This window comes from Heterodontus francisci, chromosome 2 (assembly GCF_036365525.1).
Source record: "Heterodontus francisci isolate sHetFra1 chromosome 2, sHetFra1.hap1, whole genome shotgun sequence".
Classification (NCBI taxonomy): domain Eukaryota; kingdom Metazoa; phylum Chordata; class Chondrichthyes; order Heterodontiformes; family Heterodontidae; genus Heterodontus; species Heterodontus francisci.
The window spans coordinates 178,290,683-179,444,115 of record NC_090372.1 but is presented as its reverse complement, the minus strand read 5'-3'; the positions used below and the strand labels follow the sequence as shown (position 1 = coordinate 179,444,115).

At 45.0% G+C, this 1,153,433-nt stretch overlaps 3 protein-coding genes across 5 annotated transcripts in view; 2 read left to right on the top strand and 1 right to left on the bottom strand.

Moving 5' to 3' along the window:
* The first annotated feature begins 15,777 nt into the window (after positions 1–15,777).
* Positions 15,778–38,578, top strand: map3k8 (mitogen-activated protein kinase kinase kinase 8). The gene is made up of 7 exons (XM_068014272.1): positions 15,778–16,292; positions 17,015–17,185; positions 24,149–24,410; positions 24,525–24,631; positions 28,587–28,739; positions 31,005–31,251; positions 34,934–38,578. Exons 1-7 carry the CDS (start codon positions 15,972–15,974, stop codon positions 35,059–35,061), a joined length of 1,389 nt encoding a protein of 462 aa, XP_067870373.1. The 5' UTR covers positions 15,778–15,971; the 3' UTR covers positions 35,062–38,578.
* A 243,064-nt stretch (positions 38,579–281,642) lies between these two features.
* On the top strand, positions 281,643–286,049 carry bambia (BMP and activin membrane-bound inhibitor (Xenopus laevis) homolog a). The gene is made up of 3 exons (XM_068051826.1): positions 281,643–282,031; positions 284,337–284,621; positions 285,222–286,049. Exons 1-3 carry the CDS (start codon positions 281,956–281,958, stop codon positions 285,638–285,640), a joined length of 780 nt encoding a protein of 259 aa, XP_067907927.1. The 5' UTR covers positions 281,643–281,955; the 3' UTR covers positions 285,641–286,049.
* An 858,614-nt stretch (positions 286,050–1,144,663) lies between these two features.
* waca (WW domain containing adaptor with coiled-coil a) overlaps positions 1,144,664–1,153,433 on the bottom strand; it is a 220,944-nt gene continuing 212,174 nt past the window's right edge. For all 3 annotated transcript variants that reach the window (XM_068014158.1, XM_068014169.1, XM_068014171.1), the window contains 2 exons: positions 1,146,117–1,146,244; positions 1,144,664–1,144,823 (listed from right to left, as the gene is read on the bottom strand). In XM_068014158.1, the coding sequence (XP_067870259.1) occupies positions 1,144,754–1,144,823; positions 1,146,117–1,146,244 (198 nt within the window). In that variant the 3' untranslated portion in view covers positions 1,144,664–1,144,753. The remainder of the gene's footprint in view (positions 1,144,824–1,146,116; positions 1,146,245–1,153,433) is intronic.

Here is a 1,153,433-nt window from a genome sequence, read left to right as displayed (position 1 = left end):
CAAAAGGCTGTGTATGTTGAGACAGTTGGAGCTTTCAAGCCTGTGCTCGATACATCTTCCAACCAATCTCAGCCATTGCCCTGTTTTCACTGTCCCCTGTGACCTGACCCTGAATGATCTGTCCTCACTAAAGACCTCAGCTTCGTCTCCTTATCCCTCCACCTCAATGAATTTCGAGCTTGGCACAATGCTGAGTTCTTCTGTCACCTTCACTTCCAAGCCCACTTCTTAAGCCAGGAGTCTTCCTCCCACAAGCTGACTCCTTTTCCAACCTTCAGAACTCTTGTTCCACCTGGAGCTCTCCTTCTGACCTCTTACCCTATCTAGATCTCTTAAATAGAAATTACCGCATGACATCGGTACCACATGATTGTTTCCTTCACTCTCTCTGACCTACCTCCCTCTGAACTTGCAGCACCTCATTCTTTCAAGTCCAACACTGACATTGTCATTAAACCCGCTGACAAGGGTGGCATTGTTGTTGTAGGGCAAACAGAACTCTACCTTGTGGAGGCTAAGCGGTAACTCTCTGACACCTCATCCTACTTCCCCCAGACCATAACCCCACCAGCGAACATCAAGTCATTGTTTCCCAGACCAACACTGACCTCTTCTCCTCTGGAGATCTTCCCCCATGGCCTCCAACTTTATAGTGCCCTAACCTCACACACTCCGCTTCTATCTCATTCCCAAGATCCACAAACAGGATTGCCCTAATAGATCCATTGTTTCAACTTGTTCTTGCCCCACAGAAATTATTTCTTCCTGTCGTGACTATTTTTTCTCCCCTTGTCCAGTCTCTTCCAAGCTACATCCGCAACTCTTCTGACATCCTCCACCACTTTAACAGTTTGCATTTTCTTAGCCCTAATTGTCTTCCTTTCACCATGGTCCTCCAGTTCCTCTACACCTCTGCCGCCCCCCTCCCCTCCACTAGGATGGGCTGCAGCTTCTTCGTTTCTTCCTTGTTTAGAGGCCCAACCAGTCCCCATTCACTACCAGCCTCCTCCGCCAGGCTGAATTAACCCTTACTTTGAACAGATTCTCCTTTGATTCCTCTCACTTCCTCCAAAATTAAGCTGTCACTTTGGGAACCTGTATGGGTCCTGGCTATGCCTACCTTTTCGTGGGATAAGTGGGACATTCTTTGTTCCAGTCCTATTCACGTCCTGTCCCTCACCTCTTTTTCTGGCACGATTGTATCAGTGCCACTTCCTACTCACGCCCTGAACTGGAAAAATTCATCAACTTTGCTTCCAATTTCAACACTTCCCTTGCCTTCACATGGTCCATCTTGAACTTCCCTTTCTAAGCTTGTCTATCTCTATTTCTGGGGATAGACTGTCAACCAATATCTACTATAAGTCCACAGGCTCCCACAGCTACCTTGATTGCGCTTCCTCCCACCATGTTTCCTGTAAGAATGCTGTTCCATTCTCCTAGTTTCTCCATTTCTGTCACATCTGTTCTGATGATGCCACCTTCCATATCAGCCCTTCTGATACGTCTTCGTTTTCCCGCAACCGAAAATTCCTCTCCCTTGTGCTTGGCAGGGCCCTTGACCGTGTCAGCACTTTTGCCTTCACTCCTTCCCCTCCCTCCTAAAACCACAATAGGATTCTCCTTGTCCTCATCTCCCACCCACCATCCTCGATATTCAATGGATCATTTTCTTCCATGTCCAGTGTGATGCTACCACCAAACATATCTTCCCCTCCGCTTTCAGCATTTCAAAGGCACTGTCCCCTCTGTGATAAACTGGTCCACTCTTCCATCACCCCCAACTTCCGCTCCCCTTTCCAGGGAACCTTCCCATGCAAGCACGGGAGATGCAACACCTGCTGTTTCGTCTCCTGCACCACCATTCAGGCCATCAAACACTCCTTCCAGGTGAAATAGTGATTTACTTGTATTTCTTTCAATTTAATATACTCTATTTGCTGCTCATGGTGCAGTGTCCTCCACACTGGGGAGACCAAACGCAGACTGGGTAATTGCTTTTCTGAACACATCCCTTCAGTCCAGAAGAATTGTCCCGAGCTTCCGGGAGCCTGTTATTTTAATTATCTGCTCCACTCCCACTCTGACCTCTCTGTCCTCAGCCTCCTATACTGTTTTGATGAAGCTGAATGCCTCCATCCAGTCCACAAGCTGACCCTGAGCTTCTGGTCACTTGCCATTTTAATTCTCTGTCCCTTTCTCATTCTGACCTCCCTATCCTCAGCCTCCCACAGGAGTGCTCCAATGAAGCTCAACGGAAGCTTGAGATACTGTACCTCAACTTCTGATTAGGCTTTTACAACTTGTCCAACTTGTACTGTGCTGCTGCTGATGTTGCCTTTTTAGATGAGATGTTAGGTGAATATAAAATATCTCATGGTACTATTGTATTTGAAGAAGAGAGGGGGAGTTCTCTCTCCTGACCTCCAAGCCAACATTATGCCCTCAACAACACCACTAAAACCTATTAACTGGTCATTATCTCAATGCTATTTGTTGTCTCTTGCTCCAGAATGGCTGCCACCTTTGTCCACATAACAGTCAAAGTAATTAGTTGCATGGAGCGCTTGAGACAATCATTGATAAGTCAATCAACTGATAAGGTGAGTAGTACTACTTAAATTAGAGTAATTTATGAAGGACTTGAGATTGTACTGGGTAGAATTTGGAGTAGAACAGGACCCCTAGTGTAATTAGTTTTTTTAAAGGGAGTAACTAAATTAATTTAAAGGTAAGTCATGGCAGGAGAGCTCAGTCCCATGGTATGCTCCTCCTGCACTATGTGGGAAATCTGGAATGCTTCCAGTGTCCCTGACAACCATGTGTGCAGGAAGTGTATCCATCTGCAGCTACTGACTACCCGCATTACGGAGCTGGAGCTGCGGGTGGATTCACTGTGGAGTATCCGTGATGCTGAGGACATCGTGGATTACACATTTAGAGAGATGGTCACACCGCAGGTAATGGCAGTACAGGCAGAAAAGGGATGGATGACCACCAGGCGGAGTAGTAGGTGCAGGCAGGTAGTACAGGAGTCCCCTGTGACCATCCTTCTCTCAAACAGACATACCACTTTGAATACTGTTGGGGGGGGGGATGCCCTCCCAGGGGAAAGCAGCAATAGCCAAGTCCGTGGCACCAAGGATGGCTCTGCTGCACAGCAGGGGAGATAAAGGAGTGGAAGAGCTATAGTCATAGGGGATTCTATCGTAAGGGGTACAGATAGGCGTTTCTGTGGCCGCAAATGTGACTCCAGGATGGTATGTTGCCTCCCTGGTGCTAGGGTCAAGGATGTCATGGAGCGGCTGCAGGACATTCTGAAGGGGGAGCGTGAGCAGCCAGAGGTCGTGGTACACATTGGTACCAACGACGTAGCTAGAAAAAGGGATGAGGTCCTGCAACAAGAATTTAGGGAGCTAGGTAGCAGATTAAAAAGCAGGACCTATAAGGTTGTAATCTCTGGATTACTCCCATGGCCACGTGCCAGTGAGTTTAGAAATAGGAGGATAGAGCAGATGAATGCATGGCTGAGGAAATGGTGCAGGAGGGAGGGCTTTAGTTTCCTGGATCACTGGGTCTGTTTCTGGCAAAGGTGGGACCTGTACAAGATGGACAGGTTGCACCTGAACCGGAATGGAACAAGCATCCTTGCTGGGAGATTTGCTAGTTCTGTTGGGGGGGGGGGTTAAACTAATTTGGCAGGGGGATGGGATACAGAGTGGAGGTACAGTAGGGGATAGTATAGAACAGAAAGTGAGTCTGCCTGGATGGCAGAGCAAATATAGACCTGTTAAGGCACAAGGGAAAAATGCAAGGTTAGATTCCATCTATTTCAATGCAAGGAGTCTTACTAGTAAGGCAGATGAATTGAGGGCGTTGATTAGCACATGGGATTATGATATTATTGCTATCACAGAGACATGGTTGAGGGAGGGACAGGACTGGCAGCTCAATCTTCCAGAGTATAGAATCTTCAGGCGAGACAGGGGAGGGGATAAAAGAGGAGGTGGCAAGGCACTGTTGATCAAGGAGTCAATTACTGCAGTAAGAAGGGATGACATTTTAGAAGGTTCCTCAAATGAGGCCATTTGGGTAGAACTTAAAAACAAAAAGGGGGCAATCACTTGGCTGGGTGTCTACTACAGGCCTCCAAACAGTCAGGAAGTGATAGAGGAGCAGATATGTAGGCAAATCTCAGGGAGGTGTAAAAATAATAGGGTAATAATAGTAGGGGATTTCAACTTCCCCAATATTAACTGGGATAGTCTTAGTGCAAAAGGCTTAAAGGGGGCGGAATTCTTAAAGTGCATACAGGAGAGCTTTTTGAGCCAGTATGTAGAAAGTCCTACAAGAGAAGGGGCAGTACTGGATCTAATCCTAGGGAATGAAGCCGGTCAAGCGGTAGAAGTGTCAGTGGGGGTGCCTTTTGGGGATAGTAATCATAACTCTGTAAGATTTAAGGTAGTTATGGAAAAGGACAAAGATGGACCAGAAATAAAGGTACTGAACTGGGGAAGAGGCCGATTTCAATATGATAAAACAGGATCTGGCAAAAGTGGACTGGGAGCAGCTACTTGTAGGAAAGTTTACATCAGACCAGTGGGAGTCATTCAAAGTGGAAATAGTGAGGGTTCAGAGCCAACATGTACCCATTAAGGTGAAGGGTAGGACTAACAGGCCCAGGGAACCCTGGATGTCAAGGGATATAGAAGATTGGATCAGGAAAAAAAAGGAGGCTTACGGCAGATCCCAAGCGCTGAAAACAGCGGAGGCACTAGAAGAGTAAAAAGAGTTTAGGGTGGCACTTAAAAAAGTAATTAGAAGAGGAAGGCATGAAAAAACACTGGCGGACAAGATAAAGGAAAATCCCAAGGCATTTTATAAGTATATTAAGGGTAAGAGGATAACCAGGGAAAGAGTAGTGTCCATTAGGGACCAACGTGCCAATCTTTGTGTGGAGCCGGAGGACATAGGTGAAGTTTTAAATGATTACTTTTCATCGGTGTTCACTATGGAGAAGGACGATGTAGGTGTAGAGATCAGGGAGGGGGTTTGTGATATATTTGAACATATTAGCATTGCAAGGGAGGAAATATTAGTTGTTTTAGCGGGCTTAAAAGTGGATAAATCCTCAGGCCCAGAGGAGATGTATCCCAGGCTGTTATGTGAGGCAAGGGAGGAGATAGCAGGGGCTTTGACACAAATTTTCAAATCCTCTTGGCCACAGGAGAGGTACCAGAGGACTGGAAGACAGCAAATGTGGTACCATTATTCAAGAAGGGAAGTAGGGATAAACCAGGTAATTACAGGCCAGTGAGTCTAACATCAGTGGTTGGGAAAATATTAGAAAAAATTCTGAGGGACAGGATTAATCTCCACTTGGAGAGGCAGGGATTAATCAAGGATAGTCGGCATGGCTTTGTCAGGGGGAGATCGTGTCTAACTAACATGATTGAATTTTTCGAGGAGGTGACTAGATGTGTCGATGAGGGTAAAGCAGTAGATGTAGTTTACATGGATTTCAGTAAGGCTTTTGATAAGATCCCGCATGGGAGATTGGTTACGAAGGTAAGAGCCCATGGGATCCAGGGCAATTTGGCAAATTAGATCCAAAATTGGCTTAGTGGCAGGAGGCAGAGGGTAATGGTCGAGGGCTGTTTTTGCAATTGGAAGCCTGTGACCTGTGGTGTGCCGCAGGGATCGGTGCTGGGACCCTTGCTGTTTGTAGTGTACATTAATGATTTAGACGTGAATATAGGAGGTATGATCAGTAAGTTTGCAGATGACACGAAAATTGGTGATGTTGTAAATAGTGAGGAGGAAATCCTTAGATTACAGGGAGATATAGATGGGCTGGTAAGATGGGCAGAGCAGTGGCAAATGGAATTTAATCCTGAGAAGTGTGAGGTAATGCATTTTGGGAGGACTAACAAGGCAAGAGAATATACAATGGATGGTGGGACCCTAGGAAGTACAGAAAGTCAGAAGGACCTTGGTGTACTTGTCCATAGATCACTGAAGGCAGCAGCACAGGCAGATAAGGTGGTTAGGAAGGCATGTGGAATACTTGCCTTTATTAGCCGAGGCATAGAATATAAGAGCAGGGAGGTTATGATGGAGCTGTATAAAATGCTAGTTAGGCCACAGCTGGAGTACTGTGTACAGTTCTGGTCACCACACTATAGGAAAAATGTGATTGCACTGGAGAGGGCGCAAAGGAGATTCACCAGGATGTTGCCTGGGCTGGAGCATTTCAACTATGAAGAGAGACTGGATAGGCTAGGGTTTTTTTCCTTGGAGCAGAGAAGGCTGAGGGGGGACATGATTGAGGTGTATAGATTATGAGGGGCATTGATAGGTTAGATAGGAGGAAACTTTTTCCCTTAGAGGAAGTGTCAAGAACCAGGGGGCATAGATTTAGGGTAAGGGGCAGGAGGTTTAGGGGAGATTTGAGGAAACATTTTTTCACCCAGAGGTTGGTTGGAATCTGGAACACACTGTCTGAAGAGGTGGTGGAGGCAGGAATCCTCACAACATTTAGGAAGTATTTAGATGAGCACTTGAAACGCCATCGCATACAGGGTTACGAGCCAAATGCTGGAATATGGGATTGGAATAGTTGGGTGGTGTATGGCCAGCACAAACTCGATGGGCCGAAGGGCCTGTTTCTGTGCTGTATAACTCCATGACTCTAACTCATGATTAAGAGTTTGTACAAAGGTATTTCTTTCAGTCCTAGTATTCTACCGCTCTTTTTAGATGTCTACATGTTTGATATAACTTTATTGACAGGACTTAAATGCCGATAATAATACAAAATCAGTGGGGTCGCTCAATGAAAGCCAAATTAAAACACTTCCTCTGTGACCACTTCTATTGGTCAAAATAAAGCCCGTTCATGTGTCCATCCTTTTCACTAGCTAGGCACATTTTCTATGTGGTAATCTGGAATCAGAACTATGCGGTTTATAATGCAAACGAGAAGTTGTACAGATCCAGATTACTGAGGTTTTAAACGGAAAAATTCTTCTGGCAATGGGAAAAAAGCTCTGCGTAATATTGACGTATTTAGGGCAGCGTCTTATTCCACATAAAGGGACCAGTGAACGTCTATGACAGAAAACCGGAAGCGATTTACTGGCAATGTGAAAAACGTTTAAAGGTACACCGTCCTGTCAAGAGGTTGTGTTCGGTAACTCACTTCATTGTTTCTACATTATAACAAACCCAATCCTGATACTATCTGCAACACCAATTGTTACACAGCCCTGAACATTTTGCACCACGACATCAGTATTGGAGGCCAATGAAGTAAAAATCGTTCGCATTATTATTAGGATCAGCCAGCTGCAATATGATACTGGCTTCAAACTTTGGAAAATACGAATATAAAGAGTGAAATCCTCAAACCAAAAAGTGTATTAATAATCTACTCAAGGATTGGATTAACATTGTGCTATTTTAAACGATGGCGATATTATTAACATATTACAACACTTGCCCTAGAAAAATGAAGGCAAGCCAGTTCTAAGCTGAGTCAGTTTCATAGCTGACGGCTTGGTTCAGCGTGGCTTCATTCACACTAGCTCAAAGAATGTCGTCAGTATTAACAGCAACTCGAAGGTTAATACCAAAGACGTTGCCAGTAATAGAAATGATAAACCCTGTGGTAGCACAGTAAAGGATGGCCTTCCATGAACTACGGGAGAACGTGTAAATCGGCAGAGTAGGAACTTCCCAGTCACTGCCTCACGGGTCAGGAAGCTCGCAGACAGCTTGTATTTTCATTTTTATTTTGTATAGGCAATGTACCCTCATTCGGAGTATTTGTTTTCACCCGCCATAGTTCGGTTTGTTTTAGCCAACAGTTGTAAACTTTTTTATTGTTACTCCGGAGCTGTCGGCACATTTCCTGTTTTTGTGACGCTGTTCAGCACAGAATGACTTCGGCCCATCTTGTTCCATCCAATGACTTGCTTCAGTGTATGTGCAGAGGAGTGAGGCGCTGGGTTTATTAATTAATGGTTAGTTTGCAATTCTTATTTTCATAATTTCCTCTTCTCGATCTCAACTCTTTCCAGGTTTAACAGCTATAATGTTTTCCGAAATATTTCCCTATACTGACTAGATGCAGGATTCATTGACTCCCGGGAACGATAGAATCGTGGTTATATTATTGGACCCTAAAGGAATGATTAAGGGACTTGAGTTCAGATCCCACCATGCCAGCTGAAGAATTTAAATTCAGTTAATTAAATACATCTGGAATACAAAGCTAATATCATGAATGGTGACCATGTAACGTTCAGATTGTTGTAAAGAAAACATCTGGATCATTAATGTCCTTTTAGGGAAGGAAATCTGTTGTCCTCACCTGGTCTGGCCTATATGATTTAAAAATAGTTAATTGGGTGAGGGCCAATTTCAATGGGGTGAGAATGGATCTGGCCCAGGCAAAATGGAATCAAAGATTGGCAGGCAGAACTGTAGTGGGATAATGGGCTGCCTTTGAAGAGGAAATGATTCTGGTAAAGCCAAGGTACTCCCCATGAGGAGGCATAGGTAGGACAAATAAAGCCCGAGCTCCCTAGATGATGAAAGGAATAGAGAATAAGATGAAGCAGCAAAAGGGTGTGTAGGACAGATGCCAGGCTGATAATAGAGTCATAAGTCATTTACGGCACAGAAGGAGGCCATTCGGCCCATCGAGTCCATCGACTGCTGGTTCTCTGCGGAGCTATGCAGTCAGTTCCACTCCCAGGCTCAATCCCCATGGCCCCGCAAGTCTATTTCTCTCAGGTGGCTATCCATCCTCCACTTGAAGTCAGTAATTGTCTCCGCTTCCACCACCCTTTAGGCAGCGAGTTCCAGGTTATTACCACTTGCTGCATAAAAAAGTGCTTCTTCATACTCCCCTGCATCTTTTGTCCAAAACTTTCAATGTGGCCTCTAGTCCTTGTACCATTTGTTAATGGGAACAGTTTTTCCTTGTCTGACTTATCTAAGCCTATCATATTCTTGTACACTTCTATTAAATCTCCCCTCAATCTCCTTTGTTCTAAGCAGAACAAACACAGCTTTTCCAACCTGACCTTGTCATTAAAACCCCCCATCCCTGGGACCATTCTGTAAATCTCCTCTGTACCTTGTCAAGGCCCTCACATCCTTTCTGAAGTGTGGTGACCAGAACTGGACTCAATACACCAGTTGGGTCCTAACCAGAGTTTTATAAAGGTTCATCATAACTTCCCTGCTTTTGTGCTCAATGCCTCTGTTTATGAAGCCCAAGATCCCAGATGCTTTATTAACCACTCTCTCAATATGTCCTGCCACCTTCAAAGATATATGCACATGCACCTCAGGTCCCTCTGTTCCTGCACACTCTTCAGAACTGTGCCATTAAGTGTACATTACCTCTCCCTATTCCTTCTGCCAAAATGCATCACCTCACACTTGTCAGTATTTATTTTCATCTGCCACCTGTCTGCCCATTCGACGAGCCTATCTATGCCCTGTTGCAGACAGTTCGATCATCATCTAGTTTGCTGCACCTTAAAGCCTGTCTACCCGACCCGAACCCAACCAAACCCGACTACGTGTGTCGGGTTCGGATCGGGTCTATGTTCTCCGTCCAGCATTCGGGCTTGGGGTCGGGTCAGGCTGGACTGTACTGTTTTGTATTGTAATGTTTTCTTTTTAATCTACGATGTTTTTATGTTTCAGTAATATGTTTGATATTTCCAGGTCGGGTTGGGCATGAGAAAAAACTAAAGGACTCTGGCCCGGATCGGGTTCGCTGTTGTCGGGTCGGGCCCGGGTTGTGTTTTAATTTTATATCCTAGCCAGATTTTACTGCACCTCCAAGTTTGGTGTCACCAGCAAATACATACATTGCCTTACAACTACAGTAGACATATTGTACAAACAGACAAAACACCAGACGGAATTCCAATAATATTTTCATCACTAAGGAAGCAAAATGAGAAGGGATCTGGGCAGGGTTAATTGGAGTCAAAGACTGGCAGGGAGAAATGTAATGCAGCCGAATTTAAAGAAAAGATGGTTTAGTACAGTGCAGGTACATTCCCAAAAGGGGGAAAGGAAGGGCAACCAATAAGTGAGCATCAGGCTGAATATAGAAAGTTCAGAGGGGAAGTGAAAAAAATTAATGAGAAGCAACGAGGGAGTTTGAGAAGGGACAGACAGCTATCTTAAATGGGAATCCAAAAGTCTTCGATAGGCACATAAATAATAAAAGGGTAGCAAAAGGAGGAGTGGGGCCGATTGGTGACCAAAAAAGGGATTTATGCAGGGAGGCAGAAGGCATGGCTGAGGTACTAAATGAGTACTTTGCATCTGTCTTTACCAAGGAAGAAGATGCTGCCAAAGTCATCATGAAAGAGAAGGTAGTTGAGACAATGGGTGGGCTAAAAATTAATAAACGGAGGTATTAGAAAGTCTGTCTGTACTTGAAGTTGATAGGTCACCAGAACTCGATGCAATGTATTGGAGGATACTGAGGGACATAATCTTCCAATCCTCCTTAGATACAGGGGTGGTGCCAGAGGACTGGAGAATTGCAAATGCAACGCCCTTGTTCAAAAAAGAGTGTAAGGATAAACTCAACAACTACAAGCCAGTCAGTTTAACCTTGGTGATGGAAAAGCTTTTAGAAACAACAATTTGGGACAGAATTAACAGTCACTTGGATAAATGTGGATTAATTAAGGAATACCAGCATAGATTTGTAAAAGGCAAATTGTGTTTATCTAGCTTAATTCAATTTTTTGATGAGGTAACAGAGAGGTTTGATGAAGGTAATGCAGTTGATATGGTCTACATGGTCTTCCAAAAGGCATTTAATAAAGTGCCACATAACAGGCTTGCCAGCAAAGTCAAAGCCCATGGAATAAAAAGGACGATGGCAGCATGAATACAAAGTTGACTGAGTGACAGGAAACTGAGTAGCGGTGAATGGTTGTTTTTCAGACTGGAGGAAGGTAAACAGTTAGGTTCCCTAGTGATTGGTATGAGGACCACTGCTTTTCTTGATCTACATTAATGACCTTGACTTGGGTGTGCAGGGCACAATTTCAAAATTTGCTGATGACACAAAACTTGCAAGTATTGTGAACTGTGAGGAGGACAGTGATAGACTTCAAGAAGACTTAGACAGACTGATTGTATTGGCGGACACATTTCAGATGAAATTTAATGCAGAGAAATGTGAAGTGATACATTTGGTAGGAAGAATGAAGAGAGACAATATAAAATAGAGGATACAATTCTAAAGGGGGTGTAGGAGCAGAGGGACCTAGGGGTGCATGTGCGCAAATCATTGAAAGTGGCAGTTTGGTTGAGAAAATGGTTAATAAGGCAAACAGGATCCTGGGCTTTATAAATAGAGGCATAGAGTACAAAAGCAAGGAAATTATGATGAACCTGTATAAAGCACTGGTTCGGCCTCAACTGGAGTACAATGTCCAATTCTGGGCACTACACTTTAGTAAGGATGTGAAGGCATTGGAGAGGGTGCAGAAAAGATTTATGAGATTGGTTCCAAGGTTGAGGGCATTCAGTTTCATGGTTAGATTGGAAAAGCTGGGGTGGTTGTTCTTAGAGGAGAGAAGGGTGAGAGGAGATTTGATAGTGTTCAAAATCATGAGGTGCCTGGACAGAGTATATAGAGAGAAACTGTTCGCATTGGCAGAAGAGTCAAGGACCAGAGGACACAGATTTAGGGTGAACGAAAAAAGAACCAAAGGCGACATGAAAAAAGTTTTTTTATGCAGTGAGTGCTTAGGAACATAGGAGCAGGAGGAGGCCATTCAGCCCATTGAGCCTGCTCTGCCATTCAATACGATCATGGCTGATCATCCACTTCAGTGCCTTTTCCCCACACTCTCCCCGTATCCCTTTATGTCATTGGTATTTAGAAATCTGTCAATCTCTGCTTTTAACATACTCAATGACTGAGCTTCCACGACCCTCTGGGGTAGAGAATTCCAAAGATTCACAACCCTTTGAGTAAAGAAATTTCTCCTCATCTCTGTCCTAAATGGCTTCCCCCTTATTTTGAAATTATGTCCCCTGGTTCTAGACTCCCCAACCAGGGGAAACATCTTAGCTGCAGCTACCCTGTCTATCCCTTTAAGTTAGGATCTGGAATACACTGCTTGAGAGTGTGTTGGAGGCAGTTATAATGATGGCTTTCAAAGGGGAATTGGATAATTATCTAAAGAGAAAAAATTTTCAGGGCTACAGGGAAAGTGCAGGGGACTGGGACTAGCTGAGTTGCCCTTGCAGTGGGCTAGCACAGACATGAATGGCCGAATTGCTTCCTTCTGTGCAGTAACCATTCTGTGATTCTATGATTCCATTCTATGTGACTCTAAACACACACCAGTGTGGTTGATTCTTAACTGCCCTCAAATGGCCCAACAAGTTACTCAGTTGTATCAAACTGCTACCTCAAACTATAATAAAACTAAAACTGGCTAGACCACCTGGCATTGGATTTGAACACAACCAAAGCATTATCCAGCCTGTTGACCCTGCAAAGTCCTCCTGACTTACAGCTGTGCTAAAGTTGGGAGAGCTGTCCACCAGACTAGTCAAGCCTGATATAGTCATACTTACAGAAGCTTACCTTTCAGCCAATGTCTCAGACTCCTCCATCACCATTTGTGGATACGTCTTGTCGCACCAGAGATGGTGGCCCACTGGTATACGGTCATTAGGGAGTGACCCTGGAAGTCCTCAACATTGACTCCAAAACCCATATAATTTTATAACATCAGGTCAAACATGGGCAAAGAAACCTGCTGATTACCACCTACTGCCCTCCCTCAGCTGATGAATCAGTACTCCTTGGAAGAAGCCCTGAGGATAGTAAGGGCACAGAATGTGCTCTGGGTAGTGGACTTCAAGAGTGGCTCAGTAGCACGATGACTGACTGAGCTGTCTGAGCCCTGAAGGCTGTCCATGTGGTAGGTGGTGAGAGAACTAATATGAGGGAATAACCTACTTGAACACATCCTCACCAATCTTCTTGTCACAGATACATCTGTCCATGGTAGTATTAGTAGGAGTGACCACCACACAGTCCTTGGGGAGACATAGTCTTGTCCTCACTCTGAAGGCACCCTCCATCATGTTGTATGGCACTACCAATGTGCTAAATGGGATAGATGTTGAACAGCTATAGCAACTCAAAACTGGGCAACCATGAGGTGCTGTGGACCATCATTGTCAGCACAATTGTATTCAACCACAATCTGTAACTTCATAGCCCGGCATATCCCTCACTCCACCATTACCATCAAGCCAAGGAACTGACCCTGGTTCAATTAATATAAAAGAACCAGAAAGGGCAGCACCAGGTATACCTAAAAATTAGATGCCAACTTGGTGAAGCTACAACACAGGACTAGCTACATGCAGAAGCAGCCTGCGATAAGCGATGCTCAACGATCCCACAACCAATGAATCAGATCAAAGCTCTGCAGTCCTGCCACATCCAGTCGTGAATGCTGGTGGACAATGAAACAACCAACTGGAGCATGCAGTTCCATGAACATCCCCATCCTCAATGATAGCAGAGCCAGCACGAGTGCAAAAGACAAAGCTGAAGCATTTGCAACCATCTTCAGCCAGAAGTGCTGAGTGAATGATTGATCTTGGCCTCCTCCTGAGGTGTCCACCATCAATTTGATTCACTCCATGTGATATCAAGAAATGGCTGAATGCACTGGATACAGCAAAGGCTACGGGCCCCAACAACATCCCTGCTGAAGACTAGTGCTTCAGAACTAGCCGTACCTCTCGTCAAGCTGTTCCAGTACAGCAATAACATTGGCATCTACCCAAAAAAGTGGAAAATTGTCCGGGTATGTCCTGTCCACAAAAAGCAGAGTAAATCCAATCCGACCAATCACTGCCCCATTAACCTACTCTCGATCATCAGCTAAGTGACAGAAGGTGTCATCGACAGTGTTATCAAGCACTATGTATTCAGTGAAAACCTGCTCATCGAAGCTCAGTTTGGGTTCTGCTAGGACCACTCAACTCCAGATGTTATTGCAGCCTCGGTTCAAACATGGACAAAAGAGCTGAATTCCAGAGGTGAGGTGAGAGTGACTGCCCTTGGCATCATGGAACCATTTGACCGAGTGTAACATCAGCAGCTCTAGTAAAATTGAAGTCACGGGGAGTCAGGGAGAAAACACCACTGGCTGGTGTCTTACCGAGCACAAAGGAAGATAATTTGTAGTTGTTGGAGGTGAATCATTTGAGCCTCAGGACATCGCTGCAGGAGTTTCTCAGGGTAGTATCCGAGGCCCAACTATATTCAGATGCTTAATCAATGACCTTTCCTCCATCATAAGATAAGTGAGAATGTTCATTGTGCAAACAACTATGTTCAGTTCCATTCACAACTCCTCAGATTCTGAAGCAGTCCATGCCCACATGCAACAAGTCCTGAACAACATTCAGCCTTGGGCTGATAAGTGGCAAGTAACATTCATGCCACACAAGTGCCAGGTAATGACCATCTCCATCAAGAGAGAGTCTAACCACCTCCCATTAACATTCAATGGCATTATTATTATCAAATCCTGCATCATCAACATAGAACAGAATCATAGATTAGTACAGCACAGAAGGAAGCCAACATATTGGGGCTCACCATTGATCAGAAACTTAAGTGGACCAGCCACATAAATACTATGGTTACAAGAGCAGATCAGAGGCTGGGAATTCTGCAGCAAGTGACAACACCTGATTCCCCAAAGTCTGTCCACCATCTACAAGGCACAGTTTGATGGAATATTCTCCACTTGCCTAGATGAGTGCAGCTCCAACAACACTCAAGAAGCTCAACACCATTCCAGGAAAAAGCACTTGATTGTCATTCCATCCTCCATCACCTTAAACATTCACTCCCTCCATTGGTGGTGTACTGTTGCTGCAAGTGTGTACCATCTACAAAATGCACTGCAGCAACCCGCCAAGGTTTCTTCAACAGTACCTTCCAAACCCGCAACCTCTAACACCGAGAAGGACAGAGGTAATAAGCTCTTGGGAACACCCACTGACTCCAAGTTCCCCTCCAAGTTCCTCACCATCCTGATTTGGAACCAGTTCACTGTTCCCTAATTGCCATGGAACTCCCTCACTGTGGGTGCACCTACACCATAGGGATTTTGCAGTGGGACAAGAAGGTGGCTCACCATCACCTTCTCAAGAATAGGCAATAAATGCTGGCCTTGCCTGTGACATCCAAATCCTGTGAATGAATAAAACAATGGATAAGTGAACCTGTTTGCACCATCCTCGCTTTATATGTGTCCCCAGCAGTCCCTCCATGCTTTACAACTACTTGTGTACGTTATATGGAACTACTTAAGAGTTTACATAGTAATAGGTCATTCGGCCCAATAAATCCGTGCAGATGTTTATGCGTCACACGAGCCAGCTCCCACCCTATTTCCCCTCACCCTCTCAGCATAAGCTTCTATGTTGAAGATTTAATATGGTTGGAATTCATTCCGATTATTTTAAAATTAAATAGTGAGAAACAACTGCATTTAATTGAGACATGCTGTTGTTTTGTACACTGGCTTTGCTGGCATTGATAATGTGAAGTGTGTGATATTCTCATGCCGTGTCAGATCCTCAGATCTGGGGCAACCCCGTTGGGTCATGGCCCGCCTCCGTACACTTCCCGTTCACTCACTCAGGTCTCTGGCTCCACGTACTGAAAGCCGAGCTGAGCTCCTCCTCCGACCCTGGGACTCTGGCTGCTGCCGCATTCTCAGTTTTACTTGGCAGCAGAGTCAGAGCAGGGATGGCAGCAGCAAGCGGCAGCTGCCGTGTGCCCGTTGCGGCGAGGAGCTGGCGGGCGTGTTGATGGTTTCTACTGCCCTCTCTTTTGTCAGGACAGACGCTGTGATCGAAAGAGGAAGGCAATGGAGTACATGCTCACTCAAAGTATCGATAACGCCGGGTTGGAATTGCTGCTGGAACAAATGAGCGACGTGATGGAAGTCCTACAGGCGCTCTACCCCCTGGACGACACCGCACTGTACCAGGACAATCTGCTGTCGCAGCACTCGGATGAAGGAGTCCCAGAGAATGGGGCCAGGCACGGGCAGCAGCCGCCCTTCCTCGCCTCTGTCAGATATGGCACAGTGGAGGATTTACTCAACTTTGCAAATCAGGTGTCCAACACGTCCCGCGGGCTCCTCAAACGCTTCCGAAACCGAGAGGCTGGAGTGATATTAAATAAGGTGAGTAATTTCAACACCGTGTTGTGTGCATTCAAGAGACTATTGTTAATACAGTAGTTGGTCCTGCGTGGCTTACATATGTTAAAAAATAGGCTTAAGCTGCATGACATTGCTGGACTGCTGAAGATGGAAATTGCACTAAAGTAGATCCAAAATTTTTGAGTATACTGAGTATTCTAGAAAGATAAAGACTTGTTTTTATGTATCGCCTTTCACTACCTCAGGGCGTCTCGAGATGTTTAACAGCCAATCAAGTACTGCTGAAGTGTAATCACTGTTGTAAACACGGCAGTAAGATCACACAAACAGCAATGAATTAAATGAGGGGGGGGGGGGGGGGGTTTAAATATAAAAATGATGCTGGTTAGGGTGAGGACACTGGGGAAGACTCCGCTGCTCTTATATCAATAGTGCTGAGGAATTTTAACATCCTCCAGAGGACAGATCGGTTTCATATCTCATCTGAAAGACAGCACTTCCTTGGTACTGCACCGAAGTGTCCGCCTAGATTTCAGTACCAATGGAAAATGTTTTGCATCTCAAACTAGTTTTAACCTATTTTTAAACCCACCGCAAATGCTATCAATGTGTAAATGTGCAACTTCCATTCATACAATTGGCCTGTGTTCCTCAAATTGACATGGGGGGGGGGGGGCAGAAAACACTGAATTAATTTTTTTATTGTGATCTTTGATTGTTGTCACTTTCTTTTTATTCTACAGAAGGATATAGCTATTAGAAATGGACATTATCAGGTCGATTCAGAAGTCTTCTTGTTTCCATGGAAATTTGCCCATAGGAACATTGGTCCTGGTTACATTCCTCGAGGTACTTTCGGAAAGTGCCACCTTGCACAGGACAGAGAGACAAAAAAGCGAATGGCATGCAAATTGGTAAGTCATGTAAAAGTTTTATAAATAAATAAATTCCTTTGACTACTGAAAGATGCTTTCAACTTTCAAAGCACACAACTGTTTCTTATTGAACATATACAAAACTACAAAATACAAGAATTTTTAGGAATAGGAAAAGTCCATTGACCCAACAAACCCATCCCATTTTGATAGATTTCAATGTCTTCAACTCTATCATATCCCCGAATCTCCCGTCTGTCTAGAAATACATCTGGCTACCTCTTAAACCCATTTATATTGTTCACTTTAATGGCTTCTTCTCAGGACATGCATGACAGCTCTTTGTCTAGAAATGGCTCCACATAACTTCCCTTTTTTCTCCTAACTTCCTCATTTTAACTTGAGACTCCTGGTATTTGACTCCAACAACACAGCTAACTATTTACTCAGATCAGTTTTGTTATTTCCTTTTATAATCTTTAAAATTTCAATGACTACCTAGTGTTTGAGTTAAAGTAGGTTATTTAAATGGAAGGAAAGTTGGACAGAATTTTTTTTTTTAAGATGCGCATTCTGTTCGACTCAATTTTCTGACATTTGCTGCAGCCAGGCAACCAATACACCTGGGCACAAACCCAGGAAATCCGCCCTTGTAATCCTGTTACCTATTTGATTTGAGTGAAAAAACACTGCGTATCCCTGAAACCTATGATACAAACTGAATATCTTCTATGTTGCTGAGCAAACTGATTGGTCTGTGGACTATGAGACAAAGCACAATCAAGCTGCAACTGGTTTCACTTATTTTACTGCAATAATTCTTTTTTCCAGCCAGGAGTTTTTTTGTAAATTTAAAGATAAGTATAAAACTAATTAAAACACCAGAATGTCATTACCTTTATCGGATCAGTTAGTGATTAAAAAGGAAATGTACTTGCAATTGTCTTGAATTAATTCTCCAAACATCTGCACATTACAATTAACAAAGGTGGTAAAAAAGCACTGAAGTCTTTTTACAAAGCTGTGTTTGGAGCACAGAGCAGCAGGAGGAAACTTCATGCTACAAATGCTCGTGGTGGATTCCCATTTCAGATGTGCTGTTGGAGGAAGCGAAGGCAAAGGCCAAGGGCTTTCTTATGTGAAGGGCGGTAAAATTTGGTGGGGTGGGGTAGGAGGAGGGAAACCACTTCAGGCCTCTTTCGCTTGTCTCCAGGGATTTGAACAAGGGGTACTTGTGTGACTGTACGTTAGCTCAGTGTGTGGCTGAGGGAAAGCTGAAATGTGAAATAAATTATCAAAAAAGAAAAGGCAAAATGGGGCAATGAGAGGAAAAAGAAAAATGTATTTTTCAGCCTATGTTTTAAAGAAAAGGGAAGTTATGCTGAAACTTAATAAAGCCCTGTTTAGGCCCCAACTGGAGTATTGCATCCAATTCCAGTCACCACACTTTAGGAAGATTGTGAGGGTCCTTGAGAGGGTGCAGAGGAGATTTACCAGAATGGTTCCAGGGTCCTGGGGGATTTTAGTTACAAGGTTAGGTTGGAAAAACTGAGGTGGTTCTGCTTAAAACAAAGGAGATTGAGAGAGATTAAATAGAAATGTACAAGATTATGACAGGCTTAGATAAGTTAAACGAGGAGAAACTGTTGCCATTAGCAAATGGGACAAGGACTAGGGACACAGGTTGAAGGTTTTGTGAAAGAGATGCAGGGGGAATATAAGGAAGAATTATTTCACGCAGTGGGTGGTAATGAACTGGAGCTCGCTGCCCACAAGGGTGGTGAAGCAGAGACAATCAATGACTTCAAAAGGAAATTGGATGGCCCCTTGAAGGAAATAGACTTGCAGGGCTACAGAGATCAAGCGGAGATGTGGGACTGACTGAATAGCTCTGTAGAGAGCTGCCATGGACTCGATGGGCCAAATAGCCTCCTTTTGTGCCATAAATGACTCTATGACAGTGACTTTAGCACACCCTTAATTTCCCAGAATTATTTGTTGGGGGTTCCCCAGACCGCTCAGTAGGTAAGTGCATTGTATGCTGCATTACTGAGCTGTGCGGACAACAATAGAACTGGAATTTGCCACAGATTTGTATTGAGTTAACTAATGCAGCAGCAGAATTATATAGAATAGAATTATAGAATGGTTACAGAATGGTTAATAAATGACCTACATTTGACTCCAGACCCACAGCAATGTGGTAGACTCTGAACTGCCCTCTGAAATGGCCGTACAAGCCATTCAGTTGTACAAAACCACTACACAAAAGTTGAAAAGAAATAAAACTGGACGGAACACCTTGCATCGACCTAGGCACCAGAAACGACAATGGCAAACACAGCCCTGTCGACCCTGCAAAGTCCTCCTTACTAACATCTGGGGGCTTGTGCCAAAATTGAGAGAGCTGTCCCGCAGACTAGTCAGCAACAGCCTGACAGTCATACACATGGAAACATACCTTACAGACAATGTCCCAGACACCACCATCACTATCCCTGGGTACATCCTGTCTCACAGATAGGACAGAATCACCAAAGGCAGCAGCACCTGGGAGTGCTCAATGCTGACTCTGGACCCCATGAAGTCTCATGGCATAAGGTCAAACATGAGCAAGGAAACCTCCTGCAGATTACCACCTACTGCGCTCCCTCAGCTGACGAATCAGTGCTCCTCCAAGTTGAACACCACTTGGAAAAAGCACTGAGGGTGGCAAGGGCACAGAATGTACTCTGGGTGGGAGACTTCAGTGTCCATCATCAAGAGTGGCTCAGGAGCAGCACTACTGACCGAGCTGGCCGAGTCCAAAAGGACATATCTACCAGAATGGGCCTGCAGCAGATGGCGAGAGAACCAAACCTACTAGACCTTGTCCTCACCAATCTACCTGTTGCAGGTGCATCTATCCTTGATAGTATTGGTAGGAGTGACCACCACAGAATCCTTGTAAAAACAACCCTCCATCGTGTTGTGTGGCACTACGACCGTGCTAAACAGGATATATTCAGAACAGATCTGGCAGCTCAAAACTGGGCATCCATGAGGCACTGTGGACCATCAGCAAGAACAGAATTGTATTCAACCACAATCTGTAATCTCATGATCCAGCATATCCCTCACTCTACCATTACCATCAAGTCAAGGGATCAATCTTGGTTCAGTGAAGAGTGCAGGACAGCATGCCAGGAGCAGCATCGGGCATACTTGAAAATGAGGGGCAGATAGGCGGTGAGCTCAAAAAATGGCAGCCCGCCAAAGAGCCGCCACGATCTTAAGCACGGAGGCTCATTTAAATAGCTGGGGCGGCCTGCCCCCCCGCCCAATCACGTGGAGGGGGTGGGCAGTCCACCCTCGGCAATAGCATCAGCTGACTGTGGCATGTGCTGGCGCCATCTTTAAAGGGCAGTCAGCTCTGCCATCTTTAAATATTTAACGAAATAGACACCAAAATTAAATAAAATTATTTCTTTTGATCCTTTCCCAACACCCCCCAATAACAATTATGAAATTATGATAACTATTTGCCCTTTTCACTGCCAAAACACTTACTTTTTACATCTGACCTTCCCCCACCCCCAAACTGCACAAAGTTTAAGGTTCAACCCTTCCCACCATCCCCTACACCCAATACGCTTATTTGACTCCGTTCCCCCCCACCCCACCCCCAGCACTAACAAACTTACTTCCGACCTCTTCCCCACCTGTGTCACGCCTCGTTTCCCTGGACGGGGATCTGAAGGCACAGAAGTGCCAGCCGCCACGCCGAAGATTGTGGCAGGCCCTCAAGATCTCAGGTAAGTACATGTTAATTTAATAAATGTATTAATTTGAATATGTAAATTGTGGTCCTGTCGCCCAGGGGTGGGGGGGCCGCCATGGAACCTCACCACCACCAGGAGGATTGGACCGGGGCCCCGCTGGCATGAGATCCGTGGAAGGCCTCATCTGGAGCCATCTTCAGGCCGCCCCCCCCCCCCCCCCCCCGCCACGGATCTCAACGTCGAGGGCTTCTTAAAGTCTAGCTGAGGTGTCAGCTTGGTGAAGCTACAACACAGGGCTACGTGCATGCCAAACAGCGGAGGCAGCATGCAATAGACAGAGTTACGCGATCCCACTACGAACGGATCAGATCGAAGCTCTGCAGTCCTGCCACACCCAGTCGTGAATGGTGCTGGACAATTAAACAACTAATCAGACGAGGAGGCTCCACAAATATCCCCATCCTCAATGATGGGGGAGCCCAGCACATCAGTGCAAAAGAAAAGGCTGAAGCATTTGTAACCATCTTCAGCCAGAAGTGCCGAGTGGATGATCCATTTTGGCCTCCTGCTGAGGTCCCCAACATCACAGATGCCAGTCTTCAGACAATTCAATTCACTCCATGTGATATCAAGAAATGGCTGAAGACACTGGATATTGCGAAGGCTATGGGCCCTGACAACATCCCGGCTGTAGTACTGAAGACTTGTGCTGCTGAACTTGCCACACCCCTAGCCAAGCTGTTCCAGTACAGCTACAACACTGGCATCTACCCAACAATATGTAAAATTGACCTGGTATGTCTTGTCCACAAAAAGTAGGAGAAATCCATTCCAGCCAATTACTGCCCCCTCAGCCTCCTCTCGATCATCAGCAAAATGATAGAAGGTGTCATCAGCAGTGCTATCTTGTGCTACTCAAACGGCAACAATATCCTCACTGATGCTCAGTCTGGGTTCCACGAGGGCCACACGGCTCCAGACCTCATTGCAGCCTTGGACCAAACATGGACAACTGAGTTGAACTCGAGGTGAGTTGAGAGTAATTGCCCTTGATATCAAGTCAGCCTTTGACCGTATGTGGAATCAAGTAGCCCTAGCCAAATTGAAGTCAATGGGAATCAGGGGGATTCCACTGATTGGAGACGTACCTGCCACAAAGGAAGATGTTTGTAGTTATTGGAGGCTAATAATTTCTGCCCCAGGACACTGCTGCAGGAGTTCCTCAGTCAGTGACCTAGGCCCAACTAACTTCAGCTGCTTCATCAATGACCTTCCCTTGATCATAAGGTCAGAAGTGGGGATGTTCGCTGATGATTGTGTGATGTTCAGTACCATTCGCAACTCCTCAGATACTGAAGCGATCTGTGTCCATATGCAGCAAGACCTCGACAACATCCAGGCTTGGGCTGATAAGTGGCAAGTAACATTTGCACCACATAAGTATCAGGCAATGTCCATCTCAAACAAGAGAGAATCTAGCCATCACTGCTTGACATTCAACGGCATTAACATTGCCGAATCCCCCACTATCAACATCCTAGGATTTACTATTGACCAGAGACTGAACTGGACCAGCCACATAAATATTGTGACTTCAAGAGCAGGTCAGAGGCAGGGAATTCTGTGGCGAGTAATCTTCCCAAAGCCTGACCACCATCTACAAGGCACAAGTCAGGAGTGTGATGGAATACTCTCCACTTGCCTGGATGGGTGCAACTCCAGTAACACTCAGGAAGCTCAATACCATCCAGGACAAAGCAGCCCACTTGATTAGCACCCCATCCAGCACTTTTCAACATTCACTCCCTTCACCACCAGCACACAGTGGCAGCAGTGTTTCCCATCTACAAGATGCATTGCAGCAACTCACCAAGGTTCCTTCGACAGCACCTTCCAAACCTGCAACCTCTTCCGCCTTGAAGAACAAGTGCAGCAGAATTGAGGAACACCACCACTTGCAATATCCTCTCCAAGCCACACACAATCCTGACTTGTAAGTATATTCCTTCACTGTGACTGGATAAAAATCCTGGAACTTCCTTCCTAACAGATCTGTGGGTGTACCTGCACCAGATGGATTGCAGCGATTCAAGAAGGCTGCTTACCACCATCTTCTCATGGGCAATTAGTGATGGGCAACAGAAGCTGGCCCTGCCAGCGACATCCACATCCCATGAAACAAGCAAAAACAAAGAGACCATTCAGCTTGCTGTTTCTGGTGCTCGCTTTCTACAAGGGAGCAGCTCACCAAGCCCCACTATCCGCCTTTTCCCCATAGCCCTGCAAATAATTTCTGTTCCGATAATTATCCAATTCTCTTTTGAGGGCCTCGATTGAATAAGTCTGCTCCACACTCTCAGGCAGTGCATTCCAGATCCTAACCACTTGCTGCGTAAAAAGTCACTGTTGCTCCTTTTGCCAGTTGGTACTGTTAGCCTCAGTATTGCTGGGCTGAAGATGGGAAAGGCTAGCCAGGATGCCCACTTCTGTTTGGTATCTAATAGTATTTCTGGAAAGTGTGCAGGTTTGTATATGTCAGCTGAGGTCTGTATCAGGCTTTCTCTCAATGTAAAATAGCCTGCTGATGCTCATAGTCCATATTCTCATATCAATAATGGCCATTTTGGTGACACACAATATTCTAGTTTGCATCATTGTCATCAGGAAAGGAAGCAAGAAAATCAGGGAAATAAATGTACTCCTTCCTTTAATATATTATATAATTAAAATATTAAAAAGACTTGCATTTATATAGCATCTTTCATACCTACCAGGCAGCTCAAAGCACATTACAGCCAATGAAGTACTTTTTGAAGTGTAGTTGCTGTTGTAATGTAGGAAACATAGCAGCTAGTATGCACACAGCAAACTCCCACAAACAGCAAATGTGGTAATGTTCAGGTAATTTTTTTTTGTTGTGATGCTGATATTGGCTAGGACACCAGGGATAACTCCCCTGCTCTTCGAAATAGTGCCATTGAATCTTTTACATCCACCTGAGTAAGCAGATGGGCCTCGGTTTAACATCTCATCTGAAAGATAGCACCTCTGACAGTGCAGGACTCCCTCAGTACTGCACTAAAGTGTCAGCCTTGATTTTTGTGCTGAAGCTCTGCAGTGGGACTTGAATCCAGAATCTTGTGACTCAGGCAAGACTACTACCAACTGAGCCACAACTGATAATATATATGTGCAAACCCTATTTTTTAAGTCACACAATGCATTTTGTTTTAAATCTAAGATTCCAGTGCAATATTTCAAGCCTGCTGACATACAAATACAAGCACAGTTCCGCCATGAGAACATTGCAGAGTTATATGGCGCCTTGCTGTGGAATGAGACTATACACCTCTTCATGGAGGCAGGAGAGGGTGGCTCCATCTTGGAAAAATTGGAAAGCTGTGGACCCATGAAGGAATTTGAAATAATATGGTTGACCAAACACGTTCTCAAAGCACTTGACTTTCTGCATTCCAAAAATGTCATACATCATGACATTAAGCGTAAGTTTTTTTTCCCTTTCTATGATTCATGTATAACAGCAAATCTGTTAAATAAGTTTGTCCAGCAAAACGAATGTTGGAATGTTGTTGTCTCATTTGTTCATGTCCTCACAGCCAGCAACATAGTTCTCATGTCAACCAAGGCAGTGCTGGTAGACTTTGGTCTCTCTGTTCAGATGACTGAAGAAATCTACATTCCCAGAGATATTCGAGGAACAGAGGTGAGAATGGTTATTCTGTTGCTAACACTTGAGTTGTAGAGGACCACATTTTTAAAAGATAATGTTAATCTCTTAGCCCTTTCAAACTGGATGCTTTTAGTTTTGCAGTGCTCTCTATATGTATTTCTGGGACGTCGCAAATCATTCACAATTACCTTGGCAAACTATCCAAATGACTTTCCCCAGTTAGCACGTTTCCCTGGTTCTGTGCGGACTTTGATTATGAAGTTGCATTGGCGTTTCTAGTGCATCATCTTAACTGTGGAGAAACTGTAGGAGTATTGAAATCTGCCGTTTTGCATGTATTCAGAACTGAGGTTTCACTTCCTCAACTAGTCTTTGATTTAAAAATAAATTTGGTGTCGCTTGTTTAATGGTTTGGAATACATGTGCCTTTGGTTTCTGTATTATTGTACATGTCCATTCAATATTTTGTGACAGATTCTCTCAATCTTTGTTGAAGGATCTATTCCACTTTTGGGGAGATATCCATTTCAGGTTTTGAATGGGCGTCGCTTGCTGATTGACAGAAGTTTTTCAAGGAGTCTATAACATAGGTGCGCAACACTGAAGAAGATGGTGTAATGAATAGTAGCAGAATGCATCTGAGCTATTTTGAACAAAAATGCCCCCTTATTCTTCAAACTCATGCGCACCAAAAGATCTTTTCACACAATTTTTAGCAAACTCGACTTTGTTCATACAGATATTTCAAGCTGTGTATTCCAGAGTAAAACCAGAGCAATTGTACAGATTTATAGAAAGCCAGAGAAATGGAACCCCTTTGAGGGGACATGGTGACACATTATGCAGTGCATAGGTTTGTGACTTTGAGCTGCTGCATATGGCGGGCAGCCATAAAGACAGGGCTAAAATGTGGCGAGTCGAAGAGACTTAGTAGTTGGCAGGAAAAAAGACAGAGGCGCAAGGGGAGAGCCAACTGTGCAACAGCCCCGACAAACAAATTTCTCTGCAGCACCTGTGGAAGAGCCTGTCACTCTAGAATTGGCCTTTATAGCCACTCCAGGCGCTGCTTCACAAACCACTGACCACCTCCAGGCGCGTATCCATTGTCTCTCGAGATAAGGAGGTCCAAAAGAAAAGAAAAAGAATTATGAGTTCCTAATTTAAGGTGTGCTATTGGAGACAAGGCAGAGGAAGCTTAGGGAACCAGTGTTTCGTTACAGGGAGTGAGGAGAAATTGAAGCCTTGAGATGCTTTTTGAGGTTTCCTAGCGGCCGATTAAACTGTGACGTTGGGAGATGCACTAAAGCATGCAAACCCTGTCGGTAGGGAACAGCCAACAAGTGTGCCTGCTGTGGGTAGACTCAAAAAGGAGAGGAGTCAAACCATCCTAAATAATTCATAAATACAAACTAAAAATTCCTGATGACTGAGTCATTAAAGGCTCCACCCATTCTGGAACTGAGCCACAGAGACCAGGAATGTTCCGGGCTCATTCCTGGTCTGTCGAATTAGCTGATCTTGGCAGGAGGCATTTGCGATTAATACCTTCAATATCCCTGGGGTAGGGAGGCCAAAATATCTGCCACAGTTTCTGCTTCTGATCACTGTCCAGTGACTGCTGAGGGTAGCAGTGGACATTACTCTAGGATTACTCAAGACTGTCAGCGTCCTAAGAAACTGTGCTGTAGTATTACTTTAGGAAAGGAGGGGTGGAACTTGGGGAAAAATATTCAGAGTAAAATGTTGATACAAAGTGAGCTTCACGGGTAGGAATGAGTTTAATTAATAGCAGTTTATAGTTGCACCAGAGTCTTGAGAAGCTTTACAATAAATATTGAAAATAAGGTTGACTCAATTCATCAAGCTTATTTCGAAACATAAAAAGACAATGAAATAATTTCATAGGCTGTCCATGGATTTCTGCCAATAGTTTTTTCCCTTGATAAATAAGCTAACAACATTTCTTCCAAGTAAAGAATGCATTATCATGTAAAAGATGTGCGAAGGAATTTATTTATTTCTGTAAGTTCCTGTACAAGTTTAAAGGGGCATGCTCCATGATTTTGATAGACTTTTTGTTGTTGCGATTTTGTCATCATGTCGTTGTACACAAGCGACAAAATAATGACTTCTACTCTTAAGTGCCATTTCATTGTGTGCTCCAGAGAGAGCTAACAAGTTTGAAAAGCAGTGTTTCATGAAGGTGATTTCCCTTTAAATGGAATAAATATGGGTCCAGCAAAACAGCTTTTACCATTAATCTGGATTTTAAAAAGCCGCAATAAGTAACTTTTGTTCTGTATACAAGTACATTTCTTCCAGGAGAATTCGTAGTATAGGTGATAAGCATGATAATGTTCATGTGCCTTTGTAGATGGTCGGTCACACTAGGTTCATATCAAGTTCTACTCACAGTCTTGCTGGACAGTCTCATTTCTTGTAAATTTATGTTTGCTTTATTCTAGCTTATCTTGTATAAATGGTACAGAGCTATTTAATTCTCTTTCATTTGTGCGCGTATCACTTTAGATGGTGGATGTGAAACTAGTTGTGACGCGGGAGATTTGCACAAAGCTACATCAGGTGCCTGATGCAAACCTCTGTCTACTGTCAGCAGCAAAGTAGTTATTTCAGGCTGGAAGCCCAGTGGATGTGAATTGCTGAAGATTTATGTAGAGAGAGCATAGGCATTCTGATAGGAATAAAAAGCATGATAAGATGTGATGTGAATGCAAAGATTATACTTGTCACAAAACTGAGTATTGGTGTTTATGTTTTTTTTATTATTAATTCTTGGGCATTGCTGGCATTTATTGTCCATCCCTAGTTGCCCTCAGTTTGAGACAACCGAGTGGTTTGCTGGGTCAATTCAGAGGGTAGTTAAGTGTCAACCAAGTTGGTGTGGGACTGGAGCCACCTAAAGTCAGACTGGGTAAGGGCGGCAGGTTTCCTTCCCTAAAGGATATTTGTGAACCAGTTGGGTTTTTACAACAATCCAACTGCTTCTTTTACCAGCTCTTTTTTAAAAAACTGAATTCAAACTCTCAAACTGCCATTTTGGGATTGCTCTCTGAATTATTAGTCCAGGTCTCTGGATTACTGGTCCAGTAACATAACCATTGCCCTATTGTACCCAGTTTCCATGTATTAGTTCACAGAACATTGGTAACAAAATGTGCGCAGTACCTTAGAAATAGTTAGACTGCAGTTTCTGCAGTGAATTCACTCAATAATCATTTTTGATGTACTTGAGTTATTGTGGTGGAAGACAACAGTGTTTGGTGTAGGTTGTCATCTTTTAGGATTGTACATTCAGTAGTCAGATAACGAATGTCATAAACCTTATGTTATCTGTTGTTGCTGAAAACAGACATTTTGTCAAAGCTTTTCATCTTGCACTCATCAGGACAATTCGCAAGAATACCAATGTAAGGTAAAGCAACAAATTTATACTATATGAGAAGAAAGTGCTGAATGGTTGTAAAATGGACTTTGATTGGTAGAGGCATTGCCATGGAGAATGCACCAGTTAACTGTAAGTCACCATAAACTGGTGCATTCTCCGTGGTAACGCCTCTACCAATCAGAGTCCACCTGCCAGCCAATCAGCACTCTCTTCTCATATAGTATACATTTTTTGCTTTCCCTTACATTGGTATTCTTGCGAATTGTCCTGATGAATGCAAGACAAAAAGCTTCGACAAATTGTCTCTGTTTTCAGCAGTACTCAAGTTCTGTGCTACCAAACAACTATTTATCTGTTGTTTTTAAAAAAGATTAACATGTCTTTAAATCTCAGTTTTTCAGTAAATAAAGGATGATAGCCAAGAAATAAGATGGACTGGTAATGGTTTTACACTTAAAGCACTTATGTGTGCAGCTGGCTTTCCCATTACTATACTTGGAAGTTTTGTTATTGCTAGATGTAAAAGCTTTGTGAGAATGATTGTAAGCCATGAATTAACTATAGATTTATATTTTGTTTTAGTTCTATATGAGTCCAGAAGTCATTACCTGCAGAGGCCATTCAACAAAGTCAGATATCTACAGTCTTGGTTCTACCATAATCCACATGCAGACTGGGAATCCACCCTGGGTGAAGAGGTATCCTAGGTCAGCTTACCCATCATATCTGTACATTGTAAGTTACCATACAACAAATCTAAATAAAAAATAGGGATCACATCAAAGTTAAACAACTGTTTGATCAAAGAAATGCAATGTTGAGTAAGAGACCCTACATGAGACAAAGGTGTACGTCAAGGAAATTGTTTGGCATGCATTGTTGTAAAACAATGGTTCCCTATTTTAAATTGAGAAACCTGGATGAGGGGCCAAGGCATATAATGTAGAACACTGCCAAGGTTGAAAAAGCACACAAATTAAATAAATTAAGTAGTAGTGATTAGACATTGTCATCTAAGGGGTAGATAATGCAATGAAGAGAAGACTAAGAAATGTAAGAGTTCCCCAGTTTTAAGGCCCCAAGAAAGTATCGGCTTAAGTGATTTTCTTTTCAATTAAGTAAAGCAATTTTATTGGCAAGAAGATTTGTCCTCTCGTCTTCTGTATCATCTAGGAAGTCAGTTTGCTCATCATTTGTAGAAGCATGGATTATTCAAGACTGGAATTAATAGTTGTAATACTACTAACGGACCAGATTTTGCTGTAACAGGGTATCTAACAGTATGTGATGTTAATTAGACTTGTCCCTGCACCCTTTAGCGCAAACATTTTTGTCCATCAAGTTGTAAAAAGTGCAAGCTGATAACGGTGCAGTGAGGGAAACAAGGCATCCCTATGACCAGGGCAAGCAACTGTGTATCTCCTTAACCAATCAGATTGAAGGACTGAGAAATGAATAGTGGAAGGAGTGAGGAGCAGGATGAATTAAAATAGGTAAATTTAGTATCAAATAAGATACAGAAAGAGAAGTAAAGAAAGGAAAGGAAAAATTAGAAAAAGAATACAGAAAGCAAAACTAAACATTTGGAAAATATAAATTTGCCATTTACAAAATCTCCAACAACAATTAACACCTAAAGGAATGAATCTCCACATTGTTAATTATTCATTTTCCATGCCAGAGAAGTTGATTGGTAGTAATTAACAATGATCATATTGTTAAAAGGGTACTTGCACTTGTGATGACAAGACTGAACTGCAGCAAGCTTAGTTCATATCTACAACTCTGGAATTTTATTTTTTGCAACAAACCATATTTTAGTTCTTCCCCAGTTAGCATATGAAACACCCAGCCTTGTAGGCTAGTATGCTCTCAGATTTGACCAGGTTAACTAATCTCCTGGTCGGGGTTTTGCATTTGGTTTTAGTGACCCTTGCTTAGTGAGAAAAGTCATTCAGATTTCCCAAAGCTGATCTCTATTTATTGACCACTGTTCAAAAGAGTGCATGAGTGATAATGGGATCATGCTCAGCTTTGATGCCATCCAAATTCAAATTTTATGCTAGAATTCACTGTTTTGGCTTACGAATAAAGAATGGCCACCTTATTAAAATGCCAGAGGGCAGCTGGTGCTCCTGCATTCAAAGTCCAGCACCAGTCAGGAAAAGAGAGGAGAAATTTGAGGAAAAATTAGGCTGTCTCATGCTGTCTGCGTGTGCAACACTCATGAAGTTTTGGAATTTAATTCCTGGCAGCTGTCAGCCAGGCCACTTTGCTAAGCAGTTCCCCAAAGAGCAGAACAGAAACTTGGGCAAGGATAGGATATCAGACAAAATGCATCTCCTGTCAGTCGGTTGAAGAGAAATATTGGAAGAGGCCTACTAGCTGCTTGACTGCTGTCTCAGTTAGACATTGGTAACTAGCTCTAGAGAACCCAGAGAAAGGGGACAAAATGAAAGTGGAAGAAATAATTAAAAGGAATAAATGCTTATATGTGCTGCAAAATCTCTGTTAATGGCCATTGAGTACCTGAATCATGCAGAGCAGGAAAATGCCTGGTGTGTACCCCATTTTTTTGGTTTGATTGTCTCAGTCACGGTAGGGGTATGGAAATTAACAATAGGCCTTTTTGCTCTGAGTTAGGGAGGGGAACGTTGGCCAGATTTCCGGCCTCCGATCCCCAACCTCGTGGCTCCTCCTGAGAGTGCACATGTGGACATCAGTCAAGAACAGGATCAAACTCAACCCCTGCCTTCCAATAAAGTGCAGACATGGGTAAGGGACTAGAAGCTGTGTTGGCTCCACAGATACAAGTCCCTGAAGGGGAGGGGAGGGGAGGGGAGAAAATTGGTGAGAAAAATAAAAGAACATGTGCTCCTGCAAATATAAAAAATATCAGCAACATTACTTCTTGCTTTACTTTATGACAGTCTTATTTTCTTTTCTGGTTTGGAAATTGAATGAGCTTTTTTCCTGTAAATTCTGTTACTTTTCCTGCAGATCCACAAGCAGGCTCCACCATTAGAAGACATTGCGGAGGACTGTAGCCCTGCCATGAGGCAGTTTATAGAAGCCACGTTGGAGAGAAATCCAAAACAAAGGTGGTGCGCAGGAGAACTGTTGAAGCACGCAGCGTTGAGTCCCCCGCCTGAAGATCAGCCACGCTGCCAGAGCCTTGACTCGGCTCTCTTTGAAATAAATCGTATCTTCAGGAGAAAAGAGCTGGAGTTACCTGAACAAATTTGTGGTGCGTCCTTCCGTTTTCTTCCAGTTGTAGGGGAAAAATGTTATTTTGAAACAAATAACGTGGGTAATTTTAATTCAACTCGCCAGGTGGGAGACCCATGGGATCAGGTGGAGCAACGTTTTGCACCCTGCCCAATAGTACTCTCTGTTGACTAAAGTGGAGAGTCAAATCGGCTATGAAACCAGCATTACACCCAATCCCGTCGGTTTCTCGACAGGCAGGTTAAGTTAAAATTGCCCTCAATGATTTCTAATGATATTCCGCCAGCAAAAGGCTGAATCCTTCCTTTTGGTGGGTCTGGCTGCTGTAGCTAATCTCAGCACCCTTAAATTGGGGAGGTTGGAAAATGATCCTAATGTTTCCACTTCTGATCCTGCAAGAAGTTGCAGCTGTGGTCATTGACTGAGGACAGAGTGCGGTTTACCTGTGATTTTCCCCCTCTCTCCCCACACCACCACAGTTGATTAGCCTGCCAGTGTTCACATGAGCAAACAAACATTCAAGCATTTAGAAAACAGCTTTTATGACCTCAAGTGGTGTCAAAGTCCTTTTCAGACAGTGAAGTACTTTGTTGAAGTGTAGTTGCTGTTGTAATGTAGGAAATGCGGCAGACAAGTTCTGCAGATTTCCCGCAAGCAGCAATGACAATGACCAGGTAATCTGGTGCTGATTGAGAGATAAATATTGGTCAGGACACTGGGGTGAACTCCCCTACTGTACTTTGAATAATGTCAGGGGGTCCACCTGAGAAAACAGACAAGGCCTCAATTTAACCTCCCAGTTTAAGGACAGCACCTCCAACAGTGCAGAGCTCACTCGGTGCTGAGCTGGAGTGCTATCCTGGATTATGTGCTCACAAAAGGAATGGCCACTGGAGTGCAGTACAGAGGGTGAATAGGATGTGAGTAACTGTGCCCACCAGGAGTTAGTGCCTTCAGGAGTGGAGAGGAATCAATTTGAGGTGGGGAGAAAAGATGAGAGTTACGAAAGAAAAAAAATCTTGAAGCCAAGCACACCATATAGACTGTCTCAATTCAAATCCAGGATACAATTATAATTTATATTACTGAGCTGGCTTATTAGACACACTAATAGAGGTAGAGAATCTATAGAGAAGGAAGAATATCATGATGACAATGGCTAGATTCAACCCCAAGGGAAAGAATTTCCCCTGTTTATGTAATAAATAACATATTTGAGTAAAAATTAAAAGGTTAATTACCTTGCTTAAATAGCAAACAATCTGAAGGCTTTAACCAGATTGTTCCAAATAGCATAAAAGGAATTTGTACTCGTACTGATGATCACTGTGACCTGGATGGCTAAAGCCTCTCATTCCAGTATAGGATCTGGCCGACAGCAGTTTGCAGCCCAGACCTATCCTCAACTTCTAGTTGTAGGTCGGGAATATTTTATTCTTAATGGCTCCAAATTCTCCCTTCCTTTCCTAAAATTGCTGATTGAATGTAAGATCTTTCTAAACTGTATGGCCCCTGGTGCATTTGCTACCAGTTACAACCCCACGTTCAGATTTTCTGCTTCAATGTGGTTATTGTTTAGAGTGTACAATGGTCTGAGAGTGTTGGATGACATATGGCTGTTTACAATATGACTCCATGTTGTTTTGTTGGAGGCATGGATTTGGAGAGGAATTTACTTTCCATCCTTGCATCCTATCCTGTTGGAGATAATGGCAACCACGTTCAACTGTTAATTTGGAGGGGAAAAAGACAACTCTGAGGTACTTACAAAATCAAATGGAATACTGGGTTTTATTAAAAGATGTATAGAATATAAAAGTCAAGATAGAATGGCGAATGAATCTATTAAAAATCTCAGTAAGACCACAGTTGGAGTACTGTGTGCAGTTCTGAGCTTCACACTGTGGGTGAAGTGGGTACAGCACAAATTCATTAGGATTCTGTCTGGCAGGAGGAAATCAAATACAAAGAAAGACTTTAAAAATTGGAGCTGTTTATGTTAGAACAGAGGAGATTACAGCATGATTTGATAAAGGTGTTTAAAATTATGCTGGGATGGGACAGAGACAGACGGTTTCCGGTGATTGAAGGGACATTGATATACGATTAAATGTAAGAAATTTAGGATAGAGAGTAAGAGGAACTATTTTACACAGAGTTGTTGAAAAGCTCTGGACTATACCATCAGAGTTAGTAATTGAAGCAGAAACCACGTCTTCATTTACAAATAGATTAAATAGGTGGTTGTTGAAAAGGAGAATGCAAGCATATGGGAACATGGCCGTCACATAGGATTCGGATTACAGCTCGTGTGGAGGATCAATGTCAACACAGACTGGTTTCCATGTTATTTCTATGTAATGCAATGGAAGAAAGTATATAAACTGGATCCAATATTGGAAATGTCTGATAACAAAAAACAGTCAGTGATCCAAACCTGAAGCTTGTCCATCTCATTCTATAGCAAACACACAAGTCAGTATAAATCACTGGTGCTGCACTTGTGCATCTCTCCTCATCCCGGACACTTTGCATGTGCTATATTATCAATCTAGCTATTTTTTAAAAAAACTAAAAATTACAAATGTGCCCAAAACAGATGGGAGTCAGCATTTATTTTATGTGCTGTGTGTAGTTGTAAAGAAAATGTTTACAATCTGACTACATACAGCGCACTCACAGAAGGAATCTTCCTCCATAGAGGAAGTATATAGTTGAGCACTTGAAATGCCATAGCATACAAGGCTACGGACCAAGTGCTGGAAAATGGGATTAGAATAGTTAGGTACTTGATGGCCAGCACAGACACGATGGGCCGAAGGGCCTGTTTCTGTGTTGTATAACTCTATGACTCTATGATACTCGTGAAACTAAAGCATCTGCCAGAAATTCAGAAGTAAACTGTATTTAACCAGAAAGAGGAAATGAAGGCATTGTTTTGGAGGAGCACAGGTTACTTTACATTACATGCAGGTGATAGTGTGGTGCTTTTATATGTGATTATTTCATTGTATGTTTACAAAAACAAAGATATGGTGCTGATATTCCTTTAATGATACTGTAAAATAAATCAGTCCTTTGAGAAAGAAATGAGACTTTATAATGTAGGAAAAGCAAAAATAAAATTAAATGTAGCAGATGGAAGCATCCAGCACATATCATCTACATAGATAGGAGATTAGGAAAACAATCCCATCCACTGTTACATTGGTAAATATAATCTCATCATGATCCTTGAGGGCAGAGCTGAAAAGTAATGTTACCAAACCTGTCCTGCACCAGCTGCCTGCACAGCACTGAGCTCTCCAAGTCACAGTGAATGTCAACAATCAGACAAGGTTGTGGGTGTTGGACTAAATTTTGACCCATAATGCTGGTGCTTCTCCCTACAGAGCACAGGCCCTGGAACTTCAGGCCACTTGGTTCAGCTCACATCTGCAATTGGTGGCTGGAAGGAGAACCTGACACTAATGGGTGCTTGCACCTCCCTCCATTCATTAACCATAAATGTAATAAACTGCAACAGAGTATTACTGGACAGAAAGATTGCAAAAACTCTCGAGCTGAAATGTTGAAAGTTGAGACACAAATGATGAAGCAACATATTTATTGTTTCCTTTCCTGTAACACAGTTGGTGTTTTTAGGAAGTTTAGAGTGGAGGAAGCTTAACTTCCCTAACTTACTCTTATTTTAATTCCAGACACTTCTGTGTGCAGCACTGAAGAATCAACTGTAGGAAAAAGGAACCGCTCTCTCTATATTGACCTGGGTGCTTTAGCAGGATACTTCAACATAATCAGGGGGCCTCCTGGATCAGAATATGGCTGATTGTTTTTTTAAAAGCACCAAGGTACCCCTGTGCCTGCTGGTCTTACAAAGAGTTGTAAAGAACAAGTGGAGTCAGCTACCTGCTGCAGTGTGATAGCATTGGAGGAGTCTGTCCAAGAGGGGGGAGGTGTCAGGGGTCATTGAAGATTTCATCATTGTGATTGTAGCATTAAGAAAAAAAGTATTTAAAAAAAAAATACTTCATTACTAATTTATTTTATTCAGTTAACATCCCCAGTGCTGTATGTTTTGTTAGTATGAAAGATGCAGTGATGGAAGAGTGCGGTATGAGGAATATGAATGATGCGCGATTTTCTACAACAACTAAAGCACTGTCACCTCTTTTCCTAATGGTTTGGATGATGGATTAATGTTCCTGCTCCCTCTCTTTGCTTTCAGTGATTATCGCTGATTAATGTATTTCTCTAATGGAAAATTACTTAAAATGACGAGAGTTAGACTTGTCAAAATACATGTGTTCCTATGGAAACAAGAGCATGTATGTAATAAATGCCATGCAGACAACTAAATTGCACACAAAGTGTGCTTCGGGTTTACAGCAACCCTGTAGCTCTGTAAACATTGTGAGCTGATAGTTCTGTACACCCTATGGGATGGGTCAGCCTCTGCTTTGTTCTGCAAAGGGCTAGTTAAGCAATAACAGAAGCATAGCATGCATTAGCACCATGTTATGTGTCATTGTCATGTTAAATCAGCTGCTAAAAAGAATAAAATGAAAAGGCTTGATAGTTCTCTATTACTGAGGTAACATATTTATGTATTATAACTTCTAATATGATATTGTTACTCTACTTCAATAATGCGATACTGATTAGTACATTTTATTTACTGTTAGACAAGCTCTGAGAAAATCCGCAGCTGAACCAATCCAATGTTAACTATTGTGCGGGTACCAGCAGTATTTAAATCAGGGTGTCTTCACAGGCAGCTACAGTAGGGTGTAGTGGTTATATTACTGGAATAAAAACAAGAAATGCTGGAACCACTCAGCAGGTCTGGCAGCATCTGTGAAAAGAGAAGCAGAGTTAACGTTTCAGGTCAGTGACCCTTCTTCGGAACTTATATTACTGGACTGGTTATCTAGTAGCCTGGATTAATAATCATAAAGAACATTGGGTAGGATTTTTACCCCGATGGGGGCAGTTACTGAGGTGGGCGGGCAAGAAACTTTATGCCGCTGGCTGACATGCCATTTTGCTGGAACCATCCCGTCCCTGGGCCATTTTCTCAGTGATGGGATGGGGTCAGCAGGGCTAGCCGCCTGGAAGTGCCGCTAACCAATTAAGGCCTATTGTCAGAGGCCAACTGGAATTTTCCAGTCAGCATCTGGGCCCCCTGAGGCATCTGGGACTAGACCAGCTGCCTGGAGGCAACCTCTTGGTGGCAGACCAAGGGGCCAGTGCTCCAGGCTGGCTTTGAGGCCCTCCACCTGCCTGGCCACAACCCCTCCACAATGGTGGCCCAGCTGCTGAGGACATTTTTTTATTTAACAGTTTAAAAATTTGGATAGAGGGCGCCTCTCCCTGTTACCTTAATTGCAGGCTGCTAGTCCTCCCGAGCTGGTGGGCCTCCTATTCAACCTCCAGCTTCAAGAGTCTGTCCGCTGTCCTTAATTGGACAGCGTATGCACCCTCTGGCCACTAATTGGCCGATTCAGAGAAAACCACTGCCTGTTCCCCACACAGTGTGGGGTTGTGACCCCCATTTGACTCCAGCATCGGGGTCCCCACACAAAACCCAAAATCCTGCCCCACGTGTCAGTTTGTGAATTTGAATTTGCCTAATAAGTCTGGCAGTAAAAGTGACCATGAAGCCGTAAGGTTATCATAAAAACCCACCTGGTTCACCAGTGTCCTTAAGGGAAGGAAAACTACCATCCTTACTCAGTCTGGTACATATGTGACTCCCCACCAAAGCAGTTGCCTGTTAATTGCCCTCTGAAATGACAAAGCAAGCCACTCAGTTGTATCAAACTGCCTAAAAAGACCCACCACCATCTTGGGGAAACTGAATGGGCAATAAATGTTGGCCTCCAAGGTAGTGCCAACATCCTCAGAATGAATTAAAGAAATGTCTAGCTGAAAAGATGTGCCTTTTCTAAACATTTAAACATGTACATTCTTTATACATCAAACTAGTTTGCCTAGGCCTGGCTAGGTTTACTGTATCTTAGATTTGAATCTTGCAGGCACCCATAGTATATATTTTGCTACAGGTTGGGTATGGGTTTTTTCACTCGCTATCCTTGTATTGCTATTGTACTGTCTAATAAAAAAGTGTCTAAGATTACTGACTAGAACTTCAATTGATATTGAAAGATTTTTTTTAAGTTGCCATTGAGAAAATAATATTTTTATAATTTCAAGTCATTGTGTGTTTGATTTATATTTATGCCAATTACTGATGATGCAACAGCCAGTCATAATCTAGTTCATAAACGAGCTCTGAAGGTGTTCTGGTGGAATGTCAATAGGGTGTACAGTGTGCTTGAGTGCTCCAATGTGGTGTGCTATGGAATTATAGGCTATGGATTCACCCAGTTGCTAAAATTGTCCAATATCAGTAACATATGAAAAGAGACAAATATACCTCGTCTAAAGACGGAGGTTAAGTCAGAGGGAGTGTCAATCCAGACTGCTTTTCAGTTAAAGATAGCAACAACAGAGGCTTGAGATCAAGTTATCTGTATCACTGGGCTCAATTTTTGCAAGCCAATGGGGGTCCTAACACCAGGCCAGAAAGGCGAGGGCAACCTTGGCACGTGAATTCAGCAGTGGGACAAATGCTTGTGCAGAATACAATAACTAGGGGTTTAATGAACACCTGCTGACAGGCCCATGGATAAGCGGGGCAGGAGGCGACCTGTCCTGCTCTGGATTCTTCAGTGGCCCCCTTGGATAGGTAATTTTAAAAATTATTACTATTTTTAAAAGATGCTGTTCCTGTGAAGCCGGGAGTGCTTTCCCCGATTCCACAGAGTCGCACTCGCCTCTCCTGTTGGGACTTAACCTGAGGCTGCTGCCGATGAGGCTCTTGGCTCGGGCAAGCTGTCTGCAGTGCCGTGGCTAGCAGTGACAACTCATGCTGAGCACATCCCTGAAGCCCAAGGACCAATTTCCATTGATCCTCTTGGTTTGGGCACACAGTTGGAGTGGAAATGGACCCAAACCAAATTCTACCCTTATATGCCTAAGCAGCCATAACTACTATCAAATCAGAACCAATACTGTATCAAATACTTCTTAGAATTTATCATCTGCTCATAAGCCCCTCTGTCATTGTATTATCTACTCTGGTGAACAACATTGGCACAAATTTGTAATACATGTAATCATTATGAAAACATTGTGGAAACAATTTAAGATTGTTCCCAGACCTTACTTGTACTTGATGTACTTTTTAGTTCCTGATTGTTCTCTTTTTCCTGACTCTTCTGAAGGTTTTGACTGTACGGTTCCATGGGTGTCAGATTTTTCTTTGCAACTTTGTACACAAAATAATTGAATAAATAATTATTTAAATTAACTCTTGTTTATTTTGACACACCGGGCTGAGGTCTGAATATTTTTTCTAGTGATAGTGAAATGATAAGTGAACCAACAGTCCTGCAGAAAATGATAAGTGAAAATTCACCATAATTAGCCTGACTCTGAGGATTCCATATTTGTTAAGGGTATTAAATATGAATTTGTGTAGCTCTGGGCAGCTGCACAGTCAAACAGAAAAGTCGAGTGATTTATTCCCGGTTGGACCTGGTGTGAACCTGTCGCCACTTCAGTGACTCGTTCTCGGAAGCATCACATCCTCCCCTTTGTGTTTCAGCCCCCTTGAGATAAAGGCCAAGATTCTATTGGCCTTTGATTACTTTTTGTACCTAACTACTAAATGATCTACTTGCATTCCTGAACTGCTTTACTTCTCTACATTCCCTCGTCTCTCACCATGAAGAAAATATTTGATTTGGCTTTGCGATCCAAAATGCGTGACCTCTCACATTCCCACATTGAACTTTAGGGTGAGACAGTGGGATAGTGGTAATGTCACTGGACTAGTAATTCAGAGACCCAGGCTAATGCCCTGGGGACACAGGTTCAAATCCCACCACTGCAGCTGTGGAATTAAAAAAAAAATCAATTAATAAAAATCTGGTATTGAAAGCCATTCTCAGTAATGGTGACCATGAAACTGCCATTGTTTGCCATTAAAAACCCATCTGGTTCACTAATGTTCTTTAGGGAAGGAAATCTGCTGTCCTTACCTGGTCTGGCCTACATGTGACTCCAGACCCACAGCAATGTGGATAACTCTTAACTGCCCTCTGAAATGCACTAGCAAGCCACTCAGTTGTATAAAACCGCTACACAAAAGATGAAAAGGAATAAAAATGAACTGAACACCTGACATCAACCTAGGCACCGGAGACAACAATGGCAAACCCATGCCCTATCCACCCAGCAAAGTCCTCCTTACTAACATCTTGGGGCTTGTGCCAAAATTGGGAGAGCTGTCCCACAACAGGCAACAGCCTGATGGAAACACACCCTACATCTAATGCCCAGATACCACCATCACCATATCCGGGTATGTCTTGTCCCACCGGCAGGACAGACCCATCAGAGGTGGCAGCACAGTGGTTTACATCTGTGGGAGAGTTGCCCTGGGAGTCCTCAACATGGACTCCAGACCCAATGAAGTCTCGTGGCATCAAGTCAAATATGAGCACGGAAACCTGCTGATTACCACCCACCGCCCTCCCTCACCTGATGAATCAGTACTCCTCCATGTTGAATACCAGAATATACTCTGGATGGGGGACTTCAATGTTCATCACCAAGAGTGGCTCGGTACCACTACTGACCAATCTGACTGAGTCCTAAAGGACATATCAGCCAGACTGAGCCTGTGGCGGATGGTGAGGGGGACCAACAAGAGGGAAAAACCTACTACACAAGAACACAAGAAATAGGAGCAGGAGTAGACCATCTGACCCATTGAGCCTGCTCCACCATTCAATAGCTGATCTTAGGCTTCAACTCTACTTTCCCATCCGTTCACCATATCCCTTGATTCCTTCAGAGACCAAAAATCACTCTCACAGCCTCAAATGTATTCAACGATGGAGCATCCATAACCCTCTGGGGTACAGAATTCCAAAGATTCACAAACCTTTGAGTGAACTAATTTCTCCTCATCTCAGTCCTAAATGATTGGTCCCTTATTCTGAGACTGTGCCCCCGTACTTTAGATTCCCCGACCAGTGGAAACAATCTCTCAGTATCTACCCTATCCAGCCCCTTCTAAATGTTGCATGTTTCAATGAGATTGCCTCTCATTCTTTTAAATTCCAGACAATATAGGCCCTATTTACTCAGCCTCTCATCACAGGACAACCTCCTCATTCCAGGGATCAATTTAGTGAACCCTTGCTGTACCACCTCCAATACAAGTATATCCTTTCGTAAATGTGGAGACCAAAACTACACACAGTACTCCAGATGTGGTCTCACCAATGCCTGTACAATTGTACCAGTACTTCCTTATTTCTGTGCTCCAATCCCCTTGCAATAAAGGCCAAATGCCATTTGCCTTCCTAATTGCTTGCTGTACCTGCATGCTAACTTTCTGCATTCCTTGTACAAGCACACCCTATGCCCCTTTGAACATCAACACTTACAAGTATCACATGTTTCAAAAAATATTCTGCTTTTCTATTCTTATGACCAAAGTGAATAACTTCACTACATTATACTCCATCTGCCATCCTGTTGCCCACTCACTTAATCTGCCTATATCTCTTTGCAGCCTCTTTGTGTCCTCCTCACAGCTTGTATTCCCACCAAGCTTAGCACCATCAGTGAACATAGATACATTACTCTCTGTCTCTTCATCTAAGTCATTAATATAAATTGTAAGTAGCTGAGGTCCCAGAACTGATCCTTACAGCACTCTGCTATTCACTGCCTGCCAATTTGAAAATGCTCTGTTTATACTCACTCTTTGCTTCCTGTCTGTTAACCAATCCTCTATCCATGCTAATATATTACCCCCAACTCGATGAGCCCTTATCTTGCCGATTAACCTTGTTACAATCAGGTGAGGAGAGGGGTCACAAGGCTCCCGTCTTGTAATCCTCTTATTTGACCACAACAGGGTTTATCCCTTTTTAAACAGTGGATGTACTTAGCACTTCAGTGAGCGTTTTACCTTTTACCTTGGTTGCGATCATAAAAGAACCAATCGGACAGGTCTTCTTGAGTTTAAACAAGAAAGAGGTGAGTTTATTATACTTAAAAATCTAAACCCAATCTAAATAAAATAATAAAATTATGCTACACTTCCACACACACACACAGACACACACACACACACAGACACACACACACACGAATTATACACACATAAATAGATTACAGAGTGATGAGGAATAGATTTGGGTTGGATTAGAGTCCAGAACAAATAAAAATAATGCACAGTCTGTGGTCTTTGGTAGCTCTAGTGGTCCTCCGTTTGAATTTGTGGTCCTGAAGTTCTGCGTTGATACCTGTTCTTGGAGACAGCTGAGCAGAAGACTTCCTTCCTGGGGTCTTTGCCTTGGAGCTAGCAGCCAGCAACTAGGCTTCGCACACCCCACCAGCCCTTCTGGAGAGAGCGAGAGAGAGGGAGACACACCCCTTCTGGCTTTTGCACTGATTGAGTCTCTGGCTTATCTCACTTGACCCAGCTTTCACAGAGATGGACAGACCGTCACGTGTCTCAATGTATTCTCTGGTACCTTGTAATGAGATTTAAGTTTAGGAATTTCAATCTCTCAGGCTTCATGGTGTCAATGTTTACCCCTGGAGGGGTTCGCCCTTTCAATGTTAATGTCCCAGGATAGGTTTGAATGTCTTGCTAATAAAAGCAATCTCAGATAGTTCAATCAATAGAGCAAGCCATTGTTTTGGGTGAAGGTTAATCAGACATGTGTCTCCAATTTGATGCCTTGGAATGTGAAAGGTGTTCAAATGCAAGTGGTGGCAGCATTTTTAGCTGTGGCAAAGTCTTTGTAAAAGTTGCCTGTAATATTCCAGCTTTCCTTTTTTGAAGTTTAATGTAGGTTTCCAACTGATGAATTAAAAATCCTCATTTGACATAGCATGTTTTCTTGACAACTTTTTGTGTGGCACCTCATTGAATGCCTTTTGGAAATCCAGGTATACTACATCTACTGGTTCCCCTTTATCTACCCTACTAATTACATCCTCAAAAAACTATAATAAATTTGTCAAACTGCATTTCCCTTAGTAAAACCATGTTAAACCTTGGCCTCACCAATCTACCTGTTGCAGATGCATCTGTCCATGACAGTATTGGTAGGAGTGACCACCGCACAATCCTTATGCAAATGAAGTGCTGTCTTCACACTGAGGATATGCTCCATTGTGTTGTGTGGCACCACCACTGAGCTAAACGGGATAGATTCATAACAGATCTGACAGCTCAAAACTGGGCATCCATCAGGCGCAGTGGACCATCAGAAGCAGCAGAACTGTATTCAACCACAATCTGTGACCTCATGGCCCAGCATATCCCCAACTCTACCATTAACATCAAACCTGAGGATCAACTCTCGTTCAATGAGAAGAGCAGGAGGGCATGCCAGGAGCAGCACCAGGCATACCTGAAAATGAGGTATCAACCTGATGAAGCTACAACACAGGACTACTTACATGCCAAATAGCGGAAACAACATATGATAGACAGAGCTAAGCGATCCCACAACCAATGGATCAGATCGAAGCTCTGCAGTCCTGCCACATCCAGTCATGAATGGTGCTGGACAATTAAACAACTAACAGGAGGAGGAGCCTCCATAAATATGTCCATCCTCAATGGTGGATGAGCCTAGTACATCAGTGCAAAAGAAAAGGCTGAAGCATTGGCAACCCTCTTCAGTGAGAAATGCCAAGTAGATGATCCATCTTGGCTTCCTCCTGAGGTCCCCAGCATCACAGATGCCAGTCTTCAGCCAATTTGATTCACTCTACGTGATATCAAGAAACAGCTGAAGGCAATGGATACTGCAAAGACTATGGATCCTGACAATATCCTAGTTATAGTACTGAATACTTGTGCTCCAGAACTGGCTCCACCACTAGCCAAGCTGTTGCAGTACAGCTACAACACTGGCATCTGCCTGGCAATGTGAAGAATTGTCCAGGTATGTGCTGTACACAAAAAGCAGGACAAATCTAATCTGACTCCATCAGTCTAATCTCAATCATCAAAGTGGTGGAAAGCATCGTTGACAGTGCTATCAAGCGCCACTTAAACAGCAATAACCTGCTCAGTGACGCTCAGTTTGGGTTCTGCCAGGGCTATTCAGCTCCTGATCTCATTACAGCCTTGGTCCAAACATGGACGAAAGAGCTGAACTCAAGAGGTGAGGTGAGAGTGATTGCCCTCGACATAAAGGCAGCTTTTGACCAAATGTGGCATCATGGAATCCTAGCCAAATTGAATTCAATGGGAATCGGGGGGAAACCCTCAACTGGGCGTCATACCTAGCACAAAAGTAGATAGTTGTGGTTGTTGGAGGCCAATCGCAGCCCCAGGACATGCTGCAGGAGATCCTCAGTTCCTTCTATGCCCAACCCTCTTCAGCTGCTTCATCAATGACCTTCTATCCATCATAAGGTCAGAAGTGGGGATGTTCGCTGATGATGGCACAGTCTTTAGTACTATTTGCAACTCCTTAGATATTGAAGCAGTCCGTGTCCATATGCAGGAAAACCTGACAACACTCGGGCTTGGGCTGAAAAGGGTGAATTACATTTGCGCCACACAAATGCTAGGTAATGATCATCTCCAGCAAGACAGAATCTAACCATCTCCCCTTGACATTCAATGGCATTAGCATTGCTGAATCACCCACTATTATCATCTTGGGGATTGCCATTGACTAGAAACTGAACTAGAGCAGCCACATAAATACTGTGACTCCAAGAGCAGGTCAGTGGCTGGGAATTGTGTGGCGAGTAACTCACCTCCTGACTCACCAGAGCCTGCCCATCATCTACAAGGCACAAGTCAGAAGTGTGATGGAATACTGTCCACTTGCCTGGATGAGCCCAACAACACTCAGGACACTCGGCACCATCCAGGACAAAGCAGCCCACTTGATCGGCACCCCATCCACCACCTTAAACATTCACTCCCTCCACCACCGATGCACAGTTGCAGCAGTGTGTACCATATGCAGATGCACCGCAGCAACTCACCACGCCTCCTTTGACAGCACCTTCCAAACATGCGACACCTATTAACTGGAAGGACAGCAGACGTGTGGGAACACCACCATCTGAAAGTTCCCCTCCAAATCGCACACCATCCTGACTTGGAACTATATTGCCATTCCTTCACTGTCGCTGAATCAAAATCCTGGAACTCCCTCCTCAACAGCACTGCGGGCGTACAGGCACCAGATGCACTGTAGCGGTTCAAGAAGGCAGCTCACCACCACCTTCTCAAGGGCAATAAGGGGTGAGCAACAAATGCTGGCCTAGCCAGCGATGCCCACATCCCATGAAATGAATTTAAAAAAAATTCTGCCTTTGTTCTGCCTGGTCACTTAGTCTATGTCCTTTGGAAACTTCCTGCTCCCATCTGCATAACTTACTGTGCCTCCTAATTTAGCGTCATTTGCAAATGTGGATATACAATTCTTTGTTCCTTCATCTAAGTCATTGATATAGATTATATATACAGTTAGAAGCTAAAAACCTAGTCCAGAACCTTGGGGAGCACAACTTGTGTCCTCACTTCAGTCAGAGGGTAGAGCGAGTGGGTCGAGCGTACAGTGCGGACAGCTTCATTCACCCCATAGTGCACTATGCCATATGTCCTGGAATGACACATCGATCTCCCAGGTGCTACAGCAGTAACATGGTGAGTGGTAGCAGCATCAAGAGAGGAGCAGCCAGTAAAGGGACAAATGAAACTTGAACACCTTATCATGGGCAAACAGTGAAAGGTTGTTTCCACTGACAAGTGAATGGGGAACAAAGGTCCGGAGACTGACGATTCTCATTTTGTGCCCTGATTTTACATCGAATGCTCCAATACTTGGCAAGGAGTGAGATGCAGGAGTGCCAAGTCTGGGCTGACAGCAGCCCACTGTGGTGCTGGGGGTGGGGAAGCTTTCCTTTTCCTCCATGCTCCGCAAAAGGGGGAATTAAAAAAAAGTTTTCCTTACCAATCTTCAGTGAACTGCAGTGAACAGAGCTTGTATGCTGTGTGCTCTACCTAGCTTTTCATGCATTTTGCAGAAGGGTCGTGAAACAGACAGTTCCTTGCATATTTAAATTGATCCAATGCTGAATCCAGATACGCTTAAACACTGTGAGGACCAACATGGCAGTGGCAACAGATTAAATGCAGGGCCTCAGCCTGATTTATACCCAAAAACGAGCAAAGCGCATACTAATTTCTACACGTGTGTGTCCAAATAACTTTTGTTGAATGGAGCCCGTACCAAGTGCCAGAATGTAGAGGTTAGAGAGTAATCCTCCAAAGACAGCTGGCCAACTGTGTACTTGCTATCTCCTCCCAGTGCATCACTCACGTGAACAAATGAAAGAGATTTTTGTTGGACTCAGTGCTGTGTTCAACAAAAGAAAGGGGATGGTATATTATACCTCAACCAGCCTCTCAATCCATGTTATGTTGCTACATCTGCCTGGCAGCCTGCAAACCACTGACCCAACCTCTCATTCCTTACCCTCCTAAATATCTGAAGATGCACCTTCAATTTGCTGATGCTTTCTTTCACTCACATAACTTTGCCATATTTTCATTACTACGTGGCCCTTCAGACTATTTGAATGCTCACAAACTTTCCTTACACACCGAGGCCAAGGTCAAAAGAAGAGATGTTGTGGGATCCATAGACCTGTTCCTTAAAAGGGCTGTGTATTGAGCTGCAAAATATTCTGCTCACTGGAGTGTTCTTTCTCCATTAGCAGTGATCCCAAAACTCTGCTACCTGTATTCTAACTCACACCACGTCTTGATCATCCGCCACGCCTGTTCTTGTTGACCAACATTGGTTTCCAGTCTAGCAATGCCTCAATTTTAAAATTCTCATCCTTGCATACAAATCCTTCCATGGCTACACCCTTTAATTTCTCTATAATTTCCTCTAACCCTACAACCATCTGGTCTCTTGTCTATCTCTGATTTCTATTGCAGCTATATCTTCAGCTGCCTAAGCCCTAAACTCGGGACCTCTCTCCCTAAACTTCTCTGCCTTTCTACCTCCTTTCAGTGGCTCCTTAAAACCTACCTCCATGATCAAGCTTTTATTCACCTGTTCTAATATCTCTGCATGTGGCTCTGAGTCCAATTTTGTCTGATAACACTCCTCGGAAGTGCTTTGGGACATTTTACTATTTTAGAGGCACTATATAAATGCAAGTTGTTGCTGTGACAGAGCAGCCAACTTGCACCCACTTTGAGGAGCAGGTCCTTTAAATAAGGACCACAAAATGAGTGAGCAAGAACACTCTGCCCAGCAATTCAGCAGGTCTAAATTGTATCTTTATAGATCATCACAGCAACAACAATAGCAGTTTAGAGCATGGGCCCAAAGACCCTGGAGAAATGTCTAGATATCACTTGCTGATTTGTTTAGCATTTTTGAAGTGCTAGAGATAATGTACCCTCATCCACCCTTCCCAGCCAAGACAACTTAATTGAGCGGTGTGTGTGTGTGGAAGTAACTGTGACTGGACCTGAAAACTCCATATTTATACCCCAAAATTCAGTGATCTACGAGTCCACAATACACCAACCAGCGTTGGTCCTCATGACAATTTTTTCTTTTCTATCATTAATATTTTGCACTACTGAATCCCATTTTCTCTAGTGCCACCTTTGGCAGAACTAGGTTCACATACCTTAAGGGGAGATGCTTTGAAGCAGTTATTGGTTTGTATTTCATCAGGTAAATAATGGTCAATATTTCACACAACTGAACAAGACGCAGAGGTGACAGGGGTCAGATACAAGCATACGTCAAACAAGCATATGACAATGACAAACACAAGAAGACTCTTTGATTCAACTGGGCTGTCCCATAGAACTGTAATGTTTTGTGCACCACAATACATACACTCCCTACTAAATTCCAAAGCCATGTAATCTCCTAGGAGATCTGAAAAAGCAAATTAAAAACTCAAGCAACGATTGACATTTTAGAAATCACCTCCCCTCGTTAGGCACATGACACATCAACTCAGGCTGCTCTCATTTTGTTTGCATGCAGAAACATCATGAATATTCCTGGTGTTAGAAATAAAGGTCTGAGATATTTCTGTTTTAGCTCTGGAGATAGGCCTGGTTCAGGCTTTGGGAAATTACTCTTTCCTAACTTTTTTAAAAATGTGTTGTGGGTTTCCTGTTTCAAGAAACAAATAAATCTTTTATCAGCAGAGGTGTCAAAACGAGGGCTGCCAGGCATATGAGATAAATTGTTCTTTTCTACTTTTCTTCTAACTCATCTTCTCAGTTCCTTCTACGTTTTTGTGGTAAACAGACTTCTGAGAACATGCAGTGTGATATTCAGGTAGAGGTATCTGTGGCTGCAGGAATATAGAGAATTAACCTGCAGCTCACTGAGGGGAAATTCTACATGAAGCAGAGATCAGATCAATCCTCTAACTTGACCAAAAAATTCTATACCAGTACATGACCTGTCAGTTGTTCTTGTGGACAGTGTGGGGTTGAGGTTAGAATACTGAGCACCTTGCATAACCTTTTGGACCAGAAATCACTATGAAGTCATTTCATTTGATTGACTTATTAATGCACTCGCATTAAAGATTTGTAAAAAATCTGCAGTGTAAAAGAGATACACAATGAGTTATAATTTTCTGCAAATTGTTGGATGGTTTGCTTTGTTCTGCCAAAGCCTCACTAAAGCCAATAAAAGTCTCTTCTCGAACTTAATGACGATCATGAAATTGCTGGGTTAACAATGCCAATATGAATTATTCTGACTTTTTTTCTTTCATTCTTAACTCACTCTCTCTCAATCCTTATTCAACTTTCTGTCTCTATATATTTTGTTTGGTTCTAATTCACCCTATTTCTTTCTCTGTCATTCACTCTGTTTCTTTCTCTATCCTTATCTTTCATTGCTTCAGGAGATAAGCCATTAGGTACGATGTGAACAAGGCCTGAGATGCGACATTAACATCACTGTGCTGTTATCGGATGGACTTTCCAGTAATTTGCAGCACAAATATAGCATGTGAATAGTGAGGTAAAAAGTCCAATTAACATAGTTTGCCATGAGATCTGTCATTGCAGTAATTTCTGGCAGTTTGACTCTACATAACGCAATAATCTTTCTGATGGTTAATTGTTAACGCCCGATCTCTGTAGTTAAAAATGCTAAATAAGATATTAGATTGCATCAGCAGCAGAATAGAGTACAACTCAAAGGAAGTGATACCAAAATATATTAATCAGATTTCTTCTGGATTACTGTGGCAGTAATCATTGGAAGAATATTATTAGCCTTGGGAGGGAACAGAGGGCAGCATGGAAGGCATTCCTGAACATCAGGAATTGATATTATGAGCTTGTTTTCTTCAATTACTTTGATAAGAGGAGGCCTTGAAGGGATCTAATTAAATTCAAGCAAATTGTTCACTTTAGTGTAAGTTCAAATATCAGGTGACCAGTTAAAAATTTAGGACAGTAGTGAGTAGAAATTGGTCATCATTGTGCCTGTTTTCCAGACAGAAAAAGGACAAAATTTTGCTGGGCTACATCCTGAGCCCCAAGGAAGTCTGGAAAACATCCAACGCCATATGCTAATGAGGGGCCTAAAATTGTTTTAGGATCACTGTGCCTCAGATTTTCCTGGTTTTAATGGAGCCTCGGAACTAGCTGCTACCAAAAAGCTAAGTCTAATTTTAAAAAAAATTCATGTGGAGCCAGGAGAAGCATAAATGCTCCTATCGGTTCCATAGCAATTCTGACAGCTGCTGCCAGCTTCGACTAGCCCCCACGCAGGACTTACCTTGCTTCCAGTGGTCTTCAGGTAAGTGACCTGAAGTCAATGTGCTGAAGTGGGTGAACTATCCTGTGGAGGCATGACAAGCCCAGAAGCTCACTTATATTGAAATGAGGCGTGAGGCCTCAAGCCTCCTGGTTTGGGCAAACGCTGCTTGTCTGATTGCAGGCCCAGACAAATTTCTACCACTAGGAGTAAGGACGGAAGTGGAATTTCTTTTACACAAAGAATAGACTTATGAAAATGGCTTTGATAACTGACAACATAAGTAAGTACAAGGGGTCGGTTAGCTCAGTTGGCTAGAGTGTGGTGAAAAATAACATCAACACAGGTTCAATTCCTGTACTGACTGAGGTAGTTCTTGGGGCCTGCCTCCTCACCATGCCCCATAGTGATATCATGGCATAAGCCATAATTAGCAATCCTTAGACAATGAGGACACAACGTAGAGAGAGAAATTGAGGCAAGTAGCTGGGTTTATGGAGGGAGCAGTGATTGAACAATTTGGTGGGTATGTAAAGTTGAGATGAATCAAAGATGCACACGATTGTTGAGTCTGATGGCTAAATTCTGTTGTTAAAATTTCTTGCATCATTTTTCTGATAGTATCCATTTAGGTAATAAAATACTGTTAGGCAGTAATAATTCCTGGATCTATATGGCATAGTCCTGAACAGGATGATTTAATCCCTATAGTTTAACAATGAACCAATCTAAACTGCGTGACTGCGCAGCAACTTGAAAGTTCCCACGCAGGCCACACAAAAGTTGGGCCCTTTAAGTTAGTGCACGTGCATGCAGCACAAAAAGATTTCAAGAGCCTGCACACTTACATAATCGGTTGTGTACTCCAAAAATAAATTAGAGGGTACGTTGCATGTGAGGCTGAATCTAATTGACTTTAGGCAGATAGCAATATTTAAATAATTATGTAATGGTTTTCTTAATGATCACACTCATATAATATAATATCGTCTAATCATGTATAATATAGTATTAGAAATAAATAATCTTGCTATATTGATGCATGGCATGCATTGTGGATCAATAATGGATTGATCACTGATGGGGAGTTGCATTAGACTTTGAAGGAGTTCTCCACATTTTTTAAACCATCTCCAATCTGCATGAATAATGATCGCATCAAAAGACTGACAGACGAATGGTCTGTTATAAGGAGTTAATATGTTAATATTAACGGCAGCTCCTCCTGGTCCCACTGAAAAACAATTCTCATTATAATTTTTGGGCAGAATCCAGTGGTCCCTTTATAGGCTACTGGTTACATTGTTCACTAGCTGGTACAAATAAGCAGAGTGTGAACAGTGTACGTTCCACCCATTTATACCTGAAAATGACAATTGAGGTCTAATTGAGGAACCCGATTTGCATATTTAAGCAGCCTTTTGTCGGCTTAAGTGAGTGGACTGCTCATCTATTTACAGGCCTGCCTCAATATTGCATCAAGCAGGCTTTGGCCAGCAATGGGTGGGCTTCAGATACCAACCCCTTCCCCCACAGTCTTCAGCTGCTGGTCGACCATTTCTCAGGTAAGGAATGACAGCCAGCAGTTAAAATTCGGCCCCCAATGTCTTCTCTCTAGCAGCAGATGCCTTATTGCTGGTGCATTGTCCTGTAAAAGATGATCTCCACAATAGATGGAGGGAAACTGGAAGATGATAATTCTTCTGCAGAAACTGTTATATAAACTGTGGAACTGGGCGTAAGCAGTTGTAGATGTCATTTTTGGAAGAAACGCGGCTGAATTTTATCAGCCCTCTAGGTACAGGCAGGGTGGCCTGAGGGCCCGTAAAATGGCAAACGAAAGCAAGGGGTGGAGTGCCCATCGCTTTCTAGACTCCATTCAATTTAATCAGGGGCGGGGAAGGCCGAGGACTGGGACTTCTGAGCTGCTGGTCCCGATTGGCTGGCAGCTCTTGGAGGCTGGATCTCTGTCCTTAAAGGGACGTGGACCCAGGTGTGAGCAGCTAATTGTCCGAGTGCTGTAAAATGCAGCCAGGGGTTCCCAAAACGGCCAAGGCGGAGTTCCCCTCCCTTTTCTGGCTGGTGTCTGGACCCCACTGGCTGCCCGTTAAGTGCAGGAGATGTGTAACAATGGGCTGTTACATAAGGGCCTTTAGTATTTCTATTAGACTTTATTGTCCCACTATTCATCTATAATTAGTTATGTGCCTAGGCTGTGCTTCACCTTTCTACATAACTTGAAACATCTGACGTGATTCACTTTGTGTATCATTTCATATTTATCTGATTCTTTTGTTTCTCATTTTCAGACTGTTCAGCAGATTGTATTTTTAAAAAAATCTTGTGAACACGTTCATTTCTTACAGATCAATTGGTGGAAATGGAAGTGGCATCTGGTTCCACACCTCAGTAAAAGGAAGCTGTGGTAGCCTGAACTGTAACTGGCTCTGCATGACACTTGGAAAGTACTTCTTCAGAGGAACTGCCAGCAGCTTAGTGATAAACAGCTCCAATGATTGTTTAATAAGCCTACCAATTCAAGAAAATGTTCCATTCTGAAAATCAAGGAATATCATTTATAAATCTTTTCATGATCAAAACCAAAGTCAAATTTCCGTAAAAGCTTTTTCTATTAGAGTTAACCCTGAATCAGTTGGTAGCACCCTCGACTCTGCCTCAGAAGGTTGTGGTTCAGTCCCACTCCAGAGACTTGTGTGCCCAGGCCGCAAAATTGGGCTCCGTGGCACCGATTGTTTCAGTTTTGCGGGTGCTGTTTTGGTACCAAAATGGCATCCCCACCGTGGGTGCACACTTCGGTCACAGCCTGGGCTGAACACCAGTTTGTTGAGCATGTTAGCGTGGGCATTAGGAGGGTGTGTCGGAAGTATGCAGAACAGGTATAGCATGATGTCAGTCCGCATGTAATGCTGATTTGATGCCAGCGCTGCCATTTTCAACCTCTCTACTCCAGCGAACACTCTTTCTTAGACACGCACAGCAGCAAATGTATTCAACAACAGTAAGGGCTCCCGTCAGCGTCATTTAAAGCAATCATCAATCACTCTCAGCTTGGTTGCTGATGAATTTCTACTGGTTCTGTTTGAGTTTGCAGAAGTGGTTTGAAGAGTCAGTAAAACCCGGTGAAGTCTGCAGGATGTGGTGCTGCACGTGAAGAAGGTCTTGGTTCTGACTTCAAGGGTTCAGGTCAGACCACTTGCTCCCAGCCTTGGGAGCTACAGTTACCATCCCCCTTGGGCTACAGCATGAGAGGGAGATAGAGCAGAGGCAGCATAGAAGAGGACAATCTGATCACAGAGGCAGGAGGAGGAGGGGGAAAAGGGCTCTCAGCTGAAGGCTGCTGAGTAAAAAGGAGAAGGACAAGATTATCCGTTTAACAGCTGATGGATGAATCTGCTCTGCAACCCAACCACACATGGACAGCATGTGTACAATGAGATCCATGCTGCTACACGAGGCGCCCCATCATGGAACAGAGCATCGGGGTGCTGAAACAGCAGTTCCTCTGGAGGAGGCCTGAAGTACTCAGTGGAACATATGCCCCGATTCATGGCAGTCTTCTGTATCCTCCACAACCTGGCCTTCATGAGGGCCCAGCCCTTGTCACTAGGGATATAGCGCGCATCTCAGGAGTAGGAAGAGGAGGAAGCGGAGAAGGAGCAGGAGGAGGAAGGGGAGGAGCAGGAGGAAGGGAGGAGGCAACCAGCTCATTCCCTTTCCAGTTGGGCTCTTCATGATCACCTCATGAAACAAGGTTCCACTGAACACAACCCCAAATCTCCACTGTATAACAGTCACACAACTTACCATTCCTCTGTTACAGACTATTACAGCGTTGTCTTGGCCACAAGGCTGATACAAAAACCATCGCAAAACAACCATTTCAAATCAACTTTATATGAACAAGAGTAGGCCATTTAGCCCCTTGAGCCTGTTCCGCCATTCAATGAGATTATGGCTGATCAGTGACCTAACTCCATATACGAGCCTTTGCTCCCTATCCCTTAATAAAACTGGTCAACAAAAATCTATCAATCTCAGATATACAATTAACAATTGATCTAGCATCAATTGCCATTTGCTGAAGAGAGTTCCAAACTGCTACCACCCTTTTGTGTAGAGGCGTTTCCTAATTTCACTCCTGAAAGGCCTGACTCTAATTGTTAGATAATGCCCCCTAGCTCCAGACTCGCAAACCAGCAGGAATAACTTCTCTCCATCTACCCTATCTGTTCCCCTTAATATCTTGAAAACGTCAGTCAAATCACTCTTTAACCATCTAAATTCAAGGAAATATAAGCCTAATTTTTGTAATCTTTAGAGTCTAGGTATCATTCTGGTAAATCTAAGCTGGAGTTCCTGCAAAGCCAAAAGGAGTTCCTCCAAAGCCAGTAGGTGTGATGCCCAGAACTGCTCACAGTGCTCTAGATGTGGCCTAACCAAGGCTTTGCATAGCTGAAGCATGACTTCTACCCCCTTGTATTCTGGTCCTTTAAATATAAAGACCAGCATTCCATTAGCCTTTTTGATTATTTTCTGCATCTGTCCATGACATTTTAATGTTCTTATGTGCCTTGACCCCCCCCCCCCCCCCCCACCACCCCCAAGTCTCTTTGGACCTCCAGTGTTTCTAGCTTTTCACCATTTAGAAAGTACTCTGTTCTATCACTTTTAGATCCAAAGTGGATAACCTCACATCTGCCAACTTTGAAATCCATTTGGCACAGTTTAACCCATCCTTAATATTATCTGCTTACAATGCAGCCTATCTTTTTGTCATAGGCAAATTTGTATATGTGGCTTTCTATCCCTTCATCTAAGTTGTTAATACATACGGTGAATAGTTGAGGCCTCAACACAAATCCTTGTGGTACACCATTAGTCACATTGTGCCAATCAGAGAACCTGCCATTATCCCTTCTCTGTCTCCTATCACTCTGCCAATTTCTTAACCAGGTCAGTATTTTGCCTTCAATGCCATGATCTTCAACTTTAGCTCGCAGTCTCTTATGAGGGACTTTATCAAATGTCTCTGAAAGTTCATATAAATGACACCTATAGACAATCAGCACAAAAACAAAATACTGCAGATGTTGGAGAGTGCGAGAGCCATTTATGGCACAGCAGGAAGCCATTCGGCCCATCGAGTCCATGCTGGCTCTTCAGAGTTATGCAGTCAGTCCCCCTGCATCTTTTGCCCAAAACTATCAATGTGTCCCCTAATCCTTGTACTATCAGTTAATGGGAACAGTTTTTCCTTGTCTAACTTATCTAAGCCTGTCATAATCTTGTACACTTCTATTAGATCTTCCCTCAGTCTCCTTTGTTCTCAGCAGAACAAAGCCCAACTTTCCCAACCTAACCTTATAACTAAAGTCCTCCATCACTGAAACCAATCTGGTAAATCTCCTCTGCACCCTGTCAAGGACCCTCACATTCTCCTTGAACTTTTATAAATTTTACTTTAACACTGAAACCAAAACCAACATAAATAAAACTAACAATTAAATCACAATCGATGTACGTACATACTAAAAGTTACATGTTAATTAGCAGATGCAACAAAGATAGTCCTTACGAATCCTCTGAACAGTCTTATCTGCAAGATGGTGCCGAACAGTCCCAGAGTATAAGAAAATCAGGAACTTCCTCAGGTAGATTTCCAAGTCCTGTTCTCCAGGCTGCACATGCGGAAGTAATGATGTCTTGTTGATACTGAGCAATTCAGTCTTCCCTTTAATGGTTTGGTCTGGTCACTTCTCGAACAACCTTGGCCTCACCCATGACCATCCCTGATGGCATGATTCCACCGATAATTCTTTAAGTCATTGAAGACAACTGCTGTAAGTCATTCACCAATGGTCAGCCCTCAGTGCAGGCTCCTCTGCCTGCAGCCAAAACAACTGCTCCAGCCTGCTACTTTGTAGTCTGTTTCAATTCCAAGCAGCTTCTCTGGAAGAACAAAAAAACTGCAGCTCCCAGCTTGTTTCTTTAAAACAAAAGCTGCTGTTTTTGCTTCCATTCTCTGCAGAGTTCTTCTAAACCCTGCAACCTGAGCTCCAGTCACAGGTCTCTGATCATAAGACTGTTTTTCAAAAACAGGTTAGGACCAGCCTGGTTTTCCTGAACTCTCTATAGCTTTCAGTTTCATTTCTGGTGAATAACTGTCTCAGAAAAAAAAAACAAATTGTATAGAATCCAGTCTGCACATGAAGGAAATTGCTAGAGTCTATAATTAAGGATAGAGTGACTGACCACCTTGAAAATTGTCAGCTGATCAGGAAGAGCCAGCATGGATTTGTAAAGGGTAAGTCATGCCTGATCGATCTGATTGCATTTTTTGAAGAGGTGCCTAAAGTACTGGATAGGGGATTAAGGATTAAGATAGAAAAGGGACGGGGTGGGGGAAGGTGGGGAGGGCAAACGGCAAACAAAACACGAGAAAAGAAAAAATGGCGGCAGAGGCTATGCTGTAAAATTATTGGCCCATAGACCTTAATTTGGATCGACGTAGGCTTGGAGGGCCGAAGGGCCTGTTCCTGTGCTGTAATTTTCTTTGTTCTTTGTTCTTGTTCTTCCCCTGTAGTTCATCTGTAAGGCTATGGCATTTGAAGATGCTTTCACTGACCTCGTGTGAAGTCATTAAGCTTCTTCCTGCACTGCAGCCAGCTCTTTGGGGCTAGATTGCCGACATTGTCCACAATGGTTACCTGCTCCCACTGCCTTCTTCACGTCTGTCTGGAGGGCCCCTGCTCTCTGAGCAAGTGGATCTCTCTCACTTCCTGGTCGCCTCCCATACCAAGGCCACTAGTTCTGCATCAGAAAATGTTGGCACACGCTATCTGGCCTGTTGCACCATTTCCACTCTTCTTTCTGCTCAGAGCCTCTTTTGTAACCAGTTCCAGCATCTGCTGCAGCCAGAATGCACCTCGCCTTTAAGAGATGCAGATTAGCTTTAAGTGATGCTAGCCACTGCATGTACTGAGATCCCCTGATGAGGTGGTCAGTTACTCAGCAGTATGCTTAGCCCTGGACTGCATTTAAAATAGCAGGCAGCATGAAAATTGCATGCTGCCTGCATCACTGCTAATGGGCACGATTTAATTGTGCATTGCGATCCTTGCACCTGTTTTTCACCTCAATCCAGTTTTCCCCCCATAATATCTAGGCTGATACTTCAGTGCAGTACTGAGGGAGTGATGTTGGAAGTGCCAACTTTCAGATGAGATGTTGAAGCAAAACCCAGTCTGTCCTATCAGGTGGAGGTTAAATATCTTGCAGCACTGTTCAAAGAAGAGCAGACGAGTTACTCAATATCCTGGCAACATTTATTACTCATCACATTTGGCCATTTGTCTTGTTGCTCTTTTGTAGGACTTTGCAGACGGAAATGATGCCAAAGAGTCTGTAGCTAATAAAGTAATTGTCCCTGAATGTATAAAATAGGGACAGAGCAAAGAACTGCCTTGTACTGACAAGCTTTTTAGTGTACTGAAGGGAAATCTATTTAAATGTTGCCTTTTAACTAGATGTAAGAACAATGTTATCAGTATCATTCCAGAAAGATGCAGCATCCACTCAGTAAACTTTTGCGCAGCTGGAAAATCCTGAGCCTTTATGTCACTCATCATGACAGGGTATCACAGGAAGTGGTTTCTGTTAGTGGGAAGACTCACTCATTTGTTTCCTAAAATGGTAACATTCACACAGTGCTGTGATGGACAAACACCTCAGTTACATCTTGCTGTAAACAAGCAATCAAAAGTCAAGCATACGAGAAATTCCGCTGCTAATATCAGATAAGCAGATTTAAGCAAAAGAGGGGCTTCATGAATAGAGATCATATTTCATTGTTCACATGCATGTTCTGCAAACACATTTCAAAAAGCATCCCTGAACTTCAACAGCTTTAACTGCATTTAAAAACATTGCCCTCCATGTGCTGCATGGAGCAAGATGGATCCTAACTGGTTCTCTAATGCATTACTCATGTTAAATGTGGCACTGAATGTCAGGTGTTAGACATCCCCAGACTATGCAGATCATTTTCCATTTTTATGTAATGATCTAAATGACTGGTCACCATAGTGCTGGTGATCTATCCCACCCCCGCCACCAACCCCCTCGAGTAGGCCCACTAAGGTCTGTATCATTGTGCCACTCATGAGAAACATGAATAGGCTCCCGTACAAACAGCACCAATGCTCATTACCTTAACTCGCTCCATGTCCACAGTCTCATTAACATGTTACTAGGTAAGACTACGATATGCAAAAGGTCAATGAAAGCATTCTCTAACTAAAAGCTTTCGGGGAAAAATTGGGTATGGTAGCACTTTTTTTGGACTAAGTCCCTTAAGGTTTCAAAATGATGTCTGCTGTGTATGCGCACACTTCTTATGTGAAGTGCGCTGGGTGCATATTGGTACAGGGGTTAGCGGCATATACCTAACATCCACTAGCAGCATGCATGTTGTCAAACAGCATTCAATGCTGATTTGATGCCACTGCTATTACATTTTAACCAATCTGCCTCATATCATGTTGAAGTACATGCACTATCTAGTACTGCACAGTTATAGGAGTCCACGATTAACACGTTCATCACAAGACTAAACTCCTTGTGACCAGTATAATTCATTCAGCTTCATCATTATCTTCATCCTCTTCCTCAGAACTCTGTTCTTCATGTGTCATTTTGAGGACTCTACTTCTTCGCTTTGGGCAATTCACTACTTAATGACTCTTCAATTCACACCTGACGCATTTATTAACTGTTTCTTGGGCATTCCTGGGATTCATTCACCTACTATTGCTGTTCCAATTCTGTCTTCAGCTGTAATAGCAAGATCTGCTAAAGGTGCTTTCATCCCATCTGCCTGTCTTTAATCCTTCCATTGCATTGATGCCTGTGTCCAGTATCTGGATCATTTTGAAATCTGGCAATCATTGAATCTTCTATTTTTTTGTGTCACCGCGAATGCCTCATTTATTCCTGGATGCTGAAGGAAATCACTGTTTCTCCAATGATTCTTTTCTAAGACAGCAGATGCCTGATCTGATGGGGCCTCCCTCTCTGAGAACCGAACACCAGTTAGAACCAGTTACCTGTCCATATGAGACACCTTAGCACAATCCAGTAATTTAAATGATAGTACTGATCCACGGATTCCTAAATTAATCTCTATACAATCTGTTAAAGTTCATGAGATATGCTTCCATGGATTGGCCATCTGCTTTCTGAAATCTATCAAATTCTGACCATGCCTCGTAGGCATTTAACAGATCATCTTTTTTGTAGATTTCATCCAAGAATTCTGATAGTAGGTCCACACCTTCATCACTATCCAACTGATGGTCATCTATCTCAAAATATTTTGCTTCTGATTTTACCTCTTACATGAAATGACAACACCAAGGCCATACCTTGTTTTTTTCTTTGGTAAGGACGTAGCCCATAGCCACTTCATTCTTCCACTGGCCATATGGTTCAGACTCCAAGAACATCGGAGAGTAATAATATTCAAACAATTTACACTTGCTTTCTGTCAATTTGAACAATGGCCACTAGGATCTTAGTCTTCTGTCTGAAAATGTTTTCTTGTTTCCAACCTTCACCTTTAGGCAACTATCCTCTGCTACCATATTATATTCCACAAAGCCAGGTGATGAAGGATAGAACTGGAGCCAATCTTTTTACACTTACATTTGTTTATTTATTCACATAAGTACACATTATAAACATGGATCTCCTCACCCAACAATCACAGTTTCAATCATAAAATAAAAACAGGAAGTGCTGGAAATACTTAGCAGGTCTGGCAGCATTTGTGGAGAGAGAGAAGCAGAGTTAACATTTCAGGTCAGTGACCTTTCATCAGAACAGTTTCAGTTTCAGTCAGTTCCTTTTTATAGGGGCACAAGTGATTTCCCAGTTAATGCCAACCACCTGCATATAATTAAATACAATTAATATGCAATTAACAAGTGCTGCCATTTTGGACCTCCGTGATCCAGCCTATGTCCCCTCTCAATCTTACACAGCTGAACACAACATTAAGCAGAAAGAAGGATCCTCCACCAGCACTATTTAAAAGGGATCATCAACTGCTTACAGGTTAGTTGCAGGTTTATTTCTTCTGGCTGTTACTGTTTTGAGTGCATTCCATACTTTGTTCAGTTGCAAAATTCTACCAGCAGTGGTCTGGAAGGTGCTGAAGAACTTTTCTGCTGACTTTCAAGGCTTCTGTGCAAACTAGTTGCTCCCAGACATAGGGGCACTAGGAGGATTTCCTCTTGACATTGAGCATGACTAGGAGAACGAAGAGACCACATAGAGTGGAACAAGCTTTTTTTAAAAAAAATTCTTTCATGAGATGCAGACGTCGCTAGCTAGGCCAGCATTTATTGCCCATCCCTAATTGCCCTTCTTGAACCGCTGCAGTCCACGTGGTGTAGGTACACCAACAGTGCTGTTGGGGTGGGGGTGAGTTCCAGGATTTTTGACCCAGTGACAGTGAAGGAATGGCGATATAGTTCTAAGTCAGGATGGTGTGTGGCTTGGGGAGGAACTTGCAGGTGGTGGAGTTCGCATGCATCTGCTGCCCTTGTCCTTCTAGGTGGAAGAGGTTGTGGGTTCGGAAGGTGCTGTCGAAGGAGGAGTGGTGAGTTGCTGCAATGCATCTTGTAGACGGTACACACTGCTGCCACTGCGCATAGGTGGTGGAGGAAGTGAATATTGAAGGTGGTGGATGGCGTGCCAATCAAGCTGGCAGCTTTATCCTGGATGGTGTCAAACTTCTTGAGTGTTGTTGGAACTGCATTCATCCAGGCAAGTGGAGAGTATTCCAACTGACTCCTGACTTGTGCCTTGAAATGGTGGACAGACTGGCGAGTCAGGAGGTGAGTTACTCGCCACAGAATTCCCAACCTGCTTTTGTAGCTCTCTATTCAAAAAGAGATAACTTCATTTCATTCCCTCTTGCCAGAGACAAACAGGTGGAGTAAGCATAAGAGTTTGCAAGGATTGAAGGCTTCCCCATGGTGCAGGATGCCATTGACTGCATGCCTATTGTTTGCATTTACCTCATGTCAACTCTTCCATCTACCTGAACCAAAAGGGTTTCCACTCCCTCAATATCCAGCTACTATGTGACTATAGGCAGAGAATCATGCAGGTCACTGCCCGGCAGCAGTTATGATGGATCCATTCTGCAGCAGTTTGTTTTGTGAACTGCATTTCAAGCACCATGTAAACCAAAGGATGGCGACTGAGCAACAAGCTATCCGCTGTTGACATGGCTCATGAGTCCGATCTGCATCCCGTGCACATCTGTGTAGCAGGCATACAATGAAAGCTATGCTCCCACAAGAAATCTGATAAAGCAGACAATTGGCAGCCTGAAGCAATGATTCTGCTGCCTGGACTGATCAGACCTGCTGTACTTGGCTGAGTGAGTTTCAAGATTTGTCGTGGTATGCTGCATACTACGGTGCCTTGATAGGAGAATGAATGTTGTCTTCCTGAGGACAGGAGGCTCGTGCTACATGGAGCCACTGCCATTCCCCTGGGAGCTGCCTCAGCAATCCTAGTAATTGTCCTGCTCGGAACTGGAAAACTTTATCAACTTTGCTTCTAATTTCCACCCTTCTCTCACCTTTACATGGTCCATCTCCAACACTTCCCTTCCTCGACTTTTCTGTCTCCATCTCTGGGGATAGGCTGTCCACTAATATTCATTATAAGCCCACGGATTCCCACAGCTACCTTGACTACACTTCTTCACACCCTGCCTCCTGTAAGGACTCCATTCCATTCCCCTAGTTTCTCTGTCTCCGACGCATCTGCTCTGATGATGCTACCTTCCATGACCTTTTTCCTCAACCGAGGATTCCCCCCCACTGTTGTTGATAGGACCCTTAACTGTTGCCGGCCCATTTCCCGCACCTCTACCCTCACCCCTTCCCCTCCCTCCCAGAACCGTGACAGGGTTCCCCTTGTCCTCACTTTCCACCCCATCAGCCTCCATATCCAAAGGATCATCCTTCGCCATTTCCGCCACCTCCAGCGTGATGCCACGACCAAACGCATCTTCCCCTCCCTTCCCCTGTCAGCATTCCGAGGGGATTGTTCCCTCCGCAACACCCTGGTCCACTCCTCCATTACCCCCACCACCTCGTCCCCGTCCCATGGCACCTTCCCCTGCAATCGCAGGAGGTATAATACCTGCCCATCTACCTCCTCTCTCCTCACTATCCAAGGCCCCAAACACTCCTTTCAGGTGAAGCAGCGATTTACTTGTACTTCTTTCAATGTAGTATACTGTATTTGCTGTTCACAATGTGGTCTCCTCTACATTGGGGAGACCAAACGCAGACTGGGTGACCACTTTGCGGAACACCTCCGTTCAGTCTGAAAGCATGACCCTGAGCTTCAGTTGCTGGTCATTTCAACACTCCCCCTGCTCTCATGCTCACATCTCTGTCCTGGGATTGCTGCAATGTTCCAGTGAACATCAACGCAAGCTCAAGGAACAGCATCTCATCTACCGATTAGGCACACTACAGCCTGCTGGACTGACGACTGAGTTAAATAATTTCAGTGCATGACGGGCCCCCATTTTAATTTTAATTTTTAGTTATTTTTTCTTTTTGCGTTTATTTTATTTTAGTTTGTTTCTACTGTGCCTTTCCACTGTTTTTTTCATGTTTCTGCTTGGGGCCAGGCTGTTCAGTTTTCTGTCAATTAACACCCTCTCTGTACTAATGCTTTGTGTTTCAGCACACCATTAACATACCGTTTGCCTTTGCTCCATGACCTTCTGGTCAGTTATTTCCTGTCACCTTGTCCTATCAACACCTCTTTTGTTATCTCGTGCCCCACCCCTACTTTACTTGCTTAACACCTATTACATTTCTAGCCTCTGTCAGTTCAGATGAAGGGTCACTGACCTGAAATGTTAACTCTGCTTCTCTCTCCACAGATGCTGCCAGACCTGCTGAGTATTTCCAGCATCTTCAGTATTTTGCTTTTAATCCTAGTAATCTGTTGGAGAATAGATTGCCAGACTGCTGTGACACCCTGCAAGCCCCTTTGAACACTGGCATCTGGAGCCATGATGGCAGCAGCCTGAGCTTCCACTGCAGCTTGTGTTGCAATGGAAGCTGAGATATCAGCCATCAGATGCTGCATCATGGTTGGGTCCATCAGTGTGCTGAAGGAGTTAGCCACCAGTTTCATGCGCTCTAAGCTCTGCACAAAGCCCTGTGCCAAGTTGGTGCTGGACTCCTCCATACCAGCTGACATTGAAAGCATGCTTTCTGGCCGGCTTTTCAATGTACCAAGCATCTTGGTGTTTACATGGATCAGTCTTCTTCTGTAGCCTGACCCATCAAAATCCTCAGATGACTTCTCTGCAGCAGAACTAGTGTGCGACCACCTTGTGCCCACTCTCTCATCATGTGCAAATCCTTCCTCCATGCCATCCTCTAAATCACACAATGTCAGTATCTGAGCTGGTGGCTACGACTGTGAAATCCACTGACCGTGCTCTTTATCTTCTGGATCTTCCTGCTCTTCCTCCACTGCCTGGGAAGGTTCCAGTTCTTGGGTGTCTGAAAGGAAAAAGGGACAAGGGTTGGGTTGTGGCGAGGGAAAAGGAGGAACTAAGAAGTACATGCTTACACTATCAGCAGCTTCTCAGTCAGAAGAGACTGGGATGAGGGAGAAGTGGGATGTGGGAAGGAGGATTAGATATGAGAATGTTACCTTCAACTACTTCAGCACTGCTGGTGGCCATGGCCTTACTCATAATGGCCAGCACCGTCTTCTCCATGGGGTTTATTTTTTTTTAAATTTGTTTCTTGAGATGTGGGTGTCCCCGGCTCGGCCAGCATTTGTTGCCCATCCTAGTTGCACTTGAGAAGGTGGTGGTGAGCTGCTGTCTTGAAAGCCTGCCAGGAAGGCTGCAGTCAATGCCAAGGAGCATGGAGGAGTCCAGCACTGACTTGGCATAGAGCTTTGCACAGAGCTTGGAGCCCAGAGCCCATTCTTTCCAGCACTGGGGTAGCATAGGCAGTATTAGGCTAGGCAAAGACACATGGAAGACAGGCAATAAGGAGTGCACAAGGATGATTAGTTGACTTTTATATGTAATACGGCATGAATTAATTTATAAATTTGGTTTGAGATGTTTATTTTGTGGTGGTTTTTGTTTTTGTGTTGTGGCCAAGCAGACATTGTGATGATCATTAACAGAAGGACCTTAAGGACAAATGGAAAATTGGGGGTGTGGTTACTGGTATGGCACTCAAATTAGATTTTCATGGCATGAAATGCAGTTAGCTCTCTTTGAATGGACAGCCTCAGTGCACTTACATAACAGTGGATGATAAACTGTGAAGGAGCCAGACACACAAAAGCTCATTGCAAGGTCACCTTCACAGCCACTGGCAATGCAGTATTTGCCCTTCTCTGAGGATGAAGCTGAGCTGCAGCAGGTAGCAGATTTCCTTGTAAGTGGATAAATCGCCCGGGCTGGATGCATTGTAACCCAGGTTGTTAAAGGAAGCCAGGGAGGAAATAATAGATGCTCTGAGGATCATCTTCAAATCCTCACTAGATACAGGCAAGGTACCAGAGGATTGGAGGTCTGCGAACGTTGTACCATTGTTTAAAAAGGGTGCGAGGGATAGGCTAAATAATAACAGGCATGTCAGTCTGACCTCAGTGGTGGGTAAATTATTAGAATTAATTCTGAGAGACAGGATAAACTGCCACTTAGAGAGGCATGGATTAATCAGGGATAGTCGCATGGATTTGTTAAGGGAAGGTCATGTCTTACTAACTTGATTGAATTTTTTGAGGAAGTAACAAGGAGGATTGATGAGTGTAGGGCAGTGGATGTGGTGTACATGGATTTTAGTAAGGCATTTGACAAAGTCCCACATGGCAGACTGGTCAGAAAAATGAAAGCCCATGGGATACAGGGGAAAGTGACAAGTTGGATCCAAAATTGGCTCCATGACAGGACAGATAGGGTAGTGGTCGATGGATGTTTTTGCGAATGAAAAAAGTGATTTCCAGTGGCATTCCACAGGACTCTGTGGGGTCCCTTGCTGTTGGTGGTATATTTTAAGGATTTGGACTTAAATGTGGGAGGCATGATTGGGAAATTTGCAGATGACATAAAAATTGACCGTGTAGTTGATAGTGAAGAGGATTGCTGTAGACTCCAGAATGATATCAATGGTTTGGTTGAGTGGGTGGAAAAGTGGCAAATGGAATCTAATCTGGAGAAGTGAGAGATAATGTATTTGGGGAGGGCAAACAAAGCAAGGGAATACACAATAAACAGGAGGATATTGAGAGGGATAGAAGTGAGGGACCTTGGAGTGCATGTCCACAGGTCCCTGAAGCCCTGAAGGAGGCAGGACAGGTAGACAAAGTGGTGAAGAAGGCATATGGAATGCTTTCCTTTTTTGGCCGAGGTATAGAATACAAAAGCAGGGATGTAATGCTGGAACTGTATAAAATGCTGGTTAGGTCACAGCTGGAGTATTGCACACAGTTCTGGTCACCACATTACAGGAAGGATATAAATAGCTCTGGAGAGAATACAGAGGAGATTTACAAGAATGTTGCCAGGATTTGAAAGTTGCAGCTATGAGGAAAGATTGGATAGGCTAGGATTGTTTTCTTTAGAACAGAGGAGGCTGAGGGGGGACTTAAATGAGGTGTACAAAATTATGAGGGGCCTAGATAGAGTAGACTGGAAGGACCTGTTTCCCCTAGCAGAGAGGTCAATTACCAGGGGACACAGATTTACAGTGATTGGATTAGAGCGGAGAGGAGGAAAAGCTTTTTTACCCAGATGGTGTAGGGTGTCTGGACTTCACTGCCTGGATGGGTGGTGGAGGCAGAAACCCTCAATTCTTTTAAAAGGTACCTGGACATGCACCTGAAGTGCTGTAACTTGCAAGGTTATGGACCAGGTGCTGAAAGGTGGGATTAGATTGGGCGGCTAGTTTTTACAGCCAGCACAGACACGATGGGCTGAATGGCCTCCTTCTGTGCTGTAACTTTTCTATGATTCTATAATTTCAGTGAGGACATCCTTATTGAAGCGCAGATATCTCACATTTTTTATTACTGAAGTCCGGATAGGAGAATTCCCCCTGTGCTCCGTGGGCAGATATGTCCTCTTCTTGAGAGCCCTTCTCCCCTCCCTCCTCCTCCTCCCTCTTCCAACAGCTTGTCCTGCTCACCATGGCCTATCCTCATTCTCCCAAAAATGCAGCCATCTGAGAGGATTGTCTACTAGTACACCCATGTCCAGGAGCAACTGGCTTGTGCAGAAGCCTTGAAGTCAAGAAAAACTCCTTCAGTACCTGCCACACTGTAGACTTTTGCAAATTGAGGACTATGGAAAACACCAAAAATAATAGTCAATAAAGCAGCCAGAAATAAGTCAACCAGCAACTAACCTGTAAATAATTTATGATCCCTTTAAATAGCACTGATAAGGGATTGGGGGATCCTTCCTGCTGCTGAATGCATGTTTAGTTTTGTGAGGTTAACAGGGTGTCAGTTGGAGTATTGAGCATCAAAGCAGCACTGCAAGCTGGTTGAAGACATGATCTGCCTGTTCTGCATAGATTTGACAGATGCTAGCTGTATGCACTAACACCCTCACCAATATGCTATCTGGCGTGATTCGTGGAAGATGCGTGCATGCACATCGGGTACCTATTTGATCCCCTGAATGGCACCCATAGCGCCCAAGCAACAGGCACTGCCGAGCCCAATTTCGTGTCCAGTGTATATCAGGGGCTCAGTGCTGGGTTCACTATGACTGGACTTGTGTATCAAGAGCACAATTACAAAATTTGCTGAGAACAGAAAAGTTATTGGCTTGGGAACCAAAGAAGAGGACTATAAAAGACTTACGGAAGACTTATCAGTTAGCAGAATAAACATATGGTGGAAGATACAATTTAAGGTGGATAGTTTTGACATAAAGAGGAAACATTAGGGTCAGGAATATTGTCAGAACCAAGTTACAGAAGCGGTGCAGGACAATTCTCCGCTTAGGAAAGGGATTCTACACTCAATGGAAAGACACTGAAGGGTGTGAATGGAAATAGAAACCTAGAGGCTCAAATACATAATTACCTGAAAGTGCAGGTGCAGGTAGTAAAAGCCAGTAAAACTTGTGGTTTTATAAATAGGGGCATAAAGTACAAGAAAAAAAGTAGTAACGATAAATTTATACAAATATTGGTTTTGGTCATGGTTACTGTCTTGGCATGCAGTTTTGGGTTTCCCATTATAGAAAGGACATTAACACCATGCAGAGTGTATAATGTAGATTCACCAAGATGATACCAGAGATGGAAACTATAGTTATGAGGCAAGGTTTGAGATAATGAAACTAAACTTATTGAGGCAGAGAAGCCTAACTTGAAATTTAATAAGTGATTTTCTCTGGTTGGGAAATCTGTGACAATTACTGAGAAATTCTTCTGAGTAATTTCTTTACGCCATGGGTTGCTGGAGCATGGAATATGTTACCACAAGGTAAGATTGATGCAGATACAATTGAATCTTGTAAGCAAAAAATTAGACAAATATTTGAAGCAGAGGAGGGTATAGGACTGTGGGGAAAGCATGGGGCAATGGAATTAGTTTTGGCTTGCTCCAGAAAAGAGCCAGCATAGCCTCAATGGTGTGAATGGCCTCCCTCAGTGTTGTAACCTGTTACTCTGCTTGGTCTGAAAATTTTACCATATGAGACAATTCATATTTAGACCTTTTATCAGTAATTTTCATTTTACAGTAAATCCTATCTAAATAAGACTTTTCTAACCCTTAATAAGCAGCCACTCCAGGCGCTGCTTCACAAACCACTGACCACCTCCAGGCGCGTATCCATTGTCTCTCGAGATAAGGAGGCCCAAAAGAAAAGAAATAAGCAATCAGTGCTACACTAATGATATAATTAAATTCTACAAAGAGTAAGTCTGTTTACAATGACAGTCCTGCCTAGTCTGACCACAATAGTTTCAGTCCCTTCAGTACTTTTATGACAAAATGCATTTAAGCTAGGACCACATCCTTCCTGGTTCAGCTTTATGAGGCACGATAAGCACACTCACAGTTTTAACAAAAAAATGAATATGTAACATTGATAGTTATGATTCAGGCTTTCTCCCAATGCTTTTTTGTGTTCATAGCAAGCAGCTGGTTTCCATCAACAGACTAAGTCTACTTTAAACAAAAGCCATTCACTCTTGTACCTATCATGCCAGAGATAGAGCGCTCAGGGTTAACAAATATCCTTTAATTCTGACATGAGCCACCAGAGGTCACGAGTTGTTCACCATGCTTTTCCTGTTTTCTCCAAAAGGCAGAACACAACAAAGCAAAACATAAAGGCAAAAATAACAGTTTATTTACAAATATATGAACAGCAAGACATAACCACAGTGTGAAAGATGCAAAATAAATGCAAATTGTTGTTGTCCAGGGTCTGAACTGTTGACAGTTCTTTTAAAGAGCCCTGCCTGAAAATTTCATGGAGAAAATTACACCCCGTTTGTGAACTTCTGTTTCGTGACCTATTTGTTGTTGTCACTTTGGTGTTCATGTACTATTGTGGTAACTGTGGGCCCAGAGCAACTTTTATCTCAGCCTCATTAATAAACCGATAGATTTCCCATGGGAATTCCCTGTATTTATTGGGGGTGGGGGTCAGTGCTTTGGCAGAATAAAAGCTAGTATGTAGCTGAGGAGAGAGGGAAGCTATTACTGAGGCAAGTCTGATAGCACATGAAAATCAGCCCAGAGATCAAATTTCAGTTTTTTTCATAAGGGATTTCTATAGGTATTTTGGGGATTACATTCTTTGATTTCATCCATTTTGCTGCTAAACACATGGTAAAGCTATAACCTTCTTGCATAAACAATTTTGGGTGTTGACTAATTAATCTAGACTATATTTAATTTTGAAATGATATTTGGGGTATTGCAATTATATGCACCATTATTATACCAGATATTAAAACCAAGATATAAAAAGGAGAAGTTTCAGTCAGCTGAAGAAGAGCATTCTTTTCTACGCAACCTAACTGGTGGAGGGACTTCTCCAGGAATAAACATGTGAGTCACAGTATCTGACTTGTTTTCATGAACTTTGAAGAAGTGCAACAACCGTTCAATAAAGCAAACATTTCTCAGCTGTGCTATCAGTTGGAACTTCCCTATTTGCCTTCAGTGGAAAGATTCACTTCTTCCTGACGGTTTTTCCCTTTTGTTTTTGGCCTCCTCAATTTGACAGATGTTCAAGAAACTTTACTTATACTACCAGAAGGGTGATGACAAACCAATCAACCAACACAAGGAAACAGCTTGTGAGTTTCTGTTGGATGAAAAGCAATGGGTGGTTATATCTCCCTCTATCAGCAGGGCATTCTGCAAGTCAAGAGTGGAGACTCATGCAGAAAGCAAACTTTCAATCAGGTCTTAAAGCTGTTGCAACTTTGGATTGCACAGCTGTTAATGGCATATATAAAAAAACTTCCCCTTTTGGCTCTTTGATTGAAATGAAGACATTTCACACACATCAATGTAAAAGGTTTCCATACCATGTTTGTAACCCAGTATTAATATCAAGCTACCCCCCCCCCCCCCCATGACTGTTCTCCAACTATTAGATACAGAGCAAGGATCCAACCTCCCCAACATAGTTACTGCAGAGTACTATAGACTGAAGCCAAAGGCCCTAGTCAGACCATTTGTTAAGGAAGTTATGGCAGAGTTTAAGACCTCAACTAACAGATTGGAGGTGGAGGGGGTGGTGTTGGTGGAGAGATAGGCTGGGGTCTGCTGGAAAAGGCCCTGAAGAGGCTAAGCTCCCCATGGTGGTCTTCAGCTTGCTCAGGCAACCATGCAGCACTATCCAGAAGAGAAGATGTTGTGTATAATGCTGTTCCAGGCCATTGTACAGATGGGCAAGATCTTAACTCACTTAAAACCCATTCACTTACCCAGAATTAAAATAGGGCCCCCTGTCTTTTAAAGAATAAATAAACAACTTGGGAGAGAAAGAATAATAAAGAACAAAAGGAAGCAAAATGGGAGGAGGCTTCTGACCTCCCCATGTATCCAGACCCACAGACTGCAGAGGCTCATTTTCCATAGGTGATTAAGGACCTTATGTTTACAGTGCTTCTCCCATCTGCATTTGCTGGTGCCCATGATGTGCAGTATCCTCCCACAATTAGATAGAAAAGATAAAGTTGAGAGAACATATATCACTGAAGTGCAGAGTCCAGCTCTTATATGAGTGTGAATCTCTACACAATCGACATGCAGGTAGTTTGTATTGACATCATGCTTACTCTCTGTATCTTTCCACATTTAATTGTGCGCAGGGAAAACACACTGGCATGGAAGTAATACAGGGTAGGCAGCAAAAATATGGATATGCCTGTGCATTTGGGAAATGGCTGCCCTGGATATTCTCCCTCTGTGATAGAACATAGAACATACAGCACAGAACAGGCCCTTCGGCCCACAATGTTGTGCCGATCCTTTGTCCTCTGTCAAGGACAATTTAATCTATACCCCATCATTCTCCTTTATCCATATACCTATCCAAAAGCCTTTTGAAAGTCCCTAAAGTTTCTGACTCAACAACTTCCCCGGGCAAGGCATTCCATGCCTCGACCACTCTCTGGGTAAAGAACCTTCCCCTGACATCCCCCTTATATCTCCCACCCTTCACCTTAAATTTATGACCCCTTGTAACGCTTTGCTCCACCCGGGGAAAAAGTTTCTGACTGTCTACCCTATCTATTCCCCTGATCATCTTATAAACCTCTATCATGTCACCCCTCATCCTTCTCCTTTCTAATGAGAAGAGGCCTAGAATGTTCAGCCTTTCCTCGTAAGACTTATTCTCCATTCCAGGCAACATCCTGGTAAATCTCCTCTGCACCCTCTCCAAGGCTTCCACATCCTTCCTAAAATGAGGCGACCAGAACTGCACACAGTACTCCAAATGAGGCCTTACCAAGGTCCTGTACAGCTGCATCATCACCTCACGGCTCTTAAATTCAATCCCTCTGCTAATGAACGCTAACACCCCATATGCCTTCTTCACAGCCCTATCCACTTGAGTTGCAACTTTCAATGATCTATGCACATAGACCCCAAGGTCTCTCTGCTCCTCCACATGCCCAAGAACCCTACCGTTAACCCAGTATTTTGCATTCATGTTTGTCCTTCCAAAATGGACGACCTCACACTTTTCAGGGTTAAACTCCATCTGCCACTTTTCAGCCCAGCACTGCAACCTATCCAAGTCCCCCTGCAGACGACAATAGCCCTCCTCGGTATCCACAACTCCACCAACCTTTGTATCATCTGCAAATTTACTGACCCACCCTTCGACTTCCTCATCCAAGTCGTTAATAAAAATCACAAACAGGAGAGGACCCAGAACTGATCCCTGCGGCACGCCACTGGTAACTGGGCTCCAGGCTGAGTATTTACCATCTAAGACCACTCTCTGCCTTCTATCAGTTAGCCAATTCTTAATCCAACTGGCCACATTCCCCACTATCCCATGCCTCCTGACTTTCTCCATAAGTCTACCATGGGGGACCTTATCAAATGCCTTACTAAAATCCATGTACACCACATCCACTGGTTTACCCTCATCCACTTGCTTGGTCACCTGCTCAAAGAATTCAATCAGGCTTGTGAGGCAAGACCTACCCCTCACAAAACCGTGCTGACTGTCCCGAATCAAGCAGTGTCTTTCCAGATGCTCAGAAATCCTATCCCTCAGCACCTTTTCCATCAACTTGCCTACCACCGAAGTAAGACTAGCTGGCCTGTAATTCCCAGGGTTGTTCCTATTCCCTTTCTTGAACAGGGGCACAACATTTGCCACCCTCCAATCACCTGGTACCACCCCCGTCAGCAGAGAAGATGAAAAGATCATTGCCAGCGGCTCTGCAATTTCATCCCTTGCTTCCCATAACATCCTTGGATATACCCCGTCAGGCCCGGGAGACTTGTCTATCTTCAAGTTATTCAAAAACCCCAACACATCTTCCCTCCTAACGAGCACTTCCTCGAGCTTACCAGTCTGTTTCACACCGTCCTCTTCAGTAATACACCCCTTCTCATTCGTAAATACCGAAGAGAAGTACTCATTCAAAACCTCACTTATCTCTTCCGGCTCAACACACAGTCTCCCGCTATTGTCCTTGACCGGACCTATGGTCCCCCTGGTCATCCTCATATTTCTGACATACGCGTAAAAGGCCTTGGGGTTTTCTTTTATCCTACCCGCCAAGCATTTTTCATGCCCTCTCTTAGCTCTCCTAATCCCTTTCTTCAGATCCTTCCTGGCCATCTTGTATCCCTCCAGAGCTATGCCTGTGCCCTTTTTCCTCAACTTTATATACGCATCCTTCTTCTTCCTAACAAGACTCTCAACCTCTCTTGTCAACCACGGTTCCCTCACATGACCATCCCTTCCCTGTCTGACAGGGACATGCTTATCAATGGCCCCTACTATCTGCTCCTTGAAAAAGTTCCACATTTCGACCGTGCCCTTCCCTGCCAGCATATGCTCCCAACTTATGCTCCTCAGTTCCTGCCTGACAGCATCATATCTACCCTTCCCCCAATTGTAAACCTTGCCCTGTTGCACATACCTATCCCTCTCCATTACCACAGTGAATGCTACAGAATTGTGATCACTATCTCCAAAGTGCTCGCCCACCAACAGCTCTATCACTTGCCCTGGTTCATTACCTAGTACCAAATCCAATATTGCCTCCCCTCTGGTCGGGCAGTCTACATACTGAGTCAGAAAAGCTTCCTGGACATACTGCACAAACACTACCCCATCCAAACTATTCGATCTAAAGAGTTGCCAATCAATATTTGGGAAGTTGAAATCCCCCATAATTACTACCCTGTGACTTCTGCTCCTTTCCAAAATCTGTTTCCCAATCTGCTCTTCCACCTCCCTGCTGCTATTGGGGGGCCTATAGAAAACTCCCATCAAGGTGACTGCTCCTTTCCTGTTCCTGACCTCAACCCACAGTGCCTCAGTCGGCAGATCCTCCTCGAAAATTCTTTCAGCAGTTGTTACACTATTTCTAACTAACAATGCCACCCCCCCACCTCTTTTACCACCATTCCTAATCTTATGAAAACATCTATAACCAGGTACCTCCAAAAACCATTCCTCCCCCTCACCTATCCACGTTTCAGTGATGGCCACAACATCGTAGTCCCAAGTGCCCATCCACGCCTTCAATTCACTCACCTTATTCCTGATGCTTCTTGCGTTGAAGTATACGCACTTTAACCCTTCTCCGTGCCCATCTGTCCTCTGTGACAGTGCTACCTTCCCCAATACCTCACTACACTCTTTGTCTTTCTGAGTGGACCCACTGGTCCCTGGATTACAAGTCCGGTTCCCATCCCCCTCCCAAACTAGTTTAAACCCTCCCGAACAGTACTAGCAAACCTCCCTCCCAGGATATTGGTGCCCCTCTGGTTCAGATGCAGCCCGTCCTGTTTGAACAGGTCCCATCTTCCCCAGAATGCAGTCCAATTATCCAAGAACTGGAAGCCCTCCCTCCTACACCATTCCTGCAGCCACGTGTTCAGCTGTGCTCTCTCCCTATTCCTAGCCTCACTATCACGTGGCGCCGGCAACAAACCAGAGATAACAACTCTGTCCGTCCGAGCTTTCAGCTTCCAGCCTAACTCCCTAAACTCACTTCTAACATCTGTGCCACCCTTCCTTCCTACGTCGTTGGTGCCAATGTGCACCACGACCTCTGGCTGCTCCCCCTCCCCTTTAAGGATCCTGAAGACGCGATCACAAACATCACGGACCCTGGCACCAGGGAGGCAACAAACCATCCGTGCGTCTCGCCTGCGCCCACAGAACCGCCTGTCCGTACTCCTCACCATCGAGTCCCCGATGACTAGTGCTCTCCCATTCTCCCTCCTTCCCTTCTGAGCCACAGTGCAGGACCCCGTGCCAGAGGCCCGGTCACTGCAGCCTGCCCCCGATAGGCCGTCCCCCCCAACAGTATCTAAAACTGTATACTTGTTGTTGAGGGGAACGACCACAGGAGATCCCTGCACTGACCTCTTCCCACCTCTAACTGTTACCCAGCTGCCTTTGATTTGTGGAGTAACGACCTCCGTGTAGCTTCTATCTATCAACCCCTCAGCTTCCCGAATGATCCTCAGTTCATCCAGCTCCAGCTCCAATTCCCTAACACGGTCTGATAGGAGCTGGAGACGGATGCACTTCCAGCAGGTGAAGTCGGCAGGGTCACCGGAGGTTCCCCTCACCTCGAACATTCTGCAGGAGGAGCAATACACTACACTGGCTGCCATTTCTTTTATTCAATTACCCCTTAGTTAAGTACAACTATAGATATTAACAAAAACAGTAAATAGCTTACCTGCTCAGTCCTTTTTGGTTAGAGGAGGAGGGTAAAAAGGGTCTTATTATTAGGTTAGAGGAGGAGGATGGGTGGGAGACACTACATGTGTAGTGGCTCGGGTTAACTCAGCTCCGCACCTTTAAGGAAAATACCTACCCAGGAGTCCTCGCTGCCGACCAGCTTCCGGTTCCTCCGGCGCCAAAAGAAACTCAAAGACAAGGAAAACAGTAAGTAAAACAGTAAGTACTTACTTTTAAAACACAGCTCCTGATGCCTTCACTCACCCAACGAAGAGTCGCTACCTTCTCCTGCTGCTCCGCCGGGAAATGAGGCCGAGTCCACGGAGCTCCGCACCTTTAAGGAAAATACCTACCCAGGAGTCCTCGCTGCCGACCAGCTTCCGGTTCCTCCGGCGCCAAAAGAAACTCAAAGACAAGGAAAACAGTAAGTAAAACAGTAAGTACTTACTTTTAAAACACAGCTCCTGATGCCTTCACTCACCCAACGAAGAGTCGCTACCTTCTCCTGCTGCTCCGCCGGGAAATGAGGCCGAGTCCACGGAGCTCCGCACCTTTAAGGAAAATACCTACCCAGGAGTCCTCGCTGCCGACCAGCTTCCGGTTCCTCCGGCGCCAAAAGAAACTCAAAGACAAGGAAAACAGTAAGTAAAACAGTAAGTACTTACTTTTAAAACACAGCTCCTGATGCCTTCACTCACCCAACGAAGAGTCGCTACCTTCTCCTGCTGCTCCGCCGGGAAATGAGGCCGAGTCCACGGAGCTCCGCACCTTTAAGGAAAATACCTACCCAGGAGTCCTCGCTGCCGACCAGCTTCCGGTTCCTCCGGCGCCAAAAGAAACTCAAAGACAAGGAAAACAGTAAGTAAAACAGTAAGTACTTACTTTTAAAACACAGCTCCTGATGCCTTCACTCACCCAACGAAGAGTCGCTACCTTCTCCTGCTGCTCCGCCGGGAAATGAGGCCGAGTCCACGGAGCTCCGCACCTTTAAGGAAAATACCTACCCAGGAGTCCTCGCTGCCGACCAGCTTCCGGTTCCTCCGGCGCCAAAAGAAACTCAAAGACAAGGAAAACAGTAAGTAAAACAGTAAGTACTTACTTTTAAAACACAGCTCCTGATGCCTTCACTCACCCAACGAAGAGTCGCTACCTTCTCCTGCTGCTCCGCCGGGAAATGATGTACTATCAAACTTACTGTGTAGTGCTTTGAACATCTGTTGTAGAGCAACCTTGTGTTAAATTTCTCGAAGTGTAATGACATTCACCTTGGTAACCTTTTGGAGTCCTATAAATTACTTGTGCACCTACTCTCATGTCAAATGGCAGTGACCCTTTCTGTTAACTCTGTTTCATACTTTCCTCACAGCAGGAAGCCCCTTGCCACCAAAAAGCACCATCCTTCTGAAACTGGACCTCCTGAGCTGTAACTTGAAAAAGTTTCAATCTATTGCTTGCCCTTCTTTCAGCCATGAAACACCTTTAGTAAGAGTACCTGGTAATGTGCAATGAGACAGGATTAATTAATGACTTCATAGTAAAGGAGCCTCTGGGCAACAGTGATCTTAACATGGTTGAATTTCACATTCAGTTTGAGGGTGAGAAGTCTGGGTCTAAGACAAGTGTTCTAAACTTCAATAAAGGCAATTACAAGGGTATGAAAACAGAGTTGGCCAAAGTGAACTGAGAAATTAAGTTAAGAGATAGGACAGTAGAGAAGCAGTGGCAGACATTTAAGGACATATTTCACATCTCTCGGCAAAGATATATTCCAGTGAGAAACAAAGACTCTAGGAGAAGGATGCACCATCCATGGCTAACTGAGGAAGTTAAAGATAGCATAAAATTGAAAGAATAAGCATAAAATCCTGTTAAGATTAAGGGTAGATCAAAAGATTGGACAGATTTTTAAAAACAGCAAAGAATGACTAAAAAATGGGAGAAATTAAAGTATGAGCCAAAGCTAGAAAAATAAAAACCAGTAGTAAGAGTTTCTACATGATTTAAAAAGGAAAAGAGTAACTCAAGTGAGCATTAGTCCTTCAGACAGTGAATGTGGGGAATTAATAATGGATAACAAGGAAATGGCAGAAGTATTGAACCCGTATTTTGTGTCAGTCTTCATTGTTGAAGAAATAAACATCCCAAATATACTTGAAAAGCAAGAGGTAAAAAGGAAGAAAGAACTTAAAACAATCACAATCACCAGCGAAAACTATTAGAGCTAAAGACTGACAAGTCCCCAGGACCTGATGGCCTGCATCCCAGAGTCTTAAAAGAAGTGGCTGCAGAAAGATGCATTATGCATTAGACGCATTAGTTGTGATCTTCCAAAATTCCCTGGATTCTGGAAAGGTATCAGCAGATTGGAAAATAGCAAATGTAACACCTCTATTCAAGAAAGGAGAGAAACAGAAAGCAGCAAACTATAGATCAGTTAGCCTAACATCAGTCGTAGTGAAAATGCTAGAATCCATTTGTGCGTGGGAAATCATGTCTCACGAATTTGATTGAGTTTTTCGAGGAGGTGACCAAGAGGATTGATGAGAGCAGGGTGATGGACGTTGTCTACATGGACTTTAGCAAGGCTTTTGACAAGGTCCCGCATGGTAGGCTGGTCCAGAGGGTTCGAACACATGGGATCCAGGGTGAGCTAGCAAATTGGATACAAGATTGGCTTGGTGATAGGAGGCAGAGGGTGGTAGTGGAGGGTTGTTTTTCAGATTGGAGCCCGGTGACCAGTGGTGTGCCGCAGGGATCGGTGCTGGGCCCTTTGTTGTTTGTCATATATATTAATGACTTGGATGTGAACGTGAGGGGCATGATTAGTAAGTTTGCAGATGACACCAAAATTCGTGGTATAGCGGACAGTGAAGAAGGTTGTCTAAGGTTACAACAGGATATAGATCAACTGGGAAAGTGGGCAAGGGAGTGACAAATGGAATTTAACGCAGACAAGTGTGAAGTGGTGCATTTTGGGAAGTTAAACCAGAGCAGGACATATACAGTGAATGGCAGGGCCCTGGGGAGTGTTCTTGAGCAGAGAGACCTTGGGGTGCAAGTACATAGTTCCCTGAAAGTGGCAACACAGGCAGACAGGGTGGTGAAGAAGGCATATGGCATGCTTGCCTTCATTGACCGAGGCACTGAGTGCAAGAGTTGGGACGGTCATGCTACAGTTGTTCATAACGTTGGTTAGGCCGCATTTGAAGTACTGTGTGCAGTTCTGGTCACCGCACTACAGGAAAGATGTGATTAAGCTAGGGAGGGTGCAGAAAAGATTCACAAGGATGTTGCCTGGTTTGGAGAGCTTGAGTTATAAAGAGAGATTGGATAGGCTGGGTCTGTTTTCCCTGGAGCGAAGGAGGCTGAGAGGGGACATGATAGAGGTATATAAAATTATGAGAGGCATAGATAGGGTGGATAGCCAGAGTCTGTTTCCCATGGTAGGGGTGACTAAAACTAGAGGGCATAGATTTAAGGTGAGAGGGAGGAGGTTTAAAGGGGATCAAAGGGGTAAATATTTCACACAAAGCATAGTGGGTATCTGGAATGAGCTGCCTGAGGAGGTGGTGGAGGCAGGAACAGTAGTGACATTTAAGAGGCATCTGGACAGGTACTTGAATGAGCAAGGCATAGAGGGATATGGAGTTAATGCAGGCAGGTGGGATTAGTATAGATAGGCATTATGGTCGGCATGGATGTGGTGGGCTGAAGGACCTGTTTCTATGCTGTACGACTCTATGACTCTATAACCATTATTAAGGAGGTTATAGCAGTACATTTAGAAAATCATAATACGATCAGGCAGAGTCAACATGGTTTTGTGAAAGGGAAATCATGTTTGACTAATTTATTAGCGTTCTTTGAGGAAGTAACAAGCAAGGTGGATAAAGGGAACCTGTAAATGTGATGTACTTGGATTTCTAATAGGCATTTGAGAAGATGCCACATCGACGGTTACTACACAAAGTAAGAGTTCATGGTGTATGGGGTAACATACCAGCATGGATAGAGGGTTGGTTAGCCAACAGGAAGCAGAGAGTATGGATAAATGGGTCATTTTCGGGTTGGTATGATGTGACCAGTGGAATGCCACAGGGATCAGTGCTGAGGCCTCAACTATTTACAATCGATATCAATGACTTGGATGAAGGGACTGAATGTATGGTAGCTAAATTTGCAGATGACACAAAGATAGGTAAGAAGGTAAGTTGACAAGAGGACACAAACATTCTACAAAGGGACATAGATAGGTTAAGTGAGTGGGAAAAAAATTGGCAAATGGAGTAAAATGTGGGAAAATGTGAGTTTGTCCACTTTGGCAGGAAGTATAACAAAGCAGAATAGTATTTAAATGGGGAGAAACTGCAGAACTCTGCAACACAGAGGGATCTGAGTGTCCTGGTACATGAATCAGGAAAGGTTAGTGTGCAGGTACAGCAAATGAATCGGAAAGCAAATGAAATGTTGTCATTTATTGCAAGGGGAATAGAATATAAAAGTAGTGAAGTTTTGCTACAGCTTCACAGGGCCTTGGTGAGACCATATCTGGAGTACTGTGTACAGTTTTGGCCTCCTTACTTAAGAAAAGACAATTTTTTTTATTTGTTCAGGGGATGTGGGTGTCACTGGCTATACCAGTATTTATTGCCCATCCCTAATGGCCCTTAACAAGGTGGTGCTGAGCTGCCTTCTTGAACTGCTGCAGTCCATGTGGGGTGTTGGTACACCAACAGTGCTGTTAGGAAGGGAGTTGCAGGATTTTGACCCAGCAACAGTGAAGGAACGGCGATTATAGTTCCAAGTCAGGATTGTGTGTGACTTGGAGGAGAACCTGCAGGTGGTGGTGTTCCCATGCATCTTCTGCCCTTGTCCTTCTAGGTGGTAGAGGTTGCGGGTTTGGAAAGTGCTGTCGAAGGAACCTTGGTGAGTTGCTGCAGTGCATCTTATAGATGGTACACACTGCTGCCACTGTGCGTCGTTGGTGGAGGGAGTGAATGTTGAAGGTGGTGAATGAAGTGCTAATCAAGTGGGCTGCTTTGTCCTGGATGGTGTCGAGCTTCTTGAGTGTTGTTGGAGCTGCACCCATCCAGGCAAGTGGAGAGTATTCCATCACACTGCTGACTTGTGCCTTGTAGACAGGCTCTGGGGAGTCAGGAGGTGAGTTACTGGCCACAGAATCCCCAGCCTTTGACCTGCTCTTGTAGCCACAGCATTGATGTGACTGGTCCAGTTCAGTTTCTGGTCAATGGTGACCCCCAGGATGTTGATAGTGGGGCATTCAGCGATGGTAATGCCATTGAACATCAAGGGGAGATGGTTAGATTCTCTCCTGTTTGAAATGGTCATTGCCTGGCACTTATGTGGCACGAATGTTACTTGCCGCTTATTGGCCCAAGCCTGGATGTTGTCCAGGTCGTGCTGCATATGGACATGGGCTGCTTCAGTATCTGAAGAGTCGCGAATGGTGCTGAACATTGTGCAATCATCAACGAACATACCCACTTCTGACCTTATGATGGAGGGAAGGTCATTGATGAAGCAGCTGAAGATGGTTGGGCCTAGGAAACTACCCTGAGGAAATCTTGCAGTAATGTCCTGGGACTCAAATGATTGACCTCCAACAACTACAACTATCTTCCTTTGTGCTAGGTATGGCACCAGCCAGCAAGAATTTTCCCCCTGATTTCCGTCGACTTCAACTTTGCTAGGGCTCCTTGATGCCATACTCGGTCAAATGCTGCCTTGATGTCAAGGGCAGTCACTTCACCTCATCTCCGGAGTTCAGTTCTTCTGTCCATGGTTGGACAAAGGCTGTAATGAGGTCAGGAGCTGAGTGGCCCTGGCGGAACCCAAACTGAGTGTAGGTGAACAGGTTATTGCTGAGCAAGTGCTGCTTGAAAGCACTGTTGAAGACCCCTTCCAGCACTTTGTTGATGATCGAGAGTAGACTGATAGGGCGATAATTGGCCGGGTTAGATTTGTCCTGCTTTTTGTAGACAGGGCAATTTTCCACATTGCTGGGTAGATGCTAGTGTTGTAGCTGTACTGGAACAGCTTGGCTAGGGATGCAGCTAGTTCTGGAGCACAAGTCTTCAATACTATTGCCAGAATGTTGTCAGGGCCCAAAGCCTTTGCAGTATCCAATGCCTTCAGCCATTTCTTGATATCACGTGGAGTGAGTCGGATTGGCTGAAGACTGGCATCTGTGATGCTGGGGACCTCAGGACGAGGCCGAGATGGATCATCCACTTGGCACTTCTGGCAGAAGATGGATGACAATACTTCAGCCTTGTCTTTTGCACTGATGTGCTGGGCTCACCCATCGCTGAGGATGGGGATGTTTGTAGAGCCTCCTCCTCCTGTCAGTTGTTTAATTGTCCACCAGACTCATGCCTGTGGCAGCACTGTAGAGCTTAAATCTGATCTGTTGGTTGTGGGATCGCTTAGTCTATTGCATGCTGCTTCTGCTATTTGGCATACAAGTAGCCCTGTGCTGCAGCTTCACCAGGCTGACACCTCTTTTTTAGATATGCCTGGTGCTGCTGCTGGCATGACCTCCTTGCATTAGAAGCAGCTCAGGGAAGGTTGACTCAACTGATTCCTGGGATGAAGGAATCTTATGAGGAAAGATTAAACAGGTTGGGCCTATACCCATTGAAGTTTAGAAGAATGAGAAGATCTTATTGAAACATACAAGATCCTGAGGGGACTTGACAGGGTGGGTGCTGGAAGGACGTTTCCACTTAACAGCGAGACTAGAACTCGAGGACACAGTTTAAAAATAAGGGGTCTCCCATTTAAGATGGAGATGAGGAGAAATTTTTTCTCTCAAAGGGTTGTTGGTCTGTGGAATTCATTTTCTCAGTGAGTAGTAGAAGCTGGGTCATTGAATATATTCAAGACTGAGTTAGGTAGATTCTTGATAGACAGGGAGTCAAGTTTTATGGGGGGCAGACAGGAACGTGGAGTTGAGGCCACATTCAGATCAGCCATGATCTTATCAAATGGTGGAGCAGGCTCGACGGGCCGAATGGCCTACTCCTGCTCCTAATTCGTATTTTTGTGTGTTCATACATATAGTGTCCATAGCACTGTCTTTTGAATAAGACATTAAATTGAGACCTGTCTGTCCATTTTGATATTTCATCTGGACATTAAGGTTAAACAAAGCTTGCATTTATATAGCACTTTTCATGGCCTCTGGATGCCACAAAGCACTTTATAGCGAAGGATATACTTTTAAAGTGCAGTCACAGCGGTAATTAGGGAAACTCGGCAGCCAATTTCTGCACAGCAAACTCCCACAAACAGCCATTTGATAATGATCAAATTATTTTTTTTTAGCTGTTGGTTCAAGGATAGATATTGGCCAGGACATTGGGGATAACTCCCTGCTCTTCTCTGAATGGTTCCATAGGATCTTTTACGACCATCTGAGAGCACAGACGAAGCCTCGGTTTAACATGTCATGTGAAAGATGGCACCCCTCCAATGATGCAGTACTCATCAGTACAGAATTTTTTTCTTTTATTTATTCATGGGATGAGAGCGTCACTGGCAAGGCCAACATTTACTGCCAATCCCTAATTGCCCTTGAGAACCTAGTGGTGAGCCGCTTACTTGAACTGCTGTAGTACTTGTGGTGCAGGTACACCCACAGTGCTGTTAAAGAGGGGGTTCCAACATTTTGACCCAGTGACAGTGAAGGAACGGTGATATATTTCCAATCCAGGATGGTGTGTGACTTGGAGGGCAACTTGCAGGTGGTGGTGTTCCCATGCGTCTGCTGCTCTTGGCTTCTAGGTGATGGAGGTTGTGAGCTTAGAAGGTGCTGTCGAAGGAGCTTTGGCGAGTTGCTGCAGTGTATCTTGTAGATGGTACACACTGCTGCCACTGTGTTCCGGTGGTAAAGGAAGTGAATGTTTAAGGTGGTGGATGGGTTGCCGATCAAGCAGACTGCTTTGTCTTGGATGGTATAAGCTTCTTGAGTGTTGTTGGGGCTGCACTCATCAAGGCAAGTGGTGAGTATTCCATCACACTCCTGACTTGTACCTTGTAGATGGTGAACAGGCTTTGGGGAGTCGGGAGATGAGTTAGTCACTGCAGAATTCCCAGCCTCTGACCTGCTCTTGTAGCCACGGTATTTATATGGCTACTCCAGTTCAGTTTCTGGCCAATGGTAATCCCCAGAATGTTGATAGTGGGGCATTCAGCGATGGTATTGCCATTGAATGTCAAAGGGAGATGATTATATTCTCTCTTGTTGGAGATGGTCATTGCCTGGCACTTGTGTGGGGCGAATGCTACTTGCTACTTTTCAGCCCAAGCCTGAATGTTGTCCAGGTCTTGATGCATGTGGACACGGACTGCTTCAGTATCTGAGCAGTTGCAAATGGTAGTGAACACTGTGCAATCATCAGCGAACATCCCCATTTCTGACCTTATGATGGAGGGAAGGTCATTGATGAAGAAGCCAAAGATGGTTGGGCCTAGGACATTACCCTGAGGAACTCCTGCAGTGATGTCCTGTGGTCGAGGTGATTGGCTTCCAACAACCACAACCATCTTCCTTTGTGCTAGGTATGTCTCCAACCAGTGGAGAGTTTCCCCTGATCTCCATTGACTTCAATTTTGCTAGGGCTCCTTGATGCCATACTCGGTCAAATGCTTCCGTGATGTTAGGGGCAGTCACTCTCACCTCAACTCTGGAACTCAGCGCTTTCGTCCATGTTTGGACCAAAGCTGTACTGAGGTTAGGAGCTGAGTGGCCCTGTCAGAACTCAAGCTGAGCATCAGTGAGCAGGTTATTGTTGAGTAAGTGCTGCTTGTTAGCACTGTCGATTACACCTTCCATCACTTTGCTGATGATTGAGAGTAGACTGATGGAGCAGTAATTGGTCAGATTGGATATGTCCTGCTTTTTGTGGACAGCACATACTTAAGCAATTTTCCACATTGTCAGGTAGATGCTAGTGTTGTAGATATACTGGAACAGTTTGGCGAAGAACTCTGCAAGTTCTGGAGCACAAATCTTCAATACTACTGCTGGGATGTTGTCAGGGCCCATAGTCTTTGCCATATTGAGTGCCTTCAACCATTTCTTGATATCACGTGGAGTGAATCGAATTGGCTGAAGACTGGCATCTGTGATCATAGAATAGAATCATAGAATGATTACAGCACAGAAGGAGGCCATTCGGCTTGTTGTGTCCATGCTGGCTCTCTGCAAGAGCAACTCACCTAGTCCCACTCCCCACTATTTCCCCATAGCCCTGCAAATTTTTTCTCTTCTGATAATTATCCAGTTCTCTTTTGAAAGCCATGATTGAATCTGCCTCCAACACACTCTCAGACAGTGCATCCAGATCCTAACCTCTCATTGTGTAAAAAAGGTTTTCCTCATGTTGCTTTTGGTTCTTTTGCCTTAAATCAGTGCCTTTGATTCTCGACACTTCCACCAATGTGAACAGTTTCTCTCTATCTACTCTGTCCAGACCTCTCATGATTTTGAATACCTCTATCAAATCTCCTCTCAACCTTCTCTTCTTGAAGGAAAACAGCCCCAGCTTCTCCAATCTCTCCACAGAACTGAGGTCCCTCATTCCTGGAACCATTTCCATAAATCTTTTCTGCACCCACTCTAATGCCTTCACATCCTTCCTAAAGTGTGGTGCCCAGAATTAGACACAATGTTTGAGTTGAGGCCGAACCAATGTTTTATAAAGGGTCACCATAACTTCCTTGCATTTGTACTCCATGCTGTATTTATAAAGCCCAGTATCCTGTATGCTTTGTTAACTGCTTTCTTAACCCACCTTGCCACCTTCAACAATTTGTGCACATACACCCCCAGATCCCTCTGTTCCTGCACACCTTTTAGAATTTGATGCTGGGGAGCCCAGGAGGAGGCCAAGATGGATCATCCACTCGCTTTTGGCTGAAGATGTTTGAAAATGCTTCAGACGTGTCTTTTGCACTGACGTACTGGGCTCTGCTATCAGAGGACGGGAATGTTTGAGGAGCCTCCTCCTCCTTTAGTTGTTTAATCATCCTATTCCTGACTGGATGTGGCAGGACTGCAGAGCTTTGATTTGACCCATTGGTTGTGAGATGACTTATCCTTGTCGATAGCTGTTTATTGGTCAGCCTAGACTCTATGCTCAAGTCTCTGGAGTAGGACTTCAGACTGAAGTGAATGGAACTGAATATTGAGCAGGATATTGAACATGCAGGCGATGCAATGCCTGTTTGATCTGTCACCTAATTCAAATTTCTATCTGGATAGCTTTGCACTCAGCAGTTGTGAGGCTTCGTGTTCATAGCCGAGCCCCATGAAATTACTCCTGCAGTGTTTAATACAACAGATATCCAGCAGGGGGCATTTAGTTATGGAGGTCGTTAATTTGATAAGCTTGTGACTGAGATGCAGATACTGCTATAAGTGGGCTACTGTAGCAGAAGGAACACAAATGCATTTCATGCAAATAAAGGGGTTTTCTTCAATTCATTTCAAACACAGATCCACTTTGTGGAGATTTAGAAAATGCCTACAGTTCACTTTAAAAAATCACATTACTCCTCCCATTGCACACTTGGTGCTTGCTCCTCTTGACTATTTGAAAATGGGCAGGTTACCAAACTGCTGGCCTGAAAGAGGCCCCTGTATCTCCAACCATTGTTCCTATCATTGCTGCTATCAGTGAAGCAATGCTTAATCTATCATTGCAATTTACTGGACAGCTCCAGACTTCTGTTAGTGCTGCCACTGCCCCTCTCCTTCCTTGCTTTGCTCTCTATCTGTAATTTCTAATGGTAGGTGTCTGTGTCTCGACAGTGCTGCAGCTGAATAAAAATTCCTGAAATATTAGCTGGAGAAATTCCTTGGTGCAGGAGGCTCAGTCCCCTGCTAATAAAGTTTAGAGCAGCAAGCTGGCTCAACAATGAGAACAATTACTCTCAGTAACAGCTTCTGTTCTGAATAATCAGCAAATTCCACAAAGTAATTAATTACCAACACCAGGCCATACTGCTGTGAACTTTGAAACATTTTTCTCAGATATTGTCAGAGATTGTTCTCTTGTACGCCCTACCACCCTTCTAATTTTCCCTCATCATTATTCACTGTAGCCTTAATGTTTGGCAGTTACTGATATTCTAATTCTTTATTTCACTCGAATTCTGTTTGAACTGCTTGATTAGTCTTTATTTTCTTCATCTCCTGTTCTTTGAAAATTCTAGGTAATAATAATAAGAAGCATTAAATTAGATTGCAGTGCACATTAATCACATATTGGGATTACTTTGTATAATATCTTCTCTCTTTTCCTAATGTCTCCGCTGAATTACTTAGGCCTCTCACTCACTTTATGAGTGGAGATCTCCATGGATACTGTCAATATCACTCCTCAGTTTACCTAGGACGTCTGTTTGAAGGGACCACCCAGATTCTTTTAACTCTTTTGCTCCAGCCAACAAACAACTTGCGTTTATATATGCCTCTAAAGAAGGAGCTTGGCAGTTGATAGTCAGACCTCAGCAGGAGTGAGACTGATGTTAGTGAGACGGCCATCAGATGGTCATCATGCAGGTCAGTGTCCATGGTCAGACAGGGGCAAGGAGCAGGGGCATATGTAGACTGGGCACAGATGACAATAGTATCTCTCAGTATGACAACACATCTACATACCTAACATGCCCCTATGATAACTATACATGTACTAGAAACTGGGCAGAACTGTACCTAAGGAATTGATGGAGCAAGTAGCTGGCCTCAGCACTCTGATCACACATTTTGAGGTCCAACGCAATTCCAAGAATCTCTCACAGCTACAAATCAGTCCACCACTTCACACACCCTTGTCCCAGGGGATAATAATATAGGGTTAGATGAAGTACAGAGGGAGGAGGCTGGTGTCGAGCATAAACACTGGCATAGACTATTTCAGCCTGTTTCTATGCTATAAGTTCTGTACAATAACCCAGAAGAAGCACTAGGTTAGCTTGCACTGTGCATTAGTCACAAACTGGGGTAGACTTTCAAATATGGTGCAAATCAGGTGGATGGTGGGCAGAGTGATTGGGACTAGAGAGAAGCCTGAACTATTTTCACAGTCGGGCCCCAATTTAAAATTGATGGTGAGCTGCCTGTGCATTATGGGGTGTTGTCAGGCATCTTGCTGAAGGAGGAGAGAGTAAATGAAAATGTCATTACTGCCCTACTAACATCATAAGATCCCAATTGATCTAAATGGGAGTGGGCGCTAAGTTCTACACTCTAATTTTAAGCACGGGTGGCACAGTGGTGAGTGATGGGTGGCACAGTGGTGCAGTGGTTAGCACCAGAGCCTCACAGCTCCAGCAACCCGGGTTCAATTCTGGGTACTGCCTGTGCGGAGTTTGCAAGTTCTCCCTGTGACCGTGTGGGTTTTCACCGGGTGCTCCGGTTTCCTCCCACAGCCAAAACTTGCAGGTTGATAGGTAAATTGGCCATTATAAATTGCCCCTAGTATAGGTAGGTGGTAGGAGAATTGAGGGAAGGTGGGGATGGGGTAAGAATATGGGATGAATGTAGGATTAGTATAAATGGGTGGTTGATGGTCAGCACAGACTCAGTGGGCCGAAGAGCCTGTTTCAGTGCAATTTTCAATAAAAATAAATACCCAGTTCCTATCTGAAAATAGGGATGAAAGCCATGATACCTGTCACCAAGGGGAAGCATTGGAGTCCTCCAATTGACTGGCAGCTCTTGGAGGGATGCACTTGTTCCTTAGAAGGACAGGAACCCCAACGGCAACTCATTAGCTATTAGATTGGCAGAAAATCTGGCCAAGGTGGGACTGCCCCCGGCTTTCCTGCCCATTGACGGGGCCATCACCACCCGATAAAATCAAGCCCTTTGTGTCCTCTTCACAACTTACTTTCCCAACAATCTTTGTAATATCAGCAAATTTGGCTACAAAGCGCTCAATCCCTTCACCCAGTCATTAATATATGTTGTAAATAGTTGAAGCCCCAGCACTGAACCCTGCAGCACCACATTAGTTATTTTTGCCAACTTGAAAATGAACCATTTATCCTGACTTTCTGTTTCCTGTTAGTTAGCCAATCCTCTATCCATGTTAATTTATTACCCCTTACACCATGAGCTCTTATCTTGTGTATTAGAATTAGAATTAGAATTAGAACATTACAGCGCAGTACAGGCCCTTCGGCCCTCGATTTGCGCCGATCATCTGACCTACACTATTCCATTTTCATCCATATGTCTATCCAATGACCACTTAAATGCCCTTAAAGTTGGCGAGTCTACTACTGTTGCAGGCAGGGCGTTCCACGCCCCTATTACTCTCTGCGTCAAGAAACTACCTCTGACATCTGTCCTATATCTTTCACCCCTCAACTTAAAGCTATGTCCCCTCGTGTTTGCCATCATCATCCGAGGAAAAAGACTCTCACTATCCACCCTATCTAACCCTCTGATTATCTTGTATGTCTCTATTAAGTCACCTCTCCTCCTCCTTCTCTCTAACGAAAACAACCCCAAGTCCCTCAGCCTTTCCTCGTAAGACCTTCCTTCCATACCAGGCAACATCCTAGTAAATCTCCTCTGCACCCTTTCCAAAGCTTCCACATCCTTCCTATAATGCGGTGATCAGAACTGCACGCAATACTCAAGGTGCGGCCTCACCAGAGTTTTGTACAGCTGCATCATGACCTCGTGGCTCCGAAACTCGATACCCCTACTAATAAAAGCTAACACACCATATGCCTTCTTAACAGCCCTATTAACCTGGGTAGCAACTTTCAGGGATTTATGTACCTGGACACCAAGATCTCTCTGCTCATCTACACTACCAAGAATCTTCCCATTAGCCCAGTACTCTGCATTGCTGTTACTCCTTCCAAAGTGAATCACCTCACACTTCTCCGCATTAAACTCCATTTGCCATCTCACAGCCCAGCTCTGCAGCCTATCTATGTCCCTCTGTACCCTACAGCACCCTTCGACACTATCCACAACTCCACCGACCTTCGTGTCATCCGCAAATTTACTAACCCACCCTTCTACACCCTCATCCAGGTCATTTATAAAAATGACAAACAGCAGTGGCCCCAAAACAGAACGTTGCGGTACACCACTAGTAACTAAACTCCAGGATGAACATTTGCCATCAACCACCACCCTCTGTCTTCTTTCAGCTAGCCAATTTCTGATCCAAAGCTCTAAATCACCTTCAACCCCATACTTCCGTATTTTCTGCAATAGCCTACCGTGGGGAACCTTATCAAACGCCTTACTGAAATCCATATACACCACATCCACGGCTTTACCCTCATCCACCTGTTTGTAGTAACCTTATATGCGGCACCTTATCAAATGCCTTTTGGAAATCCAAATACACTACATCTACTGGTTCCCCTTTATCCACCCTGCTTGTTACATCCTCAAAAACCCGAATAATGGCTCGGTAGCACCACAACTGACCGAGCTGGCCGAGTCCTAAACGACATAGCTTCTAGACTGGGTATGCGGCAAGTGGTGAGGGAACCAACAAGAGGGAAAAATATACTTGACCTCGTCCACACCAATCTGCCTGCTGCAGATGCATTTGTCCATGACAGTATTGGTAGGAGTGATCACCGCACAGTCCTTGTGGAGACTAAGTACTGCCTTCACATTGAGGATACCCTCCTTCGTGGTGTGTGGCACTACCACCATGCTAAATGGGATAGATTTCGAACAGATCTAGCAATGCAAAACTGGGCATCCATGAGTCACTGTGGGCCATCAGCAGCAGCAGAACTGCACTCAACCACAATCTGTAACCTCATGGCCCGGCATATCCCCCACTCTCCCATTACCATCAAGCCAGGAGATCAACCCTGGTTCAATGAAGAGTGCAGGAGGGCATGCCAGGAGCAACACCAGGCATACCTCAAAATGAGGTGTCAACCTGGTGAAGCTACAACACAGGACTATCTGTGTGCCAAACTGCGTAGGCAGCATGCAATAGACAGAGCTAAGCGATCCCATAACCAACGGATCAGATCTAAGCTCTGCAGTCCTGCCACATCCAGTCATGAATGGTGGTGGACAATTAGACAACTAACTGAGGAGGTGGCTCCACAAATATCCCCATCCTCAATGATGGGGGAGCCCAGCACATCGGTGCAAAAGATAAGGCAGAAGCATTTGCAACAATCTTCAGCCAGAAGTGCCGAGTTGATGATCCATCTCGGCCTCCTCCTGAAGTCCCCAGCATCACAGATGCGAGACATCAGCCAATTCAATTCACTCCACGTGATATCAAGAAACAACTGAAGGTATGGATACTGCAAAGGCTATCGGTCCTGACAATATTCTGGCAATAGTACTGAAGACCTATGCTCCAGAACTTGCCGCGCCCCTGGCCAAGCTGTTCCAGTACAGCTACAACACTGGCATCTACCCAGCAATGTGGAAAATTGCCCAGGTATGTCCTGTACACAAAAAGCAGGACAAGTCCAACCCGGCCAATTACCGCCCCATCAGCTGACTCTCAATCATCAGTAAAGTGATGGAAGGTGTCATCAACAGTGCCATCAAGCAGCACTTGCTTAGCAATAACCTGCTCAGTGACACTCAGTTTGGGTTCCGCCAGGGCCACTCAGCTCCTGACCTCATTACAGCCTTGTTTCAAACATAGACAAAAGAGCTGAGCTCAAGAGGTAAGGTGAGAGTGACTGCCCTTGACATCAAGGCAGGATTTGACTGAGTAAGGCATCAAGGAGCCCTAGCAAACCTGAAGTCGATGAGAATCAGGGGTAAAACTCTTCGCTGGTTGGAGTCATAACTAGCGCAAAGGATGATGGTTGTGGTTGATGGAGGTCAATCATCTGAGCTCCAGGACATCACTGCAGGAGTTCCTCAGGGTAGTGTCCTAGGCCCAACCATCTTCAGCTGCTTCATAAATGACCTTCCTTCAAGCATAAGGTCAGAAGTGGGGATGTTCGCTGATGATTGCACAGTGTTCAGCACCATTCATGACTCCTCAGATACTGAAGCAGTCCGTGTAGAAATGCAGCAGGACTTGGACAATATCCAGGCGTGGGCTGATAAGTGGCAAGTAACATTCGCGCCACACAAGTGCCAGGCAATGACCATCTCCAACAAGAGAGAATCTAACCATCTCCCCTGGACATTCAATGACATTATCATCGCTGAATCCCCCACTATCAACATCCTAGGGGCTACCATTAACCAGAAATTGAACTGGGGTAGCCATATAAATACCGTGGCTACAAGAGCAGGTCAGAGGCTAGGAATCCTGCAGCGAGTAGCTCACCTCTTGACTCCCCAAAGCCCGTCCACCATCTACAAGGCACAAGTCAGGGGTGTGATGGGAATACTCTCCACTTGCCTGGATGAATGCAGCTCCAACAACACTCAAGAAGCTCGATAACATCCAGGACAAAGCAGTCCGCTTGATTGGCACCCATCCACAAACATTCTCTCCCTCCACTATCGACGCACAGTGGCAGCAGTGTGTACCATCTACAAGATGCACTGCAGCAATGCACCAAGGATCCTTAGACAGCACCTTCCAAACCTGCGACCTCTACCAACTAGAAGGATAAGGGCAGCAAATGCATGTGAAGACCACCACCTGCAAGTTCCCCTCCAAGTCACACACCATCCTGACTTGGAACGATATCGCTGTTCCTTCACTGTCACTGGGTCAAAATCCTGGAACTCCCTTCCTAACAGCACTGTGGGTGTACCTACCTCACATGGACTGCAGAGATTCAAGAAGGCAGCTCACCACCACCTTCTCAAGGGCAATTAGGGATGGGCAATAAATGCTGGCCTGGCCAGCGATGCCCACATCCCATGAATGAATTTAAAAAAAATTGTCAAACACAATTTCCCTTTCATGAAACCATTTTGACTCTGCTTATTTGTATTATGATTTCCTAAATGCTCTGCTACTACTTCCTTAATAATGGATTCCAGCTTTTTCCCAATGACAGATGTTAGGCTAACTGGTCTCTAGTTTCCTGTCTTCTGTCTCCCTTCTTTCTTGATTAAGTGTATTACATTTTGGTTTTCCAATACGCTGGGACCTTTCCAGAATCTAGGGAATTTTGGAAAATTACAACTATTACACTCCCTATCTCTGCAGCCAGTACTTTTAAGACCCTAGGATGCAGGCCACCAGGCCCAGGGGACTTGTCAGCCTTTCGTCCCATTAGTTTGTCTGGTACTTTTTCTTTAGTGATAGCGATTGTTTTCAGTTCCTCCTCTCTTTTGCCCGCTGATTTTCTGCTCCACTTGGGATGCTTTTAGTGTTTTCTATCACATAGACAGATACAAAATATTTGTTCAAATTCTCTGCCATTGTTTCCACTTGTTTCCCATTATTAATTCCCCAGTCTCAACCTTGAGTCCACGGTGACAGACAATCTGTCCCTTGATGCAGAGCTCGATACACACATAGGGAAAGCAGCTACCACCTTTGGCCAACTTGCAAAACGTGCATGGAATAACACCAAGCTGACCTTAGGACCAAGCTGATGGTTTATAAGGCCTGTGTTCTCAGCACCTGACTGTATGGCTGTGAAACATGGGTCACTTACTACTACCAGGAAAAGAAGTGCAATAATTTCCATCTTTGCTGTTTGCAGTGCATTATGGGTATATCTTGGCAGGGCAAAATCACAAATGTGGCAGTCATCTCAAAGGCAGAGCTCCCAAGTGTGTTGGCACTAATCAAAAAGAGGTGGCTTTGGTGGATCAGACATGTCCGCAGGATGGAAGACGGTTGCATACCCAAGGACCTTCTGTTTGGTGAAGTAGCCAGGGCCAGACGACCAGTGGGGCACCCAAAGCTCCACTTCAAGGATGCTTCCAAGCATGACATGAAGGCCCTGAATGTCGACTATCGCACTTGGGAGTCACTAACTGGCAAAAGAGAGAAATCGTGCCACATCTTGTGGACTGGAGTGCACTACCATGATGACCAGTTGCTACAGCAGCTTGGCAACAGGCACCAATGTCAAAAACAATAACTCACAGCGTTACTTGGCAGCTTCACCTGCAGCACTTGTGGCAAGACCTGCCTCTCAAGGATTGGCCTTCACAGCCATCAGCAAAGGTGCAACAAGAGAAGACACCCCACTTAAATGGATTGTTCGCTGCGTGTCCATCATCTTTCATAGATGGAAAGATGCCAATCAACCAGCCAATTATTAATTCCTAAGTCTCAACCTCTAAGGGACCACCTTTTACTTTGCCTATTCTGTTCCTTTTTATGTAGTTGTAGAAGCTTTTGCTGTCTGTTATTATATTTGCTAGTTTATGCTCATAATCTATTTTCTCCCTCTATATTTTTGGAGCAAACCCAAGCAGAAAATCAAAGCTCTGAACTCAGATTTCTACCATACTTCTGATTGGGTTTACAGGTCTGTAATAAACTCCGTCAGCACATTCAAACTGAATGTTCTTATACAGGTGAATTCTTGCAAAGTTTTTTCAAGTAGCTATTTACTTTGGTGAACTTTGCTAACTTTCCAACAACTTCCCCAGTAGTGTTTTGTATTCATATCTATAAATAGTTTTACTGATGAGCTGAAATAAGGTTCAAAAAGCTCCTAGGTCATTGGCACTTTGTGTAATGTAAAGGGGGCTTTTGTTTAGAGAAGGGCACTAATGATTCAACCTTTGTGTGGCTTGCTGCTGCGCTGGTATGCTGATACATTGGATGACCTGTTGTTGGTGACTGTCTACATTTGTGCCCAGTAATCCTGACAGCACAGGCATGCCAAGCTCTCAGCAGGTGTGAGTCACAAAATAGCTCAAATAGGTGTTGAAACACTTCACATTGAATGAATCAGATTTTAAACATGTGCATTCCACAATTTGCAAACAATTTGAAATGATCTCAGAGAGGCGAGCTCTGCTGCTAAGCTGCCAGAGACAGCATTTAAAACATGGATTCAGCTGACTGTGACTGTATGTTCCCACCCCACTGCTGCTTGGCCCTGTTTCACAGGCAGCCCACGTTGCACTGACTGCCATGATAGTCTCACTAGATGTTAGTTGCTGCAGCTGATCTTCACTCACTGTTTTAGCACAATCCAAAATAAAAAGGCTGAATTGACACTGAGACCACACTTGGGATACTGTGAACAGTTCTGGTCTCCATACCACAAAAACAATATTAAGGCACTGGAAAAGGTGCAAAAAAGATTGGATTTATTGGAATGATATCAGAACTGAGAGGTTATATCTATCAGGAAAGATTGAACAAATTGGCTGTCTTTTCTCTAGCATGTGCCTGCCCACTGTTTTTTTTCATGTTTGTGCTTTTGGCTAGGGATTTCATTATTCTGTCATTTAACACCTTCTCGGCAATAACGTTTTGTCTTTCACTACACCATTAACACACTTTTTGCCTTTGCCCATGACCTCCTTGTCAGTTATTCTCTGTGACTCCCTGTCCTATCAGCACCTTCCCTTTTGTTTTCGTTTGTCCCACCTCCGCTTTATTTGCTTAAAACCTATTACATTTCTAACCTTTGCCGGTTCTGATGAAAGGTCACTGACCTGAAACGTTAACTCTGCTTCTCTCTCCACAGATGCTGCCAGACCTGCTATGTATTTCCAGCACTTTTTGTTTTTATTTCAGATTTCCAGCATCTGCAGTATTTTGCATTTATATTATGCATCATGAAGGTGCCTGAAAGTTTCCCTTTATGATGCCAATGAAATATTGCGGGATCTGCTTTTAGTTGAACACAGCCTATTTTCAGCAAAAGAGATCTCACCAAGAAATACCTAACCCCGCAAGCATCGTTCAGGCCATAGACACACTTGTTTAGTTTCCATAGTTTTCCTTCTGCATCTGTTGCCTCTTTGGGCAGTTTCAGAAAAGTATCACCCTGCAGAAATGCAACTTTTATGTTGATTGGTCTACAATCCCATGAATAAGAGTCCAAAAGAGCTAAAAAAAATTTAAAGATTACTTTTCCAGCTGTGGGAGAGTCCACTCTAACATCTGTATCACCCAGTCACTTTTCAAAACCCCTAGCACCTAGCTCGCTTTAGCCTTATAAGTCTCATCTGCAGGACGTTTTCAGTATAAATCCATCTACGTGACAAGGCTGGCTGTACCTTATCTGGTACCTCAGAATAAACATCAAACTCCCACCAAATCTCTAATTCTTTTTGTTTTACCTCTTTTATTCATTTATCCTTATGTTTATTGGCAGCCACCAAAACCTCACGGTCATGAGGACTTCTGCTTCTATTGCGAAACTGTTCTGTAGCCCTCATTTCATTCAAGCTACGGCCTTTACTTGCACTATGATGTCTTTTGGGACTACTACTATAAGATCTCCCTCTCACTCTATCAGAGGCTCTTTCTCCAGTACATGATCATTTTCTGACGCAAGAATCACTTCCAGACCCACTACTAGAACTTGCATTGTACTTTCTTACTCTCCACACTTTCATCCCATTCTGCTAGTCCATGGATCTTGCTTCTTGGCTATCATCCTGAACATTCAACCTTTAAACATTGAACCATGAACATTTAAACTTGCCAATAGATTTTCCTGTGTATCCCACAATTATTGCATCCTGCCATTTATTAGACCGCTCTGGAATATATGTCACCGAATTCCCACTCTGGGGAATTAACCATTGGATGCTATAGCTCTGTCCTGTGTATCATGATCACTCACATTGCCACTATCCAACCCTCGATCTACCATATTCGGTTCCTCAGGACATTTATCAAAAAACACATGAGCACTTGAGGTACATGGTGCCTCAGTTCCTTCTAGCACCTGCTCAGATTCTGAAATTTTGTAGTCAATCCTTATTAACAGTGAGGAATGAAACTTAACAGTTTGAATTCCATGTTTGATAACCACTGTCTTACCATCACAACCTATTACCTTACCAGAGCCTTTCCATTCCCTATGACCCTCCCTTTTATAATACACCAAATCTCCTAAATTAAATTCTGTCTCAGATGGTCTTATACGATACCTCAGAGCTCTCCGAATATTCTCTGAGACCTCAGCCTTGATGAAAACCTGTCTCACTGCAAGTAAGGCATTCAAATGTGCAGAAAAAATTGAAGTAATTGTTGTACCTTCTACAGCAGGAGGACTATTACACATTACTGAAGGCAATTTGGAATTTTGCTCATAGTCCAATTGATAGGACTATACCCTCCAACCATCTGAAGTGGATTCTTTGCATGAACTGTCCATGCCAGGGCAGTTGCAGTTTGTTTGATCAGCTAAGATTTTATGTAGCATTTTGTCAATCACCACATGATTCCTTTCACAGACTCTGTTGCTGAAAGGACTTTCAGCTGCTGTATTCATGTCCATAATGTTCATGTTTTCACACATATCTCTAAACTCATCATTGGCAAATTCCCCCCCCCCCAAGTTATCAGTCAGATACCTAGCTGATGCCCCAAGTCCAGTCCCTATCCATTTCTCCTTGAATTTGTCTCATCACCTTTTCATCCATGCAATGTATTATTGTAAAAATATTAAATAGTCTGTGTAACTTTATAACAGTTTGCTTTTTTTCTCTCTGATTCTTATCACCTGATGCCATTAATACTTCTCTAACACTTGGATTAGAAACATCAGGTTTTAGTTTAGTTTAGAGATACAGGACTGAAACAGGCCCTTCGGCCCACCGAGTCTGTGCCACCCATTTATACTAATCCTACACTAATCCCATATTCCTACCACATCCCCACCTGTCCCTATATTTCCCTACCACCTATCTATACTAGGGGCAATTTATAATGGCCAATTTACCTACCAACCTGCAAGTCTTTTGGCTTGTGGGAGGAAACCGGAGCACCCGGAGGAAACCCACGCAGACACAGGGAGAACTTGCAAACTCCACACAGGCAGTACCCGGAATTGAACCCGGGTCGCTGGAGCTGTGAGGCGGCAGTGCTAACCACTGCACCACTGTGCCGCCCCGTTTTGTTAAGGGAAGACAATAATGCCCTGATTAGGTAAACTGCAGATCCACTGACTTTCCAAAAACAATTACCTTACCATGCTCTATGTCAAGTTTCATCTGTGGCTTTTTTACAGAAGGTTTACTCATCAATACTGAACAAGTGGCTTACTCCAGCTATTTTACATGGAAATACAACTCTCTTTAGTGACCTCAATGTGTTGTCATTACCAAACCTAAACAAGTAGTACTTTTATACTCCTTAATCTTTCACTGCTCCTCACTAATGAGTGAATCTAGATAACATTTTAACCAATCTGTTCCACATACTTTTGAGGTGCAAGCACTAGCTAGCACAGCACAGTTGAACAAGTCTGTTACTAACACATTCACCACGGGACTAAAAGTCCCTGTGATGAGCACAATTCTTGCAAATTTATCATAATTTTCATCTGCCTCAAAATTCTCTGTTCCATGTGCCATTTTGAGGATGCTGCCTCTCTCCACTTTGGGTAGTTCATCGCATAATGATACTTTGAGCCACACCTGAAGCACCTATTAACTGTTCCTTGGGTATTTCTGGGATTCATTCGCCTATTATTGCTGTTCCAATTCTGTCTTCTGCTGTAATAGCCAGATCTGCTAAATGTACTTCCATCCCCATTCCACCTGTCCGTAACTCTTCCATTGTATCAACACCTGCATCCAGTATCTGAACCATTTCAAAATTTGGCAATCATAGAGTCCTCTATGCTTTGTGTCACCACAGAATGGCTCACTTGTTCGATCAAGGCTGCATGAAATGATTGTTTCTGCATGATTTGTTCAAGGCAGCAGACATCTGATCCAAAGGGAGTCTCTCTCCAAGAACTGAACACAAGTTAGAAACAGGAGCCTGCCCATATGCGACACCTTAGCGCAATCCAGCAATTTAAATGGTAGCACTGAACCTGGGATCTCTAAATTGAAGTTCCTCAATCTTTTATACAGTCTGTTAAAGTCCATGATATATCCCTCCTTTGAATAACCACTTGTCTTCCAAAATCTATCAAAGTCTCACCATGCCTCATAGGCATTTAACAGATCATCTTTCATGTAAATTTCATCCAAGAACTCAGATAGAAGATCCAAATCTTCATCAGCATCCAACTGACAGGCATCCAGCTCACAAAATACTTTATTTCTGATTTTACATCTGGTAGGAGACAGCAACACCAAGGCCATACCTTGTTTCCTCTTTGGTAGGGATGTAACGTGTGTCCACATATCCACTTCATTCTTCCACTGGTCATATGGTTCAGAATCTGAGAATATCAGAGGGTAATCATACCCCAACAATTTACCCTTGCTTTCTGTCATTTCTCACAATAGCTATTAGGATTGTAGCCTTTTGTCTGATTTTTTTTAAGTTTCCAAACTTCACCTTTAGGCAACCATCCTCTGCTACCATGTTATATTCCAGAAAGCCTGTTGTTGAAGGATGATCCTGGAGCTAATCTTTACTCAGGTTTATATTTATTTACAGAGTGAAACATTACAAGCAGTATACCTCCTAACTCAACCTCCACATACTTTCAGTAAGTTTCTTTTTGTATATGCTCAAGTAAGACCCCAATTAATGCCATCAATCACCTGCATACAAACTCAGTTGTTATATAATTAACAGATACACTCTGGAGTTCAGAAGAATGAGAGATATTCTCATTGAAACATATCAGATTCTGAAGGGGCTTGACAGGGCGGACAGTGAGAGATTTGCTATATTTTGTTCTGGCGACAGGGGTATCGGCGGCGGGCCAGAAGATGGGGAAGACCCCATCTCGGCCCTTCATCAGGTCCCCGTTGCAATTCCACAGCAGGCAGGAAATTAATTGCCTGCCATCAGGGACAAGCTCCCACTTCCAGAGCTGCCAGCCAATCGGAAGGCAGACAGCTCAGCAGTACCAGCAGTGCCACTGGGAGCAGTGGCCTCTGCCAGTACTGCATGAGGCCCTGCAATAAAGAAAAGTGAAGACCCCAGGAAGGTAAGTGGAGTTGGGATCGCTGGGGGTATTCACGCAGGCCCTGGCAACAGGGTTGGGGATGGGTTGGGGTGGCATTGGTGAGGGTGGAGGTGGTGATTGCTGCTGGGGGGGGGAGGGGTCATCCAGGGGCCCTGGGTTGCCCCCAAAGGAGGGACTCCCGACTTAGCTAGGAGGCTGCCTGGTTTTACCTGCTAGCATCCTCCCGCAGTGCTGGACCCCTCCGCCTTCCATTAAATTGAGGTGGAGGCGGGAAGCGGTCCTTAAGTGGCCATTAATTGGTCTCTTAAGGGCCTCAATTGGCCTGACGCAGGAAGGCTTCCCTTGGCCTTCCCTGCCCTGGACTAAACTGGAAGCCATTGGGAAGTCAACTTGCACTCTGCCACCCACCCCCGCAGCCCCTCCCCACCCCCCTCCACCAGCATTCCGACTAATTTTATGGGCCCCTGCTTCCGTTCCCATCCCTAGGGGGCCCATAAAATTCAGCCTGTTGTTTCCCATGGCTGGGGAATCTAGAACACAGGGGCACAGTCCCAGGATAAAGGGGTTGATTATTTAGGACTGAGATGGGGAGAAATTTCTTCATTCAGAGAGTTGTGGATGCTCCATTGTTGAACAGATTCAAGGTTAGGATAGATGGATTTTTGATCTCTCAGGGAATTAAGGGATATGGGGAGTGGGCTGGAAAGTGGAGTTGAGGCAGAAAATCAGTCATGGTTATATTGAATGGCTTGAAGGGACATATGGTCTGCTCCTGCTGCTTATTTTTAATAATGTTCTTAAGTCCTGCTGACGTTTGATCTCCAGTTTCCGCTAATTTTTGCATTGCCTTGTAAGTGCCCTTATGAGGCTGGAGACAGGTCCAAGGATGGGGAATCCCTAAGCTGGGAGTTCCTGCTACTGAACTTAAGTCAGGGAATCAGCCAGTGTCGTGCCAGCTGTTGATAATACTCAGAGAGATGAAAGGTACATGTAGGCCCGTTGGTGGGGACCCCCAAAGAAAACGCTTCTTTAAAAAGGCGCCCATTTGTTTGGATACCACAAGTGCCCTTAGGGTTCCAAAATGGCATCTGTGGTGCATGCACACACGTCTGATGCCAAGCATGCTGGACAACCGGCTGAATTTTGTTCTCTTGTCTGAGCTAGGTTCAATGGCTTTGGGGGGTGGGTAGGGGGCGGAAAATCTCTGCGGAGCCATCCGCCATGAAACCCAGCACCGTAACGCAGTGTGCCAATTCTCTCAGAGGCGGGCAAGTACCATGGCGGTATGGACACCCCAATTTAAATGCCTGAAATGCTGTTTTAATAAATTTGAATCTAATTCACTGTGATCCAACGAATGTCCTGGAATTTGTGGATGATGGGCAGCAATCAATGCAGCCTTCAGTTTTGCGACCCTGAAAGGCAGCAAGGCAGAAGGCCTCAGTGCTGCTAAAGGGAAGATAACCTGACCAGAGTTGCATAGGGGAAGTGGGGGTTACAGCGGCCATTGCTGCTATTCTGAGTGTCCAAGGAGGTTCTGCATGCCGCAGGATCTCTGCAAGGGGGTTTTGTGCAAATGGGGGGAGCTCTGCAAGGGGCTTATATGTGAATTGGGGAAACTCTACAAGGGGCTTATGTGCGAATAGGGGAACTCTGCAAGGGGGTTGTGTGTGAAGGGGGGGGGGTTCTTTCCAAGGGTGCTGTGTGTGACTGGGGGGAGCTCTGCATGGGGCTTATGTGCGAATAGGGGAACTCTGCAAGGGGGTTGTGTGTGAAGGGGGGGGGGGGGTTCTTTCCAAGGGCGCTGTGTGTGACTGGGGGGAGCTCTGCATGGGGCTTATGTGTGAATGGGGGGAGCTCTGCAAGCATTTAGGTTGTGTGTGCCAGAGGGCCATTAGAGGGTATCCTAAATGATGTTGTTATGTGCGTGAAGCCTCACATTTCTGGAAAAGATGTTAGATCGACAATAACCTTTACTCTAGAGCCACATCAGGCAACCAGACAAGTGAAGATTGACAAACATATTTGGCAAGACAGGCTCATCTCTGCATCGGAAGGGAGCCAAAGTGCCCAGGGAAATTGGCATGGGTCTCATTCACCCTGTGTTTCTGGATCCCCTTGGCATGTTGATGCGCCTCCGGTGGAGGTGGACCCAAGATGCAGCTGCAGTTCAGCCTGAAGCTCCAAGGTGCGAACAGCAGCAGCTGGCAAGGCCAAGAAGAACCCAAGTACGCCAGAGAGTCTACAGGACCTGAATAACCTACCTGAAGATGTCACTGAAGGCTACGTCTTTCCAGGGAGGCTGTTACAGACCTATGCGGCCTTCTGCAAGATGATTTGTGACCAATGGGATTTGTGGTCATCCTATGCCTATGGCACTCAAGATAACCATGGCGCTCAACCTTTATGCATCGGAAACTTTCCAGGGATCCACTGGTGACATGTGTGGAGTCTCCTAAGCTCCACCCCACCTTGTTCAAGAGGGCTGGCAACTATGTGCACTACCAGACTGACCCTGACAATCAGACAGACAGGGCCATCGGATTTGGTGAGATAGCTGGATTCCCACAGGTGCAAGGTGCAATTGATTGTATGCATGACCACAAAGATAATAATCTATGGATTACTACCTGAGCCACAAGCAAATTGGCATCGGGTAAATAAGGTCAGAGAGTTGAATGCATGGATCAAAGATTGGTGTGGGAGAAATGGGTTTCAATTCATGGGAAGCTAGCATCAGTACTGGGGAAAGAGGGATTGCTTTGTTGGGATGGGATTCACTTGAACCGAGCTGGGACCAGTATCCAGGTGAATTGAATAACTAGGGATGTAGAGAGGGCTTTATACTAAATAGTGCAGGGGGATGTTTCAGGTGAGGGGAAATTTAGAAAGTTTAAGAGAAAGGGTAATAGTGCAGGGTTCATTCGTTCGTTCATTGGCGTTATCGTCTTCCTAGAAGGTTGACTGCCATAGATCTTCACCTCTGTCTGTCCTGTGCTGTCCATATACATTCTGCATAGGTCAACTGCATCCAGTACATTATATCCATCATCCATTTTCTCCTCTGCTTCCCTCTCTTACATTCTCATTGATCTTTCCTTCCAATATTTGTCTCTGTCTACCTTCTGCTCTAATGATGTGACCGAAGTATTGTATCGTTCTCTCTTTGATGCTATGCACTAACTTCCTCTTCTCTCCAGCCATTTCCAGCACTTCCTCATTAGTCTTTCTGTCTGTGTACGCTGTGAGGAACATCCTCTGATATGTCCAGATCTCGAATGCGTCCAGTTCTCAATAGTCTCTGTTTGGTATCCATGTCTCCGAGGCACATAACATAGATGACAAAATGTAACATCTCAGCATTCTTTTTCTAGGATTCAGGTTCAGTTTCTTTGATGTTAACATGCCCTTCATTCTGACAAAGCTAGTCTTGACTATCTCAGTTCTCCTTGAGATCTCACAATCACATCTCCCATTGTCTGTGATAATCTGTCCAAGGGTAGCAATATGAGTAATGATAACCAGAGTGTGACTGGAAGGGACAGAGTGTACAAACATAAGTGTGCACCAGCAAACAGGGTCAGATTATGGAAAAATGGTAAAAAGACAGAATTAAAGGCTCTTTCTCTGAATGCATGCAGCATTCATAACAAGATAGGTGAATTGATGGCACAAATAGAAATAAATGGGTATGATATAATAGGCATCACAGAGAAGTGGTTGTAAGGTGACCAGGGCTGGGAACTGAATATTCAAGGATATTTGACATTTTGGAAGGATAGGAAGAAAGGAAAAGGAGGTGGGGTAGCTCTGTTAAATAAGGATGAAATCTGTAGAGCAGAGAGAAATGATCTTGGCTCGGAAGATCAAGATGTAGACTCAGTTTGGGTGGAGCTAAGAAAGAGCAAGGGAAAGAAATCACTGATAGGAGTAGTTTATAGGCTCCCTAACAGTAGCTTACAGGTCTCGACAGGGTTGATGCAAGAAAGATGTTTCCCTTGGCTGAGGGATCTAGAAACAGGGGACACAGTCTCAGAATAAGAGGTAGGCCATTTAGGACTGAGATGAGGAGGAATTTCTTCACTCAAGGGGTGGCAAATCTTTGGAATTCTCTACTCCAGAAGGCTGTGGAGGCTCAGTCATTGAATATGTTCAAGAGATCAATAAATTCCCAGATATTAAAGATATCAAGGGATATGGGATAATGCAGGAAAATGGTGTTGAAGTAGAGGATCAGCCATGATCTAGTTGAATGAGTGAGCAGGCTCAAGGAGCTGAATCGCCTACTCTTGCTCCTATTTCCTGTGTTCCAATGATCCTCTAGGGAAGAGTGATCATAACATGATAGAATGTCGAATTCAGTTGGAAGGGCAGAAACTTGGGTCTGAAACCAGTGTCTTAAACTTAAATAAAGGCAATTATAAAGGTATGAAGACAGAGTTGGCTAAAGTGGACTGGGAAAATAGGTTAAAAGGTAAGACAGTAGATAAGCAGTGGCAGACATTTAAGAAGATATTTCATAACTCTCAACAAAGATATATTCTATTGAGAAAGACTCTATGAAAACAATGAACCATCTATGGCTAACTAAGTATGTTAAGGATGGTATCAAACTGAAAGAAAAATAAAAGCAGATAGTAAGAGCTTCTGCAAGTATATAAAAAGGAAGGGAATAGCTAAAGTAAATCTTGGTCTCTCGGAAGAAGAGACTGGGGAATTAATAATGGGAAACAAGGAAATGGCAGCGATTTTGAACAAGTATTTTGTATCTGGCTTCACAGTACAAGATACAAAAAGCATCTCAAGAATAGTAGAAAATCAAGAGGCAAAAGGGAGGGAGGAACTTTAACAATCACTACTAATAGAGAAAAAGTACTAGGAAAACTAATGGGACTAAAGGCTGACAAGTCCCCAGGACCTGATGGGCTGCATCGTACAGTCTTAGAAGAAGTGGCTGCAGAGAAAGTGGATGCATTGGTTGTAATCTTCCAAAATTCCCTAGATTCTGGAAAGATCCCGTCAGATTGGAAAACTGCAAATGTAACAACTGCATTTCAGAAAGGAGGGAAACAGAAATCAGGAAACTATAGTCCAGTTAGCCGAACATCATTGGGAAAATGCTGGAATCCATTATTAGGGAAGTAATAGCAGGGCATTTAGAAATTCAGAATACAATCAAGCAGAGTCAACATGGTTTTATGAAAGGGAAATTGTGTTGACAAATTTATTAGAATTCTTTGAGGATGTAACAAGCAGGGTGGATAAAGCAGAACCAGTAGATGTATTGTATTTGGATTTCCAGAAGGCATTCGATAAGGTGGCATATAAAATGCTACTACACAAGATAAGAGCTCATGGTGTTGTGGGTAATGTATTAACATGGTTAGAGGATTGACTAGCTAACTGGAGGCAGAGAGTTTCATGTTGGCAAACTGTTTAGTTTAGTTTAGAGATACAGCACTGAAACAGGCCCTTCGGCCCACCGTGTCTGTGCCGACCATCAACCACCCATTTATACTAATCCTACACTAATCCCATATTCCTACCACATCTCCACCTGTCCCTATATTTCCCTACCACCTACCTATACTAGGGGCAATTTATAATGGCCAATTAACCTATCAACCAGCAAGTCTTTGGTATGTGGGAGGAAACCGGAGCACCCGGAGGAAACCCACGCAGACACAGGGAGAACTTGCAAACTCCACACAGGCAGTACCCAGAATTGAACCCGGGTTGCTGGAGCTGTGAGGCTGCGGTGCTAACCACTGCGCCACTGTGCCGCCCCTGTGTAACTAGTGGAGAGCCACAGGGATCAGTGCTGGGGCCTCACCTACTTACAATCTATATTAATGATTTGAATGAAGGGATTGTGTGTATTGTAGACAAATTTGATGATACAACGATAGGTAGGAGAGCAAATTGTGAGGAGGACACAAAGGGGGGAATTATATGCTCTCCGCTGCATCGCATTTGGAGATGGGGGAGAGCATATAATAGGATGGGGTGGTGCCAGGGGGCACTGCCACCTTCCTGCCTCCACCAGGACAGGAAGATCTGTGAACGGCCTTTCGGCCCTGTCACCAATTGAGGTCCTTAAGTGGGCAATTGATGCCCAGTTAAGGGCCTCATCCCGCCCCTGCCAGAATTAGCTCAGTGGTGAGTGGGCCTGTCGCCGCAAGGGGTACATGCCAAGCAAACCCGTGTGGGTTGTTTGTTGGCTCCGGGGGACAGGGGCCCCTTGTTAGAAGAAACATAGCACCTGATCGAGGGACCCAGCATCGGGAAGGGTGGGACCGCTGAGAGCCACCTCCATGCCCTTACTGCTGACCACCCTACACCCTCCAGCCCCGCGAAACCCCCACCCAGTGAAATCTTTCCCTCCCTGACTTACCTGCGGCCTGGGTCCCTCGGCAATCCACGGTTACCGGTGCGTCCATTACTGGCAGCAACCACCACCTCCACGGTGTCACTGCTCAGTTAAAAAGCTGCCGGCCTCTGATTAGCCAGCAGCTGTTAGCAGGCAGGACTTCCATTGCCGGGGAAGGCCCGCTGCTGTCCACTTAAGTGCCTAATTGGCACTTGATCTGGTGGGCTTTCCCCAGAGGTAGGAGCGTGAGGCTCTTGCCGACGCTTTTGCCAAAGGTCGAGACCCCCGTTGCCCGGGTAAAATCCTGACCAAAGAGTCTGCAAAGTGATATAGATAGGTTAAGTGAGTGGGCAAAATTTTGGCAGATGGAATATAATGTGGGAAAATGTGAGTTTGCCCGCTCTAGGAAAGCAAAATATTATTTGAATGGAAAGAGACTACAGAATGCTTTAGTACAGACATATTTGGGCATCCTTGTACATGAATCATAATAAGTTAGCATGCAGGTATAGCAAGTAATGTTGAAAGCAAATGGAATGTTGGCCTTGATTACAAGCGGAATGGAGTATAAAAGTAGGGACATCTTGCTGCAACTGTACAGGGCATTGGTGAGACTGCACCTAGAGTACTGCATACAGTTGTGGTCTCCTTATTTAAGGAGGGATATACTTGCATTGGAGGCAGTTCAGGGAAGGTTCACTAGGTTTATTCCTGGGATGAAGGGATTGTCTTATGAGGAAAGGTTGAGCAAGTTTGATCTATACTCATTGAAGTTTAGAAGAATTAGAGGTGATCTTATTGAAACATGTAAGATTCTGAGGGGGCTTGACAGGGTAGATGCTGAGAGGATAATTCCCCTTGTTGTTGGGGGGGTGGGGAACTAGAACTCGGGGCACAGTTTCAGAATAAGGGGTCTCCCATTTAAGACAGAGCTGAGGAGGAATTTCTTCTCTTAGACGGTTGTTAATCTTTGGAATTCTCTACCCCAGAGAGCAGTGGAGGCTGGGTCACTGAATATATTCAAGGATGAGTTAGGCAGATTTTTGATCTACAAGGGAGTAAAGGGTCTTAGGGGGCAGGCAAGAAAGTGGAATTGAGACCATGATCAGATCAGCCATGATTTTATTGAATGGTAGAGCAGGCCTTAGGGGCTGAATGGCCTCCTCCTGCTCCTATTTCTTATGTTCTTCTGTTCTTATAAAAGTGAAGCCAGCTGTTATGACATTTTCAAGCCAATCTGCAACCTCTCATATCCAGGAGCTGCAGACACTTGTGAATTGGAGCCCAAGGTCGCTTTAGCTCTAGTACATACTGTACATACATCTGGGGATCGCAGGAAAATTGGCCAGAGAATTTGCACTTTAACACTCCATTTTCCAGCATTTTGAACTGGAATTTACTATATTTGCCATACACGATAATTGAATTGACTAAGCTGAGCAGAATGCAGCTATAATGGTGTTGCTTTTACATTGCAGTAATTGTTAGCAGAGCATCTATTTAATTCCTCAGGGGAGACCTCGACTTTGTTCGATAGAATAATGAGTTGGAAACCTATTTAACATCTCTCCTGATTATTATTTCTATTGACTTCAACAGAAATAACAATCAGAATATATATAAAATGATGGAAATAAAATTCAGGAGAGATGTAAAGCAGGCTGCTGACTATCACCTGTTTTATACTATCACACAAAGTCAAGAATGACAGCTTGACTCTCGTTTCAAGTTGCCTCCTGTCACAACACTGGGTTTTCTCTGGTTTCAGAATGAATCACAGGCAACTGCCCCCTCATCTATTTGTGAAACAAATTAGATATATCTCATCATTTTCTTTAAATAACTATTCACGAGTCTATGTATCATGCAAATCTGTTCAGGCGGGAAATAATATGTATGGTGAGCTAGGCAATCTTTGTTCACTTGTTACCAGATAAAACCAAGAGCAAGGTTTTCAAAAATATAGACTGGGAAATACCTTGTCATTCCTCCTGCTCCACCAGCGTTACATTGCCGGAAAAGCAGAGCCATAATCCTGGCAAAGTATCATTGAGTGGGAGCAGCTTTGAGGAATTTCTTGCCCATAATATATTAAAACAAATTTTTAAAGCATGAAAATACCTCTATTTAGAAATGCTCTTTTTCAAGTCTTTCCTCAGAACTATGTGTGAAAAAATCAGTCAGGGAAGGTGGCGCTATGAATGCCTACTTTCATTTTCTGGGGGCCTGCGTGACATTCTCCAGGAATATGGGCACAAGCAGGGCTGTCTCCTGTGTACACTGGTAGACATTGATTTGGTGTCATCCTGACATCATATGACCCAACCCGCTGTTGTGACGTCAGGATCCTAAATTTTGGCAACGAATATGCTGGTGATGAAAAAAGAAGCGTGAAGCTGCAAGATGAACCCTGCAGTAATGTTTTTTAAAGGGCCACATACCCAATTTGCAGTTATGTTGAATTTTTGGTAGCTTTTCTATTGCAAAATGTCTGAAAGTATTCAGGAGTTTTTTTTTTGGATGTGTTGTGATTTTCTGGACTTGCTAGAGAGTGTTACCACATCTTCACAGGAATTACACAGAAGTAGGTGACATGTCCATACAAAGACTGCAAGAGGGATGGGAGCAGCAGTAGTACTACCTCTGGGTCTGTAGCATGATAGGGAGATGGAGCAGAGGCTGTGGAGACGGCAAGGTCTGTGCCAACCCCCTCTGCCAAGTTGGAGCTTGACTCTTCCATGCTCCTTGACAGTGATGGGAGCTTGTCTAGCAGGCCAGCCAATTCCCCCAGCATCTTAGTGTGCATGCCCATTCAACACTGTCTTGTTTGCTGTCCCATTGAACTCCTCATCTGGGTCCTCTGCAGTAATACTCACTTGCGACCTTGCCTTCCAGTGAGCTGGCACACACACCATCCTTTCTCCCTGGCCTGCTTGCCTGGTGACTCACCACATGCTGATCCCAACTCTATACTAGCCTCCAAGGTAAGTGCAGTACAAATATCTGAGCTGGTGGCTGCGAATGTCAGATCAAGTGACAGGGCCCCTTCAGCAGTGATGTGCTGTTGCTCCCTTTCCTCTTCCATATGGACTCATATGGCTGGGCAGGTGACAATTCTCAGGGTCTGAAAGTAGGAATTCAGAAGGGAAGGTTGGTGTGAGGGAAGGGGAGTGGGGTGAAAAGCAAGAGCACCATGGTCACACCATCAGCAGCTTGTTCATTATTCCAGATAGCAGGATAAGGGCATGCTGGGAGTTGAGAGATCTCAGCAACATTGGATGCTATGGGCTCTGTCGCAGCCAGCGCCTTGATGCAGGGAACCATCTCCTCTGTAGGGCTCAGGAGATGCAGGAGTCCTGGTCCCCTGCCAACTCTGCTCTGCTCCCTTCTATTGTGTGCCACCTTGTCCTGCAAGAGAGAGGGCAGAATGTCAGTGATTGTGTCATGCTATTTTTGGGTGATGAGTCTGCCGTAGCTGAACAGCTGGAGGTATATGAACGCAGCAAGAGGTGGATGTGGGGCTGGCAGCATTGGTATGTTCGTGAGGGTGAGGTGGAGCACCTGAATGTTAGGTTTTTAATGGGATGTTGGCATTGCTGGCTAGGCCAGCATTTATTGCCCATCCCTAATTGCCCTTGAAAAGGTGGTGGTGAGCTGCCTTCTTGACCCGCTGTAGTCAGTTTGAGCCCTGAGTGCCAGGGTGTGCTGCTAGGTGAGTGATGGCAGTGTGGTGCATTGAGCAGTGTAGGAAATTGCTGATGTGGTGGGTAGGAGATGCCATGTGATGATGAGGACATTAGACTTCTTGTGGCACTGCTGCCAGACCTCAGGTCCAGGCTGCAGGAGTTGATTTTCCTGGCCATCTGCTCCCACTACCTTCTGAGGGTGGTCCTTGAGGGTCTCTTGACTCCCCCCCCCCCCAATGGAAATATGGCATCTCTCCTCCTGCCCATCTCCACCACTATTGCTTCCAGCACCACATCCATCACTATAGATCCTTCTATCTTCCCTGGTGTTCAATTTACAAAAAATTACATTGTAGCAATCTTTTTATGTAGCTTCCCTTTAAGAGACAGCCTGCCTTTAAGCCTGCTTGTACCATGTGATACGCAAACAATGCTGCTGGGGCCTGTTGGTGTGTGCAGAGATCTTCGCAGCGTTCAGAAGCAGAAAGCAGTGCTGGAGGCACATCAGCTAGTACCAAACTCATTCAGATGAGTTGGGTACACGAATTCTGCACATCGTGATTCATGACCCCTGCGCCCATAAATCAGGCATTCAACTTCTAACCCTATCATCGTTCATTCTGGTAATTGTATGCCAATATCGCAAACTGTGTCTTTTATACTGAACGTCTCTGCGACACCTATTCATCCAAAGTGGACAATTAAACCATAATTTGGATTGTCTCATGTCCTTTTCCACTCAAATAGCATGAATCTTGGTATTTCTTCCCTTGTAAAATGGATCACCACATACTAGATACGGGCACATGTAATGCACAGGATTCAATCTTAATATGTAAGAATTGTTTTGCTATATTCACCCATTCATACTTCAAGTTCCAACATTACTAATATCCTGCTCTATGGTTTACATTAGAATCTTCATCTCCACTCCACCCACACTACCACAATGTGATGGAAACAGGGCCCAAGAACTGGATATGGCATTGAACCTGGAGGCGAGAAGCCTGAATGAGAACTAAGAACCCTGAAATAGCATAAGGGAGAGCTTAGGATGTGGTGGAGGCTGGAGGCAGCACAGGGGAAAGAGTTCAAAGAACCTGGGGAGGGTAAAGGAGGAAAGTTCAGGATTTAGAGAAATCTAAAGAGAAATTCACATCTAGAATGGGAGACTAAATTGGAACCTGGAGCTGGAGGCCACAGGGAAGATTGAGGATCCCTCACCTGTGGAAGAAATTGAGAAGATATTTAAAAATTAGCAGCATTAATTATACTGCTTTCCCAGCAAGAGACAACAGAAATTGCAGAAATGGATTTTCAATGGTAAGAACAGTTCATAGGATTCACACATGGTCACAGTCATCAAAGATTGAATATGGTCCCCAAGTCCAGAAATAGCTGAAAATGAGGCAAAGGGTGCCAGGAGGGAACAAACAAACCCTTGTTTGCATCCATCTCAAATTTCAAAATCCACAAAAGGATCATGTTGCTTTTCAACCATGAAGGCTTATGGAGCATCCTGCTCAAATTTGGCTGCCCAAAGAAGTTTGTCACCATCCTCCATCTACTCCACTGTTAATTAATGATGGCATTAGCATATTAGAGTGGGATGACCTAAGTTCAGGAAACCAGGATGTAGAAGCAGTTTGGGTAGAGATGAGAAATGATAAAGGCAAGAAGTCACTCGTGGGAGTGGTGTACAGGCCCCTTAACAGTAACCACATGGTAGGACGGAGTATAAAGGAAGAAATAATAGGAGCTTGTCAGAAAGGTACGGTTATAATCATGGGGGATTTTAAACTACATACAGACAGGAAAAATCAGATGGGCAAAGGTAGCCTAGATGAGGAGTTCATAGAATGTTTTCAGTATAGTTTCTTAGAACAGCACGTACTGGAGCCAACCAGAGAGCAGGCTATACTAGACCTGGTATTGTGCAACAAGATAGGATTAATTGATGACCTCATAGTGAAGGCACCACTAGGTAGCAGCAATCATAATATGATTGCATTTTGCATTCAGTTTGAGGGAGAGAAGAATGGGTCCAAGACTAATATTTTAAACTTAAACAAGGGCAATTATGAGGGCATGAAAGTGAACAAGCAAATTTGGTTAAATGATAGGTCAATAGAGATGCAGTGGTAGACATTTATGGGAATATTTCAAACAGAATAGATACATTCCAATGAGAAAGAAAAATTCCAAGGGGAGGATCCACCATCTGTGGTTAACTAAAAAAGTTAAAGATAGTATCAAACTTAAAGAAAAAACATATAATTGCGCAAAGATGGGTAGCAGGTCAGAAGATTGGACAGAAGATAAAAAACAGCAAAGAATGACTAAAAAATTGATAAGGATGGAAAAATTATAGAAAGAGAGATAGCTAGCTAGAAAGATAAAAACATAGTAAGAGTTTCCATAGATATTTAAAAAAGAAAAGTTAACCAAGTGAGTGTTAGTCCTATAAAAAGCGAGTCTGGGGAATTACTAAGGGAAAATAAAGAGATGGCAGATGAATTGAACAGGTATTTTGCATCAGTATTCACAATGGAGGATACAAATAACATCCCAGAAATAGCTGTAAATCAGGAAATGGAAGGGAGGGAGGAACTCAAGAAAATTATAATCACCAGGGAAGCAGTACTGGGCAAATTGTTGGAGCTGTGGGCTGACAAGTCCCCGGGTCCTGATGGACTTCATCCTAGGGTCTTAAAGGAAGTGGCTAGTGAGATAGTTGATGCATTGGTTTTGATTTTCCAAAATTCCCTAGATTCGGGGAAGATTCCATTAAATTGGAAAATTGCCCATGTAACTCCTTTATTGAAAAAGGGAGGGAGACAGAATGCCGGAAACTACAGGTCAGTTAGCTTAACATCTGTCTTAGGGAAAATGTTGAAAACTATTATTAAAGACATTATAGCAGGGCATTTAGAAAAATTCAAGGTAATCAGACAGAGTCAACATGGTTTTGTGAAAAGGAGGTCGTGTTTAACCAATTTATTGGAGTTCTTTGAAGAAGTAACATGCTGTGGATAAAGGGGAACTGGTGGATGTACTGCACTTAGATTTCCAGAAGACATTTGATAAGGTGCAACATCAAAGGTTATTGCGGAAACTAAAAGCTCATGGTGTAGGGGGTAGCGTATTAACATGGATAGATGATTGGCTAGCTAAGAGGAAACAGAAAGTAGGGTAATTTTCTGGTTGGCTGGACATGTGGTGTGCCACAGGGATCAGTGCTGGGGCCTCAACTTTTTACAATTTATATAAATGACTTGGATGAAGGTATGGTTGCTAAATTTGCTGATGACACAAAGATAAGTAGGAAAGTAAGTTGTGGAGGACATAAGGAGGCTACAAAGGGATATAGATAGGTTAAGTGAGTTGGCAAAGATCTGGCAAATAGAGTATAATGTGGGAAAATGTGAAATTGTCCATTTTGGCAGGAAGAATAAAAAAGAAGCATATTATCTGAATGGTGAGCGATTGCAAAGCTCTGAGATGCAGAGGGTTCTGGGTGTCCTAGTGCATGAATTGCAAAAGGTTAACATGTAGGTTCAGCAAATAATTAGGAAAGTTAATAGAATGCTATCGTTTATTGTGAGGGGAATTAAATACAAAATTAGGGAGGTTATGCTTCAGTTACACAGGGCATTGGTGAGACCACATCTGGAGTACTGTGCACAGTATTGGTCTCCTTATTTAAGAAAGGATGTAAATGTGTTGGAAGCAGTTCAGAGAAGGTTTACTCGACTAATACCTGGAATGGGCAGGTTGTCTTATGAGGAAAGGTTGGACAGGCTAGACTTGTATCTGCTGGAGTTTAGAAGAATAAGAGGCGACTTGATTGAAACATATAAGAACCTGAGGCATCTTGACAGGATGGATGTGAAAAGGATGTTTCCCCTTGTGGGAAAATCCAGAACTCGAGGTCACTGTTTAAAAATAAGGGGTCGCCCATTTAGGACAGAGATGAAAAGAAATCTTTTCTCTCAGAGGGTCGTGAGTCTTTGGATCTCTCTTCCTCAAAAGGCAGTGGAAGCAGAGTCCTTAAATATTTTTAAGGCAGAGGTAGATAGACTCTTGATAAGCAAGGGGGTGAAATGTTGTTGGGGGTAGGTGGGAATGTGGAGTCGAAGTTACAATCAGATCAGCCATGATCTTATTTAATTGGTAGAGCAGGCTCGAGGGGCTGAGTGGCCTGTTGCTGCTGCTTTTTTGAATGTTCGTATGTTCCATGATGACATGCAAGCTGTGATCCTCACCAATGGAATCACCATAGACCCTGTCTCGGTCAAGCAAGGCCGTATCATCACACCATACTCTTCTCCATTTTCCTCGCAGCAAAGCAACACCTCACCTCCAACAAACTACCCGCAGGCGTGGAGATAATCTGCAGAACAGACAGGAAACTGTTCAACCTACACCACTTTCAATCCAAAACTAAAATGACTCCAATCTCAGGCATCGAGCTTCAGCATGCAGATGATGCTTGCGTGTGCACTCACTCTGAAACTGAGCTCCAGATCATTGCTGACTCCTTCTCCGAAACATATGAGAAAATGGGTCTTTCACCAAACATTTGGAAAATGAAGGTCCTCTTCCACCCAGCTCCCACAGCACAGCACCTTCCCCCATCAATCAAGTTCAGTGGGGAGATCCTGAAAATATGGACCATTTTCCATATCTTGGGAGCCTCCTCTCGGCAAAAGCAGATATAGACAATGAGGTTCATCGTCGCCTCCAATGTGCCAGCTCAGCTTTCAGGCTGAGGAAGAGAATATTTGAGGATCAGGACCTCAAACCCGAGGCTAAGATCATGGTTTACCGGGCAGCAGTGATCCCTTTGCTCCTATATGCTTCAGAGATTGGACAACCTATAGCAGGCACTTCAGGGCACTGGGGAAGTACCACCAGAGGTACCTCCAGAAGATCCTCCAAATCCAATGGCAAGAAAGGGGTGCAACAGCAGCATTCTCTCCCAAGCCAACCTGCTCAGCATCAGGGTGCTAATCACCCAAAACCAGCTCCACTGGGTGGGACATGTCGTTCGCATACGTGAACCAGACTCCTGAAGCAGCTGTTCTACTCAGAACTTGGTCATGACAGGAGACTCCCAGGAGGACAGCGGAAACGCTTTATAGATGACCTCAAAGCACCATTGAAGAGTTCAAACGTCCCTGTTGATCCGTGGGAGTCCCTGGCTCATGACCATCCTAGATGGAGAAAGCTTATTCAGGAAAGCATCGTACACCTCGAGGGACTTTGTCGGGAACATGTGGAGGCAAAGTTGAGGTGTTGGATGGAGCGTACAAACCTCCAAACTACTCATCTACCTGACCCTTCAAGCACCACTTGCCCCTCATGTGGCAGATCATGCATTGAATTTATCAGCCATCTTAAAACCCGTCAAACCAGATTGGAAGTAAAAGCAAAATACTGCGGATGCTGGAAATCTGAAATAAAAACAAGAAATGCTGGAACCACTCAGCAGGTCTGGCAGCATCTGTGGAAAGAGAAGCAGAGTTAACGTTTTGGATCAGTGACCCTTATTTTATTTAGAATACAGCACTGAAACAGGCCCTTCGGCCCACCGAGTCCATGCCGACCAACAACCACCCATTTATACTAACCCTACAGTAATCCCATATTCCCTACCACCTACCTACACTAGGGGAAATTTACAACGGCCAGTTTACCTATCACCTGCAAGTCTTTGGCTGTGGGAGGAAACTGGAGCACCTGGCGAAAACCCACGCGGTCACAGGGAGAACATGCAAACTCCGCACAGGCAGTACCCAGAATTGAACCCGGGTCCCTGGAGCTGTGAGGCCGCAGTGCTAACCACTGCGCCGCCCAACTGCGCCACTGTGCCTTCTTCAGAACTAGTACATATTAGAAATGTCAATGATCTCCGTCTCCGATGCATCTGCTCTGATGATGCTACCTTCCATGACGGTGCTTCTGATATGACCTTTTTCCTCAACCGAGGATTCCCCCCCACTGTGGTTGACAGGGCCCTCAACCGTTGCCGGCCCATTTCCCGCACCTCTACCCTCACCCCTTCCCCTCTCTCCCAGAACCGTGATAGGGTTCCCCTTGTCCTCACTTTCCACCCCATCAGCCTCCATATCCAAAGGATCATCCTCCGCCATTTCCGTCACCTCCAGCGTGATGCCACGACCAAACGCATCTTCCCCTCCCTTCCCCTGTCAGCATTCCGAAGGGATCATTCCCTCCGCGACACCCTGGTCCACTCCTCCATTACCCCCGTCCCATGGCACCTTCCCCTGCAATCGCAGGAGGTATAATACCTGCCCATTTACCTCCTCTATCCTCACTATCCCAGGCCCCAAACACTCCTTTCAGGTGAAGCAGCGATTTACTTGTACTTCTTTCAATGTAGTATACTGTATTCGCTGCTCACAATGTGGTCTCCTCTACATTGGGGAGACCAAACGCAGACTGGATGACAGCTTTGCGGAACACCTCCGCTCAGTCCGCAAGCAGGACCCTGAGCTTCCGGTTGCTTGCCATTTCAACACTCCCCCCTGCTCTCATGCTCACATCTCTATCCTGGGATTGCTGCAGTGTTCCAGTGAACATCAACGCAAGCTCGAGGAACAGCATCTCATTTACCGATTAGGCACACTACAGCCTGCCGGACTGAACATTGAGTTCAATAATTTCAGAGCCTGACGGGCCCCCCATTTTACTTTTATTTTTAGTTATTTTTTCTTTTTTCCATTTTTTTTTGTTTATTTCGTTTCATCTTAGTTTGTTCAGTTTGCTTACCCACAGTTTTTTTTCATGTTTGTACTTGCTGCTGTTCAATCTTCAGTCCGTTAATACCTTATCTGTACTAATGCTTTGTCTTTCAACACACCATTAACATATTGTTTGCCTTTGCTCCATGATCTTTGGTCAGCTATGTGGCCTTGTCCAATCTACACCTTCTCCTTTGTTATCTCTTGTCCCACCCCCACCTCACTTGCTTATAACCTTTGACATTTCTAATATTTGCTAGTTCCGAAGAAGGGTCACTGACCCGAAACGTTGACTCTGCTTCTCTTTCCACAGATGCTGCCAGACCTGCTGAGTGGTTCCAGCATTTCTTGTTTTTATTTCGGATTGGAAGTAAGTTGTCCTCGATCCCAAGGGACTTCCGAAGGGACGAGAGAGAGAGATGCTGCTTTCAATGACTGAGAAGTGAGTATATTTTGTTAGCAAAAATCAGAAATGGTTATATGTTTTTTATCTTTTTATAGCACCCCCTACATGCCTTGTGTCATGCTAATTGAATAACGTATGCTTTCGTGTTACTGAGTGAGAGAGTGAGTGAAGGTAACAATGGGATTAATAATTGTTGGATTCCCCTGCTGGTAGGAATTTTCTCAGGTCATGAGCAGCCTGCTCCTAGAAGGAAACACAAAATATCTAGAAGTTGCCAGAGCATTTAGACAGCCATTCCGGTGATCAATCCACAATCCTACTTACTTTGGGGGCTCTTCTTGATATGGAAAAACTTCTCATTTGTCCCAAATTTCTATTGCAAACAAGGCTTTTAGTAAGATCCCACATAGCAGACTGATCATGAAAGTAAAAGCCCATGGGATCAAAGGCAAAGTGACAAGCTGAATCCAAAATTGGCTCGGAGGCAGAAGCAAAGGGCAATGGTCGATGGGTGTTTTTATGGCTGGAAGGCTGTTTCCAGTGGGGTTCCGCAGGGCTCAGTACTGGGTCCCTTGCTTTTTGCGGTATATATCAATGATTTGGACTTGAATGTAGGGGATATGATTAAGAAGTTTGCAGATGATACAAAAATTGGTCGTGTGTTTGATAATGAAGAAGAAAGCTGTAGACAGCAGGAAGATATCAATGGACTGGTTTGGGGCCCAGAAAAGTGACAAATGGAGTTCAATCCGGACAAGTATGAGGTAATGTATTTGAAGAAGGATAACAAGGCAAGAGAATAAACAATAAATGTTAGGATACTGAGAAGTACGGAGGAACAGAGGGACCTTGGATTGCATGTCCACAGATCCCTGAAGGTGGCTGGACAGGAGATTTATTTGTCATATTTCTTCGCTCTTGATGAGGGCATTTTTGAAGGGGGTGGCTGGATGGGTTCCTCGGTTTATGGACCTCACGGGCTCATGAGAGGGGTTTCAGGAACTCTGCATATTTCAGTAGAAAGGAAGGAAGGACATTACAGGAAATTGGATTAAAACTACTCCGAGATTGGATCGACTAGAGATGAGGAGCAGCATCTGCAGGAGGCAGACCCCTGGGCAACAGGAGCACAGGGGTGAGGAGCAAGGGGCAGGAAGGCAACAAATGCGATACCCTCAGCAGTGGGTCTACCCAAGAAGAAGCTACCTGGACATGTTGGAGCATCAGGGCTGCAGAAGGTTGCACTGTCCAGGCAGATGTTTGCTGACTTGTGTGTTCTCATTGAGGGTCATCTGAGGGTTCACAGCAGCTGTCACCATGGCCTTCCTATGGCTTTAAAAGTCACAGCAGCCTTGCCCTTTTTTACAAATGGGTCCTTCCAAGCAGCAGCAGCAGCCATTGGTGGCATTTCACAGGCAGTAGCACATCATTGCATCACAGAGTTAATTGAAGTTCTGTTGATACACAGAGGGTGGTGAGTGCCTGGAACTTGCTGCCGGGGGAGGTGGTGGAAGCAGGTACGATAGCGACGTTTAAGAGGCATCTTGACAAATACATGAATAGGATGGGAATAGAGGGATACGGTCCCCGGAAGTGCAGGTTTTAGTTTAGACAGGCATCATGATTGGCGCAGGCTTGGAGGGCCGAATGGCCTGTTCCTGTGCTGTACTGTTCTTTGTTCTTTGAGAGGACAGGGGATTATATTGAATTCCGGCAGGATAACGGCATGCAAGCTCTAAAGGCAGTGGGATTTGCCTCCTTCACTCGATTCCCTCAGGTGGAGGGGATCATCGGCTTTATCCACGTGGCCCTCAAGGCACCGACTGACCAGCCAGGGAGATTCCTCAACAGGAAGGGATTCTATTCCTTAAACATTCAGCTGGTCTGCAACCACTTTACACAGGTGTTTTCACGCTATCCTGGAAGCTGCCATGATACCTTCATCCTTTGGCAATTCCTGGTGCTGCAGCTCGTCCTGAAGCCATCAGAAATCTGTGGATGGCTGTTAGCGGATAAGGCTTATCCTTTGAGGAGATGGCTGATGACATTGGTGCATTACCCCATCACAGAGGCTCAGAGGCACTACGACCGATGTCCCCTGAGCACAAGAGTGATTATTGAGCAGGCCATGAGCCTCATGAGATGAGGTTCAGGGGCCCTGACTGGTCGAGTGGCTCCCTCCAGTACACACCCTCAAGGGTCTCGTGTGTTGTGGTGTGCTGCGCTCTCCATAAACATGGCCCTCCAGAGAGGTGTGAACCTCGAAGAGGGAGAAGCGCAGGAACAGCAGAGCTCCTCAGAGGAGGAGGAAAAGGAGGAGGAGGAGGAGGAAGATGAGGATGGGGTGGAGGCAGAAGGAGAACAGGAATGCAGGGATATCGTGTTTGCAGGCTCAGGATGGCAGGGACGCTGGGGCCACTCTGATCCAGGCACGCTTCATCTGAGTAAGACTCAGTCTGTAGGACATTTGGAGAGGAGTTTCTCCTTCATCCGAGCGAAAGCAAACATCCGTTAAGAACAAAAGTCAAAATCTTCCAATAGCACAACACTGCAAGGCTCCAGAGTCTCCGCCTAACACTCTCTTCCCCAACACACTCCTTTACTTTGCCAAATCTTATTTTCCATCCTCCTGCCTTTTGCCATAATGAAATGAAAACACACAATTCTGCCCAGTGCTTTATCCACTAACAGTTTGATAATGTGCACAGCATAAACACCCAAGTGACCCACAAAGTAATATGGTAGCCTGAGCTCACGTCCACTCCTATGAGGTGCTCCCCACGTGGCTGAGGATGAGGTGGAGACAGTCTGCTCACTGGTGCCTGTCTGGGACTGAGATTCCAGTGGCGCTCGGCCCGTGGTGGAGATGCTGGGGCACCTCCAAAGGCTGTTGCACTGACATCACTGCAGGAGCAGTCTCTGTCACAGGGCGTAACTCTATAGATGCTTCCTCTGTCAGAGGGGCCATGGGGTGGATGATGATGAGGAGTCGCCCCCTCATCAGCATCTGTCACCTCCTGACTCCTTTCATGTTGCCCTTGATCGCGAGAGGGAACCACCAGCTAAGAGGCAGTCGGCATCTACTCCATGCTTCTTTGCGCCATTTGTACCACTGAACGGTCAATATTACAAACTGCAGCATGCATTCTGGGTATGTCAGTGCTTTGTTGCTGCATCCGCTCTGAGAGATGCTGCATATAACGCTCCATGAGGTTGGCCACTCTCTCAATGGAGGAGCTCATGCGTCCAAAGCACTGAGACATTGTGGAGCACTTGAGACGAATGGATTCCTCCCATTCTCATCCCATGACATTGCAGTGCCTCAGGTAACTCCGACAGGGAGGCACACATCCCACACTGGCACTCCAGGTACACCAGCTTGTTTCGTGACTCCTTAGGCACTTGCTGAGCAGGGCTGCACCTGTCCTCCATCCTCTGAGGGGGACTGGCCATAGCTGTCTCTGCCTCCCCTGTATCCTCCTGCTGTGAGGTGATGTGCATTTCACCCTGTGCCACCATCTCTAATAATGCACGAGGATCTGCCGAGGTGCAAATATCTGCGCTGGTGGAGGGTGCACAAGAAAGATTTAATGGTGCAGGCTCTGAGGTGTCTTCCTCCTCTGACTCCTCCTGAACATGTTGGTGGCATGTTAGCTCCTCCCCCTCTGCAGCTGGCCCTGTGGGAAACATAACAGAAGATGGTCATGAGACATCGGTACAATCAACAGATTTCAGGGGGTCAAAACTCCTTGGGAGTTCTGCTGGTAACTCCAAAGATCCATCTGCCTACATTCCAACAGTGACTACATTTCAAATGTACTTTATTGGCTCTCAAGTGCTTTGGGGTGTCCTGAGATCTTGAAAGGTGCTATATAAAGAAACTATTTATTATTTGACAGTCCCCACATTCTCTGCCTACAGGGGATCCAGAGTAACTTTGGAGGCTGAAAAGCTGTAATGTCCTCCCTCCCAGTGCAGGTGGGTTCTATCTGCAGGTGGAATTTATTTTTTTGCTATGAGCGGTTTCTTACTAGTGTGGCCCACATACACCCTTATGGAGGCCGCCATCCACTTAGTGTACAGGTAAGCTGTGTGCTGGGTCCCCCCATAAGCCTGAGGAGGGGGAATTGCTGCTTTTAGGGAGCTTGGCCTCACTCTGCCCCTGGTTGGCATTTGCTTGTATAGGCCCTGTCCCTTACAAGGCAGCCAGGAATCTCCCAATAATGGCATTGTCCATTACCCTACCACAGAACTACAGCCAAAAGCCTGAACAATTTCAGGCTCATGATCTCCGGTTTCTTTCAAATTTTTTGGAAAAAGCAAAGAAACTCTCATATCCTCACAGGATGAGGGGATATAACTTTCTGCCCTTTACCTTTTGTTGATGAAGAGGTTGCATGCTGGGAAATTCTATTACCTGCACTTGCTCTGAATGCACAAATGTGATTAATAGTTGTCTATTAATTGATGTGAAGGAGAAGTATTCAGTTCAAGCTCAGGTTTTTGAGACAGGCTGAAGTCTTTAAGTAAAATTTTTAATGAAGGCATTAAAACAAGACAAAAATAATCATGTTAGTGCGAAATGTGTAACTTTTGGACTTCTAACATATTGCTTAAATTCCTATTTCAGCCAGTAGAAATTTCAGTCACAAGGAAGCAATACTAAATCAAGGGCTAAAGATTTGATTGCCCCTGAAAATGGGCGAGGGGATCTCAATGTGCAATTAACCCATGAAAAGACAGACAGAAGGGAAAAGGAGGAGGAGTAGCCATGATAGAAAAGGATGACATGAGGACAGTAGTGAGAAAGGAACTTGGCTCAGAAGATGAGGAAGTAGAATCTCTATGGGTGGAGAGTAGGTATAGCAAAGGTTAGAAAACGCTGGTGTGTGTGGTTTATTCTTTATTATTTACTGGACAGAGCATTAAGGAATAAATAATTGGAGCTTGTAACAAAGGCAATGTAATAATTGTGGGGGATTTTAATCTTCATATAGACTGGATAAATCAAATTGACAAAGGTAGTCTGGAAGATGAACATACCAAACATACGAACTAGGAGCAGGAGTAGGCTATTCGGCCCCTCGAGCCTGGTCTGCCATTCCATAAGATCATGCCTGATCTGTTTGTGGACTCAACTACACTTTCCCACCTATCCCTGATACCCTTTTACTCCCTTGTTTGTCAAGCATCTGTATTGAATAGTGGAGCAGGCTCGATGAGCTGAATGGCCTACTCCTGCTGCCATGTTGCTATGCTATAACCTCCTTAATAGATTCCATAATTTTCCCTATGACAAATGTTAAGCTAACTGCCTATAGTTTCCTGCTTTCTGTCTTCCTCCTTTCTTGAATAGTGGAGTTACAGTTGCTATTTTGTAATCTGATTGGACCTTTCCAGAACGTAGGGAATTTTGGAAAATTAAAATGAATGCATCCATGAATTTGTAGAATGCTTTTTGACAGTTTCCTGGACAATATGAGGTGGAACCAACCAAGGATAAAGCTATTTTAAATCTAGTATTGTACAATAAGGCAAGTTTAATTAGTAATCTCATAGTAAAAGATTCAACAAGTGATCATAATGGAATTGAATTCCATAGATAGTTTGAAAGTGACATACACTGTTAAACTCCAGAAAGCTTGTTATGGAAGGATAATACTGGAGCCTATCTTTACTCAGTTTCACATTTATTATACAGAATAAAAAGGATTACAAACGTGTAACTCCTCACTCAAAACCCTCCACCAGTCTCAGTAAATATCTGCTGCCAAGTGTTCAAGTAAGACCCCAATTAACACCCTCCACCTGCATCTAATCAAACAATTGATACACAATTAACAGATTCAAACAAGAATCTTAAACTTAAACAAAGTCAATTGTGTAGGTATTAGGAGAGAGCTGACTAAGGTTAATTGGGTAAATAGACTAAAAGGTCTGGCGGTCAATTAACAGGGGGATACATTAAAAGAGATAAAGACAAGAATGGGCAACAAGGTGGCAGATGGAGTATAATGTGGGAAGTGTGAGGTTATTCACTTTGGTCATAAGAGTAGAAAAACAGAATATTTTTTAAAAGCTGTGAAACTTTAAAATTTTGATGTTCAGAGAGACTTAGGTGCAGTTGTACAAGGAACACAGAAAGTTAACATATAGGTACAGCAAGCAATTAGGAAGGCAAATGGCGTGTTGACCTTTATAGCAAGGGAAGTGGAGTACAACAATAAAAGAAGTCTTGTTACAATTGTACAGGGCTTTGGTAAACTACACCTGGAATACTGTATGTAGTTTTGGTCTCCATATCTAAGGAAGGATATATTTGCACTGAAGATGGTTCGGAGAAGGTTCACTATAGTAGCAGAGAGGTCAGTGACGAGGGATATAGATTTAAAGTGATTGGTAGAAAGATTAGAGGGGAGATGAGGAAAAATGTTTCCCCCCCAGACGGTGGTGGGGGTCTGGAACTCACTGCCCGAAAGGGTAGTAGAGACAGAAACCCTCAACTCATTTAAAAGGTGTCTGGTTATGCACCTCAAGTGCCATAACCTGAAGGACTATGAACCAAATGCTGGAAGGTGGGATTAGGCTGGATAGCTTGTTTCTTGGCCGGTGCAGACATGATGGGCCAAGTGGCCTCTTTCTGTGCCGTAAACTTTTTATGATTCTATGATGCTATATTGTTTCCTGGGATGAGAGGTTGTCCTATGATTAGATGCAGAGTAAATTGAGCCTACTCTCTCTGGAGTTTAGAAGAATGAGAGGTGATCTTATTTGAAACATACAAGATTCTGAAGGAGCTTGACAGGGCAGATACTGAGAGGTTGTTTCCCCTGGCTGGGGAATCTAGAACACAGAGGCACAGTCTCAGGTTAAGGGGCCGATGATTTAGGACTGAGACTGGGGTGTTTTTGGAAAGTCAGTGGATCTGCAGTTTACCTAATTAGGGCATTATTGTCTTCCCTTAACAAAATGGGGCGGCACAGTGGCGCAGTGGTTAGCACCGCAGCCTCACAGCTCCAGGGACCTGGGTTCAATTCTGGGTACTGCCTGTGCGGAGTTTGCAAGTTCTCCCTGTGTCTGCGTGGGTTTTCTCCGGGTGCTCCAGTTTCCTCCCACATGCCAAAGACTTGCAGGTTGATGGGTAAATTGGCCATTATAAATTGCCCCTAGTATAGATAGGTGGTAGGGAAATATAGGGACAGGTGGAGATGTGATAGGAATATGGGATTAATGTAGGATTAGTATAAATGGGTGGTTGATGGTCGGCACAGACTCGGTGGGCCAAAGGGCCTGTTTCAGTGCTGTATCTCTAAATAAAAATAAATAAATAAATTTCTTCACCTAGGTTGTGGACGCTCCATTGTTGAGAATATTCAAGATTGAGATTTTCGATCTCTCTGGGAATCAAGGGACATAGGGAGCAGGCGGAACAGTGGAGATGATCTTGAATGGTGGAGCAGGCTCAAGGGGCTGAATAGTCTACTCCTGCTCCTATTTCTTATGTTCTTATGCTTATGTTCTTATGCCTGTTCAAAGTAATGCGGCAGCACGCAAACTTTGGCTGCCTGCTAATTATAATGTTAGTGGCATGCAACCTGCTGCTGAATGCGCTATTGAGTGGCTGGACACCTCAGCAGGGGGCCCAACTTTGTGCGAGATTAGCACCACTTAAATCTAGTTCTGCGGGGGTCCAGGAGGCACTCCAAACAGATAGTAAAAAAGCAGTGGGAACAGGTAGCTGTCACAGTCAAAGCCAGAAGTAGTTAGACCCAAGTAGTTGGATACAGTTACACAAAAAGTGGAATGACCTCACACGACTGGTCAAGGTCAGTGAATGCATCTCCACATCCTTTTTGCTTACAAATAAAGCAATGGCCTCGCACACTGCTTTATACACCGCACCCCTTCACTACCCTACCAAATATCTCTACCAACCAGGACCCAAAACCTCCCATTCACGGCCTCACCTCAACCTCACAAACTTAACACTACTGCAAGCCTCACATTCACATTTCACAGTTTGCTCAGTTTTTTTATTTGTTTCATGGATGTAGGCATCACTGGCCAGCCCAACATTTATTGCCCATCCCTAATTGCCCTTGAGAAGGTGGTGGTGAGCTGCCTTCTTGAACCGCTGCAGTCCATGTGAGGTAGGTACACCCACAGTGCTGTTAGTAAGGGGGTTCCAGGATTTTGACCCAGTGACAGTGAAGAAACGGTGATATAGTTCCAAGTCAGGATGGTGCGTGGCTTGGAGGGAAACTTGCAGGTGGTGGTACCGCGCATCTGCTGCCCTGTCTTTCTAGCTGTTAGAGGTCACAGGTTTGGAAGGTGCTGCCTGAGTGGCCTTGGAAAGTTGCTGCAGTGCATCATATAGATGGTACACACTGCTGCCACTGTGCGTTGGTGGTGACGGGAGTGAATGTTTGTAGACAGGGTGCCAATCATGCGGATTGCTTTGTCCTGGATGGTGTCGAGCTTCTTGAGTGGTGTTGGAGCTGCACCCATCCAGGCAAGTGGAGAGTATTTCATCACACTCCTGACTTGTGCCTTGTAGATGGTGGACAGGCTTTGGGGAGTCAGGAGGTGAGTTACTCATTGCAGGATTCCTAGCCTCTGGCCTGCTCTTGTAGCTACAGTATTTATATGGCTACTCCATATTTCCAGCTATTCAACCACACTCACTGACCCACTTCCCTCTCTCTTGCAGGACAAGGTGGTGCATAACCAGAGGCAACAGGATCTAACTGGCAAGGGACAGGCACAACTGCAAGTTCTCACCCCCATGGAGGAGGCAGTGTTGGCATCATTGGTGTGAGCATCACTGAGGCTGTGGCCAGCTGCAGGGCTAAAATCATTGAACATGATGGTATATTCATCCTAATCCATCTTCTCACATCCCACTTCACCCTGTTGCGCAATCTGTTAAGATTTACAAGCTGCAGGTGGTTTCCCCCCGTCTCACTCACCCAAGCCCTAATGCTGTGCCTTTATGTTTTCAAATACCCAAGAATTGCTGCCTGTGGGAGGCTGAAGCTCTAGAGGAACAAGAGACTGATGTACAAGAATCACATCACTCAACCTCACATCCCCACCTAACAGCTCAGATCCTGCACTGCGTAAAATTTAGAGGACAGCGCAGAGGCGGAATCTGGACATAGTGGGTTACCGGGCATGAGTGACCTGCAAGCAGGGCAGGGGGAAAGGTTAGTGGGGAAAGGTTAGTGCAGTTGTGAGGGCAGGGCAAGGCTGCACATGAGTTCTGCGGCAGAGGATTCAGATGAGGACATTATTGGGATGGTGTACAGATAAAAGCTGAAGGACATGCTCATTGAAATGCTTGGTGCCTACCAGAGAGCCTGCTGTCACTGACAAGTAGGATGGAGAAGTTCAGCAGTAGCTTGGCACAGGAATTTATGCAGAGCTTGGAGCCCATCCTTTCCAATGTGGAAGTGGCGGCCAACTCCATGACCATGATACAGTTTCTGATGGCCGATGTCTCAGCTTCCGTTGCACCACAAGCAGAAGCCACACAGCATCTAAGTGCTGGAGTGGAAGCTCAGACTGAGGTCATGAAATCTCAGCTTGTTGCTATGCAGGCTCAGACTGCTGCCATCATAGCTGCGGATGCCAGTGCTCAAAGGGGCTCGCAGGCTCTCGCAGCAGTCCAGCAATCTGTGTTCTAACAGATTACTAGGATTGCTGAGGCACTGCCCTGGGGGAGTGGCAGTGGCTCCATGGAGCACAAACCTGCTCTCCTCTCTCCGATGGCAGCTGTCATCCGCCCACCACTGCCACTGCACCAGTGCCCTTCCTTTTGCCTGTCAGCCATCCAGCCCAGATCACTGCAGACCGAAACCGGGCCGCCTAGGCCCGGAACTACTCGAGGGTGTCCTGCAAGGCCATCTGCAAACTGTCCCACCGGAAGTCAGGAGTCTTCCACCAGCCATGCTGCAGCTACTGGGGTAGCACTGCGTAGAAGTACTAGGCCAGGCAAAGACACCCACAAGACTGGTGCTAAGGGATTGCACAAGGGTGATTAGTTGAGTTTTGTATGGAATATTGGATGTTTTCATTGATAAAATTGGTATGGAATGGTGGAGGCTTTTATTTCAGGATTGTGGCCAAGAGGACACTATGATGATCCATAACGGAGGGAAGGTGAAGTTGTACAATGGGGATTGCATGACGTGCTCACAATCCCCGCCCAGCGGGAATGTGTATGTGCTGGCTGCCTCCTCCCTTTCTCCTCCTTCTCTTCCTCCTCAGATTGTCACCAAATCCCTGGTGATAAGAGCTGTGCCCTCGTGATGGCCAGGCTGTGGAAGATGTAGCAGAAATTGAGGAATTGAGACACCTGCTCCAGTGAGTACTGGAGGATTCCTCCAGAGTGGTTGAGGTAGTGGGACTGTTGCAGCTGAACACATCTTCATCTGTGTGTGTTTAAGAGAGGCGTTAACTAGGGCGGCGAGGTCCAAAATGACAGCACAGGCGTCAAATCAGCATTATGCAGTAACTGACGTCATGAACTGCCTACCTTGCATACTTCCACTGTACGCACCTAATACCCACGCTAATGCCCTCACCAAGATGGAATTAGATGTGGACCGGTGCAGAAGTGAACGTGAGTGGGGCAAACACCATTTTGGTACCAAAATGGAAACCACAGCACTGAAACTATCGGTACTACGGAGTTGAATTTTGCAGCCCACGAATTTTCAGATGAAGTTTGACAAATCTGCTATACAGTGCCACCTGCTGGCCTGATTATGAATAGTGGCAAGCTCAACCCGAGTTTATTAATAGTGAATCGTTTTGAATCACAAGCCTTGTGACTGAAAAACATGACTAAGGTCTAAATGCTGTAAATGGGAAAACTCTATTACAGCGCCACCTATGATATCATAGGCAAATACAAGCATATCAGGGATGTAGACATTAAAAGAGGTAAAAGAGGTGGGGGAGTGGCATTGTTAATCAGGGATAGTATCACAGCTGCAGAAAGGGAGGTCGTCGAGGAGGGTTTGTCTACTGAGTCATTATGGGTGGAAGTCAGAAACAGGAAAGGAGCAGTCGCTTTGTTGGAAGTTTTCTATAGACCCCCCAATAGCAACAGAGACATGGAGGAACAGATTGGGAGGCAGATTTTGGAAAGGTGCAGAAGTAACAGGGTTGTTGTCATGGGTGACTTCAACTTCCCTAATATTGATTGGAACCTCCTTTGTGCAAATAGTTTGGATGGAGCGGTTCTTGTCATGTGTGTCCAGGAAGGTTTCCTGACTCAATATGTAGATAGGCCGACTAGAGGGGAGACTATGTTGGACTTGGTGCTTGGCAACGAACCAGGCCAGGTGGTAGATCTCTCGGTGGGAGAGCATTTCAGTGATAGTGATCACAATTCCCTGACCTTTACTATAGTCATGGAGAGGGACAGGAGCAGACGGGATGGGAAAATATTTAATTGGGGGAGGGGGAATTACAATGCTATTCGGCAGGAACTGGGGAGCATAAATTGGGAACAGATGTTCTCAGGGAAATGCACAACAGAAATGTGGAGGTTGTTTAGGGAGCACTTGCTGCGACTGCTGGATAGGTTTGTCCCGATGAGGCAAGGAAGGGATGGTAGGGTGAAGGAACCTTGGATGACAAGAGATGTGGAACAGCTAGTCAAGAGGAAGAAGGAAGCTTACTTAAGGTGAGGAAGCAAGGATCAGACAGGGCTCTAGAGGGTTACAAGGTAGCCAGGAAGGAACTGAAGAATGGACTTAGGAGAGCTAGAAGGGGACATGAAAAAGTCTTGGCGGGTAGGATTAAGGAAAATCCCAAGGCGTTCTACACTTATGTGAGGAACAAGAGGATGGCCAGAGTGAGGGTAGGGCCGATCAGGGATAGTGGAGGGAACTTGTGCCTGGAGTCGGAGGAGGTAGGGGAGGTCCTAAATGAATACTTTGCTTCAGTATTCACTAGTGAGAGGGACCTGGTCATTTGTGAGGACAGCGTGAAACAGGCTGATATGCTCGAACAGGTTGAGGTTAAGAGGGAGGATGTGCTGGAAATTTTGAATGATATGAGGACAGATAAGTCCCCGGGGCCAGACGGGATATACCCAAGGATTATACGGGAAGCGAGGGAAGAGATTGCTGCGCTTTTGGCGATGATCTTTGCGTCTTCACTGTCCACTGGAGTAGTACTGGATGGTCGGAGGGTGGCAAATGTTGTTCCCTTGTTCAAGAAAGGGAATAGGGATAACCCTGGGAATTATAGACCAGTCAGTCTTAGATCGGTAGTGGGCAAATTATTGGAGAGGATTCAGAGAGACAGGATTTATGATTATTTGGAAAAGCATGGTTTGATTAGAGACAGTCAGCATGGCTTTGTGAGGGGCAGGTCATGCCTCACAAGCCTTATTGAATTCTTTGAAGATGTGACAAAACATGTTGATGAAGGAAGAGCAGTGGATGTGGTGTATATGGATTTTAGCAAGGCGTTTGATAAGGTTCCCCATGGTAGGCTCATTCAGAAAGTAAGGAGGCATGGGATTCAGGGGAAGTTGGCTGTCTGGATACAAAATTGGCTGGCCCATAGAAGTCAGAGGGTGGTAGTAGATGGAAAGTATTCAGCATGGAGCTCGGTGACCAGTGGTGTTCCACAAGGATCTGTTCTGGGACCTCTGCTCTTTGTGATTTTTATAAATGACTTGGATGAGGAAGTGGAAGGCTGGGTTAGCAGGTTTACCGATGACACGAAGGTTGCTGGAGTTGTGGATAGTGTGGAAGGCTGTTGTAGGTTGCAACGAGACATTGACAGGATGCAGAGCTGGGCTGAGAAGTGGCAGATGGAGTTCAACCTGGAAAAGTGTGAAGTGATTCATTTTGGAAGGTCGAATTTGAATGTGGAATACAGGCTTAAAGACAGGATTCCTGGTAGTGTGGAGGAACAGAGGGATCTTGGGGTCCATGTCCATAGATCGCTCAAAGTTGCCACCCAAGTTGATAGGGTTGTTAAGAAGGCCTATGGTGTGTTGGTTCTCATTAACAGGGGGATTGAGCTTAAGAGCCGCGAGGTTATGCTGCAGCTCTATAAGGCCCTGGTTCGACCACACTTGGAATATTGTGTTCAGTTCTGGACGCCTCATTATAGGAAGGATGTAGAAGCTTTAGAGAGGGTGCAGAGGAGATTTACCAGGATGCTGCCTGGACTGGAGGGCATGTCCTACGAAGAAAGATTGAGGGAGCTAGGGCTTTTCTCACTGGAGCGAAGAAGGATGAGAGGTGACTTGATAGAGGGGTACAAGATGATGAGAGGCATAGATAGAGTGGATAGTCAGAGACTTTTTCCCAGGGTGGAAAGGGCTATCACCAGGGGGCATAATTTTAAGGTGATTGGAGGAAGGTTTCAGGGAGATGTCAGAGGTAGGTTCTTTACACAGAGAGTGGTGGGTGCGTGGAATGCGCTGCCAGCGGTGGTAGTAGAAACAGATACATTAGGGGCATTTAAGCGACTCTTGGATAGGTACATGGATGATAATAGAATGAAGGGTAGGTCGTTAGTTTGATGTTAGAGTAGGTTAATAGGTTTGGCACAACATCGTGGGCCGAAGGGCCTGTACTGTGCTGTACTGTTCTATGTTCTATGTTCTAAATCCAGGGTATCACCGATGGCATGCTGTTACAAAAGTCTGCTCTGCCTTAGATATTTATTAGGATACTTTTTGCCCTTGTAAACAATCAGAGCATTTTACATTCAGGAATATGCACGTACTGTTGAATACCCAGAGTGCAACAATCGGACCCCCTTGTGATCTGAACTAGATATCACAGGTGTGTATTTCCTCAGAATTTCTCCCACTCAGCTGTTGTAACCTCAGTGGAGGTTTGGTGGAAATTGATATATGTGGGTAAAAATCCCACTAATGCTACTGTGGCAGAGCAGGAGAAATGCTGAGGAAATTCACTTCCTTTGTTTATACCTTCATCAACACTTTGCTAGCTATTTCCAAAAGTAAAGAAAATACTTACTCGAAAGCAGAAAATAAGATATTGATGTTGCTGGGAGTAATGAGCTGTAAAATTTGATGAACATCTCCTGGCCAAAGGATACAATAGTGACATTGTAAAATGGAACTGCAAATATTGACAAATTATTGACTCAAAAGCGTTGTTACAATTGGAAGTAAGGTTTTATTGTGCATTTACAACTCAATATTCTGAATAAGCTATAGATGGGCAAACTACTGGAGTTAGCAAAAGCATAATGAACTATTTGAAAACTGAACTGTCAGATCCCCAAACTAGGTGCTAAGTACTGGGAACTGGAAGCAGCAGCAGGGGGAAGCGGAGTGACAGAGATTAGGGTGGCTGAAAGTAGGCAGGTTTGTCTAAGATCAGCAAGTGGTGTGGTTAGATAGACCTAGGAATGGGCTGGGAATGGCAAGCAGTGGGGAAAGGGATGGCCTGAGTGTGACAGGAAGTGGAAATGGAGGCAGCAGCCAATATGGAGCAGGCTGTGGGGTGAGTGGAAGGATGAAATTATAAAATTTAAATAAATTTGAAATAAAACTTACAATGACTTAATATAGGGACAAAAATAAGTGAAGAATTTAAATAAAATGCATTGAAGCGCCACCTACAGGTGGGAAATGGACCTTACAAAGAGTTACTTTGGGGATTAAATTGGGCTGTTTAACTCCCCTTTTTTAGGTGCTCCACGGTCATTTAAAGTTTCAAAATGGGGTCCACAATGCAGGCGCACACTTTCGGCAGGAAGTGTGCAGGACACAATTTTGGTAGAGGGGCTTGAATGCACCTAACAACTGCCAGCGGTATGTAGAGCAGGCAGATCACGACGTGAATCAGTTGCCATTATTTCCTTTTTCACCTCGAGGACAGTCGGGTATTACCGTTAATGTCAAGGCTTGTGGGAAGCAGATAATATTGAGAAAAATGTTCAAAAATACCGGATGTAAACTTGCCATCCACAGGAACTTTAGGTTAAACTGAAGAAGAAATCGGTGAGGTGAAGGTGTTCTGCCCACAGATGTCTTCAGCAAGCTTTGTATATAGATTTTAAAATCCAAAGTCAATCTTGGGTAAGACCCAATACTTGCTACTGCTAAAACTTACTACTTCCATGTCAGAAACTCCTCCATTAAATTATGCAAAAAAAAAGAAAATTGGGTACATTCTTTTTAAACCACATGTGTCATGCATTTAAATATGTGCCCCATGAGGGTCACTTCATGCTGCAGGTGGTAGTCCATCTGACGAATATCACACACGCACACAATAGAAAAATCTACAGATCCACTGATTAAAATAGTGAGGAATAACTGTTGGAATCAAAGATCTTTTCTGCCTGTTTCCACCCTACTAAATTGTTGGCATGAAGTTTTTTTTTGCTTTTATTTCTCACTGAGTTGTTATGTGCAGAAAAATTCAGGCAGATAAATATTTTTGTGCTTTTGCAGAACAAAAGGGGAAGTCAGTCGATATTATAAATAACAGACAGGAAGCTGTGTTACTGCAAAAGCATAGTTCATGCAGATAAGGTGCTCATTAAAGCCGGACAGCAACGACAATGGTGGCCTGGTTAAGGAAACTTCTAATTATAATTTAACTTAATCTTAGATTGCTTAACTTGCAGAGATACATTCAACAGTTTTTAAAATAAGTATACATTTACAAAAGATAGCTTAACTCTTTTCCTGCATGCAAAATCCCCATCAGAATTGAATGGAAAAGCAGAGACAGAGTGGAAAATACCCGACAGCAATAACTGATTTAATGGAATGAGGTGTCACGGATTTGGTAGGGATTCCCCATTCCTCATTCCACACACAATTCTTTAGATTCTTATCCGTGCTCTTCTCTGAATAGCTTTTCAATGAAGGAATTGAAGGAAACGTTACTGTCATTTCGATTACTTCTGCATTTGAGCATTTCCATGAGGCAAGAAAAACTCACCAGGCATCAGTCACAGGAATAATTTAGATCTATTCTTCCAGAGAGACCAGCACAGGGATGAGTTTCCTCCTGAATGTACAGGATACTCCCATATAATGTTAAACATTGAGCAGTGAAACTGTGCAGTAGAAATGTGTAGTCAAAAGTTAAAAGGAACAATGGTCTTTTTTACCATTATTTGTACCCTAATGCTGCTCAGCAGCTTCACAGGAAAAGGGAAGGAAAATCATTTACCGGAGGTCAACCGATTCTTTTCTGTTACTAAATTTCTCCCCAGATAATTAGGGGAGTTGATTACTTGTTGCGATACAGTTTCATAAGCAGTAGGCAGCCAGCAAATCAATCTTGACAGTGATTTTAACTGAGGTAACTAATATATGACTGAGCCAATACCTGTCTACACCTAATGTCCACACGGGGCGGGATTCTGTAGTATAGCAGCGGGAGCAGAAAATGGCGGCGGTCCCCATGGGATCCACGCCGCTATGATTCTGTGGTGGGCGGCCATTTTACATATTCACGGCAGCAGCCTGCCCCCTGCCTTCCAATCATGAGGCGGGGCAGCATTGGCGACACAGTTCACGGCGTTACCGATGTGGAAGCAGGTGCTGACGCCATTTGTAAAATTTGCCAGCCTTGCAGACAGTTCAACAAAGTGCAGAGTTCACCCCGGCTGCTGCAGCTCTTGTTAGACCGCATGACGGCTCTGGAGCTGCGGATGGACTCACTTTGGAGCATCCGCGATGCTGAGGAGGTTGTGGATAGCACGTTTAGTGAATTGGTCACACCGCAGATTAGGATTGCTGAGGGAGAAAGGGAATGGGTGACCAAAGGCAGAGAAAGAGCAGGAAGGCAGCGCAGGAGTCCCCTGCGGTCATCTCCCTCCAAAACAAGTATACCGTTTTGGATACTGTTGAGGGAGATGGCTCACCAGGGGAAGGCAGCAGTAGCCAGGTTCATGGCACCGTGGCTGGCTCTGCTGTTCGGAAGGGCGGGAAAAAGAGTGGAAGGGCTATAGGCATAGGGGATTCGATTGTTAAGGGGAGTAGATAGGCTGTTATGTGGTCGAAAACGAGACTCCCGAATGGTATGTTGCCTCCCAGGTGCACGGGTCAGGGATGTCTCAGATCGGCTGCAGAACATTCTGAAGGGGGAGGGTGAACAGCCAGTTGTCGTTGTGCACATAGGCACCAATGATATAGGTAAAAAACGGGATGAGGTCCTACAAGCAAAATTTAGGGAGTTAGGAGCCAAGTTAAAAAGTAGGACCTCAGAGGTAGTAATCTCAGGATTGCTACCAGTGCCACGTGATAGTCAGAGTAGAAATGAAAGAATAGTCAGGATGAATGCGTGGCTTGAGAGATGGTGCAGGAGGGAGGGGTTCAGATTTTTGGGACATTGGGACCGGTTCTGGGGGAGGTGGGACTATCACAAATTGGACGGTCTACACCTGGGCCGGACTGGAACCAATGTCCTTGGGGGTGCTTTTGCTAACGATGTTGGGGAGGGTTTAAACTAATGTGGCAGGGGGATGGGAACCAAATGAGGAGATCAGTGGACAGTAAGGAGGTAGTAACTAAAGCCTGCAAGGAACTAGATAATGAAGTCAGCGTGACTAAGGGAAAGAGTAGGCAGGGAGCAGATGATGAACACAAAGGGACTGGTGGTCTGAGATGCATTTGTTTTAATGCAAGAAGTGTAGTAGGTAAGGCAAATGAACTTAGGGCTTGGATTAGTACCTGGGAGTATGATGTTATTGCTATTACTGAGACTTGGTTGAGGGAAGGGCATGATTGGCAACTAAATATCCCAGGATATCGATGCTTCAGGCGGGATAGAGAGGGAGGTAAAAGGGGTGGAGGAGTTGCATTACTGGTCAAAGAGGATATCACAGCTGTGCTGAAGGAGGGCACTATGGAGGACTCGAGCAGTGAGGCAATATGGGCAGAACTCAGAAATAGGAAGGGTGCAGTAACAATGTTGGGGCTGTACTACAGGCCTCCCAACAGCGAGCGTGAGATAGAGGTACAAATATGTAAACAGATTATGGAAAGATGTAGGAGCAACAGGGTGGTGGTGATAGGAGATTTTAATTTTCCCAACATTGACTGGGATTCACTTAGTGTTAGAGGTCTAGATGGAGCAGAATTTGTAAGGAGCATCCAGGAGGGTTTTCTAGAGCAGTATGTAAATAGTCCAACTCGGGAAGGGGCCATACTGGACCTGGTGTTGGGGAATGAGCCCAGCCAGGTGGTTGAAGTTTCAGTAGGGGACTACTTTGGTAATATTGATCACAATTCCGTAAGTTTTACAATACTCATGGACAAAGACGAGAGTGGTCCTAAAGGAAGAGTGCTAAATTGGGAAAAGGCCAACAATACCAAAATTCGGCAGGAGCTGGGGAATGTAGATTGGGAGCAGCTGTTTGAAGATAAATCCACATTTGATATGTGGGAGGCTTTTAAAGAGAGGTTGATTAGCGTGCAGGAGAGACATGTTCCTGTGAAAATGAGGGATAGAAATGGCAAGATTAGGGAACCATGGATGACAGGTGAAATTGTGAGACTAGCGAAGAGGAAAAAGGAACCATACATAAAGTCTAGGAGGCTGAAGAAAGACGAAGCTTTGGAAGAATATCGGGAATGTAGGACCCATCTGAAACGAGGAATTAAGAGGGCTAAAAGGGGTCATGAAATATCTTTAGCAAACAGGGTTAAGGAAAATCCCAAAGCCTTTTATTCATATATAAGGAGCAAGAGGGTAACTGGAGAAAGGATTGGCCCACTAAAGGACCAAGGAGGAAAGTTATGCGTGGAGTCAGAGAAAATAGGTGAGATTCTAAACGAGTACTTTGCATCGGTATTCACCGAGGAGAGGGACATGACGGATGTTGAGGTTAGGGACAGATGTTTGATTACTCTAGGTCAAGTCGGCATAAGGAGGGAGGAAGTGTTGGGTATTCTAAAAGGCATTAAGGTGGACAAGTCCCCAGGTCCGGATAGGATCTATCCCAGGTTACTGAGGGAAGCGAGAGAGGAAATAGCTGGGGCCTTAACAGATATCTTTGCAGCATCCTTAAACACGGGTGAGGTCTTGGAGGACTGGAGAATTGCTAATGTTGTCCCCTTGTTTAAGAAGGGTAGCAGGGATAATCCAGGTAATTATAGACCGGTGAGCCTGACGTCAGTGGTAGGGAAGCTGCTGGAGAAGATACTGAGGGATAGGATCTATTCCCATTTGGAAGAAAATGGGCTTATCAGTGATAGGCAACATGGTTTTGTGCAGGGAAGGTCATGTCTTACCAACTTAATAAAATTCTTTGAGGAAGTGACAAAGTTGATTGATGAGGGAAGGGCTGTCGGTATCATATACATGGACTTCAGTAAGGCGTTTGATAAGGTTCCCCATGGTAGGCTGATGGAGAAAGTGAAGTCGCATGGGGTCCAGGGTGTATTAGCTAGATGGATAAAGAACTGGCTGGGCAACAGGAGACAGAGAGTAGCAGTGGAAGGGAGTTTCTCAAAATGGAGACGTGTGACCAGTGGTGTTCCACAGGGATCCATGCTGGGACCACTGTTGTTTGTGATATACATAAATGATTTGATGTACAGAGAGATTTGGGTGTTCAGGTCCATTATTCCCTGAAGGTGGCAACACAGGTCAATAGAGTGGTCAAGAAGGCATACGGCATGCTTTCCTTCATCGGACGGGGTATTGAGTACAAGGGTTGGCAGGTCATGTTACAGTTGTATAAGACTTTGGTTCGGCCACATTTGGAATACTGCGTGCAGTTCTGGTCGCCACATTACCAAAAGGATGTAGATGCTTTGGAGAGGGTGCAGAGGAGGTTCACCAGGATGTTGCCTGGTATGGAGGGCGCTAGCTATGAAGAGAGGTTGAGTAGATTAGGATTAGAAAGACGGAGGTTGAGGGGGAACCTGATTGAGGTGTACAAAATCATGAGAGGTATAGACAGGGTGGATAGCAAGAAGCTTTTTCAAAGATTGGGGGATTCAATTACTAGGGGTCACGAGTTCAAAGTGAGAGAGGAAATGTTTAGCGGGGATATGCGTGGAAAGTTCTTTACGCAGAGGGTGGTGGGTGTCTGGAACGCGTTGCCAGCGGAGGTGGTAGACGCGGGCACGATAGAGTCTTTTAAGATGTATCTCGACAGATACATGAATGGGCAGGAAGCAAAGAGATACAGACCCTTAGAAAATGGGCGACATGTTTAGATAGAGGATCTGGATCGGCGCAGGCTTGGAAGGCCGAAGGGCCTGTTCCTGTGCTGTAATTTTCTTTGTTCTTTGTTCTTTGTTCCTCCCCCTTTCGTGTACAAAGTACAGAGTTCACCCCTCCCCCACCCCCTTCATGTACAAAGTGGAGTTCGCCCCTTCCTCCCCCTTTCGTGTACAAAGTGGAGTTCACACCTTCCCCCTTTTCCCGATACACAAAGTACAGAGTTAACCCCTTCCCCACTCACTTCATGAACAAAGTGTAGAGTTCACCCCTTCCCCACCCCACCTCGTGTACAAAGTGCAGATTTCACCGTCCGCCCTCTTCCCTATACACAAAGTACAGAGTTCACCGCTTCCCCCAATTTGGTGTACAAAGTGCCAAGTTCACCCCTTCCTCCCCCCGCTTTGTGTGCAAAGTGCAGAGTTCACCCGTTCCCCCCCTTCTGTACAAAGGGCAGAGTTCACCCGTCCGCCCTCTTCCCCATACACAAAGTGCAGAGTTCACCCCTTCCCCCTCTTTCACATACACAAAGTGAAGAGCTCACCCCTTCACCCTTCCCTATAAACAAATTGAAGATTACACCCCTTCCCTTAACAAAGTGCAGAGTTCACCCCTTCACCCCTTCCCTATACACAAAGTGCAGAGTTCACGCCTTCCCCCACTTCCCGATAAACAAATTGAAGAGTTCACCCCTTCCCTTAACAAAGTGCAGAGTTCACCCCTTCACCCCTTCCCTATACACAAAGTGAAGAGTTCACCCCTTCCCTTAACAAAGTGCAGAGTTCACCCCTTCACCCCTTCCCTATACACAAAGTGAAGAGTTCACCGCTACCAATTCCCTATACACAAAGTGAAGAGTTCACCCCTTTACCCCTTCCCTCTAAACAAATTGAAGAGTTCACCCCTTCCCTTAACAAACTGCAGAGTTCACCTCTTCCCCCTCTTCCCCATACACAAACTGCAGAGTTCACCTGTTCCCCCTCTTCCCTATACACAAAGTGAAGAGTTCACCCCTTCCCCCTTTTCCCCTTACACAAAGTGCAGGGTTCACGCCTTCACCCCATTTCGTGTACAAAGATCAGAGTTCACCGCTTCCCCCCCACCTTCGTGTACAAAGTGCAGAGTTCGCCCATCCCCTTTCTCATTAATACACAAAGTGAAGAGTTCAGCCCTTCCCCCTCTTCCCTATACGCAAAGTGAAGAGTTCACCCCTTCCTCCTCTTCCTTACACACAAAGTGAAGAGTTCAGCCCTTCCCCCTCTTCCCTATACACAAAGTGAAGAGTTCAGCCCTTCCCCCTCTTCCGTATGCACAAAGTGAAGAGTTCAGCCCTTCCCCCTCTTCCCGATACACAAAGTGAAGAGTTCACCCCTTCCCCCTCTTCCCTATACACAAAGTGAAGAGTTCACCCCTTCCTCCTCTTCCTTACACACAAGGTGAAGAGTTCACACCTTCCCCCTCTTCGCGATACACAAAGTGAAGAGTTCAGCCTTTCCCCCTCTTCCCTATACACAAAGTGAAGATTTCACCCCTTCCCCCTCTTCCGTATGCACAAAGTGAAGAGTTCACCCCGTCCTCCTCTTCCCTATACACAAAGTGCAGAGTTCACCCCTTCCCTGTACACAAACTGAAGAGTTCACACCTTCCCCCTCTTCCCTATACACAAAGTGCAGAGTTCACCCCTTCCCTGTACACAAACTGAAGAGTTCACACCTTCCCCCTCTTCCCTATACACAAAGTGAAGAGATCACATCTTCCCTGTCTTCCCTGTACACAAAGTGAAGAGTTCACCCCTTCCCCCTCTTCACTATGCACAAAGTGAAGAGTTCACACCTTCCCCCTCTTCCCTATACACAAAGTGCAGAGTTCACCCCTTCCCTGTACACAAACTGAAGAGTTCACACCTTCCCCCTCTTCCCTATACACAAATTGAAGAGATCACATCTTCCCTGTCTTCCCTGTACACAAAGTGAAGAGTTCACCCCTTCCCCCTCTTCACTATGCACAAAGTGAAGAGTTCACCCCGTCCTGCTCTTCCCTATACACAAAGTGAAGAGTTCACCCCTTCACCCTTCCATTTCCACAAAGTGGACTTCACACCTTCACCCCTTCCATATAAACAAATTGAAGATTTCACTCCTTCCCTTAACAAAGTGTAGAGTTCACCCCTTCCCCCTCTTTCACATACACAAAGTGAAGAGTTCACCCCTTCACCCTTCCATTTCCACAAAGTGGACTTCACACCTTCACCCCTTCCCTATAAACAAATTGAAGATTTCACCCCTTCCCTTAACAAAGTGCAGAGTTCAACCCTTCACCCCTTCCCTGTACACAAAGTGAAGAGTTCAACCCTTCCCCCTCTTCTCTATACACAAAGTGAAGAGTTCACCCCTTCCCCCTCTTCCCGATAAACAAATTGAAGAGTTCACCCCTTCCCTTAACAAAGTGCAGAGTTCACCCCTTCACCCCTTCCCTATACACAAAGTGAAGAGTTCACCGCTACCAATTCCCTATACACAAAGTGAAGAGTTCATCACTTCCCCCTCTTCCCAATACACAAAGTGAAGAGTTCACCCCTTCACCCCTTCCCTCTAAACAAATTGAAGAGTTCACCCCTTCCCTTAACAAACTGCAGAGTTCACCTCTTCCCCCTCTTCCCCATACACAAACTGCAGAGTTCACCAATTCACCTCTTCCCTATAAACAAAGTGAAGAGTTCACCCCTTCCCCCTCTTCCCTTAACAAAGTGCAGAGTTCACCTCTTACCCCTCTCCCCTATACACAAAGTGAAGAGTTCACCTGTTCCCCCTCTTCCCCATACACAAAGTGAAGAGTTCACCCCTTCACCCCATTTCGTGTACAAAGTGCAGAGTTCGCCCGTCCCTTTTCTCATCTATACACAAAGTCCAGAGTTTATTCCTTCCCCCCATTTCATGTACAAAGTGCAGAGTTCACTCCTTCCCTCTCTTCCCTATACAGAAAGTGAAGACTTCACCCCTTCCTCCTCTTTCCGATACACAAAGTGAAGAGTTCACACCTTCCCCCTCTTCCCTATACACAAAGTGATGAGTTCACCCCTTCCCCCTCTTCCTTACACACAAGGTGAAGAGTTCACACCTTCCCCCTCTTCCCGATACACAAAGTGAAGAGTTCAGCCCTTCCCCCTCTTCCCGATACACAAAGTGAAGATTTCACCCCTTCCATCTCTTCCCGATACACAAAGTGAAGAGTTCACACCTTCCCCCTCTTCCCTATACACAAAGTGAAGAGTTCACCCCTTCCCCCTCTTTCTTACACACAAAGTGAAGAGTTCACACCTTCCCCCTCATCCCGATACACAAAGTGAAGAGTTCAGCCCTTCCCCCTCTTCCTTACACACAAAGTGAAGAGTTCACACCTTCCCCCTCTTCCCTATACACAAAGTGAAGTGTTCACCCCTTCCATCTCTTCCCAATACACAAAGTGAAGAGTTCACACCTTCCCCCTCTTCCCGATACACAAAGTGAAGTGTTCACACCTTCCCCTTCTTCCGTATGCACAAAGTGAAGAGTTCACCCCGTCCTCCTCTTCCCTATACACAAAGTGCAGAGTTCACCCCTTCCCCTTCTTCCGTATGCACAAAGTGAAGAGTTCACCCCGTCCTCCTCTTCCCGATACATAAAGTGCAGAGTTCACCCCTTCCCCCTCTTCCCTATACACCAAGTGAAGATTTCACCCCGTCCCCCTCTTCCCGATACACAAAGTGAAGAGTTCTGCTCTTCCCCCTCTTCACCAGACACAAAGTGAAGAGTTCACCCCTTCCCCCTCTTCCCGATGCACAAAGTGAAGAGTTTACCCCGTCCTGCTCTTCCCTATACACAAAGTGCAGAGTTCTCCCCTTCCCCCTCTTTCCTATACACAAAGTGAAGAGTTCACCCCTTCAACCTTCCATTTACACAAAGTGGAGTTCACCACTTCACCCCTTCCATAAAAACAAATTGAAGATTTCACCCCTTCCCTGAACAAAGTGCAGAGTTCACCCCTTCCCTCTACACAAAGTGCAGAGTTCACCCCTTCCCCCTCTTTCACATACACAAAGTGAAGAGCTCACCCCTTCACCCCTTCCCTTAACAAAGTGCAGAGTTCACCCCTTCACCCATTCCCGATACACAAAGTGCAGAGTTCAACCCTTCCCCCTCTTCCCTTAACAAAGTGCAGAGTTCACCCCTTCCCCCTCTTCCCTATGCACAAAGTGACGAGTTCAACCATTCCCCCTCTTATCTATACACAAAGTGAAGAGGTCACCCCTTCCCCCTCTTCCCGATACACAAAGTGCAGAGTTCACCTCTTCCCCCTCTTCCCCACACACAAAGTGAAGAGTTCACTTCTTCCCCCTCTTCCCCATACACAAAGTGAAGAGTTCACCACTTCCCCCTTTTCCCCATACACAAAGTGAAGAGTTCACCCCTTCCCCCTCTTCCCTATGCACAAAGTGACGAGTTCAACCATTCCCCCTCTTATCTATACACAAAGTGAAGAGGTCACCCCTTCCCCCTCTTCCCGATACACAAAGTGCAGAGTTCACCTCTTCCCCCACTTCCCTATACACAAAGTGAAGAGTTCACCTCTTCCCCCTCTTCCCCACACACAAAGTGAAGAGTTCACTTCTTCCCCCTCTTCCCCACACACAAAGTGCAGAGTTCACCTCTTCCCCCACTTCCCTATACACAAAGTGAAGAGTTCACCTCTTCCCCCTCTTCCCCACACACAAAGTGAAGAGTTCACCTCTTCCCCCTCTTCCCCACACACAAAGTGAAGAGTTCACTTCTTCCCCCTCTTCCCCATACACAAAGTGAAGAGTTCGCCCCTTCCCCCTTTTCCCCATACACAAAGTGAAGAGGTCACCCCTTCCCCCTCTTCCCTATCCACAAAGTGAAGACTTCACCCCTTCCCCCTCTTTCACATACACAAAGTGAAGAGTTCACCCCTTCCCCCTCTTCCCTATAAACAAATTGAAGATTTCACCCCTTCCCTTAACAAACTGCAGAGTTCACCCCTTCCCCCTCTTCCCTTAACAAAGTGCAGAGTTCACCTCTTACCCCTCTCCCCTATACACAAAGTGAAGAGTTCACCTGTTCCGCCTCTTCCCCATACACAAAGTGAAGAGTTCACTTCTTCCCCCTCTTCCCCATACACAAAGTAAAGAGTTCACCCCTTCCCCCTTTTCCCCATACACCAAGTGCAGAGTTCACCCCTTCACCCCATTTCGTGTACAAAGATCAGAGTTCGCCGCTTCCCCCCCACCTTCGTGTACAAAGTGCAGAGTTCGCCCATCCCCTTTCTCATCGACACACAAAGTCCAGAGTTCATTCCTTCCCCCCATTTCATGTACAAAGTGCAGAGTTCACCCCTTCCCTCTCTTCCCTGTACAGAAAGTGAAGAGTTCAGCCCTTCCCCCTCTTCCTTACACACAAAGTGAAGAGTTCACCCCTTCCCCCTCTCCCCTATACACAAAGTGAAGAGTTCACCCCTTCCCCCTCTTCCTTACACACAAGGTGAAGAGTTCATACCTTCCCCCTCTTCCCGATACACAAAGTGAAGAGCTCACCCCTTCCCCCTCTTCCCGATACACAAAGTGAAGTGTTCACCCCTTTCATCACTTCCAAATCACAAAGTGGAGAGTTCACCACCTTCACCCATTCCTGATACACAAAGTGCAGAGTTCACGCCTTCCCCCTCTTTCCCATACACAAAGTGAAGAGTTCACCCCTTCCCCCTCTTCACTATGCACAAAGTGAAGAGTTCACCCCGTCCTGCTCTTCCCTATACACAAAGTGAAGAGTTCACCCCTTCACCCTTCCATTTCCACAAAGTGGACTTCACACCTTCACCCCTTCCATATAAACAAATTGAAGATTTCACTCCTTCCCTTAACAAAGTGCAGAGTTCACCCCTTCCCTATACCCAAAGTGTAGAGTTCACCCCTTCCCCCTCTTTCACATACACAAAGTGAAGAGTTCACCACTTCACCCTTCCATTTCCACAAAGTGGACTTCACACCTTCACCCCTTCCCTATAAACAAATTGAAGATTTCACCCCTTCCCTTAACAAAGTGCAGAGTTCAACCCTTCACCCCTTCCCTGTACACAAATTGAAGAGTTCACCCCTTCCCTTAACAAAGTGCAGAGTTCACCCCTTCACCCCTTCCCTATACACAAAGTGAAGAGTTCACCGCTACCAATTCCCTATACACAAAGTGAAGAGTTCATCACTTCCCCCTCTTCCCAATACACAAAGTGAAGAGTTCACCCCTTCACCCCTTCCCTCTAAACAAATTGAAGAGTTCACCCCTTCCCCCTCTTCCCCATACACAAACTGCAGAGTTCACCAATTCACCTCTTCCCTATAAACAAAGTGAAGAGTTCACCCCTTCCCCCTCTTCCCTTAACAAAGTGCAGAGTTCACCTCTTACCCCTCTCCCCTATACACAAAGTGAAGAGTTCACCTGATCCCCCTCTTCCCCATACACAAAGTGAAGAGTTCACCCCTTCCCCATTTTCCCCATCCACAAAGTGCAGAGTTCACCCCTTCACCCCATTTCGTGTACAAAGTGCAGAGTTCGCCCGTCCCCTTTCTCATCTATACACAAAGTCCAGAGTTCATTCCTTCCCCCCATTTCATGTACAAAGTGCAGAGTTCACCCCTTCCCTCTCTTCCCTATACAGAAAGTGAAGACTTCACCCCTTCCTCCTCTTCCCGATACACAAAGTGAAGAGTTCACACCTTCCCCCTCTTCCCTATACACAAAGTGATGAGTTCACCCCTTCCCCCTCTTCCTTACACACAAGGTGAAGAGTTCACACCTTCCCCCTCTTCCCGATACACAAAGTGAAGAGTTCACCCCTTCCCCCTCTTCCCTATACACAAAGTGAAGAGTTCACCCCTTCCCCCTCTTCATTACACACAAAGTGAAGAGTTCACACCTTCCCCCTCTTCCCGATACACAAAGTGAAGATTTCACCCCTTCCATCTCTTCCCGATACACAAAGTGAAGAGTTCACACCTTCCCCCTCTTCCCTATACACAAAGTGAAGAGTTCACCCCTTCCCCCTCTTCCTGACACACAAAGTGAAGAGTTCACACCTTCCCCCTCTTCCCGATACACAAAGTGAAGAGTTCAGCCCTTCCCCCTCTTCCTTACACACAAAGTGAAGAGTTCACACCTTCCCCCTCTTCCCTATACACAAAGTGAAGTGTTCACCCCTTCCATCTCTTCCCAATACACAAAGTGAAGAGTTCACACCTTCCCCCTCTTCCCGATACACAAAGTGAAGTGTTCACACCTTCCCCTTCTTCCGTATGCACAAAGTGAAGAGTTCACCCCGTCCTCCTCTTCCCTATACACAAAGTGCAGAGTTCACCCCTTCCCCTTCTTCCGTATGCACAAAGTGAAGAGTTCACCCCGTCCTCCTCTTCCCTATACATAAAGTGAAGATTTCACCCCGTCCCCCTCTTCCCGATACACAAAGTGAAGAGTTCTGCTCTTCCCCCTCTTCACCAGACACAAAGTGAAGAGTTCACCCCTTCCCCCTCTTCCCGATGCACAAAGTGAAGAGTTTACCCCGTCCTGCTCTTCCCTATACACAAAGTGCAGAGTTCTCCCCTTCCCCCTCTTTCCTATACACAAAGTGAAGAGTTCACCCCTTCAACCTTCCATTTACACAAAGTGGAGTTCACCACTTCACCCCTTCCATAAAAACAAATTGAAGATTTCACCCCTTCCCTGAACAAAGTGCAGAATTCACCCCTTCCCTCTACACAAAGTGCAGAGTTCACCCCTTCCCCCTCTTTCACATACACAAAGTGAAGAGCTCACCCCTTCACCCCTTCCCTTAACAAAGTGCAGAGTTCACCCCTTCACCCATTCCCGATACACAAAGTGCAGAGTTCAACCCTTCCCCCTCTTCCCTTAACAAAGTGCAGAGTTCACCCCTTCCCCCTCTTCCCTATGCACAAAGTGACGAGTTCAACCATTCCCCCTCTTATCTATACACAAAGTGAAGAGGTCACCCCTTCCCCCTCTTCCCGATACACAAAGTGCAGAGTTCACCTCTTCCCCCTCTTCCCCACACACAAAGTGAAGAGTTCACTTCTTCCCCCTCTTCCCCATACACAAAGTGAAGAGTTCACCACTTCCCCCTTTTCCCCATACACAAAGTGAAGAGTTCACCCCTTCCCCCTCTTCCCTATGCACAAAGTGACGAGTTCAACCATTCCCCCTCTTATCTATACACAAAGTGAAGAGGTCACCCCTTCCCCCTCTTCCCGATACACAAAGTGCAGAGTTCACCTCTTCCCCCACTTCCCTATACACAAAGTGAAGAGTTCACCTCTTCCCCCTCTTCCCCACACACAAAGTGAAGAGTTCACTTCTTCCCCCTCTTCCCCACACACAAAGTGCAGAGTTCACCTCTTCCCCCACTTCCCTATACACAAAGTGAAGAGTTCACCTCTTCCCCCTCTTCCCCACACACAAAGTGAAGAGTTCACCTCTTCCCCCTCTTCCCCACACACAAAGTGAAGAGTTCACTTCTTCCCCCTCTTCCCCATACACAAAGTGAAGAGTTCGCCCCTTCCCCCTTTTCCCCATACACAAAGTGAAGAGGTCACCCCTTCCCCCTCTTCCCTATCCACAAAGTGAAGACTTCACCCCTTCCCCCTCTTTCACATACACAAAGTGAAGAGTTCACCCCTTCCCCCTCTTCCCTATAAACAAATTGAAGATTTCACCCCTTCCCTTAACAAACTGCAGAGTTCACCCCTTCCCCCTCTTCCCTTAACAAAGTGCAGAGTTCACCTCTTACCCCTCTCCCCTATACACAAAGTGAAGAGTTCACCTGTTCCGCCTCTTCCCCATACACAAAGTGAAGAGTTCACTTCTTCCCCCTCTTCCCCATACACAAAGTAAAGAGTTCACCCCTTCCCCCTTTTCCCCATACACCAAGTGCAGAGTTCACCCCTTCACCCCATTTCGTGTACAAAGATCAGAGTTCGCCGCTTCCCCCCCACCTTCGTGTACAAAGTGCAGAGTTCGCCCATCCCCTTTCTCATCGACACACAAAGTCCAGAGTTCATTCCTTCCCCCCATTTCATGTACAAAGTGCAGAGTTCACCCCTTCCCTCTCTTCCCTGTACAGAAAGTGAAGAGTTCAGCCCTTCCCCCTCTTCCTTACACACAAAGTGAAGAGTTCACCCCTTCCCCCTCTCCCCTATACACAAAGTGAAGAGTTCACCCCTTCCCCCTCTTCCTTACACACAAGGTGAAGAGTTCATACCTTCCCCCTCTTCCCGATACACAAAGTGAAGAGCTCACCCCTTCCCCCTCTTCCCGATACACAAAGTGAAGTGTTCACCCCTTTCATCACTTCCAAATCACAAAGTGGAGAGTTCACCACCTTCACCCATTCCTGATACACAAAGTGCAGAGTTCACGCCTTCCCCCTCTTTCCCATACACAAAGTGAAGAGTTCACCCCTTCCCCCTCTTCACTATGCACAAAGTGAAGAGTTCACCCCGTCCTGCTCTTCCCTATACACAAAGTGAAGAGTTCACCCCTTCACCCTTCCATTTCCACAAAGTGGACTTCACACCTTCACCCCTTCCATATAAACAAATTGAAGATTTCACTCCTTCCCTTAACAAAGTGCAGAGTTCACCCCTTCCCTATACCCAAAGTGTAGAGTTCACCCCTTCCCCCTCTTTCACATACACAAAGTGAAGAGTTCACCACTTCACCCTTCCATTTCCACAAAGTGGACTTCACACCTTCACCCCTTCCCTATAAACAAATTGAAGATTTCACCCCTTCCCTTAACAAAGTGCAGAGTTCAACCCTTCACCCCTTCCCTGTACACAAATTGAAGAGTTCACCCCTTCCCTTAACAAAGTGCAGAGTTCACCCCTTCACCCCTTCCCTATACACAAAGTGAAGAGTTCACCGCTACCAATTCCCTATACACAAAGTGAAGAGTTCATCACTTCCCCCTCTTCCCAATACACAAAGTGAAGAGTTCACCCCTTCACCCCTTCCCTCTAAACAAATTGAAGAGTTCACCCCTTCCCCCTCTTCCCCATACACAAACTGCAGAGTTCACCAATTCACCTCTTCCCTATAAACAAAGTGAAGAGTTCACCCCTTCCCCCTCTTCCCTTAACAAAGTGCAGAGTTCACCTCTTACCCCTCTCCCCTATACACAAAGTGAAGAGTTCACCTGATCCCCCTCTTCCCCATACACAAAGTGAAGAGTTCACCCCTTCCCCATTTTCCCCATCCACAAAGTGCAGAGTTCACCCCTTCACCCCATTTCGTGTACAAAGTGCAGAGTTCGCCCGTCCCCTTTCTCATCTATACACAAAGTCCAGAGTTCATTCCTTCCCCCCATTTCATGTACAAAGTGCAGAGTTCACCCCTTCCCTCTCTTCCCTATACAGAAAGTGAAGACTTCACCCCTTCCTCCTCTTCCCGATACACAAAGTGAAGAGTTCACACCTTCCCCCTCTTCCCTATACACAAAGTGATGAGTTCACCCCTTCCCCCTCTTCCTTACACACAAGGTGAAGAGTTCACACCTTCCCCCTCTTCCCGATACACAAAGTGAAGAGTTCACCCCTTCCCCCTCTTCCCTATACACAAAGTGAAGAGTTCACCCCTTCCCCCTCTTCATTACACACAAAGTGAAGAGTTCACACCTTCCCCCTCTTCCCGATACACAAAGTGAAGATTTCACCCCTTCCATCTCTTCCCGATACACAAAGTGAAGAGTTCACACCTTCCCCCTCTTCCCTATACACAAAGTGAAGAGTTCACCCCTTCCCCCTCTTCCTGACACACAAAGTGAAGAGTTCACACCTTCCCCCTCTTCCCGATACACAAAGTGAAGAGTTCAGCCCTTCCCCCTCTTCCTTACACACAAAGTGAAGAGTTCACACCTTCCCCCTCTTCCCTATACACAAAGTGAAGTGTTCACCCCTTCCATCTCTTCCCAATACACAAAGTGAAGAGTTCACACCTTCCCCCTCTTCCCGATACACAAAGTGAAGTGTTCACACCTTCCCCTTCTTCCGTATGCACAAAGTGAAGAGTTCACCCCGTCCTCCTCTTCCCTATACACAAAGTGCAGAGTTCACCCCTTCCCCTTCTTCCGTATGCACAAAGTGAAGAGTTCACCCCGTCCTCCTCTTCCCTATACATAAAGTGAAGATTTCACCCCGTCCCCCTCTTCCCGATACACAAAGTGAAGAGTTCTGCTCTTCCCCCTCTTCACCAGACACAAAGTGAAGAGTTCACCCCTTCCCCCTCTTCCCGATGCACAAAGTGAAGAGTTTACCCCGTCCTGCTCTTCCCTATACACAAAGTGCAGAGTTCTCCCCTTCCCCCTCTTTCCTATACACAAAGTGAAGAGTTCACCCCTTCAACCTTCCATTTACACAAAGTGGAGTTCACCACTTCACCCCTTCCATAAAAACAAATTGAAGATTTCACCCCTTCCCTGAACAAAGTGCAGAATTCACCCCTTCCCTCTACACAAAGTGCAGAGTTCACCCCTTCCCCCTCTTTCACATACACAAAGTGAAGAGCTCACCCCTTCACCCCTTCCCTTAACAAAGTGCAGAGTTCACCCCTTCACCCATTCCCGATACACAAAGTGCAGAGTTCAACCCTTCCCCCTCTTCCCTTAACAAAGTGCAGAGTTCACCTCTTCCCCCACCTCCCTAGACACAAAGTGAAGAGTTCACTTCTTCCCCCTCTTCCCCATACACAAAGTGAAGAGTTCACCCCTTCCCCCTTTTCCCCATACACAAAGTGAAGAGTTCACCCCTTCCCCCTCTTCCCTATGCACAAAGTGACGAGTTCAACCATTCCCCCTCTTATCTATACACAAAGTGAAGAGGTCACCCCTTCCCCCTCTTCCCGATACACAAAGTGAAGAGTTCACCTCTTCCCCCTCTTCCCCACACACAAAGTGAAGAGTTCACTTCTTCCCCCTCTTCCCCATACACAAAGTGAAGAGTTCACCCCTTCCCCCTTTTCCCCATACACAAAGTGACGAGTTCAACCATTCCCCCTCTTATCTATACACAAAGTGAAGAGGTCACCCCTTCCCCCTCTTCCCGATACACAAAGTGCAGAGTTCACCTCTTCCCCCACTTCCCTATACACAAAGTGAAGAGTTCACCTCTTCCCCCTCTTCCCCACACACAAAGTGAAGAGTTCACTTCTTCCCCCTCTTCCCCACACACAAAGTGCAGAGTTCACCTCTTCCCCCACTTCCCTATACACAAAGTGAAGAGTTCACCTCTTCCCCCTCTTCCCCACACACAAAGTGAAGAGTTCACCTCTTCCCCCTCTTCCCCACACACAAAGTGAAGAGTTCACTTCTTCCCCCTCTTCCCCAGACACAAAGTGAAGAGTTCGCCCCTTCCCCCTTTTCCCCATACACAAAGTGAAGAGGTCACCCCTTCCCCCTCTTCCCTATACACAAAGTGACGACTTCACCCCTTCCCCCTCTTTCACATACACAAAGTGAAGAGCTCACCCCTTCCCCCTCTTCCCTATAAACAAATTGAAGATTTCACCCCTTCCCTTAACAAAGTGCAGAGTTCAACCCTTCACCCCTTCCCTGTACACAAAGTGTAGAGTTCACCCCTTCCCCCTCTTTCACATACACAAAGTGAAGAGTTCACCCCTTCCCCCTCTTCCCTATAAACAAATTGAAGATTTCACCCCTTCCCTTAACAAACTGCAGAGTTCACCCCTTCCCCCTCTTCCCTTAACAAAGTGCAGAGTTCACCTCTTACCCCTCTCCCCTATACACAAAGTGAAGAGTTCACCTGTTCCGCCTCTTCCCCATACACGAAGTGAAGAGTTCACTTCTTCCCCCTCTTCCCCATACACAAAGTAAAGAGTTCACCCCTTCCCCCTTTTCCCCATACACCAAGTGCAGAGTTCACCCCTTCACCCCATTTCGTGTACAAAGATCAGAGTTCGCCGCTTCCCCCCCACCTTCGTGTACAAAGTGCAGAGTTCGCCCATCCCCTTTCTCATCTACACACAAAGTCCAGAGTTCATTCCTTCCCCCCATTTCATGTACAAAGTGCAGAGTTCACCCCTTCCCTCTCTTCCCTGTACAGAAAGTGAAGAGTTCAGCCCTTCCCCCTCTTCCTTACACACAAAGTGAAGAGTTCACTCCTTCCCCCTCTCCCCTATACACAAAGTGAAGAGTTCACCCCTTCCCCCTCTTCCTTACACACAAGGTGAAGAGTTCATACCTTCACCCTCTTCCCGATACACAAAGTGAAGAGTTCACCCCTTCCCCCTCTTCCCGATACACAAAGTGAAGTGTTCACCCCTTTCATCTCTTCCCAATACACAAAGTGGAGAGTTCACCACCTTCACCCATTCCCGATACACAAAGTGCAGAGTTCACGCCTTCCCCCTCTTTCCCATACACAAAGTGAAGAGTTCACCCCTTCCCCCTCTTCACTATGCACAAAGTGAAGAGTTCACCCCGTCCTGCTCTTCCCTATACACAAAGTGAAGAGTTCACCCCTTCACCCTTCCATTTCCACAAAGTGGACTTCACACCTTCACCCCTTCCATATAAACAAATTGAAGATTTCACTCCTTCCCTTAACAAAGTGCAGAGTTCACCCCTTCCCTATACCCAAAGTGTAGAGTTCACCCCTTCCCCCTCTTTCACATACACAAAGTGAAGAGTTCACCCCTTCACCCTTCCATTTCCACAAAGTGGACTTCACACCTTCACCCCTTCCCGATAAACAAATTGAAGATTTCACCCCTTCCCTTAACAAAGTGCAGAGTTCAACCCTTCACCCCTTCCCTGTACACAAATTGAAGAGTTCAACCCTTCCCCCTCTTCTCTATACACAAAGTGAAGAGTTCACCCCTTCCCCCTCTTCCCGATAAACAAATTGAAGAGTTCACCCCTTCCCTTAACAAAGTGCAGAGTTCACCCGTTCACCCCTTCCCTATACACAAAGTGAAGAGTTCACCGCTACCAATTCCCTATACACAAAGTGAAGAGTTCATCACTTCCCCCTCTTCCCAATACACAAAGTGAAGAGTTCACCCCTTCACCCCTTCCCTCTAAACAAATTGAAGAGTTCACCCCTTCCCTTAACAAACTGCAGAGTTCACCTCTTCCCCCTCTTCCCCATCCACAAACTGCAGAGTTCACCAATTCACCTCTTCCCTGTAAACAAAGTGAAGAGTTCACCCCTTCCCCCTCTTCCCTTAACAAAGTGCAGAGTTCGCCTCTTACCCCTCTCCCCTATACACAAAGTGAAGAGTTCACCTGATCCCCCTGTTCCCCATACACAAAGTGAAGAGTTCACCCCTTCCCCATTTTCCCCATCCACAAAGTGCAGAGTTCACCCCTTCACCCCATTTCGTGTACAAAGTGCAGAGTTCGCCCGTCCCCTTTCTCATCTATACACAAAGTCCAGAGTTCATTCCTTCCCCCCATTTCATGTACAAAGTGCAGAGTTCACCCCTTCCCTCTCTTCCCTATACAGAAAGTGAAGACTTCACCCCTTCCTCCTCTTCCCGATACACAAAGTGAAGAGTTCACACCTTCCCCCTCTTCCCTATACACAAAGTGATGAGTTCACCCCTTCCCCCTCTTCCTTACACACAAGGTGAAGAGTTCACACCTTCCCCCTCTTCCCGATACACAAAGTGAAGAGTTCAGCCCTTCCCCCTCTTCCCTATACACAAAGTGAAGAGTTCACCCCTTCCCCCTCTTCATTACACACAAAGTGAAGAGTTCACACCTTCCCCCTCTTCCCGATACACAAAGTGAAGATTTCACCCCTTCCATCTCTTCCCGATACACAAAGTGAAGAGTTCACACCTTCCCCCTCTTCCCTATACACAAAGTGAAGAGTTCACCCCTTCCCCCTCTTCCTTACACACAAAGTGAAGAGTTCACACCTTCCCCCTCTTCCCTATACACAAAGTGAAGAGTCCACCCCGTCCTCCTCTTCCCTATACACAAAGTGCAGAGTTCACCCCTTCCCCTTCTTCCGTATGCACAAAGTGAAGAGTTCACCCCGTCCACCTCTTCCTTACACACAAGGTGAAGAGTTCACACCTTCCCCCTCTTCCCGATACACAAAGTGAAGAGTTCACCCCTTCCCCCTCTTCCCTATACACAAAGTGAAGAGTTCACCCCTTCCCCCTCTTCATTACACACAAAGTGAAGAGTTCACACCTTCCCCCTCTTCCCGATACACAAAGTGAAGATTTCACCCCTTCCATCTCTTCCCGATACACAAAGTGAAGAGTTCACACCTTCCCCCTCTTCCCTATACACAAAGTGAAGAGTTCACCCCTTCCCCCTCTTCCTGACACACAAAGTGAAGAGTTCACACCTTCCCCCTCTTCCCGATACACAAAGTGAAGAGTTCAGCCCTTCCCCCTCTTCCTTACACACAAAGTGAAGAGTTCACACCTTCCCCCTCTTCCCTATACACAAAGTGAAGTGTTCACCCCTTCCATCTCTTCCCAATACACAAAGTGAAGAGTTCACACCTTCCCCCTCTTCCCGATACACAAAGTGAAGTGTTCACACCTTCCCCTTCTTCCGTATGCACAAAGTGAAGAGTTCACCCCGTCCTCCTCTTCCCTATACACAAAGTGCAGAGTTCACCCCTTCCCCTTCTTCCGTATGCACAAAGTGAAGAGTTCACCCCGTCCTCCTCTTCCCTATACATAAAGTGAAGATTTCACCCCGTCCCCCTCTTCCCGATACACAAAGTGAAGAGTTCTGCTCTTCCCCCTCTTCACCAGACACAAAGTGAAGAGTTCACCCCTTCCCCCTCTTCCCGATGCACAAAGTGAAGAGTTTACCCCGTCCTGCTCTTCCCTATACACAAAGTGCAGAGTTCTCCCCTTCCCCCTCTTTCCTATACACAAAGTGAAGAGTTCACCCCTTCAACCTTCCATTTACACAAAGTGGAGTTCACCACTTCACCCCTTCCATAAAAACAAATTGAAGATTTCACCCCTTCCCTGAACAAAGTGCAGAATTCACCCCTTCCCTCTACACAAAGTGCAGAGTTCACCCCTTCCCCCTCTTTCACATACACAAAGTGAAGAGCTCACCCCTTCACCCCTTCCCTTAACAAAGTGCAGAGTTCACCCCTTCACCCATTCCCGATACACAAAGTGCAGAGTTCAACCCTTCCCCCTCTTCCCTTAACAAAGTGCAGAGTTCACCTCTTCCCCCACCTCCCTAGACACAAAGTGAAGAGTTCACTTCTTCCCCCTCTTCCCCATACACAAAGTGAAGAGTTCACCCCTTCCCCCTTTTCCCCATACACAAAGTGAAGAGTTCACCCCTTCCCCCTCTTCCCTATGCACAAAGTGACGAGTTCAACCATTCCCCCTCTTATCTATACACAAAGTGAAGAGGTCACCCCTTCCCCCTCTTCCCGATACACAAAGTGAAGAGTTCACCTCTTCCCCCTCTTCCCCACACACAAAGTGAAGAGTTCACTTCTTCCCCCTCTTCCCCATACACAAAGTGAAGAGTTCACCCCTTCCCCCTTTTCCCCATACACAAAGTGACGAGTTCAACCATTCCCCCTCTTATCTATACACAAAGTGAAGAGGTCACCCCTTCCCCCTCTTCCCGATACACAAAGTGCAGAGTTCACCTCTTCCCCCACTTCCCTATACACAAAGTGAAGAGTTCACCTCTTCCCCCTCTTCCCCACACACAAAGTGAAGAGTTCACTTCTTCCCCCTCTTCCCCACACACAAAGTGCAGAGTTCACCTCTTCCCCCACTTCCCTATACACAAAGTGAAGAGTTCACCTCTTCCCCCTCTTCCCCACACACAAAGTGAAGAGTTCACCTCTTCCCCCTCTTCCCCACACACAAAGTGAAGAGTTCACTTCTTCCCCCTCTTCCCCAGACACAAAGTGAAGAGTTCGCCCCTTCCCCCTTTTCCCCATACACAAAGTGAAGAGGTCACCCCTTCCCCCTCTTCCCTATACACAAAGTGACGACTTCACCCCTTCCCCCTCTTTCACATACACAAAGTGAAGAGCTCACCCCTTCCCCCTCTTCCCTATAAACAAATTGAAGATTTCACCCCTTCCCTTAACAAAGTGCAGAGTTCAACCCTTCACCCCTTCCCTGTACACAAAGTGTAGAGTTCACCCCTTCCCCCTCTTTCACATACACAAAGTGAAGAGTTCACCCCTTCCCCCTCTTCCCTATAAACAAATTGAAGATTTCACCCCTTCCCTTAACAAACTGCAGAGTTCACCCCTTCCCCCTCTTCCCTTAACAAAGTGCAGAGTTCACCTCTTACCCCTCTCCCCTATACACAAAGTGAAGAGTTCACCTGTTCCGCCTCTTCCCCATACACGAAGTGAAGAGTTCACTTCTTCCCCCTCTTCCCCATACACAAAGTAAAGAGTTCACCCCTTCCCCCTTTTCCCCATACACCAAGTGCAGAGTTCACCCCTTCACCCCATTTCGTGTACAAAGATCAGAGTTCGCCGCTTCCCCCCCACCTTCGTGTACAAAGTGCAGAGTTCGCCCATCCCCTTTCTCATCTACACACAAAGTCCAGAGTTCATTCCTTCCCCCCATTTCATGTACAAAGTGCAGAGTTCACCCCTTCCCTCTCTTCCCTGTACAGAAAGTGAAGAGTTCAGCCCTTCCCCCTCTTCCTTACACACAAAGTGAAGAGTTCACTCCTTCCCCCTCTCCCCTATACACAAAGTGAAGAGTTCACCCCTTCCCCCTCTTCCTTACACACAAGGTGAAGAGTTCATACCTTCACCCTCTTCCCGATACACAAAGTGAAGAGTTCACCCCTTCCCCCTCTTCCCGATACACAAAGTGAAGTGTTCACCCCTTTCATCTCTTCCCAATACACAAAGTGGAGAGTTCACCACCTTCACCCATTCCCGATACACAAAGTGCAGAGTTCACGCCTTCCCCCTCTTTCCCATACACAAAGTGAAGAGTTCACCCCTTCCCCCTCTTCACTATGCACAAAGTGAAGAGTTCACCCCGTCCTGCTCTTCCCTATACACAAAGTGAAGAGTTCACCCCTTCACCCTTCCATTTCCACAAAGTGGACTTCACACCTTCACCCCTTCCATATAAACAAATTGAAGATTTCACTCCTTCCCTTAACAAAGTGCAGAGTTCACCCCTTCCCTATACCCAAAGTGTAGAGTTCACCCCTTCCCCCTCTTTCACATACACAAAGTGAAGAGTTCACCCCTTCACCCTTCCATTTCCACAAAGTGGACTTCACACCTTCACCCCTTCCCGATAAACAAATTGAAGATTTCACCCCTTCCCTTAACAAAGTGCAGAGTTCAACCCTTCACCCCTTCCCTGTACACAAATTGAAGAGTTCAACCCTTCCCCCTCTTCTCTATACACAAAGTGAAGAGTTCACCCCTTCCCCCTCTTCCCGATAAACAAATTGAAGAGTTCACCCCTTCCCTTAACAAAGTGCAGAGTTCACCCGTTCACCCCTTCCCTATACACAAAGTGAAGAGTTCACCGCTACCAATTCCCTATACACAAAGTGAAGAGTTCATCACTTCCCCCTCTTCCCAATACACAAAGTGAAGAGTTCACCCCTTCACCCCTTCCCTCTAAACAAATTGAAGAGTTCACCCCTTCCCTTAACAAACTGCAGAGTTCACCTCTTCCCCCTCTTCCCCATCCACAAACTGCAGAGTTCACCAATTCACCTCTTCCCTGTAAACAAAGTGAAGAGTTCACCCCTTCCCCCTCTTCCCTTAACAAAGTGCAGAGTTCGCCTCTTACCCCTCTCCCCTATACACAAAGTGAAGAGTTCACCTGATCCCCCTGTTCCCCATACACAAAGTGAAGAGTTCACCCCTTCCCCATTTTCCCCATCCACAAAGTGCAGAGTTCACCCCTTCACCCCATTTCGTGTACAAAGTGCAGAGTTCGCCCGTCCCCTTTCTCATCTATACACAAAGTCCAGAGTTCATTCCTTCCCCCCATTTCATGTACAAAGTGCAGAGTTCACCCCTTCCCTCTCTTCCCTATACAGAAAGTGAAGACTTCACCCCTTCCTCCTCTTCCCGATACACAAAGTGAAGAGTTCACACCTTCCCCCTCTTCCCTATACACAAAGTGATGAGTTCACCCCTTCCCCCTCTTCCTTACACACAAGGTGAAGAGTTCACACCTTCCCCCTCTTCCCGATACACAAAGTGAAGAGTTCAGCCCTTCCCCCTCTTCCCTATACACAAAGTGAAGAGTTCACCCCTTCCCCCTCTTCATTACACACAAAGTGAAGAGTTCACACCTTCCCCCTCTTCCCGATACACAAAGTGAAGATTTCACCCCTTCCATCTCTTCCCGATACACAAAGTGAAGAGTTCACACCTTCCCCCTCTTCCCTATACACAAAGTGAAGAGTTCACCCCTTCCCCCTCTTCCTTACACACAAAGTGAAGAGTTCACACCTTCCCCCTCTTCCCTATACACAAAGTGAAGAGTCCACCCCGTCCTCCTCTTCCCTATACACAAAGTGCAGAGTTCACCCCTTCCCCTTCTTCCGTATGCACAAAGTGAAGAGTTCACCCCGTCCACCTCTTCCCTATACATAAAGTGCAGAGTTCACCCCTTCCCCCTCTTCCCTATACACCAAGTGAAGATTTCACCCCGTCCCCCTCTTCCCGATACACAAAGTGAAGAGTTCTGCACTTCCCCCTCTTCACCAGACACAAAGTGAAGAGTTCACCCCTTCCCCCTCTTCCCGATGCACAAAGTGAAGAGTTTACCCCGTCCTGCTCTTCCCTATACACAAAGTGCAGAGTTCTCCCCTTCCCCCTCTTTCCTATACACAAAGTGAAGAGTTCACCCCTTCAACCTTCCATTTACACAAAGTGGAGTTCACCACTTCACCCCTTCCATAAAAACAAATTGAAGATTTCACCCCTTCCCTGAACAAAGTGCAGAGTTCACCCCTTCCCTCTACACAAAGTGAAGAGCTCACCCCTTCACCCCTTCCCTTAACAAATTGCAGAGTTCACCCCTTCACCCATTCCCGATACACAAAGTGCAGAGTTCAACCCTTCCCCCTCTTCCCTTAACAAAGTGCAGAGTTCACCTCTTCCCCCACCTCCCTAGACACAAAGTGAAGAGTTCACTTCTTCCCCCTCTTCCCCATACACAAAGTGAAGAGTTCACCCCTTCCCCCTTTTCCCCATACACAAAGTGAAGAGTTCACCCCTTCCCCCTCTTCCCTATGCACAAAGTGACGAGTTCAACCATTCCCCCTCTTATCGAGACACAAAGTGAAGAGGTCACCCCTTCCCCCTCTTCCCGATACACAAAGTGAAGAGTTCACCTCTTCCCCCTCTTCCCCACACACAAAGTGAAGAGTTCACTTCTTCCCCCTCTTCCCCATACACAAAGTGAAGATTTCACCCCTTCCCCCTTTTCCCCATACACAAAGTGAAGAGTTCACCCCTTCCCCCTCTTCCCTATGCACAAAGTGACGAGTTCAACCATTCCCCCTCTTATCTATACACAAAGTGAAGAGGTCACCCCTTCCCCCTCTTCCCGATACACAAAGTGCAGAGTTCACCTCTTCCCCCACTTCCCTATACACAAAGTGAAGAGTTCACCTCTTCCCCCTCTTCCCCACACACAAAGTGAAGAGTTCACTTCTTCCCCCTCTTCCCCACACACAAAGTGCAGAGTTCACCTCTTCCCCCACTTCCCTATACACAAAGTGAAGAGTTCACCTCTTCCCCCTCTTCCCCACACACAAAGTGAAGAGTTCACCTCTTCCCCCTCTTCGCCACCCACAAAGTGAAGAGTTCACTTCTTCCCCCTCTTCCCCATACACAAAGTGAAGAGTTCGCCCCTTCCCCCTTTTCCCCATACACAAAGTGAAGAGGTCACCCCTTCCCCCTCTTCCCTATACACAAAGTGAAGACTTCACCCCTTCCCCCTCTTCATTACACACAAAGTGAAGAGTTCACACCTTCCCCCTCTTCCCGATACACAAAGTGAAGATTTCACCCCTTCCATCTCTTCCCGATACACAAAGTGAAGAGTTCACACCTTCCCCCTCTTCCCTATACACAAAGTGAAGAGTTCACCCCTTCCCCCTCTTCCTTACACACAAAGTGAAGAGTTCACACCTTCCCCCTCTTCCCAATACACAAAGTGAAGAGTTCAGCCCTTCCCCCTCTTCCTTACACACAAAGTGAAGAGTTCACACCTTCCCCCTCTTCCCTATACACAAAGTGAAGTGTTCACCCCTTCCATCTCTTCCCAATACACAAAGTGAAGAGTTCTCACCTTCCCCCTCTTCCCGATACACAAAGTGAAGTGTTCACACCTTCCCCTTCTTCCGTATGCACAAAGTGAAGAGTCCACCCCGTCCTCCTCTTCCCTATACACAAAGTGCAGAGTTCACCCCTTCCCCTTCTTCCGTATGCACAAAGTGAAGAGTTCACCCCGTCCACCTCTTCCCTATACATAAAGTGCAGAGTTCACCCCTTCCCCCTCTTCCCTATACACCAAGTGAAGATTTCACCCCGTCCCCCTCTTCCCGATACACAAAGTGAAGAGTTCTGCTCTTCCCCCTCTTCACCAGACACAAAGTGAAGAGTTCACCCCTTCCCCCTCTTCCCGATGCACAAAGTGAAGAGTTCACCCCTTCCCCCTCTTTCCTATACACAAAGTGAAGAGTTCACCCCTTCAACCTTCCATTTACACAAAGTGGAGTTCACCACTTCACCCCTTCCATAAAAACAAATTGAAGATTTCACCCCTTCCCTGAACAAAGTGCAGAGTTCACCCCTTCCCTCTACACAAAGTGCAGAGTTCACCCCTTCCCCCTCTTTCACATACACAAAGTGAAGAGCTCACCCCTTCACCCCTTCCCTTAACAAAGTGCAGAGTTCACCCCTTCACCCATTCCCGATACACAAAGTGCAGAGTTCAACCCTTCCCCCTCTTCCCTTAACAAAGTGCAGAGTTCACCTCTTCCCCCACCTCCCTAGACACAAAGTGAAGAGTTCACTTCTTCCCCCTCTTCCCCATACACAAAGTGAAGAGTTCACCCCTTCCCCCTTTTCCCCATACACAAAGTGAAGAGTTCACCCCTTCCCCCTCTTCCCTATGCACAAAGTGACGAGTTCAACCATTCCCCCTCTTATCGAGACACAAAGTGAAGAGGTCACCCCTTCCCCCTCTTCCCGATACACAAAGTGAAGAGTTCACCTCTTCCCCCTCTTCCCCACACACAAAGTGAAGAGTTCACTTCTTCCCCCTCTTCCCCATACACAAAGTGAAGAGTTCACCCCTTCCCCCTTTTCCCCATACACAAAGTGAAGAGTTCACCCCTTCCCCCTCTTCCCTATGCACAAAGTGACGAGTTCAACCATTCCCCCTCTTATCTATACACAAAGTGAAGAGGTCACCCCTTCCCCCTCTTCCCGATACACAAAGTGCAGAGTTCACCTCTTCCCCCATTTCCCTATACACAAAGTGAAGAGTTCACCTCTTCCCCCTCTTCCCCACACACAAAGTGAAGAGTTCACTTCTTCCCCCTCTTCCCCACACACAAAGTGCAGAGTTCACCTCTTCCCCCACTTCCCTATACACAAAGTGAAGAGTTCACCTCTTCCCCCTCTTCGCCACACACAAAGTGAAGAGTTCACTTCTTCCCCCTCTTCCCCATACACAAAGTGAAGAGTTCACCCCTTCCCCCTTTTCCCCATACACAAAGTGAAGAGGTCACCCCTTCCCCCTCTTCCCTATACACAAAGTGAAGACTTCACCCCTTCCCCTTCTTTCACATACACAAAGTGAAGAGCTCACCCCTTCCCCCTCTTCCCTATAAACAAATTGAAGATTTCACCCCTTCCCTTAACAAAGTGCAGAGTTCAACCCTTCACCCCTTCCCTGTACACAAAGTGTAGAGTTCACCCCTTCCCCCTCTTTCACATACACAAAGTGAAGAGTTCACCCCTTCCCCCTCTTCCCTATAAACAAATTGAAGATTTCACCCCTTCCCTTAACAAACTGCAGAGTTCACCCCTTCCCCCTCTTCCCTTAAAAAGTGCAGAGTTCACCTCTTACCCCTCTCCCCTATACACAAAGTGAAGAGTTCACCTGTTCCGCCTCTTCCCCATACACAAAGTGAAGAGTTCACTTCTTCCCCCTCTTCCCCATACACAAAGTAAAGAGTTCACCCCTTCCCCCTTTTCCCCATACACCAAGTGCAGAGTTCACCCCTTCACCCCATTTCGTGTACAAAGATCAGAGTTCGCCGCTTCCCCCCCACCTTCGTGTACAAAGTGCAGAGTTCGCCCATCCCCTTTCTCATCTACACACAAAGTCCAGAGTTCATTCCTTCCCCCCATTTCATGTACAAAGTGCAGAGTTCACCCCTTCCCTCTCTTCCCTGTACAGAAAGTGAAGAGTTCAGCCCTTCCCCCTCTTCCTTACACACAAAGTGAAGAGTTCACCCCTTCCCCCTCTCCCCTATACACAAAGTGAAGAGTTCACCCCTTCCCCCTCTTCCTTACACACAAGGTGAAGAGTTCATGCCTTCCCCCTCTTCCCGATACACAAAGTGAAGAGTTCACCCCTTCCCCCTCTTCCCGATACACAAAGTGAAGTGTTCACCCCTTTCATCTCTTCCCAATACACAAAGTGGAGAATTCACCACCTTCACCCATTCCCGATACACAAAGTGCAGAGTTCACGCCTTCCCCCTCTTTCCCATACACAAAGTGAAGAGTTCACCCCTTCCCCCTCTTCACTATGCACAAAGTGAAGAGTTCACCCCTTCCCCCTCTTCCCTATAAACAAATTGAAGATTTCACCCCTTCCCTTAACAAACTGCAGAGTTCACCCCTTCCCCCTCTTCCCTTAACAAAGTGCAGAGTTCACCTCTTACCCCTCTCCCCTATACACAAAGTGAAGAGTTCACTTCTTCCCCCTCTTCCCCATACACAAAGTAAAGAGTTCACCCCTTCCCCCTTTTCCCCATACACCAAGTGCAGAGTTCACCCCTTCACCCCATTTCGTGTACAAAGATCAGAGTTCGCCGCTTCCCCCCCACCTTCGTGTACAAAGTGCAGAGTTCGCCCATCCCCTTTCTCATCTACACACAAAGTCCAGAGTTCATTCCTTCCCCCCATTTCATGTACAAAGTGCAGAGTTCACCCCTTCCCTCTCTTCCCTGTACAGAAAGTGAAGAGTTCAGCCCTTCCCCCTCTTCCTTACACACAAAGTGAAGAGTTCACCCCTTCCCCCTCTCCCCTATACACAAAGTGAAGAGTTCACCCCTTCCCCCTCTTCCTTACACACAAGGTGAAGAGTTCATGCCTTCCCCCTCTTCCCGATACACAAAGTGAAGAGTTCACCCCTTCCCCCTCTTCCCGATACACAAAGTGAAGTGTTCACCCCTTTCATCTCTTCCCAATACACAAAGTGGAGAATTCACCACCTTCACCCATTCCCGATACACAAAGTGCAGAGTTCACACCTTCCCCCTCTTCCCTATACACAAAGTGAAGTGTTCACCCCTTCCATCTCTTCCCAATACACAAAGTGAAGAGTTCACACCTTCCCCCTCTTCCCCACACACAAAGTGAAGAGTTCACTTCTTCCCCCTCTTCCCCACACACAAAGTGCAGAGTTCACCTCTTCCCCCACTTCCCTATACACAAAGTGAAGAGTTCACCTCTTCCCCCTCTTCCCCACACACAAAGTGAAGAGTTCACCTCTTCCCCCTCTTCCCCACACACAAAGTGAAGAGTTCACTTCTTCCCCCTCTTCCCCAGACACAAAGTGAAGAGTTCGCCCCTTCCCCCTTTTCCCCATACACAAAGTGAAGAGGTCACCCCTTCCCCCTCTTCCCTATACACAAAGTGACGACTTCACCCCTTCCCCCTCTTTCACATACACAAAGTGAAGAGCTCACCCCTTCCCCCTCTTCCCTATAAACAAATTGAAGATTTCACCCCTTCCCTTAACAAAGTGCAGAGTTCAACCCTTCACCCCTTCCCTGTACACAAAGTGTAGAGTTCACCCCTTCCCCCTCTTTCACATACACAAAGTGAAGAGTTCACCCCTTCCCCCTCTTCCCTATAAACAAATTGAAGATTTCACCCCTTCCCTTAACAAACTGCAGATTTCACCCCTTCCCCCTCTTCCCTTAACAAAGTGCAGAGTTCACCTCTTACCCCTCTCCCCTATACACAAAGTGAAGAGTTCACCTGTTCCGCCTCTTCCCCATACACGAAGTGAAGAGTTCACTTCTTCCCCCTCTTCCCCATACACAAAGTAAAGAGTTCACCCCTTCCCCCTTTTCCCCATACACCAAGTGCAGAGTTCACCCCTTCACCCCATTTCGTGTACAAAGATCAGAGTTCGCCGCTTCCCCCCCACCTTCGTGTACAAAGTGCAGAGTTCGCCCATCCCCTTTCTCATCTACACACAAAGTCCAGAGTTCATTCCTTCCCCCCATTTCATGTACAAAGTGCAGAGTTCACCCCTTCCCTCTCTTCCCTGTACAGAAAGTGAAGAGTTCAGCCCTTCCCCCTCTTCCTTACACACAAAGTGAAGAGTTCACTCCTTCCCCCTCTCCCCTATACACAAAGTGAAGAGTTCACCCCTTCCCCCTCTTCCTTACACACAAGGTGAAGAGTTCATACCTTCACCCTCTTCCCGATACACAAAGTGAAGAGTTCACCCCTTCCCCCTCTTCCCGATACACAAAGTGAAGTGTTCACCCCTTTCATCTCTTCCCAATACACAAAGTGGAGAGTTCACCACCTTCACCCATTCCCGATACACAAAGTGCAGAGTTCACGCCTTCCCCCTCTTTCCCATACACAAAGTGAAGAGTTCACCCCTTCCCCCTCTTCACTATGCACAAAGTGAAGAGTTCACCCCGTCCTGCTCTTCCCTATACACAAAGTGAAGAGTTCACCCCTTCACCCTTCCATTTCCACAAAGTGGACTTCACACCTTCACCCCTTCCATATAAACAAATTGAAGATTTCACTCCTTCCCTTAACAAAGTGCAGAGTTCACCCCTTCCCTATACCCAAAGTGTAGAGTTCACCCCTTCCCCCTCTTTCACATACACAAAGTGAAGAGTTCACCCCTTCACCCTTCCATTTCCACAAAGTGGACTTCACACCTTCACCCCTTCCCGATAAACAAATTGAAGATTTCACCCCTTCCCTTAACAAAGTGCAGAGTTCAACCCTTCACCCCTTCCCTGTACACAAATTGAAGAGTTCAACCCTTCCCCCTCTTCTCTATACACAAAGTGAAGAGTTCACCCCTTCCCCCTCTTCCCGATAAACAAATTGAAGAGTTCACCCCTTCCCTTAACAAAGTGCAGAGTTCACCCGTTCACCCCTTCCCTATACACAAAGTGAAGAGTTCACCGCTACCAATTCCCTATACACAAAGTGAAGAGTTCATCACTTCCCCCTCTTCCCAATACACAAAGTGAAGAGTTCACCCCTTCACCCCTTCCCTCTAAACAAATTGAAGAGTTCACCCCTTCCCTTAACAAACTGCAGAGTTCACCTCTTCCCCCTCTTCCCCATCCACAAACTGCAGAGTTCACCAATTCACCTCTTCCCTGTAAACAAAGTGAAGAGTTCACCCCTTCCCCCTCTTCCCTTAACAAAGTGCAGAGTTCGCCTCTTACCCCTCTCCCCTATACACAAAGTGAAGAGTTCACCTGATCCCCCTGTTCCCCATACACAAAGTGAAGAGTTCACCCCTTCCCCATTTTCCCCATCCACAAAGTGCAGAGTTCACCCCTTCACCCCATTTCGTGTACAAAGTGCAGAGTTCGCCCGTCCCCTTTCTCATCTATACACAAAGTCCAGAGTTCATTCCTTCCCCCCATTTCATGTACAAAGTGCAGAGTTCACCCCTTCCCTCTCTTCCCTATACAGAAAGTGAAGACTTCACCCCTTCCTCCTCTTCCCGATACACAAAGTGAAGAGTTCACACCTTCCCCCTCTTCCCTATACACAAAGTGATGAGTTCACCCCTTCCCCCTCTTCCTTACACACAAGGTGAAGAGTTCACACCTTCCCCCTCTTCCCGATACACAAAGTGAAGAGTTCAGCCCTTCCCCCTCTTCCCTATACACAAAGTGAAGAGTTCACCCCTTCCCCCTCTTCATTACACACAAAGTGAAGAGTTCACACCTTCCCCCTCTTCCCGATACACAAAGTGAAGATTTCACCCCTTCCATCTCTTCCCGATACACAAAGTGAAGAGTTCACACCTTCCCCCTCTTCCCTATACACAAAGTGAAGAGTTCACCCCTTCCCCCTCTTCCTTACACACAAAGTGAAGAGTTCACACCTTCCCCCTCTTCCCGATACACAAAGTGAAGAGTTCAGCCCTTCCCCCTCTTCCTTACACACAAAGTGAAGAGTTCACACCTTCCCCCTCTTCCCTATACACAAAGTGAAGTGTTCACCCCTTCCATCTCTTCCCAATACACAAAGTGAAGAGTTCACACCTTCCCCCTCTTCCCGATACACAAAGTGAAGTGTTCACACCTTCCCCTTCTTCCGTATGCACAAAGTGAAGAGTCCACCCCGTCCTCCTCTTCCCTATACACAAAGTGCAGAGTTCACCCCTTCCCCTTCTTCCGTATGCACAAAGTGAAGAGTTCACCCCGTCCACCTCTTCCCTATACATAAAGTGCAGAGTTCACCCCTTCCCCCTCTTCCCTATACACCAAGTGAAGATTTCACCCCGTCCCCCTCTTCCCGATACACAAAGTGAAGAGTTCTGCACTTCCCCCTCTTCACCAGACACAAAGTGAAGAGTTCACCCCTTCCCCCTCTTCCCGATGCACAAAGTGAAGAGTTTACCCCGTCCTGCTCTTCCCTATACACAAAGTGCAGAGTTCTCCCCTTCCCCCTCTTTCCTATACACAAAGTGAAGAGTTCACCCCTTCAACCTTCCATTTACACAAAGTGGAGTTCACCACTTCACCCCTTCCATAAAAACAAATTGAAGATTTCACCCCTTCCCTGAACAAAGTGCAGAGTTCACCCCTTCCCTCTACACAAAGTGAAGAGCTCACCCCTTCACCCCTTCCCTTAACAAAGTGCAGAGTTCACCCCTTCACCCATTCCCGATACACAAAGTGCAGAGTTCAACCCTTCCCCCTCTTCCCTTAACAAAGTGCAGAGTTCACCTCTTCCCCCACCTCCCTAGACACAAAGTGAAGAGTTCACTTCTTCCCCCTCTTCCCCATACACAAAGTGAAGAGTTCACCCCTTCCCCCTTTTCCCCATACACAAAGTGAAGAGTTCACCCCTTCCCCCTCTTCCCTATGCACAAAGTGACGAGTTCAACCATTCCCCCTCTTATCTATACACAAAGTGAAGAGGTCACCCCTTCCCCCTCTTCCCGATACACAAAGTGAAGAGTTCACCTCTTCCCCCTCTTCCCCACACACAAAGTGAAGAGTTCACTTCTTCCCCCTCTTCCCCATACACAAAGTGAAGATTTCACCCCTTCCCCCTTTTCCCCATACACAAAGTGAAGAGTTCACCCCTTCCCCCTCTTCCCTATGCACAAAGTGACGAGTTCAACCATTCCCCCTCTTATCTATACACAAAGTGAAGAGGTCACCCCTTCCCCCTCTTCCCGATACACAAAGTGCAGAGTTCACCTCTTCCCCCACTTCCCTATACACAAAGTGAAGAGTTCACCTCTTCCCCCTCTTCCCCACACACAAAGTGAAGAGTTCACTTCTTCCCCCTCTTCCCCACACACAAAGTGCAGAGTTCACCTCTTCCCCCACTTCCCGATACACAAAGTGAAGAGTTCACCTCTTCCCCCTCTTCCCCACACACAAAGTGAAGAGTTCACCTCTTCCCCCTCTTCGCCACACACAAAGTGAAGAGTTCACTTCTTCCCCCTCTTCCCCATACACAAAGTGAAGAGTTCGCCCCTTCCCCCTTTTCCCCATACACAAAGTGAAGAGGTCACCCCTTCCCCCTCTTCCCTATACACAAAGTGAAGACTTCACCCCTTCCCCCTCTTTCACATACACAAAGTGAAGAGCTCACCCCTTCCCCCTCTTCCCTATAAACAAATTGAATATTTCACCCCTTCCCTTAACAAAGTGCAGAGTTCAACCCTTCACCCCTTCCCTGTACACAAAGTGTAGAGTTCACCCCTTCCCCCTCTTTCACATACACAAAGTGAAGAGTTCACCCCTTCCCCCTCTTCCCTATACACAAAGTGAAGAGTTCACCGCTACCAATTCCCTATACACAAAGTGAAGAGTTCATCACTTCCCCCTCTTCCCAATACACAAAGTGAAGAGTTCACCCCTTCACCCCTTCCCTCTAAACAAATTGAAGAGTTCACCCCTTCCCTTAACAAACTGCAGAGTTCACCTCTTCCCCCTCTTCCCCATACACAAACTGCAGAGTTCACCAATTCACCTCTTCCCTATAAACAAAGTGAAGAGTTCACCCCTTCCCCCTCTTCCCTTAACAAAGTGCAGAGTTCACCTCTTACCCCTCTCCCCTATACACAAAGTGAAGAGTTCACCTGATCCCCCTCTTCCCCATACACAAAGTGAAGAGTTCACCCCTTCCCCATTTTCCCCATCCACAAAGTGCAGAGTTCACCCCTTCACCCCATTTCGTGTACAAAGTGCAGAGTTCGCCCGTCCCCTTTCTCATCTATACACAAAGTCCAGAGTTCATTCCTTCCCCCCATTTCATGTACAAAGTGCAGAGTTCACCCCTTCCCTCTCTTCCCTATACAGAAAGTGAAGACTTCACCCCTTCCTCCTCTTCCCGATACACAAAGTGAAGAGTTCACACCTTCCCCCTCTTCCCTATACACAAAGTGATGAGTTCACCCCTTCCCCCTCTTCCTTACACACAAGGTGAAGAGTTCACACCTTCCCCCTCTTCCCGATACACAAAGTGAAGAGTTCAGCCCTTCCCCCTCTTCCCTATACACAAAGTGAAGAGTTCACCCCTTCCCCCTCTTCATTACACACAAAGTGAAGAGTTCACACCTTCCCCCTCTTCCCGATACACAAAGTGAAGATTTCACCCCTTCCATCTCTTCCCGATACACAAAGTGAAGAGTTCACACCTTCCCCCTCTTCCCTATACACAAAGTGAAGAGTTCACCCCTTCCCCCTCTTCCTTACACACAAAGTGAAGAGTTCACACCTTCCCCCTCTTCCCAATACACAAAGTGAAGAGTTCAGCCCTTCCCCCTCTTCCTTACACACAAAGTGAAGAGTTCACACCTTCCCCCTCTTCCCTATACACAAAGTGAAGTGTTCACCCCTTCCATCTCTTCCCAATACACAAAGTGAAGAGTTCACACCTTCCCCCTCTTCCCGATACACAAAGTGAAGTGTTCACACCTTCCCCTTCTTCCGTATGCACAAAGTGAAGAGTCCACCCCGTCCTCCTCTTCCCTATACACAAAGTGCAGAGTTCACCCCTTCCCCTTCTTCCGTATGCACAAAGTGAAGAGTTCACCCCGTCCACCTCTTCCCTATACATAAAGTGCAGAGTTCACCCCTTCCCCCTCTTCCCTATACACCAAGTGAAGATTTCACCCCGTCCCCCTCTTCCCGATACACAAAGTGAAGAGTTCTGCTCTTCCCCCTCTTCACCAGACACAAAGTGAAGAGTTCACCCCTTCCCCCTCTTCCCGATGCACAAAGTGAAGAGTTCACCCCTTCCCCCTCTTTCCTATACACAAAGTGAAGAGTTCACCCCTTCAACCTTCCATTTACACAAAGTGGAGTTCACCACTTCACCCCTTCCATAAAAACAAATTGAAGATTTCACCCCTTCCCTGAACAAAGTGCAGAGTTCACCCCTTCCCTCTACACAAAGTGCAGAGTTCACCCCTTCCCCCTCTTTCACATACACAAAGTGAAGAGCTCACCCCTTCACCCCTTCCCTTAACAAAGTGCAGAGTTCACCCCTTCACCCATTCCCGATACACAAAGTGCAGAGTTCAACCCTTCCCCCTCTTCCCTTAACAAAGTGCAGAGTTCACCTCTTCCCCCACCTCCCTAGACACAAAGTGAAGAGTTCACTTCTTCCCCCTCTTCCCCATACACAAAGTGAAGAGTTCACCCCTTCCCCCTTTTCCCCATACACAAAGTGAAGAGTTCACCCCTTCCCCCTCTTCCCTATGCACAAAGTGACGAGTTCAACCATTCCCCCTCTTATCGAGACACAAAGTGAAGAGGTCACCCCTTCCCCCTCTTCCCGATACACAAAGTGAAGAGTTCACCTCTTCCCCCTCTTCCCCACACACAAAGTGAAGAGTTCACTTCTTCCCCCTCTTCCCCATACACAAAGTGAAGATTTCACCCCTTCCCCCTTTTCCCCATACACAAAGTGAAGAGTTCACCCCTTCCCCCTCTTCCCTATGCACAAAGTGACGAGTTCAACCATTCCCCCTCTTATCTATACACAAAGTGAAGAGGTCACCCCTTCCCCCTCTTCCCGATACACAAAGTGCAGAGTTCACCTCTTCCCCCATTTCCCTATACACAAAGTGAAGAGTTCACCTCTTCCCCCTCTTCCCCACACACAAAGTGAAGAGTTCACTTCTTCCCCCTCTTCCCCACACACAAAGTGCAGAGTTCACCTCTTCCCCCACTTCCCTATACACAAAGTGAAGAGTTCACCTCTTCCCCCTCTTCGCCACACACAAAGTGAAGAGTTCACTTCTTCCCCCTCTTCCCCATACACAAAGTGAAGAGTTCACCCCTTCCCCCTTTTCCCCATACACAAAGTGAAGAGGTCACCCCTTCCCCCTCTTCCCTATACACAAAGTGAAGACTTCACCCCTTCCCCTTCTTTCACATACACAAAGTGAAGAGCTCACCCCTTCCCCCTCTTCCCTATAAACAAATTGAAGATTTCACCCCTTCCCTTAACAAAGTGCAGAGTTCAACCCTTCACCCCTTCCCTGTACACAAAGTGTAGAGTTCACCCCTTCCCCCTCTTTCACATACACAAAGTGAAGAGTTCACCCCTTCCCCCTCTTCCCTATAAACAAATTGAAGATTTCACCCCTTCCCTTAACAAACTGCAGAGTTCACCCCTTCCCCCTCTTCCCTTAAAAAGTGCAGAGTTCACCTCTTACCCCTCTCCCCTATACACAAAGTGAAGAGTTCACCTGTTCCGCCTCTTCCCCATACACAAAGTGAAGAGTTCACTTCTTCCCCCTCTTCCCCATACACAAAGTAAAGAGTTCACCCCTTCCCCCTTTTCCCCATACACCAAGTGCAGAGTTCACCCCTTCACCCCATTTCGTGTACAAAGATCAGAGTTCGCCGCTTCCCCCCCACCTTCGTGTACAAAGTGCAGAGTTCGCCCATCCCCTTTCTCATCTACACACAAAGTCCAGAGTTCATTCCTTCCCCCCATTTCATGTACAAAGTGCAGAGTTCACCCCTTCCCTCTCTTCCGTGTACAGAAAGTGAAGAGTTCAGCCCTTCCCCCTCTTCCTTACACACAAAGTGAAGAGTTCACCCCTTCCCCCTCTCCCCTATACACAAAGTGAAGAGTTCACCCCTTCCCCCTCTTCCTTACACACAAGGTGAAGAGTTCATGCCTTCCCCCTCTTCCCGATACACAAAGTGAAGAGTTCACCCCTTCCCCCTCTTCCCGATACACAAAGTGAAGTGTTCACCCCTTTCATCTCTTCCCAATACACAAAGTGGAGAATTCACCACCTTCACCCATTCCCGATACACAAAGTGCAGAGTTCACGCCTTCCCCCTCTTTCCCATACACAAAGTGAAGAGTTCACCCCTTCCCCCTCTTCACTATGCACAAAGTGAAGAGTTCACCCCTTCCCCCTCTTCCCTATAAACAAATTGAAGATTTCACCCCTTCCCTTAACAAACTGCAGAGTTCACCCCTTCCCCCTCTTCCCTTAACAAAGTGCAGAGTTCACCTCTTACCCCTCTCCCCTATACACAAAGTGAAGAGTTCACTTCTTCCCCCTCTTCCCCATACACAAAGTAAAGAGTTCACCCCTTCCCCCTTTTCCCCATACACCAAGTGCAGAGTTCACCCCTTCACCCCATTTCGTGTACAAAGATCAGAGTTCGCCGCTTCCCCCCCACCTTCGTGTACAAAGTGCAGAGTTCGCCCATCCCCTTTCTCATCTACACACAAAGTCCAGAGTTCATTCCTTCCCCCCATTTCATGTACAAAGTGCAGAGTTCACCCCTTCCCTCTCTTCCCTGTACAGAAAGTGAAGAGTTCAGCCCTTCCCCCTCTTCCTTACACACAAAGTGAAGAGTTCACCCCTTCCCCCTCTCCCCTATACACAAAGTGAAGAGTTCACCCCTTCCCCCTCTTCCTTACACACAAGGTGAAGAGTTCATGCCTTCCCCCTCTTCCCGATACACAAAGTGAAGAGTTCACCCCTTCCCCCTCTTCCCGATACACAAAGTGAAGTGTTCACCCCTTTCATCTCTTCCCAATACACAAAGTGGAGAATTCACCACCTTCACCCATTCCCGATACACAAAGTGCAGAGTTCACACCTTCCCCCTCTTCCCTATACACAAAGTGAAGTGTTCACCCCTTCCATCTCTTCCCAATACACAAAGTGAAGAGTTCACACCTTCCCCCTCTTCCCGATACACAAAGTGAAGTGTTCACACCTTCCCCTTCTTCCGTATGCACAAAGTGAAGAGTCCACCCCGTCCTCCTCTTCCCTATACACAAAGTGCAGAGTTCACCCCTTCCCCTTCTTCCGTATGCACAAAGTGAAGAGTTCACCCCGTCCACCTCTTCCCTATACATAAAGTGCAGAGTTCACCCCTTCCCCCTCTTCCCTATACACCAAGTGAAGATTTCACCCCGTCCCCCTCTTCCCGATACACAAAGTGAAGAGTTCTGCTCTTCCCCCTCTTCACCAGACACAAAGTGAAGAGTTCACCCCTTCCCCCTCTTCCCGATGCACAAAGTGAAGAGTTCACCCCTTCCCCCTCTTTCCTATACACAAAGTGAAGAGTTCACCCCTTCAACCTTCCATTTACACAAAGTGGAGTTCACCACTTCACCCCTTCCATAAAAACAAATTGAAGATTTCACCCCTTCCCTGAACAAAGTGCAGAGTTCACCCCTTCCCTCTACACAAAGTGCAGAGTTCACCCCTTCCCCCTCTTTCACATACACAAAGTGAAGAGCTCACCCCTTCACCCCTTCCCTTAACAAAGTGCAGAGTTCACCCCTTCACCCATTCCCGATACACAAAGTGCAGAGTTCAACCCTTCCCCCTCTTCCCTTAACAAAGTGCAGAGTTCACCTCTTCCCCCACCTCCCTAGACACAAAGTGAAGAGTTCACTTCTTCCCCCTCTTCCCCATACACAAAGTGAAGAGTTCACCCCTTCCCCCTTTTCCCCATACACAACGTGAAGAGTTCACCCCTTCCCCCTCTTCCCTATGCACAAAGTGACGAGTTCAACCATTCCCCCTCTTATCTATACACAAAGTGAAGAGGTCACCCCTTCCCCCTCTTCCCGATACACAAAGTGAAGAGTTCACCTCTTCCCCCTCTTCCCCACACACAAAGTGAAGAGTTCACTTCTTCCCCCTCTTCCCCATACACAAAGTGAAGATTTCACCCCTTCCCCCTTTTCCCCATACACAAAGTGAAGAGTTCACCCCTTCCCCCTCTTCCCTATGCACAAAGTGACGAGTTCAACCATTCCCCCTCTTATCTATACACAAAGTGAAGAGGTCACCCCTTCCCCCTCTTCCCGATACACAAAGTGCAGAGTTCACCTCTTCCCCCACTTCCCTATACACAAAGTGAAGAGTTCACCTCTTCCCCCTCTTCCCCACACACAAAGTGAAGAGTTCACTTCTTCCCCCTCTTCCCCACACACAAAGTGCAGAGTTCACCTCTTCCCCCACTTCCCTATACAAAAAGTGAAGAGTTCACCTCTTCCCCCTCTTCGCCACACACAAAGTGAAGAGTTCACTTCTTCCCCCTCTTCCCCATACACAAAGTGAAGAGTTCACCCCTTCCCCCTTTTCCCCATACACAAAGTGAAGAGGTCACCCCTTCCCCCTCTTCCCTATACACAAAGTGAAGACTTCACCCCTTCCCCCTCTTTCACATACACAAAGTGAAGAGCTCACCCCTTCCCCCTCTTCCCTATAAACAAATTGAAGATTTCACCCCTTCCCTTAACAAAGTGCAGAGTTCAACCCTTCACCCCTTCCCTGTACACAAAGTGTAGAGTTCACCCCTTCCCCCTCTTTCACATACACAAAGTGAAGAGTTCACCCCTTCCCCCTCTTCCCTATAAACAAATTGAAGATTTCACCCCTTCCCTTAACAAACTGCAGAGTTCACCCCTTCCCCCTCTTCCCTTAAAAAGTGCAGAGTTCACCTCTTACCCCTCTCCCCTATACACAAAGTGAAGAGTTCACCTGTTCCGCCTCTTCCCCATACACAAAGTGAAGAGTTCACTTCTTCCCCCTCTTCCCCATACACAAAGTAAAGAGTTCACCCCTTCCCCCTTTTCCCCATACACCAAGTGCAGAGTTCACCCCTTCACCCCATTTCGTGTACAAAGATCAGAGTTCGCCGCTTCCCCCCCACCTTCGTGTACAAAGTGCAGAGTTCGCCCATCCCCTTTCTCATCTACACACAAAGTCCAGAGTTCATTCCTTCCCCCCATTTCATGTACAAAGTGCAGAGTTCACCCCTTCCCTCTCTTCCGTGTACAGAAAGTGAAGAGTTCAGCCCTTCCCCCTCTTCCTTACACACAAAGTGAAGAGTTCACCCCTTCCCCCTCTCCCCTATACACAAAGTGAAGAGTTCACCCCTTCCCCCTCTTCCTTACACACAAGGTGAAGAGTTCATGCCTTCCCCCTCTTCCCGATACACAAAGTGAAGAGTTCACCCCTTCCCCCTCTTCCCGATACACAAAGTGAAGTGTTCACCCCTTTCATCTCTTCCCAATACACAAAGTGGAGAATTCACCACCTTCACCCATTCCCGATACACAAAGTGCAGAGTTCACGCCTTCCCCCTCTTTCCCATACACAAAGTGAAGAGTTCACCCCTTCCCCCTCTTCACTATGCACAAAGTGAAGAGTTCACCCCTTCACCCTTCCATTTCCACAAAGTGGACTTCACACCTTCACCCCTTCCATATAAACAAATTGAAGATTTCACTCCTTCCCTTAACAAAGTGCAGAGTTCACCCCTTCCCTATACCCAAAGTGTAGAGTTCACCCCTTCCCCCTCTTTCACATACACAAAGTGAAGAGTTCACCCCTTCACCCTTCCATTTCCACAAAGTGGACTTCACACCTTCACCCCTTCCCTATAAACAAATTGAAGATTTCACCCCTTCCCTTAACAAAGTGCAGAGTTCAACCCTTCACCCCTTCCCTGTACACAAAGTGAAGAGTTCAACCCTTCCCCCTCTTCTCTATACACAAAGTGAAGAGTTCACCCCTTCCCCCTCTTCCCGATAAACAAATTGAAGAGTTCACCCCTTCCCTTAACAAAGTGCAGAGTTCACCCCTTCACCCCTTCCCAAAACACAAAGTGAAGAGTTCACCGCTACCAATTCCCTATACACAAAGTGAAGAGTTCATCACTTCCCCCTCTTCCCAATACACAAAGTGAAGAGTTCACCCCTTCACCCCTTCCCTCTAAACAAATTGAAGAGTTCACCCCTTCCCTTAACAAACTGCAGAGTTCACCTCTTCCCCCTCTTCCCCATACACAAACTGCAGAGTTCACCAATTCACCTCTTCCCTATAAACAAAGTGAAGAGTTCACCCCTTCCCCCTCTTCCCTTAACAAAGTGCAGAGTTCACCTCTTACCCCTCTCCCCTATACACAAAGTGAAGAGTTCACCTGATCCCCCTCTTCCCCATACACAAAGTGAAGAGTTCACCCCTTCCCCATTTTCCCCATCCACAAAGTGCAGAGTTCACCCCTTCACCCCATTTCATGTACAAAGTGCAGAGTTCGCCCGTCCCCTTTCTCATCTATACACAAAGTCCAGAGTTCATTCCTTCCCCCCATTTCATGTACAAAGTGCAGAGTTCACCCCTTCCCTCTCTTCCCTATACAGAAAGTGAAGACTTCACCCCTTCCTCCTCTTCCCGATACACAAAGTGAAGAGTTCACACCTTCCCCCTCTTCCCTATACACAAAGTGATGAGTTCACCCCTTCCCCCTCTTCCTTACACACAAGGTGAAGAGTTCACACCTTCCCCCTCTTCCCGATACACAAAGTGAAGAGTTCACCCCTTCCCCCTCTTCCCTATACACAAAGTGAAGAGTTCACCCCTTCCCCCTCTTCATTACACACAAAGTGAAGAGTTCACACCTTCCCCCTCTTCCCGATACACAAAGTGAAGATTTCACCCCTTCCATCTCTTCCCGATACACAAAGTGAAGAGTTCACACCTTCCCCCTCTTCCCGATACACAAAGTGAAGAGTTCACCCCTTCCCCCTCTTCCTTACACACAAAGTGAAGAGTTCACACCTTCCCCCTCTTCCCGATACACAAAGTGAAGAGTTCAGCCCTTCCCCCTCTTCCTTACACACAAAGTGAAGAGTTCACACCTTCCCCCTCTTCCCTATACACAAAGTGAAGTGTTCACCCCTTCCATCTCTTCCCAATACACAAAGTGAAGAGTTCACACCTTCCCCCTCTTCCCGATACACAAAGTGAAGTGTTCACACCTTCCCCTTCTTCCGTATGCTCAAAGTGAAGAGTTCACCCCGTCCTCCACTTCCCTATACACAAAGTGCAGAGTTCACCCCTTCCCCTTCTTCCGTATGCACAAAGTGAAGAGTTCACCCCGTCCTCCTCTTCCCGATACATAAAGTGCAGAGTTCACCCCTTCCCCCTCTTCCCTATACAACAAGTGAAGATTTCACCCTGTCCCCCTCTTCCCGATACACAAAGTGAAGAGTTCTGCTCTTCCCCCTCTTCACCAGACACAAAGTGAAGAGTTCACCCCTTCCCCCTCTTCCCGATGCACAAAGTGAAGAGTTTACCCCGTCCTGCTCTTCCCTATACACAAAGTGCAGAGTTCTCCCCTTCCCCCTCTTTCCTATACACAAAGTGAAGAGTTCACCCCTTCAACCTTCCATTTACACAAAGTGGAGTTCACCACTTCACCCCTTCCATAAAAACAAATTGAAGATTTCACCCCTTCCCTGAACAAAGTGCAGAGTTCACCCCTTCCCTCTACACAAAGTGCAGAGTTCACCCCTTCCCCCTCTTTCACATACACAAAGTGAAGAGCTCACCCCTTCACCCCTTCCCTTAACAAAGTGCAGAGTTCACCCCTTCACCCATTCCCGATACACAAAGTGCAGAGTTCAACCCTTCCCCCTCTTCCCTTAACAAAGTGCAGAGTTCACCTCTTCCCCCACCTCCCTAGACACAAAGTGAAGAGTTCACTTCTTCCCCCTCTTCCCCATACACAAAGTGAAGAGTTCACCCCTTCCCCCTTTTCCCCATACACAAAGTGAAGAGTTCACCCCTTCCCCCTCTTCCCTATGCACAAAGTGACGAGTTCAACCATTCCCCCGCTTATCTATACACAAAGTGAAGAGGTCACCCCTTCCCCCTCTTCCCGATACACAAAGTGAAGAGTTCACCTCTTCCCCCTCTTCCCCACACACAAAGTGAAGAGTTCACTTCTTCCCCCTCTTCCCCATACACAAAGTGAAGAGTTCACCCCTTCCCCCTTTTCCCCATACACAAAGTGAAGAGTTCACCCCTTCCCCCTCTTCCCTATGCACAAAGTGACGAGTTCAAACATTCCCCCTCTTATCTATACACAAAGTGAAGAGGTCACCCCTTCCCCCTCTTCCCGATACACAAAGTGCAGAGTTCACCTCTTCCCCCACTTCCCTATACACAAAGTGAAGAGTTCACCTCTTCCCCCTCTTCCCCACACACAAAGTGAAGAGTTCACTTCTTCCCCCTCTTCCCCACACACAAAGTGAAGAGTTCACCTCTTCCCCCTCTTCCCCACACACAAAGTGAAGAGTTCACTTCTTCCCCCTCTTCCCCATACACAAAGTGAAGAGTTCGCCCCTTCCCCCTTTTCCCCATACACAAAGTGAAGAGGTCACCCCTTCCCCCTCTTCCCTATACACAAAGTGAAGACTTCACCCCTTCCCCCTCTTTCACATACACAAAGTGAAGAGCTCACCCCTTCCCCCTCTTCCCTATAAACAAATTGAAGATTTCACCCCTTCCCTTAACAAAGTGCAGAGTTCAACCCTTCACCCCTTCCCTGTACACAAAGTGTAGAGTTCACCCCTTCCCCCTCTTTCACATACACAAAGTGAAGAGTTCACCCCTTCCCCCTCTTCCCTATTAACAAATTGAAGATTTCACCCCTTCCCTTAACAAACTGCAGAGTTCACCCCTTCCCCCTCTTCCCTTAACAAAGTGCAGAGTTCACCTCTTACCCCTCTCCCCTATACACAAAGTGAAGAGTTCACCTGTTCCGCCTCTTCCCCATACACAAAGTGAAGAGTTCACTTCTTCCCCCTCTTCCCCATACACAAAGTGCAGAGTTCACCCCTTCACCCCATTTCGTGTACAAAGATCAGAGTTCGCCGCTTCCCCCCCACCTTCGTGTACAAAGTGCAGAGTTCGCCCATCCCCTTTCTCATCTACACACAAAGTCCAGAGTTCATTCCTTCCCCCCATTTCATGTACAAAGTGCAGAGTTCACCCCTTCCCTCTCTTCCCTGTACAGAAAGTGAAGAGTTCAGCCCTTCCCCCTCTTCCTTACACACAAAGTGAAGAGTTCACCCCTTCCCCCTCTCCCCTATACACAAAGTGAAGAGTTCACCCCTTCCCCCTCTTCCTTACACGCAAGGTGAAGAGTTCATACCTTCCCCCTCTTCCCGATACACAAAGTGAAGAGTTCACCCCTTCCCCCTCTTCCCGATACACAAAGTGAAGTGTTCACCCCTTTCATCTCTTCCCAATACACAAAGTGGAGAGTTCACCACCTTCACCCATTCCCGATACACAAAGTGCAGAGTTCACGCCTTCCCCCTCTTTCCCATACACAAAGTGAAGGGTTCACCCCTTCACCCCTTCCCTGTACACAACGTGAAGAGTTCAACCCTTCCCCCTCTTCCCCATACACAAACTGCAGAGAACAACAATTCCCCTCTTCCCTATAAACAAAGTAAAGAGTTCACCCCTTCCCCCTCTTCCCTTAACAAAGTGCAGAGTTCACCTCTTCCCCCACTTCCCTATACACAAAGTGAAGAGTTCACCCCTTCACCCTTCCATTTCCACAAAGTGGAGTTCACCCCTTCACCCCTTCCATATAAACAAATTGAAGATTTCACCCCTTCCCTATACACAAAGTGTAGAGTTCACCCCTTCCCCCTCTTCACATACACAAAGTGAAGAGCTCACCCCTTCACCCTTCCCTATAAACAAATTGAAGATTTCACCCCTTCCCTATACACAAAGTGTAGAGTTCACCCCTTCCCCCTCTTTCACATACACAAAGTGAAGAGCTCACCCCTTCACCCTTCCCTATAAACAAATTGAAGATTTCACCCCTTCCCTTAACAAAGTGCAGAGTTCACCCCTTCACCCCTTCCCTATACACAAAGTGCAGAGTTCACGCCTTCCCCCACTTCCCGATAAACAAATTGAAGATTTCACCCCTTCCCTTAACAAAGTGCAGAGGTCACCCCTTCACCCCTTCCCTATACAGAAAGTGAAGAGTTCACCCCTTCCCTTAACAAAGTGCAGAGTTCACCCCTTCACCCCTTCCCGAGACACAAAGTGAAGAGTTCACCCCTTCACCACTTCCCTCTAAACAAATTGAAGAGTTCACCCCTTCCCTTAACAAACTGCAGAGTTCACCTCTTCCCCCTCTTCCCCATACACAAACTGCAGTGCTCACCAATTCCCCTCTTGCCTATAAACAAAGTGAAGAGTTCACCCCTTCCCCCTCTTCCCTTAACAAAGTGCAGAGTTCACCTCTTCCCCCTCTTCCCTATACACAAAGTGAAGAGTTCGCCTGTTCCCCCTCTTCCCCATACACAATGTGAAGAGTTCACTTCTTCCCCCTCTTCCCCATACACAAAGTGAAGAGTTCACCCCTTCCCCCTTTTCACCTTACACAAAGTGCAGGGTTCACCCCTTCACCCCATTTCGTGTACAAAGATCAGAGTTCGCCGCTTCCCCCCCACCTTAGTGTACAAAGTGCAGAGTTCGCCCATCCCCTTTCTCATTAATACACAAAGTCCAGAGTTCATTCCTTCCCCCCATTTCATGCACAAAGTGCAGAGTTCACTACTTCCCTCTCTTCCCTGTACAGAAAGTGAAGAGTTCACCCCTTCCCCCTTTTCCCCTGACACAAAGTGCAGGGTTCACCCCTTCACCCCATTTCGTGTACAAAGATCAGAGTTCGCCGCTTCCCCCCAACCTTCGTGTACAAAGTGCAGAGTTCGCCCATCCCCTTTCTCATTAATACACAAAGTCCAGAGTTCATTCCTTCCCCCCATTTCATGCACAAAGTGCAGAGTTCACCCCTTCCCTCTCTTCCCTATACACAAAGTGAAGAGTTCAGCCCTTCCCCCCTATACGCAAAGTGAAGAGTTCACCCCTTCCCCCTCTTCCTTACACACAAAGTGAAGAGTTCACCCCTTCCCCCTCTTCCCTATACACAAAGTGAAGAGTTCACCCCTTCCTCCTCTTCCTTACACACAAGGTGAAGAGTTCACACCTTCCCCCCCTTCCCTATACACAAAGTGAAGATTTCACCCCTTCCCCCTCTTCCGTATGCACAAAGTGAAGAGTTCACCCCTTCCCCCTCTTCCCTATACACAAAGTGAAGAGTTCAGCCCTTCCCCCTCTTCCGTATGCACAAAGTGAAGAGTTCAGCCCTTCCCCCTCTTCCCGATACACAAAGTGAAGAGTTCACCCCTTCCCCCTCTTCCCTATACACAAAGTGAAGAGTTCACCCCTTCCTCCTCTTCCTTACACACAAGGTGAAGAGTTCACACCTTCCCCCTCTTCGCGATACACAAAGTGAAGAGTTCAGCCCTTCCCCCTCTTCCCTATACACAAAGTGAAGATTTCACCCCTTCCCCCTCTTCCGTATGCACAAAGTGAAGAGTTCACCCCGTCCTCCTCTTCCCTATACACAAAGTGCAGAGTTCACCCCTTCCCTGTACACAAACTGAAGAGTTCACACCTTCCCCCTCTTCCCTATACACAAAGTGAAGAGATCACATCTTCCCTGTCTTCCCTGTACACGAAGTGCAGAGTTCACCCCTTCCCTGTACACAAACTGAAGAGTTCACACCTTCCCGCTCTTCCCGATACACAAATTGAAGAGATCACATCTTCCCTGTCTTCCCTGTACACAAAGTGAAGAGTTCACCCCTTCCCCCTCTTCCCTATACACAAAGTGAAGAGTTCACCCCTTCCCCCTCTTCCCTATGCACAAAGTGAAGAGTTCGCACCGTCCTGCTCTTCCCCATACACAAAGTGCAGAGTTCACCCCATCCCCCTCTTTCCTATACACAAAGTGAAGAGTTCACCCCTTCACCCTTCCATTTCCACAAAGTGGACTTCACACCTTCACCCCTTCCATATAAACAAATTGAAGATTTCACTCCTTCCCTTAACAAAGTGCAGAGTTCACCCCTTCCCTATACACAAAGTGTAGAGTTCACCCCTTCCCCCTCTTTCACATACACAAAGTGAAGAGCTCACCCCTTCCCCCTCTTCCCTATAAACAAATTGAAGGTTTCACCCCTTCCCTTAACAAAGTGCAGAGTTCAACCCTTCACCCCTTCCCTATACACAAAGTGCAGAGTTCACGCCTTCCCCCACTTTCCCATACACAAAGTGAAGAGTTCAACCCTTCCCCCTCTTCTCTATACACAAAGTGAAGAGTTCACCCCTTCCCCCTCTTCCCGATAAACAAATTGAAGAGTTCACCCCTTCCCTTAACAAAGTGCAGAGTTCACCCCTTCACCCCTTCCCTATACACAAAGTGAAGAGTTCACCGCTACCAATTCCCTATACACAAAGTGAAGAGTTCATCACTTCCCCCTCTTCCCAATACACAAAGTGAAGAGATCACCCCTTCACCCCTTCCCTCGAAACAAATTGAAGAGTTCACCCCTTCCCTTAACAAACTGCAGAGTTCACCTCTTCCCCCTCTTCCCCATACACAAACTGCAGAGTTCACCAATTCCCCTCTTCCCTATAAACAAAGTGAAGAGTTCACCCCTTCCCCCTCTTCCCTTAACAAAGTGCAGAGTTCACCTCTTCCCCCTCTCCCCTATACACAAAGTGAAGAGTTCACCTGTTCCCCCTCTTCCCCATACACAAAGTGAAGAGTTCACCCCTTCCCCCTTTTCCCCATACACAAAGTGCAGAGTTCACCCCTTCACCCCATTTCGTGTACAAAGTGCAGAGTTCGCACGTCCCCTTTCTCCTCTATACACAAATTCCAGAGTTCATTCCTTCCCCCCATTTCATGTACAAAGTGCAGAGTTCACCCCTTCCCTCTCTTCCCTATACAGAAAGTGAAGAGTTCACCCCTTCCTCCTCTTCCCGATACACAAAGTGAAGAGTTCAGCCCTTCCCCCTCTTCCCTATACACAAAGTGAAGTGTTCACCCCTTCCCCCTCTTCCTTACACACAAAGTGAAGAGTTCACACCTTCCCCCTCTTCCCGATACACAAAGTGAAGAGTTCACCCCATCCCCCTCTTTCCTATACACAAAGTGAAGAGTTCACCCCTTCACCCTTCCATTTCCACAAAGTGGACTTCACACCTTCACCCCTTCCATATAAACAAATTGAAGATTTCACTCCTTCCCTTAACAAAGTGCAGAGTTCACCCCTTCCCTATACACAAAGTGAAGAGTTCACCCCTTCCCTTAACAAAGTGCAGAGTTCACCCCTTCACCCCTTCCCGAGACACAAAGTGAAGAGTTCACCCCTTCACCCCTTCCCTCTAAACAAATTGAAGAGTTCACCCCTTCCCTTAACAAACTGCAGAGTTCACCTCTTCCCCCTCTTCCCCATACACAAACTGCAGTGCTCACCAATTCCCCTCTTGCCTATAAACAAAGTGAAGAGTTCACCCCTTCCCCCTCTTCCCTTAACAAAGTGCAGAGTTCACCTCTTCCCCCTCTTCCCTATACACAAAGTGAAGAGTTCGCCTGTTCCCCCTCTTCCCCATACACAAAGTGAAGAGTTCACTTCTTCCCCCTCTTCCCCATACACAAAGTGAAGAGTTCACCCCTTCCCCCTTTTCCCCTTACACAAAGTGCAGGGTTCACCCCTTCACCCCATTTCGTGTACAAAGATCAGAGTTCGCCGCTTCCCCCCCACCTTAGTGTACAAAGTGCAGAGTTCGCCCATCCCCTTTCTCATTAATACACAAAGTCCAGAGTTCATTCCTTCCCCCCATTTCATGCACAAAGTGCAGAGTTCACTACTTCCCTCTCTTCCCTGTACAGAAAGTGAAGAGTTCACCCCTTCCCCCTTTTCCCCTGACACAAAGTGCAGGGTTCACCCCTTCACCCCATTTCGTGTACAAAGATCAGAGTTCGCCGCTTCCCCCCCACCTTCGTGTACAAAGTGCAGAGTTCGCCCATCCCCTTTCTCATTAATACACAATGTCCAGAGTTCATTCCTTACCCCCATTTCATGCACAAAGTGCAGAGTTCACCCCTTCCCTCTCTTCCCTATACACAAAGTGAAGAGTTCAGCCCTTCCCCCCTATACGCAAAGTGAAGAGTTCACCCCTTCCCCCTCTTCCTTACACACAAAGTGAAGAGTTCACCCCTTCCCCCTCTTCCCTATACACAAAGTGAAGAGTTCACCCCTTCCTCCTCTTCCTTACACACAAGGTGAAGAGTTCACACCTTCCCCCCCTTCCCTATACACAAAGTGAAGATTTCACCCCTTCCCCCTCTTCCGTATGCACAAAGTGAAGAGTTCACCCCTTCCCCCTCTTCCCTATACACAAAGTGAAGAGTTCAGCCCTTCCCCCTCTTCCGTATGCACAAAGTGAAGAGTTCAGCCCTTCCCCCTCTTCCCGATACACAAAGTGAAGAGTTCACCCCTTCCCCCTCTTCCCTATACACAAAGTGAAGAGTTCAGCCCTTCCCCCTCTTCCGTATGCACAAAGTGCAGAGTTCAACCCTTCACCCCTTCCCTGTACACAAAGTGTAGAGTTCACCCCTTCCCCCTCTTTCACATACACAAAGTGAAGAGTTCACCCCTTCCCCCTCTTCCCTATTAACAAATTGAAGATTTCACTCCTTCCCTTAACAAACTGCAGAGTTCACCCCTTCCCCCTCTTCCCTTAACAAAGTACAGAGTTCACCTCTTACCCCTCTCCCCTATACACAAAGTGAAGAGTTCACCTGTTCCGCCTCTTCCCCATACACAAAGTGAAGAGTTCACTTCTTCCCCCTCTTCCCCATACACAAAGTGCAGAGTTCACCCCTTCACCCCATTTCGTGTACAAAGATCAGAGTTCGCCGCTTCCCCCCCACCTTCGTGTACAAAGTGCAGAGTTCGCCCATCCCCTTTCTCATCTACACACAAAGTCCAGAGTTCATTCCTTCCCCCCATTTCATGTACAAAGTGCAGAGTTCACCCCTTCCCTCTCTTCCCTGTACAGAAAGTGAAGAGTTCAGCCCTTCCCCCTCTTCCTTACACACAAAGTGAAGAGTTCACCCCTTCCCCCTCTCCCCTATACACAAAGTGAAGAGTTCACCCCTTCCCCCTCTTCCTTACACACAAGGTGAAGAGTTCATACCTTCCCCCTCTTCCCGATACACAAAGTGAAGAGTTCACCCCTTCCCCCTCTTCCCGATACACAAAGTGAAGTGTTCACCCCTTTCATCTCTTCCCAATACACAAAGTGGAGAGTTCACCACCTTCACCCATTCCCGATACACAAAGTGCAGAGTTCACGCCTTCCCCCTCTTTCCCATACACAAAGTGAAGGGTTCACCCCTTCACCCCTTCCCTGTACACAACGTGAAGAGTTCAACCCTTCCCCCTCTTCCCCATACACAAACTGCAGAGAACAACAATTCCCCTCTTCCCTATAAACAAAGTAAAGAGTTCACCCCTTCCCCCTCTTCCCTTAACAAAGTGCAGAGTTCACCTCTTCCCCCACTTCCCTATACACAAAGTGAAGAGTTCACCCCTTCACCCTTCCATTTCCACAAAGTGGAGTTCACCCCTTCACCCCTTCCATATAAACAAATTGAAGATTTCACCCCTTCCCTATACACAAAGTGTAGAGTTCACCCCTTCCCCCTCTTCACATACACAAAGTGAAGAGCTCACCCCTTCACCCTTCCCTATAAACAAATTGAAGATTTCACCCCTTCCCTATACACAAAGTGTAGAGTTCACCCCTTCCCCCTCTTTCACATACACAAAGTGAAGAGCTCACCCCTTCACCCTTCCCTATAAACAAATTGAAGATTTCACCCCTTCCCTTAACAAAGTGCAGAGTTCACCCCTTCACCCCTTCCCTATACACAAAGTGCAGAGTTCACGCCTTCCCCCACTTCCCGATAAACAAATTGAAGATTTCACCCCTTCCCTTAACAAAGTGCAGAGGTCACCCCTTCACCCCTTCCCTATACAGAAAGTGAAGAGTTCACCCCTTCCCTTAACAAAGTGCAGAGTTCACCCCTTCACCCCTTCCCGAGACACAAAGTGAAGAGTTCACCCCTTCACCCCTTCCCTCTAAACAAATTGAAGAGTTCACCCCTTCCCCCTCTTCCCTTAACAAAGTGCAGAGTTCACCTCTTCCCCCACTTCCCTATACACAAAGTGAAGAGTTCACCCCTTCACCCTTCCATTTCCACAAAGTGGAGTTCACCCCTTCACCCCTTCCATATAAACAAATTGAAGATTTCACCCCTTCCCTATACACAAAGTGTAGAGTTCACCCCTTCCCCCTCTTCACATACACAAAGTGAAGAGCTCACCCCTTCACCCTTCCCTATAAACAAATTGAAGATTTCACCCCTTCCCTATACACAAAGTGTAGAGTTCACCCCTTCCCCCTCTTTCACATACACAAAGTGAAGAGCTCACCCCTTCACCCTTCCCTATAAACAAATTGAAGATTTCACCCCTTCCCTTAACAAAGTGCAGAGTTCACCCCTTCACCCCTTCCCTATACACAAAGTGCAGAGTTCACGCCTTCCCCCACTTCCCGATAAACAAATTGAAGATTTCACCCCTTCCCTTAACAAAGTGCAGAGGTCACCCCTTCACCCCTTCCCTATACAGAAAGTGAAGAGTTCACCCCTTCCCTTAACAAAGTGCAGAGCTCACCCCTTCACCCCTTCCCGAGACACAAAGTGAAGAGTTCACCCCTTCACCCCTTCCCTCTAAACAAATTGAAGAGTTCACCCCTTCCCTTAACAAACTGCAGAGTTCACCTCTTCCCCCTCTTCCCCATACACAAACTGCAGTGCTCACCAATTCCCCTCTTGCCTATAAACAAAGTGAAGAGTTCACCCCTTCCCCCTCTTCCCTTAACAAAGTGCAGAGTTCACCTCTTCCCCCTCTTCCCTATACACAAAGTGAAGAGTTCGCCTGTTCCCCCTCTTCCCCATACACAATGTGAAGAGTTCACTTCTTCCCCCTCTTCCCCATACACAAAGTGAAGAGTTCACCCCTTCCCCCTTTTCCCCTTACACAAAGTGCAGGGTTCACCCCTTCACCCCATTTCGTGTACAAAGATCAGAGTTCGCCGCTTCCCCCCCACCTTAGTGTACAAAGTGCAGAGTTCGCCCTTCCCCTTTCTCATTAATACACAAAGTCCAGAGTTCATTCCTTCCCCCCATTTCATGCACAAAGTGCAGAGTTCACTACTTCCCTCTCTTCCCTGTACAGAAAGTGAAGAGTTCACCCCTTCCCCCTTTTCCCCTTACACAAAGTGCAGGGTTCACCCCTTCACCCCATTTCGTGTACAAAGATCAGAGTTCGCCGCTTCCCCCCCACCTTAGTGTACAAAGTGCAGAGTTCGCCCTTCCCCTTTCTCATTAATACACAAAGTCCAGAGTTCATTCCTTCCCCCCATTTCATGCACAAAGTGCAGAGTTCACCCCTTCCCTCTCTTCCCTATACACAAAGTGAAGAGTTCAGCCCTTCCCCCCTATACGCAAAGTGAAGAGTTCACCCCTTCCCCCTCTTCCTTACACACAAAGTGAAGAGTTCACCCCTTCCCCCTCTTCCCTATACACAAAGTGAAGAGTTCACCCCTTCCTCCTCTTCCTTACACACAAGGTGAAGAGTTCACACCTTCCCCCCCCTTCCCTATACACAAAGTGAAGATTTCACCCCTTCCCCCTCTTCCGTATGCACAAAGTGAAGAGTTCACCCCTTCCCCCTCTTCCCTATACACAAAGTGAAGAGTTCAGCCCTTCCCCCTCTTCCGTATGCACAAAGTGAAGAGTTCAGCCCTTCCCCCTCTTCCCGATACACAAAGTGAAGAGTTCACCCCTTCCCCCTCTTCCCTATACACAAAGTGAAGAGTTCACCCCTTCCTCCTCTTCCTTACACACAAGGTGAAGAGTTCACACCTTCCCCCTCTTCGCGATACACAAAGTGAAGAGTTCAGCCCTTCCCCCTCTTCCCTATACACAAAGTGAAGATTTCACCCCTTCCCCCTCTTCCGTATGCACAAAGTGAAGAGTTCACCCCGTCCTCCTCTTCCCTATACACAAAGTGCAGAGTTCACCCCTTCCCTGTACACAAACTGAAGAGTTCACACCTTCCCCCTCCTCCCTATACACAAAGTGAAGAGATCACATCTTCCCTGTCTTCACTGTACACGAAGTGCAGAGTTCACCCCTTCCCTGTACACAAACTGAAGAGTTCACACCTTCCCGCTCTTCCCGATACACAAATTGAAGAGATCACATCTTCCCTGTCTTCCCTGTACACAAAGTGAAGAGTTCACCCCTTCCCCCTCTTCCCTATACACAAAGTGAAGAGTTCACCCCTTCCCCCTCTTCCCTATGCACAAAGTGAAGAGTTCGCACCGTCCTGCTCTTCCCCATACACAAAGTGCAGAGTTCACCCCATCCCCCTCTTTCCTATACACAAAGTGAAGAGTTCACCCCTTCACCCTTCCATTTCCACAAAGTGGACTTCACACCTTCACCCCTTCCATATAAACAAATTGAAGATTTCACTCCTTCCCTTAACAAAGTGCAGAGTTCACCCCTTCCCTATACACAAAGTGTAGAGTTCACCCCTTCCCCCTCTTTCACATACACAAAGTGAAGAGCTCACCCCTTCCCCCTCTTCCCTATAAACAAATTGAAGGTTTCACCCCTTCCCTTAACAAAGTGCAGAGTTCAACCCTTCACCCCTTCCCTGTACACAAAGTGCAGAGTTCACGCCTTCCCCCACTTTCCCATACACAAAGTGAAGAGTTCAACCCTTCCCCCTCTTCTCTATACACAAAGTGAAGAGTTCACCCCTTCCCCCTCTTCCCGATAAACAAATTGAAGAGTTCACCCCTTCCCTTAACAAAGTGCAGAGTTCAACCCTTCACCCCTTCCCTATACACAAAGTGCAGAGTTCACGCCTTCCCCCACTTTCCCATACACAAAGTGAAGAGTTCAACCCTTCCCCCTCTTCTCTATACACAAAGTGAAGAGTTCACCCCTTCCCCCTCTTCCCGATAAACAAATTGAAGAGTTCACCCCTTCCCTTAACAAAGTGCAGAGTTCACCCCTTCACCCCTTCCCTATACACAAAGTGAAGAGTTCACCGCTACCAATTCCCTATACACAAAGTGAAGAGTTCATCACTTCCCCCTCTTCCCAATACACAAAGTGAAGAGATCACCCCTTCACCCCTTCCCTCGAAACAAATTGAAGAGTTCACCCCTTCCCTTAACAAACTGCAGAGTTCACCTCTTCCCCCTCTTCCCCATACACAAACTGCAGAGTTCACCAATTCCCCTCTTCCCTATAAACAAAGTGAAGAGTTCACCCCTTCCCCCTCTTCCCTTAACAAAGTGCAGAGTTCACCTCTTCCCCCTCTCCCCTATACACAAAGTGAAGAGTTCACCTGTTCCCCCTCTTCCCCATACACAAAGTGAAGAGTTCACCCCTTCCCCCTTTTCCCCATACACAAAGTGCAGAGTTCACCCCTTCACCCCATTTCGTGTACAAAGTGCAGAGTTCGCCCGTCCCCTTTCTCCTCTATACACAAAGTCCAGAGTTCATTCCTTCCCCCCATTTCATGTACAAAGTGCAGAGTTCACCCCTTCCCTCTCTTCCCTATACAGAAAGTGAAGAGTTCACCCCTTCCTCCTCTTCCCGATACACAAAGTGAAGAGTTCAGCCCTTCCCCCTCTTCCCTATACACAAAGTGAAGTGTTCACCCCTTCCCCCTCTTCCTTACACACAAAGTGAAGAGTTCACACCTTCCCCCTCTTCCCTATACACAAAGTGAAGAGTTCACCCCATCCCCCTCTTTCCTATACACAAAGTGAAGAGTTCACCCCTTCACCCTTCCATTTCCACAAAGTGGACTTCACACCTTCACCCCTTCCATATAAACAAATTGAAGATTTCACTCCTTCCCTTAACAAAGTGCAGAGTTCACCCCTTCCCTATACACAAAGTGAAGAGTTCACCCCTTCCCTTAACAAAGTGCAGAGTTCACCCCTTCACCCCTTCCCGAGACACAAAGTGAAGAGTTCACCCCTTCACCCCTTCCCTCTAAACAAATTGAAGAGTTCACCCCTTCCCTTAACAAACTGCAGAGTTCACCTCTTCCCCCTCTTCCCCATACACAAACTGCAGTGCTCACCAATTCCCCTCTTGCCTATAAACAAAGTGAAGAGTTCACCCCTTCCCCCTCTTCCCTTAACAAAGTGCAGAGTTCACCTCTTCCCCCTCTTCCCTATACACAAAGTGAAGAGTTCGCCTGTTCCCCCTCTTCCCCATACACAATGTGAAGAGTTCACTTCTTCCCTCTCTTCCCTGTACAGAAAGTGAAGAGTTCACCCCTTCCCCCTTTTCCCCTGACACAAAGTGCAGGGTTCACCCCTTCACCCCATTTCGTGTACAAAGATCAGAGTTCGCCGCTTCCCCCCCACCTTCGTGTACAAAGTGCAGAGTTCGCCCATCCCCTTTCTCATTAATACACAATGTCCAGAGTTCATTCCTTCCCCCCATTTCATGCACAAAGTGCAGAGTTCACCCCTTCCCTCTCTTCCCTATACACAAAGTGAAGAGTTCAGCCCTTCCCCCCTATACGCAAAGTGAAGAGTTCACCCCTTCCCCCTCTTCCTTACACACAAAGTGAAGAGTTCACCCCTTCCCCCTCTTCCCTATACACAAAGTGAAGAGTTCACCCCTTCCTCCTCTTCCTTACACACAAGGTGAAGAGTTCACACCTTCCCCCCCTTCCCTATACACAAAGTGAAGATTTCACCCCTTCCCCCTCTTCCGTATGCACAAAGTGAAGAGTTCACCCCTTCCCCCTCTTCCCTATACACAAAGTGAAGAGTTCAGCCCTTCCCCCTCTTCCGTATGCACAAAGTGAAGAGTTCAGCCCTTCCCCCTCTTCCCGATACACAAAGTGAAGAGTTCACCCCTTCCCCCTCTTCCCTATACACAAAGTGAAGAGTTCAGCCCTTCCCCCTCTTCCGTATGCACAAAGTGTTCACCCCTTCCTCCTCTTCCCGATACACAAAGTGAAGAGTTCACACCTTCCCCCTCTTCCCTATACACAAAGTGATGAGTTCACCCCTTCCTCCTCTTCCTTACACACAAGGTGAAGAGTTCACACCTTCCCCCTCTTCGCGATACACAAAGTGAAGAGTTCAGCCCTTCCCCCTCTTCCCTATACACAAAGTGAAGATTTCACCCCTTCCCCCTCTTCCGTATGCACAAAGTGAAGAGTTCACCCCGTCCTCCTCTTCCCTATACACAAAGTGCAGAGTTCACCCCTTCCCTGTACACAAACTGAAGAGTTCACACCTTCCCCCTCTTCCCTATACACAAAGTGAAGAGATCACATCTTCCCTGTCTTCCCTGTACACGAAGTGCAGAGTTCACCCCTTCCCTGTACACAAACTGAAGAGTTCACACCTTCCCGCTCTTCCCGATACACAAATTGAAGAGATCACATCTTCCCTGTCTTCCCTGTACACAAAGTGAAGAGTTCACCCCTTCCCCCTCTTCCCTATACACAAAGTGAAGAGTTCACCCCTTCCCCCTCTTCCCTATGCACAAAGTGAAGAGTTCGTACCGTCCTGCTCTTCCCCATACACAAAGTGCAGAGTTCACCCCATCCCCCTCTTTCCTATACACAAAGTGAAGAGTTCACCCCTTCACCCTTCCATTTCCACAAAGTGGACTTCACACCTTCACCCCTTCCATATAAACAAATTGAAGATTTCACTCCTTCCCTTAACAAAGTGCAGAGTTCACCCCTTCCCTATACACAAAGTGTAGAGTTCACCCCTTCCCCCTCTTTCACATACACAAAGTGAAGAGCTCACCCCTTCCCCCTCTTCCCTATAAACAAATTGAAGGTTTCACCCCTTCCCTTAACAAAGTGCAGAGTTCAACCCTTCACCCCTTCCCTGTACACAAAGTGCAGAGTTCACCCCTTCCCCCACTTTCCCATACACAAAGTGAAGAGTTCAACACTTCCCCCTCTTCTCTATACACAAAGTGAAGAGTTCACCCCTTCCCCCTCTTCCCGATAAACAAATTGAAGAGTTCACCCCTTCCCTTAACAAAGTGCAGAGTTCAACCCTTCCCCCTCTTCTCTATACACAAAGTGAAGAGTTCACCCCTTCCCCCTCTTCCCGATAAACAAATTGAAGAGTTCACCCCTTCCCTTAACAAAGTGCAGAGTTCACCCCTTCACCCCTTCCCTATACACAAAGTGAAGAGTTCACCGCTACCAATTCCCTATACACAAAGTGAAGAGTTCATCACTTCCCCCTCTTCCCAATACACAAAGTGAAGAGATCACCCCTTCACCCCTTCCCTCGAAACAAATTGAAGAGTTCACCCCTTCCCTTAACAAACTGCAGAGTTCACCTCTTCCCCCTCTTCCCCATACACAAACTGCAGAGTTCACCAATTCCCCTCTTCCCTATAAACAAAGTGAAGAGTTCACCCCTTCCCCCTCTTCCCTTAACAAAGTGCAGAGTTCACCTCTTCCCCCTCTCCCCTATACACAAAGTGAAGAGTTCACCTGTTCCCCCTCTTCCCCATACACAAAGTGAAGAGTTCACCCCTTCCCCCTTTTCCCCATACACAAAGTGCAGAGTTCACCCCTTCACCCCATTTCGTGTACAAAGTGCAGAGTTCGCCCGTCCCCTTTCTCATCTATACACAAAGTCCAGAGTTCATTCCTTCCCCCCATTTCATGTACAAAGTGCAGAGTTCACCCCTTCCCTCTCTTCCCTACACAGAAAGTGAAGAGTTCACCCCTTCCTCCTCTTCCCGATACACAAAGTGAAGAGTTCAGCCCTTCCCCCTCTTCCCTATACACAAAGTGAAGTGCTCACCCCTTCCCCCTCTTCCTTACACACAAAGTGAAGAGTTCACACCTTCCCCCTCTTCCCTATACACAAAGTGAAGAGTTCACCCCTTCCCCCTCTTCCTTACACACAAGGTGAAGAGTTCACACCTTCCCCCTCTTCCCGATACACAAAGTGAAGAGTTCAGCCCTTCCCCCTCTTCCCTATACACAAAGTGAAGAGTTCACCCCTTCCCCCTCTTCATTACACACAAAGTGAAGAGATCACACCTTCCCCCTCTTCCCGATACACAAAGTGAAGATTTCACCCCTTCCATCTCTTCCCGATACACAAAGTGAAGAGTTCACACCTTCCCCCTCTTCCCTATACACAAAGTGAAGTGTTCACCCCTTCCGCCTCTTCCCTATACACAAAGTGAAGAGTTCACCCCTTCCCCCTCTTCCTTACACACAAAGTGAAGAGTTCACACCTTCCCCCTCTTCCCGATACACAAAGTGAAGAGTTCAGCCCTTCCCCCTCTTCCTTACACACAAAGTGAAGAGTTCACACCTTCCCCCTCTTCCCTATGCACAAAGTGAAGTGTTCACCCCTTCCATCTCTTCCCAATACACAAAGTGAAGAGTTCACACCTTCCCCCTCTTCCCGATACACAAAGTGAAGTGTTCACACCTTCCCCTTCTTCCGTATGCACAAAGTGAAGAGTTCACCCCGTCCTCCTCTTCCCTATACTCAAAGTGCAGAGTTCACCCCTTCCCCTTCTTCCGTATGCACAAAGTGAAGAGTTCACCCCGTCCTCCTCTTCCTTATACACAAAGTGCAGATTTCACCCCGTCCCCCTCTTCCCGATACACAAAGTGAAGAGTTCTGCTCTTCCCCCTCTTCACCAGACACAAAGTGAAGAGTTCACCCCTTCCCCCTCTTCCCGATGCACAAAGTGAAGAGTTCACCCCGCCCTGCTCTTCCCTATACACAAAGTGCAGAGTTCTCCCCTTCCCCCTCTTTCCTATACACAAAGTGAAGAGTTCACCCCTTCAACCTTCCATTTACACAAAGTGGAGTTCACCCCTTCACCCCTTCCATAAAAACAAATTGAAGATTTCACCCCTTCCCTTAACAAAGTGCAGAGTTCACCCCTTCCCTCTGCACAAAGTGCAGAGTTCACCCCTTCTCCCTCTTTCACATACACAAATTGAAGAGCTCACCCCTTCACCCCTTCCCTTAACAAAGTGCAGAGTTCACCCCTTCACCCATTCCCGATACACAAAGTGCAGAGTTCAACCCTTCACCCTTCCCTGTACACAAAGTGAAGAGTTCAACCCTTCCTCCTCTTCCTTATACACAAAGTGCAGAGTTCACCCCTTCCCCCTCTTATCTATACACAAAGTGAAGAGGTCACCCCTTCCCCCTCTTCCCGATACACAAAGTGAAGAGTTCACCCCTTCCCCCACTTCCCTATACACAAAGTGAAGAGTTCACCTCTTCCCCCTCTTCCCCACACACAAAGTGAAGAGTTCACTTCTTCCCCCTGTTCCCCATACACAAAGTGAAGAGTTCACCCCTTCCCCCTTTTCCCCATACACAAAGTGAAGAGTTCACCCCTTCCCCCTCTTCCCTATGCACAAAGTGACGAGTTCAACCATTCCCCCTCTTATCTATACACAAAGTGAAGAGGTCACCCCTTCCCCCTCTTCCCGATACACAAAGTGCAGAGTTCACCTCTTCCCCCACTTCCCTATACACAAAGTGAAGAGTTCACCTCTTCCCCCTCTTCCCCACACACAAAGTGAAGAGTTCACTTCTTCCCCCTCTTCCCCATACACAAAGTGAAGAGTTCACCCCTTCCCCCTTTTCCCCATACACAAAGTGAAGAGGTCACCCCTTCCCCCTCTTCCCTATACACAAAGTGATGACTTCACCCCTTCCCCCTCTTTCACATACACAAAGTGAAGAGCTCACCCCTTCCCCCTCTTCCCTATAAACAAATTGAAGATTTCACCCCTTCCCTTAACAAAGTGCAGAGTTCAACCCTTCACCCCTTCCCTGTACACAAAGTGTAGAGTTCACCCCTTCCCCCTCTTTCACATACACAAAGTGAAGAGTTCACCCCTTCCCCCTCTTCCCTATAAACAAATTGAAGATTTCACCCCTTCCCTTAACAAAGTGCAGAGTTCAACCCTTCACCCCTTCCCTGTACACAAAGTGGAGAGTTCACGCCTTCCCCCCACTTTCCCATACACAAAGTGAAGAGTTCACCCCTTCACCCCTTCCCTGTACACAACGTGAAGAGTTCAACCCTTCACCCTTCCCTGTACACAAAGTGAAGAGTTCAACCCTTCCCCCTCTTCCCCATACACAAACTGCAGAGAACAACAATTCCCCTCTTCCCTATAAACAAAGTGAAGAGTTCACCCCTTCCCCCTCTTCCCTTAACAAAGTGCAGAGTTCACCTCTTCCCCCTCTCCCCTTTCCACAAAGTGAAGAGTTCACCTGTTCCCCCTCTTCCCCATACACAAAGTAAAGAGTTCACCCCTTCCCCCTTTTCCCCATACACAAAGTGCAGAGTTCACCCCTTCACCCCATTTCGTGTACAAAGATCAGAGTTCGCCGCTTCCCCCCCACCTTCGTGTACAAAGTGCAGAGTTCGCCCTTCCCCTTTCTCATCTACACACAAAGTCCAGAGTTCATTCCTTCCCCCCATTTCATGTACAAAGTGCAGAGTTCACCCCTTCCCTCTCTTCCCTGTACAGAAAGTGAAGAGTTCAGCCCTTCCCCCTCTTCCTTACACACAAAGTGAAGAGTTCACCCCTTCCCCCTCTCCCCTATACACAAAGTGAAGAGTTCACCCCTTCCCCCTCTTCCTTACACACAAGGTGAAGAGTTCATACCTTCCCCCTCTTCCCGATACACAAAGTGAAGAGTTCACCCCTTCCCCCTCTTCCCGATACACAAAGTGAAGTGTTCACCCCTTCCATCTCTTCCCAATACACAAAGTGGAGAGTTCAAAACCTTCACCCATTCCCGATACACAAAGTGCAGAGTTCACGCCTTCCCCCACTTTCCCATACACAAAGTGAAGGGTTCACCCCTTCACCCCTTCCCTATACACAAAGTGAAGAGTTCACCCCTTCCCTTAACAAACTGCAGAGTTCACCTTTTCCTCCTCTTCCCCATACACAAAGTGCAGAGTTCACCCCTTCCCCCTCTTCCCTATACACAAAGTGAAGAGTTCACCCCTTCAACCTTCCATTTACACAAAGTGGAGTTCACCCCTTCACCCCTTCCATAAAAACAAATTGAAGATTTCACCCCTTCCCTTAACAAAGTGCAGAGTTCACCCCTTCCCCCTCTTTCACATACACAAAGTGAAGAGCTCACCCCTTCACCCCTTCCCTTAACAAAGTGCAGAGTTCACCCCTTCACCCATTCCCGATACACAAAGTGCAGAGTTCACGCCTTCCCCCTCTTGCCCATACACAAAGTGAAGAGTTCACCCCTTCCCTATACACAAAGTGCAGAGTTCACCCGTTCCCCCTCTTTCACATACACAAAGTGAAGAGTTCACCCCTTCCCCCTCTTCCCTATACTCAAAGTGAAGAGTTCACCCCTTCCCCCTATTCCCTATACACAAAGTGAAGAGTTCACCTCTTCCCCCTCTTCCCCAGACACAATGTGAGGAGTTCACCCATTCCCTCCCTTCGCTATACAGAAAGTGAAGAGTTCACCCCTGCCCCTCTTCCCAATACACAAAGTGAATAGTTCACACCTTCGCCCTCTTCTCCACACAATGTGAAGAGTTCACCCGTTCTCCCTCTTCCTTAAACACAAAGTGAAGAGTTCAGCCCTTCCCCCTCTTCCCTGTACACAAAGTGAAGAGTTCACCCCTGCCCCTCTTCCCTATACATAAAGTACAGAGTTCACCCCGTCCCCCTCTTCCCTATACACAAAGTGAAGCGTTCAACCCTTCCCCCTCTACCCAATACACAAAGTGAAGAGTTCACACCTTTGCCCTCTTCCCCAAACACTAAGTGAAGAGTTCAACTCTTCCCCCTCTTCCCAATGCACAAAGTGAAGAGTTCACCCCTTCCCTCTCTTCCCAATAAACAAATTGAAGAGCTCCCCCCTTCCCTTAACAAAGTGCAGAGTTCACCCATTCACTCCTTCCCTATACACAAAGTGCAGAGTTCACCCCTTCACCCTTCCCTCCACACAAAGTGGAGTTCACCCCTTCACCCCTTCCCTATACGCAAAGTGAAGATTTCACCTCTTCCCCCTCTTCCCCATACACAAAGTGAAGCGTTCACCCCTTCCCCCGCTTCCCAATAAACAAATTGAAGAGCTCCCCACTTCCCTTAACAAAGTGCAGAGTTCACCCATTCACCCCTTCCCTATACGCAAAGTGAAGACTTCAGCTCTTCCCCCTCTTCCTTGTACACAAAGTGAATATTTCACCCCTTCCCCCACTTCTCTATACACAAAGTAAAGAGTTCACCTCTTCCCCCTCTTCCCCATACACAAAGTGAAGAGTTCACCCCTTCCCCCTCTTTCCTATTCACAAATTGAAGAGTTCACCCCTTCCCCCCCTTCCCTTAACAAGGTGCAGAGTTCACCCCTTCCCCCTCTTCCCTATACACAAAGTGAAGAGTTCACCTCTTCCCCCTCTTCCCTATACACAAGGTGCCGAATTCACCTCTTCCCCCTCTTCCCTATACACAAAGTGAAGAGTTCACCCCTTCCCCCTCTTCTCTATACACAAAGTGAAGAGTTCACCTCTTCCCCCTCTTCCCTATACACAAAGTGAAGAGTTCACCCCTTCCCCCTCTTCTCCATGCACAAAGTGAAGAGTTCACCCCTCCCCCCCTTCCCTATACACAAAGTGAAGAATTCACCTCTTCCCCCTCTTCCCCATCCACAAATTGAAGAGTTCACCCCTTCCCCCTCTTCCCTGTACACAAACTGAAGAGTTCACCCTTTCCCCCTCTTCCCTATACACAAAGTGCAGAGTTCACCCCTTCCCCCCTTCCCTGTACACAAAGTGAAGAGTTCACCCCTCCTCCCCTTCCCTATACACAAAGTGAAGAGTTCACCCCTTCCCCCCTTCCCTATACACAAAGTGAAGAGTTCACCCCTCCCCCCCTTCCCTATACACAAATTGAAGAGTTCACCCCTTTCCCCTCTTCCCTTAACAAGGTGCAGGGTTCACCTCTTCCCCCTCTAACCGATACACAAAGTGAAGATTTCACCCTTTCCCCCTCTTCCCCATACACAAAGTGAAGAAGTCACCCCTTCCCCCTCCTCTCTATACACAAAGTGAAGATTTCACCCCTCCCCTTCTTCCCTATACACAAAGTAAAGTATTCACCCCTTCCCCCTCTTCCCAAAACACAAAATGAAGAGTTCACCCCTTTCCCCTCTTCCCTTAACAAGGTGCAGAGTTCACCTCTTCCCCCTCTAACCGATACACAAAGTGATGATTTCACCCCTCCCCCTCTTCCCTATACACAAAGTAAAGTGTTCACCCCTTCCCCCTCTTCCCAAAACACAAAATGAAGAGTTCACCCCTTTCCCCTCTTCCCTTAACAAGGTGCAGAGTTCACCTCTTCCCCCTCTAACCGATACACAAAGTGAAGATTTCACCCTTTCCCCCTCTTCCCCATACACAAAGTGAAGAAGTCACCCCTTCCCCCTCCTCTCTATACACAAAGCGAAGATTTCACCCCTTCCCCCTCTTCCCCATACACAAAGTGAAGAGTTCACCACCTTCACCCATTCCCGATACACAAAGTGCAGAGTTCACGCCTTCCCCCTCTTTCCCATACACAAAGTGAAGAGTTCACCCCTTCACCCCTTCCCTGTACACAACGTGAAGAGTTCAACCCTTCACCCTTCCCTGTACACAAAGTGAAGAGTTCAACCCTTCCCCCTCTTCCCCATACACAAACTGCAGAGAACAACAATTCCCCTCTTCCCTATAAACAAAGTAAAGAGTTCACCCCTTCCCCCTCTTCCCTTAACAAAGTGCAGAGTTCACCTCTTCCCCCACTTCCCTATACACAAAGTGAAGAGTTCACCTGTTCCCCCTCTTCCCCATACACAAAGTGAAGAGTTCACTTCTTCCCCCTCTTCCCCATACACAAAGTGAAGAGTTCACCCCTTCCCCCTTTTCCCCATACACAAAGTGAAGAGTTCACCCCTTCCCCCTCTTCCCGATACACAAAGTGAAGAGGTCACCCCTTCCCCCTCTTCCCAATAATCAAATTGAAGAGTTCCCCCCTTCCCTTAACAAAGTGCAGAGTTCACCCCTTCACCCCTTCCCTATACACAAAGTGAAGAGTTCACCCCTTCCCTTAACAAACTGCAGAGTTCACCTTTTCCTCCTCTTCCCCACACAAACTGCAGAGTTCACCAATTCCCCTCTTCCCTATACACAAAGTGAAGAGTTCACCCCTTCAACCTTCCATTTACACAAAGTGGAGTTCACCCCTTCACCCCTTCCATAAAAACAAATTGAAGATTTCACCCCTTCCCTTAACAAAGTGCAGAGTTCACCCCTTCCCCCTCTTTCACATACACAAAGTGAAGAGTTCACCCTTTCACCCCTTCCCTATACACAAAGTGCAGAGTTCACCCCTTCCCCCTCTTTCACATACACAAAGTGAAGAGTTCACCCCTTCACCCCTTCCCTATACACAAAGTGCAGAGTTCACCCCTTCCCCTTCTTTCACATAAACAAAGTGAAGAGTTCACCCCTTCCCCCTCTTCCCTATACTCAAAGTGAAGAGTTCACCTCTTCCCCCTATTCCCTATACACAAAGTGAAGAGTTCACCTCTTCCCCCTCTTCCCCATACACAATGTGAGGAGTTCACCCATTCCCTCCCTTCGCTATACACAAAGTGAAGACCTCACCCCTTCCCCCTCTTCCCAATACACAAAGTGAATAGTTCACACCTTCGCCCTCTTCTCCACACAAAGTGAAGAGTTCACCCGTTCTCCCTCTTCCTTAAACACAAAGTGAAGAGTTCAGCCCTTCCCCCTCTTCCCTGTACACAAAGTGAAGAGTTCACCCCTGCCCCTCTTGCCTATACATAAAGTACAGAGTTCACCCCGTCCCCCTCTTCCCAATACACAAAGTGAAGAGTTCACACCTTTGCCCTCTTCCCCAAACACTAAGTGAAGAGTTCAACTCTTCCCCCTCTTCCCCATACACAAAGTGAAGAAGTCACCCCTTCCCCCTCCTCTCTATACACAAAGTGGAGATTTCAACCCTTCCCCCTCTTCCCCATACACAAAGTGAAGAGGTCACCCCTTCCCCCTCTTCTCTATACACAAAGTGGAGAGTTCACCACCTTCACCCATTCCCGATACACAAAGTGCAGAGTTCACGCCTTCCCCCTCTTCCCCATACACAAAGTGAAGAGGTCACCCCTTCCCCCTCTTCTCTATACACAAAGTCGAGAGTTCACCACCTTCACCCATTCCCGATACACAAAGTGAAGAGTTCACCCCTTCCCCCCTTCCCTATACACAAAGTGAAGAGTTCACCCCTCCCCCCCTTCTCTATACACAAAGTGAAGAGTTCACCTCTTCCCCCTCTTCCCCATCCACAAATTGAAGAGTTCACCCCTTCCCCCTCTTCCCAATACACAAAATGAAGAGTTCACCCCTTCCCCCCTTCCCTATACACAAAGTGAAGAGTTCACCCCTCCCCCTCTTCCCTATACACAAAGTAAAGTATTCACCCCTTCCCCCTCTTCCCAAAACACAAAATGAAGAGTTCACCCCTTTCCCCTCTTCCCTTAACAAGGTGCAGAGTTCACCTCTTCCCCCTCTAACCGATACACAAAGTGAAGATTTCACCCTTTCCCCCTCTTCCCCATACACAAACTGAAGAAGTCACCCCTTCCCCCTCCTCTCTATACACAAAGTGAAGATTTCACCCCTTCCCCCTCTTCCCCATACACAAAGTGAAGAGGTCACCCCTTCCCCCTCCTCTCTATACACAAAGTGAAGATTTCACCCCTTCCCCCTCTTCCCCATACACAAAGTGAAGAGGTCACCCCTTCCCCCTCTTCTCTATACACAAAGTGGAGAGTTCACCACCTTCACCCATTTCTGATACACAAAGTGCAGAGTTCACGCCTTCCCCCTCTTTCCCATACACAAAGTGAAGAGTTCACCCCTTCACCCCTTCCCTATACACAACGTGAAGAGTTCAACCCTTCACCCTTCCCTGTACACAAAGTGAAGAGTTCAACCCTTCCCCCTCTTCCCCATACACAAACAGCAGAGAACAACAATTCCCCTCTTCCCGATAAACAAAGTAAAGAGTTCACCCCTTCCCCCTCTTCCCTTAACAAAGTGCAGAGTTCACCTCTTCCCCCACTTCCCTATACACAAAGTGAAGAGTTCACCTGTTCCCCCTCTTCCCCATACACAAAGTGAAGAGTTCACCCCTTCCCTCTCTTCCCAATAAACAAATTGAAGAGCTCCCCCCTTCCCTTAACAAAGTGCAGAGTTCACCCATTCACTCCTTCCCTATACACAAAGTGCAGAGTTCACCCCTTCACCCTTCCCTCCACACAAAGTGGAGTTCACCCCTTCACCCCTTCCCTATACGCAAAGTGAAGATTTCACCTCTTCCCCCTCTTCCCCATACACAAAGTGAAGCGTTCACCCCTTCCCCCGCTTCCCAATAAACAAATTGAAGAGCTCCCCACTTCCCTTAACAAAGTGCAGAGTTCACCCATTCACCCCTTCCCTATACGCAAAGTGAAGACTTCAGCTCTTCCCCCTCTTCCTTGTACACAAAGTGAATATTTCACCCCTTCCCCCACTTCTCTATACACAAAGTAAAGAGTTCACCTCTTCCCCCTCTTCCCCATACACAAATTGAAGAGTTCACCCCTTCCCCCTCTTCCCTTAACAAGGTGCAGAGTTCACCCCTTCCCCCTCTTCCCTATACACAAAGTGAAGAGTTCACCTCTTCCCCCTCTTCCCTATACACAAAGTGAAGAGTTCACCCCTCCCCCCTTCTCTATACACAAAGTGAAGAGTTCACCTCTTCCCCCTCTTCCGCATCCACAAATTGAAGAGTTCACCCCTTCCCCCTCTTCCCAAAACACAAAATGAAGAGTTCACCCCTTCCCCCCTTCCCTATACACAAAGTGAAGAGTTCACCCCTCCCCCTCTTCCCTATGCACAAAGTAAAGTGTTCACCCCTTCCCCCTCTTCCCAAAACACAAAATGAAGAGTTCACCCCTTTCCCCTCTTCCCTTAACAAGGTGCAGAGTTCACCTCTTCCCCCTCTAACCGATACACAAAGTGAAGATTTCCCCCTTTCCCCCTCTTCCCCATACACAAAGTGAAGAAGTCACCCCTTCCCCCTCTTCCCCATACGCAACGTGCACAGTTCACCTCTTCCCCTCTTCCCTTTGCACAAAATGAAGAGTTCAACCCTTCCCCCTCTTCCCTATACACAAAGTGAAGAGTTCACCCCTTCCCTTAATAAAGTGCAGAGTTCACCCCTTCACCCCTTCCCCATACACAAAGTGAAGAGTTCACCTCTTCCCTATCCACAAAGTGAAGATTTCACCCCTTCCCCCTCTTCCCTATCCACAAAGTGAAGAGTTCACCTCTTCCCCTCTTCCCTATACATAAAGTGCAGAGTTCACCCCTTCACCCCTTCCCTATCCACAAAGTGAAGAGTTCCCCTCTTCCCCTCTTCCCTATACATAAAGTGAAGAGTTCACCCCTTCTCCCTCTTCCCCACACACAAAGTGAAGAGTTCACCTCTTCTCCCTCTTCCCCTACACAAAGTGAAGAGTTCACCCCTTCCCCGTAGACAAATTGAATAGTTCAACCCTTCCCTTAACAAAGTGAAGAGTTTTCCCCTTCCCCCTCTTCCCCATTCACAAAGTGAAGAGTTCACCCCTTCCCCCTCTTCCCCATACGCAACGTGCACAGTTCACCTCTTCCCCTCTTCCCTTTGCACAAAATGAAGAGTTCAACCCTTCCCCCTCTTCCCTATACACAAAGTGAAGAGTTCACCCCTTCCCTTAATAAAGTGCAGAGTTCACCCCTTCACCCCTTCCCCATACACAAAGTGAAGAGTTCACCTCTTCCCTATCCACAAAGTGAAGATTTCACCCCTTCCCCCTCTTCCCTATCCACAAAGTGAAGAGTTCACCTCTTCCCCTCTTCCCTATACATAAAGTGCAGAGTTCACCCCTTCACCCCTTCCCTATCCACAAAGTGAAGAGTTCCCCTCTTCCCCTCTTCCCTATACATAAAGTGAAGAGTTCACCCCTTCTCCCTCTTCCCCACACACAAAGTGAAGAGTTCACCTCTTCTCCCTCTTCCCCTACACAAAGTGAAGAGTTCACCCCTTCCCCGTAGACAAATTGAATAGTTCAACCCTTCCCTTAACAAAGTGAAGAGTTTTCCCCTTCCCCCTCTTCCCCATTCACAAAGTGAAGAGTTCACCCCTTCCCCCTCTTCCCTGCAAACAAAGTGAAGAGTTCACCTCTTCTCCCTCTTCCCCACACACAAAGTGAAGAGTTCACCCCTTCCCCCTCTTCCCCATACTAAAAGTGAAGAGTTCACCCCTTCCCCCACTTCCCTGCAAACAAAGTGAAGAGTTCACCTCTTCTCCCTCTTCCCCACACACAAAGTGAAGAGTTCACCCCTTCCCCGTAAACAAATTGAATAGTTCAAAACTTCCCTTAACAAAGTGAAGAGTTCTCCCCTTCCGCCTCTTCCCCATTCACAAAGTGGAGTTCTCCCCTTCCCCATTCACAAAGTGAAGAGTTCACCCCTTCTCCCTCTTCCCTATGCACAAAGTGAAGAGTTCACCCCTTCCCCCTCTTACCTATACACAAAGTGAAGAGTTCACCCCTTCCCTTAATAAAGTGCAGAGTTCACCCCTTCACCCCTTCCCCATACACAAAGTGAAGAGTTCACCTCTTCCCTATCCACAAAGTGAAGAGTTCACCCCTTCCCTATCTTCCCTATACACAAAGTGAAGAGTTCACCCCTTCCCTTAATAAAGTGCAGAGTTCACCCCTTCACCCCTTCCCCATACACAAAGTGAAGAGTTCACCCCTTCCCCCTCTTCCCAATACACAAAATGAAGAGTTCACCCCTGCCCCCTCTTCCCTATACACAAAGTGAAGAGTTGAAACGTTCCTCTAATAAAGTGCAGAGTTGACCCCTTCACAAAGTGAAGAGTTCACCCCTTCACCCCTTCCCTATACACAAAGTGACGAGTTCACCCCTACCCCCGTAGTGGTATTGTCACTGGACTGGTAATCCAGAGTCCTGGCTAATGCTCTGGGGGCATGCATTCGAATCCCACCACAATAGATACTGATATTTGAATTCAGTTAATAAATCTGGAATTAGTAGCTGGTCTACTGGTGACCATGAAACCATTGTCAGTTGTAAAAACCCATCTGGTTCACTAGTGTCCTTTAGGGAAGGAAATCTGCTGTCCTTACCTGATCTGGCCTACATACGACTCCAGGCCCATACCAATGTGGTTGACTCTGAAATGGCTGAGCATGCCACTCAGTTCAAGGGCAATTAGGGATATGCAATAAATGCTGGCCTAGCCAGCGATGCCCACATCCCACAAGGAATAAAATAAAATCACCCCTTCCCCTTTTCCCGATACATAGAGTGCAGACATTGCCCTTTCCCCCCCAATACCCATCAGTACGCAGAGTTTACACCTTCCCCATCTCGGTGGCACAGCTTTCGCTGGATGGGAAAGTGAAGGTGCATGAGTGCTGCTCGTTGGGCTGAGGATCAGGAACTGAAGGTAAGATCGCTGTGGTTTATATTTTAATTCAGGCAAATTTGTTATTTAAATATGCTAAGTTGGGTCCCGTTGCAGAGCAACAGAGGGGCCGCCATGGCGCACCCCCGCCGCTGGGAAGTTCGGGCCCGACAATGCTGGTGTCGGATTCTGCGGCGCTCCGATTTTCTGCACCCCCCCAGGCCGCGGAGCCTGACATCGGGCTGGGAACAAAATCCAGCCCATGCACCCAGCTAGCAAGTGAGCAGTAGCTTCTGCTTATCCAATTCCCCCATCCTGTTCACCAAACACACTAGATGTTTCACCTGTTCAGTGGATAACTCCAGTGAGCCATTGGAGAATTATGTTTGCACAGCACAATAAGTATGTGGGTTAGACTTTCAGCAAAAATAATCAATCACCTCTCAACTCAATCCTCCCGAACAATTTGGAAATTATGTGGTCAAAGTTAACAACTAGCCCAAGTTTCACCTGCTCCTGCACTAATATCTAGATTCTTGACTCATTAGATATTCCGGGTGGGAATCCACCCATTACCGGGAGCTTATTAATTTGGGACCAGATATCCAGTGCTGCAACATTTATTTAAAGGGTTACAGTGCCGTTTAAAGGATAGAGTTTTTTTATTATTTGCTAGAAAACATTGTATGGAAGTCAACAATTATAAGATAGCACCATTAAAGCAGAGCTCAAAATTACGAATGCTGCAATTGAGGTACTGCTTCAAGAATTGGGGAATGGAGGGTTCCCTGTCTGGAAATCCAGGGACCCTCCCCTCAGGAGCACAATCAGGCACTGATACAATGGGCTGGCTCAGTCTGCACCATTCAAATACACTCCACCAAATTTGGGAAAAACCTTTGGACCTGAAGAAATAGTCACTGTAAGGTGGCTCACTGGTATCTTTGATCAAGTAGATGGGAAAAGTGTACATGCCACTGTCATGCCAGTGTGCTTTGTTGAATGAAGAGACCATGATTATTGCCTTTTGATCCTGGGTATGCTTTGAGTAAAATGGTTATAACCAATCTTCGAGCTTCAGACCTGGGAGTGCGGAACACCATTCGGGCGGTCGTGAAGGACAAGGAAGGAGATGCACCGGTCGATCACACCTTCTTCATCGAGAAAATCCCCTTCGATTGCTGTGGATTTCAAGCTACGGACGTCTTCTGCCTGCAGGATTTCCCCAGCAGTGGATACTTCGACGTGACGTTCTGGAACGTGGCGGGATGCATCAAGTTCCTGAAGGCGTTCAAGGAGAAAGGGGACCGGGCGCCACTGTCGATCCTCACAGCGGAGCCGCTCTTCACGTTTCCGTCACAACGGGACCGGGTGGTGACGATTCACCTCTACAACCCCCATGTTCCAGTGGTGGATGTACTCACCTTTCTCGCCAGGTACGTCGAGGTGGCCGGCAGCAGCACTGATGTCAAGGACCCCTTTGGGATTTGGACCAGCAAGTGGCAGGTCAAGGTCACCTTGAAGGTCGATGCCAGTGGAGCCATCCCTCCAGCTTCGCTATCGGGGGAAGTCGAGGCTTCTTGGTCTACGCTGGGCAGCCCAGAGTTTGTCGCACCTGTGGCAAATCTGGTCACGTGGCAGCAAACTGCAGCATGGTTGTTTGCAAGAACTGCAAGGAGGAAGGCCATCAGACCAAGGACTGTAAGCAGATGAAGCTTGGGCGGTGCGGCAGGCCACCTCTACAAAACCTGCCCCAAACGCTGCCTCAGTTATGCTCAGGCAGCAAGGTCCAAGGAAAGGCCAGGAGAAGGTTCGACGAAGGCGTCCGGTGTTCGAAAGGAGACAAGCAACCTTCCCCGCAGTGAGGAACTTCAACCTGAGAAGGAGAAGGAAGGGGAGGCAGCTGAAACCAGCGACCCAGCACCTACCCTGTGCCCGGATACCTCTCCTCCACAGACAGAATCAATGGAGGAAGAGGCAGCAGATGGACAAACAGGTCAGTGGCAAGTGGTCCAGAGGAAAACCACAAAGAAAAAACATCCAAAAGCGGAACAGGCACCACCCAAACCAGTGGCAAGAGGCGGCTACCTTCTGAAACAGACTACAACAGCTCCTCTTCACTGGACAGGGGAATGCTGGAACGACAGCCCCTTCAAAAGAGGCGGTAGAACTCCAAGGAGCTGGAAGATAAAGCCCCCCAGCCCCCGGGCACGGGAAGCTGTGATGGGCCCGGCGTGCCGCAACCCCAAAGCGCCACACGTAACGACGTGGCCAACGTATCTCAGCTCCGGGACACCGAGAGCAAAGACACGTCTGGCGCACCTCAGCTCCGGGAAGCCGGGAGCAATGATGTTTTCGAGGAGGGACAGATGGAAGCAGCAGAGGACAAGCCAATCTTTGCTGCCTACAAGACCCCCCCGATGTAACCCCAGCGGAACAAACCCTGCATGAAAAACCAAGAGGGGTTTCTGAGCCCAACCAACGTGAAACTGCTTGCGCACACGATGGGTATGCAGGAACATCCCGAAGGACTGGGACTAGCAAGGACAAATGGTATGGGAAGCAACAACTAACTTTAAAAAATGGGTGTAAGGATTGCTTCCATTAATGTGCATAGCATTAAATCTACTACGCGATGTGTTTCAATCTTAGATTACCTCGCCAAGGTCAAAGCTGACCTACTGTTTCTGCAGGAGTGTGGAATACCACACCTCAGCACCTACAGGCAGTGGTCGCGATGGTGGTCCCACAGGCCATCGATCTGGTCGGGGGGGTAATGATTGCCGTTCCTCCAGCCTGGGTATTCTGCTGCAGGGAGGTAACTTCACCATCTCCGAAGTTAAGGAGGGGGTGGGCGGTCACCTGCTCGTAGCAGACATAATGTACAACAACGCTCCGCTCCGGTTGATCAATGTGTACCCCCCGGTACAACGCAGCGAGCGGCTGACCGTCTTCCAGCATCTCCCACTGCTGCGGGCGACGTCCAGGCCGGTCATCCCAGGCACTGATTTCAACTGCATCATCGATGCAGCTGGACGATCCGGCAGTGACGACAGCAAACTGGACGTTACGTCCAGATTCCTCATAGAAACAGTTAAAGATGCCAAACTGCACAACATCTTCAGCAAACCTGCAGACGGAGCGCAGCGCAGATACACATAGTCAAGATCGGACGGGTCTGCCCGTTCCAGGATTGACTTCCTGTTTGTGTCCCGTGCCGTCACGGTCGGAGCCACCGACATCAAGCCGGTGTTCTTCTCCGACCACTGCCTCTTACTGGCCGACTGTCACTTACAGGACGACCAGCGGGTTGGCAGAGGGACGTGGAAGCTGAATGCTACACCGCTGACCCCAGAGAACGTTGAGGAACTCAAAAGGGATTACAAAGGTTGGAGGACCGTGGAACCCCTCTTTGAGTCTCCAGTTCACTGGTGGGAAGCGATTAAGGAGAACATCAAGAGGTTCTTCATCCACAAAGGTGTGAAGAGGGCGAGAGAGAGACAGAGGGAAATGTCCCGACTCCAGAAAAGTATGCAAAATCTGCTCCAGCTGCAGTCAATGGGGGTCGAGGTCAAGGAGGACCTCCAAGAGGTGAAGAGCCAGCAGGCCTCGCTCTTTGCCACGGAGGCCTCCAAGATCATCTTCCGGTCCAGAGTCCGCTCCATCGAGCAGGATGAGATGTGCTCGCGTTACTTCTTCCAAAAGGTACACAGAGAGAGCTCTGTTATCAGCAGCCTGAAGGAAGAAGATGGCTCAGTAACGTCTTCGCAGTCCGACATACGAAGGATCAGCAAATCCTTTTATGCTGAGCTGTATGACGCGAAGCCCACAGACAGCACAGCCTCCCAGTCCTTCCTGTCATCTATCACAGAGGTCTTAGCTGACAGCAGGAGGGAGAGACTGGACAAGCCGCTAACTCTGGATGAGCTGACAAAGGCTGTCGAGTCCTTCGAGACGAGTAAAACTCCCGCAAGCGACGGCTTACCGGTCGAGTTGTACTCGGCCCTGTGGGACTGGGTCGGCCCGGACCTGCTGGAAGTATACGATAGTATGCTCCTGGTCGGCAGCATGTCAGAATCCATGAGGAAAGGCATCATCACCCTCATTTACAAGCGGAAGGGGGAGAGGGCAGAAATCAGAAATTGGCGGCCCATCTCACAGCTTAATGTTGACTACAAAATTCTGTCCAAAGTCATCGCCAGTCGAGTCAAGTCTGCTCTGGAGTTGGTGATTCACCCTGATCAGACCTGCACTGTACCCGGCAGGAAGTTCTCTGATAGTCTCGCGCTACTCAAGGATACGATCGCCTATGTCCGGGACAGGAGGGTGGACACCTGCCTCATCAGCCTGGACCAGGAGAAGGCTTTTGACAGGATATCGCACACCAACATGATGGACGTGCTTTCCAAAATGGGGTTTGGGGAGGGAATCTGCAATTGGATCAAACTGCTCTTCACAAACATCAGTAGCGCAGTCTCAATCAATGGGTGGGAATCGGAAAGTTTCCCGATCCAATCTGGAGTCAGACAGGGCTGTCCTCTCTCCTCGGTCTTGTTTGTTTGCTGTATTGAACCCTTTGCTGAGTCTATTAGGAAGGATACGAGCATAAGAGGGGTGACAATCCCAGGCAGCGGAGGCACTCAGGTGAAAACCTCCATGTACATGGATGACGTCGCCGGTTCTGCTCAGATCCGCTGTCCGTGCGCAGACTGATGAGCATCTGCGACCAGTTCGAACTGGCCTCGGGAGCCAAAGTTAACCACGGCAAGAGCGAGGCCATGTTCTTTGGGAACTGGGCTGACCGATCCTTTGTCCCCTTCACCGTCAGGTCAGACTACCTGAAGGTGCTGGGGATATGGTTCGGAAGGGCCGGGGCGTGCACCAAAACCTGGGAGGAGCGAGTAGCCAAGGTACGACAAAAGTTGGGCATGTGGGGGCAGCGATCTCTCTCCATTGTGAGTAAGAACCTGGTCATCAGGTGCAAGGCGCTCACGTTGTTGCTGTACGTGGCGCAGGTCTGGCCCATACCCCACTCCTGCGCTGTGGCGGTCACCCGAGCCATTTTCCGCTTCATCTGGGGATCGAAAATGGACCGGGTCCGGAGGGACACGATGTTCAAATCTCTGGACAAGGGTGGGAAAAATGTACCCAACATGGCCCTCATCCTGATGACCACCTTCGTGTGCGGCTGCATCATGCTGTGTGTAGACCTCCAGTACGCAAACTCCAAGTGTCACTACGTGCTGAGGTTCTATCTGTCCCCGGTGTTGCGAAGGACGGGCCTGGTCACATTGCCGCGGAACGCTCCATGCAGTTGGACCGTGCCGTACCACCTATCCTTCGTGGAGCAGTTTCTACGGGAAAACACCTTTGACCACCGATCCATCAGGCGGTGGTCTGCACGGAATGTCCTCAAGGCCCTACGGGAAAAGGAGACGGTGGATCCTGTCGGATGGTTCCCCGAGCAGACCGTCAGTCATTTGGCGGAATGCCTCATCACCAGAACTTTCAAACAAGCACCAAGATGTAGCTTGGCTGGTGGTGAGAAGAGCCCTCCCCGTCAGATCCTTCCTGCACGCCTGAAGTCTCGCCCCCTCCGCGCAATACCCCTGCGGTCGCTGTGGTGGGGAAGAGACGGTTGCCCACCTCCTCCTGGAATGTGTCTTTGCAAAGCCGGTGTGGAAAGAGATGCAGTGGTTTTTGTCGAGGTTCATCCCAAGCAGCTCTGTAACACAGGAGTCTGTGATCTACGGGCTGTTCCCAGGGACTCACACCAAGATAAACATCAACTGCTGCTGGAGGACTATCAATTCAGTGAAAGACGCCCTTCGGTCTGCCCGAAACTTGCTGGTCTTCCAGCGCAAAGAGTTGTCCACCACCGAATGTTGCAGACTGGCACATTCCAAGGTCCAGGACTACATGCTGAGGGACGCACTAAAGCTTGGGGCAGCCACAGCAAAGGCTCAATGGGGAAAGACCACAGTGTAAGGTCCCCCCACCAAGCTGAACTGAGGGACTGGATCCATGGGAAACCCCTCGAACTGTATCGGGAAAATTTCTGTCTCCTATATAATGTAAAAATGTATCTGGCAGGACAAATGTGAAATGGAAGGGTTGTGAGGCAACTCATAATTGCATCGAAAGAAACTGATCACCTTTGCACTGTTTGTATTTTTTGACTTGATGCTGTTTTAAACTGTTTGGGAATGTAATTTTCACAGATTTTTATGAATAAAGTATATTTTGGAAATAAAAAAAAAATAATTTTCTTTAATCCACTGACTGGAGATCTGAATTTATATTTTTTAAAGAAATTTAAAAATGAACAGATAAAAGATGACTTCGCTAGCAGCTTAGGATGGCCACTCTAATTTGCAACACTGTATCCTTCGCTGCAAGGCCTTTGGGGTGGAGACGAAAAGTCTGCTCATCCCAGCAAGAACCAAGACCCAGGAGGTTTGAGGGTACTGCCTGTTCTCTTTAGCAAGAAGAAATACACTGCTAACTCCCATGCTTGAATCACTGGGGTGACTGTCATTTGACAAGCCCTCCCCTCCCCCGCCCATGTGTGATTTTAAAGCTTGTGTTTCTCTGCGGTAGGTGGAGAAGCTTCTGGACTCTGGCACGTGCAGACCCAAGTGGGGGTCCCTCTCTCCCTCCATTCCAGCTTGCAATCTTCGAACTCTGCCTGTTGACTGACCACCTTTGCATACTCCGGCTACAATCAAAAACCTCTTTGGTGGAACTCATCTGGATCGTTGTCTCCAAGAGACCCACCGAATCAGTTATCCAGCTCTTCAAACTAAAAGCTTCAGGACCACTGAATTCATAAAAACATAAGAACATAAGAAATAGGAGCAGGAGTAGGCCATTCGGCCCCTCAAACCTGCCCCACCATTCAATTAGATCATGGCTGATCTGGCCCAGAACTCAACTCCTCTTTCGTGCCAGCTCCTCATTGCCCTCAACTCCCTGATATTTCAAAAATCTATCTACCTCCTCTTTAAATACTTTCAGTGATCTAGCCTCCACAACTCTCTGGGGTAGAGAATTCCAGAATTCCAGACATTCACTACCCTCTGAGAGAAGAAATTCCTTCGTATCTCAGTTTTAAATGAGTGCCCCCTTATTCTGTAACTGTGTCCCCTAGTTCAAGATTCCCCCACTAGTGGAACCATCTTTTCAACATCTACCCTGTCAAGCCCCCTCAGAATCTTGTATGTTTCAATAAGATCACCCCTCATTCTTCTAAACTCTAATGAATAAAGGCCCAACATGTTTAGCTGTTCTTGATAAGTAAACCCCTTCATCCCAGAAATCAGCCTAGTGAATCTCTTTTGAACTGCCTCCAATGCCAATATATCCTTTCTTAAATACGGGGACCAAAACTGTACACAGTGCTCTAGGTGCGGCCTCACCAACACCCTGTACAATTGTAACAAGACTTCCCTATTTTTAAACTCCAACCCCCTAGCAATAAAGACCAAATTCAGCTAGAGGCCAGCCAAATCACCAATCTCTACAGACTGTACCCCTTTTTCTATGGATTCTAACTCGACAATCTACCCTTTGCCACACTGTAACCTATTTGTGTGTGTGTAAGCCTCTAGAGTGTGTGTGTTTGTGTGTATGTGTGTCAAAGTTGGCACGTAGTTAATTATTTTACTTAGTTCAGTTTAAGTACAATAAAGTTAACCTCTTTCTTTGTTAAACTCAAGAAAACCCATCCGATGGGTTCCTGTTATGATCATAGCAAGTAAGAAACCAAACACCTACTGAATTGGCCAGTACATCCACTTTAAAAAAGAATCAAACTTGTTGTGGTCAAACAAGGAGAGGGAAAAGAGGGAAGCCCTTTGACCCCCTGACCATAACACCACATAAAGTTTTCTCACCATTTGTACATTGACTGATATTTCACGCAAAACGTTCAGACTTGGATATACACACTAGAAAAGAAAAATAATTGCAGGGCTATGGGGAAAGAGTGTGGGTGGAGGGATGGGACTAACTAGATAGCTCCTTCAATGAACTGACATATGCATGATGGGAAATGGCTTCCATCTATGTTGTAAGATTCTATGATTCAATGACTACTGTACAATCCTTTGAATGGTTAAGATACACACACTTACAACAGCATGATGCAAATTTCAGCAATAGCTTCCAGCTGTAAATTACCACTGGAACTGTTGGCACACTGACAATTTAGAATACAAAATATCCTTCTCAGAAATCCTGTGTCATGCATGTTTGTATACTTGCTCTATGATGGGCTGGAATGTGTCCCAACACTTTCAGTAGTACTTCTGTACTGGAAGGACAAGATAGTAAGTCACAGAAAGGAGCAGTCTTGCTACTACAAGCCCTTGAGTTACTTTAAGCAGGCCATGTTGGATATCCTTGGGGTTGAGAACATTTGGAGCAGAATAAAGCCAAATACCTGCCCCAAACCGAGGGTCATTGTTCCCATGTTCTTTCTTGTCTGTCTATTCACTCTCTCATTCAGCCTCGCTGTCACTCTCATTGCACTCAAGCGCAACATCATGGCACACAATATCTTACTATGTAGATAGCAATTTGAGCTGTTGTATAGCCAGTATTCTAATACATCTTCACCCCTTACTGTAAGCGTTCAGCCAATAGCAGCAACAGCTGAGGCCCCAAAGAGATACCAGCACCTTACAGCAGGCAGCAGCTCTCACTTCACCTGTTGCAAGAACTTGCAAATGTACATAATCCCCAAAAGATTTATTCAGCAAGCTTGAAGAGGAAACACCAGGTGAAGCAGTGAATACGATGAGGAGGAGCAAATGGAGCTGGTAATGGAAGAGCAGGAATCTGCTGTTTGGAGGACCAGCTTGTACTCTTTCCCAGATGCAGATCAGAGGGTCATAGAGACACGTATGGCACAGAAGGCGGCCATTCAGCCCATCGAGTCCATGCCGGCTATCCACAGAGCTATCCAGTCACTCCCACACCCCGGCTCGAGACCTGTAGCCCTGCAAGTTTATTTCCTTCAGGTGGCCATCCAGTTTCCTTTTGAAGTCATTGAATGTCTTCGGTTCCACCACCCTCATGGGCACTGAGTTCCAGGCCATTACAACTCGCTGCATAAAAAAGTTCTTCCTCATATTCCCCCTGCACCTCTTGCCCAAAATCTTCAATCTGTGTTCTCCAGTCCTTGTTCTATTTGTTAATTGGAACAGTTTTTCCTTGTCTAACTTATCTAAGCCTGTCATAATCTTGTACACTTATATTAAATCTTCCCTCAATCTCCTTTGTTCTAAGGAGAACAAACATAGCTTTTCCAATCTGACCTTGTAACTAAAATCCCCCCATCCCTGGAACCATTCTGGTAAATCTTCCCTGCACCCTCTCAAGGACCCTCACATCCTTCCTAAAGTGTAGTGACCAGAACTGGACGTAATACTCCAGTTGGGGCCTAACCAGAGCTTTATAAAGTTTCAGCATAACTTACCTTCTTTTGCACTCAATGCCTCTATTTATGAAGCCCAAGATCCCATATGCTTTACTAACCACTCTCTCAATATGTCCTGCCACCTTTAAAGATCGATACACATGCACCCCCAGGTCATTCTGTTCCTGCATACCCTTTCAAACTGTGTCATTGAGTATATATTGCCTCTCCCTATCCCTTCTGCCAAAATGTATCACCTCACACTTGTCAGTATTAAATTCCATCTGCCACCTGTCTTCTCATTCTGCTAGTCATGTTGCAGGTGGTTCATATCATCCTCACCGTTTTCTCCACCTCTAAGTTTGGTGTCATTGGCAAATTTTGAGATTCTACTCTATATTCCAAGATCCAAGTCATTTATATATAGCAAAAAAAGCAGTGGTCCCAGCACTGACCCTTGGGAAACACCATTGTCTACCATCCTCCAGTCTGAAAAAACAACCATTTACCACTATTCGCTGTTTTCTGTCCTTAAGTCAATTTTTTAAATCCAATTTGATATTGACCCTCCTAATCTATGAGCCTCAATTTTGTCAACCAGCCTTTTATGTGGCACCTTATCAATGCTTTCTAAACATCCATGTAAATAAGATCCACCACATTCCATTCATCAACCTTCTCTGTTACTTCATCAAAAATTTCAATTGGATTAGTCAAGCATGATCTGCCTTTTACAAATCCGTGTTGACTATCCATAATTAACTCGAACCTCTCCAAGTGTCTGTTGATTTTTTTCCCTAATCATTGTTTCTAAAACCTTGCCCACCACTGATGTTAAAGTAACTGGCCTGGGTTCTTGACTGAAATGGATCTGCTTATAAGAGAATATTTCTATCTGAGAACAACCATCTTATGGAGTCATTTGAAGCTTTTGAAACACTTTGGAAGATTTGGCAACAATTATGGAAGAGTTCATTCATTGCATCTGTGCAGACCAACTGAAATGGATTATAATCCCAGTCCCTTTTTGGGACCATCTGGATCATGCGTACTCCCCAGATGATCACTCTCACTTAAGGTTGAGAAAAACTTGAATGGGTCTGAAGGACTGATTTAACTCTCCCCAAAGGAAAGGAACCAGCTGAGAATATTACTGTCCTCCAAATAGCCTTTTTTAACAAGTTTCAGCCAAATTATAACAACCCAGATATTATAACGGTCTGGGCATCTCTCCTCAATAATGTACCTCCCCACTGAAGAGTGTACGGAGCTGAGTTCTTGAGTTAGCATTACAGAAGACTATATGAGACAATATATTTTCTAAATTATATAAAAATTTATTAAAGAACTGAACATGCAATTCACATGTGATGGGAAGTCAATCACAATTTTAATAGTTCTAGGAGAAGAAATTATAATCTTATTTCTAGTACAGAATCCAAGTTTTATGTCTAAACATTGTTACAGTAAAATATTTAAGATATCCATCAACATTTAAAGTAACATTTACCTTAAATCCCTGAACAGAAAATTACAGAGTCTAGCGAGATACCTCTATCCTAATTAAGTGGAGAACTATCGTCGCTGCACCATGGTAGTCCATACCTTTACTGTGAGAAACGCTGGAGTGAATCCAATGAATCTAAAGATTCACTGTGTGGTTCCAATATTTATACTGTTTCTAAGCTGCATTTTTGATGTATGGGGATGTTATCTCTCTTGCAAGTAGCTTTGACCCCTTCTATTTCCCAAATAAGGCTGTATAACTAATTTCTGGTTAAGATTCATCTACTTTGGTTTCTAAGAAAGGCTAGGCCAACAGCAAGCTGGGAGCCTGTCATGGTAGTCAATCTCCTTAGTCACCTAACTGTGTTTCATGATTATAATTCAGTTTCTTGGGTTTGTTCAGTTTTGTCAAAATTTCAGTTGACTGTGGTTTAGGGCTGTCCGCATAAGATCATCTTAGCTACTATTACACTGTGGTAGCTTACGTGATTGCTTACAAACTGTGTTATCAATATTTTACCGTGTGATGAGGTTCTAGAATTTTAGGAGTGAATCCCTCTCATCAGAAGCTGCCTCTCTGCTCTAAGATGAGGCAAGCCCTTCACCAGAGAGGCATGTCCAGAGGCATGCCTATGAACTTTTTTTCACATTTTAGGGAGATGAACGCTGCTTTTAATTTTTTAATCCCTAATTCACAGGAAAATAACTCTTTTAACCTTATATCCCCTTATTAGGCCAGATTTCTTCACACTACAAGATTCTTACAGGCATTGCAGTCCTACATGGAGCATATGTGAGCATATGATAATCCCAAGTACATCTGCTGTTGAGTGCTCAGTGGCAAATATCCTAAGCGTAGCTGGGGCATCTCTCGTGAATGGTCAGACTGTAGCTGCAGTGAATTTGGACTGCAACCTAAAACTGGTTCACTTTTCCCACTTGAACATGTTGGGGAATTGGATGGAGAGAATCACAATGCAGAACTTCATTGTGCTGCACAGAACAGTGAACATACTGAGGAAGTACTCAAAAGCAGGATCATGGCTGGAGTAGACACAGCCAAAACAATTGTCTCTCAGGGTGCATCTTTAGCCATCTTTCCCATCCAAAGTGGCAGTAGATGTACTGGAAACTAGTCAAGCCCTGCAGCAGTGGATGTACAGATCCAGTGGGCTGGATTTTGTGTAGGAGGCAGGTCTCCCGGCACCAGGCTGAAACATCCGGGGGAACCCCATCTCAGCCTGCTCCTGTAGCACTTCCCCACAACGCCCCCTCCCCACCCCACCCCCTGGAGAGATCCTCCAGTCTTTTTACATCAAAGTTTCCTGGCCAATTAAAGGCCTCTTCTGCTGCTGCTGGGATTTAATCAGCAGTGGGGGATTTCTCCACCATGTGGGGAGGACGCCTCATTTTACATGGCGCCCTACCTGTGGGCTTGTGGGAGGGGGGGTCCCGGGGGGGGTGGGTGATGTGGTTCCCGGTGGGGGTCCACCGTGGGCCACAGATTGCCCATGAAGGAGGGACTGCCCCTCCCCAAGCCAGCAGTGAGAGCAGCTTGTAAAACGAGGCGGAGGCTACCCCTCGCCACCGGTAAGATCCCAGAGGCAGCAGGAAGAGGCCCTTAATTGACCGTTAATTGGGGGAGGCGGTGGCGTAGTGGTAATGTTACTGGATCAGTAATCCAGATACCTAGGCTAATGTTCTGGGGACATGAGTTCGAATCTCACCACGGCAGATGGTGAAATTTGAATTGAATTCATAAATCTGGAATTAAAAGTAGTCTAATGGTGACCATGAAACCATTGTCAATTGTTGTAAAAACACATCTGGTTCACTGATGTCCTTTAGGGAAGGAAATCTGTCGTCCTTACCTGGTCTGGCCTACATTTGACTCCAGACCCACAGTGATGTGGTTGACTCTTAAATGCCTTCAGTGGGCAATTAGAGAGGGACAATAAATGCTGGCCTAACCAGCAACGCCCACATCCCATGAACAAATAAAAATAACTTAAGAGCCTCAGTTGGCCTCTCGGAGGGAAGGCCGTCATCGGACCTATCACAGCCTTGGTAAGATTGCTTGGTGACAGGGAGGTGATGGGCCCTCCGCCACCACCCAACCCCCGCCACCATCGCCATTCTCCATGGTCCCCCCCCCCACCCCACCCCCGACCCCCTGCCTCAGGGTGGCCCATAAAATCCAGCCCAGTGATATAGTTAGCTATTGTGCTACCTCAATTGCAAGAAGATGCTACAGACACCCAGCAGCCGACCACTTCATTTAATCTTAGCGGTGGCTGAACACCTGGAATCCTTTTAATCTGTAAAGCAGAAGCAACGTAACATTTTAGAAAATATATATAAATGAAAGATTAAACTGATTATTTTACAGTTCAAAAATGTGGTTCCAAATTGTGGATCATTTGTAATCGCTGGTCCCTTAATAGATCTGGGAAAATAAAGGTTTTAAGGTTGACACTTACTGCAGTGTCAATATTAGTCCAATGTTAATATTTGTGCTGCTTCAAGACCAACTGATCAACTCCCCTCATTGCTGTTTACAGGTACCGTTTATTGTTTAAATGGTTATTAAAATGGCACTTCTCATTGAATTCCTACTTTAAAAGCGAATTTTAACTAAATCTTCAACCTGTGGTTCAATCACCTAAAATCTAAATAAAATCAATGGTCCTTACTCAGATGCACAAGCAGGGAAGATTACGGCAGACGTTACAGCTTCCCAATGCCACTGTCGGCAAGTTTTGGTAATGATCTGATGATGAATCTATTCTCAACTCAATTGGGCCACAATCCACATAACACATTGACGGATCTTGACTGGAAGAATGGTTGTGACCTATGGAATGCTAAGAGATGCTGTATAGTTGTCAATCATCCACTTTCCAAGCCGACTTTCTGCTTTTTTGGAAGCTATTTGTGCTACTTGTGCGCTGGTGCTTGAAATTGTGGGGTAACTTTTCCAGGCACCAAACTGGCTTTGTGAATGAGCCAACTGTTACTGAATCCACCCAGTTTTCATGATGTGTCATCTGCTCAGTAAGGCTAGAGAACAGGCTGCCTATAGTTTCAGAGTCATGGGGCTGTGGGATGGTGGCAGTGGAGTGAGGGGGTGGGGGGGGGTGCCTAAAATGGAGTGAGAGGCTTTGGGGGCCCTTCCCGACCTGCTCCCACCTCCGCTGCCACTTTACACCGGGCGGAGGCAGCAAAAAACAGCCCGCCCGCCCCAGGCCTACCAGTTAATGACCACTTAAGGGCCTCTTGCCATCACCACGGGGATTTTACCCTTGGCTGGTCGGGCGGCCCAGGCTCGAGAAAAGCTGTCTGACAAAAGCAGGCGACTGTCTTACGACCTGGGGGTGGGGGGTGTGGCCCTCATGATCAGGCACCCTGTGCCCAACAGAGGGCTGCCCCTGATGCCCCAACCACTCCCAACACCCAACACGTCCCTGTCCCCCCAATCAATCACCCTTGCCTCACCGGGGCCCAACCAATCGCCCCCGGCGAGACCCCAAAAACTCACCTTTTCCCAGGGCCGCCTTTCATCTTCCTTCCAATGGCTGGGTTGCACGGCTCCCGGTGGTGCTGCTGGGACAGAGATTGGTCAGCAGCTCTATTAGGCAGGACTTCCTGCCTCAATGAGGTGTAAGTCCTGCCTCAGACCAATTAAAGGCCTGGGGTCCGTAAAATGCGGGCCGGAACCCCAGGCCAGGCGGAGGTGGGTTCGGCACCAACTTTTCAATCAGTAGACGGCTCCCGTCCACTGAGGGTAAAATTCAGCCCATGGGTCCCAGAACTCATGGGTACTTACCTGAAAAGGCAACTAGTCAAAGAACATTGCAGCTACATCCAGGCTCTCAGGAAAGTCTTTGAGGATGTATGGCAATTGACAGGCATGACTCTCAAGTCTCCAGCTCTCATTTGTAGCAACACCATGGAAGCTTTCTCTTCAATGAAGGCACCAATGCAACATAGGGCAGCTTCATTGGAATCTACAGCAGAACCTAAAAAGTAGCAAGGGGCCAGTTGTGGAAGTACAGACTGCAGCTCTGGTGGCAATAGGGGAGAGAATAAACAGCACCTTGTAAACTAGCTTCTAAGACCAGGGTGCCATCCTTCAGGGCTTTCAGGATCTAATAGATAGTTTTTAGATAAACCACCCTGCTGATCAGTTGAGGCAGAAATCCAGGGTCCAATGGAATAGCAATAGCTGAACTCCACCTGCCTGATACTGTTATTTTTCAGGACAGCAGCACAAGCCAAGCCTCTGGCCTTTTCTCTTGAAGCATTAATCCGGGGAATGCGGCAGGTGATGCCAGTCTTCCAAAGAACAAGCACCAGGGATGCAGCCAGCAGCAGCATGAATTTATGCAAACAGGGACCTCGCACATCAAAAGGACCTTGATTGCGATTCACGGGGGCCTGACTGGGGAACTGCCATGGCTTCCCCACCAGGCAAGAGGAGAGTTACTGTTGGTCTGCAGAAGAAACCATCCACAATAAGTGGGAACTGTCCTCTGGCACATGGACTGTCTCAGCCTCCCCTGATCAATTCCCTCTGGCAATCCTTCCTTTGAGACTCCCCTGAAACCTCCTCTCTGTGACATACCTATTTGCCGTTGAGCCTGTGGCCTCTGATCACCCAGGACAGCAGCAACCCCACTATAGTGAGCTCCCAGACGTGTTTGTGATACTCGGAGCATAGCCAAAATATTAGAATGAAGTTGACGCTGGAAATTCTGGCAGGGTCATACCGTCTGGCTATTGTGAATCAGGCTCGGACCCATGTCAAGTTAAATTTGTGCCTGACTGGAACATCTAGGTTTGTGAATCTGAATGATTAAGACTATCAATCCTGTTACCTCACTCAGCTTGGAGAAGATGCTGTGCATTACAGTTACAATTTACATTTGTACAATATGCTCATACAAAAGTGCCACCTCCAGTCAGTGCTTTAAACACAAAGTAAAAATGGCATTAATGGAACATTCTGTTTCTTCGTAACTTCCTCAACTCCTTCCCCAGAGATGGTGGGGATTATATTTTAACTCTGAATTGGTTTCAGGCTGGCAGGGGTGGGGGAGATGCAAAATGCCCTCCCTGGCCTAAGTTTGAGGCCCGGGATATTTTAACTCCTGGGCCTTATCTATGTGCCCCAATCACTGGCCAGCTGAAACAGCTGCAAAGTGGCAGCTGCATGACAGGTGGGAGAGGAAGTTACTGTGACCAGAGGCCACCAGCCAGCACTAAAGGAAAGTTCGCTGGTGTGCACTTAAGTTATGGAGAGGGGGTTTGGGGATGTCAGGTAGGGGAGTTATAGAAGAGGAAAGTTTTCCATTTATCACGAAGGGCCTCAGATCTCCTTTGGCCTGGTGGACAAGCCATGGTGAGTATTTGGGGTTGTCATGCTAGGCCCACAGCTGCCAAGAATGAGGCACATTGGTTTTGTCATGAACATTGATTTTAAACTGTTAGTGGAGTGAGGGGAGGACTTGTTAAACAGATCAGCCATGGCTGGAAAAGACATTTGCATATTAACAGACGGTGTTTGAAAGGACAAAGCAGCCATTCTCTGACATTCAACCCACAATGGACTTTTGATCACCGGACGTTGAAGGTGGGGGAGCTCGCATTCCAGGTTGACTGCTAAGATGGCTGAATACACAAATGGACATGGTCAAACCAGCGAGTAATATGACTAACCTACTGGGCAACCTGAGTTTTTTGAATTTGTACAGTTTGGGCAGAGTGTCTGTTTGCTCCTGGGCTGAGAAGATCTCTCTCCTGTAAGCTCCCATCTCTTGCTCACAAGCCTCTGAATCCACTGAAGACACATGAACCCCAAGAGAGAAAAGTCTCCCATAGTGAACAAGGCTTAAGAAGAATACTGGCCCAAATGAAAAGCAAGATCTACCTGCAATCAAGGACTCTACAGTGAGCTCGAAGAACCGTAACAAAAACTCTTCAGATATTGCCTCAAACTTTTCCACTATATTTTTCTTCTCTTTTCTTTCCCCTTTTGCATGTGTATCATGTATGCATGCTGGCGAGGGCGCATCATGTATCCGTAGACATAAACCAAATTAGAGTTTGTTTAATAAATTTCAATCTTTCTTCTTTAAACCTAAGAAAGCCAGTTTGTGCTGGTTTCTTTGCCTTATAATTGGAAAGTGGTGAACAAGGATTCACCAAGGGAGAGCTAAAAACATTGTGTTTAAAATTAAACCCTGTTACAGTAAGACGAGGTGAAGGCTGAAAAGGAACCCTAGGCCTCTTTCTCACCTGGTCATAACAGGGATAGAAATGCAATACTGTACTAGTGTGCCTCCTGGCTTGCCATGGTCATGTGACCTTTACCATGCAAGCAGCCATCACAAGGCAGTCAATAAAGACACAGCTCAAGCAAGACTGTTGTCCTGTGAGCTCGTAGCATAGTGTCAGAGTGGAACTGACATTGAGTGTTGAACAGCTGTGCAGAAGCACTGCTACTAAAAGAGGAACACAGGAATATTCAGAACTGCTAAAAGCTGCTAAAAGCCACAGAAAAGGAACAAAGAAACAGGCCATAGCTGAAAGCACTGAGTAAGACACAATGGCTGTACAGTTTCCTCACTCAGCACTGGTCGAAATGAAAGGTGATCTGAAGCAGAACTGACAGTTTTTCCACTCGCAATGGCAAAATTACGAAATTGCGACAGATTTAATTAACAAACCAGAGCAGCTACGAGTAGCTACACTTTATCACTGTTGGGAAGAGACTGTTACAAAATGCATTTCACCCTAAATCTCTCCGAAGAACAAAAAATCAGACAGCAGAAGTTTTGAAACTCTTGAAGGCACGTTTTGAACCCCAAAATGAATGTAACTTATGAATAGTATATGTTCAATATTAGGGCCCAAGGTGAAAAATCGTCCATTGATCAATATGCGACTGCACTAACACAGGTTGCAGAATCCTGTGAATTTGCACAACTAAAGGATGATCTAAAAGACAGGATCCCGCAGTGAGTGCACATCTACTGAGAGAGAACAAACTTACTCTCAGGAAAGCGATCAACATGTGCAGAAGCACTGAGCTTGTAAATTAGCAGCTAGAGTATATTCATAGCAGACCAGAGCAGACCTTGCATTATGCTGATAGACATTCCAGGCCGAAAGGACAGAAAGATTACAAACGAGGGGCAGGATGCATATACTGCAGAGGACATCACACAAAGGAAAAGAAGGGATGTCCAGCATGGGGAGAGCAGTGTTCTCACTGCAAGAAGCTGAACCATTCTGCACACAAGTGTTTGGCTAGAAGGAAGCACAACAAACAGGTACAGATGGCCACTGGAGAGATATCAGCCAAAGATTCTGACAAATCACTATACATCATACAACAGGTTGGTTCAGTCAGGTCGATAGGTGATAAATGGTTTGTGACTATTGGAATGATGACTGCAGAAGGAAACATAGAAAAATAGAAAACAGGAGCAGGAGTAGGCCATTCGGCCCTTCGAGCCTGCTCTGCCATTCATTATGATCATGGCTGATCATCCAACTCAGTAGCCTGTTACCACTTGCACCCCATACCCTCTGATCACTTTAGACCCAAGAGCTATATCTAACTCCTTCTTGAAAGCATACAATGTTTTGGCCTCAACTGCTTTCTGTGGTAGCGAATTCCACAGGCTCACCACTCTCTGGGTGAAGCAAATTTCTCCTCATCTCAGTCCTGAAAGGTTTACCCCGTATCCTTAGACTATGACCCCTGGTTCTGGATTCCCCACCATCGGGAACATCCTTCCTGCATCTACCCTGTCAAGTCCTGTTAGGATTTTATAGGTTTCTATGAGATTCCCCCTCACTCTTCTGAACTCCAGCGAATATAATCCTAACCCACTCAATCTCTCCTCATATGTCAGTCCCATCATCCCAGAAATCCGTCTGATAAATCTTTGCTGAACTCCCTCTATAGCAAGAGCATCCTTCCTCAGATAAGGAGACCAAAACTGCACACAATATTCCAGGTGTGGCCTCACCAAGGCCCTGTATAATTGCAGCAAGACATCCCTACTCCTGTACTCGAATCCTCTCGCTATGAAAGCCAACATACCATTTGCCCTTTTTACCGCCTGTTGCACCTGCATGCTTACCTTCAGTGACTGGTGTACGAGAACACCCAGGTCTCACTGCATATCCCCCTCTCTCAGTTTATAGTTGTTCAGATAATAATCTGCCTTCCTGTTTTTGCTACCAAAATGGATAACCTCACATTTATCCACATTATACAGCATCTGCCATGCATTAGCCCAGTCACTCAACTTGTCCAAATCATCCTGAAGCCTCTCTGCATCCCCCTCACAATTAACCCTCCCACCCAGTTTTGTGTCATCTGCAAATTTGCAGATATTGCATTTAGTTCCCTCATCTAAATTATTAATGTATATTGTGAATAGCTGGGGTCCTAGCACCAATCCCTGCGGTACCCCACTAGTCACTGCCTGCCATTCAGAAAAAGACTCATTTATCCCTACTCTTGATTTCCTGTCTGCCAACCAATTTTCTATCCGTCGCAATCCTATGCGCTTTAATTTTACATGCTAATCTCTTATGTGGGACTTTGTCGAAAGCCTTCTGAAAGTCCAAATAAACCACATCCACTGGCTCCCCCTCATCAACTCTGCTAGTTATATCCTCAAAGAATTCTAGTAGATTTGTCAAGCATGATTTCCCTTTCGTAAATCCATGCTGACTCTGCCCGATTCTACCACTGTTCTCTAAGTGCTCTGCTACAAAATCTTTGATAATGGACTCTAGAATTTTCCTCACCACTGACGTCAGGCTGACTGATCTATAATTCCCTGTTTTCTCTCTACCTCCCTTTTTAAACAGTGGGATTACATTAGCTACCCTCCAATCTGTAGGAACTGTTCCAGAGTCTATGGAATCTTGGAAGATGACCACCAATGCATCCACTATTTCTAGGGCCACGTCCTTAAGTATTATGGGATGCATACCATCAGGCCCTGGGGATCTATCGGCCTTCAATCCCATCAATTTCCCCAACACCATTTCTCTATTAATACTGATTTCTTTCAGTTCCTCTCTCTCACTAAGCCCTGTGTTCCCCAACATTTCTGGTATGATATTTGTGTCCTCCTTTGTGAAGACAGAACCAAAGTATGCATTTAGTTGGTCAGCCAATTCTTTATTCCCCATAATAAATTCCCCTGTTTCTGACTGTAAGGGACCTACATTTGTCTTCACCAATTTTCTTCTCTTCACATACCTATAGAAACTTTTACAGTCCGTTTTTATGTTCCCCGCAAGCTTGCTCTCGTACTCTATTTTCCCCTTCTTCATCAATCCCTTGATTGTCCTTTACTGAATTCTAAACTGCTCCCAATCCTCAGGTCTGTTGTTTTTTGTGGCAGATTTGTCTGCCTCTTCCTTGGATCTAATGCTATCTCTAATTTCCCTTGTAAGCCATGGTTTGGCTAACTTTCCTGTTTTACTTTTGCGCCAGACAGGGATAAACAATTGTTGCAGTTCATCCATGCGCTCATTAAATGTTTGCCATTGCCTATCCACCTTCATCCCTTTAAGTAACATTTCCCAATCTGTCATGGCCAACTCGCGCCTCATACCTTCATAGTTTACTAAGACTACCTAGTCTCAGAATCAACTACGTCACTCTCCATCTTGATGAAGAATACTATCATATTATGGTCACTCATCCCCAAGGGGTCTCGCACCACTAGATTGTCAATTATTCCTCTCTCATTACACAATACCCAGTCTAGGATGGCCTGTTGTCTAGTTGGTTTCTCAGTTTATTGGTCCAGAAAACCATCCTGTATACACTCCAAGAATTCCTCCTCTACGGTATTGTGACTAATTTGATTTGCTCAATCTATATGCAGATTAAAGTTACCCATAATTACAGATGTTCCTTTATCGCATGTGTCTATAATTTCCTGTTTAATGCCATTCTCAACATCGTCACTACAGTTTGGGGGTCTATATACAACCCCCACAAACGTTTTTGCCCCTTTGTTTTTCTCAGTTCTACCCACACAGATTCCACATTGTCAGAGCTAATATCTTTCCTCACTATTGCGTTAATTTCCTCTTAAACCAGCAATGCAACTCCACCGCCTTTTGCTTTTTGTCTGTCCTTCCTAAATACTGAATATTCCTAAATGTTCATTTCCCATCCCTGGTCACCTTGCAGCCATGTCTCCGTAATCCCGACTATATCATACCCATTTACATCTATTTGCGTGATTAATTCATCCACTTTATTGCGAATGCTCCGCGCGTTAAGGCACAAAACCTCAAGGCTTATCTTTTTAACATTACTTGTCCCCTTCCCACTATTTTTCATTGTGGCCCTGTTTGATCCTGGCCCTTGATTTCTCTGCCTATCATTTTTCTTATTCCCCTTACTGTCTTTTGTTCTTGTCTTTGATCACCCCTCCTCTGACTCCTTGCAAAGGTTCCCATCCCCCTGCCATTTTCGTTTAAACCCTCCCCAACCACTTTAGCAAATACTCCCCCTAGGACAACAGTCCCGGTCCTGCCCAGGTGTAACCTGTCCAGTTTGTACTGGTCCCACCTCCCCCAGAACCAGTCCTAATGTCCCAGGAATCTAAAACCCTCCCCCTCACACAATCTCTTCAGCCACATATTCATCCGATATATCCTGCCATTTCTACTCTGACTAGAACGTGGCACTGGTAGTAATCCTGAGATCACTACCTTTGAGGTCCTACTTTTCAACTTACTTTCTAGCTCCCTATATTCTGCTTTTAGGACCTGATCCTTTTTTTTTTACCTACGTCATTTGTAACAATGTGTACCACTGGCTGTTCATCCTCCCTCTTCAGAATGTCCTGTAACCACTCTGAGACATCCTTGACCCTAGCACCAGGGAGGCAACAAGGAGAATATCAAGTCAACATAAAGTGTCAGATAGACACCGTTGCGTTATGCAGCATCATGATCATCACAGACCTGTGTAAAGTGGCTCAACATGGCAATCCAAAAATGAAGCCCTCGAAAGTAAGTTTGAGGCTATATGATGGCACCATACTAGTGCCAAGTGGACAAATTACTCTGAGAGCCCAATGCAATGGCAAGAATTAAGATCTGGAGTTCCAGTTCATAGACAGCAAGCAAAAGCCACTCATCACAGCAAAAGCAAGACTAAAGCTTCCCTCAACCATGTCCGGCCCATTTCCCGCACCTCTACCCTCACCCCTTCCCCTCCCTCCCAGAACCGCGACAGAGTTCCCCTTGTCCTCACTTTCCACCCCATCAGCCTCCATAGCCAAAGGATCATCCTCCGCCATTTCCGCCACCTCCAGCGTGATGCCACTACCAAACGCATCTTCCCCTCCCTTCCCCTGTCAGCATTCCAAAGGGATCGTTCCCTCCGTGACACCCTGGTCCACTCCTCCATTACCCCCACCACCTCATCCCCTTCCCATGGCACTTTCCCCTGCAATCGCAGGAGGTGTAATACCTGCCCATTTACCTCCTCTCTCCTCACTATCCCAGTCCCCAAACACTCCTTTCAGGTGAAGCAGCGATTTACTTGTACTTCTTTCAATGTAGTATACTGTATTCGCTGCTCACAATGTGGTCTCCTCGACATTGGGAAGACCAAATGCAGACTGGTTGACCGCTTTGCGGAACACCTCCGCTCAGTCCGTAAGCAGGACCCTGAGTTTCCGGTTGCTTGCCGTTTCAACACTCCCCCCTGCTCTCATGCTCACATCTCTGTCCTGGGATTGCTGCAGTGTTCCAGTGAACATCAACGCAAGCTCGAGGAGCAGCATCTCATTTATCGATTAGGCACACTACAGCCTGCCGGACTGAACATTGAGTTCAATAATTTCAGAGCATGATGGGCCCCCCCCCCATTTTACTTTTATTTTTAGTTATTTTTTTCTTTTTCCTTTTTTTGCTTTTTTTCTTTTTCCTTTTTTAAATTTTTTTTTGTGTTTATTTTTTTTAAATTTTATTTCATCTTAGTTTGTTCAGTTTGCTTACCCACTGTTTTTTTCATGTTTGTACTTGTGGCTGTTCAATTTTCAGTCCGTTAACACCCTTTCTGCACGAATGCTTTGTCTTTCAACACACTGTTAACATATCTTTGCTCCATGACCTTTTGGTCAGCTATTCTGTGACCTTGTCCTACCTACACCTTCTTTGTTATCTCTTGTCCCACCCCACTTTCCTTGCTTATAACCTTTTACATTTCTAATATTTGCTAGTTCTGAAGAAGGGTCACTGACCTTGAATGTTAACTCTGCTTCTCTCTCCACAGATGCTGCCAGACCTGCTGAGTATTTCCAGCATTTCTTGTTTTTATTTAAGTCTAAAGCTTGGACTGGTAACCCTCAATGCACAAAAAGAGATTTGCAAAGTGTCGCAGCACTCTAAACCATTGACTGTGGAACAGATCCTGGAAGAGTACAACCATGTATTTACAGGTTTAGGATGTCTTCCTGGAGAATGTCATCTCGAAGTACATGAGAGGGTAAGACCAATTCAGCATCTGCCGAGGAATGTTCCAGCTGCCCTCAAGGTCAGCTTGAAAGACAAGATAGAAGAACTGGAAAAGAAGGGAGTAATCAAGAAGGTGACAACCCCTACGGAATGGATTAGCAGCATGGTAGCAGAGAAACAACCTGAAAAGCTGAGAGTATGCATTGACTCAAAGGATCTAAATAGAGCTCTGAAGAAATCTCACTACCCCAAGGCAACCAGAGAAGGAATTTTGCCACAACTTGCAAAGGCAAAAATCTTCACTACCCTAGATGGGTGGCACAATGGCGCAGTGGTTAGCACCATAGCCTCACAGCTCCAGGGACCCGGGTTCGATTCTGGGTACTGACTGTGCGGAGTTTGCAAGTTCTCCCTGTGTCTGGGTGGGTTTTCGTCGGGTGCTCCGGTTTCCTCCCACATCCAAAAGACTTGCAGGTGATAGGTAAATTGGCCGTTGTAAATTGCCCCTAGTGTAGGGAGGTGATAGGGAATATGGGATTACTGTAGGGTTAGTATAAATGGGTGGTTGTTGGTCGGCACAGACTCAGTGGGCCGAAGGGCCTGTTTCAGTGCTGCATCTCTAAATTAAAAAAAAAAGATGTGAAGGATAGTTACTGGCAACTGAAGCTGGATGAAAGCAATAGCTTTCTAAATACATTCTGGACGCTGTTCAGGAGATTCAGATGGTTGCGCATGCCGTTTGGCATTTCCACGGCTCCAGAGGAGTATTAGTGGAGACAGCATGAGATAGTTAGTTATCTTCCTGAAGTGGAAGCTATAGTGGATGATCTGCTAGTTTATGGATGTGGAGACCCAATGGAAGAATCTACTGCTGACCACGATCAAAATCTAGAGAGAAATTATGTCCTCTGGTGGGGGAATCAGGGAGCTCGAATCAGTGCAGTGGCTATTTTAAGAGTTGTTGTTGAACTGAATAAGAGCTCTCACTGCCTGGTGAACAACAGAATATGGCTTAGTAATGAACGTGACTGCTAGACAAAGCTCACCAGATGAACCTGAAGCTGAACATGAAAAAATTGCAATTAAAGATGCCCGAAATCAAGTACATAGGTCATGTACTGACAGCAAAAGGTCCTCGCCCGGAACCCAAAAAGGTGAGAGTGGTAGCAGTGATGCGGCAACCAACAGAAGTAAAAGCAATGCAACAATTTGTTGGATTCGCCAACTATTTAGCAAAATTCTTGCCCAATTTGACTTTGGAGTGTGAACCATTGTGCCAACTCATTGCCAAGGATGTGCTGTGGTATTGGAGCACAAAACAAGAAGCAGCATTCACTAAAATCTAGCAACTAGTGACAGCAACGAAATACTATGACATAAAAGATAAAGTTACCCTGCAGTGTGACACCAGTGAGACAGGACTTGGAGCAATCCTAATGCAGAAAGAACAACCAGTTGCATTTGCATCCAGAACGTTAACGCAAATGGAACGGTGCTATGCTCAGATCGAGAAAGAGTGCCTGGCCATTGTCTTTGCTTGTGGCCATTTTCATCAACACCTACTTGGAAGAGACAAAGTGACCGTCAAGTTCGAACGCAAGCCACTTCAAAGCATTTTCCTCAAGCTGCGACGATCTGCTCCAAAGCGTCTGCAAAGAATGTTCCTCCAGTTACAGAGATATCCTCTGGACATGACATACAAGCAAGTGAAACAGATGTACATTGCTGACATGCTGTCGAGAGCAGCACTCCCTATGAAGAAAATAGACAATGCTACGACAGAGTGTGAAATCTTCCAGATCCAATGTGAAGCTGCAGCTCTGCATACTCTGGAAGTCACCAACCCAGCAGAAACATTGAAAGTCACTGAAAAGCGCTTTGCTCAAATCAAGCGAACTACCCAACAAGTTGCAACACTCCAAGTGCTGCAAGAAATAGTGATGAGAGGATGTCCTGAAAGCATCAAGGACACTCTTGTGGTCATAAGAGCGTATTGGGCAGACAGAGATGAATTGACAGCCCAAGATGGCACCTTGCACAAAGGAAATATAGTCATCCCTAAAGAGTTGAGAGGAGAGATGCTAAAGGGCATCCATGCAAGCCACCAATGAATTGAGTAGAGTCTGAGGAAGGCAAGAGAAGTGCTCTACTGGCCAAACATGAGCAATGAAACGAAGGACCACATCAGCCAGTACAGTGTGTGCAACGAGTACCAAGCTAAGCAAGCTAAAGAGCCACTGATGACACATGACATCCCAGACAGACCATGGATGAAGCTGGGAGTAGACCTCTTCACTCTCACAGGAACTGATTATCTTGTCACCGTAGACTACTATTCTGACTACTGGGAGATAGACCAGCTGACCTCAATGACTACCGGTGAGATTGTAGAATGCCTGAAAGCACACTTTGGTCATTGCGGCATTCCAGACATTGTAATGAGCGACAATGGCCCTCAGTTTATGAGCGAAGAATTCATCCGCTTCATAAAGGATTGGGAAATTCAACACCATACATCATCTCCACGCTATCCCCAGTCAAATGGAAAGGCTGAGGCGGCAGTGAAAATCATCAAAGGGATCATAAAGAAATCGAGCAAATCCAGCACAGATGTATACAAGGCAATCCTCAAGTGGAGAAACACACCTACTGAAGGCATGGAATGTAGTCCAGGACAAAGACTAATGTCACGCTGCACCCAAACTACTCTTCCAATAGCAAAAAAGCTACTGAAGCCAGAAGTAGTAACAAACGTGAATGAAAAATTCAAGGTGCAACGGCAGAAAGCCAAATTTCATTTTGACAAAACTGCCAAACCATTGCATTGGAGAGCCAGTCAGGGTACAAACCTTCAATGCTGTCAACAAGAGTCAGCCCAAGTGGCAACTGCGGACCTGTATAGAGCAGTTGTCACCTCGATCGTACGCGGTGGAAGTGAATGACCAGATATACAGTCGCAACTGCAGGCACATACGCACAACTGGAGAAGCTGTTCCATCACAGCTGGTGGCCAATCAGGAAGATGTGACCTCACCAACTGCACAGACCACAGATCAGCCATCAGTCCCAGAGGTCCACAGCACCCCAAAAACGGAAATGGAACAACAACAGTTACTGCGGCAACAATAAGTGGCACGGGAACAACATTCCCCAGAGAAGAAAAATCACCCAGATGAAAAGCCAACAACAATGTGTATGTGCACCATTAAGAGATTGGCACATAGAAACATAGAAAATAGGAGCAGGAGTAGGCCATTCGGCCCTTGGAGCCTGCTCCACCATTCATTATGATCATGGCTGATCATCCAACTCAGTAACCTGTTCCTGCTTTCACCCCATACCCTTTGATCTCTTTAGACCCAAGAGCTATATCTAACTCCTTGAAAACATACAATGTTTTGGCCTCAACTGCTTTCTGTGGTAGCAAATTCCACAGGCTCACCACTCACTGGGTGAAGAAATTTCTCCTCATCTCAGTCCTGAAAGGTTTACCCCATATCCTGAGAAATGACCCCTGGTTCTGGACTCCCCCACCATCGGGAACATTCTTCCTGCATCTACCCTGTCAAGGCACAATTTAAAGAGTATGGGCTGAATTTTAAAGAGCCCTTGATGTCGGGATCCATGGCAGGGAGGCCTCAAGGTGGCCATGGATGAGCCTGCCATGGACCTCAAAAGTGGCAGGGCCTAGTTGGATCCTCCCAGCGGGGATGGGGCACCGAGGTAGCCCCCCACAGCCCCGCCGCTTGGTGATGTGACCACAATCACCATATGCAAATGAACAAAATTAATTAATCTTGATGGCCTGCTGCGATCTTTGGCTCGGCAGCCGAGCCCCGTCCAGGGAAACGAGGTGCCACACTGGTGGGGAGTGGGGAGGAGGTAAGTTTATCAGTGCGGGGACGGGGGGAATGGGGTCAAATAAACATCATGTGTGTAGGGGATGGTGGGAAGGGTTATATTTTTAACTTTTAGCATTTTGGGGGGGGAAGGTCAGATGTTACAGGTAAGTGTTTTGGGGGGGGTGAAAGGGCAAATAGTTAATTTAATTGTTATGGGGGCTGGGAGAGGGGAAAAATAAATCAATTTATTTAATTTTATTCAATCTGTCTTTAAATATTTAAATAAGACGGTAGGGCTGACAGCCCTTTAAAAATGACGTCAGCGCCTGTGCACAGGTAACTGACGCCATTGCCGGGGACGGACAGCCTGCCCCTCCACGTGATGGCGGGGGGCGGCCCGCCCCAGCTATTTAAATGAGCCGCCGTGCTTGAGATTGTGGTGGCTTTTTGGCATGCGGCCCAGACGAGCACGCTGCCATTTTTGGAGCTCTAGCCCTATGTGTGCAATGCATGTGCAGAGACTGACGAGAATAACAAACTGCTAACGCATGAGAACAATTGTGTGCATAATGGGTAACCTGGGCAACTCACAGTGTAAATGATAATGCATGCAATTTTTTTTGTATGAAAGGGAGATGTTTGGATAGAAATGCAGTGCTATACTAATGTGCCTCCTGGCTTGTCATAGTCATGTGACCTCGACCATGAGGCAGCCATCACAAGGCAAGCAACAAAGACACAGTACAAGCAAGACTGTTGGCCTGTGAGCTCGTAATAGTGGGCTCCTCGCTCGGACCCAGTTAAATTACAAACAGGATCCTTTTGATGTAATAGGACCTCAATTTGCATAAATCTTGAGGCTCCTCACATGTTTTTTGCCAGACGGCTCTTCTACTGGCCAAATCCTGCAGGTTAAAATGGGAAATGGTGTGAAAGGAGCAAAGTTCTGATGGGTAAGTAACCTGCTTGTATTTAATTTCCCACCCTCCCAGTTTCCGCTGGGCAGGGAGGGTTAAAATTGGCCCCGGTGATTCTTGGTAGGATACACTTCCACAGTTACTTTTCAGTGTCATATTCATGTGGCCATTCATGTTTGAACCGTGAATGTCAACACACCATTTGGCTGTGTCGTGGTATCATAAGCCAAGACCCATTCTGCTCCCACCAAATGTCCACACTTGCCTGCTGCAATCATTGGACGGCTTTGAGAAGCATGAACTTTGTCAGTTTTTGCTGAAGCCAATTTTGCAGTTTGAGCTTTTTTTCTTTTCATCTAACTTCTGTCAGGAATGAGACTATAATATTCATGGTTTTCACCTTGTTTGGCATAATGTCATAAAATATCTGAAAAAACAGATTTATAGAGCTTTATTACATATTCTCTGGAATTTGCCTAGAGGATTTGCTTCTGATTTTCCCAAGTTGAATGTGGCCTGATAAAATTGAAGAATATTTTAGAAGGTATCGAGATGGATTTATGTGTAAAACGTCTCAGTTTGGTATCCCAAGCAGCTCAGTTGGTGAAGTTACTGCCCTGCATGTAACTAAGCTGTTCAGACCAAAACCATCCATGGTTTGATCTACGGTGTCAATCGACTTCACCCGCGGATATTCAATGAAAGTAGGGAGGAGGTAGCAGAGACACTAGTATCCATATATAAAACTTCAATAGAGAAAGGATTAGCAGCAGGGGATTGGAGAACAAGATATATAATTCCTATCTTTGAAAAGGGTGTTTGAGCCTGCTTGCTCCATATTACACCTTTAAAAGTATTTCATTTGTTACCTATTGGTGTTGCTGAAGAACATCCCCCTCTGTTTGCTTTCATTTTCTTCACCCATTTCAACAAATTTAGCACTTTTAAAGTTATATACCTAGCTCCTGCTTATAAGTATTACTAATCCCAACATCTCATTAAACTTGATCATTCTGTGGTTGTTATGCCCTAAGGGTGCGACAGCTTGTACTTCCATGTATAATTTCTGAGTCTGACTTGTCCACTGCCTTCTATCTTACGAACTGTCTCATTTGAGCTCCTGTTTCCTCCCCTCCCCACTTTACCCCTCCCACACCCATCCTGTTTAAATGATTTTCTATTGCCGCCGCAATCTTCCTCACAAGGTGCTTTGTGTCTTCTAGGTGTAAGTGTAGCCCATCTCTCCTGTAACAGCCCATTTTACTTTGCAAGGAATCCCAGTAATTTATGAAGGTGGCATTGTTGTTCTCACACTATGCTGTTTCTTTGGCCTCCTTATCTCGAGAGACAATGGGTAAGCACCTGGAGGAGGTCAGTGGTGTGTGGAGCAGCGCCTGGAGTGGCTATAAAGGCCAATTCTAGAGTGACAGGCTCTTCCACAGGTGCTGCAGAAGAATTTGTTTGTCGGGGCTGTTACACAGTTGGCTCTCCCCTTGCGCTTCTGTCTTTTTTCCTGCCAACTGCTAAGTCTCTTCGACTCGCCACACTTTAGCCCCGCCTTTATGGCTGCCCGCCAGCTCTGGCGAATGCTGGCAGCTGACTCCAACGACTTGTGATCAATGTCACAGGACTTCATGTCACGTTTGCAGACGTCTTTAAAGCGGAGACATGGATGGCCGGTGGGTCTGATACCAGTGGTGAGCTCGCTGTTCAATGTGTCTTTGGGGATCCTGCCATCTTCCATGCGGCTGACATGGCCAAGCCATCTCAAGCGCCGCTGTAGTGTATAAGCTGGGGATGTTGGCCGTCTCGAGGACTTCTGTGTTGGAGATACGGTCCTGCCGCCTGATGCCAAGTATTCTCCGGAGGCAGCGAAGATGGAATGAATTGAGACATCGCTCTTGGCTGACATACGTTGTCCAGGCCTCGCTGCCATAGAGCAAGGTACTGAGGACACAGGCTTGATGCACTCGGACCTTTGTGTTCCATGTCAGTGTGCCATTTTCCCACACTCTCTTGGCCAGTCTGGACGTAGCAGTGGAAGCCTTTCCCATGCGCTTGTTGATTTCTGCATCTAGAGACAGGTTACTGGTGATAGTTGAGCCTAGGTAGGTGAACTCTTGAACCACTTCCAGAGCGTGGCCGCCAACATTGATTGATGGAGCATTTCTGATGTCCTGTCCCATGATGTTTGTTTTCTTGAGGCTGATGGTTAGGCCAAATTCGTTGCAGGCAGCCGCAAACCTATCGATGAGACTCTGCAGACACTCTTCAGTGTGAGATGTTAAAGCAGCATCGTCAGCAAAGAGGAGTTCCCTGATGAGGACTTTCCATACTTTGGATTTCGTTCTTAGACGGGTAAGGTTGAACAACCTGCCCCCTGATCTTGTGTGGAGCACCTACCTAGGCTCAACTATCACCAGTAACCTGTCCCTAGATGCAGAAATTAACACTATGCTGTAAGCCACTCATTTACCTCCTCAATTATTTTGCTGTACTTGACCGCCCCCAATCCCCCAATCTTCCCCAATGCTGGAAGTTTATCACAGAATATTACATTGCGTCCCATGTGTTTGAATTATAAGCCGATCCTCATCTTCATGGCTCTTACAACAACAACAACTATATTTCTATAGCGCTTTTAATGTAATAAAACATCCCAAGGTGCTTTACAGGAGCATTATAAAACAAAGTATGACACTGAGCCACAGAAGGAGATATTAGATCAGATGACCAAAAGCTTGGTCAAAGAGGTAGGTTTGAAGGAGTGTCTTAAAGGAGGGAAGCAAGGTAGAGAAGCAGAGACAAAAACAAGAAATGCTGGATTCACTCAGCAGGTCTGGCAGCATCTGTGGAAAGAGAAGCAGAGTTAACGTTTCGGGTCAGTGACCCTTCTTCGGAACTTCGGAAGCAGAGAGATGTACGGAGGGTATTTCAGAGCTTGGGGCCCAGGCAACTGAAGGTGCAACCACCAATGGTGGAGTGATTAAAATCAGGGGTGCACAAGAGGCCAGAATTAGAGGAGTGCAGATATCTTGGAGGGTTGTGGGGCTGGAGGAAATTACAGAGATAGAGAGGGGCAGGGATATGGAGGGATTTAAAAACAAGGATGAGAATTTTAAAAACAAGGCATTACTTGACCGGGAGCCAATGTAGGTCAGTGAGCACAGGCATAATCGGTGAATGGGACTTGGTGCAAGTTAAGACATGGGCAGCAGAGTTTTGGATGACCTCAAGTTTACAGAGAGTAGATTGTGGGAGATCCGTCAGGAGTGTGATGGAATAGTCAAGTCTAGAGGTAACGGAATATAACTTAAGGCCCGTAAGTTATTTCTCCTTGTGTCGGTTACTCCCATGTGAATACTAAGACTGGGGGCCAGATTTTTATAGCCTGCTGGGGATGGGAGCGGGTATGTGCGTGATTTAAAGATCACATTCTTGGAGGTCGGCACTGAGTCCCGCCACCTCCGGAATGTGAAGCTATTTTCAAAAGGATGCTGGGAGGGATATGCAATAGGAACAGTTTCTCTCTATCTACTCTGTCCAGATCCCTCATGATTTTGAACACCTCTATCAAATCTCCTTTTAATCTTCTCTTCTCCAAGGAAAACAGCCCCAGCTTCTCCAACCTATCCACATGACTGAAGTTCCTCTTCCCTGGAACCATTCTCGTGAATCTTTTCTGCACCCCCTCTAATGCCTTAAAATCCTACGAAAGTGTGGTGCCCAGAACTGCAAACAATACTCCAGTTGAGGCCAAAACGGTGTTTTATACAGGTTCATCATAACTTTCTTATTTTTGTACTCTATACCTCTATTTATGAAGTCCAGGATCACGTAGGCTTCATTAACCAATTTCTCAACCTGCCCTGCAATCTTCAATGATTGTGCACATATACCCCCAGGTCCCTCTGCTTCTGCACCCCCTTTAGAATTGCACCCTTTATTTTAAATTGCCTCTCCTCGCTCTTCCTACCAAAATGTATCACTTCACACTTTTCTGTATTAATTTTCACTTGTCCACTCATTCCACCAACCTGTCTATGTCCTCTTGAGGTTTATCACTATCCTCCTCAGTGTTCAGAATACTTCCAAGTTTTGTGTCGTCCACAGATTTTGAAATTGTGCCCTGTACACCCAACTCTCGGTCATTAATATATATCAAGAAGAGCAGGGATCCTAACACTGACCCCTGGGGAATCCCACTGCATACCTTCCTCTGGTCTGACAAACAACCGTTCACAACGACTCTCTGTTTCATGTCACTCAGCCAATTTTGTATCCATGCTGCTACTGTCTCTTTTATTGCATGGTCTTTGACTTTGCTGATTAGCCTCTTATGTGGCACTTTATCAAATGCCTTTAGGGAGTCCATGTACACCACATTGACTGCATTACCCTCATCAACCCTCTCTGTTACCTCACCAAAAAATTCAAGCAAGTTAATTAAACAAGATTTGCCCTTAACAAATCCATGCTGTCTTTCCTTAATTATTCCACATTTGTCCAAGTGACTGTTAATGTTGTCCCTGATTATTATACAGTACTGAGTGAGCAGAAATTTCCTCCTACTATACATTGGTCCCTACCACAAAAACGTCACTCCCTTGTCAATGACTCCATCCCTCCCCCTGGCAACTGTCTGAGGCTCAGCCAGACTGTTCACACCCTTGGTGTTTTATTTGACCCTGAGATGAGCTTCCAACTACATATCCCTGCCATCTCTAACATCGCCTATTTCCTGCTCCTGCCTCACCTCATCTGCTGCTGAAACCCTCACCCATGCCTTTTTTACCTCCAGACTTAACTATTCCAATGCACTCCTGGGCGTCTTCCACTCTCCATAAACCTGAGGTGATCCAAAGCTCTGCTGCCTATATCCTAACTCACATTAAATCTCAGTCACCCTCAAGCCTGTTCTGCCATTCTACTAGATCATGGCTGATCTGTGATCTAACCCCATCTCCCAACCTTGGTTTCACAAACCTTAGTACCCTTGTCTAACAAAAATCCAAAAATCTGAGTTTTGAAATTTTCTCTTGACCTAGTGCAACAGCTTGTTGGGAGAGTTCCAGATTTCCACCAGCCTTTGTGTGAAGATATGCTTCCTGACATCACTGCTGAATGGCTTAGCTCTAATTTTAAGGTTTTACCTCTTTGTGCTTGACTTTCACAACACAGGAAATAGCTTCTCTCTACCTTACTTACCAAATCCTTTAATCATCTTAAACACCTCAATTATCATTCCTTAACCTTCTTTATTCAAGGGTATACAAGCCTAGACTATGCAACTTGTCCTCATAATTTAACCCTTTTAGCCCTAGTATCATTCTGGTGAATCTTTACTGCACCCCTCTAAGTTCCTTCAGGATTTTCTGCCACCCTTGCTGTTTTTCAATGACCGATGTCACTTTTTGTTTGAAAGTTGCACAAACTATCACAGTTAGGTTTATCACTTGCTAAAGGCTGAGCACTCAGGGTTTTGAATGATATGACTAGAAATTCTAAAATTAAACTGGGCCTCGGAAGTCTGAGTTTTAAAACAAAAGACCCATTTCCTCCCTTTCCTTACCCATCTTTTAAAGAATTAGGCCTTAAATTCCATGGAGTTCCTGCCTGTCTCCTGTAAATCTGACAGGAGATGAGTGCAACCCCTACAAAAATGACTGGAAGATGAGAAACTTTGTGGATTTTGGGGGGCCTCTATTATTCAAGTTATTAATGGTTTACAATGAATTGTCAAACACACCAAAATAAACATCAAAACTCCAGCAATAAAACATGACATCCCTCTATTCAGCCACAGTCTGCCTTGTGTCTGATTCTAGGAAGGCGGAAGAGAATGATAATTTTGAAAGGGAGGTGAGAGGAGTGGAACAAGGTGAGATACTTAAAGGAGGAGAAAGTGCCAGAGGAGTAGGGGGTCAGGCCAAGGTGTGATCTGGTGATAAGCGCCACACTGCCACCACGACTGTCTTGATGGGGCAAGTGGTGGAAGATATAGCCAGGTAGGGAGGCTTCATTAAGGGGAAAGGTGTCATCACCCCTCAGCCTGGTTTCCATTAAGGCCATGATGTTAAGTAAGTTCATGGAGGCAAGGGCCTTGTTCACAAGTGAACGGATATTCTGGAGGGAGATGCGTAGAGGGGTGTTGAGAACTGATCCGCTGGAAGAGTCCACAGGGTCAGCAGTGGGACTGCAAATGATTGCAGCATTCTATACCTGGGAATTCCCAGTGTGGAGCCGCAATGATGTCATCAGGCTGTCCAAGAAGCCAATCACACATCCTGAAAGAGGAAACTAAAAACATTAAGATAAAAGCACTTAAAAAAAAATTTATATCGAGCAAATGAAAGTTTGGGACAATCACATGGGGTGAAAGAAGTGAAAATATTCCGAAAAACATTTTTTAAAAAGTTCAAAGAATTTAGCTTAAATGATCTACAAATTAATCAGTTCTGTGGTTCATCAGATTTTATTAATCACATTGCCGTGTAAAGCCCAGTTACACTGATTGAACAAGGTGTCACTGTTTAAGGGGTTTCAAACAACGATGTGGGGGCTGGAACATTGGGCCGGAATTTTACATCACCCCCCCCACCACAGGAGTGGGCTGGGAGGTAAGGGGCGTAAAATCAAGTGGGATGGCAGGGGGTGCCACACCCGTCGCCTACCCACCTGCACTGGTATTTTACCAGCAGTGGGAGAGGTGGTGGGCGGCCTGCCCACACTTGGGTCAATTGAGGGCCTTAAGTAGCTAATGGACTGCAGTGGTTCAAGAAGGCGGCTCACCATCACATTCTCAAGGGCAATAAGGGATGGGCCACAATGGTTATAGTTAGGATTAGTTCTAGGATGTGAGGCTATATGCCTATTATGGGTAGTCGGATGTCAGCAGTTCATGGCTTAGGAAGTTAATAGCTATTTTGAATTAGAATACATGATGCAAAATAATGCTGATCCCTTTTGTTCAAAGTTGGGTGAGAATGAGATCTCTGTGTAGGGGTCTAATCTTTATTTTCCTCAAATAGGCCAGGAATCTTATTCTATTAAGAAAAATGCCTGTCCCAGATAAAAGAGAGATGTGCTTGTCTTGAAAGTTCTTCCCCTATACAATGATTCCCCTTTAAGCTTTCAGCACCATTGGTGATTCATGCTCACTATTGACTCTCACAATATACATAGAACTCTAATTTCCAGAGTGAGTACTGTTTTTACATTTGTACATCAAATTCCTTTCCAGCTAAATGTGATAATTAACTCCTGATAAGTACTCAAATAAAATTCTCACTCAGTGCTCATGTAGCTTGGTGTAATGCATCCCTAAACACAGTTGGGGGCAGGACATTCAAACTCAAATGGTTGCCACTTAAGAGAACTATACAAATGCCAAGCCTATTCAAAATGTAGGCTGTTAAGGATTTCATTAGGTTCTGATCAACATGTTTATAGCATGGAACTGTTGCGGCTGGTGCACCAAATTTACTCTGTTGATATTGTGGGAAAGATTCAGGGCCTCAAATGAAAATAAAACAATTGCATGAGCAATCCTACACAAACATCAAAATTTTTGATGCACAGACCTTCCGCGATATCTGGAGAAGAGTGTAAATGTTTTCCGGTATGGATGGTTCAGAACTCAGCATTCATGCTATCAATGTTGGAAGCTGATATTAGCATTTCAATCCTTGTGTCAGCTAGTTAGAGTTTCAATTGGGGGGGGGGGGGGGGGTGGGCAGCAGGGAGGGAGCAGGCAGCGGTATTCTAAGTTGTCATATTAACCAATCAGATGAGCTAGAAAGCAGTTGCAACCAATGAAAACTGTTAGAGGATGACACTAGAAGTTGTTAACAAGGAGAAATTTACAGGGCTATTGGGAATCAGTGAGATTAAGTGGATAGTGCAACAATGAGCTGGGTCAAATATGATAGTCTCCTTCTGTGCTGTATGATTCTATGATAACCAATCAGATTGATTGTGGAATGGGCGGCACCTTCCAGGAGTAATCAACTGGATGTTATTTTCTCCCACGGTTGGTTGCAAACAAATCTGAGGCAGAAGATTATTAAGGTAAGTGGACAGTTAGAACCATAGAACCATAGGAAAGCTACAACATAGAGAGGGGCCATTCAGCCCATCGTATCTGCGCCAGCTGAAAAAGACTAGCTGCCCAAACTAGTCCCACCTTCCAGCACCTGGGCCGTAGCCTTGCAGGTTACAGCACTTCACTATTGACTCTCACAACCCTCTGGTGCAGGTCCAGGTACCTTTTAGATGTTACAGATGTATATGTTTCAGAAAAAAGTCTATACAACAAAATGTGCTTTTAAAAAAACCTTTCATTTCCCTCAAAGGAACTTTCTGGAACATGACTGGCTATTTATTTATGTGGAGGTTTATTTTCTACAAAGATACTTGCAGCTCCTTTTTTGAGCAAAGTTGAATTTTGCTTGGTGTGAATGCATTAACTGGTTTTATTTGACCATTTCAGTTATGGAATTATAAGGATTGGAAAGTGAAATAGGGACAGGGAATAGAGTGAGGACAAGTATACCTAATTTAAAAGATTATGATTAGATTTCAATACTCAGGATTTTATTGCAGTTTATGACCATTGGCTTTTTTTTTACCGATGTGAGTAAAGACATTAATGTCCTTTAATTTTGAAAGCTGCTCGAACAGCAACTTTGGAAAATTTTCCTGCTCCTCCAAAAGCAAATCATATATTACACATCCCAGCCCTCTTGTTCTCCTTGCTATAACATTCCCAAGGCATCAACTGCTTCGTGAACCATTATGTCCAATGCAGCATCCAATTATTTCTAGCTGTACTTATTTTCCTGGCTAGATCTTCCTCCTGCCCCACCCTGCTCTGGTCTACACATGATTCCAATCCACACTATGTGGTTGACTGTTGGCTGTCTGGGTAAATAGGGATGGGCATTAAAATATTGCTGTACCAGTGTTGCCCACATTTTAACAAAGTCAGCATTTAACAGTTTGCTAGAACAATGTAATTGTGGGATTAAATTGATATGTTTGGATTTTGCTTAAATATTGTTAAGAGTGATTTTTTAGCTTACCCTTGATCTTGCTTAATGATTTGCACAATGGTGCAAAAGTACATGGTCTATTGCAGACATAGGCTTAATGGGTTGATGATCCTATTTCTTTACTTTCTTACGTTTTCATGAAGGAAAGCAGCTGCAGCTCTGGCCATCATTTAAAGAGAACAGGCCAAGATAAAATGCTTGGGAACCCGCACAAAGATTTTCTGTTGGGTTGCAGTCTTCATTAAACACCAATAAACAGTCAGATGGCATCCTAATTAATAATGGCTAATTATTAACGTAAGTAAAGGTCAGACCTGTTTAGTTATCAAGTGCTGTTTATTAAACTGTAAAAGTCCCCTATTAATAATGGTTGGCATCTGATTCTTACTTCACTATTTCTCTGAATTGAGCTGTGTCTATGAAATAAATCATTTCTTTGTTTGATCAAATGAATGTGCCATGTGCTGATAGCAGTTGTTAGGAAAACTGAGTTGGCAATTGATAAGCTACAAGCTGCCCCTAATATAAGGAAAAGAGTTTGAAGTAATCATTGACTTAGTAACGACAATGAGCCATTCTATCAAGGGATTTGCACTTGTTATTTATGATTTATATAGGTGTCGTGCTCTTGCAATGTGCAGTGATTGAAATACAGAACCCAAGTGGAAGTGTTATAAAATAAATTGACTTTTCCTTTAAAAAGTGGACAATGGGCTACAAAATGGCCACTGAAGGTCAACCCCTATATTCAAACTGTCTGACAAGGAGAAAAGGATACATTCCTAGCTAAAAGGTGTCAATTACACCCATCCTGAACCCATCAAGAGACATTTTGAATTGAATGGGTTCTTCTGAAACAAAGTAGGTGTGAAGTAGCCACATCCTGGGCCATTGTCGGTCACCACAGGGAGGGAGATCCACGTAGAGAGAGAATGTGTGTGGCTGTGCAGTTGTGAACATTTTGGGATTGAATATTGCTCAATAATTAGTTAATCTTCTGTTTTAATCCTACAAGAAAACCTGTCGCTGTCTGTTTATTTGATAAATAAAACAAAAGGGGTTAAAACCTGAGTAACAAAAACACTTGCTGCGGTCAATTGGGAGTTGAATAGTGGGAACCACCCACACCTCTTACCACCTGGCTGTAACATAGGCCTTTTTTTTTTCTCTCCTGGAAGTGTTTTCTCCTTGCAGGACGATGGTTCTACAGGTGTCCCATATTCTTCATAATTGTATCTTGAGTGTTAGCAAGCTAGTCAACTAAAAGAAAGGAAGACTTGCATTAATATGGCACCTTTCATGATCACCAGACATCTCAAAGTGCTTTGTGGTCAATGAAGAACTTTTTGAAGTATCATCAACTGCAGGAATTTCATAGCCAACCCAGTCCTCTCCTCACTGACCCAGCCATCCACCTCCACACCCTTCAAATGGGATCATTAGACATCAATCAGAAATGGAAACCCAAACTGATTTCCTCCCTCCCTAACCCAGAGACATAAAGATCAATTGTAATGTCCTTAAAACTGCAGAAAGACCATTCGAAAATGATTTTCCGTTTCCCCCATTGTCATCATTGTTGCACTCTGCGAATCAAAGAATTTTTAAAATTGTTATCAATAGAATGACATGAGTTTTTGTTAACGTTTGGATGAAGATGGTTGAAAACTGTTGGTAATACTTTCTCGCTCTATTCCTTTGCAGCTATTGATATGGTAGGGGTTTATCAGTGTCCTTGACCCTCCAAATAAAACGGTTTACCTTGGCAAGGTATAATATTCTGGCATTCTGTCGGAAGGTTTTTTTCATCTGTTAGTTTTTCAAATTAACGCTGTAACTTAGTAGACCCTGTGTTTGCCCATTTGTGCCACATGCTTTGTCGGGATTCTTCCCAGGATTTTAAAGCTAGTGAAACAGTTAAGTTTGGAACAATATCAGGAGGGAAATGCATCTCTGCTCTGTGCTCAGCAGTGGCACTACTATTGTGCTGAGCATCCCTGAACCTCTCCAACTCTTGCCCTCCTTTAAGTCACTTCTTAAAACCTACCTCTTTGGCCATGATTTTGGTTACCTGTAATAATATCTCTTTGGCCTAAATTTTATGTCACAACGCTACTGTCCAAGCATCTTGGGATGTTCTGCTATGTTACAGGTGCTGTATAAATGCAAGTTGTTGTTGTTGAGTTGGGGAGAAAAATGATCATCCACTGTTGCTGATTCTAGTTGCTATCCTGTGACTCCTGGGAAAGTGGGCATTGCGTGAGTGAAATGTTGGGCTCTGATATGATGCCACCCATAGAGAGTAGCCTGCTAACAGCCATGAGGTCCCTTACACATCAGGCACCTATGGAACCATATCCCAGCCAGAAATCAGTGCCTTCAGGAGAGGAAGGGAGAAAGCATTCTTACTTCACTTGTGAGTAACACTTTTCTGATGAAAATGACAGCTGTTGAATTTGCTCACTATAAGCAACCAACTGTTAAGTTCTCCTGATGGCTCAGTACTGTCCATGGAACTCCACCCGAGCAATAAAGCACCCACTTCAGGAGAGAAGGGGAGAAAGTGGTAAAGGACACCAACCAGGGAAAGAGTAGGACCCATTAGGGTCAAAAGTGTCAATCTGTGTGTACAGCCGGAGGACATAGGTGAGGTTTTAAATGATTACTTTTCATCTGTGTTCACTATGGAGAAGGATGATGTATATGTAGAGATCAGGGAGGGGGATTGTGATATACTTGAACAAATTAGCATTGGAAGGAAGTATTAGCTGTTTTAGTGGGCTTAGAAGTGGATAAATCCCCAGACCCAGATGAGATGTATCCCAGGCTGTTATGTGAGGCAAGAGAGTAGATTGCAGGGGCTCTGACATAAATTTTCAAATCCTCTCTGGCCACAGGAGAGGTACCAGAGGACTGGAGGACAGTGAATGTGGTACCATTATTCAAGATGGGTATCAGGGATAGAGCAGGTAATTAAAGGCTGGTGAATCTGACATCAGTAGTAGGGAAACTATTGGAAAAAATTCTGAGGGACAGGATTATCTCCACTTGAAGAGGCAGGGATTAATCAGGGATAGTCAGCATGGCTTTTTCAGGGGAGATCATGTCCATCTAACTTGATTGAATTTTTCGATGCGGTGACTAGGTGTGTAGATGAGGGTAAAGCAGTTGATGTAGTCTACATGGTCTTCAGTAAGATTTTTGATAAGGTCCCGCATGGGAGATTGGTTAAGAAACTAAGAGCCCATGGGATCCAGGGCAATTTGGCAAATTGGATCCAAAATTGGCTTAGTGGCAGGAGGCAGAGGGTAATGGTCGAGGGTTGTTTTTGCGAGTGGAAGCCTGTGACCAGTGGTGTACCACAGGGATCGGTGCTGGGACCCTTGCTGTTTGTAGTGTACATTAATGATTTAGATGTGAATATAGGAGGTATGATGAGTAAGTTCGCAGATGACACAAAAATTGGTGGTGTCATAAATAGTGAGGAGGAAAGCCTTAGATTACAGGATGATATAGATGGACTGGTAAGATGGGTGGAGCAGTGGCAAATGGGATTTAATGGTGAGAAGTGTGAGGTGATGCATTTTGGGAGGACTAACAAGGTAAGGGAATATACAATGGATGGTAGGATCCTAGGAAGTACAGAGGGTCAGAGGGACCTTGGTGTACTTGTCCATAGATCACTGAAGGCAACAGCACAGGTAGATAAGGTGGTTAGGAAGGCATATGGGATACTTGCCTTTATTAGCTGAGGCGTAGAATATAAGAGCAGGGAGGTTATGATGGAGCTGTATAAAATGCTAGTTAGGCCACAGCTGGAGTACTGTGTACAGTTCTGGGCACCACATTATAGGAAGGATGTGATTGCACTGGAGAGGGTGCAGAGGAGATTCACCAGGATGTTTCCTGGACTGGAACATTTCAGCTATAAAGAGGGACTGGATAGGCTAGGGTTGTTTTCCTTAGAGCAGAGAAGGCTGAGGGGGGACATGATTGATGCATACAAAATTATGAGGGACATTAATAGGTTAGATAGGAAGAAACTTTTTCCCTTAGTGGAGGTGTCAATAACCAGGGGGCATAGATTTAAGGTAAGGGGCAGAAGGCTTAGAAGGGATTTGAGGAAAAGAGTTTTCACCCAGAGGTTGGTTGGAATCTGGCATACACTGCCTGAAGGGGTGGTAGAGGCAGGAACCCTCACAACATTTAAGAAGTATTTAGATGAGCACTTGAAACGCCATAGCATACAAGGCTACGGGCCAAGTGCTGGAAAATGGGATTAGAATAGTTAGGTGCTTGATGGCCGGCAGAGACACGATGGGCCGAAGGGCCTGTGTCTATGCCGTATAACTCTATGACTCTATGACTATGACTAACTTAGCAGATTTTTGAAGGTGAAAACCTTGAACTACTGTTATACTGGCGTCAGGGGGATGTTAGCAACAGTGGATCCTGAGTTTTCGCTGTGACCAGATTTAATGAGTCCAGCAAATTTACATTGGAGTTGCCACTAGCTGCATGAGAGCTGAGCATAAAGAACTGGCAACACTAATACATATCTCAGGCTGATATATAAGCAGGTTTCGATTCAATTCGATGCTGGGATGGGTGGAGAGCTAAGCTTGGCTGAATTACCTTTTTCATCTGTATTTGTGCCTGTCTTGTGATCTTTCAGGCAAAAAACTATTTTTAAGCTTTGTAGTGTTTACAACCACATGCTGCAATGATATAAATCACGTCAAACCCTATTGTCGCATTACGTGCATGCAATGCCATTGTGACAAAAATTAACTTCAATTCTTCCATTTTGTTTCCCACCCCAAAACAAAAGGATTGAATCTGAGAGGTTTGTTAGTTTGTCAAAGACATTTATCAGTGTATCTTCTGATATGCAAGCAAACCCACAGATTTTTTTGAAAGAAACATTAACAATTCAGATAATATCTAAGCATGGTAGTGAGCCACATAAACCAGGTTCAATCTCTGCTCTATGCTGAGATAGCTGATTTCAGCCAGGGTGGCAGTGTGGAACACTAAAATTGTTCTCAATGTCCTTGGGCTAAGGTCTTTCTTCTTTGGTCTCCTTATCTCAAGAGACAATAGGTAAGCACCTGGAGGTGGTCAGTGGTGTGTGGAGCAGCGCCTGGAGTGGCTATAAAGGCCAATTCTAGAGTGACAGGCTCTTCCACAGGTGCTGCAGAAAGATTTGTTTGTCGGGGCTGTTACACAGTTGGCTCTCCCCTTGCGCTTTTGTCTTTTTTCCTGCCAACTGCTAAGTCTTTTCAACTCGCCACACTTTAGCCCCGCCTTTATGGCTGCCCGCCAGCTCTGGCAAACGCTGGCAACTGACTCCCACAACTTGTGATCAATGTCACAGGACTTCATGTCGCGTTTGCAAACGTCTTTAAAGCGGAGACATGGATGGCCGGTGGGTCTGATACCAGTGGCGAGCTCGCTGTACAATGTGTCTTTGGAGATCCTGCCATCTTCCATGCGGCTCACATGGCCAAGCCATCTCAAGCGCCGCTGACTCAGTAGTGTGTATAAGCTGGGGATGTTGGCCGTCTCGAGGACTTCTGTGTTGGAGATACAGTCCTGCCACCTGATGCCAAGTATTCTCCGGAGGCATCGAAGATGGAATGAATTGAGATGTCGCTCTTGGCTGACATACGTTGTCCAGGCCTCACTGCCATAGAGCAAGGTACTGAGTACACAGGCTTGATACACTCGGACTTTTGTGTTCCGTGTCAGTGCGCCATTTTCCCACACTCTCTTGGCCAGTCTGGACGTAGCAGTGGAAGTCTTTCCCATGCGCTTGTTGATTTCTGCATCTAGGGACAGGTTACTGGGGATAGTTGAGCCTAGGTAGGTGAACTGTTGAACCACTTCCAGAGCGTGGTTGCCAATATTGATGGATGGAGCATTTCTGACGTCCTGTCCCATGATGTTTGTTTTCTTGAGGCTGATGGTTAGGCCAAATTCATTGCAGGCAGCCGCAAACCTGTCGATGAGACTCTGCAGACACTCTTCAGTGTGAGATGTTAAAGCAGCATCGTCAGCAAAGAGGAGTTCCCTGATGAGGACTTTCCGTACTTTGGACTTCGCTCTTCGACGGGCAAGGTTGAACAATCTGCCCCCTGATCTTGTGTGGAGGAAAATTCCTTCTTCTGAGGACTTGAACGCATGTGAGAGCAGCAGGGAGAAAAAAATCCCAAAAAGTGTGGGTGCGAGAACACAGCCCTGTTTCACGCCACTCAGGATAGGAAAGGGGTCTGATGAGGTGCCGCTATGTTGAATTGTGCTTTTCATATTGTCATGGAATGAGGTGATGATACTTAGTAGCTTTGGTGGACATCCAATCTTTTCTAGTAGTCTGAAAAGACCATGTCTGCTGACGAGGTCAAAGGCTTTGGTGAGATCTATTAAAGCAACGTAGAGGGGCATCTGTTGTTTGTGGCATTTCTCCTGTATCTGACGAAGGGAGAACAGCATGTCAATGGTCGATCTCTCTGCTCGAAAGCCACACTGTGCCTCAGGGTAGACGCGCTCCACCAGCTTCTGGAGCCTGTTTAAAGCGACTCGAGCAAAGACTTTCCCCACTATGCTGAGCAGGGAGATTCCACGGTAGATGTTGCAGTCACCGCGGTCACCTTTGTTTTTATAGAGGGTGATAATATTGGCATCGCGCATGTCCTGAGGTACTGCTCCCTCGTCCCAGCACAAGCAAAGTAGTTCATGTAGTGCTGAGAGTATAGCAGGCTTGGCACTCTTGATTATTTCAGGGGTAATGCTGTCTTTCCCAGGGGTTTTTCCGCTGGCTAGAGAATCAATGGCATCACTGAGTTCCGATTTTGTTGGCTGTACGTCCAACTCATCCATGACTGGTAGAGACTGGGCTGCATTGAGGGCGGTCTCAGTGACAACATTCTCCCTGGAGTACAGTTCTAGGTAGTGCTCAACCCAGCGGTCCATTTGCTTGCGTTGGTCAGTGATTGTGCCCCCTGATTTAGACTTGAGGGGGGCGATCTTCTTGATGGTTGGCCCAAAAGCTCTCAATGCCATCATACATTCCTCTGATGTTTCCGGTGTCTGAAGCCAGCTGAATATGACTGCATAGGTGTTGCCAGTAGTCATCTGCGCAGCGCCTGGCTGTCCTTTGTGCAGTGCTTCTGGCTGCTTTAAGTGCTCGAAGGCCACACTGTGCCTCAGGGTAGACGCGCTCGGCCAGCTTCTGGAGCCTGGTTAAAGCGACTCGAGCAAAGACTTTCCCCACTGTGCTGAGCAGGGAGATTAAACAAGACTGTTGCTCTTGACTGTGATCTCGTGACCTCTGCTGGAGAATGCAGGTTGGTCTGCGATGAGGACACTATCCGCCTCAACTGTGATGTTCTCTATGACTGAACATCTTGCTGGCACTGCTATACTCTCAGCACTACATGAACTACTTTGCTTGTGCTGGCTTGCCTCACATTTGGGGGAAGACATCGGCACTTGGGTTATGAGGTGCAAATTTGACCAGTAGAACTATATCCCTGCAAGTCTGCATCTTCAGGCAAGGGTAGAAGAATAGAAAAGGGGGGGGAAAAACTGTCTTTTAGGCATGATATCAGAGAGCATTCTAATCCTTGGGAATTAGATCTCAGCAAGACTCTGAACCTTCAGGAGAAGGCAGGTGATTTCTTCACAAGAGGGAAGAGAGCCTATGAAATGCAGCAAGTACCTTCAAGAGAGGAGGCCAGAAAACTGAAGCATAAAGGAGATATTGCCCATTTCTGAAATTCGAGCAAAAGCCAGAAATGCTCCAATTCTTTCACTGAATAGAAACCTTTAAAAAAATCTCAATGGAATCCATCTCTTGAATTATACTGCATTTTTCACTGATGAGCAAAACTAAATGAATAATGGAACATGTCATTGTGATGCATTCCCAACTGGCAGCACAATGTTAATATATGAAGGCACAGGATTCCTGACACAGCTACACAGGTAGTAGACAGGGAGAACCATACAGTTGTCTCACTGTGTCTTTGCTGACATTTCAGAACCATAATGCTGTGTTTTTCTCGGGAGTGGAGCAAGGTTTAGCCGAGTCTACTAAGAAATATGAGGCAAAGACTGAGACAGAGGCAGCGTGCTGTTGAACATAATGGAGTCGTCTTTATTCTCTTTTACTTTCACTTTCTCTTTCAGCTACCTCTGCTGGCTCATACGTACATGGTAGCCTCAAGTGAACAAAATGTACAATGTAATTCTCAAAACACAACATCCCTCCCCTTCTTAGTAAATGAGAGATATAGCAGGTTTCAATGATTTGTTGCCAAAAGTGTAAACAATAAACTTAAGCATAAATAGTTCACTTTGTAACATAGGCCGGAATTTTACGGTGGGCGGACGAGAGCCGGCCTCCGACGTAAAAGTCGGCGGCGAACCCGCTTCTGCCTCGCCTGGGGATCCGTTCTGTATTTTACGGATCCCCGGGCTTTAATTGTTCCAAATGGGACTTCCACCCGTGGGAGGGAGGAAGTCCTGCCTCATTGAGCTGCCGGCCAATCAGTGGGCCGGCAGTTCTTAGTCCCGGCAGCGCCATCAGGAGCGGTGGCCACTGCTGGGACTGCAGCCTAGCATGAAGAGAAGACACCTGGGAGCCGGGAAGACAGGCAGGTTTTGGTTGCCTCGCTGGGGATAATCGATTGGGCCCTGGCGAGGCAAGGGTGGTCGGTTGGGGGGGAGGGGGCATGTTGGGTGCTGGGGGTGTTTGGGGTAGTGGACGCAGTCCTCCACCAGTCACCCTGTGCTCGATGAGCAAGGCCCCCCTCCCACCCACCCGGGACGATCACAGCCGTCTGGTTTTCACAGGCGGCTTTTTCTGTCTCCAGGATGCCCGCTTGCCACATGTAAAATCTGCCAGCGGGCAGAGCATTTTTCGCCCCTCCCCTCCATACGTAAAGGGGGACGGAGGCGGGAGCAGGTTGGGAATGCCTCCCGGAGCCTCCTGCTCCATTTTACGCCACCCCCCCACCACCATCCAGCTTGTTGGAGTGGCGTAAAATTCCCGCCATAGTCACTTAAGTATAGTTGCCGTTTTCTGTCACGAGTAGCATATCATTTGAATCATGTCCTTCATCTGAGGTGTTGATGTTTGAATCGGATTCAATGCTCGCGAGTGTCATTTTCAGTGCTTTGAAGAATGGCATGTTTCATGTGATGATTTGTGCACCGTGCTTTGCGGTGATCTTTGATCCTTTTGTGTTGGTCCTAACAAAGGGTTGGATGTCATAAGGGGTTGTTTGCTTTCCATCGTGTTTCACAAATACTTTATCTCCTGGCTTTAACAGTGTAGCTCTAAATTGCATGTTTCACTCTGCATTTACTTTCATTCGATTCTTCTGCTCTTGATCGCGTTCGTGTACATGTTGATCATTACCTCCACAGGGTAGCTCAGGAAGACATGTGCGCATTGGATGTGCAAAGACGAGTGCAGCTGGAGGTTTTCCAGTAGTTGAGTGAGGAGTTGCTCTGTAATTATGAAGAGATATAGCTCTTACTTCCACGACTTGCTGTCAGCTTTAGCTGTATGTATCACTTTTTTCAAGGTTCACATAAATCTCTCGACCTCTCCATTAGCTCTTGGCTAATGGGGTGTGATTTTACGATAAGTGAACCCAAGCTAGTTTGCACATTTGCTGAACTCATTGCTGTTGAATGGGGATCCGTTGTCACTTCTTACCGTTTGAGGGATTCCAAACAATGCAAAGATCTGGTCATGCTTTGGGATGACTGCTTTTTTAGAAGTAGACGTAACAAATTCCACAATTGGGAATCTGCTGTAGTTGTCAGTGACAACATTCACCTCTGGGCAAATCTGTGAACTCAACGCTAATTTCAATACATGGTCCTGGAGGTTGTTTGGACATCGTGAGAGGATCATGAAGATTTGACATTGTAGTTGCTTGACATGGCAAACACTGGCTGGTTTTGTGCTCTACCGAGCGGTCAGTTCCTGAGAACCATACATTTTCCCAAAGGAGTTGTTTGGTCTTGACAATTCCCTGTCAAGATGTTCTTCATGAGCTATATCAATAACACATTCTCTCAATGTGTGCAGAATGACAATATATGACAATATAGTTGGTGCGTAATATGAGATCAGATGTGGTTGTAATGGTGAGCTCATTTCCAACATTGTGAAGATCTTGTAGCGTGTCAGTGGTTTCATTTGTAGACACTTTCTCGATCACATCTTTCCAGTTTCGCAATTCCAAAGCCTTCACACATAATTGCACGGCCTCATCTTGTTTTGTTGTTCCTTTGATGTCTGCTAGTTTTAGTGACTTGGCACTGCATTTATGCTGATGTAGTTAAGATGCTCAGAAACCTTTTCCTCGTGACTAGTAGAACTGACTGTCAGCAACGGATGTCACGAAAGCTGTGTTGAGCTTGCCTGGCTGATACTCAACATGGAACTCATAGCCTTGTAATTTGAATATCCAATGTTCTATTTGAGTGGGTGGTTTGTTATGTGGATTGTTGAACAAGCTTACTAGTGGTCTATGATCGGTTATTACTTTAAATTCACTTCCATGTGAGTAGAGATGAAAGTGTAAGATACCCCATGCGCATCTCTCTCTGTTTGCAAATAACGTTGCTCTACAGCCATATGCTTGCCATCGCAACGGTTGATGGGTTATCTGTCTTGTCTTTCTGTATGAGAACAGCACCTAAGCCAACCGGGCTTGCATCCATGACTAGCTGGGTGGTTTTCTCAGGGACGAAATAGGCAATTGTGTAACTTGATGAAAACGTTGTTTGATCTGGTGTGCCGCCTGTTTGTGTGATTTAGTCCAGTCGCACTTGGTGGTCTCCTTTGTCATTTTGCGCAGGGGGTGCAGATAGTGTAGCGAGGTCAGGAATGAAACAACTGCAGTACGTGACGAGTCCTAGAAGAGTCTGGATCCGTAGCATTTGCAATGGTTTCAACTTTCCATGGATCTGGCGATACTCCTTCACCAGAGAACACGAGACTGAAGAATTCAATTCTGCTTTCATTGAACAAGCACTTGTCTTTGTTCAAGGTGAGGTTACATTCTCCGAGATGTTTCAAACATGCATGTAGGCGTGTCTCAAGTTCCCCTTTCCATGCGGCCATAGATGAGAATATCATCATTGATGTTCAGCGTACCATCAAAGCATTGAAGTACTGATTGAATCAAGTGCTGAAATATTTCAGCTGCTGAATTGACTTCAAAGTTGAGCCTCTGGTATCAAAAAAGTCTGATGTGGGTAGAGAATACAGTAAGATATCTCGATTCTTCTGCAAACTCGATTTGATGGTAGCCTGCATTGGGGTCAAGTTTAGCAAAGTGTTTAGCACCATTCACTTTCTCTATATCATCGATTGTTGCCGTCAAGTGTCTTTCTCGTTGTATGGTTGGTTTGCTGATTGCATATCAACGCAGATTCTAATCTGTTTCTTGATGACTTGTATGCATGAGACGCAAGGGGTAGGCTCATCCCCAACTTTCTCAATAATGTTAAGGCCAAGTAGACATTGAAGTTTCTTCTTTGTCTGTTTCCTGACATGAAATGGTATTCATTGCCATTGATGTGCAACTGGGGGCACATTAGGGTCGACATGCAGCTTACATGTAACACCTTTCAGCTTGCCGATACCGGTGAAGCGATCAGCATACAGTTCGAGAATGTTGTTGTTATGCGAAGGAATCGCATATGTGTCTGCAATCATGTGCTATGTGGAAACTGATAAATGTGTCACATTCTCCAGATATGACATAGAATAGAGCATTCATTCCAGTGTCTTTCAATGAGATTGGCATTTCAAAAGTTCCGAGAATGTTCAGCAGTTTGTCACTGTTGTAAGCAAAAAATTTTGTATTCCCTGGTTTGCAGAGAATGGGGCAATCCTGACGTTTGTTGAATGTTTTGTCTCCCATGACATTGACAGATGCTCCTGTATCTATGAGAGCATCTACATCGGAGGAGCCAATGTTCATTGTCGCATGTGGCTGTTTGCTGTGTCTGAGAGAGAGCTCAATATTAGGTTCAGGATCATGCACCTCTACTTTGTGTTATGACCAGGTGACAAAGGTGTCTAGGGGTCCCTTTCAGCCTTCACCTGTTCTTACTTTAACAGGGTTTTATTTTTGAACACACTGTGTTTTGAGCTCCCCCTTGGTGAATCCTTGTTCACCGCTTTCCAATTATAAGGCAAAGAAATGAGCACAAGCAGGCTTTCTTAGGTTTAAAGAAGAAAAGCAAAATTTATTAAAACTTAAACTGTAATTCAGTTAACGTCTATGGATACACGCCACGCTCCACGCTAGCATGCACACGCGATACGCACGTGCCAATAGAGACAGAAGAGGGCAGAAGAAAAATAAAGTGGAGAGGTTTGAGGCAATATCTGAAGATGGTTTTTGTTACTGTGCTTTGAGCTAACTGTAGTCCTTGCTTGTATGTAGATCTTGCTTTTCGTTGGGGCCTAGTATTCTTCATAAACTTTGTTCACTGTAGGAGACTTTTCTCTCTTGGGGTTCATGTATCTTCAGTGAGTTTCAGTTCCTTGAGAAAGAGATGGAAGCAGACAGGAGAGGCTGTGGCAAACCAGCCACGAGAGGTCTTTTCAGTCCAGCAGCAAACAGCTTTCTGAGTTCAAATTCTCTGTAGCCAATTTAAAACTCTCAGTTCAAAACACTGCAACAGCCAGTTAGTCATGTGACTAGTTTAGTTTAGAGTTACAGCACTGAAACAGGCCCTTCGGCCCACCGAGTCTGTGCCGACCATCAACCACCCATCTATACTAATCCTACACTAATTCCATGTTCCTACCACATCCCCACCTGTCCCTATATTTCCCTACCACCTACCTATACTAAGGGCAATTTATAATGGCCAATTTACCTATCAACCTGCAAGTCTTTGGCATGTGGGAGGAAACCAGAGCACCCGGAGGAAACCCACGCAGACACAGGGAGAACTTGCAAACTCCACACAGGCAGTACCCGGAATTGAACCCGGGTCACTGGAGCTGTGAGGCTGCGGTGCTAAACTGGTCTGACCACGTCTTCTGTGTATTTGGCCATCTTAGCAGTTAACCTGGAATGCGGGCTCCTCCACCCTCAATGTCTGGTAATCAAAAGTCTATTTGGATTAAATTGGAGCAGGGAGTAGCCCCATTGTCCAATCCAAGTACTGTCTGTTAATATGCAAAAATGTCTCTCCAGCCAAGGATCCATTGTGGGTTTGTTAGCCAGTTCTTTCTTCACTCCAGTAACAGTTTAAAATTATGGTTCATGTAGCAAAATTAATATTCCTCATTCTTGGCAGGTGAGGGCCTGCCTGACATTTGGTTACATTCTCTCACCCATTTGCTGTGGTATGCATACATACATGGCACCCTTCTGTTGGTATCAGTCTTAGTAGTTGATTTTACTGATGAGCGACAAACACGAGCAAAGTGGTTGAGTTTTCCACAGGCTTTACACTGTTTACCAGTAGCAGGACATTCGATCCAGTGTAGGTAAGCACTGCCAGAATGGAAACGTTCATTGGGCAAGTTGTGGCTCTGTTTGTGTGACGGTGGTTGTTGCTTTGCAGGTGGTTTCCTGGCACGTGAGTGATGAACAAGTTCACAGGAGTTTAACTTTGAGTGTGGTAGTTACTGTTAGCAGCCTCAACTTCAGAAGTTCTGGGTTCTGACAGCGACAGTGATCTTGCTAACTCAAACAGCTCTGACAGCTTTCTGTCTTTCTTGAGTGCTTTTCAGCGTTGTTTACTGGAGAGACAGCCTTCAATAATTGGTGTTTTGATTTCTCGTTCAACATGTTCAACATCACCAAAGTCACATTTCGCTGCTGGTTGCCTCAATCGCATGCAATATTGGTCAATTGTCTCGTTTGCTTCTTGCTTAGTGCATCAGAAGACAATGGTTTGTAAATAGTGGCCGGAATTTTACGCCCTACGCTCCCCACCCCCAAAGAGCAGGAAGGTGGTTCGGAGGGAGGGGTGGCATAAAATGGAGTGTGAGGCTTGGGGGGCCTTTCCCGACCCACTCCCGCCTCCGACACCACTTTACAGAGGGCGGTGGCGGCAAAAAACGGCATGCCCGCCTCAGGCCAATCAAGGCCCTTAAGTGGCCACTTAACAACCACTTAAGGGCCTCTACCCATCGCCACGGGGATTTTACTCGTGGCTGCTTGGGCGGCTCACGCCAGAGAGAAGCCGCCTGACGAAAGCAGGCGGCTCTCTGACTGCCAGGTTGGGGGGGCGGGGGTGCTCCTCATGATCAGGCACCCTTTGCCCAATGGAGGGCCACCCCCGCTGCCCCAACCACCCCTAACACCCAACATGCCCCCTGTCCCTCAATTGACTGCCTTGCCTTGCTGGGGCCCGACTGACCACACCCGGCAAGGCCCCAAAAACTTGCCTTTTCCCAGGGCTCCCCAACAGCTTCTTCCTTGAAGCTGGGTTGCTGTTCCAGCAGTGACCACCACTCCTGGTGGCGCTGCTGGGACTAAGAGCTGCCAGCCCCATGATTGGCCAGCTGCTCCATTAGGCGGGACTTCCTGCCTCAATCAGTGGAAGTCATGCCTCAGACCAATTAAAGGCCTGGGAACCGCAAAATGTTGGTCGGATCCCCAGGCCATGGAGGCGGGTTCGCCCCAACTTTTCAGTCAGTGGACAGCTCCTGTCCGCCGAGGGAAAATTTCCAGCCAGTATTTTTCTTGGGAGTAAAGTAGGTTGTAAGTGTATGGTCTGCTGAGTCATAGTCATTCTGCTCAGGCATAAGTGTCTCAAAGATATCCTCTAATTCGTCACCTCCATAGTGGAGAAGTAAGGCCTTTTTCCTGTTGTCATCTGAGATTGCGAAACCTGCCATCATGCCTTCGAAACACCACATCCACTTTTGCCAACGTTGGGATACAGATGATGGCTCTGAATACACATCAAAAGGTGATAGTTGGGTAGAGACAGTGCCATATTGATTAGCAATGCAGTGATAATGCACGATCAAGGATCTGGGATTGCGTTCCTTTGAGAGGAAACGTCTCTGCAATGATCCGAGATTATTTTTTGGATAAGATGATTATTTTGGAGAATTCACTGTGTGTACATACTGTACAACCTTCCTGTGTGTCACTCTAACACAGTCTCCAAAAATACAGTCTTCAGAAAAGCAGACAACATACTTCCAAACATTTCATATCTGAAAACAATGTTTATGGTTTTTCACCATCCGTTTTCTTTTTACCTCATTGTCTCTGTGATGTTCTCAGGACTGGAGTGAGATTTGGACACGTTTAGTAAGAAATATGAGGCAAAGACTGAGGCAGCATGATGTTGAACATAATGGAGTCTTCTTTATTCTGTTTTATTTTCACTTTCTCTTTCAGTTCCCTCTGCTGGCTCATGGCTCATGTGCATGGTAGCTTCAAGTGAACAATATGTACAACACAATTCTCAAAACACTACAAATGTAATGTCTGTTATCAAAATGGAGAGAAGGTGGAACATTTCAATGCAGTGACAAAGTTGAACCATGAGTGTGTGAGAAATGAGATCAATCAATAACCTGGAGGAAACTGTTTGCCTTGGGCAAGACTTTGTACAGTCAGAAAGGGAAGAAGTAGACATTCCATTATCCATCTTCATAGCTGGATGCAGTCCAAACAGAAGGTGTATACCTCCTTTGTATGAGAAAGGGTGATCTGTAATGTAGCGAGACTGGGTCAGAGAATCACAGCTACAATGGTCCTGAATTTCTTTGAAATATTCAGTGTGAGAGCGGCATTGCTTCTTTTTCTTCCTAGGAAAATTGCTCATAAATGACTTACACGAGTTTTACGTTGAAACGTTGCAACACAAATTACTGTATTTATGCCACCTCTGAATGTGTCTGCCAAAACCCTCTGTCTTTTATTTACACAGCTCCGTGTAAAAGAACAGCTCATGAATTTCCTGGATTTACATAATGTGTGGCATAGATTTACACCCAAAGATTTAGGCAAGGCCTGAGGTCACCTGTTATCAGGAACTGAGATTTCTGAATAGCGAGCTGGAATGTCCTTCCCAACACCCCTGTTCTGCATAATAATGGAAGAAACAAACAGCAGAGGCAAATAGCTCTGAAAGTGAGGCATCAAAGAAGAAGATAGCAGACCATTTGCTTTAATCCTACATTTGGAGCTACATTTGTGCTTGTTTTATGTCGGTTTTTACGTTCCAGTGTAGGTAAATGAGCTTCGCAGGAAATTTCAGCATAAGTTCCAGTCGGCAAGATCAGCGCAGGAAAATTTCTGCGTAAGTCTGATCCAGAAAATTCGATACCAGTGTTATAAACCCCATCTCTGACTCACCCCAGGAGAACAACTTCCCCATTGAGATCACCCATGTTACACAGTCCTAATGTTCCAATGCAAACCAATCATCTGTCTATGTTATACTCTTCGAATTATATTTTCCTTCTGTCAGCATTCCCGGGCAAACCCAGTCACCAGGGATCCCAAAAACAGAAATAAAAAGGAATCCAGCTTTAGCATTAACCAAATCCTGACAAAAATCTAGCTCTCTGATGGTTGTTGGGTTTCTGAAGGTTGAGTCATTTCTATTAAAGTATTCCACAGACTGCAGGAGTACTCAATGCCTGCTGTAAACAGCACTCCGTTAATATAGAACCTTCAGGAGCAGAGAGCAGTCGGACCTGTGTGGAAACAACCAGAACCGGGAGCGGATAAATTCAACGTGGGGCTTGGGGCCTTCACTTACCTTCAGGAGTGGAGAGCAGTCGGACCTCTTCCAGTGCGCTGGAGTTTTGAAAAAAAAAGCCAACAGTGACGTCACAGGAGAGCTGCAAGTTGATTGGTTGGTGAGTCACTGCTGTTAGGGTATACTCTAAATAGCTGGGTAAGTATCTCAGGTAAGAAAAGTTGGAACTTTATTTCAAATATAGTAAGTAGTGTTTTTTTTAGGAGTTCTGTAGTAATGAGGACCAGGGAAGAAGGGCCCTAGAATAACTGACATTATTGGACATTAAGATCTTCCAGAAGGTTTAATTTAATTTAAAGGGTTAAGTCATGGCAGGAGAGCTCAAAGCCGTGGTGTGCTCCTCGTGCTCCATGTCGAAAGCCGGGAACATTTCCAATGCCCGGGACCAGCATGTGTGCAGGAAATGTATCCAGCTGCAGCTCCTGGAAGCCCAGGTTTCGGAGCTGGAGCGGCAGCTGGGGACACTGTGGAACATCCACGAGGTGGAGAGTATCGTGGATAGCACGTACAGAGAGGTGGTCACACCGCAGGCTCAGACCCCACAGGCAGGAGGGGAATGGGTGATCACCAGGCAGAGCAAGAGGACTTGGCAGTTCAGGAATCTCCTGTGGCTATTCCCCTGCAAAACAGGTATACTGCTTTGGATACTGTTGGGGGGAATGGCCTCTCAGGGGAAAGCAGTAACAGCCCAATTCATTGCACCACAGTTGTCTCTGCTGCACAGAGGAGAAGTAAAAAGTGTGGGAATACAATAGTTATAGGGGATTCAATTGTAAGGGGAATAGATAGTCATTTCTGTGGCCGCAAAAGAGACTCCAGGATGGTATGTTGCCTCCCTGGTGCTAGGGTCAAGGATGTCTCAGAGCGGTTACAGGACATTCTAAAGGGGGAGGGTGAACAGCCAGTGGTCGTGGTACACACTGGTACAAACGACATTGGTAAAAAAAAGATGAGGTCCTAAAAGCAGAATATAGGGAGCTAGGAAGTAAGTTGAAAAGTAGGACCTCAAAGGTAGTGATCTCAGGATTACTACCAGTGCCACGTGCTAGTCAGAGTAGAAATAGCAGGATATATCGGATGAATACGTGGCTGAAGAGATCGTGTGAGGGGGAGGGTTTTAGATTCCTGGGACATTGGGACGGTTCTGGGGGAGGTGGGACCAGTACAAACTGGACAGGTTACACCTGCACAGGACTGGGACTGATGTCCTCAGGGGAGTATTTGCTAGAGTGGTTGGGGAGGGTTTAAACTAAAATGGCAGGGGGATGGGAACCTTTGCAAGGAGTCAGAGTTGGGGGGGATCAATGACAAGAACAAAAGACAGTAAGGGGAATAAGATAAGTGATAGGCAGAGAAATCAAGGGCCAGGATCAAACAGGGCCACAATGAAAAATAGTGGGAAGGGGACAAGTAATGTTAAAAAGACAAGACTTAAGGCTTTGTGGCTTTACGTGCACAGCATTTGCAATAAAGTGGATGAATTAATCACGCAAATCGATGTAAACGGGTATGATATAGTCGGGATTACGGAGACATGGCTGCAAGATGACCAGGGATGGGAAATGAACATCCAGGGATATTCAGTATTTAGGAAGGACAGACAGAAAACAAAAGGCGGTGGAGTTGCATTGCTGGTTAAAGAGGAAATTAACGCAATAGTGAGGAAAGATATTAGCTCTGACGATGTGGAATCTGTATGGGTAGAGCTGAGAAACACTAAGGGGCAAAAATCATTAGTGGGGGTTGTATATAGACCCCCAAACTGTAGTGATGATGTTGGGAATGGCATTAAACAGGAATGTGAGATGCATGCGATAAAGGAACATCTGTAATTATGGGTAACTTTAATCTGCATATAGATTGGACAAATCAAATTAGTCACAATACCATAGAGGAGGAATTCTTGGAGTGTATACGGGATGGTTTTCTGGACCAATAAGTTAAGGAACCAACTAAAGAACAGGCCATCCTAGACTGGGTATTGTGTAATGAGAGAGGAATAATTGACAATCTAGTGGTGCGAGATCCCTTGGGGATGAGCGACCATAATATGATAGAATTCTTCATCAAGATGGAGAGTGACGTAATTGATTCTGAGACTAGGGTCCTGAATCTTAGTCAAGGAAACTACGAAGGTATGAGGCGCGAGTTGGCCATGACAGATTGGAAAACGTTACTTAAAGGGGTGAAGGTGGATAGGCAATGGCAAACATTTAAAGAGCACGTGGATGAACTGCAACAATTGTTTATCACTGTCTGGCGCAAAAGTAAAACGGGAAAGGTAGCCAAACCATGGCTTCCAAGGGAAATTAGAGATAGCATTAGATCCAAGGACGAGGCATATAAATTCGCCACAAAAACCACAGACCTGAGGATTGGGAGCAGTTTAGAATTCAGCAAAGGAGGATCAAGGGATTGATTTAAGAAGGGGAAAATACAGTATGAGAACAAGCTTGCAGGGAACATAAAAACTGACTGTAAAAGTTTCTGTAGGTATGTGAAGAGAAAAAGATTGGTGAAGACAAATGTAGGCCCCTAACAGTCAGAAACAGGGGAATTTATTATGGGGAATAAAGAAATGGCTGACCAACTAAATGCATACTTTGGTTCTGTCTTCACAAAGGAGGACACAAATATCATACCAGAAATGTTGGGGAACAAAGGGCTTAGTGAGAGAGAGGAACTGAAAGAAATCAGTATTAGTGGAGAAATGGTGTTGGGGAAATTGATGAGATTGAAGGCCAATAAATCCCCAGGGCCTGATGGTCTGCATCCCAGAGTACTAAAGGAATTGACCCTAGAAATAGTGGATGCATTGGTGGTCATCTTCCAAGATTCTATAGACTCTGGAACAGTTCCTACAGATTGGAGGGTAGCTAATGTAATCCCACTACTTAAAAAGGGAGGTAGAGAGAAAGCAGGGAATTATAGACCAGTCAGCCTGACGTCGGTAGTGGGGAATATTCTAGAGTCTATTATCAAAGATTTTATAGCAGAGCACTTAGAGAACAGTGGTAGAATCAGGCAGAGTCAGCATGGATTTATGAAAGGGAAATCATGCTTGACAAATCTACTAGAATTCTTCGAGGATGTAACTAGTAGAGTTGATGAGGGGGGGCGGGCCAGTGGATGTGGTTTATTTGGACTTTCAGAAGACTTTCAAAAAAGTTCCACATAAGAGATTAACATGTAAAATTCAAGCGCATGGGATTGGGAGTAGTGTATTGCGATGGATAGAAAATTGATTGGCAGACAGGAAACAAAGAGTAGGGATAAATGGGTCTTTTTCTGAATGGCAGGCAGTGACTAGTTGGGTACCGCAGGGATCGGTGCTGGGACCCCAGCTATTCACAATATATATTAATAATTTAGATGAGGGAATTAAATATTATATCTCCAAATTGGCAGATGGCACAAAACTGGGTGGGAGGGTGAGTTGTGAGGATGATGCAGAGAGGTTTCAGGGTGATTTGGACAAGTTGAGTGAGTGGGCTAATGCATGGCAGATGCAGTATAATGTGGATAAATGTGTAAAAACAGGAAGGCAGATTATTATCTGAACGGCTATAAACTGAGAGAGGGGAGTGTACAGCGAGACCTGGGTGTTCTTGTACACCAGTCACTGAAGGTAAGCATGCAGGTACAACAGGCGGTTAAAAAGGCAAATGGTATGTTGGCCTTCATAGCGAGAGGATTTGAGAGGATTCAAGCAGGGATGTCTTGCTGCAATTATACAGGGCCTTGGTGAGGCCACACCTGGAATATTGTGTGCAGTTTTGATCGCCTTATTTGAGGAAGGAAGTTCTTACTATAGAGGGAGTACAGCAAAGGTTTACCAGACTGATTCCTGGGATGGCGAGACTGACATATGAGGAGAGATGGAGTCGGTTAGGATTATATTCGCTGGAGTTCAGAAGACTGAGGGGGGATCTCATAGAAACCTATAAAATCCAACAGGACTTGACAGGGTAGATGCAGGAAGGATGTTCCCGATGGTGGGGGAGTCCAGAACCAGGGGTCAAGAACAAAGAACAAAGAACAGTACAGCACAGGAACAGGCCATTCAGCCCTCCAAGTCTGCACCGATCTTGATGCCTGCCTAAACTAAAACCTTCTGCACTTCCGGGGACCGTATCCCTCTATTCCCATCCTATTAATTTATTTGTCAAGATGCCTCTTAAACGTCGCTATCGTACCTGCTTCCACCACCTCCCCCGGCAGCAAGTTCCAGGCACTTACCACCCTCTGTGTAAAGAACTTGCCTCGCATATCCCCTGTAAACTTTGCCCCTCACACCTTAAACCTATGTCCCCTAGTAACTGACTCTTCCACCCTGGGAAAAAGCTTCTGACTATCTACTCTGTCCATGCCGCTCATAACTTTGTAAACCTCTATCATGTCGCCCCTCCACCTCCGTCGTTCCAGTGAAAACAATCCGAGTTTATCCAACCTCTTCTCATAGCTAATGCCCTCCAGACTAGGCAACATCCTGGTAAGCCTCTTCTGTACCCTCTCCAAAGCCTCCATGTCCTTCTGGTAGTGTGGCGACCAGAGTCTAGTTTAAGGATACGGGGTAAACGTTTCAGGACTGAGATGAGGAGAAATTTCTTCACCCAGAGAGTGGTGAGCCTGTGGAATTCGCTACCACAGAAAGCAGTTGAGGCCAAAACATTGTATGTTTTCAAGAAGGAGTTAGATATAGCTCTTGGGTCTAAAGGGATCAAAGGGTATGGGGCGAAAGCAGGAACAGGTTACTGAGTTGGATGATCAGCCATGATCATAATGAGTGGCGGAGCAGGCTCGAAGGACCGAATGGCCCACTCCTGCTCCTATTTTCTATGTTTCTATGTTTCACCTTTTGGGAATCCTTGGGCAAGACCCAAAGGGCAGCCTCGAAACTGGCAGACCAGGAAGTGAAATTGCATGAAACCTGCATGGCTTTGTGTTTTGCTGTGAAGAAGCTGTTTGGCTCCTGAACTGTAACATTCCTGTAACTTAAGGCTACCACTTCTCACCAACTTGGATCACCTGATCGGCAACCAAACCTCTGACCTCCCTCTCATTTAATTGCACAGAACCAGTTAAATATGTCAACAAGTTTACATCACAATGGAAAGGAGCATCATGATGCAAGCAAATTCAATGCAGATGTCAGTGAAATTATCATTCATACTGTCATGCACAGTAAAGACATACCATATTCCTATTTTTAAGTTATGAACTTTATTCAAGGTGGACTCTTGAAAATTGACATTACCTTTTAGAAAAAAGTGGACAATGCTGCAAAAGATGGCCACCAAAGGTCAGGTGACTTGGTGTGTGTATTTGAACACTATCTCACTGTCTGTTAAGGACAAAAGGATATATTCCAGGCTAAGAGGTATCAATTAAACTCATCTGAAACCATCAAGAGACATTCCTGAATTGAATGGGTTTTTCTGAAACAAAGAAGGTGTGAATTAGCCACATAATAACAGGATGACACTCATCCAGGCATTAATGAATGGCCATGAGTTCCACATCCTGGTCCGCTGAGTGGTCACACCAGGGGGAAAAAATCATGTGTCAGGTACCAGAAATGCTAATGATGAATTGTGACCTGTAAAGGTAATCATCTGGAGAGAGAGGGAGAGATCACAGCACCATCACAAAAAAGCAGTCCATTTCGAGGCTGTGGAAAGAGATCTAGCCAAAACAAAAAAGGAGCCCTTCAGCTAATTCTCCACTTCAACTTAGTGCAGCAAAGAACTGAAAGTGACCCACCACCTGCAATCTGAAATCTAAACCACCAGAAATCTACAATACCTCAACAAGTCAAGACTACAAATAACCCATATCTGCATCTTTAAAAGGGACAGTTCTACATAGAAGATTCAACAGGTTTACTGTAAATCACGAACACCTACCATACCCTGAACCCTTACCTTTTGCCTTCTATCTATCTTCTCTGAAGAGTGCATGTGAAAGTGAATGTGTGCATGAGTGGTGCTGTGAACATTTTGGGGAATGAATATTATTCAATAAATAGTTAATCTTCTGTTTTAAACCTACAAGAAAACCTGTCACTCTCTGTTTATTTAGCAAATAAAACACTCAGGGACTAACTCATCATTTTAAACAACACACAATTGTAATCAGTTGTGAGGTGAACAGTGGGAACCACCCATACCCCTTACCACTTGGCCGTAACAGTACATAATGCAGAACTGATTATAATGCTGCCACAAGGGACCTGTTAATGTGCAGAACAGAGAGTTGTTCTCAGAACCTCAGTACACAGACCAGAATGAGTTCATTATGTAATCATGGCACAATAAAAGCAGATAGTTCATCCCCTGGGATGCGCACACTACCAAGAAAATAAAGGAGGCTTTCAAAACCAGATAGCTTAATCCAATATAATAAAAGGAAAATACTGCAGATGCTGGAAATCTGAAGTAAAGACAAGAAATGCTGGAAATACTCAGCAGGTCTGGCAGCATCTGTGGAGAGAGAAGCAGAGCTAACGTTTCAGGTCAGCGACCCTTCATCAGAACTCTTAATCCAAACCTGGGCACGTAGCAATTTTATTATCTTCCAATCCACCCGAAATTGAAGGAGGTAGCTTACATGTGCGTGTTACACCTACCATATAACATAATGATGTACATTATAGCTTGATGCTCTGAACATGGAAGATTTTAGAACAGGAGAAGGTCAACTGTCTCAGTAGGCCAGAATCCAACATCATATCTGTCATATCCTCTATCCCTTCTTGTTTCAGTGTCAGCCTCACTCAGTTGGTAGGCAAACCTTTCATCTTTTAATTAGAAGGTTCAGGCCTCAGTTCAGAAATCAAACCTGGGCTCTTCTAATCTATATCGTGCACATTGACCAAAGCCTTTCCATCAAGGTGCTCCTCCTCCACTACTTTATTGGACAAAAAGGTGTATTTGCAAACTGGATCTCCTAAATGAACTGTTCTCAGCCAAAGCAACAGCTGGGCACTACCATTAGCTTTAGTATCCTTGGACTAGGAAGGAAAAGACCAGCTAGGGTTTCTGCTCTTACTTGTTACCCAGTGATCTCTGCTGGGAGGCAAATGTTTGGCTCAAGCTCAGCTGTGAAAGACAAAGGAAAGAACGCTTTTCAAAACTTCAGGATGTCCCAAAGCATTTCACAGCAAATGAAGTGGAGTCATTGTTGTAATTTAGGTAACATGACAGTGAATTTTCACACAGCAAGCTCCCACAAACAATGAGATAATGACCAGACAATCTGTTTTTGAGATGTTAGTTGAGGGATAAATGTTGGCCAGGCCACCAGGGAGAACTTTTAAAATCTCATTCAAAACTCATTGTTCTCTACCATCGTCCTAAATACAGTAAATATTTTCTCACTGAGATATCTTCACTGCTGTCCACCCTCTGCCTCTGCACTGAGTGACTGCTCATCCTCGGTGATTTCAATCTCCATCTCAACTCATCGTGCTCTCTCTCCTCTGAGTTCACTGCCTTCTTAACCTTCTTAAACCTCTCCCTCCATGTGAACTCCCCAACACATATTCACAGCCACCGCCTTGACCTTACCATCACGTGTGGTCTTGCTTGTCCCATTGTATGAATCACAGATAAGGCCATCTCTGATTACTTCCTTGTATCACTCTCCACCCACAACCCCATTCCACACCCCAACTCTCCCTCCTTCTGTATCTGCCCCTGGAAAAAACTATCCCCCAATTTACTTACAACTGCACTCTCAAAATACCAACCATCTTGCCTTTGGCCCTCCGTTTGCCACAACATTTCTGCAGCTACTGATTTGCTCAACTGCACCCTCACCTCCACCTCTGATGCCCTAGTCCCCTAATAAAAGTATTGCTCTCTCTCACTCTGGTCATTCCCGCTGGCCCAACCCTCACCTCCACACCATTAAGTCCAAGGGATGCAGACTTGATAGGATATGGCAGACAACTGGTTTAGCCATCCATCGCCAGATCTGGGTGGACTACATAAAGCAGGTCCTGCTCTCGTCTGCTAAAACTGCTCACTATTCCAGAATCATCCTGGAATGCAAAGATAATCCTGGCTTCTTTTCTGTATTGCAAACCGTGTTCTTAAACTCCTCTCCCCTGTCCCCTCCACCATTACCTCCAACAATAAGTGTGAGGAACTCATGGACAACTTCTTTGTCACTAAGATTGAGGCTATTCGATCAGCTGCCTCTGCCACCTTCCTCCCTTCCACTAGCCCACCAGACCAAATCGTCTAAGAATACTCCCAGCCCTACCCCTGCACCCTCATCTTTCTCTAGTTTCTCTCTTATCTCCCCTCCTGCCCCCTCGACCCTATTCCCACTAAACTGCAGACCACTCACCTTTCCCTCCTGGTTCCCATGTTAGCCAATATTGTAAACAGTTCTCTCACTTCAGTTAATGTCCCTTTCTCCTTTAAATCTGCCATCATCAACTCTTCCCTCAAAAAATCAACCCTTGACCCCACTGTCCTTCCAAACGGCAGATTTAAAGGAGATAGGAACATTAATTGAAGCGAGTGAACTGTCTCCAACTTCCCTTTCCTCTCCAAAGTCCTTGAATGTGTTGTGGCCTCCAAAGTCCATGCCCATCTTGCCCCGAACTCCATGTTTGAATCCTTCTATCAGGTTTCTGTCCTTGCCACAGTACCAAAATGGCTCTTATCAAAGTCACAAATGACATGCTACATGACTGTGAAAGGTAAACTTTCCCTCCTCATCCTTCTCGACCTGTGTGCAGCCTTTGGCACAGTTGACCACATCATCCTCCTCCGATGCCTCTCCGCTGATATCCAGCTGGGTGGGACTGCTCTCACCTGGTTCCATTCTAACCTATCTAATCGCAGCCAGAGAATCACCTGCAATGGCTTCTTGTCCTGCTCCTGCACCGTTACCTCTGGTGTCCCCCAGGATCTATCCTTGGCCCCCTCCTATTTCCCATCTAGATGCTGCCCCGCAGTGACATCATCCAAAAGAAAAGTGTTAATTTTCACACGTACGCCGATGACATTCAGCTTGACCTCACCACCACCTATCTCCACGGTTACTAAATTGTTAGTCTGCTTATCTAACATCCACTACTGGATGAGCAGAAATGATCTCCAATTAAATATTGGGAAGACTTAAGCTATTGTTTTTGGTCCCCGCTCCAAACTCCATCCCTGAGCTACTGACTCCATCCCTCTCCTTGGAAACAGTCTGAGACTAAACTATCTGTTCGCAATCTTGGTGTCATATCTGTCCCCGGGATGAGCTTTCAACCACATATCTGTGCCATCACTAAGACCGCTTATTTCCACCTCCGTAACAGCTCACGACTTTGTCCCGTCTCAGCTCATCTGCTGCTGAAACCCTCATTCATGCCTTTGCTACCTCTAGGCTTGACTATTTCAACACACTCCTGGCTGGTCTGCCACATTCAACCCTCTGTAAACTTGAGCTCATCCAAAACTCTGCTGCCTGTGTCTTAACTTGCGCCAAGTCCTGTTCACCTATAACCCCTGTGCTCACTGAAATTGGCTTCCAGTCAAGCAATATCTTGAATTTAAAATTATCATCCTTGTTTTCAAATCCCTCCATGGCTTCACCCCTCCCTATCTCTGTAATCTCCTCCAGCCCCACAACCCTCTGAGATATCTGCATTCATCTAATTCTGACTTCTTGTGAATCCCCAATTTTAATCTCTCCACCATTGGTAGCCGTGCCTTCAGTTGCCTCGGCCCTAAGCTCTGGAATTCCCTCCCCTACACCTCTTGGCCTCTCTACCTCACTTTCCTCCTTTAAGGCACTTATTAAAACCTACCTCTTTGATCAAACTTTTGGTCATCTGACCCAATATCTGCTTATGTGGCTCGGCATTATACTTTGTTTTATAATGCCTCTGTGAAGCACCTTGGGATGTTTTATTGCATTAAAGATGCTATATAAATATCAGTTTTTGTTGTTTTGTAGTGCCATAGGCCCTTTTACCCCAACCTGAGAGAACAGATGGGGCCTTCATTTAAAGTCCCATCTGAAAGACAGCACTTCATAGAGCGCAGCACTTCCTCACTACTGCACTGGAGTCTCAGCTTAGATTTTGTGCTGAAGTCTCTGGAGTGGGGCAAATGGCCTGTCAACATTCACTGTTTAGCTTCACACATTTGACCCAGTCAAATGAGCACGGCCATGGAACAAAATCATCGTAAAAGTGAGCACTTTCGGAAAGGAAGGGGATTTATGGAATTGGGAATTTTTCTGTGGAGATCAGATGAACTGAAATCCCTTCCTTCAGTAACTTTGTTTCTCGATTCTTATTAAAGCATCTTACACTATCTGAAGCATCCTTGAAGTCCTGAAGAGAATTCCAGAACTCTATCTAGATATATCACATAGGACACTGCCACATATATCTCTCACACAGATACTCATAGCCCTTTGATATGCCTGTACATCCTAATTTATTATCATTTACAACGGACATTGCCTTATCCTTGTATAGCTCCTTCAGCCTCCAGGTCTGCAGTGTTCTAACGGTTTTGCCCTAAACTTTCTACTGGCTGCTTGTGGGTGAATTCCAGTGTCTGCACTACTCAAAACATTTTAAAAATGTGTTATGATCCTGGCTGTGAAAAGGGCATCAATGAGTATATACATTTTTATTCTGGAGGACATCATCCATGGGGGGATATTTGCCAAACCTGTCTGTTGGTGTGGAGAGAAAAGGCAAAATAATGTTATATGCAAGTCCGGAACAATGCTTTTTCCTGTTTTTTGCTCCTTTCTATTTTTCTCCTTTATTGTCTCACCTTATTGAAGGTAGCAAGGGTAAGCTTCCTTAGGCATTACCAGCCCTTCCCGTATCTTAGTGCTGTCCACATAGTGAAGACGGAAACTTGCACTTACCACATGTTCAATGCCCAACCTTGTTGGGTGGGAGGGAGAAGTAAGTCTTCTTAAAGAGGTTAGCTCCAAGGTTCGTATAGAAACAGAAACACAGCCACCTTAAGACACAAATCACAGAGCTAACTGGGTTAGAAAGTAGCACAGCCTTTTTGAAAGTGAAATAATGGAAGAACATTTTTAGAAAAACTTGGCCAAAAATGATGGGATGAGATTTTCAAGCAGTGAAAAAATCCTACCAGGGAACTGATGGCGGGAGCCAACCCTGCAGGGGCGGGCAGCGGGACCCTGGGGCAGCATTTTGCCGGCAACGCCCAATTAAGACGCCGTTGCCGGGATTGCCATCCAATTGAGGATGGCGGCCTGCATCCCAGAGCTGCTGGCCCAATCAGAGGGCTGAGTTACACTCCTGAAGACGAGGTAGGTTTTTCCTCAGCAAGTCGGGGTCATGCAGGCAGGCTTTGACAATCGTGGTGGTGGGGGGTGCAGTGGGGTGGAGGGTGCCTATTCCAGTGCTAGTGCTTCAGCTGCAGGGGTGGCCATTGCCGCCGGGGGTTGGGGCCCATGATGTGGCCATTAAGGAGGCCCCAACCCCCACCACTCTGGGAACATGCTGGGAGGTTTACCTGGCGGTCTCCCCATGTGACAGCAGCCCCTCCTGACAACAGTAAACTGCTGGCGGGGGTGGGAAATGGCCCTTAATTGGGCACTTACTTCCCTCAGTTGGCCGCCCGTGGGTGGCCACATGGCTGATGCAGCCTGACTTCTTCCCGCCATTAGGAATATGCCATGGCAGCGAGAAGACATCGGGCTCCCCTTCCCCCGCCATATTACCAGCCCTCCCACCTTCCAGCCCGTCTCCAAAGGGCTGGTAAAATCCAGCCTGATATTTCCATTCTATCAATTTACCTCCATTCTAGCTATTTGGTACTTGTATCTAGTGAATGATGTGATATTATACTTGTGTGTAAATATATTTATAACCTCCCTTGCTGAGAATTGGGGTCAACTTCCTGTCTTTTTTTAGGGATTTATAACCCCATCTTTCTCTTCTCTTTTCCGTGAGCTACCTCGAGTCTGGTAATCCTTAGCAACCACATTAATACTTAGCCCAGTGACCTACACTCCTGATGATGTGCAAAAGTTGCTTGAAGGGTAATGTATTTATAAGTATACAGCTAAAAAAAATTCTCAGTGCCCCAGTGCAGGAAAATTTCCTTACTCCCAGATTCCCTGTAAATATAAGTTAGATCGACATTTACAGTGCTCAGGTACGCCACAAGAGGGCAAATGTGCTCCACGCTGAGGAAAGTGGAACAGATATGTAAGATGGAGAGGTCAGTAGTCAGTCTTCACCAATAGACTGATCCAATGATCGTTATTGTTTATTCATAGGCACTTTGGGGCTTATTTATTAATTATTATCTGCAACAGATATTTATAGAGGATATTCCAGTTACGTCTGGAAGCTTTGGATTTCTGCCCAAAGCCAAGCTGTAGACACAACATTGTACAGGAAACAATATAGGTACTGTGGAAATTAAGATGACTCATCCAGTACTTATTTCCTATTATAGTAGGACATTGTTAAGTATGCAAACTACACGTGATTAGCACTGTACCAAATCGTTAGCAGAAATTGTTATCTGATAGCTGACTTTTACTCTATGGAAATAAATTCCATTCTTGAGCTGTTGCGGTAGCATAGTGTCTTGGTGTCTTCACTTCAGTCAACATCGTAGCTTTGAGCTTCTGAATAAGTATTAAAACTTTGTTCTGAATAGGTTGTTGCCCTATTTCCATATTGGTGAACAGGAAGCACATGGGCATAATAGAGATGCTGCAATACACAGCAAGGATGAAACTTTCAAGGTGCGGTGCAACCAAAATAAAAATGTATTTAATGGGCTCTCCCAATGAGACAATGGATACATATGTTCCAATGTTGTGGTAATGAGACAAAGTCCCCAGTTAGCTTTCAGTTGAGGCTCCATTTCCAGTGCAGTAATCAGTCAACAAAATTGGAAACAAAAGTTCACCATTTGCATCGATGTCCCAGTAGTTCAGCTGTCCAATACAAAGCCTGGTGTGGAATTGAACCTTGTGGACATGAAATGCCCTGGATTTGGTCCATGATCTGTACAGAGTTAAATGATCGCAGTAGTTGGAGAACCATTGCTGGGCTCAGCATTTCTGAGGGGAGTGAAGAAAATTGGCCAGGTTCCTCCTTCTGACCATCAGATGCTGCAAGAACGGACAGACTGACAGATGTTAGGTGAACTGGGATCACCTGTGATGCCCCAAATAGTTGAATTGCTTGCCAATACTCTCAGACACAGAGAATGACCAGTGGGATGTAGTACCAGAGTGCTAGTGCTGCATCCCAGAATACTTAAAAAGTGGCCCTAGAAATAGTGGATGCATTGGTGGTCATCTTCCAAGATTCTATAGACTCTGGAACAGTTCCTACAGATTGGAGGGTAGCTAACGTAACCCCACTATTTAAAAAGGGAGGTAGAGAGAACACAGGGAATTATAGACCAATCAGCCTGACGTAGGTAGTGGGTAAAATTCTAGAGTTCATTATCAAAGATTTTACAGCAGAGCACTTGGAGAACAGTGGTAGAATCGGACAGAGTCAGCATGGATTTACGAAAGGGAAATCATGCTTGACAAATCTACTAGAATTCTTTGAGGATGTAACTAGTGGACTTGATGAGGAGGAGCCAGTGGATGTGGTTTATTTGGACTTTCAGAAGGCTTTTGACAACGTCACACATAAAAGAGGTTAGTGTGTAAAATTAAAGCGCATGGGATTGGGGGTAGTGTATTGCGATGGATAGAAAATGGTTGGCGGGCAGGAAACAAAGAGTAGGAATAAATGGGTCTTTTTCCGAATGGCAGGCACTGACTAGTGGGGTACCACAGGGATCGGTGCTAGGACCCCAGCTATTCACAATATACATTAATGACTTAGATGAGGGAACTAAATGTAATATCTCCAAATTTGCAGATGACACAAAACTGGGTGGGAGGGTGAGTTGTGAGGATGATGCAGAGAGGCTTCAGGGTGATTTGGACAAGTTGAGTGAGTGGGCTAATACATGGCAGATGCAGTATAATGTGGATAAATGTGAGGTTATCCACTTTGGTAGCAAAAACAGGAAGGCAGATTATTATCTGAACGGCTATAAACTGAGAGAGGGGAATATGCAACGAGACCTGAGTGTTCTCGTACATCTGTCGCTGAAGGTAAGCATGCAGGTGCAACAGGTGGTAAAAAGGGCAAATGGTATGTTGGCCTTCATAGCGAGAGGATTTGAGAGGATTCAAGCAGGGATGTCTTGCTGCAATTATACAGGGCCTTGGTGAGACCACACCTGGAATATTGTGTGCAGTTTTGGTCTCTTTATCTGAGGAGGATATTCTTGATATAGAGGGAGTGCAGTGAAGGTTTACCAGACTGATTCCTGGGATGGCGGGACTGACGTATGAGGAGAGATTGAGTCGGTCAGGATTATATTCGCTGGAGTTCAGAAGAGTGAGGGGGGATCTCATAGAAACCTATAAAATTCTAACAGGACATGACATGGTAGATGCAGGAAGGATGTTCCCGATGGAGGGGGAGTCCAGAACCAGGGGTCATAGTCTAAGGAAACGGGGTAAACCTTTGAGGACTGAGATGAGGAGAAATTTCTTCACCCAGACAGTGGTGAGCCTGTGGAATTCGCTACCACAGAAAGCAGTTGAGGTCAAAACATTGTATGTTTTCAAGAAGGAGTTAGATGTAGCTCTTGGAGAGAAAGGGATCAAAGGATATGGGGGGAAAATGGGAAAAGGTTACTGAGTTGGATGATCAGCCACGATCATAATGAATGGCGGAGCAGGCTCGAAGGGCTGAATGGCCTACTCCTGCTCCTATTGTCTGTGTTTCTATGTAGTGGGGCCAGTACCACTACTTTGATTGACTGGAGCGAATTGATAGAATCACATTTACTATCTGAAATGATTTTCTTGATTTAACCCATAGCTCTGATCTTACATACTGGAAAAGTCACCTCTATTTTCTTCAGTCATTCCAAATGAGTGTTTTTTTTTTATTCCAGGAGTCTGCTGTCCTTTCATACCTCCATTATAGTGTAATTACCAATCCAGACCATTTCAGTCTGCCTCTCCTTCACACTCTCAATTTGAAAATAGCAGACAGCATTGGATGATCAAAATGATGGATCCAATCCCACTATTTTGATTGTGTGACTTATGATATTACGCTAAGGTTTAAGGTTCTTTCAATTTCTGACTTCACGTTCTAGCCTTGGGCATATATTGGAAATTTGGGTGCATTCAGTTTGGTACAATGCTGTACTCAGGGCGGAGTTGGGGGGAGGGGGTGCCCTGAAGTATGATGCCAGGACAGGTTTACTTGCACCCATGCCATGTAGCAGAATGAGTTGAGGGGAAGTACCAGTTTGCCATTTGTTCAGAAATTCCATTTTATGCCTCCACATTGCATTGTCAATCCTTCCAATCTTGGTCACCAGTTATTCTCCGTCCCATTTATAGCTTTTCAAAAACTGAAATCTGCTCCGTCCAGTCTTGAGCCAGGTATTATATCTATACCTGGTATTGTAGTGCCAAGTGGGACTGAGACACAAGCATACCAATCGAGTGGAATGGTGTTCCTGCCAACCACTGTTAGTGCACAGCATATCAGTCAGCATCTGTAATGAGAAAAGAGACATTATGACATGTTGCATATGTACCCTCTATCAGACTGTTAGTGCCATCTTTCTGTTGAAAATTTATAGTGGGGATCCTTGTTGCAGATGGACAAGTTTTATCCTAGTGATATGGAGCAAACTGAGGCAATTATCCTGTGTAATTGGCAAGCAAGTGCACCAAGGGCTGCAGAATAGTCTGGGGCCTGCTAATCACCCCGGCATGTCTTCTTTCACCCTGTGTCACCTCTGCCATGAAATTGAGGCATTTCAAAATCAAGCTTTTCTTAACGAGTGAGCAAAAAGGGCCACCAACCCTGAAAAAATGTAATGCTGGATTCCCCTCCCAATTCTTTGCTTCAATTGCTCTCCTGATGCATCAAACTGGGAGTTATCTGTATAGGGTCCTTCAGAGTCACACAGTTACTGGGAGTTACCTGTATAGGGTCCTTCAGAGTCACACAGTTACTGGGAGTTACCTGTATAGGGTCCTTCAGAATCACACAGTTACTGGGAGTTACCTGTATAGGGTCCTTCAGAATCCCACAGTTACTGGGAGTTACCTGTATAGGGTCCTCCAGAATACCACAGTTACTGGGAGTTACCTGTATAGGGTCCTCCAGAATCCCACAGTTACTGGGAGTTACCTGTATAGGGTCCTTCAGAATCACACAGTTACTGGGAGTTACCTGTATAGGGTCCTTCAGAATCCCACAGTTACTGGGAGTTAGCTGTATCAGTTCCTCCAAAATCCCACAGTTACTGGGAGTTAGCTGTATTAGTTCCTCCAAAATCCCACAGTTACTGGGAGTTAGCTGTATCGGGTCCTCCACAATCCTACAGTTACTGGGAGTTAGCTGTATCAGGTCCTCCAAAATCCCACAGTTACTGGGAGTTAGCTGTATCAGTTCCTCCAGAATCCCACAGTTACTGGGAGTTAGCTGTATCAGTTCCTCCAAAATCCCACAGTTACTGGGAGTTACCTGTATCGGGTCCTCCACAATCCCACAGTTACTGGGAGTTACCTGTATCAGGTCCTCCAGAATCCCACAGTTACTGGGAGTTACCTGTATCGGGTCCTCCAGAATCCCACAGTTACTGGGAGTTACCTGTATCAGTTCCTCCAAAATCCCACAGTTACTGGGAGTTACCTGTATCAGGTCCTCCAAAATCCCACAGTTACTGGGAGTTAGCTGTATCAGGTCCTCCAAAATCCCACAGTTACTGGGAGTTAGCTGTATCAGTTCCTCCAAAATCCCACAGTTACTGGGAGTTAGCTGTATCAGTTCCTCCAAAATCCCACAGTTACTGGGAGTTAGCTGTATCAGGTCCTCCAAAATCCCACAGTTACTGGGAGTTAGCTGTATCAGGTCCTCCAAAATCCCACAGTTACTGGGAGTTAGCTGTATCAGTTCCTCCAAAATCCCACAGTTACTGGGAGTTAGCTGTATCAGTTCCTCCAAAATCCCACAGTTACTGGGAGTTAGCTGTATCAGTTCCTCCAAAATCCCACAGTTACAGGGAGTTAGCTGTATCAGGTCCTCCAAAATCCCACAGTTACTGGGAGTTAGCTGTATCAGTTCCTCCAAAATCCCACAGTTACTGGGAGTTAGCTGTATCAGGTCCTCCAGAATCCCACAGTTACTGGGAGTTAGCTGTATCAGGTCCTCCAAAATCCCACAGTTACTGGGAGTTAGCTGTATCAGGTCCTCCAGAATCCCACAGTTACTGGGAGTTAGCTGTATCAGGTCCTCCAAAATCCCACAGTTACTGGGAGTTAGCTGTATCAGGTCCTCCAGAATCCCACAGTTACTGGGAGTTAGCTGTATCAGTTCCTCCAAAATCCCACAGTTACTGGGAGTTAGCTGTATCAGGTCCTCCAGAATCCCACAGTTACTGGGAGTTAGCTGTATCAGTTCCTCCAAAATCCCACAGTTACTGGGAGTTAGCTGTATCGGGTCCTCCACAATCCTACAGTTACTGGGAGTTACCTGTATCAGGTCCTCCAAAATCCCACAGTTACTGGGAGTTAGCTGTATCAGGTCCTCCAAAATCCCACAGTTACTGGGAGTTAGCTGTATCAGTTCCTCCAAAATCCCACAGTTACTGGGAGTTAGCTGTATCAGGTCCTCCAAAATCCCACAGTTACTGGGAGTTAGCTGTATCAGTTCCTCCAAAATCCCACAGTTACTGGGAGTTAGCTGTATCAGGTCCTCCAGAATCCCACAGTTACTGGGAGTTAGCTGTATCAGTTCCTCCAAAATCCCACAGTTACTGGGAGTTAGCTGTATCAGTTCCTCCAAAATCCCACAGTTACTGGGAGTTAGCTGTATCAGGTCCTCCAGAATCCCACAGTTACTGGGAGTTAGCTGTATCAGGTCCTCCAGAATCCTACAGTTACTGGGAGTTAGCTGTATCAGGTCCTCCAGAATCCCATAGTGCTCTCATTATTGGTTAAACCTACACAGTACATCCAAAATGCTCAGAAATCTATCTTTGTAGAAGACTTTCAAAGGTTCACACATGCCTCAGCCATCGGGGAGTGCAGCATCCACTCACTGCTGCCCATTTGAACTTCTGCAACATTTTTCTTGATGCTCAGCATTTATACTGAACAGCTTAAGAAGTAAATTAGGGGAAATAAATTAAGTAATTTTAATTTTCTATCCTATTTGTGCTTTGGCAAGGCTAACAAATTATCCAGCGACTTGACATTGGGATAAGAAAGGCTCAATGGGTTTTAATCTGTTTTAGGTACATTCAGATATTCATGGTGGCCACTTTACCTTGTTATTTGTTTGCACTGGAGTGTCAGAAGAGACAGCATTAGAGAAAGAGAGACAGAGAGATAATGAGAAAGAAGTACAATGAAAGAAGAATGAAAAGGAAACTAAACAGAGGTCTGCATTGAGCATCCATCAATTTAACAGAATAAATAGAAAATACCTCTTCTCTCCTGAATGCCCCTTCACTAACTATCCCTTATGTTGAAACTGTCTCTTGTAACTTCTTCAAACTCTCTTTGATACTAATGGTTCAGTTGCTGACTCTTCTAAAAAGAAAACTATCCATGTTGGGTCACCTTTCTCCTTTAACTCTAATCTTAATGATTTTGGTAAAGACTCTTTCATCATTATACAATTCTATTCAAACATAATGATGATCAACATCAGGACTTACCCAGCTATGAGCCCTAATCTTATTTAACAACATCTTGTGTGTCACCTTATTGAATGCCTTCTGAAAATCCAAATATACCACATCCACTGGTTCCCCCTTATCTACTCTGCTAGTTAGACCCTCAAAAAAACAAATAGATTTGTGGTACATGAAGCTCAGAATCAAATAGAACATTGAGGTCATGTACTTGACTGAGTATATGGAAGGAGCATGGAATCAGGGCCTAAAATGTATGGAGTTTGTGTACTGTCCTGAATGTGCTGTTGTATCTTTTGCAGCACCAAATTTAACTGCAACATAATAAATTAAATGAAGAGGTGCCTCTGAGCTTGAGGTACCAAGATCCCCTTTGCCCCAAAAGATTGTGACCAAGGTAAAGGTTTTCTGGCTGCCAGTGAACTGAGGGGGATTATTTTAGCCAGCAATACAGTTTTCACTCCAGCCACTGGGGTGAGTATCATGACCAGAAAACAAAACTGTGAATTACTATATTGTGTTTTAACTGTGGTTCAGTGGGATCTATTGTGGAGTATAAAAAGGACACCGAAAGCTTCTAGCAGGAGCATAGAATTGCTTTTGACTGGAATATATATATGCCAATCATGTTAATGGTATTGTGAATGCCACACCAGCTGTGTAGTGCAACACAGTGTTTGTTTTCTATTGCAAGCATAGGTGATGAACTGAATCTGAAATCCTAATCAGATCCCAGCTTATCTGATAAAGGGTCCACATCTGAAAGATCAAAATAGTCCATTTTCTGCACAGATGCTGACTGACTTTTTTTTTTATTTCCAACATATACTTTATTCATAAAAATCTGTAAAAATTACATTGCCAAACAGTTTCCAAACAGCACCAAAAAATACAAACATTGCAAGGGAGATCAGTTTCCTTCAATACTGTCATGAGTTTCTTCCCAACCCTTCCGTTTCACAATTGTCATGTCAATTACAGTTTTACATTTACAGCAATTGAGAATATTAACGATACAGTTCGAGGGGTTTCCCATGGATCCAGCCCCTCAGTCCAGCTTGGTGGGGGAACCTTACACTGTGGTCTTTCCCCATTGAGCCTTTGCTGCGACTGCCCCAAGCTTTAGTGCGTCCCTCAGCACGTAGTGCTGGACCTTGGAATGTGCCAGTCTGCAACATTCGGTGGTGGACAACTCTTTGCGCTGGAAGACCAGCAAGTTTCGGGCAGACCAAAGGGCGTCTTTCACCGAATTGATAGTCCTCCAGCAGCAGTTGATGTTTGTCTCGGTGTGCGTCCCTGGGAACAGCCCGTAGAGCACAGACTCCTGTGTTACAGAGCTGCTTGGGATGAACCTTGACAAAAACCACTGCATCTCTTTCCACACCTGCTTTGCAAAGGCACATTCCAGGAGGAGGTGGGCGACTGTCTCTTCCCCACCACAGCCAACGCGGGGGCACTGTGCGGAGGGGGCGAGACTTCGGGTGTGCATGAAGGATCTGACGGGGAGGGCCCTTCTCACCACCAGCCAAGCTACGTCTTGGTGCTTGTTTGAAAGTTCTGGTGATGAGGCATTCCGCCAAATGACTTTGACGGTCTGCTCGGGGAACCATCCGACAGGATCCACCGTTTCCTTTTCCCGTAGGGCCTTGAGGACATTCCGTGCAGACCACTGCCTGATGGACCGGTGGTCAAAGGTGTTTTCCCGCAGAAACTGCTCCACGAAGGATAGGTGATACGGCACCGCCCAACTGCATGGAGCGTTCCGCGGCAATGTGACCAGGCCCATCCTTCGCAACACCGGGGACAGATAGAACCTCAGCACTTAGTGACACTTGGAGTTTGCGTACTGGGGATCTACACACAGCTTGATGCAGCCGCACACGAAGGTGGTCATCAGGATGAGGGCCACGTTGGGTACATTTTTCCCGCCCTTGTCCAGAGATTTGAACATCGTGTCCCTCCGGACCCGGTCCATTTTAGATCCCCAGACGAAGCGGAAAATGGCTCGGGTGACTGCCACGGCGCAGGAGTGGTGTATGGGCCAGACCTGCGCCACGTAGGGCAACAACGTGAGCGCCTCGCACCTGATGACCAGGTTCTTACCCACAATGGAGATGCTGACTGACCTGCTAACTGTTTGCAGCATTTTCTGTTTTTGTTTTACCTGATTCAGATGCCTCTCGGTTTCTCCAGTTGGGATTAAGAGCACTTTTACATAAATGTTGACTTGAACAGGTATTTTCTAAAATGCATTTAAATGGTAAAAGTATATTTAGCTCTTCAGATGTACTTTCCCCCTCAATTTTAAATGCCTGAATGCGAGTTCAGTTTGAGGCGTATTCTAATTTGTTAAACTGTGGATTAATGCAATGTTAATGGTTCAATTTTCTGCTCTGAATTCAGTCCAATTAAAAGAATACAAACAGAAAGTAATTTGAGTGACTTCAGGGGTAAATCTGGAGTAGGACTGCCACCCATCCAGTTTTGGACTGGTTGGTTTCTGAGTGGGCCGTCTGGAAATTCCTGAAATGAAAACCAGACACCAAAAGCCTGTATTTAAAATAGAAATCCATTTTATTTCTGCTTACTTCTGTTTCTCATGATATGCAAGCATTAGTTATTGAGGTTTTCAAAACATTTTCATCTTCAGCAAGGAAGTCAAAGCATGATTCCACTTTCGGATTTGGCAACGCTAATTTGAATTTTTCTTTCAGACCTGGGCTGCATATTTTACTGTTTCAAGCAACTGATCAGATAGTCAGAAAACCTGCTGATGTTTCTGCAGGACTTTAGTTTCCAGGTAATGCAAACATCCTACATGAAATACACAATCATGCCAGTTGTACACCTGTGCCTTGTAATTTTTCATCAGAGTAAGTGCAGTTTACAGGTAAGGTTCATGCAAAGCTTGTGCTTTCCCACCAACCAGCCTATCCTATGTTAGGGGAATTAAAGTCATTTTTAGTCAGCTGGAACATTTCATCTCTTTTTGTGGCTTCTTTACCCAGCTGTTTGGAAACTCCATACTTTCCTAACTCTACATTGGTAAATTGTATCAACACAAATAAATGAGAGAGAAAAAACTGAAATGCTGGAAATATAAACAGGAAGATCTGGAAATACGCAATCAGTCAATTAATATCTATAAATGGAAAAGTTAATCTTTTTCAAAATGTTAATGTGTCATTTTATAGATTGATCTACTGTGCATTTCCAGTATTTTCTGTTTTATTTTAGTCCCTGAACTTTGCTCCAGCCCCATTGCATCAACTAACCACTTTGCCTGACTCTCAGGTCCTTTTATGTTGATGTTGGTTTCTTTGGTTCCTGAAGTGCAGGTCTCACAAAGCCAGTGGCAATCCCAATGTCAACCAGCTGCTGGGGAACAATGTTTTTTTACCAGACCTTCCCAGTGGCCACGTTTAGCAAATCCAGCAGGTTTATGTTGGGGTTATCAACAGTTTAATGACACCCACACTTTTGGAACTGAGAATGTAAATGTCGCACTGACATCGATATAAAAAGGGCTTTAGTCTATTACCATTGATTCTTCCAGTCATTAATAACTTTCCTTGTGACTCACAAATAACCTGGACAGTTTGTCAATTTTCTCATCAGAATTATCCTCAACACTTCTCTCTTGTGCTAGTTCTGGTCATTCTCCTTGTTCCGCTACTTTCAAACATGCTTAACAGCCTTACCTCTGTAGTAGCACTTTAACCTTTCAGTCAAAAGGTCATGGGTTCATTCCAGAGATGTAAGCACATCATTCTGGCTGATGTTGAAGTGTGGTACTGAGGCAGAGCTACGCTGTCAGATGTGCTGTCTTTCAGATGAGACGTTAGACCACGATCCTATCGAACTTCTCAAGTGCACAATTTGAAGAAGAGCAGAGGAGTTCTCGTAGTGTCATGCTCAATATTAATCCTTCAACCAATATCATGAAAACAGATTATCACGTCATTACCAACTTGCTGTTTGTGAGACCTTACTGTACACAAATTAAATGCTGTGCTTTCTGTACTTTACAACAGTGACTACCTTCAAAAGTATTTTATTGGCTAATAAGCAGTTTGCAATCTCCTAAGGTCATGAAAGGCACTCAATGCAAGTTCTTCCATTTTTTTCTTTCTGTACCACCTTCTCACTTCACACTGTGCAAGGTCCAATTTTTACATCCGTACAGTTTCACAGAGAGTAATTGACTGCTGATAGCCATGGTAGTTAGATGGTTCCTCTGAATTCCTTCTATGCATAGCAACAATTTGATAGGCCTTTGTTGCCAATGATGCAATTCTTTACATTTCCCCAACCTATTCTTTTGACTGGAGGATTATGGTGACAAGTTATAACAATGAAACCTAACATTTCTTAGTTTAAAAACAACTTTTACATGATTTTTTTTGAGAAATCTAGAATGATGACTCACAAATTAGTTCTTTTTGTGTGAACATCATGATGCATCAGGAATGCGAAGCCTGCCTAAGGTATCATGGACCAAAAGTGCTCTTTTTAAAAACAACCTATAAAATTCAAACAATATAAACTGAATGCAGTAAAAGCTACCAAGGAATCACTTAAAGGCTCTAATCTAATATTGGAATCCCGATGACACTTATAAACTGAGATCTTTATGACATCTTAATCCTGTACTGGATTACACTTAGGATAACAAACAGCCTGGCTGTTTGACTAAAACAGTGGTGTATTGAGGGATATAGGTGATGTTGATAAACTCTGACCCCTTACTCTCATTTTTAAATGTCATCTCAACTCCAAGATATGTTAATACCTTGGAAACACAGTGCAGAGTGTGGTTTTTTTTTGTCTTTGGGAGTGTTGACTGATGGGGTGGTCAATACCTGAGACTGGATGGCGTGAATTTAACAGCCGAGGTGTTTTAGTGCCTTAAACAGTGTTGATATGGAGATTCATATGATTGAATAAAATAGGAGGACTGTGTAAGTCCATGAATTAGGAAGATAAAAATTAAGTTCAGTAATTTTTAAAAGTGCCAAATGTAGCAGTAATATCCTGGAAATTTAATTTACATCTTGTCAGTCCAACCTAAAGAAGGGTCGTGAAATATCCCTCACTATCAATATCCTGAAACCATACTTGCCTTTCCATAGACCCACATACCTGAGCATGGACTCATTCCATTTGCTATCCCTTTCACAGTAATTATTGTTCTTTTATTCTTCAGCGTTATATCAACTTTGAACTTAAAACAAAATTTAAAAGCCCATATTAACATTTTTCACCGTACCTCAATATAAATTATCTCCACTCTAATGTTTAGAAATGCATATTTTTTAAAAAACAGTGATAGTTGAAATTCAGAGATCTGTCGGTCTAATTTCACAGGCCCCCGATACTTTCGCAGTCGCGAGTCCTGTCTCCAGTTTAACAAATGAATAATTAATTTGGAGAATATTGCCTAATGATTTTTTAAGCAACACTGTGACACGGCAACATTACTGGTTTGAGCGACTCTGGGGGTTGATACAAAACACATACTCAACTGGCGCCTGAGCGTCATTACCGACAATTAAAATAATTGTTGCCTATCCAGTTCCTGCATTCCCCCGAGGCATCTCCGAGACCGATCGCCTTTTTCACATCATTGTCCAGGTATCTCTCGCGTCGCATCAATGGACACAATCTCAACTCTGTGCAAAATACAGCACATTCCCAGATCAGCTTCCAACATAGTCGGCATGTGAGATTTTAAAATACAGCCATGTGATTTTGTAAGGAAAATTCATTAATACATTTGAGTCACATGTCGGCTTATCACTTTTATCCGCTACATATGGCATTAGAAAAGTGTGTTATTCATTTCAAGATAGGATTACTTTCTAAGTATATCCTGCTTTCATTGTGTACAAATATATCAGTGGAATCAGTACAAGCTCCGAACATTCGCCATTAATGAATGATCTGAAGAATCTAATGTTCTTCAGTACTGACAACTAAAGATTTAGTAGTTTTGTACATGTATATGTTTTCGGGCGCGCTAACTCAGATGTTTTCCAATGGGACTGAATACGTGTGCTTGAAAAAATACCTATTGCCATGTGAAAATTGACACACCTGTTTCAATAGCTTTCTAAAACAATTCACCTTCTTTGCGAAGGGAAATCTTACCCATTATGTTTCCTACATTACAACAGTTACAACACTTCACACATACTTCATTGGCTGTAAAGATTGGAGACGCCTGGTGGTCGTGAAAGGCGCTATATAAATGCAAAGTCTTTCTTTTATATTGTGCCACCATTTGCAGTTCTTAATGTTTGAATTTCCTATGTTAACATTCCCTATGTTATTCCACTGATGGTGAGAACGGTGTATGATAGAAGCATTCCTCTCGATTGATTTTCAAGGAGTTAATGCACGCATCTTTCGTTGGGAAATGGTTTCATGTTTTGAGGGTTTTGTGAATATTGTGTTTACCAAAGTGGAAGTGGAGTATAGCAGTAGATATTTTTGAGAAATTCTGAACCACAACTCTGAATAAAGTGCAATTGGGTGGAACCTTACCATTTTCGAATCTAAATTACTTTGGATTTTTTTTTGTCAAAACGCCGGCCAAGCTAACCCATAGAGTAACTGTAAAATGTTAGAAGGTTCCGCAGTAGGCGCCTGAATTCGTAGTTTTTAAAAAGATTTATGAAGTAGTAATTGTGCGTGTCCTTTTTTAGGCTGTGTAAAATATTTAGTGGGAATTGGCTAAATGTCACGCTCATTTCGTTCAATGCTTTGCTCTATTGTCTGATTTCAAAGTGGAGATATCAAATGCGATAGGTCTGAGGGCGCTCTGTCTTTTGATGGTCTCAGACGTTATACCAACAAAGTAATTAACATATCACTCACAATATTCCATTGGCTTGATACTGATCACAATCGACGGTGTTTGCATCGTATTGTTTTGGGGCTGATAATTGACTGTCAGTTGCTCTCTCTGTCGTCTCGGTGGCGCCGGGTGCCTTTTGATTGCTAATTTAACTTAACTGTCTGCAGCCCCTCCTCTTAAGACACAAAAACATACACAGAGCCTCTCAGACCAGACGCGAAGTCCCATTCCCCTTACACAGCGCATGGCCTGAGTTATCCAGTAACTATCTCTGGAATATTCGCTAAAGGAACTTTGGAACATGCACTCATTCCACCTTGACCATTTAAACTATATTGCGGCAATGTCATAACCTATTTAGAGACGGGCGTTATCCTGAATTGAGTCTTTTGGTGGAAATGTACAAAATATAAAAAAATAACATTAACATCATCGTGCATTGATGTTGAAACAAATCGCAAGGTAAACAGAAAGCGCATTTTCGGATCTGGAATGACGTGCATCATTGCTAAATCGACACCGAGGTATTATGTTTCAGAGTAATGAATCACAATGCTGCGTTCTTCAAATACAAACCATTCCTTCAACTTTACCACAAAGGTGGACCCTGCATTCAAACTTAGCAGCGTCATTACATTTCATCCAATATTAAAGTAAAGGCGAAGATTGTTTCTTATTCCATATATACACATCTTGTCAGATGCTGCCAGACCTGCTGAGTGGTTCCAGCATTTCTTGTTTTTATTTCAGATTTCCAGCATCCGCAGTATTTTGCTTTTATATTATTGTCAATATGTGTAACGTGTAAAAGATATACTCTATTAAAATGAATTGGCACCTAATACTTAAGTTTAAGCTGAAAGCTATTAGTTTATTGTCCACCATTTTGATCCATTGGCTTTGTTATAAAAATGAGCAATTTCCAATTTAATCAATTCTACATTATGTTTGCATTATCAATCTTACAACGCACTTTCTGTGGTGATATGACAATCCTTACTGCTTTCAACCAATGTAAACTGTACAATGTTATCTTCCCATTCATTTAGAAGAGTTAGTGGAAACGAGATATTTGGGACGAAGGCACTTCTGAAGAGGTTAGGATGGGGAAATTCAAACTTCTCTGCTGCTGCCTTTTATATTGGAGAATTCCCAGAGGAGATCCAGAGTATGAATGAAACTGCGGACGGATGTGATTGACATACTGGGATATCCATTTAAAAACTACTCTCCTGCAGTAACGTTCCCTCAGAAACGGCAGGAACCAATCATTGGAGGGTTAAGGGGTGGAATGAACCGCCCCCTGAGCTGTCAATCAAGTCCGGTCGCGATGGGCAAGCCGCCTGGAGATTCTGTGCGGCGGGGAAACGAATATTTCAGGCAGTGATTGGTTCTTTGCTCTAAGGAGGGCGGGGTAATGTTATGCTGTCAATCAGAGAGGCTGGGCATTGAGTGGGACAGCGGGAGAGCACGCCGGGCTCGGCTGAGTGCTGGAGGAGCTGCTTTTAAAAGGCACGGAGAGAAGCCAGTTACCTGCGGCAGAGTGAGTCAGGATCCAAGGCAAGTCCAGTCCGCCTGGCGGCTGCTGCTTCCTCTATGGAGCTCGTGTTGTGAAGGGCAGCAGGACAAGTTCCAGCAGATTGGCCAAAGACTTTGAAGGAGGTGGCAGAGTGCGTAGCTTGGCGGGGAAATCGGTCTGGAAGATCGTGTCCAATAACTTCCTTTTTCATAAAGCTATTTCGTGCTACTTAAATGGATCGCCATCCGAATCTCATGTGGATTTGGCTGCAGCTAGAACTGTGCGCGATGGCGATTCTCCTGACTAAAGGTGAGTGAGTGAACTCCAACAGGGTGATGGGGAGACCAGTACAGCCCTGCACCTTCATCCCTGGAGGTTAGGGAAAGGAGGCGGCAGGATGAAAGTGTTGATCCCTCCGCTACATACCTTTTGCTGATTTTAAAAGTCTTCCGTTTCTCGCGAAACCTATGAATTCATTCTATTCTAGATCGATGCATAAAATCAAGCTTGTTTGTCCTCCTGCAATCCTGGCTTGCTTTTATTTTTAATGCAAACCCACTGATTTCCCATTCCTGTATAAATCTTGCTTCTCGCGGCAGTTCATTGCCTTCATTGTAAGTAGAGCTAAGGGGCAAGCGGTTGTCAAAATGTTTTTGTTAGCCGCCTTTAATGAATTTCTAAACGCTAAGAGGAAAGGACCCGGTTTCTCCTTTTAAAAGATTACAATGTAGCCCCAAGCGCCTTTTAAAAAGGCACGGACCATTTTTTAAAAAATAATGTAAATATATATTTTGAATGTTCATGGTTCCTATGGGGGGGGGGGAGGGAATTGATGGAAGATTTGTTTTTTGAGTCAAGTTGTAGAACAACTAGTTGACGGAAATCACCAAAAATCTTCAAATTACACTTTCACTGAGTTTCTAGTAATCGTGTATGTTTTCAGGTGACACAGTAGGGATACAAGTAACAAGAGTAACTTTCTTACATCGTCTTTCTCCATTTTTGGGAGGTATAACCCATTCTCTTGATGTTTGGTTGTAACTGATCTCCAGCACTTCCATAAGCAGCGCTGGAGGTTAAGATGAGCAACCTAATTGTGTGTTAACTTTTATTTATTTTTTGGTACAAACGTGTAATTAACCCAAATAGGAGCCCTGTCGTCAGCAGCTGGGCTTTCTGGCCGCATCAAAGGCAAGAGCTGGGAGTGATCCAGACTGATGTGAAGTCACCGATACCGAAACTATGTGGCTGATAATGATATAATTAGGGGATCACAGACTTCTCTCCTGCCAGTTCACATCAAAAGCTTTCTTTAAAAAAAGTCTGTACTGTCTCATTTTGGTGGAATGCAAACTCGTAAAAAAAAACAACTTAAAATTAGCAAGGACAGAGAATGAATGCTTGAGTTGCAGCAACTTTTTTTGCTAAAAGATTTAAAGATCCCAAGTTTTTAAGGTTTCTGCACTTTTAGTTATGTGAGATTTGCAAACTGGACGCTGTGAAGCTATGTAGGTTTTAAATCTGGGGGAGATTTGAACATCCAACCGTCATGAATGTATCCACATTAGTAATTTTACACAGTCGATTCTTTACCTTCCATTAGTCCTGGGGACAGGGAGTTGGTCTTCAGGATCTTTTAGCATTAAAGGTGGAAGCTGAGCTTAGGTGGGTGAAACCTGATCGCTTTCAGGCGAATGTGGCAAGGCTCCCTAAGTCCTGTAACATACAAAGAGAACTTATGTTTTCAAGTAATTTCTCAATAGCGGAAGCTATTAAGATTTTTAAAAGAGAGAAGCACGTGCAGTTTTTAGGCTTGTTTGTGGTCGGAGTGGAGCTCTTGCCAAGGCCCCTTTTTTATATATATAAAAAAAATGCTTTGTTGAGAAACCTCTCGGTAATTTCCAAGCCTGAAGGTTACTAAAACTCGGCATTTGCCTCCATCAGAAGTCAGCTTGCATGTCTGCCGTCTGTATGATATTTCACTTTTTAAAAAAGAAAAATTACGAGTTTCCATTTGAGTTGAAAGAAATTGTCTTTGGCAAACAAACCACTAATTATAAGCTTCATGGTTCCTGTTTTAGAATGCTGCCTAAAAGGCATTTGCACGAACCGGTCTGAAGAAAGCCCTTTTGTGTCCTTTTCTATATACCTGTTTCATTTCCAGTTTAAAAATAACCATAGTTTGAACAGCAATGTAGTTTTATTTATAAAAGTGCTCCTTTTTTAGTGGCGTTCTTTTCTCTTTCTAGTCTAAAGGACGAGAATGTTGTGCTTTCAAGCGTCCTGTCCTTTCAATGAAGTTTCCAATCGCTAAACTTGAGCCCAGTAAATAGTTTTGCCAGTACTCGTAGTTATCGCGCTTTCTGTGTAGACTGGTTGGAAAAACTTTAGCTTGAATAACTAAGTCTACTGGGATGTTTGGAGACATCGCGCAGGGAGCTGGAAGAAGTAAACTACTAATTATCAACTTTACTGTGTGTGAGCTCAATCAAAAAGTGCACATCAGCAGTTGAGAATTAACCTATTGCAATGGAGCAAGTTCATTCGTTTTTCGCATGTTGTAATGACTGGTCGAGTCTGATATAGAAAATTAACTGTTCCTTTTTAACTTTAGGTGAGATTAGATGCTACTGTGATGCACCTAACTGTGTGGCAACGGGTTATATGTGCAAATCAGAACTGTCGGCGTGTTTTTCAAGACTGCTGGACCCCCAGAATACGAACTCTCCTTTAACTCATGGGTGCTTAGACACTATTTCAAATTCAGCAAGCATCTGCCATGCCAAAAGATTGCAGAATCGCACAGGGACCTGGCCCATGTTGGAGTGCTGTCATGAGGATATGTGCAATTATAGAGGACTCCAAGACGTTCTTTCATATCCTCGGAGTGAGACCTCCGGTAAGAGATTTTTCTGTTAAATCCCTGCCTGATCTATAAGGCGATGACAGCCAAGACTTTGGATGGCTGGTATTGATTTTGTTAATGTAATTAGAGACACAGGGAGGGAATGGCAAGATACGAGCTGAATCTTTAGCAGAGACACATAATATCTTACTGTTAACATTAGAGGACTAGTAAAAGGTTTTCCCTATTAAGCATTTTGTTGTCTTTCTGGGGCAGCAATTAAATTAAAGCAAAATGGTTTCCTGGATTTTGGTTTATTGAACCTCAATGCTATCTTGCCTGTCTTGTTCTGTTTGCTATTAAACTTGAGAGATTGTAGGAATACCGAGTGCATAAATTGCCTAAATGCTTAATAGACTTTGTTTTGAGTAGAGGATTTAATTTTTGAAATATTTTATACAGTATATTAGAAACATGGCTCTTGGCGATTAAAAGGCTGTGCACCCTATGACTCATATGACCTTTTACACTTCCAAGATTAAATTAATATCTGAATGGGGATTGTACTGATCTTAACGCAACAGTTGGTTGCTTGCTAAATGTACCAAATCTGCTCAATCTTTTCCTTTTTTGTTTCTTTTCTCCCCTTCCCAGATCAGGGAAATCGGTACCATCATGACTCCAGTAAGAGCCTGATCACCAGGGTTCAAGAACTCACTTCCTCGAAAGAGCTCTGGTTCAGAGCTGCAGTTATTGCTGTGCCTATTGCTGGTGGCCTCATTCTGGTACTGCTGATCATGCTGGCCCTGCGAATGCTTCGCAGCGAAAACAAAAGACTTCAGGACCAACGGCGGCAGATGTTGTCTCGTTTACATTATAGTTTCCATGGGCACCACTCCAAAAAGGGGCAGGTGGCTAAACTAGATTTGGAGTGTATGGTGCCTGTGACTGGCCACGAGAATTGCTGCATGACCTGTGATAAAATCAGGCACTCTGATCTCAGTCACGACAAGCTTCTCTCTCTGGTTCACTGGGGGATGTACAGCGGACGTGGAAAGTTGGAGTTTGTATGACCGAGTTTTAACTTGAGCCGCTGGTGGTTCTAATCTGCTGGACAAGTGCACTTTATGTGAAAAGACAATCATGGACTTATTGAGGAGCTGTAATTTTAAAGAAGACTGAAGGTTGAACAAAGGACCTGATTTTAATATATTCTACACATAGAGTCCTTGCCTCTGTGAAGGTTTCCAAAATTTCTCATTTGCACACTTTGTATAAGAATGAATTCTACACTTTGTTTCTAGAAACAATTCACAAAGCTCGGGGAGAGGGGGGAACAAAAGGAAAAATAATGATTTTTTTTGAGCTAGCAGAAATGGAGATAAACTGATGTATACTTGTGTGCACTCCTGCTCTTTATATGCTTCCTGTTCCAATTTATTGTAAGAATATGAAAATATATTTTTTCTCTAATTCTGATAAGGTATCCTGGTTTTATTATAGACAAAAATCCCAATTAAATGTATTTTTTGGAGAATCAGAGCTAATATATTCTTTGTAGTTGTGGGATTTCCCACTTAAAAGAATAATGAGGAGATAACTGCAGAAGACAGTAGTGATTCTGTCCAGCTTTTGTTTGACTGCACAGCAAGCTGTACTTGATTGCATTTACTCCTACACTAGCTGTAATCATGTGAAAGGAAACTTCTTTGTCCACATCCTATTTTTCTCCTCCTGTATTAGGATAATGGTAACAAGTCATTATTTTCTGTCTCTTGGAATATGCTTATTATAGATAAGTCATTTTGGACAACTTTGTATTCTAAAAAGTCTTTTGCAATTTTAGATGAATTTCCTACCCCACGTTCCCTCAAAGAAACTAGGCTGCACATGAAGCCGTCAAGTACTCAATCCTATATAATGCTTAGCAGCAGGCCGACAAGATAACTGTTTTACTCTCATAAGCACGAAATACAAGCAAACAAGTTCCATATGCTCTAATATCATCTGATCATCTCTGTCCATGGGTGTTTTCTTTGAGTGGCACTCATATTCTGTGTTGGTCCTGATTTATATTGTGGCATGTCTATTAGGGAAGTGTTTTGTCAATGCGCACACACATCCAGAGAAAGGTCCCAAGGTTTATCCAACATCAAATGTAGAATTAAGCCCAAAACAAGCTTGTTCCTTCCTTTTACCTACCATCCCCCTTTCTGCATTAAAACTAGTACTGTAGTTTTTTTTCTAATCAGTTTCAACAGAGATATCTTACAATTTATTATTTCCTTTTCCCTACTGCTATCATCACTTGCAATTGCACCCAATTCCCAGCTGTTTCACTCATGTTTTTATAGTTTTCACCAAGTTGTATGTTTTATTAGAAGACCTATTTTTCCTTTGAAACCATGATTTGTTTTTAAAAAATCAGTTTAGTATTGGTTGTCTCAATATCCATAGATATTTAATAAAATGAGGCATTAGGTAAAGCCATTGATAACTTCATAAATAAACAGTTCCATGTTGATCAGATGGAAGAATTTAGATTAACCCTTGGAAGATCTGTAAACAATTCGATTGCACCAGATTTCTATATGCAGGTTGTTTTGCTTGTTTTAAATGAGGTGTGAAATTTTTCTAGTTCGAGTAGGCTTTGGTGGGCTTGGAAAAGGATGGGGAAAATAGTTATTTGTTTCTATATCTATTTACAATGACCTTTTTAGTTTACTGGAATGGGTTTTTTATATTGCATATATATAATTTCAGGTAATAGAAAGTTGAGCTCTAACCCACCATTTTTGTTCCTCTCACCCGCTTTCCTGCTATTTTAGTCTTGTAGCTGAAGTGGTAGCTGCCATGTATGTTCTATTAATTGCCCATTTCTTAGCATTTGTACTGCTAAAATTATTTCTCTTTTTAAAAAAAAATTCCATCAGCTGATTGCCCAGCACAAATGTTTTGTCCGCTATTTGTAAGCGAATGAGGCATGTACAAGATTAGAATTTTTTAACATTGATTGTCTCCATAATCTTGCATGTTAACTTGGGTTCCAACAAATTAATGGGTCAATGATTGTTTTTTTTTAGAGACACCCTACAATGTCATCACTTCTATAATATCTGTGCATATCCAACTCTCAAATGAGTCACCACCGTCTTCCTTGGTAGTGCTGTACAGATTCACCTTACTGGTTAATTTTAAAGTGTCTCCAAGTTAAGGAGGGCATCCACCACTCCCTATATCTGTAATGTCCAGCCCTACAACCCTCTTGATATTTGTGCTCTTCAAATTCTGGCCTCATGTGCACCCCTGATTTTAATCACTTCACCATTAGCTGTGCCTTCAGTTATCAAAGCACTAAGCTCTGAAATTCCTTCCCTAAACATTTCTACTCTCCTAAAACACACCGGTTGCAACCTAAGTCGATAGCCAAGCTTTTGGCCATCTGCCCTCTTATCTCCTATGGCTTGGTGTCAAATTTTGTTTGATAATGCTCCTGTGAAGCCCTTCATGACGCTTTAATACATTTTACATTATATATATATATAATATATTATATATAAACTTTTTGATGAACACCTATTTAATACCTCTTTTTATGGGAATAATGTAAATGAAGTAATGCTGCTGCCTCGAAGCAAACAAAACAGTACTATCCGATAAGCTAGCTGACATTTCTTTGGCAGTGATCAGACTTAAAATACTCAAGTATTGCATTGTGTTGTTTTGCCTTGAAACAAATACCAGGAATTAAGTATGTTAGGTTTTCTTCATCTTGAATTTTTTTTTTCCCTTGAAGGTGACTTCAGCTGGGTTTTGTGGACTTTACCAAGTCTGCAGTACTTCCTAGAATCAGAGAATGGTTACAGCACAGAAGGACGCTATTCAGCCTGTCGTGTATGTGCCAGTTCTCTGCGAGAGCAACTCGCCTAGTCTCACGCCCCGCCTTTTCCACGCAGCCCTGCAAATCTTTTCTCTTCAAATAATCATCTAATTCTTATTTGAAGGCCTCAAACTTATTTAAAGTACCCATTTCTAAGTGTGTCTCTGCGTGCGTGTGTATCAAGACTATGTATCTTGGATGACTATGAGCCTATTGTAATTAAAGTCAATTTTGGGAGATTGGTCAAGAAAGTAAGAGCCCATGGGATTCAAGGCAATTTGGCAAATTGGATCCAAAATTGGCTTAGTGGCAGGAGGCAGAGGGTGATGGTCAAGGGTTGTTTTTGTGATTGGAAGCCTGTGACCAGTAGTGTACCACAGAGATCAGTGCTGGGACCCTTGATGTTTATAGTGTATATTAATGATTTAGACATGAATATAGGAGGTATGATCAGTAAGTTCACAGATGACATGAACATTGGTGCTTTTGTAGATAGTGAGGAGGAAAGCCTTAGATTACAGGATGATATAGATGGGCTGGTAAGATGGGCAGAGCAGTGGCATGATATAGATGGGCTGGTAAGATGGGCAGAGCAGTGGCAAATAATTTAATCCTGAGAAGTGTGAGGTGATGCATTTTGGGAGGACTAACAAGGCAAGGGAATATACAATGGGTGGTAGGGCCCTAGGAAATACAGAGGGACCTTAGTGTACTTGTCCATAAATCACTGAAGGCAGCAGCACAGGTAGATAAGGTGGTTAGGAAGGCATATGGAATACTTGCCTTTATTAGCTGAGGCATAGAATATAACAGCAGGGAGGTTATGATGGAGCTGTATAAAACACTAGTTAGGCCACAGCTGGAATTCTGTGTCCAGTTCTGGTCGCCACACTATAGGAAGAATGTGATTGCATTGGAGAGGGTGCAGAGGAGATTCACCAGGATGTTGCCTGGGCTGGAGCATTTCAGCTATGAAGAGGGACTGGATAGGCTAGGGTTGTTTTCCTTAGAGCAGAGAAGGTGGGGTGGGGGGGTGCCTGATTGAGGTATACAAAATTATGAGGGGCATAGAGATAGGGTAGATGTAGATGAAGAAACTTTTTCCCTTAGTGGAGGTGCCAATAACCAGGGGGCATAGATTTAAGGTAAGGGGCAGGAGGTTTAGAGGGGATTTGAGGAAGAATTTTTTCACCCAGAGAATGGTTGGAATCTGGAACAGACTGCCTGAAGGGATGGTAGAGGCAGGAACCCTCACAACATTTAAGAAGTATTTAGATGAGCACTTGAAATGCCATAGCATACAAGGCTACAGGCCAAGTGCTGGAAAATGGGATTAGAATAGAACAAAGAACAGTACAGCACAGGAACAGGCCATTCGGCCCTCCAAGCCTGCACCGATCTTGATGCATGTCTAAACTAAAACCTGCACTTCTGGGGATCGTATCCCTCTATTCCCATCCTATTCATGTATTTGTCAAGATGCCTCTTAAACGTCGCTATCGTACCTGCTTCCACCACCTCCCCCGGCAGCAAGTTCCAGGCACTCACCACCCTCTGTGTAAAGAACTTGCCTTGCACGTCCCCTCTAAACTTTGCCCCTCGCACCTTAAACCTATGTCTCCTGGTAACTGACTCTTCTACCCTGGGAAAAAGCTTCTGACTATCCACTCTGTCCATGCCGCTCATAACTTTGTAAACCTCTATCATGTCGCCCCTCCACCTCCGTTCCAGTGAAAACAATTCGAGTTTATCCACCCTCTCCTCATAGCTAATGCCCTCCAGACCAGGCAACATCCTAGTAAACCTCTTCTGTACCCTCTCCAAAGCCTCCACATCCTTCTGGTAGTGCGGCGACCAGATAGATAGGTGCTTGATGACAGACACGATGGGCCAAAGGATCTGTTTCTGTGCTGTACAATTCTATGACTTGCCCTCAGCTGACATCAAAACCTGAATTTTCAGCAGAGTAACTGGTTAACCACAACCTGGGACAAAGCCCAATTTTCGTCCAGTCTGAGGACATTTAATCTAATTGTAGAAACCAGCCTAAGATCTGTTAACTAAGCACAGACTGGTGATTGCCCCAGGGATCTTTCCAGTGTGGCTTAGTACCATTATGGTCTCAGCATGTTACTATGATTTTAATTCGATGCTTAGCTATCTGTTAAAGCATAGTTTATGTCTTTTGATCAATAAGTAATCTTGTTACATGGTAATAACTAACAATATCATAGTGTTTCAATTTAACTAGTGGCTCTTGTTAATGGCAGGGGTGCTTGAGATCACATTGAGTTCCGATCAGACTGATGGGAAGATAATCTCTATGTTCGTGGTTACATTCTACAGCACAGAAAAGAGATCATTTGGCCCAACTGGTCTATGTGTTTATGTTCCAAGGGTCCCACTCCACCATATATTTAATCAGAATTTTGAGCGTATGTGTCTTGACGTCAGGTGATGACAAGATCAGGCTTTACATAGAATCTACAGAACAGAAGCAGGTCATTTGCCTCCTCCCTACCCCTTTTCATCTAACCCAATTAGTATTTGTACTGATTCAGTATTAAAACACTCACCAAGTGGAACTCCTTGAGTGAAGTGCTTTTGAAAATGTTTTGATCTGATGAGTTAGGTATATATCCTGAACAATGCTTGTGCTAATAAACCAAATTGCAGTATAATATAAAATTAAAATTCAAGCCTTTTGATTGCATTGTAATCAATTAAGCAGGTGTTATGGAATGATTTGTTACTAGACAATCAGCCAATCTGTTTTGGGTCCAGAATTGATAATCCATTCTTAGTGTTCAAGGAGAGAGCCTGTAACAAGTCTGTCATTTTTATGTATAGTCATGTCCCAAAGAAATTGGGCATTATTGAATGGCAATTTTATTTGGTACCATTTCCTCTTCAAATTAAGAAATCTGGGTGAATCCCTGTAATGGGGAGGTGGGGGGCGGTCAGAAGGTCGATAGGCCATGGAGAATTGTTTCCACTTGTGAATGCAGAACAAGGGGGAATAAATGGAAGATTGCCAGCAACCAATTAAAGAATTTAGGAGGAATTTATTTAAGGAAAGTTTGATGCAGACGTGAAGGAGAAGGGAAGAGGAATATATGGAGCAGGATGGGAAGAGGTAATTAAAGTGGGAGAAGGCTCTTGTGGAATATAAACACTGGTGTAGACTACTTTTGGCACATGACCTGTTTCTGTTCTGTAGATTCTATGTAAAGCCTGATCTTGTCATCACCTGGCGTCAAGACACATACGCTCAGAATTTTGATTAAGTGTGGTGGAGTGGGACCTTTGGTCGCAAATGAACCTAGATGTCATAAATTGTAGGATGGGTTTTTTGCCTGGTCGGGTGGGTATCCCAGGGTGGTTGTCTATCTTCTTGTGCTGGTAGTAGTAAGTGCAGTATCATACGGTATTAACAGGGAAACTCCAAGGCCCGGGAAGGACTGAAGAAAAAGTAGCTGTAAAATCACTCGTAAGGAAACAAAGAGGCTACACTCCAAAAGTAATCAATCTCCTCTGAGGTTTTCAGGCACAGTACAGGACCTATTCTTGCAATCAGGAGGTGCATATGCTGCTGGGTTGAATTCTTGGAATATCCAGGGACTGTCCTCAAGACATCCCATAAGTGCTGGTTGGAAGGAGAACAGATGGAAATCTCATTTTTCGCTTCCAATAAGAATATTAAGATGTGGAAATGGGATGGGAACCTGACTGATCCGGTTTCTACACCAAGTTCTTGATCCCTCTGGGCATAACTCTTCCACCTTTTCCAACTCCAGAATTTCAGCCGCATACACTTTTCAGCAAGGATCAGTATGAAGAACCTATTTGATTTTTCTTCCCCTAACTCAGGAACATTGAGGCTGATTGTAGTACCCCAACTATCACCATGGCTGAGAGTAACAAAATTCAGCTCAGTTTCGGAATAAAGCCTGTAAGCATTATTCATCGTTTAAATGAAAAACCCAGCAAAGCAAAAAGCAGTTTCCTGTATCATTGTGAGTCACTGAATGGCATGATGCCTTTCTCCATGGTAAGCACTAACCTTTATAGAATTATTAAAATTTTCTCAACACTTTGAAGCTGGAAAGTAATTTACTGGAAATAGTCAATGAAAATTGAGTGTAAATAGGGCTTTTAGTAAATCACCCAGCAACAGCTGTTTGACTAGTTCCCAGGTTGTTGTTCCTCCTTGCCACTTGGCAGTCAGTGCCAGTAACAAGTTTTTGCCACAGCATTGATCTACAGGGAAGACAGACTGTCCATTGAATGGAGAATGGTGTTTAGCCACATCTAGCATCTTGTTGAACAATGGGGGGTGGAATAGATTTATTTATATGCAAATTACTCACTGTCTTTACAAGATTGCTTGATTTGGATACTCCTTTTTTTTTCCTTTCCTTTTGGGCCTCCTTATCTCGAGAGACAATGGATACGCGCCTGGAGGTGGTCAGTGGTTTGTGAAGCAGCGCCTGGAGTGGCTATAAAGGCCAATTCTGGAGTGACAGGCTCTTCCACAGGTGCTGCAGAGAAATTTGTTTGTTGGGGCTGTTGCACAGTAGGCTCTCCCCTTGCGCCTCTGTCTTTTTTCCTGCCAACTACTAAGTCTCTTCGACTCGCCACAATTTAGCCCTGTCTTTATGGCTGCCCGCCAGCTCTGGCGAATGCTGGCAACTGACTCCCACGACTTGTGATCAATGTCACACGATTTCATGTCGCGTTTGCAGACGTCTTTATAACGGAGACATGGACGGCCGGTGGGTCTGATACCAGTGGCGAGCTCGCTGTACAATGTGTCTTTGGGGATCCTGCCATCTTCCATGCGGCTCACATGGCCAAGCCATCTCAAGCGCCGCTGACTCAGTAGTGTGTATAAGCTGGGGGTGTTGGCCGCTTCAAGGACTTCTGTGTTGGAGATATAGTCCTGCCACCTGATGCCAAGTATTCTCCGAAGGCAGCGAAGATGGAATGAATTGAGACGTCGCTCTTGGCTGGCATACGTTGTCCAGGCCTCGCTGCCGTAGAGCAAGGTACTGAGGACACAGGCCTGATACACTCGGACTTTTGTGTTCCGTGTCAGTGCGCCATTTTCCCACACTCTCTTGGCCAGTCTGGACATAGCAGTGGAAGCCTTACCCATGCGCTTGTTGATTTCTGCATCTAGAGACAGGTTACTGGTGATAGTTGAGCCTAGGTAGGTGAACTCTTGAACCACTTCCAGAGCGTGGTCGCCAATATTGATGGATGGAGCATTTCTGACATCCTGCCCCATGATGTTCGTTTTCTTGAGGCTGATGGTTAGGCCAAATTCATTGCAGGCAGACGCAAACCTGTCGATGAGACTCTGCAGGCATTCTTCAGTGTGAGATGTTAAAGCAGCATCGTCAGCAAAGAGGAGTTCTCTGATGAGGACTTTCCGTACTTTGGACTTCGCTCTTAGACGGGCAAGGTTGAACAACCTGCCCCCTGATCTTGTGTGGAGGAAAATTCCTTCTTCAGAGGATTTGAACGCATGTGAAAGCAGCAGGGAGAAGAAAATCCCAAAAAGTGTGGGTGCGAGAACACAGCCCTGTTTCACACCACTCAGGATAGGAAAGGGCTCTGATGAGGAGCCACCATGTTGAATTGTGCCTTTCATATTGTCATGGAATGAGGTGATGATACTTAGTAGCTTTGGTGGACATCCGATCTTTTCTAGTAGTCTGAAGAGACCACGTCTGCTGACGAGGTCAAAGGCTTTGGTGAGATCAATGAAAGCAATGTAGAGGGGCATCTGTTGTTCACGGCATTTCTCCTGTATCTGACGAAGGGAGAACAGCATGTCAATAGTCGATCTCTCTGCACGAAAGCCACACTGTGCCTCAGGGTAGACGCGCTCGGCCAGCTTCTGGAGCCTGTTCAGAGCGACTCGAGCAAAGACTTTCCCCACTATGCTGAGCAGGGAGATTCCACGGTAGTTGTTGCAGTCACCGCGGTCACCTTTGTTTTTATAGAGGGTGATGATGTTGGCATCGCGCATGTCCTGGGGTACTGCTCCCTCGTCCCAGCACAGGCATAGCAGTTCATGTAGTGCTGAGAGTATAGCAGGCTTGGCACTCTTGATTATTTCAGGGGTAATGCTGTCCTTCCCAGGGGCTTTTCCGCTGGCTAGGGAATCAATGGCATCACTGAGTTCCGATTTGGTTGGCTGTATGTCCAGCTCATCCATGACTGGTAGAGGCTGGGCTGCATTGAGGGCAGTCTCAGTGACAGCATTCTCCCTGGAGTACAGTTCTAGGTAGTGCTCAACCCAGCGGTCCATCTGTTTGCGTTGGTCAGTGATTATGTCCCCCGATTTAGATTTGAGGGGGGTGATCTTCTTGATGGTTGGCCCAAGAGCTCTCTTCATGCCATCATACATTCCTCTGATGTTTCCGGTGTCTGAGGCCAGCTGAATATGACTGCATAGGTGTTGCCAGTAGTCGTTTGCGCAACACTACTGGCTGTGAAATACGCCCCTTTCATGAACAGTAACTTTCTGTGAACTGATTCTCCATGCCTGTTAGTCGTGATTTGGCCAGAACCTCTGTGTTTTCCTAACTATTTGATGACACTTGCTGATCTGGAGTGTGATAACTTAAAGTCTTAAGTACATCAACAATTGTCTGAACAAGGTCACAAAGAACTTGCAGAACAAAATGACCTAATATTGTATAACAAATGGGGCCTAAAATGTGACAGTGAACAGGGTCTAACTACTTTAATGCGCTTTAAAACTGCATCCTTAGAGCTTAAAAAATGAACATGTTCAGAGAAACATTACAGAAGTTGAATTGACTTTCCCTACAATGTAAAATTCTATGATTTGTACATCATCTTTCATATCCTAAGGGCATCCCATGGTACTTCGCATTCACTCATTATGTAGGGAAATACAGCAGTGATACCCTGCACTGCTGGATACACTATAGCATTCTTATTTACATTAAGCCTGTGATGGCAGGCTTAATGATTTTTTTTCAAAATCCCATTTATTTGTAATTATTTTCCAATTTTCCCCTCCTTCACAAAGGTTACCAACCCTCCCAGATGTCCATGGAGCCTCTATAGAATTAAGGATTAATCTTCAGTACGTTGTTGTGAGCAACCCGAGGGAAAAACAGTCGGACCAGAAAAATGATTGCCTGTTCTTCATTTTTGTTTATTGTAAAAATATTGGAGGATAAAATGGCTGTTAACTGGGTGTGGTGGTTTGATGCAGGATGTGTCATTACTGCTAGGAATACATCCAATCTAAGTTGGGCAATCCTACTCTTCACCCAAAGGCTTCTTGGAAATCTCAAATAAAAACAGGATGCTAGAAATACTCAGCAGGTCAGGCAGCATCTGTGGCGATTTCTTGGAAATCTCAATCTATACAAGTATCCAATTGTCTTATCATTGTGATTGTAAAGAGTACTATCTGTCCACAGGTGGCGGTTGACCTGTGGTAACTCACCAAAGTGGCCATTATTCATGAGTCCTCACATGGTGGCTATCTGACAATGGAGAACAACAGCTTGCATTCATATAGTGCCTTTAGCATAGAAATACATCCCAAGGTACTTCACAGAGCTTTAATGAAATGTATGCCGAGCCAGCAAAGGAGGAGTGAGCAAAAGTTTAGTCAAAGACAGGGTTTTCAGGTTGGTCTTAAGGAGGAGGGGAGGTGTAGAGATGGAAGGATTCAGACCATGAGGTAAAGGCAACTGAAAGCAAGACCATCAATAGTGTGGGCGAAGTGATGGGAGTTGCACAAGATGTCAGAGGAATGGAATGGTTGCAGAGATGCAGAGGAGATCATGAAGGGATTGAAGTACAAGAGTGAGAATTTTAAATTTGAGGCATTGATTAACTGGGAGCTAATGTAGATCAGTGAGGTGAGGATTAATGGGTGAACAGTACTTGGTGTGGGATAGGATATGAGTGTTAAGGAACAGAGGGTTAGGGTGACAGGCCAGCCAGAAGAGCATTGGAATAGTTGTGATTGGAAGTGACAAAGGTGTAAATGAGAGTTTCAGTAGCAGAGGAGCTGAGGTAACAGCAAAGGCAGGCATTTTATGGAGTTGGAAGTAAGGAATCTTTGTGAAGGGGAGGATTTTGGGGTCAGAATTTCAACTTGGGTTAAGAAGGTCATCCAGGTTGCCAACAGTATGCTTCAATCTGAAACTGGCTGGGAGGATGATGGAATCAATTGCAAGGATACAGATTCTGTGGCTTCAGTCTTCCCAATGCTTAATTACGGGAAATTCTGGCTCATCAAAGCAGGCTGATAAAACAGTGGCAATGGAGGGGTTGAAAGATGTTGAACTGGGTGCTGTCAGCCTACATCTGGATGCTGACTCCCATGTTTAGGAGGGGATAGCACCCAAGTGGAGCATGCAGATGAGGAAGTGGAGGAGGCCAAGCATAGAGCTTTGGAGAATTCCAGAGGTAATATTGTAAGGATGGAAAGAGAAGCCATTGCTGGAGATTCTCTATCGATGATTTGATAGGTGGAACCAAGGAAGGGCAGTTCCACTGAGATGGACAACAGAAGAGAGGTGTTGGAGGTTGACCATGTCAAAGGCTACAGTTAGGTCCAGGAGGATGAGGAGAGATAAATGTACCATATCATTTGTAAATTTGATTAGCGCTGTTTTGGTGCCATGTTAAAGGTGAAAAGCAAATTGAAGAGTTTCATTTGTGGAGGTGCAGGAAAGATGGGCATGGTTTTGGGAGCCTTTGGAAAGAAAAGGGAGATTGGATATTGTACCTGAATGTGCCTTCAACAGATGCCCATTTGTGGACACTTCCAAAACACTGTATAGCAACAACACCAGCTTACATTATAGTGACTTTAAGAGAGTAAAGGTAAAAAAGTAAACAGCAATGCCAAGTGATTTAGAAAGACAGTTCCATAATTAGGGCTGAGATTGTTGAAGGCTATCCATTGATGGTGGAACAGGGAGGGGGATACACAGAATGGAGAGCACAAGCTGGGATTTTGGGCTGAAGGAGCTTTCAGTGGTAGGCAAAGAGATTGTGGTGTGTTCTGTGAACAAGGATGAGGATTTTGAATTCAATACACTGCAGGGCCAATAGTGGTTGGCATGACAGAGGTGATCACGAATGGGACTTAGAATCATAGAATGGTTACAGCACAGAGGGAGGCCATTCAGCCCTTTGTGTCTGTGCCAGCTCTCTGCAAGAACAACTCAGTAAGTCCCAACTGTCTGCCCTTTCCCTGTAGTCCTGCAATTTTTTCTCTTCAGATAATTATCCAATTCCCTTTTGAAGGCCGGGATTGTATCTGCCTTCAACACACTCTCAGGCAGTACATTCCAGATCCTAAACACTCACTCAGTAAAAAAGTTGTTTCTCATGTCTTCTGGTTCTTTTGCCATTCACCTTAGATCAGTGTCCTCTGGTTCCTGACCTTTCCGCCAATGGGAACAGTTTCTCCCTACATACTCTGTCCGAACCCCTCATGATTTTGAACACCTCTATCGAATCTCCTTTCAACCTTCTCTAAAGAGAACAGCTCCAGCTTCTCCAATCTATCCACATAACTGAAGTCCCTTATCCCTGGAGCCATTCTCGTAAATCTTTTCTGCACCCTTTCTAAAGCCTTCACATTCTTTCCAAAGTGTGGTGCCCAGAATTGATGAACCAGTGTTTATAAAGGTTCATCATAATTTCCTTGCTTTTATAGTCTATGCCTCTATTTATGAAGCCCAGGATCTCGTATGTCTTTTTACCTGCTTTCTCAACCTCCCCTGCCACCTTCGATGATTTGTGCACATATATACCCAAGTCTCTATGCTGCTGCACTTCCTTTAGAATTGTATTCTTTGTTTTATATTGCCTCTCCTCATTCTTCCCACCAAAACAAATCACTTTACACTTCCCTGTGTTAAATTTCATCTGCCATGAGTCTGCCCATTCAGCCAGCCTGTCTATGTCCTCACACACAGATAAGGAATTCCCAGGTTTGATCCTCATTCTGTGCTGAATTAGTTAATCCTGGGTGGGAAAATGGTGGGGATGCTTCATTCCTGGGCTAGAGAGAGAACAGAGATCAACCAGTCCTCCCACGTCTAATCATTTTTTTATTCGTTCGGGGGATTTGGGCATCGCTGGCTAGGCCAGCATTTATTGCCTATCCCTAATTGCCTTTGAGAAGGTGGTGATGGGCCAACTTTCTGAAATGCTGCAGTCGTTGTGGTGTAGATACACCCACAATGTTGTTGAGGAGGGAGTTCTAGGATTTTGGCCCAGCGTCAGTGAAGGAACGGTGATATAGTTCCAAGTCAGGATGGCGTGTGGCTTGGAAGAGAACTTGCAGGTGTGGTGTTCCCATGCAGGTCTTGTCTTTCGAGGTGGTAGAGGTCGCGGATTTGGAAGGTGATGTCAAAGGAGCCTTGGGAGTTGCTGCAGTGCATCTTGTAGATGGTACATACTGCTGCCACTGTGCATCGGTGGTGGAGGGAGTGAATGTTGAAGGTGGTGGATGGGGTGCCAATCAAGCAGACTGCTTTGTCCTGGATGGTGTCGAGCTTCTTGAGTGTTGTTGGAGCTGCACCCATCCAGGCAAGTGCTTCTCCATGTTGAACACCAATTGGAAGAAGTACTGAGGGTAGCAAGAGCACAAAATATACTCTGGGTGGGGGACTTCAATGTCCATCTCCAAGAGTGGCTCGATAACACTACTGGCCGAGTCCTAAAGAACATAGCTGCTAGACTGGGTCTGTGGCAAGTGTTGAGGGAACGAACAAGAGGGAAAAACCTACTTGACCTTGTCTGCACCAATCTACCTGTCACAGATGTATCTGTCCATGACAGTATTGGTAGGAGTGACCACCGCACAGTCTTTGTAGAGACAAAGTCCCATCTTTACACTGAGGGTACCCTCCATCTTGTTTTGTGGCACTACCACCATGCTAAATGGGATAGATTTCGAACAGGTCTAGCAATTCAAAACTGGGCATCCATGAGGCACTGTGGGCCTTCAGCAGCAGCAGAATTGTATTCGACCGCAATCTATAACCTCATGGCCTGGCATATCCCCCACTATCCCATTACCATCAAGCTGGGGGACCAACCTTGGTTCAATGAAGAGTGCAGCAGGGCATGCCAGGAGCAGCACCAGGCATACCTAAAAATGAGGACTTCTTGCATGCCAAGCAGCAGAAGCAGCATGCAATAGACAGGGCTAAGCGGTGCCACAACCAATGGATCAGATCTAAGCTCTGCAGTCCTGCCACAGCCAGTCGTGAATGGTGGTGAACAATTAAACAACTGACAGGAGGACGAGGCTCCACAAATATCCCCATCCTCAACAATGATGGAGCCCAGCATGTCAGTGCAAAAGACAAGGCAGAAGCATTTGCACCCATTGTCAACCAGAAGTGCTGAGTGGGTGATCCATCTTGGCCTCTTCCAGAGGTCCCCAGCATCACAGATGCCAGTCTTCAACCAATCCGATGGTGCGTCCAGTTTCATTCCTTTTCTTAGGCTTTGTAGCGGTTTGGTACAACTGAGTAGCTTGCTAGGCCATTTCAGAGGGCAGTTAAGAGTCAACCACATTGCTGTGTGTCTGGAGTCACATGTAGGCCAGACCTGGTAAAGACAGCAGATTTCCTTAGTGAACCAGATGGGTTGTCATAGAATCATAGAAAGTTTAAGGCACAGAAAGAGGCCACTTGGCCCTTCATGTCTCTGCCAGCTGAAAACGATCCATCTATTCTAATCCCACCTTCCAGCATTTGGTCTGTAGCTCTGCAGATTATGGCACTTAAGGTACATATGCAGACTCCTTTTGAATGAGTTGAGGGTCTCTGCCTCAACTACCCTTTCAGGCAATGAGTTCCAGACCACCACCACCCTCTGGGTGAAACAATATTTCCTCATCTCCCCTCTAATTTTTTTACCAATCTCTTTAAATCTATGCCCCCTCGTCACTGACCTCTCTGCTAAGATGAACAGGCCCTTCATCTCCACTCTATCCAGGCCCCTCAAAATTTTGCATGTTTCAATTAGATCTCCCCTCAGTTTTCTCTGTTCCAAGGAGAACAACCCCAGCCTATCCAAACTTTCCTCAAAGCTGCATTTTTCCAGTCCTGGCAACATCCTTGTGAATCTCCTCTGTACCCTCTCTAGTGCAATTACATCCTTTCTATATTGAGGTGACCAGAACTGCACACAGTATTCAAGTTGTGGCCTAATGATTTATATAGTTCCAGTATAACCTCCCTGGTCTTATATTCTATACCTCGGCTAATAAAGGAAAGGATTCCATATGCCTTCTTAACCACCTTATCGACCTGTCCTGCTGCCTTCAGGGATCTATGGACATTCACTCCAAGGTCCCTCACTTCCTCTACACCCCTCAGTATTCTCCCATTGATTGTGTATTCCTTTGCCTTGTTTGACCTCCCCAAATGCATCACCTCACACTTCTCCAAGTTAAATTCCAATTGCCACTTTTCTGCCCATCTGACCAGACCATCAATATCTTCTTGCAGCCTGCAGCTATTTTCCTCACTATCTACCACACGGCCAATCTTTGTGGCGTCTGCAAACTTTTTTATGATGCCTCCTACATTTACGTCCAAATCGTTAATATATACCACAAAAAGCAGGGGACCCAGTGCTGAGCCCTATGGAACGCCACTGGAAACTGCCCTCCAGTTGCAAAAACTTGCATCAACAATTACCCTTTGTTTCCTGCCACTGAGCCAATTTTGTATCTACCTTGCTGGATTGCCCCAGATCCCATGGGTTTGTGCAACAATCATTTCATGGTTACCACTAGACTTGCTTTATTAATTGATTTCAAACTTCACTATCTGCCATGGTAGGATTCAAACCCATATCCCCAGAGCCTTAGCATGGAGTTCTGGGTTACTAGACTAGTGACATTACCATTATGCCACCACCTTCCCTGTACTGCAGTGATCCCTGTGGACACATGGACACTGGTTGAGGAGGAGATCAGAGTCAGTAGTAAAGCCTCTTCCCACCGCCGCCCGCCTGCAGTCAAATCACCCCCAAACACCCACTGTTAACCCAAACATATAAAGAATGGCTCTTTGGAAAGGTACCAAAAGGCTGCTATTCAGGTAACTGTGTGCCATTGTGAGTCATATCATTTAGGAGAGGAAGGCAAATCTAGAAAATGTAAAGGCTCCCCCAAATATAGCAAGATCAAAATAGATTAAAAACTTTTAAATCAAAAATTTTAAAGAAAAGGAATAGCCCATTAATATCCACTGCATAACATACACTGTAAGTTCTGGCCTCTAAGTGCAATGCTTTGGAATATAATTGAAAATATTGAAGTTATATGGATCAACCACATTGCAAAATGAAATGGAATGATGTTCCTTCCAGCCCACTATTGGTACAGTAGGCATTGCATCCAATGCTAAGTCTTCAATTCTGCTTGTCGTACTGTAATTCATTTTGACTTAAAAAAGATATTTTTGAATGATGGTTACAAGGACAATAAGTTGAAGGGGGAAGTACAGTCCAATGAATAAAAGAAAATAAATGTACACTTACTGGTGACTTCATGCTGCAAACGCCTACAATGAAGTGATGTTGCTGCCTCTATGCATGCCCACAGTTAAGGAAGAGACATATGCCTGGGATTCCTGTGGGGTTCTCCCGACTGACTGCCCAAACTTCAGCAGAAGAAAGAAAGAAAGACTTGGATTTCTATAGTGCCTTACATGACCTCAGGACATCCCAAAGTGCTTTGCAACCAATGAAATACTTTTTGAAGTGTTGCCACTGTTGGAATGTGGGAAACGTGGCAGTCAATTTGTGCAAATAGCAAACTCCCACGAACAGCAATGAAATAATGACCAGATCATTTTTTTAAGGTGTTGACTGAAGGATAAACATTGGCCAGGACATCTGGGAATAGTTCCTCATCTCTTCTTCAAGATAGTGCCATGGGATCTTTTACATCCACCGAAGAGAGTTTAGCATCTCATTCAAAAGGCAACACTTACTCAATAATGGACTGGATCATCAGCCAAGATTTTGTTCTCAAACCCCAATCCAGGAACAGCCACAGTAGAGCACAATGCCGACTGTTCCCACTCTAGGCACTAGAATCCATGGCTGTCAGACTCAGAGGCGAGAGTGCTACCACTAAACCATGACTGCCACAAAGATTGGCCGAAACTGCAGAGAAAAAGGGTGAATGGCTGTTTTTATAATTTCTCTGAGATTTCCACCAGCAAGAGATGGGGAGAACCCTGCTGGAAGTCTGGCCCAGTTTTTGTTACTGGTAGCTTCAGAGATGGCAAAACCTCAGGGACACATATAAACACTGCCTCCAGATGCAGAGGCCAGCTTTATTTCTGACTACGGGGCCCAACTGTTTTTCTTATTAACATGATTCTCCAAACTGTAGCAGGGAGGGGGAGAAAAGTTAGTAAATTGCCTCTGTTCTGCATGCCACTGAGTTATTTTATATTAAAATGGAGCTCTACAGAGTGGTATTCCAGTTATGGGGTTATATAGTGTTATAGTATTTTCAAGCTGTAGGTGAGATGACATAAAGTGACTGGAACTGAATAAGTCATATACATCAAAGCTGCTGAGTTTATGAGGCAATTAACAGCTTTTGGATAATGATTATAAAGGCTGGAGCCTTTTTGCAAAGTAAACTTGGTTATTTCAATGAATACCATTATTATACATTTTGAAAACTCTATTCTGGTTGAATTGAATTGAAGCTATTATATACTTTAGGGCCAGTTTCCTTCTGCTGTGTGGCCAAGGAACACTCATGGCTGTGATCTGAGACATTGGGGTGGAGTGCTTGCCTTGCACCTAAAGCAGGCACAACAGCAACTTGCAGTATTGTAATAAAAAGTCCCAAGTCACTTCACAGGAGCGATATCAAACAAAATTTGACACAAGCATTTTTAAGTCCAAGGCAAATGAGGCAGGAGAGGTGTAAAAACACCTTATTTTCCTGCACAATACCACAGGCACCTATTAGGAATCTTGACAAAAAAGTAAGTGTTGGGCTCCGTGCCAACCATTCTTAGATTTCATGAACTGAGAAGGGCAGGAGGTAAGGGCATGAAGGTCAAAAAATGGGTAAGTGCCACCTTTCTTTCCCAAGGCCAGCAGGGACACTCTTGGGGCTGGATGGTCTCCCAGATGCAGTTTTACGCAGAGGCCTTGCAGCCGATGGCCATTACCACAAGTGCAGACCTCTCAGGTTTACAGTAACTGTTGGATTTCCCCCTCTGTTTTCTTGTGCATTGTCTGCCCAGGTACTCACCCTGACCAGAACATCTGAGATACAATCATTTGCATAAAAGGGACAGGCCATTTATACTGCTGTCTGGGTATCCACTTGCTTAAGGTCCAGAATTTTGGTTTGGTGCTTTTCCCCTCTATTGGGAGGAGGATGGACTGGTCCGGTCTAGGTGGTGGAATTGCATTTTTTTTCACTGCTGAGCAGCACCTTAGTGCCTTTTGTCCTTTCCAAGTAGCAATTGATCTCTCTCTCTCTCTATCAGAGCGATTATCATTGGGGAAACTGTATTGTAGGCCCCATTTTAAGGTTGTACAGTGAGTTCACCTGCATTATGCTAGCTATACACTATTCAGCAGGAAATGTCATCCGGCCAGTCCCACTTTGTACTGCAATGTCATGACAAGAGGTATGGGGACGGGGTAGTGGGGGAGCCAGGGGAAGGAAGTTCCTCTGTGATCTTGGCCAGAAAGGAATGGATTTCGAGTGAAAATGTGTTTGATCCCAAATTCTCCTTTACTAACCAGATAATGCAATTTGCTGTCAAAAGGGTTTGGACTTTCCAGGGTCACACATTCATTCTGATAACATAGACACAGTACAAAGTACTTTTGCCTTTAATTATAATGCACTGCATTTTGCATATTATGGTCACCCACAGTAGCAGCCTGATAGTTACAATACTAAAGGGTCTGATGCATCTATGTTTTTAGATTCCATTCGTTGTATAATGGCCACAAGGGGCTGGAACAAGTGATCCTAGAAAAAGGAGGGTGGAAAATGACTATCTGGTCCAATTATGTTCATCCTATACAGTAAATAGTGTAACTGTGTGCACCACAATTCCCAATGGCTAGTAATGTTAACACCTGGAAGAGGTGAGAGAACTGAAAATGCCGGTGGTCAGTTTCAAGACAAAATTGGGAAAGGTTCTTCCCTGATTTCACAAAACAATAATGCAAGATCCAGGACACCATGGTTACCTATATTATATCACCAGGCAACATTAACTAGCCCACTCCTGCCAAAATGTCCAGTCTCCATCTTCCTCATGAATTTGGTATGTCTTCCATTCATCTTTAGTCTCAATCAAATCTGTTGTGATAAAAAATAATTTAGTTTTTCATATATGTCCCTTTCTGCTGTGGCTCAGTGGATAGTATTCTCACCTGAGCCAGAAGGTTGGGAGTTCAAGTCCCACTCCAGAGGTGTGAACAGAAAATATAGACTGGCTCTCCAGTACAGTACTGAGGGAGTGCTATACCACTGGAGGCACCGTCTTTCAGATGAAATGTTCAACTGAGGTCCTGCCTGCCCTCTCAGGTGGATGTGAAAGATCCCACAGCATTATCTTGAAAAAGAGCAGAGTAGTTCTCCCTAGTGTCTTGGCCAATATTTATCCCCCAACCAACACCTAAAAACACATGATCTGGTCATTATCACATTGTTGTTTGTGGGAGTATGCTGTGTGCAAATTGGCTGCCATAACTCATACATTACAACAGTGACCACACTTCAATAAGTTCTTAACCAGCTATAAAGCACTTTGGACAACCTGAGGTCATGAAAAACAGTATATAGAGTCATTTACGGCATAGAAGGAGGCCATTCAGCCCATCGGGTCCATGCTGACTCTGCGAAGCTATCCAGTCAGTCCCACTCCCCCACTCGATCCCTGTAGCTCTGCAAGTTTATTTCCATGAAGTGGCCATCCAATTTCCTTTTGAAATCATTGATTGTCTCCACATTTACCACCCTCATGGGCAGTGAATTCCATTCTTCCTCACATTTCCACTGCATCTCTGGCCCAAAACCTTCAATCTGTGTCCCCTAGTCCTTGTACCATCTGTGAATGTGAACTAAGCCTGTCATAATTTTGTACACCGCTATCAAAACTCCCCTCAATCTCCTTTGCTCTAGGGAGAATAGCCCCAGCTTTTCCAACGTAATCTTGTAACTAAAATCCCCCATCCCTGGAATCATTCGGGCAAATCTCCTCTGCACCCTCTCAAGGACCCTCACGTCTTTCCTAAAGTGTGGTGACCAGAACTGGATGCAATACTCCAGTTGGGATTTAACCAGAACTTTCTAAATGTTCAGTATAACATCCCTGCTTTTGTACTCTATACCTCTATTTATGAAGCTCAAGATCTCATATACTTTGCTTACCACTCTCTCAATATGTCCTGCCACCTTCAAAGATTGATGCACATGCACCCCCAGGTCCTTCTATTCCTTCACACTCTTTGGAACTGTACCATTAAGTCTATATTGCCTCACTCTGTCCCTTCTGCCAAAATGCATCACTTATCTGTATTAAATTCCATCTGCTGTTTGCCCATTCTGCTAGCTTATCCATGTCCTGTTGCTAGCAATTTGTATCATCCTCACTGTTTGCCACTCCTGCAAGTTTGTTATCATCAGCAACTTTTGAAATTCTACTCTGTACCAAGATCCAAGTCATTAATATATAGCAAAAAAGCAGTGGTCCTAACACTGAACCTTGGGGAAAACCACTGTCGAACATCCTCCAGTCTGAAAAACAACTATTTACCACGACTCGCTGTTTTCTGTCCTTGAGCCATTTTTTTATTCAATTGAACACTGCCCCTCCTACTCCATGAGCCTCAATTTTGTTAACAAGCCTTTTATGTGGTACTTTATCAAATACTTTCTTAAAATTCATATGGACAACATCCATTGCTCTCCCTTCGTCAACCTTCTCTGTCACTTCATCAAAAAATTCTATTAGATTAGTCAAGCATTATTCAAGCCTTTTACAAATCCATGCTGGCTAACTAAAACCTCTCCAAGTGCCTACTGATTGTTTTTCCCCTGATTATTGCTTTAAAATCTTACCCACCACTGATGTTAAACTGACTGGCCTGTAGTTGCTCGGACTGTCCTTATGCCTTTTCTTGAATAAGGGTGTCACATTTGCCACACTCCAATCCTCTGGCACCTCCCCCATATGTAGGAAATATTAGAAGAATATGGCGAGCCTTTCCGCTATCTCCAACCCCACTTCCTTTAGCAACCTGGGGTCAAGCCATCAGGACTAAATGATTTAGCTGCCCTATGCATAGCCGGCCTTTTCAATACCTCCTCCCTCTCAATTTTTACCTTATCCATTGCTTCTACTCTCTCCGCCTCTACCCATATTTTGTCAGGTTCTTTTCCTTAGTAAACACCGATATAGAGTACTCATTAAATATTCTAGCCTTGCTCTGTGCCTCTAAGCAGATATTATCCTCTTTGTCCCTAATAGGCCCACTCCACCTCTTACTACCTGCTTATTATTTACATGCCGGTAGAAGATTTTTGGGTTCCCTTTTATGTTGACTGCCATTCTATTCTCATATTGTCTCTTTACCAGTCTTATTTTCCTCTTCATCTCCCCTCCCAATTTATTGTATTTGGCTTGGTTCTCACTTGAAGAGGTCACCTGACATGCTTCGTACACCCTCTTTTTTTGTTTTCTATACATGCAAATCTTCCTTTTTCTTTTCTTTATCCACTTTTCATTCCAGGCCCTGACTCTACTCCTCCCTCCAGGCTCAGACTGCACTCTTCCCTCCAGGCCCCGACGCTACTCTTCCATCCAGGCCCCGACTCTACTCTTCCCTCCAGGCTCAGACTCTACTCCTCCCTCCAGGCCCAGACTCTACTCCTCCCTCCAGGCCCAGACTCTACTCCTCCCTCCAGGCCCAGACTCTACTCCTCCCTCCAGTTTATTACCGAATAGTATGGCTGTAATAAGAAGGGAATTTAACACTTACTTCACTTAACAGAAATTCCAAATCACAGTAAGCGATACCACTGCAATAAATCACTGACTGCTGGATAATGGCATTATGGGTCACACAATAACATAAAAAATAGCTTATTATCGTTGAAAACTTAACCAGAGCTTTCCCGATTATGGTCTTATGGATAAGAGTATAGGTTGGATAAGATCAGGATTGATTATGATGCTGCCCATGGTTTTATGGTCTATAATCAGTCACTAACTAGGTCCATACATAAAGGGTGGCCACTTGGCTGCGATATTGGTGATCTGCCTTTGCCTGGGAAACTATAAAAAAATTACATTCATATAATATCTTATTGCATCACTCACAAACACATTTCACATACAATGAATTACTTTTGCAGAATAATGTTGCTTTGTAGGCAACTGTGGCTTAACCATTTTATGTGTAGCAATATCCCAGCAAAGAGATGAATCAGTAGTTAATTTGAAGTTTGTTGTATTGGTTCAGGGAGAAATGTTGGCAAAAGCACTAGAAGAACCCTGTGGTCAACTTTGAATTGTGCCAAGGAATCTTTAATACCCACCTGAGCCGCAGTATAGGTATGGTAATGTAGTACTGAACGAGTGCCCCAGAGGATGTGAATTCATCATCATATTGCAGTATGTTATAAAACTGGTTTCGATAAATCTGGTCGTTCAAAGTCTGCTGGACGGTAAAGGAGTCTTCATGCTTAATGCCCTCTGTAGTGCCTTATCAAGAAAGGAAGGTCACCATTTTCTTAAGGCAACTGGGATGAGCAATAAATGTGGCCTAACTAGCATTGCCCACATCCCAGAACAAATTTCGTAAAACAATAACACGTTGATAGGACTTTGGTTTAACATCATGTGGGATGTGGGGCACCTCTGACAATTGAGCTCTATTAGTATTGCACTGTACCCAGCAAGGGAAGAATGCTAAAGGAAGGAAGGGGCAAAAAAACCTCAAATCCACACTTGACTTCATACCAGTCACCTGCATTGGTGGAGACATTTGCATATCACATGGCACATCCTCCCTGGTCAATGGTTCCATTGTTTTCTCCTCACCAGCGTAATGGTTCAGGAAATTATACATAATTATTTCAGAAATTTATTTCGTTATCCAGCCATTTTTTGCAGTGATAGGGTCTTCCCCATATTTGGAGGCTGATGCATAGAATAATTTACACTTTTAAACAATGAGCCCATTCTACATACGGCAGCATGTGACAAATTTGAAAAAACTCACTTCATTTTATAAATCCAGTCCCTTGTGCTAGATTCAATCAAAATGTTATGTCTGGTACTAAAAGAAAATGATAAAATAATGGTCTTTGTGGTCTCTGTGACTGTTAGCTCTACATATGTATTGCCAAGGTTACAATATTTTCCTTTTTTGTTCATGTTAAACAGTCACTCCTTTATATGTAATAGTCAAGCTCAATTTAAATCAGGAGATTCCTTAGCTCATCCAGAATAGAGCACGGAGCATTTCATCTCTCCATGGCACAAACCTATGGCTAGGCTTGAAAAAATTCCTTGAGACCATTATAAACCTTGATCTGTCTGATTCAGCTGTCTTATTACATTGATGAAAGGTGGTAAATGTTGCCTCTGTTTGCCATTGCAGGAATCAAGAGTGGCAGAAACAGATGAATGTGTCTGTGACTATATATCTGAAAGTAGTCTGGCAGATAGAAACAAAACTATAGATATAAATGTCTATTGGATCAGTAGGGTTTCAGCTACATCCCTGTCTTCAATATTTTCTACATGGAACTGAATATATGAATCAGAAAATGTATTTTTTCATCACTTTTCCCCGCAATTTTCACTCCTCTTGTCATAAAGGTGCTGGCCAATGTTGGAGCTATTTGGAAAAGGGAACAGAAACACAACTCTCCTAAGTTTGTAGATGATACCAAACCGGACAAGACAATTGGGAACAGAAGGACCTGGATGGATTGGGCTACTGGGATGGCGTGTCATTTAATGTGGAGAAAGGTAAAATCACATGGTTAGGAAAGAATAATAAGCAATGACAATCTAAACTAAATACCATTCTTCTTAGGGTTGCCAACTTTGTTTTGAGGAATTTTCAGAGGTTTGAACACATGGGGCTGAATTTTACCGGCCTCTTGACGCCGCGGGTCATGGTGTGGGGGCCGGTATAATTCCGTGGGGAGAAGCCCACCTCAACCCGCGACGTCGAGAAGAACCCGCGACATCGAGAAAGGCCTGCCACATATTGCCAGCGACGGGGGGACCTCAGTGTGGCCCCGCAGCCGCCTGGTGGCAGGCCCTTCATCTCCATATGTAGATTGACATTCAATATGTTCAAATTAACTTACATGCTGTCCCACACCGATTTTACAGCCTCTGTTCGGCCTTTGTGCGCCTTCGTAACTCTGCACGGAGTTCCGAGGCGACAATCTGGTGGGGGCGGGGGGGTGGGTGGTTGGAGGGGTGGAGGAGCAGGAAAATCAATTTTTATTGGATGTGGGGATGGTCGGAAGGGGATGAAGGGCAAATGATTGAAGGTTGGGGAGGAACGTTTGGAAAATTCAATTGATGGTCATTTCGGGCAATGGAATGACCATTGCGGGGGTTGGGAAAGGGCCGTCATCACTTAATTTTATATTGAATAAAAATCACTAATGATTTCCCTTTAAAAATTAAAATTAATTGTAAGGGCTTAAAACCCTTTAAAAAAGGCGCCGGCGCCTGCGCGGTGGTGCCGGATGCCATTGCCAGGGATGTGGCGGCCGCCCCTGATGACATAGAGGGGGCGGCCGCTCCACCCTTTCTATTTAAATGAGTCCCTGCATGTAATATCGCAGGGGCTCGGCACCGGCTGCTGAATGCGGGCACGCCGCTGTGTTTAAAGGGCACCGCTGAGGAGCACGGCAGCCAAATAAAATTCAGGCCATGATATATGACCAGTCTCCCACTGTCACCTGCCTGAACACAAATCCCCTGACTCCCAGTCCCAGTCTCCCCCTCTCCCCCGCTGAGCCACAATCTCCCGACCTCAATTCCCAGGCTCCATTGCTTCTCCCTGAGCTGCTTTCCCTGACTCTCATTCTGCATTATCCCTCTGTACCCTCACCTGAACCCATGTCCCAATCTCACCCCCACCCAGCTCCCACCCTTGAATCACCTGAGCCCCATTTCCCAGTCTCCCCATCTCTCTCTCTCACCGAGCCCCCTTCACCCTGATCCCATTTCCCAATGCCCCCAAAGACCTAATCCACTTCAGGTCCTGTTCTCCAATCACCCCCTCTACCCTCACACACCACCAACCCGCAACTCTCAGTCCCTTGACTCCTGATCTCCAGCTCCCCATCACCTTCTGCTCAGACTGCCAGTCTGATGTCACTCACTCCCCTGTACCAAGCCCCAATCCTCCAGTCTCCATTCACCCTCTCTACCTTCTCCTCCTGCCACCCCACACACCAATCCCCTGTTCACCCGAGGCCTGCACTCCTCCCCACTTGATCTCCGATCCCACTCTTTCATTACCCACTTGTGGGGTCTGCTCTGGGGTCGAATAACCCACAGTGCAAAGATTTTTCTCCTCCCTTCCCCCTTGGTTCTTCCAGTGAGAATCCTCAGTCTCCAACCCCTTGTTCACTATTTCCCCATCAGAAGAAATAATCCTTCACTATTTTCCCACAGGATTGCCGGATCACCTGCCATCGACCTAGGACCCGGAAATGACAAAGGCGTACCCTGCCCAGTCAACCCTGCAAAGTCCTCCTCACTAACATCTGGAGACCTGTGCCAAAATTGGGAGAGCTGTCTCATGGACTAATCAAGCAACAACCTGGCATAGTCATACTCAGCAAATCGTACCTTACAGCCAATGCCCCAGACTCCTCCATCACCATCCCTGGGCATGTCCTGTCTCATCGGCTGGACAGACCTACCAGAGGTGGCGGCGCAGTGATATACACTCAGGAGGGAGTTTCCTGGGAGTCCTCAATATTGACACTGGACCCAATGAAGTCACATGGCATCAGATCAAACATGGACAAGGAAACCTCCAGCTGATTACCACCAACCGCCCTCCCTCAGCTGATGAATCAGTACTCCTCCATGTTGAACACTACTTGGAAGAAGTACTGAGGGTAGCAAGGCCACAGGATGTACTCTGGGTGGGGGACTTTAATGAAGAGTGGCTCGGTAGCACCATTACTGACCGAGCTGGCCGAGATCTGAAGGACATAACTGCTGTACTGGGCCTGTGGTAGGTGTTGAGGGAAAGAACAAAAGGGAAAAACCCTCTTGACCTCGCTCTCACCTATCTACCTGTCGCAGATGCATCTGTCATGACAGTATTGATAGGAATGACCACTGCACAGTCCTCGTGGAAACAAAGTCCTATCTTCACACTAAGGACACTCTCCAACATGTTTAATGGGATAGGCTCAGAACAGATCTGGCAGCTCAAAACTGGACATCCAGGAGGCGCTGTGGGCCATCAGCAGGAGCAGAACTGTATTCAAGCACAATCTGGGAGGCTCATAGGATGGCATATTCCTCACTCTACCATTACCATCAAGCCAAGACACCAACCCTGGTTCAAAGAGAAGTGTAAGAGAGCATGCCAGGAGCAGCACCAGGCATATCTAAAAATGAGGTGTCAACCTGGTGAAGCTACAACACGGGACTACATGCATGCTAAACGAATCAGATCAAAGCTCTGCAGTCTGCCACATCCAGTCGTGAATGGACAATTAAACAACTAACGGGAGGAGGAGGCTCCACAAATATCCCCATCCTCAATGATGGCAGAACTCAGCAAGTCAGTGCAAAAGACAAGACTGAAGCATTTGCAACAAACTTCAGCCAGAAGTGCAAAGTGGATGAACCATCTCGCCCTGCCCCTGAGATCCCCCACCATCAAAGCCAATTTGATTCATTCCATGTGATAGCAAGAAACGGCCAAGGCACTGGATACAGCAAAGGATATGGGCCCTGACAACTTCCTGGCTGTAGTACTGAAGACTTGTACTCCAGAACTAGCCGCATCCCTAGCCAAGCTGTTCCAGTATAACTACAACATTGGCATCTACCTGGAAATGTGGAAAATTGCCCAGGTATGTTTTGCCCACAAAAGGCAAGACAAATTCAATCCGAACAATTACAGACCCATCAGTCTACTCTTAATCATCAGCAAAGTGGTGGAAGGTGTCATTGACAGTGCGATCAAGCGGCACTTAAAGAGCAACAACCTGCTCACCGATGCTCAATTTGGGACAAAAGAGCTGAACTCCAGAGGTGAAGTGAGAGTGACTGCCCTTGACACCAAGGCAGCATTTGACCGAGTGTGGCTAGAAAAATTGAAGTTAATGGGAATCGGGGGAAAACTCTCCACTGGTTGGAGTCATACCTAGCACAAAGGAAGATGGTTGTGGTTGTTGGAGGTCAATCATCTCAGTCCCAGGACATCACTGCAGGATTTCCTCAGGGTAGTGTCCTAGGACCAACCATCTTCAGCTGCTTCATCAATGACCTTCCCTCCATCATAAAGTCAGAGTGGGATGTTCACTGATGTTTGTACGATGCTCAGTACAATTTACGACTCCTCAGATACTGAAGCAGTCCATGCCCGTGTGCAACCAAACCTGGACAACATTCAGGCTTGGGCTGATATGTGGCAAGTAACATTTGAGTCACACAAGTGCCAGGAAATTACCATCTCCAATAAGAGAGAATCTAACTATTTCCCCTTGACCTTCAATGGCATTAGCATCGCTGAATTCCCCACCATCAAATTCCTTGGTGGGGGGAAGGTCACCATTGAGCAGAAACATAACTGGACCAGACATATAGAACAAACAAAGAACAAAGAACAGTACAGCACAGGAACAGGCCATTTGGCCCTCCAAGCCTGCGCCGATCTTGATGCCTGCCTAAACTAAAACCTTCTGCACTTCCGGGGACCGTATCCCTTTATTCCCATCCTATTGATTTATTTGTCAAGATGCCTCTTAAACGTCGCTATCGTACCTGCTTCCACCACCTCCCCCGGCAGCAAGTTCCAGGCACTCACCACCCTCTGTGTAAAGAACTTGCCTCGCACATCCCCTCCAAACTTTGCCCCTCTCACCTTAAACCTATGTCCCCTAGAAACTGACTCTTCCACCCTGGGAAAAAGCTTCTGACTATCCACTCTGTCCATGCCGCTCATAACTTTGTAAACCTCTATCATGTCGTCCCTTCACCTCCGTCGTTCCAGTGAAAACAATCTGAGTTTATCCAACCTCTCCTCACAGCTAATGCTCTCCAGACCAGGCAAGATCCTGGTAAACCTCTTCTGTACCCTCTCCAAAGCAACCACATCCTTCTGGTAGTGTGGTGACCAGAATTGCACACAATATTCTAAGTGTGGCCTAACTAAAGTTCTGTACAGCTGCAGCATGACTTGCCCATTTTTATACTCTATGCCCCGACTGATGAAGGCAAGCATGCCGTATGCCTTCTTGACTACCTTATCCACCTGCGTTGCCACTTTCAGTGACCTGTGGACCTGTACGCCCAGATCTCTCTGCCTGTCAATACTCCTAAGGGTTCTGCCATTTACTGTATACTTCCCACCTGCATTAGACCTTCCAAAATGCATTACCTCACATTTGTCCGGATTATACTCCATCTGCCATTTCTCCGCCCAAGTCTCCAACTGATCTATATCCTGCTGTATCCTTTGACAATCCTCATCACTATCCGCAACAATATAAATACTGAGGCAATAAGAGCAGGTCATCGGCTGGGAATTCTGCAGTGAGTAACTCACCTCCTGACTCCATAAAGCGTGTCCATCATCTACAAGGCACAAATCAGGAGTGTCATGGAATACTCTCCACTTGCCTGGGTGGGTGCAGCTCCAACAACACCTAGGAAGCTCAACACTATCCAGGACAAAGCAGCCCTCTTGATTGGCACCCTATCCATCACCTTCAGCATTCACTCCCTGCACCACCAATACACAGTGGCAGCAGTGTGTACCATCTACAAGATGCACTGCAGCAACTCATCAAAGCTCCTTCGACAAAACATTCCAAACCCAGGACCTCTTCCACCTAGAAGGACAAGGGCAGCAGACTTATGAGAACACAACCACCTGCAAGTTCCCCTCCAAGCCACACACCATCCTGACTTGGAACTATATCGCCGTTCCTTTACTGTCGCTGGATCAAAATACTGGAACTCCCCTCCAAACAGCACTGTGGCTGTACCTACACCACATGGACTGCAGTGGTTCAAGAAGGCAGCTCACCACCACCTTCTCAAGGACAATTAGGGATGGGCAATAAATGGGCGATGCCCACATCTCAAGAGCGAATAAAAGTTCCCAAGTTTCACACATCCCTTCAGTGGCTGCTCTTCTATCAGCATTGCTCCCACTCACCAAATTGCTGCTGCTGCCACTCTTGTGTTTGCAGGAAATGCTGGTCCTCATTAGCAATGTCTCCTTCTGTCCCTTCTGCCAATGCCCCATTTCCCTGACCCCCCCCCCATTCCCTAGTCTACCTTTTTTTCCTAACAACAATCTCCTGACCCTATTCTCCAGTCTTCCTCATTGTCCCAAATCCTCATCCCCATCTTTTGACCCCGAGTCCTCATCTTCCTCTGCCTCAATTCACAGTTTGCTATCATTGTCTCTCCCCCCCCCAACTTCCCACCTCAATGAACCTCAATCTTTTTCACTTCCCCACACCAACCCGAAAACCCACTCTTTCCTCCAACCCCCATCCCCCAAATTTCACCCTCTTCCAAACCAGCCACACATTTCTGGCTCCCCCAGGCTCCCAGCTGTTTCTCCACCAACCGGCCCATTTCTGGTTACCCCTAGGTAAAGGGCTTCTTTCTTCAACAGCCAGGGGGTGGTGACATTACTGAGCGGGAGCCTTTCTTGTGGTGACAGCTGCTAATGTTACAGAGCAGATGGTGGGAATTGAGGGTGGGGAATCAGTGTGGCAAGAATTTTAAAGGGCAAAGTTCTCCTGCGTTGCTAGCAGCAGTGCCCGGGAGGTTCATGCCCCAGTCTGGGAGACTACCAAACAATCAGGCAGGTTTTGCAGTTCTAATTATTCTATAGGATATAACATAGGAGAGGGATTTGGACATTCCAGTGGATAGATTGCTGAAACCGTCAACACAGAGTGTGACATCAAGAAAGGGAAGAAACAAGATCTTGGGTAGTATAGCCAGAGGAGGGGAGCACAAATCGCAGCAAGTAATCCTGAGCCGGACAAAGTACTGGTCCAGCCACATTGTCTACAATTCTGATCACTGTCTTTGGAGAGAGTGGAGCAAAGGGCATGAGATATGAGAAGTGGACACAGAAGCTGGGAATGTTTACACTGGATAGGACGAGGCTTTGGGGTGATCTTAGAAGATCCTAACGAGTATAGACAACATAAATCTCAATATGCTTAACACAGTAAAAGGTTATACAACAAATGGGCATAGCTTTACAGTTAGAAGAGAAAAGATGTGAAGACCGTTTAGATTTAACTACTTTATGCAAAGGGTAGAAGGTAAGTGCCTTTATAATAACACATGGTTCTAGTAATCTGTTAGAAGACAGGTTGCTGGACTGCTGTGGCACCTTGCAAGTCCCTTTGCATCACAGATGGAAGCAGGCTGATTTTGCATGAGAGCAGTCTGAGCTTCCACTGCAGCACTCTGGCCCTGGGTGGCTGCTGCTCGTGCTGCAAGGGAAGCTCTGTCATCAGCTGTTGTATCATGCTTGGGTCCACAAGTGTGTGAATGGAGTTGGCCACCGCTTTTATGCTGGAAAGGATGGGATCCAAGCTCTGAGCAAAACCCTGTGCCAAGTTTGTGCTGGACTCCACCATGCTCCTTAACATTGGCTGCAGATTTTCTGGCAGGCTTCTCAATGAACCAAGCATTTTGTTGTGCATATCCATCAGTGATCTTCTTTAGACTTCTCCATTGAGGTCCTCATTTGAGTCCTCTGCAACAGAACCCATGTGCAACCTTGCTCTCTGGCAAGCTGGCACCAGTGCTATCCTGCCCTGGCTGTAGCCCAATCATGCTCAGTGTTTCGCCAGGTGCAGATCACTCCTTCTCTGTCCTCTAAAATACACACAATGTCAGTAGCTGTGCTGGTGGCTGAGAAAGTGAAGTCAAGTGATGGTGCTGTATCTTCATCATCATTCTCTTGCCGTTCCTCCACTACATGGCCAAGTTGCTGGTCTTCGACATCTAAAAGGAATGAAGCCCAAGGGTAAGGTGTGGTATAAGGAGGGGGGGGTGGGAAAGTAAAAGGTGCATGTTTACATCTGCAGCTTCTAAATCAGAAGAGAGTGTAGGATGAGGTGGAGGTGGGATGTGAGAAGAAGAAGTGGGTATGCGGGTACCTGTCATCTTCAATGGTTTCTGCCCTTTCGCTGACTACTGCCTCAGCAATTGGTGTCCTAATAATGGCTATCGTCTCCTCGATGGGAGTTAGGACATGCAGGCAGACCTGGCCCCTTCCGGTTAGTTCCTGCTTCCTCAGGTTGTGCACCACCTTGTCCTGCGAGTGAGAGGGAAGTGTGTCAGTGAGTGTAGTGCAATCTGTTTGGGTGATGTGGCTGTCATGGCTGAATAGCTGGCATAGTGTGCAATCTGTGACATGTGTGTGCGAGGCTTGCAGCAATGCTAAATGTGTGATGGTGAGGTGAAGCATATGAATGTGAGGTGTGAGGCCTGATTGATAGTGATTATTGGTAGGTGAGTGACTGGGGTCTGGTGATGTGAGCACTGGCTGAGGCAACTGGTGTAGTAGGTGGGATATGGTATTTGAAGATGTATTTACTGAACTTGACTATTCGTGTGAGGTCATTGACCTTCTTGCGGCACTGCATCCAGGTCCTCAGGACCTAACTCCTGGCATTGATCTCCACGGTGATTTGTTCTCACTGCCTTTTGACTGTTTTTTCCCAGCCAAATCTTCCAGTGCAGTGTCCAAAAGCCTGGAGCCCGCTCTCTCCCCTCACTCCTTTTCTCTCACTCTTTCTCAGCTGAGATTCTCCACAGCCATAACTCCAGCACCTGTTCCAGCCACAATGCACCTCCCCTTTAAGTGGTGCTGGCCACTCATGGTATTGGCTCCCTGTTGGTGCATCCAGCCAATGGACAACACAGTTAGCGCTGGCTGGACACAGAAACCATTCAAATGAGCAGGCGGCAAGAAGTTGGCACATTGCCTGCATTGCAATCAAGGGGAGTGGGTTAATTGCACATCGCGATCCCTGCGCCCATTTTCGGGGCCTATCGAATTTAGTCTCCTGTGTGTTTAAGAATCTGTTTACTGCAGCATGTGAAACTAATATAGATGAAACCAGTACCTCTTGTAAATGAAAACAGAAAACAGATGTTTGATGATTAGTGGCCATGTAGGTGATGACAGGACCGCACTCATTCTGCACTGTGTACACTAGTGATGCAGAGGCTGTTTCCAAGCCTGAATATGTCACAAAGTCAACTGGCAGAGTTTTAACATTGAGCCAGAGATTGAATTTAGAAAAACAGTCCAGAATACTAATCTAGCCCGAATGATTAACGTTGAAATCTACACGCCTTTCAGCTCACTGTACTCTCAGGGCTATTAATTTACAGTACAGAGATGATTTCTGTGGTATTTTTCTTAGTATTGTGACAAGGTAGTACTCTTCTTTGCAGTTGCAGCTATTTTCATTACAGATTCACCAGAAACATATCAATGTATATTGTCTTTAATGTGGAAAAATATTCCAAGGTGATTGAGGGAACTGTATTCCGACATAAAACAGTATTGAAATACTAAGGCACAGAAGATTTTAAACACAAATAGGAGAATTTAAAATTTGAACAGAAAATCTGGAAATACTCAGTGGGTCGCACAGCACCTGTGGAGAGAGAAACAGAGTTAAAGGGCTAAATTTTACAAGGCCTGCAAGAGTGGGCTGGAAGGTGTGGGAGGCCGGAAAATGGCGAGGGAAGCCTGAAATTGGCGAGGGAGGATAGGGAGTGGTGTGTCCGTCACCATCCTGACACCAAGGCATTTCTCAGTGGTGGGGAAGGTGGAGGTTGGCCCCCAAGCCCAGCGGGCAATTGTGCCATTTCAGTGGCTAATTAAGGGCTTCTTCTGCCACTGCTTGCATTTTACCAACGGGTGGGCCCTCCACCGCATGGGAAGACCTGCTGAATCCTGGTAGCCTCCCTGTGGGCTCGGGGGTGGGAGTCCCTTCTTAATCAGGTACCCTATGGCTCACTGAGGGGCCCCCCCAGTGACAATGGCTGCCCCCTTAGCAACAACCCCTCGCCCTCCCCGGCAATTGTGTTCCAGAACTAGCTGTGCCCCTAGCCAAGCTGTTCCAGTACAGTTACAACACCGGCATCTACTCGGCAATTTAAAAATTGCCCAGGTATGTCCTGTGCACAAAACGCAGAACAAATCAGACCTGGCCAATTACTGCCACATCAGTCTACTCACAATCATCAGCAAAGTGATGGAAGGGGTCGTCGACAGTGCTAAGCGGCACTTGCTCAGCAATAACCTGTGCACTGACACTGTTTGGGTTCCACCAGGACCACTCAGCTCCTGACCTCTTTACAACTTTTGTCCAAACATGGACAATAGAGCTGAACTCCAGAGGTGAGGTGAGAGTGACTGCCCTTGATATCAAGGCAGCATTTGACAGAGTATGGCATCAAGGAGCCTTAGCAAAACTGGAATCATGGGGAAAACTCGCCACTAATTGGAGTCATACCAGCGCAAAGGAAGATGATTGTGGTTGTTGGAGGTCAATCATCTCAGTCCCAGGACATCACTGCAGGTGTTCCTCAGGGTAGTATCCTAGGCCCAACCATCTTTAGCTGCTTCATCAATGACCTTCCCTCCATCATAACGTCAGAAATGGGGATGTTTGCTGATGATTGCACAATGTTCAGCACCATTTGTGACTCCTCAGATACTGAAGCAGCCCGTGTCCATATGCAGCAAGACCTGGACAATATTCAGGCTTGGGCTGAAAAGTGGTAACATTCATGCCACACCAGTGCCAGCAAATGACCATCTCCAACAGGAGAGAATCTAACCATCTCCCCTTGACAATCAATGGCAATACCATCACTTAATCCTGCACTATCAGCATCCTGGGGGGGGGGGGGTCACCATTGACCAGAAACTGAACTGGACCAACCACATGAATGCTGTGGCTACACGAGCAGGTCAGAGGCTGGGGACTCTGCAGTGAGTAACTCACCTCCTGACTCCCCAATGCCTGTCCACCATCTACAAGGCACAAGTCAGGAGTGTGATGGAATACTCTCCACTTGCCTGGATGGTTCCAATCAAGAAGCTCAACACTATCCAGGAGAAAGCAACCCTCTTGATTGGCACCCCATCCACCACCTTCAACATTCACTCCCTCCACGACCAACACACAGTGGCAGCAGTGTGTACCATCTACAAGATGCACTGCAGAAACTCATCAAGGCTCCTTCGACAGCACCTTCCAAACTCGCAACCTCTACCACCTAGAAGGACGAGGGCAGCAGATGCATGGGAACACCACCACCTGCAAGTTCCCCTCCAAGCCACACACCATCCTGACTTGGAACCATATCGCTGTTCCTTCATTGTTGCTGGGTCAAAATCCTAGAACTCCCTTCCTAACAGCACTGTGGGTGTACCCACACCATAAGAACTTTTTTTTATTCGTTCATGGTATATGGGCGTCACTGGCCACGCCAGCATTTATTGCTCATCCCTAATTGCCCTTCAGAAGGACTACAGCGATTCAATAAGGCAGCTCACCACCACCTTCTTAAGGACAATTAGGGATGGGCAATAAATGCTGGCTGAGCAGGTAACGTCCACATCCCCCGAATGAATTAAAAAAACACTCCACCCCCCCTCACTGAGGTCTGCCTGACTAGTCCCGGAGATCCCGACCCCACTTACCTTGCTGCGAGGCCTGCGCCATCGACGAGTCTCACAGCTGGGTACAATCCCAGCAGTGGCCACCTGTCTCGGCGGTGCTGCTGGGACTGAAGAGCTGCCAGCCCTCCAATTGGCTCGCAGCTCCTGGAGGCCTTAAAGGGACGGGAGCCCTGTGAACAGCTTATTAACTGCTAGATTGGAAGAAAATCCAGCTAGAGCTCCTACAAATGGCCAAGGCGGGTTTACCCCCAGCTTTCCTGCCCATCATTAGGGCCACCACAGCCCCAACAAAATTCCGCCCAAGGTTTCAAGTCATTGATCTTTTGTCCGAACTGGCAAATGTTGAAGATGTAACAGGTTTTAAGAAAGTGCAGAGGCGGGGAAGGCAGTGATTAAATGACAAAGGGATGATGGTACAAAGGGGGTGGTAATAGGACAAGTAAAGAAACAAAAGATGGGTCCAGAGGAATTGTATTGGCAGCAGCAGAATCATTACCCACAGCTGCTGTCAGAAAAAAGGGGAGCAGTGGTTATGATTTGAAATTGATAAACTCAATCACGAATACAAAAGTAAAATTCTGCAGATGTTGTAAATCTGAAATAAAAACAGAAAATGCTGTTCATTAGTTCTGATGAAAGGTCATCGACCTGAAACATTAACTCTGTTTCTCTCCACAGATGTGCCTGACCTACTGAGTATTTCCAGCATTTTCTTTTTTTTTTATTGTTGTTAAACTCGATGTTGAGTCTGGAAAGCTGTAAAGTTCCTATTGAAAGATGACGTGCTGTTTCTTGAGCTTACGTTGAGCTTCATTGGATCAGTGTCAGAGGCCGAGGACAGAGAGGTCAGAGTGGGAGCGACGCAGAGAATTAAAATGGCAAGAGACTGGAAGCATGGGGTCACACTTGCAGACTAACTGAATATGTTCAGCAAAGCGATCACCAAGTCTGTGTTTGGCCTATCCAATGTGGGAGAGACCACATTGTGAGCGGTGAATACTAGATTGAAAGAAGTTTCCAGCATCCATAGTATTTTGCATTTGTAACTTTAAATCTGAGATGTTATAAACAGCCAATGTAGGTCAGCAAGAACAGCAGTGACGGGAGACCAGGACCTGATGTGAGATAAAACGCAGGCAGTGGAATTTTGGATAAGCTGAAGTTTAAGAAGGTGGGTGGATGGAAAATTGGCCAGGAGATTACAGTAATTGAATCTGCAGGTAACAAAGAAAAAAAGCTGATGACAAAAGAATGAATGATGGTTTCAGCAGCTGTGGTAGCAGGTGACGTTACAAAGATCAGGAGGATATGGAGTCAGAAACTCAGCTCAGGGTTGAACTAAGGACACTATGATTGCAAACAGTATTGCTCAGCCTGAGACAGTGGGGCAATAACACGGATGCAGTTGGTGATACGAATATGGAGTTTATGCCGGGGGCTGAAGGCACTACCTTTTAGGCCACATGCGACCTTATTGCCCCAACAATCCAGCCCTCAAAGCTTAGGTAAGTCAATCCTTTTTGTGTTTATATTCCTTATTTCCCACTTTGTCCTGTTTTACTATTATGGGCCTGGAGGTTTAGGAAGTAGTGCTGTTACCTTGTTAGTGGAGAAATCCAAAGTCAGAATAGTAAAATCTGCTAGTAACAGCACATTGATATATATACAAACTGGATAGTACAGAACTTGAGTATTGCTGAAAAAAAAGACATGACATCGAAGCTTTTCAGCTTGCACTCATCAGGACAGTTGCAAGAATGTCAAATTTCAAAGGGAGCAACAATTTATACTGCATGAGGAAAGGGAGCTGATTGGTTGGCAAGTTGATTCTGATTAGCTGAGTTGTTGCCATGGCGAATGCACCAGGGAATTATTGTCCCCACGCTGTTGTTGAATTCAAAAAAGGTTGACCTTACTCAACCAACTTGTGCTTACAAAATTCAGAGCACAATGTATAACGTCAGATGTGATTCTGCAATTGGACAGCACTTGCTGAACAATCCCAAGTGTGCTAAGAGTTACACTAACAACCAATTTAAGATAATCAGTTGGGCTCGCAATGTGGCTCACTTATGCTTGCTAGAAACTACATGTATTCATACGCAGTGACCTGTCCTCTGCAGGCAAAAGGAACATGTACAGGCGTTGTGCCTTTTTTGCATTCAACAAAAACGTGGGGACAATAATTCCCTGGTGCATTCTCCATGGCAACGCATTGACCAATCAGAGTCGACTTGCCAACCAATCCTCATTAATCTTTTAGTCATTCTTTGTTGCTTTTTATATTCTGTCCAATCTTCCAACCTGCCATCTTTGCTTTTTCTTTATGTTTGATCTTATCTTTAACTTTTTTAGTTAACCACGAATGGTGGGTCCTCCCCTTGGAATTTTTCTTTCCCATTGTAATGTATCTGTTCTGTGTATTCTGAAATATCCCCTTAAATGTCTGTCACTGCATCTCTATTGACCTAACCCTTAACCTACTTTGCCAGTTCACTTTTGCTAGCTCTGCTTCTATGTCCTCATAATTGCCCTTCTTTAACTTTAAAATACTAGTCTTAGACCCACTCTTCTCTCCTTCTAACTGAAGGAGGAAGAAAAGGAGGAGGTATCCAGGACCCCTTTGCTCCTGATGGGCTGTCTGTGACCGGCTATTGAAACTCCAGTTCCCCTACAATGTTATCATCACATCACTGCTGCTGCACAATTCCCTACCTTTCCATCTCTCTGCGAGGGACCATTACAGTGCCCTCTTGGCCAAAAATCCTCAAATGGAAGACACCACAAAAAAAATTCTATAACTATTTTATCCAACAACACTTCCAATAATACTGAGCTAATCACTCTTGGGCAATCCCTTGGTGCCTGTCTTGTGGGTGCTCTTGCCTGGCCTTGTGCTCCTATGCAGTTATCCCAGTGGTTACAGCATGGCTGGTGGAAGGATGCTGACCATCACTTGGGGAGACTGCAGATGGCCTTGCAGGACAACCTCAAGAAGGTCTGAGCCTTGAGGGATGCTTCGGACTACACCATCTTGGAATGGATGGCAGCAGTCTGGGCTGGCTGGCTGAAGTGCAACAACAAGGACAGTTCAGGGACTGGGAAGGCCCAGTTTCAGACTGCACCACTTCAGCAGTGGTTGACAGGCAATAGCAAGGGCACTGATGGAGTGGCAGTTATGGCCTCTTGAGAGAAGACAGCAGGTTTGTTGTCCACGGTGCCACAGGCAGTCTCCCGTGGAATCTCCCCACTTCCCCAATGGAAAGCATGAGCACTAAGCTTTGCATGAAGCCATTTGCCATGTTGGAGTCAGACTCCTCCATGCTTCTTGACAGTAACAACAGGCTCTGTGGCAGGCCTGTCAATACACCAGGCATCTCTATTTGCATGTCCATCAGCATTCTCCTGTATGCCATCCCATTGAAGTCCACATCTGAGACCTCTGCAGCAGAACCTGTCTATGACCCTGCCCTTCCGGGAGCTGGCACATGTGCTATCCTTTCCTCTTGCCTGGCTGCAGCCCGCTTGGGCCTGGTGGCTCACTACGTGCAGGTCCTGACTCTATTCTAGCCTTTGAAGTACATGCAGTGCCAGTATCGGAGCTGGTGACTGTGAGTGTCAGATCAAGAACAGTGTTTCTCCATCAGACATCTGCTGTTGATCATGCCCTTCATAGTGAGGCCGCTCTGGCTAACCAAGTGACAGGTCTTGCGTATCTGAAAGAAAAACTGCAGAAGTGGAGATTTGGGGTGAAGGAAGAGGGGTGGATGAAAAGCAAGAGGCCCTTGAGCACACCATCTGCAGCTTGCACTTCATATCAGATAGCTGGATGAGGCTGAAGAGGGATTTGAGAAGGGGCATGAGGCAGGAACATATTGGCATCCTTAATCGGGGAGATGGTGGCATAGTGGTAATGTTATGGACTAGTTTACAGAAGCCCAGGCTAATGCTCTGCGGACAGGGGTTCAAATCCCACCACAGCAGCTGGTGGAATTTAAATTCAATTAATTAATAAAAATCTGGAATTGAAAGCTAGTCTCAGTAATGGTGCCATGAAACGATCATCAACTGTCATAAAAACCCATCTAGTTTTGAATGTCCTTTAGGAAATCTGCTGTCCTTACCACTCCAGAGCCACAGAAATGTGGTTGACTCTTAACTGCCCTCTGAAATGGCCTAGCAAGCCATTCAGTTAAAGGGAAATTAGGAATGGGAAACAAATGCTGGCCTGCCAGTGATACGCACATCCCATGTAAAGATAGAAAAAACAAAAAAAAAAGATGCTGGATGCAATGGCCTCAATCACTACTGGCCCCTTAATGAGTCTTTGAAGGGGCTCAGGAAATGCAGGCATGCCTGTCCACCATCATATCTTTGCTGCTCTCCCCTGTGTTTATGTGCCAAATTGTCCTGCAAGAAAGAGAGAAGAGTGTCAATGAGTGTGATACAATGTACTTGAGTGATGTACCTGTCATAGTTGAGTAGCTGGAAGTAAACAGAAGCTGTGAGATGTGGGTGTGAAGTTGGTGACATGGTAAGTGTGTGAGGGTGAGATGGAGCACCTGAATGTTGGGCCTGAGTCCTGATGGCTGATGGGTGAGTGATTGGGGTGTAGTGCTTTGAGCAGCGTGAGAACTTGGTGATGCAGTGGATAGAAGATGTCATTTAAAGGTGAAGTCACTGACCTTGAGCACTCCTGTGAAGTCATTGAAGTTTTCTCAGCACTGCAGCCAGTTACTCAGGCCCAGACACCTGGAATTTGCCTCGCTGTGCATCTGCTCACTTTTCCTTGAGGGCCACCTTATCCCCTGTGGAAACAAAATCTCCCTACCTCTCCCAGCCTCCTGGACTAAGCCTTCCAGTGTCACATCAGAGAACCCGGGTGCCCTCTCCCTGGCCTATTGCTCCATTTTCAGTCTCCTTCCATCTCTAAAAGACTTTCTGAGCAGCTGCTGTAGCATGAGTGCACCTCCCCTTTAAGAGGGGCAAACTGCCTTTAAGAAGTGCAGGCTAACTGTGTGTCATGTTAGCCATGCACGCACCTGGGCTCTCTGCTGAGCATACAACTAGTCAGCAGTGTGTTTCTCGCTGGGCTGCACGTCACAGTCATTGAGATGAGCAGACAGCACAAAGTTTACGTGCCTGCTAAAAGCCCTACACGATCAGTCCAGTGGCGTTGTTAAGGGAGTGCTTTACTGGCTGTGATTGATCATGAATGCTAAGAAATTAAAGTCGAGCCCCTGCATGGTTATATCCTTTATCAAATTAATCTATCCTAAGACTGATAGAGCTGTCCAACTCCTTTAGTGAATGAGTGAAGATCTGGAGGAGGGAGAAACCTGCTTTGAAGTCAGGTGATATCCACAGTGCTAAGAGCGATCCCACAAAAGAAACGTTTCAGACCTGGGATTTCAAATCTGATTCGTTGGTTTTTGAACGCTTGTCCCAAGGGGGCTAGCCCACATCTATTCCCATAGTAATGTAGATGCATATCTATTCCACTAATGAACAATATTTGCCTTTCAATAGCAGCCTATCACATCAAAACATCTCAAAGCACTGACAGAATGAATTAGGTTTTGAAATGTTGTGACTGGAGGCAGCAGTCATTCTGCTCTAGCAAATTCCTGAAATTTGGTGATAAGGGTTGGAAAAGGAATGTTGGCCAGGAAGCCAGGAGAACTTTTGGCTCGTATGTGATTGGACCTTCAACCTCCATCAAAACCTACAGCTAACACTCAATTTAACATTCCATCTGAAGGATGGAACATCTGTAAAGTTGTGCCCACAAAGCAAGCTTCCAACAAAAACCTAGATGCTCAATGAATCTTACTCATACACAAGGTGGGATTCTACGTACCACTTGGGTGTTAATGTCTGTGCTCTTCCAACAGCCAACATCTATTTATCTGCTTGCAGGATAAAGTGACACATAGCATGAGGGACTTAAAGTGCATAAGAGGAACATTGCAGGCCTCATTGTTTCTCTATCCTCTGTGGAGGAACAGCACACTCTTCTGCTCTTCCACTTTCAGGTCCTCATGATCACTAGCGTTCAGTACTTCCTCCATTGAAAGCTCTTCTGTCTCATTAACTGCATCCTCTCAAGCACGTGTTTCTGGGGCAGATAACATGCCATGACAAACTAGGTGACGATGGGGCAAAATTGATGGATCTTGTTGAGAAGCTGGCATCTTCCTCCAAGTCATTGTCAATGTCTCCTATATCTAGTTACAATGAAATAATGCTTTTCAAAGCTCAAAACAGAGATCATGAGGAAAGAGGGAGGTAGAGACAAGGAAAGAAGCAGGTAAGATATTTTGCAGAATGGTTAAAGTCCAGTGTTGTTAAATTAAATTATGAAAATTTAAAATGATCTGGCAATATAGTGAGAAAGGTCATCCAAACCCAAAGTTGCAGGAATGCCATGTCTACAAAGAACGGACTGTTCATCCTAGCTCAATAGTTTCTAAAGAGTAAAGAGAACACGTATTTCCTGGTCAACAGTGGACTGCACACTCATAAGCCAACAATGTGGTTTCCATTTGATGCTCTGTGTAGGACATCATCAGCTACCAAGAAGAACTGACGGCATGTAATCCATCAGGAGCCCTAGAATATTGCAACCATTCCGAATAAAAACAGACTATGTGGCTCAGCAGAACACCATGTAATGCATCTACAGAGCTGCCATCTCACACCCTGCCATCAGCCATGTTAGCCATATTTGATTGAATACTATTGAATTCTTCCATTAAGATTCTGTATTCCAAAACATGAGCCTTCAGGACCTGTTCAGTTTTGCCATCCTTTCTGGTATCCAGCACATGTGGAGGCTTTGTATGTTGGTGTTTCATTATTGAAAAGATACAATTGACGAGAGACCTTAAAAAGTTATAACTCTGATAAGCAGCATTGAAAAGTTGCAGTCGGAACACTACTTCAAGTAACACTTTGACAGGAGGATAAGGGAAGGATTATAGTTACAAACTGGTAAATTTAGCACTGATGTTGGGAAGAATGATCAAGGCATACAGGTAATCTTAACTTGGTGCGCCTAGCAGGTAATTGACAAGATCTGATTGGTCACATGTTTCACATCCTGCCCAGTTTTACTTTACTGAATATCAACTGGGGTAACATGACTGTCACAACTGGCCTCCCAACCCTGGTTAGGGTAGGAAAATCAGCAGAGGGTTCTCCTCCTGATCACAATGAGCAATCCTACAGCAAGTATCTGTGTATGACTGTTGGATACTAACAGAGTTAGGGTTTGGCTATGATGCTTCCACAATTGAATAACTTTGAAACTCAAGGACCAACTTTAACTTTGGATGGACATTGGCTGGATGGTGGCAGGAGGAATGATTGAGCTGCTCAGAGCCATTTTAATGGTTGGGCTTCCTTTCCATAGCGTAGTATTGGTCAGTGCTGAACCAGCATTCCCAGGCAGCTTGGGTGGCAGAAAATCTGGCAGCTCCTACGTGAAGCTGAATTGGAAGTAATGAGCTAAAGAAGGAGAGGCAATTGTGGGAGGGTGGCATGGAAGGGTTGGCAGCGGGTGTGCATTCATGCTCCTTCTGCTCCTACAAAAATCTTTTTAAAAAATGTCCCATTCCCAGTTGCTGAGGCCACTCCATACATAGTACCAAAGGATGGAATGTGCCCATTGGTAGGACCCCTATTTGCATATTACAAGCAGGCTCCTGCCTGAAACAGGCAGGATACTGGGCTGCCCTTGCAAAAACTCCAAACAAAAGGGCAGTGGGCAGAACGGGAGCGGGGATGGGGGCTAAGTTCACCATTATGATTTTCTGAATGCTGCCGCTCACATTCCCACTTGGCAGAGTCTGTGATATTTGGGCCCTCACTATCTAGGCATATTTTCAATCACTGAGATGAGCTGCCAGCTTAGTTATTTTTAGTCAATTCCCCTCTCTTTCTGACAATTTCCCCCCTGCTGTCTCCTCCCCTCTTCTAAAAGTGAGCTTATAGTTCCATGAGAGCCTGTCACTCCCTTAAAGGTGGATACTATTGCAGTATCAGCCTTGGCAGTGATTGTTGGCATGCCATTTGTCTGAGCTCAATTCTTTCCTAGTCGATACCAGCACATCTGCTGAGGGAGAGGGGGATGGGGAGGTTGCTGAATAATCATAAGGAATGTGAAACTTGGCCAATTTTCTCCTCCATAATCCTCCCTGACTGCCATTATCCAGCTAAAATTAACTACTACAGCACAGATTGTGGGTTGAAGCTGAGACATCGGAACATTTAGGAACAGGACTAGACCATTTTGCCCCTTCAGCTTGCTCCACCATTCAATTTGATCATGGCTGATCTGTATCTCAACTCTATTTACCCACCTTTGCTCCATATCCCTTGATACCCTAGCCTAACAAATCCAATGAATCTCAGTCTAGAAAGCTCCAATTATCCTGATATCCACAGCCTTTCAGAAGAAAGAGTTCATCATTTTCCTTGGTGTATGAGGCATACATTTTCTAGAATCTCCCCTCTCCTTTTCAATTACTGAAGTCTTCCTTCCTCTCTCTCCTTTGCTTCACATCTCTTTTACTTTCTAACCTATTCATAAGAATGTATTTATTCTCCCTCCCCTTTCTTTTGATCAACATTCTGTCAACCATGGCTGAGTTGGTAACACTCTTACTTCTGAGTCAGAAGGTTGAGGGTTTAAGTCCCACTCCAGGACCCTGAGCATAAAAATCAAGGCTGGCACTCCAGTGCAGTTCTGAGGGAGTGCTGCACAGTCAGGGGCACTGTCTTTTGGAGGACCCATTAAGCCATGGCCTCGTGTGCCCTCTCAGGTGGATGTAAAAGATCTATAGGCACTATTTTAGATTTAGATTTAGATTTAAATTTAGAGATACAGCACTGAAACAGGCCCTTCGGCCCACCGAGTCTGTGCTGACCATTAACCACCCATTTTATACTAATCCTACACTAATCCCATATTTCTACCACATCCTCACCTGTCCCTATATTCCCCTACCACCTACCTATACTAGGGGCAATTTATAGTACCTGGGAGTATGATGTTATTGCTATTACTGAGACTTGGTTGAGGGAAGGGCATGATTGGCAACTAAATATCCCAGGATATCGATGCTTCAGGCGGGATAGAGAGGGAGGTAAAAGGGGTGGAGGAGTTGCATTACTGGTCAAAGAGGATATCACAGCTGTGCTGAAGGAGGGCACTATGGAGGACTCGAGCAGTGAGGCAATATGGACAGAACTCAGAAATAGGAAGGGTGCGGTAACAATGTTGGGGCTGTACTACAGGCCTCCCAACAGCGAGCGTGAGATAGAGGTACAAATATGTAAACAGATTATGGAAAGATGTAGGAGCAACAGGGTGGTGGTGATAGGAGATTTTAATTTTCCCAACATTGACTGGGATTCGCTTAGTGTTAGAGGTCCAGATGGAGCAGAATTTGTAGGGAGCATCCAGGAGGGTTTTCTAGAGCAGTATGTAAATAGTCCAACTCGGGAAGGGGCCATACTGGACCTGGTGTTGGGGAATGAGCCCGGCCAGGTTGTTGAAGTTTCAGTAGGGGACTACTTTGGGAATAGTGATCACAATTCCGTAAGCTTTAAAATACTCATGGACAAAGACGAGAGTGGTCCTAAAGGAAGAGTGCTAAATTGGGGGAAGGCCAACGATACCAAAATTCGGCAGGAGCTGGGAAATGTAGATTGGGAGCAGCTGTTTGAAGGTAAATCCACATGTGATATGTGGGAGGCTTTTAAAGAGAGGTTGATTAGCGTGCAGGAGAGACATGTTCCTGTGAAAATGAGGGATAGAAATGGCAAGATTAGGGAACCATGGATGACAGGTGAAATTGTGAGACTAGCTAAGAGGAAAAAGGAAGCATACATAAGGTCTAGGCGGCTGATGAAAGACGAAGCTTTGAAAGAATATCGGGAATGTAGGACCAATCTGAAACGAGGAATTAAGAGGGCTAAAAGGGGTCATGAAATATCTTTAGCAAACAGGGTTAAGGAAAATCCCAAAGCCTTTTATTCATATATAAGGAGAAAGAGGGTAACTAGAGAAAGGATTGGCCCACTAAAGGACAAAGGAGGAATGTTATGCTTGGACTCAGAGAAAATGGGTGAGATTCTAAACGAGTACTTTGCATCGGTATTCACCGAGGAGAGGGACATGACGGATGTTGAGGTTAGGGACAGATGTTTGATTACTCTAGGTCAAGTCGGCATAAGGAGGGAGGAAGTGTTGGGTATTCTAAAGGGCATTAAGGTGGACAAGTCCCCAGGTCCGGATGGGATCTATCCCAGGTTACTGAGGGAAGCAAGAGAGGAAATAGCTGGGGCCTTAACAGATATCTTTGCAGCATCCTTAAACACGGGTGAGGTCCCGGAGGACTGGAGAATTGCTAATGTTGTCCCCTTGTTTAAGAAGGGTAGCAGGGATAATCCAGGTAATTATAGACCAGTGAGCCTGACGTCAGTGGTAGGGAAGCTGCTGGAGAAGATACTGAGGGATAGGATCTATTCCCATTTGGAAGAAAATGGGCTCATCAGTGATAGGCAACATGGTTTTGTGCAGGGAAGGTCATGTCTTACCAACTTAATAGAATTCTTTGAGGAAGTGACAAAGTTGATTGATGAGGGAAGGGCTGTCGATGTCATATACATGGACTTCAGTAAGGCGTTTGATAAGGTTCCCCATGGCAGGCTGATGGAGAAAGTGAAGGCGCTTGGGGTCCAAGGTGTACTAGCGAGATGGATAAAGAACTGGCTGGGCAACAGGAGACAGAGAGTAGCAGTAGAAGGGAGTTTCTCAAAATGGAGATGTGTGACCAGTGGTGTTCCACAGGGATCCGTGCTGGGACCACTGTTGTTTGTGATATACATTAATGATTTGGAGGAAAGTATAGGTGGACTGATTAGCAAGTTTGCAGACGACACTAAGATTGGTGGAGTAGCAGATAGTGAAGGGGACTGTCAGAGAATACAGCAGAATATAGATAGATTGGAGAGTTGGGCAGAGAAATGGCAGATGGAGTTCAATCAGGGCAAATGCGAGGTGATGCATTTTGGAAGATCCAATTCAAGAGTGAACTATACAGTAAATGGAAAAGTCCTGGGGAAAATTGATGTCCAGAGAGATTTGGGTGTTCAGGTCCACTGTTCCCTGAAGGTGGCAACGCAGGTAAATAGAGTGGTCAAGAAGGCATACGGCATGCTTTCCTTCATCGGACGGGGCATTGAGTACAAGAGTTGGCAGGTCATGTTACAGTTGTATAGGACTTTGGTTCGGCCACATTTGGAATACTGCGTACAGTTCTGGTCGCCACATTATCAAAAGGATGTGGATGCTTTGGAGAGGGTGCAGAGGAGGTTCACCAGGATGTTGCCTGGTATGGAGGGCGCTAGCTATGAGGAGAGGTTGAGTAGATTAGGATTATTTTCATTAGAAAGACGGAGGTTGAGGGGGGACCTGATTGAGGTGTACAAAATCATGAGAGGTATAGACAGGGTGGATAGCAAAAGGCTTTTTCCCAGAGTGGGGTTTTCAATTACTAGAGGACACGAGTTCAAAGTGAAAGGGGAAAAGTTCAGGGGGGATATGCGTGGAAAGTTCTTTACGCAGAGGGTGGTGGGCACCTGGAACGCATTGCCAGCGGAGGTGGTAGATGCGGGCACGATGGAGTCTTTTAAGATGTATCTAGACAGATACATGAATGGGCAGGAAGAAAAGAGATACAGAACCTTAGAAAATAGGCGACATGTTTAGAGAGAGGATCTGGATCGGCGCAGGCTTGGAGGGCCGAAGGGCCTGTTCCTGTGCTGTAATTATCTTTGTTCTTTGTTCTTTATAATGGCCAATTTACCTATCAACCTGCAAGTCTTTTGGCTGTGGGAGGAAACCGGAGCACCCGGAGGAAACCCACGCAGACACAGAGAGAACTTGCAAACTCCACACAGGCAGTACCCAGAATTGAACCCAGGTCGCTGGAGCTGTGAGGCTGCGGTGCTAACCACTGCGCCACTGTGCCGCCCTAGGGAGCATCTTAAAGTAGAAAATGAAGGTAGAGAGGTTAATGGACGGCATTCCAGAGCTTTGTGCCCAGGCAGCTGAAGGCCACCAATGGTGTAACCATTAAAATCCAGGATGCATAAGAGGCCAGAATTTTAGGAACACAGACATCTTGATGGGTTGTAGGGTTGGCGAAGGTTACAGATAGAGAGGGGCAAGGGCAAGGAGGGATTTGAAAACAACAATTTAAAAAATTGAAGCATTGCTTGACTGGGAGCCAATGTAGGTTGGCGAGCTTGGGGTGACGGGTGAGCAGGTCTTCGTGCAAGTTAGGATAAAGGGAGGAGAGTTTTGGAAAGAACAGACTAACTGCATAATAAAAAATTCTCAGAGTAATAAATTACATTTAGAAATACAAATGCCAATACACTTGGATTTCTCAATTTCACCCATCAGGTTTGAAAAGGAATCCAAAGTTGATGTGAACCAAGAGATTCGGGATTACGTTATCAAATTACAAACTGCGTATGCAAAGTCTTCAAACATTTCTTCACAATCTTATGATTGATTAATAAGCTAACTTAATGTTTCATATAGTCAGTGCATCAGCAAGCTAAACATACAAGACTATAAGTCAAATCTTATAAATATTAATCTTATTGATACAATTTCTAAGCATCTAGTTAAATCAATGCCAAGGCATACGCTCATACTGGCCTACAGGGATTTATATGTCAATTCAAGCTATTATGATTTGATAGTTTATTGATCAGTACCACGACCCTCATTTTCTGCCCCTTTAGTGTACAAAATGATCAATCTGCTGTTTCTGCATCACTACCCTGTTTAATATATCGCGATATACAGCACAACCCAACCAGTGTTCATAAATAACTCATCTACTAACCTGTGCATAATAGATATCTACACCAATAGATTTTCATCTTATTCATGTTTTGAAGAAGAGCAAGGGAGTTATCCCGGAGTCTCGACCAATATTTGTCCCTCAATCAACAAAACAAAAAACAGATTATCTGGTCGTTATCACATTGCTGTTTGTGGAAGCTTGCTGTGCACAAATTGGCTGCTGGGTCTCTTACAACAGTGACAACACTTCAAAAATGCTTCATTGGCTGTAAAGTGCTTTGGAATGTCCTGTCATGACAGGTGCTATATAAATGCAAGTCTTTTTTAATCTTTGGCAACTGCTTTCCTTCCTTTCCTCCTCTATACTTTGCAGGCCAACCCTCACCCAGCTCCAAGCAACACTGAGGAAATATAAATAAAGGTGCATGCGATTGTTCAGCTGTAAAACAAATGTATTGGAAAAACTGACCACTTACCCAAAATTTTGAGAGGAAAGAGACGGTAGGCAAGGCAAGAATTGTGCCGCTTGTGTTTGCAAGAGAAGAATCTCAGGACTTTTCATCTCACTCCATGGTCTCAACATGACTTTACAGAATTTTTTCATGATAGTGATTGCCAACGTTGGATTTGCCTAGAAGATACTGTGAAAAAGGTTTAATTTAATTTTTTTTAAAAGTCATTCTCAATTCCTGTGAAATTACACATCTGGAGTGTGATCCACTGAGGAAATGGTTCCAGGGATTTTAACAGGAAATTAAAAAAAAAATCATATGCCAAGGCTTTCTTTTTAAATAACTTATTAACACTAGTTTCAGACAGGAACGCCAGGAGCAGGCTACAATTTCTGACGACCAATTAGCATAATGCACCCATTTTGGGAAGTCAGAGGTTGGAATCAGTGCAAAATGGAACAAAAGGTCAATGGATGTATAAGCAATGCCACTCAGTGGAACACTGGATGGACAGCATTGAGGGGAGGGTTTACAAAATATTAAGTGATATAGATAAGGTAATTCAAGATAATGAGGTCAAATCTACTGCCTGAGAGGTAATTTTGAAAGGGAACGGTGGCCTCTGCCGGTACTGCAGGAGGCCCTGCATTACCGAAGATGTCGGAGACCCCAGGAGAGGTAAGTGAGGCTGGCGTCACCGGGGCTATTTAGGCAGGCCCCGGCGACAGAGTGAGGGTTGCGGGGTTGTCTTCCCGGGGGCGGTGGGGGGGGGGGGGCAGGGATTCCCCCCAACCCCATTCCCTCCGCCTTGTATTAAATTGAGGTGGAGGCGAGAAGAGGCCCTTAAGTGGCCATTAATTGGCCACAAGGGCCTCAATTGGCCTCGGGCAATAAGGCTGTCCTCAGTCTTCCCTGCCCCAGACTAAACTGGAAGGCATCGGGAACATGACGGGCACTCCCCGCCTTCTAATGTTATTTTAGGGGCCTTGCACCTCTGTTTCCATCCCTAGGAGACCCAACATTTTAGACCTGTAACCTTTCATCAGAACTTTCAAGGTCACAGACCTGAAACATTAACTCTGTTTCTCTCTCCACAGATGCTGCCATACCTACTGATTGTTTCCAGCATCTTCTGTTTTTATTTCAGATTTCCAGCAACTGTAATAGTTTGTTTTGGTATCAAAAGGTTGTGGGTTCAATTCCCACTCCAGGGACTTGAGCACAAAATCTAGACTGACACTCCAATACAGTACTGAGCGAGGGCTGCTGTCTTTAAGATGCTGTCTTTTGGATGAGATGTTGAACTGAGGCCCAGCCTGTCCTCTCAAGTGGATGCAAAAGAACCTAGGGCACTATTTTTGTACGACAGGGGAGTTCTCTCCTGTTCCCTGACCAATATCGCTCAATCAATATCATGAATGGTCATTATCTTACTTCCGTTTTTGGAAGCTTGCTGTGCGCAAATTGTCTACTGCATTTCCTACATTACAACAGTGACTACATTTCAAAAGTACACCATTGGTAGTAAAGCACTGAGGTCATGAAGGGCACTATATAAATGCAGGTACCTTTCTTTTCTTTAAGTGCATGTCAGGAGGGAGGGAGGGCTATAATATAATAGGACCAATTCTCCAATCTGTGCTCACTGCCAGCAACAGAGTTTTTTGGAACTACCCCTCAGGTGCAGTCCTTGTTCTGTGCTGCTCAGGCAGCAGTTTGGGCATGAAAAGAAGAATGAGAAAATCTGATAGAGTTCATGGTCTTGCTTCCTAGTGGTGACCCCTGTTTGAAGTGTGGGCAGCATTTGGGGGAGATTGTTGAATTGCCTGCTAATGTTTGCTATCTAAGCTCACACAAGGAAAATGATCAGTAGAGGGGAATAGCTTCAGTAAGTTATTGTCCATGGAACTGTGAGCCTGCATGAGTGAATGGCTGTAATTTTACACCACCCCAGCGAGCTGGATGGTAGCCGGGGGGGGTGGGTGGGTGGCGTAAAATTGAGCGGGAGGTTCCGGGAGGCCTTCCCGATCTGCTCCCACCTCCGCCCCACTTTATGTGGGCTGGTGGGGGTGGGGGGGGGGGGGGGTGTGGGGGGAGGGGTGGTGAGAAACGTGCCGCCCGCCCCAGGCCAATCTAGTCCCTTAAGTGGCCACTCAACGTCCACTTAAGGGCCTTTTCCCACCTGCACGGGATTTTACCTGTGGCAAGTGGGCGTCATGGAGACGTGAAAAGCCGCCCAGTGAAACCTGGCGGCCTCTCAGCGCACTGGGGTGGGGTTGGGTGGGAGGCCCGGACAAACAGGCACAGGGTACCCGATTGAGGGCCGCCCCTGCTTCCCCAACCACCCGCAGGACCCAAGATGCCCCCCATTCCCCGCAAACGACCATCATTGCCTCACCAGGGCACCAATTAACCCGGTGAGGCAAACCCCAACTTACCTGGACTCCTGGCTCCATGTCCTCGGCTGGGCTACAGTCCCAGCAGTGGCCTCCGCTCCCGGTGGCGCTGCTGGGACTAAGAGCTGCCAGCCAGATGATTGGCCGGCAGCTCAATGAGGCGGGACTTCCACCCTCAAGCGGGTAGAAGTCCCGCCTCGGAACAGTTAAAGCCTGGGGACCCGTAAAATGCAGGTCGGATCCCCGGGCTGGGCGGAAGAGGGGTTGCCACCAACTTTTATGTCAGTAGCCAGCTCCCGACCACCCGACATAAAATCCAGCCTGATGTTGCAAAGACGAGTGATGAGAAAAGAAAGACTTGCATTTATATTGTGCCTTGCACAACCCCATAATGTTGCAAAGTACTTTACAGCCAATGAAGTAGGAAACATTAAAAAGGGGAGACAGTTGAAAATAAAATTGTCTCTATGTTCAAGTTTCCTAGCAGCCAATTTTAGATATTCACTGAATACAGGATATTACCTAAACCACTATTGGGAGCAAACCAAAACCTAGTGTGTACTTTTAACTGGAATTCATTTACCATTGGGCTTTGCATCTCTCAGCAAACAAACCAGTGGCAATGCTTTCCATCAGCAGCTATTTCTCAAAATATAATTCGAATATGGTAAGCACGAAGCATATTATTAAACAAAATGTAAAATCATTTTAAATTTGTATACACTAACATCATTCATCGTAGAAATAGTTGGATGTTTTGAGACTGTATATTCAACCACATTAATGCTCCAACTTGTCTGTTGAGCAGGGTCTTTGAATTGCAAACTCTGAATTTTGTTGGTCCAGATAATGTGGGCTAGATTCAAACATTTGGTACAAATGGCTGATTCTATGCTTTCCTTTCAAAGATAGCTGTTTTACCAATTACAGACTATTAGTGTCATGGTTGTAGTCTTTGGGAAATTCCATGCAGAGAGAGGAAGTCAAAGTGATGGGCAACTGTCTTTCTTTTTTGGGCCTCCTTATCTCGAGAGACAATGGATACGCGCCTGGAGGTGGTCAGTGGTTTGTGAAGCAGCGCCTGGAGTGGCTATAAAGGCCAATTCTGGAGTGACAGGCTCTTCCACAGGTGCTGCAGAGAAATTTGTTTGTCGGGGCTGTTGCACAGTTGGCTCTCCCCTTGCGCCTCTGTCTTTTTTCCTGCCAACTACTAAGTCTCTTCGACTCGCCACAATTTAGCCCTGTCTTTATGGCTGCCCGCCAGCTCTGGCGAATGCTGGCAACTGACTCCCACGACTTGTGATCAATGTCACACGATTTCATGTCGCGTTTGCAGACGTCTTTATAGCGGAGACATGGACGGCCGGTGGGTCTGATACCAGTGGCGAGCTCGCTGTACAATGTGTCTTTGGGGATCCTGCCATCTTCCATGCGGCTCACATGGCCAAGCCATGTAAGACATGTAAGCCATGTAAGGCAACTGTAAGACAAGTATAAGTCACAAGGTACAAAATGCAACTTCAACATTGACCAAGTTTTATCTTGAGTCTGACAAATATGCATTGTTTTTTTTACAGATATTATGTTGGAACCAAACATTATCTGGCCCACACTTTCCCATGATCTAACTAAACATTGCTTTCAGTACATTCCACAGCAGTTAATGGGCAATGTTCATTTGACAGAAGTATTTTCTCAGGCACCATGCAAGCCTCTGAATGTCAACAGTAAATAAGCAGTAGGTGGAGCACTCTGCTGTATGGTAATGAGTAGTAATTTGTTGTGATTTGTTAATCACATTGATCTAGTCGGGAACCAGCACTTTCCGTGCCTCAGGGAATTTTTGTGCAAAATTACAATACTCAGGTAGTCTTCCTGCAATAAGTGTCAAAATTCTTAGATGGTTTCTCAGGCACTGCACTATCACTGGCTCTAGTATGGAGCCATATAGATAAGGAGGACCTCAGATTTGATACCTAGTCCATACTGCATTAATTGACCACACCAGGATGGTGATGGAGGTGCTAGAATTGGCCTCAGCATCTCCAGGCCAGAGAGAGGAATGTTGAGGTAGGGCTCCAAACTTTTGATCACTGTCCAGTGAGCCCTGCATCATACCCCTCCCAGGGCTGCAAGTGTGCACAGGATCAAACTTGACCATTATGGTTATGGTGATAGACTGGTCTACGAGCACTCACATACTGGTTGAGATCCAAGGAATGGTCACTGAGCTTCAGAGAAGAAGTAAAGAAAGAAAACTGAAGGGAAAATTAGGCAGGGTTGCTAACAACAATTAAGGTTGGCATTGGTGTTTTCAAGTACTTACTGCACGTTACACTAATCCATTGCTGATCCATTAACAGAAATAAGGACAAATTCACCAAGGCTGTGCTCGCAATCAGGGTTTATAGTATTATTTCCAAATCACGTTGACCATCAACCAGGATCTGCACTGCAGCCTCTGTGAATTTGTGCTAGAAGGTATATCTTAAATAAAATCAATCAGTGCATCTCATTTGTTATGCTTTGAGTGCTTTGAGACATGATTTTGGGTAAACAGAAGTACAGTTACAATGACTGCTATTGTCCTTCCCCAATGACTATGAAGCAATACAGACTAGGGTATTTCCAGGATCAACCCCTGGCCAGCAGTAAATTAATGGTCTTAGGTGTTGCAAAAATTAACTTCAGCAGCCCCAGGACAGGGAGGGACAAAACAACCAGGGGTCCTCACACTGCTTCCTATCAATCAGAATGTGTGGATGTCCGATGAGGACAGAGTCCAGCTCAACTCATCTCACTGACATTCACTGTCCTAGCTTACACATCAATAATGATCTTTTGGAATGCCCCTGGTGCATGTGCAACTGTACTCCATTGTACATGACTTTTTCTTCCACTCCCCTCTTTTCTTTAGATAAACAATTCATGCTGAGGTATAGTTCCACAGACAACAGCAACCCTCTGCTTTCTCTTTCCTTTGAGTTTAATACAAATTGCAGCTATATGACTGTAAATCATTAAAATAATATTTACTTAATCAGCACAGTTAAATAGTAAATTACATAACAGGTCCAGTAGTAATGGAAAAGGGAAATGTCACGCTAACATTGGTACTGACCCTTCATAAAACCTATCTTTTCTTTTTGCAGATGAAGAGGGACTTTAATAATTTCAGATTGCTGGCATTTGATATTTGCATTTCTTTTTATCAGGACTACACTTTCTGGCGGGCAGCCATAAAGGCGGGGCTAAAGTGTGGCGAGTTGAAGAGACTTAGCAGTTGGCAGGAAAAAAGACAGAAGCGCAAGGGGAGAGCCAACTGTGTAACAGCCCTGACAAACAAATTTTTCTGCAGCACCTGTGGAAGAGCCTGTCACTCTAGAATTGGCCTTTATAGCCACTCCAGGTGCTGCTCCACACACCACTGACCACCTCCAGGCGCTTACCCATTGTCTCTCGAGATAAGGAGGCCAAAGAAGAAGAAGAAGACTTCAAAAGTATTTCATTAGCTGTGTCTCTTTTCCTTGACTTACATGGTGTATGGTGATCGTTTTGTCAAAGCATTTCTACTCTGTACATTGTGCATTGTGGTAACTGTCCATCATGTATTTTTTGAAGTCAGCTATTTTGCTCAGCTAAATTACCTCCCGCACAGTCATAAATAGCAGCCATATCATTAATTCAGCACATAGGAGCCACTTATTGTCTTGTAAACACACCAGCTATAATGCTTAAATAACATATGTAAAATAGTCTCTTTCCTTTCTCTTTGCTTACTTTCAACTCTTGCTATATAGTGTATGCCTCCCAAAATATAGCACTTTTGCAAAAGTAAAAAGTGCTTTGTGCTCATAAACTCCTGGCTTGTCAAATAGTAGCAGAAATGCACAGTGGAGTAATGCCAAGAGAGTTTTCAATTTTGTTTACAAAGGGTTATAGGGATTAAATCTGAATCAATGGTTGTTTTCAATTAAACGGCATCGTGTAACTGGTGGGTTTCAGTGAGTCTCAGTATGAATTAAAAATGAACCCACTTTGAAATTACTGTCACGGCAGATCAAAACTGCTTTTCTATTTGTTCAATATAAATAAGGGGCTGATGCTGTTCAATATGCTATTCCTCATTTTTAAAAATATTTTGGGTTTATATATTCAAGAACATAACATCAGGGTGAAGCCAGAACAAATTAAGAAAAGATCATAATTTTTTTTACAAAACTTACCCCAGCAGCTGCTGAGCTGCATAGGAAGTTTTGGATAAATTTTGGATAGAAATTCAACTTCAGTGCCATGGACTTTGAATATCAGGCAGGCCGTATAATGGCAGCCGATGTGATACTGCTTGTATTATGCAACTGCCCAAGGTAAATATCTACCCCTTTGTGTTTCATTACAATGAGCAAGCACTGATGCATCATGCATGCTCCAACCATACCAATTTAGCTCTTTGAACCTTTGTGGGCAGGGGATGCAGTTCTGTGCAAAAGGCTTGTCTGGGAAAGGATCCCACAAGGTTTGTCTAGGTTTGATCCTAATGTTCCATACAAACTTTTTGAATTGATAGAGAATATATACTGTGAAAAAGATGCAAAACTCTTGTTTTAAACCTGTTGTAAGCTTGCAGGTCAGAGCCAGGTATTAACAATTTATAATCTTATGGAGCTTGGCCACATCGCTATTATACTGTAGGGAGTAAAACACAGGCGTGGAGTGGGCCACCCTCATTCAGACTTAATGGCTTTGAGCTGTAGTGAGTCAAATAGCAAAAATGTTTTCTCTGCAGTTTGGAAATAAAGATCACACACTGCAGCTCTCTACTCAGATCATCGGTGTGGCAAATCAGCTGCCTCCTCCATTTTCCTAGTAGCTCCTCCTACTTGTTTTGCTCATTTCCCTTTTTGGAACTATTTGACCTTTTGTCCTAACAGTATTTCCTAGTCTGGCTAACGTGATTGTTGTACATAATCCAGCACCTTTCATTTCTTTCCTTTTTTAAAGTCCATTCACAAACTGTAAAATCCATTAGCTTCTGTTTTGCACTGGGATTTAGCATATTTGACTTGCAGCCTTTACCTTCACCACTGAGGAAATCAAACCAATAACTGTGACAAAAAGCTCAATGATGCTATTTCCCATCATAACTTTGCTATTACATTGCCAAGCTGTCTGCACTGTTAACATACAGCTTTTTAGCATTGTGTTCACAACTGAGCAAAGCTGGTTGTGAAGACAGTGTGAAGAACTGTCAAACAACAACTCACATTTATAAAGCATCTTTAACATAGAGAAATATCCCAAGGTGCTTCGCAGAACCGTAATCAGACAAAAATTGACACCAAACCAAAGAAGGGGATATAAAAAAGGGTAACTAGAAACGTCATCAATTAGGTAGATTTTAAGGAGGACCTTTAAGAAGGAAGGAGAGGTGGAGAGGAGGAGAGGTTTAGGGCCTGTACAACTGAAGGCTGTGGGGATCTTTATTCCTCACCCTTAGTCCAATAATTTTTATTTTAATTCATGAGATGTGGGCGTTGCTGGCTAGTCCAGCATTTATTGTCCATCCCCAACTGCCCTCGAGAAGGTGGTGGTGAGCTGCCTTCTTGAACCGCTGCAGTCCATGTGGGGTAGGTACACCCACAGTGCTGTTAGGAAGGGAGTTCTAGGATTTTTACCCAGTGACAGTGAAGGAACGGCAATATAGTTCCAAGTCAGGATGGTGTGTGGTTTGCAGGGGAACTTGCAGGTGGTGGTATTCCCATGCATCTGTCTAGGTGTTAGAGGTCGCAGGGTTGGAAGGTGCTGTTTAAGGAGCCTAAGGAGCCTTGGTGCGTTGCTGCAGTGCATCTTGTAGATGGTGCACACTGCTGCCACTGTGCATCAGTGGTGAAGGGAGTGAATGGGGTGCCGATCAAGAGAGCTGCTTTGTCCTGGATGGTGTCGAGCTTCTTGTGTGTTTTTGGAGCTGCAGCCATCCAGGCAAGCCAATTTTCACGCTCCTGACTTGTGCCTTGTTAGATGGTGGACTGGCATTGGGGAGTCAGGAGGTGAATTACTCGCCACAGAATTCCTAGCCTCTGACCTGATTCTGACGAATGTTCTATATCCAACATTAAATTTTCCTTTTTCAGATGTTGAGATGCCTGTTTTATATTTCAAAATTTTCCATTTTTTCCCAATTTCGGAATTTATCTCTCTTCTATTCTATCATTGGTGTGGGTTTTATGCAATATTGTTGTTACTAATAATGGAAAATAGGGATGAGCTTTCCTGAGAGTTCTCACATTTTTTTGAGCCCTAGAAACCTTTGAGAACTCTGTGTTCCTCCAACTCTCGCCTCATTGAGTCATTATGGCACAGAAGGAGGCCTTTCGGCCCATTGAATCCATACCAGCTTTCTGTAGAGTAATCCAGTTGGTCCAATTAACCTTCTGTATCCCCATTGTCTAGCATTTATTTTCCTCAAGTGCCCATCCAATTTCCTTTTGAAATCAGTAATCGTCTCTGCTTCCACCACCCTCGTGGGCAGCAAGTTCCAGGTCATTACCACTCGCTGCTTAAAAAGTTCTTTTTTTTATTCATTCATGGGATGTGGGCGTCGCTGGCTAGGCCAGCATTTATTGCCCATCCCTAATTGCCCTTGAGAAGGTGGTTGTGAGCTGCCTTCTTGAACCGCTGCAGTCTATGTGGGGGTAGGTATAGCCAGCAGTGCTGTTAGGAAGGGAGTTCCAGGATTTCGACCCAGCGACAGTGAAGGAACGGCGATATAGTTCCAAGTCAGGATGGTGTGTGACTTGCAGGGGAACTTGCAGGTGGTGGTGTTCCCATACATTTGCTGCACTTCTCCTTCTAGGTGGTCGAGCTCGTGGGTTTGGAAGGTGCTGTCTAAGGAGCCTTGGTGCATTGCTGCAATGCATCTTGTAGATGGTACACACTGCTGCTACTGTGCGTCGGTGGTGGAGGGAATGAATGTTTATGGATGGGGTGCCAATAAAGCGGGCTGCTTGGTCCTGGATGGTGTCGAGCTTCTTGTGTGTTGTTGGAGATCCAGGCAAGTGGAGATTATTCCATCGCACTCCTGACTTGTGCCTTGTAGATGGTGGACAGGCTTTGGGGAGTCAGGAGGTGAGTTACTCCCCACAGGATTCCTAGCCTCTAACCTGCTCTTGTAGCCACAGTATTTATATGGCTACTCCAGTTCAGTTTCTGGTCAATGGTTGCCTCTAGGATGTTGATAGTGGGGGATTCAGCGATGGTAATGCCATTGAACGTCAAGGGGAGATGGTTAGATTCTCTCTTGTTGGAGATGGTCATTGCCTGGCACTTGTGTGGCGCGAATGTTATTTGCCACTTATCATCCCAAGCCTGGATATTTCTACACGGACTACTTCAGTATCTGAGGAGTTGCGAATGGTGCTGAACATTGTGCAATCATCAGCGAACATCCCCACTTCTGACCTTATGATTGAAGGAAGCTCATTGATGAAGCTGAAGATGGTTTGGCCTAGGACACTACCCTGAGGAACTCCTGCAGTGATGTCCTGGAGCTCAGATGATTGACCTCCAACAACCACAACCATCTTCCTTTGCGCTAGATGTGACTCCAACCATTCCTTGCATTCCCCCTGCATGTTCTTGCCCAAAACCTTAAATCTGTGTTGCCTTGTCCTTGTACCATCAGCTAATGGGAACAGCTTTTCTTTGTCTATCTTATCTAAGCCTGTCATAATTTTGTACACCTCTATCGAATCTCCCCTCAATCTCCTTTGTTCCAAGGAGAACAACCCAGCTTCTCCAACCTAACCTTGTAGCTAAAACCCCTCACCCTTGAAACAATTCTGGTAAATCTCCTCTTTAACGATCACCCATTGTTCAGTTACAGTTTTCCCTGCTAACATTTGGTTCCATTTTACTGTGGCTCGATCCCCTCCCATCTCATTGAAGTTAGCCCTCTTCCGATTTAGAAGTTGTACTTTAGATTGTTCCTTGCTCTTCTCCATTACTAATCTAAACCTTATGATATAATGATCACTCTTACCCAGTGTTTCCCCACAAACACTTGGTCCACTTGGCTCACTTCTTTTCCCAGCACCAGATCCAGCAATGCCTCCTTTCTAGTTGGACCAACTGCATACTGGTCAAGGAAGTTCTCCTGAACACATTTCAGAAATTCCTTTCCCTTTACCCGAACATTATTCCAATCAATATTCGGGTAATGGAAGTCCCCCAATATCACCACTCTATAGTTCTTGCATATCTCTGTGATTTTCCTGCAGATTTCCTTCTCTATTTCTCTCTCTCACTATTTGGAGGCCAAGAGAATACCCCCAGTAGTGTGATCATACCCTTCTTGCTTCTCAACTTTAACCAAATTGATTTTATCCTTGACTTCTCAAGTACATCCTTGCTTTCCAACACTATAATATCTTCTCTAATCAGTACTGCCAATCCACCTCCCTGTTTCCTTCCCTATCTTTTCTGAACACATTTTATCTTTGAATATTAAGCTCCCAGTCCTCACCATTTTTGTGTATCCCCTGCTTCCATCACTACACCATTGGTGACTGTGCCTTCACTATCCAGGCCCTTAGGTCTGAAATTCCCTCCCCAAACTTTTCCTCCTCTCCACTTCTCCTTCCTTCTTAAAGGTCCTCCTTAAAATCTACGTCTTTGATGAAGTTTCTAGTTACCCTTTTTTGATATCCCCTTCTTTGGCTCAGTGTGAATTTTTGTCTGATTACGGTTTTGTGAAGCACCTTGGGATGTTTCTCTATGTTAAAGATGCTTTATAAATGTGAGTTGTTGTTTGACAGTTCTTCTCACTGTCTCCACAACCAGCATTGCTCAGTTGTGAATACAATGCTAAAAAGCAGTATGTTGGCAGCGAAGACAGCTTGGCAATGTAGTAACAAAGTTGTGGTGGGAAATAACATCATTGATCTTTTTGTCACAGTTATTGGTTTGATTTCCTCAGTGGGGAAGGTACCACATCATTCTCTGCTCAATATCTAATTCTCTCTCTGTCACTTTCAGCATCTTGGTTACTGCTCATTGATCTGTCAAGGAATGAAACACTTTGTCAAGATAGTGTCATCAGCAAAAAGAAAATGAAATCTTTTGACAATAGCCAGCAAGACATTGATGAAGATAAAATAAATTGTCGAGCTGACTGTCTGATTCCAGAAGAGCTGTTGTTTAGGTGTTGCTGTAAGAAAAAAAAAACATTTAGCTTCATCTGCAATTACATCTATGGAGGAAGTGAATCCAATGCCTCATAATAAGGTTACTTGGCAATGTTGAGAGATACTATTCTTTATTCAACGCATCAAGAAAGTTTCTGGAAGACAGGACTGAATGTTAAGCGGTTTGTTGTGAAGTTAAATTGGTAATCAGATTAATGCAACTTGCATCTGGCTGCACTTCGCATTTACTGGGCTAGATTTTAAGAGCCCGCCGCCAATCTCGCACGCCAAAGAGCTGCCGTGATCTCCTGCGTGGTGGCTCATTTAAATAGCCGGGGCGGCCCACCCACCTCTCCCGCCAATCACGTGGAGAGGGTGGGCTGTCTGTCCCCGGCAATGGCGGTAGCTGCCTAAATGACATTGGCAACATTTTTAAAGGGCAGCCAGTCTTGCCATCGCATATAAATTTTTACAGAGGTATCCCTCAAAATTTATCCAATAAATTTTAAACATCCCTTTCCCATCCCAATAACAATGACATTAATTATTTGCCCTTTCCTCCCAAAAAACCACATCTTTTAAATATGACCTTCCCCCCTCAGACTGCACAAAGTTTAGAGTTAACAAAAACAAGAAATGCTGGAAATACTCAGCAGGTCTGGCAGCATCTGTGGAGAGAGAAGCAGAGTTAACGTTTCAGGTCAGTGACCCTTCTTCAGCAGTTCTGAGACCTGAGACGTTAACTCTGCTTCTCTCTCCACAGATGCTGCCAGACCTGCTGAGTATTTCCAGCATTTCTTGTTTTTATTTCAGATTTCCAGCATCCGCAGTATTTTGCTTTTATCAAAGTTTAGAGTTCATCTCTTCCCACCATACCCTACACTCATTATGTTTATTTGACCCTGTCTCTCCCCCACAATAGAAAATATTAACTCCTCCCCCCTCCCCACCAGTTTCATGCCACTTTTCCCTCCGGCCACCATCCCACCTGATTACATGCTCTCCACACATCCAAACCTATCACGGGGAAGAGCATAAAATTCCCCCCTACATTTCCAAAGTAATTTGCTGACTATGAAAAGCTTTGGGATGTCCCAAAGTACGTGAAAGGTGTTTTATAAATGTAAATGTTTTGTTTCTGTACAGACTCAAAATCACATACTGTGATTTGTTTTTGGCTCTATGTTCTATACAACTCAAGATCCTATTTCTTGTTACCATGCACTGTGCAGACAGGTAGATCCACTAGTGCCCTCAATTCCTATTCTTGTATTGTATTCTGTAGACTGATGTTCCTTAGTTTATAGTTATATCCATTTGTGCTATATCTCGATTCAGCTATTAGTTAGAGGATGTGAAGAATATGAGGACTGCTCCACACATTCAACAAAATCAAACCAGTTTGTGGGCTCCATATATAAAGCTCATACAGTTTTGCTATTCCATTTGGTGGACTCTGTTGCCACACCCAAGTGGCTGTTCTTGTGTGAAATGAGCCATTGTGTATTAGCTGGCTATTTGACCCGAGCCCCATCCTTATTCACATGTGCATTTTTCCTTAAGCTACGCAGTCACTGCAGTAACCCCACCACCATCCTCACTGACATCAACTCAATCAGCACAGGCCAGGAATCAAACCTGGGATGTTGACCATGTCTGTACAGCTCAAGTCCATGCCCAGCAGACTTCTTACCCAATGAGCAATGAGGTAAGGATGAAGTTGATGGTCTAAGGATTTCTTTTATTTGTTTTAATAAATATTTTTATGGCCTGGGCCATAAGCAATTAAATTTCCTCCCTAACCCTCTCCACCTCTCTTTCCTCACCTAAAATGCTCTTTATAACCTACTTTGATCAAACTTTTGGTCTTGGCCTAATATCGCTTTATGTGGATCAGCATCAAATTTGGTCTGATGATGCTCCTGTGAAGCACCTTGGCTTGTTTTACTATTTTAAAGATGCTGTATAAATGCACAGTTTTGTTATTGTTCTTCGAATATTGCAATTGACCTTTCAGTTCCACCCAATAGGCAGCTGGCGTCTCAGATTAATGTCTTAGCCAAAAGATGGCAGCACCAACAATGCAGAATTGACTCAATACTGCCCTAAATTGTCAGCCTATAGTGTATGCAAGAAAGCACTTGCATTTATAGGGCACCTTTCATGATCTCAGGATATCCCAAAGCTCTTCATTGCCAATTTAGTACTTTTGAAATGTAGTCACTGTTGTAATGTAGATAAATATGGTTCATACGAACATACGATTTAGGAGCAGGAGTAGGCCACTCGGCCCCTCGAACCTGCTCTGCCATTCAATAAGTTCATGGCTGAACTGATTACTCCACATTTCCACTTGTCCCCAGATAACCTTTCACCCACTTGCTTATCAAGAATCTATTTACCTCTGCCTTAATAATATTCAAAGACTGCTTCCACCACCTTTTGAGGAAGAGAATTTCAAAGACTCTAAGAGAAAAAATTCTCCTCATCTCTGTCTTAAATGAGTGACCCCTTATTTTTAAACAGTGACCCCCAGTTCTAGATTCTCCCACAAGGGGAAACATCCTTTCCACATTCACCCTGTCAAGACCCCTCAGGATCTTATATGTTCTGGCATAGGTCTTGAACATACAATCGTTGAATTCCGAGGCAAACCAATACCAGATGCAAGTGCAGCAGACAAGATGTTCTAAAATTCTTGCCAATGCTGCTATCACTGACATTTGGAAGCATGTGCATGCTCCCTGGGCTGATCTTGTTGTAATCTTACCCACCTCCCTGTCTGGGAGAATCTGGTCTACAGAGCACCTATCTTCAATGTCACCGCAGAAATCAAGGATCATTGATTGGGAAACAATGAGTAGAATTCTGCATCCTTTCATTCTGTTGAGATGTATGTCTTGTATAAAATGATCCGGTAGAAGCCAATGACTTCCCTGCGTTGCCCTTCCCTATTTACTCTGTTCTTGCTCCTGGACATCTGGCATTGTAACAGCTAAAAAGTGAGAGAATTCAGCTCTGCACTGAAGACCTGACAGGAGCCCCATGAGACACAAGAAAATCTCAGGCCTTCAGAGCTTTGGTTGATTATATTAATAAAGGTCAGCTACAGCTGGAGTGCCACATACCTGCCAACTTCAACACTGCATTCATGCAAACTCACCTTTATCACAATTTGCCTGCAATGTTACGATCAGGTGAGGAGGGGTCAAACGGCTCCCCTCTTTTCCCTCTCCTTGTTTGACAACAACAGGATTTATTTATTTTTAAAAGTGAATGTACTTAACAATTCAGTGAGTATTTCACTATTTACAAAGAACCATTCGGACAGGTTTTCTTGAGTTTAACAAAGAAAGAGCTTAGCTTTATTGTACCTAAACTGATCTAAGTAAAATAATAAACTATGCTCCAACTTACAAACACACACACATGCAAACAGAAATAGTTACAGAGTGGGTAAGGGTAGATTGGTCGGATTAGAGTCTGGAGCAATAAAAGGGGGTATACGGTCTGTGGAGTTGGGTGACTCAGTTGTCTTTGGATGAACTCAGTGGTTCTGAGGCTTCTGACTTGTAGATGTAGCCAACAGATTTGGTGATCCTCCTGGAAAACAGAGAACCAGATGAGTTCCTTTACGGGGTCTCTGTCTGCCACAGTGATGGGCTTATGTGGTTACGGCGAGCAGACAGGGTTCAAAACTTGCCAGGTGGACTAGGGAGAGACAGACAGAGAGAGAGAGGGACCCCACTTGGGTCTGGTTAGTGTTAATTGCTTGTCTGCTGCAGAGAGAGAAAAGCTAGCTTAAAACACCCAGATGGTGGGCCTGTCACATTATGGGTCAGTGTAACTAACTCGTGCAACTAATTAGTTCATGTCTAGGACTTCCCTTCTCTCTATCAGGATCCCATTATTCAAGTGATTATCTTTCAGTGGTCCATCTCCACCAATTTAATGTCCCAAGATTGCATTTAATGTCTTGTTAATGGGGACTGGCCAGGTGAGGCACTCCAAACTTCTCAAGTCATTGTTCTGAAGGGGACTGGCCAGACAATCCAACATCCTCTCAATGCATTGGAATTCAGGGGATTTTGATGCAAATTTCCGTGGCCATTTTTGCTGCTAGCCATCACCTTTTGTCTCTTCCGTTATCCTTTTTGAAAAATTAAATTCAGGTTTCCAACCGATGGATTTAAAAAATCATCAGTCGGCATAGCACGTGTTCGTGACTGCAGAGTTACAGGGATAAGCGCGACAATAAAGATTCTGCCCACCTTGTTGCCACTGCCATTGGACTTATTACACCCCTGCGCACAACACTGCTTCCACAAACCTATCTGCTGCCACGGTTGGTAATATTGCCACTGCCTCTCAGTTTTGCTGCAACTGCTGAGAAATCTATCTCATTTCATTCCCATTCTCTGGAATAAAACTGGAATGAAATCTTCTTGATTTAGGGTTCGAGTCAGGTTTAGAGTTAGAACTGGGTGAAGTTATTTTAGGGGCTGACTTTATTTTAATGAAGGGGACTTTAATTTCAAAGAGGGACACTCTATGTCTGATGAATTTGGAGGCATGTGGGGGATTGAGGAACAGTTTTGCCTTGGGCCAATATACTTTGTGACATGGAAGGCCTTTTCAGATTTTAACAACTATTTTTGAGAACAATTGCATGGCAGCACTGCACAAGCTGCTTATGTTTTCTTAAAAAAAATGAATACTGTGCTCTAGGATCTATTGTGTGAGCATGACCAAATACATTTACAGTCCTAAAGACTTTGGAGAGGGCAGAGAAGGTCAAACGTTGCAGGGATGTAGGCCAAAAGTCTTAGGCACAGTTAAATGTTGCCAGGATTGGGTCAAAGGTTACATAAACTGGGGAGGTGGCTGTTCAGTATGTCATCTTAAGAAATTCCACTCTAACTATTGGTTTGGTCCTGGTGTGTTGCAGCTGTAACATACTGTTGTATTGCACCATAATAACTAGTTCACTTACTCTCCCCTCATCTTATAAACAGCCAAGGGGGACAAGGGCAACTGACTGTGCGCAGACAGGGAAGGAATGAATGGACTGCACGAGGGAACAACAGTGAAATTGCACTAAATGCTGTGTGTTATTTTGTTTGAAACAATTAGTTTAGTTCAAATTATGTTTATAAAAACAACAATTATTACATGCCAACCTGATGTCGACAGCACTTTCCACACCCATGACCTCTACCATCTAGAAGGAACAGGGCAGCAGAAGCATGGGAACACCACCACCTGATGTTCTCCTCTAAGTCACACACCATCCTGACTTGGAACTACATTGCCGTACCTTCACTGTCGCTGGATCAAAATCCTGGAACTCCCTTCCTAACAGTGCTGTTGGTGTACCAACACCACATGGACTGCAACGGTTTAAGAAGGCTGCTCACCACCATCTTCTCAACGACAATTAAGGCTGGGCAACAAATACTGACCTTGCCAGCAATGCCCACATCCCTTGAAAGAATTTTTTTTAAAAATCCTGGGACTGAGATGATTGACCTCCCATCATCACATTCCTTTGTGCCAGGTATGATGCCAGTCACTCCGTGGTTTTTCTCCTCCTGCTCATTGACTTCAGGTTTACCAGGGCTCCTTTGTGCCACAATAGGTTGAATGTCAAGGGTAGTCACTATCACCTCACCTTTGGAATTCAGCTCTTGTGTTCATGCTTACACCAAAGCTGTAGTGAGGTCTGAAGCCAAGTGATCCTAACGGAATCCCAACTGAGCATTGGTCACAAGTTATTGTTGAGTAAGTACAGCTTAAGAGCTCTCAATGGCCTTGACACAATCGTGTGAAAAGCAGACAAGTTTGATTGTAGCACAACCTAGATTTCAGTCAAACAAAACTAGTTATTTGACCTTGCTGATTTTCATTCTTAAATCATCAGTCTTCTAAGGAAATTCTTCCTCCAGGCCATACCACAGGAAATTGCATCATATTTCCCCAACCAATCCCACTCTCCCAGGAAAGCACATTGTCACTCTATACTCAAATTTCAACCAATGAGTAAGTGGCAGTAAAAGGTTTCTAGTTTAGGAAAGCCTCAGGCCTGATGGCAACCTTGATAACATTCTGGAGTCTACAGCTATCCTCTTCACTATCAATTACAGGGCTAATTTTTGTGTCATCAGCAAATTTCCCAATCATGCCTCCCACATTTAAGTTCAAATCATTCATATATACCACAAACAGCAAGAGACCCATCACTGAGCCCTGTGGAACGCCACTGGAAACCGCTTTCCATTCACAAAAACATCCGTCGACTACTACCCTTTGTTTCCTGTCACTGAGCCAATTTTGGATCCAACCTGCCACGTTCCCCTGTATCCCATGGTCTTTCATTTTACTGACCAGTCTGCCATGTGGAACCTTGTCAAATGCCTTACTAAAATCCATATAGACCACATCCACTGCACTGCCCTCATCAATCTTCCTTGTATCTGTTATCTGGTGACAGCATTACACAATACACTGCCACTTGGCACTTAACAGTCACTCATGTTTAGTTTAGAGATACAGCACTGAAACAGGCCCTTCGGCCCACCGTGTCTGTGCCGACCATCAACCACCCATTTATACTAATCCTACACTAATCCCATATTCCTACCACATCCCCACATGTCCCTATATTTCCCTACCACCTACCTATACTAGGGGCAATTTATAATGGCCAATTTACCTATCAACCTGCAAGTCTTTTTGTTTGTGGGAGGAAACCGGAGCACCCGGAGAAAACCCACGCAGACACAGGGAGAATTTGCAAACTCCACATAGGCAGCACCCAGAATTGAACCCGGGTCACTGGAGCTGTGAGGCTGCGGTGCTAACCACTGCGCCACTGTGCCGCCCATTCATGTTGAATTGATGGCACCAATAACTGAAATGTCATGTTATGCACTATGCTGAGTGTTTACCCTTACTCAATGTCAGCAGTAACTTATGTCTTTGATCTCATACAGGTCCTTCATGGTGATGGAGGAGCTGATGATGGACCAGGCCAAGGAGGCCAAGCACTCTGAGGATGCATTGTCACATGTCTCATGTGCACCCTCAGCCAGCACAGATACATACACACACTTTGGTGGGTACTGGAGTAGAGAAAATGAGGTTGTCATATGGTGAGGTGCACATTACATGTGAGCAGGAGCAGGTGTTGGAGACAGGGACACCAGTGGAGAATCACCATCAGAGGGCGCAGGACACTCCAAGCTCTGTTCAGCTGGATACAGGCCCTGAGCCTTGGGGAATCGGGGAGTAGGGGAGAGGTTATCCATGAAAAGGGAACTTTTTGAAGTAGCAACAGCAAATGCGTGTGCTTCTGTCAACAGTTCCAGAGGCAGTGCACACCCTTGGAGAGAGATTGGAGTAGTCCATCTCTAGCATGAGTGCCACGTATCTTAGGCATTTGCATTGATGTCCACCTCCATGGAAAGAGTGGTCACCTGCATGAAGAATCAGGCAAGGCAGGCAACATCCCTTGCCCCCTCCTCAGCCAGAGCCTCACATGCTGCCTCCTGTCTTGATGACCAAGTCTGCTCCTGCAGAGGTGCAGGTTGGACAGACTTTGGCGGGGCCCTTACGGGCTCCAAACCTAGAGGACATCCGCAACAGGCGTCTCATCTGTCAGAGCAGGGGAATGAATAACTTGCTGCCAGCTTTACTGAAGCCACAGGGGTTGCACCATGTAGGAATAATAGAAAGCGAATAAGTTGCACAAGGGGATTTACTTGGGTGTGCATAACAATGTTCATGATGGTAGGTTTATATTTATTTTAATGAATCAAACACTTTATTTTAACTCCTCATTCTCTTGGCCTCTACTTTGTTGTATTCCGAATTCTACTTGGACAGCAGCCTTCAGCTGAATGATATGACCATGCTGGGAGATAAGGAAAGCGTGTGAATGTGACTATTGGATTTTGGACAGTGGGAGTGATTTGTGTTGGGATGCGGTACAGGATTTATGGGAGATGTGACTGTCGCATAATGATTCATTCATAACAGTTCCTAAGATATCATGTTGTTTACAAATGAGCTGAGCATTGATGGAATGGAATCCCTTGTGATTGATAAATACTGAAGGCTGATCTGAGGGTGCCCTGATTGCCACATGTGTGCAATCAATGACTCCCTGTACCTGTGGGAATCTAGCCACTGCAGAAAATGCAAGAACCCTCTGTGCCTGACTGACCACAGCAGGATAAAAGTGGACATAACTGCCAGCCTTGGCAAACATGGCATTGGTTACCTGGGAGATGCACTTGTGGACAGCAGATTGTGAGATTCTGGAGGTGTCACCAGCAGATCCCTGGAAGAAGCCAAAGGTGAAGAAATTCAGGGCTGTGGTGACCTTGACGGCCATTGGCAATGCCCGCCCACCTGGTCCACTGGGGAGGAGATCTTGTTCCAGGAGGACGCAAATGTCTGCCATGAAAACATGAGTCTCCTGAGGCACTGTTACACCAACATGTCAAGGAAGCTGATTTCTGTATTGGTGTGTATCACCTCCTTCGTGCTGGACCTCTCTGTCCATTCCCACTGACCTGTGGAGCAGCATGTGGCTATGGAGAAAGCAGCTGTTTTTGCAGCTCTTGTTGATGGTGTTGGTGTTGCAGCTCTTCTTGTTCCTCACCAGAAGTCCAAGGTAGATCTGCATAAACTGTTCCCATGCTGCAGTGAAGGCTGACAGCAGGGAAGATCAGATCAAGGTGAGTAAAGTCCAATTTAGGTGAAATGACTTCCAAACAGTTGGAAGTCACATGTTAAGCAATGAAAGCACACTCTCAGAACAAGTCCTGTGCGCTCAAGCCTTTCTCATAGGCTGGCCAGCAGCTATATAGTTTCACGGTTTAAAGGCTTTCCAGCTTGTCAGTTTCATTGATCAATGATTTCCTGTTGTGCTCTCACCTTGTTGTGGCCCCAGCAAGTTCTACATAGCTTGGGAAACCTGATCGCTGGCTGTTAAAGCCAGAATTCTGGGTTAAAGTGACAACTAATTGGATATTTAAATATTTGAAATACCTACCCGACAGCTCCATGGGGTTTCCTGCTCTTCTCAGAGCACGTCCCGGTTAAACTTGGAAATGGGCAGGATCATTTAGGGTTCCTGACCCACTGGCAATTTTAGGGGCTTTTAACCCCTCTGCTCACACTCGAACCTGAACCCCACTTGGCTGTTAAAATTCTACCCCATGAGTTCAAGAAGGTATCTCCTCTGAGATACCTTCAGAGCAACCAGAATCACAGAAAAAGCAAGGATCCCATTTTCTGCTCATCATACAGACCGATATCTTTACTCAATACCAACTCTAAAATATTTGCCAAGATCTCAGCCTCCTGACTGGGTGCAATCATTTCTGCTCAGTGCCTACAGAATAAACAGGCTATATGCAACAGGCAGGCACCATGATGGCTTTCCAATGTGGTGTAGCTCTGGTGAGTTGAGATTCCTCCTTGTCACACTCGAGCTAATGGTCTTTCGTGACTGAATCAGGGTATGGATTACATTACTATATTCACACCCTAAATCCACATCTTGTACCAATGCCTTCAGTTTTCTGCATTACGAGGAGCTAGGCAAGAATATGCCCTATTCTCTCTGCCTTTTTGCCCTAACGCCAGCTTTAGCTTAATGGTAGCACTTTTCCTATAGGATGAGAAGATTGTAGATTCTGGTCCCATTCCAGGACTTGAGCACATAATTTTGGCTGACATTTATGTCTCAACACACATCACCAGTTCTAAAGAAGGGTCACTGACCTGAAATGTTAACTCTGCTTCTCTCTCCATGGGTGCTGCCAGACCTGCTGAGTATTTCCAGCATTTCTTGCTATTATTTTATACTAAAAATAGGTTAGTTGGTCTAAAAACAGAAAATGCTAAGAATACTCAGGAGGCCAGGCAACATCTATGGGGAGAGAAACAGAGTTAATGTTTCAGGTTGTTGACCTTTTGTCAGAACACAATCAATTTAATTGATCGTTTGTCTCATTGGTGTTTGTGGGACCTTGGCGATGATTATATCTGGGCAACGGGGGTCTCAACCTCCGGCAAAAGCACCACCAAGTAACCCGCATCCACCATTCCGGGAAAGGCCTGTTGTATCAAATGCCAATTAGGCACTTAACTGGACAGTGACGGGCCTTCCACAGGATCCAGGACCCCGGCGACAGAAGTCCCACCCTCTGAGAGCTGCTGGCCAATCAGAGACTGGAAGCTCTTTAACTCAGCAACTCCACTGCGGAGGCGGTAGCTGCTGCTGGTAGAGCACCCACCCAAGGCCTAGGAGTGGTGCTGGACCCAGGACACAGTTAGATCAGGGCGGGAGGGATCTTGCAGGGTGAGCGTCTCGGGGGAATGGGTCAGGCACCAAGTGCCTTTAAACAAGGGACCACCCCCCCACCCCAATTTTGTTTGTGCTTCCCATGCGGTGACAGGCCCGCCTGTTGCTGGGCTAATTGCGGCAGCAGTGGGATGAGGCCCTTAATTGGGAACTAATTCCTCACTAACATCTGATAACATGTGCCAAAAGTGGGAGAGATATCCCACAGATTATTCAAGCAACAGCCTGACTTCCAAACCTGCGACCTCTACCACCTAGAAGGACAAGGGCAGCAGATGCGTGGGAACAACAGCACCTGCAAATTCCCTTCTAACTCAGACACCATTCTGACTTGGAACTATATCGCCATTCCTTCACCATCACTGGGTCAAATGTCTGTAACTCCCTTCCTAACAGCAATATGGGTGTACCTACATGCACTGCTGCAGTTCAAGAAGGTGGTAATTAAGGATGGTCAATAAATGTTGGCTTTGCCAGCGACGTTCGCATCCCAAAAATGAATCAAAAAAACATTCCAATATGAGGTACAGGAATTGTTCCATCCATTAATATGCAGTTGGTGTGCGACCATGCACAAACCATCATGTCAGTGAATACCTACTATCCTGGCAGCAGACACAATGCCTTCATCCTGAGGTAGTCAGCAACTCCCAGCACAAAAAAACAGAAGGTGGCTGCTCGGAGACAAAGGATAGCACGTGTACTATGGCTGATGACCACAGTCCGCTATCCAACCACGCAAGGACAACTGGTGTACAATGACAGCCTTGCTGCCAACCATGTGGATGGCCTCACTAGAGAAGGGGCTACACTCGACCTCCTCTCAGGAAATGAGGATGGACAGGTGGTTGATGTGTCAGTGGGGGAGCACTTTGGGACCAGTGACCATAACTCTATTAGCTTCAAGATAGTTATGGAAAAGGATAGGACTGGTCCTCAGGTTGAAGTCCTAAATTGGGGGAAGGCTAATTTCGATGGCATCTGACAGGAACTCTCAAAAGTTGAATGGGAGAGGCAGTTTACAGGTAAAGGGACATCTGGCAAGTGGGAGACTTTTAAAAGTGAGATAGGAAGAGTTCAGGGCAGGCAATTTCCTGTTAGATGGAAGGGCAAGGCTGGCAAGTTTAGGGAACCATGGTTGACGAGGGATATTGAGGGTCTGGTCAGGACAAAGAAGGAGGCATATGACAGGTATAGGCAGCTAGGATCGAGCGAGTCCCTCGAGGAGTATAGGGGATGTAGGAGGAAATTAGGAGGGCGAAAAGGGGCCATGAGATTTCCCTGGCAGATAAGATAAAGGACAATCTGAAAAGATTCTATAAGTATATTAAGAGTGAAAGGGTAGCTAGGGAGAGAGTAGGTCCCCTTAAGGATCAGTATGGCAATCTATGTGTGGAGCCACGGGAAATGGGCGAGGTCTTAAATGAATATTTCTCGTCCGTATTTACCGTGGAGAATAAAGAACAAAGAACAGTACAGCACAGGAACAGGCCATTCGGCCCTCCAAGCCTGCGGCGATCTTGATGCCTGCCTAAACTAAAACCTTCTGCACTTCCGGGGTCCGTATCCCTCTATTCCCATCCTATTCATGTATTTGTCAAGATGCCTCTTAAACGTCTCTATGGTACCTGCTTCCACCACCTCCCCCGGCAACAAGTTCCTGGCACTCACCACCCTCTGTGTAAAGAACTTGCCTCGCACATCCCCTCTAAACTTTGCCCCTCTCACCTTAAACCTATGTCCCCTAGTAACTGACTCTTCCACCCTGGGAAAAAGCTTCTGACTATCCACTCTGTCCATGCCGCTTATAACTTTGTAAACCTCTATCATGTCCCTCCTCCACCTCCGTCGTTCCAGTGAAAACAATCCGGGTTTTTCCAACCTCTCCTCATAGTTAATGCCCTCCAGACCAGGCAACATCCTGGTAAACCTCTTCTGTACCCTCTCCAAAGCCTCCACGTCCTTCTGGTAGTGTGCGACCAGAATTGCACGCAATATTCTAAGTGTGGCCTAACTAAAGTTCTGTACAGCTGCAGCATGACTTGCCAATTTTTATACTCTATTCCCCGACTGATGAAGGCAAGCATGCCGTATGCCTTCTTGACTACCTTATCCACCTGCGTTGCCACTTTCAGTGACCTGTGGACCTGTACGCCCAGATCTCTCTGCCTGTCTATACTCCTAAGGATTCTGCCATTTACTGTATACTTCCCACCTGCATTAGACCTTCCAAAATGCATTCCCTTATATTTGTCCGAATTAAACTCCATCTGCCATTTCTCCGCCCAAGTCTCCAACCGATCTATATCCTGCTGTATCCTCTTGACAATCCTCATCACTGACGGCAACTCCACCAACCTTTGTGTCGTCCACAAACTGACCAATCAGACCAGCTACATTTTCCTCCAAATCATTTATATATACTACAAACAGCAAAGGTCCCAGCACTGATCCCTGCGGAACACCACTAATCACATCCCTCCATTCAAAAAAGCACCCTTCCACTGCTACCCTCTGTCTTCTATGACAGAGCCAGTTCTGTATCCATCTTGCCAGCTCCCCTCTGATCCCATGTGACTTCACCTTTTGTATCAGGCTGCCATGAGTGACCTTGTCAAAGGCTTTACTGAAGTCCATATAGATAACATCCACTGCCCTTCCTTCATCAATCATCTTTGTCACTTCCTCAAAAAACTCAATCAAATTAGTGAGACACGACCTCCCCTTCACAAAACCATGCTGCCTCTCACTAATAAGTCCATTTGTTTCCAAATGGGAGTAAATCCTGTCCCGAAGAATCCTCTCTAATAATTTCCCTACCACTGACGTAAGGCTCACCGGCCTATAATTTCCTGGATTATCCTTGCTACCCTTCTTAAACAAAGGAACAACATTAGCTATTCTCCAGTCCTCTGGGACCTCACCTGTAGCCAATGAGGATGCAAAGATTTCTGTCAAGGCCACAGCAATTTCTTCCCTTGCCTCCCTCAGTATTCTGGGGTAGATGCCATCAGGCCCTGGGGACTTATCTACCTTAATGCTTTGCAAGACACCCAACACCACCTCCTTTTTGATAATGAGATGACTGAGACTATCTACACTCCCTTCCCTAGGCTCATCATCCACCAAGTCCTTCTCCTTGTTGAATACTGATGCAAAGTACTCATTTAGTACCTCGCCCATTTCCTCTGGCTCCACACATAGATTCCCTTCTCTGTCCTTGAGTGGGCCAACCCTTTCCCTGGTTACCCTCTTGCTCTTTATATACGTATAAAAAGCGTTGGGATTATCCTTAATCCTGTTTGCCAATGACTTCTCATAAGCTAGTGAGTTCAAGGGAGGGAACACCGATATCCTGGAGCATATCAACATTACAAAGCAGGAGGTGTTGGAGGTATTGAAGCGCATTGAGGTAGATAAATCCCCAGGGCCTGACCAGGTGTATCCTCGGATGATATGGGAAGCAAGGGAGGAGATTGCTGGGTCCCTGGCAGAGATTTTTGCATCATCGTTAGCCACGGGTGAGGTACCGGAAGACTGGAGGATAGCTAATGTTGTGTCTTTATTTAATAAGGGCAGCAGGGATAAGCCAGGGAACTACAGGCCTGTGAGCCTTACATCAGTGGTGGGAAAGTTATTGGAAGGGATTCTGAGAGACGGTATTTATATGCATCTGGAAAGGCATGGTCTGATTAGGGATAGGCAGCATGGCTTTGTGCGTGGGAAATCATGTCTCACGAATTTGATTGAGTTTTTCGAGGAAGTGACCAAGAGGATTGACGAGGGCAGGGTGATGGATGTTGTCTACATGAACTTTAGCAAGAGCTTTGACAAGGTCCTGCATGGTAGGCTGGTCCAGAAGGTTCGAACACATGGGATCCAGGGTGAGCTAGCAAATTGGATACAAGATTGGCTTGGTGATATGAGGCAGAGGGTGGTTGTGGAGGGTTGTTTTTCAGATTGGAGGCCGGTGACCAGTGGTGTGCTGCAGGGATCGGTGCTGGGCCCTCTGTTGTTTGTCATATATACTAATGACTTGGATGTGAATGTAAGGGGCATGATTAGTAAGTTTGCAGATGACACCAAAATTGGTGGTATAGTGGACAATGAAGAAGGTTGTCTAAGGCTACAACAGGATATAGATCAACTGGGAAAGTGGGCAAGGGATTGGCAAATGGAATTTAATGCAGACAAGTGTGAAGTGATGCATTTTGGGAAGTTAAACCAGGGCAGGACATATACAGTGAATGGCAGGGCCCTGGGGAGAGTTCTTGAGCAGAGAGACCTTGGGGTGCAAGTACATAGTTCCCTGAAAGTGGCAACACAGGTAGACAGGGTGGTGAAGAGGCATATGGCATGCTTGCCTTCATTGGCCGAGGCATTGAGTACAAGATTTGGGACGTCATGTTACAGTTGTACATAACGTTGGTTAGGCCGCATTTGAAGTACTGTGTGCAGTTCTGGTCGCCACACTACAGGAAAGATGTGATTAAGCTAGAGAGGGTGCAAAAAAGATTCACAAGGATGTTGCCTGGTTTGGAGGGCTTGCGTTATAAAGAGAGATTGGATAGGCTGGGTCTGTTTTCCCTGGAGCGAAGGAGGCTGAGAGGGGACATGATAGAGGTATATAAAATTATGAGAGGCATAGATAGGGTAGATAGCCAGAGTCTGTTTCCCATGGTAGGGGTGACTAAAACTAGAGGGCATAGATTTAAGGTGAGAGGGAGGAGGTTTAAAGGGGATCAAAGGGGTAAATTTTTCACACAAAGAATAGTGGGTATCTGGAATGAGCTGCCTGAGGAGGTGGTGGAGGCAGGAACAGTAGCGACATTTAAGAGGCATCTGGACAGGTACTTGAATGAGCAAGGCATAGAGGGATATGGAATTATTGCAGGCAGGTGGAATTAGTATAGATAGGCATTATGGTCGGCATGGACGCGGTGGGCTGAAGGGCCTGTTTCTATGCTGTACGACTCTATGGCTCTATGACTCTATGACAAACATTGTGGAGCAGACCATCGGCGTTCTTCAGCAATGATGCTGCTGCCTGAACCGCTCGGGGGGAGCCCCACAATATTTTGCAGAACGTGTCTCCAAGTTCGTCGTGGTCTGCTGTGTCCTCCACAACATTGCTCCTATGAAGCCACAGCCATTGCCACTAGACATCCAGAGGCGGCCTTGGGAGGAGGCATCCGGGATCCTTTTGTTCCAGATGGGCTATCTTTGAGCACCTATTCAGACTTTAGTTCCCTTAGGAGATTTTTAAAATATTTGTTTCATGGGATTTGGGCATCGCTAGCTAGGCCAGCAATTGCTTCCCATCTCTAATTGCCCTTGAGAAGGTGGTAGTGAGCTGCCTTCTTGAACCGCTGTGGTCCATCTGGTGCAGGTGCACCCACAGTGCTGTTAGGGAGGGAATTCCAGGATTTTGATCCCATGATAGTGAAGGAACGGTGATATATTTCCAAGTTAGAACTTTCCGTTCCTCTGGCTTTGGTCTCTTGTGCATCTCCCCTCCCTTGATTCCATCACTGGCAGTTGTGATTTCAGCTGTCTCGGCCCCACTTTCTAGCATTCCCTTCATAAACCCATTCGCCTCTTCATCTCCTTATCCTCCTTTAAGGCTCCCTGAAAGCCAAGCTGTTTGATCAAGGTTTTAGTCACCCCTCCTAACAACTCCTTCATTTGCTGAGCATCCATTTTTGATCACATCTCCATGAAACACTTTGGGATGTCTTTCTATGTTTAAGATGCTGTATAAATCAAGTTGTTGTGATAGTCATAAACCAAGATTATCACATTAAATGAACAGAAATGGGAGTATAGATCTGATAATTTAGATGAAGAAAATTCACTTTCTAAGGAAAGATAATTTTTTTTAAGAAATCTTTTTTAAAAAGAAATCTCCTCTTTTGAAGGAATAGTGGTTGCCCAGTTGATTGGAACTAGAGGACCCTGGGCTTTAGTCAACCTAAGGTGTACAAGATTATGAGGGGCATGGACAGGGTGGATAGGGAGCAGCTGTTCCCTTTAGTTGAAGGGTCAGTTACGAGGGGACACAAGTTTAAGGTGAGGGGCAGGAGGTTTAAGGGGGATTTGAGGAAGAACTTTTTTACCCAGAGGGTGGTGACGGTCTGGAATGCACTGCCTGGGAGGGTGGTAGAGGCGGGTTGCCTCACATCCTTTAAAACGTACTTGGATGGGCACTTGGCACGTCATAACATTCAAGGCTATGGGCCAAGTGCTGGCAAATGGGATTAGGTAGACAGGTCAGGTGTCTTTAATGCATCGGTGCAGACACGATGGGCCGAAGGGCCTCTTCTGCACTGTATTATTCTGTGATTCTGTGATTTTGTGAACCTGCTGAGCTGGATGAAATGAGAATTGAATCCTAGGATGTGAGAGACAGCAGGAGACTGCAGGGACTGTGAGCAGTGCTCGCTACACGGTTATAATTACTGGGTAATTACAGGTGCCAATTACACAACCCACCTAATATTCAGTTTTATTCACTTCAATGGAGCAGGATATCTGATGGAATGTATAATAACCAGCCAAAGCGACATTGTCTGTTTTCCACTACTGCCCAAGTCACATTTCTACCCTATTGTCTTTAGATACTGTTGGCAATAGTAAGAAAGGTTAGTGCCACCTCAAGCAACTGTGTGTTGGTGAAGAGAGTAATCTTTTTCTATCTCTTTGTCTCTCTTGAATGCACTGATTCATGGTGGGAGATGGTCATATAGATCCAATACCTTGGCCAGGTGGCTTTCTATATATGTGATCCTGAAAGCTATTCAACAATGGGAGGCATCACAGGTGAGCCTGATCCTGCAGTCCACACACTTGTGTTTCCTATCAAGAATCACCAGCTAGCCATCAGGAGTGCGAACCTGATATTTTCCCCTTTCTATTCCAGGACACTGAAAGCTCCTTTGCTGCCCTGGCTGAGATCCACTGATGCAGCAGAGCAACCAGTGATTGAACCTGATCTCAGCTCTGTATAGCTCCCTACTAAATTGGGTAATCCATTTATTCACTGAACCATCAGCAGAGACCCCTTCCCCCACCTCCATTATTTTTATTTAACTAATAGTCTATATTGAACAAATATTGAGGAAACAACAGACTATTTATGAAGGGACCTTTTTAACTCATTTATGACTATCAAGAGTTCCCCATTGAGTTTAATGTACACCTCCCATGTAAACTGAAACAGATTGATACAGAAGAACAGGGACTTTTTATTGGAGTACTCTACTTATCCAACAATGAATTGAACTGAAGCGAACATATGGTCTGAAAACTTTCTGAGAAAATAGGCAAGGATGTCGCATTTATTATGTCTATGATACTTTTTATGATGTACATAAATCTTCCCTCAGCTAATAATATTACTACAATAACAAACATTATATCCTGCATCATATTACCCCACCCCCTCCCGCCCTGAAAACTGGCTAACTCTTTCGCCTTACAATTATGGTTTTGCACTTTCTGGAAAAGATGGAAAAGATGGATCTTACTGGAGTGGTTCCTGCAACAGCTGGTTCTCCTTTCATTCCATTACCTTTTTTTTAAAACCAAATCAACAAAAGTCCCTTTTAATGTTTCTTAATTGATATAACCAGGCTTTTAAACTAACTTTTCTCGGAGTAATTTAAGCAGGGCACTGAAAATAAGATTTTTTTAATCAGACGACCAGGTTTTATAACTAGTAAGCTTGTATCCTGTCAAGTTGCCAAATACAACACTCAGAATATATGTTCTTGAAATAAACTATGACATGGCCCCTCGAAATGATAATATGCTTGCCACAAATGAATGATTGAGATGAGTTCCAGAAGTAAATGGCTGCAGTAGTAGGAATTACTAGCTAAATACCCTCTCATTTTCTGGATTCCGCACCGTTTTTTTGGCTTGCTTTGTGTGTCTGGACTCTGTGCAGATGCCAGGCTGTAGAATTCTCAAGGCTTTGAACTTACATTTAAGTGGGTGGTGTAACTCACTAGCACTCACATTAAAGGCAAGCTGCTACTCCATCCAGTAGTTTGGTGCTATTTATATAAAGTAAGTGAATCAGTTAGAATATAGGGCATACCAGTGAACAAACCAGTTAAAAACATTTAACCATTTCCAGGTATGTCCTGTACAGAAAAAGCAGGACAAATCTGACCCGGCCAATTACCGCCTTGACAGTCTACTCTCGATCATCAGTAAAGTGAAGGAAGGTGTCATTGTCAGTGCTATCAAGCGGCACTTGCTTAGCAATAAACTGCTCAGCGATGCTCAATTTGGGTTCCGCCAGGGCTACTCAGCTCCTGACCTCATTACAGCCTTGGTTCAAACATGGACAAAGAGCTGAACTCAAGAGGTGAGGTGAGAGTGACTGCCCTTGATATCAAGGCAGTATTTGACTGAGTATGGCATCAAGCAGAACTGGAGTCAATGGGAATCAGGGGGAAAGCTCTCCACTGGTTGGAAACACACACACACACACACACACACACACACACACCAAGTAAGATGCCCACGAAGGTCATTTTAACAGTAAGTGAAGTCGCATTTCTCAAAAAGTCAATCAACTTTTTATATGGTAAGATGGGCGGAGCAGCGTCAAATGGAATATAATCCTCAGAAGTGTGAGGTGATGCATTTTGGGAGGACTATCAAGGCAAGGGAATATACAATGGATGTTAGGACCATAGGAAGTACAAAGGGTCAGAGGGACCTTGGTGTACTTGTCCATAGATCACTGAAGGCAACAGCAGAGGTAGGTAATGCAGTTAGGAAGGCATATGGGATATTTGCCTTTATTAGCCAAGGCATAGAATATCAGAGCAGGGAGGTTATGCTGTAGCTGTATAAAATGCTAGTTAGGCCACAGCTGGAGTACTGTGTACAGTTCTGGTCACCACACTATAGGAAGGATGTGATTGCACTGGAGAGGGTGCAGAGGAGATTCACCAGGATGTTGCCTGGGCTGGAGCTTTTCAGCTATGAAGAAAGACTGGATAGGCTAGGGTTGTTTTCCTTAGAGCAGAGAAGGCTGAGGGGGGACCTGATTGAAGTATATAAAATTATGAGGGGCATAGATAGGGTAAGGGGCAGGAGGTTTAAAGGAGATTTGAGGAAACATATTTTCACCCAGAGGGTGATTGGAATCTGGAACACACTGCCTGAAGGGGTGGTAGAGGCAGGAACACTCACAACATTTAAGAAGTATTTAGATGAGAACTTAAAATGCCATAGCATACAAGGCTACAGGCCAAGTGCTGGAAAATGGGATTAGAATAGATTGGTGCTTGATGGCTGGCACAGACCTGATGGGCCAAAGGGCCTGTTTCTGTGCTGTATAACTCTATGACTCTATACCTAGCACAAAGGAAGATGGTTGTGGTTGTTGGAGGTCAATCATCTCAGCTCCAGGACATCACTGCAGGAGTTCCTCAGGGTAGTGTCCAAGGCCCAACCAGCTTCAGCTGCTTCATCAATGACCTTCCTTCAATCATAAGCTCAGAAGTGGGGATGTTCAAAGAACCAAGAACAAAGAACAAAGAAAATTACAGCACAGGAACAGGCCCTTTGGCCCTCCAAGCCTGCGCCGATCCAGATCCTCTATCTAAACCTGTCGCCTGTTTTCTAAGGGTCTGTATCTCTTTGCTTCCTGCCCATTCATGTATCTGTCTAGATACATCCTAAAAGACGCTATCGTGCCCGCATCTACCACCTCCGCTGGCAACGCGTTCCAGGCACCCACCACCCTCTGCGTAAAGAACTTTCCACGCATATCCCCCCTAAACTTTTGCCCTCTCACTTTGAACTCGTGACCCCTAGTAATTGAATCCCCCACTCTGGGAAAAAGCTTCTTGCTATCCACCCTGTCTCTTCCTCTCATGATTTTGTACACCTCAATCAGGTCCCCCCTCAACCTCCGTCTTTCTAATGAAAATAATCCTAATCTACTCAACCTCTCTTCATAGCTAGCACCCTCCATACCAGGCAACATCCTGGTGAACCTCCTCTGCACCCTCTCCAAAGCATCTACGTCCTTTTGGTAATGTGGCGACCAGAACTGCATGCAGTATTCCAAATGTGGCCGAACCAAAGTCTTATACAACTGTAACATGACCTGCCAACTCTTGCACTCAATACCCCGTCTGATGAAGGAAAGCATGCCGTATGCCTTCTTGACCACTCTATTGGCCTGTGTTGCCACCTTCAGGGAACAATGGACCTGAACACCCAAATCTCTCTGTACATCAATTTTCCCCAGGACTTTTCCATTTACTGTATAGTTCACTCTTGAATTGGATCTTCCAAAATGCATCACCTCGCATTTGCCCTGATTGAACTCCATCTGCCATTTCTCTGCCCAACTCTCCAATCTATCTATATTCTGCTGTATTCTCTGACAGTCCCCTTCACTATCTGCTACTCCACCAATCTTAGTGTCATCTGCAAACTTGCTAATCAGACCACCTATACTTTCCTCCAAATCATTTATGTATATCACAAACAACAGTGGTCCCAGCACGGATCCCTGTGGGACACCACTGGTCACACGTCTCCATTTTGAGAAACTCCCTTCCACTGCTACTCTCTGTCTCCTATTGCCCAGCCAGTTCTTTATCCATCTAGCTAGTATACCCTGGATCCCATGCGACTTCACTTTCTCCATCAACCTACCATGGGGAACCTTATCAAACGCCTTACTGAAGTCCATGTATATGACATCTACAGCCCTTCCCTCATCAATCAACTTTGTCACTTCCTCAAAGAATTCTATTAAGTTGGTAAGACATGACCTTCCCTGCACAAAACCATGTTGCCTATCACTGATAAGCCCATTTTCTTCCAAATGGGAATAGATCCTATCCCTCAGTATCTTCTCCAGCAGCTTCCCTACCACTGACGTCAGGCTCACCGGTCTATAATTACCTGGATTTTCCCTGCTACCCTTCTTAAACAAGGGGACAACATTAGCAATTCTCCCGTCCTCCGGGACCTCACCCGTGTTTAAGGATGCTGCAAAGATATCTGTTAAGGCCCCAGCTATTTCCTCTCTCGCTTCCCTCAGTAACCTGGGATAGATCCCATCCGGACCTGGGGACTTGTCCACCTTAATGCCTTTTAGAATACCCAACACTTCCTCCTTCCTCATGCCGACTTGACCTAGAGTAATCAAACATCTATCCCTAACCTCAACATCCGTCATGTCCCTCTCCTCGGTGAATACCGATGCAAAGTACTCGTTTAGAATCTCACCCATTTTCTCTGACTCCACGCATAAATTTCCTCCTTTGTCCTTGAGTGGGCCAATCCTTTCTCCAGTTACCCTCTTGCTCCTTATATATGAATAAAAGGCTTTGGGATTTTTCTTAACCCTGTTTGCTAAAGATATTTCATGACCCCTTTTAGCCCTCTTAATTCCTCGTTTCAGATTGGTCCTACATTCCCGATATTCTTCCAAAGCTTCGTCTTTCTTCAGCCGCCTAGACCTTATGTATGCTTCCTTTTTCCTCTTAGCTAGTTTCACAATTTCACCTGTCATCCATGGTTCCCTAATCTTGCCATTTCTATCCCTCATTTTCACAGGAACATGTCTCTCCTGCACGCTAATCAACCTCTCTTTAAAAGACTCCCACATATCAAATGTGGATTTATCTTCAAACAGCTGCTCCCAATCTACATTCCCCAGCTGCTGCTGAATTTTGGTATAGTTGGCCTTCCCCCAATTTAGCACTCTTCCTTTAGGACCACTCTCGTCTTTGTCCATGAGTATTCTAAAACTTACGGAATTGTGATCACTATTCCCAAAGTAGTCCCCTACTGAAACTTTAACCACCTGGCTGGGCTCATTCCCCAACACCAGGTCCAGTATGGCCCCTTCCCGAGTTGGACTACTTACATACTGCTCTAGAAAACCCTCCTGGATGCTCCTTACAAATTCTGCTCCATCTAGACCTCTAACACTAAGTGAATCCCAGTCAATGTTGGGAAAATTAAAATCTCCTATCACCACCACCCTGTTGCTCCTACATCTTTCCATAATCTGTTTACATATTTGTACCTCTATCTCACGCTTGCTGTTGGGAGGACTGTAGTACAGCCCCAACATTGTTACCGCACCCTTCCTATTTCTGAGTTCTGCCCATATTGCCTCACTGCTCGAGTCCTCCATAGTGCCCTCCTTCAGCACAGCTGTGATATCCTCTTTGACCAGTAATGCAACTCCTCCACCCATTTTACCTCCCTCTCTATCCCGCCTGAAGCATCGATATCCTGGGATATTTAGTTGCCAATCGTGCCCTTCCCTTAACCAAGTCTCAGTAATAGCAATAACATCATACTCCCAGGTACTAATCCAAGCCCTAAGTTCATCTGCCTTACCTACTACACTTCTTGCATTAAAACAAATGCACCTCAGACCACCAGTCCCTTTGCGTTCATCATCTGCTCCCTGCCTACTCTTTCCCTTAGTCACGCTGACTTCATTATCTTGTTCCTTACAGGCTTTAGTTACTACCTCCTTACTGTCCACTGATCTCCTCATTTGGTTCCCATCCCCCTGCCACATTAGTTTAAACCCTCCCCAACAGCGTTAGCAAAAGCACCCCCAAGGACATTGGTTCCAGTCCGGCCCAGGTGTAGACCGTCCAATTTGTAATAGTCCCACCTCCCCCAGAACCGGTCCCAATGTCCCAAAAATCTGAACCCCTCCCTCCTGCACCATCTCTCAAGCCACGCATTCATCCTGACTATTCTTTCATTTCTACTCTGACTAGCACGTGGCACTGGTAGCAATCCTGAGATTACTACCTCTGAGGTCCAACTTTTTAACTTGGCTCCTAACTCCCTAAATTCTGCTTGTCGGACCTCATCCCAGTTTTTACCTATATCATTGGTGCCTATGTGCACAACGACAACTGGCTGTTCACCCTCCCACTTCAGAATGTTCTGCAGCCGATCTGAGACATCCCTGACCCGTGCACCTGGGAGGCAACATACCATTCGGGAGTCTCGTTTTCGACCACAGAACCGCCTATCTACTCTCCTTACAATCGAATCCCCTATGACAAGTGCCCTTCCACTCTTTTTCCCGCCCTTCTGAACAGCAGAGCCAGCCACGGTGCCATGAACCTGGCTACTGCTGCCTTCCCCTGGTGAGCCATCTCCCCCAACAGTATTCAAAACGGTATACCTGTTGTGGAGGGAGATGACCGCAGGGGACACCTGCTCTGCCTTCCTGCTCTTTCTCTGCCTTTTGGTCACCCATTTCCTTTCTCCCTCAGCAATCCTAATCTGCGGTGTGACCAATTCGCTAAACGTGCTATCCATGACCTCCTCAGCATCGCGGATGCTCCAAAGTGAGTCCATCCGCAGCTCCAGAGCCGTCATGAGGTCTAACAAGAGCTGCAGCTGGACACACTTCCAGCACGTAAAGGAGTCAGGGACATCAGCTGTGTCCCTGAGCTCCCACATTGAGCAAGAGGAGCATAACACGGGTCTGAGATCTCCTGCCATTTTTTATCTTCAGCTTAACTTAGTCTTAACTTAGATAAATGAAAAAGGAACGAAAAGTTTTTACCAATCACACGAGAAAAAAAAAGAAATAGAGAAAGCCTTACCTTATCTACACACCACAGAGTCCTTTTTTTTTGGTTAGCGGAGGAGGGCAGGTGGGAGACACTGCAGGTGTAGTGTCTCGGGTTCAGCCGCTGCCCAGATATATAGGACTTACTTACCCAGCTGCCACCTCGCTCTCCCTGTCGCCGCTGCAAAAAGAAACTGCCAAAACAAAAAGGTAAGTTTATATAAGTTGAAACTCACTTACCCAGCTGCCACCTCGCTCTCCCTGTCGCTGCTGCAAAAAGATGACTGCACAATGTTCAGCACCATTCACGGCTCCTCAGATACTGAAGCAGTCCGTGTAGAAATGCAGCAAGACCTGGACAATATCCAGGCTTGGGCTGATAAGTGGCAAGTAACATTTGCACCACACAAGTGCCAGGCAATGACCATCTCAACCAAGCGTGAATCCAACCACCTCTGCTTGACGTTCAATGGCATTACCATTGCTCAATCCCCCACTATCAACATCCTAGAGGTTACCATTGACCTGAAACTGAACTGGAGTAGCCATATAAATGCCATTGATACAACAACAGGTCAGAGGCTAGGAATCCTGCGGCTAGTAACTCACGTCCTGACTCCCCAAAGCCTGTCCACCATCCAGAAGGCACAAGTCAGGAGTGTGATGAAATACTGTCCACTTGCCTGGATGGATGCAGCTCCAACAAAACTCAAGAAACTCGACACCATCCTGGACAAAGCAGCCCACTTGATTGGCACCCCATCTACAAACATTCACTCCCTCCACCACCGATGCACAGTGGCAGCAGTGTGTACCATCTACAAGATGCGCTGCAGCCATGCACCAAGGCCACTCAGGCAGCACCTTCCAAACCTGCGACCTCTACCAACTAGAAGAACAAGGGCAGCTGATGCATGGGAACACCACCACTGCAAGTTCCCCTCCAAGTCACACACCATTCTGACTTAGAACTAAATTGCTGTTCCTTTACTGTCACTGGGTCAAAATCCTGGACTCCCTTCCTAGTAGCACTGTGGGTGTACCTACCCCACATGGACTGCAGAGTTTCAAGAAGGCAGCTCACCACCACCTTTCATGGGCAATTAGGGATGGGCAATACACGCTGGCCTGGCCAGTGATGCCCACATCCCATGAAATGAAAAAAAAAAGCACTTTTCTAGGTATGTGAAAATTGAGGTGTTTTCGCAAATGATGTCACAAAGCATACTGAGGATTATAGTGCCTGCATCTAGAAATTGCCAACAGCATAAACCTTTATGCCAGTGAGAAATGCATAATAGTGGCCAGCAATGTGGGAGCGCGGTGTAACGTTCACTTACCACCTGGTCTAAACTTTCAGTGGAGGCACTGAGAGTGTAGTGCACTACTGCACATAAGTCATGTGTTAGCCTGCTTGTGGAAGTTATTGTTGGTATAGTTGTTTATTAAGGCACTTGTGCATGTGCACTGCACTCCTACCATTCACATAAAACAGCCATTTCAGCTGAGTGAGGTTCCTATATGTCAGAATGCTAAAAGTAAACAAACATAGGAATGTCACTGCCATTGCAAGTTTACAGTTACTTGCTCCTATTTATATTAGCCTGCTGTTTCACTGTTGACAAAAGCTCCCTTTAGAGGGGATGGCTTTTAGTGTACCCTGCACTTGACTCAGCAGAAGCAGGTGAGAGGGCTGGCAGAGATGTCAAATGGCACAAAAGATATACAGACTGGCCTAATTTCAGATTGTTGTCAAGGAGAGGGATGGAGTTGGTAGCACGGGAATCGAATTTGGAGAGAGGACCAAAAACAATAGCTTCAGTCTTCCCAATATTTCATTGGAGGAAATTTCTGCTCATCTAGTACTGAATGTCGGATAAGCAGTTTATAATTTAGCAATGGTGGAAGAGTCGAGAGAGGTGGTGGTGAGGTAGAGCTGGGTGTTGTCAGCCTACATCTGAAAACTAACACTGTGTTTTTGGATGATGTTGCCAAGGGGATCGGATGGTCTCCACCTTAATGACAAAGAAGTCCATGAGCTGCTTGCTCGTATTGTTGGAGGTGAGGGTGGAGGGTACAGGGGAGAGGGGTTTAAGAAGATTGTTTGCAGTAGAGAGAAGAAGCCAGAGGTTATCTTTGCATTCCAGGATGATCCTGGAATAGTGAGCAATTTTAGCAGATGAGAGCAGGACCGATTGTGTTTTATGTGGCCCAGCCAGACCTTGTGGTGGATGGTCAAACCAGTTGTCTGCCATATCCCATCAAGTCTGTGTCCCTTGTACTTAAGGCAGTGGAGATGAGGCTCATACCAGGGGGCCAGGATGAGAGAGAGTAATGGTTTTATTGGTGACTAGAGCATCAATGGTGGCGATGTTTCCCAGGTTTGTAGTTTTAGGAGATTACAGAGATAGGGGGTGGCAAAATCACAGAGGAATGTGAAACAAGGATGAGATTGAGAATAAGGGCCAACAATATATATGGACTGGGATATGGCAGATAGATTTGTGGGGGCGGGGTGAAATGCAGGTTAATACACATAGGAACAGATAACAATAAACATGTGTATAAGGTTCTATTTTAAGTAAGCAATCTATGTGCAGGCTAGGCAAGTCTAGGCCCCAGGGGCACAAACAAGTGCCTCCCTTTAAGAGAGTTAATATGTAAGGTCTCCATTGGTAGTGGCTAAACACAAAAAGAATTTGGAAGGAACTATTAATCATACTTTGAAAGCGTCTGGTCAATGTGAGGCAGTTATCATTGAGGCAAATCGGAAACTGGGGTGCAACTGGATAGCATTGGAGTACAAGTCAGAACAAATTAAACTGACATTGCTCAGATCAATGGTGGGACTAATTATGGATCATGACAGGCAGCTTTAGTCACCCTACCTCAAAAAGGTGCATTAGAAAGTGTTCAGAGAAGAGTGACCAGGATGATTTCAAGCCTAGATGACTAAATTATGAAGCAAGATTCAAGTGGCTAGGCTAATTTTCAGGGGAGAAAATAAGGCTAAGAGGGAATATAATGCAGGTCTTCAAAATAATGAAAGGCAAAGGTAAGGTTTGAATTTTAAAAAGTTAGTTAACTTGGTAAATAAACACAAGACTCCAGAACAGAAATACAAGATTTATAATTCTTGTACAAGGTTAAAGATCCTCCCAAAAATTCACCACACAGCAGTGGATATTTGGAACAAATTCCCAGGGAATACAGTTAAGTAGGGATAAATTAACACCTTTAAAAAAAGAGTTGAATTAATGCTTGTTGAAAAACACGACTGAAAATTATAGAGATATTAATATCAATGTTTGAATTTTATGGATGGGGAAGGAAACTGCAGGGGATGGGCACAATCGAAATGTGGAGCTTAGTCAAGCAGCAGCTACTGCGTGTCCTTGATAAGTATGTACCTGTCAGGCAGGGAGGAAGTTGTCGAGCGAGGGAGCCGTGGTTTACTAAAGAAGTTGAAGCGCTTGTCAAGAGGAAGAAGAAGGCTTATGTTAGGATGAGACGTGAAGGCTCAGTTAGGGTGCTTGAGAGTTACAAGCTAGCCAGGAATGATCTAAAGGGAGAGCTTAGAAGAGCGAGGAGAGGACACGAGAAGTCATTGGCGGATAGGATCAAGGAAAACCCTAAGGCTTTCTATAGGTATATCAGGAATAAAAGAATGACTAGAGTTAGATTAGGGCCAATCAAGGATAGTAGTGGGAAGTTGTGTGTGGAATCAGAGGAGTTAGGGGAAGCGTTAAATGAATATTTTTCGTCAGTATTTACAGTAGAGAAAGAAAATGTTGTCGAGGAGAATACTGAGATACAGACTACTAGGCTAGATGGGATTGAGGTTCACAAGGAGGAGGTGTTAGCGATTTTGGAAAGTGTGAAAATAGATAAATCCCCTGGGCCAGGTGGGATTTATCCTAGGATTCTCTGGGAAGCCAGGGAGGAGATTGCAGAGCCTTTGTCCTTGATCTTTATGTCGTCATTGTCGACAGGAATAGTGCCGGAAGACTGGAGGATAGCAAATGTTGTCCCCTTGTTCAAGAAGGGGAGTAGAGACAGCCCTAGTAATTATAGACCTGTGAGCCTTACTTCGGTTGTGGGTAAAATGTTGGAAAAGGTTATAAGGGATAGGATTTATAATCATCTTGAAAAGAATAAGTTCATAAGCGATAGTCAGCACAGTTTTGTGAAGGGTAGGTCGTGCCTCACAAACCTTATTGAGTTTTTTGAGAAGGTGACCAAACAGGTGGATGAGGGTAAAGCCGTGGATGTGGTGTATATGGATTTCAGTAAGGCGTTTGATAAGGTTCCCCATGGTAGGCTCTAGCAGAAAATACGGAAGTATGGGATTGAAGGTGATTTAGTGCTTTGGATCAGAAATTGGCTCGCTGAAAGAAGACAGAGGGTGGTGGTTGATGGCAAATGTTCATCCTGGAGTTTAGTTACTAGTGGTGTACCGAAAGGATCTGTTTTGGGGCCACTGCTGTTTGTCATTTTTATAAATGACCTGGATGAGGGTGTAGAAGGGTGGGTTAGTAAATTTGCGGATGACACGAAGGTCAGTGGAGTTGTGGATAGTGCCGAAGGATGTTGTAGGGTACAGAGGGACATAGATAGGCTGCAGAGCTGGGCTGAGAGATGGCAAATGGAGTTTAATGCGGAAAAGTGTGAGGTGATTCACTTTGGAAGGAGTAACAGGAATGCAGAGTACTGGGCTAATGGGAAGATTCTTGGTAGTGTAGATGAGCAGAGATATCTTGGTGTCCAGGTACATAAATCCCTGAAAGTTGCCACCCAGGTTAATAGGGCTGTTAAGAAGGCATATGGTGTGTTAGCTTTTATTAGTAGGGGGATCGAGTTTCGGAGCCACGAGGTCATGCTGTAGCTGTACAAAACTCTGGTGCGGCCGCACCTAGAGTATTGCATGCAGTTCTGGTCACCGCATTATAGGAAGGATGTGGAAGCTTTGGAAAGGGTGCAGAGGAGATTTATTAGGATGTTGCCTGGTATGGAGGGAAGGTCTTACAAGGAAAGGCTGAGAGACTTGAGGTTGTTTTCGTTAGAGAGAAGGAGGAGGAGAGGTGACTTAATAGAGACATATAAGATAATCAGAGGGTTAGATTGGGTGGATAGTGAGAGTCTTTTTCCTCGGATGGTGATGGCAAACACGAGGGGACATAGCTTTAAGTTGAGGGGCGATAGATATAGGACAGATGTTCGAGGTAGTTTCTTTACTCAGAGAGTAGTAGGGGCGTGGAACGCCCTGCCTGCAACAGTAGTAGACTCGCCAACTTTAAGGGCATTTAAGTGGTCATTGGATAGACATATGGATGAAAATGGAATAGTGTAGGTCAGATGGTTTCACAGGTCGGCGCAACATCGAGGGCCGAAGGGCCTGTACTACGCTGTAATGTTCTATGTTCTATGTTCTATCATGGGAGGTAAGGAAAATAACTTGGCATTCTGTAGAGAATGGGTTGGACAGGCGGTGTGAGAGGGAAATCTATGATAAAATAATTATATACAAACTGGTTGGAACAAGCTTGATGGGTTGATCTTTCTGTCTTTTCTTGTTCTGGATTTTCTTGTTTTAAAATTTATTTTTAGGGTATGTGATCTCTGGCAAGGCTAATATTTATTATTCATCCCTAATTGCCCTTAGGAAGGTTGTGGTGTGCCTTCTTCTTGAACTGCAGCTGAATATCATTCGAAGGTGCTCCCACAATGTTGTTAGGTAGGGAGTTCTAAGATATTGACCCAGTGATAATGAAGGACCGGTGATATAGGTCCAAGCTGGGATGGTTGTGACTAGATGGGGAACTTGGAAGTGATGCTGTTCGCTTGGATCTCCTGCCCTTTTGTCTTTTTGACTCAATCATTCACTTCTTTACCAACTGAGCCATTATGGGTGCCCAGTGCAGACACGATGGGCTAAGTGGCCTCTTTCTATGCCCTAAACTTTCGATGATTCTATGATTCAGGACGGTCGCATTCCTGTACAAAATGGCAGAACTGTTCCCATCATTGTCATTTTTGGTAGTAAGAAAAAGACATCCAGTTATTATAATAAAACAAAACTATGATAGACATTTAAAAAATATTTGCCATATTTCTTATGTAAGGAGAAAAACAACAGGGTTCTTCCAGCACAAAGCACTGTGACATGATATGTTACAGGAATGCCAATACGCTGGTAGTCTGAAAATGCTCTTCTACCTTCTAACCTCTCTATATTAGTTTAACAACATGGCAGGGTCCTGCCACCTATCCATCAAAACACTGTGGCTGTCTCGTTTGTCATGTCAAGCACGATAAGCTTTAAAAATAGTCACTACAACAGAATCCTTTTCTCTTTGTGAGTAGGGGGAAAAGCATTGAGGAGATGAAAAGGAGATTGATGCAGTGCTGCTGAGTAGCTTTAGAGCACCAGTAAAGGTAGTTTTTTTTATCTAAAGTAAGTTCTGAAGAAGGTGTGGAAGATAGAATCCATCCACTGTACTTTGTGATATGATACATTCAGAGGTTATTTTCAGAAGGTTTTTCCTTCCCGAAGACATTAACATTTGCTGCAGTTCTACAAATAACAATTGGCTTCAAGCATCTTTGTAGGCAGCCACACTATATGTATAAAACCAATGCAGTAAGTTTTGGCCAAGTTATGAGCCTGTAGAGCACATTGCAGCCAAGCCAAATCTAATTTCAACTGATGTCCAAACACACTGGCAGCGGGAATCACTGTGATCAGGGACAGCAACACTGGTTACTTTTTATTCTAAGCTCCAGAATTCCCTGCCTAAACCTCTCCACCTCTCTTTCCTCCTTTAAGACACACCTTAAAACCTACCTCTTTACCAAGCTGTTGGTCATCTGACTTATTATCTCCTTATGTAGCTCATAGTCATATTTTGTTTTATAATGCTCCCGTGAACGCCTTGTGACTTTTTATTACATTACAAGGCAATATGGGTGGAGCTCAGGAATAGGAAGGGTGCAGTCACGATGTTGGGGTTTTACTACAGGCCTCCCAACAGCCAGCGGGAGGTAGAGGAGCAGATATGTAGACAGATTTTGGAAAGATGTAAAGGTAACAGGGTTGTAGTGGTGGGTGATTTTTAACTTCCCCTATATTGACTGGGACTCACTTAGTGCTAGGGGCTTGGATGGGGCAGAATTTGTAAGGAGCATCCAGGAGGGCTTCTTGAAACAACATGTAGATAGTCCAACTAGGGATGGGGCCATACTGGACCTGGTTTTGGGGAATGAGCCCGACCAGGTGGTCGAAGTTTCTGTCGGGGAGCATTTCGGGAACAGTGACCATAATTCCATAAGTTTTAAGGTACTTGTGGATAAGGATAAGAGTAGTCCTCGGGTGAAGGTGCTAAATTGGGGAAAGGCTAATTATAACAATATTAGGCAGGTACTGAAGAATTTAGATTGGGGACGGCTGTTTGAGGGTAAATCGACATCTGACATGTGGAAGTCTTTCAAATGTCAGTTGATCAGCATCCAGGACCAGCATGTTCCTGTGAGGAAGAAGGATAAGTTTGGCAAGTTTCGGGAACCTTGGATAACGCGGGATATTGTGAGCCTCGTCAAAAAGAAAAAGGAAGCATTCATAAGGGCTGGAAGGCTAGGAACAGACGAATCCCTTGAGGAATATAAAGACAGTAGGAAGGAACTTAAGCAAGGAATCAGGAGGGCTAAAAGGGGTTATGAGAAGTCATTGGCAAACAGGATTAAGGAGAATCCCAAGGCTTTTTATATGTATATAAAGAGCAAGAGGGTAACCAGGGAAAGGGTTGGCCCACTCAAGGACAGAGAAGGGAATCTATGCGTGGAGCCAGAGGAAATGGGCGAGGTACTAAATGAGTACTTTGCATCAGTATTCACCAAGGAAAAGGACTTGGTGGATGATGAGCATAGGGAAGGGAGTGTAGATAGTCTCAGTCATCTCATTATCAAAAAGGAGGAGGTGTTGGGTGTCTTGCAAAGCATTAAGGTAGATAAGTCCCCAGGGCATGATGGGATCTACCCCAGAATACTGAGGGAGGCAAGGGAAGAAATTGCTGGGGCCTTGATAGAAATCTTTGCATCCTCATTGGCTACAGGTGAGGTCCCAGAGGACTGGAGAATAGCCAATGTTGTTTAAGAAGGGTAGCAAGGATAATCCAGGAAATTATAGGCCGGTGAGCCTTATGTCAGTCGTAGGGAAATTATTAGAGAGGATTCTTCGGGACAGGATTTACTCCCATTTGGAAACAAATGGACTTATTAGCGAGAGGCAGCATGGTTTTGTGAAGGGGAGGTCGTGTCTCACTAATTTGATTGAGTTTTTTGAGGAAGTGACAAAGATGATTGATGAAGGAAGGGCAGTGGATGTTATCTATATGGACTTCAGTAAAGCCTTTGACAAGGTCACTCATGGCAGACTGATACAAAAGGTGAAGTCACATGGGATCAGAGGAGAGCTGGCAAGATGGATACAGAACTGGCTCTGTCATAGAAGACAGAGGGCAGCAGTAGAAGGGTGCTTTTCTGAATGGAAGGATGTGACTAGTGGTGTTCCGCAGGGATCAGTGCTGGGACCTTTGCTGTTTGTAGTATATATAAATGATTTGGAGGAAAATGTAGCTGGTCTGATTAGTAAGTTTGCAGACGACACAAAGGTTGGTGGAGTTGCGGACAGTGATGTGGGTTGTCAGAGGATACAGCAGGATATAGATCGGTTGGAGACTTGGGCGGAGAAATGGCAGATGGAGTTTAATTCGGACAAATGTGAGGTAATGCATTTTGGAAGGTCTAATGCAGGTGGGAAGTATACAGTAAATGGAAGAACCCTTAGGAGTATTGACAGGCAGAGAGATCTGGGCGTACAGGTCCACAGGTCACTGAAAGTGGCAACGCAGGTGGATAAGGTAGTCAAGAAGGCATACGGCATGCTTGCCTTCATCAGTCGGGGAATAGAGTATAAAAATTGGCAAGTCATGCTGCAGCTGTACAGAACTTTAGTTAGGCCACACTTAGAATATTGCGTGCAATTCTGGTTGCCACACTACCAGAAGGATGTGGAGGCTTTGGAGAGGGTACAGAAGAGGTTTACCAGGATTTTGCCTGGTCTGGAGGTTGGATAAACTCGGATTGTTTTCACTGGAACGACGGAGGTAGAGGGGCGACATGATAGAGGTTTACAAAGTTATAAGCGGCATGGACAGAGTGGATAGTCAGAAGCTTTTTCCCAGGGTGGAAGAGTCAGTTCCTAGGGGACATAGGTTTAAGGTGAGAGGGGCAAAGTTTAGAGGGGATGTGCGAGGCAAGTTCTTTACACAGAGGGTGGTGAGTGCCTGGAACTTGTTGCCGGGGGAGGTGGTGGGAGCAGGTACCATAGAGACGTTTAAGAGGCATCTTGACAAATACATAAATAGGATGGGAATAGAGGGATACGGACCCCGGAAGTGCAGAAGGTTTTAGTTTAGGCAGGCATCAAGATCGGCGCAGGCTTGGAGGGCCGAATGGCCTGTTCCTGTGCTGTACTGTTCTTTGTTCTTTGTTCTTTAAAGGTGCTGCATAAAAATAAATTGTTGTTGGTTTGTGAAACACTTTTTTAATATAAATACAAATTTCTTTTAAGAAATCTGAGGAACTCTAAAAGCCATGTTGCTGTCTTCTTCCCAACTGGTCAGACCAGTTTTCAAAATTGTTGACCCAAGTACATTCCCAGTGTTTTTGCAGCAACCTGCAATTACAGATACCCATTATTATAGGAGAGGATAATACTAGACAGTGGAGGATCAATGCATCCTTTTGATCTTAATAATAAGACCAAAACTTTCTATAACAACTTATTATAAAAATGACTAGTTTGATTGTTATTTCTTGGAGACAACGTTCAAAACCTTTTCCTGAGATTGAATTCCATGGGTTGTAAATTTAAGGCTGAGCATATATCCACCTCTGTGATGTGCAGATCAGATTCCCATACCAATATGTGGGATAGAATATAACAATCCTTGGCCAAGGCACAATGTGATTCAATTCCATTTAAAAAAAAGAATTTTTAGGTTTCCTATCCTCTGGAACTCCCTCCTCAAACCTCCTTCCCCACCTTTAAAAATCACTTCATAGCCACCATTCTTTTATTTCTTGGTGTTTACATTCTCCTTAGTAAGGCGCTATAAAAATGCAAGGCATTGTTGGTGTTATTATTGTTGTCTTAGCCTCTCGGCACTCCCTCGTGTCTAGTGTGATGCTCAGCCATAGAGACTAAAAAGGCTCCAAATTCAATTTCGGGTCTATGCTGATTGGATCGCATCTGGGATTATAGTAATTAGTCTCAGCATTCCCGGTATACGATAGCAAAAATTTTGGCAGGATTTACGATCCCAGTTGCAATGTTTCTGAAACATAGAGACATAGAAAGAGGAGTCGATTATTTAGCCCCTCAAGTCTGTTCTGCCATTCAATGAGATCATGGCTGATCTAGATCTCAACTCTTACCTGCCTCTGTTCTCCATCTCTTGATTTACTTATTTTGCAAAGATCTATCAATCTCAGACTTAAAGATTTTAATTGACTCAGCATCCACAGCCTTTGGGGGAGTGAGTTCCAGATTTCCATTTTGCTTTATGTGGAAAGCTTCCTCGAGTGCTGTGGAGTTTTAACTCCATCGCACTTGTCCTTTTTTTAAAAACAGAATCCCTACCCGGAAGCCAGCCTGATTGGCAGACTGCGGGAGTCAGAGACAGATTGGGGCACAAATGAGGATCAATGGGTGGATCGTTTGTGGGGATTTGGTGATATTGCGGGGGGTCCAATTGTGTGGGAGGGTCAGTGATATCACTGGAGGGTCTGATCGTGGGGGCGGCATCGGTGATGTTAAGGGTGGGGGTGTCTGATTGTGGGGTTTATCAGTAATCGCCCAGGGGAGGACTTTGGATCACAGAGGGCTTTGGATCATGGGGAGGGAAGCAGGTTAGCTTGGGGGACCAAGGGAAAGCACTCCTGATACTCCTGGCCTACAGGCAGTCCTGTAAAGGCAACTACATCTTCCACGCAGCAGTCCTCATCTCCCTTTACCTGTTGGGTTTCCGAGGCCTTGCAAGCACAGCCAGCCAAGGTTAAAACGAATATGGTATTATAATCTGAGGCACACAGTCTCATGTTAAATGATCAAATTTCCTGCCTCTTGGGAGTGTATTGGTTGCCTGTCCCCTAGCCCACCTGCATTAAAACCGGAGGTGGGTGTTATGGAGGCGGGTTGGGTTCGGTTTTGAGATGGTGTGTGATTTGAACGCACAGCTTCTTCCAGGCCACCAAGACTATCTATGAACGGAAAACAAATGGTTCCTCCTCCCTCCGAGCTATGGATGCTGCAGCTGTCCAAGACCATTGGGAGGAGCACTACTGGAACCTTCTCAATCGGGAGGCAACAGTATCAGACAAAACTATCAAAACAATCCCTCACAGCATGAGAGATCATATTCGGGAATGCTGCCAACACTTGCTGAGATACAAAAGGCTATCCAACAGATGCAGAATTACAAGGTGTCTGGTCTGGACAACATTCCTGCAGAGATCTATAAAGCTGGCAGTCATGAACATTCGCTCAAACTTTCAGACCCTTTTACATAAATCTGGGAAGAAGAGGTGGTACCTCCCAACTTCCACAATGCCATCACTGTCTTACTTTTTAAGAAGGGTGATAAATCAATTTGTGGGAACTATCGAGGCATATCCCTTCTGTCCACAGTGGGGAAGATTCTCACATGAATCTTCCTGAACCACCTCCTACCCAGCAGTGAGGACATACTTCCAGATACCCAATTTTGTTTCCGCTCATCCAGGGGAATCATTGCCGCTGAACAAATCCAAGAGAAGTGCCTGGAACAACACAAAGAGTTCTACATGGCCTTTATTGATGTGTCAAAGGTCTTTGATTCCATCAACTGCGAATCTCTTTGTAAAGTTCCCCAGAGACCTGGATGTCCAGCAAAATATGTTACTATTCTGTGACTCTTGCATGACAGTATGACAGCAATTGTCCTTTACAATGGATTGGAGACTGAGCCCTTGCATATCCAAACGGTGTCGAACAAGGCTGTGCGATTACACCAACTCTCTTCACTATTTACCTCAGCCTGGTCATGGAACTCATTCATGAGCAACTCCTACGAGGGGTTGTCACGCACACAAGAAGTGTGATGATGAAAAATTATGGACTAAAACAGAAGAGTTACAAAAATTGACATTGTCTTTTAAAAAGTGAACAATGCTGCTAAAAATTGTTGCATGTCTATTTGAACATGGCCACACTGTTTAGAATGCCTAATTAGGTTGAGAGGTATCAATTGAACCCATCAAGAGACATTTTTGAATCAGATGGGTTCTTCTGAAACAAAGAAGTTGTGAAGTAGCCACATCCTGGGCCATTGTTTGTCACTACATGGAGGAAAATCCCTGTCTCCTAGCAGAGGCAAGATGTAACAAATCTTTACCTTAAAAGGCAGCCTAGAGTAAGAGAGAGAGAGAGAGACATTCAGAAAGAAGCATCCAAGAAGAGGCTGAGAAATCCAGCAGCCAGAAGGGATGCACCTTGTTGTAGAATTCTACCTCTATACTTATACAGCAGTGAATTAGAATTGATCCACTGTCTTCAACTGAATTTTCAACCAAGTGAGGAAACTACAAATACCTCAGGCCTGCAACCAACGAGAACTTGACTTCTGAGAGACTTCAACAGGTTTACTGTGACCCACACTGAAACCTACCCCCTCCTTACCATCGCTTACCCCTTTTCCTCGCTATCTGTCTCTTCTTATGTGTGTATCTATGTGTGTGCGCAGGCGTGAGTGGTTGCGGTTGCAACAATTTCAGGTTAAGGCATATTGATCAATAAATAATTGATTTGCTGTTTTAAACCTAGAAGAAAACCTTACACTGTCTGTTTATTTTACAAATAAAACACAAAGGAGTTAAATCCTGACAACAAAAAACACTTGCTGTGGTCAGGTGGCAGTTGAACAGTAGGAACCACACAAATCCCTCACCATGTGGCCTTAACAGGGTCACAATTGAATTTTGACTTGACGGGAAGCTTTTCAACCTTATCAAGCTGAGAGCTAAGACTAATGTTACTCTCCATCACATTCGCAATTTACAATATACCACGACTATGCAGTTGTGGCCCACACTGCAAGTGATGTTCAGACCACCCTCAAGCTCTTCAGCTCTGCATATAAAAGAGTTGATCTCTCACTCAACATCAGCAAGACCAAAATCCTCCACCAGCCCTCCCCAGGAGGTTGTTATTGATGGGGAGACTTTAGAAGTCATTGAACTTTCCATATCTCGGCAGCTACATTTCTCAAAAGGTCACCATTGAAGTGCAGATCCAGCACAGAATCGATTGTGCCAGCGCAGCCTTCCAAAAATTGCATAACTGTGTCTTCGACAACAGAGATCTCCATAAGAGGACAAAGGCTTTAGTCTACAACGCTTTTGCTGTTGCTGTCACCACTCTTCTTTTTGGCAGTGAGACTTGGATAATCTACCAAAGGCACCTCTGGGCACCAGAGAATTTAAAAAAATTCTTTTATGGGATGTGGACATCACTGGCAGTGCCAGCATTTGTTGCCCATCCCTCATTGCTTTTGACAACAGGGCCATTTCAGAGGGCATTTAAGAGTCAACCACATTGCAGTGGGTCTGCAGTCACGTGTAGGACAGCAGATTTTCTCCCCGAAAGGACATTAGTGAACCAGATGGGTTTTTACAACAATCAATGATCGTTTCATGGGACCATGACTGAAAATAGCTTTCAATTCCAGATTTCTTTTCATTAAGTGAATTTAGTAATTAATTAAATTTAAATTTCATCAGTTGCCATGGTGAGATTTGAACCCATGTCCCCAGGGCATCAACCTGGCTGCTGAATTTTAAGCCCAGTGACATTGCCACTGCACCACCATTTCTAATAGAGGCATTGCCAGAGGATATTCAAAGTCAAGTGGGATGACAGGCGAACAAACTCCAGCATCCTCATTGAAGCCAATTCCTCCAGCATTGCAACCATGATTAGATTAGATTAGATTAGAGATACAGCACTGAAACAGGCCCTTCGGCCCACCGAGTCTGTGCCGAACATCAACCACCCATTTATACTAATCCTACACTAATCCCATATTCCTACCAAACATCCCCACCTGTCCCTATATTTCCCTACCACCTACCTATACTAGTGACAATTTATAATGGCCAATTTACCTATCAACCTGCAAGTCTTTTGGCTTGTGGGAGGAAACCGGAGCACCCGGAGAAAACCCACGCAGACACAGGGAGAACTTGCAAACTCCACACAGGCAGTACCCGGAATCGAACCCGGGTCCCTGGAGCTATGAGGCTGCGGTGCTAACCACTGCGCCACTGTGCCGCCCAAATCATGTGATCATGTGAAACCAACACCGCTGGTCTGAACACTGCATCTGTATGCCAAATAATCGGCTTCCGAAGCAGATCCCTTTTTCACAACTTATGGATGGCGCCCGATCTCAAAGAGGACAGAGAAAACGTTTTAAGGACACTCTGAAGGCCTCATTGAAAAGGGAACAAATTGACACTGGTGCGTGGGAGGTGTTGTATGATCGCTTTAAGAGTGATGTCCCTTTAAAACTCAGTATGCTAATGAGCTAAGTATCAGGAAGAAGTCATGTGACTAGAAGCCATAGTCACTCTGCACTGTAACACTCTGGACAAAGGTTCTGTATATAGTTTGCTCCGTATTGTATATACTAGTTTAGCTGTTAATAAATCCTCTAGAGATCTTCAAGGAACTGGAATCCATGTATCTCATTGTGTTGCTTAAGATACCATAAAGAATCTCATGGCAGGAGGAACTTGCTGTTAACCGTGCCATCTGGCGATGCCTCATCGAACAAGCCACAGCACAGTCGGAAACTGACCGCATAAATTCTGCTGCGGAGAAACGTCAAAAGCAGAAGGAGAGAGAGCAGGACCTTGGATCAAGAATCCCCGTCCCTCAGGGCAACACGTCCTCTCTGTGCAAAGACTGGTGGCTCCAGGATTGGCCTGCTGAGTCACCTGAGAACACACAAATCATAAACCCTGGCAGACATCATCCTCATTTCAAGGGACTGACGACAATGACTCAAATAACTTGGAGGATAACTTGGAAGTGATGGTGTCCCTATGTTGTGTTTGCTCTTGTCCTTCTCAGTGGTAGATTCTTAATATTGTTTCTAAGGACTGCTTGTATAACTGAATGACTTAATGGGCCACTTCAGAAGGCATTAAGACTCAACTATGTAATGTGGACTGGCATCACTGCCACAATTTTTTGGATTTTTACATTAAATATCTTCTTCAGTTTAGTATCATCAATCATTTCTATACACAGATCTTGGGCTGAATTTTACTGGCCACCCCGACCTCGGAGGTCGTGGCTGGAGGTCCCAGAAAATGGCTCTGGGAAAGGCCCGCCACAGGCCTTGACAGCACGAAGGCCCCGCTCCATATTGCTGGTGGCGGCAAGGCCTCGTGACAGTCCCACCCGCCGCGCAGCGACGGGAACGCCATTGAAATATGTTAATAAATGTAAATGAACGAATTAATGAATTACCTGGTCCCATCGGCCGTCCCGCTCCAATATTGCAGTCAGTGGCCGGCATTCTTGTGCCGTAAGATCTCCGACCAGTGATGTAAGGTGAAACACTGATGGGGAGGGCCAACAGGTAAGTTCCTCAGTGCAGGAGGGGAGAGAGTGGGGTCAAACTATTTTAATTGATCTAGGGGTGGTGGGAAGGGGTAAAGATTAAAGTTTGTGACCTTTGGGTGGGGGTGGGGAAGGTCAGGTGGGAAAGGTAAGTATTTTGTGGGGGAGAGGGGAAGGAATGAAATGTTTGGTCTTTGTGGGGCGGGAGGGGCTTGAAACCTTATTCATTTTTTTCAAATTGAGCCGACATCTCTATTCCTTTAAAAATTCAAATTACATGTAAGGGCTCAGAGCCCTTTAAAAATGGTGTTGGCACCTGTGCAATGGCGCCGGATGCCGTTGTCGGGAATGGAGCGCCCGCCCCCTCCATTTCATCGGGCGGGACGGTCTGCCCTGGCCATGTAAATGGTAAATGCAGCGGCTCCACAGCATAAATCCCGTGCTTGTTTTTTTAATTTACAAAATATACTTTATTCATAAAAATCTGTAAAAAATACATTACGAAACAGTTCAAAACAGTACCCAGTCAACAATACAAAGAGTGCAAAGGAGATCAGTTTCCTTCAATACAGGAGTGAGTTGCCTCACAACCCTTCCATTTCATTTTACATGCCATGTACATTTTGCAGCAAACCCATATTTGCTGGATACAGCCTGAGGGGTTTTCCATGGATCCAGCCCCTCAGTTCACCTTGGGAGGGGGACCTTACACAGTGGTCTTTCCCCATTGAGCCTTTGCCACGGCTGCCCCAAGCTTTAGCGCGTCCCTCAGCACGTAGTCCTGGACCTTGGAATGTGCCAGTCTGCAACACTCGGTCGTGGACAACTCTTTGCACTGGAAGACCAGCAAGTTTCAGGCAGAACAAAGAGCGTCTTTCACTGAATTGATGGTTCCCCAGCAGCAGTTGATGTTTATCTCGGTGTGCGTCCCTGGGAACAGCCCGTAGAGCACAGACTCCTATGTTACAGAGCTGCTTGGGATGAACCTCGACAAAAACGACTGTATCTCTTTCCACACCTGCGCTTGTGCGCCACCCTCTTAGAAGCTATCAGCAGCGAGCTGGTACAGTTCAGCCCCACGTGTCCACTGTTACCTGGAATGCAGCTCTTTTGGCTCACGCTTGAAACAGAGAACCCTTACTTTGTACAATGGCTGCTAGAATGGATCATATATCGCCACTTAAATACTTCGCTCTTCACAGATGTTGGGTAGGGATAAGCTCTCTACTGAGTTGAGGCATCAGCTATACCTATCAATAAGTATTTTGTTTGCATAACATTTATAAACAAACAGTACACAGTTCAATGCAAGAGAACACACACACAAATACATATATATATATATATCTACAATCCTCAGTACACAAAAATATTAAAGATGCTCTCAGTCTCTCCCTAAACATGGACCTTTAAATTCAAGACTATTACACAAGCTTAACCCTCCGAGGCTGAGTTGGCTCAGGCTTTCAGGCACAGACAGCCTTTTTGGCTGATGTCTGAGAAGTTCACACATACGTTGGGCTGATGTTTTGGGAACCACTGAAGGCAGGAATGGAAGTCGGGGGTGGGTGGGGGAGGGTGCGGGGCGGCCGTAGTGTCAGTTACAAGACACCATTCCCGGCACCAGCAATGTTCACCAGGATGGGGAGAGTGTGGGACAGAAATGTCCCAATTCAGGCCAATTAAATCGCCAAGCTAAAAAGCTTGTTAAAAGCTTGTCAAGGATGGAGATTGAAAATTTTAAAGGGGCGCACAATTTACCCGCACCTTCAGAAACAGATCAGCGAGTAAAGAGTGGGTAGCCATAATGGCTGCTCCAGGGCATCACCCCAGTAACATAAGAGGGTCAGCAAGGAAAAGGGGCATTCAGCACTCGGTAAGGAATGCCCTTGGTGCTTTGCAGGTGGCAGGAAGAGTGGGCATTTAGTGCCGAGGCTTTGAACAGGCACCCCTCTGGCATCATGGGGGTAGAAGAGCAGGAGGCAAGGCTGCCAAGGACAATTGGGCAGCCACCTGCCTAGAAGGAAGACTCCAGCTGGCAATGGGGGCACAACTGTCAGATTTTGGGCCCAGTGGCGATGAGGGGCAACACCCTCTGCAGGAAGGGAAGCGCCCCGGGCATCAGGAGGGCATGGGAGAGGAAAGAGGGGCAGAAGGCAATGGAGGCCATACCCTCAACACAGGATCTACCACCGAAGACAGAGCTGCCTCGAGAGATAGGCGAGACAGAGGGGGGAGAGAGGCAGGGGAAAAGAGGGAGGAGGTAGACAGTGGGGAGACAGAGGGAGAGAGAGAGGGGAGAGAGAGAAAGAGAGGGGAGAGAGAGAGGAGAGAGGGAGGGGAGAGAGGGGAAGAGAGGGGGGGAGAGGGATGGACACAGAGGAGAGAGAGAGGGGGTGGGAGAAGGACACATAGAGGGGATAGGGATTGACATAAGGGGGAGAAAGAGAGAGAGAGGGGAGAAAAAGAGATCAAGATCACTCTGAACAGCTGGACATCCATCCGGATTCTTTGCATCACTACATCAAGTGTGCAGGCAGGCATTGACCACTTGTGCAAGCAAAAACAATGTCAGGTATCTCACTAAATAGGGAGAAATGTGTTTTAAATTGGACTGTGTTTTGATGGCATAACGTTGGCTATACATTGTATCTTCTTCTTTGGCCTCCTTGCCTGGAGGTGGTAAAGGCCAATTCCAGAGTGACAGACTCTTCCACAGGCGCTGCAGATAAAATTGTTTGTCGGGGCTGTTACACAGTTGGCTCTCCCCTTGCGCTTGTCTTTTTTCCTGCCAACTGCTAAGTCTCTTTGACTCGCCACACTTTAGCCCCGCCTTTATGGCTGTCCGCCAGCTCTGGCGATCACTGGCAACTGACTCCCACGACTTGTGGTCAATGTCACAGAACTTCGCGGAGACATGGACGGCCATTTGAAGGTGGCTCAATCATGCTGAGCAAAGAGTTTCTGATAGCGAAGCCCACTCCCTGCTGTCTTGGTTCTTCAGGATCCCTACCCTGCTAGAAGAAGGCATAGTCTTGCTCTCTTAGAGATCTGCTTGCAGGGAGGCGTGTCTCCTGAAGTGCTGCAATGTCCACATTGAGTCTACTGAGCTCGTTGTTAATGTTGGCAGTCTTCCGAGAATCGTTGACTTGTGTAAGGTCTTCCGACAGGCCAGGACACATAGTTCTGACGTTCCAGCTTGCAAAACGAAGGGCTGGTACCTTATTTCCTTTTTTTGTCGTGCTGTTTGGTTCGGTGTTACAGTCCGGCAATGACCCTAAGCTCCAAGCACCCATTGAAGCAGGTGGACTGTGGCGGGACAGAACCTTACTGACCGGGGGCTGCCCAGATTGAGGCGGGCGGTAGCTGTCCAGTGAGATGCGATGACCTCTCCCACCGCCAAAGGCAACCCGTGGCGCCCAATCTCTATGCCAATTGAGCTGGACTTATAACCCGTAACTGCTGCCTTCCGTGCAGCTTTGGTCGCTGTGAGGCGACTATGGAGTGACCTCTCCATGGCGCATGCCTGGGCGGAAGTATGGAGGTTGTGAGTTGCCCAAGCGTCAAAACCCCCCTCTCAGCCTTCCTGGTGGGGTCCAAAGGAGTGCAGTACAGGGAAGGGGGTGCGAGGGGGAGCTGGGAAGGGGGTGCGAGGGGGGTGAGCTGAGAGGGAGGTGCGGGGGGGATGAGGGAGTGGGGGAAGGGGGTGCGAGGGGGGTGCTGGGAAGGGGGTGCGGGCGTTGAGCTGGGAAGGGGGTGTGAAGGGGTGGGGGGAAGGGGGTCCAGGGGGAAGGGGGTGTGGGGGGATGAGCTGGGAAGGGGGTGCGAGGGGGGAGGGGGTGGGGGGAAGGGGGTACAGTGGGGTGCGGGGGGTGCGAAGGGAGAGGGAGTGGGGGGAAGGGGGAGGGGGTAGGGGAAGGGGGTGCGAGGGGAGAAGGGGGTGTAGGCGTGAGGGGGTGGGGGAAGGGGGTGCTAGGGAGGGGGGGAGGCGTCCAGTGGGGGTTGCGACCCTGGCGAGCGGGCCAGCCCACAGCCTGCACGGCCTCCTCGATATCTGTGTCCTCCAGGCTTATGCTGCGCTCGTGGTTGCCATCCAGCTCACAGTGGAGCTTCTTTCCTTGCTCCCAGCAGTGATGGCGGAAGGACGACCGAGGCCGGATTGAGGCCCTGAGCCTCGACAACCGCCTCATGGGCACTCGGGCCGTCTTTCACATCCCTGACCAGCACCTTCCAGGTAGGCGCATCGTTCACATAGTGACCGCACCAGGACGAGTAGAACTCCACAACCCAGGCGGACGACGCGTTTCTCAGCAGATGATATCCAAGCAGTAACTTGCAAGCAGTAATAAGGCGGTAAGCGCAAAGGATGAACATTTCCGTAGTCTTTTGGAGAGTAGACAATCAGGTCACATTTTATATACAGATTAATTGCCCCCATGTCCATGGCAGAGTCATTAATTTTGTCAAATGTCTGTGGTGCAACATGTTGGTGCCTATCCCTGCCCCCTACACCATGTGCTGTTATCTTGTGCAGTAATCTTTGATGTGGCATCTTATCAAATGCCTTTTGGAAATCTAAGTACGCCACATCTGCGGGTTCCCCTTTACTCACGTTGCTTATTACTTCCTTGAAGAATTCTAATAAATTAGTTGCACCACACGATTTCCCTTTCATAAAATCATGTTGACTCTCTCTGATCCCATTATGATTTTCTAAGTATCCTGTGATAATCTCCTTAATAATGGATTCCAGCAATTTCCCCATGACAGATGTTAGGCTAACTAGCCTATAGTTTCCTGCTTTCTGTCTCCCTCCTTTCTTGAACAAAGGTGTTACATTTGCTATTTTCCAATCCGCTGGGACCCTTCCAGAATCTAAGGAATTTTGGAAGATTATAACCAAAGCCTCTACTATCTCTGTCGCCATTTTTTTAAGACCCTAGGATGCAGGCTGTCTGGCCCTGGGGACTTGTCAGCCTTTAGGTCTAATAGTTTTCCCTGCACCTTTTCCCTGGTTATGGTGATTGTTTTTAGTTCCTCCCGTCCTTTCACCTCTTGATTTTTCAAGTATCTTTGCCAGGCTTTCCAAGGTCTTCTACAGTGAAAACAAACACAAAATACCTGTTCAACGCCTCAGCCATTTCCTTGTTTTCCATTATCAGTTCCCCAGAATCACATGCTAGAGGAACAACTCGAGCTTTAATTACTCTTTTCCTATTTAAATACTTGCAGAAACTTACCACAGAATTCCCAGTCTCTGAACTGCTCTTGTAGCCACAGTATTTATGTGGCTGGTCCAGTTTAGTTTCTGGTCGTTGGTAACCCCCAGGATGTTGATAGTGGGGGATTCAGTGATGGTAATGCCATTGACTGTCAAGGTGAGGTGGTTAGATTCTCTCTTGTTGGTCATTGCTTGGCACTTGTCTGGTGAGATTGTAACTTGCCACTTATCAGCCCAAGCCTGAATATTGTCCAGGTGTTGCTGCATTTCTACACAGACTGCTTCAGTATCTGAGAGTCATGAATGGTACTGAAAATTGTGCAATCATCAGTGAACATCTCCACTTCCGACCTTATGATGGAGAGAAGGTCATTGATGAAGTAGCTGAAGATGGTTTGGCCTAGGACACTACCCTGAGGATAGCCTGCAGTGATGTACTGGAGCTGAGATGATTGACCTCCAATAACCACAGCCATCTTCCTTTGTGCTAGGTATGACTCCAACCAGCGGAGAGTTTCCCACCTGATTCCCATTGACTCCATTTCTTCTAGGGTTTCTTGATGCCATACTTGGTCAAATGCTGCCTTGATGTCAAGGGCAGTCACTCTCACCTCACCTCTTGAGTTCAGCTCTTTTGTCCATGTTTGGACCAAGGCTGTAATGAGGTCAGGAGCTGAGTAGCCCTGGCGGAACCCCAACTGAGCGTCAGTGAGCAGGTTATTGCTGAGTAAATACCGCTTGACTGCACTGCCAACAATACCTTCCATCAATTTCCTGATGGTCGAGAGTAGACTGATAGGGCGGTAATTGGTCGGGTTGGATTTGTCCTGCTTTTTGTGTACAGGACATACCTGGGCAATTTTCCACATTGCAGGGTAGATGCCAGTGTTGCAGCTGTACTGAAACTGCTTGGCTAGGGGCGCGGCTAGTTCTGGAGCACAGGTCTTCAGTACTATTGCCGGAATATTGTTAGGGCCCATAGCCTTTGCAGTATCCAGTGCCTTCAGTCGTTTCTCGATATTATGTGGAGTGAATTAAATTGGCTGAAGTCTGGCATCTGTGATGCTGGGGACCTCAGGAGAGGGCCGAGGTGGATCATCCACTCAACACTTCTGGCTGAAGATGGTTGCAAATTCTTCAGCCTTGTCTTTTGCACTGATGTGATGGTCTCTTCCATTGTTGAGGATGAGGATATTTGTGGAATCTCCTCCTCCTGTTATTTGTTTAATTGCCCACCACCATTCACGACTGTCTGTGGCAGGACTGTAGAGCTTAAGTCTGATCCATTGGTTGTGGAATCACTTAGCCCTGTCTATTGCATGCTGCCTCTGCTGTTTGGCATGCAAGTAGTCCTGTGTTGCAGCTTCACTGGGTTGACACCTGATTTTTAGGTATGCTCGGTGCTGCCCCTGGCATGCCCCCCTACACTCTTCATTGAACCAGGGTTGGTCCTCTGGCTTGATGGGAATGGTAGGGTGGGGGATATGCTGGGCCATGAGGTTACAGATTGTGCTTGAATACAATTCTGCTGCTGCTGATGGCCCACAGCGCCACATTGATGCCCAGTTTTGAGTTGCTAGATCTGTTGGAAATCTATCCCATTTAGCACAATGATAGTGTCACACAACACCATGGAGGGTATCCTCAATGTGAAGACAGGACTTTGTCTGCACAAATCTGTGCAGTCCTACCAATACTGTCATGGACAAATGCATCCGCAGCAGATAGATTGGTGAGGACGAGGTCAAGTTGGTTTTTCCCTCTTGTTGGCTCCATCACCAATTGCTGTAGACCCAGTCTAGCAGCTATGTCCTTTAGGACTTGGCCAGCTTGGTCAGCAGTGGTGCTACCGAGCCACTCTTGGCGATGGACAGTGAAGTCCCCCACCCAGAGTACATTCTGTGCCCTTGCTACCATCAGTGCTTCTTCCACTTGGTGTTCAACATGGAGAAGTACTGATTCATCAGCTGAGGGGAGGGCGGGGGTGGTAAGTGATAATCAGCAGGCGGTTTTCATACCCATGTTTGACCTGATGCCATGAGACATCATGGGGTCTGGAGTCAATGTTGAGGACTCCCAGGGCAACTCCCTCCTGACTGTGTACCACAGTGAGGCCACCTCTGGTGGGTCAATCCTACCTGTGGGACAAAACAGACCCAGGGATGGTGATGGTGGTGTCTGGGACATTGTCTGTAAGGTATGATTCCATGAGTATGATTATGTCAAGCTGTTCCTTGACTAGTGCATGGGACAGCTCTCTCAATTTTGGCACCAGCCCCCAGATGTAAGGAAGGAGGACTTTGCAGGGTTGACAGGGCTGGACGTGCTGTTGTTGTTTCTGATGCACAGGTCAATGCCAGTGGTCCGCCCTGTTTCATTCCTTTTGGACTTTTCTCTAGTGGTTTGGCACAACTGAATGGCTTGCTAGACCATTTCAGAGGGCATTTAAGTGTCAATCACATTTGTGCTCCTACTGCTGCCAATCTGGCAGTGCTCTTGTTATTGCCTCTTAACCAGCTAGCCCAGATTGCTGCCGCCATTGACGCAATAGTGCAGTCTGTAACCAGGCCCGCAAGGTCCAGAGCTGCTCGAGGTCATCCTGAAAGGCCATTTGCAGTCTCCCCCGGTGAAAGGCAGCAATCTTCCACCAACCATGCTGCAGCCACTTGGGTAGCACTGGATAGGAGCACTGGACCAAGCGAAGACACCCACAGGACAGGCACTTAGAGGATGCACAATGGTGAGTATTTCATTTTTGTTTGTATAATTGGATGTGCTGCTGGATAAAGTTATTATGCCAAGGTTTTTGTTCGTGGGCTTCTATTGCGGGATTTTGGCCAAAAGGACACTGTGATGGGATGTCTCAGGTTGATGGGAAGGTAGGGAATAATGGAGCCATGGAAGGTGGTGAAGGGATGATCTCCTAAGGGAACTGGAGTCTGAATAGGCAGTCATGGACAGGCCGTCTGGGACAAATGGGTCCTGGATGACTCCTCCCTGCTTCCACTTCCTCTACTTCCTCCCCTTCCTCCTCATTCTCCCAGGTGTCCTCTGGATGCCTGGTGGCAGAGGCAATAATAATATGGAGGTCGCAGAAGACCACAACGCACTAGGTGACACAGTCTGGAGGGTATTGCAGGGCTCCCCCGAGCAGTCCAGGTGAGTGCAGTGGATGGTTCCCTGCACCACTTGGAATCCTGCTACCCTGGCAAACCCATGTGCCCACTCATCCTTCTCTCTGTTTAGAGAGAAAATGATGAACACGCCTCTCCTCACACACAGGGCCTTTGTCACCCATTCAGATGCAGTGATGGACGGCATACTGGGAAATCCAGAGAAGTTTAGAGCGAGTGTGGCCTTGATGGTCACCAGCAGTGCAGTTCTGGTGTGAGCCTGCAGGTCCTGTCGAAGAAGGTAGCACAGTTCTGAGACCACCTCCTAGGTGAATGTGAGTCACCTCAGGCATTGCTCCTGGCTGAGATGGAGTTAGGAGAAATGCTCTCTGAAAACCTGTGGTGGGCAGAGCCTTATGTGGAGAGCCCTCTTCCTCCTCCGTCTTCGCAGAGCCTCCCCTCTCTGCGGTCTCTATTTGTCTGTCATGTTGCAGACCCAGAGCCAATGCAGTTACAGCCCCCATATCTGTTGCAGCCTTTGTGTGGACAGGTCACCAAATCCAATGCCCTCCCTTTGAGGATGTAGCAAAGCTCTCTGACAAATCCAGTAAGTCACCTCAACACCTTCAAAAACATTCCACAGTACTTCCACAAACTTTACAATGGCAGAAGTAAGTCAAAAACAGCTTACCTGCAAGTTGGATGGCTGTTCCTTTAAATAGTGCTAGTGGGGGTGGTGGGGTGTGTTCCCTCGTGCAGCTGAATGCCTGTTCAGCAGTGAGTGATTAGCACATACGTTGACCAGACCTGTGCAGTTCAAGTTTCAAAAATGTGCGTCAAATCAACGACTATTTGACATCACATTCTGCAACGTCAAAAGCTTCCAGTGCACACATGGCACGCTCGTGCACGTGCCTTTCCCCTCACAGGACGAGCGCTGGCAATGTCGGAAGTACTGTACCCGCTATTTTCTGACTTTGAGGCTGAAGTGCCTTGGGACATTTTTCTGGGTTAAAGGCACTAGATAAATGCAAGCTATTGTTGTGTTATTGTAGTTCTGAACAAGTTTTACAACAAAGTATTAACTATCTTCCTCTTTCTGATGGCAATCAGGCTGCTGTGCTCTCCAGCCATTTCTGTTTTTAATCATTAGCATATAATGCCACAGAAATGTTTTCGCTTGCAACAGAAGCTTTAGAAATCATCCCATCTTGCAGTGTAAAAGGCACTTTTATTTCTCTAAAGCATTATTCACTCGTACAGTACATTAGTCTTACATATCAACTTAAGTCATCATGGCACCCCACTTATCAATAGATTTTACAATCCTTTTGTAAAGCATTTTATTATTGCTATTATTTGTGATGCAAGGTTAGTTATTATATACAGTTCAGCTATACAGTGCCTACAAAAGCACTTAACCAAAGCATCAGTGAAGGTTTAAAGAGAAAAGCTAGTGATTATTTAATGAGCTGCATACATCTGATGTAATGGTCTGAATTCCAAAAATATAATTTTCAATAAAAGGAAGTAATGGAGGAAATCATTAGTTGTAAAGGGTATAAACAAGGTATTAAAGTACCTTACACATAACATTATTTTTGACAATTCTGGCAAAAGCTGTTTAACTAAATATACCCATTTTTACACAACGGTCAGATGATGGAGCTATTAGGGATAAATTTCTACCAGCTAATTGATCTGAGAAAGTCTGCAGACAACTTGAGATGATGATCAAAGGCAACCCTCTCTTGCAAAGTGAACTGGCAGCCTCATACCAGATGTTTTTTCTCATGTCCTGTCATGCTTGATAATTGCATGGTAGGTACTGTCGATTTTGGCCACATCCCTGAGATGAAAGCTCTGTGCCTGAGAGGATATTGCACTGTGAGCTTGTTTTTTTTTGATGGAAAGAAGTATGTCTCTATAATAAGGCCTGAGATGGTCAGCGTCTCATTACAACTCTATTAAGTACTGCAATTTAGACCTGAATGAAAATTGAAACCACTCTCTCCCAAAGGCTTAGTTGGCCAGTGTGCTGACCAAGTGCAGAACTGAGCAGGATTAACTGGAAAGAGCCTACACTTAGTCCTCGGTTTGTGCTGAGTTTGTGGAACCCAGTTGAGGTGATAATAGGGAATGCCAAAGTGTTTATGGATGGTGTAATTCTTCAGTAGTGCTGAATGAGGGAGGGACCAAGACAACCAGGGCCCCAGCTCCTGATTGCTGTCCACGAGATAATTACAGATGAGAAAGGCTATTTAGACCATCTTAACTCATCCAACCAGAGAGATCCTTAACTTCCACCCCCAAAACTATAGAATCCAAAAAGATTCCAGGGTTTTTGCTTCCACTACTCTATCTGGAATATTAATCTTCAGGTTGCTCACTCTTGTGTGGAAATGCCATTTTAATTTAAAGCAGGTTAACTTTTTTGTGATACCCTGAACAATATTACACACCTCTATAAGATTACCTCTTAGACATACCCTTTTCTAAGCTGACAAGTCCAAGTTTCTGCAATATATCCTCATAAGTCAGACCATTGATACTGGGGATCAGCCTTGTCACTCTTCTCTGCATTGCCTCCAGGGCATAAATGTATGTCTTACTTCTTGGCAACCAATATTCAAGGCCCAGACTGACCAGAGCATTGTACAGTCTGATCAGCTGAGGCTCAGTAGCAGTCTTGTCTCTCAGTCAGAAGGTCTTTTGTTCAAGTTCCACTCCAGAGACTTGAATCTATAATCTAGGCTGACACTCCAGCGCATTACTGAAGGGAGTCCTAGACTGTCAGAGATGCCGTCTTTCGAATGAGATGTTAAACCGAGGTCCCATCTGCCCTTTCAGGTGGATGTAAAAGATCCTATGGTATTATTCATAGAAAAGCAGGGAAGTTCTCCCAGTGTCTTGTCTAATGTTTATCTCTTAACTGCCACCACTAATACAGATTATCTGGCCATTTTTACATTGCTGTTTGTGAGCCCCTGGCTGCTTCCTACTTTAAATTGGCTTCAAAGTGCTTGGGTATATCCTGAGATTGTGAAAGGCACTATATAAATGCAAGTCTTTCTTTCTCTATGACTTATATTCCACTGTTTTTGCAATGTAGTATAACAACCTATAAGTTTTGTCGATTGCTGCTCTGCGTTGTTTGACATGTTTAGTGTAAAGTCTACTGACCTCTCTCACCTTTATCCTTAGCTACTACAAGAGGTACACGTTCTCGGGGCGATTTTAACCCTATGCGCCTGAGCAGTTAAATTCAGCCAGCGAGTTCTCTGCCAGCATTCCGAATCAATCCCACTTTCTTGAGTTTTAATCAGCACTTCTAAGCAAGTGCGAAGGATGCCACCTGAAGCTCATGGGGTCCTTCTTTAAATATGCAGATCATGGTCCGATGATGTCACTGAACCCTCATGCAAACCTATCTGCTTGCTCCAATAGAGAAACCATTGTGGCTTTCCCGCCAGGTGAAGACAGCGGGAAAAGTTTCTGGGTCAGAAGACACCCAGACAAATATCTTTTTTTTAACTTTTCTGTGAGGCCAGGAGGAGCAGGAATGAGGTGTTTTTTGAATAGCCATAAACTTCAAGAGGACATAGACAAGCTGGTGGAATGGGCAGACAAGTGGCAGATGAAATCTAATGCAGAAAAGTGTGAAGTAATTCATTTTGGTAGGAAGAATGAGGAGAAATAATATAAATTAAAGGGTACAGTTCTAAAAGGGGTGCAGGACCAGAAGGATCTGGGGGTACATGTGCACAAATCATTAAAGGTTACAGGAGAGGTTGAGAAAGCAGTTAATAAAGTATATGGGATCCTGGGATATATAAATATGGGCATAGAGTACAAGAACAAGGAAGTTATGATAAACCTGTATAAAACACTGGTTCAGCCTCAGGTTCTGGGCACCACACTTTAGGAAGGATGTTAAGGCATTAGAGAGGGAACAGAAAAGATTCACGACAATGGTTCCAGGGAAGAGAGACTCCCGTTACGTGAATTGGTCAGAGAAGCTGGGGCTGTTCTCCTTGCAGAAAAGAAGATTAAGAGGAGATTTGCTAGAGGTGTTCAAAATCATGAGGGGTCTGTACAGAGCAGATAGGGAGATACCGTTCCCATTGTCTGAACGATCCAGAACGAGAGGACAACGATGTCAGGTGATTGGCAAAAGAATCAACGGTGACACGAGGAAAACCTTTTTATGCAGCGAATCCGAGAGTGTGATGGGAATATATTCAATTGAGGTCTTCAAAAGAGAATTGGATAATTATCTGAAGAGGAAAAATTTGCAGGGCTACAGGGAAAAGGCCGGAGAGTGGGATTAGGTGAGTTGCTCTTGCAGAGAATTGGCACAGACATGATGGGCCAAATAGCCTCCTTCTGTGCTGTAGACATTCTTTGATTCTATGATTTCTCTTCCTGACCTGTGTTTGAACAAATGGGTGTCTACCATCCATCCAGCTGCTTTCCAAAATCACTGAACTCACCATCAAGCAGAATGGATTATTATCTGGAGAAATCCAATTAAAATGTGTTGCTACTCAGTGTTTAAAATCACCAAATTATAGAATCATACAGCACAGGTTGGCCATGCAGCCCATCATGGCTGTACCAACTCTTTGAAAGAGCTTTCCAATTAGTTGTCATGGTGCATGTACCAGAGTGAAGAGGGAAATTTCCTCTGGTTGCAGAGTTAGTGACAAGGGGATCATCAATTTAAAATTCTTACTAAGAGAGCCAGTAAAGAGATTCAGAGAAATTTATTGACACAGTGGGTTATCGGAGTGTGGAATGCTTTAGAACAAAGAACAAAGAACAAAGAAAATTACAGCACAGGAACAGGCCCTTCAGCCCTCCAAGCCTACGCCGATCCAAATCCTCTATCTAAACCTGTCGACTATTTTCTAAGGGTCTGTATCACTTTAATTCCTGCCCATTCATGTATCTGTCTAGATACATCTTAAAAGATGCTATCGTGCCCGCGTCTACCACCTCCGCTGGCAATGCGTTCCATGCACCCACCACTCTCTGCGTAAAGAACTTTCCACGCATATCCCCCCTAAACTTTTCCCCTTTCACTTTGAACTCGTGCCCCCTTGTAATTGAATCCCCCACTCTGGGAAAAAGCTTCTTGCTATCCACCCTGTCTATACCTCTCATGATTTTGTACACCTCAATCAGGTCCCCCCTCAACCTCCGTCTTTCTAATGAAAATAATCCTAATCTACTCAACCTCTCTTCATAGCTAGTGCCCTCCATACCAGGCAACATCCTGGTGAACCTCCTCTGCACCCTCTCCAAAGCATCCACATCCTTTTGGTAATGTGGCGACCAGAACTGCACGCAGTATTCCAAATGTGGCCGAACCAAAGTCCTATACAACTGTAACATGACCTGCCAACTCTTGTACTCAATACCCCGTCCGATGAAGGAAAGCATGCCGTATGCCTTCTTGACCACTCTATTGACCTGCGTTGCCACCTTCAGGGAACAATGGACCTGAACACCCAAATCTCTCTGCACATCAATTTTCCCCAGGACTTTTCCATTTACTGTATAGTTCACTCTTGAATTGGATCTTCCAAAATGCATCACCTCGCATTTGCCCTGATTGAACTCCATCTGCCATTTCTCTGCCCAACTCTCCAGTCTATCTATATTCTGCTGTATTGTCTGACAGTCCCCTTCACTATCTGCTACTCCACCAATCTTAGTGTCGTCTGCAAACTTGCTAATCAGACCACCTATACTTTCCTCCAAATCATTTATGTATATCACAAACAACAGTGGTCCCAGCACAGATCCCTGTGGAACACCACTGGTCACACGTCTCCATTTTGAGAAACTCCCTTCCACTGCTACTCTCTGTCTCCTGTTGCCCAGCCAGTTCTTTATCCATCTAGCTAGTACACCTTGGACGCCGTGCACCTTCACTTTCTCCATCAGCCTACCATGGGGAACCTTATCAAACGCCTTACTGAAGTCCATGTATACGACATCTACAGCCCTTCCCTCATCAATCAACTTTGTCACTTCCTCAAAGAATTCTATTAAGTTGGTAAGACATGACCTTCCCTGCACAAAACCATGTTGCCTATCACTGATAAGCCCATTTTCTTCCAAATGGGAATAGATCCTATCCCTCAGTATCTTCTCCAGCAGCTTCCCTACCACTGACGTCAGGCTCACCTGTCTATAATTACCTGGATTATCCCTGCTACCCTTCTTAAACAAGGGGACAACATTAGCAATTCTCCAGTCCTCTGGGACCTCACCCGTGTTTAAGGATGTTGCAAAGATATCTGTTAAGGCCCCAACTATTTCCTCTCTCATTTCCCTCAGTAACCTGGGATAGATCCCATCCGGACCTGGGGACTTGTCCACTTTAATGCCTTTTAGAATACCCAACACTTCCTCCCTCCTTATGCCGACTTGACCTAGAGTAATCAAACATCGGTCCCTAACCTCAACATCCATCATCTCCCTCTCCTCGGTGAATACCGATGCAAAGTACTCGTTTAGAATCTCACCCATTTTCTCTGACTCCACGCATAACTTTCCTCCTTACCCTTTAGAGAGGGTATGGTTGAGGCATAGACCACTGCATTGTCAAAGGAAAATTGGATAACTATTTGAAACTTAAAATGGTGCAAGGCTTTGGAGAGTGGGACAGTGGGGTTAGTTTTGAATTGCTCTCGTCAAGAACTGGCATGTGCAAAATGGACCAAAGAACTGTAAGCTTGTATGGTTCAATGGGAGTACTTAGGCAAACCTACAATTCTACCTGGGAGGTATGCTCTAGCGCTAAGTTGTGTGTAAAGGTAAGTTGGGCATTTACTGAATCTAGCTCTCTGAAAAGACGAGTGAAACAATGTTGTCCACTGTCGCTCATCCTACTCAAAGACAACAATAACAACAACATACATTAATATAGCATCTTTAACATATTAAGAAGTCACAAGGCACTCCATAGGAGTGTTATTAAACAAATTTGACACCCAGCCACATAAGGAGATAATAGGGCAGATGGCCAAAAGCTTGGTCAAAGAGGTAGGTTTTAAGGAGTACCATAATGGAGAAAAGAGAGATTTGAGAGGCTGAGCTGTTTAGGGAAGGAATTCCAGAGCTTAGGGCCTTGGCAGCTGAAGGAATGGCCACTAATTGTGGTGTGATTAAAATCAGGAATGCTCAAGAGGCCAGAATTGCATGAGCACAGAAGTCTCTGAGAGTTGTAAGGCCGGAGGAGGTTACAGAGATAGGGAGGGTGAGGTTGGTTTTGCAGTATCTGTTCTGGGTATTTCTGAAATGTACTGCTCTTCACAGATGATATCATTTTGTTGTCAGACTCAGCTGGAGATGTCATTTCTTGAACTCATCATTATTTTTGGCTTCAAAAGCAGAATGATAGTAAATGCAGCAAAATCATTTCAAAAGTCAAAATTTGTGGTCCTCTGAGAAACAAATTTTGCACATCCAGCACTCAAGTTTCCCTTCAGAAATGTCTAAATTCACTGCAAGGATCCATCCTTGGCCCTATTTCTCTTCTACGTGTCACCTCCCTGCCCAGCAACATCATCCAAAAACACATCAGTTTCCACTTGTACACTGACAGCACCCAGCTCTACATTACCACCACCTCTCTCAACCTCTCCACTGTTTCTAAATTGTTACACTGCTTATCTGACATCCAATGCTGGATGAGCAGAAATTTTCTCCAATTAAATATTGGGAAGATTGAAGCCATTGTCTTCAGTCCTTGCCACAAACTCCGCTCCCTTGCCACCAATTCCACCCTCTCGCTGGCAGCTGGATGAGTCTACACCAGACTGTTTGCAACCTTGGTATCATATTTGACCTCCAGATGACCTTTCAACCACATATCCGCACCATCGCTAAAACCACCTATTTCTACCTCCATAACATCGCCTGTCTCCGCCTCTGCCTCAGTACTTCTGTCTCTGAAAACCTCATCCATGCCTTTGTTACCTCCAGATTTAACTTTTCTAATGGACTCCGAGCTGGTCTCCCACATTCTACCCTGTGTAAACTTGAGGTCATCCAAAACTCACTCCAAGTGCCTTTCACCTATCACCACTGTGCTCACTGACCCACACTGGCTCCCAGTTAAACAACGCCTTGATTTTAAAATTCTCATCCTTGTTTTCAAATCCCTCCATGGCCTTGCCCCTCCCTTTCTCTGTAATTTCCTGCAGCCCTACAACCCCCTGAGATATCTGTGCTCCTCTAATTCTGGCCTCTTGAGTATCCCCAATTTTAATTGCTCCACCATTGGTGGCCAAGCCTTCAGCTGCCTAGGCCCTAAACTCTGGAATTCCCTCCCTATACCTCTCTGAGCCTCTCCATCTCACTTTTCTCCTTTAAGAAACTCCTTACAACCTAGCTCTTTGACCAAGCTTTTGATCACCTGCCCTAATATCTCCTTACGTAGCATGGTGTTATATTTTGTTTTATAATGCCTCTGTGAAGCACCTTGGGACATTGTATTATATTAAAGGCACTATATAAATAGAAATTGTTGTTGTAAATGCATTTTCATGTCCTTTTCTCCCTTATAATACAACCGATGGGTTATTAGGTAAAGCTGCACCTTAAGTTCTGACGATCTCGTGTTTCACTGTGCTCTGATTAAGTGGAGTTTTGCTAGTTAATAGCTGAGGCCATTAGCTTTCAGTTTTCACAGAAAAAAACAATTTGAGTTACCGTACATGATCCCAAAATACTATCAAAAATCCTGAACTCCAACGTAATAAAAAGGAACTTAACTTATTCAGTCACAATGAAGCAGCAGAGTGCATCATTGGCTTTTACTCAGTGCTGGTTTCTCAGTTGTATGTTGATTTTTGAGTTGTAGGCCCTTTTGAAGCTGTTGATCAGCATTTCTGAAGTTTCTCAGTGGGCATGAGTATTTACAAACAACCAACTGTTTTAAAAATCCCACTTACACCATCTTTATCACTTGTTTGTTAAAGGTATGAATGAATGCTTTATGTGCAGGTTTCATTTATTGTACATTTCCTTGTCCTTAATAAGCAACAGCAATGCTGTGTCTGAGTTTCTTACATTCAGGATTCAGCTCTATAATCTATTGCAGGCTATCTTAAAACTCAAAGCTGCAGCATCACAATTGTGCTTTTTATAGCTTGCTGCGTTTTAACTAGGGGAGGACAAACTAATACTAAACATCATAAGACAAAGATGCAGCAAAAGCCATAATAAGCATAATGATGTATGTTTGAAAAATGCAGAGTCTGGAACTGTCTCTGCTCCATATTAAAAATTGAAACTTCTTAAGTTGATTTAATGCTCCAGTCTTTTCATACATAATTATGGTTGTGTAGGAAGATTAAGGAAGATTGTAGGCTTTGTGGGCCCCCGCTTGTGGAGGTCAGGAGCATTTATGGTAAGAAGTAAATCTGAACAGTTCCACTGGATCATTATGGTCACTGTGTGCTGTACTTTCCAGGGAGATGGGCCTAATATGACCACAGGGTTCATTGCAACAATGACATAAGCCAAATGTATTTAAGGGGGCATGAAGAAGAATATTTCTAAATGTTAGCATTTATAAGCTTTAATATGTCCTGCTATTGGCTGTCCTTATTTCCACGACCTGCATTGCAATTCTCAACTTTTCCTAATTAAAGCCAGTTCCTCATGAGGTGAAATCCTACGTTTGGAAGAAGTGTTACAAGAGCCGCTGTGAAAAGATGCAAATTATCTTGCAGTTGGTAGGCGACAGTATTCCAGTTTTCCATTCTCCCATGGCATAGAACACAGAATTCATCCCATTGTCCCTGTGCCATGTTAATATTTTTAACTGGAGCAATCTACTCTAGTCTTAATGTTTTTACTTTTTCATTTATTCATTCACAGGAAGTGGGCATCGCTGGCGAGGCCAGAATTTATTGTCCATCCCTAATTGCCCTTGAGAAGGTGGCAGTGAGCTTCCTTCATCAATCACTGCATACTTTGTGGTGAAGCCAATGTGCTAGTCGGTAGGGATCTTCAGGATTTTGACTCAGCAATGTTTGGGAGGTATTATCGAAGGAGTCTTGGCGAGTTACTGCAGTCCATGTTGTAAATCGTACACACTGTGCGCCAGTGGTGGTGAGAGTGAATGTTTAATGTGTTGGATGGAGTGCCAATCAAGTGGGCTGTTTTGTCCTGAATGGTGTCAAGTTTCTTGAGTGTTGTTGGAATTGCACTCATCCAGGCAAATGCAGAATATTCCATCACGCTCCTGACTTCTGCCTTGTGGTTGGTGGACAGGCCTCGGGGAATCAGGAGGTGAGTTACTCGTGAGCCACAGTATTTATGTGGCTGTTGCAATTAAGCTTCTGATCATTGGTGACCTCCCCACCCCCCAACCCCAGGTTGTTGATGGTGGGGGATTCAGTGATGGTATTGCCAATGAATGGCCTGGGGAGATGGTTAGATTCTCTTTTGTTGGAGATTGTCATTTCCTGGCACTTGTGTGGCGCAAATGTTACTTGCCACTTATCAGCCCAAGCCTGGATGTTGTCCAGGTCTTGCTGCACACGGGCATGGACTGCTTCATTATCTGAGAAACTGCGAATAAGCATTGTGCAAACACAAGCGAACATCCCCACTTCTGACCTTATTATGGAGGAAGGTCATTGATGAAGCAGCTGAAGTGGTTGGGCCTAGGACACTACCCTCAGGAACTCCTGCAGCAGTATCCTGCCACTGAGATAATTGGCCTCCAACAACCACAACCATCTTCCTTTGTGCTAGGTATGACTCCGGCCATTAATACTTACCTTTTACATCAGACCTTCCCAACCCCTACTAAACTGCACAAAGTTTAAGGTTCAACCCTTCCCACCATTCCCTACACCCGTTACATTTACTTGACCCCATTTCACCCCCACCCACCCCATACTGACAATCTTACCTCCTTCCCCCTCCCCACCAGTGTGGCTCCACGTTTCCCCGGATGGGGATCTGAAGGTGCAGGAGTGCTGGCCGCTGTGCTGAAGATTGCAGCGGGCCCTCAAGGTTGCAGGTCCAAATTTATTAAATGTATTGATTTGCATATTTAAATTGTGGTCCTGTCGCCCAGAGGCGGGGGCTGGCCATGGAGCCTTGCCATCGCCGGGAAGATTGGGCCGGGTCCTGCCAGCATCGAGGTCTGAGGCAGGCCTCATCCGGAGCCATCTTCAGGGGTCCCCACCGCCCCCAACCACCACCCCCACCATAGATCACTTCAGCTCTTAAAATCCAGGCCTTTGTGTGGCATTCTGATCTGTCCAATAGTGAAATAGTGGCTTCACAAGGCTATTAGCTTTTTTTCTCCCCAGCACCCACATACTTTGCCTGGTTGGCACAGCACTTGCCATGCCCATCATCCCCAATCTCCAGTTGTGCACTTTCTAGAGGGAGGCAGCGAATAATCAGGAATGTCAATCCCAGCTGACCCTGGATTTCATGCTGCCTGTTCTTTGTCAGATTCATTGATGTCAAGTCACAGGTAGTCTCTGACTTTCTCCAGTTGAACATTGGAAAAATCAAATCCATCCACTTCCAAAATCCCTGTGCCTCTGCCATTGACTGCAGGTCCACTCAGCTCCTGACCTCATTACAGCCTTGGTGTGAGGTGAGAGTGACTGCCCTTGACATCAAGGCAGCATTTGACCGAGTACGGCATCAAGGAGCCCTAGCAAAACTGGAGTCAATGGCAATCAGGGGGAAAACTCTCCACTGGTTGGAATCATACCTAGCACAAAGGAAAATGTTTGTGGTTGTTGGGGGTCAATCATCTCCGTCCCAGGACATCACTGCAGGAGTTCCTCAGGGTAGTGTCCTCGGGTTAACCATCTATAGCTGTTTCATCAATGACCTTCCCTCCATCATAAGGTCAGAAGTGGGGATGTTCGCTGATGATGGCACAATGTTCAGCACCATTCACGATTCCTCAGATACTGAAGCAACCCATGTCCATATGCAGCAAGACCTGGATGACTACCAGGCTTGGGCTGATAAGTGGCAAGTAACATTTGCACCACACAAGTGCCAGGCAATGACCATCTCCAACAAGAGAGAATTTAATCATTTCCCCTTGATGTTCAATGGCATTACCATCACTGAATCCGCCACTATCAACATCCTGGGGGTTATCATTGACCAGAAACTGAACTAGACGAGCCACATAAATGCCGTGGCTACAAGAGTAGGTCAGGGGCTGGGAATTCTGTGACGGATAACACACCTCCTGCTTCCCCAATACCTGCCCACCATCGACAAGGCACAAGTCAGGACTGTGATGGAATACTCTAAACTTGTCTGGATGGGTGCAGCTTCAACAATATTCAAGAAGCTTGACAGCATCTAGGACAAAGCAGCTCTCTTGATTGGCACCCCATCCATCACCTTCAACATTCACTCCCTTCACCACTGACGCACAGTGGCAGCAGGTTGAACCATCTACAAGATGCACTGCGGCAACTCACCAAGACTCCTTCGACAGTACCTTTCAAACCCGCGACCTCTACCACCTAAAAGGACAAGGGCAGCAGATGCAGGGGAACACCAGCACCTGCAAGTTCTCCTCTAAGTCAGACACCATCCTGACTTGAAACTATATTGCCGTTCCTTCACTGTCGCTGGTTCAAAACCCTAGAACGCCCTTCCTAAAAGCACTGTTGGTGTACCTACACCCCAAGGACTGCAATGGCTCAAGAAGGCAGCTCACCACCACCTTCTCAAGGGCAATTAAGGATTGGCAATAACTGTTGGCCTAGCCAGAAATGCCCACATCCCGTGAAAGAATGTAAAAAAAAGACACACATGACACATGGAGTATGTTGGGATGTTTATTATGTTTTAAGTTTTTTTAAGTTGTTAGCTGTCACTGAAGACAATTGAGATATTTCAACTGTTGCACCAGCTGAGAACAAAAGGATAATTTTGACTTTAGATGATAGTGTAAAAGGTACAATATAGGCTAGGCCACCCTTTTAACAACTTGACTGATTTCATCTACAATGAAAGTGAAAATTGTGAGAAGTATTTAACGAGTGGCTGAGCCAATAACACAGTTTACGTTAGCGCCTAAAGTCAAAATTACCTCCAACTATCTGAACACAATGGAAATCAAAGCTGCAACCTTCCCATCTGTATGTTTTATAGTGAGCATTTATCTACGAGTCCCTCAGGATACAGGACTTTAATTATAAGAGTACAATTATAGTCATTTCCAGGTATTTTGCTTTGCTTTCACGTTAAATTACTTGTTTATTTGGTACTATTTGCAACAGCACAGAAATTTAACCACTAAAATTTCAGAAACTGCTCCAAGCAACAAATTATTTGACATCCTATGTGACTGTGACAAAGGTAAATCATCCCTCCTGCTCCTTCTCAACCCGTCTACAGCCTTTGACACGACTAACCACACCATCCTCTCCAACACCTCTCCACTATCTTCTCACTGGGTGGGACGGCACTCACCTGGTTCCATTCCTACCTATCCAATCATAGGCAGCAAATCATTTGCAATGGCTTATTTTCTTGCTCCCACATCAGTACCTCTGGTGTCCCCAAGGGTCTATCCTTGGCCCCGTCCTATCTACATGCTGCCCCTCGGTGACATCATCCAAAAACACAGCATTAGTTTTCATATTTATGCTGATGACACACAGCTTAACCTCACCACTGCCTCTCTCAACTCCTCCACTGTTGCTAACTTGTCAAACTGCTTCCCTGACATCCAGAACTAGATGAACAGAAATTTCCTCCAATTAAATATTGGGAAGACCAAAGTCAATGCTTTTGGTCCCTGCCACAAACTCCATTCCCTAGCTACCAATTCCATCCCTCTCCCCGGCAACTGTCTGAGGCTGAACCACACTGCTCCTAACCTTGACATCAAATTTGACCTGAGATGAGTTTCCGACCACATATTCGGCCATCACAAAGACCGTCTATTTCCACATCGCCTGACTCCGCCCCTGCCTTAGTTCATCTGCTGCCAAAACCCTCATCCATGACTTTGTTACCTCTCGATTTGACTATTCCAACACACACCTTGCCAGCCTCCCACATTCTGCACTCCATAAGTTTAACATCATTCAAAACTCCACTGCCTGTGTCCTCACTCGCACCAATCAGCCATCACCCCGTCCTCACTGACCTACATCAGCTCCTAGTCAAGCAATGTCTCGATTTTAAAATTTTCATCCTTGCTTTCAAATCCCTCCATGGCCTCGTCTCTTCCTATCTCTGTAATCTCCTCCAGCCCCCACAACCCTCCGAGACATCTGCGCTCATCTAATTCTGGCCTATTGAGCATTCCCAATTTTATTTGCGCCACCTTTGGAGACATGGCTTCCTAAGTTATAAGCTCTGAAATTCCCTCCCTAAACCTGTGCATCTTTCCACCTCTCTTTCCTCCTTTAATACGCTCCTTAAAACATACACACTTTGACCAAGCTTTTGGCCATCTGCCCTAATATCATCTCATGTGGCTCAGTTTCAAATTTTGCTTTATAACATTCCTGTGAAGCACCTTGGGATGTATTATTATGTTAAAGGTGCTATAAAAATACAAGTTGTTGTTGTTATTTGATATAATAGATGATCCCAATGTAAATAGCATTTACAAATCCTTCTGTCTAGCCCTGAGTCAACCCTGCATTCATTTAATTCACATTTCTGTATCCTCAAATGTCAGTTTCTCCACGGATGGTTGGTTGGGGGTGAACTCAGACTTTTTTGTCTCAGTTTGCAACCTTAAAAAATATTTTTTTAAATCTTTCTACAACAACATCAGGCCTTATCATTGTATCATCTTGAAGTTGAACAGGAAGAGATTTTGATCAAATTGAGCTACATCTATGCTGGGGTTAAAGTGTGTTAGTGCTATTGAGGCTGAGATACTGAAATGACATCAGGTCCTTTTAATTCCAGGTCTCGGAAAAGGAAATAAAGGACTCACCAAGATCATTATGTGCGTATTCAATATCAAGTAAGTTAACTATAGTGGAATCACTATGGAAGGGACCCCTCCACTTACAATCGATAAGGTAAACTGACAAGATTTTTAAAATTCGTTATAGGATGTGGGTGCCACCGGCAGGTCAGCATTTGTTGCCCATCCCTAATTACCCTTGAACTAAGTGTCTTGCTAGGCTGTTGCAGAGGGCAATTAAGAGTCACATTGCTGTGGGTATGGAGCCACATGTAGGCCAGACCAGGTAAGGATGACAGATTTCCTTCCCTAATGGAAGACATCAGTGAACCAGGTATATTTTTACAACAATCAGTGATAGTTTCATGGTACCATTACTGAGACTAGCTTTCAGTTTCAGATTTTTATTAATTAAAATTAAAATTCAACCAGCTGCCGAGATGGGATTTGAACCCATTTCCACAGGATAGTAGCTTAGGCCTCTGGGTTACTAGCCCAGTTACATTGCCACTACGCCACCATCCCCTCCCATAATAATGAAACAATGAGATCTGCAGATTTTGGCCTTTTACCCCAACGATATTGTCCTTTGCAATATTGCTGTATTTACGCCAAATGCTCTGCACACAATATATTCAAAATATTTTTAATCACTCTCCAGTGCTGAAATCAGCCTGGGTGCTAGAACATACTCGGTTTCCCTGGGTTAGGAGAGATTTTGGCTCTTCTCACTCTTTAAGGGTCCCTGCTGCAAGTCTACATCAAGTAAGGTTGGGATTAGACTTGACTGTGAGGCATTTCACAGTCAGATGGTCCACCAGCTTTCACTGTCGATGCTCACATGGGAAAGATGGCCGTTCAGATGGGTTACCAGATGGTACCCAGGGAGCTGTACCTCGGCAAGAAGTTAATGCCTTCAGAAAAGGAACACTGGGAGGGAATATAGAAACGATTTGAAAACTGTTACTTATGCTAATTTTACACTGTGGAAATTTAGGTGACTTAAGATGGACTGTGTTTGGGGTTTTGAGAACTGCAAATTTGTACACGTTTTCACTCTTGGGGATCTGTACATGGTGCTTCAAAAAGAGATTATAGGAAAGCCCAGGAGCACTGGGTCATCTGGGCACAGTAAATATTAGAAAACCAGGCAGATCAGGCCACACATCTGCAGAAAAACCGGCCTGATTTTCCTCTATTTGTTTAAATGGAGGAAACTCGAGCAGGTGCCTTTTCAGGCTAGCCCTCTGGGACGCCCAGTTTCCTGATCTTTCCTTGATGATCCAGGGCATTTGGGAACAGGCCCGGCAAAATCTTTCCTAACAATATCTGCAAGATTTGCCAGATCTGGTTTACCACACAAGCTGCGGGAATTTTACCACACAAGCCACCGGAGATGGGCTGGGAGGCAGGAGGGCTGGTAGAGTGGCTGCGGAAATGTTGGCAGGGAAACCCGACATCTTCCTGCCACCATGGCATATTCCCAGCAGCAGGAACGGTAGTGGTCTGGCCACCCACCGACCGGAGGCGAGCGGCCAGTAAATTCAATTAATTGGCCAATTAACAGCCATTTTCTGCCCCGCCAGCATTTTCTCTGGTGTTGGGATGGGCCCTTGCCGCTTGGGGAAACCACCGGGTATATTGAGGTGGCCTCCCAATGGGTTCCCGGGTTGGTGTGGGGGGGGTGGTGGGGGGGCGGGCTTCCTTTCTGGCTCTCCCATGCCCACGGAGGGGCCTCCCGATATCAACGGCCGCCCCGCAGCATCGATGCCACCAATGGAGGCTCGCCCCTCTGATTGCCGGGCCCTGCCTGCCAGCCTAGCTCTGACACATTAAAAAAAAGCTTACCTCACCTTTAAGGGTGCCTTGACATTGAGGAGTCCTCATTTTCTCCCTGCAGCTTCAGCAGCAGCCACTTCTATCAGTTGCATTGCCGATTGGGCCGGGAGCTCTGAGTGGCGAGCCGGATGGCGATCCCAGAAGCGGCTTCTTAATTGGCTGCCACTGGTAAAATCCCTCTGCCCCCCCTCGCACCCCCCCCCCCCCCCGGGTCCTGCCATCTGGCCACATGGGCTTGGGACCCGTTGACGGTCCCGGCGGTGGGATTACCTCCCTTTTGGGAAAATTCAGCCTGAGGTTTCCCTTCATCATCAGAGTTTGACAAGATTTTATATTCTGTGTTTCTTTTGTCTGGAAATTATTTTTTCAAGCCACCTAGGCTCATCAAGGAAACAAAGAGAAAATGGCAAGTTCTGATCAACTGAATAACGAAACAGAAAGTGTTGGAAATATACAGCAGTATGTCCTAAATTTGTAAAGTGAAAAGATAGATTAATGTTTTGAATACAGACTATTCTACGCCGAAAACATTAACCTGCTTTTTGTTTTACGGATTCCTCAAATATCATTACATTTTCTAGTGAAGGTTTTGAATCACAAGCTAGTGCCTTAAAAGTAACATTTCAGAAGCTGCTCATTTCCACCTTGCCTCACAAAAGACACAAACAGTAGATTTGCATTAAACTGACCACAGGCATTGATTATTGTGTTTCTAACAGTGATAAGAGTGTGCGGAAGCGGGACTGACCTGACGCAGGAAACAGGTTGCAGTTTCATAAATTTAGGGAATTTTTTTTTGAAAATCTCCACATTTCTCTATTTCCTTCCATGTTATCTGCAGACAATCCCCCTCAGAGCTGAAAGCTGTCGGAAACAGGAAGGCTGGCAGGGGTCTGTTTTAGTGAATACTGTTCAAAGCTTCAATTGGCAAGAGTAGAGAAGGCAGGGCCACTTAAAATACATTCAGAGCCAGACCTCTTCACCCAGTCTCGCCAAGGATATCCAGTCAGAGGAAAGAGTACTCGAGGGAAATCTCTAACCATAGACAAAGAAAGTTACATTATTTCCCACTCAACTGAGGGGAACTTAGGAGAGATTTCTAATCAGTTCAATGTCAGGCCTGTTTCCTCTGATCATTTTAAATAGCTCCAGTGCTGTCAAAATGATCCTGGGGACTAAAAGTGGGGGGTCGCTGAGAGACACACTCGACTCCTATTTAAGATAATCAGTGGCACAGGCTGAAGGGTAATACGGCCTTCTTACAAGATGTTTGTTCTTCCTGATTAAATCATTTTCAAACATAAACCAAGGTTCTCGTTTTCCTTTACTCACACTCCGCAGACGTCTTCAGTTCAGTACACACAAGGCTTTTAAAACTATTTCAGACCTATCCTTTCAGTTGCTTCAAAAGCATGTGTACACAAGAGAGCCACTACAGCCTTATTCAGTTTATCTAAGTCCCTTAGGGAACAAGTCAACAGGTTAGCTTTTAAGGTAGGTCATGGTATTCTTCTATTACTTTGGAATTTATCTCCTTTCTTCCACTCCACTCCTAAAAGCCCCGGCCTTTAAGTGTCAGCTTGGCTCAGTTGGTAGTCCTCTCTCCTCTGAGGCAGTAATTGTGTGTTCAAGGGCTACTCTCTACTCTAGCATGTAATCTGGGCTGATACTGAGGGAGTCAGAGGTGCTGTATTTTTGGTGAGACATTAAATCAAGACTCCTGCTTCTCAGGTGTGGACGTAAATGATCCCATCACACTTTCTTGCAGAAGCTTGAGTAGGGAGCTCTCCAGGCATCCTGCCCAAAATTTAATCCTCATCCAACACGTGTTATCTAGTCATACATCACATTATTGTTTGTCCTTTGGATGAGCAGCCCTCTTACGTGCATGTAAAAGATCTCACAGAACTGTTTGAAGATTGGCAGGGGAGTTTTCCTAATGTCCTGATCACCATTTATCCCTCAACCAAAACCTGATAAATAGATGATCTGGCGATATACTTGTTTCTGGGAGCTTGCTGTGTGCAAATTGGCTGCCACATTTCCCACATTACAGCAGTGATGACACTTTACACTTCAAAAGTATTTCATTGGCTGGAAAGTGCTTTGTGCTGTCTGTGAAAGCTATATAAATATAAGCTCTTTCTTTATGTCAATGCAAGTTCTACAGATGCCTGATGCCCTCTAGCACCTCACCTAACTGGTCATTTTTCATATGTGATGAATGTTGGCAGTTTGACCATGGGGGGATTCACAGCCAGCCAAGCACAATGCTGCATCTCACCCAACATCTGTACATGTACTTTCCAGTAGGGGTGGAGGGATGGATGGGTGGGTGTGGGGTCACTGACTAATGGTTAGATAGGAACAGAGGAAATAGCAGCAGGAGTAGGCCATTCTGCCCCATGAGCCTGCTCTGCCATTCACCAAGATCATGGCAGATCTTCTACCTCAACACCATTTCCCCACACTATCCTCATATCCCTTGATATCTTTAATATCTAGAAATCTATCAATCTCTATCTTGAATACACTCAATGACTGAGCCTCCACAGCCGACTGGGGTAGAGAATTCCAAAGATTCGTCACCCTCTGAGTAAAGAAATTCCTCCTCATCTCAGTCCTAAATGGCCTAACTCTTATTCTGAGGCTGTGTCCTCTGGTTCTGGACACCCCCAAGCCAGGGGAAACATCCTCCCTGCATCTACCCTGTCAAACCCTGTAGGAATTTTGTATGAGATCAATGAGATCACCTCTCATTCCTCGAAACTCGAGAGAATACAGGCCCAGTCTCTACAATCTCTCCTCATAATACAATCCTGCCATCCCAGGAATCAGTCTGGTGAACCTCTGTTGCACACCCTCTATGGCAAGTATATCCTTCCTTCGATAAGGAGATCAAAACTGTACACAATAGTCCAGGTGTAGTCTCACCAAGGCTCCACAAATTGCAGCAAGACATCTTTACTCCTGTACTAAAAGCCTCTTGCAATAAAGGCTAACATTCCATTTGCCTTCCTAATTGCTTGCTGCACCTGCATGTTAGCTTTCAGTGATTTATGAACAAGGACACCCAGGTCCCTTTGGACACCAACACTTCTCAATCTCTCAAGAAATACTCTGCATTTCTGTTTTTCCTACCAAAGTGGATAACTTCACATTTTTCCACATTATGGGCTGGATTTTAAGGCCCCCCCCTGAGGCGGGGGGGGGGGGGGCACGGAGGTGCCTGCACCACTTGGGTACAGTGTCTTGTAACACAAGGCACACTCCCTGAAGACTTGTGGGGGGGGGGGGGCCCTCCGCTGTGGGCAATCTGTGACCCACAGAGGATCCCCACTGGGAACCACCTTACCCCACCCCCTGATCCCAGGACCTCCCTCTCCTGGAGTGCACGACCACCTCCTAACCGCTACCCCCCCCCACTCCCCCCACCTCCCACCTTGCCGGGGCCTTCCAGACTGGCCCAGTGACCTTGCCTCACTTACCTAAGGTCCAGGGTTCCAGCGCAGTCCAAGGGCTCTGCAGTACCAGCAGTGGCCACCAATTGGCCGGCAGCTCTTCAAAACTTAGATTTAAAAAGACTGGAAGATCGCTCCGGGGGTGCACGAAAAGCTTTCCCCCACTTTTTCAGCTTGGTGCCGGGAGCCCCGCCTCCAACACAAAATCCCAGCCTATATTCCATCACCATGTTCTTGCCCACTCACTTAGCCTATCTAAATCCCCCTGAAGCCTCTTTGCATCCTCTTCACAACTCACATTCCCACCCAGTTTTATGTCATCAGCAAACTTAGAAATATTACATTTGGTCCAACATCCAAATTATTGATATAGATTGTGACTAGCTGGGGCCCAAGCACTGATCCTTGTGGTACTCCACTAGTCATAGCCTGCCAAACTGAGAATGACCCATTTATTCCTACTCTGTTTTTTGTCCATTAACCAATTCTCAATCCATGCTAGTATATTACCCCCAATCCCATGAGCTCTAATTTTGTTTACTAACCTCTTGTGTGGGACCCTATTGAATGACTTCTGAAAATCCAAATACACCACATACACTGGTTCCCCCTTATCTATTCTGCTCAAAAAATTCCAGCAGGTTTGTCAAACATCTTCCCCCTTTCATAAATCCATGGTGACTCTGCCCAATCCTATTATTATTTTCTAAGTGTTCAGTTATCACATTCTTTATTATAGATTCTAGCATTTTCCCTACTACTGATGTCAGGCTAACAGATCTGTAGTTTCCCATTTTCTCTCTCCCTCTTTTCTTAAATAGTGGGGCTTACATTTGCTACCTTCCAATCTGCAGGAACTGTTCCAGAATCTATAGAATTTTGGAAGCTGATCACCAATGCATCCACTATCTCTACAGCCACCTCTTTCGATACTCTGTGATGTAAATGATCAGGTCCAGGGAATTTATCAACTTTCAGTCCCGTTAATTTCTCCAGAACTACGTTTTACCAATACTAATTTCTTTCAGTTCCTCATTCTCGTGGGAGAATATGGGAGTTCTGACTGATTTTTTTCCCTCTGCAGAGTGGGCACACAACACCAGTTGTATTTCCCAGTGCCACACTAGCTCAGATCATTTCACTCAGTATATAACAGGAATTAAGGTCCTGATGGCTCAGCAAGTTTATCTAATGAGTAACCGAGTCATAGGGTGGAATCCAATGCGCTTTAAAAAAATTTTGAGGTCGCAACCGTTTCCGGGTCCCGACCTGCACAGGTCAGATATGCGTCGACAGTTGGAATCATTCAGGAGGTGGGCAATTAACAGGCCGCCTCTCCATTCACAGTCCAGTTAAGGGTGGCGGGCAGCTATTCCAGGTACGAGGCCCAATCAAAGGGCCCATAGAACTGGATGGACAGCAGCCCCACCAGGAGTGTCAGGCACTACTGAGGCAGGGGACCATGAGAGCGCCTCAAAATGGAGGCGCTCTGTGAAGTGTGATAAAAATTTAAAAATAAAGAATGCCCACAGCTGCCAGGCCTATCAATGTGGAGGGGGAGCCATTCCACAGGATTACTTGTAGCTGCAGCTGTGGCCTTCTCATTCCAGCAGCTCTATGATTGGGCAATTGAGAGGAGGCTCTGATGGCCCCCCCTGGCCTGCTGCCTGGAGGCCGCCTCCTGGTAGCTACCAGGCTCCGGCCTCAGTGGAGGGCCCATCTGATATCGGGAAGATGCAGGCGGATACTAGAAATAGCACTCAAGTTGTCCTTTAATTGGCTGCCTTCCCCCATGGAGCGGGTTGCCGTTTCCCATGGCAGCCTGCCTCCAGCAAGATCAAATGGAGACGGGAACGCGTAGGAGTGCTGACCCGATGCACAACTTTCAAAAATTCCCCATCTTCCCACCTCCAAAGCCGCCTCTGCTGGTCTGATCAGATTCCATCCATGCAGTTCAGAAAGGTCATAAGTTTGCAGCTTAGCACAGGCAAGGCATCAATTGAAATAATGTAATTCGCTTCACCACTTCTGACTCAGGAAGGGACAAATCACCCAGGGTTTCTGGTTGCTTTCAGCTTTTCTCAGTTGCTAGCATACCTGATGCTGAGTCAGAAAGTTGTGGGATTCAGCCCCATACCAGAAGTTTGTGCTCATAATCTAAAGCCTCACTACAGTGCAGTACTGTGGGAAGTCTGCACTGTTGGAGTACTGTCTTTAATATGAGATTTTTGCCTAATCCGGTGGTTTAGGTGGATGTTAAAGAACACATGGCACTATTTGAGGAAGAACAGGGCGTTCTCCCAGTATCCTAACTAACATTCCTTTCTCAACCTAACCCATTAAAAACAGATTAACTGCTTGCTCGTTCATCTCATTGCTGTTTGAAAGCAGTCTTCATTTCTATCAGAATGTCCCAGTGAAGTATTTTTAAAGTGTAGTCACTCTTATAGTGTAGGAAATGTAATGTAATATAGTTTGTGGGCTCTTCCTGTGTGTAAAAGGGCTTTTTTTCACAGCCAATACCATTTATTATATGTGAAGTTATACAGGATATTTCCGAGAGAAATGATAAGCCACTAAGTAAATGCAATGTCCTTATTTTATTCAATAACAGAATGGAAGGTCACTTACATAGATATGGAGTGATGGCAGGATTGCATTTGGCTGTGATAACTGCCACAGTTGAATATTGTTGCCGAAATGTATGTCCCAAATATAAATTGGAACATTCTGGCAGCACAGCTGCTGGGGGGTGACCACTAGTGACCTCTGTTCCTGACCCTGCTGCAGTATTTATGGTCAGAAGGAGGTTGCATGTATTGAACCCCTTTCACTTTTGATGGGGGTCCAGGCCAGATGGACCCCACTTATGCCTTTTAGACCTATTGTACAGGCGTAGCATTACCAGGGACAAGGAAATTCCCAGAACTGCAATTCCCTCCCTCTAGTCACTCCCACTCTGACTTTGGGTATTGGGGACATGCTTGGAGCAGACAGAAGTGCTGACCCCCAAAGAAACTTGGAGCTTGGCCTGCCCAACTTTTAGCGCCTCCGCTGCACTCCTAGTGTTTCATTGGAACATGGTAATAGGGGCATGGCTTATTACTGTCAGTACCTACATTGAGTCACACCCAGCAAATATTCAACACCTCTGGAGAGGAGGGGGCATCTCCTCTGCTAAAAAACAGCCTCTGTGAGCCTACAATGGCTCCTGGCACTCCAACTCCTCCAATTTAAAATTCTCATCCTCGTGTTGAAATCTCTTCATGGGTTTGCCCCTCCCTATCTCTGTAATCTCCTCAAATCCTAATTTCTCATCCCCCAAAGCTCTCTCTTCCTGTTACTGAGGAGGATGCTCCATTGAAACCAGACTTAAATGTAGCATACCATCACAATGGACTGGAGTCAGAGGAGTCATTGTTGACTGCTGCAGGGGCCACTAGAGGACAGGCCATCTCAGAAATCGACACCTCTGTCTAACAGTCTATTTTTGACACCACAGCTTGACCTCCTTCTACTCCCCCACTTGCAAATAAATAGGCACTTCCTCAGTCCAGTACCCATCCCACCACTGATGACACATCAATCCATTTTGCCCCTACATGAACATGCCAGTGATCATCATCTGAGTGAAATGCAGCCGTTCCTGTATGACTGTAGCCTCCATGATTAACAAATCACCATATTAGTACACAGTCTTTTCGAATACAATTATTACAAAGTGTACACAATCACCCTAATATTGGCTAACACCACATATCCCCTTGTGTCTTTCTCTCGCCTACTCTGGAGCTCCTTCTAAGTTCTGCCTGCGGCGCTGAATTGAGGGAAGTGTCATGCTGTACAGAAGGTTCTTGGTACTCAGTTTGCCCTTGTTACAAACCACCTGGCTGCTGGCATTGAGTTACTGCTGGCTGCATGTCTGGAGGGTGCTCCTGAGCAGCCTGGTCATGCCTCCAAAGTTTCACTGGCACATTGCACTGAGAGAGAGTTGGGAGGCCTGCTATCCTGAAAAACAGCAATGTCAGGTAGGTGCACTCAAATCATCGCCATGACACCACTGGGGAGAGCTTGAAAGTCTACCTCTGTACAGTTGTGAGTCCCTCTCCTGGATTGGTACCTGTTGTGCTACCCTCTGGGTCCCAAAGGTTCTTTATAATATTGATATCAATTGGAAAGCTCTTACAAGGAGCCAGCACAAGCATGATGGGCTTCCTTCCGTGCTGCATCATTTTATCATTTGATGAAGACATTCAGTGAAGTTAGAGCAAAGAGTGCGGACAGAACCATTTATTTAAAGGCTGCATGGATGTTTCCAGGGACTTCAAATCCTTGCCTGTTTTGAAGTCCAAGACTAAAATTTTAGAACAAAGAACAAAGAAAATTACAGCACAGGAACAGGCCCTTCGGCCCTCCAAGCCTACGCCGATCCAAATCTGCTAACTAAACCTGTCGCCTATTTTCTAAGGGTCTGTATCTCTTTACTTCCTGCCCATTCATGTATCTGTCTAGATACATCTCAAAAGACGCTATCGTGCCCGCGTCTACCACCTCCGCTGGCAATGCGTTCCATGCACCCACCACCCTCTGCGTAAAGACCTTTCCACGCATATCCCCCCTAAACTTTTCCCCTTTCACTTTGAACTCGTGTCCCCTTGTAATTGAATCCCCCACTCTGGGAAAAAGCTTCTTGCTATCCACCCTGTCTATACCTCTCATGATTTTGTACACCTCAATCAGGTCCCCTCAACCTCTGTCTTTCTAATGAAAATAATCCTAATCTACTCAACCTCTCTTCATAGCTAGCGCCCTCCATACCAGGCAACATCCTGGTGAACCTCCTCTGCACCCTCTCCAAAGCATCCACATCCTTTTGGTAATGTGGCGACCAGAACTGCACGCAGTATTCCAAATGTGGCCGAACCAAAGTCCGATACAACTGTAACATGACCTGCCAACTCTTGTACTCAATACCCCGTCTGATGAAGGAAAGCATGCCGTATGCCTTCTTGACCACTCTATTGACCTGCGTTGCCACCTTCAGGGAACAATGGACCTGAACACCCAAATCTCTCTGTACATCAATTTTCCCCAGGACTTTTCCATTTACTGTATAGTTCACTCTTGAATTGGATCTTCCAAAATGCATCACCTCGCATTTGCCCTGATTGAACTCCATCTGCCATTTCTCTGTCCAACTCTCCAGTCTATATATATTCTGCTGTATTCTCTGACAGTCCCCTTCACTATCTGCTACTCCACCAATCTTAGTGTCGTCTGCAAACTTGCTAATCAGACCACCTATACTTTCCTCCAAATCATTTATGTATATCACAAACAACAGTGGTCCCAGCACAGATCCCTGTGGAACACCACTGATCACACGTCTCCATTTTGAGAAACTCCCTTCCACTGCTACTCTCTGTCTCCTGTTGCCCAGCCAGTTCTTTATCCATCTAGCTATTACACTTTGGACCCCATGCGCCTTCACTTTCTCCATCAGCCTACCATGGGGAACCTTATCAAATGCCTTACTGAAGTCCATGTATATCCATCTACAGCCCTTCCCTCATCAATCAACTTTGTCACTTCCTCAAAGAATTCTATTAAGTTGGTAAGACATGCACAAAACCATGTTGCCTATCACTGAAAAGACCATTTTCTCCCAGATAGGAATAGATCCTATCCCTCAGTATCTTCTCCAGCTGCTTCCCTACCACTGACGTCAGGCTCACCGGTCTATAATTACCTGGATTATCCCTGCTACCCTTCTTAAACAAGGGGACAACATTAGCAATTCTCCAGTCCTCCGGGACCTCACCCGTGTTTAAGGATATTGTAAAGATATCTGTTAAGGCCCCAACTATTTCCTCTCTCGCTTCCCACAGTAACCTGGGATAGATCCCATCCGGACCTGGGGACTTGTCCACCTTAATGCCTTTTAGAATACCCAACACTTCCTCCCTCCTTATGCCGACTTGACCTAGAGTAATCAAACATCTGTCCCTAACCTCAACATCCGTCATGTCCCTCTCCTCGGTGAATACCGATGCAAAGTACTCATTTAGAATCTCACCCATTTTCTCTGACTCCACGCATAATTTTCCTCCTTTGTCCTTGAGTGGGCCAATCCTTTCTCCAGTTACCCTCTTGCTCCTTATATATGAATAAAAGGCTTTGGGATTTTCCTGAACCCTGTTTGCTAAAGATATTTGATGACCCCTTTTAGCCCTCTTAATTCCTCGTTTCAGATTGCGCCTACAATCCCGATATTCTTTCAAAGCTTCATCTTTCTTCAGCCGCCTAGACCTTATGCATGCGTCCTTTTTCCTCTTAGCTAGTCTCACAATTTCACCTGTCATCCATGGTTCCCTAATCTTGCCATTTCTATCCCTCATTTTCACAGGAACATGTCTCTCCTGCACGCTAATCAACCTCTCTTTAAAAGACTCCCACATATCAAATGTGGATTTACCTTCAAACAGCTGCTCCCAATCTACATTCCCCAGCTCCTGCCGAATTTTGGTATAGTTGGCCTTCCCCCAATTTAGCACTCTTCCTTTAAGACCACTCTCGTCTTTGTCCATGAGTATTCTAAAACTTACGGAATTGTGATCACTATTCCCAAAGTAGTCCCCTACTGAAACGTCAACCACCTGGCCGGGCTCATTCCCCAACACCAGGTCCAGTATGGCCCCTTCCCGAGTTGGACTATTTACATACTGCTCTCGAAAGCCCTCCTGGATGCTCCTTACAAATTCTGCTCCATCTAGACCTCTAACACTAAGTGAATCCCAGTCAATGTTGGGAAAATTAAAATCTCCTATCACCACCACCCTGTTGCTCCTACAGCTTTCCATAATCTGTTCACATATTTGTACCTCTATCTCACGCTTGCTGTTGGGAGGCCTGTAGTACAGCCCCAACATTGTTACCGCACCCTTCCTATTTCTGAGTTCTGCCCATATTGCCTCACAGCTCGAGTCCTCCATAGTGCCTTCCTTCAGCACAGCTGTGATATCCTCTTTGACCAGTAATGCAACTCCTCCACCCCTTTTTCCTCCCTCTCTATCCCGCCTGAAGCATCGGTATCCTGGGATATTTAGTTGCCAATCATGCCCTTCCCTTAACCAAGTCTCAGTAATAGCAATAACATCATACTCCCAGGTACTAATCCAAGCCCTAAGTTCATCTGCCTTACCTATTACACTTCTTGCATTAAAACAAATACACCTCAGACCACCAGTCCCTTTGCTTTCATCATCTGCTCCCTGCCTACTCTTTCCCTTCGTCACGCTGACTTCATTATCTAGTTCCTTACAGGCTTTAGTTACTACATCCTTACTCTCCACTGACCTCATTTGGTTCCCATCCCCCTGCCACATTAGTTTAAACCCTCCCCAACAGCGTTAGAAAAAGCACCCCCAAGGACATTGGTTCCAGTCCGGCCCAGGTGTAGACCGTCCAATTTGTAATAGTCCCACCTCCCCCAGAACCGGTCCCAATGTCCCAAAAATCTGAACCCCTCCCTCCTGCACCATCTCTCAAGCCACGCATTCATCCTGACTATTCTTTCATTTCTACTCTGACTATCACGTGGCACTGGTAGCAATCCTGAGATTACTACCTCTGAGGTCCTACTTTTTAACTTGGCTCCTAACTCCCTAAATTCTGCTTGTGGGACCTCATCCCGTTTTTTACCTATATCATTGGTGCCTATGTGCACAACGACAACTGGCTGTTCACCCTCCCCCTTCAGAATGTTCTGCAGCCGATCTGAGACATCCCTGACCCGTGCACCTGGGAGGCAACATACCATTCGGGAGTCTCGTTTTCGACCACAGAACCGCCTATCTACTCCCCTTACAATCGAATCCCCTATGACTATCGCCCTTCCACTCTGAACTGAAGGCTCTCCCAGTATATGATGAGTCCTTTTACTATCCACCCCAGGAGGAAGTGTCAAATGTTCTATACTGAAGGTAAAATTAAGTGACCACCTCCATGTTTTTGATTTTACAACTAAGCAGCCATTTTGTACTCGATTTGAATGTTTTCTGTCAGTGACAATTTTTTAATTTTTACCACGAGTTCTGAGTTTCCAGCCTGCGTTTGTAGGAAGACTGCAAATGAAACTTGGAAACATAATAGTTATTTAAATACAATAGAGCTGACAACAATTTCAAAAATCCAACCATTCCAGTGAAGAAAGTGTTGTGTGCCAACCTTACCTGACCTAAGGCTTTTCTTGTCCAACTCAGTGTCACATCACATGGTGCACCCATCCTTGATCTATAAATGGAGCCAGTATGGACTTTGTCAATGAACGAGTGGGTAATGAAGACTGGTGTCTTTTCAGCATTTGTATTTTAACCATTTGCATGCAAGTGTTTTAGAATGGCAAATTTTATTACTTTTACCAGGGTCTGACAAAGAAGTGAAATAAAGCATGGATCAGACTGCCACAGAATGGAACACGCCTGCTCGCTGACTGATGATTCCATCGGCTTCTAACAGTACAACATCAATACTGACTGTAATTGACTGCAGTTGTAGTTGTTCAGAATATTACAGAGGTGACTGACAGCATGTAATTTTATCCACTCAAAGGCATTTGTCTAAACAAAGAGCGCTAGACTGCACTTTACAGTCTCCAAACTAAAGTCAGTAATTTTCATACCCTTGTATCAAATATATTTAAAGCACAGAAAGACTGCACCAACCCATAAAGGCAACAGCCTGGAGACTGACCATTATTTTACCTGACAGAAGAATGTCATAACAAGACGTTAAATATTCATGCACTGATATCGCATTCCTTTGTGTTGACAGTGGGAGAGATGGAACAAAGGCCTCAAAACCAAAACCAATCCTATCCTGACCAATCCTATTCTATCCGATCCTGACCTGGTGTTAATAAATGCATAGGTCACTGGATGACAATCAGAAGTGGAAGCCCCAACTATATCAAATTCATTACTAAAATATTAAAGGACACAAGATAGCAAAATAACAATTCTGTTACAACAACAACTGCTTGGATTTATATAGAGACATTAAACCAAGGTCATGTCTGCTCTTTTAAGTGGGCGTATAAGATCCCATGGCACCGTTTCGAAGAAGAGGAGGGTTGATATCCCCGGTAGCCTGACGAATATTTATCCCTCAATCAACGTCGCAAAAAATAAATCTGGTCATTTTCACATTGTTGTTTGTGGGAGCTTGCTGTGCACAAATTGGCACCCACATGTCCTACATTACAACAGTGACCACATTTCAAAAAGTACTTAATTGGCTGTAAAGCACTTTGGGATATCCAGTGTTCAGGAAAGGCACTATATATATGTAAGCCTTTCTTTTTTTTAACACTGAAAAAACATCCCAAGGTGCTTAACAGCATAAATCAGACCAAAAAAGTAAAATAAAAACAGAAATGCTGGAAATACTCAGCAGATCAGGCAGCGTCGGTGGAGAGAGGAACATAGTTAACATTTCAGGTCAATGACCTTTCATCAGAACGAAAGCTCAGAGAAAAAGTAAACCTTCCAGTCCCAGCACATGCTTTGATGAAGTTCGGCCTTGCACTATTTAGGAAAGTTTCATAATTTACATAATTAATGTTGTGTGATTGCCTTTAAGAGTAATATACCGTTATGATCTTAGTATGCTAATGAACTAAGTGCCAAGATGAAGTCATGTGACTACAAGCCTGAGTCACTCTGTAACTGGAACACCCAGAGTGAGGTTCTGTAAATAGTTAGCTCTGTACTGTATTATAATTTGGCTGTAATAAACCTGTTTGAGATCTTCAACCAACTGAACTCCACGCATCTCATTTATGTCGCATCAGACAACATAAAAAGAACTCATTACATGGTGGCAGCTCCTCATTACAATTAATATACGCCTACAACTGGAAACTTGTCAAAGGGAATTTGGAAAATTTAAATAGCTGCACCATTTGTGCACTACATTAAAATATTACTTAAGTGGCATGCCACACACCTTTGTGGGGAGAGGAGTTCTGTGTGATAACCTACCCCAAAACCACCGACCATATTATTCCTACCAGGCCAATGTGAGACATAGTAAGGGCAGTTTAATGCATTCAATTTTTCTTTCTAGCCTACTGGAGGAAGAGGCCTGTCCTCTGCTTCACCGGAGAGAAGGGCAGGAAGGAACTAGCCAGAGGGAAAAGGTAGGAACAAAAAGGTCAGACATAAGAAGAAAATGCCAGTGTTACCAAACAGTGCATTGATGATGTATCGAGTGATCTGACAGTGTGTTACAAGTAAGTTACCGTGACTGTAACGTCAGTAGATACAAGAGCAGTTGAATAAAACAGATCAGTTAACCTGGCTCTTTTTATCCAGGAATTTTGACTTTATTTCCAATTCTTTGTTCAAAGCAGACTCTGAAGAGCCAGCCCCTCTCTTTGGGGCTTAAGCATGTCACTGTATAATCTGGCTTTTGTCTCTTTTCCTCTGTAATGTCACACCACATTGCCGAGAGTATAAACCACTTATGATCACAAGGAATGGCAAAAATAACCCAAGGAGCATGGCACTAAATCGGATTCTGAGCACCTTGTATTTTCTAGAGCTACGATTGAAATCTGAGATTAACTAGAGATCCCTTCAGCGAAAGGAATTTGTTGCTGATTGTGGCACAAGATGGGCTGAAAATAGTGACACCACTATTCCCAGCCCAAATGGAAATGATTGGTGAATTCCTCAATCTTGCCTGGGGGCCGCACTGCTGTTAGTGGTTAGGATCGTTAACAGCAGCTTTCTGTGTTACAGCAGTTATATGGCAGCAAGGAATAATGTATCTGCCAACCTGTCAACCTACTGAGCAGCATAAAACAGTTCTGCCCACAGAAAAAATTCTGCATGGTACAAAAAACCTCATTGCGGCAGAAGCAGACCTGTTAGAAAAGATACTCTCTAATACCTGCAGTGGAACTGATATTACCTTTTGAGCTAAAATAAAAGCAAAATACTGCAGATGCTGGAAATCTGAAATAAAAACAAGAAATGCTGGAAATACTCAGCATGTCTGGCAGCATCTGTGGAGAGAGAAGCAAAGTTAACCCTTCATCAGAACTGGCAGAGCCAGAAATGTAACAGGTTAGAGCAAGTAAAGCAGGGGTGGAGCAAGAGATAACAAAAGAGAAGGTGTTGAGAGGGAGACACTTTATCAAACACCAGGAGCGAAATAGAAAGCAATGAAGGTGAACAAGGTTAAAGCGACAAACGAAAATCCCGTTGGGGAGAAGAGCAGAACTTCTTCAAGGTCAGCATTCCTGGAATGTTTACCTTCATTGCTGAGTATTTCCAGCATTTCTTGTTTTTATTACCTTTTGAGTTGTTTCTCCCCCAATTTTTTTTTTGACTGTGTCAGCTGTGGCTCAATCGTTGCGCTTTCACCTCTGAGTCAGAGGTTATGGGTCACACTCCAGAGATTCGAACCCAAAATCTAAGCAGACACTTCAGTGCAGTACTGAGAGAGTGCTGCATTATCAGAGGTGGCCTCTTTCAGGTGAGATGTTAAACTGGAGCTCTGTCTGCTCTTTCAGGTAAAAGATCCTATGGCGCTATTCGAAGAAGAGCTGCGGAGTTCTTTCCAATGTCCTGGATGATATTTATCCTGCACCCAACAAGACAGAGCAGATGATCTGGGCATTTATCACATTGCTTTCATGGGATCTTGCTGTGCGCAGATTGGCCGCTGAGTTTTCTACATTACAACATTAACTTCATTTTGAAAGTACTTCATTGGTCTTGTGATATCCTGTGGTTGTGACAGCCTCTATATAAATGCAAGTTCTTCTTCTGATAGAAAAGATACACACTAATATCAGCAGTGAATCACACAGAATGGTTACAGCACAGAAGGAAGCCTTTCGGCCTGTTATGTTGGTGCTGGCTCTCTGCAAAAGCAACTCAGCGAGTCCCGCTCCCCCGCCTTTCCCCATCGTCCTGCAAATTTTTTCTGTTCAGATAATTATTCAACTCTCTTTTGAAGGCCTCGATTAAATCTGCCTCCACCACACACTCAGGCAGTGTATTGCAGATCCTAACCAGTTGTTACATAAAAGTTTATCCTCATGTCGCCGTTATTTCTTTTGCCACCTTAAATCAGTGTTCTCCAGTTCTGGGTCCTTTGGCCAATGGGAACAGTTTCCCCCTGTCAGACCCCTCTGTGAAACTAGTCTTCAAGACACCTCATGATTTTGACATATTTAACTGTCATTACCTTTTGAATTATTTTTCCCCCAATTTAGAGTCATAGAGTTATACAGCACAGAAACAGGTTCTTCGGCCCATCTCGTCCATGCCGGCCATCAAGCACCTATCTATTCTAATCCCATTTTCCAGAACTTGGCCTGTAGCCTTGTACGTGCTGGCATTTCAAGTGCTCATCTAGATACTTCTTAAGTGTTGTGAGGGTTCCTGCCTCTACCACCCCTTCAGGCAGTGTGTTCCAGATTCCAACCACCCTCTGCATGAAAGATGTTTTCCTTAAATCCCCTCTAAACCTCCTGCCCCTTACCTTAAATCTATGCCCCCTGGTTATTGACACCTCTGCAAAGGGAAAAAGTTTCTTCCTATCTACCCTATCTATGCCGCTCATAATTTTGTAAACCTCAATCAGGTCTCCCCTCAGCCTTCTCTGCTCTAAGGAAAACAACCCTAGCCTATCCAGTCTCTCTTCATAGTTGAAAAGCTCCAGCCCAGGCAACAACCTGGTGAATCTCCTCTGCACCCTCTCCAGTGCAATCACATCCTTCCTATAGTGTGGCAACCAGAACTGTACACAGTACTCCAGCTGTGGCCTAACTAGCGTTTTATACAGCTACATCATAACCTCCCTGTTCTTATATTCTATGCCTCGGCTAATAAAGGCAAGTATCCCATATGCATTCTTAACCACCTTATCTACCTGTGCTGCTGCCTTCAGTGATCTATGGACAAGTACACCAAGGTCCCTCTGACCCTCTGTATTTCCTAGGGTCCTACCATCCATTGTATATTCCCTTGCCTTGTTAGTCCTCCCAAAATGCATCACCTCACACTTCTCAGGATTAAATTCCATTTGCCACTGCTCCGCTCATCTTACCAGCCCATCTATATTGTCCTGTAATCTAAGGCTTTCCTCCTCACTATTTACGACACCACCAATTTTCGTGTCATCTGCGAACTTACTAGTCATACCTCCTATATTCATGTCTAAATCATTAATATACACTACAAACAGCAAGGATCCCAGCACCAATTCCTGCAGTACACCACTGGTCACAGGCTTCCAATCACAAAAACCAACCCTCGACCATCACCCTCTGCCTCTTGCCACTAAGCCAATTTTGGATCCAATTTGCCAAATTGCCCTGGATCCCATGGACTCTTACCTTCTTAACCAATCTTCCATGTGGGAGCGTTCAAAAGCCTTACTGAAGTCCATGTAGACTACATCAACCACTTTACCCTCACCTACACATCTAGTCACCTCCTTGAAAAATGTAATCAAGTTAGTTAGACATGATCTCCCCCTGACAAAGCCATGCTGACTATCCTTGATTAATCCATGCCTCTCCAAGTGGAGATTAATCCTGTCCCTCAGAATTTTTTCCAACAGTTTTCCTACCACTGATGTTCGACTCACCAGCCTGTAATTACCTAGTTTATCCCTGCTACTCTCTTGAATAATGGTACCATATTCGCTGTCCTCCAGTCCTCTGGCACTTCTCCTGTGGTCAGAGAGGATTTGAAAATTCGTGTCAGAGCCCCTGCTATCTCTTCCCTTGCCTCACATATAAGCCTGGGACACATCTCATCTGGGCCCGGGGATTTATCCACTTTTAAGCCTGCTAAAACTGCTAATACCTCCTCCCTTTGAATGCTAATTTGTTCGAGTATATCATAATCCCCCGCCCTGATCTCTACACCTACATCGTCCTTCTTCATAGTGAACACAGATGAAAAGTAATCATTTAAAACCTCCCCTATGTCCTCCAGCTCCACACACAGATTGCCACGTTGGTCCCTAATGGGCCCTACTCTTTCCTTGGTTGGTGTCCTCTTGCCCTTAATATACTTATAAAACGCCTTGGGATTTTCCTTTATCTCGCCCACCAGTGTTTCTTCATGCCCCCTCTTCGCTCTCCTAATTACTTTTTAAAGTACCCTCCTATATACTTTCTATACTCCTCTAGGGCCTCCACTGTTTTCAACGCTCTGAATCTGCCATAAGCCTCCTTTTTTTCTTTATCCAATCCTCTATATCCCTTGACATCCAGGGTTCCCTGGACTTGTTGGTCCTACCCTTCACCTTTACAGGAACATGTTGGCCCTGAACTCTCACTAGTTCCTTTTTGAATGACTCCCACTGGTCTGATATAGACTTTCCTACAAGTAGCTGCTCCCAGTCCACTTTGGCCATATCTTGTTTTATCATATTGAAATCGGCCTTCCCCCAATTCAGTACCTTTATTTCCAGTCCATCTTACAGTGTTATGGTCACTATCCCCGAAATGCTCCCCCACTGCCACTTCTACCATTCGTCTGACTTCATTCCCTAGGATTAGGTCAAGTACCGCTCCTTCTCTTGTAGGACTTTCTATGTGCTAGCTCAAAAAGCTCTCCTTTATGCACTTTAAGAATTCCACCTGCTTTAAGCCTTTTGCACGAAGACTATCCCAGTTGATATTGGGGAAGTTGAAATCCCCTACTATTATTACCCTATTATTTTTACATCTCTCTGAGATTTGCCTACATATCTGCTCCTCTATCTCTCCCTGACTGTTTGGAGTCCTGTAGTACAGTCCCAGCCAAGTGATTGCCCCCTTTTTGTTTTTAAGTTCTACCCATATGGCCTCATTTGAGGAACCTTCTGAGATATCATCCCTCCTTACTGCAGTAATTGACTCCCTGATCAATAATGCAATGCCACCTCCTCTTTCACACTCACCCCCGCCTCCCCGTCAATGCCTGAAGATTCTATATCCTAGAATATTGAGCTGCCAGTCCTGCCCTTCCCTCAACCATGTCTCTGTGATAGCAATAATATCATATTCCCATGTGTTAATCAATGCCCTCAATTCATCTGGCTTACTAGTCAGACACCTTGCATTAAAATAGATGCAATCCAGCCTTGCATTATTCGCTTGTGCCTTAACAGGTCTATATTTGCTCTGCCTTCCAGACTGACTTAATTTTTCTTCTATATTTGGCTGTGCATCACCCCCTACTGTACCTCCACTCTGTATCCCATTCCCCCTGCCAAATTAGTTTAAACCCCCTCCAACAGCATGAGAAAACCTCCCAGCAAGGATGTTGGTCCTGTTTCAGTTCTGAGCTCCAGGACATCACTGCAGGAGTTCCTCAGGGCCTAATCATCTTCAGCTGCTTCATCAATGACCTTCCTTCAATCATAAAGTCAGAAATGGGGATGTTCGCTGATGATTGCACAATGTTCAGCACCATTTGTGACTTCTCAGGTACTGAAGCAGTCCGTGTAGAAATGCAGCAAGACCTGGACAATATCCAGGCTTGGGCTGATAAGTGGCAAGTAACATTCGTGCCACACAAGTGCCAGGCAATGACCATCTCCAACAAGAGAGAATCTAACCATCTCCCCTTGACATTTAACAGCATTACCATCGCTGAATCCCCCACTATCAACATCCTAAGGGTTACCATTGACCAGAAACTGAACTGGAGTAGCCATATAAATACCGTGGCTACAAGAGCAGGTCAGAGGCTAGGAATCCTACGGCGAGTAACTCACCTCCCTACTCCCCAAAGCCTGTCCACCATCTACAAGGCACAAGTCTGATGGAATACTCTCCACTTGCCTGGATGGGTGCAGGTCCAACAACACTCAAGAAGCTCGACACCATCCAGGACAAAGCAGCCTGCTTGATTGGCACCCCATCTACAAACATTCACTCCCTCCACCACCGACGCACAGTGGCAGCAGTGTGTACCATCGACCAAGATGCACTGCAGCAATGCACCAAGGCTCCTTAGACAGCACCTTCCAAACCCGTGACCTCTACCAACTAGAAGGACAAGGGCAGCAAATACATGGGAACACCACCACCTGCAAGTTCCCCTCCAAGTCACACACCATCCTGACTTGCTACTATATCGCCGTTCCTTCACTGTCGCCGGGTCAAAATCCTGGAACTCCCTTTCTAATAGCACTGTGGGTGTACCTACCCCAAATGGACTGCAGAGATTCAAGAAGGCAACTCACCACCACCTTCTCAAGGGCAATTAGGGATGGGCAATAAATGCTGACCTGGCCAGCATCGCCCACATCCCATGAATGAATAAAAAAAAAAGTTTAGGTGCAACCCATCCAATTTGTGCAGATCCCATCTTCGCCAGAAACATACCCAGTGGTCCAGGAAACTAAAGCCCTCCCTCCTGCACCATGTCTTCAGCCACGCATTCATCTGCTCTATCTTTCTATTCCGATACTCACTAGCATGTGGCACCGGGAGTAATCCAGAGATAACAACCTTTAAGGCCCTGCTTTTTAATCTGCTACCTAGCTCCCTAAATTCTTTTGCAGGACCTCATCCCTCTTTCTACCTATGTCGTTGGTACCAATATGAAGCACTATCTCTGACCGTCCCCCTTCAGAATGTCCTACAGCTGCTCCATGACATCCTTGACCCAAGCACCAGGGAGGGAACATACCATCCTGGAGTCACATTTGCGGCCACAGAAACGCCTATCTGTACCCCTTACGAGAGAATCCCCTATCACTATAGCTCTCCCGCTCCTTTTCCTCTCCTCCTGTGCAGCTGAGCCACCCGTGGTGCCACAGACTTGGGTCTTGCTGCATTCCCCCGAGAAGCTAGCTCCCCCAACAGTATTCAAAGCGGAATATCTATTGGAGAGGGCGATGGACCCAGGGGACTCCTGCACTACCTGCCTAGTTCTTCTATTCTGCCTGGCGGTCACCCATTCCCTTTCTGCCTGAGCAGTCTTTAGCTTCGGTGTGACCACCTCCCTGTACGTGCTATCCACGATGATCTCAGCATCGCGGATGCTTCACAGTGTCTCCAGCTGCCACTCCGGATCCAAAACGCAGATTTTGAGTAGCTGCAGCTGGAGACACTTACTGCACACGTGTTCGCCCTGGACACTGAAAGTGTTCCTGACTTCCCACATTGCACTGGAGGAGCACTCCACACTGTCGAGCTGCCCTGCCATGACTTACTGTTAATTTACTCAAAAATTTGAGATTATTTACAATAGGGACCTTGATCCCCTAAAAACCAATACTTACTGGATAAAAAAATGTGTAATAATTACTAGTAATTATTAATAAATTACACAAATTAAAAACAAAAAACACACTTTCGTAGTACTAACCTTATCACTTATAAGGTAGGTTTTGAGGTTTTTAAAAAAAAAACTTTCTCTACCCTGATTTTTTAAAGCTATTTACAGGCACTAACAGCTGTTATTTACCCAACCAATCAGCTTACAGATTTCCCGTGATGTCACTGTTAGTGTTTTTTTTCCTCCTTTGAAACTCAGCACGCGCCGGAACAGAGAGTGAGAGATCCTACCGACCGCTGCTCCGGTCCAAGGTAAGTTTCGGCCTTGCGCCCCGCTCTTTATTTCACAGGTCCCACTCCGGAACCGCCTCCTCCCAGGTCCGCCTGCCAACTGCCCTCACCGCTCCAGTCCAAGGTAAATGTAGGCCTCGAGCCCTGCTCTTTGTTATGTAGGTCCTGCTCCAGATCTGCCTCCTCCCAGGTCCGCCTGCCGACCGCTGTCGCCGCTCTGGTCCAAGGTAAGTGTAGGCCTCGAGCCCCGCTCTTTCTTATGTAGGCCCTGCTCCACATCTGCCTCCTCCCAGCTCCTCCTGCTGACTGCCGCCACCGCTCCAGTCCAAGGTAACCTTTTAAGAATGCAGTATTTATGTAGGTGACAGAGGTCTCGTCTGCCGGCGAGAGCCTCGCATCGCCTCTATTCGGGAAGGCCAACCGTATCACTTGCCAATTAGGCACTTAACTGGGCAACAGTGCACCTTCTCCAGCATTAAGGGCCCTGACGACAGAGTGGCTGGCCAATCAGAGGCCAGCAGCTCTTTTACTCAGCAGTTCCACTGCGAAGGCAATGACTGCTGCCGATATTGCACCCACCCGAGGCCTAGATCATCAAGGGACCCGGGTGTGACGGAAACCACATCTGTCAAATGGAAACATATAGTCATTTAGTAGTACAGAACTTGAGAATTGCTGAAAATAGAGACATGTTGTCGAAACTTTTCATCTTGCACTCATTAGGACAATCCACAAGTATAACCAATGTAAGGGAAAACAACAATGCAATTAACGACGCCACTAAACACGTAACAAATCTCTCTGACCATGTACTCTCAGAAAGTGAGGAAATGTTTTTGCTAATGGTTTAAATTTTGGTGTGCCTTCATCCCTAATTAAACGGGAAGAGGTATTTGCTGAATTTGAACTTCTCTACTCCCAAATTTCCCGCCACAAACCAGCGCCACTGAAGACACTGTATCCATGACAGTGTGCCTCGCTAATCTAGCGCATGCATATTGTGGGATTCCGAACGACATGTCTGATTTCCACATGCAACATAAATGTCTGACAGCATTGCAAGGCTTTAAGACCAACACGGACATACACATCAGTAAACCTGACAAAGGGATGGGAATAGTCATCCTTAACAAGCGTGACTATATCAACAAAATGCACGCCCTTCTTAATAACGGGTCCAAATTTGTATCCATTGGACCTGCCACTCAACATGACTGGACAGCCTTGCTTGAAAGTAAGATGAAAAAATGCTTTTTAGACTTGTGTAAGAGCAATTGGCTGCCGGGTGATATATATGACAGGGTTTGTCCTCATGGCTCGCTGCGCCTGTGTATGTATGGGCTGCCCAAGACACACAAAGTGATACCCCTTTACGCCCTGTCTTAACTATGACCGGTTCTGCACAACATGAATTGGCCAAATGGTTGGGCAAATTGTTACAACCAGTTTTGAGCAAGTTCTCCACATACACGGTCAAGGATTCCTTCACATTTGCGAAGACCATACAGGACTTGCATATCGATAGCTTTACAAAAACTACATTACTGCATCTGAACATGCTTTACAAAAGACTTTTAAAAATCCTATCTGTCTTCCCAGCACGTTAAACAAGGATTTGCCCTCCCACCACAGTAAAATAAAGTAGCACAGAGGGAGGCCATTCAGCCCATTGTGCCTATGCCAGCTCTTTGGCAGAGCTATCCAATTATTCACACTCTCCTGCTCTTTCCCCTTAACACTGAATTTATTTTCCTTTCAGGTATTCGTCCAATTCTCTTTTTCCCATTTCCACTCTCTCCCCCTCAAATTTTAGGCACCACCTCTTGCTGGGGTAACAGTTCAAGTGGGATCTCATACAAGTAGCCATTGAGTCAGCTATTCAACCATGAAGGGAGTCAGAGATGAGCACAATTTCACTTTCACCCAATCTCCACTTGAGGACGCACACACACACACACACACACACACACACACACACACACACACACACACACATACACATACACACACACACACACACACACACACACACACACACACACACACACACACACACACACACACACACACACACACACACACACACACACACACACACACAAACCCATGCCTGTATGCAGCACCTCTTAGAGATCAGAGGCAGGAATTCCCCTGCAGGCTTCGGGACTCTGATGTCAGGGTCAAATGGGTTCAGAGGCCTGTACTTGTGGGCATATAGTTACTCAGCAGTGATTTTTCCATAATTGGCTAATTAGTGGCCAGAGGGTGGGCTCGCTATACAATTAAGGATAGCGGGCAGACTCTCGAAGCTGGAGGGTCAATAGGATGCCCTCCAGCATGGAGGAAGCAGCAGGCGCCCTCTCTCCAACTTATTAAACTTTAAAGTAAAAAATGCCCTAAGCATCCGGGCTACCATGGAGTTGGGGGAACCCCTCCACAGGGCAACCTGTGGCTGCAGCTGAAGCCAGGCAGACAGGGAGGGCCTCAAAGCCTGCCTGAGGCGCAGGACCCTGGTCTGCCACTGGGAAGCTGCCTCCATATAACTGGCCCAAACCTCAACGCTTCCGGGGGCCCTGGAAGCCGACTGGAATTTTCCAGTCGGCCTCTGACAATAGGCCTTAACAGGCCTTTAAGGAGCCTTAACTGGCTACCTGCCACTTTTGGGCAGGTAGCCCCACCATCTCAACACCCCACCTCATCCCGCCTCTGGAAAAATGGCCCAGGAGCGGGAGGGTACTAGCAAACTGGCATGCCAGCTGGTGGCGCGAAATTCCACACCCGCCCGCCTCCATGCTCGCCCCCATTGGTGCCTAAAAATCCAAAACCACTAGTCCGCAATTCAGGAGCAGAAATTCTGTCTGATCTTTCCTCTCTACAGCTCATTGGACAACGAGGACAATTGGCACCCCTTCCAGTGCCCAGCTAGACCCAACAAACTGAGCATAGACACAGGGCCTTCCTGGCCTGGAGAGCTGAATACTCTGTTAACAGCTCAATACTTCAGGCCAAGGCACAGATACGTGCTTGTGAAAAAGCAGTTGTACTTAATCCCACATCCTTGCCTTTTGTCCTTAATCCTGTAAATTTCTCATCCTCAAGTAGCTGTTCAACTCCCTTTTAAAATTATTTATGGAATCAGCTTCCACCAGAGAGAGCTTTCTTGATCCCAACACTGCTCTGAGTGAAGAATTTTCTTGTCATCTCCTCTTCTCTATTAAACAACACAAATACTGGAAATGTGGTTTCTGAGAATATGGTGATTTAAGTTAGTTGTTTAAAACCAGAGAGAATTGCTGAAATGATGGTGAGATGATGTCAATCTCCACTGCATGAATTGTGAAAGTGCCTTGTTGAACTTGGATGCCTCTCATCGAAGTAGACCTGTTATCGCAACCTTTAATGTCTATAATCTCCTAAATGTTCAATTATAGAATCGTAGAATGGTTACAGCACAGGAGGCTATTCAGCCTGTCATGGCTATGCCGCTCTCTGCAAGAGCAACTCACCTATTCTCACTCCCCGGCCTTTTCCCTGTAGCCCTGCAAATATTTTCTCTTCAGATAATTATCCTATTCTATTTTGAATGCCTCAATTGAACTGCCTTCACCATACTCTCAGACAGTGCTTTCCAGATCCTCTCGCTGTGTAAAAAAGTTTTTCTTCATGTCGCCATTGCTTCTTTTGCAAAACACCATAAATCGGTGTCCTCTGGTTTTGGATCCTTCCACCAATGGGAACAGTTTCTCTCTATCTACTCTGTCCAGACCCTTCATGATTTTGAACACCTCTATCAAATCTCCTCTTAATCTTCCCTTCTCCAAGGAGAACAGCCCCAGCTTCTCCAACCTATCCACATAACTGAAGTTCCTCATCCCTGAATCTTTTCTGCACCTCCTCTAATGCCTTAAAATCCTACGAAAGTGTGGTGCCCAGAACTGGACACAATACTCCAGTTGAGGCTGAACCAGTGTTTTATACAGGTTTATCATAACTTCCTTGTTCTTGTACTTCATGCCCCTATTTATAAAGCCCAGGATCCCATTTGTTTTATTAACTGCTTTCTCAACCTGCCTTCAATGATTTGTGCACATATACACCCAGGTCCCTCTGTTGCTGCACCCCTTTTAGAACTGTACCCTTTAATTTATATTACCTCTCCTTATTCTTCCTTCCAAAATGAATCACTTCACACTTTTCTGCATTAAATTTCATCTGCCACTTGTCCGCCCATTCCACCAGCCTGTCTATGTCCTCTTGAAATCTATCACTATCCTCCTCAGTTTGCAATACTTACAAATATTGTGTCATCTGCAAATTTTGAAATTGTGCCCTGCACACCCAAGTTTAGGTCATTGATATATATCAGGAAAAGCAGTGGTTCTAACATCGACCCCTGGGGAACCACATTATATACCTTCCTCCAGTCCGCAAAACAGCCGTTCAGAACTACTCTCTGTTTTCTGTCACTCAGCCAATTTCTTATCCATGCTGCTACTGTCCCTATTATTCCACGGTCTCTAACTTTGCTGACAAGCCTGTTAATGTGGTACTTTATCAAATGCCTTTTGGAAGTCCATGTACACCACATCAACCACAATACCCTAATCAACCCTCTCTGTTACCTCATCAACAAACTCAGGAAAGTTAGTTAAACAAGATTTGCCCTGAACAAATCCATGGTGGCTTTCCTTAATTAATCCACATTTGTCCAAGTGACTAATTAATTTTGTCCCAGATTGTTTCTAAAAGATTTCCCACCACTGAGGTTAAACTGACTGGCCTGTAATTGCTGGGTTTGTCCTTATACCCTTTTTTTGAACAAGCGTGTAACATTTGCAATTCTCCAGTCGTCTGGCACTATATCTGCATCTGAGGAAGATTGGAAGATTATGGTCAGTATCTCTGCAATTTCCACCCTTACTGCCCTCAGTATTCTTGGATGCATCTATTCGGTCCTGGTGGCTTATCAAGTTTAAGTACAGACAGCATAGCTAATACCTCCTTTTTATCAATTTTTAATCCATCTAGTGTCTCAACTACTTCCTCTTTCACCATGGCTTGGGCATTATCTTCTTCCTTGGTACAGACAGATGCAAAGTATTCATTTAGTACCTCAGGCATGCCTCTGCCTCCATGCATTAATCTCCTTTTAGGTCCCTATTTGGCCCGACTCCTCCTTTTACCACTCTTTTACTATTTATGTTAGCTGCCAGTCTCTTCTCATACTTTCTCTTTGCTTCTCTTATTTGTTTCTTCACTTCCCCTCTGAACTTTTTATACTCAGCCTAGTTCTCAGTTGTATTATCCACCTGACATCTGTCATATTCTGCTTCATCTTACTCTCTATCACTTTCGTCATCTATGGAACTCTGGATCTGTTTGCCCTATCTTTTCCCCTCATGGCAATATGCCTGTACCCAAACTATCTCCACTTTAAAGGTACCCCATTGTTCAGTTACAGTTTTACTTGTCAATATTTGATTCCAATTTACTTGGACCAGATCCGTTTTCTCTCCATTGAAATTGGCCCTCCTCCAATTAATTATCTTTCCTCTGCATTGCTTATTGTCCTTTTTCATAGCTAATCTAATCTTGTGATGCTCTGGTCACTATCCCTTCAATGTTCTGTTACAATTATCTAATTCATGGTTTGTATTAATATTATAGAGGTCAATTTTAGTTTTGGGGAATTAAATGTGTAGCTGTAAGAATTTCAAAAGATTGTAAACCATCCAAGATTTAAAGTTCAAAGATCTCTCCTTGGGTAGGTACAGAAACAGAGTTAGAGAGGTGAGAACCATAAAACAGCAGGTTGTTCAGTTGGGAGTTGAATGCAGAAAGTCCGGAAGAGATTGCTCTGTTATTGTTAGTAATATCAATTTTTCATGTGGGTATCAAAAATCAAAGATGTTTGGGAGTTGGAGGTAATTATTTTAAATTGCCATCAGGGAAATCCCACATGTACCATTTCTATGAAGATAGATGACGCAGGGGGTGCCTGTTGATCAGGTTTTTCTTTATCTCTGTGCTTGCTGACACAGACAGGCAGTTGGCTTTTGGTAAACAGTTGACTTTGGGAGCTGCTGGACTCAGGAGCAAAGTGGCCATCAGGAATCAGGGGTGTTTCTGTTTTGAGCAAGGCCCATGTGATTCATGAGGCATTGAAAGAGAGTTGGTGTTCTCATACAGCAGTCACTGAAGGTAAGCATGTAGGTCCAACAGGCGGTAAAAAAGGCAAATGATATGTTGGCCTTCATAGCGAGAGGATTCGAGTACAGGAGTGGGGACGTCTTGCTGCAATTATACAGGGCCTTGGTGAGGCCACGCCTGGAATTTTGTGTGCAGTTTTGGTCTCCTTATCTGAGGAAGGATGTTCTTTCGATAGAGGGAGTGCAGTGAAGGTTTACCAGACTAATTCCTGGGATGGCGGGTCTGACGTAGGAGGAGAGATTGAGTCGGTTAGGATAATATTCGCTGGAGTTCAGAAGAGTGAGGGGGGATCTCATAGAAACCTATAAAATTCTAACAGGACTTGACAGGGTAGATGCAGGAAGGATGTTTTTACTGGTGGGGGAGTCCAGAACCAGGGGTCATAGTCTAAGGATACGGGGGTAAATCTTTCAGGACTGAGATGAGGAGAAATTTCTTCACGCAGAGAGTGGTGAGCCTGTGGAATTCGCTACCACAGAAAGCAGTTGAGGCCAAAACACTGTATGTTTTCAAGAAGGTATTAGTTATAGATCTTGGGTCTAAAGGGATCAAAGGGTATGGGGCGAAAGCAGGAGCAGGTTACTGAGTTGGATGATCAGCCGTGATCATAATGAATGGCGGAGTAGGCTTGAAGGGCCGAATGGCCTACTCCTGCTCCTATTTTCTATGTTTCTATTACCTAGCCAGATGCTCGCGGGAGAATCCCCAGGAGATCTCATATTTCGGAAGACAGCTGAGAAATTAAGGAAAATTGAAGTGAATTCCTAAGAGCTGTGGTACACTTTGAATTGGTCCCAGGAGAAGTGACCAAACCTCCAAGATCCTGTAAAGCAGGGTTGTCCAAACTAGGGCCTGTGGGCCGGAAACCTGGCCCACTAAATGTTTCTATCCAGCCTGCCAGCCCGCTCCTTTCATACAGTCTCTCGTACACAATATACACATCTGTACATTCACACGACAAACTGTTCGCCAAATGTAGATCTCCCAGGACAGGTTTTCCCCTCTGCTTAGCCTGTGTGCTGTGGATTCTCAGTGGGTATTTGTAGTTTCACAGCTCAGTAACTGTTAAACGCTCTGCCGGGATTTTATGAGTCCCGCGGCATTCCCAATGATGGAATCAGAAGTTGGTGTAACTTCCGCTTCCACCATTTGTCCTATTTCCCACGTGATTTCAAATGTAAATTAAACATGCGGCGACGGGCATGGGGGCCACGTGGGATTATAAGGTGGGGTTGGCTTTCATTAGTGGAACCCGCTATCACTGGGCCAAGCACCATGATCGCCACGGCTATAAAACATTCCGTGCTTGCAGCCTCAGGGACCAGAAGCCTTCCTGTGATATAAGTCCCTGAATAGGAGCCTGAAGCTTGAAATAAATTCAAAATGCTTTTGCCTCCCTTAATTTTTGTAATCCAGCAGCAACTTCAAATCATGTACTTTTTTTCAGCAACACAAAAGAAAATGGCAGCCAGCAGGCAGCGTCCTGCCCCACGGTTCAGTGATGCCTCCCTGCAGGTTCTCCTCCAGGCCGTCAGGGAAAGGAAGGAGGTCCTTCTCCCAGCAGATGGAATGTGAAGACCCTCCACCTCTCCAAGGAGGCCTGGAGATAGCAGAGGAGATCTCCAACCATGGGGGGGTCACTTGTAGAACCTGGTTACAGCGTCACAAGCATATCAATGACTTGCTGAGATCGGCAAGTGTAAGTGGTCTTGGTGAAGCTGTTCCATTGTTTTTCAATCTGGCTCCGTCTCTTTAAGACAGAGGGCAGACAAGGCATGCAGTGGAATGCATGAGCAGCCTTGGTGCCATACACTAATTGATTGTGCACAAAGTTGACGATTGGCATTGTTGATATGCTTGGATGTGTCGTGTGAAAGCCAATCCTGAATGAGTGATGTCGATGCATGTCTACAATGGCTGTGATTCATCTGAAAACATCTCATTCAATCTGTGCTGTCTCCTGCAGGCCAAATGCACCCAAAACCAGTGTCAACGAGCCAAGGCATGCGGAGGTATCACTGGCATCAGAGTCCTGACACCGGCTGAAGTAAAGGCTGCACAAATTGCGAGAGAGGAGGGAGGCAGGGCAATATCTGATGGCGAGGCAGGATCCTCAAGGTATAGGATGAAGTGTCATCCTCAGTCTTACAGCCATGAGTGCACACCCAATGTAAGTGTCTGAACTCATGCACAGCTGATGCTTAATGTGTCTCTGTTTGTGTCTCCACTGCAGGTGCCCGCACTCGAGTATCTGAATGCCACGAGGCCTAAGACTCCTCCTCAGGGGAGGAAGAGGAAGACATTGCCCTAGAGGGTGCACCGTCACCTGCCTCTTCTTCCACCTCCGCCAGCGCAGATACATCCACATGATCCGCAGGAGGTTTAAGATTACAATCTGGTGTGCACGACACAGACATGTCGCAGCAGTTGAGGGAGCTTGTGTCAGCCGGGTCCCCTGACAATCGGAGGACTGCTGGGGACCAGCTCCCTGCTCAGCCCCACGCTCATGATGATCTTCTGTTTGTTGCTGCGAGAAGTCTGCTGGATGTGCAGCAAAGCCATGTGGAAAATATGTTGGAGATGCCTGAGGTCATGCGTGGCTTTGCGCGTGCCATTGAGGAGTCCATCCAAGCCATGATGTCTGCCATTTCCCAGGCATTTGAGCATATGGCTTCCTCAGTCAAGAGTCTGGTGAGCTCCAGGGCGAGTATGGTTGAGCACTCAAGCCATATGTCATCTGACCTGCACTCCATCGCTGTTACCGTGGGCTCCAGGCAGCAGAGTCTAAGCGAGAGGGGGATGAGGAACATGGACCTCCCTCCAGGTGCTCCTTCCCCTCAGGGAGACAGACAGGTGCCATCGTGCAGCCTGATGGAGGAGGAGCACATGCCAGCTGCCCCGGGGCCATTCTCTCAGGATACCCCCAGGTAAGCGTCTCGTCCACACCGCCGACATTGACCTCGTTACCTTCAGCAGGCGAGTATATGGGGATGCACATCAGTGCTGCAGACTACCAGTAGGATGCAGCCATCAAGGCCCTGTTCCTCCATCGGACTCCGCCACGGTCATCCACAGCAATGGGACAGCGCACTGGACAGACTGCCTCCACCTCAGCTGCTAATGTCAGAGTAGCACCTAGATATAGTGAGGGAAAGCGGAAAAAGAAACAGTTTTATCACAAAGGTAGCATGGGTGCTGTAAATATACAACTCTTATGCAACTCTTCAAAAAGTTAAATTTTTTAAAAATTCATTCATGGGATGTGGGCATCTCTGGCCAGGCCAGCATTTATTGCCCCTCCCTAATTGCCCTTGAGAAGGTGGTGGTGAGCCGCTGCTTTAACCGCTGCAATCCATTTGGGGTAAGTACACCCACAGTGCTGTTAGGAAGGGAGTTCCAGGATTTTGACCGAGTGACAGTGAAGGAACGGTGATATAGTTCGAAGTCAGGATGGTGTGTGACTTGGAGGGGAACTTGCAGGTGGTGGTGTTCCCATGAATTTGCTGCCCTTGCTCTTCTAATTGGTAGAGGTCGCGGGTTTGTAGGTGCTGTCTAAGGAGCCTTGGTACGTTGCTGCAGTGCATCTTGTAGATGGTACACACTGCTGCCACTGTGCGTCGGTAGTGGAGGGAGTGAATGTTTGAGGATGGTGTGCCAATCAAGTGGGCTGCTTTGTCCTGGATGGTGTCGAGCTTTTTGAGTGTTGTTAGAGCTGCACCCATCCAGGCAAGTGGAGAGTATTCCATCACACTCCTGACTTGTGTCTTGTAGATGGTGGACAGGCTTTGGGGAATCAGGAGGTGAGTTACTCACCGCAGGATTCCTAGTCTCTGACCTGCTCTTGTAGCCACAGTATTTATATGGCTACTCCAGTTCATTTTCTGGTCAATGGTAGCCCCTAGGATGTTGATAGTGGGGGATTCAGCGATGGTAATGCCATTGAATGTCAAGGGCAGATAGTTAGATTCTCTCTTGTTGGAGATGATCATTGCCTGGCACTCGTGTGGCACAAATGTTACTTGCCACATATCAGCCCTAGCCTAGATATCGTCCAAGTCTTGCTGCATTTCTACACGGACTGCTTCAGGATCTCAGGAGTTGCGAATGGTGCAGAACATTGTGCAATCATCAGCGAACATCCCCACTTCTGACCTTATGATTGAAGGAAGGACATTGATAAAGCAGCTGAAGATGGTTGGGCCTAGGACATTACCCTGAGAAACTCCTGCAGTGATGTCCTGGAGCAGAGTTGATTGACCGCCAACAACCACAACCATCTTCCTTTGTGCTAGGTATGACTCCAACCAGCAGAGGGTTTTCCCCCTGATTCCCATTGACTTCAATTTTGCTAGGGCTCCTTGATGCCATATTCAGTCAAATGCTGCCTTGATCTCAAGGGCAGTCACTCTCATCTCACCTCTTGAGCTCAGCTCTTTTGTCCATGTTTGAACCAAGGCTGTAATAAAGTCAGGAGCTGAGTGGCCCTGGCAGGACCCAAACTGAGCGTCACTGAGCAGGTTATTGCTAAGCAAGTGCCGCTTGATGGCACTGTTGATGACACCTTCCATCACTTTACTGATGATTGAGAGCAGGCTGATGGGGTGGTAATTGGCCAGGTTGCACTTGTCCTGCTTTTTGTGTACAGGACATACCTGGGCAATTTTCCACATTGCCGGGTAGATGCCACTGTTGTAGCTGTACTGGAACAGCTTGGCTTGGGGCGCGGCAAGTTCTGGAGCACAGGTCTGCAATACGATTGCCGGAATATTGTCAGGGCCCATAGCCTTTGCAGTATCCAGAGCCTTCAGTCATTTCTTGATATCAGGCGGACTGAATCGAATTGGCTGATGTCTGGCATCTGTGATGCTGGGAACATCAGGAGGAGGCCGAGATAGATTGTCAACTCGGCACTTCTGGCTGAAGATTGTTGCAAATGCTTCAGTCTTATCTTTCGCACTGATGTGCTGGGCTCCCCCATCATTGAGGATGGGGATATTTGTGGAGCCACCTCCTCCAGTTAGTTGTTTAATTGTCCACCACCATTCACGGCTGGATGTGGCAGGACTGCAGAGCTTAGATCTGATCCGTTGGTTATGGGATCGCTTAGCTCTGTCTATTGCATGCTGCTTATGCAGTTTGGCATGCAAGTAGTCCTGTGTTGTAGCTTCACCAGGTTGATACCTCATTTTGAGGTATGCTTGGTGCTGCTCCTGGCATGCCCTCCTGCACTCTTCATTGAACCAAGGCTGGTCTCCTGGCTTGATGGTAATGGTAGAGTGGGGGATATGCTGAGCCATGAGGTTACAGATTGTGGTTGAGTACAATTCTGCTGCTGCTGATGGCCCACAGCGCTTCATGGATGCCCAGTTTTGCATTGCTAGATCTGTTCGAAATCTATCCCATTTAGCACGGTGATAGTGCCACATAATACGATGGACGGTATCCTCAATGTGAAGGCGGGACTTCGTCTCCACAAGGACTGTGCAGTGGTCACTCCTACCAATACTGACATGGACAGAAGCATCTGCGGCAGGCAGATTGGTGAGGACGAGGTCAAGTATATTTTTCCCTCGTGTTGGTTCCCCCACCACCTGCCGCAGACCCAGTCTAGCAACTATGTCCTTTAGGACTCGGCCAGCTCGGTCAGTAGTGGTGCTACTGAGCCACTCTTGGTGATGGACATTGAAGTCCCACACCCAGAGTACATTTGGTCCCCTTGCCACCCTCTGTGCTTCCTCCAAGTGCTGTTCAACATGGAGGAGTACTGAGTCATCAGCTGAGGGAGGGCGGTAGGTGGTAATCAGCAGGAGATTATCTTGCCCATCTTTGACTTGATGCCACGTGACTTCATGGGGTCCAGAGTCGATGTTGAAGACTCCCAGGGCAACTCCCTCCCTACTGTATACCACTGTGCCACCACCTCTGGTGGGTCTGTCCTGCCGGTGGGACAGAACATACCCGGGGATGGTGATGGCAGTGTCTGAGACATTGTCTGTAAGGTATGATTCCATGAGTATGACTATGTCAGGCTGTTGCTTGACTAGTCTGTGGGACAGCTCTCCCAACTTTGGCACAAGCCCCCAAATGTTAGTAAGGAGGACTTTGCAGGGTCGACAGGGCTGGGTTTGCCGTTGTTATTTCTGGTGCCTAGGTCGATGCCGGGTGGTCCATCCGGTTTCATTCCTTTTTATTGACTTCGTAGCGGTTAGGTACAACTGAGTGGCTTGCTAGGCCATTTCAGAGGGCATGTAAGAGTTAACCACATTGTTGTGGGTCTGGAGTCACATGTAGGCCAGACCAGGTAAGGACAGCAGATTTCCTTCCCTAAAGGACATTAGTGAACCAGATGGGTTTTTACAAAAATCGACAATGGTTTCATGGCCATCATTAGACTCGCTTTTAATTCCGGATTTATTAATTAAATTCAAATTCCACCTTCTGCTGTGGTGGGATTCGAACCCATGTCTCCAGAGAAATACCCTGGGTCTCTGGGTTACTAGTCCAGTGATAATAGCACTACGCCACTGCCTACCCTATGTACCTTACATTTGCATGCAGCAGGAAATCCCACCCACCATCATTTATCTCCTCCCAATCGACTTGCATCCCTTGATTGGACACCTGGTTTGCATTCTTCTTCCAGAAAGTGTTTTGTCTGTGATAGCAGGCAAGTTTTCCCACCTTCTAACCTCCTCCTACCACCTTCCAGCCTGCACCCATCACCCTTGACCCACCCACCTTAACCTTCACCCTTCCCCCTGTTGCCATAGAACATCCCCCCATTACCGTGGACCTGCTCATCATCAATTTATACATGTCCATCCCTCCCCCTGTCCCTACCCACGTCACCATCCGACTGCCAACTCTCACCCTTGAACCTCCAAGAGTCCACCTTGATACAGTTACAGATTCCAGATTCCCTCCCTATGATGACCTCGAACACCTTTTCCCCCCACCATATACAATTTCCCCGTGACTGTGACCGTACCTTCTGCCAGCCAGTACCCTGATGTAGACACACAGGACTCCGATGACAACAGCGATTCTCCCTCCTTTTAGACCTCACATGACCACCAGTTTGCTAACAGGAACATTTCAACCCACCACCCCCTGCAACCGCACACAGCCAGCCTCATCGTCAAAATCAGCCACTACACACCCTGTCCTCACCTCCTCCCTCCCCTGCTCCTCCACGCCTCCAACTGCAAACCCTGGACACTGCCCTCTTCCATCCCCTGTTCCTCCACGCACCCGAAACCCCACCCTGTCCTCCCCAACTACCCTCCCCTGCTCATCCATGCACCCGAGACCCCACCCTGTCCTCCCCTCCTCTGTCCCCTGCTTCTCCATGTAGCCCCCGCCCATGCCATCATTGCCATCCCCTGAGATGATTCACCCTTGCTGGTGCCGAGCCTGGAGATAAACATCTATCCCAATGCCGGTGTTAGTTTAGCGGCTGAGTTAAAGAGAGAAGAGCACAGTGCTGAGACTCAACTGCACAAAACCAAATGTTGCACGCCACGTTGAAACATTCGTGAACTGGGTGGCATGAGAATATCCCTCGCCGTTCACTTAATCTGGCAGGTAGGACTAATTCCTAACTATGCGTATGGTAATGAGTATTCATGTTATTTAAATGAATGCAAAGCTGGAATCTGCCACCGCACTGGAATCCCAGAACACTGCAAACCCGCCGCCGACTTAATTCCTCTAAAATATCCAGCCTATGGGAATCCGAAAGAAACACAACCTGCCTAATTATATCACCTCGCACACCAACAAATCCATTGCGGCGGACTGCATAAAATTCCCCTCAGTGTGTCCATATCACAGTGAATAACAGTATTACACCTTCATATGTATCATCAGAGAGAGAGAATCAGTATTACAAAAGTGAGCATACATATCACACTCAATAATGGTATCCTCAATTGCTGCATTTTTCACTCTATCGACTTCAAAATACTTAATTTCAAATATTGATATGTACTGATATCTATCTTCAACTGTGATGAACTGAAGTTGTACACAGACATTGACTACTTGTGCAAGCAAAAACAATGCCAGGTATCTCACTAAACCAGTGTTCAACATAGTGACAAGAAAGTAAGTTACCAAATTAGTCTTCTCATTTAAAGCTTGTTCAGAAAAGCGCGCATGTTTTGTTGTTTAATAGTAAGATAAGTTTCTAATGCTTTTATCTTTCTGAAATTTGCTCACTGGCCCCCTATGTCAGACAAAAATTGTAATGTGAAATTCACATGAAAAGTTTGGACACCCCTCCAGTAAAGTATAGGGGTGCTCCTGGGGTGGAAGTAAAAGTCAAATGGCAGGGGGCAGGAGGGGGTGGGGTTTGGTGGAGTTCTGTTGAGATTTAGAGTTTAAAGTATATGTCTTCATGTTATGTTAAGATCTTAAGTTCAAAGTATAAGTGTTTTCAAATTGTACTGTTAAGTGTTAAGTAGTGTTTTGCTTTGTTTAGCTCTTGTGTAGTTAAGTTTTTTTAAACGTGAAATCTTGTGGCATAATTGTTTCAGTAATTCGTATTTTTAAAAGTTAACAGTCCAGAACAGGATCATAGCAGTTAACCTACTGACACTTGTCAAAGGCTCCTTTGACAGCACCTTCCAAACCTGCGACCTCTACCACCTAGAAGGACAAAGGCAACAGATGTATGGGAACACCACTATCTGCAAGTTCCCCCTCCAAGCCACACACCATCCTGACTTGGAACTATATCGCCGTTCATTCACCGTCGCTGGGTCAAAATCCTGGAACTCCCTTCCTAACTGCACTGTTTGTGTACCTACATCCCAAGGGCTGCAGTGGTTCAAGAAGGCAGTTCACCACCACCTTCTCAAGGGCAATTAGGGATGGGCAATAAATGCTGGCCTTGTCAGCAATGCCCACATCCCATGAATGAATGAATGAAAAAAAAACTTGACTCACCTTATTCCACAGAACCAGATCGAGCAATACCTTTTTTTTCCAAAAATATACTTATTCATAAAAATCTGTAAAAAATACATTACAAAACAGTTCAAACAGCACGAAGTTGACATTCCAGAAAGTGCAAAGGAAATCAGTTTTCTTCAATGCAGGAGTGAGTTGCCTCATAACCCTTCCATTCCATTTTACATGCCATGTGCATTATACAGCAAAAACATATTTGGTGTATACAGCCCGAGGGGTTTTCCATGGGTCCAGCCCCTCAGTTCACTATGGCAGGAGGACCTTACACAGTGGTCTTTCCCCATTTAGCCTTTGCAGCGGCTGCCCCAAGCTTTAGTGCATCCCTCAGCACGTAGTCCTAGACCTTGGAATGTGCTAGTCTGCAACACTCGGTCGTGGACAATTCTTTGCACTGGAAGACCAGCAAGTTTTGGGCAGACGAAAGAGCATCTTTCACCGAATTGATAGTCCTCCAGCAGCAGTTGACGTTTATCTCGGTGTGTGTCCCTGGGAACAGCCCGTAGAGCACAGACTCCTGTGTTACAGAGCTGCTTGGGATGAACCTCGACAAAAAACACTGCATCTCTTTCCACACCTGCTTTGCAAAGACACATTCCAGAAGGAAGTGGGCAACTGTCTCTTCCCCACCACAGCCACCTCGAGGACAGCATGCAGAGGCGGTGAGATTCCGGGCGTGCAGGAAGGATCTGATGGGGAGGGCCCTTCTCACCACCAGCCAAGCTACGTCTTGGTGCTTGTTGGAAAGTTCTGGTGATGAAGCATTCTGCCAAATGACTTTGGCAGTTTGCTCAGGAACCATCCAGCAGGATCCACCATCTAGCAGTACCTCCTTCCTCATTGGACTGGAAACATACCAATGTAGAAAATTCTCCTGAACGCACTCTAGAAACTCTTCCCCCTCTCTGCCGTTTACACTATTGCTACCTCAGTCTATGTTAAGAAAATGAAAGCTGCCCATTATAACTACTGTATAATTCTTGAACCTCTCCATGATTTCTTTGCAAATTTGTTCTTCTATATCTTTCCCATTAGTTGGTGGCCTGTAGGATACACCCAGTAATGTAATGGTACCTCTGTTGTTTCTTAGCTCTAACCTAATAGATTCTGTCCTTAACCCCTCTAGGACATCCTTTCTCTCCAGCACTGCTTATTCAATACTGCTACCCCTCCTCCTTTCCTTCCTTCCCTATCTTTCCTGAACAACATTTATCCAGGATTACTTTGTACCATTCCTGTCCTTTTTTGAGCCAGGTCTCCATTATCACCATAATATCATATTTCAATGTGGCTATCTGCATCTGCAGCTCACTAACCTTATTTACCACACTCCGCACATTCATATAAATGTACAGTGAACCTAATTTAGATCTTATTACATCCCCTCTTACTCTGACCCACCCAAACTGAACAGGATAATGGCCTACTAGTATACAGTTGTCTTTCTTTGCACACTACGGGAGACATATCGGCCGTAATTCTGCTCTTGTGCTAGCTATCTCTCCCAATTCTTTGTGCATCTTGGTTTTCCTCTCTAATATTACCTCCTGGTTCCCACTTACAGGCAAGCTTGGTGTCACCTAATGACTAGATTTTACAACCTTGATAGCATCATGAATCCGGAACATACAAATTAGGAGCAGGACTAGCCAAGTGACCCCTCGAGCCTGGTCCACCATTCAATAAGTTCATGGCTGAACTGATTACTCCACATTTCCACCTACCCCCGATAACCTTCAACCCTCTTGCTTATCAAGAATCTATCTACCTCTGCCTTAAAAATATTCAAAGACTTTGCTTCCACCGCCTTTTGAGGAAGAGAATTCCAGGAATCTGGGCACTAAGCTGCATTATACAATTGGGAGATAATTTGTATCTTCGGCAGTGACGGAGAGCTTGCAGTGTCAAATTGGCCACCTGTTTATCACCTCAGCCGACTCTCTCATCCACTGACCTTGGGCTGGTTCTATAAAAGGCCACGCAGCCAGATTAGCCCCATAGCAGGGACCGGCGGGGTGAGTGGGGGAAGCGGGGGTGGTGAAGATGGAACTCTACCACATCCGACCTAACCATTTGTAATCTTTTTACTGGGAATGTCTTTACTATTATTACCACCTCGCCTGTGACAGGCAATTGCAAATGAATGTTTGAAAATTTTAAATGTTGAAAATGACAGCCACAAATGAATGGACATGCCTGTATGAATATACTTGTGCTCCTTCTCACCAATGCACATTGATTGACGAATTCTGCCCCCTCTGTCCCTTTGCCATCAGCATCTCCTTTAAGATGCATAGTGATGCACAGGGAAGGACTGGACAGAGAGAGTACTAATCTGATCCAATTGTCTTGTCACATGCCCCTTTATCACTGCACTGGTGTTGGAAACTCAGAAGAACACCTATATAACTGCTTGCAAATGGCATGTATTGACATCAGAGGGGGAAACAGTGTAAACTGAGTGCGTAGTTTGTAGATGTGTGGAAGATACCCCGCCACCATCTTAAAACACCAGCCCCCCACCAGCAGGGATTCAAAATCCGACCTTATATTACAACATTACAACTACACTTCAAAAATCGTAGTTATGCAGTCCTGAGGTGATGGAAGGCGCTATATAAAAGCAAGTTCTTCCTTTACTAGCAATTCCACTATCAACCTCTGGAAGTGTCCATAAGGCATTTTGTTAGGCTCAGAGAGTACAATGTACCTTGCAAACTGTACACAGTGAATAGGATGCTTGACAAAGGGCAGAATTTTTATTTATCTAACCTGCAAGAATTGTGTTGGTCAGACAGTCGGGGTGAACCCACAATTTGGGATTTTAACTCCACAGGGAGTCTCTGAAGTCAGTGATCAGTTCCCTGCCCAGAGGCTCAGCCTGATTGGCAGCTGGGCCTTCAGTCAGGCAGGGAGCTGGACACTGACAGCTGCAACAGCAGGTTAGTCTGTGCCAGCAGCCAAGTGGTTCGATCGGCGCTTGGGCGGTTGGAGAGGCGAGTTGTTGGTGGGCAGATTCACCTGGAGGATGGAGGGTAGTGGGGGTGCGCTGTCAACCAGAGGGCATGAGCAATCAGAGTGGCAGAGATCAGGGGGTGACGGGGGATGTCGTGGACAGGGGGCGGTGGTGGGGGGGGTGTAGCAAATCAGGGAATGAATGTGGTCGATCAGAGGAGGGAGGGGCAATTGGGTGGGCTGCTGATCATAGGGGAGGTCCGGGCCTGAGATGGGGGAAGGTCAGAGACCTCATGGTGGGGGGGCTTAGAGGCCTCAGGGGTGGTATTGGGGCCTGGTGGGGAGGATCGGGCCTTGTGGTGGGGGTGTGGGATTTGGGCCTGGGAATTGGTATCGGGGCCTGGTGGGGATAATAGAGCCTTGTGGTCATGGGAGATCATGGCCTGGTGGGAGGAATCTGGCCTGGGGGTGGTATGGGACCTGGTGGTCGTAGGGGATTGGGGCCTGGTGGAGTATCACAGCCTGGGGAGGAAAGCGGATCGGGTGTGTGAGGGGGAGGGTATTAGGGCCTGGTGGGTGTTCACAGAATCACAGAATCGTTACAGTGCAGAAGGCGGCCATTTGGCCCATTGTGTCCACACTGGCTCTCTGAAAGAGCAACTCTCTCAGTTCCACTCCCCTGCCTTCTCCCCGTAACCCTGCACATTCTTCCTTTCCATATAACTGTCAAATTCCTTTTTGAATGCTTCAATTGAACCTGCCTCCACCACGTTCTCATGCAGTGCATTCCAGACCTTAACCACTTGCTACGTGAAAAAGTTTTTCCTCGTGTCACTTTTGCTTCTCTTACCAAATACTTTAAATCTGTGCCCTCTCGTTCTTGATCCTTTCACGAGTGGGAACAGTTTTTCTCTATCTACTCTGTCCAGACCCCTCATGATTTTGAATACCTCTATCAAATCACCTCTCAGCCTTCTCTTCTCCAAGGAAAACAGTCCTAACTTCTCCAGCCTATCTTCAGAACTGAAATTCCCCATGCCTGGAACCATTCTCATGAATCTTTTCTGTACTCTCTCCAATGCCCTCACGTCTTTCCTCAAGCCCAGAACTGGATGCAATACTCTAACTGAGGCCAAACTAGTGTCTTGTAAAAGTTCAACATAGCTTTCTTGCTCTTGTACACTATGCCCCTATTAATAAAGCCCAGGATACTGTATGCTTTATTAACTGCTCTCTCAACCTGTCTTGCCACATTCAATGACTTATGCACATAAACACCTAGGTCCCTCGGCTCCTGCACCCTGTTTGGAATTGTACCCTTTATTTTATATTGTCTCTCCATGTTCTTCCTACCAAAATGAATCACTTCACACTCTGCATTGAATTTCATCTGCCACCAGTCTGTCCATTCCACCAACTTGTCTATGTCCTTTTGAAGTTCTACACTATCCTTATCACAATTCACAATGCTTCCAAGTTTCGTATTGTCTGCAAACTTTGATATTGTGCCCTGTACACCAAGGTCTAGGTCATTAACATATATCAGGAAAAGCAAGGGTCCCAGCACTGATCCCTGGGGAACTCTACTACAAACCTTCCTCCAGCCCGAAAAACATCCATTAACCACTATGTTTCCTGTCACTCAGCCAATTTTGTATCCATGTTGCTACCGCCCCTTTTATTCCATGAGTTACAAGTTTGCTCATAAATCTGTTGTGTGGCACTGTATCAAACGTCTTTTGAAAGTCCATGTACATCACATCAACAGCATTGCCCTCATCAACCCTCTCTGTTACCTCCTCAAAAAACTCCAGCAAGTTAGTTAAACATGATTTTCCCTTTAAAAAATCCATGCTGGCTTTCATTAATTAACTTGCATTTGTCCATGTGACTATTGAGTTTGTCCCGAATTATTTTTTCTAGAAGTTTCCCCACCACCAAAGTTAAACTGACTGTCTTGTAGTTGCTGGGCTTACCTTTACACCTTTTTTGAACAAGAATGTAACGTTTGCAATTCTCCAGTCCTCTGGCACCACCCGCAAGTCTAAGGAAGACTGAAAAATTATGGCCAGTGCCTCTGTGATTTCTACCCTTGCTTCCCTCAGTATCCTTGAATTTCATCTGGCCCTGGTGCTTTATCCACTTTAAGTACAGACAGCCTATCTGATACGTCCTGCTTAATAATTTTAAACCCTTCTAGTGTCTGAATCACCTCCTCTTTCAACATTGCCTGGGTTGCATCTTCTTCCTTGGTAGACAGAAGCAAAGTATTCATTTAATACCTCAGCTGTGCCCTTTGCCTCCATGTGTAAATCTCCTTTCTGGTCCCTAATCAGCTCCACTCCTCCTTTTACCATCCTTTTACTATTTATATGCCTATAAAAAACTTTGGGATTTCCTTTAATACAGCCGCCAATCTCTTTTCATGCTCTCTCTTTGCTTCTCTTATTTGCTTTTTCACACAAATTTTCAAATCCTCTCTTGCCATAGGAAAAGTACCAGAGGACTGGAGGACAGTGAATGTGGTACCATTATTCAAGAAGGGTAGTAGGGATAGAACAGGTAATTACAGGCCAGGGAGTCTAACATCAGTGGTAGGGAAACTATTGGAAAAAATTCTGAGGAACAGGATTAATCTTCACTTGGAGAGGCAGGGATTAATCACGGATAGTCAGCATCGCTTTGTCAGGGGGAGATCATGTCTAACCAATTTGATTGAATTTTTCAAGGCGGTGACTCGGTGTGTAGATGAGGGTAAAGCAGTTGACGGAATTCAGTAAGGCTTTTGATAAGGTCCCGCATGGGAGATTGGTCAAGAAGCTAAGAGCCCATGGGATCCAGGGCAATTTGGCAAATTGGATCCAAAATTGGCTTAGTGGCAGGAGGCAGAGGGTAATGGTCGAGGGTTGTTTTTGCAAATGGAGGCCTGTGACCAGTGGTGTACCACAGGGATCAGTGCTGGGACCCTTGCTGTTTGTAGTGCACATTAATGATTTAGACATGAATATAGGAGGTATGATCAGTAAGTTCGCAGGTGACACGAAAATTGGTGTTGTCACAAATAGTGAGGAGGAAAGCCTTAGATTACAGGACGATACAGATGGGCTGGTAAGATGGGCGGAGCAGTGGCAAATGGAATTTAATCTTGAGAAGTGTGAGGTGATGCATTTTGGAAGGACATAAGAACATAAGAACATAAGAAATAGGAGCAGGAGTAGGCCATTCAGCCCCTCAAGCCTGCCCCGCCATTCAATAAGATCATGGCTGATCTGTCCCAGTCCTCAACTTCTCTTTCGGGCCTGCTCTGTCTAACCCTCGACTCACCGAGATTTCAACAATCTGTCTACCTCCTCCTTAAATGCATTTAGTGACCTAGCCTCCACAACTCCCTGAGGCAGAGAATTCCAGAGATTCACCACCCTCTGAGAGAAGAAATTCCTTCGCATTTCAGTTTTAAATGTGTGCCCCCTTATTCTGTAATTATGTCCCCTCGTTCAAGATTCCCCCACAGTGGAAACATCTTCTCAACATCTACCCTGTCAAGCCCCCTTAAAATCTTATATGTTTCTATAAGATCACCTCTCATTCTTCTAAACTCCATTGAATAAAGGCCTAACCTGTTTAGCTGCTCTTGATAAGATAGCCCCTTCATCCCAGGAATCAGCCCAGTGAACCTTTTCTGAACTGCCTCCAATGCTAGTATATCCTTCTAACAAGGCAAGGGAATATACAATGGATGGTAGGACCCTAGGAAGTACAGAGGGTCAGAGGGACCTTGGTGTACTTGTCCACAGATCACTGAAGGCAGCAGCACAGGTAGATAAGGTGGTTAGGAAGGCATATGGGATACTTGCCTTTATTAGCCAAGGCATAGACTATAAGAGCAGGGAGGTTGTGATGGAGCTGTATAAAACGCTAGTTAGGCCATAGCTCGAAGTCTGTGTACTGTTCTGGTCACCACACTAAAGGAAGCATGTGACTGCACTGGAGAGGGTGCAAAGGAGATTCACTAGGATGGTGCCTGGGCTGGAGCACTTCAGCTATGAAGAGAGACTGGATAGGCTAGGGTTGTTTTTTCTTAGAGCAGAGAAGGCTGAGGGGGGACCTGATTGAGGTGTACAAAATTATGAGCGGCATAGATAGAGTAGATAGGAAGAAATTTTTTCCCTTAGAGAAGGCGTCAATAACCAGGGGGCAAAGATTTAAGGTAAGGGGCGGGAGGTTTAGAGGGGATTTGAGGAAAAAAATTTTCACCCAGAGGATGGTTGGAATCTGGAACACACTGCCTGAAGGGGTGGTAGAGGCAGGAACCCTCACAACATTTAAGAAGTATTTAGATGAGCACTAGAAATGCTATAGCATACAAGGCTACGGGCCAACTGCTGGAAAATAGATAGGCTTGATGGCTGGCACGGACGGGGTGGGCCGAAGGGCCTGTTTCTGTGCTGTGTAACTCTATGACTTCCCCTCTAGACCTTCGATACTTTGTCTGGTTCTCAATAGTATTTTCTACCTGGTATCTGTTGTAAGCACACTTTTTTTTCTCTGAATCTCTACCTCTTTTGTCATCCAGGAGCTCTGGATTTATTTGCCCTACTTTTCCCCTTCGAGGGAACACACCTTGACTGTGGCCGAACTATCTCTTCTTTGAAGGTAGCCCATTGTTCATCTATCAGTTTTCCTGTCAGCTTTTGCCTCCAATTTAGTCACCCCAGCTCCATTCTTACCCCATTGAAGTTGGCCTTCCCCCTGTTAATGATTCTCACCCTGGATTGCTCTTTGTCCTTTTCCACAGTCAGCCTAAACCTTATGAAACAATGATCACTATCCCCTAGTGCTCTCCGACTGAGACTTGATCCACTTGGCCCACCTCATTCCCAAGAACCAGGTCCAGCATTGCTTCCTTTCTCGTTGGACCAGCAACATTCTATAGAAAATGTTCCCGAACACACTCTAGGAACTCTTGCCCCTCACTGCCCTTTACACTACTATTATCCCAGTCTATATTTGGATAATTAAAGTCCCGAATTATAACTGTCCTATAATTTTTGCACCTCCCTGTAATTTCCTAGCATATTTGTTCCTCCATGTCCTTCCCACTAACTGGTGGCCTATAGACAACATCGAGCAATGTAACCACACCTTTTTTGTTCCTTGGCTCTAGCCAAATTGATTCTGTCCTCGACCCTTCTGGGACATCCTTTTTCTCCATCACTGCAATGCTCTCCTTAATCAATACCGCCACCCCTCCCCCTTTTTTCCCTTTCCTATCTTTCCTGAACATCTTGTATCCAGGTGCGTTATTGCTTTCTTTAGCAATAAGGTACCAAACAATATTGAACTGAATGGTGGTTAAAATAGTGTGTTCTTTCTTAAGAAGTAACATGTTTACAAGAAAGCTCAATTATACACGTGTGGCTAGCTGACACAACCCCAACTGAACTATCAGGTTTCAGTTGACATCCCTTTCTGTGATGATGGACTGAATTTTACCAGCCCCTCGATGCTGCAGGTCGTGGCACAGGGGCCGGTAAAATGCTGTGGGGAGAAGCCCGCCTTTACCTGTGACATCGAGAAGGGCCTACCGCATATTACTGGTGGCGGCGGGACCTCGGTGCGGCCCCTCCCCCGCCGCCTGGCGGTGGGCCCTTCATCAGCATATGTATCGACAATTAAAATATGTAGTGGTGGGTGATTTTAACTTCCCCAATATTGACTGGGGCTCACATAGTGCTAGGGGCTTGGATGGGGCAGAATTTGTGAGGAACATCCAGGAGGGCTTCTTGAAACAGTATGCAGATAGTCCAACTAGGGATGGGGCCATTCTGGACCTGGTATTGGGGAATGAGCCTGGCCAGGTGGTTGAAGTTTCAGTGGGGGAGCATTTCGGGAGCAGTGACCATAATTCCATAAGTTTTAAGGTACTTGTGGATAAGGATAAGAGTAGTCCTCGGGTGAAGGTGCTAAATTGGGGGAAGGCTAATTATAACAATATTAGGCAGGAACTGAAGAATTTAGATTGGGGGCGGCTGTTTGAGGGTAAATCAACATCTGACATGTGGGAGTCTTTCAAACGTCAGCTGATTAGAATCCAGGACCAGCATGTTCCTGTGAGGAAGAAAGACAAGTTTGGCAAGTTTCGGGAAGCTTTAATAACACGGGATATTGTGAGCCTAGTCAAAAAGAAAAAGGAAGCATTTGTAAGGGCTGGAAGGCTAGGAACAGATGAAGCACTTGAGGAATATAAAGACAGTAGGAAGGAACTTAAGCAAGGAGTTAGGAGGGCTAAAAGGAGTCATGAAAAGTCATTGGCAAACAGGATTAAGGAAAATCCCAAGGCTTTTTATACATATATAAAGAGCAAGAGGGTAACCAGGGAAAGGGTTGGCCCACTCAAGGACAGAGATGGGAATCTATGCGCGGAGCCAGAGGAAATAGGTGAGGTGCTAAATGAGTACTTTGCATCAGTATTCACCAAGGATGATGAGCCTAGGGAAGGGAATGCAGATAGTCTCAGTCATCTCATTATCAAAAAGGAGGAAGTGTTGGGTGTCTTGCAAAGCATAAGTCCCCAGGGCCTGATGGCATCTACCCCAGAATACTGAGGGAGGCAAGGGAAGAAATTGCTGGGGCCTTGACAGAAATCTTTGCATCCTCATTGGCTACAGGTGAGGTCCCAGAGGACTGGAGAATAGCCAATGTTGTTCCTTTGTTTAAGAAGGGTGGTAAGGATAATCCAGGAAATTATAGGCCGGTGAGCCTTACGTCAGTGGTAGGGAAACTATTAGAGAGGATTCTTCAGGACAGGATTTACTCCCATTTGGAAACAAACAAACTTATTAGCGAGAGACAGCATGGTTTTGTGAAGGGGAGGTCGTGTCTTACTAATTTGTTTGAGTTTTTTGAGGAAGTGACAAAGATGATTGATGAGGGAAGGGCAGTGGATGTAGTTTATATGGACTTTAGTAAAGCCTTTGAAAAGGTCCCACATGGCAGACTGGTGCAAAAGGTGAAGTCACACGGGATCAGAGGTGAGCTGGCGAGATGGATACAGAACTGGCTCGGTCACAGAAGACAGAGGGTATCAGTGGATGGGTGTTTTTCTGAATGGAGGGATGTGACTAGTGGTGTTCCGCAGGGATCAGTGCTGGGACCTTTGCTGTTTGTAGTATATATAAATGATTTGGAGGGAAATGTAGCTGGTCTGATTAGTAAGTTTGCGGACGACACAAAGGTTGGTGGAGTTGCGGATAATGATGAGGATTGTCAGAGGATACAGCAGGATATAGATCGGTTGGAAACTTGGGCGGAGAAATGGCAGATGGAGTTTAATCCGGACAAATGTGAAGTAATGCATTTTGGAAGGTCTAATGCAGGTGGGAGGTATACAGTAAATGGCACAACCCTTAGGAGTATTGACAGGCAGAGAGATCTGGGCATACAGATCCACAGGTCACTGAAAGTGGCAACACAGGTGGATAAGGTAGTCAAGAAGGCATACAGCATGCTTGCCTTCATCGGTCGGGGCATAGAGTATAAAAATTGGCAAGTCATGTTGCAGCTGTACAGAACCTTAGTTAGGCCACACTTAGAATATTGCGTGCAATTCTGGTCGCCACACTACCAGAAGGACGTGGAGGCTTTGGAGAGGGTACAGAGGAGGTTTACCAGGATGTTGCCTGGTCTGGAGGACATTAGCTATGAGGAGAGGTTGGAAAAACTCGGATTGTTTTCACTGGAACGACGGAGGTGGAGGGGTGACATGTTAGAGGTTTACAAAGTTATGAGCGGCATGGACAGAGTGGATAGTCAGAAGCTTTTTCCCAGGGTGGAAGAGTCAGTTACTAGGGGACATAGGTTTAAGGTGCGAGGGGCAAAGTTTAGAGGGGATGTGCGAGGCAAGTTTTTTACGCAGGGGGTGGTGAGTGCCTGGAACTTGCTGCCAGGGGAGGTGGTGGAAGCACATACGATAGCGACGTTTAAGAGACATCTTGACAAATATATGAATAGGAAGGGAATAGAGGGATACGGTCCCCGGAAGTGCAGAAGGTGTTAGTTTTGGCAGGCATCAAGATCAGTGCAGGCTTGGAGGGCCGAATGGCCTGTTCCTGTGCTGTACTGTTCTTTGTTCTTTGTTCTTTGTTCTTTGTACCTGCAGGCAGCGGCCGTCCCACACCAATTTTACAGCCTCCGTACGGCCTTCACGCGCCTGCAGAACCCTACGGAGTTCTGCACGAGAACGTGGTGGGGAGGGGGTGGAATAAAATTTTCAGGGTGGGAGGAACACTTTTTATTGGCTGTGGAGATGGTAGGAAGGGGTTGAAGGGTAAATGTTAGAAGGTTGGGGGAGAAAGTTTGGGTAGAGAATAAAGTGAGATTTGTTCATATCGTGCAATGAAGAGACTGTTGGGGTGTTGGGGAAGGGCCTCCATCACCTCAGTACGTATTCAACAAAAATTTATTATAATGCACCTTTAAAAATGTAAATTTTTGCTAAGGGCCTAAAGCCTTTTAAAACTGGCGCCAGTGCCTGCGCAGTGGCGCTGGACACCATTGCCGGGGACGCGGCGGCCGCCCCCGATGACGTAATTGGGGGCAGCTGCTCTGCCCCCTCTATTTAAAAGAGCTCCCACACGTAATATCGCAGGGCTCAGGGATGGCGTATCGCGTGGGATGCACGCCATTTTTGGAGTGCGCCACCGCAAACTGCGGCGCACTCATAAAATTCAGCCCAATGTGTGAAGTACTTAAACTATTCAAGTGATATCACAAGGGTCGGGGGGGGTGGGTTGGAGGCCTGGTGGGGGGGAGTGGGGTCCCCAATCACTGAGCCTCCTCCAGTGCGCTCCTTGATCTAGGAGCTAGGTGTGAAGGCATTTACCTCCTGAGTCCACCAAGTCCTCACCTTGACAAAGCAGCCGGGTTCCCTGATGCTCGGGAAAGCTAGCCAACAGCAATAAAAGTTCAAAAGTAGAACGGCAATGAGGCTTGCAGCCTGATCATCATATTTAAAGTTCCAACCCACCTCTGTGGGTTGGGTTTGTTACCTGCCCACCTTCTAGTCTCAGTTAAAGCCAGAAATGGGTGGGTTGGTGTCAGAAAACTGATTTTCCTGACTTAATCCATGCCCAACTAACCCAGTCCCACCTCCTAAAATTCTGCCCCAAGTGATGTAACCAAATAGCAACTAAAATTAATTTTAAATATTTTAGAAATGAAACATGAAGCTTTAAACAGTTTGGCAAAGGACACACCAATGTTAGGACTTATGTAAACGGTTTTGAAATCTCGGCTCTTAGTTCTCCTTTTTCATATGTTATGAAACAAATCAGGTCCATATGTTGTTTTTTCCCCTTGTAATGGCAGTGACAGCACATGCTGAATGAAAACATGCTTGCTGTTCGAAGTTGTGCAAGGGTAGTCTGAGCTTGGACTGTGGGAGCAGCACTACCATTGGCCTCAACATTCCTAGATCACGGAAGAGAAACCCAGGCCCAAGCCTTCCTGCTCCTGACTGTTGTCCAGTGAGCTCTGCTGGAAATGCACCAGTGTTGATGTTGGGTGAGGACAGGACTGGGCTTGGCTGTGATACTCACAGTCAATAGATAGTTTCATGGGAGGACAATAGAAGGAGGAACACAGGCAGAGACTTGGCAGGAAAGAAGTTCCTTTTATTTATCAAACCAACTAAAATTAAATCAAAACTTTTGTGACTGTAGCTCTTATGACAGGCATGTGAACTCTGCAATGCATTGGAACAGTGAAGAGAAGGACAACTGCACTAGGATAGAAAGAGACCCTTTTTAAGATTCCCTCCCCCTTTCCTATCCTTGGTGGAGTTGTTTCCTGTTGGACTACGGGCCTACAAATATTGGGAACTCATATGAGCATTTGGTCGAGGTAGAGCTCCACCCAGCGGTCCATTTGCTTGCGTTAGTCAGTGATCGTGTCCCCTGATTTAGACTCGAGGGGGGGGCGATCTTCTTGATGGTTGGCCCAAAAGCTCTGTTAATGCCATCATGCATTTCTCTGATGTTTCCGGTGTCGGAGGCCAGCTGAATACGACTGCATAGGTGTTGCCGGTAGTCATTTCACAGCGCTTGGCTGTTCTTTGTGCAGCGCTTCTGGCTTCTTTAAGTGCTACGGATGTTAACTCGCTGGAGTCTTTCTTGTAGTTCAACAGCGCTTGGTGGCTATGACAGGTTCCAGCTCTTCAAAGTGCTGGATGAAGCACTACCTAGAAATGTACTCCAGGGAAAATGTTGTCACTGAGACTGCCCTCAATGCAGCCCAGTCTCTGCCAGTCATGGATGAGCTGGACGAATAGCCAACAAAATCGGAACTCAGTGATGCCATTGATTCTCTAGCCAATGGAAAAGCCCCTGGAAAGGACGGCATTACCGCTGAAATAATCAAGAGTGCCAAGCCTGCTATACTCTCAGCACTACATGAACTGCTTTGCCTGTGCTGAGATGAGGGAGCAGTACCACAGGACATGCGCGATACCAATATCATCACCCTCTATAAGAACAAGGGTGACCGTGGTGACTGCAACAACTACCGTGGAATCTCCCTGCTCAGCATAGTGGGGAAAGTCTTCGCTCGAGTCGTTTTAAACAGACTCCAGAAGCTGGCTGAGCGTGTCTACCCTGAGGCACAGTGTGGCTTTCGAGCAGAGAGATCCACCATTGACATGCTGTTCTCCCTTTGCTAGCTACAGGAGAAATGCCGCAAACAACAGATGCCCCTCTACGTTGCTTTCATAGATCTCACCAAAGCCTTTGACCTCGTCAGCAGACGTGGTCTCTTCAGACTACTAGCAAAGATCGGACGTCCACCAAAGCTACTAAGTATCATCACCTCATTCCATGACAAAATGAAAGGCACAATTCAGCATAGCGGTGCCTCATCAGACCCCTTTCCTATCCTGAGTGGTGTGAAACAGGGCTGTGTTCTCGCACCTGTTTGGGATCTTCTTCTCACTGCTGCTCTCACATGTGTTCAGAAGAAAGAATTTTCCTCCACACAAGATCAGGTGGCAGGTTGTTCAACCTTGCCCGTCTAAGAGCGAAGACCAAAGTACGGAAAGTCCTCATCAGGGAACTCCTCTTTGCTGACAATGATGCATTAACATCTCACACTGAAGAGTGTCTGCAGAGATTCATCGACAGGATTGCGGCTGCCTGCAATGAATTTAGCCTAACCATCAACCTCAAGAAAATGAACATCATGGGACAGGACGTCAGAAATGCTCCATCCATCAATATCGGCGACCACGCTCTGGAAGTGGTTCAAGAGTTCACCTACCTAGGCTCAACTATCACCAGTAACCTGTCTCTCGATGCAGAAATCAACAAGCACATGGGAAAGGCTTCCACTGCTATGTCCAGACTGGCCAAGAGAGTGTGGGAGAATGGCGCACTCAATGGAACACAAAAGTCCGCGTGTATCAAGCCTGTGTCCTCAGTACCTTGCTCTACGGCAGCGAGGCCTGGACAACGTATGTCAGCCAAGAGCGACGTCTCAACTCATTCCATCTTCGCTGCCTCCTGAGAATCCTTGGCATCAGGTGGCAGGACCGTATCTCCAACGCAGAAGTCTTCGAGCCAGCCAACATCCCCAGCATATACACCCTACTGAACCAGCGGCGCTTGAGTTAGCTTGGCCATGTGTGCCGCATGGAAGATGGCAGGATCCCCAAGGACACATTGTGCAGCGAGCTCATCACTGGTATCAAACCCACCGGCTGTCCATGTCTCCGCTTTAAAGACGTCTGCAAACGTGACATGACGTCCTGTGACATTGATCACAATTCGTGGGAGTCAGTTGCCAGTGATCACCAGAGCTGGCGGACAGCCATAAAGGCGAGGCTAAAGAGTGGCGAGTTGAAGAGACTTCGCAGTTGGCAGGAAAAAAGACAGAATTGTAAGGAGAGAGCCAACTGTGTAACAGCCCCGACAACCAATTTTATCTGCAGCGCCTGTGGAAGAGTCTGTCACTCTCGAATTGGCTTTTATAGCCACTCCAGACGCTGCTCCACAAACCACTGACCACCTCCAGGCTCTCACCGATTGTCTCCTGAGACAAGAAGGCCAAAGAGAGAGAGATGAGCATTTGACAATGTGTTTCATAGGCTGGTCAACTGTGAGGGGCATCATAGCCACACCTGAACAGGTCCTCACCTGATATCCTCACACATACACTGTCAGACAGGAGTGACTGGATAGGGACCAGAAACAGCAATCCTGATTGATTTTACCCTGCTTAACGCAGGGGCCCTTCTGCAAACTGTCGGGCGATACTACCCTATTCCAGCTGATCCACCACAGCCTGGAAATGAAACACAGACCTTCTGGGTCTGGATGGCTGACTGATTCATTGGATAAACCCACTGGCCAATGTGAGTTTATGTGTAAAATTCTGCATGGAGTGAGATAAACAGCTTGGATGATGACACTCAAAGGGGCACACATGAGTGACCTTACTGGGGTTCCATATATTCTAGAGTACCATTCTGCTGATGGCTCAGTAAGTTAGTGCATTGCACACTGAGTCTTAGAAAGTTCCAAGTTTGATCCTGGTCAGTGTTGCAGCAGGAGATGCCACCAGTGTCCTCAGGCTGTGGGGGATGGCAGGGAAAGAAATCTCACCCTTGATTACTAACCAGTACTCCTTGCTGGGAAGTTTGTCTACTTAGACACTCAATCTGGACCAAGATCAGGTTCAGAGAGTTAAAAAGGGGCGCCAATTCACTGTCACTTGTTTTGCTCATGTCCAAGACAGATTTCACTCCCAATAGTTGTGGAATTCCTGGGATGGTGTTTAAAGTTATGGCTAAGAGCGGGGAGTCCACCTTTTTCTTACGTTCTGAAACTCAGTGGAGTGACTCGTGTCCTTTGTTCTGTCCTCCACTCCCCATCAACCCCCACCCCCCCCCCCCCCAAAACGCCCCCCAACCCAACAGAAAAGGCAGGACAGGATAGCATGACACCATCCATCAGAAATCCCATCCATTTCACCTCCAGTGTGCACTAACTCACAGTACATAAGCGTGCTGTGAGCATCCCTGTGTACAAGGAGAAGATCCTGATGGGAACGGGGCCGAAAAGAGCTGACAATGCTGGCTTCCGAACAGCAGTCGGCTACAGATGGATCCAAGTGACAACATTAAAATTGCAACTTCTTGCAGTTCTTCAGCTGGAATGGCACAGTTCACCCCTCCTCCACCGTTCCTCTCCTCCTCCTTCCCTGATAGAGCAGAAAGGTGCCTGTGAAAACTCCCCACAGGGAATAGCAGAAATGCCATGATATCGGCGTCCTTCATGCAATTCTAAGATTGGGAACAGGGAATTCCACACCCCATCCCCACCCCATTCCACCTGCCATACTTCTCTCAGCAGAGGGGGGCCCACAAGGTTTGGAACTGATATTTATAGTAATTTTGCAGTATACTTCTAATTGTTCTCGAACAAAGGTTCATTCCAAAAAAGACATTTTTCGCACAATGCTCTTGCCATCTAGAAATATGTCTAGAAACTAAACCTAAAAAGAAGTGAATGAGGGCAGCAATAGTGCAGTAATGATAACAGCAGAGTGCTTGAAATATACTAATACACTGAACACAGTCTGTCCTTTTAGTTCTCCTACAGAAACACACCTTCTACACCAAAACAGCTGGCGGCAGCTTAAAAGACACTTTGTGGACAGACATGACTGCATCAGCAGATTAAGCAGCACTCAAATGTCAGACTCTGTGATCAGACATACATCTCAGAGGCAAGGCTTATAATTAAAACTTCAGTAACAAGCTGCCGAATGGCAGTAACTAGTGAAACAGCTTGAGCCCAATGCATGGGATTGGATTTATAAGCAGATATTACAGGCAGCTCCTCTTTCTGGTGGTTTGATTAAGCCAAATGACACATCCCTGAAAAGGCTTTCCCTCGCTACTCTGTGTGAAGCTAACATGAGAAGTCAACGTGAAACGTGTAATTACTTCTTTTCTCTCACTAAAATGCACTTTCTGCCTTTGTCTGTCAATTCTGTTTGCCCAATGTAATAAGCAGGGCAGCTGTATTGGGGAAGGGATAAGCAGGAGTCTGTTCCTGCCTCTGGGCAGATATGTACAACTACATCTGGCTTTGCTTTGCAATATTATTAACCCTTTTTTAGATAGTGCCTTTCTCTTATTAAAGTTCACTGCTGGGTTCTTCAGTTTGCATTTAGCAACACAGACAACTGCTGTTTCTGAGGAGACACTATATCCCTTTGTAGTCTGGCATCGGCTATCTTCAGTAACAACTAACCACACGCATCCTTCTGCACTTGTCTCACTTTAAGATCTCACACTGCCAATAAAAGTTAGTCAAAGCAGATGATGGAAATTCTGCATTCGTTGTCATCTTGGTTTAATAGAACATACACAATCTCACTACATGGAGCAGTATACACACACACTGTATAATTCAATAGTGTTGATTAGATACTTAGTAGAGGTATCATTTTTCTTTTGGATGTTCATTCACAAAGAGATTAATAATAATGAATCTCTATGGAAAGTGCAAAACAGTTTAGCAGAGAGGCATCGAGAGAGTGCGCACTTCTTCCAGAGCAGACACTGTCTACCTGTGTGATTACTCAGCCATTTGTTTTGGAGACACTTAAAAATGGTGATGGGTTTCTGCTTGTTTGAGGTACCCAGTTCACCAGCTGCTTGTGCATTCAGTATTTTTGTAAAGCTGATTTTTAAAAACATTCTGGGTACAAAATGTGTCAATGGAAGTCTTATATAAGAAATTTATTTTTATAATTAATCCTAAATTAACTTGATGCTCCATGTAAGGTTCTTTCAGTTAAAAACACAAAATCTCACACAAAAAGTAGGCACTGCATAGAGTTACAGGGCAACAGTGATCTCCTGCACTGGTTCCTGCGCCTAAGAGAGCCGGAGAGGAATTTCCCAATTTTCTTTTCCAAATTGGCCTGGTTTTTATTTGCTTTCTCGCCTCTCCCAGGTGATCACATGGATTCGATTGGAGTGAGGAGTGCATATGTTGTAATGTCCAAGGCGTGCAGCTGTGCAGGACAGGCTGGATGAACCAGAATTTTTTTTCCCTTTCTGCCATTGTTTGTATGTTTGCAAATGGGGTGGAGGTGCAAATCAGTCACGATTTAATTGAATGGTGGAACAGGCTCAAAGAGCTGAGTGACCTACTTCTGTTCCAATGATCTGTCTAAAATGCTTCATTATAAAATTGTAGTTGATCTGATGCATTTCTTTTGATAGTGCTTATACCTGCATAGCTTTTCCTCTTCTCTTTTCTCCTTTTCCCAAGTTAATAACCCCACTCCATGATGCCCCATTTTCAGGAAGGCAGAATGATCCAGTGCATTGCTGCTACAAGCTCGTTTCCTTGGTAGATCAGTCAGTTGATTAATGCACTTACATTGACTTTGTAAGGTCACACATGAAGAAATAACCTTTCGGTGAGATACTGGAGGGCATGTTGCACCTGTGGACTTATTACCCCAACAAAAGTCAGAATCATCAGGAGAAAATAGAGAAAATTGGAGTACTGAAACTGAAGAATCTTAAGATATATTTATCACTTTCTATTGAATTGTGGCTCCTTAAACTGCAGATTTATTCCTGATCAGAACAATTTTAGCTAAAAGCAAGGGTTTTAGTTACAAAATTCTACTTTCTATTGTGAGATATCAACCACATTAAAGCTTTCCTTACTGGTTCTCGTTCTTTCACAAATTGCTCAATTTGCCTGTTACATTTGGCCTACATAATAACAGGGACTACACTTCAAAAATGCTTCATTGTCTGTGATATACTCTGGGATATTATGAGATTGTGAAAGGCACTACACAGATGCAGATCCAACATATAATACCTCCCATCATTAAATATGAAATGGTAATATTTAAGTGCATTGCATTACTTAAAGTTACAAATGCAAATCAATCCAAGCTGTGAGATCTGTGGCAGCAGTAATAATGAGGGGTTACAACTGAACAGCATGATGTGCAGAAAACATTTTATTCTTCTGATATGTTATCCAATAATATAAGGCTCAATAAGCTATGAAGTAGTATCAGAAAGTGTAATTTGGTCTGATGAAATTGTTACTGTACTGTAATATAATAATTAAATATACAAGGATTCAGTCAGGGTTAGTCATATTAGTGAAAGTAGCACAGAGCAATGAAATAAATTACCTCTTTAATAATCTGTTTTAGTTTAATGTTGGTTGAGGGATAAATGTTGGCCAGGACACCAGGGAGAACTCGCCTGCTTTTCTTTAAATTATGTTGTGGAATCTTTTATGTCCACCTAAGAGTGAAGATGGGGTGTTGAATTAACATTTCATCCAAAAGATAGCACCTCCGAGAGTGCAGGACGCTTTGTCTAATGCATGGTGCTGTCAGCCTAGATTAAGTGTTCAAGTTTCTGGAGTGGGGCTTGAACCCATAATCTTCAGACTCAGAAATGAAAGTGCTACCATTGAACCATAAAGGGAAAGAGTAAGCCAATGGGATTAAGTACACAGCTCTTTCAGAGAGCCACTGCAGACACAATAAATCGAATGGCCTCCTCTCTGCTGTAAAATTCTATGGTTCCTAAAAAGTTATCCCTTCAACCATGTCTTCTGCATCCCGCTAAATTGCTCCTTTTCCTGCACAGTGTCTGCTTTTTGACCTGTAAAACGGTCTGATGCATTATTTTATAAATACCAGCTGCTTGTTGCTGCAGCTGGATTGAGTACCACTTGGTAAAAGATGCTTCATCTTGGGGGAGGAAAACTGACTTTGCCTGGCTTGCTGTGCTTGAATCTCGCTTTCAGTGCACTAGCTGGCGAAGTCTGCTGCCCAGATTGTCCCACTCCCCCAGTGATGGAGGATGTGCGGTTGGGAATGCTAACAACTAAACAAAAAAAACTCACATGCTAAAATATGTCTCCCTTTTTATTCATTGAATGGGTATGTCGCATAATTAGATGACATCTATGTGTTGTATCTACATTCCTGCCCTTAGCATAAATATAGACCCTTAAAACCACAAGCCTTGCAGTCAGAAACATCTGTTACATCTACAAACTGACTGTAGTAAAGGGGCTGAATGATAAAAAAAAATCTTTGATTATGTTGCTCCTCATGCACCTTGTTAAATCTTGTCCATTCAGCTTTTTTTATAGTCTATTTAGCCACAGGGAGAAGCAGCAGGGCACAGCACAAACTAGCAAAGACACACAAACATATGGAAGTACTTAGGATCTCAGCAGTAGTTTTTCTCTTTAGTCTCAAACAAGTAACAGATTTTCATTACAGTTTGTAAGTCAGGATATGTTACAGTTAAGGATGGTATAGGGAATAACTGTTTAGTATTATGGGATCAACAACGATTCAGCTCCCACATGCAGCAAAGATGGCTCAGCAAATTTCACTGGAGTTCACATCAAGTTTTACAGCCCCATTTACACTTGTGGCGTAGATCTGACTGAACAATCCCAGTGTACACATGTACCCACATAGTGAATTCTCTCTTCAGACTGTCACTTAATTTGTGGCATTCCTGCTCTGGGTCAGAAGATTTTAGATGCGAAGTTCACACCAAAAATGAGGGGCAGATTTTACAAATTAGCACTTCCAATGCAGAGGTCTGTCATTAATTTTATGCTGCGCTGTGCACTGGGGGCACTAATTCATAAACTCTACGCATAATCTAGAAGACACTCCAACATAGTACTGCAAGTCTGCTACATTGTTGAAGGTTTTGTCCTTTCGGTTAAACTAAGATCCTGTCCACCTGTTCGGTTGGATGTTAAAAAATTCTCCTTGTATTATTGGAAGAGGAGCAGAAAATACCCCCGAGGGGATAATTTCCCAGCTTTGCACTACAGGTAGGGCGCCTTATCCGCTGGCAGGAAATGTTAGAAATTCAGGTGCACTGCGCATGATCTTTTGACCATTGGTTGCACAAAGCCAGAAAGTTAACCCATTGGTGTCTGGTTAAAAATCTTTCCCTGGACACATAAATGATCATTCATAAATTGGGAGTGCAGCTCACTGATAGAACACTTGCTTTTCATAGATGAGCCCCTGGATTCAAACACTGGCATCACCAAGCAATTAGGACTGCCAGCGCAGGTGTGATGGACTGAATGGTCTCCTTCTGTGCTGTATGATTCTACACAAAGTGTTACCTGTACATCATGGATGCTTGGTCTGCATATGAAACAACATTCACTGCTCTTTGAGAAGTTTTGGCAAGATAATACGTAAATGTAAATATTTCTCACACCAATATGGAGGGATGCGATGGGGGGAGGTTTCTAAGAACACAAGAAATAGGAGCAGAAGTAGACCATATGGCCCATCAAGCCTTCTCCGCCATTTAATACAATCATGGCTGATCCTGGGCTTCAATTCCACTTTCCTGCCCACTCCCCCTTGATCCCCTGAGAGACCAAAAAATCTATCTATCCCAGCCTTAAATGTATTCAACGATGGAGCATCCACAACCCTCTGGAGTAGAGAATTCCAAAGATTCACAATGCTCACCTCAGTCCTAAATGATCAGCCCCTTATCTTGAGACTGTGGCCCCGTGTTTTAGATTCCCTGACCAGTGGAAACAATCTCTCAACATCTACCCTATCCAGCCCCTTCCACCATTCACTAATTATAACAAAAAGTATACAATTTTGATATGAAACATAAATCTTCCCTAAGATTTCTATTTTGATAAAGAAAAAATTAGAGAAGTTCTGGAGAAAGGACAGGGAGATGAGACTGAGTGGATAGGATTTCCAGAGATTCACCAGGCAGACTGGTGAGGATGAAGGGTCACTGTCCTGAAACGTTAACTCTCCTTCTCTCTCCACAGATGCTGCCAGACCTGCCGAGTATTTCCAGCATTTCTTGTTTTTATAAACCAAATGCTCTTGTTCTGGGCTGTAAAATTCTATGGCCTGGAAATTTTGTGGAGATTTTCCTGGTCTCTCATTGTAATTTTGACTGAAAACTGGAGGAATCTCCTGGGAAAATGGATAACTGGTTGAAATCAGCCATTGACACAACTTCCCAGGAGAGCAGATGGAGGGGGTATTGAGAGACTGTTTGAAACTACAGAACCTATTATTCTAATTTTAAATATATTCTTGTACCACTCATCAGTGCGAGTTTTGTTATATAGCTGCAAAGCTTGGCAAAAGCCTATTATCAAAGTAGCTGCTTCCAGACACTTATTGTAGTAGAAGGGCCTGAAAGGGTTAATGTTTGAGACAATGAGAGTAAACCCCTCCCACTGCAGTGATAATGATGTAATAGTCACATGGATATCAGGTTGGAAAGAAGCGAGAAGCAGCATGAGGCGTGCTGGTTAGATGGGCTTGTGGAGAGTGTAGATATTAATTTGTATGTAGTAAATGAGCTAATCTTTAGCCCTACAAAGAACCTGTGACTTCTTTAAACATGTGTGGGTGTGGGGGATGTGAGGGGTGTGAGGGGAGGTGGGCGGGTGTGGATGTGTGTGTGTGTGGGCGCGGGTGTGTGTGGGCGCGGGTGTGTGTGGTAGCTGTACTGGAACAGCCTAGCTAGAGGTGCGGCAAGTTTTGCAGCACAGGTCTTCAGTACGATTGCCGGAATATTGTCAGGGCCCATACCCTTTGCAGTATCCAGTGCCTTCAGTCGTTTCTTGATATCACGTGGAGTGAATCGAATTGGCTGAAGTCTGGCATCTGTGATGCTGGGGACTTCAGGAGGAGGCCGAGATGGATCATCAACTCGGCACTTCTGGCTGAAGATTGTTGCAAATGCTTCAGCCTTATCTTTCCCACTGATGTGCTGGGCTCCCCCATCATTGAAGATGGGGATATTTGTGGAGCCACCTCCTGCAGTTAGTTGTTTAATTGTCCACCACCATTCTCAGCTGGATGTGGCAGGACTGCAGAGCATAGATCTGATCCGTTGGTTATGGGATCGCTTAGCTCTGACTATCGCATGCTGCTTACGCAGTTTGGCATGCACGTAGTCCTGTGTTGTAGCTTCACCAGGTTGACACCTCATTTTGAGGTATGCCTGGTGCTGCTCCTGACATGCCCTCCTGTACTCTTCACTGAACCAGGGCTAGTCTCCTGGCTTGATGGTAACGGTAGAGTGGGGAATATGCTGGGCCATGAGGTTGCAGATTGAGTACAATTATGCTGCTGCTGATGGCCCACAGTGCTCATGGATGCCCAGTTTTGCATTGCTAGATCTGTTCGACATGTATCCCATTTATTGCGGTGGTAGTGTCACACAACCACTCCAGACGCTTCTCCACACACCACTGACCACCTCCAGGCGCTTACCCATTGTCTCTCGAGATAAGGAAGCCAAAGAAAGAAAGTGTCACACAACATGATGGAGGATTTCCTCAATGTGAAGGCGGGACTTTGTCTCCACAAGGACTGTGCGGTGGTCACTCCTACCAATACTGCCATGGACAGATGCATCTGCGGCAGGCAGATTGGTGAGGATGAGGTCAAGCATGTTTTTCCCTCTTGTTGGTTTCCCCACGACCTGCAGCATACCCAGTCTAGCAGCTATGTCCTTTAGGACTCAGCCAGCTCGGTCAGTAGTAGTGCTACCGAGCCACTCGTGGTGAAGGACATTGAAGTCTCCCACCCAGAGTACATTCTGCACCCTTGCCACCCTCAGTGCTTCCTCCAAGTGGTGATCAACATGGAAGAGTACTGATTCATCAGCTGAGGAAGGGCAGTAGGTGGTAATCAGCAGGAGGTTTCCTTGCCCTGATACCATGAGACTTCATGGGGTCTGGAATCAATGTTGAGGACTCCCAGGATGACTCCCTCCCAACAGTATACCACTGTGCCGCTACCTCTGCTGGGTCTGTGCTGCCGGTGGGACAGGACATACCCGGGGATGGTGATGGCAGTGTCTGAGACATTGTCTGTAAGGTATGATTCCGTGAGCATGACTATATCAGGCTTTTGCTTGACTGGTCTGTGGGACAGCTCTCACAACTTTGGCACCAGCCCCCAGATGTTAGTAAGGAGGGCTTTGCAGGGTCGACAGGGCTGGCTTTGCCGTTATCGTTTCCGGTGCCTCAGTCGATGCCAGGTGGTCCGTCCGGTTTCATTGACGTCGTAGCGGTTATATACAACTGAATGGTTTGCTAGGCCATTTCAGAGTCAACCACATTGCTGTGGGTCTGGAGTCACATATAGGCCAGACCAGGTAAGGACAGCAGGTTTCCTTCCCTAAAGGACATTTGTGAACCAGATGGATTTTTACAACAATCAACAATGGTTTCATGGTCATCATAAAACTAGCTTTTAATTCCAGATTTATTAATTGAATTCAAATTCTATCTTCTGCTGTGGTGGGATTCGAGCCCATGTCCCCAGAGAAATACACTGGGTTACTAGTCCAGTGACAATACCACGAGGCCACCGCCTCCCCCATAGTGCCATGGGATCATTGACTTCCACCTAAGAGAGCAAATGGGGTCTTGGTTTAATACCTCATCTGAAAGACAGCACCTCTGACAGTGCAGCACTCCCTGACACAGGAGTGTCAGTCTTGATGTTTGTGTTCTAGTTCTGGAGTCGGACCTCAGCCTACAACCTTCTGACTCAGAAGGAAGAGTGCTACCAACTGAGCCACAGGAGAACAGAAGGGGCAGGGGGAAGTTATGGTGAGGGGGAGGGAGAGGAATGAAAATTGCTTGGCAATCTCTGAGTCACTTGTTTTTCTTGGCACAAAATAGTCACACACAGATCACTAACATAAAGTGGGATTAGGCTTCAGTTCTCATAATACAGTTATGTGCAAAACTGAAGATCTGATTTTGAATTCAATGCAGCTGGAATATTGTCCTCCTTTAAGCACCAGGTAACATGGTGGACACCTACCATGTACTGAATACAGATACTCTCCACGCTTGAACTACATCAATGGGAATTGGAGAACATTACAGCACACAAAACTGCTTTTGTAGCTATGACATATATCATGAATAATCAAGAATAATAACAGCATATATTTCCACCAAGAGTTAGTTTTACTGCAGTGTAGTTTTAAAGGAACTGTCTTCTCGAGCTCAAAATGCACAAAGTCCCCATTTACAGCCACATTAAGACCAAAAAGCTGAAAGAGGGTGTTGGGAGCTTGCTGTAATCCTGCCCAAGGCAGACTGACAAAAGCAGCTTAATGACACAACTTGACACATTAGTGCAAAAAGCCTTCAAAAACGTGTGAACATTCCTCTATAGTGTTTGTTGAACTCATTAACTATGTGTTAAACATTTCAGGAGTGTTAGATAGAAAGACTTGTCTGCAAATGAAACAATACTCATTACAGAAACTCCATGATAGTCTATAAAACACAACAGACTTCATTGTTAGGGAATTTATTTGCTTTTCTGTTGCCTAGAATGAGCAGCAAACAAAAAGATTTATCCTACTGAATCAAATACATTAACATGCTCAATAATATAGTCAACTAGAAATAAATGTCCACTTTATAGGGAAGTAATTCTACTCCAAGTCCACACCCGTATCATTTCCATATTCTGGAATTCCTGATCCAAGCAAAGCAGGGAATTGCAAGATCAGTAATAAAATGCTATCAAGTATTGACCTACTTCTTGGTTCTCCAAATTTCTCTCTTTTTCCTGCAGCAATGACTTAATGGTCCAGATTCTGCAGTAGGAATAATAGTGGGGCTACCAGCGCTGATTATTATTATGGAGTAAATCAGACAGCAACGTCCAACGTCCACACATGATCAGTTAAATGTGGAAATCGGGAAGTTGCTGTCCAATTTGCCCTTTTCTCTACAAGCTGTGTTACACCGGTGCCTTGCTGACCGAAATACACAGAGGGCGTGAAGCTGCAGTACTTCACAGAATCACAGAATTGTTACAGAGCAGAAGGAGGCCATTCAGCCCATCCTGTCTGCACCAGCTCTCCTCATGAGCATTTCACCTAGTGCCACTCCCCTGCCTTCTCTCCATACTTATCCACTAAACATGCCAGCCATAAAGGCGGGGCTAAAGTGTGGCGAGTCGAAGAGACTTAGCAGTTGGCAGGAAAAAAGACAGAGGCGCAAGGGAAGAGCCAACTGTGTAACAGCCCCGACAATCAAATTTTTCTGCAGCACCTGTGGAAGAGACTGTCACTCTAGAATTGGCCTATATAGCTACTCCAGGCGCTGCTCCACACACCACTGACCACCTCCAGGCGCTTACCCATTGTCTCTCGAGATAAGGAGGCCAAAGAAGAAAAAACATGCCAGAAAGATTTAGGACTTGTTCACTCAAGTGTAAGTGAGTTTACAACAGCGTTATCAGTCTTAATAACGACCAAACAATCTCTCTGACTCTGAAAATATACTTTTACAAGTGTGGAGTCTCATTTATTTAGATCTTAATTACTGTTGGAGCTTTAAAAAATATTAAAAGTTTCTTTTTATATTTTTCTTTCTGCCTCTCCCTGTTAATGCCATCTTCCTTTCCCTTTCTTTCTTTTGTTTTCTGTGCATGATTTTAAATTGAATTAAATATTCTAATTTACGCTTCCTGGTTCAGACTTTACATGCCTCAATTAAGATTCTTCAGTCTGATTGGTTGAAGAGATACACTATTGCTTGCCCTGCACAAAGGTCTCAGATCCCCTGCAGAGGGCACTGCGCTGCATCTGACTCCAATAGGCTGCTGTTCAAAATTCCACGTAAAATCTATGGGCAGCTGTAAGCAAATGAATAGTGAATACCATTCATTTGCTGCTGACTACAAAATCCAGGCCAATGTATCATCTGGCAGCACATCTGAGTGCCCAATCTTCTTGTGTAAACCTAAATAGTGAGGCAACAATCTGTTCAAATATTCCTAAGGAGGGGTTAAAGGGCGGATTACAGATAAATACAGTCTTGTTCTTGTCCAGGATGATCGGGAAAGAACAGGCGAGTGGGGTTAATTGGTAGCTCTTTCAAAGAGCTGTTACAGGCATAATGAGCCGAATGGCCTCCTTTCTTGCTATAGGATTCTGTGATTCTACGTACGTGCACTTTCAGTGAATGGTTATTAAGAATGGGAACATAGGCCTAAAAATACAAACGCACCCGAAACCAGGCATGCAGGGGATAAGGTGCTCAGTGCATGTGCTTGCTATTGTTGTCCCAGGCAGCATGGAACATGCCTGCTCATTATCATTTGTTAGGTGTGCACCAGCACTGTCCATGCTATTCATTGGCTGCATGCCTGTTTGTGGGGGTGGGGGTGTCAGAAATTGAGCATTGAGGATGCCATTTAAATGCAGTCTGTACCTCTTAAAGTGGACATGCAGATAACAGGAAGGCTAGTAAGAGGAGAAATGGCTGTAACACCTGCAGTTCACAGCCCCTGGTTCTCGGATGCTGACATGGAGGCCCTGCTACAGGCAGTGGACAGAAGGAGGGAAATCATAAAGTCATAGAGTTAGACAGCACAGAAACAGGCCCTTCAGCCCATCGTGCCCATGTCGACCATCAAGCACCTATCTATGCTAATCCCATTTTCCAGAACTTGGCCCGGAGCCTTGTATGCTATAGCATTTCAAGCGCTCATCTAGATACTTCTTAAATGTTGTGAGGGTTCCTGCCTCAGCCATCCCTTCAGGCAGTGTGTTCCAGATTCCAACCACCCTCTGGGTGAAAAAATTTTTCCTCAAATCCCCTCTAAACCACCTGCCCCTTACCTTAAATCTATGTCCCCTGGTTATTGACAGCTCCATGAAGGAAAAACGTTTCCTCCTATCTAACCTATCAATGCCCCTCATAATTTTGTATTCCTCAATCAGGTCTCCCCTCAGCCTTCTCTGCTCTAAGAAAAAACTACCTTAGCCTATCCAATTTTTCTTCATAGCTGAAATGTTCCAGCCCAGTCAACATCCTGGTGAATCTCCTCTGCACCCTCTCCAGTGCAATCACATCCTTCCTATAGTGTGGTGACCAGAACTGTACACAGTAGACCAGCTGTGGCCTAACTTATACAGCTCCATCATAACCTCCCTGCTCTTATATTCTACACCTCGGCTAATAAAGGCAAGTATCCCATATGCCTTCCTAACCACCTTATCTACCTGTGCTGCTGCCTTCAGTGATCTCTGGACAAGTACACCAAGGTCCCTCTGACTCTCTGTACTTCCTAGGGTCCTACCACCAGGAATCCTCTCCCCAGGAAACAGGAAGCCCTCCAGAGAACAACTCAGCTCCTTGTGGGAAGAGGGTGCTGAGGAGATCAATGTCAGGAGCTTAGCAATCATTGTAGCACACTTCACACCTCATTCTCATCCTTACTCGCACATTCATCACTATTGCAACCCTCACTTGCCCAGACCTCACATCTTACAGGCTGCATACCAGCCACAATAGGCACATTCCCTAAACACTTCATAAGACTGTCACTAACACAAACCTTCTTTCTCATAGGAGAATGTTGCGGATAACTTGAGACAGGAAGCTGCCATCGGGGAAACTGAGCCCGCCCCCAAATCCTCACCCCCATGGAGCAAAACCTGCTGCCCATCTCTGTGGCTCTAAATCTTTATGCCTCTGACTCCTTCCAAACTGCTTCTGTGGGATCAGCAACAGTTGGCTGTTCATTGGCTTCCCAACAAGGGCTGATAAGGAGGAAGAAACAGAACTGGGATTTGCTCACATTGCTGGATTCCTGCATGTGCAGTGCACCATAGTCCGCTCACAGGTAACCCTGCGAGCTCCCTATCCTGATGAACAGTGTTCCTCCTCCTGTGGCTGCCTGCTTCAACAAACATAGCAACTTGCACTATAGTGCTTTTAATATGGTAAAACATCCCAAGGTGTTTTACAGGTGCGTCCTCAAACAAACTTATAACTCAAGCCACATAAAGAGATATTAGGACAGGCGACCAATAGCTTGGTCAAAGAGGTAAGCGTTAAGGAGCAGCCTCGAGGAGAGAGAGATAGGTAGGCAAAGAGGTTTAGCGAGGGAATTGCAGACCTTAGGGACTTGGCAGCTGAAGGCATGGCTGCCAATAGTGGAAATTAAAATCAAGGATATGCAAGAGGACAAAACTGGAGGAATGCAGAGAACTTGGAGGGTTGTAGGGCTGAAGGAGTTTACAGAGAGATAGGGAGAAGTGAGGCCATGGAGGGATTTGAAAGCAAGGATGAGAGTTTTAAAACCCTAACCCTAACCCTAACGCCCCCCACCCCACTTCATATTAGGCAAGCTGCCAATGAACAATGGCAGTGTCATCTTGGCAGCCCACCTACTTCATTTAAGTTAATCAGGGGGCCTTAGTTCCATCCATGTGATTGGACTCAAGCCGCAGTGTGCACTTTGTGCCTGAAAACTCTTATTCCTCTGGCCTCTCCGTGTCACTGGAATCACAGCCCATTTCAGGCATTTCCCCATTTTTAACACAGTTTCTTCCTTCTTTTGGCTCAACCTCTATTTTTGTCTTCTTTTGTGAAGCACTGTGGGACATTTTCCGACACAAAAAGGCATGATTTAAATACGAGCCATTGTTGTTTCTTAAAAACAGGAAAAAGGGAACAAATTAAATCGAGAAAATGATAATGATGGAAGGAACTGTTGCGAAAGGAATCAAAATTAAGAAGAATGCTGATTTCTTAGCAGCTGATTGAGCTGTTCTATGATTTGTGTGGAATACATTTCAAGGTCAAAACCTAGATTAATTTAGCATGTGCAATGAATTCATTATGTAGCTAAAAGTTACACAGATAACAGATACAACAGCACACACAGAGAGGTACAGTTTGCATGTGTGTGTGAGAAAGTCTGGATAACTGGCTTTAAGGTCAGCCTCAGGAGGGGAAATTAAAAACAATAGTTTTTCGATCAGAAGCTAAGGCACCAAAAGCCAATGGGAGGACAGACATTGCCAAGGAAGGGTTTTTAAGTTAATTAAAAGCAAAATACTGCAGATGCTGGAAATCTGAAATAAAAACAAGAAATGCTGGAAATACTCAGCAGGTCTGGCAGCATCTGTGGAGAGAGAAGCAGAGTTAATGTTTCAGGTCAGTGACCCTTCTTCAGAAGGCTTTTAACTTGTCTATTTTGCTACCATTTGTGCGGCTTCCACCATGGCTCGACAAGTCACAGATAGTCCACGAGTCCTGCCATTATTTGCCCTATTCCTCCTGCTGATTCTGGGACCAAAGTAGCCTCGACTATTTTCTTTATCACACTTGCAGTTTTACACTCCTAAAAGATGATTGATGTTACAAATTTTAAAAGAGAAAACTGTCACAGACTGTTGTGATGCCAGCTGTTGTGATGGGCGGCACAGTGGCGCAGTGGTTAGCACTGCAGCCTCACAGCTCCAGCGACCCGGGTTCAATTCTGGGTACTGCCTGTGTGGAGTTTGCAAGTTCTCCCTGTGTCTGCGTGGCTTTCCTCCGGGTGCTCCGGTTTCCTCCCACATGCCAAAGACTTGCTGGTTTACAGGTAAATTGGCCATTATAAATTGCCCCTAGTATAGGTAGGTGGTAGGGAAATATAGGGACAGGTGGGTATGTGGTAGGAATATGGAATTAGTGTAGGATTAGTATAAATGGGTGGTTGATGGTCGGCACAGACTCGGTGGGCCGAAGGGCCTGTTTCAGTGCTGTATCTCTAAACTAAGCTGTGAAAATCTGAAAAAAGTGTCCTCACTTCCAATCTATGTGAGTGCAGCCATGTTAGAAAAAGTCTCTTCAGGCATTTGCTTTGTCAGGTATTCAAAATGAATTGACCTGAAACACTAACTCTGTTCTTCCCTCCACAGATGCTACCTGACCTGAGTGATTCTCGCGTTTTGTAATTCAAAATCCAATGTTCCTACTGTCACCAGTAATATACACTGGACTCACCTTTAAGTCATAAAATTTATTTGGCTATTCCAATGCTAACAAAGTGCACCTGCATTGTGTTGTTAGCCCTCACATTGAACCAGTGTGACTACATGCTGTGATCTAGGGTCTTGAGTTAACGGTGAGCTGCTGCATGTTTTAGTTGAAACATCCCAGTTATTTTTACACACATTGGGGACTGCATTCAGTGCCTCACTTGTTGTTATTGAGCCCATCCTTCGAGGTGAAAGTAACCATGTCCATCATCTGAGATGTTTGGTAGGGTTCCGGTGGGTACGTAGGTGACTGCAAAGGCCGATCTGCATCCAGAAGATTCTGCAGCAAATAGGGCAGGATAGTGCAGATGATTGAGTTTTGGATGAGCTGCTGGCTCAGGATTTCCTCTCCTGGTGTTTTCTTTCTGCCTTTGATACGCTCTTGCTTTCGAAGGAGGCTGCACCCTTTTTTATTTACGTCAGGTGCAGCGATCCTGGGTGGGCTTCTCCCAGGATTCGGGGTTGATATTGAAACTCCTAAGTGAAGCCTTCAGAGAATCCTTGTAGCACTTCCTTTGACCACCATGACAGTGTACCCCAGCCTCAAGCTCTCCATGGAAGATTTGCTTTGGTAAGCGAGTGTCAGGCATTCTGGCTACATGACCAGCCCAACTCAGTTGAGACTGTCTCAATATGGTGTGGATGCTTGGCATGCCAGCTCGGGTAAGCACCTCAGTGTCTGCTATTTTGTCCTACCATCTGGTCTTCAGAAGCTTCCAAAGACAGCTCAGATGAAAGTGGTTAAGCTTCTTGACAGGACACTAGTATACTGTCCAAGTCTGTCATTCGTAGAGCCTCACTAATGCTGCAGACTCAGCAGAGGAGGAAAGGGCTGCTGACAGGCACAACTGTATCAGACAGCAAACTGGGGATGGCAATAGAGAGGTACCTAAGGTGATTGAGGTTTAGAAGGAACATCTAGCATCTCTGTGGTACAGCAAGTAGCAGGCACAGTCGCCTTGGCCCTCCATTCCTATCTGTTGGGCTCTCTCCAGGCTAATGTCTGTAGGGGAGCTCTTGGGTAAGAGTGATCATTGTATCATAAGGTTTAGACTGGTAATGCAGAAAAGCAAGGAACAAAATAAGGCAGAATGTCTAGATTGGAAGAAGGCTAATTTCAATGCAATAAGAAGGGATCTAGCCAGGGCAGAATGGAACCAAAGACTGGCAGGAAGAGATGTATCGGAACAATGGGTTGTCTTTAAGGGAGAGATGCTTCAGGTACAGGCTAGGAACATTCCAACAAGGCTGAAAGCTAGAGGAACCAGAAACAGGGCCCCTTGGTTGACGAGGGAGATAGAGATGATGATGAAACAAAAAAAGAGGGTGCATGATGCATGTCAGGTGAACTCATCAAGTGCGAACCAAGCTACATACAATAGTTTGAGCGGGGAGGTGAAGAGGAAAATAAGACTGGCAAAGAGAGAATATGAAAATAGAATGGCAGCCAACATAAAAAGGACCCCAAAGATCTTCTACCAGCATGTAAAGAGTAAGCGAGTAGTAAGAGGAGGAGCGGGGCCTATTAGGGACAAAGAGGATAATATATGCTTAGAGGCACAAGGCAAGGCTAATATGAGTACTTTGTATCAGTGTTCATTAAGGGAATGGAGGCTGACAAAATATTCGTAGAAGCAGAGAGAGTAGAGGCAATTGATAGGATAAAAATGAGAGTTACCACCAAAAAAAGCCAGCTATGCTTAGAGTTGATAAATCACCTGGTCCTGATGACTTGCATACCAGGTTGCTAAAGGAAGGGGGGATGAAGATAGTGGAAGGGTTTGCCATATTCTTCCAATCTTCCCTGGATACGGAGGAGGTGCCAGAGGATTGGAGTTGCCAGAGGATTGGAGAGTGGCAAATGTGACACCCTTATTCAAGAAAGAATGTAAGGACAGTCGTAGCACCTACAGGCCAGTTAGTTTAACATCAATGGGGGATAAGGTTTTGGAAACTATAATCAGGGAAAATATCAATAGACACTTAAGAGGTTCGAGTTAATTAAGGACAGCCAGCATAGATTTGTAAAAGACAGATCTTGCTTGACTAATCCAATTGAATTCTTTGATGAAGTAACAGAGAAGGTTGGGATGTAGGGAATGTGGTGGATGCTGTTTATATAGATTTTAAGAAAGCATTTGATAAAGTACCACACAAAAGGCTGGTTAACAAATTTGAGGCTCATGGAATAGGAGGGTCAGAGTACAATTGGGAAAAAAAATTTGGCTTAAGGACAGAAAACAGTGAGTTGCAGTAAATGGTTGCTTTTCAGACTGGAGGATGGTAGACATAGTATGGTAGGATGGTAGCGGTGTTCCCCAAGGGTCAGTGCTGAGACCACTGCTTTTTTTGCTATATATAAATGACTTGAATATTGGAATACAGAGTAGATTCTCAAAATTTGCTGATGAGACCAAACTTGGAGGTGAGGCAAACAGCGAGGATAATATGAACCGCCTGCAACATTGACAGGCTAGCAGAATGGGCAGAGAGATGGCAGATGAAATTAAATACTGACAAGTGTGAGGTGATGCATTTTGGTAGAAGGAATAGGGAGAGGCAATATGTATCTAATGGCACAGTTATAAAGTGTACTTGGGGTGCATGTGCATTGATCTTTAAAGGTGACAGGCATGTTGAGAGTGTGGTTAGAAAAGCATATGGTATCTTGGGCTTTATAAATAGAGGCATCGAGTACAAAAGCAGGGAAGTTATACTGAACTCTGGTTGGCCGCAGCTAAAGTACTGTATCCAGTTCTGGTCACCACACTTTAGGAAGGATGTGAGGGTCCTTGAGAGGATACAAAGGAGATTTACCAGAATGGATCCAGGGATGGGGGATTTTAGTTACAAGGTTAGGTTGGAAAAGATGAGTTTGTACTCCTTAGAATAAAGGAGATTGAGGGGAGATTTAATCGAAGTGTACAAGATTATGACAGGCTTAGATAAGATTTTTTTAATGCTTTCATGGGATCTGGGCATCATCATATGTTGCCCATCCCTAATTGCCCTTGAATTGAGTGTCTTGCTAGGCCATTTCAGAGGGCAGTTAAGAATCAATCACATTGCTGTGTGTCTGGAGTCACATGTAAGCCAGACCAAGTAAGGATGGCAGATTTCCTTTCTTAAAGGACATTAGTGAACGAGATGGGTTTTTACAAATAGCTTCATGGCACTATTAATGAGACTAGCTTTCAATCCAGATTTTTAATTGATTGCATTTAAATTCCACCAGCTGCACCATATCCCTAGAGCATTAGCCTGGGCCTTTGGATTAGTAGTCTAGCGACACTACCACTATGCCACTGCCTCCCCTGATACTGATGAAGCCAGTTAGTGTTAACCATTTGGCTGTTTGATTCAAACCGAATCTCCAACTTTAAATTGTGCTTCCTTTGTACCTGTATGTTTGTCAAAGTATGCTTTTGCTTTACCTTGCCGCTTTGTGATTTCATCTGCTTTCACTCTGACATTCTCGTTAACTGGTAATGATGGCTTTAGCATAGTCATTGGCATGCGGAAGTTATGACCTATCATAAGTTCGGCTGGTGTCTTTCCTGTCAGAGTGTGTGTAGGCTTTACTCCAGCTCCTGTCACTCTGTAACCTAGAAAGTCAACTTCGGGTGCTGCAAATGTGCATTTGTCCTTGTTCAGCATCAAATTGTGTTTTGCAACTCAAGTGAGCACTGCTGATAAGCATTGATCATTTCAGCTTTGTTCCTTCCATGGACAACGACCGTCATCAATACAGTTAAGCGTTCCCTCAACATCTGACAAGACTGAAGAAAGGATCTTCTGGAATGCGCTAGGTGTTGAACTTTGTCCATAGGGCATTCTGCAGTACTGAAACACCTTCATGGGTAACAAAAGCTGTAAGATATCGGCTTTATCCTTCTACAGGTATTTGAAGATAACTCCGTCACATATCGAGCTTTGTGAAGACTGTGATGTCATGAAATACTGCTGACAGTTCTTGAATTGTAGGAAGTGGATACTTGTCTGGTATGAAAGCTTTGATTGCCTTAGGTTAATGCTGTTGTATGAGTGCCTTTAAGAGTGATGTCCCTTTAAGATCTTAGCATGCTAATGAGCCAAGTTCCAGGACATAGTCATGTGACTCAGAGCTAGAGTCATTTTGCAACTGTAACACCCAGAGTAAAGGTCTTTAAATAGTTAGCTCTATACTGTATATAATAGTTTAGCTGTAATAAACTTGTTTGAGATCTTCAACCAACTGAACTCCGCACATCTCATTTATGTTGCATCAGACAACATAAAAGCTGTGGTGTGAAAAAAAAATCTAAGTTGAAGACCACGGATGAAAAGCTCTGAAAATGACTTTTCCTACAACCACTGAAGAAAAAGTTAAAAAAAACCTGGCTTAAATGGTAAAGAAAGGAACTTACCTCAAGCTGCAGAAGACAGTGCTCAGAACGACAGGCTGTCATTGTTCTGACGGTCAAGGGATACTGCTTTAAAGAAATCTTTGAAATCCTTCAAAAGATTGCCTTTTTCTAAAAGTTCCATTTAAAAAAAAGAACACCCGGCTCCTTTCCCAGTCTGATCAAGGTCGGCACCATTGCAGGAGGCTTCCATTGGAAAAAATGTGGGAAATCCTGATCACTGCAGAGCCTTCATCCACATAGCCAAAGTTTTAAAAAAAGTAAACCACTCAAGAGTGAATAAGAATTATGAAGCCATAGTAAAAAGAAACTCATAAAACCACTCCAGCGTGAACAACATAAACTAACTCCAGCAACAAAAAACATTGAACTGCCTAGTGAACAGCTGTGTAAACAGAACAGGCTTAAGTGCTGGAAGCAAGATAAACACAGCACTAGCAAGCACCTGCTCCTGTCAATCAAAGCAACTAGTCTAAATAACAGTTTCTTAAAGGGAAACAGTGCAGAGTCATAGAGAAAGCCTTAAAGCAAGTTTTAAGCAAAAGAACAGCAGGAAGATGGATACCAAATTTCCCAGCATGAACTGAAAAGCCTTGGATATCTTATCTGAGTTCCAACTGTTCAAACAAAGAATGCAGTTATGCATCACAGACCAAGCAATTGCAGAACCAGCCAAACAGGCTGTAAAAATACTAATAGCAGTTGGAAATGAGGGATTACACAGAATAAACACCTCTAGATTATCTGATGAGGACTAGAAAGATCCCGCAAAGATATGGAAAGTGCTAGAAGATCAGCTCCATTTAAGAGTGAATTTTAGAATTCATCATCTGGAATTGATGTCCTACTGACAACAGCCACAAGAATCAATAGACCAGTTCATTAGTAGATGCTGTAGTAAGGGCAACAAATGCGATTTCTCAGAAACTGAGATGTCAGAGCGACTAATGGAGCTAGTGATTGTATCAATACCCATTGAAGCATTCCAGAAAAGGCTCTTGGGGAAAAGAAAGGTCCCAGCATTGATGCACTGCCAGAAGATGGCAGGAAATATGAAGCTATTGTAGCTGAACAACAGCATCTACAAGCACTAGTTGCAGCCAACAGTATCAGCACCATAACCAGGTTGAAAAGAGGAAGCAACCTGTGTGATAAGTGTGGTTGGTCCCACTCACTGCAAAGCTGTCCTACATTTCAAGATCTGTGAAAGGTGTGTGGTAAAAAACGACACTGGGCCCATCTATGCATGAAATTTGGCTCCAAAGATGCAGCCAGAGGTCACAGTAGAACACAAGCAAACAGAAAACAGGGCAACAACATAAATGCAAGCCGATACATGAGGTCCACAGTGAAATAGACATGAGACAAGGCTCAGAGAGAAGTAATTCTCAGCCAAACGACAAACAGGTGTTCCACATTGTGAACCTGACACATCATGTTGATCAAGTCAAACAACTGGAAGCTTTTGCCACTATTAACATCACGTGCCCAAAGAAAGCCGTCAAGCATACACTCAGGGTTAAGATTGACACTGGCACTAATGCAAATATCCTAACAGTCTGAATCCTCAAAGATATGTTGTGACGGAAACCACACCTGCCAAAATGAAACATATTAATTTCGTCATATGGAACATTATTTTGAACTGTTACTGGACTTGAAATAACTTGTTTAAAAAGACCACAACAGTGGCTGAAAACATGGCTGCACATTCCCATTCTAAAAGACAGTTGCATGAAGAAGACAATGGGAGTACTCCCTAATTCAATTAGCCAGATGGGTTTTGTCAATAGTGATGATCCAGAGACATTGAGAGTCATTGAGCCAGAATTCCACCCCCCACTGAGAGTGTCTGGTAAACTTGAAGGAATCCACAAATCTCGCAGGCGAGGCTGCTCTAAACAAGGAGCTAGTCACACGGCTAACCTGCTGGCCAACCTGGGTTTTTTTGAATTGTGCCTGACACAGAACAGTTTTGGTAAGAGACTGCAAGTGAACTTCAAGAAGAGAGCACCTCTCTCTCTGTCTCTCTCTCTCTCTCACACAAAGTTCCAGGGACCCACAGAAGTAACTCAAGCCTCAAGACAGAAGACCAGCGAAACAAGTTTGAAAATGTGTGTTGGGCCCCAATGAGAACTGCAAGACTTAACTTCAATCAAAGACTTAACATCCAATCCAGAACCAGTAACTAAATTCCAACTACTGCTTCAAACCTTTCCCCTTTGATTCTTTCTCCTTTTCTGTCTCTATTTGCATGTGTGTTTGTCACGTATGCATGCTAGCGTGGTCACGCCGCATATTTTTAGTAGTTTTAACTGAATTACAGTTTTAAGGTGAATAAACTTACATCTTTCTTGTTTAAATCTGAGAAAACCTGTCTGGTTGATTTCTTTGCCATTACAATTAGAGAGCAGTGAGCAAGGATTCACTGAGAGGAAGCTAAAAACAGTGTTTTCAAAATTAAACCCTGTTACGGCCAAACCAGGAAAAGGCTGAGAGGGGAGCCCTGGACCCCGTCCTCAACTAGTTGTAACAATGTACTGGAGTGATAGAACCGACAACTGCCAAGTTATCTGCATACAACGGGTCACCCATCCCTTGCAGTGGCACACCAGCAGTGCAATGGCAGATACGGCAAGTTGGCATGGAAACCAGACAAGCGGACCAGCAGTGGCAGGACTACCAGTGTGTAAGGACCTCAACATCATAGCCATCCATGAGGTCACCATGGTACCCATTACAACAGAAGAGATTAATGGTATCCACATTGAGTCACAGTTCCTCCAGGATTTCAGTAGTTCTGGTTTGGAGAGTATCAGCCTCTTCTCAGAGATGCCACATCAAGTGGATGAAGATCCAAAATCAGATGATGAAAGTTCTCCATCAACGGGCAGTGTTCCTTCATGCCCCAGTGACTCAGAAGAGATTGACATTGTCACCTCTGAGAAGCAAAAGCAGGCAGTGGGGAGCATTGCCACAGGGAAATCTCCAAGGACCGGAACCTATTCACCAACTCTGGCCAGCATCAAACAGTACAGTCTGGAAATCCAGCAACATTACAACTATGCCACGCCTTCACTTCTACTATCCAGAGAACCGCCAGCACCACAACAAGCCAGAATGGACAGGTGCTGCCATGAGGCCAAGTATTCCTAGCCCAACAAGTCCTCTTCCTTGAGCCCCAAGCCTTCAGATGTGGAAGATAAGGAGCGGCAAAGGGCCCGCAATATCCTAAGGAGGCAGAGGAGGAATGAGTTGAAGCATTGTCTGTTGGATCTTCGAGATGAGGTGCCGGAACTTTCCAAGAATGACAAGATCTCAGAAGTTGTCATCTTGAGAAAAGCACGAGAGTGTATTAGCAGGCTGAAGGCAGAGTAACAGAAACAGAATGCAGAGAGGGAGAAACCCCAGAAAAAAACAGTTACAGCTGAGACGCAAGTTCCCCGAGCAAGAGTTGCCAAACCACCAAGACAATATATGGACTCTTAAGCCTCTATATTTGTAAATTTCACAATCTCTATCCATGTGTAAATAATTTTGATGTTATCTAATGTTATGTGGTTTTGCTTTTAGCATACGAGACTTGTCTTTGGAAAGAAGAGGATGTTGTAAGAGAGATGTCCCTTTAAAATTTTAGTACGCTAATGAGCCAAGTTCCAGGATGTAGTCATGTGACTCAGAGCCAGATTCACTCTGCAACTGTAACACCCAGAGTGAGTCTGTAAATAGTTAACTCTGTACTGTCTATAATAATCTTGCTGTAATAAACCTGTTTGAGATCTTCAACCAACTGGACTCCATGCATCTCAATTATGTTGCATCAGACAACATAAGAGAACTCATTACAAACGTATCGTCTAAGTTCACAATTTTTTAGTTGTGCGATGATTAGATTTGATATCCACGGCGATGAGTCGATTTGCCTTATGATACAGTCTGCTTCGAGTTGTTTCAGCTCCTGTGACACTTCAGCACGGATTGCAAATGGCAACAATTTCAAATTTTGTGAAACTGGCCAAATTGATATGTCAATGCGAGGAGCATGACAGTATCCTTTGACCTTCCCAAATTTAGTAAATAAGGAATGATACTGGCGTGTATAATCTGCACTATCAATCCCATTAATGTGTGCTGCAGTGGGACCAATGAGTTTGAATCTAAACCCCCATAAGGCTTCTGCCTTTAGCTACACAGAAAGTGAACCTGTCTAGGGTGACATTTTTGTAGCATACTGGAACTGTGATCGTCCCTGAAACTGGAATGATAGTGTCGTCATAAGCTTGAAGACTGGCTGTTGCAGGAATGAGAGAGAATTGCCAAAAAATATCGATGGTAGAGTCTGTCACTCAAAATAGATACTTTCACGCCAACATCGATAAAAAGTGACACTGAGATGCCTGCGATCTCGATTGAGCACTCCTTAGAGTGACCTGGTACTTTACCTTTTGTGATGGTAAATACATGTTGTACCTCAGTCTCAGGTACAGACTCCCCCACGTGTCGAACCGATCAAGTATTTTTCTTTGACGACCTGCACATCTTTGCAAAATGGTTCCAGTTTAAACATGAGTTACACTTTTTCCCTCCAGCTGGACATGGCATTGTGACTCAATGAGCATTTCCACAATTTGGGCACAGTTTTGAAGGTAACTGACCATGATGTGGCACATTTTGATGAGGTTGCTGAGGTCATCTTGGCCTTAACCCTTGGTTGGACAAGCTGTGTCTGCAACCCTGAGTCTGAGAATGCATGTGTGTGTAACCTCTCTGAATGTAACATGGCAGATTCGATCTGGACTGCCCAGGTTATGGCTTTTTCCAAGGTTAAATCATCATCCTCCATGAGAAGATGTTCCCTAATTCGTGGAATTGAAGCCTTTTCAGTTATTTGGTCACGAATCAGTTCATTGGTTAATGTGCCAAATATACATGTAGATGCCAATTGCTGCAATTCTGTCATGTATTGTTGAATGGACTCACCATGCCCCTGGGATCTCTGGTGGAAAGTGCATCGTTCTATCATCACACTTTTCTTTGGCCCGAAGTATTTTTCGAGGACACTTACTGCTGTATCAAAAGTAGATGTATCTTCTGTGAGCTGCTCGAATTTATCGCTGGCCTTCTGTTCCGAGACAATGTATAAGTATTTGTTTGCTGCTACGTCGAGGCTGTCCATCCCCATAGCGAGCAAATAGGTCTTGCACCCTGAAATCCATCGCTCCCAGCACAAGGGAGGATTTCCCGGCGTTGAAAGAAATGGTTTTGGAGCTGATTACACTAAATTTTGCTGAATCATTTTCGTTGCCATTCTTTTGTTATGTTTCAGCCAGTGCATTGATATCATCTATTGGGTGGTGTATTCACATTGTCAGCTTGATTTAGCATTGTACTGCCCCTCTGTGCCTGTGCTTTGAATTCAGACTTGTGATATTTAGCCTACTGCTGTTTCCAAATCATTCCCTTGCGAGGTGTATGTGTTCTGGCTGTGTAATGGCGTGCTGGAATACTCTGCTCCTCCTTGGACTGTGTAAGGATGCTGATTAGTCCTGTCTGCTTTCTGCCATCTCCTCCCATGCCTGCTGTACCAATTCCAAATAATGGGTGGCCCTCTTCCCCATGACTCCTTGCAATACTGACTCAAAGCAGTAAAACCTGTCATTCTGTCGTGCTGGACTCCCCAATGTCACTTGAGCTATTTAATGCCTCCTGGTTATGGGGACAATTCTAACTAATCCACCTTGGTGGGAAAGTGACAGGATCGGATCATTCATTTACTTTATATTCTGTCCAATTTTGCTTTCCATTTACTTCTAAAAGTACTCAGCCTCATTTACATGTTTACCACATGTAGTGAGTTTTGAGCCCACAACCTTCTGATTTAGAGGTAAGCACACTATCAACAGAGTCAAGTAAACCTCTTAAAGGCACTGCTTTCCAGGCTAATATGTCTGCATAAACTCTCCAATCCAGGGAACAAATATATTTTTGCTATTAATCAGATTTTGAATACAGTATCCAATATAATGAGTGAGAAATTGGGCTCAAACTAGTGTCCACAATGCTAGCACACACTTGTAGGATGAATTGCAACAAATGTCATATTGGACCAGACATTAGCTCAGGCTCAGTGAAAGTCTGCCAGAAGTATGCAGAGCAGGCAAATCATGTTGTCAAACAATGTGTAATGCTGATTTGACACCAATGGTGCCATTTTCGAGCTCAATGTCGCAGCCAATGCTCTCTCTTAACCTTATTCAGTTGAACACATATTCAGCAGCAGAAAAGACAGTGCTATTTAAAGGGATCATCAATTACTAATAGTTTAGTTGCTGGTTGATTTCTCCTGGGCTGTTGCCACAATTCTACAGGTGTTTGGTGCTTTGCATAATTCTTCCAAATTGCAAAAGTCTGCAGGGAGTGGTATGACAGGTGCTGAAGAAGTTTTTGCTGACTTCAAGTCTTCAGCACAAGCCAGTTGCTCCCAGCTATGGGTGTACTTAGGCCTTTCCCTCGGAATACAGCATGGGTTAGAGAATGAGCAGAGGCCACGCAGAGCAGGACAAGCTGTTGAAAGAGGGAGGAGGAGGAGAGGGAAAAGGACTCTCAGCAGGAGGCCATTATATGGCCAGGGTGCTCAGGGAGCAATTCTGCTACCTGAACCTCAGCAAGGGACAATATGTGAGACATCTGTGCTTCAGGCTGAAACCTGGCACAACTGCAACCTCTGAACGGGGACAGGATTGCACTGCCAGTGGCTGTGAAGGTGACCATGGCGATGGACTTTTATGTGTCTGACTCCTTATTTGCAACATCTCACAGTTTGCCATCCGTTTTGTGTAAGGGAGGTCACTGAGGCTCAGTATTCAGTGAGAGCTAACACTTCCTTTCCATATGCTAGGGACATGCAGGCGGTACAAGGTCATGGCTCTGCGAGGATTACAGGCTTCCCTATGGTGCAAGGTGCCATTGACCACATGCACATCGCTATGTGGGTGCTACATATAACTCTTTGCCCTATACTGGTACTGAAAAGGATTCAACACCCTCGAAGTCCAGTGGTGTGTGACCATGCAGGTCAATGCCTGATATCCTGGCAGCAGTCATGATACTGCGGTCCACTTTGCCAACTGCAAAGGGACATTACTGGGTGACACGAGCTATCAGCTGATGACATGGCTGATGACTCTGGTGTGCACTCAAGCACACTTCCACAGCATATACACAATGAATGCCAAGATACCATATAAAATATGATAGAGCAGACCACTGGCATGCTGAAAAATGCTTCTGGTGCCTGGACTGCTCTGGAAGAGCCCTGCAGTTCCCAGCAAAGGGATTATCAAGGATTGTGCTGGTCTGCTGCATGCTGCACAACCTCGCCATCCGGAGGGGACAGTCTTTGCCACCAGCCACACGGTGAGCAGCTGAGGAGCAGGAGAATGAGGAGGAGGAGGAGTAGGAGGGGGTGGAGGAGGAAGAAAAAGAGAAAGAGGAGGAAGAGGAAGGAAGGAAGCAACCTAGACAGCCCCTTTCTGCTCTGGCTGTACGTGAAGAGCTCATCCAAGTGTGATGTCAATCTTCTTTGGCCTCTTTATCTCGAGAGACAATGGGTAAGCGCCTGGAGGTGGTCAGTGGTGTGTGGAGCAGCGCCTGGAGTGGCTATAAAGGCCAATTCTAGAGTGACAGGCTCTTCCACAGGTGCTGCAGAAAGATTTGTTTGTCGGGGCAGTTACACAGTTGGCTCTCCCCTTGCGCTTTTGTCTTTTTTCCTGCCAACTGCTAAGTCTCTTCGACTCGCCACACTTTAGCCCCGCCTTTATGGCTGCCCGCCAGCTCTGGTGAATGCTGGCAACTGACTCCCATGACTTGTGATCAATGTCACAGGACTTCATGTCACGTTTGCAGACATCTTTAAAGCGGAGACATGGACGGCCGGTGGGTCTGATACCAGTGGCGAGCTCGCTGTACATTGTGTCTTTGGGGATCCTGCCATCTTCCATGCGGCTCACATGGCCAAGCCATCTCAAGCGCCGCTGACTCAGTAGTGTGTATAAGCTGGGGATGTTGGCCGCCTCGAGGACTTCTGTGTTGGAGATACGGTCCTGCCACCTGATGCCAAGTATTCTCCAGAGGCAGCGAAGATGGAATGAATTGAGACATCGCTCTTGGCTGACATACGTTGTCCAGGCCTCGCTGCCATAGAGCAAGGTACTGAGGACACAGGCTTGATACACTCGGACTTTTGTGTTCCATGTCAGTGCGCGATTTTCCCACACTCTCTTGGCCAGTCTGGACATAGCCTGGACATAGCCTGATGTCAGTAACACAACCCCAATTCCCCATTCACCAACAGTCCCGCACCTTAGGAAACACAGGAACATAGGAAATAGGAGCAGGAGTAAGCCATTCGGCCCATCGAGACTGCTCTGCCATTCAAACAGATTATGGCTGATCTTCTAACTCTATGCCATTTTTCCCACTGTCCCCATATCCCTTGATGTCATTGCATTTAGAAATCAATCGATTTCTGTCTTGAACATGATCAATGATTGAGCTCCCACAGCCCTCTGGGGTACACAATTCCACAGATTCACCACCCTCTGAGTAAAGAAACTTCTCCTCATCTCAGTCTTAAATGGCCTGCCCCTTATTCTGAGACTGTGCCCCCTTGATCTAGACTCACCAGACAGAGGAAACATTCTATCCACATCTACCATGTCATGCCCTGTAAGAATTTTATAGGTTTCAATGAGATCACCTCTCATTCTTCGAAACTCTAGAGAATACAGGCCCAGTTTCTGCAATCTTTCCTCATAAGACAAAGTGCCATCCCAGGGATTAGTCTGGTGAACCTCCATCGCACTCCCTCCATGGCAAGTATATCCTTCCTTAGATAAGGAGACCAAAACTGTACACAATACTCCAGATGCAGTCTCACCAAGGCTCTATACAATTCAGCAAGACTTCTTTACTTCTGTATTTAAATCCCATGCAACATATCATTTGCCTTCCTAATTGCTTGCTGCACCTGCATACTAGCTTTTAGTGACTTATGAACAAGGACACCCAGGGCCCTTTGGACACCTTACCAGCCTCTCACCATTTAAGAAATACTCTGCCTCTCTATTTTTTCTACTTCACACTAATTCACATTATATTCCATCTGACATGTTCTTGCCCATTCACTTTTGTTTTGTTGATCAAGATTGCTCCTGGAAGATGGCTCCCTAGAAAGCTCCCTTGCTGTGCAACTCTATCCATGGCCATCTGTTCCCATTCTTAGTGCTTTCTCCCCCAATTTACCCTCTTAAACTGTTTAAATTCCCCTGGCTCTTTAATCAGTACATTTTAGCCCTAACTACAAGTTAACAGCTCGTTTAATGTTACCTGAGCCCACTGCCCTCTCCCAGCCAGACCTGCTCTTTGCTTTCTTCATTGAGCACTGAATTGTGCCATCCAGTTTTCGGAAAGCCTAGGCTACACTTCTCGACCGGACAAAATTACAAAGTACAGCTGGTGATACTCTGATCTTCTATCCTGTTGTCTACATCGTCCAGAGCGTCCGCGGCCACGTCGTGCAGTAAGTCCAGTGCAGAGAGGAAGGAGCAGCGGAACCCTAGGGTAATAAGACCTAGCACAGAGGGGAAGCATTGAGAAAAACCCCGAACACGTAAAAAGCACGACCCTTCCCCAGTTGACTCCATCGCGGAACGGCTCCTTGGCCACAACTTCAAAGCGCCCGCGGGAGATGTGCGGCTCGTAGCGTATCTGCAGCGCAATGTCGGTGAATTCTTGCTGGTACTGGTGCCCGAGCCTGTCGCCCACCTCCCGGAGGATGTGGATGAGCTTTCCCGGCGTCGATGGTGGGAACTGATGAAATGTTTTATTACCTGCACCCCCTTCCCACCACCCCCAACCCGCTTCCCCTTCCCAGCTCCCCCCTCCCAGCTCACCCCCCCTGCACCCTCTTTCCCCAACCCCCTCCCCCCTCGCAACCCCTTCCCAGCTCCCCCTTGCACCATCTTTCCCCTGCACCCCCTTCCCCTGCACACCCCACCCCTCTGTAGCCTCCTTCCCAGCTCCCCCTCGCATCCCCTTCCCTCCACCCCTCCCCTTCGCACCCCCTCCTCCCACCGGCATCTACCTATCCCTGAGCAGGGGCCCTAACAACCCCACTGCCTTGTGGGCGTCTCGGGAGAGTCCAAGGCTAAGGGAGTAAACCCTAACAGAAAATCCGGAGTGGAACCCCGTAGGCAGTCATGTGTCACCTTTGGCATGTTTCCGGCAGTTCCTGCAGCCATACCGGTGCCAAACGGCATGCTCTGCATTCCTTTGGACCCCACCAGAAAGGCCGAGAGGGGAGTTTTGACGCTTGGGCAACTCACAACCTCTATACATTCGCCCAGGCATGCGCCATGGAGAGGTCACTCCATAGTTGCCTCACAGTGACCGAAACAACACGGAAGGCAGCAGTTACGGGTTATAAGTCCAGCTCAATTGGCGTAGAGATTGGGCGCCACGGGTTGCCTTTGTCAGTGAGAGAGGTCATCGCTCCTCACTGGACAGCTACCGCCCTTCTCAAACCGGGCAGCCCCCGGTCAATAAGGTTCTGTCCTGCCACAGTCCACCTGCTTCAATGGGTGCTTGGAGCTCAGGGTCATTGCCCGAAAAGTGGACTGCAACACCGCACCAAACAGCACAAAAAAAGAAAGAAGGTACCAGCCCTTCGTTTTGCAAGCTGGAACGTCAGAATTATGTGTCCTGGCCTGTCGGAAGACCTTACACAAATCAACGATTCTCGGAAGACCGCCATCATTAACAACGAGCTCAGTAGACTCAATGTGGACATTGCAGCACTTCAGGAGACATGCTTCCCTGCGAGCGGATCTCTAACAGAACAAGACTACACCTTCTTCTGGCAGGGTAGGGATCCTGAAGAACCAAGACAGCATGGAGTGGGCTTTGCCATCAGAAACTCTTTGCTCAGCATGATAGAGCCACCTTCAAATGGCTCAGAACGCATACTGTCCATCCGACTGCTCACCGCCTCTGGACCAGTACACCTACTCAGCATCTTTGCTCCAACACTCTGCTCCCCACCTGAAGATAAAGACCAGTTCTACGAGGAACTCCATAATATGATTAGTAGCATCCCCAATACCGAACATCTGTTCCTGCTGGGGGACTTTAATGCCAGGGTTGGGGCTGACCATGACTCATGACCCTCTTGCCTTGGGCGCAATGGCATTGGAAGGATGAATGAGAATGGACAGAGACTGCTTGAGTTGTGTACCTGCATCACCAACTCATTCTTTCACTCTAAACCCTGTCACCAGGTTTCTTGGAGGCACCCAAGATCACGTCGTTGGCACCAGCTGGACCTCATCGTCACAAGTCGAGCCTCTTTAAACAGAGTTCAAATCACACGCAGCTTCCACAGTGTGGACTGCGACACCGACCACTCCCTGGTGTGCAGCAAAGTTAGACTCAAACCAAAGAAGCTGCATCACTCCAAGCAGAAGGGCCACCCGCGCATCAACACGAGCAGAATTTCTCATCCACAGCTGTTACAAAAATTTCTAAATTCACTTGAAAAAACCCTTCAAAACACACCCACAGGGGATGCAGAGACCAAGTGGGCCCACATCAGAGACGCCATCTATGAGTCAGCCATGACCACCTATGGCAAACGTGTGAAGCGGAATGCAGACTGGTTTCAATCTCATTTTGAAGAGCTGGAACCTGTCATAGCCACTAAGCGCATTGCACTGCTGAACTACAAAAAAGCCCCCAGCGAGTTAACATCCGTAGCACTTAAAACAGCCAGAAGCGCTGCACAAAGACCAGCCAGGCGCTGCATAAATGACTACTGGCAACACCTATGCAGTCATATTCAGCTGGCCTCAGACACCTGAAATATCAGAGGAATGTATAATGGCATTAAGAGAGCTTTTGGGCCAACCATCAAGAAGATCGCCCCCCTCAAATCTAAATCAGGGGACACAATCACTGACCAAGGCAAGCAAATGGACCGCTGGGTTGAACACTACCTAGAACTGTACTCCAGGGAGAATGTTGTCACTGAGACCGCCCTCAATGCAGCCCAGTCTCTGCCAGTCATGGATGAGCTGGACGTACAGCCAACAAAATCGGAATTCAGTGATGCCATTGATTCTCTAGCCAGCGGAAAAGCCCCTGGGAAGGACGGCATTACTCCTGAAATAATCAAGAGTGCTAAGCCTGCCATACTCTCAGCACTCTACGAACTGCTTTGCCTGTGCTGGGACGTGGGAGCAGTACCACAGGACATGCGCGATGCCAATATCATCACCCTCTATTAAAACAAAGGTGACCGCGGTGACTGCAACAACTACCGTGGAATCTCCCTGCTCAGCATAGTGGGGAAAGTTTTCGCTCGAGTCGCTTTAAACAGGTTCCAGAAGCTGGCCGACCGTGTCTACCCTGAGGCACAGTGTGCCTTTCGAGCAGAGATCGACCATTGACATGCTGTTCTCCCTTCGTCAGCTGCAGGAGAAATGCCGCGAACAACAGATGCCCCTCTACGTTGCTTTCATTGATCTCACCAAAGCCTTTGACCTCGTCAGCAGACGTGGTCTCTTCAGACTACTGGAAAAGATTGGATACCCACCAAAGCTACTAAGTATCATCACCTCATTCCATGACAATATGAAAGGCACAATTCAGCATAGCGCTGCCTCATCAGACCCCTTTCCTATCCTGAGTGGCGTGAAACAGGGCTGTGTTCTCGCACCTACACTGTTCGGGATTTTCTTCTCCCTGCTGCTCTCACACGCGTTCAAGTCTTCAGAAGAAGGAGTTTTCCTCCACACAAGATCAGGTGGCAGGTTGTTCAACCTTGCCCGCCTAAGAGCGAAGACCAAAGTACGGAAAGTCCTCATCAGGGAACTCCTCTTTGCTGACGATGCTGCTTTAACATCTCACACTGAAGAGTGTCTGCAGAGTCTCATCGACAGGTTTGTGGCTGCCTGCAATGAATTTGGCCTAACCATCAGCCTCAAGAAAACGAACATCATGGGACAGGACGTCAGAAATGCTCCATCCATCAATATCGGCGACCACACTCTGGAAGTGGTTCAAGAGTTCACCTACCTAGGCTCAACTATCACCTGTCTCTCGATGCAGAAATCAACAAGCACATGGGAAAGGCTTCCACTGCTATGTCCAGACTGGCCAAGAGAGTGTGGGAGAATGGCGCACTGACACGGAACACAAAAGTCCGCGTGTATCAAGCCTGTGTCCTCAGTACCTTGCTCTACGGCAGCAAGGCCTGGACAACGTATGTCAGCCAAGAGCGACGTCTCAATTCATTCTATCTTCGCTGCCTCCGGAGAATCCTTGGCATCAGGTGGCTGGATCGCATCTCCAACACAGACGTCCTCGAGGCGGCCAACATCCCCAGCTTATACACACTACTGAGTCAGCGGCGCTTGAGATGGCTTGGCCATGTGAGCAGCATGGAAGATGGCAGGATCCCCAAGGACACATTGTACAGCGAGCTCGTCACTGGTATCAGACCCACTGCCCGTCCATGTCTCCGCTTTAAAGACGTCTGCAAACACGACATGAAGTCCTGTGACATTGATCACAAGTCGTGGGAGTCAGTTGCCAGCGATCGCCAGAGCTGGCGGGCAGCCATAAAGGCGGGGCTAAAGTGTGGCGAGTCGAAGAGACTTAGCAGTTGGCAGGAAAAAAGACAGAAGCGCAAGGGGAGAGCCAACTGTGTAACTGCCCCGACAACCAATTTTTTCTGCAGCACCTGTGGAAGAGTCTGTCACTCTAGTATTGGCCTTTCTCGCCACTCCAGGCGCTGCTCCACAAACCACTGACCACCTCCAGACGCTTACCCATTGTCTCCCGAGACAAGGAGGCCAAAGAAGACTTAGCCTGTCCAACTTCCCTTGAAGCCTCCTTGCATCCTTCTCACAACTTACATTCTTTAGCAATTTTAAGTACAGATAGCCTCCTTATCAATTTTAATCCCTTCAAGTGTCTGAATTACCTCCTGTTTCATCATGACCTGCACCGCATCTTCTTCCTTGATAAAGACAAATGAAAAATATTCAGTTAATACCTCAGCTATACCCCTGCCTCCATGTGTAAATCCCCTTTTTGGTCCCTGTCAGCCCCATTCATCCTTTCACCACCCTTTTGATATTTATATGTTGAGAGACAACTTATGGGTTCTCTTTTATATTAGCTGCCAGGCTTTTTTCATACTCTCTCTTTGCTTCTCTTATTTGATTTTTCACTTCCCCTCTGACCTTATATATTCTGCCCAGTTCTTGGTTGTGTTATCCACCTGAAATATGTCATAACCACATATTTTCTTCTTTCATCTTAATCTCTATCTTTGTCGTCATCCAGAGAGCTCTAGATTTGTTTGACCTACCTTTCCCCTTCCTGGGAATATACCATGACTGTGCCCAAACTACTTCTTCTTTAAAGGCAGCCTACTGTTCAGTTACCATTTTGCCTGCTATCCACAAGCTTGAATCCTCTCAGCTACCTACTTCATATGTGATTCAAAATCATGAACGCCAATCAGCGGGTTGGTTAACCAGCATCCACATGTGCGCTCTTTCCAGCAGGGCTCACTCAAGGGGGATCAGAAGCAAGAGCCCTGGCTACCCGAGGGCCCACAGGCCAATTTTAGTTCCCCTGCTGCTGTCCTGGTTGAGATCAGTTAACACAGCACAGTTCAGGGATGAGAACAGGAATTGAACCTGGGTTCTAGGACCTTTTGATCTATGTGGCAAAATCATGTTATGCTTTTACCAATTGACCCATCCAGAGGCATTTGTGTTCATCTTTTTAATCCTAAATCTGAATTGATTTTATATTTTTCTATTTTATCACCTTTCCTAATACTGGGGTACAGTTCAAAAGTCTTGCTGTGCTGTTATCACTGGAAAACAGTATGGAAGGACTGGTTATGTGCATTTTCTGTGATTCTTGTGTAAAGTTGACTGCCTTTATATAAGTTTGCTATGCATTTCCTAGGTGTACTGATTTCTAAGCATGTGCTTCAAATATCTATAAGAGATCTCTTGATGGCCATTAAGGGTACTTGCTCCCTAATTAAGTGATAGATTGCCCTCAGTTACTACCCAACAGCAAAGAGCACATTTTCCATACATTCATTTAGAGACAAAGGTAAATTAACTCACTTAATGTAAGCTGTTATAATGCAAATTAAAATTTCTCACTACTGTAAAATTGATAGCTATCTTGGCACCTCAGAGGTGAAGACTCTGGCAGTAATTTTCAATGTTGCTATCAGGGCAGGCAGTAACCTGACAGAAGGGAATTCCTACTCATTATAGAACTTGCCTGATTATTGTTCCATGAATTCCAATGGAACAATAATCAGATGGCTTCCACAATAGTTAGCCAATCTGACCCATCTGCCAACATATCTGTCTCTCAATGGTACTGACCAGAAAAATCCAAGGTTCAATCCTTTGTGTGAGCTGCAGTGAACTGAACTTAGTGAGAATGTCAGTAGGGGCATTACAATTCTGAAAAGAGTTTGCAGGACTACAGGGAAAAGGCAGGGGAGTGGAACTAGCTGAGTTGCTCTTGCAGAGAACCAGCATGGAAACAACAGGCTGAATGGCCTCCTTTTGTGTTGAAGCCATTTTATGATTCTATGATAATGTACCTGTGTTTCTGGGTCAGTGTCTGAGATTGAGATTCTGATTCATAATTGCTTCTGCTTGAAGTGTGCGCAGCACCAGATTCAGCTGTGATGCCCCTGCAGTTGAGTTGCCTGCTGATACTCCTTGGCAAGACATATTAATAATGCACATTCCACGGAAGTATTGCAAGATGACTAGTGATTAGATGATTAGAGATACAGCACTGAAACAGGCCCTTCGGCCCACCGAGTCTGTGCCGAACATCAGCCACCCCTTTATACTAATCCTACACTAATCCCATATTCCTACCACATCCCCACCTGTCCCTATATTCCCCTACCACCTACCTGTACTAGTGACAATTTATAATGGACAATTCACCTATCAACCTGCAAGTCTTTTGGCTTGTGGGAGGAAACCGGAGCACCCGGAGAAAACCCACGCAGACACAGGGAGAACTTGCAAACTCCACACAGGCAGTACCCGGAATCGAACCCGGGTCCCTGGAGCTGTGAGGCTGCGGTGCTAACCACTGCGCCACTGTGCCGCCCTACCACTGTGGTAGCAGAGCTGTTCCTATTTAACACCTTCAGGAGACGAGGAGTGGAGACAATAATCCTCCAAAAGTCATGACAATCTTCTACATTGACTATTCAAGTCTATTATAGTATAAAAATTCTTGTTGACCAATATTCAGGTGTAAAAGTACTTATGTTACCCACCACCCTCTGGGTACAAATTCCTTTGTACACCATTACTCAATAAAGTTATGCATCCATTTAAAATAAAACATTTCTAACTCTGATTGTTCGATTGAATAGCTTAATCCCACTTGTTTCTGGTGTGAGTGTGTGAAAAATGATGAGAGAGATGAGTTAGGGGTTAAACCTTCCATTTTGATACTGAGTATTATTTTGTTCTCATATTAAGCTGCAAAATATTATCCTATTTGCAGTGCTGCCATCATTCTCAGAGTATAAAATGTCACATAATTACCGAGAGCCCTGTGGGAAGACTGTGAGGTTGGAGAATTTTGATTGTATTGAAATGGGCTTGAGAGGACCAACAATTACTGCAGCTTAATGACTGTAAATGTTAACACTTCCTCAGGCTTCAGCTCTCTTTTTAAATAAAAAAAAACTCACTGCATGTTTTCTCTTTTTTATAACAAAGCAGAAGATGATAAGTCCCTAAGAATTCATTCGTAATCCCTCAGCACCAGACAGCTGCAACAGCGCAATAGGTTCAGAAGTTCAGGAGAGAACAAAGGGTCTGGTGTGCACCACTGTGTGCCAATCCAACACCTATCTACTTCTTTTACATCTGCAACCTGCTGCCGTTTTATTTCTAATGCAGCAGTACAGAAAAAAACATTATTGATGCAACAGAATCTTTCAATTTCATTCATTGGGACAGTTATCAGGTGGAATACAGAACTGCCATGTCTCAATCGTTTTGGACGGAACCTGTTTGGTTCAAGTAGGTAACTCTATTCTAATACCTCTCACTCTGAAACATAGACATAATGCAAGGTGTTTGAACAGGTTTGCGATCAGTTGTGAACCTAAATTTCACTCCTAAAATTTGCCTGATGTTAGCAGGAATGGAGAAACAAGCATTGAGCTTTTGAAATATTGACCAACACACTGCATTTTCATCTCTCACCTATTTTCTCCCCACCTCCTATCCTGAAGTTATTCAACCTTTCCAGGGCGTATCTCCGTGGGCAACCTATTGTCCTTTGTCAACTTGCCAAATTAGTCATCAATTATGTGCGAGCTCAGACAGGAAGTATTGACAGGCTATTCAACTGCAAGTGGCATCACAGCCCAGATTGATCCTGTCCTCACCCAATATCCATACACATGTATGCCCAGCAGGGATCACTGCTCAAGGAATGCGAACCCAAGCCAATTTTCCCCTCTTTAATCCAGTATCAAATGCAATTACCAAGCAGGTTTCGCTGTTCATTTTCTGAATGCACTATTAAAAGCTTACTTAAGTCTCAAGCCCAGGATGGGCATTCTCTCAGGTGTGGGGCATTGGGACTTACACATGGGCATGATCTAAGATATCAGAATCAAAAATAATCTGAGGTAAGAATGTTAGAACAGAACCAAAAATGTAACAGTCATCAATGCCAAAAGTTCATTACAACTCTGCACACGCAAGAAGTATCTTTATGCAGCACCTTAACCTGTTCAATGGCATTGCCATCGCTGAATGCCCTGCCATCAAAATCCTAAGGGTTGCCATTGACCAAGAACTTAACAGGACTATCCATATAAATACTGTGGCTTCAAGAGAAGGTCAGAGGCTGGGAATTCTGTGGCGTGACTCACCTTCTGACTCCCCAAAGCCTGTCCACATCTACAAGGCGCAAGTCAGAAGTGTGATGGAATACTCTCCACTTGCCTGGATGGGCGCAGCTCCAACAATACTCAAGCCACAATCCAGGACAAAGCAACCCTTTTTATTGACACACCATCCACTACTGTAAACAATCACTCCTTTCAGCACTTGCATACAGTGGCAGCAGTGTGTACCATCTACAAAATGCACTGCAGCAACTCACCAAAGCTCCTTTGACAGCATCTTCCAAACCCACGACCTCTACCACCTAGAAGGACAAGGGCAGCAGATGCATGGGAACATCACCTGCAAGTTCCTCTCCAAGTCACACACCATCCTGACTTGGAAATATATTGCTGTTCCTTCACTGTCACTGGATGGGTCAAAATCCTGGAATCTCTCCCTAACAACACTGAGGGTGCACCCATACCACATGGACTGCAGCGGTTCAATAAGGCGGCTCACCACCACATTCTCAAAGGTAATTAGAGATTGGCAGAAAATGCTGGCCTTGCCAACAACACTCACATCCCATGAATGAATATAAAAAAGTCAAAGTACTTTACAACTCACAAGTTGTCACCAAGGTGTCAGCACTCTCATGTCTGAGCCAAAAGGTTGTGGACTTGCGCATATAATATAGGCTGGTACTTCAATGCGGTACTGAGGGTGTGCTGCACTGCTGGAGGTATCATGTTTCAGATGAGACATTAAACCAAGGCCTTGGCTACCCTCTCAGGTGGACAGCAAAGATTTTATAGCAATATTCGAAGAAGAGCAAGGGATTGCTTCTGGTGTCTGCGGCAACATTTAGTCCTCACCAACAGCTCAGACAGGTTATAGAGTCATAGAGTCATAGAGTTATACAGCACAGAAACAGGCCCTTCGGCCCATCGTGTCTGTGCCGGCCATCAAACACCCATCTATTCTAATCCCATTTTCCAGCACTTGGCCCGTAGCCTTGTATGATATGGTGTTTCAAGTGCTCATCTAAATACTTCTTAAATGTTGTGAGGTTATTATGTGGTCATTGATTTCATTACTGTATGTGGGAGATTGCAGTGCATAAATTGGCTGCAATGTTTCCTTCATTTCAATAGCGATTACACTTCAAAACCACTTCATTGACTATAAAGCACTTTGGGACATCCCAAGGTCATGAAAGGCACTATATAAATGCAAGTCTTTCTTTCTAATAAGGGAGACTGTGCCTTGAAAAGCAGACGGCGTGAAAATGGGAAAGGAAAAAAAAAGCAAGCCCCAAAAATCCAGTTTCTTTTTGTGAAAATTTAAGCGGGTGGGACGCACAAGAAAAACATTCATTTTATTGACTCTACTTAGGCCTGCTTCACGAAGTGCTATAATAATTTGGTTGGCGTGTTATTATGTGTCACGTTTGAAATGAGATTAACAAGTTCAGGCAGGGAGCCCAAGGTGACATGAAACAGCAATCATTAAAAATAAAAGAAAGACCGGGATGTTTTGATACAAATTGAAGAGAGGGCCTCAGAGTTTAGCAGCAGCTCCCAGAACCTACTGGAGGACTCATTAGTGTTTTTTTCATTCCCGTACAACAGGTCCAAGCAGTCACAATAAATGGGGATAATTTGAGGGAAACTGCCCGGCCTGTGTAATCCTCTCACACAACAAATGTCCAATTGTTCCAGGGAACTGGTGACACAACAAACCTCACACTGTCGATTTGCACCATAATTAGCAAGCAGTTACTGTCATGAATGTCAGATGTTGTTATACAATGAATTGCCTGGAACAACAGGATACACCAATTGAATGGCTCCGCTTTCATGGTCAGGGCAGGGTGGGAGGATTTTGCAGGCAAGAATGGAGCTGAAAGTCATGAGAGAGAGGTACTGTCCTGATTTGGCTGATAATCGTGCTTCCCAGATGGAAACTGAGGTTACTTCAGGCCAACACTTCAGCACCTGACCGATAACTGGTTAAGCATTCACAAACTACAGAGAGCAGCAATCGCAGGCCCTATTCTTATCTGAAAGGCTACCTTGATGGCATATATCAAACAGATGCAGTCATTGTCTCTTCCAGGCCTGTGTTCTTGGCAGGAGACATTTTTCCCATGGCCTGATAAATCATTTTAATGACAGAATATTGCAGGATCTTGAGACATTAAATCAATAAGTTCTATTCAGAAACCCAGGAGAAAGGGAGCCGGGGAAGCAAGTCTCATGAGAACCTGGCTGATGGGAGATGGGCCTTTTTGATTATTTTTAAACGACAGAAGAGTCTCTGATCTCCCTGGACCTCAAACGTCGATGATTTTAAAAGAGGAAATTTGAACTTACTTAGGTTGAACCCTATGTCAGTGTTGTGTGCACAAGTCTGCTGCACACTCTCTAATTTTCTGTATCGGAACATTCCAACTTGCTGAAGCAATGTCATCTTTAACTCATTTCTATGTGCAATTCAGATCTGACTTAGGTTCAGTTTAGGACATTAAATGCAGTTTTGCAGGAATTCCCTTTTTTATATAAAAAGGAGAATCAGACTTTTAGCTGTAACACTTTCAAACTAAAATAAAAATATATAAAAGAGTATCTGTGCTGCTAAGTCAGTGAGTAGCTAACACGTACAGATAGGAAAGGTCACAGGTTCCACTCCTGATCTTTGCAGAGTTTGGTGATCCCAGCTGGGCTAACAATTGACCTCAGGAGGGGTATGGGATGGGAAATTATCCAGGATTCTCACTATGATTTGCTCTCTAGTTAGACCTACTGAAAAGTGTGTTGGCATTGGCTGAGAACAGGACTAGGCTGAACTGTGAGGTCCCCTATGGTCAAATAAACTCACTATCTGCCCTTAAACATAAAGAATTGACACTGAGCCGGGCATCTGGAACCACTGAAAGCCTCGCTAAGGTAAAAATGATGTCAGGGGAGGAACTGAGCAGGAAAATATTAACACAAGTCCAGTTGAGGTGACATAATCTTTGTTTTTATTTATTCTTCCCCGTTTTGGAAGTCACCTGAACAACAAATTAATTTTAGTTAGATTTTAACAGCTTGAGAATTGCAATAACATTTGTACACCAAATTTTATAAATAGACATTTTCTTTCCCTTCCTCCAATTTTGTTCTCCTCATCCCTCTTCCGCTGACTGGGTCAACTCATACCAGGATGTGGCTTCGTGGGCATCAGCTACTACCCAGCAGCTTGTCCAATTGGACATTCTTCCTCAATGAGTTTACGTAATAAAAGTCTGTGAGCTATTTGCCAAAAGCGCATTTTTTCCTCCTTCAATTTTCTCTCCTCATTATTCTTCTGCTGAGTGGGTCATCTTATGCCAGGATGCGGTTTTGTGGGCACCAACTACTTCCCAGCAACTTGTCCAACTGGGCATTCTTCATCAGTGAGTTTACGTAATGAAAATCCATGGGCTGTTTGAGAGTGAGGGCCAGAATAGAGTGCTCCAGTTGAAGCACTGGTACCAGCACAGTCGAGAAGGGCAAATAGCCTTGTTTTCTGCCATAAACTCTATGAATCTACTCACATCTTCAGCTGATGTGATTAAATTCAGATCTATTGTACATCTCTTCTCATGATCAGTGTGCTCAGATTTTTCAGTAAGCAGTCTGAGTATCATACTGTTATCAGAGTTCACTCACACTGCCTGCCTACTGCTTGCACAACAGCAGGACTCAGGGACATATCAATTGCATCCTCATGTGATCTAGGCTGGACATTCTTCAATCTCCTCAAAGGTGGATCAAGCAAACATTGACAAGATGAGGACTAATGTGAATCAATAAGCTGTTTTATGTCACAGTAAGGTAAAGGTACAGAACAACAGCTGTGATCAGCCAGATCAGTGGAGCCAAGCTAACGTCTGTGGCTACTCAAAATAGGGGATAAAAGTCAGCCAGAAAACTACAGACCAATATTTCTCAGCAATGCCATTTTCAAATTGCTTGACCATATTGTTCATTCTCATGTCATGAGCACTTTGAAGTTCACAATATCCTGGTAGATAGTCAGCATGGTTTTCAGTTGAAAAGATCTACTGAAACGCAGCTTTTACAAACTATTGATGACCTAGCTTCAAGTCTTAAAAGAGATAAAACTACTCACATGGCAATACTGGATTTCTTAAAAGCTTGCGACAAAGTTCCTGATGAAGAGCTCTGATCAAATTTCACTACTATGAAGTCAGGGGGATATTACTAAATTGGATCCGACACTTCCTAACCAACAGAAAGCAAAGAATGGTGTGTGAAGGGGAATCACCCTCTCCTAGAGATGACTCCTCTCTGAAGTACCCCAGGGAACTGTGTTGGGACTCTTACTCTTCCTGACATACATAAATGACCTTTTGGCTAAGATCAAGTGTAGTATCTGTTCTTATCAGTGCTTATTTGATTGAGAAGAGACCATGATCATTGCCTTTTGATCCTGGGGAAGCTTTGAGTAAAATGGCTATAACCAATTTTCGAGCTTCGGGCCAGGGAGTGCGCAACACCGTTCGGGTGGTCGTGAAGGACAAGGAAGGAGATGCACCGGTCGATCGCACCTTCTTCATCAAGAAAATTCTCTTCGATTGCTGCGGATTTCAAGCGACGGACGTCTTCTGCCTGCAGGATTTCCCCAGCAGTGGATACTTCGACGTGACGTTCCGGAACGTGGCGGGATGCATCAAGTTCCTGAAGGCGTTCAAGGAGAAAGGGGACCGGGCGCCACTGTCGATCCTCACAGCGGAGCCGCTCTTCACGCTTCTGTCACAACGGGACCGGGTGGTGACGATTCACCTCTACAACCCCCATGTTCCGGTGGTGAATGTACTCACCTTTCTCGCCAGGTACGTCGAGGTGGCCGGCAGCAGCACTGATGTCAAGGACCCCTTTGGGATCTGGACCAGCAAGCGGCAGGTCAAGGTGACCTTGAAGGTAGATCCCAGTGGAGCCATCATCCACCCTCCCTCCAGCTTCGCTATCGGGGGAAGTCGAGGCTTCTTGGTCTACGCTGGGCAGCCCAGAGTTTGCCGCACCTGTGGCAAATCTGGTCACGTGGCAGCCAACTGCAGCATTGGTGTTTGCAAGAACTGCAAGGAGGAAGGCCATCAGACCAAGGACTGTAAGCAGACTAAGTGTTGCAACTTGTGCGGTGCGGCAGGCCATCTCTACAAGACCTGCCCCAAACGTTGCCTCAGCTATGCTCAGGCGGCAAGGTCCAAGGAAAGGCCGGGAGAAGGTTCGACGAAGGCATCCGCTGTTCGAAAGGAGACCAGCAAGCTTCTCCGCAGTGAGGAACTTCAACCTGAGAAGGAAGGGGAGGCAGCTGAAACCAACGACCCAGCACCTACCCAGCGCCCGGAAACCCCTCCTCCACAGACAGAATCAGTGGAGGAGGAGGCAGCAGATGGACAAACAGGTCAGTGGCAAGTGGTCCAGAGGAAAACCACAAAGAAAAAACATCCCAAAGCCACCACCCAAACCAGTGGCAAGAGGAGGCTCTCTTCTGAATCAGACTGCAACAACTCCTCTTCACTGGACGGGGAAATGCTGGAACGACAGCCCCTTCAAAAGAGGCGGCAGAACTCCGAGATGGATGATAAAGCATCCCAGCCCCAGGGCACTGGAAGCTGTGATGGGCCCGGCGTGCCCCAACCCCAATGCCCCACACGTAACGACGTGGCCAACGCATCTCAGCTCCGGGACACCGGGAGCAAAGACACGTCTGGCGCACCTGAGCTCCGGGAGACCGGGAGCTGTGATGTTTTCGAGGAGGAACAGATGGAAGCAGCTGAGGACAACCCAATCCTCTCTGCCTACAAGACCCCCCCGATGTCACCCAAGCGGCACAAACCCTGCAGGAAAAATCAGGAGGGGTTTCTGAGCCCAACCAACGTGAAACTGCTTGCGCACACGATGGGTATGCAGGAACATCCCGAAGGACTGGGACTAGCGAGGACAAATGGTATGGGAAGCAACAACTAATTTTTAGAAAAAAATGGGTGTAAGAATTGCTTCCATTAATGTGCGGAGCATTAAATCTACTACGCGATGTGTTTCAACCTTGGATTACCTTGCCAAGGTCAACGCTGACCTACTGTTTCTGCAGGAGTGTGGAATACCACACCTCAGCACCTACAGGCAGTGGTCGCGATGGTGGTCCCACGGGCCATCGATCTGGTCGGAGGGTATTGACTGCCATTCCTCCGGCCTGGGTATTCTGCTGCGGGGAGGTAACTTCACCATCTCCGAAGTTAAGGAGGTGGTGGGCGGCCGCCTCCTCGTAGCAGACGTGATGTACAATAACGCTCCGCTCCGGTTGATCAACGTGTACGCCCCGGTACAACGCAGCGAGCGGCTGACCGTCTTCCAGCAGCTCCCACTGCTGCGGGCGACGTCCAGGCCGGTCATCCTAGGCGGTGACTTCAACTGCATCATCGATGCGGCTGGACGATCCGGCAGTGACGACAGCAAACTGGACGCTACGTCCAGATTCCTAATAGAAACAGTTAAGGATGCCAAACTGCACGACGTCTTCAGCAAACCTGCAGACGGAGCGCAGCGCAGATACACATGGTCAAGATCGGACGGGTCTGCCCGTTCCAGGATTGACTTCCTGTTTGTGTCCCGTGCTGTCACGGTCGGATCCACCGACGTCAAGCCGGTGTTCTTCTCCGACCACTGCCTCTTACTGGCCGACTGTCACTTACAGGACGACCAGCGGGTTGGCAGAGGGACGTGGAAGCTCAATGCGACACTGCTGACCCCAGAGAACGTTGAGGAACTCAAAAGGGATTACAAAGGTTGGAGGACCGTGAAACCCCTCTTTGAGTCTCCAGTTCACTGGTGGGAAGCGATTAAGGAGAACATCAAGAGGTTCTTCATCCACAAAGGTGTTCAGAAGGCGAGAGAGAGACAGAGGGAACTGTACCGACTCCAGAAAATTATGCAAAATCTACTCCGGTTGCAGTCAATGGGGGTCGAGGTCAAGGAGGACCTCCAAGAGGTGAAGAGCCAGCAGGCCTCGCTCTTTGCCAAGGAGGCCTCCAAGATCATCTTCCGGTCCAGAGTCCGCTCCATCGAGCAGGATGAGACGTGCTCGCGTTACTTCTTCCAAAAGGTACACAGAGAGAGCTCTGTTATCAGCAGCCTGAAGGAAGAAGATGGCTCGGTAACGTCTTCGCAGTCCGACATACTAAGGATCAGCAAATCCTTTTATGCTGGGCTGTATGACGCGAAGCCCACAGACAGCAGAGCCTCCCAGTCCTTCCTGTCATCTATCACAGAGGTCCTAGATGACAGCAGGAGGGAGAGACTGGACAAGCCGCTAACTCTGGACGAGCTGACAAAGGCCGTCGAGTCTTTCGAGACGAGCAAAACTCCCGGGAGCGATGGCTTACCGGTCGAGTTGTACTCGGCCCTGTGGGACTGGGTCGGCCCGGACCTGCTGGAAGTATACGAGAGTATGCTCCTGGCCGGCAGCATGTCAGAGTCCATGAGAAAAGGCATCATCACCCTCATTTACAAGCAGAAGGGGGAGAAGGCAGAAATCAGAAATTGGCGGCCCATCTCACTGCTTAATGTTGATTACAAGATTCTGTCCAAAGTCATAGCCAGTCGAGTCAAGTCTGCTCTGGAGTTGGTGATTCACCCCGATCAGACCTATACTGTACCCGGCAGGAAGATCTCTGATAGTCTCGCGCTACTCAGGGATACGATCGCCTACGTACGGGACAGGAGGGTGGACACCTGCCTCATCAGCCTGGACCAGGAGAAGGCTTTTGACAGGATATCGCACACCTACATGATGGACGTGCTTTCCAAAATGGGGTTTGGGGAGGGAATCTGCAATTGGATACAACTGCTCTACACAAACATCAGTAGCGCAGTGTCAATCAACGGGTGGGAATCTGAAAGTTTCCCGATCAAATCTGGAGTCAGACAGGGCTGTCCTCTGTCCCTGGTCTTGTTTGTTTGCTGTATTGAACCCTTTGCTGAGTCTATTAGGAAGGATGCGAGCATAAGAGGGGTGACAATCCCAGGCAGCGGAGGCACTCAGGTCAAAACCTCCATGTACATGGATGACGTCGCCGTCTTCTGCTCGGATCCGCTGTCCGTGCGCAGACTGATGAGCATCTGCGACCAGTTCGAACTGGCCTCGGGAGCCAAAGTTAACCACGGCAAGAGCGAGGCCATGTTCTTTGGGAACTGGGCTGACCGATCCTTTGTCCCCTTCACCGTCAGGTCAGATTACCTGAAGGTGCTGGGGATATGGTTCGGAAGTGCCGGGGCGTGCACCAAAACATGGGAGGAGCGAGTAGCCAAGGTACGACAAAAGTTGGGCATGTGGGGGCAGCGATCTCTCTCCATTGTGGGTAAGAACCTGGTCATCAGGTGCGAGGCGCTCACGTTGTTGCTCTACGTGGCGCAGGTCTGGCCCATACCCCACTCCTGCGCCGTGGCAGTCACCCGAGCCATTTTCCGCTTCGTCTGGGGATCTAAAATGGACCGGGTCCGGAGGGACACGATGTTCAAATCTCTGGACAAGGGCGGGAAAAATGTACCCAACGTGGCCCTCATCCTGATGACCACCTTCGTGTGCGGCTGCATCAAGCTGTGTGTAGATCCCCAGTACGCAAACTCCAAGTGTCACTACGTGCTGAGGTTCTATCTGTCCCCGGTGTTGCGAAGGATGGGCCTGGTCACATTGCCGCGGAACGCTCCGTGCAGTTGGGTGGTGCCGTACCACCTATCCTTCGTGGAGCAGTTTCTGCGGGAAAACACCTTTGACCACCGGTCCATCAGGCAGTGGTCTGCACGGAATGTCCTCAAGGCCCTACGGGAAAAGGAAACGGTGGATCCTGTCGGATGGTTCCCCGAGCAGACCGTCAAAGTCATTTGGCGGAATGCCTCATCACCAGAACTTTCAAACAAGCACCAAGACGTAGCTTGGCTGGTGGTGAGAAGGGCCCTCCCCGTCAGATCCTTCATGCACACCCGAAGTCTCGCCCCCTCCGCACAGTGCCCCCGCGTTGGCTGTGGTGGGGAAGAGACGGTCGCACACCTCCTCCTGGAATGTGCCTTTGCAAAGCAGGTGTGGAAAGAGATGCAGTGGTTTTTGTCAAGGTTCATCCCAAGCAGCTCTGTAACACAGGAGTCTGTGCTCTACGGGCTGTTCCCAGGGACGCACACCGAGACAAACATCAACTGCTGCTGGAGGACTATCAATTCGGTGAAAGACGCCCTTTGGTCTGCCCGAAACTTGCTGGTCTTCCAGCGCAAAGAGTTGTCCACCACCGAATGTTGCAGACTGGCACATTCCAAGGTCCAGGACTACGTGCTGAGGGACGCACTAAAGCTTGGGGCAGCCGCAGCAAAGGCTCAATGGGGAAAGACCACAGTGTAAGGTTCCCCCACCAAGCTGGACTGAGGGGCTGGATCCATGGGAAACCCCTCGAACTGTATCGTTAATATTCTCAATTGCTGTAAATGTAAAACTGTAATTGACATGACAATTGTGAAACGGAAGGGTTGGGAAGAAACTCATGACAGTATTGAAGGAAACTGATCTCCCTTGCAATGTTTGTATTTTTTGGTGCTGTTTGGAAACTGTTTGGCAATGTAATTTTTACAGATGTTTATGAATAAAGTATATTTTGAAAATAAAAAAAAATAAAAAAAATAAAATAAAAAAAGAGTGCGACTATTTGCAGTTGACTGCATGGTCTATGCATCAGGGAAAACTCATAATCACATCAATTCATTGCAAGATGATCTTCTGGAATTGCAAAACTGGCAGGAGCAATGGGAGGTGACATTCAAAGCCATGTCATGTCATATGTTATATGCATCACCAGCAAAAAGGATCTACCAAGCGATAGCATTCATTTCTGTAATCAAATTCTCCAACAGGTAGATATTTCCCATGCCTGGCATTTATCTTAAAAAGTATCTTCAATGGGGATTCCACAGTCAGCAGATAACATCCAAAGCAAACAGGGTTCTTGAATTTCTGAGGTGGAATCTTTTGTTTTGCAACAAAAATATCAGAGTTACAGCTTACCAAATCTTCATTCATCCAATCCTGGAGTATGCAAGCGGTGTGTGGGATCCTTGTATGGCAAGTGATAATAAATAAGTTCGAAGTGACCCAAAGATGTGCCACAGAAATCAGTTGGGAAATACAACAGTGTCACATCCTTGATCAAAGATTGGGAACGGAAATCACTACAGCAAGGGAGGAAGAAAAGTGGACTGGCTATGTTCTATAAAAAATGGAATGAACTGGTGGGAATTGACTGAAACAAGTACCTCGGGCTGGATTTTAAGAGCCCGCTGCCCAGTCACGTGGAGGGAGTGAGCTATCCATCCCCGGCAATGGCGTCAGCAGCCTGTGCGCAGGCACTGGCACCGTTTTTAAAGGACAGCCAGCCCTGCCGGCATATTTAAATTTTAAAGAAAGAGCCCCCAAAATTAAATAAATGCATTTCTTATGCCCCTTTCCCACCCCTGAAAAAAAACCAATTACAATAACTATTTGTCCTCCCCCCCGCCCCACCAAAACACTTACCTTTTACATCTGACTTCCCCTCCCAAACTGCACAAAGTTTAAGGTTCAACCCATCCCACCATCCCCTACACCCATTACGTGTATTTGACCTCATTCCTCGCCCTCCACTTCCCGCACTGACAAACTTACCTCCTCTCCCCTCCACCAGTGTGGTGCCACGTTTTCCCAGATGGGGATCCGAAGGCGCAGGAGTGCCGGACGCCACGCTGAAGATCGTGGTGGGCCTTCAAGGTTGGAAGTAAGTGTATTTAAATGTATTAATTTTATTGATTTGAATATTTAAATTGAGGTTCCGACGCCCAGCGGGGGCCTTGCTGCTGCCAGGAGGATCGGGCCCAAGTGATGTGATTGGAGTCCAGTCTGCATATTTAATGAAGGACCCCGTCACCTTCCTCTCAGTTGCTCAGAAGAACAGGTTATGATCACAAGCTGCGGGATGTCAGTGAGATCAGTGCAAGTAATTAGCACATGCTTAATACCAGCCCCAGTGGAAAAATGGTCAACAAATCCTGAAATATGGCAGACAGCATTCTGGGCAATTGTCCCCTTCAACACTGACCAATTTCAATACCCCATCAATAAACAACAATTTTATTAGGCTGCAAAAACTTCTCCCTCCCAATTTCCAGCTCTTCCGAACCACTTTTTATGAAAACAGCTGAAATCAGTTAACTGCAGGAAGTAAGTATAAGAATTATTGAGTGGCTCATTTTCACACCGGGCACTGAACTTACAGGTTTTCACCAACCATTGTCCACAGCTGTAGTGCTGATGGTCGTGTTTTATGCCATTGTGAATTCAGCGGTGCGGTTTGCAAATGTAGCTTGTTTGGTGAAAAGCATGATTTTCATTTTACTTGGATTCACCCAGAAATGTGGCGTTTCATTTACACCACTCTACTTAGTTTTCTTCCAAAATTCAAAAACCAAAGTGAAGGACCAAGGCCCCTACTACAGGACGTCACCAAGTACAGATGCAACCACTGGAGGTGAGGTGGGGTGGGGCAGGATGAAGGTATATGTCTCTTCTTTTTTCTTGGCATGGGTTATGTCCCTATTTCCCCCATAACTCATGCTACAGAATTACTCCTGATGTCTCCCAACTTGTGTTTTTGTCACAAAGCTGAAAGGAGTAAAAAATAATTCAAGGTAAATCAGGAAGTAGTGATTCAATGCTATCATACTGGAATTATAAAAGCATGAAGACTGTAGGAAAAAGGAAAGACAGAGAGGTAAGGAGTCAGGGTGAAGTTGTAAAAGTAAAAGCTGGTGGTTGCTGGTTAAACTTGTGAGAGATACAAAAAAAAACCTTATCTATGAAGAATTATTCCACCGAAGGTCATCGAATAGATAGAGGAGGATAATGATTCCACATTGCTCTGAGAGAACACTGGAAACTGTGGGCTCTGAGGGCTTCTGACTGAATATAGAATGGAATCATCAGCAAATCAGTGGATAGGGTTGGATGAGTCGAAGATATCAATGATTATTGGGAAGGTCACTGATCCAGAAGGAAATAAAGTGAGAGAATGAACAGAGCCCTGGGAAGCCACTAGGTTAATAGAAGAAAAGGATCAGAAGAAGCACAACCGACTATGGCTGGGAATTTCCTCTGACCTGCTCCCAATCTAGCACCATTACTTTGCTAGAAATGGGGCAGAAACCCACATACACATGCAAATGTGTTTCTGCTATACTTCTGACAAAGTTGCAGTGGTGAAAAGGGAGAAGCTCAGAGGAAATTCTGAGCTTGTGACATAGGTTAAGGTGATATGAGAGAAAGGTGAATAGCCATGGGCTTACATTTGTGACTACATGATGATGACTTGCTTACAAGTGCATGTTGCTATACCATGTTGAAGGATTTGGAGCTGTCTCAGACAATGATCAACGATTTAATGTGTGTTCCGAAACCATCAGTGGCCATCGCTGTAAATGGAAGCTGGATAAAATGATTGATTTGGCTTGAAACAGCATTGCTTAGAATCAAAACTGGCCTTAAAACAGATATTGGCAATGTTAACCTTGCCCAGTGGCGTTGCTTTGGTAGGGAAATGGTTAATGAGCACTCGGAGTGGCTTGCCGACTCCAGCTGCACTGCACAATCTGCACTTGAGCTGGTGGTGTGTTACCACGTAACTCAGTAGCTCAAGTGGGTGCGTCTTTCCTCAACCAGCTGCCATGTAATGGGAAGAGGAAATTGAAGTTCAACAACTTAATTCAGATCTGAGAAATCCACGCTCGAAGTGTAAATGTAATGAAGTATGTAGACAGTCAAATGGCACACACGTTTCCGTACATTAGAAACAGCGCAGCAAGTGCCCTATGACATTCATATAAACCGTACCATATGTCAACTTAGAAATAAAGTAATATTACTTGAATAAGTCAGTAGTGGTAACTCATACATTATTTCAGCTGTCTGTGAGCTAGTGCTGAGATTTTTTTTTAAAGCTTTTTGGATTCTCATCAATCTGTTTTCAAAGTAGGGCACTATTAACTCGCTTTTTATTTGGCCATTAAACCATATTTGTTCCACAATGTTAGCTGCTAATGCTGTTATTATTTGTGCACAAACTATGTACATGACAAAGATAGGGCTAGATAACGGTGGCAAAAATGACATTTGTAACTGTGCACTGATAAGAATTTGAATCTGAAGTCAGATTGGGTCAAATTCAGGTGCTAGAGGTGAATGAATCTAAAAGGACCCAGTTCAGGTCACTTTAGGTTCTCAGTTGAGTTCAGTGAAACCACCTCAGTACCACAACTTCCAGTATTAACATAGGCTGGGAATTTCCTTGGAAATCCTCCCACTCCACTGTTGTAGCTTCACTGAAAATGCAGCGGAATCCCTGTTCCACAATTCTAACAAAGGTACGATGGCAGAGCGGGAACAGCTCCGAGGAAATTCCTGGCAATGGTCTTCCAAAGTACACAAGCTGAGAAACAGATCTGTACTTTTGAAAACTTTTCATTACTGCTGGAAGTATGAATGAATATAAAGCAGCGATTTCACTATGACTTCCTGATAATGGGATAAATCTTTTGTGTCAACCAGGTTATTCACTCACAGGAACCTGTAGTATTATCAAGGTTACAATGATAAGCAAATGAAATAGAATCATAAAATGAGGGAATGTTATAGCGCAGAAACAAGTCATTTGGCAAATCAAATTCCCACATATGGCATCTGGTCAAATGCTCATTCCTCATACCCTTCACATTCCTCCTTTATCAAGCAACATTGTAACTCTATCATGTTCTTGTGATGTCAGTTCCAGAAACAGAGTGTAGAGGTGTTGCTTATTGTGTAGACAGCAGGGGTTAGGAGTAGACAGCTACAGTGCTGATGGAGAGTGGAATGCTTTTGTCCTTGTGGTATTAGAAGTTGCATGTTCATGACTCCACACGTCTGAATCCAATTAAAGCAGCCCACAACACCCTAGAACTGAGTATCACAGAAAGAAACAATCTTGACTATTGAATCAGCACTTTGCATTCCTTTTTCATTCTCAATATTCTTGGCTTCACTATCTTCTCTGATGTTAAATGGAGCTGCCACATTTCATCCAACTTGAACACTACTCCCAAGTGCACTGAAGACAAGAGAAAGCTTATTGTATGTTGACTGATTCCTCTGTAACCCCTGGCCTCCAGTGTCTGTACCTCTCTCTATCACAGCCTTTCTTACTTCTCCCTGTTTTATCAATAAATGAAAATGATCAGTGCTTTCTGAACTTTCCTTTCTTGCTCTTTTTAAATGCAAATCATCTCTCTCTCTCTCACTCCCTCTTGGCACAGTTAGCAGCGAAAGAGCCGGGGAGCTGGTGAGCAAGTTCGAATGAAACTGAAGGAGGGCAACATGCCAGGATATCAAGGATCGTTATACAGGTGCAACTCTGGCAAACTAGGGTGATTCCTATTCCTCAGTCGAACACCCCAGGGTAGATCTTGACAATGTGCCATAGTGTAAAACAAGTGATAGCAAGTCAGCAACCTGTTTTATATCTCTCCCAATTTTTATTTCCACTGATGTCTATGGAAAAAAATCCAGACATAAAACAGGCAGCCAATTCACTATCATCAGTTTTACGCTATTGCACAGTCAAGATCTAATATCCTGTATGCAACTGTGTTGATCAATTGAGCAGAAAGGAGTCCCCTTATACAATGTCTCCGCCCTCTTTGCACTTAATGCGTATTTCCTGGAGCTTGCTTAGATGTGGGTCGGAGGATCGGAGCATTTAAATGACATGCTGATGATGTGGGAGGTTTTTTTAATGTATTCGTGGGATTTGAGCATTTCTGGCAAGGTCAGCATTTATTGCCAATCCCTAGCTGAAAAAAAGAAAGCAATTGCCCTTGAGAAGGTGGTGCTGACCTGCCTTCTTCAACCGCTGCAGTCCATCTGGTATAGGTACACTAACAGTGCTGTTAGGCAGGGAGTTCCAGCGACAGTGAAAGAACGGTGATATATTTTCAAGTCAGGATGGTGTGTGGCTCAGAGGGGAAATTTCAGGTGGTGGTGTTCCCATGCATCTGCTGCCCTTGTCCTTCTAGGTGGTAAAGGTCACAAGTTTGGAAGGTGCTGTTGAAGGAGACTTGGTGAGTTGCTGTAGTGCATCTTGTAGATGGTACACAATGCTGCCACTGTGCGTCGGTGGTAAAGGAAGTGAATGTTGAAGGTGGTAGATTGGGTGCCAATCAACCAGGCTGCTTTGTCCTGGACAGTGTCGAGCTTCTTGAGTGTTGTTCGAGCTGCAATCATCCAAGCAAGTGGAGTGTATGTCATCACACTCATGTCTTGTGCCATGTAGACAGTGGACAGACTTTAGGGAGTCAGGAGGTGAGTTATTCACCGCAGAATTCCAGCCTCTGAACAGGTCTTGCAGCCATTGTATGTATATGGCTGGTCCAATTCAGTTTCTGGTCAATGGCAACCCTCAGGATGTTGATGTTTGGGGTTTCAGTGATGGTAATGCCATTGAACATCAAGGGAAAATGGTTAGTTTCTCTCTTGTTGCAGATGGCCATTGCCTGGCAGTTACGTGGCACAGCTGCTACTTGCCACCTATCAGCCCAAGCCTGAATGATGTCCAGGTCTTGTTGCGTGCGGGCACAGACTGCTTCCATACCTGAGGTGTTGCAAATAGTAGTGAACACTGAACAATCATGAGCAAACACCCCATTTTTGACCTTACGCTGGAGGGTAGGTCATTGATGAAGCAGCTGAAGATGGTTGGGGCTAGGACACTACCCTGAGGAACTCCTGCAGCAATGTTCTGGGATGATTGGCGACCAACAGCCTTAACCATCTTCCTTTGTCTTAGGTATGACTCCAACCAGTGGAGAGTTTCCCCCTGATTCTCATTGACTTCAATTTTGCTAAAGCTCTTAGATACCGCACTTGGTCAAATACTTCCTTGATATCAAGGGCAGTCACTCCCACTTCAAGTTTGGAATTCAGCTCTTACTCCATACTCAAGGCTGTAAAGAGGTCTGGAAATGAGTGGCCCTGGCAGAACCCAAACTGAGCATCGATGAATAGGTTATTACTGAGTAAGTGCCGATTGGTAGCACTGTCAACAACCCTTTCCATCACTTTGCTGATCATTGAGAGTAGACTGATGGGTTGGCCGGTTTTATCTGGACAGGACATACCTGAGCAATTGTCCACATTTTCAGCTAGATGCCAGTGTTGGAGCTGAGGGAGCGACATCAAAATATCTGTCACAGCAATTTCCTGGGTTTTGATCTGCTGTATTCCCAAATAGAAGATGCTTCAGAAAAAATAAGCTTCAGAATTGCAGCCTGCTCCATCTTATTTGAGGATGTGAAAACTTCCTGCCAGTAATCGGCTGCCACCTCCATGCAAGTCAATTTCATAAGAGCATAAGAACATGAGAAAAAGGACCAGGAGGAGCCCATTCAGCCCCTCAAGTCTGGTTCACCATTCAATAATGATCCTTCACCTCAATTCCACTTTCTTGCCCGATCCCCATATCCTTTTATTCCCTTAGTACTCAAAATTCTATCTATCTAAGTCTTGAATATACAGCTCTCTTGGGTAGAGAATTCCAAAGATTTCCAAGATTCACAACCCTTCATATTTTTCTGCGCCAAGAAAGTAAAGTGACTGGGATTGAGACAATCTGGTTGTTATTTTTGAAGGCAGCCAGAAAGATCCAAAGCCTTTTAATACTGCAACTGTAGCAGACAAGTTTTCACTCCTAATCAGGGGAGCCTGCCTATTCCCAGGGACATTGCCATGTTCAGGTGCAGGCCAGGGCATACAAGATAGTTGCACCCAGAAACATATCTGGGTTCAGATGTGCTGCCGTTGGGTGCAGTGGAGCAGCGCATCTCCCGACTTATAATGTGGCAGGGAATTGGGGATAGGGGGCTGGAAGAGGATAGTCATCCCCCTTGTCCGCATGTCAGATGAATGGCTCCCAAAAACTGCGATCTATAGTCAGCTGGGACAGGAAAAAAGGACAGTGGGGAAGGTCAGAGGAAATGTTTCAAAGATAAGCTGATGAAAGTACTGAAGGAATGTGATATTCATCCAGAAACTTTGAAAAGCTTAACAAAGATTGCACAGTCTGGAAATCTGCTGTGAAGCGTGACTCTGCACGTTTCAAAGTCAACAGAATATTAACAACAGAGAAAAGCATCGCCACAGAAAAGTCAACCGAAAACACTGAGCAAATGGACAGCAATGTTTATATGTCCAGGGCGAGAGAACACCATCAGTCCCATGGTTGCTTACCCCCATCCGTTAACCAATCATATGCACATGTAGAAACCATTCTTTCCCCCATCTTCCCATGGGAGAAGCAAGAAACCAGAGCTCTGAGGCCAAGTCAGACACACTGCTCGAAACAAATTCCTCTCCACATAGGCAATTTGGGCAAGTCTCAGAGATTCCCAGATCCACATGTTACTTCCCAGGATCGTTTCACTCATACCTTCTAAACACTGTGATCATCTCATTTTTCAGCATTCCATCTAACACCGTCTTGTAGGAATATAAGGAATCAGTCTCCAATCCTTCCTTCAGAATCCTGCTCCACAGATCGATGACCCTGTGGAACAAGTAAAACTTTTGAGTATCCAGACTCACTCTTGGCTTCCTCAGCTTGTACATATCGCCTCAAGTAGGACTGAGCTTCATCACTTTAAAGCATATTTGCATGATGCGCATGCCTCTAATAATCTGAATACCTTTATCAGATCCACTCTATATCTCTGTCTTTCTAGTGAATTCATGCACAAGTCATCAAGTCAATCTTCATAGCTGAATGATCTCAGGGCTACACCTTCTCTGTATCTTCTCCAGTCAAATATCATACAAGACATGGGGCTATCAATGCATGTTGCAACCTGTCCTATGAAGTCACTTCCACAAACACAATTGACTGACACTTTTCTTTGTTTTTGTGTCGGGAGCATCTTTGTTTCAAAGTCACTTTGTATCAGACCAATATCAATAGTCTGGGAGTTTAATTTCACTGCAGTTAATTATGATGTTTTTGGCTTTGGTAATTATTACCTGTTTAAAATAAATTCACATTACACTAGTTACCAGCCTTGATTAACTCATGTGAAAGGCAATGGAGACAACAAGCACAAATGAATTACAAGGTATTTTTCAAGAGTTAACCAAAACCAGTAACACACCACGCTGTGGGTGGGGTGGTGGCGGGGGAGGGGAAATCAACCAGGCTTCTGCTCCTGATTACTCGAAAGTCAAAAGGGGCGTTTTATTACGTTAAATGTACCTATAATTGCAAGTCGTTGTTGCTGTTGTAGAAAGTGTAGATTGGCGGGGCTGTGATTTTTCCCCATTATTGAATAACCTATCAACACTCTGCACCTACCCTCACATACAAGGGTGGCAATGTAGCTGAGGTACCAGAAAGCAGCCAGATGCCGTGAAGCTGTACCCCGATAAAGACAGTGCCATCAGGGGCAGAAAGTAGACAGTTTGGCCATTTTCCGCTTCGTCTGGGGATCTAAAATGGACCGGGTCCGGAGGGACACGATGTTCAAATCTCTGGACAAGGGCGGGAAAAATGTACCCAACGTGGCCCTCATCCTGATGACCACCTTCGTGTGCGGCTGCATCAAGCTGTGTGTAGATCCCCAGTACGCAAACTCCAAGTGTCACTACGTGCTGAGGTTCTATCTGTCCCCGGCGTTGCGAAGGATGGGCCTGGTCACATTGCCGCGGAACGCTCTGTGCAGTTGGGCGGTGCCGTACCACCTATCCTTCGTGGAGCAGTTTCTGCGGGAAAACACCTTTGACCACCGGTCCATCAGGCAGTGGTCTGCACGGAATGTCCTCAAGGCCCTACGGGAAAAGGAAACGGTGGATCCTGTCGGATGGTTCCCCGAGCAGACCGTCAAAGTCATTTGGCGGAATGCCTCATCACCAGAACTTTCAAACAAGCACCAAGACGTAGCTTGGCTGGTGGTGAGAAGGGCCCTCCCCGTCAGATCCTTCATGCACACCCGAAGTCTCGCCCCCTCCGCACAATGCCCCCGCGTTGGCTGTGGTGGGGAAGAGACGGTCGCCCACCTCCTCCTGGAATGTGCCTTTGCAAAGCAGGTGTGGAAAGAGATGCAGTGGTTTTTGTCAAGGTTCATCCCAAGCAGCTCTGTAACACAGGAGTCTGTGCTCTACGGGCTGTTCCCAGGGACGCACACCGAGACAAACATCAACTGCTGCTGGAGGACTATCAATTCGGTGAAAGACGCCCTTTGGTCTGCCCGAAACTTGCTGGTCTTCCAGCGCAAAGAGTTGCCCACCACCGAATGTTGCAGACTGGCACATTCCAAGGTCCAGGACTACGTGCTGAGGGACGCACTAAAGCTTGGGGCAGCCGCAGCAAAGGCTCAATGGGGAAAGACCACAGTGTAAGGCTCCCCCACCAAGCTGGACTGAGGGGCTGGATCCATGGGAAACCCCTCGAACTGTATCGTTAATATTCTCAATTGCTGTAAATGTAAAACTGTAATTGACATGACAATTGTGAAACGGAAGGGTTGGGAAGAAACTCAAGACAGTATTGAAGGAAACTGATCTCCCTTGCAATGTTTGTAATTTTGGTGCGGTTTGGAAACTGTTTGGCAATGTAATTTTTACAGATTTTTATGAATAAAGTATATTTTGGAAATTAAAAAAAAAGAAAGTAGACAGTTTGGGCGAGAAGAGAAATCTCCTCATATTTGCTGTTACAGCTGCTGGGAGTAAACACAAATAATTATTTCCCATGAACAAGATGGAGGAATTAACTTAAAAGCAAAATACTGCGGATGCTGGAAATCTGAAACAAAAACAAGAAATGCTGGAATCACTCAGCAGGTCTGGCAGCATCTGTGGAAAGAGAAGCAGAGTTAACGTTTCGGGTCAGTGACCCTTCTTCGGAGCAGTTAACTTGTTCTGTTCCAAAGAACAAACAAAGAACAAAGAACAGTACAGCACAGGAACAGGCCATTCGGCCCTCCAAGCCTGCGCCGATCTTGATGCCTGCCTAAACTGACACCTTCTGCACTTCCGGGGCCCATATCCCTCTATTCCCTTCCTATTAATATATTTGTCAAGATGTCTCTTAAACGTCGCTATCGTATCTGTTTCCACCACCTCCCCTGGCAGCAAGTTCCAGGCACTCACCATCCTCTGTGTAAAAAACTTGCCTCGCACATCCCCTCTAAACTTTGCCCCTCGCACCTTAAACCTATGTCCCCGAGCAACTGACTCTTCCACCCTGGGAAAAAGCTTCTGACTATCCACTCTGTCCATGCCGCTCATAACTTTGTAAACTTCTATCATGTCGCCCCTCCACCTCCGTTGTTCCAGCGAAAACAATCCGAGTTTTTCCAACCTCTCCTCATAGCTAATGCCCTCCAGACCAGGCAACATCCTGGTAAACCTCTTCTGTACCCTCTCCAAAGCCTCCACGTCCTTCTGGTAGTGTGGCGACCAGAATTGCACGCAATATTCCAAGTGTGGCCTAACTAAAGTTCTGTACAGCTGCAACATAACTTGCCAATTTTTATACTCTGTGCCCCGACCGATGAAGGCAAGCATGCCGTATGCCTTCTTGACTACCTTATCTACCTGCGTTGCCACTTTCAGTGACCTGTGGACCTGTACGCCCAGATCTCTCTGCCTGTCAATACTCCTAAGGGTTCTGCCATTTACTATATACCTCCCACCTTTATTAGACCTTCCAAAATGCATTACCTCACATTTGTCCGGATTAAACTCCAGCTGCCATTTCTCCGCCCAAGTCTCCAACCGATCTATATCCTGCTGTATCCTCTGACAATCCTCATCAACTCCACCAACCTTAGTGTCGTCCGCAAACTTACTAATCAGCCCAGCTACATTTTCCTCCAAATCATTTATATATACGACAAACAGCAAAGGTCCCAGCACTGATCCCTGCGGAACACCACTAGTCACATCCCTCCATTCAGAAAAACACCCATCCACTGATACCCTCTGTCTTCTATGACCGAGCCAGTTCTGTATCCATCTTGCCAGCTCACCTCTGATCCCGTGTGACTTCACCTTTTGTACCAGTCTGCCATGCGGGACCTTGTCAAAGGCTTTACTAAAGTCCATATAGATAACATCCACTGCCCTTCCTTCATCAATCATCTTTGTCACTTCCTCAAAAAACTCAATCAAATTAGTAAGACACGACCTCCCCTTCACAAAACCATGCTGTCTCTCGCTAATAAGTTTGTTTGTTTCCAAATGGGAGTAAATCCTGTCCCGAATAATCCTCTCCAATAGTTTCCCTACCACTGACGTAAGGTTCACCGGCCTATAATTTCCTGGATTATCCTTGCCACCCTTCTTAAACAAAGGCACAACATCGGCTATTCTCCAGTCCTCTGGGACCTCACCTGTAGCCAATGAGGATGCAAAGATTTCTGTCAAGGCCCCAGCAATTTCTTCCCTTGCCTCCCTCAGTATTCTAGGGTAGATCCCATCAGGCCCTGGGGACTTATCTACCTTAATGCTTTGCAAGACACCCAACACCTCCTCCTTTTTGATAATGAGATGACTGAGACTATCTGTACTCCCTTCCCTCGGCTCATCATCCACCAAGTCCTTCTCTTTGGTGAATACTGATGCAAAGTACTCATTTAGCACCTCGCCCATTTCCTCTGGCTCCACCCATAGATTCCCATCTCTGTCCTTGAGTGGGCCAACCCTTTCCCTGGTTACCCTCTTGCTCTTTATATATGTATAAAAAGCCTTGGGATTTTCCTTAATACTGTTTGCCAATGACTTTTTATGACCCCTTTTAGCCCTCCTAACTCTTTGCTTAAGTTCCTTCCTACTGTCTTTATATTCCTCAAGTGCTTCATCTGTTCCTAGCCTTCCAGCCCTGACAAATGCTTCCTTTTTCTTTTTGACTAGGCTCACAATATCCCGTGTTATCCAAGCTTCCCGAAACTTGCCAAACTTGTCTTTCTTCCTCACAGGAACATGCTGGTCCTGGATTCTAATCAGCTGACGTTTGAAAGACTCCGACATGTCTGATGTTGATTTACCCTCAAAAAGTCGCCCCCAATCTAAATTCTTCAGTTCCTGCCTAATATTGTTATAATTAGCCTTCCCCCAATTTAGCACCTTCACCCGAGGACTACTCTTATCCTTATCCACAAGTACCTTAAGACTTATGGAATTATGGTTACTGCTCCCGAAATGCTCCCCCACTGAAACTTCAACCACCTGGCCAGGCTCATTCCCCAATAACAGGTCCAGAATGGCCCCATCCCTAGTTGGACTATCTACATACTGTTTCAAGAAGCCCTCCTGGATGCTCCTCACAAATTCTGCCCCATCCAAGCCCCTAGCACTAAGTGAGTCCCAGTCAATATTGGGGAAGTTAAAATCACCCACCACCACAACCCTGTTACCTTTACATCTTTCCAAAATCTGTCTACATATCTGCTCCTCTACCTCCCGCTGGCTGTTGGGAGGCCTGTAGTAAACCCCCAACATCGTGAATGCACCCTTCCTATTCCTGAGCTCCACCCATATTGCCTCGCTGCATGACCCCTCTGAGGTGTCCTCCCGCAGTACAGCTGTGATATTCTCCTTAACCAGTAATGCAACTCCCCCACCCCTTTTAGATCCCCCTCTATCCCGCCTGAAGCTTCTAAAGCCTGGAACATTTAGCTGCCAATCCTGCCCTTCCCTCAACAAAGTCTCTGTAATAGCAACAACATCATATTTCCAAGTACTAATCCAAGCTCTAAGTTCATCTGCCTTACTTGTTATACTTCTCGCATTGAAACAAATGCACTTCAGACCACCAGTCCCGCTGTGCTCAGCAACATCTCCCTGCCTGCTCTTCCTCTTAGTCCTACTGGCCTTATTTACTATGTCCTCCACATTTATTTCACTAGCTGTCCTACTGCTCTGGTTCCCACCCCCCTGCCACACTAGTTTAAACCCTCCCGAGTGACGCTAGCAAACCTTGCAGCCAGGATATTAGTGCCCTTCCAGTTTAGATGCAAACCGTCCTTCTTGTACAGGTCCCATCTGTCCCTGAAGAGAGCCCAATGGTCCAGATATCTGAAACCCGCCCTTCTACACCAGCTGTTCAGCCACGTGTTTAGCTGCACTATCTTCCTATTTCTAGCCTCACTGGCACGTGGCACAGGGAGTAATCCAGAGATTACAACCCAAGAGGTCCTGGTTTTTAACTTTCTACCTAACTCCCTAAACTCCCCCTGCAGGACCGCATCCCTCTTACTGCCTATGTCATTGGTACCGATGTGTACCACAACCTCTGGCTGTTCACCCTCCCCCTTCAGAATGCCCCCTGTCCGTTCAGAGACATCCTTGACCCTGGCACCAGGGAGGCAACATACCATCCTGAAGTCTCTTTCACGTCCACAGAAGCGCCTATCTGTGCCCCTGACTATAGAGTCCCCTATAACTATTGCTCTTCTGCGCTTTGTCCCTCCCTGCTGAACAACAGTGCCAGCCGTGGTGCCACTGCTCTGGCTGCTGCTGTTGTTTTCCCCTGATAGGCCATCCCCCCCAACAGTATCCAAAACGGTATACCTATTAGAGAGGGGGATAGCCACAGGAGATTCCTGCACTGACTGCCTGCCCCTTCTCGAGGTCACCCATCTATCTGCCTGCACCTTGGGTGTAACCACTTCTCTAAAACTCCTGTCTATGACACTTTCTGCCACCTGCATGCTCCTAAGTGCATCCAGTTGCCGCTGCAGCCGATCCATGCGGTCTGTGAGGAGCTGCAACTGGGTACACTTCCTGCAGATGTAGTCGCCCGGAACGCTGGAAGCGGCACGGACCTCCCACATCTCACAGTTGAACCAGTTACATTTCTTTTCATTTTGTTTTAAATCTTTGCTTGTAAAACAAAGGCTTCAATGAGGAACAAATGTAAACTTTGTCAGAATGCCATGAAGCTGCTAAAAGGCCAGCGGAGATGTGTATCAGTTCTTTCTCGGATTTAAAAGAAGGGAATCGCCTTGTAGATGCAGCCTGTGTTTTCTTTGGACTTTACAGCTGAATTTCCCAGCCATCGTAAACATACGTCACAACATCACAGCTATCAGAAACACAGGTACCTCCTTTTTTTGCTCACAAAACTGTTCTAACAGACCTGGAGCTGACTTCTTTAAAGATTCTTCCAAGTTGCCTCAGTGTGGACTTTTCTGAAGGTTGGCATTGTACTGAGCAGGAAGTCCCATGTTTGATCCCCAGTCTGGAGCTGCTTTTGCAAGACTCATTGCTGGCACTGCTAGTTCCCAATGCACAGGTCTTGCAAACTTCAACCCAAAGGTAGGTTCTTTAAGGCCAGTCATAGGGAAGATCCTGTTTCTACTAAGACTTCCTAGTGGCTAACCGTAGCGAATTTGGCAGGTTTACCTTTGAAATGCTGCCAGCTGCATAAAGCTCACATGTTAGCACTGATGTTAGAACCGGCCTGACAAGAGTATGAAAGCAGCTTCTGCTCAGTGAGCTGATCTTGGTCAGGGCAATGGTCCAACAGTTGGCCTCAGTGTGCCCAGGTCTGTATTCTGTCAGGGTTCCTGTTCCTGATTGCTATATATAATCTAGCCTAGAAAAACTGATCAATGCTTCAACAGTTAACACTGGTCCAATAAAGATGACAGCGCAAAAACAGCCTTGAGTATAGACCTTATGACTCATGAAGATAAGTTTCTAGGGATGGAGGATTTTAGTTACAAAGTTAAGTTGGAAAAGCTGTGTTTTCCTTAGAAAAAAGGAGATTGAGGGGAGATTTACTGGAAGTGTACAAGATTATGACAGGCTTAGATAAGTTAGACAAGGAAAAACTGTTCCCATCAACAAATGGTACAAGGACAAGGGGACTCAGATTGAAAAGTTTAGGCAAACAATGCAGGGGAGATAAGAGGAAGAACTTTTTAAAGCAACAGATGGTAATGACCTGGAACTCGCTGCCCACAAGGGTGGTGGAAGCAGAGATGTTTAATGAATTCAAGAGGAAGCTGGATGACCACCTGAGAGAAATAGACTTCCAGAGCTATGGGGATCGAGCCGGGGAATGGGACTGACTGCACAGCTCCATGGAGAGCTGGCATGGTCTCGATGGGCCGAACGGCCTCCTTCTGTGCCCTAAATGACTCTATAACTCTAAGGCCTTAGCTGTAAAATTGCAGGGAGGAACATAGATTTGTCATACCATAAGCTGCAGCAATAACTGACATTCAATGGCAGAAATATTTATCTTGTTAGATCTTGAGTTTGTGCAATAGTGTAAAACACGTGACTTCAGTGGAAATAAAAATCGCGAGAGGTACAACAGATGGCCAATCTGTTTTACATTATTGTCAAAAACTTAAATGACCCCCAATCACATTTACTGCAGGGTTAAAAATCTAGAGCATACAAAATGTAGTTTGGTACATTGCTGAATTTGAAAATTATTGAATGGGATGTGACTGCCAAAGGTATGAGATTTATTTTTCAATGGTGACTTTAACCTGTCCTTTTCCCTTTTAACAGCCCATTGCACATTTTAAATATTTTCTGTTTTTCAAACCCTAAAACATACAAAACTATAAATTACAGTTACGGGGAAGACACTAGTTCGTCCTCAGCTGGAGTATTGTGTCCAATTCTGGGTGCCACACTTGAGGAACGACGTGAGGGCATTGGAGAGAGTACAGAAGAGATTCACAATAATGATTCCAGGGATGAGGAATTTCAGTTATGAAGATAGGTTGGAGAAATTAGGACTGTTTTCCTTGGAGAAGAGAAGGCTGAGAGGTGATTTGATAGAGGTATTCAAAATCATGAGGGGTCTGGACAGAGTAGATAGAAAGAAACTGTTCCCACTCGTGAAAGGATCGAGAATGAAAGGGCACAGATTTAAAGTATTTGGTAAGAGAAGCAAAAGTGACACGAGGAAAAACTTTTTCACGCTGCGAGTGGTTAAGGTCTGGAATGCACTGCCTGAGAACGTGGTGGAGGCAGGTTCAATTGAAGCATTCAAAAGACAGTTATATGAAAAGGAAGAATGTGCAGGATTATGGGGAGAAGGCAGGGCAATGGAACTGAGGGAGTTGCTCTTTCAGAGAGCCAGCGTGGACATGATGGGCTGAATGGCCTCCTTCTGCGCTGTAACAATTCTGTGATTCTGTGATAATAGCTGATGAATGCCTAATGCATTCACATGGCATTCTTCTGACCACTATTTATTCTTTTTATTTGTTCTTGGGATGTGGAAAGGCTGCATTTTTGCCCATCCCATGTTGCCCTTCTTGAACTATTAATTTAAGAAGACATTAAGAGAAAGGATAGTGGGATCACATGCAAACACATTTGTCCACTATTGACGCCGACAGTAGTTTCTAGCCTGTATTGATTCTGCAAAACAATTTGTTTTCTCATCCTGGAAATAAATTACACCAAAAACTGAAGTCCACAAAAAGGTAGTTTGCAGCAGCAGACATGCTGAATTGTGTGCTCTCAAGTGGACATGACTGACTGCCTCCAGTCTGAGGTTTGCATTCTATATACTCTTATCAATTGTTGTCATTCTTTATATTCTGCTGTGGGTGTTGATGGCTCTAATATGGACAGTCTAGGCTCTCTCCACAGGAAGAGTGGGGCCTCCAGCACAAACAGGTGAAATCCACTTCCAAAGTTACAGGATGTAGCCTGCAACACAAATCAAAGTCGTTAAAAGGCTAACTATAATCTAAATGGTCCCATTTTGAGATGGCTGCAAAAGCACAGAGACGGTGTAGTACCTGTTCACAAATCCTTGAAGATGGCAGGGCAAGTTGATAAAGCAGTTAAGAAGGCATTTGGGACACTTGTCTTTGTAAATGGGGCCTTGAATACAAGAACAAGGAAGCCTTGCTAAACATTTACAAACCACTGGTTAGGCCTAAGCTGGAGAGTTATGCACAATTTCAGGCACTACACTTTACGAAAGATGTCATGTTTTTAGACAGGGTACAGAGGGGATCAACCAGGATGATATCAGGGATGAAGAGGGATCGGAGAAGCCATGATTTTTCTCCTTGGAGCAGTGAGGTTAAGGGGAGACCAAATAGAGGTAGATAGAGCAAATTGGGAGAAACTGTTTCTTCTGGCAAGTGGGTTGGTTACCATTCGTCATAAATTTAAAATAATTGGCAAAAGAACTAAAGGGGAAATGAGGAGAATTTTTTCCACATAGAGTGTTGTTAAGATTTGGAATGCACCATCTGAAAGGACGGTATACAGCTCTTTCAGAAAAGGCACAATGAGTCGAATGTCTTCCTCTATGCTGTAAGATTTGATCCTATCTGTACATCTCAGAGGTGGGAATTTTAACCCTGGACAGGAATGGAGTGGGAGAGCAGTCAAAATCGAGCAGCTTAATTTCCCGCTCTGTTCCTGTCGGTTTCTGATTCTAACCCTGTTGGTTTTGGCAGCAAAAGCATCCACCAGATTCAGAGAGTTACAAAACCCTGGGCCACAAATTTCAGCCAGTGAGTGCATTTCACTTGCCCAATCACATGAAACCTGCTCTGGATTAAAATCGATCCCTCAGTATTAAGATTAGATAAATTAAATAAATAAAGTTTGTGTGGAAGAAAGTCATGTCTAGTGAATTAGAATACTTTCGAGATAGTTTCTTACAGCAGCGTGTTCTGGAACCAATCAGAGAGCAGGTTATATTAGACTTGATATTGTGTAATGTGACTGGATTAATTAATGGCCTCAGAGTAAAGGCACCTCTAGGTAGCAGCGACCACAATATGATTGAAGTTTACATCCAGTTTGAAAGAGAGAAGAGCGAGTCTAAGACAAGTATTTTAAACTTAAATAAGGGCAACTATGTGGGCATGAAAGCTGAACTAGCTGAAGTGAACTGGGTTACTAGGCTAGGAGATCGATCAATAGAGAAGCAGTGGCAGACATTTAACGGGATATTTCAGAATACTCAGGATAAGTATATTCCTGCTATAAAGAAAAATTCTAAGCAAAGGACCCACCATCTGTGGTTAACTAAAGAAGTTAAGGAAAGCATCAAACTTAAGGAAAAAGCATATAATTGCAGAAAGATGAGTGGCAGGTCAGATGATTGGTCAGAATATAAAGAACAGCAGAGAATGACTAAATGTTAATCAGGAGAAAGAAATTAGAGTATGAGAGGAAGCTAGCTAGAGATGTAAAAACAGATAGCAAGAGGTATTTAAAAAGGAAAAGAGTCAGTAAAGTGAGTGTAGGTTTTCTAGAGAGTGAGAATAGGGAGCTAATAGTAGATCATAAGGAAATGGCAGATGAAATGAAAAAATATCAAATAAAAAAAAATCAAATCAAATTTATAAAAAGGGGCGGCACAGTGGCGCAGAGGTTAGCACCGCAGCCTCACAGCTCCAGCGACCTGGGTTCAATTCTGGGTACTGCCTGTGTGGAGTTTGCAAGTTCTCCCTGTGTCTGCGTGGGTTTCCTCCAGGTGCTCTGGTTTCCTCCCACAGCCAAAAGACTTGCAGGTTGATAGGTAAATTGGCCATTATAAAAATTGCCCCTAGTATAGGTAGGTGGTAGGGGAGTATAGGGACAGGTGAGAATGTGGTAGGAATATGGGATTAGTGTAGGATTAGTATAAATGGGTGGTTAATGGTCGGCACAGACTCAGTGGGCCGAAGGGCCTGTTTCAGTGCTGTATCTCTAAATCAGATCAAATAAACCAAATTAAATATTTTGCTTCTGTCTTCAGTATAGAGGAAACAAAAATCATTCCACTAATAGATGTAAATCAGGAGGTGGAAGGAAGAGAGGAACTTGGTGAAATTGCAATCACCAGGTAAGCAGTACTGAGCAAACTGATGGGCTGTGGGCTGACAAGTCCCCAGGTCCTGATGGCTTCAGCCTAGGGTCTTAAAAGAGGTGGCGAATGAGCTGGTAGATGCTTCGGGTTAATTTTTCAAAACTCGCTAGATTCTGGAAAGGTTCCATCAGACTGGAAAGTAGCAAATATAACCCCTCTATTCAAGAAGCGGGAAGGCAGAAAACAGGTAACTATAGGCCAGTTAGCTTGACGTCTGTCATGGGGAAGGTATTAGAATCGAACCTTAAGGAGGCTATAGCTGGGCACTTAGAAAACGCAAGGTAATCGGGAATAGTCAGCATGGCTTTGTGAAAGGGAAATCATGTTTAACCAACTTATTGGATTTCTTTGAAGGAGTACCATGCGCTATGGATAAAGGAGAGCCGGTTGACGTACTGTACTTGGATTTCCAGAAGGCGTTTGACAAGGTTCGCAAAGTAGGAGCTCATGGTGTAGTGGATAACACATTAGCATGGATTGAAGATTGGCTGTCTGGTAGAAAACAGAGAGTATGCACAAATAGGTCCTTTTCTGATTGGCAGGATGTGATGAGTGGAGCCCCGCTGGGGTCTGTGTTGGGATCTCAACTTTTTACAATTTATATCAATGACTTGGATGAGGGGAGTGATGGCATGGTAGCTAAATTTGCAGATGACACAAAGATAGAGAGGAAAGTATGTTGTGAAGAGGACATAAGGAGATTGCAGACGGATATAGATAGGTTGAGTGAGTGGACAAAAATCTGGTGGATGGAGTATAATGTGGGAAAATGTGAAGTTGTTCACTTTGGCAGGAAGAATAAAAAAACAAAGTATGACTTAAACAGAGAATGACTGCGGAATTCCGAGGTGCAGCGGGATCTAGGTGTTCTAGTGCATGAGTCACAACAAGTTAATATGCAGGAGCAGCAAGAAATAAAGAAGGCGAATGGAATGCTATCCTTTATTATGAGAGGAATTGAAAATAAAAGTAAGGATGTTATGCTTCAGTTATACAGGGCATTGGTGAGACTACATCTCGAATACTGTGTGCAGTTTTGGTCTCCTCATTTAAGGAAGGATGTGAATGCGTTGGAGGCGGTTCAGAGGGAGTTTACTAGATTGATACCGGAATGATCGGTTTGTCTTATGAGGAAAGCTTGGACGGACTGGGCTTGTTTTCACTGAAGTTTAGAAGAGTGAGGGGAGATTTGATTGAAGTTTATTAGATCCTGAACGGTCTTGACAAAGTGAATGTGGAAAGGATGTTTCCTCTTGTGGGTGAGTCCAGAGCTAGGGGGCATTGTTTTTAAATTAGGGGTTGCCCTTTTAGGACAGAGATGAGAAATTATTTCTCTCAGAGGGTTGTGCGATTTTGGAACTCTCTGCCTCACAAGGTGATCATTGAATATTTTTAAGGCGGTGGTAGATATATTCTTGTTAGGTAAGGGAATCTAAGGTTGTCGGAGGTAGATTGGAATGTGGAATTCGAGACACAAACAGATCAGCCATGATCTTATTGAATGGCGGAGCAGGCTTGAGGAGCCGAATGGCCTACTTCTGCTCCTAATTCGTATGTTCGTATGCTGCAGTCTTGCCCTCTAAACATTCTGATTGGTTCTGATGTCCTTCAATCCTGCCCTTCAATTGCTCTGATTGGTTCAAACAGCCTTCAGATCCCCCCAACTGATCTGTTCGGTTGTTGGCATTTTACAAACCTCAAACTCTCACAATTAGCAGGAAAATGGTACACAGCAGCTTGAATACGAAGTTCACCTGGCAAAAAATTATTTCAAAACATGCTATTGTTTAGCCAAACAGGAAGCAGGATATTTTTGACTGCAATGCTACAATTGGCCTCTGAATGCCAAGTAGGGAGAGGACAAACCAGTCAGAGTCCAAATACCATCCAGAAAATCCTAATTGAAGGGTAGTTGTGTAAATGTTGGCCTCCTCTGTGGCACGCACTGTGATCAAATAGTCTACCAAGATCACAGACTTAAACAAGGTATCAGAGGGTGGCTGTAATTGTTGGAACAATATTCTACAATGGGCACAAAGAGGAGGGAAATAAAATGTGGCCCTAAAATTTTAGAGGCAGTAAACAGACACCTTTTAATAAAGAGCACATTAGTAATTGCATTCAGTTATTACATTTGTTCAATTATTCAGCCCCAGGATTCTGGGGTCTAAACTAATGAGAACATTGTGACCCGATCTGAATCAGCAGATACTAATGTGGGTCCATGTCAGGCACAAGTTAAATCAATTTCAGTTTATTGCTGCTCAGTCTGCTTCCACACACACTGGCCACAAATTCTGGCCGAGTTTCAAATTCAATGCTGTGTCCTCAGTCCCGGACTAACCTCTCAGAACTCTATTAACCTGTAAGCTGCCACAGAGTCCAGGGAAAGGTCAGTTTTCCTGAGCCAGTTATTTTGGAACAAACACAAACCGACTAATGAAGTCACCCAGATAGCACAAGTAGTTTCATTACCAAGCAATAAAAACAGTTTACAATGACTAGAAAATATTCTAAATATTTCACTTCTGTCTCTTGCTTCCATTATATTATTTATTTAAAGATACAGCACTGAAACAGGCCCTTCGGCCCACCGAGTCTGTGCTGACCAACAACCACCCATTTATACTAATCCTACATTAATCCCATTACCCTCTCACATCCCCACCTTCCCTCAATTCCCCTACCAATACTAGGGGCAATTTATAATGGCCAATTTACCTATCAACCTGCAAGTCTTTGTCTGTGGGACGAAACTGGAGCACCCGGCGAAAACCCACACGGTCACAGGGAGAATTTGCAAACACCACACAGGCATTACCCAGAATCAAACCCGGGTCGCTGGAGCTGTGAGGCTGTAGTGCTAACCACTGCGCCACTGTGCCGCCGTTAACATTACTTTTATTTTTTTCTGAGCAATCTAATCTAACCTATCTATTTTTAAGCCATTTTTCCTCTTTTAAAAAGTCATGAATGCACTTCTATTACTTGTTTTATTCTCTTGCCAGGGTCTGGGTTTCCTTTTTAGAAGTGGAGCAATATTCAATAATTGTAAATTCATTGTTGCAAGGCCTTCGCCAAGGCCTCGATTTCCAGTCAATCAAATGCCAGAAATATGATCGTAGATTGTGCATTCCAGCAGTTATCTAACCAAAGTCAAGTTTGACCAGTCCTCAACTGTTGCCCACACATGTGCATTTCCAGCAATGGCTAGGGGCAGGAATAGCAGCTGATTTTATGCTCCTTAACCAGGGTATGCTGAGGCCAACGCAGTGCCTAGTCCACTCCAGCTGAGATCAGTTCACTCAACATAAATCAAGGATTGAACGTTGGAACTTCCTGGTCTGTATGTTGGAATACCACACCACATTGTGCATTTACTCACACAGGTGTTATCAAATGCATTGTGTGTTGGGAAACCACAAAGAGACAACAAAGGTCGGATGAGGCTAAGAAAAATGGCCACGCAATTTGTAGGCCCCCCAGTCCATTTTGGCTACTCTCAATAGTGAGTTCCCAATCTCAATCAGTATCAAGGAGGCATTAATTGAAGTTTAAATACTTTCCCACAGGTACGAAAAATTGGAGCTTTCCTTGCAAACTTAATATTGGCTGAAGAGCAGTACTGTCAGATGATTATACATCACACAACCTTTTTTGGAAAGGGAGTAATGCATTATATGTGGGAAAAGAAATGTGGGATTTTAACATGATTAGAAAACAATTGATATAAAAGTAGAAATTTTGTTGCTGGGCCAAAGTTTTGGAATTCTGTATCTAATGCCATTGTGGGAGAAGCAACACCACAGCAATCTCAGTGATTCCAGGAAAAGGCCCACTAACTCATTCGGAGGGCAGCCAGTGCTAGTCAGTGAATGCCAATGCCGCACAGTTCCCATGATCAAATTAAAAAAGTAAAAATAATGTCTCCCCAATGGCCCAGTGGAAAAAGACATCACCAGACATAACACCAAGCCATATAGACTAAAAGATTTGATTACCAGTCAGCTAATCTCAGCAAGGCCTCTACAATTGGCTTCAAAGCCTCTGGGTTAGGTAGAGAAATAATCAGCTTCTGGTTGCTAGTTTTGTCACCCTTTGGACCTCTTTTTGAGCTCTTGTGGCTGAGTCGTCTGCTGATGCTCATTGTTAAGACTCACACAGGAAGAATGAGCAATTATATGAGGTAACAAAGAGCTGCAGTGATTTATAAGACTGGACCACTGGACCATAGCAAGAGCCAGCACCTTCAGGAGGGGGGAGAAAATTGGCAAGAGGAACAAGAAGTTCCAATAAGTATTGCCAAAGTGCTCACTTTGGAGAGTTTCACAGATGCGACCTTCAAAGTAACATTTTAGCCTGTTGTGGCTGAATTGGATTAGGCTCGATGGGTTTCAGCCACTTCTCAGTTGTACAAATAGGGAGTGACAGTCTTCCATCTGTCTGTCTTATCCAATGGGAACCGTGGAGAGTCATAAGACAAAGCAATTTAGTCTTTGGCCTCCTTATCTCGAGAGACAATGGGTAAGCGCCTGGAGGTGGTCAGTGGTGTGTGGAGCAGCGTCTGGAGTGGCTATAAAGGCCAATTCTAGAGTGACAGGCCTTTCCACAGGTGCTGCAGAAAAATTTGTTTGTCGGGGCTGTTACACAGTTGGCTCTCCCCTTGCGCTTTTGTCTTTTTTCCTGCCAACTGCTAAGTCTCTTCGACTCGCCACACTTTAGCCCCGCCTTTATGACTGCCCGCCAGCTCTGGCGAACGCTGGCAACTGACTCCCACGACTTGTGATCAATGTCACAGGACTTCATGTCACGTTAGCAGACGTCTTTGAAGCGGAGACATGGACGGCCGGTGGGTCTGATACCAGTGGCGAGCTCGCTGTACAATGTGTCTTTGGGGATCCTGCCATCTTCCATGCGGCTCACATGGCCAAGCCATCTCAGGTGCCGCTGACTCAGTAGTGTGTATAAGCTGGGGAAGTTGGCCGCCTCGAGGACTTCTGTATTGGAGATACGGTCCTGCCACCTGATGCCAAGTATTCTCCGGAGGCAGCGAAGATGGAATGAATTGAGACATCGCTCTTGGCTGACATACCTTGTCCAGGCCTCGCTGCCATAGAGCAAGGTACTGAGGACACAGGCTTGATACACTCGGACTTTTGTGTTCTGTGTCAGTGCGCCATTTTCCCACACTCTCTTGGCCAGTCTGGACATAGCAGTGGAAGCCTTTCCCATCCGCTTGTTGATTTCTGCATCTAGAGACAGGTTACTGGTGATAGTTAAGCCTAGGTAGGTGAACTCTTGAACCACTTCCAGAGCGTGGTCGCCGATATTGATGGATGGAGCATTTCTGACGTCCTGCCCCATGATGTTCATTTTCTTGAGGCTGATGGTTAGGCCAAATTCATTGCAGGCAGCCGCAATCCTGTCGATGAGACTCTACAGGCACTCTTCAGTGTGAGATGTTAAAGCAGCATCATCAGCAAAGAGGAGTTCCCTGATGAGGACTTTCCGTACTTTGGACTTCGCTCTTAGACGGGCAAGGTTGAACAACCTGCCCCCTGATCTTGTGTGGAGGAAAATTCCTTCTTCAGAAGACTTGAACGCATGTGAAAGCAGCAGGGAGAAGAAAATACCAAAGAGTGCGGGTGCGAGAACACAGCCCTGTTTCACGCCACTCAGGATAGGAAAAGAGTCTGATGAGGCAGCGCCATGTTGAATTGTGCCTTTCATATTGTCATGGAATGAGGTGATGATACTTAGTAGCTTTGGTGGACATCCAATCTTTTCTAGTAGTCTGAAGAGACCACGTCTGCTAACGAGGTCAAAGGCTTTGGTGAGATCAATGAAAGCAATGTAGAGGGGCATCTGTTGTTCGCGGCATTTCTCCTGTATCTGACGAAGGGAGAACAGCATGTCAACGGTCGATCTCTCTGCACGAAAGCCACACTGTGCCTCAGGGTAGACGCGCTCAGCCAGCTTCTGGAGCCTGTTTAGAGCAACTCGAGCGAAGACTTTCCCCACTATGCTGAGGTGGGAGATTCCACGGTAGTTGTTGCAGTCACCGCGGTCACCTTTGTTTTTATAGAGGGTAATGATATTGGCATCGCGCATGTCCTGTGGTACTGCTCCCTCGTCCCAGCACAGGCATAGCAGTTCATGTAGTGCTGAGAGTATAGCAGGCTTGGCACTCTTGATTATTTCAGGGGTAATGCTGTCCTTCCCAGGGGCCTTTCCGCTGGCTAGAGAATCAATGGCATCACTGAGTTCCGACAAAGCAATATTGTGATGAGAATCTATCGAAGGTCTTGTTGTCTGGTCACCTGCTCATCCAACATGTTTGGGTTGTGTTTGGGGTGAGATTGGGTGTGGGTGAGAAGGGTTGGTGATAGCTGAAAAAACAAAATGAAGTAAAAACAGGAAAAATTTCCAGAATATCTCTTTATAAAAAAAAGAGTATGTAAGTAATGTCATGGAAAATGTCTACTGTTTTATGGATTTACAAATGACTGAATTATAGATAACCTCTGATACAGTAACTACACGAGAAAAGGTATATTTGTCATTGCTTGAACACATCCTTCCTATATAACATATGCCTGCTATCTATAATTTTTCCACAGTGCTTGGTGTATTTAGAAAATGTCGTTTCCACATCAAGGATTAAACTGGGAAAAATGAAAACTGTCTTCTTCAAATTACATTGAATTGCATTGAATGTACAAGGCAGGAACAGGCCATTCAGCCCAACTGGTTCATGCTGGTGTTTATGCTGCACACAAGCCTCTTGCTACCCCTCTTCATATCCTTCTATTCCTTTCCCCATCTTGTGCTTATTTAGCTTCATCTTAAATGCATCTTTGCTTTTCGCCTCAACTACTCCATGCGATATTGCATGCCATATTCTCACCATTCTCTGGGTAAAGAAATTTTTCCTGAATTTCCTAATGGATTTATGAGTTCAAAGTCTTCTATCCTTATGGATGGAATTCTATTGTTTCAAGCAGAGCTGATGGATTAATACCTGGTAGCTGGCAGTGGTGGACAGTCAGTGAAGGGGCTGATAAAGCTGAGGTGGATTAGATTAGGATCACAGTGAACTTCCTCTCTTGGTACATGAAAATCTATTCATTCTGGGAAAAGAAGCCTGAAGAAAAGGTTACGCCCTAATCTTTATGAAGGAACCATTATTTTCATCTCCTCTAACTGAAGTGCTAACCTCAGTAATTTCCCTTGAGCTGGCTTGTGCTGAGTAATATACTAGGGGGTCCAGTCACAACTTAGTGAAGACAGATGTTAATGCTGAACAAGCAGAAGCTAATGGATCTACACAGCATTCTTGGCAGATTGCCTTACTTTCTGTCTTACTGTATATGTAGAGTTTTTTTTCTTGCCTTGAGTAAAGCTATAGTCTTAGTAGAACATTAGAATCTCTTCGTCTCATGTCCTCAATACTGGCAAGTCCTTATACACGCTATAAGGTGTAGTTACTGGCAAGGTGCAGCAGGAGTTTATCGCAGCAGTAGGCACATGGAATCCTTTTCAAGCAGTTCGAGGAGAATTGATTCTTGTCCTGCAATAATTTGCTTGACAGCCATCCTCTCCCAAGGGAAAAGAAATTCCCCCAACTTTCAACTCTGCCTGAATGCATACAACTCAGCTCCGTCCCAGTGAGGTGTCAGTCAACAATATTAAGCTTGTATTTTGGATTATTGATGTTCAAAATGATTTGATGCGTCGACTCAGAAAGCTGTTCTTGCCAGTTTTATTCAAATTTAAAGGGGCACAATGGTAATTTAAATAAAGTGTTTGGCAAATTTTTTCTTTGGTTTGTATCTAGACCCACTATGCAGTGTAATAAATTATATCCTAATGCTTCATCAAGTTGCTCATGTGCAAAATCACCTTCTTCTTCTTCTTAGGCAGTCCCTCGGAATTGAGGATGACGCGCTTTCACTCCAGTACAATGGGTTCTGAGATGGCTGATAAGTCCAGTATGTGATCTGCAGACTCTGCCACATGAGGGGCAGGTGGTGCCTGAAGGGTCAGGTAGATGAGTAGTTTGGAGGTTTGTGCACTCCCTCCAATGCTTCGACTTGACCTCCATATGTGCCCGATGAACTTCTTTGAGGTGTACGATGTCTTCCTGAATGAGCTTTCTCCATCTAGGATGGTCATGAGCCAGGGACTCCCATGAGTCAACAGGGATGTTTGATCTCTTCAGGGATGCTTTGAAGACATTTCGAAAGCGTTTCCACTGTCCTCCTGGGCGTCTCCTACTGCAACCAAGTTCTGAGTAGAACAGCTGCTTCAAGAGTCTGGTGTCGGGCATGTGAATGACATGTCCTGCCCAGCAGAGCTGGTTTTGGATGACTTGCGCCCCGATGCTGGGCAGGTTGTCTTGGTGTTGGACTTCCTTTCTTGCCATCAGATTTGGAGGATCTTGCGGATGTTTCTCCAGTGCTTTAAGGTACCTGCTGTAGGTTGTCCAAGTTTCCAAAGCATGTAGGAGCATAGGGATCACTGCTGCCCGGTAAACCATGATCTTAGTCTCGGATTTGAGATCCAGATCCTCAAATATTCTCTTCTTCAGTCAGCCGAAGACTGACCTGGCACATTGGAGGTGATGATGATCCTCATTGTCTATGTCTGCCTTCTCCACATTTTCCAAGATCTCACCATTGATCTTGAAGGGAGGAGGTGTTGTGCTGTGGGACCTGCTTGGAAAGGACCTTCATTTTCTAAGTGTTTAGTGAAAGACCATTTTCTCATATGCTTTGGAGAAGGAGTCGACAATGATCTGGAGCTCAGTTTCAGAGTGAGCACACATGCAAGCGCCATTTGCATCCTGAAACTCGACGATTGAGATTGGAGTGATTTTGGTTTTGGATTGAAGGTGGTGTAGGTTGAACAGTTTCCTGTCTGTTCTGTAGATTATCTCCACGACTGCAGGTAGTTTGATGGAGGTGAGATGTAGCGTTGCTGCGAGGAAAATGGAGAAAATGGTTGGTGCAATGACACAGCCTTGCTTAACCCTGGTCTTGACTGTGACAGGGTCTGCAATGGTTTTGTTAGTGAGAATAATGGCTTGCATGTCATTATGGTGTAGATAGAGGATGGTGACAAACTTCTGAGGGCAACCAAATTTGAGGAGGATGCTCCATAAGCCTTCATGTTTGACAGAATCAAAAGCTTTTGTGAGGTCGATAAAGGCCAGGTACAGCAGTTGGTGTTGTTCCCTGCATTTTTCTTAGATTTGCCATGCAGCGAAGATCATGTCTGTGGTGCCTCTCAATGGGTGAAAACTGCACTGCGACTTTGGAAGGAGCTCTTCAGCCAGTGGGAGGAGGTGATTGAGGAGGATCCATGCAATTATCTGCCCTGTGGCAGATAGCAGGGAGATTCCTCTGTAGTTGCCACAATTGGTCTTGTCTTCGTTCTTGAATACAGTCGCAATCACAGCATCCCTGAAGTACCCCGGCAAGCATGCCTCATCCCAGATGAGGGATATGAGGTTGTGCAATTATCCCAGAAGTGTCTCTCCACCATGCTTCAGGATATATGAATAGATTCCGTCTGCTCCAGAGGCCATTTTGTTCTTCAGCTGTTGAATGGCTTTTTCGACCTCACTCTGGACTGGGGTAGCAGCGAGACTGAGCCGGACAGGGTGTTGAGGGATGGAGTTGAGGACATTTAAGTTGAAGACAGAGACTGGGTTGAGGAGTTCTTTGAAATGTTCCCTCCAGCGAACACTGACTGCCTCCCTGTCCTTGAGTCTCTCAGGGGTGGGCCCTTGAGCATTTGGACCATAGATCATCTTGACAGTGTAAGGGCACAGTGATCGTTTAAATAAAGTTTGGCAAGTTTTTTATTTGCTTTGTTTCTGGACTCACAATGCAGAGTAATAAATTAGGTCCATATGCTTCATCAAGTCACTCATGTAATATCACCAGGATGAATACAACATACATTCTATCTGGGATCTGCATCCTGCTCAAAAAAAGATTTGTTCCTGAAGCAAAAAACCCTTTAAAATCAATTTGTTGGAATTCTCAATGGAGCCAGATTTGTTTTTTTTAAAGGAATGAGTGTAAAAGACTATGAGGAACTCTAGTTAGCTGAGGTTTAATTTATGATATCAATAGTTCCAATGGTAAGTATATTGAAACTAAGCTATACAGTAGGTGAATGTCCAAGGGCCAAGGGTTGGCTGCTGATCTATTCCGAGTTCATTGTTCTCATAGGGATAGTGATGGGGCCTCCACACTTATTTTTCAGCATCCCTGGGCTACAGAGGAGAGAGCTTATTCAACCAAGCGCTTGATTGTAATCTGATGATTCCCATTGAAAGATGAACATGTTTGGATAGCCACTGATGTCAGCATTGCAGAGATATGAACTATGATGGACAGGTAAGAAGGTAAAGACCCTCTAGTCTGGTTGTGAGACCTTGTGTGTCACAATGTATGCACTCCCCACCCAAAATCATGTGATGCCTGGGAGAGGCGAAAACCTGGGTAAAAGTCCAGGCCAATTTGGGGAAGAAAGTCTGGGAAATTTCTCTTGGACCCATCCAGGCGATCAAAACTAGTCCAGGAGATCATTTTGGCCCTGAATTCCTGAAATAAGATGTCTGCCTCAAATAGAAACCAAAGAAATTCAGTGAGTTGGCCCCCCTAATGAGACAGCAGCCTCTGAGATGCCAACTTGCTGGATCTAATGCGGAGAATCTGGGCTCAGCTTTCTTCTGTTATCCTGCCCATGCTTGGAAAATGGGCAAAAACGGGTGTTGAGCCCTGCAGTTTTGTCCCTATCCTCAACTTCAATTTCTGCCCCCTGCACCTCTTCACCACTGCTACAAGTAAATATTGCAGGAAGTTAGGGTAAGTCATTCCTGTTTACCGTTGCTGTTTTTGGCAACCTCAGGAAACAGCAGGAAAATGGTGGCGGTAAGCCATGGAGTAGCAACAATAAAGCAGCCAAAGGTGCTGCCTGGAGGGCAAAGCTGTAGTAATGGTCTCCACTTCCTGCTTCTGGACTTCATACATTCACCCTTTTTAGAACACAGTCTTGGCTGAGACTTAAATAAACCTAATTGTTGCTTTCCTTTTTGGGACTCCTCTGTCTCCTTTTAAAGGTACCACCCCTCCAAGTGCTGAAGATTGGGTCGCACCCATTTAGGTGCTGACACTGTAGCCCTGCCCTTTCAGGAGCTGACACAGTGTCCACGTCCCTTTGGGTGTTGACACAGTGTTCTCGCCCCTATGGGTGCTAATGTGGTTCCTGTCCCTTCAGCTGCTGAGCAGTGTTCCTGCTCCTTTGGGTGTTGATGCAGTTTTCCAGCTCCAGGATCAACAGGATTCTGCTGCCTTGTAATGGCAGGCTCCCTCTTACTGGCTGTAATTCCTATGGAGACCCAGCCTGCATAACAAATGAGCCTTGATCCAGTAAAATGGGTTGAGGTTACAGTGGGAACATTACAGTGGGTGGAAGTTCTGCCTACCACACATATAAAGGGTAGTGAAAATCTGGAACTCTCTCTCCCCTAAAGGCTGTGAACGCTGAATCAATTGGAATTTTCAAGACTGAGATCGATAGATTTTTGCGAGCTAAGTGTTTGAATCAAACGCCGGTAAATAGAGCTGGGATACTGATCTGGCATGAGCTAATCGAATGGTAGACAGGCTTGAGGGGCTGAATGGCCTACTCCTATCCCTGTTTTTATGTTCCTATGTTGTTTCCCAACCTGTTTTCCCTTAAAATTCAGCTCTCTCAATGTTTTCCCATAGTTGCTACTACCTGGGCAAATGGGAATCTTTGGGATCCCTTTCCACACATCCAGTTAAATAGCCTGTTGACGCTCAATGCCTAGATTCACATAGAAAAAATAATCATTGGGGAGGTGGTGGCATAGTGGTAATGTCACTAGAGTAGTAATCCAGAGCCCAGTCGAATGCTGTAGGGACATGGGCTTGAATCCCACCACAGCAGAGGGTGCAATTTGAATTCAATTAATAAATCTGGAATTTAAAAAAACTGGTCTAATGATGACCATGACACCATTGTTGTAAAAACCCATCTGGTTCACTAACGCCCTTTAGGGAAGAAATTCTGCTGTCCTTACCTGATCTGGCCTACATGTAACTCCAGACCCACAGCAATTTGGTTAACTCTTAAAAATGTCTTCTGAAATGGCCTAGCAAGTCACTCAGTTCAAGGGCAATTAGGGATGAGCAATAAATGCTGGCCTAGCCAGTGATGCCCACATCCCACAAAAACAAATAAAAAGAAATACAGGATGGTACCAGACACCAATGAACTCAAAGTCCAGTACATGCCAACTCCCTCAGCTGAGGAAGGGATAAAATTCGAAAGAAAAAGAAAAACAATGGATCTTGTGCCTTTTAAATAAAGAAACAAAAATAACAGCCTGTAAATATGTGCGATGCGACTTCATCCGCTCCAGATATCTAACCTCTCCATAGTGCTCGCCAAGCAACTGCTCTCATAGCCCTCACAGAACAAGTCCTTAAGCATTAAGCATGGGTTTTGTGGGATTGAATGAGAAAAAAAGAAACTGCCTTAGTCCGTGAGCAAAGCAGGAAGCTTGTAGTGGAAATAAAACATCCCATTAGCTCTTCAGGCTCAGCCAAGTGAAATAACAAGCAGCTGGCGTATGTGGCACTGAAATGGAAAACTGTTTGCTGCTTAACAGAAGACTTCCTCAGAGACAACATAGCACGGAGGGCAGTTAACAAACCCAGTTATTCATGGCCCGGTGTCGCGCCGGGGTCAAGGGAAGGACCTCACTCAGACCATCAGATTTTTTGCACAGGAAATACCAGCCGACTGATGCAGTTACAAACAGGAGCTGTACCTTGACACCTAGACAAGTAAATCAGTCAGGCACAGAGCAGGCTGTCTGGCCCAAAGCGCTAGGCCCTGCCAGCAGAATTATGGAAGTATTTATAGAATAAGGAGCAACATTCAGAGGTCAATTTCACATCTGACTGGCACTTCTCATTTAATGAGAGCAACTGTCACATTAGCTTAAAGCATTCAAAGGAAAACGTGCTTGAATGAATAATCGTGTAACAGTATTTTTAAACGGATCTTTTTTCAAAGGGATAAAATGTACTAAATGCAAGGAATGTATTACGCTACCTAAAAGTATTGCCCTTTTATGCCTACAGTGTGATATATTGCAGAACTAGAGCATTTAATGTTGGAAAGATCAGTTCTGCTGTATTTGGACTGGTATCTGGACTGGCTTGGTCCACCATTACACACTGAATATGTTGCATTTGTTTCAGACGGTGCTGACCTCATCAGGATACACTGAGTTCACTTTTCAGAGCTTCCACTGTCATTGTTCCCTTCTTGACATATGCTGCCCAAGAAACTACCTCGAAGTAATAGGACTGAGTAATTGAGTGATTGAGTAATAAACTGTTAAGTAACATTTGGCAGCATCAACTGTGCATGTAAATTATTTAGGCTATTTCAGGAAAGAATAGTTTGCATGATTCCCTTCTACGCTGCCCTATATTCCTTTCACATCATAATTTTTATTTGTACCCCACTTCGTCCCGTATCCTGGAGAACCATTTGTGCAGGAGGTGTCGTCAATTGAAGCAGCTTGAGCTCCGGGTTTTGGAACTTGACCAGCAGCTGGGAACACTGCGGTGCATTCAGGAGGATGAGAGCTATGTGGATAGCATATTTATAGATGTGGTCACCCCACAGCTTAAGAGTATCCAGAGAGAGAGGGAATGGGTGACCACCAGACAGTCAAAAAGAATCAGGCAGGTAGTGCAGGAGACCCCTGAGTGCATCTCACTCTTCAACAGGTATTCAGTTCTGAATACTGAGGAAAATGATGCTTCACCTGGGGAGTGCAGTCAGAGCCAAGTCCATGGCACCACGGGTGGCTCAGCTGCACAGTGGGGTACAAGGAAGACTGGAAGAGCCACAGTCATAGGTGATTCAATAGTCAGGGGAGCAGACAGGTGTTTCTGTGGCCAAAGACGTGAATCCAGGATGGTGTGTTGCCTCCCTGGTGCCAGGGTCAAGGATGTCACTGAGCAGCTGCAGAGCATCCTGAAGGGGGAGGGTGAACAGCCAGCAGTCGTGGTCCACATCGGAACCAACGGCATAGATAGAAAGAGGGATGTGGTCTTGCAGTCAGAATTAAGGGAGCTAGGTAAGAAATTAGCAAGTAGGAGCTCAAAGTAGTAATCTCCGGATTACTCCCAGTGCCACGCGCAAGTGAGTATAGAAATAGAAAGATAAGACAGATGAATGGATGGCTGGAAAGATGGTGCAGGAGGGAGGGCTTCAGATTCCTGGGACATTGGGACTGGCTCTGGGGGAGATGGGACCTATACAGGCCAGACGGGTTGCACCTGAACAGAGCTGGGACTGATTTCCTTGTGGGACATTTTGCTAGTGCTGTTGGGAAGGGTTTAAACTAGTTGGGCAGGGGGATGGGGAACTGAAGGTAAACTCAGCTGGGACAAAATCAGAAATTAAAATGGAAGGCGGAAAATTAATGGATGAGTCTGGAAGATAGAGAAAACGAGTGTTAGAAAATAAAAAAAGAGTTTGGCAGTGCTCAAGGGTATCTACATCAATGCAAGGAGTAGAGCAAATAAAGCAGATGAGCTGAGGGCACAGATAGACACGTGGCAGTATGATAGAGTCATAGAGTCATCGAGAGATACAGCACTGAAACAGGCCCTTCGGCCCACCGAGTCTGTGCCGACCAACAACCACCCATTTATACTCTTCTTCTTCTTCCCTACCACATCCCCACCATTCTCCTACCACCTACCTACACTAGGGGCAATATACAATGGCCAATTTACCTATCAACCTGTAAGTCTTTGGCTGTGGGAGGAAACCGGAGCACCCGGCGGAAACCCATGTGGTCGCAGGGAGAACTTGTAAACTCCACACAGGCAGTACCCAGAACCGAACCCGGGTCGCTGGAGCTGTGAGGCTGCGGTGATATCATAGCTATTACAGAAACATGGCTTAAGGAGGGACAGGAGTGACAGCTCAACCTTCCTGGTTACAGAGTTTTCAGACGCGATAGGGAGGGGGATAAGAAAGGAGGGGGAGTGGAAATTTTGGTCAAGGAAACTATTACAGCTGTGAGGAGGAATGATATGTTGGAAGGTTAATCAAATGAGGCCATATGGACTGAGTTAAGGAACAGAAAAAGGGCAATCACACTGCAGGGAGTGTACTATAGATCCCCATACAGTCAGACGGAGATAGAAGAGCAGATATGTAGACAAATCTCTTGAGAAGTGCAAGAACAATAGGGCAGTAATAGTAGGGGATTTTAATTACGTCAATATTAACTGGGATAGTTTTAGTGTGAAAGGAATTGAGGGAGCAGAATTCTTGAGGTGCGTTCAGGAGAACTATTTTGCCCAGTATGAAACAAGTCCAACAAGAGAAGGTGCAATTTTAGACTTAGTTTTAGGAAATGAAGATGGGCAGGTGGAAGGAGTGGCAGTGGGAGAGCATTTTGGTGGTAGTGATCATAATTCAGTCAGTTTTAACATAATTATGGAAAAGCACAGAGATAGAACAGGGTTTAGAGACCTCAATTGGGGCAAGGCCAATTTTACTAAACCGAGGAGTGATTTAGCAAAAGGAGACTGGAAACAGCTACATGAGGGTAATTCAGTGTCAGAGTAGTGGCATGCATTCAGAGGGGAGATTCAAGGGGTTCAAGGTAAACATGTTCCCACAAAGAAAAATGGTAAGGCAACCAAATCTAGAGCCCTATGGATGTCAAGGAGCCTATAGGGTAAGATAAGGCAGTAAAGGAAAGCTTATGTCCGACACCGAGAACTCAATATTACAGAAAGCAGAGAGGAGTATAGAAAGTGGAGGGGTGAAATCAAAAAGGAATTTGGAAAGCAAAGAGAGGGCATGAAAGACAATTGGTAAGCAAAACCAAGGTGAACCAAAGATGCTTTATCAATACATTAAGAGTAAGAGGATAATTAAGGAGAGAGTAGGGCCCATAAAAGACTATTGAGGTTACCTATGTGTAGGAGAGGAAGATATTGGTATGGTTCTTAATGAATACTTTGCGTCTGTCTTCACAAAAGAGGGGGACGATGCAGATATTGTAGTTAAGCAGGAAGAGTGTGAAGTATTGGATGTGATAGACATAGGGAGAGAGGAAGTATTAATGGGATTAGCATCGTTGAAAGTTGATAAACCACCAAGGCCAGATGAAATGTATCCTAGGCTGTTAAAAGAAGCAAGAGAGGAAATAGCAGAGGGTCTGACCATCATGTTCCAGTCCTCACTGGATACAGGTGTGGTGCCAGAGGATTGAAGAATTGCTAACGTTGTACCTCTGTTTAAAAAGTGAGCGAAGGATAGACCGAATAATTACAGGCCAGTCAGTCTAACCTCAGTAGTGGGCAAATTATTGGAATCTATTCTGAGAAATAGGATAAACTGTCACTTAGAAAGGCAGGAATTAATCAAGGATCGTCAGCATGGATTTGTTAAGGGAAGATCTTGTTTGACCAACTTGATCGAATTTTTTGAAGAAGTAACAAAGAAGATGGATAAGGGTAGTGCAGTTGTTGTGGTCTACATGGATTTTAGCAAGGCTTTTGACAAGGTCCCACATGGCAGACTGGTTAAAAAAATAAAATCATATGGGATCTAGGGAAATGCGGCAAGGTGGATACAAAATTAGCTCAGTGGCAGGAAACAAAGGGTAATTGTTGACGGCTGTTTAGTGACTGGAGGGCTGGTTCCAGTGCCATTCCGCAGGGCTCAGTACTGGTTCCCCTGCTTTTTATGGTGTATATTAATGATTTGGACGTAATTGTTGGGGGCATGATCAAGAAGTTTGAGGCCGACACAAAAATTGGCCCTGTGGTAGATAGCGAGGAGGATAGCTGTAGGCTGCAGGAAGATATGGTGGTCTGGTCAGAAAGGCAGATAAGTGGCAAATAGAATTCAACTTGGAGAAGTGTGAGGTAATGCATTTGGGGAGGTCAAACAAGGCAAAGGAATACATGATAAATGGGAAAATACTGAGAAGTGTAGCGGAAGTGAGGGACCTTGTAGTGAATGTCCACAGATCCCTGAAGGTAGCAGGACAGGTCAATAACGTGGTCAAGAAGGCATAGGGAATCCTTTCCTTTCTTAGTTTATGCTGGAACTGCATAACTCATTGCTTAGGCTACAACTTGAGTACTGTGTGCAGTTCTGGTCACCTCATTGCAGAAAGGATGTAATTGCACTGGAGAGGGTACAGAGAAGATTTACAAGGATGTTGCCATGATTGGAAAAATGCAGGTATGAGGAAAGTTTGGATAGGCCGGGGGTTGTTCCCCTTGGAACAAAGAAGGCTGAGGGGAGATCTCATTGAAATGTACAAAATTTTGAGGGGCCTGGATAGAGTGGAGGTGAAGGGTCTATTCACCTTAGCAGGGAGGTCAGTGACGAGGGGGCATATATTTAAAGTGATTGGTAGAAAAATTGGAGGGAAGATAAGGAAAATGGTTTCACCCAGAGGTTGGTGATGGTCTGGAACTCACTGCCTGAAAGGGTAGTTGAGGCAGAGACCCTCAACTCATTAAAAAGGAGCCTGGATATGCACCTCAAGTGCCGTAGGCTGCAGGGCTACGGACCAAATGCTGGAAGGTGGGCTTAGAATAGGTGGATCGTTTTTGAGCTGGCACAGACACGATGGGCCAAGTGGCCTCTTTCTGTGCTTTAAACTTTCTAAGATTCTATGATTCTATGATTCTTCTGCTGTCCTTTACTGAAGGCACTGACTCATGCCATTACCTGACTCCCTTATTTGTGAGCATCAGTCATTTATTTGAGTAATAATTCCACATACATTCTCCCCCTTTACCCCATTTAGTAGAGTCTTTCCCTTTGAATCTTAGATCTCCACCCAAACCCAACTCAGGTCTCTCATTATCTGAAGTTAAATTTACTCTGTCATTAACTCTCTGATTCTTTATAATTAGCAGTGCTATTCTTCTAAATATTTTAAATCTGGCTCGTCTTAACCAGTCTTTCTTAGGCCAATTATATCCTTCACATTCCACACACAAATCTTGTTTATTATGTTCCATATTTTAGGGTAAAAACAGTTTAATTTGCAAATACAGTGTAATATCAAAGCAATCCAAATCAAATACTTCTTTAGTTATGCTATGTTCTTTTTAAATAGGGTATTTGCCTCTTTGTTTAATATATTTGTATCCCTTTCTTCTGCCATAGTCTGAACTGTTACTTGTTCCAGACATTTTATTTGGTGCCTTTCCTTGTTCTTGCCTCGTTCCCATGTTCCTTTTCCTTTTCACTCTGTATTTCTTCCTGCTTCATATATTTCGAGGTCCTAAATAGAATTGGCAAAATCTATTTCATTTATAAGCATTTCTCAGATCTTCTCTGCAATCGATTAATCATGATATATATAGTTGACCGTATAATCCCTTTGACATTGATTCAGCTATTAACAGTAAAAGCATGCTCAGAAATTCAATGGTGCGCACCTGTTTTATAGGTGCAAAATGGATGCCTAAGCATTCAAAATGGTGGGGGCAGCGTGCGAACTCATTACAAGCCAAGCATATGCTACATGCCATATTGGATCGGGCAACCAGAATTTTCTAAATCGCTGATTACAATATTTCAGTAAGTGTCCTATACTTGTTGTCGGACTCTTTTGTGATATGTGCCACCTCAGTGGCTGACTCGTCACTTGATAAATTCACCCAGCAACTGGTGGCGCTAACAGGCAGCAGTGCTATTTACAGGCTTGTTGCTGGTTTGCACATTGAAGCTGCTGGTTACCTTCTGCACAATTTTTGTTCCCTTTTCTGGTTTTGTAAAGCTAATCCTGACCGCTGAAAAGAAGTTTTTACTGATGCTGCACTGCATTTGGCTGCCTTCTGATGAGGGTGAGCAGTATAGAATACAGGAAAGACTGAAACAGCTCACAGCAGAGGAGCGAGGAGCAGGAGGAGCAGCAGCAACATGAAAAGGAAGGAGAACAGGCACTGCATTGACCATCAGTGTCCCAAGCTACCAGAGCCTCAGGGAGCAGCTTATCCAAGAGTGCTTCACCTAAACCATCTTTCCCATCCCCAATATACCAACCGGGCTGCAATCTTTGTGACCACCACCCTTACTACCTCCATTTGATTGGGTTCCTTCAGTCCTGCCTCATGGGTCTTAGCCTCACTTCACTGCAAATATAAACACCAACATCAAATCCAGAACCAAAATGTTAATATATTAAACAAATTATTTCCATCTCTCTCGAATTATTAACAGAAACCATTATGAATCACCTTTCTACAAGCCTTTTTGTCCATCTTCTGTGCTTCTTTACCTATCCTAGCGTTAGCAATGTTTTTGCCCAGTGGATACACGTTGGGATGTGGAGGGCTGCTGAGCTTCCACCGGGGACAATTCCCAGATGGCTGTGGTGGGATTTTTCTTATTCTTTCATGGGATGTGAGCATCACTGGCAAGGCTAGCATTTGTGCCTATCTCTAATTACCCTTGAGAAGGTGGTGGTGGGCTGTCTTCTTCAACCACTGCAGTCCATCTGGTGCGGGTACACCCACAATGCTGCTGCGAAGGGAGTTCCAGGATTTTGATCCAGCGACAGTGAAAGAACGGCGATATAGTTCCAAGTCAGGATGGTGTGTGGCTTGGAGGGGAACTTGTAGGTGGTGGTGTTCCCATGTATCTGCTGCCCTTGTCCTTCTAGATGGAAGTGGTTGCAGGTTTGGAAGATGCTGTTGAAGGAGGCGCGGTGAGTTGCTGCAGTGCATCTTGTCTATGGTACACACACCTGCCACTATGCGTCTGTGGTGGAGGGTGTGAAATGTTGAAGGAGGTGGATGGGGTGCCAATCAAGCAGGCTGCTTTGTCCTGGATGATGTCAAGCTTCCTGAGTGTTGTTGGAGTAGCACTCATTCAAGCAAGTGAAGAGTATTCCATCACACTCCTGACTTGTGCCTTGTTGATGGTTGGCAGACTTTGGGGAGCTAGGAGGTAGGGTTACTCATCGCAGAATTCCTAGCCTCCGATCTGCTGTTGCAGCCACAGTATTTATGTGGCTGCTTCAGTTCAGTTTCTGGTCAATGGTAACCCCCAGAATGTTGATGGTGGGGGATTCAGCAATCGTAATGCCACTGAATGTAAAGGGCAGATGGTTAGATTCTCTATTAGATTAGATTAGATTAGATTAGAGATACAGCACTGAAACAGGCCCTTCGGCCCACCAAGTCTGTGCCGAACATCAACCACCCATTTATACTAATCCTACACTAATCCCATATTCCTACCAAACATCCCCACCTGTCCCTATATTTCCCTACCACCTACCTATACTAGTGACAATTTATAATGGCCAATTTACCTATCAACCTGCAAGTCTTTTTGGCTTGTGGGAGGAAACCGGAGCACCTGGAGAAAACCCACGCAGACACAGGGAGAACTTGCAAACTCCACACAGGCAGTACCCGGAATTGAACCCGGGTCCCTGGAGCTGTGAGGCTGCGGTGCTAACCACTGTGCCACTGTGCCGCCCTATTGTTGGAGATCGTCATTGCCTGACACTTGTGCCTCCTTCCGGGAGAGCAGCGGAGAGGATTCCAGGCGCGCCGGAGTTTGAAAACAAAGTGAGCAGTGATGTCACAGGAAAGCTGCAAGGTGATTGGTTGGTGAGTAACTGCTGTTAGGGAATAACTCTAAATAGCTGGGTTAGTACATTACTGTTAGGGTGCGTGTGTAAATAGCTTATTAATAAGGAACAAGTGAGTAGCTGGTATTTTTTTTGAGTAAGGTTTATTTTCACTAATGAACTATATTGATTTTTAGGTTTATTTTAACTAATGAACTGTATTGATTTTTAGTAGGATTTATCAGTGCTAGTAAGGTTTTATTAATAATTCTAAGCTGTTGTAGTATGGGTAAGGTTTTTTTAGCAATCGCAAGGGGTCAACTAATAAATAAAGAAATGGCAGGGTTGATTCAACCTCAACGGTGCACCCCCTGTGCTAAGTGGGAGCTCCAGGATGCTTCCCGTATCCTGGAGAACCATTTGTGCAGGAAGTGTCGTCGAAGCAGCTTGAGCTCCGGGTTTTGGAACTTGACCAGCAGCTGGGAACACTGCGGTGCATTCAGGAGGATGAAAGCTATGTTGATAGCACATTTATAGATGTGGTGACACCACAGCTTAAGAGTATGCAGGAAGAGAGGGAATGGGTGACCACCAGACAGTCAAAAAGAATCAGGCAGGTAATGCAGGAGACCCCTGAGTGCATCTCACTCTTCAACAGGTATTCAGTTCTGAATACTGAGGAAAATGATGCTTCACCTGGGGAGTGCAGCCAGAGCTAAGTCTATGGCACCACAGTGCCTCAGCTGCACAGTGGGGTACAGGGAAGACTGGAAGAGCCATAGTGATAGGTGATTCAATTGTAGGGGAGCAGACAGGAGTTTCTGTGGCCGCAAATGTGAATCCAGGATGGTGTGTTGCCTCCCTGGTGCCAGGGTCAAGTATGTCACTGAGCGGTTGCAGAGCATCCTGAAGAGGGAGGGTGAACAGCCAGCAGTCGTGGTCCACATTGGAGCCACCGACATAGGTAGAAAGAGGGATGTGGTCTTGCAGTCAGAATTTAGGGAGCTAGGTAAGAAATTAGCAAGCACAAAAGTAGTAATCTCCGGATTACTCCCAGTGCCACGCGCAAGTGAGTATAGAAATAGAAGGATAAGACAGATGAATGGGTGGCTGGAAAGTCGGTGCAGGAGGGAGGGCTTCAGATTCCAGGGACATTGGGACTGGCTCTGGGGGAGATGGGACCTATACAGGCCAGACGGGTTGCACCTGAACAGAGCTGGGACTGATTTCCTTGTGGGACATTTTGCTGGTGCTGTTGGGAAGGGTTTAAACTAGTTGGGCAGGGGGATGGGGACCTGAAGGTAGACTCAGCTGGGACAAAATCAGAAATTAAAATGGAAGGCGGAAAATTAATGGATGAGTCTGGAAGATATAGGAAACAAGGGTTAGAAAATAAAAAAAGAGTTTGACAGTGCTCAAGGGTATCTATTTCAATGCAAGGAGTAGAGCAAGTAAAGCAGATGAGCTGAGGGCACAGATAGACACGTGGCAGTATGATATCATAGCTTTTACAGAAACATGGCTCAAGGAGGGACAGGAATGGCAGCGCAACCTTCCTGGTTACAGGGTTTTCAGACGCGATAGGGAGGGGAATAACAAAGGAGGGGGAATTTTGATCAAGGAAACTATTACAGCTGTGAGGAGGGATGATATAAAAACAAGAAATGCTGGAACCACTCAGCAGGTCTGGCAGCATCTGTGGAAAGAGAAGCAGAGTTAACGTTTCGGGTCAGTGACCCTTCATCGGAACTGACAAATATTAGAAAAGTCACAGGTTATAAGCAAGTGAGGTGGGGGTGGGGCAAGAGATAACAAAGGAGGTCTAGATTGGACCAGGCCACATAGCTGACCAAAAGGTCACGGTGCAAAGGCAAACAATATGTTAATGGTGTGTTGAAAGACAAAGCATTAGTACAGATTAGCTGTTAATACACTGAATATTGAACAGCAGCAAGTGCAAACCTGAAAAAAAACAGTGGGTAAGCAAACTGAACAAACTAAGATGAAATGAAATAAATGCAAAAAAAAATTGTAAAAAATGTAAAAAAGAATGTAAAAAAAGGAAGAAAAAAATAACTAAAAATGAAAGTAAAGTGGGGGGCTGTCATGCTCTGAAATTATTGAACTCAATGTTGAGTCCGGCAGGCTGTAGTGTGCCTAATCGGTAGATGAGATGCTGTTCCTCGAGCTTGCGTTGATGTTCACTGGAACACTGCAGCAATCCCAGGACAGAGATGTGAGCATGAGAGCAGGGGGGAGTGTTGAAATGGCAAGCAACCGGAAGCTCAGGGTCCTGCTTGCGGACTGAGCGGGGATGTTCCGCAAAGCGGTCACCCAGGAGGGATGATATGTTGGAAGGTTCATCAAATGAGGCCATATGGACTGAGCTAAGAAACAAATAAAGGGGCATTCACACTGCTGGGCGTGTACTACAGACCCCCAAACAGTCAGAGGGAGATAGAAGAGCAGATATGTAGGCAAATCTCTTGAGAAGTGCAAGAATAACTGGGCAGTAATGGTAGGGGATTTTAATTACCCCAATATTAATTGTGAAAGGAATTGAGGGAGCAGAGTTCTTGAGGTGCATTCAGGAGAACTTTTTTGCCCAGTATGAAGCAAGTCCAACAAGATAGGGTGCAGTTTTAGACTTAGTTTTAGGAAATGAAGACGGGCAGGTAGAAGGAGTGGCAGTGGGAAAGCATTTTGTTGGTAGTGATCACAATTCAGTCAGTTTTAACATAATTTTGGAAAAGGACATAGATAGAACAGGAGTTAGAGTTCTCAATTGGGGCAAGGCCAATTTTAATAAACTGAGGAGTCATTTAGTGACATGGACTGGAAACAGCTATTTGAAGGAAAATCAGTGTCAGAACAGTGGGAGGCATTCAGAGGGGAGATTGAAGGGGTTCAAAGTAAACATGTTCCCACAAAGAAAAAGGGTGAGGTGGCCAAATCTAGATCCCCATGGATGTCAAGGAGCCTACAGGGTAAGATAAGGCAGAAAAGGAAAGCTTATTTCTGACACTGAGAACTCAATACTACAGAATGCCGAGAGGAGTATAGAAAATGGAGGGGTGAAATCAAAAAGGAAATTAGGAAAGCAAAGAGAAGGCATCAAAGACTATCGGTAAGCAAAATCAAGGTGAAACCAAAGATGTTTTATCAATACATTAAGAGTAAGAGGCAGGAACAGTAGCAACTTTTAAGAGGCATCTGGACAGGTATTTGAATGAGAAAGGCATAGAGGGATATGGAATTAATGCAGGCAGGTAGGATTAGTATAGATAGGCATTATGGTCGGCATGGACGCGGTGGACCGGAGGGCCTGTTTCTATGCTGTACGACTCTATGACTCTAAGTAAGGAGAGAGTAGGGCCCATAAAAGACCAAAAAGGTAACCTATCTGTAGGTGCGGAAGATATTGGTATGGTTCTTAATGAATACTGTGTGTCTGTTTTCACAAAAGAGGGTGACGATGCAGATATTGTAGTTAAGGAGGAAGAGCGTGAAGTATTGGATGTGATAGACATAGGGAGAAAGGAAGTATTAATGGGATTAGCATCGTTGAAAGTTGATGAATCACCAGGGCCAGATGAAATGTATCCGAAGCTGTTAATAGAAGCAAGAGAGGAAATAGCAGAGGGTCTGACCATCATGTTCCAGTCCTCACTGCATACAGGTGTGGTGCCAGAGGATTGGAGAATTGTTAACGTTGTATTTTTGTTTAAAAAGGGAGCGAAGGATAGACCGAATAATTACAGGCCAGTCAGTCTAACCTCAGTAGTGGGCAAATTATTGGAATCTATTCTGAGAAATAGGATAAACTGTCACTTAGAAAGGCAGGAATTAATCAAGGATCGTCAGCATGGATTTGTTAAGGGAAGATCTTGTTTGACCAACTTGGTCGAATTTTTTGAAGAAGTAACAAGGAAGATGAATAAAGGTAGTGCAGTTGTTGTGGTCTACATGGATTTTAGCAAGGCTTTTGACAAGGTCCCACATGGCAGACTGGTTAAAAATATAAAATCGGATGGGATCCAGGGAAATGCAGCAAGGTGGATACAAAATTGGCTCAGTGGCAGGAAACAAAGAGTAATTGTTGACGGGTGTTTTAGTGACTGGAGGGCTGGTTCCAGTGCCATTCCGCAGGGCTCAGTACTGGTTCCCTGCTTTTTATGGTGTGTATTAACGATTTGGACGTAATTGTTGGGGGCATGATCAAGAAGTTTGTGGACGACACAAAGATTGGCCGTGTGGTAGATCGTGATGAGGATAGCTGTAGGCTGCAGGAAGATATTGATGGTCTGGTCAGATGGGCAGAAGAGTAACAAATGGAATTCAACTTGAAGAAATGTGAGGTGATGCCTTTGGGGAGGTCAAACAAGGCAAAGGAATACACGATTAATGGGAAAATACTGAGAAGTGTAGAGGAAGTAAGGGACCTTGGAGTGAATGTCCACAGATCCCTGAAGGTAGCAGGACAGTTTGATAAGGTGGTTCAGAAGGCGGATGGAATCCTTTCCTTTATTAGCCTAGGTATAGAATACACGAGCAGGGAGGTTATGTTGGAACTGTATAACTCATTGTTTACGCTACAACTTGAGTACTGTGTGCAGTTCTGGTCACATCATTACAGAAAGGATGTAATTGCACTAGAGAGGGTACAAAGGAGATTTACGAGGATGTTGCCAGGACTGAAAAAATGCAGCTATGAGGAAAGATTGGATAGACTGGGATTGTTCCCCTTGGAACAGAGAAGGCTGAGGGGAGATCTGATTAAAATGTACAAAATTTTGAGGGGCTTGGTTAGAGTGGAGGTGAAGGGTCTATTCACCTTAGCAGACAGGTCAGTGATGAGGGGGCATAGATTTAAAGTGATTGGTAGAAAAATTAGAGGGGAGATGAGGCAAAGCTTTTTCACCCAGAAGGTGGTGATGGTCTGGAACTCACTGTCTGAAAGGGTAGTTGAGGCAGAGACCCTCAACTCATTCAAAAGGAGTCTGGATATGCACCTCAATTGCCTTAAGCTGCAGGACTATGGACCAAATTCTGGAAGGTGGGATTAGAATAGGTGGATCGTTTTTTGGCTGGCACAGATACGATGGGCCAAGTGACCTCTTTCTGTGCCTTAAACCTTCTATGATTCTTTGATTCTATGAATATTACTTGCCACTTATCAGCCCAAGCCTGAATGTTGTCTAGGTCTTGCTGCATATGGACATGGACTGCTTTAGTATCTGAGCAGTCGCGAATGGTACTGAACATCGTACAATCATCAGCGAACATCCCCAGTTCTGACCTTATGCTGAAGGGAAGGTCATTAATGAAGCAGCTGAAGATGGTTGGGCCGAGGACACTACCCTGAGGAACACATACAGCAATGTCCTAGGGTTAAGATGATTCACCTTCAACAACCATAGCATCTTCCTTTGTGCTAGGTATGACTCCAAACAGTGGAGAGTTTTCCCCTTGATTCCCATTGACTTCAATTTGGCTAGGGCTCCTTGAAGCCACTCTTGGTCAAATGCTGCCTTGTTATCAAGGGAATCCTCAACTCTTGAGTTCAACTCCTTCAGCCTTGGACCAAGGCTGCAATGAGGTCAGGAGTCAAGTGGCCCTGGCGGAACCCAAACTGAGCGTCAGTGAGCAGGTTATTGCTCTTTAGGTGGCACTTATTAGCACTGTCGTTGACACTTTCCATCAATTTGCTGATGATCGAGAGTAGACAGATGGCGTGGTAATTGGCCAAATTGGATTTGTCCTGCTTTTTGTGGACAGGACATACCTGGGCAATTTGCAATATTGTCGAGTAGATGCCAGTGTTGCAGATGTACTGGAACAGCTTGGTGAGGGGTGCGGCAAGTTCTGGAGCACAAGCCTTCAGTACTACAGCCAGGAAGTTGTCAGGACCCATAGCCTTTGCAGTATCCAGTACCTTCAGCAGTTTCTTGATATCACATGGAGTGAACCAGATTGGCTGATGCTGGGGACCTCAGGAAGAGGCCGAGATGAATCATTCACTTGGCACTTCTGGCTGAAGATTGTTGCGAATGCTTCAGCCTTTTCTTTTGCACTGATGTGTTGGACTCCCCCATCATTGAGGATGGGAATATTTGTGGAGCCTCCTACTCCTGTCTGTTGTTTAATTGTCCACCACCATTCTCGACTGGATGTGGCAGGACTGCAGCGCTTAGATCTGATCAGTTGGTTGTGGGATCACTTACTCTGTCTATTGCATGCTGCTTCCGCTGTTTGGCATACATGTAGTCCTATGTTGTAGTTTCACCAGGTTGGCACATCATTTTTAGGTAGACCTGGTGCTGCTCCTGGCATGTCTTCCTACACTTCTCATTGAACCAGGGTTGATCCCCTGGCTTGATGGTAATGTTATAGTGGTGGACATGCCAGGCCATGAGATTACAGAATTCTGCTGCCACTGATGGCCCACAGTACCTCATAGATGCCCCGTTTTGAACTGCCAGATCTGTTCTGAATCTATCCCATTTAGCACAACATTACACTCGGGGTATGCTCAATGCGAAGACGGGATTTCGTTTTAACAGGGATTGTGCAATGGTCACTCCTACGAATACTGTCATGGACAGATGCATCTGCGACAGGTAGATTGGTGAGGACAAGGTCTAGTAGGTTTTCCTCTCTTGCTGTTTCCATCACCACCTGCCACAGGCCCAGTCTAGTAGCTATGTCCTTCAAGACTCAGCCAGCTCGGTCAGTAGTGATGTTACTGAGCCACTCTTGGTAATAGACAGTGAAGTCCCCCACCCAGAGTACATTCTGTACCGTTGCCATCCTCAGTGCTTCTTCCTAGTGGTCGACATGGAGGAGAACTGACTCATCAGCTAAGGGAGGGCAATAGGTGGTAATCAGCACGAGATTTCCATGCCCGTGTTTGACCTGGTGCCATGGGGTCTGGAGTCAATGTTGAGGACTCCCAGGACAACTCCCTCTCAACTGTATACCATTGTGCAGCCAGCTCTGGTGTGTCTGTCCTACCAGTGGGACAAGTAATACCCAGGAATGATGATGGTGGTGTCTGAGACATTGTCTGTAAGGTATGATTCAGTGAGTTTGACTATGTCAGGCTGTTGCTTGACTAGTCTGTGAGACAGTTCTCCCAATTTTGGCACAAGCCCCCACATGTTAGTAAGGACGACTTTACAGGGTCGACAGGGCTGAATTTGCCATTGTCATTTCCAGTGCACAGGTCAATGCTGGGTGTTCCGCCCAGTTTTATTCCTTTTCAACTTTGTGTAGCAGTTTTGTACAACTTAATGGTTTGCTCAGCCATTTCAGAGGGCAGTTAAGAGTCAACCACATTGCTGTGGACATGGAGTCACATGTAGGCCAAAGAACAAAGAACAAAGAAAATTACAGCACAGGAACAGGCCCTTCGGCCCTCCAAGCCTGCGCCGATCCAGATCCTCTATCTAAACCTGTCGCCTATTTTCTAAGGGTCTGTATCTCTTTGCTTCCTGCCCATTCATGTATCTGTCTAGATACATCTTAAAACACGCTATCGTGCCCGCGTCTACCACCTCCGCTGGCAACGCGTTCCAGGCACCCAACACCCTCTGCGTAAAGAACTTTCCACGCATATCCCGCCTAAAATTTTCCCCTCTCACTTTGAATTCGTGACCCCTCGTAATTGAATCCCCCACTCTGGGAAAAAGCTTCTTGCTATCCACCCTGTCTATACCTCTCATGATTTTGTACACCTCAATCAGGTCCCCCCTCAACCTCCGTCTTTCTAATGAAAATAATCCTAATCTACTCAACCTCTCTTCATAGCTAGCGCCCTCCATACCAGGCAACATCCTGGTGAACCTCCTCTGCACCCTCTCCAAAGCATCCACATCCTTTTGGTAATGTGGCGACCAGAACTGCACGCAGTATTCCAAATGTGGCCGAACCAAAGTCTTATACAACTGTAACATGATCTGCCAACTCTTGTACTCAATACCCCGTCCGATGAAGGAAAGCATGCCGTATGCCTTCTTGACCACTCTATTGACCTGCGTTGCCACCTTCAGGGAACAATGGACCTGAACACCCAAATCTCTCTGTACATCAATTTTCCCCAGGACTTTTCCATTTACTGTATAGTTCACTCTTGAATTGGATCTTCCAAAATGCATCACCTCGCATTTGCCCTGATTGAACTCCATCTGCCATTTCTCTGCCCAACTCTCCAGTCTATCTATATTCTGCTGTATTCTCTGACAGTCCCCTTCACTATCTGCTACTCCACCAATCTTAGTGTCGTCTGCAAACTTGCTGATCAGACCACCTATATTTTCCTCCAGATCATTTATGTATATCACAAACAACAGTGGTCCCAGCACAGATCCCTGTGGAACACCACTGGTCACACGTCTCCATTTTGAGAAACTCCTTTCCACTACTACTCTCTGTCTCCTGTTGCCCAGCCAGTTCTTTATCCATCTAGCTAGTGCACCCTGGACCCCATGCGACTTCACTTTCTCCACCAGCCTACGATGGGGAACCTTATCAAACACCTTACTGAAGTCCATGTATTTGACATCTACAGCCCTTCCCTCATCAATCAACTTTGTCACTTCCTCAAAGAATTCTATTAAGTTGGTAAGACATGACCTTCCCTGCACAAAACCATGTTGCCTATCACTGATAAGCCCAATTTCTTCCAAATGGGAATAGATCCTATCCCTCAGTATCTTCTCCAGCAGCTTCCCTACCACTGACGTCAGGCTCACCAGTCTATAATTACCTGGATTTTCCCTGCTACCCTTCTTAAACAAGGGGACAACATTAACAATTCTCTAGTCCTCCGGGACCTCACCCGTGTTTAAGGATGCTGCAAAGATATCTGTTAAGGCCCCAGCTATTTCCTCTCTCGTTTCCCTCAGTAACCTGGGATAGATCCCTTCCGGACCTGGGGACTTGTCCACCTTAATGCCTTTTAGAATACCCAACACTTCCTCTCTCCTTATGCCAACTTGACCGAGAGTAATCAAACATCTATCCCTAACCTCAACATCCGTCATGTCCCTCTCCTCGGTGAATACCGATGCAAAGTACTCGTTTAGAATCTCACCCATTTTCTCTGACTCCATGCATAACTTTCCTCCTTTGTCCTTTAGTGGGCCAATCCTTTCTCTAGTTACCCTCTTGCTCCTTATATATGAATAAAAGGCTTTGGGATTTTCCTTAACCTTGTTTGCTAAAGATATTTGATGGCCCCTTTTAGCCCTCTTGATTCCTCGTTTTAGATTGGTCCTACATTCCCGATATTCTTTCAAAGCTTCGTCTTTCTTCAGCCTCCTAGACCTTATGTATGCTTCCTTTTTCCTCTTAGCTAGTCTCACAATTTCACCTGTCATCCATGGTTCCCTCATCTTGCCATTTCTATCCCTCATTTTCACAGGAGCATGTCTCTCCTGCACGCTAATCAACCTCTCTTTAAAAGCCTCCCACATATCAAATGTGGATTTATCTTCAAACAGCTGCTCCCAATCTGCATTCCCCAGCTGCTGCTGAATTTTGGTATAGTTGGCCTTCCCCCAATTTAGCACTCTTCCTTTAGGACCACTCTCGTCTTTGTCCATGAGTATTCTAAAACTTACGGAATTGTGATCACTATTCCCAAAGTAGTCCCCTACTGAAACGTCAACCACCTGGCCCGGCTCATTCCCCAACACCAGGTCCAGTATGGCCCCTTCCCGAGTTGGACTATTTACATACTGCTCTAGAAAACCCTCCTGGATGCTCCTTACAAATTCTGCTCCATCTAGACCTCTAACACTAAGTGAATCCCAGTCAATGTTGGGAAAATTAAAATCTCCTATCACCACCACCCTGTTGCTCCTACATCTTTCCATAATCTGTTTACATATTTGTACCTCTATCTCACGCTCGCTGTTGGGAGGCCTGTAGTACAGCCCCAACATTGTTACCGCACCCTTCCTATTTCTGAGTTCTGCCCATATTGCCTCACTGCTCGAGTCCTCCAAAGTGCCCTCCTTCAGCACAGCTGTGATATCCTCTTTGACCAGTAATGCAACTCCTCTACCCCTTTTACCTCCCTCTCTATCCTGCCTGAAGCATCGATATCCTGGGATATTTAGTTGCCAATCGTGCCCTTCCCTCAACCAAGTCTCAGTAATAGCAATAACATCATACTCCCATTTACTAATCCAAGCCCTAAGTTCATCTGCCTTACCTATTACACTTCTTGCATTAAAACAAATGCACCTCAGACCACCAGTCCCTTTGCTTTCATCATCTGCTCCCTGCCTACTCTTTCCCTTAGTCACGCTGACTTCATTATATAGTTCCTTACAGGCTTTAGTTACTACCTCCTTACTGTCCACTGACCTCCTCATTTGGTTCCCATGTCCCTGCCACATTAGTTTAAACCCTCCCCAACAGCGTTAGCAAAAGCACCCCCAAGGACATTGGTTTTAGTCCGGCCCAGGTGTAGACCGTCCAATTTGTAATAGTCCCACCTCCCCCAGAACCGGTCCCAATGTCCCAAAAATCTGAACCCCTCCCTCCTGCACCATCTCTCAAGCCACGCATTCATCCTGACTATTCTTTCATTTCTACTCTGACTATCACGTGGCACTGGTAGCAATCCTGAGATTACTACCTCTGAGGTCCTACTTTTTAACTTGGCTCCTAACTCCCTAAATTCTGCTTGTAGGACCTCATCCCGTTTTTTACCTATATCATTGGTGCCTATGTGCACAACGACAACTGGCTGTTCACCCTCCCCCTTCAGAATGTTCTGCAGCCGATCTGAGACATCCCTGACCTGTGCACCTGGGAGGCAACATACCATTCGGGAGTCTCGTTTTCGACCACATAACAGCCTATCTACTCCCCTTACAATCGAATCCCCTATGACTATAGCCCTTCCACTCTTTTTCCCGCCCTTCCGAACAGCAGAGCCAGCCTCGGTGCCATGAACCTGGCTACTGCTGCCTTCCCCTGGTGAGCCATCTCCCTCAACAGTATCCAAAACGGTATACCTGCTTTGGAGGGAGATGACCACAGGGGACACCTGCCAGACCAGGTTAGGATGGCAGATTTCCTCCCCTGAAGGACATCAGTGAACTGGATGGATTTTTACGACAATCAATGGTAATTTCATGGTCAGTATTGCTGACTAGCTTTCAATTCCAGATTTTCATTAATTAATTGAATTTAAATTCCACGTGCTGCCGTCTTTAAAGGGACAAATCCCTTAAAAATTTGTAACTTATAGTTACTCGGCACAGAATTCCCAGCCTCTGATCTTTTCTTGTAGCCACAGCATTTATATGGCTGCTCCAGTTCAATTTCTGGTCAATGGTAACCCCAAGGATGTTGATATTGGGGGATTCAGCGATGCTCATGCCATTGAATGTCAAGGGGAGATAGTTGGATCCTCTCTTGTTTGAGATAGTCATTACTTGCCACTTATCAACCTCAACCTGGATGTTGTTCAGGTCTTGCTGCATCTGGACATGGGCTGCTTCAGTATCTGAGGAGTCGCGAATGGTGCTGAACATTGTGCAATCATCAGCAAACATCCCCACCTCTGACCTTATAATGGAGGGAAAATCATTGATGAAGCAGCTGAAGATAGTTGGGCCTAGGACACTACCCTGAGGAACTCCTGCAGTGATGTCCTGGAGCTGAGATGATTGACCCCCAAGAACCACAACCATCTTCCTTTGTGCTCGGTGTGACTCCAACCAGCAGACAGTTTTCCCCCTGATTTCCATTGACTTCAGTTTTGCGAGGGCTCCTTGATGCCATACTCGGTCAAATACTGCCTTGATGTCAAGGGCAGTCGCTCTCACCTCACCTCTGGTAAATTAATTTCAATATAGCTAAGTGTGAGATATTGCATTTTGGTAAGCAAATGATAAAGGTCACATATTAATTGGACTTCCCAAAGTCTGTCCACCATCCATAATGCACAGGCCAGGAGTGTGATGGAATACTCTCCACTTGCCTGAATAAGTACAACTCCAACAACACTCAAGATGCTGGACATCATCCAACACAAAGCAGCCTGCTTGATTGGTATGCCATCCACCACCTTAAACATTCACTCCCTCCACATCCAGCGCACAGTGGTAGCAGTGTGTACCATGTACAAGATGCACTGCAGCAATGCACCAAGGCTCCTTCGTCTGCTCCTTCCAAACCCATGACCTCTACCACCTAGAAGGACAAGGGCAGCAGATGCATGGGAACACCACCACCTGCAAGTTCCCCTCCAAGTCACACACCATCCTGACTTGCAACTATACCGCCGTTCCTTCACTGTCACTGGGTCAAAATCCTGTAACTCCCTTCCTAACAACACTGTTGGTGTACCTACATAACATGGACTGCAGTGATTCAAGAAGGCAGCTCACCACCACCTTCTCAAGGGCAATTCGTGATGGGCAATAAATGCTGGCCTAGGCAGCATCGCCCACAACCCGTGAAAGAATACAACGAAGCCCATTTTCCAAGTTTATTAATATCTTGCTTGTAATTTGTTGCAGTTCTCCTCAACATTGACTATCCCTCCCAAGTTGGTGTCATTTGCAAATTTAGAAATTATGTTTTTGATTTCAAAGTCTAAATTGTTAGTATAAATTGTGGACAATTGTGGTCCCAGCATTCAAATAAAAACAGAAAATGGTGGAAATACTCAGCAAGTCTGGCAGCATCTCTGAAGAAAGAAACAGAGTTAACGTTTCAGGTCAATGTCCCTTCATTAGAACTGCTCAAACATTTATTTTTTCTCAGTTCTGTTGAAAGGTTATCAACTTGAAATATTGGCTGGAATTTGACATCACAGCGGAGGCTCCGCCCAATGGCTGAAAAGTCGGGGGTGAGCCCTCCTCCGTCGGGCCTGGAAGCCACACAGAAAAGTTACGTGGCCCAGGCCCTTAGTTGGCCTTGGGAGGGCCTTCCACCCTCTGAGGCAGGAAGCCCCGCCTCCAGGAGCTGCTGGCCAATCAGCGGCGCCACTGGGAGTGTTGGCCGCTGCTGGGACTGCAAGCAGCAAGGGGGACGCTGGCACCGAAAGGTGAGTGGGGTTTCGGGTCTCGCCAGGGGAAAATCAGCTGGGCCCAGGCGAAGGGGTGAGGCTCGATTAGGAGGGCAGGGGAAGGTGCTCCAGTGAGGCTGGCTTGTGTCACAGGGGGCCCTCCGTGGGGCACCGGCTGCTCAATTAGGAAGGCCCCCCCCCCTCCCCCCCCCCCCGAGATTTTACCAGGCGACCTCCTCAGGTGCTGAAGTGCCCGGCCGCCACTGGTAATATGCCAGTGGCAGTGGGAGGAGGCCCTTAAGTGGCAATTTATTGGACACAGCGTAGATATACATGGTCAAGAACGGACCAGTCTGCCCATTCCAGGATTGACTTCCTGTTTGTGTCCCGTGCTGTCACGGTCAGATCCACCGATGTCAAGCTGGTGTTCTTCACCGACCATTGCTTCTTACTGGCTGACTGTCACTTACAGAACAACCAGCGGATTGGCAGGAGGATATGGAAGCTCAATGTTACACTGCTAACCCCAGAGGACATTGAGGAACTCAAAAGGGATTACAAAGGTTGGAGGACCATAAAACCCCTCTTTAAGTCTCCAGTTCACTGGTGGGAGGCGATCAAGGAGAACAGCAAGAGGTTCTTTATCTTCAAAGGTGTTCAGACTGCGAGAGAGAGAGAGAGAAATGTCCCGACTCCAGAAAAGTATGCAAAATCTGCTCCGGCTGCGGTCGATGGGGGTCGAGGTCAAGGAGGATCTCCATGAGGTGAAGAGCCAGCAGGCCTCGCTCTTTGCCACAGAGGCCTCCAAGATCATCTTCCGGTCCAGAGTCTGCTCCATTGAGCAGGATGAGACGTGCTCGCGTTACTTCATCCAAGGTAACATCTTCGCAGTCCGACATACTAAGGATCAGCAAATCCTTTTATGCTGGGCTGTATGACGCGAAGCCCACAGACAGCAGAGCCTCCCAGCCCTTCCTGTCATCTATCACAGAGGTTTTAGATGACAGCATGAGGGAGAGACTGGACAAGCCGCTAACTCTGGATGAGCTGACAAAGGCCGTCAAGTCCTTTGAGACGAGTAAAATTCCTGGAAGCGACGGCTTACCGGTCGAGTTGTATTCGGCCCTGTGGGACTGGGTCGGCCCAGACCTGCTGGAAGTATACGACAGTATGCTCCTGGCCGGCAGCATGTCAGAATCCATGAGGAAAGGCATCATCACCCTCATCTACAAGCAGAAGGGGGAGAGGGCAGAAATCAGAAATTGGCGGCCCATCTCACTGCTTAATGCTGACTACAAGATTCTATCATAGCCAGTCGAGTCAAGTCTGCTCTGGAGTTGGTCACCCTCATCACACCTGTACTGTACCCAGCAGGAAGATCTCTGATAGTCTTGCAATACTCAGGGATACTATCGCCTATGTACGGGACAGGAGGGTGGACACCTGCCTCATCAGCCTGGACCAGGAGATGGCTTTTGACAGGATATCACACACCTACATGATGGACGTGCTCTCCAAAATGGGGTTTGGGGAGGGAATCTGCAATTGGATCAAACTGCTCTACACAAACATCAGTCATGCGGTGTCAATGAATGGGTGGGAATCAGAACGTTTCCCGATCCAATCTGGAGTCAAACAGGGCTGTCCTCTCTCCCCGGTCTTGTTTGTTTGCTGTATTGAATCCTTTGCTGAGTCTAGGAAGGATGTGTGCATAAGAGAGGTGACAATCCCAGGCAGTGGAGGCACCCAGGTTAAAACCTCCCTGTGCATGGATGACGTCGCCGTTTTCTGCTCGGACCCGCTGTCGGTGCGCAGACTGAGGAGCATCTGCGACCAGTTCGAAATGGCCTCGGGAGCCAAAGTTAACCATGGCAAGAGCGCGTCCATGTTCTTTGGGAACTGGGCTGACCGATCCTTTGTCCCCTTCACCGCTATTTCAGACTACCTGGTTCGGAAGGGCCGGGGCGAGCACCAAAACCTGGAAGGAGCAAGTAGCCAGGGTACAACATAAGCTGAGCATGTGGGAGCAGTGATCTCTCTCCATTATGGGTAAGAACATGGTCATCAGGTGTGAGGCGCTCACTTTGTTGCTGTACGTGGCGCAGGTCTGGCCCATACCCCACTCCTGCGCTGTGGCGATCACCCGAGCCATTTTCCGCTTCATCTGGGGATCCAAAATGGTTCGGGTCCGGAGGGACACGATGTTCAAACCTCAGGATAAGGGCGGGAAAAATGTACCCAACATCGCCCTCATCCTGATGACTACCTTCGTGTTCGGCTGCATCAAACTGTGTGTAGACCTCTAGTACGCAAACACCAAGTGTCACTACGTGCTGAGGTTCTATCTATCCCCAGTGGTGCGAAGGATGGGCCTGGTCACATTGCCGCGGAACACTCCACCCAGTTGGACCATGCCGCACCACCTATCCTTCGTGGAAAAGTTTGTGCAGAAAAACACCTTTGACCACCGATCCATCAGGCAGTGGTCTGCACGGAATGTCCTCAAGGCCCTACGGGAAAATGAGATGGTGGATTCGGTTGGATGGTTCCCCGAGCAGACTGTCAAAGTCATTTGGTGGAATGCCTCATCACCAGAACTTTCAAACAAGCACCAAGATGTAGCTTGGCTAGTAGTGAGAAGAGCCCTCCCCATCAGATCCTTCCTGCACGCCCGGAGTTTCACCCACTCCACATGCTGCCCTCGAGGTGGCTGTGGTGGGGAAGAGACGGTTGCCCACCTCCTTCTGGAATGTGTCTTTGCAAAGCAGGTGTGGGACGAGATGCAGTGGTTTTTGTTGAGGTTCATCCCAAGCAGCTCTGTAACACAGGAATCTGTGCTCTACGGGCTGTTCCCAGGGACGCACACCGAGATAAACATCAACTGCTGCTGGAGGACTATCAATGCGGTGAAAGACGCCTTTGGTCTGCCTGAAACTTGCTGGTCTTCCAGCGCAAAGAGTTGCCCACGTCCAAATGTTGCAGACTGGCACATTCCAAGGTCCAGGACTACGTGCTGAGAGACGCACTAAAGCTTGCGGAAGCTGCAGCAAAGGCTCAATGGGGAAAGACCACTGTATAAGGTCCCCCCACCAAGCTGAACTGAGGGGCTGGATCCATGGGAAACCCCTCGAACTGTATCCAGAAAATTTTTGTTTGCTGTAAAATGTATATGGCATGAAAAATGAAATAGAAGGGTTGTGAGGCAACTCACTCCTGTCTTGAAGGAACCTGACCTCCTTCGCACTGTTTGTATTTTTTGACTTGGTGCTGTTTGGAACTGTTTTGTAATGTATTTTCTACAGATATTTATGAATAAAGTATATTTTGGAAATAAAAAAAAATGTCTGGAAGAGGAAAGAACGTCGGGAAAGCTCGGGCCAGAAAAAAAAAGGTGCTCCAGTGAGGGTGGATTGTGTCGCGGGGTGGGGGGAGGGGCCTCCGTGGGGCACAGGCTGCTCAATTGGGAAGGCCCCCCACCGGCCCAGATTTTACCAGGAGACCTCCTCAGGTGCTGAAGGGCCCGGCCGCCACTCGTAATATACCAGTGGCAGTGGGAGGAGGCACTTAAGTGGCAATTCATTGGACACGTAAGGGCCTCAATTGGCCTATGGCGGACTGGCTGTTTTCAACCTCCCCACTGCTGGTAAAATGGTAGTAGGGGCAGGTAGGCAACGGAAATGACACTCCACCACCTCCCACTTGATTTTACGCACCCCCTGCCTCCAGTCTGCGCCCAGGGGCGTGTAAAATAGCAGCCATTTACATGGTTTCTCTCTCCACAGATGCTGCCTGAATTTATGAGTATTTCCAGCATTTTTGGTTTTTATTTCAGATTTCCAGCATCCATATTATTTTGTTTTTGTATTAGTGGTCCCAGCCCTGAGCATTGTGAGAACCCACTTCCCACCTTCTGCCACTCTGAATAACTATCCTTCACTCCTACTCTCTGCTTTTTGTCTTGTAGCCATCTAGTTATCCATTCTATTACTTATCCCCTAACTCCATGTGCCCTGACCTTACTCATTAGTCTATTCATCATTGTCAGTCCCTCGAAACAAGGATGATGTCTGCCAGGGCTTATGATTTGTGTGTTCTCAGGTGATTCAGCAGGCCAATCCTGGAACCACCAGTCTTTGCACAGAGAGGACATGTTGCCCTGATGGACGGGAGTTCTTGATCCAAGGTCCTGCTCTCTCTCCTTCTGCTTTCAACACTTCTCTGCAGTAGAGTTTATGCGGTCAGTTTCCGGCTGTGTTGTGGCTTGTTGAATGAAGCGTCACCACTTGGCACGATTAACAGCAAGTTTCGCCCACACATCGAGGTCAGTTTATTCCCTTTTCAATGAGGCCTTCAGAGTGTCCTTAAAATGTTTTCTCTGTCCTCCTTGAGATCAGGTGCCCTCCTTAAGTTGTGAAAAGGAGATCTGCTTTAGAAGCCGATTATTTGGCATGCAGATGCAGTGTCCAGACCAGCGGTGTTAATTTTGCATGATCATGGTTGCAATGCTGGAGGAATTGGCTTCAATGAGATGCTGGAGTTTGTTCGCCTGTCATCCCACTTGACTTTGAATATCCTGCAGAATCACTGCTGGTGGAAATTCTCCAGCGACCGGAAATGCCTTTGGTAGGTGACCCAAGTCTCACTGCCATGTAGGCAAGTGGTGACAACAGCAAAAGCATTGTAGATTAAATGGAGATCTCTGTTGTCGAAGACACGATTATGCAATTTTTGGAAGGCTGCGCTGGCACAATCGATTCTGTCCTGGATCTCCACTTCAATGGTGACCTTTTGAGAAATGTAGCTGCTGAGATATGGCAAGTGTTCAATGACTTCTAAAGTCTCCCCATCAATAACAACAGCTGGAGATGTAGGTACTTGTCTGGGGGAGGGCTGGTGGAGGATTTTTGTTTTGCTGATGAAGAACGAGAGATCAACTCTTCTTTATGCAGAGTTGAAGAGCTTGAGTGTGGTCTGAATGTCACTTCAGGGGAGGCAGTGGCATAGTGGTATTATCACTGGACTAGTAACCCAGAGACCCAGGGTATTGATCTGGAGACATGGGCTCGAATCCCACCACAGCAGACGGTGGAATTTGAATTTAATTAATAAATCTGGAATTAAAAGCTAGTCTAATGATGGCCATGAAACCATTGTCGATTGTTGTAAAAACCCATCTGGTTCACTAATGTCCTTTAGGGAAGGAAATCTGCTGTCCTTACCTGGTCTGGCCTACATGTGACTCCAGACCCACAGCAATGTGGTTAACTCTTAAATGCCCTCTGAAATGGCCGAGCAAGCCACTCAGTTGTACCTAACCTCTACGAAGTCAATGAAAAGGAATGAAACCAGACGGACCACCCGGCATCAACTGAGGCACCGGAAACGACAACAGCAAACCCAGTCCTGTCGACCCTGCAAAGTCCTCCTTACTAACATCTGGGGGCTTGTGCCGAAGTTGGGAGAGCTGTCCCACAGACTAGTCAAGCAACAGCCTGACATAGTCGTAGTCACGGAATGATACCTTACAGACAATGTCCCAGACACTGCAATCTCTATCCCTGGGTATGTCCTGTCCCACCGGCAGGACAGACCCAGCAGAGGTGGCGGCACAGTGGTCTACAGTAGGGAGGGAGTTGCCCTGGGAGCCCTCAACATCAACAACTCAGGACCCCATGAAGTCTCATGGCATCAGGCCAAACATGGGCAAGGTAATCTCCTACTGATTACCACCGACCGCCCTCCCCCAGCTGATGAGTCCGTATTCCTCCATGTTGAACACCATTTGGAGGAAGCACTGAGAGTAGCAAGGGCACAAAATGTACTCTGGGTGGGGGACTTCAATGTCCATCACCAAGAGTGACTCGGTAGCACCACTACTGACCGAGCTGGCTGAGTACTAAAGGACATAGCTGCTAGACTGGGTCTGCGGCAGGTGGTGGGGGAACCAACACGAGGGAAAAACATACTTGACCTTGTCCTCACCAATCTGCCTGCCGCAGATGCTTCTGTCCATGACTGTATTGGTAGAAGTGACCACTGCACAGTCCTTGTGGAGACAAAGTCCCGCCTTCACATTGAGGATACCGTCCATCGTGTTGTGTGGCACTATCACCATGCTAAATGGGATAGATTTCGAACAGATTTAGCAATGCAAAACTGGGCATCCATGAGGTGCTGTGGGCTATCAGCAGCAGCAGTACTCAACCACATTCTGTAACCTCATGGCCCGGCATATTCCCCACTCTACCATTACCATCAAGCCAGGAGACCAACCCTGGTTCAATGAAGAGTGCAGGAGGGCATGCCAGGAGCAGCACCAGGCATACCTCAAAATGAGGTGTCAACCTGGTGAAGCTACAACACAGGACTACTTGCATGCCAATCTGCGTAAGCTGTATGCAATAGACAGAGCTAAGCGATCCCATAACCAACGGATCAGATCTAGGCTCTGCAGTCCTGCCACATCCAGTCGTGAATGGTGGCGGACAATTAAACAACTAACTGGAGGAGGTGGCTCCACAAATATCCCCATCCTCAATGATGGGGGAGCCCAGCACATCAGTGCGAAAGATAAGGCAGAAGCATTTGCAACAATCTTCAGCCAGAAGTGCCGAGTTGATGATCCATCTCGGCCCCATCCTGAAGTCCCCAGCATTACAGATGCCAGACTTCAGCCAATTCGATTCACTCCGTGTGATATCAAGAAACGACTGAAGGCACTGGATACTGCAAAGGCTATGGGTCCTGACAATATTCCGGCAATAGCACTGAATACCTGTGCTCCAGAACTTGCCGCACCCCTAGCTAAGCTGTTCCAGTATAGCTACAACACTGGCATCGACCCGGCAATGTGGAAAATTGCCCAGGTATGCCCTGTACACAAAAAGCAGGACAAGTCCAACCCGGCCAATTACCGCCCCATCAGTCTACTCTCAATCATCAGTAAAGTGATGGAAGGTGTCATCTACAGTGCCATCAAGCAGCACTTGCTTAGCAATAACCTGCTCAGTGATGCTCAGTTTGGGTTCCGCCAGGGCCAGTCAGCCCCTGACCTCATTACAGCCTTGGTTCAAACATAGACAAAAGAGCTGAACTCAAGAAGTGAGGTTCAAAGTGACTGCCCTTGACATCAAGGCAGCATTTGACCGAGTATGGCATCAAGGAGCCCCAGCAAAACTGGAGTCAATGGAAATCAGGGGGAAAACTCTCTGCTGGTTGGAGTCATACCTTGTGCAAAGGAAGATGACTGTGGTTGTTGGATGTCAATCATCTGAGCTCCAGGACATCGCTGCAGGAGTTCTTCAGGGTAGTGTCCTAGGCCCAACCATCTTCAGCTGCTTCATCAATGACCCTCCTTCAATCATAAGGTCAGAACTGGGGATGTTCGCTGATGATTGCACAATGTTCAGCACCATTCGATACTCCTCAGATACTGAAGCAGCCCATGTAGAAATGCAGCAAGACCTGGACAATATCCAGGCTTGGGCTGATAAGTGGCAAGTAACATTTGTGCCACACAAGTGCCAGGCAATGACCATCTCCAACAAGAGAGAATCTAACCATCTCCCCTTGACATTCAATGACATTACCTTCGCTGAATCCCCCACTATCATTGATAGCTACCATTGACCAGAAACTGAACTGGAGTAGTCATATAAATACTGTGGCTACAAGAGCAGGTCACAGGCTAGGAATCCTGTGGCGAGTAACTCACCTCCTGACTCCTCAAAGCCTGTCCACCATCTACAAGGCACAAGTCAGGACTGTGATGGAATACTCTCCACTTGCCTGGATGGGTGCAGCTCCAATAACACTCAAGAAGCTCGACACCATCCAGAGCAAAGCAGCCCACTTGATTGGTACACCATCCACAAACATTCACTCCCTCCACCACTGACGCATAGTGGCAGCAGTGTGTACCATCTACAAGATGCACTGCAGCAACGCACCAAGGCTCCTTCGACAGCATCTTCCAAACCCGCTACCTCTACCACCTTGAAGGACAAGAGCAGCAGATGCATGGGAACATCACCACCTGCAAGTTCCTCTCCAAGTCACACACCATCCTGACTTGGAACTATATCACCGTTCCTTCACTGTCGCTGGGTCAAAATCCTGGAACTCCCTTCCTAACAGCACTGTGAGTTTACCTACCTCACATGGACTGCAGCGGTTCAAGAAGGCAGCTCACCACCACCTTCTCAAGGGCAATTAGGGGTGGGCAATAAATGCTGGCATAGCCAGTGACATCCACATCCCACATTCACATGAATGAATTAAAAAAAACTTGCAGTGTGAGCCACAACTGCACAGTCGCGGTATATTGTAAATTGTGAATGTGCTGGAGAGTCACTTTAGTCTTGGCTCTCAGCTTGATAAGGTTGAAAAGCTTCCCAGCAAGTTAAAACCCAATCATGACCCATTGTGGAAGTTGGTCACAAATAAGTTCAATGACCAGGCTGAGGTAAATAGTGAAGAGAGTTGGCGTAATCACACAACCTTGATTGCCGCCCATGTGAATACGAAATGGCTCAGTCTCCAGTCATTGAAAAGAACGGTTGCTGTCATACTGTCATGCAAGAGTTACGGGATAGATACATATTTTGCTGGACATTCAAGCCTCTGGAGGATTTTCCAAAGAGCTTCGCAGTTGATGGAATCAAAGGCCTTTAACAAATCAATAAAGGCCATGTAGAGCTCTTTGCATTGGTTCAGGCACTTTTCTTGGATTTGTCAAGTGACAAAGGTCAGATCTGTGGTTCCCCTGGATGGCTGGAAACCACATTGTGTCTCTGGAGGTATGCCTTTGCTGATGGGTAGGAGGCGGTTCAGGAGGATTCATGTGAGAATCTGCCCCACTGTTGGCAGTAGGGATATGCCTTTATAATTCCCACGAATAGATTTATCACCCTTCTTAAAAAGTAAGACAGTGATGGCATTGTGGAAGTTGGGAGGTACCACCTCTTCTTCCCAGATTTATGTAAAAGGATCTGAAAGTTTGAGCGAATGTTCATGACTGCCAGCTTTATAGATCTCTGCAGGAATGTTGTCCAGACCAGACACCTTGTTATTCTGCATCTGTTGGATAGCCTCTTGTATCCCAGCAAGTGTTGATAGCATTCCCGAATATGATCTCTCATGCTGTGAGGGATTGTTTTGATGGTTTTGTCTGATACTGTTGCCTCCTGATTGAGAAGGTTCCAGTAGTGCTCCTTCCAATGGTCTCGGATAGCTGCAGCATCTTTGAGAAGAGTAATGCTGCCTTCAGATTGGAGGGAGGAGGTACCATTTGTTTTTGGTTCATAGATGGTCTTGGTGGCCTGGAAGAAGCTGTGCGTATCGTGCAGGTCTGCATAATGTTGGATTTAATTGGCCTTCTCTACCTACCACTTATTCTTGATGTCACGCATCATTCTCTGAGCTTCAGGCTTCAGATTTGAGTAGTAAATATTCTTCTAATTTCTGCTGTGATTTAGGGCAATTTTGACACAAAATGAAGGCTTGGTGTTTCTGATCAAGAACTTTGTATATTTCTTCATCATTCTCGTCGAACCAGTTTTGGTGCATGTGAGATTCAAACCCAGTGGTCTGGGCACATATCTCTTGGATCGCAGATTTGATTTTGCCCCAAAGCTCTTCCACACTGGCATCATTGGAACCTGTGAGAGCGAGATAGGAAGATGGAATTGTTCTCCAGCTTTTATATCCCGGACTATGTGGATGTTAAATCTTCTCCTGGATTTCTTTGAGGATCTTCGGCGTTTGAGTGCCAGGCATATGCTCATGGTGCAGTGTACAAGTCTATGGTTTGTCCAGCAGTCATTTGCACCATAGCTTGGGTGATGTACACCTCCTTCCTATCCTGGACTCGGACAATGACGTAGTCCAGGAGGTGCCAATGCTTGGATCAGGGGTGTTTCCACGTTTTCTTATATTTATCTTTCTGACGAAAGAGTGTGTTTGTGATGGTGAGCCTGTGTTCGGTGCACTTCCTGAGGAGGAGACCATTAGCATTTGAATTCCTCACTCCTTCTCTCTCGATGGTGCCCTTCCAGGCTGTGTAGTTGCACCCAACTCTGGCATTCAAATCTCCCAGTAGGATCAGTTTGTCTTGTTTTGGGACGGCTGCCAATACAGAATCCAGATCTGCATAAAGAGCTCTTTGATTTTGTCAGTACAATCGAGTGTGGGGGCATAAGCACTGATGATTATGGCCCATTGGTTGCCACTGAGTTGAAGGCATGGGGTCACGAGCCATTTGTTAATGCCAATTGGAAGTTTTGCGAGTATATCAGCAATTCTATTTTTGATGGTGAACACAACTCCATGGATACGGCGATCCTCCTCTCTTTCCCCTTCCAAGAAGAATGTGTATTCTCCTCCTTCCTCGCTAAGCTGGCCTTCTGCAGTGAGTCGCGTTTCACTGAGAGCTGCAACATCAATGTTATATCTTGCAAGCTCCCAACAAACTATAGAGGTTCTCCTTTCAGGGTATTCACTGTTTTGATTGTCCGTAAGGGTACGCATATTCCAAGTACAGAAATTCATGTTTGTGTGTGTTTTTCACTGTAACGATGGGGATCCCATCAGGTGCGGTTTCCTGGTCAGAACATTTTGGGACACCTTGTTTGAGGCACCTTTTCTAGCCCCTTCCTCAAGTGAGGTGAGCAGAGGGGACCCCAAAAAGGACTGCTTAGTCATGGATGTTGCTGCTGGAGAGCTACTTCTGTCCCAATTCCAGGAGCTCACTGACCATCAGGCAACTACCGTCTACAGGCAGATTTGTGACTAGAGACCTCCAGGTTCATAGCCCTGTCCCCAGCGCCACTCGCCAACTCCTCCCCAGCAGAGGAGTGCGCACGTCTTCTTTTATCGTGAGGAAGTCGATGTGCTGTCGATAACTGCACAATCTTGATAGGCTGGCAATCTTTACCCAATGGCATAGCAAGCCATGACAACTGGTGAGTGCCAATTCCACTGCAGACTTCATCCGCCTTCACAGCCGATGATGTACATGTGCCTCATTCATTCATCTGTTCCACCATTGAGGACTTGAAACATGTTTTTAAATGAGGTTTGTCCCTCTAGATCTGCCCAGATCAGAGTAGCAGGCTCACCTTGTGCAGGTTTTGGCTGGGACGGTCTTGATGGAAGGACAAGCTGTGAGCAAAGCTACAACCAGTCTGCCATCCTGTGATGCGAGGACAAGTACCAGTGGGAAGGTTCTACTCGGCAGAGCCCTCGAGCCCATTAGTCTGCTATGTGATAATAGATGCAAATTGATTACTGGGTTTCTAGCACTTTGGAACATCCTGTGGTCGTGAAAGGCCCCATATTAATCTTTTTTGGTGAGTTGCATGCAAACAAATTCCTCAGTGAAAAAATCTACCATCTTGTGATTGTTGCAGTCAAATGACTGGTGCCCTCCCCATTCAATTCCTGGATAAAATGCATGTTTAACTGGATCCACACTGATGCTGAAAATCTACAGGAAGCCTTCTCGTTTGGAATGGAGGTCACTTAGGTCGTAATGCTGACTAGAATGGATCTTCTGCAGTCTGCCATTCAATCTGGCCTGGAGCTCCTTCAGGGCTTAGTCCAGACTGGACTTGGTGCCATCCAGTCTGGCAATGAGCAGCTGCAGGGCTCGGTCCAGTTAAGGTTTACAGAACTGAGCAGAACACTGTGGCTGAATTGAGTCAGAACATTGTGTCTTTGCTCGAAAGAAACATTTCAAAAGCATGCGGTGTTCAATAAAATGTATTTACATACTGCATTTTTTCCTTATCTCTTCTTTTGCTGCACTTTTATGGCTCCGAGTTAATTATACTCTGATTATGGTCCCTTCTAAAGATAAAAATTCTGGTCTTGGGGATGCAGGGGAGAAGCCACTTCATTAAAAAGCTGCTACTGTTAAAGCATGGCACTATCTGGAAACAAGAGAAATATACTGCTCGATCAGATCAATCATTAGTTCCCTGTTTCTGTTCATGGTTTCTGGATACAAAGCACACACATGCAGTTCAGCTCCATGGATTAATTTCTCTTCCATAAATTGAAAGATGAGGATACAAAAAGTCAGAAAGACTGGCACTCTGTTTGAGGACTACACTATAGTGCAGCTAAACAAATTTCTTGCAATTAAATTCTTAGGGCACAATATACTTATTGTGGGGGAGTATGGGTGCTGACTGAGAATGATCTTTTAGGGTATGAATAACATTTTCATTCTCACAGCCATCTGAGGGTTTCTGCCTGCAGGCATTCCTATAAGTTTGATCATGTGATGTTCTGACCATGGGACACCTGACCACATGACACCCAACCACACGACATCCAATCTCATGACATCTGACCACATCACATATGCAAATGTTATTGTGTTTGCCAGATAAAGGTTGTGCCCACTATATACGAGTATCTTTGTGCGTGGTTTCATGCCAGCAGCTGTTGTGCGAGGAGCTCCGAGAACAAAGATGCCACCTCTGACCAGGCAAACAGGGTAAACTGAGGATGGACTAAAAGGGAAACCAAGAGTGGAGAAGAATGAAAACCGCAGGCAGGGAAGAGGGGATACCGTGAGGGAGCAATTCTCAAAGGGGAAAGCAGAGATGAGAGAGGAACTTTGATTCTACCAGTAACTAACTGACTAAAATTGCGCTGATAAGTACTAGTAACACTGGTAATAATCATAATCAAGTGTAATACAACTCAATAATAGGTGTAATGCCCTGATACCCTAGCTGTTACTCGTAATAATCCGAGAGCTCTCTGATATTCACCCTGTAACTAATAACTGAACGCTTGCCCTATCTCCTTGGACTCTGGTTTGGACTCAGATTCCATGGGAAGGTGACAAATCTGAACTGGGAGCCTGAGTCAGAGGCATTCCATACTTGGACTTCACACGTCACAACCAGACAACACAAACCAGTCTGAACCAAGGGATTGCTCTAAAGGCAATGGGCTCAGTGTTTGGGTGCTCAGCTCAGCACCCACACTTCTAAACCATTCCCTAGGCTTGATTTCAATAAAGGAGAGTTTTCATAGAATGTTAGAAATTAGAACACAGGAGGAGGCCATTCAGCCCCCTGATTCTATCCTGGTTCTGATACTCTGTCTCCTGCAACCCCATTCCCTGAAGATCCTTTTATACGCTTCCTTTTCAAATATGTATCCCATTCCCTTTTAAATGATGTTCGAGTCACTACCTCAAAGGCCACATGGAGTGAAGCATCCTATAATCTAAGAGCCCTCAGTTCAGGAATCCTCCTTCCCTCTTGGTTCTTCAAGTATCAGTCCTTGGCCTTTGTCCCCTTCTTCCCCATTCAGCCATCAATGAAAATAACCTTTCACTACAGAGCCCCAGGTTTTACTCATCCCTTTACTGACTTTTCCTCACTGGGTGCTGCTCCCAATTATGACATTGCTACTGCTGCTCCTCCCAACTCTACAGGGAATGTTGGACTCCATCTCCATCCTATATCAGTTTTCTCTCTGCCCCGCCCCCTAACCACCACCACCCCCTCCTCCAACTTCAGCCCTAATCACCCTGACCCCCATTCACCAGTCTCCTTCACTCCCCCCACCGAAATCCCAATCTGACCACCTGGTTTCCCTTTTCACTTAGCCCTATCCCTGACCCACATGCACATCTACTTCTCTCTCCCCTGATTCCCCCATGCCCTTCTCCTGCAGGAAGAGGAGGCCAACCTTCCTAAAGATGGACCTTTACTCGATCAAAGCCTAGAAAGCAACAGCGCGACTACTGGCACTGCAATGAGAAGTTTTTTTATGTTGTCTGATGCAATATAAATGAGATGCGTGGAGTTCAGTTTATTCAAGATCTCAAACAAATTTATTAAACAGCTAACTAATATATACAGTAAAGAGCCAACTATTTGCAGGTCTTGCCTATTGGTGGTACAGTTACAGAGTGAGACTGGCATGTAGTCACATGACTGGATCCTGGCACTTTGCTCATTAGGATACTAAGATCTTAAAGGTACATTACTCTTAAAGGTAATCACACAACATCCTCCTTCTTTCCAAAGATAAGTCTCATATGCTAATGGTGAAAATACATAACATTAGATAACATCAAAATTATTTACACATGGCTAGAGATTATGAAATTTACAGGAATAGAGGCTCAGAAGTCCAAAGGTCATCTTGGTGGTTTGTCAACTCTTGCTTGGGGACTTTGTGTCTTATCTGTTGCTGTTCTTTCTGCAGCTTCTCCCTCTTTGCATTCATTTTCTGTTGCTCTGTCTTCAGCCTGTTAACATACGCTGTTGCTTTTCTCAAGATGACCACTTTTGGGGTCTCGTCATTCTTGGAAAGTTCCGGCACCTCATCTCGAAGAGCCAATAGACATTGCTTCAACTCATTCCTCCTTTGCCTCTTCAGGACATTGCTTATTCTTCACCTCTCCTCATCCTCCACATCTGAAGGCTTGGGGCTCAAGGTCGAAGACCTATTGGGGGAAGAGTACTTGGTCTCATGAAGATACCTGTCCATTCTGGTTCGTTGTGGTGCTAGCAGTTCTCTAGATAGCAGAAGTGAAGGCGCGGCATAGTTTTGCTTTTGCTGGGTTTCCAGACTGCACTGTTTGATGCTGTTCAGAGTCTGCGAGCAGGTTCCGGTCCTTGGAGATTTCCCCTTGGCAATGCTGTCATGGATGGTGATGATGTTGAGCTCTTTACACACTGGTAGGCCTGTCACTGCTGGTCCACTCGTGTCTACTAGGTACAATGTTTGGGGTTTCCATGCCGACTTGCTGTATCTGCACTGCATTATTAATGTGCCACTGCAAAGTAAGGGTGATCTGTTGTATGCAGATAACTTGGCAGTTGTCACTCGTATCATAGACTTCAACGACTCCGCTACATATCTTTGAGGATTTGGACTGGTAGGATATTTGCACTAGTGCCGGTGTCAATCTTGACCTTGAGAGTGTGTTTGCCAGCTTTCTTTGAGTACGTGATGTTAAGGGTGATGAAAGCTTCCAGTTGTTGGACTTCATCAATGTTATGTGTCAGGTTCACAATGTGGAATGTCCATTTGTCTTCTGTCTGAGAACTACTTCTCTCTGAATCTTGTCTCACGTCTGTTTCACTGGTGACTTTGTGTACTGGCTTGCGTTTATGCAGGTCTCTGGTGCTTTCTTTTCTGCTGTTGCCCTGTTATCTGTTTGTTTGCATCCGACGGTGACTTCTGGCTGTGCCATTGTAGCCAGAATTCCTGCATAGGCAGGCTCAGTGTCCTTCTACACTGCATGCCTTGCACAGATCTCAAAATGCGGGGCAATTTCGCCGTTAGTGAGACAGACCGCACTTACCACATAGCTTGATTGCTCTTTTTGATCTGGGATCTGGTTATGGTACCCATACTGTTGGTTACACTTAGTGCTTGCAGGTGCTGTTGTCCATCTACAATGGCTTCGTACTTCTTGCCATCTTCCAGCAGTGCATCGATGCTGTGACCTTTCTTTTTTCCCCAAGAGGTCTTCCTGGAATGCTTCAATAGGTGTTGATATAATCACCAGCTCCAGCTTCTGAGAAATCGCATTCATTGTTGTTACTTCGACATCTGCTGATGAACTGTTCTATTGATTCCTGTGGTTGCTTCCTGTAGGACATCAATTCCAGGTGGTGAATTCAAAAATTCACTCTCAATTGGAGCTGATCTTCCATATCAATGCGGGATCTTTCTATTCCTCTTTTGAAATGCCTGAGCTATTGATTCTGTGTAATCCCTCATTTCCTGTTGCTATCAGAATTTTTACAGCTTGTTTTACTGGTTCTGCAATTACTTGGTCTGTAAAGTATAATTGCATTCTCTGTCATATCCAAGGATTTCCAGTTCATGCTGGGAAATTTTTATCTATCTTCCTGCTGTTCTTTTGCTTTAAAGCTTGCTTTAAGACCTGTTCTGTGTCTCTGTACCTTCCCTTAAAAAAAAACCCTCTTGGCTGTTTGATTGACCGGAGTAACTTCTCTGTTTATCCTATCTTCCAGCACTCTAGTCTGTTTGTTTATACAGCTGAGCAATAGGCATTTCAAGTGCTTTTTTCTCTCTGCTAGGGTTTGTTTATCCAGCAGTTCAAAAGGCAATTCTTCACAGTTGCGTAGCTTTATGTTTTTTTTTAAACTTTGGCTGAGTGAATGAACGATCTTCAGTGTTGGAGTAATTTAATGGTTTCTGTTTATAGCTTTGACTGTGAGCTGCATGAATGGAGGATTCCCGCACTTTTCACTGTCAGGCGCCTCCAGCATTGGTGCGGACCTGCTCAGCCTAAGAAAGGGATCGGGACTTGCCTATTTTTTTTAACTGAGCCGTTAAAAAAAATCCGCTTTGCAAGAACCTTAAAGCACACTGACTCACCCACTCACAGTGATTGATTTGCAACTTGTCTTCTACAGCTGGAGGTGAGTTTTTTTTTTTCTTTGCACTGTTTGGGCCAGTATTTCTTTTAAATTTCTCTCTTTTGACTGCATCCTGGCTCATTAGCATACTAAGATCCTAAAGATACATTACTCTCAAAGGCAATCACACAAAGGCATCACACGTACTTTAGCGCCTGGGCAAGAGAAGGCGCAAGATCTCCATTGGGTGAAATCGCAAACTAACCCTGTTGCAGAGGACTCAGACCCAGGCTTCCAGAGTCCAGATGACCAAAGAAAGCAGATGGGCATTCACTGGGAAATGCTAAGTGCACTGGGCAGCCTGCCAGCAAGCTTGTGACATGGCCTCACGCAGAGATAGAGAGCTTTCTGTCCAACATGGAAAATGTGGTCAGCTTCATGAACATGACAGTGGTGCCCACCTTGTTGGAGCTATGATGGCAGCTTCTATGGCAGCTAACATTGCTGCATGGAAGATCAGACAGCTGTTATCTTGGCTTTGGGGTCCATGCTGAAAGGTTCTTCCAGAGTGCCACATAAGCCCTGCACTCTGTTCTTGCGCAGAGCATTAATGTTAAATTCTAGAAAGCTTGTTGTGGCAGGATAATGCTGGAGCCTGTCTTTACTCAGTTCCACATTTATTGCAGGGTAAAAGGATTACAAACAAGAAGCTCCTCTCTCAAAACCTCCACCAGTCTCAGTAAGACCTCAATTAGCACCTTCCACCTGCATATAATTAAACAATTGATACACAATTACAGTAGGATTGTTGAGTCATAGTCTCAGGAGAGTGGCTTTGGCTTGATGGAACAGGCACCTATTGTCCTCTCAGAATGACAGCATGCCTGCACACATGGCACCCATTCCACCAGTGTCCTTGTTAGTGAAACACAGAACTGAAACAGCCCATGCTGAGAAACTGCAGTCTGCAGACTGGTTCTCAAGGCCCACAGTTATTTGGGGAGACAGTAGTGTAGTGGTAATGTCCCTTAACTTTTAAAGGGACGGGGATCCTGGCTCCTGAAACTTGGATTTAATAAGACTGGAGGATCGCTCCAGGGTTGGGTGGTGGGGGATGGTGGGGGGGTGGTGTTGCCCCCACCTTTTCAGCCCGGCGTCGGGAGCCCTACGTCAAACACAAAATCCAGCCAGCCCACTGTCACTGTTGTGAAGGAAGATGAAAGAAAAGGAACTGCAGGATACATTTCAGGATTCAGGCCAAGCCCCAGGCCTGGACTACCAGTTGGGAGAGCGACATTCCTCCTTTCAGCCAGTGTAACAGCTGCCTGACAGGCCTGAGGTCAGAGCCCAGGAAACTCCCAGAAGTAGTGGGCCAGTATGCACAGCTGCAGAACACAGTGCCACACTGAGAAGATTACTGATATAGTCTGAAGAAACAAGCTGAATTGGGAATCAATCCAGCAATTTAAAGTACATTCTACAACAACAACAACTTACATTAACATAGAGTCATTTATGGCATAAAAGGAGGTCATTCAGCCCATTGAGTCCATGCCGGCTCTCCACGGATTTAACATCGTAAAATAAGAACATAAGAACTAGGAGCAGGAGTAGGCAATTCAGTCCCTCGAACCTGTTCCGCCATTCATTACAATCATGACTGATCTCATCTCGGCCTCAACTCCACTTTCCTACCTGTTCTCCATAACCCTTCAACCCATTACTAATTAAAAATCTGTCTATCTCCTCCTTAAATGTACTCAATGTCCCGGCATCCACCGCCCTCTGGGGTAGTGAATTCCACAGACTCACGACCCTTTGAGAGAAGTAATTTCTCCTCATCTCTGTTTTAAATCTGCTACCCCTTTTCCTAAAACTATGATCTCTCATTCTAGATTGCCCCACCAGAGGAAACATCCTCTCTACGTATACTTTGTCAAACCCCTTAATCATCTTATATACCTCAATTAGATCTCCTCTCATTCTTCTAAACTCTAGACAGTAAAGGCCTAAACTGCTCAATCTCTCTTCATAAGACAAACCCCTCATCTCTGGAATCAATCTAGTGAACCTCCTCTGAACTGCCTCCAATGCAACTACATCCCTCCTCAAGTAAGGGGACCAAAACTACGCAACACTCCAGGTGCAGTCTCACTAATGCCTTGTACAGATGCAGTAACACTTTCCTACTTTCATATTCTATTCCTTTAGCAATAAATGCCAAAATTCCAATTGCCTTCCTTATTATCTGCTGCACCTGCATACTAGTTTTCTGCGATTCATGAACAAGGCCACCCAGATCCCTCTGCACTGAAGCACTCTGAAGTTTCTCTCCATTTAGATAATAATTTGCCTTTCTATTCTTCCAACCAAAATGGATAACCTCACACTTATCCACGTTAAACTGCATCTGCCAAATTTTGGCCTATTCACCTAACCTATCCGTATCCATTTGTAAATTTCTTATTTCTTTATTGCAACTTACTATCCCACCTATTTTAGTGTCTACTGCAAATTTGGCTATAGTACCTTCTATCCCTGCATCCAAGTCATTAGTATAGATTGTAAATAATTGGGGCCCGAGGACCGAACCCTGTGGCACCCCACTAGTTACATCTTGACAGCCAGGAAAAGACCCATTTATCCCAACTCTCTGTTTTCTGTTGATTAGCCAATCCTCTATCCAAGCTAATAAATTGCCCCTAACCCCATGTGATCTTACCTTGTGTATTAACCTTTTGTGCAGCACCTTATCAAATGCCTTCTGGAAGTCCAGATAAACTACATCGACAGGATCCCCATTATCCACTTGTTACATCTTCAAAGAACTCCAGCAAATTAGTCAAACATGATTTACCCGTCATAAAACCATGCTGACTCTGATGGATTGTGTTTTGACTTTCTAAATGTCCTGTTATTACTTCCTTAATAATAGATTCTAACAATTTCCCAACGACTGATGTTAAATTAACTGGTCTATAATTTCCTAAAATGACCCAAGGCTCTCCACAGAAGCATTTTCAAGCAAGATTTGTTACTGAGCCACAAAGGAGATATTAGGGCAGATGGCCATAAGCTTGATCAAAGAGTTAGGTGGTAAGGAGAGTCTTATAGGAGAAGAGAGAGGAAAAGAGACGGAGGGGTTTACAGAGAGAATTCCAAAGCTTAGGCCCTAGGCAACTGAAGGCACGGCCACCAGTGGTGGAGCAATGAAAATCGGGGATGTACAAGAGGTCAGAATTGGAGGAGCGTAGGGATGGCGATTGTTACAGAGATAGGGAGGGGTGAGGCATGGAGGGATTTGAAAACAAGGATGAGAATTTTAAAATTGAGGCATTGTTGTGCTGGGAGCCAATGTAGGCCAGTGAGCATAGGGCTGATGAGTAAATGGCACTTGGTTCAAGTTAGGAGATGGACAACAGAGTTTTGGATGAGCTCAAGCTTATGGAGAGTGGGAAATGGGATGTTGGCCAGGAAAGTGTTTGAATAATTGAGTTCAAAGGTAACAAAGGCATGGATGAGGATTTCAGTAGTAGATGAGCTGAGATGGGGTGGTGATGGGCGATGTTGTGAAGGTCGAAGTAGGTGATGATTGAGAGGATTTTGGATTGGAAACTCAGCTCAGGGTGAAATAGGACATCGAGGTGTCAAACTGTCTGGTTTAGCCTCAGACAGTGGCCAGGGGGCAGGATGAAGTGAATGGCTAGGAAACCGAGTTTGTGGCAGGAACCAAAGAAAATGCTTCAATTTTCCCAATATTTAATTGGATGAAATTATTGCTCATTCAGTACTGGATGTTTGACAAGTAGTGTGACAAATCAGAGGCAGTGGAGAAGTCAAGTGAGCTGGTGGTGATGCAGAGCTGGGTGTCTTCAGCGTACATGTGGAAACTGGCATTTTGGATGATGTTGCCAAGGGACAGCCTGAAGATGAGAAATAGGAGGGGGCAAGGGTAGATCCATAGATCCTTAGGGAACAGCAGAGGTAATCATGCAGGAATGGGAAGAGATGCCATTGCAAGTGATTCTCTGGCTACTACTGGATAGACAGGAATGGAACTAAATGAGTGCAGTTCCACCCAGCTGGCCGATGATGGAGAGATATTGGAGAAAGATGGTGTGGTCAATCATGTTAGACTGCAAATAGTTTGAGAAAAATGAGGAGGGATTGTTCACCATGGTCATAGTCACATAGGATGTAATTTGTGCCTTTTATAAGGGCTGTTTTATACTGTGGCTAGCTTAACTGCTCACTTTGGAAAATCTTTAGTCTTTTTTTTATATTTGTGCTCTGCACATGGATGATGCTGGGGAGACTGAATTCACTGCCTATCCCTAGTTGCAATGAGAAGCTGAGCGTAAGCCTTCTCCTTAATGTGCCATCCTTCATTTTTGACAGGCTACTCCAGAGACCAGTGCTAGGGTCCAATGCTTTTCCGGCTGGTCTCCCATTCTCCACCTGCTGGAAACCAGTTCATCCAAATCTCTGCTGCCCGTATATCCTATACCACACGCTACTCACGTATCACCTCTGCACTTCCTGTTCTACGTTTGTTCCTGGTCCCTCAAGACCTCCAATTTGAAATTCTTGTCCTTATGTTTAAATCCCTTTATGGGCTTGCTTCTTAATATCTATAACCTTCTCCAGCCCTATAGGACAGGAAGCTAGGAAAAGGTGGTGGGGTGGCTCTGTTAACAATAGAGAGGGATGACCAATAAAGTCTTACCTTTATGCAGCCTGTTGTCACCTTCCTTCCTTCAGGAGGCATTCACTCAGCAACCAGGTGTGCATCACTTAGCTGGCAAGGCTCAGACTTGACCTTTGTGGCACGATCCCTCTCCTCAAGCCCCTTAACAGAAGTTGGGTTGAAATGAAGCACTAAAGGCCAAAAATAAAAGGAAGGAGATCTTGTGTGATAGAAGCTTATCTTTATTGCCCCTGACAACAAACATTACCCTTTCTATTCACATCAGACATTCACCTGTGAATCTCCTGTGCTTCTAGGTGCTCTTTATTCTTTTGTGTGAACTCCTATGAAGCGTTCCTCATGTGCTTTCAGCTGAAGTGGAGGCAGGCTGCTGACCTTCATGGCCCTTGGCTAGGGATGACCTTGCTGGTTGTCCTCTGGTTGCCTTCAGCCTGGTGGGCCCCAGCATGTTGGGGGCCTCTTGCACAGCAGCAGTAGCACCCGCTGTCATCAGGGATGATAGGGGCTCTGGTGTTACTGGCAGAGGGGCAGAGGAACTGCTGTACCAGGAGCACGCTGTGAGGAGCCCCCAGCAGCGGTGGGCAGCCATTCTTCCTCCCTTGTAAGGCAAACTTGTGCCTCCCTGCTGACCTAAGAGAGTAGGGGAACTGTTGCTGATGCCAGGTCCCCTGTACCACTCTCGCCTCGCCACTGTTACCTTGTGTTCATGGTCAGGACAAGGATATGCGGGTCCGCATGAATGTCCTGCAGACACAGAGTGTTCTGCTGGATGTGGCTGTCTGTCAGAGCTGCCAATCTCTCAATGGATGACACCACTCGTGCACCTGTCAGAGACAGTGCAGCACTAAATGCCTGGATGGACCCCTCCATCATCCGCTCTTTGGCATGCATTGCCTCTGGCATCTCTGCTAGATCTTGCCTGACCTCTCACTGCGACTGCAGCATTTTCCGTTGTTACAACCAGGTGAGAAAGGGGTCTAGAGGTTCCCTCTCAGCCTTTTCCTGGTTTGACCGTAACAGGGTTTAATTTTTAAAACATTGTTTTTAGCTTCCCCTCAGTGAATCTTTGTTCACTGCTCTCCAATTGTAATGGCAAAGAAATCGACCAGACAGATTTTCTCAGATTTAAACAAGAAAGGTGTACGTTTATTAACCTTAAAACTGTAATTTGGTTAAAACTACTGACAATATGCGACGCGATCACACTAGCATGCATACACGATAAACACACGCAGATAGAGACAGAAAAGGAGGAAGAATCAAGGGGAAAGGTTTAAAGCAATAACTGGAGTTTATTTACTGTCTTTTGAGTTCGATGTAAAGTCTTTGGTTGCAGTTAAATCTTGCCGTCTCGCTGGAGCCCAGTACATACTTTCAAACTGTTTCAATGGTTTTCTGTCTTCTTGAAATCCGGTTGTAGTCTGTTCTTTTCGTGAGAGAAAGAGAGATAGGGAAAGACCTTCCTTCTCTTGTGTCTTCAAATTGCAGTCTGACCCAAACTGTTCTGTGAACACAATTCAAACGAAACCTTTTTTCCGGGACAACCTGCCCGGTGAGTTTTGTCGATTTTTTCAATCTTAGTAGACATCCTCAGTAGGGGGCTGGAATGCTGGCTTTCACACAGTCAATGTCTTATGATCAAAGTCTATTTGGTTAATTGAATCAGGAAACCGTCTCTTAGAATGCAAATGTTTCCAGCCACTGTCCTGTTAGAATGCAAGTTCAGCCATGTTTTCAGTCCAGTAAGAGTTTCAGATTAATGTTCCATATGACAAAATTAATATGCCTCATTCTTGGCAGGTGTGGTTTTCATCACATCATGATTCTGGCAACACTAGAGGCATGTCATGAACCTGGCCTGTCACAGCTTCCGTCAGGTGCTCATGTGCGCTCGTGCTGCGTCTACTAGGTTGTGTGACCGAATCTAAATGTGAGCGCATACCCACTGACTTGAGATTATCTGAGCTGGTGGAGGGTGCAGGGGTATGAGGTGATAATGCACCCTCTGAGGCCCCGTTCTCCCCCTCAGAGGTGGCAGTCTCTCCCACCGTCTCAGCGGCACTTCGTGACTGTTTTGCATGACCTGCATGAGAGAACAGACTCACTGAAGGGTCAAGGGTCCCTCCTCTCGACATAGCAAACACCCCTATGGTAGAGATCCCTGTAGGCATTGGATGCCTAATGAGCAGCATGGCTCCATCACTGCTGATGCACCCTTGTGCCCCTTACTCACTGTCTTGGGAAGGTGCTCCTGTCTCTCCGCCTGCAATACACTGTCCATCCTGTGGCCATGCCAGCTCTTTGGCCTCTTCTTCCATCAGTCACAGGGCATGGAGAATCGCCAGCCCGCCGCCAGTCTTGGCCCCTCTCTGCGATTGTGTGCCATCTTCTCCTGTAGACACAAAGATGAATGTTGTTGGTCTCCCAGCGGAGACATGCTGGTGGTAGTCCAGCTGTTATTGATGAGGGCACACCAATGCCTCATCGTGAGGGTCGACAAAGGGCCGACTTACAGTGGCATTTCGCCATGCTGCAGGCAGTTTTTCTGTATGCCCTGACATCTGTGTGGGTATTCTCTCTTCACCTAATGTACCCTTATCCGCTGGCAAATGCAAGACCCAAGAACTGAAGGTTTTAAGAGGTACTCACTTTTGCTGCCTGGATGAGGTCATTGAGCTGCTTGTGGTGTGGTCCCACGGCTGCTGACCTCCTCTGCTACCTGAAGCCACGCTTGCTTGGTCAGGTGCCCAGCTCTCCGCCTCCTGTCCCTGGGGAACAGTATCTCCTGCCTTTCCCTGGCATCCTGTAAGAGAAACTGGAGCAAGGCATCACTAAGGCGTGGGGCCACCTGGGATCTTCCTTCTGCCATCGTTCTGCAGCCTTTCTTCCATGAAGAAATCCTTAAACTTGGCAATGAAACAATGAATACAGGGTTGGCAGCCATTTAGATATGGTGCCAGCAGCTGCCACAGCAACAGCTGTTGCCAATGTCTCCGCCTTGACCTCCGCCTCTGCCCTCGTGCACTTTATTTCTCAGCCCCCATACCTCATTCACCTTAGTTGGCTGGCTGCCACTTGATCACGTGCAGCTGGCCATTCAAGGACCCTACAGAAACTGCACCCACGTCCGGTGCTGGCGTTGGGACTTGCAGCTTCATCATAAAATCCGGCCCTAAGTGCATTGTTTCAACAATCATCCCAACTGAAACCAGCTGGCACATCACAGACTGGAGACCAAACTGAAAGCCTTCCTGTATGTCTCAGTCCCACAGTGGTCACATTGCATTTCCCCATTTCACCATTGGCAGAGCTGATATTACCATTTCCTTTTGTCTCTTTCCTACATTCTTTGCAATAAGTTTACAATCTCCATCGCCATTTTGCTATATCGCCAATAGTCTGAGGCAAAAGTGCATTTTAGTTCAACAATCCAACAATGAATAATTCTAAATTAATTAAAATGACACATCGAAAATTACTTCTCAATTTAATAGTGGCGCAGTGGTTAGCACCGCAGCCTCACAGCTCCAGCGACCCGGGTTCAATTCTGGGCACTGCCTGTGTGGAGTTTGCAAGTTCTCCCTGTGACTGTGTGGGTTTTCGCCGGGTGCTCTGGTTTCCTCCCACAGCCAAAGACTTGCAGGTTGATAGGTAAATTGGCCATTATAAATTGCCCCTAGTATAGGTAGGTGGTAGGGGAATTGTGGGGATGTGGTAGGAATATGGGATTAATGTAGGATTTGTATAAATGGGTGGTTGATGGTTGGCACAGACTCGGTGGGCCAAAGGGCCTGTTTCAGTGCTGTATCTCTAAATAAAATAAATAAAAATAAACTCTTAGGAAAGGCCACAATCTGTTCAATGATACGCTGTGTATTTTTAAAATGCTGACGATACAATTCTTGCAGTCCAGCAAAAAGAGATGTTACCACTTGATGAGATTACTGTTCTAATGTTACCTTTGTGACTGTGTACTTCAATACACAGGTACTTTCATTGCTTCTGGACCGGTAGAAACTCTCTCGGCTACCAACTGGACCTCATTGGGTCATATTTGCTCATGCTCCTTACTCCTCTATCTGGTAGTTCTGTTTGTTACAGGACAAAAGAGGTTAAAAAAAAAGTATACTGTAACGACCACTGAGGAGGTCCCGAACATTCATGGATGACTGTTCCCATGGCAACTACATTTACTTAGTTTACAACAGCAAACAAGGAAGGCATGGCATGTCAACAAGCAAGATAAAACGAGTTTACTTGTTAAATAAGTAAAATTAAAAGATTGATGAGGAAGGCAAATGAGAGGGAAATCTGATAGTAGTCTTTTTGTTTGTTTCTCTTTTATAATACAAGAACAGGAGTTTGCATTTATATAGCATCTTTAATGTTGAAAAACACCCTAATACACTTCACAGAGGCGTGTAGGCGAGAGTTAGAAGGAGTGACCAAAGGTTTGTTTGAGGAGATAGATTTTCAGGAGGCCAGGGAGAGATGGAGAGGAAGAGGGTGTTTTGAGAGGGAGGTGCAGAAAGAAGGGCTGAAGACTCTGTCTGATGGTCAAGTAGAGGGAGGGGAGATGCACAGAAAGTCATGGAAGAGAACATAAAGCAAGAAAATGTTGCAGAGGTAGGTTGGCTTAGGTCTAAGTAGGGATTTTTAGATGAGGACAGGAATGTTAATTTTGCTGATGGCATCTGACAGCTTACATTGGTTGGCAATGAGTGAGTGGGACTTAATGTAGGACAGAATCAGGGCAGTGCAGTTTTGGACAAGTTGAAGTTTGTAGAGGGAGAGGTCAAGAGACTGATGAATAAGACATTAAAGAAACTGAATCTAAATGGAATAAAAGTGTGTATAAGGATTTCGGTGGCAGTGGGGGTGAGGTAAGGGCAGAGTTGGTTGGTGTTGTGAGAGTATATGCAAGTCATCTTGATAAGGATAGGGTATGGGGTTTGAAACTTAGCTTTAGATCAAACAGGACACCAAGGCTTCATACAGTCTGGGGTTCAATCTGAGTGAAGACCCAGGGAGGAGGATGAAGTCAATAGGAAAGAAGCAGAATCTTTGATGGGAACCAAAAACAATGACTTCAGTAATGCCGATATTAACTCAGGCAACTTCTGAATCATTCATAACTTAATGCCAAGCACGGATGTCAGACTTACTAGCAGTCTGACAGTGCGGAGATAGTCATTGGATCTAGGGAACTGGAGGAGAGGTAGAGCCTGGTGTAGTCAGCATACATGCAGAAACTGGCCCGATGCCTATTTTTTAACAGAATGCAAAGAACTGATGCCCTGGATACGATATCTACTGCCAATTTTTGTTGGAAAGTGTGCAAGTGTGGATCTCAGGAGATCATGGTTTGGCAGTGATACCACCCATGATTCACCCATTAGTCTGCTATCATACAGCTTCCACTGAAGCTATGGTTGTCGATCTGAAGACTCACTGAGGAGATTTCTGGCATATGCCTTAGAACACCCCCTGACAATGGAGAAGGAACAACAGACAGGACAGAAGCCAGGAAACATGCTGAGCTGAGAAATATGCAGTGCTCTCCATACCCAGCAGTACTAGCAGAGACTAGCTCACTCAGCAATGAGACAGTTCTCTCTTCATCTTTCTCCATTTAGCAGCTGAGAGCACACAAAGTAAACAGGACTGCCCCAGCTCAGATGGGAGAATAGACTGGCAGTCCTCATGTTTTCAGTATTTTTCCTACCCGTTAACATCATAGAGACATATACCTTCATCCATACCTTTGTATCTCTGTGTAGGCTGCGCAAACTCATTTACTTCCCAATATTTCTGTGAAGAAAATCCTCCGATAGTTTAGTGCTCCAATGTGGTATTGAACTTTGCAGTTGAGGATGGTCCTTAGTTTCATCCTGGATCTGTGCTGAATTAGTTGATCTCAGCTGAGTTGGAGATTGGTGTACTGAACACTGCCCCTGAGCTGGGGAGAAGGAAACATCAGTTGTAGTTTCGGATCCTGATTCTGAAGAGATAAGATGAGAATATGATGAGCCTGTGTTGTAATGCCTCCTCCTTTGCCCCCTCCCTGTGTTTGAATAGACTGCCAGTACTAACTGAAACACAGTCACTTTGGCAAACTACTTGGGTCTCCTGCCGCCCATCATGAATCAGAGCTCTCAGGTGGCCAAGGAAGATAAAGGAAATGTAATGGCCATAACAGATAGGTGAGTTACATCTGGGACTCTTGGGATAGCTCCAGTACATATGTATTCCATGTGATTGACTGGCTGCCATGGGTCATTTCAATGACATGATGACTGCATTCCAACACTTCATTCACCTCTTAAAACTAGAGAATGTGGTTTAAACCCTCAGACAATGAGGGCTTGGTTTTCAATTGCCCATGGAGCCGAGGTCGGGTATGGGCGTGCATTGAAGATCACGTTCCCAGAAGGTGTCACCAGAGCCCAACGATGAAATGGTTGTTGAGCTTGTTATTGAGCTCATTAAAAGACTTTGGAGGAGCAGTTTGAAATTTTCAATCTGGCAGCACAGGGAAAATGCAGTGTGTGGGACATGTCAGGGTTCAGCTGTTGTGAACACAGCAGGGAACCATGAGGGCTCATTGACATTGAGTCTACCACCCAAGAGTCAGCAACCTGCAAATGATAGAGTGCCAGGGCCGTAGGAGACTGAGCACAGGATAATGAACTAAAGGAGTGGAGATTCATGCTCAGCTGCTCAACTAGTGGCACAGAGAGTTGCCATCACTGGAGCCGAGAGGCTTGCATTAGCAGTGAGTGGTAGGACTCTTGAGAGGGAAGTGAGGCTGCTGGTATCACTTAGGTCACAGAGGTTGGCAGAGGAAGCCCTCGTGAACGTATGAGTGCCAGCTGAGGGAGTTGATGTGGGAGCAGGCGACTCAGACTTTGGACAAGGTAGCAAGGAGGAGTTTCAGCAAATGCATCCTCCTGGTCAGGAGGAGGACAGAGAAACACAGAGAGGGGCTGCAAGGGAAAGTAAGTGCTGCTCAAGACATTGCATCTACCGCCCAAGAGACAGCTACCTGCAAATGATACAGCGCCAGTGCCGTAGGAGACTGAGCCTATGCAGGAAGATGGTCTTGGACATCTGTGCTCTCATTCGCCATGACCTGATGCCCCGCCCAAAGAGGTGTTAAAGGCAGGAACCCTCACAACATTTAAGAAGTGTTTAGATGAGCACTTGAAATGCTATAGCATACAAGGTTACAGGTCAAGTGCTGGAAAATGGGATTAGAATAGTTAGGTGCTTGATGGCTGGCACAGACACGATGGGCCGAAGAGCCGGTTTCTGTGCTGCATAACTCTATGACTCTATGACTCGCAGCCCCCATGGCAGTCTCTTACTTGCAGCCATCAAGGTCACTGTCACCCTGAATTTCTATGCATCTGGATCAGTCCAGGGATCAGCTGCAGACCTGGGTGGCATCTCGCAGTCGACAGCTCATTGCACCATCAGTTACGTCATGGATGCCCTATTCCAGAGGGCAGGGGACTACATCCACTTTGACACAGATGGGCCAGCGTAGACATAGAAGGCATTGGGGTTTACCCCCATTGATGGATTCCCTCAGGTTCAGGGGGTCATCGATTGCATCCACGTAGCCATGAAGGCATCAACAGACCAGCCAATCAGATTCCTGAATAGAAAAGGCTTCCACTCACTGAATGTCCAGCTGGTCTGTGACAACAGGAAGCGAATATTTCAGGTATGTACCCAGTTCCTGGGCAGCTGGTATCTTCATCCTGCGAGAGTCCCAGGTATCGTCCCTCTTCAGGCCAACATCCTGACTCCGTGGGTAGCTGCTTGGTTATAAGGCTCCTGACATGCGTCCGGCATCCAGACACAGATGAAGAGAGGCACTACATCCAGAGCAATTTCCAAACATGAAGCTGCATTAAAATGACCATTGGCATCTTGAAGATGCGCTTCTGTTGCCTTGACCAGGTCGTGTGGTGCCCTCAAGTATGAGCCAGCCAGGGGCAGGGATTTTGCCCTCGGCAGACGAGAGCGTCCACCGACTGAAAAGTCGGTGGAGAACCCGCCTCCACCTGGCCTGGGGATCCGATCCGCATTTTGAAGTTCCCTGGCCTTTAACTGGTCTGAGGCGAGAATTCCACCTGCTTGAGGCAGGAAGCCCCACCTAATGGAGCTGCCAGCTGATCAGTGGGCCGGCAGCTCTTAGTCCCAGCAGCACCACTGGGGGTGGTGGCCACAGCTGGGACAGCAACCCAGCCACCGCAAAGAAGATGTTGGGGAGCCCGGAACTAAGGTACGTTTATGAGGCCCCGCTGGGGGTGATCGGTCTGGCCCCGGCGAGACAAGGGTGGTCGATTGGGAGGACGGGGGGCATGTTGGGGTGGTTGGGGTAGTGGGGGGGGGGGGGGGGGTGGCCCTCCGTCGGGCACAGGGTGCCTGATGATGTGGGTCCTCCCTCCAGGCCATCAGAGAGCTGCCTGCTTTTGTCAGGCAGCTTCTCTCGCGACTGGGCTGCCCGACCAGCCACAGGTAAAATCCCCGTGATGGCGGGTGGAGGCACTTAAGTGGCTGTTAAGTGACCACTTAAGGACCTTGATTGGCCTGCGGTGGGCTGGCCGTTTTTCGCCACCGCCGCCCTTCGTAAAGTGGTGGCATAGGCGGGAGCGGGTTGGGAAGGGCCCCCTGAGCCTCCCGCTCCATTTTACGCCCCCTCCCCTCCCCACCCTGCCACCTTCCCGCTCTTTGGGGGAGAGGCGTAATATTCCGGCCAGGGTGTCTCGTATTCTGGTTGTCTGCTGCGTGCTGCACGACATGACTAACCAAAGGGGTCTGGAGGTGGATGAAGAGGAGGACCTGAAACACCACTCTTCCTCAGAGGAGGATAGAGAGGTGGAAGGTGAAGAGGAAGAGGAGGATGAAGGGGGTGCTCCAGAGATGCCTAGTGCCCAGGCATTCCAAGATGACCACCAAGGCCATCACAGCGATTAGCAGGCAGGCTTAGCTGCAGAAGCCAAGCGAATTCAGCAACATTTCACTTAACATAGGAACATAGGAAATAGGATTAGGAGTAGGCCATTCAGCCCCTCGAGCATGCTTTGCTATTCAGCTAGATCATGGCTGATCTTCTACCTCAATTCCCTTTTCCCACACTATCCCCATATCCCTCGATATCTTTAATATCTGGAAATCTATGGATCTCTGTCTTGATCATACCCAATATCTGAGCCCACTGGGGAGAGAATTCCACAGATTCACCACTCTCTTAGTGAAGAAATTCCTCCTTATCTCAGTTCTAAATGGCCTACCTCTTATTCTGAAACTGTGTCCCCTGGTTCTAGATCCCCAGCTAAGGGAAACATCCTTCCTGCATCAACCTTGTTGAGCCCTGTAAAAAATTCTGTATGCTTCCATGGGATCACCACTCATTCTTCTAAACTCCACAGAATATAGGCCCTGTCTTCTCAATCTCTCCTCATAGCACAATCCCGCCATCCCAGGAATCAGTCTGGTGAACTTTCGTTGCACGCCCTCTGTGGCAAGTATATCCTTCCTTACGTAAGGAGACCAAAACTGCACACAGTACTCCAGGTGTGATCTCACCAAGGCTCTATACAATTGCAGCAAGTCTTATTTATTCCTGTACTCAAATCCTCTTGCAATAAAGCCCAACACACCATTTGCCTTCCTAATTGTTTGCTGCACCTGCATTTTAACTTTCAGTGACTTATGAACAAGGACACCCAGGTCCCTTTGGACATCAACACTTTCCAATCTCTCACCATTTCTGTTTTTCCTACAAAAATGGATAACTTCATATTTTTCCACATTATATTCCATCTGTCATGTTCTTGCCCACTCACTTAGCCTGTCGAAATTCCCCTGAAGCCTCTTAACATGCTCCTCACAACTCACATTCCCACCTAGCTTTGTGTCATCAGAAAACTTGGAAATATTATTTGGTCGCCACATCCAAATCACTGATATAGATTGTGAATAGCTGGGGCCCAAGACTTGATCCTTGTGGTACACCACTACTCTTTGTTTTCTGTCCATTAACCAGTTCTCAATCCATGCCACCTCCTGTGTGGGACCTTATAGAAAGACTTCTGAAAATCCAAATACACCACATACACTGGTTCTCCTTTATCTATTCTGCTAGTTACATGCTCAAAAATCTCTAACAGGTTTGTCAAACATGATTTCCCTGTCATAAATCCATGTTGACTCTGCCCAATCCTGCCATTATTTTCTAAGTGTCCTGTTATAACATCTTTTATAATAGATTCTGGCATTTTCCCAACTACTTATGTCAAGCTAACAAATCTGTAGTTCCCTGTTTTCTCTCTCCCTCCTTTCTTAAATAGTGGGGTTACATTTGCTACCTTCCAATCCACAGGAACCGTTCCAGAATCTATAGAATTTTGTAAGATGATCACCAATGCATCTACTATCTCTACAGCCACCTCTTTCAACACTCTGGGATGTAGATCATCAGGTTCAGGGGATTTATTAACTTTCATTCCCATTAATTTCTCCAGTACTACTTTTTTACTAATACTCATTTCTTTCAATTCCCCATTATTGCTTGTCCCTTGGTTCCTAGTATTACTGGGAGGGATTTTTGTATCTTCTTCTGTGAAGACACAAAGTATTTGTTTCGTTTCTCTGCCATTTCCTTATTCCCCATTATAAATTCCCCTGCCTCTGTGTGTAATGGGCCCACATCTATCTTTGCTAATCTTTTCCTTTTTATATACCTATAGAAGCTTTTACAGTCTGTTTTTATGTTTCTTGCTAGCTTACTTTCATATTCTATTTTCTTTGTCAGTTTCTTGGTTCTCCTTTGCTGAGTTCTAAAATGCTCCCAATCTTCGGGCTTATTACTTTTTTAGCAACTTTATAAGCCTCTTCCTTTGATCTAATACAATCTTTAACTTCTTTTGTTATCCATGGTTAGATCGTCTTTCCTTTTGGGCTTTTGTGCCTTAAAGGAATGTAAATTTGTTGTAAGCCAAATATTAATTCTTTAAATGCCATTGTCTGTCTACCGTCATATCTTTCAATGTAGTTTCCCAATCTAACGCAGCCAACTTGCCTCTCATACCTTCATAGATTCCTTTGTTTAGATTTAAGACCCTAGTTTTGGATTGAACTGCATCACTTTCAAACTTAAAGTAAAATTCTATCATATTATGGCCACTGTTCCCTGGAGACTCCTTTACAATGCGATTATTAATTAGCCCTTTCTCATTGCACAATACCAGATCTAAAATAGTCCATTCTCCAGTTGGTTCCTCAACATGCTGTTCTAGAAAGCCATCTCGTATACATTCCAGGAATTCATCCTCCACAGCATTAATGCTAATTAGGTTTATCCAGTCTATATGTAGATTGAAGTCCCTCATCATTCCTGTATTACCCTTGTTGCACGCACCTCTAATTTCCTGATTTATACCATGCCCTACATTATCACTACTGTTTGGTGGATTATAAACAACTCCTACCAATATTTACTGTTTCTTAGCTCTACCCAAACTGATTCTATATCTTGATCCTTCAATCTAAGATCCTCTCTCAGTAATGTACCGATCGCATCCTTTATTAACAGCGCTACCCCACCTCCTTTTCCTCTTTGCTTATTCTTCCTAAATGTTGAATACCCTTGGACATTCAGTTCCCAGCCTTGGTCACCCTGCAGCCACTTCTCCGTAATGGCACTTAGATCATACCCGTTTACTTCTATTGGTGCTGTCAATTCATCTACCTTGTTGCGAATGCAGTGTGCATTCAGATAGAGTGCCTTCAATTCTGTCTTTTATTATTTTCACAACCTCTAGCCTTATCTGCTGGCACACTCTTAGGTTTGTACGCTCTGTCCCTTCCTGCCACACTCTGATTATCATGATTATCATTATCCTTATTGTTACCTTACTTTCTTGCCTTCTCCTCTCTCTTTAAATTATCACATCTTCCCTGACTTGATCTCTCACCCCCACTATTTAGTTTAAAGCCCTCTCTACTGCGCTGGTTATACAACTCACCAGAACACTGGTCCCAGCACGGTTCAGATGAAGACCGTCCCAATGGTACAGCTCCCACTTTCCCCAGTACTGCTGCCAGTGCCCCATGAATCAAAGCCCATTTCTCCCACACCAATCTTTGAACCGCGCATTTAACTCTCTAATCTTATTTCCCCTACTCCAATTTGCTTGTGGCTCAGGTAATTATCCAGAGATTATTACCTTTGAGGTTCTACTATTTAATTTAGCCCCTAGCTGCTCGTACTCCCTACACAGAATCTCTTTCCTAATCCTACCTATATCATTGTACCCAGGTGGACCACAACAACTGGATCCTCCCCCTCCCATTGCAAGTTCCTCTCCAGCCCGAAGCAGATGTCCAGAACCCTGGCACCAGGTAGGCAACACAGCCTTCTGAACTCTCGCTCTTGGCTGCAGAGAACTGTGTCTATCCCCCTGACTGTACTGTTCCCTACTGCCATTGCATTCCTAATTACTCCCCCTGCTTGAATGACTTCCTGTACCATGATGCCATAGTCAATTTGCTCATCCACCCTGCAGCCCTTGCTCTCATCCATAAGCTGAAAGAACTTCAAACCTGTTGGACAATTTCAAGGGCTAAGGCTCCTCCACTTCTACCCTCTCAATTCCCTTACCTGCCTCACTTGCAGTCACACCCTCCTGTCCCTGACCACTGACCAAATCAGAAGACCCTATCTTAAGGGGTGTGACTGCCTTCCGGAACAAAGTGTCCAGGTAACTTTCCCCTCCCGGATGTATCGCAATGTCTGTAGCTCAACCTCCAGCTCAGTGACTCTGAGTCGAAGCTCCTTGAGCTGCAGAAACTTACTGCAGATGGGTTTGCCTTGGATCACACTGACGTCCATCAGCTCCCACATACTGCAGCTGCAACACATCACCTGCCCTGCCATCTTTATTATGTGTTAATTAATTTAATTTTCTTAGTTAATTTATAATTAATAAACCTCATTACTACTTAGCCCCACAACTACTAAGAAGCTTTACTACTGCTAGTAAACCTTACTACTACCAATAAAATCTTAACAATAAATTATTATTATTATTCTTATTATTTCAATTAATGTTACACTAACCCCAAATAAAATTCCTTAGTTTAGGTAAGAGAAAAAGAGAAAATGTTCACCAATCAATCACTTACCTTCTTTTCTGTAACGTCACACCTCAATTTTCTTTGGAATGCTCCAAAACCACAGACTCACCCGCCAACCCCCGCATCCACCCCCCACCTCCCACCCCAGCTTTTCAAACTCTCACCACTGTCTCGAGGTTACCCTCTATTTCAGGGAAGCAACTTGAGTCTTCTACAGCGACTGGAGGCTGAAAAAGGAACAAACACCTCTTTCCCCCTCAGTATCAAATTCCCATATGAACCAAATTCCTCCCTTTGCACTCTGACTACATCTTACTCAGGCAAAGTCTCCTTTCTGTGCGCCCCTTTCTTGAGCATCTCTCAGCGCTTATGACAGATAATGTTGTCACTCACCTTCCATCAGAGACAGAAATCATCCAGCAAGCAAACACTTCTGAAGAATCCAATTTCCACCCAAAACCATTGAGAATGGGGTCTCCATCTCCAACATTCTCCCATATCACAGCACATGGTACCACAGCAAACCCAGGTACCCCGCAACTCCACCCCCAAACTCCATTTCCCATTTGACATCAAGCAATAATAACACATAGGTCAGATCGAAAGCATAAGCAATTATTAATACAGGAAAAGTCAATAAAAAACAAATTGAGAAACCATCACCCAGGTGACCCATAAAGTGCAACCAACAACAGGGCGCTTTGCTTTCCTATCGGCTGAGTATGGGATGGAGGCAGCCTGCTCCTTTGTCTCTGCATCCGGCTGAGATGCCCATGGTTTCTTTTCTTATCTTGGAGGTGCCCATGGGTGTTCCTCCACAGGCTGCCATGCCTGCATCATTGCAGGGGCAGCCTCTGTCACAGGGCCTTGTGGCATGGATGGCTCCTGAGTCAGAGTGGTCAAGGAAGTGAGGGATGACGCCCGTGCTCCCTGAGCGGTAGCCCCCTCATTATGCTCTTCAACTTCCTCAGCCCTTTCATGGCCCACCCTTGCATGCTAGGTGAGGCCACTGGCTGGGATGCAGCTGGAATCTACTCGAAGCATCTCTGATCCATCGGCAACACTGATTGGTCCATGCTACAGAGAGTTTCACTCTTTCTGTGTATATCGGCGCGCTGCTCCTGCATCCACTCAGAGTGGTGCTGCATATGTCTCTCCAAGAGGTTGATCATTCTCATGCACTCAGATCCCTGAGTCATGACGGTGCACTTGCTCTGCATAGACTCCTCCACTGTCTGCCCATTGTCCGCAATGCCTCAGGGATTTCCAACATTCAGGAACTCATCTGCCACTGATTCTCCAGAAAAACCCTCTTTCTATGTGACACCCAAGGCTGTGTCTGTCCTCCGCCCTCCAAGGGATACTGCCCACATCTGACTCTGCCTTACCCTCCTCCTCCTGCTCACTCATGATGTGCTGCTCACCCAGTGCTCCCTGTTCTAATCTTGATTTAGGCCTGACCAAGGTGTGGCTGCACTGGTAGAAGGTGCGGAAGGATAGTGCAGGCTCTAGAACATCTCCCCCACCAAGGAGGCCGGTGATGACTGCGCTGGAACACACTGTTCCCACTCTGCTACTGATCCTGTTGGAAACACAAGAAGGTGGTGAGAACTCGGGCTATTCAGCAGGTGCATCAGCACAACCAACCCCATAGATGACAGCGATTGTATCACAACAGTGCACATCGGGCAGGAGTTTCCTCCATATCGTTCACCTGAAGCTGGAGCTATCAAATGATCCTGCTCTTCATGGCTTTCCATCTCGCAATAGCCCACAGCCTGACACAATGGGGCCCTCGCAACTTCCAACACCGTCTCCTCCACTGGGGTCAGAGTGTGGAAGTCCGGCACACCACTACCCATCCAAGACATTTCCCAGGAGTTGTGCACTCTCTTCTCCTGCAGGATGAGGAGAGAATGATATATGAGTAGGCTGCCCTCCCTTACCTATTCCAGTGTGAGATTCACATGAGCTGTTGAGCTCCTTCCTCAGTGATGCCCCCTGTTCAATTGCTCCCCATATGTCAGGGTTGCTCACACGTCAGTGATGCAACTGGGCTCTTGATCTGATAATGTTAGGGAGAACTATGGGCATTCAGTCTGTTCAACTCATGTGTGTACTGGTGTATACAGAGTTAGAGGCCTGTCACCCGGGTGTCGCTTGCTGCACACCCTTCCAGACCTTATCAGGTCATAGATACAGAGAAACTGTTCTCATTTGCAGAAGGATCAAGAATCAGAGGGCATTGATATATGGTGAATGGCAAAAGAACCAACGGTGACATGAGGAAAACATTTTTTATGCAACAAGTGATTAGGATCTGGAATTGGATAAGCACCTGAACAGAAATAATTTGCAGTGCTCTGGGGAAAGTCTGGGAAGCGGGATTAACTGATTTGCTCCTGCAGAGAGCTAGCCCAAACACGAAGGGCCAAAGGACTACCTTCTGTGCTGTAACCATTCTATGATTCTATGAATTACATTTAAAGTGCAGTCATTGCACTTTGAGGGCGAATGCAGCAACCCGTTTCCCACAAACAAGAAATTACCAGAAAATCTATTTCTGTAGTGTTGATTGAGGGTAGAATGTTGGCCAGGAGAGCAGGAGAACTCCCTGGTTATTGTATCCACTTGACCAGGCAGAGACTGGGCTTTGGTTAGCATCACATTTGAAAGACAACACTCTCTCAGTACTATGGAAAGTGTTGACCTGGGTAATGTACTCAAGTCCGGGACCTGGACCCACAATGTTCTGACTGAGTGGTGAGGGTCCTACCACTGAGCCAAGCTGTCTTAAAAGGGTCTTTGTCTTGTCTTCTGCTCACTAGAGGGTCTTCTTCTTAGAATCATAGAATAGAATTGTTGGATCTTTTCGCACAGAAGGAGGCCACTTGGCCCATTATGTCTTTCTCATATCCTTTTCCATTTTGCCCCTGTATTTTGTATTCTGCATGGTTTCTAACTATATTCTGTACCTGACATTTGTCATAAACCTCCTATGCTGCTTTATTATAATTTCCATTTCCTTTGTCACACTAGCTTTGGATTTCCCATCCTTATTGGAATATTCTTAATTTGTATCTGAAGTACCTCTACCATCGCTCATCGACTGTTTTCCTGACCAGTCTTTGTTTTCAGTGCACCTGTGCTCGGTCTCGTCACAAATCACTGAAATTGGTTCTTTTCCATTTGGGTATTTTCACCTTTGATTTTTCTTAGTCCCCTACCATAACTACTTTAAACCTAATTATATTATGATCACTATTACTTAGATGTTCTCCCACTGAAATACACTCTATTTGCCCTACTCCATTCCCCAGAATCAAATCCAGCACTGCTTCCTTTCTTTGTTAGGTTAGAAAGATACTGAGTAAGGAAGTTCTCCTGTACACATTTTAGGAATTCTTCGCCCTACTTGCCCTTTACTCTGTTTCTTCTCCCAGTCTATATTAGGGTAATCGAAGCCCTCTACTATTACTGCTGTATTATTTTGACATTTCTTTGCAGTTAATAATTCTGCTCTGCACTGTCTTGATTGTGGAAGGATTTTATAAAGGGAAGGAACGCATGTTGCTGGTAGAAAATAAATTCTTGCGTGTAAATGTAATAAAATATCGGTGAACAACATAGAAAACAGTTCACATAACATTCATAACTTTTGTTGGCAGTAAATAAATCCTAAATCTGGAAGAATTTATCAAAGTTTAGAAAGAATGTTTAAAATGGTGAATTGCCCACTTCCTGTCATGGAGTTTGCAACAACAACATTTGTGCAACAGGTTTCGATAACATCATTCAAGAACTATTTTGAAAGTTAAAAACATCAACGTATCAATAATTGTAAATCTATATAATTAAAAGCCTTGTGTTTAGAATGCATTCATTAGCTGAGGAAAAGTGCCTCTCATACATGGCAACTGTCTGTAGAGGTAATTCTGTTTGTCTAAAAAAAATCTTCTTGCTAAGGAAACAAGTTATAACTATATCTGTTAAATGAGCTATGCTCAATGGCTCACAGATCTCACTGATTAAATACAAACCAATCAAAACACAAATGAACAACCAACAAGCAACCAATCAAATCACAAATTAATTTTCAGTTATTTAAGTGGACATGTTGCTTTTCCATTGACCCCACTGCACATCTAAAAATAAAATTTATAACTCAATAAGTACATAAATGATCTTGAAAAATCAACAGAACATATCCATAAATCCATCATCTCTTCCAACATCAAAAGCAACTTTCGTCCACACAAACCTCTCATTTCTTGAGGCCTTTTACTTCATTCCAAATGCTGTGATCATTTACAATTCTACCTGCCAGGGCCCAGATCCTCATTCTCCCATTCCAAGAACAACCAACCCTGTACTGGTAAGGGAATCACCTTTCAGTCAAGCGTCTCAAGACACACTGCTTTTTATCTGCAGCCTGTTCTATTAAATATAGAATAAAAACAAGAAATGCTGGAACCACTCAGCATGCTGCCAGACCTGCTGAGTGGTTCCAGCATTTCTTGTTTTTATTTCAGATTTCCAGCATCCGCAGTATTTTGCTTCTATTAAATATAGAGTCAGGTTGATAATTCTACAGTTATGCTTTATATTTCCCCACGTCCCCGTTCACAGAGCTACCAATTTGAATCTGTTAATTACTTATAGGTAGAATTAATATGAATTTCTAAATGTTCTTCAGTGTAGATCTTGACCTTGTACAACAGTGTAAAACTGATGATAGTGTGTCAGCAGCCCATTTTATATCATACCTGATTTTAATTTCCATTGACTTCAGTTTTGCTATTTATTTCCATTGACTCACTACCTGTTTTGCACTATCGCACAAGTTAAGACCTACCCTAGTGGCTCTTGACATTCAATTGAAATTAGGAATCAACAAAAGTGTTCTGGAGAAAGGTGACCTTAAAAAAGGCAAACACTGTTTACAAGACATTTATGTATTCATATAATGATCATCATACTTATCCTTATATACATCTATAATGGCTGAGCGTGTCTACCCTGAGGCACAGTGTGGCTTTCGAGCAGAGAGATCCACCATTGACATGCTGTTCTCCCTTCACCAGCTACAGGAGAAATACCACAAACAGATGCCCCTCTACGTTGCTTTAATAGATCTCACCAAAGCCTTTGACCTCATCAGCAGGCATGGTCTCTTCAGACTACTAGCAAAGATCGGATGTCCACCAAAGTTACTAAGTATCATCACCTCATTCCATGACAATATGAAAGGCACAATTCAGCATAGCAGCGCCTCATCAGAACCCTTTCCTATCCTGAGTGGTGTAAAACAGGGCTGTGTTCTTGCACCTACACTGTTTGGGATCTTCTTCTCACTGCTGCTCTCACATGCGTTCAAGTCTTCAGAAGAAGGAATTTTCCTCCACACAAGATCAGGTGGCAGGTTGTTCATCCTTGCCCATCTTAGAGCGAAGACCAAGTACGGAAAGTCTTCATCAGGGAACTCCTCTTTGTTGACGATGATGCATTAACATCCCACACAGAAGAGTGTCTGCAGAAACTCATCAACAGGATTGTGGCTATCTGCAACGAACTTGGCCTAACCATCAGCCTCAAGAAAACGAATATCATGGGACAGGATGTCAGAAATGCTCCATCCATCAATATCGCCGACCACTCTCTTGAAGTGATTCAAGAGTTCACCTACCTAGGCTCAACTATCACCAGTAACCTGTCTCTCGATGCAGAAATCAACAAGCGCATGGGAAAGGCGTCAGCTGCTATGTCCAGACTGGCCAAGAGGGTGTGGGAAAATGGTGCACTGACACGGAACACAAAAGTCCGAGTGTATCAAGACTGTGTCCTCAGTACCTTGCTCTATGGCAGCGAGGCCTGGACAATGTATATCAGCCATGAGCGACGTCGCAACTCATTCCATCTTCACTGCCTCCAGAGAATCCTTGGCATCAGGTGGCAGGACCGTATCGCCAACGTAGAAGACTTCGAGGCAGCCAACGTCCCCAGCATATACACCCTACTGAGCCAGCGGTGCTTGAGATGGCTTGGCCGTGTGAGCCGCATGGAAGATGGCGGGATCCCCAAGGATGCATTGTATAGCGAGCTCTTCACTGGTATCAGACCAACCAGCCATCCATGTCTCCACTTTAAAGATGTCTGCAAACATGACATGAAGTCCTGTGACATTGATCACAAGCTATGGGGGTCAGTTGCCAGTGATCACCAGAGCTGGCGGACAGCCATAATGGCGGGGCTAAAGAGTGGTGAGTCGAAGAAACTTAGCAGTTGGCAGGATAAAAGACAGAAGCGCAAGGAGACAGCTGTGTAACAGCCCCGATAACCAATTTTATCTGCAGTGCCTGTGGAAGAGTCTGAAACTCTAGAATTAGCCTTTATAGCCACTCCAGGGGCTGCTCCACAAACCACTGACCACCTCCAGGCGCTTACCCATTGTCTCTCGAGACAAGGAGGCCAAAGAAGAAGAAGAATGGAAGGGTCTCTTGTCTTTAGCTTTCCTGACAACAAAATCTCAGAAATAATAAATAACCGCCAGCTGAAAGTAAGGTATGAAGATGTTAAACTGAGGGTTAAGCCAGGCTTTACATAGAACAATTAGAACATTACAGTGCAGTACAGGCCCTTCGGCCCTCGATGTTGCGCCGACCTGTGAAACCATCTGACCTACACTATTCCATTTTCATCCATATGTCTATCCAATGACCACTTAAATGCCCTTAAAGTTGGCGAGTCTACTACTGCTGCAGGCAGGGCGTTCCACGCCCCTACTACTCTCTGAGTAAAGAAACTACCTCTGACATCTGTCCTATATCTATCACCCCTCAACTTAAAGCTATGTCCCCTCGTGTTTGCCATCACCATCCGAGGAAAAAGACTCACTATCCACCCTATCTAACCCTCTGATTATCTTATATGTCTCTATTAAGTCACCTCTCCTCCTCCTTCTCTCCAACGAAAACAACCTCAAGTCCCTCAGCCTTTCCTCGTAAGACCTTCCCTCCATACCAGGCAACATCCTAGTAAATCTCCTCTGCACCCTTTCCAAAGCTTCCACATCCTTCCTATAATGCGGTGACCAGAACTGCATGCAATACTCTAGGTGCGGTCTCACCAGAGTTTTGTACAGCTGCAGCATGACCTCGTGGCTCCGAAGCTCGATCCCCCTACTAATAAAAGCTAACACACCATATGCCTTCTTAACAGCCCTATTAACCTGGGTAGCAACCTTCAGGGATTTATGTACCTGGACACCAAGATCTCTCTGTTCATCTACACTACCAAGAATCTTCCCATTAGCCCAGGACTCTGCATTCCTGTTACTCCTTCCAAAGTGAATCACCTCACACTTTTCCGCATTAAACTCCATTTGCCATCTCTCAGCCGAGCTCTGCAGCCTATCTATGTCCCTCTGTACCCTACAACATCCTTCGGCACTATCCACAACTCCACCGACCTTAGTGTCATCCGCAAATTTACTAACCCACCCTTCTACACCCTCTTCCAGGTCATTTATAAAAATGACAAACAGCAGTGGCCCAAAACAGATCCTTGCGGTACACCACTAGTAACTAAACTCCAGGATGAACATTTGCCATCAACCACCACCCTCTGTCTTCTTTCAGCTAGCCAATTTCTGATCCAAAGCTCTAAATCACCTTCAACCCCATACTTCCGTATTTTCTGCAATAGCCTACCATGGGGAACCTTATCAAACGCCTTACTGAAATCCATATACACCACATCCACTGCTTTACCCTCATCCACCTGTTTGGTCACCTTCTCGAAAAACTCAATAAGGTTTGTGAGGCACGACCTACCCTTCACAAAACCGTGCTGACTATCGCTAATGAACTTATTCTTTTCAAGATGATTATAAATCCTATCTCTTATAACCTTTTCCAACATTTTACCCACAACCGAATTAAGGCTCACAGGTCTATAATTACCAGGGCTGTCTCTACTCCCCTTCTTGAACAAGGGGACAACATTTGCTATCCTCCAGTCTTCCGACACTATTCCTGTCGACAATGACGACATAAAGATCAAGGACAAAGGCTCTGCAATCTCCTCCCTAGCTTCCCAGAGAATCCTAGGATAAATCCCATCTGGCCCAGGGGACTTATCTATTTTCACACTTTCCAAAATTGCTAACACCTCCTCCTTGTGAACCTCAATCCCATCTAGCCTAGTAGTCTGTATCTCAGTATTCTCCTCGACAACATTTTCTTTCGCTACTGTAAATACTGACGCAAAATATTCATTTAACGCTTCCCCTATCTCCTCTGATTCCATACACAACTTCCCACTACTATCCTTGATTGGCCCTAATCTAACTCTAGTCATTCTTTTATTCCTGATATACCTATAGAAAGCCTTAGAGTTTTCCCTGATCCTATCCGCCAATGACTTCTCGTGTCCTCTCCTCGCTCTTCTTAGCTCTGCCTTTAGATCCTTCCTGGCTAGCTTGTAACTCTCAAGCGCCCTAACTGAGCCTTCACGTCTCATCCTAACATAAGCCTTCTTCTTCCTCTTGACAAGCGCTTTAACTTCTTTAGTAAACCTCAGCTCCCTCGCTCGACAACTTCCTCCCTGCCTGACAGGTACATACTTATCAAGGACACGCAGTAGCTGCTCCTTGAATAAGCTCCACATTTCGATTGTTCCCATCCCCTGCAGTTTCCTTCCCCATCCTACACATCCTAAATCTTGCCTAATCGCATCATAATTTCCTTTCCCCCAGCTATAATTCTTGCCCTGCGGTATATACCTATCCCTGCCCATCGCTAAGGTAAACCTAACCGAATTGTGATCACTATCACCAAAGTGCTCACCTACATCTAAATCTAACACCTGGCCGGGTTCATTACCCAGTACCAAATCCAATGTGGCATCGCCCCTGGTTGGCCTGTCTACATACTGTGTCAGAAAACCGTCCTGCACACACTGGACAAAAACTGACCCATCTAAAGTACTCGAACTATAGTATTTCCAGTCGATATTTGGAAAGTTAAAGTCCCCCATAACAACTACCCTGCTACTCTCGCCCCTGTCGAGAATCATCTTCGCTATCCTTTCCTCTACATCTCTGGAACTATTCGGAGGTCTATAAAAGACTCCCAACAGGGTGACCTCACCTCTCCTGTTTCTAACCTCGGCCCATACTACCTCAGTAGACGAGTCCTCAAATGTCCTTTCTGTCGCTGTAATACTCTCCTTGATTAACAATGCCACACGCCCCCCTCTTTTAGCATCTTCTCTGTTCTTACTGAAACATCTAAATCCCGGAACCTGCAACATCCATTCCTGCCCCTGCTCTACCCATGTCTCCGAAATGGCCACTACATCGAGGTCCCAGTACAGCAGTCAAGAGTATTCTAAAAATACGATAATTTGTCACTTTGATCAATGTGATATCGGATTAATATGATCTTAACTATTTAATATTGCTGACCACCCAATAGCTGACAACTTGATGACTGTAACCTGACAAAGTCTGGAAAACAGTCTGTCATGAAAACCTACATGTCAAATGGGAAAATATTAATTTCATCAGTTGGAACCTTGCCTTAGACTTTTGCTGGAAATTCTTAACAAATAACTTCTTTTAAAAAGCCAAGATGGCCACGGAAATTTACATTTGAAACAGCAAAGGATTAGACAGGAGGTGGTAGGGAGCCGTCCACCGACTGAAAAGTTGGTGGCGAACCTGCCTCCGCCTGACCTGGGGATCTGATCTGTATTTTGCGGTTGCCCGGCCTTTAATTTGTCTGAGGCAGGACTTCCACCCGCTTGTGTCAGGTGGCCACTACTGGGACTGCAACCCAATCATCGCAAAGAAGATGTCAAGGAGCCCGGAAGGAAGGTAAGTTTTTGATACCGGCGGTGATCGGTCGGGCCCCAGCAAGGCAAGAGTGGTCGACTGGGGGGACTGGGGCTTGTTGAGTGCTGGGTGTGTTTGGGGCATCAAGGGCAGCCCTCTGTCGGGCACAGGACGCCTGATTATGAGGGCCCCCCCCGTCCCCCCCCCACAGGCCGTCAGAAAGCCGCCTGCTTTTATCAGGCAGCTTCTCTTGGGCCTGGGCCACCCGACCGGCCACGGGCAAAATCCCCGCCGCGGTGGGCAGAGGCCCTTAAGTGGCCATTAAGTGGCCATTTAAGGGCCTTGATTGGCCTGGGGCGGGTGGGCCATTTTTTGCCGCGGCGCCCTGTGTAAAGTGGCAGCGGAGGCAGGAACTGGTCGTTCAGGGCCCCCCGAGCCTTCCATTCCATTTTACGCCCACCCCCACCACATTCCCACTCTTTCGGGGGGGCATAAAATTCTGGCCAATATGACTGATTCAACTTAGCCGGAACAATGGGGTGCTCACTGATTAAATTAACTGAAATGGCTTTGTCAACACAGTCGTCAAGAGCTATCGACACCCATTGACTTTGAAAGAGCCAATCCCCTCCAAGTGTGACTGAACAGCCTTGAATCTCAGAGAAATTTCCAGAAGGGCCTCATTAACCCAACAATGAGATTTTGGGAATGTCAAGTGACTGCTGTGCAGCTCTGGAGAGGCTAAGTTTGGTCAGTCAGTAGGCAGACAGTAACTGTAAGCCATCAAGGGAGCAGCACTCTTTCTCTCTCTCTCTCTCTCTCTCTCTCTCTCCCTCTCTCCAGTACAGATCCAGAGAAGGCAGCTGGTAAAGCCAAGTCTACAGACCACCACAACCAACAACTTGGATACAAGGGTCAAAACCCCCTCTTATGCCTTCCGGAGCCTGAGAAACAAGCCCAAACTGTGCAGGTGGCCCAGCGAGGGCTTCAGGACTACAATGTCAACTAAGGACTCTGGGACTGATGAACCGTAATTAAATTCCATTTATTTCAGACTCTACTCCAACCACCCAACTCTGTTTTCCCTCTGTAATCTATTTGTGTGTGTGTGTGCCTCTCGTGTGAATGTGGGCGTGAATGTGTAGCATATTATAGTAATTTTGACCGGTTTAGAGTGTTTAGGGTAATAAACCTATACCTTTCTTGTTTAAACTCTAGAAAATCTGTCTGATTGGTTAATTTCATATTAGAGGAACAGGAGCTCACTGAAGTGGTAAGTTCATTCACTGTGTTAAAAAAGGATAAACCCTGTTGCGGTCAAACCTGGTCGTAGCAGTCAATTGTGTAGAAGGTGGATCCTATGGTCACCTCGACTGTTACTGACTGGACAGCAGTGACTACTTTCTAAATCAGCCTATAAAACATGACACAGGTCAATCACTGTCTGTGCCATTACAGTAGGCCAAGCACTGCCTGCTGTGAGAACGAGGATGCTGAGAGTCTGCATATTTTCCTCTTCCCCATTTTGTTGTCCTTCTAATTCAATTGTGCCACACTTGGCTATTTATGTGTGTACTGCAAAGTTGCTTGCAAGCTTTATATAGCAAGGCAGGGTAGTGAAGAGTAAAATCAGGTCTATACTCCTCATGCTTAATTCCCTTTAGTATTTTTCTTGGAGCATCTCCTTTTGTTTTGGCAAACCAGCAGTTGTTTCAACTAAAGGCAAAACACAAATATTTTGTGACATCAGATTGCTGCAGAACACGATCATTAATTTGCACAAACTTGCAAAATCCAATCATGGTGAAAGATAAATTGCACAAAATGTTTAATAGGAATGGGTGGCACCATGGATTTGAACCCTGTCTTTTCATGTCTGGAATTTAGGAATTAATCCAGCTGATGCCATCCCCTTGAACACACAGAACTCCCTTATTTCACGAGGTTCTTTGCACAGACATGAATGCAGGAATGAACTTGTGAAATCCATTTTATTTATTGTGCTTTTAAATTGTCAACGCTTCAAAATACTATACTGAAGTCAAAAAGAAATCTTCAAAGTAACTGCAGAATAATGCGTGGACCTTCAGAAACATGTTCCACATCGGACATAGTGCAAAATGTTGGGGGGATCGCAGGGTTTTAAGATTATTATTGTGAATGTGGAAGCATTGAGTGATCGATATTGAGGGAATGGAGGTGAACCGAAAATAGTTACTGCAAAACTGATGGCACAGAACAAACAGCAAAGAGACAAGGAGACACAAGAATAGGAAACAGAGGAGCTTCAGAATGAAGCAACTAAGGAGAAAGATGGTGACAGATAAGGAGAGAAGTAGAATGTTAGCAACAAGTTTGTGAAATAGTCATGCAATGTTAGTTTCCAAAGTTGGGCAATAATTTTTCCTGTACACACACGAATACAACAATAAAATTACAAAAACTGTTTAAATGTTTTGTTCATACTTGTGTCCATACAAGAAACTATACAGGAAAATATTGTTGTTTAATATTGGGAAAATGTGTGGTATACGGAACACAAACTTACAAACAACAGCAGGAGTTGAATCTGAGAAGCAAATAGTGACTGTAAAATGAGTTAGACGAAATATGCGGAAGCAGGCAGATCAATAGCAGATGAAATATAAACTAGTGCACATAGGAAGAAAAATGGGCAATATAAGAATCCCATGAAGGGTGTTGAATGGTATTGAAAAGACTAAAGATGAGGTCTGGTAGACTTGGCTATCAACAGGGCTGAAAATGTAAAGGAGAGAAGCACTCTAGGTTTAGGTACTGGGATGTTCCCACCCGCAGCCTCTGACACTGACCGTTAATATTCATAAGGCTCTGAAAAGTGGGCCCTTAGCAGGTTCAATGTGCATTTAAGGTGTCTTCACACGAAGGAGGACAGAAATGGAAGCTCAGTGAAATGGAAAGAAGATGTCATAGAGTCATAGAGTCGTGCAGCATAGAAACAGGCCCTTCGGCCCACCGCGTCCATGCTGACCATAATGCCTATCTATACTAATCCCATCTGCCTGCATTATTCCATATCCCTCTATGCCTTGCTTATTCAAGTACCTGTCCAGATGCCTCTTAAATGTCGCTACTGTTCCTGCCTCCACCACCTCCTCAGGCAGCTCATTCCAGATACCCACTATTCTTTGTGTGAAAAATTTACCCCTTTGATCCCCTTTAAACCTCCTCCCTCTCACCTTAAATCTACGCCCTCTAGTTTTAGTCACCCCTACCATGGGAAACAGACTCCGGCTTTCTACCCTATCTATGCCTCTCATAATTTTATATACCTCCATCATGTCCCCTCTCAGCCTCCTTCGCTCCAGGGAAAACAGACCCAGCCTATCCAATCTCTCTTTATAACTCAAGCCCTCCAAACCAGGCAACATCCTTGTGAATCTTTTCTGCGCCCTCTCTAGCTTAATCACATCTTTCCTGTAGTGCGCCGACCAGAACTGCAAACAGTACTCCAAATGCGGCCTAACCAACGTCATGTACAACTGTAACATGACGTCCCAAATCTTGTACTCAGTGCCTCAGCCGATGAAGGCAAGCATGCCATATGCCTTCTTCACCACCCTGTCTACCTGTGTTGCCACTTTCAGGGAACTATGTACTTGCACCCCAAGGTCTCTCTGCTCAATAACACTCCTCAGGGCCCTGCCATTCACTGTATATGTCCTGCCCTGGTTTAACTTCCCAAAATGCATCACTTCACACTTGTCTGCGTTAAATTCCATTTGCCAATCCCTTGCCCACTTTCCCAGTTGATCTATATCCTGTTGTAACCTTAGACAACCTTCTTCACTGTCCGCTATACCACGAATTTTGGTGTCATCTGCAAACTTACTAATCATGCACCTTACATTCACATCCAAGTCATTAATATATATGACAAACAACAGAGGGCCCAGCACTGATCCCTGTGGCACACCACTGGTCACCGGGCTCCAATCTGAAAAACAACCCTCCACTACCACCCTCTGCCTCCTATCACCAAGCCAATTTTGTATCCAATTTGCTAGCTCACCCTGGATCCCATGCATTCGAACCTTCTGGACCAGCCTACCATGCGGGACCTTGTCAAAGGCCTTGCTAAAGTCCATGTAGACAACGTCTATCGTCCTGCCATCGTCAATCCTCTTGGTCACCTCCTCAAAAAACTCAAATTCGTGAGACATGAATTCCCACGCACAAAGCCATGCTGACTATCCCTAATCAGACCATGCCTTTCCAGATGCATATAAATCCTGTCTCTCAGAATCCCTTCCAATAACTTTCCCACCACTGATGTAAGGCTCACTGGCCTGTAGTTCCCTGGCTTATCCCTGCTGCCCTTCTTAAATAAAGGCACAAGATTAGCTATCCTCTAGTCTTCCGGTACCTCACCCGTGGCTAACGATGATACAAAAATCTCTGCCAGGGCCCCAGCAATCTCCTCCCTTGCTTCCCATATCATCCGAGGATACACCTGGTCAGGCCCTGGGGATTTATCCACCTTAATGCTCTTCAAAACCTCCAACACCTCCTCCTTTATAATGTTGATATGCTCCAGGATATCGGTGTTCCCTCCTTTGAACTCACTAGCTTCCATGACCTTCTCCACGGTAAATACGGACGAGAAATATTCATTTAAGACCTTGCCCATTTCCCATGGCTCCACACATAGATTGCCACACTGATCCTTAAGGGGATCTACTCTCTCCCTAGCTACCCTTTTAATATACTTATAGAATCTTTTAGGATTCTCCTTTATCTTATCTGCCAGGGAAATCTCATGGCCCCTTTTTGCCCTCCTAATTTCCTTCTTAAGTGTAGTCCTACATCCCCTATACTCCTCGAGGGACTCGCTTGATCCCAGCTGCCTAGACCTGACATATGCCTCCTTCTTTGTCCTGACCAGACCCTCAATATCCCTCGTCAACCAAGGTTCCCTCAACTTGCCAGCCTTGCCCTTCCATCTAACAGGAACATTCCGGCCCTGAACTCTTCCTATCTCACTTTTAAAAGCCTCCCACTTGCCAGACGTCCCTTTACCTGTAAACAGCCTCTCCCATTCAACTTTTGAGAGTTCCTGTCTGATGCCATCGAAATTAGCCTTCCCTCAATTTAGGACTTCAACCTGAGGACCAGTCCTATCCTTTTCCATAACTATCTTGAAGCTAATAGAGTTATGGTCACTGGTCCCAAAGTGCTTCCCCCACTGACACATCAACCACCTGCCCATCCTCATTTCCTAAGAGGAGGTCGAGTGTAGCCGCTTCTCTAGTCGGGCTATCCACATACTGCTTCAGAAAACTATCCTGGACACACTTAACAAATTCTTCCCCATCTGATCCCTTAGCACTAAGCCTTGGGCTTAGTGAGCTGCATGAAAGATGGCAGGATCCCCAAAGACACATTGTACAGCGAGCTCGCCACTGATATCAGACCCACCGGCCGTCCATGTCTCCGCTTTAAAGACGTCTGCAAACACGACATGAAGTCCTGTGACATTGGTCACAAGTCGTGGGAGTCAGTTGCCAGCGTTCGCCAGAGCTGGCAGGCAGCCATAAAGGCGGGGCTAAAGTGTGGCGAGTCGAAGAGACTTAGCAGTTGGCAGGAAAAAAGACAAAAGCGCAAGGGGAGAACGAACTGCGTAACAGCCCCGACAAACAAATTTTTCTGCAGCACCTGTGGAAGAGCCTGTCACTCTAGAATTGGCCTTTATAGCCACTCCAGTCGCTGCTCCACACACCACTGACCTCCTCCAGGCGCTTACCCATTGTCTCTCGAGATAAGGAGGCCAAAGAAAGAAAGAAAGAAAGTCCCAGTCAATATTAGGGAAGTTAAAATCACCTACTATTACAACCCTATAATTCCTACACCTATCTGTGATTTCCCTACATATATGCTCCTCCACTTCTCTCCGACTATTGGAGGGCCTATAGTATAATCCCATCAAAGTGATCACCCCTTTCTTATTTCTAAGTTCTACCCATATGGCCTCGCTGGACATTCCCCCTGGGATATCCTCTCTAAGTACTGCCGTGATGTCCTCCCTAATCAATAGTGCAACTCCCCCTCCTCTCTTACCTCCACCTCTGTCACGCTGGAAAGATCAGTACCCTGGAACATTGAGTTGCCAGTCCTGCCCATCCCTCAACCACATTTCCGTAATAGCAATAATATCACAATCCCATGTACCGATCCATGCTCTGAGTTCATCTGCCTTACCAGTAAGGCTTCTTGCATTAAAGTAAATGCAATTTAGCCTACCAGACCTTCCACGCTCCCTGTCCTGCCTCTGCCCGGCCTGCCTATTGGACTTGCTTGCTTTAACATCTACATTTGCCTCAACTATCTCATCTGAGAGACTACTACTTTGGGTCCCACCCCCCCTGCAAAACTAGTTTAAACCCTCCTGAGTAGTGCTAGCAAACCTCCCTGCAAGGATATTGGTCCCCCTCCGGTTTAGATGCAACCCGTCCTTCTTGTACAGGTCACCTCTGCACCAGAAGAGATCCCAATGATCCAAATAGCTGAAGCCCTCCCGCCTACACCAGCTCTTCAGCCACGCATTCATTTGCCTAATCCTCCTATTCCTACCCTCATTGGCACATGGCACAGGGAGTACTCCTGAGATTACAACCATAGAGGTCCTGTTTTTTAACCTTCTGCCTAACTCCCTATATTCACTTTGCAGGACCTTATCTCTTTTCCTGCTATGTTGTTAGTGCCAATATGGACCACGACCTCTGGCTGCTCACCCTCCCCTTTCAGAATGTCCTGCAGCCGCACCGAGACATCCTTGACCCTAGCACCGGGGAGGCATCATACCATCCTGGACCTTTTAAACACCGCTGGTCTCACTCAGTCTCCTCATGTCCCAGGGCCCCATCCCGGTATCAAGGTTCACTTGCTATATTAAAAAAGATTTGCCCCTTTACCTTCAGGGGGCCAGGTCTAGATCCAACTTGGACTCACAGCTGAATTCTACTTCCTCTAGTTGTGGGTAAAGCATTGCCTAACTCCATCAACACTTGAACATGGGAACTCCTAACCTAAAGATTCCCCACTCCAGACTTGCATCGCCTTATGTCGATAGTCTTAAAAGAGCAGAGGATTCACTGCAAAGGGAATTGGGAACTCCTATACAATGCCTGGCATAAGCGGGTTCCAGGGGAACTTGTAGCTGTTTTGCTGGACTCTGTACTAAATAGCATACTGGGGATGAAAGTCTGCAGTAGTTTCACTTTGCACAGCCGATAGATTTTTGGTCACAACCTATTCAATCACAGCAGAGTAGCAATCAACAAAACTTTACTTTCCTTGACTTTCTGTATAATAGTATGGTAGAATGCTACCATATAGCCTTGACCATTGGTAGTTCTCTCATTTTATTGAGTCAGTGGATTGTGGGTTCCAGCCCCATTCTTGAATATAAACATGTAACCTAGGCTGATACTTCTGTGTAGTACTGAGGGAGTGCTCCATTGTCAAAGATGTTGTGTTTCAGTTGAGCTTCCATGGCAATTTCTCCCTGGCATCATCCGTAACTTTGGAGGAAGAGTGATAATCTGGAGAACTCACATGGAAATTCTCACCCAAGATGTTATACCTAGGCTTTGTCTGCCAAATTAGATGAACATAAAAGCATTACTTGTAGGAGAACAAGGTAATTCAGTGTCCTGGCTGACATTATTCCCTCAGAAGTACCTCCAAAGAAATTACTAAGGGATGTTGCTGTGTGCAAAATTGGCTGCTACATTTGCCTATAAACAACAGTGACCACATTGCAAAAGTAATTATTTAGCTTACAGTAATTATCAATGAACATAGGGGCATACGAATTAGGAGCAGAAGTAGGCCATTCGGCCCCTCTAGCTTGCTCCACCATTCAATAAGATCATGGCTGATCTGTTTGTGTCTTGAATTCCACTCTCCCATCTACCCAGATAACCTTTGATTCCCTTGCCTAACAATAACCTATCTACATAATAATAACCTATCTACCTCTGCCTTAAAAATATTCAATGACCCCACCTCCACCACCTTCTGAGGCAGAGAGTTCCAAAGTCCCACAGCCCTCTGAGAGAGAAAAAAATCTCTTCATCTCTGTAAAGAACTTTGAGAAATGCTGAGGATTTGTGAGTGCAAGATCTTTCTTTTTAATGTCTTAGCATGAGTGCCACTTTTTGGAGATGGGAGGAGAAAAGTGAAGAGAATTGGAAAAAATAATTATAATTTTTTAAAGATTGTTTTGTGAAATGAAACCTGCCACTACCATACGTAAGTAACAAGACTGCAATGCAGACTTAGGTGTGGTAGCATATGCATGCAGTATAATGCAACATGATATAGGAGACTCTTTCACCTATATTTTGCATGCTATTCATTACGCCATTCTCCTCAGCAGTATTTCCTGGCTCATGCTCACTTTGTGCGGGTTTTTGTTTCTCAGCTGATTATATCTGGCACAAAATATGGAATGGAATGTATCTAATTACATGATGCAAGGAATTCAAGTATTAATGGCATTAAACTTAGCTAACTTGCTGTAATGCTAAGCTTGAATATTTCTTACCACTCCCTCCTACCCTCGCCACTCCCAAAGCATAATTAGGTGGAGGGGCAGGTTACTCTACTGAACTGCAAAAACCATAGTAATGTAGATTAGCATTGAGAGGATTAATCTTGCTGAGAATTCCAACATAAATTTTGCAATGATTGTACCACTTTTGGGCAGTTTATATCGGCTACTTTTATAAATGATTAAAAATAACCTGGATAACATTTCTAGCTACACAACCCAGCTTTTCCAAAAATGTTGTGTTCTTTTAAAGTAGAAGAACTTCTGTTGAGAAATCTCTGCTAAACATCTACATTAAAGATGAACGTTGCCCAAGCTTGCACTCTTTACAGACTTAATTACCTGATTGGCATTTGCTTGAAAGCCTGTAGAAAGCATTTTTTTGCAGTTTATGAAAATTATACACACAGTAAGCTGACCTTATGATTATGAAGTGCATAAAATATAAATGGCATATTCTTCACAGTGTGAATACAAGGGATGTGTCTAAATGAATTTGCATGGGGCGGCACAGTTATGCAGTGGTTAGCACTGCAGCCTTACAGCTCCAGCGACCCGTGTTCAATTCTGGGTACTGCCTGTGCGGAGTTTGCAAGTTCTCCCTGTAACTGTGTGGCTTTTCGCCAGGTGCTCTGGTTTCCTCCCACAGCCAAAGACTTGCAGGTTGATAAGTAAATTGGTCATTATAAATTGCCCCTAGTATAGGTAGGGGAAGGTGGGGATGTGGTAGGAATATGGGATTAATGTAGGATTAGTATAAATGGGTGGTTGATGGCCAGCACAGACTCGGTGGGCCGAAGGGCCTGTTTCAGTGCTGTATCTCTAAATAAATAAAATAAAATACAGTGAGATGGGGTGGTGAGGGAATTCACCTCTGTGATCCTGCCTGAAATCAAATGGGATCCAATGGTAAAATGGGAAAATATGGGATTCCCTTGAAGGCGGGAATCCCGCTGTGTGCACATTGTGTATATCTCCCTCCCTGCACAATAGTTTTTTGGGAATTGTTTAACACTGGGTGCATAATTCATACAGAGTTTCTAGTTTGCTGCCAGGGGATCTCAGCTGTGGGGTAACAATGAACAGCATGTAGGGGGAAAACTGTAGTGGTACTCCAATTGTCCTCAGTGCCAGTCAGGTAGGGAAGTGAAAATTCAACCACTCTTTGGGCCTCGATTGTTGTCAGGTGATACTTGCCTGGGTGTCAAGCGAGGACAGAATCAGGCTTCAATGTAACGGTCTCTAGGATCGGGTAGTCTGCCAATACTGGCAGTCCAGCATCACACAGGTACTGGTGGAACCAAACTGTATTGTTAGAAGTGCTGGCCTTAGGCTGAGATGTTAAGAAAGGCCATATCTACCTGTTCAGTTGAATACAAAACTTCCCATGACACCATTTGAAGACAGACAGGGAGTTCTCGCAGTCCCCTGCCCAATATTCCTCCTTCAATTAGTATCATTATAAGCAGAGATCAACTCATTCATCTCATTTGCCATTGGTGGGGACAACTTAGCTGTTGCATTTACCCACATATCAACTGTGATTGCACTTCAAAAATAATTCACTGGCTGTGAAGCACTTTTGGGACATCTGGAGAGACATTTTGTTCTTTCAATGAGATTTAAATTTGAGATTTAAGTTGCTGTAACAAAGGGCAGAAGCAGGGCGCGACAAATTGGTGTATTTCTGTTTTTTTCTTGGTTGCATTAATTTGCTTTATCTACTTTTAAAATAATCTACTCCCCTCATACACCCTGCAAACTCGCCCCTCCCCCAATCCCTGACTCCAGGCACCAACTCTGCAGTTCCAAAGCCACCTTTCAGCACCTTGCCTGGATGGCCAATTTTCAGGTAAGTCTGGACATGAGCGTTTGCAGACTATTTGAAATGGAGAGGATTACAGCTGAACTTGATCCTACCCTCACTTGACCTCTACACATACACAATTTCTAGCTGGAGGAAGTGGGGGATGTGGTCGAGGGCATTGGATATTAATCAAGAGTGGAATCCCCAGCCAATTCTTCCCCTCATCGGCCCAATTATCATGAGGCCAATTTCAAGAATCCGCTGCTGTCCTGACTGAGATCTGTGAACCAAATGTAGACCAAGGATCATTCCTCAGGAGATACTATTTTGTAAAAGCTGTTTATATATATATATGTATATATACTATAGTTGCTGTTTTGCACTTCTAGCCCAGCTGAACTCACTTTCTTCCATATCAGCTGCAGGGACCATGAGAATAGTTACGTCTTGTCAATCTATCACAGCCTGTTTGGAACTGGAGATGGGCTAGAGGTGGGCTGCAAGCCTGGCCTGCAACCTGCTCACATTTAAAATGATGGGCCCAGTAAGGGTGATGGGTGGGGAAACGGGGACACCTTTTTCTTATTTACATTTTTAAGTGGCACACTGTCTTTAGCAAGTTTTAAAGTAACAATTCTGCTGCCAACAATGCGGACGGCTCCTTTTAAGTCCCTGCCAGCTTTTGTCCGAGGAGTGTTGCACAGCCAGAGAATAACAACTGCACAAAGTAACTGCTCAATAGCAGAAACTTGAGAAATATTACAAGCAGAGAAAGAGAGCAGATTAGTAATGCATCTGGTGGAATTATATTACACGTCAGGCTTTGGACACAAACCAGGATGGACCAATGCTGTGTCAGACGGAGGGTTGGGTTGTGTGATAAATGTATAGGACTGCTGTTAACAGTTCTGAAACAATTTGCACCACACAATCCAGAAAGCAAATTTAATGCTTTAATGGAAGCTCTTTAATGGGCCTATGTAATGATTATTTGGATCAGCAATTTCTACTTCGGATTGGTGAAGAAGGATGGAATGGTTCTTGATATACACCAGCAGGAACACTACAGGATGGAAGCCTTCAAAGGGACAATAAAGAAAAATTTTGTCGCTGTTCCCTGCCCTTCTGTACTTAGAACTCCCCTTGTGTACCTGGTAAAAACCCATGGGTCAAAATTGCATTGTGATGTTAGCAGTGAACACATGTGTATGAAATTCTATTGTCTGATTTTAATAAAGATGCAACCATATTTATTATTTTAGCTTATATTTTGCTTGATAACGCTCCTATGAAGCACCTTAGGATATTTTATTATGTTAAAGGAGCTGTAGAAATCCAAGCTGCTGTTGTTATATAATTTACTTAGGAAATGTCACCCAACCAAGGTGTATGTAACAAGTTGAAATGAATGTTTCTGCAGAATGCCTTGAGATGAGAAAACGTTTAAAGTCACTGAATTAAAACAGGCCCATCACAGGTTTAATCTCCAATCTGATCCCAGCTGGGGCAGCAGTGGGTACTTCCACTGGTTTTCTCTGCCTCTTTTTTGCATCTCATTTCCTCTGAGTTTTATCTTTGTTTTCTAATTTTATCAAATTTAAATTTTCTCCCTTTCTCCTCATTTCTGGAGTGGCCGACTCTGGGGTACAGTTCCACAAGCAATGGCAGCCATACAGTACCTCAACCAGGTGGACATTAGTCCTTAATGAGGTGCTATCATTAGTAGTAATGAGTTATTTAATTCTGGGAGTATTACAGCTAGACCTGCTCACCTGACATCTGCACATGCACTTCCACAGCTAAGCTTGATTCTTCCCTACACACGCACAGAAATACAGTGCTCTAACCACTACCCCAACTGAGATCAGCTAACTTTCCACAAACCTAGTTAGTAGGATCATAGAATAGAATCACAGAAAGTTAAAGACACACAAAGAGGCCACTTGGCCTATCATGTCTGTGCCAGCCAAAAAATGATTCACCTATTCTAATCCCACCTTCCAGCATTTGGTCCGTAGCCCTGCAGATTACGGCACTTGAGGTGTATATCCAGACTCCTTTTGAATGAATTAAGGGTCTCTGCCTCAACTTTCAGACAGTGAGTTCCAGACCATCACCACCCTCTGGGCGAAAAAGCTTTGCCTCATCTCCCCTCTAATTTTTCTACCAATCACTTTAAATCTATGCCCCTTCGTCATTGACCTCTCTGCTAAGGTGAATAGACCCTTCACCTCCACTCTTTCCAGGCCCCTCAAAATTTTGCACATTTCAATCAGATCTCCCCTTAGCCGTCTCTGTTCCCAGCCTATCTAATCTGTCCTCATAGCTGCATTTTTCCAGCCCTGGCAACATCCTCGTAAATCTCCTCTCTACCCTCTCTCGTGCAATTACATCCTTTCTGTAATGATGTGACCAGAACTGCACACAGTACTCAAGTTGTAGCGTAAACAATGAGTTATATAGTTCCAGCATAACCTCCCTGCTCTTGTATTCCATACCTCAGCTAATAAAGGAAAGGATTCCATATGCCTTCTTAACCACCTTATCGACCTGTCCTCCTATCTTCAGGGATTGTGGACATTAACTCCAAGGTCCTTCATTTTCTCTACCCTTCTCAGTATTTTCCCATTAATCGTGTATTCCTTTGCCTTGTTTGACCTTCCCAAATGCATCACCTCACACTTCTCCAGGTTGAATTCCATATGCCACTTTTCTGCCCGTCTGACCAGATCATCAATATCTTCCTGCTGTCTACAGCTGTGCTCCTCGCTATCTAGCACACGGCCAATCTTCCTGTTGTCTGCAAACTTCTTGATCATGCCCCCTTCATTTACGTCCAAATCGTAATATACACCACAAAGAACAGGGGACCCAGTACTGAGCCCTGTGCAACACCACTAGACACAGCCCCCCAGTCGCTAAACAGCCGTCAACAATTACCCTTTGTTTCCTGCCACTAGGCCAATTTTGTATCCAGGATCAGTATTAAATTAGACATTGTATTTATCTCCTGAACTCAACATAACACTCTTATCAGCATGCTCTAAGCTTTTTCCTCTGTGTTTATAACATAGCTTGTCGAAAGGACCTTATGCTCTATAGCGACTTGCTAATGTGTCAAAGTTTTATTTAACGGCCTGGATTTTGCAGTTAGCAGTGAACGAGTGCTGATTGCCTTTCATTACACTTACAGCTGCCCACAAAAGTTTTGTCGGCCTGTGCATGACAATTTGCAGCCATCAGGAGTGCACTATAATGTTCCAGTGTCTATAAGGGATCTGGGACCTGTGTGAACAGAGAAAGCAACAACATGCTTCTTTAACCAATCAGATTGAAGAATCCTTACTGTGGCATACAGAGTCTAAACCAGGAAAATGGATATAAAAGAGAGAGATAAAAGAGCCAGAAAGGAATATTTTTAATTTAATTTTAATTGTTTAAAAATCTTCAACATTAATTAATATTTGAAGGAATGAGACTCCATATTTAAAATAGTAAATTTTCTGTGCCTGGGAGGTTGTTCGGTAGTAATTAAAACTTACCACACCGTAAAAATTCCCTTAGATTTGAGTATACAAGGCCTATCTTTTTCTGGAATCAAAACAAAATGCTGGAAATGCTCAGCAGGTCTGGTGGTATCTAGGGTGAGAGAAACAGAGTTAATGGGAAGGATTTTGTTCTGCCTTTGGAGGTGGGCATGGAGGCGAGGGAGCAAACAAAGTGGCAGGGGGCACTGTTTCCACTTAAGGGCCGCTTCCTGCCTCCAGCTCAATTTTGTTGAATGCGGAGGAGCCCTCCGCCACAAGGAGATGCTGCCAGGTAAAGCCTGGTGACCTCCTAGCAGGGTCGGGGGTGCCCCTCCTTTGGGAGCAATTCAGGGCCCCCAGAGGGCCTCCCTAGTGGTGATCATCACCCTGGAAAAACCCTCCCTTCACCCTCATTAACACCCTCTCCCACCCCATTGCCAGAGCCTGCCTGAATGGCCCCAGCAATCCAGACCCCACTCACCTCTCCCACGGTCATCTCCAGTCTTCCCCTCTGCTCCTGGTGGTGCTGCTGGTACTGCAGAGCTGCCAGCCTTCCGATTGGCCAAGAGCTCTGGAGGCGGGAGCTCTTCCCATAAAGGGACGGCATCCCCGATGGTGCGCAGTTAATTGGCTTTTCACCGTTTGACTGCAATGGGTGTCAAATGGAGGGCGAAGGTGGGGTCTCCCCCCACTTCTGGCCTGCTGCCAGGACCTCTGTCACTGGAATAAAATCTGGCCCAATGTTTTAGGTCTGCAACCTTTCATCAGAACTTTTTCTGGCGTGTGTAATGGGTATCTAACGGGTAAGTATTGAAAATTCATGCCCTTCATGTATTTTAATGCTGAAGCTCTCAGTGAAGGACCAGTGTAGTGAATCTTGTGAAGGAGCAGGGCAAATCAGACAGCAACTTCCTGATAACCACAGTTAACCGCGTATGTGGGGTTACCCTAAGTTGATGACCAGTTTCCTTTATAATAACGGTGAGCGCTGATAGGTGGTGGAAGCAGAGTCTTTGAATATTTTTAAGGCAGAGGTGGACAGATTCTTGATAAGCAAGGGCTGAAAGGTTATTGGGGGTAGGCAGGAATGTGGAATTGAGGTTACAATCAGATCAGCCATGGTCTTGTTGAATGGTGGAGCAGGCTCGAGGGGCCGAGTGGCCTACTCCTGCTCCTAATTCATATGTTCGTATGATCGCCTCACTGTTGATTCTACCATAAAATCCAGACCAATAAGGTAATGTTATACAGTGTCAGTTGAGTACAACTAATCATATACTCCCTTGCTTCAATTATAGTATTCTCACCTATAGGTTCTAAGTCCCACTACAGTGAACCATAATTATAGGCTGGACAATTCAGTGCAGTAGTGAAGGAGTGCTGTATTGTTGGTGGTGTTGTCTTTTAGGAGAGACATCAAATCTGCCCACTTACCTGCTTAGATGGATGTACGAGACACCACAGCACTATTTGAAGAAGAGAAGGGAATTATTTTGTTAGACTGGTCAACATTTCCCCTTCAATCAAATCTGCTGAAAGCAGATTAAACTAGTTATTCATTCAAATACCTTTTGTGCATAAATTGTCTGCCATGTTTCACTGCATAACAGCAGTTAATGCAGTTAATGCACTTCAAACTGGCACCACACTGGTGGGGATGGGGGAGGAGATAAGATTTTCAATGCAGGGGAGGGGGGCGGTTACGGATGGGGTCAAATATACGTAGTGGGTGTAGGGGATGGTGGGAAGGTTTGAACCTTAAACTTTGTGCAGTTTGGGGGGGAAAGGTCAGATGTAAAAGATAAGTGTTTTGGGGCAGGAAAGGGCAAATAGTTATTGTAATTGTTATTGGAGGGGTGGGAAAGGGGTTTTAGAAATGTATCTATTTAATTTTGGGGGGTAGGACTTTAAAAATTTAAATTGGGCGGCAGGACTGGCTGCTCTTCAAAAATGGCGCCACGCCGACGCACAGGCAGTTGACCCATTGCCAGGGACGGACAGCCCGCCCCCTCCACGCGATTGGGGAGGATGGGCCGCCCGGCTATTTAAATGAGCTGCCGTGCTTGAGATTGTGGCAGCTCCTTGGCGTGTGGCCCGCATGGGCGGGCCGCCACTTTTTGAGTTTGGCGGCAGGCTCTTAAAACCCAGCCCATAAGGTGTGATATAAATGCAGTTATTTACACAGAAAATTAGGGCTGGATTTCCGTCACTGATGGACTTAGCTATTCTTCAACCCACTAGCATCATAACCTCACAAACCAGTCTAATTTTCATTACACATTCATTACACATCATGGTGGGCTCCAGTGCCTTCCTTTATTTAAATACAAGGAGTATAGTAAATAAAGCTGATGAGTTGAGGGCGCAGATAGACACATGGCAACACGATATTGTTGCTATAACAGAAACTTGGCTTCAAGAATGGCAAGAATGGCAGCTCAACATCCCTGGATGTAGAGTTTTCAGGTGGGATAGAGAGGGAGATAAAAAAAGGAGGGGGTGTAGCATTATTAGTTAAGGAATTCATAACTTTGAGGAGGAATGATATGCTAAATGAATCATCAAACGAGACCATATGAGTGGAGCTCAGAAATAAAAAGGGGGCAGCTACATTACAAGGAATGTACTATAGACCCGCAAATAGTGAGGGGGAGATTGAAGAACAAATATGTAGGCAGATTTCTTAGTTCAAAAAATTTTGGGCAATAATAGTTGGGGATTTCAACTACCCCAATATCAACTGGGATACAAACAGTGTGAAGGGCACAGAGGGGACAAAATTCTTGAACTGCATTCAAGAGAACTTTTTAGCCAGAAGGTAACAAGCCCAATGAGAGAGGGCGCAATTCTAGATTTAGTCTTTGGTAATGAAGCTGGGCAAGTGGATGAAGTAATAGTGGGTGATCATTTTGGAGATAGTGACCATAATACAGTTAGTTTTAGCATAATCATGGAAAAGGACAAAGATAAAACAGGAATAAAAGTTCTAAATTGGGGGAAGGCAAATTTTACAAAACTGAGAGGTGATCTGGTGAAAGTGGACTGGATACAGCCACTTGAAGGAAAATCAGCGGCAAACCAGTGGGAGGCATTCAAAAGTGAGATACTACAGGCACAGTGTAGGCATGTCCCTACAAAGATAAAGGATGGTACTGCCAAATCTAGAGCTCCCTGCTTAGCAAGAAGCTTACAGGGTAAGTTAAAACAGAAAAAGAAAGCTTATGACAATCACAAATATCTTAATACTTTAGAAAGCCTAGAGGAATACAGAAAGTGCAGGGGTGTAGTAAAAAAGGAAATTAGAAAAGCAAAGAGAGGGCATGTAAAATAATTGGCAGGTAAAATCAAGGAAAACCTGAAGATGTTTTATCAGTCCATTAAGAGCAAGAGGTTAACTGAGGAAAGAGTAGGGCCTATCAGAGATATACAGGGGATCTTATGTGTGGATGCAGAAGATATGGGCAGGGTTCTTAATGAGTTTTTGTTTCTGTCTTCACAAAGGAGACAGTTGATATAGACATTTTAGTTAAAGAGGAGGAGTGTGAAATATTAGATACGATAAGCATAATGAGAGAGGAAGAACCAGAGGGTCTGACATCCCTGGAAGTGGATAAATTGCCAGGACCGGATGGATTGCATCCCAGGTCGATAAAGGAAGCCAGGGAGTAAATTGCGGATGCGTTGAGGATCATCTTCAAATCCTCACTAGATAAAGCCCATGGGATACAGGGGAAGGTGGTAGATTGGATCCAGAATTGGCTCAGTGACAGGAAACAAAGGGTAGTAGTCGACAGATTATTTTGTGAATGGAAAGCGGTTTCCGGTGGTGTTCCACAGGGCTCAGTGTTGGGTCCCTTGCTGTTTATTATTAATGATTTGGACTTAAATGTGGGAGGCATGGTTGGGAAATTTGCTGATGACACAAAAATTGGCTATGTAGTTAATAGTGAGGAGGAAAGCCGTGGACTCCAGAATGATACTAATGTTTTGGTTGAGTGGGTGGAAAAGTGGAAAATGGAATTTAATCCAGAGAAGTGTGAGGTAATGCATTTGGGGAGGGCAAATAAAACGAGGGAATATACAATAAATGGGAGGATATTGAAAGGGATAGAAGAAGTGAGAGACCTTGTAGTGCATGTCCACTGAAGATGGTAGGATAGGTGGATATAGTGGTGAAGAAGGCATATGGATTGCTTTCCTTTATTGGCCGAGGTATAGAGTGCAAAAGCGGGGATGTGGTGCTGGAACTGTATAGAGCGTTGGTTAGGCCACAGTTGGAGCATTGTGTGCAGTTCTGGACACCACATCACAGAAAGGACATAATTTCTCTAGAGATTTACAAGAATGTTGCCAGGGCTTGAAGGTTGCAGCTATGAGGAAAGATTGGATAGGCTAGGGTTGTTTTCCCTGGAACTGAGGAGGCTGAGGGGTGACTTGATTGAGGTGTACAAAATTATGAGGGGCTGAGATAGGGTAGACAGGAAGTACCTGTTTCCCCTAGTGAGGAGGTCAGTTACCAGGGGGCATAGATTTAAGGTGATTGGCAGAAGGATTAGAGAGGACACGAGGGGAAACTTTTTCATCCAGAGGGTGGTGGATGTCTAGAATTCACTGCTAGGAATGGCAGTGGAGGCAGAGACCCTCATTTCTTTTAAAAAGTACCTGGACATGTACCTGAGGTGATGTAACCTGCAGGGCTATGGACCAGGTGCTGGACAGTGGGATTAGTTTGGGCAGATAGTTTATTTGGCCGGCACAGACACAATGGGCTGAATGGTCTCCTTCTGTGCTGTATCTTTTCTATGTTTCTATGGTTCTAACCCAGCTATTAAGCCTGCAAGGGAAGGAGATCCAAAGAAGGCATTGTTTGTAGAAAGAGGTGGCCATTGTAGTGAGTGCTTCTTTTCTCCTATGCAGGAATGTCTGTGAAAGATGGGTTGCATTCCGTATTGTCACACCACTGTGCTTTGTTGAATGATAATTTTCTTTAATCCACTGACTGGAGATCTGAATTTATATTTTTTGAACAAATGTAATAAAGAACAGATAAAAATGACTTTGCTAGCAGTTTAAGATGGCCACCTAATTTGCAACACTGTATCCTACATTGCAAGGCCTGTGAGGTGGAGACAATATGATTGCTCATCCCAGCAAGAACCAAGACCCAGGAAGTTTAAGGGAACTACCTGTTCTTTTAGAAGAAGAGAAACACTGCTACCATGTTTGAATCACTGGGTGAATGTCATGTGACAAGCTCATCCCCATTGGTGGTTTTAAGCTTGTGTTTCTCTGCAGCAGCAAGGAGAAGCTTCTGGACTCTGACACCTGCAGACCCAAGTGGGGAGTCTCCCTCTCTCTCTCTCTCCATTCCAGCTCGCAAGCTTCAAATCCTGCCTGTTGACTGACCACCTTTGCATACTCCGAATACAATCAGAAACCCCCTTGGAGGAAATCATCTACATCGTAGTCTTCAAGAGACCCACCAAAACAGTCATCTACCTCTTACAACTAAAATCCTCAGGACCACAGAATTCAGCTAGAAGCCAGCCAAATCACCAAACACCACAGACTGTATACCCCTTTTTTCCATGAACTCTAACTCAACCAAGCTACCTGTCCCCACTCTGTAACCTATCTGTGTGTGTGTAAACCTCTAGAGTGTGTGTGTGTGTGTGTGTGTGTGTGTGTGTGTGTGTGTGTGTGTGTGTGTGTGTGTGTGTGTGTGTGAGAGTGAAAGTTGGCGCGTAGTTTATTATTTTCATTAGTTCGATTTAGGTACAATACAGTTAACCTCTTTCTTTGCTAAACTCAAGAAAACCTGTCCAATTGGTTTTTGTTATGATCATAGCAAGTAAGTAATCAAACATCTATTAAATTGGCCAGTACATCCACCTTAAGGAAGAGTTAAACCTGTTGTGTGAAACAAGAAGAGGGAAAAGAGGGAAGCCATTCAACCCCTCCTCTCTTGACCATAACAGTATGATGGTACACAGTGCTTTCACACTCTCTGCATTCTTCTTAAAGGGAAAATGGCCCACAACCAGATACAAGGAAGTACCAGGTCAATCTTCCAAGGCACCTGCTGCAGACCATAGGTGCACCACCTCAGAGCCTGCTGTCACACAGGAGCTTTAGGAGGCTGAGATTGAGAGGTCACACAAGAGTAGATACCAAGGTAAGGCAAGGTGGCTTAGATCAGTAAGAAGGATGACCAACTGGTGGGCACTGAAATATTTTTGTCACTGATGGGATTCATTTAGAATGATTTGGAATATGCTGGGGGAATGCCTATGTGAAAGGGTAGCAGAATGATCTCCAAATGGTAGCCTCAAAAATTGGGGAGGAGCCTCAGTTTCTTAAGTTGATTTTGATACCAAAAGGCTGGTAGGCTTGCAGTGGGTATTGATTTGAGTCGGCTTAAGGCCTCCCTGTTGAGCAGTGCCTGTAGCATTCTGGCAAATGGCACAACTAAGTTACTGCTTTGGGAGGGAAACACAGCTTTCTTGAGTTTTACTGAGGGTCTTGATCAAGGGGCCCACCTGGATCTGCAGGCATGGACACCAATGGACGAGAGACAGTGGGACAAAGAGAAGCTTAGGGAGACCCCATTGTTTTCCCAGACTCAGTCTGCAACCTTAAAACCTAACAAAAATATACCAAAAACCTTTAAAAATTATTAAATACACTTAAAATACACTTAAAGAAATCAAAAGAAACATCACAAAACTCAAACAAGCTTTACATATTAAAAAAACCTAGAACATAAAATTAACTTCTAAAAATTTGAAATTATACTGCTAGAGGGATTTACCAGGTTCCTCTGGGTCTGGAGTGTCTTTGGCTGGCCACAAGCAGGCTTCCATACTTCTTCTGCAGAGCCATGCTTTATTGCTATCTGCCACTGGGTGGATATCCATGAATTTATAGCTGGGCAAGGGTTTCATGGCTCAAGATGCCCGTCCCCGAAAAGCCACTAGTAGATTGTACCAGGATGTTTCTGGGATAGAGGCCTGGTATTAGGCCTCAACCTGCCATCCACCCCTGATTCTCCTCTGTTAGCAGCCCTAACTATGCCTAAAAAAGGGACTAAACTTGAAGTGAACAAAGAGTAAAATTTCACAAAGTGTAAATTGGAGGCAAACCCAAACTGGACAGCTTCACACTGGGCAGATTAAAGTTACCCCTTAAATTATAATTTACCCCTCAAATGTACATGAAAAGCACAAAATTAGGATTATTTGCTGCTTTTTGGGGGCACTGCGGGTACCCTTAGACTTCCAAAATGATGTCTGCAGTGCGCATGTACACTTTGGGGTAAATGGTGCCGGGCACCATATTGGCGAGACTGTTACCGTGCCTGCCGGAAGTATGCAGAGCAGGCAGATCATGACGTCACTCAGCATGCAATGCTGATTTGATAGCAGTGGTGCCATTTTGGAGCTCAATGGTCCATCGAATGCCCTCTCTTAACCTGCCACAGCTGAACAAGTGTTCAGTAGCAGGAAAGACACCATGTGAATGGTATTTAAAGCTCGGTGGGACTACATTTGCCTGGTTCTGTTTTTATCCATCTAATAGCCAGAATATCACTTGCAATGGTTTCTCTTTCTGCTCCTGCACCAGTACCTCTGATATGTCCCAAGGATCTATCCTTGCCCCCCTCCTATTTCGCATCTACATACTGCCCCTTGGTGACATCATCCCAAAACACAGCATCACTTTTCACACATACGCTGATGACATCCAGCTGTACCTCACCACCACCTCTCTAGATTCTTTTACCATCTTTAAATTGTCAGACTGTTTGTCTGACATCCAGATGAACAGAAATTTCCTCCCATTAAATATTGGGAAGACTGAAGCCATTGGCTTCTGTCTCCATTACAAATTCAGTTCCCTACGTAACAACTCCATCCCTCTACCTAACAACTGTCTGATGTTGAACCAGACTGTTCGCAATCTTGGTGTCAAACTTGACCAGAGATGAGCTTCCGCCCACATATTCACCATGAGGGGACAGCCCTTGCCAACAGGTATATGCGAGCAGCTAAGGAGCGGGAGCATGAGGAGAAGGAAGAGGTGGAAAAGGAAGCGAGGAGACAATTTAGAGAGTCACTTGCTGCCCAATCTGTCTGTGAAAGGCTCATCCAAGTGCAATAAAAGTAACCACACCCCCAATTTCCCATTTAACAACATTCCCACACTCATTACCTTCCTTCTGTCGCTGACCATCACAGCATCTGCTTGGCAAAAATAAAAGCTTACACAAAAAAACTTTCCTCGGCAAATTGATAAATGAAATCATGCCATGTTGCATACAAATTACCCTTGTGCATTCCCTTAGTGCATGTCTTCCTTTGCCTTTGCCTGTCCTAGTGCTCCTACTCAGTGCTAACCCAGTGGCTGACTCTCACTGGGAAGACTGCAGATGGCCTTGGAGGATGACCTCGAGCAGCTCTGAGACTAGAAGACCCGGCTTCGAACTGCAGCATCTAGGCATGGGTGGCAGCAGTCTGGACTGACAAGCTGACAGGCAACAGCAACGGCATTGGCAGAGTGGCAGAATCAGGAGGACAAATGCCATGACTACTCTCCTGGGGTGGAACCTCAGCAAAGCTAGTAATCTGTTGGAGCACAGATTGCTGGACTGCTACAATATCCTGCAACAAGCTGTCCTTGTATGACTTCAGTCTGAGTTTGCACTGCAGCACTCAGACTTCTGATAGAAGCTGATTGTACTGCAATGGAAGCTGTGACATCAGCCATCAGATGTTGCATCATGGTTGGGTCTACAAGTGTGTGAATGGAGTTGGCCATCACTTTCATGCTGGAAAGGATGGGATCCAAGTTCTAAGCAAAGCCTTGTGCCAAGTTGATGCTGGACTCCTCCATGCTCCTTAACATTGACTGCAGGCTTTCTGGCAGGCTTCTCAATGCACCAGGCATTTTGTTGTGCATACCCATCAGCATTCTGCTGTAGGCTGCCCTATCAAAGTCTTCATCTGAGTCCTCTGCAGCAGAACTCATGTGCAGCCTTGTCCTCTGGTGAGCGGACACCTGTGCAATCCTTTCCCCCAGCCCTGGCTGCAGGCTACTCATTTCTGCTGTCTCAACATATGTTAAATGTTAGCTGTGGCACAGTTGGTAGTGCTCTCACCCTTACCTCAGAAGGGTGTGGGTTCAAGTCCCACTGCTGGACTTCAGCACCAGCCATTAAAGCTGATACTTTAGTGCAATATGGAGAGCGTGTTGCACTATAGGAGGTACTGTCTTTCAGTTAAGAAGTTAAGGGGGAGGCAGTGATGTAGTGGTAATGTCACTAGACTAGTAATGGTCTGGGGACATGAGTTTGGATCCCACCATGGTGAAATTTGAATTCAAGTAATAAATCTGTAATTAAAAGCTAGACTAATGGTGATCATGAAACCATTGTTGATTGTGTTGTAAAAACCCACCTGGTTCACTAATGTCCTTTAGGGAAGGAATTCTCTGGCCTACATGTGACTCCAGACCCACGGCAATGTGGTTGTCTCTTAAAATGCCCTCCAAAACAACCTGGCAAGCCACTCAGTTCAAGGACAATAAGTGCTGGCCTAGCCAGCGATGCCCACATCCCACAAATGAATAATAAAAAAAAAATCACCATGTGCAGATCCTGCTTCTATGCTATTCTCTAAGTTACATGCAATGTCAGCATCTGAGCTGGTGCCTGTGAGTGTGAAATCAAGTGACAGTGGGCTGGATTTTATGCAGACAGTGGGGTCCTGACACCTGGCCAGAAAGACAAGGGAAACCTCGCCTTGGCTGTTCTGAGGGAGCCCTGGCCTATTCACGGTGCTCAGGTGTTTACTGATCAAAGGACCAGCAGCCCAGCAGCGTCACTGTGAGCAGTGGCCACTGCTGGTACGACAGCAGTCACTGGATCAGGAGCAGTCACAGAGCAACAAAAACAGATAGTGCTAAAAAAATTCAACAGGTCTGGCAGCATCTGTGGAGATAGAAACAGAGTTAACATTTCAGGTCGATGAACTGCAGGTAAGTACAGGTGGGCCCACCAGGGCCAGTCAGGCAGGCCCCGGCGAGGGGTGGGGATTGGATGGTTGCTGAGGGTGGGCTCTGCGACTGGGGGCCCTCCATGAGTCACAGATTTCCAAAACAAGAGAGCCCCCACCCCCAACAGCCCACATGGAGGTCGCCTATTGTTACTGGCCACTTAAGTGCTTCAATTGGCTTCTGGACAGTAAGGCCGTCCTTGGCCTTCCCCTCCCCTGACAAATTTGAATGGTATTGGGAAAGTGACGAGCAGTCCACCTGCTCCCCGCCCCCTCCCCCAACCTTCCCTCACTATTTTATAGGTCCCCATGCCACCTTGCTTGTTCCTAGAGGGCCAATAAAATTCAGCCCAGTGAGTGCATCTTCATCATCACTTGTTCCTTGCTGTTCCTCTACTCTTGGCCAGGTTGCACTTTTTGGGTATCTGAATGTTAATATCGTAATTCAGGGACGGAGTGAAAGTAAAAGGCGCAGGTTTACACAAGCTGCAACTTGTAGATCAGCGGACAGTATGGGATAAGGGAGAAGTGGGATATGAGAAGGAGGATTAGGTATTGTATGTTTGTTTGGTATGCTGCCACATTAGTTAGTCTAGCTTAGAGAGATTCTTTAGTCAGGAGTAATTAGAACATTAACATTACATTACAACTATGTATAGCATCACACCAGTCTGTGTGACTCCTCTAAAGTCACACTGCATTGGACTCACTATGAACTACGATGTCATCCATATGGCATATTACACCTTCAAGGCTCTGTAGAATATTCAACATTGATCTCTGGAATATTTCCAGTGCTGACGTGATACCAAATGGTAAATGGTTAAAACAAAATCTTCCAAACGGAGTAATAAAAATTGTCAACAACCTTGACTTCTTACCCAATGGAACTTGCCAAAAGCCAGTATTCACGTCAAGCTTCGTGAAGACGATACTTTTGGATAACTTTGCCAAGTTTTCATCCACTGAGGACATTGGATGAACTTCCTGTGCCACAGCCTTATTAAGTTGAGTGAAGTCTACATAAATACAAAGATCACCGTTAGGTTTAGGAACTGGAACCATTCCGAACACCACTCTGTAGGTTCGGTAATAGGAGAAATGACTCCCATCCTGGTCATGTCTTTTAGTTGATGTTGGACTTGCTTCATTAGTGGCTGTGGAATCTCCCTCGGCATGAAAAGACATACTGGTTTAGTATCTTTCTGCAGTGTAATATTATATTAGGTCTTCAGTCTCCCTAGACCAGTAAACAATTTTGGGAATTCCTCTTGAAAGTGACTCCTGGATTCTTGTTGCTTAACCTCTTCCACTTTCTTTATAAGATGAGGGTCAATATTTAAGAGAGAGAAGTCCTGATTCCTTTGCACATACAGTGCCTGCTTTCCCTTGTACTGGAGTGTTGCCTGTAGTTTCCTGTTTACTTAAAGTTCAACTCCTCCTGAGCCATGTAACTGCGCTTCTGTTAGTTGCAGAAAATATGTTGATAACCATGGCTTTGTTGTCCAATAAAACCGTTACACTTGCTCCGGTGTCCAGCTTAAAATTACTGATATGTCTGTTGACATATATATCTGCAGACCAAAATGCATGATTAGGATCATTGATCTCACCAAGAAAGTGTTTTGATTGCTCTCCTGAAGAAGGCTGTTTAACTTCTTTAACCATTCTATGTTTGAATGCTTTTCTTTTGAACTTGTGGGAGTAGAGATTTTACTGTAGCACATTTTACCAAAATACCCTAAGTTCTTACAATGAAAGCATTCAGCTTTGTTTGCAGGACACCATTCGCGCCTCTGGGTACTTTTGATGCCACATCGCTGGCAGGGTTTAATTGTGTCTTTCACTTTCCTCCCACCCCACCTCCCCAGTGTACCTTTTTTCTGGTGCCTCTTTTACAGCGCTCTGGTTAAGGAACTGTACGGTTGCTGGAGGTTTCCTGAATTCCACCCTTGGTTCAAACATGGACAAAAGAGCTGAGCTCAAGAGGTGAGGTGCGAGTGACTGCCCTTGACATCAAGGCAGCATTTGACAGAGTATGGCATCAAGGAGCCCTAGCAAAACTGAAGTCAATGGGAATCAGGAGGAAAACTCTCCGCTGGTTGGAGTCATACCTAGCACAAAGGAAGATGGTTGTAGTTGTTGGAGATCAATCATCGCAGCTCCAGGACATCACTGCAGGAGTTCCTCAGGGTAGCGTCCTAGGCCCAACCATCTTCAGCTGCTTCATCAGTGACCTTCCTTCAATCATAAGGTCAGAAGTGGGGATGTTCGCTGATGATTTCACAATGTTCAGCACCATTCATGACTCCTCAGATACTGAAGCAGCCCATGTAGAAATGCAGCAAGACCTGGACAACATCCAGGCTTGGGCTGATAAGTGGCAAGTTACATTCGCGCCACACAAGTGCCAGGCAATGACCATCTCCATCAAGAGAAAATATAATCATCTCCCATTGACATTCAATGGCATTACCATCGCTGAAACGCCATTATTAACATCCTAGGGGCTACCATTGACCAGAAACTGAACTGGAGTAGCCATATAAATACCATGGCTACAAGAACAGGTCAGAGGCTAGGGAGCCTGCGGCGAGTAACTCACCTCCTGACTCCCCAAAGCCTGTCCACCATCTACAAGGCACAAGTCAGGAGTGTGATGGAATACTCTCCACTTGCCTGGATGGGTGCAGCTCCAACAACACTCAAGAAGCTCGACACCATCCAGGACAAAGCAGCCCGCTTGATTGGCACCCCATCCATAAACATTTACTTCCTCCACCACCGACACACAGTGGCAGCAATGTGTACCATCTACAAGATGCACTGCAGCAATGCACCAAGGCTCCTTAGACAGCACCTTCCAAACCCGTGACCTCTACCAACTTGAAGGACAAGGGCAGCAGATGCATGTTCCCCTCCAAGACACACACCATCCTATCTTGGAACTATATTGCAGTTCCTTCACTGTCGCTGTGTCAAAATCCTGGAACTCTCTTCCTAACAGCACTGTGGGTGTACCTACCTCACATGGATTGCACTGGTTCAAGAAGGCATCTCACCACCATCTTCTCAAGGGCAATTAGAGATGGGCAATAAATGCTGGCCTCACCAGTGACGTCCACATCCCATGAATGAGTAAAAAAAAGAACTCAGGTCTTTCATCATCTCTCAGGATTGCTTTGTCGTTCTTCCTGAGCTTTGCTTGTCTCACCAGCTGAATAGCTTTGTCTAGGGTGAGGTATTCCTTAGGCTGCAATAAATTGGATAGGGATTCATCAGCAATATCTAGTACAATGCGGTATCATTAATTCTGTTTCAAGGTCTCTACATTCATATCCTTCAGCTAGTCTGTAAAGATCATTGATCAAAGCATCAACTGTTTTATTTGGTTTCTGGACCCTTCTGTTGAATCTTGTTCTTTCTAAAATCTTACTGCTCCGCAAGTTGAACTAAAAATCAAAAGCTTTTAAGACTTCATCAAATTTGCAGATGTATCATTAATGTCTTACAATAACATCATCTGTTATAGTCCCAATAGAATACAACAATGTGCTAACTTGCTCTGCTTCAGTCTGGCTGTCTAATTTGGAAACAATTCTGTATCTGAGAAAGGTTTTTCACCAGAGTGACCAACTTTGTGTTTGATTTGGTCTTTCCATGTGTCCAAACCTCTTTGCAGTTGTGAATTTAAGCTCCATAGCTTCAATTTGTTTCACTTTCACTTTTAAGTTCTTCCCTCCAGTACCAGAAGTTTCCCATGCTTTTTCAGCCATGCACTGACTCCTGCTATGGCCAACATTTCTGTCTTTGAAATCTTGCCGCTAGACTTAGGATTAATTCCTCCATGTATTAAACTCAGTTTGATAGCATTACTGTGATATTTCTTTAACGTCCTTCTCGTAGAGGATCGAGTATTTGCAGCCCCATTGTTTTTTGTTTGCTCCCATTGCCACGTGTAATGGCGCCCACCTCAGATCAGTCCTCAGTAAGGACTTTCCCAGTGCTGCCTGCCAAGTGCTGTTAGGGAAATTTTTTTTTACCCTCTTTCAGGGTTGCTCACCAGAGCCTTGATCGTTGCTTGGTCCTCCGAATCAAAGCCTGCAATCGCTGGACCGGAATTCTACTGCCAATTTCCCAAGTCTCTGTGACTGGACCTCTGGACCTCCAGTATTAAAAGGTCAAAGTTTGCATATTCCATCACAACCCATAATTATGCCATCACATATGTTCATTGTGACATTGATCAGATGGTTAAATAATCATTAATGCTGTTAATAAATTAGCGTTTCATCGAAACATTGGATTATATATTTGATGGCATACTGAATATATCTCACTATTAGACTGCAGTCCTGTCAGGATCTGTGAAGCCAAAAGTCAGGCTATTATTTTGAAGGTAGACCCATTGTCATCATGCAGATGGACTGCTTTGTATTTTCACAATGCTCTGTTTTCATTTCAGACTTCCAGCATTTGTAGGTGTGTTTTCTTTTTATTTGAGTTTGCATTGATTACTGCCTGTAGATGAGGTCCTGTGTACAAGATAAGAAACAATCTCCACTAAATAGTTGAGCATCTGGTATGACCAACAAACTGTAATCATGTCCCTACAATGAGGGGGCTAAGTAGAGGCTCTTAGAACTGAATTCCCTGAGGAGAAGTCATTAGGCACAATCCACAGAAAAAGGGAATATTTTGTTAATTTCCTAAGGAATTCTGAGTTAATTCACTAGTCCGTTCTCCATGGAAACCTGCCAACTAGCTGCTGGCTTGAACCACTCAGTAAGATGCTTTGAGCTCATTCTCATGAATTCTGGAAATCCCAACTCTGGAAAATCCCAGATAATTTCAGGTCTGCCATAGAGTTCATCTGTTTCAATGGAATTACTAGGTGATGTGAAGAATGCTTTTATTTCTACACTGTTATATGGAAGTAAATGTGCACAAAACACTATCATGTCACAGTTCTAAGTTTGCTTCATGATGATAACTGACTGAAAGCTCACTAAAAAGTGAATAAACTGAAGTGATTAAGGGGCATATGTATATATTAAAACAAAAAGGGAAGTGAATGAGAGAAGTACAAGTTAAAAGGGAACAGAAGTAAAAGTAAGATGGACGACATAAGGTCTTTGCTGTGGAATGTTTGGAAATGAAAAAAAACAGGTTTAATAGATGGGCTAAAAGGTGCAAAAATATTTATTGATCAACAAGAGAGGAAGGTCTAAGAATTTAAATGAAGGCATTATTGAGGGCAAATGTATAGTATTAACCTTAATAAGTGAATCAAAGCAGGCAGTGAAAATTTCAGGCTATCACTAGATCTCAAGAATCAACCAACATTTGGAGTTAGAGACCAGGAGCACTTGTTTTAGAGACTGTTGCTAAGGAAAGCCAAGGAAAAGGATATCATGGATAGTTCGAAAACCTACAAAGATTTTTAAAAATGTATTCTGGGAATGTGAGCAACACTACTAAGCTGATTGTCCATTCCCAGTTGACCTGAGGGCATTAACGAACAACCACATATTAAGGGACTGAAGTCTATTTGTCACACATAGACTAGACCAGATAGAACTGGCAGGTCCCTTGTCTGAAAACATTGATGAATCAATTGCGTTTGTACAATAATTATGGCTTCCGGGGTCATTCTTTCTGGCCCTAGCCCACACATTAGCAGATTTATTGAATTCCATTTCATAACTTGCCATGTTGGGATTTAAACCTACAGCCTCTGGGTTACTCATCCAGTATCATAATAATTAGTGTGTCAAATTGATTGTATTAAGGACCAGATGCCAGGTACTGACCATAAGTGATGAAGAAAACAATAGGATAGTTTATCATTGACCTCAATGGGAAAGATAATCATGCAGATATTGGGTGGTCGATCTGCTACAACCTGTGTTCCACAGCTGCAAATGTGAAAATCTACCCTAAGGTCTCAGAAGAAGGTAGATAGGAAAACACAGAGGCCAACTTAGACTAAAATACCATTTACAATTCATGTATGCCATAAAGACAATGGGCTGGATTCTCCTCTGCAAACTCATGCAAAATCAAGCAGGGTAGATAGCAGTGGAAAATGAAAGAAAATCTGGGCAGTCAAGCCTATTGCTGCCTCATTGCCTGACCCTGTATATCCATGCCCCTCCCACTTCTGGCCTCTACTTCCCCACTGCCACATATAAATGGTGGCGGGGGTGGGGGGAATGGGCACCAATTCTCCAGTGGATTTCCCTCTGGGTTGAATCCCTGGTATATCTTGAGTTAGTTTGTCGCAGTTGGTAGCGAAGTGAGAGAATTGCAATTGCCCTCAACATCCCTGAGTGAGAAAGAGGGAAAAAATTAGTCAAGGTTCCTGTTGAACATCCAGTTACCCAACTGGAAGTTTGTGTGTGTGTATTTCTTTTTATTCATTCATGGGATGTAAGCATCACTGGCAAGGCCAGCATTTGTTGCCCATCCTTAATTGCCCTTGAAAAGGTGGTGGTGAGCTGCCTTCTTGAACCGCTGCAGTCCAATGTGGTGTAGCACACCCACAGTGCTGTTAGAGAGTGAGTTGCAGAATCTTGACCCAACGACAGTGAATGAATGGTGATTAAGTTCCAAGTGAAGATGGTGTGTGACTTGGAGGGGAACTTGCAGGTGGTGGTGTTCCCATGTGCCTGCTGTCTTTGTTCTCCCAGGTAGTAGAGGTCGTGGGTTTGGAAGTGGCTGTTGAAGGAGCCTTGGCGAGTTGCTGCAGTTCATCTTGTAAAAGGAACACACTGCTGCCTCAGTGCACCAGTGGTGGAGGGAATAAATGTTTAGGGTGGTGGATGGGGTGCCAATCGAGGGAGCTGTTTTGTCCTGAATGGTGTTGAGCTTCTTAAGTATTGTTGAAGCTGCACCCATCCAGACAAGTGGAGAGTATTCTATCACACTCCTGACTTGTGCCTTGTAGACGGTGGACAGGCTTTGGGAAGACAGGAGGTGAGTTACTCACCGCAGAATTCTGAGCATCTTGCCTGCCCTTGTGGTCACAGTATTATATGGCTGGTCCAGTTCAGTTTCTGGTCAATGGTGACCCCCAGGATATTGATGGTGGGGGATTCAGTGATGGTAATGCAGTTGAACGTCAATGGGAGATAGTTAGATTTTCTCTTGTTGGAGATGGTAATTGTCTGGCACTTGTGTGGCATGAATGTAACTTGCCATGTATCAGTCCAAGCCTGAATGTTATCCAGATTTTGCTTCATGTAGGCACGGACTGCTTCAGTATCTGTATCACAGTATGCATGTGAGTGAGAGACGCACTTAAAGATGGTTAGTTTTATGCTCAGCTGGAACGTGCCTCACAGTTGAATTGCCTGCCAGGGCTTGTTCCTAAAGATAAAGTACAGCAATTTAGGCTGACACTCCTGTGGAGTAATGAGGGAGAATTGCACTGTAGGAGGTGTCATCCCTATCTGCCCTCTCAGGTGGATGTAAAAGATCCTACAGCACTACTTTGAATAAGAGGAGGGGAGAGTTTCCTGATGTCCTGGCCAATATTTATCCTTCATTCAACATCAGCAAAAAACTGATTATCTGCTCCGATCACATTGCTATTTGTGGGAGCTTGCAGTGTGCAAATTGGTTCTCATATTTCCTACATTACAACAGTAAATACACTTCAAAAAGTAAAGCACTTTAGGACATCCTGAGGTCCTGAAATACACCTTTCTTTTTCCTTTGTTGGATGAGTGGGAGAGGTTAAGTAGCTACACTGAATCTTTTCTAATTAACACATTTGGAGGAAACCTATTCTTGACAGCTGGAAAAAAATTGAAGAAGTTAGTTTGATTATTTCATTAATTTTCTGCTCTCACCAATCCCAATGGGTCATTCCATAATGTAGTAACTTACAGGCAATATTGCGCTCCATGCAATATGCTTCATTTCAACATGTGATCATGTCAACTCAACTGTTACCATTACATTTTCCCCCTAGTTTGTGAGGGTAAACAGGTGGACTTCCACCTGAAGGAATCATCTGGCTTCCACTCTCTGTCATTCCCTGATAGTATAACTGGGACCAGCAATTCATAATATGGGCAGTGGCTAGAACAGCATGATATATTGTCAATGCAGTGTACCAACAAATTGCCTAAAGCAGGGCTAGCTGAGCTTTTTGTCTTCATGAAGGTCTGCATAAATTATATAATTGAAAAACTCAGCCGGCATTGTTTTCATCATAAGATCTGTTAAGCTTCCTGAAAAGGCTATGAGATTTAAGTAAAGTGTGAAGATTATATTTTAAACACACATATTTAGGCTTAGCAAAGTATTTGAATTACTGTTTTTTTTTAAATGACTATAATCTCATTTGAAGAATATCAGTGACATTTGTAACCAGGAAAACCCCTTCCAGCTGATCAGTGAGTGCCATTAGTTTAAATCTATAGAAGTTTGGGGGCCACACATAAAGTTCCTCTTCATATTCTTATGTCTCAAAGTGGTGATACCAACAGGTTTTTGTGTTTACATTTAGGATTTATCTATCAACAAGGCGGCAGCATTAAAAACTGCAATTTCCATATCTATAGGCTCAACACAGCAAATAAGAAAGACTATGTGTAAATAAGATTGAGTTGCCAGGGCTCAGGGGCTGAGTGTGACCCAGGGGCTAGAGTTTGGACACAGGGGCCACTAGATACGAATCCAATAATTTCGGCAGCAATCTAACAAGCTGGCTCCAGATTGACCAGGGCTCGCCATTAGGAGCTCGTCTGGTCATTTACATTGGTTTTGAATCCTGCAATTGAATGTTGGCTGTTCCTAAAGAGAAAACTGCTTTTAGCTGTCTGAGGTTTTTTTAAAAATTCTTTTTCAACTTCTTTTCTTGGAACACAACAAATGGTTTATTGCTACTTCAGTCAGAATTAGTTTTTTTTATCAATATAGAGCAACTGATTACAAACCAGATGTAAAAATCAAACAAAAATTTGTAAGTTTGTCAAAAGCTGCAGCCAGAAGCTATATTTTATACAAAAGTAAATCGCATTGAATGAATGACAGTGAGTGCTATTAAGAACAATCTCCTCAGGGTCTGTGTCAGGGAGTATCAAAGCCTTTGATATAAATCTGATATGTATCAGATTCACAAAGCAAAGGCACAGTACTTTATAATCTGCCGGCTCCCTTAGGCCAAGCACAGTATCTTCAATGTGCAGTTGTTGGAACATTACCTGCTTTTGTTGTGATAAACATGATGTAATAAACAGCGGTTTACCATGCCGCTGAGTCATTATTTCAGAAAAATATATCATTGGACAGTGCATTGTATAAAATGGATGAACTATTGCCACTTCTAGGCTTAGTATATAAATGTGACATTTTCATGGACATTACTCACAAATCCTAAGTATCATATGATCAATTCAATATGTCCTGTCTAAACATCATCTAATTTCAGATTGAAATTGTTTGTTAAAGGCCATTGCCTTCACATGAAAAGATTGCAGCAATTTTTATTTGCTTGGAGAAGAAGAAGAACAAAGACTAGCTGTACATTAGTTCCATTACAGTTACATAAATACAAATCACACAGTGATGGGTTTTGACCCTAGCGACATCATCTTGCATATTTTGTAAGCAAACAAAGAAACTGGTTTGACAACCATATTTACATAAAGACAGTGCCCATTTAATATACTCTTCTGGCCTAACTTGTATTTGAAACTAAACAGAAATGAGGAACTTAAGGAGTAAAGTCCCCTTGGTGCCCACCCACCTGTGACCTCCCCCCTCAGCCCCAAAGCCGTGGACCCTTTGGCTTCTCTGGAAAAGGAGCCAATCTGTCCCGAGATAAGTTTTTAAAAGGTTGGGGTGCAGTCTACTTAATGGCCTGGACTGTATCAATGAGACCCACATGGCCTTTGCAGGAGGCCAGTATACCTCATTTCACTGTGTACCAACCTCCACTGAAACACTGGATCCTGATCTGTATGAAATCCCACCATAGGGAATTCCTGCAACTGACTCCAATCCCTTGCCATTATTTGCTTTGTCGGGGTGCTCAAAGGTTCTTCCCTTACAAGACAACCAGGATACAACAACAACTTGAATTTATATAGTGCCTTTAACATAGTGAAATGTCCCAAGGCGCTGCACAGGAGCATTATCAAACAAAATTTGACACCGTGCCACGTAAGGAAATATTAGGACAGGTGAGCAAAAGCATGGTCATAAAGGTAATTTTTAAGGAGAGCCTTACAGGAGGAGAGAGAGGCGGACAGGTTTAGGGAGGGAATTTCAGGGCTTAGAGGCTTACGCAGCTGAAGGTACGGTCGCCAATTAATATCAGGGATGCTCAGGAGGCCAGAATTGGAGGAGCGCAGATATCTCGGAGGATTGTAGGGCTGGAGGAGGTAACAGAGGTAGGGATGGGGAAAGGCCACAGAGGAATTTGTAAACAAAGATGAGAAAGTTAAAATTCAGCCATTATTGTACAGGGAATGTATATCAGCAAGCACAGGGCTGATGGGTGAACTGAACTTGGTGGCAGTTAGGTTAAAGTCAGCAGAGCTGTCAATGAGCTTAAATTTATGGAGGGTGAAAGGTGGGAGACCTGCTAGGAAAGTATTGAATAGTCCCAGATTGAACTTAATTCAGTTTGTTGGTTTTATAACGTGCCCTCTGATCATGCCTGAACAGCAGCAGAACATTTCACTAGACTGCAACTTACTCTTTGACAAATTTATTAAATAACGAAAGAATATAGTAAATGGTACAAAACTCACACTGTAGATTTTCCTGTAGATTTTATGCTTAAGCAGTTGTTCCAATAAGTAGAAAAGACCACTGCCCTAAAGTAAAATGTACGTAATATTCTCCCTCAATATCCACAGATGTTTTCCAGCCTGATTATCTTTGTCTAAAGGCTGTAGACAGTCTCTTCAATTAACTAGACAGACTGAGAATATTTTCCAAAAAATGATCAGGACAAAATCCTATTTACATAAATGTCTGTTTAACTGCAAAACAGCTGCCTATCAAATATATATTCAAACCATTTCTATGTTTGTATTTGAATGGCTTGGGCCTCTCCCTTGGGCATCTGGCTCAGACCTTTGACTGATTGCAACTACTGTATGAAAATAAACTAGAACATTTTCTTTCCTGTGCGTGAAACTGGTTTGCAGCCTCTTATGAATTCTAACCAGATCATTCCTTCGAGTTTCAATAATCACAAATGCCACCAGTGCAGGGCTCATGAGTACCGAAACCTCTTCAACTACTGGAACAATCTGCTTCTGTCTACCTTGTCCCATCCTTTCATAATTTTAAATGCATTTTTTGTAATGAGTGACTCACTTAGACATAAAACTTAGCCTTCGTTGGACAAGATTCCGAATAATGTGACAACTGTGTCCATTGATACAAGATCTAGTGCAACAGGGTAACTGGATTCATGGTCTAACATGTACTAATTTCCTCACTGACTCATTACAGACATGGGACCTACACTATCTCTCCCATTGAAAGGCCTATTAATAAAGAGTGGGGTTGCAACGACACATTCTTATAATTCCCCAGTTTACCCATAAGCTGACATTGATCACACACCCTACAGCATTTAGTCCAGTCATACTAGATTACTGTAAGTGCTGCAGCAATCCGTCCCTTGCACATTCAACCTGTGTGTCTCTGATGCCCCAAGCTCACATTTTATTTATTTATTTTTATTTATTTAGAGATACAGCACTGAAACAGGCCCTTCGGCCCACCGAGTCTGTGCCAACCATCAACCACCCATTTATATTAATCCTACACTAATCTCATATTCCTACCATATCCTCATCTGTCCCTATATTCCCCTACCTATACTAGGGGCAATTTATAGTGGCTAATTTACCTATTGACCTGCAAGTCTTTGGTGGTGGGAGGAAACCAGAGCACCCGGCGAAAACCCACGCAGACACAGGGAGAACTTGCAAACTCCGCACAGGCTGTACCCAGAATTGAACCCGGGTCGCTGGAGCTGTGAGGCTGCGGTGCTAACCACTGCGCCACTGTGCCGCCCATCAGAGATGCCGCACATCTCTGCTAATTCATGGCAGTTCACATTATCCATATTTTCAACTTCATTCTGGACCCTTACATAAAGGCCTAGATTAAGCAGTTGGTGTTGAGCAAACCTGATATGTGGTTTAAGTCTGGCAAACATGTGACAGTTAAGACTAAATGTCTATAATATCAAGTAATTGGCAGACCTTACTCGCCCTGTATAGGTCCTATCATCCTGATGAAGGGTCATATAGCTGATCAGGAAGCTCTAAAACTTGGAGTGACAACTGCTGGATTGGTATTACCTGGGGCCTGGGTTTGAAAACATACATACACTCAGTTTCCACCAGGCTTGGGTTGTAGTGAAGCAAACAATTGCTGCTGAAGCTCTGGTCCATTCGATGGGTATGGAGCATGTTCAAGCTGTGGTCAGGACGATGGTGATTTTTTTGGTGAGTTATGTTGCTCACCATGCTGCTTTTAAGCAGCTTCTGATAATGCTATTAACCTGCACTTGGCAATTGTCTTAAAATCAACTAGTGCCGAGGACCCCGATTTGAATAACCAAAGCAGCTTGCTGCCTGTTTCTGGCAGACACCCAGGGCAATTAAAAATTACTTTTAGCCTGAGGTGCACTTCCAGTCTTGGGCGTAGGAAATTGCAACACAATTTTCAGCACTATTTTGCCTGTTTAACAACCAACAAACAGGTGCACCGATACTCAATTTCTTCCCTAGAATCTCTTCACTTTCATCTGTCTCAGCTGATACTGGCAATAGCTGTGCCTTATGACATCTCAGTCTACATCCAGAGTATACTGTAACTGTAGAGGCAGGAAACTTGGAGCTGCAGTGCCATTGACCCTCATTACCATAGAGTTGAATTTAACGGAGTAATCAGGCCAGTAGTGCCTGAAAATGGTGGCGTTACTTACCAGCAGCTTACATCAGCACTTCAGGTAGCAGCTTTGAGTTCAGGTTTCAGACATGAACAGCAGAATTCCTGTTTCAGGCAGGAGTCTACTTGTGTTGTACATAGGACCAAAGCAACAACCACAACAAATTGTATTTATATAGAGCCCTCAATGTAATAAAACATCCCAAGGCATTTCTCAGGAGCATTACAAAGTAAAATTTGACTGCAAGTCACATAAGATATATTCGTGCAAATAGCCAAAAGTTTGATCAAAGAGGTAGGTTTTAAGGAACATCTTAAAGGACAAAAGAGAGGTAGAGAGTCAGAGGGGTTCAGGAAGGGAATTCTAAAGCTTAGGGCCGGGGCAACTGAAGGTGCGGCCACCAATGGTGGAGCAATTAAAATTGGGGATGCTCAAGAGGGCAGAATTAGTTGAGCACGATATCTCAGAGGGTTGTGGGTCTGGAGGAGATTACAGAGATAGAGAGAGGCCATAGAAGGATTTGAAAACAAGGATGAGAATTTTAAAATCGAAGCTTGCTTAACTAAGGGCCAATATAGATCAACAAGCACAGGGGTGATCAGTGAATGGGACTTGATGCGAGTAAGGACACGGGCAGCAGAGTTTTGGATGACCTCAACTTTACAGAGGGTAGAAAGTGGGAGACCAGCCAGGATTGCATTCGAATAGTCAAGTCCAGAGGTAACAAAGGCATGCATGAGGGTTTCAGTAACAGATCAGCTGAGGTGGGGGTTGAGTCGGACGATGTTATGAAGGTGGAAATAGACGGTCTTAGTGATGGCATGGATATATGGTTGGAAGCTCATCTCGGGATCAAATATGACACCAATTTTATGAACTGTTTAGTTCGGCCTCAGAGAGTTGCCAAGGTGAGGGATAGAGTCAATAGCTAGGAGGCAGAGTTTGCAGTGGGGATCAAAGACAATGATTTCGGTCTTCCAATAGTTAATTGGAGGAAATTGCTGCTCATCCAGTCCTGGATGCTGAACAAGCAGTCGGATAATTTAGAGACAGTAGAAGAATCGAGAGAGGTGGTGGTGAGGTAGAGCTGGGTGTCTACATGTGGAAACTGACGCTGTGTTTTTGAGAAATAGGAGGGGGTCAAGGGTAGATCCTTAGGGAACACCAGAGGTAACAGTGCGGTTAGATAGATAAGAATGGAACCAGGCGAGTGTAGTCCCATCCAGCTGGACAACAGTGGAGAGGCGTTGGAGGAGGATGCTGTGGTCAAACACATCAAAGAATGTGATGGATGTCGAGATGGATGAGGGGATATGGGAGGTGACAACACATTTAAGGATTTTCGAGAGGAAAGGAAGGTTGGAGATGGAGCCATAGTTTGCAAGGAGGTGGGGTCAAAGGTTGTTTTTTGAGGAGCTGATGATGGTAATTTTGAAGGCTAAGAAGTACTTGAAGAGAGAGAACCATTAAAAATATCCACTAACATGGAAACAAGGAAGAGTGGTCAGTAGTTTCGTGGGAATAGGGTCAAGGGAGCAGGAGGTGGGTCTCATGGACAAGCTCAGAGAGGGCATAAAGGGAGCTGGGAGAGAAATGAGACAAAGAGCTAAAACAGGACCGTGCTTGCAATGGGCATAGCTTTTCCTCTTGTTACGACCGACTGCTCAAGACAAAGCCCCCAATCAAAATATATGATTCTGATTGTGGTGGGAGAAACACACTGTTGATTCAGTCCTGTCCCTCTGCAGATCACCCAACATATTAATTTTAAACTTTCCAAATTAAAGAAAGGCCCATCCAAATTGTACCATCTATTAACCCCTGAATGAGGCTAACCAAACCAGGTGTCTTTAGATCAACAAATTAACTGTTTAATTAGAAAAACTACATTCTTAAAGACTACTAAGATATAGACAACATTTAAAATATAAAAATTAGTGTCCTTGCATATTTACACTCCTGCCGAAGTGAAATCTTCCAATGTGGAACAATCTAAGGTTGCTTGAAGTCCTCACAGCCATCCGATGGGGGAAAAAATGGTTCTTCAACAGTAGAACAGTCCATAGTTTAAGTCAGCAGTTGAATTGATGCTCTTCTTTTCCAACGATGAATTTCAACAATGATAGTTCAGTAATTAAAGGAATTTGGTTATTTTCTTTTAAGAAATTAATCTGACTTGACATCAGAATTCTGAGAATGTAATAAATAGCGTTTAAATAAACCGAGAGAGAGCTCTCTTTTCCCTCTGTATATGCTGCCAGACAGACTGTGTGTCTGTTAACTGTGTGTCAAAAACCAGTTTTTCAGCTAGTTTCAAACGTCAATGGGCAACAATGTATCTCGTGTCCTTGGTCTTGAGTGGCTCTATCCTACAGCAATGAGAATGCATATTTAAAGCTGGTTGTATCCTATGGCAACAAGAATTCATTCTTTGATTCAGTCTCTGGAGCTTGCTGCCTTAAAGCAATACTGATCCTGTTACAGCCTTAAAGGCACACTCCATACTTCATGGAAAAGAAAAAACTACTGGATCATGACACTTCCACCCTTGGCGGAATGAAACGCCACTCCTGAAATGCGTTTCATTACAATGTGTAAAAAATGCAATTTGAAAAAAAACACTAACACATTTTTTCCCACATTTAGATATACAATCTTCGAAAATGGTAAGATTACAGCAACAAGTGCCACCAGAACATTTGCGGCTTTAACTTTTCAAAAAGGTTGTGCCAATTAACCCATTACAAATTTCCTAGTATTGTCTTCCAGTTGTTTCATGATTGCCTTCCTAGTGTCCCTATTGTCCATCACCTCAGCCAGGTGAATGGCACAGCTACTGACCACTACTGGGTTCACTGGTCTCTGAGAAGTTTTTTGAATACCCCTTAACCTATGTGGCATCACTTGACACTGGAAAGCCCTGTCCGGTGTAAAAGAAGCTGATTTTTTCATACCTTGGGGTGTCAAAGGAATTTTATAGTATCCCTCCAACACATCCACTTCTTCAAGACACATGGTGTTGCCCAGTCTTTTTTTTTCATTCATTCATGGGATGTGGGCATCGCTGGCCAGGCCAGCATTTATTGCCCATCCCTAATTGCCCTTGAGAAGGTGTTGGTGAGCTGCCTTCTTGAACTGCTGCAGTCCATGTGGGGTAGGTACACCCACAGTGCCAGCAGTTAGATACAACTGAGTGGCTTGCTAGGCCATTTCAGGGGGCATATAAGAGTCAACCACATTGCTGTGGGTCTGGAGTCACATGTAGGCCAGACCAGGTAAGGACAGCAGATTTCCTTCCCTAAAGGACATTAGTGAACCAGATGGATTTTTACAACAATCGACAATGGTTTGATGGCCATCATTAGACTAGCTTTTAATTCCAGATTTATTAATTGAATTCAAATTCCACCTTCTGCTGTGGTGGGATTTGGACCCATGTCCCCAGAGCAATATCCTGGGTCTCTGGGTTACCAGTCCAGTGACAATACCTCTACACCTCCGCCTCTGTCCACGCAGTCCTTTAAACGAGAATTTGGGTAGGAGTCTGCCTTCTTTACCGCAGTGACTTTTCTAGACTTTATGCCTGCTCGAGCCAACCCACCAGGTTTCGACATCAAGACCACCTGCAAAATCCAACTGTCCTAACTAGGTTCAACAAAGCAGCCCTCCAGCATGCATTGTACCTCTGCTTCCACTTGGGCCTATCTGTCTGGACCTAAGCAACAAGCATGTTGTTTTAAAGGAATGGTTCCCCCTATACCCACATCATGTGTGGCTAAGGTCACATCCTGGCTTATCCCTACAAACTCTTTGAAACATTGTGAAAATCCTGGTTAGGTTTTCACGCTTTTTTGCCTCTAAGTGTAAAAGCCTATTGTTTAATTTTCCGAGCCATTCTGTATTCGCTAATCGGAATCTCAGAATTTCCTAGGCCTACTTCTGCCTCATCCTCACTATCCTTTTCCTTCTCAATGGTCCCGATTACCTTACAGACCAGTATTAGCTTATCCTCCTCCATGCGGTAATATTGTTCGAGCATATTAATGTGACACAACCGGTACTTCTTCCAGCGATCAGGGGTGTCAATCAAGTAATGTACCTTACCCACTCTTTTGATCACTCTATATGGACCACTGAACTGTACTTTTAATGGTAACCCTGCAATGGTAACAACACTAATACTTCATCCCCTGGTTTTATGGTAAGTTGTGGTTTTCCCACCATTTGACAAGTATAGCATGTCCTACAAAATTGTCTCACATCCTTTGTAAAACCTGGCCAGTAATAATGTTGACTTATGTGAGATTTGGTCTTCCAAATTCCCCTATGTCCTGCAAAAGGAATGTCGTGTGCTAACCTTAATAATCCTTGGCGATATTTAGGTGGTACCACTATCTGTTCAACAACTGTCCAGTCTTCATCTGTAGGTCTATGAGGCGGTCTCCATTTTCTCATCAAAACCCCGCTTGCCATATAATAGCCTTCCGGATCTCCTTTCGCCTCAGCTTCTGACAGAGCTGTCTGTGCTATTCAGTATACTCTCTGGATCAGCTTGCTGTGCTGCAATAATAGATGATCCGTTAAACATCTCACCTGGATTATCTAAATCCTCAAATAAGGTTTCAGATGCTTGGCTATCTATTTGTGGTGCCCCTTATACCTCCAACAATGGATCCTGTTTAGCCATTGCTCGGGTGACTACGCACGCAGGAAATATTCCCGGAACTTGTTCCTGTAATTGCTCTGTTTCTTTAATTTCACTTGGTTCCTCTGTAACTATAGGAGAAACTGATACTTTTGATCCAGCCAAATCATTTCCTTGGAGTGGATCAATTCCCTTTACTGGCAAACTGTGGACAACACCTACAGCAACTTTTCCGGATGTTAAGCCATTCTCTAGGCGTACTTTATGCAAAGGTGTGGGTATATACTCCCCGCCAATTCTGTTAACTAAAACTTTAGTGTTCAAGGCCCTCTCTTGTGGAAACCTCATATCTTTCCCCAGCAAGAGAGTTTGGGTTGCTCCTGTGTCCCTGAGTATAATTATAGGTTTTCCTGCCTCACTTACAGCATAAGGAGTTACTCTCCCCTTTGACAAAAGTTCATTATAACTCTCAGGTATTTGATTCTTAACCGCTACATGACTTTTAGTTTTAGTATCTGGTTTCACAGCTGTTGTTAAAGCGATAGCCTGGTCTCCTATACTCTCAATCAGAATCTTTTCCTCTGCACTAACTTCGCGTACCCCAACAAGTCCTATGGGTTTACCTCGCAATTTCCAGCACTCTGAACGAAGATGACCCATTTTGTTGCAATGATAACAGTTCAGCTTGCAAACCTCACTTCTACCCTCAGCACCTTCCTTTCTGACCCGAGGAGGTGATCCTGGGGCATTCCCAGCCATTCCTTCTTGTCCCTGACTACTTGCCTTCCTTTCACTCTCCCACTTTCTATCCTTCTCAGGTTTATGGGGGTGATGGACAAAATAGGTTTGCTTATTCACAAGCTCAAAATCATCAGCAATTTCTGCTGCTTGCCTAGCTTTCAAAACTTTCAGGTTATCTATATGAGTTCTCACTACTGAAGGAATGGAGTTTTTAAACTTTTCTAAGAGAATCAATTCTCGAAGGTTCTCATATGTGGTTTCTATCTTCAATGCCTGTATTGAACGGTCAAAATTCATTTGCTTCATCCTCTCAAATTCAAAATATGTCTGCCCAGCCAATCTCCATAAGTTCCTAAACTTCTGACGGTAAGCTTCAGGGACTAACTCATACACAGAGAGAATAGCCTTTTTTGTCATCTCATAATCTGCAGAAGCCTCTTCAGGAAGCTTCATGAGTTCTGCCTACTAACCTGCCCTGTATAAGCAGTGTCCAGCTTTCTTTCGGCTATTTCATCTGTTTGGCTATTTTTTCAAACGATATGAAAAATGCTTTTATGTCCGTTTCCTCAAACTTAGGAAGAGCCTGCATAAATTTAAACAACTTTTGGCTGGGTCCAGAGCTAAATTGAGATTCTTCCTGACCAGAATGTTCCCTGGAATTAAGACTACCCCTTTGTCTTAGTTCCATCTCTTTTAACTTAAATTTCCTCTCTTCTCTTTCATTCTCGCTCTGAAGTTCATGTTTTTTTTATTGCTAACTGAATCCTAGCCAATACCACTGCATCACTCTCAGACCTACTACTTTCTTGTCTCTCGTATTCCTTTTCTTGTTCCTCGTATTCCCCTTCATCAGCCACATCATCATCTTCATCTTCTTCTACTAATTCCAGATGTTTGGCTATTATGTCAATCATCTCTGCTTTTTTGGCACCTAATTTCAATTCCAAACCCCAATTTCACTGCCAATTATTTTAATTTGTTCTTAAAGTTATCAAGTCACTCAGGGAAACATTCTGATTTCCCAAAAACTCTGTTGCAACCACTAATGCCATTGCAATGGTATAGAGTGTACCATATTTTACAAGGGACCTGGTTCTTTGATTTTCTTTGTAATTGGCATTAGATTTAGATCCCAACAATCGAGTTTACAATTGCTGTGATCCCAGATGCAAGAGCACTTAAATGTGATGTCAAACGCAAGACGCCAATTAAATATGCTATCCCAGAAACAAGTAATTAATATGATTCCAAATGTGAGCCCTCCAATTAGTCTGATTCTGATCCCAGACATGAGCTACCTAATTAAATATGATTCAATCTCGAGCAAGCTCCCAATTAATATGATTCAATCTATGAGCGAGCCCCCATTAAATATGTTTTGACCAACCACTCAAGACAAAGCTCCCAATCAAAATATATGATTCTGATTGTGGTGGGAGAAATGCACTGTTGATTCAGTTCTGTCCCTCCACAGATCACCTATCATATCATTTTTAAACTTTCCAAATTAAAGAAAGACCCATCCAAATTGTACCATTTATTAACCCCCAAATGAGACTAGCCAAACCAGGTGTCTTTAGATCAACAAATTAACTGTTTAATTAGAAAAACTAAATTCTTAAAACACTACTAAGATATAAACAACATTTAAAATAGAAAAATTAGTGGACTTGCATATTTATACACCTGCTGAAGTGAAATCTTCCAATGTGAAACAGTCCAAGGTTGCTTGAAGTCCTTACAGCCATCCGACGTGGGAAAGAAAAGGTTCTTCAACAGTAGAACAGTCCATAGTCTAATTCAGCAGTTGAATTGATGCTCTTCTTTTCCAGTGATGAATTTCAGCAATGACAGTTCAGTAATTAAAGGAATTTGATTGTTTCTTTTAAGAAATTAATCCGGCTTGACATCAAAATTCTGGGAATATAATAAATAGCGTTTAAATAAACCAAGAGAGAGCTTTCTTTTCCTTCAGTATATGCTGCCAGACAGTTTGTGTGTCTGTTAACTGTGTCTCAAAAGCCAATTTTTCAGCTAGTTTCAAATGTCAATCGGCAACAATGTATCTCGTGTCCTTGGTCCTGAGTGGCTCTATCCTATGGCAATGAAAATGCATATTTGAAACTGACTGTATCCTATGGCACTGAGAATGCATTCTTGGACTCAATCTCTGGGGCTTGCTGCCTTAAAGCAGTACTGATCCTGTTACAGCCTTAAAGGCTCACTGCATACTTCCTGGGAAATAAAACTACAGGATCATGACACCTCCACCCCTGGCAGAATGAAAGAGGCATAGCCAGGATTACATCCTGCCTCTCCGCGCCATCTCTGGCTGATGGTTAGCTCAGTGTGGGAGCAGGTTCATTTCCCACCCTCTCACATGTCAGCTGCAGGGTGGTCCCCATTTAACACCCACAGCTCGCAGGCGATATGTAAATGAGTTCCAGACCTCAACGAGGCAACAATGGGTGGGCAATGGTCCCGCTCTGCCCATCACCTGCCAATTTTGCACTTTATGTTAACATTGCATCTCATCTATAAAGTGGGCATTTGGGATTCGATGGTCAGATCCTGTGAAGAGACAAACGGGCCAGGGAAATCAAGAGAATCATTTAATGGCAGAAAACCAACGGAAACACCCTTTGCGCTTTTTTTCCTGACACAAAATGTACTTGTCCTGATTGTAGATCCAGAATAGTACTGAAAACGGTGAGGAAATTCATGCCTGCTATCTGAAGGAAACTTTTGGACAGGAAACGGTTAAATTCTCAGGCATTTTTTTACCTCATGTGAAATGCCAATGGAATATGAGTTTGCTTTGTACTTGCAAAAATGAAGAACACCCATATTATTTTTTAAATAGCAGCTTGTGGGAAGTGTTAGATGTCAGCTTATTTTGTTCAGGTTCAATATTTAACGAGAGGATGAAAATGGGAATCGATAAGCTACTTGTTCCTCTGTACACTTCCCACTATGAAAATCAGAATAAAGCAAATGGCAGTCAATGTGTGACAAATCATGTCACATCCTTAACAAGCATTTCACTGAAGATTTCAAAGATTTTGATATTCTCAGTGGACAATTCTTTCACAAACGGCTCAACATAACCATAGTTCGTTACGAGAGTTGGCAAAGCCAGTTGCTATTACGTCGCCCGTGTTCATAATATTGTCCCTGAGACCCGCAATATGCGTTTGGAGCCAGGCAACAGTCCTTGAGAAGTTTCCGAGACCGCAAATGTTCCTGTTCTAATGATGTAACTCGACTTTAGAGACTCAAATTCAGCCAGCCAATATTCTCATGATTATTCGGAAGTAAGACATTTGATAAGCAGATCGCTATTGTAAAATTTTAGTAGCTTCTAAAGAAAAAGGAACCTCTGGTTGAAACAATTAAATATTCTGATGGTAATGTTTTTTCTTACAGATAAGTCAATGCGAAGCCCTGAAAGGGGAATGCTGTAATTAGAGCTAATTGCAATATTGTTCCTTCATGTTTTGATTAATTTCAAATCGTTGGCTTTTTTTTTTGTTAAAAGGATGCAGCATTTGGTGATATGTGTTTATAACAGCGTTATTATAACAAATAGACAGTGTGTTTAATTATAATGATTCTATTAGAGACACTGGACTCTACAGCGCTTTGGAAAAGTGTAGGAGAAAGCCTGCTATTGATCAGGAAAATCAGCATTCTGCAGGAGGAAAATTAAGTGGCTCAGCTGAGTGCCTTTTTGGCTGAGCATTTGCCTCACTGCGAGGCAGGACAACAGGACTCAGAGACTGAATGACGAGCTGCTGACTCCAGTCAGGGCGTCTGATATGCCTTTAATCATTTGAGCATAATGCACATTGAGCCCTTGGCAGCCGAGCAGTCTCCACCCTGCTATCGTACTGTACAATTATTGGGCTTTGGTCAGGCTCCAGAGAAAAGCTGATCAATGCTCCAGGATATTAGGCTGTCTCTTCAGCTCTTTTACTCTCGCTGAATGTCGGTTTGCTGAGGCTGATTAGTTTTCACAAAGGTCTGTAGACAAAAGAATCGAATGCCTCAGGGTGACTGGGTTTGACCAGCCACCTCAGAATTGCAATGCTGCTCAGTATCGAATTGATGAGAAAGACAAGATCAGAGCTCCACAATGCACTGTTAACTATACTCACTGCCTAATAGCTTGATATTTAAATATAATTCCCTTTGTACATTGTCCTTATATCTGCATGATATGTTGTATGATAGTATTTCTGCACCACATCTTTCATGCATGATTACCTGTGCTGTCACCACCAGATCATATTTTGACATAATTTCAACAGCTAAGCTCTCTGGGGCACTTTACAGAATTTGTGATGGAACGTGTTTTAATCATAGTATCAGTATTATATTGTGGAGAGGTTTACTCAATTTTTACTTATTTTTCTCCCCACGATAGATTCCGCACATCTCTTTGACCCTAATTGAATGGGCAGGAGGTCAACCTAGTCACAGAGTCATTACGGCACAGAAGGAGGCCATGCGGCCCATCGAGTTCATGCCGGTTCCCTGTAGAGCAATCTGGTCAGTCCCGTTCCCTTGCTTGATCCTCGTAGCTCTGATCTGACTCTTCTGCCAGTACTGCTCTGTAGTTGTCAACAGAGACTGGAAAGAGTGTTCAGGGATGTCTTTTCCTCCAATTGCCTTTGAGGATAGTTATGATTGCAATTAGCTTCATCCAGATAACTATCTGAATGGTTATTAGTGCTATTACTTTGTCTTCAGTTTTCTTTGTTTCTACCCTGAATGTGGTGACATGGTGGGACCTTCACACAAATACCCATTCTTCTCAACAGTGACATGCTATTTGGCCATGGGGGGTAGCACAACCAAACTTAATTGTGAAGTTAACTGAAACACAGGGTACATTTTCCAAGCAGAGACCACTGAAAATGGGCTTATCAGTGATAGGCAACATGGTTTTGTGCAGGGAAGGTCATGTCTTACCAACGTAATAGAATTCTTTGAGGAAGTGACAAAGTTGATTGATGAGGGAAGGGCTGTCGATGTCATATACATGGACTTCAGTAAGGCGTTTGATAAGGTTCCCCATGGCAGGCTGATGGAGAAAGTGAAGGCGCTTGGGGTCCAAGGTGTACTAGCTAGATGGATAAAGAACTGGCTGGGCAACAGGAGACAGAGAGTAGCAGTAGAGGGGAGTTTCTCAAAATGGAGACGTGTGACCAGTGGTGTTCCACAGGGATCCGTGCTGGGACCACTGTTGTTTGTGATATACATTAATGATTTGGAGGAAAGTATAGGTGGGCTGATTAGCAAGTTTGCAGACGACACTAAGATTGGTGGAGTAGCAGAGAGTGAAGGGGACTGTCAGAGAATACAGCAGAATATAGATAGATTAGAGAGTTGGGCAGAGAAATGGCAGATGGAGTTCAATCAGGGCAAATGCGAGGTGATGCATTTTGGAAGATCGAATTCAAGAGTGAACTATACAGTAAATGGAAAAGTCCTGGGGAAAATTGATGTACAGAGAGATTTGGGTGTTCAGGTCCACTGTTCCCTGAAGGTGGCAACGCAGGTAAATAGAGTGGTCAAGAAGGCATACGGCATGCTTTCCTTCATCGGACGGGGCATTGAGTACAAGAGTTGGCAGGTCATGTTACAGTTGTATAGGACTTTGGTTCGGCCACATTTGGAATACTGCGTACAGTTCTGGTCGCCACATTATCAAAAGGATGCGGATGCTTTGGAGAGGGTGCAGAGGAGGTTCACCAGGATGTTGCCTGGTATGGAGGGCGCTAGCTATGAAGAGAGGTTGAGTAGATTAGGATTATTTTCATTAGAAAGACGGAGGTTGAGGGGGGACCTGATTGAGGTGTACAAAATCATGAGAGGTATAGACAGGGTGGACGGCAAGAGGCTTTTTCCCAGAGTGGGGGTTTCAATTACGAGAGGACACGAGTTCAAAGTGAAAGGGGAAATGTTTAGGGGGGATATGCGTGGAAAGTTCTTTACGCAGAGGGTGGTGGGTACCTGGAACGCGTTGCCAGCGGAGGTGGTAGACGCGGGCACGATGGAGTCTTTTAAGATGTATCTAGACAGATACATGAATGGGCAGGAAGAAAAGAGATACAGAACCTTAGAAAATAGGCGACATGTTTAGAGAGAGGATCTGGATCGGCGCAGGCTTGGAGGGCCGAAGGGCCTGTTCCTGTGCTGTAATGATCTTTGTTCTTTGTTCTTTTTGTCATCCATGTACAGGGAGGTTTTGACCCAAGTGCCTCCGCTGCCTTGCATTGTCACCCCTCTTATGCCCGCATCCTTCCTAATGGACTTAGGAAAGGGTTCAAAACAGCAAACAAACAAGACAGGGGAGAGAGGACAGCCCTGTCTGACTCCAGATTTGATCAGGAAACTTTTTGATTTACACCCATTGATTGAGACTGAGCAATTGATATTTGTGTAGAGCAGTTGGATCCAATTGTGGATTCCCTCCCCAAACCCCATTTTGGAGAGCACATCCATCATGTATGTGTGCGATATCCTGTCAAAAGCCTTCTCCTGGTCCAAGCTGATGAGGCAGGTGTCTACCCCCCTGTCCCATACATTGGCGCGATTTTCTCTCTCTCTCTTTCCCGGTCTTCTAATTCAAGTTTCCTCTGTTCCAATTGTATCTTTGCCAATATTGCCCTGTCTGACTCGAATTCTAACCCTGCCTCTGATTCTTCAGATTCGAGGGAAAAAGGGTTGGCCACTAGTCTTAGGAATTCCGATTTCCTAGCTTTGGCATGGAAAATGATCCCACACTGCTTAGCCATTTTCCTCAACTCATCCATAGACAGTGCCTTTAACTTATCCCAAGTTACTTCACCCTGGCTTGGGGGTGTTTTGGCCTCAGTCACGGACATTTTAGTATTCTCGCACACGCAACCACAAGAAAACCTGTATTGAAATCATTTTCTTTTTTCTTGATTGGGATCAATTTGATTTCCCACTTCCAATTTCTCATTTGTCTGAGGGTCCAATCCCTGATGAGCACCCAAATTTCTGTTATGACCAGGTGAGGAAGGGGTCTCAGGCTTTCCTCCTGCCTCTTTCCTGGTTTGCCCATAACAGGGTTTAACTTTTAAAACACAGTGTTTTTAGTTTAACACCTCAGTGAGTCCTTGCTCACTGCTCTCTAATTATAATTGTAAATGAACCAACCAGACAGGCTTTCTTAGGTTTAAACAAGACAGAGGTAAGTTTATTAACCTTACCACTCTAACTCAGTTAAAATTACTAAACTACATGACGCAACCACGCTAGCATGCATAAGCGATAATCACACACATAAATAGATGCAGAAGTTTTTTTATTCGTTTCATGGGATGTGGGTGTTGCTGACCAGGCCAGCATTTTATTGCCCTTCCCTAATTGTCCTTGAGAAGGTGGTGGTGAGCTGCCTTCTTGAACCGCTGCAGTCCATGTGGGGTAGGTACACCCACAGTGCTGTTAGGAAGGGAGTTCCAGGATTTTGACCCAGTGACATTGAAGGAATGGCGATATACTACCAAATGCATCTTCCCCTCCCTTCCCCTATCAGCATTCCGAAGGGATCATTCCCTCCGCGACACCCTGGTCCACTCCTCCATTACCCCAACACCTCGCCCCCTTCCCACGGCACCTTCCCATGCAATCGCAGGAGGTGTAATACCTGCACTTTTACCTTCTCTCTCCTCACTATCCCAGGCCCCAAACACTCCTTTCAGGTGAAGCAGTGATTTCTTGTACTTCTTTCAATTTAATATACTGTATTCGCTGCTCATAATGTGGTCTCCTCTACATTGGGGAGACCAAACGCAGATTGGGTGACCGCATTGCGGAACACCTCCACTCTGTCTGAAAGCATGACCCCGGGCTTCCAGTCGCTTGCCATTTCAACACACCACCCTGCTCTCATGCCCACATATCTGTCCTGGGATTGCTGCAGTGTTCCAGTGAACATCAATGCAAGCTCGAGGAACAGCATCTCATTTACCGATTAGGCATGCTATAGCCTGCCAGACTGAACATTGAGTTCAATAATTTCAGAGCATGACAGGCCCCCCATTTTTATTTTCAGTTTTTTTTTTCTTTTTCTTTTATTTTAGTTTGTTTCATCATTTACTTTTCTTACCATTTGCCTGCCCACTGTTTTTTCATGTTTGTGCTTTGGGCCAGGGCTGTTAATTTTTCTGTCCTTTAACACCCTCTCTGCGCTAACGTTTTGTCTATCAACAGACCATTAACATACCGTTTGCCTTTTCTCCATGACCTTCTGGTCAGTTATTCTCTGTGACCCTGTCCTATCAACACCTTGCCTTTTGTTATCTCTTGCCCCACCCTTGCTTTATTTGCTTAAAACCTATTACATTTCTAACCTTTGCCAGTTCTGATGAAGGGTCACTGACCTGAAACATTAACTCTGCTTCTCTCTCCACAGATGCTGCCGGACCTGTTGAGTACTTCCAGCATTTCTTATTTTTGTTTTAGATTTCCAGCATCTGCAGTATTTTGCTTTTAGTTCCAAGTCAGGATGGTGTATGGCTTGAAGGGGAACTTGCAGGTGATGGTGTTCCCACGCATCTGCTGCCATTGTCCTTTTAGGTGGTAGAGGTCGTGGATTTGGAAGGTGTTGCCTGAGTAGCCTTGGTTGTCAATAAATAGAATTCAGTTACTGTCTTTTGGTTTGGATATAAATTCCTTGATTGGAGTTGAAGTCTTGCAGTTCTTGCTGGAACCTAGTACACACTTTCAAACTTGTTTCTCTGGCACCAGAAGGCTGAAGAAGTCCTCTGTCTTGAGGCTTAAGCTGCTTTCATGGGTCCCTGGGGCTTTTCTTGAGAGAGAGAGACAGAGAGAGAGAGAGAGACCTTCCATCAATTTGGTCTTCAAATTGCAGTCTGCCCCAAACCTTTTTGTGAGGCACAATTCAAACAGTTCCCAGTCTGTCCAGCAGGTAAGTCATGTGACCAGCTCTTTGTTTGAAACAGCACCTTCTGGGGAGGATAGTTGATTTCAAAAGTTCTGCAGCCACACTCAGTGGGGGCGGGTGGAGGTTTGTCTCTCACAAAGTCAATGGCTCTCAATGTCTTTGATCAATACTATTGACAAAACCATTTTGCTAATTGAATCAGGGAGCACTCCCATTGTCTCTCTATACAACTGTCACTCAGAATGCAAATGTGCAACCGTGTTTTCAGCCACTCAGCTCTGTGGTCTTTTTAAACAAGTTATGTTCAATGTCCAGTAAAGTGTTCAAGTAGTGTTCCATCTGAAGAAATTAATATGTTTCCATTTGGCCGGTGTGGTTTCTGTCACACCTCTGCTGTAGCTGTTGTTGCTGCTGGTCCTCTTCCTCTTCCTGTTCCTAGTACAAGGCAGCAATGGCAGCACTAATTACAAACTTTTCCTGGGTGAGTAAATAAAAGAATTATTAGAAATAAGCACATGTTGACAATCACAAGTAACTCCAAATACAAAAACTTCACCAGCACACAGGAGCCAGTGACCTGAGTGCTGACAGGTCCCCTATTTGCAGCCCGCTGAATCTGCTGCCATTCCCGCAAGGTTTTACTCAGCAGGCTTGACTCTGAGATAGATAGATTTCGGGTCTCTCAGGGAATCAAGGGATATGGGGAGCAGGCGGGAAAGTGGAGTTGAAGCCTAAGATCAGCCATGATTGTATTGAATGGCTCGATGGGCCGTATGGTCTACTCCTGCTCCTATTTCTTGTGTTCTTGTGTTACAGAGAAGGTAAATGTGCACATGTGCGGCTTCTGCATGTAGTGGAGAAGCTGAGAGGGAGAAGAAGCAAGATCCTATAAGAATGAGGAGCTTTGGTGTGGGAAGTAAGTGGCCTGAGTGCAAATTGAGGAAGGAACCATGAGGAGAGATGTAGGTTCTCCAATTGACAGCAGATGAATAGAGCAGGCAGTGAGTGAAACACTGAAAACAGCAAGAAGCAGGTGAGTGTGTATTAGGAGTGAGCATGACAGGTGGTACAATATCCCCTTGTGGTGAAAGATGTAATACATGGCTAATTGCTCTGAATGCTGGTGGAGGGAGGAGGGGGAATGTGGCCAGGTACAGTTTCTTGCCCATTCCTTTTGGTACAGTTTTTGCCCCATTGCCTCAGTATAAATGTTGCACCATTAGCTCTTGCACATTTGTTTCCCTTTTGCTTCTTATACAGTTGTTTCCTTATTGCCTCTGGTGCAGTTGTTTCACCAATACCTCTTTCTCTATCATTGCAAATGGTTCATGGAGAAACAGTTCTACAATAAAAACATGGAATTCTACATCTTGATATGAATCACCACAGCTTTATTCACACAGAGCACAGTCCCAAAGTAATGTCAGTGTAATCAGCCAAGCTCTCACCATGTAATTTCCACTCTGGTCTGAGGTCAACTGGGTAACTTGTGGTAGAATGATGTATACTGTCTCGAAGCCATGGGCAAGTTAAAGTTAATGCCAATATTACAATCCATCTAATTTGCTGCCTGTATGGTTAATACTCTGACCTCACATAGATGTATATTTGTAATGTAAACCAAGTGTTATTGTTGCTCAACTTCAAACTTTGTTTGTACTTTGCGGTAGTTGGATTTAGAATTTAGTTTCTTGCTTTTGTTGTGGCTAAAATCTTAAATCTTTTTTTCTAATGAACTATTTATTTACAATTTCCTGAAACATTTCCTTATGTTGCGTACTGTTCTGCACTTAGTAATTGTTGATCTGTTGGTTAGCAGCTTGTTTTGTTCGGTAGAAGAGATTTGCTCAGTTTGCTGTTTGTAATGCTGTCATAAACTTTAGTATAAAGAATGCATTTCTGATCTCACTACAAATCATGAACACAGGACAGACATTCTCCTCCCACCCCAGGTCCTTAGGATTCCTGGTGTACCAAGTCTTTGTTAGCTGACTCTCCTGTTTTCAATTGCCTAAGCAAGTGATGTTTTTCTGTGTGATTTGAGGAGTTGGAAAATTGAATCTCCTGTTTTATATCTATTGGTTGGTTCATTGTTTCTTATTTCATTTATTTACTTTCCACCACAGACTATTTTCAGTGTTTTTCATGCTTTCTTTATTCCTAATGTGTCACTCTCGTTTTAATTCATCAGCTTAGCTCTTCACTGCACCCGATGAAGGTCCAAGATGTGGGCAAAGCTTTGCACAGCATTTTTAAAATTATTATTCTGAAACCAACGTAAAGGGCTAAGAGGTGAGATTTCTGAGGCAGTCAGTGTAACCTCCACCACCCCAAGAACTGCTGCATTCTGACCTGTCATTCTAGATGAGAGGAAACTTGCATGATTCACAGGGAACCTTTGCAATAAATACTGCATCTTGTTAACTCCATACCACTGCCTGAACTCAAATTGCCTGCCATGAGAGGCTGTGCCACTCTTGAGGAGAGGTGTTTAAAGGGAGCCAGCACCTACAAGTGTTATGATCACCGTATAGACACAAACACCTGAATGAAAGGAGGTATGAGGAGTGATCTTTCAATCATTGCCAATTTTCAAAAGAAATGGTAGCGGACAATCTGTCCTAAGAACTGCAACTAGAAATGGAACACCAAACCTGAAAAACTTGGGATGCACAAGAGGAGGAAGTCCTGCAGCTCATAGGAAGACAAAAGCTTTAGGAGATAAATAAGTAGGAGGTTTCCAGCATCAGGTAGATAAAGACAGGACAAGGGGAAGCAGAGCTAATTTCAGATTCACGTGAATCATCAAAATATAACAAAGGCCAGACTTGCAACTGTTTATTTCTTCAAGGATCATGGCCCAGATCTTTCTGTTCACAGTGTTACGATCAGGTGAGGAGAGTTTACAAGGTTGCCCTCTTGTCCTCCTGTTTCACCGCAATAGGAGTTATTCCTTTTTAAACAGGAGATATGCTTACCGTTTCAGTGAGTATTTTACCTTTTACCTTTGTTGTGATCATAAAAGAACGAATCGGACAAGTTTTCTTGAGTTTAAACAAGAAAGAGGTGAGTTTATTGTACTTAAAAAAAACTAAACCCAATCTAGATAAAATAATAAAACTACGCTACACTTTCACTCACAAATGCACATGCGAATAATACACACAAATAGAGTACAGAGTGATAAGAAATAGTCTAGTTTTGGTTACAACAAGTAAAAATAATATACAGTCTGTGGGGTGGGGAATTCTGTTGTCTTCCAGCTGAAGTTGTGATTTTGACATCTCTGGTTGGCAAAAGTGCACTTAGTGACTGGCCCACCTGGTTTAGGCTTTTCTTTTAGACATGGTTTTAGGTGGTTATCTGCCCCAAGGTCTCTGTCTGTAGCAATGGTAGACTTGGATTTTCCACAGTCGCAGATAGGTTTCAAACCTGTGATGTTATCTGGAGAGAGCGAGAGACACACAGCCCCACTGGGGTCTGGTCTGGTTAGCACTCAAAGCTTGTCTGCTTCAAAGTCTCAGGAGCTTGTCCTTTTGCAAAAGACTGCTAGTTTTCCACAGATGGGGAGGAGGTCACATGGTTCCAGTGTCCTCGTTTGCAGTTTAATTAGATTTGAGTCCAGGTATTTTCAATCTTTCTCGAGTCTCATTGTTTCAATGTTCAACCCCTGGAGGTGTGACTCCACTGTTATTATTCCAAGATGGCTTTGAATGTTTTTTCATTAGTAGTGAAGCTGTTATCTGATTCCAAATTCATGAGGCATTGTCCTGGATACAACCTTGTTAGATATGTATCTCTAATTCAATGTCCTGGAATATGAAGTATTTCAATGCAAATTGTGGTGACCATCTTGGCTGCCAGCTTTTTAAAAGTTAACTGTAGGATCCCAATTCCTTTTTAAAGGTTTTCTGTAGGTTTCCAACCAATGAATTAAAAATCCTCATTTGGCATAGCATGTTTTCTTAACAACAGCAAATGAGCAGCAGTCACTGTTCACCTCACTGACAGATGCCCAAAAAGTTTTGACTAGCTTTAGAGTAGAGACTGCTTGCCACAGGGTGTCTGTTTCAGTGAGGTGTGATCTCCCGCGGATCTGTGGACAGAGCAAGAAACTGTGAGGCTCTTCAACTAATCAGACTGAAAAATCCTCATTGAGACATGAGGAGCCAAAACCAGGAAATATAAAGCAGAAAAATAGAGATTGGATTTAAATGAGGTACAGAAAGAAAAATAAAGTTTGAGAAATACAGATAAGATTAAAGGAGATTGGTAAAAGAGACAAACCTCCTGCAACATTATCTGAAATATTAATTTTCTTCTGAGAGAATGAGACTCCACATTTGGAAAATTAATTTTTCAGGGTCAGGGAGGTTTGTCAGCAGTAATTATCACTTATCGTGAAATTAAAAACTTGCCTACTGCTAAATGCACAAGACCTACCTTTGTCAGCCATCTTTAGTGTGAAACTAGGGGTAAGTACCCCAAGTTCACACCATTACAGTGATTTAGTGCTGAGTCCGTCGACTGCAACAACGAACCCTGTGGAGAAGCAGGGTATCTCTCACAGCAACTTGTGGATTTCGAGCTCAAGATTGGGAACAGATGGGAAGATTGCAGCGGATGTTATTGAAATTTATGCAGAGAGGTATTTTAAATATTTAAACTCAGGTCCCGTCACAAAGTGGTGGAGGTGTTGCCACGGAGCTTCCCTGCCCTGCGCTGACACTCCCACCATTAATTCCATGACAGCCACTGCTGCAACGATTCTCCAGCCCCCCCGGAACACAATCCGCCATCGGAAGGACAACAAGATCCAGCCCTTTGTGTCCCCCTCATTGCTTCCATTCCCACCTAGCTTTGTATCATCAGCAAACTTGGAGAAATTACTCTCGGTCTCTTCCTCTAAGTCATTAATATAGATTGTAAATAGTTGAGGCCTCAGCACTGATCCTTGCAGCACACTAATAGTTACAGCCTGCCAACTTGAAAATGCCCAGTTTATCCCTGCTCTTGATTTAGTGTCTGTTAAACAATCCTCCATCCATGCTAATATTTTATCCTTAACTCCTGAAACCCTTATCTTGTGTATTAACCTTTTGTGTGACACCTTATCAAATGCCTTTTGGAATTCCAAGTTTACCAGATCTACTGGCTCCGCTTTATCTACCTTATTATTTACATCCTCAAAAAACTCTAATAAATTTGTCAAACACAATTTCCCTTTTGTAAAACCATGTTGACCCTGTCTGACAATAGTATGATTTTCTAAGTGCATTAAGACTTCCTTAATAATCGATTCCAGCATTTTCCCGATGTCCGATGTCAGGCTAAATGGCCCGTAGTTCCCTGTTTCTCTTTCCCTCCTTTCCTGAATAGCGGTGTTACATTTGATAACTTCCAATCCACTGGGACCATGCTAGAATCTAGGGAATTGTGCAAAATCATAACCAGTGCATCCACCATCTCTGCAGCTACCTCTTTTAGAACCCTAGGATGGAGGCCATCAGGTTCTGGAGATTTGTTAGCTTTTAGCCCCTTAAGATTCTCCAATACCATTTCTCTGCTGATATTAATTATTGTGGGCTGCATTTTGAGAGTTCGCCGCTGCAATAGGCGGCGGATGTAAAATAATGCGTCCCGCCTGCACGGGCACCGTGTCATGGAGCTGTCGTGATTTCAAATGCGGCGGCTCATTTGCATGCGCCGGCACCATTTTTAAAGGACTTACAGCCCTCACTGAATATTTAAAAATTAAAGGGCCAGGTAAATTAAATTTCCACAAAACAGAATTAAATGACCTATAAATGCATTTTCCCAACTCCTCACCTCAATGGCATTTCCAGACATTTGTGCCCATTATCCCCCCCCTGGAATTAGAATGTTGAGAATTTGACCTTTCCCCCACCAAAGTTCAGCAACTTTGCCCTTTACCCCTTCCCATCATCCCTCCCCGACCAATTCGCATCGTTGTTACCCTGTTCCCCCCTCTGACACAGAGAAAAAGTACTCCTCCCTCCTACCCCACAGGTGTCGTACCATGTTTTCCCGGATGGGGATTTGAAGGCGCGGCATTGTCGGCCGCCTGAATGAAGATCGGTGCGGCGATTAAGGAGGCGATAGGACCTTCATTAAATCAGGTATGTAAATTAGTTTATATATTGAAATGGGGGTCCTCGCCCCTGCCACCAAGATTGGCAAGGGGCCTGCCGCCGTCAGGATCGGTGGCAAGCTTCCGCCGCACCAATCTTCATTGCACCCCACCCCCGCCACCATTCCCGACGGCGGAGGGGTTTTAAAATTTTTCCTTTCACTGCCTCTAAGGGAAAAATGTTTACCTTAGCTGCTGTCATTTTTATATCCTTGTAAAAGATCTTACAATCTATATTTATATCCCTGGCTAGTTTACTGTCATGTTCTATTTTTTCCCTTTTTATCAACTTTTTGGTCACCCTTTGCTGGTTTCTAAAACTCTCCCAATCCTCAGGCTTAATATTGCTCTTTGCAACATTATAAGCCTCTTCTTTTAATCTAATACCATCTTTAACTTCCCGAGTAAGCCACAGAAGGATCTTTCTGTGAGTTTTTGTGCTTCAATGGAATATATTTTTGTTGAAAATTTTGAATCATTTCTTTAAATGTTTTCCACTGTTTATTTACTGCCATAGTCTATTTATCCAATCAACCTTAGCCAGTTTTCCCCTCATACCTGTGGGGCTGAATTTTATTAGCCCGCTGCAAATCGCGGGGGCGAGCTTTAAAGTCGGCAGTCTTCAGGTGCAGATGCACCATTGTTGAGACCCCGCAATATTTCAGGTGGGGGCTCATTTAAATGGAGGGGGCGGAGCGGCCGCCCCCGATGACGTAGAGGGGGCGGCTGTTCTGTCCCCAGCAATGGCGTCCGGCACCACCGCACAAGCGCCGGTGCCATTTTTAAAGGGCTTCAAGTCCTGCAGTTTAATTTAAATTTTTTAAGGATGAAAATTGAACATAAAATTTTATTTAAACTTTGAATCACCCCACTGAGTTCACCATAAATAAAATGACCTATCCCCCCAAAAAACACTTTTTAACATGTTGACTTTCACCCCCCACCTTTAGCACCTTTGACCCTCAACCCCTTCCCACCATCCCTACAACCAATTACAATAGTTCTCCCCTCTCCTGCGGCCTGAAATTTTCACTTGTTCCCCCCTCCCCACAAGTGTCACATCTTGGAACTCCAAACGAAGTTCCAAAGCTATAGGATTTCTGGTCGGCTGCTTGGACAAAGTAAGTTGATTTCAATTTATTTCCATTGATTTTAATATGTAAATGAGGCCCTGCCGCCAAGCGGTGGGAGGCCGCAACGAGGCCTCGCTGCCGCTGGTAAAATGCAGTGGGCCCTTCTCGGCATGGGGGTCATGGCAGGCCTCTCAAGGAAGAATTTTCCTGCCCCCCGGCCACGACCCACGATGCCAGAGGCCTCATAAAATTTAGCCCTTAAACTTAAACTTTGTTTAAGTTTAAGATTCTTGTTTTGGACTCGAGTATGTCGCTCTCAAGCATAATATGGAATTCAGTTGTCTTATGATCACTTTTTCCCAGAGAATCTTTTATTATGAGCTTACTAATTAACCATGTCTCATTAGAAAATACTAGATCTAAAATAGCTTTATTCCTAATCAGTTCCACAATATCTTGCTCAAGAACACTGTCACAAAAGCATGCTATAGATTTATCTTCCAGGCTACCTTTGCCAATTTGCTTTGTCCAGTCTATGTGAAGATTAAATTCCCCCATAATAAGCTCCAATTATTTCTTGTTTAAATCTCTGTCCAATGGTCTAACTACTATTATGTTCCCTACAAACTATGCCCACAAGCATTTCCTGGACCTTGCTTTTCCTAATCTCCACCTATACTGATTCTACTTCCTGATCTACTGAGCCAAGCTCGATCCTTATATTGTACTTATGTCATCCATTATTAGCAGGGCTACTCCTCCTCCCCTTCCATTCTGCCTATCTTTTAGGAATGTTAAGTACCCTGGAATATTTATTTCCCAACCTTGTTTACCTTGCAACCATGTCTTTGTAATGACAATTAAAGCAAACCCATTTATCTCTATTTGTGCTGCTAGTTCATCTATCTTGTTTTGAATGCTTCATGCATTCAGACAAAGAGCCTTTAAGTTTTTTTGTACTACTATTCTTTGCACGAACTTTATTCACTGATGCATTATTTGCATTAAACTCTCTGTCCCTTCCTGTCCCACTCTGCTTGATGGTATATTGTCTTGGGATGTCCCGAGGTTGTGAAAGGTGCTATATAAATACAAGTTTCTTTCTTTCTTTCTCATTTTATTTAAATGCAGCTGCCTGTATTCGGTGGTCCCACTCTGGGAATACCACCACACATGAAGGGTAGAACTGCTTTACATTCAATTGATAAGAGTACCCCAAACACAAAGCACTAAAAAAATGTAAGACTGTCTTTTTGGTATAAATGTAATTCCACATAATAAAAGCAGTAACACTATCAGCATTGTTGATAATTTCACATGGGCTGAAATAACCAGGAGTTATCAGCATCAGCAGGAGGATTTTTTTTTAGAAAAACTTGAGCCCTCTTTTTTATTATTGGCCAGTGGTAACATGTGGTATAAATTAAATAAAGGACTTGGGAGATGTGGGCTGCATGAAAACAATTTACAGCATGCCATGAGAAGGTTCATCAGATTTGTGGATTAAATTTTCCCATTGGCACTGGGAATAATTTTGAATATATCCTTGCAGAAATATTTGCCATTATCCTCCCTCTCAAAACACCGCTGACTTGTGTTTTTTGATTGGCCGTCACTGAAACTCAGTGCACGTTGCTTGGAAGTGGGTTTTGCCAGTTGTCAGCCAGCCTGCTAGATGATCGCGGTGAGAAGTTTTTGTCCCATTATCGGCATCAGGTAAAATTTGTAGCAGCATTTGTAGATGCATGATAATCAAGGACAGCCAGTAGGTCCTGTTTGAAAACTTTAAAAGTCCCAAAAATCCACGGTCCTTCAGTGGTAGCACTCTCACCTCTGAGTCAGAGGCTGTAGGTTCAAATCAAACTCCAGAGACTTGAGCACAAAATCTAGGCTGACTCTCAGTGCAGGACCGAGGGTCACTGCACTTTCAGAGGTGCTGTCTTTTGGATGAGACATTAAACCGAGTCTCTGTCTGCTTTCTCGTGTAGTGGTAGAAGATCCCATGGCACTATTTGATGAAGAACAAGGTAGTTTACCCCTTGGTGCCAAGGTCAATGTTTATCCCTCAACAAAGATCACGACAACAGATTACTTGGTCATGATCAGTCATATTGCTGTTTGTGGAACCTTGCTGTGTGCAAATTGACTGTCAAAAGTGAGTGCACTTGAAAAGTACTTCATTGGCAGTAAAGTGATTTGGGATGTCTGGAGGTTGTGAAGTCTTTCTTTTCTCCTTTACTACCTATTTGCCAACTTTAGCTGGAAAGCTTAGATTTCACTTGGTCCCACCCCTTTTCAGCATGCTACATCTGGCATTCCTTCATAAACCCTGCCGCACCCAATCTTTCCCACTTTGTGGCTGATTAATAGGCAGGGCTGAAGGCAGCATACAGAAAGCCTGAGCCACCATTATCCAGGTTTGGTGTCATAACTTGGATGCCTGAAGCCGTTTCATCATCCAAGTACTCACTACCCTTGCCCAGAACCATAGATAAAAAATACAGTTTTGCACCAAGGCCAATATTTAGGAATGTCAGCAGAACAAAAATAGCTGTTACCATGATGTCACTTTTACTGGTTAAATTCAACATGTATAAATCCAACAGCTACTACCACACCAGTAGCAATGCCAACATGCCAGCAACAGGTCTAATACCAGTACCATCACTTAGTGTTTCACTTTTGTAATTTATAAAGTTAGTCTCATCCAACTAATTGTTTATGTATTAAAAGAGTCGTACATCGTAATTTAATATTGCTAGCAGGAAAATTGCTAGTATTAGTCGTGATCACATGATCCTACAGTAACAGTGGGGGAGCCATTTGCGGATGGAACACAGCTTGAAGATGGTATTGTAACCCCAATTCTTCCAGCTGCTTCCAATTGCATATAACTCCACATTGAGAGCTTGCTTGGGATTGGATGAAAATTAACCATGCAGCTGAACTGAGTCCAATCATGTCCTTCTTTTACTTAGATTAATACTTGTAACATTTCAACAGGCTTTGCTGGAAAGTGATCAAGAGTTGGAGCCTTGCTTGAGTTTTTTTTTTGGGCTCCTTTCTTATTCAATTTTAGCTATCTAGTGGTTCCATGGTGGCAATCTGCTGATTTGGTAAGGATCAAAGATTAAATCTGCCTGTGTGATTCAGGCTTCACGAACTAAACCACCAGACGGTGCCACAACAATTTTTTTGACTTCCTGAGATTGTAATCAGGCAACCATAAGTTCTAACCCCTTAAACAATCCCTAACTGGCATGTGTCTCCAAACACAAAACAGTGTTTTTCCATTTAAATTACTCATACTACAGCCAAACCTTGTGTGGACAGCTCTGAAATATCCACAAGACTCTGTAGCACTGTGGGAGGATTAGGACCTCTGCTCTGTGCGGTTGCATTTTTCCAATTCTCCCTCCTTGGAACCCAACAATGAAGCCACAATGCCTGTGAGTGGCTGTCCCGCTGTTGTTTTGTCACAATTCCAGATGGCACTGCTGTTTTGTTCATTTTTATGATGCACAGCACAATGTAAAATGGAATGAAATGTTGGAAACCTACTCATATGATTCTATGGTTCTATAAAATGTGCATGAGATCTGTGAACCATTCTGAATTAACTCTTCAGATGCTTTGCTGGCTTTTGCAGACTCAAATATCTTTTTAAATATGTCAAGAATCGAATATCTGCAAGGCTGTTTTTTAAAGTGCTATATATGTGCAGAAATGTCTTCTCCATTTCTCTACTCCAACTTTCTGTTACCCAGAGAAGCTTCAGAAAATCTGTGCCTTACAATGATTGAGTTAATGCACTAGCTCAGTGTAATATTGAACCCATATAGGCCAAGAGTACTGTTTCCATCCTAGGTTTGTGCTGAGTTGGCTATTCTCATTTGGATTTGTGGTAGCAGGGGTGGGAGGGGGAGGGGGTCATTATTGACATCAACAACTCCCTGCGCTAGGGAGAGAGATAATCGCCAGAGTTCCCATGTTCGTGATTTCTAGCGGTGAGTGGATGTATGGATATCAGGCAAGGACAGGACTGAAATGGCTTTATAACCACCTCAGTTAAATAGTCTCCCAACACTTACTGTCTGCATTCACATAAAAAGGTGAGTGACTTGATAAAGCAAAGCACAACTGCTACTGGCTGTTAAACTGGACCAGAGGGAGATTAAGAGGAGATAACTGGAAAAGAAGAGTAACCTGGAGCAAAAGTATCACTTTAGTGAATTAAATCATGAACATTTTTCAGGATTGACTACACTGATGGCAGAGAGAAAATAATTTGGAATTTTACTATCTATTTAGCTAATATCAGTTATTCATGAACATGGATTTTTTTTTAATGAATTGAAAGGAAAAACTGCAAATGCTGGAAATTGGGAATAAAACACAAAAATCTGGGAATGCACAGCTGCTCAGTTGGCATTGATAAAGAGGTGTATACCTGACAGAGTTACACCCAAAACATTATGATGCAACGTAATTCCAGCATTTCCTGTTCGTATAAGTGAAGATTACTACGAAGGGAACATTGTTAGTATTTTGGAAGTTGAAAAAAGTCTCTATACTCATATTTCCTCTTCCATTTTGATAAGGGGAAAACAAACCATCAGGTAGACAGACAGATGGGGAAGATAGGGCTGTGATAGAGGAAGTGGCAAAATGGTTTGGTATTATTCCCTGATTTGGTGAGGACGAGGTCAATAACTCCGAGTAGATCAAACTGAATAAAATCAGTAATACTTGGTGTTACTGCCCTCACTTTTTAAGTAATAAAGGCAATCAAGGTACAAGTGGAGGAAAACAAATATTTCCAAATTATTAGTGTTACCTGGCCAAGTATTGGAACTATTACCTTGCTCAGTAGTGATTTGGCAACCTTTGTGTCTTTGGGTTAGAGTCATAAATATCTGCCACATTTGTTAGTTGTAGTAACTGTAATAAGCAGTGACTGCACAAAATCATCTGTGAGAATGAGTAACAAAGCAGCAAGACATTTGGCAGAGTGAAAAACAAAACACAGCATTCTGAATATTGACACTGCTTCTGCTCTGCTGAAGTACTTGATCCCACCTGGCAGCTGCTTGTTGGCAGAACCACTGTGAAAGATGAGCCATCCTTTATTTTGGCATGATACACAACTACTCAGTGATATTCGTGCACAGGATTATTCCCTATTTACAAAAGATTATTGTTCATTTTCTACTTTTGTTGAAAGGAAAAAGGAAGGAGCATTTATAAAGCTAGATTATCTAGTTATTTATTTCATAGCTGCTTGTGGGAGCTGGCTGCATTCAAATTGGCTGCGACAATTCCTACACGACAGCAGTGACTATGCTTCAAAAGTACTTCTTTGTGCTGGAAGGCACTAAGACACGGCCTGAGGTTGTTCAAGGACACTGGGAAGAATGCCCCTGCTCTTCTTTGAATGGTGTCATGAAAAGGTAGACCAATTTAAGAGGGTAGATTGGGACTCAGTTTAATGTCATAGAGAGATACAGCACTGAAACATGCCCTTCAGCCCACTGAGTCTGTGCCGACCAACAACCACCCATTTATACTAATACTACATTAATCCCATATTCCCTACCACATCTCCACCTTCCCTCAATTCTCCTACCACCTACCTACACTAGGGGCAATTTACAATGGCCAATTTACCTATCAACCTGCAAGTCTTTGGCTGTGGGAGGAAACCAGAGCACCTGGCAGAAACCCACACAGTCATAGGGAGAACTTGCAAACTCCGCACAGGCAGTACCCAGAACCGAACCTGGGTCACTGGAGCTGTGAGGCTGCAGTGCCAACCACTGCGCCACTGTGCCGCCATATGTCTCATCAGTACAACAAAGGCTAGAGTGCTACCACTGAACAAAGGCTGACACTTGTCAGTATATATCCACCAAATAACCTGTGTTATTGAACTCTGAAACAGTAAGTGTCCTGCTTTCAGGCCTATCAGAAGTCTGAGGAAAGGGTCACAAACTAGACAAAGAAGCACAGCCAGCAGATCTTCTACTTCTCTGAGCAACAGCATTCACACATAGCATGCACAAGTATTCCTAAATCAGTTTTGTTCTAGACTGATAGATTAACCCCATATATGTTTAACTCCACTATCCCTCATCCACCATGATGCCATAGCCAAGCAAAAAGAACAATGACTCTCTTAAAGAAACACCAAAAAGTTGATACTCTCAAGGACAGCAATTGACAAGTACTCACAAGGGAAGACATAAAGCAACATGTCCTCTCCACAAAGTGACTTTCTTTTTAATTGTTCATGGGATGTGAGCATCGCTGTCTCTCTCAAGCAAAGTCCCAGGGAGCTACGGAAGCAGCTGAAGCCTCAAGACAGAGGATCTCTTCAGCCTTCTGGTACCAGAGAAGCAAGTTTGAAAGTGTGCATTGGGCCCCAGCGAGAACTACAGGACCGCAGTTCCAGCCAAGGACTTTACAGCAAAACTAAAGACAGTAACTAAATTCCATTTACTACTCCAAACTGCAGCCCCCCGCCCCCAGCTTTAATTCTTTCTCCCCTTCTGAATCTATTTGTGCGTGTGTTTATCTCATATGCATGCTAGTGTTGTTGCATTGCATATTTTTAGGAATTTTAACTGAGTGAGAGTGTTAAGGCTAATAAACTTTCATCCTTCTAGTTTAAATGGGTGGTTGATGGTCGGCACAGACTCGGTGGGCCGAAGGGCCTGTTTCAGTGCTGTATCTCTAAACTAAAAACTAAACTAAACTAAACCTAAGAAAACCTGTCTGGTTGGTTCATTTTGCAATTACAATTAGAGAGCAGTGAGCAGGGACTTCCTGAGGTGTTAAGCTAAAAACACTGTGTTTTAAAATATAAACCCTGTTACCATCAAACCAGGAAAGGGGCAGGAGGGGAGCCTGAGACCCCTTCCTCACCCGATCATAACACATGGACAAAAGAGCTGAACTCAAGAGGTGAGGTGAGAGTGACTGCCCTTGACATCAAGGCAGCAATTTTTATTTTTTTATTTTATTATTTAGAGATACAGCACTGAAACAGGCCCTTTGGCCCACCGAGTCTGTGCCGACCATCAACCACCCATTTATACTAATCCTACACTAATTCCATATCCCTACCACATCCCCACCTGTCCCTATATTTCCCTACCACCTACCTATACGAGGGGCAATTTATAATGGCCAATTTACCTATCAACCTGCAAGTCTTTGGCATGTGGGAGGAAACTGGAGCACCCGGAGGAAACCCACGCAGACACAGGGAGAACTTGCAAACTCCACACAGGCAGTACCTAGAATTGAACCCAGGTCGCTGGAGCTGTGAGGCTGCGGTGCTAACCACTGCGCCACTGTGCCGCCCACATTTGACCAAGTATAGCATCAAGGAGCCCGAGCAAAACTAGAGTCAATGGGTAGTCATACCTAGTGTAAAGGACAATGGTTGTGGATGTTGGAGGCCAATCATCTGAGCTCCAGGACATCACTGCAGGAGTTCCTCAGAGTAGTGTCCTAGGCCCAACCATCTTCAGCTGCTTCATCAATGATCTTCCTTCAATCATAAGGTCAGAAATAGGGATGTTCACTGATGATTGCACAATGTTCAGCACCATTCTTGACTCCTCAGATACTGAAGCAGTTCATGTAGAAATGCAGCAAGACCTGGACAATATTCAGACTTGGGCTGGTAAGTGGCAAGTAACATTCGCACCACACAAGTGCCAGGCACTGACCATCTCCAACAAGAGAGAATCTAACCATCTCCCCTTGACATTCAATGGCATTACAATTGCTGAATCCCCCACTATCAACATCCTGGGGGTTACCATTGACCAGAAACTGAACTGGAGTAGCCATATAAATACTGTGGCTACAAGAGCAGGTCAGAGGTTAGGAATCCTGCAGCAAGTAATTCACCTCCTGACTCCCCAAAGTCTGTCCATCATCTGTAAGGCACAAGTCAGGAGTGTGATGGAATACACTTCACTTGCCTATGGGTGCAGCTCCAACAACACTCAAGAAGCTTGACAACGTCCAGGACAAAGCAACCCATCCACAAACATTCACTCCCTCCACCACAAACGCACAGTGGCAGCAGTGTGTACCATCTACAGGATGTACTGCAGCAATGCAGCAAGGCTGCTTAGACATCACCTTCCAGACCTCTACCACCTAGAAGGACAAAGGCAGCAGATGCATGGGAACACCACCACCTCCACGTTCCCCTCCAAGTCACACACCATCCTGACTTGGAACTATATCGCAGTTCCTTCACTGTCGCTGGGTCAAAATTCTGGCACTCCCTTCCGAACAGCACTGTAGGTATACCTACCTCACATAGACTGTAGTGGTTCAGGAAGGCAGCTCACCACCACCTTCTCCATGGCATTTAAGGAAGGGCAATAAATGCTGGCCTAGCCAATTAGATGCCCACACCCCCCTAAACGAATAAAAAAAAACTTCTCTAGTCTTCGCTGACAATGCTGCTTGGACATTTGGAGGTAGCTGATTCGAGTCCGGTACACTCTCAGGCACAGGTGGGCCCTTCTTGGCATGGGCCTTCCTCTGTTGGAGGCACCAATCATGCCACATGGGTCCAAAAAAACGAGGTGTATGAGACCCATGCCAGGTGACGAGTGGTTCTCCAGACAGCTGTTAATACAGAGGCAACACTGCCTTGGCAGCTGTGCCTTTCCTAATTCTCCCAGCAGACTCCCCGTGACCATCAGTGCTAAGGCTTGCTGATAGGCGACCCACTCAACCAGCAGCATGGCCACCCAATGTTCTCACCCAATAATTTGGACATATGATGCAGCCAACCAATAACAAGTCCCCTCCGCAGAGCACCCGAGACCTGATGAACCGGCACTCCCACCCGAGACCCGGCTCATCCGGCACTCCCACCCGAGACCCGGCTCATCCGGCACTCCCACGTGAGACCCTGCTCATCTGGAAATCCCACCCGAGAACGGGCACATCCGGCATTCCCACCCGAGACCCGGCTCATCCGGCACTCCCATTAGAAACCCTGCTCATGTGGAAGTCCCACCAGAGACCCGGCTCATCCGGCACTCCCACCCGAGACCCGGCACATCTGGCATTCCCACCTGAGACCCAGCTCATCCAGCACTCCAATCTGAGACCCTGCTCATCTGGAACTCCCACCCGAGACCGGGCAAATCCGGCATTCCAACCCGAGACCCCGCTCATCCGGCAATCCCAGCCGAGACCCGGCACATCCGGCACTCCCACCTGAGACCCAGCCCATCCGGCCCTCCCATCTGAGACCCTGCTCAACAGGCACTCCCACCTGAGACCCGGCTCATCCGGCACTCCCACCCGAGACCCGGCTCATCCGGCACTCCCACCTGAGACCCGGCTCATCTGGCACTCCCACCCGAGACCCGGCTTAGCTGGAACTCCCACCCGAGACCCGGCTCAGCTGGAACTCCCACCCGAGACCCGGCTCATCCGGCACTCCCACCCGAGACCCGGCTCATCCGGCACTCCCACCCGAGACCCGGCACATCCGGCACTCCCACCTGAGACCCAGCCCATCCGGCACTCCCATCTGAGACCCTGCTCAACAGGCACTCCCACCTGAGACCCGGCTCATCCGGCACTCCCACCCGAGACCCGGCTCATCCGGCACTCCCACCTGAGACCCGGCTCATCTGGCACTCCCACCCGAGACCCGGCTTAGCTGGAACTCCCACCCGAGACCCGGCTCAGCTGGAACTCCCACCCGAGACCCGGCTCATCCGGCACTCCCACCCGAGACCCGGCTCATCCGGCACTCCCACCCGAGACCCGGCTCAGCTGGAACTCCCACCCGAGACCCGGCTCATCCGGCACTCCCACCTGAGACCCGGCTCATCCGGCACTCCCACCCGAGACCCGGCACATCCGGCACTCCCACCCGAGACCAGGCACATCCGGCACTCCCACCCGAGACCCGGCACAGCCGGCACTCCCACCTGAGACCCGGCACATCCGGCACTCCCACCCGAGACCCGGCTCAGCTGGAACTCCCACCCGAGACCCGGCTCATCCGGCACTCCCACCTGAGACCCGGCTCAACCGGCACTCCCACCCGAGACCCGGCACATCCGGCACTCCCACCCGAGACCAGGCACATCCGGCACTCCCACCCGAGACCCGGCACAGCCGGCACGCCCATCTGAGACCCGGCACATCCGGCACTCCCACCTGAGACCCGGCACATCCGGCACTCCCACCCGAGACCCGGCTCAGCTGGAAATCCCACCCGAGACCCGGCACATCCGGCACTCCCATTTGTGACCCTGCTCAACTGGCACTCCCACCCGATACCCGGCTAATCCGGCACTCCCACCCGAGACCCGGCTCAACTGGCACTCCCACCCGAGACCCGGCTAATCCGGCACTCCCACCCGAGACCCAGCTCATCCGGCACTCCCACCCGAGACCCGGCTCAACCGGCACTCCCACCCGAGACCCGGCACATCCGGCACTCCCACCCATTACCAGGCTCAACCGGCACTCCCATCCGAGACCCGGCTCTTCCGGCACTCCCACCCGAGACCCGGCTCATCCGACACTCCCACCCGAGACCCGGCTCATACGGCACTCCCACCCGAGACCCGGCTCAACTGGCACTCCCACCCGAGACCCGGCTTTGCTGGAACTCCCACCCGAGACCCGGCTCATCCAGCACTCCCACCCGAGACCCGGCTCATCTGGCACTCCCACCCGAGGCCCGGCTCATTCGGCACTCCCACCCGAGACCCGGCTCATCCGGCACTCCCACCCGAGACCCGGTTTAGCTGGAACTCCCACCCGAGACCAGGCTCAGCTGGAACTCCCACCCGAGACCCTGCTCATCCGGCACTCCCGCACGAGACCCAGCTCATCCGGCACTCCCACCCGAGTCCCGGCTCATCCGGCACTCCCATCTGAAACCCTGCTCAACTGGCACTCCCACCTGAGACCCGGATCATCCGGCACTCCCATTTGTGACCCTGCTCAAATGGCAGTCCCACCCGATACCCGGCTAATCCGGCACTCCCACCCGATACCCAGCTCATCCGGCACTCCCACCCGAGACCCGGCTCAACCGGCACTCCCACCCGAGACCCGGCACATCCGGCACTACCACCCGAGACCAGGTTCAACCGGCACTCCCACCCGAGACCCGGCTCATCCGGCACTCCCACCCGAGACCCGGCTCATCCGGCACTCCCACCCGAGACCCGGCTCATCCGGCACTCCCACCCGAGACCCGGCTCAACTGGCACTCCCACCCGAGACCCGGCTATGCTGGAGCTGCCACCCGAGACCCGGTTCATCCAGCACTCCCACCCGAGGCCCGGCTCATTCGGCACTCCCACCCGAGACCCGGCTCATCCGGCACTCCCACCCGAGACCCGGCTTAGCTGGAACTCCCACCCGAGACCCGGCTCAGCTGGAACTCCCACCCGAGACCCTGCTCATCCGGCACTCCCACACGGGACCCGGCTCATCCGGCACTCCCACCCGAGACCCGGCTCATCCGGCACTCCCATCTGAGACCCTGCTCAACTGGCACTCCCACCTGAGACCCGGCTCATCCGGCACTCCCACCCGAGACCCGGCTCATCCGGCACTCCCACCCGATACCCGGCTTAGCTGGAACTCCCACCTGAGACCCGGCTCAGCTGGAACTCCCACCCGAGACCCGTCTCATCCAGCACTCCCACCCGAGACCCGGCTCATCCGGCACTCCCATCTGAGACCCTGCTCAACTGGCACTCCCACCTGAGACCCGGCTCATCCGGCACTCCCATTTGAGACCCTGCTCAACTGGCACTCCCACCCGATACCTGGCTAATCCGGCACTCCCACCCGAGACCCAGCTCATCCGGCACTCCCACCCGAGACCCGGCTCAACCGGCACTCCCACCCGAGACCCGGCTCATCCGGCACTCCCACCCAAGACCTTGCTCAACTGGCACTCCCACCCAAGACCCGGCTCATCTGGCACTCTCACCCGAGACCTGGCTCATCCGCCACTCCCACCCGAGACCCGGCCCATCTGGCACTCCCACCCGAGACCCGGCCCATCCGGCACTTCCACCCAAGAACCGGCCCATCCGGCACTCCCACCCGAGACCTGGCTCATCCAGCACTCCCATCGGAGACCCTGCTCAACTGGCACTCCCACCCGAGACCCGGCCCATCCGTCACTCCCACCCGAGACCCGGCCCATCCGGCACTCCCACCCGAGACCCGGCGCATCCGGCACTCCCACCCGAGACCCGGCCCATCCGGCACTCCCACCCGAGACCCGGCCCATCCAGCACTCCCACCCGAGACCCGGCCCATCCGGCACTCCCACCCGAGACCCGGCCCATCCGTCACTCCCACCCGAGACCCGGCCCATCCGGCACTCCCACCCGAGACCCGGCCCATCCGGCACTCCCACCCGAGACCCGGCCCATCCGGCACTCCCACCCGAGACCCGGCCCATCCGGCACTCCCACCCGAGACCCAGCTCACCTGGTACTCCCACCCGAGACCCTCCTCAGCCGGTACTCCCACCCGAGACAACAACCACCCTTGGTGAGCACCCGAGGCCACGATCTCCCCCTTGCAGAATGCACAACACTGTAGGCCGACAATAGCCTCCGCTCCCCCCTCTTCCCCTATGCAGTGCCGGTCATGGCTGCCTACCCATTGCGGCACTGAGGCCTTGCCTCATCACCACCAGCTTTCAACTGCCAGGAATCTGAAGGCACATAAGGGCCACCCATCGTCCACTTAATTCCAAGCCCCCATTGAATTGCGATAAATTAGATGCAAATGTATTAAAACTAAGAGTTCCACAATTTAAATAGCATTCCTGTCGCGTCTGGGTGGCACCGCCACTGACTAAATCCAGGTCAGACGTCACAACATTGGATTTCTGGGTGGTCGTTTTTGACACAATTCTTCAGCACCTCCCCCACCCATGCCACTATTCATGCTCTAAACAGCCACACTAAATTCAGCCCCAAGAATTAGACAATTTCCTTTCTATTTCTTAACTCTGTCCATCTCGAGTTTGTCTTAGCACCGCCTCCTCAGCATAATCCTTACATTCTTGTGTTATGATGGATTCTTTCACTAACACTGCCACCTTGTCCCTTTTTCCGCTCCCTATCTCTGCTAAAATGTTGCAACCAGAAATATTAAGTTTCCAGTCCTGTCCCAACCTAAGCTATGTCTTTGTTATAGCCTCTATGTTATGTTCCTCCCTTGTTGTTAATATTTATACATCTCCAATTTTGTTTGGAACACTTTACCCATTGATCAAATTTCTGGAATGATAACACATTCTTTTTCCTGGTTTTCTCAATTCTTTATTTCTGCTTAGGGAAAGGCTTGCTGACTCTAAGGCATTTTATATGTACTTACATCATTGTTGATAACATCAGCTGACCCCTGCTAGGCATGTTGGGACTTGCTGGTCACCATTTCATGCTTTTCCCTAATTACAACAAGCCTTCCTATAAACAGTAAGGTGCATGGAATTGAACTCATTGCTCCTGTGTTTTTCACGATTGATAGTATTTATTAACTAGTGAGGCTGCAGTATATAATTAGGCACTTTTGCTTTGTGCTGTTGCACTATCCTGTTTCAACTCTACACAGTTCTCCTGTTTGTACACTCAGAGTCAACTCAGCATCGACTACAGAGCCAATTTCTGTCGGCACATCTTGGTGAGGAAAAGTCAACATAGTTTTACTAAAGGGAAATCATGTTTACCAAATCTAATAGAGTTTTTTGAGGATATAACTAGTAGGATAGATAAAGAGGAGCCAGTAGATGTTGGACACTTGGATTGCCAAAAGGCATTCAATGAGGTGCCACACAAAAGGTTAATATACAAGGTAAGGGCTCATGGAGTTGGGGTTAATACATTGGCATGGATGGCAGATTGGTTAACGGACAGGAAGCAGACAGTATTGATAAACGGGGCATTTTTAAGTTGTCAGGCTGTAACTAGTGGAATGCTGCAAGGATCAGAGCTGGAGCCTCAGCTTTTACAATCTATATTAATGACTCAGTCGAAAAGCCAGTAAGTAACGTATCTAAATTTGTTGACAATACAAAGCTAGGTAGGAATGCAATCTGTGAGGAGGACACAGAGGCCACAAAGAGATATAGACAGGTTAAGTGAGTGGGAAACAAGGTGGCAGATGGAGTATAATGTGGAGATGTGTGAGGTTATTTACTTTGTTAGTGTAATGACCAGGTGAGAAAGGTGTCTAGGGGTCCCTTTTAGCCTTCCCCTGGTCTTATTGTAATAGGGTTTATGTTTTAAACACACTGTGTTTTGAGCTCGCCCTTGGTGAATCCTTGTTCACCACTTTCCAATTATAAGGTAAAGAAATAAGCATAAACAGGCTTTCTTAGGTTTAAAGAAGAAAGGTGAAATTTATTAAAACTTAAACTTAAACTCTAATTCGGTTAATGCCTACAGATAGACTGCACGCCCCACGCTAGCATGCATACGCGATACACACACGCAAACAGAGACAGAAAAGAGCAGAAGAAAAAATAAAGTAGAGAGGTTTGAGGCAATATCAGAAGAGTTTCTTGTTACTGTGCTTCCAGCTCACTGTAATCCTTTTGTAGGTAGTCCATCTGCCACCTTGTTTCCCATTCACTTAACCTGTCTATATCTCTTTGTGGCCTCTGTGTCCTCCTCACAGCTTACATTCCTACCTAACTTTTCGTTGGGGCCCAGTATTCTTTTTAAACCTTGTTCACTGTAGGAGAACTGTAGAGGTTCTTGTGTCTTCAATGGGTCTTCAGTTCTGTGAGAAAGAGATGGGAGCAGACAGGAAAGAGATGTTCCCGGTCCAGGAGCAAACAGCTTTCTCAGTTTTAATACACTGTGGCAAGTTCAAATTCAAAAAACTCCAACTGCCAGTTAGTCATGTGACTAAACTGGTCTGACCAGGTCTTCTGTGTATTGGGGAAGCAGGGACAGGTTCCTTTGTTCCAACATTGTCTGCTAGTATGCAAAAAAGGTCTTTTCGGTGAGGAGCCTGCCAATTCCCTGTGATAGACCCTGTTTTCTTCCCAGCAGCAATTTTAAGTTTTAATGTTCATGTGACGAAATAATGTGTGCCTCATTCTTGACAGTTAGTAAGAATAGAAAACCAGAATATTTTTTAAAAGGTGTGAAACTTGTAAATGTTGATGTGCAGAGGGACTTCGGTGTACAGAAAGTTAGCATGAAGGTACAGGTAGCAATTAGGAAGGTAAATGGCATGTTGGCCTTTATTGCAAGGGGATTGGAGTACAATAATAAGGAAATCTTTCTACAATTACATAGGGCTTTGGTGAGAGTACTGGGCAGAATTTAATGTGGCTGTTAAAAATGGGAATGGTAACACAGGGGAAATCGCATCGGAGACATCCGCTAGAAATCGGATGTCGTGACATCGGTTCCAGATTTTGTTAAGGGCGGGAAAGCACCATGGCGGCATTGACGCCCAGACTCGACAGGGTTTCAAATTGCTGAATTGCTCTATTAGATGAATTTAAATATAATTCATTGCAATTTAATGATAGGCTCGTGATTGTGTGAACGGCAGCCGGCACTCATGTCCATTCAAACCTGGCAGCACTGAGACGAGAGGCTATATTTCCGCGACAGGGAAGCAGTCCTCAGCATTGCTGCATAGGGGAAGGAGGGAGGTTCGGAGGCCATTGTGGGATTGTGTTGCTGTGGGCTCTGCAAGGGGTTTCGGGGTCTCGTGGGCTCTTCAAGACTTTCGTGTGGGTGTGGGGTGGGGGACTCTGTAAGGGTGCAGTGTGGGTGTGGTGGTCTCTGTAAGGGTTCAGTGTGGGTGTGGAGTCTCTGCAAGGGTTCAGAATGGGGGTGGGGTCTTTGCAAAGGTGCAGTGTGGGTGGGGGGGCTATATTGGGTTACCAAACAGCTTTATGATGTGGTTGTTCAATCACACTGCTGGAACACACAGTGGGCCAAGGTTGGGTTCTGAGCTTTTTTTTCATTCATTCATGGGATGTGAGTGTCGCTGGCTATTTATTGCCCATCCTTAATTGCCCTTGAGAAGGTGGTGGTGAGCTGCCTTCTTGAACCGCTGCAGTCCATGTGAGGTAGGTACACCCACAGTGCTGTTAGGAAGGGAGTTCCAGGATTTTGACCCAGCGACAGTGAAGAAACGGCGATATAGTTCCAAGTCAGGATGGTGTGTGACTTGGAGGGGAACTTGCAGGTGGTGGTGTTCCCATGCATTTGCTGCCGTTGTCCTTCTAGTTGGTAGAGGTCGCGGGTTTGGAAGGTGCTGTCTAAGGAGCCTTGGTGCATTGCTGCAGTGCATCTTGTAGATGGTACGCACTGCTGCCACCGTGCGTCAGTGGTAGAGGGAGTGAATGTTTGTGGATGGGTGCCAATCAAGCGGGCTGCTTTGTCTTGGATGATGTCGAGCTTCTTGAGTGTTGTTGGAGCTGCACCCATCCAGGCAAGTGGAGAGTATTCCATCACACTCCTTACTTGTGCCTTGTAGATGGTGGACAGGCTTTGGGGAGTCAGGAGGTGAGTACTCGCCATAGGATTCCTAGCCTCAGACCTGCTCTTGTAGCCACGGTATTTATATGGCTACTCCAGTTCAGTTTCTGGTCAATGGTAGCCCCTAGGATTCTGATAGTGGGGGATTCAGCAATGGTAATACCATTGAATGTCAAGCGGAGATGGTTAGATTCTCTCTTGTTGGAGATGGTCATTGCCTGATCATTGTGTGGCGCGCATGTTACTTGCCACTTATCAGCCCGAGCATGGATATTGTCTAGGTCTTGCTGCATTTCTACACGGACTGCTTCAGTATCTGAGGAGTTACGAATGGTGCTGAACATTGTGCAATCATCAGCGAACATCCCCACTTCTGACCTTAAAATTGAAGGAAGGTCATTGATGAAGCAGCTGAAGATGTTTGGGCCGAGGACACTACCCTGAGGAACTCCTGCAGTGATGTCCTGGAGTTGAGATGATTGACCTCCAACAACCACAACCATTTTCCTTTGCACGAGGTATGACTCCAACCAGCAGAGAGTTTTCCTCCTGATTCCCATTGACTTCAGTTTTGCTCGGGCTCCTTGATGCCATACTTGGTCAAATGCTGCCTTAATGTCAAGGGCAGTCACTCTCACCCCACCTCTTAAGCTCAGCTCTTTTGTCCATGTTTGAACCAAGACTGTAATGAGGTCAGGAGCTGAGTGCCCCCGGCAGAACTCAAATTGAACACTGAGCAGGTTATTGCTCAGCAAGTGCCGTTTGATGGCACTGTTGTTGACACCTTCCATCACTTTACTGATGATTGAGAGTCGACTTTCTTTCTTTCTTTGACCTCCTTGTCTCGAGAGACAATGGGTAAGGGCCTGGAGGTGGTCAGTGGTTTGTGAAGCAACGCCTGGAGTGGCTATAAAGGCCAATTCTAGAGTGACAGACTCTTCCACAGGTGCTGCAGATAAAATTGGCTGTCGGGGCTGTTACACAGTTCGCTCTCCCCTTGCGCTTCTGTCTTTTTTCCTGCCAACTGCTAAGTCTCTTCGACTCGCCACACTTAAGCCCCTCCTTTATGGTTGCCGGCCAGCTCTGGTGATTGCTGGCAACTGACCCCCATGGCTTGTGATCAATGTCACAGGACTTCATGTCGTGTTTGCAGACGTCTTTAAAGCGGAGACATGGACGGCTGGTGGGTCTGATACCAGTGATGAGCTCGCTGTACAATGTGTCCTTGGGGATCCTGCCATCTTCCATATGGCTCACATGGCCAAGCCATCTCAAGCGCCGCTGGCTCAGTAAGGTGTAAATGCTGGGGATGTTGGCCGCCTCGAGGACTTCTGTGTTGGAGATGAGGTCCTGCCACCTGATGCCAAGGATTCTCCGGAGGCAGCGAAGATGGAATGAATTGAGATGTCGCTCTTGGTTGACATATGTTTGTCCAGGCCTCGCTGCCGTAGAGCAAGGTACTGAGGACACAGGCTTGATACACTCGGACTTTTGTGTTCCGTGTCAGTGCGCCATTTTCCCACACTCACTTGGCCAGTCTGGACATAACAGTGGAAGCCTTTCCCATGCGCTTGTTGATTTCTGCATCCAGAGACAGGTTACTGGTGATAGTTGAGCCTAGGTAGGTGAACTCTTGAACCACTTCCGGAGCGTGGTCGCCGATATTGATGGATGGAGCATTTTGGACGTCCTGTCCCATGATGTTCTTTTTTTTGAGGCTGATGGTTAGGCCAAATTTGTTGCAGGCAGCCGCAATCCTGTCGATGAGTCTCTGCAGACACTCTTCAGTGTGAGATGTTAATGCAGCATCGTCAGCAAAGCGGAATTCCCTAATGAGGACTTTCCGTACTTTGGTCTTCGCTCTTAGATGGGCAAGGTTGAACAACCTGCCACCTGATCTTGTATGGAGGAAAATTCCTTCTTCTGAAGACTTAAAAGCATGTGAGAGCAGCAGGGAGAAGAAGATCTCAAACAGCGTAGGTGTGAGAACACAGCCCTGTTTCACGCCACTCAGGATAGGAAAGGGGTCTGATGAGGCGCCGCTATGCTGAATTGTGCCCTTCATATTGTCATGGAATGAGGTGATGATCCTTAGAAATTGCAAGGTAAACCCATAGGACTTGTTGGGGTACGCAAAGCTAGTGCAGAGGAAAAGACTCTGACTGAGAGTATAGCAGACCAAGCTATAGCTTTAGCGATAGCTGTAAAACTAAATATTAATCCTAAAATGAGTGTAAAAGTTAAGAATAAAATACCTAAATGTTTTGTCAAAGGGGAAAGTAACTCCATATCCTGTAAGTGAGGCAGGAAAACCTATAATTATACTCAGGGACACAGGAGCAAGCCAAGCACTGTTGCTGGGGAAAGCTATAACATTTCCACCAGAGAGCACCTTGAATGCTAAAGTGTTAGTTAATGGAATTGGCAGGGAGTATATACCCATACCTTTATATAAAGTGCACCTAGAGAGTGACCTAATATCTGGGATAGTAATTGTAGGTGTTGTCCACAGTTTGCCAGTAAAGGGTCTACTCCTAGGAAATGATTTGGCTGGATCAAAAGTATAAGTTTCTCCTATAATTACAGAAGAACCAAGTGAAATTAAGGAAACAGAGCAATTACAGGAACAAGTTCTGGGAATATTTCCTGCATGTGTAGTCACTGGCTAAACAGGATTCGTTGTTGGAGGTTAAAAGGGGCACCACAAATAGATAGCCAAGCATCTGAAACCTTATTTGGGGATCTAAATAATCCAGATGAGATGTTTAACAGATCCATTATTGCAGCACAGCAAGCTGATCCAGAGATATACCAAATAGCACAGATGGCTCTGCCAGAAGCTGAGGCGAAAGGAGTTCTGGAAGGCTATTATATGGCAAACCGGGTTTTGAGGAGGAAATGGAGACCGCCTCAGAGACCTGCCGACGAAGACTGGACAGTTGTTGAACAGATAGTGGTACCACCTAAATATCGCCAAGGACTATTAAGGTTAGCACACAACATTCTTTTTGGAGGACATGGGGGAATTCGGAAGACCACATCATGCATTAGCCAACATTATTATTGGTCAGGTCTAACAAAGGATGTGAGGCAATTTTGTAGAACATGCCATACCTGTCAAATGGTGGGAAAACCACAACCTACCATAAAACTGACACCACTAGTTCCCATACCAGTGATTGAGGAACCATTTAGCAGGGTATTGGTAGACTGTGTAGCACCCTTGCCAAAAACAAAAGTGGGACATCAATACATACTTATTATCATGGATATGACTACTCGATTTCCAGAGGCCATTCCTTTGAGGACAATTACTGCTAGAGTAGTGGTAGAAAAGTTAACCCAATTCTTTACGAGACATGGGTTACCACTTGAAATTCAATCAGATCAAGGTTCTAATTTCATGTCTAGGATGTTTCAAGAAGCCATGGGCAATTTGGGGATTAGACAGTTGAAATCTTCAGCACATCACCCACAGTCGCAGGAGCTTTAGAGAGATTTCACCAGACTCTCAAAACGATGATTAGAACATACTACCACGAATATTGACATAACTGGGATAAAGGACGAGACTTGCTTTTATTCGTCACCAGAGACTCACCGAATGAGTCTACAGGCTTCAGTCCTTTCGAGTTGGTTTATGGACATGAAGTAAGAGGTCCTCTAAAACTTATAAAAGACAGATTTTTGGAAAAAAAGAATGAATCTTCCATACTAGACTATGGCCGGAATTTTATGGTGGATGGATGGGAGCCGGACTATGACGTGAAAGTCGGTGGCGAACCCACTTCCGTCTTTCCCGGAGATCTGTCCCGTATTTTACAGGTCCCCAGGTTTTAATTGTCCCGAGGCGGGACTTCCACCCACTTGAGGGAGGAAGTCCCACCTCAGTGAGCTGCCAGCCAATCAGCGGGCTGGCAGCTCTTAGTCCCAGCAGCGCCACCGGAAGCGGTGGCCACTGCTGGGACTGCAGCCCAGCCGACGCCATGGATTGAGGCGGGAAGGTAAGTAAGGGCATGCCTCACCAGGATGATCGGTCATTCCCTGGTGAGGCTGGAGTGGTCCTTTGGGGGGAGGGGGCTGTCTTGGGTCTCAGGGGTGGTTTTGATTTTTGATTTTGATTTAGAGATACAGCACTGAAACAGGCCCTTCGGCCCACCGAGTCTGTGCCGACCATTAACCACCCATCTCAAGCACCAACCCACAACTTTCCCCAGTACCAGAAGTGCTGCTGCACCCAACCTGAATGACACCCATTTTCAAGCAGCAGAAACAATTTTTCATTTCTTACCCTCTCAAAACCTATCCTTTTCAAAAGCTCAGACTCCCCCCCTCCTCCCCGCCTTAACGGGTGGCGGGGACGGCCCTCAATTGGGTACCCTGTGTCTGACCGCCATGCCCCCCGCCCGGTGCGCGGAAAGGCCGGCAGCTATTGCTGGGCGGACTTTTACGTCCCCAGCACACCCGCTTGCCACAGGTAAAATTCCCATGGAGGTGGGCGAGGGCCCTTAAGTGGCCGTTAAGTGGCCACTTAAGGGTCTTGATTGGCCTCGGATGGGCGGGCCGTTCCCCCCCCACCTCCCCCATCTGACCGCCGTAAACTTGTCCGGAGGCGGAAGCAGGGCATGCAGGCCTCCTGGAGCCTGCCGCTCAATTTTACGCTGCCATCATCCGACCCGTTGGGGCGGCATAAAATTCCAGCCTATGTATCTGTGTTCCAGGAAAGGCTCACGAAAGCTTGTGGAGTAGCTCAGGAACACCTTAAAGCATCCCAAGCCAAGAGGAAAAAATGGGCAGACAAGAATGCAAAAACCCGTGATTTTCAACCAGGGGATGAAATATTAGTGTTGTTACCAATACAGGGAGAACCATTAAAAACACGGTTCAGTGGCCCATATAGAGTGAACAAAAGAGTGGGTAAGGTAGATTACTTGATTGGCAACCTTGATCACTGGAAGAAGAATCGGTTGTGTCACATCACAAAAGAACAAAGAACAAAGAAAATTACAGCACAGGAACAGGCCCTTCGGCCCTCCAAGCCTGCGCCGATCCAGATCCTCTATCTAAACATGTCGCCTATTTTCTAAGGGTCTGTATCTCTTTGCTTCCTGCCCATTCATGTATCTGTCTAGATACATCTTAAAAGACGCTATCGTGCCCGCGTCTACCACCTCCGCTGGCAACACATTCCAGGCACCCACCACCCTCTGCGTAAAGAACTTTCCACGCATATCCCCCCTAAACTTTTCCCCTCTCACTTTGAACTCGTGACCCCTAGTAATTGAATCCCCCACTCTGGGAAAAAGCTTCTTGCTATCCACCCTGTCTATACCTCTCATGATTTTGCACACCTCAATCAGGTCCCCCCTCAACCTCCTTCTTTCTAATGAAAATAATCCTAATCTACTCAACCTCTCTTCATAGCTAGCGCCCTCCATACCAGGCAACATCCTGGTGAACCTCCTCTGCACCCTCTCCAAAGCATCTACATCCTTTTGGTAATGTTGCGACCAGAACTGCACGCAGTATTCCAAATGTGGCCGAAACAAAGTCTTATACAACTGTAACATGACCTGCCAACCCTTGTACTCAATGCCCCGTCCGATGAAGGAAAGCATGCCGTATGCCTTCTTGACCACTCTATTTACCTGCGTTGCCACCTTCAGGGAACAGTGGACCTGAACACCCAAATCTCTCTGGACATCAATTTTCCCCAGGACTTTTCCATTTACTGTATAGTTCACTCTTGAATTGGATCTTCCAAAATACATCACCTCGCATTTGCCCTGATTGAACTCCATCTGCCATTCCTCTGCCGAACTCTCTAATCTATCTATATTCTGCTGTATTCTCTGACAGTCCCCTTCACTATCTGCTACTCCACCAATCTTAGTGTCGTCTGCAAACCTGCTAATCAGACCACCTATACTTTCCTCCAAATCATTTATGTATATCACAAACAACAGTGGTCCCAGCACGGATCCCTGTGGAACACCACTGGTCACGCGTCTCCATTTTGAGAAACTCCCTTCCACTACTACTCTCTGTCTCCTGTTGCCCAGCCAGTTCTTTATCCATCTAGCTAGTACACCCTGGACCCCATGCGACTTCACTTTCTCCATCAGCCTACCATGGGGAACCTTATCAAACGCCTTACTGAAGTCCATGTATATGACATCTACAGCCCTTCCCTCATCAATCAACTTTGTCACTTCCTCAAAGAATTCTATTAAGTTGGTAAGACATGACCTTCCCTGCACAAAACCATGTTGCCTATCACTGATAAGCCCATTTTCTTCCAAATGGGAATAGATCCTATCCCTCAGTATCTTCTCCAGCAGCTTCCCTACCACTGACATCAGGCTCACCGGTCTATAATTACCTGGATTATCCCTGCTTCCCTTCTTAAACAAGGGGACAACATTAGCAATTCTCCAGTCCTCCGGGACCTCACCCATGTTTAAGGATGCTGCAAAGATATCTGTTAAGGCCCCAGCTATTTCCTCTCTCGCTTCCCTCAGTAACCTGGGATAGATCCCAACCGGACCTGGGGACTTGTCCACCTTAATGCCTTTTAGAATACCCAACACTTCCTCCCTCCTTATGCCGACTTGACCTAGAGTAATCAAACATCTGTCCCTAACCTCAACATCCGTCATGTCCCTCTCCTCGGTGAATACCAATGCAAAGTACTCGTTTAGAATCTCACCCATTTTCTCTGACTCCACGCATAACTTTCCTCCTTTATCCTTGAGTGGGCCAATCCTTTCTGTAGTTACCCTCTTGCTCCTTATATATGAATAAAAGGCTTTGGGATTTTCCTTAACCCTGTTTGCTAAAGATATTTCATGACCCCTTTTAGCCCTCTTAATTCCTCGTTTCAGATTGGTCCTACATTCCCGATATTCTTTCAAAGCTTCGTCTTTCTTCAGCCTCCTAGACCTTATGTATGCTTCCTTATCTATATGCCATCAATATTCACATCAATATGCCAAAGCAATATTATCGCAGGGAGGAGGCTAAACCAGTACAGGTATGTCAGGTAATTGGAACTGTTGAGAAGGAAAAGGATAGTGAGGATGAGGCAGAAGCAGGCCTAAACAATTCTCAGACTGAACCTCCAACTATCAGATTAGCGAATACAGAATGGCTAGGAAAATTAGACAATAAGCTTTTGCACTTAGAAGCAAAAAAGCATGAAGACCTAACTAGGCTTTTCACAACGTTTCGAAGAGTTTGTAGGGATGAGCCGGGATGTACAACCTTAGCCACACATGATGTGGATGCAGGGCGAACCATTCCTTTAAAACAACATCCTTGTCGCTTAGGTCCATACAGACAGGCCCAAGTGGAAGCAGAGGTCCAATGCATGCTGAAAGGCAGCTTAGTTGAACCTAGTCAGAACAGTTGGAACTCGCAGGTGGTCTTGATGACTAAACCTGGTGGGTCGGCTCAAACTTGCATAGATTATAGAAAAGTCGCTGTGGTAAAGAAGGCAGACTCCGACCCAAATTCTCATTTAAAGGACTGTATGGACAGAGTGGGCAATACCATGTGTTATAAAGAGACAAATGCATTGGAGGGATACTGTCAAATTCCTTTGACACCCCATGATAAGGAAAAATCAGCTTCTGTTATACTGGACAGGGTTTTCCAGTATCATGTGATGCCACATAGATGAAGGGGTGCTCAAGAAATTTCTCAGAGATTAGTGAACCTAATAGTGGTCAGTGCTCCTAGCTGTGCAGTTCGCCTGGCTGAGGTGATGGACAATAGGGACACTTGGAAGGAAAACACAAAACAACTGGGAGACTATGTTTGGAAATTTGAAATGGGCTAATTGGGACAACCTTTGAAAATTTAATGCCGAAAATACTCTGATGGAACTTGTTGCTGTAGTCTTACCATTTTTGAAAAATTGTGTATCTGTATATCAGGGCAAAAAAAAAGTTAATGTTTTTCAATTTTTGTTTTTTACATTGTAATGAAATGCATTTCGGGAATGGCGTTTCATTTCAGCAGGGCGGAAGTGTCACGATCCTTTTTTTCTCCTCGGGAAATAAGCAATGCGCCTTTAAGGCTGTAACAGATCAGTACATCTTTAAGGCAGCAGCTCCAGAGACTGAGTGAAAGTGCATTCTGGTTGCCTAGCTATAACCATACAGAGAGGCAGAACATGACATAAAATGTATCCATTTTGTTTTTGAAAACTGGCTCACTGGGCTTGTTCAGAGACAGACAGACACGCTGTGCCAGCATGTACTGAAGGGAGAAAGGAGAGTTCTCTAAGGCAACTTGTGTAACTTCTCTCTCAAACTTCTAAAAACTTAAAGCCAGATTAATTCCTTGAAGAAAATAACCAATTATTAATCTGCTGTTTTCATTGCTGGAAGACAGATAGAAAGTTTGATGCTTCAAATGCTGAACTGAACTGCTGAATTCCTATCTCTGAAAGGATTCTTTCCTCATCAGACCTTGGAAGATGCAAGTGAACTTAGACTGTGTGCAATTTGAAGACCCTTCGTAGGAAGCGTAACCTACAAAGACTTTATTGTTATTTCTGGGGTTTTTTGGGCAGCTAATTAAACACCAAACGACGGTTAGTTTGGGTATATGTACGCGAATGCAGGAGTTAGATTTCTTTAAATAAGTTGTAAGGTCTTTAGATATTGGTTTATCTTAGTAGTGTTTAAGATTTTATTTTTAAAAAATAAATAGTTAATTTGTTGATATCTGAAGATACCTGATTTGATTCACCTCATTCGGGGGTTACTAGAATGTTCAATTCGACTGCTGCTCTCTTTGATTTGGGAAAGCTTAAAGATATGAATGATCTGACCTGTGGAGTGACAAGACTGAATTGACAGTGCGTTGCTCCCACCGTAATCAGAATCATGTATTTTGATTGGGGGCTTTGTCTTGAGTGGTCGTAACATAACACAATTGACAAGCCCTGACTTATTTAAAGATCGTTTATTTTGTGAATTTTTAGAAGGAGTTTCAGTACACCTAGTTTCACTGAGACATTGATAAAAATGATTCTGCTGCCTCAATACATAATGAGTCCCTCTATTACCAAGCCCAGAAAAGAGAGAAAATAAATGAAACATGGACGAAAAAGAAATTACTTGAATATGTTAAGCATTAGTTGGAATCATTTGATGCACTGATGAGTGTGAGGAGGCTCATAAGCATAAACTCTGGTATGGAGCAGTTAGGTTGTATGGCCTGTTTCTGTGCTGTAATTCTTTGAACATTGACTGAAAAATACAATGAGCCTAAGTTACTGTGGGCCTTTCTAATGAACTCCCAGTGTTAATCCATCAGGAATGCAACCTCATCTGTGAGTTTCCAGGAAGCCTGATCCTGTGCTTCTAGATTATATCACCAAGAGGTAACAAATAGATCAAGGATAAAGCCCTGACATATACCAGTATTTATATAGCACTTTTCACAACTTCGTGACATCCCAAAGTACTTTACAGTCAATGAAATATCTTTAAAGTTTTATAATATAGTCAACAATAATGAAATTGTCAAGAAGGGAAGTGAAACTATTGGTGGATATGTAATGTCCTCATTGGGACAATATGAATGGAACCAGGAGAGCGCGGTGCACACTGCTGGACTACTGAGGACAGACACTAGAAGCGGATAGAATGATTAACAATATCAAAGGTAATGGAGTGTATGGGAAGGGACAGTGAACCTTGGTCACAGTCTGACTTTGGCAAGCACAATATCTGTGCTGAGGGTGGGCTGGAATTCAGATTGTAGGCTCTCAAACAGGGAGTACTGAGAGGAATGAGAGCGTTCCTAGACTGCATTCCAGTATTTTGGAGAGGAAGGGGAGATTTGAGGCTCGAGCAATAATTAATTTTTGTTGGTCTGAGTGGTTTAAGCTTTTTTTTTAAGGAAAATCTCACGACAGCTGTTTGAAGTAGGTGAGGACAATACCGAGCAGTCACCTTAATGAATTGCAGGGAACTGTCTAGTTTTGAAATCAGTCCAAATGCTTGGCTTCTTTTCCTCACTGTCAGATCTTTGCAGCTTCAGTTTTTTAAGTAATTCTTAAGTAAAGAAAGTGCAAGTGAGTTGAATTTTTCAACCAGTGCTGATATTTTGCTTTGTAAGTAAGCCAGTGTCTGAAAATGTCTGATTGATGTAATTGGTCTAACCTTGGCATCTTCTTCACCTTCTATATTTTTGAAGAATGATGTATGTTAGTGTAATACAATGCTTGCTTCTCAGGCTGGAGCTGTTAGTTGTGAATGTCATATGACAAATGCAATGAAAACAGCTGATGAGTGCCAAAACCTGCCAGGGAAGCTGACTGTAGACATTCTATACACACAGAGCAGGGGAAGATCAGTCCTTGCTGCGGCATTAAATGTCAGAACTTAGAATAAAGCAAAAGGTTCAAATGAAGCTATTGTTGATGCTCGTAATAAAATATCTGAAACAGCAGGACAAGTGTGGTTGGGAATGATGTGCATGTGTGTTTTGAGAGTGAGTAGTTTGCAAATTCGACTCACTTGCTGATTTATCAGGACATTGGTTGGTTTAGCAATACCAGATGGAATATCACACTGAAGAATGCCTGCAGAGTCTCATCGACAGGTTTGCGTCTGCCTGCAATGAATTTGGCCTAACCATCAGCCTCAAGAAAACGAACATCATGGGGCAGGATGTCAGAAATGCTCCATCCATCAATATTGGCGACCACGCTCTGGAAGTGGTTCAAGAGTTCACCTACCTAGGCTCAACTATCACCAGTAACCTGTCTCTAGATGCAGAAATCAACAAGCGCATGGGTAAGGCTTCCACTGCTATGTTCAGACTGGCCAAGAGAGTGTGGGAAAATGGCGCACTGACACGGAACACAAAAGTCCGAGTGTATCAGGCCTGTGTCCTCAGTACCTTGCTCTACGGCAGCGAGGCCTGGACAACGTATGCCAGCCAAGAGCGACGTCTCAATTCATTCCATCTTCGCTGCCTTCGGAGAATACTTGGCATCAGGTGGCAGGACTATATCTCCAACACAGAAGTCCTTGAAGCGGCCAACATCCCCAGCTTATACACACTACTGAGTCAGCGGCGCTTGAGATGGCTTGGCCATGTGAGCCGCATGGAAGATGGCAGGATCCCCAAAGACACATTGTACAGCGAGCTCGCCACTGGTATCAGACCCACCGGCCGTCCATGTCTCCGTTATAAAGACGTCTGCAAACGCGACATGAAATCGTGTGACATTGATCACAAGTCGTGGGAGTCAGTTGCCAGCATTCGCCAGAGCTGGCGGGCAGCCATAAAGACAGGGCTAAATTGTGGCGAGTCAAAGAGACTTAGTAGTTGGCAGGAAAAAAGACAGAGGCGCAAGGGGAGAGCCAACTGTGCAACAGCCCCAACAAACAAATTTCTCTGCAGCACCTGTGGAAGAGCCTGTCACTCCAGAATTGGCCTTTATAGCCACTCCAGGCGCTGCTTCACAAACCACTGACCACCTCCAGGCACGTATCCATTGTCTCTCGAGATAAGGAGGCCCAAAAGAAAAAAGAAAAAGAACCAGATGGATGGCACTTTTTAGCTTTCCAGACACAGAGGGGTCCATCTTGGCTGCTCCAGCCAAGTGAGCGGGACCCTCATTGTGGAGAGGCCTGGGCCACTTTGAGGCTCGGGCCTCAGTACCATGGCCCTGGGGAACTGAATTCCCAGAAAGGGCAGCCTGTTGAGTGTTGAGAGGAGGAGTACCAGCCAGTTCAGATCCTGGCAGCTCGGTAGTTCCAGGGAGTGGGTGGGAGTGAGTGGGGGAGGGGTGGGGGGTGGTGGTGGGGGTGTGTGAACTGATTGCAGCGGGTCGCGGGGTTGGGGGAGGAGGGTAGAGCCTGGGGTGACATCAGCCCCCAGCATTCTTGTGGGTCCTGGAGGAGCATGCCTGCTCTTCCTGGGCCCACAATAAATGAAATCAGAGAAGTTTTGCGGCCAATTTTATGAAATTATTGCCTGAGCCAAATGGCCAGAGCATGTGCAGAATGTCACAGGACCTCGATTTACATATTTAAAGCAGCTACTGCTACAAGCAGACAAGCTCTCTTGCTGCCCATCAGAAGGCCCCTTCCAAGGTGACAGTGGATGGAATGCCAGGGTAAACAGGGCAGTAAATGACGAGCTACCATTGTCAAAGCCGCTTCCACCTCACTTACACGGGGAGTAAAATCAGGCCCACAGACTTTGGCCTAGATATTAAACCACCCTCCCCCACCATGGGTAGGAGGAGGAGAGGGTGGGGATTAAACCCTAAAGAAGAGCAACGGAAATCTAACCAGATTCATATGCATCTGCCTCTATCTTTGTGGTGATGAGTGTCATACTGTGCAAGCATAAAAGAGGCGGGGCAGTTCATTAGCATATTGAATCAGGCTCCCACAGTGTAATTGGGAGCCTGATTTAAATGTAACCGCTGCAGCATGGTACCTCAGGGGTTGGGAAACATGGTAGCAAAGGGGAGGCAGGAGCTGCCAACTCCAGAAGGTAAGTACTTTTTTATAAAACTCCGTTTGGCCAGGAGAAGCAGGAGTGCTCCACTCAGCTGCTCAAGGAATCCTTTGGCCTTCCATCTACTGATGATGACCTCTCTCTAGCCCCTGTCGCGATCGCCAATCGTCATCCACCAATCCCCAATAGCCTCTCTTTTTCAAACATAAACAGAAAATGCTGGAAATACTCAGCAGGTCTGGCAGCATCTGTGGAAAGAGAAACAGAGTTAAAGTTTCAGCTCAATGACCTTTCATCAGAACAGATTCAACTGAAACGTTAACTCTATTTTTTCTGTTTTTATTTCAGATTTCCGGCATCTGCAGTTTTTGGCTTTTGGATTAGCCTCTCTTTCTCTCCCCTCCATCTGCACCCCCTCACCTGCAATCAAGCTGACCCCTAACCCAGCCTGATAACAGTAATGAGACTGTGCTGTTAAACTCAGGTACTTTGGCAGTTTTTGGCCTCCCCTGCTCCCTTCTCCACCTCCCCATACAAATCAGGGCCTTAATGTACATTTCCTGTTACCTAGCAGCAGACATGCGCCAGAACTTTTCCATGAATCATGAAGGGTCTGGACCGAATAGATAGAAACTATTCTCACTCGTGAAAGGATCGAGAACGAGAGGGCACAGATTTAAAGTATTTGGTAACAGAAGCAAAAGTGGCATGAGGAAAAACTTTTTCACGCAGCGGGTGGTTAAGGTCTGGAATGAGCTGCCTGAGAACGTGGTGGAGGCAGATTCAATTGAAGCAATCAAAAGGGAATTCGACAATTATATGAAAAGGAAGAATGTGCAGGGTTATGGGGAGAAGGCAGGGAATGGGACTGAGGGAATTGCTCTTTCAGAGAGCCAGTGCGGACACGATGGGCTGAATGGCCTCCTTCTGTGCTGTAACAGTTCTGTGATTCTGTGAACTTTCAACGAAGATGTAAAACGGGCAATGTCAGATAAGCTGCCTGGTATACATGCCACGCAATTTTCTTCTCCATTACAATGGAAAGAAAAATGGACAGGGTGCATTGGGCTGGCTGAGCCAATATTGTCTGTTTTACAAGTTCTTCCATTTGTAACAGAAATAATCATCCACTGTGCATTTGGAAACCAAGACAGGCTGAGATGCAATAATCTTTTCATCTGCTTTTACTTTGTTCTCATGTTGCTCTCTCTTCACTTTAGCCAAAGTAAACGATGTTCATTTTAATGTTTTCTTTTATGGGCTCTTTGTTAAAAACGTCCCAGTTTTGTTCCCTTCTTTTCTAGGCATGGTTCCATAGATGACAACAGCCCTCCAGTATTCCAGTACCTCACCCAAGTGACATGCATTGGCAGGATATGGATGTAACTGAACCAATCCGTTATTCACTTGCATCCATATAAGTACACTTATTGGCTGGAGGTAGCTAGGGTAGGGAGGGAGTCACAGGTGTGGAAACCCGGGTTTCTTCCCTTCTTTGGTCTAGGGTGGGTGAGTCCAAATGTAGCCCTTCTACCATCAACTCACTAGAAATCTGGTAACATTTCTATTGCCGTTTGTATTGTTCTTTAACATAGAAAAGCGTGTGGTAACTGGAAGGTTAGAGGCTATACTGTTGACAGCTTGAAAGTGACTTGGAGGGCAGTTTTTTCAGGGGTGGGTGCAGAAGGAAGTGAGGTTGGAAGGGAGTAGGGGAACTGAGTGATGAGTGATGCAAAAAAGTGGTCAGAGATGTTATGTCTGTAATCAAAACCATGGGAGTAAAAAGGCCACGTGAGATGGAGGGAGAGAGTGAAAGCAGTGAAATCGGAGGAGAGAGAGGGCATGGTGAGTTGAAACGGAGATTAAAATCGCTGTCTCATTAGAGAGACAGAGTAAGAAAAGAAGGGAAGATATCTCTGTGAGAAACCTTTGGGGAGTGATGGAGAATGAGGGAGAGGTGCGAGGATGGAACAAGGAGTTGTTCAAGGAGAAGACAATGTCATGATTGTATGTGTGGGCTTGACTATTAGAGACTCTCTGGTACTTGGAAGTGAAACTGAAAGGAACTCAGTGCTTTGGGGAAAACACCTGACCTGGGGGTTGTTGTAAGGTCAGATAAACTACGTATCTACAGTGAGCAGCAGTAAGCAAGAACTCTACAGAAGTCTTTATATTAAACACTTGTTAAATCTTTGTTAAAGTTAAATCTGTGCCTTCAAGTGTGATTCTTCAGCCTGAAATGTGACATTGGCAGCAAGGTTATAATGAGAAACAGTACAAAGGTAAATTCAGGGATATTTAGGATTGTATCACTTGCTGGAGCTGATATGTCTGCAGTCAGGGGAATTGAACCATTTGATCTGATGGGTGATGCCAGTTCCGTCAGTGTGAAATGGAAAGCAGGAGTTTGAAGCACATGCTGACAGTCACAGATTGTTTTTAGATGGAGTGATGGAGGTACAGAAAGCACAGCAATGGGCCTTATTGCTGTTCAATGCAGGTGTGTCAGTGAAGGAGCCATTCAAGATGTTGCCTGACACGGGAGAAAAGGCAGATTATGAACGTGCAGTGAAAGCTTTGAAGGAGCGTTATGTGGTGATGCCAAATGCCACATTCCAAAGGCATGTTTTCCATCAAATGAGACAGAAAGAGGGGGAAACAGTAGCCCAATTTGTGACTCGTTTGAAGCAAATCTGAACAGAGTAGGAAGCCTGGCAAAGTATGTAAAGGAAAGAGAGATGGAAGTAGTACAACTTTATGATTAATTGAAGAAGATGCAGTGAGTGAGGACATAAATAGTAATTGTGGATACATGTTTTCTGTCAATGGAAGCAACCATGAGAAAGTTCCAGTGATTGTGGGGGGTGTTGTAGTGAGCATTATTGTAGATTCAGGCAGTGGCAGTCATCTCATCAGCAGAGCACTGTGGGAGGAACTGAAGACAAAGAGAATCAAGTGCACATTGTGAAAATGTGTCAAAGAGCTTTATCCTTAAACATCTAAAACCCCACTTCAAACTGTTAGATGTTTCACTGAGTGTGAGAGCTGGAGATCAGAGTTTGGAGGCAGAATTAGTAGTGATTGAGGAGGATGGTGAGCCTCTTCTGAGTCGAGAAACTGGCCAAGCCTTGGGGGTGCTAGACATTGGATTGAAAGTGAATTCTGTGAAATCCTATGCTGAGCTTCGAGAGGAGTTTGGACCAGTGTTTCAAGGAATTGGGAAGTTGCACAACTGCCAAGTGAGATTAACAATTGATGAGAACATGAAGTCTGTAGCTCAGCCTGTGCACAGGACACCTTTTGGTCTGAGAGGGAAAGATGAGGCAAAGATCAAGGAACCGGTTGACCAAGACATCATAGAGTCAGTTGAAGGACAAATACACAGATCTTCACTAAAGAAGGAAGCTGAATCGTTCGTGCGGTTTGTGGCAGTTCATGCTACAGAGCAATGACAACTAGAGAGAATGAAAGAGAGTCAGACAAAGACCCAGAATTGAAAGATATCAGACAGAGAAGGCAAGCTGGGAATTGGGAGAATTGCCCATTCAGATCATACATTATTATACAAGATGAACTATGCACAATTGGGAAGTGCATTCTCAGAGGTAACAGATTTATAGTGCCACAAAAGCTTAGGCCTAGACTGGTGATGCTAGCTCATGAGGGTCACTTGGGAGTGGTTGGTACTTAGCAAAACTTACAAACCAAAGTCTGGTGGCCAGGAATGAAGAAAGATGTGGAACAGTGTGTCAAAACATGTCATGGATGTCAACTTGTCAGTAGTCCCAATCCACCAGAACCAGTACGCAGTACATGGTTACCGGCTGGACCATGGGAAATCCAGTTGACTACTTCAGCCCATTTGCATCAGGAGAGTCCATACTAGTGGTGATTGACTATTACAGCCTTTATTATGAATATGTGGTAATGAAGTCTACAATGGCAGAGAAAAAGGCATGGAGTACTGTGTACAGTACTGGTCTCCTTATTTAAGGAAGGATGTAAATGCGTTGGAGGCAGTACAGAGAAGGTTTACTGGATTAATACCTGGAATGGGCAGGCTGTCTTATGAGGAAAGATTGGACAGACTAGGCTTGTATCCGCTAGAATTTAGAAGAGTAAAAGGTGACTTGACTGAAACATATAAGATCCTGAGGGATCTTGACAGGGTGGATGTGGAAAGGATGTTTCTCCTTTTGGGAGCATCTAGAACTAGGGCGTCATTGTTTAAAAATAAGGGGTCGCCCATTTAAGACAGAGATGAGGAGAATCTTTTTCTCTCAGAGGGTCGTGAGTCTTTGGAATTCTCTTCCTCAAAAGGCAGTGGAAGCAGAGTCTTTGAATATTTTTAAGGCGGAGGTAGATAGATTCTTAATAAGCAAGGGGGTGGAAGGTTATCGGAGATAAGTGGAAATGTGGAGTAATCAGTTCAGCCATGAACTTATTGAATGGCGGAGCAGACTCGAAGGGTCAGTGGCCTACTCCTGCTCCTAATACGTATGTTCATATGTGCCAGTCAATTTGTCTTCAGACAATGGGCCAAAATTCATTTCACAGACCTTTGCAGATTACATGCAAGTCAAAGGCTTGAGTAACACCTAAATGGCCACAGGCAAATGGGGAAGTGGAACAAAACCAATCCTTAGAGAAATGGATGAGGATTGCTCAGGCTGAGGGTAAAGACTGGAAGGAGGTGCTGTTGTCATACGTGGCCATGTATAGAGCAACTACACACACAATGATGGCAAAGAGCCCAGTTGAGTTGTTATTTGGACGCAAAATACCAAGATACCAGAGCTGAGGGGCATTAGAGTTGATCAGGAGGTTCAAGATCAGATGCTGAGAAAAAGGGTGCTGCAAAGTTTTATGCAGACCACAGAAGGAGAGCTAGACAGTCCGATGTGATGCCAGGTGATGAAGTAGTGCTGAGATGGAGAGTCCGAGGAAGATGGATACACCATATTACCCTAAGCATTACACTGTTATTGCCAAGAAGGGAAACAGTGTGACTGTGCAGTTGTCAGAAGGAGTACTGTATGAGAGAAATTCTTTCTGCGCTAAAAAGTATCATGGTGACAAAGAAACAGCAGCAGATGAACCAGATGTAGGAATTGAGGTGAAGCTGACATCCAGCAATTCAGAAGTCCAAGCCAGTGATGCTGTTGGCAGGTAGACAGCTTGCTATCCAAAGGGAGGAACATCGGTTCTATTGGGGCTGACAACATTTCCTAATCCTGACAATGTGACCAGAGTTCCAGGGACAATGGGAAGACCACGGCACATGAGGAGACCACCAAAATGATATGAAGATTTTGTGTTGTGATTATGTTCAAAACAAAAAGGGTGTACGTCGAATGCTGTCCTTGAAAGCAAATGTAATTGAAGAAATTCATTTAATCAGTGAGTTAGGAAAATCATGGACATGTTTTAGTCTGATAAGGGAGGAATGTCATGATTGTATGCATGGGCTTGAGTATTAGAGACTATATGTAACTTGAAAGTGAAACTGAAAGTAACTCAGTGCTTTGGGGAAAACACCTGACCTTGTTGTAAGGTCAGATAGGCTATGTCGCCACAGTGAGCACCAGGAAGGAAGAACTCTACAGTAGAGCATGGCTACCCAACCTGAACCCGACGGGACCCGACAACATGTGTCGGGTTGGGTCACTCTTCCGGGTCCAGCATTCGGGTTCAGGTCGGGCAGGGCCGGGTCAGACACAGTGACAGCCAGGACGTCAAGGTGGGAAACACTCCGCACTAGTCTCCAGTGTACTTTGCTCTATGGCAATGAGGCCTGGACAACGTATGTCAGCCAAGAGCGACGTCTCAATTCATTCCATCTTCGCTGCCTCCGGAGAATACTTGACATCAGGTGGCAGCACCGTATCTCCAACACAGAAGTCCTCGAGGCGGCCAACATCCCCAGCTTATACACACTACTGAGTCAGCGGCGCTTGAGATGGCTTGGCCATGTGAGCCGCATGGAAGATGGCAGGATCCCCAAGGACACATTGTACAGCGAGCTCGTCACTGGTATCAAACCCACCGGCCGTCTATGTCTCCGCTTTAAAGACGTCTGCAAAAACGACATGAAGTTCTGTGACATTGATCACAAGTCGTGGGAGTCAGTTGCCAGCATTCGCCAGAGCTGGCGGGCAGCCATAAAGGCGGGTCTAAAGTGTGGCAAGTCGAAGAGACTTAGCAGTTGGCAGGAAAAAAGACAAAAGCGCAAGGGGAGAGCCAACTGTGTAACAGCCCTGACAAACAAATTTTTCTGCAGCACCTGTGGAAGAGCCTGTCACTCCAGAATTGGCCTTTATAGCCACTCCAGGCGCTGCTCCACACACCACTGACCACCTCCAGGCCCTTACCCATTGTCTCTCGAGATAAAGAGGCCAAAGAGAGTCTCCAGTGAGCGATTCCATCCAAGGTAGAGCACAACCTCTTCAATAAAGTTGATTATATTCTGGTGGTCGGGTCGGGTCGGGCATGGGAAAAAATGAAAGTACTCAGGCTGGGTTCGGCTCAGGTCGGATGTGGTTCTGTCGGGCTCGGGTCGGGTTTCATTTACAGACCTGAGCAGGCCTTTATTCTACAGAAGTCTTTTTATTAAACGCTTGTTTAAATCTTTGTTAAAGTTAAATCTGTGATTTCAAGTGTGATTCTGCAGCCTGAGATGTGACAGACAATACCAGAGAAGTAGAGGGGGAGGGCAATGTGTGATTTGATGATAAAGACCACACCACAGCTGTAGCAGGTTGGCAGGCAGTTGGTGGAAAATATAACCAGGCAGGGAGGTTTCAGTAAGGGCAAAGGTGCAGCCACCTGTGAACCAACTTTGAGTCAAAGCCAAGATATAATTACAAGCATCCACAATAAGGTCGTGGATGGCAAGGGCCTTGTTTGTGACAGAATGGATATGCTAGAAGGAAATGTGGAGAACAGTGGTGCTTGTGGGCCTGTTGGTGGCATCTAAGGAAGCAGCACAGGGGTGAGTGAGCGAGATGGGAAAGTGGTTGTCAAGATGAGCAGCCAGCAGGTGTGCTAGGTTGGAAAGTTGGTGAGAAAGGATGATTGGGTGGTTGGGGTTACTGCTCATAAAAAGGCAATGACAAATGCCTCTACAGGCCCTTTGGAGAATGCCAAGAGGCACAGAGAAACCATGGGCTTATCTGAAGTGGATTTAAGCCTGACAAAGTTGCAGCAGAGAAGTAATGAGCAGTTGGGATTGGGGTTGGACAGCAAAATATCCAAAATGGTGGCATGACTGGGTGACAGTAAGGGGAGGAGACAGGAGAGAAAGCCTGAGAGGAGTCAAGAAAATAAAAAGGGATAGAAGGAATGGGATTGTCTCTACCGGCAGCCAAAATGCGCACATGAATGGACATAGAGCTTACACAGACATGCCACACCCACTCCTTGTTGGTCATTAAGTTTCAATGCCACAGCACATCATAGAGTTGTCCACTGAAATAATTGAATTTCTTTCTTTTGAACTTAATGCAGAGAAACAAGGATATGGAACGTTGCCTCTAATTATTTTTGTTAATATTCTCCCTGGTCTTTCTAAAAACATTGATTCATTATTGGACTGCAATTCCACAGATGCAACCCATTACATTTCTAATATTTGCCAGTTCTAATGAAGGGTCACTGACCTGAAACGTTAACTCTACTTCTCTCTCCACAGATGCTGCCAGACCTGCTGAGTATTTCCAGCATTTCTTGTTTTTATTTCAGACTTCCAGCATCTGCAGTATTTTGCTTTTATTTATTTGCTGAATTGATGTTTGTTCATGTGTGAGCTCAAACAGTGAGTGACAACAAATTGTTTGATATTGGAGAGGGAGTGTAGCAACTGGGGCTGATCCTGTCCTGGCCCATCGATCCCACAGGGACACTACTGTCAGCATCCCCTAACCCAGTGAGATGAAGCCTATTGTAGTGTCCCAATAGCTACTCGGGCAGAGATCTACCAATTCAACCAGACCAGGGATCAGCTTTGGGGTTTTCCTGATCTTTACATCACAACTGCTCACTGGATAAACCTACTGAGAATTTGGGCAAAGCAGGATGAGAGGGCGCTCTGATTCATTGAATTTTAAGTACAGAAGGAGGCAATTCCAGCTCACTGCGTTTTGTCACTGCTAGATCCATGTTACAGCTATTTGCCATGGTTCCACTTTTTCCCTGTATTTTTCTACATGTTTATCTAACCTTTCCTTAAATGTTGTGATTGAACCCACTGCAATAGCTATTTGTGGCAATGTATCCCATATGAATCTAACACTTTACATGAAAAAATCTACTAACCTTGACTCTAGTACTTTTCCTGAGTTTATGTCCCTTTGTTAGCAATTCAATGAGCAGTGGAAATAACATTTCACTATTTACCCTTTCAGATCCTTTTGTGCTCTAATGTATTAAGACCTATTTTCTTATGTCTTTCATCAGAAGAATATTCCCTCATCCCTTGTATCATCCTAGTAAATCTACATTCCAATATCCTTTCTATATTTAAGTTGCACACCATTGCATCTAGCCAATGCCTTTGTCAAATTTGTTGGGGGTCATTTTCAAGCTTCCCACCTTGGTGGTGGTCTGATTAAGTGGATCACTTGTCGATCATTGGAATCAATGGGATGTAAATCAGGCAAGTTCTCCAATGAGCGGGTGATTGACAAGGGATCTGCTCAGTCAGGTTGCTGGCCAAATGTTAAAAATTATGCTCATTCTCCTTTCCTTGCTTTTACATTTAATGCTGTTGCATACAAAACACAGAATCCAATACACTCTTTTTAGATGCATGTTGCTTCATGAAGCAGCCTTGCAATATAAAGAGGTTCGCCTCACGAGTCAGTGTCTTTCAGTAGGTTAATGTAGTTCGATGCTGGTTTGTTTATCAGAATTATAGCACTATAATACAGTTTAGAGTTGGTTAGTATGATAGATGTAGATTATGGCTTAGCTTTGAATAAAGTATAATGGAATTAAGGAAATGAAGAAATCTAGTATAGCTCAACCATTCAAAAGGAGCCATAAGCATTTCCAATCTGGTTGGTCCCAATGTGGTTCCAGGCCAGAAGCAGATCACATCTAAAGGTCAGCATAAGCACAGAACAATAGCCTGAGAAGTGTGCTCTAACCAACTATTTAATGCATGGCTTGTTTCAGCCTTGGAACTTAGAATTTTGGCCAAGAAAGAAATGTAAAAAAACAACAAAATCTGTAATCTAATAGCAATAATGAACTCTGAGGTGTATGTTTATTGTGAGCTTAAGTGTCTGGTTTAGCACTCAGCTTCCTTCCTTCTTGCCAAAACAAATACCTCCTGTGCTAAAGGGGAAAAAAAAGTTTTTGTCTGTTGGCTTACATAAAAAAATGGTAAAGTTGCATCTCATGCTTAATGTTGAGCCAGGACTTTTTGTCTCTATTTGGACTGGAAAAGCTGTGCTGCTTAATGCTAAAAAAGCCCTCTGGTAACTGAAGACTGGGTGGGCAGACCTTCACCCAATAATAACCTTGTTTCTGGCAGATATCACTTTATTCAAATCTTTGTTGGTCAAAATGTATCCACAAAATTTTAATGAAAAACATTTTTAATAACTCCAGTGATGAGATAAGCACTGTCACTCGATCCCCTGCTCCTTGCCCATTACTTGTTCCTGCAGAAAGTACAAAAAAAATACAAATCAGCAAATATAACATTACTCCCGTCAGGGTGTGTGCAGTAAAACAATAGTTTCAAGACTGCATGAGGAGGATTTGAAACCATGTTTTAGTGCTGGCTAATGTGATTGAATATACTGTTATAATATAGTTTAATGCTGGTTAGCGTGATTGAACTCTACAATGAGAATTTAGTTCCGGAAAGGGCAGAGAAAATTTGATGGGGCATTATATAATTAAAATATAAGAACTGGGCAGAGAGATGGATTACTGTATTGAGAGTTAATCTGATTTAACAGAGTGAACTGTAAGAAATTCTACACAAAAACAATTTTCCTCATTTTCTATTTTTATTGATATGGATCCATTTTGTAATTTGGTTTAGAAAAAAGATCCATTATCAGCAAATATTGCTTGCTGCAGCTCTTGTCAATCTAACCCTCTCAAAAATACATAAATCCTTTAAGGCCCGACAGTATTCCTTTTCAGCAGCAATTGGTTTTGCAATCACGAATTGAATTTGAAAAAAAAACTGAAGCTGTTTATTGCAGGAACATAAAAGACCATTTAGTTAGTTGACTGATGAATTAACATTTTTCTGAGGTTTTAGAACTGGATAAAGTCTTTCACTGGTAGAAAGCAGTATCTTGTTCCAGCTGGTGTACACAAGGCTATTTTAAAATTCTCAAAGTTCCCCTGGTGACTAGGTGGTCAAAGTCAACCTGAGCTAGAAGGTCCCAGGTCCCTGAACTGCACTGAGTTAGCTGATCTTAGCTAAGGCAGTTAGTTGTTGGACACTACAATTAGCTTCAGCACTCCTGGGCCAGAAGAGACTCGACCAAACTTCCCATTTCTGGTCACAATTTGAGTGACTCCAGCTAGAAACTACCAATCAGATTTGACTCATTATAAATATGTTCACTTGAATTAGAGACTGGAGGGTAAGCCGTGCCAATGGAACAGTAGAGCTACCCGCCGCTATCTTTCTCCATGTGCCCATTTTGGACAAACAGCAAATACTGTGGTTGTGTTCTTTGAGTTTCGATTGGTTAGTGATGGGATTCCCAGAGTAAGAATAATAACAGCAAGTGAATAAGTAAAACACTGGATGGCAATCAAGATACAAATGTAATTGCATAGGTCTGGCCATTCATTTATTTTCTTGAAAGCCTTCCGAGTTCTGTCATAATGTTTTTCTTATGCCGCATGTCTACACAAAATTTGAATGGGAGAATAAAACTGGTTATGGCCTGTTTTTTCAGTGGCACATCCAAACCAGGAGGCCTGAGGTTGGTGAAAAGTTGGGCCTTGGGCCTCATTTACGTTATTTGGATGAGCTGCCAGTGCCTGGTGCACAACCACAGGGAGCTCACCCATTTGAGAAAGATGAATGTCGGGCTAATTGTCTCACCAGCAGAGCCTTCAGGTAAGTTCCAAGAGGAGGGGATGTATGGAGCATCAGCAGGTGAGTGAGTGCCATCCAATTTCTGAGAGGAGGCCAAAAATAGGCATTAGGCCCCTCATTTATATATGTAATGGGTCTAATGTCAACTTTAGATGGTCGCTAGGGGTGCCTGAAAAATGGTCCAAACCAATATCAGATGGCACAACTTCCAGGTATCCTTGGGGTACAAGATATTTGTCCCCAAAATTTGCCCTCCCAAAATAGATACAGCATAATTCAATTTCTATCTTTTTTAATACATAGATTATTTAAATTGAATGAAACACTGCTTTATGCATGTGTCCACATGATCAGGGAGGGAAAATCAGCTGTGCTGTTGTCCAACAGTAGCTAGCACTGCACTGATGTCTCAGTTATGGTTGTACAACATACTGTTCATATCATGGAGCAGGCTTGAGTTATACCAGGAGTCTCTTCTAAAGTTGCAGCCATATTTCAGCAAGCATGAGCTTCCTTTCTTGATCGAGTAATTTATTAAAAGAAAAGTCTTGTGCCTACACCGTGGCATTAAAAATTCTGTGTACAAATTGCTAAACAAAAATTTTCCAAAACTAAGAGGGATGAAAGGGCTGTAGAAGGTAAAATTTTATCTGGGCCTGTTTATCCTTATGATCACGCATAGCCTGCCTGTGTGTACATGCATGTCTTGATAAAGACATTACAGAACTGATGGGTTCAATTGCCTTGGAGCTTCTTCAACACCACTGCTATAACCTCCACATAAACCCCATTCCGGTGCATAAGTGAGGTTTTCTCCAAGATTTCACTAATATTACACTGGCAGAGCAGGAGAAGCTGCAAGGAAACTGCATAAGAAGGGAAAGGGATAAAACTATATATTTTATAAAGAATAAAGAAATCTGCCTGAGTTCTGGCTTTGAATCACAGGTGGTACTGCTGCCAAGCTGGAGTTTGCAGCATGTGTATCCCTAAATATAATGTGTAGGTTATCCTCAGGACACAGTGGTGCCTACCAAAGTTGTGCAAATAAAGTATCTGACCAGCAAGTAAATAAACCCGGGCTCTCCAGAGTCGGAGAGTACTGTTTATGTTTGTCCTTACAAATTTGCACTGTTGATGATAAAAATGGGAATACACATAGCTTTGTGTAAAACATCAACTCCCTTTTATTTTAAACTGTCACCATGACCTTGAGAGGACATGTGGTGCTAGCAAGGCCAAACCAACTATGTTTATTTACATGTGGAGATAGTTCCATGCAGTAATTTCTGGCTGTGATAAACACCTTCAACTCACAAAAAGAAATTTCACCCCTGCTATAGCCCTTACCTTCCAAATAAATGATCTCCACTATATCCAATGTACAACGTACCTTCCCTTCTCTCACTGTTGTACCACGCACTTACCTACACTTCCTGCCAAGTTACACATATGCAAACTAACTGGTGATTGATCACCCATCCACAGTCACACACTGTACAAACAATCATCTCTCCATGCATCTATATACAGTCTCAGACGTATCCTGGATTTCTCTTTTAAAGAGGCCACAACCTGACCGGGGCATGACGTCCAACCTTCCTGTCGTTTTATTGGGATGAGTGTATCTTTCCATAACGTTTCAGACAGGAGACATTAGCTGTTTATTTTCCATTATACTGAATACTATATTTTTAATTGCTCTACTCATACAACGGAGTTGCACCAGTTTCAACATAATAGCAGAAGAAAGCATCAAAAAAGAAAAGACAATTCATCTTGTCAAGTTTGCTCCTTCCATAGACCTGCACAGAAGATTTGATTATGAACTGTACCCCACTTATCTAATCCTTGAAGGAAAGGCTGCACAAATACTCCCGATCCCTGAAGGCAATCAAATAAAAGAATAGAATATTTACCTATCTTTATACCTCCATTGAGCCTGTCAGAATCATGATTCTTTTGACTGTAGTCCATCTCAAAAGCACTTCATGGATGGGATCGCTAACTTCAAAACCAAGCAGGCTACAGAATGGAGGGAGAGCAGGAGAATCATTTGGGCTTGCCACTTACCAACATTCATTTCAAACCTTAATAACAAATAACTCATAACACACACAGGAGCGTAACAATTTATGTCTATCTTAAAAAGCTGGCCCCCACCAACAAGCAGACTATCAAGTCTGAGACCGAATGAGAACAGTCCCATTCCTTCCATGGTTTCAAAAATGTTACTAGGTACAAATTTCTGGCTTTGAGCCATTTTGTTGCAATGTTTAAAAGGATGACAGAAACTCATTTAAATTTAAAAGGTATTTTTTTCTTATCATCACAGCCCATTTGTCTGAGATTATTCTCCAGTGGTTAAATCTGGAGGTTGCTCTTTTTCTACTTCAATACTTTACAGATTGCAGAGACTACGGGCAGTATTTTATGCTCTTCCCCATGGCGAGTTTGGAGGTGGGGAGGGCATTTAATTGGGCATGATGGTGGCGGTGGGGGACTCCACCACCTTCCCGCTTCCACCCCGATTAAGTCTGTGGTGGGAAGGCCCGTGGATGGCCTTCCCGCCCCGCTGCCAATTGAGGCCCTTTAGTGGCCAATTAATGCCCAATTAAGGGACTCTTCCCTTCGCAGCTGGTATTAACTGGATGGTGGGTGGGCTAGCTGCCATGCGAGGAGCAGGACATGCAAACCTGTGTGGGTTGCTTGTGGTCTCCTGGGTGGTTGGGGGGGTGGGGGTGGAATGGGTGGGTCGCTCATTTAAAGGCACTCAGTGTCTGATTGAGAGACCTGGCATCAGGAAGTGGGTCCCGCTGAGAGCTACCCTTCTGTCCTTGGTGCCGACCCCCTACACCCTGCTCCCCCGGGACCTCCACCTCGCAAAACCCCTCTCGCCCTTACTTCTGGCCTGGGGCGCTCCACGCCTGGGCCTTCAGTGGGTGTATTACATGCAGCAGCCACTGCCTCCCCTGTGGCACTGCTGAGCGAAAGAGCTGTCGGCCTCTGATTGGCCAACAGCTCTCGGCGGACAGGTCATTCACCCCCTGGGTCCTGATTCTATGAAAGACCTGCCGATGGCCTGTTAATTGCCTGATTGGCTCATAATTATTTGCAAAAAATATGGTTGGCATCCTTCTATCTACGAAAGATGATGGACACGCAGCAAACAATCCATTTAGGTGGAGTGTCTTCTCTTGGCGCACCTTTGCTGATGACTGTGAAGGGCAATCCTTGAGAGGCAAATTGTGCCACAAGTGCTGCATGTGAAGCTGCCAAGTGATGCTGTGAGTTGTTGTTTTCGACGTAGGTGCCTGTTGTCAAGCTGATGTAGCCACTGGTTATCATGGCATACAGCCAACCAAATCGGAACTCAGTGATGCCATTGATTCCCTAGCCAGCGGAAAAGCCCCTGGGAAGGACAGCATTACCCCTGAAATAATCAAGAGTGCCAAGCCTGCTATACTCTCAGCACTACATGAACTGCTATGCCTGTGCTGGGACGAGGGAGCAGTACCCCAGGACATGCGCGATGCCAACATCATCACCCTCTATAAAAACAAAGGTGACCGCGGTGACTGCAACAACTACCGTGGAATCTCCCTGCTCAGCATAGTGGGGAAAGTCTTTGCTCGAGTCGCTCTGAACAGGCTCCAGAAGCTGGCCGAGCGCGTCTACCCTGAGGCACAGTGTGGCTTTCGTGCAGAGAGATCGACTATTGACATGCTGTTCTCCCTTCGTCAGATACAGGAGAAATGCCGTGAACAACAGATGCCCCTCTACATTGCTTTCATTGATCTCACCAAAGCCTTTGACCTCGTCAGCAGACGTGGTCTCTTCAGACTACTAGAAAAGATCGGATGTCCACCAAAGCTACTAAGTATCATCACCTCATTCCATGACAATATGAAAGGCACAATTCAACATGGTGGCTCCTCATCAGAGCCCTTTCCTATCCTGAGTGGTGTGAAACAGGGCTGTGTTCTCGCACCCACACTTTTTGGGATTTTCTTCTCCCTGCTGCTTTCACATGCGTTCAAATCCTCTGAAGAAGGAATTTTCCTCCACACAAGATCAGGGGGCAGGTTGTTCAACCTTGCCCGTCTAAGAGCGAAGTCCAAAGTACGGAAAGTCCTCATCAGAGAACTCCTCTTTGCTGACGATGCTGCTTTAACATCTCACACTGAAGAATGCCTGCAGAGTCTCATCGACAGGTTTGCGTCTGCCTGCAATGAATTTGGCCTAACCATCAGCCTCAAGAAAACGAACATCATGGGGCAGGATGTCAGAAATGCTCCATCCATCAATATTGGCGACCACGCTCTGGAAGTGGTTCAAGAGTTCACCTACCTAGGCTCAACTATCACCAGTAACCTGTCTCTAGATGCAGAAATCAACAAGCGCATGGGTAAGGCTTCCACTGCTATGTTCAGACTGGCCAAGAGAGTGTGGGAAAATGGCGCACTGACACGGAACACAAAAGTCCGAGTGTATCAGGCCTGTGTCCTCAGTACCTTGCTCTACGGCAGCGAGGCCTGGACAACGTATGCCAGCCAAGAGCGACGTCTCAATTCATTCCATCTTCGCTGCCTTCGGAGAATACTTGGCATCAGGTGGCAGGACTATATCTCCAACACAGAAGTCCTTGAAGCGGCCAACATCCCCAGCTTATACACACTACTGAGTCAGCGGCGCTTGAGATGGCTTGGCCATGTGAGCCGCATGGAAGATGGCAGGATCCCCAAAGACACATTGTACAGCGAGCTCGCCACTGGTATCAGACCCACCGGCCGTCCATGTCTCCGTTATAAAGACGTCTGCAAACGCGACATGAAATCGTGTGACATTGATCACAAGTCGTGGGAGTCAGTTGCCAGCATTCGCCAGAGCTGGCGGGCAGCCATAAAGACAGGGCTAAATTGTGGCGAGTCGAAGAGACTTAGTAGTTGGCAGGAAAAAAGACAGAGGCGCAAGGGGAGAGCCAACTGTGCAACAGCCCCAACAAACAAATTTCTCTGCAGCACCTGTGGAAGAGCCTGTCACTCCAGAATTGGCCTTTATAGCCACTCCAGGCGCTGCTTCACAAACCACTGACCACCTCCAGGCGCGTATCCATTGTCTCTCGAGATAAGGAGGCCCAAAAGAACACACCAGTCCACAGGGTGTGTCACCATTTCCTTCTTCCAGCAGCTAGTGACTCCCAGGTGCGATAGTCGGTATTTAGGGCCTTCATGTCTCGCTTGTAAGCATCCTTGAAGCGGAGCTTTGGGCATCCCACTGGTTGTCTGGCCCCGGCTACCTCACCGTACAGAAGATCCTTGGGCATGCAACCATTTTCCATCCTGCGGACGTGTCTGATCCACCGAAGCCACCTCTGTTTCATTAGTGCTAACACACTTTGAGAGGACTGCTGCATTTGTGATTTTGTCCCTCCAGGATATACCCAAAATATACCCAAAATATAGGGAAGGTTGTTTTGGCATATTTTCTACTGCTTTAAGAATTTTTTAAAAATGTATCAATTAAAAAGGTTTTTAAAAAAATGCAAAACATAAATTGAAAGAAGTCTTTGCTAGTCAATTTCAAGATCTTAGAAAGATAAAAGAAAGACTAGATTTTATATTAAGACAATGTCACTGAACTTTTCACCTTTTACATTTTATATTCTGACAGGCGATAGAATAAGTCCGGCAATTGTCTGTTTACAGCATCAGATAACTGCACAATGTTCAGTAGATTCTTGATAAACAAATTTATCATCTTAATTTGTGTTTATTCCTTTACTCCATCTTTAAAATTTGATCTTTTCTTGTCTTGCAGTACCCAACAGTTTGTATTTTATTCAAATTGCTTCAAAACATCTTCAGGTTAAAAAGGTTGCCGACCCCTGATCTATTCCAAGGGGAATTTCTGAGAGAATCTGCATTATGCAGAAGACTTGAAGTCAGTGACACCAATCCCCATAGACCTTTGCAACTTGAAACAAATATAGAGAGTGCCAAACACTTCTTGTATCATAGCAACAGCCAGAAGCAATCAACCAGCAACTAACCTGTTATTGGTCGATGATCCCTTTAAATAGTGCTTTTGTGGGGTCTTTCATGCTATTTAATGCACGTTCAGCTGTGTGAGGTTAATAGAGTGTGTAGCCTGAAACATGGAGCTTCTGTCGTGAATCGAGCTAGCGCCACTTTTTTTTAATTCATTCATGGGATGTGGGCGTCACTGGCCAGGCCAGCATTTATTGCCCATCCCTAATTGTCCTTGAGAAGGTGGTGGTGAGCTGTCTTCTTGAACCGCTGCAGTCCATGTGGGGTAGGTACGCCCACAGTGCTGTTAGGAAGGGAGTTCCTTTTTATTGACTTTGTAGCGGTTAAATACAACTGAATGGCTTGCTACGCCATTTCAGAGAGGTAAAGGCAAAGTGCACAAGAAGCAATCATTTGTTGGAAGTATGCAGAGCAGGCAGATCATGACATCAGTCAAGGTGTAATGTTGATTTGACATCAGCACTGCCATTTTGGAGCTCAATGCTCCAGCCTGCATTCAGCAGTAGGAAGGACCCCCACCAGTGCTATTTAATGGTATCATCAACTACTTTCAGGTTAGTTGCTGATTGATTTCTTCTGTCTCTTGTTGCAATTGTATGAGTGTTTGGTGGTTTCTAGAGTTGTTTAAAATTGCTAAAGTCTACATGGTGTGGTGTGGCAAATGTTGAAAGACTTTGTCCCAACTTCAAGGATTCTGCACAGACCACTTGCTCCCAGACATGGGTGCAGTAGTTTGCATCCTCCTTGGCTTAGAGCACGACAGGGAGAATGAGCAGAGCCAGCACAGAGCAGGACAAGCTGCTTGAAGAGGGAGGAGGATGAGAAAGAGAAGGGCAGGAGGCCATATCCAACCAGGGTGTTCAGGGAGCTATTATCCTACCTGAACTTCAGTGAGGAACAATGTGTGAACCATCTGCACTTCAATAAGGATGTTCCACTGAAATGTGTTACCTGCTGCAGCCACAACTGCAACCTCAGAGCAGGGTAAGGACCGCATTATCAGTGGCTGTGAAGGTGAATATGGCCTTGAACTTTTGTACTCTTTCCAGATTGGACCTGGAGATATTAGCAACATCTCACACTTTACCATCCACTGTTGCGTAAGGGAGGACACGAAGGCTGTCCATTCAAAGAGAGCTAACTACATTGCATTCTCTATTGCCAGAGATCAGCAGGCAGAGCAAGCACAAATGTTTGCAAGGATTGCAGGCTTCCCCATGGTGCAGGGTGTCATTGACCACATGCACATCACTTTGCAAGTGCCGCATGTGATAGGATCATGTCCAGGATCCAGAAGTGTTTCCACTCTCTCAACATCCAGCTGTTGTGTGACTATAGGCAGAGGGAGAATCATGCAGGTCAATGCCTGGTATTCTGGCAGCAGCTATGATGCCTTCATTCTGTGGCAGTTCACTGTGTCAGCTGCATTCTAGCCATCATGGCAAACCAGAGGGTGGCTACGGGGCGACAAGGAATATCTGCTGATGACATGGCTGACAGTTCTGGTTCGCAACCCATGCAGAGGTGGGCAGCATGCAAACAATGAAAGGCATGCTGCCACACAAAATGTGATAGAGTAGAGCATTGGTGTGCTGAAACAATGATTCTGCTGCCTGAACCACACTAGAGAAACCCTGCAGTACTCAGCTGAGGGTGTCAAGATTTGTGATGGTCTGCTTCATGCTGCACAACCTCACCGTCATGAGGGGAGAACCCTTGGCACCAGCCACACGGTGAGCAGCTAAAGAGCAGAAACATGAGGGGAGGAGGAGGAAAAGGAAGGGAGGTGGCAACCTGGACAGCACCTTTCTGAACGGGCTGTCCGTGATTAAATAATTCAAGTGCGATACCAGTAACCGCAAATCCAATTTCCCATTCAACAGTCCCACACTCCTCACCTTCCCTCTGTCACTGACCATCACATCGTCCTTTTGTTCACAATAGAAAAATAAAATCCACCACAAAATAACCATTGCAAACAAAATTTATAACTGAAATCATGCCATATTGCATACAGAATTAAACTAATCACCCTAGTCTATTCCCTTAGTGCCTATCTTATGTGCACCTTTATCTGGCCTTGTGTTCTTAAAAGTGCTACCCCAGTGGCTGCAGCATGGCTGGTGGAAGGTTGCTGACTTTCAGTGAAGTAGATTGCAAATGGGTCTTGGAGGACACCCTCAAGCAGCTCCAGGCCTAGCAGACCTGACTTCAGATTGCTCCATCTTGACATGGGTGGCAGCATGGACAGTGTGGGCTGGCTGACTGAGAGGCAATAGCAAGGGCGCTGGCAACGTGGCAGGGGTAGGAGAATGAATGCTGTCATCATAGAGAAATACAGCAAGTTTGTGGTCCATGAAACCACTGCCAGTCCCCCTGGGCCGGCATCTCAGCAATCCTAATAATCTATTGCAAAGATTGCCGGATTGTTGTTGGAAAGATTGCCAGATTGCTGTGACACCCTGCTGATCTCTTTGAACACTGGTATCCACAGTCATGATGGCAGCAGCCTGAGCTTTCATGGCAGCAAGATGACCTTGCATGACTTCAGTCTGAGCTTCAACTGCAGCTCTCAGACTTTTGGTAGAAGCTGCTTGTGTTATAATTGGAAGCTGTGACATCAACCAAAGACTCAAATCCTTCCTAAAGTGCGGTGATCAAAACTCTAGTTGTGGCCTAACCAGAGGTTCAGCATAGCTTCCCTGCTTCTGTATTCAATACCTCTATTTACGAAGCCCAACTCATGGTTGGGTCCACAAGTGTACTCATGGGGTTGTCCAGCACTTCCATTCTGGAATGGATGGGCATCAAGCTCTGCACAAAGCCCAGTGCCAAGTTGGTGCTGGACTCCTTCATGCTCCTCGACACCGGTAGCAGGCTTCCCAATGCATCAAGCATTTTGTTGAGCATGCTCATCAGACTTCTTCTGCATGCTGCCCCACCAAAGACTTCATTTGAATCTTCTGCAGCAGAACTCATGTGCAACCTCACCCTTCAGCATGCTGGCACCTGTGCTATCTTTGTCCCCTCCATGGGGATTAGGACATGGGAATTGTAACATAGTGGTTATGTTACTGGACTAGTAATTTAGAAGCCCAGATTAATAATCTGGAGACATGATTTTATAATCCCGCCACAGCAGCTGGGGAAATTTAAATTCAGTTAATTAAATAAATCTGGAAGAAAAATCTAGAATGGTTATCATGTAACTGCCATATTGTTGTAAAATCCCATTTGGCTCACTAATATCTTTGAGGGAATGAAATCTGCTGTTTTTACATAGTCTGATCTATATGGGACCCCAAACCCAAAGCAATGTTGTTGACTCCAACTACCGTCAGAAATGGCCTAGAAAGCCATTCAGTTGTCAAGAAGGTGACTCACCAACACCTTCTCAAGGACAGTTAGGGATGGGAAATAAATGCTGGCCTCGCCAGTGAAGCTCATATCCCATGGATAAATTTTTAAAAATGCAGGCGCACCTGTCCCCCTCTGGTTGGCTCCTGCTGTCTGTGGTTGTGTATCACCTTGTCCTGCAAGGACATAACATAAGAACATAAGAAATGGGAGCAGGAGCTGACCATTTGGCCCCTCAACTTGCTTCACCATGCAATATGATCATGGCTGATCTTCTTCCTCCTTTCCCACCTGCTCCCCATATCCCTTGATTCCCTGAGAGACCAAAAATCAGTCTATCTCAGCTTTAAATACACTCAACAATGAAGCATCCACAACCCTCTGGGATAGACAATTCCAAAGGCAATTCTACTTGTATAAATTCTTACAATCTGGTTTTATATTCGTGGCTAGTTTACTCGCATTCTATTTTTTCCCTTTTGATCAAATTTTTGGTCACTCTTTACTGGCTTCAAAGACAGTGAAGCTTAACAGAGAGTGTGATGCAGTCTGTTTGGCTGATGTGACGGTCATGATTGAATAGCTGGTAGTGTGTGCAAGCACTGAGATGTGGGTGTGTCACTTGCAGCAAAACTAAATGTGGGAGGCCACAGTGGAACATATAAATGTTAGGTATGAATCCTGATTGATAAAGATTGTTGGTAGGTGAGTGATTGGGGTGGTGGTGGTGGGTGGGGGGGGGGGGGGTGTGGGGAGCGAGGGTGTGGTGATTTGAGAAGTGTCTGAAGCCAGTGGTGCATTTGGTAGGATCTGGCATTTGAAGATGCATTCACTCACCTTGACAACTCGTTTGAGGCCATAGAACCTTTGGCCGAACTACATCCGGGTCTTTGGGGCTAGACTCCTGGCATTGACCTTCACAGCTATCTGCTCCCACTGTCTTTTCAGCATATGTCTGGAGGACCTCCTGGCCCTCTGTAGGTACAGGAAATCTTTGCTGTTTTCCATTTCCTCCACAAAGACCTCCAGTGCAGCATTCAAATACCTTGGAATCCACTCTCTCCCCATGTTGCGCCATTCTTCACTGTTTCCCAGGCCAGATTCACTTCCTGCACAACTCCCAGCACCTGCTTCAGCCACAATGCAGCTCCCCTTTAAGAGGTGCAGGTTAGCTTTAAGTAGTGCTAAGAAGTTACAATTTTGGGTGCCCTGCTGATGCGTACAGCCAATCAACAGGGAGTTAGCACTGGATGCATGCAGCAATCATGCAAATCAGTAGGCAGCATGATAATGGGGTGCTGCCTGCATTTCAATCAGTAGGTGCAGGTTATTGATGCATCATGATCCCTGCACTGGTTTTCGTCGGCTTTCCATTTTTGCCTCCCCACAACTTCTGTTTCTGTGATAACTGTGTGGTTTCAACTTTGCAAAGAACATGGGTTAAAACCACTGTCATTTTGTATTGTGTATCATGTAACTATATCAACAAAACACAATTATCTCTTTCCCTCTTCAATAGACTACCAAGATCAGAAGGAAGTATCATCACTATGTATTCACATCCCTGTCCCATTAAGATGTCAGGGATTAGACAGAAAGACCAGTGTAAAGTGTGTTTATTGTTGTAGGGTTTTAAACCTCATGCTATTAATGCTGGATTTCCCCTCTCCTACTGCAGCATCAACAATCAGAAACCTTTCATTAGTTTACTTGCACACAGTTAAGAATTTGTTTGATTACACTTAATGTTTTTTAATTAAAAATAAAACTAGATCGACCCAAATGTTGAATGGATCAGTGCGGTGCCCAGAGTGCAGCTGTGCTTTACAAACCAAGAAGGCCCAGGTTTAATTACCAGTACATGCTGAATTAGTTAATCTCATGCAGTAGGGTCTATTCTAATTTGATTCAGCAATCCTAGGCTACAGAGTGGGAAATCACCCACAGTCTCAACTCCCAGGTCTCAATTCTCACTCCCATCACCTGGCAGAAGTCATTTGTGTATTAGCATCTTCATGACAATATGTAAATAAGGTGCTGGAGTTAAAATCTCTCTGGCCTCAGCATGTATGTTTGTTGCTTGTGAAAATGTGCAATGAAATGACTATTGACAAGAACTGACAGTACGACGTAACACAGTCATATGAACAATGAATGGAAATCCAGCAAATTAAGTGAAAAATGACAAGAAGCAGGAAATAAAAGTAAAAGAAATATCTGCATTAATATAGCACCTTTCATACCCTCAGGACATCCTAAACCCTCTGCAGCCGTTAATGTAATTTTAAAGTGTAGTCACTGTTGTAATGTAGAAAATATGGCAGTTAATTCATGCACAGAAAGGTCCCACAAACAACAATGTGAAAAACAACTAGATCATCTGTTTTAGTGATGTTAGTTGAGGAATAAATGTTAGTCAAGGCACTGGGGAGAACATCCCTACTCTTCTTCAAAATAGTGGCATGGAATCTTTTACATCCATCTGAGAGGGAAGTCAGGGTTTATTCTTCTTTGGCCTCCTTATCTCGAGAGACAATGGATACGCGCCTGGAGGTGGTCAGTGGTTTGTGAAGCAGCGCCTGGAGTGGCTATAAAGGCCAATTCTAGAGTGACAGGCTCTTCCACAGGTGCTGCAGAGAAATTTGTTTGTCGGGGCTGTTGCACAGTTGGCTCTCCCCTTGCGCCTCTGTCTTTTTTCCTGCCAACTACTAAGTCTCTTCGACTCGCCACATTTTAGCCCCGTCTTTATGGCTGCCCGCCAGCTCTGGCGAACGCTGGCAACTGACTCCCACGACTTGTGATCAATGTCACAGGATTTCATGTCGCGTTTGCAGACGTCTTTAAAGCGGAGACATGGACGGCCGGTGGGTCTGATACCAGTGGCTAGCTCACTGTACAATGTGTCTTTGGGGATCCTGCCATCTTCCATGCGGCTCACATGGCCAAGCCATCTCAAGCACCGCTGACTTAGTAGTGTGTACAAGCTGGGGATGTTGGCTGCCTCGAGGACTTCTGTGTTGGAGATACGGTCCTGCCACCTGATGCCAAGTGTTCTCCGGTTTATTGTCACATCTGAAAGACGGCATCTGCGACAGTGCAGCACTCCCTCAGTACTGCACTAGAGTGTGAGCTTAGATTATGTGCTCAAGTCTCTGAAGTAAGATTTGAACCCACAGAGGCAAAAGTGCTCCCACAGCCATGGCCAGAATAAATGGCGGTAGAAAAGATCATAGTGAGTGTGAGGGAATCCCTCACACTCCCAAATATTTAACAGTGAAAGCTTTGGAGTCAGAAACAATCAAAAGCCACAGAAACAGAGAACACTTTGTGGTTTCTCCGGGAAAAGTATTTGTAAACACAACTCACCAAGCTATCTACACTCTTTGATTTTTCCTTACACCTTGCCTCAAAAACATTGGTGTGAGTTTCAATCACATAATACATATTGCAGCAGCCGATTTCCTATTTTTAAAAATGTTACTCAGATATATCTTCCTCTTTGCTTTCTTCCCTCCTTTCTTTCTTCCATTCTTTCTTTAGAAAGCTTTTAGCTGATTGGAATAACATCACACTTTGGCGAGCAGTAATGCGGGAAACCCATTTAGAAGATCCTAGGGGATGTCAGAGATAGCACAGGGCAGACTCGACAGCTATCAGATAACTCTGCTAACTACCTGGCAAACTTTGTTATGTGGTTTGTTTCCCTAATTCAGTCTGCATTGTCATGTCATCAGAATTCACCATCAGATACAAGGGCAAAGATGGAAAGCTATTAGATAAAGGCTGCAAGTCAAGCAACAGAAATCAACCAGCTTGTTTCTCTTTTAATCAGTCAATTTTTTTTTGCAGATCAGCCAGTGTTTAATTTCAATTTTAATCTCCACAGAGAACTATTGATCTTTTATTCCTAAACAATATTCATCCTGGCAGTAACATAAGCATTCTATCAGAAATAGCACAGAAAGGAGGTATTATATGTTCGCTTTGTTTACACAATTAAACTCGAGAGACAAATTACCATTCTGACACAGCCCATTCACAAAAGTAATCAGATTTCATTTACTCTATAAGTAGTTGACTGTCTTATACAATATTCTGTCATGCGCACACACATATTGGATCAGCATATCAAAGTCATGCCGGCCGCTGCTTGTGCCCAGGAGGCATTGCTATGTGTCTTTTTTTTCTTTAGCCTCCTTATCTCGAAAGACAATGGGTAAGGGCCTGGAGGTGGTCAGTGGTGTGTGGAGCAGCGCCTGGAGTGGCTATAAAGGCCAATTCTAGAGTGACAGCCTCTTCCACAGGTGCTGCAGAAAAATTTGTTTGTCGGGGCTGTTACACAGTTGGCTCTCCCCTTGCGCTTTTGTCTTTTTTCCTGCCAACTGCTAAGTATCTTCGACTCGCCACACTTTAGCCCCGCCTTTATGGCTGCCCGCCAGCTCTGGCGAACGCTGGCAACTGACTCCCATGAATTGTGATCAATGTCACAGGACTTCATGTCGCATTTGCAGACGTCTTTAAAGCGGAGACATGGACGGCCAGTGGGTCTGATACCAGTGGCGAGCTTGCTGTACAATGTGTCTTTGGGGATCCTGCCATCTTCCATGCGGATCACATGGCCAAGCCATCTCAAGCGCCGCTGACTCAGTAGTGTGTATAAGCTGGGGATGTTGGCTGCCTCGAGGACTTCTGTGTTGGAGATACGGTGCTGCCACCTGAACATAGAACATAGAACAGTACAGCACAGTACAGGCCCTTCGGCCCACGATGTTGTGCCGAACCAACCTACTCTAAGATCAAACTACCTACATACCCTTCATTCTACTATCATCCATGTATCTATCCAAGAGTTGCTTAAATGTCCCTAATGTATCTGCTTCTACTACCACCGCTGGCAGTGCATTCCACGCACCCACCACTCTCTGTGTAAAGAACCTACCTCTGACATCTCCCCAAAACCTTCCTCCAATCACCTTAAAATTATGCCCCCTGGTGATAGCCCTTTCCGCCCTAGGAAAAAGTCTCTGGCTATCCACTCTATCTATGCCTCTCATCATCTTGTACCCCTCTATCAAGTCACCTCTCATCCTTCTTCGCTCCAATGAGAAAAGTCCTAGCACCCTCAACCTTTCCTCGTAAGACATGCCCTCCAGTCCAGGCAGCATCCTGGTAAATCTCCTCTGCACCCTCTCTAAAGCTTCCACATCCTTCCTATAATGAGGCGACCAGAACTGAACACAATATTCCAAGTGTGGTCTAACCAGGGCTTTATAGAACTGCAGCATAACCTCGCGGCTCTTAAACTCAATCCCCCTGTTAATGAAAGCCAACACACCATACGCCTTCTTAACAACCCTATCAACTTGGGTGGCAACTTTGAGCGATCTATGGACATGGATCCCAAGATCCTCTGTTCCTCCACACTACCAAGAATCCTGTCTTTAAGCCTGTATTCTGCATTCAAATTCGACCTTCCTAAATGAATCACTTCGCACTTTTCCAGGTTGAACTCCATCTGCCACTTCTCAGCCCAGCTCTCCATCCTGTCAATGTCCCGTTGCAACCTACAACAGCCTTCCACACTATCCACAACTCCAGCAACCTTCGTGTCATCGGCAAACTTGCGAACCCAGCCTTCCACTTCCTCATCCAAGTCATTTATAAAGATCACAAAGAGCAGAGGTCCCAGAACAGATCCCTGCGGAACACCACTGGTCACCGAGCTCCAGGCTGAATACTTTCCATCTACTACCACCCTCTGTCTTCTATGGGCCAGCCAATTCTGTATCCAGACAGCCAACTTTCCCTGTATCCCATGCCTCCTTACTTTCTGAATCTTGTACCCCTCTATCAAGTCACCTCTCATCCTTCTTCGTTCCAATGAGAAATACCCTATCTCCCTCATGGGAGCCTACCATGGGGAACCTTATCAAATGCCTTGCTAAAATCCATATACTCCACATCCACTGCTCTTCCTTCATCAAAGTGTTTTGTCACATCTTCAAAGAATTCAATAAGGCTTGTGAGGCATGACCTGCCCCTCACAAAGCCATGCTGACTGTCTCTAATCAAACTATGCTTTTCCAAATAATCATAAATCCTGTCTCTCAGAATCCTCTCCAATAATTTGCCCACTACCGACGTAAGACTGACTGGTCTATAATTCCCAGGGTTATCCCTATTCCCTTTCTTGAACAAGGGAACAACATTTGCCACCCTCCAATCATCTGGTACTACTCCAGTGGACAGTGAGGACGCAAAGATCATCGCCAAAGGCGCGGCAATCTCTTCCTTTGCTTCCCGTAATATTCTTGGGTATATCCCGTCTGGCCCCGGGGACTTATCTGTCCTCAGGTCTTTCAAAATTTCCAGCACATCCTCCTTCTTAACATCAACCTGTTCGAGCATATCAGCCTGTTTCACGCTGTCCTCACAAACGACCAGGTCCTTCTCACTAGTGAATACTGAAGCAAAGTATTCATTTAGGACCTCCCCTACCTCCTCCGACTCCAGGCACAAGTTCCCTCCACTATCCCTGATCGGCCCTACCCTCACTCTGGCCATCCTCTTGTTCCTCACATAAGTGTAGAATGCCTTGGGATTTTCCTTAATCCTACCCGCCAAGACTTTTTCATGTCCCCTTCTAGCTCTCCTAAGTCCATTCTTCAGTTCCTTCTTGGCTACCTTCTAACCCTCTAGAGCCCTGTCTGATCCTTGCTTCCTCAACCTTAAGTAAGCTTCCTTCTTCCTCTTGACTAGCTGTTCCACATCTCTTGTCATCCAAGGTTCCTTCACCCTCCCATCCCTTCCTTGCCTCATCGGGACAAACCCATCCAGCAGTCGCAGCAAGTGCTCCCTAAACAATCTCCACATTTCTGTCGTGCATTTCCCTGAGAACATCTGTTCCCAATTTATGCTCCCCAGTTCCTGCATAATAGCATTGTAATTCCCCCTCCCCCAATTAAATATTTTCCCATCCCGTCTGCTCCTGTCCCTCTCCATGACTATAGTAAAGGTCAGGGAGTTGTGATTACTATCACCGAAATGCTCTCCCACCAAGAAATCTGCCACCTGGCCTGGTTCGTTGCCAAGCACCAAATCCAACATAGCCTCCCCTCTAGTCGGCCTATCTACATATTGAGTCAGGAAACCTTCCTGGACACATCTGACAAAAACTTCTCCATCCAAACTATTTGCACTAAGGAGGTTCCAATCAATATTAGGGAAGTTGAAGTCACCCATGACAACAACCCTGTTACTTCTGCACCTTTCCAAAATCTGCCTCCCAATCTGTTCCTCCATGTCTCTATTGCTATTGGGGGGTCTATAGAAAACTCCCAATAAAGTGACTGCTCCTTTCCTGTTTCTGACTTCCAGCCATAATGACTCAGTAGACAAACCCTCCTCGACGACCTCCCTTTCTGCAGCTGTGATACTATCCCTGATTAGCAATGCCACTCCCCCACCTCTTTTACCTCCCTCCCTATTCCTTTTGAAACATCTAAACCCCGGAACATCCAACATCCATTCCTGCCCCTGTGATATCCACATCTCCGTAATGGCCACAACATCGTAGCTCCAAGTACTGATCCATGCTCTAAGTTCATCACCCTTATTCCTGACACTTCTTGCGTTAAAATAGACACACTTCAACCCATCATACTGGCTGCAACTTTGCCCTGTCAACTGTCTAACCTTCCTCACAGACTCTCTGCACTCTGTATCTGCCTGTTCAACAGCTACCCCATCCACTGATCCATAGCTCCGGTTCCCATCCCCCTGCCAAACTAGTTTAAACCCTCCCGAAGAGCTCTCGCAAACCTCCCGCCCAGGATATTGGTGCCCCTCCAGTTCAGATGCAACCCAGGTCCCACCTTCCCCAGAAGGTATCCCAATGATCCACATATCTGAAGCCCTCACTCCTACACCAGCTCTGCAGCCACGTGTTCAGCTGCACTCGCTCTCTTTTCTAGCCTCACTAGCACGTGGCACCGGCATCAATCCTGAGATTACTACTCTGCTCGTCCTGCCTTTTAGCTTCCAAACTAACTCCCTATCTTCGCTTTTCAGGTCCTCATCCCTTTTCCTAGCTATGTCATTGGTACCGATGTGTACCACGACTTCTGGCTGCTCCCTTCTGGCTGCTCCCCCTCCCCCTTAAGAATCCTGTAGACTCGATCCGAGACATCCCTGACCCTGGCACCCGGGAGGCAACATACCATTCGGGAGTCTCGTTCGCGACCACAGAATCTCCTGTCTGTTCCTCTAACCATTGAATCTCCTATCACTATCGCTCTCCTATTCTCCCCCCTACCCTTCTGAGCCACAGAGTCAGGTTCAGTGCCAGAGACCTGGCCGCTGTGGCTTTGCCCTGGTAGGTCGTCCCCCCCAACCATATCCAAAACGGTATACTTATTATTGAGGGGAACGGCCACAGGGGATCCCTGCACTGTGCGTCTATTCCCTTTCCCTCCCCTGATGATCACCCAGCTACCTTTATCCTGCAACTTAGGTGTCACTACTTCCCTCTTACTGCTCTCTATCACCCCCTCAGCCTCCTGAATGATCCGAAGTTCATCCTGATGCCAAGTATTCTCCGAAGGCAGCGAAGATGGAATGAATTGAGACGTCGCTCTTGGCTGACATACATTGTCCAGGCCTCGCTGCCATAGAGCAAGGTACTGAGGACACAGGTTTGATACACTCGGACTTCTGTGTTCCATGTCAGTGCGCCATTTTCCCACACTCTCTTGGCCAGTCTGGACATAGCAGTGCAAGCCTTTCCCATGCGCTTGTTGATTTCTGCATCTAGAGACAGGTTACTGGTGATAGTTGAGCCTAGGTAGGTGAACTCTTGAACCACTTCCAGAGCATGGTCGCCAATATTGATGGATGGAGCATTTCTGACGTCCTGCCCCATGATGTTCGTTTTCTTGAGGCTGATGGTTAGGCCAAATTCATTGCAGGCAGCCACAAACCTGTCGATGTGACTCTGCAGGCACTCTTCAGTGCGAGATGTTAAAGCAGCATCGTCAGCAAAGAGGAGTTCCCTGATGAGGACTTTCCGTACTTTGGACTTTGCTCTTAGACGGGCAAGGTTGAACAACCTGCCCCCTGATCTTGTGTGGAGGAAAATTCCTTCTTCAGAAGACTTGAACGCATGTGAAAGCAGCAGGGAGAAGAAAATCCCAAAAAGTGTGGGTGCGAGAACACAGCCCTGTTTCACGCCACTCAGGATAGGAAAGGGGTCTGATGAGGTGCCGCCATGTTGAATTGTGCCTTTCATATTGTCATGGAATGAGGTGATGATAATTAGTAGCTTTGGTGGACATCCAATCTTTTCTAGTAGTCTGAAGAGACCACATCTGCTGACGAAGTCAAAGGCTTTGGTGAGATCAATGAAAGCAATGTAGAGGGGCATCTGTTGTTCGCGGCATTTATCCTGTATCTGATGAAGGGAGAACAGCATGTCAATGGTCGATCTCTCTGCACGAAAGCCACACTGTGCCTCAGGGTAGACGCGCTCAGCCAGCTTCTGGAGCCTGTTTAGAGCGACTCGAGCAAAGACTTTCCCCACTGTGCTAAGCAGGGAGATTCCACTGTAGTTGTTGCAGTCACTGCGGTCACCGTTGTTTTTATAGAGGGTGATGATATTGGCATCGCGCATGCCCTGAGGTACTGCTCCCTCGTCCCAGCACAGGCATAGCAGTTCATGTAGTGCTGAGAGTATAGCAGGCTTGGCACTCTTGATTATTTCAGGGGTAATGCTGTCCTTCCCAGGGGCTTTTTCGCTGGCTAGAGAATCAATGGCATCACTGAGTTCCGATTTTGTTGGCTGTACGTCCAGCTTATCCATGACTGGTAGAGACAGGGCTGCATTGAGGGCAGTCTCAGTGACAAAATCCTCCCTGGAGTACAGTTCTAGGTAGTGCTCAGTTGGTTAGTGATTATGTCCCCTGATTTAGATTTGAGGGGGGCGCTCTTCTTGATGGTTGGCCCAAAAGCTCTCTTCATGCCATCATACATTCCTCTGATGTTTCCGGTGTCTGAGGCCAGCTGAATATACTAATATAAGGATATATTAAAGGCCAGCATTCACCTTCTTGCCAGTGCCTTTCTACTGCTGGTTGGGACTTCCCTCTACAGAAGTGTACCACCCACCCATTGCTGCCATTGGCTGTATATTGCGAAGCTTTTCAAAGGACAATAAATTATAGAATCTTACAGCGAAGCAGAAGGCCCATTTTGCCTGTGCGGGTTCTTTGAAAGAGCTATCCAGTTAATCACACCATAATTTCCCCATAATCCCGCAAATGTTTCCTTTTTAAGTATATACCCAATTTCCTTTTGAAAGTTACTCTTGAATCCGCTTCCACCACCCTTACAGACAATGTATTCCAGATCATAATTTTTTTTTCGATTTAATGATAACATTTTATGAAAGTGACTTTGCAGCCATATTGGGAGGTTTTCCTGTGACACAAACAAAAATAAACTGCACCAAAAAGGAAGCTGACCATCAGCCATAGTGTCTGTCAGGTTAAGCCTGCCGTGCAGCAACTGTTCTGCTAGACTACGAATACTGCTAGATGAAGGCTAGGGGTCTAAAAGGCACTTCATGGCCTCCTGGGAAAGTTACAATTCATGTATTATACAGTGGAAGGGAAAGAACCATGGGAAATGCAGAATTGCCTAGTATGGTGATTTAGTCAGAAGCTAAGGTTTCAGAAGTCAGAAGTTAAGTTTCTCTTAACTTGCCTGCCTTGGTAAAGCCCTTAAACTCCTTTCTGCTCCTGATTTGGCATAGTGAATGAGTTGGCACTGACTGGCATGGACATCTCCTGTCAGTGTGCCGTTCTCCTTGGGGACCTGTAGTGCTGCCCTCCTTTGCCTAACCATCCAAAAAAACTTCTAAATCTTCATCAGCAATCTCTGGCCTCTCCTGCAGACCTCACAGATCCAGCAGTCAATCCTGAAGTAAGTCCATTTCAGTTTCATTTCCAAAATCATTTTTGTTGCCATTGCCCCTTTAAACTGCTGCAGGCCTTCAAATCCTGCAGCACCATGCTAGCTCCCATCTCCAAATGGCGAGCTCCCAATGACACATCCATAATGATGGGAGTTAGCTGTCATTACTTAAAGTAGACTGGCATAGAAACTGCACTGGGGTCTGCTCATTTTGGTTCAAATTGTGCCATGCCCAGAAAAAATCTAGATTTAAATCTCTCTACTGGGTCAGCTGTAATAACTAACACAGTGACATTGCTTTGTTATCCATCCTGTCAATACTCATATCTTCATTTTCAAACCTGATATTGGTGTCAACCTTGGCTCAGCCATAGGACTCTCACCAAAAACAAATAGTACAGGACAGACTGGCTACATCATAATCAAATAACAGCAGACAAATGTAAGGAACTTTGAGGCAGTAACTGAAAGTTATATGCACCTGATAGGTGGTAATAGAGGCATGAGGTAGAGAGTTAACCAAATTCCACATAGGGCAAATTGTAAGGTAAAAGATAGTCAACAGATGGCCATGGACGCAGTAACCAAGAGGTACGTACACGTACAAGAGAAAGCAGATATTGGGGACCTGAAACAAGGCAGATCTACGTTAAGATGCATATACAGGAATGCTAGAAGTAGTAGAAATAAGATAACAGAACTGGTGGCTGTTGTAACAGTGGGGAACTGTGATGATGTGGGAATATCAGAAGTATGGCCAAATATTGAGGACGGAACTGAATTTATCATTCAAAGATACAAGGGGTAACTTTAACCTCTGGTTATTGTGGCGTATCCAGCACTATTCGTTGTTTTCTACTGAAGTGTTAATGTACATCCTCCTCCAGTCCATTTGCCTTAATTTTCCTCTCATTTCTTTGAATTAAGCATTGCCTCTAATGGCGATAAGGACATTATAAACCTTGTCCGATGTTCCTTTCCATTCACTTTGCAGGGTATGTGAGAACAGGAAAGTCATTTTAATGCGAGACTTTAAACAAATAAAAATTGGAAAAAATGAAAGTGCTTTAGTTGGTGTATGTGGTGCATGCACCAGAGAAGCCAGGAGAAGCAATGCTCATCTTGACCTGCTATTCTTAAATGACCCAGACAACATACAGGAAATGGAAGTCGTGGCAACCCTGGGGGACTAAGCACAGAATGATCAAGTTTAATGTGATGTGGGATTCAGCTATACCAACGACCAGGAGGCAGGTTCATAATTTTAAAAGGGCTCAAGTCAAAGAAATGAGAGGAAAATTAAGACAAATGGACTGGAGGAGGATGTACTTCAACACGTCAGTAGAAAACAAAGAATAATGCTGGACACACAGGACAAATACATACCTCATATCAGCAAGTTCAGACTAAACAAGTGTGACCCTAAATGGATCTAATAAACAAAGTAAAATAAGGAAGGAAAATGACTTCTGTGAATCATGCAGGCAAAAAAGAGGAAGGGTTTCGCTGTGATGAATGTAGGATCAGGAAGAGGTACATCAAAAAGTTGATCAGATGGAGCAAATATAGACCAAGAAAAAAAAAATCTATAGAGGCCGGTTTATTTCAGTACTGGGAAGAAGGAGAATGAACTTACATTTATAAAGTGCCTTTCAGGACCTCAGGACATTCCAAAATACTTCATGGCTAATAAAATACATTTGAAGAAGTTACCCTTCTAACGTGGGAAATGCAGCAGCCAATTTTCAGACAAGGTCCCCAAAACAGTAATGAGCTTAATGACCAGAGAATCTGTTTTTAATACTGTTGATTGAGTGATAAATATTGGCCAGGACCCCTATGCGCTTCTTCAAATAGTGCCATGGGATCTTTTACATCCACCTGAGAGGACAGATGGGGCCTTGCATTAATGTCCATCTGAAAGATAGAATCGCTGACATTACAACACTCCCACAATACTGAAATGTAAACAGAAAATGCTGGAAAGTGCTCACCAGGAAAGCCAGCATCTTTGGAAAGAGAAGAAAAGTTAACATTTCAGATTGAAGAACTTTCATCAAAACTGGAAGATGTTAGCGATTGTGGAGGAGATTTTGTCCGAGTACAGTGGGCGTTAAAGAGGTAAAGAGTATGGCATCAAGGAGCCGTAGCAAAACTGGAGTCAATGGGGGAAAACTCTCTGCTGGTTGGAGTCATACCTAGCGCAAAGGAAGATGAATGGGGTTGTTGGAGGTCAGTCATCTGAACTCCAGGCCATCACTGCAGGAGTTCCTCAGGGTAGTGTGCTAACCCCAACCATCTTCAGCTGCTTCATCATGACAGTCCTTCAATCATAAGGTCAGAAGTAGAGATGTTCGCTGATGATTGCACAATGTTCAGCACCATTCACGACTCCTCAGATACTGAAGCAGTCAGTGTTCAGATGCAGCAAGACCTAGACAATATTCAGGCTTGGACTGATAAGTGGCAAGTAACTGTCATGTCACACAAGTGCCAGGCAATAACCATCTCCAACAAGAAAGAATCTAACCATCTCCCCTTGACATTCAATGGCATTACCATCACTGAATCCCCCACTATCAACATCCTAGGGGCTACCATTGACTTGAAAGTAAATTGGAGTAGCCATATAAATACCATAGCTACAAGAGCAGGTCAGAGGCTAGGAATCCTGTGCGAGTAACTCACCTCCTGATTCCCCAAAGCCTGTCCACCATCTACAAGGCACAAGTCAGGAGTGAGATGGAATACTCTCCACTTGCCTGGAAGGGTGCAGCTCCAGCAACACTCAAGAAGCTTGACACCATCCAGGACAAAGCATCCTGTTTGATTGGCACCCCATCCTCCACTTTCAACATTCACTCCCTTCACCACCAATGCACAGTGGCAGCAGTATGTACCATCTACAAGATGCACTGCAGCAATGCACCAAGGCTCCTTAGACAGCGCCTTACAAACCCACGACCTCTACCACCGAGAAGGACAAAGGCAGCAAATGCATGGGAACATCACCACCTGCAAGTTCTCCTCCAAGCCACACACCATCCTGACTTAGAACTATATCGCCGTTCCTTCACTGTCGCTGTGTTAAAATCTCAGAACTCCTTTCCTAACAGCACTGTGGGTGTACCTACCCCACATGAATCGCAACGGTTTAAGAAGGCAGCTCACCACCACCTTCTCAAGGGCAATTAGGGATGGGCAATAAATGCTGATCTGGCCAGCGACACCCACATCCCATGAACGAATAAAAAAAGAGGTAAAGAGGTGGTCTAGATGGGGTCTTAAGCTGCAACGTCAGTTTAGTCTGCGTTTGAAACAAGAAGTCATCTTAGTAAAGGAGTCATCACCTCCCTCCACAGAAAACCAACCCGTGACTCCTCTGTCATTGCAAACTACCATTCCATTTCTAACCTCCCTTTCCTCTTGAAAGTCCTTGGCTCCCAAATCCATGTCCATCTTTCCCAGAACTCCACATTTGAGTCTCTCCAATTAGGTTTCTGCCCCTGCCACAGTATCGAAATGGCTCTTATCAAAGTCACAAATGACATTCTATGTGACTTTACCAAAGGTAAACTATCCCTCCTCAGCCTTCTCAACCTGTCTGCAGCCTTTGGCACGGTTGACCACACCATCTTCCTCTAACGCCTCTTCACTGTCGTCCAACTGGGTCAGAGTGCATTCGCCTGGTTTCATTCTTATCTATCTAGTCACAACCAGAGTATCACCTGCAATGACGTCTCTTCCTGCTCCCGCACTGTTATCTCTGGTGTCTGAAAGGATCTATCCTTCACCCCCTCCTAATTCTCATCGACTTGCTGCCCTTCGGCAACATCATCCGAAAGCATAGCATCAGTTTCCGCACGTACACTGGTAACACTCAGCTTTACCTCACTACCACCTCTCTCAACCCCTCCACTGTCTCTAAACTATAAGACTACTTGTCCAATATCCAGTACTGGATTAGCAGAAATTTACTCTACCAAAATATTGAAAAGAGCAAATTTGGTCACTGCCTTTTTCTCCATTTCCTAGACACTTCATCCTTCTCTCTTGACACTGTCTAAGACTGAATCAGACTGTTTGCAACTTTGGTGTCATATTTGAGCCCGAGATGAGTTTCCAACATATATCCGCGCTGTCACTAAGACTGCCTATTTCCACCTCTGTCGCATCACCAGGCTCGACCCCTGCCTCAGCTCATCTGCTGCTGAAGCCCTCATCCATGCCTCTGTTACCTCTAGACTTGGCAATTCCAATGCATTCCTGGCTGGTCTCCCACATTCTACCCTCCATAAACTTGAGGTCATCCAAAACTGAGCTGCCATGCCCGAACTCACACCAAGTCCTTTTTACCCATCATCCCTGTGCTTGCTGACCTACACTGGCTCCCAGTTAAACAACGCCTCAATTTTAAAATTCTCAAGCTTGCTTTCAAATCACCCCGTGGCCTTGTCCCTCTCCATAATCTCCTCCAGCTCTACCGCCCTCTGAGATATCTGCACTCCTCTAATTCCTCTTGAGTATCACCAATTTTAATCAATCCATCATTGGTAATCGGGCCTCCCTACCAAGGACCTAAGCTCTGGAATTCCCGCCCTAATCTGCTCTGCCTCTCTTCCTCCCTTTCCTCCTTTAAAGATGTTCCTTAAAACTTACCTCTTTGGCCAAGACTTTGATCATCTGACCTAAAATCTCCTTATGTCCTGGGTATAAAATTTTGTTTGATAATGTTTCAATGAAGCACCTTGGGACATTTTACTACATGAAAGGTTCTATATAAATACAATGTTAAAGTGCTGCTTGACAATCAAATTTCCTGCTAGCACTCATTAAGGAGGCTGCACACTATTTTGGTGGGATAACACTTGATTTAATGACCTCTCATAATGGCGACCAGCTGAACAGGAATAAACAAGTCCTTGCCAAGTCTTTCGAGTGCTCCATAAAGCCATGCTCAGCTTTCAATGTTCACTTGTTGACTGAGATCGACTGACTACACTGTGTTGGAAGAGGACTTTTGAGGTACATTCAGAGATTTTCTGCGACACTTTGTCAAGACTTCACCAACACCCTATCAGCATTTATCCTGGATACTCCCTCCCTACTTCACCTAAAAATAATGCTGTTCCACTTTACCTTATTGGACACCAAGAGAAAGGGAATGGTTGGTGATGGGCATCTTGCTCTGCATGATGAATTGAAGGAGGAGATGAGACTGGGCAGAGCAGCACGAGATGCTGCAGGAAAGAGGGACAGGAGGGCAAGGAGGGCTCTCAGCAGGAGGCCCTATCCGTCCAGGTTATTCCGAGAGCAGTACTCCTGCATTCACATGACCCAAGGCCAATGCATGAGGAGGCTGTGCTTTACCGAAGAGGTCTTTACAGAGATCTGTGGCCTCATGGGCCGAAGACTCAAACGTTCTAGCAGAGCCCGGACTGCATTGCCTCTGGCAGTCAAGGTCACTGTAGCACTTAATTTCCATGCTACTGGAACCTTGGGCTACCACAGGTGATATAAGTCACATCTCATAATCCTCTGATTACTTCTGCATAAGAAAGGTCTCTTCATCTCTATATTCTCAGATGAATGATTATATATCATTCCCTATTGCCAGAGAAGACCAGAGTGTCAGGGAGCACTGGGATTCAACAGTGTTTCGTGATTCTCCGTGGTCCAGCGAACTATTGACTGAACACATGTGGCCAAGCAAGCCCTTCTTTTAAATTTGGAGATGTTCGGGAAGAGCAATGTACAGCTTGTCTGCAACCACTGGCAGCGTATGATGCAGGCGAATGCTTGATATCCATGGAGCTGCCATGATGAGCTGGATTTTCAATCGAGGTCGGGAACCCAGCGTCCGGATTATTTCCAGGTCTCGAACCCACTGACGCGATGCGATTTTCATATTCAAAGCCACTAATTGGCCAGGAGGCGGGATCGACACCCAATTAGAGGCACTGGGAGTGGCCTGGAGCGGGACCTAATAATAGAGGGCAATTTTAAAAGGCAAATGGCAGCCATGACCACCTGGACTTGCTGTTGTCTGAAATTATGGAGGAGCAGGATGCTCAGATGGCCAGCACTGGCCTGGGCAGGCGTCCCCAGACAGCCCCACGCTTTTCAGATGCTTCCCTTGAGGCTTGCACGGGCACCTCCATGATGAGGATGGAAGGCGTGGGCATCTCAGCCACAAGCAGAGACAAAGGAGCAGGCTGCCTTCTCCTCATCCTCAGCCATAGGGGGAGCACCCCATAGGAGCGGACGGGAACGGAAGGTGCCACGTCATCAGATGCATTTTATGGGTCACTTTGGTGATATTTCCTCAGTTTGCATGTCCATTGAATTCTCCTTTATTATTTTCTCCTATAAGCCTAAGAGCAGATTCGTGTGTTATCATTGCTTGATGTCAAAAGGGACATGGAATTAAGGGCCGGGGTGAGGGAGGCACTGGGTGGCATGTGGTGCCAAGGTCTTTGTTAGGGGAAACTGTTGGCGGTGGAGGTCCCAGTCTCAATCACTGTGGGTGGAAATGGGCTTATTTAGGTGTGTGTGCTTGCTGGATGATTTCTCTCTGTGATGGAAGGTGAGTGACGTTCAAGTGAAACATTGCTGAATTAGTGTGGCCCCTGCGTGAGTCGAGGGACAGCCTCGGGGGACTTCCTCCAATGCCTCGGCAGCAGAGTTCTTTTGGAGTGCCCCCTTCCTCCTCCTCTTCCTCCTTGCCGTCCTCGTCTGAGGAAGACTAGCATTTCAGGTCCTCCTCCTCATCCAGCTCCAGACCTCTTTGAATCGCCATGTGCAGCGTGCAACAAACAACCACAATACAAGACACCCTGGCTGGCTCATACTGGAGGGCACTACCCGACTGTTCAAGACCATGTTAGTAGATGGCATTGGTTGTTGTGCCTCTCAACTTTCGTGGCTGCATACTGAAGGGCTTCCAGGAACCACCTCTTCAGGGGGATAGCAGTTATCTCCCAGCAGCCAACCACGGAGTCTGATGTGGGCCTCAAGATGTCTGGCCACTGGGACTCTTAGAGGCCTACCATGTGGGCTACAAGGCATGAGGTCATTTTGGACCACAGCACAAATGTCCGAGACCAACTGCTTGGATAGGCGCAGCCTCCAACAGCACTACCGCTCTGTCATTTGCAGGTAGCTAACTCTTGGGTGGTAGACTCGATGTCTTGGGTAGCACCTTCTTCCCCTTGCAGCCCCCGCTGTGCTCCTCTGACCTCCACCTGACCAGGTGGATGTATCCACTGAATGTTCTCCAGTGTCAGAGTAGCCTGCTCCCATCTCAGCTCCCTCACCGACTGCTTGTTGGTTTATCAGGGCTTCCTCTACATGCTTCTGATGCCCAAGTGATGCCACAACTTCACATCCCTCTCAAGAGTCCAACCACTCACTGTTCACAAATACAAGCCTCTCAGCACCAGCGATGGCAACTCTGTTCTGTTGGTTGATTAGCTGAGTTTACCTCCTTTCTCACACAACTGTTGACCATTAGCACTCATGGCTCCGTGCCGTGTTCACGATAGGTGCTCCCTTACGTGTCCCAGACCCTCTGTCTTCCCTGTGCCACCAGATTGAAAATCTAAAACTGCTGCTTCAATGACTGTTAATGAGGTCCAAAATGAGCTCAATAATGTGTTCTGGACAGAATTGAGAGAGAACTGAAATCCCAGTTCCCTTCCCTTTACTGTCTATAATCAATGTATTTTTTGAAAAGGAAGATGTGTGTGTTTCTTAACTCCTGAGTGTATTGCCAATTTGAATAACCAGCAGCATGCTTTTCGTGGGTTTAAATAAAGAGAGTTATTTTTATTTGCACATTCACCCCAAAAGTCTGCATCACTCACTCACCACTCACACACAAACACACACACACACATGAGAAAGAAAGGCGTTAAAGAGGATAGTGCACTTTTACAAATTGCAAACAAAAGAATAGTTCGTAAGTCACAGGATTTGTCTTATCTTGGGGAAAAGGCATGCGTTGCAAGCTCAGTGAAGAAGGCACTTTCACTCCTGAAGTGTAGTTTGGTGGATTCGATAGCCAGAGTCATATATCAAAGTCGTTGCAGGATTCTCTTGAAGAGGTGGATTTTCAGCAGGTCATAAAGTTAGTTGCTTGTAGTCTCATTACCAGGAGGTTGGTTTTCTGTACTGGTGGACTTCAAAAGGAACAGGCTTGGAGACCTTAAGATGTCACAGCCTCCACTTCTTTTAAGGCATGATGGTAATGCCATGTCTGCTTGCTGCTTTTTGCTGCAGACTAAAAGATTTCTAAAAGGAGACCAACATGATTGCTCGACCATGAGACTTCTCACAGTTCCTTTACCAAATATGCTGGGGGTCTAGGTTGATTACCCCCACCCTGGTTTATTGTTATAAGACGTTCATCTTGAGGAGGATTAAGACAATCACCTTCTTTGTTTCAGGAGAACCCCATTCAATTCAGGAATGTCTTCTGATGGTTTTAGGATGGGTGTTGATGACACCTCTTAGCCTGCAAGGTATTCTTCTGTCCTTTCGAGACAGTGAGTCAGTTTTTGAATACACGGGCAAGGTCAGCTGACCTTCAGCAACCACCTTTGCAGCCCATGTCTGCTTTTAATGTCCATTGTGGTTCATTTAAAAAAAAAAGAAAATTCTGTTCCAGAGGATGCTATGCTGTAAATATTCCATGTTTAAAGTTATGAATAAGACATGCCTTTACTGGGCATGACAAATGTGTTAATTGGAGGCATGCGGTTTGCTGGCTCCACCCCACCCCCGTCCTCCCTTTGAAAATCGCATTGCATTCCAGAGGCATCGGGATCCAATGACGCCATCCAAGATCGCGATTTTCAAAGCGCTCCCACACTTGACCTCCCCCCGCCACAGACTTTTGAAAATCCAGCCTGATGTATCTATAATGAGACAGTCATCCATTCTACCTATCTTTGAGCTCCAGCACCATGTGATGATAAAGGATAACCTCTGATGCCATGACTCATGACTCACCTGCGAAACCCCCAGACACCAGCAGCTGGGCACTCATACAACGACAGCCATACAGCCACCAGGAATATCATTGAGCAGACAACTGGGGGCCTCAAGCAGAGATTTAGATGCCTTGACTGGTCAGGAGGTGCCCTGCAGTGCTCGGCTGAGAAGGCGTCCACATTCATGGTGATTTGCTGCATGCTCTACAATCTGGCTGGCGGTCATCAGAGACCAGCCTTTCCCACCAGCAAATGTGCCAAGCTTAGGAGCTACAAGAGTCAACCACAGTCATGAGAGACTGCATGGTGCCAGGCACAAGGGGTGCTGGCTGGAAGCCACCAGCCTCTCTATGCTGGTGTGAGTGGCCAACAGGCTCTGCGTCCAGCTATGGACCAAGGCGAAGACCGTCTCCTCTAACCCCCTAGCCACCACCCATAAGCTTTCAGGCAGGCTTTCCATTGCACCATCAGCCTTATTCTGAAGCTTGGTCCTGCAATGTCCTCATCTGACTCCTCTACAGCAGAACTAGTATGTGACCTTGGCCCCGGAAATATGGCACCAGTGGTGTCCCTTCCCTTCCACCCTGCATGGCTGCTGCCTGCTAGTGCCTGGTGCATTGCACTGTAAGAATCCCTCTTCTAAGTTAGCCTGTAAGTTGCACATGGTGCCAGTCTTTGAGGTGGTGCCTGCGACAGTGATGGCCTTTCACGCAGAGCTTTTGGCCTTCGCTCTCTACCTCCTCCACCGCCTCTTCTTCTTCCTATGGGGGCAGGGAGAGGTGAAATGGATCCTGCAATGATCAAGATGGAAGGGTTAGGGTGCAGCAGGGTGTATGGCCACTATAGGAGGATGTGTGTGATGAGATGTATGGAGTTTGGAAGTGAGGAGAGCTTTGGGTGATTAGGGATCAGGAATAGTTGTGCCTCTACAAGGAAGCACAGTGGGGGGCGGCACAGTGGCACAGTGATTAGCACCGCAGCCTCACAGCTCCAGTGACCCGGGTTCAATTCTGGGTACTGCCTGTGTGGAGTTTGCAAGTTCTTCCTGTGACCGCGTGGGTTTCCGTCGGATGCTCCGGTTTCCTCCCACAGCCAAAGGCTTGCAGGTTGATAGGTAAATTGGCTATTGTAAATTGCCCCTAGTGTAGGCAGGTGGTAGGAGAATTGAGGGAAGATGGGGATGTGGTAGGGAATATGGAATTAATGTAGGATTAGTATAAATGGGTGGTTGTTGGTCAGCACAGACTTGGTGGGCCGAAGGGCCTGTTTCAGTGCTGTATCTTTCTATGATCTAGACCTCTAGGTGAGATGTCCCCTGCTGCTGCCTGTTTTCTGCTAATTTCTCCTGAAAGGGAAAGAGTGGTGATTGTGAATGAGTGTAGTGGCAGGTGTATTTATGTGTTTATGATGCCTTGCAGGGTTGAAGAGCTGTGAGGTGTGTCTGAGGAATGGATCGTGCCTGTGTAAAAATGCAATAGTGTCGGGTGTATGAATGTCAGTGTATAGTTAGATGGAGCACATTGAGGTTGTGACGCTGGCAGTCATTGAGAAGTGTATTTGTGAGATCAGATCTTACCTTGTGACCACGGGTCAAGTCATTAAAATTCTTGTGACACTGGAGCCATATCCTGGGGCCAGGATTCCAGTTGTGAGCTCCCAGGTAATTCCAGATGCAGCACCTCACCTGCTCCTGCGGGTAGGGGCTATCCTCCCCTCCTCTCTACCTCCTCCACTAGGACACCCAGAGCTCGGTTGGAGAATCTGGCCACCCTCTCTCTTACTCCTTGAGGCATCCTTCCACTCCCAGTCAGTGCACTGCACACCTTCAGTGGAAGTGAGAGTGGAAGTGGGAGAGTGCAGGCTACATTCCTAGCTCCAGGAGGACTGTGTCTAATCAATGCTCAACAGCTAAAGCTGAAGTTGTTGGTTACAGTGCCTGCAGGCACATTCAAATCATGATAATCATCAATTAGCCTGAAAATTGTGTGCTAAATCCAGACTTTCAAACAGACGTCTCTTATTAGTACAGCACCCATTTAATGCCGTTTTCATCCTGTAGCCAAAATAACCTCTTAACGTTTTTTAAGCATGTTCAGAGCCTGGGAAGGGGTGGAGTGGCTGTTTGGTGGTGGCATGTGGAGCAGGAGGTATCATCCTGGCAAAACTCCTCAGAACCCACCCCAGGTTGTTGACATCCTTCCGAAAATGTGATGTCCAGAATTGTGCACAATTTTCCAGCTGAAGATTAAGCAGGGATTTGGTTTTTTTTCATTATTCATTCATGAGATGTGGACATTGCTGGCTAGGCCAGCATTTATTGCCCATCCCTAATTGTCCTTTAGAAGGTGGTGGTGAGCTGCCTTCTTGAACCCCTGCAGTACATGTTGTGTAGATACACCCACAGTGCTGTTTGGAAGTGAGTTCCAGGATTTTGACCCAGCAACAGTGAAAGAACGGTGATAGAAACATAGAATCACAGAAAGTTTAAGACACAGAAAGACGCCACTTGGCCCATCATGTCTGTGCCAGATGAAAAATGATCCACCTATTCTAATCCCACCTTCCAGCATTTGGTCCGTTCTCAGTATTTTCCCATTAATCATGTATTCCTTTGCCTTGTTTGAACTCCAAATGCATCACCTCACACTTCTCCAAGTTGAATTCCATTTGCCACTTTTCTGCCCATCTGACCAGACCATCAATATCTTCCTGCAGCCTACAGCTATCCTCCTCGCTATCTACCACATGGCCAATCTTGAGGACCCAGTACTGAGCCCTGCGGAACGCCACTGGAAACAGCCCTCCAGTCACGAAAACACCTGTCAACAATTACCGTTTGTTTCCCGCCACTGAGTCAATTTTGTATCCACCATGCTGCATTTCCATGGGATTTTTTTTTTAACCAGTCTGCCAAAGGGACCTTATCAAAAGCCTTGCTAAAATCTATGTAGACCACATCAACTACACTACCCTCATCTATCTTCCTTGTTACTTCTTCAAAAAATTCGATCAAGTTGGTCAAACAAGATCTTCCCTTAACTGACGATCCTTGATTAACCTGTGCCTTTCTAAGTGACAGTTTATCCTGGCTCTCAGAATAGATTCCAATAATTTGCCCACTACTGAGGTTAGACTGACTGGCCTGTAATTATTTGATCTATCCTTTGCTCCCTTTTTGAACAGAGGTACAATGTTAGCAGTTCTCCAATTCTCCGGCACTACACCTGTATCCAGTGAGGACTGGAAAATGATGGTCAGACCTTCTGCTATTTCCTCTCTTGCTTCTATTAACAGCCAATGGTATATTTCATCTGGCCCTGGTGATTTATCAACTTTCAAGGATGCTAAACCCATTAATACTTCCTCTCTCCCGGTGTTTATCAAAGCCAATACTTCACACTCCTCCGCCTTAACTACAATATCTGCATTGCCCCCATCTTTTGTGAAGACAGACACAAAGTATTCATTAAGAACAATACGAACATCTTACGCCGTTACACATAGGTTGCCTTTTTGATCTTTTATGGGCCCTACTCTCTCCTTAGTTATCCTCTTACTCTTAATGTATTGATAAAACATCTTTGGGTTCACCTTGATTTTGCTTGCCAATATTCTTTCATGCCTTCTCTTTGCGTTCCTAATTTCCTTTTTGATTTCACCCCTCCACTTTCTATACTCCTCTTGGCTTTCTGTAGTGTTCAGTTCTCGGTGTCAGACATAAGCTTTCCTTTTCTGTCTTATTTTACCCTGTAGGCTCCTTGGCATCCATGGGGCCCTAGATTTGGCTGTCTCACCCTTTTTCTTTGTGGGAACATGTTTACCCTGAACCCCTTGAATCTCCCCTTCGAATGCCTCCCACTATTCTGATACTGATTTTCCTTGAACTAGCTGTTTCCAGTCCACTTTTGCTAAATCACTCCTCAGTTTAGTAAAATTGGCCTTGCCCCAATTGAGAACTCCTGTTCCATCTCTGACCTTTTCCATAATTATGTTAAAACTGACTGAATTATGATCACTACCATCAAAATGTTCTCCCACTGCCACCCCTTCCACCTGCTCATCTTCATTTCCGAAAACTAAGTCTAAAACTGCACCCTCTCTTGTTGGACTTGCTTCATACTGGGCAAAAAAGTTCTCCTGAATGCACCTCAAGAATTCTGCTCCCTCAATTCCTTTCACACTAAAATTATCCCAGTTAATATTGGGGGTAGTTAAAATCCCCTACTATTATTGCACTTCTCAGAGATTTGCCTACATATCTGCTCTTCTATCTCCCTCTGACTTTGGTGGTTTATAGTACACTCCCAGCAGTGTGATTGCCCCTGTTTTGTTCCTTAGCTCAATCCATATGGCCTCATTTGATGAACCTTCCAACATATCATCCCTCCTCACAGCTGTAATAGTTTCCTTGACCAAAATTGCCACTCCCCCTCCTTTCTTATCCCCCTCCCTTTTGCATCTGAAAACCCTGGAACCAGGAATGTTGAGCTGCCATTCTTGTCCCTCCTTCAGCCATGTTTCTGTAATAGCTATGATTTCATACTGCCACGTGTCTATCTGTGCCCTCAGCTCATCTGCTTTATTTGTTATACTCCTTGCATTGAACTAGATTAGAATTAGAACATTACAGCGCAGTACAGGCCCTTTGGCCCTCGATGTTGCGCCGACCTGTGAAACCATCTGACCTACACTATTCCATTTTCATCCATATGTCTATCCAATGACCACTTAAATGCCCTTAAAGTTGGCGAGTCTACTATTATTGCAGGCAGGGCGTTCCACGCCCCTACTACTCTCTGAGTAAAGAAACTACCTCGAACATCTGTCCTATATCTATCTCCCCTCAACTTAAAGCTATGTCCCCTCGTGTTTGCCATCACCATCCGAGGAAAAAGACTCTCACTATCCACCCTATCTAACCCTCTGATTATCTTATATGTCTCTATTAAGTCACCTCTCCTCCTCCTTCTCTCCAACGAAAACAACCTCAAGTCCCTCAGCCTTTCCTCGTAAGACCTTCCCTCCATACCAGGCAACATCCTAGTAAATCTCCTCTGCACCCTTTCCAAAGCTTCCACATCCTTCCTATAATGCGGTGACCAGAACTGCACGCAATACTCCAGGTGCGGTCTCACCAGAGTTTTGTACAGCTGCGGCATGACCTCGTGGCTCCGAAACACGATCCCCCTACTAATAAAAGCTAACACACCATATGCCTTCTTAACAGCCCTATTAACCTGGGTAGCAACTTTCAGGGATTTATGTACCTGGACACCAAGATCTCTCTGCTCATCTACACTACCAAGAATCTTCCCATTAGCCCAGTACTCTACATTCCTGTTACTCCTTCCAAAGTGAATCACCTCACACTTTTCCGCATTAAACTCCATTTGCCATCTCTCAGCCCAGCTCTGCAGCCTATCTATGTCCCTCTGTAACCTACAACATCCTGCGGCACTATCCACAACTCCACCGACCTTCGTGTCATCCGCAAATTTACTAACCCACCCTTCTACACCCTCTTCCAGGAGCACTGCCAAACACTTTTTTTTATTTTCTAACCTTTGTTTCCTCTATCTTCCAGACTGATCTGCCTTCGATTTTCATTTCTGATTTTGTCCCAACTGAGTCTACCCTAAGGTCCCCATCCCCCTGCCAAACTAAGTTGCACCCTCCCCAACAGCACTAGCAAAATGTCCCGCAAGGAACTCCCAGGTCTGTTCAGGTGCAACTCGTCCGACCTGTACAGGTCCCATCTCCCCCAGAGCTGGTCCTAATGTCCCAGGAATCTAAAGCCCTCCCTTCTGCACCATCTTTCCAGCCACGCATTCATCTGTCTTATCCTTCTATTTCTATACTCACTTGCGCGTGGCACTGGGAGGAATCCGGAGATTACTACTTTTGAGGTCCTGCTTGCTAATTTCTTACCTAGCTCCCTAAATTCTGACTGCAGCACCACATTCCTCTTTCTGCCTATGTTGTTAGTTCCGATGTGGGCCATGACTGCTGGCTGTTCACCCTCCCCCTTCAGGATGCTCTGCAGCCGTTCAGTGACATCTTTCACCCTGGCACCCGGGAGGCAACACACCATCCTGGATTCATGTCTGTGATAACAAATGTCTGCCTGTTCCCCTGACTATTGCATCACTTATCACTATGGCTTTTCCAGTATTCCCTGTACCCATATGTGCCGCTGAGCCACCCGTGGTGCCATGGACTTGGCTCTGACTGCACTTCCAAGGTGAATCACTTTCCTCAGTATTCAGAACTGAATACCTGTTGGAGAGTGAGATGCACTCAAGGGTCTGCTGAACTACCTGCCTGATTCTTTTTGACTGCCTGGTGATCACCCATTCCCTCTCTCCCTGCATACTCTTAAACTGTGGTGTGGCCAATCTATAAATGTGCTATCCACATTGCTCTCATCCTCATGAACGCACCACAGTGTCGCCAGCTGCGGCTCAAGTTACAAAACCCAGAGCTCAAGCTGCTCCAATTGACAACACTTCCGGCACAATTGTCTCTCCAGGATACGGGAAGTATCCTGAAGCTCCCACATAGCACGGGAGGCGCACTCTTGAGGTTGAAGCACCCCTGCTATTCCTTTATTTATTAGCTGACCCTTTGTTACTGCTAAAAAAAACCTTACCAATACTACAACACCTTAGAATTATTAATAAAACCTTACTAGTACTAATAAATTCTACTAAAAATCAATGCAGATCACTAGTTAAAATAAACCTACTCAAAAAATACTCACTTGTTCCTTATTATTAATATTTAATTTTTTACTCATTTTTAATCTGCCAGTTGTTGTGACGCTATAACCCAGCTATTTACACACGCACCCTAACAGTGGTGTATTAACCCAGCTATTTACTGATACTCCCTAACGCAGATACTCACCAACCAATCACCTTGTAGCTTTCCTGCGATGTCACTGTTCACTTTGTTTAAAAACTCAGGCGTGCCTGGATTCCTGTTCGCTGCTCTCCCGGCAGGTAAGTGCTGTAGGCTGCGATCCTCGGGCTGTATTTATCAGTTCCCCACTCCGTGTTCTTCTGTTGCTGTCCCAGAAGGTAAGTGACATAGTTCCATGTCAGGATGGTGTGTGACTTGAGGGGAACTTGTAGGTGGTGGTGTTCCCATGCATTTGCTGCCTTTGTCGTTCTAGGTGGTAGAGATCGGGGTTTGGAAGGTGCTGTCTAAGGAGCCTCGGTGCATTGCTGCAGTGCATCTTGTAGACGGTACACACTGCCGCCACTGTGCATCGGTCTTGAAGGCAGTGAATGTTGAAAGTGGAGGATGGGGTCCCAATCAAGCGGGTTGCTTTATCCTGGATGGTGTTGAGCTTCTTGAGTGCTGTTGGAGCTGCACCCATCCAGGCAAGTGGAGAGTATTCTATCAGACTTGTGCCTTGTAGATGGTGGAGAGGTGTTGGGGAGTCAGGGAGTTACTTGCTGCAGCTATAGACATAGCAGTGACTAATTGTTGACAGTTTGTTTGTCATTCTTTGATTAGGATATGTTCTCTTAATAAACAGAGAAAAGTCAAACTGTTTAGTATTTGTGCCCTGTATTGTACTCAGCAAACAATGCTCATAATTTATTCCCCAGTCAAGAAACCTTCTGTCAGAGACCAAACCACAAATATATAATGTATCAAAAGATGGCGACATGTGCATTTTCATTCAGGTCTTCCAAAAAGACAAAGCTTTGAGCTGAAGTATATATTCAATTTATTAAAGAGTTTGTAGCTTAATGCTGCCAAAAGCTTCCCAAATCTGCCACCTTTCCTGCCACATGCTAGGTCCCCCAATTGCTTGGATTAGATGGGAGTTGAGAAGAAATATTTTCACCTAGAGGGTGGTGGGGGTCAGGAGCTCACTGCCTGAAAGGGTGGTAAAGGCAGAAACCCTCATAGGATTTTAAAAAAATACTTGGATATGCACTTGAAGTGCGATAACCAAGAGGGCTCAGATTCAGAGCTAGAAAGTGGAATTAGGCTGGATGGCTCTTTTTAGGCTGGCACAGACATGATGGATGAGCCGAATTACCTCCTTCTGTGCCCTAAATTTTCAATGATTCTAAGTCCTTTTCTTTGTAAACAAGAAAACCAGTACCTGGCATGAGCACCAGACAGATTGGCATCTTCATAATTAGTGCAAGCACTTGTTTTTATGCCTTTGGCACATCATGTAATTTGTGAAAGTGAGTTTTCCTTACTCTACAGTTAAGGTTGCGATACAATAATGAGAAGGAAAACCCACTGCTCGAGGTCTGGGAGCAGAGGGAAAATCCTACAGCAATCATGTAATAGTTGGTGGTTCAAATAGCAGGAGAACAGTGATGGCTATAATTGAGAGTTGTTGAAGCTGATGTCTTCAAGGTTAAGTGTCTGTCTGCATACACTTATGGGAAAAATAGACTGGGTAGAGAGCTGAGCTTCAGGATTGCAAAATCGGATTTTTCTCAATCTAACCTGCCAGTGAAAACAACCAGCATTTCAGTAAATACATCATAATCATAAACATTAGACAATGCATTTTGCCCTTCTGTACTGCACACTTGACTAAGGTGCATTGTAGGCAATCTGCTCCCATGCATCTTCCAATTCATTCTGGTAGCTAATTTGCAGGGAGAGGCCGACTCTACCCCATTCACGTGAGGGAAACTAGCCTTCCTGCTGTCCAGATTCCCAATTCACAGAGGTCAAATTAGAAATGCACAACACAACAACAACTTGCATTTATATAGCACCTTAAATGTAGAAAAATGTCCCAAGGTGCTTGACAGGGGCATTATCCAACAAACATTGGCATCAATCCACACAAGAAGATTTTAGGTCAGATGACCAACAGCTTGATCAAAGGGGTGGGTTTTAAGGAGTGTCTTAAAGGGGGAAAAGAGCGATAGAGAGGGGGAGAGGTGTCCGGAGGGAATTCCAGAGCTTACAATCTTGGCAGCTGAAGGCACAGTCAGTGACCTAGGTTGGAGCAATTAAAATTGGGGATGCGCAAGAGGCTAGAATTAGAGGAGCACAAATATATCAGAGGGTAGTAGACTTGGAGGAGATTATAGAGAGGGACGAGGCCATAGAGGGTATTAAGAAATAAGGAGAGGAAAGACCATGGAGGGATTTGAAAACAAGGATGAGAATTTTAGAATTGAGGCATTGCTTAACCAGAAGCCAATATAGGTTAGCGAGCACAGTGGTGATGGGTGAATGGGATTTGGTGTGAGTTAGGGCACTGGCAGCAGAGTTTTGGATGACCTCGTCTATAGAGGGTAGAGAGTGGGAGGTCAGCCAGGAGTGCATTAGAATAGTCAATCTAGATGTATCAAAGGCATGGAGGAGGGTTTCAGCAGCAGATGAGCTGAGGCTGGGCCAGAGTCAGACGATGTTACAGAGGTGGAAATAAACAGTCTAAGTAATGGCGCAGATATGTGTTTAGAAATTCATCTCAGGGTCAAATGTGACACCAGGGTTGCGAACAGTCTGGTTCAGCCTCAGACAGTGGCAAGGGGGAGGGATGGAGTCAGTAGCTATGGAGTGGAGTTTGTGGTGAGGTCTGAAGACAATGGCTTCATTTTTCTCAATATAGTTGAAGAAAATGTTTACTCATCCAGTATTGGATGTCGGATAAGCAGTCTGATAATTTAGAGACAGTGGAGAGGTTGAGAGAGGTGGTGGTGAGGTCGAGCTGGGTGTGGTCAGCATAGATGGGAGGCTGAATTTAGTGACCACATTGCGGATTCCAGCAGCAGACGCAGAAGCGAGTTCCATCACCGCCTGTGATGTGTATGGCCAGCCGACCACAATAACGCGGCGGGCAGCGGAGGCGTGGGGCCAGTCCAATTACGTGACAGGGGCAGGCTCGGAAGCTGTGATTGCAGCGTCAGATGATTCCATTGCAGGTGTTGGCGCCATGTTTAAAGCACTGCCAGCCCTGCTTGTACTACTGTCTTTCAGTGTGGCAGTGAAACTGGAGTGCTGTTGGACCCAGCTGAAGAGGATTGGAACTCCTGGACCTCCCACCACCCCTACACAAGGACTTACCACCACTGGGATGGAGAGGGAGTGACCTGGTCCCATAGCTGAGGAAAGACTGCCCCCACAGTTTGGTGATGCCACCCTGCAGATTCTCCTCTAGATTGCAAGGGAAAGGCAGGAAGTTCTCTTCTCCAGTGATGGCAAGGTGAGGTCTTCCCATCTGACCAAGCAAGCCTGGATGAAGATCGCAGAGGAGGTCAGCAACCATGGGGTCACCCTACGCAACAGAGTCCTGTGTCGCAAGAGGGTCAATGACCTCCTTCACTCCAGGGTGAGCCCTCCATAGCTACGTGTACAATGTTACCAGCACACAGCGAGTGAGCAAATCTACCCTCACAAATAGCTACAAGTACGTTGTTTAAAGATAAATGAAGACTATCACATTCCATTTACATTGCAAAATGATGAGGTTGAATCATCTGAATCTGCAGTAATTCAAGGGTAAAACTGGGTAAAAATTGTCTTGCTGTGGTGGCTTGCAAGTTGGGGACAAGCCAGTCAGCTTAGAATGTGAGTAGCTGCTAAGCTGAGGTTTGGGGTGTGTGAGATAGTGGGCTAGCAATTCTCTTGTGTAGCAGAGCCTCTAGAGCCACTTTTATGGTGTGCTCTGTTCTGTCGGCAGCTTCTGACGCAGCCCATGTGGCTTTGCAGCAGGAAAAGGGTAAATGCAGGTGTGTCCCCTGTGTGCACCAGAAGGCATTGAATTGGTGATATCCAGACTTCACACAGACCAACATGCTGGTGTGACACCAGGATTCCAAATTTGGACCGTGCAGGTCCTATGTACATATTTGTTCATCAACAACAACAACTTATAGTTATATAGTGCCTGTAACATAATAATACATTCCAAGGGGCTTCGTAGAGGCATTATAAAACAAATTATACCGAGCCACATAAGGAGATATTAGGTCAGATGACCAAAAGCTTGATCAAAGAGGTAGGTTTTAATGAGTGTCTTAAAGGAGGAAGCCAAGGTTGCGAACAGTCTGGTTTAGCCTCCAACAGTTGCCAGGGAGAGGGATGGAGTCAGTAGCTAGGGAACAGAGTTTGGAGTGGGGACTGAAAATAATGGCTTCAGTCTTCCCAATATTTAATTGGAGGAAAGTTTTGCTCATCCAGTATTGGATGCCGGACAAGCAGTCTGATAATTTAGCAACAATAGGGGAGTCGAGAGAGGTGGTGGTGAGGTAGAGTTGGGTGTCATCAGCGTACATGTGAAAACTAACGTTGTGTTTTCAGACGATGTTGCCGAGGGGCAGCACCTAGATGAGAAATAGGAGGGAACCAAAGGTAGATCCTCTGGGGACACCAGAGATAAAAGTATGGGATCAGGAAGGGAAGCCATTGCAAGTGATTCTCTGGCTCTGATTATGAGATAAGAATAGAACCAGGTGAGATCAGTCCCACCTAGCGAGAAGACAGTGGAGAGGTGGAGGAGGATGGGGTGGTCAACCATATCTAAAACTGCAGACAGGTCGAGAAGGACGAGTAGGAAAAGTTTACTTTTGACAGTCACATAGGATGACATATGCGACTTCGATAAGAGCCATTTAGATACTGTGGAGAGGCTGAAACTTGATTGGAGGGATTCAAACATGGAGTTCCAGGAAAGATGGGCATGGATTTGGGAGGTGACAATATATTCAAGGACTTTGGCGAGGAAAGGGAGGTTGGAGATGGGGCAGCAATTAGCAAGGATGTTGGGGCCAGGAGCTGATTTTTTGAGGAGAAGGTTGATGACAGCAGATTTAAAGGAGAGATGGACAACACCTGAAGAGAAAGAACCATTTACAATATCGGCTAACATGGGGACCAGAGTGGGGGGGGGTGGTGTAGAGTTGGGTGGTCAGTAGTTTAGTGGGAATAGGGTTGAAAGAGCAGGTGGTGGGTCTCATGGACAAGATGAGCTCAGAGAGAGCATGAGGGGTGATAGGAGAGAAATTAGAGAAAGATGCGAGTTCAAGGCTAGGACAGCAGGGGAACTTTAGAGGAATTGACTCAGTGGACAGTGGAAGGGCAGGATACAGCAGAAGCAGCTGATTGAATGGTCTCAATCTTAGTGACAAAGAGGTCCCTGAGCTCTTTGCATTGATTGTTGGAGATGAGGGTGGAAGGGAGAGGGGAGAGGTGTTTAAGAAGATGGTTTGCAGTAGAGAAAAGAAGTCAGGGATTAGCTTTTCAGTCCAGGATGATTCTGGAATAGTGAGCAGTTTTAGCAGACGAGAGCAGGACCTGCTTTATGTGGTCCACCCAGATCTGGTGATGGATGGCTAAACCAGTTGTCCGCCATATCCGATCAAGTCTGCAACCCTTGGACTTATTGGTGTGGAGGTGAGGGCTGGGCCAGCGGGAATGACCAGAGTGAAAGAGAGCAATACTTTTATTAGGGGACTAGGGCATCAGAGGTGGAGGTGAGGGTGCAGTTGAGCAAATCAGTAGCTGCAGAAATGTTGTGGCAAACGGAGGGCCAAAGGCAAGACGGTTGGTATTTTGAGAGTGCAGTTGTAAGTAAATTGGGGGATAGTTTTTTCCAGGGGCAGATACAGAAGGAGGGAGAGTTGGGGTGTGGAATGGGGTTGTGGGTGGAGAGTGATACAAGGAAGTAATCAGAGATAGCCTTATCTGTGATTCATACAATGGGACAAGCAAGACCACACATGATGGTAAGGTCAAGGCGGTGGCTGTGAATATGTGTTGGGGAGTTCACATGGAGGGAGAGGTTTAAGAAGGTTAAGAAGGCAGTGAACTCAGAGGAGAGAGAGCACGATGAGTTGAGATGGAGATTGAAATCACCGAGGATGAGCAGTCACTCAGTGCAGAGGCAGAGGGTGGACAGCAGTGAAGATATCTCGGTGAGAAAAGTTTTTTCATATCTGAGAGGCAGTAGAGAGTGATGATTTTGAAAGGCAGGTGAGAGAAGTGAAACAAGGTGAGATGCTCAAAGGAGGAGAAAGTGTCAGAGGGGTAGGGGATCAGACCAAGGTGTGATCTGGTGATAAACACCACATCACCACTGTTACGGTCTTGATGGGGCAAGTGGTGGAAGTTATAACCAGGTGGGGAGGCTTTATTAAGAGGAAATGTGTCATCAACCCTCAGCCTGGTATCCGTTAAGACCATGATGTGATATAATCATCCATAATCCTCCGCAAGGGCCTTGTTCACAAGTGAATGGACATTCTGGAGAGAGGTGCGTAGAGGGAAGGTGAGAGCAGATCCACTAGCAAAGTCCACAGGGTCGGCAGTGGGAGAGGTGAGATGGACAGGAAGGAGATTGACAAGATTTCCCCCAGTGGGCATACTTAGCGGGAAGGACAATGAGAGAGTGGGATGGGGCAATTGGGGTTGCTACTCGTAATGAGCCAGTGCCAAGTCCCTCGATGAACCCTTCGGAGGATGTCAAGAGAGGAACAGAGGGAAACTGTAGGTTTATCTAAGAGGAAGTCAAGCCTGAGCCATTGACAAAAGAACAGGAAGGTTGAGGAGTGCTGAAGGGTTTGTGTAGGGAATTGAGAAGGCAGAATACCTGAGAGAGGAGAAGGGAAAGGAGGCAGGATGGAAGAAGAGAGGGGTCTAGGAAGGGTAAGAGAAAAAGAAGCTAAAAAATGCAGAAATGGAAATAGTGATGAGCTCAGGACTGGAGCGGCAGCCAAAATGCGCATGTGAATAGACTCAGGGAAAGCTCATGTTGCATAGAAATAAAAGCAAAATACTGCAGATGCTGGAAACCTGAAATAAAAACAAAAAGTGCTGGAAATACTCAGCAGGTCTGGCAGCATCTGTGGAGAGAGAAACAGAGTTCACGTTTCAAGTCTGTGACCTTTCAACAGAACTGGCAGAGGTTAGAAAAGAATTAGGTTTTAAACAAGTGAAGGGGGAGGGAGTAGGGGAAGAGAACAAAGGGGAAGGTGTTTGATAAAACAGAGGGCAGGGGAGATTAAAGCTGTCCTGGGACAAAGGCAAAGAGTGTGTTAATGCTTGTGGTGAAAAGCAAAGCATTAGTCCAGAGAGAGTGTTAATAGCAGAATAATGAGCAGCTCTGATTAGATGAAAAACAGGCACATGGTTAAAAAATAAAATAAAATATAAAACAAAGGCCAGTCATGCTCTGAAGTTATTGAACTCAATGTTCTGTCCACAATTCTTTTCTAACCTTTGCCAATTCTGATGAAAGGTCACAGACCTGAAACGTTAACTCTGTTTCTCTCTCCAAACCTGCTGAGTATTTCCAACACTTTTGGTTTTTATCTCAAGTTATATAGGCCTGATTACATAAAAATTAGGATACATAAAAACCTGAGTAAATGGGAAATAAGAAATAGGAGATAATAGGAAGGAGTCCAGAGTTAAAGTCAAAAGTCCTGTTGTGGGATAACAATCTCGTAGGTAGGGTGGAGTTGGCATAGAGCATCAATAAACTGTTGTCCAGGTTTGGAGACAGGTGTAGCGAGTGAAATCCAGAAGCTATTTGAAGATAGAGTATCGGAGGATACACTGATGGAGGTATTTTTCTGGGAAGCAGAATGCATGCAGAATCAATTGCAGGATCAGGATTATTCTTCAAAGATCCAGTGTGAGACTGCAAGGTGGGCCCTGCACTAGCGTTCCTTAACAGGTCAAGATAAAAGAAGCCAAATGGAAATGGGCTGGGCATATTGCTTGAAGAAATGGTAACAGGTGGATAAAGAGATAAATGGAGTGGCAGCCAAGAACAGGAAAAAAAAGAAGGGGGAGACTGAGAAGAAGATGGAGAGATGACATAATATACATAGGAACCACATGGGTGAGAACAGCAAGAGATAGAGATAGATGGAGAAGGCATGAGAGGGGCTATATCCGACAGTGGATGAACACAGTCTAAATGAATGAAGGAAAAGGGCCAGGCATTCAAATTGCAGGTAAGGTAATTTTTGACAATATTTTTTATTGTAACGTATCAGGTAGTAGTCTGTAGTGTTTCTTGAGGTCATCTGCATTATCACAGGGAGGGCAGAGGAGTAGGTGACCTGTCCACACTTAGGCTGCAATAGGTTTGGGATGCAGTGACAGTGCCTCTGGATCTGCATTTCAACAGGGAGCTGAAGCAGAGGCTGTGGAGAAGGCAAACCCTGCGCCATGCACTCTTGTCAACTTGAAGCCGGACTCCTCCATGCTCCTTGACAGTGACAGAAGGCTGTCTAGCAGGCCAGCCAATGTACCCAGCATCTCGGTGTGCATGCCCATCAGTGCCGTCCTGTATGCCACCCCATCCAACTCCTCTTCCGAGTCCTCTGCAGCAGTATTCATCTGCGACTAACAAACAAACTATCCTTCTCCCCCCTGCTCTCATGCTCACATCTCTGTCCTGGGATTGCTGCAGTGTTCCAGTGAACATCAACGCAAGCTCGAGGAACAGCATCTCATCTACCGATTAGGCACACTACAGCCTGCCGGACTGAACATTGAGTTCAATAATTTCAGAGCATGACAGCCCCCCACTTTACTTTCTTTTTCAGTCATTTTTAGTTATTTTTTCTTCCTTTTTTTTGCATTCCTTTTTACATTTTTTACAATCTTTTTTTGCATTTATTTCATTTCATCTTAGTTTGTTCAGTTTGCTTACCCACTGTTTTTTTCAGGTTGTTTTTCTTCAGGTTTGCACTTGCTGATGTTCAATATTCAGTATATTCACACCTAATCTGTACTAATGCTTTCTCTTTCAACACACCATTAACATATTGTTTGCCTTTGCTCCGTGACCTTTTGGTCAGCTATGTGGCCTGGTCCAATCTGCACCTTCTCCTTTGTTATCTCTTGCCCAACCCCCACCTCACTTGTTTATAATCTGTGACTTTTCTAATATTTGTCAGTTCCGAAGAAGGGTCACTGACCCGAAATGTTAACTCTGCTTCTCTTTCCACAGATGCTGCCAGACCTGCTGAGTGAATCCAGCATTTCTTGTTTTTGTTTCAAACCATCCTTTACCCCTGGCCTGGCTGCAGGCCATTCATTCCGGAATGACTCACCACATGCTGATCCCAACTCTATACTAGCCTCCAAGGTAAGTGCAGTACCAGTATCTGAGTTGGTGCTGCAAGTGTCAGATCAAGTGAAGGGGCCTCTTCATCAGCACTGTGCTGTTGCTTCCTCTCTTTCTCCTAGGACTGCTGTGGCTGGGCAGGTAGCAGATCTTGGGTCTGAAAGCAGGAAATCAGAAGGGGAAGGTTGTGTGAGGGAAGGGGCATAGGATGGGAAGCAAGAGGTCCATGGTCACGCCATCTGAAGCTTGCACATCACGACAGGTAGCAGGCTGAGGGTGAGCTGGGGTAAGAGGCAGGATCATACCGTCATCCTTAATGTGTCACCTTCTCCTGCAGGAGAGAGGGCAAAACGTCAGTGATTGTGTAGAGCTGTGCTTGGGTGATCTGCCTGCCACAGCTGAATAGCTGGATGTATGTAGAGGCAGCAAGAAGTGGGTGTGAGGCTGGCAGCATTGGTAAGTGCTTGAGAGTGAGGTGGAGTATTTGGAAGTTAGGTGTGGATCCTGAGTGCCAGGGAGTGCTGATTGGTGAGTGATAGGGGTGTGGTGCATTGAGCAGCATGAGAGGTTGGTGGTGTGAAGGGTAGGAGATGTCATGTGAAGATGCATTCACTGACCTTGACCACCCACATGAGGTCATTAGACTTCTTGTGGCACTGCTGCCAGGTCCTCAGGTCCAGAGTCCAGGAATTGACATCCTTGGTCACCTGTTCTTACTCCCCTCTGAGGGTGATCCTTGAGAACCTCCGATGTCTGAGAAATGGGATCACTGAATTTCTAGCCCACTGGATTGGTTACTGGGAAGGTAGATTTGTTCAAAAAAGAAAGAAAACTAAATAAAAAAACAAGTTATGTCCAGGAGTGGAGCACACACAAGTCCAGTTGTGGAGTACAAGTGGAGGCAAGTATGTTGTGGTTTGAGGCACAGCTTCTTTCTATCTGAAATAAAAACAAGAAATGCTGGAAATACTCAGCAGCATCTGTGGAGAGAGAAGCAGAGTTAACGTTTCAGGTCAGTGACCCTTCATCAGAAATGAAGGGATCCCCTGTGGCCGTTTCCCTCAACAACAGGTATACCGTTTTGGATACTGTTGCGGGGGACGACTTACCAGGGGTAAGCAATGGGGTACAGATATCTGGCACAGAGTCTGTCCCTGTTGCTCAGAAGGGAAGGGGGAAGAGGAGCAGAACATTAGTCATTGGGGACTCCATAGTTAGGGGAACAGATAGGAGGTTCTGTGGGAACGAGAGAGACTCACGGTTGGTATGTTGCCTCCCAGGTGCCAGGGTTCGTGATGTCTCGGATCGTGTTTTTGGGATCCTTAATGGGGAGGGGGAGCAGCCCCAAGTCGTGGTCCACATAGGCACCAACGACATAGGTAGGAAGAGAGATGGGGATTTAAGACAGAAATTTAGGGAGCTAGGGTGGAAGCTTAGAGCGAGAACAAACAGAGTTGTTATCTCTGGGTTGTTGCCTGTGCCACGTGCTAGCGAAGAGAGGAATAGGGAGAGAGAGGAGTTGAACACGTGGCTGCAGGGATGGTGTAGGAGGGAGGGTTTTGGTTTCCTGGATAATTGGGGCTCTTTCTGGGGTAGGTGGGACCTCTACAAACAGGATGGTCTTCACCTGAACCAGAGGGGTACCAATATCCCGGGGGGGAGGTATGCTAGTGCTCTTCGGGGGGGTTTAAACTAATTCAGCAGGGGAATGGGAACCTAAATTGTAGTGCCAGTGTACAGGATGTTGAAAGTAGTGAGGTCAGGGATATGGTTACAAGGACGCAAGAGGGCACTGGCAAGCAAGAACCTGGTTTAAAGTGTGTCTATTTCAACGCCAGGAGCATCCGGAATAAGGTGGGTGAGCTTGCAGCATGGGTTGGTACCTGGGATCTCGATGTAGTGGCCATTTCGGAGACATGGGTAGAGCAGGGGCAGGAATGGATGTTGCAGATTCCGGGATTTAGATGTTTCAGTAAGAACAGAGAAGATGGTAAAAGAGGGGGGGGGTGTGGCATTGTTAATCAAGGAAAGTATTACAGCGACAGAAAGGACGTTTGAGGACTCGTCTACTGAGGTAGTATGGGCTGAGGTTAGAAACAGGAGAGGTGAGGTTACCCTGTTGGGAGTCTTTTATAGACCTCCGAATAGTTCCAGAGATGTAGAGGAAAGGATAGCGAAGATGATTCTCGACAGGGGTGAGAGTAACAGGGTAGTTGTTATGGGGGACTTTAACTTTCCAAATATCGACTGGAAATACTATAGTTCGAGTACTTTAGATGGGTCAGTTTTTGTCCAGTGTGTGCAGGAGGGTTTTCTGACACAGTATGTAGACAGGCCAACCAGGGGCGATGCCACATTGGATTTGGTACTGGGAAATGAACCCGGCCAGGTGTTAGATTTAGATGTAGGTGAGCACTTTGGTGATAGTGATCACAATTCGGTTAGGTTTACCTTAGCGATGGGCAGGGACAGGTATATACCGCAGGGCAAGAATTATAACTGGGGGAAAGGAAATTATGATGCGATTAGGCAAGATTTAGGATGCGTAGGATGGGGAAGGAAACTGCAGGGGATGGGAACAATCGAAATGTGGAGCTTATTCAAGGAGCAGCTACTGCGTGTCCTTGATAAGTATGTACCTGTCAGGCAGGGAGGAAGTTGTCGTGCGAGGGAGCCGTGGTTTACTAAAGAAGTTGAAGCGCTTGTCAAGAGGAAGAAGAAGGCTTATGTTAGGATGAGACGTGAAGGCTCAGTTAGGGCGCTTGAGAGCTACAAGCTAGCCAGGAAGGATCTAAAGGGAGAGCTAAGAAGAGCAAGGAGAGGACACGAGAAGTCATTGGTGGATCGGATCAGGGAAAACCCTAAGGCTTTCTATAGGTAAATCAGGAATAAAAGAATGACTAGAGTTAGATTAGGGCCAATCAAGGATAGTAGTGGGAAGTTGTGTGTGGAATCAGAGGGGATAGGGGAAGTGTTAAATGAATATTTTGCATCAGTATTTACAGTAGAGAAAGAAAATGTTGTTGAGAATACTGAGATTCAGGCTACTAGGCTAGATGGGATTGAGGTTCACAAGGAGGAGGTGTTAGCAATTTTGGAAAGTGTGAAAATAGATAAGTCCCCTGGGCCAGATGGGATTTATCCTAGGATTCTCTGGGAAGCTAGGGAGGAGATTGCAGAGCCTTTGTCCTTGATCTTTATGTCGTCATTGTCGACAGGAATAGTGCCGGAAGACTGGAGGATTGCAAATGTTGTCCCCTTGTTCAAGAAGGGGAGTAGAGACAGCCCTAGTAATTATAGACCTGTGAGCCTTACTTCGGTTGTGGGTAAAATGTTGGAAAAGGTTATAAGAGACAGGATTTATAATCATCTTGAAAAGAATAAGTACATTAGAGATAGTCAGCACGGTTTTGTGACGGGTAGGTCGTGCCTCACAAACCTTATTGAGTTTTTCGAGAAGGTGACCAAACAGGTGGATGAGGGTAAAGCAGTGGATGTGGTGTATATGGATTTCAGTAAGGCGTTTGATAAGGTACCCCACGGTAGGCTATTGCAGAAAATACGGAAGTATGGGGTTGAAGGTGATTTAGAGCTTTGGATCAGAAATTGGCTAGCTGAAAGAAGACAGAGGGTGGTGGTTGATGGCAAATGTTCATCCTGGAGTTTAGTTACTAGTGGTGTACCGCAAGGATCTGTTTTGGGGCCACTGCTGTTTGTCATTTTTATAAATGACCTGGAAGAGGGTGTAGAAGGGTGGGTTAGTAAATTTGCAGATGACACTAAGGTCGGTGGAGTAGTGGATAGTGCCGAAGGATGTTGTCAGGTACAGAGAGACATAGATAGGCTGCAGAGCTGGGCTGAGAGATGGCAAATGGAGTTTAATGCGGAAAAGTGTGAGGTGATTCACTTTGGAAGGAGTAACAGGAATGCAGAGTACTGGGCTAATGGGAAGATTCTTGGTAGTGTAGATGAACAGAGAGATCTTGGTGTCCAGGTGCATAAATCCCTGAAGGTTGCTAACCAGGTTAATAGGGCTGTTAAGAAGGCATATGGTGTGTTAGCTTTTATTAGTAGGGGGGTCGAGTTTCAGAGCCACGAGGTCATGCTGCAGCTGTACAAAACTCTGGTGAGACCGCACCTGGAGTATTGCGTGCCGTTCTGGTCACCGCATTATAGGAAGGATGTGGAAGCTATGGAAAGGGTGCAGAGGAGATTTACTAGGATGTTGCCTGGTATGGAGGGAAGGTCTTACGAGGAAAGGCTGAGGGACTTGAGGTTGTTTTCGTTGGAGAGAAGGAGGAGGAGAGGTGACTTAATAGAGACATATAAGATAATCAGAGGGTTAGATAGGGTGGATAGTGAGAGTCTTTTTCCTCGGATGGTGATGGCAAACACGAGGGGACATAGCTTCAAGTTGAGGGGTGATAGATATAGGACAGATGTGAGAGGTAGTTTCTTTACTCAGAGAGTAGTAGGGGCGTGGAACGCCCTGCCTGCAACAGTAGTAGATTCGCCAACTTTAAGGGCATTTAAGTGGACATTGGATAGACACATGGATGAAAATGGAATTGTGTAGGTCAGATGGTTTCACAGGTCGGCGCAACATCGAGGGCCGAAGGGCCTGTACTGCGCTGTAATGTTCTAATTCTAATTCTAATTCTAATTGTCTGCATGTAAAAGCAGCTTATGGCTGCTTGTAAAGGCCAGTCTGAACAGAGAATTGTTGAACACAATACTGATGTCAGACTGTCAAACATACACCCAGTGTACAGTGCCAGCGACGCACAAGAAACAACGTTTACAATGATTTTAAAGAACAGCAGTGCGGTACTTCCATAAGCAGGCAGCAAAGGCTGAACCCAAAACAACCCAGTAACAAGCTCTGCATTCTCAGATTGAGATTCTTATCTCAGGAATTAGGTTACAAAAGAGACCCAGACAGGCCCAGAGAAGTTCTGCTGTATCAAGAACCTTCAGTCATGAGTGCTTGAGTGCATGTGGCAATGCCGCTCTGGGAAAACAGGAATGCACAGCAACTGCAAGCTTTAATCAGATTAAACCACTGTCCTTTGGACTTCAGGCATCTTATATCGAGATCTAAAAAAAGAATCTGAAGAGGAAAGGAGTGTGGCCTGATTGTACGGGGTTGGGGGTGGTGGGGGGGGGGGGGGAGTGGGTGGTGGGTGGGTGTGGAACAGGAGGTGTTCTGGTCATTCCGTACTTTAAAGCAAACTCTTATCATTTTCCTATCAGCTATATGTTAAAGGGAATGTTGTCTGGCCCCCAGTCTCAGGCTCTTTGTGAAACTGTTTCTTCATAAAGCAGCTGCCGGTATTGAATGAACTCAATCAACTGCCGCCCTGGCATCTGCTTCTGTTTTCTGGTACACAATGTTTAGTTTGAGTTACTAGATTAAAAACAGGCTGACATAAGTGACGACTCTTACAACGTACACTGAGTACTTTACCAATCTGAGTGCAAGAGAATGTACAGAATGTATCCTGCATTGTAGCCTGCTGAAGTGACCAAAATGATAGGATGGCAAAATCTGTTTATTTGTAATTACTATCTGCTATCAATTCCTAACATTCTTCTCACTCTTCATATTTGTAAAGACCATAATTTTTGTTCTATTTTCTTACACTTATTAAAGACTTTAATGGACTTACATTTCCTGTTGATTACTCACAGATGGTTATGATTCTGCTGCTGCTGTACTCCATAAATATACATCTCTATTTAAAGAGTGATTAAGAACTTCCTTCAAAAAATATTGACATGAATTTTGTTACATACATTTCTTTTAGTACAATAATTAACAGCTTCCCATCAGATATAATTCGGAATAAAAGCACAAAACTTACAAAAGTACAACTGAAATCAAATATTACAATAAAACAATTGTAAGTATAAAACTTCACCCCTTCAACGACATCTGTGATTTTTAATGTCTTTGCTTGGCACTACAAACCGTGGCTTTCTTCACAAATTGATTTGATTTGAAGTCCCATCTACAGTGTATGTGAGCCCTATTTATAATGTATATGAGTCCTATCAAAAGTGCATGTGAGATTTATCTCTTCTGTATGTGATATGTACATCAGCCCAATCTATAGTGTATGTCAGACCTGTCTATAGTCTTTGTCAGCCTTATCTGTAGTGTGTGTCAACCCTATCTATAGTGTATGTCAGCCCAACTATAGTGCGCTCTATTCATAGTGAATGTGAGCTCTATCTGTGGTGTATCAATCCTATTTATAGTGGATATGAACCCTAGCTGTAATGTATATAAGCTCTAATGTTAGTGAATGTTAGCCCTATCTGTAGTTATTATGAACTCTAGTTATAGGGAACGAGACACCAACCTGACTAGATTGATAGCTAGCTCATTTCACATATCCTCACAAGTCTCACTGGAAGACATGAAAAGTTCCATAGAAATGTTTCCTTCATTCTTTATATTCAACTTTATTTTTAAATTGCACCAAAAGCTGATGGGCTTGGCTCCTCCAGTGGCTTTGTGGGTAAAGACAGTGGGTAATATAGCAACACTGACTAGGATGGTCCCAGATTCAATTTTACAGTATCTGTTAGAATAGCTTTTAAAAAATTAATTCTGGGGTTGTGATCATTGCTGGCAAAGTTGTATTTGTCACCCTGACAGGGTGTTAGGGGACCTTCTTATTGAACTGCTCCAGTGCCATGTCAGAGGGTAGTGAAGAGCCAACCAGGTTGGTGTGGATCTGGAATTATATGTAGGCCCGACCAGGTAAGGACAGCAGGTTTTCTTCCCTAAAATGCAAAGAACCAGTTGGGGTTTCATGACAATCTGACAGCTTCATGGGACTTTTGTTGATACCAGGTTTTTATTTCCAGATTTTTATTTAAGGTAAATTCGATTTCTCAAGCAGCCATGATGGAATTTGAGCACCACACACTCTGAATTATTAACCCTGTAATATGACTGCTACACTACCCTTGCCTGCTAGTTAGCTAATCTCAGTCAAGTGGAAGTAGGGTCCTTCCATTGTTCCTCAAGGCCCTGGGCTAGAAACAAAATGGTCAGCACTCCAAATTGCTGTTAGGTTTATTGTTGGAAATTGCATATGTGTGGCCATCAAGTTAGAAAAGAAGAATGGCTATCATCAGGAATTACTAAACGGTGCTGCTTGTGGAATTACACTCCAGCAGATGTAGTCAGTCGATCTAGTAGAAGGGAACTGGAAGGAAGAAAGTATGATGGACTTGTTATCATATTGCTGTTTGTGGAAGTTTGCTGCATGCAAATTGGCTGCTGTGTTTCCTATATTATACTTACAAGTACACTTCAGAAGTACTTCATTGGCTGTAAAGTACTCTGCGACATCCTGAGGTTGTGAAAGACACTACATAAATGCATGCCTTCCTTTTTTCATGTTTTAGTGCATTGGGGCCACTATTCTGTTGCTCCATTCAGGAATAAGATAGTGGCCACCACTGCAAATGTTTCAAAACTCAGTTAGCTCACCTGAGGGAAGTGAGGCACCTGTCCCAAAAGGGCGGGAGAATCAAAGAGCAAATCAATAAGCAGCCCTCACACTTCCCACCCCACTCCCACAAATAGGTTACTGAATAATGACTTCAGCAAAGCAGTGCAAACAGGTTATTTATTTATAGATACAGCACTGAAATAGGCCCTTCGGCCCACCGAGTCTGTGCCGACCACCAACCACCCATTTATACTAACCCGACAGTAATCCCATATTCCCTACCACCTACCTATACTAGGGGCAATTTACAATGGCCAATTTACCTATCGACCTGCAAGTCTTTGGCTGTGGGAGGAAACCGGAGCACCCGGCAAAAACCCACACGGTCACAGGGAGAACTTGCAAACTCCACGCAGGCAGTACCCAGAATCGAACCCGGGTCCCTGAAGCTGTGAGGTGCGGTGCTAACCACTGCACCACTGTGCCACCCTTTGTGCAGTCTAGGGACAAGAGAACACATAATTTACAGAGTGAGGGAAGGAGTAGGATAGACTTCTTCCGCACATAGAAATTCATTGAAAAAAAATACAAATTAAATTATCTGCTCTTCCAATTCCTTGCCATCCCCAATTATTACTGCTCATTTGTGCTTATATTATACAAGTAAAAATATATTCTGCAGCTAAAATCTTTTCTGTTTTTCTTCTTTTTGCAAAAGTTGTAGGAAAATGATCATTTCAGTTTGCAAACTGACCGTGTATAGCCCTTGACTGAAAGCACAATCACAGAAATCAAAGGATTAAGTATCAAACAGAAGATACAAGGTACCTCCTCCATCATCCGGTTCTGCTTTCCATATAATTAACAATACTTTACACAGACATTATTCTGAGAGTGTACTTGAAATTCTGAGGGGCTTTTGCAAGATTATCTGTATGTGCTGAAGCTTTGATGTACTGACTGATGCCATCTCATTACTGGGTAACATCAAAAACCCATCAGATTAGCACTGTTTGGCCTGCTGGGCTTCACTAGTACATTGCTGCAGCCTGTTCACTGCTAGAGAATCAGAATCCCGACTCTTCCCTCAGCGTGACTTTCCCAGACAAAAATGCGTTTGTAGTGTCAGCCTCACAGCAAAGTTCTCCCAGGCTTTACAAGCTGACACTGCTAACACAGATTCATTTCTCTTGTGTAAGAAAACTAGAAAGTGTACATCCATCGTGATATTGTCATATCCCCTGGCTGTTCCACTTCAGTGTCAGCCTGGCTCAGCAGGTAGCAATTTTTCCTTTTTTATGAGTCATCAGGTCATGGGTTCAATCCCTACTCCAGAGCGTGTAACCTTAGCCGGCACTCTGTCACAATGCTGAGGGAGGTCTGCACTGTCAGTGGTGCTGTCTTTTGGATGAGCTATCATACTAAGGTTTCACATTGCCTGTTCAGGTGAACATAAAAGAGGCCTAAACACTTATTTTTTTGAACTGCAGGAAGTTTTCCTTGTGTCCTGGCAGCATACATCCGTCAAGCAACACAGCCAAAATAAGTGAACTATCTTTCTTTTGGGCCTCCTTATCTCGAGAGACAATGGATACGCGCCTGGAGGTGGTCAGTGGTTTGTGAAGCAGCGCCTGGAGTGGCTATAAAGGCCAATTCTGGAGTGACAGGCTCTTCCACAGGTGCTGCAGAGAAATTTGTTTGTTGGGGCTGTTGTGAACTATACATTTATAATATTCACTGTTTGTGGGATCTTGCTGTGAGAAAATTGGCTGTTGCCTTTGCCTCCTTAAGAATAGTCACTGCAGTTCAAAAAGTACTTTATTGGATATGAAATACATTGGAATGTTTGAAGGTTACAGCACATTATGAATGCAAGTTCTTTGTTTTATACCATGATGCACAATTTTAACATGGTGTACAACCACTTCCTTGCTCTTTCAGCAGAGCAACCAACATTTTGGGAGTATAAATATTAAATTACACTTGTGCACTGCCTCATTCCCCTTTATATAGGAACAGGAGAGTCCATTTAGCCCCTCGAGCCTGTTCCACCATCCAATGAGATCATTGATTGATCCTTTGATTGGCCGCCAGCTCTCCCAGGGCGGGACTTGCAGCAACGGGGTCCTAAATCCTATGGAAGGCCTGCCACTGTCCAGTTGAGTGCCTAATTGGCACTAAATTTGGTGGGCCTTCCAGAAAAGAGGCGACGCCAGGATCTCGGCGTCGGTTTCCCCCGACGTCTAGACCCCTGTCACCAGCATAAAATTCTCCCCTTGGAGTCCAAGTATTGTTCTGTTAAATCTACACTTCACTCCCTCCAAGGCCATTATATCCTTCCTAAGGTGTGGTGCCCTGGTTACTTGTACTCCTCCAGGTGTGGTCTAACCAGGGCTTTGTATAGCTGAAGCAATAACTTCTATCCCCTTGTATTGTTATTTTATTTACCTCGCCACTACAGCCAAACAATGGTGATCACCATCTTAGCTGTGAATTCAAGCCCCACTCCAGGACATGAGTGCTAAACTTGGCTGATGACAATAAGAACTTGTATTTATGTAATACATCTGATGTAGAAAAACATGTCAAGGTTTTCCACGGCGGCATAAGGAGAAAATTGACATCAAACAAAAGCAGGCGATATGAAGAGGTGTGAGCAAAAGCCTGGTCAAAGAGGTGGATTTTAAGGAGGGTCTTAAAGGAAGAGAGGGAGGAGAAGTGAAAGTTTTTAGGGGGAAGGAATTCCAGAGGTTGGGACGTAGCAGAGTGAAGGCATGGCCACCAATAGAGAAGTGAAAAGAGGGGGATACACACAATAGCCCATGTCAGAGGAATGGAAAGTTCATTTAGAGAGGGTGGGGTTAAGCAAGGATCGGGATAGGGAAACACTTAAACACAATGGTGTGAATTTTAAATTGGTGGATGAGCAGGACTTGCTGTGGGATAGAAAACAGGTAACAAGATTTTGGAAGAGTTGAAGCTTACTGAGGGTGGAGGATGGGAGGCCAGCCAGAGGAACATTAGAATAGTTTAGTCTGCAGGTGACAAAAATAAGGATGGGGGTTTCATTAGCAAGGGACAGGGGTGGAGATGGGTAATGTTTCTCGTGCCTACAAACTGGTTTCATTGAAGGCCTCAGTTTCTAAAAATGCTGAATACAGTTAGTTCACTCTGAGCATTTGCAGTGTACCCGATTTTCTGAGTTACATCGGTACCATTTAGTCAACTGAACTGCCAGAATAGTTGTCTTCAGCAACTGACAATTTCGTATGAACTGATTTACAAGAATATTTAAAGGAAGGAGAGGACAAAATTAAAATACTTTATGCAGGTAGAGTTTATGTTGTTTTTTTTAAATGGACTGGTTGTGTGTTGTGTGTGTGAGAGAGAGTGAGAGAAAGCAACACACAGTATTGATTACACATCAGTTGTTTCTTTTGTTTTGTGTTCAATGAACTTCAGAAAACATATTAAGCTAAGAGAAAAACTGACACCTGGAAATTCTTTTAAAGGGACAGAAGTTTGATATGGCAGGACCTTTTTACTTTCTACTTTGACTTGTCCCAAGTTCTGGAGATGGGAGTTATTTAAATATTCAGGACAGGTACCCACACATGCAGAAGGAAACACTGTCCCAGGTGAATTTCACTGGAGCACCCTGGCACTCTGAAGGAGGTCACCAGAGTTCCAAATTGTGCTGAACATATGAGGTACTAATGATTCTTCATTCTCCCAAAGAACAGAGGCAATTTTCTTAAATGTCAGCTGTAATATACCTATAGAGAGACATACACAGAGATAGAGAGATATACAGAACGAGGGAGAGGGGAGGATGCAGATATTATCTTTTCTCGCCCTAATTTGAGTTTACAAAGACACAAACAGGTTAAATTTTGCAAGTAACTTAGTGAGAGCTGGGGGAATCTGGATTCTCATCATTTGCCTGCAGGAAGAGCCAGTGGGAGTGAGGGGAGAAATGGATGGAAGGTTAACAATGAGATTAGTGGCTGCTGAGAAAGGGGTCAGGGAGATTGCAGGGGTTAAATAGTTCTAAGGAAAAGTGGTAGCTATACATGTGAGCAGCTGTAGTGATGGGAGTAAATGGATGCTAATAGGAGATGGGTTGTAGGAAGATGAAAAGATAGGGGTCATGATGGAAGTAAAAGGGTGGGTGAAGAATGAGTGATGGAGGGAGGTGACAGGAAGCACTGAAGGCTGCTAACTACATTTTTCCCATGACCCCCTCCAGAAAATGGAGCCTGCAGCTCTTGGCAGCACACTTCCCTGCCACATTGCACCACGCCATCCACTGTATCCTACCCAAAGGAAACAGATAGGGATGGGTGAGGTAGAGAGAAGCAAAAGTGACAAAAAGAAAGACAGAAGCAGAAGAAGCAAAGTGATATAAAGAAACATAACAAGGGCAATAGAGAATATGATGAAACAAAAAAGATGGTGTTTGATGCATGTCAGGTGAGTTCTTCAAGCAAGAACCAGGTCAAATACAATAAGTTGAGAGGTAAAGAGGAAAATGCGACTGGCAAAGAGAGAATGTGAGAACAGAATGGCAGTTCATAGATAGTAAGGGGCGAGGTGGGACCTATTAGGGACAAAGAAGATGAGATATGCTTAGAGATGCAGGGCAAGGCAAGAATACATAATGCATACATTGTATTGGTGTTTACTAAAGAAGATGGCTGGCCTTTATGAGTCCACAGGAGATCTCGGCAGCGAGCTCAAAAAATGGTGGCCTGCCTGTGCGGGCTGCACGCCAAAGAGCCACCACCATCTGAAGTGCGGCGGCTTATTTGAATAGCTGGGGCGGCCTGCTCACTCCCCCCAGTCACGTGGAGAGGGCACGCTGTCTGTCCCCGGCAATGCCATCAACTGCCTGTGCACAGGCACTGACGCCATTTTTAAACGGCAGCCCAGCCCTGCTGGGATATTTACATTTTTAAAGTGAATCCCCCTCAAAATTAAATAAATAAAGTTCAAATGCCTCTTTCCCAACCCCCTATAATAATTACATTAACTATTTGCCCTTCCCCCCCCAAAACACACCTTTATCATCTGTCCTTGCCCCCACAAACTGCACAAAATTTAAGGTTCAACCCTTCCCATCATCCCCTACACCCATTATGTTTATTTGACCCTGTTCCCCCCTCCCCTGCCACACTGACAAACTTACCTCCTCCCCGCTCCCCATCAGTGTGGTGCCTTGCTTCCCCTGCCAAGAATCTGAAGGCACGGGAGTGCCGACCACCGCGCTGAGGATCGTGGTGGGCCCTCAAGGTCACAGGTGAGTATATTTAAATGAATTAATTTTATTGATTTGAATATTTAAAGTGTGGTGCTGTCTCCCAGCAGCGGGGGAGCCGCCACGTAGCCTCGCCACCACTGCCGGGAGGTTTGGGCCGGGCCCTGCCAGCATCAAGGTCTGTGACGGACCTCATCTAGAGCCATCTTCAGGCCAGCCCCCCTCACGGATCACGACATCGAGGGCTTCTTAAAATTCAACCCGATGATGCTGACAAAATATCGGTAGAGTCGAAGATGCCGAGATAATGAATGAGGTGAAAATTGACAGACGGCTGTACTGGAAAGGCTGGCTGTGCTTAGATTGGATAAGTCACCTGCCCGGAGGGCTTGCATCCCAGTTGCTAAAGGAAGTGGGGGTAGAGATAGCGGAAGGGCTTGTCATAATCTCCAAACTTCCGTGGATATGGGGCAGCTGCCGGAGGATTGGAGATTGGCAAATGTGACACCCTTACTCAAGAAAGGGTGTAAGGATAGTCCTAGTAACTACAGGCCGGTCAGTTTAACATCGGTGGTGGGTAAGGTTTTAGAAACAATAATTAGGGAAAAAATCAACAGGCAGTTGGAGAGGTTTGAGTTAATTAAGGATAGCCACCACAGATTTGTAGAAGGCAGATCGTGTTTAACTAATCTAATTTAATTTTTTGCTGAAATAACAGAGAAGGTTGATGAAGGGAAAGCAATTAATGTTGTTTATATGGATTTTAAGAAAGCCTTTCACGAAGTACCAAATAAAGGCTGGTTACCAAAATTGGGCTCATGGAATAGGAGGATCAGTGTCAGCTTGTATTAAAAAAAATTGGCTTAAGAACAGAAGACAGCAAGTCATGGGGCTGGATTTTAAGAGCCCGCCACCAATCTCGGCAGCGAGCTCCAAAAATGCCAGCCCACACGTACAGGCCGAAAGCCAAAGAGCCACCACAATCTCCCACGCGACGGCTCATTTGAATAGCCGGCGTAGCATGCCCCCCCCCCCAATCTTGTGGAGGGGTTGGGTTCTCGATCCCCGGCAATGGCCTCAGCTGCCTGTGCACAGTCGCTGCCACCATTTTTAATGGGCAGCCGGCATATTTAAATTTTTAAAGCAACACCCCCACAAAAGTTACCAAATAAATTTCTAAAACTCCTTTCCCACCCCCCCAATAACAATTACATTAACTATTTTCCCTTTCTCCCCACAAAACACTTACCTTTTAAATCTGACCTTCCCCAACCCCAGACCGCACAAAGTTTAAAGTTCATCCCTTCCCACCATCCCCCACATCATTACGTTTCCTTGACCCCCATCTCCCCGCATCCCCCCCACTGAAAATCTTAGCTCCTCCCCCCTCCCCATTCGTGTCACGCCAGCTTTCCCCAGATGGGTAATTGAAGGCGCGGGAGTGCTGGCCACCATGATCTCGCCCGTAAGATTTATGGTAAGTTGATTTAAATTTATACATGTCAGTAATTTAAATAGTTAAATCCAGTCCCGTCACTCAGTGGCGGAGTGGCTGCCACGAAGCCTCGCCACCGCCAGGAGGATCAGGCCAGGCCCTCCCAGCGCAGCCTCCGTGGCAGACCGCTGCCAGAACTATCTTCCAGCCACCCCCCACCCCACCCCCCGCCACGGAGCCCAACATCCTGGGCGTGGTAAAATCCAGCTGGTGGTAAATGGTTGCTTTACAGATTGGAGGATGGTAGACTGCGGTGTTCCCCAAGGTTCAGTGCTAGGACGACTGCTTTTTCTGATATACATAAATGACTTGGATATTGGAATACAGAGTAAAATGTCAATATTTACGAATGATACCAAACTTGGAGGTGCGGCAGAAGTGAAGATGATACCAATCGATTACAACAGGACATAGATAGGCTAGCAGAGTGGACAGACAAATGGCATATGAAATTTAATACACAGAAATGTGAGGTGATATATTTCGGCAAAAGGGATAGGGAGAGGCAATAGAGACTAAATGGTACAGTTCTAAACAGTGCATAGGGACAGAGAGACCTGGGGATTCAGTCTGCCGTGGCAGATTTGGTGGTGTGCAGGGTGATATAATTAGGTGGGAGGTGTTTTCTTAGATTTCCATCTGAGGGATATTTTAGAGTAATTAAGTTAGCGGCAGGTTTGCGGCATTCCTCCCCCAGCGTGGCGGCGGATTGCATCTTTGCGTTTATTTAAATAACATGAATATTCATTACCATACGCATGGTTACAATGTAGTCCTACCTGCCAGATTAAGTGAACGGCGAGCGATATTCCCGTGCCACCCGGTTCACAAATGTTTTAACATGGTGTGCAACAGTCGGATTTGTGCAGTTGAGTCTCAGGTCTGTGATCTTCTCTCTTTAATTCATCTACTAAACTAAGGCCAGCATTGGAATGGATATTTGCCTCCAGGCAAGGCTCCAGCAAGGGTGAATTATCTTGGGGGATGGCAGCAAAGGCATGGATAGGGGCAATATGGAGGAGCAGGGGAGGGTAATCAGGGAGGGAAGGGTGGTGTGACTGGGTGCATGGAGGAGCAGGGAAGAGTGAAGTGGAGCATCCAGGTCGTTGAATGGTTGATGGTGATTGTGAAGATGCATTTTGTCGGCTGCGGGGATGTTGGGTGCATTAAATCAGTACTAAAGTCTAAATCAGGGTTAATGTGCATGTATGTGAATGCACGGAGGGTTGTTAATAAGATTGGTAAGCTACAGGTGCAAATCGACATGTAGAAATATGATGTGGTGGCTATAACAGAAACCTGGCTCAAAGACGGGTAAGACTGCATATTGAATATTCCTGGATACAAGGTGCTCAAGAAAGATAGGAAAGGGAAAAACGGGGATGGGGTGGTGGTATTGATTAAGGAAAGTTTGCAGTGCTGGAGAAAAAGGATGTCCCAGAGGGGTCGAAGACAGAATCAATTTGGCTAGAGCTAAGGAACAAAAAAGGTGCAATTACATTGCTCGGTGCTGTCTATAGGCCACCAACTAGCGGGAAGAACATGGAGGAACAAGTTTGCAAGGAAATTATAGAGGTGCAAAAATTATAGGGTAGTTATAATGGGGGACTTTAATTATCCAAACATAGACTGGGATGATAGTAGTGTAAAGGGCAGTGAGGGGCAAGAGTTCCCAGAGTGTGTTCAGGAAAATTTTCAACAACAGTATGTTTCTAGTCCAATGAGAAAGGAGACACTGCTAGACCTGGTTCTTGGAAATGAGGTGGGCCAAGTGGATCAAGTATCATCGGAACATAGGAGCAGGAGTAGGCCATTCAGCCCATCAAGCCTGCCCCGCCATTCAATATGATGATGGGTGATCGTCCACTTCAATGCCTTTTTCCCACACTATCCTCATATCCCTTTATGTCATTTGTATTAGAAATCTGTCAATCTCTGATTTAAACGTATTCAAAATCTCAGCTTCCACAGCCCTCTGGGGTAGAGAATTCCAAAGATTCACAATCCTCTGAGTAAAGAAATTTTTCCTCACCGTTGTTCTAAGTGGCTTCCCCCTTATTTTGAAACTGTGTCCCCTGGTTCTAGACTCCCCAACCAGGGGAAACATCTTCCCTGCATCTACCTTGTCTATCCCATTAAGTATTTTGTAGGTTTCAATGAGATCACCTCTTATTCTTCGAAACTCTAGAGAATACAGGCCCAGTTTCCCCAGTTTCCTTCTTAGGACAGTCCCATCATCCCGGGAACAAGTCTGGTAAACCTTCGTTGCACTCCCTCTATAGCAATAATATCCTTCCTAAGGTAAGGGGACCAAAACTGCGCACAGTACTCCAAGTGCGGTCTAACCAAGGTTCTATACAATTGAAGGAAGACTTCACTACTCCTGTACTCAAATCCTCTTGCATTAAAGGCTAACATACCATTAGCCTTCCTAATTACTTGCTGCACCTGCATGTTAGCTTTCAGTGACTTATTGCCAAGGACACCCAGGTCCCTTTGTACATCTACACTTTCTAATCTCTTACCAATTAAGAAATACTCTGCACATCTATTCCTCCTACCAAAGTGGATAACCTCACATTTTTCCACATTATATTCCATCTGCCACGTTCTTGCCCACTCACTAAGCCTGTCCAAATCCCCTTGAAGCCGCTTTGCATCTTCCTCACAAAACACATTCCCACCTAGTTTGGTGTCATCCGCGAGCTTGGAAATACAACATTTGGTCCCCACATCCAAATCATTGATATATATTGTGAACAGCTGGGGCCCAAGCACTGATCCCTGCGGTAGCCCATTAGTCACAGCCTGCCAATGTGAGAATGACCTGTTTATTCCGACTCTCGGCTTTCTGCCTGTTAACCAATCCTTAATCCATGCCAGTATATTACCTCCTATCCCATTTGTTTTAATTTTGCTAACCAACCTCCTGTGGAGGACTTTATCAAAAGCCTTCTGAAAATCCAAGTGTACCATGTCCACAGACTCCCCTTTATCAATGCTCTTAGTAACATCCTCAAAAAACACCAACAGGTTCGTCAAACATGATTTCCCATTCATAAATCCATGTTGACTATGCCCAATCTGATCATTATTATCCAAGTGTCCATTTATCACATTCTTTACAACAGATTCTAGCATTTTCCCGATGACTGATATAAGGCTAACAGGTCTGTAATTCCTTGTTTTCTCTCTCCCTCCCTTCTTAAATAATGGGGTGACATTTGCGACCTTGCAATCTGCAGGAACCACACCAGAATTTATAGAATTTTGAAAGATGATCACCAATGCATCCACTATCTCCATAGCTACCTCTTTTAACACTCTGGGATATAGAATATTAGTTCCTGGGGACTTATCAACCTTCAGCCCCATTAATTTCTCCAATACAACCTTCTTACTAATACTAATTTCCTTCAATTCCTCATTCCCCCCAATCCCTTGGATCTCTAATTCAGGGAGATTGGTGTCGTGAAAACCACACCTGCCAAAATGAGACATATTAATTTTGTCAAATGGAACATTAATTTTTAAACTGTTACTAGACAGTGGTTGGAAACATGACTGCTTGTTTTGCATTCTAAAAGACAGTTAAAAAAAAAGAGACAATGGGAACTGCTCCCTGATTCAATTAACAAATATTGGTCTGCGCAACAGTGATCCACATCTTGTCTGTATAAGAGACAGCACTATAACACCACCCCCCACCCCACCCCCACCGAGAGCTTTAAAATCCACAAACAGCAGGAGCAGTTGTTCCAAATAAGGGGTTAGTCACATGACTAACAACTTGGAGTTTTGAATTGTGCTCACAGAAGAGTTGGAAAAGAGACAGCAATTTGAAGACAACAGAGAAGGAAGGTCTCTCCCTGTCTCCGTCTCTGTCACTTTCTCACAAAGTTCAGGGGGATCCACGGAAGCCACTCAAACCTCAAGAGAGAAGACACCTGCAGCTAAACAAGTTTGAAAGTGTGCACTGTGCCACAATGAGAACTGCAAGACAACTGCAATCCAAGACTTTACATCAAACCCAAAGCCAGTAACTGAACTCCAGCTATTACTTTAAACCCTTCCCCTTCTTTCTCCTCCTCTGTCTCTATTTGTGTGTCTGTTTATCACGTATGCATGCTAGCGTGGCCAAATCACGCATTTTTAGTAGTTTTAACTGAATCAGAGTTTTAAGTTAATAAACTTACACCTTGCTTGTTTAAATCTGAGAAAACCTGTCTGGTTGATTTCTTTGCCCTTACAGTTAGAAAGCAGTGAGCAAGGACTCACTGAGAGGGAAGCTAAAGCATGGCGTTTTAAAAGATTAACCGTGTTGTAGCTAAACCAGGAAAAGGCTGAGAGGGAACCCCTAGACCCATTTCTCACCTGTCTTAACACCTTGGATCTCTAATTCTGGGAGATTTCTTGTATCTTCCTCAGTGAATACAGTCACAAAGTAATCATTTAGCTTCTCTGCTATCAGTAGGAGATCATTTAAGGGACAGTGATCATTGTATCTTAAGGTTTAGGCTGACTATGGAAAAGGACAAAGAACAATCCAGAGTAAGAATAATGAACTGGGGGAAAGCCAACTTCGATGGGGTAAGAATGAAGCTGTGGCAAATAAATTGGGGTCAAAGGTTGGCAGCAAAATTAGTATCTGAACACTGGGCTACCTTCAAATAAGAGATTGTTCGGGCACAATCGAGGTATGTTCCCTCGAAGGAGAAAGGTAGCATAACAAAAGAGGTAGAGATTAAGATAAAGATTACTCAGGGTAGGCGGTGGCATAATAGTATTATCACTGGACTAGTAATCTAGAGACCCAGGGTATTGATCAGGAAACATGGCTTCGAATCCCACCACAGCAGAAGGTGGAATTTGAATTTGAGGGGAGGCGGTGGCTTAGTGGTATTGTCACTGGACTAGTAACCCAGTGACCCAGGGTATTGCTGTGGGGACATGGGTTTAAATCCCACCACAGCAGAACATGGAATTTGAATTCAATTAATAAAATCTGGAATTAAAAAGCTAGTCTAATGATGGCCATGAAACCATTGACGATTGTTGAGGGTGGCACAGTGGTTAGCACCGCAGCCTCACAGCTCTAAGGACCCGGGTTCAATTCTGGGTACTGCCTGTGTGGAGTTTGCAAGTTCTCCCTGCGACCACATGGGTTTCCGCCGGGTGCTCCGGTTTCCTCCCACAGCCAAAGACTTGCAGGTTGATAGGTAAATTGGCCATTGTAAATTGCCCCTAGTGTAAGTAGGTGGTAGGGAATATGGGATTACTGTAGGGTTAGTATAAATGGGTGGTTTTTGGTCGACACAGACTCGGTGGGCCGTAGGGCCTGTTTCAGTGCTGTATCTCGAAAATAAAAAATAAATTAAAAAAAGAAAAAGTGTGCTTATGTCAGATGCCAGGTAGAAAATACTGTTGAGAACCAGGCTGAATATAGAAGGTCCAGAGGGGGTGAAAAAGCAAATAAGAGAAGCAAAGAGAGAGCATGAAAAGAGACTGGCAGCTAGCATTAAAGGGAATCCCAAAGTTTTCTATAGACATATAAATAGTAAACGGGCGGTAAAATGAGGAATTGGGCTGATTAGGGACCAGAAAGGGGATTTACACATGGAGGCAGAGGGCATAGCGGAGTTATTAAATGAATACTTTGCAACTGTCTTTATCAAGAAAGAAGATGCAACCCAGGCAATGATGAAAGAGGAGGTAATTCAACACTAGAAGGGTTTAAAATGGATAAGACTGTCTGTACTTAAAGTGGATAAAGCAGCAGGACCGGATGAGATGCTCCAAGGATACTGAGGGAAGTGAGAGTGGAAATTGTGGAGACACAGTTCAAAAAAGGTACAAAGATAAGCCCTGCAACTACAGGCCAATTCCCAGCATCTTACCTGCTCTTGTAGCCACAGCATTTATATGGCTGGTACAGTTAACTTTCTGGTCAATGGTAACTCCCAGGATGTTGATGAAGGAGGGTTCCACAATGGTAATGCTATTGAATGTCAAAGGAAGATGGTTAGATTCTCTCTTGTTGAAGATAGTTATTGCCCGGCACTTGTGTGGTGCAAATATTACTTGCCACTTGTCAGCCCAAACCTGTATGTTACAAGTCTTGCTGCATGCGGGCTGCAAATGGTACTGAACAATGTACAATCATCAGTGAACATCCCCACTTCTGACCTTATGTTGGAGGGTACGTCATTGATGAAGCAGCTGAAGATTGTTGGGCCTAGGACACTACCCTGAGGAACTCCTGCAGTGATGTCCTGGGACTGAGATGATTGGCCTCCAACAACCACAACCATCTTCCTTTGTGCTAGGTATGGCTCCAACCATCAGAGAGTTTTCCCCCGATTCCCATTGACTTCAATTTTGCTAGGACTCCTTCATGCCATGTTCAGTCAAATGCTGCCTTGATGTTAAGGGCAGTCACTCTTACCTCACCTAAAATGTAGAGGATTGTGGTTTTCTGGACTCTAGGTTCACCTAATAAACTAGGATCAAGTTATTATTTAATTATAATACACAAAATTGTAACCTTAACTTCCCAATAAACACAGCTAATTACAGTTTTAACAGGTAACACTGGAACGCAAACCTCCACAGTCGCTGCTAAAAATGGCTAATTTTTCATTGCCGGTCAATGAAATGCCAAGGCACATAGTGCAGGACATAAATAAGCTTAAAAAGAGGTAAGTAAAGGAAAAATGCTAACATAGGAATAAACACAGAACGTGCTGGAAATACTCAGCAGCTCAGGCAGCATCTGTGAATAGAGAAACAGAATTAACATTTCAGGTTGATGACCTTTCATCAGACACATGAAAGCACAGGGTTTGATGTTAAAAGCTTTCATTTTAGACGGAAGAAAGGAAAGACTGAGGGAGGTACAGAGTTCACAATTTTGATGTTGGAAATGCAGAAGTTGGAGTAGGAGACTGCCTGTCACGAGTCTTGATTTCACCACAGTGAAAATGTAAGGAGCTTCTCGGATAGCATATTTGAAGCATAGAGGAACAAGAAAGAAACATTGAGAGGAGCACTAGCCATAAAGAAAGGTAATGATGAAGGAAGAGAAGTTGGAAATAAGATCAGAAGCTTTTTTCTCTACCTTCTTTTAACCAGTGAGAAGATTGCACACAGATATTGGAGCACTTTTCAAGTCTTGGAAGGACTTGCTATCTGCAGCATCTCATCAAGCTTACTTTAATTGAAAACTGAGCAATGTCATGAATACAGAATCACCTCCAATTTCCTCTCTGTGTCCCACACCTTCTTGACTCGGACCATATATTGCCTTCCCTTCGTTGTTGCTTGGTTAAAATCCTGCAGTTCCCTCCTTAATAAGATCAAGGCTGTACCATCAACACGAACACTGCAGTGGTTCAAAAAGAAGCCCCACCGCTACCTTCTCAGGGCAATTAGAGAAGGGTATTAAATGTAGCTTAGGCACCACTGTCCACATCCACTGAACAAGTTTTTGAAAAAGAAAATTACAAGCTATCCCATAATTATGCATGGCACTTTATCCAGCTTCCAAGGCAACCTTCCAATTATGCAGCAATTATTCAGCTTATTTATCAGAAAATGTAGGCCAAAAAATTATTTCACCAACAGCAGTGCGCATGTTCATGGACTTAAGTCTACCACTTCTGAATTTCTTTATGACTGTTGGAATGGAAAGGCTATAACAGAAGGAAGAAATCAACCAGTAGCAAAGTCCCCAAGCCATCTTCACAATGTGACCATTCTGTTGTGCCCATTGGAGAGGATCATGCTGGGCACTAACCCATATCTCCAGGTCGATACTCGTTAATGCAATTTGTTCTTTCTTGCCCTTATCTTGCACTCAGGCATTTGCCAACTTAACAGACACCATAACATCATAGTTCACCATGAGTTGGCAAAAATCTCACAATTGCGCAAAAAAAGTATATACACACCTTAAAAATTCAGTGCAGAAAGCAACTTTGGAAGCATATCCATTTTATTATAGCACTCAGTGATGACACTACATTTCAGAAGTCCAGGCAGGAAAGCCTTGCCTCAGTTGCATCTTTTCCATTCCCTTCATAAAGCTTGCATGTGCCAGAGTGTGAGTCTTGTACATTACCAGTCCAGTCCGGTTGGAAAATAGTGGGCAGTGATGCACTTTTGAGTCAACAACTCTATATGGAATGATTTAATCACCACAAACCATTGCATAATAGCACAGTAACTGCATTCTTGTGATCTAAAATTGAGAACTGTCTGGCTTTGCTGAGCTATCAAGGAAAGGGTGGTACATTGCTTGGCTTTAGATATTAGCAGGAGCAAGATGAAAATGTTCCATGTGAGTTTGAGCGTGAGGTTGAATGATTTGAGTATTGGATGAGGTGATTTTTTTTTTTGCTAGTTCCCAGTTTTATTTTTATATATCATTTTCTGAAATGTTTACAAAGCATACATAGGAACATAAAAACAGGAATAGGCCATTTAGTCCCTCAAACCTGTTTCGCCATTCAATGAGATCATGGATGATCTGCAACCTAACTCCATATAATCCTGTCTGTGCCCCATATCCCTTAAAACCTTTGGTTAACCTTTGGTGGGCATGGGAGGGGCACGAGGAGGACAGACTGGCTAAGAAGGAGACCCATTGATGCAACTTTGCATAGCATGAGCAGGTCAAAAGTCTGAATTTCTTCAGATTTTAAAGCAACTGAGCATATTTAAGTTTAAATTCAAAGAAAAAGTACACACCAATATAGGCTTGCATAGGACAATCTCAGCACATTGCAGATTGCCCACTGATTTCTAGAAGCAGATGTTGAACTAATCAGAGCTACTTCCGGTGTACAGTATTATCCAGTGACCCCTGCTAGAAGTTCATCCATGTGGACCCCAAGCTGAAGAGACAATTGGGCTCATGTGCTACAGGATCTGCTACAGGATAGCCGACTGACACTCCACATCCAAATTCGCACGTTAATAATAGTTACTTGGGCAAGTGTTCCAGATGATGGCCACTGCTCATGGAATGGAGCCCCAGTGAGGAGGTCAAAACCCGTCGGAGAAGAGGTGAGGGGAGAAGACTGGAGGGGGAGAAATGAAATTAAATATATAATTTACATTAAAATAAGTTCCAATGAATCGCTGCCCCACAAGCACATGTTGGTACCAATGTACCAAATCAGTATCCAGTTCCCAGTAAACAAAATCAATTTTGATCAATGGAACTGAACTTACCTTGTGCCAAGTGATGCTCAGATTCAGAATTACAATTATCGCCTTATTTAGGAGTAGACACTCTGGCTCCTCCATCTGTCTGAGGATCCGTTCAATACTCAATTGAGTTGTTTGGGGCTATTTATTCAACAAAGAATCCGAAAGATTTGCCATCTTATTCCATTTTAAAAATCACGAACCCATGCCTTTCTCTTTGAGGAGTCTGTGTACACAGTTAAAGTAGTACCTTTTGTCAATTTATGAGGCACAGTTTGGAGTTTCTAAATGAATACGTCTTTCTGTGAATTTCAATCAATTCCAAATGTGTGCCTGACAAAAGCGCCATGAAAGGAAAAAAATTGTAGATTTTGTTCTGCGTGTCCTTTTCCAAAAGTGGATGGAGGTGAAAGGTCAAGTATAAGTCACGATACCAAGATAAGAAGTATTTGTAATGCTTCATTGACAGAATCCCAGGGCCAGTTTTATCACAACTCAAACTATGTGGTTGTGACATCCTGTAGCCTGTGTTTACAGAGCAAAGAAAAAAATGTCAGACCTTGATTCAACGCCAAACTCATGTTAAAAAAAATCTATTGAGACAGTATTTTGTTTATAAGTTACAAAGGAAGTAGACATGATGGAGACTGAAAGACACATTCAACTCTGGCCCATTCCGACCCTAAAATCTGAATGTCTCATTCATCTGGCATTGTAACTGCCGCACTTCTCCTGGGAGAGTAATCACTTAATTACAGAAAGTGATTACCACTGTTTCCAAGTATTTTTCACACATTCAGCCAATGGTAATTGGCCAATATTAATGCTCAATTGACTCAATATACTGGATATATGCCTAACTATTAGTAGAACATAGTGATACAGAAAACAACAACTTATATTTATATAGCGCCTTTAATGTAATAATATGACACAAGACGCTTCACAGGAGCATTATAAAACAAAATATGATAAATCCAATAGTGAAATAAATCATTGAAGGTGTCTTGGCAGGTTGAGAAAGTGGTCAAAAGGTCATATAGGATCCTGGGCTTTATAAATAGATGCATAGAGTACAAAAGCAAGGAAGTTGTGATGAACAAGTTCAGCCTCAACTGGAGTATTGTGTCCAATTCTGGGCACCACACTTTAGGAAGGATGTGAAGGCTTTAGAGTAGGTGCAGAAAAGATTTACAAGAATGGTTCCAGGGATGAGGGACTTCAGTTACGTGGCTAGATTGGAGAAGCTGGGGTTGTTCTCCCTAGAAAAGAGAAGGTTGAGAGGAGATTTGATAGATGTGTTTGAAATCATGAGGGCTCTAGACAGAGTAGGTAGGGAGAAACTTTCCCTGTTGGCAGAAGGATCGAGAACCAGAGGACACCAATTTAAGATGATTGGTAAAAGAACCAACGGCGACATGAGGAAAACCTTCTTTACACAGCGAGTGGTTAGAATCTGCAATGCACTGCCTGAAAGTGTGGTGGAAGCAGATTCAATCATGGCTTTCAAAAGGGAATTGGATAAGCACCTGAAGAGACAAAAATTGCAAGGCGACAGGGAAAAGGCGGGCGCTGATTCTTTAACCTTTTAGTGTCATTAGAACCAACATTTGGCGTAGTTGATGTGCCTTTGATGATTTTTGCTGCAGCATTCAGGAATTGATTCTTCAAGCTAGAAGCGTGAAAATTAACCCATGTAGCCTTCAAATAGAAATCACAAGTACACTTCAAAAAGTAATCTATTGCATGTGAAATACTTTGGGATGTCCAGAGGACAGGATAAATTAGGAGCAGGAATAGGCTATTCAGCGTCTTGAGCCTGTTCCGCCATTCGATTATTTTTTTTTTTATTTTTATTTAGAAATACAGCACTGAAATAGGCCCTTCGGCCCACCAAGTCTGTGCCGACCATCAACCACCCATTTATACTAATCCTACATTAATCCCATATTCCTACCACATCCCCACCTTCCCTCAATTCTCCTACCACCTACCTATACAAAGGGCAATTGTTAATGGCCAATTTACCTATCAACCTGCAAGTCTTTGGCTGTGGGAGGAAACTGGAGCACCCGGCGAAAACCCACGCGGTCACAGGGAGAACTTGCAAACTCCGCACAGGCAGTACCCAGAATTGAACCCGGGCCGCTGGAGCTGTGAGGCTGCGGTGCTAACCACTGCGCCACCCATATATACCTGTTGTACAACAGGTGACTGAAGTGATTCAACTTACATTCCTGCCCATGTACAATTTCATCCCCAATGAACTGAATCACCATGGAAAAACCTCTAGTGCAGTGAAGAGAGGAATAAGGCAGCTACCTGATTAAAGACTATACATACTAAGACATGTCCTGCCTTTCCTGAAGTCTTTTTAACTTGACTTGCAGAAATGGCCAAACATCACACACACCCATTAACTAGTGGTAAGAACCCTTGAAATGAGCAACCACCCCAAACTGAATTATGAAGATGGTGCTTATAATAAACCGGGTCAGATATCTGAACCCCGCACAAGAAACACAGACAGTGATGCAAAAGACACCGAATGCTGACAGTTCGTGTTTTACAGGTCAGTAGCTATCAAATAAGGCTAGGTCTGGATGAATGTATTGTTACACATATAAACTAATGCAGAGATTAGTGTTCTATCACCACAGACTTATTCAAGCTTCAAGACACTTAGGAATTTGCAGTGTTACTTGCCACCTTTTTGCCTGCAAATCCAACAATTTTGATGCACTTTTAGGTACCAGTTCACTGGCATGTTATACCCTGCATGGCAATGTCCTGATTTAGTTGCGTTTAAGGCAGGTGAGATCCAATTAATTCCCAACCAGAATTACTAAAAAAAAAAGTATTTTGGCATGTTAAACACAAAATGGTTCAAGATATTTGCAAACGCACAAAGCACACACGGTCGAGGTTAGATTTCATAAGAAGATTATTAATTTGTTCCAATATGAAGGGAATCAATGCAAACATGGTTTCTTTTCCAATTAGTTACAAGCCTAATTCTGACCCAGATATTCTGACCTACGTCACATTATTTTAAAGCTTCTGTGCCAATACAAGTTATATGGGGAAAAGGTTCATTTTATTAAGAGCAAGTGTCCTTTGGTGCCTACAGTGCCAGATTTTGCACCATCACTGCACCAGTCTATATAAAACTGTACAACATAAGTTATTAGTGTCAAAAAATAAGTCAGTCTGCACTCCTTCAAGAGACAATATTCATTTCAGGAGGCCTAGTTAAATCCATACAAATTATACGTTAAACTATCAAAGCTTATACCAACAAATTGTTATATACACTGCAAATTATGAGCAAGACCACAGGGATAAACAGCCACACTTCCCCTCCATTGATAGGTGCACTCAAAGGTACACTCAAATTTAACAGAGGATCTGAATGATTTTCTGAATGGATCTATGTTACAAGGGAAAAAAGCAGCCTCTCCACCCCATCCCACCCACTCCAAAAATAAAAGATGAGTTAGAAATCTGTACAACCCCAGTTATGTCACAAAATGAGACTCAAAGCTGAATATTTGGGACAACTTTGCTGTGGATCACCAGTATGTGTGGGGGAAACAAGGTCCCTCGCAGTGATTCTGTGACTAAGTGTGGGAAAGATCTCAGCATTTTTTTTTCCTTGCCAGTCAAACCGGTTGATCTGTACTTCAACTCCATTGCCATTGCTCCATAATCCCTTGATACCTACAATCTAACAAATATCGATCAATCTCAATCTTGAAAATTTCAATTGACACCACATCCAAAGTCTTTTGGGGGTAAAGCATTTCAGGTGTCCACTACCCTTTCTGAAAAGTGTCTTCCCGATTTCACTTTGAAATTTTCTAGCTCTAGTTTTGCAATGATGTCTTCTTTTTCTGGATTTTTTGTAAAAGCAAGTTCTTTTTGAACTAATTGCAGAGGACCCAGTGCAGTGGAGTATTAAGCCACAGAGACTTGCAAATTCCTAAGTTCAATTACATGGTCTGTGCTAAGATAGTTTTCTCAAGCCTGGTAGTAGTTGCGATGCTAAATGCTACAATTGGTCTGAGTGTACTTGGACTAGGGAAGGGAAAGAATTAGCCATGGCTTCCATTCCCAGTCACTATCCAGGGAAAGTGTCAGTGAATGGCAGGAGAGGATAGCAATGAGCTTGGCTCACTTCAGTAGCCCTGTTAACACTCAAGCCTAGAAATTTGATGGCAGCGTGCCTGTTAATCAGGTGCAAATTAGCTGCCTAAGCATCAAATATGATGAGTGGGCACGCCATCTGAAAAATTGGTAAAGGCAGCAAAAGAGGCATCCAGGATCCATGCCTGTTACAGACATTAATATGCAAATCGGGGGCCTAACATCTTTTTGAGGCCCTCTCTGCAAAATTGAGCTACCCTTCACACAATCAACACAAGGAAAATGCAGTCTACATCTGGCCTAACTCATGACCCTGAAAGAGACTGCTGGAGGCTGCCAAGTAAAAGGAATGTTTTTCAAAAACTACTCACCTGAATGTGGAACTGTGAGGTGTTCCCGCTCGCGGTACCATTGCAGTGCCAAAGACCTTTGCTGGACCCTGTTCAGCCCTCTCTCTCCCAATCACTTCCCCGTCCATATTGTTCCCCTCCTTCCTGATCATTTCTCCCCTGCTCAAAGTCAACCTCCTCCCTCTCGATCATTTCCCCTTTGCCTCCCAGTTGCCCCTGTCCTCTTGATCATTTCTCCCTCTTCCAGTTGACCCCTTTCACCCTGATCACTTCCACCCTACCCCAGGACATACCTGAGGGCTACTGCCAACGATGCAGTGACCTGAAGTTGAAATCCTCTTTGCCAGCGAGCTGCCTGGGGATACCCAGCTGGTATCAGCAGCTTGGTGGCCTCATAAATGAGGTCTCTGGCCCAATATCAGGTGCACCTCGGGCCTGCTCATTCCCTGTGCCCATTTCAGCGTGAACCAATTCCAAGGCCTCGCTGTCTGCAGTCACACATGAAGAATGGTCCCGTGGATGAGGCACTGCATGTTTCCCAACATTTGTGGAACTGTATCCAGCAAGATTCAATATTTTCAGAAGAACAAACCAGAGGGAAATGGGTACAGGAATATAAATGATGAATCTCCTGATAAGCAGGTAACCAAAAATAAATGCAGCACATAAACTGCAATTGTGTTTCTTTCTAAGTTCAAGAATGGAAAGCAATAATGCCTGGAATTTTGCAGGAAATGTACAAAATTTCCTGCTGTAATTTTGGAAGATGAACGGAAACCCTGGAGAAACAGCATAGGAATCCTACCCCCTCCCCTCCCACCCCGGTATTGGGCTACATTGGATTGTGTTCTTTTTCTACTCTTTGATGACAGTCAAATTTGTTCTCCTCTCTCCCTAGTCGTAGTATAATACAACCAACCATGACAGCTACAGGGGGTGAAATTAATTTACTCCAGCAGCAGGAAATAGGCCCATAGCCAATCAGCAGCCTCTTATGCACTATGTCAGTTTATATTTTCCATTGATTTGGAAATTATTGCCAAGATTTTTATTTTCAGATCAAGTAAAAGTGACAGAGACACTAGAAAACAAGTCTCCAAATAGAGTTTGAACTACCGTTCTGCGAAATTAAGTGGAAAGAAGATCAGCCATGATAAAATTCGGCTGCCGATTTATTATGCACCATTTTGCACTTCTGACATGGACCAATTTCACACCCATAATATTTCACCCGAAGCTACACAATGTGTTAATTGAAATACAATTCATTACTAACAGCCGACATTTAGTGTGAAGTTGACTTTAATGGTTTGGTAATCTGATTACAGGGTTTAACTTATTTCTTTCTTTGTAACATAGCACAATGCAACAAGAGTGCCAGGGGTCTTCTGTAGCCAATTAAAAATCATAATTTAAATGATATCAACATTTAATAAGGTAATTGCAACAGAATCACAACATAGTCTCCAATGTCCTAGTGAGCATTGATAACCTTTCTCCGTCACACAGTAGTGGAGCTTACAGAGATTTTGCTGTCTATCTGATAGCACCAACTGCCTTGGGGAGATTCCACAGAAAATCATCCTAATAATAGGTTATTGTACAATATGAAGTGATTAGGTTAGGGTCTGTCCCTCTTCTCAATGCAAAATCCTTCAATTGTATGCCCAAGGTCAAAAAACATGGTTAAAAAAGCAATTAACTCCTGAAATGTTCTTTTGTATTTAGAAAGCACTCTTTTAGAAACTAAAGATTTTTACATACAGCACTGTCATTGCTAAAATCAGTTATATATATCAAGAATAGGAGACTGTAGAAACAAGTAAGAAAAGATTGGAAACAGACCACATTTCGGAAAATCACTGTCCTAACAGAAATGTAAAGGTAAAAAAGGGCAAAGAAAGTATATGGAGTTAGGTCACAGAGCAGCCATGATCCCACTGAATGGCAGAACAGGCTCGAGGGCAAAAAGGCCTGCTCCTTTTCCTATGGGCAGTATTTTATGCTCTCCCCTGTGGCGAGTTTGGAGGTGGGGAGGGCATTTAATTGAGTGGGATGGTGGCAGTTGGGGACCCCACCATCTTCCCGTCTACACCCCGATTAAGTCCGTGGCGGGAAGGCTCGTGGTCGGCCTTCCCGCCCCGTCACCAATTGAGATCCTTAAGGGGCAACTAATGCCCAATTAAGGGCCTCTTCCCGCTGCCACTGGTATGAACCCAGCAGCAGGCAGGCCTATCACCAGACGGGGAGCACCACATGCAAACTTGTGCTGATTCCGAGGGGTGGGGGTGTTCCCTCATTCAAAGGCACTCAGTGCCTGATCGAGGGACCTGATATTGGGTAGGTGGGGGAGGGGGGGGACCGCTGAGAGCTACCGCCCTGCCCTTGCTGCTGACCCCCCTATACCCCCACCCCACGACCCCCACCCTGACACCCAGGCGACGCTGCTGAGCAAAAGAGCTGCCGGCCTCTGATTGTCCTCTCGTGCCTGATTGACTTGTGATACAGCAGGCCTTCCCCAAAGGAGGCAACGCAGGTCTCTCGCCAGCTCTCTGGCCGACAGCCAAGACCTCCGTCACCTCCATAAAATTCCCCCTATGTTTCGACGAACTGCTTAACTGCATGGCTGTTAGGAGAATAAAGAACCTCTTCGGGCAGAGATATCAGCTGATGAAACAGTTAATTGGCAGTGATTTACAGAAAACAAACCCTCAAATGGAATGGGGTCATATAATAGAGGCGTGTCAGATGTGAATGTGTTTTATTTGTACTGTTATCTCCTGAAATAAACTGCAATGTACTGCAGTGAATAACTCAATTGAAGCATTCAGGAAGGAATTCAACGAGAATAAATAGCTAGGACAAAAACAAAATTCTGGAAATCTGAACTAAAAACAGAAAATGCTGGAAATACTCAGTTGGTCAAGCAACATCTGTGGAGAGGGGAATGTTTTCGGTTGGTGATATTTCGTCAGATAAGGAGCCTGGTAAGAAAAGGAGGGAGCAACTTGTGCTGGTTTTCAAAGAGCAGCTAACCACAGCAAGCGCATCTGACTAAAATGACATATTTTCTCATTCATGCCTTATTTTATTTCTGCTTTTATGCCTTATATTGACACTGCGGCATATAATTCCCTTCTAGTTGAGTGGTCTATGGTTATGTCTTTGAGATTGTTTTCTCTCCTTTCTCTACATATTTTGGCTTCCATAGTCAGTGAATGTTAAATATATCTTCACTGGCCCTAATATCCAGATACATTTTGATGGCACGCCCAAGATATTAAACCTTTCTTTAGGTTTCTTCAGCCATTTGATCTTTCTTGTGCTTGCATATTGTGCATCATCTAAGAAGCAAGAGAATACCACACCACTGCACCTTATTTTAAGTTTTAACTGCCAAACAAATTTATTAAACAATAGACTAACTAGGTAAAACTGGGAAAAGATTATTCATTTTTGCCATAAGGTTACCATGAAACAGATTGTTTAAATCTGTGTTGTTATTTTATGTGACTTATGCATGTATTCCTACATTACATTCTGACATTGCACTTCTAAAGTACTTCATTGGCTGTAGCTTTGAGAAGTCCTAAGATTGTAAAAGACTGTACACAAGTACAAGTCATTCTTTTTTTATACCTCTGTTAGGTTATATAATCTTTCACTTACCACTCACAGAAAAAAAATAAACTATTCCTTACATTTCTTACAGTGCATGCAAATTTAAAGTTTGACAATTAATACTTATCTTATAGTGCATGGCTTTGCTAACTCTAACTCAGGGCAGGATTTCGGCTTTTGTGTGCCAAATAGTCAGCCAGCAGTGACTCTCCCCGAATTGGCCAACTAGTGGACAGAGGATGGGATCGCCATCCATTTAAGGATGACAGGTGGGCTCTCAATGCTCGAGGGCCAATAGGAAACCCTCCAGCTTGGAAGGAATAGCAGCCTGCAGATCTGGTAAGAGAGAGAGAGAGAGAGACAGGGCACCTCCATTTTGAGGCACCCTCTCTGCCCCTCCATAGGGCGGCCTGTGGCCACAGCTGTGGCCAGGCAGACAGGGCCTCAAAACCTGCCTGGAGTGTAGCCTCCTGTCTGCTGCTGGGAGGCCGCCTCAAGGCAGATGGCCTAGTCCCCATCGCCGCAGAAGGTCTGCAGGCTGCCTGAAAAATTCCAGTAGGCCTCTGTAAATGGCCAATTAAAGCCAATTAACTCACCTTAATTGGCGACTCGCCATTTGTGGGCAGTTAGCCCTTCCAACCCCCATCCTGCCTCCAGAAAAATGGCCCACGGATGGGATGGTGCTGGCAAACCGGCATTCTGGCCAGTGGTGCAGATTTTCATGCTCATCCACCTCTGTACTCGCTTCTATATGGGGATGAAAATTCTGGCCTCAGTCTTCAACTCACAGGCAGCTATAGTTACGTCCCTTCTTAACTTTTGTATGATCTGTGAATCAACTTGAGCAGGAGAGTTAAAATCCCCCCACTTACGCACCTTAAATCTTTGCTATATACTTTGGGGGAGTAACAAGAATAGCAGAAACTACGGATGTTAACAGCATCAAGGAGGCTATTCAGGCTGTTGTGTCTGTGACAACTCTTAGCTGGAACAATCTCAAACTAGTCCTTATTCTCTATCTCAACCACTGACAAAGTATTCCATGTTCCAGAGATCCTGTGTAAAGACATTTATCCCAATTCCTCTCAATGATAATTTTAAATTGATGACTCCGCACCACTAATACCACAATGAAAGGAAATACTGGGCTGAATTTAATGCCGCCATCGGTGGCCCCGATAGCAAGCCGGCAAGCCAGGGGCAACTCCACTGCGGCCTTTTTTAGGAGCCCCAACCTGATTCTGTGGCCATCAAGTAATTAACTGCCTGGCATCAGGGCTCTTGACCCTTTAAGGGGGGACACACCACGTCCAAGAGCTGCCAGCCAATCAGGGATTTGGCAGCTCTTCAGTCCCAGCAGCGCCACCAGGAAGTGGTGGCCACTGCTGGGAATGCACCCAGCCAGGAGTAGGAAGATGGAGGAGGCCCCAGGATCCAGGTAAGTGGGGTCAGGCTTGCTGAGGCCAGTCAGGCAGGCCCCAGTGATGGGGGGGGGTCGTTGGTGAGGGTAGGCCGTTTTCAGCAGGGGCAGCCCTTCCCACCCACGGGTCCCTCCATGGGCCACAGGGTGCCCGATCAAGAGGGCCCCCCTCTCCACTTTTTTTTTACCCAGTTGTTAACTGGGCAGTCTCCCCAACTGGCAATGGGGCCCCCTGGCGCTGGCAGAATAGCAACAGTGGCGGTAAGAGGCCCTTAATTGGCCACTTAAGGGCCTCAATTGGCTTCTGGGCAGGAAGGCCGTCCTCGATCTTCCCTGGCCCTGATTGAATTGGACAGAGTCAGGAAAGCAACGGGCACTCCACCCCCTGCCTTCCCTCCCTACTCAATGGCCCCCCTGCCTTGCTACACATCCAACGTCATAATTTCATTTCCAAAATTAACGGGTGAAGGGAAAGATGGAGAGCGGATTTCTCACAGCGATGCGGTGGGCCATCAATTCAGGTGGTTTAGAAGGCAATTAATTTGAATTTAAATGTAACTAACTGGAATTTTACACTGTACTTTAGATTTTATGAACGGCACAGGGATTCATGGGCCTACAGAGCCCCGACCGGTTAAAGGTGGCAGCAATCAGGTGAGGCGTCAGTGCTGCCTCTGCCCGCCAGCCATTCTGAAAGGCAATGTTCGTTGGAAGGGGTAGAGTGGGGAATGGAGGTCATTGCCGAACAGCAGCAGAAGGTGGGGGGCTTGTAAAGGTGCTGTTATCATTAGGTGGGGGACTTGTGAAGGTGCCGTTACCAATGGGTGGAGTCTTGTGAAGGTGTCATTACCATTGGGTGGTGTTGCTTTCTGCAAGGGATGCAGAGGTGCAGTGGCACTTGCTGCCAAGGGAGTAGCAAGGAGCAGGTTTTGGGGGAGGTGGACTGCAAAGAAAATGCAAAAGAAGGAGAGAGACCACCTGGCATAGGACTGATACACGCAGTCTTCATGCCCCCCCCCCCCCCCCCGAGGAGGAGGAGCAGCGCAGAGAAAGGCAGGACCAGGCATGGGCGGGGTTACAGCAGGAATTGCAGAAGCAGCAAGAGGGCCAGGCTCTGGGTGGCCACGCCGGAGAAGGCTGCAGAGGGATGCGACAACAGCCTCCCCCATGAAGAAGGGCCTACCCTCAAAGCAGAGTCTACCCTACATAGCTCAACTATCTGCAGAAGGGACGACATGGGGTTTTTGCCAGTGCTTTTGCCAGAGATCGAGACCCCTGTCACCTGGATAAAATCCCGCCTTTGTGTCCTCCTCACAACTTGCTTTCCTGTCTATCTTTGTATCATCAGCAAATTTGGAAACAATGCACTCTGTTCCTTGATCCAAGTCATTAATATACATTGTAAATAGTTAAGGCCCCAGCACTGATCCCTGTGGCACCCCACTAGTTGCAGTTTGCCAACCTGAAAATGCCCAATTAATCCCAACTCTCTGTTTCCTGTTAGTTAGCCAAACCTCTATGCATGCTAATATATTACCCCCCAACACCATGAGCTCTTATCTTGTGCAATAACCTTTGTCATGCTCACGAGAACTGCAGCTATGAAAATACAAATATAAACTGAAGAGTTATAAAAAAAATTAGAACAATTTAAAAAAGACTGGTCCATTTTTGGAGGACACAGCCACATGACAAATGCCATCTCCTACACTGAAATACATATCCAAGTCTGCTAAGAACTAAAACACAGTAACCCAGTCTGCATTGAAATGAGACATCACACATGGGTGTGAGCTATCCATAAAATGAGCTGAAACAAAGATGCTCGCGGACTCTACATCCCCAGCTACACTTACCACAATAGATTGTGAACAGCCCTCAAATCATCAAACTGGGCTACCGTCGGAAGCTATGGTATAGCCCATCAGGAACTGATGCCTAAAGTCACATGGGCAAAACTAACCCTTTATGAATTTACCTTTAAAGGTAACCTTTTTTGGAGAACAAAAGGAGTCATCAGTCATTCAAGTTCAGAATATCAATCATCAAGATCAGTCTGGGATCTCGAGTCACAGAGAGAACATCAAAAGCCATCTTTAATTCCAGCACAAGGCTGAGAGAGAGAGAGAGAGAGAGATCAATTCCAGCTAAGATATTTGAACCCTGCTGAGATGAGTTGGCAACCAACTGCAGCAGAGAAGCAAGAGAGTGCTTTTAAACAACTCCTCCACCTGGAAAATCGAACTAACAGATACCAGCACCATCTTCAAACTGAAGTGTTGTCTGTCTGAAGACTTCAGGGCCAAGAACAAGAGGACACAGATTTAAGGTAATTGTCAAAAGAAACAATGGCGACATAAGGAAAAACTTTTTCATGCAGCAAGTGGTTAGGATCTGAAATGCACTGCCAGAGAGTGTGGTGGAGGCAGGTTCAATCGAAGCATTCAAGAACTCAAGATCACAGGAAATAGAAACAGAAGTGACCATATAGCCCATCGAGCCTGCTCCACCATTCAATATGATCATGGCTGATCTTGAGTTCAATTCCACTTTCCTGCCTGCTCCCCATATCCCTTGGTTCCCTGCGAGACCAAAAATCTGTCTATCTCAACCTGAAATGTATTCAATGATGGAGCATTAAAACCCTCTGGGATAGAGAATTCCAAAGATTCACAATCCTTTGAGTGTAGTATTTTCTCCTTATCTTAGCCTAAATGATTGGCCCCTTATCCTGAAACTGTGCCCTCGGGTTCTAGATTCCCCAACCAGTTGAAACAATATCTCAGCTTCTACCTTATCAAGCCCTTTCAGAATCTTGTATGTCTCAATTAGATTGCCTCTCATTCTTCTAAACTCCAGAGAATATAGGCCCAATTTACTCAGCCTCTCATCATAGGACAACCCCCTCATCCCAGTGACCAATTTAGTAAATATTCACTGCACCGCCTCTAGTGCATGTATATCATTTCTTAAATGTGGAGACCAAAACTGCACCAATACTGTTCTGAACAGTATTCCAGGTGCGGTCTCACCAAAGTCCTGTACAATTTTAGTAAGACTTCTTTATTTCTGTTCTCCATTCCCCTTGCAATAAAGGCCAACATGCAATTTGCTTTCCTAATAGCCTGCTGTACCTGCATGTTAACTTTGTGTGTTCCTTGTACGAGTACCCCCAAGTATCTCTGAGCATCAACACTTTCTAGTTTCACACCTTTAAAAAAAATTCTGCTTTTCTATTTTTATGAGCAAAGTGAACAACTTCACACTTCCCTACATTATACTCCATTTGCCATATTGTTGCCCATTCACTTAGCCTGTCTATATCTCTTTGCAACCTCTCTATGTCCTCTCTGCAGCTTACCGTTCCACCGAAAGGAATTAGGTAGTTACCTGAATGGGAAGAATGTACATAGTTATGGGGAGAAGGAGGGGAAATGGCACTAAGTGAATTGTCACTTAGCAAGCCAGTGCAGACACCATGGGCCAAATGGCCTCCTTCTGTGCTGTAACAATTCTGTAATTCTGTGATTCAGCAACCCAACAAGGTCAAGACGACCAGCAAAAACGCCTGCAACTTTAAAACTTACCTTCTAAGATGATCCCACAGGTTTTTCCTGAAAATAGCAGACTTTTATACCTTGAACTCTTAACAATTCTTACCCTTTACCTTCTATCTATCTTTTCTTGAGTGTGCATGACAGAGTGAATGCATGCATGGGTGGTGTTGTGAACATTCCAGGTGATTATTGTTTAATAAATACTTAATCTTCTGTTTAAACTCACGAGAAAGCCTGTCACTGTCTGTTTATTTGGACAACAGAACACAGGGGCTGTAACACTAATTTAAAAGAAAACACTACCTGTGGTCAGTTGGGAGGTGACCAGTGGAAACCAGCCATGCCATTTAACACCTATTCATAACACCTTTTATGTTGCACCTTATCGAATGCCTTTTGGAAATCCAAATACACGACATCTACTGGTTCCCCTTTATCCACCCTGCTTGTTACAACCTCAAATATCTCTAATACATTTGCCAAACATGATTTTCCTTTCACTCAACCATGCTGGCTCTGCTTGATTGTATTATGATTTTCTAAATGTCTTGCTACTGCTTCCTTAATAATGGATTCCAGCATTTTTCCAATGACAGAAGTTAAGCTAACTGGCCCATAGTTCCCTGCTTTCTTTCTCCCTACTTTCCTGAATGGAAGGGCTACATTTGAGGTTTTCCAATCCCTGGAAACTTTCCAGAATCTAGGGAATTTTGGAAGATTGCAACCAGTACATTCACTATCTCTGCAGCCATTCCTTTTACGACCCTAGGATACAGGTCATCAGGTCCAGGGACTTATCTGCCTTTAGTCCCATTAGTTTTCCTAATACTTTTTCTCAAGTGATACTGATCATTTTAAGGTCCCCCTCCCTTTTGCCCTTGATTGTCTGCTATTCTTGGAAAATCCTTTGTGACTTCTTTCATGATGACAGATACAAAATACTTGTTCAAAGTCTCTGCCATTTCCTTGCTTCCCATTATTAATTCCCCAATCTTATCCTCTAAGGAACCAACATTTACTTCAGCTACTCTCTTCCTTTTTATAGCATTGTAGAGCTCTTACTGTCTGTTTTTATATTTCTTGCTGGTTTACTCTCATATTCTAATTTCTCTCCTTTTTTTAGACATCCTTTGTTGATTTGTAAAATTTGCCCAATCTTCTGGCCTACCTCTAGTCTTCGCAGCACTATATGCCTTTTCATTCAATTTGATACCACCCTTAGCTTCTATAGTGGACAAACTACCAATAATCACTGTTTGAGGAAGGAAGTGAGGATTAGCTTGAATTCATACACCTTCAAATGACATAAGGTGCCCACAGTCACAGAATAACTGAGGCCTCTTTCATATTACAGTATGTAAGAACAGTCAGTACAAGTTTTGTTCACAGAGGAACAATCCTTCGACTAAAGAATTTAGCTTCTGAGATCATAAAAACCATAAATTTCTGCAGAAGCATGAAGTCAACTGAAGATTGAAGTGTTTAGAAACAGTCAGCAGTCAGAAGTGTATCATTAGTGTGACAGTTGAATTTACTTTTTATAATATGGCGCCTTTCAGACACCAACAGACTGAGCCAATTAATCATTTATGTCAAAGCGTGTGACATTAGTTGCAGCAGTATCAGAAAATGTAGAAGTATGTAATGTTTTCCACAACATGACATCAACAAGAATAACAAAAAAAAATTAATAACATAGCTGTTTTCCCTCAGGCCTTTGGTGCAACATACATTGCACTCACCTCATCCTCAGGTACAACCCCACATTAAAGGTGGATTCAACAGAAAACACGATAAACCAATAAATCATCACATTGCAAGTGACAGAAACACAGCAGTGCTGAAAATCCTGAGGGCCATTTACATTGCCATTGTGAACTGGTAACAGGACTCCCACCTGCTGATCCTCTCCAATGCTGGCACCACCATTAACAGCGGGGTCGACTCATTTACATTATCTATTGGTCATTATCTATTGGTGGTTCAATGGTGCAACTTCTCTGTCATGCAGGTGTGGTGTGCAGGGTGGTGGTGCTTGGAAACGGTTGAAGATTGCAACAGTGAGTAAGTAAGAAAGTGTTTGGTACATAAAAGTAAATGCTAGGAATACTCAGCAGTTGTGGCAGCATCTGTGGAGAAAGAAACCGAGTTAATATTTAGATTGATGACCTTTCATCAGAACTCAATGTTTGGCACAGTAAGTTGGCTATAAGGTCGTTGCAATGATTAGCACGTGTGATTTCTGTGTCACTTTTAAAGCTTGCCTTTTGGTGGCTGAGGCACCCAAAGAAGCCAGCAGGTCACTGCAGGCAACAAAAGGAAAGAGCACACAGTTTCAGTGAGACTAGCCTTAGACACTGCATGGAGGACAGCAGAGAAAAGACTGCTGCATGCCCATGAGACAAAATCTCAGTAAGATGCCCCACATGTTATGTGGAGGGTAATGGCAGTGGCAGACTGTGCCACCTGTCTCACTACTCCACTTCCATTGCCTGAAGAAGCTTTATGACCTGGTGAGGGCAGGCAGTATAACCCACTAGCAGTTTTCCATTTTTCAGCACCCTCTAATATTAAGAGCTGCACAAGCAAACCTTCACACTACTTTATGGTTAAGGGGTTCACCTAACCTGGATCTTGCTATACATGTCACCACCTTCCTCAACAGCAATTACTAGCATACGGAATTCTACAACCCCTATCTTCACTTTAGCAGGGTGAAACATGTAGATTTATTACATCAAATGCCTGAAACCACCTGGGAGGGGTTGCTCAAATGCTTGCCTATTAATTGTTCCTTTAATCTTGTTACAGGAAAAACCTGTACACCAATGTCTGTGAAAAGCAGATGACTGGGGGTGGGGGGGGTGCACTTCATACATCAGAAAACTGACCCCCAATGATAAGTAATCCCCGGAGCTCCTGGGAAGCACTCTGCTCTGATCGTTGGAGATGGTGAGATCAGTGGGACAGTGCAGAGATGCATACAAGATCACAAGATAATTACAGATAAGGGATATCATTTGGCCTGAGCATTTAAGTGTCAGTCCCGGCTCAGTGGTAGCAGCCTCCTCCCTGAATCAGAACTTCATGAGATCAAGTCTTGCAAAGACTTGAGCACAGTGCAGTATTCAGGGAATGTTGAGTCTATGATAAAGGATGTGATATCAGAACACCTGGAAAGCGTAAACAGGATTGGGCAAAGTCAGCATGGGTTTACGAAAGGGAAATCATGCTTAACAAATCTACTGGAGTTTTTGGAGGATATAACTAGTAGAATAGATAAGGGAGAACCAATGGATGTGGTGTATTTGGATTTTCAGAAGGCTTTTGATAAGGTCCCACATAAGAGGTTACTGTGCAAAATTAAAGCACATGGGATTGGGGGTAATATCTGGCACGGATTGAGAATTGGTTGACAGACAGGAAACAGAGAGTAGGAATAAATGGGTCTTTTTCCGGGTGGCCGGCAGTGACTAGTGGGGTACCGCAGGGATCAGTGCTTGGGCCCCAGCTATTCACAATATATATTAATGACTTGGGTGAGCGAACTAAATGTAACATTTCCAAGTGTGCAGACGACACAAAGCTGGGGGGGGGGAGGGGGGTATGTGAGCTGTGAGGAGGATGCAAAGAGGCTCCAATGTGATTTGGACAAGTTGGGTGAATGGGTAAATGCATGGCAGATGCAGTATAACATGGATAATTGTGAGGTTATCCACTTTGGTTGTAAAAACAGAAAGGCAAATTATTATCTGAATGGTGATAGATTGGGAAAGGGGGAGGTGCAGCGAGACCTGGGTGTCCTTGTACACCAGTCGCTGAAAGCAAGCATTCAGGTGCAGCAAGCAGTTAGAAAGGCGAATGGTATGTTGGCCTTCATTGCAAGAGGATTTGAGTACAGGAGCAAGGATGTCTTACTGCAGTTATACAGGGCCTTAGTGAGATCTCATCTGGAGTATTATGTGCAGTTTTGGTCTCCTTATCTGAGGAAGGATGTTCTTGCCTTGGAGGGAGTGCAAAGAAGATTTACTAGGCTGATTCCTGGGATGTCAGGATTGATGTATGAGGAGAGATTGGATCGACTAGGGCTATATTCACTAGAGTCTCGAAGAATGAGAGGGGATCTCATAGAAACCTATAAAATTCTAACAGGGCTAGACAGGCCAGATGCAAGGAGGATGTTCCCGATGGCTGGGGAGTCCAGAACCAGGGGTCACAGTTTCAGGATACGGGGTATGCCATTTAGAACCGAGATGAGGAGAAATTTCTTCACATAGAGGGTGGTGAACCTATGGAATTCGCTACTGCAGAAGGCAGTGGAGGCCAAATCACTAAATATATTCAAGAAGGAGATAGATATATTTCTTAATACCAAAGGGATCAAGGGATATGGGGAGAAAGCGGGACAGGCTACTGAATTAGACGATCAGCCATGATCTTTTTTGAATGGCGGAGCAGGCCTGAGGGGCCAAATGGTCTACTCCTGCTCCTATTTTAGATGTTTCTATGTTTCTACTTCCAGAGGTGCAATCTTTTGGATGAGATGTTAAACCAAGGCCCCCTCTGCCTACTTGTAGCAAATCCCATGGCATTATTAGAAGAAAAACAAGAGAGCTCTCCTGATGTCCTTGGCGACATTTTTCCTTCGACCAACACCACTAAGACAGATAATGCGAACATACAAATTGACCAGCAGGAAAAGGCCTGCTGCTCTATAAAGCATGCCCCACGCTCAAGATGGCTGGAGCATCACGACTAGACTCTTCCACCCTACTGTGGTGGGAATATCAATTGGCCGTTGCTTTTTGCTGTACACAAATTGGCTGCTGCGTTTGCTTATATAATAACAGTAACTACATTTTAAGAGTACTTCATTCCTGACGATGTGCAAGGCACTTTTTAAATGCAGGTTGCTTATATTTCAGAAGAATATCCTATTTGAGTTCGAAGTAACATAGAGTCCATATTAGTGATGTTTTTGCCTCACACCAGTGAGATCCACATGGCAGAGACATAGGTGAGCACAGAGAGAGTTCATGAAGAGAACATTGCAGAAGCTGAGAAAAAAGGCAACAGACACAAGTCGAAAGGGAATTAAGATAGGAGAGAAATAGCACTGCATGATATGGAGGAAACAGGGACAACAAGAATAGTGATTTACACAGACTATATGAACTCACAATGAGGGAAAGTCCAGAGCTAATCAGAAACAGTAAATAATGTCTGGGAAGTGTTTGCTTAGGGCACATACAAGACACAAGAAAATATTTCACACTAGATCCAGCAAAGAGCTGACAAAAATAAACTGCTTGCATATAAATAAAGATCACATGACTGTTATTAAAGCAAAGTGATCGCCTTTAACGCAGGATTTGCAAATATCTTTAGGTCTATTTCAATCATTTCCAAACATTGACCCCAATAATAGCAGGGATGTGAAGAGGGAGCAGTGGAGGGGTTTAGTGAGTGGGAAACAATTAAGTGCAGGTTTGAATCCATTTGCGAGCCACAGCCAGCCAGATTGAGAGGCTGCTTGGCTGTTAGGTGGGTAGACCAGCAGCATTAGGCCACAGCAGAAATTTGGACATCGGGAGAGTGCGGGGAAGGTTGGACATGGGGGGAGTTGGACATTGGTGGGGGTGGAAAAAGCACTTTTGCTCCTTGCAGCCCACAGCAGTGCTGGAATGGCACTTACAGGTTCCATCCAGTTTTACTTAACTCCCTTCAGCAGCCAGGTTCAATCCAGAACAGAGATAAAATCTTAGGCACATGGCCTCATTAAAATATTTTAATGGCTGGCCCACCTCCAGAGAGCAGGCTAGTTGCCCAGCTCCCCACTCTCTCCCCACCAATGCATCTCTGTTAAAGCTCGAAGTAGACATGTTGGAGGCAAATTTTCTTTTATTTTCGATGCCCCCGCCCGGCCCCCCAATCCTTGGGGGTTAAAATTCCCCCCATAAATTACAATGGGCTGAATTCTATAAGCCCGCCGCCGAAATCGGCGGTAGGCGTAAAAATGGCAGTTTGCACACGCCATCGAGCCATCGCAATTCCAAGCGCGGCAGCTTATTTAAAGAGTGGGGGCCGGGCCCCACCCCACCCCCAATCACATGGAGGGGGCGAACTGTCCATCTCCGGCAATGGCGTCAGCTTCCTGCGCGCAGGCACTGACGCCATTTTTAAAGGTCTGTTAGCCCTACAGGGATATTTAAATATTTCAAGTGAAATTGAATTAAAATAAAGAAATACATTTCTTTTCCCCCTCTCCCACCCCCACAATACCAATTAAATTAATTATTTGCCCTTCCCTCGAAAACATTTGCCTTCTCAATCTGACCTTGCCCCTCCAATCTGCACAAACTTTAAACTATAACCCTTCCCACCATCCCCTACACCCATGATGTTCATTTGATCCTGTCTCCCACCCCAGCACTGAGAAACCTACCTCCTCCCCCAGTGTCGTGCTTCGTTTCCCCAGACGGGGATCCAGCGGGCCTCATCCAGGGCCATTTTCATGGCCCACCCACCATAGATCCTGACGTCGAGGCCGACATAGAATCCAGCCCAGTTTAAAGTAAAACACAGTCACTGTTGTGGGGATGCTGCAATATATACATGTTTTCACATTAAACTTTCATTTTATTGAGTTCCCTGGTTGACAGCTTCTCATTTTCTATAATGGTAATGGAGATTGCAACAATGAGATTGTAATACATGTGTGTGAAACGAATGGGGAGACCTAAATTTCCTTATTACATCAAGTTTATTTGACATTACATACTTCACAAAACAATTTGAAATTCACTCACATATATAATCCAATGCTGAATTCCACTGTTGCTAGAAAATTCATTGAGACTATGATCAAAATTAGCAGCAGTGATATTTATAATTTTCTCTTACATTTACAATTGACTTTTGCAAATCCACTTGGAGGTTGTAATGATATCAGAACAACTAATTCAACACAAGGCAGATAAATGTTACTAACTGTGAGCCAGATTCGATCATACTTTCTCTGGCCAGCTTATCCTCACGTAGCCTTGGTTATTAAATCAATCGTATTTGATGTGAGGTGAAATAATTAATAAGTATCAGTCCAGAGTCATGCTTTAGTCCGTGATTCAATTTCTTTACAGATTTCTTTTTAACATTTTCTTCAGAGTTAGTGCATATCATGGACCTTTTCTTGTTAAATATTTCAACTTTTTTCCTTTCCTCTCCCAAAGGCATTGACTCATGCTGGGGAACAGGGCTCCAAGTGCCAGCTGTTCTCCAGTCATTCACCATACTTCAGATATGAGCCTAACCAGTGAGTGGTGGCAGGCCATTTGACCATGGGGTAGGATAGAACTGCAGCAAACTTCAATCTTGTTTCCCCCAAACGTTGACAGGCACATCCATTTTCATTAGGGTCATAGGACAGAAACCAGGAGCAGGAAAGTTAACTCTATTCCTGCTATAGCACAGAGACACCGTGGCTGGTTTTAAAGGCATCCACATGGCATATATGGTGTTGGGACACTTAGTGCACCGTTTCTACATAAGAACATTAGAACGAAGAACAGGAGTCAGCCATATGGCTCCTTGAGCCTGCTGCATTATTTAGTAAGATCATGGCTGATCCCCAACCTTAACTCCACTTTCCCGCACAATCCCCATATCCCCCGATTCCCTTAGAATCCAAAAATCTTTCGATCTTTGCCTTGAGTGTTCACAGGGGTAGAGATTTCTGAAGATTCATAACCCTCTGAGTGAAGCAATTTCTCCTCATCTCTGTCCAAAATGACCATCCCCTTACCCTGAGACTGTGCCCTCCAGATCTAGATTCTCAAGCCAGGGAGAAAAAAACCTCTCTGCATCTTACGCTGTCAAGCTCTCTCAGAATCCTATGGGTTAGAAAATGGTGTGCATCAGTCTTTGGGCATAGGGGTCTCGATTTACAACCTACCAGCCTGTTGCCATGGAGACAAGCAGAGCACAAATTTTGTGCTGCCTTCATATTAAAATAGTTTCAGTGTGAAACCCAACGTGACCTGCACTGCAGGCTGGCTGCAGAGGCAACAGGAGCCTAATAGTGTGCGAGATTAGCATATGTTCCAGCTAGCTTCCAGCTCTTAAAGGCAGTTTGTCCCTCTGAAAGGGGAGCTTCACTGGATCACAGGAGGCTGATACTGAATTCTGTTGCTTCACTTCTAAACAGGAGAATGGAACACCAGGCCAGAGAGAGGGCTCTGAGGTTCACAGATGCAGCACTGGATGCCTTAGTGACAGAGGTGGCCAGAAGAAGGAAGGCCATGTTTCCATGGGGGGCAATGAGGCCCTCAAGGCAGACCGTCTGAAGGAAATGGGCGCAGGTGGCAAGATAGGTCAATGCAAGAGGTCTGACCCTGAGGACCTGGCAGCCTCACACGGGTGGTCAAGATCAGTGAATACATCTTCACATGACATTTCATACCCATCAAAATACCAGCCTCTCACGCTGCTCAATGCACCAGATTACCCACCCAACAGCAGACCCTAGCACTTAGGACTCTCACCTAATATTTAAATACTGCACCTCACCTACACATACCTTCCAATGCTGCCAGCCTCACACCAACCTTTGGCTGCCTCCACATACCACCAGCTATTCAACTATTGCAGGCACATCAACCAAACACAGTGCAACACAATCACTGATATTCCATCCTCCCTCTTGCAGGGGATTTGAAGAGATTTGGTGCATTATAAGAGTATTACGGCGGCAGAAAGGACGTTTGAGGACTCGTCTACTGAGGTAGTATGGGCCGAGGTTAGAAACAGGAGAGGTGAGGTTACCCTGTTGGGAGTCTTTTATAGACCTCCGAATAGTTCCAGAGATGTAGAGGAAAGGATAGCGAAGATGATTCTCGACAGGGGCGAGAGTAACAGGGTAGTTGTTATGGGGGACTTTAACTTTCCAAATATCGACTGGAAATACTATAGTTCGAGTACTTTAGATGGGTCAGTTTTTGTTCAGTGTGTGCAGGAGGGTTTTCTGACACAGTATGTAGACAGGCCAACCAGGGGCGATGCCACATTGGATTTGGTACTGGATAATGAACCCGGCCAGGTGTTAGATTTAGATGTAGGTGAGCACTTTGGTGATAGTGATCACAATTCGGTTAGGTTTACCTTAGCGATGGGCAGGGACAGGTATATACCGCAGGGCAAGAATTATAGCTGGGGGAAAGGAAATTATAATGCGATTAGGCAAGATTTAGGATGCGTAGGATGGGGAAGGAAACTGCAGGGGATGGGCACAATCGAAATGTGGAGCTTATTCAAGGAGCAGCTACTGCGTGTCCTTGATAAGTATGTACCTGTGAGGCAGGGAGGAAGTTGTTGAGCGAGGGAGCCGTGGTTTACTAAAGAAGTTGAAGCACTTGTCAAGAGGAAGAAGAAGGCTTATGTTAGGATGAGACGTGAAGGCTCAGTTAGGGCGCTTGAGAGTTACAAGCTAGCCAGGAAGGATCTAAAGGGAGAGCTAAGAAGAGCGAGGAGAGGACACGAGAAGTCATTGGCGGATAGAATCAAGGAAAACCCTAAGGCTTTCTATAGGTAAATCAGGAATAAAAGAATGACTAGAGTTAGATTAGGGCCAATCAAGGATAGTAGTGGGAAGTTGTGTGTGGAATCAGAGGAGATAGGGGAAGCGTTAAATGAATATTTTTCGTCAGTATTTACAGTAGAGAAAGAAAATGTTGTCGAGGAGAAGACTGAGATACAGACTACTAGGCTAGATGGGATTGAGGTTCACAAGGAGGAGGTGTTAGCAATTTTGGAAAGTGTGAAAATAGATAAGTTCCCTGGGACAGATGGGATTTATCCTCGGATTCTCTGGGAAGCCAGGGAGGAGATTGCAGAGCCTTTGACCTTGATCTTTATGTCGTCATTGTCGACAGGAATAGTGCCGGAAGACTGGAGGATAGCAAATGTTGTCCCCTTGTTCAAGAAGGGGAGTAGAGACAGCCCTGGTAATTATAGACCTGTGAGCCTTACTTTGGTTGTGGGTAAAATGTTGGAAAAGGTTAGAAGAGATAGGATTTATAATCATCTTGAAAAGAATAAGTTCATTAGAGATAGTCTGCACGGTTTTGTGAAGGGTAGGTCGTGCCTCACAAACCTTATTGAGTTTTTCGAGAAGGTGACCAAACAGGTGGATGAGGGTAAAGCCGTGGATGTGGTGTATATGGATTTCAGTAAGGCGTTTGATAAGGTTCCCCATGGTAGGCTATTGCAGAAAATACGGAAGTATGGGATTGAAGGTGATTTAGTGCTTTGGATCAGAAATTGGCTAGCTGAAAGAAGACAGAGGGTGGTGGTTGATGGCAAATGTTCATCCTGGAGTTTAGTTACTAGTGGTGTACCGCAAGGATCTGTTTTGGGGCCACTGCTGTTTGTCATTTTTATAAATGACCTGGATGAGGGTGTAGAAGGGTGGGTTAGTAAATTTGCGGATGACACGAAGGTCGGTGGAGTTGTGGATAGTGCCGAAGGATGTTGTAGGTTACAGAGGGACATAGATAGGCTGCAGAGCTGGGCTGAGAGATGGCAAATGGAGTTTAATGCGGAAAAGTGTGAGGTGATTCACTTTGGAAGGAGTAACAGGAATGCAGAGTACTGGGCTAATGGGAAGATTCTTGGTAGTGTAGATGAGCAGAGAGATCTTGGTGTCCAGGTACATAAATCCCTGAAAGTTGCCACCCAGGTTAATAGGGCTGTTAAGAAGGCATATGGTGTGTTAGCTTTTATTAGCAGGGGGATCGAGTTTTGGAGCCACGAGGTCATGCTGCAGCTGTACAAAACTCTGGTGAGACTGCACCTGGAGTATTGCGTGCAGTTCTGGTCACCGCATTATAGGAAGGATGTGGAAGCTTTGGAAAGGGTGCAGAGGAGATTTACTAGGATGTTGCCTGGTATGGAGGGAAGGTCTTACGAGGAAAGGCTGAGGGACTTGAGGTTGTTTTCGTTAGAGAGAAGGAGAAGGAGAGGTGACTTAATAGAGACATATAAGATAATCAGAGGGTTAGATAGGGTGGATAGTGAGAGTCTTTTTCCTCGGACGGTGATGGCAAACACGAGGGGACATAGCTTTAAGTTGAGGGGTGATAGATATAGGACAGATGTCAGAGGTAGTTTCTTTACTCAGAGAGTAGTAGGGGCGTGGAACGCCCTGCCTGCAACAGTAGTAGACTCGCCAACTTTAAGGGCATTTAAGTGGTCATTGGATAGACATATGGATGAAAATGGAATAGTGTAGGTCAGATGGTTTCACAGGTCGGCGCAACATCGAGGGCTGAAGGGCCTGTACTGCGCTGTTATGTTCTATGTTCTAGAGAGGGTCATAGGGAATGAAAAGACCCTGGTAAGGTAGTGGTTGTGATGGAAAGACAGTAATTATCAAACATGACAATCAAACAGTTAAAGTTCATTGCTCATGATTAATCAGAATTAATTGCAAAATGTTGGGCTTTGAGCAGCTGATGGAAGTAAACCAGGCACCTAGTACCTCAAATGTTCTTGTGTTTTTGATGAAGGTCCTGCGCTCCAGTTTACAGTAGATCAAGGGCTGGAATGTGGTAATATGAGTGATCATGACACACAGGACAGAGCTATCATGTCCAAAGGCCAATCGCCCAGTGTGGGTGCTCGGGTGACATATATTCCAGAAGGGTCCAGCAAATGAAGGTATGCGGCAATTGTGGGACGTGCAAGAATAGCGACTGGCATATTTAAATATTGGTTGAATGTTCACAATTATGGCGAAGAAACAAGGTCCATCGACTGGCATAATGGGGTGAAAGAGTGGGGAGTAAGAAAACACACTGCAAGTTTTGAAGTCACCCTTGCAGCAGAAAATGATCACATACCGGAGGAAGACCTTACGCTAGTGCAAGAGGGAGATCTCGCAGGAATAGTTCCGACCAACAGAAAAGTGTAAGTAGAGGCCGTACCTTCATTACACAATGAAATAAAGGCCACAGGACAGTCTCAGAACAGAAGTAGAAGCAGAAGTCCTCATGACTATGAGGTTTTGGTAGCTGTCAATATACTTGAGGGTAAATTAATGAGAGAGAAAGCAGAGGGAATTAGATAGTTGGAAGGAGTTTATTCTGAGGTTCCAGATAGGGGTCAACCAGCTTTGTCACATACTGAAAAAGTGGTTGCAGACGGGACCTATAAGGCTAAAGTGAAGCTAGTTGCTCGGGGTCTTGAAGAGTGACTGAGTGATCCAGATGTTAGAGTGGACACTGCTACTTCTGGAAAAGTAATTTTGAAAATCTTTTTAGCTCTTTTGGCCATATATTGTGGGAGTGTAGATCAATCAACATAAAAGCTGCATTTCTGTAGGGCAATACTTTTCAGAGCGAAGCGTTTCTGAAACTGCCCAAAGAGGCAACAGATGCAAAAGAAAAACTACGGAAACTAAATAAATTTGTTATAGTTGGAATGATGGTTCTAGAGTATTGTGTTTTTCAGTGAGATCTGTTTTGCTGAAAATGGGTTGTGTTCAACTAAAAGCAGATCCTGCAATGTTGTGTTGGTATCATAAAGAAAAACTTTCAGGCAACTTCATGATGCATGTTGATGATTTCTTATGGGGTGGTACTGCGGAATTTCAGAAATGTGTTATTGATAAAATTAGAGTAGAATTTAAAATTAGAAGTCAGGCATGTGGGGTTTTTAAATACATTAGTTTAGATAAAGTGTGGCGAGTTGAAGAGACTTAGCAGTTGACAGGAAAAAAGACAGAAGCGCAAGGGGAGAGCCAACAGCCCCGACAAACAAATTTTTCTGCAGCACCTGTGGAAGAGCCTGTCACGCTAGAATTGGCCTTTATAGTCACTCCAGGCGCTGCTCCACACACCACTGACCACCTCCAGGTGCTTACCCATTGTCTCTCGAGATAAGGAGGCCAAAGAAGAAGAAGGAGGTTTAGATATTAAGCAAAGTAGGTCTGGAATAACTTGAAATTACCAATCCTATTTTAAGAGTGCTTCTATTTGTCAAATATATACTCATTGAATGTTATGCAGATAATCGTTCATTGTGGGGTAATATACACTCTATGTAAAGTGTAAGTGAGAAAAGGTTACAGGTTGACCTTGCTGGCTTGAAGCAAATGCTGTAGAGAAAGGAAATATCTAAAATTAAATGAATGGACGCAAGTCATCAACTGTCTGATGGCTTTCGAATAGGAAATGCAAGTACTGAGAAATTGTTAGGGATCCTAGAGGAGGGAAACTCATAATATAAAACTTTGTACAGAATATGGATTTTTTTGATTTAATTTATTTTGAAATTTTGATTGCACATATCAACTCTAATTTTTACTTGAAGAGGGAGAAGGGAATCTGTTAATTGTATATTACTTACGTTTAATTGTATGCAGGTGGTGGGCATTAACTGTTGATTCACTTGAGTCCCTATAAATAGATACAGATTGAAACTATGGTATGCAAAAAACAGAAAGTGCTGGAAATACTCAGCAGGTCTGGCAGCATCTGGGGAGATAGAAACAGAGTCAATGTTTCGGAACTAGGGGTTAGGAGGTGTATGCTTGTAATGTGTATCTCTGTAAATAAATATTGGCTCCAATTCTATCCTACTACCTGGCTTTCTGGAAAAGAACACCCCTGACCACCATGGACCCACCATTCCTCACCGTTACATCCATCTGAGTTGCCCCACCACAGTGTCCTCTTGGCCACCATTCAATAATAAAAGCCACCTTCAAAACCTTCTCCATCAACACAACCAATTATACAAACAGAAATGAACTATTCACCCTTGTGCAATCCCTTAATGCCTGTCTTGCAGTGCCTTTGCCTGGCCTAGTGCTCCCCCAGCGGCTACAACATGGTTGGTGGAAGGCTGCTGACATTCGGTGGGGGAGACTGCAGATGGTCTTGCAGGGCACCCTTGAGGAGCACCACCTTGGAAAGGGTGTCAGCATTCTGGGCTGTCTGGCTGAGAGGTATCAGCAAGAGCACTGGTGAAGTAGCAGTGGTAGGAGCATGAATGTTATTATCCTGAGAGAGGACAGCAGACTTGTACTCCATGGTGCCACTGTCATTCCCACGGGGTGTCACCTCCATGGTCCTAGTAATCTGTTGGAGGATGGATTGCTGTGAGACCCTGCATGCCCCTTTGAGTACTAAGGTCTGCAGCCATGATGGCAGCTGTTTGAGCCTGCATGGCAGCAAGCATGGATCTCATGACCCCTATCTAAGCTTCCACTGCAGCACTGATGTTGGGTGGCTTTTCTCTGTTCTGTGAAAACATGGCTACCAGATGCTGCATCATGGCTGGGTCTGCAATTGCTGTCATGCAGTTGGCCACCACTTCCACGGTGGAAAGGATGGACTCCAAGCTCTGTGTGAAGCGCTGTGCCACATTGATGCTGGACACCTCCATGCTCCTTGACAGTGACAAGAGGCTGTCTGACAGGCCTGCCAATGCATCAAGTATCGCAGTGTACATATTCATCTCCTGTATGCTGCCCCATTGATGTCCTCATTTGAGTCCTCTGCAGCAGAACTCGAGTGTGGACTCGCCCTCCAGTGATCTTGCCCATGAACTACTCTTTCACCCTTCCCTAGCTGCAGCCCACTTCGGACCGTGAGTTCACCATGTGCAGATTCAGTATCTATACTCGCCTCTTAGGTATGCTCATTGCCAATACCTGAGCTGTGAGTTTCAGATCAAGTAATGGTGCTTCCTTATCACTGGTGTGAAGGTGCTCTCTCTCTCTCTTCCTCCTGTGGCTGTGGCTGGCCAGGTGACAGTTCTTGAGTACCTGGAAGCATAAGAGCAGAAGGAGAGGATTGGGGTCAGGGGTGTGGTGGTGGTGGTGTAAAGCAAGAGTTCCATGGTCACACCATCTGCAGCTTTCACTTCATGCCTGACAGCAGGATGGAGGTGAGGAGTTGAGAGGGGACATAAGGCAGTAACATGGTCTCAGTGATGCTGGATGCAACGGGCTCTGACGCAGCCGGCCCCATGATGCAGAGCACCATTTCCTCTGTCAGCCTCAGTGGCTGAATGTGTGCCAGCCTCCCACTGGTTCTCTGTGGTTTTCTCCTGTTATGGGTGAGTCTAAAGCACCACACCTGCAAGTTGGTGCCTGGACCTTTAAATAGCCCTATTGAGGTGTCCCTCGTGCTGCTGTACGCCTGATCAGTTGGGAGTAATCAGCACAGCCATTTATTGGACATACGCAAAGTTCCTGAAAGTAATGTCAAATCAGATGGACTGGCTGTTTGATGCCATGATAGCACCAGTTCTGTCACTTCCGGCACACACACTGCACACACACGCTAGCACCCTTCAGCACAGGGCACCGCGTGGACCATGCCAGCAGTAGCCGGATGCACAGGCGGTGCCATTTTCATACCTCAGGCCTTCCATAACGTTGGCACCAGCAGCACTATAGAGCTCAAATTCGTGCCCCCAATGTTTCATCACTCTCACTCTTTTGAAGTCCAGACAGTATAGACCCATTCGATTCAATCTCTCCTCATCGGACAACACTGTCATCCCAGGAATCAATCTAGTGAACTTTTGTTGTACTCCCTCTAAGGTGAATAAATCCTTTCTGAGGTGTAGAGACCAAAACTGCACACAGTACTCCAGGCATGGGGTCGCACCAAAACACTGTAAAATTGTAGTATGACTTCCTTACCCTTGTACTCCAACCCCCTTGCAATAAAGACCAACGTACCATTTGCCCTCCTAATTGTTTGCTGTACCTGTATGTTAACTTCTTGCGTTTCTTGTACAAGAATATCCGAATCCCTCTGAACACCAACAGCTGCTGACACTCTGGTTGCCACCACCTTGGCTATGGTCCTGAGATGGGTAGTGATAGGCTATGTGTAATAGAGGTCCTGTGACATATTCTAACTTGAGTACAAATGGGCAGAGTGTGAGCCATGCATGCTCTGCCCATTTGTACTGGCGTTGAGTGGCCGAACCGGAGATCCTTAGAGAGACTGGTGGAGGTCACCTAAAAAAAATAGTTTTGTGGGCCACAGCAGAAGTGCATCTCTATAGCCCACAAAACAGCACTGAGTGCTAACAGCCTCCAACTGGGATATCCCTCACCCTGGCCTCTGCATTGGAGCTGGTCGATTTCCCAACCTGCCTAACTCTCAGAGCAATGATTTGGTAGCCACATCTCAGTGGTTGTATATAAATGAGGCCCGGGCTTCAGTATAGTTCTGTCCTCACAGGCAGGCAGTGGGCACATTCTCCCCTCTGACACCCACTGTGCACCTCAAGTAAAAATCACCCTCACTGAGGCCATTCATCAGTGCAGAGCAGAGATCAAACTTGTGACCTGTCTAGTCTGTACAATTCAACACCATTCCCATTGATGATATACCCGTCAGACCATGAAATCACTGGGATACTAATTCAAACAAATTAATATTTCATTTTTTTAAAGCAAAAGACTGAAAATGTTAGACATCCGAAACAAAAACAGAACATGCTGCAAGCCACTTAGTAGGCATAGAGAGAAAAAGAGGAGAATATTTCATCTGGGCCCTTATTCAGTTCTTGAAAATCCTGAGTTTAAGTACGAGCAGGAGTTGTGTGGTTGGGGGCTGAGGTAAATGGGAAACCGCCAGCCCTCCCTTGCATGAGGCCCAGGAGGTTTTAACTTCTTGACCTCATTTTCTTGGCCCACCTCAGTCTCCCACCCAAAACTGGGGAAAAGCAGCAGGTGGCAGGAGAGTGATTTCGGGCACTGAGGACCTCATGGAATGGGCCCCAATAGTCAGGTAAGTAGTTAGGAGGCAAACCAGGAGGGCTTTGTGGTTGGGAATGGGGCAGGAAGCTCAGGGCATGAGAGACTCAATGTTTGCTAAAGAAACACTCCTAGCCCTGCAGCCCAAAAGGAAACCCCATTTTGTGTTTAGTTTTCTTACTTTTCTGACCCCACTCTCAGAGACTGATCTTCATTTTTAACAACAACAGCAAGAACAACTTGCATTTGTATAGCACCTTTAACATGGTAAAATGTCCCAAGGCACTTCACAGCAGCGTTATCAAACTTGGAGCCACATAAGGACTGGTGACCAGAAACTGGTGGAAGAGATAGGTTTTAAAGACCGTCTTAAAGGAGGAGAGAGAGATAGACCGACATAGAGGTTTCGGCATGGAAATCCAGAGCTTCAGACCAATGGTGAAATGATGAAAATGGAGAATGCACAAGAGGCCAGAAATCGACGAGCACAGAAATCTTGGAGGGTTGTAGGGCTGGAAAAAGTTGCAGAGGTAGGGAGGGACGAGGCCATGGGGGTATTTGAAAACAGGGATGAGAATGTTACCCCCCAAGGCATTGTCAGATTGGTAGTCAGTGGAGGTCAGTGAGCACAGAGGTGATGGTCGAACGGGAGTTGGGTCAAGTTAGGATACGGGCAGCTGAGTTTTGGATGAGTTCAACTTTATGGAAGATGGAAGATGGGAGGCGGGCCGGGGGTTCATTGAAATAGTCAAGTCTAGAGGTAACAAAGGCATGGATTAAAACAGGATCCTGCTGCCTTCTAGTGGGTGTCCTGGTTGCTTGCTGAAAAGAGGTTAAAATTTCAACCATTGGGAAGGCAGCAGGACCATAGCAGCCATTTTAACTGCTCTTCAACACATTTTCCCCCTATGTAGAAAGGGTTAAAATTGGCCCTTAATGTTCTTGGACATCATTTGCTTGAGGAAAAAAAAACAAGTGGAATTTGATATACTGACTTTGAAACGTTTACTATGTTGTCCATAGAAATTTGCGCATGTTGACTGATGCTTCGGGATAGATTTCTGTCTTTAATAGCCCATTTACCAACCTGCAAGAGCAATTCAATCTTCTTTTCATGAATATCTGCTAAGTGGAAGCCCACTCTCACCTGTCAAACTTCACTGGGGTCTTTCACATTCATAATCTAAATACGCAGATGTCACTTAAATACGTTACAACATCCAGATGGCCAGTAGACTTCCTTGAAGATTATTTTTAAACTTCAGGGGATTTTTGCCTCAAAATCACAAGGAAATTTTGCTGAAATAAACTTTTTTTTGATTAACAAACAGACCATTGTCCAGTTCAGGAATGGACCAGTTTTTTCCAGCATATAATCCACTTCCCCTTGGTGATGCAATGCCTAGAACATATAATTTTCAAATTGTAGATGACTGACAGAAAAGCTAGCCTGCAATTTACAAAAGCAGGCAGGAACAGTTATGTTTCAGTGTGGCCCATACATTAATTCTAAATTCCATTCTGTTTAACCCTTTTGATTCTTGGCAACAGCAGGACAGCAATCGACAGAGCAGATGAAAATCCAACCCAAATAGCCAAATATGTAGAATGTAGGCCATGTTCAAACTGTATCATATTCTAGTCATTCCTCACTCTGAGTTCTGTTCCCACTTTTGTTCATCAAGAGAGAAGATAGGCATTTAAGGCTGGAGTCTGGCCTCTGAGGATTGAATTGTGAGAAAAGATTGGAAACGCTCAGGCCATTTAACTTCAAAACAGGCGAGTAAGAGGCAAACTCATAGAGGTATTTAAAACAGTAAAAGGGAGAGAAACGATAAATCTGGAACACTACTTTGAACTAAACTGTGGGCATAAGACAAGGGGGCATGGGTTCAAACTAATGAACAGAAAATTCAAGACTAATGTCGGGATGTTCTTAACACATGTCCTGGCAGTGGAGACAATAAACCTTGGAATCATTGAAGAAACAGATGCTGCGATGTGGGGAATGGGGAACTTAAAATAGACAGGTCAAATGGACCCCATTCATATCCATCTGGTGATCTTGCATTTTTTTGCAGACGCTTTTCTTATCAGTGAAGAATGGTAGCTCTTAGCACTGTCTATGTCTTGAGATGTGTTAACTGATTTACAACACTCAAACATAGAGGCCTACAGATAAAGCTATCTGATATAAACATGAGCGGGGCCGATCTTCAGCTAGCACAATCAGCTTTAACAGCCTCAAAATTGGTTCAGTAGCTAGTTGTCATCATTTGAAAGGGGCCTTTCCTTGAGCAGACAGAGAGCCTGCCTGTTTCAAGCAGTCGGGCATCACAAGTGTGGAGTATTCTCTGTATATGTTCGCCCCATGTGTCCTGATGTTGAGAGGCCTAACCAGAAATTCTTAAAGGGGCCACTGCAGTATGCACCAAAAATGGCACAGAAAGGTTTCTGGGTTATATTTTGGTGTAGCCAAGAGAAGCAGAAATCCAGGCTCACTACTTTCCCAGTGGTGAGTCACTCACTTCCTGTCTCCCCAAAGTCTATCCAACACCCACAAGGCACAAGTCAGGAATGTGATGGAATACTTTCCACTTGCCTGAATAAGTGCAGCTCCAACAACACTAAAGAAGCTTGACTCCATCCAGGACACAAGAACGTAAGAATTAGGAGCAGGAGTAGACCATATGGCCCATTGAGCCTGCTCTGCCATTCAAAACGATCATGGCTGACCTTCGGCTTCAACTCCACTTTCCTGCCCACTCGTCATATCCCTTGATTTCCTGAGATTTCCAAAGATTTGTCTATCCCAGCCTTAACAAGAACACCCTGCCACCTCCTTAAACATTCGCTCCCTCCACCTCTGGCTCAGGGCAGCAGTGTGTACCATATACAAGATGGACTGCAGCAACTTGCCAAGTCTACTTCGACAGCACCTTCCAAACCCGCAACCTCTACCACCTGAAAGGACAAGGGAAGCAGATACAGAATCACAGAATCGGGAACACCACCTCCTGCAAATTCCCCTCCAAGTCACATATCATCCTGACTTGGAAATATAATCACTTCATCTTTCCTCCATCTTTACAGGAGCTGGAACTCCCTACCTAACAGCACTTTGGGTGTACCTACACCACAAGGTCTGCAGTGGTTCAAGAAGGTGGCTTCTCAAGAGCAATTAGGGATGGGCAATGCATTTTGGCCTTGCCAGTGAAGCCAACAGTCCATGAATGACTGAAAAGATTAGATTAGATTAGAGATACAGCACTGAAACAGGCCCTTCGGCCCAGCGAGTCTGTGCCGAACATCAACCACCCATTTATACTAATCCTACACTAATCCCATATTCCTACCAAACATCCCCAGCTGTTCCTATATTTCCCTACCACCTACCTATCCTAGTGACAATTTATAATGGCCAATTTACCTATCAAATTGCAAGTCTTTTTTGGCTTGTGGGAGGAAACCGGAGCACCCGGAGAAAACCCACGCAGACACAGGGAGAACTTGCAAACTCCACACAGGCAGTACCCGGAATCGAACCCGGGTCCCTGGAGCTGCGAGGCTGCGGTGCTAACCACTGCGCCACTGTGCCGCCCTAAAAAGCTAAAAAAAAGCTCCACCAATAGCACTTTCCTGCAGATGGCACAGTATCCAAACTAGCCAATATTGCAACAGCCTAAAGTCAGCGAGCTACAGGGGTAGTCCCAGTCAGGGCGTGAATCTGGCCAGCCAGATTGAAATGAAGCCCAAGCTCAATGACATGGGGTCTCTTCACACAATTGCCACTGGGCAGCCAACACATTCCACCATTAATCACCCAAAAGTGAAAATTGGCCCCAACCAATTTAACTAAGAGAAATTGTGTCTAAGGTTTAGGATGTCTATATAATCCTAAAGAGAGGGAAAAGTACATTGTTAATTCCACATTTGGATGATAATCGGTCTTGAATCAAGTGGTTGTTTATGTGGTTTCCACTGAAATGCATATAACTTCTGGGACTTCTTGTTCTCACTGAAATTCCTGGTCACTTTCTGGACAGCAAAGTACAAAGCAGATTTCTGGGCTGTTAGCTGTTTAAAATAAAGGGCACATTTTGGCATGACTACAGAGGACAGATTAAGCAATGTTACAGAAACAAAGCAGACCTTCATAAACAACCAAACACAATGAAAATCTGGCACATGAAGCACTGGGGGAGAAATTCAACATTATTGGTGCCCGTTTTTTGATCATAAAACAGGGTCCATGATGACGAATTTAACAGTACAATGGCTTGTGCCAGATTTGTAAGTGTGTTCAGGCCACTGTTAAATTCATCAGGAATGTTTTGGGGGGACCCTGGCAGCTTATTTAGAGCTTTTTTTAAATATTTATTTATTTAGAGATACAGCACTGAAAAAGGCTCTTCGGCCCCCTGAATCTGTGCCAACCAACAACCACCCATTTATACTAATCCTACATTAATCCCATATTCCCTACCACATCCCCACCATTCTCCTACCACCTACCTACACTAGGGGCAATTTACAATGGCCAATTTACCTATCAACCTGCAAGTCTTCGGCTGTGGGAGGAAACCGGAGCAACCGGCGGAAACCCACCCAGTCACAGGGAGAACTTGCAAACTCCGCACAGGCAGTACCCAGAACTGGACCTGGGTCGCTGGAGCTGTGAGGCTGTGGTGCTAACCACTGCACCACTGTGGTGCCCTGAAACAGATGCAATATTGAAATAAGGATCCTAGTCCCATTTCAGGACTCACTTGTTAAATTCATTAAGACTAGTTGGAGCTTTCTCTGTGCATACTCATGTACATTAGGGGAGGTGGTGGCTTGGTAACCCAGAGGCCCAGGCTGATGCCCTGGGGACACAGATTCGAATCCTACCACGGCAGCTGGTGGAATTTAAATTCAATTAATTAGTAAAAATAAATCTGGAATTGAAAGTTAGTCTCAGTAATGGTGCCATGAAACTATCATTGATTACTGTAAAAACCCATCTGGTTCATTAATGTCCTTTAGGGAAGGAAATCTGCCATCCTTACTTGGTCTGGCCTACATGTGACTCTAGACCCACAGCAATGTGATTGACTCTTAACTGCCCTCTGAAATAGCCTAGCAAGCCACTCAGTTGTCAAGGGCAATTAGGGATGGGCAGCAAATGCTGGCCTTGCCAGCGACGCCCACATCCCATGAAAGAATAAAAAAAGTTTCTACAGCTCTACAGCAGCCTAAGCAACAGCCCCTATAGCAGCTGCTAATGGCCATGGTGAAAAAGGTAAGTCTATTTTATTTTGCTTATATTTAGGTGGAGTTGGGAGGGAGGGTGGTGGGGAAGGAGTGCTCCTCCCAGCCTCACAGCACAACCTCAGACCATTGCCAGTCTGCAATCACCTCGTACCGTTCTGCTAACAGCACCATCCCCGCTTCCACCCGCTGTCAGAGAAGCAAACAGCCCAAATTCAGTTCGCCACCTGGGCAATCTGCCTCTGGGGGCAAGAGAGACACCAGCAGCTCTCCCCGATTATTACATTGAGTCTTTGTTTTAATGCATACATGGGATATGAGCATCACTGGCCAGGCCTAGCATTTATCGCCCATTCCTAATTGCCCTTGAAAAAGTGGTAGTGAGCCGCCTTCTTGAACCATCTACATGTGAACGTTCATGTGGTTGCAGGGACCAGGAGAGGCACCTGCTGTCCTCTCTCAGGGTGATTGCATGCTGACTCTCCCAGTCTGCCAAAGGTCTTGTCAGTGTCATACAATCAGCTGGGCCAGACTGCCCCAGCCCATGGTAAGATGCAGCAGTTTGCAGCCAGGCCCTCAAGGCCTACAGTTCCGAAGAAGGGTCACTGACCTGAAACGTTAACTCTGCTTCTCTCTCCACAGATGCTGCCAGACCTGCTGAGTATTTCCAGCATTTCTTGTTTTTACCTCAAGGCTGTTTGAGGTTGCCCACCTGGACTATCTGAAGTGTTCTCAATGGAAGCTCAGCAGCCTTCCACCTCCCAAGCTGTATCCACTTTATAGGAGCACTGGATGTTTGCATACAGTGATCATTCGCTCTTCAAGTTGACTATAACCAAATGTAAAGTGAGTTGTTGTAGTAAAGTATTTTCCCTCTGAATTTAGTAATGGTGTTAATAATTTTTGTAAAGTCAGGGCAAGGACCATGAAGCTGGACTGCAGGCAGGCATTTGGATGATGGTTGTGAGGACTGTGAGGGTTGTGTGGGAAGGAGGTGTATTTGTTAATGCCAGACTAGAGAGTGTCAGTCACCTTCCTGCTGCAGCTGTACACAGCAAATTGGTATATAATGCTGATGTCACTCTGTGGCACAGAAATTCAGGGCAACGATGACCTTGACAGCTACAGGCAGCGCTGTCCATGCCCTGGTTCGAAGCTCAAGTTGTGGCTGCAGCAGGTGACATAGCTCAGTGACAGGCTGCTTGGTAAAGTGAAGGTGTCTGAGGTACTGCTCTTCAATGAAGTTCAGGTAGAAGCAGTGATTCCTGAAGACGTGCTGTGGGTATGGTGTCCTGCAGAGTGTTCTCCTCCCTCTTGCCCCAGCTGCTCCTGCTCTTTTCTTGGCTACTCTCCCTTATCCTACAACCCCAAGGGAAGAATCAAAAGGAGATGAAGCTTACAATTCATGGAGGATCAAAAGGTGACAGTGGGTAACTGGAGTTGGAAATGAACAGAATTGGGATTTGAGGAGACGAAAAAGAAAAAGAAAGAATGACTTGCATTTATCTAGCGCCTTTCACAACCACTGGACGTCTCAACGAGCTTTACGGCCAATGAAGTACTTTTGAAGTGTAGTCACTGTTGAATGTAGGAAACACGGCAGCCAGTGTGCGCACAACAAGCTTCCACAAGCACCAATGTGATGATGACCAGATAATCTGTTTTTGTGATGTTGATTGAGGGATAGATATTGGCCAGGACATTTGGGATAATTTCCCTGCTCTTCTTTGAAATAGTGCCATAGGATCTTTTACAGCCACTCAACATAATTATTACTGAAGTGAAAGCTAACGCAAAAAGAAGAGGTAGCCTTGGGATGGGTGAGGTTTTGGATTTGAAAAGAGGTAAAAGTGGGTGGTGAATCATTACCTTGTAAATATTTCGGTTGTATTTTCATATTTTGGGTTTCCTCACAAGTGGAAATGAATCCCAAATCTTTCAGTTCAGTGCCCGGAGTTTGCTTCAGCTTCTTATTGGCGTTGTGAGTAGTTGAGAAAGATGTCAAAATCTCCTAAAAAAATTTCCACACAACACTGAAGCCAGGAATAAATGAAAAACCAAATGCATCATGTGCAAGATTAAAGATTAGAAGAATTTTTCCCACAGAACAGAAGACATTTGGAACTGATTCTCAACAGTTAATTGTGATTGGCAGTTATAAGGATAACAGTTATTTTTGTATTTTGAAATTCTTGCAGTGATGTGACCATGTTAACAAGGTCTTTCATATAATTAGGCCAAGGCCAGGCGATCTGGTTCTCTCCCAATGACCCAGTGGGAAAAGGCACTGCCTGCATAGTACAAAACGATATTGGTTATCCCTCACAGGCAAGGATGATTGTCTTCCGTGAGTCCAAAGATGGCTGATGAGGCCGATTCTGGATCGACAGATTTTGTGACACATAGGACGTTTTTTGTCATGTGGAATGTCTGGTCATGTGAAACAAGACAATACAGATTAATAGATCCCAGGATTCCTGATCTATGCTGAGTTTTTGACATCATCCTTGGTGTGTGGACAGGATTGGAAATGCCTGTGATGTCTTATACGGTTGAATAGCCTTGCACTTTAAGACTGGACTCTATGTCTTACTGCCTTACTGGTGCCGATGGAACTGTACCACAGCAAGCTCAGGGCTATGATGAGAGAAAGGATAACATTAGTGGGGGTGGGGGCTGCAGGGTTTAATATATTAGCATGGACAGAGAATTGCCTAACTAACAGAAAACAGAGTTGGAATAAATGGAACATTTTCAGGTTGGCAAACTGTAACCAGTGGGGTGCCACAGGGATCAGTGCTGGGGCCTCAACTATTTGCAATCTATATTAATGACTTGGATGAAGGGACCGAGGGTATTGTAGTCAAATTTGCTGACGATACAAAAATAGGTGGGAAAGGAAGTTGTCAGGAGGACACAAAGAGTCTGCAAAGACATATAGATAAATTAAGTGGGTGGGCAAAAATTTGGCAGATGGCGTATAATGTGGGAAAATGTGAGTTTGGCATGAAGAATAGAAAAGCAAAAGATTGTTTAAATGGAGACGATTGCAGAATGCTGCGGTACAAAGGGATCTGGCTGTCCTCGTACATGAAGCACAAAAAGTTAACATGCAGGTACAGCAAGTAATTAGGAAGGCAGATGGAATGTTGGCCTTTATTGCAAAGGGGAATAGAGTATAAAAGTAGTGAAGTCTGACTACAATTGTGCAGGGCATTGGTGAGACCACACCTAGAGTACTGTGTACAGTTTTGGTCTCCTTACTTAAGGAGAGTTAAACTTGCATTGAAGGCAGTTCAGAGAAGGTTCACTAGGTTGATTCCTGGGATGAAGGGGTTGTCTTATGAGGAAAGGTTGAGCAGGTTGGGCCTATACTCATTGAAGTTAAGAAGAATGAGAAGAGAGGTGAAACTTATAAGATTCTGAGGGAGCTTGTCAGGGTAGTAGCTAATAGGATATTTCCCCTCGTGGGGGAATCTAGAACTAGGAGGCACAATTTCAGAATAAGGAGTCTCTCTTTTAAGAGACGAGGAGGAATTCCTTCTCTCAAAGGGTCGTTAATCTTTGGAATTCTGTACCCAGAGAACAATGGAGGCAAGGTCATTGAATATATTCAAGGCTGAGATAGACAAATTCTTGAACTATAGGGGAGTCAAGGGTTATGGGAACGGGCAACAAAGTGGAGTTGAGGCCAAGATCAGGTCAATCATGATCTTATTGAATGGCGGAGCTAGCTCGATGGGTCACATGGTCTACTCCAGCTTCTATTTCTTATGTTCTTATATTCTAATTCTATTGTCTACGGACAAAAATGTATTTTAAAATATACATAATAAGTCAGCAATATTAAAAGTTCTGGTCATTACAAGAATTAATTGTTAGTGGTCAGAGAATTAGGTGTTTGATAATCTGTTCACTTCTTGTGGCTTAATCAAATATAGAGTTTGAAATTCCAACAGCTTTGGAATGGAGATGGATGTGACTTTTACCTGCCTTCAGGTTGCAGTTCTGATCCTGCAGTGAGTTACAGGGTCAGCTCATTTAAACAAGCAAGCCTGCAACGGTAGGGAGCAGAGAGCACTGGGGAGTGGAGGTGTGTGGGTGGTGATGGGGGGAATGGTGATGGGGGGAATGGTGTGGTGTGGTGAGGCAGCAAAATACCTGAAAGAGAATCAGAGGCCTGGTTATAAAACCTGCTTTTCCTTCAAGGGGCAATGCCAGCATTGAAGGAAGCAGGTAACCTGGGCAACAAGGATGGCAATAAAATGAACAGCAAACATCAGAAAGCCAGACTTATATGTCCTTGTAACGGAGATGTGGAACATGAGGGACAGTTTCTTTGGGGTTGGGGGCCAGAGACCTGCCAAGAATGTGCAGGGAGGTGGCTGTAGCAGTGTGCCACCCATTCCTGTACATTGCAGGAAGAATGCCAACAACCTCACCAGTGCAGCTCAGGTTATCTACTTGCTCACCCCAACCCTTCCTTGCAGTCTCTATATGGGCTCCAATGGATATAGTAGGTGGCTCAGTGGTAACACACTTGTTTCTAAGCTAGTAGTTTGTGGGTTCAAGACCCACTTCTGAAACTTTAGTCCACAGTCCAGTCTTACACTTCAGGTGGAATCTTACCACCTCTGAAATTCTCCTGCCATCGACACCCAAAGCGGGTTCCGACCCCACTGGTGTCGGCTGGCTGCACAGCATCACGATTTTATGAGAGTGGCCAACTAAAAGGCGCCTCCACGATGGCGTCCAGGTAAGGATGGCGGGCTGGTTCCTGAGGGGGGAGGGCCAATCAGAGTGCCCTAAGCTTTGAATGGCTGGTAGCCCCACTAGGAGAGGTGGGCGCTGTTGAGGCAGGTAGGGAACTGCAAGGGCACTTCAAAATGGAGGTGCTCTCTGAAGTCTTCTGGGAATTTAAAAATAAAGAATAACCACAGCTGTCAGGCTGTCATTATGGAGGGACCCCCCCCCCCCCACCCCACCCACCCCCCACAACATGATTTCTTGTGGCTGTGGCATATCCCGGGGTCTCCGTGATGGGAGGATTGAGAAGAGGCATGGATGGCCCCTCAACCTGCCACCGGGAGGCCACTGCTAGGTACCTGCCGGGCTCCAGCCTCAGTGGGGGACCCGTCCAATAGCGGGAAGATCCCAGCGGCGTCAGTAGCTTGCCCCTAATTGTTCCCTTAATTAACCTAATTGGCCACCAACAGCTGTCAGGTGGGTAGTCACTGCTGCGTTGAACTCACCTCCATTAAGATCACTTAGAGGCAGGAACGCATCGTGGAGCCAACCTGGTGCGCTTCCTACAAATTTTTCTCCCAGTCCCACCTCCAACCCTGCCTCCACAGGCTGATAAAATTCCACCTTTCATTGCCGTGCTGAGGGAATGCTGTGCTGTCTTTCAGATGAAACCAAAGCTACAGCTGCCTTTTCAGTTGGACATAAAAGATTCCATGTCTTTATTTTGATGAAATAGTGCAAATTGGCTGTTGCATTTCCTACTTTTCAGCAACTTGCCAAGGCTCCTTCGACAGCACCTTTCAAACCTGCAAAAGAAAAAGGGCAGCAGACACATGTGAACACCCTCCATGTTCCCCTCCAAGGCACACACCATCCTGACTTGGAACTATATTGCCATTCCTTCACTGTTGTGAGATCAAAGTCCTCGAACTCTCTCCCGAGCATCACTATGGGTGTTGTTATGAATGCTGGACTTTAAAACTGTGATCTTTAATGAAGTGTAAAGTGGACATGTGGGGGAAACATGTGACCAGAGACAAGACCGGGATCTTGGTTACCATAAGAACAAGGAGTCCAGATCGAAAAGCCTTTTGAAAGCAAAGTGAAAGGATATAACACCTTAAGGACAATGGGTTTCATTCTTCCAGACTCACAGATTAGAAATTGGGAATCAGGGGCTCTAAAATGTTGATTTGAGTTGCAGTTTTTAATACAAGGAAGCAAGGGAAGGCCCAGGTGGTTTTGCTATGGTCAGACTTATGGGCCGGAATTTTATGCCCCCACAAAGAGCGGGAAGGTGGTGGGTGGGGGGGGGGGTGTAAAATGGAGCGGGAGGCTCATGGGGCCTTCCCGACCTGCTCCCACCTCCGCTGCCACTTTATGCAGGGCGGCAGCGACGAAAAACGGCCCACCCACCCCAGGCCAATCAAGGCCCTAAAGTGGCCAGTTAATGGCCACTTAAGCGCCTCCGCTCGCCTCCACAGGGACTTTACTTGCGGCTGGTCAGGCAGTCTGGTCCGAGAAAAGCCGCCTGTTAAAAGCAGGCGGCTCTCTGACATTCCTGGGGCGGGTGGGGGGGGGGGGGGGGTTGGGGGGCCTCATGATCAGGCATCCTGTGCATGACGGAGGGCTGCCCCCAGTGCCCCAACCGCCCCCAGCAGCCAACATGCCCCCCCACCCCCGTCCCCCCAAATGACCACCCTTGCTTCGCCGGGGCCCAACCGATTTCCCCGGCGAGGCAACAAAAAATTTACCTGCGTTCCGGGGCTCCCCGACATCTTCTTCATGATGCTGGGTGCAGTCCCAACAGTGGCCACCACTCCTGGTTGTGCTGCTGGGGTAGAGAGCTGCCGGCCCCTGATTGGCTGGCAGCTCTATTAAGCGGGACTTCCTACCTCAAGCAGGTGGAAGTCCTGCCTCAGAACAATTAAAGCCCAGGGACCCGCAAAATATGGGTCTGATTCCCAGGCCAGGTGGAAGCAGGTTTGCCACCAAATTTTAAGTCGGTGGACGGCTCCCGTCCGCCAAGGGTAAAATCCCGGCAATGGTCTCTGAGAATTGTAAATGGCAAATGACTATTGACTTTTGATCTGGATAAATTCGAGAGACTTTCCTAGGTCTGGGGGCTGAAAGGAAGATCAGCGGTCAGCGTGCAGCCTAAGAGAGAGAGAGAGAGAGAAAAGCCAGTGGGCTGGTTTCTTGGGAAACAGCTGTTCTCAGATCACCAAGGCAGCAAAGGATTGCTAGGATTTGAGCCTGGTTCGAAGGCTCGAATTTTTCAGAGAAGAAAAGAACAATGGGGTCACCAGAGATTGCCTTTTTATGGAATTCCGGTAGAATGTACTTGGAAGAAGTGAGCAAAGAGGACGTTGGCTTTGAGAACGACATTGGGAGGTCCAACCACTGCAGCTGGGAGGAGTTTGGGATTTTTAACTGCAAGGAGACCTATTTCGCTGAGAACACTGTGTAATGTATAAATGTGGTGTGGGATTTTCAAGTGTGTTAATAAGTTAATGGGCAATACCTTTCTCTGTAATGTGGTGTATTAGTACTATTTAATTAATGTTGATTTTTTTAAGAGTAGTAAAAATTTTAAAGCATGAAATCTTGTGTGATTTTTTAATTGGTCACTGGGAGGTTCATATCTCTTGTTTTAAAGTTAACCATCTCTATTGAGGTCTTAACAGTGTACTTACAATAATATGAAAATCTTCGAAAAGGAACTGAAAACATGAAATGGACATTATGTGTACTGCTCTGCCAGACTGAAGAGAAGCTGGACAAACAACAGACTTTAGTCTCTTCTTTCAATTGAGCAAACTATGGTTTTGTAAGAAGAACTCATGTTACATCCAATTTTTAACATTTTCATTTTATTTAAGAAGCATGTAATTATTACATTTCAAACTCTCAAAAGTTGAATGGGAGAGGCTGTTTACAGGTAAAGGGACATCTGGCAAGTGGGAGGTTTTTAAAAGTGAGATAGGAAGAGTTCAGGGCCGGCATGTTCCTGTTAGATTGAAGGGCAGGGCTGGCAAGTTTAGGGAACCTTGGTTGACGAGGGATATTGAGGGTCTGGTCAGGACAAAGAAGGAGGCATATGACAGGTATAGGCAGCTGGGATCAAGCGAGTCCCTCGAGGAGTGTAGGGGATGCAGGAATACACTTACGAAGGAAATTAAGAGGGCGAAAAGGGGCCATGAGATTTCCCTGGCAAATAAGATAAAGGAGAATCCTAAAAGATTCTATAAGTACATTAAGAGTAAAAGGGTAGCTAGGGAGAGAGTAGATCCCCAGTGTGGTAATCTATCTGTGGAGCCACGGGAAATGGGCGAGGTCTTAAATGAATACTTCTCATCTGTATTAACCGTGGAGAAGGTCACAGAGGCTAGTGAGTTCAAGGGAGGGAACAGCAATATCCTGGAGCATAGCAACATTACAAAGGAGGAGGTGTTGGAGGTTTTGAAGCGCATTAAGGTGGATAAATCCCCAGGGCCTGACCAGGTGTATCCTAGGATGCCATGGGAAGCAAGGGAGGAGATTGCTGGGGCCCTGGCAGAGATTTTTCTATCATTATTAGCCACTGATGAGGTACCGGAAGACTGGAGGATAGCTAATGTTGTGCCTTTATTTAAGAAGGGCAGCAGGGATAAGCCAGGGAACTACAGGCCAGTGAGCCTTACATCAGTGGTGGGAAAGTTATTGGAAGGGCTTCTGAGAGATAGGATTTGTCTACCTGTGTTGCCACTTTCAGGGAACTATGTACTTGCACCCCAAGGTCTCTCTGCTCAACAACACTCCCCAGGACCCTGCCATTCACTGTATACATCCTGCCCTGGTTTAACTTCCCAAAATGCAGGATTTGTATGCATTTGGAAAGGCAAGGTCTGATTAGGGTTAGTCAGCATGGCTTTGTGCGTGGGAAATCATGTCTCATGAATTTGATTGAGTTTTTTGAGGAGGTGACCAAGAGGATTGACGATGGCAGGGCGATGGACGTTGTCTACATGGACTTTAGCAAGGGCTTTGACAAGGTCCCGCATGGTAGGCTGGTCCGGAAGGTTCGAATGCATGGGATCCAGGGTGATAAAATTGGATACAAAATTGGCTTGGTGATAGGAGGCAGAGGGTGGTAGTGGAGGGTTGTTTTTCAGATTGGAGGCTGGTGACCAGTGGTGTGCCACAGGGATTGGTGCTGGGCCCTCTGTTGTTTGTCATATATATTAATGACTTGGATGTGAATGCAGGGGGCATGATTAGTAAGTTTGCAGATGACGCCAAAATTGGTGGTATAGTGGACAGAGAAGAAGGTTGTCTAAAGTTACAACAGGATATAGATCAACTGGGAAAGTGGGAAAGGGATTGGCAAATGGAATTTAATGCAGACAAGTGCGAAGTAATGCATTTTGGGAATTTAAACCAGGGCAGGACGTATACAGTGAATGGCAGGGCCCTGGGGAATGTTGTTGAGCAGAGAGACCTTGGGGTGCAAGTACATAGTTCCCTGAAAGTGGGAACACAGGTAGACAGGGAGGTGAAAAAGGCGTATGGCATGCTCGCCTTCATCGGTCGAGGCATTGAGTACAAGAGTTGGGACGTCATGTTACAGTTGTACATAACGTTGGTTAGGCTGCATTTGGAGTACTGTGTGCAGTTCTGGTCGCCGTACTACAGGAAAGATGTGATTAAGCTAGAGAGGGTGCAGAAAAGATTCACAAGAATGTTGCCTGGTTTGGAGGGCTCGAGTTATAAAGAGAGATTGGATAGGCTGGGTCTGTTTTCCCTGGAGCGAAGGAGGCTGAGAGGGGACATGATAGAGGTATATAAAATTATGAGAGGCATAGATAGGGTAGAAAGCCGGAGTCTGTTTCCCATGGGAGGGGTGACTAAAACTAGAGGGCATAGATTTAAGGTGAGAGGGAGGAGGTTTAAAGGGGATCAAAGGGGTAATTTTTTCACACAAAGAATAGTGGGTATCTGGAATGAGCTGCCAGAGGAGGTGGTGGAGGCAGGAACAGTAGCAACATTTAAGAGGCATCTGGACAGGTACTTGAATGAGCAAGGCATAGAAGGATATGGAATTAATGCAGGCAGGTGGGATTAGTATAGATAGGCATTATGGTCAGCATGGATATAAGCGCGGCGAGTCGAAGAGACTTCGCAGTTGGCAGGAAAAAAGTCAGAAGCGCAAGGAGAGAGCCAACTGCATAACAGCCCTGTCAACCAATTTTATCTGCAGCACCTGTGGAAGAGTCTGCCACTCTAGAATTGGCCTCTATAGACACTCCAGGCACAGCTTCACAAACCACTGACCACCTCCAGGTGATTACTCATTGTCTCTCGAGACAAGGAGGCCAAAGGAGAAGAAGAAGAAGAAGGATGCGGTGGGCCAAATGGCCTGTTTCTCTGCTGTATGACTCTATGACTCTATTCACTAAAACATTTAAAAATATTCTGTTTGTTTATATTTAAACCTGAACAGTTGCAGTCAGTAGTGTGATGAAATACTCACCACTCTCCTGAATGAGGACAGTTGCAAAAACACTTAAGAGGTGTGGCACCAACCAACATTGGGCCATGCCCTTAGTCAAAACCCCTGCCTTTAAACTTAATATCCACCCCTTTCATCACTGGTACACAGTGCCTGTAGTATGAACTACCTAAAGGATGCACTGCAGAAACTCAGTAAACTTACTTTGACAAAACTTTCCAGGCTATGAGCTCTGTCACCAAGGGCAGCAATAGCATAGGATCACTGTCATAAAATCATCGCATCATACAGCACAGAAAGAGGCCATTCAGCCCATCACGCCTTTCCCTTTGGAAAAGAGAGGTCAGGGCATTGGAGGAGGATAGTGAAGTGGGCAACTCCCAACAGAATGGGACAGGAAGGGACAGAGAGTTTAACAAAAATTGTACATTGGCAAATAAGGTTATTGCACGGAATAGAGGTAAAAAAATGACATTAAAGCTACTTTATCTGAATGCTTGAAGCATTTGTAATAAGATAGATGAACTAATGGCACGAATAGAGGTAAATGATCTAGATCTAATTGCCATTACTGAGACACAGTTACAAGGAGATCAAGGTTGGGAAATGAATATTCCAGGGTACACAATATTTCGGAGAGACAGACAGGATGGCAAAGGAGGAAGGGTAGGCCTGATAGTAAAGGATGACATAAGGACATTAATAAGAAGGGATCTGCCTTCAGAAGATCATGAATTAGAATCAGTTTGGGTGGAAATTATGAATAGCAGGAGTTAGAAAACACTGGTGGGAGTAGTTTACAGGCTCCCTAACAGTAGTTATATCATTGGACAGAACATTAAATGGGAAATTATTGGAGCATGTAAAAAAGGTAATGTATTAATTGTGGGAGATTTGAATCTGCGTATAAACTGGGACAATCAAATTGGCCACAGTGGTCTAGAAGATGAGTTTGTAGAATGTTTTCATAACAGTTTCTTGGAGCAATACATTGTAGAACCGACGAAGGATAAAGTCATCTTAGATCTCATATTGTGTAATGAAGCAGGGTTAATAAACAATGTCATAGTAAAAGATCCATTGGGAAATAATGATCATAATACCATTGAATTTCATGTTACGTTTGAAAGTGACACATTTCAATCACAAACAAGAATCTTAAACTTAAACAAAGCCAATTACGAAGGTATGAGGGGAGAACTGGCTAAGATTAATTGGGTAAATAGACTGGAAGCTATGGCGGTAAATGAACAGTGGGAAATATTTAAAGAAACAATTCAAAGGGTTCAACAAAAGTACATTCCGTTCAGAAACAAAAACTCATCGAGGAAGACCCATTCGTGGATCACTCAGGAAGTAAAGGAGAGTATTAGACTAAAAGAAGAGGCTTACAATGTTGCAAAATATAGTAGCACATCTGAAGATTGGGAGTGTTTTATAAACCAGAAAAGGGCCACCAAAAAGTTGATAAAAAGGGAAAAAATAGAATAGCAATATAAAAACACATAGTAAGAACTCTTATAAGTACATAAAATGGAAGAGAGTTACTAAAGTACATGTTGGTCCCTTTAGAGGCAGAGACAGGAGAAATCATCATGAGGATGAGGAAATGGCAGAGGCATTGAACAAATATTTTGTGTCTGTCTTCACAATAGAAGACAGAAGTTCCATGCCAGAAATAGGCAGTAACCTAGTGGCGAAAAAGATTGAAGAAATTAAGGATATTGATATGAAGGGGGAGGGTGAACAGCCAGAGGTTGTGGTACACATCGGTACCAATGACATAGGCAGGAAGAGTGATGAGGTCCTGCAGGGGGAGTTTAGGGAGTTAGGTAGAAAGTTAAAAGACAGGACCTCTAGGGTTGTAATCTCGGGATTACTCCCTGTGCCACGTGCCAGTGAGGCTAGAAATAGGAAGATAGTGCAGCTAAACACGTGGCTGAACAGCTGGTGTAGAAGGGAGGGTTTCAGATATCTGGACCATTGGGATCTCTTCAGGGACAGATGGGACCTGTACAAAAAGGACAGGTTGCATCTAAACTGGAGGTTTGCTAGTGTCACTCGGGAGGGTTTAAACTAGTGTGGCAGGGGGGTGGGAACCAGAGCAGTAGGACAACAAGTGAAATAAATGAGGGGGAACTAGTAAATAAGGCCAGTAAGACTAAGCGGAAGAGCAGGCAGGGAGATGTTGAGGAGCACAGCGGGACTGGTGGTCTGAAGTGCATTTGTTTCAATGCGAGAAGTATAACAGGTAAGGCAGATGAACTTAGAGCTTGGATTAGTACTTGAAACTATGATGTTGTTGCCATTACAGAGACTTGGTTGAGGGAAGGACAGGATTGGCAGCTAAATGTTCCAGGATTTAGAAGCTTCAGGCGGGATAGAGGGGGTTGTAAAAGGGGTGGGGGAGTTGCATTACTTGTTAAGGAGAATATCACAGCTGTACTGCGGGAGGACACCTCGGAGGGGTTGTGCAGCGAGGCAATATGGGTAGAGCTCAGGAATAGGAAGGGTGCAGTCACGATGTTGGGGGTTTTCTACAGGCCTCCCAACAGCCAGCGGGAGGTAGAGGAGCAGATATGTAGACAGATTTTGGAACGATGTAAAGGTAACAGGGTTGTAGTGGTGGGTGATTTTAACTTCCCCTATAGTGACTGGGACTCACTTACTGCTAGTGGCTTTGATGGGGCAGAATTTGTAAGGAGCATCCAGGAGGGCTTCTTGAAACAATATGTAGATAGTCCAACTAGGGATGGGGCCATACTGGACCTGGTTTTGGGGAATGAGCCCGGCCAGGTGGTCGAAGTTTCAGTAGGGGAGCATTTTGGGAACAGTGACCATAATTCCATAAGTTTTAAGGTACTTGTGGATAAGGATAAGAGTAGTCCTCGGGTGAAGGTGCTAAATTGGGGGAAGGCTAATTATAACAATATTAGGCAGGAACTGAAGAATTTAGATTGGGGGCGGCTGTTTGAGGGTAAATCAACATCTGACATGTGGGAGTCTTTCAAATGTCAGTTGATTAGAATCCAGGACCAGCATGTTCCTGTGAGGAAGAAGGATAAGTTTGGCAAGTTTCGGGAACCTTAGATAATGCGGGATATTGTGAGCCTCGTCAAAAAGAAAAAGGAAGCATTTGTAAGGGCTAGAAGGCTAGGAACAAACGAATCCCTTGAGGAATATAAAGACAGTAGAAAGGAACTTAAGCAAGGAGTCAGGAGGGCTAAAAGGGGTCATGAAAAGTCATTGGCAAACAGGATTAAGGATAATCCCAAGGCTTTTTATACATATATAAAGAGCAAGAGGATAACTAGGTAAAGGGTTGGCCCGCACAAGGACAGAGAAGGGAATCTATGTGTGGAGCCAGAGGAAATGGGCGAGGTACTAAATGAGTACTTTGCATCAGTATTCACCAAAGAGAAGGACTTGGTGGATGATGAGCCTAGGGAAGGGAGTGTAGATAGTCTCAGTCATCTCATTATCAAAAAGGAGGAGGTGTTGGGTGTCTTGCAAAGCATTAAGGTAGATCAGTCCCCAGAGCCTGATGGGATCTACCCCAGAATACTAAGGGAGGCAAGGGAAGAAATTGCTGGGGCCTTGACAGAAATCTTTGCATCCTCATTGGCTACAGGTGAGGTCCCAGAGGACTGGAGAATAGCCAACGTTGTTCCTTTGTTTAAGAAGGGTAGCAAGGATAATCCAGGAAATTATAGGCTGGTGAGCCTTACATCTCTGGTAGGGAAATTATTAGAGAGGATTCTTCAGGACAGGATTTACTCCCATTTGGAAACAAACAAACTTATTAGCGAGAGGCAGCATGGTTTTGTGAAGGGGAGGTCGTGTCTTACTAATTTGATTGAGTTTTTTGCGGAAGTGACAAAGATGATTGATGAAGGAAGGGCAGTGGATGTTATCGATATGGACTTCAGTAAAGCCTTTGACAAGGTCACTCATGACAGACTGGTACAAAAGGTGAAGTCACACGGGATCAGAGGTGAGCTGGCAAGATGGATACAGAACTGGCTCGGTCATAGAAGACAGAGGGTAGGAGTGGAAGGGTGCTTTTCTGAATGGAGGGATGTGACTAGTGGTGTTCCACAGGGATCAATGCTGGGATCTTTGCTCTTTGTGGTATATATAAATGATTTGGAGGAAAATGTAGCTGGTCTGATTAGTAAGTTTGTGGACGACACAAAGGTTGGTGGAGTTGCGGACAGTGATGAGGATTGTCAAAGGATACAGCAGGATATAGATTGGTTGGAGACTTGGGCAGAGAAATGGCAGATGGAGTTTAATCCGGACAAATGTGAGGTAATGCATTTTGGAAGAACTAATGCAGGTGGGAAGTATACAATAAATGGCAGAACCCTTAGGAGTATTGACAGGCAGAGTGATCTGGGCGTACAGGTCCACAGGTCACTGAAAGTGGCAACGCAGGTAGATAAGGTAGTCAAGAAGGCATACGGCATGCTTGCCTTCAGCGGTCGGGGCACAGAGTATAAAAATTGGCAAGTCATGCTGCAGCTGTACAGAACTTTAGTTAGGCCACACTTAGAATATTGCGTGCAATTCTGGTCGCCACACTACCAGAAGGACGTGGAGGCTTTGGAGAGGGTACAGAAGAGGTTTACCAGGATGTTGCCTGGTCTGGAGGGCATTAGCTATGAGGAGAGGTTGGATAAACTCGGATTGTTTTCACTGGAACGACAGAGGTGGAGGGGCGACATGATAGAGGTTTACAAAGTTATGAGAGGCATGGACAGAGTGGATAGTCAGAAGCTTTTTCCCAGGGTGGAAGAGTCAGTTACTAGGGGACATAGGTTTAATGTGAGAGGGGCAAAGTTTAGAGGGGATGTGTGGGGCAAGTTCTTTGCACAGAGGGTGGTGAGTGCCTGGAACTTGTTGCCGGGGGAGGTGGTGGAAGCAGGTACGATAATGATGTTTAAGAAGCATCTTGACAAATACATGAACAGGATGGGAATAGAGGGATACGGTCCCCGGAAGTGCGGAAGGTTTTAGTTTAGGCAGGCATCAAGATCGGCGCAGGCTTGGAGGGCCAAATGGCCTGTTCCTGTGCTGTACTGTTCTTTGTTCTTTGTTCTTTGATATCAACTGAGAAAAAGTATTGGAGAAACTTGAGGGACAAAACCCTGACAAGTCCACAGGGCCAGATGGCCTTCATCCCAGGGTTCTAAAAGAGATAGCTGCAGAGATAGTGGATGCGCTGGCTGTGATTTTCTAGAATTCCTTAGACTCAGGAATGGTCCCATCAGATTGGAAGTTGGCAGATGTTACAACACTTTTCAAGAAAAGAGCTAGAGAGAAAACAGGGAACTACAGGCCAGTTAGCCTAACATCAGTCTTTGGAAACATGGTGGAAACTATTATTACAGAAGTCTTAACATTGCACTTGGAAAAGCATAGTATGATTAGAACAAGTCAGCATGGTTTTACTAAAGGGATATCCTGTTTGATAACTTTATTAGAGTTTTTTGTGGATGTAACCAGTTGGGTAGATAAAGGGGAACCAGTAGATGTAGTGTACATGGATTTTCAAAAGGCATTCGATAAGGTGCCACATAAAAGATTAATGAGCAGGATAAGGGCTCATGGTGTTGGAGGTAATATATTAGCATGGATAGAAGATTGGTTAACAGACAGGAAGCAGAGAGTGGGTATAAATGGGTCTTTCAAGTTGGCAGGCAGTGAATAGTGGGGTGCTGCAAGGATCAGTGCTGGGGCCTCTGCTATTTACACTCTATATTAATGACTTGGATGACGAAACAAAGAGTAATGTATCTAGGTTTGCTGATGATATAAAGCTCAGTGGAAAGGTAAGCTGTGGGGAGGACATAGAGAGGCTGCAAAGAGATACACACAGGTTAAGTGAGTGGGCAACAAGATGGCAAATGGAGTATAATGTAGGGAAGTTGGAAGTTGTTCACTTTGGTCATAAAAATAGAAAAGAAGATTTTTTTAAAAGATGTGCAACTGTTATGTGTTGATGTTCAGAGAGACTTGGGGGTACTCGTACAAGGAATGCACAAAGTTAACATACAGGTGCAACAGGCTAATAGGAAGACAAATGGCATGTTGGCCTTTATTGCAATGGGATTGGAATACAGCAATAAAGAAGTCTTACTAAAATTGTACAGGGCTTTGCTGAGACCTTCACCTGGAATACTGTGTGCAGTTTTGGTCTCCACATTTAAGAAAGGATATACTTGCACTGGAGGCAGTGCAGTGAAGATTTACTAAATTGGCCCCTGGGATGATGAGAGGCTGAGTAAATTGGGCCTATATTCTCTGGAGTTTAGAAGAATGAGAGGCAATCTAGTTGAGACATAAAAGATTCTGAAAGGGCTTGATAGGGTAGAAGCTGAGAGATTGTTTCGACTGGTCGGGGAATCTAGAACGTGGGGGCACAGTCTCAGGATAAGGGGCCAATCATTCAGGACTGAGATAAGGGGAAATTTCTACACTCAAAGGGTTGTGAATCTTTGGAATTCTCTACCAGAGGGTTGTGGATGCTCCAGAGTTGAATACATTTAAGGCTGGGATAGATAGATTTTTTTGGTCTCGCAGGGAATCAAGGGATATGGGGAGCGGGCAGGAAAGTGGAATTGAAGCCCAAGATCAGTCATAGTCATATTGAATGGCGGAGCAGGCTCGACGGGCCATATGGTCTACTTCTGCTCCTATTTCTTGTGTTATAGAACATAGAACATAGAACAGTACAGCACAGTCCAGGCCCTTCGGCCCACGATGTTGTGCCGAACCTTTAACCTACTCTAAGATCAAACTAACTACCTACCCTTCATTCTACTATCATCCATATACCTATCCAAGAGTCGCTTAAATGCCCCTAATGTATCTGCTTCTACTACCACCGCTGGCAGCGCATTCCACGCACCCACCACTCTCTGTGTAAAGAACCTACCTCTGATATCTCCCCGAAACCTTCCTCCAATCACCTTAAAATTATGTCCCCTGGTGATAGCCCTTTCCACCCTCGGAAAAAGTCTCTGGCTATCCACTCTATCTATGCCTCTCATCATCTTGTACCTCTCTATCAAGTCACCTCTCACCCTTCTTCGCTCCAATGAGAAAAGCCCTAGCTCCCTCAATCTTTCTTCGTAGGACATGCCCTCCAGTCCAGGCAGCATCCTGGTAAATCTCCTCTGCACCCTCTCTAAAGCTTCCACATCCTTCCTATAATGAGGCGACCAGAACTGAACACAATATTCCAAGTGTGGTCGAACTAGGGCCTTATAGAGCTGCAGCATAACCTCGTGGCTCTTAAACTCAATCCCCCTGTTAATGAAAGCCAACACACCATATGCCTTCTTAACAACCCTATCAACTTGGCTGGCAACTTTGAGCGATCTATGGACATGGACCCCAAGATCCCTCTGTTCCTCCACACTACCAAGAATCCTGTCTTTAAGCCTGTATTCTGCATTCAAATTCGACCTTCCAAAATGAATCACTTCACACTTTTCCAGGTTGAACTCCATCTGCCACTTCTCAGCCCAGCTCTGCATCCTGTCAATGTCCCTTTGCAACCTACAACAGCCTTCCACACTATCCACAACTCCAGCAACCTTCGTGTCATCGGCAAACTTGCTAACCCAGCCTTCCACTTCCTCATCCAAGTCATTTATAAAAATCACAAAGAGCAGAGGTCCCAGAACAGATCCTTGTGGAACACCACTGGTCACCAAGCTCCATGCTGAATACTTTCCATCTACTACCACCCTCTGACTTCTATGGGCCAGCCAATTTTGTATCCAGACAGCCAACTTTCCCTGAATCCCATGCCTCCTTACTTTCTGAATGAGCCTACCATGGGGAACCTTATCAAACGCCTTGCTAAAATCCATATACACCACATCCACTGCTCTTCCTTCATCAATGTGTTTTGTCACATCTTCAAAGAATTCAATAAGGCTTGTGAGGCATGACCTGCCCCTCACAAAGCCATGCTGACTGTCTCTATCAAACCATGCTGTTCCAAATAATCATAAATCCTGTCTCTCAGAATCCTCTCCAATAATTTGCCCACTACCGACGTAAGACTGACTGGTCTATAATTCCCAGGGTTATCCCTATTCCCTTTCTTGAACAAGGGAACAACATTTGCCACCCTCCAATCATCCGGCACTACTCCAGTGGGCAGTGAAGATGCAAAGATCATCGCCAAAGGCGCAGCAATCTCTTCCCTCGCTTCCCGTAATATTCTTGGGTATATCCCGTCTGGCCCCGGGGAATTATCTGTCCTCATATCATGTAAAATTTCCAGCACATCCTCCTTCTTAACATCAACCTGTTCGAGCATATCAGCCTGTTTCACGCTGTCCTCACAAACGACCAGGTCCTTCTCACTAGTGAATACTGAAGCAAAGTATTCATTTAGGACCTCCCCCGACTCCAGGCACAAGTTCCCTCCACTATCCCTGATCGGCCCTACCCTCACTCTGGCCATCCTCTTGTTCCTCACAGAAGGTACACCTGTCACACCATAATGCAGGTGTCCTAAGGCGAGCTCAGGGAGGACAGAAACCTCCCGTGGAGCAGAGGGCAAAAGCTCGCTTGATCTTGATTTTCAGTATGAATACAGACCGTGAAAGCGGGGCCTCACGATCCTTCTGACCTTTTGGGTTTTAAGCAAGAGGTGTCCATTGGTCATGTGTATGCTGCCGGGATGAAGGATCTGGCATTTGGTTCCATAAACAGTAGCTCACACAGGCTGGTCTCTGAGAATCCAAATCAGTGGCCATGTAGAAGTGGCTCGAGAGATTTTCCTTAATCCTACCCGCCAAGACTTTTTCATGTCCCCTTCCAGCTCTCCTAAGTCCATTCTTCAGTTCCTTCCTGGCTACCTTGTAACCCTCTAGAGCCCTGTCTGATCCTTGCTTCTTCAACCTTAAGTAAGCTTCCTTCTTCCTCTTGACTAGCTGTTCCATATCTCTTGTCATCCAAGGTTTCTTCACCCTCCCATCCCTTCGTTGCCTCATCGGGACAAACCTATCCAGCAGTCGCAGCAAGTGCTCCTTAAACAACCTCCACATTTCTGTCGTGCATTTCTCTGAGAACATCTGTTCCCAATTTATGCACCCCAGTTCCTGCCTAACAGTATTGTAATTCCCCCTCCCCCAATTAAATATTTTCCCATCCCGTCTGCTCCTGTCCCTCTCCATGACTATAGCAAAGGTCAGGGAGTTGTGATCACTATCACCAAAATGCTCTCCCACCGATAGATCTGCCACCTGGCCTGGTTCGTTGCCAAGCACCAAGTCCAACATAGTCTCCCCTCTAGTCGGCCTATCTACATATTGAGTCAGGAAACCTTCCTGGACACACCTGACAAAAACTGCTCCATCCAATCTATTTGCACTAAGGAGGTTCCAATCAATATTAGGGAAGTTGAAGTCACCCATGACAACAACCCTGTTACTTCTGCACCTTTCCAAAATCTGCCTCCCAATCTGTTCCTCCATGTCTCTGTTGCTATTGGGGGGTCTATAGAAAACTCCCAACAAAGTGACTGCTCCTTTCCTGTTTCTGACTTCCACCCATAATGACTCAGTAGATAAACCCTCCTTGACGACCTCCCTTTCTGCAGCTGTGATACTATCCCTGATTAGCAATGCCACACCCCCACCTCTTTTACCTCCCTCCCTATTCCTTTTGAAACATCTAAACCCCGGAACATCCAACATCCATTCCTGCCCCTGTGATATCCACGTCTCCGTAATGGCCACAACATCGTAGCACCAAGTACTGATCCATGCTCTAAGTTCATCACCCTTATTCCTGACACTTCTGGCGTTAAAATAGACGCACTTCAACCCATCATACTGGCTGCAACTTTTCCCTGTCAACTGTCTAACCTTCCTCTCAGACTCTCTGCACTCTGTATCTGCCTGTTCAACAGCTACCCCATCCACTGATCCATGGCTCCAGTTCCCATCCCCCTGCCAAACTAGTTTAAACCCTCCCGAAGAGCTCTAGCAAACCTCCCGCCCAGGATATTGGTGCCCCTCCAGTTCAGATGCAACCCGTCCTTCTTGTACAGGTCCCACCTTCCCCAGAAGGTATCCCAATGATCCACATATCTGAATCCCTCCCTCCTGCACCAGTTCTGTAGCCACGTGTTCAGCTGCACTCGCTCCCTGTTTCTCGCCTCACTAGCACGTGGCACCGGTAACAATCCTGAGAATACTAATCTGCTCGTCCTGCCTTTCAGCTTCCAAACTAACTCCCTATATTCGCTTTTCAGGTCCTCATTCCTTTTCCTAGCTATGTCATTGGTACCGATATGTACCACGACCTCTGGCTGCTCCCCCTTCCCCTTAAGAATCCTGTAGACTCGATCCGAGACATCCCTGTTCTATCCAGTTGGCCCCACTTGCCTGCTCTTTCCCCATAGCCCTGCAAGTTTTTCCTTTTTAGTATTTATCCAATTTCCTTTTGAAAGTTACTGTTGAATCTGCTCCACCACCCTTTCAGACAGTGTATTCCAAATCATCACAATTGACTCCCCTACTCTCTCTGTTACTCACTTTCCATCTTCATCTCTATCCTCCTGTCTCCATCACCTGCTCCTGAAAGCAGCCCCCAATCCTGACGTTGAAATAGGTCACCAGTCTTTCATCATTGCTGGGTCAAATTCTTGAACATTCTGCCTAACACTATCGTGGGAGCTCCATCACCACAGGAGCTGCAGCAGTTCAAGAAGAAGGCCCACCATCAGCGTTTCAAGGGATAAATGCATCCTCCCCAGTGTCGCCCGCATCCTGAGAACATTTTTTTTAAAGTTTCAGGGGAATTATTTTATGATCTACTGAAAGAAAACTGATCCAAAATGAAATTTGAAGCATCTCTCCTGAGGCTTTTTTATTTTAATTTCCTTCCTCCTCTCCGAAGGGTTTAATTTCCTTTGCTAAGTACATAGAAATACATAATAATTACAATGTGGAAAAAAGCCATTTGACCCAACCAGTCCATGTTGTCGTTTATCCTCCATGTGAGCATTTAGTCCAAATTACATCTACCCCCACTGTTTCCTTTGTCCAATTGTCCTTCATCCATCTATCCAATCAAAATGTTGGCAGAGTTTCTGTCTCACCCACTAATCCTGGAAGTAAATTTCCACATCCAAAACAACAAAAAACAGCTTGCATTTATAAAGCGCCTTTAACATAGTAAAACATTCCATGGTGTTTCACAGATGCACCATCAGACGAAATTTGACACAGAGCCACTTAAGGAGATATTACGACAGGCCACCAAAAGCTTGATCAAAGAACTAGGTTTTTAACAGCTTCTTAAAGGAGGAGAGAAATCAAGAGGCAAGGACAGTTAGGGAGGGAATTCCAGAACTTAGGGCCTAGGCAGCTGAAGGCACAGCAATCAATGGTGGGGCGATGGAATCGGGGATGCACAGAAGGGCAGACTTGGAGGAATGCAGAGATCTTGAAGGACTGGAGGAGGTTATAGAGATAGGGTTTGGCAAGGCCATGGAGGGATTTGAACACAAGAATTAAAATTTTAAATTCAAGAAAAGATAGTTCAGGCACAGTCAAGGTATATTCCCTCAAAGGAGAAAGTTAGGGAAAACAAATCCAGATCTCCCTGGTTGACAAAATACATAAAGACTAAGATGAAGAAGAAAAAATGTGCTAATGACAGATGTCAAGTGGACAATAGAATGGAGAACCAGGCTGAATAAAGAAGGTTCAGAGGGAAAATGATGAGCAAATAAGAGAAGCAAAGAGTGAGTATGAAAAGAGACTGGCAGCTAACATAAAAGGGAATCCCAAAGTCTTCTATAAGCATATAAATAGAAAAAAGGTGGAGTTGGGATGATTAGGGGCCAAAAAGGGGATTTACACATGGAGGTGCTAAATGAATACTTTGCATCTGTTTTTACCAAGGAAGAAGATACTGCACAGGCCATAGTAAAAGAGGAGGTAATTAATACACTAGAAGGATTTAAAATTGATAAGGAGGAGGTATTAGATAGGCTGTCTATACTTAAAGTTGATAAAGCACTAGGACTGGATGAGATGCATCTAAGGATACTGAGGGAAGTGAGAGTGGAAATTGTGGAAGCACTGGCCATAATTTTCTAGTCTTCCTTAGATTCAGGGGTGGTGCCAGAGGACTGGTGAATTGTAAACGTTACACCCTTGTTCAAAAAAGGATTCAGCTACAGGCCTGTCAGTCGGTGCTGGGTAAATTTATGGAAACAATAAGTCGGGACAAAATTAATAGGCAGATTAATTAAGGAAAGCCAGCACGGATTTTTCAAGGGAAAATCATGTTTAACTAACTTGCTGGAGTTTTTTTGAAGAAGTAACAGAGAGGGTTAATGAGAGCAATGCTGTTGACATGGACTTCCAGAAGGCATTTGATACAAGCCACACAACAGACTTGTGAGTAAACTTGCAGTTCATGGAATAAAAGGGACAGCAGCAACATGGATACGAAATTGGCTGTGTTACAGAAAACAGAGAGTAATGGTTAATATATGTTTTTCGGGCTGGAGGAAGTTTGTAGTGGAGTTCCCCAGGGGTCAGTGTGGGACCCTTGCTCAATCTGATATATAATAATGACCTAGTGGTGTGCAGGGCACAATTTCAAAATTTGAAGATGATACAAAACTTGGAAGCATTGTGAACTGAGGAGGATAGTGTAAAACTTCAAAAAGACATAGACAAGTTGGTGGAATGGGCGGGCAAGTGGCAGATGAAATTTAATGCAGAGAAGTGTGAAGTGATTCATTTTGGCTGGAAGAACATGGAGAGACAATATAAGATAAAGGGTACAACTCTAAAGGGAGTGCAGGAGCAGAAGGACCTTTTTTAATTCTTTTATGGGATATGGGCATTGCTGGCAAAGCCAGCATTTGTTACTCATCCCTAATTACCCTTGAAATGAATGGCTTACTAGGCCATTTCAGAGGGCAGTTAAGAGTCAACCACATTGCTGTGGGTTTAGTGTCACATATAGGCTAGACCAAATAAGGACAGCAGATTTCTTTCCCTAAACAGCATTCGTAAACCAGATGGGTTTTTACAACAATTGATGTTAGCTTCATGGCACCATTACTGAGACTAGCTTTCAATGCCATATTTTTATTAACTAATTGAATTGAATTTAAATTCCAGTAGCTGCCATGGTGGGATTTGAACCCATGTCCCCAGCACATTAGCCTAGATCTCTGGATTACTAGCTCAGTAACATTACCATAATGCCACCATCTCCCCTGGATGTGTAAGTCATTGAAGGTGGCAAGACAGGTTGAGAGCGCAGTTCATAAAGCATACAGTATCCTAGGCTTTATTAATAGGGGCATAGAGTACAAGATCAAGGAGGTTATGTTGAACTTGTATAAGACACTAGTTCAGCCTTAGCTGGTGTATTGCGTCCAGTTCTGGGCGCTGCACTTTAGGAAAGATGTAGAAGCATTGGAGAGAGTGCAGAACAGATTCACAAGAATGGTTCCAGGGATGAGAAACTTCAGATATAAAGATAGACTGGAGAAGTTGGGACTGTTTTCCTTAAAGAAGAAAAGGCTGAGAGGAGATTTGATGGAGGTATTCAAAATCATGAGGGGACTGGACAGAGTAGATAGAGGGAAACTGTTCCCACTTGTGAAAGGATCAAGAACAAGGGGGCACAGATTTAAAGTAATTGGTAAAAGAAGCAAAAACGAACATTAGAAAAACTTTTCATGCAGCGAGTGGTTAGGATCTGGAATGCGCAGCCTGAGAGTGTGGTGGAGGCAGATTCAATTGAGGCTTTCAAAAGGAAATTAGACTGTCATCTGAAAATGAAGCAGGGTTACAGGAAGAAGGCGGGGGAATGGCATTAGGTCAATTGCTCATCTGGAGAGCTGGTGCAGACATGATGGGTTGAATGGCCTCCTTCTGTGTTGTAATAATTCTGTGATTCTGAGGCATTGCTGGAGCCAATGTAGGTTAGTGAGCACAGGGGTAAAGGGTCAACTGTGTAAAGAAGTTTTGCTTGCTCTGTTCCAAACCTCTTAAATTTAACCTTGTGGCCCCTATTCTTGACCCCTCAATAACTGGAAACAGTTTCCTTCTGTCTAACCCATCACATTTTTCCATAATTTTAAATATTTCTATCCTATCACCTTCTCAGGGAATTATATGATATTTGTCATGGAATAATCACTTTTGAAGATGGCTACCTCTAACAATTTTCTCTTTATCTGGATATGCGGTCATTTTATCCTTAATTAGAGGATCTGGGGGCGGGGGGGGGGTAATTTTTAACTTTGACCTAAAATCAGCACAAAGTCAGCAGTGCATCCCAGCACCCACTCAAAGCCACTGTCAGGAGACCTGGATCATTAATTCAGGTTCAGGCCTCACTTGAATTTAACTTGCAAGCTGCAGGTGTCGAATGGGAGCTCCACTGCAGCTTGCTAGTTTCAGAAGGCTGAAATTGGGATGGCTTCTCCACAGAACCAACCAGTTGGTCAAGCTCATTTGGTAGGGTGTGGTGATAACAATTGGAAGGGTGAGAACGAGCCAGCAGTAGGCCACTGTAGTTTTGTATGGCTTGGAGGCCCAAGTATTTCCCCAAACAATTTTGCAGGCTGTTTTGAAGCAGCCTCTGGAGTTCCTTGAAGAACCTCTGGTATAATTAAGTCTAACATGTATGGTGCACAATCTGTCCATTTGTACTGTTACGACCGAGGCAGGAGGAGTGCACTGTTTATTTTAGTTCCACTTCTCCACAGGTCACAGCATATATTTAAATGTTCTCACTTACTGATACAGTCAATCATATACTCTACATTTGCCAGAATAAAGCACACCAACCAGGTTTCCTTAATAAACAACAAAATTATCAGTTTATTATATAAGTCTTAACCAGTAATGAAGTATTACCAGTAATAAAGCATAAACACATAGATTGATATATAAAAGTTCCCTTTTTACCTTAACCCCTCACACTCACACACAACACACATATATACCGGTTAACTGGAAAAAAATAAATGCGTTTTAGAGCTCTATCACAAAAAAAAGACAAAAATCACTTGGGTTAAATACTTGCTAATTCTTGAAGAAGAAAGAGAAGATATGGAAAGATGTCCTTTGTTTTGGTTTGGTGTCCCAAATGTATATAGTCGGCTGTCACTGGGATCCTCCGAGAACAGTTCTTTTCAGGAGATGTTGAAGATCAGTTTGGGTAGGCTTTCTAGGAGAAATGCAGCAACAGAGGTTTCAGAGACAGGCCTTATAGGAGGAAGGCAACAACAGTTTCAGTCTGCTTCTTACACTTGCTTTTCAGCTCTTCAAGAGATGGAAAACTGGCAGGCTTTTTCCAAACTGCTGGAATAGACTGAGTTGGGTGGTTTGTTCTTCTCGGCAAGTTTTCTCCAACTGTCTTTTTAAACCATTGTCCATATCCCAACTCATTGTCCAAAGCAAGACCATAAACAATGTCACAAGAGACAACCTGACTTCGATTAATCTTGACCTGTCCCTTCTCCGTAAACATCTTCCCCAAGCCAAAAGCAACCCCTGCTGGGTAGTTATTTGAAAATAGGTGCCTTCCAGTAACTATTTGTTTTCAAAGTCAGACCTCTAAGAGACCCTGGTAAAAACCCATCCATTGTGTCTTTTCAGTTTCCCCAAAATAAACCAATGTCCAGCTCTAAAATACATGAGTCCTCAAAAAAATACTTAAAAATATAGAAGCACTCATAACAGTACACATGAAAATGGCAATCAGGATCCTATAACAGGTGTGGAGCCAGATTCTAACAAGTAAACATCCTGCTACCTGTTTCGGGCAGGCCTGCTGAGCACCCATTTCAAGGCCTGCTTGAAAATTTAATCAAGTGGGCTTTGAGTGTTAAAGGGTTGTCCAAGGTGCTCACCTAGGTTTCCTCTGAGGGTCACTTGTTTTTCAGGTGAGAAACAGTTAGCAGCAATTGAAAATCACCCCCTCTAAAACATTACCATGGATATTAAACTGGCCTGTAATTAATCAGATTATTGCTTTTTAAAAATGAGTATTACATTGTCCTCTGGTGCACACCCCTATAAATGAAGCTCTGAAATATAGGCTGGGATTTTACCAGCCTTCTGGAGATGGGCTGGGAGGTAGGAGGAGTTATAAAATGGGGGCAGAATATGTTGGGAGGGAGGCTTGGCATCTTCCAGCCGCCATGGGATATTCCTAGAAGTGGGAACGGCTGCTCATCACGTGAGTAGTCCACCAACTTCATTGCAGCAGCCTCCCAGTGGCCTCCTGGGAGGGCCTTGCTTTCTGGATGCTTGATGGCCCATGGAGAGGCCCCCCGGCAGCAATAGCCGCCCCCACAGCTCCAACACTGTGCTGGAGGGTTCACCCCTCCAATTGCTATGCCTTTAGAAAAATGATTGGGCCAGCAGCTCAGAGAGGCAGGCTGCCGTTCATTGGCCGCAGCCAGTAAAACGCTTCCATGGGCTCTGTATTGTTTGATTGATCTGAGTTTGATTGTATTAGGCTGTCCACTTATCTGTGTTCACTGTGTTTGATTGCTTAAACCTATGGGTGGAGCCTAAGAGTTAAAAGTGAAACTAAAAGACACAGCTTGGATCTTCTACAGAAAACACACTGATTGCTTTGTGAAGACATTGTACAGAAATCATCTAAGAACTATTATATTTTGTTGCGCTGTAAATAAATCAGTTGGTGATTTAATACAAGTGCAATATCTGCATTTCTCTGAGATAAATCAAATATACATACTATTTCCAGAAACCCAGCGTAAACATAACAGGTTCAGAAAACGCTTTTCATCCCAACGGGTCCCAGCACTTTGCTTTCCTTTAGCCTAAATAATTTATCGATAATTTTCCTTTTGTCCATTTTAATATTGCACATCTTTCTCCAATCACTTCAGAATCACAGAATCACAGAATAATACAGTGCAGAAGAGGCCCTGCGGCCCATCGAGTCTGCATCGATGTATTAAAGACACCTGACCTGTCTACCTAATCCCATTTGCCAGCACTTGACCCATAGCCTTGAATGTTATGACATGCCAAGTGCTCATCCAGGTACTTTTTAAAGGATGTGAGGCAACCCGCCTCTACCACCCTCCCAGGCAGTGCATTTCAGACCATCACCACCCTCTGCGTAAAAAAGTTCTTCCTCAAATCCCTCTTAAACCTCCTGCCCCTCACCTTAAAATTGTGTCCCCTCGTAACTGACCCTTCAACTAAGGGGAACAGCTGCTCCCTGTCCACTACGTCCATGCCCCTCATAATCTTGTACACCTCGATCAGGTCACCCCTCAGTCTTCTCTGCTCCAGCGAAAACAACCCAAGCCTATCCAACCTCTCTTCATAGCTTAAATGTTCCATCCCAGGCAACATCCTGGTGAATCGCCTCTGCACCCTCTCCAGTGCAATCACATCCTTCCTATCATGTAGTGACCAGAATTGCACACAGTACTCCAGTGTGGCCTTACCAAAGTTCTATACAACTCTAACATGACCTCTCTATTTTTGTAATCTATGCCTCGATTGATAAAGGCAAGTGTCTCATATGCCTTTTTCACCACCCTATTAACCTGCCCTTCTGCCTTCAGGGATCTATGCACAAACACGCCAAGGTCCCTTTGTTCCTCGGAACTTCCCAGTGTCAGGCCATTCATTGAATACTTTCGTGTCACATTGCTCCTTCCAAAGTGTATCACCTCACACTTTTCAGGGTTAAATTCCATCTGCCACTTTTCTGCCCATTTGACCATCTCATCTATATCTTCCTGTAACCCAAGACACTCAACTTCACTGTTAACCACTCGGCCAATCTTTGTGTCATCCGCGAACTTACTGATCCTACCCCCCACATAGTCATCTATGTCGTTCATATAAATGACAAACAATAGGGGACCCAGCACAGATCCCTGTGGTACGCCACTGGACACTGGCTTCCAGTCACTAAAACAGCCGTCTGTCATCACTCTCTGTCTCCTACAGCTAAGCCAATTTTGAATCCACCTTATCAAGTTACCCTGTATCCCATGTGCATTTACTTTCTTGATAAGTCTCCCATGTGGGACCTTGTCAAAGGCTTTGCTGAAATCCATGTAAACTACATCAACTGCACTACCCTCATCTACACACCTGGTCACATGCTCAAAAAATTCAATCAAACTTGTTAGGCATGACCTCCCTCTGACAAAGCCATGCTGACTATTCCTAGTCAAATTTTGTCTCTGCAAGTGGAGATAGATTTTCTCCTTCAGAATTTTCTCCAATAGTTTCCCTACCACTGACGTGAGACTCACTGGTCTGTAGTTCCCTGGCTTATCTCTACAACCTTTCTTAACTTCACTTCATGATTCACTTCTCTTCAGTAAAATGTGATGCAATATATTTATTGAAACCCTTTATTTTTAGATTATCATCTAATTATTGACATTAAGTAGATCACTGGTTAAGGTGTTTGCATAAAATTGTTTTTTTTAATGCAGTCCTCAGTTTCCTGAACCAAGTGGACATTATTCATACTAAATCATGGATGCTGGAAATCTGAAATAAAAGCAGAAAACTTTGGAAATACTCTGCAGATCTGGCAACATCTGTGGAGGCAGAAAAAATGTTAATGTTTCAGGTCAATGATCTTTCATCAGAACATCAATCCACAGGACATAATGCATGTTCGAGTTTGGCCAGGTCTATTCAGTTTGAGGTCCACACACAAAACTTTGTCCATGTTCTTACCTGACATCCACTAACTCTGTGTGTCCGAATAGTAATCAGGATTTTCCCTTCCTAAGCACATTAAGGCCAATTTTAGTGCACATGCCCAGAACACCCTTGCTAAAACTCAGTGAAGAACTGACTAGGGATGGACCTAGAACCTTTTGGCCAGTGTGGATCAGTACTGGATTGTCCAGTTATCCTTTAAGTCATCAATCAGTTTTTGTCTCAAGGTTTTTAATCTACTGGTGGTAATGAAAATATACAAACATTGTTGATTAGTTTACGTTCTGCCACTAGATATTGGTAGCTTATTGGTAAATACTATACATTTCAAAGTGTACCAAACATATGCACAAAAATTGCATAAACATATATACTGAACATAACCAGTGGAAGATAATGTGCGCTGCAGCAACTTTATTGATACATCACATTAACATTGGAATTAAGGCATGAGAAAGAACTTATATTTATATAGCACCTTTCACAACTTCAGGACACCCCAAAGCGCTTTATAGCCTATTAAGTACTTTTGAAGTGTGGTCACTGTTGTATATGGCAAATATTACAGGTGATCCTTATTCAAAAAGGGGATAAGGCTAAGCCAGTTAGTCTCATGTTGCTCGTTGAAAATCTGCTAAAGACCATAATAAAGGACATTAATGAACACTTAGAAGTGTATGGGGATATTCAAGGGCTATCAACACAGATTAGTAAGAGACAACTCATGCATGGCTAATTTAATCGAATTCTTCAAGGAACCTATTGAGCACATAAGCAAAGAGAATGTGGCATTTGGATTTTCAAAAAGCATGTGAGAAAACATTAGTTCTGAAGATTAAGGTTTATGGTATTAAAGAAAATTTGGTAGATTGAGGGATGGTTGTAAGATGTAGAACAGAGGAGGAATAAATAAATGGCAAAATATAGTTAGTGAGCTGCTCCAGGAATCTTGATTTGAACATAGCCGTAGAAGGACAGATATCAACATTTGCTGCTGATACCAAACCACGGGATGTAACAAACTGTGATGAAGAATGCAGCAGCCTGCAGGAAGACCAAGGCAGCTTAGGGAAATGGCAAATAAGTGATGCATGCAGTTCAGCGTAAATAATCATGAGTTAGTACATTTTTGGAGGGGAACAGAAGAGAAGGGAAATTAAATTTAACCAGTAGAATTCTTGAAGGAAGGAAGGGAGGGGCAGTGATGATTTCAGTTGGGCTAAGAACTCCAGTCAGTTGTGAAACGACCAACTCAGCAATGTTAATGAGGAAGAACTTTAAATGAGGTTACACAATAGGTCATATCTGTTTTATTATGAATTTTCATAATATATTCAAAAATGTATCTTCAAACATTTCTACGAGCTATTGGTAATGATATCATCCTTTTACCAATTACACTGTGTTGAGGCCAATTGTAGCACTCCTACATCCATCCCAGCTGAGACCAGATAATTTAACATAAACCATACACTGTATATAAACCTGGTGAACAGTTTCACACAATAGTTTACAAGATAACAATGTCCTTTCAACACCTTCATTATCCTAAACATTTATGAGCCAGCAATCAGCATCTGTTTATGTTAAATGGTGCTAAGAGTTGACAATTAGGCTTGTATCCATTATTCATCCAATAATTTCAGGAATAGATAATTCCCACACAGGGAGGGAGACACAAATATATAAAAATGATAATCAAGAGAAGAACCTCCATTTGTATACTATTTATAATGTCCTCAGAACACCTCAAATGACTCAGAGACAAGAGTGCTGCCAACTGAACCAAACCAACACCTTAACTGTTGATCTGAAGTGGAATTGGATCGAATAGAATTGGCCAGGTTTTTCCTCAGTAGCTGGAAATGAATGGTACATGGCAGAAGTTGCCAGACAGAAATTACTAATGCAGTGTAAATCGTTACCATCATAACCAGACCTGAAATGTGCCACGGTATTTTTCCTTGAAACCCTGGCTCCGACCCCTCCCTAACTCAAGGGCAATTGTAGCACTCCTACATCCATCCCAGCTGAGACCAGATAATTTAACATAAACCATAGATTAACCCAGGGACCTTCTTGATCTGTGCAGCTCAACAACACAACCAACTGGACAACTAGGAGAGTCCTAATTTATATTTAGCAAACGTACTGCAACACATTTTACTTCTTAAGCATGCTTTCCTTACTGAAATTTCATGAACCTGTCAGCTTAGCACAGCAAATCAACCTTTGGTTATATATGGGGCTATGAGGTAAAGAAAAGAAAATAAGAATATTATGTCAATGCTACACACCCTATCACACAAAAGGTTGAGCGACTGTCATTTTCTAGCGAACTCTTACACTTACGTTGGGGACGTGGCACTGTTAACCTCGAGTGTTACACTGGCCAGTTGATGTGGAGGATTCACGAGATTCTATAGTCCTGATATGGCACTGACTGACACCCACTAGTTCACTTGCTGGACACATTTCTACAAGGGATCTCCTGCTCATCCACTGTAATTTTGGCAGAAGAACTGTGTAAACCACAGAGAAACAGGGTAAAAGCCATTTAAACCATTTCTCCGGGGGGTTTTTTTTTATGGATCTTCCACCAAGGCTACGGCGGACTCTCAGGTGAAATTCTATTCCATCCTATCACTGGCATAATCTTACGAAATAGTTGTTTGAAAGCATGAAATTTACATTTTCATGTAACTAACTCAAAGTTAGGTGACAACCAGTTCTCGCCCACCCTAACAAAACCGATCAGGTAAGTTTTCTAACCTATACTTAGGGCTTATACTCGGACAAATGAAGAGAAACAGTATTGAAACTCCAAGCCAACTTTAAATAGGCACCATATGACCTGGGGTAAACCATTATTGTTTTTGTTAGATTATAAGCCGGGTTCAAAATGACGAGTCTCAAAGAAAAACATTTCCTCAATTATTTTAATAATAATGCTCCAGGAGCATGAGGCCCACCTATAATAAATCCAGCAGTGGGAGGAGGCTTGTGTTGTGTATAAACACAGGTACAGACCGGTTGAACTGAATGAATGTTTCTGAGCTGTAAATTCTATATAATCTTGTAATTTAAGATGCAGGTGTAACTAACATTCCATCACTTGTATTGCAGGAGAAAATTTAAAGTGCATTTTGCAGTAATGGTGGATTTAAAGTTTTCTAAATGAGATATGAGCACGAAAATCTTGAAATATATCTCCTTGGGGCTAGAAAGTACACACATGTGACATTTCACTTGGCATCTTTTGCAGCATTTTGGATTCAAATGTATTTATGTTGTCAAGGGTAAACAAATATTCTGGGAGGGTTCGAGATATTTTGAGTATAGAAATCAAGAGGATGTGCAAATTTACATTTCTGACCTAGCTCAAACATGTTCCCCAATAAAGCAATAAGACCACATTGTACTCGAAGACCACCCACTCATCATCAATGGGCAGATCATCTATAATTTTCAAAGATTACATTCATTTGAAATTTTCTACTTTAACCCTTACTAATTTTTTAAAAGAAGCTATATTAACTTCGGAGTACAAAAATACCTGGGAGAACACACTAAATGCAACATTCTTTGACAATAAAGCAAGTTAAAAGAATAATCTATCATCTATATTTCATATATAGAAATATATATTTGGCATTTCTATTAGCGAATCTCCACCGTTAATATTCTAGAGGTCACCATTGACCAGAAACTAACCTGGATCAGCCACATAAATGTCATGGCTACAAGAGAAGGACAGAGGCTGGATATTCTGTGCCAAATGACTCAGCTGCTGACTCCCCAAAGCCTGTCCACCATCTACAAGGCACAAGTTAGGAGTGTGATGGAATTCTCCCCACTTGCCTGGATGGGTGCAGCTCCAACAACACTGAAGAAGCTCAACACTATCTAGGACAAAGCAGCCCACTTGATTGACACCCCATCCACTCGCTCCGCCACCGGTGCACAGTGGCAGCAGTGTGTACTGTATACAAGATGTACCGCAGCAACCCGCTGAGGCTTCTTCCACAGCACCTTCCAAACCCGTGATCTCTCTCACCTAGAAGGACAAGGCCACCACCTGCAAGTTCCCCTCCCAGCCACACACCATCCTGACTTGGAAATATATCACTGTTTCTCCATAGTTACCGGGTCAAAATCCTGGAACTCCCGCTCTAACAGCACTATGGAGCATCTTCACCACATGGACTGCAGCGGTTCAAGAAGATGGCTCTCCACCACCTTCTCAAGGGCAATTAGGGATGGACAATAAATTCTGGCCTGGCCAGTGATGCCCATATCCCGCGAATGAATAAATAAAAAAGTCTCGCATCTCCTGGAATCTACTGTCCATTCCAAATCACCTAACTCATACAAAAAGCTTAATTGAAGCTATGATTTTAGCTCAGGGCAGGAATCAGGCAAGGGTGAGTGGAGGGGGGAGTAATATGCTCCATGATGTCTTGTCTCTGTCTCTGTCTCTCCATGTCTTCTTCTATTTGTGAAGCAAGCTGGGACATTTATTACATTAAAGACACTATGCCAATGCAAATTGTTATTGGTGATATGCCGGCTCTGTGAATCACTGTGCAGGGCGTTTGAATGTTCCTCCCGCTGACACTGATTCAGAGCCACAGATGTGGACATAAGATCAGGCATCCACGTATCTGGGCCTTTACCTCATTATCGCTGTTCTATGGAAACAGATCTGTCAACAACAGATGGGAATGTGTTTGGGAGTGACCCATTCATATCAAAATATAAATGAGGCCATGTAAAGTGGAGCTTACTTTATACAATAAGATTCTTTGGTCCAGTTTACATTTTCACACTAAAGTGAGTGAGCTTGGAAAACCAGCAATGACAATTATCATCTTATTCTTAAACAATTAGAATAGTTTGGAATATAAGCAAGATTGACCAGTTTGAAGCCTGTCATTTTAGGAGGAGTCCGAGATTATTTGTGGCAACTTGTGATCTGCCTGCCAACTGCTCCATGATTTGACACCATTGACAAGTTTACATTAAAGATGGGTGATATTGAGAAGCTTTCTATTCAATGTTTTCAATGCACGAACAATATTTTCAAATCACCCTCTGGGTAGATGTAAAATATCCGATGGCACAGTCATAAGACGAGCAGGGGAGTTCTCCCATTGTCTTGGATAACGTTTATCCCTCAACTAACATTACTAAAAAATAACAAATTTACTGCTCAGTATCACTTTGCTGTTTGTGGGAGCTTGCTATGCACGAGTCGGCTGCCACGGTTCCTACTTTTAAAACAGTGACTACCTTTCAAAAGTACTTCATCGGTTCTAAAGAGCCTTGGGATCATGAAAGGCGCTAGATAAATGAAAGTCTTTTTATTCTTGTTCCTTTCTCTTTAAAATGGATTCACTACCATTTCCTGAGGTCTGCTGGATTTCACAGGAGTTAGTAACAGGCCAAGGAGAGCAAGACCCACTGAGTTAGTCAGACAAATTATGAACAAACATCTACGCACCAGACATGGAGGCTATGCAAAGCAGCAGCACACAGACCGGAGAATTGCACTGCAATGAACGTGAACTCATCCAAGACTCTGAAATAAAAACAGAAAGTGCTGGAAACGCTCAGCAGGTCTGGCAGTATCTGGGAAGAGAGAAACAGAGTGAATGTTTCAGGTCTGTGACCTTTCATCAGAACTCCGCTGCCCATATCCTAACTCACATTACGTCCTATTCATCCCATGCTCACTGACCTACATTTCTTCCCCTTCCAGCTACACCTTGATTTTAAAATTTTTATCCTTATTTTCAAATCTCTCCAGGGCCTCACCTCTCCCTATTTCCTCCAGTCCCACAACCTCCAAGATATCTGTGCTCCTTCAACTCTGACTTCTTGCACATTCCCGATTTTGATTGCACTACTATTGGTGGCAGTGCCTTCAGCTGCCTAGGCCCCAAGATCTGGAATTCCCTGCCTCTCTACCTCTTTCTCCTCCTTTCAGGCACTCCTTAAAACTTACTTCTTTGACCAAGCTTTTGGTCACCTGTCCTCATATCTCCTTATGTGGCTCGATGCAAAGTTTAGTTTGATAACAGTCCTGTGAAGCACCTTGGGACATTTTATTATGTTAAAGGTGCTATATAAATGTAAGTTGTGGTGGCTGGTGGGGCACTGAATAGCATGGGAAGTTTAAGTCACTGCTGATTTGTACTGGGAAAAGTAGCACATGGAGACCTATGCCTATCATGGTCAAATAACCTGCCAGCAGTGACTGTCTAGCCTTGTACGTGAAAACTAGCTACTTGGGCAAGGTTCCATACAGGAGTCAGTGCCCGCGGATTTGGACCATAACATGAGTCATTCTTACCTCAAGGAAAGAAGGGAGAAAATGTGGAAAAAATTGCAGAATTTGTTTTTTCAAAAATCATCACCTCCACTGATAGATATTTAAATATTGTACACAATTCATAAGATTAAAATACGAATTCATCGTTAGTTGGGCAAAATGCTTCGGTAGTGTTGGCATGAACAGCGCTTAAAAATCTAGCCCAACGTGGCCAAATTCAAAGCTGACTGAGTTTACACAATGTGCAGCATCCTGTGCCAGCTTGATGGAAGTAGTTTAAATCGCTGAAAAATAGACAAATCTTAAGTCATTCCATAGTGTTAACTCTGACTTTTCGGCATAGATTGCTTGAGAGCAGCCTGAAATAAAATTCATGGGAAAAAAAGGGGAGTTGATGTTCATGAGACTTGGCAGGTTTCCCTTTCCTCTGTTATTAAATATCATAACAAAAACTGCCTTCTCCATATTTAATGAGCCTGTCTGATTGATAGCCATCTCCTGAGCTACAATTGTAGGGCTGTGGTCACTGAGTCACCAGCTTTCTTTAAGAACTGAAACTTTAGTTTCCCAGATAGAACACAAGACAGAAGCTGATTGTCTGACTGTTTCAAGGAAAGTTTATAATAGTCTAATTTATGTATTTAAATGAAATTCAGAACCTCAGACATTGTACTTTTGACCAACAAGGAGTTTATGTAAAATTATAAAAGAAATTGGACCCGACTTGCAGGAAACATTATGACCTAGAAATTCGATGGTGCTGTGCCCATTTTCAGGCACAAAGCGAGTGCCTAAGCATTCCACATGGCAAGCGGTCTCATTAATCACCAGAGTGCACTGCCTACCATAATAGTTAAGGCAGAATAAGAGGCATCCAGGGCCTGCGCCTGAGGTATTTGACCCTTTGCATATGTAAATAGGGGTCATAATGAAATATTGCAGTCCACTTTGTAAAATTGGTCTGTCCTGTACATAGGCCAGCTGCATTCAGTCAAACATAGGGCTGGATTTTATAGTGGGTTGGGGGAGCCATCCACCGGCCAAAAAGTCAGTGATAATCCCGCCTCCGCCAGGCCTGGGATCCAGACTGGATTTTATGCTCCCCAGGCCCTTAATTGGTCTGAAGCGAGACTTCCATCTCATTGAGGTAGGAAGTCCCGCTTAATGGAGCTGCTGGCCAGTCAGTGGGCCGGCAGCTCTTAGTCCCAGCAGCGCCACCGGGAGCAGTGGCCACTGCTGGGACTGCACCCAGCTTCAGGATGAAGATGATGGCCGGCCCCAGAAAAGAGGTAAGTTTTTGGGGCCTCGCAGGGGCAATCGGTCAGGCCCCAATGAGGCAAGGGGGGTCAGTTAGGGGGGCGGTGGGGGGTGGGGGGGCTGGTGTTGGGCATTGGGGGCAGTTGGATCTTCAGGGGCAGCCCTCTGTGGGGCACAGCAAGTTTAAAATCAATGTTCATATGACAAATTTAATATGCCTCATTCTTGGCAAGTGGGGGCCTGCATGACACGGGTGACATTAAATGATACAGACTGGGATAATCCCAAATTCAATCGGACATTAAACATTAACTCTGTTTTTCTCTCCACAGATCCTGCCTGACCTGCTGAGTATTTCCAGCATTTCCTATTTTTGTCCCAAATTAAATGTACTGAGTTAGTTTATCTCTGAGAGGGCTGTGGTAGGGGCTCTACAATTTGCCTGAGCAACCCAGCGCTAGGGAGGTGGAATAAAAAAAAATCAGCCAATGTATCCGTTCCTCACCAGCATCCAGAGAACCCTGCTGCACCGTGTATGTGGATGTCAGGTGGGTATCAGCCATGAGGCCCTTGGCAGTCAGAAAGCCTGTTGGCTCTAACTGCCTAGGTTCACAGACAAAGAATAACCATGTGGGCACAGTGCCAAAGAGCAGATGGTGCACATAAAACTATTGCACATCCTTCAGAAGAAAGAAGAAACATAGCCAGTTTTGCTAACTCCATTTCTACAATAATTCATATCATAAGGGTGAGTTGGATCCACAGCCTCTCCCATGTAGTTTACTGAAACTGCCAAGCTTCAATAAGTCTTAAATAATGTATACGGTGAGTGCAGAAGTTCCTGGTAAATGAATGTGTGGTGGACTGTACGAATACACTGCTTTTGATATCAAATGATAATTGCCACTCTTTACAAAAGTCAGCATACTTCTGTCATGGGCTCGATGGGCCAAATGGACTCCTTCTGTGCGTAATGACTCTATGGGCTAGAAGGGGGGCCCAGAAAATACTTCTGGGAGAGGCCCGCCATGCTCCCCGATATTGGGAAGGCCCCGTCCCATTTTACCGGTGACAGCGGGACCTCAGAGCATCCTGCTGCCTCTCAGTCCACAGTTCCACATTTTTCTGTGAACAGGCATCTCTCAAGTGCCGTCCCGTTCACGAATAGGAAAAGCCAGCAGGACAGCAGAAGTGGGAGTTTTCAGAGACAGTGCAGGTAGGCACAACTCTGCATACTTGTACGGAGGAAGGGGTGGGGGGGGGGGGTGGATAGCATTAGCGGGGGCCCAACCCTGCGTCCCTTCCCTCCATAAATGGTGGACACACTGCCCCATTGTTTGTTTGTGTGAGTGAAGGAGCACTGGCACTCCAGTTGCCCTATGTGTGGGGAGAGTGCCAGAAATGGTAGGTGTGTAAAGGTTATCAGGCTAGTGGGCCAATTGATACAGCTGTTACAATCTGAATGTGGTCATGCTGTGCCACTCTTTGTGGAAGCTAAGACGGGCAATGCCATGCCACCCCACATAGTTGATGCACGAAAGCACCTGATGTACCAGTCAACAGCTATGCCTGCCCCTGTTAGGAACCTTCGAAGAAGTGAAGGAACCGAGTTTAATTGCAACTTGGAGATGGGGATGGTTCATCCTATATTAATTGAACCACTTCTTGTGAGGATCCAAATGAGCCGCAGGCAAAACCAGCAGGCTGGTACAGCCCATGTAGAGGCCCCCGGTCAGGAGCAACAACAGCCCCAAAGGAGAGCTCGCCGCTACAGATCACTGCACATCTACAAGTTCCGCAAGACATACCTACAGATCTCTGAGCACCAGTGTCAGAGGTGACTGTGGATGCCGAGAGAGGCAGTCACACAACTCTGTGTCCTGCTCAACGATGACCTGCAGCCCATGGGCTTCGGTGGACATCCTATGCCAGTGGCCCTCAACTGCAGCTCTTAACTTTTACACCTGTGCATCATTTCAGGGGCCCACTGGAGACCTTTGTGGGGTCACACAGTCAGCAGTGCACCGCTGCATCAGGGAGGTCACCGATGCCCTGTACCGGAGTGCCAGTGACTACGTCTGCTTCACGACAGACCCTGGGAGCGAGATCCAGAGGACCATCGTTTTCGGCTCCATCGTGGGATTCCCACAGGTCATAGACTGCACCCATGTGGCTATCGAGGTTCCCGCCAGCTGCATAAATAAACCATAAGGGCTTCCACTCGCTCAACGTACAGTTAGTATGTGATCACAGTAAGCACTTTGTGCAAATCTGTACCCTCTTGCCAGGCAGCTGCCATGACACTTTCATCCTGCGCCAGTCCCAGCTGGCGCTGCTGCACGCTGAACTGGCTCAAGTGGAGAGGTGGCTTTTTGGAGACAAGGGCTACTCCATGCAGACATGGCTCCTGACACCAGTGAGACACCCCACCACTGCTGCAGAGGAGAGATACAATGCCAGCCATGGAGCTCCAGGAGCCACCATTGAGCAGGCGATCAGCATACTGAAAATGCACTTCCACTGCCTGCATAGTTCGGGTGATGCCCTGCAGTATGAACCGGAAAGGGTAGCTCGTATTGATGCTGATTGCTGTGCTCTGCACAACTATGCACTCAATAGGGGGGAGGCCTTGCAAGATGAGGACAAACGTAAGCAGGACTCCTCCTCAGACAATGAGGATGCTGAGGACTTGCAGCAGGAAAGGACCACGGGAGGACAGAGAGCATCCAGATGCTGCATGCAGGGCAAGCAGCGAGCAAGAGATGCACAGCAACGCCTTATTGATCAAAGGTTCTCCACACCATTGGAACCACCATGGGCTCTGCAGCCACATAGCACCATCGTTCACCTGTTGTGCAGCACCCCACATCTGCAGCATCTTTGCGTCCACCATTACTGGCAGCAGCAGACTGAGCCATTGTCCACGTTACTGCGTCCGTGGAGCTGCACCTGAGTAATACTGGCATGGCAATGATGTTATTCCGTACATTTGCAGCTCTGTACGGCCAATGATGTGATGGGAGGAGACATGATCGGTACATGATGGCACACTTCATTCACACAGTAAAAACAACACACATGTTAGTGAAGAAGATTTAGAGATTGAACTTTTCTCAGTGTTATGTCACCCGTGCAGACCCATTTGTGTCACAGTGTTTGTTGGAAACGCGGATGCTCCTTCGCTGTGCCACCTCTGCACTGCAGCCTGACTGGAGGAAGTTCAGTCAACACTTCCCTTGTGTCATGCAGGCCCCCACCAGCCCCCACCTGCACATAGATTTCACCACCTGGACATTAAATTTTAAAATTGTTGCTGGGAAGAAAAGAAGGCCTATTATAAGGGGTTGCCAAGCCCCTGACTGGAAAGATTTTTTTGCGAACTAGCAGACAGTGTTGGAACAAAGCAACCAGTCCCTGCCTCAAAACACAGAAGAGACCGAGTCAAACCAATCGGTCACGTGACCACTTGCTGGCCAAATAGGGGAGTTTTAAATTGGAGAAACAGTGTTGGTACTGGAAAAGACCTCTCTCCTATTTGCTGTCATCTTGCTCTCACCAGCTTCGGAATCCATTGAAGACATATGAACTGCAAAAGAGAAAAGTCTCCTACTGTGAACAAGGTTGAAGAATAATATTGGGTCCCAACGAAAAGCAAGATCTACCTACAAGCAAGGACTACAGTGAGCTCGAAGCACAGTAACAAAAACCCCTCTTCAGATATTGCCTCAAACCTCTCTATTTTATTTTTTCTTCTGCTCTTTTCTGTCTCCATTTGCATGTGCATATCATGTATGCATGCTAGTGTGTGGCACGGCATGTATCTGTAGGCCTTAACCGAATTAGAGATTAAGTTTTAATAAATGTCACTTTTCTTCTTTAAACCTAAGAAAGCCTGTTTGTGCTCATTTCTTTGCCTTACAATTGGAAAGCGGTGAACAAGGATTCACCAAGGATGAGCTCAAAACACTGTAATTAATATTAAACCCTGTTACAATAAGACGAGGTGAAGACTAAAAGGGACCTCTAGACATCTTTCTCACCTGGTCATAACAGAAATTTGGGTGCTAGCGTCTGGAATCTTACTCACAGACAAATGAGAGAAATTGGAAGTGGGAAGCCAAATTGTTCCAAATCAAAAAGGTGCATGATTAATCCAGGTTTTCTTGTGGTTGTGTGTGATTGAATACTAACAAGTCTGCAACTGAAGCAAGTAGCTCCCCAAGCCAGGGTGAAGTGACTTGGGATAAGTTAAAAGCACTGTCTATGGAAGAGTTGAGGAAAATGGCTGAGCAGTGTGGAATCACTGTACGTGGCAAGGCTAGGAAGTCTGAACTCCGAAGGCTAGTAGCCAACCATTTTTCCCTTGAATCTGAAGAAGCAGAAGCAGTGTTAGAAGTGGACCCAGTCAGGGTATTGTTAGCAAAGATACAATTGGAACAAAGGAAACTTGAATTAAAGGAAAGAGAAAAAGAGAGAGAGAGGCAAGAGATGGAGAAAGAGAGAGCCTTCCAAAAGGAACAAGAGAAAGAGAGAGAGGAGAGAGAGAAAGAAAGATAGGAGAAGGAACGAGAGCGAGAGGAGAGAGAGAGAAAGAATATTCCAGAAAGAATTAGAAGAAAGAGAACTGAAGCGGCTTGATTTAACTAGGGCACGACAGAGTAACCCCAGTGAAAGCATGGCCAATATGGAGGAGCAGAATTCAGGGCTGGGTACAAAATTGCTAAAACGAACTCAATTAATTCCAAAATTCAATGAGGAAGATGTGGAAGAATTTTTTTTGTCTTTTAAGAAACTGGCAAGTTAGCTAAAATGGTCAGCTGAGGCCTGGTCTCTTTTAATACAAAGCAAGCTAACTGGAAAAGCCCATGAGGTTATTCCCTGTTGCCAGGTGAGAGTTCATCAAATTATGAACTGACCAAAAATGCTATCCTCGGGCCATATGAATTAGTACCCGAAGCCTTTCACCAAAAGTTTAGAACCCTAAAGAAGCAAGCTAAACAAACATATCTGGAGTTTGAAATAAGTAAGCAGCTGGCTTTTGACCAGTGGCTGAGGGCTCTTAAAGTACAGCTCAGCTCTGAGACTCTCAGAGAAGTAATCCTGTTAGAGGATTTTAAAAACTCTCTTCCACTCTCAATAAAGACCCATGCAGAGGAGCAGCAGGTGCAGAGAGTCCGGCAAGCGGCCCTTCTGTCCAATGAGTTTGCTTTAATTTATAAGTCGGTTTCCCAGGGGAGAACCTTGCCTAATCACCCCCACAAATCCAAAAAGGACAAAGGGTGGGAAGGTGATCTCCATCCAGGAAGTCCTGGGAGAGAAAGGAAAGCAGGAGACACAGAGGGCCCTCCTCCAGCCAAAAAAGAAGGTGCTGTGAGCAAGAGTGAGACCTGGAGACCTGTGTGCTTCCATTGTAATAAGGCAGGGCATTTAAAAGCTGACTACTGGAAGCTAAAGGAAAAACCGGTAGGGTTAATCAGGGCACACTCACTAAGTGAAGACGGAACCTAATGGAAAGCACCAGAACAAGCTATGGCTTTAACTGCAGTAAGAGGGCAACCCAGGAAGCTTACTATGGCCAGTGCAGGAAAGTTAATAGGATTCCTGAAGGTTAGCAGGGTTTTGTGTTTGAAGGGAAAGTAACCCCATACCCCTCGAGTAGGGCAAACATGCCCACAGTGATTCTCAGGGATGCAGGGGCCACTAGATCCCTTTTACTGGGAAAAGGCCTGACCTTTCCCCCAGAGTGTGCAGTGAACACCAAAATGGTGATGAATGGTATTGGAGGGCAGTGTATGCCTGTACCTGTACACCAGGTGCACCTGGAGTGCGATCTAGTTTCAGGACCGGTGAGCGTAGGGATTGTCCCTAGTTTGCCTGTGGATGGGGTTCACCTGCTTCGCAATCCATTGAAGACATATGAACTGCAAGAGAGAAAAGTCTCCTGCAGTGAACAAGCTTTAAGAAGCATACTGGGCCCAACGAAAAGCAAGATCTACCTACAAGCAAGGACTACAGCGAGTTCGAAGTACAGTAACAAAAACCTCTCTTCAGAGATTGCCTCAAACCTCTCTACTTCATTTTTTCTTCTGCTCTTTTCTGTCTCTATTTGCATGTGTGTATCACGTATGCATGCTAGTGTGGGGTGCAGTGTGTATCCGTAGGCGTTAACCAAATTAGAGTTTAAGTTTAAGTTTTAATAAATGTCACTTTTCTTTAAACCTAAGAAAGCCAGTTTGTGCTCATTTCTTTGCCTTCTAATTGGAAAGTGGTGAACAAGGATTCACCAAGGAGTAGCTCAAAACACAGTTTAGTTTTTACATACAGCACTGAAACAGGCCCTTCGAGTCTGTGCCGACCATCAACCACCCATTTATACTAATCCGACACTAATTCCATATTCCTACCACATCCCCACCTGTCCCTATATTTCCCTACCACCTACCTATACTAGGGGCAATTGCTCATGGCCAATTTACCTATCAACCTGCAAGTCTTTGGCATGTGGGAGGAAACCGGAGCACCCGGCGAAAACCCATGCGGTCACAGGGAGAACTTGCAAACTCCACACAGGCAGTACCCAGAATTGAACCTGGGTCGCTGGAGCTGTGAGGCTGTGGTGCTAACCACTGCGCCACTGTGCCGCCTGTTACAATAAGACCAGGTGAAGACTAAAAGGGACCCCTAGACACCTTTCTCACCTGGTCGTAACACTTGTAATTAAAGCACATGATATTCTTTTCAGGTGGTTACAGCAGTAATTAGTAAATAGCTTCAATATTGGCTTGTTCATTCTTGTGTGCGGTGAGTGAGGTAACTGTATTTTGTGTTCTGGAAGTTGACTGTGTGTTTTAGTATTAGTGAATTGAATTTTGTGAAGATTAACTTTAATATTATGTTTCCGGTTCTTAAGCGATTCTGGCCTCTTTTTATTATCTGAATGAACTCTTATTTCTCAGCCCCCCTTGTGGGCAAGGCAATGCAGGGATGAGGATTAAAGCTGTTTCTTTTCCATTTTAGATAACTGTAACCTGTGTAGTGTGCACAATTTGTAAAGTGGATAGTTAATACTCAGCAGCAACTAGTTTTAACCTTCAGGAGACTGGGAAATTCACAATCTGCCTGCGCCCATTGAGTGCTAAAAATGCATCTTATGTATCACAATGGTGAAACAAAGACCAGTGTTCTGGTAACAGAACTATTCAAATGTAGTCCTGTCTTCCTTTTTTCTTTTTCCAAATCTCTTTTTTCTATTTTCTCACCTTCTTTCAAATAATGTGATTTATTATAACCTTTAAGCTTAAGATTCTTCACAGTTTTGATATGTTTCCTTGTCCATTTGATTAGCCGAAAACCAGCTTCCCACATGGAACTCCACATCTGCCATTGTGTTGCCCACTCACTTAGTCTGTCCATGTTCCTTTGTACTTTCTGACTGCCATCCACACACTTTACTGTGCTTCCTCATTTAGTGTAATCTGCAAACTTGGATATACAACTCTCTAATCGTTTATCCAAGTGTCATGCAGACCCCAGCCCACCCCTGCCAAGAATGAGGCATATTAATGTTGTCATATGAACATTGATTTTAAACTGTTGCTGGAGCGCAGAAATGACTTGTTGAACAGATCAGCCATGGCTGGAAAAAAACATCTGCATACTAACTGACAGTGCTTGGAGGGTCAAAGAGGCTATTCTTTGCTCCAATTTAACCCACAATGGACTTTGAGCACCAGGTATTGTGTGTAAGAAGAGAAATTCCAGGGTCAGCTAAGACAAGAGAATCCACAAACAGATGTGGTCAGACCAGCTTGTCACAAGACTATTCTGCTTGGCAACCTGGGTTTTTTCTGAATTGTACAAAGAGTTTGAACTGGAAAAGACTGTTTGCTCCTGGAGTGAGAAGACCTCTCCTGTCTGCACCCATCTCTTTCTCACAAGCCTCTCGACCCACTGTGGGCACATGAACTTCAAGAGAGAAAAGTCTCCTACAACAAACAAGGTTTAAGAAGAATACTGGGCCCCAACAAAAAGCAAGATCTACCTACAATCAAGGACTTTACAGCGAGTTCTAAGAACAGTAATCAAAACCCATCTTCAGATATTGCCTCAAACTGTTCTACTTTAATTCTTCTGCTCTTTTCTGTCTCTATCTGCATGCTAGCGTGGGCGCGTCGTGTATCCATAGGTGTTAACCGAATTAGGGTTTAAGTTTAATAAAGTTCAACCTTTTTTCTTTAAACCTAAGAAAACCTGTTTGGTTAGTTTCCTTGCCTTATAATTGGAAGTTAATGAACAAGGATTCACTCAGGGGAGCTAAAAGAACGATATGTTTAAAATTAAACCCTGTTATGGTAAGACCAGGTGAAGGTTGAGAGGGAACCCTAGACCCCTTTCTCACCAGGTTGTAACACCAAGTCATTAATGTAAATAGTGAAAAGCTAAGGCCCCAGTATAGATACCCAGGGCACACCACTTGTCACATTCCGCCAATCAGAAAATTATGCTTTAATCTCTACTTTTTGTCTCCTACATCCCAACCAATTATTGATCAATGTCATAAGGTCCCCTCCAATACAGTGGGCAGCACAGTGGCACAGTGGTTAGCACCGCAGCCTCACAGCTCCAGCGACCCGGGTTCAATTCTGGGTACTGCCTATGCGGAGTTTGCAAGTTCTCCCTGTGACTGCGTGGGTTTTTGCCGGGTGCTCTGGTTTCCTCCCACAGCCAAAGACTTGCAAGTTGATAGGTAAATTGGCCATTGTATATTGCCCCTAGTATAGGTAGGTGGTAGGGGAATTGAGGGAAGGTGGGGATGTGGTAGGAATATAGGATTAGTATAAATGGGTGGTTGATGGTCGCCACAGACTCGGTGGGCCGAAGGGCCTGTTTCAGTGCTGTATCTCTAAATAAAATAAAAATACCATGTGCTGCCAGTTTTGCTAATCTCTTATGTGGAACCTTAGGAAATGCCTTCTAGAAATTCATAGAGACAACATCCATAAACACTCCGTCCATAATGTAAGTAACTGCCTCAAAAAAACAACTAGGTTAGTCAGATTGATACTTGTCCAAGTGCACATTTTGTGTCAGCTGTGGTTCAGTTGGTAGCAATCCTGCCTCTGAGTCAGAAGGTTCAGAGTTAAATCCCACTCCAGGACTTAAGCACAAGCATCAAGGCTAACCCTCCATTGCAGGAGTGCTGTATTGTTGGAGGTGCTGTCTTTCTGATGAGATGTTAAACTAAGGCCCCATTTGCCCTCTCAGGTGAATGTGAACGATCCCATGCTACTATTTTGACGAAGAACAGGAGAGTTATCCCTGGTGTTCTGGCCAATATTTATCCGTCAATCAACATCACAGAAACAGATTACCTGGTCTTTATCACGTTGCTCGTTGTCGAAGTTTGCTATGTACAAATTGACTTCCACGTTTCCTACATTACAACAGTGACTACAATTTGAGAGTACGTCATTGGCTGTAAAGTGCTTTGAGATGTTCGGTGGTCATGCAAAGCATTAAAGATGGTATATAAATGCAAATCTTTATTTTCTTTTTTCTGTTTCAGTCACCCTATCCCTGATGATAGATTCCAGAAACTTTCCCACATTTGTTGTTAAACTGACAGGTTTACCTGATTTTGCTTTCCCCCTATTTTTAAATAATGGAGTAATATCTGCAATTTTCTAATCTAAAGGCACAATTCCTGAATCAAGAGAGTTTTGGAATATTATGACTAATGTATCTGCAATTTCCTTAAGCAAAATAATGTGGATGCTGGAAATCTGAAATAAAAACAGAAAATGCTGGAAATACTCAGCAGATCTGGCAGCATCCGTGGAGAAGGAAGCAAGTGTTAATGTTTCAGGTTTTTACCATTAATGTTTTTATTTGCAATTTTCTTACATTGTTTTTAATACCCTGGGAGTAAACCATCAAGTCCTGAAGATTTGTTTATCGTATCATGCATACAAAAAGTGTGATAATGGAAAATTATGGACTAAAACTGGAGTTATAAAAATTGACTGTGTCTTTTAAAAAATTGACCTTTCTTTTAAAAGGTGAATAACGTGCTCCAAAATGGCCATTGAAGGTTAAAAGACTTGGCCTTTGTATATTCAAACTGTCTGACAGGGCAAAGAAATATATTTAAAGCCAAGAAGTGTCAATTGCACCCATCCTACACCCATCCTGAAATATTCCTGAATTGAATGGGTCTTCTGAAACAAAGAAGATGTTAAGTGGAAATATTCTAACCATATTATTCTCATCCTGAACCCATCTAGAGGCACTTTTGAATTGAATGGGTTCTTCTGAAACAAAGAAGGTGTGAAGTAGCCACATCCTAGGCCATTGTCAGTCACTACAGGGAAGAAAATGCCTGTCTTCCAGCAGAGGTGAGATGTAACAAATCTTTACCTTAAAAGGCAGCCTAGAGAGGGAGAGAAGAGCCATTCACAAGGGACATGCCCTGCTGTAGAATTATACATCTGTATTTAAACAGTAGTGAATTAGAAGTGATCCGCTGTCTTCAACTGAACCTTCAACCAAGAGAGAAACCTACAACACCTCAGGCCTGCAACCAACGAGAACTTGACTTCCGAGAGAATTCAACACATTTACTGTGACACCCGAAACTTACCCCCACTTAAACCCACTAACTCCTTTTCCTCTCTGTCTTTCATGTGCGCATGTGCCAGCAAATGTATGAATGGATGCTGTCGTGACAATTTTGGGCTAAGACATATTGATCAATAAATAATTGATTTTCTGTTTTAAATCTACAAGAAAACCTGTCGCTGTCTGTTTATTTGACAAGTAAAACACAAAAGGATTAAACCCTAATAACAAAACACACTTGCTGCGATCAGGTGAGAGTTCAACAATGGGAACCACCCAAACCCCTCACCATATGGTCCTAACAATCTTAAGTCCCATTATTTTCTCCATTACTCTTTTAATAGTATGAGGGCACAAATGTTCTGTGATCCAGTTAGTTAGGCTAAAGGAAGATAAAGCACCAGGATCCGATAGGATACATCCTGGGAAAATGACGGAGGAAATGGCAGAGGCCCGAGAAATTAGATTTCAGGGCTCTATTGAGCATGGCTATGTGCCAGAGGATTGGAGAGCGGCCAATGTAATACTCCTTTTTAATGAGGGAGACTAAGCTAATCCAGCTGTTTCCATGCAATTGTTTATTTTTCTCTGCGCAATATCGGCGTATCTGGCACAAAAGGTCTCAGAATTTTAAGTACAAATCTCATTCAGCGCAATTCAATTTTCTACAATATTTTACACTAGCTTAAAAAAATTGCACTGGAAGATGGCCCTGCCCACAAAACTGGCCACGCCCCCAGAGTAAATGAATCACCATTGGGAGTTTCTACTAATTGTGCTCATTTGTGTGCCTTCAAGAAGATTTCAAAATTAAACTGCTTCTTTTGAGCTCAAGGACACTAATAGGTACTTTGTAAAAGGTTTTGAATGTTTTTTTTTAAATTTACCTTGGAATTGACTACTGTATCCTGAGCTATATTTCTTAGAAGTCATTTTCATTCATTTAAAATTGAACTACTCACAGGTGGTGGATTGACACTGTGATTTAAAATGCTTATTTTTTTGTAATAAACTAATTTTCAGCTGTATTAAGCAAACTGCATCAAGTTACCATGCTTAAAAATATTAAGGATTATATTTAAAGCAAATTTTTTGAAAAAAAATTACCTCTTAAATCATTGCTCGATTGCGCTGGTTTATGGCAGATTTTGCATTTGGTGATATGCAAATGAGTTTGAGCAGAAACCGGGGGATAAGAAACACTTCTCAAAATAACTGCCATTTTGTGCACACTTTGCACCGGAATTGCCAATTGCGCCCAAAGAGAAACGTTTCTCGTCTGTATTCCTGAAAAAAGAGAACAAAGATTAGTAAGTGCAAAAGACAAGGCTGAAGCATTTGCAACCAACTTCGGCCAGAAGTACCGAGTGGATGATTCATCTCGACCTCCTCCAGAGGCAGATCAGATGCCAGTCTTCAGCCAATTCAATTCCCTCCACATGATATCAAGAAATGGCTGAAGGCACTGGAAACAGCAAAGGCCCTGACAACACCCCAGCTGTAGTACTTGCTACGACTGGGTGAGGAAGGGGTCTCAGGCTCCCCTCTGGCTCCTTTCCTGGTTTGGCCATAATAGTGTTTAACTTTAGAAACACAGTGTTTTCAGCTTCACTTCAGTGAGTCCTTGTTCACTGCTCTCTAATTATAATTGCAAATGAACTAACTAGCCAGGTTTAAACAAGAAGGAGGTAAGCTAATTAACCTTAACACTCTAACTCAGTTAAAATTACTAAAAATGCACGACACAACCATGCTAGCATGCATACAAGATACAGAAGACTAGATCAAAATGTGCATATCATTCAATCATGTTTTTACAGGTGTTTGTGAATCAATGTATTTCTCAAATGATTGATATTTTACGAATTATGATGTGTTGCTATACTCAGTAGCAGGTTTTTTTGTATAATAGATACACAAATAGACACACACAAGTAGATTCAGAGGAGGAGAAAGAATTAAAGGGGGAGGGTTTGGAGTCGTAGATAGAATTCAGTTACTGTTTTTAGTTTGGATGTAAAGACCTTGATTGGAGTTAAGTCTTGCAGTTCTCCCTGGGGCCCAGTGCACACTTTCAAACTTGTTTCGCTGGTACTAGAAGGCTGAAGAAGTCCTCTTAAGCTGCTTCGATGGGTCCCTGGAACTTTGCTGGAGAGAGAGACAGAAAGAGAGGGGTGCTTTCTTCTTGAAGTTCAATTGCAGTCTGCCCCAAACCTTTCTGTAAGGCACAATTCAATCAATTCCCAGGTTGGCCAGCAGGTTAGTCATGTGATCAGCACTTTGTTTGAACCAGCGTCGTCTGCGAGGGTTGTTTATTCTTCAAAGCTTATTTGACACATTCAGTGAGGGGGTGGAGTGCTGGCTCTTACACAGACAATGGTTCTCAATGTATTTTGATCATCACTGTTACCCAGCCCAATCTTGCTAATTGAATCAGGGAGCACTTCCATTGTCTCTCCATTCAACTGTCTCTCAGAATGCAAATGTGCAGCCATGTTTTCAGCCGTTCAGATCTATGGACTTTTTAAACAAGTTATGTTCAATATCCAGTGAAAGGTCAAATCTTGTTCCATATGATGAAATTAATGTTTCCATTTGGCAGGTGTGGTTTTGTAACAAACTGAAGACCTGATCTCCAGAACTAGCTGCACACCTAGCCAAGCTGTTCCAGTATAGCTGCAACAGTGGCATCTATCTAACAATATGGAAAATTGCCCAGGTACATCCTGTCCACAAAAAGCAGGACAAATCCAATCTGGCCAGTTACTGCGCTATCAGTCTACTCTCGATCATCAGTAAAGTGATGGAAAGTGTCGTCGATACTGCTATCAAGAGGCACTTACTCAGCAGCAACCTACTCACCAATGCTCAGTTTGGGTTCCGCCAGGGCCACTCGGCTCCATACCTCATTACAGCCTTGGTCCAAACATGGACAAAAGAGCTGAATTCAAGAGATGAGGTAAGAATGACTGCCCTTGATATCAAGGCAGAATTTGACCAAGTGTGACATCAAGGAACCCTAGCAAAATTGAAGTCAATCAGAATCAGGGGGAAAACTCTCCACTGGTTGGAGTCACACCTAGCACAAAGGAAGATGGTTGTGGTTGTTGGAGGCCAAACATTTTAGTCCCAGGCCATCACTGCAGGAGTTCCTCAGGGTAGTGTCCTAGGCCCAACCATCTTCAGCTGCTTCATCAATGGCCTACCCTCGAACATAAGGTCAGAAATAGGGATGATCGCTGATGATTGTATGATGTTCAGTACAATTTGCAACTCCTCAGATACTGAAGCAGTCCATGTAGAAATGCAGCAAGACCTGGACAGCATTCAGACCTTGGCTGGTAAGCGGGAAGTAAAGTCTATGCCACACAAGTGCCAGGCAATGACCATCTCCAACAAGAGAGAATCTAACCATCTCCCCATGACATTCAACAGTATTACCATTGCTGAATCCCCCCAACATCAACATTCTAGGGGTTACCATTGACCAGCTACATAAATGCTGTGGCTACAAGAGTGCATCAGAATTCTGTGGCAAGTAATTCACCTCCTGACTCTCCAGTGCCTGTCCACCATCTACAAGGCACAAGTTAAGAGTTTGATGGAATACTCTCCACTTGCCTGGATGGGTGCAGCTCCAACAACACTCAAGAAGCTCGACACCATCCAAAACAAACAACCCGCTTGATCGGCACCCCATCTACCACTTTAAACATTCACTACTGACGTGCAGTGGCAACAGTGTTGTAACATCTACAAGATGCACAGCAGCAACTCAGCATGCCTCCTTCGACAGCAGCTTCTAAACCCGCAACCTCTACCACTGGAACAATAAGGGCAACAGACGCAAGGAAACACCACCATCTGCAAGTTCCCCTCCAAGTCATACACCATCCTGACTTGGAACTGTATCGCCGTTCCTTCACTGTTGCTGGGTCAAAAACCTGGAACTCCCTTCCTAACAGTGCTGTGGGTGTACCTATAACAGATGGACTGCAACGGTTCAAGAAGGCAGCTCACCACCACCTTCTCAAGGGCAATTAGGGATGGGCAATAAATGCTGGCCTTGCCAGCGACGCTGACATCCCATGAACGTACAAAGAAAATTGGTTTCCAATATTACTGCAAAGTAGGAACAAAGATAAAAACAAATCAGACATCTTTAGATTAATAGATTACTACTTCTCACTTATACTGAAAAGATATAAATTGCCCTATGATATGAAAAATGCACAAAATATATAATTGAGACATTTAAAGCTCATATGTTGCTATTTTACTACAGCCACTGAGAAATGGAAGAATTTCAATCAGCCACATAACCCGGTCTGATCCATTGTGTTATTTTTAAATGGAAAAGTGGATCATAATAGAAGGGCAAGGAGAATGGCAGGTGTGGAGCCTCCCAGGAGAACTTAGTAACTGAATGCAAAACAGACTTATTCAATTAATAGTGAGGGAGAGTCTCAAAGGTGCTGAGCCTGATGTGATTAAACAGGTGTATAGATGGGTATAATATGTACCACGTTAATCAGTGTTCTATAATTTGCACCATATGTTGGTCATACACAGATTGTGTACAAATGAATAGTTTATGTAGTGAGAATACAGTACCTAAATGGATAAGCATGATAATGTACTTACAGTTAAAACAAGACTTTCTTGTGTCTTGACAATTGTTGCTGCATTACAAGTTACAGCTAAGAAACCTGGAAGGGTGGATATTCCTCTGACTTTTTCCATTGTACCAATCACATTGGATGAGCTCAACAACATGTCAGATTTAATGGCCGGAATTTTTCGTTGGACCCCGTCCACCGGCTGAAAAGTTGAGGCTGAGCCCACCTCCGCTGATCCTGGAGAGCCTGACCGGATTTTACACTCCCCAGGGCCTTAATTGGTCTTGGGCGGGACTTCCACCTCATGGAGGCAGGAAGTCCTAACTAATAAGCTGCTGGCCAATCAGGGGGCTGGCAGCTTAGTCCCAGCAGTGCCACTGGGAGCAGTGGCCACTGCTGGTACTACACCCAGCTTCAGGATGAACATGAAGGCCCCAGGAAAGAGTAAGATTATAGGGCCTCTCCGGGGACAACTGGTCGGGCCCAGGTGAAGCAAGTGGGGTCGGTTGGGGGATGGTGGTGGGTGTGTTGTGCATCGGGTGCGGTTGGGGCTCTAGGGATGGCCCTCCATGGAGTACAGGGGGTGCAATAAGGAGGGCACCCCCCAGCCTGCAAGTAGGCCGCCTACTTTCATCAGGCAGGCTTTCTGAGGCCTCTGCCACCCGACCGGCCAAGGGTAAAATCCCATGGCAGCAGGCGAAGGCCCTTAAGTGGCAGTTAATTTGCCACTTATGGGCCTTGATTGCCCTGGGGCAGGTGGGCTGTTCTCACTGCCGCTGCCCCACGTAAATTTGCAGTGGAGGTGGGAGCGGATTGGGAAGGGCCCTCCCCAGCCTCCCACTCCATTTTATCCAACCCCCTCCTTCCCACCACCAGCCCGTTCTTTTGAGGGGCATAAAATTCCGGCCAGTGTTCACCCCTGTCAATACCCAATGGATCTGCTTTTACAGACTGCAAAATTATTTCTGCAGCCCCCTAATGATCTGCTTTGGCCCCCTCCTATTTCTCATGTGCATGGGGCCTCTCAGTGACATCATCTGAAAGCATGATGTTAGTTGTTGAAATAACGAAAGATGAAGTTGAAGAGACCTAAGATTCTCCATAGACTTCACGCTAAATATGTCAAACCAATACAGAGCAGCAATTAACAAAACCATAGGATGCTGACAGACAGACAAAACAGTAGAACACAAGTCAGAAGAAGTCCAGATCAAATTCATAGTGCAATAGTCACACTGGCAAGGCTTACTAGGCTACTTCAGAGAGTCGTTAAGAATTAGCCACATTGGTGTGGGCCTGAAGTCACATGTAGACCAGACCATATAAGGGCAGAATCTTTCCTGAACGGTCAACAGTAAAGCAGTTTGATTTTTATGACAATCAGACAGCTTCATGCTCACTTTTACTTCTACCAGCTTTTTATTTTCAGGTTTTTAAAACTGAAATAAAATTCTCAAACTGCCAAGGTACAATTTGAATTTGTGTTCTCTGGAACATGAGTCCAGGCCTCTGGATTAATTGTTTAGTAACATTGCCACTACATTACCGTACCCTTTGCAATGTTTCAAAGGGTATTTGTCCCATTTTACAATGAAGAAGGAAATCTGTCCCTGGTCAAAACATACATTACAGTGGAAGTTAGTGAATATGATGAGGGATTGAATTTTCAGGCCTGCCCAAAGTTGGGAACAGAAGCGGGGGGCGGAGGAGCTCGGAAATACCAGAACCGGCTGGCACGTCAGTTTCAGGGCGCTGTTCCTGGCTCCAGCAGTGTTAACTAGGGCAGGGGAAGGGCGGGACAGCAATCCTGCTCTCCTCCCAATCAAGGCCAATTAAAGTATTTAAAAAGCTCGTTAAGAGCTTATTGGAGGGGAAGGGAGAATATTTAAGGGGTATGCATAGCTTTCATGAGGTGTCTGTTGCAGATCAGCTGAAAGGAGGTGGGTACAGAGTGGGGAGCCCGTCATGGCTGCCCCAGGGAATAAACCCAATTTCATAAGGGGGTCAGTGGGGCAAAGGGGGACTTGGCATTTGGTAAGGAGGTTTCCTTGCTGCTACGCAGGTGTCAGGGAGAATTGGGAACTCAGCACTAAAGCATTGAAAGTGGTCAACACTCCCCTAGCATCGTAGGGGCAGAGAATCAGGGGGCAAGGCTGCCAAAGACAATTGGATGACCACCTGTCCAGATAGAAGGCTCCAGCTAGAAGATTCTGGGCCCAGTGGCAATGAGGGGCAACACCCTCCACAGGAAAGGGCAAGAGGGCAAGGGAGAGGAAAGAGGGGCAGGAAGGTAATGGAGACCATAAGCTTAATCCAGGACCTACCACCAAAGACAGAGCTCCAGGACATCACTGCAGGAGTTCCTCAGGGTAGTGTCCTAGGCCCAATCATCTTCAGCTGTTTCATCAATGACCTTCCTTCAATCATAAGGTCAGAAGTGGGGATGCTCGCTGAGGATTGCACAATGTTCAGTACCAGCCACGGCTTCTCAGATACTGAAGCAGTCCGTGTAGAAATGCAGCAAGACCTGGACAATATCCAGGATTGGACTGATAAATGGCAAGTAACATTCGCGCCACACAAGTGCCAAGCAATGACCATCTCCAACAAGAGAGAATCTAACCATCTCCCCTTGACATTCAATGGCATTACCATCACTGAATCCCCCACTATCAGCATCCTAGGGACTACCATTGACCAGAAACTGAACTGGAGTAGCCATATAAATACCGTGGTTACAAGAGCAGGTCAGAGGCAAGGATCCCTGTGGCGAGTAACTCACCTCCTGGCTCCCCAAAGCCTGTCCACCATCTACAAGGCACAAGTCAGGAGTCTGATGGAATACTCTTCACTTGCCTGGATGGGTGTAGCTCCAACAACACTCAAGAAGCTCGACTCCATCCAGGACAATGCAGCTTACTTGATTGGCAACTCATCTACAAACGATCACTCCCTCCACCACCGACGCACAGTGGCAGCAGTGTGTATCATCTACAAGCACTGTAGCAATGCACCAAGGCTCCTCAGACAGCACCTTCCAAACCTGCGACCTCTACCAACTAGAACGCATGGGAACACCACCACCAACAAGTTCCCCTCCAAGTCACACACCATCCTGACTTGGAAATATATCGCCGTTCCTTCACTGTCACTTGGTCAAAATCCTGGAACTCCCTTCCTAACAGCACTGTGGGTGTACCTACCGCCCATGGACTGGAGCCGTTCAAGAAGGTAGCTCACCATCACCTTCCCAAGGGTGATTAGGGATGGGCAATAAATGCTGGCCTGCCTAGTGATGCCCACATCCCATGAATGAATAAAAAAAAGACTGTGACTGTCCAGGTAGATGGTCACAGACATCTGTGATCTCATCGCTGAAAATCTCGCACCTCGCAGCACTGGTTGCCATGCTCTGCCAGTAGCCGTTAAAGTCACTGTGGCTTTGAACTTCTTCACTTCTGACACCTTCCAAGGATCAGCTGTGCAAGATGGTGGCATCTCGCAAGTGGCTGCACACCACTGCATCTCGCAGGTCACTGATGCCCTCTATGCCAAAGCAGGACAATACATTCATTTCAAGACAGACATGGCCTCGTAGGGACAGAGGGCATTGGGTTTCACTGCAATTGCCTGATTCCCCCAGGTGAAGGGCATCATTGACTGCACTTATATAGACATCAAGGCACCCAGTGACTGGCCAGTGAGATCTATCAACAGGAAGGGCTTCCACTCGCTCAACATTTAGCTGGTCTGTGACCACAACAAGAGCTTTCTACATCTTTGCACTCACTTTACTGGCAGCTGCCACAACTCCTTCATCCTCCACCATTCCAGGCTGCCTCAGATCTTCACTCCAACCCCCAAAGTGCGTGGATGGATCCAAGGGGACAAGGGAAATCCCTCAAAGGGATAGCTACTCATTCCTCTATGGGAACCCTAGATAGAGGTGCAGAGATGATCCAATCAAAACCATCTGCTCACTAAGACAACCATTGAGCAGACCATCAGTCTTCTCAAGATGTGATTCTGGAGCCTGGACCAGTTGGGTGGCACCCTCCAATACCCTCCTGCAAGGGTCTCAGTCATTGTGGTGGTCTGCTATACTCTCCATAACATGACCCTCCAGAGAGGTGTGGACCTTGAAGATGGTGAGGCCCTGGAAGAAGACAGCACATCAGGGGAAGAGCAGGAGCAGGAGGTGAGAGGAGGAGGAAGTAGAGCCAGCATGGAACAGAGAGGTGCCTGTGCTGCACAACAAGGTGGCCAGGTATGGCCCAGGGCACAAAGGGCTCATGAGAATTCCATGAATGTCTGGAATCTCTTGATTCAGGAACGTTTCTGCTGAGCCTCTCTGACCCAGGTTGAGGGGCATGGCATACAAGGGATTCTGAGTTAGTTGTAATAACGCACTGTTACGACCAAGGCAGGAGGAGTGCACTAGTAATTCAGTCCCACTTCTCCACAGGTCACAACATATATTTAAATTTTCCCACCTACCAAAAGAGTCAATTGGATACTCTACTTGTCCCCAGAATAAAGCACACCAACCAGGTTTCTTTAATAAACAACAAAATTATCCATTTATTATAAACCAAGTCGTAAGCAACAATGAAGTAAACATACGTGAATTGAAATATTAAAGCTCCTTATTTGTTATCCTAGCCCTCACACACACTCATATACACAACTGGTTAACCAGGAAAAAAAGGGATTTTTGTTTGTAGCTGTTACAAAGAAATAGAAGGAATAAAAAAAATAACTTATACTGAATAGATGATATGGAAGTCCTTTGTTTTGGCGAGGTGTCCCACAGGTGAATAAGTGGCTGCCACTATGAATCTTTCCAGGCATTGCTGATGAACAGTCTGTTTTGGGTAGTGAAATTTAGAGCACTCCTACAAACCCGAGAAGGATAGAAGGTGGGAGAGTGAAAGGAAGGCAAGTAGCCGGGGACAAGAAAGGACAACTGGGATCGCCCCAGGATCCCCTCCTCAGGCCAGAAAGGAAGGTGCTGAGGGTAGAAGTAGAGATATGCAAGCCTAAGTGTTACCATTGTCACAAGGTGGGACATCTTCATTCAGAATGCTGGAAGTTGCAAGGTAAACCCATGGGACTTGTTGGTGTACACAAAGTCAATGCAGAGAAAGGGGCTCTGACTGAGAGTATGACAGATCAGTCTGTAGCTTTGACTGCAGCTGTAAAGCCAAATACAAAAACCAATGTGAGTGTAGGGGTTGAGAATAAGATACCTGAGAGTTATAGGGAGTTCTTGTCAAAAGGAAAAATAACTCCTTATTGCTCAAGTGAGGCAGGCAAGCCTATAGTTATACTTAGGGATACAGGAGCAACCCAAACTCTTTTGCTGGGGAAAGGTGTAACATTTCCACCAGAGAGCAGACTGAATGCTAAAGTTTTAGTGAATGGTATTGGCAGGGAGTATATACCCGTATCTTTGTATCAAGTGCACCTAGAGTGTGACCTCATGTCTGGGATGGTAACTGAAGGAGTTGTCCATAGTTTGCCAGTAGATGGAATTGGCCTACTCCTGGGGAATGATGTGGCTGGAGCAAAAGTATTAGTTTCTCCCGTAGTCACTGAGAAACCAAGTGAAGTTAAAGAGACAGAACAGTTACAGGAAAAAGTTCCAGGAATTTTTCCTTTGTGTGTAGTAACCCGAGCAATGGTTAAATAAGTTCCATTGTCGGAGGTACAATTGGCACCACAGACAGATAGCCAAATATCTGAAACTTTCTTTGGGGATTTAGATAATCCAAATGAAATGTTTAATAAATCTCTGATCACAGCTCAGCTAGCTGATCCAGAGTTAAATAAAGTGGCACAATGAGCTCTGACAGAAGCTGAGGCAAAAGGAGTTCCAAAAGGCTATTATGTTAAAGATGGGGTTCTGATGAGGAAATGGAGACCACTTCACAAATCTGTGGACTAAGAATGGACTGTTGTTCGACAGATAGTGGTACCGCCTAAGTATCGCCAGGAATTATTAAGGTTAGCGCATGAAATTCCTTTCGCAGGACATATGGGGATCCGGAAGACCAAATCATGTATAAGTCAACATTTTTACTGGCCAGGTCTTTCCAAGGATGTGGTGCAGTTTTGTAAAACATGCCATATGTGCTAGATTGTGGGAAAACCGCAACCTGCCATTAAACTAGCACCTCTAATTCCCATACCAGTTATTGGAGAACCATTTAGTAGGGTGTTGCCTGACTGTGTAGGACACTTACCGAAAACAAAAGCGGGACACCAATATATCATGCATATGGCTACTCGATTCTCAGAGGCCATTCCCTTGAGGACAATTACTGCTAAAGTAGTGGTAGAGAAGTTAATGCAGTTCTTCACTAGATATGGATTACTGATTGAAATTCAGTTGGATCAAGGTTCCAATTTTATGTGTAAGATATTTCAAGAAGTTGTGGGTAATTTGGGTATAACACAGTTAACGTCTTCAGCATACCACCCACAGAGACAGGGAGCTTTAGAAAGGTACCATAAGACCCTCAAACCAATGATCAAGGCATGTTATCATGAATATCCCTGTGATTGGGATAAAGGGCTAGACTTTTTTTTATTTGCCATTGAAGATTCAACTAATGAGTCTACAGGTTTTAGTCCTTTCGAATTAGTTTACGGACATGAGAATAGAGGTCCTCTAAAACTAATTAAAGAAAGGTTTTTAAAACAGAGGGATGAATCTTCTGTACTAGTTTATGTATCCGTGTTCCAGGAACGACTCACGAGAGCTTGCAATGTGGCACAGGAACACCTTAAAGCATCCCAAACCATTATGACAAAAGGGGCAGACAAGCATGCAAAGACGCAAACATTTCAACCAGGGGATGAAGTGTTAGTATTATTACCTTTACAGGTGAACCACTAAAAGCACAGTTCAGTGGTCCATATAAAGTGGTCAAAAGAATTGGTAAGGTAAATTATTTGATTGACACCCCAGATCGCCGGCAAAAGAGTCAACTGTGTCATATCAAAATGTTAAAAGAATATGATCACTGGGAGGAGGATAAGCAAGCACAGGTATGTCAGGTAGTAGGGACAAAAGGAATGAAAGGGATAGTGAAGATGAGGCAGAAGGAGGCCAAGACAATTCTCAAATTGAACCTTCTACTATCCGGTTGGCTAATACTGAATTGCTAGGAAGATTGGACACTATGCTTTCATATTTTATATGATATTTAGAGATACAGCACTGAAACAGGCCCTTCAGCCCACTGAGTCTGTGCTGACCATCAACCACCCATTTAATACAATCCTACACTAATCCCACATTCCTACCACATCCCCACTTGTCCCGATATTCCCCTACCACCTACCTATACTAGGGGCAATTTATAATGGCCAATTTACCTATCAACCTGCAAGTCTCTGGCTGTGGGAGGAAACCGGAGCACCTGGCGAAAACCCACACGGTCACAGGGATAACTTGCAAACTCCGCACAGGCAGTACCCAGAATTGAACCCGGGTCGCTGGAGCTGTGAGGTTGCGATGCTAACCACTGCGCCATTGTGCCACCCTATTTAGATGCAGAACAACAAGAGGACCTAACAAGGCTACTCACAGCATTTAAAAGAATCTGTAGGGATAAGTCAATATGTACAACCTCAGCCACACATGATATAGATGTAGGGGAATCCGTTCCTATAAAACAGCATCCTTACCGCTTAAATCCAGGCAAGCAGGCCCAAGTAAAAGCAGAAATCCAATACATGCTGGAAAACCACCTAATTGAACCCAGTCAAAGCAGCTGGAGCTCACCAATAATATTAGTGCCTAAATCTGACAGTTCAGTCAGACTTTGCATAGACTACAAAAAAGTTAATGCAGTAACAAGGGCAGACTCCTACCCAATTCCTCATTCGGAAGACTGTATTGACAGAATGGGCAGTGCCATGTTTCTTACAAAGATAGATTTGTTAAAGGGGTACAGGCAGGTTCCTTTAACACCCTGAGCTTTTGTCACACCAGATGGTCTTTACCAGTGCCGAGTGATGCCATTTGGGCTAAAAAATGCACCGGCAACCTTTTAGAAACCAATGAATCAAGTGGTAGCCAGTGTTCCTAACTGTGTAGTTTATCTTGATGATATGCTGATATACAGTAACACTTGGAAGGAACACTTGAAACAGCTAGAAACTCTGTTCAAAAAATTGCAAGCAGCTGATTTAGTGGTAAACCTGGCCAAAAGATCATTCGCAAAAGCGAGAGTGAGCTACCGCAGGCATATAGTAGGGCAAGGACAAGTGTTGCCAAGAACGGTGAAAGTACAAGCCTTGGTGGAGTTCCCTACCCCTAAGACTAAGTGAGAAATCCTGAGGTTTTGGGGGATGTGTGGTTTCTACAGGAATTTTGTACCAAATTTCAGCACTGTAACTGCTCCACTAACAGATTTGCTATAAGATAAAGAAAACAGAGGTAATGTGGTCAGTGGAGTGCCAGGCATCTTTTGAAAAGCTGAAGGCCATTTTGACTAATGAACCAATGTTGGCTGCTCCAGATTTTATTCAGCTCACATACACAACTGGTTAACCAGGAAGAAAAGGGATTTTCGTTTACAGCTGTTACAAAGAAATAAAAGGAATTAAAAAAACTTATACTGAATAGATGATATGGAAGTCCTTTGTTTTGGAGAGGTGTCCCAAAGGTGGCTGCCACTGGGAATCTTTCCAGGCGATGTTGCTGAACAGTCCGTTTTGAGTAGGCATTCAAAGAAATTCAGCTACAGAAGGCTTCACATAGGTTTTCCCTCAGGTGTGCAGCAACAGAGGTTTCAGATCTCACACATTAGATGCAAAGTTCTTTTAAAGATGCAAGGTTTCTGCAAAAATTCAGGATTTCTTTAAAATACAGGAGGCAACAGTACAACTTCATACAGGGTTTGCTTTGCAAGAGCAGGAATTCTTCAAAGAGAGGTAACAGTTGTCTGGATTTTCTTCTGATCTCCTGGCAGGTCAATACGCAAACTCCAACTCCCTCTGTTTATCAAAAGCCAGCTGGCATTTTAGCAGTTCAAAATAAAACCAACTTCTTCCAGGCAAGTACTATGACACCATAAATTCTGACTTGTCAATGAGCAAAATCTCTTAAGTAAAAACACAGCCTCCTGCGTTGTTTATTTGAAATCATGTGCCTTCCAGTAAAAACTTGTTTACTGGACAACCTTTTGTTGACCTTCCTTTTCAAAAAACACCCACAAAGTTCAGTAATCACCAGATGATTCAATGTCCTTGAAATCCTCTTCAATTGTTAAAATATAGCACAGACGGCGGTGCAATCTGGGATTTTACTGGTTCATTAGGGTCGCTGCCACACAAACAATGCATTTGTGAATTGAGTCTTCAGGGTATCTATCTACACTGCTCAATTTATATGATGATGTAATAACTCACCAGGTTACATGAAACACCATATCCAACCATCATGCAATTCATTGTAAAATAGTGAATAGTCCAATAAGTAAACACATATCACTTCACACAGAAATACTCTTCTATTAACTACCAGGGAAACACATTCCTCAAAATCGACCATGAGAGACTTCAGTTATGTGGAGAGACTAAAGAAGTTGGGATTTTTCTGCTTGAAAGCACAGACTGTTAAGGGGATATTTAATAGAGTTGCTAAAAATTATGAAGGACTTTCAGGGAGTATATAAGGAGATACTGCTTCCACTGGCAGGGTGGGACAGGGGTGGAGCAGTGCTGGATCGGTAACCAGAAGACATGGATTTAAGATCATAGGCAAAAGAACCAGAGGGAAGATAAGGAGAATTGTTTTTACACAGCGAATTGTTTTGATCTGGAATGCATTGCCTGAAAGGGTGGTGAAAAAAGATTCAATAGTAACTTTCAAAAGGTAATTGGATATGTATTTGAAAAGGAAACATTAACAGGGCGATGGGGAAAGAGCAGGGGTGTGTCACTAATTGGATAGCTCTTTCAAAAAGCAGGCACAATGGGCCAAATGGCCTTCTGTGCTGTAAGATTGCCTACATGGAATATCTTTGCACCTACAATACAGAACAATATCAAATTCTACTGCATGTGATGTACACTGAAGATTTCGATGAGTAGTGGTTAAATATGGGTCCCATGTCGATTTGTTACGATACGATCTGCTTTCTTTTGGCAGTCTGCCAACTCTAAATACAGCATTAGGCAAGCCGAAGTGAGTTTAGTTGTGAGAGTCTCACAACTTAGCACAGTAGGAATGAGGAAAACATTCACTCTGATGCTGTTGTTGATAACAACATGCAGGGAAAATGGCTCATCAGCACAGAGCGGTGTCTGCCAAATGGTAATCGCGTGCTTAAATGGAATTTAATTAAATAAATAGTCTAAAATTCTCAACAACAAAAAACTTCAGCAGGGCCTCAGAAAACTCTATGGGAAAAATTAGCATTAGTTTGCAGATAAGCCAGTCCAGTCGGAGACATAAGTAATGTTCTTGGCTCTCCAGGGGCCTTTTGTTGATAGCTTTATAATATACTTAAATGGCAGGATCATTTTAAAAGCTTTGAAGGCTGAAGATTCCCAGCTATTAGCTGGATAATCTAAGTGTGTCTGTTATTCACCAATTTGAATGAACAATAATGTCATGAGATCTGTCACAGATGACCATGACAGGTGAAATAGATTTTGCAAGTTCGGTCAGAGGAATATAAGGTAACAGACAATAATAGCACTATATATTTTTGTACAAAAAGTTGATGGCATGAAAAGAGTCAGGAGAAAAAGACCAAGGGGTTGAATTCGCATCATCCAATATTCATGACAAATACTTTATTGCCTTCATGTAAGAGTCTTTTGTCCTCAATTTTATTTTAAACAGTTTAAACCTTTGTGAGAATGGCAGAGAGAGTAATTTCATACAAACCTGTCAAAACATGATACTAATAGAGCACAGGGCAATTTAAACCTCAAAAGCAGAAAAAAAACTTTAAAATGCTGAGATAAAAGAATATATTTCAGACATGGTGGGCTGGATTTTAAGAGCCCACCATTGTTCTCGACGGCGAGCTCAAAAAATGGCAGCCCGCACACGCCTTAGAGCCACCGCGATCTCCCGCGCAGCGGCTCATTTAAATGGCTGGGGCAGCCCGCCACCCCCACCCCCCCAACCACATGGAGGGGGCGAGCTGTCCGATGCCAGCAATAGCCTCAGCTGCCTGTGCACAGGCACTGGCACCCTTTTTAAAGCCCTGCCGGCAAATTTGAATTTTTAAAGTGAACCCCACCCCCCAAAATTTACAAAATAATATTTTAAAACCCCTATCCAACCCCCCAATAAAAATTACAGTAAGTATTTGGCCTTTGCCCCCACAAAACACTTATTTTGAATATGAGCTTTTCCCCCAGACTGCACAAAGTTGAAAGTGCACCCCTCCCCAACATTCCCTACACTGATAATGTTTATTTGACCCCGTTCCCCACCTGCAGTAAAAATCTTAGCTCCTCCCCCTCACTCCACCAGTATCATGCCTGCTTTCCCCAGACTAAGAATTGAAGGTACAGGAGTGCCGGCTGCCACGCCGAAGATTGCGACGAGCCCGGAACATTCAGGGTAAGTTAATTTAAATTTATTCATCTCGTTAATTTAAATATTTAAATCCAAGTCCCGTCGCCCAGCGGCAGTGGGGCCACCATGGAGCCTTCACCGTTGCTGGGAGGATTGGGCCAGGCCCTCCCGGCGTCGGCCTCCATGGCCGGCCTCTGCCGCAACCATCTTCCAACCCCACCCCCCACCATGGAGCCCGCATCATAGGCTTGGTAAACTCCAGCCCTGTGTGTGTGTAGATCTATATATATATATATATATATATATATATATATTTACACACACATTTCTTTTAAATAATAGTGGTTTTTTTTATTCTTTCATGGGATGTGGGCATTGCTGACAAGACCATCATTTGACATTGCCATTGCCCATCTCTTATTGCCATTGTGAAGTTGGTGGTAAGCTGCCTTCTTCATTCACTGCAATCTTTGTGGTGTAAGTATACTTGCAGTACTGTTAGATCGGTAGTCCAGGATTTTGACCCAATGACTATGTAGTTCCAGTTGGGATGATGTATGACTTAGAGGGAAATTTGCAGGTGATGGTGTTCCCACGTGCCTGCTGCCCTTGTTCTTCTAGGTGGTAGAGTTCGGGGGTTTGGAAGGTGCTGTTGAAGATGCCTTGATGAGTTGCTGCAATGCATCTTGTCAATCATACACACTGCTGCCACTATGCGCTAATGGTAGAGTGAATGTTTAAGTTGGTTGATGGGGTGCCAATCAAGCAGGCTGCTTTGTCCTGGATGGTATCGAGCTTCTCAAATGTTGTTGTAGCTGCACCCATCCAGGCTAGTGGAGAGTATTCCATCACACTCCTGACATGTACCTTGTAGATGGCGGATAGGCTTTGGGGAGTCAGGAAATGAGTTATATGACAAATGATATGCTTCATGTAATTTGAGGTCACCAAAGACTGCCAACATAGCCATCACTGCCTTTTATAAGAGATTGATCTTGTGAAACATTTTGAAATGTTTTGCATGATATGATGCTATATAAATGAAAGTTTTCTTATAAAGTGCTCTTCAGTTCTGTTACTGACACTTACAAACCATACGAATATGGTACCATGGGCTGTGAATAAGATGTGTAAAATCGGCCCCTGTCTGCCTGGAGCAGGCCGCCCTCTCGTGCCCAATCTCAGATCGGTTAATATGGTGGGGGGGCTGGGGGGGGGGTGGTCGGGGTGGTGGGTGGGAACGCATTACAACTCCCCATACATACTTTCCCATTGGTTGGGAGAATCAGGAAGCAGGGAGGGAGAAAAGGTCCAGTCAAGTATTTCCCTCTCTGCTGTAGCCAAGCCCTTCCCGCACTGCTGTGACCAAATAGCAAGCCAACTGCAAGGTTAGGTCAAGACTTAGAGTAAACTATCAATAAATATAAGAACAGACAGTAAAAGCTTCTAACAAATATATAAAAAGGAAGAGAGTAGGTAAAGTAAGTGTTGGTCCCTTAGAGGATGAGACTGGGGATTTAATAATGGGAAACAAGGAAATGGCAGAGACTTTGAACAAGTATTTTGCATCTGTCTTCATGGTAGAAGAAACTAAAAGCATCTCAATAATAGTAGAAAATCAAGAGGGAATAAGGGAGGGAGAGACTTAAAACAACCACTATCACTAGAGAAAAAGTACTAAGAAAACTAATGGAACTAAAGGCTGACAGGTCCCCAGGACTTGATAGCCTGCATCCTAGAGTCTTAAAAGAAGTGGCTATAGAGATAGTGGGTGCTTTGGTTGTAATCTTCCAAAATTCCCTAGATTCTAGAAAGGTCCCAACGGATTGGAAAACCACAAATGTAACACTTCTATTCAAGACAGGGGAGAGACAGAAAGCAGGGAGCTATAGGCTAGTTAGCCTAACATCTGTCATTGGGAAAATGCTAGAATCCATTATTAAGGACGTAGTAGCAGGACATTTAAAAAATCATAATACAATCAAGCAGAGTCAACATGGTTTTATGAAAGGGAAATCATGTTTGACAAATTTATTAGTGATTTGAGGATGTAACAAGCAGGATGAATAAAGGGGAACCAGTAAATGTAGTGTATTTGGATTTCCAAAAGGTATTCAATCAGGTGCAATATAAAAGGTTACTGCACAAGCTAAGAGCTCATGGTGTAGGGGGTAATATATATTAGCATGGATAGAGGATTGGATAACTAACAGAAAACAGAGAGTCAGGATAAATGGGGCATTTTCAGGTTAATAAAATGTAATGAGTGGACTGCAACAGGGATCAGTGCTAGGGCCTCAACTATTTGCAATCTATATTGATGACTTGGATGAAGGGATCGAGTGTATTGTAGCCAAATTTGCAGATGATACAAAGATAGGTAGGGAAGGAAGTTGTGAGGAGGACACATGGGGGAGAATTTTATGCTGGCGGCGAGGGTCTCGATGTCAGGGGAAACTGATGCTGAGATGACCATGTTGCCTGTTTTCTGGAAGGCCCACTGAATTTAGTATCAATCAGGCACTTATGTGGACAGCAGCAGGCCTTCCATAGGATTTAAGCCGCCGTTGCTGGAATTACTGCCCTTGGACAGCTGCCAGCCAATCAGAGTTGTAGGTGGTGGCTGCTGCTGGAGATGACCATCCTGGAGGCCGAGGATCGTCGCTGTCCCAGGCCTCAGGTATGTCAGGACTGTAAAGAGATGTAGGTTAAGTGAATGGGCAAAAATTTGGCAGATGGAGTGAAATGTAGAAAAATGTGAGGTTGTCCACTTTGGCAGAAGGATAGAAGAGCAGAATATCATTTACATGGAGAAAGGCTGCAGAATGCTGCGGTACAGAGGGATCTGGATGTCCTTGTACATGAATCACATAAAGTTAGCATGCAGGTACAGCAAGTAATTTAGAAGACAAATGGAATGTTGGCATTTATTGCAAGGTGGATGGAGTATAAAAGTAGGGAAGTCTTGCTACAACTGTACAGGGCATTGGTGAGAATACACCTAGAGTACTGCTTACAGTTTTGGTCTCTCTTACTTATGGAGAGATATACGTGCATTGGAAGCAGTTCAGAGAAGGTTCACGAGGCTGATTCCTGGGATGAAGGGGTTGTCTTATGAGAAAAGGTTGAGCAGGTTGGGCCTATATTCATTGGAGTTTAGAAGAATGAGAGGTGATCTTATTGAAATATATGTTTCTAAGGGGGCTTGATAGGGTAGATGCTGATAGGATGTTTCCCCTCATGGGGGAATCTAGAACTAGGAGGCACAGTTTCAGAATAAGGGCCCTCCCATTTAAGACAGAAGAGATGAGAAGGAATTTCTTCTCTCAGAGGGTCATTAATCTTTGGAATTTTGTACCCAGAGAGCAGTGGAGGTTCTTTCATTGAATATATTCAAGGTTGAGTCAGACAGATTATGAGGGTTATGAGGGGCAGGCAGGAAAATGGAGGTCAGGCCACAATCAGATTAGCTATGATCTTACTGAATGGTGAAGCAAGTTCTAGGGGCCGAATGGCCTATTCCTATTTCTTCTGTTCTTGTGTTCAATTACAGGGGGGGGGTGAAGCTGCAATGAGATGGAGACATTTTTTAAAAATTGTTTAATCAGCAATTAGTAAACTTGTTATTAATTAATCTAAGAAATATTCAGCTTAGTATTTATTCTAACTAATAGTTTCTACGGAAAGCTTTTTGGCAGATCCTGCCCCAACGTGACCCAACCCAACCCAACCCTGCCCTGAGCATTGAGGTCCCGCCTTTTGTGCCAAAACAATGTTCTCAGCCATTGCCATGTGTAACAAGTAGAAGTTCTGTCACAATTCAAATCAGGAGAGAGCTTATATATTTTTAATATCTATTCATATGATGTGACTGGTCACTTTTATTCCATGTTACTGGCAGGTTAGTGTCTCTTGGTTGAGTTAGGAGGCACATTCTGTAATTGCTTTGAAAAGAAAATCAAGTCCAAAGATGGCTGAACAAGGTAAAGCTGCCAGGACACCAGTAGGCCTTGATATATTCATACTTTTTAATTGCAAAGGCATTAGCATAGATCTCACCAGAAGCACTTCCTGAGGTGAATCTACCTATTGAATCTGGTTGATTGTCACCTTGGTTAGCTGGAGACAGCTTGCTACAGGGGAGACGTTGATGCTTTCAAATCCATTTGATGGACAGCTTGGTGGTCTGGGGGAGCCGGCACCAGTACTAAAACATACTAATTTTGGGCATCACTCTGCTCAGAACTCTCCCAAGTGGAAACCTAGGACGAGGGTGCGGAAATATCCTTCCCACCTTTTATTTTATTATTCATTCAGGGATGTGGGCATCGCTGGCTAGGCCAGCATTTATTACCTTGTTGAAGCACACTTCAAAAGTACCATCGGGGAAAACTTTGGAAGTATGCAGATGATGCAAAGGTGGTAGATTCCTGGCTTAATGGTTTACCATCATTTTTCCTCTTCTTTACATTACCAGGATTTATGCTTATAAAGTCACACTCCAGTTCATAGGAAATGAGGACTCACTCACAGGAGCAGTCTTTGCTATAGTGAATGTCTAAAAACATAACACTGGGAACTAGCTTCAAGTTCTTCTAATGCTGCTGGAGCTTTTCAAACCATTGTATTATTTTGAGGGCACATTTTGTTTCCACTTTACAGTAAGCTTTTCTTTGGAACACTTAAAATACAATATTTCCTGGCTGAAGTGGTAATAGATAAAGAAAGGCTTGTGAGGGAGCTCAGCAAACGTTGGTACGCTCACTTATCCACGAGGCAGGAAAATTGCCTCAGTTCGATCCTGGTCAGTAGAGAACGAATTGCAAAGCTTTACCACCTGCAGAACATTTGCAACATAGGCTGGCACTGCCAGTGGCTGGCAAGGTAAGTGACCTCAACTGTTATATTTGTGCCTCATTCTTAACCATCACTGAACAATCAGCTAATGTGCTATCAATACATGTATTACACAGGTGACCAACACATTGGTCCCTATGGCCTATACTTTCATCTCTTTTTCCACTGGATAGCAGGACATTGCTGCCCAGTATCACCAGACTGCTGTATTTCCAAAAGTACATAGACTCACTGATAACTCCTGACTCCCCAAAGCCTGTCCACCATCTACAAGGCACAAGTCAGGAGTGTGATGGAATACCCTCCACTTGCCTGGATAGGTGCAGCTCCAACAACACTCAAGAAGCTCGACACCATCCAGAACAAAGCAGCCCGCTTGATTGGCATACCATCCACAAACATTCACTCCCTCCACCACCGATGCACAGTGACAGCAGTGTGTACCATCGACAAGATGCATTGCAGCAACGCACCAAGGCTCCTGAGACAGCACCTTCCAAACCCACGACCTCTACCACCTAGAAGGACAAGAGCAGCAGATGCATGGGAACATCATCATCTGCAAGTTCCTGTCCAAGTCACACACCATCCTGACTTGGAACTATATTGCAGTTCCTTCACTGTCGCTGGGTCAAAATCCTGGAACTCCCTTCCTAACAGCACTGTGGGTGTACCTACCTCACATGGACTGCAGCGGTTCAAGAAGGCAGCTCACCACCACCTTCTCAAGGGCAATTAGGGATGGGCAATTTTATGTAGTTCTATCTTGTCAGATTCCTTAAATTCACCTGAATCCCAGGTTCTAAAGTTACTGCAGACATTGCTGAGCCTGGCTGCCTCCTCCTGCCATCCTCTGGGTGATGAGACGTTTCAAATTGTCGGGGGAGGGGGCGTGGGTGGAAAATCAACTGTACTACCAAGCAGGCAGGAACAATACAGATTCTCAGCTGGAATGGAGCTCTCTGAAATTTAAAATTTTCTTCCTGGTGTTTGACTCCCTGCATTGGCTTGCCTGTCCCGAACTCTATAAATTTCTCCTGTCTAACAAGCCCAAATTCTCTGTTCCTTTGACTCTTGTGCATTGTCACCTCCCTGTGACCCATCATTGGTATTGCCTTCAGCTGCCAAGACTCCATACTCTAATTCCCTTCCTAAACCGCTCGACCACTTTACCTCTTCTTTAAAACCCTCTTCTTTAAAAGCTCACAATAAACATTTAAGAAAGCAAGTGGTGATTCAAGACCATCTGGTCCATGAACCAGCTCCTCCCAGAGATGGCCAAATCATCAGTACAATGCTAACAGCATTGCACTGAGCCCTGTGCTACATTCATTGGAACTGTTGCTTTATATTCCAACCTGAAAATGCTGTGTATGTTTGGCCCCACCGGGCTGCCTTTACCTGGCACTCCCATTCAGACAGGTACCACTTAACCAGACCAGTACTGATGAAGATTAATTAGCTGTTCAAACCCCCCAAATTTAAAAGCCTCATTTCATCCAGAATATTCCTATATTGTGGAACCTGTTCAGTTTTTCCAAAATCATAAGCATCCAATATTCCAATGCAGGAAGAAAACATCTCATGCTTATATCACATCTGCCAATTAACCATCTCCCGTTTTCCACTGAAGCACTTTATGGTAATTCTATTTGTTGTCCTGTATTTGTGTTTCACCCTCCCCCTTCCCTTTTTCCTGTACTATTTAAATACCATTGTCCTGTAATATCTTCTAGTTCTGACCAAAGAGTTAGCAAAGTTGAAACATTAACTCATTTACTTTCTCTGCAGATGCTGCATAACCTGCTGAACGCTTCCAGCATTTTCTGAGTGGTATGTACTCGAATCAGATTACTTCTGTACTTCCTATGTTTACAGTTTCCTCAGCCTACTTCCCCTACTGAGCAGCACATGATAAATGAATCAAAAGTGGTGCGCATGAAATGCTTTTGTAAACTACATTAACTGTGAGTTAACAGCTGCTTTAAAACAGTGAACAACTTGCATTTATATAGCACCTTTAACATAGTAAAATGTCTCAAGGTGCATCACAGGCTTGTAATCAGGCAAAATTGGACACTGAGCCAAAGAAGGAGGTATTAAGACAGGTGACTAAATGCTTGATCAAACAGGTAGGTTTTAAGCAGAGTCTTAGGGCAGAATTTTACCTGCTGGGGGGAGGAGGAGGGGTGTGTAGGTTTGCGTGCGGACAGTGGAGTTAAATCCCAAACAAATGCCAGCATGTCGGAAACCAGACATGATCCCGGCCACTTCCAGCTTTACCAGGACGCATACCGAGGCAAGCGGGAAATCCATGTGGAGCAGTTGGGTCAGTCATTTAAATATTTAAATATCCAATTAATTGTGCCTTTCACTCAGCATTCTGGCTTTAACAGTCAGTGATCGAGCTTCCCAACTGTGTGGTACTTGTCACGGTCAACAAGGCGAGGGCACAGTGGGGAGACACTGATCAATTGAACTGACAGGCTGGAAAGCCTTTAAATAGTGAAACTGCAAAGCTATTGGCCAGCCTATGGGAAAGGTTTGTGCTCACCGGACTTGTTCTGAGCTGCATTATTTCACTGCTTCGTGGGTGATTTTACAACTTTTGGAAGTCATTTCACCTACCTTGAACTTTACTTACCTCAATCTGATCTTCCCTGTTGTCAGCCTTCACTGTAGCATGGGAGCGGTTTATGCAATTATAACATGGACATCTGTGTGACACACAGAATGATCGGGGAAGAAAGTGTTCCATAAACCGAGTGCTGAAATTGGGAATTCGGTGCAAGTGGGAATTTGGTGCAGAGGGGGAAGGAGGTGCTGCTTGACATGCTAGGCCCACCTGCCAAGCATGAGGCACATCAATTTTGTCATGAACATTGATTTTTAACTGTTGTTGGAGCGAGGAAATGACTTGTTAAACAGATCAGCCGTGGTTGGAAAAAAACATTTACATACTAACAAACATCGAAGGTGAGGAAGCGTATTCCAGGGCCTGCTAAGGAGGATTCTTCTTTTGGGCCTCCTTATCTCGAGAGACAATGGATACACGCCTGGAGGTGGTCAGTGGTTTGTGAAGCAGCGCCTGGAGTGGCTATAAAGGCCAATTCTGGAGTGACAGGCTCTTCCACAGGTGCTGCAGAGAAATTTGTTTGTTGGGGCTGTTGCACAGTTGGCTCTCCCCTTGCGCCTCTGTCTTTTTTCCTGCCAACTACTAAGTCTCTTCGACTCGCCACAATTTAGCCCTGTCTTTATGGCTGCCCGCCAGCTCTGGCGAATGCTGGCAACTGACTCCCACGACTTGTGATCAATGTCACACGATTTCATGTCGCGTTTGCAGACGTCTTTATAACGGAGACATGGACGGCCGGTGGGTCTGATACCAGTGGCGAGCTCGCTGTACAATGTGTCTTTGGGGATCCTGCCATCTTCCATGCGGCTCACATGGCCAAGCCATCTCAAGCGCCGCTGACTCAGTAGTGTGTATAAGCTGGGGGTGTTGGCCGCTTCAAGGACTTCTGTGTTGGAGATATAGTCCTGCCACCTGATGCCAAGTATTCTCCGAAGGCAGCGAAGATGGAATGAATTGAGACGTCGCTCTTGGCTGGCATACGTTGTCCAGGCCTCGCTGCCGTAGAGCAAGGTACTGAGGACACAGGCCTGATACACTCGGACTTTTGTGTTCCGTGTCAGTGCGCCATTTTCCCACACTCTCTTGGCCAGTCTGGACATAGCAGTGGAAGCCTTACCCATGCGCTTGTTGATTTCTGCATCTAGAGACAGGTTACTGGTGATAGTTGAGCCTAGGTAGGTGAACTCTTGAACCACTTCCAGAGCGTGGTCGCCAATATTGATGGATGGAGCATTTCTGACATCCTGCCCCATGATGTTCGTTTTCTTGAGGCTGATGGTTAGGCCAAATTCATTGCAGGCAGACGCAAACCTGTCGATGAGACTCTGCAGGCATTCTTCAGTGTGAGATGTTAAAGCAGCATCGTCAGCAAAGAGGAGTTCTCTGATGAGGACTTTCCGTACTTTGGACTTCGCTCTTAGACGGGCAAGGTTGAACAACCTGCCCCCTGATCTTGTGTGGAGGAAAATTCCTTCTTCAGAGGATTTGAACGCATGTGAAAGCAGCAGGGAGAAGAAAATCCCAAAAAGTGTGGGTGCGAGAACACAGCCCTGTTTCACACCACTCAGGATAGGAAAGGGCTCTGATGAGGAGCCACCATGTTGAATTGTGCCTTTCATATTGTCATGGAATGAGGTGATGATACTTAGTAGCTTTGGTGGACATCCGATCTTTTCTAGTAGTCTGAAGATACGATAAGCATAATGAGAGGGGAAGTACTAGAGGGTCTGACATCTTTGAAAGTGGATAAATCACCAGAGCCAGATGGATTGCATCCCAGGTTGTTAAAGGAAGCCAGGGAGGAAATAGTGGATGCGCTGAGGATTATCTTCAAATCCTCATTAGATACAGGAGAGGTACCAGACAATTGGAGGTCTGCAAACGTTGTACCATTGTTTAAAAAAGGTGTGAGGGATAGGCCAAATAATCATAGGCCGGTCAGTCTGAACTCGGTGGTGGGTAAATTGTTAGAATCTATTCTGAGGGACTGGATAAACTGCCATTTAGAAAGGCACGGATTAATCAGGGATAATCAGCATGGATTTGTTAAGGGAAGGTCATGTCTTACTAACTTAATTGAGTTTTTTGAGGAAGTAACAAGGAGGATTGACGAGGGAAGTGCAGTGAATGTGGTCTACATGAATTTTAGTAAGGCATTTGACAAAGTCCCACATGGCAGACTGGTCATTAAAATGAAAGCCAATGGGATACATGGGAACGTGGCAGGTTGGATCCAGAATTGGCTTAGTGACAGGAAACAAAGGATAGTAGTCGACGGATGTTTTTGTGAATGGAAAGCTGTTTCCAGTGGCATTCCACAGGGCTCAGTGTTGGGTCCCTTGCTGTTTGTGGTATATATTAATGATTTGGACTTAGAAACATAGAAACATAGAAAATAGGAGCAACAGTAGGCCATTTGGCCCTTCGGGCCTGCTCCGCCATTCAAAAAATATCATGGCTGATCACCTAATTCAGTACCCTGTTCCTGCTTTCTCCCCATATCCCTTGATCCCTTTGGCATTAAGAAATATATCAATCTCGTTCTTGAATATATTTAATGACTTGGCCTCCACTGCCTTCTGCGGTACAGAATTCCATAGGTTCACCACGTCTGAGTGAAGAAATTTCTCCTCATCTCGGTTCTAAATGGCATACCCTGTGTCTTGATACTGTGACCCCTGATTCTGGACTCCCCAGCCATTGGGAACATCCTCCCTGCATCTAGCCTGTCTAGTCCTGTTAGAATTTTATAGGTTTCTATGAGATCCCCTCTCATTCTTCGAAACTCTAGTAAATATAGGCCTAGTCAACCAAATCTCTCCTCATACATCAATCCTGACATCCCAGGAATCAGCCTAGTAAATCTTCTTTGCACTCCCTCCATGGCTAGAACATCCTTCCTCAGATAAGGAGACCAAAACTGCGCACAATACTTCAGATGTGGTCTCACCAAGGCCCTGTATAACTGCAGTAAGACATCCTTGCTCCTGTACTCAAATCCTCTTGCAATGAAGGCCAACATACCATTCGCCTTCCAAACTGCTTGATGCATCTGAATGCTTGCTTTCAGCGACTGGTGTACAAGGACACCCAGGTCTCGTTGCACCTCCCCCTTTCTCAATCTATCACCATTCACATAATAATCTGCCTTTCTGTTTTTACAACCAAAGTGGATAACCTCACATTTATCCACGTTATACTGCATCTGCCATGCATTTGCCCACTCATTCAACTTGTCCAAATCACATTGGAACATCTTTGCATCCTCCTCACAGCTCACAATTGCCCCCCCCACCACCCGCACCACACCACCACCACCCACCCCCCCCCCCCCCCCCCAGCTTTGTGTCATCTGCTAACTTGGAAATGCTACATTTAGTTCGCTCACCCAAGTCATTAATGTATATTGTGAATAGCTGGGGCCCAAGCACTGATCCCTGCGGTACCCCACTAGTCGCTGCCTGCCACCCAGAAAAAGACACATTTATTCCTACTCTGTGTTTCCTGTCTGTCAACCAATTCTCAATCCATGCCAGTATATTAGAACAAATAAGAAAGAACAGTACAGCACAGGAACAGGCCATTCGGCCCTCCAAGCCTGCGCCGATCTTGATGCCTGTCTAAACTAAAACCTTCTGCACTTCCAGGGCCCATATCCCTCTATTCCCTTCCTATTCATATATTTGTCAAGATGTCTCTTAAACGTCGCTATCGTATCTGCTTCCTCCATTATTACCCCCCATCTCATGTGCTTTAATTTTGCACACTAACCTCTTATGTGGGACCTTATCAAAAGCCTTCTGAAAATCCAAATACACCACATCCACTGGTTCTCCCTTATCTATTCTACTAGTTACACCTTCAAAAATCTCCAGTAGATTTGTTATGCATGATTTCCCTTTTGTAAACCCATGCTGACTTTGTCCAATCCCGTTTATGCTTTCCAGGTGGTCTGCTATCACATCCTTTATAATAGATTCTAGCATTTTCCCCACTACTGATGTAATTCCCTGTTTTTTCACTCCCTCCTTTTTTAAATAGTAGGGTTACATTTGCCACCCTCCAATCTGTAGGAACTGCTCCAGAGTCTACAGAATTTTGGAAGATGACCACCAATGCGTCCATTATTTCCAGGGTCACTTCCTTTAGTACTCTGGGATGTAGACTATCAGGCCCTGGGGATTTGTCAGCCTTTAACCCCATTAATTTCCCTAGCACTATTTTTTTTTTACCAATACTGATTTCCTTCAATTCCTCCCTCTCATTAGACCCTTGGTTCCCTAACATTTCTGGGAGGTTATTTGTGTCCTCCTTTGTGAAGACAGAACCAAAGTATGTATTTAATTGGTCTGCCATTTCTTTGTTCCCCATTATAATTTCCCCCATTTCTGACTGTAAGGGACCTACATTTGTCTTCACTAATCTTTTTCTCTTCACATATTTATAGAAGCTTTTACAGTCAGTTTTTATGTTTCCCTCAATTTTACTCGCATACTCTATTTTCCCCCGCTTAATCAACCTCTTTGTCCTCCTTTGCTGAATTCTAAACTGCTTCCAATCCTCAGACCTGCTACTTTTTCTGGCAATTTTATATGTCTCATCTTTGGATCTAATACTATCCCTAATTTCTTTTGTAAGCCACAGTTGAGCCATCTTTCCGGTTTTATTTTTGCGCCAGACAGGAATGAATAATTGTTGTAATTCATGCACACGTTCTTTAAATATTATCCATTGCCTATCCACCGTCAACCCTTTTAGTAAAGTTCCCCAATCTACCATAGCCAACTCGCACCTCACACCTTCGTAGTTTCCTTTATTTAGATTCAGGACCCTAATTTCGGATTCAACTACTTCACTCTCCATCTTAATGAAGAATTCTATCATGTTATGGCCGCTCCTCCCCAAGGGACCCCGCACAACAAGATTGTTAGTTAATCCTTTCTCATTGCTCAATACCCAGTCTAGGATAGCCTGTTCTCTAATTGGTTCCTCAACGTGTTGGTCTAAAAAACCATCACATACACACTCCAGGAACTCCTCCTCCACAGTATTATTGCTAATTTGGTTTGACCAATCTTTTTGAAGATTAAAGTCACCCATGATTAGAGTTGTACCCTTATTGTATGCATCTCTAATTTTCTGTTTAATGCCACCCCTTACATCTCCACTACTGTTTGGGGGCCTATAGACAATCCCCACCAACGTTTTCTGCTCCTTGGTGTTTCTTAGCTCTACCCATACAGATTCAACATCATGATTTTCTGAACCAATATCCTTCCTCACTATTGCATTGATTTCCTCCTTTACTAACAACGCTACCCTTCCTCCGTTCCCTTATTGCCGGTCCTTCCTAAATATTGAATAGGCCTGGATGTTCAGTTCCCATCTTTGGTCACCCTGCAGCCATGTCTCCTTAATTGCAACTATATCATAACCATTTATATCTGTTTGCGATGTTAATTCATCTACCTTATTGCAAATGCTCTGCGCATTAAGACACAATCCTTTAGACTTGTCTTTTTAACATTGTTAGTCACTTTAGCTTTATTTTGCACTATGGCCCCATTTGTTTCTCGCCCTTGTTTTCCTTGCCTTCCACTTTTGCTTCTTTCTTTTCTGTCTTTCATTTCTCTCCTTGTTTCGCCCTCCTTTGTCTCCCTGCTCAGGTTCCCATCCCCCTGCCATTCTAGTTTAAACCCTCCCCAACAGCACTAGCAAGCGCCCTCCGGAGTAAATTGGTCCCAGTCCTACCCAGATGCAACCCATCCAGCTTGTACTGGTCCCACCTCCCCCAGAACCAGTCCCAATGTCCCAGGAATCTGAATCCCTCCCCCCTACACTATTTTTCCAGCCACGTATTCGTCTGATATATCCTGCTATTTCTGCTCTTACTAGCATATGGCACTGGTAGTAATCCTGAGATTACTACCTTTGAGGTCCTACTTTTTAATTTACGTCCTAACTCCCTATATTTAGCTTGTAGGACCTCACCCCTTATTTCACCTATATCAGTACCGATATATACCATGACAACTGTCTGCTCACCCTCCCCCCTCAGCTTGCCCTGCAGCTGCTCAGAGACATCCTTGACCCTAGCACCAGGGAGGCAACAAACCATCCTGGAGTCTCTTTTGCGGCCGCAGTATCGCCTGTCTGTTTCCCTTATGATTGAATCCCCTATCAGTATAGCCCTGCCACTCTTCTTCCTCCCCTCCTGTGCAGCAGAGCCACCCATGGTGCCATGAACTTGGCTCTTGCTGCTTTCCCCTGAGCCATCTCCCCCAACAATATCCAAAGCAGTATATCTGTTAGAGAGTGGGATGGCCACAGGGGTCTCCTGCACTACCTTCCTTCCTCTACTCTGCCTGGTGGTCACCCATTCCCTTTTGGCCTTTGCAGCATTTGCCTGTGGTGTGACCATTTCGCTAAAAGTGCTATCCACGACGATCTCAGCATCGCGGATGCTCCACACTGAATTCACCTGCAGCTGCAGCTCCGTATGCGGGTAGCCAGTCGCTGCAGATGGATACACTTCCTGCTCACATGGTCATCAGAGACACTGGAAGCGTCCCTGATTTCCCACATAGCGCAAGAGAAGCATATCACAGGTGCGAGCTCTCCTGCCATGACTTACCTTTAGATTACTTAGTTACTCCCTTTAATTAAAAAATACTGATTATGCTAAGGGCCTTGTTCTACTCCAAACACCACCCACTACAATCTAAAGTCCTTACCTTTACTTTTGAAGCTACTTATAAATCCTACTAAAAAATCAATACAGTTCACTAGTTAAAATAAACCTTACTCAAAAAAAAGTTACTCACTTGTTCCTTATTATTAAGCTATTTACACACGCACCCCTAACACTGGTGTACTAATTCAGCCATTTAGAGTTATTCCCTAACAGCAGTTACTCACCAACCAATCACCTTGTAGCTTTCCTGTGACATCACTGCTCACTTTGTCTCTCCGCTGCTAACCTGGAAGGTAATCATTGGTTAATTTGTTGATGACACAAAAATTGGCCCTGTAGTTAATAGTGACGAGGATAGCCGTAGACTCCAGAAAGATATCAATAGTTTGGTTGAGTGGGCGGAAAAGTGGTAAATGGAATTCAATCCAGATAAGTGTGAGGTAATACATTTGGGAAAGGCAAATAAATCGAGGGAATTCACAATAAATGGGAGGATATTGAGAGGGGTAGAAGTGAGACACTTTGGAGTGCATGTCCACAGGTCCCTGAACATGGCAGGACAGGTAAATAGAGTGGTGGAAAACGCATATGGAATGCTTTCCTTTATTGGCCGAGGATAGAATTAAAAAGTAGGGCTGTAATGCTGGAACTGTATAAAATACTGGTTAAGCCACAGTTGGAGTATTGCGTACAGTTCTGGTCACCACATTACAGAAAGGACATAATTGCTTTGGAGAGAGTACAGAGGAGATTTACAAGAATGTTGCCAGGGCTCGAAATTTGCAGCTATGAGGAAAGGATAGGCTAGGATTGTTTTCCTTAGAACAGAGAAAGCTGAGGGGTGACTTAATAGAGGTGTACAAAATTATGAGGGGCTGAGATAGAGTAGACAGGAAGGTCATGTTTCCCCTAGCAGAGAGGTCAATTACCAGGGGGCACAGACTTAAAGTGATTGGTAGAAGGATTGGAGGGGACATGAGGAAAATCTTTTTCACCCAGAGGGTGGTGGGTGTCTGGAATTCACTGCCTGGAATGGTGGTGGAGGCAGAAACCCTCAATTCTTTTAAAAAGGTACCTGGACATGCACCTGAAGTGCTGTAACATACAAGGCTATGGACCAGGTGCTTGAAAGTGGGATTAGATTGGGCAGCTAGATTATTTGGCAGGCACAGACACGGCAGGCTGTATGGCCTCCTTCTGTACCATAATTTTCTATGGGTCTATGGTTCTGCAATCCACAAGGGACAGGACTGGTCGGACCAGCTGGTCACACGACTAACTGACTATTCCAGGGTTTTCTTGTGAACTGGCAACAGAGAGTTTGAACTGAGAAAGACTGTTTGCTCCTAGACTGAGAAGATCTCTCCTGTCTGCTCCCATCTCTTTCTCACAAGCCTCTGAATCCACTGAAGACAGATGAACCCCATGAGAGAAAAGTCTCCTACAGCGAACAAGATTTAAGAAGAATACTGGGCCCCAACGAAAAGCAAGATCTACCTACAATCAATGACTCTACATTGAGCTTGAAGATCCGTAACAAAAAACCCTCTTCAGAGATTGCCTCAAACTTTTCCACTTTATTTCTTCTGCTCTGTTCTCTCTCTATCTGCATGCGTGTATCGCGTATGCATGCTAGCGTGGGCGCATTGTGTTTCTGTAGGCGTTAACCAAATTAGAGTTTAAGTTTAATAACTTTCAACCTTTCTTCTTTAAACCTAAGAAAACCTGTTGGTGCTGGTTTCTTTGCCTTATAATTGGAAAGCGGTGAATAAGGTTTCACCAAGGGGGTGCTAAAAACAGTGTGTTTAAAATTAAACCCTGTTACCGTAAGACCAGGTAAAGACTGAAAGGGAGCAGGAGTAGGCCACTCCGCCCTTTGAGCCTGCTCCGCCATTCAGTAAGATCATGGCTGATCTGATTATAACCTCAACTCCACATTCCTTGATAACCTTTCACTCCCTTTCTTATCAAGAATTTATCTACCTCTTCCTTAAAAATATTTAAAGACTCTGCTTCCACTGCCTTTTGAGAAAGAGAATTCCAAAGACACACAACTCTCTGAGCGGACGATGGAGGAGTCTGTCCATGCCATGAGTGTTGCCATGTCTGAGGCATATGAGCTCATGACTTCCTCCATCAAGAGGTTGGCGACCCTCATGAACAGCCAGATCTCACAGATGCATGGAGACCTGCACACCATCACCTTGGCCATGAGCTTAACACAGCAGTGTCAAGGCGAGAGAAGGATGAGACGCCTGGAGTCTTCTCCAGCTCTTCGTCCTTCTCTGACCAGTAGGGGTTCAAGTGAGCCTCGAAAGGGAGGAGGAGAGGCTGACCTCCACAGCTGGGCTCCCCTCAGGGCACTCCGAGTGTGGACACCAGCTCCTCAGCCCCTCTGCCAGTGAGCCCAGCTCCAGCAGCTGCAACACCTGAGGAGAATCCTGCAGGAAATCCTCAGACAGCCAGGGCCTTCCAGGTATCAGGCAGCCAGAGGACAGCCGCTGAAGTCATCACAGGCAGCCTGATCAGCAACCTGCCTGCAGCCCAGCTGCCAGTGATGGAGTCACACCTCAGAAAAACACTCATAAATGTATAAAGAAAAACACCTAAAGACACTTGGGGTTTCACAGGTGTTTGAAATTTGACATTTGCTTCATCATATAAAGTTCTTTTATTCTTGCAGTTAGCCTTCATTGTGATTATTCTATCATGCTTTAATTGTGAGCTGCTGACTTTGTCCTTCCCCCTTTTTGGATGCCAATGTAGGCGCAGCCCTCATTTCAAAAGGGTCTCCCATGGGTCATAGGGCATGGTTCAGCTGGGCGCGAGGCACGGAACACAAATAGAGATGACAGACTGTATGCACTGAGTTGAGTCTTTATTGGTTTTTCTCTGAGTGGCCACCATGGTGGCTGGAAGAGGGTAAGTATGTGATTGTCTCTTGCCTCCTTGGCCCGTTGCTCAACCTGCCTCCTGTGCAAGGGCTTCAACATCCAGTGCTGCTTGTTCATCTCCCTCCTCTGCTTCCTCTTTGTCAGTGGAGGAGTGTCATTCAATCATGTCCTCGTCATACAAGGCCTCCCCCTTATGCAGTGCTAGAATGTGCAGAGCACAGCAGACCACAGTGATAGGCGAAATCTTCACTGGGACATAACTGCAGGGATTGATCTAGGCAATGGAATCTCATCTTCAGCAGCCTAATGGCCTGCTCGATGGTCAGTCGAGTGGAGCCTTGGCAGGTATTGCACCTCTCCTCAGCTGCATTGCGAGGGTTCCTCACAGGCATCAGTAGCCATGTCTTCAATAGGTAGCCTTTGTCCCTGAGAATCCATCCCTGAAGGTGAGTGTGCGGCCTGAAAAGCTGTGGCACCTGGGACTATCAAAGTATGTAGACATCATGGCTGCTTCCTGGGAAGCGGGCACACACCTGCAGGAAACTCGGTGGTCACAGTTGCATGCTGATGGAATGGAAGCCCTTCCTGTTGATGAAGGTGGCTGGCTGGTCTATTGGAGCCTTGATGGCCACCTGTGTGCAATCTATTGCACCTTGCACCTGGGGGAATCTAGCAATGGCGCCGAATCCGGGGTCGGTCCGATAGCGCACATAGTCTCCGGACCTCTTAACAGGGTATTGGTCACTTCCTTGGTGCAGTGGTGGGCTGCTGCCTGGGAGACCCCCACACATGTCCCCGGTGCATCCTTGGAATGATCCAGAGGTGTAACAGTTTAGTGTCACTGTGATCTTCAGTGTCACTGCCAGAGGATGACCCCCAAATCCCATAGGTTTCTACTCATCCTGCAGCAGAGCACATAAGTTGGTGCAGGCCTCCCTGGAGAGCTATAGTCTTCGCTGGCAATGCTGCTTGGACATTTGGAGGTAGCTGATTCGAGTCCAGTACACTGTCTGGCACAGGTGGGCCCTTCTGGCTTGTGCTGCTGCTCTCGTCTTGGAGCTTCATGGGTAAGCATAGCTGCCTCCTGGCCTTCACTCTGGCGGAGGAGCCACATCATACCAAGGGGTCCAAAAAAAAGGGTGTATGAGACCCAGGACAGGTGATGAGTAGTTCTCCAGGGCGCTGTCGATGCAGAGACGAACCTGCCTTGGCAGCTGTGCCTCTCCTACTTTTCCTGGCAGAATCCCTGATGGCCCTCAGTGCCCACCCTTTCTGATAGCTGACCCTCTCAACCAGCAGTATGGACATCCAACCCTCTCAACCAACAGTTTGGACACCGGATACAGCCACCCAAAACCAAGTCCCCCCATCCTTTCGGATCACCTGAGATTCTGCTCAGCCAGAACTCCTACCCTTGCAGAGCACCCAAGACCATGACCCCCTTGCAAAGTGCCCAGCACTGTAGGCTGACAATGGCCTCCGCATCTCCCTCTTCCCCTATGCAGTGCTGGTCATGACTGCCTCCCCATCACAACCCGTTGTCTACTTAGTTCCAAACCGCCCATTGGTGGTGATGGTAATTCAACATGAGTGACTGTTATGTGCCAAGTGGCAGTGTGATACCTAATTCTGTCATCAGATATCTGGGAGACCCCATCTCTCCACCACTGAAGCCCATTGATAGAGCCATCATACCAGAATTGAATGCCTCCTCCTCTGCAGCAGCAGCAGTCAGGATGGCTATGACCATTTCTCTGCCTCTTCCTGAAGTGATGTAGTCTCTTCTTCTGCAATGAGAAAGCAGAGAGTTATGAGTGTGAGAAATGGAATTGTGGAGATGATGGAATGACAGCAATTGTGAAAAGTGACAGTGAAGGATGGCTACGAGATCACACTAAGATGAGGCGAAGTGTAGTGTTGGCTGTCCAGAGGGGATGTGAGGAGGTGCCTCAAGAAAGAGCAATGAGTGGAGCTGCAAGGCGTCTGTGCAAGTGAATGCTGTGGAAGAGAGACAGTGGGTGTGACACCTGAAAATGGTATGCCACTCACCTTTCCTGCCCTTATGAGGTCATTGAACCTCTTGAAGCATTGTATTCATTTCTCGGGAGTGTGCTCCTGCTGCTGACTGCCTCAGAGACTTCCATCTATGCCTGTTTAGTTTGATTGGCTGGCCTCTTCCTCGCATCCACAGGTAACAACATGTCTCTTCAGGTCCTCACCGCCTCAAGCATCACCTCCAGTAAAGAGTCAGAGAACTGGGGCTAGACGTTCCCACATCTCGCTTCCATCCTTTTCCTTCCTGAAGCCTGCAGAACTAATGTTGAATGCAGCCATTCTGACCCCTGCCGCGGTCCCTTTAAATGGAAATCCTTCCATTGACAGCTGCGGGTCATTATCATACACGCACTCTGTGATTGGTCAGGAAAGCCGGAAGCAAGATGTTAATGTCATGGCTGAGTTAAACAGCCACGACAAAGCCCTCTGCAGCAACAATCAGATTCCTGACCTGCTGCTGGCCTCTGTCCCTCGGTTCAATTAAAATTCTGCCCTTAGAGCAGAAAGATCCAAAGAGTTTTAGGGACGGAATTCCAGAAGAATTAATTTTCCACAGATGTGTTAACCAGCACATGACTAGACAAAATTAAACTGTCCTGAGATAGTGGCTGTTATTACTTGTGTATAAAAGTGAAACCATTATGTATAACACCTTGACTGTTCGAAGATTCATGAAGGAGTGCCATCTCCTGGATAATTAAATACATAACAATGTAGGGCAGGGGACCTTTGATTTAATCCAAACACCCGAGGATCATTTGGGGTCTGGCTCATTGGGAATAAAAGAAAGGAAAATGAAAATCTAGCATGACAGTGTTAAAGGAGGTATCACATTCTCTATCAGCACTTAGGACAATGCCGGAGAAGAGATGTACATAGTTAAATGAAAAGTAACTGGTAAAGATGCAGGTATGGTATCCAGATACATATTGTAACTCCTTCCTTTTATTCCAGAACATTCTAAGAGCAGATCTTTTAGCGGGATCTCATTCTTATAATGTGGACTTTTCTCAATGTTGCTAAAATTGTTAATATGTACACGGGTACGAGGAATGTCCATCAGATGGAGAAAAGCTTTAAGATCTGAACAGCACCTCCCCGGACTGTGCAGTGATTAAATGGATCACCTGCTGTGATCCTGAGGCATCCAGAACAAGAAGGCCCCAAGTTCCACCCTGGTCAATACTAAATTAGCTGATTTCAGCCAGACCAGCAATGGAAGCTCTTCTAATTCTTACTCATTGGCCCCTGCAGGAAATATAAACTTGGATTCAGGCTTAGCTGCAACATCCCATCATAGCCTGCAGGAACCAGAGTAGTAGCATAGTGGTAATATTACTGGATTAGTAATCCAGAGGCTTGGACTAATGCCAGAGACACATGTTTAAATCCCACCACAGCGGCTGGAGGAATTTAAATTTCTCTCATTAATAAATCTGGAATAAAATGCTAGTCTCAGTCATGGTGATTATGAAATTGCCAGATTGTCATAAAAATCCATTCAGTTCACTCATATCCTTCAGAGGAGGAAATCTGCCATCCTTACCTGGTCTGCCCTATATGTGACTCCAGACCCACAGCAATGTGGTTGACTTTTAACTGCCCTCTGAAATGGCCTAGCAAACCATTCAGTTGTATCAAACTGCTGCAGTAAAGTCAAATAAGAATAAAACTGGCTGGACTACGCAGTATCGACAAAAGCACCAGAAATGACAAAGGCCAACCTGCCCTGTCTTTTTTTTTTATTTCCAAAATATACTTTATTCATAAACATCTGTAAAAATTACATTGCCAAACAGTTTCCAAACAGCACCAAAAAATACAAACATTGCAAGGGAGATCAGTTTCCTTCAATACTGTCATGTGTTTCTTCCCAACCCTTCCGTTTCACAATTGTCATGTCAATTACAGTTTTACATTTACAGCAATTGAGAATATTAACGATACAGTTCGAGGGGTTTCCCATTGATCCAGCCCCTCAGTCCAGTTTGGTGGGGGAACCTTACACTGTGGTCTTTCCCCATTGAGCCTTTGCTGCGGCTGCCCCAAGCTTTAGTGCGTCCCTCAGCACGTAGTCCTGGACCTTGGAATGTGCCAGTCTGCAACATTCGGTGGTGGACAACTCTTTGCGCTGGAAGACCAGCAAGTTTCGGGCAGACCAAAGGGCGTCTTTCACCGAATTGATAGTCCTCCAGCAGCAGTTGATGTTTGTCTCGGTGTGCGTCCCTGGGAACAGCCCGTAGAGCACAGACTCCTGTGTTACAGAGCTGCTTGGGATGAACCTTGACAAAAACCACTGCATCTCTTTCCACACCTGCTTTGCAAAGGCACATTCCAGGAGGAGGTGGGCGACCGTCTCTTCCCCACCACAGCCAACGCGGGGGCACTGTGCGGAGGGGGCGAGACTTCGGGTGTGCATGAAGGATCTGACGGGGAGGGCCCTTCTCACCACCAGCCAAGCTACATCTTGGTGCTTGTTTGAAAGTTCTGGTGATGAGGCATTCCGCCAAATGACTTTGACGGTCTGCTCGGGGAACCATCCGACAGGATCCACCGTTTCCTTTTCCCGTAGGGCCTTGAGGACATTCCGTGCAGACCACTGCCTGATGGACCGGTGGTCAAAGGTGTTTTTCCGCAGAAACTGCTCCACGAAGGATAGGTGGTACGGCGCCGCCCAACTGCATGGTGCGTTCCGCGGCAATGTGACCAGGCCCATCCTTCGCAACACCGGGGACAGATAGAACCTCAGCACGTAGTGACACTTGGAGTTTGCGTACTGGGGATCTACACATAGCTTGATGCAGCCGCACACGAAGGTGGTCATCAGGATGAGGGCCACGTTGGGTACATTTTTCCCGCCCATGTCCAGAGATTTGAACATCGTGTCCCTCCGGACCCGGTCCATTTTCGATCCCCAGACGAAGCGGAAAATGGCTCGGGTGACTGCCACGGCGCAGGAGTGGGGTATGGGCCAGACCTGCGCCACGTAGAGCAACAACGTGAGCGCCTCGCACCTGATGACCAGGTTCTTACCCACAATGGAGAGAGATCGCTGCCCCCACATGCCCAACTTTTGTCGTACCTTGGCTACTCGCTCCTCCCATGTTTTGGTGCACGCCCCGGCACTTCCGAACCATATCCCCAGCACCTTCAGGTAATCTGACCTGACGGTGAAGGGGACAAAGGATCGGTCAGCCCAGTTCCCAAAGAACATGGCCTCGCTCTTGCCGTGGTTAACTTTGGCTCCCGAGGCCAGTTCGAACTGGTCGCAGATGCTCATCAGTCTGCGCACGGACAGCGGATCCGAGCAGAAGACGGCGACGTCATCCATGTACAGGGAGGTTTTGACCTGAGTGCCTCCGCTGCCTGGGATTGTCACCCCTCTTATGCTCGCATCCTTCCTAATAGACTCAGCAAAGGGTTCAATACAGCAAACAAACAAGACCGGGGACAGAGGACAGCCCTGTCTGACTCCAGATTTGATCGGGAAACTTTCAGATTCCCACCCGTTGATTGACACTGCGCTACTGATGTTTGTGTAGAGCAGTTGGATCCAATTGCAGATTCCCTCCCCAAACCCCATTTTGGAAAGCACGTCCATCATGTAGGTGTGCGATATCCTGTCAAAAGCCTTCTCCTGGTCCAGGCTGATGAGGCAGGTGTCCACCCTCCTGTCCCGTACGTAGGCGATCGTATCCCTGAGTAGCGCGAGACTATCAGAGATCTTCCTGCCGGGTACAGTACAGGTCTGATCGGGGTGAATCACCAACTCCAGAGCAGACTTGACTCGACTGGCTATGACTTTGGACAGAATCTTGTAATCAACATTAAGCAGTGAGATGGGCCGCCAATTTCTGATTTCTGCCCTCTCCCCCTTCTGCTTGTAAATGAGGGTGATGATGCCTTTTCTCATGGATTCTGACATGCTGCCGGCCAGGAGCATACTCTCGTATACTTCCAGCAGGTCCGGGCCGACCCAGTCCCACAGGGCCGAGTACAACTCGACCAGTAAGCCGTCGCTCCCGGGAGTTTTACTCGTCTCGAAAGACTCGACGGCCTTTGTCAGCTCGTCCAGAGTTAGCGGCTTGTCCAGTCCCTCCCTCCTGCTGTCATCTAAGACCTCTGTGATAGATGACAGGAAGGACTGGGAGGCTCTGCTGTCTGTGGGCTTCGCGTCATACAGCCCGGCATAAAAGGATTTGCTGATCCTGAGTATGTCGGGCTGCGAAGACGTTACCGAGCCATCTTCTTCCTTCAGGCTGCTGATAACAGAGCTCTCTCTGTGTACCTTTTGGAAGAAGTAACGCGAGCACGTCTCATCCTGCTCGATGGAGCGGACTATGGACCGGATGATGATCTTGGAGGCCTCCTTGGCAAAGAGCGAGGCCTGCTGGCTCTTCACCTCTTGGAGGTCCTCCTTGACCTCGACCCCCATTGACTGCAACCGGAGTAGATTTTGCATAATTTTCTGGAGTCGGGACAGTTCCCTCTGTCTCTCTCTCGCCTTCTGAACACCTTTGTGGATGAAGAACCTCTTGATGTTCTCCTTAATCGCTTCCCACCAGTGAACTGGAGACTCAAAGAGGGGTTTCACGGTCCTCCAACCATTGTAATCCCTTTTGAGTTCCTCAACGTTCTCTGGGGTCAGCAGTGCCGCATTGAGCTTCCACGTCCCTCTGCCAACCCGCTGGTCGTCCTGTAAGTGACAGTCGGCCAGTAAGAGGCAGTGGTCGGAGAAGAACACCGGCTTGACGTCGGTGGATCCGACCGTGACTGCACGGGACACAAACAGGAAATCCATCCTGGAACGGGCAGACCCGTCCGATCTTGACCATGTGTATCTGCGCTGCGCTCCGTCTGCAGGTTTGCTGAAGACGTCGTGCAGTTTGGCATCCTTAACTGTTTCTATTAGGAATCTGGACGTAGCGTCCAGTTTGCTGTCGTCACTGCCGGATCGTCCAGCCACATCGATGGTGCAGTTGAAGTCACCGCCTAGGATGACCGGATAGCAGTGAGTACCATCTACAAGATGCACTGCAACAACTTGCCAAGACTCTTTCGACAGCACCTTCCAAACCTGTAACCTCCACCACCTAGCAGGACAAAGGTAGCAGATGCATATAAGTACCACCACCTATGCCACTATTTCTTCGCTGTCACTGGGTCAAAATCCTGAACTCCCTCTCTAACAGGACTGTGGGTGTACCTACACCACATGGACTGCACTGGTTCAAGATGGCAGCTCACCACCACTTTCTCCCAGGCAATTAGAGATGGGCAAACATCTCATAAACAACATCCCATGAACAAATCAAAAAAAAGCAGTGTTGGCACTGTACACTTGTCTCTGAGTCAGAAGATTGTGGGTTCAAGTCTCACTCCAGAGAGTTGAGCATAAAAATCTAGGCTGAGCCTCCAGTGGAGTACTGAGTACTGTCAGAGATGCTGTCTTTGGGATGAGACGTTAAACCAAGGCCCCGTCTGCTCTACAAGGTGGATGATCCCATGGCAATATTTTGAAGAAGAACAGGGCAGTTATCCCTGGTATAAAAACAAGAAATGCTGGAAGTACTCAACAGGTCTGGCAGCATCTGTGGAGAGAGAAAGAGTTTCAGGTCAGTGACCCTTCATCAGTTATCCCTGGTGTCCTGGCCAATATTATCCCTCAATCAACATCACAAAAAAAACATTATCTGGTCACTATCACGTTGCTGTTTGTGGGAACTTGCTGTGTGCAAATTGGCTTCTGCATTTCCTACATGGCAACAGTAACTACACTTCAAAAGCACTTCATTGGCTGTAAAGCATTTTGGGATGTTCTCAGGTCATGAAAAGCACTATATCAATGCAAATCTTTGGATAGAAAGTTCCTGGTCCCGTGGGGGTAGACTTGAAGGCAGGACTCAGAGGAAATTCACAAAAGCAGGTGTGGGTAAGCGGGTCAACACGTTCCCGCCTTCAGGCAGTCTTCCTGGACGTGACTCATCACTGGCAGAGGCTACCCGCCTGGCAGTGGTGGGTAGACAATCTGCACAATTAAGTGCTCATTTGTGGGTTAGTAGGGAATGCCTCCGGGATCTTCCATTGGCAGCTTCCACAGGCAAGCCCAGCTGTGCCTGGAGGTGGCTTGCCGGCAGATGGACAACAGGAGGGGCACGTGAGGCCTCCTACACTCACTCCCCTCCACCAGAGTCGCAGCCATTAGCAGGTCACAGCTGCAGCCATTCCATGGCTGGTTTTCCCCTCCACAGGGGTGGCCTGGCAGCTGTGGCCACAGTTTATTTTATTAAATTAAATATCTCTTCACAGGGCTGCCTCAAGGAGCCGCCCTTGCAGTCGCCATCCTCAGCATCAGCGCCCACCACTGGCAGAGGGGCTGCTGTCCTTCCAAGGCAGTAGGCCCTCTGATTGGGCCTGCAGCCTAAGAACCCGTCTGCTGTCCTTAACTAGACAGTGGATCCAGAGGCAGCCAATTAAGAGGCCGCCTCTGAGAAGATCTCCCAGGCGGACGTCCTGACAGCCAATGCAGGGTCGGGATCCAGAAATCCATGATTACATTTTAAAGGGCATAAAATAACGTTCTGCCTTTTTTTTTCTTTCCTAATTGTTCGGATACTGACATGAAGACTTTCCAATTGGGTACGGTACTAGAGGACAACTGCAGCCACGGAAGCTGAATGCCAGCATGAGGCAGCCTGTTCAGGACAAAATAGTGAGAAATGGGAAAAATAAAGAAACAAACAGAAATGTGGGAAGCAATATTCTTTGTGAAAAAATACTCCATTGGTCTCAGTGAACCGTTAATTAGAGAAAACAAATCTGGAATTGATCTGTAAAAAGTGTGTGATTTTTATGAACAGTTCTAAAGCAGACTGGGCAGAAACACATGAGGGGTTACTGTTACATGCCAATATTATCTCACCAGTCTTTGCACAAGCCTAGAGATTAGGAGCAAATCTGCAATAAAATTCTAAATTTAAAATGAGTCACAGCTACATCTGGCACAGAGTCTGGGTGAGTGTGAAAGAATGAGAGGAGGAACAGTAATAAACAACAGTGTTCCTCACTTCAATATCACAAAGTCACAAGATACGTTTGGCAGAAGAAGCCCAATTGACATTAGATAACTTTGAAACTAATATAACCCTTGTACCTATATGGCTGGGGCAATAACCTTTGACACAGTCAGCCACACCATCCTCCTCCAATGCCTCTCCGCCATTGTCCATCTCTGTGGGATTGCCCTCTCTTGGTTTCAATCTTTCATCCAATTGTATCCAGAAGGCATCCAGCAATGCTTTTCTCTTTCCATCCCAGTACCATTACCTCTGAAGTCCCCAAAGATCTATCTTTGGTCCCCTGCTCTTCCTAAACTATGCACTGTCCCTTGGCAACATAATCTGCAGACATGGAATCAGTTCCCACATGTACACTGACAATTCTGTTCCAACTCTCTGCCAGAGCACCTGACCCCTCTGTCTCTGTGTTTAGAGACTGCTTGACCGGCATCCAGTCTTGAATAAGCCACAATTTCTTCCCGTAAGCATTGGGAAGACTGTGAAACAATCAGCTTCAGCCACAGATTCCCAACCTTTTGATTGATTCTATTCCCCTCAGCCCAAGGCCTCAGGCTGAACCTGACTTCACAATTTTGAAATCCTAAGTAACCCTGAGCTGCTCTTCAGACCCCATAAACACTCCATCGAAAAACCTGCCTACGTCCACCTCCACCACATCCCTTGCCTCCACACTTATCTCAGCCTATCAGCTGCTGAAACACTTACCATGCCTCTGACATCTCCAGACTCAACTATCCCAGTTCTCTCCTGGCCAACCTTCCATCCTCCATAAACCTCACCTCATCTAAAACTCTGTTGCCCAGATCCTATCCTGCACCAAGCCTCTCTCACCCATAATCCCTTGTGTTTAAGTCAGTTCATGTCCCCACTCTTCCCTATCTTTGTAACCTCCTCCAACTGCACAACCACGCCTTTCAGTTCCTCCAACTTAGGTCTTTTGTGCATGACATCTCCCTTCCTCCCACAATTGGTGGCCATGCTTTTGGTCACCTAGGCCTAAATCCCTCCCCTCTGGAATTCCCTCCCCAAAGCCCTCCACCTCTTCATCTCCATTAAGACCCTCCTTAAAAATCAACCTCTTTGACCAATCTTTGGGTTACCCTCCTAATATCAACTTCCTTGCCTCAGCATCTATTTTTGTTGATTATACCTCTCTGAAGTGTCTTGGGAGGTTTTTCAACATTAAAAGCACAGTCTAAATGCAAGCTGTTGATTTTGGAAGAACAATATCCACAACTCACTAAAAAAAAAGTGCCATAGTTAAATTGAACAACTTTTTAAATTTTTTTATTATTCATTCGAGGGATGTGTGCATCGCTGGCTAGGACAGCATTTATTGCCCATCCCTAATTGCCCTTGAGAAGGTGGTGGTGAGCTGCCTTCTTTAACCGCTACAGTCCATGGGAGATAAGTACACCTACAGTGCTGTTAGGAAGGGAGTTCCAGGATTTTGACCGAGTGACAGTGAAGGAACCGATATAGTTCCAAGTCAGGATGGTGTGTGACTTGGAGGGGAACTTGCTGGCGGTGGTGTTCCCATGCATTTGCTGCCCATGTCCTTCTAGTTGGTAGAGGTCGCAGGTTTAGAAGGTGCTGTCTAAGGAGCCTTGGTGCATTGCTGCAGTGCATCTTGTAGATGGTACACACTGCTGCCACTGTTCATCGGTGGTGGAGGGAGTGAATGTTTGTGGATGGTGTGCCAATCAAGCGGGCTGCTTTGTCCTGGATGGTGTCAAGCTTCTTGAGTGTTTTTGGAGCTGCACCCATCCAGGCAAGTGCAGAATATTCCATCACACTCCTTGTAGATAGTGGACAGGCTTTGGGGAGTCAGGAGGTGAGTTACTCGCCGGAGGGTTCCGAGCCTCTGACCTGCTCTAGTAGCCACAGTATTTATATGGCTACTCCAGTTCAGTTTCTGGTCAATGGTAGCCCCTAGGATGTTGATAGTGGGGGATTCAGCGATGGTAATGCCATTGAATGTCAAGGGGAGATGGTTAGATTCTCTCTTGTTGGTGATGGTCATTGCCTAGCACTTGTGTGGCGCGAATGTTACTTGCCACTTATCAGCCCAAGCCTGGATATTGTCCAGGTCTTGCTGCATTTCTACATGGACTGCTTCAGTATCTGAGGAGTTGCGAATGGTGCTGAACATTGTGCGATCATCAGCGAACATCTCCACATCTGACCTTATGATTGAAGGAAGGTCATTGATGAAGCAGCTGAAGATGATTGGGCCTAGGACACTACCCTGAGGAACTCCTGCAGTGATGTCCTGGAGCTGAGATGATTGACCTCCAATGACCACAGCCATCTTCCTTTGCGCTAGCTATGACTCCAACCAGCGGAGAGTTTTCCCTCTGATTCCCATTGACCTCAGTTTTGCTAGGGGTCCTTGATGCCATACTTGGTCAAATGCTACCTTGATGTCAAGGGCAGTCACTCTCTCCTCACCTCTTGAGTTCAACTCTTTTGTCCATGTTTGAACCAAGGCTGTAATGAGGTCAGGAGCTGAGTGGCCCTGGCGGAACCTAAACTGAGCGTCACTGGGCAAGTGCTGCTTGATGGCACTGTTGATGACACCTTCCAACACATTACTGATGATTGAGAGTAGACTGATGGGGTGGTAATTGGCCGGGTTGGACTTGTCCTGCTTTTTTGTGTACAGGACATACCTGGGCAATTTTCCACATTGCAGGGTAGATGCCAGTGTTGTAGCTGTACTGGAACAGCTTGGCTCGGGGCGCGGCAAGTTCTGGAGCACAGGTCTTCAGTACTATTGCCGGAATATTGTCAGGGCCCATAGCCTTTGCAGTATCCAGTGCCTTCAGTCATTTCTTGATATCATGCGGAGTGAATCGAATTGGCTGAAGTCTGGCATCTGTGATGTTGGGGACTTCAGGAGGAGGCCAAGATGGATCATCTACTCGGCAATTCTGGCTGAAGATTGCTGCAAATGCTTCAGCCTTATCTTTCGCACTGATGTGCTGGGCTTCCCCATCATTGAGGATGGGGATATTTGTGGAGCCACCTCCTCCAGTTAGTTGTTTAATTGTCCATCACTATTCACGACTGGATGTGGCAGGACTGCAGAGTTTAAATCAGTCCGTTAGTTATGGGATCGCTTAGCTATCGCATGCTGCTTACGCAGTTTGGCACGCAGATAGTCCTCTGTTGTAGCTTCACCAGGTTGACCTCATTTTGAGGTATGCCTGGTGCTGCTCCTGGCATGCCCTCCTGCACTCTTCATTGAACCAGGGTTGGTCTCCTGGCTTGGTAGAGTGGGGGATATGACGAGCCATGAGGTTACAGATTGTGGTTGAGTATAATTCTGCTGTTGGCTGATGGCCCACAGCACCTCATGGATACCAAGCTTTGCATTGCTAGATCTGTTCAAAATCTATCATTTAGCACGGTGGTAGTGCCACACAACACGACGGAGGGTATCCTCAAAGTGAAGGCAGGACTTCGTCTCCACAAGGACTGTGCGGTGGTCACTCCTACCAATACTGTCATGGACAGATGCATCTGCGGCAGGCAGATTGGTGAGGACAAGGTCAAGTATGTTTTTCCCTCTTGTTGGTTCCCTCACCACCTGCCGCAGTCCCAGTCTAGCAGCTATGTCCTTTAGGACTCAGCCAGCTCGGTCAGTAGTAGTGCTACCGAACCACTCTTGGTGATGGACATTGAAGTGCCCCACCCAGAGTACATTCTGTGCCCTTGCCACCCTCAGTGCTTCCTCCAAGTGGTGTTCAACATGGAGAAGTTCTCCCGGTGGGACAGGACATACCCAGGGATGGTGATGGCAGTGTCTGGGGCATCGTCTGTCAGGTATGATTCGGTGAGTATAAGTATGTCAGGCTGTTGCTTGACTAGTCTGTGGGACAGCTCTCCCAGCTTTGGCACAAGCCCTCAGATGTTAGTAGGGAGGACTTTGCAGGGTCGACAGAGCTGCTGGGTTCGCTGTTGTCGTTTCAGGTGCCGAGGTCAATGCCAGGTGGTCTGTCCAGTTTCATTCTTTTTTATTGACTTTGTAGCGGTTAGATACAACTGAGTGGCTTGCTAGGCCACTTGAACTGTGCAAGAACAAGAAGCAACACCACAAATAAACTGATGCGATGAATCGGAGTAAAATTAGAGTTGAGCGAACTGTGATCAAGGTAATCCAGATTTATTTTGCTTTTGTTCTCTTTCCCTAAAAAAGGCTTCAGTAAGACTGTGAGAAGCATTTTTTTCATTTAAAGAAAAAGATACCAGTAACTCTGCATCATTAATCAATCGTCACCCAGACATTCCTGGCAAGGAGTGTTGATACTATCACAGCTGAAGTGGGCAGGCTGCAGCAGGAAAAACAGAAAACTGGAGTGCTGTCAGGGTCTACCAGTATCAGCCTCACCATGTATCAGCACTTTTCATGTCTGAAAAGGCAAATGGCAGATGAACACAAGTCTGACAGTAGCCTGAGAAACAATGAGACCTTTAACATTGGTGCTGAGCAACATTATCAAACCTTCAGGACCATTTCAAAAGGCAGAGTAATTAAAAGTGACTGTGAATAACCTCCATTACTTATTGAAGACCTTTCCTGTGCTGACTGAAACCCTAAGTACTTCAGTGTTGCAAACATTGTCAGTTGTTTATTACTGACTGCCTTTCCTTGTGAAAATCATTTGAGGTTAGAGTTCTTTGGGAGTTCGACACATCTGATACAGTAATTACAGATGAGGGGACATTACTCTTTTCCATTGGCATTTTGGCTATTTTAAGCATCTGGAACAGGCGTCATGTTCTGTTATTTTGAGTCCAGTATTTGTACGAATCGCATCATTTGGCATCCAAAAATTAGACAGAACAGTATGTAAGGGCCTCTGTGCAAAAATGCGACAAGGTACATTCTTTTCCAAATTTTGTCAAGAAGGGTATTATGGAAAGAAATGTATTAAATATAAATCTAACTAATCCCTTTATACTCATAATTATAAAAATGCTCAAAGATCAATAAGCCTCTATGAACAGTCCCTCAGACTGCTAAAAGGATGTTATTGATTTGGGCTTTTCATAGTTTACCAATCCACTGAGGCAAAACTAAAATAGTCGACGTCTTGAGATGAGGTCACAAACACCAGACCTCACTTGGTAAGCAGTTATCCATAGAGTGTCTAAACTCATAAACTTGACTATCTTTGATAATTGACTTTATTTGTATTGGAAAGACACCAGTCAAAATTTTCAAAATAACATGGTACGTTTTTTAAAAAATTGTAATGGCAACAATTACGCAAAGTCCACCTTTGCAGAAACCAAATCAATCTCCATTAATGTTGCTACATTGTATAAACAAGGATAGCTCTCTACATCATAATAATATAAAAGCAAAATACTGCGGATGCTGGAAATCTGAAATAAAAAGGTCTGGCAGCATCTGTGGAAAGAGAAGCAGAGTTAACGTTTCGGGTTCCGATGAAGGGTCATTGACCCGAACTGACTCTACATCTACGCTTCCACGAGCTTACGGGGCCACATCATGCAGAAGGGATTAATTACAAAAAGCTGATCTTTTTAAAAAGAGGAAACCTCATTGTCTTGGTGAATTTTTAAAAATCTTTCCTTTCAGTGTTCAGAAATGATGTCATTTAGGCCACTAATAGGCCTTTATTTAAGCCAACTGAATACTTTTGCCAAAAACAGTAAAAACTGTTCTTCGTGAATTTCTGTAATGACTTTATCCTTAGAAAGATTTTCATGTCTTGTTGCTTTGATCCATCCATTGACTGTCCCAGTTCAAGTCTAATGTCAGTGCAGAGTTTGCCCTTCGATTCTGATTTGCGATATGACTCAGAAACAAAATAAATGTCAAGAAGTTCCTAAGACCCTGGTGTCATCCTGTCGCCTCATTTGGCATTTGCACACTGAAAACATGGAACAATCTGGAAAAGCTTCAGCAAGTGGCGAGAGATTTTAATTACATTATCCACAACATGAGGGCAGACACCACAACTGGTATCAAATATACAAATTGGAGGAGCCTGCTTTTATCATGTAGCCAGCGAACAGCCTCATGGCCTCATAGCTGGGCCTGATCAGCAGCTGGCACCATTGCATCTAAAATAATAAGATCTTTGTGTAAGAAAATCCATCAGAAGAATTTTTTTATGTAGTCTTTTTACAATATTTCATTACATCACAAGGTAGGGCGAAAGAAATGAGAAAAAGTCATTCACCATTTCCAACTATTTTTACTCTTTCATGGGATGTGGGCGTCGCTGGCTATGCCAGCATTTATTGCCCATCCCTAATTGCCCTTGAGAAGGTGGTGGTGAGCTGCCTTCTTGAACCACTGCAGTCCATGTGGTGCAGTAACACCCACAGTGCCGTTAGGAAGGGAGTTCCAGGATTTTGATCCAGCGACAGTGAAGGAACGGCAATATAGTTCCAAGTCAGGATGGTGTGTGGCTTGGAGGAGAGCTTGCAGGTGGTGGTGTTCCCATGCAGCAGCTGCCCTTATCCTTATGGTTGGTAAAGGTCGTTGGTTTGGAAGGTGCTGTCAAAGGAGGCATGGTGAGTTGCTGCAGTGCATCTTGTAGATGGTACACACTGCTACCACTGTGCGTTGGTGATGGAGGAAGTGTATACTGAAGGTGATGATTGGGGTGCCAATCAAGCGGGCTGTTTTGCCCTGGATGGTGTCAAGCTTCCTGAGTGTTGTTGGAGCTGCACCCATCCAGGCAAGTGGAGAATATTCCATCACACTCCTGACGTGCCTGGTAGGTGGTGGACAGGTTTGGGGAGTCAGGAGGTGAGTTACTCATTGCAGAATTCCTAGCCTCTGACCTGCACTTGTAGCCACAGTACTTATATGGCTGGTCCAGTTTAATTTCTGGTCACTGGTGACTCATCGACAGGTTTGCGTCTGCCTGCAATGAATTTGGCCTAACCATCAGCCTCAAGAAAACGAACATCATGGAGCAGGATGTCAGAAATGCTCCATCCATCAATATTGGCGACCACGCTCTGGAAGTGGTTCAAGAGTTCACCTACCTAGGCTCAACTATCACCAGTAACCTGTCTCTAGATGCAGAAATCAACAAGCGCATGGGTAAGGCTTCCACTGCTATGTCCAGACTGGCCAAGAGAGTGTGGGAAAATGGTGCACTGACACGGAACACAAAAGTCCGAGTGTATCAGGCCTGTGTCCTCAGTACCTTGCTCTACGGCAGCGAGGCCTGGACAACGTATGCCAGCCAAGAGCGACGTCTCAATTCATTCCATCTTCGCTGCCTTCGGAGAATACTTGGCATCGGGTGGCAGGACTATATCTCCAACACAGAAGTCCTTGAAGCGGCCAACACCCCCAGCTTATACACACTACTGAGTCAGCGGCGCTTGAAATGGCTTGGCCATGTGAGCCGCATGGAAGATGGCAGGATCCCCAAAGACACATTGTACAGCGAGCTCGCCACTGGTATCAGACCCACCGGCCGTCCATGTCTCCGCTATAAAGACGTCTGCAAACGCGACATGAAATCGTGTGACATTGATCACAAGTCGTGGGAGTCAGTTGCCAGCATTCGCCAGAGCTGGCGGGCAGCCATAAAGACAGGGCTAAATTGTGGCGAGTCGAAGAGACTTAGTAGTTGGCAGGAAAAAAGACAGAGGCGCAAGGGGAGAGCCAACTGTGCAACAGCCCCGACAAACAAATTTCTCTGCAGCACCTGTGGAAGAGCCTGTCACTCCAGAATTGGCCTTTATAGCCACTCCAGGCGCTGCTTCACAAACCACTGACCACCTCCAGGCGCGTATCCATTGTCTCTCGAGATAAGGAGGCCCAAAAGAAGGTGACCCCCAGGATGTTATCAGTGGGTGATTCAGCGATGGTAATGCCATTGAACATCAAGGGGATTCTCTCTTGTTGGAGATGCTCATTGCTCGGCACTTGTGCGGCACGAATGTAACGTGCCACTTATCTGCCCAAGCCTGAATATTGTCCAGGTCTTGCTGTATATGGACATGGACTGCTTCAGTATCTTAAGGAATCGTAAATGGTGCTGAACATTGTGCAATCATCAGTGAACATCCCCACTTCTGACCTTATGTTGGAGGGAAGGTCATTGATGGAACAACTGAAGATGGTTGGGCCTAGGATACTACCCTGAGGAAATTCTGAAATGATGTCCTGGAGCTGAGATGATTGACCTACAACAACTACAACCATCTTCTTTTGTACTAGGTATGACTCCAACCAGTGGAGAGTTTTCCCCCTGATTCCCATTGACTCCAGTTTTGCTAGGGCTCCTTGATGCCATACTCAGTCAAATGCTGCCTTGATGTCAAGGGCAGTCACTCTCACCTCACCTTTTGAGTTCAGCTCTTTTGTCCATGTTTGGACCAAGGCTGTAATGAGGTCAGGAGATGAGTGGCTCTGACATAACCCAAACTGAGCGTCAGTGAGTAGGTTATAGCTAAGCAAGTGCTTGATAGCACTGTCAATGACACCTTCCATCACTTTACTGATGATTGAGATTAGACAGATGACGTGGTAATTGGCAGGGTTGGATTTGTCCTGCTATTTGTGTACAGGACATACCTGGGAAATGTCCCACATTGTCAGGTGGATGCCAGTGTTGTAGCTGTACTGGAACACCTTGGCTAGTGGCGCAGCCAGTACTGGAGCACATGTCTTCAGGCTAGATTTTAAAGGCTCTCCGGTACTGGGAACGGTGGTGGAAAGGGGAATGAAGATCGTAACTGAGGAGGCCTGCCACTGACGCCGGTAGGCCACGTTCCGATCTCAGCAGTGAAGCCTCGTGGTGGCCACCCCGCCACTCGGCGACAGGACCTGCAATAAAATATGTAAATGGATACTTACCTTTCATTATCATGCTGGCCGCAGCGATTCTGAGAGCAGGCTTCATTCCGACGGTCAGCAATGCCACACCTTTGAATCCCCATTCAGGGAAATGAAGCGTGACACCTGTGGGGAGGGGGGAGGGGGGAGGAGGAACTTTTCTCAGTGCAGGAGGTGGGGGAGCGGGGTCAAATTCCTTGGTTGGGGGGAGTGATGGGAAGGGGTTGAGAGTTAAAGTTTCTGAACTTCAGGGGTGGAAGGTCACTTTGTCAAGGTAAGTATTTTGGTGGGGTGGGTAAGCAGGCAATGAATTTAATGTGAGGCTATTGCGGGGGTGTAAGAGGGGCTGGAAGAAATTTTTCAATCACTTTTATTAATTTGAGATGTAATTTTCCTTTAAATATTGAAATAGTCATTTCGGGCTCTAAGCCCTCTAAAAAAGGCACCAGCGCCTGGGCGTTGTCGCTGGTTGCCGTTGCCGGGGACGGCTCGCACACCCGCTCCACAACATCAGGGGCCATGCTAATGAGCTGCTGCATTTGAAATCCCGGTGGCTCCGCGACGTGCACCCTGTGTGTGCGGGCCGCAAATTTTTCCACCCGCCACCTATTTCGGCGGCGGACTGTTCAAATGCAGCCCTTCAGTACCATTGCCGGAATGTTGTCAGGGCCCATAGCCTTTGCACTATCCAGTCCTTCAGCGCTGTCTTGATATCACGTGGAATGAATCAAATTGGTATTTCATAGGCTCACATGCCCATCAGGAGGCCATTCAGCCCATAATGCCTGTGCTGGCTCTCCAGTTAGTCCCATTCCTCTGCTCTTTCCCTATAGTCCTGCATCTTTTTTCCCTTCATGTATATATCCTATTCCCTTTTGAAAGTTACAATTGAATCTGCTTCCACCACCCTTTCAGTCAGTGCATTCTAGATCACAATTACTCACTGTGCAAAAATTATTTCTTGGTCCTATTACAAATTAACAATTTCTCTCACAATTCAAAGGTGGAAATATGCAGAAGGGTTTTGTAAAACTAAGTTTCATTGGAGCACAGGAAGTGGAAAAGCATTCGGCTTTGGGCTCCAGATAGTATTAGATGAGGGCAATGGTTTGTGAAACAGGAGAGTTCTAAATATGGGCCTGTGACCTCTGGTAATCTGGCACACAAAGCCCATGTAACTCAATTATTTTTTTGCTTACGTTTCTTATGCACTGGCTTGTACTGTTTTGAAACTTTTGGACCTTGAGATTTGCGAGGGCTGATTTTAGCACTGTTTGCCTCATTGTTTAAATGCTAATTCAGAAAACCCAGATCCATTATTATCAGCAGCTGAAAATAGATGCAAATTAATGGGGGCGTTCATTTCAACTTTGGTGCCTGAATCTTCAGGGGATGCATCTAAACAATCCAAAAGGACATTCTTGGTTTAGGACTCTGTTGTGCTAGCTCTGGCCCTGGGTTTGGGTCCGGGACCAGTTCACACTGATGGATGGAAGTCTCTCCCTTTTGCTGCCTGTAAAGTTTCTATGCACTCAGCCAACCTCTTGTCTGCTTCAACCCATAGTACAAAACTGCCTTGGGGGTAGATGGGTTGGGGGAGAGGATTCGTTGTTGGTGACAAGGGGGAAGAGCATTACAGAAGAAAACTATGAAAAACTAAAAAGGGAAGTTAAAAGAGATGCCTGGCCATTGACACTAAGTCAGACTTTTATTAGCAGATAAGAAGTAAAAAGGTAGAAACCTTTAGAGACAAAGGGGACCATCTGAGAGCGCTACCCCTAAGCCAGAAGAAGATGAAAGTGGATGAAAATAGGAGTAGCTGAAGAGGATGGGAAAGAGGCAATACTTGAAATAAATGTTCAAAAATAAACTGTATTAAAAATGTTAATGGGGCTGAAAATGGAAAAGTCACCAGGCCCAGATGGTATACATCTCCAGAATACTGATGGAGGTTGGGGAGGAACTGATGTAGGCAACTAAATATCATTTTCAAAAGATCTTTGGAAACAGGAATTATGCCAGAGAACTGAAGGATGGCATATGTTAGATCCTTGTTCAAGAAAGAATCAAGGGTTAAGCCATGAAATTAAAAAGAAGTTAAATTTCCCTTCATTTGGGGTAACTGTCTATAGGTATATTTTATGAATTCTCATTCCAACATACAGAGCTTTGCCCACTGGAAGCACATTAGGAATTTGCACAGAAAAGTCAGCAAATGCTGCAGGATTTTCTATTTATTAAATTTGTAAAATATACTCTGGAGCGTCCTTATTCTGAGAGGATATTAGGGAACACTTGGAAAGGCATCAGGAATATTCAACATGAATTTGTAAAGGGTAGGACATTAGTAATTGAATTACATTTTCTGAGGAAAGCACAAAATTAAGGAGAGATGGATGTTGTTTATATGAATTTTTAGAAGACATTTGATAAGAACGATATGAAATTTAAGACACATTGTGGTCAATAGTCACTGCCTTTGCTTGGCAATAACAAGATGGTAATGGCCTCAAAATGTTGTTGCTTGCCTTACCACCCTATTAACCCCAGAGATGTGGCTGGCTCCATTTTGAAAGAGGCATACTGCTGGGTTTCCCAAGTGCCTACCTGTTTCAGACGATAGACCCTTTTAATACATAAATAGGATCTCAATTGCCACTTTTGTTTGAAATTGGGTGAAGTGTGCACCATGCAGTCTCCAACCAGTTCAACGGGGGATGGAGCTGAAAAGGCCTGAATTATGTTTGTGAGCTATGAAGGAGCAGAGTGTAAGGGATCAGAGGGATGTAGAGGGGCAGATATATAGATCTTCAAAAGGTGGGTGGGCAGGTAGAAAAGGTTATAAAGAAGGCCCTCATACATGAAATTGAAAGTATGAAATTGATGTTAAATTTGTACAAAACATTGTTTCGACAACAGATGACATATTGGCTTAGAAATTAGGCTGGATTTGTTTCTAGGACCCAGACTTGACACCATGGGCTGGATTTTTAAATGCCGATAGGATCCGGATTGGAGGCAGTCATGTGTGCAATTTGATGCCACCGGCCTCCATGCCAGTTCACTGCCATGATTCTGACCCCAAACCATTTTGAATGAGGCCAATTAGTGGCATTTATGAGGCTTATGAAAACTCCATTTCCACACCGATTAAATTTCCAATCTTTTCTTTATTCTTTCATGTGATGTGGGTGTCACTGGCAAGGCCAGCATTTGTTGCCCATCCCTAATTGCCCTTAACAACTGAGTGGTCTATTGCTAGGCCATTTCAGAGGGCAGTGGAGAGTCAAACACATTGTTGTGTGTCTGGAGTCACATGTAGGCCAGACCAGGTAAGCATGGCAGATTTCCTTCCTTCAAGGACATTAGTGAACCAGATGGGTTTTTATGACAATCGATGATAGTTTAATGGCACCATTACTGAGTCGAGTTTTCAATTCCAGATTTTTAAATTAATTTATTAATTGAATTATTAAGCAGGGCAGCTCATTTAAATAGCCGGGGCGAACTGCCCAGCCCAATGACGTCTTTGTGCAGGCACTGGTCTCATTTTTAAAGGGCTTACAGCCCTTCATTTCAATTTAAATATTTAGAGAGATTGAAGGAAAAAAATGTAAAACATTTTTTTCGCCCTCTCCCACCCCCCCCCCATAACCATATAATGAATTAGTCACCCTCTCCCCCCACACAACACTTACCTTGTCCATTTGACCTTCCCCCCCCCGCCACAAAGTGCATAAACATTAAACTATAACCCTTCCCACCATCCCCTACACCAATGATCCTACTTTGACCCTGCTCCCGTCCCCTCCCACACTGAGAAACCTACTTGCTTCCCCCTCCCCACCGGTGTGCCACCTCAGTTCCCGAACGGGGATCTGAAGGCCTGGGAGTGCCAGCCACCAGCATGAAGATTGCACCAGGACTGACGGCGAGAGCGTAACAGTAATTAATTCATTTATTTACATCAACTTAAATATTTAAATTGGGCTCCCGTCACTGAGCGGTAGGGGGCCTACCATGAGGCCTCGCCACCACCGGCAATATCGGGCCAGGCCTTCCCGGCATCGAAGTCTGTAATGGGCCTGTCCTGGAGGCATTTTCTGGCACCTGCCATCCACCCCACCACCTCCCCCCCACCCCCGTGCTGGGGAGTAGGGGGGTGGTGTCTGTAAAATTCAGCTCTTTATTTCCTTTTTCTTTGCAGGTTTCAGTTTTAGTCTCGTTTTCTCTTTTTGCTTTTGGTGACAGCTGTTCATCATTCTGCCATTCACACCTCCTCCAGATACATCTTTTGTTTCTTCACTTGTCCCATTACCACTCCCTTTGGCCCTGTACCACGAACCCTTTTATAGTCATAGAGAGTCATAGAGAGATACAGCACTGAAACAGGCCCTTCGGCCCAACGGGTCCGTGCCGACCATCAACCACCCATTTATACTAATCCTACATTAATCCCATTTTCTCTCTCACATCCCCACCTTCCCTCAATTCTCCTACCACCTACCTACACTAAGGGCATTTTTTTTTACAATGGCCAATTTACCTATCAATCCGCAAGTCTTTGGCATGTGGGAGGAACTCTCTCCTGTCCTCCACCCAATCACAGACCTCCCCTTTTGTTCTCTTTCCAAACCCGCACCACCACTTCACTTGCTTAAAACCTATTACTTTTCCCAATTCTGATTAAAGGTCATCAACCTGAAACATTAACTGTTTCTCTCTTGACAGATGACGCCTGCCATGCTGAGTATTTATAGCATTTTCTGTCTTTATTTCAGATCTCGAGCATCCACAGTATTTTGCTTTTGTAATCCTGACCTGGAATTGCTTGATTCTACTATGAGATGAGGAAATTGCAAAACATTCCACTTCTAGGCCTGTAAACCCATCATCTTCAGGCCCCTTCCCTGAAATTCACAGCTAAAATATTAAATTTGCAGATGAGTCAGAAGTAAAGGCCAAGATTTTGCACTTTGGTGAAACCCTGGCACAACTTCCTCGGAATGGGGGCTCCATCCATCTCAGTGGCCGCACCCTGACCCTGGTTTCCTGCTATTTCCTTCATTGTGAAGGTGTGTGCATAGCAAGATCATAGAGGGATAGGAATCATAAAATACTAATTACAATAAATAAACATTGTGCTCACTTTAAAGCAGCAAGGCCTCTCCTTCCATTTGGTCTGCTCTTTAAAACTCTTGCCCAAAGTGCAGTTCTGAAAAGGAATTTTGTATTTCCAACTAAATCTGGGTGTTCTGCCAATTAGTTATATCGGAGACATTACCTTTTACATGTTCAAACAAATACCCTTCATGTCCTGTAACCTTATCACATCTGCTCATTCATATAAATGCAGCTTCAGTTATGACAACGCAGACCAGACGGCAGACTTTCAGGACTTACTGGAACTGTGAGACACTACAAACAATATTAAACATCTATATTGATTTTCTAAGTCTCCTTATAAATGACTGGCATGTAGCTATATACTCTTCATCTTCATTCTTTACTAGGGCCCTGCATAGCATTTCACCTCCCTGTCACCCACCCCCACTCCTGCAAGTGCCAGACTTTATGTTACCATGGCCACTTTATCTAATGCCAGGCCCCGCAAGTCGGCCACAACAATATGCTGCAGAGACTGACAGCTGCTAATGAAGGTTTCCAGAAGACGCTGATCAAGGAAGGTCACGAATCATTATGACAGACGCCATCAGTCAACCTTAAGGAAAAATTCCACAGAGCTTCATATTAAATTGCCCTGCAACACATATTTGTGTTGGAGAGACTTCAGGCTGCTTGAGACAGAACTAATTCCACTGGAGGCTACTGACAGCCATCCAGTCATTATTAACTCTTTAAAGCCTTGAAGACCACAGGAGTGTTCAATACATCTATCCAGCATATCACTCCTGTCCAGTATGTTAAAACGTGAAGTGGCAAAGCAGCATATTGGAGCAGCAATGCACAGCCATATCAAGCAGTGAGATGTACATTTCAGTGCCTCCCCACCCCACCCCCAGCATGCAGCCTATTCAAATCTCATCATCACAGGTCCAATAGAGGGAGAAATTCAATGTAAAATTAACATTAGGAAGATGAATTTCAGGTTACGATCTCCCTAGTCTTACCTCTCCCAGAAATGCGCTGGCCCCCATATTAGACGGGGTGACTTCAGTTGGCCGCTTGAAAGCAGCAGGGTTCTCATTAAAATATTAAAGTAAGGTTCCTGTGCCTGTCTGAGGACCCTTTTCAACTACACGAGTGCCAGAATCTCAAGCCTGCCTCATAATTCTTGGCGTAAACAGTCGGGAAGAAAGCTGCATCAACATTATTTAAAGAGACCTTCAGGTGCTTTCAGGTTAGTCTTTCTAGGCTGCCAGTGAGCTTGTGGGCCTTTCCTTTTGGCTGTGTTGGCTGCTGCAGCTGTGTGGGAAACTTTTTGGAGATACAGGACTACCTCTATGCAGGGACATCAGCACCTGATCTCTGAAATTATTGGTATGCTGCTTGAACTACCTTTGGGCTAAAGGATGAGGAAGAGCAGCAAGGTGAAGAGCAGAGAAAGGCAACTGCTGGAAGAAGCAGGTGAAGGAGGGGAGTGCACAGGAGGCTTCACACCACAGAGTTCTTCCAGAATCAAATATCCTCCCTCATATAAACTGAGGAGCAATGTGTCAGGCTGCTGCGCTTCACAAGGGAAGCTGTGACAGAGCTGTGTCACCTGTTGTAGCACCAGAGAATGCACGTCACTGTCTATGGCCATAAAGGTCAATGTGGCCCTGAATTTCTATGCCTCAGATTATTTGGGAGACATTCAAAGAGGAAATAGATCAGCTATAGAGCAGACATATTCCCACAAGGGGGAAAGGAAATGCATCCAAAGCTAGCACTCCCTGGATGACTAGATATAAGAAGGCAGCTCACCACCACCTTCTCAAGGGCAATTAGGGATGGGTAATAAATGCTGCCCTAGCCAGCGATGCCCACATCCCGTGGAAGAATTAGAAAAATACAGATTAAAATGAAACTGACAAAGGAAGCTTATGACAAATGTAAGGTTAATGTAAGAAAAACTGAGAAGCAACATGAAAGTACAAGGAGATCTAAAACAAGGGAATAAATGTATTGGATTATAATCCCAGCCCCTTTTTGGGGCTAACCCGGATCAGGTGTACTTCCCAAATGATCACTTTCACTTAAGGTTGAGAAAGACAGATCCTAAAGACACTTAAATGGTTCTGAAGAACTGATCTAACTCTGCCCAAAGGAAAGGAAGCAGCTGAGAATATTACTATCCTCCAGATAGCCTTTTAACAAGTTTTAGCCAGATTATAACAACCTGGATATTATGAAGGTCTGGGAATCTCTCCTCAGTAATGTACCTCCCCAACAAAGAGTGTACAGAGATGTGATCATGAGTTAGAGATACAGAAGACTATGTGAGACAATGTAAGTTCTAATTTATATAAAAGTTTATTGAAGAATTGAGCATGAAATTCATTGTTGGTGAGACAATCACAATGTTAATATTTCTAGGAAAAGATAAAATATACAATCTTGTTTCTAGTAGAGAATCCAATTTGTAAATCTAAATATTGTTACAGTAAAATATTTAAGTAGGATATTCATCAATTATTAAAGTAACATTTACCTTAAATCCACTGGTAGAAGACTACAGAGTTAGCAAGATACCTCAGTCCTAGTTAAGGGGAGAACTATCATCGCCTCACTCCAGTCGTCATACTTTTACCATCAGAGACATTGGAGCATGTCCTGCAAATCTAAAAATCTAATGTGTGCTTCCAATATTTATACTGTTTTTCAAATTGCATAACTAATTTCCTATGTATGGGGATGTTACCCTCAACTGTAAGTAAGTTCGTTCCCTTTTATTTCCCAAATAAGGCTGTATAACTATTAATTTCTAGGTAAGGTCCATCCTCTTTGATTCCTGAGAAAAGTTGTATAACTATTAATTTCTGCGTAAGGTCATAGAGTCATAGAGTTATACAGCACAGAAACAGGTCCTTCAGCCCATCGTCTCTGTGCCGGCCATCAAGCACCTAACTATTCTAGTCCCATTTTCCAGCATTGGCCCGTAACCTTGTATGCTATGACATTTCAAGTGCTCACCTAAATACTTCTTAAATGTTGTGAGGGTTCCTGCCTCTACCACCTCTTCAGGCAGTGCGTTCCAAATTCCAACCACCCTCTGGGTGAAAAATCTTTTCTTCAAATCCCCTCTAAACCTCCTGCCCCTTACCTTAAATCTATGCCCCCTGGTTATTGACCCCTCGACTAAGGGAAAATGTCTCTTCCTATCTAACCTATCAATGCCCCTCATAATTTTGTATACCTCAATCATGTCCTCCCTCAGCCTTCTCTGCTCTAAGGAAAACAACCCTAGCCTTTTCAGTCTCTCTTCAGAGCTGAAATGCTCCAGCCCAGGCAACATCCTGCACCCTCTCCAGTGCAATCACATCTTTCCTATTGTGTGGTGCCCAGAACTGTACACAGTACTCCACCTGTGGCCTAACTAGCGTTTTATACAGCCTCTTTGATTTCTAAGAAAGCCAAGCAGCAAGCTTCATGATGGTGAATTTTTCATTAGTCATCTAACTGTGTTTCAAGGTTATAATTCAGTTTTTGGGTTTGGTTAATTTTATCAAAAATTCAGTTGATTGTGATTTAGGGTTATCAGTATAAAACCATTTGATCAACTATTAAACTGTGGTAGCTTTTGTCACAGTTTACAAAACTATGTTATCGTGTATTACCGTGTGGTGAGGTTTGTGACATTAGGAGCGGATCCTTCTTATCAGAAGCTGCCTTAATACTTCTAAGGTGAGGCAAGCTTTTTAACACAGAGGCATGTCCATTTAGTATTGTAGAGATTAACTTTTTTAATGTTTTAGGAAGATGAGCCCTTTAATTTTTTAAAACCTCTTTCATAGGAAAATAACTCTTTTAAACTTATAACCCCTCATTATGGCCAGATTCTTTCAAATAAGAAGGGCAAAAGGTGCACAAGAATAGAATAGTGGATAAGATAAAAGGGAACCCAAAAGATTTTTTAAGCATATAATTAGTAAAAGGGTAGTCAAATGAAGGCTGGGGATTATTAAGGACCAAAAAGAAGGTCTTCTTGTGCAGGCAGGGGGCATGGCTGAGGTACTAAATTAGTACTTTGCATCTGTCTTCACTAGAGAAAAGGCTGTTGCCAATGTAGCAGAAAAGGAGGGGATAGTAATTTGGATAAGACCAAACAGATAAAAAGGAGGTACTGTTGCAATCCTTTCCCCCAACTTTGCTCCTACTCCAAGTGCAGACCTGTCTATCTGGCCCACTAAACTATGCAAGGTGCCAATTTCTGAGTGGGTGCACAGCAGAGTAAGATCGAGTGATGGTGTGGGCTCTGGAGGCATTTCCTCCTTATCCTCTACTCCAACTAAGGCCTCATCTTCTGTTAGACCTGAACAGGGAAAAGGGAGAGACAAGAGTTAGCAGTTAGTGGGAAAGGTGAGCAGATACAGATGAGTGGCAGCTCAAAGCAACATTACTTTGTCATGCAGTGTGTGAGGGAGAGATTTCAGTGGGAATGAAAAAGCTGGTAAGATGGTCAAACATCCCGCTAAGGACTAAAAGCTGAGTTTTCAGTTTGTTTAGCATTGCGCTCCTTTGCCAAACCAGTTTTTCCAATTAGACAGTTTTAACCCCTTAAACTTTACTGTTATTGAGTATATTTACCCTTCCAAATAAACACAGCCTTCAGATTTCTCCTATTTTGGTTGTGTCTCTCCTGCTAAGGGAATATTTGGCACCTGCTTCTAGTTTTTTGCTAATACAACCTTTGGCCAGCAGGTGAAACGTGTGCTAAAAAAGAGCCCTGCAATGCCACCCGCTTCCGTTTTCTATTCCTACTGCACAACAGCACCATAGCCTTCACCTAGCCCCACCCAGTGGGATTCACATTACAGACTGAGCAAAATTGCTCAAGTGAACCCTTGCCCTCCCATTCTGTGGTATGGTGCGTTAATGCTGAAACACACACCTTAAGCTTTACACTTTGTTTAAAAGCCTCACAGAGAGTGCTTTAACAACTGGCAAAAGGTAAACTTCTGTGGGATAGGAATGTTTATTCACTCATGAGTCGTTCTGCTTCTGCGTGGTGCTCCAGCTGGCAAGCCAGCAGAGAACTCACTAAAAGCAACTAGGCTGTGACTCGGCTGAGCTGATCTGCATTCCTGGATTCCATCAGGCGTGCTGGCTTTCCTATCTGAATTTCAGATATGCATTACCATCACAAGAATAGGGGATGCTGATCTTCTTATCAAAATTCCAAATGTGTATTCCCATTGCATGAAGCTCAGCACTGGAAGTACTAACGTTTAAAACCTACCCTGATGTTGTAATACTGTTTTGATGACTATTCCCTTTTGCTATATGCATAGGATATGTAAACATTCAAACAAATGGTGCAACCAAATCTAGAAAACCCGGGGAGAGGGACCTCTGGGACAATTCCGACATTTGGAATGGGAGAATAGGGGGACATAAAAGATGCCAAAAAATAGCTTTGGGAACATGTCCCCACCATCACCCGCCCCCTTCCCCCTGTACTTTGCCTATGATACATGCAGGGGAGTGTGATTAATTGGACAGCTCTTCTAAACAGCTGGTGCAGGCATGACGGGCTGAATAGCCTCCTTATGTCAGTATGATTCTTGATTCAAATTTTCCTATGGGGTTGAGAGCAAGTTAAACTTTGTAAGGTTCATCTTTCTTCAAGCTGATAATTTATGGGCATCAAGAGTTTTGAGGAGATTAAAGAGCAATTCCATGATCCTGTGCTTGCAGAGAGAAGCAGCACTCGCCGGAGCTCAAGGCAGGAAATACTGGATGCATTGACAAAATAATCACTGGCCGTACCTCCACAATTTCTAATGATGCGCTGACTGCGAGCACTGTTCCCTGCTTAGAGCCTGGGATCGGCCTTACTTTTCAGTTACGCCATGAGAGTAGGACCAAGTAATGCAGATTCAGACAAGTAAAAGACACATTTAGGACTGATGGCATGAAGCTCTTCCTCACAAAAAGAGCGATCAGCATGAGGAAAGGACTTCCAAATAGAATAGTGGAGGTATAAACACTGGAAGCATTTATGAGCCTGACTCAAAGGAGGGACTAAAATGGCCTAATGCACTTCTTCATCCATATTCATTTTGTAATCTGATGAAGGTCACTAACAACATGGAATGTGAATGAGTACCTACCTAAACTACAGACATGTTAGCACAACCATTCTCACACAGGAACAATATTTGTGCACTCGGTCAGAAACTGGAAATAGTACATAACGCAAAAATCCAAATTCCAACAATTGGCAAAAGGACTTTCTGTACCCAGAAATATTTGACGAATATAGCCTGTATCAATTTATTTGAAATACTTTAATTCTTGTACTTATTTCTTTCCCAAATTATTCTCACTTCGAAGTCTGTCTTTGTGTACCCAGCTTCCTGACACACTATGGGCTGAATTTTCAAAATGGGGTCAGGAACCCGATGCCTGGATGTTTTCCAGGTCCCGATGCCACGCCTCAGCCGATGCAATCTTCAAATGTTAATGCCCTAATTGGGCAGAAGCTCGGTGCCTAATTAGTGGTGCCAAGTGCCTACAGGAGGTGGGAGCTGTCTGCAGAGCGTGAGCAGCAAAGGCAGGCGGAAGCCATGATGGGTCCTGCCGTTGCCTTGTCGATGAGAGCAGGCAGCTCCATGGAGGGCCCATGGAATAAAGAGGTGAGGCAGCATTCCCAAAATAAAAAGTAAGTCCTGCACTGGGCCCAGTACAAAATTCCTGTTGGCACAAAATATTTTATCTCCTACCAAAAATGTTTGTTGCCTGCCCACTGTGTGCCGACAGCTGTGCACTATTGCGCACCAGACAGATCGGGCTCACTGGAATCCTCATTAAAGATTGCCATGCAGAACTCCACCCCCACCCCCACCTCCAGGCCCTTGAATGAGCTCCTCCAGGAGCTTAATGGATTGTTAATTGGAGGCGAACGGCTTCCCCATTCCCTGCCCCTCACTCTCACATTGAAAATTTCAGACTGTCTCAGAGATACCGAGTTCCGGAGATGACCTCCGGGAACACGATTTTCAAATCTCATCCACACAGGCTCCCAGGCCCATGGCCCTTTGAAAATCCGGCCTAGACTCTCAGAGATAAGGAGGGTTGTGAAACCTCCTGGATTGCCCTAGAGTCTCCAGAATGAAGGATTAATCTGCAGGCTACTGCTGTCAACTACCAAGGAGAAAATAATGGGGGCATTAAAAAAAACAAAGATGGGAAAAAAGGCTGTTTGACTGACAGTCAAGAATCATGCATTGGGTAAGAACGAGTCCAATGGCAGGCTCAGGCAGTTGAACCATAGAATCATAGAATGGTTACAGCTCAGAAGGCGGCCATTTGGCCCATCGTGTCTGTGTTGGCTCTTTGCAGGAACAATTCGGCTAGTCTCATTCCCCAGCCCTTTCCCCATAACCCTGCAAGTTTTTTCTCTTCGGATGCTTATCTAATTCCCTTTTGAAAGGCCCGATTGTACCTGCCTCCACCACACTGTCAGGTCGCGCATTCCAGATCCTAACGACTCATTGATGGGATGTGGGCATCAATGGCAAGGCCGGCATTTATTCCCCATCCCAAATTGCTCTTCAGAAGGTGGCGGTGGGCTGGCTTCTTAAACCACTGTATTTGGGGGCAGGGAGGTAAACCCACAGTGCTGTCTGCTGTTATTTCTGAAGCTGATGACCAATTCTCTTTCAGATGTATCTAACAGTCTGATAGTCATGTCGTAACATACCGGCAGTACAGCTGCAGAGCTTGTCTGACCTTGAACTCATTTGAGATGAGACATTTCACAGCCAGGTGGTGGAGTGCTTTAAAGTAGCAGAGTCCTCCACCTTGAGGATTATGAATGAGAGATGTTCAGCTCAGCTCAATCTAAAGCAGTCATATCGCTCGTCTGTCAATCAAATAGCAGCTTTGTCAGAGGTCAAGGTGAAATCAGTGGCTAGGAACAATCATCCTTCCAGCAGAAAAATGGCTTATAAAAAGCAAGATGGGCTCATAATAGGAAGGAAAAGTATAAAGGGAATACTGATTTAAAAAACCACATTAAATATGAGAGGACATTCATTCAATATACAATGCTACATTTTACAATGACCACAAAGCAGTAGTTTATGAACTGCATGTGACAGTTACACACATTGAAATATCAGTAAAGAACTGTTCAAATGATCTCCATGGCAACTGGCTCTGAGAGGGCAGAATCTTCATGGCCCCACGAAGGTGGGCTTGAAGGCCAGACTGAGAGAAAATCTTGAATTGCAGGCCTTAGGTTGGTGGGCCAACATGTTCCCGCCTCCAGCCGATCTTGTGTAGGCGGGGCGAAACAGGTAACAGATACCTGCCCAGTAGTGGCAGGTAGCCAATCTAAATATTTAAGGGCTTACTTAGGGGCAGATTGGGGATACTGCCAGGATCTTCCCAGTGGCGTATAGACCCCTCCACAGGTGCCTGGAGATGGCTGACAGGAGGCAGGTCAGGGGCCCGAGAAGTCTTTTCTGGTTCCCCACAACCTCTCCTCCACTTGAGGCACAGGGATCAGCTGGTCTGGCAGCTGTGGCCACAGTTTATTTCAAGAAAGTAGAAACCTGTTCAGAAGGCACCTCAAGAAGGAGCTGCCCTCAAGATCTCCATCCTGCAGCGGCAGCACACACCGCTGCTGATAGGGTAACTATCATTCCAAGGCGTTCGGCCTGATTAGGCCTGCAGCCTCAGGAACCCACCCAAAGTCCTTAATTGGATGGCAGTGACGGCCAATTAGCAAACCGCCTCCCGGAAAATCACGTCAGCGGGCACGTTGTCATCAAATGCGGGATCGGCACCCAGAAATGATCTCAACCCACTTTTATTTTTAAAGATGTTAAAATTCCACCCAGAGTGTCCGCAGTTTTTCTTTTTTTACTTGTGCTGTTTGACCTATTTTAACGTCTCTTTGAGGAATGCCAACCTTGAAGAAGGTATGTTCCTCTCTTCATGATTGTTATTTGTCTCTGTACTGAAGGAGTGCTTTTATTTATTTATTTAGAGATACAGCACTGAAACAGGCCCTTCGGTCCACCAAGTCTGTGCCGACCATCAACCACCCATTTATACTAATCCTACATTCCTACCATATCCCCACCTATCCCTATATTCCCCTATCACCTACACTAGGGGCAATTTATAATGGCCAATTTACCTATCAACCTGAAAGTCTTTGGTGGTGGGAGGAAACCAGAGTACCCAGCAAAAACCCACACAGACACAGGGAGAACTTGCAAACTCCACACAGGCAGTACCCAGAATTGAACCCAGGTCATTGGAGCTGTGAGACTGCGGTGCTAACCACTGCGCCACTGTGCCGCTGTATTTCATTGCCTTTTGGATGAGATGTTAAATCTGTCCTCTCAAGCTAAAAGATCCCATGGCACTATTGTGAAAGAATGGCAGGAGACTTCCCCAGGGCTTTCATGCCAATGGTTATCCCTCAAACAATATCACTAAAATAGATTATTTATTTCATTGCTAATTGTGGGACCATGCTGTGCAATTCAAGCCTGCTATTTGTTCCTCCACGCCAATGTAAGTGACAGAGCCTTCAGTCATTGTTCACTGAATTTTGTAATCTCCTCCATTACTTCAGTTATCTCTCTCTTCAGCCGACTTCCCACCTTTTCCTTTAATTTTGCTCCATTTCTGTTCCCTACTTTTGTGAAGTGCCTTGGGATGCTTTGCTTTGTTACCAGGTGCTGTATAAGTGCAAGTTGTTGTTCTTTGGTAGGCCCGTGGGAATTATGCATGATTCATGTCTGATTTAAACTGGTTTACTGTGCTCTGATCCCAACTTCCCACCATACAGCTCAAGGATTTATTGTGGACATAATTTCATAAAATTTCAATTCTTTTCTTTCCTCCAGCAATTTTCTCCCCTCTGTATCCTTCCCATCCCATTCCCTCCCCACCCCTCTCCTGAAAATACCTCCATGAGGTAAACTTCCACTGTTAATAACTTCATTGTTATAACCCATTATGGTTTGACCATCCACTACGTACAGCAAGCAGGTTGCGTTAGAAGAAACACACCGGCTATACGCGGTGGGGACTGTATCTTGTTTCAATAGCTGGTATTTAGGTGCAAATCCTGATAATTAGAGTCAGCATGTTATTCAGCTATGTTGGGCATCACAGCCAAGTCCAATCCTGTTGCCCCTCATCATCCAAATGTGCTCTTCCAAATGGGGTCATCGGGTGTAGATCAGGAGCAAGAACATTGATTGACTTTCGCCATTTATCATGCCCTCATTGCCATTTTAAACAAGATCAGTTCTGAATGGCTCAGTTCCACACAGCGGAATGCATTTACAAACTGAATGATAATTATTTAATCCATGTTACTGCAGAGGGTCAGTGTGTCAGCAAAGTCCTTTTCACTAAACATGAATATTTCAAAGTGCCTGTGGCAGGGGAATGGAAACAAAACCAAATAATCCTAAATAACCCTAAATACTCAGTTAAATGGCACTATAAATCCTCGTAGGAATTACAACAGTTTATTCTGTGCAGAATATACAGAGTAGATACATTCCAATGAGAAAGAAAATTCCAAGGGGAGGACCCACCATCCGTGGTTCACTAAAAAAGTTCAAGATAGTATCAAACGTAAAGAAAAAGCATATAATTGCGCAAAGATGGGTGGCAGGATAGAAGATTGGACAGAATATAAAAAGCAGCAAAGAATGACTAAAAGATTAATAAGGAGGAAAAAAATTGAGTATGAGAGAAAGATGACAAAAATATAGATAGATAGTAAGACTTTCGAAAGATAATTTTTTTAAAAGTTAACAAAGTGAGCATTGGTCCAAAAGAAAGCGAGTTTGGGGAATTAATAAGGGAAAATAAGGAGATGGCAGATGAATTGAACAGGTATTTTGCATTAGTCTTCACCATAGAGGATACAAGTATCATCCTCATATATAAGGAGCAAGAGGGTAACTAGAGAAAGGATTGGCCCACTCAAGGACAAAGGAGGAAAGTTATGCGTGGAGTCAGAGAAAATGGGTGAGATTCTAAACGAGTACTTTGCATCGGTATTCACCGAGGAGAGGGACATGACGGATGTTGAGGTTAGGGACAGATGTTTGATTACTCTAGGTCAAGTCGGCATAAGGAGGGAGGAAGTGTTGGGTATTCTAAAAGGCATTAAGGTGGACAAGTCCCCAGGTCCGGATGGGATCTATCCCAGGTTACTGTGGGAAGCGAGAGAGGAAATAGCTGGGGCCTTAACAGATATCTTTGCAACATCCTTAAACACGGGTGAGGTCCCGGAGGACTGGAGAATTGCTAATGTTGTCCCCTTGTTTAAGAAGGGTAGCAGGGATAATCCAGGTAATTATAGACCGGTGAGCCTGACGTCAGTGGTAGGGAAGCTGCTGGAGAAGATACTGAGGGATAGGATCTATTCCCATTTGGAAGAAAATGGGCTTATCAGTGATAGGCAACATGGTTTTGTGCAGGGAAGGTCATGTCTTACCAACTTAATAGAATTCTTTGAGGAAGTGACAAAGTTGATTGATGAGGGAAGGGCTGTAGATGTCGTATACATGGACTTCAATAAGGCATTTGATAAGGTTCCCCATGGTAGTCTGATGGAGAAAGTGAAGGCGCATGGGGTCCAAGGTGTACTAGCTAGATGGATAAAGAACTGGCTGGGCAACAGGAGACAGAGAGTAGCAGTGGAAGGGAGTTTCTCAAAATGGAGACGTGTGACCAGTGGTGTTCCACAGGGATCCGTGCTGGGACCACTGTTGTTTGTGATATACATAAATGATTTGGAGGAAAGTATAGGTGGTCTGATTAGCAAGTTTGCAGACGACACTAAGATTGGTGGAGTCGCAGATAGTGAAGGGGACTGTCAGAGAATACAGCAGAATATAGATAGACTGGAGAGTTGGGCAGAGAAATGGCAGATGGAGTTCAATCAGGGCAAATGCGAGGTGATGCATTTTGGAAGATCCAATTCAAGAGTGAACTATACAGTAAATGGAAAAGTCCTGGGGAAAATTGATGTACAGAGAGATCTGGGTGTTCAGGTCCATTGTTCCCTGAAGGTGGCAACGCAGGTCAATAGAGTGGTCAAGAAGGCATACGGTATGCTTTCCTTCATCGGACGGGGTATTGAGTACAAGAGTTGGCAGGTCATGTTACAGTTGTATAGGACTTTGGTTCGGCCACATTTGGAATACTGCGTGCAGTTCTGGTCACCACATTACCAAAAGGATGTGGATGCTTTGGAGAGGGTGCAGAGGAGGTTCACCAGGATGTTGCCTGGTATGGAGGGTGCTAGCTATGAAGAGAGGTTGAGTAGATTAGGATTATTTTCATTAGAAAGACGGAGGTTGAGGGGGGACCTGATTGAGGTGTACAAAATCATGAGAGGTGTAGACAGGGTGGATAGCAAGAAGCTTTTTCCCAGAGTGGGGGATTCAATTACAAGGGGACACGAGTTCAAAGTGAAAGGGGAAAAGTTTAGGGGGGATATGTGTGGAAAGTTCTTTACGCAGAGGGTGGTGGGTGCCTGGAATGCATTGCCAGTGGAGGTGGTAGACGCAGGCACGATAGCGTCTTTTAAGATGTATCTAGACAGATACATGAATGGGCAGGAAGTAAAGAGATACAGACCCTTAGAAAATAGGCGACAGGTTTAGATAGAGGAATTGGATTGGCGCAGGCTTGGAGGGCCGAAGGGCCTGTTCCTGTGCTGTAAATTTCTTTGTTCTTCTTTGTTCTTTGTTCTTTATCCCAGAAATAGCTGTAAATCAGGAAATGGAAGGTAGGGAGGAACTCAAGAAAATAACAATCACCAGGGAAGTGATATTGAGCAAATTGTTGGAGCTGCGGGCTGACAAGTCCCCGGGTCCTGATGGACTACATCCTAGGGTCTTAAAAGAAGTGGCTAGTGAGATAGTTGATGCATTTGGTTTGAATTTTCCAAAATTCCCTAGATTCGGGGAAGGTTCTGTTAGATTGGAAAATAGCCAATGTAACTCCTTTATTCAAAAAGGGAGGGAGACAAAAAGCAGCAACCTACAGGCCAGTTAGCTTAACATCTTTCAAAGAGAAAACGTTAGAAGCTATTATTAAAGACGTTATAGCAGAACACTTTGAAAAATTCCAGGTAATCAGGCAGAGTCAACATGGTTTTCTGAAAGGGAAATCTTGTTTCAGCAATTTATTGGAGTTCATTGATGAAATAACATGTGCTATGGATAAAGGGGGATGTTCTGTACTTAGATTTCCAGAAGGTGCCACATCAAAGGTTATTGCAGAACATAGAAGCTCATTGTGCAGGGGGTAATATATTGGCATGGATAGAAGATTGGCTAGCTAACAGGAAACAGAGAGCAGGCATACATGGGTCATTTACTGCTTGGCAAGATGTAACAAGTGGTATGCCACAGGGATCAATTTGAGTATTGCTGAAATAGAGACATGTTGTCGAAGCTTTTCATCTTGCACTCATCAGGACAATCGCAAGAATAACCAATGTAAGGGAAAACAACAACTTATGCTGCATGAGAAGCGAGTCCTGATTGGTTGGCAAGTGAACTCTGATTGGTAGAGGCCAATGATTTGACCAATCAGAGTCAACCTGCCTGGTTTAAATTTTAAACAGATCTTGGCAGTTAACTGTCAGTCACCGTAAACTTGTGCATTCACCATGGCAATGCCTCTACCAATCAGAGTTCACTTGCCAACCAATCAGTAGTGATAATGTCACTGGACGAGTAATCCTGAGCCCAGCCTAATGCTCTGGGGACATGGGTTCGAATCCCACCACGGCAGATGGTAAAATTTGAATTCAATTAATAAATGTGGAATTAAAAAGCTAGTCTAATGATAACCATGAAACCATTGTCAACTGTTGTAAAAACCCATCTGGTTCACGAATGTCCTTTAGGGAAGGAAATCTGCAATCTGGTCTGGCCTACATGTGACTCCAGATCCACAGCAACGTGGTTGACTCTTAAAATGCCCTCTGAAATGGCTGAGCAAGCCACTCGGTTCAAGGGCAATTACGGATGGGCAATAAATGCTGGTCTACCCAGACACCCACATCCACAAACGAATAAAAAAAGGTACCAGCAGCGCCATTGGGTGTGGTGACCACTGCCGGCACTGCAGGAGGCCTAGAGGCAATGGAGGAGACCCCAGGACCAAGGTAAGTGAGGTTGGGGTCATCAGGGCCAGTCAGGCAGGCCCTGGTGAGGGGGTGAGAGACATTGTTGCTGAGGGCTGGCGGGGGTGGGTCTTGCCACAGGGCTGGCTATGACAGCTGGGGGACCCCTCCATGAGCCATGGCTTTCCCCTAGAGGAGGGACCACCCCCCCCACCCCCCAAGCAAGCCCACTAGGAAGCCACTAGGTTTTAGCTAACGGTGTCTCCACATAGCGGCGGGGCCTTCCAACGTTGGCTAAATGTCAGCAGAGGCAGCCGTTAGGTGGCCCTTAAATTAACCAGCTTAATTGGCCTGCCAGCATACTTCCCATCTTCCATGGTGCCCAGCACAGACAAAGTGGCATGGGGGCAAGACAATGCCGGTCATGTAATCTACGCCACCACATGCCATTTTCTGTGCCCTCTCAGCCGTCTCCATGGGCAGGATAAACGCCAGCCCAATGTCTCTGTTTCTTTCATTTGATGGTGCTGTCTGCAGAGTATTTTTGTCTAGAAAATTTTAGAAACCAATAGAGGATGACTAAAAAGAGGGAGAAATTAGAGAATGAGAGTAAACTAGCAAGAAATACAAAAACAGGCAGTAAAAGCTTCTACAAATATATATAAAAAAGGAAGAGAGTAGCTAAAACATGTGTTGGTCCCTTAGAGGATGAGACTGGGGAATTAATAATATGAAGCAAGGAAATGGCAGAGACATTTGAACAAGTATTTTGTATCTGTCTTCATGGTAGAAGAAACTTAAAACCATCCCAAGAATAGCAGAAACTCAGGAGGCAAAAGGAAGGGAGGAACTTAAAACAACCACCATCACTAGAGGAATGTACGAGGAAAACTAATGGGACTAAAGGCTGACAAGTCACCTGGACCTGATGGCCTGCATCCTAGGGTCTTAAAAGAAGTGGCTGCAGAGAAAGTAGATACATTAGCTGTAACCTTCCAAAATTCCCAAGATTCTGGAAAGGTCCCAACAGATTGGAAACCACAAATGTAACACCTCTATTCAAGAAAGGAGGGAAACAGAAAGCAGGAAACTATAGGCCAGTTCGCCTAACATCATTGGGAAAATGCTACAATCCATTATTAATAAAGTAGTAGCAAAGCATTTAGAAAATCATAATGCAATCAGGCAGAGTCAACATGAAAGAGAACAACAGATTACATGACCGGCATTGTCCTGCCCCCATGCCACTTTGTCTGTGCTGGGCACCACGGAAGATGGGAAGTATGCTGGGAGGCCAATTAAGCTGGTTAATTTAAGGGCCACCTAAAGGCTGCCTCTGCTGGCATTTAACCAACGTATAGTGGGTAACTTGGGCAACTCACAGGGTAAATGATAATGCATGCAATTTATTTTGTTTTTTTGTATGAAAAGGGGGATGTTTGAGATAGAAATGCAATACTGTACTAATGTGCCTCCTGGCTTGCCATAGTCATGTGACCTCTATCATGAGGCATTCACTGCAGGCAGCCATCACAGAGTGAGTGCAATAAAGACACAGTAAAGGCAAGCCTATTGTCCTGTGAGATCGTAACAATCTTATTGAAACATATAAGATTCTGAGGGGGCTTGACAGGGTAGATGTTGAGAGGATGTTTCCCCTCGTGGAGGATTCTGGAACTAGGGGGCACAGTTTCAGAATAAGGGGTCTCTCATTGAAGACGGGGATGATGAGAAATTCCTTCTTTTAGAGTGTCGCTAATCTTTGGAATTCTCTTCCCCAGAGAGCAGTAGAGGCTGGGTAAGACAGATTTTTGATCTACAAGGGAGTCAAGAATTATGGGGGGCAGGCAGGAAAGTGGAGTTAAGGCTACAGTCAGATCAGCTATGATCTTATTGAATGGCGAAGCAGGTTTAAGGGGTCAGATGGCCTACTCCTGCTCCTATTTCTGATAACCTTATGGTGTTATGAGCGGTAGACACAGCAACGCCAGGTGACATGGATGCAAATAATGGTTCTTCCAGCAGTGGCAATGGGGCAGTAAGTTCAGTGCTATCACTTTCAATGTGCTACTGCTCCATTTGTGCCGAAAAACATAAACGAAAATTGGCCCCAGTGGATCCAGCCAATAAATTTTGTGGGACACGATTTAAAGTTGTAGTAATCCTTAGAAACCTGTTTATATGCAGCAATGTAATAACAACTTTACTGTTTGTTACGCTGCTGGCAATAACTCAGTTCCTAGTTTGCTGCTATATGACCATGAATGATCTATTACTATTTAACCGCTGGACCAAAGATTAGCTGGCAATGTCTAGAAACACCGTTCAGGATATGTCAACTGATTGTGGCTGTTTTTTGTTCATATGGCGTTGACAAATCATGGAAATTTGTCATTAAAATAATTGCTGCATCATTTATGAGAGACATTCATCATTACCTCTTTTGCAGGAAATTCCATAAGTCAGTGTTTCTGGATTTGTCGACAAGTGTCAACATAAGCCCTGACACCACAAATCTAAACAACAAAGCATTAACTGCACGTAACTGGGCAGAATAATGACTTGGCTTACAAAGCAGCTAAGGGACTAGGGGTTGAGGGAGCTGGTTCATTGGTTAGGTGTGAACACCGTCCTCCACCTAGCTCAGGACATTTCCCGTACAGCAATGAGACGTCAGGTTATTAGGCTGCCAATGTTAAGCATCCTCAAACGGCAGAAGTGGAAGTAAAGTCAAAGTACACCACAGATTGGAGATGTGGCAGAATGGAAACAGCAAGAAAAAAACTAATATTTTTTCACAGTTGTCTGTATTGTGCATAATATATATTAAATTTCAGTTTCTGCTTCTCAACTGCTACTCCATTAAATCTTAAATATTAATTTAAAAAGCCCTCCTTTCACCCTGTGTTCCTTCCTCCTTTCCTGAATGTATTGACCCTTGCTGGGTATGAGGAGCTCTCTAGTACCTCATTCCATTTTTCATGGATAAGCCAAAGTGTGAATATCAGTGGGCTACTTGACAATGGTACTCAGCACAGTCAAACCCAATCCTGTCCTTCTCAATAATACCAACTAAGAGCAATCTGAGCATGGAGGCGTGGCAGGATTTCCCCTGTTAGCCAAGTGTGCAGATACTACTTATAGTATCCCTAACACTGCCCTGCCTGAATGCAGCTAACTCAGTACAAAATTAGGAACATACAAATTAGGAGCAGGAGAACACCACTCAGCCCCTCAAGCCTGCTCCGCCATTCAACAAGATCATGGCTGATCTGATTGCAACCTCAACTCCACATTCCCACCTACCCCCAATAACTTTTCACTCTCTTGCTTATCAAGAATCTATCTGCCTTTGCCTTAAAAATATTCAACGATTCTGCTTCCACTGCCTTTTGAGGAAAAGAATTCCAAAAACTCATGACCCACTGAGAGAAAAAAATTCTCCTCATCTCTGTCTTAAATGCGCAACCCCTTATTTTAAAACAGTGGCCCCTAGTTCTAGATTCTCCCACAAGAGGAAACATCCTTTCCACATCCACCCTTCAGGATCTTATATGTTTGAATCAAGTTGCGTCTTACTCTTCTAAACCCTAGCAGATACAAGCCTAGCCTATCCAACCTTTCCTCATAAGACAACCCACCCATTCCAGGTATTAATCCATTAAACCTTCTCTGAACTGCTTCCAATATGCTTACATCCTTCCTTAAATAAGGAGATCAATACTGTACATAGTACTCCAGATATGGTCTCACCAATGCCCTGTATAAATGAAGCATAACCTCCCTACTTTTGTATTCAATTCCCCTCCCAATAAACGATAATATTCTATTAGCTTTCCTAATTACTTGCTGTACCTGCATTAACCTTTTGCTGTTCATGCCCTAGGACACACAGATCCCTCTGCATCTCAGAACTCTGCAATTTCTCACCATTTAGATAATATGCTTCTTTTTTATTCTTCCTGCCAAAATGGACAATTTCACACTTTCCCACATTATACTCCATTTGCCAGTCCTTTGCCCACTCACTTATATCTATATCACTTTGTAGCCTCCTTATGTCCTCTTAACAACATGGATCAAACTTGTAACCGCCTTGACTGTATGGTTGAGTACAACAGTTTATGGAGAAAAAGAAAGACTTGCATTTATATAGCAACTTTCACAACTACAGGACATGTCAAAACATTTTACAGTAAATGAAGTACTTTTGAAGTGTAGTCACTGTTGTACTGTAGGAAATGCAGCAGCCAATTTGCACACAGCAACCTCCACAAACAGCAATGTGATAATGACCACATATACCATTTTTATGTCACAAAAGCAAAATACTGCAGATGCTGGAAACCTGAAATAATAGAAAATGGGCAGCAGGTCTGGCAGCATCTGTGGAGAGAGAGACAGAGTTAACATTTCAGGTCTTCCATCAAATGAAAGGTCATCAATCTGAAGTGTTAATGCCACTTTTGTGATGTTGATTGAGGGATAATCTTCTTTGAAATAGTGCCATGGGATCTTTTACATCCGCCTCTGAGGGAAGACAGGGCTTCACTTTAATGTCTAGTACCTCCAACATTCCGGCACTCCCTCTGTACTGCATTGGAGTATCAACTAATTACTAATGTCCTTTAGGGAAGGAAATCTGCTGGCCTTACCTGGTCTGGCCTACATGTGACTCCAGATCCACAGCAATGTGGTGACTCTTACATGCCCTCGAAATGGCCAGCAAGCCACTCAGTTCAAGGGCAATTAGGGATGGGCAATAAATGCTGGCCTGGCCTGCGACGCCCACATCCCATGAAAGAATTTTTTAAAAACTTGATTTTTGTGCTCAAGTTTTAGAATGGAACTTGGACCCACAACCATCTATCTTAGAGGCAAGAGTGCTACCAGCTGAGCAATGGCTGACACAGAGCTTACTCTTTTATCGTGATAAGAGCTTAGTCTACAAGGCACTCCACATTGCATGGTCCTTTTGATTCTTTATTGAGATCTGGATACATGTATCACAGCTCTTTGATCTCAATTTAAATAAACAAATATATATATAAATATACAGATACCTACATGACATAAAGTGCCTGCTTAATTAACGGCAGATGGCTGTTTTAAGACAACATTGTTCTGTGCTCTGAAAGTTATAGTAACTGGTATCTCAGTGTAATTGAAGTGCTCATTTACTTTCCAATTTGTTAAATACTGTATTTTAACACACAGCTTTCTTTTGAAGAACCTTTGCCCATTAACTTGCAGGAATCTCATAAACTGCTACTTCTTGCTTCTTCTATTGTGCCATCCATCATCACATTCTTCCTAGTTTGCAGATCCTGCTGCATGATTGATCTCAATGAATTATGCCTTAGCTAAGTACTTTTTATGATGGTCTGCTGATATTGAGCCCAACATCAGGTTGGACAAAATGCCAACAGCTGGAATTTATCATTGAAAATTGCAGCTGGTTGTTTTTCCTGCCCTTCCACCTCTTAATTGGGAGATTAATTGGCTCTTAATGATTCTGGAAGAAACCATTACTACCGGTCATTAATGTTGTGTGGAATCTCTGAGCTAGCAGAAAATCTGACAGAAAAGAAATACGGTTGCCAACTGTATTAAATCTGCTTAAACGTCAGCACCAACAACAACTTCAGGCTGAAACATTTTACTTGTTCGGGAAACCCCTCGCCCTGAGTAATTTTGTAGTACTATTGATTGTTAGAATAAAAACATATAGAACTGGAGGCTTAATAGTGCTTACAAATAGGATCCTTTCTGTGTACCCTCCCCTAGTTTCACATACGAACATAAGAACATACGAATTAGGAGCAGAAGTAGGCCATTCAGACCCTCGAGCCTGCTCCGCCATTCAATTAGATTATGGCTAATCTGTTTGTGTCTCGAATTCCTCACTCCCATCTACCCCCGATACCCCTTGATTCCCTTGCCTAACAAGAATCTATCTACCTCCATCTTAAAAATATTCAATGACTCCGCCTCCACCACCTTCTGAGGCAGAGAGTTCCAAAGTCACACAAACCTCTGAGAAAAAAAAATTCTCCTCATCTCTGTCCTAAAAGGGCGACCCCTAATTTTAAATCAGTGCCCCCTAGTTCTGGACTCACCCACAATATGAAACATCCTTTCCACATCCACCTTGTCAAAATCATTCAGGATCTTATAAACTTCAATCAAGTTACCCCTCACTCTTCTAAACTCCAGTGAAAACAAGTCTAGTCTGACCAACCTTTCCTCAGAAGACAACCCAGGTATCAATCTAGTAAACCTCCTCTGAACTGCCTCCAACGCACTTACATCCTTCCTTAAATAAGGAGACCAAAACTACACACAGTATTTGAGATGTGGTCTCACCAAAGCCCTGATTAACTGAAGCATAACATCCTTACTTTTATTTTCAATTCCTCTCATAATAGAGGATTGCATTCCATTAGCCTTCTTTATTACCTGCTGTACCTGCATACTTTTTGTGACTCCTGCACTAGAACACCTAGATCCCTCTGCACCGCAGAATTCTGCAGTCATTCTCCATTTAAGTAATACTCTGCTTTTTTATTCTCCCTGCCAAAGTGAACAACTTCACATTTTCTCTCTGACTCCAGTCATTTTGAACATCTTATTTGTTTTATAACATAGATTAGTACTTTCTGTATTGGAGAACTATGCAATGTGCGTTGGAAAATCAACATATATAATGCCTAGGTAAAACTCAACCTCAACCTAAGCCAGGAACAGTGTGTGCATCATTTCCATTTTACTAAGGAGGTGCTGACAGAAATCTGTCACCTGTTGCAGGCAGACCTGCAGCTTCAGAGCAGGGCAAGGAGGGCGCTGCCAGTGGCTATGAAAGTGGCCGCAGTCATGAATTTCTTAGCTTCAGGACCCTTCCAGGCTGGAGTAAGTGACATTTCAAACATCTCCCAGCTCACCATCCACTGCTGCATAAAGGATGTGACTGGCATTCTTCATGCCAGAACACATTGTGTTCTCTCTGACCAGAGTGAAGCAGGCAGAGCTTGCAAGTGGCTTTGCTAGGAAAGTGGGCTTCCCCGTGGTGCGGAGTGCTATCAACAGCACACATGCGGCTTTGCGAGCCCTGCATCTAAATGCTGAGATATACTGCAACCGTGAAGGGTTCCACTCCCTGAATGTGCAGTTGGTTTGTGACTATGCTCAGCACATCATGCAGGTGAATGCCCGACATCCTTGCAGCAGTCATGGTGCATTAATTCTGCTCTAGTTTGCTGTGCCCTCAGTATTTGAACCACCACGTCACACCAGAGGGTGGCTGCTGGGTGACACGGGCTATCCACTCTACACCTGGCTCATGACTCCGGTGCACAATCCAACAACACACATTTGTACAATGAGAGCCATGCTGTCACACGAAACATCATAAAGCAGAACATTGGAGTACCAAAGCAACAGTTCCGCTGCCTGGACCACTCTGGAGGAGCCCTTGAGTACTTGCTAAAGTGTGTGATTCATTTGGTCATTGTCTGCTGTATCCTACACCACCTCACCATCATGAGGGCACAAGCAAGCAGCTGAGGAGGAGGACAAGGAGCAGGAACAGGAGCAGAAGAGGAGGAGAAGGAAGAGGAGGAGCATAGGGAAGGGAGAATGTAACCAACACATCCCCTTTCTGGCAGGGCTGTCCGTGATCACCTCATCTGATTGTGGTGAACACAACTTCAATTCGCCATTCTACAACAGTTCCACACTTTACCATCCCTCTGTCATTGACCAGCACACTCTTGACCACATTGCTGAAATAAATGCCACCACAAAACAACCATTCCAAACCAACTTTATCAAACAAACTATCCAATATTCCATACGAAAGTCAACAAATCCTCCTTGTTCCCTTAGTGTCTGACTTATGGGTACCTTTGCCTGGCCTAGTGCTCCTACGCAGTGCTACCCCAGTGGCTGCAGCCTAGTTGGTGGAAGGCTGCTGACGGGGGGAGACAGCAGATGGTCTTGCAGCTCTGGACCTAGAAGGGCCAGCTTCACACTTCACCACCTCAGCCTAGGCAGGAGCAGTGTGGACTGGCTGGTTGATTTTATTTTATTCTTTCATGGGATGTGGGCGTTGTGATCAAGACTGGCATTTGTTGCCCATTCCTAATGGCCATTGACAACTGAATGACTTGCTAGGCTCTTTCAGAGAGGAGTTAAGAGTCAACCACATTGCTGTGGATCTGGAATCACATGTAGGCCAGAGCAGGTAAGGGTGGCAGATATCCTTCCCTAAAGGACATTAGTGAAATAGATGGGTTTTTACAACAATCAATGATAGTTTCATGGCACCATTACTGAGACTAGCTTTCAATTCCAGACTTTTACTAATTAATTGAATTTAAATTCCACCAGTTGCCATGGTGGGATTTGAACCCATGTCCCCAGGGCATTAGACTGGGCCTCTGGATTATTAGTTCAGTGACATTACCACTACACCAATAAGCAACAGCAAGGGCACCAGTTCAGTGGCAGGGATTCGAGGATGAATGCTGTCATTCTGAAACAGAACAGCAGGTTCGTGCTCCATGGAGCCACTGCCACTCCCCCAGGGCAGTGCCTCAGAAATCCTAGTAATCTGTTAGAACACAGATTGCTGGACTGCTGCGAGAGCCTGCGAGCCCCTTTGAGCACTGGCATCCGCAGCTATGATGGCAGCAGTCTGAGCCTGCATGACAACAAGCTGAGATTTCATGACCTCAGTCTGAGCTTCCACTGCAGCACTCAGATGCTGTGTGGCTTCTGCTTGTGCTGCAACAGAAGCTAAGACATCAGCCATCAGAAACTGCATCATGGTCGGGTCCACAACTGCTGTCATGGAGTTGGCCACCACTGTGCTGTGCAGGAGTGACTCAGAGAGAAGGGGCACACCGGTGAAGCTCCAATAGGGGAGCGGCAGCAGATGGCCACATCAGGAACGGCCTATCCACACCACAGAGAGTGTACTGGACTCACCTCAACTACCTGCAAATAACCCAGCGGCAGTGTCAGCAAAGATTACAGCTCTCCAGGGAGGTCTTCATTGACTTATACGCAGGATGAGCTGCAACCCATGGGCTTTGGTGGACACCCAATGACACGGGCCCTGAAGATCACCATGGCACTCCCAAATGGCTCCTCCCTCACATCCACTCTCAGAGCATGTTGTGGGGGTGAGATCTGAAAGAAGGCAGCCTGTTACAAAAATCCAGCCATGCATCTGACAGGATATGCTGATGCTTCACCCCCTTGCCACCCTCTAGCTGTCACCCCGTGTCCATGTAGCACTCTCTACCGCATGGCCACATACAAGTCCCAAAGAGGAGATGAGTATGGAGGACTCACCTTGGCAGAGTGAAGGAGATCATTGGCCCTCTTGTGGTATTGGACACAGTTCCAGGAGGTGACCCCGCAGCTGATGACCTGCTCTGCTATCTCCCTCCAGGCTTGCTTGATAGGGCGGGTGGGTCTCTTGCCATCCCTTGGGGAGCAGATCTCCCATTTTTTGTTGTAGCCTGGAGGAGAATCTCCAGAGAGGCATCACTAAACTGTGGGGCCACCCGGTGTCTTGCCTTGGACATGGTCACAGTTGCCTCCCGGGCTGTCTGTTGGGTTCTTAGTCCGGGTGCAATGGGGGCGTGAGGGGGTCCAGCAGTAACAGCAGTCGTGGGGGTAGGGGGAGTCCAGCAGTAATAGCAGCAATGGGGGTGTGAGGGGGTCCAGCAGTAATAGCAGTTATCCAAGCTTACACTGACCCTTCTATTCCATGAGCCTCAATTTTGTTAACCACCTTTTATGTGGTAGTTTGTTAAAGGCTTTCTTAAAATCCATACAGACAACATCCACTGCATTCCCTTTATTAACCTTCTCTGCTACTTCATCAAAAAATTCAATTAGATTAGTCAAGCATGATCTGCCTTTTACAAATCTGTGCAGGTTCTCCTTAATTAACTCAAACAACTCCAAGTAGCTGTTGATTTTTTTCCCTGATTATTATTTCTAAAACCTGGCCGACCACTGATGTTAAACTGCCCAGCTGTAGTTATTAGGAATGTATGTTCCCTTGCATTTGCTGCCCTTGTTTCTAGGTGGTGGAGGTCATAGGTTTAGAAGCTGCTGTTGAAGGAGGCTTGATGAGTTGCTGCAGTGCGTCTTGTAGATGGTACACACTGCTGCCACACTAGCCGATGGTGGAGCGAGTGAGTGTTTAAGGTTGTGCATGGAGTGCCAATCAAGCTGGCTGCTTTATTCTGGACAGTTTTGAGCTTCTTGAGTGTTGTTGGAGCTGCCCACCAGGTAGGTGGAGAGTATTCCATCACACTCCTGACCTGTGCCTTGTAGATGGTGGACTGACTTTGAGGAGTCAGGAGGTGGTTACTTGCCACAGAATTCCCAGCCTCTGACCTGCTACTGCAGCCACAGTATTTACATGACTGGTCCATTTAAGTCTCTGGTCAATGGTAACCACCAGGATGTTGATAGTAGGGGATGCAGCGATGGTAATGCCGTTGAACGTCAAGGGGAGATAGTTAGATTCTCTCTTGTTGGAGATGGTCATACATGGTACATGTGTGGTGTAAATATTATTGCCACTTATCAGCCCAATCCTAAATGTTGTCTAGTTCTTACTGCATACAGTTATCCCTACTCTCTGCCTCCTATCATTCAACCAATTTCCTAACTAAGCCAATTCCATGAACTTCAATTTTAGCTAACAGTCTCTTTATGAGGGACTTTATCAATTCTCTTCTAGAAGTCCATGCAAACAGCATCCATAGACATTCCCCTGTCCACTACATCAGTCATCCTTTTCAATCAGCTTTGTCAAGTATGACCTAACCTTTACAAATCCATTCTGGTTCCCAATGGTCAGCTAAAAATTTCAAGATGTCCAGTCGCTCTATCCTTAATTATAGGCTCTAGTAATTTCCCAACACCAGATGTTAGGCCAACTGGTCTATTATTCTGTGGTTTCCCTCTCTCACCTTTCTGAAATAGTGGAGTGACATATGCAATATTCCAATCTAAAGGAATCGTTCCCGAATCGAGAGAACTTTGAAAGATTATAGTTAAGATATCTGCAATGTTCTTATCTACTTTCTTTAAAACCCAGGGTTGGAAACCATCTGGTCCTGGAAATTGGTCACCTATAGTGCCATTATTTTCTTCATTACTGCTATTTTGCTTTGGTTAGTTTTGATGAGTCCTAGTCCAGCATACCAACCTCTTCCTCTACTGTAAATACTGAACGAAAGTCATTATTCAACAAGTCCGCCGTTTCCTTATTTTCATTGATAATATCACCATGATCAGTTGTTAAGGGGCCCACATATCTCCTGACCACCCTCTTTTTCCGAATATAATCGTAAAAACTTTTTGCGTTGATTTGGATATACCTATGTAAGTTACTTTTCATACTCCCTTTTTGTAGCGTTTTTTATTCATTCAGGGGATTTGGGCATCACTGGCTAGACCAGCATTTATTGCCCATCCCTAATTCCCCTTGAGAAGGTGGTGGTGAGCTGTTTTCTTGAACCGCAGTGCACCCACGGTGCTGTTAGGAAGGGAGTTCCAGGATATTGACCCAGCAACAGTGAAGGAACAGCGATATAGTTCCAAGACAGGATGGTGTGTGGCTTGGAGGGGAACTTGCAGGTGGTGGTGTTTCCATGCATCTGCTGCCCTTGTCCTTCTAGGTGGTAGAGGTCGCGGGTTTGGGAGGTGCTGTCGAAGGAGCCTTGGTGAGTTGCTGCAGTACATCTTAGAAACGGTACACACTGCTGCCACTGTGCTCGGTGGTGGACAGAGTGAATCTTGAAGTTGGTGGACAGGGTGCCAATCAAGCGGACTGCTCTTACTATCTGTTTTTGTCACCCTTTGCTGCTCTTTGTATCTCTCCCATTCACCAGGATTTGTGCTTTTTTTGGATTTTTGTACACTTTTTCTTTTATTTTAGTTAATTTTGTCTCTTACCTCTTAAGTTATCCATGGCATTTCTATTTGGCAATTAGGGTTCTTGCCCCCTAGGGGTATAAATTGGTTCTGCATCACATTAAATTCTTTTTTGAACACCTCCCACCGATCTTCTGTCTTTTTACCCATTAACAGATTTGCCCAGTTTACTGTGCATGGTCTTTGCCTCATCACATTGAAGTCAGTCTTACCTAAGACTAGACTCTTAGTAGCTGTCTGATGTTTCTCTCTTTCAAACACTACATTGAACTCCATCATATTATGATCACCATGAGATAAATTTTCATGCACATTTCGGCTGTAAACTAAATCTGCCTCATTACATGTGACTAAATCTAGTATGGCACACCCACTTGTTGGTTCTTTACCCAGAGAGTGGTTAGAATGTGGAACTTGCTACCACGAGTAGTTGAGGTGAATAGCATAGATGCATTTCAGGGGAAGCTAAATAAACTCACGAGGGAGAAGGAATTGAAGGATGTGCCGGTAAGAGGGGTGGGAGGAGATTCATGTGGAGCATTAACACAGGCATGGATCATTTGGGGCAAATGGTCTGTTTCTAAAATCTAAATACTATGCTATCAGCATGCTATTGTCCATATTCCCTCATGGTACTGTGAGATGAGAATTTTTTTTCACACAGGATAGTGCAAAATTCTAAAGTAGGTAGTTGATTCATGATCAATTAATACGTTTAAAAGAAGCCAGATCAATATCTACTGATAAAGGGAATTGAGAGTTATAGAAATAATAGCATCACTTGAATTTTGCTCAGGTGAAACAGGAGATAGAATGTAGTGGGGAAGAGAAGCCCATTACAGAACAATCACATGCAGGCTCTTGATAGAATGGGCTTGATGGGCAGATTGAATTTTATATTACAACTTCCTTATATTCTTAATTTGGTGCTGAAGGAATGTAATGTAACAAGATGAATAGACTCACTCATCTCCCATGCCATTACTCTTAAATACCCTTTGCTGTTAAACTGAGAAAAACAGCTCTGCCCAATTACTGCCCAGACAGTGAAGGCAAGAATCTATCCTATAATCCACTCCAATGTTAACTGAGGAAGTGCTGCATTATTGGAGGTGCAGTCTTTCAGATGAAACATTAAACTTAGGCCCTGTCTTCCTGTTGATGGTACTATTTGAAGAAGAGCAGCAAAGTTCTCCCAGCATTCTGGCCAAAACTTAACCCTCAACTAACAGAAACAAAGTTATTTTGTTTATTATGCTTTGAGGGCCTTTGCTGTTTATAAATTGACTATGTTTGTCTACAAAAAACTGTAATTACACTTCAAAGTCTTTGATGATGAAGCACTTTGGGGTATCGTCAGAACATGAAAGATGCTATATAGATGAAATTACTTTTGCTCAACTTACATTTGGAAGGCAAGAGACTCTGCATAAACTTTCCTCAGGTCATTAAATGGATTGGATAAAGTTCCCGATAGGACAGAATACACACGATCTGTGGAAGGAAGGTGCTTGAATTTTTTTTTCCCCTTTCATGCATTCATATGCTATAAAGGAGCATCACATTTCCAAGATTCCCATCATAGGGAATTAAGATTGTAAGGTTATTCTTGCAATCTAGAGATAAAACTTTAGAAGTTTAGAAGAGTGAGAGGTGATCTCATTGAAATATACAAGATTCTGAGAGGGCTTGACAGGGTAGATGCTGAGAAAATGTTTCCCCTGGTTGGAGAAATTTGAACTAGAGGTCACAGTCTCAAGATAGGAGACTATTGTGCATTGTTGTAGCGTAGATCAAGTGTTGTCTGCAGAAGTCCTGCAGTCTTTATAGGGCTAAAGAACAGCTCATTTATTATATACATATAACTATTTACACTCTCCACAAGCCTATCTAACCAGCACACCTCTTGTGCTGCTTCTAGCTTCTTCCAAGCCTAATACCCAAGTGGCTATTACACATCATCACTACAGTGGGAGGGCTTTACTGTCGAGGTCTCCGTCATTAACTCCTTCAGGCCCTTATGCCACATCTCCCCTCCAAGTCTTTGTCCCAATCTATTTTTGATATATATACATTCATTCATTTTGACTTTACATACTACCCCATCTCCCCCCAAGTGTCAGTCCACTTATCGGGGTCTGAAGATCGGTAGTCATTCTTGAAACTTTTTTTGGATGACCTGGATGGCCTTGACAAATATCTGTAGTATCCTGTTGTCTCTGGGTTTCTTGATCATCCTCAGGTTCATCCTGATAAATGATTGATTGTTGCTTCTGTGGAACAGATATAGTGTTTCTCCTATTTCTTTCTATCATACTCTTTGCCATGCATACTAGATACGATCTCTGATCCATACCTTCTCGCCTTCCTTTAGCTGAAGTAAGCTTTTGGGGCAAAATCTTTTGTTGTAATTGTGAGCTGGTTGGTTCCTGTAGTACTTCTCTCTATCTTGAACTTTTTGGTAGCCTTTGACGTCTAGCCCCGAAAGTAGTTTTCTAGGCAAAATGGGAAGTTGGGTTTGTATCTTCCTCCCCTCAACAGCTCAGAAGGTGGTAGTCCACACAACAGCGGAGTAGATTGATAGGTAATCAATGCGATTGGAAGATCTTCATTCTCCTTCAACAACACCTTTATGGTTCTTACTCCTCTTTCGGCCTCGCCGTTCGATTGAAGGTATCGTGGTGAATTCATGAGATGTTTAAATCCCCATTTTCTTGCAAATTGTGTGAAGTATTCATTTGCAAACTGTGGTCTATTGTCTGACACGTCTTTCTCAGGGATACCATGCGTCGCAAAGCTCTCTTGCAAAGCTCGAATAACAGATTCAGTTGTTGTTAAGTACAACCTTTTCACTTCAATCCATCATGAGAAATAATCAATCGTGATTATATAGAATTTTCCGTTTTACATAAATAAATACACCCCTAGACATTCCCATGGTTTGGTTGGGAATTTTGTTGTAATCAGTGATTCTGTCTGCTCCGGTTTATGTATTGCACTACTTGACAGTTCTGGACTATGTTTTCTATGTCTTTGGATATTCGTGGCCACCACATGGATGACTGGTTCCGTACTCTGCACTTTGTTATGCCCATGTGGCCCTGTTGTAGACGTTCCAAGATATCTGATCTGTGTGAATTCGGAATGACTATCAATCATTATACACCAGCAAATCGTCAATGATTGTGTTTTCTGAATTCATAGAAAGTTTTCATGATCTTGCCACTAGGACATTCTTAAGGCCAACCCTGTGTGCAGTATTGACGTATACCGAGTACATTCTTCATCCTGCTTTTGGGCATGACAAATTTCTTGCAGTTTCTGTATAGTCGCCGGCCACTGTTGTGCAGTATATAGTGAATACGACTCTACCTTGTCCACAAAGTTCATGTCCTGTTGAGTCAGATGGTCTACCATTGCTCTTGATCTGGCATTTTCATTTAGCATACTTCTATACTCTGCCTTTAGCCTCCCTAGACCCGAAACCGGTTTGGGACAGTCTGCTTGAAAGCGACTGTTTGACGTCATCCACCTTCTTGAGTAGATGTAGGTCTAAGCACGCTTTTCTGCTTAATAAGGAAAATTCTTGGTTTTCCAAAATGTATAGAGTTTCCATAATCCTTCTCCCTTTATATCGGAGAGTTGCTTGAAACTTACCCTTCACTTTCAGTTGGATCCCTCCTGGACCATGCAACTGTCCACTTGTTGTAAGCAATGTCTCATCAACCATGGCTCTTGGTCTGACAGAACTGTGACACTTGCACCCGTGTCCAATTTGAAATTTGTAATATGTCCATTGACATAGATGTTTGCCATCCAAAATCCTTGATTGGGGTCGTTACTTTCCCCTAGGAAGTCTCCTGGTTTCTCTTCCACTGGAAGTTGTTCCAGCTCATTCACCGCTCTATGTTTGAAGGCTTTTCGTTTTGTAATTTTGAGAGAAGAGGTTTTGTTCTGTCAGATCTTTCTGAAGTGGCCTCTCTTTTTGCAATTAAAGCATTCCATTTATTAGTAGAACATTGATCATGTCTGTGGATCTTTCTGGCTACACAGTACTGGCATGGTTTCCTGGTGTCTTGCACCCTTTCACCTGTGCGTGCCTTCTTATCTGGGGATTCATTTTCCATCCTGGGCTTCGGGAATTGGACCATCATGGATTTTTTTCTGATCTGAGGCTTCTCTTCGGGCCACAGAATGGCTCTGTTTTGTCTTCGGACTTCTGCCCGTCGCACCATCTGAATCGCTTTCTCGAGTATAAGGTCATCTTTGGACTGCAAGAGGTCTGATAAGGACTCGTCAGCTATTCCAATCACTATACAGTCCATGATCAACTCAGACTTCAGTTCTCCGTACTCACAGCCCTCAGCCAATCTGTACAAATCACTAATGAAAGCATCCACGGATTCACCTATCTTCTGGACACTCTTATTAAATTTTGCTGTTTCCAGGATCTTATTATTTTTCAAATTAAAATATTTGTCGATCGCTGGTAACACGTCTTGAAATTTGTCTGAAGCTTCATTTACGCTTTGCCTCACGATCATGTCATCAGCACCCATGGAGTGTAAAAGAGTATGAACTTGCTCAGCCTCTGTATTAGTGTGTAGCTGAGAAACTATTCTAAATTTTAGGAATCTTTTTCTCCACATTGACCAATTCTGTTTCTGATTGTGTCCTTCCCAATTCTGGAAGCTTTCAGGCATCATATGTTTCAAATCCATTTTTTGGTAGACATTTTTTAGGGTGTTTAACTAGTTTTAAGAATTCTTTTTTCTCTTTAGGCTTGCTTGCTTTAATGGAGGTGTTCCCACTCTGTTTGGGAATTCCTGCGCTTTATCGGGGTTTTCCTGTTATTGGCCCTCGCGTTTCTCAAGTTCTGGACTTGGTTTATCTCCTTTTTTTTCTGTGTACTATGCCGGCAGAAAATTACTGCAACCTTTTCAAAGGGCTTCTTACCCGAGCCCAACCGCCAGTACTATGACTCGCCAGATCGATGTATTATTCTTGTTGCAGGTTACCACGCTTCAGTGGTGCAGCCTGTATTTCTGTGCATTGACTCCCTGACTGTCCATGTCGGAGCAGCTATGGAGAGCTTCACAGTCTCTTCTGCAGGTAAGCAGTTTTCTTCACTCTTCAGGCACTACTGTACCGGCAAATATTTGTCTTTAAATTCTGTGATTGTTCACCACTACCTCCATGTTGTGTATTGTTGTAGCGTAGATTGAGTGTTGTCTACAGAACTCTCAGAGACTTTCTAGGGCTAAAGAATACCTCATTTATTATGTACACATAACTATTAACACTCTCCACAGGCCTATCTAGCCAGCTCACCTCTCGTGCTGCTTCTAGCTTCTTCCAAGCCTAATACCCAAGTCACTATTACACATCATCACTACAGTGGGAGGGGTTTACTCTCACTGTCTCAAGCATTAACCCCTTCAGAGCCTTAGACTACAGAGATGGCCATTTTGGACTGAGGTCAGGAGACACTTCTTCACTGAAAGATATGAATCTTTGGAATTCTCAGGAATTCACAGCTTTTGGGCTGTGGATACTCAGTGATTGCACTTATCCCATACTGAGATCGATAGACTTTTGGACTCTATGGGAATCAAGGGAAAAGGTGATTGGGCAGAAAGGTGGGGTTGAAGCTGGGGAACAGCCATAATCTTATTAAAAGTTGTGCAGCAAGCTCTTGCTTTTCTTTCTTATGTTCTTAAACTCCTTCAATGGATTCAGAAGGAATCTAGGACTTCAATTACATTGGGTGATGGATCCTCTTCTTTCATTGACCTTCCTGCCCAGCGCACCTGCTGGGGGCTCATCTTGCCAAGCTGCCTCCCGTACCTGTCACCCTACTCACTGCTGTCCCCTTGGTCTCTGCCAGCTGATCAACAATCACCAGCTCTGTTTACGTTTTCCTCCAGACTGTCTGTCGACTTGCCATCTACGACTCTATTGGAGATGATTGCTTTGACAGAAATATGGCTCAAGGGTGGCAACACCTTGCCCTTTACTGAGGTCTTTACATTTGGCTTTATTTTCCATCACCTGCCCCACGCAAACTGCCGCACCAAATGGCATTTTGGTCTCTCCCGATATTTCTCTGGCACATTCTCCTTCAAGCACCTCATCATGTTCCACCTTTCTCATCTTTCTTTCAAACCCTTGTTAATCAGCTAGACTGGCACAGCATCAAAACAGAGTGTGTTACTGGGCATGCCAGTGCACAGGGAAGGTGTATTTGCCAGTTTCTTGTGCTATTTTCCCCCTGTGATTCTGCATCAAGCTTGCAGTGGAAGGTTATTAAAATGCACTGTAATCCAATACTGTAAAATGAAGCAAAATGTGATCAGTATTTACTTTAGCATTCTTCTGAAATCAACAGGTCTCAGATTCAGCGCACAGGTAGAGCAGCATTCTGTCTAGCCTGCTCTACCTTGTCTGTTGACTGGAAGATTGTCCTTCAGCTCCCCAATGCAGAGCCTCTTGAAGCTGGACCTTCAAAGCTACCTTGTTGCTTTACTGCAGCCATTTCTCCTCCTCAGTAACAGGATAAGAATGACCTGCAGCCTACAAGCAGGCAATGAGATGAATGGCCAATTAATCTAGATATTGATGGTATTAGTTACATAGCACACATCAGCAACACATTGTAAGGTATAGAAAATATATTACACATTGGAACACATTATAACTGCTGGAAATTTGCAAAACAAAAATAAAACATTTATTAGGAAGATAGTGAGATTTCTCCCAATATTCTGAAAAATTTTCATCAAAGTTACAGTGGAGGATTGGGGAAATCCTTGTGGAAATTCAACTTCATAATTTACCCCTAATAATTCAGAGGCATTTTGTTGTGACGGAAATCACATCTGCCAAATGGAAACATATTAATTTTGTCACATGGGACACTGCTTGAAACTTTTTTCTGGACATTGCAAATAACTTGCTTAAAAAAGCAGAACTGAACAGCTGAAAACATGGTTGCACATTTGCATTCTGAGAAGACAAGGGTTGGCTGAGAGACAGATGAATAGAGTGACAATGGGGGTGCTCCTTGATTCAATTAGCAAGATTGGTCTTGGCAATAGTGGTGATCAACACCCTTTGACTTTGTAGGAGCCAAACTCCCCCCCTCCCTCCCCCCTACTGAGTATATCTGAAAGACTTTGAAATCCAACAACCCTCCAAGAAGTAGCTGTTTCAAACAAAGAGATGTTCACATGACCTACCTGCTGGTAAGACTGGAGCTTTTTTGAATTGTGCCTCACAGAAAGGAAACAGACTGTAATTCTAAACCTCAACAGGAGGACATCTCTCTCTTTCTCTCTCTCCAGCAAAGTCCCAGGAAAACCACAGTGACAGCTTCTACACTTAAAAACTACAGACAAAGCCTCTCTTCTGGTACCAGAGAAGCAAGCCTTGAATTGTGCATATGGCCCCAGCAAGGACTCCAAGATCTTAACTTCAATTGAGGACATTATACCAAGGACATTAAGAACCGTATCTGTATTCCATTCCAAACTCTACTTCAACCACCACCCCCTCCTCCCCACACCCACCAACTCTTTCTTCCCCTCTGTATCTATTTATGTGTGTGTGCCTCTCATATGCCTGTGAGTGTGGATGCATCGCGTATTTTAGTAATTTTAACCAAATTAGAGTGATAAGGCGAATAAACTTACATATTTCTTGTTTAAACTCAAGAAAACCTGTCTGATTGGTTCATTTGAAATTGCAGTTAGAGTGTATTGAGCAAGGGCTCACTGAGGTGGTAAGCTAAAATCACTGCATTTTAAAAGATAAACCCTGTTTCGGCCAAACCAGAGAAAGGGCGAGAGGGGAGCTTGAGACCCCTTCATCACCTGGTCATAACATTGTGCACTAACAAAATGGAATTATTCATTTTAAAATAACAAAGTGAGAATTTGCTGCTCAGAATTTCTTTTGATTATCCAATAATTTAAATGTAATAAAAAAATACAAAATATGCAAAGAATAAAATCAAAAAGAAGTAATTTACCATCATATACCCATGTAAATGAAAACTGAATGCAGCACTCCTGATGGGGTTTGCCCAAGGCTTTGACTTCTTCACATTTTTATTCCAATCCCCTTGCGATCAAGACCAATATTCCAGTTGCCTTGTTGATTACTTTTTGAAGATCTCCACTAGCTTTTATTGTTTTGGGTACCTGGACACACAAATCCCTTTGTTACTCCACAGTTCCTGGACCCACCCCATTAAAAATACATTCTGATTTGTCTTTCTTGGATACATTGTAGATGATGTCATACTTCCTTACATTAAACTGCATCTTCCACAGTTTGTCTATGCCCCTTTGTAACATTCTGCTCCCATCTACACAGATGGTGCTATGGGACCTCAAGATTTTAATTTTTTTAAATCACTCTTCTACACAAGTGACATGATTGTTACAATGGCATTTCTTTTAATTTATCTTCATAGTAAGGTATTTAAACCTCTCAAATGTCATTAAAAACTTCCTGCTGTACATCAGACAATAAATGTGGCATAAATAGCGGGAGATAGAGGAGCAGATATGTGGACAGATTTTGGAAAGATGCAAAGGTAACAGGGTTGTAGTGGTGAGTGATTTTAACTTCTCCTATATTGACTGTGACTCACTTAGTGCTAGCGGCTTGGATGGGGCAGAATTTGTAAGGAGCGTCCAGGAGGGCTTCTTGAAACAATATGTAGATAGTCCAACTAGGGATGGGGCCGTACTGGACCTGGTATTGGGGAATGAGCCTGCCCAGGTGGTCGAAGTTTCAGTAGGGGAGCATTTCGGGAACATTGACCATAATTCCATAAGTTTTAAGGTACTTGTGGATAAGGATAAGAGTAGTCTTCGGGTGAAGGTGCTAAATTGGGGGAAGGCTAATTATAACAATATTAGGCAGGAACTGAAGAATTTAGATTGGGGGCGGCTGTTTGAGGGTAAATCAACATCTGACATGTGGGAGTCTTTCAAAAGTCAGTTGATCAGAATCCAGGACCAGCATGTTCCTGTGAGGAAGAAGGATAAGTTTGACAAGTTTCGGGAACCTTGGATAATGCGGGATATTGTGAGCCTTGTCAAAAGAAAAAGGAAGCATTCGTAAGAGCTGGAAGGCTGGGAACAGACGAAGCCCTTGAGGAATATAAAGACAGTAGGAAGGAACCTAAGCAAGGAGTCAGGAGGGCTAAAAGGGGTCATGAAAAGTCATTGGCAAACAGGATTAAGGAGAATCCCAAGGCTTTTTATACGTATATAAAGAGCAAGAGGGTAACTAGGGAAAGGGTTGGCCCACTCAAGGACAGTGGAGCGAATCTATGTGTGGAGCCAGAGGAAATGGGCGAGGTATTAAATGAGTACTTTACATCAGTATTCACCAAGGAAAAGGACTTGGTGGATAATGTGTCCAGGGAAGGGAGTGTAGATATTCTCGGTCATGTCATTATCAAAAAGGAGGAGGTGTTGGGCGTCTTGCAAAGCATTAAGGTAGATAAGTCCCCAGGGCCTGATGGGGTCTACCCCAGAATACTGAGGGAGGCAAGGGAAGAAATTGCTGGGGCCTTGACAGAAATCTTTGCATCCTCATTGGCTACAGGTGAGGTCCCAGAGTACTGGAGAATAGCCAGTATTGTTCCTCTGTTTAAGAAGGGTAGCAAGGATAATCCAGGAAATTATAGGCCGGTGAGCCTTACGTCAGTGGTAGGGAAATTATTAGAGAGGATTCTTCGGGACAGGAGTTCCTCCCATTTGGAAACAAATGAACTTATTAGCGAGAGGCAGCATGGTTTTGTGAAGGGGAGGTCGTGTCTTACTAATTTGATTGAGTTTTTTGAGGAAGTGACGAAGATGATTGATGAAGGAAGGGCAGTGGATGTTGTCTATATGGACTTCAGTAAAGCCTTTGACAAGGTCCCTCATGGCAGACTGGTACAAAAGGTGAAGTCACACGGGATCAGAGGTGAGCTGGCGAGATGGATACAGAACTGGCTCGGTCATAGAAGACAGAGGGCAGCAGTGGAAGGGTGCTTTTCTGAATGGAGGGCTGTGACTAGTGGTGTTCCGCAGGGATTAGTGCTGGGACCTTTGCTCTTTGTAGTATATATAAATGATTTGGAGGAAAATGTAGCTGGTCTGATTAGTAAGTTTGCGGATGACACAAAGGTTGGTGGCGTTGCAGATAGTGATGAGGATTGTCAGAGGATACAGCAGGATATAGATCGGTTGGAGACTTGGGCGGAGAAATGCAGATGGAGTTTAATCCGGACAAATGTGAGGTAATGCATTTTGGAAGATCTAATGCAGGTAGAAAGTATACAGTAAATGGCAGAACCCTTAGGAGTATTGACAGGCAGAGAGATCTGGGCGTACAGGTCCACAGATCACTGAGAGTGGCAATGCAGGTGGATAAGGTAGTCAAGAAGGCATACGGCATGCTTGCCTTCATCGGTCGGGGCATAGAGTAATAAAAATTGGCAAGTCATGCTGCAGCTGTACAGAACTTTAGTTAGGCCACACTTAGAATATTGCGTGCAATTCTGGTCGCCACACTACCAGCAGGATGTGGAGGCTTTGGAGAGGGTACAGAAGAGGCTTACCCGGATGTTGCCTGGTCTGGAGGGCATTAGCTATGAGGAGAGTTTGGATAAACTCGGATTGTTTTCACTGGAACGACGGAGGTGGAGGGGCGACATGATAGAGGTTTACAAAGTTATGAGTGGCATGGACAGAGTGGATAGTCAGAAGCTTTTTCCCAGGGTGGAAGAGTCATTTACTAGGGGACATAGGTTTAAGGTGAGAGGGGCAAAGTTTAGAGGGTATGTGCGAGGCAAGTTCTTTACACAGAGGGTGGTGAGTGCCTGGAACTGCCGGGGGAGGTGGTGGAAGCAGGTACGATAGCGACATTTAAGAGGCATCTTGACAAATACATGAATAGGATGGGAATAGAGGGATACGGTCCCCGGACGTGCAGTAGATTTTAGTTTAGACAGGCATCAAGATCGGTGCAGGCTTGGAGGGCTAAATGGCCTGTTCCTGTGCTGTTCTGTTCTTTGTTCTTTGAAACCATCTGCAGATTTTACAGGTAAGGGCAGTTGCAAACATTCGCTTTTATTTGAACAGTAATGGATTGCAGCTCCACACCAATCAATTAAAGAAAATTTGCAGCATTGTAGCTCCAGCTTAAGCAACAAGTCGTCATTTTGTCTGTGAATTCGTGTTCTGTCAACTAATAATTATAGGTTTTAAAGAGGCATTGGTTTCAGGAATTTCTGTTTCCAAAAGCCTTAAGTTACTATCAGAAATTCCTGTATATAAACAGCAACCAGTTTAGAACAACAAACATTAATGGCAGGCATACAACTAACAATACAACTTTTACGATGAAATCCTTTCAAGACAATTTAAATCTCAATCTTTCATTGCAGCAGCTTTTTCGGGAGCAGAGAGTGCGAGCGAGTGAGCAGCTGGGAAGGTCAGTTTAACGTAAACTTAGTTTCCTTTTGTTTTCGGCGGAGACCAGGGGGCTGCTGGGTAAGTAAACCCCTATATATTTGGGCCGTTTAAAATAACTTGCCTTTCATTGCAGCAGCTTTTTCGGGAGCAGAGAGTGCGAGCGAGTGAGCAGCTGGAAAGGTCAGTTTAAAGTAAACTTAATTTCCTTTTGTTTTCGGCGGAGACCAGGGGGCTGCTGGGTAAGTAAAACCCTATATATTTGGGCCGTTTCTGAACCCAAGACACTACACCTGTAGTGTCGCCCACCCGCCCTCCTCCTTTAAGCAAAAAAAAAGGACTCGGTGGTGTGTAGATAAGGTAAGGCTTTTTCTATTTCTCTTTTTTGTTTTATCGTGTGATTGGTTAAAAACTTTTCGTTCCATTTTCATTTAACTAAGTTTAAGCTTAAGATTAAAAATGGCAGGAGATCTCAGACCCGTGACATGTTCCTCTTGCTCAATGTGGGAGCTCAGGGACATGGCTGATGTCCCTGACTCCTTCACGTGCAGGAAGTGTGTCCAGCTGCAGCTCTTGTTAGACCGCATGACGGCTCTGGAGCTGCGGATGGACTCACTTTGGAGCATCCGTGATGCTGAGGAGGTCGTGGATAGCACGTTTAGCGAATTGGTCACACCGCAGATTAAGATTGCTGAGGGAGAAAGGGAATGGGTGACCAAAAGGCAGAGAAAGAGCAGGAAGGCAGCGCAGGTGTCCCCTGCGGTCATCTCCCTCCACAACAGGTATACCGTTTTGGATACTGTTGAGGGAGATGGCTCACCAGGGGAAGGCAGCAGTAGCCAGGTTCATGGCACCGTGGCTGGCTCTGCTGTTCAGAAGGGCGGGAAAAAGAGTGGAAGGGCTATAGTCATAGGGGATTCGATTGTAAGGGGAGTAGGTAGACGGTCCTGTGGTCGAAAACGAGACTTCTGAATGGTATGTTGCCTCCCAGGTGCACGGGTCAGGGATGTCTCAGATCAGCTGCAGAACATTCTGAAGGGGGAGGGTGAACAGCCAGTTGTCGTTGTGCACATAGGCACCAATGATATAGGTAAAAAATGGGATGAGGTCCTACAAGCAGAATTTAGGGAGTTAGAAGCCAAGTTAAAAAGTAGGACCTCAGAGGTAGTAATCTCAGGATTGCTACCAGTGCCACGTGATAGTCAGAGTAGAAATGAAAGAATAGTCAGGATGAATGCGTGGCTTGAGAGATGGTGCAGGAGGGAGGGGTTCAGATTTTTGGGACATTGGGACCGGTTCTGGGGGAGGTGGGACTATTACAAATTGGACGGTCTACACCTGGGCCGGACTGGAACCAATGTCCTTGGGGGTGCTTTTGCTAACGCTGTTGGGGAGGGTTTAAACTAATGTGGCAGGGGGATGGGAACCAAATGAGGTCAGTGGAGAGTACGGATGTAGTAACTAAAGCCTGTAAGGAACTAGATAATGAAGTCAGCGTGACGAAGGGAAAGAGTAGGCAGGGAGCAGATGATGAAAGCAAAGGGACTGGTGGTCTGAGGTGTATTTGTTTTAATGCAAGAAGTGTAGTAGGTAATGCAGATGAACTTAGGGCTTGGATTAGTACCTGGGAGTATGATGTTATTGCTATTACTGAGACTTGGTTAAGGGAAGGGCATGATTGGCAACCAAATATCCCAGGATACCGATGCTTCAGGCGGGATAGAGAGGGAGGTAAAAGGGGTGGAGGAGTTGCATTACTGGTCAAAGAGGATATCACAGCTGTGCTGAAGGAAGGCACTATGGAGGACTCGAGCTGTGAGGCAATATGGGCAGAACTCAGAAATAGGAAGGGTGCGGTAACAATGTTGGGGCTGTACTACAGGCCTCCCAACAGCGAGCGTGAGATAGAGGTACAAATATGTAAACAGATTATGGAAAGCTGTAGGAGCAACAGGGTGGTGGTGATATGAGATTTTAATTTTCCCAACATTGACTGGGATTCACTTAGTGTTAGAGGTCAAGATGGAGTAGAATTTGTAAGGAGCATCCAGGAGGGCTTTCTAGAGCAGTATGTAAATAGTCCAACTCGGGAAGGGGCCATACTGGACCTGGTGTTGGGGAATGAGCCAGGCCAGGTGGTTGATGTTTCAGTAGGGGACTACTTTGGGAATAGTGATCACAACTCCGTAAGTTTTAGAATACTCATGGACAAAGACGAGAGTGGTCCTAAAGGAAGAGTGCTAAATTGGGGGAAGGCCAACTATACCAAAATTCGGCAGGAGCTGGGGAATGTAGATTGGGAGAAGCTGTTTGAAGGTAAATCCACATTTGATATGTGGGAGGCTTTTAAAGAGAGGTTGATTAGCGTGCAGGAGAGACATGTTCCTGTGAAAATGAGGGGTAGAAATGGCAAGATTAGGGAACCATGGATGACAGGTGAAATTGTGAGACTAGCTAAGAGGAAAAAGGAAGCAGACATAAGGTCTAGGCGGCTGAAGAAAGACGAAGCTTTGAAAGAATATCGGGATTGTAGGCGCAATCTGAAACGAGGAATTAAGAGGGCTAAAAGGGGTCATGAAATATCTTTCGCAAACAGGGTGAAGGAAAATCCCAAAGCCTTTCATATATAAGGAGCAAGAGGGTAACTAGAGAAAGGATTGGCCCACTCAAGGACAAAGGAGGAAAGTTATGCGTGGAGTCAGAGAAAATGGGTGAGATTCTAAACGACTACTTTGCATCGGTATTCACCGAGGAGAGGGACATGACGGATGTTGAGGTTAGGGACAGATGTTTGATTACTCTAGGTCAAGTCGGCATAAGGAGGGAGGAAGTGTTGGGTATTCTAAAAGGCATTAAGGTGGACAAGTCCCCAGGTCCGGATCGGATTTATCCCAGGTTACTGTGGGAAGTGAGAGAGGAAATAGTTGGGGCCTTAACAAATATCTTTGCAACATCCTTAAACATGGGTGAGGTCCCGGAGGACTGGAGAATTGCTAATGTTGTCCCCTTGTTTAAGAAGGGTAGCAGGGATAATCCAGGTAATTATAGACCGGTGAGCCTGACGTCAGTGGTAGGGAAGCTGCTGGAGAAGATACTGAGGGATAGGATCTATTCCCATCTGGAAGAAAATGGGCTTATCAGTGATAGGCAACATGGTTTTGTGCAGGGAAGGTCATGTCTTACCAACTTAATAGAATTCTTTGAGGAAGTGACAAAGTTGATTGATGAGGGAAGGGCTGTAGATGTCGTATTCATGGACTTCAGTAAGGCGTTTGATAAGGTTCCCCATGGTAGGCTGATGGAGAAAGTGAAGGCACATGGGGTCCAAGGTGTACTAGCTAGATGGATAAAGAACTGGCTGGGCAACAGGAGACAGAGAGTAGCAGTGGAAGGGAGTTTCTCAAAATGGAGACGTGTGACCAGTGGTGTTCCACAGGGATCCGTGCTGGGACCACTGTTGTTTGTGATATACATAAATGATTTGGAGGAAAGTATAGGTGGTCTGATTAGCAAGTTTGCAGACGACACTAAGATTGGTGGAGTAGCAGATAGTGAAGGGGACTGTCAGAGAATACAGCAGAATATAGATAGACTGGAGAGTTGGACAGAGAAATGACAGATGGAGTTCAATCAGGGCAAATGCGAGGTGATGCATTTTGGAAGATCCAATTCAAGAGTGAACTATACAGTAAATGGAAAAGTCCTGGGGAAAATTGATGTACAGAGAGATTTGGGTGTTCAGGTCCATTGTTCCCTGAAGGTTGCAACGCAGGTCAATAGAGTGGTCAAGAAGGCATATGGCATGCTTTCCTTCATCGGACGGGGTATTGAGTACAAGAGTTGGCAGGTCATGTTACAGTTGTATAGGACTTTGGTTTGGCCACATTTGGAATACTGCGTGCAGTTCTGGTCGCCACATTACCAAAAGGATGTGGATGCTTTGGAGAGGGTGCAGAGGAGGTTCACCAGGATGTTGCCTGGTATGGAGGGCGCTAGCTATGAAGAGAGGTTGAGTAGATTAGGATTATTTTCATTAGAAAGACGGAGGTTGAGGGGGGACCTGATTGAGGTGTACAAAATCATGAGAGGTATAGACAGGGTGGATAGCAAGAAGCTTTTTCCCAGAGTGGGGGATTCAATTACAAGGGGACACGAGTTCAAAGTGAAAGGGGAAAAGTTTAGGGGGGATATGCGTGGAAAGTTCTTTACGCAGAGGGTGGTGGGTGCATGGAATGCATTGCCAGCGGAGGTGGTAGACGCGGGCACGATAGCGTCTTTTAAGATGTATCTAGACAGATACATGAATGGGCAGGAAGTAAAGAGATACAGACCCTTAGAAAATAGGCGACAGGTTTAGATAGAGGATTTGAATCGGTGTAGGCTTGGAGGGCCGAAGGGCCTGTTCCTGTGCTGTAATTTTCTTTGTTCTTTGTTCTCAAGACAAAATCTATAGAAAAGCATTTCCTTGAAAAGTCTGTCCAGTCATTGAAAGAAACAGTTATTGCAAAAACTCAATTAGGAAGATGTTGTAGACACTGCGCAGTTCGATGCTGCAATGGGAACACAAGACATTTGGAATTCTGCAACAATAAGGTCAAATAAGCCAAAAAGGCTTATTTATCTGAATCTATCTTGCAATTTTATGAGACCTCAGTGGATAAATGATTGATTTGGGAGAGAGCCATGCAAAGCAGGGAGGGCCTTGGTTCAATTCCTGATCTCTGCTGGGCAGTGTTGATTTGCATTGGCCTTCGCAGGCTGCTTGCATCATGTTTATAAGCAAAAAGTGCTGGAAAGACTCAGCAGGTCTGGCAGCATCTGTGGAGAGAGAAGCAGCGTTAACACTGATGACAGTGTTCTGATGAAAGGTCACAGACCTGAAACATTAACTCTGCTTCTCTCTCCACAGATGCTGCCAGACCTGCTGTGTATTTCCAGCACTTTTTGTTTTTATTTCAGATTTCCAGCATCTGCAGTATTTTGATTTTATATTAAAAGCAAAATACTGCGGATGCTGGAAATCTGAAATAAAAACAAGAAATGCTGGAACCACTCAGCAGGTCTGGCAGCATCTGTGGAAAGACTGTGGAAAGATTTTATATTATTATGCTTGTATCATGTGTTCCCCATGCAGAGGTCCTGTATACCCAACAATAAGTTCTCTATAAATCTGAGCAGCCAGCTAAGGTTGGATGCAGGGTAAACCTCATTTCTTTCTCAGCTGAAATACAAGTACAAGTGCTAATGGGTTCTCAGTGACCCAAAGCCAGGGAGGGAAAAGTCATCCAGGATTTCTCCTTCCAGTTCCCTGGAAAGTGTATGGCCAACAACGTTGGATGGGAGCTGGATTGGCTCAACTGCGATGACCCTCATGGTTGAATATGTTAATTATGTGATTATATGCAGGTGCAGGGAGTTAATTGGTGTTTCAGTTGAGCACTCACTGGGATTGGAAAAGGGTTTTGAGTGAGGAGCTACATGTTTGTTATCCTTTTACTCTCCATAATAAATGTGAAACTGAATAAATATAGGCTCCAGCCTTATCCTTCCACAACTAGCTTTCTGGAGTTTAACATTGTAGCAGAGGATGGTTGCCTAAATCTGAAGGTTGGAAAATAGGAAATTTTTTTTGGATAGAAAACTAAAGTCTCAAGGGCCGTTGTGAAAAATACAGCAGAATGCAAGGCAGACAGCAAGTGCAAATTGTCAGGGAATGATTACCCTCCGGTGTTTTTGGAATCTGATCCATATGACCAGTGGAAGAATGAAGTGGATATGTGGACATGGGTTACATTTCTACCAAAAGGAAACAAGGTATGGCCTTGGCATTGTCACTTCCTACCAAAAGTAAAATAAGAATTAGTGTTTTGTGAACTGGATGCTCGTCAATTGGATTCCGATGAAGGGTTGGATCTTCTGCTAGAATTCTTGGATGAAATTTCCAAGAAAGATGACCTATTGAATGCATATGAGGCATGGTCAGACTTTGATAGATTTCGGATAACAGATGGTTATTCAATGGAGGAAAATATCATGGACTTTAACAGACTGTATAAAAGATTGAGGAAATTCAATTTGGAGATCCTTGGTTCAGTGCTAACTTTTAAATTGCTCGATTGTGCTAGGGTGTCGCATATGGACATGCTTCTGGTTCTAACAGGGGTTCAGCTCTTGGACAAAGACTCCCTGCTGGACCAAATGTCCACGGCCTTAAAAAAATTCCTGGGGAAATAGTCATTTCCCACAGTCCTGGTAGAACAGGCAGGACACTCTGCCATGACATAAAGATTGGAGGACTCAATGTTTACAAGATTTAGAAATAATCCAGGTACTGGAAGCAGGCCTAAGTACAGTGAAAGAGTTAAAGACTAGAGGAATGAGGATGAAAGCACCTTTAGCAGGTCTGAATATTACAGTGGAAGACAGGGTTGGAACAGCAATCAAAGGTGAATGAATCCCAGGAATACCCAAGGAACAGTTAATAGGTGCTTCAGATGTGACTCAAAGTATTATTATGCACTGAACTGCCCTAGGCGGGGGCAGAGTCTTCCAAATAACACATGACGCAGAGAATTCTGAGGCAGAAGAGGAAGATACTGATGGATCGGAAGGAATTGTACTAGTCACAAGGAGTTTTAATCCTGTGATGAATGTGTTGGTTGCAGATTTGTTTAACTGTGCAGTACTGGATAGTGCATGTATGTCGACAGTATGTAGAACTGATTGGTTACAGTGTTACCTGCATTCACTCAGTAGTGAGGATAGATGCAAGGTTAAGCAGTATAAAAATACTACCAGCTTTAGGTTTGATGATGACAACACATTGAAGTCACTGAAGAGAGTAGTAATCCCATGTAAAATAGCTGGGGTAAGCCACTTTATCAGTATTGATGTAGTCTGCAGTGAGATACCTTTACTATTGGATAAACCTTCAATGAAAAAGGCACAGATGAAACTTGATATGGAGCATGATAAGGGAAGCATGTTTTTGGGAAGCCAGCGAATTTGCAATTTACCCAGTCAGGGCATTATTGTATCCCCTGAACAAAACCTGATATTTCTAGTCAGAGTGTTAGAAAAGTATTGATGGCATCTGGTGTTAAGAATCAGAGATAAAAGGCAAATTGTCTTAAAGTTGTGAAGGCAATTTGCTCACCCTTCTTGTCAGAGATTAAAAACCCTACTAAAAGGTGCAGGTGTAATTGATGGAGAATTTACGAGGATAATAGAAGAGATTAGTGAAAAGTGTGAAATTTGTAAAAAGTATCAGACGACACCATCACATCCTATTGTCAGCCTTCCATTGGCACATGACTTTAATGAGGTATGCCATGGATTTAAAGGTATGGGACAAAGACAAGAATATTTTCATTCTACATTTTATAGACCTAACAACTAGATTTAGTCTTTCTACAATAATAAATAGTAAGGACAAAAAGGTGATTATAGACAAAATTATGGAGCAATGGATAGGGACTGGGCTTGGGGCACCAGCTAAGTTTCTGACTGATAATGGAGGGGAATTTGCCAATGACGAGTTCAGGGATATGTGTGAAAACATGAACATTATGGTTTTGAATACTGCAGCTGAAAGTCCTTTCAGCAATGGGCTTTGTGAAAGGAATGACGCAGTGGTTGGTGAAATGTTACATAAAATCCTGGCTGACCAGCCAAATTGCAAATTGACAACTGCCCTGGCATGGGCAGTTCATGCGAAGAATTCTCTTCAGATAGTTGGAGGATATAATCCCTATCAATTGTTCCATGAGCAGAATCCCTAATTGTCTTCTGTAGTGTGTGGCATTCCTCCTGCTCTAGAAGGTACCACAATTAGTTTCCATTATTTCTGCACATTTGAATGCTTTACATGCAGGAAGACGGGCTTTCATTAAGGTTGAGGTATCTGAAAAAATTCACGGAGCTCTGAGGCATCGTACAAGGCCATCTGAGACAGAGTTTAGTTCAGGAGATTTGTTCCATTAGAAAAGAGAGGGTCAGAGGGAATGGAAGGGCCCTGGTAAAGTAATCGGTCGGGATGATAAAACAGTAGTTATCAATTCTGGAAATCAAACTGTTAAGGTTTATTCTTCATGGTTAATCGGGGTTGATTACAAAATCTCAGAATCTGAGCAGCTGATAGAGGGAGAAGCGGCACCTTGTACCTCAAATACTCATGCATTTTGTGATGAAGGTCCCGAGGCACAGGTAGACCAAAAGTAATGTAACCAATCATGATGCTCAGGAAAGAGCTATTGCATCCAAAGGCTAATTGCCTCGAGTAGCTGCTTGGGTGACATGTATTCCAGAGGGGTCTGATAAATGGAGGGATGCGGCAATTGTGGGGCATGCAGGAACATCTACAGGTTAGTTTAAATATCGGTTAAATGTTCAAGATGATGGCCAAGAAGCCAGAACCATGGACTAGCAGAGTGGGGTGAAAGACTGGAGGGTAAGAAAGTGCAGTGTTAATTTTGATAGTAGATCAGGAAGTGACTATTGCGTAAGGAAGCAATCACATACTGGAGTAAGAGCCTCCGATAAAGTTCGAGGGAGATCTTCTAACAGTAGTTCTGAAAGACATCAAACCGCTAATAGAGGTCGTAGTATGAACAGATTACACAATGAAACAAAGGCTAGAGGGCAGTCTTGGAATAGAACTAGAAGCAGAAGTCCTTGTGGTCGTGAAGTTTTAGTACCTGCCAATAAACTAGATTGGAGTCTATTCTGAGGTACCAGATAGGCGACAACCTGCCCTGACACATAGATGGATTTGTACTGAAAAAGTCCTTCCTGATGGAACTTGCACAGCTGGAAAAGTAATCTTGAAAATCTTTTTGCCTCTTTCGGCCACATATTCATGGGAGTGTAGATCCATTGACATAAAAGCAGCATTTCTGCAAGGTGATACTTTTCAGAGAGAAGTGTATCTGAAACCACCTAAAGAGCAGCAGATGCAGAAGGAAAACTATGGAAACTGAACAAATGCATCTATGGCTTTAATAATGCTTCCAGGGTGTGATATTTCTTGGTGAGATCTGTTTTGTTGAAAATTGGCTGTGTTCAACTAAAAGCAGATCCTGCGATGAGTTATTGGTATCATAAAGGGAAACTTTCAGGCATCTTCATGATGCATGTTGATGATTTCTTATGGGTCGGTACTCTGGATTTTGAGAAATGTGTTATAAATAAGATTAAGGCAGAATTCAAGATTGGGAGTCAGGCTTGTAGGGCCTTTAAATACATTGGTTTAGATATTAAGCAGAATAAGTCTGGAATAAGTTTGAATCAACAATCCTATTTAAAGAGTTAGTGTTAGGTCATCACAGAAAGATGATCTATCTAAAGCAGAGATTGAGCACTTGTGAAGACTGGTTGGTCAATTAAACTGGTTGGGCTCTCAGACTAGGCCTGATAGTTTTGATGTGCAGGAGTTAAGCATGATAATGAAACATCCAAAAGTTGAGGATGTTCTAAGGGCAAATAAAACATTGAAAAAAATAAATCTGGAGAAATGTGTACTGAAGTTCCCATCCTTAGACAACCCAAAGAATATGAAGCTAATAATTTTTAGTGATGCTTCCCATGCTAATCTTGCTGATGGGTATTTGAGTGCAGCTGGTTTCATAATATTTCTGATGGGTGAAAATGGGAAATATTCTCCTTTAGCTTGGGAGGGTAAGAAAATAAAATGGGAGACTCGGAGGGCGGAGTTCCGGAGCGGTAAGTATAAAAAACTTACCTCGGGGATTCTCGGAGCAGACTTGGAGGGCGGAGTTCCAGACCGGTAAGTTACCTCGGGTAGGGAAAAAAACTGAAAAGTGACGTCGCAGGAAAGCTGTGACCTGATTGGCTGGTAGGGAATCTGTACCGAATTTGAAAATAAAACTGATAAAAATTGATTAAAACACTAATTAACTAATTAATAAGTAGAGTAACTAAACCAGAGGGAGGAGATTACTGTATTTAGTTAGCATTTAGTATTTATTGTAGAAATGTAGTACTAAGGACCATATAGTTAAGTGTATCATAATTTAGTAAGGATTTAATAAGTATTTATTTAAAATTAATTTATTAATTAGTGCTAGAAATGACGGTTAGAGGGGTGAAGTGCTTCACCTGTGAGATGTGGGAAGTCCGTGACGCTTCCAGCGTTCCGGGCGACTACATCTGCAGGAAGTGTACCCAGTTGCAGCTCCTCACAGACCGCATGGATCGGTTGGAGCGGCAACTGGACGCACTTAGGAGCATGCAGGTGGCGGAAAGCGTCACAGACAGGAGTTTTAGAGAAGTGGTTACACCCAAGGTGCAGGCAGATAGATGGGTGACCGCGAGAAGGGGCAGGCAGTCAGTGCAGGAATCCCCTGTGGCTATCCCCCTTTCTAACAAGTATACCGTTTTGGATACAGTTGTGGGGGATGGCCTATCAGGGGAAAACAGCAGCAGCCAGAGCAGTGGCACCATGCTGGCACTGTTGTTCAGCAGGGAGGGACAAAGCGCAGAAGAGCAATAGTTATAGGGGACTCTATAGTCAGGGGCACAGATAGGCGCTTCTGTGGACGTGAAAGAGACTCCAGGATGGTATGTTGCCTCCCTGGTGCCAGGGTCAAGGATGTCTCTGAACAGACAGGGGGCATTCTGAAGGGGGAGGGTGAACAGCCAGAGGTTGTGGTACACATCGGTACCAATGACATAGGCAGGAAGAGTGATGATGTCCTGCAGGGGCAGTTTAGGGAGTTAGGTAGAAAGTTAAAAAACAGGACCTCCAGGGTTGTAATCTCTGGATTACTCCCTGTGCCTCGTGCCAGTGAGGCTAGAAATAGGAAGATAGTGCAGCTAAACACATGGCTGAGCAGCTGGTGTAGAAGGGCGGGTTTCAGATATCTGGACCATTGGGTTCTCTTCAGGGACAGATGGGACCTGTACAAGAAGGACGGGTTGCATCTAAACTGGAGGGACACAAATATCCTGGCTTCAAGGTTTGCTAGCGTCACTCGGGAGGGTTTAAACTAGTGTGGCAGGGGGTTGGGAACCAGAGTAGTAGGACAGCTAGTGAAATAAATGAGGAGGACATAGTAACTAAGGCCAGTAGGACTAAGAGGAAGAGCAGGCAGGGAGATGTTGCTGAGCACAGCGGGACTGGTGGTCTGAAGTGCATTTGTTTCAATGCGAGAAGTATAACCGGTAAGGCAGATGAACTTAGAGCTTGGATTAGTACTTGGAAATATGATGTTGTTGCTATTACAGAGACTTGGTAGAGGGAAGGGCAGGATTGGCAACTAAACGTTCCAGGCTTCAGAAGCTTCAGGCAGGATAGAGGGGGATGTAAAAGGGGTGGGGGAGTTGCATTACTGGTGAAGGAGAATATCACAGCTGTACTGCGGGAGGACACCTCAGAGGGGTCATGCAGCGAGGCAATATGGGTGGAGCTCAGGAATAGGAAGGGTGCAGTCACGATGTTGGGGGTTTACTACAGACCTCCCAACAGCCAGCGGGAGGTAGAGGAGCAGATATGTAGACAGATTTTGGAAAGATGTAAAGTAACAGGGTTGTGGTGGTGGGTGATTTTAACTTCCCCTATATTGACTGGGACTCACTTAGTGCTCGGGGCTTGGATGGGGCAGAATTTGTGAGGAGCATCCAGGAGGGCTTCTTGAAACAGTATGTAGATAGTCCAACTAGGGATGGGGCCATTCAGGATCTGGTATTGGGGAATGAGCCCGCCCAGGTGGTCAAAGTTTCAGTGGGGGAGCATTTCGGGAACATTGACCATAATTCCATAGGTTTTAAGGTACTTGTGGATAAGGATAAGAGTAGTCATCGGGTGAAGGTGCTAAATTGGGAGAAGGCTAATTATAACAATATTAGGCAGGAACTGAAGAATTTAGATTGGGGGCGGCTGTTTGAGGATAAATCAACATCTGACGTGGGAGTCTTTCAAACGTCAGCTGATTAGAATCCAGGACCAGCATGTTCCTGTGAGGAAGAAAGACAAGTTTGGCAAGTTTCGGGAAGCTTGGATAACGCGGGATATTGTGAGCCTAGTCAAAAAGAAAAAGGAAGCATTTGTAAGGGCTGGAAGGCTAGGAACAGACGAAGCACTTGAGGAATATAAAGACAGTAGGAAGGAACTTAAGCAAGGAGTTAGGAGGGCTAAAAGGGGTCATGAAAAGTCATTGGCAAACAGGATAAAGGAAAATCCCAAGGCTTTTTATACATATATAAAGAGCAATGGGTAACCAGGGAAAGGGTTGGCCCACTCAAGGACAGAGATGGGAATCTATGTGTGGAGCCAGAGGAAATGGGCGAGGTGCTAAATGAATACTTTGCATCAGTATTCACCAAAGAGAAGGACTTGGTGGATGATGAGCCTAGGGAAGGGAGAGCAGATAGTCTCTCATTATCAAAAAGGAGGAGGTGTTGGTGTCTTGCAAAGCATTAAGGTAGATAAGTCCCCAGGGCCTGATGGGATCTACCCCAGAATACTAAGGGAGGCAAGGGAAGAAATTGCTGGGGCCTTGACAGAAATCTTTGCATCCTCATTGGCTACAGGTGAGGTCCCAGAGGACTGGAGAATAGCCAATGTTGTTCCTTTGTTTAAGAAGGGTGGCAAGCATAATCCAGGAAATTATAGGCCAGTAAGCCTTACGTCAATGGTAGGGAAATTATTAGCGAGGATTATTCGGGACAGGATTTAGTCCCATTTGGACACAAGTGAACTTATTAGCGAGAGTCAGCATGGTTTTGTGAAGGGGAGGTCGTGTCTTACTAATTTGATTGAGTTTTTTGAGGAAGTGACGAAGATGATTGATGAAGGAAGGGCAGTGGATGTTATCTATATGGACTTTAGTAAAGCCTTTGACAAGGTCCCACATGGCAGACTGCTACAAAAGGTGAAGTCACACGGGATCAGAGGTGAGCTGGCGAGATGGATACAGAACTGGCTCGGTCATAGAAGACAGAGGGTATCAGTGGATGGGTGTTTTGCTGAATGGAGGGCTGTGACTAGTGGTGTTACACAGGGATCAGTGCTGGGATCTTTGCTGTTTGTAGTATATATAAATGATTTGGAGGAAATGTAGCTGGTCTGATTAGTAAGTTTGCGGACAACACAAAGGTTGGTGGAGTTGCGGATAATGATGAGGATTGTCAGAGGATGCAGCAGGATATAGATCGGTTGGAGACTTGAGCGGAGAAATAGCAGATGGAGTTTAATCCGGACAAATGTGAGGTAATGCATTTTGGAAGGTCTAATGCAGGTGGGAGGTATACAGTAAATGGCAGAACCCTTAGGAGTATTGACAGGCAGAGAGATCTGGGCATACAGGTCCACAGGTCACTGAAAGTGGCAACGCAGGTGGATAAGGTAGTCAAGAAGGCATACGGCATGCTTGCCTTCATCGGTCGGGGCATAGAGTATAAAAATTGGCAAGTCATGTTGCAGCTGTACAGAAGTGTACAGGCCACACTTAGAATATTGCGTGCAATTCTGGTCGCCACACTACCAGAAGGACGTGGAGGCTTTGGAGAGGATACAGAGGAGGTTTACCAGGATGTTGCCTGGTCTGGAGGGCATTAGCTATGAGGAGAGGTTGGAAAAACTCGGATTGTTTTCACTGGAACGACGGAGGTGGAGGGGCGACATGATAGAAGTTTACAAAGTTATGAGCGGCATGGACAGAGTGGATAGTCAGAAGCTTTTTCCCAGGGTGGAAGAGTCATTTACTAGGGGACATAGGTTTAAGGTGCGAGGGGCAAAGTTTAGAGGGGATGTGCGAGGCAAGTTTTTTACACAGAGGGTGGTGAGTGCCTGGAACTTACTGCCAGGAGAGGTGGTGGAAGCAGATACGATAGCGACGTTTAAGAGACATCTTGACAAATACATGAATAGGATGGGAATAGAGGGATATGGGCCCCTGAAGTGCAGAAGGTGTTAGTTTAGGCAGGCATCAAGATCGGCGCAGGCTTGGAGGGCCAAATGGCCTGTTCCTGTGCTGTACTGTTCTTTGTTCTTTGTTTGATTTTTAAAACCACGTTAGCTGTGGAAACACTGGGTCTTGTGGAGGCAGTGGATATGGGGTTCTATTTGTCAAATATTTTGGGTGAAATTCTGAACAAGGGACATCCTGAAGATAGGATACCCATTGAATGTTATGTGGCTAATCATTCTTTGTGGGACAGTGTACAGTGAGAGTGAGAAAAGACAACGTATTGACCTTCCACCCTTCTCTCACCTTTGCATGGTCCATCTCTGACACTTCCCTTCCCTTCCTCGACTTCTCTGTCTCCATCTCTGGGGATAGGTTGTCGACTAATATCCATTATAAGCCCAGCGACTCCCACAGCTACCTCGACTACACTTCTTCACACCCTACCTCCTGTAAGGACTCCATTCCATTCTCCCAGTTTCTCCGTCTCCGATGCAGCTGCTCTGATGATGTTACCTTCCATGACGGTGCTTCTGATATGACCTCCTTTTTCCTCAACCGAGGATTTCCCCCCACTGTGGTTGACAGGGCCCTCAACCGTGTCTGGCCCATTCCCCGCACCTCTACCCTCACCCCTTCCCCTCCCTCCCGGAACCGTGACAGGGTTCCCCTTGTCCTCACATTTCACCCCACCAGCCTCCATATCCAAAGGATCATCCTCCGCCATTTCCGCCACCTCCAACGTGATGCCACTACCAGTCGCATCTTCCCCTCCGTTCCCCTGTCAGCATTCCGAAGGGATCGTTCCCTCCGCGACACCCTGGTCCACTCCTCCATTACCCCCACCACCTCGTCCCCGTCCCATGGCACCTTCCCCTGCAATCGCAGGAGGTGTGATACCTGCCCATTTACCTCCTCTCTCCTCACTATCCCAGGCCCCACACACTCCTTTCAGGGGAAGCAGCAATTTACTTGTACTTCTTTCAATGTAGTATACTGTATTCGCTGCTCACAGTGTGGTCTCCTCTACATTGGGGAGACCAAGCGCAGACTGGGTGACCGCTTTGCGGAACATCTCCGCTCAATCCGCAAGCAGGACCTTGAGCTTCCAGTTGCTTGCCATTTCAACACTCCCCCCTGCTCTCATGCTCACATCTCTGTCCTGGGATTGCTGCAGTGTTCCAGTGAACATCAACGCAAGCTCGAGGAACAGCATCTCATCTACCGATTAGGCACATTACAGCCTGCCGGACTGAACATTGAGTTCAATAATGTCAGAGCATGACAGCCCCCCATTTTACTTTCATTTTTAGTGATTTTTTCTTCCTTTTTTTTTTACATTCTTTTTTACATTTTTTACAATCATTTTTTTGCATTTATTTCATTTCAACTTAGTTTGTTCAGTTTGCTTACCCACTGTTTTTTTTCAGGTTTGCACTTGCTGCTGTTCAATATTCAGTGTATTAACATCTAATCTGTACTAATGCTTTGTCTTTCAACATACCATTAACATATTGTTTGCCTTTGCTCCGTGACCTTTTGGTCAGCTATGTGGCCTGGTCCAATCTAGACCTCCTTTGTTATCTCTTGCCCCACCCCCACCTCACTTGCTTATAACCTGTGACTTTTCTAATATTTGTCAGTTCCGATGAAGGGTCACTGACCCGAAACGTTAACTCTGCTTCTCTTTCCACAGATGCTGCCAGACCTGCTGAGTGGTTCCAGCATTTCTTGTTTTTATTTCAGATTTCCAGCATCCGCAGTATTTTGCTTTTATAAACGTATTGACCTTGCTGGATTGAAACAAATGCTGGAGAGAAAGGAAATCTCCAAACTTAAATGGGTAGATGTAAGTCATCAGCTATCCAATTGTTTCACAAAGAGAAATGTTAGTGATAAATAATTGTTGGAGGTGCTGGATGAAGGGTGTCTCACAATATTAAAAAAACTTTGTGCCCAATATGGAATTTAATTTTGATTTATTTTGAAATATTCTTTGAGCATCTTAATACTTTGTGCATAATATGGAATTTATTTTGAAATGTTGTTTGAACATGCTAATCTAAGCTGTATTGTAAAAGAAAGAAGGGAATCTGTTAATTGTGTGATTATATGCAGGTGAAGGGAGTTAATTGGTGTTTTAGTTGAGCACTTAAAAGGAGACACTCACTGGGACTGGAAAAGGGTTTTGAGTGAGGAACTATATGTTTGTAATCCTTTTGCTCGGCACAATAAATGTGAAACTGAGTAAATATAGGCTCCAGCCTTATCCTTCCATAACAAGCTTTCTGGAGTTTAACAGAGTAGACTGCCAACACTCTCCCAGTAGGGCAGGACTTCAGCTCACCCATGTAAATCTGCTGCTAACTGGCTGAACTTACCTCCCAGGGCCCTCATCATCCATTCAGGATGGATTAGCAGCAATCATACTGCCTCGGGGTTGTCAGCAATAGAAAGGGCTCCTGCATTCTCACCTACTTCTTTGACACTTTTGCCACTGAAGGGCTAAAATTAATTGACAGTTGAGGATGGAAGGCAGGAAATGCCTTGAGAAGATGCTTCATGCCCTGTGGAGGAAGGTTGCTGAATTATTCAGTGCATCCCAAAATCTGATCAGAGGCTCAATGGCACCAAAGAGTGGCCAACGCAAGTTAAGACACTGTTCCCAGTCTACATTCTGTAGCAGTGAAAAAAGCTTCACTCATCTTGTTTTGTCTCAACCTCTTTCTGTGTTATCACCTTAGTGTAGGGGAAAGTCACTCATGCAAAGGAGAACCTCCACTAACACTGAAGCACCAACTCAACTCACAACTACTCACATAACCAGCCATAGGGAGTCTGCTAGGCTTGAAGAAGAGTTCATTTAAAGAGACAATGCACTAGCATCTCTCAGCATCATGGTATGCACACACTCGTAGGGTGGAAAGCAAGTGTTCCTTCAATTTCTTTTATTCTTTCATGGGATGTGGGCATCTCTGGCAAGACCAGTATTTGTTGTCCATCCCTAATTGTCCTTGATAAGTGAGTGGCTTGCTAGGCCATTTCAGAGGGCAGTTAAGAGTCAACCACATTGCTGTGGATCTGGAGTTACATGTCGGTCAGACCAGGTAAGGATGGCAAATTTCCATCCCTAAAGGGCACTAGTGAACCAGATGGGTTTCTACAACAATCAATGATATTTTCAAAGTGCCATTACTGAAACTAGCTTTCAATTCTAGATTTTTATTCATTAATTGAATTTAAATTCCACCAGCTGCCATGGTGGGATTTAAACACATGTCCCCAGAGCATTAGTCCAGGTTTCTGCAGTACTAGTTCAGTGACATTATCATTTTGCCACCTCCTCTCCAAGGTACATGCCTTTAACATGTTCTCTCCCAAAGGAGAAGGTCACACACAATTACCAACGAACAACTGCACTGGAGAAGGAATACCAATAACGAAAACTCTGAAAGCCACACAAAGAGATAATATATAGACAGACAAGAGAAGCTATGGGAATGTCAAGGTTGTAGGTGAGGTTGGCAAAGACAGGGCAATACATAGGGTCAGTTTCATGTGCTTTCTCGATGTATTGATATAGTTAACAACTATTGTTTCAAGGGCAATTGTCACTATTACACAACTAAACAAGGTCTTCTGCACTTTACATCACTGGAGGCAGAAGCTAACCACTCTGATGTCTGCCTGGACATTTCTAGATCTACAACCCCTTTCACTTCCAGATCCATAAGTGTTGCCATGTCCTCATCAATTTTGTCATGGTATCTCATTTAGTCCAGAGCCAGCCCAGAGATACCCACCCAGGCCAAAGCAGTTTGTGGTTCTGAAAACTTTATCCCTACTCGCTGTCTCCTACCTTCCAACCAATTACCAAGCTTTGTTACAAAGTTACCTACAATTCAATGCACTCTCTGATTTGCTAATAATTGCTTGAATGGAAACTTAACTAATGCCATCTGGAAGTCCATATAAACAATATCCATAGAAACTCTCCAATGCATCATTCTAATGATCTGGTCAAAAGATTCATTGGATAGGCATATACGACCTACACCTCAAAGTCCATGCTCTTTTTCATCAGCTGATCCTTGTCCAACTGCTCTGTCACTCTGAATTTAACAGCAGAACCTCATTAGTATTCTCTTACTCAGTTTCCAGCCTGGCAGCCAGGCAGATTGAAAGGCTGGTTGACCTGTGGGCCGGAAAGCCAGCAGTAGAAGGCTGTAGCTGGTGATCACTGGTGTCAGTGCCTGGCAACCAGAGAAGATCGGGGCATGGTTGAAATCTCAGAGTACAGCAGCAAGGAGGGAAGGAGAGATCATGGGAAGGAAGAGATTGTAAGGGTGGAAAGGTTGTGGGGAAGGAGAGATCACAGCAGAAGATTTGCTTGAGATGCCAGAGGGAATCACTCCTGCTCCTCCATGTCAGGGAGTCCAGGACAAGAGGACATAACCTAAAAAATCAAAGCCCGGCAATACAGGAGAGAAGTTAGGAAATACTTCTTCACACAAAGGGTGGTAGAAGTGTGGAGCTCTCATCCACAAAAAGTAGATGACAGCTGAATTAATCATTTTAAATCTGAGATAAGTAGATATTTGCTAGCCAGGGGTATAAAAGGCTGTTGATTCAAGAAGATATAGATTGCCATGATCTCATTAAATGGCAGAACAGGCTTGAGGGGCTGAATGGCCTACTCCTGTTCCTATGTCCTTCCTGGCCCACAAGCAGTGCTCTAAAAAGCACTTACCTGCTGGATCTGGCAGCTCCCACCTCCCTTCTGCTGCTGGGTTTCCCGAGCCTTGGGAAACCTGGCCTGCAGTCGTTACATTGAAATGCCTTCAAAAATTGAAGGAATGGAGCCTCACTTAAATATTATAATTAAAGACCTATCTGTCCAGAGTAGGTTACTCAGACACCTCCAAATATCATCACAGTTAAACTGGAAATAGGCACTTTTGTGCAAGGTTGGCGTCAGGTTTCACTATTTTACTGATATAAACACGCCCCCTCCCCCTCGATCCTCTCCCATTCATTGTAGGAAGATTAAAATTCTCCCTTTTGTCTCTAATAATAGATTTTAATAACTTCCTTACAATTGATGTTAAACTGACAGCTCTGTAGTTATCTGGTTTATCCCTTCCTTCCTTCCTTCCTTCCTTAAAAACTTGAGTGGTATTTGCAATTTTCCAGTCCAAAGGCACAATTTCTGAATCTAGAGAATGTTGGAAAATTGTGACTAATGATTCTGCACCTATATTTTGAAAACCCTGGGGTGGAAGCCATCGAATCCTGGAGATTTGTCCATCTTAAGTCCTATAAATTTCTCTGTTACCTTTTTTCACCTCCAATAAATGCTCTAAATTCCTCCTTTTGACTGATTTTTTAGGTCCCATTGAACAGCTAGAATTTTGTTCTCATTCTCCCCGGGGAAAAGATATAAAGTAGACATTTAACAAATCTGTCATTTTCTTATGATTCATTATGCACGCCCCTGCTTCTGTCTTTAATGGACCCACATTCCCCTTTACTGCCCTCTTTCTCATATATATTTATAAAAAGTTTTTCTGTTAGCTTTGATATCCCTTACAAGTTTTTCTTTCATATTCGTTTTTTGCCCCTTTTTATTACTTTATTCTTTGTGTCGTAAATAGTGAGGAGGAAAGCCTTAGATTACAGGACGATATAGATGGGCTGGTAAGATGGGCAGAGCAGTGGCAAATGGAATTTAATCCTAAGAAGTGTGAGGTGATGCATTTTGGGAGGACTAACAACGCAAGGGAATATACAATGGATGGTAGGACCGTAGGAAGTACAGAGGGTCAGAGGGACCTTGGTGTACTTGTCCATAGATCACTGAAGGCACAAGTAGATAAGGTGGTTAGGAAGGCATATGAGATACTTGCCTTTATTAGCCGAGGCATAGAATATAAGAACAGGGAGGTTATGATGGCGATGTATAAACCGCTAGTTAGGCCACAGCTGGAGTACTGTGTACAGTTCTAGTCACCGCACTATAGGAAGGATGTGATTGCACTGAAGAGGGTGCAGAGAAGATTCATTTGGATGTTGCCTGGGCTGGAGCATTTCAGCTATGAAGAGAGATTGGATAGGCTACGGTTATTTTCCTTAGAGCAGAGAAGTCTAGGGGGCTCCTGATTGAGGTATATAAAATTATGAGGGGCATAGATAGGGTAGATAGGAAGAAACCTTTTCCCTTAGTGGAGGTGTCAATAACCAGGGGGCATAGATTTAAGATAAAAACAAGAAATGCTGGAAATACTCAGCAGGTCTGGCAGCATCTGTGGAGAGAGAAGCAAAGTTAACGTTTCAGGTCAGAGACCCTTTATTATTATGGCATAGATTTAAGATAAGGGGCATGAGGTTTAGAGGGGATTTGAGGAAAAAAAAATTCACCCAGAGGGTGGTTGAAATCTGGAACACACTACCTGAAGGGGTGGTAGAGGCAGATACCCTCACAATATTTAAGAAGTATTTAGATGAGCACTTGAAATGCCATAGCATACAAGGCTACGGGCCAAGTGCTGGAAAATGAGATTAGAATAGATAGGTGCTTGATGGCCGGCAGGGACACAATGGGCCAAAGGGCCTGTTTCTATGCTGTATAACTTCATGATTCTATGACTTTGTTTTATCACTTTCTTTCTATCTGTTTGTTGCTTTTAATAGCTCTTCCAGACTGCTGGATTTCCACATCTATTTGCCTTTCTGTAAGCCTTTTCTTTTAGTTGGGTGCTGTGTATTAGTTCATTTGTTGGCCTTGTATCCTTGGTCCACAGCTGTACTTTCTTCAGAGCTGACTAAATAAATCAGTCAAAATCTTGATGGAAACCTGAGAGCAACAAACTGCTAAAAAAAATCAATAATGAGGCAAAGTAAGACAAACTCACAACTCCAGCAAACAAACAGGCCCTCTCAATGTGGTATCTGTGTCAGGGATATCACCACTCAAATCATGCAATATGACTTAAGCTTGGGTTTGGGATGGAAGTTGGGTAAATGGAGCTGTAGTGTTGGCCTTGTTAGTCTTGGCTCCATTTAACTGTGGGCAGGTCTGGCAGGGAAATGGTGGGGTTTTTTCTGAAGAAGAATTTTAACATGCGAGCATATGAATGAGGAGCAGAAGTAGGCCATTCGGCCCCTCGAGCCTGTTCTGCCATTCAATAAGATCATGGCTGATCTGTTTGCGTCTCAAATTCCACACTCCCATCTACCCCTGATAACCTTTGATTCCCAAACAATACGGTTTCATACCAGTGGACCTGAGGCAGTAACCAATACTGCCCCATTTTACTGAGCCTATTGCCCAAAACAGCAGAGAAATCAGCAGGACATCAAATGAAAGTCCAGCCTTCACTGTTCTGGATTACACAGGACAAACAGCCACTTGATTGAAGTAGTGTAAAATAGCCAGTGTTTGTGAAATTCAGAAGAGGAGATTAATCAAGATAAAACACAAAAAAACCCAATCATACTCATATTTCATCTACCATTTTTAATACTAAAGGAAGATTTGGTTCACAAGCCAGAAATTCCTGATTACATTGCCCCTTTAAGAGATAAATGGCATTCCTGAACTGTTTGAAACATCCTAACTGATTGTGGCCATAAACTTGCTTGACCCATAACCAGCAGGAGTAATTAATCATTTTAGCAAGGAGGAAGAAAGGGTGTGACTTTGTTTACACTAAGCCCCACTGATCAAACTAAGGCTCCTTAATTATCGTCAACATAGATCGAAGATCAGTTTGTTCCACTGCCATTGTCTATCTGACCAGCTAATATTTCCTTTAAACTTGAAAAAAAGGTTGAAATGTAAGACCAGGAAAGACAGATAGAAAACAAGAGCAGGCCTTCTGGTTGATGTTTCCCTCCCCTAAACTGACATGCCGCTCAGGCCATAGGCAGCAAAGCCCTACACCACTCCCGCCCAACCTCACTACCATGACTGTGATCAGCTAATTCACCATGGACCACAGATCAAGTCTTGGAGCTTCCTCCTATGTAAGGCTCAGTACCACACCAGGCAAAGCTTTTTTTGCTGAGCCATTAGGAATGTTCTTCTAATAATTTTAACAGAAAAGGTGACTCAATAGGGTGGATTTTACAAATCTACTCTTCTAGCACAGAGCTTAATGCACTGGGAGTACAACTGGGGTATTTGGGGGCATAGGTCAGTGGGCCCCACAAGACTTCCTGCAAGGGCCCATTGACTGCCATGCCTGGAGTCCCAATAGCATCCGTGATGCATGATGTTCCATTGCCAGGAATGCAATTTTATAAAATGTAGCTGCAGGGATGTTGCCCAGAAATAGTTAAGGACGTAATAAAGTACAGCAAGACAAACAGTCATTAATACAGGTATGTGCTACAGGCTGAACATGACTGTTGATGATGCTATTGTATAAACATTTAACACACTTGTATCAAATTTCTCTCTCTGGCATTATAGTGGTTGCTCGAAAGCACTGAGCAGCGAGGAGAAATCTAATACGACTGCGCTGAGTATTCGAATGATAAAATCACCAAGAGTAATTTCTAACCTTCTATTGGGCCCTATTCAGTTTGCTTAACTTCCCAAGGAGAATTCATGAATAGCCACAGGGAAAATGTCCAAAGTATTAAACTGTGTGAAATTTCTCCTTGACACCCCCGCCCACCCCCTCCCCTTCTCTGCCCACGTTCCCCCCTCTTCAGTAATCCTGTGAAACTGCAGGGAGCAAATTATTACAATCTACATTGCTCAAACCTGACAGGTTACATTCCATGGCTGAAAATTCCATGGTCTCAGCAGCACAGGAACTATAGTGTTCTAAAAGGTATTCGATCAACTCTGTCTAAACTTATCCTTAAACCTTTCAGCCCCATTGTTAGTCAGGTATTCATCCCACTGTCATTTCAAAGAGTTAATCTACACAGCATTAATTTTTTTTGCTGGGAATTGACTCCACATATCTACGACCCTGGGAAAACACTTTCAATCTCTAATTACTCGAGGCTTCTGTAATTTTGAGTTCTACACTCAGTTCAGATTAAATGGTTTGTATACACCATTGCTGTCAGACCTCAATTGTATCTCGACTAAATATTCTTTACTCCAGTGAAAGCAAGTCCAACTTTATCAACCATTCTCCATATCTTAAGGGTTTTAAGTGCTAGAATTGCCCATGTTGCTGACTTCTCACCAATGTGCCAATGTACTTTTCGAAAGTATCCATTTTTCAAACATTTACATACAAGCTATAAAGGGTTAAGTTAATCACTTTCAAATGAAGCACAATTGAATTACGTCACAGTTCTGTACTTGATTAGCCTTCTTGATGCCAGCTTCAATTAACTGGTACTGAGGTCTGAGTAATGAGACCTAAGCTCTTCCCTTTTCTACCTTTGCCAATTCACACAGATACTTTCTGTAACATTGTGTATAACTATAGGTTTATCGACATTAAAATTTATCTGCCCGGCTCCTCTGATGTCTGACTAAGTTTATCCAGTGAGTAATGGTGGCATACTGGCAAGGAAATTAAGGCCCAGTAGTGGTCCCCAGTCTGGACTGTACGTAGAATGGGGAAAATATCAAGCAGTCGGGTCCACTTTACTGGAGCTATAATTTGACCACATAAATGTATTTATATTAGAAGTACATTCTCTATGTCATTTCTAAATAGGGTATGTAATGGGAGTACCAGACAGAATTGTATGGATCTCCAATAGCTGTGGTTCAGTTGCTAGTCAGAAGGTCTGACTCAGAAGGTGGTTTGTTCAAGTCCCATCCAGAAACTTGAGCACAAAAATCTAGGCTGACACTCCAGTGCAGTACTGAGGGAGTGTTGCAGCGCCAGAAATGCTGTCTTCCAGATGAAACACTAAACCAAAGGCCAGTCTGCTCTCTCAGGTGGATGTAAAAGATTCCATGGCACTATTTTGAAGAAGAGCAGGGGAATTATCCCAGGTGTCCTGGCCAATATTTATTCTCAATCAATATCACTGAAACAGATTATCTGGTCATTATCACATTGATGCTTTTGGGAGCTTGTGCACAAATTGGCTGCCGGGTTTCCGACATTACAATACTAACAACACTTCAAAAGTTCTTTTTTCGCTGTAAAGCACTTAGAACATCCTGAGGTCACCACAACTGGTTTCAAAGGTTAGGGGAAGGCTCAGCAACTGGGAATCCTGTTTGTAATTGCATGCCATGACTCGTGCTGCAAGTTCCCATGTGTTGACATCTGGGACATCAAACTTAGCTATGATGTATCTGTGACTGAAAAGCTTGTCAACGCTGAAGTCTAGATCTTGCAAACAGGACAATTTGAACAAAAATGTTGTACCTCCCCACTATGTCAAAACCCTGGCCCTCCCAGCATAAACATGTACATTAGGACCAAGCAGGACAATGTTTGTTGTATGGACTCGACATAGAATGGGGAAAATACCTAGCAGTCGGAACTCCTTTCCTGGAACTATTTATGGCCACATAAATTTATTCATATTAGATAACACCCTTCCATTTCATTTCTAAATAGCAAATGCAATGGGGGGAACGGACAGAACTGTGTGGGTCTCCAGTAGACACTGATCTAAGCCTTATCATTTAAGTCCTGCTTTCTGTTAGCAAACCACTTAGCAATCCCATTTGCTCATTCTTTGTTAATTCCATGGCTTGGAATTTCCCACCTGTAATGTATTCCAATGCTGTGGGCATGCCCAATATGTGATGACATCATTCAACATGTGATCTGACTATCTTGGTGTCTGTCTTTCTTTACAAGTTCCTCCCAATATATAACAGATTTTGGCGATGAAATGGGATTAAACCGCAAATATTTTTACAGCAAACAGCAGTACAGACGTGATGAACCAAATAAACTAGCACCCAGTGACCTACCTGCTAAGATGGTGAAGATTTTCAACTAGATTGTGTTGAGCCTTGTTGTTTACAAAAATGTGTGGCTGCACTCATTTGACTGGATTCTGCAAGGTTCCAGTCTCCATCTGATTTAACGACCGACTACACTGGTTTTGGTGAGTTTGTTCTGATTAGGCTAACTTAGCTTCTGTATCACTATCACAAACAGCCACAGTAAAGTGTTTACAGGGTCACTGTTCCATTTGAAAAGGGACGAAATGGCTGCGCCCATGGGATACATCGGAAAGCTCGGAATGTATGATAGAGCTCAAGAACCACTCAGTTCATACATTGAAAGAATGGACATGTTCTTCAGAGCTAATAATATATTAGAACTCAAAGGTGAAAGTGAAGAGGCCCAGACACAGAACAAGGCAATTCTTGAGCACAAGAAAGCATGACCTACCTGATAGCGAGCTTTTGGCAGAGTGTGAATCAGTTCAGACTTCGATGTCTGAAATACCAGTTTCAGAAAAAGAAAACAAGATCTTCTGTAAGTCCTGAACTGAAACCAGACAGTCCAAAACCTGACTCTACACCAAAACCTGTGAGAAGATCAGAAAGACTCTGTAAACCAGTGTTAGACTTGATTTATAGATATCGGGCTGGATTTCACAGGCCTCCCGACATCAGGGGTCGTGGCGGGGGGCCCGGAAAATGACTCTAGGAGAGGTTTGCATGGGCCCCGACGCCAGAAAGGCCTGGCCCCATAGTGCCAGCGGCAGCGAGGCCTTATGGCAGCCACCCAACCACTCGGCGATGGGAGCAGTATTTACATAGTCAAAAAATGCAAACTAATGAATTAAATACTTACCTGTTCCTGCTGTCAGTTCCGGTGACCTTATTGGTGGCAGCAGACTGCACTCCCGCGCCTTCAGGTCTCCGTTTGGAGATCCGATGCGAGACACTGGTGGGGAGGAGGGAGCAGGTAAGTATTTCAGTGCGGGAGGGGGGGAGCGGGCTCAAACTAATGTGCTTGGTGGAGGGGATGGTGGGAAGGGTTAAAGGTAAAAGTTTGTGAATTTTGGGGGGGGAAGGTCAGGTACACAAGGTAAGTATTTTTGGGGCGAAAAGGGCAAGGAATAAGTGTATGATTACTGGGGGAGTGGGAGAGGGGCTGGAAACATATATTTGATTTTTTAAAATAAATTTTAATGAACTATCTCTTTAAAACTTTAAATTGTAATGATGGGGCATGAAGGGGGGTGGTGCAGTGGGGGGAAGGCGGTCCGCCCCATCCATTTAAATGAGCTGCCGTGCGAGTGGACCGCCATTTTTGAAGCTTGCCGCCGAGATCAGCAGTGAGCATTTTACATCCAGCCCATTGTTTAAGGAAAAAGAGTCAGTTGTTATTTTGCCAAGTCTGCATTTCTCAAAAATGTGTTTGTTTTTGAAGTTGTACTGTTAGTATACCTGTTTACAAAAATAAATTTTTTAAAAAGGGGCCAATAGTATAATCTTTTCCTATGTTATGAGCATGCCTAGAGCATGATGACATCATTAAACATGTGATCTGGCCATCCTGGTATCTGTCTTTCTTTACAAATTCCTTACAATACAGAATACAGCAAAGTGGGCTTTGTGCCTGCCTGTGACTCTCCATTTTAACCCTGGTGGATATTCCTGGATCAACAAATTTAAATATCATTGCTGCTAGCTCCTAGTTCATTCTCTAAGTCCCCTTTAATTGTTTAAATTTCATCACAACCTTTACAGTGTGCTATGGCATAAAACATAGAATCACAGAGTCATAACAGCACAGAAGAAAGCCATTGAAAGGAAAATATGTCGGATGGTGAATGTTTCTCATTTGGAAATAATGCCAGAAAAGTCAGCAGAAGCATTCCACAGCTGATTCCCCAATCCCACCCATCTGTATAACACCAGATATAAAGGGAAGAAAATATCATCCCACAAGACATGAGCCTCTCTTCTGAAAATCCACTGTATGGCCTCATTTATCTGTTCAGTTACGGACTTTCAACAAGTTTGTGAGGCGTGACTTATTTCTGACCACTCCTTGTATGCCACTGCAGCCTTTTGATTAACATTCATAGCATCCTGTAAAAAGCTCTCAAGTATTTTCTCCCACTACCAATGCCACATTATCTCCTTCGGACTATTTGGGTTCATGTCTGACTTCCTTTTAAACATCAAGATAACATTCACCCTCCTCCTAACCTAAGGTACAGTCCACAGATTTATGGAAATTCCACATTATTAACCAGCATTTGATGATTATCACAAACATTTTCTGGTTATTATTTGTTCATTTCCTAGAGGATTCCAGAAGGTACCTGATTGGTTCTCTCTTACATTTAAGAGATACCTTTTCACATATGTGGTCCTGGCATTGGGCAAGACTACAGAAGGTGGGATTGTTCTCCACAGAACAAAGAACGTTACGGGGGAGTTAATAGAGGTGTTCAAAATTTTCTTTTTTATTTATTCATGGGATGAGGGCATCGCTGGCTAGGACAGCATTTATTGCCCTCCCTTATTGCCCTTGAGAAGGTGGTGGTGAGCTGCCTTCTTGAACCGCTGCAGTCCATGTGAGGTAGGTACACCCACAGTGCTGTTAGGAAGGGAGCTCCAGGATTTTGACCCAGTGACAGTGAAGGAACCGATATAGTTCCAAGTCAGGATGGTGTATGACTTGGAGGGGATCTTGCAGGTGGTGGTGTTCCCATGCATTTGCTGCCCTTGTCCTTCGAGTTGGGAGAGGTCGCAGGTTTGGAAGGTGCTGTCTAAGGAGCATTGGTGCATTGCTGCAGTGCATCTTGTAGATGTTACACACTGCTGCCACTGTGCATCGGTGGTGAAGGGAGTGAATGTTTGTAGATGGTATGCCAATCAAGCAGGCTGCTTTGTCCTGGACGATGTCAAGCTTCTTGAGTGTTGTTGGAGCTGCACCCATCCAGGCATGTGGAGAGTATTCCATCACATTCCTGACTTGTGTCTTGTAGAGGGTGGACAGGCTTTGGGGAGTCAGGAGGTGAGTCACTCGCCGCAGGATTCCTAGCCTCTGACCTGCTCTTGTAGCCACGGTATTTATATGGCTACTCCAGTTCAGTTTCTGCTCAATGGTAACCACCAGGATGTTGATAGTGGGGAATTCAGCAATGGTAATGCCATTGAAAATCAAGGGGAGATGGTTCGATTCTCGCTTGTTGGAGATGGTCATTGCCTGGCACTTGTGTGGCGCGAATGTTACTTGCCACTTATCAGCCCAAGCCTGGATATTGTCCAGGTCTTGCTGCATTTCGGCACGGACTGCTTCAGTATCTGAGGAGTCACTAATGATGCTGAACATTGTGCAATCATCAGCAAACATCCCCACTTCTGACCTTATGATTGAAGGACAGTCATTGATGAAGCAGCTGAAGATGGTTGGGCCTAGGATACTACCCTGAGGAACTCCTGCAGTTATGTCCTGGAGCTGAGATGATTGACCTCCAACAACCACAACCATCTTCCTTTGCGCTTGGTATGACTCCAGCCAGCGGAGGATTTTCCCCCATGATTCCCATTGACATCTATTTTGCTCGCGCTCCTTGATGCTATACTCAGTCAACTGCTGCCTTGATGTCAAGGGCAGTCACTCTCACCTCACCTCTTGAGTTCAGCTCTTTTGTCCATGTTTGAACCAAGGCTGTAATAAGGTCAGGAGCTGAGTGGCCCTGGCAGATCCCAAACTGAGCGTCACTGAGCAGGTTATTGCCAAGCAAGTGCCACTTGATGGCACTGTCAATGACCCCTTCCATCACTTTACTGATGATTGAGAGTAGACTCATGCAGCGGTAATTGGCCAGGTTGGACTTGTCCTGCTTTTTGTGTACAGGACATACCAGGGCAATTTTCCACATTGCCGGGTAGATGCCAGTGTTGTAGCTGTACTGGAACAGTTTGGCTAGGGGCGCAGCAAGTTCTGGAGCACAGGTCTTCAGTAATATTGCCAGAATATTGTCAGGGCCCATAGCCTTTGCAGTATCCAGTGCCTTCAGTCGTTTCTTGATATCACACGGAGTGAATCAAATTGGCTGAAGTCTGGCATCTGTGATGCTGGGGACTTCAGGAGGAGCCTGAGTTGGATCATCAACTTGGCACTTCTGGCTGAAGATTGTTGCAAATGCTTCTGCCTTATCTTTTGCACTGATGTGCTGGGCTCCCCCATCATTGAGGATGGGGATATTTGTGGAGCCACCTCCTCCAGTTAGTTGTTTAATTGTCCACCACCATTCACGGCTGGATGTGGCAGGACTACAGCGCTTAGATCTATCCATTGGTTATGGGATTGCTCAGCTCTGTCTATTGTATGCTGCTTACCTAGTTTGGCACGCAGATAGTCCTGTGTTGTAGCTTCACCAGGTTGACACCTCATTTTGAGATATGCTTGGTGCTGTTCCTGGCATGCCCTCCTGAACTCTTCATTGAACCAGGGTTGATCTCCTGGCTTGATGATAACAGTAGTGTGGGGAATATGCTGGGCCATGAGGTTACAGATTGTGGTTGAGTACAGTTCTGCTGCTGCTGATGGCCCACAGTGCCTCAATGATGCCCAGTTTTGCATTGCTAGATCTGTTCAAAATCTATCCCATTTAGCACGGTGGTAGTGCCACACAACACGATGGACGGTATCCTCAATGTGAAGGCGGGACTTCGTCTCCACAAGGACTGTGTAATGGTCACTCCTACCAATACTGTCATTGACAGATGCATCTGTGGCAGGCAGATTGGTGAGGATATGTTTTTCCCTCTTGTTGGTTCCCTCACCACCTGCCGCATACCCAGTCTAGCAGCTGCCGGTGGGACAGGACATACCCAGGGATAGTGACGGCAGCATCTGGGACATTGTAAGATATGATTCCGTGAGTATAACTATGTCAGGTTGTTGCTTGACTCGTCTGTGGGACAGCTGTCCCAACTATGGCACAAGCCCGCAGAAGTTTGTAAGGAGGTCTTTGAAGGTTTGGGCTGGGTTTGCCGTTGTCCGTCCAATTTCATTCTGTTTTATTGACTTCGTAGCAGTTAGATACAACTGAGTGGCTTGCTAGACCATTTCAAATGGTATTTAAGGGTCAACCATATTGCTGTGCATCTGGAGTCACATGTAGGCCAGACCAGGTAAGGACAGCAGATTTCCTTCCCTAAAGGATATTAGTGAACCAGATGGATTTTTACAACAATCGCCAATGGTTTCATGGCCATCAGTAGACTAGCTCAAAATTATGTAGAGTAGTTAGGGAAAAACTGTTCCCACTTGCAGGACGATCAGTAACTAGAGAACACAGATTTAAGATAAAAACAAATACTGCAGATGCTGGAAATTTGAAATGGAAACACTCAGCAGGTTAGGCAGGATCATGAGACAGAAACAGAGTTAACGTTTCAGGTCAATGACCTTTCATCAGAACTGGAAGAAGACAGAGCAGATTTGAGATAATTGGCAAAAAAATGAGGGGGAAGAAGAGGAGACATTTTCTTCAGCAGTGAGTTAGTACAATCTGAAATGCACTGCCTGAGCAGATTCAACTGTAATTTTCAAAAGGACAGTGGATAGATATATCCTTGAAGAGGAAAACTTTTAAGGGCAGTGGGGAAAGAGGAAGGGAATGGGACTAATTGGACAGCTCTTTCAAAGAGCTGGCACAGGTACGATGGCCCAAATAGCCTCCTCTGTGCTGTAAGATTTTACTGGCGTGAAATTTGGATAGGTACCACCTGTTGCTTGGGTTTTATGGGTGTCATTTCAGGTTCAAAATAACGTCCAAAGTGCACGTGCACACTTCTGGGTTAAGAGTCGCTGGACGCCATACTGGTGAAGGCATTAGCACCTGTAAAGTGAATGCACATTGAAAGTATGCAAAGTAGGCAGACCGTGTCCTCATTAGCATACAACACTCATTTGACACCAATGCCGCCATTTTGTAGATTAACGCTGCAGCTAGCATTGTCTCTTAATCACACACATCTGAAAGTGCATTCAGCAGTGAGATGTTCCTCCACCAGCACTATTTAAAAGGATCATCAATGTTGTATGATCGCTTTAAGAGCTCAGAATGCTTATGAGCTAAGTACCAGGATGTAGTCATGTGACTAGAAGCCATAGTCACTCTGCACTGGAACACCCTAAACAAACGTTCTGTATATAGTTTGTTCTGTATTGTACATACTAACCTAACTATTAATAACCCCTCTAAAGATCTTCAAGGAACTGGAATCCATGTACCTCATTGTGTTGCTTGAGATAACACAAAGAAACTCATAACATGGTGGCAGTGATGGTGAAAAGACAAGATATAAGCTTGAAGACCACGGGTAAAACAGTTGTGAAAACAACCCTTCCTGCAGCCAAAAGAGAGAAAGTTCAAAAGAAATATTCGCCCTAAGAGTGGAAAGAAAAGAAAATATACCTCCAGCTGTGGGAGACAGAGCACTGAACGACAGGCTGCAAATAAATTCCTGTGATCGAATGAGTCATTGTGCTGACAGTCAAAGAACCCTGGTTTAAAAAAAAGCTTTGAAGTGTTTAAAAAATAGATTTTTTTAAAGGCTCTGTGGGAGAGAAAAAAGAACTGGGAAAACCACATTCCTCTCTTAGGCTGATTGAGGTTGGCACCATTGTAGGAGGTGTTCCAAAAAAAGTTCAGGAAAATCTCAAACACAGCAAAGTCCCCATTCACGCAGCCAAAGCTGAAAGAAAACATTAAACCAGTCAAGCACGAACAAGGTAAATAAACTTTAGCAAAAAAAAGTAACTGGACCTATGGAACAGCTCTGTGACTTCCAATAAGCAGCTATGTAAACATTTCAGCAAAGTGCTGAACGAGAAAAAACAGAGAACTCTATCAAGCACCTGTTACACTCTGTCAAAGCAACTAGCCTTAAAGAAGAATTTCTCAAAGGGGGAACAGTGCAGAGTCAATAGAACAAGTTTTAAAATAAGTTTTAAGCCACAAATAGAAAAGTCATAATTAGTACAGTGCTGAAGGCACACACACAGCTGAACAAAATTAAATACAGAGCAGAAAGCAAAAGAACAGCAGAAGGATGAATATCAAATTTCTCAGCATAAACTGGAAGGCCATTGATATCCTATCCGATTTCAAACTTTTTAAACAAAGAATGCAGTTATGCTTCATAGACCAAGCAGTTACTTTATTTATTTATTTTTTATTTATTTAGAGATACAGCACTGAAACAGGCCCTTCTGCCCACCGAGTCTGTGCCGACCAACAACACCCATTTATACTAACCCTACAGTAATCCCATATGCCCTACCACCTACCTATAATAGGGGCAATTTATAACAGCCAATTTACCTATCACCTGCAAGCCTTTGGCATGTGGGAGGAAACTGGAGCAGACACAGGGAGAACTTGCAAACTCCACACAGGCAGTACCCAGAATTGAACCCGGGTCCCTAGAGCTGTGAGGCTGCGGTGCTAACCACTGCGCCACTGTGCCGCCCAGAACCAGAGAAGCAGGCTATGAAAATACTGATAGCAGTCTGGAAATCCAGCAACAGCACAACTATGCCACGTCCTCACCTCTGCTCTCTAGAGTGCTGCCAGCACCAAAACGAACCAGAACGGACAGGTACCACCACGAGGCCGAGTACTCCTCCCCCAACAAGCCCTTGACCTTGAGCCCCAGGCCTTCAGATACAGAGGATGAGGAGAGATGAAGGATACACAATGGCCTGGAGAGCCAGAGGAGGAATGAGTTGAAGCATTTTCTGTTGGCTCTTCAAGATGAGGTGCCTGAAATTTCCAAGAATGACAAGGCTTCAAAAGTGGTCATCCTGAGAAAAGCAACAGAGTATATTGGCAGGCTGAAGGCAGAGCTACAGAAACTGAATATAGAGAGGAAGAAACTTCAGAAAGAACACAAAATTCTTCGAGGTGCAGGAGACACTGCTCAAAAACAAGGATGAAATCTACATTCCCAGAAGGTTATACCGTAACAAGATCTGGAAGAGTTGTCAAACCACTGAAACTTTATATTTGTAAATTCTATAATCTATATCCCTGTTTAATTTTAATAATGTCCCAATTTTATGTGTTTTTACTTGTAGCGTACAAGACTTATCTTTGGAAAGAAAGGGAATGTTGTATGATTGCTTTAAGAGTGATGTCCCTTTAAGAGCTCAGCATGCTAATGAGCTAAGTACCAGGATGTAGTCATGTGACTAGAAGCCACAGTCACTCTGCACTGGAACACCCTAAACATGTATTCTGTATATAGTTTGTTCTGTATTGTTTATACTAGTCTAATTTAATAAACCCTCTAGAGATCATCAAGGAACTGGAATTCGCGTACCTCATTATGTTGCTTAAGATAACACAAAGAAACTCATGACAATGAACTACTTGCGGGTTAGTTGCTGGTTGATTTCTTCTGGCAACTGCTTTAATTCTACAAGTGCTTGGTGCTATATTTAATTGTTCCAAGTTGCATAAGTCTAAAGGGATTGGTGTGGCAGATTTTGAAGGAGTTTTTGTTAACTTCAGGCTTCTGCACAAACTAGTTGCTCTCAGATTTGGATGCACCAGTAGGCCTTTCCTTTGGAATATAGTGTGACTTGGCGAATGAGCAGAGGCCGCAGAGCAGGGCAAGCTGCTGGAAGAGCAAGGGGTGGGGTTGAGCGGGGAGGTGGTGAGGGTGGGAGAAAGGCTTTCAGCAGGAGGCTTTATCCACCCAGGATGTTCAGTGAGCAGTTCTCCTTCCTGAACCTCAGCGAGGAACAATATGTGAGACGTCTGTGCTTCACTGAAATCTGCCACCAGCTGCAGTCGCAACTGCAACCTCAGAGCAGGGCAAAGTCTACATTGACAGTGGCTGTCAAGGTGACCACGGTGATGAACTTTAATATGTCTCACTCCTTCCAGGCTGGAGCTGCAGATATTTGCAACATCTCACAGTTTGCTGTCACTGTTGCATAAGTGGGGGTCACTGACACTTTCTATCCATTGAGACACAACTACATTCCATTCTCACTTGCCAGAGAAAAGCAGGCGCAGTGAGAACATGGCTTTGTGAAGATTGCAGGTTTCCCCATATTTCAAGATGCCATTGGCATTGCTTTGCGGGCACCACATGTCAACACAGCCCTATACCGCAAGCAAAAGAAATTCCTCTCCCTCAACATCCAGCTAGCGTGTGACCACATGTAGGACAATGCCCAGTATCCGGCAGCAGTCATGATACTGTTCTCCTACAGCACTCCACTGTGCCAACTGCATTTGAGCCACCAAATCAAATCAAAGGGTGACTACTGGATGCGAGCTATTTGCTGATGACAGGCTGATGACTCCGATGAGCAATTCACACACATGTGCACAGAATGGATACAATGAAAACCATTCTGCCTCACAAAATATGATGAAGTAGATCATTGGCATTTTAAAACAACAATCCTGCTGCCGTGACCGCTCTAGAGGAGCCCTGCAGTACTCAGCAGAGCAGGTATCAAGATTCATGGGTGGTCTGCTGCATGCTGCACAACCTTACCATCATGGGGGGGGCATGTCTACATGGTGAGCAGCTGAGGAGGAGCAGGAGGATTGGGAGGAGGAGGAAGCAAAAGGGAGGAGCAACCTAGAGACCCCCTTTCTGCCTGGGCTGGTCATGAAGAACTCATCCGAGTGTGATACCAGTAACCACAGCCCCAACTCCCCGTTAGCCAACAGTCCCACACCTTAACCTTCTCTCTCTCACTGACCATCACAACGTATGCTTGACCACGATGCAAAAATGAAAACCACTACAAAAGAAACATTCCAAACCAAATTTATAAATGAGATCATGCTGTATTGCATACAAAAGTGAACTAAGCACCTTTCAGCATTTCCTTAGCGCCTGTCTTCCCCGTGCCTCTGCCTGTCCTAGTGCTTCTATGCAGTGCTACCCCAGTGGCTGCAGCATGGTTGATGGAATGCTGCTGCCTTTCAGTGGAGGAGACTGTAGGTGGCCTTGGAAGATCGAGCAGCTCTGGGCCTAGAAAGCCTCACTGTAGACTGCACCATCTTAGCATAGGCAGTAGCAGTCTAGGCTGGCTGGCTGACAGGCAACAGCAAGGGCACTGGCAGAGTGACAGATGTAGGAGGACGAATGCCAGCTTCCTCAAAGTGGATGTCAGGTTTGTGCTCCATGGAGCCACTGCCACTCCCCCGGGTAGTGCCTCAGTAATCCTCCCTAATCTGTTGGAGAACCCTGCAAGCCCCTTTGCACAGTACAATCCACAGCCATGATGATAGCAGCCTGACCTTGCATGACTTCAGTCTAAGCTTCCACTGCAGCACTCAGACTTCTGGTGGAAGCTGTTTCAGCTACAGTGGAAGCTGAGACATCAACCATGAGATGCTGCACAAATGTGTTGATGGAGTTGGCCACCACTTTCATGCTAGAAAGGATGGACTCCAAGCTCTGAAAAAGCCTTGTGCCAAGTTGGGCCTGGATTCTTCTATTGCCCTTGACATTGACTGCAGAATTACTGGCAGGCTTCCTCATACACCAAGCATTTTGTTGTGTATACCCAATCGCATTCCACTGTAGGATTCCCCATTGAAGTCCTCATCTGAATCTTCTGCAGCAGAACTCGTATGCAAACTCGCCCTCCGGCAAGCTAGCATCAGCGCTATCCTTGCCCCCTTTCCTGGCTGCAGGCTACTCGTTGTCTCACCATGTGCAGATCTCCTCCTCTCCTGAAGACATTGGCTTCAGGTTGGAGACATCATTATATGAGCATTCACCCATGCCAGGCCATTCGGATGGTCCATGTTGGATATTACAGCGAAGCCTGATCTCATCCTCAATGGGCAATCAAGCTTGCGAATGCTTTAACTGGGAACAGATGAAAACTGGGAAGTAAACCCACATAATCCATGTTTCTTTTAATTCATTCATGGGATGTGGGCGTCAGTGGTTAGGCCACCATTTGTTGCCCATCCCTAATTGCCCTTGAGAAGTTGGTGGTGAGCTGCCTTCTTGAACCGCTGCAGTCCATGTGAGGTAGGTAAACCCACAGTGCTGTTAGGAAGGGAGTTCCAGGATTTTGACCCAACAACAGTGAAGGAACCGATATAGTTCCAAGTCAGGATGGTATGTGACTTGGAGGGGAACATGCAGGTGGTGGTGTTCCCAGGCATTTGCTGCCCTTGTCCTTCCAGTTGGTCGAGGTCGCAGGTTTGGAAGGTGCTGTCTGAGGAGCCTTGGTGCGTTGCTGCAGTGCATTTTGTAGATGGTACACACTGCGGCCACTGTGCATCGATGATGGAGGGAGTGAATGTTTGTGGATGGTGTGCCAATCAAGTGGGCTGCTTTGTCCTGGATGGTGTCGAGCTTCTTGAGTGTTGTTGGAGCTGCACCCATCCAGGCAAGTAGAGAGTATTCCATCACACTCCTGACTTGTGCCTTGTAGATGGTGGACAGGCTTTGGGGAGTCAGGAGGTGAGTTATTCGCCGCAGGATTCCTAGCTTCTGACCTGCTCTTGTAGCCACGGTATTTATATGGCTACTCCAGTTCAGTTTCTGCTCAATGGTAGCCTCTAGGATGTTGCTAGTGGGGTATTCAGCAATGGTTATGCCATTGAATGTCAAGGGGAGATGGTTAGATTCTCTCTTGTTGCAGATGGTCATTGCCTGGTACTTGTATGGCGCGAATGTTACTTGCCAGTTATCAACCCAAGCCTGGATATTGTCCAGGTCTTGCTGCATTTCTACACGGACTGCTTCAGTATTTGAGGAATCGCGAATGGTTCTGAACATTGTGCAATCATCAGCGAACATCCCCACTTCTTACCTTATGATTGAAGGAAGGTCATTGATGAAACAGCTGAAGATGGTTGGGCCTAGGACACTACCCTGAGGAACTCCTGCAGTTATGTCCTGGAGCTGAGATGATTGACCTCCAACAACCACAACCGTCTTCTTTTGTGCTAGGTATGACTCAAACCAGCGGAAAGTTACGCCCCGATTCCCATTTACTTCAGTTTTGCTCGCGCTCCTTGATGCCACACTCAGTCAAATGCTGCCTTGATGTCAAGGACAGTCACTCTCACCTCACCTCTTGAGTTCAGCTCTTTTGGCCATGTTTGAACCAAGGCTGTCATGAGGTCAGGAGCTGAGTGGCCCTGGCGGATCCCAAACTGAGCATCACTGAGCAGGTTACTGCTAAGCAAGTGCTGCTTGATGGCACTGTTGATGACACCTTCCGTCACTTTACTGATGATTGAGAGTAGGCTGATGGGGCGGTAATTGGCCAGGTTGGACTTGTCCTGCTTTTTGTGTACAGGACATACCTGGGCATTTTCCACATTGGCAGGTAGATGCCAGTGTTGTAGCTGTACTGGAACAGCTTGGCTAGGGGCGCAGCAAGTTCTGGAGCACAGGTCTTCAGTATTATTGCCAGAATATTGTCAGGGCCCATAGCCTTTGCAGTATCCCGTGCCTTCAGTCATTTCTTGATATCACGCGGAGTGAATCACATTGGCTGAAGTCTGGCATCTGTGATGCTGGGGACTTCAGGAGGAGGCCGAGATGGATCATCAACTCGGCACTTCTGGCTGAAGATTGTTACAAATGCTTCTGCCCTGTCTTTCGCACTGATGTGCTGGGCTCCCCCATCATTGAGGATGGGGATATTTGTGGAGCCACCTCCTCCAGTTAGTTGTTTAATTGTCCACCACCATTCATGGCTGGATGTGGCAGGACTGCAGAGCTTAAATCTGATCCGTTGGTTATGGGATTGCTTAGCTCTGTCTATCGCAAGCAGCTTAAGCAGTTTGTCATGCAAGTAGTCCTCTGTTGTAGCTTCACCAGGTTCTCACCTCATTTTGAGGTATGCCTGGTGCTGCTCCTGGCATGCCCTCCAGCACTCTTCACTGAACCAGGGTTGGTTTCCTAGCTTGATGGTAATGGTAGAGTGGGGGACATGCCGGGCCATGAGGTCACAGATTGTGGTCGAGTACAATTCTGCTGCTGCTGATGGCCCACGGCACCTCATGGATGCATTGCTAGATCTGTTCGAAATCTATCCCATTTAGCACAGTGATAGTGCCACACAACACGATGGACAATATCCTCAATGTGAAGGCGGGACTTCATCTCAACAAGGACTGTGCGGTGGTCACTTCTACCAATACTGTCATGGACAGATGCATCTGCGGCAGGTAGATTGGTGAGGACGAGGTCAAGTATGTTTTTCCCTCTTGTTGGTTCCCTCACCACCTGCCGCAGACCCAGTCTAGCAGTTATGTCCTTTAGGACTCGGCCAGCTCGGTCAGTAGTGGTGCTACCAAGCCACTCTTGGTGATGGACATTGAAGTCCCACACCCAGAGTACATTCTGCGCCCTTGCCACCCTCAATGCTTCCTCCAAGGCGTGTTCAACATGGAGGAGTACTGACTCATCAGCTGAGGGAGGGCGGTATGTGGTAATCAGCAGGAGGTTCCTTGCCTATGTTTGGGCTGATGCCATGAGACTTCATGGGGTCCGGAGGCTATGTTGAGGACTCCCAGGGCAACTCCCTCCCTACTATATACCACTGTGCCGCCACCTCTGCTAGGTCTGTTCTGCTGGTGGGACAGGACATACCCAGGGATAGTGATGGCAGTGTCTGGGACATTGTCTGTGAGGTATGATATCATGAGTATGACTATGTCAGGCTGTTGCTTGACTGGTCTGTGCGACAGCTCTCCCAATGTTGGCACAAGCACCCAGATGTTAGTAAGGAGGACTTTGCAGGGTTGATAGGGCTGGGTTTGCCGTAGTCGTTTCCGGTGCCTAGGTCGATGCTGGGTGGTCCATCCGGTTTCATTCCTTTTTACTGACTTTGTAGCGGTTAGATACACTTGAGTGGCTTGCTAGACCATTTCAGAGGGCATGTAAGAGTCAACTACATTGCTGTGCATCTGGAGTCACATGTAGGCCAGAGCAGGTAAGGACAGCAGATTTCCTTCCCTCAAGGATATTAGTGAACCAGATGGGTTTTTACAACAATCGCCAATGATTTCATGGCCAACATTAGACAAGCTTTTTAATTCCAGATTTTTGTTTTATTCATTGAATTTAAATTCCACCCTCTGCTGTGGTGGGATTCGAACACATGTCCTGAGAGTAATACCCTGGGTCTCTGGTTTACTAGTCCAGTGACAATACCACGACGCCACCGCCTCCTCTGTTACAACAGTCAATGTCACAAGAAATAATATTAATTATCTATAAAAATATGATGGATTGCAAACCCCAGACTAGAGACAGTCAGGTCCACCTGAGAGAATGAGATTCAGTATCCTGTACTTTGTCCTGTAAATCGGGTTTTCACATTTCTACTTATATATGTCATTGTAGTGTGTAATGGCTCTTATGTCCAGTACAAGAAAATAAATCCTTTCCACAGGATAAAATGAGCAATTTGGCTTGAAACTACTATTAGCAACAATAGCTTTATTTAATAGGGCAGATTTTCCTCATAGCCCTTGCTGTAAATCAATCACTTGGACAGAACATAGAGGTAAATCAGACGGGGAGGTTCGCATATCCATGAAAGAGCCTATCTGATTTGACATTCACCTAGATTTATTGGGTGGCCTCCATTCCAGGCATACAATCCTCTCTTCCCAAATATCCTTAATGCAATCCAGCTAAGCAATCCTTTACGCCCAAGAGGTAAAGAGGAAAATCTGCTCTAACTTGTTCATCTGAGATTCCTCTGTTCACTGTCCTGGTGCAGATCTTAACCAGTTTACTTTAAATATATTTTAAACTTTTTTGTAAAAGTTGAAATGTGAAACAGGTTGATCAGCACTTAAATGTAGAAAAGATTGGTGCCTGCAACTGTTTTGGCAATGACTGGATCTTGGGGTGAAGCCAATGCAAAGGCCAAAGTGCCTCATGGAGATTTTGCCCACCAAACTATCAGTGGCACAATTGTGCTGTTGGAAATTTTTAAGGTGTTAGTTGTGGTGGTATCTCATCTGCGAGTTAGATGCTTGTGAATATAAGTCCCATTCCAGAGACTTGAGCATGTCAACTACATAGACACTCCAGTGCTGTACTGAAGGAATACTGCACGGTTGGTGGTGCTGCCTTATGGATGAAACGTTAAACCGAGGCTCCAACTGCACTCTTGGGTGGACATGAAAGAAACCACTGTTTGAAGAGCAGGGGAGTCCTGCCTGATATTTATCCCTAAATCAATACCATTTAAATAACAAATTAACTAGTCATGATCACATTGCTGTTTGTGGGAACTTGTGTATCTTCTTTGGCCTCCTTATCTCGAGAGACAATAGGTAAGCGCCTGGAGGTGGGAACTTGTGTATAATGTAATAAAAACAGAAAGTGCTGGAAATACTCAGCAGATCTGGCAGCATCTGTGGAGAGATTTCAGGTCTGTGACCTTTCATCAGAACTTGTGTATAATGTGGCTGCCACATTTCCTCCTCTGCAAAAGTTACTAGACGTTAAAAGTATTTCATTGGTTGCAAAGCACTCTGGGATATCCTGAGGTCATGAAGGTGCTTTATAAATGCACGCTTTTCTTTCTTTCTTACCATCATGCCTTTGCAAGCCAGATAAGCAATGTTCAGGGCTGTTGGGAATTGTCAGTCTCTGTGGCGCCATCAGCTTTTGTTTCTATTCCAGTATGGCATTTATGGAAAAATTGGGGGTGACATTTCATAAAATCATAGAATCGTGGAATCTTACAGCACAAAAAAGGGGGCCATTTGGCCTGTACCAGCTCTTTGAAAGAGCTTTCAAGTGTAGTCCCACACCCCATAACCCTACAAATTAGTCCTCTTCAAATACATGTCCAACTGCCTTTTGAAAGATTTTTTGTGATCTGCTTCCACCACCATAGCAGGTGATGCATTCCAAATCTTAACAATCCTCTCCATGAAATGATTTCTCCTAATTTCCCCTCTAGCCCTTTTGCCATTTATTTTAAGTCTATGGCCTCTGGTTATCAACCCACTTACCAAAGGAAACAGTTTCTCCCTAATTGCTCTAGCAATACCCCTCATCATTTTGAATACCTCTATTTGGTCTCTCCTTAACCTTCTCTGCCCTGAGAAGAACAATCCCAGCTTCTCTAATCTCTCCACATAACTTAAGTCCCTCATCATTGGTATCCTGGTAAACCTCCCTTGACATCCTCCCTAAAATGTGGTGCCCAGATTTGTACACAGCAATCCAGCTGAGACCTAACCAGTCATTTATAAAAGGTTTAGGATGACTTCCTTGTTTTTGTATTCAATGCCCCTGTTTACAAAGCTAAGTACTCTGTACACTTCCTTAACGTTCTTATAAACATGACCTGCCACCTCAGGGATTTGTGAATATGCATCCCAAGTCCCTCTACTCTCAAAATAGTACTGTTTCGATCATACTGCCTCTCCATTGTGTTTCTCCTAAAGTGTACCCATTCGCACATATCCACATTAAGCTGTGTCTGCCATGTGTCTGCCCATTTTGCCAATATGTCTATGTCCACTTTTACTTCACTCAAAGGGTTATGAATCTTTGGAATTCTCTACCCCAGAGGGTTGTGGATGTTCCATCGTTGAATATATTTAAGTCTGGGATCGATAGATTTTTGGTCTCACAGGGAATCAAGGGATATGGCGAGCAGGCAGGAAAGTGGAATTGAAGCCCAAGATCAGCTATGTTCGTATTGAATGGCGGAGTAGTCTCGATGGGCCATATGAACAAAGAACAAGAACAAAGAACAGTACAGCACAGGAACAGGCCATTCGGCCCTCCAAGCCTGCGCCAATCTTGATGCCTGCCTAAACTAAAACCTTCGGCACTTCCGGGGACCGTATCTCTCTATTCCCATCCTATTCATGTATTTGTCAAGATGCCTCTTAAACTTCTCTATGGTACCTGCTTCCACCACCTCCACCGGCAACAAGTTCCAGGCACTCACCACCCTCTGTGTAAAGAACTTGCCTCGCACATCCCCTCTAAACTTTGCCGCTCTCACCTTAAACCTATGTACCCTAGTAACTGACTCTTCCACCCTGGGAAAAAGCTTCTGACTATCCACTCTGTCCATGCCGCTTATAACTTTGTAAACCTCTATCATGTCGCCCCATATGGTGTACTTCCACTCCTGGTTCTTGTGTTCTCCTGACATCTGCTACTATGCTTCTCACTACTTATTATGTTGCCAAGCTTTGTATCATACACAAATATTGAAACTATATTTCCTATACCCAGGTCCTAGTTATTTCCTATAACAAAAAAAGCAATGGTCTTAATATCAACGTCTAGATAATCTGAATGAATCTCTCCAGTCAGAAAAACATCCATTTACCACTATTTTCAGCTTCCTATCCCTTGGACAATTATGTACCCAAGTTACCACTGTCCCTTTAATACAATGTGCTTCTATTTTCCAAGTAGGTCTGTTATGTGGTACATTATTGATTGCCTTTTGAAATCCATATATAAAAAAAACTACTGCACTCCCTCATCAACCCTTTCTAATAACAATCGGTGAGTTAAAAGATTTTCCTACAGAGTCCAAGTGCAATGTCATTTTCATTTGTTATTCAAGTACTGCAGAGCAATGTTCCCTCTAAGCTGCAGGGCCACACAGCCATGCAGCAACCCGTAACATACTACACAGTGTAATAACAAAATGTGTACAACCAACGCTCCTTTGAACGTGTTTGCAAGTGCGGCTATGCTGCAATCTTAAAGGGACCACACAGTGCAATGAACAAGCTGCACACAATGAAGAACAAATAGAGGAAATTGCTGCGGAGTTAATGAAAAGAACTTACAACTCCAGATACAGTAGGGCACTGCTAATCATTGGTAACAGTGCAGTACTGGCATGTGCCAGCTGATCAATATCACCATATTGGCATCTGTATTGCCTTCTGGGATACAGATTCTAGACTAAGAACCAGACAACATTTATGTAACTGTGTCTTTTAAATCATACATAGACAGAAACTCACTTTGTAAAATTTAGTTCTGAAAAGATGAGTTGTGTGATGGCAGTAGTCTGTTTATATTAGCAAGTCCACTTCGGAGTTCAACACATACCAAAATCACTCCAGCACTACAGTGCAAGCGTAAATAGGGCTTTATTCCGTATGGCATCCTGCTTCTGAAGGAAAGGAAATAGATTATTTTGAGCCAGCCAAAGTTGGCAAAGAGTACAAAAGGGAAGAGTAAGCCCAGCCAAAAATATTCAGCAAAGAGCTGCTTTGGACCAGAGGAGAGAAAAAACAAGCCCTTCTATGGTTCTCTGTGATTTTACTAAGACAGGGTGAGAGGAAACCACAGTCTCCACCGAACTGATGTGATGTCACTATATCTAGAGTGGTAAGCACTCCAGGAGTGAGGAACTGTCGCCAATGTGTAAGTCTGCCCTTTTGAACTGAGCAGTTTAGACAGGCTTAAACGCCCATGAGAAATACAGGAAGAGTCTTTGAAGTTGCTGGTATATAAAAAGGCAACGTTCAGAAGAAGGGTATATCCTTGACAGCAATTATTTTCAATGTAGCTGCATTTATTTAAGGTAATCACAGAAATCCAGTCAATGGGTAAGCTAACATGTCACTCTTACAAAAGTGCTTCTGATGACCTTTTTTTAATATAAAAACAGAAAGTGCTGGAAATACTCAGCAAGTCAGGCAGCATCTGTGGAGAGAGAAACAGAGTTAACGTTTCAGGTCGATGAATAAATTCTGTTTGGAAGGTCATCAACCTGAAGGGTTGGGCTGAATTTTTGTTCTGGGATCAGGACCCCAATGTCGGTTCCATTTCCAGGTCCTGATCCTGCGTTGCGTTGGTGCCTGACTCCCAAGGCGATTTTTGACGAGCTGCCCTCCAGGACTGAGAGATCGGCAGTCCCACCATCAGTGATGGGTGATGCCAATCTAGATAGGAGAGAGGGGGTGCCTCAAGATGGAGGCATCCAATGAAGAGCTTTCAAAAATTTTTCACATTCAAAAGGGCCACCTGCTATGGCAGGTTTGTGACGGTGCTGGGGAGTTCCCCAGCTAGATGGAACACTGCCCCCTCACCCCCTTGGTCTGCCGCTGGTAGACTGCCACCATCTCTCGGCTGTGTTTCAGCCTCAATGGGGGGCCTGCATGCCTTTAATTGCAGGCAGCTAGCCTTTAAACCCCCGATCCTTCCTGAACAAAAATGGCCCAGGGGTGGGACCATGGGGGGAGACGAGCATGCTGGCTGGTAGCAGGAAATTGCAGGCCTGTCCTCCTCCCGTCCCGGCGACAATTCTGCCCAACTCTATTCCTCTCTCCACAGTTGCTACCTGAGCTACTGAACATTTCCAGCATTTTCTGTTTTTATTTCAGATTTCCAGCATCTGCAGTATTTAAATTTTTTTTTTTGCTGTGTAAATGCAGTTTGGCACCTGCTTAATTTTAGACATCAGTCCCTTGCAGGAAAATCTTGCTGAAATACTGGAAACATTTTTCTGAACAACTCAGATGAACTCAGTTTCAGGTTTCTGGCTGCAATTTGAATGTGACTCTGAGAATGCACTGTTTATGTTCAGTCCAAAAAACAAGCCCAACAGACATAGAACCTTCCAAGAAGATATTCTGGATAACTAAAATTATGGGACAAGTTGTTAGCTTTTACTCATGTTTTCCCATTCTCACTTTACCTCTCCAGTCCTACAGGTAAGGGTTCTGTCTGACAAACAATTCTCCGGACACCAGTAGCTTCCTGGTACCTCAACCAGATGGCCACTTCTCTGGGCAAACCTGGGCAGTGAGAACTGACAGGCTGGTTGACATGGAGGGCATCAGAACAGAGCCTGATCCTATCCTCGGCCAACACCAAAAACTTTACGAGTTCTCAACGGATAGGATTTTATTTTCACCTTGGAGACAGGCAAGGATGGGGTGGAGGGGGGTCAAAAAATAGTCAATTGAGGCCCATAAGTGGCCAATTAAAGTGGTTAGCACCGCAGCCTCACAGCTCCAGCGACCCGGGTTCAATTCTGGGTACTGCCTGTATGGAGTTTGCAAGTTCTCCCTGTGTCTGCGTGGGTTTTCGCCAGGTACTCTGGTTTCCTCCCACAGCCAAAAGACTTGCAGGTTGATAGGTAAATTGGCTATTATAAATTGCCCCTAGTATAGGTAGGTGGTAGGGGAATATAGGGACAGGTGGGGATGTGGTAGGAATATGGGATTAGTGTAGGATTAGTATAAATGGGAGGTTGATGGTCAGCACAGACTCGGTGGGCTGAAGGGCCTGTTTCAGTGCTGTATCTCTAAATAAAAATAATAAAAAGAGCCTCTTCCCATCTCCACATGGAGATGCTGCAGGTGAGACCTGGCGGCCTCCGAGCCCCCGGAACTAGCAATTAAAATAGTATGCAATGCCAATGTGAATTACTTTTGTTGACAGAATAGAGCTAGCTACACCATGTCTCAAAACATAGAAACATAGAAAATAGGAGCAGGTGTAGGCCATTCGGCCCTTCGGGCCTGCTCCGCCATTCGAAAAGCATCATGGCTGATCATCTAATTCAGTACCCTGTTCTCACTTTCTCCCCATATCCCTTGATCCCTTTGGCATTAAGAAATATATCGATCTCCTTCTTGAATATATTTAATGACTTGGCCTCCACTGCCTTCTGCAGTAGAGAATTCCATAGGTTCACCACCCTCTGAGTGAAGAAATTTCTCCTCATCTCGGTTCTACATGGCATACACCGTATCCTGAGATTGTGACCCCTGGTTCTGGATTCCCCAGCCATCGGGAACATCCTCCCTGCATCTAGCGTGTCTAGTCCTGTTAGAATTTTATAGGTTTCTATGAGATCCCCTCGCATTCTTCTAAACTCTAGTGAATATAGGCCTAGTCAACCAAATCGCTCGTCATACGTCAATCTTGCCATCCCAGGAATCAGCCTAGGAAATCTTCTTTGCACTCCCTCCATGGCAAGAACATCCTTCCTCAGATAAGGAGACCAAAACTGCGCACAATACTCCAGATCTGGTCTCACCAAGGTCCTGTATAACTGCAGCAAGACATCCTTGCTCCTGTACTCAAATCCTCTTGCAATGAAGGCCAACATACCATTTGCCTTCCTCATTGCTTGCTGCACCTGAGTGCTTGCTTTCAGCGACTGGTGTACAAGGACACCCAGGTCTCGTTGCACCTCCCCCTTTCCCAATCTATCACCATTCACATAATAATCTGCCTTTCTGTTTTTACAACCAAAGTGGATAACCTCACATTTATCCACATTATACTGCATCTGCCATGCATTTGCCCACTCACCTAACTTGTCCAAATCACATTGGAGCCTCTTTGTATCCTCCTCACAGCTCACGTTGCCCCCCAGCTTTGTGTCGTCTGCACACTTGGAAATGTTACATTTAGTTCGCTCACCCAAGTCATTAATATATAGTGTGAATAGCTGGGGCCCAAGCACTGATCCCTGCAGTACCCCACTAATCACTGCCTGCCACCCAGAAAAAGACCCGTTTATTCCTACTCTTTGTTTCCTGTCTGTCAACCAATTCTCAATCAATGCCAGATATTACCCCCAATCCCATGTGCTTTAATTTTGCACACTAACCTCTTATGTGGGACCTTATCAAAAGCCTTCTGAAAATCCAAATACATCACATCCACTGGTTCTCCCTTATGTATTCTACTAGTTACATCCTCAAGGTGGTAGATAGACCTTGTTGGATGACCTCTGTGGATTCACACTGTGTCAGGAGTGCAAATGCATCCAATAAACCATGAAACCCGAGGAGAGGATGGTTATTGAATGACACAAAGATAGGTAAGAAAGTAGGTTGTGAAGAGGACATAAGGACGCTTATGGGATATAGATAGGTTAAGTGAGTGGGCAAAAATCTGGCCGATGGAGTATAATGTGGGAAAATGCGATATTGTCCATTTTGGCAGGATGAATAACAAAGAAGCATATTATATAAATGGTGTGAGATTGCAGAGCTCTGAGATGCAGAGGGATCTGGGTGTCCTAGTGCATGAATCTCAAAATGTTGGTATGCAGGTATCGCACGTAATTAAGAAAGCTAATAGAATGTTATCATTTATCGCAAAGGGAATTGAATACAGAAGTAGGGAGGTTATGCTTCAGCTATACAGGGCATTGGTGAGACCACATCTGGAGTACTGTGTACAGTTTTGGTCTCCTTATTTAAGGAAGGATGTAAATGCATTGGAGGCAGTTCAAAGAAGGTTTACTAGACTGATACCTGGAATGGGTGGGCTATCTTATGAGGAACAATTGGACAGGCTAGGCTTGTATTTGCAGGAATTTAGAAGAGTAAGAGGCGACTTGATTGAAACAAATAAGATCCTGAGGGGTCTTGACAGGGTGGATGTGGAAAGGATGTTTCCCCTTGTGGGAGAATCTAGAACCAGGGGTCACTGGTTAAAAATAAAGGGTCGCCCATTTAAGACAGAGATGAGGAGAATGTTTTTTTTTCGGAGGGTTGTGAGTCTTTGGAATTCTCTTCCTCAAAAGGCAGTGGAAGCAGAGACTTTGAATATGTTTAAGGCAGAGGTAGATAGATTCTTAATAAGCAAGGGGGTGAAAGGTTATTGGGGGTAGGTGGAAATGTGGAGAAATCAGTTCAGCCATGAACTTATTGAATGGCGGAGCAGGCTCAAGGGGCCGAATGGCCTACTCCTGCTCCTAATTCATATGTTCGTATGTTCGTATTCAGGTGAGGAATCTTGCGAACCTTGCATTGTGCTTTTTGGCACAGCGGCCGGCACTCCCGTGCCTTCAATTCCCCGACCAGGGACAGGTCGCGTTACACTGGTAGGGGCAAAGGCGGGAAAGGGGAAATGGGGTCAATTAAACGTAATGGGTGTACAAGATGGTGGGAAGGGGTGAACTTCAAACTTTGTGCAGTCTGGTGGGAGAGGAAGGTCAGAGTTAAAAGATAAGTGTTTTGCAGGGGAAGGGCAAAAGTTAATGTCATTGTTATTAGTGGGTGGGAAAGGGGCGGTAGAAATATATTTGATACATTTTGGGAGGGAAACCTGGCATTTTTCTACTTGCCCAAGTAGTCAATGTCTGCCCACAGGGCAGAGTTCCGAAGAAGGGTCACTGACCCGAAACGTTAACTCTGCTTCTCTTTTCACAGATGCTGCCAGACCTGCTGAGTGGTTCCAGCATTTCTTGTTTTTATTTCAGATTTCCAGCATCCGCAGTATTTTGTTTTTATTTTAATGTCTGCCCACACATTTGTGCAGTGATGCGGAGTATTCTGGATAGATGTCCATCTGTCAGGAATGATCTTGACTGCTCTCTGTGTCCCCCCCCTCCAATCTGTGACCCACCCCCCAATCTGTGACTCAACCCCCAATCTGTGTCCCCCCAATCTGTGACCCACCCCCCATTGAGTCCCCCCCATCTGTGTCCCCCCATCTGTGTCCCCCACATCTGTGTCCCCCCATCTGTGCCCCACCATCTGTGTCCCCCCGATCTGTGTTCCACCCATCTGTGTCCCCCCCATCTGAGTTCCCCCCATCTGATTCCCTCCATCTGTGCCCCCCATCTGTCCCCCCCATGAGTCCCCCCATCTGAGTCCCCCCACCTGAGTCCCCCCATCTGTGTCCCCCCCATCTGTGTCCCCCCCATCTGTGTCCCCCCATCTGTGTCCCTCCCATCTGTGTCCACCCCCATCTGTGCCCCCCATCTGTGCCCCCCCATCTGTGTCCCACCCATCTGTGTCCCCCCCCCATCTGTGTCCCCCCAGTGGGACCCCACCACCATGTGTGTCCCCCCACCCCATGTGTGTCCCCTCCCCCGGTGTGTGTCCCCCCCCCTGGTGTGTGTCCCCACCCCGGTGTGTCCCCTCCCCCGGTGTGTGTGTCCCCCCCCCCCGGTGTGTGCCGCCCTCCCCGGTGTGTGCCCCACCCCCGTGTGTGCCGTCCCCCCGTGTGTGTCCCCCCCCGTGTGTGTTCCCCCCGTGTGTGTCCCCCCCGTGTGTGTCCCCCGTGTGTGTCCCCTCATGTGCCCCCCCATGTGCCCCCACCTCGTGCCCTCCCATTGTGTCTCCCCCCCACCGTATGCTCCCCCCCCACACCAGGTGTCCCCCCACAAGTGTCTCCGTTTCTCCGTTCTGCTACCCTCTATGTCACCACCCCCCGTGTTTCCCCCCTTGTCGTTCACAGCCGTGTCTTCCCCTCTCTCTCTTTCCATGCTCTCTCCCTGTCCCCCCCTCTCTCTCTCTGTCCCCTCTCTCTCTCTCTGTCCCCTCTCTCTCTTTCTGTCCCCCCTCTCGCTCTCTCTGCCCCCACTCTCTCTCTCTTTGTCCCCACTCTCTCTCTCTCTCTGTCTCCACTCTCTCTCTCTCTCTCTGTCCCCACTCTCTCTCTCTGTCCCCACTCTCTCTCTGTCCACACTCTCTCTCTCTCTCTCTGTCCCCACTCCCTCTCTTTCTTTCCCCACTCTCTCTCTTTGTCCCCATTCTCTCTCACCCACCTACTCTCTCTCTCGCTCTCCCCGCTCCCCCACTCTCTCTCTCTCTCTCACTCACTCTCCACCCTCCCCACTTTCTGTCACTCTCCCCCTCCCCCACACACACTCTCACTCTCCCCTTCCCCCACTCTCTCTCACTCTCCTCCCCCACTCTCTCACTCGCTCTCCACCCCACTCTCCTCTTGCTCTCCCCCCTCCCCCACTCTCTCTCTCTCACTCTCCACCCTCCCCACTTTCTGTCACTCTCCCCCTCCCCCCCCACACACTCTCACTCTCCCCTTCCCCCACTCTCTCTCACTCTCCTCCCCCACTCTCTCACTCGCTCGCCACCCCACACTCCTCTTGCTCTCCCCCCCCCACTCCCTCTTTCGCTCTCCCCCTCCCACACTCTCTCTTTCGCTCTCCCCCTCCCCTACTTCCTCTCACACTCTCTCCCCTCCCCCCCCCCACCCCGCCCACTCTCTCTCTGACTGTTGCTGAGAGCGGGAACAGCAGTTTCTGAATTTTGGACAGATTCGCGGCTTTCTGGCGGGCTTTTAAAAAAATTCAGAATCCAATGGAAAACCACGAAGCTGTCCGAAGTTCGGAAACACTGGTCTGCTTCAGCACCTGTCAGCTGTGAAATTGACACTTGCGATTGTTTTAAAAGCCGGTCTGGAGAAGCCGATGGGAAATTTCTCATCCCTGAAACTACCAGTCACGGACCCCAAAATATTTTACCACAGACACTGCTGGCATGTGCAGACTGTTATGAACAGGTGAGAAGGGGGTCTAGGGATCCCCTCTCAGCCTTTTCCTGGTTTGGCAGTAACAGGGTTTAACTTTTAAAACACCATGTTTTTAGCTTCTCCTCAGTAAGTCCTTGCTCACTGCTCTCTAATTATAATTGTAAAGAAATCAACCAGACAGGTTTTCTCAGATTTAAACAAGAAAGGTGTAAGTTTATTAACCTTACAACTCTAACTCAGGTAAAACTGCTAAAAATATGCGACGCGACCACACTGGCATGCATAAGCAATAAACACACACACAAATAGGTACAGAGGAGGAGAAAGAATTAAAGGGGGGGAAGATTTAAAGTAATAGATGGAGTTCAGTTACTGGTTTTGGGTTGGATGTAAAGTCTTTGATTGAAATTAAGTCTTACAGTTCTCGTTGGGGCCCAGTGCACACTTACATACTTGTTTAGCTGGTACAAGAAGGCTGCAGGAGTCTTCTGTCTTCAGGCTTGAGTTACTTCCATGGGTCCCTGGAGAGAGAGAGAGACTCTTGTCTTGAAGTTCAATTGCAGTGTCTTCCAAAAACTGTTCTGCCCCCTGTGTCTCTGCTTTTCTTTCTCTCCCAGGACTGCTTGGGCTCCTATTAGCTTTCCATTCTTTGTCCTTTTCAGATTTGTGGGGATGACTAGGAAAGGAATTGTATATTACAGCAAACTCATCAGCCAGAACTGAGGCTTGCCGCGCTCTATTAACTTTTTGTTCCTCCATATGGGTCTTTATGGAGAGTGGGAGAGAGTTTTTAAATTCCTCGAGCAAAATTACCTCTCTGAAATTTTCATAGCTGGACTGCACTTTAAGAGCCCTCAACCACTGGTCAAAGCCAGCTGCTTACTTCTCTCAAATTCCAAGTAAGTTTGATCAGCTTGCTTCCTGAGGGTTCAAAGCTTCTGGCAGTAGGCGTCCGGTACTAGCTCATATGTCCCGAGGATAGTATTTTTTGTCAGTTCATAATTTGATGAACTCTCATCTGGCAACAGGGAATAAACCCCATGGGCTTTTCCTATTAGCTTGCTTTGCAGCAGAAGAGTCCAACTCTCAGCCGGCCACTTTAACTGCCTTGCCAGTATCTTAAAAGATACAAAAAATGCTTCCATGTCTCCCTCACTGAATTTTGGAATTGCCAGGCCTTCAGCTTCCCTGTGATATCACACTTCCCTTTGGTGCTGTGCATGGCTTTGGCACAAATTGCAGATCTCTTCCTCTGGACAGCCAACAGCCTCAGTGACCGCTCCCATCGGGAGTCTAAATCAGTCCCACACTTCATCTGACCCACCTCCATTTCTGAGCCCACTGGCTCTAAATGGGCAGGAAACTCGTCTTCATACCAATTTAGGACTCACCCATGTAAAATCAGTTTCCCACTGGAGATGGGTTCCTGCCCCAAAAACACACCTGGCTCCTGTTTCCCACCTGTGTGGCGAAAATTCAGCCTGTGGTCTTGGTCTTACAGTCTATAGGTAATTGCACTTTATCACCTTTTAGGCATTTAAATTGTAGTGTGTAATATTTCAGCAAAGACAAAGAGAAATAACAATTTGACAGCACACACGAGCTTTTATGTAACACTATTAGGAGCATAGGAACAGGAAAATGCCATTCAGCCCCTCAAGCTTGATTCATTCAATGAGATCAGAGCTGATCTGTATCCTAACTCTATCCAGCTGCCTTTGCTCTATATCCCTCAATGCCCTTAGCTAACAAAAATCTAGCGCTCTCAGATTTAAAATTGTTAATTGAGCTCGGATCTGCTTTTCGTGGGAGAGGGATCCACACTTCTACCATGCTTTGCATGAAGACGTGTTTCCTCATATTTTTCCTGAATGGCTTGGATCTGATTTTAAGTTTATATCCTCTTGTCCTAGAACTCCCCCCACCAGTAGAAAAAGTACTGGCCCATAAAATATCAGAATGATCATTCTGTCAGGCAGCGTGTAGCACTTATACTGGGCTATTGGCCACTGAAGTCTGAAGGTCAGAGGTTTATATCCCAGTTTCCAGTTAATTCTTATCGCCTGCTCTCATTGGATGCATTTAGCCAGTTCTCTGTTGGAGTACAATAAGGAAACCAGTTATATTTGATTTGTCTTGTTCTGTGATACAACCTCTGATCTCATTTCTTTGATCTTTTCTTCCCAATTATTTTGCAAGCTATGGATTTAGTTTTATCTTTTTCAGTGGGCATCAATGCCTTCACCTGTAAGGCAACATATTATTTGAAGCTTCATCTAAAATTGAAACAAAATCATGGTTAAACTTAAGATCATAAACTTGGTTCATGTGGCTTTTTGTAGTGGAGGTCAGATAAATGTAACATTTCATATTGTATACTATTTTTGACTTTTGGTTTGCTGAGAAATTGATTCTTTTCTGAATAGTCTGATATTTATAGTCGGCCATGTTGACCTGGCTGACTCCCAAGCCTAATTGTATGAGAAAGAGGGAACTGGAGAGAGAATGTAATACCTGTGTAATAAAAAGAAAAGTACTAAAATAGTTGCAAAAATACAATGCGGAATATCTGTGCGAAGATATATTGGTTTGTAGTAAATCCTTGAAGTGCTTTCTCTCCTCTGCTCCACCTTCCCCCTCCCCCACTCTCCATGGCACAGGCAAGTTCAAGACCAGGGCATCCACTCCAGAACAGAGCCTTCACTAAGAAAGAAACAGAGAAGGAATGTGGCTTGAGCTGGGTCTAGGCACAAGCAATGCGGAAGGTTATTTATAATGGGGAATTAGGGAGTCCTGTCCTTAAGGTGATCTCGAGTATAAGGAGGCTGGTGTAAAGTCACCTTCCTGCAAGAGCGGCCAAAAGGAGGAAAGATACCAAGAGCAGAGAACTTGGAGATGGTATTTAGTAGATTGGATATCAGCAAACATCCACCACTGATGAGATGATTGTAGTATCAAAAAATATCATTAACATTACAATATCGTGCTAAAGATTTGTCTGCATCATTTTCAGGCACGGGGGTCATGATTCATGATCCACCCACACACGATCTTGTTGAGACAGACTTCACACAAACTTTGTGCTGCCTCCTCATTTGCCGGACTGCAGCATGCAGCCGAGTGTGACCCACATGGCTGGCTGGCTTCACGATCAACAGGGAGCCTAGCAGCATGTGAGGCCAGCAGTTGTTCTGTCTAGCTTCCAGCTCTTAAAGGGGAGCTGCACTGACTGAAAGAAAGCTGCTGCTGACTGCAAGGACTGCAATTGGAAACAAAGCAAATGGAGCATTAAGGCAGAGAAAGGGTTCCCAGGTTCACTGGAGGCCTTACTCATGGAGGTCGACAGGAGGAGAGAGGCCATGTTTCCAGTGGGGGAGGGAGGGGGCAGGAGGCCTTCAGAAAATGACCTCTGGAAAAAAATGGAAGCAGGTAGCCAGGGAGGTCAATGCAAGGGGTCTGACTCCGAGGACCTGGCAGCAGTGCCAGAAAAGTTCAATGACCTCACAAGGATGATCAAGGTCAGTAAATGCACCTTCACATGAAATCTCATACCCACCACACCACCAAACCCGCACTGATCAATGCACCCTCACCCATTAGCAGTCCCTAGCAGTCAGGACTCAGGCCTTACATTCAGGTGCTCCACATCACCCTCACACACCTTCCAATGATGCCAGCCTCACACCCACCTCTTGCTGCCTCCACATAGCTCCAACTATTCATCCATGGCAGCCACAACATTCAAACACAATGCTCACAATTACTGACTGCGACGGAAACCACACCTGCCAAAATGAAACATATTAATTTCGTCATATGGAACATTATTTTTGAACTGTGACTGGACATTGAACATTGTTTAAAAAGACCACAGAACAGTGGCTGAAAACATGGCTGCACATTTGCATTCTAAAAGACAGTAGCATGGAGAGACAATGGAAGAACTCCCAGATTCAATTCGCCAGATGGGTTTTGTCAATAGTGATGATCAAGAGACATTGAGAGACATTGAATGTGTAAGAGTCAGCATTCTACCCCCATCCCCCCACCGCCCCCAACCCGCCCCCCCCCCCCCCCCCCCACCACCCCACTGAGAGTGTCTGATAAGCTGTGAGGAATCCACAAACCTTGCAGGTGAGTCTGTCTCAAGCTAAAAGCTAGTCACATGACTAACCTGATGGCCAACCTGTAGTTAATTGAATTGTGCTCACAGAACTGTTTTTGAAGGAGACTGCAATTGAACTTCAAGAAGACAGCACTCCCTCTCTCTACCTCTCTCTCTGTCTCACACAAAGTTCCAGGGACCCACAGAAGTACTTAAGCCTCAAGACAGAAGACTAGCAAAATAAGTTTGAAAGTGTGCACTGGGTCCCAACAAGAACTGCAAGACTTAACTTCAATCAAAGGCTTTACATCCAACCCAAAACCAGTAACTGAACTCGATCTATTAATTCAAACCTTTCCCCTTTAATTTTTTCTCCTCCTCTGTCTCTATTTGCATGTGTGTTTATCGTGTATGCATGCTAACTTAGTTGTGTTGTGTATTTTTCATAGTTTCAACTGAATTACAGTTTTAAGGTTAGTAAACTTACACCTTTCTTGTTTAAATCTGAGAAAACCTGTCTGGTTGATATCTTTGCATTTACAATTAGAGAGCAGTGAACAAGGACTCACTGAGGGGAAGATTAAAAACACGGTTCTTTATAAGTTAAACAATGTTACAGCCAAACCAGGAAAAGGCTGAGAGGGGAGCCCTAGACCCCCTTCCTCACCTGGTCATAACACTGATATTTTTCCCCCTTGCAGAACAAGGTGTCGCACAATAGAAGGGAGCTGAGCAAATGCAGCTGAGGACAGGCATGCCTTATCTTCTGAGCACTACAGAGGAGATGTTGCTTTGCATCATAGGTCCAGCTGTGAACGAGAACATTGCATCTGCCATCACTGAGATCATTGAAGATGATGGTATGTTTCTGCCTTATGCCCTTTCTCAATTCCCACCTCACCCACATCCTGCTATCTGTCTTGAAGTGCAGGCTGCAGGTGGTGTGACCATGGATCTATTTGCTTTCCATCCCATGCCCCTTCCCTCGCCCCAATCTTCCCCTTCTGATTTCCAACTTTCAGACACCCAAGAGCTGCCACCTGACATGCACAGCAGCCTCAGGAGGAAGGGAGAGGGAGCAACACTACACTACCGATGAGGATGCTCAGCATCCTGATACTGGCACTGTGTGAACTTTAGAGGCTGGTTTAGAATTGGGACCAGCATGTGGTAAGTCAACAGGCATGAATGAGCTGCAGCCAGGCCAGGTGTAAAGGATAATTTGTTTGCCAGTGCACTGGAGGGTGAGTTTACAGACAAGCTCAGGGGACTCAAATGAGGAAATCGATGGGATGCCCTACAGGACGACACTGGTGTGGGTGCATACCAGATGCTTGGTGTATAGACAGGCCTTCCAGACAGCCTCCTGTCACTGCCAAGGAGCATGGAAGAGTCCACCTCCAATGTGGCAGAGGCATCGTGCAGAGCTTGGAGTCCATCCTTTCCACCGTGGAAGTGGTGGCCAGCTCCATGACAGTACTTTCAGACATAGTTGCTGTTTCAGCTTCCACAGTGGGAAATCGAACAGAGGTCATGAGATCTATACTTTCTGCCATTGTGGTTGCAGATCCCAGTGCTCAAAGGAGCATTCAGGCTCTTGCAGCATTCCAGCAAATCTGCTTTGCAATTGATTACTAGAATTGCTGAGACACCACCCAATCGGAGTGGCAATGGTACCTTAGAGCACAAACCTGCAGTCCTCCCTCAGGATGACATCATTCATACTCTCACCAATGCCACTCTGCCAGTGCCCTTGCCTGTCAGCCAGCCAGCCCAGACTGCTGCCTGCCCCCCCTGAGATGGTGCAGTCCCAATAAGGATCATCCTGTGAGGCCATCTGCAGAGGCCATTCTCCACTGAAAATCAGCAGCCGTCCACCAGTCCTGCTGCAGCCACTGGGTTGGCACTATGTAGGAGCACCAGGGTAGGCAACGGCACCCGCAGGACAGATGCTAAGATAGTGTTACAACCGAAGCGGGAGGAGTGCATGGTCTTTTTCTAGTTCCACTTCTCCACAGATCACAACAGATATAAATGTTTACCCAGTTACTGATACAGCCAATTATATACTCTCTTTTTATTTCAGAATTAAATCCACCAACCAGGTTTCTTTAATAAACACCAAGTGATTAATTTAGTCGAAAACAAGACTTATTCAGTAAAGATGCAAAGCAAAGATACACACATTGACATATGAAAGTTTCTTTTTAAAATTACACACACGCACGCATGCACACAGGTTAAAGAAAACATAAAGATGTTTTCTCTGCAGAGATCCTTTTACCAAAAAGTCAAAAAAAATGCTTTGGCTAAATACTTGTTCATTCTTGAAGGAAAAGGAGAAGATATGGAATGATATCATTGTCCCTTTATTCAGGCATTCCAAATACACATAGGTAGCTGTCACTGGGATCTTTCTGGAGCAGTTCTTTTCAGGCACCATTGAGAATTAATCTGGCAGGCTTTCCAGGAGAAATGCAGCATCAGGGGTTTCAGCTATCACACGCTGGATTCGCAGGGTTTCTCAGAGAGGAGAAAAGATGAGTTGGGTGTTTCTCTCATAGCAGGCTGGCCCCAACTGACTCAAAACAATATTCCATAACGAAACCAACTCTTGACCACCATAAATCATTACATGTCACTTCTCTGTATACAACTCCCCCTAGTCACCAAGGCTTCTGTTGTTTATTTAAGATATGTGACATCCAGTAAATATTGTTTTTAAACAGAAAGCTCAAGTCCTTCCAGTGACCTCTTTTAAAAAAACAAAGTCCAGCGTGGAATCAATTCAGTCTCAGATGAATCCATCTCCACAATCTTCAACCATGAGTCCTCAAAAAATATTAAAAACTAGAAGCACTTTCTTAACAAAAGTTCATTTTTGTTTGTAAGAGTGGATGTGGTTTTGGATAAAGATTTATGTGAAAATTGCTGGTTGTGGTATTTATTCCAGGAACTTGGCCAAGGGGTGCTGGTATGAGGCATCCCCTATGCATGGTGAGGTGGGGAATGGTGGATCATGGTGGTGAAGGGAAGATCACCTAAGGGAAGTGGAGTTTGAGCAGGCTTTTTCGAACAGCCCATCCAGAGTGAAGGGGTCCTGGCTGCATCCTCCCTGCCTTGTGCTCTTCCTCCTCTTCCACTTAATATAAGAACATAAGAAATAGGAGCTGAAGTAGGCCATTGGGTCCTTCAAACCTGCTCCACCATTCGACAAGATCATGGCTGATCTTCTACCTCAACTCCACTTTCCTGCACTATCCCTATACCCCTTAATTCCCTTAGTACCCAAAAATTTATCAACCCCTATTTTGAATATACTCAACAACTGAGCATCCACAGCTCTCTGAGATAGAGAATTCCGAAGATTCACAACCCTCTGAGTGAAAAAGTTTCACATCATCATAGTCCTAAATGGCTGACCCCTTATTCTGAGACTGTGACCCTGTGTTCTAGATTCCCCAGACAGGGGAAACATTTTCTCAGCATCTACTCTATCAAGTCCCTTAAGAATTGTATATGTTTCAATTAGATCACTTCTCAGCTCCAGGAAATACAGACCTAGTCTACTCAATCTCTCCTTATTGGAGAAACCTTTCATCTCAGGAACCAGTCTAGTGAATCTTTGTTGCACTCCCTTTTGAGCAAGTATGTCCTTCCTTAGATAAGGAGACCAAAACTACATACAATACTCCAGGTGTGGCCTCACCAGTGCACTGTATAATTGCAGTAAGACTTCTTTACTCTTATACTCCAATCCTTCTATAGCAAAAGCTAACATACCGTTTGTCTTCCAAATGGCTTTCTACACCTGCATGTTAACTTTCTGTGATTCATGTACAAGGACACCCAAGTGCCTCAAATGCAAACATTTGCCAGTCTCACACCATTCAAATAATATTCTGATTTTTCACTTTTCCTATCAAAGTGGATAGCTTCGCACTTTGCCATATTGTATTCCATCTGACAAGCTCTTGCCCACGCACCCAACCTGTATATACCCCTCTGCAGCTTATTTGCATCCTCCTTACAGCTTACTTTCCCATCTAACTTTGTATCATCAGCAAATTTGGATGTATTACAGAAAGTCCCTCAGCTAAGTCGCTAAAATAAATTATAAACAGCTGAGGCTGAAGTACTGATCCTTGCGGTACCTGACTAGTTACAGCCTGCCAACCCAAAAAGTCCAGTGTATCCCTACTTTCTGTTCCCTGTCCATTAACCAACCTTCAATCCATGCTAATATATTACCCCCAATCCCATGAGTCCTAATTTTGTGTAATAATTTCTTGTGTGGCACCTTAATCAAATGCTTTTTGAAAACCCAAATATATTAAATTTACTGGTTACCCCTTCTCCACCTTACTCGTCACATCTGCAAAAACTCTAACAGATCTGTCAAGCACAATTTCCCTTTCATAAACCTGTGTTGACTCTGTTTAATCTGTGATTTTTTTAAAGTGCCCTGTTATCACTACCCTAATATTAGATTCCAGCATTTTTCTCACTACTGATATTAAGCGACCTCTTCCACTTAGAGGACAAGGACAGCAGATGCATGGGAACACCACCACCTGCAAGTTCCCCTCCAAGTCACACACCATCCTAACTTGGAAAAATATCACCATTCCTTCACTGTCACAGGATCAAAATTCTGGAACTCCCTTCATAATATCACTGTTGGTGTACCTACACCAGATGGACCCCAGCAGTTCAAGAAGGCAGCTCGCCACCACCTTCTCAAGGGCAATTAAGGATGGGCAATAAATTCTGGCCTTTCCAGCGATGCCCACATCCCATGAAAGAATAATAAAAACGCCAACAGGCCAATGGTTCCCCATTTTCTCTCTTCCTCCTTTCTTAAATAGCAGGATTATGTTTGTTGCATTCCAATCCTTGGGCACTGTTCTAGAATGTAAGGAATTCTGGAAGTTCAAAGCTAATACATCCACTATCCCTGCAGCTACCTCTTTTAAAACCCTAGGATGCAGGTTATTGGGTCCAGGGGATTTGTCACCACTTAGTCCCATTAATTTCTCCAGTACTATTTCTTTACTTATACTGATTTCTTTAAATTCATCATTCTTGCTCGACCCTTGGTTCCCTATTATTTCTGGAATATTTTCTGTGTCTTCTACAGTGAAGACAGGTACAAAGTATTTGTTTAATGTCTCTGGCATTTCCTTATTCCCCATTCTAATTTCATGTTTCTGCCTCTAAACGGGCCACATTTGCGTTCACTAATCTCTTCCTATTTACATACCTTCTCCTCTCAAGGTGCCCTCGGATACCTGGTGACAATGGCTGTGCTCTCATTATGGCAAGGTTGTGGAGAATGCAGCAAACCACTATGAACTTGGAGACCTCCAATGCCTTGTCTGAGAACTGGTGTGTGCTCTCCCTTGGTCCCTGAGCCAGCCTCAACTTGCCACTGTACATCAGCCAGCACACTTCACACCTTCAGTAGAAGTGAGTGAGTGCAGACCACATATACTGCTCCAAGAAAATGGCATCAAATCACTGCTTGAGTGCTAAACCTGCAGTCATTGGTTCCAGCACCTGCAGGAACGTTTCAATCATGATAATAAATGGAAAGACTTGCTTTTGTATAGCTTTTTCACGACCACAGAATGTTCTAAAGTACTGTGCAGTCAATTAAATACTTCTGAAATGTAGTCACTGGTGTATTGTCAGAAACATGACAGCCAATTTGCACAATTTGTTACAGACAGGTGGGAGGTGGTGTGGCTGACTTCCACTTATCACCTCTCAAAAGACCACAGGTGTTTGGCATCCTTCCATCTACGAAAGATGACGGACAAGCAGCAAACAATCCATTTATGTGGGGTGTCTTCTCTTGGTGCACCTTTGCTGATGGTTGTGAAGGCCAATCCTTGAGAGGCAGGTTCTGCCACAAGTGCTGCACGTGAAGCTGCCAAGTGATGCTGTGAGTTATTGTTTTTGATGTTGGCACCTGTTGCCAAGCTGCTGTGGCAACTGGTCATTGTGGTAGTGCACACCAGTCCACAGGATGTGTCGACATTTCCCTCTTTTGCCAGCTAGTGACTCCCAGGTCCAATAGTCGACATTTAGGGCCTTCATATCATGCTTGCAAGCATCCTTGAAGCAGAGCTTTGAGCGCCATAAATCATTACATGTCACTTCTCTGTATACAACACCCCCTAGTCACCAAGGCTTCTGTTGTTTATTTAAGATATGCTTTGAGCGCCCGAGTGATAGTCTGGCCCCTGCTACCTCACCATACAGAAGGTCCTTGGGTATGCGACTGTCTTCCGTCCTGCCAGCGTGTCCAATCCACCAAAGTCGCCTCTGCTTGATTAGTGCCAACACACTTGGGAGCTCTGCCTCTGAGAGGACTACCACATTTGTGATTTTCCCTGCAAGGTTATACCCATAAAGTGCCACAAACAGCAAAGATTATTGAGCTTCTTTTCCTGGTAGCTGTAAGTTACCCATGTTTCACAGCAATACAGCAAGATGCTGAGAACACAGGCCTTATAAACTATCAGCTTGGTCCTAAGGGTCAGCTTGGTGTTATGCCATGCACGTTTTGCGAGTCAGCCAAAGGTGGTAGCTGCTTTCCCTTGCGTATATCGAGCTCTGCATTAAGGGACAGTTTGTCTGTCACCGTGGACCCAAGATAACAGAATTTGCTAAACACTTCCAGGGGGGTGTTATTTAGTGTGATCAGGGATGGAGATGCGACACCATGCCCCGTGACCACAGTTTTCTTGAGGCTTATAGTCAAGAGGAACACGTTACAGGCATGGGAGAGACAGTAGCTGAGTTTCCATGTGACTGACTAGTACAGCATCATCAGCGTAGAGGTGCTCTCTGATCAGGATGTGATGTGCTTTTGTCTTCACTTTCAGCCTTGATAGATTGTAAAGCTTGCCATCTGACCTAGTGTACAAGTAGACTCCTTCCATATCTGCAGGGAAGGCGAAGGTCAGGAGCATGGAGAAGATGATGCCAAACAGAGTGGGGGCTAGGACACAAACCTGTTTCAATCCATTATTCACTCTGAAACTGTTGAAAATGGATCCATCCAATTGTACAGTGCAGTGCGAGTTGTCATGGAAGAAGCTGATGAGACTGAGGAGCTTCAGTGGGGACAGACAATTTTTCCCAAAATCTTGTAGAGCTCTGCTCAGCTGACGGTGTTGAATGCGTTAGTGAGATCTATAAAAGTAAGGTAAAGGGGTATACTCTGTTACCTACACTTCTCTTGTAGCTGGCGTATGTAGAAGATCATCTGCTGGCACAGAAACCGCACTGTACTTCTGGATACACTCATTCAGCAAGTAAATGGAGGCCTTTAAGTTTGACCCTAGCAAAGGCCTTCCCCATGACGCTAAGGAGTGAGGTGCCCCTGTAGTTTTTGCAGTCTCCTCTGTCACGTTTGTTTCTGTATAGTGTGATGATTTCGGCATCACGCGTCTCTTGTGGACAAGTGCCTACTTTCCAGCAGAGAAAGAGAAGATCATAAAGGTGTGGCAGTAGGTGGGACTTTCTGTTCTTGAGCAGTTTGGCTGCAATTCCATCCTTGCCCAGTGCCCTTCTGCTCACTGGGCAGTCTATGGCTTTCTCGAGCTCCAGTGATGAGGGTTCTTCATGTAACTCATCCATGACAGGTAGTTGCAGGGGAGCATCAAGTGCAGACAGGGAGATGGCCGACTCACAGGAGGACAGCTCACAGTAGTGCTCAGACCAGTGAGACATCTGTTTACTTCTGTTGGTGAGTACTTCACCATCTGCCGACTTCAGGGGAGAAACTTTGGTGATGGCATGGCCAAGCGCTCTCTTGATCCCTTTGTACATAACTCATAGATTTCCTGTGCAGTTTGGATTTCTTAACGTAAGCTGATCCAGTGTTTGTTTACGCAGTGTCTCCCTCTCCTTTGCACGGCTGTCTTGGTTGGTTTCAGGTCATGCAGCGTCTTAGCTGTTGGGCTTATGTGGTGCATCATGTAGGCTTTGTTTTTGCATCAATGACAGATATCATCTCAGCTGAGTAGGTCTCAAACCAGACTTTGTTGCGAGTTCCTCCGTTACCAAATGGTGCTTCTGCTGCTTCATAGATGATTTAGCTTAATGACTTCCAAGCTTCGTTGATGCCAGCATCGGTGTTTCCTGTTAAGGCTTTGGTAGAACACAAGAGCAGGAGCAGGCTATTCAGCCCTTCAAGCCTGCTTCGCCATTCTGGATCATGTTTGATCGTCTACCTGAACGCCATATTCCCGCACTATCCCCATATCCCTTGATATTATTAAGCAACTAGAAATCTATCAATCTCTGCCTTGAACTTACTCAGTGACTGAGCTTCCACCACCCTCTGGGGTAGAGAATTCCAAAGATTCACCACCCTCTGAGTGAAGAAGATTCTCCACATCTCAGTCCCTTTATTCTGAGATGTGTCCCCTGATACAGGACCCCACAGCCAGAGGAAACATTCTTTCTGCATCTACCCTGTCTATCCCTTTAAGAAGTTTGTAAGTTTCTATGAGATCACCTCTCATTCTTCTAAACTCCAGAGAATACAGGCCCAGTCTCCTCAATCTCTCCTCATAGGACAATCCCACCATCCCAGGAATCAGTCTGGTGAACCTCCGCTGCACTCCCTCTATGGCAAGTATATCCTTCCACAGGCAAGGGGACCAGAACAGCACACAATATTCCAGATGAGGCCTCATCAATGCTCTATACAATTGAAGCAAGACTTCTTTGTTCCTGTACTCAAATCTTCTTGCAATAAAGGCTAACATACCGTTTGCCTTCCTAATTGTTTGCTGCACCTGCATGCTAGCTTTCAGTGACTTATGAACAAGGACACCTAAGTCCCTTGGGACATCAACACTTTCCAATCTCTCATCATTTAAGAAATACTCTGCACCTCCGTTCCTCCTGCCAAAGTCGATAACCTCACATTTATCCACATTATATTCCATCTGCCATGTTCTTGCCCACTCATTCAGCCTTTTTGCATGCTCCTCACAACTCACATTCCCACCAAGTTTTGTGTCATTCACAAACTTGGAAATATTACAATTGGTGCCCACATTCAAATCATTACTATTGATTGTGAATAGTTGGGGCCCAAGCACTGATCCTTGCAGTACCCTACGGGTCACAGCCTGCCAACCTGAAAATGACCCATTTATTCCTACTCTCTGATTCTGTCAATCCTCAATCCATGCTTTTATATTACCCCCAATCCCATGCACTTTAATTTTTTTTAGTGACCTCCTATGTTGGATTTTATCAAAAGCCTTATAAAAGTCCAAATACACCACATTCACTGGTTCCCCCTTATCCACTCTGCTAGTAACATCCTCAAATAACTCTAACAAGTTTGTCAAACATGATTTCCCCTTCATAAATCCATGTTGACTCTGCCCAATCAGACGATTATTTTCTAAATGTCCAATAATCACATCCTTTAAAATCGGTTCTAGCGTTTTCCCTGCTACCGACGTCAGGCTAACAGGTCTGTAGTTCCCCGTTTGCTCTCTCCCTCCTTTCTTAAACAGTGGGGTTACATTTGCAACCTTCCAATCTGCAGGCACCATTGCAGAATTTATAGAATTTTGAAAGATGATCACCAATGCATCCACTATCTCTGTAGCCATCTCTTTCGACACTGTAGGGTGAAGATCATTGGGTCCCGGGGATTTGTCAACTTTCAGTCTCATTAATTTCTCCAATGCTACTTTTTCCTAATCCTAATTTCTTTCAATTCCTCATTCTCACTAGATCCTTGGATCTCAATTATTTCAGGGAAACTTCTTGTATCTTCCTCTGTGAAGAAAAACACAAAGTAATTATTTAGCTTCTCTGCCATTTCTCAATTTCCCATCATAAATTCTCCTGTCTCTGCCTGTAATGGACCCACATTTGTCTTTGCCAGTTTTTTCCTTTTTACATACCTATAGAAGCTTTTACAATCCATATTTATATTTTTTGCTAGTTTACATTCATACTCTATTCTCTCTATCAATTTCTTGGGCCTCCTTTGCTGGATTCTAAAATTCTAAATTCTAAAATGGGTAGAATGCATTCTAGCGACAGTGCGAAGTGATGGTATTTGGCATCATTATTTATGCAAAGGATGTTGATAGGTGGTGGGCTGTCGTGTTTGGAGCTGTGGAACTTTCAGGGGTGCACCTTCACTCTGCTGCTGATAAGAGAGTAGTCAGTGTCACAATCTGCAATGTGATAAGTGCAGGTGTGAAGAACACTGGGCAGATCGCACCTCCTTGTGATAACTATGTCTAGTTGGTGCCATTGACCAGACCTTGGGTGACGCAATGATACCTTGTGGCGACGTGTGCCCTGGAAGAAGGTGTTGGTGATGCAGAGTTCATTCAGGGCACAAATAACAAGAAGGCGTTGTCCATTATTGTTGATCTTGTCCACCCCATGAAACTGAAGCACGTTGGCCATGAATCACTGTCTGCCCCAACACATGCATTAAAGTTACCCAGGATGAATAGCCTCTCACCATTTGGGATGTTCCTCAGAACGTCACCTAGGGAGTTATAGAAATGCTCTTTATCTGAGATGCTGGGGTTCAGAGTTGGTGCGTAGATGCATATGATGTTGACTGTGCCTCCATCAGATGATAGCCGCGGGGAGATGAGGCGCTCTGTGGTTGCTACTGGTGGCTTAATTGACTGTGTGTCATGACGATCTGCAGCACTCTTTCCAAGCCAGTAGAGGGTGTAATTAGCCTCTCAAATAGAGACTGTGTCAGCTAATCTGCTTTCTTGTAGAGTGGCAATGTCGATACCAAGTGCCAGGACAACCCTATGTGCCAAATAGGACATAATAAGTTAATTGGTTGGAAACTTACATTAGACTTTTAGTCGGGAAAAAACCCTGCAAGTAACTTTTTAAAAAACTATAGCAGCCAAGATGGCCACTGTCAATTACACTGAAATACCAGGAGATTGGACTGGAGACAAAAAGTCTAACAAGAAGCCCAGTCAAGACAATGGCTTGCTCTAAGTGACTGAATTACCTAGAATGGCTTCATTAGCACAGCTGTCGAGGCCATTCCCACCCATTGACTTTGAAAGAGACAACCCCCTCCAAGTGTGAATGGACACCCTGGGGCTGTAGAACCTTGAATTTCATTAGAAGATTCCAGAAAAACCTCATTAGAAACAAAGGAGATTGAGAGGAACCATGTGACTACCAATTCACCTCTGAAGAAACAAATTTTGCTACCCAAGCAGACAGATAGTAACCGAGTAGACAGTGGCTGAGAAGGCTGCTGCTCCCGTCTCTCTCTCTCGTCTCTCCTCAGAAAACATCAAGTGAAAACTATCTGCGACTAGGGGGCGCTCCAAGCCTACGGACTGCTACAGCCAGCAACCAGAGGACGAGAGCCAACTACAAATTCCGCCTTCAAGCAACCCTGAGCAAAGCAGCCAAACAAAGTGCACTTTGCCCAGCGAGGACTTCAAGAATACAGCTTCAGACAAGAACTACTGGATTTACAGACTTTTCTAAATTCCATTTATTCTGGACTTTAATCCAACAACCAAATCTTTTTTTCCCTCCTGTAATCTACTTTTGTGTGTGTGATTCTCTTATGAATGTGTGCGTGACTGTGTCGCATATTTTTAGTATTTTTAAATTGGGTGAGAGTGTTAAGTTTAATAAACTTACCTCTTTCTTGTTTAAAATCAAGAAAACCTGTCCAATTGTTTTTTTCATGATCACGGTAAAGGAAAAAGGTAAAATACTCATGCACACCACTGTTTAAAAGGAATAAACCCTGTTGCAGTCAAATAAGAGGAAGGGGCAAGAGGAGAACCTGAGACCCTCCCCCCCCCACCATCCTCCCCTGGCTGTAACACACGCTTGTGTCGCTCACGGTCAATCAAGGCTGTCATGTAAACCCTTGCGGTGGAGTATGGGTCATTGTTCATTCCAGGGCACATAGTCCTCACATTCCAGCTTCCAGCTTCCAAGCTGAAAGGTTACCTTTCGCAGATGGGGGAGTTCCAAAGACACCATGCAATTTCTCTGCTGCAGTAGTTAAAAGATGTTGTCAGCAGGGCTCCTACTTAGCTGGAACCGTCTCACAGCTGTTTTGGCTGGAAAAAACCTTCTCTGGCTGTTCTGCTGTTTTCTCCCTCTCTCTCTCCAGAGGGATAACTTTTAAGGTAGAAACGTGTCAGGTTGGGGTGTCGGTCAGGTGACTAAGGTCTCTCTCCCCTGGGGTGATTCATTAAAGGTTCCAGGATATGAGAACCATTGTTACCTGATGGCATCTGAATGTACTTCATTCTGATAAATGGGTGTTACCTCACACCTATTATTTTGGCTTTGGCTTCAGAGTCAGCCAGTCTGCAAAAGTCTTTGTTACTTCCATTCCTGCAGACATGAGTTGTTTGCATGGAATGAGCTGTTTTCCATTTCAATGTTTTCCCCAAAGCTAATTCAGACATAGATAACGTGTTTCATCTTCAACAGACAAATGTAATTATTGACAGTACAGGAGGGGTCACCTGACCTCTACTCCATCTTGTCCGTGGCACAAATGTGTCTATTTTCTTGTCGTCCAGTTCAACAGTTGATTTTTATTTCATAATTCCTCCAATTCATTTCATATCACATCACTATTCCCTTCAAGAGCATGGCAAGTGGCATAGGATACATCGACCTACAAAAGAGGACCTGAAAGACAGCACCTCCAACAGTGTAGCACTCCCTTAATACTGCACTGGAGTGTCAGCTTTGATTTTTGTGCTCAAGCCTCTGGACTGGGACTTCAACCTACAGCTTTCTGACTCAGAGGTGAGAGTGCTACCAACTTAGGCACATCATCAATAAGACTGAAAGCTGCATGTTAAATTACCACTTTCATACAGGTGGGAGTTCATATTAGCACTACACCACATTTAGCGTCTGTTTTCACGCTTAGGCCAAAATAACTTCCCATATCTTTTTGTTCAGCATACCTACACAATAATATTGTGTATAATAGGGTTAATTGTCACTTGCATGCTCCTGGCAAAGTCTTGAAACTCCCCCGTCGCAGGGTATGTATTGATAAATTGCGAGTGCGTAATACAAAATTTTCTGTCCCTTGAAGCTAAGGGATGGAAATCAAAAGCTTTCTTAAATAGATAATTCATTCCAGGGATGTGGGTGTGCTGGCAAGGCCAGCATTTATTGCCTATCCCTATTTTCCCTGAGAAGGTGGTGATGGACCTTCTTCATGAACAGCTTCTGTGTAGCAGTTTGATACAACTTTGCTCAGCTACTTCAAAGGGTAGTTAAGAGTCAGCCACATGGTACAATGTTCTGCAACTAGTCTAATTTCCAAACCCACATGACTTCTCCTGTAGGTCAACAATAGTTCAGTTTTACTCCATTTTGTTTATAGATTTGAGTGCTAATTCAAATAAATATGACATCTGCCTTATAAACTATCATAAATGAGCTCCTAGATTCTGAACATGAAATTCAACCCTTGATGTGACAGACCTGATCCAACTTACATCCCTGAGCAGAAAATGGGCTTGTCGGCTGTATACCTACATCCTACACAGTGCTTCCTGCTTCCCCAAATACATTGCCTTCCTGCACAATGGTTTGCTTCTTACCTATCTCGGACAGTGTGAATGGTTTCAGAGAGGAAATGCACAGCTTTTTTTCCAATTTATTTTAACTTTATAAACAACGTCAAGATTTGTTCTGACAGCCCCAATGCATTTAGCCAAAGTAGACATTGGGTGGAGAAAACGACTTGAGTAGTACTTTGAAAATTTCTTCTAAAAAATAATTCCTAATGAGATTAGAAAGCAGAAAATACATGTCTAAGTGTTAATGCAAATGGAAAAAGTTCCTTGTCATAAGGTTCACAGGTTGTTGATGTGGTTTATACTGTTGAATTAATAATAGATTAGTTTGATTGCCACCGCATGTTGAGTATAAACTTCATGGAACTTTATCTTTTTGGAGATTTGCCTTAAATTACTGGGGCTATTTGCACCACAGTAGCAAAGGCTAAGAGGAGATTTAATGTTTTTTTTCATTATGAAGGATTGTGATAAGGTAAGGACAGAGTGTTTCCTTTGAGGAATCAGTATTGAGGAGCCATCAGGGGAAATTTTTAACTTTGGCGGAAGTGTAAAACCAGTGGTAGTGGATTGGTTGCCCATTATACATCCTGCCCAATGTTCTTCTCCATTGAAGTCACGGCACAAAGTAAAGGAAAATCAGCCCTCATCATGTGCAACAACATCACAGTGCAAATGTACTATGATTCAAAGTATTCAGAGCAACAAACGTGCAACGAGCTAACTGAACACTCAAAAAAAACAGAGCCTTAAATCCCAATCCAAGGCAAGGGCGGAATTTGGAGCAGAACCCGGTTCGATTGGGATTCAACCCCATTACTTGAAATTCACCAATTTCTGATGGGGAAACAAGAGAACAATTTTTTCCCCTGCCCAACCTCCCTTCACATTGAGGGGCCATCTCTGGAGGAAATTCCGGATTACTCTAGGAATGCCACCCATCCTGTCCTAATAAAACCTCAAAGGCACTCTCGCTGGCTGGCATTAATACTGCTTCAGGTCTTTTGAAAGGCTCCAGACCTTAACCAGGCTAGATTATTAATCCTTGAGAGGGATCGATTACTTTTTGTCTAAAGGCAGAATGGCTGCCTTTGGAAGTGAAGATTTTTGCAATCTGACTGTTGTTTAGAGGATCTTAGATGAAACGGTTATAGGTCTTGAAGCTGCTGGCAACCCATTCTCAGCCTACAAACAACCGTGCAGTTTTGGGATTGAATCATTCTCATATGTTAATGAGAAGGTGGAGGTTCTGCACCACTGCATTTATGCCAGTGGAGAACAGAATCATCAGAATTTCAAGCCCATCGAGTCTTCAACTTATTAAGTAAAAGGAATATTTTCCAAATTAAGTTAAATCTAGATAATCATCTCACTCAAGCCTAATTCAGTTGTGCCTGTGGAATTTGAGTAATGTAGTTTTCTTTACTCCTGAGATAATGTTAACATTTCACTTTACTCAGTGGGATGTTTTCAATCACTTTCTTATGGGCCAAATGTTAATTCAGGTGGCACAGCATGGGGTGCCCACCATACACTTCACTTTCCAGTTTAATCAGGAGGGGAAGTTTTGTCTGTTTTGTGATGAAATGCTCACAAGGCACAATCTAAGCATTTAGCTACTATTGGCAATATCACACTGTAAAAGCAAGTTATATCCTGTAGTGGAAGGCTTCCATTTACGCTTTATTTTCTTAATAACCTGAACCTTTCAAAAGGTCATTGTGTCTGTATTGAAGCTGCCTATTACTGCTCCTGAAACTGCTGTTTCAGCCATTTAATCAACAGTTGGAATTCAGAAAGGTCAAAGCCTCCTTGTGTGAGGATTGCCATTCATGTAATAAAACAAGGCAAAAACAAGGCAAGCTATGCCCTCCGGAACAGAAAACAAGGTATATCATATCGTCAGGAACAGTCCTCTCGACACATGTATGTGAGTTTTGTTTGTATGTGTTTGTGTGCAATTTACAATATGGGCATACATATTGTTATGACCAGGGGTTCCCTTTCAGCCTTCACCTGGTCTTACTCTAACAGGGTTTTATTTTTAAACACACTGTTTTTAGCTCCGCCTTGGTGAATCTTTGTTCACTGCTTTCCAATTATAAGGTAAAGAAATGAGCACAAACAGGCTTTCTTGGGTATAAAGAAGAAAGGTGAAATTTATTAAAACTTAAACTCAAATTTGGTTAATGCCTATGGATACATGACACTCCCACGCTAGCATCCATACATGATACATACATGCAGACAGGGACAGAAAAGAGCAGAAGAAAAATAAAGTGGAGAGGTTTGAGGCAATATCTGAAGAGTTTGTTACGGTTCTTCAAGCTCACTGTAGAGTCCTTGCTTGTAGGTAATTGTTGCTTTTCGTTGGGGCCCAATATTCTTCTTAAACTTCGTTCACTGTAGGAGACTTTTCTCTCTTGGGGTTCATGTGTCTTCAATGGATTTTGGAGTTCTGTGAGAAAGAGATGGGAGCAGGCAGAAGAGAGGTCTGCTTCAGTCCAGGAGCAAACAGCTTTCTGAGTTCAAATTCTCTGTGGCAAGTTCAAAAAAACCTGCAACAGCCAGTTAGTCATGTGACCAGCTCACCTAACCAGTCCTGGCCCTTGTGGATTGTCTTGACCTTGGAATGTCTCCTCTACACACAATACCTGGTGATCAAAGATTCATTGTGGGTTAAATTGAAGCAAGGAATAACCCCTTTGTCCTTTCAAGTACTGTCTGTTAATATGCAAAACTTTCTTTCCAGCCAGTCTGGCAGCCTTTGTAAAAGACCTTCCCTTCTTCCCAGCATTAATTTTGAAATTTACTGGCCATGTGGTGAAATTAATGTGCCTCATTCTTGGCAGGTGGGAGGCCTGCATGACAATATGTATATATAGTACAAGTTATTTATGCACCCTTTAAGGAGTTCCCTCACTATATTACTTATTATTTCCTGAGTAGATTGGTGTAAGTTACTTTATCCTCTGATTCTTTCTATCCTCCTGGGAAAGTATTTAATCCCCGCTCAGAATCTCTCTTTTGCTCAGTCCAGTTCAGTGAGCTTGCAAAAACACTAAGTCTGATCTCCCTGGATGCAGCACCCCAGAAGTGCCTGAACAGGAGATTCAGGTCTCTGAAAACACGTACAGTGTTCCGTAACATCACACCTCTGTTCCCACAGAGCCTCCCACAATCTTTCTGCCACATTATTTTGAGAGGACATCATCGCTGTGCTTGAAGAAGACGGAGGTATTTAAAATCATCTTTTTTGGCTTGTTTATGATATCACAGTGATCTGCGACCCAATTTCTTGGTTTTACATGGGTCATGGATTATTTACTTTCTGATTAAAAGTGGGTACTATGAAAAATAAAGAGGTTTTTGAAGGTTGTGAGTCAGCAAGACTTTGAGGTAGAGGAACTTGATAGTTTTTAAGAATACTGGTGCATACAGGTGAATAGTTCCCTGGCAACGTTTTAAGCCTTAGATAATTCGCCATTCAACTCTTGTTTGAAGGGCCAGGATCAAAGGGTTGGCTGCTACAGAGCTTTGGCTACCCACCATTGCTGTGGTTTATGACACCCTGTGGACTCCATCTAATGAAACATAGTGGTGATATAATGACACTCTTCCTTCTATTACAGTGACCATTGAGCACAGCATTGGCATTCCAAAGCAAAAGTTCCAATAGCTAAGGAATACATCCAGGAGCGGAGTTACCTGTTGTGTGCTCCACAGCCTGGCCATTGACAGTAGTCAGGCTGCTGCTTCCTGTAGCCCCTGGAGAACCTTGAAAATTTCTCTTAAACATGTCATCCAGTAGAACACCTAGATTCCACCTATTCCTCCGCAGGTTTCAGGATAGGCTGCAGAAGAGTATGTCCTTAGAATGACAGTGAAGGTATTGGAGATGGACAATAGGCCAAAACTGGATAAATGCAGAGTTCTCAAAGGGTTGCAAAACCAGAGAATGTAACAGAGATATAGTTGGGCCATTTAAGGATTTGAACACGAGGAAAAGAATTTTAAAACTGTGACATTGGTGGACCAAAAGCCAATATAGGTCAGTGAGCACAGATGGGTAAATGGGACTGGGTGCAAGTTAGAATATGGGAAATAGAGTTATGGATGAGCTTAAGTTTATGGATAGTGGAAGATGAGAGGCCGGTAGGAGAAAACTGGAATACTCCACTCTGAAGGTAACAAAAGTATGGATGAGGGTTTCAGCAGCAGATGGGCTTATATAGAGGCAGAAATGAATGATAATGCAGAGGTGGAAGCAGGTAGTCTTTGTGATGGGAGGTTGTGGGGTCAGAAGCTCAGCAAGGATCAAATAGATTCATAGAATCATGGAATGGTTGCAGCACAGAAGGAGGCCATTCATTCTGTTGTGTCAATGCCAGGTGTCTGCAAGAGCAACCCAGCTAAATCCCTCCCCTGCCCTTTCCCTGTAGCCCTGAAAATTTTTTCTCTTCAGGAGCTTATCCAATTTCCTTTTGAAAGCCATGATTAAATCTGCCTCCACCACACTCTCAGGCAGTGCATTCCAGATCCTAGCCAGTCACTGCATTAAAAAAAATCCTCATGTCACCATTGGTTCTTTTGCCATTCACCTCAAATCGGTGTCCTGGGGTTCTTGACCCTTCCGCTAATGGAAACAGTTTCTCATTGTCCAGTCTGTCTAGACTCCTCATGATTTTGAACACTTCTATCAAATCTCTTCTCAACCTTCACCTCTAAGGAAAGCAACATCAGCTTCTCCAATCTATCCATGTAAGTCCCTCATCTCTGGAACCATTCTCATAAATCTTTTCTACACCGCCTCTAAAGTCTTCACATCCTTCCTAAAATGCAGTGTCCAGAACTGGACACAATACTCCAGTTGAGACTGAACAATAAGACACCAATGTCATGAACAGTCTGGTTCAGCCTGAGACTGTGGCCGGGAAAGGGGGTAGAATCGATTGTTAGGCAATGGAGTTTGTAGCAGGGACAGAAGACAACGGCTCATCCAATACTGGATGTCAGACAAGCAGCTTGACAAATCAGATACTGTGGAGGGTTTGAGAGAGGTGGTGATGTAGGTAGAGCTGGGTTTTGTCAACCTGATTTTGTGTCTTTGGATGCTGTCATCGGGGGGCAGCATGTAGATGGGAAATAGGAGGGGCCAAGGATAGATCCTTTGGGTTGCAAGGCAGGAAGAGAAGCCTTTGCAGAAGATTCTCTGGCTATGACTGGATGGGTCAGTGTGGAACGAGGCAAGGGTAGTCACCCAGCTGGACAATTGGAGGAAAGACATTGGTGAGGTACGTAGTGGTCAACTGTGTCAGAGGCTGCAGACAGATTATGTTGGATCAAAAGGCATGGTTCATCACAATCACAGTCACAGAGGATGTTGTTTGTGACTTTGATATGGGTTGTTCCAGTGGTGCAGGAGGAGCAGTATTGAGTAGAGTGGGTCTATATACTATGAAGTTTAGAAGATGGAAGCATATAAAATTCTTAGAGGGCTTAATGGGGTAGATGCTGAGAGGCTGTTTTCCCTGACTGGAAAGTCTAGAATTAGGGAGCTTAGTGTCAGGATAAGGAGTCAGCCATTTAAGACTGAGATGAGGAAAAGTTTCTTCACTCAGTGAGTTGTGAATCTCTGGAATTCGCTACCCAAGATGGTCGTGGATGCTCAGTCATTGAATTAAATTCCAGACTGAGAGAAATCGATTTTTGGACACTAAGGAAATCAAGGGATATGGGAATACGGCAGGAGAGTGGAGTTAGGTTGAAGATCAGCCATAATGTCTACCATCATGTGCACCATAAACAGATGCAGAAACTCGCCAAGCCTTCTTCAACAGCACCTTCCAAACCTGTGGCCCCTACCAACTAGAAGGACAAGGGCAGCAGGATCCATGGAGCTCCAGCTGCTCACCAGCGATAAGGAGGTGAGAGCTCAGCAGCAGGTGAGTGGTGAATAGACATGAGTTGACAATTATGCCTTTGCAGGACTAGAAATATCTGTGAGAATTTACACTGGCAAAGATCAAATAAATGCATAGAATCATAGAATGGTTACAGCACAGAAGAGAAAAAAATGTGCAGGTACGGGGAAAGATGCTGGGGATGGGTGGGGAGGGTGGGTCGAGGGGGAAGAAGGTGCTCCAGAGGGGGTGGCTTGTGCCATTGTTGGGGGGGGGGCCCTCCTGATTAGGCAGCCTGCAAGGAGGCCACAAGATTTTACTGGGCGGCCTCCTTAGCTGCTGACGTGCACACCCACCACTGTTAATATACCAGCGGTGGTGGAAGGAGGCCCTTGTGACAATTAATTGGCCACTTAAGGGTCTTAATTGACCTGAAGTGGGAAGGCCGTTTGTCACCTCCCCCACCACTTGTAAATTGCAGCAGGCACGGGAAGGCTACAGGAACAGCACCACCGCCTCCCACTCTATTTTAGGCCCCTCCCCTGCCTTTAGCCCACTCCGGCAGAAGGGGCGTAAAATTGCAGCCTGAGAAATAGACACATGCAGGCACAGGAAGCGGGGCTGTGACACCCAGGGGAGCAGCAAAAAACAGGGAATTACAGACTAGTTAGCTTTACATCAGTTGTGGGGAAAATGCTAGAGTCTATTATAAAGGATGTGATAGCAGAACACCTGGAAAGCATAAACGGGATTGGACAAAGTCAGCATGAGTTTACGAAAGGGAAATCATGCTTAACAAATCTACTGGAGTTTTTTGAGGATGTAACTAGTAGAATAGATAAGGGAGAACCAGTGGATGTGGTGTATTTGGATTTTCAGAAGGCTTTTGATAAGATCCCACATAAGAGGTTAGTGTGCAAAATTAAAGCACATGGATTGGGGGTAATATACTGGCATGGATTGAGAATTGGTTGACAGACAGGAAACAGAGGGTAGGAATATCGGGGTCTTTTTCCAGGTGGCAGGCAGTGTCTAGTGGGGTATCACAGGGATCAGTGCTTGGGCCCCAGCTATTCACAATATATATTAATGACTTGGGTGAGCGAACTAAATGTAACATTTCCAAGTTTGCAGACAACACAAAGCTGTGGGGGAATGTGAGCTGTGAGGAGGATGCAAAGAGGCTCCAATGTGATTTGGACAAGTTGGGTGAGTGGGCAAATGCATGGCAGATGCAGCATAACGTGGATAAATGTGAGGTTATCCACTTTGGTTGTAAAAACAGAAAGGCAGATTTTTATCTGAATGGTGATAGATTGGGAAAGGGGGAAGTGCAACGAGACCTGGGTGTCCTTGTACATCAGTCACTGAAAGCAAGCATTTAGGTGCAGCAAGCAGTTAGAAAGGCAAATGGTATTTTGGCCTTCATTGCAAGAGGATTTGAGTACAGGAGTCTTACTGCAGTCATACAGGGCCTTGGTGAGACCGCATCTGGAGAATTGGGTGCAGTTTTGGTCTCCTTATCTGAGGAAGGATGTTCTTGTCATGGAGGAAGTGCAAAGAAGATTTACTAGGCTGATTCCTGGGATGGCAGGATTGATGTAGGAGGAGAGATTGGGCCGACTAGACCGGTATTCACTAGAGTTTAGAAGAATGAGAGGGGATCTCATAGAAACCAATAAACTTCGAACAGGACTAAACAGGCTAGATGCAGGGAGGATGCTCCCGATGGCTGGGGAGTCCAGAACCAGGGGTCACAGTCTCAGGATACAGGGTATGCCATTTAGAACTGAGTTGAGGTGAAATTTCCTCACTCAGAGGGTGGTGAACCTGTGGAATTCTCTACCGCAAAAGACAGTGGAGGCCAAATCATTAAATATATTCAAGAAGGAGATAGATATATTTCTTAATGCCAAAGGGGTCAAGGGATATGGGGAGAAAGCGGAAACAGGGTACTGAATTAGACGATCAGCCATGATCTTTTTTGAATGGCGGAGCAGGGCCGAATGGCCTACTCCTGCTCCTATTTTCTATGTTTCTAGCAGACTCATGAGGGTGAAAGGGGACATGAATGAGTAGGGTGTAGATGGCCGAGTTTGGAGGATCATAGTCGCAGAAGGCACTACTTGCCGAAAGGGTCTACCGGCAAAGACTCAGCTACATGGAGATATTGGGGTATCTGTGTCTACAAAGACTGTGACTGTCCTGGCAGGCGGTGTTGGGGCTGTGTGCAATGCTGGAGGAGGATTTGAGGTCACTGGGATGTGGCGGTGAGAGTCACCGTGGCTCTCGAATTTTACACCTTAGGATCATTCCAGGGATCCACTGGAGACATCTGTGGGATCTCCCAGTCAGCATCCCATCTCTGCAACAAGGTGATCACAGATCTTCATACCAGAGGGAAGGCCAATAAATACACTTTCGCACAGATCCGGCCAGTCAGGCTGAGAGAGGAGTTGGATTCAGGGACAGGGGTAATCCATTGCACGAATGCAACCAGAAGCCTTTGTCAACAGGTCGGGTTTCCACTTGCTGAATGTACAGCTAGTATAGGATCACTGCAGGTGTGTGCAAGGTTCCTGGGAAGCTGTCACGACCCTTACAACCTGAGACAGTCCGGGTGCCTCAGCTTTGCAGACCACCAGACCGACACCATGGATCGATATTAGGTGACAAGGGCTACGCTCTGAAGACAAACGAGCATATGAATTAGGAGCAGGAGTAGGCCACTCGGCCCCTCGAACCTGCTCCGCCATTCAATAAGTTCATGACAGAACTGATTACTCCACATTTCCACCTACCCCCGATAACCTTCCACCCCCTTGCCTATTAAGAATCTATCTACCTCTGCCTTAAAAATATTCAAAAACTCTGCTTCCACCGCCTTTTGAGGAAGAGAATTCCAAAGACTCATGACCCTCTGAGAGAAAAAAATTTCTCCTCATCGCTGCCTTAAATGGGTGACCCCTTATTTTTAAACAGTGACCCCTAGTTCTAGATTCTCCCACAAGGGGAAACATCCTTTTCACAACCATCCTGTCAAGACCCCTCAGGATCTTATATGTTTCAATCAAGTTGCCTCTTACTCTTCTAAATTCCTGCAAATACAAGCCTCGCCTGTCCAATCTTTCCTCATAAGACACCCCGTCCATTCCAGCTAATAGTTTCCTGTTAGCTATCCAATCTTAGAACCATGCCAATATGTTACCCTTCCACCATGAGCTTTTATTTTTTGCAATAACCTTTGATGTGGGACCTTATCAAATGCCTTCTGGAAATCTAAGTACAATACATCCACCTTCATCCACAGCACATGTAACTCCTTCAAAAACTACAATAAATTGGTTCAATATGATTTCCCTTTCACAAAACCATGTTGACTCTGCCTGATTACCTTGATTTTTTTCTAAATGCCCTGTTATAATGTCTTTAATAATAGCTTCTAACATTTTCCCTAAGACAAATGTTAAGCTAACTGGCCTGTAGTTTCCTGATTTCTGTATCCCTCCCTTTTTGAATAAAGGAGTTACATTCACTATTTTCTAATCTAACGGAACCTTCCCCGAATCTAGAGAATTTTGGAAAATTAAAACTAACGCATCAACTATCTCCCCAGCCACTTCTTTCAAGACCCTAGGATGAAGTCCATCAGGACCCAGGAACTTGTCATCCCTCAGCTCCAACAATTTGTTCAGTAATACTTCCCTGGTGATTGTAATTTTCTTGAATTCCTCCCTCCCTTCCATTTCCTGACTTACAGCTAATTCTGGGTTGTTACTTGCATCCTCTATTGTGAAGACTGATGCAAAATACCTGTTCAATTCATCTGCTATCTCCTTATTGTCCATTATTAATTCCCCAGACTCACTTTCTAATGGACCAATGCTCACTTTGTTAACTCTTTTTTATAATATCTACAGAAACTCTTACTATCTGTCTTTATATTTCTAGTTAGCTTTCTCTCATACTCTAATTTTACTTTCCTTATCAATCCTTTAGTCATTCTTTGCTGTTTTTCATATTCTGTCCAATCTTCTGACCTGCCACCATCTTTGTGTAATTATATGCTTTTTCTTTAAGTTTGATACTATCTTTAACTGTTTTAGTTAATCAAGGATGGCGGGTCCCCGCTTGGAATTTTTCTTTCTCGTTGAAATGTATCTATTCTGTGTATTCTGAAATATCCACTTCAATGTCTGCCACTGCATCTCTATTGACCTATCCCTTAATCTAATTTGCCAGTTCATTTTAGCTAGCTCTGCTTTCATGCCCTTATAATTGCCCTTAATTAAGTTTAAAATACTAGTCTTGGACCCACTCTTCTCTCCCTCAAACTGAATGTAAAATTCAATCATATTATGATCGCGGCTACCTAGGGGCTACCTTAACCATGAGGTCATTAATTAATCCTATCTCATTGCACAATACCAGGTCTAGTATATCCTGCTCTCGGGTTGGCTCCAGAATGTACTGTTCCAAGAAATTATCCCTAAAATATTCCATGTTCTCCTCATCTATGCTACTCCTGGCCATCTTATTTTTCCAGTCGATATATAGGTTAAAATCCCCCATAATTATCGTCGTACCTTTCTGGCAAGCTGCCATTATTTCTTCCTTTATACCCCATCCTACAGTGTGGTTAATATTAGTTGGCCTGTACACCACTCCCACAAGTGATTTTTTGCCTTTATGATTTCTCATCTCTACCCAAACTGCTTCTACTTCCTGGTTTCCTGAACTTAGGTCATCCCTCTCTTTTGTGCTAATGCCATCATTAATTAACAGAGCCACCCCTCCACCTTTTCCTAGCTTCCTGTCCTTCCTACATGCCATGTACCCTTCAATATTCAGGTCCCATGACTCTTTACACCTGTGTGGCACCCCAATATAGAGGCCGAGGACACCTACAACTGGTGCTACACAACCAAAAGGGGAACCATAGAGCAGCTGAAAATTAGGTTCTGGTGCCTGGATAGATCTGGGGTAGTCCTGCATTACGCATTATCAAGGGATGCGTATCATGGTGGTATGCTGTTCTCTGCACAACACGGCGCACCAGTGGGGAGTAGCCTTAGAGAATGAGGATCTCCTTGAGCACTCCTATGCCATGCTCACCCAGTTGGTACCACCCTTTCTAACCATGTATTAATGCCCACCGATGTGCGAGTATCTGCGCTGGTGGAGGGTGTGCTAGAATGATGTGACACTGTCTCTTCAAATGGTTGCTCCTCTTCCGAGGTCTCAACAAGTTGCTCTACCTTTACAATTACCTCATCTGCTAAGTGATGTGTGAGAGGGGCAAGAGTGATGAAAGGGAGCTCTGCCTTCCACCAACTCCTTCTCCTTGTCATGCATCTGGAGCTCCCTCTGTTCATCACTGGCCACAGCTGCTCAATATGTGCGTCATAAGGTTTAGTGGATGCTTGCACAAAGGAACTCACACTCTGGTCTCCACACCCACCTCACCCTCAGCAATAAGCTGCCCTACTGAAACCTCTCCTACCTCCATTGCCTCCTCCTCCATTGATGTCAATACCGCGAGCAGTGACAATCCTCTTCCAGTTCATTTCCGCTCCCTGGCATTGTGAGCTCACTTCTCCTGCAAACACAAACGTACACTGTGTCACTGATCTCTCATAGCCCAGCTGCACTCGTTATCCTGTGCCAGTTTCAAGGCCCAGCAATGTGCCACTGGGAGGCCTGCTGCTAGGGATCAGTTAGTATTGGCAATGCAGCAATCAATGCAAACTGACCAGGGGCCTCTGCTGTGAAGTTACTATGCGTCTTGCTGTGAAAGTAGGTGCCCAGTCATGCCCAATGCCGAGGTCCTCAACCTTGTCCCATGTTGCATTGACGTTATTTGTGACATCCAGATCTGTGAGCTTGATATAATGAGGTTCACTCAATTTGCCAGATCTCGGCAGGTCATTGAATCACTTGCAGCACTGCAAGCAAGTTCATACATCCACATCACAGCTGCTAACTTCCTCTGTGACCTCTAGCTATGCCTTCTTGGTGGGGCTTGCTGGCCTCTTCCTCCTATCGAATGGGATCACTAAACCTGGGTGCCACGCTTCCTCTAACTGCAGCCATTCCTTGAAAGCAACCCTTGATTACTCTCCCTTCCAAGTGGCTTTACAACAAGTGCTGCCGTCCCTTTAAATATGGCACCTGCATTTCAGCTGCTGGGACTTCCTCCCGCCCAGCACCTGTTATTGGCCAGCTCTCCCGCTTGCTGGCCGTTAATTGGACACAAATGGCAACATTCACTTCCATCTCCTGCCTCCCACCTCCTGCCTGAGTAGCACATGCCCTGATTTGGGCCCCAACATCAGGACTTTCACCGTCCAGTAAAATTCAGCCTATTGTCACTGGTGTGGTGTGACTAAGGTTTGGAGACAGAGCTGTAACAAGAGAATACTTCTTCAGTGAAGTAGGTTCTTGCATCAGCTACACTGTAACAGGTGTCAGATAAACAGATTATCAGCTGAACTGGTTCCATTTTTACAAAGAGCTTCTTCATTTAATGGTTTATCTCATCACCAAAACTCTTTGTATGGAATCACACAGCTCTTGCCAAGAAGAGGCATTAACTGCAATTGTCAAATTGTATGAGTGATTTGTTTTCAGTCTACAGTTAATTTTCTTTTCCAAATGAATAGGAAACTTTGTGTCTGTTTTCTATAATTTCTTAAGTCACTGAGACTGTCTTTCCATAATCCACATCTCTTAAGCATTGCATTTATAAACAAGGCTAATCAGGTACTCAGATGCAGCTTAAAGGCAAGCGAATATAATGAACCAAATTATTATATTTCTAGTAATTGGTAAGCCTACATTTGTGTCCAATTTTTAACACTTTAGCATAGAATTTTCTCCAGCTGAGTTGCCTGCATTTGTGCATTTGCATTTCCGTTGGACCAGACTTTGGAATAAAACCTATATAAAATGGGTATAAGCAGCTGAACTGCATGGACAGTCCTCAGCTGTCCTTACAAACATTGTTTAACATGCACTCTTCAGCAGCAGACTGGAGGGCGAAAAGGTAAGAAGGGAAGAATGCTTGGCTGTTTCACCACTCTTCAATAATTTCACAATACTCATAATGTTTGTACAGAATAACAAACACTCAAGGACTATCTGCACCCAGAGAGTAGCCGAGCAGGACCCCATCCAGGGGAAAGATATACAACTTCACTGATGCAGACTTCTTAAGGAAACTGACAGCAGAAGGCATGAAACTACGAGCAAAGATGCTCAACTGCAGGGACCCATCCTTAAGAAGGTAAATGTTATAACAGTTGCACATGTCACATGATTAGCTGTCGCACGGTCAGGCATCACAAGGGCAAATGTCATGTCATTAAATGTCATGTGATGAAACCTCCAGGAATAGCTCTAACCAGAATTGTGACCCTACCCCCAAATATCTTCATTTGTCAGTGGCATAACAGCTGCGGGTTTCATGGTTTTGGGATTGCACTTGGGATAACTTAGACTGAGATTTATCAGGTGCCAGAATCGCCTGTTCAAGGCATAAGGTGAGGAGTTTGTGAGCCTGAAGCATTTGGACATTTTATACAGTGATTTCTGTAGATTGGAAATGCTTTTTGAACTTTATTTTGGATTTTTGCCCTCAAACACCTTGCTGGGAAAATCCGTTTGCAAACTTACATCGATTTCCCGGGGGCAGACAGTATCACAGGCCACTACCGGTGCCATTTTCCTCATTGATATCATTGAAGAATGCTATGCGGTGTTGTCTGTCCCCAGGGAATCAATGTGGTCTGCGTAGCACTGCTGGAAGTGGTGCTACATGAACGCATTTTTCCCCACTGCACTTGTTTCTGACTGGGCCAGCCCACCAAAAGATTTTCAGATCATGTGACAACAAGGGCCATATTTAGATTGGATGGAGGTTCTGTCCCAACCAGGTCCCTGCACAATTTACAAGCCGGAATATGAATGGAGGCCCAATGTTTCCAGGTCCTCCCATTGGTCACCTCCATTGGTCTTCCTGTGCTCAACCTCCAACTGAGGACTGTCATTGGAATTATGAAAACCTGGCCCTAATGCTTTCATTTTTAAGCAATCCATCATCCCACCAAATTTTGTCCCAGAAAGGCAAGTCTCAAGTGGCTTCAGGGCAATCAACATTATTTTCTGTGGCTTATTGCTCATGTCACCTCTGTGATAACTCAGGACACCAGCTGAACATAGGTTTAATGAGATGCTGGCATCAGCCTGAGTAATTATAAAGCCCACAATTGGAACACTGGAGCCGTGCTTCAGGTTCCTGGATAGATTTAGGACATCCTGCAATATAGCCGACCAGAGTTTCAAGAATTACTGCAGTATGATCACGTAGCACTGAGGAGGACGGCTCCCATGTGGATGAAGAGAGCCACAAAAGGGTGCACGAGGCACCTGTACAGGATGTAAACAGAAGCTGATACAAGCTATAAGAGCCATTTGAGACATTGCAAATAACATCTTCCCATGCTCTCTACTTACAGTCTCTTAAATCAGGCAATTCACCAATCTCTCACTACTGCCACCTGACGAAAGATGCTGGCAAGCCTTTACATTCTTGCACATGGTCTCAATGTAACCTGATTTTTGATCTCAACACATGTTGGGTCTGAAAATCTTCAGCCCTTCTAGTGCAATATTGCTGTAAGAGAGCACTTCAATGGAAGAGCCAGAAATTAGACCAGGGCCCAGTTGCTCAGGGTCACAGCCTTTCCCACCGGTTTCTGTGGGGTCTTGTTTGGGGTGTCAGTAGAAAGATAACCAGGGAGGAGACTCCAAGGCTGGAAGTTTCCTCTTCCTGGGCCTAGTGGAGCTTCAGTGAACCTAGGGTGAAAGCAAGCATACTGGTTGGCTGACCATGCATATTGAACTGACTTGGTGGTCCAAGCCTGAGATTTACCCTGGAAACCCGAAGATTCCTAAAATATTTCAGATTTTTTGGCCTCCTATTAAAGATGGTCACAGTGCCCAAGAAGCATTCCCAGTGGCGTGAGCATCTCTGACCCCATAAACTCCAATAATTGTAAGGTTACAGGTAGTATATCCCAAACCTCCACCGAGATGTCATACCTGTGGATTTTCAGCCCCACTATTTGTGTGAGTTGTCAGTTCCCAGAGGTATTTTTTTTTATTCAATCATGGGATGTGGACATCGCTGGCTAGGACAGTATTTATTGCCCATCCCTAATTGCCCTTGAGAAGGTGGTGGTGAGCTGCCTTCTTGAACCACTGCAGTCCTTGGGGTGTAAGTACACCCACAGAGCTGTTATTTTCTTAGACTTTGTAGCAGTTTGGTACAACTGAGTGGCTGGCTTGCTAGTCCATTTCAGAGGACAGTTAAGAGTCAACCACATTGCTATGTGGTCTGGAGTCACATGTAGGCCAGACTAGGTAAGGACAGCAGATTTCCTTCCCTAAAGGACATTAGTGAACCAGATGGATTTTTATGACTGTCATAAATAGTTTCATAGCCTTCATTAGACTTGGTTTTAATTCCAGATTTATTAATTGAATTAAAATCCCACCTTCTGCAGTGGTGGGATTCAAACCCATTCCCCAGAGCAATACCCTGGGTCTCTGGTTTATTAGTCCAGTGACAATGCCACTACAAATCACTATGCCACCGCCTCCCCAATTGTACTAGAGTCAGTAGATGTTTAGTCACGAAAAAGATTGATGCTTTCTTAGGGTGAATTTTGTAAGACCCCTTGCATCAGCTGCAGTGCATATCAACAAGCTGCAGGCAGCATGCATGTAGTTTTCTGCTATGTATTGGGTGCATGTGAGATTCTGCTGGTGGTGGGGGCCTTACAAAATTCATCCTAAATAGTTCAAAATGCACAGTGATGGTGCTGAGTAGCTCTGTGTCCTGGTTCCTTTTATTACCATGCGTGATTGAGGATCATCTGATAATTATGAGAGGTGTCCTTAGCTGAACTGCAAGAGGCCTCAAGGGATTGTATGAGAACAGCATCAGGTGCAAGGAACTCTTATGATCAAAATGGCCCAGAGTGGATAAGATACAAGATAAAAGTCATTACATTTTTCAGAGGTAATAGGCAGAATTTACATGGAACGGTGATTAAAAAGATAAGAAAGGGCGTGTTCTACGTTGTGCTCCTCATTTCTTGTGCCAGTTGCCTGGAAGGTAATGGTATCTCACGGCGTTACAAACAGCGACAGCTGGAATGCTGAACAAAGATAAAATTCTGTAAATCAAGGTGCTGTTTCCACAGTTAAACTTGCTCTTCCCGTGAACTTGCAAACACAGGCAGAGATAAAGAAGTTCTGTGCAGTAAACAGGATAAATGAATGCAGCACATCGGCATGTCAAGCTTTCTAAGAGGTGAAGAGCCAAGCTTGAACACAGTGGTGCTAAACCTTGGCCAGTCCTGCAATTCCTGCAGTAACTTTGTCAGGAATCTACCAGAACAACAGAAACTAGGCCAGGACCCAGATACGCCAGATCCTAGTCTTGCGTCCATGTTTCCAGGATGGCCTTGCAGGAATGACCTTCCACCCGCCACTTGCAAGGCCACCTTCATAAGGCAGGCTGCAGCTAGGGACTCCAAGGCCAGAATTTTAACATTAAGTCCTGTTTGCAGTGGGGGAGGCCGGCAGTAGGTCGGGAACCTGGAAGTTACTGGAGCGATCTTTGCCGTGGCTTTTTAACTCAGCCATGGCATTAGCGTCCTGCTTCCAGGCTTCCCAAACAATCGGAGCAGGCAGGCGTGATGGAGACCCATACCTGACTGGTAAAGTCTCACAATTTAAAGGGATAGAATGAAACAGTAGGGGTCAGAATGGATCCATTATAGAATGGTCAGGACAAAGAGAACAAGTGTAATGATGGAGTCTCAACTTAGGAAGGCTGTCAACCCTGGTTCTCTGAGGCATCACTAGAGGTCATGCTCCATTGGGGATGGAGTGATAGGAATCTCCCAGATACCCGGTGACAGAATTAGCTATCACGCAGCCACATGGCACTTAACAATCACTAATGCTGATGTGTTGTCACCGTTAACTGAAATACGATTATTTGCACACCTTGTCAGTTTTAATTCATGTCTTTCATTTCCAACAGGTCCTACAAGCGTCAAGCAGGAGCTGGAGTAGGAGGAGGCCAAGGAGGAGGTCACGCACTCTGAGGAAGCACCGTCACACAACTCAGGCACACCATCCATAAGTTCAGATACTTACACCTCAGTGGGGCCTCCAAGGTAATTAGTTACATTGTCACCTGGTGAGCCACACATCACAAGTGAGCAGGAGCAGGTGTTGGAGACAGAGACAGCAGTGGAGAGTCCCCATCAGAGGGCATAGGACTCTCCAAGTTCTGCTTAGCTGGATACAGATTCTGAGCTTCGTGGGTCATCCATGAAGAGGACACTTCTGGAGCAGCAGCAGAAAATGTGTGCGGTTCTGTCAGCATTTCCAGAGGTGCTGAACACCATTGGAGAGAGATTGGAGGAGTCTGTCTCTAGCATGCATGCCATGATGTCTCAGGCCTTTGAGCTGATATCCACCTCCATGGAAAGAATGGCCACCTGCATGGCGCATCAGACGTGACAGAGAACCAAGTCTGGCAACAGATTTAAGGATTGGGGCAAGATATACAGGGGGAATGTGAGGAAGAACTTTTTTACACAGCGAGTGGTAAAGACTTAGAACTCACTGCTTACGAGGGTGGTGGAAGCTGAGGTGATGAATGATTTCAAAAGGAATTAGGATGGGCACTTGAGGGGAATAAACTTGCAGAGCTATGGGGATATAGTGAGGGAATGAGACTGATTGGATTGTTCTACAGAGAGCTAGCATGGATTCAAATGGGACAAATAGCCTTCTTCTGTGTAATTATGACTCTACAACTCGCCAAAGGCCGACACGCTCAATCTGTCACTTTAAATAGGATAGAGCAATGCCTCCCGTTGACCATTCAGTGCCTCACTGAAGTGCAACAAAGTGCTCTCCAAATCTCAGCTAGCAGGGAATTGCAGATGAGCCATGAGAGGGAAGATGGAGACGGCAAATAGAAGTGGGGACTCTCCTCTTTTCCCCCATGCCTCCCGGCTCAGTCCCAGCCCTACATTCTATCTCCTACCCCAATGGTCGAGTTTGTCCCTTTATAGATGTAAGTGGGCAGCTTTTGGAGGAGCCCACCCAGACTCCAAACCACAGAGGAGGTCCACCATGAGCGTCTCATGTGTCAGATCAGGGAATGAGCAGCCTGCCTCTAGCTTTGCTGAAGCCACAGGGGTATCCGCATGTAGAAGTAACAGGAAAAGGAGGAGAAAGACTTTGTAGTTTCACAAGGGGAATCACTGCTGTATACAAGTCTGCAACTGGATAAATTTTACTGTCAATATTAATGAACCATCCATTTTATTTCATGGCTCCAGTCATCTCCATTGTTACATCTTGCCTGCTAAGTGGTTATCAGCCTTGTGGAAAATGCTATGACCAGAGTAGAAATGAGCAATGGGTGTCAATGAGATGGAAGGATTATTGACTGTGGGAATCTTTGTGTTGTGGGAGTGGGGGTGGGTTCAGTATTACTGTTCCATATGGCTTCACAGCCTCAGCTGAATGGTGCCTGTATGAGCCCATCGTGGGCATCTCCAGCAGCTCGGTGAGTGGCTTTGGGAATCCTAGCCACATGAGGCTCCTCCATCTCCTCCTCAGATGAAGACCAATCATCACCTTCCTTCTCCTGCAGCTCCAGTCTCTCTGCTGCATTATGCTGTACAAGATGCAGCAGACCACCACCATACAGGGACACCCTTGCTGGTACATATTGAAGGACACCCCCAGATCTTTCCAGTTGTACCTTTCCTGTTCATCAGTTGTAGGGTACCTCACAGGTGCCATTAGCCATGTCCTTAGAGGGTTCTCCTTGTCTCTAAGGAGCCATCGCTGACTCTGTTTCGAGGTGTGTAGACCTGTGAGAGATGTGACCAGCACAGAATGAAGGAATCACGGCAGCTTCCAGGATATCTTGCAGACATAGATGAAAATATTCTGGTGTTCACATACCAGTTGAATAGTTTTTTTTAAATTCATTCATGGGATGTGGGCGATGCTGGCCAGGCCAGCATTTATTGCCCATCCCTAATTGCCCTTGAGAAGGTGGTGGTGAGCTGCCTTCTTGAGCATCTGTCCATGTGAGGTAGGTATACCCACAGTGCTGTTAGGAAGGGAGTTCCATGATTTTGACCCAGTGACAGTGAAGGAACGGCGATATAGTTCCAAGTCAGGATGGTGTGTGACTTGGAGGGGAACTTGCAGGTGATGGTGTTCCCATGTATTTGCTGCCCTTGTCCTTCTAGTTGGTAGAGGTCGCGGGTTTGGAAGGTGCTGTCTGAGGAGCCTTGGTGCATTGCTGCAGTGCATCTTGTAGATGGTACACACTGCTGCCACTGTGCGTTGGTGGTGGAGCGAGTGAATGTTTGCAGATGGGGTGCCAATCAAGCAGGCTGCTCTGTCCTGGATGGTGTGGAGCTTCTTGAGTGTTGTTGGAGCTGCACCTATCCAGGCATGTGGAGAGTATTCCATCACACTCCTGACTTGTGCCTTGTAGATTGTGGACAGGCTTTGGGGAGTCAGGAGGTGAGTTGCTCGCCTCAGGATTCCTAGCCTCTGACCTGCTCTTGTAGCCACGGTATTTATATGGCTACTCCAGTTCAGTTTCTGGTCAATGGTAGCCCCTCGGATGTTGATAGTGGGGGATTCAGCGATGGTAATGCTGTTGAATGTCAAAGGGAGATGGTTAGATTCTCTCTTGTTGGAGATGGTCATTGCCTGGCACTTATGTGGCGCGAATGTTACTTGCCACTTATCAGCCCAAGCCTGGATATTGTCCAGGTCTTGATGCATTTCTACACAGACTGCTTCAGTATCTGAGGAGTCATGAATGGTGCTGAATATTGTGCAATCATCAGCGAACATCCCCACTTCTGACCTTATGATTGAAGGAAGGTCATTGATGAAGCAGCTGAAGATGGTTGGGCCCAGGACACTACAGTGAGGAACTGCTGCAGTGATGTCCTGGAGCTGAGATGATTGACCTCCAACAACCACAACCATCTTCCTTTGCATTAGGTATGACTCTAGCCAGCGGAGGGTTTTCTGCCTAAGTCCCATTGACCTCAGTTTTGCTGGGGCTCCTTGATGCCATACTCGGTCAAATGCTGCCTTGATGTCAAGGGCAGTCACTCTCACCTCACCTCTTGAGTTCAGCTCTTTTGTCCATGCTTGAACCAAGACTGTCATGAGATCAGGAGCTGAGTGGCCCTGGCGGAACCCAAACTGAGCGTCACTGCGCAGGTTATTGCTAAGTAAGTGCCCCTTGATGGCACTATTGATGACACCTTCCATCACTTGACTGATGATTGAGAGTAGGCTGATGGGGCGGTAATTGGCCAGGTTGGACTTGTCCTGCTTTTTGTGTACAGGACATACCTGGGCATTTTCCACATTGCAGGCTAGATGCCAATGTTGTAGCTGTACTGGAACAGCTTGGCGAGGGGCGCGGAAAGTTCTGGAGCACAGGTCTTCAGTACTATTGCCGGAATATTGTCAGGGCCCATAGCTTTTGCAGTATCCAGTGCCTTCAGTCGTTTCTTGATATCACGCGGAGTGAATCGAATTGTCTGAAGTCTGGCATCTGTGATGCTGGGGACTTCAGGAGGAGGCCGAGATGGTTCATCAACTCGGCACTTCTGGCTGAAGATTGTTACAAATGCTTCAGCCTTATCTTTTGCACTGATGTGCTGGGTTCCCCCATCATTGAGGATATTTGTGGAGCCACCTCCTCCAGTTAGTTGTATAATTGTCCACCACCATTCATGGCTGGATGTGGCAGGACTGCAGAGCTTAGATCTGATCCGTTGGTTATGGGATCGCTTAGCTCTGTTTATCGCATGCTGCTTATGCAGTTTGGCACGCAGATAGTCCTGTGTTGTAGCTTCACCAGGTTGACACCTCATTTTGAGGTATCCCTGGTGCTGTTCCTGGCATGCCCTCCTGCACTCTTCATTGAACCAGAGTTGGTCTCCTGGCTTGATGGTAATGGTAGAGTGGGGGATATGCCGGGCCATGAGGTTACAGATTGTGGTCGAGTACAATTCTGCTGCTGCTGATGGCCCACAGCGCCTCATGGATGCCCAGTTTTGCATTGCTAGATCTGTTCGAAATCTATCCCATTTAGCATGGTGATAGTGCCACACAACACAACGGACGGTATCCTCAATGTGAAGGTTGGACGTCGTCTCCACAAGGACTGTGCGGTGGTCACTCCTACCAATACAGTCATGGACAGAAGCATCTGCAGCAGGCAGATTGCTGAGGACGAGGTCAAGTATGTTTTTCCCTCATGTTGGTTCCCCCACCACCTGCTGCATACCCAGTCTAGCAGCTATGTCCTTTAGGACTCGGCCAGCTCGGTCAGTAGTGGTGCTACCAAGCCACTCTTGGTGATGGACATTGAAGTCCCCCACCCAGAGTACATTTTGTGCCCTTGCCACCCTCAGTGCTTCCTCCAAGTGCTGTTCAACATGGTGGAGTACTGAGTCAACAGCTGAGGTAGGTGGTAATCAGTAGGAGGTTACCTTGCCCATGTTTGACCTCATGCCATGAGACTTCTTGGGGTCTGGAGTCGATGTTGAGGACTCCCAGGGCAACTCCCTCCCTACTGTATACCACTGTCCTGCCACCTCTGGTGCTGGGGATGGTGATGGCAGTGTCTGGGACATTGTCTGTAAGGTATGATTCGGTGAGTATGACTATGTCAGGCTGTTGCTTGACTAGTCTGTGGGACAGCTCTCCCAACTTCGGCACAAGCCCCCAGATGTTAGTAAGGAGGACTTTGCAGGGTCGACAGGGCTGGGTTTGCCGTTGTCGTTTCCAGTGCCTAGGTTGATGCCGGGTGGTCTGTCCGGTTTCATTCCTTTTTATTGACTTCGTAGCGGTTAGGTACAACTGAGTGGCTTGCTAGGCCATTTCAGAGGGCATGTAAGAGTTAACCACATTGCTGTGGGTCTGGAGTCACATGTAGGCCAGACCAGGTAAGGACAGCAGATTTCCTTCCCTAAAGGACATTAGTGAACCAGATGGGTTTTTACAACAATCGACAATGGTTTCATGGCCATCATTAGACTAGCTTTGTAATTCCAGATTTATTAATTAAATTCAAATTCCACCTTCTGCTGTGGTGGGATTCGAACCCAGGTCCCCAGATAAATACGCTGGGTCTCTGGGTTACTAGTCCAGTTTGGGCGGCACAGTGGCGCAGTGGTTAGCACCGCAGCCTCACAGCTCCAGCGACCCGGGTTCAGTTCTGGGTACTGCCTGTGTGGAGTTTGCAAGTTCTCCCTGTGTCTGCATGGGTTTCCTCCGGGTGCTCCGGTTTCCTCCCACATGCCAAAGACTTGCTGGTTGATAGGTTAATTGGCCATTATAAATTGCCCCGAGTATAGGTAGGTGGTAGGGAAATATAGGGACAGGTGGGGATGTGGTAGGAATATGGAATTAGTGTAGGATTAGTATAAATGGGTGGTTGGTGGTCGGCACAGACTCGGTGGGCCGAAGGGCCTGTTTCAGTGCTGTATCTCTAAACTAAACGAACTAAACTAAACATAATACCACTACGCCACCGCCTACCCCAAATAGTGATGGAGTTTAATCCCTTTCAATTGATGAAAGCTCCTGAATGATCTGAGAGTGCCTTGATTGCCACATGTATGCAGTCTATGACTCCCTGGACCTGTGGGAATCCAGTCTTGCAGTGAATCCAAGGGCCTTCCCATTTTGATTGGCTTCATCACTAGTGAAGTGGACATAACTGGCAAACATGGCAAACTGGAGATGCACTTTTGTGCAACAAATTGTGAAATCCTGTAGATATCACCAGCAGATCCCTGGAAGGAGCTGAGGGCGAAGAAATTCAGGGCTTTGGTGACCTTGATGGCCACTGGCAATGCGTGCCCACCTGGCTCACGGGGAAGCAGGTCTTGTTCCAGGAGGCTGCAGATATCAACAATGACCTGCCATGAAAACCTAAGCCTCCTGAGGCACTGGTGCTCCGTCATGTCCAGAAACCTGATCCTGTCTAGACACCCTGTGCTGCAAATATTGCCTCCTTCGAGCTGGAGCTCTGTGTTCACTCCTCTGTCCTGTGAATCAGCATGTGGCTGAGGGTGCTGCTGGTTTTGCTCCTGCTGCTGTTGGTGTTGCTAGTGCTGCTCCTCTTGTTCCTTATCAGAGGGCCAAGATAGAGCTACATAAGCTGCTCCCATGCTGCAGTGAAAGCTGACTGCAGGGAAGATCAGAAGTCAAAAAGGTGCAAGGTAGCAGAAATGACCTCTAAAATGGTGAAAATCACCTCCAAAGGAGTGAAAGCACACTCTTAGATCAAGTCTTGTAAACAAAAGTCTTTCAATTAGGCAGAGAAGCAGCTGCCATAGTTCAATATTTAAAGGCTTTCCAGGCTGTCAATTTCACAGCACCACCAATCTCCGTTGTGCTATCACCTTGTTGACCCTAGTAAATTTAAAGACAGCTTGGAAAACCCATGCACTGGCAGTTAAAGCCAGAATCTTCAATCAAGTGACACATTGCATATGATAGTCACCAACCTGCCTGCCTCGCAGAGGTTTCCCGTGTGCTTCGAAATGCACACCGGTTAAATCCAAATATCAGTGGGGTCATGTTGGGTTTCCAACACACCAGCACCTTTCCCATCTTTAAACCCACAGACGCTGACACCGCCCACAGACACCCCCAACCATGCAGGTTAAAACTCCTTCTTAAATGTCTGAGTTTCCTTGATTCGGGCCTTCGCTGAGTCTCGGTGTATGGTTGGTGCAGTTACATGTGGTCATACCAGGAAGAGCAGATTAAGTGCTAAATGTTGTAGAAAGCCCTGAGGTTTGGGCAATACCAACTTTCTTTAATAAGTCGCCCCTTTTACAGTAAGCAACTGTTGTTTGCCTCATGGGTACCACAACATCATTCGCTAGTCTAGGCACTGGCCACTGGACTTTCTGATATGAGTTCAATAACAGGTAATCTAGACATACCCAAAATAGCCTGGATACCCACTGATGGCACTAATGAAGGGGCCTCTTCCTGATCCTGCAAACTGTCACTGGATCTCTGCTGTCTTCCAGTGTGTTCATCAATTTCTTGGCCAAGTTGGAGCAGGAGATTGTCAGAATCCCTGCCAATTATTAGTGTCAAGGTTCACATCTTTATTTTATGGAGGCTGTACTTTTTGCAGTGGCTGGGGAAAATCCATAGAATAAGGGAAACCTTTATCCTTTCTGGGTGTTGAACTTGCCAGTAGACAGAAAAGATGGTGGTCTCTGCTTTATATTCCCTTAGTTTAGATTAAATTGAGGTGTTTGAAATGATAAAGGGATTCGATAGGGTAGATATAGATGTGGAATCCAGAACAAGGGATATAATCTTAATATTAAAGATAGGTCATTTAGGAGTGAAACCAGGAAGTACTTTTTCACACAAATGGGTAGTGGAAATCTGGAATTTGCTTCCCCAAAAGGCTGTAGATGCTGGGTCTATTGAAATTTTTAAGACTAAGACCGAAAGATTTTTGTTAAATAAGTGTATCAAGGAATATGGAACAATGGTGGGCAAATGGAGTTGAGGTGCAGACCTAATTGAATGGTGGAACAGGCTCGAGAGAATGAATGGCCTACTTCTGTTCTTATCATCCTACATTCCTAAATGGACACGTAGGAAAAGATTGTAATTGCAACATATTTGTGGAAAAAATATATTATGAGGGGTTTTGATAAAGTACATAGTGAGAAATTGTTTCCACTGGCTGGAGGGTTTGTAACCAGAGGACACAGATTTTGGCATAATTGGCAAAAAAAACATGAGGAAGATGAGAATATTTTTTACTCAACATCCCCTCAGCTGGAGTACCGTGTTCAATTCTGGGCACCACATTTTAGGAAAGATGTCAAGCATTGGAGAGAGTGCAGAAGAAATTTACTAGAATGGTACCAGGAATACAGTCTTCAGATATTTGGAGAGACTGGAGAAGCTGGGCTGTTCTCCTTACAGCAGAGAAGGTTAAGAGGAGATTTAATAGAGGAGTTCAAAATCACAAACAGTTTTAGCAGCATAAATAAGAAGAAACGGTTTCCTGTGGCAGAAGGGGCAGTAACCCGACGACACAGATTTAAAATGATTGGAAAAAGAGCCAGAGGGGACATGAGGAAACATTGTTTTATGCAGCAGTTTGTTATGATATGGAATGCACTGCCTGATAAGGTGGTGGAAGCATGTTCAATAGTAATTTTCAAAAGGGAATTAGGTAAATACTTGAATGGAAAAAATTACAGAACTATGAGGAAAGAGCAGGGGAGTGGGACTATCTGAATAACTCTGTAAGAGTGGCATAGGCACAATGGGTCTAAAGGGCTTCCTTCTGTGCTGTATCTTTCCGCGATTCTATGATCCGAGAACTGTAGAAGGTTGTTACTTTCTGACCATTGTGCTGAGCAGATGAACCATGGACCCAACCTGCTCAACCAACCCTATCCATCCAAACGATATAATAATGTTACATTATATTGTAATTTCACTATGCCTCTGAATGACACAACAGTATCATTGACACTTTCAACAGCCTGGGGTAAGATTTCCCTTATGCAATCTGTGCTTGTGTTGTTAAATAATGAAGGGCCTGCATCTGTCTGCTTGTGCTAGCATAAGACTTATTATTTTTGCTAAAGCCTGCAGCTTATCAGGCACAATCTAGAGATGCCCTGTGGAGGAGTCTGCCATAGCTGTGAAGTTTTCCCATGGTTTGGCAGCACCACATAAGGTTTGGACCCAGATCACTTGCCCTCTGGGACTGTGGTGATGGGGTTTTGGAGTGACTCCAAAGAGCTGGATGTGGAAAAAGCATTTGTGGAGACAGGAAGAAATATTTTCATCAATTGACTTTGGAGTTTCCATAAACAACAGGATTTTACAATAAAACTGTTTATTTACAAGTGCAGTGGAGCAAATTATTATGGTTACACAATTAAATCAGAGGATTTACAAGACTTTATCATCATTTATCACATATATTATATGGCCTGATGACCATTGTTATTTATTTCTTATTTAGGAGTAATTTTGTGAATATTATATACAATATACACTACTTCCTTTATCAGAAAGCCACCATACCAAAAAAATTGAACTCTACCAATCAATTTTCCTAACCCCATTTTTTTAGACGTTGGGAGCAAGTGACTGTCGTTGATAATTTATTATTGTGTGCTATCCTATATATTTTAAAACTGCAAGTTTTAAATCAATAATGTATCCCTCGCACAGCAAAGTTTTAGAAACTTTTTTGAGATTTAACTATATAACAAGTGCTCTGAACTCTTTATTTGCTTCTTGTAGACTTTGCTATTTTTCTTCAATGGAATGAGAACTTAAATTAATATATTAATTAACACAAGCAAGTCAACTTAAAGAAAGAGTCATGGCCTTAGAGGGCAAGCCACAGGAACTTACAAGGGAAGACTGTGGTGGGGGAATTTTTGAGAGCAGGTGACTAGTATAAGATTTAGTGAGGGCATCAATTGTGAGGACAATGACTAGCCCAGGTTCACATTAGACCTCAAGAGCAAACATTTTTCTGCCCAGCCTCCTACCTTGCGCCCTCCATAAATTTGAGCTGATCCAAAACTCTGCTACCCATATTCTAAATCGCACCAAGTCCCATTCATTCATCACCTCTGTGCTTGCTGATCTATATTGACACTCAGTCCAGCAATGCCTCAGTTTTTAGAATTCTCATCCTTGTCTGCAAATTGCTTCATGGCCTCATTCTGCCTTATCTCTGTAATCTCCTCCAGCCCTACAATCCTCTGGCTCTTGAGCATCCCCAATTTTAATTGCTCCACCATTGGCGGCCGTACCTCAGCCCTAAGCTCTGGAATTCCTTCCCTCAACTTCTCTATCTCTCTATTTTTCTCTCCTCCTTTAAGATGCCCCTTAAAACATACCTCTGACCAAGCTGTCCTAATATCACCTAATGTGATAATGTTCCTCTGAGTGCCTTAGGACATTTTACTATATTAAAGGCACAGAATAAATTTATTCTCATTGCTGGAAACTGCAGACACAGTCATGAGGTACTTTATGCCCCACTGTTTGTAGTACATTTACATAGCATTTAAATACCATCATTAAGCACTTGAAAGTCACTGAGTTGCAGCTGCTACACAACACTTGGTGACAACATTGAAAGTGTTTAGTCGCTTAGGATCCAGTCAGCTGGAATCTAACTAGCAAAACAAAGAACTCAGTTCACAACAAACCCTAAACTCAGGCACTTGTTCTGCCTCCAAGATTTCAGTGTAATTGGTAAATACAAGGACTCAAAGAGTTGCAAAGAACTTAATGAACTGTTCAAAAAAACCTGGTCTGCCTAATACTATATCAGCGGCTCCTTTTTAATTGACTCATATGGTGCTGGCAAATCGTTAACACGGAGAGAGAAAACCAGAAAGTGCTGGAAATACTCAACAGGTCTGGCAGCATCTGTGGAGAGAGAAACAGAGTTAACGGTTCAGATTTCTGTTTCTTTCTCCACAGATGCTGCCAGACCTGTTGAGTACTTCCAGCACTTTCTGGTTTTACATCAGATGCATGGTAGTGTGAGGGTGAGTTTGATGACAGAAAGAATAAAGTTGCAATCAGTGGTGTGTTCATTTGAATCATTATTTTGATATACAATACCAAAGCAAAGACCAAAGGGTCGATTTAACATGCCCTGAAGTCAATGGAAAGTAAAATTGGGTGGGCTGATCTGATCCCATCAATTTCCAAGTGGGCAGTTATGGTTAAAATTATCCCCTCAATCTCTAGAAACAAATAGTACTTGTAAGAGGTGATAGGGGTGTGAGTGGGTGGTGGAGAAAGCAGTAATGGTTCAGTCAATCTTAGCTTACCTTAGCTAAACAGTCAGCACTCCCACATCAAGGGAAGAAATATTTCATTTGAAATGGTATCTTTGATTGGCAGTTCAGCAAGCCAATCCTGACACACATACAACTAAAGAGCTGGGCCAGAGGTTAGTGTTTGTATCACCCTAGAAAAGTCAGCTTGGCAGTGTGAGTCTGGAGTGGAGGGAGACACTGAGGTCTAATCAACCAGGTGACGCTAGAGAGTGTCCAGCTTGAGATATGAACATGTATACTGGTACCAGTGAGTGAATTTAGGCTGCAATTGGTAGGGTCATGTATATTATGTTATCAATATTATTTTAATGTCACAAGGAGTGTTAGGAGATAGATGCATTTCATTCAAAGACTGCATTCAGTTCAAGCTTATTTTTATGTAAAATAAACCAGTTTTTTAAGTTTATGATCAGGCTCATCTCAATAGAATGCTTTTCTGCCTGCCTTCCAAAAATGTAAGGTAACACATATGGCAGCATGTATGAGACAACAGTATTCAGTACAGATTTTGATGGCCTTATTGAACATAAGTGCAACAGAAATAGTAGCTGGAATAGGTCATTCGGCCCTTCAACCCTGCTCCACCAGTTAATAAGGTCATGGCTGATCTTCTACTTCAATTCCACTATCCCGTCCAATCCCCATATCTCTTGATTCCTTTAGTATCCAAAAATCTGTTGATCTTTGTCTTGAATATATTCAATGGCTGAGTGTCCACAACCCTCTGTGGTAGAGAATTCCAAAGATTTACAACCCTTAGAGTGAAGAAATTTCTACGCTTCTCAGTCCGAAATGACCATCCCTGCAATCTAGATTCCCCAGCCAGGGGAAACATTTTCTCAGCATTTACCCCATCAAGTCCCTTAAGAATTTTATACATTTCAATGAAATTACTTCTCATTCTTTTAAACTCTGGGAAATATAGCCCTAGTCTATTCAATCTTTCCTCATAGGACAACCCCCTCATCCCAGGAATCAGTCTAGTGATCTTTGTTGCACTCTAGGATAAGTATAGCCTTTCTTAGGTAAGGAAACCAAGGCTGCAAAATTGGATAAGGCCCAAAAACAGATGCAGAATCGCAATGTGCAATTAGCCCACGCCCCTTGCTTCGAATGCAGACAGCATGTAAATTTTGAGCTGCCTGCTCATTTCAATGCTTTCTGTGTGCAACCAATGCTAAGTGCATGCCTAAGAAGGGAGTGCAAAATCGTGAGAGGCTAGCACGTGTTCAAGTTAGCCTCCTCTACTTAAAGCCAGCATGCCCCTCTTAAAGGGGAGATGCATTTTGACTGGAGCAGGTGCTAGAAATCATTCTAAGAGTAAGTTTAACCTGGGAAAGACACAAGAATGGCACAATATAGCAGAAAGTGGGCTCCAAGGTTATCCAACGTAGCACTGGAGGCCTTGGTGCAGGATGTGGACAGGATGGGAGATATCCTTTACTTACAGGGGGAAGAAATGCAACATAGCATGGACCACTTCTCATCTGCATGCGGTAACTTCAGTCTCACCATCAGCACCTAAAGATTGAAGTCATCTACCAACCTGCCCCAAAATAACAGGATGTGAAGCCAACTATTACAGCCAATAGTCAAAGGCTTGAAGTAGGCGACAAATTTACCAACCTCAGCAGCACCCTCTCCAGAGCAGTTCACATTGACGACAAGGTTGACGCCAGAATAACTGAGGCCAGCATTGCCTTTGGCAAGCTGCGAAAAACTGTCTTGGAGAAAAGAGGAATTAATTTCTCAACCAATAGTGAAGTTATACAGAGCGGTTGTCCTTCCCGCTCTCTTGCATGCTTGTGAGATGTGGACAGTTTACTCCAGGCATGCAAACAAGCTGCACCACTTTCACATGACCTGCTTGCAGAGTCTACTCAAGATCAGATGGCGAGACAAAGTTCCTAACACTGAGATTCTCTCCTTGGCTGGCATGTCTAGCATCCACATTCTGCTGAAAAGAGCTCAGATAAGATGAGCAGGACATGTTGCTAGAATGCCTGATGAGCGCTTGTCGAAAACACTCTACTAGTGAGTTAATTGAAGGGAAATGTTCACATGACGCCAGAAAAAGTGCTTCAATGACACCCTGGAGGTCTCACTCAAGAGTTTCAATATCACCCCTGAGACATGGAAGAAACTCACCCAGAATCATTCTATATGGCACAATCTCATCAGCAATGAACAGAACAGAATTGCATTGACCAACAGGAAACGTGTGCTTCATAAGTGCAGATCCACAAGCACCTCTTATTCACCAACAATACATGTGTGTCCAACATGTAACAGATCTTTTCATGCTCAAATTAGATTGATTAGTCAACTTTGAACACACTACAACTGATACTTAACTCAATGAATTCTAGTTGATATCATGATCATCTTTGACTATGAAGGACGAACACACCAGAAGGCCCTCCAGACAATCACTGCGAGGGCAGTGGGAGCAAATAGCTATCACAGTCAATGCCAGCAGTGTTGCCCCAAGGACCTGGATGCAGTTTAATGACCTCACACGAATGGTCAATGTTAGTGAATGCATCTTGAAATGCTATATCCCACCAACTGCACCACTAGCCTCACAAAATGCTTGGTTCACCACACCCCGTTTACTCACTTTCCAATAATCTCTATTAACCAAAACTCATATTTCACATTCATAGTTTTACCTCACCCTCACACTCTTAACAATGCTGCCGGCCTCACACCTATATCTCACAGATGCATATCATGCCAGCTATTCAACCATGATAGGCACATCACCCAAACATTTCCTCCTTTCCTGTAGGCCATAGTGGTGCACAATTGCAGGCAGCAGTAGCAGCTAACCAAACGGGGATAAACACGGTTGCGTGTCCTCACACCGACGGAGGAGATGGTGCTCTCCATCATTGGAGTCACTGAGGCTGTGACCAGTGGCAGAGCTGAAACCATTGATGATGAAGGTATGCTCATACCTAATCCTCCTTTTCACATCCCACCACCCCCTCACCTCAAAATCTCTTTTCATTTACAACCTGCAGATGGTTTATGTAAGCACCTCTTGCTTGCCCATTATCCCTCCCCTTGTCCCTTTCTCCTTTCAGATACACACTAGTTGAAACCTGACCAGGTAATGGTGCAGGACCAAGAAGTGGAAAAACAACAATGACTTATATTTATATACCACCTTTAACATAATAAAATGTCCCAAGGCACTTCACAGGAGCATTATAACACAAAATTAGACACTGCGTCATATAAGGAGAAATTAGGCAGATGGCCAAAAACTTAGTCAAAGAGGTAGGTTTTAAGGAGTGTCTTAAAGGAAGAAAGAGAGATAGAGAGTCGGAAAGGTTTAAGGAGGAAATTCGAGAACTTAGGGCCTAGGCAACTGAAAGCATGGCCGCAAATGGTGGAGCAATTAAAATCAGGGATGCTCAAGAGGCCAGAATTAGATGGGTGCAGCTGTCACAGAGGGTTGTGGGGCTGGAGGAGATTAGAGAGATAGAGAGGGGGGAGGCCATGGAGAGATTTGAAGCAAAGATGAGAATTTTAAAATCAAGATGTTGATTGGCAGGGAGCCATGGTAGGTCAGAAAGTGCAGGGATGATAGGGGAATTGTACTCAGTGCAACTTAAGACACAGGAGCAGAGTTTTGGATGACCTCAAGTTCACAGAGGGTAGAGTGTGGGAGACTGGCCAGGACCGTGTTGGAATATTCAAGTCTGAAGGTAACAAAAGCATGAATGAGGGTTTCAGTAGCAAATGAGCTGAGGCAGGGGCAGAGTTGAGCGATGTTACAGAGGTGGGAATAGACGGACTTAGTGATGATGCGAATATGTGGTCAGGAGCTTATCACGGGGTCAAATATGACACCAAGGTTACAAACAGATTAGTCTCAGACAGTTTCCAGGGCGAGGGTTAGAGTCAGTAGCTGATGGCAATTCTTCTTCTTCTTTGGCCCATCCAAACCTGTCAGAATCTTGTATACCCCTATCAAATCTCCCCTCAATCTCCTTTGCTCCAAGGAGAACAATCCCAGCTTCTCCAACATAACCTTGCAAGTAAAATCCCCCATCCCTGGAAACATTCTGGTAAATCTCCACTGAACCCTCTCAAGGAACCACACATCCTTCCTAAAGTGTGATGACCGGAAGTGGACACGATACTCTCGTTGTGGACTAACCAAAGCTTTATAAAGGTTCAGCATAACCTCCCAGCTTTTGTATTCAATACCTCTATTCATGAAGCCCAAGATCTCATATGCTTTGCTAATTACTCTCTCAGTATGTCCTGCTGCTTTTAGAGATCTATGCACACGAAGCCCCAGGTCCCTCTGTCCCTGTACACTCGTTAGACCTGCACCATTTAGTCTATATTGCCCTCCCCCTATCCCTTTTGCCAAAAAACATCACCTCACTTTTCTCAGTATTAAATTCCATCTGCTACTTGTCTACCTTTCTGCTAGCCCATCGATGTCCTATTGCAGTTGATTGGTACCATCCTCGCTGTCAGCCACACCTCCAAATTTGGTTTCATCAGCAAAATTTGAAATTTTCCTCTGTATTCCAATATCCAAGTCATTTATGTTTACACTGTCTACCATCCTCCCGTCTGAAAAGTTACCATTTACCACGACTTGCTGTTTTCTGTCCTTTTATGTGGTACTTTGTCAAAGGCTTTCTTAAAATGTATATAGACAACATCCATTGCTGTCCCTTCATCAACATTCTCTGTTACTTCATCAAAAAAGATCGATTAGATTGGTCAAGCATGATCCGCCTTTTACAAATTCATGCTGGCGCTCCCTAATTAACTCAAACTTCGAGCGCCTGTTGTTTTTTTCCTTGATTGTTTCTGAAACCTTACCCACCACTACTGTTAAAATGACTGGCCTGTAGTTGCTAGGAATGTCCTTACACCCTTTTTTGAATAACGGTGTCAAATTTGCCACTCTCCAATCCTCTCACACCTCCCTCATATCTAGGGAAGATTGGAAGATTATGACAAGTCCTTCCGCTATCTCCACCTTAGCAATCTTTAGCAACCCGGGATGCAAGCTATCCAGACCAGGCGACTTATCCACTCCAAGCATAGCCAGCCTTTCCAGTACATCCTGCATATCAAATTTCACATCATCCATTACGTTTACAATCTGCACTCCTACCGATATCTTGTCAGCATACTCATCCTTAGTAAACATCAATACAAAGCACTCATTAAGTATTCTATCTTTGCCCTGCGCCTCTAAGCATTTTTACCCTCTATGTCCCTAATAGGCCCCAACCCACTTCTTACTACCTGCTTACTATTTACATGCTGGTAGAAGATTTTTAAGTTCCCTTTTATGTTGCCATTCTATTCTCATATTCTCTCTTTGCCAGTCTTATTTTCCCCTTCAATTCCCCTCTCAACTTAATGTATTCATCCCCCACATAAAGTACCAATAAGAGCTAAAAGGAAAGCTTGAAAGAGAACTCAAAGAGATAGGAGAAAATAAAGTTATTTCCAGAGTCACAGAGCTTACAGATTGGGTAAATTCCATCATGGTGAGAGAGAAGCCAAATGGATGGCTAAGAATTTGCCTACATCCCAAAGATCTTAACCAAGCAATAAAGAGGAATCACTCCCCTATTCCAACACTGGAAGAGATCACACCAGCACTGGCAGGGGCAAACTTTTCCAGCAAGCTTGATGCCAGAAATGGCTCCGGGAACATAAAGCTTGATGAGGAATCTTCACTGTTGACAACATTCAACACACCCTTTGGACAGTATAAATTTCTTTTATCTTTTGGCCTTAAAGTGAGCCAGGGTGTGTTCAAGCAAAAAATAGATGAGACACACAGGAGATGCAAAGGAGCAATCGACATAGCTGATGATATCCAGATCTATGGTGTAGATGAAAAAGACCATGCCTACCATCTTACAGGATGCCATGGAGAGAACCAAGAAAGCTGGAATCAAGGTAAACAGAGGTAAATGCATTGTAAAGGTGGCAGAATGCCAGTTCTTCTGAATACTGTACACATCTGATGGCATCAAGACAAGTCCTGAAAAAGTCACAGTTTTCTCTGAGATGGAAGCTCCAAGAAACAACAAAGAGCTAAGAAGTTTTCTTGGCTTGATTCAGGACATGAGCTCTTTCATACTTCACATATCAGAGCACACAACAAACCTACGAGAGCTGATGAGAGATGTTGCGTACCAATGGTCAGGGTCACATGAGAGGAGTTTCAGTACACTCAAAGTAATATGTAAGAACACAAGTCTGTCATACTTCAACAGAGCGAAACCTATCACCCTGCAAGTAGATGTTTCTACAAAAGGACTGGGGGCAGCCCTGGTACAAGAAGGAAAGCCGTTAGCATTCATATCCAAAGCTCGAACGTCAGCAGAGATCAGATATGTCAACATAGAAAGAGAGCTTTTGGATATGAGAAATTCCATACATATCTCTGTGGGAGAAAATTCATAATGGAGAACAATTATCGTCCACTGGAACAGATCTACAAGAAAAATCTGTGTATAGCACCAACAAGACTGCAGAGGTTACTCTTGAGGCTTCAGAATTACGAGCTCAGTCTGAAATACAAGCCAGGAAGAGAAATGGTGCTGGTAGATACCCTATCACTTCTGTCACCACATGAGAAATGTGAAATAAAAGATCTAGGTGTAAAAATACATCACCTAGTGAACATCTGCTTTATCTTAACGTCTACCTCGTATGCTCATCCAGGGAGCTCTGGATTTGTTGACCCTACCTTTGCCTTTCGAGGGAACATACCTTGACTGGTGCCTGACCTATCTCTTCTTTGAAGGTAGCCCATTGTTCAGCTATTGTTTTTCCTGCCAACCTTTGACTCCAATTTATTCACCCCAGCTCTGTTCTTACCCCATTGATGTTGGCATTCCCCCAGTTAATTATTCTTACTCTGGATTGTTCTCTGTCTTTTTCCCTGGTCAGCCTAAACTTTATGATACAATGATCACTGTCCCCTAAATGATCTGCTACTGATACTTGATCCATCTGGCCCACCTCATTCCCAAGAACCAGGCCTTCTTTCTCATTGGACTAGAAACATACTGCTGTAGAAAATTTTCCTGAACACGCTCTCAGAACTCTTGCCCCTCACTGCTTTTACATTACTATTATCCCAGTCAATGCTGGATTCATTCATAATTCCTAAAGCTTATGAAAAGCTTTTCTCTTGGTGCCAGTGCTGCTTTAATTGCCCACTTTTGGGCATCCTAATAAACATGTGGTTCTTTGGGGAAGTTTTTCTTCAGTTTGCCCATTGCCATGACTGCCTAGGGTCTTTGTTCCTGTTGAGGTCTGCCAAAGGGTTGGTGGGGGGGGCGGGGGTGCGAGTTACAATTAATTAGCCCTAAATTGGAATTTTTCCAAGAGAGTCAGTTGTGGGCAGGTCTATCCTGAACTCTCTTTCAGTGCTGTGCTGAATCGTGCAAAGGCTTTTGACTTCAGGGGATGGGTGGTTCCCTTTTTCTCTGATTGTGGGGGAAGATTCTTTGTTAATCTCCCCTTTGTTCTCTGGGACCCACCTGCATGCAGGTTTTTGTGCAGACTCTACTGCACTTCTCTGCAGCACTTTGACTAGGTGAGGCATCACCCTCACAGTTTCTCTGCCCTCTTGAGGATTTTCTTTGTCTCTGCAGGTTCCTGTAAATTCTGTTACCAACTCTGGTGGGGTGCCTCTTGTGTCTGCATGTACGTAGGAGGATTTGGGGTCTAACCATTCAAATTTTTCGGGGTTGGCTGAACGGACAGTAGGGGTTTTCATCCGGGATTCCTCCCGGACTTCCCTTAACCTGCCCTCTTGGTCGCTTTTCCCTCTTCCCTGTCTAGCCTTTTGCCAGCCATGTGCCTGCCTGTCCCCTTTTGTTCTCAGCAGGCATCCCTTACAGTTAACCAGCCCCTCTGCTGGAGGGTCCTCCTAACACTGGTACAGGACTTAGGGGTGCAGGTTTCACTGTGGTTGGGGTTTCCCTTCAACCTGGCACATGTGGCAATTTCTGCAGTACTCCACCACATCTTTGTGGAGTTTTGGTTGGTAGGTAAATTGGCCATTATAAATTGTCCCTAGTATAGGTAGGTAGGTGGTAGGGAAATATAGGGACAGGTGGGGATGTGGTAGGAATATGGGATGAGTGTAGGATCAGTATAAATGGCTGGCTGATGGTCGGCACAGACTTGGTGGGCCGAAGGGCCTGTTTCAGTGCTGTATCTCTAAACATAATCTAAACATAAACAAACTCCTGTCTTATGCAGGCTTTGGTCTTTCGTATACCAGTATGTACAGTAGTCTCGTGGACCCTTCTTAATATTTTTCCCCAGTACCTCTGCGGCACCACTAACTGGTGAACTACTGTCCACTCCTTGCCATCAGGTCTGTGGGGAGAACTCCATTTCCTCATCAGTACCTCATTCTTTAAACAATAGCACTCAAGGACTCCCTCTGCTTCACTTTTAGACTGGGCAGCCTGTGCTAACTCTCGTAATACTGGGTCGGCTCACTAAGCCTCAGCTAGGGAAAATCCATTTAATTCATTCCCTGGGTCTCCTAACTTCCCAAAGAAAGTCTCAGACAGACAGACCTCATGGTCATCTGCTTGCAGTGCCAATGCAATCTCCTCTGGGGGAGCTGCTTTGATCATGGCCTGATCCACTACTTCTTCTTCTTCTTTGGCCTCCTTGTCTCGAGAGACAATGGGTAAGCGCCTGGAGGTGGTCAGTGGTTTGTGAAGCAGCGCCTGGAGTGGCTATAAAGACCAATTCTAGAGTGACAGGCTCTTCCAAAGGTGCTGCAGATAAAATTTGTTTGTCGGGGCTGTTACACAGTTGGCTCTCCCCTTGCTAACTGACTCCCACAATTTGTGATCAATGTTACAGGACTTCATGTCGCATTTGCAGACATCTTTAAAGCAGAGACATGGACGGCCGGTGGGTCTGATACCAGTGGTGAGCTCGCTGTACAATGTGTCTTTGGGGATCCTGCCATCTTCCATGCGGCTCACATGGACAAGCCATCTCAAGCGCCGCTGGCTCAGTCGGGTGTATAAGCTGGGGATGTTGGCCGCCTCGAGGACTTCTGTGTTGGCGATAGGGTCCTGCTACCTGATGCCAAGGATTCTCCGGAGGCAGCGAAGATAGAATGAATTGAGACGTCGCTCTTGGCTGACATGCGTTGTCCAGACCTCGCTGCCGTAGAGCAAGGTACTGAGGACACAGGCCTGATACACTCGGACTTTTGTGTTCCGTGTCAGTGGGCCATTTTTCCACACTCTCTTGGCCAGTCTGGACATAGCAGTGGAAGCCTTTCCCATGCGCTTGTTGATTTCTGCATCGAGAGATAGGTTACTGGTGATAGTTGAGCCAAGGTAGGTGAACTCTTGAACCACTTCCAGAGCGTCGTCACCGATATTGATGGATGGAGCATTTCTGATGTCCTGTCCCATGATGTTCATTTTCTTGAGGCTGATGGTTAGGACAAATTTGTTGCAGACAGCCGCAAACCTGTCGATGAGTCTCTGCAGACACTCTTCAGCAAAGAGGAGTTCCCTGATGAGGACTTTCCGTACTTTGGTCTTCGCTCTTAGATGGGCAAGATTGAACAACCTGCCACCAGATCTTGTGTGGAGGAAAATTCCTTCTTCTGAAGACTTGAACGCATGTGAGAACAGCAGGGAGAAGAAGATCCCAAACAGTGTAGGTGCGAGAACACAGCCCTATTTCACGCCACTCAGGATAGGAAAGGGGTCTGATGAGGCGCCGCTATGCTGAATTGTGCCTTTCATATTGTCATGGAATGAGGTGATGATACTTAGTAGCTTTGGTGGACATCCGATCTTTTCTAGTAGTCTGAAGAGACCACGTCAGCTGACGAGGTCAAAGGCTTTGGTGAGATCAGTGAAAGCAACGTAGAGGGGCATCTGTTGTTCATAGCATTTCTCCTATAGCTGGCGAAGGGAGAACAGCATGTCAAGGGTGGATCTCTGCTCGAAAGTCACACTGTGCCTCAGGGTAGACGCGCTCAGCCAGCTTCTGGAGTCTGTTTAAAGCGACTCGAGCGAAGACTTTCCCCACTATGCCGAGCAGGGAGATTCCACGGTAGTTGTTGCAGTCACCGCGGTCATCCTTGTTTTTATAGAGGGTGATGATATTGGCATCGCGCATGTCCTGTGGTACTGCTCCCTCATCCCAGCACAGGCAAAGCAGTTCGTAGAGTGCTGAAAGTATAGCAGGCTTGACACTCTTGATTATTTCAGGGGTAATGCCGTCCTTCCCAGGAACTTTTCCGCTGGCTAAAGAATGAATGGCATCACTGAGTTCCGATTTTGTTGGCTGTACGTCCAGCTCGTCCATGACTGGCAGACTGGGCTGCATTGAGGGCGGTCTCAGTGACACCATTTTCCCTGGAGTACAGTTCTAGGGAGTGCTCAACCCAGCGGTCCATTTGCTTGCGTTGGTCAGTGATTGTGTCCCCTGATTTAGATTTGAGGGGGGCGATCTTCTTGATGGTTGGCCCAAAAGCTCTCTTAATGCCATCATACATTCCTCTGATGTTTCCGGTGTCTGAGTCCAGCTGAATATGACTGCATAGGTGTTGCCGGTAGTCATTTGTGCAGCGCCTGGCTGTTCTTTGTGCAGCTCTTCTGGCTGCTTTAAAGTGCTACGGATGTTAACTCACTGGGGGCTTTCTTGTAGTTCAGGAGTGCAATGCGCTTAGCGGCTATGACAGGTTCCAGCTCTTCAAAGTGAGATTGAAACCAGTCTACATTCCGCTTCACATGTTTGCCATCGGTAGTCATTGCTGAGTCATAGATGGCGTCTCTGATGTGGGCCCACTTGGTCTCTGCAGCCTCTGTAGGAGTGTTCTGAAGGGTTTTTTCAAGTGAATTTAGAAACCTATGTAACAGCTGTGGATGAGATTCTCCTAGTGTTGATGCGCGGGCGGCCCTTCTGCTTGGAGTGATGCAGCTTCTTTGGTTTGAGTCTAACCTTGCTGCACACCAGGGAGTGGTCGGTGTCGCAGTCCGCACTGTGGAAGCTGCGTGTGATTTGAACGCTGTTTAAAGAGGCTCGCCTTGTGACAATGAGGTCCAGCTGGTGCCAACGACGTGATCTTGGGTGCCTCCAAGAAATCTGGTGACAGGGTTTAGTGTGAAAGAATGAGTTGGTGATGTAAAGGTTATGATAGGTACACAACTCAAGCAGTCTCTGTCCATTCTCATTCATCCTTTCAATGCCATAGCGCCCAAGGCAGGAGGGCCATGAGTCATGGTCAGCCCCAACCCTGGCATTAAAATCCCCCAGCAGGAGCAGGTGTTCGGTGTTGGGGATGCTACTAATGATATTATGGAGTTCCGCGTAGAACTGGTCTTTAGCTTCAGGTGGGGAGCAGAGTGTTGGAGCATAGATGCTGAGTTGGTGTACTGGACCAGAGGCGGTGAACAGTCGGATGGACAGTATGTGTTCTGAGCCATTTGAGGGTGGCTCTATCATGCTGAGCAAAGAGTTTCTGATGGCGAAGCCCACTCCCTGCTGTCTTGGTTCTTCAGGATCCCTACCCTGTTAGAAGAAGATGTAGTCTTGCTCTCTTAGAGATCTGCTCGCAGGGAGGCACGTCTCCTGAAGTGCTGCAATGTCCGCATTGAGTCTGCTGAGCTTGTTGTTAATGATGGTGGTCTTCCGAGAATCGTTGATTTGTGTAAGGTCTTCCGACAGGCCAGGACACATAGTTCTGACGTTCCAGCTTGCAAAACGAAGGGCTGGTACCTTCTTTCCTTTTTTTGTCGTGCTGTTTGGTGCGGTGTTACAGTCCATTTGTCGGGCAATGACCCTGAGCTCCAAGCACCCATTGAAGCAGGTGGACTGTGGCGGGACAGAACCTTACTGACCGGGAGCTGCCCGGTTTGAGGCAGTGGAGTTGTTAGAGCAGGTCCGGCTTTTCGTCTCAACGTCAGGATCCTGAAACCTGTGGTAAAATTCAGGCCAATGTTTCTACTTGGGGGAGTCCAAAATTGGAGGTCATAAGTATAAGACAGAGAAAGAGTGAGAGCCCCGAACACAGCCATGTGGTCTTCTTGTCCTTCGACGATACTGATGCCGGATTTATTGATCCACTACACATTCAGGGAAACTACAGGGGTCTGTCTCCCACCATGGCCCTGTCTCTCTGACCTCCTGCGGTCTTTCTTTCACTACTGGGGGGCTACCACCTTCACCCCCGCCTGATCATTACCTAGGAACAGGTCAACCCCGTCCACAGGCAAATTAGGGACAATCCCTAAATCACCAGTCCCGAAAGTAGGTCGCTCTCCAGGTGCACGCGGTGTTCAGGTACAGGGATACACTGCCCTCCAGTACCATTCACCACCATTTTAGTGTTCACTGCACTCTCTGGGGGAAAGGTCAGGCCTTTTCCCAGTAAAAGGAATCTTGTGGCCCCTGTGTCCCTGAGAATTACTATGGGCTTGCTTGCCCCACTTGAGGGGTTACTTTCCCTTCAGACACAAAACCCTGATAACCTTCAGGAATCCTATTAAATTTTCCTGCACTGGCCATAGTAAGCTTCCTGGGTTGCCCTCTTACTGCAGTTAAAGCCAAGCTTGTTCTGTGTGTTCCATCATGGTCCTGTCTTCACTGAGCAGGTGTGCCCTGATCAACTCTACCGGTTTTCCCTTTAGTTTCCAGCAGTCAGCTTTTAAATGCCTTGCTTTAACACAATGGCAGCACTCAGGTCTCTGGGTCTCACTCTTTCTCACAGCACCTTCCTTTTTGGCTGGAGGACGCTCCCCTGTATTTCCTGCTCTCCTTTCTCTCCCAGGACTGCCTGGGCTTCTATCACCTTCCCACCCTTTCTCCTTTTCGGATTTGTGGGGGTGATTAGGAAAGGTTCTCCCCTGGGAAACTGACTTATCAATTAAAGCAAACTCATCAGCTAGAACGGCCACTTGCCAGGCTCTCTGAACCCGCTTCTCCTCTACATGGGTCTTTATGGAGAGTGGGGGAGAGTTTTTAAATTCCTCGAACAGAATTACTTTTCTGAGATTATCATAGCTCAGCTGTACTTTAAGAGCCCTCAGCCACTGATCAAAAGCCAGCTGCTTATTTCTTTCAAACTTCAGATAAGTTTGATTAGCTTGCTTCTTGAGGGTTCTAAATATTTGGCAATAGGCCTTGGGTACTAATTCATATGCCCCGAGGATAGCATTTTTGGTCAGTCCATAATTTGATGAACTCTCATTTGGCAACAGGGAATAAACCCCATGGGCTTTTCCAGTTAGCTTGCTTTGCAGTAAAAGAGGCCAGGGCTCAGCTGGTCATTTTTGCTGCCTTGCCAGTTTCTCAAAAGACACAAAAAATTCTTCCACATTTTCCTCATTGAATTTTGGAATTAGATGAGCTAGCTTTAACAATTCTGTACCCAGCCCTGAATTACACTCCTCCATGTTGGCCATGGTTTCACTGGGGTTACTCTGTCGCCCTCTAGTTAACTCAAGCCACTTCAACTCTCTTTCTTTGCATTCTTTCTGGAATATTCATTCTCTCTCTCACTCCTGGCTTTCATTTGCTTCATGTTCCTTCCGGAAGGTTCTTTCTTTCTCTTCACGTTCCTTTTGGAAGACTCTCTCTTTCTACCTCTCCTGTTCCTCTCTTTCTCTTTCCCTGTCATCTAATTCAAGTTTCCTTTGTTCCAATTGTATCTTTGTTAGCAGTACCCTGTCTGGGTCTGCTTCTGACACTGCTTCTGCTTCTTCAGATTCAAGGGAAAAATGGTTGGTCACTAGTCTTAGGAATTCAGACAGAGTACAGTGATCCCACACTACTCAGCTATTTTCCTCAACTCCTCCATAGACGGTGCTTTTAACTTATCCCAAGTTACTTCACCCTGGTTTGGGGAGCTACTAGCTTCAGTTGCAGACATGTTAGTATTCAAGCACACACAACCACAAGAAAACCTGTATTAATCTTGCTCTTTTTTGATTGGGATCAATTTGGCTTCCCACTTACAATTTCTCTCGTTTGTCTGTGGGTCAATTCCAGATGCTAGCACCAAATTTCTGTTACGACCAGATGAGAAAGACATCTAGGGCTCTCTTTCAGCCTTCATCTGGTCTTACTGCAACAGGGTTTAATTTTAAAAACACAGTGTTTTTAGCTCCCCTTTGGTGAATCCTTGTTCACCGCTTTCCAATTATAAGGCAAAGAAACCAGCACACACAGGATTTCTTAGGTTTAAAGAAGAAAGATTGAAATTTGTTAAACTTAAACTCTAATTCGGTTAACGCCTACTGACGCGCTCACACTAGCATGCATATGCGATACACACATGCAGATAGGGACAGAAAAGAGCAGAAGAAAAATGAAGTGGAAAAGTTTGAGGCAACATCTGAAGAGTTGCTGTTACGGGTCTTCGAGCTCGCTGTAGTGTCCTTGATTGTAGGTAGATCTTGCTTTTCATTGGGGCCCAGTATTCTTCTTAAACCTTGTTCACTGTAGGAGATTTTTCTCTCTTGGGGTTCATGCGTCTTCAATGGATTTTGGAGTTCCATGAGAAAGAGATGGGAGCAGACAGGAGAGAGAGGAGGTCTGCTTCAGTCCAGGAGCATTCTGCTTTCTCCCAAACTGTTTGTACAAATTCAAAAAAACTCCGGTTGCCCAGTAGGTTTGTCATGTGACTAGCTGGTTTGACCATGTCCATTTCTGTATTCGGCTATCTTAGCAGTCAACCTGGAATGCGAGCTCCCCCACCTTCAACGTCTGGTGATCAAAAGTTGAATGTCAGGGAATGGCTGCTTTGTCGTTTCCAAGTGCTGTCTGTTAATATGCAAATGTCCTTTTCTCCAGCCAAGGTCTGGCAGTCCTTGTAACAGGCCTTCTCTTCCCAGCAACAATTTGAAATTTAATGTCCATGTGGCGAAATTAATGTGCTTCATTCTTGGCAGGTGGGGGCCTGCATGACACCATGCATTCACATACATGTACATTAACCCTGATTTAAACTTAATTACTTTCTCCCTTACTCTGAGCCGCCTGATAACTTTCTATTCTCTACTCTAGTGCTATCTATCACTCACAGTATTCTGTGCACCTTGTATTCCTCTCTGATATTTCCTCCTGGTTTCCACACCAATGACAAGTTAGTTTAAACCCTCTGCAACAGCACTAGCAAATCGCCCTGCAAGAAACTCATTCCTGCCTCTATTTAGGTGCAACCTGTCTGACCTGTACAGGTCCCATTTCCCCCAGAGACGGTCCCAATGTCCCAAGAATCTAAAACCCTCCCTTCTGCACCATCTTTCCAGCCACGCGTTCATTTGGTTTATCCTCCTATTTCTATTCTCACTTGTGTGTGGCACTGGGAGCAATCCGGAGATTACTACTTTTGAGGTTCTTCTTGCAAATTTTCTAGCTACCTCCCAAAATTCTGACAGCAGAACCACATCCATCTTTCTACCTAGGTCGTTGATACCAATGTGGATCATGACTGCTGGCTTTTCACTCTCCCACCCTCTGAGTGCTCTGCAGCCATTCAGTGACATCCTTGACCCTGGCACCAGGGAGGCAACATACCATCCTGGATTCATGTCTGCAGCCACAGAAATGCCTGTCTGTTCCCCTCACTATCGAATCTCCTATCACTATCACTCTTCCACTCTTCCAGTCTTCTGTGTGCCCCCCTGTGCAGCTGAGACATGCGTAGTGCCATGGCCTTGGCTCTGGCTGCACTCCCCAGAGGAACCATCACTTTCCTCAGTATTCAGAACGGAATATCTGTTGGAGAGTGAGATGCACTCAGGGATCTCCTGCTCTACCTGCCTGTTTCTTCTTGACTGTCTGATAGTCACCCATTCCCTCTCTGCCTGCATACTCTTAAGGTGTGGGGTGTCCACATCTATAAACATGCTATCCATGAAGTTCTCATCCTCACAGAAGTGCCGCAGTGACGCCAGCAGCTGTTCAAGTTCCACAACCCGGAGCTCAAGCTGCTGTAGCTGATGACACTTCCTGCACATATGGTTATTCAGGACCTGAGAAGCATCTTGCAGTTCCCACATAACACAGGATGTGCACTCCAGAGGTTGGAGCAGCCTTGCCATTCCTCTATCTATTAGATAATGAATGTTGGTACTACAAATAAACCCTGCTACGAATAAACCTTGCTACTAATAAACTGTGCTACTACTAATACTAATAACCCAACCAATGATAATAACCTTACTACTACTGATACTAAACTTTACCAGTACTGATCTACCTTACCACTATTAATATACCCTACCAATAACTTCACCAATAGCAATAAATCTTATTTAAAAATAAATGGTAAGACTCACCAGCTATCCACTTGTTACGTGGGATTAATACTTATATTTTTAACATTTTTAAACTCCTAGTTATTTAGATTGAGTTCCTAAGCAGCAATACTGTTACGACACGACCGCTCGAAACAAAGCCCCCAGTCAAAATATATAATTCTGATTGCAGTGGGAGCAAGGCACTGTCAATTCAGTCCCATCACTCCACAGATCGCCTAACATATCACTTTAAACTTTCCAAATTAAAGAAAAACACAGACAAATTGAACCATCTATTAACCCCCGAATGAGGCAAACCAAACCAGGTGTCTTCAGATCAACAAATTAACTGTTAGAAAAATTAAATTCTTAAACATTACTAAGCTAAAAACATTTAAAATAGAAAACATTAGTGTCCTTGCAGATTTACACTTCCCGATGAACAATCCTCTGATTAAAGTCCACTCGCAATCTTCCAACGTCCAATGAGGAAAGGAAAACAGTCCGACATCTGAAGCTCCAAACTTCACTTTCTTCCAGCGATGACCACAGCAGGTCAACAACGTACAACTGCTTTCAATAGAATCAATCTGGCTTTAGAATTTTGAGGATTAAAAATATAGTCACAGTTTAAATTCTCTTCCTTCAGTTTAAAATAACAGAGATCTCAATTCAGTTCATGTTAGCCCTGCTGTCTCTGTGTGTTAGAACAGTCTGCCTCAGATAAAAAGCCAGTTTAAAAGTTAATTGCAACATTGTATATCGATCCTCAGTCTCTGAGTGGCTGTATCCAAGGCAACCTTCTGAAACTGGTTGGTTCCAGTTCTGTATGATTGTATCCAACAGCAACCCAAATGCACCTTCTCGATAACTCCTGAGGCTTGCTTGTTCTTAAAGCAGTACTGATTCTTTGCTGTCTTAAAGACACACTGCATATTTCCCCCCCAAAAAAACAGTATCATAACAATACTCACTAGCCAGTCAACTCACTGCTTTCCTGTGATGTCACGGTTTGATTCAACAGCATCACCAACAAGCGACACAACATCAGCAACATCACCAAGGTGTAGAAGAATTGAGGGACCTTGGCGTGAATGTCCACAGATCCCTGAAGGTAGCAGGACAGGTCGATAAGGTGGTTAAGAAAGCATATGGAATCCTTTCCTTTATTAGCCAAGGTATAGAATATAAGAGCAGGGAGATTATGCTGAAACTGTATAACTCATTAGGCCACAACTTGAGTACTGTGTGCAGTTCTGGTCACCTTATTACAGAAAGGATGTAATTGCACTAGAGAGGGTACAGAGGAGATTTACAAGGATGTTGCTGGGACTGGAAAGCTGCAACTATGAGGAAAGATTGGATAGGCTGGGGTTGTTCTCTTTGGAATAGAGATTTGATTGAAATGTACAAAATTGACAGCAACCTGGATAGAGTGGAGGTGAACGGCCTATTTACCTTAGCAGAGAGGTCAGTGACTGGGGGGCATAGATTTAAAGTGATTGGTAGAAAGATTAGAGGGGAGATGAGGAAAACTTTTTTCACCCAGAGGATGCCAGGGGTCTGGAACTCACTGCCTGAAAGGGTAGTTGAGGCAGAAACCCTCAACTCATTCAAAGGGAATCTGGATATGCACCTCAAATGCCGTAACCTGCAGGGCTACAGACCAAATGCTGGAAGGTGAGATTAGACCAGGTGGCTTGTTTTTCGGCCAGCAGAGACAGGATGGGCCAAGTGGCCTCTTTCTGTGCCATAAACTTTCTATGATTCCATGATTCTATGAAACGGCACAATATCAGTAACATCACCAACGAGTGATAAAACATGAGCAACATCACCAACATCAAGCACAACCTCCACAACATCAGGAGCAACAGGCACAGCAACGCCTGTACAGTGTGCCAGCTCATCACACGGAGGGATGACGACAAACAAATCTATGAGATGGAGGCACAACATCTTACCACCAGAATAGTTTTGTGAATAATGCTATGAAAGAAAATGAGCCATCGAATAGTTTTAAGATGTTCAGAATTGCAAGTTGAATTGTAAAAGTTGATTGTAAATTTTATTTAGTAGCCAAGGAGGGGAGCAGCCTGTGCTGCTGTGGGGAGTGGGGGGGGATGCCTCCAGGGGGCACAGGGTGTCCAATCAGAAGGGCCCACCCCCAGTCCGCAAAGAGGCCGCTAGTTTTTACCAGGCAGCCTCCTCAGATGTCGAAGTGCCCATCCGCCGCTGGTAATATATCAGCAGCTGCGGGAGGAGGCCCTTAAGTGGCAATTAATTGGCCACTTAAAGGGCCTCAGTGGCCTGGGACAGGTGAGCCTTTTGCCACTTCCCCTGCCACTGGTAAAATAGCAGCACCCCACCCCTCCCACCTCTGACTTGATTTTACACCCTCCCCACCACCTCCCAGCCCTCTCCCACAGGCTGTAAAATTTCTGCCATTGTATCATTCCACCACACACGTAGAGATGTGTAAAATATAAGAGATGCAAGCTCCAATATCTGTGTAAAAAAGTGGAATTATTTCAGAGATCTGAGAACCACAAGACATAACAGCAACAACGCATGCGCAATAATTTAAAGGAGCCGACTTGTGCACAGCCTGCACAGGGACTTTGGGGTGCAGATTAGAGAAAACATTGGTCCAGAGTCCCATAGGCCAATTGTACTGTTTCTACCTGAGTTCATCTAGCTCAATACATGCCACAGATCACTCCACCAAGGCTCCATTTGTGCTGAGGCAGCAACTAGGAACTGAGCCCTCTTCTGAACTTTTATCCTTTCTTCTGGAAAGATTACAACCCCTGTATTCCTCTGTGGCAGCTAGGGAATATTTAGTTCCCAAGCAATACATAGAGGAAAAAGGGCAGAGACCATTATGTTGGGTCTCTGGGACTTTATGTTGCCTCAGGTCTTCCCCAAATTTGTTCTTTCTCAGGACCTCCAAACTATGGAACTCCTTCCATCTTTCAGTCTCTTATTCATTCTGCAATCTTCAAACTGCTAAAATGGAAACTTATCATGCACACACCCCTCACCCACCACTATATCTTCATTTACTGCATTGTCATTTTTATTCTCTTCATTTCTTAGCCTTATCCCTTTGCCTGACTTTTCTTTTAAAGCATAGTGTTGATCATTTCATATTTTACAAACCCCATGAACATTTGGCCAAATTGTGACCATTTTACATTCAGCTCATCAATACCAATTCCACATTAAGTTTTCAAATTCTTTGAAGCGAAACCAAAAAGTAAAGTTTGAAAGACGAAGTTCTTCCTGTTGCCTGAAGAAGTTGTGTTTTTTTTACAGTTAAAGTTTTCTTTCCCGTTGGCTTTGCTGAAGTGTCACAGGACTAAATTAAACAAACTAACTACAGAGGTTTCATTATCCTGTGGTAATATAACAGGAAGCCTGTGTAGATCGTGACCCCAAAGAGCAACAGTCTGAACTATATCTTTAATGCAAAAATATCCAATAGCCAAAACCTCATTCAGGAGGTTGCAGTAACAAAGCTTGAATCCTGCTGGATGAAAGGGTTGATTTTCTAAACATATTGGAGTTTATTTAGTGGTGGCAAAAGCTTACTATAAGTACATTCACTGAAGTGAAAAAAGATATAATTGAATGAATTTAATTCAAGTTAATTCTTACACAATGCTCACACAACAGCCTAAGCATAGTTTCAAATGGATATGTCATTCACTTAGTGCACAAACACTCTTTTATATATCAATAATTTTGTCAACTTGCTGCTTGAACTGGCAGCATGTCTGGTCTTGTGTACGAATACAACCCTCCCCCATCTTGTGCTTATGCAAAGCCAAAGTTTCACAGATGCAGCACAATAGGAAATATGTTTTTCCCTGACAGCTGCTGATCTATAGGCTGCAGGAATAGTTCCCGATGAAATGTTTTAACACACCATGATGCAACAAGTTAGAACCAATCAAGCAAAAAGAAAAACAAAGCAATTACTGGAAATCTCAAATAATAAAAGAAAAATGCTTCAATGAAATAGGAGGTTTACTATCCAAAATGTTAACCAATCTTTTCTTTTTCTGACAGTGTGGATTTACTGTGCATTGCTGGCATTTTCAGTCTTTAATTGTTGCAATTATATAGGTGGTGTACCCTATGTGAGGAGTCTGTCCCAGCATGAAGCAGTACCTGTCAACTCTAGTGTATCATTAACTGTGAGATTTATTAATGAAAACTCTTGACAGAGCTTATATTGCAACATAAATACACTGGAAGGTCTTTAACAAAGCACATCCCAATGTAACTGTCAATGACAGACCGCAGGAATAGATCGAGCTACATATCTACAAGGCAGAACCTTGTAACCCAAAGGCCACAGTTCATAAAATACTGGAAGTCAGTCAAAATCCTGGCACAAGTCTTTTTTTCTCAGATCTCCTTGAGGTTATAGCAGATTTTGTGTAGATGGGATTTGTCAATCCAAAGAACATGTTAAGTTCCATGGACCTGTCTCAAAAAAGTGCAATTAGCCCAGTGTAGACTTTGCTTGTCATATTTTTTGCTTCATATTGCTCTTAATGTTACTTAGTAAACTATTTTGTGTGATTCAAAATCAATATTCATTAGTTGCTTTAGTCAGAGATCTGGTCTGAGTTTAATATTTTGCATAATTGAAGATAATAGCAAAGTCCATCACCAAGACTGCTTACTTCCACCTCTGCCAAACTGCCTCAGCTCTTCACTGAAACCCTCAAATGAACCTTGGTAACCTCCAAACTCATTCTTCTTCCTGATCTGACATAAGAATCCTGATCCCAGCAGAACAGGAAGCAGCAGAGATAGCTGGAGGGGAGGGAGGCAGACCGATTGCAAACAGTGAGGCAGGATCATCAAGGCTTAAGGATGAAGTATCAACTTTACTGTTGCAGCCATATGTGAACACATGAGGAACATGTGAAGAAGTGTCGACCTCATGCTGTGATGATGTTTAATGTGCCTCTGTTTTTCCATTGCAGGTGCCCACACTCGCCGTCAGGTCCAAGACACCAGCTCTGGGGAAGATGCTGCCAATGCTCCAGAGAGTGCACCGTCACTTGCCTCTTCTTCCACATCCGCTGGCACAGGTACTTCCACACGGTCCACGAGCAGTTTGAGATTAGAAGCAGGGTCACAATCTGGTCGGCATGACACAGACATGTCCCAGCAGCTGAGGGAGCTTGTGCCAGTTAGGCCCCCTGACAATCGGTGGACTGCTGGGGATCAGGCCCCTGCTCAGCCCAAGCTGATCATGCGGAAAATATGTCAGAGATGCCTGAGATCATGCATGGTTTTACGCATACCATGGAGGAGTCCATGCAAGCCATGACGTCTGCCATGTCCCAGGCATTTGAGCATATGGCTTCCTCGGTGGAGAATTTGGTGAGCCCCATGGCGAGTCTGGTTGAGCACTCGACCAATGTGCGCTCTGACCCGCATTCCATTGCTGTAGCCATAGGCTCCATGCGGCAGTGGCTAAACGAGAGGGGGATGAGGAACCTGGACTTCCCTCTAGGTGCCCCTTCCCCTCAGGGAGATGCCATGGTGCACCCAGATGAAGGAGGAATGCATGCCAGCTGCCCTATGGCCTTCCTCTCAGGACACCCCAAGGGTAAGCGGTGTCTCATCTTCCTGCTCAACATTGACCTCCTTACCTCCAGCAGGCGAGCCCAAGGGCGATGCTCAAGCACCAGTGCTGGTGGACTAGGATGGAGCCCTCAAGGCCCCGCACCTTCACAGGACACCTGCCATGGTCATCCAGCACAACAGGGCTGCACAATGAGCAGACTCTCTCCATCAGCTGCTAATGCCAGGGTAGCACCAAGATGTAGCGGAAGGAAAATGAAAACTAAGGAATTATGAGCACAAAGGTGGCACGGGTGTTCCAAAATAGTGTAACTGCAAATGATAATGTTTGTAAATACATTTATTTGATTTCATATTTGATACATTCTTGTATATCATTTCAAATTGCCGAGCTGAAAAGGATAATGATTTTTGGTGCCCTATGGCTGGCATGTTTACAAAGGATTTTCGTAAATGACCATTGTGTTGTTATCTTTGACATTTGAGCCTTCAGTCTTCAATGACAGCTGCTTGTAGCTTAAAGATTTGTCACAGTATTCCATAGCGACATGCCTTCCAATGCAAATTCTGTAGGCCCTCCCTTACATGCCTTGTATAGGAGCTGCTGCGGCTTGATCGCAACCCAGATCGTTTTGATGTGCTGGTCTAATCAAACTGCTTAACGGTGTAGCAGCTTATGTTCAAGGGTTAATGCCTGCATGCAAGACACTATTTGCATGGAGACACAGGTAGGTTACAATGAAATTTATAACAGATAGGGCATTAAGCACATCTGCACTGCAGGTGCAATTGTTGATGGCAAACAGAGCCTGCTTTTAGATTACAGCAATGATGCAGCTCACAGGGGTATGTGAACATTCTGCAAAGTTGAAATGTTTTTCACACTTGAGCTGCAATTGGGCAAGCCAATGGTGTGTTTGATGATGGCTCTGGTGCATGTGTGAGCAGCATTGTATCACTTTTCAGCTGCACTTTGGGGATGCCTCACTGGTGTCATTAACATGCACAAAGTGGGTAACCCTCGTCACCCAGGATCCAGGTGTCAACTTGGGCTGGTGTTTCAAACATTCCTGGTAGTCGTGAGTTTCGCAAAACGTACGAGTTATGACAGCAGTCTGGGAAACTAGCACAGACTTGTGTGGCGACTGTGGTCGCAAACCACAGTTGAACGTTCAAAGGGTGAAATCCTTTGCGATTAACAAATGCACCAAGCTGGTTCCTGGGAGCTCTTATGGCCATGAGTTCAGTCAATCACCCCTTGCACTCTGGGGAAACGAACGATGGTGCAGATGGCTGCTGACCTTGCTGTCTGGCTGCCCTCGTCCAGCAGGAAATAGATGAAATCATTGGCACAACAGCATAGGGCATTGGTCACCTCTTTGATGTGCCTATGAGTGGCAGCCTGTGAGATGCCACATACGTTGCCCATTGAGTCCTGGAAGGCACCGCAGGCAAAAACTGTTGTGAGCAACAGTCACCATGTGGTTCCCACCAAAACCAGGCGGTTGCAGGTCATGCTGAATGATCCCACAAATATCAGTGACCATCTCATGTGACATTCTCAGGAACCTCTGGCATTGCCTCTCTGACGTCTGAAGGCTGTTTGTCCTTATCCTGATGATACACTGACACACCAACACCCGTCTTCTATAATGCCTTCCCTGGATGGCATCATTCTGAGCAGCCTCACCCTCTTGTGCTACCTGCTGCTGGCATTGCGGCTTCAGCCACTGAGCTGCAAGACCCCTCCTCAGTCGCATTCTCTGCTCTTCTTCCCGTGGTAGGAGAACAATTGGGTGTATGAGTCCCATGTCTTTGCAGCTTTGCAACGAGTAAAATGAGACTAGCATTAAAAATCACCCTTGTTTTGCCACAGAGCTCTAACATTGAAGTAATGAGCAGATAGCTTTTATGCACCTAACATTGTACACAGCCTGAAATCCACCCTCCCATCTTTAGTCTCCTCCCAATTGATTTGCAATCCTTGAATGGCCACATAGTTTCCAGTATCATTTGTAAAAATGACACGTGTTACAATAGAGGCAAGTTTCCCCAACTTCCACCCTCCTCCTGCCACCTTCCAGCCTGCACCCATCACCCTTGGCCCACCCAGCATTACCTTAAACCTTCCCTCTGTGACCCTTGAACATCCCCTCATTACCTTGGACCAGATCATAATTAACTTGTACACGACATCTCTCCCCCACTGTTCCTCCCCCACACCTGTCATCACCAATATGCCCACTCTCATCCTTGATCCTCCAGTTCTCCACCTCAATGTAATTGCCGAGTCCCATTCACCTCCCTATGATTCAATTCAATACCCAACCCTAAGCCTTGACCTTCACCTCCCCTACCGAATCCAAGTGCCCCCTGTAACTGTGACCATTCTCTCTGCCAGCCAGTGCCCTGAGTTCGCTCCACAGGACCCCGACATGGGCAGCACTGACCCTTCCCTTTAGGCCCGTCATAACCATCCCTTTAATCTTCTGCTCAAAACAATGACCTCCCCCTCCCAAACACTTCCAATCAACCGCAGCAGCAACAGCACCTAGTACACACACTAGATGCTAGACCACTCTCTCCCCTGCACCTCCACCCACCCAAGACCCCACCCTGTACAACTCCCCCCAAGCCTTCCCCTCCTCCCCAACAAAGCAATCGCCCTTGCTGGCCCTGAGCCTGGAGCCAAACCTTCATTTCAATGTTGGCCTTCCTCATGCTGAAGAGTTCAAGAAAAAAAAGCACTGATCTCAGACACAACTGCACAAAGCTGACTGGTGCACGCCAGCTTTAAACGAAAGTGAACCAGGTGCCACGAGATTCCCGTGCACCGCTGACTGATTCTGGAAGGTAGGATTTAATTTAAATTAATTATAAGGTAATGAGTATTCATACTATGCAAATGTATGGAAATCTGGACGCCACCACAGGATGGGGTGAACCTCGACTCACCACAAACATGCCACTGACTTCATCTAAAAAAAAACAGCGTCAGGTATGCAAAATATCAGCTCACACCCAAGTAAGTCACTCCACCAGGCACAAAAGCCAGTCTTGCAGGCCCCATAAAACTCCCCCCTATATCTGCAATCTCCTGCAGCCTATATATCCTCCAAATGCTTCATTATTTTGATTCCAGGCATCTGTGCATCCCCTCCGCCCGCTGTTCCACCAACATTGGCAGTCCCTTCAACTGCCTCAATCCTACTGTCCCTCAATCTCTCCACCTCATTTCTTCATCTGTCTTCACCATTCAAAATCACTTCAAATCCCATTCCTTCAACCAAGCTTTTTGTCACCGCTCCTAATCTTTCCCTTCCTTGCTCGGTAACCGTTTCCTATTTGTGAAGCTCCTTGAGCCATTTCTTTACATTGCAGGTGCTAATGAAAGACAAGTTGCTGATGTTATTGTTGCACAATATATTTAAGATGATTACAAATAGACTAATTATCATTTGCAGGTTGTGTTGTTCCCATGCATATATTATCCTTGTCCTTCTAGGTGGTAGAGGTCGTGTGTTTGAAGGTGCTGTCTAAGCTGCATTTCTACATGGACTGCTTCAGTATCTCAGGAGTTGTGAATGGTGCTGAACATTGTGCAATCATCAGCGAACATCCCTACTTCTGACCTTATGATTGAAGGAAAGTCATCGATGAAGTAGCTGAAGATGGTTGGGCCTAGGAAACTACCCTGAGGAACTCCTGCAGTGATGTCTTGGAGCTGCGATGATTGACCGCCAAAAACCACAACCATCTTCCTTTATGCTAGCTATGACTCCAAACAGCAGAGTGTTTCCCCCCGATTCCCATTAATGCCAGTTTTGCTCGGGCTCCTTGATGCCATACTCAGTCAAATGCTGCCTTGATGTCAAGGGCAGTCACTCTCACCTCGCCTCTTGAGTTCAGCTGCTTTGTCCATGTTTGAGCCAAGGCTGTAATGAGGTCACGAGCGGGTATCCAAAAATCGTGCTGATGCAGCCATTCCGAAGAAGAATACCTAAAGAGAAAACATAATCGCAATTCAATGCGTAGGTTAACCAACAGAAAAAAAATGAAGATACATTCATTCTATAACATTAAAGGTGATTTCGCATGACTGACTAAAAGGATAGACTAAATATCATGGTACAGTGCACAACATATCTCTCAATTAGCTGAAGTGCAACAATCATCATTGCAACACAAACAACAAGCTCAAACTTATTTAGCAGTTTGTTTTTCCATGAAATTTTGTTAAGATATGACACTGTTTGCAACTGCAATTGGTATGCCAGTATCAACAGCAAGAAGTTTCATATAATAAATAAGCTAGTCACTAATCTAGTTGCATTGATTACAAACTTTGAAGTCACATTTCAGAAACCATCCAGAAGATGCAAATTCACCAAAAATAAGGGGTCAATCATTTTAAAAGTAGTACTGACAGAAGGGCTGCAATATTTGACCAATATACACATCCTCCTTCCCAAGTTAGACACCAGAATACAAACCTGGTTGGACCAAATGGGGTTAACATTATACATCACGTGAATTTTGTGACAGGAGGTCAGAAGTTAGAGAACAGAACTCAAAATGCCAGAACTGTTTCGTTTGGTTGATTTGAGTCCAAAATGGGCAGATCCATCAGTGAATCCCGTAAAAGACAGAAAGAACTTGCATTTCAATAGCACCTTTCAGAAAGTCAGGACATCCCAAAGTGCTTTACAATCAATGAAATACTTTTGTAGTGTGATCACTACTGTAATGTAGGAAACAAGGCAATAAGGTAATAACCAGATAATCTGTTTGGTGATGTTGGTTGGGGGATAACTTTTATACAAGAGACCAGGGAAATCTTGCCTGCTCTTCTTCAAACTAGTGCCATGGTACCTTTTACTTCCACCTGAGAAGGTAGAGAGGGCCTCGGTTTAACGTCTCATGTGAAAGACAGCACCTCCGACAGTGCTGCACTCCCTCAGTTCTATAGTGAAGTGTCAGTTTAGATTATGTGTCCAAGTATCAGTAAGAGCTTTAAATAATCGCAAATGTAGATTGCAATAAGAGTAAGAAATTATGCTACCAATAATGACTGCTGGTTTTGTGGGCATTATTTACTTTGCAGTATCTACATGTGAGCTGTACCTTTGACTGTTTGGCTACTTCTGTGATACCCTTCTGCGATATACACTTGGACAACAGTCAGAAGTAGCGTTGCAAATGTTTCTTATATGCAATGGAGTGAAAGAGGATCAAAATACTTTCAAAAATGGTACAAATATCTGAAAGGGAAAGTTTATGGTGTGATTAATGATACTTTTCCCTTCCCCGGGTGCATTAACAATAGTCAAATTCTATTTCTATGTTTAGAGTTGAATGAATTAAAAAGGTGACATTTTGATTTTTCACTGCAGCTGTCTTCACAGCAGCATTAAGTAAGAGTTCAAAATTAGTGCCAATTCATGGAAGGTGTGATGGAAGGTGTCATCAACAGTGTATATCAAGTGGCACTTGCTTAGCAATAACCTGCTCCCTGACACTTACCTTGGGTTCTGCCAGGGCCACTCAGCTCCTGGCCTCATTACAGCCTTGGTCCAACCATGGACAAAAGAGCTGAAGTCCAGAGGTGAGGTGAGAGTGACTGCCCTTGACATCAAGGCAAGACCGACTATGGCATCAACGAGCCCGAGCAAAATTGGAGTCAATGGGAATCAGGGGGAAAGCTCTCCACTGGTTGGAGTCATACCTAGCACAAAGGAAGATGGTTGTGGTTGTTGGGGGTCAATCATCTCAATCCCAGGACATCACTGCAGGATTTCCTCAGGGTGGTGCCCTAGGCCTAACTATCTTCAGCTACATCATCAATGACCTTCCCTCCAACATAAGGTCAGAAGTAGGGATGTTCGCTGATGATTGCACAATGTTCAGCACCATTTGTGACTCCTCAGATACTGAAGCAGTCCATGTCCATATGCAGCAAGACCTGGACAACATCCAGGCTTGGGCTGATAAGTGGCAAGAAACATTCGCACCACACAAGTGCCAGGCAATGACTATCTCAAACCATCTCCCCTTGACATTCAATGGCATTACAATCGCTGAATCCCTCACTATCAACATCCTAGGGGTCACCATTGACCAGAAACTGAACCGGACCAGCCACATAAATACCGTGGCTACAACAGCAGGTCAAAGGTTGGGAATTCTGCAGCGAGTAACTCACCTCCTGACTCCCCAAAACCTGTCCACCATCTACAAAGCACATGTCAGGAGTATGATGGAATACTCTCCGCTTGCCTGGATGGGTGCAGCTCCAACAACACTCAAGAAGCTCGACACCATCCAGGACAAAGCAGCCCACTTGATTGGCCCCCGATCCACTACCTTCAAGAATCACTCCCTCCACCACCAATGCACAGTGGCAGCAGTGTGTACCATATACAAGATGCACTGGAGCAACTCACTAAGGCTCCTTCGGCAGCACCTTCCAAACCTGCGACCTCTACCATCAAGAAGGACAAGGGAACGCATGCAAGTTCCCCTCCAAACCACACACCATCCTGACTTGGAACTATATCACTGTTCCTTCATTGTTGCTGGGTCCAAATCCTAGAAATCCCTTTCTAACAGCACTGTTGGTGTACCTATACCCCAAGGACTGCAGCAGTTCAAGAAGTCAGCTCACCATCACCTTCTCAAGGGTAAATAGGGACGTGCAATAAATGCTGACCTATCCAGTGATGCCAACATCCCCCGAACAAATAAAATAAATTTTGAATTTGTGGGTTGTTTCATGCGCTGGCCTCATGCCCACTGGGGACTGGGTCCAGGCAGACCTAACTGATTTCACGTAGGAGCCTTATAGCAAGCAGACAGCAGACCTGCATACCTATGTTCAACTCCATCAATCATGGATCCTGGAAGGCAAAAGGACAGTGTGCTATAATCTGCTATGGCCCCCTTTCTCCCATAGTTTAGTCGGTATTGCAATTTAATGACTTAAGTGAGAACTTATCTTTCTGTAACATAGAAGAAGCTTTGCTAGAGACTATAAGTTGAATAGGAATATTGTTTCATTCATATACTGTCAACAGTTCTCAAACTCAAAAGTGATTCTAAGTGGATTACTGTTGTGATTTCTTCCATCCAAGATGGTATAATGTGTATAAAAGAAATTACATTCAATACAATGGAAGTGAAATACGACCTCTGCATTGCAGAAGGAAATGAAAAATCATATAATAAAAGAACATTAAAATTGTTAAAGAACTTGCTTCTAGTTGAGCATGACAAATCCTAAATTTTATTTTACAAGATAAAGTAGATAGAAGCAGGAGTAGGCCAGTCGGCCCCTCAAGCCTTCTCCGCCATGCATAGAAACATAGAAAACAGGAGCAGGAGTAGGCCATTCAGCCCTTCAAGTCTGCTCTGCCATTCATTATGATCATGGCTGATCATCCAACTCAGTAACCTGTTCCCGCTTTCCCCCCATATCCTTTGATCCCTTACGCCCCAAGAGCTATATCTAACTCCTTCTTGAAAACATACAATGTTTTGGCCTCAACTGCTTTCTGTGGTAGCGAATTCCACAGGCTCACCACTCTCTGGGTGAAGTAATTTCTCCTCATCTCAGTCCTGAAAGGTTTACCTTGTATCCTTAGACTATGACCCCTGGTTCTGGACTTCCGCGCCATCAGGAACATCCTTCCTGCATCTACCCTGTCAAGTCCTGTTAGAATTTTATAGGTTTCTATGAGATCCACCCTCACTCTTCTGAACTCCAGCGAATATAATCCTAATTGACTCAATCTCTCCTCATACATCAGTCCCGCCATCCCAGGAATCCGTCTGGTAAACCTTCACTGCACTCCCTCTATAGCAAGAACATCCTTCCTCAGATAAGGAGACAAAACTGCACACAATATTCCAGGTGTGGCCTCACCAAGGCCCTGTATAATTGCAGCAAGACATCCCTGCTCCTGTACTCGAATCCTCTCACTGTGAAGGCCAACATACCATCTGCCTTTTTTACCACCTGTTGCACCTGCATGCTTACCTTCAGCGACTGGTGTACGAGAACACCCAGGTCTCGTTGCATATTCCCCTCTCTCAGTTTATAGCCGTTCAGATAATAATCTGCCTTCCTGTTTTTGCTACCAAAGTGGATAACCTCACATTTATCCACATTATACAGCATCTGCCATGCATTAGCCCACTCACTCAACTTGTCCAAATCACCCTGAAGCCTCTCTGCATCTTCCTCACAACTCACCCTCCCACCCAGTTTTGTGTCATCTGCAAATTTGGAGATATAATATTTTCGTTCCCTCATCTAAATCATTCATATATATTGTGAATAGCTGGGGTCCTAACACCGATCCCTGCGTTACCCCACTAGTCATTGTCTGCCAATCTGAGAATGACCCATTTATTCCTACTCTCCGTTTTCTGTCCATTAACCAATTCTCAATCCATGCCAGTACATTACCCCCAATCCCATGTGCTCTAATGTTACTAACTTCTTGTGTGGGACCTTATCGAAATCCATTGGTTCCCCCTTATCTATTTTGCTCAATACAGCCTCAAAAAACTCCAACCAGTTTGTCAAACATGATTTCCCTTTCATAAATCATGTTGACTCTGCCCAATCCTACCATTATTTTCCAAATATCCAGTTATCACATCTTTTATAATAGATTCTAGCATTTTCCCTACTACTGATGTCAGGCTGACAGTCTGTAGTTCCCCATTTTCTCTCTCTCTCCTTTCTTAAATAGTGGGGTTACATTTGCTACCTTCCAATCTGCAGGAATCGCTCCAGGATCTATAGAATTTTGGAAGATGACCACCAATGCATCCATTATCTCTACAGCCACCTCTTTCAACACTCTGGGTTGTAGATCATCAGGTCCAGGGGATTTATCAACTTTCAGTCCCATTAATTTCTCAGTCTGCAACGTCAGCAGCTGCCAGGACTAAAGATGGCGCTGCTCAAATAATTACACGAAGGCAACCTAAACACATGGCAGCACACAATGGCAGGAGGGAGAGAGCGAGCGGGCAGGCCGGGGGTGAGAGTGAGCAGGCGGGCCCAGGCGGTGAGAGCGAGCGAGCAGGCGGGCTGGGGGGGGGGGAAGGAGGAGAGCGCACCCGCCGCCACCACCATGGTCTTCAGCCACTGTCTCCCCTCTTCCCCCATCCCCGCTCCCCCTACCCCCGCTCCCCCTACCCCCCGCTCTCTCCCCGCTTCCCCCACCCCTGCTCTCTGTGCATGCGCCAACCAGTCCTGGCAATGCGGAACGCAGCGCATGCACAGAGAGTAGGAGCTAATCTGCACATGTGTGCAGGTTGGCGCAGTCTGATGACATCAGCTGCCGGCTGCGGTGTCAATAATCACTTTGGAGGTTTTTTGTATCTTCCTCCATCAAGACAGACACAAAGTATTTGTTTAGTTTCTCTGCCATTTCCTTATTCCCCATTATAAATTCCCCAATCTCTGCTAGTAATGGGCCCATATTTGTCTTTGCTAATCTTTTACTTTTTACATACCTATAAAAGCTTTTACAGTCTATTTTTATGTTATTTGTTAACATATCTATTGGAACATATCAGGTTTGATTCCACAATACTGCACTCCCAGCATGAACCCACTGGGAGCACAGATCATGAATCATGGCTACAGCTTTGCAGCCCTATATTTGGCATACTCTCCCTTTGAGTGTGACTTTCCTGCTGGAAGTATGGTAATGGGGAATCAATCCTATCATTGATGCTAAAATTTTAGATCCTTTCAATATGAAGAAAATTTAATACAATAACTTCTCATCCAATTTCTCAAGTGTCATTTTGCCCTTCAAAACTGCTGTAACTTCTGTCCTCCTTAAGAAAATTTGCACCCACAGCCTCTCTGTCCTCTCCAATTATTCTTCCATCTGCAACCTCTCCTTCCTCTCCAAAGTCCTTGAATGTGCCGTCATCACTTAACCCTGCATTCACTTCTCCTATCACTCTGTTCAAAGCCTAGGATCTTAGTCTAGGATCCGCCCTGCTCCCAGCACTGAGGTTAACTTTTGTCACGGATACCACAATGGGTTATCCCTTTTCATCCGGCTTGGCCTCACTTAGCTGCTTGTTAAGGTTGCAGCTAACTGTGCGCAGCCTTACTGTCCTTTTTAACTCTGAGCTGAGCTTCAAATCCCACATCTAATGCAACATCAGGACTGTCAATTTTCAACTCAATAATTTTACCTATTTCCTACCTTACCTTCCACCATGTATTTAGCACTTACAGGCTTAACTTTATCAACGATTTCCTCACCAGCTTCCAAAACCTCCAACTATTACAGAACTTATATTCTATTCCATACTAATTCCTGCTCAGCTTCATCCCCATCTTTGCCCAGTTCCACCAACTCCCCATTACCTAGCACATTTCAAACTCCTTATCCATATGTTTGAATACCTCTATGGCCTTATGCCAACTCAGCTCAACAGCCTCCTCAGTCCTACATTCCAACTTGCAACATTTGTTCTTTCAATTCTGGTATATTCTGTGTTCCCTTTCTCTCTACTTCACCACCAGTGCCTTCAAACCATCATACCCTAAACTTTGGGTTTCTCTTCCCAAACCCATCTTCCTTGCTATATCTCTCCACACTCAATACTCCCTTCAAATAACTACTTTTTTTTTACTATACTTTCAATTTTCTCCTCTAACTCTTCTCACTTCTTCTTTGTCCAACCAACCCCTGACAACTGGGAAGGAATTTGGAAAGTATCACTATGCTACAAGTGCAATTCAAGTGCAAAATGTGAAGTGATTTATGACTTTAACTCCTTATAGGGACTAAACCCAAATCAGGAGTACATCCCTATGAATCTCCTTTAATCAAGTTCAATCCAGACAAATTCGCATAGATACTTATTTGGGTCCAAAGAATTGTACTAGCTTTCCTTCAAAGAAAGAAAACCAACAGAGAATATTACCATCTTTTGGATAGCCTATTTTTAATAATTATGGCTAAGTCATAAATAACCCAGATATTATAATGGTCTGGGAACTCGCTTCAATATGTATCTCCACTTAAAGAGACATAGGGAGGGGGTTCTTTGTAGTTGCATACAGAACGCTACATGAGACAATTTATTAAGTTTAATAGATTTATTAAAGAATTTAACATGCAATACATTTCTAAGTGGATAAGTATATCACAATATCAAATATTACTAAAAGATGTAACAGATAATCTTATTTCTAACATAGAATCCAAAAGTTTAACCTTGCTAATGTTACAGCAAAATATCCACCAAAATTTGAAATAAACTTTTTACCTTAAATTCCGCTTAGTTGAGAAGCGCTGTTTGAGGATTCAACACTTCTAATCATTGCTTCAAACCCTCTCATGTTTATACTATTTCTGAAGTGTCATCTGACTTTTAGCATTTAAATGTGACCTTCTGATCTGTGTTTTGCTTCCTTTTAAAATCCATAACTTTAATTGCCATTTCCACTTTAATGTTTTACTGAAATCCCTTTTCTGTTGAAGTTGTGAGCATTTATCTGGTCAAAATGTTTATAATTGTGTTTACTTAACCTCTCTCATTGCCGTTAGTCCATTCCATTTTTCTTCTTTGGCCTCCTTGTCTCGAGAGACACTGGGTAAGCGCCTGGAGGTGGTCAGTCGTTTGTGGAGCAGCGCCTGGAGTGGCTATAAAGGCCAATTCTAGAGTGACAGGCTCTTCCACAGGTGCTGCAGATAAAATTGGTTGTCGGGGCTGTTACACAGTTGGCTCTCTCCTTGCGCTTCTGTCTTTTTTCCTGCCAACTGCTAAGTCTCTTCGACTCGCCTCGCTTTAGCCCCGCCTTTATGGTTGCCCACCAGCTCTGGCAAAAGCTGGCAACTGACTCCTACGACTTGTGAGCAATGTTACAGGAGTTCATGTCGCGTTTGCAGACGTCTTTAAAGCGGAGACATGGACGGCCGGTGGGTCTGATACCAGTGGCGAGCTCGCTGTATAATGTGTCCTTGGGGATTCTGCCATCTTCCATGCGGCTCACATGGCCAAGCCATCTCAGGCGCCGCTGGCTTAGTAGGGTGTATATGCTGGGGATGTTGGCCGCTTCAAGGACTTCTGTGTTGGAGATACGGTCCTGCCACCTGATGCCAAGGATTCTCCGGAGGCAGCGAAGATGGAATGAATTGAGACGTCGCTCTTGGCTGACATACGTTGTCCAGGCCTCGCTGCTGTAGAGCAAGGTACTGAGGACACAGGCTTCGTACACTTGGACTTTTGTGTTCTGTGTCAGTGTGCCATTTTCCCACACTCTCTTGGCCAGTCTGGACATAGCAGAGGAAGCCTTTCCCACGCGCTTGTTTAATTCTGCATCTAGAGACAGGTTACTGGTGATAGTTGAGCCTAGGTAGGTGAACTCTTGAACCACTTCCAGAATGTGATCATCGATATTGATAGATAGGGCATTTCGACGTCCTGTCCCATGATGTTCGTTTTCTTGAGGCTGATGGTTAGGCCAAATTCATTGCAGGCAGCCGCAAACCTGTCAATGAGTCTCTGCAGACACTCTTCAGTGTGAGATGTTAATGCAGCATCGTCAGCAAAGAGGAGTTCCCTGATCAGGACTTTTCGTAATTTGGACTTCGCTTTTAGATGGGCAAGGTTGAACAACCTGCAATCTAATTTTGAGTGGAGGAAAATTCCTTCTTCTGAAGACTTGAATGCATGTGAGAGCAGCAGGGAGAAGAAGATCCCAAACAGTGTAGGTGCGAGAACACAGCCCTGTTTCACGCCACTCAGGATTGGAAAGGGGTCTGATGAGGTGCCGCTATGCTGAATTGTGCCTTTCATATTGTCATGGAATGAGATGATGATACTTAGTAGCTTTGGTGGGCATCCAATCTTTTCTAGTAGTCTGAAGAGACCACTTCTGCTGACGAGGTCAAAGGCTTTGGAGAGATCAATGAAAGAGGGGCATCTGTTGTTCACAGCATTTCTCCTGTAGCTGGCGAAGGGAGAACAGCATGTCATTGGTGGATCTCTCTGCTCGAAAGCCACACTGTGCCTCAAGGTGGACACTCTCAGCCAGCTTCTGGAGCCTGTTTAAAGCGACACGAGTGAAGACTTTCCCCACTATGCTGAGCAGGGAGATTCCACGGTAGTTGTTGCAGTCACCGCGGTCAACCTTGTTCTTAAAGAGGGTGATGATATTGGCATCGCACATGTCCTGTGGTACTGCTCCCTCATCTCAGCCCAGGCAAAGCAGTTCGTGCAGAGCTGAAAGTATAGCAGGCTTGGCAGTCTTGATGATTTCAGGGGTAATGCCGTCCTTCCCAGGGGCTTTTCCGCTGGCTAGAGAATCGATGGCATCACTGAGTTCCGATTTTGTTGGATGTACGTCCAGCTCATCCATGACTGGCAGAGACATGGTTGCATTGAGGGCAGTCTCAGTAACAACATTTTCCCTGGAGTACAGTTCTAGGTAGTGCTCAACCCAGTGGTCCATTTGTTTGCGTTGGTCAGTGATTGTGTCCCCTGATTTAGATTTGAGGGGGGCGATCTTCTTGATGGTTGGCCCAAAAGCTCTCTTAATGCCATCATACATCCCTTTGATATTTCCTGTGTCAGAGGCCAGCTGGATATGACTGCATAGGTGTTGCCAGTAGTCACTTGCGCAGCGCCTGGCTGTTCTTTGTGCAGCGCTTCTGGCAGCTTTAAATGTTACGGATGTTAACTCGCTGGGGGCTTTCTTGTAGTTCAGCAGTGCAATGCGCTTAGCAGCTATGACAGGTTCCAGCTCTTCAAAGTGAGATTGAAACCAGTCTGCATTCCGCTTCACACAATTGCCATAGGCGGTCATTGCTGAGTCATAGATGGCGTCTCTGATGTGGGCCCACTTGGTCCGTGCATCCCCTGTGGGAGTCTTTTGGAGGGCTTTTTCAAGTGAATTTCGAAACTTGCGTAACAGCTGTGGATGAGAAATTCTGCTAGTGTTGATGCGCGGGCGGCCCTTCTGCTTGGAGTGATGCAGCTTCTTTGGTTTGAGGCTAACCTTGCTGCACACCAGGGAGTGGTCGGTGTCACAGTCCGCACTGTGGAAGCTGCGTGTGATTTGAACACTGTTTAAAGAGGCTCGCCTTGTAACGATGAGGTCCAGCTGTTGCCAACGACGTGATCTTGGGTGCCTCCAAGAAACCTGGTGACAGGGTTTAGTGTGAAAGAATGAGTTGGTGATGCAGAGGTTATGATAGGTACACAACTCCATTTACTGTTTCATTATCTATAATTTCCCTTTTCATGGCACCCCAAAGCAATCTCCAGAGCCGACCTGTCTGCACAAACCAATTAAGTTTATTGCTACCTCTTACTGACAGGATATTTCAATGTGTGTGTTTATCTTCCAAGCCCCTGACAACAGAGACACAAATGGATTTCCCAACTTGTTTCTGGTTCATAACAGGGACCTTGAAATTCTTTAACTCTGCCTTCTTAAAGGGGAATGTCAGTGAGTTCTAAAAACTGACCATCCATTCAATCTTTAACTCTAAAAGGCATAACATTTTAACTATTTCTAAATTCTACTTAATTAAGCTTATTGTACCAATATTCCATCTCACCTTCCTCTTGACCCATATAAAGACGAAAAATGAAAATATGTTGTTTAAACTAAACAATGCCTAAAATATAAACATTTAATAAAATGTCATAACCTATTATGTGAAACAGGGCAATAATACAAAAGACTACATCAAGGACAATCAATGTCCGTGTTTTTACATGGATCATCTAAATTTTCCAAAAATTAATCTTATAATGCTATTACAAAGTTCAGAATAAAACTATGCGAAGTGTCAGTGATCTGAGGTCGCAAAATGTCTACTGAGATGACTGTATCCCGACATGTCAAACATCAGTGATCATGATGAAACCATGTGATGAGGTAGAGTCGTAAGATTCCATCGCAGCTGCTTGATCTTAAACAGATAAAGTCCTGTTGAGATAAACTAAAATGTGTTTTAGTCTATTTTCAGTCACATTCCAGCCAACGTCCTCATACCAGGAATAAAATGAATAGAGTTGAACATCAGGGAAGTCTGAGGTCACCTGGATAAAAGTGTTATGCAGAACTTGATTATCTTTATAACAGGTGTACTGTCCATCAGAAGCTAACGTGGCGATACAAAGAAAAACCATTCCACCGTGCTTTCCTTAGTACCATCGCAGTCTTCCGAAGTTATGATGAATAAGAACATCACTTGCATTACTTCTCCTCCAAAGTCACTCAGGGCAAATGCAGTAAAATGTTCTATTTCTGCTTCTCTGCAAGAAATCACATAGGGTAAGGTGATGAAGCAGTAAGACATCTCTAGCATGTCACATGCACTGCTTGCATCCAGAAGATCTTTAACAAAAGCATCGAGCAGTACCTTAATCCTTGCTTAACACAAGAGCAAGTCTGCAGTACTTCATTCCTTTCCCACAGTGTTTCCTTCTTCTGTCGTGACTTGACAATTGCTCGTTGCGCCGAGTGTGGTTCCCTGTAAAACTAACCTTTGAGGCACTGCAAAGTCCTGGGTGGGTGAGGAACATTTATTGATGCAGTTGATTTCAGTTCGATTAGCACCGTTTCCGATGCCATCCTCCAGGCTGGGTCCTGAAAGACAGTGTGCAACTGCACCTTGTACTGTTTGTCCATTCCTGTACCCTTCAGAACACCTCTTCAGGTTGCCTACAGAGACAATTTTAAAAGAGTGCTTGCCATTCGGCTGGTTAGCAAATATTTTGACAGTTCTTTCATTAATGACAACTGTATTTTAACAGGTTTCTTCCACTTAGGTCTCAAACCAGGTTTCTGTTCAAACTTCCTCTCTTCAACCCACTCCCCAGTTATAGGTTGCCAAGCTTTATTATTTACCCGTTTTTGTTTAGTCTTCACTCTGATCCTCTGATTAATTTCATGAATTTGATCTGTTATTTCTTGTTTCAAATCTAATTGCTGCTGTGGGTCAAGGAGTCAGAAAGCGTAGAGGCAAGAAAAGAACTGCGAGTAAGTGGTGTATGCATTTCAACACCATACATTAAATAATATGGTGTTCTCCCTGATGCACACATTTAGTGATAACTGTACTTCCGGAATGATGGTGGCCCACTTATTCCTTCTGAATCTCAACAGTTTGGTCGATAGCTTTTTTAACTTCCTGGTTTTTACATTCCACCAGTCCCATTGACTGCAGATGACGTGATGTGCTGTGCTCCAACCCAATCCCCCTTTGCACACAATAGTCGTTTAAAACCTTGGAAACAAAAGCTCCGCCTTGATCAGAGTGTAGGATTTTGGGTGCACCAGCTACAGTAATAATGTCAGTAATAGCATTGACAAGTGCGGTTTCCGAAACAGTTTTTGTGGGGACCAGCCAGCAAAAAGAAGCATAGGCATCAACACAACCGAGAACAAGTTTATACCCCATTGATAGGGGTAGTGGTCCAATGAAGTCAACAAAAAATTTCTCCATTGATTTATTAGGCTTCACAGGAGCCAATGGTGGCGGTTTAATAAGGATGATTTGTTGGTCAAATTACATGGCTCACAATTTGCCACTTATGTTTTACAAGCTTTAAGCATGCCTGCCACCAATATAATGAAGTCAATTTACAGAATGTTGTTCGGGCACCACTGTGTGCCTGGCCTATACCCTCATGAGCTTCTTTTACAAACTGTTCTTGTTTGTGATTGGGGGGTACCTCCCAGACACCCTTGGGTAACTTAACCAGTATAATACCAATCAGGGTCTCCGAATAGAAGTACTTTGATGGATATTCTTTTACATTCTCTTTCGTTGTGTCTAATAGCTGAATCAGTTCCTCATCCTGATTAGCTGCCCGTTCTGCCCTAGTGATTACATTAACTATGGCAGGCCCCTCTCGAGGGGATGTCATGTAGACTGAATGTTTTGCCTGTCCATCTGCAAGACTGTTGTCCTTTGAATGTACTGAACCAGTGGTATGCCCGGGTACCTGAATTACCTGACAATTATGTTTCTCCATTCGCAAATGGAGAATATCTTCCCACAATGACTTGTGTTTTATGGTATTACCTTTATGATTGGTAAAGCCTGTTTGCTCCCAGAACACAAAGTCTTGGTTGTAAGCCAGTTTACAATAGTCACTATCTGTACAAATTAATGTGGGCTTCATAGGGTGTGCCTTTTCTAAAGTATACCGTAATGCTGCAGCTTCAGCATACTGTGCTGTCCATTAGTCAAGGGGTATGGACAGTAATTCTTCTGGATAGAAAGAATAAGAATCCCAAAGGTTACCTATTACTATCCCCATCCCAGCTGAGGATTGTTGGGATGTCCCTTTTTTAATCATTATTGATGACCCATCACTGTAAATAACTTGATGATAATCTGTGAGTGGTTTCAGAGGTACTTGTTTAAGTCCCTCCTCAGTATCATCATCTTCCATAACAGGGAGGTGTTCTAAGTCGATGTCTAAGGATAGAAATTTAAAAATAAGTGTAGGATCACTCAACAAGGAGGCCCATTTGTCATATCAGATTTGAGTGGCTCTTCTCTCATCGGAGGCTCTTCGCAAAACTGATCTCAAGTCTGGTATTTCAGTATAAATTGTAATGGGGTGTATCCCTTGAAGGGGTCGTGCTTTAACGAAGCACTGAACTATCATCGTCATAACCCTCTCCTTTTTATTGTACCGTTGTCCAACATTGAAAAAATTATAAGAATGAAACTGAACCAGCACAATTCGATTTTCATTGTAAAAAACTGCAACTGCTATTTAGGAGATGTTTTAACATGAATATTAAGTGGGACCTACAAGTCCCTTTGCTCCAGATCTATAGCCTTCTGTACATCACAGCACAGCTGTTGCAATTTCAAGCAATCACCTGCGGAAAAAAATGAATGGGCCTTTTACTGTCTCACCTACTCTAGCATACAGAGGTGCTGGGAGCTCAGCATAGGTCAGTGTAAATGATCGAGCAAAGTTCAGGAGTCCTAAACTTGCCTGCAGATTTTTCAAAGTTTGGGGATATTGAATGTGTCTAATTTCTCTTTATAGGACTGAGTTAATCCTCTACCATTCCCAGTTATATGGAGGCTTAGGAAATCTAATTCCTCTCGAATGAACTGACTCTTTTTAATGTTGATCAGGTATCCAACAGCAGTGAGCCAGGATAAACTGTGTCAAGAACCTGCAAATGTTCCTGGAGATCATTATGTGAAACATAAGTGTCATCCACGTAAGAGTTAACATTGGGCAGGTCTTTGAAAAGATTTATAACATGAGCAGAAAGAACGGGACTGTTTTGAAATCCCTGGGGGTAATCTAGTCCAACGGTATTGAAAACCGTCAGGAGCTGTCATTGCAGTTTTTTACCAATTGGATTGTTTAAGTGGAGGTGATCGAAAACCGTTAGCCAAATCAATATAAGATTTAAATTTTTCTCTTTTTATTCCGGAAAGAAGGGCAGTGGAATTTTGCTGTTGAGCAGTGTTCGGTACTGAAACTTTATTAAGAGATGTGTAATCAGGTTTAGGGACACCAAACAATGGTGAATTAGTTCTAGAGGGCATTTTTATCAGGACACCGTGTTCCTTTAAATCTCTAATAGTGTCAAGTAGATCTAATTTCCCTTTATGATCCTGAATAGGCCACTGTTTCCTGGGCTTGTGCCAGCCTGCATCAAAAGAATGAGGTTCTATATCTACCTTGCCACATTGATTCGGATGACGCTGTTGATAAGGATAGTACTTGTTTAGAAGCTGTTCCAAAAGACCCTTATCACCCCCCCCCCCCCCCCCCCCCACCCCCTCTAGACAGGGTTCGGTGTAGCTGTGCCTGAATATATCTCTGTCAGTCATCCTGGTCCTTGGATGCCTCCACAGGCCTGGACATGATCCTAAGGAAGTATTTAATATCAGGCTGTCCTATAGTAAGAGGGAAAACCAAATCAGGTACTAAACCCACTTTCAGGGTGGCTGTAATACCATAAATGGTAACAGGAATGGTATAAAAGTCAACCTGTTATGTCTTACACTGTATAAATCCCCCTAATGATAATTGATAAAGCGGGCTTCCCAAATCTGACCACTGAGGTTTTATAATAACAGGATCCATGACTGAATAATCAACTCCTGTATCAAAGAGTGACTGTACCTGTTCAGCAGTGGGCAGTGTTGCCAGGGCATAGGGGAATTCGAGAGACCTTGGCTGGGTGCCAGCCCTTCAGTGTGGACAGTCAGGTTCTTCTGAATCCTATCAGCCCTGCATTGATTTCTGATGGTTTTAACTGGTCTGCCCCTCCCTCTTAGGCGTCTCAAGCTTTCACGATCCCTTAGGTGGTCTATCAGAAGGCTTGCAGTCATGACTATCGACCCGTTGGGGTGGATGCCAATCCTGTTGGGAGTCTTTCTGATCTCTGCCTTTGTCAGCCCTGGAACCTCCCATTACTCTGTGATAGGAGCGGCCAGTGTAAAATTCATCCCCATAGGGATCCCAGCTGACCCTGCTATCTCTACGAGGTGTGATGCTAGACCATTCCCACTGATCCGGGGAAACAAACCGACCAGAGCCCCCATCCGGGGCCCCAAAAGAACGAGTCTGCGGGCGACTGGAATGAGGAGTCCATGTTCTATTCTGTCCCTGTCTGTGTAAAGCAGACACATTATCTGTATTATTTTTAACCTTAGGATTCAGTTGAACCACAGGTTTAGTATGGGGCAGACCCAGCAAGGCATGGTTCGAGCGGATAATGCGTTCAACATGATCCCACCTCTGCTGGCCATCAGGATAAGCAGACAAAGCTCCTTCACAGGCTAGTCTAAGCACAGAATTCTGATACTGGTTAGCCAGACAACCGTGAACAATTTCCCAGTTGCCATGTGTAAGGTCCTTACCTAATGGATAGGCGGCTACCAAGCCATTTGACTTAACAGTACTTTGAAGGGTTTTTTTAATTGTGCCCATTACATGCCCTCCCTGAGTTGCGATCAGGAGGTGGGAATATATTTGTATCCAGCTGTTGCACTTACTAATTGGGGGGGATGAGATCAGAGTTTAGCATCATGGAGAGGAGCTGCCGTAAACGTGCAACTCTCCAGCTTTGACAATAAGTGTCAAGTCTATCAAGGTTGTTTAAAATCCACCTTGTTTTATCTTGGTTGCTTGGACCCGGCTTGCCACACATGGCAGATATAGAGTTAAGATTCACATTGCATAAGGGTGTAATTTGAGACTGCACTGGCTGTCCAACAGACAGAGGAAAGCCTGCAGCAGCATCATTAGCAAAAGCCTGGAGAAGTGCCTGTTTCATTTGAAGGTGATGTACCAGTTCCATCAATATTGGTGACCACGCTCTGGAAGTGGTTCAAGAGTTCACCTACCTAGGCTCAACTATCACCAGTAACCTGTCTCTAGATGCAGAAATCAACAAGTGCATGGGAAAGTCTTCCACTGCTATGTCCAGACTGGCCAAGAGAGTGTGGGAAAATGGCACACTGACACGGAACACAAAAGTCCGAGTGTATCAAGCCTGTGTCCTCAGTACCTTGCTCTATGGCAGCGAGGCCTGGACAACGTATGTCAGCCAAGAGCGACGTCTCAATTCATTCCATCTTCGCTGCTTCCGGAGAATCCTTGGCATCAGGTGGCAGGACCGTATCTCCAACACAGAAGTCCTCGAGGCAGCCAACATCCCCAGCTAATACACACTACTGAGATGGCTTGACCATGTGAGCCGCATGGAAGATGGCAGAATCCCCAAGGACACATTGTACAGCAAGCTCGCCACTGGTATCAGACCCACCGGCCGTCCATGTCTCCGCTTTAAAGACGTCTGCAAACGCGACATGAAGTCCTGTGACATTGATCACAAGTCGTGGGAGTCAGTTGCCAGCGTTCGCCAGAGCTGGCGGGCAGCCATAAAGGCGGGGCTAAAGTGTGGCGAGTCGAAGAGACTTAGCAGTTGGCAGGAAAAAAGACAAAAGCGCAAGGGGAGAGCCAACTGTGTAACAGCCCCGACAAACAAATTTTTCTGCAGCACCTGTGGAAGAGCCTGTCACTCTAGAATTGGCCTTTATAGCCACTCCAGGCGCTGCTTCACACACCACTGACCACCTCCAGGCGCTTACCCATTGTCTCTCGAGATAAGGAGGCCAAAGAAAGAAAGAAAGATGTACCAGTAGCTGTCTGTAATCCTCCTGCAAATTCTGATCATGAACCTCATTGTGAGGAAGCCATCTAATCCAAAACCCATGGCCACCACATAAATAGGGAGACCCAGGACCTACAATTCTACCATGGATACCCTCACCCTGTCGTGCACCAGTCATTAGGCCACCCAATTGTGTAGACGTGCACTTTATCATTAAGGAATGTTGTGGGTCTGGGGTATCAGTCTGATTATCCCACTGGTTACGTGCTATCCCTTCCTCCTGGGGGTCAGCCACAATAATACCATAAGCTCTAACAGAACCATTGGCATCAAAATTATCTATCTCAAAGACGACCACCTGATCTGCCTGTGGCAGTGGAATGGGATTCTGTAATCTACTAAAACAAGTTGTTGTATTTCCCAACAGGAAAATTATGCCAATCCCTTCTTCATTAGCCATTATATCTGAACAGAATCTGAATTAGGAAATAAAATACGTCAGGACCTAATGTCAGTTAGGATTTAAAGTGAACTTTAAAGAAAATTTCCAAACCTCAAAAGTAGAATGAGGGAGTTCTGATTTAAGATCCACAAACCGTGATCAAAAGTTTGCCATCTCCAGATTCCTAAATCGGGGTCTTAATACCATGGACAGAAAACATTCCCTCTGTACTTACAAATCTAAAATATACATTAAAGACTAAGATATAAGTACAGGCTTCTGTTAGCAACAAGACCACATTTTTCGGTGCCAACTGAAGTGATTTATGACTTTAACCCCTTATGGGGACTAAACCCAAATCAGGAGTACATCCCTATGAATCTCCTTTAATCAAGTTCAAACCAGACAAATTCTCATAGATACTTATTTGAGTCCAAAGAATTGTACTAGCTTTCCTTCAAAGAAAGAAAGCCAACAGAGAATATTACCATCTTTTGGATAGCCTATTTTTAATAATTATGGCTAAGTCATAAATAACCCAGATATTATAATGGTCTGGGAACTCGCTTCAATATGAAACACATGGAGGGGGTTCTTTGTAGTTGTATACAGAATGCTGCATGAGATGATTTATTAACTTTTATAGATTTATTAAAGAATTTAACATGCAATACACTTCTAAGTGGATAAGTATATCACAATATCAAATATTGCCAAAAGATGTAACACATAATCTAATTTCTAACAAGAATCCAAAAGTTTAACCTTGCTAATGTTACAGCAAAATATCTTAGAATATCCAGAATATCCACCAAAATTTAAAGTAAACTTTTAACCTTAAATTCCCCTTAGTTGAGAAGCATTGTTTGAGGATTCAACACTTCTAATCATTGCTTCAAAACCTCTCATGTTTATACTATTTCTGAAGTGTCATCTGACTTTTAGCATTTAAATGTGACCTTCCTGTGTGTGTTTTGCTTCCTTTTAAAATCCATAACTTTAATTACCATTTCCATTTAAATGTTTTATTGAAATTCCTTTGCTGTTGAAGTTGTGAGCATTTATCTGGTCAAAATGTTTATAATTGTGTTTATTTAGCCTCTCTTGTTCCTCTTAGTCCATTCCATTTATTGTTTCATTATCTATAATTGCCCTTTCCGTGGTACCCAAAGCAACCTCCGGAACTTACCTGTCTGCACAAACCAATTAAGTTTATTGCTACCTCTTATTGACAGTCTATTTTAATGTGTGTGTTTATCTTCCAAGCCCCTGACAACAGAGACACAAATGGATTTCCCAACTTGCTTCTGTTTCATAACAGAGATCTTGAAAATTTCTAAATCTACCTTCTTAAAGAGGAATGTCAGTGAGTTCTAAAAACTGACCATCCATTCAATCTTTAACTCTAAAAAGCATAATGTTTTAACTATTTCTAAATTCAACTTAATTAAGCCTATTATACCTATATTCCATCACAAGTGCTGTTGTCATGTTATCAGCTAACAGCAATGCCAAATTACACAAGGATTTTCACATCACATTCATTCTGCCTTGATTGTCAACATTTTACAAAAATATCAGGGTAGATTTGAGCATTAAAAGGTAGTTTTGCCTATCTTGTGTTGCTTCCACTGAAACCTACCCAAGGTAGTGGTCTGGTGATGATGCAGTGTTTTTTGATTGGGGTGCAGTACAAGGAAGTGACAGTGCCTCATAATCCATTGTGTGTCTTAATGTGCCATTTATATGTAGATTTTGGTATAAGTCCAAGATCACAGACAGTGCACCAATAATTAATGTATCATGGCCAGGATACATCGACTACACTTTCCAAGTGCATTGATTTTCTTCACTACTTGGCTCAGTTGTAATAATCTGGCCACTGAGTCAGAAGATTGTGGGTTTAGGCACTGCTATAGATCTAAGCACATAGTAATACTTCAGTGTTGTGCAGAGAGCATATCAGAGGTGCAGTCTTTCAGACTAGATGTTAAACCTCAGTCCCACCTGGAACGTCCTAAGGATATAATGCAGGTTCTTTCTTTCTTTGCTCTGGATGGGAAATCCTGTACACAGTGTGAAAGGTCGCTGGCATACAGATGACCGTGTTTTGAATCTCTTTGGAAGCCCAAACACCCCTAGGTGATATAAGCTTATCAGCTTTATATAAAATGAGGTGCAGTGGACTATTGACATGCGGAGACAGGACTTGGCCCAGTAACTATATTTAACGGCAGCTGGAGACAGAAAAGCCGAGGCTGTCAGCTTGTGTTGTGAACTAGGGAATTGATTATAATGTTTACTGAGCTTTAAATCAGAATCAAAGACCCAGGCCGATTGTCAGCTGCAAAAACTGAGTTTGATACTCTAGATGTTTTACTTCAACTTTGACTTTTTTTATGATAAATGAAATTTGAAAAAAAAAAATTATCCATAAAATTTATGAAAAATGTTCCTATGAGGAAGAAATCATCCTTAATGCATGCCAGACTCCATGAAATTTTGAAAACAATCAAATAAAAGAATTAAAAAGACTTTGGTTGGAATTTTATGCCGAAAGCCGGGAGCAACCCCGCTATGCCGGGCAGCAGGACCTGGGGTCGCATTTTGTCAGTGGCAGCCAATTAAGTGGCTGCTGTCTCTATTAAGGACAGTGGCCTGCCCCCAAGAGCTGCCAGCCCAATCAGAGGGCTGGCAGCCCAGCAGCGTCACCGCTAGTGGTGGCCACTACAGGGGCTGCATCTGCAGGATGGGGGCGTATCAATAGCAAGCCGCAGTGAAGTGTTGGGGGGGTGGGGGGGAGACGCAGAAGGCAAGCAGTGCCATTTCCATGGGGGTGTCCTCCAACAGCCAAAGAGTACCCAAAAAGGAGAGGCTCCCACCCCCACCGGAGCCTGCTGGGAGTTTGCCAAGGTTCGCTGGACACTCTTTCCACGCAACGTAAAATTCCAGAAGAGGCAGAAAGAGGCCCTTAATTAGCCACTTAAGTGGCTCAGTTGGGCCCCAGGTGGGTGGGCCGTCTCCCACCTTTTCTGCCACTGGCAAAATGGCATTCCAGTGGGCCGACAACAGGCATGCCACCTGCTGTCTTCCTGCCTCCCAGCCCATCCCGAAAGGGCTGGTAAAATCCAGCTCCTTATCTATGAAATGTTGAGTTGGTCTTGCCGTGAAAATACTGCAACAAATACTGATGTCACAGACTCAAAAACAAATACTTTATTCAGAAGAATCACAATTGAAAAAAAAATTACTTTAATTATTGTTGTAATGCACACGTCCTGCCCTATGAAGGAAACTTCAAAACATCTTCTGGTGCCTCAACGATTGACACTGGGATGTAGCACAGGTTTCCGAGAAGCATAGGTTTGGGTCAAGCTGTCCTGCAGCGCCACCCAATGGATATGGTATGATGAAGTATAAGCAAAATACTGCAGATGCTGGAAACCTGAAGTAAAAACAGAAAGTGCTGGAAATACTCAGCAGGTCTGGCAGCATCTGTGGAGAGAGAAGTAGAATTAATGTTTTGTAATAGGTTTTCAGCAAGTGAAGCGGGGGTGCAGGAGGGTCGTCGGAAGAGAATGAAAGGGAAAGTGTGCGATAGGGCAGAGAGCAGGAGAGATTAAATGAGAAAGATGTCATGGGACAAAGGCAAAGGAAATGTTAATGGTGTGGTGAAAGACAAAGCATTAGTCCAGAGAGAGTGTTAATGACAGAATACTGAACAGCTCTGACCAAGAGCACAAACATGAAAATCCAAGTTTAAAGCAGGTACGTGGTTAAAAAATAAAATAAAATAAAATAATAATAAAAAGGCCAGCCATGCTCTGAAATTATTGAACTCAATGTTGAGTCCGGCAGGCTGTAGAGTGCCTAATCAGAAAAATGACGACTGTCACAAAAGCAAAATACTGCAGATGCTAGAAATCTGAAATAAAAACAGAACTTGCTGGAAAAACTTAGCAGGTCTGGCAGCATCTGTGGAGGGAGAAACAGAGTTAACATTTCAGAGTGAAGGGTCATCAACTTGAACATTAACTTTGTTTCTCTCTCCACAGATGAAACCAGACCTGTTGAGTTTTCCAATATTTTCATTATTTACTTATGATGAAGGCTGTGTTCGGGTTGGAGCTGAGAAATTAATTGGTTGTGAAATTCGCTCCATAGAACCCGTCATATTGGCATTACAAGTGCCATTTTGCCTCCAAAATGACATTGGCAGTGCCCGTGTACACTTCTGGTTCTCGCCTCGCCAGATGTCATTTTGGTGAGGGTGTCTGCACGGGTGCACAGGTACAGGGACTGTCCACTACAAAGTATACAGAGTAGGCAGATCGTGACACCAATCAGTGTGTAATGCTGGTTTGACGCTCAATGTTCCAGCTAACACTTTCTCTTAACCTTTCACAGCTGAACATGCAGGTCCAACAGGCGGTTAAAAAGGCAAATGGTATGTTGGCCTTCATAGCGAGAGGATTCGAATACAGGAGCAGGGATGTCTTGCTGCAATTATACAGGGCCTTGGTGAGGCCAAACCTGGAATATTGTGTGCAGTTTTGGTCTCCTTATCTGAGGAAGGATGTTCTTGCTATAGAGGGAGTGCAACGAAGGTTTACCAGACTGATTCCTGGGATGGCGGGACTGACGTATGAGGAGAGATGGAGTCGGTTAGGATTATGTTCGCTGGAGTTCAGGAGAGTGAGGGGAGATCTCATAGAAACCTATAAAATTCTAACAGGACTTGACAGGGTAGATGCAGGAAGGATGTTCCCAATGGTGGGGGAGTCCAGAACCAGGGGTCATAGTCTAAGGATATGGGGTAAACCTTTCAGGACTGAGATGAGAAGAAATTTCTTCACCCAGAGAGTGGTGAGCCTGTGGAATTTGCTACCACAGAAAGCAGTTGAGGCCAAAACATTGTATGTTTTCAAGAAGCAGTTAGATATAGCTCTTGGGTCTAAAGGGATCAAAGGGTATGGGGCGAAAGCAGGAACAGGTTACTGAGTTGGATGATTAGCCATGATCATAATGAATGGCGGAGCAGACTCAAAGGGCAGAATGGCCTACTCCTGCTCCTATTTTCTATGTTTCTATGTGTTCAGCAGCAGGAACAATCCCCACCAGCGCTATTTAAATAGATCATCAACTACTTGCAGGTTAGTTGCTGATTGATTTCTACTGGCTGTTGCTGCAATTGTAGAAGTGTTGGTGATTTCTAGAACATTAGAGTCTACAGTGAATGGCATAGAATGTGCTGAAGGACTTCTGCTAACTTCAAGGATTCTACACAAACCACTTGCTCAATACATGAGTGCAGCCATTTGCATCCCCCTTGGACTACAGCATGGCAGGGAGAATGAAGAGAGGCAACACAGAACAGGACAAGCTGCTGGAAGAGGGAGGAGGAGGAGGGGGAGAACAGTTGTCTGCAGGTGGCCATATCCACCCAGAGTGTTCAGGGAACAATTCACCTACCTGAACCTCAGTGAGGAACAGTGAGTCAGATGTCTGGGCTTCAGTAAGGATATCCTCACTGAAAACTGTCACCTGCTGCAGTCACAACTGCAACTTCAGATCGGGGCGAGGATGGCATAGCCCTGTGAAGGTGACCATGGTGAAGAAATTGTGTGTACCTGGCTCCTTCCAGGCTGGAGCAAGCAATATTTGCAACATCTTCCAATTTGCTGTCCACTGTTGAGTAAGGTGGTCACTGGAGCTCTGTATACAAAGAAAGCTGAATACATTTCATTCCAGAGAGAAACAGGTGAGCGAGCACACAGCTTCGCGAGGATTGCAGGTTTCCCCATGGTACAGGACATCATTGAATGCATGCATGTCTCATGTCAACTCTGAGGTGCACCACAACTGAAAGGATTTCCAGTGCTCAACGTCCAGTTGGTGCATGACTATATGTAGCGAATCATGTCGGTCAATGCCTGGTATCCTGGCAGTAGTCATGATGCCTTCATTCTGCAGCAGTCTGTTGTGCCAGCTGCTTACAAGCTACCATGACAAACCAGAGGGTGGCTACTGGTTGACAAGGGCTATCTCCTTTGACAAAATGGCTTGTAACTCTGGTGCGCCACCACACATGGGCAATATGCCTACAATGAATGTTATACTGCCACATGAAATGTGAAGAGAAGACCATTGAGGTGCTGAAATACTGCTTCTGCTGCCTGGAACCCTTGAGGAGCCCTGCAGTAATTGTGGTAGAACATGTGTCAAGATTCATGCAGGTCCATTCATTGCTGCACATCCTTGCCAAGAGAATGAGGAAGGGCAGCCCTTTCTGGCTGCGCTGTCTGTGATCAAATCATCCAACTGCAATGGCCCCAATTCTCCATTCACCAATAGCTCCACACCTTACCTTTTCTCTGTTACTGACCATCGCAGCATCCGCTTGGCTACACTGCAAAAATAAAAGCCATCACTAAATAATCATTCCAAATTTATAAATCAAATCATGCCATATTGCATAGAAACGTAAACTAATCACCCTCTTGCATTCCCTTACTGCCCATGTTCCGTGTGCCTTTTCCTGTCCCAGTGTTCTTGTGCAGTGGCTGCAGCATGGCTGGTGGAAGGCTGCTGACTTTTAGTGGAGGAGGCTGCAGATGGCCTTGGAGGACAGCCTTGAGCAGCTCTAGAAGGCCTGGCTTTGGACTAAGCATCATGCAAACTTGGGCCCCTACTGAGGTGTGCAGCCGCTCAGCAATGTGTTCAGTGTTGGTTGCACACTGCTGTCATACAAATTAGCAGGCAGAAGGAAGTTTGCATGAGGCCTGCATCGAAAGCAATAGGCACGGGTTAATTATGCATTGCGATTGCCTGCACCCATTTGTGGGCCCTGTCCAGTTTTGCAGCCGCTGGCTTTTTTGACTGACCACAACCATTCACACATTTTACGAGCAAAATTTCATTTTTCAGAATGAACATTTGGTGCTGTTTATCAGTTGATTTGCCCCGTTCATTAAAGTTAGCTATAACAAATTCAATTTTACTGGCAAAATAAAACAAAATACTGCAGATTACGTGCTGCAAATCTGCTTCTATCATAAAACCAATGGGGATGAATTGGGACCTCGTTGCACCCATTTTCTGGGTTGAAAATGAATACATAATGCTCCACTTGAGGGAGGCAACCTCCCACTCACAAACAATATTGGAAACACATCCACCACCATATTGGTTTGGATGCTTAGAGGCTAAATCAGCCATTAAGCCCCTCAGATATGCTAATAAGGGGCCTAACACCTATCTTATGACTCAAACTGGAAATTGATTTACCCTAATTGCGAAGCTGCATTTGGGATGACCTAGTCTGCACGTGGACTAACCATAAAGGGACCACTGGAGGTTGCTAACAAAAAGGAAAGTTTGACAGAACTCCACCACATCTTTGTGGAGTTTTTGCCAGTCAAAATGCTGCCTTATGTGGGCTTGGGTTTTTCATACATCGACATGTCCAGCCATTGGAAGTTCATGAGCTATTCTTAGTATTTCCTTACAGTACCTCGGCAGCACCACTGTCTGGTGAACCACTGTCTTCTCTTCATCCGCAGGTCCGTGAGGAGGTCTCCACTTCCTCATCTGCACCTCATTCTTTAAATAGTAGCACTCCGGGACTCCCTCTGCTTCAGTTTCATTTTGGGCAGCCTGTGCTATCTTTTTTATCATTGGATTGGCTTGCTGAACCTCGACCAAGTAAGGTCTGTGTAACCCTTCCTTTGGGTCCTCTAACTTCGCAAAAAAGACTTCAGATAACCAGAAAGTAGGGTCATCTGTCAGCAGTGCCAGTTCAACCTCCTCTGATGGAGCTTGCTTGGCCATGGACTGAGTCACCACACAGTCAGCGAAATGCCGGGGACCTTCTTCTGCAACTGCTCTGTCTCCCTGACCTCTGTCGGTCTCTCTAAAGCCACTGGGGAAGCTACCAACTTTGCCCCCACCAGATCATTGCCCCAGAGTAAGTTGACTCCGTCCACCGGTAGACTCGGGGCAATCCCCACGGTTACGAGTCCTGAAACAAGGTCACACACCAGGTGCACCCGATATAAAGGTCTGGGCATATACTGCCCTCCGATACCATTCATTAACACTCTAATATTCACAGCACTGTCTGGAAAAAGGTCATGCCTTGTCCCAGCAGAAAGGATTTGGTGGCCCCAGTATCCCTAAGTATGACTATGGGCTTGCTTGCCTCACTCAAGAGGTATGGGATCACTTTTCCTTGGGATACAAAACCCTGGTAACTTTCAGGGATTTTGTTAAATTTTCCCGCACTCACAGCGGTAGGTTTACTGGGTCTTACTGCTGCCGTTAAAGCCACAGCCTGCTCTGCATGTTTTCCATCAGGGCCCCTATTTCCTGCACTGGACTGGTGTGCCCTGATTAATCCTATAGGTTCTCCCCGTAACTTCCAGCAGTCAGCTCAAAGATGACCTGCCTTGTTACAGTGGAAACACATAGGTCTTCAGGTGTCACCCCTGCTCTCAGTACCGTCCCTTTTGGCCTGAGGAGGGCCCCCTGTGTGTCCAGCTTTCCCTTCTCACCCATAGCTGTTCAGGCTCTTATCACGATACCCACTTATTATCCTTTTCAAGTTTGTGGGGATGACTAGGGAAGGATTTCCTTTGGGGTAAGGGCTTGTGTACAAGGGTAAATTCATCAGCCAGGGCTGCGGCCTGCCTGGCTCTTTGAACCTTTTGTTCCTCTAAGTGGGTTTGCATGGGAAGGGGAAGTGAGTTTTTCAACTCTTCAAGAAGGATCATCTCTCTGAGGTTTTCCTATGTGGGCTGGATCTTAAGTGCCTGTATCCACTGGTCAAAAGCAAGCTGCTTAACACTTTCAAGCTCGAGTTAAGTTTGTTCAGGTTGCTTTCGGTAACTAGCTCATAGGCACCCAGGATTGCATTTTTAGTCATCTCATAGTCTGATGAACTCTCATCTGGCAACAATGAATAAACCTCATGGTTTCAGTAGTGTCCCATATAACAAAATTAATATGTTTCCATTTGGCAGGTGTGATTTCAGTCACACTTCCACCCCTTGCTGAATGAAATGCGACATTAAGGTAGCATTTCATTGTAAGTTAAAAGGAAGAGAAAATACAGGAAAGCACACGTGCCTTTTTCTCATTCATTGTCATTCATTCAGAAATCTTAGAAATTGTTTCAGCCTGTCTTTTCTTTGTAGCAGTGCTGCTTTAAACTGCTGCTTTTCCTTGAGGTGGGTCTGAGATACTTATGTGTTACACAAGTCGTTTAAAGTTTCTTCACCGTCAGCTTGCAATACGTTGGGAATGGGCATCCCAATAAACATGTGATTTTTGAGGATTTGTGCATTTCCATAATTGTCCAGGTTACCTTTGTTCCTGTTGGGGTCTGCAGGGTGCTACAACCAGGTGAGAAAGGGGTGTAAGGTTCCCTCTCAGCCTTCACCTGGTCTTCCCATAACAGGGTTTAATTTTAAACACACCGTGTTTTTAACTTCCCCATTGGTGAATCCTGGTTCACCGCTTTCCAATTGTAAGGCAAAGAAACCAGCCAAAAGGTTTTCTTAAGTTTAAAGAAGAAAAGTTGACATTTATTAAACTTTAATTCGGTCAATGCCTACGGATACACAACGTGCCCACGCTAGCATGTATACACGATAAACACACATGCAGATTGAGACAGAAAAGAGCAGAAGAAATAAAGTGGAAAAGTTTGAGGCAATATCTGAAGATGGTTTTGGGTACTGTTCTTCGAGCTTGCTGTAGAGTCCTTGATTGTAAGTAGATATTACTTTTCATTTGGGCCCAGTAATTTTCTTAAACCTTGTTTGATGCAGCAGACCTTTCTCTCTTGAGGTTCATGTCTTCAGTGGGTTTGGAGTTCTGTGAGAAAGAGATGGATGCAAACAGGAGAGATCTTCTCAGTCCAGGAGCAAACAGTCTCGCTCTCTCAAACTGTCTGAACAATTCACAAAAACTCAGGTTGCCCAGCAGGTTAGTCATGTGACTAGCTGGTTTGACCAGGTCTGTTTGTGGATTTGGCCATCTTAGCAGTCACCCTGGAATGTGAGCTTCCTGACCTTCAATGTCTGGTGATCAAAGTCCATTGTGGGTTGGATGTGTCAGAGAATGGCCCTTTGTCTCCATAAGCACTGTCTGTTAGTATGTAAATGTTTTTCCAGCCACGGCTGATCTTTTTAACAAGTCATTTCCTCACTCCAGCAACAAATTAAAATCAATGTTCATATGACAAAACCAATATGCCTCATTCTTGGCAGATGGGGATCTGTATGACAAGGGGGATGTTTAGATTTAATTAGCTCTGGGTTGGAGCTCTGATCATGTGGGTCGGCAGTGGGTGGATCCACTCTGACTTCACTTTCAGTACTTTGGTAAGTCATGCAAGTGCTGTTCACTTCATGGTGTTGTTGGTTCCCTTTTCATCTGACTGTTGGGGGGGATTCTTTGCGAATCTCACCTTTGTCCTCTGGGACACTCCTGCTTGCAGGTATTTGTACAAGTTCCACTGCATACCCATGTGGCTCTTCGACTAGGTGAGGCATCACCCTCACTGTTTCTCTGCCCTCTTGAGGACTTTCTTTGTCCCTCCAGGTTTTTGCAAATGCTGTTAGAAGCCCTGGTAGGGTGGGGTCATTGGTTGCATTTAATAGGAGGAGGTGGGGTCTAATTTTTCCAACATTTCAGAGTTGGTGACCAGACAGTCAGGATTTTCATTTGTGAATCCTCCCGGATCTCCTTTAACTTGTCCTCTTTGCCCTTATTGTTCCCTTCCTCTCTAACTTTTTGCCAGACCTGTGCCTGTCTGTCCCCATTTGTTCTCGGCAGGGATCCCTTACAATTCACCAGCCCTCTAGTGGATGGTCCTCCAAACACTGGTGCAGGAATCAGGGGTGCAGATTTCACTGCTGGTTGGGGTATCCCCTCAACCTGGCACATGTGGCAACTCCTACAGCACTCCACCACATCTTTGCGGAGCTTTGGTCAGTCAAATTGCTGCCTTATGCAGGCTTTGGTCTTTTGTATACCAACACGTACAGCCATTGTCAACTCATGGGCCATTCTTACTACTTCTCCACAATCCCTCTGCATCACCACTACTTGGTGCACCACTGACAACTCTTTGTCCTCAGGTCTGTGAGGAGAACTCTATTTTCTCATCAGTACCTCATTCTTTAAATAGTTGCAATCAAGGACTCACTCTGCTTCAATTTCAGTCTGGGCAGCCTGTGCTAGCTCTTTCAATACTGGGTCAGCTCGCTGAGTTCAGCTAGGGAAGATCCGTTTAATCTATTCCCTGGGTACTCTAACTTTCCAAAGGAAGTTTCAGACAGGCAGACCACATGGTCATCTGTTTGCAGTGCCAATTCAGTCTCCTCTGAGGGAGCTGGTTTGGTTATAGCCCGATTCACTACACATTCAGGGGAACTGCCACTGCCCTGTCTCTCTGACTACTGCGGTCTCTCTTTCACTACTGGGGAAGCTACCACCTTCGCCCCCGCCAGATCATTACCTAGGAGCAGGTCAACCCCATCCACAGGTAAACTAGGGACAATCCCTATGGTCACTGGTCCCAAAACAAGGTCACACTCCAAGTGCACCCAGCATAAAGGTACAGGCGTACACTGCCCTCCAATACCATTCACCACCGCTCTGGTATTTACTGCACTCTCTGGGGGAAAGGTCAGGCCTTTTCCCAGCAAAAGGGATCTAGTGGCCCCTGTATCCCTGAGGATTACTATGGGCTTGCCTGCCCCACTTCAGGGGTATGGGGTTACCCTCCCTTCAGATACAAAATCCTTATAACCTTTAGGGATCCTATTAAATTTTCCTGCATCCGCAGCAGTATTTTTCTGGGGCTTACTGCTGCTGCGGTTAAAGCCACAGCCTGCTCGGCTGCGCTTTCCATCAGGGTCCTGCACTGAGTGGGTAACCTTACAGGCTTTCCCCGTAGGTTCCAGCAATCAGCTCTTAGATGACCTGCCTTGTTACAATGGAAGCACACAGGTCTCCGGGTCTCACTCCTACTTACAGCACTATCCTTTTTGGCTGGAGGAGGGCCCCTGTGTGTCCAAATTTTCTTTCTCTGCCAGGACTGCTTGGGTTCCTATCACCTTCCCACCCTTTGTCCTTTTCGGATTTGTGGGGGTGACTAGGAAAGGACTTGTATATTTGAGCAAGCTCATCAGCCAGAACAGTGGCTTGCCTCACTCTATGTACTTTTTGTTCTTCTACATGGGTCTTTATGAAAAGGGGGAGTGAGTTTTTAAATTCCTCGAGGAGAATTACCTCTCTGAGGTTATCATACGTGGGATCTACTTTAAGAGCACTCAACCACTGGTTGAAAACCAGCTGCTTACTTGTCTCAAACTCCAAGTAAGTTTAATCAGCTTGTTTCGAGAGGATTCAGAACTTCAGGCAATAGGCTTCCAGTACTAGCTCATATGCCCCAAGGATAGCATTTTTAGTCAGTTCATAATTTAATGAACTCTCAGCTGGCAAAAAGGAATAAACCTCATGGGCTTTTCGGGTTAACTTGCTTTGCAGCAGAAGAGTCCAACTCTCAGCCGGCCATTTTAACTGCCTTGTAAGTTTCTCAAAAAATGCTTCCACGTCTCCCTCATTGAATTTTGGAATCAATTGGAAAAAATTTTTAAACTCAGCACACTGCCCCGCGTTACTTATATTCTCCATGTTGGCCAGGCTTTCACTGGGGTTACTCTGTCGTCCCCTAGTTAACTCAAGCCGCCTCAGATCTCTTTCCTCCTGTTCCTTCCAGACATTTCTTTCTCTCTCTCTCCTGTTTTCCTCTCTCTCTCTCTTTCTTTTCCTGTCTTCTAATTCAAGTTTCCTTTGTTCCAATTGTATCTTTGCTAACATTAACCTATCAGAGTCTATTTATAACCCTGTCTTTGATTCTTCAGATTCGGGGGAAAAATATTTGGCCACTAGTCTTAGGAGTTCCAATTTCCTAGCCTTGGCATGGAACGTGACCCACACTGCTCAGCCATATTTCTCAACTCCTCCATAGATAGTGCCTTTAACTTATCCCAAGTTACTTCACCCTGGCTTGGGGAGGTACTGGTTACTGGTACTGGATGTGTTAGTAGTCTAGCACACAGAACTACAAGAAAATGTGTATTGAAGTCTTTTCTCTTTTTTGATTGGGATCAATTTGACTTCCAATTTCTCGTTTGTCTATGGATCCAATCTGGATGCTAGCCCCCAAATTTCTGGCGACCATGATAGGACGGGGTCTCAGTCTCCCCTCTTGTCCCTTTCCTGGTTTGGCCATAACAGGGTTTATCTTTTAAAACACAGTGTTTTTACTTACCACCTCAGTGAGTCTTTGCTCACTGCTCTCTGATTGTAATTGCAAATGAACCAATCAGACAGGTTTTCGTAGGTTTAAACAAGAAAGATGTATGTTTATTAGCCTTACCACTTTAACTCAGTTAAAATTACTAAAATAAGTGACGCAACCACGCCAGCATGCATACGAGATAACACACACAAAGAAATAGATACAGAGGGGGAGAAAGAATTAGGGGGTGGCAGTTGAAGTAGGATTGTCAATAAAGGAAATTCAGTTACTGTCTTTTGTTTTTGGCGTAAAGTCCTTGTATGAAGTTGATGTCTTGGAGTTCTCGTTGGGGCCCAGTGCCCAATTTCTGACTTTTTTCTCTGGTACCAGCAGGCTGAAGACGTGCTCTATCTTGAGGCTTAAGCTGCTACCATGGGTCCCTGGGATTTTGCTGGAGAGAGACACAAGGAGAGACTCCTTCCTTCTGCCAGTCCAGTGGCAGTCTTCCTCCTTTCTGTTCAAATCACAGTCTGTTTCCTTTTTGTGTGCACAATTCAAAAAGCCCCTAGTATAGCCAGCAGCTAAATCATGTGATGCTCTCTTTGTTTGAAACAGAAGCTTCTTGGGTGGGGGTGGGGTAGGGGGTGGGGTTGCTGGATTTCAAAGCTTTCTAGACACACTCAGTGGGGGGGGGGGGGGTGGAGTTCTGGCTCTTACACAGACAAGATGTGGATCATCACTATTGCCCAGACCAATCTTGTTAATTGAATCAATGAGCACTGCCATTGTCTCTCAATTCAACTGTCTCTCAGAATGCAAATGTGCAACCATGTTTTCAGCTGGTTAGCTCTGTTTTTTTAAGCAAGTTATGTGCAATGTTCAGGAAAAAAAAGTTTCAGTAGTGTACCATTCGACAAAATTAATATGTTTCCATTTGGCAGGTATGATTTCCATCACAAACTGTGTTGACATTTTTTAAATTTTGATAGGGATCAACTTCATAACCAACTTCCAATTTCTAGTTTGTCGTTGGGTTACAATCATGGACTAAAGCCCCCAAATTTCTGTTACAGCCAGGTGAGTAGGGGTTCATAGGCTCTCCTCTTTTATTCCTCTTATTTGACCGCAACAGGGTTTATTCCTTTTTATACAGTTGATGTGCTTACCACCTCAATGAGTATTTTACCTTTTACTTTTGTTGTGATTGTAAAAGAACTAATCAGACAGGTTTTCTTGGGTTTAAACAAGAAAGAGGTGAGTTTATTATACTTAACAATCTAAACCCGATCTAAATAAAATAATTTTTTAAAATGCTACACATTCACGCACACACTCACACAAGACTCACACACACACACAAATAGATTACAGAGTGAGAAGTAGATTTGTAGTTGGATTAGAGTCCAGAATACATTTTTTAAAAATACACAGTCTGTGAGGTTGGATGATTCTGTGGTCTTCCGGATGAAGTTGTATTCTTGAAGTCTCTGTCTGGTCAAAGTGCACTTTGTGGCTGGCCCACTTGGCTCAGAGTTTTCTTGGAGGCAGCTTGTGGGTGGCTGTCTTCCCCTGGTGTCTCTGTCTATAGTAATCTGTAGGCTTGGAGGGTCCATAGTCGCACATGGCTTTCAAACTTGCCATGTTATCTGGAGAGAAAGAGAGCAAACGAGAGAAAGAGACAGAAAAAGAGACAGAGAGAAAGACAGGGAGAGACAGAGAGAAAGACAGGGAGAGACAGAGAGAGAGAGACAGCCCTTCTGCTTCTGCACAGTTTCAGTCACTTGCATGTCTTTGTCCAAGGGAAACTCCCAGCTTACACAGAGATGGACACACTGGCACATGACTGCCTCAGTGTATTCTCTGGAACCTTCTAATGAGATTCTAGGTTAGGAGTTTCCATCTCCTCAGGCCTCAGGATGCCAATATTTACACTTGGAGGAGTTTGCTCTTTCAAAGCCAATGTGTCAGGATGGCCTTGAATGCCATGCTAATGAAAGCAATCTTAGATCATTCAATCACTAGAGCAAGCCATTGTTTTGGGTACAGCTCATCAGATATGTGCATCCTGTTGGAGGCCTTGGAATGTGTAAGGTGTTCAAATGCAAATTTCAGTGGCCATATTGGCTGCCAGCTTTTTTTAAAGTTAACCAGGATTTATTTCCATTAAAAGTTAATGTAAGTTGCCAAAGGATGAATTAGAATTCCTCATTTGGCATATGATGTTTTCTTGACAGTACCTATTAAACTGTCTTTAGTATCTTTCAGGAACTAAACTAATATTTTAATTTAGGGGACTTTTTATAAGAACTTCAGCTTGCAAATAATATTTTCTACAACTAGCATTTTATCAACTGAAGGGAGTTACCAACTACACCTGTGCTTGCAATCTCCCAGCACACTTCAGTAGGAATATAAGAGCAGTAGTAGGCCATTCAGCCCACCAAACCTCCTCCACCATTCAATTTGATCATGGCTGATCATCGACTGCAATGCCACTTTCCCACGCTATCCCCGTATCCCTTGATGTCATTAGCATCTATTGATTTCTGCCTGAACATGCTCAATTATTGAGCTTCCACAGCCCTCTGGAGTAGAGGATTCCAAAGATTCACCACCCTCTGAGTGAAGAAATTCCTCCTCATCTCAGTCTTAAATTATCAACCCCTTATTCTGAGACTATGTCCCTTGGCTCTAGACTCAGCAGCCAAGAGAAACATCCACCCTGTCACGCCCTGTAAGAATTTTGTAAGTTGCAATCATATTACCTCTCTTTCTTCGAAATTCTATAGAATATTGGTCCAGTTTCCTCAGTCTCCCCTCATTAGACAATTCCGCCATCTCAGGGATTAGTCTGGTGAACCTCCGTTGCACTCCCTCTATGGCAAGTATATCCTTCCTTAGATAAGGAGACCAAAACTGTACACAATGCTCCAGGTGCGGTCTCACTAAGGCTGTATACAATTGCAGTAAGACTTCTTTACTCTTGTACTCAAAACCTCTTGCAGTGAAGGCCAACATATCATTTGTCTTCCTAATTGCTTGCTGCACCTGCATGCTAGCTTTTAGTGACTCATGAACAAGGACACCCTTTGGACGTCAACACGTCCCAACCTCTCACCATTTAAGAAATGCTGTCTTTGTTTTTTTTAACAAAAGTGAATAACTTCACACTTATTCACATTTTCTGTACTTAAGGTGGATAATGCACCAGAACCAGATGAGATGCATCCAAGGATACTGAGGGAAGTGAGGGTGGAAATCGCTGAGACATTGGCCATAATTTTTCAGTCTTCCTTAGACTTGGGTGTGATGTCAGAGGACTGGAGAATTGCAAATGTTACACCCTTGTTCAAAAAAGGGTGTAAAGATAAGCCCAGCAACCACAGGCCAGTCAGTTTAACTTCGGTGGTGGGAAAACCTCTAGAAAGAATAATGCAGGACAAAAGCAATAATCACATGGACAAATGCGAGTTAATTAAAGAAAGCCAGCATGGATTTCTTAAGGTAGAATCATGTTTAACTAACTTGCTGGAGTTTTTGAGGAGGTAACAGAAAGGATTGATGAGGGCAATGATGTTAATGTTGTGTACACGGACTTTCAAAAGGCATTTGATACAGAGCATCACAACAGACTTGTGAGCAAACTTGTAGTTCATGGAATAAAAGGGACGGTAGCAACATGGATACAAAATTGGCTGAGTGACAGGAAACAAAGAGTAATGGTTAATGGATGTTTTTCAGGCTGGAGGAAGGTTTGTAGTGGAGTGCCCCAGGGATCGGTGCTGGGACCCTTGCTTTTCCTGATATATTTTAATGACCTAGAACTTGGTGTACAGGGCATAATTTCAAAGTTTGCAGATGATATGAAACTTGGAGGCATTGTGAACTGTGAGGAGGATAGCGTAGAACTCCAAAAGGACATAGACAAGTTGGTGGAGTGGGCAGACAGGTGGCAGATGAAGTTCAATGCAGAGAAATGTGAAGTGATTCATTTTGGTAGGAAGAACATGGAGAGACAATATAGAATAAAGGCCACAATTCTAAAGGGGGTACAGAAGCAGAGGGACCTAGGTGTATATGTGCATAAGGTGTTAGGACAGGTTGAGAAAGCAGTTAATAAAGCATACAGTGTCTTGGGCTTTATTAATAGGGGCATAGAGTACAAGAGCAAGGAAGTTATGTTGAACTTGTATAAGAGACTTGTTCGGCCTCTGCTGGAGTATTGCATCCAGTTCTGGGCGCTGTACTTTAGGAAAAACTTGAGGACATTGGAGAGAGTACAGAAAAGATTCATAAGAATGGTTCCAGGGATGAGGAACTTCAATTATGAAGATAGATTGGAGAAGTTAGGACTGTTTTCCTTGGAGAAGAGAAGAGGTGATGTGATAGAGGTATTCAAAATCAAGAAGGGTCTGGACAGAGTAAATAGAGGGAAACTGTTCCCACTCATGAAAGGATTGGGAATGAAAGGGCACAGATTTAAAGTATTTGGTAAGAGAAGCAAAAGTGACATGAGGAAATATTTTTTCATGCAGCGAGTGGTTAAGGTCTGGAATGCACTGCCTGAGAGCGTGATGGAGGCAGGTTCAATTGAAGCATTCAAAAGGGAATTCGACTGTTCTATGAAAAGGAAGAATGTGCAGGGTTATGGGGAGAAGGCAGGGGAATGGAACTGAGGGAATTGCTCATTCGGAGAGCCAGTGCAGATATCATGGGCCAAATGGCCTCCTTCTGCACTGTAATAATTCTGTGATTCTGTGATAAATACATCTACCATGTTCTTGCCCATTCACTTAGCCTGTCCAAGTCCCCTTGAAGAAAGATAAACAGTATACTTTGCATCCTCCTCGCAACTTACATTCCCACCTAGTTTTGTGTCATCAGCAAATTTGGAAATATTACATTTGGTCCCCACATCCAAATCATTGGTATAGATTTGAACAAGTGTGGCCCCAGCACTGATCCTTGTGGTACCCCACTAGTAACAGCCAGCCATCCTGAGAATGATCTGTTTATTCCTACTCTGTTTTCTGTCTGTTAATCAATTCTCAATCCATACCAGTATATTACCCCCAAACCCATGTGCTCTAATTTTGTATGATTCTCTCACTGCAAGTGAAAATGTATCTTTTCTCAGGCCAAAATAGTATCTTTCTTAATGTAAAAGTCAAAACACTGGAGAAAACATTTAATAGGTATTAATATAATACTCTATACACCTACCAACAACTTGAAGCCTGAAGAAAGATAAACAGTATACTAATTATAAGTTTGTTTTCCTAAAGACATTAAAACAAAGTAAAGCATGATTTTGAAACATGCTTTAACAGGAAAACTATTTTCAAAGAGCTATTGTTAAAGAGATAAAAAGAAAAACAGGAAAAGCACAGAGACAGAACACACCACAAAGAAAGTCACATATAAGACAAAAAGATAGGAAAACACAAGCAGGCACATTTTTCAGTAGGCTACATTTTTTTGAAAAAAGAATAATTGCAAGCATGTAGTTCAGTCATTCAGGTCATACAGCCAGCACACAAGGTGACTGTCACCGTTTTAATCAATCACTGCTATGCTAGACTCAAGAGAAAGTTTCTGCAATTTGAGTAGAGTGATGATAAGTGGTGACAGCAGCTTCCGATTACACAGATTCTTAACTGGGTGGGTTTTCTCCGGGTGCTCCGGTTTCCTCCCACAGCCAAAAGACTTGCAGGTTGGTAGGTAAATTGGCCATTATAAATTGCCCCTAATATAGGTAGGTGATAGAGAAATATAGGGACAGGTGGGGATGCGGTAGGAAAATGGGATTAGTGTAGGATTAGTATAAATGGGTGGTTGATGGTCAGCACAGACTCGGTGGGCCAAAGGGCCTGTTTCAGTGCTGTATCTCTAAATAAATAAAAAATAAAAATAAAAACTATTAAGAACATAGGCTGCCTGGTCCAAATCCTTCCCAGCCCACTTGCTCGCCTGCCTGGGTACCTGAAATACTTCCTTGCCTGTGCAGCCTGAGTGCTTCCAAACAAACAGGGAGAAGTAGAATGAGTAGGGACCAGAGAACTGAAGTAATCAGTGTAGTGTTTAATCAATCAGGGTTTGATTGTATCAGTCTGTCCACTATCTGTGTTCACTGTATTTGATTGCTTAAGCCTCTGGGTGGAGCTGCAGAGTGAAAGTGAAACTAAGACAGACGAAGTGCTGGAAGCTTCCACAGAACAAACTGCTTGGATTGTACTGAAATCCTGTAGGAAGCTTTATAGTTAAAGTCTTGTAAATAAACCTGTTGGTTATTTAACACAAGTGTGATATCTGTATTGTTCTGAGTTAAATCAGATATTACAAACTAAACCCAGTAACCCAGTATAAACATAACAATCAAAAACAGAAAATTGAAATAAGGTAAGAAAAATGTTAATTAAAAAACTATCAGGAGTGTCAATGGCTAATGGATATGAATAAATAATTGTTGGACTGTGTAACCTAAATATATTGTACATTGAATCTATTCCCTGTGTTGAATGAGTGCAGCCATGTATTCAGTCAACATAGACATTAATGCATATACATCACAGAATAAGACAATATAACACTCATGAGTGTTAAATTGTATTTTTTAAAATATATATATATATATATATATACTTCTGAATTTCACATAACTAGTGTGTGATCAATGAATTTCTTGTCCTTTCTTGGCTTTTTACACTGTGTGGTGTTCACCCATATAAAGCCGGTTCTTAGTAGCTTCCATGTTGCTCACTATCAAACTTCCATTCTTAATCGACAGGCTGTAGTTTTGTTGCCTTGTTTGTCTTAGTGCACTGTTGTGTCTGCATTCTGGTTTTTACATTACTTTTTCTCCTTTTGTTGGTGTACTTTTGCAGGATGACACTCCTTTTGCAGAGACCTCCATTGTTGCTGCTAACAGCTGCCATCTTCAGCTTTAATCACACAGCAAGAACACTCCATGGGGGCTGCCAAAGACTGTGCTGGGTTTGGAGAAGGAAGAAGAGTTCAGACTGAATGAAGAAAGTTCCTGTGCTTGCACCTCAGACAAAAGCAAAGTAATACTACCTGAACAAAGTGAACAGTTTACAATATCAGCTAGCATATCAGGCAGGAAGTGAGTTGGGTGCTCAGCAATTTAGTGAGAATAGAGTCAAAGGACCAGGAGGTGGATCTCACATACAAGATGGGGGGGGGGGCACAGGAAGTGATTTGCCAAGCCAAAAATAGAAAATACTGGGGCTGATATCCCTGTGTTTACACCTGGTCATATTGGATCATCTGAGTGTAGTACAGAAGAAATTTGGGCAGAGGAAAATCCAACTTTTTTTGTTTAAAGTGTTTTGGACAGGAGAACAATTTACGACCAACTAGTTAATGCAGCAGTGATACTGTCCTCACACAAGGTAACTGTCCTATTCATTTCAATTCTGCTGCATGTAATCTCCTGAACACTGTTCCAAATTATGTCCTAATGGCACAAACAAATTGTTTCTTTTCTTTATACTAAGAATTGTCTTTCAGTTTAGACAGTGATTGCTTTCATAACTTATGAATTCTTGAGGAACTTAACAGCTGCCTTCACTTAATCTCTAAACAATACTGTATGTATTTTACCCTAAAGTAACTGACTTGCTCAACTCACTGAAGAACCATGTTTATGAATCTATGGGGATTATCCAATACATGTTTGTGTCTGGTATAAATCTGAGGAAAGATTGACAAGCAACTGATGGAATAGGTTTTTCAAGACCCTCCATAATTCATCCAGTCTAGCAGGCATCACAGCCTGCTCATTAAAAGTTTTGGGCCATTTGCTGGTCTTTCTCTACAGTGGGAATTCCCCATTTTCCCCCTATGGTCATCCAGCAATTAGTATCTATATTTATTGCAAGTCCCTGATCACCAGAGGATTCTTCATTGCAAGATCTGAAGAGATGGACTACCATTGAATGGTCAAACATAAAAGCTGCATGTACAATCCTATATTGAAACAGCACATAAATGCAACTGCCCTTTAGTGTCAGTTGCACAATTAGTTAATTAGGAAGCTAGCTAGAAGTGGATCCCTAGTCAGCAGGGCCTGACTCAGATCTTGGGAATTCCAGCTTGTATAAAGTGCTAACACACAAAGTTCTGCTCAACTGAGTGCTGCACGACAGAGTGCCTAACTCAGGAATTTGGTAACTGTGGGAATTGGGTGCAGTGAGGGAGAAGGGGCTGTACTGGGGAAAGTGGGAGCTGTACCGCTGGGATGGTCTGCACCTGAACCGTACAGGGGACCAGTGTTCTGGTGAGTCGTATAACTAGGGCGATAGAGAGGGCTTTAAACCAAATAGTGGGGGCAAGGGATCAAGTGAGAGAAAATATGATAAATTAAAGAGAGAGACAATAGAGCAAGGTAGCAATAAGGGAAATAATAATTAGTGTGGCAGGAAGGGACAGAATGCACAAAATTTACAGAAAAAGAGAGGGAGCCAGAGACAGTGGGACCTGAGAACTGAAGCCCAGAGGCACTGATTGGGTGAGCAGGTAAGTGATCGGTTGGTGAGTTTTAAGATTATTTTTCCTTTCTAAACTGGGTGTGTGTGGCATCCTTCATGAAAGATGATAGACACACAGCAAACAATCCATTTAGGTGGTGTGTCTTTTCTTGGTGCACCTTTGCTGATGGCTGTGAAGGCCAATCCTCAAGAGGCAGGTTCTCCCACAAGCGCACACATGAAGTCGTCAAGTGATGCTGTGAGTTGTTGTTTTGGAGGTTGACGTTGGCGCCTGTTGACAAGCTGCTGCAGCCACTGGTCGTCATGGTAGTGCACGCCAGTCCACAGAATGTGTTGCCATTTCCCTCTATCACCAGTTACTGACTCTCTGCTGTGACAGTCGATGTTTAGGGCCTTCATGTCACACTTGCAAGCAGAGTGAGACCCAAAGGCCATTAAACAGCAGTGGTGGCAGGAAGGAGCAAGACAGAGCGAGACCCAAAGAGCTGAAAAGAGCTATTCTAGCCAGTCCAAGCCACCAAAGAGGACCAACCACATCATGAGAAAAATCAAAGTGTGACGTGACAGGAAAACAGGTAGTCGATTGGTTGGTGAGAGCTTTCTCATTTATCTTTCAAAACTCAGGTAATTTTAGTAATTGTAAGGTTTAATTAATAATAGTAAAGCTTAATAGATTGGCTGGTATTTCCTATTAATTAAATAAATAATTAACTAGTTATTCAAAACACAATCAGGATGGCAGGACAGGTGATGTGTTACGGCTGCAGTATGCGGAAGCTGGTGGACGCCAGTGTGATCCACACCAAGCACGTCTGCAGTGTCTGCGGCTCGAGAAGCTTCAGCTCAAAGTCAGTGAGCTGGAGGCCGAGCTGCAGACACTGTTATGGATCAGGGAAGGTGAATGTTACCTGGACACTTTGTCCCAGAAGGCAGTCACACCCCATAGGACAGCATCTTCTGATTTGGTCAGTGGTTAGGGACAGGAGAATGTGACTGCGAGTAAGGCAGGTAAAGGGATCAAAAAGGCAGAATCAGAGGAGCCTCAGCCCTTGAAATTGTCCAAAAAGTTTGAGGTACTTTCAGCTTGTATGGAGGGCTGCAGGGTAGATAAGCAACTGACCATGGCGCCATGGTACAGGAATCCATTCAAGAGGGGGGAGTAAATAGGAATGTAGTGGTAGCAGGGGACAGTATAGGCAGGGGGATAGACACAGTTCTCTTCCGTCAAGAATGAGAGTCCAGAAGACTGTGTTGCCTGCCCGGTGTTAGTGTTCGGGAGATCTGCTCGGCACTGGAGAGGAACTTGCAGTGGGAGGGGGATGATCCAGTTGTCGTGGTCCATGTGGGTACCAATGACATAGATAGGATTAGGAAAGAGTTTCTTCATAGAGAGTATGAGCAGCTAAGGGCTAAATTAAAAAGCAGAACCTCAAAGGTAATAATCTCTGGATTATTATTACCTGAGCTACAAGAAAATTGGAGTAGGGTAAATAAGATTAGAGAGTTAAATGCGTGGTTCAAAGATTGGTGCGGGAGAAATGTGTTTTGATTCATGGGGCACTGGCACCAGTACTGGGGAAAGTGGGAGCTGTACCATTGGGACAGTCTTCACCTGAAATGTGCTGGGACCAGTGTTCTGTCGAGTCATACAACTAGGGTGGTAGAGAGGACTTTAAACCAAATAGTGGGGGCGAGGGACCAAGTAAGAGAAGATATGATAAATTAAAGAGAGAGGACAAGGCAGCAATAAGGGAAGTAATAATCAGAGCGGGGCAGGAAGGGACAGAATGTACAAAATTAAGAGTGTGCAAGCAGCTAAGGCTAGAGGTTGTGTAAATAGTTAAAAGACAGAATTAAAGGAATGTGCATAGCATTCGTAACAAAACAAATGAATTTATAGCTCAAATAGAAATAAATATGTATGATCTGAAAGCCATTACAGAGACATGGCTGCAAGATGACAATGGCTTGGACCTGAATATTCAAAGGTGCATGACACTTCAGAAGGATAGGAAACTAGGAAAAGGTGGAGGGGTAGCTCTGTTAATTAAGGATGGCATTAGTACGATAGAGAGAGGTGACCTCAATTCTAAAAATCAAGATGTAGAATCAGTTTGGGTAGAGATGAGAAATAGTAAAGGTAGGAAGTCACTTGTAGGAGTAGTTTATAAGCCCCCTGACAGTAACCACACTGTAGGCCGGGTTACACAGGAAGAAGTAATGGGGGCTTGTGAGAAAGATACGGCGATAATCATGGGTGAATTTAATCTACAGATAGATTGGATGAGTCAGATTGGCAAAGGTAGCCTGGAAGATGAGTTCATGGAGTGCTTTCAGGCCAGTTTCTTTAAGCAGCACATTCTAGAGGCAATCAGAGAGCAGGCTGCTCTAGATCTGGTGATGTGCAACAAGACAGGATTAATTAATGACCTCATAGTAAAGGCACCCTTAGGTAGCAGTAGTCACAACATGATTGAATTTTGCATTCAATTAGAGGGTGAGAAGAGTGGATCTAAGACTTGTGCTTTAAACTTAAATAAGGGTACTAATGAGGGTTTGAAGACAGAGCTGGCTAAAGTAAACTGGGAAATTAGGTTAAGGGATAAGTCAGCAGAGATGCAATAGCAGACATTAAAGGAGAAATTTCATAATACTCAGAAAAGATAAATTCCAGTGAGAAAGAAAGATTCCAGGGGATGGGTGCACCATCTGTGGCTAACTAAGGAAGTTAAAGATAGTATCAAATTGAAAGAGAAAGAATACAATTCAGCGAAGAGTAGTAGAAGGTCAGAAGATTGGACAGAATATAAAAAATAGCAAAGAATGATTAAAAGAATAATGAGAGAGAAATTAGAGTATGAGAGAAAGCTAATTAGAAATATAAAAATGGATAGTAAGAGTTTCTACGGGTATTTAAAAATGAAAAGAGTAACTAAAGCGAGTGTCGATCCTCTGGAGAGTGAGTCTGGGGAGTTACTAATGGAAAATAAGGAAATGGCAGAGGAATTGAACAGACATTTTGCATCTGTCTTCATAACATCCCAGAAATAATTGTGAATCAAGAGTTGAAAGGGAGGGAGGAACTTGAAACAATTACCATCATCACGGAAAGGGTACTGAGAAAATCAGGTTGGAAAACAGCGAATGTAACTCCACTATTCAAGAAAGGAGGAAGACAGAAAGCAGGAAATACAGATCAGTTAGCTTAACATCTGTCATAGGAAAAGTGCTGCAATCTATTATTAAGGAGGTTATAGCAGGTCATTTAGAAAATCTCAGTGCAATCAGGCAGAGTCAACATGGTTTTGTGAATGGGAAATCGTGTTTGATTAATTTATTAGAGTTCTTTGAGGAAGTAACAAACAAGGTGGATAACGGGGAACCTGTGGATGTGGTGTACTTGGGATTTCCAGAAGGCATTTGACAAGGTGCCGCATCAAAGGTTACAATACAAAATAAGAGCTCATGGTGTAGGGGGTAACATATTAACATGGATAGAGGATTGGTTAGCTAACAGGAAGCAGAGAGTAGACATAAATGGGTCATTTTCAGGTTGGGAAGCTGTAACTGGTGGAGTGTTGGAGCCTCAACTATTCACAATCTATATCAAGGACTTGGATGAAGGGACAGAATGTATGCTTGTTAAATTTTCTGATGACACAAAGATAGGTAGGAGAGTAAGTTGTGAAGAGGGCATCAGGAATCTGCAAAGGGATATAGATAGGTTAAGAGAGTGGGCAAAGATTTGGCAGATGGAGCATAATGTGGGAAAGTGTGAACTTGTCCACTTTGGCCGGAAAAATAGAAAAGCAACATATTATTTAAATGGCGAGAGATTGCAGAACTCTGAATACAGAGGGATCTATGTGTCCTAGTACACAAAACACAAAAAGTTGGTATGCAGGTACAGCAGTGATTAAGAAGGCAAATGCAATGTTGTTGTTTATTGCAAGGGGAATGGAAATAACAGTCAAGATGTTTTGCTGCAGCTGTACAGGGCATTGGTGAGACCACATCTGGAGTATTGTTTACAGTTTTGGTCTCCTTACTTAAGAAAGGATATAATTGCATTGGAAGCAGTTCAGGGAAGTTTCACTCGACTGATTCCTGGGGTGAGAGGGTTATCTTATGAGGAGAGGTTGGACAGGTTGGGTCTGTATTCATTGGAGTTTAGGAGGATGAGAGGTGATCTTATTGAAACATATAAGATCCTGAGGGGACTTGACAGGGTGGATGTTGAAAGGATGTTTCCCCTTGAGGGAGAGACAAGAACAAGAACAGTTTAAAAATAAGAGGTCTCCCTCCCATTTAAGATAGAGATGAGGAGAAATTTTTTCTCTGAGGGTTAGGAGTCTGTGGAACTCTCTTCCCCGGACAGCAGTGGGGGCAGGGTCATTGAATGTTTGTTTTTGAGGCAGAGGTAGACAGATTCTTCACAAACAAGGGAGTCAAAGGGTATCGGGGTAGGCAGGAAAGTGGAGTTGAATCCACAAACAGATCAGCCATGATCTTATAGAATGGCGGAGCAGGCTCGAGGGGCCGAATAGCCTACTCCTGCTCCTAGTTTGTATGTTCGTATGCATGTATCCCAGCTACCTCACCAAACAGAAGGTCCTTGAGTATGAAACCATCTTCCATCCTGCAGATGTGTCCAATCCACCGAAGCCACCTCTTTGTTTAGTGCCAACACACTTGGGAGCTCTGCCATTGAGAGGACTGTTGCATTTGTGATTTTGTCCTGCCAGGATATACCCATAATGCACTGCAGACAGCAAAGATGTTTCACAGTCATACTGCAAGGTGCTGATAAGACAAGCCTTATAAACAATCAGCTTGGTCCTAAGGGTTAGCTTGGTTCTATCACATGCACTTTTCATGAGTCAGCCAAAGGTCTTAGCTACTTTCCCTATTCGTGTACAGAACTTTGCATCAAGAGACTGTATTTGTATCATGGAGCCATGGTAGCAGAATTTGCTAACCACTTCCAGTAGGGTGTTATTTAGTGTGATCAGGGACAGAGATACAACATCATGTCCCATGAACACACAGTTTTCTGGGCACTTATAGACAAGGAGAAAAAGCATGGGAGAGACAGTCCATGAGACTTAGTAACTAAGTTTCCATGTGAGTGACTTGTGCAACATCATCAGCGTAGAGGAGGTCTCGTATCAGGTCGCAATATGTTTTTGTCTTTGCTTTCAGCCTTGATAGATTATAGAGCTTGCTGTCTGACCTAGTGTGTAACAGAAACCCCAAATGCCACCTGGAAATATTACTTTCATCGTATGGAAATTTGATTGAGACTTTTACTGGACATTATTACAAATAACTTCTAAAAGGCAGAACAGTGCAGCTAAAGATGGCCACGCACAAATATGCACATGAAAAGCCAAAGGCTGACTGGAGACAGAGGTGATTACCCAGTCTAGCTAGAACAATGGGGTGCTCTCTGATTAAATTACCTAGAATGGTTTTGTCAATGTTGATCGTCAAAAGCCACCGACACCCATTGACCTTTAAAGAACCACCACCTCCTCCCCCAACTAAATAAGTCTGAACAACCTTGAATTTCAAAGATCATTCCAGAAGGTGCTGTTTCAAACAAAGAGGTGGTCACATGCCATGATTGCCTGTGTAAATCTGAGAGTTTGTGAATTGTGCCTCAGAAAGACAGTAACTGAACTCCAGGGAAGGAACATCTCCCTCTTTCTCCAGCAAAGTCCCAGGGAAGCCACGGCTGCAGCAAAACCTCAAATCTACAGATCCTCACAGTCAGCAACAGAGAGGACACAGATAAAGCCCCTCTTCAGCCTTCCGGAACCAGAGAAGCAAGCCTGAATTGTGCAGATGGCCCAGCAAGGACTTCAAGACTTTAATTTCAACTAAAGACACTGACACTCAGTATTTAATTTCCGTTTTTATTAAGGACTACTCCAAACTCCCAACTCTGTTTTTCCCCTCTGTAATCTATTTGTGTATGTGTGTGCCTCGCGTGTGAATGTGAACGTGGATGCGTCGCAAACTTTAGTAATTTTTTAGACAGATAAAGTTAATAAACTTACATCTTTCTTGTTTAACCTCAAACCTGTCTGATTGGTTCATTTGCAATTAAATTTGAGGAACAGGAGCAAGCGCTCACTGAGGTGGTAAGCTAAATTATTTTTATTCGTTCCTGGGATGTGGGCATCGCTGGCTAGGCCAGCATTTATTGCCCATCCCTAATTGCCCTTGAGAAGGTGGTGTTGAGCTGCCGCCTTGAACATCTGCAGTCCATGTGGGGTAGGTACACCTGCAGTGCTGTTAGGAAGGGAGTTCCAGGATTTTGACCCAGCGACAGTGATGGAACAGTGATATAGTTCCAAGTCAGGATGGGGTGTGGCTTGGAGGGGAACTTGCAGTTGGTGGTGTTCCCATGCATCTGCTGCCCTTGTCCTTCTCGGTGGTAGAGGCCGCGGGTTTGTAGGTGCTGTCTAAGGAGCCTTGGTGATTTTCTGTAGTGCATCTTGTAGATGGTACACACTGCTGCCACTGTGCGTCGGTGGTGGTGGGAGTGAATGTTTGTAGATGGGGTGCCAATCAAGCAGGCTACTTTGTCCTGGATGGTGCCAAGCTTCTTGAGTATTGATGGAGCTGCATCCATCCAGGCAAGTGGAGAGTATTCCATCACACTTCTAACTTGTAGATGGTGGATAGGCTTTGGGGAGTCAGGAGGTGAGTTTCTTGCCACAGGATTCCTAGCCTCTGCTCTTGCGGCCACGGTATTTATATGGCTACTCCAGTTCAGTTTCTGGTTAATGGTAACCCCCCAGGATGTTGATCGTGGGGGATTCAGTGATGGTAATGCCATTGAATGTCAAGGGGAGATGGTTAGATTCTCTCTTGTTGGAGATGGTCATTGTCTGGCACTTGTGTGGCGCAAATGTTACTTGCCACTCATCAGCTCAAGCCTTGATGTTGTCCAGGTCTTGCTGTATTTCTACATGGACTGCTTCAGTATCTGAGGAGTCAAGAATGGTGCTGAACATTGTGCAATCATCAGCGAACATCCCCACTTCTGACCTTATGATTGAGGGATGGTCATTGAAGCAGCTGAAGAAGGCTGGGTCTAGGACACTACCCTGAGGAACTCCTGCAGTGATGTCTAGGAGTTAAGATGATTGACCTCCAACAACCACAACCATCTTCCTTTGCGCTAGGTACGACTCCAACCAGCAGAGCATTTTCCCCTGATTCCCATTGACTTCAGTTTTGCTAGGGCTCCTTGATGCCATACTCGGTCAGAAGCTGCCATGATGTCAAGGACAGTCACTCTCACATCTTGAGCTCAGCTCTTTTGTCCATGTTTGAACCAAGGCTGTAATGAGGTCAGGAGCTGAGTGGCCCTGGCAGAACCCAAACTGCACATCACTGAGCAGGTTATTGCTAAGCAAGTGCCGCTTGATAGCACTGTCAGCGACAACTTCCATCACTTTACAGATGATTGAGAGTAGACTGATGGAGCGGTAATTGTCTGGGTTGGACATGTCCTGCTTTTTGTGTACAGGACATACATGGGCAATTTTCCACATTGACGGGTAGATGCCAGTGTTGTAACTGTACTGGAATAGCTTGGCTAGGGGAGTGGCAAGTTCTGGAGCTCAGGTCTTCAGTACTATTCCCGGAATGTTATCAGGGTCCATAGCCTTTGCAGTATCCAGTGCCTTCAGTCATTACTTGATATCACGTGGAGTGAATCGAATTGGCTGAAGACTGGCATCTGCGATGCTGGGGACTTCAGGAGGAGGCCGAGAAGCCTCAACAACTCAGCACTTCTGGATGAAGATGGTTGCAAATGCTTCAGCCTTATCTTTCGCACTGATGTGCTGGGCTCCCCCATCATTGAGGATGGGGATATTTGTGGAGCCATCTCCTCCAGTTAGTTGTTTAATTGTCCATCACCATTCACAATTGGATGTGGCAGGACTGCAGAGCTTAGATCTGATCCGTTGGTTATGGGATCGCTGACCTCTGTCTATTGCATGCTGCTTACGCAGTTTGGCATACAAGTAGTCCTGGGTTGTAGCTTCACCAGGTTGATACCTCATTTTGATGTATGCCTGATGCTGCCCCTGGCATGCCCTCCTGTACTCTTCATTGAACCAGGGTTGGTCCCCCAGCTTGATGGTGATGGTAGAGTGGGGGACATGCTGGGCCATGAGGTTGCAGATTGTGGTTGAGTACAAATCTGTTGCTGTTGTTGGCGCACAGCACCTCATGGATGCCCAGTTTTACATTGCTAGATCTGTTCTAAATCTATCCCACTTAGCACAGTGATAGTGCCATACAACACGATGGAGAGTATCTGCAATGTGAAGACGGGACTTTGTCTCCACAAGGACTGTGCAGTGGTCACTCCAACCAATACTGTCATGGAGAGATGAATTTGTGACAGGCAGATTAGTGAGGATGAGGTCAAGTATATTTTTCTCTCTTGTTGGTTCCCTCACCACCTGCCGCATACCCAGTCTAGCAGCTATGTCCTTTAGGACTCGGTCATCTCGGTCAGTAGTGGTGCTACTGAGCTACTCTTGGTGATGGACATTGAAGTTGCCCATCTAGAGTAAATTCTGTGCCCTTGCCACCCTCAGCGCTTCCTCCAAGCGGTGTTCAACTTGGAGGAGTACTGATTCATCAACTGAGGAAGGGTGGTAGGTGGTAATCAGCAGGATGTTTCCTTGCCCATGTTTGACCTGATGCCATGAGACTTCATGGGATCTTGCAGGTGATGGTGTTCCCATGCATCTGCTGCCCTTGTCCCTCTAGGTGCTAGAGGTTGCAGGTTTGGAAGGTGCTAAATCAATGTGTTAGAAGAATAAACCCTGTTGCGGTCAAACCAGAGAAGAGGCAAAAGGGGAGCCTGAGACCCCTTCCTCACCTGGTTGTAATAGCACCTTCCATGTCTGCAGGGAAGGTGACGGTAAGGACCATAGAGAAAAAGATATCAAACAGAGCAGGAGCTAGGACACAACCCTATTTTACTCCATTCTTCACACTGAAACTGTGGGAAGTGGAGCCATCAAACTGTATAGTGCAGTGAAAGTTGTCATGGAAGGAGTGGATGAGACTGAGGAGCTTTGGTGGACAGCCAATTTTTCCCCAAATCTTGTACAGCCCTGCTCTGACGGTGTTGAATGCCTTAGTGAGATCTACCAAGTTAAGGTACACTGTTTCCTACACTTCTCTTGTAGCTGGTATATGGAGAAGATTATGTCCACACAGAAACTGTGCTTCCGGGTACACTCGATCTGGAAGTAGATGCAGTCTTTTTAAGAATGACCTTAGCAAAGGCCATCCCTGTGACACTAAGGAGTGAGATACCCCTATAGTTGCTGCAGTTTCCTCTGCCACCTTTGTTTTTGTATAGTGTGACACCAAAATCATCACACATCTCATGTGGAACAGAGCCTACTTTCCAGCAGAGAAAGAGAAGGTCATAAAGGTGTGGCAATAGATGGGACTTTCTGTGCTTGAGCAAGTCAGTTGGGATTCCGTTCTTGCCAGGTGCCTTTCTGTTTCTAAGCAGCCTACGGCCTTCTCAAGCACCAGTGATGAGGGTTCTTTATCGAACTCATCCATGACAATGGGAGAGCATCAAGCACAGACTGGGAGATGCCAAACTCTCAGGAGTTCAGCCCAGCAGAACATCTGTTTACTTCTGTCAGTGAGTACTTCACCATCTACCAATTTCAGGATAGCAACTTTGGTGATGGTAGAGACAAGCGCCCTCTTGATCCCTCCATACATAGCTCATAGACTTCCTCTTTTTAAATTCGTTAGGGCGATGTTGGCGTCATTGGCTAGGCCAGCATTTATTGTCCATCCCTAACTGCCCTTGAGAAGGTGGTGGTGAGCTGCCTTCTTGAACCGCTGCAGTCCCTGGGGTGTAGGTACACACACAGTGCTGTTAGGAAGGGAGTTCCAGGATTTTGACGCAGCGATGGTGAAGGAACAGCGATATAGTTCCAAGTCAGGATGGTGTGCAGCTTGAGGAAAACTTGCAGGTGGTGGTGTTCCCATGCATCTGCTGCCCTTGTCCTTCTAGATGGCAGAGAGTGCATGTTTGGAAGATGCTGTCGAAGGAGCCTTGGTGTGTTGCTGCAGTGCAACTTGCACTGTGCGTCGGTGGTGGAGGGAGTGAATCTTGAAGGTGGTGGATGGGGTGCTAATCAAGCGGGCTGTTTTGTCCTGGATGGTGTTGAGTTTCTTGAGTGTTGTTGGAGCTGTACTCATCCAGGCAAGTGGAGAATATTCCATCACACTCCTGACTTGTGCCTTCTGACATTGGGGAGACAGGAGGTGAGTTACTCGCCACAGAATTCCCAGCACCTGACCTGCTCTTATAGCCACAGCATTTATGTGGCTGTTCCAGTTCTGTTTCTGGTCAATGGTGACCCCCAGTATGTTGATAGTGAGGGATGCAGCAATGGTAATGCCATTGAATGTCAAGGGGAGATGGTTAGATTCTCTCTTGTTTGAGATCAGCATTGCCTGGCACTTGTGTAGTGCAAATGTTACTTGCCACTTATCAGCCCAAGCCTGGATGTTGTCCAGGATTTGCTGCATATGGACATGGGCTGCTTCAGTATCGGAGGAGTCGTGAATGGTGCTGAACATTGTGCAATCAGCGAATATCCCCACTTCTGACCTTATGATGGAGGGAAGGTCATTGATGAAGCAGCTGAAGAAGGTTGGGCTTCGGACACTACCCTGAGGAACTCCTTCAGTGAAGTCCTGGGACTGAGATGATTGACCTCCAACAACCACAACCATCTTCCTTTGTGCTAGGTGTGACTCCAACCAGTGGAGCATTTTCCCTGATTCCCATTGACTCCAGTTTTGCTGCCTTGATGTCAAGGGTAGTCACTCTCATCTCAGCTCTGGAGTTCATCCCTATTGTCTGTGTTTGGACCAAGGCTGTAATGAGGTCAGGAGCTGAGTGGCCCTGGCAGAACCCAAACTGAGCATTGTTAACGACCCATTCCATCACTTTGCTGATGATCAGGAGTAGACTGATAGGGTGGTAATTATCAGGGTTGGATTTGTCCTGCTTTTTGTGGACAGGACATATCTGGACAATTTTCCACATTGCAAGTTGATGCCAGTGCTGTAGCTGTACTGGAACAGCTTGGCTAGGGCATAGCTAGTTCTGGAGCACGAGTCTTCAGTACTATTACCGGAATGTTGTCAGGGCCCAGAGGCTTTGCAATATCTCGTGCCTTCAGCCATTTCTTGAGATCACTTGGAGTGAATCATCCACTTCGCACTTCTGGCACAAGATGGATGCAAATGCTTTTTAGCCTTGTCTTTCACACTGATGTTCTGGGCTTCTCCATCATTGAGGATGGGGATATTTGTGGAGCCTCTTCCTTCTGTCAGTTGTTTAATTGTCCACCACCATTCATGACTTATGTGACAGAACTGCAGAGTTTAGATCCGATCCGTTGGTTTTGGGATCACTTAGCCTATTGCATGCTGCTTCCACTGCTTGGCATGCAGGTAGTTCTGTAGCTTCACCAAGTTGACACCTCATTTTGAGGTAAACCTGGTGCTGCTCCTGGCATGCTCTCCTGCACTCTTCATTGAAACAGGGTTGGTCCCCCAGCTTGATGGTAATGTTAGAGTGCGGGATATGTCAGGCCATGAGGTTATAGATTGTGGTTGAATACAATTCTGCCACTGCTGGCAGCCCACAGCACCTCATGGATGCCCAGACTTGAGTTGCTAGATCTGTTCAAAATCTATCCCATTTAGCATGGTGGGAGTGCCACATAACACGATGGTAGTGCCACACAACACGATGGTGGGTACCCTCAGTGTGAAGACGAGACTTCATCTCCACATGGACTGTGCGGTGGTCATTCCTACCAATATGGTCATGGGTGACGATGAGGTCAAGTAGGTTTTTCCCTTTTGTTAGTTCCCTCACCACCTGCCACAGACCCAGTGTAGCAGCTATGTCCTTCAGGACTCAGTGAGCTGGGTCAGTAGTGGTGCTACCGATCCACTCTTGGTGGACATTGAAGTCCCCCACCCAGAGTACATGTGCCCTTGCTACCCTCAGTGCTTCTTCCAGTTGGTGTTCAACATGGAGAAGCAGTGATTCATCAGCCGAGGTGGGAGGTGGGTGGTAGGTGGTAATCAGCAGAAGGTTTCCTTGCCCATGTTTGACCTAATGCCATGCGACTTCATTGGTTCCGGAGTCAATGCTGAGGACTCCTAGGGCAACTCCCTTCCTCCTCTATACCACCATGCCGCCATTTTTCTGGTGGGTCTATCCTGCCGGTGAGACAAGACATACCCAGGGATGGTGATGGTGGTGTCAGGGACATTGTCTGCAAGGTTTGATTTGGTGAGTATGATTGTGTCAGGCTGTTGCTTGACTAGTCTGTGGCACAACTCTCCCAACTTTGGCACAAGCCCCTGATGTCAGTAAGGAGGATTTTGCAGGGTTGACAGGGCTGGGTTTGCCGTTGTCATATTCGGTGCCTAGGTCAATTTCGGGTAGTCCGTCTGGTTTCATTCCTCTTCTTAGACTTTGTAGCAGTTTGATACAACTGAGTGGCCATTTCAGACGGCAGTTAAGAGTCAACCACATTGCTGGGGGTCTGGAGTCACATGTAGGCCAGACCAGATTAAGACAGTAGATTTCCTTCCCCAAAGAACATTAGTGAGCCAGATGGGTTTTTACTACAATTGACAATGGTTTAATGGTCACCACTAAAGTAGCCTTTTAATTCCAGATTTATTAATTGAATTCAAATTCCATCATCTGTCGTGGTGGGAGTCAAACCATGTCCCAAGAGCATTAGCCTGGGGGTCTGGGTTGCTAGTCTAGTGACATTACCACTACACCAGCACCTCCCTCACATGCAGTTTGGATTTAACATAAATTGATCCAGCGTTTGTTTGCATAGTGTTTCCCTGTCTTTTGCGTGGCTGTCTTGGCTACTTTCAGAGTTTGCAGTGCCTTAGCTGTTGGGTTTATGTTGTGCATCATGTAGGCTTTGTTTTTTGCATCAATGACAGATATCGTCACAGTTGAGTAGGTCTCAAACCTACATTGTTGCGGGTTCCGCCTTTCCCAAATAATGCTTCTGATGCTTCCTGGATGATTGCAGCTTGGAAGTCACTAAGGTCTCTGTAATGGCTATCATATCAAACCCATTTATTTCTAGTTGTGCTATCAATTCATCCATCTTGTTACGAATGCTGGAAAGAAATCACTGGTGGGAATCATTTATAGGTCCCCTAACAGTAGCTACACTGTAGGACAGATTATAAATCAAGAAATAGTAATTCATAGCTAACTAAGGAAGTTAAGGATGGTATCAAATTGAAAGAAAAGCTGTACAATGCTGCAAAGATTAGTGGTAGGCCAGAAGATTGGGGAAAATATTTTTAAAAAGCAGCAGAGGATGACTAAAAAAGGAGAATTTTGAGTATAAGTAAACTAGCAAGAGATACAAAATCAGACAGTAAAAGCTTCTGCAAATAGATAAAAAGGAAGAGAGTTAACTAAAGTGAGTGCTGGTTCCTGAGAGGATTAAACTGAGGAATTGATAATGGGAAACAAAGAATTGTATCTGTCTTCACAGTAGAAGACATAAAAAACATCCCAAAAATAGCACAAAATCAAGAGGCAAAAGGGAGGTAGAAACTTGAAACAATTGTCACTTGAGGAAAAAGTACTAGGAAAACTAATGGGACTAAAGGCCGACAAATCCCCTGGACCTGATGGCCTGCATCCTCAGGTCTGAAAAGAAGTGGCTGCAGAGATAATTGATGCATTGGTTGTAATCTTCCAAAATTTCCTGGATTCTGGAATGGTCTCAGCTGATGGGAAAACCATAAATGCAACACCTCTATTCAAGAAAGGAGGAAGTCAAAAAGCAGGAAACTATAGGCCAGTTAGCCGAACATCTGTCATTGGGAAAAATGCTTGAATGGATTATTAAGGAAGTAGTGGCAGGATATTTAGAATATCATAATGCAATCAGGCAGAGCCAACAAGGTGTTTTGACAGGGAAATCATGTTTGACAAATTTATTAGAGTTCTTTGAGGATGTATCAAGCAGGGTTGATGAAGGGAAACCAGTAGATGTAGTGCATTTGGATTTCCAAAAGGCATTCGATAAATGTGCCACATAAAAGGTTACTCCACAAGACAAGGCCTCATGGTGTTGAGGGTAATGTATTAGCAGGGTTAGAGGATTGGCTAACAGGAAACAGAGTCGGGATAAATAGGTCATTTGCTGGTTGACAAACCGTAAATAATGGGGTGCCACAGGAATCAGTGCTGGGGCTACAACTATTTATGATCTGTTTTAATGACTTGGATGAAGGGACCGAGCGTAGTGTAGACAAATTTGCGGAAGATACAAAGATAGGTATGAAAGCAAGTTGTGAGGAGGACACAAAGTGTCTACAAAGGGATACAGATAGGTTAAGTGAGTGGGCAAAAATTTGGCAGATGGAGTATAATGTGGGAAAATTTGAGGTTGTCCACTCTGGCAGGTAGAAAAGCAGGTTATTATTTATCTGGGGAGAGACTACAGAATGCTGCAGTACAGAGGAATCTGGGTGTCCTCATACATGAGTCACAAAAGATAGCATGCAGGTACAGCAAGTAATTATGAAGGCAAATGGAATGTTGGCCTTTATTGCAGGGGGATGGAGTAGTAAAGTAGGGAAGTCTTACTACAACTGTACAGGTCATTGGAAAGAACACAGCTAGACTACTGCGTACAGTTTTGGTCTCCTTACTTAATCGGGGATAGACTTGCATTTGAACCAGTGCAGAGAAGGCTCACTAGGCTGATTCCTGGGATGAAGGGGTTTAAGATTAGATTAGATTAGAGATACAGCACTGAAACAGGCCCTTCGGCCCACCGAGTCTGTGCCGACCATCAACCACCCATTTATACTAATCCTACACTAATCCCATATTCCTACCAAACATCCCCACCTGTCCCTATATTTCCCTACCACCTACCTATACTAGTGACAATTTATAATGGCCAATTTACCTATCAACCTGCAAGTCTTTTGGCTTGTGGGAGGAAACCGGAGCACCCGGAGAAAACCCACGCAGACACAGGGAGAACTTGCAAACTCCACACAGGCAGTACCCGGAATCGAACCCGGGTCCCTGGAGCTGTGAGGCTGCAGTGCTAACCACTGCGCCACTGTGCCGCCCTGTGTCTTATGAGGAAAGGTTGGCCTAAACTCATTGAAGTTTAGAAGAATGCAAGGTGATCTTATTGAAACATACAAGATTCTGAGGGGGCTTGACAGGGTAGATGCTGAGAGGATGTTTCCCCTCATGGGGGAAATCTAGAACTAGGGGGCATAGTTTCAAAATAAGGGAGGGAGGCGGTGGCATAGTGGTATTGTCACTGGAGTAGTAACCCAGGGTATTGCTCTGGGGACATGGGTTCAAATCCCACCACAGCAGAAGGTGGAATTTGAATTCAATTAATAAATCTGGAATTAAAAAGCTAGTCTAATGATGGCCATGAAACCATTGTTGATTGTTGTAAAAACCCATCTGGTTCACTAATGTCCTTTAGGGAAGGAAATCTGCTGTCCTTACCTGGTCTGGCCTACATGTGACTCCAGACCCACAGCAATGTGGTTGACTCTTACATGCCCTCTGAAATGGCCTAGCAAGCCACTCAGTTAGGGCAATTAGGGATGGGCAATAAATGCTGGCATAGCCAGCAATGCCCACATCCCATGAATGAACTTAAAAAAAGACGGAGGTGAGGAGGAATTTTTTCTCAGCGGGTCGTTAATCTTTGGAATTCTCTTTACCAGAGAGCAGTGTAGGCTGGCTCATTGAATATATGCAAAGCTGAGTTAGACAGATTTTTGATCTACCTGGGAGACCAGGGTTATGGAGGCAGGCAGGGAAGTGGAGTTAAAGCCACAATCAGATCAGCCATGATCTTATCAAATGGCAGAGCAGGATCGAGGGGCCAAATGGCCTACTCCTGCTCCTATTTCTTATGTTCTTTTGAAGAGACTAGAATGTGCTGATGGTTTCTGAGTTATGGTGGGCGGGTCAGCGTAAAACGAGGGTGGTCGTGGTCAGGTTTGTTATGGCAAAAGGACTGTTAGAGAGATGTCTGAACTGTCAGTTCTATCGAAAGCAGAATGAATGATTTTTAAAAATATAATTTAGTTTATATCTGCCTACAATAACAGTTTTAAATAGCACCATTTTAATACTTTTCAGAAAGTCACTTCAGCTAGTTCTTTCGTATGTCTAGAAGCAGCTGCAAGCTTGTAAATTCACGTAGTGGAAATGAACAATTAAATTCTTGGGGCTGCCACAGCAAAAATAAAACAGGACACATTGTAGCAGTGGAGGAGATTTTAGACCCATGTCTTGATCATTTGTATGGAGCTGCTGCTCAGGACTGAAGCTATAATAGTTTTTAATTTCAAGCCACATCTCAAAATTAGTGTTTTGCATCTTTTAGCCTTCGTAGAGAAATCTTCCAGTTCTGTGACCCACTGCTGCATTTGATATTAACCTCAATCTGAAAAATTTTAAATTCCCTCAAAAGTTATGGTGGCCAATAAGACTTATGTTGTTTACTTTACTGATGTATTTGTGTGCCTAAGTAATAAGACTAAATTAACGAGGAAACTTTTGCTGAATCCCATATTCCATTATATTTGCTATGAATGACTATTTTTCGCTTTCTTCCCCAAATTTCTCAGTCATTGGTGTGACCAAATCAAACCATTATATTAGAACCAGGCTGACATTTGAGCTGAACTGGTTGGAGCTTTGCTAAATCACTCCTTACTGGCACAGGCAGCTAAGCACCTCTAAAATGAGGTATCATATTGGTGGTACAATAAAGGTTATGATGATTATTATGAGCTCTCCATCTAATATATTCACTGCAGTTAATATTAAAGCTCTAGTAATAGTTCTTCTTTCCAGAACTCTAATTTCACTTTGAAACAAGAAATTATGTTTTCCATAGCCAGGCTTTCACATGTCTTTGACCAGGTCTAATGTGATGCTACAATCTGAGTTCAGTTAATGCTTATCAATGCGCTTTTGAGCATAACTCAACGGTACATTGTCCATTGTTCTTTATTAGTGATTCCTATTCCCTCTTTACCTGAAACACTGGTTTGGCTCTAACTAACTGTGTTCTGTGAAATATAATTAACTTTATATTACCCAAGGTTCATTGCTTCAGCCACACAAAATGATTTTACAGAATTATTTTCTCTCCATATATGGGCATCACAGATCATGCTCACTCAAACCATGAACAGCTGTTTTCGTTCCTTCAACCAGATGCAACAGAAAAGTGCAGACTGCACACAAGAAACATTCTCCTTCAGCCATGCAACTAACAATGAAAAGCTGACTTAAATTAACTAAACACTCCCTGCACTCAAACCTATGACTACACAACCATGGATATCAATAGATGTCACACAGAACCAAATCCCACACAACACTGTTAAAACAAATGCAAATCAACACATCAGAGAGACAGAAAATAATTTAGTTTTACTTAAATTATCAGTTTTGGTGGTGTTGATGAGTGGTAAGTATTAGCCGGTCACTGGGAGACCTCCTCTGTTCTTCAAATGGTGCCCCAGGACCTTTATGTCCACACGAATAAGTAGATAGTGCTTCAGTTTAACACATCAGTTGAAAAATGGCATGCAGGCCCTCAATAGTGCACTGTAGTATTAGCCTAGATGACATACTCAATTCCTGGAGTGGTGCTTGAACCCTCAATATTTACACCTACTGTATATCATTGAGTGATTGGATGTTCATTCAACCACTTTCCATATCAAGTTCCTAACACTAGCTGTATCAGCAAAAGAGATATTAAATGTGATCCATGAAGAATTTCTGAAAATTGATCGGTAAATCAAAGATGGACAAAAATTTCAAAAAATTATTTGGGCAATAAAAATTTCATTTATGTGGGTTCTTCTGACTGACAGTTTAGGCTTGGATGCTTCCATAAGCCCTTAGCAGTTTTATATTGGCAGTTTTCGAGCCACTTTTGTTGATTTTGATTCATATGTGTCTACTCAGTTGTGATTTGTCACTGTTTTACTTTGGATCAAAGTCTGACACCACAGCATAATCTTTTAAGTGTGACAGAGAGGAAATATCTGCAGTTGTATTAACTTTATATAGCTCAACATGCTGGCGTGGGGAATTAGTAAACAGTAGAGACAGAGGGTAGACTGTGGCCTAAAATCAGAATTGGGATGCCATGAGAGAAGTGGGAAAGCAGTGGTATTCTGCCTCCAAATTTCGAAAGGAAAGTCAAACTGGTATGGTGGTGCAAGAATAGGTAGATGAGCTATGTAGCAAAGATAAAAGGCCAAGTAGCTGTAAGTTATAGCTGTGGCATGTGATTTTCAGCCAATCACTGGTGAGTTTTACGAATACAGTACTGCTACAGCACCATCTAGCTTTGAGGTTCAGTATTGCATTTAATGCATGGAAAAGTTGATGTGAAAATTTAAATATAAAAGAAGCATAAAGCCACAGAATTTTTGGAATAGCTAACCAAATAGTCCCACTCTGCTGTTCCTTCCTCATAGCCCTACATTTTTTTTTCTTTAAACATTTATCCAATTCTTTTCTCAAGTTAGTATTGTATCTTTCAGGCAATGCAGTCCAGATCAGAACATCTCACTGCATAAAAAACCTCATCTCCCCTTCGGTCCTTTTGTTAATTATCTTAAATCTGTTTCTTCTGGTTACCAACCCTCCTGCCAATACTGTTTCCACCCGCCCCCTCCCCACCCCATCTCCCCTGCTTAAAAGGGCCATGTTCGTGCAAACATAATTTCGGTTGCCCAGTTTAAAACAACAGCATTAATAAAATTAAAAATCATTTCAGTTGGAGGGCTAAACATTTTTTGAAAATGTTCCAGTGGCATGGTACATTTTGTATGCTAATATGTTAAACCATGGAGTGGATATCTTTGGCAAAGAATTGGGGGAGTCCAGAACCAGGGGTCATAGTCTAAGGATACGGGGTAAACCTTTCAGGACTGAGATGAGGAGAAATTTCTTCACCCAGAGAATGGAGAACCTGTGGAATTCGCTACCACAGAAAGCAGTTGAGGCCATAACATTGAATGTTTTCAAAAAGGAGTTAGATATAGCTCTTGGGTCTAAAGGGATCAAAGGGTATGGGGTGAAAGCCAGAACAGGCTACTGAGTTGGATTAACGTTTCGGGTCAGTGACCCGAAACGTTAACTCTGCTTCTCTTTCCACAGATGCTGCCAGACCTGCTGAGTGGTTCCAGCATTTCTTGTTTTTATTTCAGATTTCCAGCATCCGCAGTATTTTGCTTTTATTATACTACTGAGTTGGATGATTAGCCATGATGATAATGAATGGCAGAGCAGGCTCGAAGGGCCAAATGGCCTACTCCTGCTCCTATTTTCTATGTTTCTATGTAACCCAGAGCTACAGGAGAGCTTGTTTCACATACAAGTGCACAGTAAATCATCAAGCAACCTGCAGAGGGCACATATACCCAGAAAATTTACTGTCTATGAGTCAGCCAACAGATTAAGTGAATCTCATCATTCAGCAATTTTGGAAAGTGTGAAAATAGATAAGTCCGCTGGGCCAGATGGAATTTATCCTAGGATTCTCTGGGAAGCTAGGGAGGAGATTGCAGAGCCTTTGTCCTTGATCTTTATGTCGTCATTGTCGACAGGAATAGTGCCAGAAGACTGGAGGATAGCAAATGTTGTCCCCTTGTTCAAGAAGGGGAGTAGAGACAGCCCTGGTAATTATAGACCTGTGAGCCTTACTTCGGTTGTGGGTAAAATGTTGGAAAAGGTTATAAGAGACAGGATTTATAATCATCTTGAAAATAATATGTTCATAAGCGATAGTCAGCACGGTTTTGTGAAGGGTAGGTCGTGCCTCACAAACCTTATTGAGTTTTTCGAGAAGGTGACCAAACAGGTGGATGAGGGTAAAGCAGTGGATGTGGTCTATATGGATTTCAGTAAGGCGTTTGATAAGGTTCCCCACGGTAGGCTATTGCAGAAAATACAGAAGTATGGGGTTGAAGGTGATTTAGAGCTTTGGATTAGAAATTGGCTAGCTGAAAGAAGACAGAGGGTGGCGGTTGATGGCAAATGTTCATCCTGGAGTTTAGTTACTAGTGGTGTACCGCAAGGATCTGTTTTGGGGCCACTGCTGTTTGTCATTTTTATAAATGACCTGGAAGAGGGTGTAGAAGGGTGGGTTAGTAAATTTGCGGATGACACTAAGGTCAGTGGAGTTGTGGATAGTGCCGAAGGATGTTGTAGGGTACAGAGGGACATAGATAGGCTGCAGAGCTGGGCTGAGAGATGGCAAATGGAGTTTAATGCGGAAATGTGTGAGGTGATTCACTTTGGAGGGAGTAACAGGAATGCAGAGTACTGGGCTAATGGGAAGATTCTTGGTAGTGTAGATGAACAGAGAGATCTTGGTGTCCAGGTACATAAATCCCTGAAAGTTGCTACCCAGGTTAATAGGGCTGTTAAGAAGGCATATGGTACGTTAGCTTTTATTAGTAGGGGGAATCGAGTTTCGGAGCCACGATGTCATGCTGCAGCTGTACAAAACTCTGGTGAGACCGCACCTGGAGTATTGCGTGCAGTTCTGGTCACCGCATTATAGGAAGGATGTGGAAGCTTTGGAAAGGGTGCAGAGGAGATTTACTAGGATGTTGCCTGGTATGGAGGGAAGGTCTTACGAGGAAAGGCTGAGGGACTTGAGGTTGTTTTCGTTAGAGAGAAGGAGGAGAGGTGACTTAATAGAGACATATAAGATAATCAGAGGGTTAGATAGGGTGGATAGTGTGTCTTTTTCCTCGGATGGTGATGGCAAACACGAGGGGACATAGCTTTAAGTTGAGGGGTGATAGATATAGGACAGATGTCAGAGGTAGTTTCTTTACTCAGAGAGTAGTAGGGGCGTGGAATGCCCTGCCTGCAACAGTAGTAGACTCGCCAACTTTAAGGGCATTTAAGTGGTCATTGGATAGACATATGGATGAAAATGGAATAGTGTAGGTCAGATGGTTTCACAGGTCGGCGCAACATCGAGGGCCGAAGGGCCTGTAATGTTCTAATAGTTCTAAAAACCTTTAACAATGGGCAACAGGTTTGACATGCCTGCAACCCTGTCTCTGTACTACACAGTGGAACGCAGCTGGTAAATAATCTTCTCAAAGAGCAGCTTGACATGAAATTAATGTCATAAAAATAAGCTTAAAAAATAGAGCCTGTGGGAAGCAGATATTGATCCTTTCATGCAAATTCAGTTATTCAAAAGGTGTTTGATAAAATACTACTTAATGGGGATTTTTTAAGCAAAATTTAAGCCCATGGGATTAAAAAGGACAGTGGCACTGTGAATACAAAATTGGCTAAGAGACGGAAAGCAGACAGTAGTCACAAACTGTTGTGTTTCGGACAGGAGGGAAGTGTACAGTGGTGTTCCCTGGGGATCAGTATTAGGACCACTATTCTTTTTGATATATATTAATGAACTGGACCCAAGTACACAAGACATAATTGTAAAGTTTGTAAATAACACAAAACTTGGAAATGTAGTAAACTGTGAGGATAGGAAGACTTCAGGAGGACACAGGCAGACTGCTGAAATGGTCAAACACATTGCAGATGCAATTTAACACAGAAAAGTGATTCATTTTGGTAGGAAGAATGAGGAGCGACAATATAAATTAAATAAAATAAACTTGACTACACTTCTTCACACCCTGCCTCCTGTAAGGACTCCATTCCATTCTCCCAGTTTCTCTGTCTGTGATGCATCTGCTCTGATGATGCTACCTTCCACAACAGCGCTTCTGATATGTCTTCCTTTTTCCTCAACCGAGGATTCCCCCGCCCCTCCCCCCACTGTGGTTGACAGGGCCTTCAACCGTGTCCGGCCCATTTCCCACACATCAATCCTCACCCCTTCTCCTCCCTCCCAGAACCGTGACAGGGTTCCCCTTGTCCTCACTTTCCATCCCACCAGCCTCCACATCCAAAGGATCATCCTCCACCATTTCCACCACATCCAGCGTGATGCCACGACCAAACGCATCTTCCTCTCCCCTCCCCGTCAGCATTCCGAAGGCATCATTCCTTCCGCGACACCCTGGTTCACTCCTCCATTACCCCCATCACCTCGTCCCCATCTCACGGCACCTTCCCCTGCAATTGCAGGAGGTGTAATACCTGCACATTTACCTCCTCACTATCCAAGGCCCCAAACACTCCTTTCAGGTGAAGCAGCGATTTACTTGTACTTCTTTCAATTTAGTATACTGTATTCGCTGCTCACAATGTGGTCTCCTCTCCATTGGGGAGACCAAATGCAGACTGGGTGATTGCTTAGCGGAACATCTCCACTCAGTCCGTAAGCATGACCCTGAGCTTCCGGTTGCTTGCCATTTTAACACCCCCCACCCCCCTTGCTCTCATGCTCGCATCTCTGTCCTGGGATTGCTGCAGTGTTCCAGCCAACATCAACGCAAGCTCGAGGAACAGCATCTCATTTACCAATTAGGCATGCACAGCCTGCTAGCCTGAACATCTTGGAGCAGAGAAGGTTAAGGGGAGATTTAATAGAAATGCTCAAAACCATGATGGGTATTTAAAAATAAATAAGAAAAAACTTTTCAGTAACAGCGGGGGCAGTAATTAGAGGACATAGATTTAAGAGCATGAATTTTATTTTTAGTTATTCTTTTTTATTTGTTTATTTTATTTAGTTTGTTTCTACTGTGCCTACCCATGTTTTGTTTTAATGTTTGTGCTTGGAGCCAGGGCTATTCATTTTACAGTCAACTGACACCCTCTCTGTACGAATGCTTTGTCTTTCACCACACCATTAACATACCGTTTGCCTTTGCTCCATGACCTTCTGGTCAGTTATTCTCCATGACCGTGTCCTATTAACACCTTCCCTTTTGCTATCTCTTGCCCCACCCCCGCTTTACTTGCTTAAAACCTATTACATTTCTAATATTTGTCAATTCTGATGAAGGGTCACTGACCTGAAACGTTGACTCTGCTTCTCTCTCCACAGATGCTGCCAGACCTGCTGAGTATTTCCAGCATTTCTTGTTTTTATTTCAGATTTCCAGCATCTGCAGTATTTTGCTTTTATAAACTAAATGGTACTATTGTAAAGTGGGTACAGGAACAGAGACACCTGGGGATGTATGTACACAAATCTTTGAAGATGGCAAGACAAATTGACAAGGCTGCTGAAAAAGCATAAGGGATCCTTGGCTTTTTACATAAAGGCATAGCATACAAAACAAGCAATTTATTCTAAATCTTTATAAATCACTGGTTAGGCCCCAGCTGAAGTATTGTGCTCAATTCTGGGCACGACATATTAGGAAGGATATCAAGCCTTATAGGGCGTGCAGAGATTATTTACTAGAACATTATCAGGGATGAGGAACTGCAGTTATGGGTGGAGACTATAGAAGCGAGGGATATCCTCCTTGGAGCAGAGAACGTTAAGGGGAGATTTAATAGAAATGCTCAAAACCATGATGGGTTTTAAAATAAATAAGAAAAAACTGTTTTCAGTAGCAGCGGGGGCAGTAACTAGAGGACATAGATTTAAGGTGATTGCCAAAAGAACCAGAGGTGGGAAGAATATTTTTTTTTTTTTTAAAACAGCGAGGTGTTATGGCCTGGAATGTATTGCCTGAAAGGGTGGTAGAAGCAGGTGCAACAACTTCCAAAGGAGAATTGGATAAATAGTTGAAGGGGAAAAACTGCAGAGTTAGGAGTGAAGAGCAAGGAAATAGGACTAATTGTATAGCTATTTTGGCACAGGCAATATGGGCCAAATTGCCTCTTTCCGTGCGATATCATTCGATGATTATATGAAATAGCAATCGCATATATTGGCCAAAAAGTGACAGTCCATTTTAAATGTGGACACTAAGTGGTACAAACTGTAGAAGTGTGACAGAATGCATTAAACACACACAAAAAAATCAGACTTTACACAATAGGAAATATATGTAAGATACAAGATTTGCAAAATATAATTTTCACAATAAAATGCAGCAACTAAAGTGATCATTTAAAATTTATATTGTGTCATTAAGTAATAAAATCCATTGGTACATATATAAAGCAACACTACCATCTGGTCTTCACAAAGGGCTGCAATGTCTTGAAGAACTGAGATACTTCAGGAATATATTTTGAATTCCAAACACTAACGTACAGATCTATGGCATCACATCGTAATTGAAATTCGTTACACAGACAGCTAAATTCTACAAATTGGCTTACAGCGGGGCACTGTTGAGCAACTGAAATAAAAAAACATTTGACAGCCTACAGATCCAAGCATAATTCTATTTTTTATACCTTTCAGAAAAAGTAGTCAAAAGACAATTATACTGTTGGAACATCTATGCATTATGTCAGAACTTCATATTTGTTTGATCAATTTATTTTCAAATGGTAAATAATAGCCATCATTCAGAAGACAATCAATACCTTTTTTTATTCATTCATGGGATGTGGGCATCGCTGGTTAGGCCAGCATTTATTGCCCCTCCCCAATTGCACTCAAGAAAGTGGTGGTGAGCTGCCTTCTTGAAATGGTAGGGACATCCACAGTGGTTATTACGGGAGTTCCAGGATTTTGACCCAGTGACAGTGAAGGAAAGGCGATATAGTTCCATGTCAGGATGGTATGTGGCTTGGAGGGGAACCTGCAGGTGGTGGTGTTCCCAACCATTTGCTGCCCTTGTCCTTCCAGGTGGTAGAGGTCACGTGTTTGGAAGGTGCTATCTAAGGAGTCTTGGTGCGTTGCTGCAGTGCATCTTGTCGATGATGCACACTGCTGCAACTGTGTGTCAGTGGTGGAGGGAGTGAATTTTTGTGTCTGGGGTGCCAATCAAGCAGGCTGCTTTGTCCTGGATGTTGTCGAGCTTCTTGAGTGTTGTTGGAGCTGCACCCATCCAGGCAAATGGACAGTATTCCATCACACTCCTGACTTGTGCCTTGTAGATGGTGGACAGGCTTTGGGGAGTCAGGAGGTGAGTTACTTCCACAGGATTCCTAGCCTCTGACCTGCTCTTGTAGCCACAGTATTTATGTGGCCGGTCCAGTTCAGTTTCTGGTCAATGGTAACCCCCAGGATGTTGATAGTGGGGGATTCAGCGATGGTAATGCCATTGAATGTCAAGGGGAGATGGTTAGATTCTCTCTTGTTGGAGATGGTCATTGCCTGGCACTTGTGTGGCGCAAATGTCAGCCCAAGCCTGGATGTTGTCTGGGTCTTGCTGCATTTCTACACTGACTGCTTCAGTATCTGAGGAGTCACGAATGGTGCTGAACATTGTACCATCATCAGTGAACATCCCCACTTCTGACATGATTGAAGGAAGGTCATTGATGAAGCAGCTGAAGAATGTTAGGCCTAGGACACTACCCTGAGGAACTCCTGCAGTGATGTCCTGGAGCTGAGATCATTGACCTCCCTCCACCAAAACCATCTTCCTTTGCACTAGGTATGACTTCAACCAGCAGAGAGTTTTCCCCCGATTCCCATTGACTTCAGTTTTGCTAGGGCTCCTTGATACCATACACGGTCAAATGTTGCCTTGATGTCAAAGGCAGTCACTCTCACCTCACCTCTTGAGTTCAGCTCTTTTGTCCATGTTTGAACCAAGGCTGTAATGAGGTCATAAGTATATGCTGTTTAGTTCACCTTGTCTACACTTTTTTTTGCTGCTTCTGCTTTGTTTCTCGAAGTGTCAAGACCTCTCTGACAACTGTAACATTTACATCTTTGGCCAACAGGCAGCTTCAGGAGGGCTGGTGCTGTAAGTCTTATATCCTTCGAGAAGATCTCTGCTTGAACAAGCTAGCTCAGAGACAGCAACACTCAACTATACCAGTCACGTAAGTGAATCGAGAGAGCAGGATTTGAAATTGTAATGAACAGCTCCAGCAGGACAAGTGAAATCAAGTAAGCAGGATCTACACCTTCTGGATGAAAAACTGGGGATGTGGGGCAAGAAAAAGTCTGATATGCTCGTTGTGCAAATCCACATTCTCAGCAATCACTGATGAAAGAAACCAGCTCACAACTGCTACACGAAAACCTATGAGCGTCTCATTAACTCAAACCAGAATTCCCAACATTGGTGAAATGACTACAACAATGTTTTGCACTGAATCAAGGTGGATGTTTGTTAAGTAAATATATATATTAAAAGCATTTATCTGTATTGGGTGTAAGGTGTTTTCTACTGGACTTAGTGGATGTGGATAAAACAATGTCACTATAGCAACATCTATGGCTGGTTAACAATTTCTTTTGGACCACTGCCACAGAAAGCTGGACCAGGATGGCTTTCGTGAACACAAAGGGATATTTTATTTATGATGAAAATATAAATGATTCATTAACCATTTTTGTAAATAAATGGAATCCAGAATTTGTTTGTCATTCTTGGGACATTCATTAGCAAGGTTAGCATTTATTGCCCACCCTAGTTTGCCTTGGAAAGGTGATGCTGAGCTGCAGTCTGAGGGGAAGGTATGCTCACATTGCTGTCAGGTAGGAAATTTTAGAATTTTGACTCAGCAACATTGAAACAACTGTGGCACCTGGAACTTGTGCGGTGCGAATGTTACTTGGCATGCATCAGTCTAAGCCTGAATGTTGTTCAAGTTTTGCTGCACGTGGACACTGACTGCTTCAGTATCTGAGGAGTTGTGAATGGTACAAAACACTGTGCAATCATCAGCGAACATCCCCACTTCTGACTTTACGATGGAGGGGAGGTCATTGTTGAAGCAGCTGTACATGATTGGGCTGAGGACACTCCCCTGAGGAACTCCTGTAGTGCTGTCCTGAGGCTGAGATGATTGGCATCCAATAACCACAACCATCTTCCATTGTGTTAGATATGACTTCAACCATCAAGGAGTTTCCCCCCAGATTCCAATTAACTTCAATTTTACTAGGGCTCCTTAATGCCTTGGAACAGGGTTTTGTTTTAAACACACTGTTTTGAGCTCCCCCTTGGTGAATCCTTGTTCATCGCTTTCCAATTTTAAGGCAAAGAAGCGATCACAAACAGGCTCTTAGGTTTAAAGAAGAAAAGTGAAATTTACTAAAACAAACTCTAATTTGGTTAACACCTATGGATACAGGCCACGCCCACACTAGCATGCATACGTGATACACATATGCAAATAGAAACAGCAAGGAGCAGAAGAAAAATAAAGTGAAAAGGTTTGAGGCAATCTCTGAAGAGGGGTTTTTGTTACTGTGCTTAGAGTTCGCTGTAGTCCTTGCTGGTAGGTAGATCTTGCTTTTCGTTGGGGCCCAGTATTCTTCTTAAACCTTGTTCACTGTAGGAGACTTTTCTCTCTTGGGGTTCATATGTCTTCAATGGATTCCGAAGTTGGTGAGAGAGATGAGAGCAGACAGGAGAGGCTACAGCAAGCCAGCCACGAGAGGTCTTTTCCAGTCCAGGAGGAATAGCTTTCTCAGTTCAAATTCTCTGTGGCAAGTTTAAAAAAAAACCTCCAACAACCAGCTAGTCATATGACTAAACTGGTCTGACCATGTCTGTTTGTGTATTCGGCCATTTTAGCAGTCAACCTGGAATGCGAGCTCCTCCACCCTCAATGTCTGGTACTCAAAGGTCCATCCTGGATTGAATGTGTCAGGTCTTGGCCTTTTGTCCCTTTTAAGCACTGTCTGTAAATATGCAAATGTCTTTCCAGTCAAGGGTCTGTTTTTTTTTTAAAAAAGCAAGTTCTTTCTTTACTCAAGTAACAGTTTAAAAATCAATGTTCATGTGGCGAAATTAATATGCCTCATTCTTGGCAGGTGGGGGCCTGCATGACAGGGCCCATAGCCTTTGCCGCATCCAGTGCTTTCAGCTGTTTCTTCGTATCCCTTGGAGTGAATGGAACTGGTTGAAGACTGACATCTGTGATGCTGGAGACGTCAGCAGAAAACAAAGATGGATAATTCATTTGGCATTCCTGGCTGAAGCTGCTTCAGCCTCGTCTTTTGCTGGGCTGATGACGTGCTGGGCTCCCTCATCATGGAGGATGGGGATGTTTGTGGAGCCTCTATTTAGTTGTTTAATTGTCCACCACCATTCACGACTGGATGTGGCAAGACTGCAGAGCTTTGATCGGATCCATTGGTTGTGGGATCGCTTAGCTCTGTCTGCCACATGCTGCTTCCGCTCTTTAGCATGTATGTAGTCCTGTGTTGTAGCTGTATCACGTTGGCCCCTCATTGTTAGGTATGTCTGGTGCTGCTCCTGGCATGTTCTCCTGCACTCCTCATTGAAACAGGGTTGATCCCCTGGTTGGATGGTAATGGTATAGTGAGGGATATGCTGGACCATGAGGTTATAGATTATGGTTGAATACAATGCTGCTGCTGATGACCTAGAGCGACTCATGGGGGGAATTTTATGCTCTCACCTGCGGCAGGTTAGGAGGCAGCGAGAGCATAAAATCGGGTGGGATGGTGGGGTCACCTTTGGCAGGGTGATGGAGGAGTCTGGGACATTGGCTCTAAGGTATGATTTGGTAAACGTGTCAGGTTATTGCTTCACAAGTCTGTGGGACAGCTCTCCCAATTTTGGCACAAGTCCCCATATGTTAACAAGGAGTACTTTTCTGGGTCAACTGGGCAGGTTGTGCCATTGTCGTTTTTTAATTCTTACTCATCTTTTCGACAGCATTTAATACAACTGAGTGGCTTGTTAGACCATTTCAGAGGGCAGTTAAGAGTTAACCACACTGGGTCTGGAGTCACATGTAGGCCAGACAAGGCAAGGACGGCAGATTTCTTTCCCTAAAGGACATTAGTAAACCAGATGGGTTTTTACAATAATCCATTAGAGACTTTTAATTCCAGATTTATTAATTAATTGAATTTAAATTCTACCAGCTGTCGTGGTGAGATTTGAACTCGTGCCCCCAGAGCGTTAGTCCTGGACTATGGATTAACAGTCCAGTAACATTACCAATATGCCAGCATATCCTTAAGTAGCTTGGTGTAATGTTTTATAATGCTCCTGTAAAGTGCATTTGGGTGTTTTATTACATAAAAGGCACTATTATAAATATTTGTTGTTGGTAAAGGTCACAGCTTTGGGAGACGTTGAAGATTTGTGCACAATCTTCTGCAACTAAATACTGCTACTGAACATTAACAACTGATTAAAGAAACATTTGATATTAAGTACAGCATGATCAAAGTAAAACAGAAAACTTCTCTACCTCCAATCATTGTGTAATAGCATCAAGCTACACAAAAACCCACAGCCATCTGTCTTTTCTTCCAATGTTATCTATCACCTCCCAACTTGAAAGAGTGACTTGTGCTGAAAAAATTCAATACCTAAATTGCTCTATGTAAACACTTCCAGAGTACATATAATCACTCCCTCACCTCTGTGCCAAACTACCCCTCCTTAGCTTTACCAACTAGCATTTATAAAGTGCCTTTAACATAGTAAAGCAATACAAGACACTTCACAGGAGCGTTACCAAACAAAATTTGACACCTAGCCACAAGGCAACAGGCACCCAAAAGCTTGGTCAAAGAGGCTTGCTTGAAGAAGTGGCTTAAAAGAGAGATTGAGTGCGGAGATAGTTTGGGAAGGAACTTAAGACTTCAGCATTTGAAGGCACAGCTGCCAATGGTGGAGTGATTAAAATCAGGGATCCACTTTTTAAAGTTGAGGTGTTGACGGACTGGAAGTCAATGTAGTCAGCAAGCACAGAGATAATGGGTGAATGGGACTTGCTGCGAGTTAGAACATGGCAGCACAGTTTTGGATGAGATCAAGTTTATGGACGGTGCAAGGTGGGAGGCCAGCCAGGAGAGCACAGGGATGGTCCAGAATTAACAACGGCATGGCTAAGGATTTCAGCAGCCTATAAACTGAGACTGGCAGGAGGAAAGGGGAGATGCAGGCAATGCTACAAATTCTTGGTGGTGGGAACTGCTTTGACCCAGAGAAATATTTGCTCCAGGGTGGCAGTAATTAGATTCTGCACCTAATTTTTCATTCTGCCTTTGTATAGTAATTAGCAGGAGTTGGTTCCCCACCCCCCCCCCCCCCCCCAACCCCTCCAGTTAACAGCAAACATTGGTTATGCAACTTATACAACCATCAGGAATTAGTGGCATTCCCATTGCCTAAATGCAGAGCAGTGCAAAGAAAATAGTAAATATTTAAAACAAAATACTGGTAATCTAGATTACCATGAGCTGGGGCCAATTTTCAAAAGGTATTGGTTTCTTCCTAATTTATCTCCAAACTTTGCATGTCAATTGGATTGTGTTTGCAACCCGCATGGGGGAGGGGGGGGGGGGAAAGAAACCCTGGACTTTTCCCTATGTACTTAAATCAGAATATCTGATAGCAAATTAAGAATTTTAGTCAAAATGTTTGCTAAACCCAATATCCATCTCTGTATAGACAAATTGTATACCTTAAGTATTGCCACAACTACATTTTTGCTATGTTTTTGATATAAACGATGTAGCCTAATGCCAAAAAAGTGCTCTCATATATGCATGTGGAAATACCCAGAACTTGCACTCCAGTTGACCCATGATGGCATTAACTATCTAGCTTCTTGCTATTTTATCCAGCTATTTTGACATTTGAATCAGAATTTACTTCTGTAGAGTGAATACACAAAGCCAACAAGAACTGCAGCCATGAAGCAATCTTCCCAGGAAATGTTGCAAATGTACAATGGAAAATTCAGCAAGTGTAATGAGTTAGTATACCTCACAACACAATACAGCACCCAAAATGTTTAACTTCCAGAAATCCAATATCCAAGGATGCCTCATGAGGTGGTGAGGAGAGCACTGATGTGATACTGAAATTATATACATGACTTTCTGGGCATTCACGCCTACCTACCTCAAAATTGGTGCTCATTTTGTTCTGCTATCCCTATCTGACCATTATGGAACAAAATTTATGGTGATTAACAAGTTGAAAGTTTTGACCACCCTGTCCTGTTTACTTATGTCCTGCTGTGTTAGTAATCAAAAATGTTTTTTCAATATTGAAAGCAAAAAGCCAAGCAAATACTATTCCAATTATTACATTTAAGCTGTAAAGGAGGATTTTAAAAAGTGAAAGAATGCATATACTTTCCAGTTACACCATTTTCAAAAGCCACCTAGATTCAAAGAGAATATTTCAGAAGATTGGGCAGAATGTGGTACAAGTTAGGACTCAAAAATACATCGCACAGACATTACAATGCTCATCATTTTCAAAAGTGTAAAGTCACTAAACTCAGATTTTGATTTGCTCAACTCAGGTGAGTGATTAGCATATAAACTTCCCTGCACACCAGTTTTCAAGAGGAATGATAAATCTGAATAAAAATTTAAAATGATTTTAAAAATTGAACTTACAGGTTTACAGACACAAATGATGGCTCTCTGAAAGGCGTAAAAAGATATATGGATACCATAACTGTTCCAAGCGAAACAATTTTGCGAAAGAACTGGGTGCCTACTGAAAAGAAGCAATTTATTAAGATCAACTGACTAACAGTAGATCAATTGAAGTAGCAAGAATCTAATTAGTACCCTTACCTTTGTTCAAACTGAATTAAGTGGTAAAACCTATTAAGTAAAGTGATCACAATGTGTGTAGGCTCAGTGGGCACATATGTATTTTAATACGATCATAGTTTGTAACTAAGCCAAGACTCTATCCTTCATAAAAATGTTTTCAAGTATTAAACTTCTTCTACCATACCATCAAAATCCCTGTTCAGCACAAGAAATGCTGGAAAGTAAATAAACTTTGTTAAAAAGGCCTCACGGGTTAAAAACAGCTTTGTAAAGTATCTGAAACCTCAACTGTTTTTATTTATTGAGCAACAACTTCAGTAAATTGGTGGCAAACTCCAGGTAAACCTACATATAAAAGAGAAGTGAACGTAACCAGTGGTAGCATAGTTTTATTTTTTTATATACTTTAGGAAACAATATACAAAGCTGAGCTCCACCATCATTTTCCAATGATGGTTGTGTGCTCAAATTACACAGATCTAGCGTATTGTGATGGCAAAAGAACAGCAGTCAGCACCTTACTTGCACAGTTAGCTACAACACAAACATCCTTCAAATTAAATGTGTCATTATAGCAATACAGGTAAACCAAGACTTTACACAAGCCAAATACAGGCAAGGAATCCAAAATCCTTGTTGAAATTCTTGTTTTAGTCACTGAATCACTTACGAAAAGAAAAAATATTCTTGTCATTCATATTTGCACAAAATTATCTCTTCTTGAAAGCTAGAGTTCTACACAAATAAAAACAAGCATCCAACAAGGATTACTCCCAATCAGGCTTGACAGAGCAGTTCAGCTTCCTATATGCAGCAGCTGAATAAAAAGAAGGGTACCCAGTGCTTTAAACAACAAAAGTTTATTATATTTACATACATCTTTTCATGACTGACCAGCTTTCTTCCATTGTCAACAATGTTAGCAAATAACATTGGGCTTCTGTCACTATTCTTAAAGTGGCTTCTGCCGCTTAATAAATACACACATGCCCTGTATTAATCTTTCTCCACTCCGCTTTTTTTTGTTTCAAAACAGGGCACAAATGCAAATACACAGCAATTAGGTAGGCATACAAGAAATCAATTTGTACTTTACCTACTGCAACAATCTGTATTTTTTTCCATACAACAGCACATCACTTATGAACTGCTGTACAGAGGAATGAAAAGTTGGTGAACCCAAGTGCCTTGACCACAATGCCTCAAGAAAAAAAAATTGTAATTGTCTTGCAATGAAGAAAGCTGTCTGCAGAGCTGCTCCTGACTGGGTCTGTGGAATCTGAAGGTGCTCCATGCTAATTTGCGTACTGACCAAACTGTTCCAGTTGTTGCAGCCCGTGATGCAAACTGGCTGATGCCAGGATTCTAGGAAATGCATATCACTGAATGATGAAAATTACCAAAGCTAGTTTGCAGACAAGTTAACATGTAAAAGGCTAGGTATTTAGCCACCTCAGCATTGATTAGTTCAGATGTCAAAGCTCTGATACACATGGCTTCCCATGGCTTCACTCTACAAAACATATTTACAACGTGAAGAATACATCTACAAGAAATCTACATTTCAAGGGTTTACAAATCAACCACTTATCTCCCCTGAATCAGAACCCTCCTTATCCCCCTCCCAATCCACCCCTTTGCCCAGCCCCACGGTCCAAAGCCTTCTCAAACGCAGCTCAAATTTTAGTTTAAGACTGGGCAAACGTTTACAGTCCCTGGCTTTAAACCATGTGCAATTTCTTCACAAGTCCTCACACCATAAAGGAATTTTGATTCTTCAGTTTTTCAAGTTCTTTAATTTGTTGTCTCAAAAATAGTATCCTGTAAAAAAAGGGAGGGAGAAAATTGAGAGTTACCACATTGACTTGTTAATAGCACTGAAGAAGTTTTTAAAAAAGAGACAAATCGAAAGATACAAATAGGCTTTTGAATATTGTTTTCTTGTTTGCTCTCAAAAAAGATAATTCACGTTCGGGTCTCATTTGAATGCGTGAAATTATCAAATTTAGAATATTTGGTACAAGTTACTTAATTATTTATGCTTAGGCACTCGACAGCCTGTGGACTCAATACTGAGTTCAATAATTTCAGACCATGAGCCCCATTTTTAAAAATTTATAATTTTATTTATTTTTAAACTATGTGCCAGTCTTAAACTTATTTTTCATGTTTTTGCTTTCCTACAAACCTGTTCCTTATTCTGTCATTAGCACTCTGGACTCGTGCTTTGTCATTTGCTACAGTTGTTTAGCATTCCATTTGCATTCTGTTCCACGACATCTGTCATTTAACCTCTTCCCCCCTCCGTCCTATCACAGTCCTTCCTTCTTGTTCTACTTCCCCCACCTCCCCCGTCTCACTTGTCAAAGACTATTACATTTCTAACTTTTGCCAGTTCCGATGAAGGGTCGCAGACCTGAAATGGTAACTGTTTCTCTCTCCACAGATGCTACCAGACCGGCTGAGTCTTCACAGCACTTCCTGTTCTCATTCCAGAGTTCCAGCATCCGCAGTATTTTGCTCTTAATTTATTCAGTTTTATAAATGCACACATCTCACTACTACAGATAGCAAAGTTAGATTTGTAACTACCAATTCACTATTGGCCATTATTTACTGCTGCTTTAAAGTAATATATTCTTTCAATTGAGCTTCTATTTTTGAACAATAAGGGCACGGTTAAATTTTCTTCTAAAATTCACATGTACAGAAACAAATGTCAAAACTTCTCCGGTCTCATTTCGGTTTTGCTAGGTTGAGAAGAGAAGCCTGATGGAAGGCAAGCCCAGTAAAAAAGGCTAGATTGTACAGCAGGCAGGTAGGACCACGCATCCCCCTCTCCTGTTGAAGCTGATCTGCAATATACACAGGTTACGTTTCACCAATACAAGCCAGTGCCTTAAAATACTTAGATTTGCATTCAAATTGCAACTTTAAGAACAATTATTTCAACCTGCAATCTATCATCCCATTTTGTTCTGATTGCATTGATCCAAAGTACACATGGGACAGAACCAAAATGTTGACAGCAACACAAAAAGCTGGCAACATTCACAGGGGTTTAAATCTGTGGAATAATGGAGCTCACCAAACTAGTCATGCAGAGTTACTTACCTTTGCTCACGCAAAGTTGCTTGGATTTCGCATACTCGAACCAAAGACCTTAAATTTTTAAGCTCAGTACAAATTTCAGATATGTGAATGCTTCCCATGTTGTGTGCTTCTTCTCTCAGTCGTGATGCCTAAACATTAAGTTAAAAAACAATTAAATAGGTATCAAAGATCTGCAGTATTAGGAAAAAGGAGAACTATTCCAACTTTCAAAACCACTCTAACAAATGCTCAACTTAAAATTTTAGTTGCATTAAGTTAGCCCATCATCCAAATATTTCACAATACTGAGTATTTGCGTACTAAGTAGCAAATAGCCCATGGAAATCCCTATCAACACAGAGACACCCACGCACCCACCCCCAGGGATACCAGGGATGAGGGACTTAAATTATGTGGAGAAACTGAGAAACCGAGATTGTTCTCGTTACAGCAAAGAAGCTTATGGGCAGATTTATCAGAGGTGCTCAAAATTACGATGGGTTTTGATTAATTAGATAGGGAGAAACCATTTTCACTGGCAGAAAGGTGGATAAACAGAGAGAAAGATTTAAAGCAATTGGCAAAAGAATTAAGGAAGGATGAGGAAACTTTTTTCCAAATGACCACTTAGAATGTACTGTCTGAAAGGGTGCTGGAAGCAGAATCAATAGTGACCTTCAAAAGTGAATTGGATAAATACTTGAAAAAAGGAAAAATTTGCAGAGCTACGAGGAAAGAGCAAGGGATAATTGGATAGCTCTTTCAAAGAGCCAGCACAGAAACAATGGGCTGAATGGCATGCTTCTGTGGTATATGATTCTACGCAGGTTAAGACTTATCCCTAATCCTGTTTTATTAAAATAAATTCATTTATCTGTACTTAGAATGTCTTTCATTGCAATTCAGCAGTTTGCTGTCTTAATGTTAAAAATAAAGAGCTGTATAAGTTGGAACACTGTTCCCTGTTTCACTGGGTTGCTTGGCAATAATTATGCAAGGTATGATAAAGGATGCTTTTTGCAATAGAAAAGGGTGGACCAAAGGGTGAAACCCCAAACTTTAAGTTGTGAGCTGGGAGGATTTCCTTACCATGCTCTTGCAACACACAGAAGCAATTCTCAGACAGCCTGATGATCAGATCTGTTGAAAAAGTCTTTTTCCCTTTCGCTCAGTTACTGGGCAAGTTGCATTCTTATCAATACCTGAGCTGGCATACATTAGGGAAGGGAACATATACATGCTTGTTTTTAATTGAAATGAATTGATGACAACATGACTTCACACAAATGTTATAACAGCCAATAACAGGGAAGACGACACCAGAATACAGGAGAACAAATAGAATTGCAGAATAGCCAAATAAACACCTTATAAGACCACAGGATGGCCCAAAGTACTTTAAAGCCAATAAAAAAACTTCTGAAGTGTAGTCACTATTGTAATGAAGGAAATGGGGCAGCCAATTTGGACAGAGCAAACTCCCACAAACAGCAGTGTAATAATGACCAAATAATCTGTTTTTGTGATGTTGATTAAGAACACCGGAGAGAACTGCCCTGCTCTTCTTCGAAATAGTACCACAGGATCTTTTACGTCCACCTGAGGGAGCGACCGGGGCCTCGGTTTTAATGCTTCATCAGAAAGACAACACTTCAGTCAGCGCAGCACTCAAGCAATGCTGCACTGGAATATCAGCCTTGAATAAAAGCAAAATACTGCGGATGCTGGAAATCTGAAATAAAAACAAAAAATGCTGGAAATACTCAGCAGGTCTGGCAGCATCTCTCTCCACAGATGCTGCCAGACCTGCTGAGTATTTCCGGCATTTCTTGTTTTTATTTAATACCAGCCATGACTCTCGTGTTCAAACCCTGAAGAGGGACTGGAACCCTCAACTTTCTGATTCAGAGGTGACAGTGCTACCAACTGAGCCACAGCTTCACAATACATTGATGTGAGAGGTGGTTCAGTTTCGCAGCAGAATAAGAAAGGTAAGAAACTAAATGCAGTAAAGAAGCAGAGAGATCTGGAAATGCAGGTGGATAAGGCTGAAGCATTTTCAACAATCTTCAACCAGAAGTGCTGAGTGGATGATCCATCTCGGCCTCCTCCTGAGGTCCCCAGCATCACAGATGCCAGTCTTCAGCCAATTCGATTCACTCCATGCATGAAACGACTGAAGGCACTGGATACTGCAAAGGCTATGGGCCCTGATAACATTCCAGCAATAGTACTGAAGACCGATGCTCCAGATCTTGATGTGCCCCTAGCCAAGCTGTTCCAGTACAGCTACAACACTGGCATCTACCCATAATGTGGAAAATTGCCTAGGTATGTCCTGTGCACAAATAGCAGGACAAGTCTATTCCGGCCAATTACCGCCCCACGGCACAGTGGCGCAGTGGTTAGCACCGCAGCCTCACAGCTCCAGGGACCCGTGTTCAATTCTGGGTACTGCCTGTGTGGAGTTTGCAAGTTCTCCCTGTGACCGCGTGGGTTTTCGCCAGGTGCTCCAGTTTCCTCCCACCGCCAAAGACTTGCAGGTGATTGGTAAATTGGCCATTGTAAATTGCCCCTAGTGTAGGTAGGTGGTAGGGAATATGGGATTACTGTAGGGTTAGTATAAATGGGTGGTTCTTCGTCGGCACAGACTTGGTGGGCCGAAGGGCCTGTTTCAGTGCTGTATCTCTAAATAAATAAATGAGTCTACTCTCAATCATCAGTAAAGTGATGTAAGGTGTCGTCGACAGTGCAATCAAGCGGCACTTGCTTAGCAATAACCGGCTCAGTGACGCTCAGTTTGGGTTCCGCCAGGGCCACTCAGCTCCAGAACTCATTACAGCTTTGGTTCAAACGTGGACAAAAGAGCTGAACTCAAGAGGTGAGGTGAAAGTGACAGCCCTTGACATCAAGGCAGCATCAAGGAGCCCGAGCAAAGTTGGAGTCAATAAGAATCAGGAGGAAAATTCTCTGCTGGTTGGAGTCATACCAAGCGCAAAGGAAGATGGTCGTGGTTGTTGGAGGTCAATCATCTCAGCTCTGGACATCACTGCAGGAGTATCTCAGGATAGTGTCCTAGGTCCAACCATCTTCAGCTGCTTCATTAATGACCTTCTTTCGATCAAAGTCAGAAGCGGGGAGGTTCACTGATGATTGCACAATGTTCAGCACCATTCGCGACTCCTCAGATACTGAAGCAGTCAGTGTAGAAATGCAGCAAGACCTAGACAATATCCAGGCTTGGGCTGCTAAGTGGCAAGTAACATTCGTGCCACCCAAGTGCCAGGCAATGACCATCACCCCTTGACATTCAATGGCATGACCATTGCTGAATCCCCCACTATCAACATCCAGGGGATTACCATTGAGCAGAAACTGAAGTGGAGTAGCCATATAAATACTTTGGTTACAAAAGCAGGTCAGAGGCTAGGAATCCTGAGGCGAGTAACTCACCTCCCGACTCCCCAAAGCCTGTCCACCATCTACAAGACACAAGTCAGGAGTGTGATGGAATACTCTCCATTTGCCTGAATGGGTGCAGCTCCAACAACACTCAAGAAGCTCAATGCCATCCAGGACAAAGCAGCCTGCTTGATTGGCACCCCATCCACAAACATTCACTCCCTCAACCACCGACACACAGTGGCACAGTGTGCACAAAATAATGGGACTAAAGGCAGACAAGTCGCCAGGACCTGATGCCCTGCATCCAAGGGTTTTAAAGGAAGTAACTGCAGAGATAATGCAGGCATTGGTCGAAATATTCCAGAACTCATTGGATTCCGGGAGGGTCCCAGCAGATTTGAAAACCGCTAATCTGACGTCCCTGTTCAAGAAGGGAGGGAAACAAAAAGCAGGAAACGAAAGACCAGTCAGCCTAACATCAGTCGTTCAGAAAATGCTAGAGTGCATTATTCAGGAAGACACAGCAGGACATTTAGAAAAGCTTAACGCAATCAGAGTCAACATGGCTTTGTGAAAGGGAAATCATGTTTGACAAATTTGCTAGAGTTCTTTGAAGATATAACAAGCAGAGTTGATAAAGTGGAACCAGTAGATGAAGTGTATTTTGATTTCCAGAAGGCATTCGATATGGTGCCACATAAAAGATTATTGCACAAGATAGGAGCTCACGGTATTGGGGGTAATGTATTAGCATGGATTGAGGATTGGTTAACTCACAGAAGACAGAGAGTCCGGATTAATGGGTCTTTTTCAGGGTGGAAGGACGTAACTAGTGGAGTGCCACAAGGATCAGTCCTAGGGCCTCAATTATTTACTACTTATATTAATGACTTGGAGGAGGGGGCAGTGTGTAATATATCCAAATGTGCTGATACAAAAATAGGTGGGAGGATATGTTGTGATGAGTACATAAGGAATCTGCAAGGGGATATAGATAGGTTGAGAGAGTGGGCAAAAACTTGGCAGATGGAGTTTAATGTAGGAAAGTGTGAGGTCATGCACTTTGGTAGGAAGAATCAAAAGGCAGACTATTATTTAAGTGGAGAGACACTCCAAAAAAGTGTAGCAGAGGGATCTGGGTGTTCTTGTGCATGAAACACAAAAAGTTAGCATGCAGATGCAGCACGTAATTAAGAAGGCAAATGGAATTTTGGCCTTTATTGCTAGGGAGTTGGACTTTAAAAATAGGGAAATCTTGTTACAACTGTACAAGGCATTGGTATGGCCGCACCTGGAGTACTGTGTACAGTTTTGGTCCCCGTATTTAAGAAAGGATATACTGGCATTGGAGGCAGTTCACAAGAGACTGACAAGGCTGATTCCTGGGATGAAGGGGTTAACTTATCAAGAACGGCTAAACAGGTTAGGCCTTTATTCATTAGAGTTCAGAAGAATGAGGGGTGATCTTATTGAAACGTACAAGATTCTGAGGGGGCTTGACAGGGTAGATGTTGAGAAAATGTTTCTACTAGTGGGGAATCTCAAACTAGGGGACATAGTTACAGAATAAGGGGACACTCATTTAAAACTGAGATACGAAGTAATTTCTTCTCTGAGAGTAGTGAATGTCTGAAAAGATAGATTTTTGAAATATCGGGGAGTTGAGGGCTATGAGGAGCTGGCTCGAAAGAGGAGTTGAGATCTGGGACAGATCTGCCAGGATGTTATTTAATGGCGGGGCGGGCTTGAGGGGCCGAATGGCCTACTCCCCCTATTTCTTATGTTCTTATGTTTTACCATCTACAAGATGCACTGCAGCAACACACCAAGGCTCCTCAGACAGCACCTTCCAAACCCGCAACCTCTACCACCTAGAAGGACAAGGGCAGCAGATGCATAAGAACACCACCATCTGCAAGTTCCCCTCCAAGCCACACAACATCCTGACTTAGAACTTTATCACCGTTCCTTCACTGTCACTGGGTCAAAATCCTGAAACTCCATTCCCAACAGCACTGTGGGTATACCTACTCCACATGGACTGCAGCAGTTCAAGAAACCAGCTCACCACCACCTTCTCAAGGGAAATTCGGGATGGGCAATAAATGCCGGCCGAGCCAGCAATGCTCGCACCCATGAATGAAGAAAAAAAACAAATCCCTCAAAGTAGCATCACAAGTTGATAAGATCACAAAGAATGCAATGTGCTAGGGGAAAAAAGACTTGTATTTGCATTTATGATTAATTTCCAGAGGAATGGAATGCAAAAGCAGAGGTCATGTTAAATTTATATAAAACCTTAGTTAGAAAACACTTCAAAGTTCTGTGTACAGTTATGGTCTCCATACTACAAAATGGGATATTAAAACATTGAAACAAGTGCAGATAAAATTTACATGGATGTTACAGTATCAGAATTGAAAGGATTCCACTATCAGGCAAACTTAAGCAGACTGGGACCCTCACCTGAAAAACTAAAGACCTTACAAATCTTGAAAATTATGAAGGGACTCAACAGGGAAAATGTGGAGAAACGTTTACCACTGTGGGTGTGTGCTGAGAATGTGGACTCACATGGAGTGGTTGAAGCAGATAAAACTGATATTTTGGAGGAGCCTTGGGACATTCATGAGAGAAAGGGAAGAGAGATATACATGGCTGGATGGGAAGAGCTAACTCAATGCAGGAGGCATATGTGGAGTTTCATCACCAACAGTCCAGTTGGGTTGGATGACCCATTACTGTGCTGTAGGGTTTTGTGTCATTTTGACAATTTCAGTAGAGATCACAGCTGCATTCCACACATAAACCAGAGGAGAGTTAATCCAAAATATGAGTATTTATAGTTAATGAAAGATTAAAGTTCAGTAATAAAAACATCACAAGCACAATCAAAGCAGTTAGGAACAATCTTGGTTGCATAATTACAATTGGATTCAGAAATTTGTAGTCCTTCCCTTAGTAAGTAAATGAGTTAAGTTCCACGTGCATATTGCAAGTTGTTCCCGACAGTAGCCCTGTCAGTTACAAAAATGGAGATAAGAAACCAAATGTCTTTCCCTCACTTCTAGGATCTTCTTGATCACCTCCATACAGTGCAGCCTTGAAGTCCAACCTGGCCCTTAGTTCAGCTTCAAACCCCACTTTCTCACCCTAAAAATACCTTCCTGATGTCTGCAACATTGCTTGCCTCTACCTGTCGCTCATTCTCCTCACTGCTCATGAAATATGTGTACATGCATGTTAGCTCCGGACTCCATTACGACAATGCCTTACTGATCAATTTCCCCACCTCCCTCCTCTACATTAGACTTGTCTCTGCCTCAATTGAAAATTCTTCCTAAATTCCTCAGTTGCTATCTTCTGTTTTTCCTTCAAAGGCCAACTCAAAACTTCTTGTTTTGATACTGCCTTCAGTCACCAGTGGAGTTCACATTGGTCAGTATCCAGTTATTTTCAATTCTACCAAGCGCTTTGGGACATTTTATTACACTAAAATGCACGGCTCAGCTGCTCACTAGATAAATTTACTGACCCAACAGCAAAGGCTTATATTAATTTTACTGTTCCAAAAGTTAAGAATGCTGCATATGCTGGAATGGAAGGTTAACAAATCAAAATACTCCATAGCTGGCAAATGTAAAATTAGCTTCTTAGCCGTACAAAATTCTGAGATATAATCGATATGATAAAACTGAACTCTGATTTAGTTGAAAATTCTACCTTTAACTTGCATTTCATTAGATTAGATTAGATTAGATTAGATTAGAGATACAGCACTGAAACAGGCCCTTCGGCCCACCGAGTCTGTGCCGAACATCAACCACCCATTTTATACTAATCCTACACTAATCCCATATTCCCAACAAACATCCCCACCTATCCCTATATTTCCCTACCACCTACCTATACTAGTGACAATTTATAATGGCC

Bases quoted from the DNA above. Each gene is read 5' to 3' on its own strand.
- map3k8 (XM_068014272.1), top strand. From the start codon at position 15,972: ATGGAGTACATGCTCACTCAAAGTATCGATAACGCCGGGTTGGAATTG. The intron at 28,740-31,004 runs GTAAGTTACCAT...CTTTTCCTGCAG, and splicing joins ACCCATCATATCTGTACATT to ATCCACAAGCAGGCTCCACC. The intron at 31,252-34,933 runs GTGCGTCCTTCC...TTTTAATTCCAG, and splicing joins GTTACCTGAACAAATTTGTG to ACACTTCTGTGTGCAGCACT.
- bambia (XM_068051826.1), top strand. From the start codon at position 281,956: ATGGATCGCCATCCGAATCTCATGTGGATTTGGCTGCAGCTAGAACTG. The intron at 282,032-284,336 runs GTGAGTGAGTGA...TTTTAACTTTAG, and splicing joins GGCGATTCTCCTGACTAAAG to GTGAGATTAGATGCTACTGT. The intron at 284,622-285,221 runs GTAAGAGATTTT...TCCCCTTCCCAG, and splicing joins TCCTCGGAGTGAGACCTCCG to ATCAGGGAAATCGGTACCAT.